The 967098-nt window shown below is 41.1% G+C and overlaps 3 protein-coding genes and 1 pseudogene across 11 annotated transcripts in view; 2 read left to right on the top strand and 2 right to left on the bottom strand.

Annotated features, from left to right (window-relative positions):
* The window catches only part of ESRRG (estrogen related receptor gamma), a 476445-nt gene extending 370844 nt beyond the window's left edge, over window positions 1-105601 (top strand). For all 7 annotated transcript variants that reach the window (XM_074949251.1, XM_074949253.1, XM_074949252.1 and 4 more), the window contains 4 exons: window positions 41695-41805; window positions 46318-46479; window positions 89226-89495; window positions 102266-105601. In XM_074949251.1, the coding sequence (XP_074805352.1) occupies window positions 41695-41805; window positions 46318-46479; window positions 89226-89495; window positions 102266-102510 (788 nt within the window). In that variant the 3' untranslated portion in view covers window positions 102511-105601. The remainder of the gene's footprint in view (window positions 1-41694; window positions 41806-46317; window positions 46480-89225; window positions 89496-102265) is intronic.
* A 46174-nt stretch (window positions 105602-151775) lies between these two features.
* Window positions 151776-713885, top strand: USH2A (usherin). Its single transcript, XM_074949260.1, has 72 exons — window positions 151776-151844; window positions 152465-153143; window positions 159347-159512; window positions 194499-194634; window positions 195903-195966; window positions 199057-199351; window positions 200876-201060; window positions 214395-214616; window positions 215961-216054; window positions 231324-231519; window positions 232297-232427; window positions 248977-249172; window positions 252820-253461; window positions 261986-262169; window positions 274154-274317; window positions 277960-278118; window positions 279786-280280; window positions 282586-282858; window positions 284870-285027; window positions 287643-287787; window positions 297605-297835; window positions 359304-359434; window positions 364777-364903; window positions 365349-365450; window positions 370183-370371; window positions 370916-371046; window positions 377405-377678; window positions 384379-384582; window positions 384695-384775; window positions 388609-388794; window positions 412570-412683; window positions 425858-426019; window positions 456931-457090; window positions 457639-457810; window positions 462565-462712; window positions 472318-472469; window positions 476830-476992; window positions 499921-500100; window positions 523562-523712; window positions 523867-524009; window positions 534425-535053; window positions 546723-547057; window positions 549222-549344; window positions 551396-551559; window positions 554033-554242; window positions 555558-555760; window positions 557774-557886; window positions 564493-564691; window positions 579280-579448; window positions 585032-585253; window positions 590992-591215; window positions 593388-593598; window positions 593990-594187; window positions 595585-595739; window positions 597748-597946; window positions 608603-608710; window positions 609254-609437; window positions 611337-611494; window positions 623568-623726; window positions 624953-625115; window positions 634351-634705; window positions 668312-668539; window positions 669395-670908; window positions 672841-673162; window positions 692638-692847; window positions 696241-696479; window positions 698264-698481; window positions 701831-702007; window positions 703645-703728; window positions 706427-706671; window positions 710973-711197; window positions 711952-713885. The coding sequence occupies exons 2-72, from the start codon at window positions 152659-152661 to the stop codon at window positions 712039-712041; spliced, it is 15624 nt and encodes a 5207-aa protein (XP_074805361.1). The 5' UTR covers window positions 151776-151844; window positions 152465-152658; the 3' UTR covers window positions 712042-713885.
* On the bottom strand, window positions 270818-272483 carry LOC141983900 (uncharacterized; annotated as a pseudogene).
* On the bottom strand, window positions 710617-778246 carry KCTD3 (potassium channel tetramerization domain containing 3). Of its 3 annotated transcripts, none has more exons than XM_074949258.1 (18): window positions 777888-778246; window positions 763173-763226; window positions 759797-759842; window positions 756253-756326; window positions 755583-755641; window positions 755261-755341; window positions 752414-752557; window positions 749795-749885; window positions 746015-746205; window positions 741199-741314; window positions 730764-730851; window positions 730484-730600; window positions 726934-727104; window positions 723425-723580; window positions 721663-721759; window positions 718787-718971; window positions 718563-718695; window positions 710617-717977 (listed from the first exon to the last, which is right to left on the bottom strand). In XM_074949258.1, the coding sequence occupies exons 1-18, from the start codon at window positions 777959-777961 to the stop codon at window positions 717410-717412; spliced, it is 2445 nt and encodes an 814-aa protein (XP_074805359.1). In that variant the 5' UTR covers window positions 777962-778246; the 3' UTR covers window positions 710617-717409. The 3 variants fall into 3 exon arrangements, with proteins under 3 accessions (XP_074805359.1, XP_074805358.1, XP_074805360.1); XM_074949257.1 differs by having other exon boundaries at window positions 718563-718701; window positions 777888-778245; XM_074949259.1 differs by lacking the exon at window positions 756253-756326 and having other exon boundaries at window positions 710618-717977; window positions 718563-718701; window positions 777888-777971.
* Window positions 778247-967098: the final 188852 nt, after the last annotated feature.

The raw sequence follows: 967098 nt of genomic DNA on the forward strand, positions 1-967098 counted from the left end.
AACTAGCATAGATAACTCACATGCTTAGCTACTTTCACCTTAAATAGTATAATGAGAGTGAGGGGGAAGGTACAAATAGTATGTACAACAATGATGCATTTGTGTAAACTGCAGTAACAGGGCTGACCAAGCTCCTGGCAAGGGAGGAAACCATTCCAAAGCATCCATAAAGGATCCCACGAGTCAAAAGCCCATTGGTATGCAGTGTATTTGTGGCATTTAGTTTATTTTTGCCAGAGTGCATTACCTTGCTTTCATTGATGCTATCCATTCTCATATGTCAAGGTTACTTTGGACTGCAGTCACCAGAACTTATTGTTCCCATTGCAAACAACAGTAACCAATTATTTGAGAATATGTCTATATTACCTTGTAATAATGAAGACTTACCATGTGGTACCTCTGCATGTATTTTGTGTTCTTTTGGTGTCTTTGTTTATACATAGGATAGCTTGGTTTATACATTCTTTCCCAGTGTTATATAGTTTACTGTACATTTACATGGAGAAGAGATTGTTGTAGCTATGTACTGCACAGTACATGGGCACAGTTGTAGCATCAAGTGGCCAGCTTTCATGGAGAGCTATGTTGTTATTTCTGTAAAAGTACACCATGCCCTCTGGCATATTATGCCAAACTCACTAATACCATTTTGAATTATTTGTACAATTCTCTTTTTTATTTTGCCAGTCATAGAACACAGTATGTTACTTCTTCAGAAAGAAGGTCTCCATGACATGACTGGCAATATTATATATTTATCAGAAATATATAGACCATAGTACCTAGAAATGTGCAAATAATTCTTCACAAGAAATATTTTCAGAATGTCTGCAGAGAAGACAAAAGCAATAAAGCAAGGATATTATTTAAGTTGATAAAAGATGCAACACAGCTTCATTGGGTTTCCAGATTCAAATTAAAAGAATAAATATTTCATCAGTGATACTAATTAAAGATTGGTCAAAGATTTGTCTGTGTCTCATACTGCAAATACCAATCAGACCTGATTAGGAGATGCAACATTTATAGTACTGTCCACTGGTTGAAAAATAGATTAATACGAAGCCCACTTCACCCGGCAATGGCTATTTTATTGTGTCCTAATTTTTGTACAATGTTATCCAAGAATTCGAGCTGCTGGTTTCATTGAAAAAGTCAATGGAAACCCAGTTTTAAAAACCCAGGTCTCTACAAAAGGAAACTTTTTAGCACAGGGCAACTTTTAATACTAATTTTCTAATTAATATCCATGCAAAAGGCAAGCATATATTGAAGCATGGAAATATGTGGGAGTGGGGATAATAAGACAGGCAAACAATGAATGAACCCTAATGCTAATATTGTATCTCATCTGGGTGTATTGGTTTACAACTACACCCGATAAAAATAGGGCCTAGAAATATATTTTTATGGGAACATGCTACAATATAATAGAAACATGGAATGTGCCTTATTGGATCAGATCATTAATCTATCAGTCTATATCTTGTTTCCATCAGAGACCAACACCCGATTCTTTTGAGATAGGGGAAAAACCACGTATAAGGAACTTAATCAGTTGTGGAAATATGACTATAATTGGGGAGGTGGTGAAAATTCTCTCCCATTATGTTCTTTAATTCAGTACAATGTTAAAATAATAAGGCTTGAGCTTATAATTAGGGCCCTACCAAATTCATGGCCTTGAAAAACATGTCACTAACTGTGAAATCTGGTTTCCCCCTGTAAAATCCGGTCTTTTGTATGCTTTTACCCTATGCTATACAAATTTCACAGGGGATACCTGCATTTCTCAAACTGGGGGTCCTGACCCAAAAGGGAGTTGCAGAGGGGTCACAAGGTTATTTTAGGGGGGTCATAGTATTGCCACGCTTACTTCTACACTGCCTTCAGAGCTGGGCAGCTGGAGAATGGTGGCTGTTGGCTGGGCGCCCAGCTCTGAAGGCTGTGCCCCGCCAGCAGCAGTGCAGAAGTAAGAGTAGCAATACCACACCAGGCCACCCTTATTTCTGTGCTGCTGCTGGTGGCGGCGCTGCCTTCAGAGCTGGGCTCCCGGCCAGCAGCCGCCGCTCTCTGGACCGTCCAGCTCTGAAGGCAGTGCCGCCATCAGCAGCAGCGTAGAAGTAAGGGTATCAGTACCACAACCCCCCTTACAATAACCTTGTGACCTCCCCCCCCAGAAAAACACCTCCTTTTTGGGTCAGGACCCCTACAATTACAGCACTGTGAAATTTCAGATTTAAATATCTGACATCATGAAATTTACAATTTTTTAAATCCTATGACCGTGAAATTGACCAAAATGGACCATGAACATGGTAGGGCCCTACTTATAATTATTTCCCCTTTTATAATACTACAAGATTTCACCTACTGAATCTTAATTCCATCCTAATCTCTTTTGGTCTAACGCTGCTAGGCTTCTAGTCTGGCTATTAGCATTGATTCTATTACTTTGGGAGGGGGAATCGGTGCCCCCTTCCCAGCTCAGTAGCATCACCTACCATTTTCTGTGTAGCATAAGGGAGAGGTGTCAGACATTTCGCCTATCTTCATTATGTAAGAGGACTATCTACAGATCTGGGTATCCATACAGAGGGGCAGGCGGAGGAATATAAATTATCACTCTACCTATTAGACACTATCTTTAAAAAAATAAATAAAAAAAAAGCCTAAATCTGCATTAACATTTGCCTGAGCCCAGGGTATGGGGATCTGCAGGATTTGGAGATCAAACCTGTCCTGCACAGCAAAGGGGAATCCTTCTTTGTTCCCAATGGAGCAATTTAACCCTTAGCAGAGCCTTTTGGAGCCTCTCCTGTAGATTTTTGCACAGAATGGGGCAATTCCATTTTAGATGGTGTGACAAAGTTCCTGCTCTACCTTGGTGGGTCTTGCGCTTATTGGCGGATTTGCTCACCTTGGAGCTTCACGGCAGCCCTCAGCTTGGTCTTTTTTCTGAACCCACAGTCCAGGTCGACTCCTCCTGAAAGTCTGACCAGGAGTTGGGAGGATTTGGGGGGAACCTGGGCCCGCCCTCTACTCCGGGTTCCAGCCCAGGGCCCTGTGGAATGCAGCTGTCTAGAGTGCCTCCTGGAACAGCTGTGCAACAGCAACAACTCCCTGGGCTACTTCCCCATGGCCTTCTCCCAACACCTTCTTTATCCTCACCATAGAACCTTCGTCCTGGTGTCTGATAATGCTTGTACTCCTCATTCCTCCAACAGTACACATTCTCACTCTCAGCTCCTAGATCCTCTTGCTCCCAGCTCCTCATACGTGCACTACAAACTGGAGTGACCTTCTTTTTAAACCCAGGTGCCCTGGTTAGCCTGCCTTAATTGATTCTAGCAGCTTCTTGATTGGCTGCAGGTGTTCTAATCAGCCTTTCTGTCTTAATTGTCTCCAGAAGGTTCCTGATTGTTCTGCAACCTTCCCTGTTACCTTACCCAGGGAAAAGGGACCTACTTAGCCTGGGGCTAATATATCTGCCTTCTACTACTCTCCTATAGCCATCTGGCCCGAACCTGTCACAATGGGAAATTATTATTATTAGATAATGCACATACAGGGCCATATCTGACAGTCTTTACTCAGTCACAATCTCATCGTAGTCTGTGCGGATTTTGCTAGAATAAGGACTGCAGGTTGTGGCTCAAAATGTACTAAGGCAAAGTAGTGGCTAAGTGGATACTGCAAATGCTACTGCTGTATCTTCCAGTATTCTCCAGTGCTTGAAAGCCATTTATGTTCCCTCTCTTGGATCTGTATTACTTCTTTCCCATTTTAATTGAACTTTTTTTGTTTTTAGAACAAGAATCTTAGGTGAATAGTTGAAGACAGGGAAATTGTGTGTGTTTGTAGCTGGGAGATAGAGAAGAATGTTGTCTTTGATATTTTCTACTTTATCTGTATTACTGGCAAGAGGAACTCTTTTTATATTTTACTCTACTTTACTCTTGCTATTATATTAGTGAGGGATTTCTGCTTGAAAAATATCTGTCCAACAATCCCCAATAGATGTTTAATTCAATCATTCAATGTATCTAATTACTCCTCTCTGTAACCGAGATGAAGATTTTGAAACTGTGTAATACCTGCACTCCTCTGAACACTGGGACTCTTTATTCAGCGCACAGTTACTTGAAGCTCTTTCCATTAGCACAAATATTAAACAAGTAACAGTAAAAATAATTCCTTTAGTGAATTCCTTTAGTTACACTGTCGCTGTCTCTCATTTTTTGTTACTTACCAGGTACATTAAAATTCACATTTAAATTTCAAATGAGCTAAATATACCATTGCTTTCAAATAAGTCACTGATTTTGTTCTTCTCATGTTATATTAATATTATGGAGTCTTCTGCACCCTTGCTTTACTTTCTGACTGTCTGATAATTGGGTTGGGAGAGCATACTCTGGGTCATCTTGTTTAGCTTATCTGCGCAAGAGAGAGAACGGCCAATAATAAGGGAAAGCAGCAATAAAATAGCGAAAAAAAATTGAAAGGGAGATTTAATCTTTGACCAATTTGAAACATATCCCAGAGAATCCATGGAGAAAAAGATAAAGTGTGACTATGAGTAAGTTAACTAAACACATTACAGTGTGTGAGAGCAAATGGAGTTAGTCCATTGTACATGTTTAATTTCCTATTAGTCTCTGGCGTTTACTACTACGGTCTGAGTTGGGGCATCTGTAAATTCAGTTAAATACAGTGCATTGTCTAAACATATCACAGCTCCAATCAGTCACCCAGGCTGGTGATAAGAAGCCTCTTGTATTATTGAATCTACAATAGGGAGGCTCTGCAGGCACAAAGATAACAGCTAGGTATTTCACTTTAAGTATGAGAAAAAACAGTGACCCGCCTTTGCAGCTACAGCTCTGACATTTATTATTGCCTTCTGATTTGCTTTTACTACTGATGTGAATTTGCTTTCAGGTGCTTTATATCTCTTCTTATTTCTAATGTAAGACCTCTGTCTGGAAACAGTAAGGAAAACAAATAAACTGAAATCAACTTTCATGCTATTACATAGATAACAACTCAGGCCCTTTTTTTTTTTTTTTTTTTTTTTTTACCATTTTAAGAACGCGTTACTGATTTCCCTTCATAAGTATGAGCCATAGGCTTGTGTTTTACTGTTTTGTTTCTTCTACGTTAATGTTGTTCTGATAAAATCCCTTCATCAGAGCCTTTGAACTCACAATCCATAGCTGAAATGTAAGCCTGGGTTTTCCAACATTTTTAATAGGTAAAATAACCAGTGTAACCGGTGTGTCATCTTTTCACTAGACCAATGGCATGGAAAAAACAAGTACATTAAAGACACATTTATATACTGTTATCTATAGATACCTACGTAGACCAGGAAAATGGTATTTTGCCTAAATATACAGTATATGATATGCAAGTATACATATAAATGCTGTGTATTATAGGCGGAGCTGCTAGTACTGACTATTATTAAGATTGCCCAGAACTTCCCATTATAAGACCCTGTTTCTGTTGCTTATAACTTTGTGAAATGTTAACTGTTTGGGCACAAATTTTCTATGCTGGGTGTCTGTCTCAGGCCAGGTTTTTTTGGAAAATGTCAGCCAAAATGTTTCAGCTATTTCTGAGAATGAGGCCAAAGAAAAATACATTGTTTTGTTCATGTTAAAAAATTCTGGTGACCTCTTCTTTGAAAAACTCTATCATCTCTGGGCTTTGGAGCAGGGACTTGAATTTTGGCAGGGGATGGGGCTTCTGTCAGGCCAAGTTATAAGCCTTTGAAAAATCACAATTTGCTCATGCTCAGTAGAGACTTCTTAGATTTCAACAGTTAAATTTCCCAAAGATTCTGACCACATTGGACATGCTCCACCCTGGGTCTAAACAGGACTTTCCCTGCAATTGCAGCTCCAGGCTGTTGCATGCCAGGTCCAGCTCCAGGTTCAGGCACCTGATTGAAAGCAGGGAACCTGTCTCTCCTGTACTCTCAATGACCATCCTGCTAAGTCTAGGCGATGTGGAGGACAAAGCTTCCTGATTCAAATACAAAGAAAAAAAGAGCTGGACCGGTGGAGGTCTGATCAGCAGAGTGGATTGAGGCAAGGAGCTAGAGAAGGAGACTAGGACTAGAGGATGGTGGGTAGAGGGACTGTGTTTGAGGTCTAGAGGGAGACTGAGACATAGGCTGGCTGGGCAGTGAGATTGGGAAGCAGGTAGGGAAATGGAGGTGACCGGGAACCAGTAGATGGGGAGAAAACTGAGACCCAATGAGGAGCCAGGGTGGGGAGACTGGGACTGGCTGGGCAAGGAGACTGGGATTGAGAACCAGTGGGGCAGGTGAAGGGATACAGATCTGACGAGCAACTATGGTGCAAGGAGAGAACTGGGACTGGCTGGACAAAGAGACTGGAACAAGGAGGCAAGAGGGCACACTAAGACTGGATGAGGAGCTTAGGAGGGAAGTGGGGCCTGAGATCCAGTGGGAAGGGGAAACATGGAGAGTGATCATGGTTGGAGGCCATGAAGAGATGAGAATTGGAATTTGCTGAGCACCCATATGGTTGTATGATAATACATGATGGAATTTGCATTTTTTCCATTTACTTTTTAAAAAACTAGGAAATTACTACAAAAAAGGTATTAAAAACCATAGTTAAGATTGAAAAGTGAAACACTCAAAATTTAGGAAATGCTAGAATTAAGGTTGCTGTTACAAACATAATTTGGCCTTATTATGTGCATACATTATGACCCAGTCTTTAATTGCATGATCACATAGTACTTTTTTTCCGCAGGACCTCTGTCTCATTCAGTGCACAGGATGGATCTGCTTTGGGGATGAATCAGTGTTATGTAGTGAAGGAGGCTGTTGTCTGTAGGACCCCTGCTTCATTTGCTACAGAAGTTAGATGGTGTGAAGTGAATGAGACAGGGGATGGCAGGAAGAGAAAAGATGGTCTAATGGTTAAGTTAAATGTTGCCCTGGAGAATTGGATTCTGCCTCTGCCACAGAGTTCCTGTGTGATGCTAGTCAAGTCACTTAAACCAAACTTTTCACAAGTGGTCACCAGTTGTGGGTTCCTCTTTTTCTGATGCCTGACCTGTAACACTGGAGTCTGACTTGCCAAAGTGTTGAGCAATCACAGCTGCAAGTGAAGTGGATAGGAGCTGTGCTTTGAACATATGAAGAACAATATAATGATAAATACTCTGAAAAATCAGATCCTAGGCATCTCAAATTAGACACCCCAAATCAGTGGATACTTTTGTCCTCAATCTCTCTGTGTCTCAGTTCCCCATCTGTAAAATGGGATAATAATAATCATCTCACAGGGTTATGAAAATAAATTTAATTTTTGTGAGCCACTCAGATACTATTAGTGATAAGCAATGTAGAAACCCTATCTGGAAATTAATAATTCTGTCTTCAGAGCAGGGTTTGAATAAGCAGTCAGGAGAAAACAAGAGATTGAATGGTTATTTATTAAGTGAGCACTGTTCATCCTGTGCACTGAATGAGGCAGGGATCCTATTGAGAAAAACCCTCATGGTCCTGTAAGGGGGCCAAATTAAGGATGCACAGGCAACCTTAATTCTAACATTTCCTAACTTTTGAGTGCTTAACTTTGCAGCCTTAATAATGATATTCTTTCAACATATTTTTTGTGTGTAATATCTCTCTGTCTTTCTCTGTCTAATATGATATATACACTTTTATTTCCCCCAGCAAAAATATCTATAAATAGTGACACATAAACTTCTCCATGCAACAGGACATAATAATTAATAATAAATTAATTAATTGTCATTATTGCACATATTTATTGATCAAGTTTTAAAAATATATTTGATCGTTATTTTCATTACTTTATGGCTTTTTGTGCGTTATTTTATTTATTTGTTTGATAGATCATTGACAGGACATAGGTTACTTAATGTCCAGTGTCTTTTTAGCTGTACGCCTAGCTTACAACAGCTTGATATATTATGTGAAAGACAGCTGTGAGTTACTTTCCAGCTGTGTCCCCTGATTCAGCAAAGTATGTAAGCATTCAACTTTAAGTACATGCTTAAGCCCACCCCTATTCAGCAAAGCATTTAAGCATGCTCTTAAATGTGTTACTTAGTCGGGGCCTGTATGGTTTTGGAATGACACAGACTGGCTTCTCTGGGAACTGTGTCCAGTTGTCCATAGTAAGTGGAGGATGGCTGTAATGTAGAAACATGAGGAAAGCTGGAACAATATAGAGGGGAAGAAATCTATTTCTAGGCCCTTTATAGTACAGTACCTAGAATGGGCATGGATGATAAACTACCCATCACCATAATAGGTTTTTTCTTCTCATTTTGAAATGAGGGGCTTTGTTATTTTCACATAGGTTTGGTCTGTACCATTGAGCCTTCGGAATGCTAGTGTTCATTCTAGTTTGCAGGGTCACTGTACTGAAGCTTATTGTTTCTGAAGCAGTGGACATCAAAGATATGACTAACGTGGCAGGCTAGTGCATCTGCTCATGGTGTTAAAGGTGCAGTTAATAAGAGTGAGGCTCCAAGTTCCAAAGATAGAGATAGTCAGAAGAAAGCTTAAGGGGATTTCAGTTCAGAAGATTGTGAGGGATGGGGATGCTGGTTACAGATGAGAAAAACAAGGCCTAAGTCTGAATGAGAGGAAAAAGCAGAAGATAGGCTACTACAGAAACAATACAGAAGTAGCCAGAGGCTGGGAAAGGGTTCAAAATATGGCAGAATTCAGAGACTGACTTTTCCCACCTTTGAGACCACTGCTAGTCCAGTTAATAAGCCCATTCATTTGAGAGGACAAAAGATCAATTCACCTGTATACACACAGATAAAATTTGTTTCCAGCACACAACTCAAGTAACTTACTGGACTGTGTGCTCAGGCATTTTGCTGGGATCAGGGTAGATCAGTATGGAGTCATACAGTGTGGAGTACAGTGTGGTCATACAGCTGGAGTCAACAGTGTGCCCTTGTTGCCAACAAGGCCAATGGCATTTTGGGATGTACAACTAGGTGCATTGCCAGCAGATCGAGGGACATGATCGTTCCCCTCTGTTCGACATTGGTGAGGCCTCATCTGGAGTACTGTGTCCAGATCCAGTAGGAAAAATCCTATGTTACTATATATATTTTTATATTGCCCTTAATCTTCATGCTCAGTTCCCACTGATGTCAATGGGAGTTCTACCATATGTCAAAGGCAGTATATGGCCCTTAATTTGAAAGTTACACAAAGGAATTTGTCCACAAAATGCAAATTCAAATGACATGCAGAGAAGCACTATGGGAAGAAGAGATGATGTTCTTGGAGGAGTGGGGGTTGCCTAAAAATTAATGAAACCAGCATTGTTAAAATCTGGAGAGAATTGCACATCAGTGAACTGAGGAATCAACCCAGAGTCCCCACCTACCATCTGTAAATCAAAGTTGATTCCAACATCTTTATAGAAAAGGAACACCTTAATCTTCAACTTCTCGATGAGGGTAAGAGGCGCTAAAATATATTGCCCATCACAATTCTCTCAGTTTATACAATAGGGAGCTGCCAGGTTAATTCTGAGACCAGATCAGGGGAAACTGCAGTGAAGATTCTTCAGTATATCTATATATTAGCTTTGAAGTTACTGTCCTTGTTTGACTGCATGGTCAGCATAATTAGTATTAGTCCTTTAAGTCCGCTCTTTAAGTTGGAGAGGCTAGCTGTACTGTGAATTAATTTAGGGTCTTTTGCAAGCGGTAACCTGGATCCAGATGTGGTTATGAGAAGTAAAATTAATTTGGTGGTTCTAACCTAGCCCCTCTTGTAAATCTGTCCATATCACAAACCAGCATCCAGAGTGGCACATTCCAATACCATTCGCATTCTCTGCTCCAGAGAGACCCAGGACTAAATTAACCAGCATGTTGCAGGTCAGGGCAGAGGTTTACTGGCAGAACTGTTTGTGAAGCTTGCATAGCATCTGTCTGAATTGGCCCATAATTCTTTCATCAGCCAGTTCTTAAATTCGCCAAAACCCAATTCCTACTCTCTGGCCAAGCCTGAGTAAGAGGGCATTGCACTGGAATTTTTGTTCAATGTCTTTATAAATGATCTGGAGGATGGTATGGATTGCACCCTCAGCAAGTTTGCAGATGACACTAAACTGGGAGGAGAGGTAGATACGCTGGAGGGCAGGGATAGGATACAGAGGGACCTAGACAAATTGGAGGATTGGACCAAAAGAAATCTGATGAGGTTCAACAAGGACAAGTGCAGAGTCCTGCACTTAGGATGGAAGAATCCAATGCACCGCTACAAACTAGGGACCAAATGGCTCGGCAGCAGTTCTGCAGAAAAGGACCTAGGGGTTACAGTGGACGAGAAGCTGGAGTCAACAGTGTGCCCTTGGTGCCAACAAGGCCAATGGCATTTTGGGATGTACAACTAGGGGCATTGCCAGCAGATCGAGGGACATGATCGTTCCCCTCTGTTCGACATTGGTGAGGCCTCATCTGGAGTACTGTGTCCAGTTTTGGGCCCCACACTACAAGAAGGATGTGGAAAAATTGGAAAGAGTCCAGCGGAGGGCAACAAAAATGATTAGGGGACTGGAACACATGAGTTATGAGGAGAGGCTGAGGGAACTGGGGATGTTTAGTCTACGGAAGAGAAGAATGAGGGGGGATTTGATAGTTGCTTTCAACTACCTGAAAGGGGGTTCCAAAGAGGATGGCTCTAGACTGTTCTCAGTGGTAGCAGATGACAGAACAAGGAGTAATGGTCTCAAGTTGCAGTGGGGGAGATTTAGGTTGGATATTAGGAAAAACTTTTTCACTAGGAGGGTGGTGAAACCCTGGAATGCGTTACCTAGGGAGGTGGTGGAATCTCCTTCCTTAGAAGTTTTTAAGGTCAGGCTTGACAAAGCCCTAGCTGGGATGATTTAATTGGGGATCGGTCCTGCTTTGAGCAGGGGGTTGGACTAGTGACCTCCTGAGGTCCCTTCCAATCCTGATATTCTATGATTCTAATTATCCAAGGGGCAGGAACATGGGATGGAGAAATCCCCTTTCTGACGATATGGAGAGCACGTGGCTTCTGTCCCAGAACTACTCCCCCATGCGCCCTCCCACCCACCCATCCACCCACACATGGAGGTCTACATAGAAGCAGACCATCTAGCCTCACCCTTCTCTCATCCATGCTGCTCTGGAGAAATCCACCATGAAGCAATGCCTTGCTGCAAACGGAGGATATTCAGTAGAATCCCCTTGTGCAGCCTCTCTGTGGTCTTCTGTACCATTGCTCAATCTAATGGTACCAGTCCACTCTTTGGGCCTTGTGTTGCAACACCACAGAGACTGATGAGTGCTAGGATTGTCCCCTTAACATCAGCTAAACATGGAATAACTTATAATGCCAAAACAAAAACCTGAAAATCCTTGAATTAGAAAGAGTAGTCTAGCTATGGTGCCAAATGAGTCCAACAAATCCAGTCAATGCTAGAAGTCAAATGTACTTCCGCCCCTTTCTCAGCCTAAGACATGGCAATAACTTTCCATTGGTAGGTTAGTGCCATAATCAATCTTCCTGTGCTAAGTAGCCATTCTGAAAGGATAGGTGTGTGAAAATAAAATTGACAGCTTGTATACTGTTGGAGAGGAGGAAAAAAATAAGGAGAAATTAATAAAATTTTGAAATACATCAGGGCCAACGGTGTAAATTTGGTCACCTTATGCAAGTTAATATAAAACATTGCTTATGATGTCTAACCTTCTCTGATTACCATAGCAGACATTATTGCTTTTTAAAATATCAAATAATCAAGAAGTTGCTTTTCCCAGTAGAAGCCCTTCAACTAACTGGTGGTAGTTTTTGGCTGGTTAAATTGTTCTTTCACGGTGTAGGTTTTGTTAACAGACACAATTATTGGTACTGTATGCTTTCCTAATCCCTCTTTAGTAGTGGTGCACCTCCAACCTTACCAGTTTAATTAACACTGAAATTCTCATACTATTTTGGTGCCCTGATTACAGGCAAAGACTAAGTGGAAGTCAGTTTGTATCCCAAGAGACTTCAGAGTTAACAATGCATAGGGTTTCTCCCCCCACCTTTTCTCCTCCTTCATGAACTCCAGATAAGCAGCAGTCCCCAGCTAGATTTCATTACTATCACGCACTCTTCATGGTCATCTTTTAATATTTGAAAGGATCATTTGTTAACTGGAAATGGTCAATTTTTTTCTCCTTTGGCTTTTGAAATATAATTTTCAATTTTTAATTTGATTCATTTAGATGAAATCATTAATCAGGGTTGAAACTGAGTTAATTTTCTGGAAAATAAATGAGGTTGTTAGAGTGAACGTTATTAAGTGGGCTCTTTGCAAGAAAGGGATAATAGCTGAAAATATGGAAGACTTTGAGAACTATAGCAGTTGAGGGATAAAAACAGAAGTGTTTTCCCCCTTGCTAAGTGCAGTAATTTATTTTTAAAATACGTTAGGCATGGAGGGGTGTTTTAAAAGTAACAATATTAGAGAAGCACGGCAGAGCAAATATCCTAAATTTACAGCAGATTTAAAATACACAGATCTCTAAAATCCAAGTCTAGATAGTGAATGTTTTAGGTCCTTGGATACTCTAACACTTTTGACAAACAAATTTAGGACATCTCTGCTAAACCTCAATACTCATTATTCAAATCAGTGCCATTCTTGGTTTAGAGCCTGAGAAACTGTATCAATAGTAATACAGTAGATAAATAGCCATCAAGCTACAAAGGTTCACTAGGCACTGAGCAGGACCCAAGAACCCATTTCACAATCTGATCCAGATTCAGATTCTGGCCTTTAGAGAAGAGCGTTTGTCTTGTTCACTCTCTGCAGTGCACAGCATGACACAAAGTGATTAGGATAGCCAGCAAAATATCTTACAAGTAGAAACGAAATAAGGGAGGATTGGGCTAGACATGCAGCATGCTAGATTTACCATTCAAGTATGATTCAGTTCACTACAGAAATTTTTGTTTGCAGTTGTTTCTTAATGCAGCCCGCTTTCTGCTAAAGTGCCCCCCCCAATCTTTCATTAAAAGCAGTGTAATTTTCTTTTAATAGCTATAGCTGTCTGCTCTGTTTAGATAGGTGGGGATTTTTTTCCCCCTGCAAGTGTTCCAGTCTTTGCTCAAGAGTTATTGTAGCACTAAGCACTTAGAAGCAGCTATAGGTCAAAGTTTTAGGTGAGGCACTATAATCCTCTTTAGCTGCTTCTTCACTGCACATGCGCTCATTAATTAAGGGCACTTTTGAACGTGTCCCTTAGACCTGTACTGTGACTGAACAGTAAAGCTTTTTGGTTTCTGATCCAGGAAAATGCTGAGTATTCTGAACTCTCATTGACAATGGGAGTTGGGGGTACACAGCTCCTTAGAGGACAGGGTCCTTTGGTGGGTGAATTAAGAGAAAGTTGTTGGAATAGAACGAAAGGTTAAACTTAAATGGAAATATAAATTTGATCTACTATTTTTTCTTTCCTTTCTTGGTGTGAATTTTTATGTTTAGAAAGAAAGGAATTAATAACTTGAATTGAGTGAATCATTCTTTTTCATTAATTTTTCCAGTTTCAAACTTGAGGTGTTTACCAGGTCAATTTCCCCTTTTTTGTCTTGCCAAACTATTTTTTAAAAAAAAAAACATAGCTAGAGTTCATATACTCTCACGTCCGACAATATTTGGCATATAGATAGTTACCGGGGGCTTTTTTTGTTTTGTTCTGGATTTTTTTTCTAGCTCTAACATCGAATTTTAAAGAGTCATTACGGAAAGAGTTATTTCGAGGCAAAGTAAAAAATGTTCATTTATTTGTTTTACATTATTTCACTGTTATTATGTTAGTGATCACTGTGACATCACCTATGTGAGGCATAATGAAAGAGAGCCTCCTGAATTCAGAATTCTCAATGATCAACATGTTAGCCCAACGTGGAAGCTGTGTGGTAAAAATGTTCTTGAACAATAGCATACTTCTTGTTTTGTTTCACGAAAGAAGCACCTCTTTTAAGAAATGCAAGGGTACCTGTTTCATGAAATACCAGAAACCCGCAAAATCTCTCCACATGATTACGATCAGCAACTTGTAGTGAATTAATCAATTGCAATTAGTTAGTACTAATATTTTTTGTATCCAAGCTGCATTATAGGTGCTACATGCTAATAAGGATAGATTAATGGAAGGGCCAGTGTGGCTGGAGGCCTCAATCTCTCCTAATGAAATTGATTATCATAGTGTTATGTTACGTAGATGTTATGAAGTCACATTTGAGGCTACTAAATCTCTATTTTCCCTATCCTGCACCATTGAAGTTGATGGGCTTTAAGCAATTGACTTTGGTAGAAGCAAGTTTAGGCCCTCTGGAGGCATGACACTAATCTTGAATCTAACCCAGCATACAGCTCTTTGTATGGGGTTTTTTTGGTCTGTTTTAGCATTCTTTCTTTATAATTTTTTGCAAGAAAAATACAAAAAACCAAGCAAAGAAAACAACATGCGGTACAATGAGCAAGCCATTTCAATGATTATGAGCATTGTAATTGCCAACATCAGAATGAAGGGATTCACACACATACATAACAGTTACTTCATGCTTTCTGGCTATGCAGCTATTGTTTCTATTAGGATATATTTTGGGGCTTTGTTAAAAGAATTTAATCTCCATTCTAAATAATCTTAAAAAAATAAAATAAAACCACATTTTAAAACTTCTCCATTGAGAAAATGTGTCAATTATTATTACAGTGTGACAGTGTTAATTTTTCTCTTTAGCACTGTTTATAAAAATTACCATTTTCTAGAACTGAGTTAAATGTTGATGTAGAATCTTAATCTCATCTGAGGTCAGGTTATTTTCAGGGCTCTTTGACAATCTTGCATATTGGCAAGATTCTTTAACATGTCTCAGCACTGAGGAGATGCTGTTCATAAGGACATCTTCTGCCCTTAGCCAGCCCATTCCCCAGAGTGCAGGTCACCATCCTCTTCGTGCTCTGCTTTTGTTGTCTTCCACAGTGCTCAACTGCTTCCCTGTTCCCCCCTGAAGCCAGATGACCCCTTCTGCGCTGTGGTGTCTTCAGAGGGTGCCAGGTTTTTCTCCTATTTGCCCATCAGGACAGGGTCTTCAAAAGGAAATGGACTTTCTGGAGCAAGATTCTGCCTCACTCTTCCCCCTCTCCAGCACTCTCCTCACCCACAGGGCAGCAGGAGCAGGAAGTGGTAGTCATAGTAAATTTAGGGTCATGAATGAGCTATAATCTTAACACAATAATGTAGTGGGGCTTATGCCCCTCTCAGCTAGTGTGCAGTTGCTAGGTAACACCTAGAGATTACTTTACTACAGCATTCATTGCCCATAATCGCCATCAGGAGCAGAAATGTTTCCCTGCTCCAGCTGTGCTGTGAAGTGGGGTTTCAGGTCATATCCTGCCCCAGGAAGACATTTCAGTATTTGGGGAAGTGGCCACCCAGCACTTCCCAAAGACTTTGAAGTACAGAACTGGTTCAAGGTACCAGCCCCTTGAAAACAATAGTGATATGGCTGGGAAGTTTCTAGAGTCTTGGAGAATGGGTCTGTAAGGTAGAATCCTTGGGAAAGGGATCTTAGCATCTAAAGTTCCACGTGGAACTGTGGAACTCATCCCCCACTGATTCCAACAGAGTCTGTTTTGCATTGTGTGTGTCCTTCTCATCCACGGTTCTGCCACAGTGTATCTCAAGCTTAACCTCCAAACATCTATGCCTTCTAGCCCTGGGCTTCCACTGAACAAGAAGTGCCAACTGCGTGGTGCTTTTCCGATGTGGACAAATAGGTACTAGCAGAAGACTAGCAAATCACGGCTACTTGAGGTATTTGAACCAAAAGCTTCCAATGTTGGAATACAGGTGCCCTGAGCCACTGTGTAATCTGTCCTCCTTCTAGCCAACTCCTTTCATAGACCACCAGGTCATCTAGTCTGACTATAATGGAAAAGGAAACAGCAATATTTTAACAGTTAAGTGGAAAGGGGAGGAAAAACTATGACAAGTTACATTTATTTTTTGTTGCTGAAGGGACATTTAGTGTGGTTCTTAAAAAATCCTGCAGACTTGCTGAAGGATAGCTTAGCAGCTAACTACAGAAACAAGATAAAGCAGATTCCACTGGATACAGGTACAAAAACTCTTTAAAATGGTTCATCTTCCTATCTTCACACTTTGCAGCAAACTTGATACTATGAACTATGTGGTCATATAGTACTTAGGATGCCACTGGCTAGAACCTACCAGTTTAGATTTGGCCCAAATCATACTGTAGACAGATGCAAACATATTGCCACTGATTAAAAAAAAATGTAGTTACTATTTGGATGAGGAAGCTAAATCTGTGGTTCACGTATTTTTGAATTGACTGTGGTGTGATGGACCAGCCATCTGTCCTGCATGTGAGAGGTTCAGCTTGTGTCTAGATACTGATGGTAATAATGGCTAGCAATGTTGGCTAAGCAGCGTAGGAAGGTTTGAAAGTATTCAAATAATAATTGATCTTAAATTGCTATTAGGAAAAAAAAACTTCTAAAGCTTTTAAAGGGAAAACAGGGCTAGTAAGTGTGATAGCCCTGCTTCAGGTTCCTTGTTTCAAGCTAAACTTCTTAGTTTAATTTTAATCCTTTTGAAAGGCGTTGCTCCTTCTTTAAAGATGGAACACCGCCCCCTCACAGCTCTGAAGCTGCGGAGCACCCCTTTTTGTTTTCACAAGCTGAAAATAAAGTGTTCGCATGAGCTCATTTACAGAGAGTGGAGTTGGCAACCTTATCAGGAGAAGAGAAAGGAGCTGTGAAGATGAAAAGCTATCACAGTGACAGAAGTCTTTATTAGGTTGGGCAGTAATGGAATGTGGTGTACACAGGATAAAGTGACGGCTATCTAGAGCATTTAGGGAAAACTAGAACAGTAATCATGTTTTATGTTGTTCCAAGTCTGGCGTCCTTGGTGATCCTGTTGACCCTTGGGATGTTGGGAGTAAAAGGGTGGACTTCTTGTAAATAGCATGTTATACCAGGGAAGAAACTACAGTTAATGTTAAATAACCCACCCGTGCTTGCTCTTTAAGACACAATGGTCACCAAAACAATTGAAATAGAGACAGTAAAAATATGTGAGATTCACGATTAATTTTTTTTATCATGATTAATTTTTTAGAGTTAATCGCGTGAGTTAACTGCAATTAATCGACAGCCCTAATAACATTTTAACTTTGCATTCAAACCAAGGGGCAAAAATCACCTCTGTGATCTGCACTGCAGATCTCTATTGTATCAGTGAAAGTTTTGTATATAGAGTATGCAAGGAAGATATGCAGGGCAAATAATTGATCATTTATGGCCCCCAATCCAAAGCCCATTGAAGTTAATGGAAGTCTTAAAAGTAACAAGAGCTACAAAATATGTCACCAGAATATAGACCCTCCATATAACTATACTGAGCCAAGTTGTCAGTTTCACACAGCAGATTTCAACTGTGCTCTGTGTGTATGTGGAATTCCCCATATAATGTAATTGCACAATAACCTTACATGGGACCCCATTGTGCAGTCGGTAGTCAGCAAAATTCCCATTGCCTTAATCCACTTAGCACACAAATGCACATCTGTTGTCCATGCAAACATCTGTTTTTTGGAGCAGCAACTATTGTTCACATGAACGTGTGCTTGTGTGGGCAACAGCCTGCTTTGCACATCTGTGCACACATTTTGGAACAATAATTTAAGCATCTCTTAAATATTAAGTCCATTATGGATTAAATTCGGGCAGACCCTTCAGAATTTTTCATGTATGCTGTACCTTTGCAGGAGTGCTTTTGTGAGTACATACTAATCAATTCAAGTAAGTGTGGGACAGATTCAGCAGCTGAGTTCACAGTCTGTAGGTCCTCAACAAGGAAATGTTCCAGGTGGGCCCTGGAATCAGAGCGTCACCACATTTTAGCCTGTGCACTCCCTGGTCTGGCTGCTCTGCGTCTTGAACAGATCATTCCTGCCATGGATAGGAAGGGAGTGCGCTAAAACCCATTGACCAAATCCCATTGTCTTTAATAGGAACACTGTTGGGCCTTTTTGCATAATGAATCAACTTTGTATTGATAATAAGCAAATAATACATTTCTACAGAACTGCTCCCTATCATCGAGGGGCCTTTATGGTTTTTATTTTCATTTAAGGTGGGAGGTTTGTTTGGGTTTTCATTCATTCTGCTGCTTTTCCATCTTCATTAAGGTTTCTTCCTCTTACCAGTCCTGGATTAAAGCCATGGCAGTTTTGTTTAGAAAATAGTATACTCACAAAAATCCCTTTAGAATTAGTGGTACTTTAACTAAGTGGGAAAAATGGATAGCTAATTGTTATTCTGGTACTTATACATTTCATAGCTCCTATGAAATTAAAATAAAGACCTGCAGTGCTTTTAGAGTCATCTCTGGCCCGCCAATAAAAACAAAAAGGCTTCACTTCAAATGTTGAATTGCCTTTTTTAAAAATGCCTTTAAACCATAGATCTATCTCTCAATTTAATTAAAACAGTAGAAGTTGTGCCTGAACCATACAGATCCAGTGAGAATGGTAATTGATTTGGCTCATTTCTCTTTTTTTTTAATCACAATTAACAATAAAACACTGCACATTTTGGTTAAAGAGCTGAGAAATAACAATGAAAAAGAAAGATAAATGGCTGTAATGCTGCTTACCTTGATGCGGTGGGTACTTTGAATATTATTCATGCTGGAAAAATTCTGCAGTCAGGACTTCAGTGGCATGAGTTCAGTGGAAGTTTTGTCTGAGAAAGGACCGCAGGCATTAGCCCATCAACCAAATTGTACAAAATCAGTTCATTTCAATAACAGACCTTTTTTTTTGTATTTTGCAACAGGCGGCTGATCTTTTTGTATACCCACATGTAGCCTATCTCTCAGTAAAGAAAGATTATGAAGGAAGGAATTTACTCAGAGATCAGAGAATCATAGAATATCAGGGTTGGAAGAGACCTCAGGAGGTCATCGAGTCCAACCCCCTGCTCAAAGCGGGACCCACCCCAACTAAATCATCCCAGCCAGGGCTTTGTCAAGCTGGGCCTTAAAAATCTCTAAGGATGGAGATTCCACCGCCTCCCTAGGTAACCCATTCCAGTGCTTCACCACCCTCCTAGTGAAATAGTTTTTCCTAATATCCAACCTAGACCTCCCCCACTGCATCTTGAGACCATTTCTTCTTGTTCTGTCATCTGCCACCAGTGAGATAGACTTACCTAAACCCTACATGCCTGATTATTCACACATCATGGGGCTTGGTTCAGAGCCCTTGGTTAAGACCACAGGGGAAAGGCAGATTTCCGCTGATGCACATGCAAAATGGGATTTTGATGTAATACAGATGATAAAAACATTAAAGCACCCCCATTTGAGAATTGGGCTGGCCTGATAAAACTCTTGAATTTTATGGAATTTAAAAGAATAGAAAAAAACATTTTGAAGTTTCTGTCCCTTCTAGAGATGAGAGGAAGAAAAAGCAATGTGCCATGCAGGCCTGGATGCTGTGCAATGGATGGTAAACTTATATATTGTAAACTTGAACTTAAATGTCATTCTTTTGGGACATATGTTGATCACTGGAGGAGTCATTCAGGAATTTCTCCCTCCCACCCCACCTATGTACAGTATTGCACAATTGATTAAATGCATTATAGGAAGGACCAGCTTTACCCTGAAGCGCTAGAAGCACTTTCCCACGGGCAGGGTACTAATGGACCTGTGTTGCAATCTAATGTAGTAAGGCACATTTTCTGTTCCTATAATCCCATGTACATTTCTGATTTGATTTTGTTTTTATACTTTCAAAAGTCTAAACAACATTAACTAATCAGTGTGAACATTGTTCTGTTGGAATCTCAGATCACATTGTGATATGTGAGCCCTATAGGCATAATACAGATGACAGGGCCCAGTCCAGTACCCATTTGAAGTAAATTGAAAGACTGCCATTCATTTCACTGCGAGTTGGATTGGGCCCACGGAACTCAAAACAATCCTTCATTTTTTTTTCTCTGCCAACAAAGGCAAAACTCTTTGGATTGCTATTTAAGGTCCTGTCTGGAGTAGTTAACCCCTTCACTTGCTTGGTAGCTGCTATGACAGAGACTTTATGTTCCATTTCCCCATAAAGCTCAGCACATCAAGCCTTCCCTTCTGACCATATGATGCCACACTAGGATTTTCCCTAGGTACATTATGGCTTGCCTTCCTTAAGCAGGATTAAAGACCTTCACTTGCAATTAAGTGTAGCATTCAGCATTTGGAATCCAAATCAGTTAAGTTCATTGCTACATTTGAGTTCTGACAAGGGTTGTGTACCTTCGCGGTAATGCTTTCCTTGTGGCACATGAAGTTTAGCGTATAAAGTGGATGTGGATTTCATTACGAGAGTGTAGTAGATGACCCAGAGTAGCAGCAAGTGAAGGAAAAGTGAACATTTTAACAAGGGTGTACAGTGAGCATCTTTTATAACATCTTAAATTTTGATGTCACTAGAAAAAATAAGAACCCCGAGTAAGGAAATATTATCCTCCAATTTAAGAAAATAAATAAATTAAAAAGCAGAGCATTTTTTCAGTTTGCTGTTTAATATATAATCAGGGTTTTTTATCATCTTTTATAGAGATAGGTTGGGACCCAAAAGCCTCTGAATTTGGGGAAGATTTATATCCAAATTACAGTTTTCTCTCTAATGAGAAAACCAAAGTCCTGTCTCTGAATACCCCCTGAACTCTACGAAAGTTCTGATCTGGAACTTCACAGCTGGTCCCATGTTCTGTAGTGGGTTGAACCAAACCCCCAGCCTGAATCCTGCTGAAATCTGAACCCCCCTGAACTTACGCTGGTAAGAATTGAAACAAGATACTAATCTGGGTCCAAACTTTGGAGCTTGTTTTCTTTGTTCATTTTTTTATATTTAAAAACACAGAAATCATTAAAACACAAAAGTACTGTGGAGTACATAGCTTGTATGGCCAGGTCCTAATGAGTACACCTACACTGCAGATGGGAGTGAGTCTCGCAGCCCCAGTAGACAAACTCACACTAGCGGGTCCTGAGCTTGCATGCTAAAAACAGCAATGTGGATGTTCTGGCTTGAGCAGGAACTCAGACTATGAAGCCCACCCAACCCTGTAGGCTTCAAAGCCCCAGGCTCCAGCCGCCAAAATGTCCACATTGCTCTTTTTAGCATGCTAGCTGGAACGCCACAAGCACTTGTTTGAGCCCTGCTAGCACAAGTCTGTCCACCCAGCTGCAATGTAGACATACCCAGTTGTGTCCAATCTTTAATTACTCGCCAAACCAGCTTCAGTAAACACCTATTCTCAAAATAATTTCTACAGTTCTGAGAGTAACAGACTGCACATGAGTATGACACAATATAGGGAAGTTTGTTGTATGGCCACACTTTTGTGGGCAGGGGAGAGAAGAAGGGCCTGAGCAGATGGAAATCAAGCACATGAGTTGAGGAGAATAATAAAGGGACATTAATCCACAGTACCACACCATCTCTGACACAGTGGCATAAGCAATAGAAAATAACTTAACTCTGAGAGGTAGGGGAAAGGCAGTAAAAAATGAATTGTGTTATAGTTTCTAAAACCTGCCTCCATTAAAAAAACAAATGTGCCTAAACAATGGCAAGGTGTGTGATGCTCACATAAATCTCCCACTTCAGCAGATGGGAAACATGTAAAACCTTAGGAAACAGTATCAGAAAATACTATAAATGTTAAGATGGCTGAGATCATAGATTAATAAAGATCCAACATTCAGTCTCCAGGGTCTTCCTCATCGGATCCATCCTCACTGCCGTCTGCTTTGATTTTCTCCAATAAACATGCGGCTGACTCTTTATTCCCAGAAAACATATTGATGCTCCTTATAAGTGACACATAATTTTGCTGGATATAAGATAGTTGCAGGCTTGTTCTGCAACTGCCAATTCCTTCCTTTTCTCCAGGATGATCAGGCTAAGGCCCAGAGGGAGCAAAATCAGTTTGTATCCCTATGTTCCCCTTCATGACATAGTCAAGATCCTACCCCTGTCATGTGGCTGTAGTAATGTAATGATAAGCAGTCTGCTGCCTTCTCCAGACCTCTGTGCACATTTAAGAAGAAGTTCAGTGTTATATAGCATCCTTCTGATCCTCCTTTAAATTCATACTAAGTAGCGTAATGAGCATTCTAATGAAGGTAAATGGATCCAAATCTTCCCACTGGGATCAGAGCTGTTTTCTGGCATGAGCAGAGCTTATGGTTGAGGGAGGGAGAGAGGGGGGCCTGATCCATTGGATGGGGGATGGGGCAGTTTAAAGGACAGTACCCAAATTTAATGTAACACTGTGAGGTTTGCTGCTATTCCAGAGCATTGATCAAAGAGGGAGGGGAAGGACAGTGTCAGGGGATGAGGATTCCCCAGAATAACCTTACTGGGGAGGAGTGGGAGGGCTATAATCCTGAAGCCAGCTGTGATCTAAGGATCCCATCACTCATTGATCTCCCCTGGGGCCGATCCCTGCAGGCTTTTCTTAGTGTTTCTACTCTGGCAAACTTCCACTGTGTGTCAGAGACTGCGTTCAGTAAGAGTTTGCCTGAGTAAGGACTGAGAAAAGACTGAGTAAGGACTTTAACATTTGGCTCTTGGCTTTCAGTAAGCATTAAACAGAGCTTTATAACTGATTAGGGCTAGATTGTGACATTTAGGCACTGGGCAGCATCTAGAATCAAAATCCTTTTCTAAATGCAGAGGGAAGGGAATACACTGCAACATCATTGCTTCCCTCTGTAACCATGGCCGCCTCCCTTCAGCACTAGGGGCTGCACCTGTCCCCAGTGCTTGCATGGGGACTAAATAGGGTTCAAAAGGCTTCTTGCATTGTGCTCCATGCCAAGGTCAGGAACTATCTGGCCTTTACAGTCCTTAGTCATTATCTCACAGTTCTTAATATACATTTGAGTGTTAATTTTTGGTTGGGGTGTTTTAGCTTCAAGCCATTCCTAGTGTTTTTCCACAGCTCTCTTTACCTTCATGATCAGATAGGTTAAATGGGTCCATAGTTTATAGTTCGTCTAGTGGTGCATGTAACTAACTCCCCATTTTTGCAATGGAACAAATCTAGTCGAGTCCTACAGGAGCAACACCACCACAACTCTGCTCTTCTAACAGGTGATTTGAAAGGTCAAAGAGTATTTATGGTCAGTATTTTTAAGGTTAAAATATACATTGCAGAATGAAAAGTATTTGGTGTTTACTCTCGTATCTGTGCTATTTTCTTCCTTTGTTTGGGGTTTTTGCCCCAGGAAGGAGAAAGGATTAGTAATAAAAGATAAATTCCCATGTATCTTTCCCCCTAAATATAGATTACGTTCTTTTAATCTGGCTTTGAATGGAAGTAAAGAAGTCTTAAAGCTAAATGATGATTATGCTAAGAGCATTTCTGGCATTGTTGGCAATAGAACCATTTAGTTACATATTTTCCATGTGTTTTATTTACCCTTTTTGTGCATCTTCTAACTGGTAATTGTCACCTCCTGACCTAATTAATTTTACATCTTTAATATTGATGGCAAAAATGTAGAACTATCCTCGTGTTTATGGAGGTCAGATAATTTTAGGATTCTGGCTGGGATGATGCAAAAAGTAGAAAATAATACATGGAATACACAAATAATTAAAAACTATGCTCTGGGGAATCTATATATTGCATAAAGACATTAGCAAAACTAGCACTGAGATGGATGATTCCTTTCGAAGGGAAAGGTAACAGTATTCAGATTGCCTCAAAATCATCAGTGGTAAAATTAGACAAAGAAGGAGAAACTCTGCCTAAAGTATCCCCTGTGTAAACGTGCAAGAGAAGAAGGGGGAGGCATGTGAGATGAGAGGCTGAGAAAGAGCCACTGCTTGTTTCATGTAACAGGCATTGAGAAAGTACATGTAATGATTTGTTTGTAGTTCTTTTTACTTGAAACTTCGGATGCATTTTGAACATTGAATTAAAAATCAACTGTTGCTGACTTTTGTGATGGTGTGATCTGTAACCAGCAAAGCAGTAACTTCTTCCCCACAGCTTAATGAGACTGTAAACAGGCATGACCTGAAAGCTGTCAGCCAATCAAATAACAGAATTCTGAAAAGGTTAAATAAGTGCAACACTTTATTATTATAGCATATGATATAGCAGATGCGCTATTACAACTCTGAAACTTTATTTTGGTCACTACAACTGTGACCAGGGTAAAAAAAAAAAAAAAAAAAGGCAAGGCATGAATCCATTATACTTGTGTCATCTGCTCTCACCCTGGTATAAATCTGGATAACTCCTTTGGCTTCAGTAGCGTTATTCCAGATTTGAACTGGAGTGAGAGAACAGATTTTTGGCCTCTTGATCTTACAGTGCTATGTTTGTGGCCCCAGTCCTGCAAAGACTTGTGTGTATGCTTAACCTTACACACAGTGAATAGTCCCATTGCAGTTACATTGGGCATAAAGTTAAGCACGTGCATAAACCTTTGCGGGGTAGGGCCTATGATAGATTGTGCCTTTCAAGAAATATGTTGATTTAACCAAAAACAGAGATGCCTATGGTTCAGCAAATGTGCATAGAATTCATTCAGGATACAGAGCTTAGTCATTTTGGTATCTTTATTTTTTAATCATTTTTTGCCTTCTTACCTAAAAGTTTTTATATGTTACCTATGAAATTACACTGAAATCTCATTGTATTCTTTTTCGTTCTAACAGTTACCCTTACTGTTTAATCTAAAATGTTTTCCTTCCATGAATATCTTTGTATACAGAGCATCTTGAATAGTGAAGTGGAGCCTCTTTGGTGAAAAAGAATATTTCTTATGACAACATTTTTTTGTTAATTTAGTCTGGCTAAAATTACATACATATTCATGCATCTTAATAAGAACAAAGCTTTATTCTTGGATATTTTCCATAAATTTGTCCTCATAAGCAATTTGATAGACATCTACTATAACTGTAATGGTTGAAGTTTACAGTAAATCAGTCTCCCTGGTTTAAAAATCTATAATTTATTAACCCATTCCTCAAAGGTCCAACACTTCATATAAGATTACAAGAAAATCTTGTCACTATTTTTTATTTTAGAGCAGGGAGCATTTTATAATCGGAGTATATTGTCTAATTGTTACAAAATTTATTATGTTTTACTAATGTAAAATCAATTTAGCTCATGATATTAATTGAGCGCAAGATTATGGATGGCCAAAAAGGGCTTCAAAACATGAGCCCATTATTATAACTATGTTTTTTGGCTAAGGTTTTCTATATTAAGTCTGATCAACATTTAGCTCTGACACTGATGTACAATTGCCATACTGGCTATGTGGGTTAACCATTGTAGTGGTGTACACAAAGCTTAGATAACCTAATTCAAGCTGTAGTATTGGTAATTTGATATCACTAATAAACTTCCCGTTAATCATTGAAGTATTATTCTGAGAACAGATGCAGATGCTGCAAGTAGGATAAAATGTCACCCCAGAGTACTGTGACAGACAGTATCACAGAGGGATGAGGGGGGCACCATACAAGTCGACTGGTAAATCTGCTGCCCTGTGGTCAAAAATACATTGTTAAATATATTCACTTACAAATAAAGCTCAAGATGAACAGTAGACTACATTTTTGTTTCCATTCTCAGTCCTTTTATCTGTATCATTTAGCACAGGTTTTATTAAGTACATTGAAAGGTTAACTCTTTGTCTTTTTTATTTTCTTATTTGCTATTTTGCATAGCTAAAACGTTTAAACTCAGTGTTGCCAGCTTCTGTGGTTTTATCATAAGCCTGGTGAAACTGAATGTTTTCTTAAAGCCCTAGCTCCTGGAGTCAGGTGATTACATGAGAATCTCAGCTTGCATTTTTAAAAAAGTAACTTTCTAGCTTTCATGGTTGTAGAGAAAAGATTGAAGAGGTGAACCCCACAGGCTCAAAAACCAGAAGGTAAACAAAAAGAACACAACATTTATAATTTTTTAAATCTCATGATTGCTCAGGGACCTGACCTTTAAACTAATTAAAGAAATACCATTACGAGAAAAAAATGAACACTTTTTTTATTTTTAAAACCTCCTTCCCTAAACTACTCTTAGTGCCTTAGTACCGTAGGCCCTGGCCTTGCAAGTAGTTCCATGTATCTGCTTCCATGCTTCCACCTGCACATAGCACCACTGAAGTCAGTGGGTTCTGCATAGATATGAGGATCTGTCCATGTGAATCCAAGTGTAATGACCGTGTGTAGGACTGGAACCTTCTACCATAAACTGATATAATTTTAAAATCTATTCTGCTTTTCATTATTTCTATGATACGCTTCTCACTCAGCTTGTATGATAGAACAAGACTAGTCAATGTCACTTTTGTTTCAGTTTCACTTTCTGGTTCTTATGACATGGTATCAGGTCATGATATAAGCATTTTAAAAACCTCTTCCAGGCACAGTCATTTTGAGTATGGATTTCCCCACAGGAGCTGCAAACCAGGCACTCTGTAACATACAGAACAGTTATGAAGGCCTCAATCCTGCAAAAACGTGGGCGTTTGCTGAATTTTATGCACGAGTAGTGCCTAGCATTCAACTGAACTCTTCATAAGTGTAAAAACAAGCAGTTTCACAAGCATTTGCAGAATTAGGGCCTGAGTTAAAGCACTCTTATCTTGGAAAAACCACTACTGGTATACCCCAACTTTAGGAGATGTGCTGATCCATGAAGGCTACATATCTAAGTTTAAAACTGAACCCCCAAAATGATCTTGGTTTATATAATCCCTGAGTAAAGGCTTGAAATTGACATGGGGGAGGGATCCATTTTTTATGTTACTACATGGAGAAGAAGAAAGAGAGAGTGTGCTGCAGCATATTCCAGAAAAATATTTCCTGTCTAAATTCAATTCTGGGTCTGATCCTGCAGCCCGACTCATGTGAGAAGATGTGGTAGAATATTATTCCCAAGTAGTTTATCCAATTAATTATTTGTTGAATACATTATTTATCTACTCTTCTACCAGCTATATAGACTTTCATATGCTATTCATCAGACACATTATTCACCAACTTGTTTTTCAGCAAAAGAAGAATAATTTATTTGCAGATAATTTTTCCTACTATTCAATAAGCTGTAGACATTGGGTCTTTTTTCCTGACACCTCTGCAAATAAAACAGATCCTCCTTCCTGGAAAGACATACCTTTCTTCTTCCTTCCGACCGGTCAGCAACAGAATATTTCAAGCCACAAAATAGCCAGTATTAGTAGGTAATAGCAGCAAGTTGTCATTTCACAAGATGTCATTTTTTTTATAATGGTATATTTTCATTTAATGTCCATCTGAACACAAAATCTAAAAGAGATTTGCCTTTGTGTTGAATGGGGGTCTCTTTAATTCAGTGCAGCCTGTGTCTTGAAATATAAGATATGTTGCTATGGTTCATTCTTCTGCCGTTACTCTGAGCTTTTTCTTTCATGCCACGAGCAACACTGCAAAGGAGGATGCTGTGATATGGCATGGCAGTACCCTCCAGTGTGAGCATATCACCGTAAATTAGACAGATATTTTTCCTTCTAAATGCCAGGTAAAGATTCCCATTATAAAGTAAACAATTGCCCCAGAGAGAAGTAAGAAGGAGGGGGTAGCAACCTGGGATCACAAAGTCCTTGCTGTCACAACGTGTGGCTATTTTTATCACGAGCTGGTATAAGCCACCACTGGCCTTTTCTTTTGTAAGAGGAAGCATTTTAAGATATAACGGGAAATGGTATATGGACAGGAAGAAGAATGTACAGAGAAGTGAGGGCATTTGCTGCAGGTACAAGTAACTAGTAGAGTGCGCCAATATTATCTTGGTGGATATTATAATTATTATTTCTATTTCAGTAGGATATAGAGGCTCCAATTGTGGCCCCATTTTTATAGGCATGTATGAGCACTTAGAAAGCCATGGTCTTTATCCCAAAGAGCTCGCAATCCAAGACAACAAGAAACACACTAAAGGGAGGAGGAGAGGAATACAATCAAAAACATGCCTCAATTTATATACATTATAGATCCCATTTTCAAACCAGGGCACTTAAAGGAGTGCCTGCATAAAATCCAACCTCATCTGTCCCGTGTCCAAAACCCACATTTGCATCTGTAAGAGGTGTTTATGTCAGTCCATTTTTGTGTGCAGCTCGCGTACACACATTTTTGTGGGCCAGTTTATTGGGAGTACTCTCATTTCAGAATGTGGCACTCTGTGTAGTCTCCTGAATTATGCCAGTACATTCTAACAAGGGGTAAGATTTTATCTAGTCAGAAAATAGACTGGTTTCAGAGTAACAGCCGTGTTAGTCTGTATTCGCAAAAAGAAAAGGAGTACTTGTGGCACCTTAGAGACTAACCAATTTATTTGAAGTGAGCTGTAGCTCACGAAAGCTCATGCTCAAATAAATTGGTTAGTCTCTAAGGTGCCACAAGTACTCCTTTTCTTTTTGAGAACATAGACTGTGATTAAACACAACTCTGACATTAGAAAATGCATTAGTGGGAAGACGTGGGTTAAGCTTCCTGGTTTATTATTTCTCGGGGCAGCAGGAGCTGGACTTTGTAGGGCCCTAAAAATGGGGAGTGGAAAGTGGATTTCAGGACTGTAACAAGAAGTTGGTGTATCCTTGAGGACTGAAGTGCAAAGTTGGGGAGGTTCCACAATGTATGGCCTGGTTCATGAACAGTGACAGAATGAGGGAATAATTATATAGTGCTGCAGCAACAGAAGTATGGTTTGTAAATGTATTGAGTATATGGGAAATAATTGTTTAATAGCAATATGGCTTGGTAATTAAAAATCTATCCCATCATACACTTCATTGAAAACTATAATTAAAACTATAATTTGTTGACTTGTTCCAAAATTAGTATCTCATTTTGTGTCAACAAGAAGCTTAGAAACCTCTTTGCAATCCAGGGAAGCTCAAGGAATGAAAGAATTAAGAGTTAGTCAGCACTATTAAGAGTGATCTTAAAATGAAAAACAGATGAAAACTATATTTCCAATTAAGAGACTTAAAACAGTTGTAAGTGAGAATCAAGCCCATAGTATTTCAATGAAGGCCAATTTAAACTTATCTGGCAGGGTAAAGGAGCCTTTAATCGGGCATAAATGTAGTATTCCCTTTTACAGTGCCAGATGAGTGTAAATTGAGAATTAAGTCCTAAATCTTTAGAATCGTATTCTGCTCACTTTATTTTTCCAAGTAGTCCCATTGAACTGTCCTTGATGAAGATGATAAGAATTTGGTCCTAAAAACCTAAAAAGAAAAGGCATTTACATAAACATAAAAGAAGATTTAAAAAAATAAGGAAGGATCATTTTGTCTGGGGTTGTTGGTGTAAACAGCTCATGTTTTTAATCCTATGGGGTATATTGAATAATGCATCTATTTAGGGGCCTAAATTTTTTATGGTATTCCTTTAATTTACTCCAGCTCTGTTCCAGGAAAAAGAAATAACTTCTTCTGGGTACAAGTCGTAATTCTAAGCAAGGTTCTTCTCAGTCTCAGCAATACTGAGATTATCACTTTACATAGCTCTTTCAGTTTATAATATTTGGGACTTTGCTGCGACTTCTGGATCCCGAATTAATTTTTGAAACCAACTGCTCCCAAGTCACCAATTGAAATATTGCTAAATTGCATGTTATTATTTCTGAAAGGGATACTGAGATCCTGATTCATGGTATCAATACTTCACAGTCGGATTACTGTAATGCATTTCATTTCGATCTTCCGGTATCTCTTGAGAGTTGCCAGCAAATGGTCCAGAACTTAACAGTTAGACTTCTTTCCTATTAGAGTTGTCACTAGCATCTTTCTTGAATTCTTTATAAGCTGTGCTGGTGTGATCTAGAATAAAAGCTTGCTTGTGACTTTCACTAGCATCTTTCTTGAATTCTTTATAAGCTGTGCTGGTGTGATCTAGAATAAAAGCTTGCTTGTGACTTTCAAGCATTGATTTGGCTTTGCTCCAGCTTCCTTTTTTGACCTTCTTGTCTCCTTGTATTCCATGTCCATTGCTTGGATCGCAAGGTAGCTGATTCTCTCCCCATGCTTATCACCTTAGAATAGTGGTTGCAAGTGTTTTTATCCATTGGTGCCACAACACTCTAGAAAGTTCTCTCTCATTAAAATGGTCTTAATTTTGAATTCAGGAACTTGAAAGCCTGCATGTTTGATTTCATATTTAAATAGTTTTAACTAAGAATTGTTAGTATTTTGGGATAAATTGCCCTTGTGTTTTATTAGACTCAGTATTGTCCCTTGAGGTCATATGTATAATAAAAACATAATGTGTATATATAATATGGTAAAGATATATATGCACACATATATGGCATTTAACTGTGAAATTAACACTTTTCATGTTATTCATAAATGTACTCAATATGCTAATTTAGAAAGAGGGCATATTTGGTGCTGGTGATTATTATTTCATAACCAATCACATAATAGTTTTGCAGTTTATGTGCTTTTGCTTTTAGCTTCCTTTTTTGCACAAATTGCAAAAGTTCCATCTTTGCTGAAACACAACCCCTTTCATTGTTTTTAACAGTGTAATAAAAGGTATAAACATTGTTTGGCCCTTCCTTAATAGCTTATTTCTGATCTCCCTAATGTCAGAATAAATTTGGCATAATTCTAGGGAATTTCTACTGGTGTCAAATTGGTGAAAGATCGAAGTAAGGTACCCAGTGTTTGGTGCATGCAGTTTGAATCTCTGGATAAGAAATACATTTAGAAAAAGTGCCTGTTTGAAAAGACAGTTTCCTTTAATTAAGTTGGGGAGGTGAAAATGATGAGTATTGAATGTTTAATGCAACATTTTAGATGCCCTGGGTTGGTTTTTTTTTTTCTGTTTTTTTTCTTTGCACATTCGCCTCATCTTGAGCAGAAATAAAAGGTTCAAGGCTTGTCACCATCAGTTTATAGATAGCTGTTTAAAAATAATGAGATATTGGGTATTGTAAGGCTCAGGGCTGTCTTGCCAGACTCATTTATTTCCATTCACCTTTTGTCAGAATTGCAGACAGAAGACATTCAATTAAAAGTTGTCACCTGTTGCATATGACCTAATTTGTACTTGGAGGTGTCACAGATTAGGGTACTGTGTTTCATATGAAGCCATTTATTTATTTTTTTTAAATGTAAAACAACAGTTCACTTGGGAGACATTCTGGGCCATGTTATAAAATATGGCACCATTTCTGTAGAGGCTACTAGTCACTGGCAATCACTTGCACAGAAATAATGGAAAATATTTGCACAAAACCTCATTTACATGGGAAGATTGAATTTAAGTGGGTTTTATGCATAAACGTTATTTTGTTTTATGCACAAAGACTAGTGTACACAAATTCCACATGACGATTGCTGCATGTAAAGTTAAAACTTCTTACAAAGAAGGAGGAAGGATTATTATCCTCATTTTAAGGCAGGGAAAACAAGGCGTAGATAAATTAAGTGACTTGCCCACAATTATCAAGTAAGTTTGTTGCATTGTAAAATAGAGAACATAAGACTACTGACTCTGAGCCAGCTGCTCTAATCATTAGATATGCTATATTCCCAAACTAGAATGTTACAAGGATGTCTCTTGTAAATTCCATCCCCTAGACAAATTAGCAAATATCTTTTGGGTCCTGACCAGGGGTGAATGTAACTTAAAAGTCTGACCAGTTCGGGGGGCCAGGCCTCGGGCGAAGCGGTGAGCCTCGGGCGGAAGGGCGGGGCTGAGAGTCAGCCTCCCCCAGCTGGGCCGGCTCTAGGTTTTTTGCCACCCCAAGCAAAACATTTGCCGCCCCAAGCTCAGGTGGGGCTGGGGCTCGCAGGTGGTGCTGGAAGCAGAGGGAGTGATGTCACCTTCTCCCAGCCCCTGCAGGAGATTTACTCCCTTCCCTGTCCAGCCGTGCAGAGAAGCTCCGATATAAGGGGTGGCACAAGGCTTCAGTTCCCTGAGGTTGTCCAGGTCTGCTTTTCTGAAGTCCAGGGTCCGTATTCTGCCGCTCTCCTTTCTTCCTTGTGTCAGGATCCTGAACTCGACTATCTCATGGTCACTGCCTCCCAGGTTCCCATCCACTTTTGCTTCCCCTACTAATTCTTCCCGGTTTGTGAGCAGCAGGTCAAGAAGAGCTCCGCCCCTAGTTGGTTCCTCCAGCACTTGCACCAGGAAATTGTCCCCTACACTTTCCAAAAACTTCCTGGATTGTCTGTGCACCGCTGTATTGCTCTCCCAGCAGATATCAGGGTGATTGAAGTTTCCCATGAGAACCAGGGCCTGCGATCTAGTAACTTCCGTTAGTTGCTGGAAGAAAGCCTCGTCCACCTCATCCCCCTGGTCCGGTGGTCTATAGCAGACTCCCACCACGACATCACCCTTGTTGCTCACACTTCTAAACTTAATCCAGAGACTCTCAGGTTTTTCTGCAGTTTCATACCAAAGCTCTGAGCAGTCATACTGCCCCCTTATATACAATGCAACTCCCCCACCTTTTCTGCCCTGCCTGTCCTTCCTGAACAGTTTATATCCATCCATGACAGTACTCCAGTCATGTGAGTTATCCCACCAAGTCTCTGTTATTCCAATCACATCATAATTCCTTGACTGTGCCAGGACTTCCAGTTCTCCCTGCTTGTTTCCCAGGCTTCTTTCATTTGTATATAGGCTCTTGAGATAACTTGCTGTTTGTCCTGCTTTCTTAGTATGAGGCAGGAGCCCTCCCCTCTCGTGCTCTCCTGCTCGTGCTTCCTCCCGGTATCCCACTTTCCCACTTACCTCAGGGCTTTGGTCTCCTTCCCCTGGTGAACCTAGTTTAAAGCCCTCCTCACTAGGTTAGCCAGCCTGCTTGCGAAGATGCTCTTCCCTCTCTTTGTTAGGTGGAGCCCGTCTCTGCCTAGCACTCCTCCTTCTTGGAACACTATCCCATGGTCAAACAATCCAAAGCCTTCTCTCCGACATCACCTGCGTAGCCATTTGTTGACTTCCACGATTCGACAGTCTCTACCCAGGCCTTTTCCCTCCACGGGGAGAATGGACGAGAACACCACTTGTGCCTCAAACTCCTTTATCCTTCTTCCCAGAGCCGCGTAGTCCGCAGTGATCTGCTCAAGGTCATTCTTGGCAGTATCATTGGTGCCCACGTGTAGAAGCAGGAAGGGGTAGCGATCCGAGGGCTTGATGAGTCTCGGCAGTCTCTCCGTCACATTGTGAATCCTAGCTCCTGGCAAGCAGCAGACTTCTCGGTTTTCCCGGTCGGGGCAGCAGATAGATGACTCGGTCCCCCTGAGGAGAGAGTCCCCAAACACCACCACCCGCCTCCTTCTCTTGGGAGCGGTGGTCATGGAACCCCCATCCCTAGGACAGTGCATCTCATGCCTTCCAATCGGCGGAGTCTCCTTCTGTTCCCTTCCCTCAGATGTATCATCTAGTCTACTCTCCACATTAGTACCTGTGGAGAGAACATGAAAACGGTTGCTTACCAGTATCTGCATTGCTGGTACATGGACGCTCCCCTTCCTTCTTCTGGAGGTCACATGCTGCCAAATTTCTTCACCGTCCTCCTGTCCCCGCTGCGCAGCCTGCTCTGAATCTTCAGAACATTGTGTCCATAGAAGCATATCCTGACGTCTGTCCGGGAAGTCTTCAGTTTCTCTTATGCAACACAGGGTTGATGCTTGTTTCTTCAGACCTTGAACCTTCTCTTCCAATATGGAGACCAGCTTGCACTTTGTACAGACAGAGTCGCTTCTGTCCTGTGGAAGAAAGACAAACATGGCACATCCAGTACAGGTCACAACAGCTGAACACTCCCCATCCATATTACCTTCCTTCTACGAGCTTCCTCAGGAGTTGTAGTGACTACTCAGAGAAGCCGGCAAGATGTAAGCCTCAGTGGGCTCTCCCCAGGCAATCTCCCTCTGCTAGCCTCTCTGCTGTTCGCCGCTCAGCTGGTTCGGAGCTGACTGGCTTTTTATAACAGTCAGACCCACTCAAGGCTCACCTGGAACAAAGCACTCCCAATTCACACTTTTCAAACAACCAATCAAGCACACGGTCAAACTGTCCCCACAACAGACACTCAGATACTCACCAACACAGCCTCCCTAATGCAGCCTTTAGCGTACCTCCTCTCAGACAGATCCCAGGCAAAATCTATTTCTTTGATGACTTAGGACTCAGTTTTCAAAAAATAAAAATAAAAATCAACGCCTTATGGCCATGCACTTTGCATCTCTGGGTGTGTTTTTAGTTTTACCTCACATCCTTCCAAATATGATACCAAATGATTTCAAACACTCACAAATTGGCATCCGTGCAATGCAGCACATACACCAAATGTACAGCACTAGCACATAAAGATAGCTCATGTTATCCTTTTTCTTCATGCTGTGTTATTTACTGCACATTTCTAGTATATCGTGCATGTTTTTCCACTGCAAATCATTTTGATTTCAGGATTAACCGGCCTCATACTATTCTAATCCTAAAATATAGAAATTATTGACCTGTCTTAATCTAAGTGTTGTTGCACACTTTATCATCTTTCTGTCTATAGTTATGGAGGAAAAAATAAATTTTTACTCATTTTGGCAAATAAATGCACAACTCAATGTACATAATATTCACTCAACTTTATTCAGCAACCTTATAAATAAGCACCGCACGTCCAGGTTGAATTGGAACACCCTATCAGAATGTTGTCCCGAAGGAGAACTGCATCAGAGTCTGCCACTAAAATTCCTTCTGCAGTTTCTGATACTGCTAATCTGGCTTTTGCCTCTAATGCTGGTTCTGGTGCTCTTTCTGATGCTGAGTGAGTTGTTGTTCCTTCAGTTTCCTCTCTTGTTAGTCTCACTGCACAATCTAAAACAATTTTGCAAGTCTTACAAGCATCACTTGTATAAGTGGAACTAATCCAATTTCTTATCCACACTGTGGTGGAAGAGGCCACAGAATACAGCAACTTCTGTTGCACATCTTGAGCACATCATTGAAGGGAGAGCCTGCCAAGAAGACATTGGTGTGGAACAGAATCCTGATGGCCACAATTCTCACGGCTACTGTAGGGGAGTTATAGAGGAAGCACAAATGAAATCCAAAACATCCCTAAGGAAGTTAAAATGAAGGGTTTGATTCTGATCTCCCACCTATTCTTCACTGCAGTAACTCCATTGACATCAGGGGAGTTCATTTTGATTTACTCTAGTGTAAGTTATTATTTAAATTAATTCCAGTAGCACCCACTGCATGCTAGGAGTTTTTCAGATCAGAAGCAGACCTGACCCCAAAGCATTCAAAGTTGAAGACATGCAACTTAAAGAAGTGGGGGAGAGGGATAAAATCTACTTTAAACAAAATAAAAGTCTGTATCTCAACTATTGTTAGTTGGCAATTTTCTTGTAGGCAATCAGGATACTTGAGGAGGGTTTCAAGTAGAGGATAGGGGCATTGCAGATCAGTTCAGGAACTGTGTTCTGGGCATAAAGGGCACCATGCAAAGAAGCACAAAGATGTTTGTGGGAGAAGTGAACAAGGGGGCATTCGAGGCTGACATCATTAGTAGAATGGAGGGGATGGTGGCAGGCAACATGATAAAGACACAGAAGTGTTAAGGAGGGTAGGAGGAACAAGGTCACAAATAGCTTAAACTCGGTTCTTAATGTGTGCCAGGGCTTTCCAGGCCTGAGCCCCAGCATTTCTGGGCTTGTCATGTCAGTTATGAAAGTACAAAAATTGCTTGAGCCCCGGCACCTCTTTCATTATGAATTAAGCACTGCTTAAACTTGAGCCAGTGGAGGGGTTTAAAGAATTGCATGATATAGTCAATGGATGGATGAGGAAGAAGACCTTGAGAGCTGTATCTCACATGGACTGGAAGGGGGTATATGAGTGCTGGGGAGACCAGAGAGGATGAAGTTTAGATGAGAGCCTGGGCAAGGGTTTAACGATGTGCAAAGAAAGCAAAGGTTAGGTTTTAGAAATGTTAGCAGGATAAATGGTGTACTTTGGACATGGCCTGGACATGTGGGCAAGAGAGAGGGAGTAGTCAAGGATGACCCCCACATTAGGGTTTGAATAAAGGGAACTTTTGGGCAGGGATTGTCTTTTTGTTCTGTGTTTGTTCAGCACCTGGCACAATAGCATCCTGGTCCATAACGAGGGCTCCTAGGTGCTATGGTAATACAAATAATAAATAACAATACCTGGTGGTACGTATAAATACGGGATTGGATTGATGGAGACAAAGCAGGAATGCAAAAATAGAGTATGCTTTGTCTGCACAGAAACTGGAACTGAAATAACTAAATTGGTTGTAACTCAGAGCACCTCTGTGTGTGGACATTCTTTATTTCAGAATAATAGTGCCCTGTTTCATTATTACTTGAGTTGGTAAAGAATTGGTTTAAAATCACACAGGAAGTTTATGATAGGATCAGGAATTGAACCCAGTTCCAGAGAGTCCTAGTCCAGTGCCTTAGGCACCAGACTATTCTTTCTGTAAGGTCAGCTGAAGAAACCCTTATGCCATGTTGGATTGTGTAGCTACCTCTTAAAAAAAGTTTAGTTACTGCATGCATTTTTCTGTCTCTCCATATATTCTAGCCTGTGACTAATCCTTACCATCTGAGTTTTGTAAATCATGTCTATGTGTGTGATTTCCCTTCCTGCTCTAACAGGTGATTTAGTGTTTGTAATTAGAGGCAAAGTGGAGTGTTCTGTTAGTTGCTTTAGTGTTGACTGCTGAAATCATGTTTTAATTGGTAATTGGCCCATTCCTTTAGTCCATACTGAGATAGAATTCTCATTGACATCACTGGGATATTTCCTGTTTAAGGATTTCAAGACGAAAGCTGACATTAGGGTACATTAGGGGCCAGATCCTTTGCTGATGTGAGTTCACTTGGTTTAGGTGAAGCTATACCCATTTATACCAGTGGCCTCAGAGTACTGTAATAATAGAAGGCTTTTCATTGAAAATCGCAGATCACTTTAATGAGGTGGGCTAAGTACCATTATTTTCATTTTATGGATAGGGAAACTGATGCAATGACAGATGGAGTTGCCAAAGACACACTTGCACAGTTAGGGTTAGAACAAAGGTCTACTTATTCCCTCTGTACTCTAAATGTGTGCCGCAGGGTCTCTGTTAATATTATAAACATACTGGGTTTGCTTGCACTAATTAACTTTATGACCAGGATATCAGGTGTTAATATTATTCCCCGAAACTGAGCCTTTTAAAAGCAACTTCGTGCATTGTAATTGTTTGTTTGTTTGTTTTGGATAGGCAAAGTAGAGCAGGCGAACACATAGAGGAGTGTATAGTTAGTTATAATGTCCCAAACTGGCAAATATACTTTTTCTGTTGTGACAACTCTCACAATTGCCATGGTTTACAGGTCGGGAATTGGGGGAGAATATATATACACAAAATAAACCTCTCCAACTAGTGGATTCCCATTCACCACAAAAAAACCCAAACAAACCACTTTTCACAAAGGATCAGACTCTGATATGCTTTCTCACCTTTGAGTAACAAATTACTTTGCAAGTAGTCCTTATAAGATTCCCATTGCTTAGTAAGATCCCCAATGTGAGTAAGAGTATCAAAATGTGGTTCTAATATAGTTATTTGCTGTTAGGATTAAGCAAAAAATTAAGGAAGCATAATGGTAAATTCTATGTCTATACTAGTAAAAGGTCCATAGAACCCCAATTTGCTTTTCCATTGATATAATGGTATGTTAAAATCTAACATCGGGGGTGGGGGGGAATTAAAAAGTATTTTTACACTAAAGTTAGAAATAGTTATGTTACAAAAGTATGTCATTTTAAATTGTTGTTGTTCAGCAATACATTTCCCTAAGACATTAAGAATTATAATGCTCACATGTATGTTGTTGTTTGTAAAAGTTGTGTATATACGGATGTCTAAATGCATGTGTGAGTGAATATATATTTCTATGTATGATTTTACCACATTGATACTTGTCTGTATTTCCTTCCCATTGAACATATGAGCGGTTTCAATGACCGCCCTGCCCCTTTAAGTGGAGGGGGGCCTGGCTGGCTGGCTGGCCGAATGGGAACAACGCTTTATGGCGGGGAGGAGATGAAAAACTGTTGCAAAAGGGGACAACATGGTCACTGACCCATCCCCTAGGAATGCAGGGTTTAAAAGGGGCAGCTCTGGGCTGAAGCGTCCCTTTTACCCAGAACCATCTGAAGCAGGACCCACTCTCCCTCCTCTTTATGCGGGAAAATACCAGGTTTGGTCAAGACCTGCTGTGGGCATTATGCTAGCCGCCCCTTTTTTGTTAGGAGGGCTGGGAAGGAATTTTTCCTTTGCCACCATATTGACTTGGGTGCAGTGCGGGGGGTTCACCTTCCCCACAGCGGGTTCAGGAAGGGCTCTGTTCATGCACGGCATGAAGGGCGGTAGGCCATATGTCACAACTCATTATTTCAGTGTGCGGATGTCCAGTGCAGGTACCCCATAGGAAATGTATACAGTGACTGGATAAATGGCTTGGAAAAGGACTTAAAAGGCGGTGTTCGTTAAAGGAACAAACAGGGGGTGGTTGGGGACTCCTATGATTGGTACGGCAGGGAGCCAATCCCCCATTATTATAGCCCACCTTAACCCTCCTACAAGAAGGGTGGATGGTAAGGTCCCGGCAATGGATTTGCTGGAGGCACCTGGATGGAAAAAGAGAGTGAACTGGTAAAAGCCACCTGGGTAATTACGGAATAAACAGTGGGTTACCTGCACTATACACTTTTATCTGTCGGGTAGTCCCAGACATCTAATAATAAAGTTGCGGCCTAATTAAACCCATGTCAAATGTCTCCTTCTTTCGATATAGCCAGACAATGTGTATCTGTGCAAATGCAAGGGAGGAAAAATTGTTCTTCTTGGTAGATTTCTATTATTTTAATTTAATCTTCAGTTCCATTACTTTTTGATTAAACATACTTCTGTCCGATGCAATCCGTCTTTTATCTCTATGAAATCTCCTCCCAAGCAGAAAGAAGGATGACACCTGAATTATGCAGAATTCATTTTCTATCTATTTTTCTTAACATGCTGGGCAGTCTTTTTATAATTCCACCAATCTCATATGTGGCTTGCTTTAATCCTCTGCCTTTTTCTGAATGTTCAACCAACAAGCCATGGACTTTTTAATGTATTTTCTGGCAGTATAGTTTCTTGAATGTCAGTTTTCCTAGGTGGAGATCAAGCTCCTTGGGGTGCTTATGAACATTTATTAACCATTAATTTAAAATTCTCTGTCTAATAAACTGTAATAACTTGTGCTAATGAATGTATATGCTTAACTTGAATTTACAGATAAGCATACACATGTTGTGTTAATCTAATTCTGTTCCTGGTGAAATTACTCTGGATTTATACCATATAACTGCGATCAGAATTTGGTCTTGTGTGTAATATATATACACACATACACACAAATATGTTTATGATAAGGATATATGAACACACTGTAAATACATAGGTACATAAATACATAGAGATTTCATTCATAATCATGCTTTGACCTCTGTGGGTACATGATTGCTTTATTTTATGATTTATATAGTGTAATTTATAAATGTATATAGATTAGATCTGTAATTAATCAAAAATGTGCTCCCTGTGTTTAAGTAAACGAATGTACAGTTTCAGTTAAAACCATATGATCTCATGCAACACTGTCCAGGCCTGGAGATCACTACACAGTCTCATGATTAGCAAAGAGCATGGAGAACTCTTGCATAGAATTGTAGATTGTGTATTGTAGTTACTGACTTAGGGCCTGATTTTAATACAAATCTTTTCTCATGCTCGTAACCTTTACTCACAATAGTATTGAAGTCAATGGGATGATCAAGTAAGGCGTCTACTTGTGTGAGTAAAAGTTTGCAGGATTGAACCCTTCACTTAACTTCTTCCGATCCTCAGCAACTAGTGTGTCGAGCACCTAAGCGTGTGAATAACAGAAAGGAAAGAGAGGGACAAATGGCCAGAAGAAATGTAAAAGAGAGAAGAGCTGGCTGTGGGATTTTTGACCCTGCATCAAAATATTCTTCTTTCACCAAAATCCATTTAGTCTCTCTCCTGTTTTGGTTGGGAAAAGGAGTGATAGATCGTCCCTTGCAGTTAGCTTTTTTTTTTCACCAAAGCATGTCCATAGACAGCACACTGATCCTTGCTTTTCTAGCCCTGCCAAAAGTGGCCCCAGACAGCAGCAGATCCCAACATCCCATGTTAAGTAGAGGACTGGCCCTACAGAAGGGGCTTTCACAAACTGGAGCTCCCATCATTTGTAGATTTTTCTGAGTTCAAGCCAGCTCTGGAAAGAAGGAAAGATGAAGAAGGAAGGATGCGGAGAAGCAGCATATGACGATCGTGGGAGTGAAAACACAGGGAAGAGAGAGGAATAATTAATCAGATAATGAAAAGAGAAGTGTGCAGTGAGGACATTGTCACATGTTGAGTTCTTCAGTAGTTAAATCCGTGTCATCAGGGCAGGCACAAATTTTGTGCTTGGCGCTGGTTTTCTTGTTGCCTTACTTACTGGCTGAGGTTCCCTACTTAAAGGGTTATACTGGCACTTTTTCTGGCTGCCTGGAATCTGTCTAGATGATTCAGAATGAAATAAAAATAATTTGTTGCTTTATGAATGCCGCCTCTTTTTTTTTTTTTTTTTTTTTTTGCTAGAGCAGCTCCAGCTTGTTTCAGGAAGTTCAGTTCATATAAATCCCGTGCCTAGACATCTCAGGTAACACAAATGTACTACTTAAGCCATATATAATGTGACAGCAGAATGCAAATGCTGATTTGGCTTTACTGATATCCAGATGAATGCAGCTCTCCGTCCTTTGCAACCCCAACGTAACCCCTACTATTGAGTCATTTCAGAAGGATTTTAAACCATGTTTGTATCCCTATAGTACTTCGAGAGGTTACTCTACAGTTACTGCAGTCAATTCTCTAGACTATCTTAATTAAATACAGCTCTACTATCACAACAGGATTCAGTGTTAATTGTTTCTGAAGTTCTCATTCTTCATGGTCCTTTGCTTCATAACAGTAGCCTAGTAAATCTATTTACGCTTATAACCACATATAGAGGTTGACAAAGCTTCTACTAAAGAGGACTGTTCAGCTCAGAGTCTCCCCAGTTGAAGGAGCTCTAGGCCAAACCCCAGTCTCAGGAGCTTTTAGCATGTTAGTAGCAAGATGTTATGAAAATAATTGAAATATTTTAAAATGATCTTCTCAACAAGAAATTATAGTCTAAACTTTTATCTTGTTTGTATGAAAATATAAATAGGTTGCAAGTACTTATGAGTATTTATATCTTTTTCTGTTGCTTTTAATAATTATGGTTGTGAGAAAAGAAATTTGCATTGACTATGCTACAGAAATCTGTCAAAGCGCTAGGTAGAAGATTGTCATGTGAAGTGCATCACATGGAAAGTATTAAATAAGTGTGTGTTTATTTTTCCCATTTTAGGGGTCCGCCTAGACAGAGTACGTGGAGGTCGCCAGAAGTACAAGCGCAGAATAGATGCCGAGAATAGCCCATACCTGAACCCTCAGCTAGTTCAGCCAGCCAAAAAGCCATGTAAGTACATCAGATGTATCAGCTTTTTCTCTGCCTCCAAAACATCAATAACTCATGGACCCATTTAAAGCTTCCATGGACTTCTTTAGGACAAGAATTTGTCCCTAAAAAGCTACAGTAAGCGCTATATGTTATGCAGTTAACATGAGCATTTAAAAAAAATCTTATTAGTTATCTTCATCTTTTCTCAGACTGTCAGATGAAGCTTTTTACAGGTGGAAGCATATTAATGCATGGTTTATGCAGTGCACATTTTTCATTTACAGGTTATATTTATTTTCATTGGTACATAAAACGGTTCATACTGTGATCATTAGTTCATTGGAGCTTCTAGTTTCAGATTTCACAAGAAAGTGATTTTTGTAGTTTTCACTAACTAAATGAGTTTGACTGCTCAACCTCCCAATGAAAATACATTAGGAGCCTCATTAATTTATAGCTATAGAAGGTTAACACACTAGCTAACATTAGATGAAAAGAGGAATGTGCTACACTAATAACAAGCATAGGTTGGTAGTTCTATCTCTGATGCCCTTATGGGCATTATGTCTTTTTTAAAAAATGTCCTTGGGAAAAAAAATTAAAAAAAGAGAGAGAGAGAGCTGATCATCCCTTTGCTAAAATACAAGTTCCATGCTCTTTGCGATTAACAAAACATAGTTGGAGGTTTTGCTCTGCAGCGTGTACAAACTCAAGCAGCAACTGTACTAATTCCATGAAGTAAATTTAATTGCATTATATCTCTAGTGCAAGAGACTACAGAATTAGCCTACAAAGGTATGAATTTCCTACCAAGTGCTTGTGAACTCTTCCATACACAGAATTCCCATACACAGTTGTCACTGTCAAGAAGGCTATTTTGCTATCAAAGCGGGACAAGCCTTCCCACCTCCTCCGATTTAGGGAAAAATAAAAGAAGCATGGAGGTTTTGTGCCCGTGACACTACCTAGCTGTGTAGAAAACAGTGTTGATTTCATCCCGTGTTCCCCAGTAGGGGACACTGCTGCGTACAATACACATGAGCATATGGGGATCTGTAGAGCAAATAAACAGGCTTTGAACTGTAAGCGAAAGGGCATTTTAGCTACGTCAAAGGAAAAACAACCAGTTTTACATAAAATTAAGGCTTAAGTGAACATATGGCATAGTTTCCTTTTGCCTTTCCAAAAAACATTATGCTGATTATACCTTCAATTGTCCAATCTGGCATCTTCTTCTCAGCCTGCATAAGCTGTTCCACCATTCTGTAAATACAATCTAGGGCTGCATTAAGCAGATTTTTCACATTATAATAAAAACTTTCTGATAATACAATAAAATTTAATAAACTCTAAGGCTTAATTTCATTAGAGGTTTAGTTTTGCTGGATGCACAGATTGCCAGTTTTTTCATTTATTTTACGTTGTCATTGAGCTGAAATGTTGATAGCCTCCTAACATAGAAAAAATATTCCAGTCCTTTAATATAGGCATAGGTTAACACTATTGTGCTGAAGCATCCAAGAAACTGTGTGTAAACCTGAGATTATTGGGAAGTAGTGTATTACAACACCTTTAAGAAGATAACCACCAATTTTAGTAAACTCCATTTGTCTGAGATAAACTAATCTCCTTATTAATCATTATTATCTAAAGGCTTCTGTTAATTTTCCTTAGTTCACCCAATTACAAACATTTTTGTAACAAACACTTACAAAACTTAATTTTTGGATCCTGTCAGATAAGTGTCAGGGAACAGTTGAATCGGTTTTATTAAGGAAGTAGCCTGGGAGATTTTCTGGACCCTGGCTGATAGTTTGTGCATAACAAAGGCACAGGAATGAAAATTGGGTTCTATTGATTCTAATTAGGGAAACGTTAAATAAGATTTACCTAGAAACAGTGCTCATGGCTATTCAATTTCCTGCGTGATGGGGATTTCTGAGAACATTCAGAATTTCCCTATGCCTTGTACTAAACCATGCTTCAGTACATGTAGCCTTTTTCTCTGTAGTGAAATAACAGGGATTAGGAGGTCTCTTTTAGACAGACCTCTTTCTGTTCTTTTTTGCATTTCTTTTCTTATCTACAGAATCTAGTGGCCTGCCTTCAGGTCTTGTTGTGTTGTCAGAATAATGAAAGTGGAGATTTTGTGAAGCAGAAATGAAAATGTACACTATTCTTGAATCATCTGCAAGAAGCAAACATTTGATGAAGATGCTGTTATTTTAAAAAAGGAGATTTCCAGTCTGTTCCTTGTGTGAGTCTGAACTGAGAAAAACTGAATTTGTGGACATTTACCTTAGTAATCTGGAGCTCTTGTTCACTAATATACTATAATTTTAAATATATGGTTTATGTCCCCATCTTCATGCATTACAATATGAATGCTGGGTCCATTTATACATTTTTTGCGAATAAGTAGTAAGAAAAATAGAATTTAGTTACTTTGCTTTTCACTGCATATGGGTTTGTTGTTAAATTCTTGAGAAAATATGCTGTGATCTTTAATTTTTGGAAAGAATGATGTTTTCTAATAAGTTAAACAATCAAAAAACCAAATAAAGCATCTGTTCATTAAAAAAATAAAGAATATTATGTTGAAAAACTATTTGCCACTCTCCGTTAAAATTATCAACTGACATTTTTAAATTAATATTCAATTCCCTGTTAATCAGTTTGATAATAAGTAGAATATTGAAATAAATAATTATTTAGATGGCCTAGCTCCTATAGGTCTTATAAACATGAATCCATCCCCTTGCAATAAAACATACTTGATGGAATGCTTTCCAGCTGGGTCTTGCACTTATTTTATGAAGGACTTACATGTATCACGAATTTGTAATAACGCTAAAATACTGCTGAAAATAGATCAGAATCAAGGAGTCAGTGTCACAAAAGAGTGGTAAAGTATCAGAAATCAGAATCAAGGAAGGATATTTAGGGAAATCTGACAGTAGCAGATATCTTGGAACCTGTCCTGCAGTCGCTATGCAAGTCAAACTCCCATTTATTTCAGTTGTAGTTTTTCCTATGAGGACAGTAGGGCCTATAGCTGACATTTTGAAGCAGGAAAAAATATCAACTCCATCAGCTTTCTTGGCAGTTAGAGGGAGATGAGGGTGCTAGACAATCTTCTCGGGATCTAACCCTATATATGTCAAGCCACATGACTGTTTATCCCAAAAGACTGAAAGGATTAGTCTAAGTCCTCTAAAGGGCTACCGTTTGGGCTCTAAGAACATATGCTTTATGTCTGGCTGATACATTTCAGGTATGCTACAAGATGTACCTATCATTAAAAGGTAGGACACCTGGCTGCATATATTGGGAAATGTATAGAAGACTTAAGGGCCCAATCCGTCTCCCACTGATGTCTTTCTACTGAGTTCTTTGGGAGGTGGATCAGGCTTCTAAAGAATTCATAAAAAGGCTTCTTTTAGCATCTCAAATTAAAGCCTCAATATACGGTGTAATACTGACAGATTTTATGTGTTTGCTACTTGTATACTCTAGAGTTGTGGGTGTCTTGTAATAAGCCCATGCAGTTTTTCTTGCTGTTTCTTTTTTGACTGTTCATTCTAACATAACTGATTGCTCCATATAAATCACAGGATTCAATTGTATGCAAAATAAATATAAAATAAATGAAAATGTTACAGATATTAAAAAGTATTCCAAAATAATACAACATTTTTGTGTACAAAAGAGTTTTCTCAAATAGGGCCTAATTCTGACGTCACTTACACCAGTTTTACGTTGGTATATTTCCATTGATTTTAATGGAGTTACTCCTGATTTTATCTGTAAATGAAAGGAGTATCAGCTCACTCCTGTTTAAATTAAAAGAAGCTAGTTTTGGGTGAGATTCTGAGGTTCTGCATTACAGAGTAGCACAAATACAGGCAGTCGCATTTCGTTCCTAGAATACAAGCCCCTGGGACCACAAATCTTAGTATTATCATTTTAAAAGAGCAGGCTATAGGTACTATAAGATATATAGGGTGATAGTTGCTCAGAAACTCTTGCGATTACATGTATTAGGACAGTTTGACTCTGACTTCTGAGATAAAGAATGGCAACAGAAGTTTCAGATTTTAAGGACTTAACTATTTGTTAATTGGCTGTGTTATTTTTATTCAGGCAATGTGCAGCTCTTCTTAAAAACACTATATCCAAAAATATAAATAACAGAAAAAGTCTCAATTTGCAAAACCTAAAACTTATTTCAATAGCTAAAAGTTTAGTCAGTGACAATTTTATTCCAAATGTTATGATGTAATAATTGTATTTGTGCATCCCATGCATATTATTTTATTTGTAATTTACGTACAATAAATGAGTCATGCTTGCTGAAAATGTTTATATGGGCCCCAGTCAATCTCTGCTGTAACTCCTTGGTGGAGTTAATAGAGCCGCACGGGTTAAATGTGGTCACTGTTTTTAAGCTAATGTGAAACTTAATTCACCTGTCAGAAAAATAGGGTAACACTGTTGGTGATCTTGTAGCATTCTGGTCCATTTTTACAGATAACAAGATTGTCTCCCATTTGCTGGTTGCTGAACCAGAGAAGATCTATGCCATGCCTGACCCCACTGTTCCAGATAGTGACATCAAAGCGCTCACCACACTTTGTGACCTGGCAGACAGAGAATTGGTGGTCATCATTGGATGGGCTAAACATATTCCAGGTACATAATATATATACATATATATATAGTTGTAAAACAATGACTGCCTGAAAATCAACACACAGGTTATTACATTACAGTGACAAAATGGGAAGACACATTTATAAAGTTTTATGTTTAAGACTGCAGGGTCATTACAGGAATGTTGGTTACAATATATCCTGGTCTGGACATGGTATTATTCTTACTATTAAATGGTATTAGTGGAGGTATAAGTGAATGAATGTTTTAACATGTTTTTTATTAAAGAGGACCAGATCTCAGGTACAGCTGAACTGCACAGGGCACTAATGAGAGATGTGTGTTCAAAGACACTTTAAAGCACGCTCTTTAAAACTTTATACAAGGCTAGTTCCTCTGCACCAGATTAGAGCAATCTGAAGGCTGCACTGTAAACACTACAAAATGGTAAAAAATGCAACTGAAGTTCAGTGTGAAATAGGGGAATCCTGGCCACTATCCCTCTCCCCTGCTATGCCAGCAGGAGTTGGGGAAGTGGTATAAGAACACCTACATTAGCAGGTAGATCACCTTAATCTGGGGTTAAAGTCCTTGGGAGAGTTAAACTGGTTTTAGGACCAGATTATTCCAGCAGTACAGCACCAGGTAACCATGCTATATCTCAATATTTCCTTGGTCTGTGCAAGATGGACCAGTGTCCACATCACACAATAACATACTATTATTAAAGCTAATTAGCAATCTCAGCAGAGACAGTGGGTAGCAGAAATAATCTCTCAGAGCAAAGATTTGTGGATCTTCCCGGTCAGGTCTGAAGCATGTTTTCAATGCAGTGTTTGAGACACTTGTACCTGTTGTTTGGCTGTGCCAGGTCCAGGTAAAAGCGGGTTTCTCTAGTCCGGCATGTGCCTGTGTAACCTCCCCTTTCTTCCAGTCACCTGGGGCAATGTGTCAGTATCCCCATGCTGAACTGCTCTGAGGCTGCTGCAAACTCACCCTGGGCCTCTCTCTTCCTTAAAGAGGTATGCACTTTCCTCTAGCAACCGGACAACGCCCTCTCCTCCACCCCTGCTTAATGTGCAGTGAGGTCATACTATGGGTTAATAAACAAATACACTCTCCAGGGCTGTCAGTCTCTCATCTTTCAGAAACATATGAAAAAAGTGTTAGCTTTTTATTTATGTTATTTATTTTATTATAATCATCTTAGTATTCTAGCAGGATAACTGGAGATATTTGTGCATTTCAGTCAGCTAATTGCCATATTGGAGCCTCAGAATACCAACCATTCACAACGAGGACAGATGTACTTTAATTGCTATAGCCAATGTAGCAATGTCCTTTTAGATTTCATTTTACCCCATGGAATTCTCTGATTCACCTTAATGTGAATGCGTAGTCCAGGCAACTTTCTGTTTATCAAAGTTAAAAAATAATGTATATTTCTAATACCATCAGAAATGGCACCCTTATTGTAATATTAATAGACTGTATAGATTACATATATACATTCAGCAAGCCAGAATACTGGATCTTATTTATACATGGAACAGTAGATAGTAAACATCTACATTTCAGTATGTTACTTTGTTCCTGAGATTCTTTTGTTTTAAGCATTTCTTGTGGTAGTGACTCAACGCTTAAGTGTTGGGTTTTCGTCTTTCTATATGTCAGGAACAGCGGGGCCCCAATTCTGCTTGGGCTTCTGGTCCTACCACAGTACAGATAATAAATAATAAATAATAATTAATAATCAATATGCTTCTAAAGCATAATTTTACTTCTGTAGGGAGACGGTATCCTACACATGCTGAAATATTTCATATTCTGCCCAGATGAAATTTATTTGTTCAAATTTTATACCACAAATGGTTTATAAACAAGCTTTTGGATCATGAGCAATGTTTTTCTGGTACAGTTCACTTATTTCTGTCTCCTTAAACTAGTTTGTCTTTATGCTTTGAATGCTACAGTAATTTCTTTAATCAAATTGATGGAAGTCCCTTTCCCAGCCCACACTGAAACCAATTTATTGGTCATGATACGCCAGCTATGTTGCTAACAGTCGTAACGAACTGTCAGGCAATATCGCAGTGAAGCTAATTTGAAGTCATTAGGTGTGCAGCGTTCAGGCAACAATTTGTTACAGTGGTTAGAAACACAGCTGACATTTCTGAATGGCTTTGTTCAGAGCAGGTCTAGATGAGCCCAAGCAAATTGTAAACTAATTTAAACATCACTCTGTATTATACTAGCTACTTTGTCTTACACTGGTTGCTAATAAAGCACCCCAAATTAAGTCAAAACTAGTTAAATAGGTGAGTTTGAGCTTCATCTTCAGAAGATACCTACATTAGTCTAACTGAAATAAAGCACTGGAGCTAGAAGTCAGTCACACACCACGATGATTGTCCCAGGATCTTTTATCAGTTTGATTTGTGAATATGTTGCATAGCTTTCTTTTGGAGTATGGGGGGAGTTGAGGAACTGAGCAATCTTTTAAAAACAATTCAGTGCCTGTAGTTAGCATGAAAAGCTATTGGACACTGTAAGCTGGCATTATAAATTTAAGACCCGCAATCTGAACTAGCTGAGGAAAACTTCTATAGTAGGCCAGCCCTGTCTTGTGAGACAAAGTCAAAACCACACCTGCCGTGGTAAAGCTGCACTATCTACGGTTACTTGCTTGACCCCATTTGGGTAAAAAAAAATATAACCTAAATAGTAAACAAAGGCAATCCTTTCCTAAGCCTGAGGTCAGTGATAAAATCTGTGCTTGCTGCTTTAGATCACAAAAATCAAAATGAGGAAGGGCTTGACATGCTAAAGGGCAAATGTTATGAGCGTGATCAGAAGGTTTTTAGTTTGGTTTTGAGTGATGGAGTGCTGCTCAACTTGGGCTGCCAGAGCTTAACTAATGACTGGCATTGGCACAGAACAACTGTAGAGAAGCCTGCAGTGGTGCAACCCTGCTGTTGCCTGTGCCAGCACATGTTAGCCTAGGCAGGGATACAGTGGAACTGGGAAAAGGGGCAAGTCATAAAAGGAACAAAGAGCAACAAAGGGATGAATTGTGATATAGTCATAGTCAGCCAAATAAACCTGTGGTGGCTATCCATTGAACGCAGTGGCACTATATGGGAGTGAATTTGGCCCATTGTGTGGGCTACACCAGATCTTGCTTTATTGCCGTATTTCTTCAGGTGTAACATGATTAAAGGCCCTTTCATATGAGTTGTATTAGAACCATTAAAAGACTTAGCTGTAATGCATTGTAATTCAATGGAAACCTTTATATTTTGAAAGACAGCTTCATTGTGGAAAAAAAAAACATTTTCCAGCCATTATAAAGAAGGGTTATTTCTTGAAGTTATCTACAGAAAGTAAAGTGCTGTACACATTTGATCCCTCCACCCACACCATTCTCTGTGGAGGTCATGTCCTAAAATTTGCTTTAAAATGTTATTAAATTACTATGCTATCATCAGATCATTAGAACTTCTGAATTATTGGGAATATTCTCTACAGCCGCTTTTTCTGAACAAAAAGTGTACGGTTCTGCAGAAGGAAATATTGAAAGAAAAATATGTATGGAAAAGCTCTATCAGCAAATAGAATTAGTCTACTCACCTTAATAAATCAAATAAATGGGAAGTGTGTTGTTATGAAACATGACCATGTCTTATCTGAAGAAGAAAAAGAGCACAATGGTATTAAGAAATGCTTGACTTTAGTTAGAGGAGCGTAAGGGCACAAGAACAGATGATGGTGCCCTAATAGCCCTTTTTAAGAATGACAGGGCCCCGCCATTAGCATCCTTTTATATCCTTGAAATTGCTCATGCCTCGCTTTTCTGGTTCCTATCTGCCTGACTCTTCTTTATTTCTCTTTCAATTTCATCCGCGCTCGGATAAGCGCGTGCTAACACAATATGATTGAGCTGTAAAATGGAATGCTGTCGCCTCTAATCTCTTTTATGTAGATATGGAGGTACTTGCACAGTCCACTTCATTCTCTCTCTCTCTATTGTTGGCCTTTTTAGAATGGGTTGCCAAGTAATGGAGGCTCAGTCAAATATTAGAGCTAGGTTTCACAGGGTGTGATAAGAAGATTATCAGCCCAGCAGTCAGATCTATTGTTGTTCTTTCTGTCAGATTAAAATATTCCTATGTACTGTAACTTCGTTAGCAAAATGCTGAAGGTGCTTAGGGAGACACTGAGGCTGCTTCATCTCCTGCCTGATGAGACAAAACCCACATTAGTTGACCTATATAAACGGCCTAAATATATTTATGGAGCTGTGCTAGACATTTTTTTTTACATAACAGACAGCTGTTTCACGCCATGGGTTACTTGTGGTTGGGGCCCTCCCCTTTGCTTTGGGTTGGGGGGGCCATTTTATTTTGGGCATATTGAATTAATTAAGCTATTCTCCAGTGTAGGATGGGATTCTGCTGATGTCTAGTCACAGTTTCAGAGTCACTCGGGCACCATTTCTGTAATGTAACTGTCTCATTGACATTCAGCAAAAATGTGCAATGTTCTCTTATTCTAAGTGGAGGCAGGAAACATTAAGCTCTTAAAACTGTGCATAACAGGAAGCTAAAGGGACAAAATGTTCTCTAAAAAAAATTTGCATGCATGAAAAAACACCAACCAGACCATAGAAATCAAGTTTTCGCACTTAAAATGAAAAATTTGGTTGAAATGGCTACACTGGGCTAATCTATCAAAAATTAACTAGTTACACAATTTCATAAATTAAACTTGCTTGCTTTCAAATGTGTTCCTATTTTGCCAGGAATTAACAATATTCCATTATAGGTATAGGTAAAAATAATCACTGTCCTGGTATTTAAAAGGGGTACTACATGAGGGTATGATTTTTGCTGGAGCAGATCCAAGAATGTTTTGAATATCTTAGTGCTAATGTTAATGTTTTATGAAACATTATTGTTCCAATACACTCTGTGTAGAGGACAATATTTAAGCTTTCCTTTCCAAAGCAGCTCTCAGGGGTGTAGTTTAACATTCTAAAACTGAAAAGAATATGATTCGCTGTAGAGTTGTCATTTTTAAACTGCCCTTTACTCATCATCTGCTCCAGAAATGCCACTCTGTGTGATAAAAATGTGGGTAAAGACATAAAGAAGAAGCTGGAAATAATCACTTTAAAGTGTTCCAGCAATGTATCCTATGTGCATATGTAGGTGGAAGGTGTGTGTATATATGTGTTTATGCACATACTCTCACATATACTGTGTGTACCCTAAAGTGTGTGTGTTTATTATATATAAATCATTGTGTCATAGAAAGTGAAAATGAAAAAAGTTGAACTTCCATGCTACTTCACAATAGATGGAGTTTTACAGTAGCCAGGGTCCAGTGCACATGCAGAACTAACTCCATATAGACCCAAAGGACTTCGGAGACAGGCTGGGATTTTGTGTGGGAAAATTATATGGGGCTGCATGTATGCACTTCACCTCCCACTTTCCAGGCAGCATATCCTTTCAGCCTCTCCATTGCCTTTACTTCAACCTCTCTGCAGCACTTTGACCATGGCCAGCCTCCCAGTCTGTCTCCATAGTCTTCTTTCTGCAGGCCTTTGTGGAGTGGATACAGAGCCCCACTGAGCACCCACTCCATACCCATTCCCACACAATGTAATCATGTGGTTTTGTCGAGTTTATGGCCTTCCACTGTCTATTGTGCTACTAGCTGAATTCAGGGCCATTTTAGGCAATACTTCCAATGTTGCAGCTGCACAGCAATCCCCAGGTTCTGGAGTCCCTGTACCTTCAGAAACAGGTGGAAATGCTAATGTGGTGTTTACTGCTCATGCTACATGGTATGGAGTATGAGCTGCTACATGGTATGGAGTATGAGCTGCTTCATGCAGCCTGACAGCTCTGTAGTGATAATAACTTGAGCCTCCTGAGAAATCAGGGCATCTTTTTTTTTATCCCTGCACTGTCTTGGACTCTTTGCAAGTTCCCCTTGTCTCCAGTTCATCAGAAAAACAGTATCCACTCCTTCCTTCCACTCATCCAACCCCCTTCCACAAGCATGCACACGGGATCTGGACATAAGAACTATTTCCCTATGGTATTTTATCTCCTCCTCCAACCCACAGTTTAAATGGCAGTTGAGTCATGGGAGAAGTCATGGGCCTTACAGTCGGGGATCCAAGTCAAGCAGCTTCTCATGAGCCCCAGATTTCCTTGAACTGTCTCTCCCTGAATTTCACTATATCAGAGGGTTCCACTGTGACTATTATAGATAACTGTGGAGATACATTTATATGAATATGTGCTTATATTATGCATTCATATGTGCACTCCACAGTGTTTCTCTTAGCACCTTGGAGGACTCTAAATGGCAAATTGGAATCTTGGAGCCTTAGTGTGGATGGGCTGCCAGCCACTGCCCGTGTTTTAAGCACCATGCTGAGTAACCCTGCTCCAACATTGTGCTTACAATGCCAGCAGCTCATCTACACTGCTTTGGTACATCAACATTGCTAACACTGGTGGAACTGAACTAGTGTTAGCAAATTGGGGGGAAATTTTTAGAAGTGCTGCTAAGATAGCCTACACCACTGCCAGTGGTTCTGTATGAGAAGATGTATTATAAGGCACTCACGCTAACAAAAGTACCCAGTGTTTTCCAATAAAAATGGGGAAGTGGTAGTGGTAGAAATGACAGCCATGGAAAGGTCTTTTTTCTCTCTTGTACGAGATGTTTATTTTAAAAGTATTTGGAACATTCATCTGAGATCTGTGGATCTGGCACAAAAAACTCTAGGGACCTGCTCCCACTCCTTCTGAAATCAACCACAAAACCTCCGTTGACTTTGACGGGAACAGGAGCAGGCCCAAGTGTAATAACAGATACACACAATATTAGCATGTCTGCTGTTCAGGGAAGATTGGTTCCAGGTAAGGATGAGGCACACTGGGATGGGGGATGTGAGGAAGTTTGTCCTAGTGGTGTTCTGTGCCTGTCCTGGGCATAAACACAGGACTTCAGTTTCTGATATTATCACTTCTGACATCTATGACTAGCATTAAATAAAGGAAAAGAAAATCTTGCGTGCCCAGTCATCTATCCATTCCAAGTCTTATGGTTGAATATAAAATAAATATTCTATATGACACGAAAGAGCTTGATATGAAGACATCCAGTGAAACTTATACAAGTAACTCCTGCTGCTTTCGGTTTTAACATCCGTTCTCTGTCAACTGAAAGAACGTTGTAAAAAACATAGTTCTGTTGATCAGATCACAGAAGAACTTTCAGCTCACCACTTATTTATGTACTCTTCATTAAAACAAAGCCTTTAAAAATGCTTAAATCCTTCAGTAAAATCAGTTTCTCTCAGAATCAGGATCCTTTCCCCCTTTTTAAAGCAACCCTCCCCCCCAACAACACATGCACAGTCTGGTTGTTGCACTTTTTCCCCCCAGTGTCCCCCTTTATCTGCCTCAACCAATCTCCAAATGAATGTATGTCTATCATGGCCTTAGCTTTGACACTCTGGATATATTGATTAATAGTTGCCCTAAGCTCCTTTTAGCAAATCAAATTTTCACTTTTAGCAAGGATTTCGCCTCTGATTTATTCAGCAAAGTGAAATGCACTAAATTGGCTTTGACATTCAGGGAAAATGGCTGAAAAACAAAGAGGAGAGGAAAGAGATATAAATTGTGTGGCAGCTGGATACTTGAAGCATAAAAGAGAGGGTTTCTATAGCATATCACAGGCTAATCTGAAAACATATGTATTTAAAAATGAAGTGGAAAATTATTTTCTTATATTACAGACTTGGAGAACAAGTTTTACATAGCAAAATGCAAGATTTCCATCCAGTATTCATCATATTTTCTTCATGCTACATATATGGAATCTTGTTTTATACCTATTGATAATAATTGTATTAAACAAAAGATGTAAAGGTTTCCAAATAATTTTATAATGAAGTGTGAAATTAGTAAATTTTTGCAAAATATTTTGCTACCTCTATCACTGCCTAAATAATGCTGTTCACTTCTGTGGCACTTTAAAAAATAATAAATGGTTAATGAAATGATAACAAATGAACACCAAATAATGGCAGTGCCCAAATGTATTTCTTTAAATAGAAACAGACATTATTTGGATCTTAAATGCCAGAGTAAAAAAAAATTAGCAATATTTTTCTGTTCATAATTTGCATAACAAAATCTGGACAAGTATGTTACCTTAGGTGACATATGGACTGACTTACACAGTCTGCTTCCTTATTAGACAAAAGAGGTGAATTACTGAGTTGCCCATTGGATTGAGAATACACAATTGCATTTTTCATATTTAAAAGGGTTCAAAGTCATGGGGTAGAGATGAGAGGGGAAATTGAACAAACCTTAATCCCACTACATTAACACATTAGGTTTTGGATTTCTACTGAGCATTTTAGGGCTTTGAGATCAGCAAAAGAATAGATATGGGGTGGCCAAACTGTGGCTCGCGATCTACATGTGGCTCTTTTACAGTTAAAGTGTGGCTTGCGGAGTCCTCTATGCCCCCCCACTCTCCACCTACCAGACTGGGGGGGGGAGCGCAGGACCTCTGCCTTGCAGAGGGGTGGTGGGGTAGGGGTTTCAGCCTCATGGGGTGTGCCTGCCAGGGCTTGGAGTTTCAGCAGGAACAGGGCTGAAGCCCCGAGCCCCAGCAGGCGCCTCCTGTAGGGCTAAAGCGCCAACCCCCAGCAGGCATGCCCCGACTCTCAAACTTCTGAAGATTGTCATGTGCAGCTCGGAGGATCAGCAAGTTTAGCCACCCCTGGAATAGATTTTAAATTGAAAAGAAGAACACAGGAATCGTTTATACCTGTTAAAAAATGGAATAATTAAAATGAGAAATTCTAGAGGAAAATATATATGCGCACACACAATTCTATGACCCAGATGGTGTAATTTGATGTAGCTTAATTGAAGTCAGTTGAGCTGTGCCATATACTTCATCTAGGGATCGACTCACATCAGTAGTCCCTATGCCAATGAGAGCTGAGAAGTGCAGCACCTTGCAGAGTTGAGCTTTAAGCAGGTAGTCCAACTTAGGGGACCATAATATTCACATTAGTACTGATTATTTGTGTGACTACAGGTTCAGTAGATTAGCTCCACGCTCACTGCAGGTGCCTGTCTTACAGTTTTCATTTTTCCTAGCCAATACAGAATTAACCTTATTACCAGAAGAGAGTCTAAATGTATCATTGTATCCTATTTCCTTTCTTATTTTATTAAACTCTTCATTTTTTCTTCCCTGTAAGAAAATTAATATGATATCTGCAGCACTAACTGACCTCAGAATTGACCTGAGATTCAAGCAGCAGTGGAATTTACAAATGGGAGAGCATCTGGAGTGCCACACATGAGATGCCAGGGCATGCTAGGCATTTACCGGCATATTATTTCCTTAAAATCATGCTGTTTCCCCCATAATTTAGTGCAATTTTCAACCATTTTAAATGACTGCTAATTAGGAGAGTGCTATAAAATACCAATTTAAATTGCTGAAATAATCTTTTAGGGTGCTTCATTTCCCAAACAACTTACACCATACAGTCAGTAGACAAGGAAGGCCAATTCTTTCTAAGATGAGCAAATGAGAAATACTCAGCTCAAGGCAGGAGGTTTACTTGCTCTAAAACAGGCTAAGACACGTGGGCCCGATCCCACAATCCTACCTTGGATGAGTGAATATTATTTACAGGAGTCAGGAGGGTTGCACTATTGGACTTTTTATTTGTGGATAATAAATAACACTTTTGTTGTTGGCTTCCCCTCCCTGCTTATAGAGCTATTTCAACCAGAATCAGAAAGAATATAAAGGCTTCCAAACACAGAAAGATTTTTAGATGATTTTAAAAGCCTAATGCAATCGCTGATCATTTTTTCCATAAGATCACAAGTGCTGTATGTTGAAACTGATCAATTCACATACTGGATTTGAAGTGGTAAAATTAAATCAACACACCCCTCAGCATATTTTAACCTCTTAGTCTAGTTAATTCTAAAACCCAACAGGTTACAGTTAATCATCTAGCTTTGCCTCCAACAAAAGTGTATTTACTTCGATATGGGTGGGGAAGAGGAGGCTAGCTTTACAGCCATGTGTTGTTGACACTGTAAATCCAGAGCGGCGGGGGGGGCGGGGAGCCAGTTGCTCAGACTGGATTTAGAGCAGACAGGTTTACACCTGTATGACTAGGTCAGCAGCACAGACTGGTCTAGTTTCCTGAAGTCATCTCAGCCCAACTAAATACTGTAATTCCAAGGGTGCCTCTAAACAGCATCTACTTTCTCTTTGGATGAGGTAGGCTTCACACCTGCTTAACCTACATTAGAATAGGATTAATTACCTGAATTGCAAGGCCCCCTTAGCCCGTCAGCACGTTTCTGGCAGGGCACATGCTGACCTGGGCATGGATATAGGGAGGGGGTAGGAAAAAAGAGCATATGGGTGCTAATGGCAAGACTTGGACCAATCTGATCAACAGAGTCAGCAGTTTTTAAAAATCAGTCGTCTGTAATCTCCTTCTGCATCAGCTGGATCATACAAGAGCTTTGTGAACTTATGTTTCCAGTGCTAACAGTAAGCTTCTTTTTGAGCAGTGCTTGATATATGTATATAAAAAAGAGAATTAGCCTTACATGTTGGGTCCTAAATACTCATTTATTTAATTACCTAAAATGAATACTTACTGGGCAGTAACTATTAAGCTTGTTTCCCTTGATATTTTTAATTCACTCTCTCCAGGTTTCAGACCCTCCGGAGTGAATTGCACACAGTACTATTTAGAGAGGGTTGGTTTTTTGTTTTTTGTTTTTTTTTTTTTTTTTTGCTTAAAACAAACAAACCCTGGAGAACTTTCCTTTTTATTTGAAAATGTGCAGACTGCACAACATGTTCTGTAACATTGAATAACATTCCCAAGAGCTTTTTCTCCCTAAAGTTATGAGACACTTTATTGTAGCCAGACACAAGAGAAATTCTTAATTTAGTAATCAAGCTGTGCTACTCATTAAAGGCTTCATCCTGAGAGCAGTTGACAGGCCTCAACTCTCACTGACGTCAGTGGGTGTGTAGGGCACTCCGCACCTTGCTGCAGTGTTCAGCACCTTGTAGAATTGATCCCTCCTTTCGTGAGGTGTTGAGTTCCTTTAATTCCAATTGTAAGTACTGAGGGTTGAGATTGCTCAGCAGTGTCAGGTGTAAGAAGGCCTCCAAATTCAATGTAAATAACACTTGAAGGGAAGAGCCCGCAAAGCTCTGCATTTGCTCTCTGTGCATGAGCATCCTGGGAAAGAGTTATGAGCAGGTTGGGGGGAATGGCAGGGCAAATCCAGTTGGTTCACAACTCTCATGCGTCTACCTGCTGGAAAAAACAACAACAACAGATAGAACAGTATAGCATTCCAGGGGACGGCATACAGAGTAGAGACGTGGCTCTCCACCTTTCCAGACGATTGTATCCCTTTCAGGAGTCTGATTTGTCTTGCGTACACCCAAGGTTCAGCTCACTTAAAAACTACTTGCTTACAAAATCCGACATAACAGTACAAAAGTGTCACAGCACACTGTTACTGACAAATTGCTTACTTTTTACCATTTAATTATAAAATAAATCAATTGGAATATAAATATTGTGCTTATATTTCAGCATATAGAATATAGAGCAGTATAAACAAGTCATCGTCTCTATGAAATTTTAGTTTGTACTGACTTTGCTAGTGCTTTTTATGTAGCTTGTTGTAAAATAGGCAAATATCTAGATGAGTTGATGTACCCGTGGAAGACCTCTGAGTACCTGCAGGGATACATGTACCGCTGGTTAAGAACCACTAGAGTAGAGGGTGTTGATAATGACAGTGTTAATATGCCTACTAACTGAGTAATGCCATCTACAATCACATAACCTATGGCGATCATGTCTGCAATGAGAGAGAATAATCTTTGAGAGAGACAGGGACTGTGAAAGGGCTTGCTATGGGTGAAAATGTGTGTGTGTATATATATATATATATATAGCTATGGTGGCATATGTTCCTGGAGCTTTTTACATGGTGGGCTAGAATTTGCCTTAGAGAACTTCACTAACAATTGAATAAAACTATCTCTGCAGTAGAAGGTGATGACTTTTTACAGCAACAGTAAACAATAGTTTAGGACAAGCAGTGAAGTACACCTAATCCAGTTAAAGTAGAGGGGGAATTTTAGGCAGGCAGAATATAATTATTTAATTGGAATTTGACCAGGATGCTTTTGCATTGTTAGGATATCTTCATATACATTCAAATTGCATGGGCTGTGCAGTTTTAAGTTATGGAAATATTTTGAGTCCTTCGAGCATGGTAATTAATTTCATAAATTCAACTTAGTTTTTACCTAACACCTTGTAATGTCTGTTTCCTTAACAAAGTGTGTGATGTCAGTTGATACTTTTTACTGCAGCAACTTAGTAACCAATCCTGTAGACACTTACGCACATGAATAAATTTCCTCACATGAACAGCTCCATTGAACAAAGTTATCCATTTACTTCAGTGTGTGCAGGATCAGACCCATAACTATCAAGGTTCACACTCCAGTCTGCTCTTTGTAAGGTTCTGATCCCAAACCCCACTGAAGTCAATAGAAAGACTTTCATTGACGTCAGCATGTTTTGAATCAGACCCTAAAGATGTATTGTCATGATCAGCTTTGCGGGCCCCAAAGTTTATTATTTGCCTTCTACTTTAGGTGGAGTGAGGAGTGGGAGAGGGATGGGATGGGAGACTTATTGCAGTTCCTTCCGGCTATGCTGGAAGAAGGACAGGAGACACTGGATGTGGTTTAATTAGGCCACAACTTCATTCCTGAATGTCTGGGAGCAACCAGCAGATAAAATTGCACAGTGCAGATAATTCCATAATCATTTACATATATTGGGAGGGGCTGCTTACCCCTCCCCCTTACCCATCCTGGGTCCCTGACCAACCCAACCCTTTAATAAGGGTTAATGGGGGCTATAAAAGAGGGGGGGTTGACTCCCTCTGATACCAGTCATAGGAGCTCTGACCACCCTGTTTCCACTCCTTTAAGAATACCTCCTTTAAATCATTTCCCAATCCATTTTTTCTGATCACCATATGCATTGTCTATGGAGTCCCTGCACTGGACATCCACCCCACAGTTACATAATGAATTGCAACATCATAACCTAACTCCCCATTTTGTTCCCCCCCCCCCGCACTAAGCCCCCAACCTGCTGTGGGGAAGGTGAAAAACCCATCTTGCCCTAGCGGTAAGTGAAAAATTCCTTCCCAATCCCCTGAGAAAGGAGCAACTCGCTAATGCCCAAAGCAGATCAGGGCGAAACATGGTATTTTCATGGGTGAAAGGGTGGATGTTGCTCTGCCTGGTACAGGAGAAAAAGGGGGCTTTTACTGCACAGTCTCTTCCTGTGACTTGGGGGATGGATCAGCCTCTCAGGGCTGACCTGATATGGAGCTGCCTGCCTCTGTAACAGGTATCTCTCTGGCTCTCTAGCCCTTAAAGGGGCAACACACCTTCTCCAACAAGCCAGAGAGAGGGCCCACCAGTTATTGTGCGATGAGGTCATTAACAAGGAAAAGAGCCCTGCTGTGGGGAATTAAGGTCACTTACTGTAAAGCAGCATAAGAAGCTGTTCTGAGCTAGAACCATATTTCAGCATGTACAGAAATACCAGCACGTGGCCTGCATGCTAGCTAGTGTGTCTGTAGTGGAACTTACTCCTTAGCTGATTATGTTATCAATTCAGTTCAGGGAAAAATCTATAGAGAGTCTGTATTTATGATTTGGGAGGTTTTGAAAACACCATGTGATAGTCCTTTGAAACTGTTCTCTTGTCTTCTGCCCATAGGCTGTGATTTCAGCTGGTCAAACTACTTTCCCAAACTAGCTTCCCATTACATTTGTATTCTAATAATTTCACCTGCAACTTATTGCTTTTGCACTGGTGATGGATATCCCTCTGGAATTCCCTTAATTAAAACTGCTACGTTCTTCTGGGTTTTCCTGTTCTAGCTGGATGGATATTGTTGAGGTTTTTTAAGATGATAGAAGTCACAGCAAGTCTTAGGCTAGTATGCCTACTAGCCCATTAATGCAGCTATACTGTTCTGAGGTATAGGCTCCTTGTTACATCCATACTTGGCTTGTTATCCTCTTATCAAGCTCTCTGCATCCCTTTGTTTATTTGAGGAGACAGGAAGACTGTGTGAAGGCTGCTTAGTCAGGGATATCAGCGTTGTTGGCAGGGGAGTGATTGCCAGTTGAAAAACAAGGCATTATTGCTCATTTTTTCCCTCTTATTAGTTTGATTACATTTGCAAATCAAATCAATCCATCAGACATGATCAGGCCTCGTCCGCATTTTAAGGAATAGTAATCTCCGTCTAATAAGATGCAAATGTGTCACATCGGTAAGTAACCAATAAATCATCGTCTTGTCTTTGGCAATCATTAAATATCAGAACCAACAGTCAATTTTTAGTATTTTCAATTTGCGATATGCCGCTGGAATATAAAGATAGATGGACGTAATTACACAAACCAAACACTATTTCAGTTCATTCCAGACAGCAAATTTAGTGGAAGGTATAACTGGCTTGTCATCACACTACATTATTCCTGGCGGTTCATGCAAAGTTCACAGACAAGCTTCAAATGGACGTTGCTCTTTTTACTTCCCTAACAACATCCCCATCACCATGACCAAACTTCAGCAAATGACTGAAACATTGTAGGACATGTCTTCCATGGATGCACAAAGAGACGTGGAAAAAAGAACAGGACAGTTTTTCCAGTACTGGCCCATCAGGCATAACTAAAACTGCAATCTAAAAAGTTTTCTAATATTTATCACATGCCCCCTCTACCTCCTCTCCTGCCTTTTTTTGGATGACTGAAATAAGCTGTTTTAAAAAAAAATCTTATCCCAATTAAAAAAAATAACTTTCAGATTTCCTGCATATAACTCTTCTGCACAAGTTATCCAGTATCTGGCTGAATATAATGAAGACACAATGCAAATGTGAAAGTTTTCAATCCCTGACTAATCTGATTTTTTCCCCCATTTAAATGAGTGGAAATTCTAATTCTTTTTCTTCTTTTTTTAATTGATTTGGGAAAATTGATTGCCGCATGTGCATCCTGTGGATTAATTGATATGCGTGTTGTCTTACTTGTAGAGTGTTGCTTTCCATTAATGGCTCTATTTGTACGCAAAGGTTTGGATAGTTTTCAAAGAGGGAAAAAGAAATAGGCTGCTATCCTGACCCCATTGGAATCAATAGCAAAACTCCCATTGACTTCCAGGAGAAAGCAATTTCATCCATAGTGTCTATATATGCATCGTATGTTTCATTAAATGTATATACAGGTGCTGAAAATGTATTGTATCAATGATGTAAAATTAATTTTAATTATGAAGATATGCTCCATAATTCAATATATTCAGGATAGATCTGTACACACAAAGGTGCTCTGTTGTAGACTGTGTGCTTACTGTACTCTGAGCTAAACAACATAGACCACTACTTTACATTCACAGACATTATTTTATGAGTTTGTAGAATGAAAAACCTAAAATTGCAATCCTTTACTTAGGCAAAACTCCCAGTGACGCCAGTAGGAGTTTTGCCTGAGTAAGGACTGCAGTATTAGACCCTATGGCTTCTTCTATTATTGTGATACGATGGAAGGGTCAGATTCTACAAAAAGCTGGCTTTCTACTAAGCCATAAGTGGCTGTGCAGAAATCAGAAAAGAGGATTTTGGAGGCTTGTGTCATCTTATTTAGGTTTCCACTGCACCAAAGCCGGACGCAGGACTTACTTGTATCTGACCTTAAGAGACTTCACTATGGTACCTATATAGAGAAATGTATGCCATATTTGGGTCTTCTGTTGCTGAAATATGTCAAGCTAGTGCCAGGGCTCCTTTGCCATTATGTCTATTTCAGCTCTCCTTCTCCTCTTCCTTCCCTCCTCCCCCCAACTGAGAAGGGGAACCTCATACGCTATGGAGTAACTGAGGAGAGCACTAGTTGGAAAGATTCTTCAGCAGCCTAAGAAAGAATATTTTTTCCTGGCAGCATTTTTATTTGATTTTATAAATAAATTAAGTGTAAATTAGGTAAAAGGCTTCTTTGTGGGAAGGCTCTACTTGCTTTTGGGTCTGCATCACTTTGAATCTCTTTGCTGACAGTTGTCTGCTGAAAGAGAGGTGAAAGGGTGGGGGGTTTGCAAACATGAAAATCTGAATTGCTGCATGATCACCACATAGAATTCATTCTTGGCATGAAAAAGTCTTATTCTTTTTTCTGGCAAAAGAAGTATCTGAATGAGATAGATGATAGAATATTACAAAGTAATGTTAGTTAGCGGTGTCTACATGCCAAGCATTTAGACAGCTTGAAATACAGCATCAATTTATAAACAGTCATTGCTGCTTTGAAAAATATAAAATGTTAATACGCATGGGCCAGTTTTTAATCTCACTTACAGTAGTGTAAACCTGGAATAATTCCATTGATATGAAGGAATTACTCCAGATTTAAACTGGTGTAACTGAGGTAGATTCTGGCCCTGTAACCCCAACAGGTTCTAAACAAGAGTCTGCCATAATACACTCCTAGCACTCCTCTTTTTCTAAAAGATGCCTATATGCCATTTTAGCATATTCCTTTACATGTTTTAAACCTCATCTGCTGGACTAATCCTGTATTTGTCCTGTAACCCTGTATTTGTCTTTTGCAAAATGTCCCCCATGATTGTAGGCAGTCTCCAGAAATCTCATTGAGGTACATCTGATACAGCCGTTTTCAGTAGCCATGTGACTTATAAGCTCAATACCAGAACCTTATGCTCTGTCTAACCTATTTACATACCACCATGGTATCTTTATTTGCTTTTCCATCAAATCAATAATGGATCTAATTGAAAAAATTGGCAGAACTACATACAACCTAACTACCAATCTCAGTGTTTTCAAAATATCAGAAATGTTGCACAGCTTCGCAAGTGACGCCTGTGTTAGTGGTGCACTTCTGTTACTAATATGTACAAAAACAAACATTACTACAGGTGCAGCATCTGTACCAATTGATCACTGCGCTATGAGAATTAATCACCTAGTATTCAGCTCAGAGAATAAAATTTACATCTTAATGTATGACTTTTATTACAACACCCATTTGCACTACTAGAAACAGTATAGTTCACTCCAGTTTGAAATTTTATGTGTACGGTCTCAGCCAAAGTTCACAAGTTAACATTCTTAATTAACAAACTTCACAACAATTATATGGTTGGGATTTTTTTTTTTTTTAAGTTCCATCCTTCCAAATGCCAACGCTCATTGGACTAGGTGATGAAGTGGGTTTAATCTTTGGAGCCCTAATTTCAAATCCTGTTCTTACTTTCACAACTGAAAAGGATTTGATGGTCTCATCTAGTTCATTGTGGACAATGCTCCATGTGAAAAAACATCATCCAATTTGGCATATTTCATGCTTGGCAGACCTTATTCAAGAGGGCCCGGCAGTGTTGCAGGTGCATTGGCAAGCTGCGTGGAGAAGCTAATGCAACAACTGTCCACATTACACGTAACTCTAGCAAGTTGTATCAGTTCCATACCTTCGCAAGTGCTAAATTAGCCTGTCATGCTGCCAATAGAATCTTCCTCTGTGCAGAGCCATGTTGAAGTCGGTCCGGCTGGGTGCGAGGGTCTGCACAGGTGGATCCGATGGCAGGCAGCATTGGAGCCATAAACAGTAAAGTATTAAATAAAGAAAATTAGACTTCAGTAATTGAGATACTTCCCCCCCTCCCCCCCCCCATATATAATGGAAAAACATGTCTTACTCATTAACATAGCTTTTGGTATTTTGAAAAATAAAATTAAACCAATTGTGTATTGACACATAGAAAGTTAATCTTTTTCAGGGAAATTTTATGGGGATGTTTTATTATGTGGCTAATTACATATTTACATGTAATGGCCCTGGCAGAGCCATTACAGTCCATTGGGTAAATAATATGTTTTAAAAACCATTTATAAATATGTATTTACTTGACAGACCAGAACGGCTTTTTCTCAGTCATTCTCAGTCACTGAGTAAATAATATATGGATTGCTTTTAAAAATAAATATGTATTTCTCCGACAGGCATTCCAGGCAATTGGGTAAATAATATGCATATTTTTCAAACATTTAAAAATACATGGGGATATATAAAAATTCTGGCCTAAATATGTATCTTCTGTGGAGATCAGAATGACTCTAAAGGTGTCAGACTTAGCTTTGAAATTTCTGTTTTAAATTGCTTTTGTCAGTTTGTGCCACAACCTTCCAGTTAATTAAATGTATTTTTATGTATTTTCATACAGACAGTATAATATCAATGTTGATTTAGAGTTTTATAACACTAACACACTTGACCCTCTTACTCAGTAGTATAAACTATAAAGTCAGCACTGTATAGTTATTTAAGATCCTAGTTTTAATTTTTCACCATCCGAAAGTGAAAAGTCTCATACACTGGTCCAATCCTGCTCCCAGTGAAGTCAGTGGAAAAAACTCCTGTGACCTTACTAGAAGCAGTATCAGTCCCAGTTGTACCAATCAGCTGAAATTTCCTGTGAACTGAAGTCTGTTTATGTCCCCTGAGTCTTATTTTAAACAGGTTGGTTGGTATGCATAGCTATGATGTCATTGGGACTCTTTGGAAAGGTTTTGGATCAGGCCCTATATTAGATCTGTGTTATGCTTCAGTGGACAGGGCACCAGAATGGAAGTCAGAAGACCTCTGCCACTGTCTCTTTACTGTGTGACTTCGGGCAAGTTGCTTAATCTCTGAGTTTTATTTCCCTCTCTGAAAAATTTGAATTATACCCCCAATTTTTGAGTGTTTTGAGATCTATTGGTTTAAATTACTAGATATTATTCATGGCACTCTGGGGCTCAGTGACTTGGCACAATGTGTCATCCAGTTGTTTCTTCTGTGGGTACCTCTACACTGCAGGTGAGAGTGTGCCTCCCAGCATGAGTAGAGATTTGCGCTAGCTTTGCTCAACTAGCACACTAAAAATAGCAGCGTAGCCAGGGATAGCATGAGCAGCAGCTTGGGTTAGCCACCTGAACGTGTTCCCGTGGTGGTCAGATGAGTTTGTACTCAGGCAACCACCTTGAGTTGCTGCCCTCGGCAACACTGCTATTTTTAGTGTGCTAGCTTGAGCAGAGTTAAGACACATCTGTCTACTCACACCTGGAAGCCGGCTCTCAGCTGCAATGCAAACATATCCTACGTACTACATGAGTAGCGCCTGTCAATCCTTTTCATAGTACTTTGGTCATTTTCTTCCATTATCCTTTTCAGGTATCTTCCAAGACTTTTGAATAAACTGGGTTCTGTTACTACTACTAATTAACAAAGTTTTTTGCCACTTAACGCAGCGTTTCGGTTGCCTAGTGATAACTCGTGTAGTTCCAGAATGTCAAGTGCAGCAAAACTCAAACTTCTAAAAAACAGGAAATACACAAACGCAGGGCACCATTTCAGATTTTGGTAGGCGGGGGTCAGGGGACTTTAACCGTGATTCCTGGGGCTACTTAGGCACTTGAAAACACTAGTTTTTTTGGCAGATAGCTCAGCAAAATAGCTGACAGGAGCTCTGTATCTAAATTCCTTTATAAAAGAAAGAAAATTAAATAAATATTAGACCCACTCAGCTCTAATAAGAACATGTTCTGACATCTTGTGGCAAGTCACTTAAGGGACACTGGTTAGGTTTAAAATTTTAATGTATATTCTTACTTTATTACTAACTCTGCGGAGAGAGAGACCCCATCAGGACTCCTGGGTTCTATCCCAGCTCTGGGAGGAGAGTGGGGTCTAGTGGGTTACAGCAGGGAGCAGATACATCTGGGTTCTATATAAGAACGTCAGAACGGCCATACTGGGTAAGACCAATGGTCCATCTAGCTCAGTATCTTATCTTCCAACAGTGGCCAATGCCAGGTACTTCAGAGGGAATGAACAGAACAGGCAATCATCAAGTTGCCCTGTTGCCCACTCCCAGCTTCTGGCAAACAGAGGTGAGGGACATGCAGAACATTTTGTTGGATCCCTGCCCACCCTGTCTATTAGCCATTGCTGGACCTACCTTCCATGAGTGTATCTAGTTCTTATTATATTCCTGTTATAGTTTTGGCCTTCGCAGCATCCTCTGGCAAAGAGTTCCACAGGTTGACTGTGAAGAAATACTTTTTTGTTTGTTTGTTTTTAAATCTGCTGCCTATTAATTTCATTTGGTGACCCCTACTTCTTGTGTTATGTGAAGGAGTAAATAACATTTCCTTATTCAGTTTTTCCACCCCATTCATGACTTTATAGACCTCTATCATATCCGCCTTTAGTCATCTCTTTTCCAAGCTGAAAAGTCCCCGTCTTTTTCAATCTCTCCTCATACAGAAGGTGTTCTATACCCCTAATCGTGTTTGTTGCCCTTTTCTGTACCTTTTCCAAGTTCAATATATCTTTTTTGAGATGGGGTACACACACTATTCTGCACGCACCAAATTTGCACACACTATTCAATATGTTGGCGTACCGTGGATTTATGTAGAGGCAATATGATATTTTTCTCTTATGATCTATCCCTTTCCTAATGATTCCCAACATTCTGTTAGCTTTTTTGATTGCCACTGCACATTGAGCAGATGTTTTGAGAGAACTATCCACAATGACTCCAAGATCTCTTTATTGACGGGTTCAGCTAATTTAGACCCCCAACATTTTGTATGTGTAGTTGGGATTATATTTTGCCATGTGCATTACTTTGCATTTATCAACACTGAATTTCTTCTGCCAGGTGTTGCCCAGTCACCCAGGTTTGTGAGATCCCTTTGTAACTCTTCACAGACTGCTTTGGACTTTCAAAATTACTCAAGATAGTTATCATCTGCAAATTTTATCACCTCACTGTTCACCCCTTTTTCCAGATCATCTATGAATATGTTGAATAGGACTGGTCCCAGTACAGACCCCTGAGGGACACCACTATTTACTCTCTCCATTCTCACCACTCTCTCCATTCTCACCTTTTATTCCTACCCTTTGTTTCCTACCTTTTAACTGAAGTGCCTGGCAATGCTTTCAGGATCATCTAAGGATCCTTAATTTGCTTTAATGATAAGCCTTTTGTTATCTTATCTTTTGTTATCACTCTGCCTCTGTTTATAAACAAACTCCCTGCCCTAAAGGCTGTGCTGCTCTCAGCTTCTGAACTCACCACATATCACACCTAAGCTGTTGCAGTTAAGAGCTCCATCTGGGGCTGGGGTGAGTAGACCTCCCCTGCAAAACTTGTGAGGGGGGTAGAGCCCTCCTCTGCCCCCGCAAATGGCACCCCTCTAGAAACGCCCACACAACCTTAACTCTGCCCTCACTGGAGCTGGCAATGGCCTCTGGGAGTTATCTGCATGCACTCCAGCTGCATTCACTGTTAGGTGTAACTATATTGAATGGTGGAGGAAGAAGTTGGAGCAGCTTAGAAGAGCTGTGATTGTCATACGGGGAGATCTGGCTCTGAGTCCCCCCATGTGTGCTATCAAAGGAAAGAGGTACATGTGTACCTTGAGGTGCCAGTCTGCATCATTTCAATACAGACTTGAGTGGGCTGTATCAGCAGCAGGGGCCTGGAATCTTCTTGCCAGTGGTATTGTCAGTAGTGAGGCAGGATATGAGAGCAATCTGTGAATTTCATGACAGGTAGGGGAAAGTACAGCTTTAGGTGGCAACTTGTGTGCAAGTACAAAGGGTTGTAAAAGGGTACAAAGTGGTTGCTAAATGTTACATTTGTGTTATTCTGTTATGGGAGTAAGCTCAGTGTTTGAGCTTAGGGCAAGTTCATGTAATGCCTGCCCATTACAGTGAAAAGGCACAGTGTGAAGATGTATGTTATTGATTTATTGGGGCATCACTCAACGAGGCCAGAGTTTCTGGGTGTTAACCATAATTCTATATTTTCGGGTTTTCAGAAGTTTTAGTTTTGCTGAAGTCCATTTTCTGGAAGGGTGCAAGGTATCACTTAACTCTGCATTAACTAAGTTTTGATCACTTAAATATCCTACTTTTTTAAACTGAGAGAGAGAGAGAGAGAGAGAGAAATGTTTGTAGGTATGAGTTAGTGGTCCTTTCGACAGTTGTATTTCTCACCTAGGTTTGCAGTTGATAGGCTACTGTGGCTAGATAATAATGAAAAGATCTAGCTTTTATGTAGATCTCAAGGAACCTGACATCATTATCCCCTGTTACAGGTGGGAAACTGAGGCACAGAGGGGTGAAGTGACTTGCCCAAGGTCACGTAGCAGGTTGGTGGCAGAGCTGGGAATAGCCCCAGTCCTGTGGTCTTTCTATTAGGCTACACAGTTGCTATGTGATTCCTCAGTGATCCTCCCTCTCCTGTACATTTTGTTATAGTGGAATGGGGATAATGGCCGTACATTGAAATGTTATCAGTGTGCAGTTGCTAACATGGCCAGTGAGAAAAATCTCATCTAAAGTCTGTGTCCCAGAGCCTTGACTGTTTTTACTACATGATTGTTATGGTGACTTTAAGCACGTGAGATAAGACTGGTGTGTCTGTCTCCTCTGCCCCACCACTCCCCCTACCAACATTTCCAACTCCCTAGCCATCTCATTAAGCCATTAGTTGGTACTGTAGAAGCTATTAACATGTAACATGCTGTCTCCTGCCCTATGCTGCTGCATACATGAATCACAGGTAGCAGCTTGCTAGAGGGCTGCACAGTACCTCAGTTATGTGAACCAAGCTGCACACTGAACTGGGCCCCTCAGTCCCACTACCCGCCTCCAGCTGGGACTCCCGTCGTTGCTTCAGCCATGCCCCAGGCCACCCGTTCTGCAAATGGGGTCCCTTTCCCCCCCCCACAGGGGTGATGTGCATCTTAGGTATTCATTGTCTAGATTTCAGATTTTTACATTTTTGTTATTTTCAGTCCCCCACCCCAAATTTCAGCTCATGTGGAGGTACAGGGAGAGGGGCTCAGACACCCCAAAAGGTCCCCCAAATCCCAGAATGCACTGCGGGCAGAGAGAGCTCCTCAGATCCCAGCACACACAGAGAAGGAGACAAATCAGGTCTTGCATGCCTCCCACCATTTGTAAACCTGCGATTTCCTCCGCTACCCCATATATTCTCCACCCTTCTTCATCTTCTCTTCTCACACTCGCCAGATCCCTACCCACCCCCCTTACCTGAGCCTCCCAACCCCTTTCACCTGCCCTACCACCAATTCCCATTTGTCTTCGTCCCCATGATACCCTCCTCCCTCGATGCAGACCCAAACCCCTCATCCCCATTACCACCTTCTCATGCTCCCCTATCATCCCTCTCCTCCCAGTGAGCATTCTCATGTGTGATTCCTTTTTTACTCAAAAATAGTTTTGGCACTTTCTGAATATGCTGCTGTACTTAGGTTGCATTTCTCCAAATAAGAATAATAAGAACATCCTTCTCAGGGGCCAATTTTTCCCAAACCCTTGAACATTGGAGACCCTGGAGCAATGATCTGAGCCCTGATTTGATCTCTGTGGGGGAAAAAAAGTTGCCAGAATCTCTCAACTTTAAGAAAAGCTGTTTTTATTTTGGGGGATGTATCTCAGGAACCCCTTTTGGTCAAGTGGCCCAAATTCATACCACTAACAAAAAAAGTCCATGCCCCCATGAGACACACCAAATTTCAAGGCAATCTAAATTTCAAGGAAAGTAACCATGTAAATTGTAGAGCACTCAGAGTCAAGCTTTTAACAGAAAGCTGGTCTTAACCTTAACTGTAGGTGAGCTGTCCCTCTTCTGTAATACTACACTGTAGAGCGTTCTATTTCAAGATGTAAATGGGTTTCAAGCACAAATGAATAAAGTCTCACAACAGCTTTCTGAAGTAGTTTCCTTATGTCTAGTTTACAGATAAGGAAACTGAGGCAAAGAAAGGTTATGTGACTCCACTAGAGTTATACAGGAAGTCTGTGGTGGAGCTGGGAGCTGAGCCCAGATTGTCTGATTCACAGTCCTGTGCTTTAACCACTAGCTCGTCCTTCAGCCAGCCTTCCCCTATTCGTTTGTGTGCGTGACTATATCAAACTCTTAAAATCCCACACGTTTCATTAAGCTAGAACTCAATGCTTCAGCAAAAGTGGATTTGGCAGGTGCCAAGTACTGTATAGTATGCAGGCCCTGTGATGGTCAGTATGTCCAAATGGAATCCACTGTAAATGCAGTCATGACTTTGATAGTGAAGGAATGAAACATAGAAATCCATAATAGTAATGTATTCCACCTAGAGGTTTATTATTAAGACAAAAAGAAGCAATATTGAATTAATAAAGGAGCAGTATTTGGAGCCAGCTCTTAAATCCAGAGGTGACAAAACCTGTTGCCATGCAGTTGACCCAGATTCTAGGCCTTGGCTGGTCTGCTGCTTGAGAACACTGCCAAAGTAATATTCTGAGAGTGTAGGGGTGGGAAGAAATGAACGCTTCTGTGTCACACACTGGTTGGTATCGATAACCTTCAGAAAGATAGCCACATCAAGTACTGGTCAACGAGAAGGAGAGTTGCCATGACACAGCATATTCAAGGTAGATCATGGAAAAGTAACGGGCTGAGGAGATGGAGGGGCAGATTTCCCAAAATAACCGCATTTAAGCGGCTAACAGTTTCAGGTCTTACTCCAGGTTGCACATCCTTAGCAAACCTTGCACAACCAAGTTCTGCCCATGCACACACCTGCACAAGTATTGTTTTAGAGGATTCACAGCAATATGTGCTTCAATATTGGAAGCCTGGATCGAACTCTTTGTGGGCCTTCCTCAGGTAAAGCTCCCATTGACTTCAAGGGCATGGATTCAGGAGTGCAAGATAAGGCCCAAATATACTTTCATCATCAAAGCAGTTTTACAGTGCACTGAGAAACGCATAACAAAACATTATCGTTTGTTAATTGTGTGTTACAATAGCATCCACTCAGATCAGGGTCCGGCTGTGTTAGGCACTGAGCAAACACCCATGTATCCCTAAGAGGTGACAGTCTGAATTAAGTAGATATAGAGAACTAATGGAGTGGGAATGGGAAGGCCAAGGGCAATAGTTAAAGGAACATGTGGTTACACAGACTAGCTATGAGCACAGTTATGATTCTTTTTGAAGCATATAAATAAGTGAGATAGTTATGACCACCTGCATTGACATTATCAGTTGCAAATTTACTGAAAACGTAGTGGCAGGGATGGATCTTGATGTTTAATTTGAAGAAGGAGAAGGTGGTGACATTACAAATTAGCTGGGGCAGGGTGTCCAGGCATTAAGGGAGGGAGGCTTGGAAGAAAACACAAAAATGCTTCAGGAGAAGATAGCACAACTGGAGAAGAGATAACATTTGTATCTTACCCGCTCTGTGATCATAGTGAATTTGGCTGTTAAATTCTCTGTATAATTAAAGCAGATAGGAGGATTCATACATTTTGTCACAAATTGATATGATCTTTTTCATCTGTGATCTGAATAAGATTGCTCTGTAGTTTTTAATTTAGCAGATTAAGAAGTACAATTAAAATATCATGAAAAAGATTATAATCTTAACCTTTTTCTGCTTTTCCCTGCCAAGTTGATAACCAGGGCTGGTGTATGTAACAATTACCTCCGCTACTGTAAATTTGTTCTAGTTCGTGGACTGAAGTGTTAATAAATACCTTACAATATTCCAGAGGGAAAAGCTTTCCATCTAATTAATAAAACTTGGAAGAATACCCAGGACACTGAACCATATCTTTCTTATTAGTATTGGCTCCTACAAAAGAAAATCCCTGACTCTCAACACATTAGTAAATGTCATACTCCTTGGTTGCACGGAGACCTCTTGAAAAACTGTTGATTTGCTGTAGGAAAAAAAGAATCACCGTAAGAAACGGTTCAGTTGGGGAATACCAAGTGCACAAACTCGGAGTAAAACATGGCATGCATAACAGCAGCTACAGATTTTTGCAGCATTACATGAATCTTAACAGAGAAGACATACAATTATGCACCATTTCCTTTCTGATTTTTTGACTGGATGTACAGTAATGTTTTTCCCTAAAGCAATGTATATTCTTATAACAGGTTGTCTTTAAAATACTTAACAGAAGCTTTCCTGTTCATGTAATCTAAAACAGATTTCTTAGAAACATCTTATGCTAGCGTGCCATCTGCATGAGAATGTTCTAAATTTGAAAACTGAATGGCTCACATAAAAAAGGAAAAAGATACAAAAGCAATATTGAAAATCTGATCAAAATATATACTATTGGTTCCATTTGGTTTGCTTTAATCCATATATGGGAATGATAAACTTCTCATTGTTTCAATGTGCTGGAGCAAGTTGTACCTCAACCAATATACAGTAAGCCATGAATTAATTGCCTGAATATTTGTCATGCAGAAATTTCTTGTCCTCATTTAAAAACTGTAGTTGAATTCTCACATTATGGAATACACATGTACGTACAATTAGTAATTGGACAGTTACCAAAGTACATAAAAATTCAAGCAATTCTTTTGTAAAACAAGAAGCACTGGATAAGATATACAGGTTTTATCCAATTTTTAATGTCATTTAGTTTTTTTATATTTTATTAGGCTGTTATTGCATGTTCATTGGTATTACCTTTCCTGATAGAACTAAGAATCCCAGCCTCTTTGGGGCTACATCCTTCCTGAAGTTTCTCCCCTGAAAAATGCTCCTGCTGAGCATATTTGTATTTGCTTTTCATCCTAGCGGTGTGAGTGATTGGGTGGGAGGATGAAAAGAAACAAAGCTAAGGGGCTCTTGCATGAGGCTGATGCTAATTTGGCTAAGCACAAGTCAACTGGCTGGGAAATGGTGGGTGGAGTTTTGACAGTTTTTATCAGTCTACATCAAACCTTCCCAATCCTATATAGCCCTATGTTTCAGCTAAAGCAGTCAGCTGAATTTTGGTGCCTTTTAGCAGTTTAAGGCAGCGATTTGAATCCTATACAGGGATCAGAGTCCATAAGTGTCTCTATAGTCTAGTGTTTTAGATGTTCTAGTGTGCTGTATGTGTTTAAGGTTTATGCTGGGTTTTTCCCTTTCTTTTTGTCCATTGAGAATGTTTACAATGCTTCCTAACACAGCACAGGAATAGATCAATTCACACCATGTACAGTGAATGCTGTCCACACATACACTTTCAATAAAGCATGTTAACAGCACACCCCGGTCCTTAATAGACCATATATCAAGGATTGCTAACATTTATGCTGGAAGGAACCAGAATCACACATCTCATCCCTTCCCTGAACTTGCAGACCTGCTGACTAGTGACCCTCTGTGACTGTGGAGATATCTCTCAGACTTAAGATGTTTGATTATACTATTCTGTTGTCCTTATAATTCAGACAGATTATCTTTCAAAAAACCACTTTGTAATGAAACAGGCCAAGAAGGCAAAATTACCGAGAAGATCCCTCCTAATCTCAGTAGCTTTCAGAGTGCCATGAGTTTGCTTAATAAAGCAAAGTACAAAGTGCACTTTTATGTGTGAGTAACACAGATTTCTCACCCCATTTTCTTTCTATGGAAGTAGCCTCAAGCCTCAAAGTGTGGTTTATCCATCCCTGACAGTCAACATAATCCATGATTTTAGGGACCTATACAGACAGTGAAAGTCCAGATGCTGTGATACTGAAACTCTCTAGCTGATGTCCATCTCCCCAACACCTATTTTTTTTAAACTCAGTCAAATTTCTGGGGCCATCATTTCTTCCATTTTTAGGAACATGGGAATTGCCAGACTGGATCAGACAGTTTTTGTAGTCCAGTATCCTGTCTCCAACAGTGTCAATACCCAATGCTCCAGAGTGAGGTGCAAGATCCCCACAGTAGGCAGATGTGTGATAATCTATCTCCATGAGGATCTCATCCTAATCTTAGAGATTAGTTTAAACTCTGAAGCACAAGGTCTTTATTGCTTAGAAATAGACAAGTGTGTGTGTGTGTGTGTGTGTGTGTGTGTGTGTGTGTACATATATCTATATATATATATGGAGAGAGAGAGCTTTAACTGTTACAACTCTGAACATTATTGTTCTCTATATCAGCGTCCAATCTCCCTTTAAATCTTGTTAAATTCTTGGTCTCTGTGACATCCTGTGGCACTGAGTTCCTCAGTCTCATTATGCATTGAATGAAGAAGTTGTTCTTTTTTTCAATTTTGAATTTGGTACCTTCCATTTTTATTGAATGTCACCTACTTCTGATGCTGTGAGGCAGGGAGAACAGAAACTCCTGATCTGCCTTCTCTGTATCATCTCTTTTTTATCCTTTTATCCATGCTTCCTCTTATTAATCTCCTTTCTAAAGTAAAAATCCCATTTTTTCCATCTGTCTTTGTAGGAGAGTTTTTCCATGTATCTAATCATTCTTGTCGCCTTTCTCTTAAAAAGCTATTGCAGCTTTAGAGGGGGTTGAGTGACCAGTATTTTGCCTACAATATTCCAAATGAGGGGATACCGTTGATGTTTTTAGAGCAGAGGTTCTCACACTTGTTGGCAGACCCCTTTTCAAATTCAGCGTTAACCATAGACTCCCAATTGAGAAAATGATTGACCAAAGTATATGCGTACATCACATAAACACGTACTGTTAGTAATACTTTTAAGAAAAAGAGTAGAAGAGTACTTACAGATATCAGTGAGATAGGTGTGTCTGCTTTCAAGGACATCCTGCCTGCCTGCCTTTGTTCTGGCATGTTCTTTCCTTTTAACCATGAATATGGCCCAAACTCCAGGACTACTCGTTGAATGGTAGCGGGTACTGTAGAAGGAATGTAATTGGTCATGGTGATGTTTCCAAACTTGTGCATAGTCTCCATCATGGTCGGGCAGAAACACTGCAGCCTAGCTTTTTTTCTCCCTAGAGAGTAGCCAAACAGACAGCACTTACCATCCTGCCAGCCTAGAGTGACCAGATGTCCCGATTTTACAGGGACAGTCCCGATTTTGGGGTCTTTTTCTTATATAGGCTCCTATTACCCCCCACCCTACCCCCGTCCCAATTTTTCACACTTGCTGTCTGGTCATCCTATGCCAGCCATAAAATAATTCCATTCCCATCACCTCCATAAAATGCCTAGATTATAGTGACCCAAGGACCAAAGTCAACCAGGGTCCTTTTTACAAAAGCAGGTAATGCTAATAACTAAGCCTGTTACCTGTTCCTGCAACTTTCACTTTAGTTTTTACTCTCAAATTGAAGAACAAAGTCATTGATACTAGGGAGCAGCTTGCTTCCTTCCTAAATTGTGCCAGGGAGATCTCAGGGACCGGCACCAGTTCATGGACCAGTCATTGAGAAACACTGATCCAGGAGGGTGTTGCATGAGGTTAAGTTTCCTCACCTCATCTTCATTACTGCCTACAGTGAAAGGCTAATATCTAACTAAATCTCATAACATATATTCAGAATGTCACTTTTATGCAGGTAAAAATTAATTTATATTTGCTTTTCTTGATAGAAGGAATTGAACTGAATACATTTTGAAATATATAAGATGAAGAGAAGGAGAACAGAAGGCTATAATTTACAAACTTGTTGACTTGAAATTCTCTCATCTGGGGTGTGTTAATTTGCCCATTTAAATTCCTTTCTTCAAACTCTACAGAAGATTAATGCAGCATCTTCCCTTCCTCAGAAAAATGCCCGCAGCCCCCCCCCAACCTATCTACTATTATTTGATTATTTTCTAAAACAGTGAGGCTTTCAACAAAGGTTTTACATCTTTAAGAAATCAAACGAACTCCAAATTGAATAAGAGAGAGAGAGCCACAGAAGGTTGCCTTCATGCAAGCAGCCAGCTTTCCCAAGTGTCTCATCCTCTCCCCTCTGTCATCCTGAGGCAATGTGCCTGCATTTGTGTGTAGATTTATAGTTTATCTTTATCTATGGCTTCATCTGTAGGTAGCTATTATAGCCGCCTTGCCTGGATATTGTTTGGGCCTGATAGATCTGTCTGTAGTTCATCAAAGGGGAGCTGAGTGGCTAAAAGCCATTGGGTCCAGCTGAGGATGAAATACGAGCCATCAGCCTTGGTAATGGCTGTAAAATTTCATAATTACACGGCCTTTATTACATTGCATAATGATCCTGAAGCAGTATGGAACAATTAATTAAGATTTTCAACCGTGGCTCTTTCAGAAATTAAAAGGTGCTAGTGGCTGAGAAATGGGGAAGTGTCTTGTCCTAAAAGCATTAGGGATGCTTAAGAAGTACTTCCTGGGTACTTAAAGAAAAAGAAAGAAAGAAGAAGAAGAAAAGGAAGATCAACTAGTTAGGCAACTAATATCAGGGTCACGTTTCTGTATTTCACTGTTACATTTTAATGTCAAACCTATCTCTAAAACTCTTAAAAATAGACACCATCACCAAGATTTTCTTTTTCCTTTTTATAAAAATTCTGTTTGTTTTCTTTTTTAACCATTTGTCACATTCATAGATGTTCAGCTCTCCATGCCTTTAAATAAATAGATGCCATGACACATGAGGGCTAGTTAGCTGCATACTACCGTGTATTGACCAAGTATTTTCTTTTATGTACTTTCCCATATCTGGGTGCATTGAAATTCTTTCAAGATCTTTACAATTTGACAGACATCCCCGAGGAAGTCTTTTCTTTTAAAAACTCATTTCATACTTGTTTCCTTTCTGTTCTTCTTTGTGCATGCAGCAAGTCAGATTTAATATATGTATATTTTTTCATAATCTTGACCTCAGACCTGCTAAGGAGTAATTAGATTTGGTAAGGTGCTTCAAGAGTAACTCAATAGCCTCTGATGTAAATACTGAAGGACAGAAGGAAAGAAAAAAATATATCTATCTTAAAAAGAGGGAGAGAGAGAAAGACATGCACGCAACCTGTTGTGATCAGTTTCTGGCAACAATTCCAAAGACCAGCATATTGCAGTCCAGATGAGGCAGCGTTCATTGGGCTAATTGTAATAAAGTTAATGAAAAGATAGCAAAAATAAACCCAGCATTCTTTGTGGCCAGTCAAAACTTTTGTGAGCTCATTTGACAGGAAGGAAACTCCTTTTTTAAGAAGTGCCAGTAGTTTCCCTTTTTTCCCCCTCAAACTATGTTGATTTATACAAAACTGTCAGATATTTGCCCACTTTGGGTATCGTTGTTTTAAACTGACCAGTCATCATGTAATGTCTTACCTTTCTGAATATTTCAGTGAGGCTAAGGTTTCCGTTGGGCATCTCTAATAATAAACTTTCCCCAGAAAATTTGGAAGGAGTACGTGTTTCAAAAAGGAGCTGGCTGCTTGGAATAAATTCTCTTGTTGAGTCATTTATTCCCTTAATAGGAATTTTCTGATCTGCTGTCATTCTTGTTCACACACTGGGTGTCACTGCCTCTAAAACACTTGTCATTCTTTAATGGAAACAAAATAGTCATTGCAGTCAGAGCCGCAATGTCATTCCACTACCCCTTGCTGCGTCGGCAATAGTGAAAATGACAGAGCGGCTCTCAGTAGGGGTAATTAAAATGTAAATATTGATATTTTATTATTTGAAATTACTTTCCAGTGCGGCATTTAATATCTCTCCATCTGTGCGGCTCTGTTTAGCGGTCACTTTAGTGTAGCTCTGGGATGCCAAGCAGCGGCTTGATCCCCGTTATGTCAAAATGCTTGTTGCTGCTTAATTTTGATATCTAATTAAGTGGAAAAGTACAGTCCACACTGTAATCCATGGCATCTTAACCAGCTGCTTGGGTATATTTAGAATTAATCTCCACTATGGAATCATCCTAATGTATGCAATTAAGAATCTGCTGATGGCTAATTAGGTGTATTAGAATCAGACAGCTTTTTTCTTTCTTTACTATTTGGACTGTTTCAGGCTTAAGACACTCTGCCTCCAGAAGTAGTCTTAATGGTACATATACACTCAGCTAGGGCAAGTGAACCCTCTACATTCATACAGGAGAGGTACCAATCTTCCTCTTTCTCTCCTTCCCTCCTGAATCCCCCCGAGAGCAGGGCAAATGCAAATATTATTTGAAACATTCAGTGTCACCATGACATTAAGGAAAGAAACTAACCAGTAGAAGGAAGTAAAAACCCGCTCAGGAAAAGATATGAGGCAGAAAGCGTATAACACAATGCTCTGATGTGACTTTTTTTGTAAGGGGGAGCGAGGGGTACATTCATCAGAGATTTTTACAGCCCTGATAAGTTTTTATTTCTGTAAACTGAATGGAAAGCTTTTCACACATAGCTGTCACAGCACAGGCAGGCTTAATTTATGTACATTGATTGCATTGTAAGCATAGCCATTGCTATATGCTAATACATTCCAACACTGGCTTCATATTAACCAGATTGGGCGATTCCTGGAAATTTGACTTTGCCAGATGGAAAGATGGAGGGACCAGGGATTGCCACTGTTCTCAATGAGGAAATGACTGGTTGCTTCCCTAGAGAAGTGAAAGCCAGACGGTAATGACCTAACACTGCTTGAGCCAAAGAGCACTCAAAGTAGACCCAGTAGAGTTTATCGATAAACCGTGGCTCATATTACGCATATACAAAGCCCCCTCCCCTTCTCACATTTATAATCCAATTTTGAAAGTGAATGAAAAAGCAAACAAACAAACAAACCACTACGAAATTCAGAGCAAAGGCTTTTCATGCCATCTTCAATTTAGTCTGTTTTGCCCAGTCTTTGCAGTACATATGAAGTGCCATGACCTCTAATTATTTTCAGACCCTGAAATATCTGCAAGTCTGTGTGAATCTAGGAAGGCTTAAGAAGCTTTAATTCTGAATATTCTAGTTTTGTTGGCTGTCTGTTGAGTTTGGAACCATTGTGATGCTAACTGAGGCAATGCAGATGTCTCCAGGAGATGACTTTTGTTGTTCTTGTTTTGTCACTTTCTTCAATTTTTTTTCTCTTCACATTCTTTTTAGGAAAATTTAGGAAGGTCTGTTTGTCGAGAGTCAGCATTACTCAGTCTCTGTGCTCGTTCAACACTTGCTGAGACTAGGAGCAAGGGAGCCCGGTTGTCTGGCTAACCCGAAAGAAGGACAGGAGACATTTGACATAGGTTTAATTAGGCCACAACTTTATTATTAGATGTCTGGGACTACCCGACAGATAAAACTGTACAGTGCAGGTAACCCCTTGTTTATTCCATAATTACCCGGGGGGGCTTTTACCAGCTCCCCCTCTTTTTCCATCCAGGTCCCTCCAGCAAATTTATTGCCAGGGCCGTACCATACCCGGGGGGCTTCCACCAGCTCCCCCTCTTTTTCCATTCGGGTCCCTCCAGCAAATCCATTGCTGGGACCTTACCGTCTACCCCCCCCCTCATAGGAGGGTTAAGGTGAGCTATAAGAATGGGGGTTGGCTCCCTCATAGGCATACCAATCATAGGAGTCCTGAACCGCCCCCCATTCGTTCCTTTAACGAACACCTCTTTTTAAGTCCTCTTCTAAGCCATTTATCTGGTCACTGTATACCTTTCCTATGGAGTACCTGCACTGAACATCCACCACAAGGAGGCGCCAGCAATTAGCTTGGTTACCTCCTCCCTCCCCCCAAAAAATTTAGGAAGGCCTATTTGTAGGGAGCCAGAATTACTCAGTCTCCATGCTCATTCAACACATGCTGAGACTGTGAGCAAGGGAGGCAGCTCTGGTGCTGGTTTGTGTGTATCTGTTTTTTCATTATATCAGAATGGCAACATCAGAACTTCTGCAATCTTAATGGAAGTGTGTGAGTTACTCCCATTATCTGAGGATATATGACATGATCCCTTGCCCATTGTCGCACCAATGTGTACTTAGATAGTCCTGAATCAGTGGGACCTGTGTGAGTGTGCAGTTTAATTCGGGCTAGTTGAAAACCATATAAAATGTTTCGTTAAATCATGGTGGGAAGTGCATACACAGTAATGGCTTTTCCATGTTAAACAAATTGCCCATTTTATGGGCTAAATTTTCAAAGAGGTTTCAACTTAACTTCTAATTTTGCACCTGCATTTTTGCATCTACAATCATGTGTAGGCACAAATGATGCAACGTTGATATCTACATGATTTGCAGACACAAATGACATTTGCACCTGCAAATCTCTTAGTAACATGCCTGAATTCTACTACTTGCATCCACAACTCACTGAGGGAAAATGAGTGCAAAATTAGAGTCTGTGTTTGAAATTTTGGGCCTTTTTATATAGTAGACTCACCCAAACCAAACTATCAGCATCATAAATATAGACCTAATCCTTTCCCTCTCTCGTGCAAATGCCTCAGCCTGAAGGTTAACAAGTTCAGGCTGTCTTGGACTATTTAGAGAAGCAAATTCCACTGAAAATGTTCTGTCCCTGGCTCACACCTGTTCATATCTAGGAACTGATATGCTAGTAGGAGCACATAAACTGATCTCAGCTGGAGCAGCTTTACACAGATGAAAAGACACTCTTTCAGGTAGCTGGGAGCCAACCATGTTTAAAGATCATGAGTTGCAAACCTGCAAATTTTAACTTTAAACAAACGAATCAAATTGTACATACTGGTGTACTATAAAACAACCATACCCAGGACTCTTTACGTTAGGATTGCTCTCCCTTCAGGTTACCTATAACTATAGTGGGCCACATTGTACTACTCACCTGAATGTTAGAGCCCTTCCATTGGCAATATCTCCAAGTTAAAATCACCAGCGTAGAAAGGTAGCACAAAAGTGTTTTCATATACCATCCTGCAAGTAGGAAGGAAAAATAATCCCTTTCTTCTTTACAGTTATTTTTTCCCTTGTTCTCATAGCACCCAGTGATGAATCAAAATGTATGTCTTGGACCCGATTCTTGTTTCACTTTATGCTAGTATAAATCTGGGATAACCCTATTTGGAAGCTGTAGTGTGCCAGTGGTGAAATCAGTGTGAGAGGAGAGTCAGGCTCGTTAATTGTTTAAACCTGCTTTTTTCTTAATTTTTTGAGATCAGAATACTAGGACAGCATAGTGTGAAATTACAGGGGAGGGAAATAAAGAGTCCAATGCTGCAAGCTTTCTGTCTGTGGAACCCCCACTAAAGGGAGTGCCACACATGGAGGGCTTACCAAATCTGTCCCCAGGCAACTCTGGCTAACTTGTTACATCTGACTTGTCACATTGCTGAATGTTAGCAACAGAAAAGGCTAGTATGGAATCCTTTCTGTGACACTTTCAAATTGCTATTATGCTGTTTGTCTTAAAGAAAAACTTGCAAGAATTAGTACTGTAACTGGAAATAGCAAAAAACTAAAAGATATATAGACATGGACACATTTCTTTTCTTTCTGGGACATACATCTGATTTAAATAATTACATGCTTGTGAACTACAATAAGTTACATGAGGAATGCAGCCTTCTGTGTGGAAAAAAATTACAAACTGAAATTGTTCCTCTTTAGAATTATTATGTAAGGTTTGATAGAGAGTAGAAGACAAAACTGAAATATTTCTAACTGGCATTTAAATTACATTAACACCTTCTTGTACAGTATGAGTGAAAGGTCACGCTAGACAAGAAGCATCTTCACTGTTTGTAAATGTCTAATTTGCTGCTTTTAAATTGCTGTGAACCTCACTTACTTAGTCCTGCTGAATGAATCCAGTGTTGCAAATACTTCTGACAAGTGAATATTTGCTTAGTGAGAATCCATTGTTCTTAATGGATTGAGATGGACACGCAGTGTGAATGCATTTTTATTGCCAACCCATCTATCTGCTGTTGTTTCAGTGAGATGAAACTAGTGTTGTGATAAAAGCCCAAGGTTTCTCAATCTGCTGTTTGGCACTTGCCATCCTATCAGTAGGGTTTACTCAACAGTGCTTATGGTCAGCATTTTTCTGTGTTATAAAATAAAAGAAATTAATATTTTATAAGAACTTACATAAACAGATAAAAATATAGATGTATATTCAAATAAGAAATGGAAAAATTAACAGGGCTGGCCCAAGACAACATTAGACTCTGAAGATACATGGGAACCCTTCTCAGGGGACTCAAATTGGCCCCCAGATACCCTGGTTGTAAAAATGTATCTATCTGGTGTCCTTGCCAATATGGCAAAACTAGCAAATGGCAATCAGAACTCTTAGTGCAGACAGTATAACTTCCAAACTGTGCGATGAGGTGGAGGGTGTTGTCAGACAAGGATCTGAGTTTACAGAGGCCAAAACCAGTTCTTACCTTAGCACACATATTTTCCCCATTATATTCATGAGGAAGAGGCTCAATTTATCCTCTGTAGCAAAGCATCAATTGGACAAACTGACCATTTTTTCTTAGTTTTGTGCAAAAGTCATGGGGCCAAACGCAAGTGAGAGAAAACTGGTCCATAATGCTACAAACTAATCCCTAAATATACAATGTTACTATGACATTTCAAATTTGTCCAGAAAGGCAGGATAAGGTCTGTCTTTATGCATGTGTATTTGGTCTTGACTTACAGTTTTGACATGTTTGTGCTCTTAGCTTTATCTGATATTTACCACATGAAAATATTCAGTTGTCAGACTCCATCTTGCTGTGGCACCATGTGCAGTTGCTTACCTTCAGCACAAGGGTTTGTCTTGGAGACTGCCATGAAGCAAATGGCTGCAACAGATATTTTCAAGTTGAGGAGCCACCATGTACTGTTGGGACCCAAATTCAATGCTGGTGTGATAAGATTTAAATCTTTGGAAGTCAGTGGAGTTGTACTAACCTGCCAGGAGACAAACTGGGGCCACAATCTATAAAATATAGGTGGTGACTACATGGTATCAGAGTGAAAGTACTGCAACTGCATTTAGTGATCTGCTTAATGGCCAAAATGTTTATAGGGTTTGGTATTCCTCTGACTATAATGAGGTAAATTTGTGCTTTTAAAAATGGGATTACATGAATTGGGCTGGGATTATGCGATTCAGGAGCCTGGAAGTAAAGGGAGTATTTACTCTAAAGGAGAATACTATTAATGCTTCCTGCTCTCCCTGGGATTTCCACAATGGGAAGAGAAGAGCTTTAAGTTTGAGTCAGTGCTACCTAGGCGCCTTTCCCCAGCTGCCCTAGTCATGTCTAAACAACCTCATGTGCCTATAGCAGAAATTTTGCTGCTAGAGTCCTCTGCCAGGGTTTACATCCGTGGGAGTCCCAGGGTGAATCTAGGCAAGTATTGAACGTATATGAAAAGGAGAGAGGACAATAGTCCTACAGTAACAAATCTGGAAACCTATAACGCCAGATTCTGATTTCAAAATGAAGTGGAGCTACTGCAGATTTACACTGGTGCAACAGACATAAAAAAATGGCCCACTGTTGATTATTTGAATCCCAAGCCAAGCACACTAGATAAAGTACTCTGCTTTGCAGGAAAAGAGAGAGAGAAATAAGCCATAGCATTTAAAACTTTGGTTTTGTTCTTTCAGGCAATGGTGACTATGCATCATTTTTGAAATGAGCAATTGCAGGGGAAGTGCCAGTATACACAAAACATTTAGAAGGAAGTTAATCTATCAAAATTAAGTATAAATAATTTAAAAATCCAAACTCTGATATTTCAACTGTGAAAATATATTGAATTTGCAACATATTAGTCATTGTAAAGCACAGCTTTGATTATAAAAAATGTAAATGAAGATATTTGAAGTATACCACCATTGGAAACTAGAGGAATATTTTGATCATAGACTCAACAAACATGGAAAAAAATGGTGAAGTAAATGGGGCCAGATTATCAATAAACATCAGTAACTTCCAGATTTGTCAATTCTTTTGGTATCCAATAAAAAAAAATCCTGGTTTATAAACAAATACTATTGATGTAATAAATCTAGTTTAATGTGAAGGAAAAGAAGCAAGTGTTCAAGAAGGAGTAGCCTGGGTTAGGCATCAAATGCTTAATGCTGAAAATAATAGCAGGGATAACTGTAGACACTCTTTTTGTAAAATAGTTCTCATAGTGCTACAGATCTTGCTTTGGCACTTGACCATCTGCAGCTGCTTCACTCTAGCCCCTAGTGAGTTAGTGTCCACGAAGTCCATCTTAATGAAGTAGAGGAAAGGGTCTTCAGGAATATAAAAGATTTACCCTGCTTAGCATGGTGCTGTGTGTGATGTGAAATAGAAAACAAGTGGTACATGTGCCGATATTTGAAGAGAGCAATGGATTAAATAGCCCCATTTAAAAGACTGCTAAATCTGTATATAACCATGGCTTAGAACTCCTAATACTGTGGATAGTATAGTTCAGCTTCTTGTTAGTGGAAGACACATAAGAAAAACACCAAGGCCTTTGTTACCTATTTATTCCTCGCTTCCTCTAAGCACTGGGTTTATTGGTATGTGAAAGGAAAAATCAAGCATATGCTAAGTTGCTCAATCAACCTTCTCTCAATGCACACTTAGTGATCGCAGTGAATCATTATGGCATAATTACAGTTTGAGTGTGATATACTGTGTGTTGAAAAGTCGCTATTTTTAGAGGGAGAAACATTACAATTCCCCCCCCACACACAAAAAAAAATTGTAACCAGCAAATCAATGCCATTGCTAACTGATATTATGAGACACCCTGTAGATTTACAATGCTTGCACTCAGCTATATAAAAATGGCACTGAAAACAATGCCGAGCAGGGGTTAAATTCATATGCCTGCACTGCAGCCTATTTCTGTCAACATTCAGCTCAGGAAATAAACATTTATACTTTCTGAACTGAAAGTGTATTTTTGAAGACTAGCCGTCAGATATTTTTTGCCCTTCACACTTTCAAATGTTTAGCCTTTTTTGTAAGTTGACTGCAAAGTGCATCAGTTTGCCAGGCAAAATAAAAAAAATCTTGACAAGTGCCCATGGCATCATTGTCAAGCACATGAGCGTCTAGTAGAAGATGGCAGGAGGGTTGGCACAAAACATGCTTCCTTAAGGCTTATTACCTCAGGGGTACCTGACTCTTGAGAAGCTTTTCAATCCTTCCAAATTACGTTATTCCAAACTGTCATCTGGTTTATTTGGAGCACACTGTATTGAAGATAAACATGCTATTTAACTGCAGGTCAAGGTACAGAGTCATTCTGCTAGCAAATGTCTGAGATACATTAAATGGCACTAACTCGGGGAAGGAGATGAAGAGAGATCAAAGTTGTCACCAGTATGCACGGAATGATCCAAGCTGGGAAGGAGGGAGGGAAAGTACCACAATATAAGTGCATTTTAAAAAGCCATAATACAGCTGAACATTTTAAACTATGACCTGTCAAACACCAGGGATTAAAGATCCATGCAACGCACTACATAAAGTTCAGCAACACAACCATAATGCAACCTCTTATATCTATTTGAAAAGAATTCACTATTGTGAGCTAGAAACCTGTACCTAGTCCAGGTAGCTTGACATGTGTTTATACATAGTTTGGGGATTTCTTCTTAAATAATTACATTTTAAATAGAAAATAGTCACTTGTCAGAAAACAGGATAAATATTTTTTCAAGATAGGACAAATTATTATTTGGGTTATGAGTTTAGCTTAGTATTGCTAACACTTCATATATCTATTTATTGTGACTTTAGTTAGTAACACTGGTTCTGTTATTACATCTGGATATTAGGTATAATTAAAATATATTTTTCATCAAAAATGTTCCTATATTTGCAAATAGAAGGCCAAATTTTGGAACTTCTGCTCAAAAGTTAGAACAAATTTTGGTCCTGATTGACTCATTGAAGTAGGAGTTGGAACATAAATAGAGAGTGTTCATGTGGGTAAGGTTTGTAGGGTCAGGACCAGAGTTCGATGAGATAAAGGAATAGGGGTCTCACCAATTTTAAAAAGATCTCATTATGTAAACACGTATCCCTTCTTAACCCCTTCATTTACTGTGATATGCTGAATGTCCAGTGACAGGAAAATTGTATTGTACTATAGGCATGCCTTATGCCTTCCAAATATTCTGGCAAAAAAACAAAAACAAAAAACCACTCTGTAGGTTAGGCACTACAAGATTCAACTTTACGTTCCCATGAAGGGTTGTACCTAAGAGTTAAAATAGGTTTTCACTGAGCAGACTTTCAAGCAAAAGTTGCTTTTAACAGAGGAGGAAATGACCGTGCATATTTGTTTTATTAGTAAAGAGTAGAATGTTGTGATTTATATTTGTCAGTTTCTTTATGACATAATAATTTGTGTTGATTTTTAAACATTTCATGTGAAAAATCTTAGCATCTGTAATACATCTGCAGAAGATGCATTCTTCATAAGTACTGCACAGTACATCACAGGCAGTGTCCTCATTTTTTTCACAGAGGTTGTATGTGGTTCCCTTTGATTATGGCACACGATAAATGTGGTATCGAAACATGCTGTAATTTGTGAAAACTCTTGTACAAAAGTAGATAAGTAAATAAAAGAAGGAAGTTGAGAGCTTTGAGAAAAATAGAAAGGAGGTGAATTGCAAGTTAAACTTTTTTAAATCAAAACTGATTGTATTGCTTTTTGCTTAATTAAACCCCTCAGAAGTGTGTGAAACATTGTTATGGCTGAAAAATTGTTAATTTGTAAATCACAGGGACAAAGGGGCTCTACTGCAACTTTAAAGTTTCCATGCACGTAAATGTCAATAGAGTGCCTTCTCCATCATCAGCACTAAATTCACATTGATGCCTCTTTTCTTCTCCGTATTGATCCTTCCATGAGAACGTAGATTTGTATCTGTTAATTAATGCGTCCTGAAACAGCGTTTGTATTAATCAGGCAGATAAGAAAAATTGGATGCCTGCACCCTCATGACAACCGTAAAAGTGCTGGCCCTGATAAAATCGTGGATGGACCTCAATAAAAAAGTTCCTCCTTCCACTCAATAAACTAATCATCCTGCTTTTAATTATTCGGCAGAAAGATGTGTGGAGATTGGAGAATGTGTAAATCTATTTACTAACAGCAGTGTCTGGAAGGGAGAATAGGGCTGTCACAGGACAGTGCTGCAGGCTACATTCTCTGTCCATCTGCTACTGCAGAAAAACTGGTTCTTGAGAGAAGGGAAAGGAATAGAAACATGAAAGCTAATTGAAAGCATACATTCCTCCTTATGACTTTTCAGATGATTATTTCCTCTCCCTTTCCATCTTCTTTATTTTAATCACAGATACGTTATTCTCCTTTTTCACCTCTTCAAGGTTCTTCTTGTTTGCTCAGTTTTTGTTGGATTTGTTTTGAAGGCAGGGAACTACAGTTCTATCACGGGGCACAAAAGACTGTATGAGAAAATGAAAACCAGAGAGAGAGAGATAGCGAGAGCAGCCAGTTTTGTGTTTCCGTTTTTATGGATTCTTGCTGCTTTAGATGGATTAATAAAAAAACATAGTAGGTTTGTTGCTAATATGTAGCGGACGCCTGTGTAAATTTGCCGGTTTATGCTATATTCTTACTGGAATGTAAATCCGACTTTCAAAACAGGAGGGAAATGTATTTAAGTAGAGTCAAATGACAAAAAGACTGTTCTTGCAGCAGGAACCCTGTCAAAGAACATGTAAGCAGTTCCATAAACAAGTACATGGAAGCTTCAGACATGTCCTAAGACCCCCTTAAGAAAAGCTTGACTAATCCCCTTTGATGATTTTATTAAGTAGTTGTGGTTGATGGTGCCAACTGGCAAACTAGTACATTTCACCAACAGGCCAGGAAATCATTTCCTCTCCCATATTGTTCTGTAGCTCCTAATGTGATTGGGGATATTAGCAGTTTGATATAATAAATGAACAGCTACCGTAAACAAGAGGTTGAAAAGGTAAGGCAGTAAAGATGTTTGCCCTTAGTGATCCTATTAGGAAAGAGAGCAGGACAAAAAAAGAAGGCAAAACTTAAATTCATTAAGAGACATTATTAAATTTTCTCTCTCCCTCTCAGAAATGATGGTGTGATTGCTATTCACTTGGCAGTTTAATGTGCCATCCTGTTATTTCAGCAACCGTAGTAGAGGCAGAAGCCATTACAGAAGTAATTAGCGTCTTTTCTGAAGAGGATAGGCCTTACTTCTTTCTGCTGAGGTTGAAGTTCAAAGCGCTCTTTGCTCATTGTGATAATCACCTTAATTCTATTAAGGCATAAAATCTTTCCTCTTAAAAAAGTTTTTTTTGAAAACATGCTCCTTGGTTTAAAGGGGGCCTCTGAAGACATTAGTTCATTCTCCTTACAGCAGTGATGAACAGAACTAAGCTTCTGCTAATAAAAGCGCTTTGAACCTAGGTTTTTTATTCTCTAACTTGTTAGATGCCATCAGATCAGAGCCTCATAGCATTGGATTTTAGAAGGTTTCTACTGAGAAGAGAAAGTGCAAGCCATTTTATGTTGCCGTTATACCTCCTCAGAATTAATACATCTACAGAAAATGCATACAAATTCAGGCTTGCTTCTAACTTTTACCTTGATTAGAAACCCTTTAATTTTATGCTGATTGATCTTGCAGAAGGGGAGAGTGGAATCCATATATATCGATTCATAACTTACATAAAAACAAAACAAAAAGGGAAAGTTGGAATGCAGAGTTATGGTGCATTTGAACCTAGTTAATATTTTTCCCCTGCCCCTTTTTTGCTGTTTAGGATTCTCCACTTTGTCTCTGGCTGACCAGATGAGCCTTCTGCAGAGTGCTTGGATGGAGATTTTGATCCTGGGCGTAGTGTACCGATCACTTTCTTTTGAGGATGAGCTTGTCTATGCTGAAGATTATATTATGGATGAAGACCAGTCCAAATTAGCAGGCCTTCTTGACCTCAACAATGCCATCCTGCAGCTGGTAAAGAAATACAAGAGCATGAAGTTGGAGAAAGAAGAGTTTGTCACCCTCAAAGCTATAGCGCTTGCTAATTCAGGTTGGCAGTTTGTCATGATGGTTGCTACATTTTTTTTCATGTCACTTTTTTCCTTCCCATATGTCTTCTGTGTAGTTGTTCTAAACAATGTTTAGGAATAAGTAATTCTTAATTGGACCTTCAGTTTTTGTGGCTATTATATGGAAAGGCTATAAACAAGGTAGTTCAAATTAAGGAAGTTCTTTATGGTTTTAAGGCATTGTGGAACATATTCCTAATGCAGTAAAGAATAATACACTGGATAATTTGGAAGGTATTACACAAGCAGAGATCCTTTCAAATGAATATAGACGTTATTCTACTAAATCCATTCCATAATCCAGATAAGACTAATCATTTCACTTAAACTGAATAGAATGGATGGATGCATGACTATATCCATTATATGATTTCCTTGAATACAGCTATTAAATGTATTGGTACGATGAACCCAGAGTTGGTTGCAGGGGGGGAAATCTCTGTTTCATCTTAGGGCTACACTTTACCATATGAATCCTTTATTATTATGGTAAAGTTTCACTAAAAAATATTACCTGTGCAGAAGGGGTTAAGAATTGCAGAAAGTATTTTTTTCTCTAAAATTTGAATGTAAAAGTGCTGAAGCAGTGAACGGTGTCTGATAAGTAAAAATCGTTTGTGCTTTGTTGTTTTTCCTTTTGTCTCTCCCTAATGCTTTATTATGGTCTTAAGTCCCTTTTATCATTTGCATAAAGTTCAGGATAGATCCCTCTTTAATGACGTGCCGATCATTAGATACCTGTGTGTCAATAACGTGCTCTGATGCTATGTACCATTGACAGTCACACCGTGCCCCTCCATCTGCTTTTGTTTTGACCCTATCTTTGAACTTTATCTTGGTTGCTGGCCAGTAGTTTTCCCTTTAATTACAAGAAGGAAACTGTCAATAAAATCTGTTAAATGGGATGCAATGAGTGGCTTGAATGGGCGGACGGCTATTTGTTCAAATTCTGCAGCATTCAAGGTATTGACAGTTTGTTTTCTGGGGCCATATGTGACGATCAATCTCAGGCTGGGCTCAGCCGCGCTGAAAAATGAAAAACCAGATTGCTTTTGCTTACTTGTGGATGACGCCTTGTGATTTGGCGCGGTCCTAGTGAGATGAGACCTTCTGCCCAAATTGCCCCCCTGAGAGTCAGGACGCGTGACTGTTTTTAGAAATAATTTTTTAATTGATTTTGTAATTAACAGTTCATCTACAATATTGATGCATGAATCCTCAGATTGATAGGAGGGAAATTGTTTTCAACAATGAAGTTGTACTTTCCTATTTGTCTTTGTAATGGTATTTAGCATTTTCCATTTTTAATCGGAAATATAATTCAAAAAATGCAAAACCAAAACACCACTTGTTTCTTTGTAAAATATCCTCCATCCCCTTATTGAATCTTCTTAATTTGTATGTGTCCTTTTTATTTAACCTACACAGAATGGTTCTGGTGTGCCATTCAATGGTCAAAGTCTCTTTTTGTTTGGAAGATGATTTATTTTAGAGCAAGCTGAAGATAGAGGTCAAAACACTTCACATCTATAGGAAAGGTTTCCCCCAAGATTATATTCCAGGTGCAGAACACCAAAGTTATGCTCATGTAGGGGTCTAAATTGAGAAGTTTTATTATTTTATTTATTTTTGCTATTTTATAATTCTAAGCCTGTTTCATTAAGAAACAATTCTATAGGTTATTCAATAAAAAAGGCATGATGGATAGCTGCGTAAGATACCATCAAAAACGTGTAGTTATACATGCTACATATAGTAGACCAAATTCATCTGTAGCTTATGTTACTGCAATTCCCATCAACTTCAATGGGAATTACATCCAGGATAATGTGAATAAATATAGTGCAGTGTATTAAAATTCAAGGCAAGTTTAAATGAAATCATTTCCTCCCCATATTTTAATAAAATTATATGGTGACTTGAAACTAAACTATTGTGAAAAGGATTTAAAATGCATATCAGCCAACCTAACACCAACTTGGCTTTGTGTAAACAGGGTATTTATATTGTTAGCACTAGACATTTTAGTTACTAAGGGCCAAAATGTTGATCCTACAAGCTCTTTAGCACATGAGTAGTCGCACTGAAGTTTTTACTGAAGCAAAACACACATTGACATAAGCAGGAGTTTTATCTGAGCAGGAATTTAGGATTGGATTCTTCGAGTATAATTTTCAGGAAAAGGTCAGACCAGTCTCTAAGTTTTAGTAGGTTGCACATGCAACTCAGGTAGTTAGATGTCAAACTTCTACCAATTACTATCTCGCTAATTTGTAGGTGTGAATTATACTTACAAAATTACAAGTCATTACAGAAAATCAAACCCTTAGTGTTTCGATTGCAAACTCTACTAAAAGTACAGTACAAGCTTTTTCCTAGACAAAATAGAGTAGTTCAGTTTTATGTAACCATGACCTTGATTAATGTAAATGCAACTATAGTAGATATCCTAAAGTGAAATGCAATTATAAGAATAATCATGTAGTAATTTGGTTTTAAATACATTTTGTTGTTGTCACATCTTCTTTCTTCAAGCAATTCTAGTGTTATTCAGATATTTATTCTCCCAACTTAACATTAATGGACTCATATTACATTTCTGTAGGGAAAAAAGATCAAGTACGACAAGGAATCTTACAGATTTCATATGTTTCTGGCTGATCTATCTTGTCTAAAAAGAATCCCACGTTAACTCTAATGTAAATAATAGACAATAAGGGGTTTCTGACATAGTATCTGTATTTAGTGATTTATGAGTCAATGTCATACCATTTTCATTGCTGGTATTCAGAGGCAGAAAAAAGAAATTGTGGATTTTCTTAACCTTGATTGGACTCTGTTTTTAATAAATAGCACAAGCTCTTTCTGTGGACTGACAAATCTAAGTGTCATAAAATACCAACTCTTTCGATATTAAGTTCTCCTACAGTATATGCCATTGATACCATTAAAATTTCACCATTTTCCAACAGTTTCTGTAGAATGGTATCTAAGATACCACCATTATTTCCTATACTAAGAGCAGAGGGGAAATTTTGTATTTCAGGTAGCGCTGTGTGGTAACTATTAGCAAGTTTTCACTTTGGAATGATGACCATTGTAGTTCTGCTTCTATAATTTTCTAGACATCATACTAAGTCTGTAGTTCTCATTTAAAGAACAGTCTTTTATAGGTATTGGTAAAAACAGAATGCATTTAAAGTCTGGGAAGAGTCTATAGTTTATCTACATAACAGCATAAGTGTTTTCACATTTTGTACACACAGTTCAGCCCTGTGTACAGTCATGATTTCAGTAATTCTTTTTTGTCCTGCAGTGCTTGAGATGACATTCATCTAAATTAACAGCTTAGTTTTAAACATCTGGCTTGATTCAATAATAATTAATGCACTCTTTATGCTTTAATACCAGAGAAGAGACTTACTATTAATGGTTGTCCTATCAATATCACTGTTTCCTTCCTTCCTTCCTTCCTTCCAAGCACACATAAAGACAGACAGGTACCTCAAAATGACTGCAAGAAAATTCCATGTGTTCAGCTGTACACTGCTCAGTGGAATCAATCTGGCACCAGTGAGCACTTTGTTTACTCACACAGAAAAACTACTGTGAACATTTTCCAAAATATTTGTGTTCCAATTAGTTTCTCAGATGTTAGGAGAGGTGAAATGTTTGCACAGTGTGTGTGTGAGTGTATATACACAGATTTACTTGTGCACACACACACACACATGCTTTATGGTAGCATGATGTGCTTTTGTGTATTGATTAATACCGAATAGAGAGATCCAGGAGAGCAGTTTTTTGGAATTGTTTAATCAGTAACAACCTCAACTAGACTGTACCTTCAGGCCAGAATTTTCAGAAAAGCTCAGCATCCACAATGGGGTCAGACTTTTCCAGAATAGCTCAGCTCCCATTTAAGCACCAAAGTAAGTAGCCAGCTTTTCAAGAGTTCAGCGGGATTGAAAAGCTGGCCCTTATTTAGTGCCTAAATGGGAGCTGAGCCCTGAAAAATCTGAGCACTATTGAAAATTTGACCGTACATCTCAGCACTGGGTGCACAGTTGCTCCATTTCAGAGGCAGCTGAGGGACCTTTCCTGCTCCCCATTATGATCCGTGTTCTCCTACTTGATCTAGCCCTAAAGAAGAGCTCTTTTAATTCCCCCCATCCCAAAAGAGAGAGAGAGAGAGAGAGAGAGAATCAAGGAGTCTGTTATACATCATAAGACAGACAAATATTGATATGAATGAAGTTACACACCCACTTATGCCAGTGGCAAATTTGGCTCATATCTAGGATTTAATTTGTCAAACTTTACCTTCACCTAAATTACATACTCTGAGCAGAGGCTTGTTAGTGTTAAATAGTGTTCCTATGTAAATGTTAATTGGAAGAACAATATAAATTTCCTATTCCCTGGAATCTATATCTTATTTTAGGCCCAATTTTGACTGTAGCTATATGGTACACTGAAGCAGACTATATCTAATTTCTAGTGAAGCCATCTTTTGTAGTTTGTCCATTGTATTATTATTTCCATTAGCATTGAAATTAGTTTGTAGATTACATATAAAATCTGTACTGATGTCATTGTTACTATACTAGTATTTCTTTTGCTCATATAAATAGCAAAATATGTGGGACACCACTTTAAAAAACATATTGGAAATTGCTAGTATAGTAAGCGTTTCCTGATACATGAATGCCTTTTCTGCCTCCAGTTCATTTTCCATGTTGTCATCTAGGTGTCATTCACAATTTGTAGAGATGTGCATGTTTGCCACCGTTTGTTAGAATTTTATTATTTAATAGACTTTTCTCTGGCACTTCAGTCTAGTGTCCGAGCACCTCTCGTATGTTAATGAGTTTTTCCTCATATCATTATGAAGTAAGCAGGCATTATCCCCATTTTACAGATTAGGAAACTGAGGTACAAAGAGGTGAAGTGGCTTGCCCAATCCTGTGGCAGCACTGGGAATGGAACCCCAAGTTCCTTACTCCCAGTCCAGTGCCTTCACTGGAAGAGACTATGATTCCTCTGCCAAGCTATATTAACCACAGTAGCAGAAATAGAAATGCTTATGTTCACCCGATTTTTCTACTGCAGAGCACAAGGAACCCTCATTGGTTATTACAGCCATTACCTGTGTCCTGCAGCGGAAGAACAGGACCCTTGATGTCATTCATGCAGATTTGTCTTTTTTTGATATCTTGTTCTATTACTCAGTCTTGCAATCTCCCCTTCTCCAGACACTTTGTACCTCTCCTTGGTAGATGTCCTGTCTGCTTATTCGTTGTCCTGACCCTGTGCTTCCTTTTGGAATGTAGGTAAAAGAAAAGACAATTTACCTCCTTTTTAAAATTTATTTTAATCCCAAACTTACTGTTTTTTCATGACACCATAAATCCACCCCCCACCTTAATTACCATGAATTAAAGTATTTCTTGAATTCATTTTTACAGTCTGTGTGTTACACTGTCACCACCTTTAAAATATTCTCTCCACCGTACATCAAGGGTACATCTATATGGGGATAAAAACCCTGCTGCGGCTGGCCCAGGTCAACTGATTTGGGCTCACGGGACTTGGGCTGTGGGGTTAAACTTTGCTGTGTAGAAGTTCCAGATCCCAGAACCTGGGCTCCAGCCCAAGCCTAGAAGTCTACACAGCAATTATTCAGCCGTGGAGCCTGAAGCCCACAAGCCTGAGTCAGCTCTATCTGGGCCGCATGTAAACTGTTTTAAGGATTCAGCTTTCATGTCTCTACTTGAAAGTAGACCAGATCAGTGCATTCCCTCTGTGTTGATTGAAATTCTGTTTTCTCTCTGTTTGTTATACTTGCCCTAGCTGTCCTTCTTGGGGTACCAGAACTTCTTTATTTGTTTCTCTTTAATGTCCTTTGTATATTCTGGCTGAGAAGTTCTGCTTCCCAATGTTATTATCAGATACAATCCTATCTTCAAACCAAGTATTCTGCTTGTCTGCATTCCTATATCCAGCCTCAGGCCTCAGACTCAGGAAATCATCTTTATTCAGGAAGGATGCTTAATCACATACTCAAAATTAAGCACAGGTTTAAGTCCTAATAAGGATGGGCTGAAGCACGTGTTCAAGTGCTTTCCAGAAGTCTTCATGATGAAGATTTTTATCAGAAGACACCAGATAAACCAGGAATACAGTTTGTTTAATGGTTATAAAGAATCTCTTTCAACTTCTAAAAAATCTTTATTTTTTTACATTTTGGGGGCTATATTACCCTTTTTTGAGTTGCAGTACTCATGAAATGAAATATAGATAATGCAGCGCGCAAGCACTTTGCAAAGTTTGCAAGTTTCCCTGTGCAACTCTGTCAGGCATCTCAATCCCAACATGCAGTAATTTTTCAGTTTCAGAACAGCGCACCCCTCGGTAGATACTACAAATGGTGGAGATCTGTGCAATATTGTTTTGGTTCATTAATTTCAGTTAGAGAAGAGAGTCAGGCCACCAAATTCATTTTATTTGAGACATAATCCAAATTTAGATTGTGCAGTCTAGAGTTGCATTAAAAGCACTGTAATTACTGTTCTGCTTGTTCTTGATCTCATCAAATTCTGTCAGGATCTTACAACTGCTTAACTTGATTGTATCCATTTTTGACTTGTGAATTACTTAGTTATACAGAACCATCAGGATAGCCCCGTGGTTGCTTTCAGTCAAGTTTCTCCCCATAGTTGTTGATGTTTTCTTCTGTATCATATCTTGTGAGCATCTGAATGTTTCTGATCACTGCTGCATAATCCCTGTTGCTTTATTCATTCTACTATTTTCTTGCTTTAGATTGACTCTGTTTTTTTTAAATGCAGAAATGCTTCATTTGAGGTCCATGTGTTTCATCTCTTCCATGTTTTCTTCCTAGTGATATTAAATACATAAACAGTACAAAGTACCATTTTAGAGTGGTCTCTTTTCCCTCATTTTAGGTTCATGCCAAACATTTGCTAGTTTCCATGCTCTGTGGTGTGTCCCGGATTATTCCTGGGTGGCCAGATGTTTGTTTTCTGCATTTGAGATGAACTCTGAATTTTAAACAAGGTAGATGGTAATCTGAGTTGGTATCTGGACTTTGTAGTGTTTTTCTCGGATGAGAGATCTAGTTTTCTATCTTTTCTGCACAATGATCTAATCAATCAGGTTTCTGTGGAGCTGATCAAAAGAGGTCCGATTGTATTTTCCCTTGCTGTGACGGAGAAACAAAGCATTTGCAAGGATAAGATGATTCTCAAAGCAGAGCTCAATGAGTCAATGTCCTAATTTGTTGATTTTACCTTATTTCATTGCAACACTCTGATCAACAACCTCTTTCACCACTTCAGTGCTGAAATCCCTTGCTCTGAGCAGAACATAGTGTTTGACATAGTTTGACAATGAGTTCCTGTGCCTGGCTGTAGAAATCTTCAACCTCCCCAATCTGTGCTGCTTTTTTGCAGGTCATTTAAGATCAAAATCTGCATACTTCTGAATGACAACATATCCTCATGTCCCCGTTTAATTTAATTGTTAAATCTAGGCACTGGTTTGAAAGGATTTCACACCTGGGTGTTGATTTCTACCATTTCCCTTTGGAATGGCAATTGTAATATGTCCAAAGGGGTCTACTCGGAAAATGATTTTTCTAATCTTATTTTCACAGATTCACTTTCCTGGCACAGATAGAGCATTTACAATGTTTATATTTAACATCTAACTATTTATTATGTTATCTGATATATTAAGCCTTTCTGGGTGTCTACATAGCCTCTGTGTTCCCTTAAATTATAATAGTTCTTATTGACCTCATCATCACACTCACATAGACAGGATTTGTCAACGATACATTAATCTGTTTCTGGATTCAGTTGTAGTTTCTGTATCTGCCACTTTATATTTAGTGAAGCTATTTCTTTTTACTTTTGGGGGGCCAGTGCAACATTCTGGACCATTTTCCTTATTTCCAGAAACAAATGCCAGCCCGATTAAGATCTACATTCATTTAATACCCGGAATGAGACATAGAGCCAAACTGCAAGGCTGGAACATGAAGAAGGGTCTTAGTCGAGATTAATACTTTCCTGAGCAGTCTGCCAGCTGAATCATGGTCTAATTAAAAAGCACAGATTTAGTGAGTTTGCATTTAAGTGTTAGCAGACTCTCGGATGAGTAAAACTGAAATGATTTTGAATCTTTTCTCTAAATGGGAAGTTAAATTATAGTAATTCAATTAAATCATTTTAAAATCTTTCAAGCTAAATCAAAGCCTTTATAGAAATCTTAATAGCTGTTTGTGAAAATATCTCTGCTATTTGTTCTCACCTCATTTCCTGTGACATACTTATATGTCTCCCAAGGTGCAGCTGCCCAAACTCTGGCCCATGAACCACTGGCTGCCTACGGAGTACACGCAGGTGGCCCTTTGGAGAGTTGGCTGGTCACTTTGTTTCCCACTGCCAAATTGATTTAAAAGACAGCAAAAAATACATTGCTACTATTACTTTTCCATGTAAGCAATTGCTCTGTATACCCCAGGGATGCTGTATGATCATCGATGGGAAAGGAGGGGAGCCATAAGACAATCCCTCCCTTAAGACGTAGTCCGCACTGTGAAAAGGTTTGAGAACCTGGGGTGTAACAGCTATGTCATGTCACAGATTCTGATTCGCTTTCCACCTTCATTTTTTCTGTCTGTGTTTTTTTTTCCTTCTCATAATCAAATTCAGTGTGAGGGAAAAAATGTACAGGCAGCAAGCATTCGTAAAGTCATATGGCCAGAATTTAATCTGAGCTACACTGTTACAGATCTGCAGGATCACCACTGATTTCAATGAAAGTCTTCCACTCCTCTGAGGAAAATATTCCAAATCTATATATCTATGCAGACTGCCACACATCCCTTTGAAAATTCAAACTTCACATCTGCTGCATAAAACAAAAATCTACCCAGTTAGGAATAATCTGGACAATTTTGCAGAGGGTAGAAATTGGCAAACATTTAGTGGCAATTTCTAGAATGTTATGGCCTCCTTTTGCTCCTCTAATGGCACAGAGAGGCTGGAGAACAGACAGATTTGGCAAGCTGAATTTCTCTGACATGGAAGAGCTCTCAGCTGGCACACAGCCAGAATACCCAGCTCCTACACCAGCTTCTAAGCATAGCCCTAGTGAGGGCATGGTGGGGCATAGTCTGCACACACTGTGATTTAGCAATCCGTGATTGACGGACAGTTCCTTGGGGACTGTTATTAGCCAGCAGAATTTAGAGCAGCCCCCACATTGCTCTAAAATTCCATTAGGAATAGCCTAAGCCCAGCCAGAGAATCAGGGATCTGTAATTAGAAACTTGGCACAGCAGAGAATCTGGCTGTTGAAATGCAGTGTAAATGTTTGCAAAGAAATCACTTTAAATAGAGTCCAGTGGATGGTCAAGAAGTGTTTGTTTATGAATGTTGAATTCAGTAGAATACTCCGTGTCAGTAGAGTACTCCGTGTTTACACCGGTATAATTAAGATCAGAACCTGTGTGTGTGTTTGTGTTATATTCTATACTCCGGGATTTACCTTTCATTGTCACAGGTAAATAGAATTAACTAATTAGTTCTATACTAATACTAAAGAGGTGAAAGTTGAAGTTGTTACAAAAGTAGCAAAAAGGGCAGATTTGGATGATGGGAACTGTGCTGAAATTTTACTGATTTTCCTTTTTAAATGTTTTAATCCTTACCCCCTTCTTTATATACTTCGTTTTTGTTTTTCCCTTTTTATTTTTTTAGACCTGACCACCTTGGTGCACGGTATCTAATCTCAGCGGTGTGTGCGTAGCATATCTAACTGCATGCTTCTTAGGGCATGTATTCTCTGAGACCTAGAATTATTAAACATGTAAAACCCCCATAGGATTCCATTATGTGTCACTAACACGTAAACTGTCATCAGAACCAGTAAAATGTGTTAAATGATCCAAACTTGTCTATAATTGTCTGTTTCAGAGCAAGAGCTGTAACTTTTTTTTTGCAGTTTGCAGCTTTTTTTCAAGATGGAACATGAACCTTTCTTTGTTAACCTCTTATATACCTGTGTGCGTAGTGTTTTTTTCACATTGTCTTTTTTAGTAAGAGGTGTATTTCCCACATGCTGAAATTATCTGAGAAAACATGAATTAGTCGGAAATATGTATTTTATCTCTAGGATCGTAGTTCAGGTTCCTAGGCCTAATCCTGTAATTGTTACTCACTTGAGTAACCTTTACTCAAAAAAATAATCCAGTTAAAGTTAATGGAGCCACATGCTTCAACAAAAATTACTTTGATAGCTAAGAGTTGCAAAAATTAAACTCATGGCACACAGCCTGATAGACTGTTATCTTCTGTAGGATAAAACTGACAAATCAGGTGCTGTATCAGCCATCAGGTATGTGATACTGCTTAATATAACAGAAGAAGTAATGATATAAGTGTATTTTGGCTACTGGAAGAAGTTTCACTTAGTCATCATTCCATCTGAAAAAAGAGTTTCGCTAAATAGTCAAAAATTAAAATCAGAGCTACAATGGTATGAAAGTGGGTTTTAGATTTAATCATAGAATATCAGGGTTGGAAAGGACCTCAGGATGTCATCCAGTCCAACCCCCTGCTCAAAGCAGGACCAATCCCCAATTTATGCCCCAGATCCCAAATGGCCCCCTTAAGGATTGAACTCACAACCCTGAGTTTAGCAGGCCAATGCTCAAACCACTGAGCTATCTGTCCCCCCCTTCCTGCTTGAGGAAATGCTCTTATGATGCCGTGGAATCACTACCCCACAATCAACCCTACTGTAAGCTTGCACAACATCACTGATCTCCTTGAGTGTGCACCCATCTGCAGTAATGTTACATGTGGTTCATTCGCTAACTGAATAAGCAACAAGGCCACAATTTGATTGAGTTAACCCCCATGATAAATACTATATAAGGCTGTGGTATTTTATCAGGCTCTTTTAAGATGGTGTGCCCATCTTTGTGTTGGTAACTGGAGGGGAGTGCCGATGGCTACTCTTCCTTTCACCACACTTCCTTTGACAACTGTCCTGGAGATCCAGCTGGTCTCCCCACAAAATCAAAGAATGCTTGCACACTAATGCCTACCATACTTCTGGTTAGAAGCCCTGGCAACGCCACTCATTCTACCTCAGAGAGTTGGGAGATTGATCTGGGACACCCCCTATCAGTCCTCTGGTGATGGTATGTTGATACATGTTACAGAAGAAAAAATATTTCTTCCCCCCTTCATCTCCCAGCTGCTGAGAACAAGTGGCTATTGGGTCCCTGTGCTAAGTATTGAGTTGCCTTAAGTTTCAATCCTATTAGAAGATATAAGAAAGCAACTAAGAGCTAACACAGACAAAAAGAACAGGAAATTATTATTTTATTATTATTATGTAACAAATTTCATCTCAGAAACAATATCCAGGCAATTTAGGAGAATGACTCTGACTTCTAGGGAAGGATAATCAATTGCAAATGTTGTACCCAATCCCCATCATTGCCCTCAGGATAACGTATCAGGTTCTCTCACCTTTACCCACTCTGAACCACCTCTTTCATGGACCACCTTCCCCCCCAAAGCTCCCATTATTTATCTCTGACATTTCCTGCGGTATTTATAGTTAAAGGAAATAGTCATAGGATTAGGACTATAAATTTAAAAGACACCCATTTTGTTGCAATGATTTGGCTTCTTGATTACATCTCCTTGTTTTGTATCTGTGCTGTTTGGGGCTTTACATTTGTTTGGACTGAATCTCCCTTTGTTGCCTGCAGCTTCCACTGCTCAAATCTTTCCAGGTCACTTGGCAGTTCAGTTTGGTTCCTCCTCTGTGTTATGGTTAGGTCTCCTATTCAAATCTGATAACAGCTGGCAAAGACAGATATAGAGTAACCAGGCAAGATGCAGAGAGGCATTTGGTTTTTTTGTTGATTTTTTAAAAAGATTAATTGGCAGAAGTAACTTTATAGGATCCAAACTTTCTGGGCAGGCTACATCTAGCAGGATATGTAAGTGTTACGAGGCAGAGACAACTCCAAATGCCACCCATATGTGCTCTGCAGACCACAGTTTGAGAACCACTTCATTAGAATCTATGTAAGGATGACTGGCTGGGAGGGAAATTTCCTTGCTAGCCCATGAGGGAGGAAAGAAAGAAGTCACATGGACACACACATCTTCCTTGTGTCAGCCAGTGTGAAAGCCCAATAGCTCTGTTTTTCTGATCAATGGCATCTCAGTCTGTAACCATGGAGATTGCCATGGGTTGGTGCCATGCTTTTTGAAGGGAACCATTCTTGCAGACCTAGCAATACGGGCTGTGACTGAGAGGGGCTCTGCCTTTTCATTACTATTATGTCTGTGTAGCTAGAAAATGACTATATGAAATTATTTATGTAGTTGCATAGATAGTTTTTAACTTTTTTTGATATACATAAACTTAGCACTTTTACAGATGGCAATTACATGTGTATAATTACAGAAGGAGACCCAAATATTTCCCTGAAGGTCAATATAGAAATAAGTGGGTAATTATCTAGCTTATCCCTAAAACAATATGGAAAATACTATGTAAATCCACGCAAATCCATCAATAATTATGGTACTGTTACTTACTCCAGTGCAAGTTACAGTCTAGAGGAGTTACACTATAATTCAACAGTCTGGCACCCTGAACTGAAAACTGATGTTGCTCCTTTGTTTTGCAGACTCAATGCACATAGAAGATGTTGAAGCAGTTCAGAAACTTCAAGATGTCTTACATGAGGCTCTGCAGGATTATGAGGCTGGGCAGCATATGGAAGACCCACGCCGAGCTGGCAAGATGCTGATGACTCTTCCACTTCTGAGGCAAACCTCCACGAAGGCCGTGCAGCATTTCTACAACATCAAACTGGAAGGCAAAGTCCCCATGCACAAACTTTTTTTGGAAATGCTGGAGGCCAAGGTCTGACTAAAGCATCATGGGCCTTCCCATCATGCTCATTGAAAAAAAGGGAAAATAAACAGGATACTAATGGCAAAGAAACTTAGTGTTTGATTAAGGAAAAAAATGACTGCACTGATATTTAGCAGCAAGACTGTGAAGCAGCTTTCAACTCTTTCTTCTGTGTCTATCTGATGCAGTTTTCCTTTTCCCTTTTCTCTGTGTTCCTTTTCTGTTCTTTTATTTCTTCCTTTTCCTTTTTTTCCCCCTTTGCTGCTGAACTTTTTAAAAGAGGTCTCTAATTGAAGAGAGATGGAAGCCAGGCCTGCCAAAGGATGGAAATCCATAATATGGATGCCAGTGAACTTATTATGAACTATAATGTCCCCCGTGACAAAGGAATCAAAGAAAGAACCATCATACCTTGCAGTACAGTACAACATGATGAACTGACTGAATGCAGTATTAGATTTCATAGGAGCAGTCTCTAATTAGACAACTAAGCAACGATGCATCGGCTGCTTCTTATCATTGCATTTTCCATCTAGATCAGTTACAGCCATTTGATTCCTTAATTGTTTTTTCAAGTCTTCCAGATATTTCTTAGGTTAGCTACAATGTAACTTTTTCAGGGAATAGTTTAAGCTTTATTCATTCATGCAATACTAAAGAGAGAGAGAGAAAAATACTGCATTTTTGTGCTGGCTTGAACAATGATGAACAATAATGAAGGACAAATGAATCCTGAAGGAAGATTTTTTTAAATGTTTTGTTTCTTCTTACTAATGGAGATTTTTTTGTACCAGCTTTACCACTTTTCAGCCATTTATTAATGTGGGAATTTATCTTACTAAAGCAATAGTTGAAGGGAAGGTGCATATTATCACGGATGCAATTTATGTTGTGTGCCAGTCTGGTCCAAAACATCCAGTTTCTTAACATGAGCTCCAGTTTCTAACTAAATGTTCACTGACACAAAGGATTAGATTACACCTACAGTATATCTGAGTAGTCTAATGTCAAGTACAAATCTCTGAAGATGGTAAGAAAGTGTGACTGTACAAGTGTACAGTTGCTATGTGATTTCTAACTGATTCAGTTGTAAATGAGTGAGATACTGCCTGTTACTTGCAAAATTATAAAGTTCTCACACAAAGACCTGTGAACCAATACTAGCTTAGAGGCAATAAGGCAAATGCCAATGTCTGCAAAATTAAGAAATCAGAGTAGTAGACTTCTGACCAAATTCAAGAATTTAACACTTCTACACTTTATTAATTTAGACTTTATTTTGTAAATTGCAATTTTTAACAAGTAGCTAAATCAATATATGTGCTTTTCAACCAGTATTGTCACAGCATGAAAGTCAGTCAGTTCCAAGACTGTTAAGAGGTGTAATCTAATGTATAAGCCAGTTAGATGCCCCCAGAAAACTACAGTCGCTAAATAACCAACAAACAATAACCTCCGTCCAATGCTATCCCAATGTACCAGTGTTAGTAGCTGCTCCCTGTACTATGTGAACATCCTTATTCTATGTACACAGATGTAATTAAAATTGTAATCCTAACAAACAAAAGAAATGTAGTTCAGCTTTTCAGTGTTTCATGTTTGCTGTGCTTTTCTGAATTTTTATGTTGCATTCAAAGACTGTTGTCTTGTTCTTCTTGTGGTGTTTGGATTCTTGTGGTGTGTGCTTATAGACACAGGGTAGAATTAGAGACAATATTGGATGTACAATTCCTCAGGAGATTACAGTACTATATTCTATTCCTTACTGGTAATAAGGTTCTTCCTAGTAATAATTAAGAGATCGAAACTCCAAACAAGTACTCATTATGAACAGATACACATTGAAATCATAATATTTTCAAAGCAAGGGATAATTTCTGTAATAGTTTATTATAGAATACCAATGTATAGCTTAGAAATAAAACTTTGAATATTTCAAGATTATAGATAAGTCTAATTTTTAAATGCTGTAAATATAGCTTTTATTCAATCATCTCTCAGATGTTGTATTAACTCTCTCTGTGTTGTTGCAAAACTTTTTTGGTGCGGACAAGTTTCCAAAACTATTGCTACTTTGTGTGCTTTAAACGAATACAGTAGGCTGACGGTGCATCAGCCTTGTGCTAGAAAATACTGTGTATCTATCATTAGCTATATGGGACTATATTGTAGATTGTGTTTTCTCAGTAGAGAAGTGACTGTAGTGTGATTCTAGATAAATCATCATTAGCAATTCATTCAGATGGTCAATAACTTGAAATTTATAGCTGTGATAGGAGTTCAGAAATTGGCACATCCCTTTTAAAAATGACAAAAAAAAACAAAACAAAAAAAAAACAAAAAAACCCACAACTCCTGGGAAAAAAGGTGCTGATTCTATAAGATTATTTATATATGTAAGAGTGCAAAAATAAAAAAAGTTTATTTTCCAGATAGTTTGTGCAGGGTTTAAGTTACTACTGTTCAATTACAGTATATATATATATATAAATATATAATATAAATATTGTTTTTGCTGTATCACATTAAAGAACTTGGGCTTCAGGGTCAAAAGCCAATCAACTAAAAATACAAAACACACAAAAAATGGAGATGTGTTAAAGGCACACGGTGCAAACATGAGTTTTCATTTTTAGTCATTTTTTAGAGCTGCAAAAGAACAAGTATCTCAAGACTGTAAAAACTTTAACCGAAATATGGCTAAAAGAACTGCACAGGCTTTATAATAATGTTCATCCTAAACCTAGCTGGAGGAGAGTTCTTTCAAGACCACTTACTTAATGTGAAGTGTTGGGAAAATTTCAAAAGGTGTCTGTTTTAGCCATAATGATTTAATTTCTATGTTTTGCTTCATTTTTTTTTTAATTTTTTCTTATTTAAAGCAATATGATTGTGTGACTCCCAGAAGTTACACATTTGTTTCAATCAGATCAGATTGTTGTATTTATTCCACTATTTTGCATTTAAATGATAACATAAAAAAGATATAAAAAATTAAAACTGCTATTTTTCTTATAGAAGAGAAAATGGGTGTTGGTGATTGTATTTTAATTATTTAAGCGTCTCTGTTTACCTGCCTAGGAAAACATTTTATGGCAATCTTATCGTGCAAAGATCGCAAAAGGAGAAAAAAAATTAAACTGCTTATAATAATCCAGGAGTTGCATAATAGCCAGTAGTAAAATAACCATGTCTATAGCTGTAGATGGGCTTCACATCTGTAAAGCAATCAACTGTATATTTTTGTGATGTGTATCATACCGTGTGCTCCAACCAATGTCCATTTGTGTAAATGTATTTATTTTATATTGTATATATTGTTAAATGCAAAAAGGAGATATGATTCTGTAACTCCAATCAGTTCAGATGTGTAACTCAAATTATTATGCCTTTCAGGATGATGGTAGAGCAATATTAAACAAGCTTCCACTTTTGATTGCTTTTATTTTATTTTTTGTGTTGTTTTTTTGTTTTTCGTTTTTGTTATAAGAGGGAAACAAATCAATAAGCATTACCTTTTGTTACTTCCATTCAAAGAGTAGCAAGCATTATCCCTTTTCCCTTAAAGTAGAGTACAAGCATAAATAAATGCTATATAAAGCCTTGTCAAAATGAATTCCAGTGTGGTACAAGACATTTTGCATACTCTTAAATATGCAAAATGTCTCATAGCACATTAGAATTCATTCTGACAAGCCTTTATATAGCACTTATTTAATCTTAAAGCATCTCCCCATCAACCTGCATTACTCAAAATCATTGCCTCTCTGTCAATGTCATAAAAGAAAACTTTCCCACTATTTTAAGATCATATTAATACCATCTAGAAGTAATTATTTGATTTCTCCATCAACAACTAAATTCATCATTCATTTCCTATGGAGGGGACTCCTTTTACATGTTCTGGGTTTGTTTGTTTGTTTGTTTGTTTGTTTGTTTAAAAAATATATTATTTGAACCAGCTTTTATGAATGGAAGTAAATAGTCATGGGAGCAATAATATAGATTGGTGTTAATGAAGAGCTCTGATAAGTCTTCAAGATCCAAAGGGGTTAAACGGCTTGGTTTAAAACTGACGGTAAACAGCCTCTCAGCCTCTCACAGTCTGAAAGGTTATAGCCCTTATTGCACGGGGTCAACCTGTGTTTCCTGTGGACCCTTCTGGAGCCATCTCAGAAGTGCTAATGTGTGCTTTTCTTGCTTTTTAGCCTATCTTCTTGATAGCATTTTGTCATTGTATGTGCCCAACATATTTCTCACCTTCAGTGCTGGCCATTCTCTGGAGACTTTGGCTGATGACACAAAGGCTACTAAACTGAATGGTATTCAGGGACAAGAATTGTTTTAGCCATTAAGAGAAGCTATCAGGACAGCTCTTGGTATTTTTGTATTGTGCAATCTTTTAAGAAGTAATGTGCCATTGAAAGACACGGGAAGGGGGAAATGGTACCTTCTACATTTTAACAATTCTAGGAAATTTCTCCTTGAATAAAGGAATGACAGAAAGAAATCAAAATATTTTTAAGGGTGACAGTATATAAAACTTGTCCTGGCTTGGCTTTTATTATTTGATTTTTGAGTTATTGCACACTTCAGGAGTATAATGCATCATCACAGCCTAAAATGGAGAGCAGCATTGTTTATAAAATATCACGCTAACAAAATCAAAGTGAACTGTAATTTGCCATATGTAAACAACATGCCACTCAGACTTGCAGATGCTCCAGATTTGAACAAAATGTAATTGTATCGAGTCATTGGCGTGAAATGTTTGACTGTGAACATTTCCACATACAATTATAATCATAATTAGCACTTCTATACCACCTTTCAGCTAAGGATCTCAGAACACTTCACAAGCATTGATCGAGCCTCACACTTTCCCGGGAAGGGGAGAAATGGGGACTATACCTTGCAGAGACCATTTCACACAACTGAAATGCAGCCACTTCTGGGGTGCACCATGGCAAACATTTAACAGCAAACAACAACATTACACAGCAGTTTAGTTGAGGAAGTGGACAGCTATCCAATTGAAATACGTAAGCAGGCAGAAATATTTTTGTAAGTACCCATGGGGAAATTGGCCAAGACATATTAACAACTCAGCTGTGAACATAGCCCCTGGAACTTTTCAGAGGAAAAGTGGTCAGGATCTTGGTTTTTTAAATCTCATCCAACAGGTGTTATCTCCACCAGCACAGTCTCCACTGCTAAAATGCAAAGGGTTCAGTACTGATTCTGGAGAAAAAAATGCCAGTAATTGAGTACACGACTGAACGACACTCTATTTCTCGCAGCATCTTGGTTTCCCTTGGGAGATTCCCCTCCAAGTACTAGCCTGCTTCTACTTAGCTTTTTATGATCTCATAGACTCACAGTAAAGGTGATATGGAACACCACCAAATAAGTAGCCTATATTCTCTCTAGATGATCCTTCTGTAGAAAAAGAAATGCTGTGGAAATCATGTATCAATCAATAGTTACATTATACATGCACTTGTGTATATGCTTTGCTTAGTATGTGGTGCTATTGTTAAGGAAATACTCGTCCAGATTAGATAGATGTAGGAAAACAATGGATTCCTAAAGATAACAAACATAAGGAAATATTGTCTAGATAGGGACAAAAATACATGATGCATCAATCTTCTTTTTAGGTGCTACCCAGCTGTCTCTTCTGGTAATGCCCCATATAAGATATTTTTTTACAGGCTTTTGCTGCAAAATATCAAACCACTCCTTAATTTTTTTACTTAACCTGTGTTGGCTCTTCAAACTAAACTCAAGAATGGCACAATTTTAATCTGTTCTCTGAATTCTAAATCAATTTTTGATTACCCCTGTTTATTTTCCTTATCGGCATTTTCACTTGCATCTTTCCTTTACTTTGCATTAGGTCTCTCTACTGGATTGTAGTTCTCTTTGATTTCACATGGCTCTTTGTTAATTACTATATCATTATTATATAGTCTGGCTGCAGTAGCTACATCACATAGCGTGTGTTTTTTACTGTCTGATACGATGTTGATTTTATGTGTCCAGAATACCTCTCTTCTAACATAGTCTACAAACTTTCTCCTCTCATTTGCTACAGAAATGTAAATGTAGAAAATGACATTGGTAGATTTGTTTGCCTTTTTAAAAATTTTATTAACAAGCATTGAAAGTGTTTATAGGTGGATTGATATATCTTGGTCATGCTAATAGTTGTCTTTGTTAAGATTTCTGCCCATTCTTTCCTAGCATTCAAATTCTGAAGCCTAGTTTCTTACAATGTTAATATAAAAAAGCAAGTAGCGGTAGATTGATTACACACAGCATCGTATTATTAAGCAGAACAGAAAAGAAGGGCATTTCAAAATATAATCCTCCTTTCCCAGGAGTATTTGTCTTGTTCTCCATGAAGTTAAAGGTCTGAAATAATGTGCCCATCAGGAGCTCAATGTTGCATGTCCATGCCAGTTGGTCCAAGGGCTTGTTATGATGGTAATGACCTGCTGAAACGTGAGCTTTGATGGCAACAATACAATTGCTACCAGCTCACCCGCTGGGAGAAATATTTTATTATTGTCAAATGCCCTCCACAGAGATTCGTTTTGCCTGTTCCTGTTTAAATTAAATTCAGAGCCGAACTGCATTATTATTTCTCTGGAGTATATTTGAAATAAACAACTAGTCTTCAAATTTAGGATTCCTGGCTAGTTTAAATTTTCTTATTAGCAGAAAAATTACAAGAGGTGACAACATAGCTGCAGGAATATGAGTATGGCAGCTGTACAAGAGATTTACACACTGAGCACATGGCCTAAAAGCACAAGAACTCCCTTCTACTTTACAGATGCCAGCCAAATTAATAATTAACTGTGCCATAAATTCTGCAGTCTCAAAGAATGATGTCCAATAGGAACAATGCTTTTCTGTGTCTTACTGTAGGAATTTTGTCACAAGACAACATGGAGGCTCTTCACAGAGGCGTGTTACTCAAATGTAAAAATCAGACTAAGAAACCAGTACTTGCCACTCCCTACCATAGCAGCTCAGTGAGTGACAGCATGACTTCTGAGACCTGAAGAAGAGCTCAGTGTGGCCCAAAAGATTGTCTCTTTCACCAGTAGAAGTTGGTCCAAAAAAGATATTACCTCATCCACCCTGTGTCTCTAATAGCCTGAGACCAACATGGCTACAACACTGCAAACAGCATGACTTCTGAGTCGTTTATTGCTGGTTGCCTGAGGCATAACTGCATCATTCTGCCAGCCCTGACTCACTGCGAGTTTTGCTACAGATTAAACGGGCCAAGTTGCCCACTCCATCAACTAAACTCACATACAGGAAACTCTGAGTTCCCACTCTTGGAATTTCATTCAATATTCTTCTGTTGGGGAGTGGAGTTCCCATGCACACCTATGGAACGGCTCAAGAGATTGATGGAACTAAAATGTGCAAATAGCTGAGAACTTAGGACATCAGTCAATAACACGGGGCGCCATACCGCATCCTGACTCCATGGCACCACAGTGTGGTAGCTGCCAGCAATTCTTCTGCCAGGGGAGTGTCTACATTGCAAAAACGTGTGTTCTTAACTCAGGTGAGCTAACTTGCATCAGCTAACTTGGGTTAAAGTAGAAGGGGAGACATGGTAACTTTGGTTAGCAGCTCATGGTCAACCCCAGGCTCCTCTATACGGTTTAACGTTTGCTGCTAACCTCCGTTAAAAGCCAGGTTGATGGCTCTTCCCTGCGATCTTATCTGCATTAGCTAGCCTGAGTTAAGAACACACTTTTTTTTTTTTCTGGGCAGTGTAGCCCTATGCTGAGTCAGGGCTGTTATATTCAGGTTGTGTAATTCTGGAGTGTTTGGAGAGGCAGGAGTAATAGTGCCACAGTGAGCCAGTCTTTCCCCACCACTGCCCTGCTGAAGTCCCAACAGCACATCTCTCTTGCAGAGGGAATCCCCCTGGCTCATAGTGAGTGACTATCCCACCCACACACACACTGCTCTCCCTTCCATAACTGGGGGGATTTTCTGCTCTGTTTTGCTTCCCTCTGCTCTGAACAGGGACCCAATAGCATGAGATTTACTGTTCTTTTCTAAATAATTTTCCTAGTAAACTCTGATTAGAGACCTGTAAAATTACAACTCTCAGCCTCTGCACAGTGTAAGCAGGGAGCTAAATGCAGTCATGGAGTAGTCTGTATAAATAAGGTGTCCTAATAATGACTGTTTGCATTTACTGAGCACCTTTTGTCCAAAAAAGTCAATGGGGGGCGTGTTGTTATTTTTACTTGCTAGGTGGGTAAAGAGAGACATTGGAAAGTTAAGTGCCTTGCTCATAATCATACCACAAGTCAATGGCTGAGTCAGGCCAGAATCCAGCTATCTGACACCCAGTTGTGCAATCTAAGCATTTAAAAATGCTAAACCTCTGGTACAGGTACAGCACATCTCTGAAAAAATCACCCCACACCATTTAGTTGTTCAGGTCTGGAAAGGATGGAACAGCTATCATTGTTCAGGTTGACTTTTCAGAGAAAGTGTACAATGGTGATTGAAAGGGGTTAAAAGGAAAATATTTTTATAGGGCAAGAGAATTAAAATCACACTCCTAACACTCTCCAGTTCAATCTACCATGCTCTAGCTAATTTCACAGCTTCACTGGGAATGTCCACAAGGTGAGGGACTGTCGGTAAAAGGAAGTCAATAAGGAGGACACACTTCTGGTTTGCGGTCTCCAAGGACTTGCAAAAGTGCCAGTTTTACTTGCCAGAGTTTAACTCTGAGCCATTAGGACTCCTAGTTTCTCCCCATCCCATCCCCGCAGCCCACGCTACTTCCAGGGAAGACTCTGTGTAACAGACTGATGAGCTTTTTAGTGACAATCATCCACTGAGCCCACCCTCCTGCCACCCAGACACATTATTTCCCACCACCCTCGCTTCTATGTTCTCCAGAGCCCCACTGCACTGGGAAGAGAACAGGCAGGTTCACTCCATGTTCCCCTCCCCACCTCATCCCCGTCTGAACATGCTTTGCATAATTTGTCCCTTAGAGTTCTGTTATTTAAAACCTCTCTATTAATAAATTGTATTGGACACACCTGAGCTTGAGTTACTACTTAGGAATACACATAGTGCGGCCTCCTAGAAGTTGGGTTGTAGCCTATAAGTGCCAGTATGTTCCTCCCTGCTTCATTCCCCACCCTCAATCAAATACTGAACCAGTTTGCACGGCATGCTAATGATTAGCCATTAAACACCCTCATGTAATTATGTTGTGGCTACTATGTTTTGACCAACTTATAAAAGCTGCTCTAAGCACAAATGGTTTTTTGGTTTCCCAATAGGGATTTGCTGTCTGTTGCCATTAAGAACCTGCACTTATCAAAAAACAAAAACACAAACGTGTGTAGCGACGTCCTATGGAAGGCTTTTATTATGGGATTCCCTAGACAGGTTAGGGACCCAACCCTGGCCTGTGCTGAGTGCTTCCCATGAGGCACTGAATATCCGCAGCTCCCACTGACCTTAACGGGCGCTGCAGCTGCTGCGCACCATGCAGCACCTAAGGGTATTGGGCCCGTGCCAACCTTACCAAAGTGCCGGAACGCATTAGCGATGGGAGTAATTTAAGCGTTCCTGCTGCTTATATCTGTGCTCAGGCTACCAGACCACACCTCTCTGTTTCTTTAGAAAAAATGACCAGAGCAGAGGCATAAGTGTGTAATCAGAACTGGCACTAGCAACGTGCTGGACTAGAGGTTATGTGTGTCACTAAAATGCAAGTAGCAGGGAAAGGCTGATACAAATGCTCTAATCTCTGCCCCTACATGGGGCACTGCCCTCTCTAGCAGTCTCACGTGATGCTCTAAAACCAGCCCTTGTTAACAAAGGCAGTACAGGGACAGGCATCTGATAAAAATCTGACACAGTCTTGTTTCATGGCGAAAGTACAACTTTAGGGAGGGGATTAGTGCAAACCTACAGTGTGTGTTTTCCTTTGAGACTGGTTTAACCCCTTCACCGCAAGCCCTCTGAGGCAGTATTGCTTGTCAATGGTTTCTGAAGCAGGAGGGCCAGATTCTCTGGTATGGCTGAGTTGTGCTCTTGTAGTTTTAAGGCACCTTTGCTTTTCCTTAATCCCAAGGAAATTGAGTTGGCCCAGTCCTCAGCATCTGACTACCTGTGGCACTTAGCTGTCATGCCAGCAGCTGGGGATCAGCCACATGCAACAGCAGTTTGGCTGAGCCACTTTGCCCTCCACATGGGGAGCACAGGAGCAGCTAGCTGCACTAGCCCTGTGCGCTTGGGAGGCTTCCTCAAGTAGCGCTTTCCGATGAGTTTACATCTACATTGTGCCACAGGACCAGCCCAAAGCAACCCTAGCGAGGCCAGTGATTAAGCCCAGAGAGTTTTCTCATGATTAAAGAAGGAGCTAGGGAGCCAAGATTACTGATATGTATTCTCTCCTCTGCCCTTGCCTAGCTGTGTTATCACTTAATGTCTCTTTATTCTAGCTTGCCCGTCTATAAACTGGAGATAAATGGGGAAAAATGTGTCTCTATTTCCCTTCTCCCTGTGTATTGATACCCACTGGGTTTTTTTCCTTCTGGAAACAGGAAAAGCAATGCTATGCCTGGGGGCGGCATAGCCATAGAAGCATGAAGCAACTATCAAGGACTGTGAATGAGCTATAGAGTCACAGAATATTCAAAAACCATTGTAGCAACTTTCTGTGTTATATGTAGGGCCCTACCAAATTCACAGTCCATTTTGGTCAATTTCACGGCCATAGGCTTTTAAAAATCATAAATTTCATGATTTCAGCTATTTAAATCTGAAATTGCATGGTGATGTAACAGTAGGGGTCCTGACCCAAACAGGAGCTGTGTGGGGGCGGGCTCGCAAGGCTGTTGTAGAGAGGGTTTGCGGTACGGCTACCCTTAGCTCTGCGTTGCTGCTGGCGGCGGCGCTGCCTTCAGAGCTGGGCAGCTGGAGAGCGGCAGCTGCTGGCCGGGAGCCCAGCTATGAAGGCAGAGCCGCCACCACCACCAGCAGCAGCAGCAGCGCAGAAGTAAGGATGGCGTGGTGTGGCATGGCCACCCTTACGTCTGCACTGCTGCCTGCAGAGCTGGGCCCTCAATCAGCAGCCACCACTCTCTGGTCACCCAGGTCTTCAGGCAGCAGCTCAGAAGTAAGGGTGGCCTGGTATAGTATTGCCACCCTTCCTTCTGCACTGCTGCCGCTCTCTGGCCACCCCGTTCTGAAGGCAACATAGAAGTAAGGGTGGCAATACTGCAACTCCCCTAAAATAACCTTGTGACCCCCCCTGCAACTTCTTTTTGGGTCAGGTCACCCAATTTGAGAACCGCTGGCCTCCCCCATGAAATCCGTATGGTATAGGCTAAAAGCACACAAAAGACGAGATTTCACAGCCCGTGACACGTTTTTCATGGCCATGAATTTGGTAGGGCCCTACATTTATATCATATCCTCAGAGTATGGCAGCAAAGAATCCTTTGATATGTCTGGAGTAGTGTGACGTCTTGCAAGGTCATTGTAAGAGTAGTTTTGATAATGCTGTGGAAGGTAAATGTGCCTGCAACAAGAGGATTTTATATAGTTACTACACTGAACCCTTTCCCACATGGAAACCTAGACTCAGAAATCCACTCACAAGATGACCAGGGAAAAAAGTGTACAATGAAGTGTGGATGGTTGGGGGGAGGGGACGACATCCTGCTTCTCTACAGTAACCAAATGTCTCACTAAATGACTTGCTGAGCCAGGCTATTCTTAGATCTTACATATAAATGGGATACATCTTTTAACCAGATGATTCAGGAAAAAATTCCAGCTTCCAGTGAGAAAAGATTTAAGGTCAGCTTCTGTACTTCACACTACAAAACCTTTTCACACGGACAAAGGGACCTGCAAATCTAACTGCCACATGTTTTATAACATGAAGAAAACCAGGAGATTTCCATGACATCCAGGTTTTCTTTTTCAGGGCTGTACTAGGTCCTTTACAGCCTGCTTTGGAAAAGGTTGGGGGAAGGAGGGTGATATTGATTATGTATGAAGGACTGAAACTAACTTCTTTCCCTGCCTCCATTTACCTATTAGTTACTGGGAGAGTCTTTGCAAGGTACTATGCGTGTTTGATGCATAAAACACATGTGCCTTATCCCATTGGTCTGCAGATTGTTATAGTTATACACACACATACCAATGTACATTTCTGTTTTTCCTGAAAAGACTAATGACCTTCAGGAGCTTAAGCATGTTTCAGCTCACTGGTATAGGTGGGGCTCCACATGAGTACAAGGGTCTGCTGCCCGTGTGAATTCAGTTGCAGGTTTGGGACCAAGCTCACTAACATACAAATAGCCCCCAGTATAAAATATATCGCCTAAATGGCATTAATGACCTGGAATTTGAGTTCTTGTGACAGGGTGGACTAGGCCCTGAGGCCCCCTGCTGGAGATCTTGTGGCCCTGCCACACTTGCCCAGAAAAGACAGTAGAGAGGTCCTCCAAGCTTGTTGTACCAATAAATTAAAAACCAGCAGGATCTTATTAAAGGGAAAAAGGCAAAATACCACATTTATTGTGAATACAGAAAGAATCATAGTAAGCAGTTAATTACAGCTATAACATTCCATTCAATCTCATATTTATTCACACAGTCATTCATTCATACACACACACACACACACACAGGTTCTGCAAAGTTGTTATCATAGTTACCAGCCTTAGAGTTGCTCATGCCAAGCCACTGGCCAGGTGGCCTGGACATGAGGAGGGAGCAGGGCCTTGTCAGATGCTCATCTGATGCTCCTGGAAGTTGGTTTGCAGAATCAGACCCCAAAGTTCTCACTTTTTTAGAGTCTATTTTTATAGGAATTTCTTCCTATGCCAGTCTATGGGAATTGCTTCATCATGCTGTTGCTGAATCAATCAGCAGATAGCACATTCCTGACGGCTCCGTGCTGCTAGATGTTATCTTGTTCTTTGGTTCTCCCATTCTTGAGGCTGTTGGGTGGATTCCAGTCTGCCCTCCGGGGTCCTCTGGTTATTTCCACTTGACGCCTTCTTCAGCCGATGGACACTGGATTCTTAGGCTGGCACCTCCCTGATCATTCAGTTCTTATCCACACCAAGCATCCATCCACATCCATCCTCTATCTCTATTTTAATCACAGTTGTTAATACAACAAAAGGGCGGGGAGTCTCTGGGTGCTGTGTCTGTTGTTAGAGTATTGCTTTGAGTCTCTCTCTGTGAATTGCTTTGAGAACAGACTCTGTCTTAGAATGTACTAACGCAATTAGCAGCTTGCAAGTTTCACATACAGAGGGAGAGAAACAGTACCAAAAACCAAGAGACCTCTTAATTAGTAATACCCTGGAATTTAAACTATGGGGAATCAAACTCATTTGTGATTTTAATACAGAACTTCTTTAATATGATCCAACAAGCTGCCTAGAGTGGTTGTGTGGGAAGCAGCCTATCAGGGCCCACCAAGCTAGTATAAGAAGAGCTGCAAGCTAACATGAGTTCAATTCCTTGTTAGAGCTGGAGGATAGTGGATGGTGCTTTGGGTTGGTTACTACCAAGGACAAGGCCCTGAGATAAGGGTAAAGGATGTGCTGGATCCATGGGGGAGTGGCCCAGGGAATTGTAGCACCAACACAGTTTATTTAAAGGGACGTGATGGCGGCTGCTATCTATTGGGTCCATGGGCTGGGACCTGGAGTAGAGGGTGGATCTGGGTCCCCCACACCAGCCGCTGGGATAGTGGCCTGGACTTTGATGCACTATAGAAGGGGAACTGAACTCTTTTAGTGGCCTGGCTGAAGAGCTGGGGCCAGAAAGGACCAGAGAGGTGAAGAGTTCTCCAGGGAAGGAGCCCTAGGGGATATGACCCCACACCAGGGCTGGGATTGCTTAAAGAGCAGGGATAATTCAAGGTAGCCCAGAAGGGGCTGAGAGACAGTTTCGACCACGTTAGTGTGATAGGCCCTGTTGGACTGATTGATGAGTGAGCCCCAGGATAGGGCTGCAGATTGAAGGACCTTACAGAGGGTGCTGAAATAGACCCCCCCACACACACTTCCTTGTACTTATATCCCAAAAGGCCTTTGCTTTTTTCACATAGACTGCATGTGACTTGGTCAGAAGGCTGAGTTGCCAAAGACCCACCACAAACAAGTAGAGAGAGAGTGTGCAGGCATACCCACTTGGCCAGTGGGTGCATGTGAGAGGTGAGTGCACCCCGTTATAGTCCTGTAATGGAAGTAGAGAAAATACCTTTATGGTTTATTTTGTAAATATTTCAAGAAACGAGTATAGGCCTAAAGTTTGTTTGTTTGAATATTACTTTATTAATAACTAGAACTCAACACTACTCTTGTCAGCTTGGATTAAAATGCCTTTCCAGGTGAGTGAGAGATTACATATATTTATGCATAGCCCCCTTATTACCTGAGTCTAATGGAGACCCTTCAGTAGCTATTAGCTGTACAGGGCCTATGGCACATAGCTGAGCAGACCAGATTCTATTCTGTAGTGTGCAGTGGTACACATACACACTAACCACTTCATTACAATGTGTATATTGCTGATGCTTTATTCTACTCCTACTCTCTATTTAAAAACCAACTTTGCAATGGATTAAAACTTTCAAGTAGATCCTCAGCTAGAAGCCGCTTTAGAAGTAAATATTAATTAAAGTCAAATGAACTCACCAGCTGTTCCACTTGAAGGAGAAATTCCTTGTTACCGTCTCCCTTCCCCGCCCCATCCCGCCCAGCCACAATTCCCTTAATTCAGTGGACCCAATCCTGGCAAAACATGACACAGAAGAGATTTGCTAGCTCACCAAATCCATCCCCTTTCAAGAGTAGGAAACTGCCACACAAGAAAGGCTGAGTCAGACGCTGCTGCCATTAAACTCTTCAGTGGGAGCAAGATAAGACCCATTAAACTGATAATGCTACTTGGGATCTTAGCCAAAAGGCCAAATGCATTCAAAAGCTGGAAAAAGACACAGCTACTTTTCTGTTTAGTGCTTTCAGCAACAATTTTTCAAATGGTGGGAGAGGTAGAGAAGGAAATTCCTTGTTGCCTTCTCTTATTGAGTTATTCAGAGCAACACAGTAACCTATAAAACAAAACCTGTTTACAGGTGTTCCTATATTTCATACATTTCCCCAGATGCTTTTTTTATGGTCTTCCCGTCAGGCATCTGAGCAATGTGTGTGTTTGGCACAATATTGTTGACTTTGAGTGCCAACTTGCAACCCTATACAATGTTTAAGGTAATGAAAGAGCCCTCTCTGAGATATTTAAAGAGGTGAACATGCCAAGTGGAAGATGGTTTGCTGAAGAGAGGCTGATATAAGCAGATTTACTGTGGGCCAAAAGGGGTAGCAAGTAATGCAGTAAAATAGTCAAACATATCCATGGTTCTGGGAGATTCTACAGATGACAAGGTAGTGAGCTGGAGAAAGGAAAGGAAGAGAGCTGGGCATGCAGGCAAATTCAACTGTGGGGAAAGTAAAGCTTTTGAGAGATGGGAGGAAAGACTAAAGGAATGTGGCAATGGAAACCCAAGCAAGAAAGAGGAGTTTGTGATGAACAAAAAATGGTGTAATGGAGTGGAAACTGGGTCCATAGGGCGGAATATGAGGCTGGACGCCAGAGAGTAGGAGGAAGAGGGATCAATGTAGAATAATAAGGACATAGTCTTACTATGGGGTTTTGTTGTACAGTTTTGTTTTTAACTGTACACCAGAGTGATACTTTTACCCTAAAAGCAGGTTTAGAACAAGGTTAAATGGCATCTTTTCTTCAAGTTAAAATGGAAGGCATTGTTCCAAACTGCTCCACTGGAAGGAGCTGTTCATTCTGACTCCTGTCTGCCACTCTGAGATGCATGAGAGGGAGGGGACAGAAAACACTAATCAATGGGGGGGTGACAGAGAAGAGAAAGTGGGACAAACTAGTGAGGAGACAACTGCACCCTTCAGTGTTGCTCGGACACTTTTTGCCTGTATTGGTAAACTATTAGAGAAGTCAACGGCAAGGGCATTCAGAGCAAATCAAAGCTCAGAAGATCTCTGTGCAGAAAGAGGAGCATGGGTCAGGGAAGCTCAAGAGGCTTGTCTACACTGCAAAGTTGTCAACAAAACTTTTATCTTTCACTGATACTTAAAAAATCCCCTCCCCCCCCCGCCCACGAAAGACAAGTTTTGCCAACGCAATCCTGCCGACAAAGCTAAAACGTGGCTCGCAGGGCTGGAAGTATTTTGTCAGCAAAAGTGCTGAAAAAGAGCATTTACACAGGTTGACTTTTAGTGACAAGGCTGTGTCTATAAAGCCTTGTCACTAAAAGGTGTGTGGTGTAGACAAGCCCACTATGACTGCTTCAGTCTTACTGCAATGAAAAGAATTTTATCAAGTGTTCCAAGGCCTGCTTCTTACTCAAAAACCTCCCTTCTGTTCAGAGTGCAACATCAGCTGAGGTCTCTCAGAAGACTCAGAGCCCAATTCTTCACAGCTTGGCAGCTTGTGTAGTCATTTACACCTGTGTAAGGTGAGTGTGAACTGCTAACATTCTGATTTGATAGCAGTTTACACCTACTTTGCACTCACAGGGTATAGTTACACACTACAATAACACTATTAATAAATGACTGCACAAGGTGCAAATCTGGGATGAATCTGGCCTATGGGATGTAAAGCCACTGTCTCTCATGCACGCTCTTGAGGTAGAAAATAGAGGAGACAAGCTCCTGATCAAGGAGAGAGTCTTGAAGAAAAAGTGCTAGCCCAGATCTTCTTCCCAAGATCCCTTCTGTGATCTGAGGAACCTTTCCTTTGTCACACTCTGTACCTCAGGGGAACAACCCGGACCCCCAGTGTCATCCTTGTAAAATGATTGTGTGGTAGCCAATGCAAAGTTTGTCATGTCGGGTGTCTTTGGAAGGCCCATAATGCACTGAGCATGGTTGTTATAGTAATGTTACAGGTTATAATTTCATGTATATAGTTATGAGGCTGAAAATGTGTCCTTGTGGCTTAAAGCAAGCCCAGGCAAAAACAGAACAGAGAGGCAGTTCACACCTCATCAGGGCATGTATGGGACAAACGCAGCCCAGCCTCACAGGAACAAAGGATGCTGGCCTAGGCAGCAACAAAAGGATCTGTTAGACCCTCAAGTGAGTCACCCCCCACCTTCCTTTGGTCAGTTTAGAACTGCGATGAGGTAATGCTCATCTGACTCTGAAGGGGAGGGGGAGCAAAGCCAAGAGGGAAGAAAGGACATGATAAAAGGGATAGACATTTGTCATGCTTCCTCTGTCTTCCACCTACATATACAGACACCACACCAAGAGACTGAAGCGCTGATCAAAGGGGAGAGCCTGGCTGAAAAGTAACCAGCAAGCCTGTGGTGAGAAGCATCTAAGTTTGTAAGGGCACTGAAAGTATTAAGATCAGCTTTGAATGCGTTTTGCTTTTATTTAATTTGACCAAATCTGACTTGTTATGCTTTGACTTATAATCGCTTAAAATCTATTTTTATAGTTAATACATCTGTTTTTGTTCTATCTGAAGCAGTGCATTTGGTTTGAAGCATGTCAGAGACTCCCCTTGGGATAACAGCCTGGTACATATCAATTTCTTTGTTAAATTGACAAACTCATATAAGCTTGCAGCGTCCAGAGGGCATAACTGGACTTTGCAAGACGGAGGTTCCTTGGGTTGTGTCTGGGACTGGAGATATTGGCTAGCATCATTTGGGTGCAAGTAGCTAGGAGTAGCTTACATGCCAGAGACTGTGCATGAACAGCCTGGAGTGGGGGTTCTCACAGCAGAGCAGTGTAAGTCTGGCTCCCAGAGTCAAGGATTGGCGTGACCTAGCAGATCACCAGTCCAGATCACACCAGAAGGGAATGTCTCACCCTTCACTCTGCTGAGGTCAGGGGAAGTCAATCAATGGAGGTATTACTGCATTAGATGGAAATCATACCAAACTTGGCAGGTGGACTGAGCTTCACCTTGAATGTTTAGGTTTGTTCTAACTAAAAAATCTACAGGTATGAACCTGTGCAAACTGAAACCCTAGATGTAGTGCCTAGGGGGCTCAACCCCATTGTGCTAGGCACTGTACAAACATACAACACAGATTGTCATACTTTAGGGACAGGGACCATCTGTCCTGAGAGCTAGGGTGACCAGATGTCTCAATTTTATAGGGACAGTCCTGATTTTTGGGTCTTTTTCTTATATAGGCTCCTATTACCTCCGCTCCCTGTCCCAATTTTTCACACTTGCTGTCTGGTCACCCTACTGAGAGCTTGCACAGTCTAATTTAGGACAAGATGAGATATGTATATTTGACCACTAGGAAATGTGCTTGTTGTTCCCATCTGATAGCTGATAGCCTATGCACAATTTTGGGCTGTACCAGTTTAGACTGTCTTTGAATCAATAACCTAGAGGTGAAAGGCTCTATATCACATTACCAAGCCCATGATCCATCCAATCCCTCAGCCAGTAGTTTTTAATCCTAGATCTTTGTATAATGGATCATGAACTATTTTGTTGATTACAATTTTAAAATGGAAACCCTTGATTTATTGCACACATGGCACTGGAGAATTAAGAGATTTTTTATTTTGAGACAGCTGAAAAACTGATTACAGCACTTCTCTTAAAGCAACTATTTACACCATTTCATAATCTTCTCAACTGAACTATAGCAATAAAAATCATGCCTGGGAGAGTCTCATTAGAAGTTAGATCAGTTTTTATATGGGAGAAAGAATTCTTTGGCCTCTTTGAACCAAAATCCCAGTTCTAGCAGCTTTAAGCTGTTGCTTTTATGTAAGATGAATATCTGGATGGGGTATAGTCAGTATAGTGACTACCTTTCCTGTTGGTCTTCTGGCACAGGAGTCATGGCCAAGATAAATGGGGTGGGGCCACGATACCCCTGCAGTTATTTCTGGCAGCTGGAATGGCCCTGATTCAGGCAAAGGGTGGGAGAGGTATAAAGGTAGACAGAGGTTAAGTGATTTGCTGGAGTTCACAAAGAAGGTCAATAGCAGAGCTGGGATTAGAATTTAGGAGTGAAATCCTGACTTCATTGATTTAAATGGGGCCAACATTTCATATTACGCCTCCTGATTTCCAGTTCAGTCTCCTTTTTAGAGCATGCTGCTTTTCTTGGAGCCTGCGATATTGGTACGCTTTCTCTTTTGTCCCATCCACTAAGCTGCACTGACTGCAGCTCAGAATCTAGGTCTCCCTCTGCATATGTTATTGCCAGTAAGCATACCCCTTTACTACAGGACAAATAAGAAATCACATTTGTAAAAAATCTTTCAAAGCAATTCTCATATGTTCTGAGTAATTCTGAAAGTCTTCAGCAAACAAACCAAAGTAGGAAGAACTAATCTTCACAGATTAATTTTGTTCTCTAGCCCCATTTTATGGGGCAGCAATCTTGCAATGATTATTGATTATCAGGCAGGACTACTAATCCCCTTAAGGTCATTAAGTGTACTTAATTAAAGAGCAGTTAGCAAGCTTCTCTTTACCAAAGTAATAGTGGCTGTTAAAAGTGATTTGCACATTACCAATATGGTGGCTATTACTCTAATGGTCAATTTGTCATTTATATTTTCCAAAACAAATACATTTGGTAGGTCAAATGAGTGCAAGAAAGCATCAGACGTGTACTTGTTACAATATATGTGAAAAGCAACGGTCAGGAAGATTTTTTTTTCTTAATGCACATAAATGTGAATGCATTTGTTTTACTTTAGTTGTACATTTTATCTTAAGGTGAAGGGTATAAGTAGGCACCATTTTCTATTTCTTTTATACACGCCAATATCTGGATATTGATGTAGGTTAGATATTAGAAATCTATCATTATATTCAAATTTGCATATAATCTTAATTCCCCACTGAAATTACTTTCTCAGATACTGGGTTTTGCAAATTTTTCATAATCTCAGGCCAGAGGAGAATATTTCTGGAAAGTTTTAGGGAAATCTGTTCCGTCTTTTATTTTATTTTTTTGAGGGAGAAAGTTTGGGGAGAAAAACATTATGAGCATTTGAAAAATCATTTCTGAATGTGCTCAGCTGAGTTTTCCTAAGAAATTTCAGCAGTCCCTAATGAAGCTGTGACCCTTTTGACATCACTAAAATCTGTGGATTCTCCTTGCTTGATCTAATTAGTGCCTGTTAAAGAGAGGGGTTTAGTTTCTCAGGTTGCTACTGGGATGATTTTTGTGAGACTGAAACACACCCTACAAAATAAAAGCCTGCAATGTTAAAAGCCTGCAAGGAGAAAAATCTCAGGTATAAAAAAATATTGTGGCAAGTATTTTAGGTCTCTCTTTTCCCACAACCCCCACTTTCATTTTTAACCAAATCTTAAAACTTTTTCCTTTGTGCAGATACAGCTATTTATTCCTTTTCCTAGTGGCAAATAGGATTGTTCACCTGATGGAAGAAAGCACCTCTTTTGAGCTCTGAAAGATGACAGGATATCACCTCTTAAACATATCCTTGGTCGATGACTGTGCATTCCCCATTTTTGGATGTCAGGCCGGGGTCGTTTGGGACTCTTGGGGGGAGGGGGAGAGGGCTAGTCCACATTTGTGGGGAAAAGAGGAAATGTTTCTATAGAGGCTTTTTCTTTTCTTGTCTTAATGGCAGCTGTTTAGGGGTTTGGAATTGACAGGGACGGGCAGAGTGCAGGCAAGGTGGAACAAAGCTGCATAAATAATACATTCAGCTGCATAATACATGCAATTCATAATCCATCCAGGAAGAGAAACATATCAAATTACATATGGGTGAAATATATTTGGGTAAAAATGTCAGTCAATAAACAACAAGGAAATTGCAAGCTGTTCGTAGGCAATCCATGCTGAAACAAAACAAGCTCCCCCTCCAAAAAGAGGGCAAATGCATAAAAGGGCTTGAGTGTGCCATCCTGACTGATGCATGGGACTACCTTTGGAGAAAGGGATTATTCAGTATGACTAATGGTACAAAAATTCTCTATCCTTAAGGACCCTACTCCTGCTCCCACTGTGAAGCCAAGGGGAGTTTTGCCATTGACTTTATTGGGAACAGGCTTGGGGCCTAGTTATTAATGCTTGACGGTGCCATAGCACATGCATAACATCTTCATTTTAAATATGTACATACTGTTAGGTTTCCTCCCACTACATTTAATTTAGATATTTTCAAGCAGCTTACCAGCTAACAATCTTTTAATATTCTATTTATTTAATACTGTTGCTTGGGATGCCCATATAATCAGATAAGGGTCATTAAATCACTTTTGTGATTAAATAGGATAATACTATTTATTCGCTTTACTCACCCTATTAATATTAGAGCTTATGCTGACTATATTTTGATATTTAAAATGAAGTTATATTTTTTTCAAATATCATGATTATATGAAAAGGCTATATTATCTCATTGTGAGGATTACCCTCCTGTACCTTATCCACCATAATGTCTGCACATATTGGCCTTCAGATTTCCTCATGTTAGCTGCTGACCTCAGGCATTTCTCTGGTCTCCCATCTGGCATCTGTTATTTATCCTCCACATAGTTCTAAAACATGTCCTCCCCCACGATTCTTTAAGATTTGCTGAGTAGTCACTCGTAACTATTCATGCGCCCAATGATATCTGCTTCATTCAAAAGACAGTTTGCATTTTCAGGTGGGCCTGCAAACCAACTTTTCACCTGTTCCTTTCTCCAACTGCAACCAAATTCTGTCTATTGTGATAATATCACAATCCACAGGGCCTGCCTGAGGATTTTGGGGAAGATGAATGGGACTATTCTTTGAGGTATACCCTCACCAAATTTAACTGACTCAACTTCTATTTCTTAGGAGCAAGTCTTCAGGCTCTCACGAACCTCCTTCTGCAAGGGAAGTGGAACTCGGCTGTTTGTGCAGAGATCGGTAACTAGTTGGCAACATCTGAAATAGTTTTGCAAGGGACAATTGGCCAAATGCACTGGGTATTTTGGAGCTACAAGCCCCTGGATATGGTAGGGATTTATGTGCATTGTAGTGAATTTGATCACTTATGTAATCCTCACGAGTAACACTGGGCAAAGAATGCTAAAGCTTTTCTAACAACATTTACACAGCAACGACGCCTACCCCCGAGCACACACTGACCACCACTCCCAGGCCACCCTTTCCATACTTGCAATGCACACAAACCTACTCCATATATGCCACACGCATGTGGGTGCTTGCTCCACTCAAGGGCTGGTTGGAAGATTATGTTCATGTATTAAAAGCAGGGAGGTTTGTGTGGGATAAGTCTGTGTCCAACTGTGAGCTCCATTTTGTACTGAGAAATCCCTTTTTTATATTATGTGGTAAACACGTGTCTAAACTTTCCTGAGGGTAGCTTATTGTGTTGAATTCCAGGCAGTGTCCTGCCCAGGAGATGGGCATGATATCTTGCTGAAGGACTACCATGGAGAAGCCATAAAAACTGCTTTCCAGGGCTATTAACTTTGAAAGACTATCAACTACTGAAAAAACAATGGGGAGTCCTTTTGGCACCTTAGCCCACGAAAGCTTATGCTCAAATAAATGTGTTAGTCTCTAAGGTGCCACAAGGACTCCTCGTTGTTTTTGCTGATACAGACTAGCACGGCTACCACTCCAAAACCTATCCACTACTGGCTTACCTGCCTGGAACAATGGATCTTCTACACTGGTGTGGCAAGCCTGAGGGGGGTTGGAGCTGACCATCATCATACGTAGGCAGGAGGGGCTCTGGCTTGCCTGAAACACTAACAGAACTTTATGGGGTGAAATCAGACTGGGGAGGGTGCAGCTCGGGACTTTTGTTGTTGTCAATGACCTCTAACTCTTTTTAGTGCTTTCAATAATAGTGTCTGTTAAATACCTTTGCTAAGCCTGTGTTCCTTGCTTTCCTGCCATGTTGTCTCCAAACGGGTTAAATTAGAAACCCAGGATGCCCGCAGTTTAGGTGGAACTTTGTGTGTGTGTGGGTGTGTATGAGAGAATAACTGGGGAGGCTCAGACTGAGGCTGTGATTTTTGGGGATAGTGTGTGTCTGGACAGGGGAGTTCCAATTCCCAAAGAAGAGTGTCAGATGAGGTTGAAACCTGGGAATGGGCCCTAGACACCCATAGCTAGAAATAATGACTATACGCTAGTCAAACCGAATTGCATTGGAAGCATGTGGGATTGTGACAGACAGGTGACCATACAGAAAGGCACTAGGTCAGGTTGTAACAAGGGGATTGCAAAAGTTTTCACTACTTATGAAATTTTGAGACTTCTGAAAACTTCCAGACAAAAGGTTATAGAGCTGGGCAGAAACCTGGAACTATTTTCTGGTGACATTTTTTCAATTTTTTGTTTGTTTGCTGAAATTTTGAAATGTTCTGATGAGTTGTAAACCTCTACACGTACACACACAGGCAGACTCCTTCCTCACCACTTCCCTCCAGTATGTAAACTGGCCATTCAGGCTTGCTCCATGTTTTGTGCTCCCTATTCCTCTCCTGCAAAAACAACAACTTGGCAGCTCTCCTCTCCTGCTGCTGCTCTTCACTGGCTCCTTTCCATAGCTCTTCCCTGGTCTGCTTCTCCCCTGCTTTGTCAATAGTCTATTACCAACTTGCCAGTTTAAAACTCTCTCCCTCTGTGCAAGCATGTGAATTCTCACTCCCGCACAGCAAGACCTCCTTATTCACATGTTTAAACAAATGGATGCTGAATGAGTTTGTGCTGCTTCTGTGTTGATTTCCTGTTACTATTTTAGTCAATGAGCTTTACTATCATGAATGAAAGCAAATGTTAAGCTTGAATGTTTCAATATTCACCATCAATACATTTCAGAATGGGCCAGATCCTCCCTGAGTCTTGATCTTTCCCCACTGAAGTCACTAGGAGTTAGGGTTGCCAGATGTCCAGTTTTCAACTGGAAGGCTTGGTTGAAAAGGGACCCTGGTGGCTCTGGTCAGCACTGCTGACCAGGCAGTTAAAAGTCCGGTCAGCGAGGCTAAGGCAGGCTCCCTGCGGCTCCTGGAATCAGCGGCATGTCCCTCCTCTGGGTCCTATGCATAGGGGCGCCCAGGGTGCTCTTCACACTGCCCCTGCCCCAAGTGCCAGCTCTGCAGCTCCCATTGGCCGTGGTTCCTGGCCAATGGGAACTTTGGGGGTGGTGCGCAGAGTTACCTGGCTGTACCTCTGCGTAGGAGACAGAGGGGGGAGACATGCTTAAGGTAAGCTTCCAGGAGCTGCTTAAGGTAAGTGCTGCCTGGAGCCTGCACCCCTGCCCTGATCCCCCTCCTGCCCTCCACACCCCCTGGTCCCAGCCCAGAGCACCCCTCTGCACCTCAAATCCCTCATTTGTGGCCCCACCTCAGAACCTGCACCCCCCAGCACAGAGTCTATACACCCCAACCTCCTGTCTCAGCCCAGAGCCCCCCCTCATACTCCAAACCCCTTATCCCTGGCCCCACCCCAGAGCCCGCACCCCCAGCTGGAGCCCTTATCCCCTCCCACACCCCTGCCCCAGCCCTGTGAAAATGAGTGCGGGAGGGTAGGGAGAGCAAGTGACAGAGGGAGGGGAGATGGATTGTGTGGGGCCAGGGCCTTGGAAGAGGGTTGAAGCAAGGGTGTTCAGTTTTGTGCGAGTAGAAAGTTTGCAACCCTACTAGGAGTATAGCTCAGATCCACAAAAGCACTGAAATCCAATGGCAATCAGGAGTCTAAATACCTATGTGGATCTGGGCCTTTGCCATGAACTTCAATGGGAACAGGATCAACCCCCGGCATAGCTCCACTGAAATAATTTACACCAGCTGAGGATCTGGCCCTTAACTAATCAACTATAGTGCAAATTTCAATTTGTGAATTTTACATTAGTATGTGAGCTTTGAAATTCACACTGTTGTTTGGACATAAATCATCTGATCAGGGAACAAAGAGAATATCTTATGGTTTGCTATGTCACTTACAAATGCAGCCCAAACTTTGCAAAAATAGAAAAACTAATTGTAAACAACCTAAAGATCTGGAATTATGTGAAGAAACTCATGGATGACTTTAAAATATCAAATACTGAATAATTTTGCAACTTGTTTGTAGACTATGATTAATGTCCTCTTCATAAATTATTTGGTACATATTATTCACCCAGCTCTAGTCAAATATACCTGTGGAGTAGGTCAGTATTATCCATATGGGGGAATGACGATACAATTGTCAAGTTAATAGCCACAGAGGGAATCAGAGTAAAGACCAGCAACTGAATCCATTCTATTATCTGATACTGCAGTTCGTTCAATGCTCCTTTCATTGAAATTGTTGTTCTGATGAATGTCTTAATTTATATAATTAAGAGCTTTAAACCAAGACTCAAGTAGGAAAATTTTTTACAAGGGGAATGCTCCTTCCTTCTGTCCTCTCCTTATACACTGGAGGGAACTGGATTACTAGACTGCTGGTTTAAATCCAACTTGGTTGGTAGTGTTTGAAAGGTATCCTCTCATGGCTGCTTGGTGACTTGTGGAAAAGGAGTTTGATGATTTCAATCCAGGTACCACACCCATAGGGGCAGTATAACAATCCACACAAACAAATTGTTCTCATTGCATAGATACAAATATAAAAAGGACAATTAATTGTTCCCTTGTTACTAATCTGAGAGGAGAGGTCAAGCACTGACTAGGCAGGGGGAGTGAATTACTTTCCCCCACCTAGAAGTTATCCCTCCAGGTCAGGACTGAAGCACATTGACTACTTCCAAGGGAATATCTTTATTATCATGTAAATGCTCTACCTAGTTATATGAGCATGATATTTTTCATAATAAACTACAGTGGTCATCTAGGCAGCTTCAAAAGGAAAGCACTTGCATAGGGCAATTCTACTGTCCAATTATTTGCAGTTTGTTCAGGAAGTAGGCCTCATCCTGGGCCAAATCATTAATCCTCACTCAAGCGCATTCTGATTTTCAATAAAATGGAGTAGGTATTTGTTCCACATAAGTAGGACACAAAGCTTTATTTATCAGAGAAGCAATATCCTGCATGAGCATTTTGTAGCCAGAAATAGCTTGACTTCATGGCATCATGTGAAACAAATGCCCTCAAGAGTCTGCTTCTTGTGCGGTTTGTGCTGTCTCATTATGCGTTGCTGCTGGTGCCTTAACTCAGGCTTGAATGATGTATCAATGGGCCCCCTCAGGACCTTTACTATAGCAGAAAGAAGAATCCCATCTTCTGATTATAAGAGTGACACATTGGTGAGGAACACTGAGCACTAGGAGGCACTTTCTATACTTGAATCTTTACAGAAGCTCATGAAAATAAAAAGACCTAAGGGAGGAACAAGATGCTATATCCTGTCAGTTCTCCAGGATATTGTATGTAATCATGGAGAGATTTCATCTCACCAATGTGGAAAAGCAGCACTGGCCACTTCACAGGAAGAAAAAAGAGCAGCCATGATCAGTATTGAGGGTTCACCTCAGTTCAGTTCCTTCCCCACCCTTGCACAGATGGACAGATTATGAATTGGCTGCTTGGAAGACAAGCTCCACACCCATAGTCAGGGACTGGGATAAATCTCAAGCTGCAGAATCTTTTGCTTCCTTTTATTACCTTATTTGCTTTCTTGTAATCTATTTCTTGGAGGTTGGGGGAGGGAACTTGTAGACTCTTTGTATTTTTTTCTGTTTAGTTATCCCACCACCTTACTCTACTCTGTATAAAATCATACTCTATCTAAAACTAGAGGGGGAAGAAGAGAACAATTTATACAAACCCTTCTGGAATAAGCTAGGGTGAGTAACCTTTCCAATGTGTCAGAATAAGGTCAATTGAAAGAATCATGCATTGCAATTAGGAAATTGGGAATTCAATCAGCAGCAGATTGCTGCCCTACTTATCTGTCCAGCTTTGTTGTCAGTAACTGAATCACAGTAATCTGTGAATACCTTAAGAGAAAATGTCACGGATGCTGATAGACCAGGTGCCAGCACTTGCATCAGCTGAGCACTGACAAACTCATAGCTGAGGGAACTGGGATTGTTTAGTCTGCAGAAGAGAAGAATGAGGGGAGATTTGATAGCTGCTTTCAACTACCTGAAAGGGGGTTCCAAAGAGGATGGCTCTAGACTGTTCTCAGTGGTAGCAAATGACAGAACAAGGAGTAATGGTCTCAAGTTGCAGTGGGGGAGGTTTAGGTTGGATATTAGGAAAAAAATTTTCACTAGGAGGGTGGTGAAGCACTGGAATGCATTACCTGGGGAGGTGGTGGAATCTCCTTCACTTTAAGGTCAGGCTTGACAAAGCCCTGGCTGGGATGATTTAGTTGGGGATTGGTCCTGCTTTGAGCAGGGGGTTGGACTAGATGACCTCCTGAGGTCCCTTCCAACCCTGATTCTATGATTCTATTAAATCAGCTCAACTCACCTGTATGTTAGTATTCAAGATGGGTGTTAGTGTTGGATTAAAGTGATACCGGGGTCTGTTCTGGAATCATTCTTTTTTACATTTTCCCATAACAGAAATGTATTAATTATCACTTAACTCCAACATTAGACTTGTCAGGATGTGTTTAGACTCTATAAAAAATACTTGTAAATTGCTGCATGCACTAATCTTACTTATGTCTGTATCCCATGTTATAAGGAAATTTGTAAGTTTTGCTTTATAACTGCAAAAAAAGCCTGCTCTTTTCAACTCAGACAGCAGGAGTGGTTCCCTCAAGGAGGACTATCAAAACTAAGTTGGCCATTCTGAAACATCACAATATAAAGACTAATTGCTAATTTCCCCTACACAGGTTACGTGCAGAAGTGTTCAACTCATTAGTTTGAATTCTGGAAGAGGGAAATAGAGAGCTGATTTAATAAAAAAAAAAAGGCATTTTCATTTTTGTTTGGACTGTCACAGGGCTGGAGCTAAGAAACAAAAGCAGAGATCCCCAGGTGAACTTGGGTTAGCCTTAAAAGACATTCAGTGCTGACCGAATGATACATCTGTCACCTTTTGGAACCATAGTTTGTAATTCCTTTGTGTATATATGTTGCCTGCTTTAACCTGTAAATAACTCTCTCAGATGGTGGAGAAATCCACTAGGGGAGAGGCTGTTCTAGATTTCATTTTTGAGAAATAGAGAGGAACTGGTTGAGAATTTGAAAGTAGAAGGCAGGTTGCCTGAAAGTGATCATGAAATGATAGAGTTCATCATAGGCACTGACTCCGTGGGTGCTGCGGGGCTGCAGCACCCATGGGGAAAAAATTAGTGGGTCCTCCGCACCCACCAGCAGCCAAGCTCCCCCACCACCTCCTCGCCGCTCCTCCTCCCGTGAGTGCACCGCATCCCCGCTTCTACCCCTCCCAGCGGTTCCCACCCACTGCCTAGCAGCTGTTTGGTGGTGCTTAGGAATTTCCGGGAGGAGAGGGGGTGTGGCGCGCTCAGGGGAGGAGGAGGGGCAGGGACTTGGTGGAATTGGGGTGGGGTAAAGGTGGTACAGGGGCAGGGGTTGAGCACCCATGGGGCAGAGGAAAAGTCGGCACCTATGGAGTTCATGATTCTAAGGAATGGTAGGAGGGAAAACAGCAAAATAGAGTGAATAGATTTCAAGAAGTCAGACTTCAGCAAATGCAGGGAATTGGTAGGTGAGATCCCTTGGGAAGCAAGTCTAAGGGGGGGAAGTTCAGGAGACAGGAAGATAGGAAGTACGGCAAGAGATCACCCTGCCTTTACCAGGAAATCTTCAATGATCTGAAACTCCAGAAAGAATCCTACAAAAAGTGAAAACTAGCTCAAATTACAAAGGATGAATATAAACAAATTACACAAGTATGTAGGGATAAAATGAGATTAAACTAGCTAGAGACATAAAGGGTAACAAGAAAATGTTTTACAAATACATTAGAAGCACAAGGAAGACCAAGGACAGGGTAGGCCCATTACTCAATGTGCGGGGGAGGGGGCGAGAGAACAATAACAGAAAATGTGGAAATGGCAGAAATACAAAATGACTTTGTTTTTCATCAAAAAGTTTAGTAGCAATTGGACGTCTAACTTAATGAACACCAATGAAAATGAGGTGGGATCAGAAATGAAAATAGGTAAAGAACAAATTTAAAACTTGCTTAGACAAGTTAGATGATGAAATACATCCTAGAATACTCAAGGAGCTGACTGATGAGGTATCTGAGCCATTAACAATTATCTTCAAAAAGCCATGGAAGACTGGAGAGATTCCAGAAGACTGGAAAAAGGCAAATATAATGCCCAGCTATAAAAATGGGAATAAGGACAAGCTGGGGAATTACAGACCAGTCTTCTTAACTTCAGTACCTGGAAAGATAATGAAGAAAATACTTAAGCAATTAATTTGAAAACGCCTAGAAGATAATAAGGTGGTAAGTAACAGTTAGCATGGATTTGTCAAGAACAAATCGTGTCAAACCAGCCTAATAGCTTTCTTTGACAGGATAACGAGCCTTGTGGATAAGGGAGAAGGGATAGATGTTATATCTTGACGGTATTAAGGCTTTTGATACTGTCTTGCATGACCTTCTTATAAACAAACTAGGGAAATAGCTCCATCTAGGTTGAACTTTAAGGTGGGTGCATAACTGGCTAGAAAACCATTCCCAGAGAGTAGTTATCAGTGGTTCACAGTCAAGCTGGAAGGGCATATAGATTGGGTTCCCTCAGGGATCAGTTCTGGGTCCGGTTCTGTTTGATATCTTCATCAGTGATTTAGATAATGGCGCAATGAGTACACTTATAAAGTTTGTGGATGATACCAAGATGGGAGGGATTGCAAGTGCTTTGAAGGATAGGATTAAAATTCAAAATGATCTGGAGAAATGGTCTTAAGTAAATAGGATGAAATTCACTAAGGACCAATGCAAAGTACTGCACTTAGGAAGGAACAAAGAGCTGCAAACATACAAAATGGGAAATGACTGACTAGGGAGGAGTACTGCAGAAAGGGACCAGGCGTCATAGTGGATCACAAGCTAAATATGAGTCAACAGTGTAATACTCTTGCAAAAAAAGCAAACATCATTCTGGGATGTATGAGCAGCAGTCTTGTGAGCAAGACCCAAAGTAATTTTTCTGCTCCACTCAACATTGGTTAGGCCTCAACTGAAATATGGCATCCAGCTCTGGGCATCACATTTCAGAAAGATTTGGAGAAAGTCCAGAGAAGAGCAACAAAAATGATTAAAAGTGTAGAAAACATGACCTATGAGGGAAGATTTAAAAAAAAAAAGGGGGGTTGTTTAGTCTGGAAAAGAGAAGACTGAGGGGGGGGGAACATAACAGTTTTCAAATACATAAAAGGCTGTGAGGAGGAGGGAGAAACATTTTTGTGCTTAACCTCTGAGGATATGGAAGAAGCAATGCGCTTAAATTGCAGCTAGGTTTAGGTTAGACATTAGGAAAAACTTTTCCTAACTGTCAGGATGGTTACACACTGGAATAAATTGCTTAGGGAGGTTGTGGAATCTCCATCATTGGAGATTTTTAAGAGCAGGTTAGACACCTGTCGGGGATGGTCTAGATCAGTGGTTCCCAAACTTGTTCCGTTGCTTGTGCAGGGAAAGCCCCTAGCGGGACAGGACGGTTTGTTTACCTGCCGCGTCCGCAGGTTCGGCCGATCGTGGCTCCCAGTGGGTGCGGTTCGCTGCTCCAGGCCAATGGGAGCTGCTGGAAGCGGTGGCCAGTATGTCCCTCGGCCCATGCCGTTTCCAGCAGCTCCCATTGGCCTGGAGCAGCGAACCGCGGCCACTGGAAGCCGCGATCAGCCGAACCTGCTGACGCAGCAGATAAACAAACTGGCCCGGCCTGCCAGGGGCTTTCCCTGCACAAGCGGCAGAACAAGTTTGGGAACCACTGGTCTAGATCATACTTTGTCCTGTCTTGAGTGCAGGGGACTGGACTAAAGACCTCTTGAGGTCCTTTCCAGTCCTATGATTATATGATTTTTTTTCCCTAGCTAATAAATCCTTAGTTAGTTTACTATAGGATTGGCTACAATCACTGTTTTTGCTCTGAGATCTAAGGTACAAATTGATGTGGGGTGAGTGAGTAGTGTCTCGAGACTGGGAGGAACCTAAATATTTTGTGATCTTTGGTGTAAGTGACTATTTATCCCTAAGTCCTGGGTAGCAAGATAGACTGGAGTGCCCAAGGGGACTACCTGTGACTCTATGGTAAGACTTGATACAGTGCTTCAGAAGTTCACGATTGTTACTGGATTGGTGAAATCAAATTATAGAACATACCACTAGTTTGGGGTATCTGCTCTGCTTTTTAAAAAAAAAAAAATTAATAGTCTGCCCTGAGGTTGGCTCTCAGTCTTGAACCATTCTGAACAGTGTAACAGTTACCCTGACTGTACATATAATATTCCTTTGTGACTCCAAACACTCTGTCAGTCTAACAATTAGAGCTAGAGGCTTGTGTGGGTAGTTTAACCTATCTTGGTTTGGGTCACACCAGGTATGATCTTTCCCTACTCGTGTGAACTGGCTCTAAGCACACCTGAAAAGAACAGGTCACTTTCAGGTGTCCCCAACTGCCATTGTATTGCTGCTGTTCTAAGCCCAGCCCTACCTTTCTGAATCATGAAATCTCAGCAGGCACTTCTATAGATACTACAATAGCAATCTTGACAATATTTCATAATGTAAGGCCTTGTGCCTTCAGCCCTTATAAAAGTGATTTCAATGGGACTGGTAATGCAAGAGCTGCAGGACTAAACATGTTGCTCATATTGAGTTATGAAGAAAAAAGAATCAAATTTAGGTTACCAAAGTGCTAAACTATATTGTACTGTATCTTCACAACAAACCAGTGTTTGTTAGAAATCAACTTTTTCCCTCTAAAAATGTTTGATCTAGTAGACAGTCTGACCCTTCAGTGAACAAAAAGCCATTTTTATATATATATATATATATATATATATATATATAAAATCTTAATTTAAATAATTTCCATCTGTTACACTTAGCCATAACTTGTTGACATATATATCTCAACATGAATGAGGTGGAGGCTACCTGTACAGTAGGTGAATGTGACCTTCTATTTCCAGAAACCTGGATTTCACACCTAGAATTTAGTAACTAAAAGTTAGGTGGTCTCAGCATAATCGTCTGTGAGCATGTGACCACAGCAAAAAAAACTTGCTACAATTTAGCACAATTGTTACATTCTTCTCAGGAGAATTGCAGGGTTTCATATCTCCCAGCACTGTGCTTCATTATTATTAATCTTCAGGAAAAAGTTGAAAGTCTCAAGAACACCCATGCAGATATGTTTGTGTGAAAGTTCCCAGTGGAAATGTTTGTATGGCTATCTTTTTTTTTTTTTTTTTTTTAGATTAGGTCATCCAAGCAGAAAAGCGAAAATGCCACATAACTTAGGTGACCAGTTGCACACTTACAAATAATGAAGAGTGAATAATCAAAGACATGGGCCCATTCTTGCAGTATCTGTGTGTGAACACCTGTGCCATCATGAAGTTCCAGGAAAGTCAATGGGACTCAATGGAAATGCAGGGCACCTGTATGAAAATAGCTTGCAGAATTAGGGCCATAGCTGAAGCACATAGTTAATGAACAACCCATAGGCTGAAATGTGTTGGCAGAAAATATCTTTTGAACATGTTTGAATAATAAATTTTATAAATCAAACTCTGTTCATAGAAAATCCCCTGGTTTTAATGAAGTTAAACCAGGGATGAATTTGACCTGTAATTTTTCATTCTTAGCAACAGATTTCTCTCCAATTTCAGTTGCTTATATATGCTGTTTTAAGGACTACTGTAGTCAACATAATTGTTTTTCTTTAAATGTGTAGCCATATGTATGAAACTTTTTAAAAGCTTTGTTAATTGTATTAGCTCTAGAAGCAACTGATAGCTATGCAGCTATCGGACAACTTCAAAATGGAAAAAAAATTAATTGTTTAAAATGGTAACAAAATGGCTTCATGATGGCACAGGTGTTCACACACAGATATTGCAAGCATGGGCCCATGTCTTTGATTATTCACTCTTCATTATTTGTAGGTGCGCAACTGGTCACCTAAGTTACATGGCATTTTCTGCTTGCATTTTTTTATATATTAAAAAAAGGAAAATGTCACATCTTGGCCAGTAAAATGTTTAGAATTCATTTTTTAATTTTGTATATATAAACTAATTTGAAGGGATACAGACAAAGTGGTTTAATTTTGTAATGGACCTCTTACAAGTGTTTCGTGAATCTTGAACTTCTGCAATACTTTTAGGAATGTATAAATGAATTCTAGTTACATTTTAAAGATTATTTACCAAGTAACTCATGGCAATGGAAACACAGTACTAGTCATTTTTTAAAAAGTAGTAGTCACTACTATAGTGACTAACTCTAGGCAAATGTCTGAGGTCTGTGTGTTGGATAAGAATCCAAATGTTTGGATGTTTATCTAAACAACTTTCATATCAAAACTGGGCTGAAATTCATTCGGTCATGCTTTTTTGTAATTATACTTAGCATTTATATCCCACCAATAACTTTAAGGTACTATACAAATATTACCAACTAATACTTGCAACATTCTTGATAAGGGAGGTACTGGTATACATGTATTTTTATCCTAGATTTACAGATGGAAAAACTGAGATATAAAGAGGTTTGTGTGACTGGCTCAAGGTGTCACAGAAGGCATGGATTTACACTGGGGATAATGTCATCTGCATCCCCACCAAATCATGTCTCCTCCTTGGTATTTAGGCTGCTTTTCACAGCCCTTTGCAATATGCTGAGTACAATGCTGTCTGTGATCTGTCTGACCAAGACCATGAATGTTTGGGTTAGACTCCAGAAACCCATTATCCTTCAGCACCTTTTCTTAGTCTGATGCTCATCTCTTTGAGGCAATCTCCACATCTGTATTCTTCTTTAACAAGTTTTATTGAAAATAGAAAGAATAGTAGTAAAACAAAAGAAAACACTGCATAACATACCTCATCTGAATGTTTTTCAAAGCCCAATGAGCTCATTTTCTTCTGCCAGCTGAAACAAGGATTATTTTTAAGTTAACCAAACTGTTTTGAATGTTTAAAAAAAAAAAAAAAGCCTGGATTACTATCAGAGAGTTTACAACCAGAACCTTAAAAATACATAGCCCTTCTATATTTTGCTTTTTGCTTGTACTTTTCAAAGTGCTTTGTCAAAGTGGGTATCATTGTTCTCAATTTGCAGATTAGTAAACATCGAGTGACGTGCACAAGGCTAAAAAACAACTATTGTCAGAGCTGTGATTAGAATTTTGGTCTCTTGACAATGTTTTATGCTCCCTTCGCTTATCATGCTACTTCCCTTAATCTAACACCAAAGTTTCCCAGTAGGAAGGTTGTTGATTTATCTTGTCCAGACTTCCTGTCTTCCATTTCAAGAAAATTCTACTGAAAAATGTATTCCTGAAAGGGACTCTAACATTCCTTGAAACTTGAAGTATAAAATTAGTGCACAAGATGACCATGCAGAAATGTGCATGTAGTTATGGCAGATGTAATACCCCGGAAGATAACTGGGAATAATAAACTGCTCAAAGGTAAAAAGATGAATTATGTTAATGTTTCATTTACAGGTGGAAGCATAACCTGGTTAACGCCATAGCTCCAGGGAGATTACTGTCTCTTTTAGTAGAATGCACTTTGTAAAGGGCCATGGGAGAAAGGTAGTAGTAAGAGCACAGAATAAACACCAGTTTGAAGAAAGCCAAAGTGGATCCCAAAGGCACTCTGCTGGCATCTGTTTTGCTTTGTTAAAAATGGCACACAGTGGAACTGGGGAATTCAGGAGAGAAAAATGTGTTGTAGTTAGGAAGTCCCTTACTCAACACCTAACAGAAAGAAGACAGAACTTGAGTCAATTAACCCAGCCTGCTCTGCCAAAGCCTAGGACATGGCAAAGCCCAGTTCATTTGGGATGATTCAAAGAGCTAACGTTTGAATGAGGAAAAGGTAATACAGTTAAACACTGTGCTAGGCCTGGGTGCAATTGTAAAGGGAGAACCTTCCCCACGCAGATTTCTGTCTGAAGAGGGAAAATAGTGGGAGCAAAGGGTAGCAGTGCTCAGCCCCTACTTCTGGCAAACAACTACACGGTAGCCTCCTGCCAGTAGGAGATGCTCTGAGTCTCTGCTGGGCAGGCAGGAGAGTGCAATGAGAGACTCTCACTCCTCTGCAGCAGGCTCAGCTCCTGCCTACAGGTTTGCTTCCTCAGCTGGCCTTGGGTGCTGCACCTTCAAGCTCTGCAGCATCCCCCCTTTTGGAACAGGTACAAAGAGGAGACAGGACTGGGGGTGAGGCCCCATGGAAGAGGGCAGGAGGGCACTGGGGGAAGAGCTAATGGAGGGGTACTCTTGGAAAGGAAAGTTGTGATTGGGAGAGGCCCCAGGTTGGTACGTGGAGGGGAAGGAGGGCTGAGTGGGGGAGGATGAAGGGGGAGGGTCTGCCGAGGGGCAGAACAGGGAAAGTCAGAAGTTGGGTTTTGGGGGCACAGAATAAGTTTCAGTGAGAGGCTGGATGCAAAGCAACATTGGATGAAGTGGGGAGTGACCAGGAACAAATGGAAGGGGGGTGTTTGGCGAAGGCTTAAACTCAGGGCAGGGTAGGATGATTGAGGGTAGGTGAAGTGCAGTGTTTCACAGGAGGGAGTACCAAAGAATGGGTTTGGGGCTGAAGGGGTGCTTGGGGAGTGAGGACGGAGGGGAGGGATTTGCAGGAAGAGGGTTGAAAAACTGGACACTTGGGAGGAGGGGACAGTGGGATGGCTTTGGAGCACTATGAGGGTGGGAGGTGTTGGGCTCTTCAGGTGAGCTTGTGTTACTTTGACAAAGTGTTGTACCTTTCCCACTGCCACCTTTTTTGGGCAAACTTAACCTACTGCTGTCAAGGCCGGCTTTTGCTAAGAATGCAATCTGCACATAGAGGTACACTTTCAGAAGAGCAGCCTCCAGGTTTGCATCTGCAGCTGGGTTTGTGAACTAAAATTGAGTACTTGAGTGCAGGCTAACTAGCTGACTGCACCGAGAAGCCCAGGCCTCAGCCCTCTTGAAAATTTATCTGATGATTATATCTACTTAGTAATTTATTGTAAAATCCTGAAGTCATGTTCTGTTTTCCAAATTAATACTCTTTATTCAAACCTTTCACTGACTTCATGGAAAGCTGGTGTGATGGGGGTGTCTACCCCAACCAAGGCAGAACAGGTTAAATTAGGATAATTAACCTGATAGGCTGCATCTAGAAAAGAGCCAGGGATTGAAGGGCTGATTGAAAATGGACCCCCAGCTGTGGAGGAGTAGGAGGGGTAGGTTCAAAGCCAGCAAGTTGGCAATAAAAGGCACCATAGGGAAATGGGTTGTAGTCTCTCCTGGGGAGCGGGGAAGTGTGTTTGAGGCCATGGAGGTCAGTAGTCTGCAGCTGAGAGGAGGGAGTTAAATTGGAACAGGTTGGGGAGAGGGGCAGAAGCTATAGGAAGGAGTCTAGGGAGAGAGTAACAGGGTCTGAGAGAAAGTGGCCGGCACAGTTGCCAAATATAGGGCCCCTGGACTGGAACCTGAAGTAGTGGGCAGGTCTGGGGTCCCCTACCAGCTGCTGGGAAAGTGGCACTGGACTTAGCCTCAGACTAGAAGGCTGCTGATCCACTGGGACTGTCATACGCTGGAAGGGGAAGACCTGTACAGTGACCTGGCTGGAGGGCTGAGACCCAGAGACAGAGATCATGGGGCAAGAAAAGTGGTGTTGGAGCAGAGTGGAGCTAATCCCTGGATGTGGCCACAAGGAAGTGCCCTAGTGGTGAGTGTACCCCAGGATAGTTGGTTACACTGTGAAAGGATTGAATAAGGATTCTATCATTTGGCCGTCTGAAAATAAAGCAACTGTTACATGCAGAAGTGCACGTGTCTTAAACATCATAATGACTTGGTGAGCCCAGGCCTCTTGCTCTGTGGAGGGCCTCCTCCCCTGCAGCTCTGAGTGCTCAGCAACTGCTTCCTATGTGGGAGCAGTGAGCGAGTGTGCTGAGCTGCAGCTGCCTCAGTGACATTTCTGGTGGCTGGCTGTTGCCTCACTCGTGGGGGGAGAGGGCACTGCTCTGGCTACTCTGCTGCTGCACAGAGAATGTTTGGAAGGAGCAGGATTAGTGCTCCACTGGCTGCAGATGGGCCCAGCCTGGGAATACCTATCACACAGGCCTGTTCTCCCCCCACATCTGCCACCGTAATCACAGAGCCCAGCCATGGGGAGCAGGGACTTAGCTGCTGAGACCCTCCTGTGAAGCAGAGTGAAAAGAAGCTTGTTGGTAAATTGGAGGGGGACACAGGATCAATTTTGCTGGGAAGAGGGTGGGTCAGGCCCAGTAAAGCCAAGGAAATGTCTGCTGGGAGTGGTTACACAGGAGGTACTGAGCTGTGGTGTGGGGCAGATATGGATTTGAGAGAGAGAATTAACTGAGAAGAAGATTGAGAGCCTGGGGAGCGGGTAGATAATTGGTTGATTGGGGGACTAGAGAGTTGATTTATAGGGTTGGGGACCAGGAGATACATTATGGAATTCTGGCTGCCAGAGGATGGATTGATGGAGGAAATGAGGGTGTAAGGGGGACATGAGATATGTGGGGAGCTGAGTGGGAAGGAATAAAATGGATTGGAGGAAAGATAATTGGCTGGTCTGACAGGGCAGAAAATGTAGTTAGGAGAAGGGGCAAAGGTTAGAGTAGGGAAGAGAAATGCTTGGAAAGGCGTATGGGCCTGGGGAAAGAGATGAGTGGATGGTGCAGGTGGAGGATTGATGGAGCTATAAGGACAATATAGATGGTGGGGACAAAAGATGGAGCAATGGGTTGGGGGAGAAGTGGGGAACAAGAGTGAGGGTGGGAGCTGTAACCAGAACTGCTGACAGGAGAGAAATATAAAGAAATTGGGGGAGGGAATCGCTGGGGCTATGCTACCGGAGAGTAGCTGGGGAGGGAAGAGGTCACTGCGGCCAGGGTTGTTTCAGCCATACGAGATTTCTATACAAATGGCCTTGGCCTTTCAGGTAATTGATTAACTTTACCCCTTGCAGAAAGACAACACCAAACTCATTCACCGAAGGAAATATGAAGGGAAATCTTAGCAAGGAAGTCCTCTCAAGTCCTTTCCACTGGCTTTTTTCATATGGGAGTGGACAGACTGGCACAGTACTATTTCAAGTGAAAGAAATTTCTGTTATAGCTCCTTGCCTGAAAGACCATTTCAGTCCTGCCCGTCCAGTAGCAAAGGAAGTTTTTGGTGCTAAAAGCGGCTATGTGATGTAAAGTACTTCCAAAGCTGTTAAAAGGCTCTTAACAGCTCTATAAAATACTTGCTGCCTCCTCCTGCTCTTTCAGAAATTTTTACTGTAGTATTTATCTCCCTGGCTTACTCAGAATTTCCTCCCCTAAAAGATAAGTTGTTAATTATTTCTGAGATGTCAGGATCTAACTCCCCTCTAGCTATTAAAATGTACTTGCATTGTAGTTTTTTATTAGGGTTGAGAGAATATTAAAAAAAAAATCTGCAAGTCAGTTGAATTCAAAATATCAACTTGATGTAAATGGACCATTCTTCACTTTCTGAAAATATTTGAGTGGTGGAACTTTTATAGAATCAATACTCATAAAGAAACTATCTTAAACTGGAATATTTGCTGTAAGTGAATCTTGAATTGTACAGTTGAGCTTAATCTTTGAAATTCATGATATATTGGCTAGTTTACATAGGTTCCTGCCATAAAGAAGCAGAAACTTAGCAAACACTGCACAAAGAAAGTTTGGTATTGAATACAAGTTGTATAAGTAAATAAAAATGTTACAAAATATTCTGAATAATGCGCTGAGAATTTTGCAGTCTGAGTAAACAGAAAACAAGGCAAAATTGATTAATCAATTGTTATGAATTATTTGCTCAGCATTAATTATTGTAATGCTTAAAAGGGATTGATGCCAGATGTAAATGAATGTGCCAGTTCTGTGGGGAAATTGATTACAGAAAATTTTATGTTGCTCTCTGAATGAGAAGGAATTCTGCAAAACTGTATTACATTCTTCAAAATAGGAACTGCACACAGATATATGGGGGTGTATGTATATAATATGCACATATACCAGTACACTTTGGTATAATCATTTGTGTGTGATTCTAGTCTTCATGTGTACACACAAACTACATTAAAAGAACATTAAGGTTGCAAAGTTAAACATTCAAAAGTTAGGAAATGTGAAGGTTGTCCTGCATAAAAACCTTAATTTAGCCTGAGCATGTGCAAATTAAGATTTTTTTCAGAGGCTCATAATTTGGGCAGACGTTCACAGTGATGGCAAAAAGAACCTCTCTGACCCAACATAAGAACGACTATCCTGGGTCAGACCAAAGGTCCATCTAGCTCAGTATCCTGTCTTCTGAAAGTGGCCAATGCCAGGTGCCCCAGAACAGGCAATCAAATCCCATGCTGCCCACTCCCAGCCTCGGGCGAACAGAGACTAGGGACACCATCCCTGCTCATCTCAGCTAATAGCCGTTGATGGACCTATCCACCATGAACTTATCTAGTTTGTTTGGTGGGTGTTTTTTTTTTTTTTTTTTTTTGCACGCTGTTATAGTCTTGGCCTTCACAACATCCTCTGGCAGAGATCCATAGGTTGATTGTGTGTTGTGTGAAGAAATACTTCTTTTTGTTTGTTTTAAACCTGCTGCCTATTCATTTCATTTGGTGACCCTTAGTTCTTGTGTTATGAGATGGAGTATGGTACATAGCACTTCCTTATTTACTTTCTCCACACCAGTCATGATTTTATGGACCACAGTCATATCCTCCCTTAGTCATCTCTTTTCCAAGCTGAAAAGTCCCAGTTTTATTAATCTCTCCTCACATGGAAGCTGTTCCATACACCGAATAATTTTTGTTGCCCTTTTCTGTACCTTTTCCAATTCCAGTATATCTATTTTTGAGATGGGGCAACCACATCTGCATGCAATATTCGTGGTATGCCCACATTTTTGATTTATATAGAAGCAATATGATATTTCTGTCTTATCTATTACTTTCTTAATGATTCCCAGCATTGTTAGCTTTTTTGCCTGCTGCTTCACATTGAGCGGATGTTTTCAGAGAACTATCCACAGTGACTCCAAGATCTTTCTTGAGTGGTAACAGCTAATTTAGAACTCATCATTTTATATGTAGAGTTGGGATTATGTTTTCCAATGTGCATTACTTTGTGTTTATCAACATTGAATTTCATCTGCCATTTTGTTGCCCAGTCACCTAGTTCTGTGAGATCCCTTTGTAACTCTTTACAGACTGCTTTGGACTTAAGATCGACTCTCCTCCTGCATTCTGCCAAATTTCATGTCTCTGCTCCAAAGCATGGATGTGCTATAGCTTCCCAATGAGACATTTTTTGAGAATTTTTTAAACGGGAAAATAGAATTGTTTTGCATATCCTTTTGAAATGACTGAACCTTTTGTAGCTGAAATTGTTCCAAAAACTTTTGCCTGAGGCAGATACCTGACATGGACAACCTTCAACCCAAATGGTTAACATTTGGCAAAGTTATAGACCATTTCCAGTTGCTTTAATAATGAGAAGTATCATCAGGCAGACAACTCTAGGCATATCTAATCACACCACTTTAAAAAAAGAAGTTAAACTGTCAGAGTTGGATTCTGGAGCGTGCCACAGATTTCCTTTGAGACTTTGGGCAAACCACTCAGGGCCCGGTTTTCAAAAGTGATCTCAGTTTTTGAGACCACAACTGTAAATAGCGAAGGCTTCATCATCAGGGGTGCTGAGCACGTAATTGTAATTATACAAGCTGAAGCATTCAAAACTGGTCACTTGAAAAACTATCTTCCTGTGTCTGTACCTCAGTTTCCCCTTCTCACAGAAATGTATTTGAAAATATATATGCCCTTCTACAGGAGAATGTAGCCAGGATCTGAAAACATGTTTGTATATTTATTAAATAAGCCTCACAACACATCAGTGAAGTGAGCAAATATTATCTCCTTGTAAATGAAATAACAAATCTTATCTTCAGTGTGTATTGGCTTTTAAACTTTTGGATGCCCACCTTGAGCACTTTTAGGCCCGGTGTAATTGAGTTCACCTAGAGTGTTCAGCACCTCTGAAAATGAGGCCCTAGACATCTGAGGTTGTGCTCCCCAAAAATTGAGATACCTATCATTAGAGGTCACTTTTGAAAATCTGCCCTTCAATGACTTGCTCAATGCTGTGGTAGAGTTAGGAATCCAAGTCTGATATCCAGACTCTTTAGTCCCATGCTTTAGCTGCAAGGGCATCTTTCCCCTCTTTTTTTTTTTTTTTAAGTTGTAATTGGTTGTGTGAGAAACCCACAGAACAGCGTTTCCCAGACTTTTTTGGCCACGGAACACTTTTTAGCGTATTATGGCACACTTATAATATTTTGTAGTCATTTGGTTTTCAAATAAAAATTGCATTATTTATGCTCAAATATATTTTATTTTATAAAACAAAGCAAAAAATACAAATTTAAAATAACTTGAACTAACAATTTCTAACTGGAAAGCAGGTATAAAGTAGTACAAAAATCAAGTGCAAGAGTCAAAATTATATTCTAGATTCTTTCATGGAACGCCTATTCACATTGTGTGGAACACCAGTGTTCTGCGGAATTCAGTTTGGGAAACACTGCCATAGAAGGTAAGAGAATATGGGACCTTGGAGCTCATGTTGTTCACTGCAATATCAGGGTTCCTCCCCCCACATTTTGCAGGCTTTGAACCTTTCTTAATCAAATCTTGAAAACATGAATTAATGTCTTGGTTTTTGAATCTCTACAGAATGTTCCTCTCTGCTGGGCTTAATTTTGGTGCTCATTAGAAACCAACCCCCCAGGCCCCCCCCCCCAAAAAAAAAGAAAAGAAAAGCTCTCCACAACCTTTTCATCCATGCTTTTCTTTGTATCACAGATCCTTGCCCCTGGCTGTAAATTGGTCCCTGTCTGGCAAGGAGGCTTTTTTAAAAATCAGAACATTGTTGGGTTTCTTGGTAGTCTTCCCTTTTCAGTCTTAATCTTCTCATCTTCTTCCCCTCGTTCAGGTGGCTGATCTGTTATGCATCTCATATCAAAGTATTCATATGGTCAGTGCTGACTCTCTGAGTAGTCTGCACTGCTGGCCTATGAGGAGACCTTTGCAAGTTTTGATTCCCGGCCATGGCGACAAGGCTGGTGGGGATGCAGATGTGAGAGGTGGTGGGTCAGGTATCCAACTGAAAAGCTCCCCAATCACTACCACCTTGGATTTCCTGAAGTGTTGCAGTAAGGGCAACCGCCTTCTGTGTGGGCACCGTGAAGTACTCCACCGTGGGTGGGTGGGGAAGACATGGGGCAAAGGGTGCCTGGTGTAGAGTCCTGGCAGTTGAGCTGGGCTATATCAAGGTAAGAAACAGCTAGTGCAAGCACTGCCCTCCCACCATGGTGGTGCTACCTCTGCTCGCTACTGGCCAATGTAAACAAATGACTACTTCCTGTAGCTGCAATGCCGTGCCTGTCACCAATCTGCTTCCTCCAAATTTTAAAGCCCAACCCAACACAAACGTGTCAAATCACTTGCATACCTGACAGCAAACTGTGGAACCTGACTACAAGTGGTGGGTTTGGGTCAGGTTACAAGTCTCTACTTGCTGATATGTATATGTGATAGTTCATCCTTTTTACAAGACTATGATAAATTGTATACAAAGTATACCTTGAGGTATCATTTGAAAACTCATAATCTGCTGAGCATTATTGTCCTGATAAAATGTATGTGGCAACATTGTATGTAAAGTTATAAGATTCTACTCTATGACTTTACTAAGGCATGTTCCAAGTCTGGGGAAACAACTTCAGACCAGTTCCCTAGAAACAAAAGGCTAGTCAACACCTCAGCCAGATGTCAAGATAATCAAATGAGCCATCATGTGGTTAAGAGGCAATTTTGTTTTTGTTTAAGAAGGGTATGGGTGACAAAGTTATATCTTGGTGAAGGAACAGACTTGCTATAACCTGAACTCCAGCTGGAGATATAAAAATGAGGAACAGAGGCCCAAAGTCACCTCTCTCCCATCACCTCTACTCATAGCATCAACAATGTTTGAAAGACAAAAGAAGCATCATTGACCTGGGGGAGGGGTCATGGCTGACAGATCCAGCCATACTGTTGTAAGCATGTGGTGTGAGAAACCGTTTTTGCTCTAAGTTAAGTTGGGTATTAGTTTGCATTTTATCTCTTTGTAACCAATTCTGGCTTTTATGCCTATGACTTGTAATCACTTTCTGTAGTTAATAAACTTGTTTTGTTGTTTGAAATGTTTGGGAGCTTGCATTGGAGATAACGGGGTTTGTGCATATCATTTTCTATTAATGAAATGACAAACTTGTTGTATCTAGAAGGAAAGAGCTGGGCAGTACAAGATGTGCATTTCTGGGCACAAGTCATCTGGGACTGGGCATGCGCTGGTGTCACTCTGCAGTATAATTCAAGGGTGGGAGGCTGGCTGAAGCACTCTTGCAATATAGCTGGGGGTAATTTACATGCTGAAGGCTGAGAGAGCTGGTCAGGAGCGGCTGCTATCAGAGTGAAACACTGTAAAAGGCACCTCAGGTTAGAGAACTGAGGAGACACAGCTATCCAACAGTCCAGATTGTACCCTGGGGAGTGTCACAGTATGGGATGTTACAATACCTTGAGAGGGTACAATACCTATTCCTGAATATTCTGGGCAAAGTAACTCACTGGAGCCTGGCAATCTTAGTGCTATCACCAGAAACACACACGCTACAGTGATTGAAAACAACACTTCGGCAGGTATCACTACTTGGATTTTATGACCCTAGCAAAAAGGTCACTGTTTAGGTGGATATAATCCAAGTGTGGTGGTCTAGGAGCTCATTTAATGTAGGATGAAGGACCTGATAAATATGCATTAAGAGTTTTGAGAGAGAGAATCATTGGCATTTGTTTGCTACAAAACTGATTCCATCAGTACAGAGACAGAGTGAGGTCCAAGTGAAGTCAGATCACAAGTCACTTGAGACTATTTTGACTAAATTGTTGGGGAAAATATCAACCAGGTTGCAACCCATGTTACTTCAACTGCAAAGATATAACCTTGCAGTTACTTAAATATTGGGTGGAGAGAGATTAATTGGAGTTGCTCTGTCCTGAGGTATGTCTGATCAACCCTCTCATGACAGGTTCATTGATGAGAACATGAGAATGGTATTCATAGACTGGGATGCTGTCTTAACACTGCCTTGCTACACAGACAGATGATTCATACCAAAACTGACACACTTGTGTGCCCTGTCAACACTGGTATCTAGAGTTTCTATGCAGAGGGGGAAGTATACCAAGGAGTGGAACATGCACTACAAAACTGGCATAACAACATGTTTGTCTTAGGAGAACGAAGCATGTCTGTCCATATGATAAGCATGAGTAGTCAATTTAATTTATTCAGAAGACTGAGCTAGATAAATGATTGGGCAGTCTCATCTCAGCTGTCTCTTGACTTAAATTTACACAAGATATTGCAGTCATATAAAATACACAAGTTAAATTGTCAACATTTGCAATTTATCACCTACAGCAGAAAAAGAAACAATAATTCTATAATTGCCAATAAAATTTGTAAATCACGGTAACCATTATTGTGTGTGTAAAACCATATATATGGAGGTGATGTCATGATTGTGGAATCATGTTATAAATACACTTAGCATAGGTGACACACGAGGATACAACCCAGACTAATCAGTAGCTGTGTCACCCTTGCCCTCTAACCTGGGGTGCCTTTTACAATGCTTTGGTTCTATAGCCTCTGCCTGGACTCCTCACAAACAGCCTCTAGCATGCAAGTCACCCAAACATAGCTGAGAGTATGCTGCAGCCAGCCAGCCACAACTTGGCTCTTACAAGTTTTGGTTTTACTGCAAGTTGACCCCAAAACACTCCCAGTCTTAGATTTCCCCCCAGAAATGTATATCCTGTACTGCCCAGCCCTCTCCTGCACCATGCAAATTTATATGAAGTCTGTTATTTCTTTAATAGAAATAATATCTTCACAACTTGCCACCTCAAATTGTTTCCCAAACACTTCAATTTAAACACATTGGATTCGATAAAACAAGTGGACGAGAAGCTGGATATGAGTCAACAGTGTGCCCTTGTTGCCAAGAAGGCCAATGGCATTTTGGGATGTATAAGTAGGGGCATAGCGAGCAGATCGAGGGATGTGATCGTTCCCCTCTATTCGACACTGGTGAGGCCTCATCTGGAGTACTGTGTCCAGTTTTGGGCCCCACACTACAAGAAGGATGTGGATAAATTGGAGAGAGTCCAGCGAAGGGCAACAAAAATGATTAGGGGTCTAGAGCACATGACTTATGAAGAGAGGCTGAGGGAGCTGGGATTGTTTAGTCTGCAGAAGAGAAGAATGAGGGGGGATTTGATAGCTGCTTTCAACTACCTGAAAGGGGGTTCCAAAGAGGATGGCTCTAGACTGTTCTCAATGGTAGCAGATGACAGAACGAGGAGTAATGGTCTCAAGTTGCAATGGGGGAGGTTTAGATTGGATATTAGGAAAAACTTTTTCACTAAGAGGGTGGTGAAACACTGGAATGCGTTACCTAGGGAGGTGGTAGAATCTCCTTCCTTAGAGGTTTTTAAGGTCAGGCTTGACAAAGCCCTGGCTGGGATGATTTAACTGGGAATTGGTCCTGCTTCGAGCAGGGGGTTGGACTAGATGACCTTCTGGGGTCCCTTCCAACCCTGATATTCTATGATAAGTTTATTTACTACGCAGGGAGATTTGAAGTGAGTACAAGTAATGAGGCATAAAAGTCAGAGATGGTTACAAGAAAATAAAGTTAAAATGCTACTGGTGCTTAACTTAAACTAGTTCAGAGTCAAGTAAAGTTTCTCGCCATGTGCTTTTATCAGTCTTACTGACCAAATTTCTTAGGTGAGAATCCCTTCTCTCAGAGTTCAATAAATGCTTTCTGTGTCACTTTTGGTGCTGTGAATGTGATTGGGCAGGGAGAGAGAGATGGGGTGTCTTGAGGTGTTTGCCTCTCCTTTTTATAGTTAGTCCCTCTTTTCAAAAACACTTCCAGATGGGTACCGGGAGATAAAAGGTCTAGATAGAAGGATGTTCTCTGCTTTTTCTCCTCTGTTGTCCCTTCCTGGCTGATCATAGAATATCAGGGTTGGAAGAGACCTTAGGAGGGTGTCATAAATATAAAGGGAAGGGTAAACCCCTTTAAAATCCCTCCTGGCCAAAGGAAATCTCCTCTCACCTGTAAAGGGTTAAGAAGCTAAAGGTAACCTCGCTGGCACCTGACCAAAATGACCAATGAGGAGACAAGATACTTTCAAAAGCTGGGAGGAGGGAGAGAAACAAAGGGTCTGTGTGTCTGTCTATATTCTGTCTTTGCCGGGGATAGACCAGGAATGGAGTCTTAGAACTTCTAGTAAGTAATCTAGCTAGGTACGTGTTAGATTATGATTTCTTTAAATGGCTGAGAAAAGAATTGTGCTGAATAGAATAACTATTTCTGTCTGTGTATCTTTTTTGTAACTTAAGGTTTTGCCTAGAGGGGTTCTCTATGTTTTGAATCTAATTACTCTGTAAGGTATCTACCATCCTGATTTTACAGGGGGGATTTCTTATTTCTAATTACTTCTATTTTTATTAAAAGTCTTCTTGTAAGAAAACTGAATGCTTTTTCATTGTTCTCAGATCCAAGGGTTTGGGTCTGTGGTCACCTATGCAAATTGGTGAGGCTTTTTATCCAACATTTCCCAGAAAAGCGGGGGTGCAAGTGTTGGGAGGATTGTTCATTGTTCTTAGGATCCAAGGGTCTGGGTCTGTAGTCACCTAGACAAATTGGTGAGGCTTTTTACCAAACCTTGTCCAGAAAGTGGGGTGCAAGGTTTTGGGAAATATTTTGGGGGGAAAGACGTGTCCAAACAGCTCTTCCCCAGTAACCAGTATTTGTTTGGTGGTGGTAGCGGCCAATCCAAGGACAAAGGGTGGAATATTTTGTACCTTGGGGAAGTTTTGACCTAAGCTGGTAAAGATAAGCTTAGGAGGTTTTTCATGCAGGTCCCCACATCTGTACCCTAGAGTTCAGAGTGGGGAGGAACCTTGACATGATCCCACCTCTGCCACCATGTCAAGGTTCCTCTCCCACTCTGAACTCTAGGGTACAAATACTGGTTACTGGGGAAGAGCTGTTTGGACTGTTTTCCCACTTTTCTGGGAAATGTTGGTTAAAAAGCCTCACCAATTTGCATAGGTGACCACAGACCCAAACCCTTGGATCTGAGAACAATGAAAAAGCATTCAGTTTTCTTACAAGAAGACTTTTAATAAAAATAGAAGTAATTAGAAATAAGAAATCCCCCCTGTAAAATCAGGATGGTAGATACCTTACAGGGTAATTAGATTCAAAACATAGAGAACCCCTCTAGGCAAAACCTTAAGTTACAAAAAAGATACACAGACAGAAATAGTTATTCTATTCAGCACAATTCTTTTCTCAGCCATTTAAAGAAATCATAATCTAACACGTACCTAGCTAGATTACTTACTAGAAGTTCTAAGACTCCATTCCTGGTCTATCCCCGGCAAAGACAGAATATAGACAGACACACAGACCCTTTGTTTCTCTCCCTCCTCCCAGCTTTTGAAAGTATCTTGTCTCCTCATTGGTCATTTTGGTCAGGTGCCAGCGAGGTTACCTTTAGCTTCTTAACCCTTTACAGGTGAGAGGAGATTTCCTTTGGCCAGGAGGGATTTTAAAGGGGTGTACCCTTCCCTTTATATTTATGACAGAGGGCATCTAGTCCAACCCCCTGCTCAAAGCAGGACCAACACCAACTAAATCATGATGACTTTGTTTACTGCTTAAATGCAAATTAAGCAGAGTACACATTCCTTTGTTGGAGACAAACCTGTTTCCCAAACTCGGTTTGGAACACGTGTTAACACTATACAGTGGAATCTTATAACTTCACATTACAATGTTGCCACACCTGTTTTATCAGGACAATATTGACCAGCAAATTGAGTTTTCAAATGATACTATACAAAGGTTGTTACAATAGTGTGTAGGGTGTGGACACGGGGGTACAGTCTGTCACAGCATGTTCTACTTCTGTCTTCTGCCCACAAATCTAACTGCTTTCACACAACTGCCTATATTTTAAGTTGGTCCAAAAGAGAAACTATTCCTCTGTTCTCATCTGTGGAATTCACTTAACATCTTAGCTCATAAAACAAGTATGGGATGCATGACAAACACCTATTTTTGACCAGACAGCAATACCATCACAGGCACACACAACCTCTTGACTCTCCAAACCCAAACAGCAGAGAACGTGCCAGATGTGGCACAACCTACAGGAAGTTCAGATACATGCTGTCCAATTATAAAGAGTCCATACTAAACCAATGGTAAAGTCAGTTTTCCAGCAGTTTAAATGCTTGTAACCTCTGTAACCCACGAAGAGGAACAAATTGTCATCACTTGCTGTATTAAATATTTTATACCTTAAACTTGAATGACAGGAAAATTGCTTGACAATCTGCTCCTTTTTTTCAAAATCAGGAGGGAGATGGGGTGTGTGTATGTGTGTGGAAAGAGATGTGTGTGTTGTGTACTGTTACTTTAAAATTATGTATGTGGGGGAAGCACCCAGATCCTAGCCACTGTCAGGAGTACAAGATGAAGGCCTGAGGAGTTAGGCTGTTGTAACCAGGCTAAATAGCTGACTGCTCTCCAGCTCTAGTTAATAAAGTGCTTACCTGTGAGTCTGAGTGTTCCTGCTGCCAAGGCCTGTTTACGAAGAGTAAGTGGGGTTAGCATGGTGTTGCCAGGCAACGGCAGCCAGTGTTCCTACCAATGAGCCAATTGTCAAACCGAGGGAGCAATATCCTCTTCTTTGAAATGCAATAAATAACGGTAACTCAACTTATTTATCAATTGTAATTAAATAGCGCGAGCTGTCCATAGATAACCCAAATTATATATCTATAGTGTCGGTAAACAGCGCAGACCTTTTCTATTAAAAGGTTCACACAGGACAGATGGCGATATGTTTTTAATCAGCTTTACTGAGAGCTAAAAGGAGCTGCGTCAAATGGACAATGGGGTAAGACACAAAGAGCTTTGCAAATTTAAACTATATCATTTTTCATTCAAATTTGGATGCACCTTTTGTGTGTTGCATTTTGTGTCATAAGTGCAGGTGAACAGTTTTTGGTATAGTATGGCTGAACATTCTGTGAACTTTAAATATAGAACTGTATAGTCTGTATGGCTTAAATACGGAACTGTAGAGCTGACATGCACATGAATTTTTTAAAAATAATTATGTTGTAAAGTTTGAGGTTCTAGGTTTTATTAAAGAAAAATCTTAAATATATATATCTGGGAGCTAAACTGTGGTTTTATATAATATAGCACTTTTTTTCATTACTTTTGAAGTAATTGTGTGTTTTACCATAATAGAACTGGGCCAAACTCTGCAATCAGATATATGTATGCAACTTCCATTAGGCAAAGTACATTCTTTACTCAAACAAAACCCCCACAAGTTAAATAAGACTGAAGTTAAAGCGAATTTTGTTTGAGCAAAGACTGCTGGTTTGACACACTGACCTGAAGTTGAAGGAAGAATATGGCCCCTAATATTTCCAACAGGATATCTTCAACTAAAAAAAGAAAGTAGCATTCATCCCATGGGTACTGTTTGTCTGTATTGGTTTACAGATGCTGGCGGTCACCCACGTCTGTGCAGTTGGCCAGAAGAACATCCGTGTCCTCTGAGAATGCAAACCTGCCTTGGTTTCCCAAAGATGAAACTCTGCATCATTTGAGAACCACGCTCTTGAAAGCATTGTTGCCGAGATGGGTGATATTATTTATTTAGGGATGCTTTATCCGCAGGAGACTTTTTTGTAAACATGAATTGCCTGGTTCTTTCCTTGGGCGGTGGCTTCCTATTTCATGCCATTGAAACATTACTCTTAGCTTATTACACCTTCTTATCATTGGTTAGCTCACAGGGACATTTCCCCAAACTAGAAAATGTGGGAGCTTTCAAGAATGTGTCTGTTGTGCCAACTCAAGCAACGTGTGGATTGCCAGACCGAAGTACTTTTTGTCACAGTTCTATTGCTATTGAAAGTATTCAGTCCTGTACCCAGCGGTTTTGTATTCAGGAGTGTCCATATAGATCTTCACCTGCCTCCTACACTGCACTTTTCTCAACAGGCCTTGGCACTTGTATCACAGAAGACAAGAATGATTTGCATCCAGGCTCCTCCATCAACTCTCTAAGTTTTATTTTTCGTAATCACAAGGATTGTTTTTCTACTCCCCGCTCTCAGAGGCTCACAGCATCATTTACATTAACTGTTTGGCTGAAACCTGAGCAAGAAGGTGTAATGTAAGTAGCGTTACATGTGTTTACTTTCATGGTGCTCTGAAAAATCATGGTAGTCAAAGCTGCTATTACTGTGCTATTTAAAATTTAACAAAGATGCATTGTAGGAAACTATGAGACATTTAAAAAATTATATTTCAGATCAAGGGCTTCATTCTCTGCAAATATTAAGGCATATGAAGACTGTTCCTGCGGTGTTTACTCATGAGTAGCACAATTAATTTCAATGGAGATATTCATATACAAACCCATATTAATTTTTTCAGTTAAATGTATTTGATCCTAATGTATAATTAATTTTTTTTAAAGATTTGTAAAAAAAAGTTTTTTTTTTTAAAAAAAGGTTTGTGCCCTTTTTTTGCTTTGTTTTTAAGATGGATGAAGATGACCTAACATTAACCCCTGCTTTTTTTAAAGCAGCTCCCGATCTGCTTTAAAAAAAGTTGAAATATCAGGAGTATAAAGTCTGATTGTCACAGTTTTGTTGGAGGATTTCTGCCAGGTTTAGGGATAGACAAGGTGGGTAAGGTAATATCTCTTATTGGACAATATTCTGTTGGTGAAAGGTTAAGGGATGTTTATTGAATTTGAAAGGGTGCTAAACCTTTTAACAAAGGCTTATTTTATTCAAAATGTTAGTCATTGAAGTTTGAATAAGTGTTAAAAATGAAGTTTTAAAAACTGACTAAAAATTCCTTCTTGTTTCAATTGCTTAAATTTCACTCTCCTAGCAAACGTGATATCATTATATTAGGTCTCCCATCAGTCTTTCAGCCTGGAGAGGACCTGAATCTAATGTAAAACACAAGCAGGTTGTTTAAAAAAACAACTTTTGAGGCTGCCTTTATACTTCATAAAGAAAAGCCCAATCCCCAAAGTTTTCCTCTTTGCAGATGACCTTTAAAGTATAGTGTGCAAAAAGCGTAATATGTTCATTGTGGACATATATTAAAAATAAAATGTTTCCATATCTGTGGAATCTTAAAATCTAATATGCTCCTCTGTACCATTTTCGATAGTGATTGTTTATATTTTTGTACTTTACTCAGCTTAGAAAAAAAACTAGAATACATTTTTTTTCTTTTGTTTCTAGTCATTTTCACTTCTTGGTTTTCATACAGCATGGCAGAGCTATGGTGTTTTAAGCACACAACATGTTGAGATGCAGTGGTTATTCCCTTGCCTTAAGCCGTGGACCACATATATGTATTGATATTGTGGTCAAAATTAGTGGTTGAACCTGAGACCTACAGCAACAAAAGTGCAGGTCCTTATCACTTGTGCTAAAGGAGAAAGTCAGCTGTGATACAGTTGAAGGGGTTTATAGGTTATAACTGCTGTGACAGCATATTACATACAGTATCTGTAAAGACCAGTGCCTCCTGAGCATCTGAAATCCGCAGAAGTTAAAGTCCAACCTGGGGTGCTAATCTGTAACAAACCTATGTCTACATACATACAGACGATAGGGTTATAAGTATAGAACCTTCAGACAGAACCAAATGTAAAGCCCCTTCAACTTGATCTCAAGGAATAATTGTAGCCCTGATGCAGCAAAGTGCTCAAGATTTACTCCTGGGGGAATTCTGCACCACTGTGCATGTGCAGAATTTATGTCCCCCATGGATTTCGTCGCTTCCCCACAGAAAAATGACTTTCTGATGGGGTAGCAAAGGGAAGCCACAAGAGCAGTCATCCGATCCTCCCCAGCAGTATGTTTCGGGTGCCCAGGTAAATCACTGTGGGGCAGGGGGCAAGACTGGGGAAGACCCGGCTGGTGGCTCCTACCCTGTGCCTAGGCTCAGCTGCTAGTCCTGCCTGGGCTGGGGAGGACAGGACTTCCTCTTCCCCTGCACGGCATCCGGGGCTGTGTCAAACCCACCCCCTGATTTCTCTCCCTGCTAGAGGAAGCTCTGCAAACTGCCCCCCATGCTTCCTGTACCCATCACTCCTCAGGGGGAGACCCCCTCATACCCAGACCTTCCTGCCAAGCCTGACCCCTATACACCTAGAACCCTTCCTGACAAGCCTCACTCCTCCTGCACCTGGACCACCCCAATGAGCCACATGCACCCAGATCCCCACCCTGCTGAGCCCCAACCAGCTGCACCTGAGCCCCCCTCCACTGAGCTCCCCACCTCCTGACCCCCCTGCCAAGCTCTGTCCCCCCACACCCTCCTGCTGAGCCCCAACCACCTTCACCTGGACCCCCCTGCAGAATTCCATTATCATTGCACCCAGAACCCCCCAATGTGCATCCAGATCCCCCTGCACCTGGATCCCCCACTGAGCGACCCGCACCCAGATTGCACCACACAGAACACTCTGAACCTACACCCCCCACACTAAGCCCCTTCACATTTGGATCCTGCCTTGCTGAGCCTGCCTGCCTACATCTGGTGTACCTGGCACAGAGGGGCAGGGTTCTGGTGTGTTTCTGGGGCAGGCCCAGTCCTTGCGCCATGTCAGGGTTGGGTGCAGCCTCACTGCTGAGACGGTGTCCCGAGGAGAGCTGTACAGTGATCTCCCATCTCTGTGCAGTCAGTGGCTTGTGCTCTCCATAGAATCATAGAATATCAGGATTGGAAGGGACCTCAGGAGGTCATCTAGTCCAACCCCCTGCTCAAAGCAGGACCGATCCCCACTTTTTGTCCCAAATCCCTAAATGGTCCCCTCAAGGATTGAACTCACAACCCTGGGTTTAGCAGGCCAGTGCTCAAACCACTGAGCTATCCCTCCCCTCCAGTGCCATGCTGGAGCCTCCACATTTATTTGACAATAAGATTTGCAGAATTTTGCAGAATTTTAAAATGTGTGCAGAATTTTTAATTTTTTGGTGCAGAATGCCCTCAGGATTAAAGCGTTTGGTTAATTTTAAACAGATTAGTAATCCCATTGAAGTAACTCAGTGTGGTACTGAGACTACTTGCATAGAAATTCATGTGATTAATCATCTTCTTAAAGTTAAGCATGTATTTAAGTGCTTGCCGAATCAGGACCTCTGTTAGATAGTAGCAGTCATAGGCAAGGTCTTATGTCTGGTTCTTCATTGGCTTCCTCCTTATGTTGCACTCATTTTGCAGAAGCATAAATGACTACACAAGGGGCATATCTAGTGCCTTCAGAAGTGGAATATCATGGAGATTTACAATTTAAAATCCTAATTTTAATGTTTCTGTTCAATGTTTGTATTGGATACCGGGAGTTTCTGTGACTTTGGGCATAGATGTTCAGTACATATACATGCATGTTATGCTGATAGACCGTAGTTGATTACAAACTGGTGGTATAGTAGAGTGAACTTGGAACAAAAGATCAGCACATCATCAGACAGAGGGAGTGCTTGGAGTATTGTGCAGATAGACACATTGGACCAGCCTGGTCACACAGAAAGCCAGTCAACCACTTAGTGCCACACAAACAGGCGTTGAAGTCTGACTCAGCAGGCATGTAGTCCACAACACAAAAGGCAACATCACCAGAGCTGATAGAGCCGCATTTTTTCCTTTTGTTGTACAGGGTGTGTGGTGAACCTTTCCTTACATGCTCATAGCAGTAGTAGGCCCTGTATCTCAGAAAAAATCTTTATAGGACAGAGACACACTCCAAATCCCATTTGACATAACAGGAGGGGCACTGAAGTGGGAGCCAAACTGACCAAGGCATCACACAACTGCCTTGCTACACTTAAGGAGACAGGAAATGCATTCGATGAAGTGAGCTGTAGCTCACAAAAGCTTATGCGCAAATAAATTGGTTAGTCTCTAAGGTGCCACAGGTACTCCTTTTCTTTTTAGGAAAGTATTAGTCACCCATTTTACAACTAGCTTAACTGAAAATTTACCCAAGTACTTCAGGCAGTGTTGGAATAGAACTCTGATCTCAAATATAACAGACCCAAGTCTCATCCATTTTTTCTCACTGTCTTTCAGAATGAATCTGCCAAATCTTTGTGCTTCCCGTGTGCTGTTTGAAATGTGTTCTAACCACTTGATCCCACTTTGCTCCCAGAGCTAGGAATAGAACCCAGGAATGTAATGTCGAGAGACTGAAAGACTCCATAATAGAAAGACAAATATGCACCCAAAGATGCAGAATTAAGGTTGAATGGGTATTTACTAAGTTTACAAGTTTCATGTTCTTTTAACATACATGTTTTGTATTTATATTTATAGGCCCCCCCCTTTTAAGTTAGCATTTTGAGAAACTGAGGAAAGAATAGCAAGAAAAAAGATAAACACTAAGATTTCATATAATATAGAAAGTTGTCTTTGTGTAACCATTACATCTGGAATTTAAAAAGCTTTGCATTTCTCTGCTTTTGGACAATAAAGGGGTGACCCACTCACCCTTTCCTGGTTTGTCCTCTCTTCCCTTCCACCTCCCCCTTCTGGATGCTATAGGTCACCCTCATTTTCTTTTTGAGTATCGGAGATGTGTGTGTTCTAAGAATTTCACAGCCAGGAAGTAGGTCTCTGTGTTTTACCAGAAAGTTGGAACAGTTACAGAGGATGGCTGTTCCTTTTTACAGGTCTGGTTGGAATGCAAAGTACCGTTCCTAACCAGAACTGATACCGTTATGCCTATTCACCTATTTCACCTTTATTGACATCATTTCTCCCTTACACACACACACACATCTCACTTTCGTCCTCTTTTTTTCAGGGGTGGGTCACAATTCATATCTGTAATTTCCAGTTTTCAAAATTCAGTACATCAAGGTCACTTCCCTTCTTAAAGTCATGACACCTGTGGGTATAAAAAAATGTGGGGGGTGTTTGTTTTAGATAAGTAAAATAAACAAATCCTGGATTATCTAACTATTGTTTATCCAGAAACTGGGTAAATCCAGTGCCTAAATATTTTGCTACTTAGCTGTGTCTTTCCCTCACATGTATTATCTACCAGAACTAGCATGTTTACAGGCAAACAAAACAATGAGAAGACCAATCAACAATATATTAAGAAATGTGTTTTTAGTAAGTTTGGAAAATAGGAGTTTGTGTTTGGCAAGTAAATTTTATTGACAACATCCCTGGGGGCTAAAAAGAGTAACAGCCAAGATCCATTTATTTTTCTCTTAGTGGTTTTAAATGTGAGTCAGTTAATGACAAAGGTACTTTTACCAATAAGCCAGCTGCTGTGATACTTTTGTGTGTAGGGGGAAGAGTGGACAACATAAAGGAATGAGATTTAATAGCTAATAAAGTATATTGGAACAAATTCTTATTTCGCTTGCTTCAGTGAGGTCTATGGAGATATGAGTGTAAAACTGGTTTAACTCCTGATTTACTGCGGTGTAGTTGAGATCAGAATCTGGCTCTTCATGAACATGTTCATGGATGGGTGAGTTGAATTCTGCCAGAATGGCTTGATGGCTTGACAATGGAATGTAAAGCTTTTCAGCTTTGGATTGCTCACTCAGTAGTGCTTAAAATACCTACTATCTGAAGCCTCTTACATAGCCTATTGTCTGCTGTGTAGCTTCCGACAACATGGTGGTATGTGGTAAAAGTACTTTCAGCTAGATATGTGATATGAATTTGTGTGGCCTCAGTCCAGTCCCTTGTCCGTCAGTGTCCAAGTTGCATTTGGTGCTAACCTGAAATCTCAGCAGAAAAGCTAAGGATTGACTGAACAACCTTCTTACAACTTGGGGGCTCTCTAGAGAGGGTTGAGACATATCTACAGATCAATGTGGGGGAATCTTGCACTGCTTGTGACTGTGCTGCACCTGTTCTGTGGGAAAATATTGGCCTTCTGGTGCATATATTCACTTTATTAAAATTAAAAGAAAGTATGCTAGTGGCTTAGTGCCTTATCAGGATGCAGTATTGTGCAGCTTTGTAGGAAAAGTACAGCAAAGAAACTAATGAGCCAGAAGTTTCAATATTAGTTTTACAGACTATAGACAGCCACCATGTTTTCTGTCAGAGATCCATGAATAAAGGAAGTGAGACTGTGGGGAATAAATTGCAAATAAAGATTCTCCTTTCAAGTTATAGGGGGTTTTAGCAGGAATATTTTTCCTTGTGTGTAGTACATTCCGTGACACCTCTGTCACTGAGCATCTGCTCAGGTTGTATTTTTAACATTTTATTTTAATACATTCTGGTTAGCATGACTTTACTGCGTAGCACCTTGGCTTGAGTGTGTCTATCTGTGTGCCTCTGACCTTATGTTGTTTTTCTTGGTTATTTCCAAAGGTGTGTGATGGAAAAGGCTGTTGATGGGCAGACTGTGTTCAAACTCACAGTCTCTGAAAAAGAGACCATGTTTTATTATCGCACAGTAAATGGTTTGCAGCCGCCAATAAAAGTAATGACACTGGGGAGAATTCTTGTGAGGAAATGGATTCATCTTAGCGTGCAGGTGAGTAAAATAAAAAAAAGCACATTTGGTTAAATGCAGGAAATGTGAGAGTGGTATATCTGCACAAGCACCCAAACTATAAGGAAAATATTAATTAATGGTAAATTGGGGGGATCCTGCAGGAGATGGTAGTTCTTGGAATATTGTAGGATCAGGCCCTTCAAGTAAATTTAAGTAATTTGAATACATTTGGGGACAGATTTTGAAATAAATACTAATTTAGCATTGTCACAACTCCACACACTCAATCTGGTAAGGCAGGACTAAAAGCCTCTTCTTTCAGCCCCACAAACTCAAAGCTCTAGCACTGGAGGTAAAGGAGAACTCCTACTAGTAGTAAGTATCATAGGCTCTAGAGGGCAATGTCTCACTCAAATATAGATACCAGGCCACGATCCTGCAAAGAGTTATGCATGTGCTTAAGTTTATGCACTGTGGATAGTTCTGTTGCTTGAGACAGACTACTTATAATGTGCAAAGTTAAGCATGTGCTGAACTCTCTGCAGGATCAGGGTCAGAGCAAGTATATTTACAACACTGAACTTTTATTTGTATTAAGTGTCATACACAATTATAAAGACAAAGCCCCTGCAACTTAAAAATTAATTTTCTCTTGGCATATCAATTTTTTAATGATTTAAAAGAGATTGTGAGGTTCAAGCAACGTTTTTTGTTAAATGTATTTACAAAAATCAGTCAGCAAATACAGCAGAAACTAAAATACTTTAAATTATTTGCATATCTTTCAATTCCCAACAGACCATACTAAATTCTGTTTGTAAACCAACTTCAATTAATAACTTAATCAACATTAATTATCCTGTATTGAAATGTTTTTCTTCAGTTAGTTTATTTTACCTGTACTATTTAAGTTTACTTGGTTAACAGTACAATCAAGAAATGGCTTCAATGCATTCTTGCAACTTGTTAAATAGTATTGACTGTGATTTACATTTGTAGTGCTGATCCTTCTCACTCATAAAAGCATCCAAGCCGTCCTTGGTTTGTGTGTGTGGTTTTTTTTTTTTTTCAGTTTTCATTCTTCTGAGATAACAGCATAGTAGTGTGAATAAAATTTTGTCTGTTGGATTAAAAGAGTGACCTTAAGGTAGAACTAATGAACTTTACACTTCAGACACTCAAAGGGTGCTATATTACTGCTATGGCTGTCAGCCACGTTTTGTACTAGCTTCAGAAGCTGCTAAAGGCTGGGATAGCCAAGTGAAGAGCAAATGGACCAGATTTCTTAAAAAAAAAAAAAGAAGTTTTAAATTGCATTAAAAAAAAAAAAAAGCTCCCCACCATTTAGTCCTTCATTTGTCTGAGGCGGCGCTCTCCACAGTGGAGTTCTAGTAATGCAGCTTGTGGCCTCCCTCCTCTCTGATAAGGAAGTACAACCTATTGAGACGTGGAGAGACTATTGACTGAATCCTTTGCTGCGCTGCTCAGATTAGCATAGAACCTTGCATATTGCGACCTGTAGGCCACAACTTCTTATGAAGGATGATAATGTCAGCAGCCTGTTCGATATATTGTAGAGTAGATGTGGCTTTTGATCTCCAGGCAGTGTGCATTGAGGCCTTTAGTTTGGTAATGTTTTTGTAGTCCCTACATTTATGTAACTCTCAGCAAATGATACAAGGAACTAGTTTTACCATTTTGTAAGGCTGGAAAGGTGGCAAGTTACCAATTTTTTGGGGCGAGGGGGAGAGTGACTGCAGAAAAGAGAGGCAGTAATGTTAGTATGGGCGAGACTCTGCTAATACTTGTTAAACCAATGCTTAATGTCCAGTAGCGGACTGGATGTTTCCAGAAACCTCAGCAGACTCAAGCTTTGTCTTCACAGCAGTGGGGAGGGGAGGGAGTGTTCTTAAATCAAATTTAGCTAACTCAAGTTAAAATCCTAGTGGAGACAAGGCAGTCTGTCTGTTTTCACATGAGTTAGAGCATCGAGTTAAACCCCAGGTTCCCCAATACTCTAACTCAATCTGTTAACTCATGTGAAAACTACAGCCTTGTCTTCACTAGGATATTAACTGGAGTTAGCTAACTTAAATACACACCTTTTATTCTGTAGTGAAGACAAGGCTCAAGATTGATCTGATTGATTGAACATTATGGAAAAAGTTTAGTGCCATTCTCTGACCAACTTGATTTTAAAGTGTATATTTGTTAGGTACCATGAGTTTTGAACCCAGGCTTGTGGGGCTGATGGGAGGCTTACCCTCTGCACCACTGAGCTGTGAGGGCTGATAAGGGAACTGTTGCTAGTACCCACCACTAGAAGCTACACCCAATGGTTCAGTGGGGTCAGATGACTAACAACAGACCACTGCTTAAACACCGCTGGTATAAAATCTCCTGTTCCTGTCCCATCCCTTGTCTGGGCAACTAATTGCTAGGCCTGTTGCTGCTCAGAGCTCTGAGACCAAATCCCTGACTCCTTGCCTGCCTCCTGCTCCTGTTCCTCCTATCTGACCTTGTTCTTGCTACCACGTCTCCCGCCTGTTCCTGTTTCCTCGTCCTGACTCCTGTTGCTGATTCCGGCTTTGCCCCCTTGGCGTGACCATGACCCCAACGCTATTCCTGGCTGAGACCACTAGGTCAAACAGCCCATGTTATGGGCCCTGATAGCTTGCTCAGACCAACCTCGTCTCCCCTGGGACTTATTGTGGAACTCCTTGACTGAGTATGGACACTGCCGGGGCTTTAATCTGCTGTCATCCCAGGGGCCTCTGAGTCCACAGGAACAGATGGCTACCCTCCAGCCAGAAACTGAGGGACCAAGTATGGTAGCTGCAGACAGGAAATCGTTCCTTGCAGGAGCAAGCTACAGCGCTCAGCATGACTGTGGGTAACCACTCGGCTTCTCGTATAACACCAACTTGGGTGACTAGCCCCAGAGTTCCTTTGCGAGAGAGAGATGGTGGTATCTGCAATAGGTTTGCAGGTTCATTACCTATTGCAGACTTCTGTTTATGTTTCAGCCCCAGGAGTACATCACAGATGAAGTTAAGATGGGGCTAGTACTGAGCTTGCCTATAGAACAGAATCACCCAGTACTGACGAACTGGGACTCATATAAGCCTTTGCCATTATTTTTGACGACCCTCACAAAGTCTGCATGGCAGAGACTGCCTTACCAAAGCTTAGGCAAACCCAGGAGTTAGCCCCTCCTTATGTTGGCTAGGTTAGATGCTTGGCCATAGATACTGCCTGGAATAATGCTGCATTCCTCCATCAGATTTGGCTTGGCCTTTGCAAAGAACTAAAATATGAGCAGGCACAGGTGGACTCTTCCCCACAAGTTTAGAGGCCTTCATGGACCTGGGCATCCAAATAGACACCAGACTGCATGAATGGAAACTGGAACGTAGGAGGACCTCACCTACCTCTCACCCTTACCCAAAGCTCAGCCCTCAGGACCCAAATGAGCTCAGCCTTGGTCAAGCCATACCTGCCTATCACTGGGCAAACGAGAGCACAGAAGACAGGAGAACTCTGCTTCTGTTATGGAGGAGCAGAGAATGTGGTAATGTGTCCTGTCAAACACACTGTTAAGACAATGACAGGGAAGAGATTAACCCCACACCCAGTCGGGGACTCAGGCCTGAGTACCACCAAGAAGAATCCCCAAGATTATGCTAACCCCGGTGTTCCTTATCCATCTACACTACTGCAGATTCCCCTGCAATTGAGGATCCTGCAGGTGGTGACTGGGGAGCATGGGGAAGTCCTGTGGTTTACCCCTACTTTCTGCTTGCATTTTACCCTGATTTTTAGGGGCACCTTGGCTCATCCGTCATGATCCCCATATTCCGTGATCCCAACACATCATTACCTTCCTGACAAGCTTTTTTAGGGAGAATTGCCTTCTCAGTCAAGAACTCAGAACCCTTGAAACCAAGCCAAGGGGTTCCCCTTCGGCAAACCAGATGTTCCCCCACGTGGTGGCAACCCTGTTGGGCCGAGAAACATCAATCCTGCATGATGGATCACGTCTTTCTGTGAAGTACAAAGGACTACTAGGATGTTTTCAAAAAATGGAATGCACACTCGCTACCCCCACATCATGTTTATGATTGTCCCATTGACCTTCAGCCCAGACCCACAGTTCAATTCAGGCATATAAATTCTATGTCCAAACCACAGCTAGCAGCATGAAGGGAGCACCTCCAGTAAAACCTAGCTAAAACTGCAGGTGCCCCTGTATTTTTTGTGAAAAAAACTGATGGCTCTTTGAGACTTTGTGTAGACTACAGGGCACTGAACTAAATAACTATATGCAATCGATACATTTGACCATTAATCCCAGAGCTCCTGAACTTAGTGTGGGCATCTTGAGTGTTCACCGAACTGGATCTTAGAGGAGCATCTAATTTGAATCAGGATGCGGTATGAGTGGAAGACAGCTTCTAGAATGAGGCATGGACACTTAGAATATTTGGTAATACCCTTTGGGCTCACTAGTGCTCCTGCTGACATCCAGCACCCGATCAACAACATATTTCAAGATATCCAAGACTGGTTTGTAGTGGCATATCTAAACAATATCTTAATCTGTTCTCAAAGTCAAGCTAGCCATGACCACTATATCCATGAAGTTCTCACACAGCTGTGCCAGCATGGGTTATTACAAAACTGGAAAAGTGAATATTTGAGCAATCATCCATCATCACATTTCTGGGGTTCATCCTCTCAGTACATAGACTACAGATGGACCCTTGGAAGGCATCTGCAATTTGATTTTAGGCTGAACTCCAGAGAATTTGAAACATCCAAAGGTCTGTGGGGGTTTGCCATGTTTTATAGGAGGTTTGTTCACAGGCCTTAACTGCCATCCTTTATAAACATGGAAGGTTTCTTTGGCCCCAGGAGGCCCACCAGGCCTTTGAATGCCTGAAGATAGCTTTCCCATCTCCCCTGGGGCTGGTCCACCCTGACCAACCCATTGTCCTTGAGACTGACGCCTCTGATGTAGCCATCGGGGCTGTACTATCCCAAGGAGCGGTGCCCAGTGCAAGATTCATCCCTGTGTGTATTTACCACAAAAACTCACCCCACCCAAATGCAATTATGAAAGAGCAGACAAGGAGTTACTCACCATCAAGGCTTGATTTTGAGACTTGGTGACACTGCCTTGAGGGGGCCAAACACCCCATCATAGTCTTAACCAACCATAAGAATCTAGAATACCTATGATCTATCAAGGTACCGAATCAGTGGCAGTTGGGTTGGGCCCTGTTCATCTCAAGATTTGATTTCACAATCACATATCATCCAGGCAACAAGAATGGCAAGGCTGGTGCTCTCTCACAAAAAAGGAAATATTATACAGAAGCAGCTAACCCTGAAGAACCACCCTTTGAAATATTAAAACCATGCCATTTCATTTGTGGGTCTGTATCTTTGGACTTCCTTACTATGCTTTGAGCAACCCTCCCTAATGATCCGCATCCCAGGCCAGGGCCCTAACAACGGCAAAGTTGTTCGCCACTGGGTCAGCGGGGATCCGCCCGCAACACGCTAACCTTGTTTCAGGCCCACTCTCAACCAGACTGTTGCCTGGTTTCCCTGGGCTGCTTCCTATTCTCCCCCTTGGGTGTACCTCCTTGCTACACCCTGTGTACCTGTGAACACAAAATCCATTGCTTTGCTCCTTTTTCTCAGGAAAAATGTGAATCATAAAAATGTGGTTCAGAGCATTTGTGGTCTACTGCTTACAATAGTTACTAGTATTTTATACAACCCTATTTAATATGTGTTGTAATGGTGCCTTAGATTCATTAAAACGTAGGGCTGGAAGGGACTTCAAGAGGTCATCATATCCAACCCGCTGCGGTGAGGCAGGACCAAGTAAACTGTCCTAGACCATTTCTAAGAGGTGTTATCCAACTTGTTCTTAAAATTCTCAAATATCGGGGATTCCACAGCCTTCCTTGGAAGCCTATTAGATAACTTAACTACCCTTAGAGTTAGAGATTTTCCTAATATCTAACCTAAATCTCACTTACTGCAGATTAAATCCCTTTATTTTTTGTCCTACCTTCAATGGACATGGAGAACAATTGATCGCAGTCCTCTTTATAACAGCCCTTAACATATTTGATGATTGTTCTCAGGCCTCCTTTTAGTCTTCTTTTCTCAAGACTGTGTGTGCAGTGTTTTTAGCCTTTCCTCATAGGTTTCCTAAACCTTTTAAGATTTTTGTTCTGTCCTTTTGTTTCTCTCCAATTTCTCCATTTCTTTCCTAAAATGTGGCACCCAGAATTGGACACAGTACTCCAGATGCAGCCTCACCAGTGCCGAGTAGAACAGGACAATTACCTGCTGTGTCTTACATACAACACTGCTGTTAACACACCCAGAATATTAGCCTTTTTGCAACTGCATCACGTTGGCTTATATTCAATTTGTGATCCACTATAATCCCCGGATCTCTTTCAGCAGTACTACCATATAGCCAGTTATTCTGCATATTATAGTTGTGCATTTGATTTTTTTACGTAAGCGTAATGCTTGTCTTTATTGAAATTCATTTTGTTGATTTCAGACCAATTGTCCAATTTATCAAGTCATCTTGAATTCTAATCCTGTCATCCAAAGTGCTTGCAACCCCTCCCACCTTGGTATCATCCACAGATGTTACAAGCATACTGTCCACTCCATTATCCAAGTCATACATGAGAATATTGAATAGTACTGGACCCAAGACTTATCACTATAGAACTCCACTAGATACGCCTTCCCAGTCTGACGGTGAACCGTAGATAAATACTCTTTGAGTACAGTCTTTCAACCAACTGTGTACCTACCTTATAGTAATTTCCTCAAGACAACATTTCCCTGTTTTGCTCATGAGAATGTCATGTGGGCCTGTGTCAAAAACCTTACTAAAATCAAGATATATCAACTCCTTTGGCTAGCTATTCCTCTACTGAGTATAAAGAACAAGTGTTTGGGGGAAAACTCATCCCTGGTATAATTCCACTGAAGTCAATTGAACTATTGAGTTACACTAGAAATGAATGTGGACTGTTACTTTAAAAAAATATATTTTAGTGTAACTAATGTTTCTCTAACCAAGATGTGCCATGCTTACTTTACATTAAAAAAAATTGTATACATAGAACAGGTATACAGTTGTGATTTTTTGTTTTGTAACTAATGTATACTAAAAAAAGAAAGAGCTATATCCCATTCCCTTTGAAGTCAATGGGAATACTCTCATTGATTTCAGCAGATGCAAGATCAAGTCTTTAAGGTCTGGGAAACCCATATGAGTTAATTCTACATGTTTTGTGTTGATTTACTAAGATTTATTGCCTCTCTCATTTAGGTATATATTCCCAGACACAAAACTCTGTTAAGGTGTATAATAGAGTTAAGGTGGAGTATAAAAGAAAGTTACAAGAACATAAGATTTCAAAAGTAGCAATGAAAACCCAGAAAATTCATAGTTAAAAATGAACTTAAAAGAAACCAAAACTTTTGAAAGTATAACAATGGAAAACACATGCACCCAAACTGCTTTAATTTTGCCTCATAGTGATGCTAACCTCAGATCTACAGATCTTTGTATCAACAGCTCTCTCTATTTTTCTTATCATAGTCACTGTTCAGAGTCCCACATTTTCCCTTTGATAGTTCAAGATTTATTTAACAAATTAAAGATGGAATTTAAATAAGGATTCCATAGATGCATCCTAGTATGCTGAAACAGGAGGTTCTGGAGAACATGTCAGATTGATGTGTTTGTTGCATATTTAGTGTCTGCAATTATAAAAATAATCTTTTTACTAACCTTTATTTTGCCTGCTCATATCTGCGTAACTCTGCCATGTTTTGGCAGACAGTAGCACATTAAAAGCTTTAGAAAGAAAGTTTAAAATCTAAATGCGAAGAGGTAACCATGACTGAATTACTCTCCTGGGAGCAAAATGCTCTTAGAGTGCCTATTGAAATCAGCATTATCATTTCAATACATGTCAAATATGAGTCATTTCCTAGTTTAGGCAAAATTTCTTTATAAATCTTTAAATCTTCCACTTCTTTCAAGAAAAGGTTAAAGTACTTATGATTTAATGAGACCGCTTTACATCATAACTGTTTGACTATCAAGAGAAAACTTGTCCTTTCCAATTTGTGAAATCCTTTTATTTTCTGTACAAGTTTTTGACTACTTTACATTTTATATTAAAAGCCAAGAACCCAACTGTGTCTTGAAAGAATTGAAAACAGTTACCTTTTCTCTATGTACATACAGAATATGATTTCTTTTGTATAGGCCAATGCCTGACATGCACCCCAATTTAATGGGAGCATAGGCTAAAAAGAAGGGAAGCCACTTAATTAATTAAATCACTTTAGTCTCCTGCATGTTGTCCTCTTTCATTTACAATCCACAGCAGTCTTCAGAAAAGGATGAAATCGGCAACACAAAAAGCTCTAGTAAATGTATTTACCTTTTTTGCTCTGTCAAGTTTCCTTCCCCACTCTGAACTCTAGGGTACAGATGTGGGGACCTGCATGAAAGACCCCCTAAACTTATTTTTACCAGCTTAGGTTAAAAACTTCCTCAAGGTACAAACGTTGCCTTGTTCTTGAACCCTATGCTGCCACCACCAAGCATGTTAAACAAAGAACAGGGAAAGAGCCCACTTGGAGACGTCTTCTCCCAAAATATCCTCCCAAGCCCTACACCCCCTTTCCTGGGGAAGGCCTGATAAAAATCCTCATCAATTTGTACAGGTGAACACAGACACAAACCCTTGGATCTTAAGAACAATTCAAAAACAATCAGGTTCTTAAAAGAAGAATTTTAATTAAAGAAAAGGTAAAAGAATCACCTCTGTAAAATCAGGATGGTAAATACCTTACAGGGTAAGCAGATTCAAAACACAGAGAATCCCTCTAGGCAAAACCTTAAGTTACAAAAAGACACAAAAACAGGAATATACATTCCATTCAGCACAGCCTATTTTACCAGCCATTAAACAAAAGGAAATCTAACGCATTTCTAGCTAGATTACTTTTTACAGGAGTTCTGAGCTGCATTCTGATCTGTTCCCGGCAAAAGCATCACACAGACAGACAGACCCTTTGTTCCCCCCCTTCAGCTTTGAATGTATCTTGTCCCCTCATTGGTCATATTGGTCAGGTGCCAGCGAGGTTATCTTAGCTTCTTAACCCTTTACAGGTGAAAGGGTTTTGCCTCTGGCCAGGAGGGATTTTATAGCACTGTATACAGAAAGGTGGTTACCCTTCCCTTTATATTTATTACACGCCCCAAACATGTCTAACATTTATTGAGCGAGCCATGCTTATTTTCTCACATGCAGCCCCAGCATGCAACATAGAAATACATGTACTGTATTACAGACTGCTAACGTGTTTTGTATGTATGCTAACAGACCTGTGTGTGAGGAAATAAGCATGGCTCTCTCAATAACTGATTCATCATTTAGAAACTGTTATGATTACAGCCCACTCAGACGTTGCTTTTGACTTTGCATCTTCGGGGGTCTTCATTTATACTCATGCCACCAGAGTCAGAAATGCCAGTGTGGTGTTTGCTGCTTATTCTCTTGGGCCACGACGTGTGGAGTATGGACTGCTTTGTGCTGATTGAAAGCTCTCTGGTTATAATGATTTGAGGTCCTTGGAAACCTAGCTATTCCCCTCAACCTCCCATTATCTCTTATATTAAAGCTTCCTTCCTTGCCAGAATAAGAACGTATGTTGCTGTCCTGCAAAGGTTTACAACTAGCAAGGATATTCTGAATGAAGTCGAGCATTACACCTAAGGATTTGCAAGATTGGACCTATTGTTTTTTAAGCTGTGACTGGGAGGATAACACATATCACTTCCTCCCAAAGCAGGAACTTAATGCTGTTACAGGGTGCTGAAAGAGTAGTGTTACCAATATCCTCTTTGCAGTGTCAATTGTCTGCTACAGAACTTGGTCAAAAGACAAATGAAGTCAATGGAGACTTTCCATTAACTGCAGTGGGTACTCACGAGATCAATCGCTTGAGTGACCAGTGCTGAGACTAGGAATTAGTGCCTGGCTTGTCAAAGAAATGCCTTGCTTGTCTTTCTAGCGATGGCTGTAACAGTTTCTATTGTGATCAATGGCTCCATGTCTAGTTGGCAGCTGGTGTCAAGTGGAGTGCCCCAGGGGTCGGTCCTGGGGCCGGTTTTGTTCAATATCTTCATAAATGATCTGGAGGATGGTGTGGATTGCACTCTCAGCAAATTTGCGGATGATACTAAACTGGGAGGAGTGGTAGATACGCTGGAGGGCAGGGATAGGATACAGAGGGACCTAGACAAATTGGAGGATTGGGCCAAAAGAAATCTGATGAGGTTCAATAAGGATAAGTGCAGGGTCCTGCACTTAGGACGGAAGAACCCAATGCACAGCTACAGACTAAGGACCGAATGGCTACGCAGCAGTTCTGCAGAAAAGGACCTAGGGGTGACAGTGGACAAGAAGCTGGATATGAGTCAGCAGTGTGCCCTTGTTGCCAAGAAGGCCAATGGCATTTTGGGATGTATAAGTAGGGGCATATCGAGCAGATTGAGGGACGTGATCGTTCCCCTCTATTCGATGTTGGTGAGGCCTCATCTGGAGTACTGTGTCCAGTTTTGGGCCCCATACTACAAGAAGGATGTGGATAAATTGGAGAGAGTCCAGCGAAGGGCAACAAAAATGATTAGGGGTCTGGAACACATGACTTATGAGGAGAGGCTGAGGGAACTGGGATTGTTTAGTCTGCAGAAGAGAAGAATGAGGGGGGATTTGATAGCTGCTTTCAACTACCTGAGAGGTGGTTCCAGAGAGGATGGTTCTAGACTATTCTCAGTGGTAGAAGAGGACAGGACAAGGAGTAATGGTCTCAAGTTGCAGTGGGGGAGGTTTAGGTTGGATATTAGGAAAAACTTTTTCACTAGGAGAGTGGTGAAACACTGGAATGCATTACCTAGGGAGGTGGTAGAATCTCCTTCCTTAGAAGTTTTTAAGGTCAGGCTTGACAAAGCCCTGGCTGGGATGATTTAATTGGGGATTGGTCCTGCTTTGAGCAGGGGGTTGGACTAGATGACCTCCTGAGGTCCCTTCCAACCCTGATATTCTATGATTCTATTGGAACACTAGTAGGGATTTGATTATATTGGTTATGCGAAACTGCATCAGGCTTAAATTTGTTATACAAATGATTATTTCTCTGTACAAAACTTGGTGGCAACCAATTGTCTTATTTTAGTATCCACATTAGAAAAATCAGATTCAGAAAAATGATTTAGATGCCTTTTTCTAAATCTTTATCTCTAAAAATAAAATTTGGCAGATATAGTAGTGTTTGGTGTAGTTTTGGGTGGTTTGGAAAAAAATATATAGATTCATAGATACTAAGGTCAGAAGAGACCATTATGATCATCTAGTCTGACCTCCTGCACAACGCAGGCCACAGAATCTCACCCACCCACTCCTGCGAAAAACCTCTCACCTATGTCTGAACTATTGAAGTCCTCAAATCATGGTTTAAAGACTTCAAGGAGGAGAGAATCCTCCAGCAAGTGACCCGTGCCCCATGCTATAAAGGAAGGCGAAAAACCTCCAGGGCCTCTTCCAATCTGCCCTGGAGGAAAATTCCTTCCCGACCCCAAATATGGCGATCAGCTAAACCCTGAGCATATGGCCAAGATTCACCAGCCAGATACCCAGGAAAAAATTTTCTGTAGTAACTCAGATCCACCCCATCTAACATCCCATCACAGGCCATTGGGCCTATTTACCATGACTATTTCAAGATCAATTAATTGCCAAAATCATGTTATCCCATCATACCATCTCCTCTATAAACTTATCGAGTCTAATCTTAAAGCCAGATAGGTCTTTTGCCCCCACTGCTTCCCTTGGAAGGCTATGCCAAAACTTCACTCCTCTGATGGTTAGAAACCTTCGTCTAATTTCAAGTCTAAACTTCCCAATGACCAGTTTATATCCATTTGTTCTTGTGTCCACATTGGTACTGAGCTTAAATAATTCCTCTCCCTACATGGTATTTATCCCTCTGATATATTTATAGAGAGCAATCATATTTCCCCTCAACCTTCTTTTAGTTAGGCTAAACAAGCCAAGCTCCTTGAGTCTACTTTCATATGACAGGTTTTCCATTCCTCGGATCATCCTAGTAGCCCTTCTCTGTACGTGTTCCAGTTTGAATTCATCCTTCTTAAATATGGGAGACCAGAACTGCACACAGTATTCCAGATGAGGTCTCACCAGTGCCTTGTATAACAGTACTAACACCTCCTTATCTCTACTGGAAATACCTTGCCTGTTTCAGAGTAACAGCCGTGTTAGTCTGTATTCGCAAAAAGAAAAGGAGGACTTGTGGCACCTTAGAGACTAACCAGTTTATTTGAGCATAAGCTTTCGTGAGCTACAGCTCACTTCATCAGATGCATACTGTGGAAAGTGTAGAAGATCTTTTATACACACAAAGCATGAAAAAATACCTCCCCCCACAGGTATTTTTTCATGCTTTGTGTGTATAAAAGATCTTCTACAGTTTCCACAGTATGCATCCGATGAAGTGAGCTGTAGCTCACGAAAGCTTATGCTCAAATAAATTGGTTAGTCTCTAAGGTGCCACAAGTACTCCTTTTCACCTTGCCTGTTGCATCCCAAGACCGCATTAGCTTTTTTCACTGCCATATCACATTGGCGGCTCATAGTTATCCTATGATCAACCAATACTCTGAGGTCCTTCTCCTCCTCCGTTACTTCTAATTGATGCGTCCCCAGCTTATAACTAAAATTCTTGTTCTTAATCCCTAAATGCATGACCTTGCACTTAATAAATATATATAATAAAGCCAAGGAAATTGTATTGAGTATGCTCAGTGTTGGCCTGGAACCCAGGATTTTTTCATTTAAAAAGAAAAGCCAAACCCTTTTGCACATCATCCTGAATAATTTTACACATTTTATAGAATAAACAGCATTAAAAATAATCAGCCCAGTGAGCCTTAATCTAGTGACCATTTGTAATATGCAATAAAACCATTACTGCAATTTACAGCTGATGGGATACAGCAAATAGGGAGCCAACCAATGAATTAACAAAAGAATATTTAACATTTCTTGCAAGATTCTGAGAGTGCTACATAACCTGGCGTGTAATAAAGTTACAGTGTGTGCTAATGTTAAGCAGTCTACCCGCTCCTCGTAGGAGTATGAGTGGGAAGATGAAGGTAGGGGTGGGAGAAGTGTTTTGAATTCCCAAAATAGGTATTAAAATTAATAATCATAAAGGATTGTGTAACTTTAATTGAAAAAATTAAGAGATGAAGAACTGGTGTGTGGTTTTCACAGTCACCCTGTACCTAAACTGGGATCTTTGTATGTATATATCTAATTTGGGATGGTCAGAAATCTGGAGTCCTAATGCAAAAGAAAATGTAAGCAAGGCTGTCATTAGACTAGAGACACCTTGACTCTGAATTAGTCTGTTGAGTGCATGCCCATGTACGTACCTTGATAAACTTCTTCCCAGTTATCTATTGATTGCAGTGACATAAAATATGTTTATACAGCTATATGAGTGCTTTTCCAATTGGTAGACATGCTGTATTCCCTGAGGCTCTCTAGGGAGCAAACTGTGAGAGTTACAAAATATCTGAGTATATCTGATGTCAGTATTAGTAACAAAACATCAAAATTGTCCTGAGTTAGTACCTGAAACCTTGTGTTGAAATTTAACTGGAAGCTTCAGAAATGTAGTGAAATGTTTAGAGCAGGCTTTGATTTCCTTTTTTAAAAAGAATTATTGAATAGTTTCAGGTTTTCCTGTGAAAGAAAAGCCAAAAATCAGATCAAGAAATTAAAGACCAGATTTTCTAATTGTCCTTAATCCAGCCTCCATTTCTACATGTGCAATTTTCTGTCTGCACATACTTCTGCATTCATGTTTTGAGTGCTATCACCTCTGCATACAGCATTTGTAGAGCAATAGAAAGTACATATGCAGATCCCATCCATTGTCTAAATAGGTTTTGTGCATATAAAATGCAAAATGTGTATGTTCAGGTGGTAGTACTCAAAAAAGGGTGTGTAATTCTCTCGCCCAGGCAAAAATCTTCTCTTCTGTGCCCAGCGTGAATAATTCAGTTTGAGGTTGGGAAACTCTGTGGAGGAAGCTGAGTCTGAGAGAAGGCAAGATGGGAACAGTTAGGCATTGGTGCAGGGGACAGAATAAGAGGGGGAGAAACATGAATTGAAAGCAGAATTGTTTATCGCTTTTAGAATGAGGAAAGACTTGATCTTGTTGCAGAATACAATGGAAAGCTGTAAATAGAGGAGTGGTATAGTTCAAACAGTAGGAGAATATGATTTTCTGGTTATGCTGCTAGATTGTGCCTGGCCATTGCCTGCATGTTCAGTGTGGGTAGAGGGGCACTCAAGGGCAGGTCCCTCGTCTCTTCTCCATCTTCCTGCATCCATTGAGCTGGCCAGAAGCACCAGATAGCTGTCTGCATATTCCCCCTTCATATTGGGGAGCTGAGGGAGACGATGCCTTCTGACCCAGAATTCTGCCCAGAATTCCCCCTAGTCAGTGTAGTGCTGCACCGTGTTCAGCACTGGACAGTGCCTAAATGGCACAAAATTGCTCACATATTGACTATGTCCTGGTCAGGTGACTAGAAATAGGTCTATAGTCGTTAATGTCATATGTATTAATCATTGCCTACTGATAGCTGTTCACTTTCTTCATCTATGCAAGTTGTTACTTATTCTTTGACTGGTAAAATACAGAGACTTTATTTAAAACCAACATTACATTTGACATCTACACCTTATTACTCATTTACATGATTACAGATAGTTCAGGGACAAAAATCAGAATCAGTGGTAGCACTGTATTTTAAACAGAATAAAAAAAAAAGAAGAAATGCAATCTTATGAGATTATCTCAAATGTACTTCCAGAGCTTTTTGTTTCAATTAAATTTGGCAAGTCTATTCTATGTAGCTGTTCTAGCTTCTAAAAGGCAGCTTGTTGAATCCTTAATACTTGTCTCTTTTCATGTTACTATAGTGATCATTGGTGCTTGGATCTGATTTGTTCTGTGACTTGGGAAAAATAGAGTTATTATGCGGCAAGAAAGCAATGGTTCTCCATCTATTTTCAGATCTGATTACTAGGATCCTCTTATGTTTCATTGTTTGGAACTCATTAGCAGCATAAGTTACTTGCTTCTCTACAGTTGCATATGGAAATAGCAAAGGCTGCTAAAATAGTAGTTCGAGAAAAGCTTATTCATTAATTATTTAAAGTTTTTCAGAATGTTTGTTTACAATTTTGAGCTTACATCGCCCTCCCCCTCTCCCCCCCCCCCCCCCCGCGAAATTTATGGTTTGTTCTCTCCTGAGGCATCTTAATAGCATAACAGAGCACTACTAACCGAGGTAATAAAGAATATTTTTATTGCCACAATGCTGTTTTGGGGTGGAATGCAACTGAACTACAATTAACAATTTTAATCTTGTTTCATACTAATGGGCTTATCTACACACCAGTAAAGGATTAAGTGACATTTTCAGACTCTTACTTGCAATTCTTGCCTATAGAGCATAGGGGTCAATTCAGCTCTGATTTGACAGATGCTCTTTTAAAAATTTTAAAACAATAGCCAATCTTTGCTGATTAAATACTAATTCTTTATCAAAATACAGACCTGTTTCATATGTTTCCTCTCTTCCTAATCTGTCATCCCCTGGCTAGTTGGTCAGGTAATCAGATATGTGATTTCAGTCAGATTTTAGACCTTCTCACAACAATAAGATTACCGTTGTCCAAGTAAATAATGGTACACTTGATTGTTATTTTGGATCATTCTTCTGCTATGTGCTACTTGACATTAAAGCATTTTGAGAGACTTATTCAGAAGGTCACTATTAGGTTGTCTGTAGTCCCTGAAATACCTTCAGGGCCACACCATGTTCTGGTTCCCTTCTCATCTCACAGTCTGAGGTTAAATATGTATTAATACATGGCTTGTTCTTGCACACCAAGTTAATTGCTTCAGGAGCACACCAGGGTTCCATTGTTGGCCCCTTCTTTTCTTTTAATTTGCATGGTTCTTTGGGGGATTCAAGCTGAACTAGTGGCACTATGCACAAAAAGAAAGACTTGGATTGAAGGAAAACCATTTCCCGTTGAGAAGGGATTAACATTGTAGGAGATAGTGAGAAAGAAAAGTAAAGGAGGGAAAAGAGAAAAGCTAAATATCTTTTATACAAACGCTAGGAGCATATGTAATAAGACTGCTGAATTGGAGTGACATGTTTTCAAGGATAAGAAAGATATTACTGGAAGAAGAGAGACAACCAGGAAAATGAAGGGGGATTTAAAATACCAAGATACAGAGTTTTAGTGAGGGAAGAGCTAATATGAATCTGGAAAAGAGGTAGTAATATTGGTGAGGGATGACACTGAGTCTTCAGAGGAAAAAAATCATAAATATTTTGACTGACTCAACAGAGATGGTTTGTATAGAAGTTAAGGACAATACAAGGTAGTTGTAATAGACCTCCAAGTAGCCAGAAAAAATAAATCAGGAAATGTTTATTTCCAGCATATAATAGGCCCCTAAAAAGAGCAAGCTTTTGATCATTTGGGAAAAGGGGGAATCTGGGGTGAAGTTGTTAGGAAGTATCCCAACTGATCTCTATGTTGAAACTACAAAGGATAGCATGGTTCCAGTGCAAATACAAGATTGCTGTATTTATGCAGTTTCTTAGACAGACTATACAGCCAGAGTATTCTGAATATTATTCTGGGAGAGAATATAAATATGAATGTACATATGGAGATGGAGAACAGGCAGGATCAACTGATCACAAAAATCACTAGATTTGAAATGCTCTTGAGGGTATGTACTAGATAAAGGAAGCAGCCCCAAAGTTATTGATTTTAGCAAAGCTAACTTTGAAGGAAAGCAAAATGCTCCTGGGATTTTTGCCTGAAATCTTGTGATGAATGGGAAATCCACTCCACAGGAAAGGAAAGTATACATTGTACAAAACACGTAGAGAGGCTGAAATTAAAATTCATCCCAGTTAAGTCAAAAAAGGGAAAGGCTGATATGGGCCTGAGGCAAAAGAAGGAAAGGCAAAGAGACAGCTTGCCCCTCCTGACCCTGTGCTTCTCCCTTCCTTCACTGTTCTTTATCAGTCCTCCTCTTTTCCCTTTATCTTTCCCAGCCCTTCTGTTTTATGACAGTTCTGTCATTCTGGTCCCCGATGAGGTTTGTTCCTCAAGCCCCTGACTATTTTCCAGTACTTTTTTTTAGTCCTGCAGTTACTCGGAATGTAGGCACTACCATTGAGGGAAGTGAGAATGAGGGCATGTCTCTGCTTCCTCCAAAACATTTTAGTGTCCTCCTCAACATGGCTGCGGGTCTCATGTGTTTGTGGTACCCCTGAAACCTTTTAACATGGTTGCATCTTAGAGGAATAGGCCCATTCCACTGAATGCTGAGGGGAGGAATGTAGATGTAGGAGCAGCTCAAGGCAGATAGATTGATCTAACACTTCCTGTTGTTTGTGTGGCTATATGCAATTTTTTGAAAAAATATGGCTGTCATGGATTGGAACAGCTGGCACTGTTGTCAAAGGATTTGTTTCAATTAGGGTTCCCAGTTGTCCAGTTTTCGACTAGAAAGGGAGGGGAAGGGTCGAAAAAGGGACCCTGGCGGTTTGGGTCAGCCCTGCTGAATGGGCTGTTAAAAGTCTGGTTGGCGGTGCAGCGGGACTCCTTGTCTGCCTTGGCTCTGCGTGGCTCCCGGAAGCAGAGGTATGTCCCCCCTCCGGCTCCTAGGTGTAGGGGCAGCCAAGAAGCTCCATGCACTGCCCCCACCCCAAATGCCAGCTCCGCAGCTCCCATTGGCTGGGAATGGCGGCCAATGGGAGCTGTGCCTGCAGACTGGGCAGTGCACAGAGCCACCTGGCCACGGCTCTGCGTAGGAGCCAGAGGGGGACATGCTGCTGTTTCTGGGAGCTGCTTGAGGTAAGCATTGCCTGGAGCCTGCATCCCCTCTTGCACCCCAACCCTCTGCCCCAGCCCTGATCCCTCTCCTGCCCTTGATCTCTCAGTCCCAGCCTCCTCCTGCACCCCAAACCCCTCATCCCCAGCCCCACCCCAGAGCCTGCACCCCCAGCCAGAGCTCTCGCCACTCCCATCCTGGTGCCCCAACCCCGTGCCCCAGCTCTGATCCATTTCCTGCCCTCCAAACCCCTCAGTCCCTGCCCAGAGCACTCTCTTACACCCCAAACCCCTCATCCCTAGCTCCAGAGCCTGCACTGCCAGCCAGAGCCCTCACCCCCGCACCCCAACCCCCTGCCCCAGCCTGGAGCCCCCCCCCACTCCGAACCCCTCATCTCCAGTCCGGAGCCCCCTCCTACACTCCAAACCACTCATCCTTGGCCCCACCCCGGAGCCGTACCCCCAGCCAGAGCCCTCAACCCCTCCTGCACCCCAACCCACTGAGCCAGCCCCGTGAAAATGAGTGAGTGAGTGAGGGTGGGGAGAGTGAGTGACAGAGGGAGGGCAAATGGAGTGAGTGAGGGGCGGGGCCTTGGAGGAGGTCTGGGGCAGGGTAGGGGGCGGGGCAAGGGTGTTCAGTTTTGTGTGAATATATGGTTGGTAACCCTAGTTTCAGTGCAGAGGATCCTGTGGACATCTAGAGAATAGCAGTTGGTGTGCCTTTCTTTTGTGGAAAGTAAGGACATTGATCAGGTCACCACATAGGACCTGATTTGAAAGACTCTCTCCCCTCCAATATTGCCCTCCTATACACACCTTATTGGGCATTTCGTTTTGAGATGTAAATGACAGCTGTCAGGAAGAAAGTGCATTTAACATATTGAAGGCCAGAGCCACAGCAGCTATAAATCAGTAAAGCTCCAACCTGAGGTCAATGAGGCTATTCCTATTTACACCAGCTGAGGATCTGTCTCTTAACTGCTCATCCAAGTCAAAGCATGTAGTTTAAATGAGTTGGAAGGTGGCATTTGTTTTATAGGAATGGAAAATGAAGACTCTAGTGAGAAAGAAGAGAGGTGAATTGAGAGAAAAATGTAAAAGGGAGAATGATGAGGGATCAAGTGTCTTTTGCTGTCAGTCAAATCTGTATCCCTTTATGAAGTTGTAATGATTTGTTAACTGCAGGAATTGGCCAAAGGCAGAACATGATGATGCAGTCATATGGCATCTATGGCCAGTTGATGACTGACTGACCAATTTCTGAAGATGGTATGAAGGATCATAGAGTTCCATGTGTATTGTGATGATAGTTGCATCTATATTTAAAGCTTTCTGTCACTGAAGCACTCTTAGTGTTGTCAGACTGTCTGTTGGACTGGATGAGCTGCAACTTCTTGCAATTGAATGTCAATAAGACCAAAGCAATTTTGGTTGATTCATAGCACCAGCTTAAGCATATTCACTTGTAAAGATTACATTTGACAGATAGTTACCTTCAGCTGAACTCTGTGGTTAGAAGCCTTGGTGTACTCTTGACAGTGAGCTTATAGTTGATGGCTAATGTTTATTTCATATTCTATTTTTACCTACCTACTACTGCCTGTGTATGTCCACATTTAAATATATTCACAGCTAAGTTCTAGTCAGTCCACTTGTTATCTCTGGACCAAATGTTGTAATGATTCAATTTCAATATCTTTAAAAGGTGCGTTTTCCCAGTTAAAGGATTTTAATTTCAGAAGCCATCTGATCAAGATATTTTTGTTAGGTGCTCCTTGAAAAGCAATTGTCCGAGGCTACATCTCTCCTTGGAGCTATGGGTGTGATTCCCAACTCTTGTAGACGTACTTGCGCGTGCTCTCACTGAGCTAGAATGCTAAAAATAGTAACTGTAGCTGGGCTAGCACAGGCCACAGCGAGCAGTGGCACAGGCTAACTGTGCCAAGGATAGACTTATGGGGATCAGGTGGGTTTGTACTCGGCATGGCTAGCCCATGGTACTGCTTTCTGCTGCCCATGCTACCCCGGCTACGCTACTATATTTAGTGTGCTAGCTTAAGGAGAGCTTGCTCCAGTATATCTGTCTGAGGTGGGAGTCACACTCCCAGCTCCAGGTGTAAATATACCCAAAGTGTAGTAAGGAGAGTAGAAGCAAGAAAGGAGTATGAAAATGAAAACAAAGAGAATTTTAAAGTAAAAGATGAGGGTTTTTGGACTTATTTCCTCAGGGCACAGCTGTTCTGCAAACAAACACATTCTATGCTGATGTTCTGAAATCTTCCAAATTCATTAAGAGTTGAGGGTGCTTGGCATGTTGCAGCAAGATTGGATATTGGACCATATATATAAAAATATTAAGGGATTATATATACACATGTACACATATGGCTGGTATATACCAGGAGTGGCCAAACTTACTGATCCTCTGAGCCGCATACAATAATCTTCAGATGTTCAAGAACTGCAAGACACGCACAACTGGCCCTGTGGGGCGGCACCTGCTGGAGTGCAGGGCTTCTGCCCCAATACCCCTGTCTCTCCCCCCCATCCCCCCTCTGGGCTAAAGCCCTTAGAGTCCCCTCCCTGCAGTGCAGAAGCCCCTAGTTCCGCCATCCCACTCCAGGGCAAAAGCCACTAGTCCCACCCCACCCCCCCACCCCGCTGCAGGGCAGAAGCCCCGAGTTTCCTCACTGGCCAGCCTTGTAAGTGGAGAATTGTGGGGGAGAGCATGGAGGGCTCTGGGAACCACACAAACTGTAAAAGAGCTGCATGCGGCTCACAAGCAACAGTTTGGCCATGCCTGGTGTATACACACGAACGTTACACGTATGGGAGTACATATGGGTAGATATGATCCCTTATATTTAATCAAATTAACTTGCCATGTTTCTCATAACTTTCCTAAATTAGAATGAAGTACCATGGGTTAAAATGTAGGTTCATTCATAGGTCTGGATACCGTTGAACCTGTTTATGATGAGCTTGAATATATTGCAACTCCATGTGCTGAATGCTGATCTAGAATAAAATTCCTGAATTATTTCAGAATATTTCCTTTTGTAAGCTTCAAGTCGGCTTAAAATGAATCCCTGCTTTGGTAGTGAAATTCAACCTCCCCCTGACATGTAGTGTAAGTACACAGTTTGCACTTGTTTGTAACTTTAAATAAATATTACCTTTTAATGGCCTAAAGGTGGATTTTTTTTTATATTTGAGTATAATTTATTTAACATATTTAATGGACACTCAAAGCTGCCACTTCTCTTTCTCTGCAAAGAATAGGGATACAGACTTTCCTCCTTTAAGATTTCTTTTTTCTTCTTAAGTTTAGAGTGGCAGGAAGCAGTAATGAGAACACAGATCTGCATTGTATTTTGGACTAGACTCAGAAAATGGATGACAATTTGGTACAAACATGGCTTGATTTCACTTAAATATCTAGAATTAGTGAATAGCTGAAAATTAAGGAATACAAAACAAAGGATCCTGACCTTGTTCTTCTTGAAGTCAGTAGCAAAACTCTCATTGGCTTCAATGGAAACTGAACTCGGCCCCAGTTTTGTTCCATTTAGTCTGAGAGCCCAGAGGAATTAAAGGGCATCATCTAACAGACACTGTATGGGCTTTTGGGCTTCATTTTCTTTTTTTTTTTTTTTCATTTTTCTCTTTTGTTTTGGCTGCTCTTTTGTGTTTCAGGTTCGTACCATAGTTTGTACCAGGTTTTGGGGGCCCTGTTATATATATCAAGTGTTGTGACTGCTTAGATTGAGTACATTTTACTTTTTGCAATGTGAATGATACACTGTAAGGTTACAATATGGAAATACGGGACTGCAGAAATCTTTTTTGAAGAGCCAAAATCCTTTTCTTACCTTTGTGTTCAGTTTGGCTACCATTAATGTATGTACATTTCTTGCATTTTTAATATTTAAAATATAATATTCAGACAATCTGGGAACAATGTGAAATGTTCAAAGAACCTATAATAGCCTCATGAGGTGGCATTTTTCGTTCTCTTTTCTCACTGGATGTCTACAAAGACAAACGCATTTGAAGCTATGATACACAGGATTTCCAGCTGAAACAGCACCAGGCTCCTTAGCAGACACACCAGCAAGTTGTGTTACTAGCTTAGAAGTTGTCATTGGTCTGTCAAATATTATGTAGATAAATTATCTGAGCTGGCTTGTCTTCCTGGACGTCATTCTTTGATTTTCCCCTCTGTTAACATGGCATTTGCATCTTTTTTGTCTGTTTGAGAACAAGGCCCCAGACAAATTCCTCATGACATATGCAGAGAGGCTCTTTTATGTTAAAAGTGACGTGTGTCTTGTTCTCATATGTTTGCTACATAAATTAATTATCTCTTGCCAAGCGTTAGATCTGCCAAGTTCCCTCTGTGTTGTCTCAATTTTCATTCCAACTCAAAAATTAAAATGCAAAGAGCAAAAGATTAACAACTCTACTCTTTCATCTATGGGGCTGTATGCTTTGCTTCAGAAAGAGAGCACTGAGAGATTTTGGTGTACGTAAAAATCCTGCTGTAACGTCATCCCTGGTATATTGTACTTGTTCCTGACCATTTCACTCTACTAGAGTTTGTAACTCATTAAGTATATAATCCATTATTATGCAGTTGTGAGGAGTGAATAGACCTCATGAGGCTGTATAAGCAGACTGTGCATAGGGCCAGTCAGTTCTGGGCATGATTTGATCAGGTAAGGAAGATGGTGTGTGATGGATGAGGTGGTATGGAGCTGTTCAGGGGTGGGTATCCTATTCAAATGAGTTCCAGAGGTCTGGGACCCCAGCATTGAGGCTGTGGAGGTTATTGCAACTCTGGAGCTTCTAGAGTAACCATTTTGTAACTGCTGAAGGAGCTAGAAGAAAGGAACCAGGCTGGATGTTTATAGTCTGTTTACTTTGCTGAGAGAGTATTAGGATATATTCTTCCTTCCCTTTCTGACTGCTTAGGTTTGGGAGAAGGGATATTAGTCCTGGTGGGCCCTGGACTGAGTGCCAAACTTACCACACTGTGTTTCTGTAGAGAAGGAAGAAGCAGCCTGCTTATAAGGAAAAGGGCACCTTAAGGGAAGAAATAAAAATGAATAATACAAAATAAGAGTGTGTGACTGATACTGAAAGGAAAAATAAGAAGCATGAGAAGGAGGCAGACTGAGGGGGAAAAAAGCCTTGGACAGAGGGAAGAATATTTTTTACAGAAAATATGTAAATGAAGGAGACTAACTCAGTGAAAAGAAAGAGTTGACATGTGACAAAATGATCTCAGCTGCTCCAGATGCATCACTTTAGTGGCACATTGGGACCCAAGGGTTGTCAATATGCAAAGAGGAACACAAAATTTTAGGGTCAGTGGGCTGTACTTGGGCTAATATAGCCCTGGTCACAGGTGAAAATGAGTTTGCTGGTCTCATTCTACTCTCTAATATCATAAAACTGGTAGCCTGACACAATTCAATGCAACCAGTAGCCTCTACTCATGAGAGGGAAAATAGCATGAGATTTGAAGACTAGGATTGAATGTATTGACAGATCTCTGTTTGCCTATTCACGCCAATGACGTTTGGCCTCTTGCTTTCAGGAGTACAGAATTCACCCACAGCTTTAGAAAGATCAAAATACTAAAAAAAATTTAAATAAATGCCCCATCTGTAACCATTGCAGTTGTGCAAGAAAACATCTAAGTACATAACCTACATCTCTCTCATTTTTTGATGTGTAAATGTCCATTACTGTGTCTTTTATTGTTAATTATTATGCCTGTGCTCAGTAGCTGCTTTTCCAGAAGGCGGGGTGATGAGAACCTGTGTATCAGAGGACAGAATCAACCCCTAATGGTAAAATATGCTGTATATCTTCCTACATGTAGGAAAAAGTAACATATTTAGACCTGCTGAAGGTGAAAAAAATTTACACTCGAGTTTAGACTATTGTAGCAGCATCACTAATTTGCTCCTCCATCTATTATATCTTCTTTATCTGTTGTCATCAGTGACCGCTGCTGATTGGTTGTCTCTATTAAAGTATTCAAGGAAGCCATAGGTCTGTCATTTTTGTCATATCCTTAATCTGTTTTATCACCTTGGAAAAAATATCTTGATACACTGTCCATTTCTGTATAGTGAGCTTATTGAGAGAGCTCCTGATGTGTACATTGTTCACAATGCATCTAAGAGGGTTGGGGAAGCTTACTACGTAGTCAAAGAATATGAGTTCAGGAAAAGGCCATATATTGGAAATATCCACTAGAAGAAACGTACAAAATTACATGATGCGGAACAATTGTAAGGGAATATGGTCTACTGATTTAAAGTTGGTAGTTTGGGAGACATGACTACCACTGATTAACTGCATGACCTTGAGCAAATCACTGAAACAAATTCTGCTTTTACTAACACCAGTGTAAATCCAGAGTAATTTGATTGACTTCAATAGACTTGAAGATTTTTATCAGCATAACTGAGATGAGAATTTGGGCCTAAACCACCATGTGCCTCAGTTTGCCCATCTGAAACATGAGTATAATCATATTTTTCTACCTCACAGGTGTGTTGTATGGCTCAGTGAATTACTGTTTGTAATCTGCTTTGAAATCCTTGGAATTTATATAAGTGCACAATTTTCTTATTAACAGTATTGCTAGTCCTGAGGAATTTCTACTACGTAATTGGGAGCTATTTAATGGATGAACTAAATTAATTTGGAGAGTGTCTCAACATGCTCCCAGCTCCCAATTTGTCTGAAATTAGGTGAAAGTGTTAGATTCCTTTTCTTATCTGACACACAAACAGATTTTTCATTTTTACATCTTGCAAACATCTAATGTTCATAATGGCTCCATTCACTGCTTTACAGTCAGGTAGCAGGTGCGCTTGCAACTTGTTTTTCCCTATAGCAGTAAGCCAGTTGCAGTACCCCCAGGGTCCTGCGCATATATCACGGTTTACTGGTGTGCTTACTGATTGGAGACAGTGGCTGTCCATAGCACATGGGTGTGTCCCCTCCCAGTAGTCCTCACTGGGTTCTACAAATGTCATGTTGTCCCTGTCACCTGAGACTTTCTTGGGTGGGCGTAGCTGATCCTGGGTTGGATCTGAAGTTGAACCTGCAGTCATCAGTAAATTGACTGATTAGGCTTGGTGTCATTTAGCCTGACTGGCTAGTGGAAGGTTTATTTTTTTCCTCTGGTTGTAAGAGGTTCTACCATTGCAAAAGCCCTCTTTCCTGATCTATGTGCCAGGGAAGAGGCCCTTCTTCTAGTTTCCCCCTGTATCTTACCAAACAACATGGTATGGTTGTTAGAGCAATAGACTATGAGGTAAAACATTAGAATTAACATTCTGTCCTATGGAAATTAGGAACTGTGGTGAGACATTAAAAAGAATGTATTTTTAACAAGTAAAAGAAATGTTTCCTTTTAGAATATCAGAAATAAAAACATAAGAATGACCATACTGGGTCAGACCAAAGGTCCATCTAGCCCAGTACCCTGTCTTCTGACAGTGGCCAATGCCAGGTTCCCCTGAGGGAATGAACAGAACAGGTTATTAAGTGATCCATCTGCTGTCGCCCATTCCCAGTTTCTGACAAACAGAGGCTAGGGACACTATCCCTGCCCATCCTGGCTAATAGCCATTGATGGACCTATCCTCCATGAATTTATCTAGTTCTTTTTTGAAAGCTGTTATGCACTTGGCCTTCACAACATCCTCAGGCAAAGAGTTCAACAGGTTGACTGTGCGTTTTGTGAAGAAATACTTCCTTTTGTTTGTTTTAAACCTGCTGCCTATTAATTTCATTTGGTGGCCCCTTGTTTTTGTATTATGAGGAGGAGTAAATAACACTTCCTTATTTACTTTCTCTATACCACTCATGATTTTATAGACCTCTATCATATCCCCATTTAGTCATCTCTTTCCAAGCTGAAAAATCCCAATATTATGAATCTCTCTTCATAAGGAAGCTGTTCCATACCCCTAATCATCTTTGTTGCCCTTTTGTGGGTCTTTTCCAATTTCACTATATCTTTTTTGAGATGGGGCAACCACATCTGCATGCAGTATTGAAGATGTAGGTGAACCATGGATTTATATAGAGGCTGTATATTTTCTGTCGTCTTATCTAATGATTCCCAACATTTTGTTTGCTTTTTTGACTGTCTCTGCTCATTGAGTGGATGTTTTCAGAGAACTATCCACAATGACTCCAAGATCTCTTTCTTGAGTGGTAACAGTTAATTTAGACCCCATAATTTTGTGTGAATAGCTGGGATTATGTTTTCCAGTGTGCATTACTTTGCATTCATCAACATTGACTTTCATTTGCCATTTTGTTGCCCATTCTCCCAGTTTTGTGAGATCCCTTTGTTACTCTTTGAGTCTGCTTTGGACTTAACTATCTTGAGTAGTTTTGTATCTTCTGCAAATTTTGCCACCTTGCTGTTTACCCCTTTTCCAGATCATTTGTGAATATGTTGAATAGTACTGGTCCCAATATAGACCCCTTGGAGGACAGCACTATTTACCTCTCTCCATTCTGAAAACTGACCATTTATTTCTACCCTTTGTTTCCTATCTTTTAACCACTTACTGATCCATGAGATGACCTTCCATCTTATCCCACGACAGCCTAATTTAGAGACAAGGTGGGTGAGATGGTGTCTTTTATTGGACCAACTTCTGTTTGTCTCTTTCACCAACATTCAAGCTCCACAGAGCTCTTCTTCAGGTCTTTGTGTAAGTTTTTCTTCTGGCAGTGGGCAGGAAGCTGACAAAAATTCTAATAGGACACATAGTAGCTTTTTGATTGTATTTATGGTAAAGAAGGTACTTATTTAAAGCATATAAAACATAGACTATAAGTTGTTTGGGGCAGAAACCATCTGTGTTTGTACAGTTGCTTGCAGAATGCAGCCCTGGTCTATGACTGGAGTGTCTGTGCTCTTCTGCAATACAAATAATATAAGGAATTTTTTATTTAATGGAACCTACAGATTTCTTTCCTGTTCCTGTCTTCTCAACTCTTCCCCCTCCCCCCCCATTCAGATTTTATCAGGGTATTTCATGGTTGGGTTTGTCTGTGGGGAGTGCTAAGGCAGAGATTTATTTCTACTATACTGCCTTGTCGACACACGAAAATTGTACTGATTTAACTAAACCAAAATAAGAGTGGCCACGCAAGACACACACGCTAATTTAACTGAACAAGTTTCTAAACAGATTTAGTTAAAGGGATACAATTTTCTTGTGTCGAGGAGGCCAAAAATACAGTTCCCTGCCTCTTGTAAAAGTAGTTCAGTTTGAATGACCGAAAGCTTTGCATGCATACATAAAAATATTATATGCTACTTATTGTATGTATATAGTACTCTAATATCTTTGAAGTTCAGTCAGCATTGTTACCTCTGGGACAACAGTTTGTGGATTCAATTCGCGGTACATAAGGACTTGGGTTTATGCATGGAAGGCCAGCAGCATGGTCTAGGTTGGAGTCAAGATATCTGTGTTGTCTTATGGGTTCTGACGGGCTCACTGTGTGAACATGGCTGCACTACTTAAATTTTCTACGACTTGGTTTTCTCATCTGTAGAACAGGGTCATAATTACTTCCCTTTGTTGAGTACTTTGAGCTGTGAAAGTGCTATGGAAGTACAAAGTACTTTTATTACCATTATGCCTAAAGCTGACATTCCAGTGCGATACTAGGCATATGATATATTGTTAGGTCCCATCCACTTAATGGAAAGAATTGTTGATCTTGGTTGTGACCTATCCCATGTTGCAGTTATATTACATTATAGTTATATTATAGCACAATAATAGTCCATGTATGTCAGAGTAAAATGTGTTACAGCGCTGCATGGTCAAACCTATGTTTCAGAACTGTTGTTAAATTCAGTTTTTTGGACTATGTGGATGGGTCTTCAGTAGGAACAGATCTTCAAATGAGATAATATTTAGCATTTATAATGCATTTTTAATGTTACCTCATTTTACTAATGTTGAGCCAGATTAACTTCATGCACAGGGAAGTGCATACCACACTTCTTTGAACCAGCCTGACTCTCTGCCCCCAGGGGAGGGCAGATGACCATACTTCTTGTTTTCTTGGAGTTTCTGGATGCAGAGGTCAGTTTTAATCGTAGCTGGGGCTCTATGAAAACCTCACTAGGTGCTTATCCCTCATCTCACTGGACAGCCCATTGCTGAGGCTGTGCAGTTTGATTACAGGCCCTCCACTAAAGGAGAGGTTTTGGGCACCTTGCACCACCACAGCTTCCCGCTAAGTGGATTTTCCACTGCCCCCTTTTTTTTTTGGTCTTTGTATCAAGCTCTGCATTAGCAGAAGCCAGCACGGTTTCAAGGTGAATCTAGCTCAGTAACTAACTATTCCTCACAACCTACCTGTAAACTGCTTTAGTGAATATTTGACAGATTGGGACAGTTGTCAGAGCTGGGTTTAGAACTCTCGCAGTACAGGTCTCTGGTCCTATGCTCTGTAAAACCATGAGGTCACACTGTGACTCATCACTCCATCTCTTGCTGCTCTCTTGGGGGAAATTAAAGATTGCATAGAACTTTATTGATAGGCGAATAGGGGGATAATCCTGTTTTCCTGGGCATCTGACAGTAAAAATAGATAGTTTATTTTCAGGGTTTTGTATGTGATTTAATGCTCCTGGGGAGAACACTTTAAATAATCACATCAAACAGTCAGTTCAGTGCCAACCTTTCTTCTTCTTCAGCTTAGTTTACATTGACACCAAACTTGGAGACATTCCCTTCCTCCTACACTGGCGAGCCACTGGGATATTTTTATACCACCCATGGTTCCCCTCCTACAATTTCTTCCTCTGTCAAGTATTCATACCCCCTTTAATAACCAGCAGGGGGATCATCACATTGAGCTACTGCCAAATGCATAATGACTGCTGCCTTAGCTGTACACAGTCACTGCACTACTGATATCCAGTTCAGCGCTGTAAAGTGCTTAGGGCTACTTTGGGAATGTGCTATATTAAACCCAACTATTCTAAATCCTATTTAATATAAAGAGGTTGCAGCAGGGGGAGTGGGAAAGCTGGAGAGAGATTTGAGATTGCATTAATCTATTTTTACTATATGAAATATTTAGTCATTTAAGGTCCAATTCTGCCAATAGTCCCACTGATTTCCTATAGCAATACTTGTAGAATAAGGTACTACTCAGGACAGCATAAATGTGGCAGAATTGGGTCCTATAAGAATTGAGATAGCAAATTTGTAATGAGCTGATGGAGCTGAGAACTGGCCTATTCACCCCCAAGTACAGATGTTATTACCATGAAAACAGAAAATCAAAAACATGCTTCATAGCTGCCTCAAAATAAAGGTGCACTTAAACTTGTAAAAAGACAACATTTTTATTTGAATGATATGACAGAGCTGTCACAGGAGTGTTACCTGCTATAAAGAAAGCTTAAGAATTATTACCTTTATTAGACCAGTGACACTGAGCTTTAGCCATACATTTCTAAGTTCTGTCCCTCTACAGAGACAATTTTCTTTTCTTAAATAAACTGTCATGCTCGTGTTAATATATTGTTGGCTCCCTCATACTCTGAGAATACTGCTGATATAAAACATGTATATGTTAGATTGGTAATAGTATCTTTAGTGTAGCTGACTAGAACAAATGTGTTTCCCTCATGGCTGTGCTAATGTGATAAAGGAAAATTGGCTGTTCATCAGCTTTTGGCTGGGTAAAGACAGTAGAGATGGAACCACATTCTTTTTTATGCATTAATACCACTGAGAACTTTTCACTAGTTATATTTCATGTGCCTGCATGTTGTGCAAAGATGTTGTAAAACATGAGATAATGCTACAAATAACAAAGCAGAAAAGCCTGTATCTTTTATAATGATAACAGTCAAACACCAAATGACAGTAAAAGGCTGTAAAAAATGTGATGCAACTCCCCCCCCCCAATTCAACCACCACACACGCGCGCACACACGCACACACACTCGCGCACTCTCTCACATACAGGGCATTGGCTGTTTAAAGGCTTTGTATTAAATAAGATCTTCCTGCATTTGGGTCATGGATGTGTCCACACAGAAAGCTAACTTAAAATGAAAGTGATGTGCTTAGAGTGGGGAAACCCATACGCGAGAACTTTTTGAACAAATCTTGATGCCTAGTAATTATGATGATAACCTTCCGATTTTTTTTCAGTGGAAGGGCAATAAATCTTCTCTAAATTTGGGAAATATTGACTGCATCTGGAAATAACAATAATAAAATTCAGCATATATATTTATTTTAAAGTATAATTTAAGGGAAATAAATTTTCTCCATAAAACCAATTTTCTATTAATTTCACATTTTCTTTCTTAAAATACTAATAGAATCATAGTGCCTGAAGCACCGATGATAATCGCTCAAGCTCAGATTTATAGATAACTGTGGCTGTTTATCTTGGTCAGAATTTGAAATGTTTCGTTAGTGGAATAGCATTCTGAATGCTCGTTCTCTGATTTTCAAAATGAATTTTTCAGGGTCTTGCCTTCCTTTTGCACCAAATTACGTTGGCTCATAAGCCTTTTGTTTGTCCTCACACACTCCTTGTTCTTAAGGATGCAATTATTCCAGCCCTATTTGATTTGATTAGAGTGGATATCAAGGCAGACTAGAGCACTCTAGCTTCTCTTAGCCTCTATCAGTAGAGACAATTCACCAGGCATCCATTTAAGTTCATGATTACCTGTTTCTTCAAAATGGAAATAACATTCCATAATATGGCAACAACAAAATAATGTTTTGAAATCTGACCCTCTCCAAACCGTCATTTGAAATAAACCTCACACAAACTAAATACAATTAAAATCTGATAATTCCTGTGAATAAATCACTCACATAAGTAAACAAGAAGGTTTTTCAATAAAGTTTATTCATTGTATTTATTAATGCAGTGAGCTATCAGGGTGAGTTTGAACATTTTGAATGAGTTGCATTTAATATATTCATTTAAGTTAGGGAAATATGGCTATAAGACAATGAAACTGGTATTTGGTTTCCTTTCCCGCGTGTCTGTCTGTCCTTATTTTTCACATGAAATTTTTGAATTCCATAAAATCAACACCAAGAAGCCAGCTGTGTATTATAAGTTCTTTCTAATTTCATGTAACTTATACTCTAATTCAGAACAGTCCTAACAGAAAAAAGCTCAGTGTCCTCAGAATTACTAGGACTGGGAGACTGCCACTAAGTATTTCTGTGAATATTAACTCAAATTTAACATGAATTGGCAAGAAAAAGAATGCATGCAGAAATCACTACCTGGAGTGAAGACTGTCTCCATGGACATCCCCTATTGTAGGGGAATCTCCAGTGGGTACAGAGCAGGTGTAGCCAGCGCTCCTTGCAGCCACTGATGAAAGGGGCACATCAGGGGTTGGAAGAATGTCAAAGGCCTGTTTGAATGTATTGTGCTTGCTTTGCTATACTAAGCTGGTGGATGGTCCTTTGTGGTCCATATTAGATGGTGCAAATTAGAGAAGCCCCCAGACTGCCCTAACTTGTGCTCAGAGCCTGGCAGAGAATCAAGGAGTCATAACAGACTGCCTGATGCCACCACCTCATCTCCAAATTTGGCCCCACATTTCAAACCTGTATGCATGATTATTTGTGGTAAGCAACTTTTAAATAGCCCAGGAAGTGATCCAAACAATGGACTGACCATATGCTTGGTGAATCCCCACAGTCACATGCATACACTTAATGTAAAATCACTATGGTAATGACAGAAAAATGACAGTAAATCAGTGCATTTGGTATATTTTATGTTATCATATATTTTATGGGATACTATTTGACACATCAAGAGGGCTAACTTTCCCCAAACACTTTGCTATATCCCAGGCACAGAGACACTCTAGCAAGGGAGACCAGTGTCTAACCATATACTTTACAACAAGGATTGGGCTCCAGTCATGCAAACGTTTATTCCTACGTGTAACTTTATTCATGCACACACAATTAATTTGTATGAAAGTGGTAAGAGAGACTTTAAATTTAAACTCTGCACTCAGCCTCTAAATCTGACAGAAATCTCAATTTTCTAGGACTGAAAACTTGGCAAAATTTTGTGTGCCTCAGAAAAGAAAAGGTTGCAAGCCTCTATGACACACAACCAGTTGCAATTAAGCAACACAGCTTGAGTTCTGAATGTTGAGTATTGTATACTATCAGCAAACTGTTTGTGATTAGTCTTCGGAGTAAAAGGCAAAAAGTTAGTTAATTGAGGAAATTGTGATCTGCTCATAGATATTCCGTGAACAGAAAAAGAAGGCTAAATTAATCTAGTAAAGTATTTGTTCCAAATTATTCACTCAGCTCTATAAATTAAAGGGAACTGTTTGCAATGCTTCATTTATTAATAAAGTAGGGCTGTCAAGCAATTAAAAAATTAATCGTGATTAATCGTGCAATTAAAAAAATTGATAGCAATTAATCGTGCGATTAATCGCACTGTTAAACAATAATAGAATACCATTTATTTAAATATTTTTGGATGTTTTCCACTTTTTCAATACAAGTACTGTAGTACAATCTCTTTATTGTGAAAGTTGAACTTTCATGTACAAAATAACTGCATTCAAATATAGAACAATGTAAAATTTTAGAGCTTGCAAGTCCACTCAGTCCTAATTCTTGTTCAGCCAGTCTCTCAGACCAACAAGTTTGTTTACATTTGCAGGAGATAATACTGCCCACTTCTTGTTTACAATGTCACCTGAAAGTGAGAACAGGCGTTCTCATGGCACTGTTGGAGCCGGCGTTGCAAGATATTCACGTGCCATATGCGCTAAAGATTCTCGTGTCCCTTTATGCTTCAACCACCATTCCAGGGGACATACATCCATTCTGATGATGGGTTCTGCTCAAAAACCATTCAAAGCAGTGTGGACCGATGCATGTTCATTTTCATCATCTGAGTCAGATGCCACCAGCAGAAGGTTGATTTTCTTTTTTGGTGGTTTGGGTTCTGTAGTTTCCACACTGGAGTATTGCTCTTTTAAGACTTCTAAAAGCATTCTCCACACCTCCTCCCTCTCAGATTTTGGAAGGCACTTCAGATTCTTAAATCTTGGGTCCAGTGCTGTAACTATCTTTACAAATCTCACATTGGTACCTTCTTTGAATTTCGTCAATTTTGCAGTGAAAGTGTTCTTAAAACCAACAGCATGTGCTGGGTCATCATCCAAGACTGCCATAACATGAACTATATGGCAGAATGTGAGTAAAACAGAGCAGGGGACATACAATTCTCCCCCAAGGAGTTGAGTCACAAATTTAATTAATGCATTATTTTTTTAATGAGCGTCATCAGTATGGAAGCATGTCCTCTGGAATTGTGGCTGAAGCATGAAGGGGCATATGAATCTTTAGCATATCTAGCATGTAAATACCTTGCAGTGCTGGCTACAAAAGTGCCATGCAAATGCCTGTTCTCACTTTCTGGTGACATTGTAAATAAGAAGAGGACAGCATTATCTCCTGTAAATGTAAACAAACTTATTTGTCTTAGTGATTGGCTGAACAAGAAGTAGGTCTGAGTGGACTTGTAGGCTCTGAAGTTTGACATTGTTTTGTTTTTGAGTGCAGTTATATAACAAAAATCTACATTTGTAAGTTGCACTTTCAGGACAAAGAGATTACACTACAGTACTTGTATGAGGTGAATTGAAAAACACTATTTCTTCGGTTTATCATTTTTACAGTGCAAATATTTGTAACCAAAATAAACACTTTGATTTCAGTTACAACACAGAATACAAGATATATATGAAAATGTAGAAAAACATCCAAAATATTTAATAAATTTCAATTGGTATTCTCTTGTTTAACAGTGCAATTAAAACTGCGATTAATCATGGTTAATTTTTTTAATCGTGATTAATTTTTTGAGTGAATTGCGTGAGTTAACTGCAATTAATTGACAGCCCTACAATAAAGTAAACTTTTAAACTGTGTACCAGATTCTGGCTCGGGTCTGGGTTTGATCCCCAAGAATGCCCAATTAGGCATCTCTGTGCTCTTGTATTCTTGTCAGACCTATTTTTTCCATACAACCCTAACACAACTTCTGTTTACTTTAAATTGTAGATGGTAAAAAATAAAAAAAAATCATAGTTTTAAATTCAGGGTTTTCTCATGGTTAGCACAAAGGACTCTTGAAATCTACGTACTACCTATACCACTTTGTGTTTTGACCATTGGCTAGTCATTTACGTTCACTGGGCCTCTCTTTACGCATCTTTAAAAGGAGGATGCTACCTATATCACAAGCGTGTCACATAATTAGTTAATGTTTGTAAAGTGCTTTAAGATCCTTGGATGTAATGTGAAAAGTAGTAATTATTATTTTAATTACTGTTCTGTGCAGTGAAGGAAGGATACCCTCAGTACTCTGAGAAAGATGTGTTGAAATGTCCTCCCCATCAAGGAAAAATACTAATAGGATTATGGTGTGTGAAGCCCTGATCTTAAAATGAAGAAATACCTAAGCATTAAAGTAAAATTGGGAATGGCGTGATAACCTTGACTCTGCATTTGCTTGGTTGTGTGTTGGTTCAAGCCAGACAGACCCCTTAATATTAATTCGTTGTAGCGTTTTGCTTGGTTTGACCATTATGATACTTTTCTAGTCTATGTATCTGACATTTTTGTTACCTAGATTACTAGTGGGAAGATTAGTTAGTGAATATGGGAAATGGACCAGGCGATTTAAAAGATATAAAGAAAGTAAAAAACTCCCTTACTTAGTTCAAAATGGTTAATCAATAATAGATGCAATTAGTACAAAATTCAAAATGATTATTTGTAATGAACCTTTATTTGCCTCTTTATATGTATCTGTGTAGGTTCACCACACCAAAATCAGTTTCTTTGTAGATGGTTTGGAGGATGACAACACTGCTTTTGATTCAAGAATACTTGGTGGACGAATTGCAGATCTTGCTGCTGACGGTGCACTGCAAATTGGGCAAAGTTCCAGTGGTAAGTTCTGCAGTATTTTAGCACTGTATGCTGAGCATTCAAAGTAATATATGCTTGATGTGTGTCTAAAACCCTGGTAAGTAGCTCTGCAAGCTAATATTCAGTGATGTAATGCATATTGAAAGGGTACATAAAGCTAGGCACATGGCTTCATGCAACAAAAAATGGCATTCCTCAGAAACTTGGCACCCAGACAGAGGTGCCTGGGTGATGGCATAACAAGCCATGGAGATTATCACAGCCAGGTAGATTTTTCAGCATGTTCCAGAAACCAGGTATCTAACATGGCAAGTATATCCCACTGCATTTCAGAATAAATATGCCAAATCTGTGTACTTATTTGGACTGTTTGTAGCAACTAGACAAATTTCCTGAGCTAGGAAGAGAGCTCAAGTTTCCTGATAACTAATATTCCTCTGCTTTATATCAAATATTCATGAAAGCCACTTGCAAAGTGTGGGGTTCCTCAGGCTTCACTAATGGCTGGTTCACATAGATAACAACTTACTACTGCTACCAGTTCCTCCTTTCAGACTACATCATGATTTATAGAGCTCTACATCAGTTTACATTCAGAATTAGACAAATTCTACATCGTTATATGAACAGTGCAAAATCCGGGTACTGTTAGTTTGTGGCTCTCTTCAATTCTGTATGATGATGAATTGGCTCTGTGGACAAAAAACGTACCACTGATCCAGAACATATTGTAATTTGGAACTAACTCCCAAATATATCTGTGTCTGTCTCAAACAGAGTTATTTTGTTATTGGGCAAACAAAAAAAGTAATTTTCCATCCTACTTTTTAAAACTCTTAAATGTCTGGAAATGTCTTCTGTTGTCATTCTAACTTTTGAATACTATCAACCTAATGACTGTATAAAGGAAAGGAATATCTTAAATACCTTTTATCTTTATTTTATAAATTGATAGGTACAGTTGTACCTACTGTATCTCTTCTCTAATTAGAGGTGGCACATAGTCTGGCTCATTACTTCTGTCTAATGAGCCGGTCCCTGTGCCACCTCTCTAATCAGAAAAGAGAGAGGTACAAAATGTTCCTATAAAGTTGTTATAAATCATTCTTTTTATCAAAAAATTAAGTCACTGCCCTCTATAGTTTTGTCCACATCCAAGATGGTTTCATTCAGGGGAGGTAATTGTGCAAGAGAGATCACTGTGTGCTGAATAAAGGTGCTCTCATGCAGTGCAGAGTTGCCTTCTGGTTGATGGAATTAGATTATTTATTTATAATATATTTTCATAGGTTTAGAGCAATTTGTTGGAAGAATGCAAGATTTTCGATTGTACCAAGTGGCACTTACAAACAGGTAAAATTAAAACTGTTGTTCTTGGTAAAACCTAGGAGTATGATGAGAGAGAGGAAGAATACCTAATGGTAAAGTTGTTCCCAAAAATACAGGGCTTTTTTTTATATTCTCCTTAAAAGATGGTTCCTTTTGTGGTCATAGTTTACTGGGCATGGATTCAACAGGTCTGTTCGTATCAAACAGGCTTTGAGGCGAGATCAGTCATGGGTGCAATGTTAGATATCAGTTGTGCTTTTCAGATGTTTTTAAAATATATACAGTGACTTCTAATACTAGATAGTCATACTGTGATATCCTTCCTGTTTATATGTTGTCATTGTTGCAACCTGGCCCAGTACCCCACTGTACCCAGTCTGTGGTGAGTGGACCCCATTGCTGTGTCTCACGTGCTCCCAAGCCAACAGGGTCAGGGTAGAGTTTAATCCCTTTTTCATCTCTGGGACTGTACACTCCCAGGCTCAGACAGCTGGTCTGAGATGCTTTCCTGGGACATGTGGCACCACTCAACCATTCTAGACCTTGAACTCAGTGTATGAGACTTTCTAAGCACTGACAGATATGCCCTCCCCAGAGCTCCACCTGGGGCTGTGGGTACTCCAGGCTTCTAATTGAACTCCTTTGGGGACAATGTGGCAGGTAATAAGGAATGCAGGTTTAGCAAAAAAATTTCTTAACTACATAAATTTTGCTGTTGAAGCCCTCAAGTGTTACAGATCTTTGAAAACAAAAATCCTTAGAGCACAATCCCCTGGTCTGATCTCGCCCCTTCTGTTAGTCTGAGGCTTGTTAGTATTCCAGGCTAGATAGAGACCCTTCTGCTCTTACTCTCCTGAAAGTCCTCCTTGCATGTGGGGATGATCTGTCTCCTTGTCCAGAGAAGTACTCAGCTCTGAAGGAGACCTCTGTCTCTGTCACGTGTTTCACTGGGAAATTCTCAACCACCCTCCAATCTTGTATGCTCCACCTCCATGCAGGCCGCTCAGTAGAAAGTCCATTACTCCATGTGGGTGAGCCAACAGTTGGGGCACAGTCAAAGTCGATGGCCCCAGATTGCAGTCTGGATGATTTTTCAGTGATTATCCTGCAATGAGGTATCAGTCATCTTATTTGGAAGGTCAGCCAGCTGGAAATACATACAATATGCTGCCCTTAGGCAAGTATAGACATGGGTGCAAGGCATAATAGAAAATGAGTTCATAATTCAATACAGACATATTCCTACACTGTCACAATCACATTGGCTATATATTCTCTCAAGGAAATCCTTGCTGTTTCCCATGAAATAAAAATTAGAGTAATTCAGCCAAATACATCATATTCTAAACTGTTTATCTGATTTTAAAAGGTCCTTAAACCAGCATTCAATTTTGTGGGTATAGTGGCCACAAACAAATGAGCCCAAAATACCATGCCCGGAATTAACTGCAGGTGCAGATGATAGCTTGTGGTGGACGTGATATACCTTGACTTTAGCAAAGCTTTTGATACGGTCTCCCACAGTAGTCTTGCCAGCAAGTTAAAGTAGTATGGATTGGATGAATGGACTATAAGGTGGTTAGAAAGCTTGCTAGATCATCGGGCTCAAGGAATAGTGATCAACGGCTCAATGTCTAGTTGGCAGCTGGTATCAAGCAGAGTGCCCCAGGGATCAGTCCTCGGGCTGGTTTTGTTCAACATCTTCATTAATGATCTGGATGATGGGATGTATTGCACCCTTAGCAAGTTCGCAGATGGCACTAAGCTGGGGAGGGGGTAGATACACAGGAGGGTAGGGATAGGGTCCAGAGTGACCTAGACAAATTGGAGGATTGGGCCAAAAGAAATCCCATGAGGTTCAACAAGGACAAGTGCAGAGTCCTGCACTTAGGATGGAAGAATCCCATGCACTGCTACAGGCTGAGGACCAACTGGCTAAGTGGCAGTCCTGCAGAAAAGGACCTGGGGAGTCCTGTGGAAGAGAAGCTGGATATGAGTCAACAGTGTGCCCTTGTTGCCAAGAAGGCTAACGGCATATTGGGCTGCATTAATAGGAGCATTGCCAGCAGATCGAGGGAAGTGATTATTCCCCTCTGTTTGGCACTGGTGAGGCCGCATCTGGAGTATTGCGTCCAGTTTGGGGCCCCTCACTACAGAAAGGATGTGGACAAATTGGAGAAGGTCCAGTGGAAGGCAACGAAACTGATTAGGGGGCTGGGGCACATGACTTATGAGTAGACTCTGAGGGAACTGGGCTTATTTAGTCCTCAGAAGAGAAGAGTGAGGGGGGATTTGATAGCAGCCTTCAACTAGTTGAAGTGGGGTTCCAAAGAGGATGGAGGTAGGCTGTTCTCAGTGGTGGCAGATGACAGAACAAGAAGCAATGGTCTCAAGTTACAGCGTGGGAGGTCTAGGTTGAATATTAGGAAAAACTATTTCACTAGGAAGGTGGTTAAGCACTGGAATGGGTTACCTAGGGAGGTGGTGGAATCTCCATCCTTAGAGGTTTTTAAGGCCCAGCTTAACAAAGGCCTGGCTGGGATGATTTAGTTGGGGTTGGTCCTGCTTTGAGCAGGGGGTTGGACTAGATGACCTCCTGTGGTCTCTTCCAACCCTAATCTTCTTTGATTCTATGATAGCTGGCATATCAGGTGATTAAATACTCAGATATTCAAAATTATCCACTAATTTTGGGTGCCTCAACTTTTGGGTAACCTACCTGAGAGCTAGGGCCTGATTCAAGGCCAAAATTCTCAATCAACACTTTTTTCTGCGCTCAGTTATTTGAGGGTGCAAATTTTTCTGCATAATTGGATGTTTTTCAGAAAATTCAGGTACTAACACTCAAGTGGATTTATTGATACAGCTACTACAGACACAATATCAATGCTATAATGTGTTTTCAGGAAAGTATTCAGGTTAGTGATCAGAGTCAGGCATGATATAATAAAAGAGAACTATTAATGGTGGTGTTCTAATCACATTTAGTGTGGCTGGGTATGGTGGTGGTGGTGAAGGCTGGGGCTGAAATTTAATCTATAATCATAGATGCACATAATTTCACTCATCTGTTCCTTTACCCGTGTACCTATTTACATTTTTATGCTGTGACAGAGACATTTCAGAGGTATTCTCTGGGGAATTTCCTCACCTGCACACCCAGTCAGAATGCCGCTGCCCAGGCAGTCACCCCCGGGTACACCCTTTGGTGCAGAGGTATTGCATCCCTAATGGTGCAGATGACACAACTAATGACAGAGTGCTGAGGCTGAACCCAGAAGCCCATTCCCTGTGCTATATCAACGATAATGATATTGGGACCTCCTGGATTTCATCCCTGTTCATTAACACTGCGCATCTGGACCGTGGAGTTACTATCACAATAGATTTACAAAATGGACAGTATCAGGTAATGAGAAGGCTATTTTTTTCTTTTCTGTCATTGGGGCATGAGAATGGAATGTAGTTGATGCTCCCTGGTGTTTATTAAATGAAAGCTAGGAGGAGGCTTAAAGTACACCAGATTTCAATTTTAAGCAAGTTCAAACCTCTTACTTTGAGCTATCACTTTGGTGGCCTGGAAGAAATTTCCTCTTCCCCATAATGTTGCAAAAAGTGAGCAGGTGCATTATGTTTCTGGTTTCTGGCTTTTCTCTGATGCGTCAGATCTTGGCTAGTGTCAGAGACAGCGTAATGGAGTAGATGAACTAATGTTCAGCTCCAGCATGACAACTCCTGCGTTCATAAACAAAACATGCATTTTTAAGTTGCTTCACTGCTGTAATTTTTAACCGTAATTTCTATTAAAACACAAGAGACTCATTTCATGCCTTCGGGCACTGGACGACAGGTGCAGTAAAATAGTCTGCACAAAGGTGTGCAACAGTACAAAACCATGTGAAATCTCTGCTTCATCAGGGACTTGAACTTGGCTAGTGAAGCCCACAAAGGGGACGGACTGCTGTTGGAGGGGACAAAAACAGGCCAGCTAGCATTTCCACCAGCCTGGGTTCTGTGGAGTCCTGCATGGAGTTTGGTGCTTCCCTCCAGTGCTGAAGGGCAGTAGCCTACTGTGGCCTGCCCTAGAGATGAATAGACTCCCTGCTGAAACTGCCTCCATGAGAGCAAGCGCATCAGTTTGTGCCCCTTGTATGTACAGAGGTGAATCAAGCCCAAGGTCTAATGTTTATAAAACTTATTCTCTTTAGCTTTTTTGTTTATTGTCAATTGAGTATGCATGTTTGAGGTAGGAGAAGAGAAGAATATGAGGATAGATTTTGGCATAGTTTGTAAGAACCTGTTCTCTATTTAAAAGCCAATTTAAATATCTGTGAAATATTAAGACTCAATTGATTCGGAGTTTACATGTGGGAGTGCTTATCACAAATGCCCATACAACAGTGTGGTGGAGGAAAATCCCTTCTATGTCACAGATATTTGAAGTAGTTCCAGGCCAAAGGCAGGGAGAAATGGTAAATTGCGTGGTCTTAAAACCAGAAAACTATCCACCACCTGTTTGGCAATACATAAGTATCCCTTTTTCTTGTGGCCAAAATGTTGGTAATATCACAGAGCACGGACTTGCCATACAATGAGGTAGTAATTTCAAATAGATCTCAAAAAGTAATGAAGAACAATTGTCATGGAATGATTCCACCGCTTACCAAGGAGCAGTATAAAGAGCAGGTTTAACAAGGAAGTTTACTTTGACACTTAAACCTGTCTGGGAGAAGGGGAGAAATATCTTAGATATTTCTCATGTGCGACATCTATTTGTTGTTTATTCAAAATGCACAAATATGGTGAATGCTGTGAAATATGTTTTTTATATTACTACATGTGGATACAGAAATTTATTTAATATATGTATTCATGTTGGCATGTAGCTCAAGCTATTCTAATTTCTGTTCTGTATTTTGTTGTTCATTTGTAGGTGTTCTATATTATCCTTCAGTTCTATAGTCCACAGCCGGAAGCAATGAGAATTCAAAGGAAAAAGAAAAATGATTTAAACTGGGAAGATTGGCAGTATTTTGCTAGATATTGCAGTATTTTTGGAATGGATAACAATGGCTCTCTAGAAAATCCAGACTCTGTCAACTGTCTCCAGCTTCCTAGGTATGAATAGATATTATCTATACCATACAGATGCTTTTAACTGGTGTCTGACACAGTTCATTTCCATGTTCCCATTGAGATAGAATCTTGAAATTTGATATGCTCATTTATTATGGGCTGCCGAGTACATAAAAGATCCCAAATTTAACCTTTCCATTGGAGATCACCAAAAGATCACCTGTCATTTTTATCAGATTTCAAACAGTCAAGCACCTGACACAATTGATTTCCGTGTTCTAAATGAGTTAGAATATTGAAATTTGGTAATTCATATTTTATGGGACTTAGTAAGAAATTGAGACGCACTGATAAGAGGGATAGAGAAGGGTGCTAGTTTAACTGATTTTGAGCATCCAGTTAATCTAAAAAATATCACAGATGACTTCTGAGTGTCAGATCTTGTGTTGGAAATTAGATGCTTTTGTAGTGATGGACAAAAATCAGCGAGGGCAAAAGTGATGAGACAAAGCCCTGGTCTACACTAGGACTTTAGGTCGAATTTAGCAGCGTTAAGTCGATGTAAACCTGCACCCGTCCACACGATGAAGCCCTTTATTTCGACTTAAAGGGCTCTTAAAGTCGATTTCCTTACTCCACCCCTGACAAGTGGATTAGCACTTAAATCGGCCTTGCAGGGTCGAATTTGGGGTACTGTGGACACAATTTGACGGTATTGGCCTCCGGGAGCTATCCCAGAGTGCTCCATTGTGACCGCTCTGGACAGCACTCTCAACTCAGATGCACTGGCCAGGTAGACAGGAAAAGAACAGCGAACTTTTGAATCTCATTTCCTGTTTGGCCAGCGTGGCAAGCTGCAGGTGACCATGCAGAGCTCATCAGCAGAGGTGACCATGATGGAGTCCCAGAATCGCAAAAGAGCTCCAGCATGGACTGAACGGGAGGTACGGGATCTGATCGCTGTATGGGGAAAGGAATACGTGCTATCAGAACTCCGTTCCAGTTTTCGAAATGCCAAAACCTTTGTCAAAATCTCCCAGGGCATGAAGGACAGAGGCCATAACAGGGATCTGAAGCAGTGTCGCGTGAAACTTAAGGAGCTGAGACAAGCCTACCAGAAAACCAGAGGGGCGAACGGCCGCTCCGGGTCAGAGCCCCAAACATGTCGCTTCTATGATGAGCTGCATGCCATTTTAGGGGGTTCAGCCACCACTACCCCAGCCGTGTTGTTTGACTCCTTCAATGGAGATGGAGGCAACACGGAAGCAGATTTTGGGGACGAAGAAGATGATGATGACGATGAGGTTGTAGATAGCTCACAGCAAGCAAGCGGAGAAACCGGTTTTCCCGACAGCTAGGAACTGTTTCTCACCCTGGACCTGGAGCCAGTACCCCCCGAACCCACCCAAGGCTGCCTCCTGGACCCGGCAGGCGGAGAAGGGACCTCCGGTGAGTGTACCTTTTAAAATACTATACATGGTTTAAAAGCAAGCATGTGAAAGGATTAATTTGCCCTGGCATTCGCGGCTCTCCTGGATGTACTCCCAAAGCCTTTGCAAAAGGTTTCTGGGGAGGGCAGCCTTATTGCGTCCTCCATGGTAGGACACTTTACCACTCCAGGCCAGTAACACATACTCGGGAATCATTGTACAACAAAGCATTGCAGTGTATGTTTGCTGGCATTCAAACAACATCCGTTCTTTATCTCTCTGTGTTATCCTCAGGAGAGTGAGATATCGTTCATGGTCACCTGGTTGAAATAGGGTGCTTTTCTTCAGGGGACACTCAGAGGAGCCCATTCCTGCTGGGCTGTTTGCCTATGGCTGAACAGAAATGTTCCCCGCTGTTAACCACGGGGAGGGGGAGGGTTGAGGGGGTAGCCACACGGTGGGGGGAGGCAAAATGCCACCTTGTAACGAAAGCACATGTGCTATGTATCTAATGTTAACAGCAACGTTTACCCTGAAAGAGTGTAGCCACTGTTTTATAAAATGTGTCTTTTTAAATACCGCTGTCCCTTTTTTTTCTCTACCAGCTGCATGTGTTTCAATGATCACAGGATCTTCTCCTTCCCAGAGACTAGTGAAGATTAGAAAGAAAAAAAAACGCACTCGTGATGAAATGTTCTCTGAGCTCATGCTGTCCTCCCACACTGACAGAACACAGACGAATGTGTGGAGGCAAATAATGTCAGAGTGCAGGAAAGCACAGAATGACCGGGAGGAGTAAGTGGCAGGCTGAAGAGAGTAAGTGGCAGGCTGAAGACAGGGCTGAAGCTCAAATGTGGCAGCAGCGTGATGAGAGGAGGCAGGATTCAATGCTGAGGCTGCTGGAGGATCAAACCAGTATGCTCCAGTGTATGGTTGAGCTGCAGCAAAGGCAGCTGGAGCACAGACTGCCACTACAGCCCCTGTGTAACCAACCGTCCTCCTCCCCAAGTTCCATAGCCTCCACACCCAGACGCCCAAGAACACGGTGGGGGGGCCTCCGGCCAACCAGCCACTCCACCACAGAGGATTGCCCAAAAAACAGAAGGCTGGCATTCAAGAAATTTTAAAGTTGTAAACTTTTAAAGTGCTGTATGGCATTTTCCTTCCCTCCTCAACCACCCCTCCTGGGCTACCTTGGTAGTCATCCCCCTATTTGTGTGATGAATGAATAAAGAATGCATGAATGTGAAGCAACAATGACTTTATTGCCTCTGCAAGCGGTGATTGAAGGGAGGAGGGGAGGGTGGTTAGCTTACAGGGAAGTAGAATGAACCAAGGGGCGGGAGGTTTCATCAAGGAGAAACAAAGAGAACTTTCACACCGTAGCCTGGCCAGTCATGAAACTAGTTTTCAAAGCTTCTCTGATGCGTACCGCGCCCTCCTGTGCTCTTCTAACTGCCCTGGTGTCTGGCTGCGTGTAACCAGCAACCAGGCGATTTGCCTCAACCTCCCACTCCACCATAAACGTCTCCCCCTTACTCTCACAGATATTGTGGAGCACACAGCAAACAGTAATAACAGTGGGAATATTGGTTTCGCTGAGGTCTAAGCGAGTCAGGAAACTGCGCCAATGTGCCTTCCAAATGCACATTCTACCACCATTCTGCACTTGCTCAGCCTGTAGTTGAACAGCTCCTGACTACTGTCCAGGCTGCCTGTGTACGGCTTCATGAGCCATGGCATTAAGGGGTAGGCTGGGTCCCCAAGGATAACTATAGGCATTTCAACATCCCCAACAGTTATTTTCTGGTCTGGGAATAAAGTCCCTTCTTGAAGCTTTTGAAACAGACCAGAGTTCCTGAAGATGCGAGCGTCATGTACCTTTCCCGGCCATCCCACGTTGATGTTGGTGAAACGTCCCTTGTGATCCACCAGAGCTTGCAGCAGTATTGAAAAGTACCCCTTGCGGTTTATGTACTCGCCGGCTTGGTGCTCTGGTGCCAAGATAGGGATATGGGTTCCGTCTATGGCCCCACCACAGTTAGGGAATCCCATTGCAGCAAAGCCATCCACTATGACCTGCACATTTCCCAGGGTCACTACCCTTGATATCAGCAGATCTTTGATTGCGTGGGCTACTTGCATCACAGCAGCCCCAACAGTAGATTTGCCCACTCCAAATTGATTCCCAACTGACCGGTAGCTGTCTGGCATTGCAAGCGTCCACAGGGCTATTGCCACTCGCTTCTCAACTGTGAGGGCTGCTCTCATCTTGGTATTCTTGCGCTTCATGGCAGGGGAAAGTAAATCACAAAGTTCCATGAAAGTGCCCTTACGCATGCGAAAGTTTCGCAGCCACTGGGAATCGTCCCAGACCTGCAACACTATGCGGTCCCACCAGTCTATGCTTGTTTCCCGAGCCCAGAATCGGCGTTCCACAGCATGAACCTGCCCCATTAGCACCATGATGCATGCATTGGCAGGGCCCATGCTTTCAGAGAAATCTGTGTCCATGTCCTGATCACTCACATGACCGCGCTGATGTCGCCTCCTCGCCCGGTATCGCTCTGCCTGGTTCTGGTGCTGCATATACTGCTGGATAATGCGTGTGGTGTTTAATGTGCTCCTAATTGCCAAAGTGAGCTGAGCAGCCTCCATGCTTGCCTTGGTATGGCATCCGCACAGAAAAAAGGCACGGAACGATTGTCTGCCGTTGCTCTGACGGAGGGAGGGGCGACTGACGACACGGCTTACAGGGTTGGCTTCAGGGAGCTAAAATCAACAAAGGGGGTGGCTTTACATCAAGGAGTGTTTCAGGCAGGACTTCACGGAGGGTTCCAATAAGAAATGGTGCGCCTAAGTTATTGTTCTTATTGGAACAAGGAGGTTAGCCTGGCCTCTGATTGATACATGGCTAGATTTACCTCGCTGCACCTTCTCTGTGAGTGACTGCAGTGTGACCTAGAGGAATGAGTCCCCTAGTCGGGGGAGGCGGGGAAGCAAATGAGTACAAAACAAATCTGGTCTATTTCTTGTTTTGATCCACTCCATCTATCTTTTACATCTTTGGCTGGCAGCAGACGGTGCAGAAGGACTGCATGCCATCCACATCTCATGGCTGTTTGGCAGAAGACGGTGCAGTAGGACTGCTAGCCATCCTCATCTCTTGCCTGCCTGGCAGAAGATGGTACAGTATGACTGCTAGCAATCCGTATCGCCTGCCTGCTCACCATAAGATGGTTCAATAGGACTGACTGCAGGACTAAAGAGAATGACCTGGTCAAGTCACTCCAAATTTAGTCCCTGCGCCCATATCTGCCCAGGCGCTCCTGGCCGACATGGCCAGGAGCACCTCGGACATGACGATGATGGCTACCAGTCGTATTGTACCGTCTGCTGCCAGAAGGCAATGGGTTGCTGCTACTGTGTAGCAATGCAGTACCACGTCTGCCAGCACCCAGGAGACATACGGTGACAGTGAGCTGAGCGGGCTCCATGCTTGCCGTGGTATGGCGTCCGCACAGGTAACTCAGGAAAAAAGGCGCGAAACGATTGTCTGCCCTTGCTTTCACGGAGGGAGGGAGGGAACGGGGGCCTGACAATATGTACCCAGAACCACCCGCGACAATGTTTTAGCCCCATCAGGCATTGGGATCTCAACCCAGAATTCCAATGGGCAGCGGAGACTGCGGGAACTGTGGGATAGCTACCCACAGTGCAACACTCCGGAAGTTGCCTCTAGCCTCGGTACTGTGGAAGCACTCCTCCGAGTTAATGCACTTAATGCACTTAGAGCATTTTCTGTGGGGACACACACACTCGAATATATAAAACCGATTTCTAAAAAACCGACTTCTATAAATTCGACCTAATTTCGTAGTGTAGACATACCCAAAGTCAGCTCTTTAGAATTATAGTGGATGTGAGAAACCATTCAAGAAATAGGGTACAAATTCATTTTCTAATGCTTTCAGCCTTTAAAGGCAAGAACACAAATGCTGTCTTAGAAATGTATTGCCAGTCCCCTGTTTCACTGACTGCCTTGTGCAAATTAAAAAGTAAACCAATTCTGCTTATAGCCATATCTGTCATAATGCACAAGCTCTTGCCTGATTTCAGAGGCGAGTCAGTGTTAGGCCTGTTTAGTACTTGGCTGGAAAATAATCTGGGAATACAGTACCAGGTGCTGTAGGCTTTTGCTGTTTCACATTTGCCATCTTGCCGAGGCTTTTAAAGTGTGATCATCTTTCTCTGGGCTCTCAGGGTATGTCTACACTACGAAATTAGGTTGAATGTATAGAAGTCGATTTTTTAGAAAGTGATTTTATACAGTCTATTCTGTGTGTCCCCACTTAAGACCATAAAGTCGGTGGAGTGTGTCCACAGTACCGAGGCTAGTGTTGACTTCCGGAGCATTGCACTGTGGGAAGCTATACCACAGTTCCCGCATTCTCCGCCGCCCATTGGAATTCTGGGTTGAGATCCCAATGCCTGATGGGGCAAAAAATATTGTGGGTGGTTCTGGGTACATGTCATCAGGCCCTCCCTCCCTCCATGAAAGCAACGGCAGACAATCATTTCACGCCTCTTTTCCCGGGTTACCCATGCAGACACCATACCATGGCAAGCATGGAGCCCGCTCAGCTCACCGTACATCTACTGGGTGCTGGCAGACGCGGGACTGCATTGCTACACAGCAGCAGCTGATTGCCTTGTGGCAGCAGATGGTGCGTTACGACTGGTAACTGTCCTCGTCTTCTCCTGGGTACTCATGGCCGGCCTCAGTGAGGTTGGTCGGGGCGCCTGGGCAGACATGGCTGCTCCTGGCAGACCTCAGTGAGGTCTGTCAGGGACACCTGGACATAAATAGGAGTGACTCAGGTCATTCTCTTCTTTAATTTTTTTCTAGTGGAGTTTCAGTCCTGCCTGGAATATGGGCAGAGGAATAGCTCAGTGGTTTGAGCATTGATCTGCTAAACTCAGGGTTGTGAGTTCAGTCCCTGAGGGGGCCATTCTGCCTCAGGCTGCTCTCCCAGCCAGCAGCACTGCGAGCACCCAGGAGACGATGACAGCTATCAGTCTTACTGCACTGTCTGCTGGCAAGCACCCAGGAGATGACAACGATGGCTAGTAGTCATACTGCACCGTCTGCTGCCAGTCTACCCCTTGCTCCTCCCTCGGTGAAAGCAACGGCTGACAATCGTTTTGCGCCTTTTTATGTGTGGGCGCCATATTGCTCTCAGCGTCGTCATCCACCCGCTGCTTCCGCTGCCACTTTGCTCTCCTGCTCATGCCATACCACGGCAAGCATGGAGCCTGCTCAGATCACCGTGGCAGTTGTGACCGTTCTGAACACCGTGTGTATTATCCAGCAGTATATGCAGAACCAGAACTGGAACCTGCAAAAGCAGGCGAGTAGCTGATGGAAGCGCAGTGAGGAGAGTGATGAGGACATGGATACAGACTTCTCTCAAAGTACGGACCCCGGCAATTTGGCCATCCTGGTGGCAGTGGGGCAGGTTCATGCAGTGGAACGCCGATTCTGGGCCAAGGAAACAAGCACAGACTGGTGGGACCGCATAGTGTTGCAGGTCTGGGACGATTCCCAATGGCTGTGAAACTTTCGCATGCGTAAGGGCACTTCCATGGAACTTTGTGACTTGCTTCCCCCTGCCCTGAAGCACAAGAATACCCAGATGAGAGCAGCCCTCACAGTTCACAAGCGAGTGGCAATAACCCTCTGGAAGCTTGCAACGCCAGACAGCTACCGGTCAGTCGGGAATCAATTTGGAGTGGGCAAATCTACTGTGGGGGCTGCTGTGATCCAAGTAGCCAACGCGATCACTGACCTGCTGCTATCAAGGGCAGTAACTCTGTGAAATGTGCAGGTCATAGTGGGTGGCTTTGCTGCAATGGGATTCCCTAACTGTGATGGGGCGATAGACGGAACGCATATCCCTATCTTGGGACTGGACCACCAAGGCAGAGAGTACATAAACTGCAAGGGGTACTTTTCAATGGTGCTGCAAGCACTGATGGATCACAAGGAACATTTCACCAACATGGGATGACCGGGAAAGGTACATGATGCTCACATCTTTAGGAACTCTGGTCTGTGGGAACGGCTGCAGCAAGGGACTTACTTTCCAGACCAGAAAATAACCGTTGGGATGTTGAAATGTCTATAGTTAGCTGTTGGGACCCAGTCTGCCCCTTAATGCCATGGCTCATGAAGCCGTACACAGGCAACCTGGACAGTAGTCAGGAGCTGTTCAGCTGTAGGCTGAGCAAGTGCAGAATGGTGGTAGAATGTGCATTTGGACTTTAAAAGCGCACTGGCCCAGTTTACTGCCTCAGTTTGACCTCAGCAAAACCAGTATTCCCATTGTTATTACTGCTTGCTGTGTGCTTCACAATATCTGTGAGAGTAAGGGGGAGACGTTTATGGTGGGGTGGGAGGTTGAGGCAAATCGCCTGGCCGCTGATTACGCGCAGCCAGACACAGGGTGGTTAGAAGAGCACAGCAGGGCATGCTGTGCATCAGAGAAGCTTTGAAAACCCGTTTCATGACTGGCCAGGCTATGGTGTGAAAGTTCTGTTTATTTCTCCTTGATGAAAACCTGCCCCCTTGGTTCACTCTACTTTCCTGTAAGCCAACTGCCCTCCCCCCTTCGATCACCGCTTGCAGAGGCAATAAAGTCATTGTTTTTTCAAATTTATGCATTCTTTATTAATTCATCACACAAATTTGGGGATAACTGCTAAGGTAGCCTGGGAGGGGTGGGGGAGGAGGGAAGCCCCGGGTGGGGTGCTGGAGGAGGGGAGGATGGAAGGACAAGGCCACACTGCACTTCAAAACTTATTGAATGCCAGCTTTCTGTTGCTTGGGCAGTCCTCTGAGGTGGAGTAACTGGATGCCCGGAGGCCCCCCTGCTGTGTTCTTGGGTATCTGCGTGAGGAGACTATGGAACTTGGGGAGGAGGGCGGTTGGTTACACAGGGGCTGCAGCGGCGGTCTGTGCTCCTGCTGCCTTTCCTGCACCTCAACCATACGCCGGAGCATATCAGTTTGATCCTCGAGTAGCCTCGGCATTGCATCCTGCCATCCTGCCGGCCTCTTATCATGCTGACGCCACCTCTCCTCTCGCTCGTCCCTCCTGTCCTCGCGTTCATTTTGGGCTTTCCTGGACTCTGACATTGTCTCCCTCCACGCATTGTGCCGGGCTCTTTCAGCGTGGGAGGTCTGCATGAGCTCAGAGAACATTTCATCATGAGTGCGTTTTTTTTTGGCTTCTAGTCTTTGATAGCCTCTGGGATGGAGATGATACGTGGAGCGATGAAACATTTGCAGCTGCGGGAGGGAAAAAGAGAAATTAGTTTTTAAAAAGAGACATTTTAGAGAACAATGGGTAGACTCTTTCACGGTGAACCAAGCTGTTAACATTACATAGCACGTGTGCTTTCTTTACAAGGTTGCATTTTGCCTCTTATATTGAGGGCCTACTGGTATGGTGTGAGAGATCACACATGGAGGGCAGACAGGCAACAGAATTCGGCTTGCAGGCAGATGTGGTAAGCCACAGTCTTTTGGCTTCTTTAACCTTCCTAACATGTGGGAATCGTTTCAAACAGCAGCACTCTCATTTCATATACAAAGCACCCATTGGGTTGGCCCTTTAAAATGGGTTGGCCATTTAAAAGGAGGGGCTCCAGTTTTTGGGTTAACGTGCAGCACAAACCCAACTAAGCCCCCCCCCCCAGTTCTCTGGGATGATTGTTTCACCCCTCCCCCCACCACATGGCTAACAGCGGGGATGATTTCTGTTCAGCCACAGGCAAACAGCCCAGCAGGAACGGCCACCTCTGAATGTCCCCTTAATAAAATTCCCCTATTTCAACCAGGTGACCATGAATGATATCACTCTCCTGAGGATATCACAGAGAGATAAAGAACTTGTTGCTTGAATGCCAGCAAACACCGGGACCATATGCTGCCATGCTTTGTTATGCAATGATTCCAGACTACGTGCTGCTGGCTTGCCATGGTAAAGTGTCCTACCATGGAGGACAGAATAAGGCTGCCCTCCCCAGAAACCTTTTGCAAAGGCTTTGGGAGTGCATCCAGGAGAGCTTCATTGAGATGTTCCTGGAGGATTTCCACTCCATCCCTAGACACGTTAACAGACTTTTCCAGTAGCTGTACTGGCTGCGAATGCATCCCAAGTCTTCAGGGCAAATTAATCATTAAACGTGCTTGCTTTTAAACCATGTATTATATGTACAAAGGTACACTCACCAGAGGTCTCTTCTCAGCCTTCTAGGTCCGGGAGCCCACCTTCGGTGGGTTGGGATGGTACTAGATCCAGGGTGAACAACAGTTCCTGGCTGTCGGAGAAAACGGTTTCACTGCTGGTTTGCTGTGCTTCAACCTCCTCCTCATCTTCCTTGTCCCCAAAATCTGCATCCCTGTTGCGTGAGAGTCCATTGACAGAGTCCATGCACAGGGCTGGGGTAGTTGTAGGGACACCCCGTAGAATGGCATGCAGCTCATCATAGAAGCGGCATGTCTGGGGCTCTGACCCAGAGCGACCGTGTGCCTCTCTGGTTCTTTGGTAGGCTTGCCTGAGCTCGTTAAGTTTCACGTGGCACTGCTGTGTGTCCCTGTTATAGCCTCTGTCCTTCATGCCCTTGGAGATTTTTTCAAATATTTTGGCATTTCATCTTTTCGAACGGAGTTCTGATATCACGGATTCATCTCCCCATACAGCGATCAGATCCAGTACCTTCCGTTCAGTCCATGCTGGAGCTCTTTTGTGATTCTGGGACTGCATGGTCACCTGTGCTGAAGAGCTCTGCATGGTTACCTGTGCTGATCAGCTCGCCACGCTGGCCAAACAGGAAATGAAATTCAAAAGTTTGGGGGGCTTTTCCTGTCTACCTGGCCAGTGCATCTGAGTTGAGAGTGCAGTCTAGAGCGGTCACAGTGGAGCACTCTGGGATAGCTCCCGGAGGCCAATACTGTCGAATTGCATCCACAGAACCCCAAATTGGACCCAGCAAGGTTGATTTCAGCACTAATCCACTTAGAATATCAGGGTTGGAAGGGACCTCGGGAGGTCATCTAGTCCAACCCCCTGCTCAAAGCAGGACTTGTCGGGGAGGAGTACAGAAACCGGTTTTAAGAGCCCTTAAAGTCGGAAAAAAATGGCTTCGTAGTGTGGACAGGTGCAGGGCTAAACCGATCTAACGCTGCTGAATCCGACTTAAACTCGTAGTGTAGACCAGGGCTAAGAGTTCAGGATTCTAGGAGAAACAGCATGTGGTCACTTGAGTTAAGTCAGTTTTTAACAATGACTATTGAACATTGTTACTATTCAGTGGGGGAGGGGAATGGAGAAAGCCAATTAATTAAGTAAGCAAAGAAAACAGTTTTGATCATCTAAATTAGTTGTAAAATGATGACTTGTCCAACATGAAAACTAGGGTTGGAAGGATTAGATTTTTATTGGGAAATGTCAGTATATGTCAGGTTTTATTTACTGTGTGTACACACAGACTGACAAGGAATAGTTCTAACAATGATCACAGAAATTTACAGATAGGCAAACAAAGAAGAATGCGGGTTGAGAACTTACTTGAGTAAAAATCAGTGATTTAGACTTTTGAATAGACTCGTTACAAATGGATTAGCAAATGAATAGCAAAACCAGGTATGACTAGTTGATTTAAAGATATTTACTGTATTTTATATTTATCTATATTTTGGCATGTCATGTTGACAGTTTGAGTTTTAGTGGTTTATAAAGCTTTAACTTTTTCAATCTCAGTGTCTAAGGTCAGTAAATAACTTTCTGCCCCCCATCCTATAATTTCCCACAACTGTGAAAATTTAAACAGATACCAGAAAAAGTAAATGCTTAAACCCATAATTTTGGACAACTGCAAAATTTAAACTGAAAAAAAATTGAGAAAATTCTTAAAATAAACTGATATTATCTAGTAAAATTACAAAAAACCCCACCTTCTGCCAAGCCTAATTAAAACATAATTAGCATATCTTCTAAAAAGAAATAGCCACTGTATGAACTGCAGCCATAAATGTTTTATAATGTAGTACTGTTTCTCCCTTCAACTACATTGCATATATGATAAAAGTGCATAATGTTGTGTATGACTGATGTACAGTACACTTCACTTTAAAAAACAAAACAAAAAAACCTCCCAAAAGCCCTCTAAAGACCAGTGTATATTCTGTATAGTCAAGCAGGCATTATATGGAAGAGAAAAATTGGTTACTATGTTATGTATTCTTTTTAAGGACAGGAAAACACCCACTGATTCCTTTGGAGAAAATAACATATAGCTCTAATACTATGAAACTGTATACATATATTCTATTATAGTATTTCTTTGGATACTGACCATCCAAACCCATTCTCTGGTCACTCAGTGTTATTTCTGATGACATGTTAATTTGCAATGTGTACCAGCTTGCAATTATAGACATTTGGAGCCTCATCCCTGATGACCAAACAAAAAGGGGATCTGTGCTAGGGGCAGAAAAATGGATGGGGAGCAAGAATCATAGAGACAGTTACAAGAAATGGGTGATAATGGGTTGCTTGGAGATCAGTTTGTGACCCTCCAGCCATTTTCTGTTGAAAAACTGAGGATCTGATGCTGTAGCATGGGCCCCTGATTCGTGTAGGGGTTCAGCGAAGTCAGTGGGACCCCTCCTGAGACTCAAGGGTCTGCACTAGCAGAGGATTTCATTGCAGGGTAGGTGTTTAAACTGGGAACTGTTTACAAAAATTCCTAGCAAGAGCTTCTAAGTTTCAAATAGCCCAGCAGTTTTCTGGAGGGAAAAACAATACATGGGAATTTCATTTATCAAGTGCCAAGTTCTGCTTTTGGGTGCATAGGTTATAGAGAGTCCAAATTTGGGTAGGGGAAAAAGCAGTGGTTCTTCTACATAGGCTCTGTCTACTTGCCAAACTCTGCCCATTAAATAAGCCAAAATGAGATGCTGCTCATCATAGGTTGTGAAGACCCTCTGATTAGGCATGCTGTGTTGGGCTTTGCTTGGCTATGTCCTCCATTGTTGAAGCTCAAATATTCAGCTGGGCTCATTGGCCTTGGCTCTCATTGGGCCCTGCTGGGTTTCACTAACCTCGATGCACTTGCATTTTTCTTGATTTGGGGAGAGAGAAGAAAGTTGTGTAGTACTCTACCAAGTGCCACCAAAATGAGATGTCACAGTAGTTTGTATAGGTCTTCATAATTGATTTGTGCCTCTGTTTTTTACATACCTTGATCAGCTGGGAAACAGTTAATAATGTGGACACTTAACTCAAATGCTCAGTGGTGATAATTTAACACCTTATATCAACAAGGCCAGTTTATACCTCTAAGTCATTGTTTCAGGTCCTCTGCAAACTGGGGAAAACATTGCTGTATTCATTTTCAAGGTTTTCTTTAAGGGCTAGAGGCTTTATATTTAAAATGAACATTTATATTCTGAACCACAAAGTGGCAGTTTGGGGAAAACAGACATACGTCATATGCCTGTGTATATCTTTTATTTGATCTCTGTATGTGGTTTTCGTTTACATCAAAATTTGTCCATTAGAAGCCATAAATAAAGTTGGTTTCAGAGTAGCAGCCATGTTAGTCTGTATTCGCAAAAAGAAAAGGAGTACTTGTGACACCTTAGAGACTAACAAATTTATTTGCACATAAGCTTTCATGAGCTACAGCTCACTTCATTGGAGCTGTAGCTCACAAAAGCTTATACTCAAATAAATTTGTTAGTCTCTAAGGTGCCACAAGTACTCCTTTTCTATTTATAAATAAAGTTGTGCTCTCTTAATTAATGTCCTCTGTGAAAACATGAAGAATAGGTAACCTGTAAAATATGTTTTTCAGTTTATCATCTTTTTAAAAACAGATTTACTCCATATTCCCGTGGAAACATTACTTTCAGCATTCTTACACCTGAACCAAATCGTCGGCCTGGTTACAATGACTTCTACAATACTCCATCTCTCCAAGATTTTGTAAAAGCCACGCAAGTGAGGATTCATCTTCTTGGCCAGTATCATACAACTGAGCCTTGGGTCAACTTCAGGCACAGATACTATGGAGTTGATGAAATTACAATCAGTGGAAGGTAGGAGTTATCAGAATGTGTTTTTTCGGTTAAAGAAACTTCTGAACAATTGAAAATTTGAGCAAGATGTGTGATATATCATTAGCCACCTTGAAGTTAATGGCTTTACTCTGGTTTTACTTTGATTGTGCAAAGTATCTGGCTGATATTATTGGATCAGGTCCCACATACCATTAAACATATTTTCTGAACATTTATCCAAATGCATATTTAAAATAGTTAATGACTTTTATTACACAAATATGTCAAAAGAGGTTTTTTCTTGGAGTTACAAACTCTTCTAAATAGGGACTTATAACTGAAATCCTTGCTTTTGCTTTGCTTTAGTAGGTCGTCTAAGTTTCATTACAGATTTCCAGACAAATTTAATGGTCTTAATAACGATCTACATTCTTTGTTTTTGCCACAGTTTTTCCTTTAAAAAGGAAGCTGTTCTGAAAGTGTTGTATTATCTGTGACTGACAACTTTAATATGTATGTTAAGTATGCAATCTTGTCCTAGGACTAATTATGCCCTGTAAATAATATGCAAATTTAACAGTGAAATAGTCTCCAAAGGAGCATATGGTGCTGATTTTTGTGAACAAGTATTATATCTGAATTTATATTTTGAAAGATATGATCTCATTTTGGATAACACCCTATCAGGGATCACATTCACTTTTATATTAAATTAATTTCCTTAATTTGTAAAATGTTCGCTATTTATTTAGATGTATAGTGATTTCTCTTTCACTTAAACAGCTATGTCAGTGACTTTTTACATGCACAGTCCTTTCTACTGCAGAGCTACGAGGCTATTTCATACCTCCAAAGAGAAAAGACTGCAGGCTCAATTCTGCGTTAGTTACTTGGGTGTATTACCTATTGACTTTCATAGGAGGACTTGACTTCAGTGGGAGTAATTTTTGTATAAATGAGGGCAAAATTGGGCCCTGTGTGTTTAAGTTCAATATATGTAAGATCTTTAAGATATTATGACCAAGTTATAAGATCAAAGGGTTAATATTGACAAGAAAGGTGCTAGCTGTAGTAAATAATTAAGGCCTTGTATCTGCATAGTATATAATGAAAGCACGTAATGCACACTTGATAACTTAATAGTTGGTCTAGAAACAGTGCTGTCAATTTACTCCCCTGGAAAGCTGCATTTACTTGACACTTATAAATGTTGAATGGAGAAGACATCTAATGGTTACTACACTTAAGAACAGTATTTTCTGGGACTTGGTTTATTCTTAACAAAGCAGAAAATTACCTTCATGACAGTGTAAAAATAGTGGAGAGATGTCTCTCAAATAATGCATGTTGTGTATTTTCTTTAATAGCTGTTTTTGTTTGCAGGTGTAATTGTCATGGTCATGCTGATCATTGTGATACAAGTAATACACCATATAGATGCCTCTGCTCCAAGGACAGCTACACACAAGGAGATAATGTAAGTCCTACCATCCTGCAGGTATTATATCTAGGCGTGGGCTTTAAGCACAAAATTTGGAGCTTTTTTGGATCCCATGTTTTGAAAGGGAAAAGTTGCAAAAATTGGCTTTAGATCCAGGTATGGATTATAAAAAATTCCATCCTCAAAGTTCAGGGGTGTTTGGGTTCAAAGGTTTGGTTTGGCCTGTTGCAAGAATATTGTGAGCTGCAAAATTTGTATCCAGATATAAATTTAGATTTTGAACATCTATGAAAGAGTTATGGATACTTGGGATTCCTCTGAGGCCAATTTCTGATTTTTATCTTACAATGAAATACTTTACTGTAGTTAATTGCTGGAAGATTCTATGTGGAGTCTAAAATGGAAACATTTTGAACATGTGTTAATTTATACTCGGAAAGCATGTGTAAGGTTAACAGAAAGCTGAGACTATACTTGGCCGTGTAGGCTTACTGCTTAGATATGCTCTCAGGACTATAATTGAAATGAATAGAAGAACAGAATCTGCCCCAATGGCTCTGATACTAACATTTAAAAAAAAATGAAATCTAAGCATTGGCGTTTTTAGAGGCTAGTTGAAAATGTTAATCTGCTCATATTTTTACCATCACATATGACATTTAGATATTTTTGATGCATCTCTTTCTCTCTAACTGCAATGGACTATTGTTTTAGTAAGAGATCAGGGTTAATATTGACACTTTTGAATATTTTCCACATTTTTTTTTAAAAAATTCAAATTTAGGATAAATCTGTTATTTTTCTATTGGAACCAGAATTAAAGCACTATATTATTATTATTATTTTTAAAGATCTGGATATATTCCAGAAAGAATGTCCTCAGTTCTACTGTGTTCTTCTCACCATTAATAATAATGCTCAATAAACAGGGCTTCTGTGAATCGCACTGCAGCCATTTGGCAAACTTAAGCCCTGATAGTTTCCCAGTGTTCTTGGCATCAGAATACCCAGAAAGAATACCTTTATTGAAAATAAGAGAGTGTTAGGGGAAATTGGGGAGGAGGGTACAGACTAATGCCCCTTTCGGTATATTTTCTGTTTTCTTGTCCAGCCATGTGCAAGCTATATGAAACTGTAAAGTTGACTTCCCAGGGGGGAGCCTGGGCAGATGGATAAGAAAAAGGTGTATCATTTGGCATTCTTACAGGATTTTTTCATCTGTGACTCAGCAAAAGCCGAGCCATCTGTTATATACAAACCATAATAAATACTTTATTGAATATTCAATAGACAGTTCTGCTTTGGCTGAACCAGATGTGTAAATTAAGTAAACTAGCTTGAAAAAAGGCCTCAATTCTAAGCTCCCCCGTTCCCATGCTGGATGCAGGAATAGGGTGGAGGAAAGAGAAGTGAAGATTACTTTATCACCTTGTGCCTTCTGGACTCCGGGACTGTTGGCAGGCCTGTCTGGTCCAGGAGTTGAGAATGTAGCAGCTCAAGACTCTTGAGGGGAAGCCAGTGATTTCCCTTTCTCTAGAAACCCCTCCTTTGCAAGTCTTCACCTTCTCCATTGTGAGTTTCTGGCTCTCTCTGTTCCTGACTAAAAGTCTGCTTGGGCCTAATTTTAAAGACCGGCCCAAACCTACCTAGATTACAGCCAATCTGAACCTGACCCAAGCGTGTTGGTTTGTTTTCAGACTAGACTCAACCCAACCCGATCCCAGCACCTGTGGTGGGGTCCTGTTGGAATTGAGTTGGGTTGCGAGGGTCTAGCTGCTGGCTCAGACTTTATTTTGTTTTCTCCACAGAGTTCCTGGGGGCTAATTACTCCCTGGCCCACCAGCTGCTCCCCCTTTCTCCTGGCCCAGCATTGCTCACTGTAGAGCGACCTGTTTCCCATGAACCTGTGTCTGCACTGCAGCCATAGCCTTGTCTTTAGGTCTTGGCCTGGTGGGATCTTCTGGCTCCCCATGGCCAAAATCCATCTCTGGATGTCTCCTCCATGTAGGGTTGGTGACGTGGCAACCACGTGCCTCACTCCTGCTGCTGGCTGCCTCATTGTGCTGTGTGTGCTGCAGAATGAGAGGCGCTGCATCTTGTTGGCAGGCTCACCCTGCAGCACACCATGCTTAGTGAGGTGGTGGTGGCTGGTAGGAGTGGGAAAAGCAGTCACTGCCACGCCAACCCTATGGGCAGAAGAAGTTGATTAGAGACTACCTGACCCAAGTCTGAGAGTGTCAGGTTGTTTTCATACTTGATTTGACCCAATTCCAACACCTGTAGTCGTGTTCTGTGTGGATTCGGGTTGGATTGCAGGAATCTGTTCCTGAGCTTTCCCTCAAGCCTGGAATGTGCAGGAGAGGTGGGCTGCTCTGGGAGCTGGGTGCAGGGAGAAACCAGTAGAGAATTGACAGTAGCTCCGTGTGGGGAGAGAGGGCTGCTGGCTGTGGGGAGTAGGCAGATAATGTGAGGCTCTTGGGCTGCTCAGTGTGGGATGTCTTACAGGCCTTGTAGAGGGAGAGGGCTAAGTAGGAAAAAGGTCCTGTTTGGTTGAAGAAGTGGGAGAGTTTTCTCAGCTCCCGTTCGTTAGTGAGGAGCTTTATGGATGAACAGTCTCATCTTTAGCACCATAAGGAATATATCCCTTATCATTTTGTGCTCAACATTGATATATACAAATAATTATGTGAACAGATTTGTGGCTGGCTCAGTCAAAGTTGGATGTCTAAATAACAGCAATTGCTCAAGCAAAATTAGAAAGCTGACTAGAGTACCCTGCCAAACTCTTTCCTTCACCAAAAAATTTTAAATGTTATTTCCCCCTCAAAGATGTGTGTGCTTAATGTTTCTTCTTTTGAGTTATATCATATCTGTAAACTTCTTTAATAACTTAAAGTAGTGTTAATTGAAACCCACTATATCCTTTTTTATCACTGTGTTTCCGTAAAGCTAGCCTTAGGGTAGCTCATATCATAATAAGCACATTGCCAGCATACTTTGTGCATCAGGGGTAAGAACTTTATCCTCTCTCTGCCACATGATGAAATCACTCATCTATGATAAGCACTTGCATTAGCCCTTTCTTTGAGATAGGGCTGTAGGCTATCAAAATCATCTAAATTATAATATAGTGATGTTGTAAACTCTGAAAAATTAGTGGGCTGGGTGTGTGTGGGCGTGCCGGTTTTTTTTCCCAGATGAATACAGAAACAGGTACATTGCCATACATATAGTATTACAGGGACATAGTCAGCTTGGAAATCACATTTCTTTCCAAAAATCCCAAACTACTGTAGCAGTAAGTAGCCCCTAAAATAATTTTAACTGGAAGGTACTAGATTCTAAAAAAAAATCTTTTTCATTTCATTTACGCTGTGCATTTAACAGCACTCTGTATAATCAGTTGCACTGTTTTTGTTGCTTGTACACATACTTCCAAAATGTGAGGGATGTTACTCATTTCAGTCCCAAAGTTACCTCATTTCTACACAAATTTGGTGTTCCCTTCAGTTCTATTGTTGAAAATTAACCTCAAAAATAAAGAATTAAGAAACTGATCTTATAGAAAGAGCTATTTATTCTAAAGGAAAAGTCCCACTGCATTTTAAGTTTCTTGCATGAATAATTTTTGGTCTTTGTCACATCTTGTGTCCAATGGTGGACAAGCTTTCCTGGGGCCTGGAAAGTTTGACAGTAACAGCAACAAGCAAAGATGAAACTGAACAGGCAGCAAGAAGCAGAGAGAGAAAAGGTTGGTGTGGGGTGAGAGGGTTAGCCTGAGTTACATTTGTTGTTTTGCTCTCAGGATCACATCACAGATCCTTCTAAATATAAACAGAGGAACAGAGAGTCTTGTAACAATTTTTTTAAAGTAATTAAAAAATATTGGACTCTAATATTTAAATAGTAGAATACCAGAAAACTGAAGTTTTTAAAGTAGTCATTTTAAAAAAAATTCAAGTTGACAGTGTCCCTTTAATTAGAACAAGCATTGTGAAATGTGACTTTGTAAGTATTAATGATAAATATTTAATAAGATCTGGAAGTTCACCAAGCACTCTAGCAAGACCTGCGATACCTTGTGAAAACAAACCAAATACATATTAATGGTATAACTGCCTTATCAGATAACTTTTGTCATTGTTAAAGGACTGTTTCAGTGGGTGTCACATTTTTTGAATTGGCTTGAGTGCATTGTGGTTTAAATTAACCAAATTCATTCAGAGAAAAATAAGCGGGTTGTTTAATTATATTTTTTCATTCTTTAACAGCAATATCAATATCTACTAAAGATGAACCAAAATAGAATTGGTTATTTGCAACTCATTATTCCCTTCCCTGATTTTCATGGGGAATTTACATTAACGAGATCCAAATGGCTCAAGATTTTGAGTTTGTAAGGCAAAACACACAACTGATGTAATGCAAAACGATGTAATGCACCTCTGTTTTTGACCATCTCGGGTAGCCATACACTCGTGGCTAGAACCAAGAGGGTGTTTTTCCTCTGTGTGGTTTACTTGGAACATAATGGTGGATATAGTACCTGAGTATGAAGACTTTAGTAGTCCTGTATTTGATACTACCATTGTTTCAAAATAAAAACCAGGTCATAGCTGTAGAGTTAGTGTTAAGACGGGAGATATGATACTCATTTCATTCAGGTTTTACCCCATCATAACTCTGTTGACTTCAGCAGAGGGGCTGCAGATGCTGCTATAACCCTGAGACTGCAGAAGTGGTTGCAGAAAGCTCTCTGGCTTGTGGAGGAGGATTTGGATCCCCCTGGGCTTTGCAGCTAAACTCGTGTACTCTTTATACGGGTGTCAGGATTAATTCCACAGGTAGATGTCTTCTCTTTGTATTAAATCCCTCCATGCAGACCTAACGTAATGCAGTAAAAGCTGTGTTATCCTGCACTTTATCAACTGGAAAGCTCTAGAAACCGGCATTTCTGATATCTCAATACAAATCTTCAATCTAATAACCAGGACCGATGCTGAAGCTATTTGGGACCTGAGAATTTCCAAGAGCAGTCGGACTCTGCTTGATTTAGCCGAGAAGAGCCAAATACTGTTCTTTCTGTTTGTATCTGCCATTGTGATCGGTCGGTTTATTACTCGGTGTATTGTCCTGTGTTTATCGTTAAATTTCAACACCACCCTACCATTATGGCATCCTAAATACCAGCAAAAAGCAAAGAAGAGACGCATAAGAAAGTTGTGTTAACATTAGAACAGAAAATAGATATTTGTACACGTCTTGAAAAGGACAAGAATAGGAATGTTTTGATGCAAGAGTACAATGTTGGCTCATCCACGATATACGACCTCAAGGATTGAAAAGGACAATTGTTCAATTTTTTTGCTAGTTGTGAGTCAAATAAAGCTGTTGAACAACAGCCTATTAGAGCATCTAGACAGTGTTTTATATGAATGGTTTTCATTGAAACGATTGGAGGGTGCCCCTATCTCTGGCTCATTGAAAAGGCAAAAGATTTTTATAACCAAATGCAATTGACTGAGCCATGTGCATTTTCTGCTGGGTGGCTTTCGTGTTTTAAACTTCGTCATGGCATTAGAAAGCTAGATGTGTCTGGTGAACAAAAACTGGCTGACCATGAAGCTGCAGAAAAATATTGTGAATTTTTTAGAAATTTAATTGCTGAACACGATCTGTCCCCTGAACAAATTTATAATGCTGATGAAACGGGCCTGTTTTGGCGATGCTGGCCAAATTCTGCCCTAGTAGGTGCAAGTGAATCTAATGCTGCTGGTTTTAAGCAGAATAAAGACAGACTAACTGTTCTTGTATGCTAATGCTGCAGGCTCGCATAAAGTAAAACTTTTAGTGATTGGAAAATGCAATCATCCTAGAGCTTTCAAAGGTGTTGCACATTTTCACAGGTGTTGCACAAAGTGCAAGGTAATTCATGGACGGACAGATTTTTTATGATTTGTTTCATCATGTTTTTATACCTGGAGTGAAAGAACATTTTAGAAAAATAGGCTTACTTGAAGATAGCAAAGCTATTCTATTGCTAGACAATCGTAGAGCTCCCCTCATGAAACAGAGTTAGTGTCTGCTAATATTTTTATCATCTTTCTGCCTGCCAATGTTACTTCATTGATTCAACCTAGGGACCAGGACATCATCCAGAACAAAAGGTTATTACAGAAGAGATTTCCTGAGAAAGTTGATCAATCATGAAGGCATTATACAGGACTTTCAATATCGTTATAACGTAAAAGATGCAATTTTTAATGTTGCTTGTGCCTGGAATTCTGTTAAAAGGTGACACATTAAGGAGAGCTTGGATAAAATTGTGGCCTAGTGTTATGTTTGCAGAAATGTCTTCTGATGAGGATGAATCTGAAGTCTTTAAAGAAAGAGTTAGAAAAAATACATTAGCATAAATTCTTGAAATGGTGGATACTCCTTCACACCCAGTCAACAAATTTCATGAAAGTGAGATAGAAAATTGGGTTGAAGCGGACAAGGAGGTTGAAGTGACAAATACTGTTACTGATACAGAAATGATAGAGAATGTTTTGAATCCTGAAAAGTTAAAAGACACTGATAAAGACAGTGAAGAAGAAGATTTTAGTGAAGAGGCCAAAATAACTTGGGGAAAGGTTGCTTCAGCTTTTGATTCGATAGTTAAATTTGCAGAAAGGCAGCCATGTTATACTGCCCAGGAGGTTATGCAATTGCACATTCTGCATTCCACTTTTATGCAAAAGAGGCAGAAGGCAAGCAAGCAAGCTAATATCGGGAATTTATTTAAAATTACCCAGCTTCCAGGGTAAGTCATAGGGTTATTACAGATTCAGCCCAATCTGCTACACCTTCTACAGCTACAATGATAATTGATGTTGATAATGATGACCCTGAGGCACTGCAAGATTCTGACGTGCCTTCTGAATCATCAAAGAAAGATTAAATTATGTTCGGTACAGTTTTAGTGTTAAGTGTATTTTTAGTGATCTGGGTATATGCCATGCGCTGCCCATAGTGATACGTAGTGTCATAAGATAACCTACTGTTTAGAAACCTTTACCTGTATACACCTAAGTGCTTCAAGAAACCAACCACTCTGCAGTGCAGTACTACTACCGGATTGGTGAGTACCTTTTATTCATTTAATTGTATTCTAATTCTTTGCAAATTGGTATTCCGTCGGTAAGTATAAGTCTTAGTTAACTGGAATTTTTGACTACTCGGTAACCCCCATTCTCCCAACATGCCAGATAACAAAGCTTTTACTGTATTTCTGGGTAAATTTTCACTCTTTTGCAGGCACAAATTACATCTGGATTTTTGAACCCACAAAAAGAGGTGTTCAAATCTTGTTACACGTCTGTCTAATTATTGTGCTTTGGATATAAATCAAGTAGCTGTTGGATGAACTATTCATGTGTACCCATAATTTGTTTTGCAGGCATAAGTTTTATGAGAACATTTTATGAGAAATAACACTGCAAACAAGGTGACTGAGGTTTGAACTTGCAACACAAAATAGTAGTAGTAACTCAGGGACTGCAAGTAAGGGAATATATGAAAATTGAATGATTTTTGTTGAGTACCTTGGAACAGAAATCTGAGATCCTTTGACAAACTCCTAACATATGGCATAGTGTGCCCTTGTCACATTTACACTTGGTGCAGCTAAAGTTACCATCTTGAGCATATCTGGCGTATACATCTGGATGGATGTTGCACTCTAAAGCAACAAAAGGAATTAAAAATCAAATAACTTACTACAGATGGAAATTGTCATTAAATAAATCACTTGCTTCTAGGCCTTATCTGAAATGGATCGGTCTAAGTTGAGTTTCCAGACACAACTATTTTTTTCCTTTTTAGAGAGTTTTGTTTGGGTTGAAGACCCATTTTGATGTGAAATTTGGAGCAGGGAATCCTTCCTTGTGAGTGATTTGCACATTAGACCCAGCAGATTCTGTATAGGAAACAAATATCTACATCTGAGAAAGAAAAACAAAAAAACTTTCCTGGAAGAATTTTAAAATTCTTCTGAACCACTGGAAAGATCGTCCATTACCATATGAAAAGTAATAACTTACTTCATAGAACACCCATTTTCAAATTGCTGTATGAACCGGAGTTAACTAATCTTTACAGCACCTCTATGATGTAGGTCAGGAAGTACCCTCAATTTAAAGTAGAAACTGAGGTGCAGAGAATGAGGTCCTGATCTTTCAAACATTTACACATGTGGGTAGTTTCACAAACATGAGTAATCTTGTGTCCAAAGAAGTTTTTGGGCCAGTGGAACATCATATGAAAAACTGGAACTGTCCATGAAAAAATGTGGCCCTTGATCACTGTAGCTTTACCTTGCCATGCACAGAGATTCCCTTGAATTGGTCACAATGTTCTCCCTTCTGTTTCTGAGAAATGTGCATGCCCTGGATTCTGAGATGCTATGCGTGCCCTGGAGGTGTTTGGGTGCAAGTTGAGAATCAGTTATTGGTTACAACATAGAGGACCGAGGCCTTCAAAGTTTTCAACTTAAACAATCAATGCAATCTAATACCTCTTCTGTTTTCAGTGCCCATTAAATTAAAAGAGGGTGCTACGCTGTTGATCCCCATGAATCAGATCAGTAAGCCATTTTATACTATTACAGGAGAATCGACTATTAATAAAGCCAGTTTGGATCAGTATATTTTTAGATACCTAATTAATTATTTGTGTCTGAACTGTTACAGCTTTTAGTATAGTATGTACTAGTTAATTAAATTAATAAGTGCCTTGCTATCTCAGGCTATCCAATAAATAGTGTACTGTAGTTGGGGCATCAGGGATAAATCTGGGAGGAAGCCAGTCATTTCAGAATTAACTGAAATGAAACATAGCTGGCAAATGATTGACTAGAGTTTGGGAAAACAGCAAGTAGAAAGCCATCTGGTCAGGAGCCTTACAAGCTTGAAAATTTCGAATATCTTTTGACATGTCTCTGGAAGTTATGGGTTTGTCCATGAATTTATCCTTGGAAAACTACTGTCATTTCACAAATGAAAGATCATAGACTTCTAAAATAATTTGTTGCACAAGAATTCATTGAAATATTGAAAGAGCTTGTTGCTGTCTCTAGTACCTGAAGACATGTTGCCCAGATGATCATTCACTAGGGGAGTTGTGGAAGGGTTACTGTTCTGTCTAAAAGGCTCATCCAACAGTAATACACTTCACTTTGCAAGGATGATGAAAATCCATATGAGATCTACGTCAAATGGCAATTAAAGTTGCACTTGTCAGAGTTATCTTTTGCAGAAGTCAAAAAAGCGGGGCTGACTGGACAGTAAATTTCAGGGGCTCCTATCCATGTTAGTACGTGGGTTGGTCCTTTCCACACTGTTTGATTGGTTGAACCATGTTTGGCATGCATGGCAGTTTTCCATGCTGGGTGTCTGCATTAGGCTGATTTATTATTATTATTTATTTATTTATTATTTATTATTTTATTTTATTATTTTTTTCAATTTCAGCCAGAATGATTCAGCTGTTTTTTGAGAACAAGGCTAATGACAAATAGACTGTTTTGCCCATGTTAAAAAAATTCTGATGACCTTTTATTTGGAAAGCTAGAGCGGCCCATGCTTTGGAGCAGGGACCTGAATTTTAGCTGTTGTCTGACCAACTTATCAGACTTTGAAAAATTGCAGTTTGCACATGCTCAGTAGAGACTAATATTTTATATCCGCTAAATCCCTCAAAGATTCTGTCCACAATGTGCAGACTCCAGCCCAGGGCTAAGCAGGACTTTGCCTGAAATTTCAGTTTTGGACTGCTGCAGGCCATGCTGGGACGGGATAACTGAACTGAGAGCAGGAGACTGTTTCCTGTGCTATCAGTGACTCTCTTCCTGGGTCCAGACCGCAAAAGAGGAAGGTGCCTGATCTGAATGCAGAGGGGACAAGAGCCAGACCCCTGGTGGGAGTAGATTGGGAGAAGAAGCCTGGGGAGTGGCAGGGGTATAGAAGTCTTGACTGGAGGCTGGCAGAGGGAAAGAGGGACATTGGAACTGGGAGTTGGGTGTGAGGAGACTATGACTGGCTGGGCAAGGAAACTAGGACTGGAAGAGATGATGGAGTGATACTGGGAGTCAGTATGTGGGTAGAGACTGAGATTGGATGAACAGCCAAGGCAGACTGGGACTGAGAATTGTTGAGGTGGGAGGTGAGGTATAAGCAACGGGATGAAACATTTTAACAGAATTAGGGAAGACGGGCTTAATTAAGTACAACTTATTGTAAGGCTTAAAATGCTTGTACCTTTTCAAGCATCACTCTGCATTCTTGATATGTTGAAGATTGCTTCACTGTGATTTTCCTCCAGCATTCCAAATGATTAATAGGGAACTCTGCACATCTGCATTCAAGCTGATGTCATTAGGTCTATTCACCAATTTGCTGGATCCAGGAATTGTGATAAAATGATGACAAATTAGAGCAAAGACTTGTTTTGACTAATGAATTGGGTCAAGATAAGCTAGATATTTTGAGCCAGCTGACTTCACGTAATGCATTTTCCCAGAAAACTATCCCCAGAGAAAGTAAGAGGATCAGATGTATATCAGCTTGGGCATATTTTTCCATTCGTGTGCATAGACTGAGCCAAACTCTGAAAGGTACTTGTCTGCACCTAGTCCTGTCAGAGAGAAATGACACCCAACATGATTTACTGACATCAGTACTATACTGGAGAAAGGACGTTCTGTCTATAATTAGCAGTCGTCGTCACTAAGCTGTGTCCAGTTCAGGGCACGCACTTTAAGAAGGATGAGAACAAATTGGAGACACTCCAGAGGAGAGGAGTAAAAATAAGAGGTTTAGAAAACATGCCTTTTGAGGAAAGGGTGAAAGATTTGTGCATGTTTACTCTAGAGAAGAGAAGCTGAGAAGAGTTGTCAAACTTGTTAAGGGCAGTTATAAAGAGGACAGTGATAAATTGTTCTCCATGTCCACCAAGTATAGAACAAGAAGTAATCAGCTTAGTTTGCAGTGTGGGAGATTTAGGTTAGATATTGGGGAAAACTTTGTAACTATAAGAATAGTTTAGCACTAGAACAAGTTATCCTAAGAAGGTTGTAAAATACCTGTCATTGGCGCTTTCTAAGGAAAGATTAGACTAACATCCCTGACAAGACCACTTGATCTGAGAAATCCTAGATGTGGGACAAACACCCAAAATTCAGTATGCGAGGAAAAATAGTAGCTGAGGGAGCCTGATGCAATATGGATTCATGCCTATAAAGAATATCCTCCTCCTCATTTCAATTTCTTGATTCTAGTACATCTGCTATCAACAGGGTGTAATCCCAGGTTGTTCCAGATCTGTGTGTGGTTCAGGGCTAGAAGTGGGTCTATGATAAGGACCATCCTTTGGAAAGAGGGACTTGTGAGAGGTGTGCTAGCTCTGACAAATAAAAATGAGTGGCAGCCTAAGTACCACAAAGCGACTGAAAGATTCAACCCATTTTAATCCCCTATTTTTTGTAACTCCTTTGTAACTGTCCTTAGGTAATTGTTGATTTTGAAAACTCATTCTATAAATAATCTTGCAGAAAAGCAACTCATGGTAAAATATACAGTAACGGAAACTTCCAGAATCTGATTTGGCCAAAATGTATCAAGAACATATTTTAAAATACTTTACGTTCTATTCCAGTGTCTTGCCATTGGTACCCCCATTCTCTCTAAGCCTCTCCCTTAGAACCACAAATATTTGTAACCTGGCACAAATGTTTAGAAAATATCCTGAGTAATTTTTCCAAAAGTGGACACTGCAGTGTTTAGGAATAGGGTAATAGCCCTTTAAACAGATGTTTGTGTGCCTAAATCTTCCAGTCGTCATAATGTCATACATTTCAGCCAGCACTGGATCATATTTAGTTTTGTGTTGTACCGTGGCTTTTGTCATTGGCATAGTTACATTTTGCAGACGTAAAAAAGCTAGAAGCAAAGGCCTTCCAGTATGATCTCCCATTACATATGAAATTAGAGCTCCTATTCCATACTTGTGCAGCTAGATCCCAGATAATGGTTTACTAGCTATATGTAAGTTTGCAAGGCCTAGCTGTATACATACAGCTGTTCTGATCTATTTCTGGCAGCGTCTAGAACAGAATAAGCAGAGGTCTTACAACTATTGAAAGGAATACTACACCATTCCTATACACGGCAGACACTCAGTATGTCCTATGGCACAGATGATTTGTGATATAGTTGTCTCTAAAAGATGCTGTCTACACTAGAGTTTAAATGAAGTCCAAGACTTAAATAACTAAATCACTGTTGACCAAAAATTATCTCCAGTGTCAAATGCCAACATCCTGGACCCCTCCCATTAAGGCTTCAGTTGGGAGCATGGGACAAACAGCACTTGTTGCTTTGGTGCATTACCTCCTCCTGCTTGTTGACAATAAAAATACATCCATTCTCATTCTACTGGACCTTTCAAGCATTTAATACCATTGATAACCAAACACTCTTGTCCTGTCCTCAAGAAACTGCAGGAGTGATGGAAATACCCTGAAATGGCAGAGTTTTTCCTTGTTAAGCAAACCCAGAACTGTTATGGTCAAAAGCTCTCACTTGTGAGGTTTTGCAAGGTTGAGTCCCCATCCTGTTCAATACCTATATAAACGTGTCTAGAAAGCTAGTAAGACAAAACAGGCTGCAGTGCCAGCACTGTGTGGACAACACCCAGCTCTACATTTCTCTCATAGCAAACATTAAGGGCTCCCTCTCCAAGCTTTCCAAAAGTGCCTGGCTGAAGAGCAGATGACTGAAGTTGAACCTTGACAAGACTGAGAGCATGCTGGTAGGAAGAAGGAAGTGCTTTGAAGAATTCACCTCTATTTCAGCCCTCACTATTGAAGTAATCTATACTCATATTGTTAGATTGAACTGCTGCCTTGGGAGCTGTCTTAGGCTGCACTGCGCTAAGGTACCCAAATAGCCATGGTGCAAAGAACACCCACTTCATCTGTGACTAGCCAGAGGAGTGTGCTGGATTCTGTTTGTTATTGATCAGGCCACAGTGACCTACATATTCATAACCTCAGAGTGGCCTACTGAAAATTTCAGTATCTAGGAGTGAAGCTCAATGGCCTGAGGAAGCTACAGCTGCTTCATACAACAGCAATTCATCTGCTCACTAACACTGGTTTTTAGGAACACGTCCTCCAAATTCGCTGCTTCCTGTGCTGGCTTCCCATTGAATGCAGAGTCTAGTTCAAGGTCGTCAGACTGATTTTAAAATCCCTGCGTGGTATTGTCTCTGGCTATGTGAGAGATTACCTTTCCTACTGCAATGATGACCTCACGTGACAGCTTCACTCCACAGGAAAAAAGAATCTGTTGACAAATGGGAAGACTCATACCTACAGAAGAGAGAACCAGAGAAGTTTTGGACAAAGACAACAGAACTCAGTCAGACGGAATAAGAACGATAACCACCTTCACCATATTCAGAACTAAATGTATCTTAACTTTCCTGCAATAACCTTCTCAAACTCAACCACCCCCCTCTCTTAATATATTTGTTTGTTTCTACCAACAGAGAGAGAAAAATGTTTGTTTACTGGGCCAAATTCAGACTCTTTTTATGCATACAATTACTTCATTGAAATAAATGAAACTGCACTTCCTCAAATGAAGTTTGAATTTTGTCCATTTTGCTTTGGCTTTCTCATACCATTCAACTTTTTCCCATTCTCTTGCTCTTCGTGTTGGTGGTGTGTTTCTTAGCTTATGTATGTCTCAATACATAAGCTCCTTTTACTTTTTGTGCTTGTTCTCATTGTGGTGCTGTAACTAAGAAACAGAAGAATGGTCATACTGGGTCAGACCAAAGGTCCGTCTAGCCCAGTATCCTGTCTTCTGACAGTGGCCAATGCCAGGTTCCCCAGAGGGAATGAACAGAACAGGTAGTCATCAAGTGATCCATCCCCTGTTGCACATTAATTGGATCATTTCTGAATAATTAGAATGTCATTGTCCAAAATACCATCCATTAGTTATCTGTAAGAAATTCATTTTTTTTTGTTTTTGATGAACCAATAGCCACAATAAACCTTCTCCTTGAAGTTTTGCAGAGTCTATTATAAATTTGAGATTATTCTCATTTCATACTTTTTACAAAGCATTACAGATAGTGCAATAGCCTGGTTTCAACAGAACTTGAACAGAAATTTTGGGTTCTTTCGGATTCTAGGCTATTTTGTTCTGTTTAATTTCACATGAAGGAATAAATTTAAAATCATTTGCTTTTGTAAATACTAAATAAATTTGAAGAAATAAAAACCTTTTTGATAAGAAAACATTTTGCCACAGGACACTTACATAAACAACTGCAACTGGTTCACTAATATTGCATCAGTATCATATTTCACGCTTAATTTGGTAAATAAATTATCTATAGAACTGGAGAGATTTTGGTTTAATCAGCTTTTAAATCACACCAAACTTTCTTAACTTAAGTGGACATTAGAAATCACTGGTGAAATAAGGACAAACAATTCAGACAAATATATAACTTAAAGCAATAGTTCCAGTTGATGGATGCCTACAAACATTTTTAGGGTTTTTAAATTAATAACATTGTGTATCAGTAATGATATTTTACCATTTTTTTTCTGAACATGTACAGAGTGCTTTTAAGTAGTTTGGAATGATGACTGATATTTATATTATTGGGCTTGGAAATATTTGTATAAAACACGTGTGTAGGGCCAGATTATAGCGAGCCTTGTGTAGGTGCATTATGGCGGGGGTGGGAGGGTACAAGGGGACCATCTTTAGGTGCCTAAATGCCCTTGTAATTTTACAAGATTTTAATTTTACAGGCTAAAATGTAGCTTTGAAGATCTGGGGACCCCGAAAACCATGGAGGGAGGCGTTATACCTATTTATTATATCTTAAAGCCCAAAAATGCCTGAGCAGGTTGGATGCCCAATTCCCATTGAACTACTTGGGCATTTTTGCAAATCCCACCAGCGACCTATCTGTATCTTTAAGTCCCTACATGCCTTTGTAAATCTCACCCTAAGTCTGAACTAAGTTTTCTAGCAGTTTTTATTGTATTATATTTTATATGCCCCTTGAACTTAATTCTTGTGGAAGATTTTTGAATGTTTTTTGCTTGCCAAACGTTTTTTAAAAGTCTATATGCCAACATGTTCAACAGTGAAAAAAGGAAAAGCATAAAATGCAATATGAATATGTACCTTGCAGAGATATAAAGCAATAAACTTTCTTTTTTTTTTAAATTTTAGTGTGAGCGCTGTTTGCCATTATATCATGACAAGCCTTTTCATCCAGGTGACCAAGTTCAAGCTTATAATTGTAAACCTTGTCAGTGCTATGGCCATGCAGTAAGCTGCCACTATGACATGGCAATGGATTCTTTTCCTAATGAACACAATAGAGGAGGTGGCGGAGTATGTGATAACTGTCAACATAACACCACAGGTAATTTAACAAGCAACATCAAAATATGTAGGGACATTTTGGAGAGAGTCAGTCATAAAAACCCAAATGGTTCTGAGGTTCAACAATGATGAAGAGAAAATTAAATTTTTTGAAGTACAGCCCCTGTGTACTTCAGTAGCTAGAATTATGTAAACAGCTAAGATAGAGAAATGCCATCACTACAATGCAATATAATTTTGTATAGAATCTTCCATGTAAATTATATCCCAGCATACTTTATTATAGCATGAACATCAACATCTGCTGCAGTTAAGCTTGCAAAATGGTTTCCATTATACATGATGTACAGTGTTTATATCAGGACCATCACATTGGTCTAACCAGGTAACATATAGCAAACAAGATTCTTGGTAAAATATCAGATTCCTCTTTAATGAGTAAAAATTTGCTCACTCCATATGTAGAGGGTTTGCATACTTATTTCAGTGTTCTTGGCTTTCTCTATGAAAGGGGAAAGTTTGAGGTTCAACAGTAAGTTGTCCAAAAAAATGTATAGACATTCACGTAGCATAGCTCTATAGAAGTGTGGTATTATATAACAGATGGAAGTTTAATGGAGTAAAACACAGTTTGTAACAGGTTCATTGTTTCATATGCTCTGGATCACTAAATTGGCAGGTAGAGATGAAAGGTGCATTAAAATGGACGTCCTGAAAATTATAGAATTCTCTCAAAGGAATAGAGTCTTTAATTTTGAATTATACAGCTAATTTTAATGAATTGGAAGCCATAATGCATAACCTTTCCCTCATGCAGGAAGAAACTGTGAGATGTGTAAGGATTTCCATTACCGGCAAGCAGGTGCAGATCTTTCCGCTGTCGATGTTTGTAAAACCTGTGACTGCTACACAGCAGGCACCAAAAATAATAGCCTCCTGTGTGATAAGGTAAGTGATCTCAACACAAAATATCAGCAAATGTTCTATCCGCTGGTTGGCGTATCAGTAACATTAATTACAAGATGTGCTTAAATGGATACTGCTTTATATAAGTTGCTGTAGTTCCTCCTTTACAAAATGGTGGCTGATTCATACTGAAGACTGGAAGGCTAACAAGACTTTGTAAGCAATCTGAGAATGGCGTTAGGTGCAGAGCTTTGTCCTGCAATCAGGAGTGAATGTAAAATATACACGTACAAATTTTCAGAAATAAATATGGTTTTGAGTGCCCAACTTGAGCACCATCCCTCTTAAAATCTGGGCTCTTTAGGGTGTCTCAGGTGGTGCACTCAAAAAATTGATGCACCAAAAATTACTGGTCAATTTTGAAAATGTAGACAGAGTCCAAATTACGCTAAAATTTAATTAACTTTCCTCCTGATATGTAGACAAAGATTGATCTCCATATAAGTCACCATGTTCCTCTTGTTTTGAAAAATAAAAAGGAAAAAAAGGCATCAGCTATGCTTCTTGAGTCTTTGGATCTCATTTACAAGAAAGGCATATAGTCTGCTAATAAATCTTACTGTGTCTTTCAAAGTGCCTACTGAGTGCCTGTTAAAATGGTGCTCAGTCACAGTGTAAGAATGATAAATCATGGGATTGAATCCAGCAACATGTTATAAAATGCTGGGTTGGTGGTGTTTTTTCCTCATACCTGCATACGGAAAATAAAGTGAGCAAGAAAACACAAGTGGCATTCAAGTCTCGCATATGCGTTGTGTTGAAAAATGCGTTGACACAGTTTTTTTTATCACATTGTACCAGAATTCTGACCCTGAACTGGCTCTGATAGGCAGTTTTGCAGCGGCTTTTTTTTGTCTTCCCAAATGTAATTTTAAAATCTGGAACCATTTCCTCGGTATATTTCAACATATGTTGTTATTTCTTTTCCATCGACGGTTAACAACTTCTTCATAAAATAATCCATTGTAACATTTGTCCTATAATTTGTTTTACTTTTGTTTATTTTACTTAGATTGTAAGATCTTTGTGGTAGTGTTTTCTTTGTAGCCTTGATCCTACAAATGACTCCTACAAATGGTACGGAAAACCATGTGACTTCATCTGCCTGTGCAGAGCTCATTGCAGGGCTGCTGTCTATGTTTGTAAAGCAACGTGTAAAGTTAGAGCCCTATATTTTAATAATGATAATACCCAATAGTCACAAGCAGAAACAGACTCTCTGATCTCCATCTTCTGAGGATGATGCTTCTTAACTACAGTGCAGATATGAAAATCCTTTAAAACTCCAGAAACAATATTAGGACCTCACACTGTTGTAAGGCACTAAAGCAAGGAGGAAATAAATGAGAAATTAGACACTAGTTTTAACATTCGCTGTTGCTGATGATTTGTTACTCTAGTCTAACAGTAACTTGGGGTAATAATTAAAGGTGGTAAAATAAATTCAGAAATTATTAACTGATGCAACATCATCATCATCATCACTGGCGATCCTTCAAGATCGAGGATGATCTTTTTCACAGCTTTTATTTTTGAAGGGTCCTTTGGTGACTGAGGAGTTCAATCCTTGAGCCACAGGCTCATTGGCAGACATTGTATGCGATGTTGGAAGACAGGTTTGGGCCACGATTGCTGCGTAGCAGTTGTCTTTCCTTTTTTTTTCCTGGTGTTTTTCTCTAATTAGGGGAAGGTGATTTTCCTCAAAAGTGGATGCTCCCTCTCTGACAAATCTTTGCCAGTTATCCCTATTCTGGGCTGCTGTCTCCCAGTGTGTGGTGTCAATGCCACATCTCTTGATGTTTATCTTGAGGGTGTCTTTATAGTTTGTCTTTCGGCCTCCCCAATTCCTTTCTCCTTTGGTGAGTTGGGCGTACATCAGTTGTTTTGGTAAGCGTATATCAGGCATGCGCACACAGTGCCTGCTCCACCTCAGCTGGTGCTGGATAATCAGGGCCTCAACACTGAAGATGTTGGCCTCTGTGAGGACACTGACATTAGTGCGGCGATCCTCCCACTTTATGTTGAGGATCTTCCAAAGAAAGTGCTGGTGCTGGTGTTCCAGGTTTTTCAGGTGTTTCTGTAGGTCACCCACGTCTCACAGCCATAGAGGAGAGTTGGGATTACAACTTCTTTATAAACTAAAAGTCCAGTATGTGTTCTGATGTTGTGATTGTTGAACACCTGGTGAGATAGGCTGCCAAAGGCAAGGCTGGTATAGTGGATTCTGTGTTGAATCTCGACATTTATGTCTGCCCTCTGTGAGAGATGGCTGCCAAGATAGGCAAAGAATTCTACATTTTCCAGTTCTTCTTTGTCAATGTAGATCTTCCTTGCTGGGTCTGGCTGGTGGAGAACTTTTGTTTTGCCAATGTTCAGAGTTAGCCCTAGGCTTTTGTAAGCATCAGAGAAGCAATTAAGAGCTGTTTGAAGATCCTCCTGTGAGTGTGCAACTATGGCACAATCATCTGGGTACTGGAGTTCAGTTATTGTTGCCGATATTACTTTAGTTCTGGCATGGAGAGGTTGCCTTCTGTCCAATATTGGATGCAAATGCCCTGCGGTAGACGGTCTTGGGTTAATGTTTTCATAGCTGAAAAAAAGGGTGGGTGCCACTACACAACCTTATTTTATGCCAGTTTGGATGACAAAGGGCTCAGAGGTAGAGCCACGGCACAGGATGGAGGCAGTCATCTGGTCATGGAGGAGTCTTACAATGGTGATAAATTGGCTTGGGCAGCCAAACTTTGACATGATTTTCCACAGACCTTCATGATTGACAGAGTCAAAAGCTATGGTCAGATTGATAAAGGCCATATACAGCTCCTGGTGTTGTTCTTGACATTTTTCCTAAATCTGCCTGGCTGTGAAAATCATGTCTGAGGTGCCTCATGATGATCTGAAGCCACACTGGACTCTGGAAATACTTCTTCTGCAAGAGGGATCAGGTGATTCAGTAAGATTCTAGCAAGAATTTTCCCAGCAATGGAGAGGAGGGCAATGCTTTGATAGTTGCCACAGTAGGCCCTCTCTCCCTTTTTGAAAATACAATACAATAAGGAAAGAGGCTGAGGCATGAGCTTGAAGCTGTGATTATAAAAAAAAACAAGAAAAAAAGGGAAAAATGGGGGAGACTGAGCTGCTCAAAAAGGCATCAGTAGACTGCTGCAATAGAAGCAGGGCAGAGAGAAATGATTAAGAGGCATTAAAAATAGATTAATAAGGCTGTAGACTAAGGGCTGAAATGAATTACATGAAATAGAAAGGCATCATTGAAGGAAGTGTTTCCAGGTCTGACCCGTGGAAGATGGAATCATAAGGAATAAGGACCCTACTCATGAAAATTAATTGTCACATCACAATGATAATTTTCAAGGAAATACGCTAAAAACGATATAGAATACAGTTTCACTGCATAATTTACCATTTCCTGCAATTCATCAATGGTTTTTTCTTCTGCACAGAACTAGTTATCTGTCATCAAGCTCTAAAGAGCTGCAGAATTCCAAAAGGGAACATTTGAATTACCCCAAAGCATATTTACTCATCATGTACAAAAATATGCATAGATAAAATTAGCAGGAGGGGCAAAAGAGTAATCAATACACTACCGCTGCCCCCAAAACTTCACTGAAATGAGCATGGATACTGTATTTCGGTTCTGCTTATCTATTTCACTCTGCTCTGGGAAATGTGAATTTATATGTGTTGTATTTTTATTTGAATGGATTCTGAATGCTTAGAGGGCAGTAGGTAGTGTACACTCACAGACTGCTATGTTCTACTAACTGTGATGAGGTGTTCACCCCACACTTGTCCTGAAAGGGTTAATGAAGACAAAGGGAGGCTAATTAACCCAATAGGACACAGCAGAGAGGAATCAGGTGGCTTAGCAATTCCCTGACTGAGGTAGCCCAACTGAGGGGGAACAGCTGTGCTGGACTTACAAAGGCAGGAAATTGGCAGCAGAAGGGAGCTGCTGGGAAAGTCTGCAGTCACTCCCTGGGAGAATGGAGGTGTGTTTGGGCTGACAAACCCAGAGAGTGGGGAAACAAGGATGGTAGGAAAGGGCTCAGGGAAAGGCAGTAAGGTCTAGAAGGCAACAGACCTTGGCTGCTGGCTAGAGGATCCCTGAGCTGGAACCCGGAGCAGAGGGTGGGCCCAGGTTCCCCTGCCAACCACTGAAGGAGTGGCACCTATTGCAGCGAATGGGAAGACTGCCTAGGACTGCTGAAGGAAGACTTTGTTACCCTGGAGGGGGAAAATGTGTGGAGTGACCTGGCTGGGAGGCTGTCACGAAGAGGCAGCAGCAGCTTGTGGAGTGAGAGAGGTGCTGCAGACCCAGAGAGAGAGGTGGAGAGATGGCGTACAACTGCAGAAAGGGTGGTCAACCTGGTAAGCTATTCCCCAGAATGACCAAGAGGGAGGTGCCACCCTAGCGGTGAGTGGAACACCCTGTCACAGTACTTTTATTTACATTTTAAGGAACAGATTAAACATAAAAGCTGTATTTTGGCCTTGCAAACCACAGCTGTGCTAGTGGAAATTTGGAGGAGCAGCATACCCAATGGCAGTGGCTGAGACATTTTGCTGTGGAGAGAAAGTTTCAAGGGAGACAGGTGCATGCAGGAGCCAGCAGCTACACCCTTTTAAGGCATCTACATGTGCCCACTCTTGACCAGCAGTCAGTCTAGAAGAGATGTGGAGAAATCCACAACCTATTTAGAGTGTCTGGTGCCACTGGTAATGCTATAACTTTTCCCTTGCACTCAGAAAGCCTTTTAGGTGTCCTGTGAAGAGGGAGAATGAAGGAAGAAATGGCTTCCAACTTCACTCTCCCAGCCTGCACACACATGGGAGAGCTTCCAGAGTAGTCCCTACTATGGTATTTCCTATAACATCTGGAATTGGAAATTCATCTCTTCTGGCCCTCTCTCTCTCCCTCCCTTACTGCATAGCCATTTCCCTTGCTTGAGTTTCACCTAACCCACTTTACAATCTACTTACTTGTTCCAGCACACGCAGCAGTTTCATAGAATCATAGAATATCAGGGTTGGAAGGGACCTCAGGAGGTCATCTAGTCCAACCCCCTGCTCAAAGCAGGACCGATCCCCGACTAAATCATCCCAGCCAGGGCTTTGTCAAGCCTGACCTTAAAAACTTCTAGGGAAGGAGATTCCACCACCTCCCTAGGTAATGCATTCCAGTGTTTCACCACCCTCCTAGTGAAAAAGTTTTTCCTAATATCCAACCTAAATCTCCCCCACTGCAACTTGAGACCATTATTCCTTGATCTGTCATCTGCTACCACTGAGAACAATCTAGAGCCATCCTCTTTGGAACCCCCTTTTCAGGTAGTTGAAAGCAGATATCAAATCCCCCCTCATTCTTCTCTTTTGAAGACTAAACATCCCCAGTTCCCTCAGCCTCTCCTCATAAGTCATGTGTTCCAGTCCCCTAATCATTTTTGTTGCCCTCCGCTGGACTCTTTCCAATTTTTCCACATCCTTCTTGAAGTTTGGGGCCCAAAACTGGACACAGTACTCCAGATGAGGCCTCACCAATGTCGAATAGAGGGGAACGATCACGTCCCTCGATCTGCTGGCAATGCCCCTACTTATACATCCCAAAATGCCATTGGCCTTCTTGGCAACAAAGGCACACTGTTGACTCATATCCAACTTCTCGTCCACTGTAACCCCTAGGTCCTTTTCTGCAGAACTGCTGCCGAACCATTCGGTCCCTAGTCTGTAGCGGTGCATTGGATTCTTCCGTCCTAAGTGCAGGACTCTGCACTTGTCCTTGTTGAACCTCATCAGATTACTTTTGGCCCAATCCTCCAATTTGTCTAGGTTCCTCTGTATCCTATCCCTACCCTCCAGCGTATCTACCACTCCTCCCAGTTTAGTGTCATCTGCAAACTTGCTGAGGGTGCAATCCACACCAGATCGTTTATGAAGATGTTGAACAAAACCGGCCCCAGGACCGACCCCTGGGGCACTCCACTTGATACCGGCTGCCAACTAGACATGGAGCCATTGATCACTACCCGTTGAGCCTGACAATTTAGCCAGCTTTCTATCCACCTTATAGTCCATTCATCCAGCCCATACTTCTTTAACTTGCTGGCAAGAATACTGTGGGAGACTGTGTCAAAAGCTTTGCTAAAGTCAAGGAACAACACGTCCACTGCTTTCCCTTCATCCACAGAGCCAGTTATCTCGTCATAGAAGGTAATTAGATTAGTCAGGCATGACTTGCCCTTGGTGAATCCATGCTGACTGTTCCTGATCACTTTCCTCTAAGTGCTTCAGAATTGGATTCCTTGAGGACCTGCTCCATGATTTTTCCAGGGACTGAGGTGAGGCTGACTGGCCTGTAGTTCCCAGGACCCTCTTTCTTCCCTTTTTTAAAGATGGGCACTACATTAGCCTTTTTCCAGTCATCTGGGACCTCCCCCGATCGCCATGAGTTTTCAAAGATAATGGCCAATGGCTCTGCAATCACATCCGCCAACTCCTTTAGCACTCTCGGATGCAACGCATCCGGCCCCATGGACTTGTGCTCGTCCAGCTTTTCTAAATAGTCCCGAACCACTTCTTTCTCCACAGAGGGCTGGTCACCTTCTCCCCATGCTGTGCTGCCCAGTACAGTAGTCTGGGAGCTGACCTTATTCGTGAGGACAGAGGCAAAAAAAGCATTGAGTACATTAGCTTTTTCCACATCCTCTGTCACTAGGTTGCCTCCCTCATTCAGTAAGGGGCCCACATTTCCCTTGACTTTCTTCTTGTTGCTAACATACCTGAAGAAACCCTTCTTTTTACTCTTAACATCTCTTGCTAGCTGCAACTCCAGGTGTGATTTGGCCTTCCTGATTTCACTCCTGCAAGCCCGAGCAATATTTTTATACTCATCCCTGGTCATTTGTCCAATCTTCCTTTGCAATCCTTTTCCTGTTCCCACTGGAATGCATTGTACATCTCTTCTAGCCTGCTATATGGAATGGAATGGAAGAACTTTCCCTCTCTCATTTATCTTCAATTATACTTCCTTTCAGGAAAATTTGGAAGTGCTGCAACAACCTCATCTCATTCTCTTTTAATTTCCCTTCTCAACTAAGGGTGTCAGGTGGCTTTATTTTGTCCACTTTTGCTTATTTGTGACACCATGTAATAAGTGTGTCACATGCAGTAGCTGTGGTAAGAGACTGCTCTTTATTACACATGCGGGGGCAGGGTTACAAAAGCTTATACTCCTGTCACATTGTAGGGGGTCAGTATCCAGTCCGGTGCCTTATATTACAAAGTAACATTGGCAGGATGATGTGGGAAAATTTCTCTCCTTTTGCAAAGCTGTACCTGGAGGCCTGATCCTGCATCACTAAGTCAACGGGGGTGGGGTGGGCTGGGGTGGGGTGTTTGCCCAGTCATGTTAATCCAGGTTCTTTCATGAGCATTAAATTCAGATCAGAACAACTTTTGGATGGGCCCATCAAGCAAAAATTTGAAGTATGGTCTCCTTTCCACCATCATACTTCTTATCCCCCCTCCCTATCCCTGTATCCCTTATCTTCTATTATCATTGCCCCCCAGGCACAGGCCTGAATTCTCAGTTACACTTGGGCTTATTTATACAGCCAGTGAAGCGTTAAGGGGCATTACTGTTACTAAGGCTTCAGGCCACCATCTCCATTTTGTCTCTGCCCCATCAACATGTCACTAAATACACTTGCATGATATGAAGCCACGTATCCCAGTATTCTGTCAGACCTCTAGACACACACCACAATAACTTTGAGAGTTGCTAGTGCTCAGGGCATTTGAGATTAAGGCCACTTATTTAAGTGCCTAATGATAGACTTAAAAGCCTAACTTTAGGCACCCATTTTTGGAAACCTTGTTTATATGAATTTAATGACCTCTTTAGTTTAAATTTAATCTCATTGAAATAAAATGTATGTAGGCTCCTAAATCACTTTTGAAAATTAGGTGCCATGACAGAGACCCTTTGGCAAACTCATTAGGCCAAACATGTCTTTCTGGGTCTGTATCCATAAGGAGTATCATGTAAGATATCTATAGAAAGCTCATAACAAGGTATATAATCATTGTGAGATGTATGTACAGGTAATATTTAAGGACCAATGTAACTATACTGAAAGTATGCTTTATGGACTTTGAGGAAAAGTTGGTCACCAGGGGATAATATATTTCGGGGATGGCCCATTCAAGCAGGAGTGAGTTGTCACCCCAGCCTGGTTAGCCAGTGGTGGAATGCAAAGCTCGATTATCTAGTATTGCTCCATCCCAGGACTTTAAAGGGAAAACCATCCGAGGGAACTGCAAACAGTTGAAAACCCTTGGAGGGAAAAGGGGACATTACAACAGACAGGAGATCACCCTGTCTGTGAATAAAGACAAAAGACTGATTCAGTATTTGGGAGGGTGGAAGGAAGACCCTTTGGATCCTTTCACTGAGGAGACTTCTTGGGGAGTGGGGATGTTATGAAAAACTGGGCTTCTGGTTCCCATGAAGCCTGCCAGCTCTGCAACAGACTGAATGCTGGGCGGAAAACCTACTTTAATAGATAGGAAAGGTAACTATTAATGTGTAGAGCCAACTTTTGTGGGTTTATGATTTTTTTTGGTATTCTAATCATTTGTTTCCACAACTCTCTCTTGTTTTTAGTTAACTTTCCTTTGTTAAGTAAACTTGCTTTTTATTTCTTATAAGTGTCCACAAGTGCTGTGTGGTTTACAGGAGCAGTAATTTAAGGTGAAACTGGTAAATTAGAGGTACACTGCACCCTTGGGGGCAGGGGATTTGGGATTTCTCTGAGTAACCAGTGTCAGGGGCTAGATATCACAGTGGAATGCTTCAAAGGGATGTGGGGACTGTGGTGCACCTATTGTTAACCTGCAAGGCAGAGACAGGGCTGGCATAGCCCGGAGAAGAGTGCTTGAGTGACTGAAATGCTGGAGGTGTTAGGGAACTAATAGCCAGCAAGGCACAGGCAAGACCCCCTCACACTGGAAGCAGGGGGTAACAAAGTGACTCACAGTCCTGGGTGCCCCAAGAACTGTCCCAGGCACTTTGGACAATTTTATCGTAAATGATCTAAAAGATCTTTTCCGTATTTAATTTTTATGATTCAATGACTGTTTTGTCATAGTTTAAAACAATTAATGCTTGCATATTTTTATTGACGGAGCTAAAAAGAATAAACAGAAGAATAGCACCATGTATCATTTTGCCATTCAGTAAGCATTTGTAAAATGTTCTAATATAATATACTGAAAGATTCCACAAGCACCTTTCACAAATTGCGGCTCATAATTTCAGGGTGAAATATATCCAAGCAGCAAGAAAAATATTTCAGAAATGTACTTCTTTGAGAACTCCTGATGGCTATTAATTCCCTTTAAAAGACATTCAAGTATGCAATGCTAAGAACAGTATATGGGGGATTTCTTTACTGTATTGCTGTCTTGAGCATTCAAAGGATCAAGGGTAAATGTATTTCAGTTCTGCTGTATAGCAGACTTTAGAACTTTACCTTGCTATATGTTCCTTAGAGATTGTTCAGGATACATTTTGGAGCACTTCTTCTGAGCTACATACATTATTTAAAAGCACCATGAAAATCTAGCTAATGGATAAGACACAAGAATTATTTCGAAATATATATGTATATAAATATAATTTTTTTGTCATAAACCACTGTGACTTTTCTTTCTTTCTCAGACATATTCAGGATATCTGAGTAGTTTGATAAATAGCTCCAATTGAACACATTGGAACTAAAAGATGCATTATGATGTACATTATTCAGCTCATATTTTTCCATCCATGACATTCATGAATGGCAGAATCCCCCAAAATTGTCATGGAAAAACCATCTTACAAAGGCAGCTTATTTATGTATCCTCACTGTTTAGTTGTATCAGGTCCTAGGTGACCGAAGAGAACTTGTGAAGGAGTGATGTACAGGATGGAATAAAGAGGAAAAAGAAATGATGCAGAAATTAGCCTATGCACAACCAAGACCAACTAAGGGAGAACATGTATCAAAACCATTTAAATTGCATAATATTTGAAGCATTATTGAACATTGTGGGTTTTTAATTACACAAGGATCAAGCATTTTGATCTGACGAATCAGCTGTTGAGGGAGTAGACGATATATGATGAGAGGATGATCTCTGCCAAGAGATGTTAGAGGCCGAGGTGATAACAGAAATTACTGGATAGCTCTAATATGAATTCTGGTCTAAAATGCATGTACATAACAAGATTATTTTGAAAACTGGTATTCTCCAGTGGGCGGGGTATACTTAGGGAGAGGGACAAGAACATCCATTGAGATGAATGGGTCAGTTAACACCTCTGAGCTATTGTGTCAGGCTATATTCATTTCCCTGGCATGTTCCTGATTCATCTGAGAACATCTTCATGGAATCATAGAATATCAGGGTTGGAAGGGACCTCAGGAGGTCATCTAGTCCAACCTCCCTGCTCAAAACAGGACCAATGCCCAATTTTTGCCCCAGATCCCTAAATGGTCCCCTCAAGGATTGAACTTGCAACTCTGGGTTTAGCAGGCCAATGCTCAAACCACTGAGCTATCGCTCCCCCCATTCTTATTGAAAGAATGAGCCATTTCACACCTCTGCAATCCTCCTTTGCTGGAGAAGGTTGTGCAGAGACCCTTCCCCCTACACTAACTCCTGAAGTGCAGTCTGGAACACGTGCTCCCTTAATTCCCCCTTGCTGCCTTCAGCTGGTAGATATACGCCTCACAGCCTATCAGTTACCACTTGCCTTCGTCCCTGTAGCTCTACTGGAGGCATGGAGAGGCCAGAAGAAGGGCAGAGCTCCTAACTGAGTGTCAGTGAGGTTCCAAGGAACCTTCTGTGCCCCCTAATCACACCCCCTCACTACTAACATTCCTCAAAAATAAAGGAAATTCACTTCTGAGAAATTTTAACTCTGAGTTAAAGTTGCCCAGTAGTGCTTCTGCTGGTCATCAACAGACCTATACTTAAACCTCTGAAAACCAGGGAATAGCGTTAAGGGAAAACAAACTTGAATCTCTGAAAGCCAGGAAATTTTGGGTACACACCAGCCTTGTAATGCATTGTTAACTCTGCTTTCTTTGAGCAGAGCCCCAATATACGAGTAACACATTACCCATGCAGATGCTACAGAACACTCAGGTAGCAGAGCACATTAAACACGGTATGACAAAATCCAACACCGTTTTGCTGACAAAATTTGAGTTTAGATCAGGAATAGTGAATAGGAACTACCTACATCTGGCTTACATTCAAACACCAAGCATGCTCCACACAAACCACCCTAGGCTTCCAAAATATTATCATCCATTCACTGTTGTTCTGTGGATTCCTTCTGAGACATTGCCTTCACTTACTACTCACTTAGTCAAGGAGACCAGTGTCAGACATACCATTAGACTGCTGACCATCCCCAATGGCAAAAAGAAACCTGGTGCTCACATTCTTAGTTTTTTCTCATGCTTACCCTTACTGAACTGTTTCCAGAGGCTCTTCCCAGCTCCAGGGGGGCTGAGTTAAGGTTGTTTTGCAGGGCTGGTATGTACCTTAACTCTGTAGTTACTGGTTTTCAGAGGCTTAAGTGTAGATGCATTTGATGTTCTGGAAGGATAAGAGGCACTGCTTGTCAGGGTCAGGATCATGACCAGGATGTGGGTGTTCAGGCTTAATGGTTAGAGCCATGAGGGTGGCCAGGCTTGGGGTTTAAAGCAGAGTGTTGAGCTAGAGTCAAGAATCAGGGCCACAGGACACTTGGGATTGTAACTGAGATTAGAGCCAAAGGCAGAGCCAGGGATCAGAAACTGAATGCCAGAGGCAATGGGCTAGCAAGAGATGTGGTCAGGAAGTGGAGCCAGGGGTATCATGGATGGGTGAGGGCAGGAGCAGAGTGGGCAGGTAGGCACAGGCTGCATGGAAGTAAGAGTAGGTGCAGGAAACAGGATTAAGCACAGCTGTGACATGGAACATGTTGAGCAGCCAGTGAGCTCTGGGTACTGCTGGATCAAGCAGTAGTTTAGTTCCACCAGTCAGGAAGTGCAGTCCATCCAGCAGCCCCTGTCGGGGTCAGCTATGCTCGATGTGTTGCTAGGAGACTGACACTGCTGAAGCTGACTCCTGACACTGCTGGTCAATCTTAACTCTGTGTTAACACAATTTTTGGGTAACGAATTATACATTCAAGACAAATAGGGGCTAAAACAGATCTTCCAATTGCTTTTTGAGGAGTGGGGAGCAGAAAAGTATATTGTCATCTGACCTTTTCTTGGTAAGACTCCATCAGAACACTTAAAGATGTCTTAGAAATATATGAAAATTTGCAATAGTGCCTTCTCAATCAAACTGGAGGCTTGTCTCATCTACAAACACGTCTTCCCTCTTCACCTATTTCAAAACCTTGAAAATCAGGGTGGGAGAAAGTACGTCAGTGGGTGACTATAGAAACCTTCTGCAGGCACATACCCATACTTCTGACCCCATAATACTGAACCTGATGAGGCTTCCTCTACTGTTAAATATGTTCATTCAAAATCCCAGTTTCCATTACCTCTTGTTTAGCTACTGAGAGCGATGATTACCGTTTTAACTGGTTTCCTGGCTTTAATCTCCTGTATTGATTACAAGGTGTTGGATAACTTTGAAAGGTAGTGCCACAGTAGGAGGAAGAGATCTTTATAATCTGGTCTCTAGTGGATTGTATTGACTGGTCTAGAGAGAACTTAAATTACACCTAATGTTCAGCCAATATTCTCTTTCTTGGAGAGCCTGTATTTACTGTTTTGGGCTCTCTCTCTCCTTGCTAAAAGTGAGTTCTTGAGTGTACATTTTCTGGCACTGAATGTTGAGAGTATTGCATCACCGCTTGGCACTACCTGGCACGTCAATGACACTTAAATCTTGTCTATGGTCCTGGTGCTCCTTCCCATTCCTGGCACTCACTACCCTGGACATTTCACTAGTCTGCATGGGACTCCTCTGTAATTGATACAGCTTGATGAGGTTTTGCTGTACATTTATTTCATGCAGTATCCTTGGTTTCTAATCATGTTGTTGTTTTTTTTCCCCTGTAAAATTTGGTAATCCACAATAGGTGTCTGTCATCAATACAAAGAGGTTCTACTGTATAGTATAACGTACGATTTTCTTTTGGAATGTGCTTGGATATAACCTTCAGGCACAGTTTTTGCATCCAATATTTACTATCAGGCCTAGAGATGCTGTATTTTCTCTCACTCAGGTTAATGATCCTTAGATCTACACTGTACAGATTGGAGGATCTAAATAAATAGAAAGTATACTTTACATGGAATATTTTTGTAGCTTTGACCCAGCCACCTCAATCCTCATCCTTTGTTCTAGTTTGGCGTTGGATTTGGGGTAAAAAAACAGAAAGACCTTGGTCAAAGAAGTTTTTAATTCCATGGGAGATAATTTTAGTATAGAGCATTACAAGAGGAATGTTAATGTCTTAGAATATTTTGTTTCTCCAGTTTGAGCCAAATCCTGCTTTCTTCACTCACATGAGTATTCACATAGAAGTAAATACAACTACATGTGTGGGTGAAGCAAATAGCTTTGGCCCTATGCAGTTAATTAATTCTTCTTAAATGACCAGGCAATGGTGTATCAATTCTACAATGCTGGCAAATTATGGAAACAGTCTGATTCTTCTCTTATCTTGTAAATCTGGAGTAACTCTATTATAACCAGAAAGAAAAGGAGTACTTGTGGCACCTTAGAGACTAACCAATTTATCTGAGCATAAGCTTTCGTGAGCTACAGATCACTTCATCGGATGCACACTGTGGAAAGTGTAGAAGATCTTTTTATATACACACAAAGCATGAAAAAATACCTCCTCCCACCCCACTCTCCTGCTGGTAATAGCTTATCTAAAGTGACCACTCTCCTTACAATGTGTATGATAATCAAGGTGGGCCATTTCCAGCACAAATCCAGGGTTTAACACGAACGTCGGGGGGGGGGGGGGGAGTAGGAAAAAACCAGGGGAAATAGGTTACCTTGCATAATGACTTAGCCACTCCCAGTCTCTATTCAAGCCTAAGTTAATTGTATCCAATTTGCAAATGAATTCCAATTCAACAGTTTCTCGCTGGAGTCTGGATTTGAAGTTTTTTTGTTTTAGGGAAAGTGTGGGACCCTTACTGAATGGGGGAGGCAACCTAGTAACAGATGATGTGGAAAAAGCTGAAGTACTCAATGCTTTTTTTGCCTCTGTCTTCACGAATAAGGTCAGCTCCCAGACTACTGCACTGGGCAGCACAGCATGGGGAGAAGGTGACCAGCCCTCTGTGGAGAAAGAAGTGGTTCGGGACTATTTAGAAAAGCTGGACGAGCACAAGTCCATGGGGCCGGATGCGTTGCATCCGAGAGTGCTAAAGGAGTTGGCGGATGTGATTGCAGAGCCATTGGCCATTATCTTTGAAAACTCATGGCGATCGGGGGAGGTCCCAGATGACTGGAAAAAGGCTAATGTAGTGCCCATCTTTAAAAAAGGGAAGAAAGAGGGTCCTGGGAACTACAGGCCAGTCAGCCTCACCTCAGTCCCTGGAAAAATCATGGAGTAGGTCCTCAAGTAATCCATTTTGAAGCACTTGGAGGAGAGGACGGTGATCAGAAATAGTCAACATGGATTCACCAAGGGCTAGTCATGTCTGACCAACCTGATTGCCTTCTATGATGAGATAACTTTCTCTGTGGATATGGGGAAAGCGGTGGACGTGATGTATCTGGACTTTAGCAAAGCTTTTGATACCGTCTCCCACAGTATTCTTGCCAGCAAGTTAAAGTATGAATTGGATGAATGGACTATAAGGTGGATAGAAAGCTGGCTAGATAGTTGGGCTCAATGGGTAGTGATCCACGGCTCAGTGTCTAGTTGGCAGCTGGTATCAAGCAAAGTGCCCTAGGGGTCTTTCCTGGGGCCAGTTTTGTTCAACATCTTCATTAATGTTCTAGATGATGTGATAGATTGCACCCTCAGCAAGTTCGTGGATGACAGTAAACTGTGGGGAGAGGTAGATACGCAGGAGGGTAGGGATAGGGTCCAGAGTGACCTAGACAAATTGGAGGATTGGGCCAAAAGAAATCTCATGATGTTCAACAAGGACAAATGCAGAGTCCTGCACTTAGGACAGAAGAATCCCATGCACTGCTACAGGCTGGGGACCGGCTGGCTAAGCGGCCGTTCTACAGAAAAGAACCTGGGGATTACAGTGGACGAGAAGCTGGATATGAGTCAGCAGCGTGCCCTTGTTGCCAAGAAGGCTAACGGCATATTGGGCTGCATTAGTAGGAACATTGCCAGCAGATCGAGGGAAGCAATTATTCCCCTCTATTCGGCACCAGTAAGGCCACATCTGGAGTACTGTGTCCACTTTTGGGTCCCCCACTACAGAAAGGATGTGGATAAATTGGAGAGAGTCCAGTGGAGGGCAACGAAAATGATTAGGGGGTTGGGGCACAGGCATTATGAGTAGACACTGAGGGAATTGGGCTTATTTAGTCCTCAGAAGAGAAGAGTGAGGGGGGATTTGATAGCAGTCTTCAACTAGTTGAAGTGGGGTTCCAAAGAGGATGGAGCTAGGCTGTTCTCAGAGGTAGCAGATGACAGAACAAGGAGTAATGGTCTCAAGTTGCAGTGTGGGAGGTCTAGGTTGGATTTTAGGAAAAACTATTTCACTAGGAGGGTGGTGAAGCACTGGAATGGGTTACCTAGGGAGGTGGTGGAATCTCCATCCTTAGAGGTTTTTAAGGCCCAGCTTGACAAAGGCCTGGCTGGGATGATTTAGTTGGGGTTGGTCCTGCTTTGAGCAGGGGATGGGCTAGATGACCTCCTGTGGTCTCTTCCAAACCTAATCTTCTATGATTCTATGAACAGAGTGAAGCTGGCTGCTATGGTAGGTCCACGGAGGAAGGGGCAGGGGCTCAGGGAAGTAGCCATGGGGCTGGTGCTCCACGAAGGGAGCAGAGCTGACAGAAATTGGAAAGTCGCCAGGGGCAGGAGTGCCAGAGACCCCTGGGAGGAGTGGCCCTGAGGCTAAGGAGTGAGTTAAGACTGTGTTTGTTTGCTAACCTCCTTGCAAAGAATAGGCATGGCAGAGGATGCTTTGGAGCTGAGGAAAAGCATGGCCTGGTGACGGTTCTCCTTCATGGTTTTCAAGACTTAGATTATGACTACATCTGTGTTTAACTCTTAATTTTTGCACCCTACAAAAAGTTCTTTGATTTACTTTAATTTAATTCTTATATTTATGCTTGTTTAATATCTTATTTTTTCTTCTCAGCAAGTAAAATAATACATGTATTTCACAGACCTATTTTTTCCTTTTCCATTTAAAGTTTTCTCTGTCTTCCCCCATACCCTCTGCCATTGTTGCTAATGAGTGTATCATCTAAAAATAGATACGTTTATCATTCAATAATATTTGTATCTTTCCAGATTGGAGGCCAATGTAATTGTAAGAGACATGTGTCTGGCAGACAGTGCAATCAGTGCCAGGAAGGATTCTACAATCTACAACAGTCAGACCCTGATGGCTGCAGTCCCTGTAACTGTAATACCTCTGGGACAGTCAATGGAGATATTACCTGTCACCAAAATTCAGGCCAGTGCCACTGCAAAGCAAATGTTATTGGTATGTGTAATGTAAGAGTTTTCAGCCACATTTCTTATCTGCTAGAAATAAAACATTTGATTTCTAAGCTGAAAAATACTGTAAATTTCTTTTGCTGAAGGCAGGTTAAAAAAACTGAATGAAATTAACTGCCTAAAAATTATTAATTTAATAATTCTATCAAACTACAGTTTGAAGCTTAGTTTAATCAACCCTTTAGAAGTCTCTTTATTCCATAGCTGCATTGGCTCACATAGCTCCCTACTAATAACTCACAGAAATAATATTAATTTGCTTACCGCATGAATGTTTCTTTTAGGAAATTAGCACTTTTTCAAAATGTTTTATACTTAATGAGTTCTAAGCAAATCGTTTCCATGCTAGCTTTCTTAATAGACCAAAATAAATGGATTTTTCCCCCTCAAAATATGCTGTGCTACAGGGTCCTTTGTGATAAATCTTTCCATTTTTTTCCATTGTATTTCTTTGAACTGTTCCTATGAAATGCAAAATAAGTCAACATTATTCCACAGATCATGAACATTGCTAGGTTTAGTTATCAAGGGCCACATAATTTTAATTTTGTAATTCAATGCCAAGCTGATTATAATAAACTGCTACCTTCTGTGTTATTTATCATTTTTTTTACAAGACGTGCTTTTTTGTTTGTTACTCCCACAGGTATTTTTCAGAAATTAGATTTGATTATAGCAATTTATTACTTCCATCATATTTGAGGGGAGCCACAGCCACATAAGGACAAAATTTATCAAGTGCCCAAAATACACAGTGTACATAATACACTTTGAAATATTGATGTATGGGAATATTATGCAAGGAGAATTTCCTGATAAAGTGAGCCCTGCATGGTAACTGTACGTGTTTCAGGCCATACATACGGCTCAAAAAAACCCTATCCCAATTTATCATTCAAACTATTGGTAATCTCTATTTTCTGAACTAACCGTGATCATATGTTGATACTAAAAATACCTTTCAGTGTTCAGATCTTGGGTAATTCATATTCACTAAATTGTGAACAACTGCTTCTTCCAGACTTCTAAATCTCTGTTAGTGTCCACTCATATCTTTGTAAGAGAGAAATATGATAGCTGTGTGGTTAAAGTGAATGCCCAAAAAGGTTGAATTGTTGTGAATTTTTACAAGCTATTATTCTTTGTTCTTGTGGCTGGAATTTCCAAAATAAGCTCATAAATAACTACATGAATGTGCTCCTCCTAAAAGGATCTCATCCTGGGTAATTCTGAGCTTCCTGTCTGTGGAGTGCTGAGTGCCTTTAATCCCCACTGTAGACCATAGGAATTAAAGTGTGGGCAACATCTCTCAGGAAGTGCTCAGCCCCTTGCAGGATCAAACACAACCTGATTTTTTCAGTGCAAACAGTTAATGCATCTTAAATTGAATTTCCTACATTAAATAAAATAGGAGTTTTCTAGCAATTCTATATTCTATTTTTTTCATATGCATTTGGGACCTGATTTTGGATTCTTTGGCTATTCCCAAAATTGCTTTGATGTCAGTGAGAAATTGGGTGTGCAAGGATTGCAGGATCAGACCCTTGCTTACTTAAATTATTTCAAACCTTTTACACTATCTATGAAAGTAACTGGGATGATTTTTCTCTTCACTCAAAAAAAAAAAATCTATGGGGGGTGGAGAAGAGGAAGATACATAAAGCCCAATCCTGTAAACACGAATGTACATGCTTATCTTTAAGCACATTTGTCTCGTTGACTTCAGTGAGACTACTTGTGCTTAAAGTTAAGCACATCAATAGGATTGTTTACACAACTAACTGTAAATATTCTGATTTCCCTTGTTACCATGTGTAAATAAGTCTTATTTACCAGTCCTGTGCAGTGAACTTTTACAAAGAAAAGCTACCTCTTTAAAATGTATATTTGAATTATTTTTTTAAACTGGGTTTACAAGTAACCTCAGTCTGTTGTCATTTTGTCTGAAGAAATGTGATAACAGAAAATGTAACTGTGTACTGCAATGTTATGGAACGTGAACTGTTAGAGTTAACACAACTGTTAAATCTTACTAATGATTCTATCACCAGTAAAATACATTAGCACCAATAATTTTATTAAAGTAGGTCATTCATCTAGAATAAAAAGGTAGAAGAATGTGAATTAAATGCCAAGCGTGCTAACTCCCCTGTACTTGTTAACATTGAATGTGATGCCCTGTAGGCCTTCCTCAGTATCGTTAGGAATAGATTACCTGTCAGGAATATGTATGGCATATTCAAATAAGCACTGCGCATATTTTTAAAACTGATATGATATGAATCCATGTAGACCAATTTTAATAGTTCAAAATGAGTCATAATTCTTGTTAACAATACAGTTATTTTTAAAATTTGCAGCAATAGTGGGCCTTTTTTATTTTCCTTATTGAAATTAAATGATATGCCTTAGGTGAGCCATTCATCACTGTTAAAGGAACTTGCCTTCTGTTGGAGTTCTCGAGTTTTTATTCATCTATATAATGCATTTTCTACCATTTCAAGAGATGCTTTTCTACATATGAGTTTCTAAATGTATTATATTTATGCATTTTTTTAAAAGAATGGAAATATTTTGTTAGGACCTAAGTTGTTTTTTCTTTTTCTGGATGCCACAATTAAACCATGGTATCATAGTAAAAGATTTTCCCACTGAAAAGTGACACACATACACACTTCAGAGTGGTAGCCGCGTTAGCCTGTATCAGCAAAAACAACGAGGAGTCCTTGTGGTACCTTAGGGACTAACACATTTATTTGGGCATAAGCTTTTGTGGGCTAAAACCATGCATCTGATGAAGTGGGTTTTAGCCCACGAAAGCTTATGCCCAAATTAATTTGTTAGTCTCTAAGGTGCCACAAGGACTCCTAGCTGTTTTTACACATACACATGTGAGATAGCATTTCTCAAATAGTAATTTACTTTGTTTTCTTGTGAGGTAAATGTTATAAACTAAAATTCAGCTGCAACCCCCAAGGCAGGGATAAAGCAATGAATTTGAAAACAAAACTAACAGAACTACAGGATGAAGTATGAAAAAAACAATTTAATTTCTAATGTATTGTAAATGTTAACTGAATCATATATTTAGACAAAAGCATTATTTCATCTTGAATTATGGAAAACATTTTCTGTATCCCATAAAGACTCCCAATAAACTCTGGTAAATAAGTGTAATCAATATTAAAATTGAATTATGATGAGTAAAACTCATAGAAATTAGTCTAATTTGCAGTGTTTATGTATATGTCATCAAAATGAGTCGACAGCCCTCAGCACATGTTCTGCCCATCCGTTTTGTATCATCTCTTGTAGTTAAGAAGATAGGCCTTGTAATAAGTCGTCACCTACATCACATTTAGTTTTTGCCAGAGATTTTAAAATGTGCTTGAGATGAAAATAAATCTATCTAAAAAACTGTATATGAAAACCAACAAAAACCCTGTTATTTCTGAAATATAAACATACAAAAAATAGCTGTTACGTTTCTGTAGTTTTGTGCAGCCACCTCAATGCTGCTGCTATTAAAAATTGTGGTGGGAAAGAACTTTAAAAAAACAACCCTAAAATATATAGTTTGTATTGAATTTCTGTTGACTTTCTCCTTTTATTAATAACTTTTTCTCTCTTCAGGCCTCAAGTGTGATCGTTGTAATTTTGGATTTAAAGTCAGCAGAAATTTTAATGAACATGGATGTGGGCCTTGTCTGTGCAATATCTATGGCTCACTGAACCAATTCTGCAACCCTCTTACTGGGCAGTGCAATTGTAAAGAAGAAACCAAAGGGCTTCAGTGTGACATCTGCATGGACAACTTCTTTGGGCTGGATGCTACTGGCTGTAAGACTTGTGACTGTAATATTGCAGGATCACTTTCTGGAATGGTTTGCAATGCTACGACAGGGCAATGTGTATGTAAACCTAATACTGGAGGAAGACAGTGCAGTGAATGCTTAGATGGGTATTACAAAGTACAACAAAATAATTCCTTAGCCTGTCTGCCATGTAATTGTGATAATGCAGGTACAGTAAATGGCTCTCTTTTGTGTGACAAATCAACAGGACAGTGTCCTTGCAAAGCGGGTGTAACTGGGCTTCAGTGCAATCAGTGTGTGCCTCATATGTACAATCTTACCATTAGCAACCTTCTCGGCTGCCAGATTTGTGACTGTGACTCGCTGGGGACATTAGCAGGAACGGTTTGTGACCAGATTAGTGGACAATGTGTATGCCTGCCTAATCGTCAAGGAAGAAGGTGTAATCAGTGTGAATCAGGTAAGGAAACTGGAAGAAAATTTCTTGTTACATTCTGCAGTATTCCAAAATCAGAAGTGTCTTTTCCTTTATTACACTGATCCTTTTTGATAGGGCTTTAGCCCTGATTCACCTCTAATTTATACAGATTTGTTTTCCATACTTGTATATCTCCATAGACATAAATGAAGTTACTCCTGATTTGACTGGTGATTTCTTATAGGAATTGCAGCAAATGGGGGTCTTGAGGAGGGAATTGAAAGACAGTTTCCTCAAAGGTCAATTCAGGAAGGGTCTTCCATGCATGAGTGGTTAGTATGGAGGAAGTTGTGGAGACATTTGTAGGAACAGCTTAGAAGGCTGGCAAAACAAATTGTCCTATAAGTGCATCTGGTTGCACCATCATGTTGGGGATATGCAGGTTCTCACAAGGGCTAAGCAAGGATTGGCCTTATAAGCAGCTGAAAATGCAATTGGTACATCAGTGCATTGAAACAATTAAAGAATTTCATTCTGCATTACTGTAAATGGAGTTTATATCTGAGTTCATGATAGTGGGTAGCATTATAATTATTTTTTTATTAATTTTTAGAAAACAGGTGAATATAATGAAACCCCATGTGTTATTAACCTAATCTGTGTTAAAGAGAGAGATTTAGTTCAAGTTATATTTATAGGCAGTTTGTTAAAGTAGCAGTGCACATTAGAAGGTACATTAGAGCCCCAATGGTTTTAATATGCCATTCAATAACTTGAACATAGGTTAAAAATGCAGCTTACCCTCCATTAGTATTTTTTTACATTAATTTAAATTATTTTAGGTACGTATACTAATAAATATAGCACTATTGTGTTTTTTTCCATTCCTTCCCCAGTTCTATGTGACCTGCTGACACTCTACAGCAGGCACTTAATCAGAGAGCAGGCTGGGGCTAGGTGGAGGAATGATGTCAAGGCTTCCTGAGCCAGTGACCCACCCTTGTCCTTGAAAAGTGAAGGCAAGGGTTTATGTAGATCTATAATGGTTTAAAAATATGAACAGAATAGCATGTGGAATAACCTACATGGCACACGAGGGAATATTTTCACATACTTGTTTGTTTTTAAAAAAATCTTGTTATGAGAAAGTAATTTGTCTTGTTTTACTAAGAAATGTATACAAATATGTAAGTGATTAGCATTGAGTTTACTGCTTTATAGATGAGTTTGATTCCTTAACATTGGAAGGGCCACGTCTTATACTCATATTTAATAATAATATACTCATATATTAAATAGGAGTTTTGTGTTGACTTCAGTGAGAACTGGTTTGGACCCTAATAATATCACCTAGCCTAGGTCTTATATAGCTCTTTTCATCAGTAGATCTCAAAACACTTTACAAAGCGAGCCAATATCATATCCCCATTTTATGGATAGGGAAACTGAGTCACAGAGCAGTGAAGTAACTTACCCCAGGTCACCCAGCAAACCAGTGATAGACTTGGGAATAGAACCCAGCTGAACCAGAGTCCCAGACCAGTGCACTGTTTGCTGGACCACATGATAGATGCTGCTATTAGGGTACATTCAAAGGAGGGAGGAGAAATTATGATGATATACAATAGTAATCTGAAAAAGATCCTTTGAGGTGTCAGTACTAGATTATCACTTTTGTAAAAATGAGGGGATTTTTAAGGTGGGGAGTAATGTGGAGGAAGAGGACGGTAAGAAGGCAGAAAGGAATACATACCAGTGGATGAATCACTTTGGATGATTGAACTTAATCTTGCAGTTTCTAGATCAGCTATTTAAAAAAACCCAGAGAATCCCAAATCTGCTAATACAACATACTAGCCCTGTATTTAATAATTATAACACAATGAGTTATAATAACATAATAAGAATACCCAGCTCTAAAGATTATGCATTCTTTAAAATATTATTTGTTTACAAACTGATCTGATGATAATAGTGGTCTTAAATTATGGAACTATGGAGCAATTTAATCGGTTTCAAATAATCTAACCATGTCCGTTGGCTTTGCCTTAGGCCAAAGACAACAAAATGTACTGCAAGCATATCCGTAGCCATCACAGACTAATTAAAAGCATGTAATTAATTAGGTAAAAATGGCAACCGTAAAAATATATTAAGGGTAGGTTAGATTGATGGGACAATGCACCTATTTTAACTCCATTTCCTGAATAAATTTACTCTATGATTTATAGCATAAAGTCAAGTTGTTTCAGTGTTCTCATTTCCCAGTGTATTTACTTAAAATAAATTCAAGTAAGAGACCTAAAATTAGCCTCAATAAGATAGATATTTGCACTCCAACTTTCAAAAAATCTCTCACTTCGATGTGATTCAAAATGTCAACACATCCTCATGCCTTCTCGCCCTGTTTTCTCACCCCGTGGAGAAAGGAGATCAATTACCTGTGTTTCATGGAAGAAGGGGAGAACTGGGGGAACCTCAGGTCTCCTGGTTTGTTGTTGATTTATAAAGAATCGTTTTCTTGCATAGATTTTTATTTTTGAATGAAAAAATATTAAAATTAAATATTGAAACTTGAGGGAGGCACTGTTTGCTCAGTTATTTTAATTAGTGGTGTACGGAAAGCAGGAACAACCCTTTTTAAAAGAAGAAACCCCCTTTTTACTTCTCATGTGAACTTAATGCCTATGAGAGGCAGTGGATTTACAGCCCTGAAGAATTAAAGCCTCTTCTAGCCACAAAACAGGTACAGTAGTATATGTCCTGGACCTGTCTTCGTCCACTACGTACATGCCCTGTCAGCGAACTTCCCTGCCACCCTGACCTGGATGGGCAAACTCTCCACAACCATTCAGGCCTTAGAACCTGTGCTGAGCAGAGGCCTTGCAACAGGAAGGCATTTAGGAGTCTCTCGCTGACCAGAGACCACAACTTTCCATGCAGCCGCGCAGGGCAGGCCTACACCACCACTTATGTTGATATAATTTATGTCACTCGGGGTGTGTGAAAAAGCCCCCTGGGCGATGCAAATTACAGCAACGTAAGCGCTGTCCTCACCAACATTATGTCAGCGGAAGACACTCTCCTGCCGACATAGCTTCTACCTCTCGCGGAGGTGGAGTAATTATGCCAACGGGAGAGCTCTCTCCCATCGACATAGAACATCTTTACCAGATGTGGCACAGCTGCATCAGAGCAGCTGCACCAATGTTGCACTTCTAGTGTAGACTAGCCATCAGACTTTGACTTGAGAGAAAATTTTCAGAAGTGCCAATGACACATTTTCAAAAGTGCCTAAGTGACTTTAGGAGCCTCTCTCACGTTTGAAATCGGACTCCAGTCCTAAATCATTGGAACTAGACACTTCAGCTAGTTTGGAGGATACTGACTATAAATCCCAAGCAGCCATTTCTTAAAGCCTCTCCCCAAAACTACTGTTTCTGGTTAGCAACAGATGGATGAATGCCATGAGATGCTACACAGGACTACTAGGAAACTAATGGGTTCTGCATGTTACAAATGTTTTGCGCAATTAGTGGGCTGTTAGTCTCTCAAGACTAGATATCAGGGAACATTGTATAGAGAGAACCTCCTGATGAAAGGGGATGATGCAATTCACCGGGGCTAGAGGTCCCCCAGCTGTTGAAATGTTGAGGGATTTAAAAAAAAATTCTTCATTATTGTATTTTTTCCTCGTTTTCTGCCCCTCCCCATCCCACAATAAATAGTCATTTCATTAGTGGAAGGGGAGAGCATAGGCCTCCTCAATCAGATCCCTTCCTACCTCGCCATTGCAACTGATGATCATATACAGTGTGCCATGGTCAGGTGCTACAACTGGCAGCATAGACAGGGATCTGTTTTGCTCCCACTGTGTGGTGAAGCAAAATACTCACACAATATGCTGCCTCTGTCACCGGCAAGGAATTCTGGTCTGACTGTCAGGATTTCAGTTGCATTTCTATTCTCTTGCCATGCTGGCCAGGACAGTGCTTAGCCCAACATGTGCAACATCAGTTTGCAATCTGATGCCTCTTCTATCTTGTTTTTTGGTGATCTAGGACTAAATTTTTCAAAAGTGACTTCTGGGTGCCTATACTGAAGCACGTCAAATGGTCCTAATTTTCAGAGAGCAGGCACTGACCACTTTCTTAAAATCAGCCTCCCCAACCTGTCTCTAATTGGGTATTCAGAAACAGAGGCACCCAAAACTGAAAGTCATTTATGAAGATTTAGGCCTTACTGTGTATATTCAGGAAAAAAAACACCTTTTTCAAATAGTCCTGTTTATGAATGTTTTTTTCTTCCATTCCCCCACCTCCTATATTTATATTCTTGTTTCTAAAATACTTTTTTAAAAAATCTGATGCTTTTGAGGAACTTTGTAGTGTCACCATGATAAAAAGTTTATAAATGATTAATAACAGAGATATAGTGCCAGATCCTTACCTGCTCTAAATTGGCATAGCTTTATTGACTTCAGGATTTAGGATCTGGTCCTAAACTGGTAACCTTAACTATAGAGTTTGTTGCTGTAACAGTTATAATAAAAGATGAGCAAATGCTTCCAATGAGCAAGTCAGCTCAGTTGAGATTCATTATAATACTTTAGACTTACCCGTGTTTCTGTTGCTGTCCTTTGTTACTTGTAAATATTATGCTAATTCACGAGTGGATAAGGGTCTGTCTTTTTCTAGATTGCACTAGGGTCTGCCTAATATTAATGTTTAGTACTCTCTCAGCAGATTATAAATTAGATACTTACCGAGGTGCTCTGACCTTTTGCATGAGGTCTAGGGTTAAACTTGTTTCCTATCTTCCAGCTATACTCTTGCAGTTGAGTTGTTCATTGTGCTCAAGAGTGACATTGCTGGGAAATGGCCTCCTCTATTTATGTACAGGACAGATACTATACTGTACATGCAACTGCAGATGAGATAATACATGCTGCCTCACTAATAACTTCAAGATATTCAGTCTCTGTGATGGCTCAATTCTGGGCCTCTCTGGAATAAAGTGCCAATAGTATGGTTGTTTTATGATGCGAATGTGTGTTAACTGGAGACTGATATCACTTGACTGTCCATTTGAGATTTATCTCACTGAGGACCAGAAGCTAAACTTGAACAAAGACTTGAGCAGTAAAATTCTAATGTTTTCAATTTGTTTAGTTCTTTTACTATTTGGATATGAGCTTACAACACAACACTGCTGCAAAGAAAGACAATTCCACCCTGGGGGTGTATATATAAAGGTATCACTTGTAAGACAAAGGAAATAATGCCTTGGTTAGATAGCACATTACAATGCAATTTTGGGCCCTTCATTATAGAACAGGACATCAGAAAGTTAGATGGAGAGTTCATGGACAACTAAAAAAGATTCAGCAACTGAAGAACATGACTTAAAAAGAGAAGCTTACTGAACTTTATATAATCAGGGAGGAAAAGTGACTAAGAGGCCTATGAGAATGCTGCAAGAGTGTATGAGAGCGGGGAAAATTCTTCTCAGTCATTGTGAGTCATACCATAAGGAATAATAGAAAAATGTTGACAGAGGGATGCCCCCTCCCACCCAAATATTCTATTTTTGTAAAGCACTTTGAGATGTATGGATGAAAAGTGTTATATAAGGGTTAGGTGGCATCATTATATTAGAACTGGCTTTATTTAATATATTTATTAATGTTTGGGGCGAGGGGTAAACAGTGCGGTGACATACAATTAACGTAGATATGTCAGGACTAGACAAGAACTCCAGGAAGGAGAACGGGCAGCACAATAAATGAAATTCATTGTTGACAAGTGCCAGGTAATGCATACTGGAAGAAATAATTCGAACTACTCATACACACTACTAGATTCTAAATTAACTATTGTCAGTCAGGGAAAAAGGCCAGGGCAACTTGAAAGTGAACCTCTGCTGAATGCACAGTGAGGCAACCCACCCCCTGCTAAAATAATGTTTGCATGTATAAGTAATGAGAGAGGAAATAATGTTATGCTTATAAAAAGCACACAGGATCTTTTTTGGGGAAAAGGCAATTCGCCACGTTTATTGAAGATACAACAATTACACACACACACACACACACACAGTCCTGCCAGTCGATGTTATAGTTACCAGTCCGGATCAATCTAGTGGCCAGCTAGGTTGATCATGGGTAGGTAGGAGCAGGGTTCTGTCGGTTGCGACACGATGCTCTGGGGAAGTCTTGGCAGGATGAACCCAAAGTTTCATGGCAAGGCACCCTCTTTATATAGTGATTTTTTTTATTGGGACCAATGAGTTTTGCACCGTCATGCTGTAATTAATTGTTGTTTGATGAGTGCTTGTTTTTTTTAATGTTTATTTTTTTAATTTTTTAATTTTGTTTTTTTTCTTAATTTTTTTAGGGAGTTACCCCATGCTGATTTTGATCACAGCTATCTTGTCCCTGTTGATAGGTGCCTGTCTTATTTTTAGAGTTGTTAATTTGCCCTTTTTTGACATTTTAACAGGGGGCATGTTGTAATCTTCTGGCACCCTTGCGTCTGTCCTCGGTTCCTCCCTAGAACATTTGGTCCGGTAATGGCCTTTACACTTGTTTTCTAACACACACATTCCTCATTCACACACAAAACAGAACTGATTTACACAGAACATTTGAACAGGAACATCAAATTGCAATGCAAGAGAAAAACAATCATTGCTTTCTTTTACTTAATTTAAAACGCTAAACTTACAACAAAGTGGTGACCCTAAAAGGTCTGTCACTGCCTTGAAATCAGCTCAGACACAGATTCTGGCTGATGCATCTCTACCAATGGCCCATTAGGCCATTCCTTTCTGCTATTCAAAAAGGGTGGTTGGCAAGATATGTTTAAATTCTACACCAATACATTTAATACATGCTACATTATTCTTTATTTTTTATTCTAATTTATATAAAATACAAACATAAAATCCTACTACTACATGTGTGGTACTACTTTACTTGAGTTCAGTATTCAGCTCTGGTCCATGTCAAAAAGATTTAGTAGGAATAAGAGATTCAGAGTGACGAAAGTGGGTGACGAAAATGATTAAGATCTGGATAGACTTTCATATAAGGAGATATTGATAAGAGGACATGGTAGAGGTATACCACATAATGAGTGAGGAAGTGAGGGTCAACCGGATGCTTCTGTATATCCTTTTCCATAATATAAGAACAAGGGGATGGAGGACAAAACTGAAAGCAACCATTTTAAAATAGAGAAAAGAAAACATTTTACACAAAAACTAATCAACCTGTTGAACTCATTGTCTGACTATACCGAAAGAAGGACAGGAGACATTTAATATGCGTTTAATCAGGCCACAACTTTATTATTCGATGTCTGGGACTACCTGGCAGATAAAAGTGAACAGTGCAGGTAACCCCCTGTTTATTCCATAATTACCCCGGGGGATTTCCACCATCTCCCTGTCTTTTTCCATCCAGGTCCCTCCAGCAAATCCATTGCCAGGACCTTGCCATCCACACTCCCCCTTGTAGAAGGGTTAAGAATGGAGGGGTTGGCTCCCTGCCGTACCAATCATAGGAGTCCCCAACCGCCCACCACCCACCCTGTTCGTTCCTTTAACAAACACCTTTTTAAGTCCTTTTCCAAGCCATTTATCTGGTCACGATATAACTTTCCTATGGACATCCACCCTGCGACATATAGCCTGTCGCCCTTCATGTCATGCATGAACAAAGCCCTTCCTGAACTCGCTGTGTGGAAGGCAAAAAAATCCCAACTGCACCCAGGCCTTTTTTGCAGCAGTTTTCCTCTTCCACTCCCCCCAGCCAAAAAGCACTTTTCCCTTCATTCAGCCAGCCAGCCAAATACCCCCTGCATAAAGGTGCAGTCATTGCCACAAAGGGCAGAGGTTAGTAAAGGTTAAAAAAAAAAAAAGGATTTCGATATTTATATGGATAATAGGAACATTGACCACACAATGTTAGACAGGATGGTTTTGAGGCATGTTTTGGGGCATAAACCAACCACTTACCTAGAAGATTTTAGAAAAAAAAATTTCCAATGAGGACATATCAGTTTCTTGCATTTCCTTTGGAAGTGACTGGTACTGGTATTATCAGAGACAGGATCCTGGACGAGAACCGCAGCTCTAGAGGGTCTTGCATGCCATTATGTGCATGTTCCTGCAGCCTGTGTTGCATTCATTAGTGCCTCCCATGCAGTGAAATCTTTGCTTCCCCCACTGCCTGAGACCTGTGGCATTGTTGTCCTGTTTCTTCTCCTGCTCTGCCTGAGAAGAAGATTTGCGGGGTTCAGAGTAGAAAATCAGAATTGGCAAGCAGAGAATAGATAACAGCTTCAGAAAATGCCATTGAATGGGCTTAGACACCCTGCTCCACAAAATGACTGCATAGATTTGTAGGTGTTGGGGTATGTACATGTACTAGGTTTGTTACGTGATGGTGGGTATCTTATTCAGTTGCTAAATATGACTGCACAAGATGATATTCTTCTGTTGGCATTGCTTTTTCTGCAAGTTTGTTAAAATGTGTATTTGTTCACCAATTTGTCTTTGCTAGGTTTTTACATATCTCCATATCATGCTTCTGGCTGCTTGCCTTGTTTATGCCACATAACTGGTTCAGTGAATCAGGTCTGTAATAGTCTAACTGGCCAATGTGTTTGCCAAGATGCTTCTGTAACTGGACAGAGATGTGACCGCTGCAGAGAACTTTATTTTGGATTTGACTCTGATTCAGGGAGGTAAGTATTTGTTTTGTTTGCCTGTTTTTATAAATACAGTTCATTTCAAATTTCTTCTTTATATTTCCTCACACCAACTAACTTTAAAATCTTTTGTAACAATAAAAAAGGCCGTCTATTCAAAACAGTCTTCCACTGAAATTTATACACATGTCCAGATTTGCATAGGCCCCATTCCCACACCCACTGAAGACAATGGAAGTTTTGCCATTGACTTCAGTGGAAGCATAGTTAAAACCTTATATGCTATGTCTTGTGTTCATAATGGTTTGAGGATTGTCTTATTACCGTTATTCTATATCTGAAATAATCAATTATTAAGGTATTTTTGTGGTATTTGGGAAAAAATTACACGCTGTTCTTATCAATAATTAACACTGGTGGGAAAATTTCTGTGAAAATGAAATTTCACCAGAGAATGGTAGGAAAAATTTGATGCCCCCATATTTTCTATTAACAATAACAGAAAATGTAAAATTTGCAGAGAATGGATTCATCTAATGTCAGACTTTTCCATTTCCAAAATCTGTAGTCCTAGAGGAGTGAATTCTCTCTGTCAGCACCCTAATTTTGTAGTACAGGGAAAATTTTGTATCTGAAGTATCCTAGAGCCTTTATGTACACTAAAATAGTGTGAATATACTTCCTTGAATGTCTGAGGTACATCAGTAGGTGATGTATTGTTGTTCTGTCTATTGCTCTCTCTTTCTCTTGCAGCTTCTTCTCTTGCTTGTCTAATCCCCACAATCTCAATTTCCTTTTTACATGTTGTCCAATAAGATTTCACAGGCACTCATATTATCACATTTTCTTGCAGACCATATGCTTGTAAAGTATTTTGCTACATTTAATATTTATAATTTTTTAAAAATAGACTTAAATGAAAGTGATATGACACCCCCATACTAGCCTTGAGTGAAAAAGGGAATAAATATATGCTGACCCTAGAATGTGACGTGTGTCTTCCTGAGTATACTTGACATTGTAGATTTTTTGACTTTAACTTTTATATTATTGTCATCATTAGGCAGGGGATTTTTTAGTGTTGTGGGTCATAGAGATATCTGTTAATGGCCATCTTGGAATCTGTAAGAAGGGGGATTTTCTGTTTCACTTCCTGTCACTCTGGATGGTAAGGGATAAAAATAATGTAATATTAAGTTTCCTTCTAAATTCACCTTCTTTATTCTTTAATTTGAAATAGGATTTGACTTTGAGTTCCATACAGGATGTGAAAAGGTTCACAATTTCTGTCTGGTAAGCAACGCCTTCCGTACACTAGAGATGGGCTCAAACCACCGAATTAATGTCTGAATCCATATCCCAAAGAACTTAGTTTGACAATGTCTGGATCCCAGAGTTTTGGTTACTGCTGTCCTAAAGATAGGTGCTTTCTTATAACATTGGGATTTGAATCCAGACTGAGCTTTAACATTCCACCTCTCTTTTTTTGCTTCCATAAATTGTCAATCAATTATATGTTAGGCAAAAGGCAATGTACGCTGTTGACTTGCGCCATCAATGGGTAGGCTTCTGTTCTCTTCTCCTCAGGTTCTGATACCACACTCCTCATGGTAATATGTGTGCCTTGATCATGTTTGGTAATATCCTCTTGGCTATTTATAATTATACAGCTCTGTTGGTAACAGTGACAGGGTTAGACAATTCCTCATGGTCAGGAATATGGATTTAATCTCCCACTGATGCAAGCATTTGTTATCTGACTTTATTAGAAATCCATTTAAGATTTTTCTTACTCTTATGCCCACAAGGCCTCCATTTTACCTCACAACAAAGAATTCCAGCATTGGACTTTTTAGTAATTTATTGTGGAACCCTTGTCCTTTGTGCAGGGGAAGTGGAACCAGGAGGACTAGGGGGGCTAGCACCCTTGTAATGGAAATATTGTGGGGGCTCCACCTCTGTTTAAACTCCTGCATGCCCCAGGGGGGATGGGTGGGGCAAAGAGTGGGACCTAGTGGAGCTGGAATGGTCTGGGAGCAGGTTGGAAACCCAGGGACCCTCTTTCCAAACCTGGAGCTGGTTGGTTCCCCCTACCCCCGAGTCTCAGTACTTCCCTTCACTTCCCCTCCTATTACTTCACACACACTTCTTCACAGGGAGCATCTCCCTGTCCCCCATGTGTAGAGCCAAAGTAACCAGGTTTTATATGGGGAACGCAGAGAAAGGGAAGTACAGAATTCTCCCATACCAAACTTAGATCCAGGCAACAGAACAGCTACAGAAAGTCTGTGGCTGCTGCTGTGCACCCAGCTACACTTGAGGCCAGTAGACCAAAAGAGTTTGTAGACCTATCAGCTATGCGTCAGTATACTCCCCGGGACTCCCATAATCCCTGAATAGGCCTATGGAGAGAGCCGGCATAGTGCTTGGCTTTGTAGTGCCTGGGAGATCTGGATCCTCCTGTGTAGTAGTTCCATGATGGTTCCACTGTATGTTGGAAAATGTTCCTCCTCCTCTTCAGAAGGATTTCTCTATTAAAAGTGATCATCTGTAGCCGTATTTGCCTATCTGTTTTCATTCAGTTTTTGCAAATTTTAAGACTTCTGGTAAAAAGGAGAGATTTACCATTTTTTGCAAATTCCACACTGATTTAAGCATTATCTGTCCCTTTCTAGCAATTTTGGGATTACAAAACCAATCAAGCAAAGAATACTAGCTGCCCATAATCTAAATGTCAGAGCTGTGTTGACTTCTGTTGCTATTCTGTGATATTCAGAGGCAGAGTCATGAGGCCTTAAAATTCCACCAACCTGCAGGAACATGGAGTATTATTCAGTGGAATTCAGCTTGCAAAGTCGAAAATTCCCTGCAGGATGGGAGGAATTTTAGGCTCCAGGATTTTACAGTGATCAAACAGAACCCCTAATGGTCATGAACATTGGTAGAGATTAGATAAGCCTTACTTCTGTATTGTTTACTATAATGAACTGGTCAATGAACATTACAAATTGTTTATCTATATATATCTCTTGACAGATTACTGTTTATGAAATCCACTTAGCAAGTGAGGTTTTCCCATAAGGATGAAAAATTAAGATTTTAAACAGATTGCTGGAGAGGCTCTAACTGCACCTAGAGAGTCAATGTAATAAAGGTTTCTCTATATTAATATTACAAAAACCATTTATCTTTGCAAAATCAATATTGCAATTCATCTTGGCTTGGTATTTCTCTTTCCATGTTTTAAGTCTTTTTTCTTTGATTATGTGTAATTCTGTTTTAATAAATGTGAAATATATTTGATTTAAAATGTCTTGGGAAGGTAGCGTTTAAAAAAATAACATAAGCTTCTAATTTATTTTATTAACAGTCCTCAAGAATGTTGAAAATATTGCTTGTATGGCTAGAAAGTTTCAAGGAATGTTTGTTTATTTACCATAAAAGTCCTTAGTGGCATAAAAATATTGACTTCACAAATGTACGGTAAACTTTTAAAATAATAAAATGTATTGATTTCACTATTTAGGATACTAATGAAGACTGTGATCCTGGAAACACATGTGAGTAGTCCCACTGAAGTCAATAGGACAACTCATACATTAGTGTTTGCAGGATTGGGGACTATGTTAATACAGATGGAGACAGATATTTCTATATGTTGGCTAGAAGACAAAATAAGTACTTCACGCAAAAAACACCCCCCCCCCCCGAGACAACTGTAAGGCACTGTAAATGTACTGTATCTAAAACTAATTTGATTGTTTCATGAGTGAATGATAATGAAAACTGAAATACTCAGGGGACCCTTATTCATGAGAGGTCCAGTAATATACAGTAGTACTGAGAGAAGTCTCTCATTATTTATGTACTGAGACACTTGCATTAAAACTCCCCAGAAACTATACACACTAAATAGCAGCATGTAATGAAATTATGAAATAATAAAGTAGAATTATTTGCCTATCAATACACTATCTTCTTTTTTATCTCTAACTAAACCATTTTCTTCAGTCATGACATTTAAATAGTCTAAACAAAACCTCTATTTGAAGGGGGATTTTGGATACACTGTCTACAGATGGAAGGACTTAATACAGTTGTTGAAAAAATTGCCCTTTTCTCCTGACTATAAAAGAGAGCAAACTGCAGTATTGTGGCTTCCAGGAGAGAATGTATTTTATTTATTCCCAAAGGGATATTAGTCCATAAAACAAATTTGCAGCTTATTTTGCAGCTTTAGCTTTTATCAGCCTTTTTAAGGGTGTTGAATGATTACTCAGGAGATCACACAGCAAGAGTTGCAGTGGAGTAAAAGAACTCTAATAAACAGAGCTCTGTGATGGGCAAAAAATGTATGTGAATAGTTCTCTTAAAGTTGTTTAAAAATCTGTCACATTTAATGTCTATTTCACTGATTATTGACCTGGATCTTAGTACTCCAATGTGAAAAAAGTTGGTTTGTTTCCCTTTGCTTTTATCATCCTAAAGTGTAGATGAACTCAGCATTATTTGACGTACAGGTGTGTCTGAGAGAGGGAATAAAGAAAAGTGAAGTGGAAATACGGGGAAGAATCTTGAATATGATGCATTCAATTTATCTTGCACCACCAGTGAGATCTGGCCACAGAGCCAGTGTAACCAGTCACAGGAGGATCAGCCTAAGTGTAGGAAACCTTCCCAGGCTAGCATAGGTGTCCTATCAGAACAAAGGAAACATAACTGAATCTTCCATATATCCTTCAAGTCCCTGACTGTTATTTAATTGTCCTCTTGTGACTGTTGGCACCTAGTGTAATTTAGAGCTTCCTCCAGGCTGCTCTCATTTATGCCAGAGGACAGGACCATTGCACAGCCAGCTCAGGTTTAGATGAGTGCAAAGTAAGGGTATGTCTACACTACGGAATAAGGTCGAATTTATAGAAGTCGGTTTTTTAGAAATCGGTTTTATATATTCGAGTGTGTGTGTCCCCACAGAAGTGCATTAAGTGCATTAACTCGGCGGAGTGCTTCCACAGTACCGAGGCTAGAGTCGACTTCCGGAGCGTTGCACTGTGGGTAGCTATCCCACAGTTCCTGCAGTCTCCGCTGCCCATTGGAATTCTGGGTTGAGATCCCAATGCCTGATGGGGCTGAAACATTGTCGCGGGTGGTTCTGGGTACATATCATCAGTCCCCCCTTCCCTCCCTCCCTCCCTCCGTGAAAGCAAGGGCAGACAATCGTTTTGCGCCTTTTTTCCTGAGTTACCTGTGCGGACGCCATACCACCGCAAGCATGGAGCCCGCTCAGGTAACCGTCACCGTATGTCTCCTGGGTGCTGGCAGACGCGGTACGGCATTGCTACACAGTAGCAGCAACCCATTGCCTTGTGGCAGCAGACGGTACAATACGACTGGTAGCTGTCCTCGTCATGTCCGAGGTACTCCTGGTCGCCTGCGTGAGGTCGATCAGGAGCGCCTGGGCAGACATGGGCGCAGGGACTAAATTTTTAGTGACTTGACCAGGTCATTCTCTTAAGTCCGGCAGTCAGTCCTATTGAACCGTCTTATGGTGAGCAGGTAGGCAATATGTCCTTCTGCACCGTCTGCTGCCAGCCAAAGATGTAAAAGATAGATGGAGTGGATCAAAACAAGAAATAGACCAGATTTGTTTTGTACTCATTTGCCTCCTCCCCTGTCTAGGGGACTCATTCCTCTAGGTCACACTGCAGTCACTCACAGAGAAGGTGCAGCGAAGTAGATCTAGCCATGTATCAATCAGAGGCCAGGCTAACCTCCTTGTTCCAATAAGAACAATAACTTAGGTGCACCATTTCTTTATTGGAACCCTCTGTGAAGTCCTGCCTGAACTACTCCTTGATGTAAAGCCACCCCCTTTCTTGATTTTAGCTCCCTGAAGCCAACCCTGTAAGCCGTGTTGTCAGTCGCCCCTCCCTGCGTCAGAGCAACAGCAAACAATCGTGCATCTGAGTTGAGAGTGCTGTCCAGAGCAGTCACAATGGAGCACTCTGATTGGGCTAAAACATTGTCACGGGTGGTTCTGGGTACATATTGTCCGGCCCCCGTTCCCTCCCTCCCTCCGTGAAGGCAAGGGCAGACAATCGTTTCGCGCCTTTTTTCCTGAGTTACCTGTGCGGACGCCATACCACCGCAAGCATGGAGCCCGCTCAGGTAACCGTCACCGTATGTCTCCTGGGTGCTGGCAGACGCGGTTCGGCATTGCTACACAGTAGCAGCAACCCATTGCCTTCTGGCAGCAGACGGTGCAGTATGACTGATAGCCGTCCTCGTCATGTCCGAGGTGCTCCTGGCCACGTCGGATGGGAGCGCCTGGGCAGACATGGGCGCAGGGACTAAATTTTTGGTGACTTGACCAGGTCATTCTCTTTAGTCCTGCAGTCAGTCCTATTGAACCATCTAATGGTGATCAGGCAGGCAATACAGATTGCTAGCAGTCGTATTGTACCATCTTCTGCCGGGCAGGCAAGAGATGACGATGGCTAGCAATCGTATTGTACCATCTTCTGCCGGGCAGGCAAGAGATGAGGATGGCTAGCAATCGTATTGTACCATCTTCTGCCGGGCAGGCAAGAGATGAGGATGGCTAGCAGTCATATTGCACCATCTTCTGCCAGGCAGGCAAGAGATGAGGATGGCTAGCAGTCGTACTGTACCATCTTCTGCCGAGCAGCCATGAGATGTGGATGGCATGCAGTCCTTCTGCACCGTCTGCTGCCAGCCAAAGATGTAAAAGATAGATGGAGTGGATCAAAACAAGAAATAGACCAGATTTGTTTCGTACTCATTTGCTTCCCCCCCCTCCCCCGACTAGGGGACTCATTCCTCTAGGTCACACTGCAGTCACTCACAGAGCAGGTGCAGCGAGGTAAATCTAGCCATGTATCAATCAGAGGCCAGGCTAACCTCCTTGTTCCAATAAGAACAATAACTTAGGTGCACCATTTCTTATTGGAACCCTCCGTGAAGTCCTGCCTGAACTACTCCTTGATGTAAAGCCACCCCCTTTGTGGATTTTAGCTCCCTGAAGCCAACCCTGTAAGCCGTGTCGTCAGTCGCCCCTCCCTCCGTCAGAGCAACGGCAGACAATCATTCCGCGCCTTTTTTCTGTGTGGACGCCATACCAAGGCAAGCATGGAGTCCGCTCAGCTCACTTTGGCAATTAGGAGCACATTAAACACCATACGCATTATCCAGCAGTATATGCAGAACCAGAACCTGGCAAAGCGCTACCGGGCGAGGAGGCGACGTCAGCGCGGTCATGTGAGTGATCAGGACATGGACACAGATTTCTCTGAAAGCATGGGCCCTGCCAATGCATGCATCATGGTGCTAATGGGGCAGGTTCATGCTGTGGAACGCCGATTCTGGGCTCGGGAAACAAGCACAGACTGGTGGGACCGCATAGTGTTGCAGGTCTGGGACGATTCCCAGTGGCTGCGAAACTTTCGCATGCGCAAGGGCACTTTCATGGAACTTTGTGACTTGCTTTCCCCTGCCCTGAAGCGCATGAATACCAAGATGAGAGCAGCCCTCACAGTTGAGAAGCGAGTGGTGATAGCCCTGTGGACGCTTGCAACGCCAGACAGCTACCGGTCAGTTAGGAATCAATTTGGAGTGGGCAAATCTACTGTGGGGGCTGCTGTGATGCAAGTAGCCCACGCAATCAAAGATCTGCTGATATCAAGGGTAGTGACCCTGGGAAATGTGCAGGTCATAGTGGATGGCTTTGCTGCAATGGGATTCCCTAACTGTGGTGGGGCCATAGACGGAACCCATATCCCTATCTTGGCACCGGAGCACCAAGCCGGCGAGTACATAAACTGCAAGGGGTACTTTTCAATAGTGCTGCAAGCTCTGGTGGATCACAAGGGACGTTTCACCAACATCAACGTGGGATGGCTGGGAAAGGTACATGACGCTCGCACCTTCAGGAACTCTGGTCTGTTTCAAAAGCTTCAAGAAGGGACTTTATTCCCAGACCAGAAAATAACTGTTGGTGATGTTGAAATGCCTATATGTATCCTTGGGGACCCAGCCTACCCCTTAATGTCATGGCTCATGAAGAGATGAGGCAGCCTGGACAGTAGTCAGGAGCTGTTCAACTACAGGCTGAGCAAGTGCAGAATGGTGGTAGAATGTGCATTTGGACGTTTAAAGGCGCGCTGGCGCAGTTTACTGACTCGCTTAGACCTCAGCGAAACCAATATTCCCACTGTTATTACTGCTTGCTGTGTGCGCCACAATATCTGTGAGAGTAAGGGGGAGACGTTTATGGTGGGGTGGGAGGTTGAGGCAAATCGCCTGGCTGCTGGTTACGCGCAGCCAGACACCAGGGCGGTTAGAAGAGCACAGGAGGGCGCGGTACGCATCAGAGAGGCTTTGAAAACCAGTTTCATGACTGGCCAGGCTACGGTGTGAAAGTTCTCTTTGTTTCTCCTTGATGAAACCCCCCGCCCCTTGGTTCACTCTACTTCCCTGTAAGCTAACCACCCTCTCCTCCTCCCTTCAATCACCGCTTGCAGAGGCAATAAAGTCATTGTTGCTTCACATTCATGCATTCTTTATTCATTCATCACACAAATAGGGGGATGACTACCAAGGTAGCCCAGGAGGGGTGGTGGAGGAGGGAAGGAAAATTCCACACAGCACTTTAAAAGTTTACAACTTTAAAATTTATTGAATGACAGCCTTCTTTTTTTGGGGCAATCCTCTGTGGTGGAGTGGCTGGTTGGCCGGAGGCCCCCCCACCGTGTTCTTGGGCGTCTGGGTGTGGAGGCTATGGAACTTGGGGAGGAGGGCGGTTGGTTACACAGGGGCTGTAGTGGCAGTCTGTGCTCCAGCTGCCTTTGCTGCAGCTCAGCCATACGCTGGAGCATACTGGTTTGGTCCTCCAGCAGCCTCAGCATTGAATCCTGCCTCCTCTCATCACGCTGCCGCCACCTTTCAGCTTCAGCCCTCTCTTCAGCCTGCCACTTACTCTCTTCAGCCCGCCACCTCTCCTCCCGGTCATTTTGTGCTTTCCTGCAGTCTGACATTATTTGCCTTCACGCATTCGTCTGTGCTCTGTCAGTGTGGGAGGACAGCATGAGCTCGGAGAACATTTCATCTCGAGTGCGTTTTTTTTTTCTTTCTAATCTTCACTAGCCTCTGGGAAGGAGAAGATCCTGTGATCATTGAAACACATGCAGCTGGTAGAGAAAAAAAAAAGGGACAGCGGTATTTAAAAAGACACATTTTATAAAACACTGGCTACACTCTTTCAGGGTAAACCTTGTTGTTAACATTACATACATAGCACATGTGCTTTCGTTACAAGGTCGCATTTTGCCTCCCCCCACCGCGTGGCTACCCCCTCAACCCTCCCCCTCCCTGTGGCTAACAGCGGGGAACATTTCTGTTCAGCCGCAGGCAAACAGCCCAGCAGGAATGGGCTCCTCTGAGTGTCCCCTGAAGAAAAGCACCCTATTTCAACCAGGTGACCATGGATTATATCTCACTCTCCTGAGGATAACACAGAGAGATAAAGAACGGATGTTGTTTGAACGCCAGCAAACATACACTGCAATGTTTTGTTGTACAATGATTCCCGAGTACGTGTTACTGGCCTGGAGTGGTAAAGTGTCCTACCATGAAGGGCGCAATAAGTCTGCCCTCCCCAGAAATCTTTTGCAAAGGCTTTGGGAGTATATCCAGGAGAGCCGCGAATGCCAGGGCAAAGTAATCCTTTCACATGCTTGCTTTTAAACCATGTATAGTATTTTAAAAGGTACACTCACCGGAGGTCCCTTCTCTGCCTGCTGGGTCCAGGAGGCAGCCTTGGGTGGGTTCAGGGGGTACTGGCTCCAGGTCCAGGGTGAGAAACAGTTCCTGGCTGTCGGGAAAACCGGTTTCTCCGCTTGCTTGCTGTGAGCTATCTACAACCTCGTCATCATCATCATCTTCTTCGTCCCCAAAACCTGCTTCCGTATTGCCTCCATCTCCATTGAAGGAGTCAAACAACATGGCTGGGGTAGTGGTGGCTGAACCCCCTAAAATGGCATGCAGCTCATCATAGAAGCGACATGTTTGGGGCTCTGACCCGGAGCGGCCATTCGCCTCTCTGGTTTTCTGGTAGGCTTGCCTCAGCTCCTTCAGTTTCACGCGGCACTGCTTCGGGTTTCTGTTATGGTCTCTGTCCTTCATGCCCTGGGAGATTTTGACAAAGGTTTTGGCATTTCGAAAACTGGAACGGAGTTCTGATAGCACGGATTCCTCTCCCCATACAGCGATCAGATCCCATACCTCCCGTTCGGTCCATGCTGGAGCTCTTTTGCGATTCTGAGACTCCATCATGGTCACCTCTGCTGATGAGCTCTGCATGGTCACCTGCAGCTTGCCACGCTGGCCGAACAGGAAATGAGATTCAAAAGTTCGCGGTTCTTTTCCTGTCTACCTGGCCAGTGCATCTGAGTTGAGAGTGCTGTCCAGAGCGGTCAAAATGGAGCACTCTGGGATAGCTCCCGGAGGCCAATACCGTCGAATTGTGTCCACAGTACCCCAAATTCGACCCGGCAAGGCCGATTTAAGCGCTAATCCACTTGTCAGGGGTGGAGTAAGGAAATCGATTTTAAGAGCCCTTTAAGTCGAAATAAAGGGCTTCATCGTGTGGACGGGTGCAGGTTTACATCGATTTAATGCTGCTAAATTCGACCTAAAGTCCTAGTGTAGACCAGGGCTAAGTTTCACAATACTTTTGTGGCTCCCCTTCCTGATTTGTACTGTATGGTAATGAATTACAGCCAGGGACTTGGCCCATGGTTTTTTAAATATTTGTTCCGTCCATTGAGGTACAAATGTGAGATTCGAAAATTAGAGCAGAAAAGTTAATTGTGGTTTATTTGCTGCTATTAAACTCTGCGCTGAGGTGGGTGGCATGACTCAGAGAATTGGCAATGGGATGTAGGTTGTTCACTCAAAGACAAACCATTGTCTGTTATGTGGATAAGTCCATTATTGTGAATCACACACCTTATATTTTTAGCTGAATTTGTAGCGATGATATAATTCAGTAGCACTGGGGAAAAATATATATCAATTACAAAAACCCTTGTTTAGTGGGGTTTTCAAACATTCCATTTTTAACTGTGGTCCATGAGCCAGCATATAGATTTAAGATCAAATATCTCAATCCATTGAGGATATTTCACTGATGCCAATGAGAGGTTTGCACAAAGGATGAAGGTTAGTATGTGGACCTTTGTGTAGTAGTTAAACTTTTAATTATTATCATTTATTTAAGTACCTTATTGTTATTTTCAGTATCACATAGTGGGGAAAATGTGCTCCCCATTATGACCAGTGGCATTTCTGACCTTTCTCTTCTTACTCTATCCTCCTTTCTGTTTTTCTCCTTCTTCCCAGTCTTTCGATCTTTCCTCTTTTATTTATTCTGCATTTGCATCCCTATCTATTGCCTCTGTGGGCAAGAAACTTTTTTCTTTGATGAAAGCTTAGGTTGTTCAGGATCTGAATATATCCTGAAGATCTCTCTCATACATAAAGCAGGCCGAATAAATATATTGACTTCCGTTGCACTATTTTTGTGAGTAAGGAATATTTTGTGAGAATAAGGGTTATATGATTGGACCAATAATAGGTTTATTAATCAATACTGTTATGCACTGTGTGTACGGATCAATTCGATATTAACATGTTTTTAAATCTAAACCATTTTCTTTATCCTACTTAGAATAAATTTCATCTAGTGCTCAGATTTCAAATGCTTATTCTGAGTATTTATTAAAACTGTATGAAATAGATAACTTGCAAATATTTAAGCTGCATTTTATTTTTTTAAATAAATTCAAGTATTAACATTTTTTTACTGCACCTCTGTCCACTAAGCTGTTTAATTATAATTCTGAATTATATAAGACAAAAGAAGCCACTAAATAAAACCCTACTGCGTCTAACTGAAGTGTTAATGTGCTTTGATTACTTTCTCGGTTTGTTTTTGTTTATAGATGTCAGCTTTGTAATTGTCATCCTTCAGGAGTCATTAATGGGACTTGTCATCCTGTTACTGGACAATGTGTTTGTAAACAATTTGTAACTGGCTTGAAATGTGACAACTGTGTTCCCAATGCTAGTAATTTGGACGTCCACAACCTATTTGGCTGCAGTAAAAGTAAGTGGATGTTGGTCTTAAAAGCATGTCTTTCAAATTAATGGCTTTTAGTGTTAAATTTGTTCTGTAATACTAAAAGTGGGGTTTTTTTCCCCATATTTCAAGATCCTATTTTTCTTCTTCTTTATAGCTATCTTAGGATATCCTTCTGGAAAGATTTAGATAGAGTACTTCATAGAGCTTTGTACCACACACAGAGCTTGAACTAAAGTGGCTGAGCACCCACTGTCCCCATTGGTTTCAGGATCAGGCTCATAGTGAAACTCAGCTTGCCACCTCATGGGGCCTTCATCCATCGCTGTGGGAGACAATGTAAAACATCATGAAAGGTCATCATAAACTGATTTGTGTAGAGAGCTAAAGCTATGCTGTCAACTGAGTGAGACATTGAAAAGAAACACATTGCTACTGAGCACCTGCGCTGCGGCAACTGCAATGATTCTGAAGTACAGGGATGGCAAGGCATCAGCCTTTATATGATTCCTAATTAGTCAAAATGATACTTTAAAGTTTTGTTTTTCTGTGGCTTATCTCTATGCTGGCATACATTGGGTGCTTGGCTATAGTAACAATTGCGTTATTGATACCAATGGTCAAGTTGCACTACTGGGAAATTTTAAGAAAAAGGTCTAGTGTAGAAAAGGATTAAAATTTTCAAAAACTCTTAAGTGATTTAGGCTCTTAAAACACTTTTGAAAATGGGGACTTAGACGCCTCACATGGCTATGTGTTTTGGGACATTGCTTCTACAACGTATCTGTTTATTTAGTTTGTCTAGGCATTTACATCATGTTCAACACCATTGTATCTGTGTGGTAGATTTTGTGTGTGTATGCACACATGCAAAGGGCACTCACAAACACAAAAAACTTTCACTTTGTTCGCAGTTTGTGTTTGGGTCCTATATCAAGTTAAGTTGAAACAGTATATCATTGAAGAACATATACAGTACTATAAATAGGCCTGAACCGAAAGATGTATTTATTTCGAGACATGAATCTCTAAAATTTGAAAGTATTCAGATTCAAGGTTTTGGTTTAGACCCATCTCTAGAACACATAGTTCTTCTCCATTGTCCTGATAGTTTGATTTGGTTTTGGAATTTCACTTTTAAGTGTATAGTGCTTCATTTGAATTTATAATAATAATACTTAGCATTTTTATGGTGCTTTTCATCTTTAACTGATCAGCTAATTTATATCACTGTATACATTTTATAAAGGTCAATGGCAATTCTGCTATAAAATTTTAAATGACATAGATTAATATAGATTTCAATTAGAAAACATGGGAAAACTTGTACAGCATTCTGAATAGTAACTGGAGTCTTTTTCTGGACATAAATTATGTAGGAGTTGTAATCTTCTCCTTTCAGGTATTCTTGCCAGTAGTTTCTAATTGTTGTCACCAGTTTTGCGGCTTTGCCCCTCTAGATTAATGCCTAGCTTTGTAAATGCTATTCTATATCTGCTCAGTCTTGTGCAAATCTAGGGATCTGTGGCAAGACAATGAATTCACACTCATTAATCAGAACCATATAAAAATGATGTGTCCAGATGTTCAGTACTTCCAGTGCGATGAATGTAGCAAAACGGAAATTCTGTATTTTAAGTGGTACATCATTTGTGATTATGCCTCATTGTAATTTAGCATTTTACTGGCAGCTATCATATTAGTAAGTGCACCACCCACATAAATCTGTGTTAGCAGAAACAAACGTAAGGCACTATCAGTGTCCAAATAACATTCTACTGGAGGGAGACTTATTTTATATTTTTGGGCCTAAAGTATGCCAGCTGCTTCATTCTGTCCCCCCGCCCCAAGTCAAATGAAACCAACCAATGAACAACAACAGAAAGGCATGTTCCTCCCCCAAAGAGCTTATAGTCTAACTATAACACAGGCTACAACAAATAAGAGTAACAAACCAGAGCAAGAGAGAATCCAGATTAACCTAATAAATTCATGTGATTACTCAGTTGGATGGTGCATGTCTTGATAAGTTAACAATATAGCTACATTGTGGGGGAAACTTTCAAAGGTGCCTGAATAATTTGGGAATGCAAGTCCTTCTGTTTTTCAATTGGACTCCTGCTCCTAAACTCTTTAGGTGCTCTTGACAATCTCTCCCTCTAATCCTTGTTGGATCTAAAAGCTAGAATAGTGCCAGATACCCCTTAGAAGATACCCCTTCTAAGAAAAAGATGCGGATTTTTACAATTTCCACATACCCGAGGAACACTAACAATATGTTCTGTGATATTTCTGCAGTTAGCTCATGTTTTAGTTGTGTGTTGAGGACTCTTGTGCTATTCATGGTGCCATCATTCTTCACAAGTCTTATTTGTGGAAGCCAAGTCCTCATATAAAAAACACAAACTGGTTTGGCGAAGCAGATATATATATATTTTGGAGAGAGAGAGAATTAGACATATTCAGCAAACTTCTATATATGATGATGACACAACTAGAGAACAAAAGTCCATGAAACGCCACAGGTTTTGAATTGTGATGTGGTTCCCACAGTGTGCTCTTTGGCCCATAGAATAGGAAAGATGTTTAACCTCCACACCCAGAATGGTCCTAGATTCATGGAGCTTTCCTTATAGATATTAGTCCCCAAAGTTGGCTAGGTGCAGAAAAGCAGCAAACACACTCCCCCCTTGTACTAGAAAGCTGGGGGAGGGGTAGTGCCTACTTAGGAGATTGGCCTTATGTGTTCTGGCTTATATATTATATATATTTTATAAAAAATGTTAAAAATTCATTTAAGAATATTTAAGTATATTTTACTGAGCAACCCCACCACCACCATCACTCAGAAAGAACCGTGGTCATTCATTTGGATCACAGAAAGAAAACAGAGGGAATTTTGCTCTTTGATAATAGACCAAGACCTAAATATGCCTTGCACTGAGATAACGGGCTATCCTCTAATAAACTGTAATCTGGTAATTTACTTGTGCTGTAAAGAGGATGGTAACTAGAACATACTGGACCTTGTCTTGCACCCCTCAGGCCTCTGTTTGTTGATACTGGTGTAATTCAGGAGTAAATCTGTTTAAGTTTATGTAGTTAATATTGGTGTAAAACTTGTTTAAGGGAGATCAGAATCAAGCCCAATGGCCTCAGGATTGGACTCTTGCAGCCTTATGATAGACAGAGGTAATATTTTTCTCTTCTGCTTCGTTAGATGACGTTATGTGGCCATTGAGATAAACTGAATTGAAACGAACCTTCTGAAAATGCAACAGATGATTAGATTGCAAACTTTAAATTAATAATGTGCACAGAGAAATACAATCCATCTTTTGATAATTTCCTAAAAACAAAAGAAACAAAGAAAAAGGAGCTTTTAAAAAACTATGGTAACACTGTTGTTTAACTTTTGTGGTTTTTCTAAATGTATTTAGGCTGCTGCTTTGATGTACAAAATTTTGTGTTATGTAGTTATATAAAAAGTTTTGTTGCAGAGTAGTTCTGATGCATTAACTTTGTTTATTAATGTTCTATTGACCATATGTCCACATGACGTTTTTTGTGTCAGAATAACCTTTATCCTAAAGATTTCACTTCTGTTCATTTGGATGTTTATTGATGAGCTCTGTTTTAAAAATGTTCTTTTTTAAAAATTATCCTTAGCTCCGTCCCAGCAACCTCCACCCAGAGGAGAAATTCTAAATTCTTCTGTTATCTATCTTTCATGGAACCCCCCTGATTCTCCAAATTCCAACTGGCTTACTTACGGACTGTATAGAGATGAGACTGAAATTTATACAACAGAAGACCACTATCCTTATAGTGAGTATTAGTGAAGACAGCAGTGTTTGACATATATATTATCTTTTTTCCAGTTGTTATCTCAGGTTCCTGCCATTAGTTCTATAAGGTTTTTCAGTATTCAGTTTTTCCTACTAGTTGGCTAAGGTTCCACATTGCTAGATTTCTTTGGAAAGAAACATCTGTTTAAATTTTCAAAAATGGTTATTGAATTTGAGTGCCTCAGTTGTTCAGTGCCTAATCTGAGGCCTGTTAAAAATGCTTGAGCCATATATAGTCCCTCATTATTTTTAATTCTGATATATTATGTTTATGTACTTGTCATACTTGGTTACATTGTGTACCTTACATGTAGACACTATGTAATACAGCTGAACACAGTGAATCAAAGGTGAAAGTATGTTACGGGACTCGATGAATGTGGTGAGAGAAATAGAAATGACCACAAAGGTGAGGAATCACATGATAGATTTTCATTTGCTTCATTTCCTAGCAAAAAGCGAAAACTTAGAAATTAAGTTGAATCCTTTCACAAGTAAAGTCAATATATTTTGTTCAGGTTCATAATATCATACCATATAATCTGTTTAAGAACAGAGTGCAAGATGAAGACACTATTTCATGATTACACTGATATATTTAAGGAGCTGCTTTAAAAACCCTAAATATTCACTACTTGGATAATCAGACATTGATATACTCCTATTTAACAAAACCATTATTTTCTATTTGGTTAAAAAAATTACATTTCTGACATTTCCTGGCACTCACTCTAATTAATGATGTGAAAATCATCTGCATGGCATTTCAGCAGTACGAACAATTTGTTAATGCTGTCAGAAATTTGTATTCTAATAATATTCTGATGTTTATTACTTTATTCTTAGTGTGTGTGTGTGTGTGTCGGAGGGGCATCTATAGTACACACAGGAAATGCCACTTAAGTGCAACTGAGTGAATACAGATCTTATTACTAAATGAGAGTTTGAAATTACAGTTGTGGAAGCACTGAACTTTTCAAGGAAAATTAACAATAGTCTTCTTACTTGGCCTGATGATTTGGCTGATAGGATTGCAGAGTACCTCATTAGAGTGATTTTTTTTTAAGCTCTCTACTAGCTTTGCTGTTGGAAGCTGGGAACACTCTCCATCTTAAAGATAAAACAGAATGCTTGCTATAAAATATGGAATAATACCAAAATCTATTTAAGATTCTAAATCATAGTTCATTGGACTTAACCATGTAGAAATATAAAGGGGAAGGGAAAGACTCTTTCTTGTTTTGTTTTTTCTTCCAGACAAAATGAAAACAGTAAACTAGCATCATCAGAATGCAGATGAAACATACATGAATAAAAATCCTATTCTTGGACCTCGACTTTTCTCTTTCCCCTTTCTCCCACTCCTCTGATACCCTGGGGTTGAGAAGACTACTTCTCATTAATATTATATTAAATATTACAAATACAAATATTAAACAAAATATTTAAAATTTTTGGAATAGAAACTTTGATTTATACCTACAATTAGCCAAGTATCGGATTTTATTTTATACTGCATTTAATACTTAATCTTTTCCGATGTGGATACTGTGGCCTTTCAAAACTTTCATAAAAAGCAACAAATTCAAGACTGGTTTCTAGATGTTTGGCATGTGGAACATAATTTTCTTCTTATGTTTGTTTTAGGAACTCAGAAGTTCAGTGACACCACTTTGTTCCCTTATACATTCTATTCCTATTACCTCAAGGTCAGCAATGTTCATGGTTCTACAAGGAGTGCAGCAGTGATGTACAGAACAAAATCAGGGACACCTAGAGGAAACCTACATTTAAATATAATTTCTCCTGTTGGCCCACACACCATTTCCTTTAACTGGACAACCCCATCAAATGACTCCGGGCCTATAGAAAAATATGTTTTGACGTGTGCTTATTCAGTTGATCTTCAGCCTTGTGGCCAGTATGAAGGTTTAGAAACCTTTACAACTATTCAGAATCTGGTTCCGTTTACAAAGTACATTTTTGGTGTTCAAGCATGTACCAGTGGAGGCTGTTTGCAGAGCCTGCCAGTGACAATAATTACTGCACAGGCCCCTCCGGAAGGGCAGTGCTCTCCTGTGATACAAAACATCAGCGCTACAGAGCTCACCCTAAAATGGTCTCCACCTACAAAACCAAATGGTAAGTCTTAATACGTTTAATTTCTTAAACTGAGACTCAGCCACTGAAAAGCAGTATTTTATCTAAATCTGTTCATGTTTTCCAGGTCAGTGGGACACAAACATTGGACAAAAAAATCAGTTAAACTATCCCTTAATATTATCTGTTGTCTGATACTATTGTGTGGTCTCTTAGAGTCAAGTCTTGATTCCATTGGAGTGCAAAATTCCAAGTGACTGCAATGGGACCAGGATTTACCACTTAGTGACATCTGCCTCAACAAGAACAATGTTTACAATTAAAGGTTTACTGTAAAATCCATTTTTTCTCATCAATTAGTTCACACAGATGCAGTGACCGTTGCTGTATCTACTAGATCAGTAAGTAAAAAGATTAACAAACTGAGAGAATTAATGGAGAGAATCTGTTTTTTAAACCATGAGGCATATATGGCAGCTCATTCTGTTATTAAGCTAACTTTGTTACAGATTTGATAATGTTCAAATGTTATGAGCCTGACTTGGTTTTAGTTTTTGTATGTGGAAGCACCAGCTTTTGTAAGGAAGACACTGTGATGCACTCCATTCTGCTGTTTACCATTTTATCTTGCAGTCCATGGGCCAAATTTTTGTGGGACTCTTGTAAATCACACTGGTAACGTTTGCATGGCAAACCTCTCAGATACTTCAGGAAAGAGCATTTGTGTACACAAAAGTGGTACACAGGTCTCAGTTCCCACTTTCTGTGAAAACCTTTTCTTTCTAATTTAGCTAGAGTGAGGAAATTAGCCTACACCAGAATGTTTCTGTATGCTTAGGGCTGTAATTATTACGACTATAGGCACTGCAGTGTTGGCTCGTGTCAATACTAGCCTCTTGATCCTTACTGTATGTGCCTCATAGTTATATCTGGTGGTTGTCACTCCCTGATCTGTAAGCCTATGGTAGTTGATGCAATCAATGTCAGCTCCTGGATTCCATTGTCACTTCTCCCAGCAACTGCTGATGGAAGAAGCACTTCATTTTGTTTGTCAGAAAACTCAGTGTTCGAGCAAATGAGTGGTAAGACCCCCCAGTCTGGTATAGTATAGCTAGCTCACTATTTTTTGGCCCACAGAGGCTGCTGGTAACTGTGCCTCTGGTAGAGCACAGCCGTGTTAGGGATATGCATAGCAGGAACAATTTTTCAATGCTAATATCATATGCTTAGTATTTTTTAAAATTCAAAGATATTTTATATTGGGGAAGGTAACAATTGCTATGTATGCATTTTTTTATTTAACTTAATATTAGATAGTGTGACTCTTCTCTAAGAATGACACAGAAAATAAGAAGATCCCAATGTAATTTAATTGTCTGTAGCTTAAAATTACCATAATTTACATGTACTTGCAAGACTAGGCAGCTGTGAAGAATGCTATTTTATTTCCTTTGGTGCCTGGTCAGATCTTTCTGTCTGCCAAAAATACGAAGGGACAAGTTGTCGTCCCGTCTCTTCTCCCCACCCTCCCTCATGCACAAACCACCAGTTACGGTTATTCGGTTCCTTTAAGTCCATAAATTTGGCTCCAGATACTTATCCACTGTGATGCTTATTAACTTCTGGCTGTGCTGATGTTCCTGGTCTCTCAGATGTCTCCCATTAAATATTTAATGTTTTTTGCTCTCTCAGGCCTCAGTTCAGCAAGGTGCTTGAAGCATGTGAGGTTAATGGGCTTACTTGTGCGCTCAAAATTAGGCATGCACTTAACTAATGTGCTGTACCTAAGTCCAGCTGCTGTTTCCTGACCATTGAGATCTTGCCACTTAGTTATAGATTCCCTTTGATGGAAAATTGACAAAAAACAGTCTCCCATCACATCAGCTTATTTTAAAGGCACTGACCATTGCTGCCACTTAAATAATGATCTGTCCATTGCACAAACACTTGTTCCTTTGAAAATAATAATATGCTATAGTACTATAGTATCCGTGTAGGAACTCTCTAGAACAACCTTTTATCTGTCCTCAGAGAAAAAGCATAACCAATCAAATTATAACAGTTCAACCTAAGATTTTTTTCAAGTGCAAAAATTTTGTGGGTTGTAAAACCAAATGTTTAATCAAATAACAACCACCACAAAGAATAACAACAAATTAGGGGGAAAAATATCCCTAGCTAAGTGAACTTCTATAGCAATTAAAATTACACCTTTGCGTGCATTATATTTTCTATGGGCTCGGTTGCTAGATTATTAGTTTTTTAAATATTTTGTGTTGATATTTGAATTGGATGCTGAATAACAATTTGCAATACATTACTATTGTTTACTCACTGTTATTTCTAGGTATAATCATAAGGTATGAAATCTATATGAGAGGAGCATTACAATCAGATGGAACTCATATTCCTCCTGAAAGTCGCATCTTCCAAAGCAGTGGATGGCTCAGTCCTCAGCCAATTATGGAGTCTGCTAATGAAAACGCATTAATGCCACCTCAGACCAGCACCACAATTACTGCTCTTGAGCCATTCACAGAGTATGAGTTTTGTGTTTTAGCCGTAAACATGGCTGGTAGTATATTTTCAGACTGGATATCAGGAAGAACTGGAGAAGGAGGTAAGTATTAGTTCATATTAACTTATTTTTTAAAACCTAGAATGTATTTAAAAAAGAGCTTTTATGTTAAGTAAATAACCATATAGGGCTAAATTCTAGGAATTTAGCATGAGTAAAATGACTATGGAAGAAAAAATCACAATTACACTGCAACAAACTTCTAAGGTCATATGATAACAAAATCTTATTACTCTTAAGTTTGGTTTTCTGAATTGTACCTAGTTTTCCCCATCATTGTGTATACCTTTTTCAAGCAAACCCTCATTAACCCCCTTTTTTTCTGAAAACCTGGGAGAATAGGTAGGGCTTGAGGTGAGCCTTGAAGGTCAACAAACTCAGACTCTGTAGCACTTGCAATTTTGGTGGAAGAAATAAATGTGGATGCAATGAATATCATTTAAGTCCTTATTCAGGAAAGATGCTTAAGCATGAGCCTAACTTTAAATACATGCTTAAATTATTTCCTGAATCAGGGCCTTAGCTTGCATTTACAGCTAGTTTTTTCAAAAAAGCTCAGGTCCACATTTTCAAGAACTCAACACTCACAAGTGGGGCTAGATTTTTAAAAGTGCTCGGCTCTCATGCACTAAATAAGGGCCAGGCACCTAAATAGGGACCAGATTTTCAAAAGTACTCTGCACACAACAGCTGGCGTTGTAACACCTATGGGACCAGATTTTCAAAAGAGTTCAGCACTCAGCATATTGAGCTCTTCTGATAATCAGGCCACTTATTTTCTTGCCTAAATTGGAGCTGAGCTCTCTTGACAATTCTGGCTTTTCCTACCTGATAGAGCTCAGATTTCAGCAGTTAAATGTCTCATCAGTATCAGTAAGGCTACAATTTAGTCACGGGTACTTTTAGTAAAAGTCATAGACAGGTCATGGGCAATAAACAAAAATTCATAGCCCGTGACCTGTCCATGACTTATACCTGTCATTAAATCTTGGGGCTGGGGCACTGGGGGAGCAGAATGGGGCCGCTGCTGGTGGAGGGGAGGGGGTGCTCCCCGGACCAGTGGCGCCAGCTGCCGGGGACCACGGCTGCTCTGGCTAGCTGGGGACTGCTGCCCAGGGCCGCCGGAGCAGCGGCTGGTGTGGCTGTCCCTAGGGGCTATCTGAGCAGTTGCCCCCGGAGCCAGCTGCTTGGGAGGCCCTGGAATCAGCCACACTGGCCCCTGCAGAAGTCACGGAGGTTGCAGAAAGTCACGGAATCTGTGATTTCTGTGACCTCCATGACAGACTTGGAGCCCTACTCATTAGTGATGCCCGCATTTGTTGGTGCCTCCAAAATTATGTCCTCAGTTATTTGCTTCCACAAAATGGGAGGCTAGGCTAAAACCCCTTTTAGAATTTGTCTTTCTGCTTGTCAGTTTTTAAATAGCATGTGTGACGAAAGTGTCAAATTTTCTCTTGGGAAGAGGTCCATTAGTACGGTGTTTGTACATAATAGGCACTCTGAGTTGGGATTCTATCATCACAAAGTGAGAAGGTGGGGCTTTTACTGCAGTGCAGACTGTGCTTTTACAGGTTTTGTTATCCAAGACAGGAGCATTCTTCTATAAGAAGTGAGAGATGTGTTAATTTCAGACCTGCCCAGCAAAGAAAATTGCTTTAAGCATTGAACAATCATTGCTTTTATCATGTTTTTTCCAGATCACATGAAGATTTAGTATCTTAGAGCTTTTCATCTACGTACTTCCTACCTATATCTGCCAAAAAAGGTGTTTAGTAGCTAAGTGGTGGTTAGTACTTCTTTAAAAACATGTGCATTATAAAATTGAGGTTTTATTCTGCATAGGTGATTTTTTTTGCCTTTTTATATAATATATAAAACAATATAAAATTCCATTTCGACCTGAAAATTAATTTTTTACAAGGTGCTTATTAAGGAATTGGATGTGAAAAGACATTTTATCGTCTATAACAGATGGCATTTTACAAATACAGTAAGAAAACTTGCATGACACATGTTCATTTATTTTATGGTAAATTAGCACATTTGTTTTTAGCTCCTGTATTCATGCCATCTCCATCAGTATTCCCTCTTTCACCGTATTCTCTCAATGTATCTTGGGAAAAGCCACAAGATAATGTAGCAAGAGGAGAAGTGATGGGATACAGCATCAACGTAATTACCACACAAAACATGTTGCCAGTATTTTCCCAGGTATTGTTATCATCGATCTGTTTTCATTGTTTGCCACTATATAGATGTTATGCAGAAGAAAAAAAAATAGTATCAGCCTTGGTGTCTTGGCAAAATTTTTATTTGCCTGTTTACTGTACATTCTGCTTACCTAATTTCCTCCCCCAGCAGTTTATGGCATGCTTTCCATTTTCTGCAATGTTGTGTGCATTGCTTAAATACGTGTTGAATTGTACCCCTGAAGAGAGTTGTATTTCAGTGGTGGGTAAAGAGATGCCTAGATATGAAAAGCCAATTAAGGTGAATTGTGTAAATACCCTCAAGCGGTGCATATGTTGATTCTGTAAAAGCGGCGTATATATGTGCCCTGAGGGCACCCAGCAATATGTGCAATCCATGCGCAGTCCCTCTATCCCCTTGCCAGTGTGGACATCTCTCTGTTTTATTGTAATCTTGTTGTTTTTTAAAGCCTTTCCTTTTGGAGTCAGGTGATTATGCAAGAATTTCAGCCTATTTTTTTGGTGACCCTTGTGGTTTCTAGAAAAAGTTTGAAAATATGATCCCCAAAGGTTCAAAAGGCCAATAAAAAGAATGCAAGAGTAGTGGCAAAAAATCATGACATTTAAAAAAAAATAAATCTCATGATTTTGGGGTGCTGACTGGTGATTTTTGAATTATTGCGGCTGGCAATCCTGCCTTACACAGATGACTACTATAACTTCAATTACTCCTTCTCCTGAACTGTGCTAAAAGCAAGAATAATCTGTGTGGGAGGAGTATGTAAATTGGCCATTGTTGGAATATGCCACAGGCACTTACTTTCTTCTTTTCCCAGGGGTGCTCTGCCCTGAGGTCCCACCATTACTCTGCTCCTTTCCCCAAAGCCCCACCCTCACCCTGCCCTGCCTCTTTCCAGTTCCACTCTGCCCCCTCCCCTGAACGTGCCCCACCCTCACTCTGCCTCTTTCCGCCCCCACTGCTCCCTCTCCCCCGCCAACCCCAGCACCTCCTGCCTGCTGCCGAACAGCTGATTGGCAGCAGGCGAGAGGCGCTGGGGTGGAAAGAGCTGATTGGAGGGTGGCTGGTGAGTGCTGAGCCAGCCCCGGAACACCCACAGTGTCGGCACCTGTGGAATATTCCCAATGACTTCTAGGCCCCATTCCAGAACCCAACAGTGCATGGAAACTTTTTGCGTGGAGCCACAAACGGGAATGAAAAATAGTTGTAATGTACTTTCCCTTGTCCTATGGCTTTTCTAGTGTGTGCGTAAGTGTAGGTTAGAATTCAGTCCATAGTTTATGGAGCACTTTGGGTACCCTTCAGGATGAAAAGTGCTATATAAATGTATGATTTCCAATGTTGCAACTTTTGAAATTTTATCACAGCTGTCCCAATATTCTTTTTTCATGAAGTCCCAGTTCCTGGAGTCATTTTATTGTGTGAGAATCTCAGCTTTTGTTTTTAAAATAGTGTCTTTCTAGTCTTCTGGTTGAAAATGTGAACCCTAAAAAATAGAAGGCAAGTAAAAAGAACCCCAGATCTTAAAATCACAAGTTTTTTGAGGCCTTACTCATTTTTAAATGTTTGGGGTTGAGAATACTGGATTTTTAATTTTAATTATTTTGGCAATAATATTGAATCTAAAGAGTGAGTGAAGAAGTGTTGTCTATTAGCTAGGGAGCAAGGGAATGGCAGCCAGAACTCCTGCATTCTATTTCTGACACTGATGTAAGTATATAATTTATGGTACTGTCTCTATGCCTCCGTTTGCTTATCTGTAAAATGGAGACAGTAATACTTACAAAAAGAAAAGGAGTACTTGTGGCACCTTAGAGACTAACCAGTTTATTTGAGCATAAGCTGTAGCTCACGAAAGGTTATGCTCAAATAAATTGGTTAGTCTCTAAGGTGCCACAAGTCCTCCTTTTCTTTTTGCGAATACAGACTAACACGGCTGTTACTCTGAAACCTGTCAGTAATACTTACCTCCCTCATGGGGTTGTTGAAAGTGTAATTTACTTATTTGTAAAGTGCTTCAGACCTCCTGGGTTCCAATTTTGTGAGATTCTAGATTTCTAGAGAAACAAGTATCTGAAACAGTTTAACTGAATAACAAAATCTTATTCAGGTTCACCTATCTCTAACTCTTTGATATTTTACCTCAAAATTAAAGTAGTTTAAGTCTTTTCTTACTAATTCTTTGCCTGTATAAATATTGACTGTTCCCATCAGAATGTGTGCCACTCATGACACTTATTCCTCAATGATCAGATGGATAGGCTCAGATTTCACCACTTAATGGTGACATCTTTGTCATCCATATTCTACAGTGTTTGTAGCGATACCAGCACCACCACACAGCTTTATGAGGCAATAACTATATCTCCTCATTTATCCACCCAGGAACTGGATTATTACCTCATAAAACAGTGTGATGGAAGTATTATTTAAATCCTAGCTTGTTGATATTCACCAGAATAATCCTTTTCTACTCATGGGTCTTGGCAAACCTCTCCATGTCTAAATGCATGAGTCTACAAATTCAGAGGCTAATTTCTTATTAGCGATCATATCCTCTATTAACATTATTATTATTATTTAACTAAGTACCATCTTCCAATTTGTTTGCCTTGCAGGTTGTGTATATAGCTGAAGCTCATGAGCTGTCCTATATAGTGACAGTATTAAAACCGTACACGATGTACAACTTCACTGTTACTCTCTGCAATCGAATTGAATGTGTAACCAGTGAACCAAGCATGGGACAAACCTTAGCAGCCGGTAAGGAAATAATCTGATCCATGTACAAAGTTGACGTAGCTTTCTAATGAGTACCATTACAGATGATCATAGTTTGATGCACACTGACAGGGATCGGTGTTGTTTTAATTTAAAATGACTTGCTTAATTATAATTTGTTTACCTTGACAGTTTAAAAACAAAACAAAATGTTTCCCAGGCAGGTTTATAGTATACTCTAATGCGATAGGATTTATGTGCTTCTCTCTCAATTACAAGTCAGTTATTTAGTTATCCTATTCCTGTTTGTTTATATCATGCCCATCCATAGCTCTTACGCTGATTAGAGCTGATAATAAATCAGTTGTTTCTTATAAGTCTTCATGTGCCAGATTTTCAAATGAAAACATGCAGAAGTGTATATGCACTTTTGCAAATGCTTGGCTGTACATGCAAGTGGGGGTTGCATTCTTTTCTTATGAAGTGGACTTGCAAACTTTGACTAGCTTGTGTGTGGTGAGTATTTGTGTATCTATGCCAGGGACACACTGATGTACATGCATATTTTGGGTGTGCCCATTTGAAAATATTCAGGTTATGAATGTTCTCTGTTACAGAGCTGCAGTACTGTAAACATCAATTCCAAATCTGTGGAGCACTTGCTGGTGGTGTGCAGAGAGTTGGCTGGTCACATTGCTCTCTCCTTATTTCCAGCTGCAGCACTACATAAAAAAACCATTAAATAATTCCACGATATTACCATTTCCAGTTATGCAGCTGCTGTATGGGATCATGAATGGGAAGGTGGTGGTCCTTGCAATCGTGAACAGTAGGAGAGGTGATCCATGAAATGAGCTATCTATTGTGATGTGGTCCAAAATATGAAAAAAAAATTGAGAACCCCTGCTATATAGAATATTGTTTAAGACGTTTTAATGTGCCCTTCTTCCCTTCCATGGCTTCCTTTCTACCTGTTTTCAGTTATGGGGAAAGTGATTTGTTCTCTCACAGTGGATACCACTCCCTCACTGTTCAGGCCTTCTGTTTGAATGAACAGAGATGGCTCTGAGATGGTGTCTCGTCTCTGTTTCTGGACTCCACGGAGATTTATTTGATCTCTTCACGCTGCAGCCCCTTTGAAATTTTAACTTGGCTGTCTTAAGAACCCATTCCATATAAGCATGACTTTACTTCTCCACCATCATTCCCAACCATCCAATTGTCATCTCTGGAATGGAGTATCAAATTAGTGCCAGCCTGGACAGCTCTTCACCATAGGAACCTTACTGTTCCAAGGGATTCCAAAGGCTAATAGCCCCAGAAACCAATATGACCTACATAGGACCTTTTGTTGTTGTTACAAATTATCCAATCTTGCGTGTATATATTTATTCAAAGATTGAGAATGAATAGCTCAGTTAAGCTTGACAGCTTGTTTATGACTGTCTCCTCCTCAGTTGTGTTAATGCTTAGAGACCTATCACATTAAAGAAGACAGGAGAATACAAAACAGAGTAACAGACAGGTCTGGATTTATTAGACATTCCACATTATAGCATTTTTCTGTTCACCGTTTCCAGATCTTGAAAGTGACCACCTTGAGAATTGGAGGGTTCAGTCTTGTATTGCATTTGCTCAGTTGAAACAGTACCACTGATGTTGATTTTCCCAGATTTTATGCTCATAAATTTTAAAATATAAAGGACAAAACACTTGGATTTTGCATGCCATTTCATCTTTCACCATTCAGTTTTTTTGTAACTGTAGCAAATTGTTTGCAATCCTACAGTTAAGTGTCTAATGCTATTTCCATAACAGTTTTATATTTTCAACGGTTCCATCCTGGGAGAAAATCTTGCTGAAAAAAAGTATTTAAAATATATTTATTTTTTAAAATAAAACCTCCTGGTTTTGTAATCTTCAAGTAATATAAGAGGTAGAATAATACTAGACAGACTTGGAGATGCCATTCCCATCAATAGCAGGGATAGTGGATCAGATCCTGGCCAATGCAAAGTCCTTGTTGCACCACTGAGTGGTACAGAGGGGAATTAAAATGGCCTTGAAAGGGGAGGTGAAGATTCTCTGAGTGTGAAGGAATCTCCATTTGGCAAAGAATCAGCAACACTGGCTCTGTGCCACTCCCTGTTGGCCCCCTGGCAGAAGGAGCTTGCTGGAGGAGGTGTGGCTGAAGTGTGCTTCCGTGTAATGGTCCCTTACGGCTGTTACAATCTAGTGCAATTTAGAGTAGTCTTGAGTTTTGTTTCAGCTTGTGGTAGAGCCAAATGCTGCTTCCAGCTTTACAGCTACAGCTCCCATTGACTTTTGAGAACAGAATTTGGCCCATTATCTCTTATTGATACCAGAGTGGAAGGACCCCAACACACAGTCTCTTTCTAAGCACAGTTTTGTTTTCCAAAGGTAGGCAAAACACAAAAAGAGTTCCTCAGCCCACCCTGGGCTACAGCTCTCAGGGAATTTTCCCTTTTGCCTTGTTATCCCTCCTTTTTCAGGACCCACAAAAGATTCTTCTGTGCTATTTTAATTGAGCACGACCTCTCAGGGCTTTCTCCTTGGGGGCCCTCTGTCCCCTGTAGGCTCCCAAGGGACTGAAGGCAGTGGAACTTTGGCTATCTTGCTCAGGGAATTTCAGAGAGAGAGAGAGAGAGAGTGCTCAGAACCAAGAGTAATGAGAGTAGCAAGAGCTCAGAAGAAGGGATAGAGCTGGGCTGAAAGCTGCAGGGAGGGGATGCTCCTGAAGCGGGGACCAGTGGAGTCAGATCAGGTTGGTGAAAGCAGAACCTGTGAACTTCTCCAGAACAGAGAGCCATGGCCAGAGAGGGCTGAGGGAGATACCTTCTGGCTCTCTAAGCTGGAAAGCTGGAGAGAGCTGAAGATTGGGAAATGATGGGGGGGATGAGCTTGCTGAAATCTCTGGGTAAGGGCTAGAACCACACCTGGTAAGCAAACAGGGTGGAGATGCTCCTCAGCTCTAGGTTCTGAGGTGGGGTGTGGGGGTGAGGGTGAGAGATGCTGGAGCTGTACTTGGTGTGTTGATGTATTATTGGGACTTGAAAGAGTGAATGTACTGTTTGGTCTGTGCAGGACAAATCTGGATTGCAGTTGAGAGTCTTTTATGCTAGTTAAACCTACAAAAGGCTATTTATATGTGGAAAGCTTGTGTGGAGTTACTGGAGGCGATGGAAGAAAAGGGAAAATGAGGCAAAAGCACTGGTCCTGTTGTGCCCTGCTGCAGCACTAGGAAGGAGATGCCTTCTTGCATATGGTGAAGAATGCAAGCAGGTGATCAGCCCATAGGAAAAAGGAACTGTGAATGCCTGAAGAGGGCACTCAAGGCAGAGGGCTGCTTGCATGGCCACTCTGTAGCCATTGAGGGGGCACCCAGGAGAGTTACCCTTTGACACGGATCTTAAACTATTTTTTTTATTTTCAAAGGTTTTTTCTGTTTTGTGTTTAATTCAGACCATTACATTATGGATCACATTCCCAGCAGATGTAATTGGCATAGCTTCATAGACTGGAGGTATACAAATTATACCAGCGGAGGATCTAGTCACAAGAAAGAGGTTCAAAAAATGTAGTTGCATAGAATACTAGGAATATTTGCATCACTCCCTGAATATTAAAATGAGTTCAGAGATGTTTGTCATTAAGGGGGTGCTGGAACAATTTGTACAGTGGGGTTGCTGAGAGCCATTGAATCAAACTGTAAACCCTGTATATAATGGAAACCACTTCAAGCCAGTGGGTGTTGCCGCACCCCTAGAACTGCTAGTTCCAGCACCTATGATTCATTTTTGAAAGCAGTTTATGGGCAAATCAGTGTCGTATACTTAATGCAGATTTCTCAAAGGCAAAACATTCAGGTGCTCAAAAGTTTTCTGTAAGGCACAGAGACATTTAGTTGTGTGTCTTTCTCCCCCCACGCTTCCATTCCTGGTTTGTGACATTTCAGCAGAATAGAATTAGCTGTGTGAGGACTATAACGGAACAGTAATTGCTTATCCTACAGATCTCAATATCAAATAGTCAGTGTGCCTTAAACAATCTATACAGCTGTGTATCATTAACTACTGTGTGACTGAACGCACTTTTTGTAATTAAGTTTGTCTTTCATTTGTCCTTTGGTAAGATTTTTTTCAAACTTAAATTTAACAACATTTGTTTTTAAGAGAGACACCAAAACACACCCTGGTGATTGCTGCCATTCACCCCAGCACATTGTATTACTGCTCCTTTGCTTTTGATAGCAATTAGAGGGTTCAGAAGCTAATTTGTAGAAGATATTCTTCCAGCAGCAGCTGCATCTGGCTTCTTGGCAGACTCCTCAAGCAGTTGTATTGGTGGCTTTGGAGTTGCCTCTGGGTTTACTGGGGTAATGATGCTGATGTGCTGTCTGGGCTGTCTTACACTCCTAGATGTCATTTTATTTGTTGATTACCCTTTTAATCTAAGTAATTTTGTCCATTTTTATCCATTTATGAAGAAAGTCCAGTGCAAACTCTTTTGGAGAGCTACATTCCATTTGTGCTAGCAATGCATCACTCGCTTATGCCTGTCATAAATTGGTTTTCTGCACAATTCTAAGCAACAGTCTTAAAACAACCCATGTCCCATTATGCTGGTAATTAATCGTGCATTAACTTCTCTCTCTCTATTAAAAGTAAAATATGAAGGCTGTTTGCTGCTGGTCTGAAAACACACATTGTTTTGCATGCATGTACATAAGTCTTTTCATTGCGAATAGGACCCAAAGTGATTAAACAAGCTCTCTTAATATGTTAATTTATAATTTTAATTACAACAATCTTGTATATATAGTCATTAGTGAATACTAATATAAATATTTTTCGACCTTTTTATTCATAATGCATAAACCAATCATCCAGTTACTTCTCGGCAGTTGGCTGTTTTTGTTTCATAATACAATCTTTGTTCTCAGTTATGAATGCATTTTGTTCATTCCTGTCTTGAATAATCCCTCATTAAGCTAGTCACTTTCTGCTCCATGCTAAAAAGGAAAAATTATCATGCAAATGTGGCATGCCATATTAAAAAGCACATTACCAAACACTTTTGTTGCTGTCCTTCAATTAGTTTCCCTTCTTTGAATTTAATTTCATTTGTTGTTAAACTACTGACTTGATGTATGGACTCATGAATTTGAGGCTGCTGCCAAGAATGTAGAAGGAAAAAAAAATCAAAGCCTCTTCAGCAGGCTGCAGAGGCAAAACTGAAATGAATTTGCTTCACCTTTGACAAGAACACTTGAACAGCATTGGAGTCGTCTGATGATTCAGCTTGGCTAATTATCTGATTATTTATTTCAAGAATAAAGGCACTGGTTTACAATTAGAGAACTGTAAAGTAATCTAAGAAATTTGGTAATGACAGATGACTTAAGTAACTTCTGAGATAAACAGTATCTGCTCAAACTTGTCTCGCTGAGTGTTCTCAAGCTGTAGTTAAACTGCTCTTTGAGTCTTGGCAAAATAGTAGGAAGCCAAAAGTTGTTTGTTTGTTCTCCCAACATTACACTTCAGAAAGTAGCTCAAATTATTCTTTTGCCAGTGTGTCAAATTTGCATGGTTTTTAAGGTATGTGTAAGCTGTATTTCTCTTGATTAAAAGCTTTTGGTTCAAAGCAATACTTTTTAATTGCCTAATGATATAAGTCAGTTCTTAGGAAAGAACCATGCATTTAGGAGTTCATTTGCAATATAACTGAAAAATTCATTGCATGGCAGTAAAACAATTTACTGTTAATTACAAGGAGAAGAATTTGCTGTACTATGCTCACAGATTGCCATGAATCATGCAGCACTCCTAGAGATTTATAACAGATGTGTAAGTGGGATGAATTAGCAGGGTTTAATAACAGAGACACAAATCATGCAGACTTCAAGGAGCTTTAATTGATATACTAGAATGTGACGGGCATGAATCACTCAGCCATTCAACAGCACTGTAACATATGGTCAGCTCAATATGCTGCATCTTAAATCGGTTGGTAAGTCGTTGGTTGTCCCATATGGTGGAAGCAATATATTTTTCGTGATTTTTTTAAAAATACTGTATTTTACATCTATTTTTAAGATATGGTTATAATACATGTTATTAAATTGTCTCCTGATACCCATTATGGATGTTTTCTTATTTGTTTTTTCATTAAAATTTCTTTAAAAAACCCCCAAAAACCCTAAAAAGAGTCTTCTGAAAAAGTCTAAAATAATTGTCAGAAGCCATAAGTACTGTTGCTTCACTCATATACTATTGACACATTTGATACTGCTTGAAGTGCATATGGAAGCAGAGCTTGTACCAGGAATGCTACAGCAATTGCAGGGTCCTGTGAACCAAATAACACACTGCAATAATGAAACTGATAGCTGTCTGGCTTTGCATATAGTTTTACTCATAGGCAAAATCTGGAGACAAATAGGACCCATCCCACCCTGCCAAAAAAAATTGCACCTCCAAAATGGTTGTGAAGTTCACAACTGCTCTGATTTGTATGTGCTACAGTATGAACTCTAATGGACAGCCGTCAAAAATGTAAGTATTTATATGTCTCCATTGTCAATATTACCTTTTAAAATAGTACAAACAAGAGTAACACCTTGCTCCTGTAATCATCCTGAAAACCTTAAATAGCTAATTGGAGACTAATACTGATGGGTACAGAAACATCCACCTGTAATACACTGAAAATTATTTATACAAACATATACAAGTATGTAGACTGGTAAAGGTTTTGTAGCCAGGGTGTAAACACATTTTTATTGGGACAGGAATCTGGCAGTCTGAGGAAAAGCTTTAGCAGTTGTATTAATAAACCTGACAGACTTGAGAAAGGAATATTGCATCTTTAGAACTGTGGCTGCCAGAATTTAATGTCAACAATTAAAATTTATTTTGATCCTTACCTAGTGTTTATTACTGTTTGTATACACAACAGACCTTACTAATACAGAGATGCACTATTAGATGGAATTACCATCTGTTCAGAGTGAAATGCTGGCATCTGTCTTAGAGTCTAAAACTAAAATGATATTATTTCAAACAAAAACAAAATTAACTGCTCTTTACTTAGCAACTCGTTTTTGCATGTGCGCTCACATACATAGGAAAGGCTTATTTGTAATGACCTATGTAATAATGTCTATATTTGGATATATGACTTTAAAATAAGCTGTATGGACCATCTGTCTTTACTGGTCTTTTGGTGCCCTCTGTTACACAATGGCACGCAGCAATCATAGGCTTTTAAATACTGTTTTAGCTTTACAATATATTAAATATGTATTATAGTGCAAGACATTAAAACTACATAATTAAAATACCCAAAATGTGACTTTGAATCTACTAAAATACAGTATGCTCATTATTTTGACAGATATGTCTTAACAGAATGTGACTGAAAAAAATTTAAATAGGTAAAATTATAGTCAATTCATCTTAACTTAATAGCTACAGGTACCACAGTGACACCTTTAGGAAAATATATACTGTATCTTTTAGTCCTGAATATTTTAAATTTCAGCATACAGTACCATGAAGGCCAATGTTACAGATTTATTTTCAGCTTTTTGGGGGGTCTGGACTTAAGAATAGGCTCTCACTGTGTGCAAGGAGGTGAATTCTCAAGTACCAAGGACATTGTAGTTTAAATACGGATGTTATAGCAAAGACTTTCTGAAAGGCTAGGCTTCTATTCCATATATCACCAAATAATAAATTGTGTCATGCCAGTGTTTAATGCATGTACACAGTGCATTAACTGTAACTGTAGTACATTTATTTGTGCTAGAGGAGACTTGAAAATGATTAAAAGATCAATACTTCCCTGTCACAGAAGCAAGTGTTACGATGCATTTAAGTAGTTAATTGCATAAGCCCCATAAAAGCTTCAAGTTTGGGTAGCAGGGATGCCATAATTACAGTCCAAGCAGCTACCATTTATTAATGGTGGACTTCTAAGGGAGATATGCTTGTTGTCATAAGTGTTGGCTATCTGTGTACATTTTAGAAATAATGAATTTTAGCATCAGTAAGTTGAACCGGAGGGCTCAACCTCAGTACTCACCTTTGAAATGCTGACGTACACCTATTATCTCCAACAATGAAGTTTTGATTGTTAAGCCATGTTTTCTGTTTAAACCTCTGCATTTATATTGAAATTCATTAGTGTTCTGCCCTACTTATGCAGGGAAAGCTTATGACCTCACACCACACTACTTTAATTTTGACATTGTAAATTTCTAACATAGCGATGTGATGCTAATTAGAGTGTGAAGTCATAAATGATGTCTAAGTAGGAATTTACAACACACACAGTATGGTTGGTGGGTTTTTTTCATCCCTTCAAGAAGATTATTTATCAAGTTGGAGGAAAAGAAATAGCAACATGCTACGGGTTAATGGGAGAAAAGAAAAGTATGTTAATAGTCCTGTAAATGCAAGGATCTTTAAAAGGAGTCATTAATTCAATCCAAATGAAGGTCTATACAATGAATTCACAGTATATACAAGGGTGTGTTGTGATGTAATTTGTTAGATTTTGAAGATCTGTATTTTAGTCCAGATCATGTTATTCCTGAAGTGAGTTTGGTGCCCTATAATCATCATGGGAACGGTTTCCTTGAACGTGTTTCCATCATATCTCCCTTCCAGTCGCACACAATGAAGATTCATTTATTAAATCCTTATTTATCAGACAGAGGGGTTACTTAACAATATAAAATGGATATGGATTCCATTAATAAAGAACTACTGCACATCTGCTGTAGACCTTAGCTTGTTACACTGCTTTGCTGAATCAATCCACTCACACCTGTAGGACCATCATTTCATTATCCAAACAGGTCATGCTGCCCTCCAGTGGCTTACTGTACACTGTTTTTAAAAAACTTCAATAGTTTTATTTCATAATTCAACTGTAGAGTCATCATCTCAGTTGGCTTGATTAAACAGGGTATCACACCGAATGTTCCAGTATTGGGAAAATAAAGTAATAGTATCAAACTCTGTGACATGCTCAGACCTCCAAAGAGTCAGTCTTGTATCAGCTTCATAGTGTCCTGCAGAGCACCAGTTTTTAGGCAAGAAAAGATGGAGAGTAACATTTACTCAAGTTGGAGAATTATCTGTATACATGACAATGGCTCATAAAATTATATACCTGCTTTGAGGAAGAATCTTTCATGGAAACAGTGAGGATGTGCCAAACTGGTTATTTGCTAGAGTGCAATCACGGTGTTGTAGGTCCTCAATACAAGTTCTGGGATAATGGTTGTGCTTTTGTTGACCAGAAGTAGTTCACTTTGTGGCAAAATCATGTTTTATCATGTTCCAGAGTGCTAAAATGAAGTTAGGAAGAAGCTACTAAAGTTTGATTTTCCTCTGAGCTTAGGCCCCGACGCTGCATTGAGAACCCTGTGGCAGTGTGCCTACATGGAGCCCCTTGAGAGCAATGCAGGATTGGGGGCTAAGAGTCTAATCAAGGAGAGAACATTAATTCTATTATGTAGGAAGTGATTCAGATTATTAAGGGTCCATAAGAGTTATGTCTCATGGTCTGCGTGGGATGGAATAGTAGATAATTGTATCAGAAGTTTGAAGATCAAATGAGGCATTACTACAGGGTTGAGACTAGGTTTTTTTTTAACCATCAAGAATCCTTCCATTAGTATAGGAGCACAGTATAGGGGCTCCATGGAGATTTGCATTTATTGACCAGAAACTGGGTCCCTCATAAACAATATATTATGTGTATGAATTTAAGTCCCAAGAAGTCTGGACAGTTATGCATGGGTAACAATTTTTTCCCCTACACATAGCACCAAGAAAACTTGCTGCCCCTCTTCTTGAAGGAGTAAACAGCACAGTGTTAAAGATAAATTGGAATGAACCTGAAGAGCTTAATGGGCCTTCTCCCATCTACCAGCTGGAAAGGATGGATTCATCTTTAGCTATATCGAGGGTAGAAGTAATGAAAGGAATCCGTTTCCCAGGAAATGGTTATTACAAATTCCCCAGTTCTGCTCTCCCTGCCAATACGTACTTTACAGGTAAATGAATTTAAATTACTTACAGAATGTTTAAATTGTACTCTACATTTGTTTTACCATTTATTATCTTCTATATCGTTTTTTTATTGCTAGATCTGTAGCTTTTACTTTGAGTATCGTGTGATTGTTAGCTATGTAAAGACTACTTCAGTTGTGCTAAGTCTATAACTGAATGCATTCGCTTGAAAGTTACAAATTCTCACAAAGAACCTGTAGAAACCTTTATCAGACATGGGATTTTGATTCCTTTGGACTCAGACACTGATCTATGGTGAGCACTGCTGCAGACATGGTACATTTCTTAGTGGGAAATATAAACTGGATTTTTATTTATTTTTCTGGGGTGAGATCTCTGCAGTGTATTCACTATTAATTCTAAAGCGTGTTTCTTCCTCTGCTACCATTTAGTGACCCAGTGGTGGTGTGAGACCTGGTAGAAAAACTCTCTTTCCCTTGCTCCTGTTTTGGATTTCTCTAGTATTCTCAGAGTGGTGGGACAAAATGTACCTGTGACTATACTATGAACATCAGTGTTTTGGGTGTGTGGTGGGGGTAGGGGCTGGGTGAGGGGCGTTGCACCAATCTGACAAATTGACTTGTACCTGTAGTTCTGCTGTTCCTGGATTGCTGGTGCCTACCATCAGCACTCTTTCTATCCTTGCTTCTGGCTTGGGTGAGTGAACTTTTCAGGTGGAAAGCCTGTGAAAGATGCAGTGCTCTATTGAAATAATCTGCTTCTGCTGTTGCCCTTCATTTTGTGGACCAGACAAGTGTGTTTCCAGGGCATCAGTGAAAACTTGAGCTGCTTGGGAAATGTCCAGGCCAAGCTGATGATGTTTTCTGGGATGCCAGCTCATGGTACCAATTGGCCTTCGTCGTTTTCACCAGATTCAAAGTGATCACTTTTCTCTGATTTCCTGTTGACAGGCTGAATCATATCACTTTGCTCAATGCTAGTGTGTCAATTAAAAGTCTTGTATTCACTCCTTTTGCTGACTTTGTCTTAAGGTGCTTAAAGCACAGTGGTGATTCACGGGAGTTGTCTCTGACTGTGCATAGCAAGCCCATAGCAACAGCCAGTGGACTCTCCTCAACAACTAAAGTGCTTGATGTTCATTCCCCTGTTATTAAAAGCCTGTAACCTCCCCTGCATGTTTAGTGAAAATCTTTTATTTGCTTATCCCATTGTCTCTCTGTACTGTTGTGGTCTAAACTGCATAGGGATCAAGGGTGCAGTTTTTCTGATTGGGCTATTGCTATCAGCTCTGTTGCTCCAGTGGAAGGGGATATTCTCCACTATTAGTCTGAGGAGAGCCAAAGAGTGATGGATATCACTGAATCTCCCTCTACCCGTGCTCAGAAGCCCCGGAGTGTTCCATTTCCCTTCCATGGGTGGGACAGCTAGCTGGGCTCATTAACGTAATCTGTTCTGTTGTCGTGACTTCGGTGCTACAAGCAAAGTGTTGTTTGACCATGGGGCAGTTTAGCCAGTGAGGTTGTTTGTACTATTGAAACTGAGGGCTAGGAGGAAGGAGAAGGTCTCTCTGGAGATGATTGAAGCGGACTCTGGAAGGTATAGACAGAAGGGATGGGAGAAGATGTTAAAATAGAATCCCCTTTAATTTGCCATTTTGTGGCTGCTTATGATACAGATAAATGTCATTTATCATCACTTGGGATTATAATCTTTCTATGGAGATCAGCTATTAGTCATAGTATCTGGAGATGGGCTGGGACTGAAATGTGGTAAGCAATTTGTCCAGACATCTACAGATAACACCGGGCGACCGGATTAAATCAGCCAGTATGATACCCAGAAATGTAGAAGTCATGTATCTTGACAACTCAATAAATTATCCAAAAATAAAAATGTGGGTAGCTGTATATTCAGTCATGTGGATTCAGCACCCCTTCCAAAATATCACGGGGGCGGGGGGAGGGGCAGGACAGAGAACTTGAAGAACGAGACCATAAAAAGAAAGAAGTGTATGGAAGGTAAAAAATCCTTTAAAATTGTTTTCTCCACATATTCCTTCCCTAAATCTTTCCCTTACAATGCACTGCTGAAGTCAGGCATTTGGCATACAGTGTATTCTTTAGATGGAATGGTTTCACTATACATACAGCTGTGTGCATTTTTGACACAAAAGTGTGCCAACTTGTACATGCCAGCCAGCAGACATATTGTGTGTGTGAATAATCACTGTTCCAGAAAAGACAGATCAGTTTATTCATTGATAATAAATGTAGTTGTCCTCACTTCCTTCCCTGACCATTCTTATACTCTGAGGGGCAAGTAATAGGGGCAGATGTATTATCTGGGAAGTTTTCCAAATTCATCTTATAAAAAGAAGTAAGGCAATAAACATTGGCTGTACTAAGAAGGATCCTTCTGTCTGTAACAAAGCCTCCAGCTCCACAGTAAAATGTGCTCTGAGTATACGTTAGGTAGCGAGGAAGTCCGGTATAGATGAAAATCACTTCTGCCACAGCTGTCCACAAGCAACTTGTCAGTTCCCAAAACTGTGAAGAATTTTCCTCTATACAGCTGCATGCTTAAGGCACCTGGAAATAGACTTTTACGGAAGAGGCGGATTGAATTATTTTGAACACTCCTGCCCTACTCTGGAGGTAACAAAACATGTCCTAATTTATCTGCATTCTCCATATTCTTCAAAATGTTACTGGGTGCACTAATTGTTAGTAATTTTGCTTTAGGTGATGCTGTTTCAGGTCATGTCATATCAGCGTTGCTGGTACTGTTTCACGAGACGCTTTTGCAGTCTCTGAAGTGCTCAAAATACACTTTGTTCCATGAGACGTACTTAACTGGGGAGGAGGTCAGTGAGGTGACTTCCAGGACTACGGTTATGAGAACATCCAGCAATCTCCATCTGCAGAAGATGGAAGGATGGGAACTCCTTTCTGCCCTAGATTTGTTGATGAAGCCAGGTGGTCAAAGTATATGTTCCCTTTAAAACATTCCCTTGACTCTGGGTTCTGAGACTTGCTTAGAAGCTACTATTTTTGTTAATGCGTTTTTACCAGTGTGTCCTTATGTTTAAAATTCTCTTTGGTAATAAAGAAAATGGGGGAAAAAACTACTGATATCTCTGTTAATTTTCCAGATGTGGATTTAGTGGCTGTTAGGAAGAGGGAATCAATTACAGTTTAAAATGTCTTGTTTGGAGAAAGTACTCTTTAGGGATAGTTTTTTCAAATGGCCTTCCAAAATACCTGTTTGTTTGCATTAAAACTTACAAGTCTAAGAAAGTTACTTGTGCTGGGAATTTGTGATTGCAAAGAAGGTGACTGTAGAGTACAGAGAGGGCATTTTCAGTCATCAAAAATTTGTCCTGTAGAATGTAGTTTACCAATTAGTTATTTTGTCTGGCATATTTACAATGAGTATTGCTCATGTCTCTCTAATTTAAAGTCCTTAATCATCGAAAGTTATTGAAGAATCAGATTTAATATTTTCTTCTTCCACCTCAACATACCTGTGAGTAATTAAGAGCGGTCATAACAGCAGCAAAGATGTTATTGTTGATGCTGATGTGTTTGCTGCTTGAGAGGAGCCTCCAAATCTTTGATAGTGGGAGCGTTTACAGTGGCTAGTAGCTTTATTTAGATTTTGCATTTTTTTCATTGCTATATACAGTATGTTTAATACAGAGTCTGAACTTGCCTAGTGATTAGTATCCTTAGCGCAGACTGAGAAGAAGAGATTACACTGAGATTTATATTCACTGAGAGATACTTGTAAGCCTTGTGGAACAGGGTGCTCTGTCCCCGTTAAATGGTAGGGGGACTGGAGCGAGCTATCCCTAGTTGCAGTTCTGGCACACATAAAGGTCTAGGGACTGGCACGGGCAGTTGCTGGGAGAAAAGAAGTGGTCCTTGGGTGATAGTGTCTGGGGTAGGGGTGGGGGAACCCAAACAGGTTACTGCTTATTTAAGCAATTGGGACCCAGGAGCCTGGTACTGTAGGGTGGGTTAAGGCTCCCCTCGCTCTCTCTGTCAACCAAGCCAAGTTTTGGAAAAGAGGGCAGGATATATAATCTGCCTCTTCCCTCATAATGGAAAAGATACTATCAGGAGAAGGACTGCTCACCTGCTGACCTCTCGCAGAGGAAAAAAGACTGAGCTGGTTTGAGGTGTCTTCCAGAGGTGAAGATGGTGGGAAGACAGTACTCCAGCAGACACACCTATGCAGAAAGGGCTTTGTTATGAAGGTGTGGAGTTCTGTTTGTTTGAAAGACTTCGCTGCCAGTCCACGTAAAACTGGATGGGGCTAATTTAAAAAGATCATCTGGGAGAAGCCATCTTGAAGCAGGACACAGCCCCATGAAGGAGGGGGATCTCTGACCGGGGAAAGGCTTTCAGCTTGAAGGGCTATTGGAGACTATTTTTTAGACTTAATAAATTAGACTCCCAAGAAGGGGAGTATTGTTTTAAGTACTTTGGACTGCAAAAAAGTTATTGGGAGACCCAGGAGGCAAGTGATGGTGAAGTGCTTATGGGACACCTCATTCTATGAGAGGGTGCTCTCTGAAGATGGCATCCTGCTATAGCCCTCATCATTCTAGTGTCTGAATACCTCAGAAGCATTAAAAATGTATCTTCACAATGTCCCTGTGAAGTAGGGAAGGTACTGTCCCTGTTTTGTAGATGGGAGAACTGAGGCACAGTGAGATTAAGGCTGGGATTTTCAAAGGTGCCTGAGGGAGTTAGCTTCAACAGGAGCTGGGTGTCTGACTCTGTTGTACTCCTTTGAAAATTGCAGCCTAAATGACATGCCTGTGATCAGACAGGACATCTGTGGCAGAGTTTGCATCTGTCAGGAGTCCTGGATGTTTGGGAGCATTGCTGAGCTGGAAAGCCTTTAGGGTCTTGTCGGTGGAGTTGGGATTGATGGATTGAGTTCAAGGGCAGCTGTGGCTCACTGTACTCTATGAAGCCCAACCTGGAGCATTTAGGGAATATAAAGAGTGGTTAGGCTGCTAGGAGTGGCTCACCTGCCACACAAGATGGAAGTTTCCTCTCCAGTATTTTGATTTTGTCATGTTCAGAAGATCTTTTTTTGGTTTTTCATTTTGGACCAGGAAGGGGCTTAGGGACTGTGTCTATTTGGATGTGGATAAATTGGAGAGAGTCCAGCGAAGGGCAACAAAAATGATTAGGGGTCTAGAGCACATGACTTATGAGGAGAGGCTGAGGGAGCTGGGATTGTTTAGTCTGCAGAAGAGAAGAATGAGGGGGGATTTGATAGCTGCTTTCAACTACCTGAAAGGGGGTTCCAAAGAGGATGGCTCTAGACTGTTCTCAATGGTAGCAGATGACAGAATGAGGAGTAATGGTCTCAAGTTGCAATGGGGGAGGTTTAGATTGGATATTAGGAAAAACTTTTTCACTAAGAGGGTGGTGAAACACTGGAATGCGTTACCTAGGGAGGTGGTAGAATCTCCTTCCTTAGAGGTTTTTAAGGTCAGGCTTGACAAAGCCCTGGCTGGGATGATTTAACTGGGAATTGGTCCTGCTTCGAGCAGGGGGTTGGACTAGATGACCTTCTGGGGTCCCTTCCAACCCTGATATTCTATGATTCTATGATTCTATTTTCAATCATATGAGGACTTTAGTCCTTCCTAAATGGAGAAGATTCAAAACCTGCAGTTGGGTAAACTGTTGAAGATATTACTGTGCTGTAAGGTCATTTCTAGGGAACAGATAAAAGAAAGTCGATGAGTCTTAGTCTATGAATTGACGAGAAAGTAACCTTGGTGGGGTAGGAGAGTTTAGCAACCCAAGCCAGAGCCCTGGACCTGAGGTTGGAACTCCACAGTGTAGGGCAGTTTGTAGTTCCCTTCTTTCTTACACTGGGAGAAAATAGGTAGCATTTGCGCCCAGATATCCTGAGTGCCTTAACCACAAGATCATATTAGAATGCTCACACATAAAATATATATATGGTGGTGGTGGGGAAACACATACTCGGCAATACGTTAATGATACGTTAATTCCACCGCTGGAGACATGTTTAAAATTCATATTGGGCAGGGAAACTGGTTGATTTCATTTCTACTCTCTACTGGATGTGGATCCATAGGAAAACACGGTTACAAAATTCCAGTTCAGAAGTAGATGAGAACTGGAAATGAATGTGTACTGTACTTAGGCTGTGATGTTAAGCATGACTGAGAAAAATGGTCACCATCTGTCAGACTATGATCCTATGGAAAATTTTTAAAACTTTTGCTATTCTTCTATTTAATATCTTAAGTGGGGCATGGGGAGTTACCTATATAATCACCCACATGTCGAATGAGAATATGTTTTACATTGGAACTGGAACTTTGAGCAGAAACTGACAAAGGGCTATTAGGATGATCCGAGGAATGGAAAACTTCTCTTATGAAAGGAGACTCAAGGAGCTTGGCTTGTTTAGCCTAACTAAAAGAAGGTTGAGGGGAGATGTGATTGCTCTCTATAAATATATCAGAGGGATAAATACCGGAGAGGGAGAGGAATTATTTAAGCTCAGTACCAATGTGGACATAAGAACAAATGGATATAAACTGGCCACCAGGAAGTTTAGACTTGAAATTAGATGAAGGTTTCTAACCATCGGAGGAGTGAAGTTTTGGAATAGCCTTCCAAGGGAAGCAGTGGGGGCAAAAGATCTATCTGGCTTTAAGATTAAACTCGATAAGTTTATGGAGGAGATGCTATGATGGGATAACATGATTTTGGTAATTAAATATTCATGGTAAATAGGCCTAATGGCCTGTGATGGGATGTTAGATGGGGTGGGATCTGAGTTACCCAGGAAAGAATTTTCTGTAGTATCTGGCTGGTGAATCTTGCCTATATGCTCAGGGTTCAGCTGATCGCCATATTTGGGGTCGGGAAGGAATTTTTCTGCAGGCCAGATTGGAAGAGGCCCTGGAGGTTTTTCGCCTTCCTCTGTAGCATGGGGCATGGGTCACTTGCTGGAGGATTCTCTGCTCCTTGAAGTCTTTAAACCACGATTTGAGGACTTCAATAGCTCAGACATAGGTGAGAGGTTTTTCGCAGGAGTGGGTGGGTGAAATTCTGTGGCCTGCATTGTGCAGGAGGTCAGACTAGATGATCATAATGGTCCCTTCTGATCTTAGTATCTATGATCTATGATCTAATTATGTCAAACTGTGTTGTGTTTTTTGTGATGCAGACAAATATTCTTTTGGAACCAGTGAAAAAAAACAGTAAACACATTTTATGTGTGATCTGAAATGAGACTGAAGCAATAGAGCAAATTCCATTCTGCACAGCAATAAATCTTGAACAAACATTTTGTAGTTATTACAAGAAACAAATATTTTCATTGATAAATGGAAAACAAAACACAACACCCCCCCCCCCAAAAAAAAACTATTTCAGGCATCCCAGAAGAAAATTCTAGAATATATTATGATAAACTAGGACAGATGGTCACTTTACAAAGATGGCATTAAAAGTATGTTTGGGATTTCTGTCAAGAGGTGCTATGTGTTTTCAGACCTTGTTTGATTCTTATGCCAAGCCCCTTGAGTTTTCTCTTCAGACTCAGTCTTGTCTTCACAAAAGAATCATTTTAACCCATGTTTTCCTCTTCATTTTACTTCCTTCCACTGAAGGTCTTGTGCCTCCCTGTGAAGTTGGTGGTCTCAGTGAAGAGCCATTCTTTCACTTTTCTGCCAGATAGCCACTCTCACAACCGTTGCCTGGCCACTTCAGAAGAAACACAGGAGGCAATGGATGTGATGTAAATTAGGCCACAGTTTTATTCACATAAAATATGTGGGAGTATTGGGCAACAAATAGCATGGTGCAGGAAGAAGGGGGATCGGTTCCGCACTGTTCCAGAGGTATGAGTTCCAAGCTCTTTTCCTCACCTCCTTTAATGGGGGTTATGAAGAGGAGGCTCTATCTCCCCATGGTATGAAATGCAGGAGCTCCAACCCCCCTTACTCAGCTCTCTTAGGGATGCTTTCCTTCAAATCCTTTTCCAATTCATTTTATTAACTATATTCCTTCCATACCAACTACCCGTGCTAACCTGATCCTGGGACAAGAGGGCCTCCTACTCTTCCGGTTAGCAGGAAGGACGATGCAGTGACTTTCTCCTGACCTGGCCCCAACTGCTTCCTGCCCTTCCTGTACATCCCCAGAAACTTTCCTCCTGTCCCCACCTCTTGTAAGAATCTTTTTAAAGTGGCAATGCCACTTTTCTTCTAACTAGTCAGACAAAGATCCCCTTGAGTGAAGGTTGCAGTCGGTACATTTTAGCGAGAATTTAGTCCTTGCACTTAAAATGAATTCAGAGTTTCATCTGGAAAAAGACATTCCTTCCTTCCTTAGTAATCCCAAGAAGCCTAAAGATCAGGAGATGGGGGAGATGGATATAAAGAAAAAGGAGTGATCCAGCACAACAAAGGGAACTGTGCTGCTTTATGAACAAAACATCTTAAAACATTTTCTAACATGCACAACAGGGACTTATGCAGCAAATATTCCAAGCTGACAGTGACCTCGCCAGCGTTACAGGGGTAATATTTTCACTAAGATGAACTGTTTTTGTTAGGCATAGACATACTTTCTATCAGCATCAAGCATCTGCTTTTTCACTCTCTTCTATATTGTAAAAAGATTTATTGTAGCCGGTACAGAAAAACCCCAATTCTCCACTTGTGTATGAATTCTCATATTTACCTCTTGTAGCATAATAGGTCAGCTATGCGGCTCAGGCTCTGGCACCCAGTTGCTTTTTTTTATCCTTTCAAAGACTCCAGAGCCAAAATACATTATTGCTAGTATTCAGTGACATTCTGCACTGGAAGGTTTAAAATTTATTTTCCTGTCTTTGCATGAAAAGTTTTAGAGTGGGTAGTAACTCCAAGAGCACAAGTTCGGAAAGCAGTATATTTTGGTCCTGATCCTTTAACTGACTCTGTGCAGAAAGAACGCTGTTCCCATGTGGATCTTTGGTATCTGCCTGTATGGAGCCAGTTGCAGGATCAGGAACTCATTTTCTCTGCTAATTTGTGCTAATAGCCAACATACCAATTTTGGTTCATGAACTTCCAGCTCTACATCTCCTGTTTTTAACCATAATAATTTCAACCCACTCTTTGAATCATATCAACTTGGTCATTTTGTTAAGACTAATTCAGTTATTCTGTCTCCCTTTTGTACCTTTTCCCATCAACATTTGTTGTTACAGATTATTGTAACATCTTGTGAACTTTTACATACTTTTTTTTACAGTTGAGTTCACAATTTGGATAAATTTTCAGGCCCAATTGTTGCATGTCCTCCACCCTCTTGAATCTTTCCTCAGAAAAGCAGAATACCGCTATTCACGCTGCCCAAGAAATAGTTTTACTTTTTATTTGTCCCAGTCTTCAATAACAGCAGGACAAATTGTGGCATAAAATACACGGTAGAAAAACCATCAAAGATATACCTGAACAGAACTGATCCATTCAAGAAATCTTTCTTAATCATAATATATTTTCATTTGAAATGCCTATGCATGAAGATATGAGTCTTCTATAACATGATGGATAAAATGCTGAATTACTGAAGCATATGCAACAGCAGAAAAATCTGTTTTCCAAAGGGGTTCAAAATGCATTCAAGATGCTTCATGACAAGCTTGATAGGACACAGGGCACCACAGAAGAAATCTGCAAGGATGTTACCTGGTCCTCTGTCAACATCTTCTTTAAGTGATACAGGCTTGGTATATTTTGATGTGCAGAAGCAGACTTTGGCAGCAAGTGTTCCATATGGCGGTGCCTAAGTTACTGACTTCATCACTTTCTGTGAGACCGGGAAAACCTATAACTGCTTATCTCACCCTGTCTACTATTTCTCCTTGCTGCTTGCTGTATTCCACTAGTGCCATGCTGAGGCAGTGACAAAACCAATATGTAGAACAGATACATTTTTCAAAGTTTTCCATGTTACCACTTTAACTTTTGTTCTGGCCCTAAGAGATTTTTCTAAACTTCAAAACGAATGCTGCAAGATTGAATATAACTGAAGTCAACTCTATTTCGTGGCCTTCTAGCAAAGAATCCAGGATGCTGAATATTTTTGTAATTATGGACACATGTAAATGACTCTTCTACGTTTCAAAGTAAGAATGGAGTAGACTGGCGGAGCATGACCTCAGACATATACTAAGGTAGTATGGTACGTCTAAGTTTAGGCCTTACTAGACACTAACTTCCTGCTGTCTTGTCTGAGATAGCTGAGCTTTTACGTTTTCAGTGAGATCAGAAAGCAACAACTAGGACATTTTAATAGTCTTGGCTTCAGTCCTTTTTAACTTGTGTTTCTGGTATAGCTGTGCTATTTGCTGCATCCTCCAAGACCTTCCTTAATTCTAGGAGGCTTATAAACACCAGCCTCTCCCTCCCCTTCAAAGTGTCAATCAAAAAGATATAAAACAAACAGTCATTTAACTATCACAATGTGTGCTAATCAGAACTGTTCAGTCATTCAGCTGGAGCCATGCTGACAGGGCTCCTGTAGCTTACAGGAAGGTACCCAGCACAGAGTGAAAGGACATGGAAAGGTATGCAACCAGGAGCTGTATTATCTTTCTGTGGGGAGTTATGAGGGACTGGCTGAGGGTGTGATCCCTTCCTCCTACCCACAGTAAACCATGGACTCTATGGAGAGCTCTCAACAAGGTCAAGGGGCAGGGAAGAATGATGCTCTGGAGGCATGTGAGATTCTTTCCATATGGAATGGGAGATCCATACATGGAGGTTCTCACATGGATCTCTGGACCGTGTTTGGTCCCATACTATATTTAGCACACTGTTCCACTACATTGTTATCCAGTAGGGTGAAATGTAGTAATTATAGTTCTGAAAGGCTAAAACATTTCATTTTGCTGACTCTGATCCTTTTAAATGCTGTCTGCTTTTGAGCTGCTTTTAAGATGTGGTTTCCTCATTCCCAGATTTTGACTTTTGAATAGAACAGGTCCAGATGGAACTACTGAACAGAGTGTTGAATAGACATGTATGGAAAAACATGCATTGATTATAATTGTGTTGTGAATATCACCAGGAAATGTTCATATGGATATTATCAGTATGTATTTCAGCTTCTAATTGATCCTCTAGAGAGATCAAATTAATACCATGTCTAAGTTTGATGGGCTTTATCAATTGAGTGTCTGCTAACAGAGTAAAGAAATTAAAGGATTAAAATTGTGTGCTTGTTAGGAATCAGTATCTAAGGTCTAAAATCAATCAGCTCATAGACTGAACAATGCCATTGTGTCAAAGCGATCATTCAGGATTAGACTGATAATTTGGTAGGGAAAATTGCTGTGTATATTACATACACAAATTCAAAAACCAAAACCTACCACCTATGTGAAAAAAACATTAAGATTGCAAAATAAAATACTTAAATTATGAAATGCTGGAATAATGTTGCCCATGCAACCTTAATTCAGACACATTTTGCATATCCTATATCATAATTTTTAATGATATGACATGCTATTTTTTCTACATGACCTGTGCCTCATTCAGTGCAGAGGAAGGACCATGCTCGCTGAGTGGGTAGCTAGTTATTTTTATTGTCCTTATTCAGTGTATGGCCCTATGTTTTATTTACTGCAAACCACCTCTGCCATCTAACCTAACAGAATAACTGATAGTAGCAGTAGATTGTCCAAGACTAAGCAAACCCATTTTTTTCAATCTTCCCTCACAGGTCATGTTTTCTAGATCTTTAATCACTTTTGGTGCTCTTCTCTGGACCTTCTCCAATTTGTCCACATCTTTCCTGAAATGTGGCACCCAGAACTGGACACCATATTTCAGTTCAGGCCTAATCAGCACGGAGTAGAGCGGAAGAATTACTTCTCATGTCATGCTTACAAAACTCCTGCTAATACATCCCAGAATGATGTTTGCTTTTTTGAAACAGTGTTACACTGTTGACTAGTATTTAGATTGTGATCCACTGTGACCCCCAGATCCCTTTTTGCAGTACTCCTTCCTAGCCCGTCATTTCCCATTTTGTATTTGTGCAACTGATTGTTCCTTCCTAAGTAGAGTACTTTGCATTTGTCCTTTTTGAATTTCATCAACGCAAGACAGTATCAAAAGCCTTACTAAAGTCAATTGTACCACATCTACTGCTTCCCCCCATCCACAAGGCTTGTTACCCTGTCAAAGAAAGCTGTTGGTTCGTTTGACATGATTTGTTCTTAACAAATCCATGTTGTTACTTATCACCTTATTATCTTCTAGGTGTTTGCAAATTGATTGCTTAATTATTTGCTCCTTTATCTTTCTGGGTACTGAAGTTAAGCTGACTGGTCTATAATTCCCTGGGTTGTCCTTATTTCCCTTTTATTAGATCTCTCCTGTCTTCCATGACTTTTCAAAGATAATTGCTAATGGCTCAGATACTTCCTCAGGCAGCTCCTTGAGTATTCTAGGATGTATTTCATCAGGCCCTGGTGACTTGAAGACATCTAACTTGTCTAAGTAATTTTTAACTTGTTCTTTCCCTATTTTAGCCTCTGATCCTACCGCATTATTACTGTCATTCACTGTGCTAGATATGCAATTGCTACTAACCTTTTTGGTAAAAACTGAAACAAAAAAGTCATTAGCACTTCTGCCATTTCCATATTTTCTGTTATTGTTCCCCCCCCCATTGAGTAACAGGACTATCCTGTTCTTAGTCTTCCTCTTGCTTCTAATGTATTTGTAGAACGTGTTCTTGTTATCCTTTATGTCTCTAGCTAATTTAATCTTGCTTTGTGCCTTGACTTTTCTAATTTTGTCACTATGTACTTGTGTTATTTGTTCATATTCATCCTTTGTAATTTGACCTAGTTTTCACTTTGTGTAGGACTCTCTTTTTTGAGTTTCAGATAATTGAAGATCTCCTGGTTAAGTCAGGATGGTCTCTTGACATACTTTCTATCTTTCATATGCAGTAGGATAGTTTGCTCCTGTGCCCTTAATAATGTCTCTTTGAAAACCTGCCAACTCTCTTGTACTGTTTTTCCTCTCAGACTTGCTTTTCAAGGGATCTTACCTGTCAACTCCCTGAGTTTGCTAAAGTTTGTTTTTGATATCCATTATCTATATTGTGCTCTTTTCCTCCTACTGTTTCTTAGAACCATGAACTCTATCATTTCATGATCACTTTCACATAAGCTGCCTTCTACTTTCAAATTCTCAACCAATTCTTCCCTATTTGTCAAAATCAAATTTAGAACATCCTCTCCTTGGTAAGTTTTTGAAATACAAAATTCTCTCCAATACATTCCAATAAGTGTTGGATAATCTGTGCCCTGCTGTATTATTTTCCCAACAGATGTCTGGGTAGTTGAAGTACCCCATCACCACCAAGTCCTGTGCTTTTGATGATTTTGTTAGTTGTTTAAAAAAAATCTCATCCACCTCTTCTTCCTGGTTAGGTGGTCTGTAGTAGATCCCTACCATGACATCACCTTTGTTCTTTACCCCTTTTATGCTTACCCAGAGACTTTCAACAAGTTTGTCTCTCCTATTTCCATCTCAATCTCAGTTCAAGTGTATACATTTTTAATATGTAAGGCAATACCTTCTCCCTTTTCATCTACCTGTCCTTCCTGAGCAAGCTGTGCCCTTCCAGTCATGCATATTATCTCACCAACTTGTGATGCCAACTGTGTCATAATTGTGTTTATTAACTAGCATTTCAGATTCTTCCTGCTTATTCCCCATACTTCTCACATTAGTAAACAGATATCTAAGATACTGATTTGATTTCCTTCCTATGTTCTCTCTTTTTTTCTCTCCCTTATCCCTGCTATAATAGCCCATGCTCCACCCAGATTCTAACCCTTCTCCCATGTCTCCATATTTTGGACTTACCTGTGGGCTTTTGTCACCTCAACCCATCGAACCTAGTGTTAAGCCCTCCTCACTAGGTTAGCCAGTCTGTATCCACGTATGCTCTTCCCTTTCCTCAGTAAGTGGACTCCAGCTCTGCTTATTAGTCCTTCCCAGAACAGCATTCCATGGTCAAGGAAGCCAAAGCCTTTCTGTTGACACCATCTTCACAGCTAAATATTCACCTCCAGGGTGCATCTGTCTGTGCCTGGACCCCTATCTGACTGGAAGGATCAAAGAGAACACCACCTGCAAGCCCAACTCCTGGACCCTTATTCCCAAAGCCCTCTAGTCACTTCTGATCTGCTCAGGGTCATACCTCACGGAATCATTAGTGCCCACATGGATGAATAGCCTGGGGTAGTAGTCAGAGGTTGGATGATCCTCGACAATTCCTCTGTAACATCTCTGATATGGGCATCTGGCAGGAAGCATACCTCCCATCAGGACAAAAGATGGGTGCCTCTGTCCCCCTCAGAGAGTCACCAACCACCACTCCCCTACATTTCCTCCTGGGAGTGGTGGCTGCGATCCTCCAAGCATCGGTGGGTACGTGGCTTCTCGTCCACCTTTTGGGGCTGATTCCTCATTGCCAGGGCAAAGTAGCAATTCTTCATCACTATCGTGGGTAGGTTGGGAATAAGGATGGAGCACTGTCTGCTGCCTGAAGTAACTAGTAGCCAGTGTCCTCTCTGTGACGTAGTCATCTCCTCCTACCTATGTGGCATGAAAGAAGTCCTCTCTAGCTGGGTAGCTTCCTTAGCCTTGGACGTCTCCATATGAATATGCTCAATGGGCATATGAATATCCTCGTGGGCATTCCTCAAGCCACCTCTTCCTGTAACTCTTCCACCTGCTGCCTGAGAGATTCCACCAGCAGACACTTTTCACACTGAATGGTCCCCCCCCCCCGCCCCAAGTCTGGCTTTCTGAGAGTGGGAAATGCAGATCCAACAAGAGTGGCAGGCAACATCATTCAAAAACAACATTTTCCCAGAAAGACCAAAAATGGTCTGCAAATCCACACCAGCTTTTGAGTAGAGGCATCCATGGTCAGGTTCTTTGTCTGGATACAAGTGCAGCTGGAGGAGACAGGAGCAGTGTTGGCACTGGTGATGCAGCCCTTTCCCAACCACAGCGATTATATTACGACTCCCTCTTACGAACTCCCCTGTTCGCTAGCTCGTTTAACCTCTGGCTTTTAAGGCCTTTTCTCCTAGATCAATCCTTCCCCCTTGTTAATCACACAGGGGAGGGTGATCAGAAGGCTGATTGAGGCTGATCAAAGATTATCAAGGATGATCCAGGGAACAAAGGTGCAAACAGTGGCCAAACCCACAATCCCAGCTGAGCCTGTAACTTTAAGTAACCTGAAAGAGAGAGAGAAAAATTCAAACAGCCAAAAACCAAACAGCCAAACAAGCTCATTTGCATCTTGTGCATTCAACAGGAAGATCGCCTTCTTTCCTTCTCAAACTCCCCTGTTTGCATTCCCCTGTTCGCTAGCTCAGTATTTCAGTCAGGATCCCTCCCCAGTCCAAAGCTGTTTCCAAAGCGTTGTGGATGCCATGGGTAGAGAGAAAGGGAGGAATAATTTAGGGCATGTGTTCTCCCTTCTGATAGCTCTTTCTTTGAAAAGCATCTTCAGCTGGGGTTCAGGAGACAGAAGGTCTGTGTGGACAGGAACCCCAAGCTGTTTCTTTGTCAAGATGTAGATTTTTCGCCCACACACTCCTTCCTGCCAAAGAGTGGCATTTAACCAGGTGATGGTCTGTTTGATTTAGTTGACACCTGGCTGACGCGTCAGCTGGCCTTTTGTCTCAGGATCTGGTTTGTGGCTGTTCCCTAGACTTTGAACATGTCTTAGTAATACCACACAGAGGAATCTTATAACTTTATATACAATATTGCCACACATTTTACCAGGACAATAATGATCAGCAAATTGAGTTTTGAAATGACACCTCACAAGGCATTCTTTGTACAAAATTTATCATCCCATGAAAGGGATGAACAGGGGTACAGACCATCAGAGAGTCTTTCAAGAAACAAGAGGCTAGAGCTGATGAAGAAGTGAAACCAAAAATTAATATCTCCTTATTGTCACCATATGAGGGCTGTAATGCCTCCCCCACCTTCTGATAATTTCAAACTATTTTAGGACCTTATGAAAAAGATCCCCTTAGAGGAGATTTAGGAATGTCAGCAAAAGCTTTTAGACATTCTTCCCATGACAGCTTCTGGTCAACTGGCCTTGCAGGTGAATGAGGTTCTACTTGAACCTGTTAAGACCATCTGCCAGCCCTAAGTCACCATACTGCCTGTATGTGAACGATTAGACAAAAGGTATTATGTTCCAACAAAAAACTCTGAATTTTTGTTTACCCATCCTTCTCCTGGTTCTTTGCTTGTTGATGCCATCAACAAGAGTGGCAGGCAACATCATTCAAAAACAACATTTTCCCAGAAAGACCAAAAATGTTTATAGTTCTATGGTCACAAGGGTTATTCCTCTGCAATGCTGCAGCTTAGCATTGCAAATTACCAGACACAGATTGCAAAATATAATCACATGTACTACAGCAAATTTAATTTATTTGTTTGAACATTCAGAACAATTTCATTGGGGAGGGACAGCTCCTAACAATGACTCAGTTACAAGCCTCCCTAGATGACAGCCTAGACTGTTTTTACAGCTGTTGTCATATGTCAAGCATCTTGGCTGCAATCCTCAGGATTCCCCAGTGAGGTCCAAGGCATAGTAAAAGACCTTCCTTTTGATGGTCTTAAGCTCTTCATCAAGTGAACTGGTGGGTCCTTGCACACCATTAGGACTCGAGTGCACACTCTGGTCTCTTGGGATTTATACACGTTCAAACAAAAAAAATGTAGATTTCAGATGCCTCAGAGATCCAGAACAGGCCAATTCTCTAACTCCCATAGGTCTGCTGAACCAGCCAAGAAGAGACCGAGGCTTCAGAAAAGGGAGCAGTCTACCACATCCACTACTGCCACCCAGATTTCCTCATTACTAAAACATCAATTTTGGTGTTTTGATTGACGGTTCAGAATAGTCCCATCATCAGAATCTGCTGTTGTGTTACTCTATCCACTTCCTCCTACCTTTTGGAGACCATCTCTCCTGCTTTCAACCTTCATGACAACAGACTGTGTTCAACCAATGGATATTGGACATTAAAACATCAGGTAATTTGTGTATACATAATAGCCAATAGGGATTTAGTCAAATAAATTTTTTTTGCGCTTTCTGTTTATGGAGGCAGCAAAAAGGTCCACTTCTGAGAAATCCCATGTTAAAAAAAAGTCTGCTGATTGTCTAGTTTCCACTTGTAGTCCTGTTCAGAAGGTCTCCCAGACTTTCTTTTGTGGACAGGTCTGAAGGTTCCACTGTTCCGACCCAAATACTTGCAAGTGAGTTTCCAGGTATTTCCTCTCTTAGTATGAGGCTGTTAATATTCAACCACCTCCTAAAATAATAGCCCAGTCTACAGGATCTGTCTGCTTTCATGAAGTGGACCTTTTTGCTGCCACCATCAATAGAAAGTGCAATACATAATATTAAAAAAATTACAAATTGCAGAAATTTGCAGAGCTGTTGTTTGAACTTCCATTCATACCTTTTCCAAACATTATACTCTAGTACATGCCTCCAAAGCAGGCATGGCTCTTGGGACTGCAGTTCTGTCATTAGTCTTATATGCTTCTCTGAAGCTTTTACCTCCGTGAAGGGAAACTGCTTGGTTGTCACCTCAAGTGGAGCACCCATAGGGATATTACTCTAAGAAGGAGGAGCAGTTGCTTACTTTGTACAGTAACTGAAGTTCTTCAAGATGTTTGTCCCTCTCAGAGCTCCACTACCCACTCGTCTTCCTCCCTGCTTCCAACACTTGTCTCAGAAGACTTTGCAGTAGAGAAAGAACTGATGGCAATTTACTTGTGTGGCTAAATATATCTTTGGTACGGGACATGAGGTGGTCTAGAATGCATGTATAGACCAAACTGCTACCAAGACTCTCCAAGCAAAGGTGCATAGGGCACATGTTCACCTGAAATGGAACACCCACAGGGACAAACATCTCACCCTCCAGTTCTGTACAAAATAAATAACCTCTCCTTGTCATATAATAATCCACAGTGAGGAAGTTCCTTCTATATCTCTGAGTATCAGCAAGCTTTTTAATAAATGAACATTCCCTCAAACTCAGCATAAATTGCTACATTTTAATTTGACTAAATCCCTATTAGCTATTATGTGAACACAAATTATTCAAAGATTATAATAAAGCTATACCTCTTGATAGGTACCTCAGAAAACAAGAACAAAATAATGTTTTTGACAATAAGAATGACATGCTATCTCAACAAATAGCCTGTTAATATTTTTTTTCTGGGTAAGTGCAGTGTTTTTGCTAGGCTGAACTGAAGGTAAAAATAGAACATTTATTTTAATAGATACTCGTGATTAGGGTTTTAGGATCTCAGCTTTTGAAGTGTTACCTGATTACTTCAGTTATCGTACCATACCAGGCTGTGTTTTCAAGCAATGAAAATAAATACAAGCCTCCACAAATAATTGCCATTCAAGTATATAGACATTTTCAGAATGAAATAACATCACATATATTTTTGTTTCTGAATTCCCATCTCCTTTCAAGTTACTCATGCTTTCTCTGAAATGCATTGGAATTGATACACCATCTCTGAGTCTAAATGTACACTGACAAAATTATTGTTCCCTTAGATAACAATGCAGAGTAATAACTGTGAATTCAGAGTGCTACTATTATCATAACTATTAGAATGAAAACATAAGCTCTGCCAAGCAATGTTGTTCATCTAATAGCAATTTAAGTTGGATGGCAGAAATCTCATATCCCAAATTATTTGAGGATTTATTGATCTCTGCAATTTTATTTTGATCATGACATAAATAATCTTTTTATCACAACCCCGCCCCGAAAGTTAGGATAGTTTTTTCTGAAGTACTGTAAAATTAGTTTTATGCCATCTATCTGCACCCACAATGATGTTTGTTTGAAGTTTGTTAGAACTGTGCTTACTGACCTAAGATCCATATTACCTTAAGATTAATTGAGAACATAAATGGAGAAGCTGACAACCTGGAACCTTGACTTCTTAAAATTGCTGACCCAATTACTGCTAAACCCTTTGCTGACATGTTAATATGTCTCTTTAAACTTGTAAATTACCACCATTTGGGGTTGTCCTGGAGTTAGTCCATTGGATAAAGGAAGATGTAAGTTTAATTTAAATAATTATTGACCTGTTTTGACCTGTTCATTTCACTTGCACTGCTCTTCTCAAGGTAAGCAATTATATTTTATAGCATGGTAATCAATGTACAGGGACTATCTTTATTGATTTAACTAAGGCCTTTGATCTGGTAATCACCGATTGCTATCTAGATTGGCCTCAACTATATTAGGTACATCCACAGTTCTCTGATTGTTAAAATGAACAAAATCAAGAAATTGTATTTAATAGTGTTAACTAAAGTTAAAGATTTGTGGAAGCCCTTACAAGAAATTTTGAAGTCCTCATCAATAATTCTAAACAGTTATTTTATGCAGTAGACACAAACATTACAGTCTTACAGTAATATTTTTGGGGTCTGGAAAGTGAACTACTTTTTCACCTAGTTCGAGACTGGGTTGAATTTTTTATCCGTCCTCCCTAAGCATGTCATTCAGTGGATAAACAGATGGCTTTGGTGTGTATAGCTGGCATTCGAGCACATTTCACACATGCCAGATTTATAAGCAAAAAAGAATAAGAATCCATTGCTTTAAATATTCACACTCTCACACAAACAAGCACACCATAATACTTTTGTGTGATATTAGGGTTTAAGAAACCCTGTTTATTATTTTGTACTCCATATTTACATGGCTTTGTGCTCCTGGATTCTGGCTTGGAATGTAGGCAGAAGTGCGAACTTATAAGGAAACAGTTTTTATGGTATTTCCATCCCTAACTGAAAACTCCCAAGGAAACATGATTTCTTAAGGTTCTCACACCAATTCTGCAGCCCATCAAAGTCCAAGTGATCTTAAGAAGTGTTTGGCATCTATCATGCTCAAGTGGTGCCCATTTGTGGGGTCTCAGAGCACCTCTCAATAAACTCATAACAGTCCAATAATTTTAATTTTCTCCTTCTCTCGTTCTCCCCTCCTGTACCTTTTCTCTTTCTCTCTTCCTTCTTGCCTTTGCCTCTTTTTCATCTTGTTTCTGTTCCTCCTCCTCCTTTGTTTTGATTTGTGTCTCTCGGAGGGCTGAGGTGAGTGATTTTTTCACTTTGCTTAGAAAGCTGTGAGGTTTGTGGTCATTATGATCTCCTCTTCTAATGAGTTCCATATCCTATGTTCTGTTTGCCAAGAAAGCTGAGTCTCCTATTCTGATGAGCCTCACCCTGGAGGTTGACAGCAGCTGCTGGGAGAGGTCATCAACATAATGAGAAGGGCGCTCTCTGAGAGATCCTGAGTAAGTTTCATGGATAGTCTTTCAGGTTACTACCGAGACCTTAAATTTGACTTTGTATTCTGTGGAGAATCAGTGTATTGAGCAGAGCACTGGAGTGATGTGTTCTTGGCAGTTAGTGTTAGTGAGGAGAATGGGCTGCTGCATTCTGGACTAACTGAACTTTTTTAAAGAATTTATCTTTTAAGTGGTGAGTTGCAATAGTTTAGCTTGGAGGTCATCAAGGTGTGGATCACTATGACCAGTGCATGTTTGATAAGAAAGGGCATAGTCTTCTGATTAGTCGTAGATGGTAGAAAGCAGTTTTGTGACCATTGCCAACTAGGTGTCCAGCAGAAGTGAAATTAATGAAACCTATGAACTTGCTGATGGTCAATCACTAAATGTGATAATACAGTGGAACTAGCAATTAAGGATATCATTGCTCCTTCTTAGTTTCTAAATTTTGTGGTCTATAGTTCTGCTCTTATTTTCAATAAGACTCATCACTAGATCACAGATTTGTTTTAGATATGAATCCTAGTATTCCCCAATATCTTGTTCTTGATGACCATAGTGTGATTGCTTGTTTAAAAGGCATCTTGTTTTTTCAGTCCACGTTTGTACCCTTCTGAGGTGTTGCTTCCATTATTTACTTGAATGACTCTTATATTAAGTCATCTATCTAGAAGCACTGTCTCTTTGTAATATCCAATATTGTTAATAGCTTTAATTGTCCATGCACTCAGTACTGCAAATCACTTAATATCAGTCTTTGTTATTCAATCAAGAACCTGATTGTCTTTTAAGACTGGCAAGGATCCCACTTCTCCAGGCAGCTATTGGCCTGTAACTTTAACAAATCAACTTTTCATAATAATGAAAAGAGTGGTACAATCAAAGCTTTTATGGTGGATTTTAAAGGAAGGGACTATAGAACCTACCCAAATGGCGTATAGACCCTTGCATTCATTTGCGGACATATTGGTGGCCTGCCATCAGCCTATTAGTGATGATTTCCAAAAAAAATAAATAAATAAAAATAAAAGCTACTACAGTCACAAATAGGAGTCTTTTGGGATCCCAGTATAGCATATGATAGACTTTGGCATGATAAGCTCCTAGTGAAACTCAATGAAACAGAAATCTATGGTATAATGTACCTCTCAATAAGAGATTTCCTATAGCAGGGGCTCTCAAACTTCATTGCACTGTGACCCCTTTCTGACAACAAAAATTACTACACGACCCCAGGAGGGGGAACAGAAGCCTGAGCCGGCTCAAGCCCTGCTGCCCTGTGAGGGTGGGGAGCAAAGCCCAAACCCCACTGCTCTGGGTGGGAGGGCCAAAACTGAAGCCCAAGGGGGTTCAGCCTGAAGTAGGGGGGCTGTAACCTGAGCCCTGCCACCCAGGGCTGAAGCCCTCGGGCTTTGGTTTTGGCCCTGGGTAGTGGGGCTTGGGCTTCAGCCCTGAGCCCCAGCAAGTCTAACCCAGCCTGATGACCCCAGTAAAATGGGGTCACGACCCACTTTGGGTTCCCGACCCATAGTTTGAGAACCGCTGTCCTATAGTATCAGAAAAAAGCAGTAAGGCTGAATGGTACTATTTCAAAGACAAAGCCACAGAAAATGGGAGTTTCCCAAGGTTCATTTTTAAGTTCTCTTCATTTTCTGCTGTATTCCTGTGAAAGCTCAGGTGTCTTGAAGTCATCTGTATACACAATGCAGATGATATTGCACTTCACATCACAGGTCATGAAATGGATGTATTGGAGAATGAATTGAATGAGGACTTGGAAATTGTAACTAGGTGAGCAAAGGAGCATAAATTCCATCTGAATCAGCAAAAACAAAGTCCCTCTACTTTAGGACAAATTATAGAAGGTTCAGCTACACTTCAGAATTGACATTGGATGGTGAAAGTATTGCCGTAGCGAGGAACCTGATATACCTTGGAGTGACCTTGGACTTAGAATAAAGGTTTGGACCACAAGTCAGAAAGACTGGAGCCAAAACAAAAAAGAGTTTGAATCTTCTACGATGTATTGCTGGTACCAGTTGGAGTTCATTTGTTAGAACACCAAAAACAACATATTGCATAGTTTGTCCAATACTTGAATATGCCTAACCTGTCTAGTCATATACTGCTCCCAGTAATCTTTCTAAGATTGATGTTGTGAGTCATTTGCAGCCCACATGATAATTGGAGTTATAATATCTACTCCAACAGCAAGTTTTGAACAAGAGTCTTGTAGTCAACCTCTCAGGAATCATAGAAAAGAATAGCTAATTCAGTATGGAAATCATCTTCATTCCCTATCTCAATGTCATCACTGTTTAGGTCTGATCAGAAATTGGATAATCAAATCAAGGTTGAAACAATCATCTTGTTGCAAAAAATGTGTAAAGGCTACTAAAGAAATGGAAGCATTTGATGATAAGAGTGTGTGAAGAACTGTGAATGCTCAGTAATTTCTCCACATGAACCTAGTTGCTTTAGTAAATGTCTCTGCCTTTTGAAATGTTGGTTAAAGGAACACGTGCACCTGGCCACACTAAGGAAAACTGTAGAAAAGACCATTCAGCAATATCAGTCACAAGGCAAACAGATGCATATGTACATGGATGGTTCATCACAAAAATCCTCCAAGAATGGTTGTGGTGTCTTCATCCAGGTGCCTAATGGAGAAAGAAAAAGAAATAACCTGAACTAGTGTTCTATCAGCTCAAATGATAGGATGAAACTGAAAGCTATTCTTATTGCACTGCAAGAAATAAACAGAAGAAGAGGTGGAAGTTGTGATGTTTGTTGACTTGCAGGCAGGGATCCTCAGTTCCTGTAGAAGAAACCAGAACACTAACAACAATGCAATTCATAAGAAGGCTCAGAGGATTGGAAAGTGAGGCAATAAATTGACTTTTTTCAATGGATTCCATCACATGGTGTATACAGAAGTAAGGTTACCTAGCCAAAATTGAAAGATCAGAAACTCAGGTTGGAAGGACAACAGTTGAAAATGTTGATGCCCTATCAAGAAAAATGTTAGCAAAAGTAAATCTTCAAAAGATAAGATCCTCTGATATCATAGAATCATAGAAAATTAGGGTTGGAAGAGACCTCAGGAGGTCCAACCCCCTGCTCAAAACATTTCAGAAAATAACATCCACTATCATGAATTGCAGTGGAGCATGCTGCAGGAATGAAAATCAGTAGAGATGAGGTCAGGCTATAGCCACTCTGCAAGATGTGTCAGAAGCAAGCTTTAAGACCTGCCCACACTTTCAAATCTAATACTGTAAGGAAAGTGAAGCTTTTTGGATTGGACACCCTGAAACAAGACCTTACAAAGGACCCTGTATGAGTTACTGAATTCATTTTGAACTTCATGGCCTGATATGTTTATCACGGGAGAAAATAATTACAAACTGATAATCTTCAGTATGTTGGTCATAGGCTAGAGCATTGCAGGTGGGGAACCAGGGCTGAGATTGATCAACATGCTTGGAGAATCAGCATTATAAATCCAGTCTTAGGCCTTGTCTATAGCAGGGTTTCAAATTGGGTAAGTGCATCTGTGCAACTCCTGATGTTCATGGTTGTAGCATGTCTGTGCTAGAGTTGTGCATTGATGCAGCTATACCAGAGGCTAAAACTCCCATATTCAAAATAAAGCTCTGTTTTCCTGGAATTGTTGCAAGTAGCATAAATTGACCCAATTCAATATTTTGTAACAGTTCATTGTGTACACTTTTTTATGGCTATGAGAAATGTTGATGTCTCAAACTATCCACACCTGTCTTTTGTGTCCCAGCCACAAGACTTGTCACCTCTACTATTTCAGAAATGTTTCCAGAAGCAATCTTCTTTCTTTCCTACTAAGCATCCTATGTCCATCCATTCTCTAATTATATCACAGATTGGATTGACCACTGCAGTTTTTTTTCTGGCTGTTCTTTCACAGCGTGTTGTCTATAGAAATCTTAATCTTCTTTTTCAAGTGTTGGTCCCTCTTTGTATTCCACTGTGTGTATGCTTGCGCTCCATGCACCTGAGACTGGAGGATTCTTACAAGCAGTGTCTGTTGGTTTGTGCCTGCAACCCTGTCCTCTTTGTGCTCCATACTGAGGTTATAAGTGGCATGGTGAACCGACCACCTCTCCTATTCCTTCTTACTGTCACATAGCCTGTGTCAGAACTTCCAGTGTCTGATGCGTCTCCTTTTTTTTCAGCCTTGTCTTCAACCTGTAAATATTTCAAAATTTTATCTTTAATGTAGCAAGTGTAAATAGTTGTAATAGTATATGTGATGTTGCACTCTATATGATTTTATGAAAATATACTAATCATAGAATCATAGAATATCAGGGTTGGAAGGGACCTCAGGAGGTCATCTAGTCCAACCCCCTTCTCAAAGCAGGACCAATCCCCAACTAAATCATCCCAGCCAGGGCTTTGTCAAGCCTGACCTTAAAAACCTCAAAGGAAGGAGATTCCACCACCTCCCTAGGTAACGCATTCCAGTGTTTCACCATCCTCCTAGTGAAAATTTTTTTCCTAATATCCAACCTAAACCTCCCCCACTGCAACTTGATGAGTGTGAATATAATGTAACTGGAATATGCTTCATGCGAAAGGTCTCTTGTAAGGGTATCATTACAAAGCTTATAATCTACTGAGTGTGGTCATCCTATTTGTGTGTATGCGAAGGAACAGGAATGGACACCGTGTAAAGTCAAGCACAAAGGTTTATTACACACAGTACTGGTGGAATGTCATTTTGCTTATCAGGCTCAGAGACACTGCAAAACAATTGATTACAATAGATTATATAGGGTGCTCATTGGGCAGAGAGAAGCGACAGAGTGGGAGGTCCCGAGCCCCTGGATAGGTTCTAGCAGCAAGACAAGATAAGCACAATAAGCCAATAGTCTAAAAGATTACATAATGGCTCGGCCCATGGCTCAGGTTAACATATTGCTAATACATAGGTAATTACCCTCAAACTATTCCTATTAAAATATATAGGTTAAATCCTAATTTTTGGGGTCGAGAGGAATGAGGTAGCAGCTCTCCTGGTTGACCAACAGGTACATTCCTGGAGATTTAAAGAAAAGAAGCAGTAATAAGTATTTAACAATAACAATTTTTTATAGTTTTACCCTTGCATTTCTGTGAACTAGGATTGGCATACATCTGTGAGGGGAGGATGTCATAATCTTCTTCCTGCACCAGGGGGTTAACTTTGAGGCCCTTCTCAGTGCTTCGTGTGTCTGTAACTCGCGATAAGGGCACCCTATTATGGCTCACCATCTGGAGTTATGCTGACTCCGCTCATCGACTGTGACACACACAAGGTTGTCTGTCTACCCCAGATTTCTCTTGGCCATATATTGTTCTTTGTTAGCTAGCCCTCATGCCCCAGATCAAACTCTGGACTCGTGGCCTATATGAAAAGTTCTTAGCAGAAACTGTGGTTAAGATTTTACATCCACATTAAATGGATTATGGCCCTTCAGTATGTATCATTCTTATATCTGAAACTAGAAATATGAAATATAACTCTGAGGGCCTATTGTAATTATGCAAAGTATGGGCCATTAATGGTGGTTTGGAATCTTGATGGCTCCCATTAACCAGGACAATTGACTGTAGATGGCTCTGTTTCACTTGTAAGTCTTCCTGTATACCCATGTGTGGGCAAGTGGGTAATGAAGTCTTACAGTGACATGTGGTCATGTCACCTGAACTGGAATCCATATTTAACATGGTGCTTTTCCATTTAGAAGGAGGGGTGGGAACCCAGAGAGGGACAGAGGATTCCAGCCTTATGGAAAAGATATATAAGGGGGTGGAACAGAACAAAGGGGCTGCAGTCATCAGAAATCCCCTAGCTACCACCTGAGCTGGAACAAAGACTGTACCGGGGAAAGGATTAGGCCCAGACTAGGAAGGCATCCAGTCTGTGATAGAAGCTTATTGAAAGATCTCTCGGGGTGAAATTTTATATGTATTCAGTTTTCTTACTGTATTAGGCTTAGACGTGCATGTTTTGTTTTATTTTGCTTGGTAATTCACTTTGTTCTGTCTGTTATTACTTGGAACCACTTAAATCCTACTTTTTGTATTTAATAAAATCACCTTTTACTGATTAATTAACCCAGAGTATGTATTAATGCCTGGGGTGGGGGCAAACAGCTGTGCATATCTCTCTATCAGTGTTATAGAGGGCAAACAGTTTGAGTTTATCCTGTATAAGCTTTATACAGGGTAAAACGGATTTATTTGGGGTTTGGACCCCATTGGGAGTTGGGTACCTGAGTGCTGGCGATAGGAGCACTTCTTAAGCTGTTTTCAGTTAAGCCTGTAGCTTTTGGGGGACATGGTTCAGACCTGGGTCTGTGTTTGTAGCAGACTAGTGGGTCTGGCACAACCAGACAGGGCTCTGAAGTCCCAAGCTGGCAGGGAAAACAGGCTGAGAAATAGTCTTGGCAGTCCCAAAGGGGTTTCTGTGATCCAACCCGTCACAGAATAGTTAGTGTTTAGTTAGATTCCTCACCCTGGGAAACCCTCCCCTGTATCCTGATATGGGAATCAGACTATGCCCAGAACACCTGGCTTTAAAAACAGTCTCTCTTCTCCCAGCTCCTTCTCGGTCAGCAACAATCACCAGCGCTGCCTTTACTGCCTTGTGGAAATGCATATCTTCACCAGGTGCAGTATTTGTTGTTCTTTCCCTAGCCATACCTGGCAGGTGCAGGTACACTGGCTTAAAAAACATCTAATTGAAAAGGCTATGAGACTCCAGTCAGACCCTCCCATACGTTGGTCAGAGCCAGCGAGGAGTGTGTCTCCTACCATGAGGTCTGATTTAAGAGTGATGGGAATTCACACCCACAGAAGCTCCATCAGGGTCTCATCAGCAAATCGGGGAATGGTCTCATAAACACAAGAGCAGAAGAGGGCAGATCCAACCCTCTCCAAGTTGGGCAAGTCTTTACCCACAGTCCCCAAGAACATGCTAAGTTCCAGAGCCATGATAAAAAGACTCATGAGAGTAGGTTTCTGTCATTACCAGACTCCACACTGTCAGCACTGATACCAGTGACACCATCCAGGTTGAAAGATTGAGAACTGCTGGTACTGGTGAAGAGTACCCATCAGGAACCTCAGCCACCCGTGGTACCACCACAACTCCATATGGATCCGCCAGTAAAGAACCACCTACTATGGCTCTGTCGGTACAGCCAGACAGAAGCCCATGCTGTCCAGGGAGAGCAGAGAGTTATATCACCCCTGAAGGCATCTTTGTTCTCCCAGATCCACTATCTTCTCGGCTATCAATATTGTCCCTCACCAGGGAGATTTTGACCCCACCAGGAGACACAGGTTATGGAGAAATCCTGTCTGTTAGCCATGACTTTTCTTAGATGGAGTCATCAGCACTGCCAATTGAACCAGATCAGGCCTTTTCATCATTAGGGGAATCAGAGCCACTGGAGAAACCATTATCGCCTCGTCCAAGGCAGATCAGTACAGACAAAAGGTCAAGAGCTTCCTGGAACTAACTTCTACCCCAACACCTTTCTCAGAATCCCCACAATGCACCTTTGATCCCTCTTACTGGCCCTGTTGGGGACCACAGGTCCCATATGCACAATACTTGGGGTTGGTGTGGTCTAACAGGGACTCTCTCCTCTCTTCAAAAAGAGCAGCCAGAGATTCCTCCTGACCCCATAGAAAAGGAAGACTGTGAGCCAGTTCCACCTGTACTGGAAAGGTTATCCTCCTCATTTCCTGATGAGGTAGTCACCCTACCTTCACCGCCCTCTCTGGATGACCACAAATAGTTTCAAGAGCTACTATGCAGGTGGTGGAAGAGTTCGAAATCTCCCTGGATGAGGTCCAGGATACACAACGCAAGCTCCTGGACATCCTGCAGCCCACAGGGTCCAGCTAGATAGCACTCCTGGTGAATGAAGCCATAGTGAAACAAGTAAGAGCCATACGGTGTTCACCAACATCATGCACTTCTACCCCCAAGAGGGCTGAGAAGCGCTACTTTGTCCTGGCTCAGGCAGCAGTTTCTACTTACCACCCCCACCCCAAACTCCCTAGTTATTCAGACTGCCACTAAAAGATCTAAGTAGCAATATCCAAGAGCCACTTCCTCCAGTTAAAAGGCCAAGTGTCTGGACATTCTGGGGAAGAAGGTTTTTACATCTGCTCTCCTCCAGTTCAGAATAATGAACTATCAAGTGCTGTAGGCTAAGTATAATTTTCTGAATTATTCAAAGTTCTTGAACTTTAAGGACAAATTACCTAAGAAAGATAGGGCTTAATTGCAGGTCCTTAGTGATATAAGCGAACTGTTGGCCAGAACTGCATTACAATCTGGGGTTGATGCAATACCTATCACTCCCTGGGCATGTGTACACCAGCCCTGAAGAGGAAATACTACAAACATCCTTACAAACTAGGTTCTATATCTCAATCATTTTATCCTCAGTGATCCTATGAACCGCCTCATAAAAGGCATAAGGTGCAGCCTCCATGTTTACCTTATCAACCCAACCTTAACCCTCAGCCAAAAGGTACTTTTGATAGGATGCTCGAGAGTGGCAAATTGCTGTTGATGCCATCTCCGTCCAATCTTCATGTATCCTTTGCCTCTCTAGCACTTTTCCCCGAAAACTGGAGTGCAATAACAGACAAATGGGTGCTGGACATCATCCATTCCGGCTATGCCATAAAGTTTCTCTCTCTACCTTCTCCAAAACCCCCTTCCCCATCCTCCTTCAGGGACCATTCTCACAACGCTATCCTCCGCCAGGAGGTAGATTCTCTTCTCCAATGTGGAGTGATCAGAGCAGATCTCTCTTCAGCATCAAGGAAAAGGTTATATTTGAAACATTACCTACTTTCCAAAAAAGAAGGGAGGGTGAAGACTCATTCTCAATCTGCACTCTCTCAATGTTTTTATCTGTAAAATAAAATTCTGTATGGCTACATTGGCATCAATAATACCATCTCTAGAAGGGAACTCGGAGTTCACAGTTCTCATTACAACAGATGTGTACTTTCATCTGGATGTTCTTCCCTCCCCCAGAAGATTCCTCATGTTTATGGTGGGTCCTGACCAATGTTCCCTCTAATGTTTAACAGGCTGTGTGCAAATTTTGTTTGTGTGTGCAAAAAATTTCTTCTGTGCCGCCGCCAAAGCAAAAAAAAAAAAGCAAGCTGGAGTGCGCACGGTGTTTCGCCGTGTGCACGGGGTTTAAGATCTGTGTATGCACAAGCGCACAGCTTAGAGGGAACAGTGGTCCTGACCACTGTCAGTGAAGGTGGATTCCATTGGGCTTAGCAACCACACTCTGAGTTTTTACCAGAATGTTTCTAGTATTAGCAGTGCAGTTCAGATGATGTGGTTTCACTGTCTTCCTGTATTTAGATGATTGGCTTTTCGTTGGCAGGACATGTGAAGAAGCTCTTGCATCACCCTGTCACTGCTTCAGCTACTGTCATCCCTTGGAGTCTCTGTGAATTTGGAAAAGTCTGCTGTGGCTCTGATGCAGACAATAGAATGTATAGGAGCAACCTTAGACTCAGTCAAGCTGAAGACTTATCTCCTGATTAATAGATTTCGCACTGTGACGGAGTGGGGGTCCCCGTCCAGTGCAGGGTGAGTTCACCCAGTCCCTTGAGCTGTCCTTTACCTTGCGGTAGTGGAAGCCTAAGGACTAAAGTCAATAGAGTTACCCTGCTTCACAAGGCAGTGAGGCCTAGTGGCTGGAGTCAATACGGCTACCCTGGTTTTCAGGACAGCAGGGGCCGGGAGCTAGGGGTTTACCCTGCTTCGCAGGGCAGCTAGGCCTCGCTGCTGGAGTCAATTGGTGTAGATGTGCGAGGCACTGCTTGAATGTGTAGAGAGCCATGTAAGCAAGGGTTCAAGTGTGTAGGGCACTCTACTCGCCAAAGCCATGCTTAACCTTCAACACTGCTATTTATACCCATGCCAGCATGAGTGTACAGTGTCTATACTCTGCATGCTGCCATAAATGTAGATGTACCTTGGATGGTCCCTTCCTATCCTCCTCATCCAATAAAATGATAATTATGGATTCCTCCCTGATAGGCTGGAGAGCTCATATGGACAGTCACACTGCGCAGAGCACTCAGGTGCCTCCAAGACACCAGAATACACATCATTATTCTGGAACTCCTGGCAATCCAAGAAGCTTACAAAGGCTTTCCACCATTCATCCAGTCTCACCATCTACTTGTAATGTCAGACAGCATAACAACCATATTCTACATAAATCAGCATGGAGAAGCAAGATCCATCCCCCTAGGTATAGAAATGGTTGCCTTATGGAACTGGTGTATCACATATTGGCAGTGTGTCTTCCAGGAATCCAGAATTAATTGGCAGATCCCTCAGTGGGTATTTCCCCATCAATCACAAGTGGGAGTTACACGATTCAATAGTGAACAGAGTTTTCACTCTGAATGAAACCCCCACAGGAAATGCAACATACACTGCTTCACTTTAGAAGCGATGCTCTCCTGTTGTCTTGATTGGATCCCTTGAGCTATGCTTTCTCTCCCATCCCACTACTACCTCTGGTTCTATGGAATATTCAACAGGACAGGGAGTGAGTCATTCTCATCACTCCCACAATGTCCCAGGCAATTCTTGTTCTCATGCCTCCTATGAATGTCATCTTGTTCACAGATCAGCATTTGGTCCTTTCCAAATCTCCTGACCCAGGACAATGGTAGGGTCAATCATCTTAACCCTGCGACTCTTCATCTCACAGCTTGATATTTGGATGGGCCTCAAGCCTAGAACATTGCTGCTCTGAAGCCATACAAAACCGTTCTTAGTAACAGAAAAAAGGATTCGACCAGAAAATGTTACCTGGTCAAGTGGAAATGTTTCTCTGTCTGTGTCATAAATATAAAGGGAAGGGTAAACCCCTTTAAAATCCCTCCTGGCCAGAGGAAAAATCCTCTCACCTGTAAAGGGTTAAGAAGCTAAAGGTAACCTCGCTGGCACCTGACCAAAATGACCAATGAGGAGACAAGATACTTTCAAAAGCTGGGAGGAGGGAGAAAAACAAAGGGTCTGGGTCTGTCTGTATGCTGCTTTTGCCGGGGACGGGACAGAACAGGAATGGAGTCTTAGAACTTTTAGTAAGTAATCTAGCTAGGTATGTGTTAGATTATGATTTCTTTAAATGACTGAGAAAAGAACTGTGCTGAATAGAATGACTATCCCTGTCTGTGTGTCTTTTTTGTAACGTAAGGTTTTGCCTAGAGGGATTTTCTATGTTTTGAATCTAATTACCCTGTAAGGTATCTACCATCCTGATTTTACAGAGGTGATTCCTTTACTTCTATGAAAAGTCTTCCGATAAGAAAACTGAATGCTTTTTCATTGTTCTAAGATCCAAGGGTTTGGGTCTGTGGTCACCTATGCAAATTGGTGAGGATTTTTACCAAACCTTCCCCAGGAAGTGGGGTGCAAGGGTTGGGAGGATTTTTGGGGGAAAGACGTGTCCAAACTGCGTTTCCCAGTAAACCCAGTTAAAGTTTGGTGGTGGCAGTGGAAATTCCAAGGGCAAAGGGTAAAATTAATTTGTACCTTGGGGAAGTTTTAACCTAAGCTGGTAAAAGTAAGCTTAGGAGGTTTTCATGCAGATCCCCACATCTGTACCCTAGAGTTCAGAGTGGGGGAGGAACCTTGACAGTCTGAGTCCAGGAAAATGATATTTGCAGAAACAGCTAATATTCTCACTATTGTAGAACTACCTTCTTAGTCTCAAGATGACAGGTCTTTCCTTTCATTTGCTGCAGGTTCACCTGTTGGCAATCAGTGTGTCTCACCCGCCCTCAGACAGTTATTTCATCTTTACTCACCCAGTAATAGCCAGATTTTTGAAAGGTCTGATCAGAGGCTTTCCACCAGTAAAGAAAACAACCCCTCACTGGGACCTTAATGTAGCGCTTTCGGTACTCATTAAATCTCTCTTTGAACTGCTAGCTACGTGTTCTGTGTCTCACCTGTTGATGAAGCTTGCCATCCTCATTGCCATCCCTTCAACCAGAAGGGTAGGTGAATTCTGGGCTCTAATAACTGATCTACCATGCACAATATTCCATAAGGAGAAAGTCTCGCTACAACCACACCTGAAATTATCGTAGGAGTGAATTTCAGACCAGTCAGTTCACTTACCTATGTTTTTTTTCCCCAGATTCTTTGGTGAGGAGAAGAAACTTCATTTCCTCGGTTTGCAATGAGCATTGGCATTTTATCTCCAGAGAATGAAACTGATCAGAAAGTCACTTAGACCAGTGGTTTTCAACTTGTGATCTGTTGACTCCTGTGGGTCCACAGACTATATCTCTGGATCTGTAAAAGGTTGTCATTGCTATAGAACAGTGATTTTCAACCTGGGGTTCTCAGACCCTTGAGTGTTCGCAGACTATGTCTAAGATTTCCAAAGGGGTCCACAACTCCATTTGAAATTTTTTAGGGGTCCACAAATGAAAAAAGCTTGAAAACAACTGATTTAGACTGTTGTCGTAGCAGAGCAAGTCAGAGGTCAAGCTGTATGCTCTCACAGAATCTCTAAGTGGAAATCTGGCTATATCCTACTCTTCTATCACTTGGCACAGCTTCCTTCCCCACACAGGGTAAGGGCTCACTCCACAAGGGGCTTCTGTAGCATCACTTGAAGGAGTTACTTCTGCTTGACATTTGCAGGTCAGCTACGTGGAGTTCCATTCACTACTCATTCTGCCTTGATCCACTGATGCATCCTTTGGGGCTACATTTCTACAAGCACCTAATACTGCCTGCATTCTCACACTCTCCTCTCAGTACTGCTTGTCAGTCACCCACAGTGGAATACGTATGGGGATAAGCACTCGAATAAGAAAGGAAAGTTACTTACTTTACTGTAACTGAAGTTCTTCAAGATGTGTGGTTCCTATCTGTATTCTACTATCTGCCCTTCTTCCCCTCTGCTTCGGATCATGACTGGATTTTGCGATAGAAAAGGAACTCGAGCGGTAGTCTTTTTGTCCCACTCCTTAAACACTCAGTACGGAGCACAAGGAGAATAGGGCATGGGGGCAGACTAATGGGAACACTGCTTGCAATAGTCCTCCATTTTCAGGAGTGTGGAGTGCATATGTGCTGCACAGTGAAATACAGATAGGGGCCATTTATCTTAAAGAACTCCAGATACAATTAAATAAGTAATGTTCCTTTATTCAGGACATTCTGCTGACGTTAACAAAATAAATTCTTCTGAACTGTTCCTTCATAGACTCATAGACTTTAAGATCCGACGGGACCATCATGATCATCTAGTTTGACCTCCTGCACATCGGAGGCCACTCAGATACTTACCTGCACAGTAGGGTGCTCCAGGTGATCATCCAGTCTTCTGTTTATAATCCCTCCTTAAAAGTCATTGCTTCTGTTAACCCTACAAATGTTAACTGTTCGTCACTCCTTTCCATAGCTACATTAAAAAAAGATGTTCTAGGACAGAATGATTATGGAATCATTGGAGTCCCCCAGTTATTAGATTGAAGGCTGTTTGAGGTCAAGACAATGTCTTATTCAGTGTCTGGAGTAGCATGCTCCTGGGGGAATTCTTTGCCCAAAGATTAAAAATTCTGCGCACAATATTTTATAATTCTGCAAAATTCTGCATATTATATTAGTCACAATAACACTATATACTCATGCCATTTTCAGTTAGTTTGGTAATTTATTTAAAAATACCTGTCAGCAATATGTTTGTAACAACAATAAAATGATTCCCTCAGGAACAGGGAGTTAAGAAAAACCCTTACGACAACCCAGTTCCTGTTTCTCTTCCCCCTGAGCCCAGCCAGGGAGCCAGATACCCACCCCTCTTCCTCACAAAGCCCATCTGCAGACTCCCCCCAGCCCAGACACCCACACCCCTTCCCCCCAGAGCTTAGCCGTGGGGCACCCCCCAGCCCATACACCCACACCTCTTCCCCCCAGAGCTTAACTATGGGGCATCCCCCCAGCCCAGACACCCACACCCCCTCCCCCCGGAGCACAGCTGTGGGGCACCCCCCCAACCTAGACTTCTTCCCACCCTCATCACAGAGCTTCCCCGGCCCAGGCAGCTACACACCCCCAGAGCCCAGCTGTGTGGCACCCCCGAGCCAAGATACGCACATCCCCTTTCCCGAGAGGCCAGCCATGGGGCCCTCCCAGCCCATGCATCGGCGCCCCCATCTCCCAGAGCCCAGCTGTGGGGTGCCCCCCCAAGCACATACACACTCCCCTCCCTCACTTCCAGAGCCCAGCCATTGATCCCCCTCTCCTTAGGTGTCTGGTTTATTAACCATTCCCAAATACAGATTGTAGATGGTGGGTGCTAGAGCCTTTGTCAGTTGTTCCCCAGGGCTAAGGTGCTCTCTGCCTGAAGATATTAGATCAGCCAGTTTTATCTGTGTTTATAAAACTGGCATTTCTGTTTTCCCAAATATTTCAGGCACCCTAAATCAGCTTTGTAATTTATCTGCCCTTTTAAAAGAACCCTGGGATACCAGTCATATCAAGTGATTTTAGAAGTTTACATTGCACATACCATGTGTAGACAAAAAGGGAAGCATAAGCAAAAAAACCCCCTAAAAACAAAACACAAAAATTAAATTTAGTCCTTAGGGTAAATTTTCAGGACAATATATGGCATTTAACCACACAAGTTCCATTAATGTTGATGGTCCTAGGCTTTCTTTTATTCACCACAGTACTGATAGCACTTGGTCAGCTCTTTATCAGCTTGAAATATTGACAGTAAGAAGAGGTGTTCCCTTAGCCAGGCTTGACTATTACAATGCTCTAACTTAGTTATCAAGGAAATGCTCCTATAAATGGATTTATTTCAGCAGAACCAAAACATATCAACCAGATCATCTTAGCCTGGTGCTGGGCTCTCTGCATTGGCTCCAGTTTGCAAGACTATTCATTTTAAAAACTGACTGTTAACTTATAAAGCACACTCTGGTTCTGCACTATCTTATTTTTATTTGATCACTTTTTTTTTTTTTTTTACCTACACTGCTATCTCAAGTCCTACCTTCATTTTGTTAGGAAATGAATATTTGCTCCCTGTGGTCTTTATTAAGATTTCAATTCTGAAGCAAGAATATTCCCCAATACTATGTTGTAACTCTAGAACTTTTGTATTGTGCTGTTAAGTTTTTGTTCTGTTCCTTTTGCCTTTTCCCAGCTCTAACTTCAAAACTGTACAAGTATTTTGCACAAAAGACAAGTAAGGGGATAGAGGGTGGATATTTTAAAATCACATGAGCCATTGAACATGAGCCATTTCCTTTCTAACCTTTGGCATTTAACTGGTGCTGGGTTATACTGGTTTATTATAAAAGCCACAGTTCTGGGCAATTTCAGATGACATCAGTGGCACTGGAAAATAAAACATCAACAGCCAAAGTGCTATCAATAACATTTTGTGAGATGGCATAGTTGTTGGTTAGGAGTGTGATCTTTGTCAGAGTCCTAATTGACATACCTATGACAGAAAACTTTTAAATGTAGACCAGGCCTTAATTACACTGGGGGCTATTTTGTTTTCACAAGGAGCCCAGGACTGGGAAGCACAAAGGTGGCTTCCAGCCTTTTCACCTCACTCTTTTCAGCTGCACTGAGGATTGAACCCTTACATTTTTGACTGTGTGCTTAATTACTCAGATTTGATGTTTTTCATTAATATTAAGAGTGTTTACATTTAATAAACATACACCCATCAGGGCTAGATATTCCGAAATGCTGTGTGCCTGAAGCGCCCATTGATTTCAATTGGATGTATTGGGAGGCTCAGCACTTCTAAAAAATCAGGTCCCAGAAATGTGTTTCCCATTGTAGGTGCAAGCTGGTTCGCTAACCTAGTTGTCCCCCCAAAAGCAGTTCCTGTCCACTATTTTAATTTTGTTTATTTTCAGATATGTTCAGTGATGAGCTGCCAAAATCTTAACAACGGGTTCCCTCCTCACCCCACGAGGGGGTCCAACCCCCCTGTGTTCCTTGACCCCCCCCCCCCAGGACCACTACCCCATCCACCCCCTCCCCTGTCCCCTGACTGCCCCCAGAACTGGGCAGGAGGGTCTCATGCGCCACCGTAGTGGGTGCCCACCCCACCCTTAAGAGCCAGAGGCACCTGCCGGGGGGTGAGGTGGGGAGTCCCAGCGGTGCTTACCTGGGGCAGCTCCCAGGAAGCATCCGGCAGGTCCCTCTGGCTCCTGGGGCAGGGGAGCGGGCTCCCCCACTGATCACATCAAAAGTGGCGCCTTAGGCGCCGACTCCCTGGGTGCTCTGGGGCTGGAGCACCCACGGGGAAAATTGGTGGATGCAGAGCACCCACCGGCAGCTCCCAACCCTGCACCCGGCCCCAGCTCACCTCCGCTCCACCTCCTCCCCTGAATGCACCGCCCCGCTCTGCTTCTCCACGCCTCCCCCCACCCACCCGCCCCGGCTTCCCACGAATCAGCTGTTCAGCAGGAAGCCTGGGAGGGCTGAGAAGCAGGCGGCGGCTTCACACTCAGGCCAAGGGTGGCGGAGGTGAGCTGGGGCTGGGAGCGGTTCCCCTGCGCGCCCCCCACCCCAGGTTACCTGCTGCGGCGCGCGCCACCCCCCCCCCCCAACACCCCGAGCTCACCTCCGCCTCCCTCGGCCTGAGCGGGAAGCATCCACAGTATGCATCCGATGAAGTGAGCTGTAGCTCACGAAAGCTTATGCTCAAATAAATTGGTTAGTCTCTAAGGTGCCACAAGTACTCCTTTTCTTGTTGGAAAGACAGAAGAATATAGAACAGAGTATGATGCCGTTAACCAGTATTGTATGGCCAGTCATCCAGCTTCTGATTCATTATATTACAATATTGCAATCAATCATAATCTTCCATGTCCTATAAAGCCCCATATCTATGAGAGGAGAGAGGAAAAAAGGAATTAAATTATCAGTGAGTTTACCACCAGAGTAAAAGAGATTTCCTTATTATCATCATTCAGGATTAGTCAGTCATATATTTGGCAATCATTCATGTTTTAAGCAATAATATAAAAATCAACAGAAAGGCAGGAAGCAAAGACATTGCCTTTAATTCAGGTTTGCCATAAGGAATTAAAAATATGCAGAGGTAACATAAGATAATTTAATTTCTCTTCTCAAATCTCACAATGCATTGAGGCCAAATTATATCACTATATATTGAAGAAATACCATTGAGAAAAAGAAAAACTATTTCTAATATTGCCCTTATCTTTGTTGTTTAGATCATTAAAATGGAAAGCATATTAAAAATATATGGCCAGATCTTCAGCCAGTTCAGTTTGCCATAGTTCTATTGACTAGTGTCTTAGACTAGTGTAAATCACAAGCCACTCCATTGAAGTCAGTGGAGTTTCAGCAGCATAAAAGAGGTGTGAGGTAAGAAACAAGTATGTGTCTGCATGGATTGGAAGTATCTTCCTTTCAGGCTTGGATCAAATAATGTCGTATTCTCTTTCCTTTCAGTTTCTTCTGTGATTCTGAAGTCACTATGACTTCAACAGACTCCTACTGAAACCTTTTGGTTTCGTTTTCATTTTGCATTTTTCCAGCACGTATCTCCAATTAGGGTGACCAGATGTCCTGATTTTATAGGCTTCAGAGTAGCAGCCGTGTTAGTCTGTATTCGCAAAAAGAAAACACTGTTCCTCAGACGTTCTTGTCAACTGCTGGAAATGGCCCACCTTGATTATCACTACAAAAGGTTCCCTTCCCCCCCCACCCCCCCGCTCTCCTGCTGGTAGTAGCTCATCTTAAGTGATCACTCTCGTTACAGTATGTATGGTAACACCCATTGTTTCATGTTCTCTATGTACATAAATCTCCCCACTGTATTTTCCACTGAATGCATCCGATGACGTGAACTGCAGCTCACGAAAGCTTGTGCTCAAATAAATTTGTTAATCTCTAAGGTGCCACAAGCACTCCTTTTCTTTTTGCGATTTTATAGGGACAGTCCCGATATTTGGGGCTTTTTCTTATATAGGCTCCTATTACTCCCCACCTGCTGTCCCGATTTTTCACACTTGCTGTCTGGTCACCCTACCTCCAATACAATTCAATAAATGGTAGCTTTGTAGATCTTTTTTTTTTTTTTTTTTTTTTTTGGCCCAAGTGGCCAATATAAGCAGTCTAAAGTTACCTGATCTTGCAAAGAAATTCCAAAGGGTGTCATGTCACTTTTTCCATTCTTGTGTTTGCCAGTATTTTTTAAGGTTTCAAGCTCCAAGGAGTTCCAGCAAGTTTGCCTGCCCAAGTCCTTGATTCAACAGTTGCAACCAGGACTTTTCTGGCTTTCATGGCCTGGAAAAAAAATGTCCTAATGTTTTACTTGTCACTCTTAGAATATTTCCTGGAGTGCAGTTATTAAATATCTGATTAACAAAATGTAAATGGTATACAGCACATGATATCAGAATATAGCCACTATAGTTTTCCCCACATTCTTTTCTTCCATGCACGCCTGACTTGTACAGTGAGTCCAGAGGTTTGAGTCTTGGGAATAAGCCAGACTCCAAATTGGTGCTAAACCTTCCACAGCTGGCTCAACGCACTGTGGTCATGTTGTTCGTGACACATTTTGTAGAAGCCAGGCAGAACAGAGATGGTAGGGTGAATGTTGCCTAATGTACTGTGACTAACATAAAATCCACTGTCTGATCATTGGTCCATATATTGTGGTGACATGATCATGAACATAAAATAAACAGGTAGTATTTATTAATGATCAACAGCTGAAAATAATGTTAAATGACCTTTTAAAGAGCAATTCAAGTGCTGTGCCTGCTTCAAACTATAGAATAGATTCTACCTTTGCACACTCAGAAGTGTTGGAGAGAGTGAGCCATACAGAAGCCGGAATCAACCAGAAGAGATCTGCAAAAAGAAAAGGAGTACTTGGGCACCTTAGAGACTAACAAATTTATGTAGCTCACGAAAGCTTATGCTCAAATAAATTTGTTAGTCTCTAAGGTGCCACAAGTACTCCTTTTCTGTTTGCAGATACAGGCTAACATGGCTGCTACTCTGAAATCAGAAGAGATCTGGAGCTCTTCTCCTAGTGGTTCCCATGCAGTGCAAACCAGTGTCATATATGCCATCCATGACAAGGATGCATCACCCATAGTGCCTAGCCATCTCCCTCTAAACCAGCACTGGAGCCATAACTTCTTCCTACTGCCTTTCAGACCCCTATATATGGGGTCACTATGCTGGCCAGTCCCTGCACAGAGATGCTAGCTGGAATGGAGGGAGCTTCTTGTCTCCTCCCCCTTGCACATGCTTGTACAGAGGTTGGCTGATGTATGCTCTATTTAGGGCCACACTCATCCATTACTTACATGGATATAACTATCTTTGGAGGAGTGTCACTTGTGTTAAAGACAGAATTAGGCACTAAATTATTATACTACATAGTAGTTTTGTCACATTCAAAATAAAATATTCTGTACAATAGCAAATGTCTTGTTTTGAAATTGAAAATTGTTGTACTGCTGGCAATAGATTCTTGCTTTTCTTAACTTTTATTTATAACTTTGAACATCAGTCTACAGTGGCTGTAAATAGCCATTCAATCATAGAGATGTAAGGCTAGAAGGAACCTTGAGAGGTCATCTAGTCAAGCCTCCTGTGCTGAGGCAAGGCCAAGTATACCTAGATCAGCCCTCCCTGGTGTTTGTCTAACCTGTACTTAAAAACGTCCAATGGGTGGGATTCTACAACCTCCCTTGGAAGCCTGTTCCAGTGCTTAAAATTCTTACATTTAGAAAGTTTTTCCTAATATCTAAGTCTAAATGGCCTTTGCTTCAAATTAAGCCATTAGTTCTTGTTCTACCTTCAATGGACATGGAGAACAATTGACCACAATCCTCTCTAGAACAGCCTTTGACATATTTGAAGACTGTCAGGGTCCCCCTCATTGTTCTTTTCTCAAGACTAAACATGCCCCGTTTTTTATATACCTTTCCTCATAGGTCAGCTTTTCTAAAACTTGGATCATTTTTGTTGCTCTTCCCTGGACTCTCTCTGCTTTGTCTACATTTGTCTTAAAGTGTGGTGCTTAAACCTGGATACAGTACTCCAGCTGATGCCTCACCAGTGATGAGTAGAGTGGGACAATCATCTTCTGTGTCTTACATAAGAAACTCCTGTTAATATACCCCAGAATGATATTAGCCTTTTTCTCAACTGCATCACATTGTTGGCTTATATGCAATTTGTGATCCACTATAACGCCTTTTTCCGCAGAACTACTGCCTACCCAGTTAGTCTCCATTTTGTAATTGTGCATTTGATTTTTCCTAAGTTATAGTCCTTTGTACTTGTCTTTATTGAATTTCATCTTGTTGATTTCAGACCAATTCTCCAATTTGTCAAGATCATTTTGCATTCAAATCTTGTCCTTCAAAGTGCTAGCAAACCCTCTCAGCTTGGTGTCATCTGCAGATTTTATAAGCATACTCTCCACTCCATTATCCAAGTCATTTAATGAAAATATTGACTAGTACCCGACCCAGCACAGACCCCACTAGACATTTCCTCCCAGTTTCATGGAGAACCATTGATAATTACACTTTGAATACAGTCTTTGGCCAGTTTTGCAACCACCATATAATAATTTAATCCAGGCCACATGTCTCTAATTTGCTTATGAGACGGTCATGTGGGACTGTGTCAAGCCTTACTAAAATCAAGATGTATCGCATCATGTCTATAACTTCCCCTTACCCCCGCTGGGCCAATAACATTGTCAAAGAAGGAAGTTAGGTTGGTTTGGGACGATTTGTTTTTGAGAAATCCATAGTGGCTATTTGATGTAATCTGATTGTCCTCTATAGTTTATAGTTCCATAATTTGTTCCAGTATCTTTCCAGGTGTTGAAGTTGGGCTGACTGGCATATAATTTCTCAGGTCTTCTATTTCCCCCTTTTTAAAGATAGGTAATATTTTTGCCTTTCTCCAGTTCCCTGGGATGTTACCCATCCTCCATGTACTCTCAAAGATAATTGCTAACTGTTCCAACATTGTTTCAGCTAGTTCCTTAGTACCCTAGTATGAATTTCATTAGGTCCTGCCGACACGAAAACATCTAAGTTATCTAAATATTCTTTAGCCTGTTCTTTTTCCCTTTTGGCTTGCATTCCTTCCCTCTTGTTATTAATACAAATTTGGTTAAGTATCTGGTCATAATTTACCTTTTTAGTGAGGACTGAAGTAAAATAGTCATTAAACACTTCAGCCTTCTTGATGTTGTCTGACCTACACTTTCCTTCATCCTTTTCTTGCTACTAATGTATGTTTCGAACCTCTTTTTATCTAATCATATGTACAGCATCAACAGGTATCCTGAATGCATCTAGTATATTAAAACTCTATTGCAAGTGATACAGATTGCTTCTCATTGGATTTTATTTAAGAAATAGTGATACTTAACTACAATATACAAACATCAAAAAGGAGCAGTGATTCCCCTTGGAGATACCATTAATCAGTACTTTGGGGGAAGATTTTAATTTTCCATTTCTCCTCTTCTTCTTCTTCCTTGTTTTGCAATGGTGAAAGACAATTTCTTACAGCAAGTGCTTCTTTTTACAATTACTAGTGTCAGCCCCATTAAAAAAAAAAAAAAGGTAGTGGGGCCTGAACTTTCTAGGTTTAAAGACTCAGGTCCAAAGAGAAAACAACAACAATCTCATGGAATGTTATTCTCAGCTGCTGTGACAAAGGACCAACTGCACTTTTAAAGTGCAGTCCTACAAGGTTCTGAGTATCTCTTACGAGTTGATGAATGTCCTATCTCCCATTGAAATTAATAAAGGTGGGGGTCTCTCAGCATTTTTCCTCAGCGAGCCTTTAGTGTGGTGTTTGCAGCATATGTCCGGTAAATGTAGCTTGGTTAAATATTTACCTAGCAAACTCTCCCTCAAACATAAATGCAATAGTTCGTTGTCTACAGATAAGACATGGAAAAACCCTTCTGTGAGTTTATTTCCTCTAAGTGAACCCAGCTTTTTTTGGTTTCTTCTGAAAAAGGTCACTATGTCAAAAATAATTAGGAGAAGGTTATTGCAACTGCTACTGAATGAAAGAGTGCACATTTCTTACTTTCAGTTATTGCCTCCTTCTTTGAATCATTAACATTTGTCAGTTGCTGAGTTTGTTGTTCTGCTTTGAAACTTTGTGTTAGCCTGGATACATTGTTAACTCGATCTTGCAGTTCTGCCATCACTTGCGTTTCTTGCTGAGGTTCTAACTTGAATTGCTATATTTTTGCTGAGTTTTTGCTTTGTCTTATATTGGTATCTAAAGTTTTTTTTTTCATCTTGTTCCATTTCCACTTTGGCCTATTGTATATCTCAAACCATTCACTGGGCTTCTTTTAGTTATCCTCTTATTCAGTATGTACATTGTCTAATCAATAAGCATCCTCAGTTGCTGTAGGATTTCCATCTTATTGTACTTCTAACTTCTCTGATGCTGTGTGATGGGATTCTGGCTGGGCTAGAGTGCTGTTGTCTAAATTTGCTGTGTTTCAGATCATTACACTGACTTTAATTTTGATGTATTTGTGCTTTACCCAGTTCTAGTCATGCTCTTTTCCCTCGATCTGTTTAATTACTCTCTGCCTGTGCAACATTACGTTTGTACTACTGCTGCAAATACTAAATAAAGGGTTATATTTGATCTTATATCTTTAATCACTGACCTCCAGTTTACTTGTGGGTTCACTTCATGGTGTTGTACTTTGATGGTTTGGTTCTTGCATATCTCAGAGACCTCTTCTCTCTCCATGTAGTTCCCAGGCAGCTGTACCTAGAGGCCCCAGTCAGGGAATAGGGCCCCATTTTGCTAGCTACTGTATACACAGGTAACAAAAACACAGTCCCTGTAACAACAAACTTAGTTGGATATTACAAAGAATGCTTTATGTGACAGCCCCTATATTTCAACATCACGGGTTGGGGTCAGGACATTTCCAGTAAAGGGCCCTTTACTCCAGAAATTACTTTCCTTTTCTTCAAATAGAGCCTCAGTTTGTTGATCTTATGGGTGCATTAAAGGTCCTACCTACTTAATCAGGCTTCCTCAGAGAAAATTTGTTGTGTGCAAAGATTTGGCTGTCTTTTTTCCCCCCAACCTCTTCACTTTTTAATATACATACTTTTAAAGCATTGTTAATATGAATTAGGGTGGGTTTTTATATGCATTGCGTATTGTTATGCTGTGAGCGGGGTTGCTATGATAGGCGCATAATTAATTAGATAGATAAACCAAAAAAAAAATCAGATGTTACCTGAGAAAAACACGACATATTTGAGAAGCTTCCTGATTTCTGCTCAAGTCAGACAATAACATATAGAAGCTCTTCTATGAATAATTGGTCACCTGTTCGTGAAAATTACCACTGCCAGGTTTTTTCAGTATAAAACAACTAAATTACTACTAGTTTCTACCTGGTGCAAGGCTTGGCCTCGCAAATCGATCTAGGATGAGAACTCGTATTCCCTTTCATTGAAATCCCATTCTAAAGGTATAGTCCTGGCTGTGTGCTGTATCCACAACCAGATGACTGAGAGTCAGAACCCCTGAGATGTTCCTAGACTTGTTTATTGAACTTGGACGAGACACTTAGTTTCTTTAATGTGTAAAAGATGTGTATGCATCTGTGTAAATGAACGGGTATAGTAAGCAGATATTGACTTTAGTTGAGGAGAAAATCAACATTTATTAACCCAAGAGGCAAATATTTGCCTTCAGGGACAACAAACCTGGCTTTTCATTGAAATATGAATCCAGCATATGTACTACAAATATTCACAAGTAGTGAGACTAGAATTTCAGTTAATTACATAAATCCCCTGCAGCTTTTCCATTCCTTAAAATGAATAATGTTCAAAAAGGATTATTGAGTTAGAGCTTCAGAAAAACTTTCTTACCTTCTAGAACATAGGAATTGCTGTACCTGAGGTCCATCTAATCCAGTATCCTATCTTTACAGTGGCCAGCACCAGATGCTTCTTAGGATCATGTAAGAACACCCCAACAGACAAATGTGAGATAATCTGGCCTCCACCAGAGGTCTCATCCTGACCTCTACAAGTCAGAGATTGGTTTAAATGCTGAAGCATGGGTTTAATAGCCCTTCTGAAAGGTTTGTTATTAATTAAGATGATTGGATATTTTTATATCCATATGAATGTCCACTCCCTTTTTGATTCTTATTAAGTTCTTGGTCTCAATGACTTCCTGCGGCAATGAGCTCCACACTTTAATTACATATTGTGTGAAAATGTGTTTCCTTTTATTTGGTTAGAACTTTTCAACTTTTAATTTCATTGAATGTCCCCTTGTTTTTATATTATCAGACATAAAGAACAGAAGCTCATCATCTAATTTCTCGATACCATTCATTATTTTATATACATTTATCATGCTCCCTTCGTATTTCTCTCATCTCTAGCAAAGACAGTCTTCTCAATCCCTTCTCCCTCATGAGAGTTTTTCCATGCCCTTGATCATTCTGGGAGGGAAATAGAACTCACAGTGCGCGCTTATTTAGATATATGTGCTGAAAGGTCAAAATTCCTACAGGACCTCAGTATTAGCTGCCTCGGTGGAAGTAAATAATAGAAGTATATTGACTCATCACATGACTGTTTTCAGCCAGTCATGAGACAGGATTTTTCTTTTTCTTTTTTTTTTTTTATGTTACAGGTATACCTACTTCTCCAGGATGTTGTGAGATTTCAATTAATTAGTGTTTATAAAGCCCTTGTTAACTCTAGATTGAAAAGTAACTACTGAACTGCAAAGTAATATTAACGTGGAATGAAATGCCGTTATTTTCAGGGGAAACTTTTGTGACTTGCTATATAATGCACTGCATTTACATAGGGTTCTACGAGAACAGTTTTCCTGGATAAATCCTATTCCTCAAGTGGAAGAATAGAGCTGACATTCATGTAATTTTTCCAGATATATTTGTCTGAGTTTGGCAGCTTTGGTATTTTTCAGTTGATCTTTACAATCCCTCCACTATTTCTCCTAATGTGGTTGATTTATAAACATTAATCAAATCTCAAAATAATCCTGCCAGGTTATGCAAGCACTATTAGACCCTGTTTACAGACAGAAAAAACTGAGGCACAGAGAAATTAAATAACTAAACAGAGGTGACCTTCTGAGTCAGTAGCTGGGTATAGAATCCAGATCTCCTAATCGCCATACCTTGATTTAACCACTAGGCATTGCTTCTTTCCTGAGCAAAACATCACTTGATTGCTGTGAGGAGAAAGTGCTACTAATACATCAAATCTTATCAAATGACTCTAAACTTATCTTGGCTTTCTTTTCACCAAGGTTTGTTGTAAATCTTACTAACTAGAGAGTAACAGGACTGGTGTCCTTGCTAAAAAGAGAAGATTGATTTACTACATTCATACTGAACCAGCTGCTTCCTATGGGTATGTAATAATGAATTCAAAGCCTGTAGCTTTTACTCCTATGTTACACTTAAGAAGGCTTTCAAGACTGGAAAATATTATAAAAGTCCATATGACAGCAAACTTAGAAAATTATCCAAAGCTGTATGGAATAACTGCGTGCAATCTTTATTATGTACAATTTTCGTATTCTTCAAATATTCTAATTGATTGTTCATTGGGCTCAGTCAGCCAAAAGTAGAGAGAAACTTTGTACAGACATCATTAGTTTTTCTCCATTTAAAGATTAATCATGAAGAGCTCTGGCTCTTTAATTCTGTAATTTGTATATTTAATGGGCTGCTGCAGAATCTATGACAGTAATTAGCATAGCCTGAAAACTCATTAATACGCAACAACATGATTAATGCAGCATTAATGCAAACATGACTGAAGTTATTTGGGTTATGTAGTAAGAAGATTAAAGCTAAAATGTCCTGTTTGTTTTACCAGTAGTGGGCATAATGGGGTGGCAAAAAAATAAAATAAAATAGGTATCAAATTAGTCACTTTAACAGAAAGAAAGTACTGAAATCTAAATCAAGGTGATTTTTTTCTAGCTCTGAAACTTGGGATTTGTAGAATCTACTAGAGTCTCTCCTTTTGTTTATTCATTCATTCATTCATTCATTCATTGTACCTGTATTCAGCCTTGTTCAACCTTTAAGTTTGACCTATTTAGCTTTTTGGCAGCTTTAGATATTATTAAGATTATATCAAAAACCTCTTCAAATTATGCCATTCTTCAACTTTAGCCAACATTACAACATAGAACTCTGTGCAGAGGAAAATATAAAAAGCAAAGCAAAACTGTCTTCTCATTAGAGGTATTAAAAAGGCAAATAAAAATATAAATAGAAAGACTTGGAACTGTGCATTTCATTTACAAATTGCAACAATAAAACATTCCATCCCTGTCTTTTGTGTGTGTGATAGATATTTGTACACTTACATAAACAAAATTATTATGGACATTTAAAAAATATTTTGGAAGTGTCAAGGTTCCTCCCCCACTCTGAACTCTAGGGTACAGATGTGGGGACCTGCATGAAAAACCTCCTAAGCTTATCTTTACCAGCTTAGGTCAAAACTACCCCAAGGTACAAAATATTCCACCCTTTTGTCCTTGGGTTGGCCGCTACCACCACCAAACAAATACTGGTTACTGGGGAAGAGCTGTTTGGACACGTCTTTCCCCCCAAAATACTTCCCAAAACCTTGCACCCCACTTCCTGGACAAGGTTTGGTAAAAAGCCTCACCAATTTGCCTAGGTGACTACAGACCCAGACCCTTGGATCTTAAGAACAATGAACAATCCTCCCAACACTTGCACCCCCCCTTTCCAGGGAAATGTTGGATAAAAAGCCTCACCAATTTGCATAGGTGACCACAGACCCAAACCCTTGGATCTGAGAACAATGAAAAAGCATTCAGTTTTCTTACAAAAAGACTTTTAATAGAAATAGAAGTAAATAGAAATAAAAAAAAATCCCCCCTGTAAAATCAGGATGGTATATACCTTACAGGGTAATTAGATTCAAAACATAGAGAACCCCTCTAGGCAAAAACCTTAAGTTACAAAAAAGATACACAGACAGAAATAGTTATTCTATTCAGCACAATTCTTTTCTCAGCCATTTAAAGAAATCATAATCTAACACGTACCTAGCTAGATTACTTACTAAAAGTTCTAAGGCTTCATTCCTGGTCTATCCCCGGCAAAGACAAAATATAGACAGACACACATACCCTTTGTTTCTCTCCCTCCTCCCAGCTTTTGAAAGTATCTTGTCTCCTCATTGGTCATTTTGGTCAGGTGCCAGCGAGGTTACCTTTAGCTTCTTAACCCTTTACAGGTGAGAGGAGATTTCCTCTGGCCAGGAGGGATTTTAAAGGGGTTTACCCTTCCCTTTATATTTATGACAGGAAGCCATTAAAATAATTGCAGAAATGCATCTTTTTCCCCCTTCCTGAGGGACAGGATGCAGCAGTGGGCAGAGAGTTGAGAAGCAGAGCTTCTAGCTCCCTTTCCCTTCAGAGACAGAAAGCAAGAGCAGGAAGACTGTCACAAATTTTCCCTTAAAAAAAAACAACAACACTCAATGGAGGATCCGTCCAGTGATAGGTGAAACAGGACAAATTTTATTTTAAATGTAGATATTTCTTAAACACACAAAACTTACATATTTGGACTGATGCAAATACAGTTAGACCTTTGGAATCCTCAGAAACACTAATTCTTCAGCCTGTCCTTATAATTGGATGACTTGTCTTGGAAAGGAGGAAATCCTGTTAATCTTCAAAGACTCTTATAAGTTGTCAGAAATGATAGCTCTTAAAAGGCTCATATATGAACCGTGGTAAGAAACTGAAAAGTTTCCAGACGTATGGGGCCAGATCTCAGCTGGGGTAAATCAGCATAGCTACATTAATGATTTTGCAGCAGTTGAGGATCTGAGCTATGGTCTTATTTGTCTTAGTTACAGAATAATCATTACCTTTTTTTGATAATGAAAATTTGTGTTTTGCATATGAGCAATGACAATTAAGTGATACACCTATTAGGTCATTTTTGTATCATGATGATTTTTCTCCAGACAATTTCTCTCCTTTCCCATGTACTCTCTTCTAGACCTTTCTCTTTCTGTCCATCTTCATTGATACAATAAAGAGACATTTCAGTAATTTTTTATTTTAATTTGATTTTCTCTCTGACTAGTTGATACTCCCCTCTTATCTTTCAAAAAGAAAAGGAGTACTTGTGGCACCTTAGAGACTAACCAATTTATTTGAGCATAAGCTTTCATGAGCTACAGCTCACTTCATCAGATGCATCTGTACAAGTTTTTTCATGCAGTTGATAGATTTCCACTCCATACGGCTAAATGCAGTGCCTTGCATAATGACAGGTTTCAGAGTAACAGCCGTGTTAGTCTGTATTTGCAAAAAGAAAAGGAGTACTTGTGGCACCTTAGAGACTAACCAATTTATCTGAGCATAAGCTTTCGTGAGCTACAGCTCACTTCATCGGGTGCTGTAGCTCACGAAAGCTTATGCTCAGATAAATTGGTTAGTCTCTAAGGTGCCACAAGTACTCCTTTTCTTTTTGCAAATACAGACTAATACGGCTGTTACTCTGAAACCCCTCTTATCTTTGTTACTCTATAAATATTCTTTAAATGAATGAAGATTTAAGGGGAAAACCAATGCTTTTCACTGTGTAGATGGAAATACAATACAGCTTGCCACAAATATATACATGTAGTCAGATAGAAATGTAATATACCTGACAATCAGGTTTGCCTAGTGGGAAATAAACATAGGGCTGGAGTTTGTGTGTGAAACTGCTGTAAAACCTGGCCCATTTCTGAAAAAAGTTCTCTCCTTTTTTTAAAGGCATGTTTTTTAAAAATCATAAATAACTTTAGAAATGTGAGGCAAGTTGGGTGAGGTAATTTATTTTACAGGTCCAACGTTTGTTGGTCAGAGAGACAAGCTTACACGTCTCTTCTTCAGGTCTGGGCTGTCTTTTAACACCAGCATGATTAGCTGGTAGCAAATCAGAAACATCATTACCCCACAAATAAAGAGAATAAATAAATGGTCACTCATTGAAAAAGTGTAGTATCCTTGAAATAAGTGGGGGTGCACAGATACATCATAACTGAAAGCAGGTTGACCAATTATTTTTGATTAACTGGAAATGTTTTTTCTCAGGGCTTATTTTACAAACTAAAAATGTTTGTTTAATTAGATTTGTAACTTCTGTGTAAAAGTGTATTTAGATGAAGTTTACAGAATATGCCCCAGATTCAGCAAAGCACTTATGCACGTTCTAAACTTTAAGCACATGCTTAAATCACATTGACCTGGTAGATTGCAAAGTGCTTTATTTATGATGGGCTTCATTTTGCAGTCCTTGCAGACCCACAGCTTTCATTAATTTCAATAGTTGTTACATGTACATAAAGGCTATAGTATACATCCAAGAATCACTTTGCTCATTAGTGGTATGCAGTGAACTGGGGTGTAACTCGGGTGCAACTCTGTAACTGCTCACAGCAATACCATACAACAGCAACGGGCAGCTAGGAAATGCGAGTTGTGTTGGATAAATTCTCAGAGAATTAAGCTGAAAATTGAGATTGTTCGCAATTTGTTAAACATACTTTGCAGTGTTTACAATGGCTTGTAAATTTCAAATAAATAAAAAATTAGGGTCCACTTTTTCTGTGAGTTGTGCGTCCCTGAAATCCACTTTTCATTAAGTGCCAGAAATTCTGTACATGTGCCGGGGTTATTATTTTTATATTTTAATCTTACCAGTGTGGGGTGGGATTGGTGCCAGCTATGAAATGCAAATTCGGTTGAAAGTGCTTTTGCTGACTGCATAAATGTTAGCAATACAGATATACTACATTTCTTGGCACCTTTGGAAATGTCTTTTGATATAGCAGTATGTGTTTTCATGAACTAGCACGGAATTCTGCAACTTCCACAAGTTTATAGTATGTTGGCATCTGAGTCTAGGGTTGCCAAACCCTCACAATTTGGCCAGGAGTCTGCCGGAATCGGGCTCGATCTCCCGGAAGCTACTGAAGCCAATCTGGGAGATTTTAGGCTGCTAAAAGTGCAGCAGCACAGTGGGGCTAAGGCAGGCTCCCTACCTGCCCTGGCTCTGTGCCACTCCCTGAAATGTCCAGCATGTCCAGCAGTGGGTCCTAGGCGGAGGCGCAGCCAGGGGATCTCTGCATGCTGCCCCCAAGCTCTGACTCCGCAGCTCCCATTGGCTGGAAACAAGGAACCACAGTCAGTGGGAACTGTGGGGGGCGGTGTCTGCAGGCAGGGGCAGCGCACAGAGCCGCATGGCCACCCCTGAGCCTAGGAGCCAGTGCCAGTCATGCCGCCACTTCCGGGAGCCACCTGAGGTAAGCACTGCCTGGACGGAGCCTGCACCCCGAACCCCTTCCCACACCTCAACCCCCTTCCCCAGCCCGTAGCCCCCACCTGCACCCAAACTCCCTCCCAAAGTCTGCACCCCAACCACCTGCCCCAGCCCTAAGCCCCATCCCGCACCCAAACTCCTTCCTAGAGCCGGCACCCTGCATCCCCTCTGGCACCCCAGCTCTGAGCCCCTTCCTGCACCCAGACTCCCTCCCGGAGCCCTCACCCCTTTGTGCACCCTAAACCCCGATCCAAGATCAGCCCGGAGCCCCATCGCGCACTCAAAACCCCTCGGTCCCAGCCCAGAACCCGCACCCCCACCCCAACCACCCGCCTTAGGCTGGTGAAAGAGCATGGAGGAGAGCGAGCGACGGAGGGAAGGGGGCTGGAGTGAGTGGGGGACGGGACAGGCAGGGGCCTGGCCTCGGGGAAGGGGCAGGGCAGTCGTGTTTGCGTTTGTGCAATTAGACCATTGGCAACCCTAGTTATCACCCTCCTCTCACCTCCTGCCAGGGAATGGCAAGGGGCCCCTTTTGCCACCACAGGAGTGATGTAAAGGGCCCTTTATGTTTAAGGAGCAAATCCTAATCCCAGCACACGTGCTATACCCTGGTGAGTTCCAGAGCCCAGTAGATGCTGTGCCTCCACATAGCGCCCCCACACATGTGAAGGGAATGGTTGGTGGATCTACTTGCACTCAGATCCACAGGCCCTGCTGGTGCTCCTTCTCTGGTCTGATGTTCAGCAGACCCTATGTGTAGAGTGGTGCCGGGAGCAGGAACCTAGGGTTTGTGAAGTCTCTATTGGTACGTCTAATTGTCTACACAGCTACTGGGAGCATGCCTTCTGCCCGGGTAGACAGGCTCATGCTAGTTCTGCTTGAGGAGTGCACTTAAAGAGCAGTATGGACCTTTCAGCCTGGGCAGCCACTCAGGCTAGCCACCCAACGTTCATGCCTGCCCAACGCCCTGGGTCTGAGCGTGGGGTGGTTACCTGAGCTGCCTCCTGTGCTACAGTGTCCGTACTCCTATTTTTTTCAGCATGCTAGCTGGAGCAGAACTAACACGAGTCTGTCTAGACTATTAATATGTAAATAAAAATGACTCCTCTTATTCTGTGCACTAGCCTTTGCTGGGTAATCACATGCTGATATTTCCCTCACATTTCCGTCTTTAATCCCACCCAGGTATTTCATTGACACATTATATTGTATCATGTCTGAAATTAGGCCCAAATCCTGCAACGCAGTCCATCAGTGCAGGCCCTAAAACTGTGTGGAGTCCTATTACATTAGTGGATTCTAATTCATAGTTTGTATACTTCCTGAGGCAGGGATCATAATGTCTTCTCTGTATTGTGAGAATCCTAACATGGTTTTGGTTGCTTTGAAATAAGTTAGTAATACTATAAATAATAATTTCACCCATTCATACTCTTCCTACTTTATGGCTTTTTTCTGCTCTAATCAACAACTGGGACAGAAAGGGTTGTAAGATAGTACTGACAAACCTGATGTAATTAAAGAAATTCAGAGTTAAGTCTGCTAAATTGACCAGTTGCACCTGTTGTTAAAGAGGTAGAATGAGTAAACTACAGATTTTTGCTCATTGAGGTGCCTAGGCTAGTTCAGGACAGAACAACTGCCCCCAGATCAATGGATATGTGTAAGAGCTGAATTGTGGCTTTGCAATAAGCCATTGTACATGAGCAGACTGGAAAGCAGATTCTGTCTTGGAGCTTAGGGGCTTGCTCCAAGTCTGCCTTTGCTCTGCAGGGAAGTTCCTTGTGCAAGACTTATACCTGGCCCACTGCATAGCTACACTAGTCAGTGCCTTGTAAAGTGGAGCCAAAGCTTCAGCTAGTACCTGTCTTTTTGTGCCACAGTACAAGCGAGACCATGGTTGGGCCCTAAATTTTTCCCAACCTAAAAGGCAGATGAAGTTCAGTCCATATTCTGTTTCTGTGTGCCAAGAAGGCAAATAATATATGTTCAGTGGACCAAGTTCTTTTTCAGTGTTCGTGTTCCAGGCCCCTTCAAGTGTGGATGTTTTGAATATTAGCTATCACTTTGCCTCCCTTAACTTTGAATATTCTGGTCTGACTCCTTTATTATTTTGTTTATATTTTTTTCTTCACTGAAAAGTGTGTAAACTTGCTTTATAGCTTGTAATGAGTGGGTTCAATTATGTTAAGTATTTAGGCTATTTTTAAAATTCTTGTTGGTTTTAACCCAAGAAGGAGTAACAGCATCTTTGCAACCACTAATGTCTGTCACATAAACAGACCTACAGAATAAGCAGAGTAAATCTTTAGTTGTAATTCAAAATGCAATTGACTTAAATTACATTCAGATCAAATTATATCCCATGGTTGGTCATGTTTTCAATCCAGGGTGCAACAGCTTTGTGCTACGAGCCTGAACTGAAGTTTATTTGTGTGATAAATGAAATATTACAGTAATTATAGTGTTGCTATTGGGTAAGCTGATTGTAATTGAATATATACAATGTACATATTGTAGCTAACAGGGCATTTTAGATATGTGTCAGCTGTGAAACCTGGGGAAGTGTCTATTTCTTTTAGAAGTTGCCTTGCAAATTTTCCCTAAAAGAATAGCTGTACGTGTAATTGAGTCTCATAGACGTTAAGGTCAGAAGGGACCACTGTGATCATCTAGACTGACCTCCTGCATATTTCAGGCCACGGAACCTCACCCACCTCTTCTGTAATAGACCCCCAACTGCTGGCTGAGTTACCGACGTCCTCAAATCATGGTTGCAAGGGGCGGTGAAAATCCCCCAGGATCTCTGCCAATCTGACCTTCCTTACCCCAAATATGGCGATCAGCATGTGGACATGGCGATCAGCATGTGGACAAGACCCACCAGGCAGATACCCGTGAAAGAATTCTCTGTAGTAACTCAGAGCCCTTCCATTCTAGTGTCCCATCTCTGGCTGTTGGAGATTTTTGCTATTGGCAGTAGCCGATGGGCCACATGGCATTGTAGGCAAGCCCATCATACCATCCTCTCGATAAACTTATCAAGCTCAGTCTTGAAGCCTGTTCGGTTTTTTGCCCCCACTGCTCCCCTTGGAAGACTGTTCCAGAAAGTCGCTTTACTTTTTCTAATATTTTGTTCCAACAAAAATAATAAAGGGTGAACTCCATCCCTTTAGAGAGGGCTAGCATGAGAACTTGTCACCACTTAAATCACAATTACACCTTAAAATAGGATGTAAGTGAGATGTAAATGGGTGCCTATTCCCTGTGCTGGCCCCCTGCACAGGGGTCAGTTTCACAGTGCTAACCCTCAAAACTTGTGTGTTTTTGTTAAACTTAAATAGATAAGGTTACCTCCGTATCTGTAGTATTTCTGTGTACTTAGGAAACATTTCCAATGCTGCAAATTCTGAGGTTATATACATACAGACACTTCTTCAGAGAAAACTGTACCACCCCAGGCAGAATTTACAAGAGACTGTAGCTCAGGAGGCAAAATCCTTCTCTGAACTCTCCAGTGGGCAGGGGAAATGTGCAGGCATCGCCATGCACTCTGTGAGTTTCTTCATAGGGAAGTGAGCTATTGTCCCTGTCTTTTCCCTGTCTTTCATGGGGAGATGTGTACCCCTGAGTGCAGGAATTGAGATTCTAACTGGCCTCTATTTGGGACATGGGGGGAAAAAAAAAGAAGGGACGCTCCTGTCTGGCATTTGGTGATTTTTAAAGTTCTCCTGCTTTAATAAGTGTGTATTTGTAATATTAGGAGCTGGCCGTGACCCCTTTATGTAGGTTATCTAACACTTTCCATTATAATGATAGGAAACCAAAAAACCAAAATCTCTTTCAACCTTTTTGGAGAAACTCCAACACTATCATTGTTTGCAACTGACCTTTGAAATTAGGTAGGGAGAAAGCCTTTGGACTGAAGAAGTGCCTGTTCTTTGTCCTTTGAAAGTTTTCAACGGTTTATAACTCAGTAGAACTTAAAAAAAATGCCATTCTCATTATACGAGGACAGCCTGCCCCTTTAAGAGCATGAGGCCTGGGGCCAGTCAGTCCTGCTTAATTAGGAGACCAGACACGCTGTTCCAATGTGAGGCAAGAAGCTGACCTTGAGCTAGGAACTGGGTGAAGGCTACAGCCAGCCAGAGGCCCTTGGTAGGAGGGTAGACCTGACCCAAACAGTGGGGTTGGTTGGAGATCAGGAGCTGGCAGTTATATTATGAGAAACGCCATTGCTGCTGGGAGTGTGCTGTAAGGGAGGGGGACTTGATATCACATTTTTTGACTTGGACTAAGGGATTCTTTGTTACCATGAAAAGGGGTGAACACTTTAAAGTGGCTTGGCCGAAGGGTCAAAAGTCACCTTTGCAACTGGAGTAGGCTGAAGATCATGGTGGGGAAATTGCGGCAGGAGTGCTGCAACACCAGGTTTTCCGGCCAGGGGGTGCTCTGGGATGGTGAGTTTTGTGACACACCTTTTCTCACTTACATTGCTCTTGAAAATTTTGGCATCCTGCCACAATAACTGAACACGAACGTTAAGGCCAAGCCCATACAACTGCTGTAGAAGTAGCAGCAGCACACGCCGCACTAGGAACACGTTGGAACTGCTTGAGCCATTGTATTTGGGGGTCTTAGGAGAGGGGGAAAGACAGCAAGGCCGGTCTCCCGCCAGCCATGCTCCAGATCCAAGACATGGCCCCAGTGGCCTATTCCCCCCTCTGGGGATACCATGTGGGGCCGGAGCTCCCCCAACTATTGGGGAGGCATAGAGAAAGAGAGAGATTGGACCAGGATGGGTTTTCCCCCGATGATCTCTTTATCTACAGGATTAACTATATTAGCTGGCAGCAAGAGAAGGCTGTTAATCCCAGTGTGGTGGATTGGCCACTGATTCTAGGTGATCTTCCAGCACCTGGCATCAGTGGCCAATCCACCTGTCATAAATAGAAAGGGAAGGGTAAACCCCTTTAAAATCCCTCCTGGCCAGAGGAAATCTCCTCTCACCTGTAAAGGGTTAAGAAGCTAAAGGTAACCTCGCTGGCACCTGACCAAAATGACCAATGAGGAGACAAGATACTTTCAAAAGCTGGGAGGAGGGAGAGAAACAAAGGGTTTGTGTGTCTGTCTACATTTTGTCTTTGCCGGAGATAGACCAGGAATGAAGCCTTAGAACTTTTAGTAAGTAATCTAGCTAGGTATGTGTTAGATTATGATTTCTTTAAATGGCTGAGAAAAGAATTGTGCTGAATAGAATAACTATTTCTGTCTGTGTATCTTTTTTGTAACTTAAGGTTTTTGCCTAGAGGGGTTCTCTATGTTTTGAATCTAATTACCCTGTAAGGTATTTACCATCCTGATTTTACAGGGGGGATTTCTTATTTCTAATTACTTCTATTTTTATTAAAAGTCTTCTTGTAAGAAAACGGAATGCTTTTTCATTGTTCTCAGATCCAGGGGTTTGGGTCTGTGGTCACCTATGCAAATTGGTGAGGCTTTTTATCCAACATTTCCCAGGAAAGGGAGGGTGCAAGTGTTGGGAGGATTGTTCATTGTTCTTAAGATCCAAGGGTCTGGGTCTGTAGTCACCTAGGCAAATTGGTGAGGCTTTTTACCAAACCTTGTCCAGGAAGTGGGGTGCAAGGTTTTGGGGAAGTATTTTGGGGGGAAAGACGTGTCCAAACAGCTCTTCCCCAGTAACCAGTATTTGTTTGGTGGTGGTAGCGGCCAATCCAAGGACAAAAGGGTGGAATATTTTGTACCTTGGGGAAGTTTTGACCTAAGCTGGTAAAGATAAGCTTAGGAGGTTTTTCATGCAGGTCCCCACATCTGTACCCTAGAGTTCAGAGTGGGGGAGGAACCTTGACACCACCACACTGGGATTAACAGCCTTCTCTTGCTGCCAGCTAATATAGTTAATCTTGTAGACGAAGAAGTTTGTGTTGCAGTGCTGAAGGATGCTGCTACTGATGTAAGATAGGGATTTGTTCCATTTGTACATAATTTATTTTACCTCTTTTCCTTAAAAAAAAAAAACCCTAGGAAATTACATTTAAAAAACTGGTAAAAGATATATATGTAGATTGCAAAGTCAAGCTCTCGAAAGTTAGGAATGCCAGATTTAGTTGCCTGTGCAACCTTAATTCCACCCCTTTCTGCTTTGAAAGACAAGGTGCGTGAGGTAATGTCTTGTAGTGAACCGGCTTCTGCTGGTGAAAGAGACACGCTTTCTGCATGTGCATTTTGATAGTCTTTAATTACATGATCACCCATGATTTTTTCCCACAAGACCCATTCCTCATGCAGTGCACAGGATGATTTCACAAGGGACCAGAATTAAGATTACATGGGTAACGGTGAATTTGGCATTTCTAACCTTCTAGGGCTTGACTTTGTAATCTAAAATAACGTTATTTGAATTTCTTCAGAGTAACAGCCATGTTAGTCTGTATTCGCAAAAAGAAAAGGAGTACTTGTGGCACCTTAGAGACTAACCAATTTATTTGACGATAAGCTTTCGTGAGCTACAGCTCACTTCATCGGATGCATACTGTGGAAAATACAGAAGATGTTTGCTTTTATTCACACAAATCATGAAAAAATGGGTGTTTATCACTACAAAAGGTTTTCTCTCCCCCCACCCCACTCTCCTGCTGGTAATAGCTTATGTAGAGTGATCACTCTCCTTACAATGTGTATGATAATCAAGGTGGGCCATTTCCAGCACAAATCCAGGGTTTAACAAGAACATCTGAGGAAGGGGGAGGTTAGGAAAACAAGGGGAAATAGGTTACCTTGCATAATGACTTAGCCACTCCCAGTCTCTATTCAAGCCTAAGTTAATTGTATCCAATTTGCAAATGAATTCCAATTCAGCAGTCTCTCGCTGGAGTCTGGATTTGAAGTTTTTCTGTTGTAATATCGCAACTTTCATGTCTGTAATCGTGTGACCAGAGAGATTGAAGCGTTCTCCGACTGGTTTATGAAAGTTATAATTCTTGACATCTGATTTGTGTCCATTTATTCTTTTACGTAGAGACTGTCCAGTTTGACCAATGTACATGGCAGAGGGGCATTGCTGGCACATGATGGCATATATCACATTGGTGGATGTGCAGGTGAACGAGCCTCTGATAGTGTGGCTGATGTTATTAGGCCCTGTGATGGTGTCCCCTGAATAGATATGTGGGCACAGTTGGCAACGGGCTTTGTAGCAGGGATAGGTTCCTGGGTTAGTGGTTCTGTTGGGTGGTATGTGGTTGCTGGTGAGTATTCGCTTCAGGTTGGGGCGCTGTCTGTAGGCAAGGACTGGCCTGTCTCCCAAGATTTGTGAGAGTGTTGGGTCATCTTTCAGGATAGGTTGTAGAGCCTTGATAATGCATTGGAGGGGTTTTAGTTGGGGGCTGAAGGTGACGGTTAGTGGCGTTCTGTTATTTTCTTTGTTAGGTCTGTCCTGTAGTAGGTGACTTCTGGGAACTCTTCTGGCTCTATCAATCTGTTTCTTCACTTCCGCAGCTGGGTATTGTAGTTGTAAGAATGCTTGATAGAGATCTCTCTGGTCATGCGATTACAGATTACAGTCTCCAGCGAGAGACTGCTGAATTGGAATTCATTTGCTTTTGGTTATGCATACGCTTCCAGAGTTCCCCTGTTTATGGTCACTCTGGTTTATAGTTTAATTCTTTGGAGACATGTAGCAGGTAAGGTAAAGAACACAGGCTTTATATAGGAACATGTTAAATACATACTCTTTACACTTAGAAAGCACAGGAGAGTTACAGATCTATGCGAACAATAAACACCTGAACGCAGTCCTCCCTCCAGAGCCTCAGAGTCCTCACCACACCTGAGCATTTTGAGGGCTGGTCCATGTCCTTAGCAGAAGGCAAAGTCCCTCCTGCCTCCACTCCTCCAGCTGTGTCTTGTGTGTCTCACAATGGACTGGCTCCCTTGCTTAGAGAGACTGTAACATTTAAAAAAAAAATCGGTCTGTGACACCTTTGCTCTTATGCTGGATAATTTCCGTGCTCCAACCCTCCCGGTTGGGTGCTGGTCTTAGAGTTATTAAAGTCAATGGCTCTGCCCTTAGCAACCACATTGCTCCATCTGGGTAGGACTGACTGTTCAAGGTTGATGTCCCCTTCGTGGCTGTGTTTCAGTTTCCCAGACATTGTCTGTTTCCATTACAAAGTGGAGAGTCTAATCCACACATTTGCACTCAAATGATACTTCACAGAACAAAAAAGGGATTTCATAAATGGACACAAACATATTCCCCAGATTGTCACAAATAATACACATATATTCTCACACACTAGTTCGTAACCTTGGAATTCACAAGCTAATAGAGTGCCCCCTCTCCACTACATGTTTCCTTTATTCTGTCTTACTTTTTTCTTCTCTCTTTCCCAGAAATAGACTTGTGACAATTCTTGGTGATTCTGGTAACCCTAAGTATGAAGCTGAGCTTTCCCATCTCCTGCAGGACCTCTTTCTGCACTTCTGATTGCAATTTTTTCCACCTTTGTATTTGTAGGCACCCTTTCAGTGTATCATTTCTGGCAGCAGGTTATTTATAAACCCAGAAAGCAGAACCTCTCCTAGGAAGAGGAATGGTCTCTTGAAATGTGTGTCTGTTTATTTAGTTCTTAGAACATGCAACAGGGTGTAATTACATCAAGCCATATCTATTAGCTAGAGTCTTTTGTGGACCATCCTGACGCCATCCAATAGCATCTTACGTCTCTTGATCTAAGGGATTTTCTGATCAGTGGTGATTCTGTTAAACTTGGTTAATTCTGTACTTTCTTTAGTCCTTCTCCTCAAGGGAAGAAGTTATATTACTTTAAAGGTTTATATATATATAATAATAAATATATATATAATATATAATATATATAATTATAATATTATAATATATAATATATATAATAATAATAATATATATATATAATATATATCATATATATATATTTAAAAAATCCCATTTTAGAGGAGAAAGGGGGGACAAAGTCAGAACCATCCTCCAGAACGGTGGAAAGGCTGAAATATTTCTAGCTGAAATACCTTTATAACTTAATTCAGGTAAAATAGCACTTGATTGGGAAGTACTTCATATTTGTCTGATGTTAGTTGTGTACAGTTATTTATGTTAGTTATGTAGAGTTAATTTTAGTAGGTATTTTAATAGCGTGATTGATTTTCATGATCTAGAGTGAATGTCTTCGTATCTGAGTGCATTGTGTTATATTGCATGAGAACTTGTACTGTGATTAAAATATGTGAGTCAAAGGATACTACTTATGGGTAGAGGTAATTAACTGGCATTATGAATATGATATGAATATGCATTGGATTCATGATTCCTTAATTTTTTTGTAATAGATTCTGTCTACAAGAAAAGCTTCCATTACTTATTATTTTCTGCCTGGCATAAGAAGGGGAAAATGAATGTGAAGAGGTTGAATTGTTTGATACAGCTGGGTAGAACCCAATAAATTACCCTGTTCTGTATTAAGTACTTTATGGGGATCACAAGGACATGAGTATTGATGTATTTGAACTAAGCAGCAGTGGAAAAACATGAAAATGCTACTGCAAATCAGTTCTTGATCTGGAAAATAATGATAGCATGCAATAGAGGGATTGTATAACCTACCCTTTCACCAATTTCTTCCAGCTTCTCCCCTCAAACTTTTTCATCCAGCAATTATAAGCATGGCTGTGACATAACCACATGCAATTGTCCAATTTGAGCACTGATACTTATTGGATAAATGAGTTTTGAAAGGAGTTTCTCATGCTAAATTTGTTGGGTTTCTTTTTTCTGAAAACAAAATCAAAAGGGCAAGCATATGCTCTCCAGGAGAATTCTAGCTGGCAAATCCACGGGCGTTAGTTTCCACTGTGCTGATTGAATTCAGGTAGCATGACAGCAGCAGAGCAAAAAGAGCAAGCAGAAGTAACAATTTTGCAAGTCAGAGAAAAATATAAATGTAACTAAATTAGGATATTAGTACAGGTGATGTGCCACTTGGTTGAATAAGGATTCAAAACAGAGAATACTGGAATTAGAGCTGAATTATTCCAGGTTCTCAGTCCTGTCTTCAGCCACTGGCACAGGCTGCAACTATTTTCAATTATGTTTCCTTTAGAAAGAGGTTCTTTAACTACATAGGGCCAGATTCTGCCCCCTTTACTCTGCATGAATAATGCCTTATTGCACAAATAGTAGCTTTGATTTCAGTGTGGCTGCTCGTGGAATAAGGTGCTGCTGAGCTTGCGTGACGCTAGCAGAATGTAGTGTAATAATTAAACGGGGTTTAATTATCAAATTTCCATAGTGACGGTTTGATATTCCATTTTGTTGTTGTTCAGGGGAGTAGCTTTTCATTTCTAAGTAGTTGTCTTTATCTGCTAGAATTCATCATAGCTATCATTAGCATTAACTGTCCACCCGCTTTTTCTAACCAGGTATTAAAGTGAGCTTTAGAACCAGGGAACCTGATGGTCTGATTCTTTTCTCTGTGTCACCTGGGAATCAAGAGGAATACGTTGCTCTTCAGTTACAGAGTGGACGTCCTTACTTTCTTTTTGATCCACAGGTACGGTAAGGAGAAAGATCAAATGAAATATAGCTTTATTACAGATCCCCAAGACATATTGTATGCTTAATGGTATAAGATGATGGGGGTGCTTGCTTTTTCCATTTTTTTCATATTGATCCTGGTTAATGGGTTCTTCAATACCCTAGATAATTGGTGATCCTTAGAAAAGAAGCATTGATTCCCCCCCAGGCTTTTGTAACAATTAGTTATGTTTGCAAGTGTTAACATTTTTGAATTACAGTTGCATTACATTTTTTTAAAAACTATTGTTCTTACCATTACCACTGAGTTAACAATCGTTAGTACCATCTTAAAATTCATTTTAAATACTAAGACAACAGTTATGGATATGTCTCTTTTTGATTATTAAATGAAGATAGCGTACTTTTCTAGTAAATATTTTTCAGCATCCCATTTGATTGTACACCCATTGAAGTCCATGAGAGTTTTCCCATTAACTTCAGTGGAAACACAGTTGAGCCCTAACTTTAAATTGGTGCCGAGAATATGTAAATGTATACATCCTTTTAAATACTGTTATTAATACTTTTATTTTGTAAAATAGGTATAATTTAAAAATACAACTCTGTGGCCATAGCATCATACAGACAAATCCACTCTGATTGATTTAAGTTATGCAATGTGTGAATTAGGTGACTGCATTAGTTCACTACTTTTAAAAGAACTTAGAATGAAATCCTGCCCCTTTGACGTAAACGGGATTTTTTTCAGTGGCTTCAGTGGGGCCAGGATTGCGCTCTGCGGTCTGATCCAAAGCCCATTGAAGTCAGTGGAAAGCCTCCCATTACCTTCATTAGGCTTTGAATGAGGCTCATAGTGCTGTGACTTTCTTATATATTTTGATTATAATAGTGGCCAAGGTCTTAATCAGAATTGGGGACTCTTTGTGATGGGTACCGTACTCTTTCTGATGGATGGTATGGGTGATATAGATAAATGGAGAGCCCCTACTCTAGGGATTTAGCCTAAAATACTTCAACAGAGAAAGCACACACATTTTTTGGCAACTGGGAGCTGCTAACAATTCAGGCCTGGCAAATGGTTCAAGAAATTAATTCAGATATGATCCCTACAAAGCGTTTGATTTTGCAAATGTGATTTTGCCTTGTTTTACATAAGAATATTTAAATATGGTCACAGTATTATTCTGCGACTCTGGTAAAAATGTGTTACAGAAGCGTTTTGTGGAATGTATTTTGAATCCAGAGAATAGTTTCCTCCAAAATTAAGCACAGGTTGGCACAAGAGGTTGTGTGGTCCCAGCTTGAACTAGTTACAAATAAAATGTGGTTTCTGATGTATAAAACTATTAATGCTTTCGATTGTTGCCAAACATAATATGAAGAACTACTTATTCAGACACCTGATCTTTAGAATGCAGCATCGTTTGTAACAATTTTAACGCTAACTAAGTACACTTTGATGAGACAGCATTTAATAAAATGCTCATTAATTTCATCATTAGCAAGGGTATGCTAAGAAGTAAGCCAGTTTCTTATGTCACGCCCAATTAGCATCCCATGCTAGTAATCCCATTAGTATTGTTGAATTCACTAATGGAAAAACTAATGGGCATGCTACCAGGGCACATTAATTGGGCATGACACCAGTTCTGGTTTTAATTATTAAACTACGATAATGAAATGTGTGTTTGTAAAATATTAAAATGTTGAAATAAGGTAGAAGACAATAAAAATAGTATATGAAAAAATGCCTGGGTGCATGTAAGTGCGTTTGGGTTTGTGTTATCATTGTGGGACAGTGAACTGATACACAAACCAAGCCTGCATACCTAGGATGCAGGTACCTTTACGAAAGGCACATGCATCTATGTGGAAAACATACTACATATGCTCATGGGAAATTACTCCCTTTTTATAATCTTAAATACATCATACATATTCTCATGCATGGTATGCTCAGTGACAGCATCCAATTAAAAACATACTGTAGAAACGTATTACATTAAGTATCTGTATGCTGGCCAGCAACACTCAGATAAAGTTTGAACGGAATGGAGCTTTATTCCTTTAGGCTAATGCCGCTTTAAAGGTTGTGATAGTAGTGTTCAACAGAATCACATTAGTATTTTTCGCATTAGTACACTACCTTTTTTCCATCAGTATAATATTAAGATCACTGAAAGGGAGAGAAGTTGAGAACAAAGGTGTCAACAAAAATTACAGATCTGTCTTTTTCATTTACTGCCGGACAGTGGCAAATGAGCTACTACTTTCAGAGATGCCAGTAACTATTGCTAAAACAAAACAAGAGTTTATTTGCAAGTTTGGAAAATAGTTTTATGAAATCTGTCCTCAGAGTAACAATTTGTAAAGGTAATTTTCCTTTATTAATATCTACTATCTAAGCAAAATAGCATTTTTGCAGTTAAATAATTGCCTGGGAAGTTTTACTTACTGTACAGATGAGTATCCATAAGTCTCAGCTGCTTCTTGTTCAGAGAGACTGATTTCACCTAGTTGTAAGGAAATTGCAATATAGGGCGACAACCTTCAAACACTTGTGCTTAACTTTACCACTGTGAATGGTCCCTATTTCTGGTACAGCATAGGATTTTGCAGGATTTGGCCTAATTGCAGCCAGTTTTAAACCAAATTGTAGAAACCACTGTACACTTATATTTGCAATCTTAGGCTAAATTAGAATATGAATTTAACGTGCTTTCAGCTCCATCTGTAGAAGAGATATACAGTTTATAATAATCTTTCACATCTCTACCTATCATGTAGTTTATCCCATTGAATAGGGTTGCTCCAATATTAACAAGTATGGGGGGGGGAGGGAGAAAAAAATACAAGAAAGCTCTTCTTTAATAAAGTTTTTCTGTAGTTGGCATATTAGCATTTTGTAGGCAGATAGACAATTCATACTAGACTAGACCATTGCTCTATCTATCCTGGTATCTTGCTGCCAACAGTCGCAATACCTCAAATACATATTCAGAGATCTTCTTTCCTCATTTTTATCTTGATTAGTGATGGCATTTTATTTATTTCTTAGGAGCATGGAAATGTCCTTTTTGGAATGCTTGAGCGCACATTGTGGTCTAGTTGTTAGAACAGGGGGATTGGGAGTCAGGACTCCTGGATTCTGTTCTTGGATTTGCCACTATCTTGCATTTGCCTCTCCATCTTTGCCTCTCCATCTTTGGGCAAGTTATGGTATTAATATTATTATTTGTATTCTGATAGCACCCAAAATGTCGTAGACATTGACCACACATACAATAAGATACAATCTTGCCCAAAGAGCTTACAACCTAAGAAGACAAGCAATATATGAAGAGTGGAGGAAACAGATACAATCAAAATGTACACAGTTTTTATATCTGCATTCATTAAAGTGCAAGATGTATGGCTAAGTACGTTTTGGTGGTTAAAATCTCAACAAATAAAAGTGTGATTTAAAAAAATCAACTATGACCAACTATCCTCATCCTATCCATTATTAATTGGCTTACTTCTTATTTCTTAGCCTCACTTTTTCCCATTTTTAAAATGGGGGTAATTATTTTTAGCTCACAGTGGGGTTGTGAATCTTTAATTAAATAGTTACGGCACTTTGAGATCTCTAGACAAAAAGTGCCATAGAGAGAGAGAGAATATTATTAATCGTTGCTTCAGGTGTTTGTACTAAAGATAACACATTAGCATAACACTTCTCTTTCTTTAGCATAAGGGGTGCATAAGAATTGTGATAATAATTAGAGAGCACAGTAATTCATTGTCAAGCATTCATGGTATTTCATTGTCAAGCTTGCCTCGTAGCAAACATTTATTTTTTGCTCTTCCCCCTAATCACCTGAGATCTATTAACAAGAAGCTTATGTCCTGTGTTTGAGATTTGAGGTGGAAACTAGCATTAAAACAAGAGTCTACTCTTTGCCATTAAGGCCAGCATCTCTCTAATGTAAATTGGAATCACCAGTGAGAGCTACTTCACTTGCTAATTAGAATGTGACTTCTTGATTTTAAAAATAAAAGCTAATGATTTGTTCAAATGTTCCATTCTCCAAGAGTGATACATTAAGCTGGCTTCTTTTAGTGTTATAGGCAGTGCATTGCCCAAGTACAGCGTTTTGCTTTTAAGAACAAAAGGTGAAATCGTGGTCCCAATGAAGTCGCTGGCAAAGCTCCCACTGACTTCATTGATGTGATTCCACTCAAAGTATTTTACAGTTTTACTGAAACAGTAACAACGAAGGGTCAATATATAGTTCTGTAGCCTTAAAATTCTGTCTGTTCTGCAGGGATATCCTGCCCTGAAGGGTGAATTCTATTGAATAATATTGAATTCCTTGGAAAAAGGCACTTTATCCCTGCAAGTCAGGTGTAATTTAATGCTCTGGGATTGTATTTATTAAGGATTACTGGGAGATTTAAACACCAATCAGACATCAATCCCTAGGAATTGCCCTATGACACCGTCACTTTTCCTACAGTATTATGAGAGAAACATCTGTTTAAAAAAATGAATAATTCATTTTGACGTGCTGTCTGCATCAGTTATTTTCCTTTTACCTGGTGTATTTAGAAAAGTTTTGTACTAGATGTTAGCCATTGAGGTCTCCAAGTGTGTCTCACTTATCTTATCATTTACAATTTTGTATGTCTAAAATAATTTTAATATAACTGGGAAAGAGTTATGATTAGATTAGCATTTGTTTTGCATGCATCTCTTACATATGAATGGCATCTTAAAACCATCCCCCTCTGATTTTTTTCTGCTGAATTTTTTATATGACTTTTCTCTTCTCCAAAAAAACTGGACTGACTGTCCTTAAGATTGAAGTCTTCTCCTTATCCACAGAATGGGGTGAACAATGGCAGTGCAAGATTCCCAATACTGCCCTATAAGTATTCCTGACCTTCACTTAGAGAGACTACCTAGAGACAGAAACTGCCAAACAACAATCCCAATTAGTGTTAAATGTGATGGTGGCTCCTGTACACTAGAGACTCATTTCACACACTGCAGGCTGAGTAACAGTCATCCAATAACTGTCTGTTGAAATATTACAGAATTTCAGTTTATTCCTACCCCCTCACTGAAATCAGTGGAGCTGCAGAGGGTGTAAGTCAGAAAAGAATTTAGGCTCTAACTCATAGTAGCAATTAAACTGGATCCCTAGTCCTACACAAACTTTTGATTAGGCTACTTTACCAAGGATTGGGATTACAAAGAGATAAGTAAAGCTTGCTCAGTGTTAACCATTATTCACTATTTTAGCATAAATTTAAATAGAGAGGGGAACATCACAGGTACCTTCTATTAATATTTTAAATATTTCTTGAAAGGGATCTGCAGTGGCAGTTACTCCAACAAATGATGGTGGAAGACAATACAATGATAACGTTTGGCACCATATAATTGCTACAAGAAATCAGGCTTTGGGAAAAATCACTGTGGATAGTCAGTACACAGGTAATTTAACCCATTCGTTCACATTATATCATTATCATCAGGATATCACTCACTTGCGTTCACTTTCACTATTTACCCTCTCTTGTGTGTCGAAAATATTTGCACAAATTTTCATGACAGAATTGGTCACAGTACATTGTACAGTTCTTGCCATCCAAAATAAAGTCTTTCTGCAATAGCTATAGTCTCTAAATCATTGGCAATTTTAATACTAGACTTGAGGATTTTTGCCTCTTTTTATACTTCTTGATGATATGCTGCTATTACGTTATTCTATTGTAAAATGCCTTTGTAAAGCATCCTCAGGCTTGTGTAAAAGGGCACAATATAAGCATGCATAATACTATATTTGAATCCTGGATCTAATATGTGATACAGCATCACTATTAAATTACAGATTTATTGAAAACTTTGCATAGAAAAATAACACCCTTTCTTTTTTTAGGTTTTTCCTCAGCTACAAGTGGTAGTACCATTATTGGGGAAAACACAGGTGTTTTTGTTGGAGGACTTCCACAGGATTATACTATCCTAAGAAAGGACATGAGTGAGTATAGTTGTGTTATTCATGTGATGTATCTGAAATCCACTACAGTGGGGTTGACTTACCTACCTTTGCAACACTGAGGGCTGCATTGATAATTTGCCAGGAACCCGAGGGCAGCACTTAATTTCCATAATTATTTAGATAATTGTTTAATCAAAAATACATTCTCACAAATTTTCTTGTATTTTCATCTTCAATTATAGAAATTGCTTTTTGGCTGAGTTCACTAGCAATATAAGCAACATTACTTCACGCATATGTTGACTTATATAGGATACGTACATTTAAGTTAGTAACATATACATAAAGCAGGTGAACACATTTCATAATTTATGTAGCATAAGGATTCCAAAGTACTTTTCATAACTATAAATATATATTGTGTGGGAGAGACCTCGGTGTTGAAGCAAAAACAATATTAATAAAAAATTTAGTTATAATAATTTTGTCATTACAAAATTTTTTGTGCCTTTACTGAATATTAATAGCGTGCTATAGCAAGGATGCTTAGAAATTGGACAATACACATGTTTAGCTAATTATGTTAAAAACTGTTAAAGCTAATAGAAGAAATTCCAAGTGTTTTCTACTTCTGTGTCCCAAGCACAAGCAAACATCAAGCAGACTTACCACATAAACATTTTTAGGAAGAAACCTGATTGTGACAGGAATGCAGGTTTGTGTTATCAGAGCAATAAATCTAGAGGTAAAGTGGGGCTATACCATCTCCCTTCCCCATTTCTTTTCAAAAGAAAACCTGAGTTTAAAGCCACCCAAACATTGTCTGGGAGCATAAAGTAGTAAAATCTCATTCCGTGGGCAAGTTAGTGACAGAAAGGTAAGAGAAGTGTCATTTGATTCAGAAAAATCTACAGAATCATAATTTCAGTGGTGTTGCCCTCTGTGGTATGGCAAGAGGGGCCTTGCTGCCTCTGGTTCCCAGCTCCAGGTCCTTCAGAAAAGGGTCAAGTTGGGTATAATTGAAAAGCTCTTTCTAAGAACTCCTAAAAAACAGGCATGTGTGGACTTTTGGAAAACAGAATTTTCTTTTCCATCAAACTCTATTAAACTAAAAATATCTCAGAAAATGAACTGAATAAAAAGAAAAATTTTAAAGTTAGTTTTAACTCTATCTTGATCTTTCTGGCCACAAGAACAAAGGCAATTAAAGAAATGTTGTATATTCATTAAACAAAATGCATATTCAGGAGCTGAAAGTGTCACCTAAGCCATGGCCCAAGGCATGGAGTCAATGAAAGAGGGACAGCAACCAACTTGAATCTAAAGAAGCATGGAAGAGGTATGTTTTCTCACAGTTTAATGAAAAGGAGAAGGGTATATAAGACAGAAGTGAGCTCCCCACTTTCACCCCCTGCTACTCTGCTTAGGCAGCAAGCACTATGTAACTCATTCTGTCCATCTCTACAAGCAAGCTGCCAAAGACAGATAAGAAAAACAGAGAAGACTCAAGAAGAAACCAACCAAAGGAAACCTCTCCAAGACTTCAACATGGATTGATGAGAGAAAGTTAGCTAAAACATTGCCAAGGGACTAGGTTTAAAACTTTTGGAATGTTTTGTTGGAATATTGAAATGCTGTTGTAACTTAAAAGACTAACAGTTTCTCCTGTTAATCACCAAATGGTTAGTCCATGAGGAGACAGGCTAAACATTGGTAAACAGAGAAATAGTGGTATTTAATTGGATTTAAAATTCTTAATATTGGTTAATTGGCCTGTCTCAAGACAGCTCCTTAAATGGCTTCCTATAAGTAACTGATATAAATATTTCTTTGGTTTCATAGTACGTAGTTAAGATTGCTTACTTGGCCAGCTATATACTGACTGGTTATTTATTAATAACCAACAGGTCCACCTGCTCTGATACAAAATTATTTTGCCCATATATAAACATTCTTAGTTATCTTAAAGATATAGTAAAGAATGGATTCACAATAATTTGGGAAAACAATATACTTTGGTATTAACTAACAAAGAGGAAAGCACACCTCAGGTGTGTGTTCTTAGGGATGTAATCTCTGTTAAAACTCTCCATAGAGAGACATACAGAATAGATTGTAGCAGAAGTAACCAGTTTAACATTTGTGTTAGGTCGTTGGTGGTGTTTGATGTTTTCTTTACCTTTCTTTAACAGTAAAAGAGCTGTGGTTAATAACTGTGATTACTTTGGTTGGTCTTTAGCTTCTATGTGAGCCAAGCTTCTGTATTGGCAGTAAGAGAAACAGTTGGTAAGAGCTGGCCTATCATGTCTTGGTTCTCTAAACTAAATATTTTTAGTAATTTTTCATTCAAAATTACTTGGCGTCCATCAATTTAAAACTACACCTTTCATTCCCACAAATTGACTCACCCAAGAACTTAACTACAAAACATCAAGGGTGAAATGCAACAACAATTTAGCTTAGCAGCACTGCATGCCTGTATAGGACAGAAAGGTGCTTTGTCCAGTTGAAACAGTAGAGGAATGTAGACTGCTACCCAAACTCAAATGTAATGGATAGTTATATTTAACCAGGACACTGGACATAACACCCTACTTGTGCAAAATTGCCGTGGCTCCTTGAATGTCTACAAGTAAGTGAGACTTTTTCACATCTCATCCAAAATAAAGTAACTCTAGCAGTAGGGTGACTCCTAACACAATGCTCAGTAATTAGTCCAGTACTGGAGCGTAGGAAACAATGCTACGCTACAGTGTTTTCACCAGCTTTAGTTGCTATCTATCTATCTAGATAATTTAGGTACTTGTATGGCTCCCATTATTGTAGCATCTGAGTTCCTCACAATTTTGCTGTATTTATCCTTAAAACACCGCTGTGTAGGGAGTTGGGAAGTACTGTCATGCGCATTTTACAGGTGGAGAACTGAGAAACTAAAAGACTTCAGGGTACTGAAGCCGGATCTCCCGGGTCCCAGTCTGGTGGCCACAGGACCATACTATTTCTCTTAATTGCTTATGTACTTGAATTTTTATTGCCTACTTCATACACCTGCATACAATGCGCATTATACTGTGAACAGTGGAACACAGTGAAGTTGGTAAATGGGTTACTTATGATCTGTTTAGATAAGGATCTGGGTATATTTCACCCATGCAGACCGCAGTTTGGACCTCTACTGTGATATTTTGCACTTTCCTCACATGGCTGTGTCCACATGCAAGGAGAATGCAGATTACACACACTGCAATTTTACCACTGTTTAAAATCCTCCATGCTCTTAGAGTCTAAGAAGTGACTATGTAAAAATGGTATTCTGGGACATATTTGTTGTGTCTCGGTGACTCCGTATCATGTTTGCTTAGTTTACAAGTAAAAAGATGTTTTTCCTGACTGACAGCACTGGGATCTGAAAGTCAAACAGTGTTTTTGAGTTTATAGCACCATCAGTAATAAAGACTTAGAACTTAGTTGACAACTTGCTTTCATGATTTGCTGCCTGGAGTAAACTCCAGCTCACTCTCTTGTCATTGTGTTAACTCTGCAGGGTTTACAGGAATCAAAAGTAGCACAAACTTACTTTTGTCATTAAACATCCAGTTATAACACAGAGGGGCAAATTCTGTCCCTTCCTGAGTAGCTGCAGAGGACTCTTTGGCAGTGCAGCCAGTGTAGCTATGCTACTTAATATGAGGCTGGATATCAGGGAGCACACAAGAGGGTGGCTCCCCTCCACATTGTGGAGTCTTGTTCCATACGTGTTTCCCAGCAATGCAGCACACAGGGAATGGGGGTGGGGAATCCATGAGTGCATGTAGGTATTACATAAAGTGTCCTGATCTGGTAGGTTAGGTAAAAAACAAAACAATGAAACCAACAAAAAACTCAGCAAGTCCATGGGATTAGTAAACCAAGAAGCTTCCACTTTCTGTGTCTTTATTTCAGTTCACCAAAACCAGAAAAACGTGTCCATAGTCTTTTAAGAAATTGGTTCAGACAATCATCCCAGGTGTCTGCCTCAGAACCCCCTTTAACTCAAAAGGACTATGCAAACAAACTAATCAGAGTGGGTTTACTTATATATATTTTTCAGGAGAGGGCCATCAGCAAAACCTGCCTTATTACAGATTCCTCTCCTGTTAGGAAAAATGGATGTATGCAATCTCTTATCTCCCAACATGTCTTTCCCCAGCCAGGGCCAAGAAACCCTGTTCACCTGTATTTCTTAGAGATATTGGATAGGAACTACCCCGACCCCTCCCCTGTCCCTTGTATTGAGTGGAGAAGGGAGTTTGAGCCCATACTGCTCAGGAAACTCTGATTTTGGGGTCCAAAGCCAGATTCAGAAACAGCTGCTTCTATGAGACCACATCTTTCCTTTCACTGATTGCATCCCCTTCCTCATGGTATTTTTAAGAAGTAAAACCTGAATTGGAGGAGTGCTAATCTAGAAGGATTCCCTTAGAATCCTCATGGGGCATGTACGCACTGTTACATCCATATGGGCTACTTTCGCTGTTGATGTAAAGGAGCCTCCATGAAGCAGTTCAGCAAGTTCAGAATCCTCCCAGGCCAAAGAGTGGTGGCTGCTCCCCCTAATGGCTGGCCAGGCAGTAAAGTCTGGATTTGACCCAGGGAGGTGATCCATAAAGAGATTGATATTTATATACATATATACCTCTCCATCTGTGTGTGAAGTATGATATGTATGCATATTTGTCTTTATTTTAATATCAGGTGGTTCATTTCCTAAATGATATTTTCACTTTTGCAGGGACTAAGACAATAATCCAGAAAGGTTTTGTGGGGTGTCTCAGTGATGTGTTTTTGAAAAAAAAACACAATCCCTATGAAAATTGGGAACCTTTAGAATGGCAGGATGCTGAAGAGCAAAACAACGTCTATCAGAGTTGGGAAGGATGTCCCACTGTCCTTATGGAAGGCGCACATTTTCTTGGCAAAGGTAAAATAGTGTATTATATAGTGGACCAATCAATTCTCAAATTGAATAAATTATCGCACCTGTTTTTCAATTGTCCTCTTTTTAAACACACTCTTACTTATACAGGGTTATTTTCAGCTGGGCTAAGGCTTAGCTTCTGTGTTTACAAGAGCAATTCATGCTCACAGAATGAATTACAGTCAGCAAGAGGTGCAGCTGCTTGAGATGCACACACATTTACTACAATGAAATATTTTGCAGGCGCTGATTGTGCCTACAAAAGGAGAGGGCACACCTACTGAATATTAACACAAAATACCGTGATGCGTCAATGGAACACCATGATGCCAACATCACAGTGAAGTATTAGGTTGTTGCACTGTTTCTCCTTTCTGAGTTTTTGCTCCATTTGATGATGAAGTGGCTTTACAAGGCTGAATGAACATCAACGCAGCATCCTCTGTTAGAATTCTATAAGTGACTCTGCAATGCAGCATCTTTCCTTACTTTTGATTTCTGCTTTGATTTATTTATTTTAAAAACGTGTGTTGTTTTGTCTTTCAAGGGTTCCTGGAACTCCGTTCAGATATTTTTCATGGTGGACTCGACTTTGAGATCTCCTTTAAGTTTAGAACAGACCAGCTGAATGGATTACTTCTGTTTGTTTACAACAAAGAAGGGCCAGATTACCTTGCAGTAGGTTCAGAAATGAATTATTACAAATTTTTTTCAGATACCTTGTATGAGATTTTCTTGTTACTGTCTCTCCCTAAAAACACTATCATTTGTAGTTTTTTATTTTTTCAAACCATGTAATCTTATATATGTTCACCAAATACCAATCTGTACAACATTTAAAAATGTATAGTAAAAGGGTTGAAAAGAAAAAAATATAATACATGGATATATTTTAAATAAGGGAAAAAATCAGTATGTCACATACACTGCAACATTTTCTACTGGACTGTAAGCAATTAGAATCAGTTAGAGATGGAAAAGATCTATATTAAGTCCATTCCCTTGACAGTGTGGGATTATTCTCTTTTGTATATTTACATTACAAGGACTTTATCCAGCTCAGTTTAACTATCCCAAGTTACAAGAGTTCCATCACTTCCCAAAGGAAACTGTTCCACGCCCTAATACATCATCATAATCAGGAATTTTTTTTTCTTACTAGCAATAATTATCCATTTTTAATAGGAATATAAGAATTGCCACACTGGATCAGACTAATGGACCATTTTAGTCCATTATCCTGTCTCCAACAGTGGCCTTCAGAGGAAGGTACAGGGAGAAAACCTGCAGCGGGCAGCTATGGAATTATCTGCCTATAGCAAAGTTTTCTTCCTAACCTCCATTAGGTAGAAGCTGGTTTATGCTGTGAAGCATTACTTCTTTTTCAAAACTCTGTTTGGGATTTTTTTAGTCCAGTCCTTTAGTCTTGTTAAACTCTTCAGTTCTACAGGTAAATTGTGTATTGTGAAAAACACTATTTCCTTTTATTAGTTTTAAATTTACTGCCTTTCAATTTTATGAAATTTCTCCTTGTTCTTGTATTATGAACGAAAGTGAACAGAAGAGCCCAGTCCAATTCCTGCACACCATCATTAATTTTATACCTATAACATGTCCCTTATTTGTTTCCTCTGTACAGTAAAACCTCCCCAGTCTCTTCAGTTCTCTTCACAGAGAAGTTTTTTATGTCTCTAGTCATTTACATTGGCCATCTATGAACTTCCTTTATCTCTGCTATATCCTTTTTCACATAGAGTGACGAGAACTGAACAAAGATGCCTTTTTGCCATGCTTCCTTATTTATTTATGATTTATATTTTGTATCTTTGTTTTTAAATGTTAATGTCACAGTCGTGGGTTTTGGTACCTTTACTTCTCCAAGGATGTTGAACTTAGTTTCATTGTGGTCACTGTTACTTGGCCGCTCAACTACAGTTACTTCTTGAATCAACTCCTGTTTGTTATATGGGATTAGGTTGAGAATGATCTCTTCTCTTAGCGGTTCCAAGAAGTGGTCATTTAGGGTGAGAATAAATTGCTTCACTATACTTTGTCCCATTGTTATATTTAACCAATTTATATGTAGGAAGTTTGCATCACCCATTATGATTATTATTTTAGCTTTTGTTGCCCCCTTGATCTGTCTCAACAGGGTTAATTCAGTATCCTTTTCCTGATCTGGAGGCTGGTAGTATAATCGTACTAGTATGTTTGTATTTTCATGACTTGGAATTTGTATCCATACAGATTCAACTATGTGGCTCTTTCCACTCAGAATTATCTCACTAGATTCTAGGAATTCTTTTTGGGGTGTTGTGCTAGTCCTCACATCTCTATGATCCATTTTACCCTCCTTGTATAGTTTTATATCCAGACATTACAATATCTTATTAATTTTTGTTATTCCATCATTTCATTAATGCCTATTATGTCTCCACCACCATTTGTTCCACCTTGTGTCTAGCTGTGACACTCTAAGGCCTTGTCTACACTGCTGCTTAAGTCAATGTAAGTTACGTCGCACAGGCTGTGAAAAAAACACCCCGGAGTGAAGTAACTTACATTGACTTAACACAGTGTCTGCACCATGCTATGATGGCGGGAGATGCTTCTGCCTCTCATTGAGGTGGATTACTTACGTCGATGGGAGAGCGTACTCCTGTCAACATAGCGCATCTTCACCAGATGCGCTGAATTGACGCCACTCCATCAATCGCAGCTGCACTGATTTAGTGCAGTAATGAAGACAGGCTCTGAGTTGGTTTTCCAGACCTGAAGAAGACTCAAAAGCTTGTCTGTCTCACCACCAGAATTTGGTCCAGTAATATCTCTCTAATATTGTCTCTCTAATATCCTGGGACCAACATAGCTACAACAACACTGTATACATCATATTTTCTGTCAGTTGTCATTTCACTCACCAATATGTATTTAAAACTTTTTCCTTTCCCCTTTAAACTTCTGTCATAAATTAGAAAACAGCAACAAAAAGCACCTTGTTGTGTTGATTTTTAGGATATTTCTAATTTACAAATGAAAACAGCAACTAAAGGGACTTATTCCCAATTTTAAATTTAATTTTGGGTATTATGCTTGCCCCTGACCATTTTTGTGCCTTTACAGCCACATTTTCTTATTTTTAAGTGTTTTTCTTTCTCCTTTTGTGTGGAAGTCCCACAGAAATAGATAAATATGATTATCTGACTATAAAGAGGAAACAACTGTACAAAAAGCGCTGTCAAATACACAACGTAAGCAAAGAGAAAAATAATTTCCCCTCTAAAGTCACTTTCCGTTTTAGTCAATTTAGGTGTTACAACTCAGTTGGTTATTACTGCACTGAAATGTGTGGTTGAATATGTTTCCCTGCCTCCATTAGCAATTTTCATCTCACCTCATCCCCTCACCTCAAGGAGTGCTATGTACAGAGTACATTTTCTAGTCTCTTGCAGTCTGATGTTACAAACATACATAAGGATGTCAGAAGTGTTCTCTGTGTATTTAAGCTCACAAAAAAAGTTAACACTGAGTGGAAGTGAGGTTTATAGCACGCTGCTCGTAAATGATGGTGCTGTCATTGGGATCCTTGACCAGAACAAACTTGCACTGGAAAATAGGTTAGAAGTCCCAGCACTTTGCCAGGGTACCATTTTGGGTACGATGGTATTCCTGACTTGTTCCTTTACATGGATCACTGTCGCAGGGTGCTGCTAGAGAGGCCTTAATCAGCTCCTGCCACTCCAGTCCCAATCAGGGGGATTGGATTGGGGCTGGGAAGATAGCCTGATGCCTGCCCGGTAACTGACCACACCTGCCAGCCTCATTAGCAGGAGCTATCAGGCTGGGAGGAAGTGGAGGGATGTGGGGGCAGAGACCAGGAGGGGAAGGTCAGTCTCAAACGGAGGTGGGAGCCTCCTAGTTTGTTGCTGGCCAGGCCTGTGGCAGGCCAAGCTGTTATAAAAAGCCTGTATATAGTTGGAAACTGGTGGTGGGGACTTGATCACAAATAAAGAGCACGGGTGTTCCACCCGCCTGAAGTGTCACTGAGTCTCTGAGAAGAGGGGAAGAAGGGCCGAACCAGAGGGGGCACGGCGTGCGCCCCATTACAATCACACATCACCTTTACCTGCATTATGGATTCTGTATTGGAGATGGACATGTCTGTAGCTGGGCAGATACATGGCATGATAACACAAATCTCCTTTTCTTTTACATGGGGTCTCCTTCTGTTCACTATGGATTAATATTTATTATATTATGTTTATTGTATGCAGTCAGTTCTTTTCCTAAACAAACTGTAACAGATGGAATAATGCAGTCTGAATAAGAGGTAGTCTTGAAGCCTCATTTCAGAATGGTGTATGCCATATTCTAGTTGATGTTGTGTCAGCCAGGAAAGTGACTGAGCTTCAAGCATTTCTGGCTGAACCACATTATATGCCATTGCACAGAACAAGGTGATACGCAGCCCCCACTCCTTTCATTCCTAATGTGGTCTCAGAATTTCATCTAAACCAGTCAGTCAACCTGCCTGTCTTCTTCTTGAAGCCATACTCTGCACTGGGAGAAAAGAAACTGCATATACTAGATATATCTAGAGCTTTGCTTTATTACACTGCCAGGACCAAACTGTTCAGACTGTCACCCTAGCTATTTCTAGCCACAGCTGGGCGTTCTAAAGGTCAGGCCACTTCATCAACAAGAATATAGAAATGGATTACACAGTGTAGCTCACTGTGTTACCAACTAGCTGCTGTACTTCTCCCACGGAACATCAAGGCTCCCCCCACCACAGAACAAACATCCTCCATCTGCTTCAGGAATGTGCTAACATCAGAAGTCTGTAAGACGGCAATGTGGAGCCCACTGACCTTTGTCAAGCACTATACCTGCACCTTAGCTGCTAGGTCATATGCCAAGTTCAGGAGAGGAGTACTTCAATCACTGTTTGATTGATGCAGCTGAAACTCTTCATTCCCACCCTTCTGAGGGTTTACTGCTTGCCAGTCAGCTGCAGTAGCTTTCACACTGACTCATACTCAAAGACAAAAGAACAGTCACTTACAGTAACTGTGGTTCTATGCTGTAGTCAGTGTCAATCCCATGACCTGCCCAGTGTACCTTCTTTGTGGAGTTTTCATTTACCGAGAGCTTCAAATTATGACAGCATTGCGGGAGTATCATAGCTGCTCTACCCTTTATGCCCTCGCATAGGAACACAAGGAGGCACAGGGTGCATTTGCAGCCTCAATTGACACAGCTGTTCAAAAGACCCCAAATTTTACACAAATGAGATGCATGTGATCCACACTGACTACAGCATCTTGAAGAACCACATTTATTGTGGGGTAGGTTAGCATTTTTTGGACACTTGGAGTAATTGTTACTAAAGTGCAATCAAAATATAAATACTTTAATGTGAGAGATTGTTGGTATTCTCTGTTTCTCAAAAATGTGCATCTTTTTCCAGAAGAATGTTAAAGATGTATATTTTTATAGATCTTTCTATTTTATATTTTAAGATCTGTGACAAAGTTCCTGCTCTACCTTGGTGGGTCTTGCGCTTATTGGCAGATTTGCTCGCCTTGGAGCTTCACGGCAGCCCTCAGCTTGGCCGTTTTTCTGAATTCACAGTCCAGGTCGACTCCTGGAGCTGGGAGGATTTGGGGGGTACCCGGGCCCGCCCTCTACTCAGGGTTCTAGCCCAGGGCCCTGTGGAATGCAGCTGTCTAGAGTGCCTCCTGGAACAGCTGTGCGACAGCTACAACTCCCTGGGCTATTTCCCCATGGCCTCCTCCCAACACCTTCTTTATCCTCACCATGGGACCTTCCTCCTGGTGTCTGATAATGCTTGTACACTTCAGTCCTCCAACAGTCCGCGTTCTCACTCTCAGCTCCTAGTGCCTCTTGCTCCCTGCTCCTCACACGCACACCACAAACTGAAGTGAGCTCCTTTTTAAAACCCAGGTGCCCTGATTAGCGTGCCTTAATTGATTCTAGCAGCTCCTTGATTGGCTGCAGGTGTTCTAATCAGCCTTTCTGTCTTAATTGTCTCCAGAAGGTTCCTGATTGTTCTGCAACCTTCCCTGTTACCTTACCCAGGGAAAAGGGACCTACTTAGCCTGGGGCTAATATATCTGCCTTCTATTACTCTCCTATAGCCATCCGGCCTGACCCTGTCACAGATCTTATTTCACTTAAGATTTTGGCTTGGGAAGTGAAATGTATTTTCTATGGGCTTATCCTTTTTTTTGTTTTTCGGTTTTTTTGGAGGGGATTCATTTTTTTATTTTTATTTTTATTTTTGTTGTTGTTCACAACTACCATATTTTAAATTATCAGTGTTCTGTGCTAGCCAATTTGGAATCTCAAAACATACGTGCTGATGCATCTCAGACAATCAGGATTAAACAATTTGGCAGTAAAGCATATGGAAACTTTATTTCCACAATGAAAATTTAGGTAAAATGTTTTTCATATTTCAAAATTTATACATTAATCTAGAAAATACATATAGAAACAATTATTTTAGAGATGTAAAACAATAAGGATGAAATATGGAATCAATATGTTATTGTACAAATTTGAAATTGCATTCACTAGATAATTAAAAGGAGCTTAATCAGGTCTGACATTTAATTTCCTTATTGTCATGTCACATTTTTCCAAAAATTAAATTGACAGAAGAAAATGGTGTTTTGTCATTTTCAAAAAAGTCAGATAGAAACAGTCATACTTTAAGCTGTTCTTTTCTTTTCAGTCAATTATATGGCTGTTGATACTAAAGTCCTAAATAGGTTGCAAAAAAAATAGAATTTTTTTGTTACATGTCAAATTGTGTCACTAATTGATACATGTGTACTTGCTACAGTTGTTATATCCTATGTTAACAATTGTACTGTCATTACAATTGCTTGAAGGAAAAATGTTTTTGTACCTTTCCTTCAGTTGAATGTCTTAAATGTCTATAACACGTTGACCTTTTCCTCCTCTGACACTGTCATTTTTGAAACCTTTCTTTTATTTTAAAATACAGGCTGAGCTGAAGAGTGGAATTCTGAGCTTCCTGTTAAAAACTGGCACTGTTTTTACACAAGTGGATCTCTGGGTGGGGCTGTCCTATTGTGATGGAAACTGGAAGAAAGTAACTGTGAAGAAGGAAGGCTCAAGAGTTTCTGCAAGTATGAATAATTTGAGAGAGCATGTTTTGGAACCCAGTGCTCAGCAACTGAAAGTAAACTCTCCAGTCTATATAGGAGGAATCCCCTCTGAGCTACAGAACTTCTATAAAGAACTAGGATTAGAACAAGGTAAGGAAAACCAAGGGAAATCCAGCATTGCAGGAACAGGTGTTAGTAATTCTGTAGACAGCTGTCTTTGCTCTGAGATGGTACTAAATATATGCACCAGTACAGTGTTAGGGGGCATTTAAACAATGTAGTATTTGTTCAGATCTAAAGGGGAAATACAGATGTTCTCCCTATTGTTATTATTGTCCCATGTTTCTGCTAACATTTCCATCTGTCCACCACATCTAGCTAAACTTCTTGCACCAAGCCTAACGTTTCAAAGGTCACTTAGATCTCACCTGCCCTTTAGCTTGCCTGCAAAGTCAAGATGATTGCATCCTAATTTACATATCAGTTGTTCCTGATCAGAGGTGTTAGCTTAGGCAATGTCTACACTAGCACTTTTGTTGGTATAACTTATATTGTGTAGGAGTGTGAAAAAACACACCCCCTCACTTCCCCCAAGCGACATAAGTTACACTGACAGAAGCCCTGGTGTGGACAGCACTACGTCAGCGGAGATGCTCTCCTGCCGACGTAGGTACCACCTGTCACTGGGGGCATAAAGTGGCTACATGAGAGATCTTACAGCGGTGCAGCTGCATTGGTACAGCTGTGCCGCTGTAAGGCCTCTAGTGCAGATGTGGCCTTAGATAGAATAAGGGCTTGTCTACACATAAAATCCTGCAGAAGAGCAGCTGCAAGTCAGTGAAGACACTCCCTATACTGACTGGAGGGGTTCTCCCATTGAAGTAGGTAATCCAGCTCTCCGAGAGGTGGTACTTAATTCTCCCATCGACTTAATGCTTGCTATACTGAGGGTTAGGTCAGTTTAGGTGGGTTTTTCACTAGACCTAAGTTAAGCTTGGGCTGTCTGTACTCTTTTGGTATATTGACCTCTTCAAGAGGCAAATGTTATAATTCCCCTTAGCAGTACCCCAATTCTGTATGACATACGACTTGTAGGCAGACACCAGATCATAAGCCTTTGGGTAAAAGAAGTACCACCCATGTAGAATCCAGGTGAGGGTGCTTTATCTTGCTGTCTTCTAGGCAACAGACATAGTATAAAAATAAATCTTACAGTCTTACAGTAGAGTATATATAATATATCAATTAAATGTTATATGAACCCTAAATGATCATTCCTATTTTTGTACACTATCAAAATCCTCCCACCCTTGAGGTGTCTTAAGCATCATTCAGATCAGCTGCATCAGAAAAATGAGATGTGCTAACTTCAGCTGCACAGGCAGAAAAGCTAAAATCTTCAAGAGAGAGATTTTCACAGCACTCCATCCACACAAGTCCCCTCCATAATCTGGAATGATAACATACTCAGCCCGTGAAATATGAGATAGGCACATTAGATCACTGGAATGCTCTCCACTGAGTAGGACACTGCTATATGTAGCAGCTACTGGGAGCTCATTAATCATTTCACTGGCATTGCTAGAGGTAGTTAAAGTATTCATTGCATACAAAATTCTGTGAGATTTTCTGGATCAGCTAGTTGTACCTGGTACAGAACAAGGAGGAGCGGGAGACAAAGGTACTTCAACTCACCTTTGTGCTTCCCCCCCAGCCCCAGTTCTGTGACAGGCTTAATCTCTGGTGTAAAACTGAGTAGCCTCTCTTTGCTCTGTTCAACACTCAGTTGTCTGTGCCCCTTGGTCAGGGACCATCTGGATGCAAAATGCCTGGAACATGGCCATAAACCAACCTGTCTCCGTGAATTTTGGCCTCTTCTTTTTTTTCTTTTTCTTTTTTCTTTCTTTTTGTTTTGTTTAACAAGGTCTTTGTAAATAAACCATTATTTATAAAGTTATTCATAATTTATTTTCATCTATTATAAACAATAAAATGGTAGTCAGTAGATTATATGTGAATTGTCTAATGTTAGTATTCGGTGTTGAACATCTCAGGTGGGGTAAATACATGTGTTGATGTTGAATATCTGTATTCAAGTAAATTAGGCAGACAGTTTTTCAAGCTTTATGAATTCACAGATATGGAAAGGTTCAAATCAATCCAAAGCACTAGGATTCACAAGTAATGAATACATGTTCTTCCTAGTATTCAGTAGCTGTAGGCATCATAATACATTATAACGTACCCCAGACCCTATACACATCATTTTTCTGGCCCAAAAGGATTAGCCATTATTCATGTCCCATTAATGCTATATCTTACCAGATGGTATCACTTCTGAGTTGATGCACTCCCAATTCCTGTAGCCAAGGGATCTATCAACAATTCATCTAGGGCTAAACATTATTCAAGTATACATTTAGGCACCTCAATAAATTTGGTCTGATTTTCAAAAGTGCTGAATCCTCACTGACTTGAGATGGGAATTACAGGTGCTCAGTACTTCTGAAAAACAAGCCACCTATTTAGGTGCCCAAATGTGGATTGAAATTAGCCTCTTTCGGCACTCATGTTTGGAAAATTTTGGCCATATTCATATTTTTTTAACTTGTTTGACTTTATTATGTTCCCAAATGTAGCCTATCAGTGTGACCAATAGGAATGAGAATATGTGATGTTTTGGGAATCACAAGGAACAGTGAAAGGCTTTGTTATTGCCTGCCGTGTAACCTCGGGGTGTGTTAATGCTGTACTGCTTTGGTTCAGATCCTTGACACCAGTAGCCTGCCCACAAGCACAAAGTCTCATCTTGCAGGATGATACCAATAGCCCATCTAGTCTCAAGTCTCCCCAGATTCAACTTTCCTGAGTTCTTAACTACCAGGCATTTGGACTTTTCTCCTCTGATTTGTCACCCCTGAAGATGTGAAACCAGCCACCCAGATATCAGCTTACTTTGGCCTCCACATTCCACTCAGTATGTACAACACAGATCTGCTTGGGGTAAAAATAAACAAAAGGTTTATTTAGTAGAAAAACCACAGATTCAAAGATGAAGTGGTGAGGGTGAGCAAATGTATACAAGTTATACAGCAAACAGACATAAAGACATAACCTCAAGCTTTACACTTCCATATTGGATAAAATCCCTTTTCTAATACAAGTTACTGGCTGCCTTTGAACAGTTTCCCAGCATACCCCCTAACTATAGCGGGGATCCAGTGTTTCACAGACAGCTTCATGCCTAGAGGCTGTTCCTCAGTTTCTGGATGCAAAACCTTAGACACAAGCCTGCTTTTAAAAGGCTTCCCAACCCCTTTCTCTCAGGGCTTATCTACACTGTAGAGACTGCAGCTATAAGGTTCTCCCATCAACACAGGTAATCTACCTCCCTGAGAGGCAGTATCTAGGTCAAGGGGGGAATTCTCTTGACATAGCACTGTCTACACTGGGGGTTAAGTCAGTTTAACTGTGTCACTCAGGGGTGTGGATTTTTCACACCCCTGAGTGATGTAGTTATACTGACCTAATTTCCTAGTGTGGACCAGGCCTCAGTCCATGGTGACTCATGTTTGTTCAGCATGTGGAAACCCCCACTTGACTTGAGAGCTGGGATGTCTCAACATTTTTCCATTAACTCTAATGGCTCGTCCTTGTTATTTCCTGGACTAAACAGGAGGTAGTTACTTGGAGCTGATTATGTGGAAACACCTGGCTGGGAAGTGCCTCTCACTGTCCTGTTGTGAAGTGGAGCCAAAGTTTAGGAGCCCAGTTCTAAGCTGTATACATAGCTCATAATGATTCTTAAGCTTAGAAAGTTACAAGCTTTCATAAAAGATTTTACTCAACACATTTTTGTAGCACAATAACATTTTAAAAAATAAGTTGGTTCAGCTGCTTATTCTTTGGGTTTCAACCTCCCTGTTCTCCCCTCGGGGTGTCTGGACACTGATTGTCACAGAAGCATTTGTCAGAAAGAGAAAATGTGACTAAAATGGCATGTTTCTAGGTAATGTTTATGACGCATAATCTAGAAAGTATTGTAATGTGTGTTACTGTTTGTTTCTCTTAATGTAATTCATATTTGAAAGAAGCTGAAGACTTATGTTTATAATCAGCAGAATGATACCTTGCCAATAGTAGATCCTGATGTGTTGATTTCATGTTTTGTACTTTATACCATCTACTGTAAAGTACAACTTTGCATTCAATTCCAATTTTCATTGTTGTGATATACATGGGAGCCTAGATGGCTTCAGAGAATGGCAATGGGGTATGGAGACTGTCCCAGGTTGATACTGATCAAATGTTATTACCAACTGATGATTTATCAATGGTCTGTTTTACATAAGTTTCTGAGCATTGTTCAGTTCCCTATCACAAATAAGGTATCCACCTCACAAAACTTTATGACAATTGTCATTTATTACAAGCCTTGTTGGGAAGTTCAGTTAGAATCCATGAATGATTATCTCACCTTTGGAGGCAGTATGGACAGATCAATATGGGGATGTTTATGGCAGCTTACCCTGTCATTTTCTGAGCTGCAACTGTCTTAGGATAAACAAAAGGAAATCAGTTTCCAGGGCTGTTGATTTTGCACCTTTCAACAGCACTAAATTAATCAAAATAACTAATTTAATAACTGGATTAAAATGAGCTATAAGGAATACTATCTCAATGACAAATAGAGAGGAAGAGTGGTCCAGTAGTTAGGGTGCTAGCCTGGTACTTGGGAGACCTGGATTCAATTCCCTGTTTCACCAAAGACTTCCTTTGTGACTCTGAGCAAGTCACTTTGGGCTTGTCTGCATGAACATTTAGCTGCCGGTAATCTGGGATGTGAATCTACCCTTCACTAGTTTGCCATGCTCTAACTGTTGCTGCTGACACACATTAACAGTTTGTTAATGCGCTTTGATCTAATCCTGTTTTGAAGAGGACTAGATCAAAGTAGGGTCCACAGTGGACAGTTGGAGTGCAGCAGGCATGTGAGGGATAGAGTCAGAACCCAGCTTGCTGTGAGCTAAATATTTCTGTATACAAGCCCTTAGTTTCTCTGTGCTTCAGATTAACCTTACAGGGGGGTTAAAGTGGAGAAAACAAATTCTAGATTGTGAGGCATTCAGATCCTATGGTAATGGAAGCCATAAAAGTACCTTAAATAGAAATATGGGCTCTCCCCAAGAGCTATATTATAGTTATTGTTGTATGAGAGAATGAACAATCTATTTTTTAATTTCCAGAGTTAATTTTCAAAGTAATCAAGGTCTCAGTTCCAGTTATTATATTATTTTATATTATTCCAACTACTGGCTATTGTACCATATTCAGCTCATAGTTAGGGCCCTACCAGATTCTTGATCCATTTTGGTCAATTTCACAGCCATATGATTTAAAAAAACATAAATTTCATGATTTCAGCTATTTAAATCTGAAATTTCATGGTGTTGTAATTGTAGGGGTCCTGACACAAAAAGGAATTGTGGGAGGGGTGTTGCAAGGTTATTGTAGGGGGGGTTGCGGTACGGCTACCCTTACTTCTGCACTGCTGCTGGCGGTGGCGCTGCCTTCAAAGCTAGGCAGTTGGAGAGTGGCAGCTGCTGGCCAGGAGCCCAGCTCTGAAGGCAGAGCCAGCACCAGTGCAGAAGTAAGGATGGCATGATATTGCCACCCTTATTTCTGAGCTGCTGACTTCAGAGCGGGCCCTCAGTCAGCAGCCACCACTCTCCAGCTGCCTAGTTCTGAAGGAAGCAGTGCAGAAGTAAAGGCATGGTATGGTATTGCTACCCTTACTTGTGCACTGCTGACTGCAGAGCTGGGTGCCTGGCCAACAGCCGCTGCTCTCCAGCCACCCAGCTCTGAAGGCAGTGCAGAAGTAAGGGTGGAAATACCATAACCGCCCTAAAATAACCTTGTGACCCCCCTGCAACTCCCTTTTGAGACAGGACCCCCAATTTGAGAAACACTGGTCTCCCCCCCACGCCCCATGAAATCTGTACAGTATAGAGTAAAATCACACAAAAGACCAAATTTCATGGGGGAACACCAGATTTCACAGTCCATGACACGTTTTTCATGGCCATGAACTTGATAGGGCCCTAATCATAGTACTATTTTTGCATCACTTTATGAAGAGGTGCATTTCCTTTGTAAATTAAATCATCAAATTTACTAGAAAATTGTACAACTACACTATTTTAAAATGTCCCTATTGTGAATAACTATATTTAATGCATTTGTAATGTATGTAATAAGCCACATTTCTAGTGTTCAAGCCACTTACGATTTTGCCTATGATTGGGAGGTCTTGGGTTATGTTTTATGCTATGTTTGTGAATGAGGTACCAAGTATGCTCCAGTTATGATAATCTCTGTTATGCTGATGTTTCCTCTATACTCAAGTATATTTGCTGTCCATAGGCTTTTCTTAGCTCAAGTGTCTGAGAATATAATGCAGATTTATTAAATATGACATGCAAAGGCTGACCCCAAACTTAAAATCAGTATTAGGTACTGATTTTATGTTAATACTTTTGAACATATGGACTGAAGAGGCAAAATAAAGTTTGGGTGTTTTTTTTTTCCACAGAGAGTGGAATGTTTAATAATAAGTATATACTTCAGTGTGGCAGGAATTCAACGCTGGAACATTAGGAGTCCTTACCAGCTTAATATGTAAAAGGTGTGTGTGTGGGGGAAATAATCATTTCTCAAACATAAATTGAAAGTTAACATTTACACCTAACTCCTCTTATCACAGAAAATGTAGCATCGCAAGGAACAAAAAATGATTCTTAATTAAAGACTGAAGCCCTTTATGTGATACTAATCCCTTACTATTTGCTAGGTTTCGGTGGTTGCATGAAGGATGTTGAATTTACACGAGGTGCTGTCGTTAACTTGGCATCTGTGTCCAGCAGTGCTGTCAGAGTCAATCTGGATGGATGCCTATCAACTGACAGTGCTGTTAACTGCAGGGGAAATGACTCCATCCTAGTCTACCGAGGCAAAGAGCAGAGTGTTTATGAGAGTGGTCTACAGCCGTTTACAGGTAACACATTGGGCCCTTAAATGAAATGCTACACTTTTATTTCATTCTGCATTAATGTGTTCTTGGGTTCACTCTTTTTCTTTCTTTCTTTCTTTCTTTCTTTCTTTTAAAGAATACCTGTATAGAGTGGTTGCCTCAAATGAAGGAGGATCAGTGTCTAGCGTCTGGAGTCGTAGTCGGACAAGAGAATCAGGTAAACATAGTTTCTAAATGTATCTATTTTATGTTTTACGAGTTACCTAATGTTCGGCTGTTTGCTGGAAAAAATCCCACGATGAGAATTTTAATTAAATAGTAAAAATTGCAGAATATTTTAAGGGGAACCAAAATTTCTTGACATTTTGGATTAATAACGTACCAATATGTTATTGTAGCTATAAAATGCACAAGTAGGCATTTTTCACCATATATTTCAAGGTGTTTTCTAATTATAATACACCATATTTATTGTGTAAAATCAAAGAGATTTAAAACGTTGATTTGCTTTATCTTAGCATGAACATATATGAATATAAGCTACACAACCAGTTTATGCTGATATATGTAAATCTAAACCTCTAGTCAAATTACATATGTCTGCTAGAAAAAAGGCATCTGATGACGATTGTTAAAGTGCAAGGCCACCCAGGACTCACGAAAAGCATTGCAAAGCAAAAATATAGTGCCTAATTGGTATGACTGTTCATGATGGGTCGCACAGATGTGTGTGTTCACGCAAAAAGATTAACCTCTTCTTAAATTTCATGGAGGAAATTTAGAGGCGCTTCCCTTTTTGTACAGTAGGCTTTTTTATACCCTGTTGAGCTAGTAATTTTCTGAAGGTTCCTCACACTGTGAAATATGTGCCCATAGACTGCTAGCACTATGAATTAGATCCAAATTGAACTCCAACAATTCAGAGAGTTCTATTCATAGAAGATGGTCAGACAGCATTTCTGTATGATCTCTCCAATTATACCAAACTCTTCTTTAAAAAAAAATACTTATATTATAATTGCATTGCAAAAGATGCTTTAAACATGTTCCCCAGAGTAAATATTTGACTTTCAAATACATTGCTTATGCAGCTTAATGTCACCATTTTGTCTTCCACCCAGAAGACAGCATATACACCCATTTTTATATGAATTATCTGGCCACAGTAAGTTTTACCATAAATTTATATTTACAATCTGACCACAACACTGAGCAGCTACATGTTCCCAAGGGCTGGAGAATAATTGCACTATTTAATTATTTTTGAGTCAGGTTTGTTGTGTCCCTTATGAAAAGACCATCTGCTATCTTGTACCTTACTTTGCCCTGTGCTATATTTCAGAACTAATAAAATCAATATATTGGTGTATTCTCAGTAACCTAAAGCTACCCTAGAGTATCACATTGTTACTTTCCATAGGAACCACAAACATTCAAACATTTTTACACTTAGCATTCGAGGGTCCTTCCCGCCGCCAACAAAGGTTGCATTTATTTAATGAGTCTAAACAATCAGGTCACTACAAAGAGGATATTTGATGTAGGGAAAGCAGAGTGATCTTCATTGACAGGCCTTAGGAGTCTACATGCATTTACAGCAAACTCGCGATCCACCATCCTGCCGTAGTGTTCCTTGGGCATTTCTGCTACATCCCTTGCGTGGTCACCTGTGATGAAGTCGTTACTGGCCAGCCCATTATTTGGTATAACAATATCTAATAAATACTTAAAGGTTATGGAAAATGGGATGAATTTTTATTAGAGATTGTATGTGTACATGAGGTTGCCTTTCAGCTTCTTTTAAACATCTTTATTCTCTTTTTTTTAAAATCATCTGAAGTGATTAAAAGCAAGGCTAATGCAAAAGGCCTTGCACAAGCTCAGTTTTTACTTCTGACAGTCATATGCAATTATTAATTTATTTTCATATGTGATGGGGTGGTCTGCGCCTTAATGGTTGTGGGGCCTAATGCTCAGCCTGCCCTGTCATGTGGCATGGACCTTTAAGAGTCTGAAAGGTCCAATTATAGATACAAGTTACCTGGGAGATATTGGGAGAGAGGAAGCAATCCTAAAAGTAAGAAGTGTATGAGAGGAAATCCCATTACTGTTTCTTTAAAGACCTGGGGCCAGGGAGCTGCAAGAAGGGGACCAGCATAAATGCTGCCTGGTCCCTTATAGCAGGGCAGACACCAGGAGACACTGGCAGGGAAAGACTGGCCTGCTCAGCACCCTTAAGGAAGAGGGATCAGCTAAGGGAGAAGCTGGCAAAGGCCCTACATCTGGCTAGCCCACAACTCAGCTCCAGAGAGGAGAGCTGGGGAGGCTCCTGGTTAAGGAAAAAGTGAGGGAATAACTAATACAGCCCAGTTTGAAAGAGGAGAGTTGGGTACTCCTGCTTAAGGAAGGACTGAAAAAAAGTAACCCATTGTCTGCAGCCAAGCTCTACGATACAACCGCATTTGCTCCAACCCCTCAGACAGAGACAAACACCTACAAGATCTCTATCAAGCATTCTTACAACTACAATACCCACCTGCTGAAGTGAAGAAACAGATTGACAGAGCCAGAAGAGTACCCAGAAGTCACCTACTACAGGACAGGCCCAACAAAGAAAATAACAGAATGCCACTAGCCATTACCTTCAGCCCCCAACTAAAACCTCTCCAACGCATCATCAAGGATCTACAACCTATCCTGAAGGACGACCCATCACTCTCACAGATCTTGGGAGACAGGCCAGTCCTTGCTTACAGACAGCCCCCGAACCTGAAGCAAATACTCACCAGCAACCACACACCACCCAACAGAACCACTAACCCAGGAACCTATCCTTGCAACAAAGCCCGTTGCCAACTGTGTCCACATATCTATTCAGGGGACACCATCATAGGGCTTAATCACATCAGCCACACTATCAGAGGCTCGTTCACCTGCACATCTACCAATGTGATATATGCCGTCATGTGCCAGTAATGCCCCTCTGCCATGTACATTGGTCAAACTGGACAGTCTCTACGTAAAAGAATAAATGGACACAAATCAGACATCAAGAATTATAACATTAAAAAACCAGTCGGAGAACACTTCAATCTCTCTGGTCACTCGATTACAGACCTAAAAGTGGCAATTCTTCAACAAAAAAACTTCAAATCCAGACTCCAACGAGAGACTGCTGAATTGGAATTAATTTGCAAACTGGATACAATTAACTTAGGCTTGAATAAAGAGTGGGAGTGGATGGGTCATTACACAAAGTAAAACTATTTCCCCATGTTTATTTCCCCCCCCACACACTCCCACTGTTCCTCGGACATTCTTGTCAACTGCTGGAAATGGCCCACCTTGATTATCACTCCAAAAGGTTCCCCCCACCCCCGCTCTCCTGCTGGTAATAGCTCATCTTAAGTGATCACTCTCGTTACAGTGTGTATGGTAACATTGTTTCATGTTCTCTATGTATATAAATCTCCCCACCGTATTTTCCACTGAATGCATCCGATGAAGTGAGCTGTAGCTCACGAAAGCTTATGCTCAAATAAATTTGTTAGTCTCTAAGGTGCCACAAGTACTCCTTTTCTTTTTGCGAATACAGACTAACACAGCTGCTACTCTGAAATTTGTGATGTTTAGTGGCTGATGTACCCGGGAGATAAGTGCCAAACCCCTATGTATAATAACAGTCTAATCCTCTTGCTTCATTCTGTTACATCATTATATTGTTTGAACTTGTTAGCTGCCTACAATCCACCTCCTTCTTATGAGTGATGTTTAAACACATTTGATACATTAAATGTTTTTGGAAAACCTGAACTAGACAAGAAAGAATGTTATGTAGATGGAGTTTTGATGGTTTTGAAATATAGCTTAAACTGAATGGCTCAAGATGTGCAGTCATATTAAATCAATGCTGAAAAGTTACAACTCTAATAAATTGTATTTATGCTAATGGTTCAGTCTGATTTACTGCAGCCATTAAAAGTGAAGAATAGGGGCAATAGTCTTCTCAGAACTGCCATTTTCTCTATTTTCTATTTTATCCTTCTACAGTCCCAGAAAATGTGCCAACTCCCTCAAGAATTCACAGCATAAATGGTTACAGCATTGAGGTGACTTGGGACAAACCTGCTGGGGTCATAGGTGTAATTGAGAAGTACATTTTGAAAGCATACAATGAGGATAGTCCCAGTGTACCCATCATCAGTGCTGAGTTTGCTGACACTACTCTGCTCACAGGTAAATGTTGCTAACTACTAGTTTGAAGGGAGATGTAATAAAACAAGATGTATATATCTTATTTTGTCAAGCTGAAAAATATTAATTGGATACTGTGTAGTATATCCATCTTTGTGTGTAAATGGTCTAAATAGAGTGTGTACAAATTTTGATTTACTTCAAGAGCAATAGAAATAAAATGTAGCCCGAAAGCTGGAAGGTATTTTTACCCAAATCCATTTTTGTCATTCTGTTGCCATTGAGTCATTCTGTGTTTGTTTGACTGTCTTTAGTAGTTTTTCTCTCTCCCTTTTCTTGCCATTCCGAGTCCCTTAGGGGTTGATCCTGCATGGTACTGCAATCCTGCAAACACTTTAAGCATCTGAGTAACCCTGATGACTTCAGTGAGAGTACTCGCATGCTTAAAGTTAAGCATGTATTTAAGTGCTTTGGTAGACTGGGCTGGAGCATCTGCACTTTGCAGGGCAAGCCATTACTGAATGAAGGATTGATTGATTGATTGATTGACTGATTGATTGCCAGTGGCAGGAATATTCTTCAGGATCGGGAGTGGGGCAGAAGCAGCATTATTGGATGGGAGTGTTTTTTTTTTTTTAACAGGCTGGGGCTCTTCTCAGCAGCCTCTAAGAGGAGAGCTGGTTTGGGTGTGAGGAAAAACTTTGGAATCTTTTCTGCTACAAAATGATCACTGGAGACTTGGGGACCCTCTCTCCTTGGCAGTCTATGTTGGAGCTGACTACCTGTTTTTCCCTTTGCCAGTAGAATCCCCTCTCTAAGTGGATGCCTTTCCACTGCATAGTCCGCTCTCTCCCTGGTGTTATATGTTGAAGACTTGGTCCCTTGTTTGAGCCAAACTCCTCAGTTGGCAGGGAAGAGAGTACGCAACAGATGACCCTCTGAACTATGTGGTCTGTGAAGACTTAGGAGGGCAGTAGTAAAAATCTAATTTTCCAGAGTGTAATGAATGGGATTTGTTTAAAAATTCCCTAAAATTAATGATATAATTAATCACAATTAAAAAAAAATGCCAGTAACATGTTGCCCAAAGCTGAAGGCTTGGTTTGGCTCAGCTTTGGATGTTATAGCGCAATCTCAGGAAGTGTCTTCTCCTCGGGCAATGTACTACTGCTGCTTTCCTCAAACCCAGTTAATATGTGCTTCATGTTTCTGCCTAAATATACACGTTTTGTGTACTGCATATGTACCATATAATGTGTGTGTGTGTGTGTGTATATTTAAAAGACAATGTGCACATATTTTACTTTCTTTGAGTTGAAGTTTCTTGATTACTTGTGGGTGGTGTGGTGACTATAATAGTTATTGTGTTTTATTTATTTGTTTAATTAATTATCCTAATGGCTGAAAATTATCCAAGATGTAAGGCAGTACCAAATATATTAGCAGAAATCAAGGTCCACTCACAAATGACTGAAAAATATAAAAAGGGCTAAACTAATCAGATAATTTATTCACAATGAATAATTTTGACCAGCATTAAAAATGACTCGGTTGATTTGTTGTCTTAATGCTATTTTAATTTTGTGTCAGATATGAAAGGGTTAACATCATGCTGAATGGATAAGAACTATTGACATATTACTTGTGTGAAGCAGAAGTGAGAAGGCATGGTTTTATGTTGCAGAGGGACAGTATAGGAACTGCAACTATTTTATTATAAAAATATATGAAATAAATACATACACTGAAAGCTATTAACAGGTTGCCACTTTAGGGTTCAGGTCTTTTGTGCATTATAATAGGTAGCTATTGAATACAGTAAGACATAAAGAAAAAGACCATTCAGACAACTTTCACCCATGCACTGCTAATACACTTTCACTTTTGCAAGCCTTAGAATATGAATATAAAACATTACTCTCAAGATTATGCCTGGCCTCTGTGCAGGTTCAGAAGGGGAAAAGTGCAAGGATACTCCCGTAAAGGGTCTGAGTTCATAGAAACTTTGCATTCACCTGAGCAACAACTGTGCAAGCAAGATTAGTCCAGTGGTTATGGTGCTAAGCTAGTCTCTCTCTGCCTCAGTTTCTCACCTGTAAAACGGAAAAACAGTACTTCCCTTCCTCATAGGGGTGTTGTGTGGATCAATACATTAAAGATTGAGGTGTTCAGATACCAATAATAGGGACTATGTAAGTACCGCAGAGAGGTACTAGGCAACTCAGGAGAGATGGGTCCTAACAGGTGGTGAAGTGATTGTGCTTCTCCTGCACTCCCATGAGCTCCAGGAAGTATTGTGCTCTAATGAAGCACAGTGCTTCTCTGAGCTCCCACGGATATAGGGCAGTATGCATAGATCACAACTGAGCCAAGTAACATTCTTTACATCTTTTTTTTTTAAAATACATAATCTCAAAGTTTTCTCTTTCTGGCTGCCTCACCAGCTTGATTGCAATGCAGTTTACACAGCTGGGCAGATCTGCAGGTGGCTGAAAATGTGTTAGGCAGGTGGCCACCTACTAATGTGTGAGTTAATATGGAGAAGATAGGAAGTCTCACAGGGACTGAGATTTTGCTGGCTGTTAACACAAATGACCTCAGATAGCAGCAAGCCATAAAAGCAGGTTCCACTGTATCATGAATGTACATGCTTCTTCCATAGTAGATTCATTTTATTTGCAAATATTTGTATTGTTTTAAATGACTCAGGGAAATTAATGTAAAGGGGCACTATCAAAATAAAACTTCTGAATTAAAATAAATGTTATGATGGCTGGATGGTAAAAACACACAATTTTTCAAATCTCATATTTTTCACCATTTATGTTCTCGGTTTACTTTTTGCACATCATTCATCATGGACACTGAAACTAGATGTTACCAATTTCACTTTTGTTTCAGATCAGTGTTGGTTTTTGGTCCTGCGGGCTGGGCGTAGAGTCTTCTTTGATGTTCATAACACTAGGGACGTTTTTATATTTTTTAAAAATCCTGTTTTTATTGAAACGATATTGAAAATATTTATTATTTTATCAGTAGTACAGCACCAGATTACAGACATGATACTTCAAAGACACAGAAATAAAACAAGCTCTGTACTTATAGGAACTTGCAGTTTAATTAAAATGTTTCTATGTGACTAGTTTTGTAAAAAGTGGTGTTTTTTTTTTTTTAACAAAATCCAAATTTGGGGTCTACAAATAGTTTACCGATTCCCTAGAGCTAACTTCTTGTTGATTTAAATGTGTGCGCGCTTTATTAGGATATCAATAGACAGGAGATAGAGAGTGGTTCATTACCTCACAACAGAAGGTGGTTATAATTGCAGTTATGCTGCAGTCTGCTAGAAAACTGGTCTGTCAGAAAAATTGCAAGACTTACAACCACATTCTTGTTTACTGAAAAACAATCAGTGGAGACTGATCAGGATAAGCCTGTTTACAGGATGAGTTGTTTATCTGGAGTTTGGAATCTCTGTTTGAAGAGATATTATAATGCTGCAATATAAGAAGATAAGAAAAAAGTAACTAACGGTTAAGGCCCAATTCAGCATTGCCCTGTGGCCATCTTTTTGTTACCTTGATAGATGCAAGGTGGCTATAGAACACATAAGGGGAACCCAACAGGAATAATCTGGATACATCAGGAGCCCTGATGGACTCAGGGTTGCGTTAGCCAGACTTGCATCACCTCCATGACAGCCCCCAGAACAAGGGACTTTGAATGGAGGCCAGGTGTGTGGACTTATGCTTAACTGACTAGCTTAAGCAAAACATAATACCAGAAACAAGCTATTTATTAAACTACTTGGGTTCAAAGCTCTTGAACCCCTTACTTCTCAGCTTAACAGGAATTCCCACCCCTCCGCCAAACACACGCACCCTCAGAGAGCCTCTCTGTGGAACTCAGCCAAATAAAATGGCTGCTCAATATGCAGTCTTCCTACCTCCTGCCATTTCGTGGCTTGGGGACCATCGTAATATTCAGAAAGCCAACCTGGGATCCTGTCAAGAGTTGCACACGTCAGTTTCCCTATCGTTTTATTCATGTTCTCAAACCGTACTCATCACTGCAGCATGTGAGGGCCATGGCATCACCGCAGTTATTCATGAAGATGCATGCTGGACACATCTGCCTTCAAATCCTATTGATTTGACCCTTATTAAAACTGAATGTAAAGGTGAGCCATCATGCTGCTACTAGCTCTTTGGGCTGGAAAAGGGGAGTATCTGAGTATGAGTTTAACCGCAGGCTACCCCAGGGAAGTGTGGAGCACCACCAATAGGTAGAGGAAGGCCCATACCAAAATGCTAGATCCACATAACCCCTAATATTGTGCGGGGGTGGGGGGAATTGAACCCAGATTGTAACTCTGGCTGGCTCTGTGGAACTGAATCAAAGCCCAAGATACGAACATGCTTGAATTTTGAGGAAATCCAGTTCTCAGTTTTGCAACTCAGGAACCCATCTCTGTTTTGAGGTGGTGAACCACACTCTACCCACTCAGTCTACCGCCCCCCAGAGTGTTAATTTTCTTAATAATGTAACTAACTGAGTAGTTTGGTTAATCATACACATAAAATGCATTTAAATAAATGTGGTGAAATAGCATTCCTCCATTGTATACAAGCTTATCATTACAATAATGCATGTTCCTCTGCTCAACAGCTTCAGAAGGTAGGATCAGACCTGTCAGTCCTGTCTGGATCTTCTTCTGTGAAAGTGCCCAGTTTGTTCTGCCTCCTGGCAGCTTCAGCAAGTGGGCCTCTGAGTCACAGAGCAGAGAAGACCCTTTACATTTTCAGGCAAGACTCAAAATTTGTTTATCTCAAGACTTTCCTTTTAAGGCATTTTTTTTCTTGGAAATTTTCAGGCCTTTCATGTGTCTGGCTCCACAGCATGCAGCAGCTGTCCTTCTGGCCCGGCCCCCAAGATGGCAGGGGATCCCTCCAAAGTGAAAAGGAAATCCAGAAGATGTCACCTTTTCTCAGTTTTCAGTCTTGCTTACAGGAGAAACATTGCTCCTGCTCCAAGGGTGATTTCTTTTCTGCAAACAGTCCCATTAATACCTCCTTCACTGGTTCCTGCTACAGAGATGGTACAGCAGCTCCCTCATCTCTGTCCATGATTGCGTCTCTTTCAGCTTCCAGCTGGGAGGATTTTCCCTGCACCAGCAACACAGAGGAAGATACAGCAGCTCGGGAGGGGAGCAGTGACAGTGCAGTTCCAGTGGGAGGCTCCAGGAAGGCCCAGTCGCATGCTCTAAGCTTGCCTCTTTCTGACAGGTTTTTTCAGCCATTTCCAGCAATCTCTCCAGCTTTAGCTGTGGTCCAGCCCTGTCTCTTCAGTCAGCCCCAGGCCAAATCGAGTACACCTGCAGTTTCTCAGCCTCTGAATCTGCATACAGAACCTTCACCGATGCAGCCTTTTTCCTTTCTAGCACTGATGCAGGCTTGGCATAGCCCCTTGACTTGTCTGCCTCAACCAATGGCTACAGGATACTCCACATGGTGAACAATACTTTGTTAGTAAAGATAATTTTGTTATGCTTTTATAACTCTAACACAGGGTAGACCCTACTTCTGAAGCCTTTGTAGTAGTAGTGCTGGACCTTTGGATGACTCTTTCTTGGGTCTGCCTTCCTACCTTGTTCTCATTCCCTCCATCTCCCTTCTTTGTGCATGTAGGGATCCTGTCTTCAGCACAGATTGCAGCATCTCCATAAGCTTTTTAAAGGTAGACCCCACTCTTATGTTCTTGGGATCTGGACTAGCCTTTGGCATTATCAACCTTCAGCGTGCTTTCCCTAAAGCCTGGTCCAGGTGTCTGCGCCCCTAAGGAGTCTGGTGCATCTCTTCTCCAACAAAAGAAAATGTCAAGCTAAACTCAAATGTAAACCATGTCTCAAGATGAGCATAATCCTACAGATTCAAATTCTCCACAATACAATCCCAAATTCCCACTCTTGACCCTTTAGAAACAAAAAGCCCTTGAACTCTAATCTACTATCATCCAAACCGCAAACAGTTTTTCTTTCATCTCAGAAAGGAGAAGTCAGAGCCATAAACCATTTGAAATAAGGACACACAATAAGACAACTGAACCAAGAGATGGTGACCAAGGATGCCATCTTATTTGGCTTGGTAACTTACCTGTCACTTTGTTGTTCAGGGTCAATAGCACCAGGATGAGACAAATCAAAATATACATTTGTTGGAGCCCTGGGATACTTGGCTAGCTCTCCTTACCCTAGCTGAAATAATATATGATACATCAACACATTTTGGTGATAGACAGTTACGTTACTGCTATGGCCTGAGAACAAACAAGGTGTTTACAACAGCACAAAATGGCATGATGTTGCTAGTAAGAGGGGCAGAATAAAATCTGGCATCAGTTCAGGCTGTAAGCTCTTTATAGAGGCAGATTCGTTGGCACCCAGCAGGCAATGACTGGACCTGCAGAATGGAGTCTCCTCCAGTCTGCATTCCACAACCTTCCACAGAAATTCAGAATATGAATATAGGACCTTTCTCAAAGGAGACACAGTTGAAATCCTGGTCTGCTGGATTTATCATCCTTTCCTCACCTGGTAACCAGAACACTAAGGCAAGTAAGAGAAAGAAAAACTAATTCTAATGACTCTCTTTTGGCCTTGGACCATCCTGTTTTTGGACCATCTGGAATGATCTCATTGCTTCTTCGCATCCCCTTGTGGATGAATCTATTATCTCAATGGTTCCTGCTATATCCAGCTACAAGATGGTTCTGCAGCCCAGCATCTCCCACAATTCTGCTACACATTGCTCCTCTCCCCTCTCTGCAGCTACCAGAAGAGGTTCAAAGCTGCAGAGCAGCTTGTACTGGCCATGTCCCCTTCTTCTGCTTGCCACCAGATCTTCTGCCTCTCTGGCAGCAAACAGTGGTAGTTCACGCAGGTCCCATCCCTTTTCTTTCAACTTCATTGTTCTGGCAGTTTTTCAGGTTGTTTCAGCGTTTTGTTTTGCTTCAAGCCACCTCTTCTCCTCCTGGTCCAGGGTCTGAGCAGGACAATTGTCATAGTCACCTGGAGCCTCCACTGCAGCACTTCCCCGTTGGCCTTCCCTGCCCCTTCTCAGACATGGCAGAGCAGTCACACAAGCACTGGGCAAAATCAAAGAAGAGCTCTATATGTGAAGCAGTTTTCTCATGCTCAGCAGAAGGCAAATCATGCTTTGTCTGCTCCCAACCAGCCAACCCTAACTCTGCTTGGGTACAGGGCTCTGATTTGGACAGGCATGTTGGGTCCCCCTAGGATAGTGAACAGTTGGAGAGAGAATTCTATAGAGGTCTTTATGCTCTGTGTGAAGCAAGCTGCAAGAAATCCCATTCTAGCCAGGCCTGGGAAGCCACTCCTGTGAAGAGCACAAAACAATCAAAAATCCAGAAAGAGGAAGTTAGAAAAGAAAAAGCACCGCACAAAAAAAATCCAGAAAGACTTTTTGTCCTCTGACTCCAACTCCTCCATCTCTAACAAAGAAGGAGAGCTCTTGGGTTCTGACTATGAAAAGAATTCTGGGAAAATTCAGCAAAAATGTTTTCCCCACACAAAGTTTGAAGCCTGGTGCAAAAAGGTTGTGTCCATGATTCAGATCCAGCCTGAGCAGGCTCCTGAGGGACAAGCCTCAAAGTAAATATCTCCCCTCAGAATGCAATTCCCCTGCACTCTTCCTTTGAGGATGTGATTAGAGAGGAGTGGGGGAAATCAGACGAGTAAGCACATTAATAGCCATGACTTGGACTTTAAAAGCTACCGGGGCCAAAATATTTTATTACTGTACTGAGATCCCAAAGAGTGATGCCTCAGTAGCATCCTTAGCAAGAGATATGGTTATTCCAGTTGAAAGGAAGTTCTTTCCCAAGGATCCCACAGATAGGAAAGTGAAGATCACTCTTAGAAGGGCTTTGGAGGCTTCCTCAGAGACTCTCTCACAGCTACATGCTTTGTGAAAACTTCCCTGTCTTGATCGGAAGACCTCAGGGCCTTGAAGCACAGGGATCACACTGACTTAAGCGCCATTCTCAAGAAAATTTCCCAGGCAATAGCATTTATGGCTGACACCTCAAGGGATGCAATGAGGTTTTTGGCCAGGGCCATGGCATCCAGCTCAGTGGGCAGGAGTCAAATATAGCTCTGTCCCTGGAAGGTAGACATTCAGGCATGGCAAGTCCTGTGGCCTTCAGGTACACAGGGTTTCTCCTCTTTGGAGAAATAATAAATAAGAGTGTAGCAGAAAATTCTGCTAAATCTAAGCAGTCCCTCCCTTCTCCAACAAGGGCTTTCAGGAAGGAGTACAAACATGCCTTCAGGCACTCCCTTTGTCCCTCTTCCTCACAGAAGTACCAGAGGAAAAATAGCAGATATTCCAAGGTAAAGCACCTGGAGACAGAGCTCAAGGATAAAGCCCAAAGGTGGTCCTGCAACCCTCAAGAGCCCATCCTGAAAATGAGCAGATATGCCTTCACCCAGAACTGAATCTCAGACACAGAATTTCCCACTTCTTGGAAGAATGGTTTATATTGACCACAGACAAATAGGTGAGAAAAATAGTATATCAGGACTACTCCCATGAGCTATGGGCTCCACCACATCCTTTCTTCAGCCAGTCCCCCATCTCCACTGATCTCACCAAGCGCAAATCGATCAGGAAAAAAAATCTCCAATGCCCTGTACAGAGGAGTGATAGAAGGAATTCCCTCAGACAAAAGGTTCTCAGGGTTCTATTCTGTTTTCTTCATCATTTGGATGGGCACAGGGAGAGTCAGAGTCATTCTAGATCTCAAAAGGCTCAACAAGTGAATGAAGAAAACAAACTTCTGGATGGAGACTCTAGTTTCTACGGTGTCGTTCCTGTGTTAAGGGGAGGGGGTGGGGGTCTCCTAATCTCAGTGGAGCTGGTGGATGCATATCTCCACATCCACATCCATTTGTGCCACTCCAGCCTTCTGAAATTTGCTTTTGACACAGAGCACTACCTGGACTGAACCCTCCCATTTGGTATCGTTTTGGCCCCAAGGGTCTTTATGAAGATGCTGGCAGTGGTAATAGGCAGACTCTTGTGACAGGGGACTCACTTATACCCTTTTCTGGTTGACATTCTAATCAGATCTCTGACCCAGCCTATGGTGCACACCATCACAATGTAAACTGTGGACCTCCTGCAAACCCACAGCTTTATGATAAACCTCAAGAAAAGTTCCTTGATCCCACTGATGACCCATCTGAGAGTGGACATAGACACCTTGGTGGCAAAGATCTACCCATCACACAACAGTTTCCAAAAGGTTTAGGATGTTATCCCCGTCCCGCACAAGTGCGCCAAACCAATCATAGCTCAGTGCCTTCAGCTACTGGGTCTCCTGGTGTTATGCATAAGTGTCACCCAATAGGCAGGTTCCTACATCAGTCATCTTCAAGCCTTCCTTCTTAAAGTACGGGACTACTCCCAAGAATTCATGAAAGATCAGGTAGTGATCTTGAACCAGAAACTTGGCTTTCTAGCATGGTGGACAATCCCTGGGAAGGGACTTCCCATATGTCTTCCAGAGCTTCTGGTTCTCACAACCAATGCCAGCTTGCTAGGTTGGGAAACACACTAGGACCCAGAATGGTGCAAGGTACCTGAAGTGCCAAGTAGAGGAAACACACTGTCAATCTCCTAGAGCTCAGAGTTGTCAAGTTGGCTCTCAGGAGATTTCAGTGCAATCAAATCTGATCCAGTCAGACAATACAATCAGGGTTGCATACATAACCAAGTGCACAAATGCAGAATGGGGGATAACTGGCTTGGCAGCAGCACTGCTGAGAAAGATCTGGGAGTTGTGGTGGATCACAATCTCAATATGAGTCAGCAATTCAGTATTGTTGCAAAAAAAACAAATTTTAGGTTGCATTAACAGAAGCACAGCATGCAAGTCATGGAAGGTGAAAATACCACTCCATTTGGTACTGGTTAGGCCCCAGCCTATTTTGGTCACCAGTGTACAGAAAGGACATAGAGAAACTGGAAAGGATCCAAAGGTGAGTGACAAAGATGACCAAAGGGATGGAATGCAAGCCATCTAAGCAAAAGCTGAAGGAACTGAGTATGTTTAGTTTGGAAAAGAGGAGATTAAGAAGGGGACAGGATAGCAGTCTTCAGATACTTGAAAGGCTGCCATGAAAAAGATGGAGAAAAGTTGTTCTCTCTTGCCACAGAGGGCAGGACAAGAGGGAATGGTTTCAAAGTACAGCATAGCAGATTTAGATTACATCTCAGGAAAAACTTCCTAACTGTAAGAACAGTAGGACAATGGAACAGACTGCCTCGGGAGGTTGTGGAAACAACTTCACTGGAGGCTTTCAAAAGGAGGCTGGACAGTTGTATGGTTTAGACACAACAAATCCTGCATCCTGGCAGGGGGTTAGACTAGATGACCCTTGTGATCCCTTGTAACACTATGATTCTGTGATAAACATCCAAGAAGGAAAAATTAGTATAGCTCTGCATGCAGAATTGATGGAGATAGTGGAATGGGCAGAAAAGACCCTACCTTCCCTAAAGTGATAAACATAAAAAGAGCGCTGAATCAGAAAGCAGACACATAGTCAACAAATCAGAAAGGTACCTGAACCAGCAAGTTTTCAATCTGAACTCAAAGATGTTGTTTCCGCTCGGTTGATCTGTTTGTAAGTTTCAAAAACATCAAAGAGCTGAAATACTTCACACAGGAAATGGATCCCAAATCTATGGAAACAGATACCCTGTTGCACAAGTGGCCACAAGGTCTGCTATGTGCAGTCCCACCCTTCCCTCTCATAGGGCAAGTAATCCAAAAATAAAGCAGGAACAAGCAAAGGAGATTGTGATAACTCCACTCTCTGATCTGATAAAGCTGAAACTGGAATTACCATTACAGCTGCTACCCAGACCAGACATTCCTCTCCAAGGCTCTCTTCAAGGCAAGTGTTAGCAGTACTAGACCTATCTTCCAAAGTGATCAGGACTTTGCTCACATCCAGGTGAATCTCTACAATAAAAGCCTGTTCCTTCAATTGGACCAAGTTCAGCCTTTGGTGCCAGGAGCACAATGCTAATTGGAATTCCAGCTATCTTGGACTTTCTCCAAAAAGGTGTGGATAAAGGTCTTCAGCCCAGCCCAGCCCAATCTTCCCTAAATGAGACCTACCACTGGAGTTGAAGGCCCTAACCACTCACCCTTAAGAGATTCTGATTTCTATATCATCCTTTTATCCTTCCATCAAAACTAGTTTTCTGGTCACCATCACATCTACTAGGCACGGTTCAGAGCTGGAGGTTCTGCATGTTCCGTGATGACAAGGTGGTACTAAGAACTCTGGAGTTGTTTCTCCCCAAGATGAACTCTCCTTTCTGTACCTCACAGGAGATTATCTTTCTGTCCTTCTGCCCAAAGCCACAGCACCTGTCTGAGAAGCTGTGGCACACTTGAGATGTCAGAAGAGCACCAAAAATCTACCTCAAATGCGCACAGTCCACAAGGAAGACAGGCACCCTGTTTTTCTCCTTTCCTCTGAAATGTCAAGGGCTCAGAGTCTCAGGCTATCTCTTGCTAGATTGGTCAGACTGTGCCATATTGAGGCTCACAATGTGTCAGGCACTCCTGTTCCAAAAGGGATCAGGGCATCCTCCACGACATCCATGGGTACCTCATAGGGCAAACAAGCATGTGCCTCCACTCCAGAGATGTGCAGAGTCGCCACATAGTCATTGGTTAACAACTTTATCAAACGTTACAAAGTGTACTTTCTGCCCTCCACAGAAGTCTCCTAAGGCAGGAAGATGCTCCAGGCAGTGGTCCAGTAGTGGCCTTGCCTTTTGGACAGTTTTCAAGGGAAGGTCTCTCAATCTCTTTCTGTTCACCTTTTCTTGTTCCTCCCTACTCCTGTTCACTGCTCGCTACTTCCTGTGCATAGCAGAATTGTAAGAGGCACTGGGCTACAGGATGGAAAATTTCTTACCCAATAATTTCCTTTCAGTTAGCACTGTCTCCCACGATTCTACCCACCCTGGATGGCTTTCTACCAAGGGGGTCAGCATTTTATTTGGCCTATCTGCCATTCAGAGAATTGGCTTGGTGTACATAATCAACAAGTTGGACATTGATGTTACTGTAATAAATAATTTCCTTTATGAGTTTTTCACACAGCTATGGAATGACTCATCTGGTGGCAAGCGGGAGAAGGGAGTGTGACCAATGTGAGCCATGCTGGAGCTTTCAAATGCCTCTGGAAGCTGCAGAGAAAGGACAGCAGCCCATGCATAGCAGAATTGTGGGAGATGCTTCTAGCAGAAAGGAAATGATCAGGTAAAAAAGTTTCCATTCCTGTGCCCCAGCAGGAAAGGCTATTTTCAGAAATTGAGTGAAACACTCCCTTCTCTAAGACAGCTCACTAAGTTAGAGTATACTATGGTTTGGAATAGATTCAGTTCAGCCACATCTCACAGATCCTTGATTATTCACAGGGTGAGTTATCACTCAGCCTTGAGGCAAACACTTCTCAAATGCGCCTCCACAATTCCATACACTATAGGATTATTCCAGTAAGGTTCCTTCACATCTCACCTTTATTAATTAATTGATGCTCAAAAAAACCCAACAAAACAACTAACCTCCCAAATGAAGAAACACAACACTTTAGGGTAGCATTGTAGAAACTCAGCTTGGTGCTAAATGTCTTTACCAAGCATCTCTTTGAGCTCCTGTTGACCCCTTAGTGTTTAAACTGACATCCTCGTTTGTGCTATGCAGGGCTGTACCTTCAATTTTGACAAAGTGGACAGGAAATGATCTCTTCTTTTCACTAGACACATCTTGTCCTTCCAATATTCTGCCCTAAGTCAGTGCACCAGAGAGAAAAGCAATGTCCTATTTTGGAACTAGTCTCATCAGGATAAATCCATTCAGGAGATCTACAGCACACTTATTAGTTTTATTTGTTACTGTTCCTGGCTGTCAAGAAAAACAGAAGCTTTAATTACTAAATGGCAAAAATACTATATCAAATAAGCTTAATGCAATTAGGCTTTTTTTTTTTGTAACATAGCTGTGGTTATGGTTGCTCAACCTGAGGTTTCACTGCTGCAAAAATCCAAGTGCTGCAAAAACCCTAATGTTGGAATTGTGACCCGGGATATGACGGAAAAAGAGAAATTTGTTGTCTAATGATTTTTCTTTTCCAACTATCCATGATCACCATTCCATCCCTCCCTTGACATGCATTTGTAATTACTTTAGACCTTTATGCCTTTTGTGCTCTGTACATGGATATCTCAGAAAAAGTTATACTAATGGTTCAATATAGTTAATCAAAGTCCTTAGAATGCATTTCAGCTTTGGAAGTAATCTAATGTGGGTTGTTCCCAGAAGGAGACGTTAAGCCTCCTTGCTGTGACCAGTAGGTCTAATCTGACTCCTGGAGCTTCAGAGCAAAGCAAAACCCATAGCTGGAATGGCAAGCCTGGGTATTTGGATAAGAACCATCAGGTAAGACACTTCTCTGTCTAATGCAGTATATTTAAAAGAGAGAGGGAACTTGTAAATCTTTGAGAGTTCTGCACCATGTAGATTACTCTTCAATACACCACAGGGAACTTGGTTTCCCATAGAACAGTTCCAGGTCTTTTGTTCATTTGAATTTTGCTACTTCTGCAAATGATGTTTCAAGCATCAGTAAATCAGAAATGTAGTCAGACAAGCGGAAAAAGTGCTTTCCTACTTCATGGTTGTTAGTATGTCATCATATTCTCAGGTACCCAAGTCTGTTACAACTCTAAAACAATCACACAAAATGTTAGGCCAATTTCTGACCATCAGTATTGTCTCACAATACCACAAGTTAGTTTTACAGATACTATTTTACATGTGTCTCAAAGACATGTTTAAAGATATTAAAAACATTAGCTTCAAAATACCTCCTCACAATAGTTAAATACAATATTGTTCCCACTTTGTAGGTGGGTGAATTTGAGGCCCAGATTAATGAATTGATTTGCTTATGGTCACACAGTGAGTCAATGGCATAGATTAAAAATAGAATTTAGATGTTCTGACTCTCTGCTCTAAACAGTAGACAAGTTTGCCTCAGCTACCTGTTAGGTATTAGAATGCTAGCATTTTCAATGCATTTTACACAGGTGTAAATAACTACACAAAATGCAAATCAGCAGAGGCTCAGCATGTTTAACCTATTTCTTTAATAATTATAAAAATGTATTTTCAGATTCTAAGTTTTATGCAAATAATTAATCATAGAACTTAGTTTTAAGTTAGTACTTTCCAGAGCAGATTTTTTTTGGGGAAGTTGTTACTCTATCAGTTGACTAATCATATTTAAATATGAGTGTATCTGTGTGTGTGTGTGTGTGTGTATGTATATATACACACACACACACACAAATACATATATACACAAATTCTGAAATCAACTCTTTCTTTATCCTTGCTATTTGGAAATCTTTGGTCTGAACCATTTCCCCCGGCATAAATTATGTAAACAGTGCCCATAGCCGAAAGAATAAAAATATGAATGGTGCTATGTACTGCATCTGACTTGAAATAAGGTGTAAGCTGTGTGATTTCCTTCTATCATTATCATGATAAACCCTGGTTATGGATATGTGTATGGCCCTCACAATTAGAGCAAATGAATATTTGATTTTTCAGTTTGCTGGTAGTTTTGAAAAAATCTAAAAAAAATTGAGCTCAGATTGAACCCAAACCAAAAACTGCCAAAAAAAATAAAAAATAAAAAAATATTTTTTTTCAAAATCAAAAAAATTGACAAAAAATTCATTTTGAACAAAATGTTTCATTTTTCTTCCAGGCATTTTCTGAAATCAAAAGCAAAGGAAATGATTTGCAGAACAGCAGGGTGGGTGGAGGAGGTGGTGGTGGTGCAAATTTTTTTTAATAAATAGTTTATTCACAAACAAATGTAGTTTTCATTTACCCCTAATTATTCATGAATTTTACATGAATTCACTGAATAGTTTTGGCTCAATTTATTTTGGGATTTAAGTGCCATTCACAAAATGACTGAACGGGGACTTGTCAGTGGTGGTTTCTTTTAACCTGTAGCCCAGCAGTTAGGGCACTCGTCTGAGACCCCGTGTTCAACTCCCTCTCTGCCTGATGTGGAGAAGGGATTTGAACTTGGGTCTCCCGTGTTGGAGGAAAGTGCCCTGTCAACTGGGCTTTGAGGAATTTTGGTGCAAGTCTTTTCCTTGAAGCCGTTCTCCCTTGTATCAATAGTTAGTCATTAGAGCATTGACTAAATACAATCTTAAAAAAAAAATTTATGTGGCTTGTTTTATAACTTTTTTTCTTTTATAAATGTTTCACAACCACTGGAGGGGAGAGAGGAAGATGAACAGTGTTGTTTTAATCTTTTATATGTGATTTAAATGCTTTAAAATGGGTCACCATAAATTAGTACTGCAAGGGGAAAACAATGTAAAATTGTCACAGAAAAAAATAGAGAAATTACCCATTCAACTCCCATTCACTGTATGGCTAAACATTTCAGTCAGCTTTGAAAACCTCTTGCAACACAAAAAATAAAGGGAAAATCCATCAAATGAGTATGACATAAATATAAAATTCTAAATATGTCTGACAAAATTGTGCTAATGCAACCTTACAAAATTGTACTCGCACTCTAGCCTGGGATGAGTATATTTTTGGCAGGTAGGGAAAGCATCATTATTATTTATATTATCAGAACAGAAAGGGCAAATAGATATTGCGCCTGGATTGGTGATTATTTTCTGACTGTTTTGTAAAGCTCCTTTACTGAATTTAAATTTAAAACTCAGGCCTTCATCAGGTCATTTAACCAGTCCATTATTGTGAATAATATATACACATAAGTATTCATAAAAGCCTGGATTCCCATCTCTGAAGACCTGTGCCTGCTTAGAGAAACACCTTTCTGGAATGCACGGCAATGGTCTGGAGCAGCTGCTTTGACAAAGACTCTTCATTTAAAAGGTGGCAGCACTAAGGTGCTGTAATTCCATTGAATTTATTTTCTAATTTTGCTGAATGGAGCACTGGCCCATATGCCTCAGTGGCAATGTAGCTCCATTTGGAATTATGTACCCATTTCACAGCATCTGCCAAAGTAAGAGAACAGAATCCTGCTGGGAGGTGTGAAGTGATGGGAATTCCCCTTTTAGACATAGCCAATTTGCATACTGCTCTTCACTTCTAGCAACAGGCCACAGAAGTTCACCCACCCACTCTTTTAATAGACCCCTAACCTCTGGCTGGGTTACTGAAGTCCTCGAATCTTGGTTTAAAGACTTCAAGTTGCAGAGAATCCACAATTTATATTAGTTTAAACCTGCAAGTGCCCCATGCCTCATGTTGCAGAGGAAGGTGAAAAACCCCCCAGGGTCTCAGCCAATCTGACCTGGGGAAAAATTCCTTCCCAACCCCAAATATGGCGATTAGTTAGACCCTGAACATGTGGGCAATACCAACCAGGCAGATACCTGGGAAAGAATTCTCTGTAGTAACTCAGACCCTCCCCTTCTCGGGTCCTGTCTTCAGCTGTTGGGGATTTTTGCTACTGGCAATCACTGCTGGGCCACACGCCATTGTAGAAAGTCCCATCATACCACCCCCTCCATAAAATTATCAAACTCAGTCTTGAAGCTTGTTATGTTTTTTGACCCTGCTGCTCCCCTTGGAAGGCTATTCCAGAACTTTGAGTCCTCTGATGGTTAAAAACCTTCATCTAATTTTGAGCCTAAACTTGTTGATGGCTAGTTTATAGCCATTTGTTCTTGTGTCTACTTTGGCTCTTAACTTAAAAAAACTCCACTCTGTCTCTGGTATTTTCCCTCTGATGTATTTATAGAGAGCAATCATATCTCCGCCTCCCCTCCCCCCCGCCTTCTTTTTGTTAGGCTAAACAAGCCAAGTTCTTTGAGTCTCCTCTAATAAGATAGGTTTTCCATTCCTCGGATCATCCTAGTTGCCCTTCTCTGCACCTGTTCCAGTTTGAATTCATCCTTCTTAAATATGGGAGACTGGAATTGCATACAGTATTCCAGATGAGATCTCACCAGTGCCTTTTATAATGGTACTAACACTTCCCTGTCTCTTTTGCAAATACCTCGCCTGATGCATCCTTGTACTGCATTAGCCTTTTTCATGGCCGCATTGCATTGACGGCTTATAATCATCCTATGATCAACCAATATACCCAGGTCTTTCTCCTCTTATGTTACTTCCAACTGATAAAGTTCCCAGTTTATCGCAAAAATTCTTGTTAATCCCTAAATGCATGACTTTGCACTATTAAATTTCATTTCATTTCTATTAGTCCAGTTTACAAGGTCATCCAGATCTTCTTGTATGATATTCCGGTCCTCCTTTGCAGTGGCTATACCTCCCAACTTCATGTCTCTGCAAATTTTATTAGTGCACTCTCACTTTTTTGTGCCAAGGTCAGTAATAAAAATGTTAAATAAGTTTGGTCCCAAAACTGATCCTTGAGGAACTCAACTAGTAAACTCCCTCTGGGCTGGCAGTTTGCCTTTCAGTATGACCTCTTGTAGTCATCCCTTTAACCAGTTCCTTATCCACCTTTCAATTCTCATATATCCCCATCTTCTCCAATTTAACTAATAATTTCCCATGTGGAACTGTATCAAATGCCTTATTGAAATCCAGGTAGATTAGATCTACTGCATTTCCTTTGTCTAAAAAATCAGTTATCTTCTCAAAGAAGGAGATCAGGTTGGTCTGGCACAATCTACATTTTGTAAAACCAATTACAATTGTATCCCAATTACAATTCGCCTCTGTCCTTAACTACTTTCTCTTTTAAAATTTGTTTGACCTTGCATACAATTAAGGTCAAACTAACAGGCCTGTAGTTTCCTAGATCACTTTTTTTCTCTTTCTTAAAAATAAGAACTATTGTAGGCACCAACTCCATGGGTGCTCTGGGGCTGGAGTACCCATGGGAAAAAAATAATGGGTGCTCAGCACCCACCAGTGGCCCCAACAATCAGCGCCTTTCACCCACAAGTGGGCCCTGCCAATAAGTTCCTCCTCCTCCTCCCTCCCAGTGCCCCCCACACCCTGTGATCAGCTGTTCGGTGGTGGGCAGGAGGCACGGGATGGGGCGGGGCGAGGCAGGTCGGGGGGTGACCTTTGGGAAAGGGGTGGAGTGGGGGCAGGGCCTGGGGTAGGCCGGGGGTCAAGCCTCCCCCACCCCCACAAAGTCGGCACCTGTGGGAACTATGTTAGCAATTCTCCGGTCAGGGCATAACCCCTGAGTTTACAGAGTCATTAAAAGTCTTTTCTATTGGGCTTGTGATTTCATGTGCCAGTTCCTTTAATATTCTTGGATGGAGATTATCTGATTTGATTAAGTCCCATTAAGGTGTTTGAGTTTGACTTACAACTTGGACGTGGTAATTTCTACCTGCATATACTCGTTCCCATTAGCCACCCTGCCTCTACCTCTAAGCTATTCATTAGCCTCATTAAAAACTGAGGCAAAGTATATGTTTAGGTGTCGGGTCATGCCTAAATGATCTTTAATCTCCACTCCACCCTCCGTGGTTAGCAGTCCCACTTCTTCTTTTCTTGTTTTTTTTTTTATTATTATTTATGTAGCTATAGAACCTCTTACTTTTGGTTTTAATTCCCTTTTCAATGTCCACCTCTGCTTGGCTTTTGGCAGTTCACATTTTTTTCCTACACTTTCTGACCTCCAAGAGGTAGCTTTCCTTGCTGATCCCCCGTCTTCCATTCCTTGTAGGCTTTCTGCTTTTTCTTAATCACCTGTTTGAGATGCTTACTCATCCAGCTTAGTCTGCAACCCTTCCTTACGATTTTTTCCCTTTATTTGGGATGCAGGCTTCAGATAGCTTCTGCAACTAAGACTCAAAGTAATTCCAGGCCTCCTCCACATTCAAGTCCTTGAGTTCTTTGGTCCAGTCCACTTCCCTAATTAATCCCCTTAATTTATTAAAGTTAGCTCTTTTGAAATCAAGAACTCTTGTTGCAGATCTAATTTTAAACTGGATTAACTCAGGATCACTTGAACCAAGGCTGTCCTCTACAACCAGTTCGTCTATGAGGTCCTCACTACTCACCAATACAAATCTAAAATAACATCACCTCTTCTTGGTTCAACAACTATCTGGTGAAGAAATCTGTCAGCTATCACATCCAGGAAAATCTGCGCCCTACTGTACTTAGTAACACTTGTCCTCCAATCTATATTTGGGAAGTTAAAGGTTCCCATAATCACACAATTTCCAGTAGTACTTAGTTAATTAAAAACATTAAAGAGGTCTCTATCCATAGCCAAATTGGATCCTGGTGGTCTGTAACACACCTCAAGCACTATATCGGGGATTCTCTAGTAGCTTTTTTCCCCAAAGTGATTTTGTCCCACACAGACTTTATCTTATCCATTCTATCACTTCTAATTTCTTTACAGTCTATCTTGGCATTAATATACAAGTCTACTCAACCACCTTTATCTTTCTTTCTTTCTTTCTTTCTTTCTTTCTTTCTTTCTTTCTTTCTTTCTTTCTTTCTTTCTTTCTTTCTTTCTTTCTTTCTTCCTGAACAGCCCATACCTTTCAATACCTGTACTCCAATCATGACTACTATTCCACCATGTTTCTGTTATCCCTATAATATCTGGTTTCACTTCCTGCACCAGTAGTTCTAGTTCCTCCAGTTTGTTACCCAGGCTCCTTGTATTGGTGTACAAACATCTTAACTGTTGCTGCTGGGGTTCGTCCCACATTCCTCGCCCGATTGGGTACAGTCATTCTACTGCAGTGTCGCCTAACTGTTCATCTTACCAGACCTCCATTTTACCATAAATTTATTGTGGACCCTTTTCTGCTGTTCATTTCCATGCATGTTTCCCCCATTTCATATAAAGTGAGAATAAACCTCGTGTTTTTTCTTCCTAAACTGTTACTAAATCCCAGCTTTAAATATTGCAAATAATTTAAAAAACATTTTAATAAAAGTATAGAAAATTAAATACTAGTTTTGCATACCAAGTGGGCTTAATGTTCTAGGTGTGGGTTTACAGATCTGTTACACTGTTAACTTTACATCCATATTTAACAAATGACATTATTCAGTTTCATGGGGTCACTGCGTCAAAATGTCTGTGTTAGGACTTTAATTTATTTCCTGAGGTTCCTTTTAGTGGGCATAAAGAGTGGTGCATTGGATTGATTTACTGTCTCTAATCCACCATGTGGATTTTAAGGCTTGGAACTTATTCTGTGATGTAAATTTAAAACGTAGAAGAATTCAACTGTACTTCAGTAGCAAGCTGAAAAAGACTGGGGATCTCGTAACTCAAATGTTGGGAGGATGATTCTATTGCAGAGGTAATGTTCTCTAATTTCAAGCAGCTTTGACTGTACCATTTACTCAGCATTCCATTCCACCCACTGGTTTATCCACACAGCTCCTGTTTACTTCAGTGGTAGCTATGTATGCATATATGAGGGCAGAATTTTGTGTGGTTAGTTTCACTTCGTGATGCAGCCAAATGAAGTATCTACCTGGATGTCAAGTGTTGCCTTTAAGAGATGCTGACATGACAGTGTACAAATTAAGGATTAAGAAACTATTTAAAAGACCCTCTACCATTTTCAAATGGGTCTCAGGGCAGTTTTATAACAAGATTACATACTTTTCTTTGCTCTGCTATAAATTAAAGCACGTATATCAAAGATGATCTTTGTTATGGGACTGCTGACTTTGCACTCTGGGATAGGCAGGCACCGGGTGTAAATTTCAATAGCTGACTAAAAGTGCAGGGGAAATGAGCAGGTAATGAGAGAAGAGCAGCCAGTTCTTTAATTGAATTAAAAGCCGAGTGACACCAAAGCAGACACCTGTCCAATTACAGACAGGCTAAGGTGTTTACCATTGCTGTACAAGCGATTTGAAGATGACAGCAATCTTTCCGCCCACAGATTAACATAATGAAGGAGAACAGATTACAGCGGATGCTGGCCAAATAGCCAGGTTGGCAGCTGAGAAAAAAAGTAGTTTGTTGAAGTATGTAAATAAAAACTGCACTTTCCATTGCCTACCTATTCAGTTCATCTACTTCCTTGTTGCCAGCAAAATAGTGGGCATGACATGTGTAAAGGAAAGGAGTGAATTATAAAATGTCAAAATAGAATTTCTCTAGATAAGCCTTTACTAAAAACAATGAACAAGATTTACAAAAAGAAAGCTTTTTTTAGACGCCCACTGTCCTTTATATCTCTGTCAGATGATTCCATATGTAAAATCTAATGCAGCGCAGATACAGCATGTAAGATCTTTCCATTTTGTAAAATAAATAAAAATTCCTCCAGTGCTTGGGGCATCTTTCTGGATGTACTGTTGCTGCTGGTGGTGCCTGAAGCCATTGGGGACCCCACAGAATGTCTCCCAAGAAGAAATTCAAGGAGTATTAACTCTCTATCTCATAAGGAGAATAGGCTATGGCTGCTAAATGTAAAATACAACTAAATTGCATTCAAAAGCACAGCAGAATACAATGTGAAAAGGCACTTGATGTATAACAAAATATCCCCTACCACACTTCTCACAGCAGAGAACATGCAAATGTCAGATTTAGATGCATTGATTCATGCACCTATTTATTGGCTCAAGGTAATTCAAACTGTGTGGTTTTACTTTGCTCTTCCTCCTTCCCCTTCCCCCCCCCCCCCCCACTAGGCATGTGTCAATGTTAAGTATTAATGCAAAATGCATTAGTGCTTAGCAGAGAGATTCCCTGGAGATGCTGGTGCCAAATAGTTTAATACAGATGCCTGCATTTCTGCATTACACGGGATGCTAAAACTTTAAAAACATCAATAATGCCTACTTTATGCTTATTCAATGTGCTTTCAAATTGCTGTCTTCCATCATCGAAAGATTACAAGCAAAGTTTGTTGGTACTGCTGCTGACCCTGCTCTGCCTTCAGTGTATCTGCTGTAGCATTTACATTAGATTCAGAGGTGTCAGTGCAGCTTTCCATTATCAACTGATGATTAGCAGAATCAAGAACTATGATCATAGAGGGATGGTATTGATCTTTCACCATTTTTACTCTTAGATGGAACTACATTGACTGGAGTTACTCCTGATTTATACTGTTGTAAGGGAGAGTAGAATCAGGCCCTAAAAGAGATAAATTGAAAGATCTTGCAGATGCCAAACTTTCAGGATTTTTCAGTCAAGTACAAGAATAAGCCAAGCATCTCCATTTCAGTGAAGGATTGGTCTGGAAAACTGTAGCGTCTACAAGCTTCTTAGCAAATACTAGGAGAATACATCACCTCACTTTGGATTGTCACCTGTGCACATCAAAGAAAAACTGCACCAACTTTGACATTTACTTTGCTGTCCTGTACAAGAGGAAGGGAAATTTTCTGCATTAATTGTTAATGATAGGGACTGCTACTTAATTCCATCTCCAAGTGCGCACATCACCCCAAAGGGGGCAGGAGGGGAAGGAGGCAGCATCATGACACACTGCCCTGAAGGGATCTTAGGGCAAGCTCTTTACCTCTGCATTTTCCAGTTAAATATAATTTTGTAGCTTCCAATTGCAAGTTCTTTCCAAAGCTTCTCATGAAAAAGTACAGCTTTTTATCACCCCAGTGCAGGACAGTGCCTAAAGAGCACAATTTGGCACCTAAGGTGAAATTCTACACTGGGAAGTCAGTGTATACATAGTGGACATCAGAATATGGTGCACATTGAAAGTCAGCAAGAGTCTGCTCTCCTTTTTTATTAATTTTTAATTTTTTCTGAAGTTTCACTTCACATTATTTTATTATTTCACCTGCTTTGACATGGGAACTGCTAATGCTTTGACAGATTTCTTGAACATTTGTACACTTTCACTGTGGTACTTCTATATTTTCCAATTTAATATAATTGTGAGATTTCCTACACCAATACTCCTCACTGAATCGTTACACCTATCCCTACATTTTTTGAGTACTAGAATGACCATTTTTTTCAGGAGTGCATCCAGGAGTGAAATCAAATTGGTATCACTCACAGCTGATTTACAGCGGAATTCTATCCACCTCTCTTCACTAACACCAATAAGTCCTGAAAAAGCACAAGTATACAAATCTTTCCTTGTTGAATCCTTGGGTACTGTGTCAACTGAGTTCTGTTACTGTGGTGGTGTATTGACACGGGGATTATACGATACCACTGAAGTAATGGAACCCAGATGGTATGTTTCATATGGTACCAGGAGCTTGATGTCTTGGATTAAAATGGGAAGCTTTGTAGAACAGCGTTCATGCCTAGGAGAAAGATCTCTTTAGTTTTATCGAAGAGGTTAGAAATTCTTTGGGAAAAACAAAACTTATAAGTAAAATAATATGGTGGGGAAGGGATAAAGAAAAGATGAGTTAATAGTTATGTATATTTAAGCTGCTGAAATCTTGAAATAACTTCTAGTTCAAAAAAAATAACTGGAAGATTCCAGCTGCACAATATTAGCATAATGTTTTGAACAAAACACGATTTATTTTTAAAAAGCAGAAACTATTTCAAACCATGAGAAATGCAAGGTTTAATGCTTTGTCCTTTCCTCCTGTACTATTGTAAATATATTATTTTATGTAAATATATATTGCTGGACAATGTAATTATAGCATTGTGACTGTATATGTACATACGTGGGACCACATAGTGTACATATGCAACATTAATTTCTTCTGTTGTAGGCATGTTGACAGGCTTGCAACCCTTCACAAACTATGGTGTAACCCTAACTGCTTGCACTTTGGCTGGCTGTACTGAGAGCTCACATGCATTGAACATCTCCACTCCACAAGAAGGTAAAGTAATTTCAAAGGTCTTGACTTCCACATTTCAGTCATGAATAATAAAATAGGAGAAGAGCTAAATGCTGCAAAGCCATTTGCTGGAAAACCCCAACCTAATTTGATGACAAAGTGCATTGCCAGAGCATAATTGCTCCATTTTTGGGGGGGTGCGAAAATGAATCAAACTCCATACCCTTTAATGACATGCATCTTTAATAGCTGTAATGCAGATTAATGGGCTTTTTAATTGCTGTTACATTGTTCATGCAAGAGCCTTGTCATTAATATGAAGCATCTGAAAGATTAATGAAAGCTTCCTCATTTTACTATGGCTCAGAAGTAAATCTAGAGACAGTCTGACTAAAAAGAATTGATTGTATGGCACAGTATGAAATTGAGAATCAAACGGTTGATTCCATGGTCTCTTTTAACTGCTAAACACTAGCATAGGCAACAATTATTTTAGTATGATGGAACCTCCAAACGCCAATTTAGCCATTTATTAATCACTGCTCAATTTTCTGCTGTTTTTCTTAACTCTTACGCATTTTTTGTTGTACTTGGAACTTAAAAGTTGCAAGCATAAATTAAGGTTTTTTTAAGCTTGCATTAAGATCTAGAGCAGCAAGAAAGAAAATATATTACAGTTCTGGCTTTAGAGACCAGCTCAATAACTACTGTGCATCAATTACTAGAGGAACTGTTCCCAAAAGATCTGAAGCATATGTAACTCCTATCTCACTTAAACATAAGATCCAGGTCAAATTAATCTCTCAGTTACATCAGTCTAAAGCTGGAGTAATCCACTTGAAATCAGCAGTTACTCCAGATTTATGCCAGTATAATTTGACCCTTATATGTAAAACAGTATTTCGACTTCCATGAGATGAAACAATTTTAAAACTCATCTTAAAAAAAAATATTCCCATCAGGTGTGTGGTGTGTTTTTTAAGAAGGAAGTATCGGCTTCTCTTTGTTTTTATCATCTTTTTTTTAATAAGTTAGATAAAGAAATAGTGCTAACATGGAACTAAGACTTCAGCATAAGTTGGTGTAAATTAGAGGCAAACCAGAAAAATCAAAACTGCACCACTTCTAATGAATTAAAATTAGACATGGTTCTCAGCCACAAAGTTTGGATCAGCTGTTTGTAGGGATGGGTGAATTAGTGTGGGGGAAAAAAAACCCTTTACTCCTCTGGAATTGCATGCTTTTCTAGAACCAGGTTTTAGCTAAAAGGTCAATTTTCAGAATGGAGAGAGGTAAATTGTAGTGTTCCCCAGAGATCTGTACTGGGACCAGTGTGGTTCAGCATATTCATAAATTATGTGGAAAAAGGGGTAAACAGTGATTTGGCAAAATTTTCAGACTATACAAAATTATTCAAGATAGTTAGGTCCAAAGCAGACTATCAGGAGTTACTAAGGGATCTCACAAAACTGGGTGACTGGGCGAACAAAATGGCAGATGAAATTCAATGCTGGTAAATGCAGAGTAATGCACATTGGAAAATTATAATCCCAACTATACATACAAAATGATGGGGTCTAAGTTAACTGTTCCCATTCAAGAAAGAGATCTTAGAGTCATTGTGGATAGTTCTCTGAAAACATCCACTCAATGTGCAGTGGCAGTCAAAAAAGCTAACAGAATGCTAGGACCCATTACGAAAGGGATAGATAATAAACCAGAAAATATCATAATGCCCCTATATAAATCCATGGTACTCCCACACCTTGAATACTGTGTGCAGTTCTGTTTGCCCTATCTAAAAAAAGATAGATTAGAATTGGAAAAGGTACAGAGAAGGGCAACAAAAATGATTAGGAGGATAGAACAGCTTCCATCTGTAGAGAGATTACAAAGACTGGCAATTTTCATCTTGGAAAAAAGACTAGTAAGAGGGGATATGGTGGATATCTATAAAATCATGAATGGTGTGGAGAAAGTGAATAAGGAAGTGTTATTTACCTCTTCTCATAACACAAGAACCGGGGTTCACACAATGAAATTAATAGGCAGCAGGTTTAAAACAAACATAAGGAAGTACTACTTCTTTGAGTAGTGTCCCTATGGGTGTGCTTGCATCCCTGTGCTGCTGATAGGAGAACTTTGGTAGCAGTGTTGGTTAGGCCCACACATGCGCTGTCTCTCCTTGTGCTCTGCCACAAGGCTAACCAGCACACACAGGCTAATCCCCCACAGTTCCTTCTCAACTGCCCCTGGCTACAGACGGAGCCATTAGCTGTCCGTTTGCGATAGTTAGCTTCTTTAGCATTTTTATTACTTAGTATCCTCAGTCTTAGTTGGAGCCTTTTCCTCTGTATCTCTTTTCCAAAACAAAAAACAAACAAGCAAAACCTTCTTTTCCCCTTTTTTGGTTGGGGACCCCTTCCCCAAACAGGGTATTCCCGGCTCACTAGGCTTTAAGAAGTGCCTGCTCTGCCCAGCTCTGTCCACCAGGGAGTGGAGAGTAGTTTCTCTCCCCCCCCACCATCAATTTTGGAGGGAGGCCACACCCCCTTACTACATCATCTGCTATCAAGAGACTCCTTGGGTATACCCTCAATCTGCCGTATGACCAACCATGGGCGCCACCACTGGGCTCTATTCCATTGCCCCAGTGGCCATACTGGGATCCCTGGGTGCATATCACCCCCACACGTCTCAGGCTTCCAGTCTCACTCGTGGGCCCCTGAGACATCCCCCCTTGGCTATGACATCCAGAACCTCGAAACCTTCAGAAGAGATCATGGAAGAATAGGAGGGTGGAGTTGAGGAAGAAGTTACTCTGAGGACCAACATCTCTTCCTCCTCTCCAGATGAGGCATTCATGCCCTGCCACCATCCTTAGCCAATGATTTCCGGCTCTTCCAGGATTTGGCCAAAAGGATTGCAGACACACTGCAGATACCCTTGGAGGAAGTGAAGGACATTCATTACAAACTCCTTGACATCCCACACTCTTCCTTGACCTCCAGAATAGTTTTCCCTATCAATGAGGCTCTTGTGGACCTGCAAAACTATATGACAAACCCCAGCATCAGTGAGGCCTACTTGTAATATTTTTTTATTGGTCCATTTACATCCTGGCTGGGGAGATGGAATTTATTTTCTCCCACCCTTCCCCCAACTCCATTGTTATGGACATGGCAAACTTCCAGGTCCATCAAAACCAAATGAGTTCCACCCTGCTTGATAGGGACTGGAAATGCTTGGACCTCTTCAGGCAGAAAGCCTACTTTTCAGCAGGGCTGGCCTTACCATGAGGCAACTGAGGCGCACGCCTCAGGTGCCAGACTGTGCTGGGGGGGTGCCATAGGACCCAGAGTGTAGAGAATTGTGTCTGCTGCTGATGCATATGTATTCTCTCTGCTCTAGATGCACAGAGATGATGGAGTGCTGTGCTGGAGGAAGGAGGGCACAAGAGACATAACAGACAGGCAGGAGAAAAGGTGAGAGGCAATAACAAAAAGCATCAGGAGCTGCAGGGAGAGAGAGGAGGAGGAGCCTCTTATGTATCTCTCTAGCACCCCCAGCAGCCTGGACTGATTAAGACTGGCTTCTCAGGGAGCTTCCTGTTTCCTGCTGCTTCCCTGAACCCACTTGAGGAGAACAGGCAGTCAACTGAAGTAGTAGAAGCCAGTTAGGCCCTTAAGACGCTGATATCTTCCCTCACTCAGGCCCTGCCACCAGCCTGCTTATTTCTTCCCTTCAACTGAGTGTTGAGAGCCACTATAGCTGGCACAGAACAGCAGTCATGAGTGAAAGAAGAAAACGCCCCTATGGGGCAGCATTCAGAAAAAGAAAGAAAGCAAAGGAAGCTTTTCTATCTAAGCAGGAAGGAGCTCTCCTAAGATACATAGACACAAATGTTCACGGTGAGCCTTCCGGCCCAAGTGAGGATGTGAGTGGTGAGGAGATGACTGATCTTCCAGTTAGGCAGAGTGCAGGTGACATGGCAGCTACTGCAGTATCCATATCTCCATTTCAAATGGATGTAACCATGCACTTTCCTGAAGAAAATTGTAGATCAGAGAAGAGTGTGGTGGAGGTGCAAGAAACAGCTGCTGCTGAGTTTAGTTCCTTAAGTCTAGATGATCCAAGACTGTGGACCTACTTGAGCAGCAGCCTGAGGGACTTCCTTGTACTGCATGGGCCACAGCAAGTGAAAAACTTCATGTTCCCCAAAGACAATGAAAATAGAAGTTTCCATCCAACACATTACTGGCGTGACATCCCCAATGGTGACAAAGTGGAGAGGCCACAGCTTATGTACTCAGAAACCCAGAATGCTGCATACTGTTTTTGTTGCAAAGTCTTCCAGTCTAATGTTCCAGCCACATTGGGTTCTACAGGAACAAAGGACTGGAAAAATCTGGCTAGAAATCTGGCATTCCATGAGAAGGCAGCAAATCACCAGAGAGCATTCCATAGGTGGAAAGAGCTTGAGATGAGACTAAGGTTAAAGTCCACCATAGATGATCAGCATCAAGAGAAGATTGCATCAGAGTCTCTTTACTGGCAAAATGTTCTGAAAAGGCTCATTGCCATTGTCAGAATGCTCGCTACCCAAAACCTAGCACTGTGTGGCACTTCAGATCAGCTGTATGTGCCAAACAATGGAAACTTCCTTAAAATTGTGGAGCTGATGGCTAAGTTTGATGCTGTACTCCAGGAGCATCTAAGAAGAGTCACCACCCAAGAAATGTACACACACTACTACCTTGGAAAAACAATTCAAAATGAGATCAAACAGTTACTGGCAACAAAAGTCAAACAGAAGATTGTGGCAGATCTGAAGTCAGCAAGATATTACTCTGTTATTCTGGATTGCACACCTGACATCAGCCATACGGAACAAATGACTTTAATGGTGCATTTTATAACAACAGCAGAACTGAGTGAAAATGTCCCTGCAATGGTGACTGTCAGAGAGCATCTTCTAGAATGTATTGACATTGATGATACTACAGGAGCTGGTCTGACAAATGTGCTTCTTAAAAAGCTGGAAGATATGGGAATTGTGATAGCTGACATGAGAGGTCAGGGCTACAATAATGGTGCCAACATGAGAGGAAAGAACTGAGGAGTGCAGACGCGGATCTGAGAGTTAAACCCTCAAGCTTTTTTTGTCCCATGCAGTTCTCATGCATTGAACTTGGTGGTCAGTGATGCAACATCAGCTTCTAGCGAGGCTGCTGAATTTTTTAATGTAATTCAAAGCATCTATGTATTTTTCTCTGCATCAACTCATCAATGGCAAATTTTGAAGCAACATCTGGGAACATCCTCTCTGACACTGAAACCACTGAGTGCCACACGATGGGAAAGTCGAATGGAGGCAATAAAGCCTATCAAATACCAAATTGGGAAGATAGATAATGCCATTATGGAGGATAATGCTATGACAGGAACTGTTCATGGAAAAACGGTGGCATGGGGAAATGGAATCACCAGAAACATACATAACTTCAAATTTCTGTGTGGCTTAGTGTTGTGGCATGACATACTGTTTGAAATAAATGTTGTAAGCAAGAGACTCCAAGGTGTTGACCTTGATTTGATATATCTGGAGCAATGGAACAACTGGACAAAGCAAAGTCATACCTACAGTCTTACTGATCAGATGAGGGATTTCAAAACATTCTGAAGAGTGCAGAGAAGTTGGCAGAGGAACTTCACACTGAAGCTATTTTCCCACCCATTCAAGAATACAAGAGTCCCTGAAGAAGAAGACATTTTGATTACGAGGCACAGGATAATCCCATAAGAGACCCCAAACAATAATTCAAAGTTGAATTCTTTAACCATGTGCTAGATTGTGTAATACAGGCAGTTGAAGAACGTTTCATGCAGCTCAAGGAACACAGCAGTATATTTGGGATGTTGTATGATATTCCAAAACTCCTCACTATACCTGAAGAAGACCTACACCTGCAACGCAGGGCACTAGAGACAGTGTTGACACATGATGACATGCGCGATATTGATGCGAGTGATTTAGGTGATGAACTGAAAGCCCTTTCAAGATACATTTCAGCAGGATCAACTCCAAAGGCTCTTCTGGAATATATGTGCACAAAGAAGATGACCACCCTCTTTCTAAATGCTTTTGTTGCTCTGCGCATACTTCTAACACTTCCTGTAACAGTTGCCAGTGGAGAATGCAGCTTCTCCAAACTGAAGTTAATAAAAACACATCTACGCTCCACAATGACACAGGAGAGGCTGGTCGGCCTTGCAACCATCTCAGTAGAGCATGAGCTGGCCCAGACTGTTGTGGACCTTCAGCAGGAAGCAGTTCAAATCTTTGCAACCAAGAAGGCATGGAAAGCACCACTTTGATTATTCAAACAGAGAAAAATGCCAGTGTTTACTGTGCAGAAAAGAAAAGTTACATTTGCTGTTCAGGCATTTGAAAGTTAAGTATTACTTAAAATTTTTGAACAAGACATTTTAAGTTGTTAGTTCTCCTTTATTGGGGCAGGTAGTTGAACAGGAAGAAGGCAGAATTGAGACCTTTCAAAGTTTTGGCCCAAGTGAGGAGGTATGGTGTTTGAGCTCCCCACCTCAGGTGCCAAAATGTTGTGGGCCGGCCCTGCTCTTCAGCCACATTGCAATTTCGAATCACAAACTATCAAGCCTTAACAACGAAGTATGACTGTCAACTATTCAGAACTCAACAGCTTTATTGATCAGCTCCCAGAGTCACCGTACGACCAATTCTATGCTATCATCCAGGAAGGGCAGCTAGTAGCCAAAACAACTCTCCAATTAGCCCTCGATGCAGCCAATACAGCGACAGTGGTCATGCAATGTGTGTCATGGTTACAACTTTCCCTAAAGGGGTGCAGACAACTCTTGAAGACCTTCCCTTTGAAGGCACTGAGCTGTTTGTGGAGAATACTGAGGCATCTCTCCATACCCTTAAAGATTTCAGGGCCATTCTCCACTCATTAGAAATCTATATGCCTGGACAAAAAACAATATTTAGTCTGCAGCCCCAACATAAATCCCGTACCTCCCGTCACCCGACTTAATGCTTTTACGAACCTCAGAAAAATAAATCTAGGTTCTCCAGACGCAAACCATCCGGTCTACAGCCTTCCAGGTTGCAATCATCTACCTTAAAATATCAATTCTGACATGTTAGTCGAGGTGTCGACAGACCACTCCTCTCAACTGCTACAGCTGACCAACCTATTCTACCCATTCAGCTACTGCCTTGCCATGTTCCGCAGCACCTGGGAATGCATAACATTGGACCGATGGATCTTGGAAATAATTCAAAATGGGTATTCCATCCACTTTGCCTCCCCCACACCACCACCCTTCCCCATCCTTCTTCAGGGACCCTTCTCATGGGACTTTACTACAACAAGAGATAGATTGCCTCCTCCAGTAAGGAGCCATAGAACCAGGACCTCAACATCTACAAGGCAAAGGTTTTTACTCTTGTTATTTCCTAAAACCCCAGAGGAAGGGAGGTTGGAGACCTATGCTAGACCTCAGAGCACTCAAAAAGTTTGTCAAAGCTGAAAAATTATAGATGATCACTCTAGCAATGATTATTCCAGCACTGGAAAAGGGAGACTGGTTTTTGTCCCTCAACCTTCAGGATGCTTATTTCCATATTTCAATCCTACTGTCTCTCGGACAGTTCCTCACGTTTACCCTAGGACAAGACCACTGTCAGTAAAGAGTAGTCCCCTTCGGGCTGTCATCGGCTTCGAGAGTATTCTCTAAGATTCTCTCAGCAGTGAATGCTCACCTATGCTCCCAGGGGATCATGATCTACCCCTGCCTGTATGATTGCATCCTCAGAGCCTGCTCCTTCAATAAGACTTGTCGGGTTACCAAAACTGCTGTAGACTTATTCACAGAACTCAGCCTACAGATCAACACCCAGAAATCAACCTTCATCCCGGAACAACGCCTGGAATTCATAATGGCTGACCTCATCTTGTTACAGGCCAAAGCTCTCCTACCTCAGCACAGGTTCCTCTACTGAGCTATGCTCATCGAGACAATACAAAACAGTCCCCAAATATCACTCAGACACTGCCTCCAACTTTTGGAGGATATGGCAGCTGGCACAGTGGTAATACCTCATTCCAGGCTTCACATGCAGTGTTTCCAGATGTGGTTCAGCTCAGTCTACAGACTAAACAGAAACGGACTAGATAAACCTCTGTCAGTGTCCACCAAGGTAAAAAACTCCCTGGTGGAAAAAAATAGGAAATATTTGCAAAGGGATCCCCTTTTTGTAAACTTCCCTGTTGGTATTTCTCACCACTGACGCATCCCTCATAGGATGGGGCACTCATCTAAACAACCTTACAACACAAGGCAAATGGTTGTCCATGGAGATATGCCTCCACACCAACCTCCTCGAGCTCAGGGCGGTCAGCAATGCCTGCACCCACTTCCTCCTGCTGATCAAGGGAACGCACACGAGAGTCCTAATAGACAACATAGCATGCATGTACTGCATAAATCGACAGGGAGGAGCCAGATCACCCTCCGTCTGTGCAGAAGCACTAACGTTATGGAACTGGTGCATCTCCCACATTACACTATCAGCAGCCCACCTTCCGGCCACACAAAACTCAATAGCGGACAGTCTCGGTCACAGGTTCCCACATGACCATGAAGGGGTGATGCACCCAGCAGTGCTTCACAGCCTATTCAGGTGGTGGTGGACACTGATCACAGACCTGTTCACCACTTTATTGAAAAAGAAATGTCCATGTAACTGCTTCAGAGCAGGGATGGGGCAACATTCCCTGGGCAATGCTCTCCTTCTTCCCTGGGACAGGGACCTTCTCTATGCCTTTCGTCCATTTCCGATACTATCAAAAGTCCTATTAAAAATAAAATGAGAAGGTGCACATGTCATACTGATTGCTTTCCCACTTGGCTGAGACAGAATTGTCACCCTTACCTGTCACAGCTCACGACATGCCCACCGCTCTCTCTCCAGTCCACTCCATACCTCCCCTCATAGAATGAAGGATGTACTCTACATCCCAACCTTGGGATTCTCTGCATCAAGGCTTGGCTCCTTCATGTTTCAAATGCACAGAGAGTTCCTGCTCGGAGGAGGTACAAGAGGTATTATTACATAGTAGAAAATCCACAACATACTGTATTTACCCCCCAAAAATATCCAGATTTCAGGCTTGGTGTAATTCTCAACAAATTTCTCCAACATCCACTACTCTTCTAAAGATCCTAGACTGTGCACTGACTCTTAAAAAAATGGGGACTATCTCTCAATTCAATCAAAGTTCTCTTAGTGGCTATAACAGCCTTCCACCAACAAGCAGAGGGCTACTCAGAGCTATCACACCCAACCACAAAATGATTCCTCAGGGGTATAGTAAACCTTTTTACACAACCCTGACATCCCACCCCTACATGGGATCTAAATCTAGTGTTGAAAAGCCTGACTAGACCTCCCTTGAAACCCACGACTGTTCACTTATACACCTGTCAATGAAAACAGTCTTCCTGGTGGCAATCACCTTGGCTAGGAGAATAGGGGAAATAGCAGCTCTGATGGCACATCTTCCCTACACGGTATTCTTTCGGGACAAGGTCACACTCAGGCCACACCTGAAATTCACTCCTAAGGTGACCACCCCTTTTCACATGAACCAAATGATCCACCTTCCAACTTTTTACCCTTATGCGCACCATGATAACAGGGAGGCTATACTGCACATGCAAGATGTTAGGAGCTCCCGGGCCTTTTACCTGGATAGGGCGAAGACTTTTAGGAAGTCTCCTAGGCTTTTCCTTTCTACTGCAGAAAGATCCAAGGGCTCGGCAATATCAGCCCAGAGACTTTCCACGTGGGTCTCAAACTGCATTAGACAATGTTATCAGGTTCACAACATGACACCTCCAGATGGTATTCTCGCACACTCCACAAGGTTGATCTCCTCATCTGTCGCCTTCCTCAATAATGTCCCCACAACAGAAATCTGTCCATACCTTCGCAGAACATTATGCGATTACTGGGGACTCCACCTCTGATGCCATCTTTGGCTCCACAGTACTGTCATCTGTAACTGACTCGACTCCGAAGCCCCAGTCTCCAGCAGGGATACTGCTCGCGAGTTGCCTACAGTGGAGCACCCCATAGGGATACTACTTGAAGAAGAAGAGGAAGTTACTCAACTTGTGTAGTAACAATGGTTCTTTGAGATGTGTGTTCCTATGGGTGCTCCACAAGCCACCTTCCTCCCCTCTACTTCAGTTCTTGTCAATGACTCTGCGGTAGAGAAGGAACTGAGGGGGATGAGCCTGTGTGCAGTGGTTAGCCTTGTGCCGGGGCATGAGGAGAGACCATGCATGTGAGGGCCTAACGGACACTGCTACCGAAGTTCTCTGATCAGCAGTGCAGGGACGCAAGCAAACCTACAATGGAGCATCCATAGGGACACACATCTTGAAGAACCATTGTTACTGCACAAGGTGAGTAACTTCCTCTTCTTCACATAATAAACAGTCAACTTTTGGAACTCATTGCCATGGGATATTGTGAAGGTTCAAAAAGAATTAGATAAGTTCATGGAGAATAGGTTCATCAATGCCTATAAGCTAAGATGGTCAGGGATGAAACCCCATGCTCCGAGTGTCCTAAGCCTCTAACATTCAGAAGCTGGGAGGGGACAACAGGGGATGGATCACTCAATAATTGCCCTGTTCTGTTCATTCCCTCTGAAGCACCTGGCATTGGCCACTATCAGAAGACAGGATACTGGGCTATATGCACCATTAGTCTGGCCCAGTATGGCCATTCTTATGTTCTAAAGGCAAAAATTTGTCATCAGGAGCTTGACAAGAACTCCCATTAACTTCAGTGGAGTTGTTCTGCGTAAGGATATAATTTTCCTTTAATTTTGTTTTTGAAATTTTCAAATACCCGTTCTGATTTTCAGTCAGTCCAGGACTATCCTGAGAAAGGTCATTCTTCTGAGATTTCTAGCCTAATTTTGCAGAATCAAAAAGTTTGTCAAAGCTTTGGGTAAGCATTAAACTGAACCAAACCTAAATTAGGCTGGTGGTATTTTTAAAGGCTCTTAGTGCTGTTCCAACTCTGCTCCCATAGAGGTCTCTGTGGGTTTTACTGTGAACTTCAGGGGGATCAGAGTTAAGTAAATGCTGAGAGCTTTTGAAAATCTCACCCTAAACTTTTTACTATTTCCTCATTACTGTGTCATGGTCAGCTAGACTACAAATGGTGGGAGAGTGAGATGGCTTCACCATGAGAAAAAATATTCTCTTTCTCTTCCATTGCTCTTAGTCATAGGACACATGAATCAGCTAGTGATGTCCCATGGAGATTCACCAAATTTGAAACATATGATGGAACTTCAAATTGCCTGTAGGCTAAATGTTTACAATGAAAGAAAATTTTACCAAAATAAGCAGGTTTGCTAGGCTTATCCTGAGGGGTTTTGCCACCTGTAATTATTTGAGCATTGTTTTTATGTCAATCCTTTGATATCTACTAAGAGTACCAATCCAGTTCTAAATCCTTAAGTCCAATTATAGTTTTGTAGGATATTGTTAAATACACTAACTGATATTTTAGTGAATTCATAACTTATTACTCATTTCATTGTCAATGACAATTACATTATTTGTGGGCTTCCTCTGGAAAAAAAACTGTTAATGGAGCCAATGCCATACGTAAGGAAATCCAATATTATCATATCTTTGCTTTATTGTATATTACAAGTTTCCTTACAATTATTTTTCTTATTTGCTCATCTTAGTAAACGTACTAGCTAATACAGGAATTCTATGTGATTCAGAAAAAAATGCTCATTTCTGAGGATATACTTTCACATGGGGAAGGTTTACATAAGAATAGATTCTTTTTTTTCCACAGAGAAATTCAATAAGGCCATGAGGAACATGTGTTTTATCTCTCTGAAGGACTGGACACACAGTCAATGTGTAGAGTTTCTATTTTTGGGTATTTTGGTGCATTCTCATAATAACAATAATTTGATGATACAGAAGACAGGCATCATATCATATTTTCCAGCTATCCCTTTTTCCCAATTGAAACATTCATTACTTTATATTGTTTGCCTATTGCCAGCCACTGCTGGTTATTATTTTAAATTGCCAAAATAGAGCTTGTAAATTACCAGATATTCCTGCCAGAGTGAGTAAGGCCCCAGTTCTGCTGCCCTTATGATATTCAAAGGTATTGCTGTGGAGTTAAGGTTTAACTCACTGTAAGAGAGGCAGAACTGGGCCTTTCAGAGTATGTCTATTCATGCTATGGCAGTGAGCCTCTCAGCCCAGGTTGAGAGACTTGGGCTAGCATTCCACAAATAGCCATGTGGATAGCTCTTGGAAGTTGTAGCTTGGGCTGGAACTCCGGGCTTGTCTACACTACCGGCCGGATCAATGGGCAGCGATCGATCCAGCGGGGGGTCGATTTATCGTTTCTAGTATAGACACGATAAATCGACTGCTGATCACTCTAGCATCAACTCTGGTACTCCACCTCAACTAAAAGTGCAAGGGGAATCAACGGGAGAGCATCTCCCATTGACACACCGCAGTGAAGACACCATGGTAAGTAGATGTAAGTACGTCGAGATCAGCTACGTTATTCATGTAGCTGAAGTTGCATAACTTAGCTCAAACCTTCCCCTCCCCCCCATAGTGTAGACCAGCACTCAGACTCTGAAGCCTAGGGAGGGAGGTGGACTTCAAAGCCCGAGCTCCAACACAAGCCACAACTTGAAAGAGCTGTTAAACACAGCTATTTTTAGAGTGCTAGCACAAGCCCTGGAAACCCAAATCTGTCAACCTGGGTGAGGAGACTTGCTGCCATGAGCTGTGTAGGCATACCCTAAACTATTAGCCATTGCCAACCTCTAGTTTACTATATACACACAAACTACATTAAAAGAGTGCTATTACTGTTGCAAAGTCAAGCTCTCAGAAGTTAGGAAACACCAGAATTAAAGTTACATGTGCATAATAATATAATAATTAAGGCTCCATGTTTGTCACAGAAGTTACGGATTCGTTGACCTCTGTGACTTCTGCAGGGGTCTGTGTGGCTGGCCCAAAACATTACAATATATAGTTATATATACACAACACTTATTTATTTATTTATTTATTTATTTATAATATTTTCCAGCCCCTGAAGACGTACAACCACCTACAGCTATATCCTTTCCAACTTCTTTACTACTGAGTTGGAGTCCTCCAAAGAGACCAAATGGTATTATAACACAGTATGCTTTATACATGGATGCTGTATCAATCTACACTGGAAATGGAACTAAATACATTGTCAAAGGTGAGTTATATAGTTGTGACTCCTAAGATGGGTATGTCACAGTCATTGGGCTATCTGCACAGCTAGCCCGTCCTTTTTCTCGTCAAATGCACCCTCCTCTCAGTTCTCAGGCCTGTAGCTGTCACCTGTGTTGGGGTGAAAGCACGTGGTTCTTCTGCTCTAGGTATGCATTGTAGACTGCCATCCCGAAGTCCTAACTGTGATTGCCTCAGCAGGCCTGATGTATCTTTGGAGCCTGCAGTTCTCTTCCCTTCGGGAGCAATGACACCAGTGACCAGACACCTTCTTATAGCAAAGTATTTATTAGAACAAAAGAATTTAAGAGAGAAACAGATCTTGTAATAATAAAACAGACCAAATACATATCAAGCTTACAGGATATCTAACCATTTTCCACATGGTGATCCTGGTAGATCTAGCTTCCTCATAGACTCCTCCACAGAGCCTATCTCTGTCTGGGTGATCATCTCTTCCCTTAACTCACAAACGAGTATACTCCCTCCCTGCCTGGGGGAGTCTTTAAATCTTGCTCAGTCCTTTTATCACCCCCCTTTACAGAAATCACGTCACCTTTTAACTTTTTATAGTCCTTTGATCCGGTAACTTTCAGCTTTGGCAAAACTAGGCTTGAAACTTTTTGGAGATAGGAGGTAAGATCCCCCAAGCTACTAGTTTTCCCCACTGTCTTTCAAATGTGTGCCTGGATGGCCTTATCTGTGTTGCCTTCCTGTATAGTCCCCATTGAATTTGAGCATATAATAAACATTTCACTACCTCCAATATAATTTGTAAGGTCTATCTCATTATCTATGTTACATATCTGCATTCTTAGATTATTACATAGCAGCTCCATGACCCTCATTGGCTGTTTGTATTGATGTACAGTCATGTGACATCTTACTTTCAGTTTAACCTTTTGTTTTATCAAGGTATCACAAATCAGTCATTCAGGATTATCATACAATAAAAATAATGAACTATGTGTAGCCTTGTGCAGCAAAAGGAATAGTCTAGGCCAGTCACAGTTTTGTGCATGTTTGTAGATAGGTGTAAAACCGAGAAAGATTTTAAAATTGGAATCTACCCAGGATAGAGGAGGGTCAGGGTCTTACTTTCTTTTTACTATAACACCTTAGCATACTATAAGACCTCAAAGGCCTGCATTTTGAGTTAGTACAAAACATTTTTAAAAATGCATAGTTCAATTTTTTTTTATTTGCACAGGCCATAAGCTACTAGTGCGGTGGGTCAGTTCTGACACTGAAAAATGAATCCAGTTAGAAAACCTCCTGAAGGCTGTTGATGTTTGCTATAATAAATAGCGCACACTTTAAGTCAAACTTTTTCATTCTGTATTCAAAGGTAATGGATTTTTTGTAACCATAGTAACCTTGTTGTATTTCTGGATAAATACATGAGGTACATACATTCTGGTTTTATTTTTGAATATAAACTACCACATTATATATTACTAATAATATGAAAAATAGGATATAGGTTAGCATAATGACAGCTTAAACTAGTATGCATTTTTCTTCTGCAAAAAATAAATATTTATCAAAAATATAGGTTCAATTAGTTTCACCCCCCTCCTTCCACCCAGTTTTCCGGTATTCTTGTAGTACCATTTATCTTTTTTTCAAGATCTCCATTAATCTCTTATTACTGTCCCATAACATTATTTTTAAAAATTTGGAAGCAGAAATACATGTGCTTAAACATTATTGAAAGATTTGTGCTGATGATGTTACTAGGGTTGTGCTCTGCCCCGTAGCATGTAGTTGCAAAATGGTCATAAATTGAAAAGTGTGAAAAACACTTTTGGAGTATGTTCACCATGCTGGTGGTTTTTTGAAAAGCACACATCAGATTACATCGTGACTGATAACTACTATCTAAGATGTAATGAAGGGTTATCTATTGAAATTGCAGTCAAGATAATTTTTATAATTTTCCTGCCAGCAATTAAGGGTAGGCTACTCTAAAAAGGCTGAATATTTGGCTCATCATCAAAAATGTTGGATGCTTATCTGAGGCTTTTCCAGCCAGACCCGGTTCTGTAAAACTGGCCTAAAGAACAGACTTTTAATGACATTTTTAATACTTTGTTTTTGTGGTCATATCTGGAAATAATGCAAGAACCACTTTTCTCATGGTAATATAGCATTTCTGTTTCTGCTCCTGGCACAAACATTTATATGAACATTTCAATACCTTAAGGTAAGTTTGGTTTCCATTTGTTTTTTGAAATGGGCAACAGTTTACAGTTTCAGTCCCTGAATTTGATTACTGTAGAAAATATAATGATAGGTCTACTGAGAAACTCCACATCTCCCCAGAGACAGCAGGACCCAGTTTCACCAAAATGGGCCTAGCTGACTGCAACTCTGATAGAGTCAAAGACAATTTTCAGAGGGCAGGCCAGCTCAGTTCACTGCCTGTAGGCTAAATAGGTCTCCTCTTCGATGCAGAAGCCCCTACCATTGCCCCATTTAGTTTTATTCAGTAAGACCCAATAAGTGGTCAATAAAGATTCTTCCAGTGGGGTCCCTGCTTCTCACCAAGAGTGCGCCATACTTGTAAATCTCTTGCTTTTTAATTGATATTAGTTGCTAAATGGAAGGAGATTGATAGTCTCCTCATCTGAACTGGTGGAACATGAGTCACTTTCTTATTCTCTCTTACCATATGGGACATGACATGTATCACTGTTTGCTTCTGTGCCACCTTTATCTTGCAGCTGATTTCTCACTCTGCTTGAGGTGTGCTGGAAATGTGGAAGGAGCCCAGGGGAAGAAATCTGATCTCAGGCAGAAGGTTGGGATTTGGGTCACCAGAAATCCAAGCCATTCTGGCTCAGGACTATTCAGATTTCTAGTCCAGATTTATGCTTGGCTCTAATTTTAATCAAAGAAATGTCATTTTTGTTGCTAAAGCACAAGGGCCTTTGTTTCCTTACAGAGCCCGCAATCTGCTCCTTTGTAGGCTGGAGGAGTCATTACAAAGTGGCACAAAGTAATCTTTCTTCTCCAAAGGCTATATCTGTACAGTGATAAAATCAAAGGATTCAAAGCCCGATTCTGGAACTCTCCAGTGTTGTGTCTGTCTGTCTCTCCTGCCTGTTTTATTTGGGTTTTTTTTTTTTTTTTTGCTTTGGGTGTGAAGGTTAGTGCTGTTGGCTTCTACTGAGTATGTGCATACTGGTTTTTCAGAGGTCTATAATTTGCCCAAATTGGATGGATTTTCCTAGGGACATCAAAAAGCACCTATTTGATCCCCAGGAAGCACCCCTTACCAGAGCATGGAGTCTCTAGAGCTTCTTAATGAAACATTTGTAAGATTTTTTTTCAAATTAGCAAAACAATGTGGTTTTCTCTAACGTCATTCTCATGAATGGCTGACCTATTTTAGCCAAAACATTTTTTTAAATCCACTCAAGGCAGACACTCAGCATGGAAAGTTTCAGCCCAAGTGGTTAAATTTGGCAAAGCTATAAACAACTGAAAACTATGTCTTGTGATGAAAAGTGTCAGACAACCTTAACTCTAGGCATGGCTGCCAGCAGAGCTTATAATGTGCAAAGAAATAATAATGTAGCACAAACTTTTCTGAGGAGATTGCTAGTGATGGTTTATTGTCAAAATATGAGCAAAATTTCTCCCTCCCATGTCATCTCAGTTGGCTACCTTTGTGAGAAAAGTTTCTGGTAAAAGCCTGAAGTGAAAATACTCATCTTTTCTATAGCGAAACACATTTGATTTTCTAACCTGGTGAAGCCAAGAAAGACATTACTTGTAGATATATATGACACACAAAATGTTTATATTTCCATCCCTATGTAGAGTGTAATCTCCAACTTTGGCACTGAGCACACTGAGGATGTAAAAGTCTGCATTTTCTCCAATAATGCATACTTGACACTGCTAACAAATTTGGTTCATTTAATTTCTCTTGCATATAGTAATGACTCTGTGAATCCTTAAAAGAAAAATATTCCTATTAATACTCATCTGATTGAAACTGTTATTTTCTCTGCCACACAGTAAGAAAGAATAGTGTTTGCAGTATTTCAGGAAAGGGATACTTCACCAAACAAATCACAGGGCCAGATCTTCAGCTAGCTCAATAGAGCTGTGCCAGTTTACAATAGCTGCAGATCTGGCTCACATTTGCTAGCTTTCTACAGCTAAATTTCAAATAATAATAACTAATAATCTTTTCTGGTGTCTGTGATATGTCAATTTTGATCATTTAGATTCTCTGGAGTATAAAACCAAGGGTAATCCTTAGAAAGAGAGAGAAGAAGTTAGCCTGTAGGAATAAGTAACAGTTTGGCTGGCTCAAGTAGGGTGACCAGATGTCTGGTTTTGGACTGGAATACCCAGTCGAAAAGAGATCCTGGTCAGCACCACTGACCAGGCCATTGACTGTCCAGTTGGCAGCGCCACACAGAGGGGCTGGCAGGCTTCCTGCTAGCCTCTGCGCCGCGCGGCTCCCAGAAGCAGTGGCGTGTCCCCCTCAGGCTCCAATGCATAGGGGCAGCCAGGGGGCTCTGCGCGCTGCCCTACCCCAAGTGCCGCCCAGAGCTGGCACACCTGCCCGCCTCCTGAGCCCCAAAGTACCCCAGCCCTGATCCACCTCTCCCCTCCTCCTCCCCACTCAGTCCCAGCCCAGAGCACCCTCCTGCACCCCAAACCCAACATCCGCAGCTGGGGCCTTCCCCTTCCCTCCCACACACCCCAACCCCCTCCCTAGCTCTGATTCCACCTCCTGCCCTCCGAACCCCTCGATCCCAGCCCAGAGCACCCTCCTACACCCCAAACCCCTCATCCCCAGCCCCACCACCAGATCCCTCACACCACCCTGCATCCCAACCCCCCCCTGCCTCAGCCTGCAGCCCCCTGTCATACTCTGAACCCCTCAACTCCACCCCGGAACCCCCTTCTGAACCCCAAACCCCTTACTCCTGGCCCCACCCCAGAGCTTGCATCCCCAGCCAGCATCCTCACCCCCTCCCGCACCCTACCTCCCTGAGCCAGCCCAGTGAAAATGAGTGAGTGAGTGAAGGTGGGAAGAGCGTGCGCCGGGGTTGGGGGTGGGGGATGGAGGGGGTGGGGCAGGGGCGGGACGAGGGTGTTCAGTTTTGTGTGAGTAGAAAGTTGGCAACCCTAGGCTCAAGTTGTTCTTGAACTTGAATGCTGAAAGGCAGATTTTGTAAGACCAGACGGATCAGAGTTGGAGAAGAGACTGAGGAGACTTGTTAAATTCTATAATTAATAATAGGGATGGGGGGGCGAGTTTAACATCTCTAAAAATCAGGCCCACTATGTCTAATGTTCAGAAACTGAAGCACCCAAAATTAGTCAACACTGATATGAATTCTTTTCTTGAAATCAATGATTAACAGTATCTTTAATATATGCGATGGCACAAATGCCATACTTCTTCAAGAAACACTTTTGAACTTTTCTTTGTCCTTTCCACACCTATAAAATTCTACAGATAATTTTAAAATGACTGATTTTGCGTTTATTATTAGGAATCCATCACAATTGTGTCAACACTTTATTTACTGTACAATTAAACATGACTTAAATGAAGGGAAATCCAGAAAACATTTGAACTGCAGAGTTTGATTGCCAGGCAGGGTATCACAAAGAGAAAAAGACCTGTTAGATCATATGATTGTTGTTGTTACGGTTATTCTAATTAAATATTTAATAGCATGGTACCACCCAAAGACTGCAGTCAAGATTGGAGCCCCATTGCGCTGGGTGCTGTAGAAATATAGAAGAGACAATCTTTGCCCTGACAGCTTACAATTGATAGATACTGTAGTATTTCTGCGGGAGCCAGTGTGGGACTGTTTCCTATCTTCAAAGATGTAGTATAATATACATAAATATCTGAAGGAGCCAAGTCTTCTGTTTCACCTACTCCAAAGAGTGATTCAACATCAATATAACATTGGCACCCAGTTAGTCAATTTAAGACTCTAGTTTGTTCTGGAAGCACTGGCACCTGCTGTAGTAATGTGAGCAATAGAATATTTATCTTCACCTGAAATACTACCCGTGTTACACACGAGAGATAGGAACTGAAGTCCCGTTGTCATTTTCAGGGTCTTGCTCTAATGGACCACAGTTCGACAGTCACCATTCCCATATGACTGAATGACACATCCAGATCATAAGGCAGTACAGCAAGCAACATACTTCCCAAAGCAGTACAAAAAGAGCATCATCCCTGCTGCAGGTTTCATATGGGCCAAAATGCTTAAACATTATGGTGAGCACTATAAAAAAACTCAAAATAGTTTTATTGCTGCACCCAGCACTAGAGGGCAGATTACACCAGGTTTATGGAAGGAGAGTAGGCTTCCCTTAAACGCTCTATATATTATATATATATATATATATATATATATATATATATATATATAAGAAAGCACATTTGATACACCTGAACTGACAACACTGACATTGCCAGTGACCTGTACTAGTGTAATTAATTCTTCAGACCCAGAATGCAGATTCAGCAGGCACAAAACCAAAGAGCAATTGGGACTGTCTGAGTCTGTCATTTCTGTGTTTCAACTTCAAACGGAAGACTCTAGTCCATTCATTGGACTTAACTATACAGATCCGGAGGCCAGGGAGGAAAGCATTTATGTTTATTTGTAGCAGCTCTCTTGTATCATTTTCTGTTGCAGTGCATTAGTGTAGTGTTAAATAAAATCTGCTTATTTAAAATCCTTTTAAATAGTGTTTAAATATTTCCTGCTGATACAATCTGCTAAAGTAGTTATCCTTGCTGCAGATTTCAGTTAACCTTGTCGCAGATACTAAGCCTGGAGCTACACAGACTTTTAGGGGCCTTGATTATGGAGCAAAACCTAATGGTGTCATTATAAAACCACAGCTGGACAAGCTTTTGGAATCCTTGTCCTTCAATCAGATTTGGGTAACACAGCAAGCCAGGAGAGAACTCATGTTAACCCTGCCTGAATTGCTGAGCTCTCAGGTTATTTGGGCACCAGTTTCTAGAAATTAAAATAATAAAATAAAACTCAAATTATGAAACAAAAGGGATTGGCACCTCCAAATCTGCCACATATACAAACACAAACTGTTTTGAACAAATAGCTTTCTCCAAAGCTAATAGCAATGGATTAGCCAAAAGAACAGAAAAAAGGCACATTTATATGGCGATGTAGGGAAAGTGCATTGCTGCTACCCATTCTGGATCTGTTCAGTGAACAGAGAGAAGAGAGGCATTAAGCTTCCAGGTCTATCAATCTCAAGCCTTGACGTCACTCAAAAATGTGAGGTTTCAGTTTAGCAGCTGTGTTAGTCTGTTTCTGCAAAAAGAAAAGGAGTACTTGTGGCACCTTAGAGACTAACAAATTAATGTCAGGGTTCCTTCCCCACTCTGAACTTTAGGGTACAGATATGGGGACCTGCATGAAAGACCCCCTAAGCTTATTATTACCAGCTTAGGTTAAAAACTTCCTCAAGGTACAAACTTTGCCTTGTCCTTGAACCCTATGCTGCCACCACCAAGCGTGTTAAACAAAGAACAGGGAAAGAGCCCACTTGGAGACGTCTTCCCCCCAAAATATCCCCCCAAGCCCTACACTCTCTTTCCTGGGGAAGGCTTGATAGAAGTCCTCACCGATTTGCATAGGTGAACACAGACCCAAACCCTTGGATCTTAAGAACAATGAAAAAGCAATCAGGATCTTAAAAGAAGAAATTTTAATTAAAGAAAAGGTAAAAGAATCACCTCTGTAAAATCAGGATGGTAAATACCTTACAGGGTAATCTGATTCAAAACACAGAGGATCCCTCTAGCAAAACCTTAAGTTACAAAAAGACACAAAAACAGGAATATACATTCCATTCAGCACAGCTTATTTACCAGCCATTTAAACAAAAGGAAATCTAACGCATTTCTAGCTAGATTGCTTACTAACTTTTTACAGGAGTTCTGAAGAGCATTCCTGATCTGTTCCCAGCAAAAGCATCACACAGACAGACAGACAGACCTTTCTCTCCCCCCCCCCAGCTTTGAAAGTATCTTGTCTCTTCATTGGTCATTTTGGTCAGGTGCCAGCGAGGTTATCTTAGCTTCTTAACCCTTTACAGGTGAAAGGGTTTTGCCTCTGGCCAGGAGGGATTTTATAGTTCTGTATACAGAAAGGTGGTTACCCTTCACTTTATATTTATGACATGCCCCCCAAATCACAGATAGGGTGAAACACTGGCTGTAATTTCTTCCTGGAGCTCTAGGAGAAAACAGACTTAATAAGACACATGCACCTCTAGATATATTACCAAGTGTATAAAGACTAACATTATTTTCCACATCTCAAGGACGATTTTAACCAGTTGATTCTGAGAAACTTTCATGGGAGAGTGCATCAGCCACTTTGTTAGAAGCTCCTGAGATGTGTTGGATTTCGAAATCAAAATCTTGGAGAGCTAAACTCCACCGAATAAGTTTTTTGTTATTTCCCGTGGCGGTATGAAGCCACTGTAGTGCAGCATGGTCGGTTTGCAGGTGGAAACGCCATCCCCAAACGTATGGGCGTAGCTTTTCCAGAGCATAGACAATGGCGTAACATTCTTTTTCACTGGCTGACCAGTTGCTTTCCCTCTTAGACAGCTTCTTGCTGAGAAACACCACAGGATGGAATTCTTGATCCGGTCCTTCCTGCATTAAAACTGCTCCCACACCACGCTTGGATGCATCTGTGGTTACTAGGAACGGTTTGTCAAAGTCTGGGGCCCTTAGCACAGGGTCAGACATGAATGTCACTTTAAGCTGGTTAAAGGCCTTCTGACACTCTTCGGTCCACTGAACGGCATTTGGCTCTTTCTTTTTGTTTGGGTCTGTCAGTGGGGTGGCGATTTGGCTGTATTGTGGTACAAATCACCTGTAATATCCAGCCAAGCCTAAGAAGGATTGGACCTGTTTCTTTGACTTTGGGACAGGCCACTTTTGGATAGCATCCACTTTGGCCTATAGGGGGTTGATAGTTCCTTGACCCACCTGGTGTCCAAGGAAAGTCACTCTGTTTAGGCCTATTTGACACTTCTTAGCCTTAACAGTTAGTCCTACCTCCCTTATGCGCTCAAAGACCTTTTGTAGATTCTTTCTTTCCTGTGAGCTTACACCAAGAGTTTGTCATAGTAAGAAATGTGTAAGACACTCGTCATTTAATTTTCCCTTCACAAATATGTAGATTGGATAGGAGAGTTTAAAATATCAAATGCTGTTTGAGTGATATTGCATACTGAAAAAGAGGGTGTAAGCCAAATATTCACCTACCTGCAGTGTGTTTGTATTTGTAAAATTAAATACAGTGGTCTCCTTGCAAATCATGGGGCTGATTCCCCTCTCACTTACACCTTTGTAAATTAAGAGTAGCTCTAAAGAAGTCAGTGGAGTTACAGCAAGTCAAATATGGTGTGAGAGGCAAATTATGCCCCATGCATTTTACATTTAAATGACTGTAGATGATGTTAACCAAGGGTGAGAAGATAGTTCATGTTCATTCAGGTGACGGTCTCTCTGCTAACAATGGTGCAAGTTGTGATGGTGGTTCTTGTAGGTGCTTGTCCCCTAATAACTGGACTGAAACTACTGATTCTTTTGACATCAGCCACTGAGATTAAAGTAGTTTTATGGGGGATGTTTTCTGGGCTCTTGTAGTTTGAGTGCCTAAAGCTAGGCACCTAAATAAGTGATCGGGGTTGTGGATAAAGCTTATCTAGTTGATATAGTGTACTTGTATTTCCAGAAAGCCTTTGAAAAATTCCCTCACCAAAGGCTCTTAAGGAAACTAAGTAGTCATGGGATAAGAGGGATGGTCCTTTCATAGGTCAGTAATGGGTTGAAAGACAGGAAACAAAATGTAGAAATAAATAGTTTGTTTTCACCGTGGAGAAAGGCGAACAGTGGGGTCCCCCAAGGATCTACACTGGGTCCTGTGCTGTTCAACATATTTATTAATTATCTGGAAAAGGGGGTGAATAGAGAAGTGACAGAGTTTGCCCATGATACAAAATTATTCAAGATAGTTAAGTCCAAAGCAGACCATGTGGAGTTACAAAGGAATCTCACAAAACTGGGAAACAAAATGACAGATGAAATTAAATGTTAAGTGCAAAATAATGCACATTGGAAAAAATAATCCCAACTATACAGATACAATGTTGGGTTATAAAATAGCTGTTCCCATTAAAAAAAATCTTTGAGTCACCATGGATAGGTCTCTGAAAACTTCCATTCACGGCTCAGCAGTGGTCAAAAATGCTCACAGTATGTTAGAAACTGTTCAGAGAGGGATTAAAAAAAAAAAGACAGAAAATATCATAATACCACTACATAAATCCATGGTGTGCTCTTACCTTGAATACAGTGCCCAATTCTGGTCACCCTGACTGAAATAGGATCTAGTAGAACTGGAAAACATTCAGAGAAGGGTAACAAAGAAGATCAAGGGTATGGAATTGCTTCCATATGAGGAGAGACTAAAAAGTTTAGGGCTATTTATTTTAGAAAAGAGACAACTAAGGGGAGAGATGATAGAGGTCTATAAAATAATGAATGGTGTGGAAAAAGTAAATAGAGAAATGTTATTTACCTTTTCACAAAATACGAAAACCAGGGCTCACCCGATGAAAATAATAGGCAGCAAGCTTAATACAAGCAAGAGGAAGTACTTTTTAACTCAACACACAATAATCTGTGGAACTCATTGCCATGGGATGTTGTGATGGGCAAAAGTATAACTGCGTTCAAAAAAGAACTGGATAGGTTAGTGGAGGATAGGTCCATTAATGGCTATTAGTAAAGATACGATTTGGTCACAGATTCCGTAACTTTAAAGAACCTCCATGACTTCTTTGGCTTCATCCCCCTGCCGCAGCCACTGTGATCGGGGCAGGGGCTGGAGCTGTCAGTCTCCCCTCCTTGTGTGGCTTGGGCTTCAATCCCCCCGGTGGTCAACCCTACCCCAGGACCCTGGTTAGTTTTAGTAAAAGTCACAGGCAGGTTGTGGGCTTCTGTAGATTTTTGTTTATTGCCCGCGACCTGTCCATGCCTGTATTAAAATTAACTGTGACAAAATCTTAACCTTAGCTATTAGCCAAGGTGATTAGGGATGCAGCCTCCTGCTCGGGGTGACCATAAACCTCGGATTATGAGAAGCTTGGAGTGGAAGATAGGGTGGATCACTCCATTATTGCTCTGTTCTGTGTATACTCCCTTTGAAGCTCTAGTATGGGTAGCTGTTGGAGACAGGATACTGGGCAAGATGGACCATGGTCTGACCTAGTATGGCAACTCTTATGTTCTTATAGTCTTAGAATTTCTGATGTGTTGAGTACCCTCCCTCAGTCTGAAGTCAACTGGGCCACTTATTTAGGTGCCTAGGTATGAATTCAGATGCCTACATGTGGGAACCAAATTTGAAAATTTGCACTTATCTTCACAGTGATAGAAACTGTACAGTTATATTTGACATCAAGACTTAAGACTAAACTCTGGTTTTGCTTTCCTCAGTTAATATGTGTGTGTTCCCATTAACTCTTTTAGAGAAAGTAAACTTTTTTTAAAATTTGGGCTTTATTGAACATTTAAAAATAATTGACAACCCCCAAGGAACAAAAATAAGAGATTGGTGGATGTGGGGCTCCGCAAAATATTCACAAAAGAACAGATTGTGAACACCTTACTCACATTGGTGAATATGAGGATTTTGCATATTTTTGCAGGGGTGGGTTGTTTTGGAAAAGAGTCTAGTTTAATGAAAAACTGTTGGAATTTTGTTGCTTTCACTCACAATAATGCCCATTTTTCAATGAAAATCAGTCCATGTTCACTCAAAAAGAGGGGGAACCGCAAAGATCTCCACATTTTTTAAACTTCTTAAATTGGACGTTTTCTTTCTGCAAAGATTAATTTTGTATTGAAACTCATTAAAATTTAAAATTTCACGTGGATCAGTGAGAGAATTTCAATTTCATGAAAAATAATTTATAAGTGAACTTTTGGGACTATGAAATGATCCAGGATAAAACGACAAATATTTTTGTCAGTGAATATATAGCACTTAATTTACATTACTGGAAAGGGAACGAGTACTAGAAACATTTATGACATTTATTGGTGTGTAAGTAAAAGAAACTACAATTGGAGTAAGTTAATAGATGTCACAAGCAGCTGTGCTGCATACTGACAATTGTTGCTGGCTGTTAACCCTTTGGGTGTTGAATGTTACAGGTGCATCCACATGTATTGCACCACCTGCACAATTGAATGTGTTCTGTGTGTCCTAACATTCCAGTGACACCAGTGAAATGTTCATGGATGGTAGCAACACAACAGGCAGGTGCACTGGAGGCCCAACAGTGGTAGTGTAACACTTCTGCATGTAATCCTCTTCTCCAGGAAGGCACATGGAGAATATTACAGGGCTGCTTGCTCTAAAGGATCAAAATCAGTCCATGAAGTCAGTGGAGTTGCATCTGCTTACATGAGGGTGAATTTGAGACAGTTCTTGCTCCCAGTAGGTGAATGGATGTTTACTAGTGACCCTCACAGGAGAAGGTTTAGGTCTTTTCTTTAAATTTTTTATTTGCACTGGATCCTCACTCATAATCTCCATCCCTCTTTGGAGTTGCACATCCAGTACTGCCCCCAGCACATACTGGATAGTTAATAAATTAATTTGTTTGAAAACTAATTTAATTGTTTGAGAGACTGGAAATCTGCATTCTGTCAATTTTAGCAGCGAGTGAACCTCAGAGGTTTGGACATTTGGTAAACTTTGCATGAGCATCCAGATATATGGATGCTTGTTCAGGCCTCTTGTTTCTGTAAATTTGTGGTGAAAAATCTGAGAATGACTTTTAAAAATAGTTCCAGATTATTTTACCAGTTAATATCACTAAACTATTTCTATTTAGATTTAGAAATAATACAGGAGCAGCCTTTCCTTCATTGTTCTCAGCACTTTTGGTTCTCATCTGTTCATGGTGAACAATACATATCTGAACATTACAGAATCTTAAAGTTAGATGTGAGTTTAGTTCTAAAAATACGTGACAGTTTGGACTGTTGGAAGAGGATTCTTGTATTTTCCAAATCTGTTGCCCCCTTTCCTAAATTATGCAATAAAAAATGTTTGCAGGGTATAAATCAAGTCAGATTCCAGCTTGATGTGTCACAAAAATCATGAAAGGAATTCTGGCAGATTTCTTTTCCCGTTGAATCATTGCAAGAATTTAACCTACGTTTTTACACCTACCACCCAAATTGTTTACATAAAACTTTATAGCCATTTAGTTGGTACTGAACTTCATCAGACTTTTCACTATTCCTTTAAAATATGATATTTTTATGATAATCCACTTCTGATCTAAATTGCAGTTTGGCTTCAAAAGTTTTTTTTATACGATAGATATATTCATACCAATCATACAGATTCATACCATATAAATATAGTAACAATTTAAGATGATGTATTACAAAGAAAATAAATAATGCATAAGCACTAAAATTAAGTGAACATAAATGGAAGCATGTAAGGAAAATATCAGATTAGTGTTCTTTAAGTAATGCAAAAACTCAAAATCTTTTAAGATGACTATCATGAGGCAGATGAGAAACGGAGTTCATTACTATTTCAGTGATGGCAGCGTTGCAAATACTGTACTCCGTTATTGTAGATGCAACTTAAATGTTCATATATTGATTTCTTTTTTCTGCCGTTGCTGGCAATGTATATGATGGCATGTAAATCAACATCTGGATTCATAATTTAACAATGCTGCTGTTGTTTAAGCATTTCAGTAAAGTACTGCACAGCACAAGGTCAGCAGACTTACGGGGAAAAAGCGTCATCTGAGGAAAAGTGAATTTTCATTCTGGTGATAATCTTCTGCCTTGTGTCCTGTATCAAGGAGTATATCTCTGCTCATTTTTTTATTCTAGTTTGCTATTAATCAGTGAAACTTGAGATCTTTCCATAATAATCCTTATTGTGAGTGCCTGAAGGTTCTATCAGTGTAGGTACATCAAAATATGTAATTTTGTACAAATATCCTTTGAGATTTATTGGGGCAATGTAAATTAGAGTGGTTTGGAATAAGTACTTGATAAAGAGCAGTAGAAGATAAAATACTTCTTGTTTGAACTTAGGATGGCATCAGAGTGGATCTATGTTACATTCAGAATAGAAATATTTGATCTTGCAATGAAATTCTTTGAATTGGCTTTTACATTAAAAAGATTTATTTTGAATTGATATATAAATAGCATATATGATGGAATTTACTGGGCAAATAAATATACCACTTCTAGTGAGGGGTAAAACTCATTTTTCTTGAGAGGTAAATGTATAATTGAATATGAATGCTCTGTTTACACTGTACATTACAATGTACATTTAAAGTGTGCTCACAAAACTATTATTTGTATTATCTTTTGCACATTGCACTGGCAGTGGTGCACTGGAATATTTCTTTTTTGTGTCTTTTCTAACTGATCCAGAGGCTACAGAAGTTGCATTACCAGGCTACTCTGGACATACAAGTGAGGGAATACAGATAATATATAAAACACATAATATTCTAGACCCAGAGATACTTAAGATCTCTCTCCAGCATCCCTCTAAAATAATTGAAGCCTGCTTTCTCTCTCTTTTGAGGCTCCATCTGATTCAGCCCTCAGAATATTAGCGATACTTAACACTCTATGTATTCAAAGCATTTTAAAGATATTAATTCTTACAGTTTGCCTGGGGAGGAAAGTAGGCAACTAGTGTTGGCCCCATTTTTCAGATAGAGAAACTGAAGCACAGCACAGAGAGTCTGATGGCCAGATTTCCAGAGATGCTGTACATCCCGCAGCTCCTATGGCACCACTGAAAATACAATTTACCCAAGGTCACACACCTGAACAGAGCCTGCATAAAAGCACAACGGTTTGGGCTCCCCCGTCCATGCTTAATCTACTTGGCCACACTGTGTTTCAAGTCAAAAAATATTTTAATGAGAATTCATATAAATAGATGTTGAACAGAGCTGTAAGGAATGTGAACTATCTTGGTATAAACATATTACCTTTGTGTTAAGAATAGGTATTTCTGTTGATTGAAAGGAAATAATTATTGTTTGAATATGTGTTACCAACTTGTCCCTACATGACATCAGATGAGTAGAGCTATTTCATGACCACAATAAAACAGTTGGACTTTTATTGCATTATTACATGACCTTTTAAGAGGGCTGCCCCTCCTCTCCCTCTTCATTGGTTTTGAGCCCATGGTGACAAAGAAGGCTAGAATGAGTGGAATGTATAAATAAGGTTCAAAGGGGACAGGTGACAAAAGCCTACATGTCGATATAAATAAAGGTGACATTAACAGAAGGCTGGACATTTGGGGGAGGATGGAATATTATAGTAGAGTTATAGGGAGCAACAGGTGGGAAGACCATGGGGGAATCTGCTTAATATCTTTGATGTCTATTCAGAAAAGCAATGAATATGGGGAATAAACAAGAAGAACTGAAAGTATTAATATATAAGCTAAATTATGACTTAATTGGCATCACTGAGAATTGGTGGGATAAATCTCATCACTGGAATATTGGTATAGAGGGGAAAAAGGAAGGAGGTGTTGTATTACACATCAAGAACATACACACTTGCAATAAAGGTAGGAGGTCAAGAAGGAGAGGATAACATATAGTGTCAACAACCACGGACAGGACAAGGAGAATGATGATGGAGTAGAAGTCCTAATATGTAGCCAGAATAAGAAACCTAAGTGTGAGCTTTTTCAGGGTAGTGGAGAGGGTGGAGGCCAGACTGGAAAGGATCCAAGATGGAGTTACAGGAGATTAAATCAGTGTATCGTGTGTAGACATTGTGTTTGGTTTACAGATGAAGAGGAGGAGGCAGATGAGATGATGACTAGTGGCTGAGAAGGTCCATTATGTAGACTGGAGCCTCCTGCATTCTTTTTTGGGGAAAACAGAAACTTGAAACTTGAATTTGTTCCTTCTTTTATTTAAAGCTGCTTAATGCTTGAATTATGAGGCCAAATACCCAGGCATGTCTCTTATGTATATTGTGGGAGGGACAGGTGATTTTACACCACCTTTCTGCTCTGCTGATCCTGGAGACCAGCCCTATATGGGCCAGTTGAGAAGACCAACTAATCTGCTTGACCAATGTGTCTGGACATTCTTCTTACAACTCTGTGTTCCATGCCCTGGAAGGGCTTTCCCATAGAAACAAGTTTTGATAGGAGCATTGTGTACATTTATCAGATAGTTAGATTATTTGGGATAATTGAGACACATGCTAATCTCTTTAAAAAAATAGGTTAAAAGGGGGAGTTTCCATTTTTCAGATGAAATGTTTTGTGCTCCTGTTGTGAGGCTGGCAGGATTTAATATCATTCTTTTAATGACACAAACTCATTTTTTCCAAACTCTTAAGTTGTATTGGGAATGTGAATATATGCATCATTGAAGCTTTTCTGTTAAATGTATATGCAAATATAAAACACACTGGCCAAACAATACTCAAAATAATGTACTCAATACTGGAAGAACAATACTCAAAATACTTTGAAAAAACATATCAGAGTAAAAAAAAAAGGAGTACTTGTGGCACCTTAGAGACTAACCAATTTATTTGAGCATGCTCGGGGAGACCCCCGAGCATGCTCAAATAAATTGGTTAGTCTCTAAGGTGCCACAAGTCCTCCTTTTCTTTTTGCGAATACAGACTAACACGGCTGTTACTCTGAAACATATCAGAGTAAGATAATGTACGTCTCTCTAATTTCCTGGGACCAACGTGGCTACATAAGATAATGTATGGAGTTCCCTGAAAAAGAAATGCTTGTATCTTAGCTTAACTAGATAAGTCTCTGGCAGAGCCGAGAGAGAGCAGCAAAAACAGATGGTAGCTAGAACTAGAACGCGATTGACAATATTTGCATATAGGTCAAAGGAAAATTCCAGGGGACTAAATGGACTGATTTGGTTTGAGGCAGTTCAGAGAAATTACAAGAAAACTACTTTCACCAAACAGTCTGCCCCAAGTGATTCCTCTTTGGGAAGCACATTAATCAATGCTACATTATTCCGCCATAGAACCACTCCTCCTCACCCTACCTTACAGTTAGGTGACACTGTTTTGTGGAGGCAGATTCACTGTGGCTGAAGCTGCAGGGCACTCCGTTGATGACATGGCCTTCCTTTCCCATCAGATAAGCCCCCCCATCAAAATTGGCAGTATGTGTTTTGATATATTTTAATACATTTCATAGGATTGGCCAGTCTTCTCTCCAACCCTCACCACCCACCTTTTGTCGTCGTTACTGCAGTGTTACAGTGTTTGTCTGTATGTCTGTTAGAGTTGTCACTCTGACACAAGCAAATCCAGAAAGCTTTCCTTAACAAGCTAACAGAAAGGAAATAAATTCTCACCAATAATACTTAATGGTTAATAGTCTGTAGTCTTTCTGTACTATAGAAAGTAGGACATGGAAAATCTGAACTGAGGATCTAGGCTAGAGGGGGGAAAAGGAAAAGTATAGGACTGTGGGAAGTGAATAATATACCTTGTTCTGTACGCATGAGAGTGGGGACTTCAGAAGTCTCTTAAGGGTTCACCACTTGTGAATTATGCATCTCACTCTCACTAGTAGGCGTAAATGCATAATTCTAATCTGTTCTTATTACTTATTTATAACACACCAGTAGAATGTAAATTCTATGCCTCCTTTGTACAAGCTACACATGCCACTTAAGGTATGCAGCTATTTCAAGGAGCCTACACAGACAACTTTCCTGGTGTAGCACATCATTCCCAATTAAAAGGCCTAAACTTCTAATGATAAATTAAACTTACTCTTCCCCAGTTCACAGGTGGATCATGGAGGGGTGTGTGTAAGAGAAAAGGGAGAGAATTAATAGAAAATAAGGATTCAGCTTGAAATAACCTACTCTGCATTATTATCATTGTTATTTATTATAGTTACTGTTATTAATAAATGGTATATGGTTGGGGAAAAGCCTGCAACAAATACTAAATTTATGAGATCGGGGACAGGTGATTGTTCTTTCTTTTCATTTAGCTAACATTGATCAATTTGTATGGCACAACCCTGTCCCACTTCATAACGGACATAGCTGAGGGAAAGTGGGTGCGGCCAGAGTGCCCTTGTAGTTTGGTGATCCCTAGTTACTGTAATGGCTCCTTGGGTTCGTTGGCAGCCAGGATGCTGCTCTTAATTGTGGTAGGGACCAAAATTTGCAGTCAGGTTGTGTATCAGTCACCGCTCATCTAGGCCCAATAACTGGGCCTCAGTGTGTAAATAATATGGTGATTGGTGCTCTATAAATACTGAAAACAGATAACATACTATGACTTTTGCAGGTAATTAATGAGCTTTGTTGCATTTTTAGGAATATGCGGGAAGGGAAAGAGCTGTCATTGATATCCAATGGGCAGAGACAGATAATGCCATTGTGATGCATCTCTTTTTAGGGGGACATGGTGGATGAGGTAACATCTTTTATTGGGCCAACTTCTGTTGGTGAGAGAGACAAGTTTTTGAACTTACAAAGACCTCTTCTTCAGGTCGACCTTGTCTCTCTCAAATCCTGGGACAAACATGGCTACAACACTACATACATCTCTTTTTAAGCATTCCCTTAGTTTTTATTTTTGTATCATGGTAGGGCATAAATGCCCAGTCAGATTGGGGTCCCAGTATGGTAGGTGATGTGGTTCCTGGTCCTGATGAGTTTACAATCTACTTTGATAAAAGATGAAACAAGTAAAGGTAAGAAACAGAAGGGAGAAAAAAGGAGGAGCAAGGATGAGGGTAACCGTAATAAGATGAAGTAGTTACACATTCAACTTGATTTGTAATTATTTGAAAGTTTTTCCACCGTTGTACTCTCTTAGCATGGTTAACTTTGCTGTGCTGCTAACAAAATCTTAGTGTCTACGTTTTATTTATTTCTGAAAGTGGTAATGGGATGACTTTTGTCTCAATGATTTTTCTGAGAATAACTCTGGGGTTCCTTTATACAAGGTTACTTTCCAACCAAACCTCTCCTGCATCTCATCCATGCAAATTCTGATTTTCAGAACTGCTGGCAAACAGGGGTTGGGGGAAGGAGGTAATGTGGCCTTAGAGTTGATAGCAAAGTGTATTGCCAACCACAACTTTCATTCTTCAATACTAGGTAACAACTAATATTGCAACAGTTGCCATTGCATTATTTCTAAATATTCTGAAAAGTGACTGTCTATAGTGGCATTGTTGTGTTGCATATTATCTTTCAGTTACTACACATTAAATTGGATTAGTTTAAAAGTAAAGTGATAGACTTTTTATTGACCCTGCAAACCGAGGGTCATTCTGTATACTTTCAGCATAATGCACTGATTCTGCTATCAGAATTTACATTGGAGGTTAATAAAAATAAGACATTTAGCAATCACTGTAGTTAGATTACTATGATATTTAAGGTATTAAGTAAGTATTAGGAGTACCATAAATACCATAGTACAGTGGTGTGCTAAATGTCAATTTTAATGCTATCCACTGTAGTTAACAATTCTGAGGCTATGTGAGCCAGTAAAGAATCCAGCTCACTGTATTGGCTCTGCAGTCAGACAGAGGTAAAAGAGAGTTAAAATAACAATTTTGTCATAAAAGTAAATAATTGACTTAGAATACGCACATGGGTCAGTCTGTTATGTAAGAGGTATTCCTCCAAAGTTATTTTTCTGACAATCTGGGCCTACCAAAGTTACTTATTTGCCAGCAAAGGGAGGAGAGACACTAGAAAGTGATACGAGGTAATCCCTCCACTTGGAAGAGTGTGTGCTCCCTATACAACACTCGTCTCTGGCAGTACAGGAATCTGGTACTGAGTTCTGGTCCCAAACTTGGATTTCCTGTTGCCATTAGAACCTTTTAGTTTATTTTGTTTTGACAATTAGTACATGAGATAGGAGAGTTATCACTGGGAAAGCATAATAATGAGTGTTACATTCCGGGTTGCAGTCCAGACCCGTGAGGGGTGGTGTCAATGCCTGCTCTGCAACTTTGAGTGCCTCACAATTTTTTGCTGATGTAGCTCCCAACTTGGGCCACTCACAAACAGCCTACCAGCATGAAGGTGACATCCTGAGTCTCTGTGTATAGCTGCAGCCCTGGTCCAGCAGTTCCGATCCCAGCAGCCTGCCAGCAACACACCAGTCACACTCTGGCTTCTACCAGCCTTCCTTACTATTTGCAGCATGACCCCAACACGCTCTCAGTCCCGAATTTTCCCAAAAACGTGTGTTTTGCACTAGCCAGTCCTCTCATGGACAATTCAGATATTAAAGATCCTTTGCCTCTGTAAAGGGTCAATATTCAACGGTTTGCTGCTTTATCTGGAGTTATCAAACAATTCAGCTTAATCATAGCACTGCATTGGTATAGATTAAAAAATAGAGCAAGTTTATTAACAAAAGAAAATAAGATTTTAAGTGAATTCCAGTGTCAAGGTATTAGTCAGAAATGATTACAAGAGAAATAAAGATAAAACACTTTCTAGTATCTTAAAACTTAACAAGCTAGACTTGGTTCAAGGTAAAATCCTTACCACGTTTCCAGCAATGTGTCTGACAGAATTCTCAGGTCAGAATGTCCCCCCAAAGTCAAAGGGCTGATTCCTTTGTTGTCTTAGGTACGAGAGAGAGAGTGAGTGCTGGGGGCTTCTGCCCCTTTCTTTTATAGTCTAGTTAACCTTTGAAGTGCATTCTTCTGAGGGTTACCCCTCAAAGGAAAGTTTATGCAAACAGTAAAGAAAGCAACATGGAGTCTGGTGGTGGTAGTATTCTTTCTTCTCACCTGTGTTTGCTGAAACACAAATTTGCTTTATCTCCTGCCATCTCTTCTCCCTGCCATGTCAAGGACCCTGTTTACTATTTATAAGTGAATTGAGTTAAACCCATATTTCTTCTGCAAGATGCTTCTGCCTTGGCAGGGCTGTGTGGTTTGGAACATGTGCTAAGAACATGATACAGGCGGATTTCATAACTTTACATATAATGTTGCTACATCCATTTCACCACGATATCGACCAGCAAGTTATTAGTTTTCAGTGATACCTCAAAATGCATATTTTGTACAAAAAGTATTACTATAGCGTGTAGGGTGTGAATACAGTGATGCTTTCCATCACAATGAGTATTTATCATTATTTTAAAATAATACAAGTGTGATGGGTTGGACTCCCCTTCTGGGTGCCACCTGGTGTACTGGGATTTCACTGAGCCTCCCCTGCTCAATCAGCCTGGGTTCCCGCTCCCTGCTTTGCTGAATTAGGCTCTCCGGCCTCTTGCAGCACACACACACATAGGTAGGGCCACACCCTGCTACAGACACAGACTGAAGTCAACTCTGTGTGAGAGGACTCTCCCAGCACTTGCGTGCACACCCCTTTTTGGGAGATAAACCCAAAATAATACTGTCTTGCGCTGCATAGAAAAATCTGCACAGCACAAGCTCATAAAAATCTGCCCTCTTCCTCAATGTGAAAAGAGATGCGCACACTTCTTGCCTCCCCATTTAGAAATTGCATAAACTGGGTTTTATTATAAACAAGAAATAAGTTTATTAATTACCAAAGGTGGATTTTAAGTGAATGTAAGAGATAACAGACAGAACAAAGCAGATTACTAAGCAAATGAAACCAACCACCGAAACTAAGCTAGTTTCACTAAAGAAATTGGTTACAAATAGTATTTCTCACCCAAGATATTGTTGCAGGCAGATTACAGAAAGTCTTGAAAGGCAGCTGTACTGATCTCCCTCTTGAGACCTCAGATAGAGAGCTGGCTGTATTTCAAGGAATCCCTGTTGAGGTTACAGGGACAAACCATCCCGATGAGTCGAAAGAATAGTAAACATGGCAAGCGACCAGCTTGGTTTAATGGTGAAATCCTAGCGGATCTTAAACATAAAAAAGAAGCTTACAAGAAGTGGAAGGTTGGACATATGACCAGGGAAGAGTATAAAAATATTGCTCGGGCATGTAGGAAAGATATAAGGAGGGCCAAATCGCACCTGGAGCTGCAGCTAGCAAGAGATGTCAAGAGTAACAAGAAGGGTTTCTTCAGGTATGTTGGCAACAAGAAGAAAGCCAAGGAAAGTGTGGGCCCCTTACTGAATGAGGGAGGCAACCTAGTGACAGAGGATGTGGAAAAAGCTAATGTACTCAATGCTTTTTTTGCCTCTGTTTTCACTAACAAGGTCAGCTCCCAGACTGCTGCGCTGGGCATCACAGAATGGGGAAGAGATGGCCAGCCCTCTGTGGAGATAGAGGTGGTTAGGGACTATTTAGAAAAGCTGGACGTGCACAAGTCCATGGGGCCGGACGAGTTACATCCGAGAGTGCTGAAGGAATTGGCGGCTGTGATTGCAGAGCCCTTGGCCATTATCTTTGAAAACTCGTGGCGAACGGGGGAAGTCCCGGATGACTGGAAAAAGGCTAATGTAGTGCCAATCTTTAAAAAAGGGAAGAAGGAGGATCCTGGGAACTACAGGCCGGTCAGCCTCACCTCAGTCCCTGGAAAAATCATGGAGCAGGTCCTCAAAGAATCAATCCTGAAGCACTTACATGAGAGGAAAGTGATCAGGAACAGTCAGCATGGATTCACCAAGGGAAGGTCATGCCTGACTAATCTAATCGCCTTTTATGATGAGATTACTGGTTCTGTGGATGAAGGGAAAGCAGTGGATGTATTGTTTCTTGACTTTAGCAAAGCTTTTGACACGGTCTCCCACAGTATTCTTGTCAGCAAGTTAAAGAAGTATGGGCTGGATGAATGCACTATAAGGTGGGTAGAAAGCTGGCTAGATTGTCGGGCTCAACGGGTAGTGATAAATGGCTCCATGTCTAGTTGGCAGCCGGTGTCAAGTGGAGTGCCCCAGGGGTCGGTCCTGGGGCCGGTTTTGTTCAATATCTTCATAAATGATCTGGAGGATGGTGTGGATTGCACTCTCAGCAAATTTGCAGATGATACTAAACTGGGAGGAGTGGTAGATATGCTGGAGGGGAGGGATAGGATACAGAAGGACCTAGACAAATTGGAGGATTGGGCCAAAAGAAATCTGATGAGGTTCAATAAGGATAAGTGCAGGGTCCTGCACTTAGGATGGAAGAATCCAATGCACCGCTACAGACTAGGGACCGAATGGCTAGGCAGCAGTTCTGCGGAAAAGGACCTAGGGGTGACAGTGGACGAGAAGCTGGATATGAGTCAACAGTGTGCCCTTGTTGCCAAGAAGGCCAATGGCATTTTGGGATGTATAAGTAGGGGCATAGCCAGCAGATCGAGGGATGTGATCGTTCCCCTCTATTCGACACTGGTGAGGCCTCATCTGGAGTACTGTGTCCAGTTTTGGGCCCCACACTACAAGAAGGATGTGGATAAATTGGAGAGAGTCCAGCGAAGGGCAACAAAAATGATTAGGGGTCTAGAGCACATGACTTATGAGGAGAGGCTGAGGGAGCTGGGATTGTTTAGTCTGCAGAAGAGAAGAATGAGGGGGGATTTGATAGCTGCTTTCAACTACCTGAAAGGGGGTTCCAAAGAGGATGGCTCTAGACTGTTCTCAATGGTAGCAGATGACAGAACGAGGAGTAATGGTCTCAAGTTGCAATGGGGGAGGTTTAGATTGGATATTAGGAAAAACTTTTTCACTAAGAGGGTGGTGAAACACTGGAATGCGTTACCTAGGGAGGTGGTAGAATCTCCTTCCTTAGAGGTTTTTAAGGTCAGGCTTGACAAAGCCCTGGCTGGGATGATTTAACTGGGAATTGGTCCTGCTTCGAGCAGGGGGTTGGACTAGATGACCTTCTGGGGTCCCTTCCAACCCTGATATTCTATGATTCTATGATATTATTACTCACAAGCTAGATGCCCTACCAGCTTGCATTCAACCCTTCTCTCCTCAGTTCACTTATTCCTTCCATGGTATATTTCAGTGTCTCTTTGGGTGGGGAGGCAGAGGAGAACCCTGATGATGTCATTCCGCTGCCTTTTATAGCTCTTGTGTAAGGCGGGAACCCTTTGTCTTCGAGTGGAAAACCCCGGCATTCCAAAAGGGGATGAGGGGTATCCAGTACCAGGTGACTCAGAACCATGTCTCTGCAGGGCTGTGGCAGCCATTGCTCTTAAGCTGTCTCCAGCATCCACAGGAAGACTAAGCTCTTTCGCAGTCCATTGTCTCTGCTAATGGCCCATTAGCCCTGTCCGGCTTTTCCATTGTTGTACCTGAAGGGCTGGTTGGGGGTGACACCCAAAGTAACACTTTTGAAATACTGATACAGAGTTAATACTCCTAACTTCAGGTACAGAAATGATACAGGCATACAAATTGGATAATCACATTCAGTAAATCATAACCTTTCCAGTGATATCTCACATGAGCCATATTGTGTAAAGTATATCTCAGTTATGTCATATTCATATCATAAGTATATTTTCATAAAGAATATGGAGTGAAACCTCACCACTAGGTTATGACACTGTAGCGTAGGTGAAGAACATAACAAACTCCAAAGCAGAAGAGGCAATAGCTTTAATTTCCTAATGTAGGAGTGAGTAACATCATAAAAATTCTTCAGTTTCTGCTGTGAGTTAAAAGAAAATCATGCCCTCCTTACTGGTTTCATTTTGTAAATTGAGATCAATGAAATTCTTCCAACAGCTTGAAATCAATCATAAAATAGCATATAATTTATGACCTGTATTGTAAATTATAGTTTGTTTGAGATTAATTGGTGAGGTTTCCATGCACTGGGATGCATTTCCTTGTAACACATCTTCAGATAATGCTTGTGGATCCATTTCTAATGCATCTCAGAGTGATCTGTTTTTCATGTCCACAGCTGCCTACATTTGATCTTATGCAAATAATGCAATCAAGCAAATGGAAAACAAGATGTTGTACTAGAGGGCCTTGACAAACAGTGGCCTTATAGTTTTAGAGGCCCCACCATTTACATTTATGTTTGTACCTTCAGTTGTTTGAATCCACTGATCCATTATCAAACCCTTGAATTGGTTGATTATAGTATTGCCAAATAAGATGGTGCAAGTAATTTTGCCAGGTTTGAGTTTAATTTTAAGTTTGTTGCTTTCCAAGTCCGAACTACTACGAATTCAGCCCAGACTTTTCTCCTGGTTCCTGTCCATTCCATGCTTTTTCATTTTGGGCTGATCCAGAGCCTGGTGAAGTCAGTGAGAAACTTTCCATTGACTTCAATAGGCTTTGTGTCAGTCCCTTAATTTTCTTCTGCTGCTGCTTTCTTTCCATATTTTTTACCATTCTCTTCCTTACTTTTTGATGTTTTTTTCCTTTGCCCTCTCTATGGGCAAAATCCTGAGTTCCTTAATTAATCACTGAGCCAGTGAGAAAGAATGAGTGAAAATCTAGTGGGGACCTCACAGCTGGGCTGTAGTTGCATGTGTCTTTCTCTATATTCATCTACCTCGCTTCTTATTGAATCTTTCCCCTCTTAGCTCCTTTTCCATCCCCCACCACACTGTTTCTTTCCTTTCCTGCTATTTCACCCTTTCCTCACCTCTTCTCTTTCTGCTTCTCTTTTTTTACTACATCCATTTCAGGCACTCTGATACTTACGGTGATACAGGGCCCATATAGGTTTCTAAGGGCATGTCTTCCCTAGCAACGTTAAAGCGCTGCCGCGGCAGCTTTAACGTGGCTGCGTAGTCGCAGCAGCAGTCCTGGGAGAGAGCTCTCCCAGCACTCTAAAAAAAAAACTACCTCCACGAGGGGAGTAGCTCCCAGCACTGGTGCATTGTCTACACTGCCACTTTACAGCGCTGAAACTTGCAGCGCTCAGGGGGTGTTTTTTCACACCCCTGAGCAAGAAAGTTGCAGTGCTGTAAAGTGGCAGTGTGGACAAGGCCTTAGGTAGGTAGACAGATGCGCCTTTCTTCTCCCAATCTCTTAATTCTTTCACAAGTACCTCCTTCTTCAAACCTGAATGGGAACTTTTGGGAACCTCATATCCTAGGAGTGTCTATTTAACTTAGGAAGAAGAGATGACCAGATGTATTCATGCAGTAGAACATTTCTGTACAAGTGTTTATTTTTAATGATCAAACTTCCCTTTTGTATTTTAGATGCTTCTTCCATTCTGCAACCCTTACTCATACAATTTGTCTCATTAACATTAATTAGTATGAATGGACTATTTGCATGAGTAAAGGTTACAGGACTACTTCAACAGAAAGCATAAGCAAGAAGGTAAATGCATGTATGTTGCAGGATGATGGTAGAATGTGCATTTGGACATTTAAAAGCACGCTGGCCCAGTTTACTGACTCGGTTAGACCTCAGCGAAACCAATATTCCCATTGTTATTACTGCTTGCTGTGTGCTTCACAATATCTGTGAGAATAAGGGGGAGACGTTTATGGTGGGGTGGGAGGCTGAGGCAAATCGCCTGGCCACTGATTACGCGCAGCCAGACACCAGGGTGGTTAGAAGAGCTCAGCAGGACGCACTGTGCATCAGAGAAGCTTTGAAAACCAGTTTCATGACTGGCCAGGCTACGGTGTGAAAGTTCTGTTTATTTCTCCTTGATGAAAACCCACCCCTTGGTTCACTCCACTTCCCTGTAAGCCAACTGCCCCGCCCTCTCCTCCCCCCTTCGATCACCGCTTGCAGAAGCAATAAGGTCATTGTTGTTTCAAATTCATGCATTCTTTATTAATTCATCACACAAATGGGGTAGCCCAGGAGGGGTTGAGGAGGAGGGAAGCACCGGGTGGGGTGGTGGAGGCGGGGAGGATGGAAGGACAAAGCCACACTGCACTTCAAAACTTATTGAGTGCCAGCTTTCTGTTGCTTGGGCAGTCCTCTGGGGTGGAGTGGTTGGGTGCCCGGAGGCCCCCGCACCACGTTTTTGGGTGTCTGGGTGAGGAGGCTATGGAACTTGGGGAGGAGGGCAGTTGGTTACACAGGGGCTGCAGCGGCAGACTGTGCTCCTGCTGCCTTTCCTGCACCTCAACCATACGCCAGAGCATATCAGTTTGATCCTCGAGTAGCCTCAGCATTGCATCCTGCCTCCTCTCCTCTCGCTCGTCCCTCCTCTCCTCACGTTCATTTTGGGCTTTCCTGGACTCTGACATTGTCTCCCTCCACGCATTGTGCCAGGCTCTTTCAGCATGGGAGGTCTGCATGAGCTCAGAGAACATTTCATCGCAAGTGCGTTTTTTTCGGTTTCTAATCTTTGATAGCCTCTGGGATGGAGATGATACGTGGAGCGATGAAATATTTGCAGCTGCGGGAGGGAAAAAAGGGAGATTAGTCTTTAAAAAGAGTCATTTTAGAGAACAATGGGTAGACTCTTTCATGGTGAACCAAGCTGTTAACATTACATAGCACATGTGCTGTCTTTACAAGGTCGCATTTTGCCTCTTATATCGAGGGCCTACTGGTATGGTGTGAGAGATCACACATGCAGGGCCGGCAGGCAACAGAATTCGGCTTGTGGTAAGCCACAGTCTTTTGGCTTCTTTAACCTTCCTGACATGTGGGAATGGTTTCAAACAGCAGCGTTCTCATTTCACATACAAAGCACCCATTGGGTTGGCCTTAAAATGGGTTCGCCATTTAAACGGAGGGGCTGCAGTTTTCGGGTTAACGTGCAGCACAAACCCAACTAAGCCTCCACCCCCCCCCCAATTCTCTGGGATGATTGCTTCACCCCTCCCCCCACCGCATGGCTAACAGCGGGGATGATTTCTGTTCAGCCACAGGCAAACAGCCCAGCAGGAACGGCCATCTCTGAATGTCCCCTTAATAAAATTCCCCTATTTCAACCAGGTGACCATGAATGATATCACTCTTCTGAGGATAACACAGAGAGATAAAGAATGGATGTTGCTTGAATGCCAGCAAACACCGGGACCATATGCTGCCATGCTTTGTTACGCAATGATTCCAGACTACATGCTGCTGGCCTGCCATGGTAAAGTGTCCTACCATGGAGGACAGAATAAGGCTGCCCTCAAACCTTTTGCAAAGCCTTTGGGAGTACATCCAGGAGAGTTTCACTGAGATGTCCGTGGAGGATTTCTGCTCCATCCCCAGACACATTAACAGGCTTTTCCAGTAGCTGTACTGGCCACAAATGCATCCTAAGTCTTCAGAGCAAATTAATCATTAAACATGCTTGCTTTTAAACCGTGTATTATATGTACAAATGTACACTCACCAGAGGTCCCTTCTCGGCCTTCTAGGTCCGGGAGCCCGCCTTCGGTGGGTTGGGAGGATACTAGATCCGGGGTGAACAAGAGTTCCTGGCTGTTGGGGAAAACGGTTTCTCCGCTGGTTTGCTGTGCTTCAACCTCCTCCTCATCTTCCTTGTCCCCAAAATCCGCATCCCTGTTGCGTGAGAGTCAATTGACGGAGTCCACACACAGGGCTGGGGTAATTGTAGGGGCACCCCTAGAATGGCATGCAGCTCATCATAGAAGCGGCATGTCTGGGGCTCTGACCTGGAGCGGCCGTGTGCCTCTCTGGTTCTTTGGTTGGCTTGCCTGAGCTCCTTAAATTTCACACGGCACTGCTGAGGGTCCCTGTTATAGGTCCCTGTCCTTCATGCCCTTGGAGATTTTTTTCGAATATTTTGGCATTTCGTCTTTTTGAACGGAGTTCTGATAGCACGGATTCGTCTCCCCATACAGCCATCAGATCCAGTACCTCCCGTTCGGTCCATGCTGGAGCTTTTTTGCGATTCTGGGACTGCATGGTCACCTCTGCTGATGAGCTCTGCATGGTCACCTCTGCTGATCAGCTCGCCACGCTAGCCAAACAGGAAATGAAATTCAAAAGTTTGGGGGGCTTTTCCTGTCTACCTGGCCAGTGCATCTGAGTTGAGCGTGCAGTCCAGAGTGGTCACAATGGAGCACTCTGGGATAGCTCCCGGAGGCCAATACTGTCGAATTGCGTCCACACTACCCAAATTGGACCCAGCAGGGTCGATTTCAGCGCTAATGCACTTGTCGGGGAGGAGTACAGAAACCGGTTTTAAGAGCCCTTAAAGTCAGAAAAAATGGCTTCGTAGTGTGGACGGATGCAGGGCTAAACCGATCTAATGCTGCTAAATCCGACCTAAACTCGAAGTGTAGCCCAGGGCTGAGACATACCCCAGGCACTTCCCTGCAGCCCCGACCCTTATTTGGTGTTGCTTCTATAATGATAGCAGCAGGAAATATGGAAATAAGGGAAGCATAAGCTCATGATGGTGATCCATCTAGTGTAGTATGTGAAGTTTACTTTCTCTGCTTACTGAGCCAGTCTGAGAGCCTGCTCTGGAGTGCAATTCTCTCTCTCACTCAGTTAAACACTGCTTAACCCCGGAAGAATCAGCCCCATTATTTTGATTAAACATGTCACAAAGTTACACACATCGTTTGATGATTTTTTCCTTCAGTTGTGAAATTTTTTTTTGAACTCACGCTTTGCCCTGTGCTTAGTGGGAATCATATCTACTTAACTGATGGGTTTCAGTTTGCAATAAAAACACAGGATTTCATTCTCCTCTCATTTACATTGATGTAAGTCAGGAACAATTCCAGTGCAGCCAGTGAAATTACATTAGTATAAAACTGGAGTTAGAGGAAAGAGAGGTCCACAGCATTCTGTTTCTGAAGTATTTTTTATTGTTTTTTTACTTAGCTTGCGTGTGCAAATATATACAAAATAATAATAGTTTAATGTTTATTCTATGTTACACGTTTAATTCACTCCAGGAATACTTGTATTTGTTATGTCTTGCATGCAGAAAATTCAGAAATTTTCAGGGATGTTAAAAAATATGCATTAACACTAAAAATGATTTTTATATGGTTTATGCTATTCCCAAAGTCTCAATTTTGCACCCTTCATTGAAGGATTTTCTGACTAAAACAAACAATTATTAATGTAAAAAATATAAATACAATTTCAGCAAATTATCTTTTTAGAATTGTTGAATGTTCTTTTAACAGAGCTTTCCTGGTCAAACAGTGAATTGTCAGTAAAGCCAGTTGTCTTACAATAGCCAGATGTGTAAAACTGAAATACGTTTATAACATTTAATTAGCGAGGAAGCTAAGTTTTCTCCAGGAGAGTTTCTGAAGCAGTTAAAATCTACCTTAGAGCTAACTTTAGCAACTGTTTTGGTGTTATACTAATCAGACTGGTTTTAGTTGGAAAAAGTACATGTTATAGGTATGCATTGTTCAGAAGCTGAGGGGAAATATGCAATGTGTAGAGCCTATGCCAGTTTGTAAATTAATGATGGCCACAACAATGCTTTTCTTGAGTTCATTTCACATACATTGAAATGCTGTGTAGGATGAATCATCATATTTATTGATACTTAACATTGATGTGATGGATAACAGTTTCTTGGAATAATCCTGCTGTATCAAGCAACCCGTGTCTGTGTGTGTCTGAAATATATATAATGAATTTGATGTGATTTAATCATCTCAGAAATATCAGTTTGCTTTGCTTTGTATTGGTGCTGAATATTCCAGTGTAGTTAGTGGCTATATTGTGCAATGGGGCCATCAAAGGCAAACTGAGTTCTACAGTCATGTTATTAGCCAGGATTTGCAATGGCCTGCCATTCAGAACAAATAAATACCAAACCTGAGACATGTAGGAATGGAAGATTTCCCCCACGCCCATCTTTTTTTCATTCAATATATTATTAAGCTAAATAAAAACAAGATTTAAAAAAGTACAGTCTAAAGTAAATTCCTATTTCCCTTTTTCATAGATTTAGCAGTTTTTACGCCACACCAGTTCTTGCTCACTGCATGCACGCTTGTTGGCTGTACAAACAGTTCCCAGGTCACCTTGTGTACAGCACAGCTGCCACCAGCTCACGTAGATGCCCCAGTCCTGACTGCTTTGGATTCCAGAACGATATATGTACAGTAAGTACAGATTTTCTCTTTCCTGACAGCACAATGGTGTATCCGTTTATGCAAGAATCCCAGTGAGTTCAATCAGGGAAAGGGTTTGTGACATAAAATTAAATTTATTATGATTAAATGCACAGAAGTGATTAGTTTAGTGGTTCTGTGAACCTTTGATTATCACTTGCCAACTTAATTTCCATTTTGTCTTTACGCAATCAGGATAACCTACATATGGGCATAGCCTCAGTGCAAACTTCAGTGCAGGAAAAATGTGCTGGTGATATGACAGTTTTGTAGCTCTTACATTACATGTGTTGTTGTAATCATTTATCTATTGAGTACAAATATTGCATTAAAGAAGTCTTTAAAAAAAAGTACTTGCTCTCTCAGACAGATACATAGAAGACAGCTTTAATGTGTGGCTTGATCATTTTCAGTACTTTTAAATTGATTTTGTTTTACAGTTGTACAAATATATGTTCAAACTCATTTAAAAAAACTCCACATTTCAATTATAATGTGAAGCATGATTGAATTTAATGGTGTGTTGCTTTTATTTCCAGATGGAAAGAACCAGTAGAAGTAAATGGAATTCTGAACTGCTATATATTGTATATGGCCAGCAATGAGCAGAATTTTACAAATTGGAACATAATCTATAACAACACGGATATTTTTTTGGATTACACTATCCGGCAGCTTTTCCCGGGTACTGAATACCTCATAAAGCTAGCTGTAAGTTTTAAAGACCTGCAATGGGAGAGAAAAGTGGTGAAATTCACTCTGTTTATTGTTAACATCTCATATGCATGAATATCTCACTTGGCTATGTTATTTAACCTCTTTATTTGTTTTAATCTAAAGGCAGTCAGAAAGAGGAAAAATAACAAATGCTCAATATCAGCAATGATCTTGCATCGAATACAGGGCTACAAGGAATTTATTTCATTTGTTTAACGAACAGGTTTTGTCTAAAATATTGTAGATAATTATTAAAGGGGAGATCAAAAGCAACTAAGAGATTTAGGAGCACAAGTCTCATTGATTTTCAAGAGCAGAATATTTGAAATTGGCCACCTAAAGCTTCGCATCTGTTCAGATCTTGCTCCAGGAGAGTCTTACCTTTCACCATAAAGCCTCATAAACAAAGGAGTGTGTTCAGGTGACACAAATAGTTTGTGCAGAAAAAAATAGAAGCTTTTTTTTGTTTGATTTTTAAGTCTTTTAAAAGACCTTGATATTTTCATCGTCGTTTTTGTTCAGTAGTTTCTTTTGTTTTTTGACGAAATAGAACACTTTAGGTTCAATAGCACAACTGGAAACATCTGAATATAAACATGAGATTGTCCCTATTTGTTTTAAACACACTCTTCATTTTATAGCAATACTATATAAGGATATTTGCTTTGATAAATGCCATAGAAAAATATTCTGCTCTTGATTATGAATAAATTTACATTTATGTAGACTCTGTGTATGCATTAATTTTACTTAACATGCTTTGAATGTTCTAAATAGTATACCACAAAGAAAATAAACTACCTTCAAGAAACAAGGAATTGACTCAAACCTGAAAAACCAAGGACATTCAATTTAATTAAGGCTTAGAAATCATTTTGGATTGAACTGTTTTGTGACTAGGCATTCTAGCCCAGTAAATTTTTTGGCATGTAGAAACACACCGTCCAAAACCTAAACAAAATTAGTGTGTCATGCAGTTTTTTTTTACCTGATTAACATTAATGGTTAGTTTAGAGTTAATTTACATACATGACACACGTTTTATAGAAGCCCAATTATCATTTTTATGTTCTTTCTTTAAGTACTCCCCATGAAGGTCTCTTGTACGGCCAAGTTGTCTTTCTGGCCAAGAAATATGGCTGACTTTGAAGCTCATCAGTTCCATTCCTGTGCTAGCCAGGGTGTTGTGTATGTGAGAGAGACATGTTGGCTCAGTACAGGGGTAACTGGGTAAAATGTAATGGCATGTGATATGCAGGCAATCACACTAGATGGCCTTAATGAATCTGTGAATGAAGTCAGAAGCTCCAGTCTGTTCAACTGATGGAGTATGCTGCCTCCCTAATGGACTTGATCCCTTTGTATCTGGAAACACAGAACTGGTTTGGAATCCACACTTAAGGCTCAGACCTACATAGTGCTGTCTGTTCTTGTGAGGTGCTTAGCACTCTCATCTCCAAGTGATTCTGTGGGAGTTGATGGTACTTGGCACCTCAGAAGAATGCTCAGCACCTGGCTTTAGAACACTACATGTGTTTCAGAGCCACTGTACTTCCAGTCCAAATATAATGTGTGTTTAGAATAAGCTATCACAGTGTTAACATGCATATATTAAAACAAGTAATGGAAAAGTTATTGGTTGTGTTCAGTCACTGATTTTCAAAAAGGAATGACCCTACTTTTTAGTACACTTAAGGGAACAAATTCATCTTATGTAGTGATTTCATCTGCAAAACGAGCAACATTTTCAAAGGCAATTTAAGAATTTAGGACCTAAATCCCATTGAAAGCCAGTAAGATTTAGATTTCTAAGTCACTTTTGAAAATAGGACTTAGGCTCGGAGGTCACTCAGGCACTTTTGAAAATTGTACCCCAAATCACTTTTTGACAGAACTTTTGAGTGCAAAAATGTGTCTGAATGTTATTGCCTAATAGCATGGTACTTTACACCATCTAACACACTGATCAAAGGTTCTAGGAATACCTCAGCGCCTTAGAATGAACTAATGTGGAACACACCTCATTTTAAATGTGAATGGCCTTGCTTTTATTTATTTCTGTCATGGATCATATTCATAGCTGCCTGAGCTGCAAAAGTCATGGATCCATGTCGTCCAAAATGCACGTATAGTCACAGGAAAGGCAGGCCTGGTGTGGAAGACCACAAAACAAAAATGGCCCTGTGTCACAACTGAGAATAATGGAACCAGCGAGGGAGTGAAGAACTTGGGAAGATGAGCTCTCTGACACCTTGTACTTGTGGTATCCTTGCTTCTTAAGTTCTTCATGAAGCTAGAAGGTGTTAATCCATCTCATGGATAGTGTGTGGCTGTGGGTGGGGGACTGACACACAGTGGTTCAATCCCTGAACTTTTTTTCTAATCAACACCACCAAAATTTTCCTGGGTATTTAAGCTAGGTTTTGGATTGTGCTAGTGGGGAAACCTTCTGGCAGTGAGAAGTTCAGGGACCTCTTCCCTTCTCTCTTTCATTTTCTCTCTCTTTAAAAAACATTTGAGGGTGAGTCACATAGTCCCATTTCATGGTTTTCCTGGCTGACTGGCAAAACAAAGCAGACAGCAATTGAGGAATACAACGCACCTGGGCTGTTATCCCTTTGAGCTTCTTCCTCAACAGATTGAATGTTAATCAGCTGACTAAGAACCTGATGTGTCACATGATCAGTGGATTCCAGCTGATACAGGGCTTGATCCAAAGCCCACTGAAGTTACTGGGGATCGTTCCATTGACTACAGTGGGCGTTAGTACAGAGCCAGAATTTCTAAGACCCAGTGCATAGGAAAGGATCTGCACAGATTGCCTAAAGAGGTGTATCATGGTCACCAAAACTGGGATATTTCATACATGAATTGTGAGTATCAGATATAGCTGTGGAGTGCAAGAAGCCCATGGAGCTTCTGTCAGAGAGGAGTACTAGAGACTAATTTCTGCCAGATTGAGCCCACAAATCTGAATGGTAAAGGAAAAGGATAAAACAATTTAAACTCAAAACTGACCTAGCTGAAAATTGATATAATCTGTTGAAGAAAGTCCTCTAAAAATCAATTAAATATTTGTATTTTACACCATCACATTGGAGTAAACACTAATTTTGGACTTTTCTGAAAACCGTGGTTTGTTCTTTTGTGTTCCCTTTGGAAGGCAAGTTCTGCAGTTGCTCTGGATTGCAAAATTCCCAGTGAAATGAATACATCCTGTGTGCGTACGATACAGCCTGAATGGGCAACTCTCTGATTAATTGTTTACGCTCCTGTTGGGATTGCTGATGTTGTGAGTGCACAGAACAGGAAGTGACTATGAAAGCAGATTAATTCCTTCCCATTTTAAAACACAGAGGGAAGTGAGGAAATCTGTGCACAGTGGATTCAAATGGAATTACTCCAGATTGAAAGGAAATCTGACTGCCGTGAGTGCTCACTGGGAGCAAGATCAGGCCTTTTGTTTTTATTTGGGGACTGATCCTGCAAGCAGGACTACTGATTCTTAGACACTTTGTCTATTCCCATTTCCAATGGGGCTACTCACATAAACTTAAGAACGTGGGGAAATTGTTGCAGGATTGGGGCCTTGATTTGTTGTTTTACTGCTTTTAATTTTTCAAATTAAAAACATCTTCTGTTGAAATGCTTGTATGTTAACACAACAGGCTTTAAAATGACTTCCTTATAGGCTTGCTTATTTACTAACATTTCAAAATGCTTTCATTGTGGTTTATTAGGTAAATACCTAACTGAATTTCTAAAAACCAAACAAAACCCCCTCTAATTTACCTAATCTACTACAGAGTCTGCCAGATCCTGTGGCTTTTACTCCTATGAGAATCTCTGGCTCCTGCTAGTAGGCCCAGTGCCAGTAATGGGGCTACCATGAGTAAGGATTGCAGAATCAGGCCCACAGTTTATTGTATAAATATATAGGGAGAGAACATAAAAAAGTCTATTATATAAGTTAATATGCACAGTTGCTTGTATGTCAAGAGTGTTGTCTCACGATCAAGCAAAATGTGAAAATCATGTAATGAGCTGATCTCCGCTGGCAACTAAAATACAAACGATTCGACCTCCTTATCCATTAAGATGCACTCAGCAACTGTTATGTATTGATTTATTATAAATTAATTTTTTCACTTTTTAATTGCATTTGAAAACTACTAGTCAGTGCGCTCCCATGAAGTACAAGACTATCCTGATGGTAATTTCTTTTTCCTGTGGCTATTCATTGAAAGATACATTTTTTTCTTTCAAAGTGCAGCACTAGCCAGTCAGTATTTTCCCTGTCTGAAGGTTCTGAGGGCACATTATTCAATTAGAAGAAGAGTTGTGCTACTGTAAATGATATATACTGTACATATATACTGTAATTTTCTTTAACTATTGCAGTGAGAGCAATGGAATTTTAATCATCATCATGACTTACATTCAAATTTAAAATACTGTAAGTTCAGCATTAGTGTTAGGTTTCATCCTTACGGTACCTAAAGACTATCTAAAAGAGAAATATAATCAAGTGGGATATATTTTATATGAGGGAATCACTTTATTCCAGTGGGGGGAGAGCGGGGAAAAGCCCTGTACGATTGTGAAAAGTGCATGCCTTCCTGTGAAATGTACAAGCTTTATTAATTTTTGAGGAGTAAAATGACAAATCTTTACGAAAATGGATTTCTTGCCTTTTTATTTTTGCCTCACTTTGGAGAATGTTTATGTGCTGCGTTTGATATTTTAAGGCTTGCACTGGAGGTGGATGTACGATAAGTGAAGCTAGCATAGCTACAACAGATGAGAGTACACCAGAAGGTGTTCCTGCTCCAAAAGCCCGGTCATATTCATCTGACTCCTTTAACATCTCCTGGACTAAGCCTGAGTATCCGAATGGTAAGTGAACTCTTTTAGCCTCAAGTTAAAAAGATGATTAGTAAAGGTAAATTAATATTCTAAATGGCAGCTTATATGTGGTGCTTAATTTTTAATGATCATTTTAGCACATAAAATACCTGAGATAGTATCATTGTCTGTAACTAGGAGACTGTGGCTTTCAACCTAGCACACAATTTCAGTAGCTCAAAAGTGCTCCCTTTTGATAGTTCTTGTGTATTGCATCTTGTTGCTTAATGTTTTCTCGAACAACTGAGCTGACGAAAGGTGTATTCTTTGAGCATGGTCGTATAGGGTCTGCATTGTACCTTCTGATAAAGCATTCATTTTTCATACAATTAATATTTTTAATTGTCAGATTAATTCCTTACTATACTTGTTCTTCTCTTCCTGTATTCTTAAAAATCATTTCATTCTATGTACTCACCTTGAGAGAGAGAGAGAATACACCTGCACCAGTGTGGAAGTTTGCTAATACAGTTATTATAATTTGGAACATTTTCTCTGTGTGTTGTATACATGTCTTAACTATTAGGGCAATTGGATATTTTTAAAGATGTGCAAATGGGACTTTTATTTCCCTCATTTCATAGCTTTATGCCTATCCCATTCAAATAGCAACACAGAAGGATACCCAGAAATCACTGAAACTGAGTGCAAAACGTTTAAAAGAATTGATGATATTATGCCTTTCATAATCAAAATATAACACTGATACATATCAAGTATTATGAATTGTAAAATAATGTGCATTTCATTTTTCCTCCTCTAAGTTTGCCTCTGATTCCTGTTTTAGAACAACATACCAATACCCATATAGTTTGGTTTCAAAGGTTCAGATTTTTAAAGGTATTTAGGTGTTGCAGTACTCAGAGATGCTCCTACATGCCTAAATCCTTTTTGAAAATGAGATCAATGTTCCTTAAATCAGTTAGGCATTGCAGTGCTGAGAACCACAACACCTCCTTACCTTTATTAATCTGGGCCAAAGCACTTTGAGCAAAATATAAGTAATTAGGAATTTTTAAGATTTATTTTTTAAAATTTTGTATTGTCAGACTTGCTTTAGATGTGGAAGAAAATGTTCATAGGCCATTAGTATGGTTTAGGTTACCATTCCTTTTATGTTGTTAATTTTTTTATTATTTATGATCATGTGGGCCTGATCCTGCAACATTCTTTGTGGCCCAATAAGGCATCGAACCCGTATTGAATGCCATCAATGTTTTTGGTACAAAACTTAGAGGAAGTAATAGGAGGAAAAATGTAAACCACTTATGTGACTTTGGGCCTCAGTCCCACTGATTTTTTGATGGGACGTTTTTGATCATTCTACCTACAGTGCCTGTCATATAGTGCTTGCAGTCAAAGGTACAGTCCTGCTATCCTTGCTCTGTTAAAACTTTGACTGAAGTCAATGGGAGTTCAATTCATTTGGAAGGCAGGATCAGGCTGTATGTTTTTAATTAATCAGTCTCCATCACATTTTATGTAAATTGTGTGCAAAATGATTGGATGGGTGGGAGGAGATGGCTACAATATACACAGACATTAGGCTATTTCCAGTACAGCAATTATTGTTTGTGATATGGCTCAGTTTTTACCCTAAGAGCCCAATAAATGGTTGGGTACTAAAGCTATGGAACCAAACACAGACCTACTAAATGCTTTGGGGAGTTCCACAGTGATTGGAGGAAAGAAGTCTTCTACCCCCAGTCCCAATCAACCCTTGGAGGCTGAAGGCTTCAGTAGCCTTTGTAACGACAGTGTCTTCCTATGAAGAGGAGCTTTGGCCGGTGCATATATGCAGTTGCACCCCAAAAATCCTTCCTGGAGCCTGCTGTTGCACCTCAACCTCTTGGAGCTGTGCTCCACAGCACACAAGGATCCTACCATGTGTGCTTCTCCCTCTTTTCTGACCCCTGCACAATAGAACTCTATAATTTCCACTGTTTTCAGAGCCTTCTATGGCTAAGGAGTCCGCATGGGTGGTTTTTACCCTTGGAGGGGAAAGACTCTGTATAGAGGTGTAGATGCTGCAGATGTTGCTGGCAGAGGAATGCTGGGGTGGGCGTGGCGGTGGAGGGTGTAGAGAAGGGCTGCTCTGTGGTCAAAGTTAGCAGCCAGACTTAGCCAGAATCCCTCCTGGGGAGAGAATACTACTAGACTGGTAGCTCTGCCACAGTGTGAACTGGTGTGCTTTCTCTTTTCTTTTCATTGGCTGGCTAGAAGAAGAAAGAGGTGCTACCCCTTTTCAGGCAGCTGGCACCCACAGCAGGCAGCTGGCACAGAGGTGTTAGCAGGGAGCAGGGCCTATGCTGCTTTGCCACACTGTAGTTGTCACTTGCACTGGGGTGAAGGGGTCACCTCCTTTGTCCATCCATTGAGGGACTAACTAGTCTGGGCCTGAATCCTGATGTGAATTTTGTTGTTCTACTATTCCTTCTTTTCTATCTTTGTCTTATTTTTGGAAGGCTAATTGAAAACAAAACGACTCTAAAATGCATTATTGAGTAACTGTTATCTCAGGAAAATTTGAGTCACCTAGGAGCTCTGTGTTATTCATTTTCAACAAATCTTTTGGGCTGGTTAGTGAGCACTTCATTCATTAACAATAGTTGTGCCAGCATTTTCAAATTGTGTCGTAGGTTAAAAAAGATCTCAGGTGAAAGGGATCTTAGCTCAATTCAAATAAGTGAAATAAACAGCACAGAGGCACTTTACTTTTGCCATTCCTGCTTCCCAGTATTAGTGTTTGCTCTGGCCTCCGCTCCTGGTTATAGGTTGAAGAGGTTGTAGGTTGGGCTCAGTAGTTTTTTGTTTGCAGGGCCATGCATCCCGTTTTCCTTTGATTCATTGATTCAGATCCCCTGCGTTTTGAGCTACTATATTGAAAGTAGCAAAACTCAATTCAAACCACTGAGTTTGGCTTGGTTTCAGATTAAAACCACGAGAAACTGCCAAGGTTTGTATATGTCCATCCTACACTTTAAATTGGGATCTCCCAAGTAGATCTCAGGAGTCTCCTTTATCTTCCCACTGGCTTCTACCCTATATGGGGTAAGGAGTCATTACATCATGAGGACCCAGGAAATCCATTAGGTTCCATTGAATGGAGTTGGGCAGGCTTCTGCCTTTATGATATCCTGGGAATTAGATGGTGTGGACTTTGCTATTCCCTTGTAAGATGATAGATGGTGAAAAGACTGACTCTGCCTCTGAGTTTCCATGGAGAAGGAAAGAGGGGCTGATAATGCAACATTTGAAGACACTGGTGGTGAGCAGAACTGTAGTCTGTTAGGCTTGACCACAGAACATAACCCTGGGTAAAATGAGAAGAAGCAGGGGCTTTGAACTGTGTTTGGTGAGTGAGGATCCAGTGATGAAAGAATCTCTTATCACAGCCTGGAAACTGAGTCTTGGTTTCAGTCAAATTTAGATTCAGATTCTGGTGGACTTGGGCACAGTGTCATCAAAATTGGACCCAGTTTCGATAAAAGGCTTTCTGGCACAGGGTCTGAGTTTGGAGTATATAATGAATTGTTACAGTAGGTGACAAGTTGGGGAAATGATACCGCTGAGTATGAGATTTTTAGAACCAAACACATAATTATTTATTCTTTTATTCAAACTTCGAAGTCAAAACAAAATAGGTGAACTGAGATACATTGCACTACAGCAGGCCCTTTCTGCTACTCAGCGTGACTGACTTGTTCAGGGCAGGATGTACGGAGGCATACTTGGTTACATTAGGCATATGAGGCTCTGTTTAGTTAATCTGGGAGCTAGCATGTTGCTTGTGCTGGTGGCCTCAACAAAGAATCCACTCTATATTCATTAGCACCAAGTCTTGTCTTGCCTCTACTAGATCAGTTATTTAATTTCCTTTTATCGAAGATAGTCACATCTTCTTTTTTATTAATTTTTTTTGAAAATTCCCTTTTGGCTGATAATTATCCTTAAATTGTAAGCCCCTCAGGGTGGTGCCTATGTATGTATACATGGCATACAAAGAGTGGGGTCCTGATCCAGATTGTAGCCTCTAGGCCGGGGTGGGCAAACTTTTTGGCCCGAGGGCCACATCGGGGTTGCAAAACTGTATGGAGGGCTGGGTAGGGAATGCTGTGCCTCCCCAAACAGTCTGGTCCCCACATCCTATCCGCCCTCTCCCACTTCCCGCCCCCTGACTGCCTTCCTCAGAACCCCCGACCTACCCAGCCCCTGCTCCTTGTCTCCTGACCGCCTCCTCCTGGGACCCCTCCGCCCCCTGACAGCCCCCCCGGGACTCCCATCCCCTATCCAACCCCCCCCCGCTCCCTGACTGCCCCGCCCCCTGACAGGCCCCCCGGGACTCCCACGCTTATCCAACCCCAACTTTCCCCATCCCCTGACTGCTCCCCAGAACCTCCTGCCCCTTATCCAATCCCCCGGCCTCCTTACCATGCCGCTCAGAGCAGCATGTCTGGCAGCCGTGCCGCCCGGCCAGAGCCAGACGTGCTGCCCTGCAGGAGCACGCAGCCCTGGCGTCCGGAGCGCTGCCCGTGTGGCGGCATGACTGCAGGGGAGGGGCCGAGGTCTAGCCTCCCCGGCCGGGAGCTCAGGCACTGGGCAGGTCGGTCCCGCAGGCCGGATGTGGCCTGCGGCCTGTAGTTTGCCCACCTCTGCGCTAGGCCCTATTGTAAAATATGAAATTACTCAGTGCACCCCATTACATTTGACTAATCTTGCGCCTGAACCTGAAAACATTAAGCAAGGGAGAAAGTTTACTCATTTTGAAATTAATTGAACTATTCATGTGAGTAAAGGTACATTTTTGCAGGATTTAACCCCTAGTTTATATTCTAATCAGAACAGTTCTTAGCACTTACATATAGTAGTTCTTTTCATCTTCAAACTCAAAGGTCAGAATGAGTCATGGCACTCTGATATATAAGCACTTCTCTGATGCCCCATCATCTTCTCCATAATTTAAGGTTTAGTTTAATAATAAATTAAAATAAAATAAAGGGTGAAATCCTGGCCCACTGAAGTCAATGGAGAAACTCCAGTTGACTTCAGGGGAGTCAGGATTTTAACCTATTCTGGCTAGATTTATGACAGAGAATAAAACTGCCCCTTTTCATGGCCACTATGTGTTAAGTGAAGCCCAACGATGACAACGAACATATTAACATTAACTGTTTGCTGATCATTTTAGCAGCTTAGCAGAAATATTTGGCAAATCTGGGTTAATAGGCAAACTTGCAGACAGGCTTTGAACCTGTATTCAGTGTGCTTCATAGACAGTCACTAACTAATCTTCAAAACAGCCCTGTGAGATAGGTAGGGAATTATATTATTGCAATTTCACAAGGAAAAAAGTGGAAACGGAGGAAAGATAGGTTAAGTTACTTACCCCAGGCCACAAAGGGAATTACTGTCTGATTTAGAATGAGAACTTGAGTTTCTGACTCAACATCTAAAATCCAGACCACTGGTACACCTAATCTCTGTCCATTCTCAAACTCGCTTTTTCTTCTTTGCATAGAAAATTACCGAGTTTAAAAAGGCTTCTGTAAAACAGAAGCATTTATTTGAATGTGAACATTCAAATCAGGAGGTAATGCATCAGTTTTATTAAAAAGACAATTGTTTTCTGACTGTACTCAGAGAAATACCAGAAGTTCATATTATATTTTGGAAAGTTGCTTTTTATAGTGTGTGTGCTGCACAATGTTGTTATTTCAGGAATAATTTAAAATATTGGTCCAGTTAATGAATGCTAGGTTATAGTGGAGATCCTATAGATGTACTTATGACACCTACGATAATACCAAATGAGTTTGTGATTAATGCTATTACAATAAATACCAAAGGAATTAACGCTTATGCCATTATTTTTAAGTGTTAGTGTTATTCCTATAAGTTCTTAAAGTTCTTCTATTTCTTTTCCTGTATAATACACCCTAAATGCCAAGGCTTACATTTAAGACTGTCCTGGGCAATCTTAATTTAAATGCCCTTCTTCTGAGGTAAATTCAAGATATTTTGTATTTATGTTAACTTATTTATTTATTGTAGGCCAAACACAGACATGTTTTAGTTTTCTTTACACCGTGAAACCTCCCATAGAATCCCAGAGGAGTTTTGCCTCAAGCAGGAGGTGTAAATGTGGTATGATTAGTTCGAGTAAAGTTCCCAAGCTTTGTTCACATGACCCCTCTCTCTGTCCTATGTTCAAGCTCTTACTTTTCTAGGGGAGAAAGGAACCAAGAAGATCAGTTTAGCATACACATCTCTGACTCAGTTTAGAGTACATATCTATGAAGTACAACACTTCAGTGTTTCACAGAAACACACCAGTTTTTATTCACTTTTATTTATTTATTTCCTCAATCAACTGAGAGACACAATCTCTTCTCAGTTTCAAACAGTCTTCAGTGTAAGTTCAAACAGTTCAGTTTTGAGGGAAGCATAAATATGCTGAGATTATTCAACAATATGAAGGCTGTTTTCCCTTTTTAACTGAAGCCTCAGACATATCCTGCACATGGGTTCAGATCAGCCACATTCAGCATACCCAGAAATGGTTGCAATATAGGGAGGGGGGATAACCCTCTGGAATATTTTGACTACAGCATTGCAAAAATCATTTGTAGTCACTGTGGGCCTGATTTTCAAAGATGCCGAGCCCCCACAAATCCAGTTCAAATCAGTGGGAGCTGCAGATGCTGAACACCTTGGAGCATTGGACCATAGTCATTTCGTGCTCCTTACCCCACCACCCTCAGTTTGATTCATATGCTAAAATTGCTCAATAATTGTGAAATAATTAATAATTCCTCAGTAATCACAAAAGGCTTCATTCTTATGCAAAACAGAATTAACAATAAGCTAAGTTAAGTGAGTGCTACTTTAGAAAAATGGACCTAAAATGTATTTACGTTTACCCTTTACTCTTCCTTATTGTATGCTTTGAACGGAAATTACTGCAAACACTTTGGTAAATTTTGCTATACTGGGCGGTAAATGACTTGTTTTTAATGGTGCCTATTGAATTAAATTTGTTCATGTTAGAGTCCTCATTTATGTTTGTCAGCCCATTAAATATCTTCGGAAATGTGGTGTGACCAGCCTCAAATTCTTCTGAGGGTCACAGAGTGGCTCTCTGATGTTTGAATGAGCCTGAGTGAAGTGGAAATCAGGCAAACCTAGGTGGTGTCAGCTAAGTTTTCCTTTGAATCCAGCACTGAAACCAAAATTTGTAGTTTAAACCTATGCAATCTGACATTAGAAAAGCTTCACACAGGGCCCTGCATACCGCAGCCATTGAGTTTTACGTAGTTCTAGGTGTGAGGTTATCTGCTGAAGCGGCACACGTACAGTTTAGGGGATGGTAATATCCGGCCACACAACTTCCCAATTAAACCTGTGGAAATTCTTTAAAAAGGTGCAAGAATAGGCATGCCAAAGTTGGGTGCTGGAACACTGTCGAGGACTCTTTAATACTTAATGTGTGTGTAGAACAAGTCCTGCTTCTACTTTTTCCTAGGAAGATGATGCATATTACAGATTTAGAACTACAGTTGGGCAAAAAGACTATTTGCGAATTTGGGTTGAATTCAGCAAATTGTTTCAGCCAAAAACAAAAAACAAACTGAAAATAAAAAATTCAGAAATGCCAAAATGAACCAGTTTGAAAATGTCGTTACAGGTCATGTTTCATTTTGAAATGTTTCAATTTGACGCTTCGTTTCAACATGCCATTGCCATTTAATATGAGCAAATTTTTGTTTGTTTGTTTTTTGTTGAGAAAAAAATCACATTTGACTTTTTTTTTCCTGGTTTGCGGGGACCCTAAACTGAAAAATCAGTTATTCACTCAGGTATATTTAGAACTCAGCTGTGATCATATGGAAACACAAAATGTCCATATGAAACAAACCAGCATGTTGTTTAAGGCACCAAGATTGGATGGAGTAAGAATTTTCCACCCTCTCCCCCACTCTGCCTGCTGCAATTCACTGTTTTCCTATGGGGAAGGACCCCAGTTTTGGAGGATCAGTGCCCCTGTTGAACAAAGAGTCAGTACTGTAGCTCTGCGAAATACTCAAACCCACTTTAATATTAGCTTTGAATTTGAGGTTCACTGTGTTTGCAAACCTCAGTCTATTGCTACAGTCCTGTGAGATGAGCATGGGTTGTCTGCATAGCGGGCAAGCTAGAAAACTTCCTCTGAACTGGCCTTGGTTTCTCCTACAACCCCTTCCCCAGCTGCTCAATTGGCCTTTGGATTCTGCATTAAAACAGCTAAGAGGGCGGGGGGGAGGAAGGTATCCAGGTGTGAGGAGGAAAAGAGTAGTTGGGGGTGGGGATGGGGTGCCCTTTGGAGGTTCCAATTGGTTGAACTCTAGATTGAAACAAACCCGTAAGGAGCAATTTTCTTCAGTTAATGAAAACCAAACTGCTGTGTACAGTTCTTTCACCCATTCATAAACTGAATTCTACAGAGTTCACACAGTCCTATTAGTGTCCCCACTGGACAAGTGAACACTTTGGGTTCCCGTAGACATGAGACTAGCAAATCCCTGCAATTTAGAGTTAACATCAACAACCAACATCCTCCCCTCAAAATATTGATAATGCTAAGTCTAAGTGGCTGGAGATTTTATTCCTTTGATTTTTAAGAGGAGTGCAGCTATTTTACTACAAGATCTTTTCTCTAATATACTCTGAAACAATATTATTTCATATTCTAAAAAATAAATTGACGAAAATAGGTCCAAGGTAGGTTCTATTTAATCAAGCAGATAAAAACTGTGATTTAGAAAGGGACAGATTAATAGTGGATCTAGTTCATTTGAGAATAGTGAACAGAAAGTCTACATGCCATTTGCCAACAAAAGGGAATTTCCCTAAGGTATTTAGTGTGACAGAATATATTTTCAGTCTGCTTATCATGCATCCTAAAGGTAATAGAGCTTTACATAAATATAGACTACAGGTGCTGACTATTTGAAATATTTTAGCATTAAAAATAGACATTTTTTTAAAAAAAAGTAAGGAATTCTTGTGAAAATGTTCCATTGGAATGAAGGCTAAGGTCAATGTGATAGTTGAAGGGATTGTTCTTTTGGCCTTGGTCTGAGTTCTCCTTCAGCATTACATTTACAATGTAGATCACAATTTTTTCCAAGTCTGAAGGTGTTAGGATTTTAAAAATGGTTGCTATATATCTTTCATGTCTTTGTTTTAATCTACATGTGCATTTGCATGCAGAGTAGGCTGTGAAAGAGAATTGCCTCAACTTTCTCAGTTCTAAGATTGCCTTGACTGTTTTAGTTCAGAAACACGTCTGTTATACCATGCTCTTTGGAGCAGTGTAAATTTTGTACAAAATGAATGCGGACCACTGGCCAGATTTTCAACATTTAAAAATGGAGAGTACATTTTGTTTCACTGACCTACATGTATTGCTGCTACAGTTCTTGAAATCCTTTCAGTCACTTAAAATATTAGTTAACACCATCTTGGTATTTTGTCGCTTTCAAGGTTTTTTCACCACGCTCTTCTGTTGTCACACAGGCATTAAGTCGACCCTGTTAAATTTAACATTGTTTTTGTAGGTATTATTACTAGTTACGGCTTGTTTATGAATGGCATTCTGATGCAGAACTCATCACAGCTAAGTTATTATGCTTATGGACTTGCTCCTTGGAGTCTACATTCCTTCAGAGTCCAGGCATGTACTGCAAAAGGTTGTGCTTTGGGTCCATTGGTGAGTACCTCAATTTGCATTCTGGGAATGTAATAAATGTCAGATGGCAGTGAATATCAGAGTAAATGGTGATGATTCACTCTGGTCAGTACTAACCCATCTGGCAAAATGTGACATTTTATAAAAAATGCCATTTAAGAACTGCTAAGGATTTGATAGGTCATCACTAGGCACTGTTCCAAAATAGCACATAGGTACAGTAAAAGAAGTGACAGGGAGTTAAATGTGAGGCTGAAACACATATTGAAATTAAGTAGAGTTAATATGTTTAAAAGGTGCAGATGTGGTTTAACCTGATTTATAAGGACACACATAAAGAAAGAATTACTATTCCAGTAATGAGCAAAATTCTAGCTGCCTGACTGAAAGGGTTGAATATAATTTGAGGATTATAGAAGACAAAACACGAAAATACTACAAAAAAGATATGGTAATTGACAAATATTTTCTGTGTTTAAAAGGAAAATATTATATTAATCTGGTACCAAAAAAATCACTGTATTTGCAATTTAAGATTACATAATATCAGTGTTGACATCTAAACACAAGTCTTCTGAGACTTAAAACATTTATGTTATTCTAGAACTTTAGAGAAGCTACTAGACTGATAAATCAGTATGTTTTTGTAATGCTGTGGCTGATTAATGACTTTCATAATAATTGCTCTGCCTGATTTTGTTTTAAATATTGCTAAAATGTCCCTTTATATTTTTCCAAGGTTTAATTTTTCAGTAAAACTTAGCCCCCCGTATACTGTTTCAAAATAACTAGACAATTATATTTTTAAAAATTGTTAAAACAAAGTTCTACCTATCACTCTGCATTTATATTAACATCAGACTTTCTAATGGCAGTGAGCTGTGCTATATAAATATTACCTCAAAGTAAAACTTCAGGTTTTAATTTTTGCATTCTTATTTTTGGTCACATTTCTCATTTTCTTCCCAAGATTAGTTGCTTTCAAATGCTGGTAACATCATCTATCCATAGAATAGGGCTGAAGACTTTATAACCATTAACCATGTTATAGCTAAGACTGCTTTGATGGATATTTACTCTTAAAAGCATGAGTGGCTTTTTGCCAGTTTTTCTTATCCGTTTTTTAAAACTTCACATATACCAGAAATTTAAACTTCTTTTAGGAATTCAAACTCCAGAATGAATATCTAGATATTACATAATTCACACCTGTTCCAATGTGCAAATAGCATCATTAAACAAGCGGCATCATATATAAAAAAAAAGTCATGCTATTTCAGCATATCAGTGCCATCAAATAGGCACTAAAATAAGGGAGAGGCAAAACAATAATTTAAAAAAAATTTTTTTTCCACTTCTTCACTAAACTCCAAACACAGTCTTGACTTTCAATACAATTCAAAGTAGGGATTGCTCTAGCTGATTTTTACTGCGTCCCATGCTCAGTACACAAACTATTTTCCCAGGGCAGTGATCCATCTCTAATCACAGGAATTGAAGTACAATGTCTTTATTTAGAGCAACTCACCTAAATGCAGCCAGGAAGTTCGAGCACTACATCTTCATTTGATTTGTCTGAAAGATTTTTATATCAATTACATTATAAATGCAACACTTTAAAAATTCTTTGGCTCTTTGAGTACTGTAAATACTACAGGGGACATCTCCCAGTAGTAAACTGATATTATCCTTCCAGCTATTTTTGTTGCTGATCTTTTATTTAATGTGCCCTAATCGATTCAAGAGATGCTATGTGACTACATTAAGCACCGGATTCCTCAAGCTTACATTTTCTGAAGGTAGCTGTGAAGATTTTAATCAGGTACTTGAGAGTTGCCAGTTGCATTTATCAAAAAGGATTTGTTTTGTTTTAACTGCTTTTCATAGTGACTAAAATTTATTTCAAGTGAAATATAAACCTAGAAAATATGTATTCCAAAATGTTTAATTTTAATTTCTTGCTAGCAAAGATAATGGTGTCTCATTTTAGAATCTGTACTAATTTTATCTTGCTGCTTTTTTTAAGCAAAAAGGCTGTTCTTGAGAAAATAAGGTTAGATTTTCTATTTGATTCAGTAGGAGAATTCAGATACATCCTGACATGTAAAACTCTGCTGTTTTTGAAATGTACAAACCACTGCAAAAACAATCAGCACGTGATTTAGAAAAATGAGAGAAATGAAGACAGTAGGGGGATGTCTTGACATTAATTTCATAATATAATGAAAGATAAATATGATTAATGATCAGTGAATATTTCTATTCTCATCTCACTATTTAAAACATACTAATTTCACCTTTTTAGGCTAAATATATTTTTAGCATATTCTCCTAATCTGCTTTGCCAAAAATATTTAGTACAATATAAACATTATTGTTACTTTTTACCCCTATTTTAGAATTTTTCTTTGTATGGTTGAAGAGTATTTTTGTGATGTTGAAAATTATTATTAAAATACACCTAGAAATATCAAAAGACTCTGAATATAAGATAATGTGTAGAAAAAGAAACAGTGCTTATGTTATACAGAAGTATTTACATAGAGTGTCTATTGTTTACACAGTGTCCCATTTAATGTGCATTTCCAGTATAGCCAGAGTATATGCTACAGACATTTATGCTGATCATAGCTAGTATTTTTGTAGTAGTAGCATTTTATACATATTGTATTTTTTACAATATGTGAGGAAAATAGGAGATGAAAAAAGACTGCATAATATTGCAACATGCTTTAAAATAACAAGATATAAATACGGTAAGGTAAGTGCAAGATTCAAAAGCTTCGGGATTTGGTGCAGATTACTTCATATACACCGACTTTTAGGAACTGCTTAAGCTTTTTGATAGAAGAAGATAATTATAGTGCAGGGCTGAAAATGAACCCCACCAATCACTCGCCTCTCACAGTCATGGCTACACTTTATAAGACAGAACCAATGCAATAAATTAAACAGTTAGGTGTACACTCTGTGTGTCATTGGGGGCATCAGCCCCTCACTCATAAGTCTGAGAACCAAGGCAGTCAGCTGGCCTCCAATTCTCTGAGGTGCTGGGGCTGCACAGCAACTTGCATTAAGCACTCAGTACATCACAGGATCTGACTTAGATTAGAAAGCATAGTATAGTGGAATCCTGTCAAGGATTGATTTTGGGCAATCCCCATTTTGACTGCAATATCCAAATGCACACTCTGGTCCTGATCCAGCAAAGCACTGACGCATTTGCTTATCTTTAAGTCTGTGAGTAATTATATGGAATTCAGTGGGACTATTCACCTGTTTAAAGTTAAGCTTGTGCTTGACTGATTTATTGGATCAGAGAATATATAGAGGTCAATAAACCAATGAACTTCCCAAACCAGATGTGCTAAGAAGTAAAATCACCATTTTACAAGGACAGAGAAAGTTCCTTTAGACGTCTTAATGCCAAAGCAGGTTTGACAGGTTAAAATTGGCACTAAACAGCACACCCACAAACTGTAACATTCTTTATCTGAAGCTGAGTGCCACTCAGAAAGGGTATAAAAAACCTTTCCAACCTTAGAAAACATCAAATAAATTACAGGTGAGAAACAAACGTCATCATAAATGAGAAATGACTTTGGGACTGTAAAGTTTGATCCATGCCACTGTGAATAATGGCTACAAGCCACAATTAATAAAACTGAATTCCACTGTAATTACAAATTTTTCATTTATATATATATATAATGAAACCCTACGACTAAGATTTTTGTTTAAGATACAAGAATCTTAGTTTTAGGGCTTCATTATATAAATAAATGCAAGCTCTCTTGTCAGCTTTTATTTTCTCTCAAAGGCTACTTATCATTTCAACTTAAATCTTCCAGGTTCTGGAGCTGGAAAGTTAGTAATGTAATTCTGTTTCTGAACCAAACTCATCTAAGGATACTCTTTTTCTGTCAAATATCTTTAGAAATATACTAAACAGACATAAGCACATTATTGTATTAAACTTGTCTTTTACCATCAGCAAATTTAAGGAACCTTGTTCCCCTCTCCATCTTTTTATGGGTCACAGAGCAAGATTCATGCACTAGAATCAGGTGCCACTGCATTTTCAGGCTATCAGACACTACTGCATTTCTTTCTTTCTTTCTTTCTTTCTTTCTTTCTTTCTTTCTTTCTTTCTTTCTTTCTTTCTTTCTTTCTTTCTTTTATAAAATATTTCAAATGGGAGGCAAATTTGGGGATGGGGAAGAAAAAGACATTATTTTTAAAAAACAGTAGTATGCCAACCTAAAGTGTTTGTTACTGTTAAATTTTTTAATCAGGGAAACTTGCATTAAAATGTATAATTGATTTATTCAGTTATTTACAAACTACAGCAACAAACTCTACATGACTGTTAAATTTGCAGGTCGAAGCTCGTACAAGTGAAGCTACACCTGAAGGTACGCTTGAAGTATTTGCCACCATTGATGGATCCAGAGGAATACAAGTAAAATGGCTAGCTCCGAATAAACCTAATGGACAGTTAACCTATGCAGTCCTCGTCACTGGTCTCTTCTATGCCAGTCAAGGTATTTTCTTTACAGTACATCTAATCTTACCATTATAATAATAATAAACTTAAAACACTAGAATTCTGTTGGGGGTTTTTTCAAGTATTTCTTTAGTAGTGAATTTTAATTTTCTGCCACTATCTTTAAGTTGTTGATTTCAGAGAGAGAGTAAGAGAGACACAGACACACAAATAAGTGGTTGATCGTTTTAGTAATATAATGATGTATTACTGCAATTGCATATGGTACTTTCCAGCACCAACACATATATGGGCAACAAAAGACAAGATCCTTGCCCAAAAATCTTTCAATCTAAAGATACAAACAAAGGCTCTGATCTTGCAACCCTTACTTAGACAAGTAGTCCCTATTCACACAATATCAATATGTTTGCTTTTGTGAGTAAGAGCAACTCACAGGAATAAGGTTTGCAGGTTTGGGTTTGTGTACAGTACAATTTATACAAGCAATGATAAAGAAGTATTGCTTAGATTAGCAAGGCAATTTTCTGTTTTTAAGGAGATCATTTTTTAAGAGTAGTACCTACTGACATCAACTACTTATTCTTTTCAAAAATATTTGAATAAAAATTGTAACTTCATTTTGTTTAACAAAACAGTTTCAACCCATGAAATAAAAAATAGGTGAAAGGTGATATTATCTCTTCTAATGTACATTAAGGACAATTATTTTGTCTCTCTACTGCATTTGCACCTTCTGTGGTCATTTATACCAGTGCAAAGTTATGCAGTGTGGGTGTAAAGTTCTACCAGATCAGAATGGTGTTTTACAACCACTTTGCATATTTGTAAAGGAATATACAAGACACAACTAACTGTAACCAAGGCAATTTTTTAATGCTCTACATTGAATGCATGTTTTTCAAGCAATTGCGCAGTGCAACAACTTATTTATAAGTACAATTCTGTAACAACTTATTATAAAATACCAGAGTAATGAATAAGAATAAACACTGACAAAAATGTATGTGCATCAAGCTATCAAGACTCTTTAAAGGTATAATAAAATATCATACACAAATAGCATTTATAAATTCTACCTTAATAGCAAATATTGTCATTAATTTTTATTGTCTTTTAAATCATGATTGTTGTAAGGTATCTATAAAAGTATTTCTGGTGATATTGATAATTATGAAAAAACTCTGCTGAAAAACAATGTTCAGGTGATAGTTATTTACTCTGTGTTAATCCTTCTATGTACTGTAGGCAAATAAAATTTAATCAGTATCCTAAGCGCAGTAATACGTGTGATGGTGAATCACTGATGGCTTTTTAAGTTGTCTTTTTTTAAATAATCAAAGTAAAAACAGTTTGATTCTTCCAGTATTGCCAATAAAGAAAAATACGAACTGCAATTTCTGTCCTCTGAGAGGAAGTATATAAATGCACTTGTTTGTGTAGATGTTTGAGAACATATGTGCTGAAGAATTTAATGTGTGGTAGGCAGTCTCAGCTGACCCCTCACAAAAGCCCTTTTTTATGCAATGAAGGCTTTGATGTATTCTGCTGTAAACCACTTGTAAGATTATGAGGTGAAGGAGTGATGATCGATTTGAAAAAAAGGAGCAACATTTTGGCTGGACCCATGACAGCACAGCCATTTCCGCCAAAGCAGCAGGGTGAATAATGCAAAAGCCATATTCCCCTTGTGTTTAATCTTGCATTGTTTTTGCAGAGAAAATTTCTGCTTGCCTTCTAAGTCATGTCATCCTCGGTTGTCATCCCGTCTCTCAAACCATCAAAACGGTATTAAATGTTGCAAAGCTGCGCAGCAAGAGAACTTTCAAAAGTCAGAACCCATTTGCAGAGCAGCCCTTGTAGAAAATATATTCTGTTCTCGGCAGAATTTTCCTTCAGTTCTTTCCACTGAGAAGTTTACTGATTTCTCCCAGTGGAATCTGCTGGAATTTATCGGTTCATGGTTGGCAGTCACAGATTAAGGTAAATGTCGATCCGTAATGACCCTCTACATGTTAGTATTGCAGTAAAGCTGGGCTTTTATGTCAAAGATATCGGAGAGGGAGCTATTACACATGACAGGGGTGATCAAGGGACTCCAGACCAAGGCAAGCATTATTAAATATTGACTAGTTCTGTGATTTATGTAGAGCTGGAGGAAAAAAGTGACTTTTTAACCATTATATATTCTTCAGCAACGAAAACCAGCCATTTATCTCCTGCTGGTAATAAAGAACAGAGTGGCTGCATATTTTAGTGGAGGGGAAAACCTGGCCTTATAAATGAGATGGACTCTTTCATGATAACATTTCAGTTTGCTAATTGCCAAAAGCAAAACAGGCAAATTGGAAGCAATTACAAGATTTGACTTAAAGAGGTTGCTGTGTTAGTTCAACTCAGGAGGAGGTACTGGGGGGTTGGAAGAATTGTCTGGGGAATGGAACACACAACATTTCATTACATTTGTTCACTGTTGCTGAAACTTTGGTTTGCAACGTTAAATAAATAAATAGTGTTTAAATATTATTCCTCCCCACATCCACCTCAGAAGTCAGCAGCTCTAGCAGTTGACATTTATGCTCACTGTTTGGGAGTATATGTTCCTCTGCAGTAAAGAAATTGCACATTAATTCATGAAACTTTATTTAAGACATCATCTGTTCACTAGATTTACACAAAGCTTATTGAATTACCTGATGGTTAATTGCTATTTCTTTGACATAATGAACAACTATATTTCAGCCTTTGCAGTGATATCTGTTAAAGAGGCAGCAATTATAATGTATACATTGGTGGTGGAATTTGGCTCGTATAAAGATATGTTAGCATCAAAATAATTGCATCCTAAGCTTGGGTCAGTGGCCTGTTTGTCAGTGTGCTAACCTTCAGTTTGGGAGACTAAATTAGGAAACAGACTTTAGATCTTGGATCCCAAACCAAGCAGACTGAACATGTTTTAGAGATGAAGCACTCAGCTTCCTTGCAAAAAGTGGGAGGCAGCAATCACATTGATGCTAGAGTGTTGTAATTTATGTGTCTATATATGTTTATCTGCTATAAGTGGATATACACTATGTAAATGCCTTATGGTGTGTATAGTCTCAAAGAGATTATACACACTATAGCTTCTGCTGAAAATTTGAATCTCTTACAGTCTCATATCTGATCCCATGTATGGGCAGGCTTGTCCCTTTCTTACTCAGCAGAAACATTGATATATTCTGCTCCAGGGCGCTTGTATGATTACTAGGTGCCAAAAGAATGGTCATTATGGGGAGAAACAGGACATTGCTGTGTGGCCCCAGAACAGTAAAGTCATTTTGGTGATTACCAATTACTCCTTGAAGCCATTTCATCATAGTGTTTAGTTATGGGATCATAAGAATGGCCCTACTGGGCCAGACCAATGGTCCATCTAGCCCAGTACCCTGTCCTTTGACAGTGGCCAGTGCCAGATGCTCAGAGGGAATGAACAAAACAGGGCAATTATCGAGTGGTCCATCCCCTCTCATCCAATCCCATCATCTGGCAGTCTGAGGGTTAGGGACACCGAGACCATGAGGTCGCGTGCCTGATCATCTTGGCTAATAGCAATTGGTGGTCCTGTACCACGAAACCCCAACCAATTCTACAGACTTGAAATGGTCATCTCAGACCAGATAGACAAGATTATAAACAGATGGAATGCAACTACAGTAATGCCTACCCCACCACATTAAAAAATAATGAGTTAGGACCTCAAAAATCATGAGATTAGCTTAAAAAGTTGTATTTTTTTTCCAGGGGAAAGGTATTCTCCTAGTTTTGGTGTCCTTGGGATACATTCTACTCATGTTTTCAAATTTTTCTTTGCAACCATGAGGGCTAGAAACTTACTTTTTTGTAAAAGGAAAGTTGAGATTCTCACATAATCCCGTTAATACAGACCTGGGGCCTTAAGAAAAACACCAAATATCATAAGAACTGTGTTGGCAACACAGTAATGAAATATAAATTACCTATGTGGTTTTACTTACGTTTATTTAGACATTAAGAAACAACACTCCTTATTTAAAGAATGTCTTAAATTTGGGAAGGAAAACTTGAAGCTAAAGAAAAGCAAACAAATATTTAAGCATGCAAAGGCATCCGAAAAAGGTAGCTATAGATGAGTCACGATGTGTTTTGATCAAAGGACTGATCTTCTGAAGTGCAGAGCACCATCGTCTTTCATTGTAAATAATAGTGCAGCCTCTCACAGGGTCAACCTCCAAATATGTAGCATTTTCATGGCATTTTTACAAGAGCAATTCAGCACCTTAAAGGGTTGGGCCCATGGCATATACGCTTCATTAAGTGATGGAGTCTTTCTTCATGAAAAATAGCTTCAAAGTATGGCAAGGGGTATCGATATATGAAGCAGTGATCCTTTCAGACATATCCCATTGAATTTATATAGTTTTTTACCAACCCATCCCCAATGTATATCCCGCAGACTGTATTTGATATGCTGTTATCTTATCAGTGACCTACTATAGCATATGGTATGTTGAGATAGCAGGTTCGTGACATAGAAAGTGTTTAAATAACATGTAATCTTAACACTTTCTGTGTCATGAACCTGTTATCCCAACATTTTTGAAGGCGCCAGCTGATCTTCATGCTGAATATTTTGTAGTTGTCCCTAGGCTCAGCTGCTGTTTTATTCCATCCAAAACCTTTTGAATTTCATACACACATCTGTATCTGTCTGCTTGATATACACCTGATTCTCCACAAAAAAGTGACTATCATACATCATTATTTAAGATACCATCTTGCTAATTTTCCATCTAGTGATATATTTCTAATAACTTTGCCACTCTGGAGTTTAAAGGATATTAAACTGCCTAATGGCTTATTGGTTATTTCCTTGCTATAATAAACTGTATTTAATCATATACAGTGTTCTTGGTATGGGGACAAATGATCCCCTTTAAAATTACCCACAGAAGTTGTAAAGAAATTGTAATATTATTTAGGAAATAGTATGTGATTTTGTAATTAAGGACTGCATGGTAGTGCAAAAGCACAAAAGAGTGAGTTAAGGTTGCATAGGCAATCTTAACTTTGGCATTTCCTGACTTTTGAGTGCTTAATCATACAACCAAGAAATTCACTTAATATAAATTTGTATGGAATTTCCTGGTTTGTCAGTACCAAAGGGCTCCAATGGTGTCAGGAAGCTGGCCTCCTATTTTTTGTTGTTTACATATCAGTAGGGTACGGGTCTTAGGAAGCAGTTAAGACCCTCGTCACCATCCACTAATAGCCAAGTTGGTAAGGAGGGGAAAATTTTATCATAAACAGACTAACATGGTCATTGTGGAACTACAGATGTAGATCACAGATCCGGAGGTGCTGCTTTGGATTTTCTGGCAAAAGAAAATGCTAAGGTTGGATCTTTTCACAGTTTGACTATGCTGTTCCATCGCATCTAAGGGCTTGTCTACACTTACAGCGCTGCAGCTGTAGCACTTGGGGAAGACACTATCTATGCTGATGGGAGAGCTTCTCCCGTTGGCATCGGTAGATCACCTCCCTGAGAGGCAGTAGATATGTTGAGGGGAGAAGCCCTCCCATCGACATAGTGCTGTCAACATCAGGGATTAGGCTGGTATAGCTAAAATCCATTGAGCAATGTTGTTATACCAACATAAGTTTGTAGTGTAGACCAGGGCTAAGAGAGACTTTTCTGTAACCATAGTAGCCTTCTCTAGCAAACAGCACGGAGGCTTTTATGTATCTTTCTGACTATACATCTAGTTGCGAGGGCTTGAACAAACTGAGAAGGAAGTTTTGATGAGCCTGTTACACCATTCTGATCTACATGGGTATGGTTTCCAAACAAATACTTGTTCCTATTAAACTGCAAATCTGACTACAAGTGATTATACAGATCCTGGGTTCTGTTGCAACTCTAAAGCCATCTTCCTGACAACCTGTTTCATGATAGCATAGAATTACAGAGACATATCTTGAAGCAAACTAGAGGTGTCTAGTTCAAGATCTGCTGCCTCCTTTAGAGAAATCTGTAATAGGACTTTGTATTGCAAATGCAATATCTAAGGCAGGAGATATTCAGTTCTATGTTGATCTCTTTAAGTGCCCCACAAGGACTGCTTGATTACCTGTTTGTCTGTCTTGATGAAAGATTAAGGCTTTGGGTCCAGCCCAGATTCTCTTTGCATAGGACTCAAGAGGGCAAGGGAGCAAAGCTGAGTTGACCCAGTGCAACTTAGGGCAAATCACACCTGGCTGCTGGCACCCTCATTGAACTACCTGGCAGCTGGGAAAAGCCAGGGCAATTGACATGTCAGCCATGACCCTCTTCTCCTAGCAATGGCCCTAAGGCAGGAGCTGCAGCAGGAAATCATCATCTGGCTGATTAAACTGGATTTATGACCCTTTTGCACCACCACAGTGGTGCAAGGGTCCATAGGTGGGCCAGAGCTCTAGCCCCATGTGTATTTGGATTCATTTGGCAACAAGTTTGACTTAGCCAGAGCTCTGACCCACAGTGGCCCTTTTGTGGGTGGCTTCAGCATGGTCCTAACCTCCATGTTCGTTACATCACTTAAGTCAAAGTGGAGATATAGTCCTTGCTATATTATTTTCCATTGCTTTTTGTAGTGTTTTTTGTTAGACATCCCTCACGCTACTTTTAAGCTCTGATATTCTTCTCGTATCCTTAAAGAGAGGTAATTACGAACCTTGTAACTCTGTTTGTTTGGCAGTCTCCCATAGGATTCTCACTCGCATACTAACCTCCCCTTCAAGCCTGCGGATCTTGCAACCAAGATGTGTTTTTCTGTATCCATAGGGTTACATATAATTTAAGTACTATGTTTCATGTTTCCCTTTATCCACTGGGGTATTGTCAAGTTTCATTTTTTGTTTTAACTTTGGCATTTGTTGAAGAAATTTTAAAAAATCTGGTTGAGTAAATTGGTTCTCTATTAACGCAGCTTCCCCTTTCCCACTAGGTTCCTGGTTCAGTGCTTAGGCACACTTTTGAAACAGGCCATAGATGGTGAATGTAGATATGAACAGATTAAAACTTGAACTTCTTGCTCAGAAAGAGGGACAGATGGTTGGTGGCAAAAGCGGGTTTTTCCATTCACATAGAATGGAATGTGCCAGCTGCTGACATGTGGTAACAACGCTCATCTCTTAAATTATGGGAGTTCCCGACCTATTGAAGGTTTGAGGCCCAAGAGTGAGACTCCTGTGAGATGACGTCTTCAAAAAAGCAGAATTACAAGGGTGAGTACTTTCCCCTTAGATATGACAAGAAAAGGATTTCAGCCAATCAACTCCTAGAAAAATCAAATATTTATCCTCTCAGAAATGACAAAAAAAAAGGGTCTAATTTACACACAATGGGTCAAATTTACTGTGGATGGAGACCCACTTGTGTATACAATAATCTAAATTGTTTACACGGTTACTGTGACTGTGCATTCAAATGCATATTTAGATGTCTGAATGTCCATTTGCATTCATAACTGTTGCAACTGAATGTATAATTTTTAATTGTAAGCTCAAGTGCACAGTGTATTAGCTTGCATTACTTTGAGGATTGATTGGTTTGTTCGTTTTGCCACAAAGACCTCTACTCTCTTTAATTTCAGGCCATCATACATTGTAGATTTTCCCGATATAGATAATCAAATCACATCACTCATTTTCAAAACATCCCACTCGCTCATACAATTATTCCTTTTTTAACCAGCCCACTAATAATTATTCACTTTTTAGGCCACTCTTGAAACAGTTATTCACCTACAGAAACTGCACTTATGATGTAAATAAAAGATTCAAGAAGACCGCATCACAGAAATTTGAAATCTTCTCCAAAAAAATAAATATCAGTGTTCCATTTATCTTTCTGTGGTTTCTTGAATCAAGTGCCTCAGCTTGATTCCAGTGTTTAGTTACTCACAAAAGAAGTTTATTACCTCACATACTCCTGTGCTCGCAATAGCACATTAAGTATAAAAAAAGCCACCACAACGTTCCTTCAGTAATTTATCCCTGTCTGGTAGTCAGGGCTCCATATATTCTACAGCACATTGGACCTAAATTCTGTAGTAAGGCTTCTTGATTTCTTTGGTATGCACATTAAATTCTGTACCACTGAGAATAATATTACCCACCTTGAGATGACAGCTTGGGGAAAGGTAGAGAAAAGCCTTGAACTTCAAAGAAAGAAAGAGAGTCCAATATGAGTAAATGAAATTAGGGTGATCGCAGCGTGACTTAACTTCTCTGTTACTTGTGTGATGTATCACTAAATACATTTTAACCCTGTTTCAATCAGAGGCATTATTGTGTTGTCATAACACCTTAGGATAATGAGACAACTCAGAAATGAATTCACATTAGCCAGATTCTCTGCTAGTGTAAACTGAGGCACTTCCATTTAAGTCAGTAGATATACATTTACATCATCTGAGGCCCTAGCCCATTGTATTTTGATACACTATTGTATTGAGTGGTAGAGGTTCTGCAGCTCCAAGTTCTTTGTTTTTTAAAATAGTCTAGCAAATTGCATGTATGGTATACTTTTGGTGTCTCCAAATGCTCGTGAAAAATGCAGTGGGCTCTAGTGGATTAAGTTCAATCTCAGTCATGCTACTGATTTACTCTCTGACCTGGGATAAGTCATTTAACCTGTCTGTAACTGTCTCCCTGTCTCTAAAGGTAGGAAAATAATACTTATCTACCTCCCAGGAGTGTTGTGAGGATTAATTGGTTAATGTTTGTACAGCACTTGAAAATGTAAAGTACTATGTAACTGTTAAATATTATTATTAAATGAAATTGAAATTATATACAAGCCCTAAAGATGGGGGGTGGTGAATGATCCGAATATGCATGTTATATCAGTATATGTGTACAGGACTTGAAGGCAAGTTCAACACAGAGGAATGCACTATTTAAACTCTGATTTATGTGACCAGAATTTACACCACAGAAAACTCCAGGTTTTATACACTCATTAGCAGAATTACTGGACAATGTTTATTCATGGCTGAATAGTCCTTGAACAGTTTCACAATAAGCTAAGTACAAACAGGTTTTCCTTCAACATCAGATATTCTTTTCTTTCCTGTTTCATGCAGTGTATGGCTTTATTGCAGACAATACAAGGAAAACGTCCTTTCTTTAACTTCTCTTATATCCCTTCTACAGTGGACCATGGTTTTGTGTTTCATGGTTCTGTAGAAGACCCCAGTGTCATACTACAACTAATATTGTTTTCAAGATCTTTTTCTCCTTCATTTTGCATAGTTCTTTTTTTCCATAGTTAACCAGTCTGCTTCTGCTCAGTGTGCCATGTGCAGCTTCACTGCTACCATATTGTAGTGCAGGTACACAACGATATGCCCTACCACTTTTAGGTATCTCTTCATCCGCTCTTGCAAGCTAAGAAGACACAGGCCTGATCAGTAATTGGATGGCAGACCAGACTAGATGCTTCAGATGTTTCAATAGTAAACAGTACTACCAACCTATGTTATTGCTCTAGATAGATTTGGTGAACCATGCACTGAGGAAGGCTGGCTTTTGGTTGCTTTATATTATTTACAGTCTTCAATTCTCAGCAAGACTCTCAGGACCAAATTCATGGTGTAGGTGCCTTTCAACCTGTCAAAGCCCAAATGCAGGAAGCAAAGTAGACAATAACTGAAAATGGCGGTCACAATAAAGTATTCATGCACAAGACTGAAAATGTTCTCAGTGCTCTTCCTACAAAAGTATTCATTCCTTAAATATTAATAACACTTCCCATAAATTCAGTTTCATTATTCTTTTTTTCCTGAGGTAAATAATTTTCAGAAATAACTGAGGACACATCAAATTGGTACCTTAAAGTCTAACATGAGTTATGACTCTCAAAATGAAGAGAATTTTGAGAAATATCATTAATCATGTAGCAGAAAAAGCAACTAAAGGAAGAATGCAAAATGAAGCAGACTTCCTCTGCTTTATCTTATTTCTTACATGCTTCTAAGTTGTTGCTGAAAGCCAACTAGTTCCTGTGCCCAGTTATGAAATGAAAGGCAACCAGCACATATTTCCAATGAGTGACTATTGTGTATGCAACCCAGTCCACTCCGGCAACAATACATAACAGATCAGAGCCCTAACAGATGAGGTAAATAAGTTTGGATGATCTTATGTGTTTGTCCAGAACAAGTCTTCTGACCTCCAGAGAATGTAGCAAAGGCCATCTATTTTCTCAGGGAAGGGGGAAGTAAGATGAGGACTGGCTTTGGGGGGGCTGGGGCAAAACTTAGTGGGATATTTCTTTTATTTTTATTATTAGTTTTTATCTGGGTTATATGATGGGGATCAAATTGGACTTGGATTGAATATGTAACTTTTTATATTATGTCAAAAGTACCGAGAGTTCAGGATCGGTGTTCTTTGGTAGATATGGTGTACAACAAACTAAATAATGCTATTCATATGATTTTTACGTAGCTTTTGTCACAATAATTAAATAAGCTAAAAAGATAAATTATTTAGTTCTGTTTCTGATTCTCACATATCTTCCAAATCACTTGAATAAGTACAATAAATGTCCTCTTGAGTGATTTTGTGGTACTTTGGATCTACAGCTGCATCATTTATGATGTCACATGTAAGGTTGACTGGAAAAGCCATAAATATGTTTTATGTCAAATAAAAATCCTAGATCAAGCTTAGAACTTCATTCCTTCTAGAGCATTACAACTTAGTGTAATGGCATTTGACAGTATTGGCATTTTTGATACGACTTCTTTTGGCTAGCTCAGCATTCTGAAAAAATAAATAGTGTTTTCACTCTGTGATTGAAAGGGTTAAGTAGTACCAATTCATTACCACTCACAGAAGGATTTATTTTGTTCTCCTAAATCAGTTTTATTCCCCATTGTTATTATTCCCTTGGGTCAGCTCTTCCAATTGAAATCAATACAAGTGCAAGTGACACAATCAATCTAGATATTTGATTATGGATTTGAGACCCCCAGTCCTGCTCAGTGCTCTTTAGCTAGTCTCTTTCTGATAGCATCCCTCGAGAACTGAAAATTCATATTGGCAACCATGAATTATGAACACAGATTTAGAAACCAGATAATAATCTCCATTTATGTACTGATGCTTCTTATAGGGAGGATGACAGAGACATTAAAAGATAAAGACTTGATGTTTGTAAACCTAACTGCTTATAAATATTTTTATTCTATAAGCTTTCTCCTGAAATAGAGAGGAAATTTACAAGACCTCATGGCTCATCTATAAAACCCCAAACAAAATAGATGAAATCTATGGTTATAAGCTATATTGTCAGTACAACATCACAGATGATGTAAACATTTTTATTATTTGCTTCTTTAGTCATTTATATACATTTTGGGTTCTCCTGAGAGAGACTGTATTCCATGCAGGTATCCTGCTAACATCACAGCCCAGTGAGCATCATGGTGCTGGTTGTACCCACCAACTTATGCACAGGGCAAACAGATTTTCCTCTCCCCTGCACAGGTTTCTGGGAGACCTGCAACCTCCCATAAGAACAGCCATGCAGGGTCGGACCATTGGTCCATCTAGCCCAGTTTCCTGTCTTCTGACAGTGGCCAATGCCAGATGCTTCAGAGGGAGTGAACAGAACAGGGCAATTTTCCAGTGATCCATCCCCTGTCATCCAAACCCCAGCTTCTGGAAATCAGAGGTTTAGGGATACCCAGAGCATTGGGTTGAATCTCTGACCATCTTGGCTAATAGCTATTGATGGACCTATCCTTCATGAGCTTCTCTAATTCTTTTTTTAACCCAGTTATACTTTTGGCCTCACAATATCCCTTGGCAATTCCACAGGTTGACTGTGCATTGTGGGAAGTAGTATTTCCTTATGTTTGTTTTTAATCTACTTAATAGGCAGCGGATTAAAAACAAACATAAGGAAATACTACTTCCTCATTGGGTGACCCTGAGTTCTTAAGGGGTAAATAACACTTCCTTATTTACTTTCTCTACACCATTCATTATTTTATAGACCGCTATCTTATCGTCCCTTAGTGATGTCTTTTCTAAGCTAAAGAGTCTGGTTTTTTAAATCTCTTCTTGGACAGAGATTTGCCCCTTGCCCCTAATCATTTTGTTGCCCTTCTTCGTACTACTTCTGATTCAAATAGATCTTTTTTTGAGATGGAGCAACCAGAACTGCATGCAGTATTCAGGGCATGGGTGTACCATGAATTTATATAGGGGCATCATGATATTTTCTGTCTTATTATCTATCTCTTTCCCAATAGTTTCTAACATTTTGTTTGCTTTTTTGACTGATGCTGCACATTAAGCAGATATTTTCAGAGAACTATCCATGAGGACTCCAAGAGCTCTTTCTTGAGTAGTAACAGCTAATATAGACCCCATCATTTTGCACGTATAGATGGGATTAGGTTTTCCAATGTGAATTTCTTTGCACTTATCAATATTGAATTTCATCTGCCATTTTGTTTCCCAGTCACCCAGTTTTGTGAGATCCCTCAGTAACTCTTTGCAGTCAGATTTGGACTTAACTATCTTGAATAATTTTGCATCATCTGCAGATGTTTTCACCTCACTGTTCTTACCCTCTTTTCCAGATCATTTATGAATATGTTGAACAGCACTGTTTCCAAAACTGATCCTTGGGGTCCCTGCTGTTTACCTCTCTTCACTGTGAAAACTGACCATTTATGCCTACCCTTTCTTTCCTATTTTTTAATCAGTTACTGATCCATGAGAGGATCTTCCCTCTAATCCCATGACTTCTTACTTTGCCTAAGAGCCTTTGCTGTGGGACCTTATTATGGGGTTTACAGACTCCTCTCTCTGGCTGTGGCAGGGGAAAAACTGGAGCAGTACTGGGCCTGGAAAGCTCTGCCCCTCAGATACTGGCAAGCATGCTCCTGGGGAAAAGAGCAGTATAAAAAAGAGCTCCAGAAGCCCAGACAGGAGAACTAGAGAAGACATTTCCAGGATGAGCACTGCCCTGAGACCTCTTACTCAGGAGGTCTGGATGTGAGTCTTTCCCATATTTCTTTGAGACATCATGCCAGAGGTAGAGGTTGCCAGCATCAGCTCTGAGACTCTGAGGATTTAGAGCAAAGCACTATACTCAGACACCAGCCATGCCCCAAGCTGAGACATCGGATGGGGTAGGAAGTAGCCCAGGGGAAGGAGAACAGGAGGTGGGCCATACATAGGCCAGCCCATGCTGTCACATTTTTAGGGCAATGGGCTGGGACCCAGAGGAGCAGGAGGACCGGAGTCCCCCTTCTCACCTGAGATTCCCTACACCTAGCACTGTGACAGGCAAGGCCAGGGGTTTACTGCCAAGGAAATTGACTCAGTTGAACCCCATCCAGGGTCTTGGACACACTGGGAGAAAAGAGAAACTGAGGTCTGAGTCTAAAGGCCTGCTGACTGATCCAGCAACCCTGCTACAGACCTTGACAAAACCTGTCTGAGAGTCCAAGTACAGTGGATCAACTGGATCACCCTTTCCCACATGCTTGTTGACACCCTCAAAGAATTCTAATAGTTTCACAAGGCATGATTTCACTTTACAAAAGCCCTGTTGACTTTCCCAACATATCATGTTCATTTATGATAATTCTATTCTTTATTATAGTTTCAACCAATATGCATGGTACTGATGTTAGCTCACTGGCCAGTAATTGCCAGGATCACCTCTGGAACCTTTTTAAAAATTGGCATTACATTGGCTATCCTCTGGCCATCTGGTACAGGGGCGGATTTATGCAATAGGTTACATACCAGTTAGTAGTTCTGCCATTTTATACTCATCCCACTCTAGGGGTCTGGAGGTTTTTTACTCGCGTTTTAATTTGAATTCACTGATTCTCAGTTAACTAACACCATTCTAAATGCTAATGTAGGCACTGCAGAAATTTTTGTTCCTGGTTATCGTGCACCCCACTATTAGCTAAACTCTGCATGTTGGAAACAAAAAGCTGGATCATGAGCTCTTTAGGTCAGGTCTGTGTTTTCATGGTGTGTATGTACAGTGCCTAGCACAATGAGGCCCTCTTTCTTGATTGGTGCCCCTAGATGTGACTGCAGTAGAAATACTAAATAACAATAATGGATGTCCTTATGCAGTAGCTTCAGCACTTTTCTTGCTGTACTGTAAGAAATAGAAGCTCTTAGTAATGTGAGAGGCTCAGGTGCAAGGGGTGTAGATGATTTAAATGACAGTAAGAAAGTAGTAAATGGTTCATTCAAAGAGGAGAACTTTCTCTTCCCTGACAGATATTTCCACTTACAAACAGCCAAGGAAAGTTAGGGCATGAACACACAGGTTTTTCACTGGCAAGACTCTTGTGACTCAGTTGGATGAGCAAGAAGTAGGCGAGAGTGTCCAAGGAACTTTCTCCCACCTTGAACTGGGGATAGGCCCAAATGGTAGTCATCCATTGAGTGTAAGGACTTTGCTCACCTCCGGTAGCCATGACCCTTACTTCCCTGCACCAGCTAGCAAAGCAGGCTGATGAAGGAACAGATACATGTTTCATTCTAAGCAGTTGGTTCCCCCCTGAAACCCATGTGCCAGCCTGAGGCATGTTTCCTCCAGGAGCTCCTGCTTTGGCACTTCATCCTTAGACTAGCCTGTGAATTCTGCCCACAGTCTAGTCCAGAGGTGGGCAAACTACGGCCTGCGGGCCACATCCAGCCTGCGGGACCCTCCTGCCCGACCCCTGAGCTCCTGGCCCGGGAGGCTAGTCTCCAGCCCTTCTGTTCCCTCTCCCCCGCAGCCTCAGCATGCCGCGCCGCCAGCGCAGCACTCTGGCAGCCGGACAGCACAGTTGCAGACCCGCCGCCAGCCACCGGTGCTCCAGGCAGCACGGTAAGGGGGCAAGGAGCCGGGGGGAGGGGGGGTTGGATAGAGGGCTGGGAAGTTGGGGGTGGTGGTCAGGGAGTGGGGGTGTGGATAGGGTTGGGGCAGTCAGAGGGCAGGGCACAGGGGGGTTGGATGGGGCAGGGGTCCCCGGGGGGCAGTCAGGAAGGAGCGGGGGTTGGATGGGGCGGCGGGAGGCAGTCAGGGGCAGGGGTTCCAGGGGCAGTCAGGACAGAGAGAAGGGGTGGTTAGATGGGGCAGAGGTCCCGGGGGGCAAGTCAGGAATGAAAGGTGGGGTTGGATGGGGACAGTCAGGGTTGGGGGTCCTGGGGTGGTCAGGGGACAGGGAGCAGGAAGTGGTGGATGGGGTAGGAGTCCCAGAGGGGCTGTCAGGGGACAGGGAGGGTTGGATGGGGCAGGAGTCCTGGGGGAGCCGCTGGGGCGAGAAGCGGGGCGGGGGGGAGAGATTGGATAGGAGGCGGGGGCTGGGCCACGCCTGGCTGTTTGGGGAGACACAGCCTCCCCTAACCGCCCTCCATACAATTTTGGAAACCCAATGTGGCCCTCAGGCCAAAAAGTTTGCCCGCCCCAGTCTAGTCCATAAAAAGGAGTGAGCAAATAAAGACATGCCCCTTCCCATTTGCCACGTTAGGATTTAGACTTGTTTGCACTGATAAGAATAAGCAGGAATTTTCATGCATTGATAATAATAATTTCCCTTTACAAGGGCTCTTTGTTTGGGGCTCTGAAAGTACTTCACAAACCTTATTGATCACCACAGCCCTGTCAGATAGGTAAGTAGTATTAGCCTCAATTGACAGAGGGGGAAACTAAATCAGAGAGAGACTGAATGCTATGTTCAGGAATGGAACTCAAGAGTTTAGACTCTGAGTCCTCTGCTGTGAGGGGCTATATGCCCTTTCTCTTTATTCTTTAAATATTCTGTACCTTTCATTTTTAAAACTGTAACATGTTTTAATTATCATGGAAAAGTGTAAAAAAAAAGGAAAAGTGCTTTCAGTTCAAGGATCATACAAAAGTTGGGAGCTATTCATTATTAATAAGAGTAGATGCTCATTTGGGATTGATAGCGGTAGTTGGATTTGCCATTTTATCACAGTTAACGTTGTGCTACCCATCTTTTATAAGAAGCTCTCATAACATCCAGCAACCGTCTCCAAGCCCTCAAAATGGGAATAAGGGTAGCCTGTGATAAGAGAGACTCTCAATTACAGAGCACAGTTTCAAGGCTTGAGACCATGATCTATGTGTAAGAACAACACATCTGCCAACTCCAAGAGCAGAGGAACAAATAGCTGCTCAGTTGATTGAGGCAAAGGTGGCAGTGCACTCATCTGGAAAAATAACAATTTGTTGAAAAGAGGAACAATAACTCAAACTGAAAAACAGAAAACTCACACTTTAAAAATAGTATGGTAATAGTATGGTAACTGAAAAAACAGTTAGTAGTATGTGATATCCACCCAAATAAAAATGGGGGGAAATATAATATGCTTTCTTAATGGCATAAAATCAATCTGTAGTGTCTTTTGTTTTTAATTCTAAATACTATACTAGAAACATAAGGGGAAGAGAGAGTGGTGGAGGGAGGATTTTAGGTGGCAGTAAATATGTAGCTGGGGCTTTGGGAATGGAATTCATGAGTGCTGGACAATATGGCAGAATCAATGGAAGATAGAACAAACTTGTAGTGGAGGGAGTCTCTATGGTCACAGGACTTTTTCCAGAGGTGTTCAGTGGCACAGAACCAGAAATAGAGAGAAATACAAGTCTGGGCACACCTGGGGTTGGAGGGATGGACTTTTTGGTCATGGAGAGGGACAAAAAGAGAGGAGAGGGAGGGGAATCAACAACTGAAACAGCAGAGGAGAGAAAACAGGGCAAAGGGGTCTGAGAGCAGTCAAGAAGCCATGGACTTCAATGGATTGGAGGTTGTGGAAGGGCCAAGTGGGGAGAGAGTTGATGAGGGTTGGAAAGCCGTGTTGAAGGAGGTTAGAAAATGGTAACATGGACATTAAATGATCAGAGAGAGAGAGAGAAGTGTTGAGTAAGGGCAAGGTGAATTGAGTGATTATTTCTGTGAAGGGAGGGAGTTGATACAGGGTTTGTAATCAAATGAAGACGTGAGGGTAACGAGGCGGGTGGCTAACTGGTAAGGCAGGACATCGTTCTGGAAGATTAAGTTGTTGAGGTTGAAGGTGTGGGATTGTGAGAAGAGAAGGAGGTTTTGTGGAGTTTTAGATTTTCCTTCATGGGAAGGGTGGAGGGCTTGAATCTTGTATTGTTATTTGGCTCTTCATATTCTTTCTATTCACAAATAATTTATATTGAAGTCTAAATACAATTTGGGTCCAGTATTCATCGATCCAAAATTTCAGGGGGAATTTTTTTTTTTTTTTGCTGTAGGTACATAAGGAGGCAGTGTTAGCTAGTAGTTAAACCGGTAGTCTGGTCATGAGAACAGCTGGAGTCAGTTCCCAGTTCTGCCACTTACTGTTTTTGTGACTTGAGGTAAGACACTTAACCTCAGTATCCCTGTTTGCTCACATGTTAAATAGGTATAAAAATAAGCATAGGGTGTTCTGCAGGTTCATTAGATAATGTTTGTGTAGTGCTTTGAGATCCTCAGATGAAAGTTCTATGATACTATAACTCATTCAGTAGCACCTTACAGCATGAGCAGTCCCACTGAAGTCAATGTGAGTATTTGTGGAGCAAGATTCTACTCAATGTAAGTAAGGACATCAGAATCTGGCCCTATATAAGAACAGTAGAAGTCAGAAATCATGTTTCAGAACATGAAACAGCCTTAAACTCAGTCTCACCAAATAAGGTGCCTTCTGAAGTACAGTAGTAGAAAATATTTGTTATCTTGTCTTTGTGACTAGAATGTGACAAAAACACCATATTTTCCGGGACGCTAACATAATGTTAAAAGGAAACAATCTAGTATTAAATATGTATGTGAGCATAAGTACTTTATTTTTATAGAGTGCCTTTCATCTTGAATGATTTCACAGCACTTTTCACATATCATACATGTAAAATGTAGCCCCTTCTAGGGTAGAGAACAGCAGTCAACCAGCATACAACACACTGCCCGCAGGGGTGGGGAGAGAAATTTTTTTTATCCAAGAACGCCAAGCCAGGGAAAAAAACAGTGCTCTTATGAAAAAGCATCCTGGGTTCTTTAATGTCCACAGAGAGTGGAAACGAACTTAGTTCGAAAATTCCTACCCCAAATCTCCACACTCTCAGTAAACTGTTTGGCATTGAAAATGTATTGCCTTAGTAATCAAGGACCTGAATAATAATAGTAATAAATATACCCAATGCTCCTTGAGGAAGGTGTGCCCACTTGATACAGAATGTACTTTTGTCATTTTGTGTACAGGATGCAGTTTTTCAATTTAACATCTTTTCTACCTCAAAGTATAAATTTTTATCCAGATGGGGAAGGCTACCTTAAAAGAGAAACATTCCTACAAAAATACAGTTTTTGAATGTTAGAAGAATGTATTTGGGTTATTTTACTTCCTTTCTCATTATAGTCTTAGTCGTGAGAATGGTTTCATGTTATGCCATTTCTGTTCTCGTTACAACCTTTGTCACATGAATAAGATATCAGAATGCTAATACCTAATATACAGTATTCTGTGTCTGCTGGTACAATACTGTACTACTGTAACCTTTGCAATATTATGTATTCTGATTGGCTGTCCATTTCACCTCTTCCCCACAAGTTAATAAGGCCGTAAAAAGGAGAGAACTTGAAATGGCCAGCCAGTCAAATTACAGAATATTGAAAAGGTCAGAGCAGTACAGCACACAGAAAAAAATTACGGAATATATGAGGCATTAAAATTCTTGTGACAATGATTATAACAAGAATGGAAAAGGATACCCATTTATGTTATTTCAATCTAGTGAACCCCATAGGATGATGTACCCAGGACAGCATTAATTTACGCACCACCAAGCTGCATGAATTTTATGCACCTATTTACACTGGTATTCAATAGAAAGGATGTGCAGCTGCTTTGGAACCCCTTTTGAACTGTACTTCTAATGATACAGAGACCCTTCAACTAGAAACACCCACCAAGTAGAATGCTGTGTAAAGCTTTACCTTTTTTTACAATGATGTACAGGTGGAATGTCTATAAGTTATAAAAGGATGTTTTTACTACCTTACTTTTTTCTTGTTCTGCATTCTTTTCTGTGTTGGTAGATAGATACTGTTCTTTTTTAACAGAAAGTGAGAAAGTAAACTTATTTTTGGTAGCCTTTAGTTGGAGGGTCTTTGAGTATCATCATAATGACATGATAAAACACAGAGATGGGGGAAGAGCTATATTAAGGCAGGATCCTTATGATCCACGTGTAACAATATAGGTAGCAGCAGTAAGTCAAGAGAGGAGAAATCCAGGCTTCATCCAGGTGGCTGGGAGGGGAAAGAATCATGAGGACTGGTCCTGGTGTAAATGAGGAGTGACTCCACTGGAGTCAGTGAAGTTACGTTGGTGCAAAAAACTGTAAATGAGATCAGAATCAGGCAGAGTTGGGGATAAAAGGAGAGAGCCTGACTGGAAGAAAGTCCTTCTGGGAATGAGTAAGATCAAGGAACCTGGGGAAACCTGGGATGGTGAAGAAGAGCTGTGTATGTATGTGTGGAGGGGTTCATATCTCTGAGAGCAGTGCAGGCCATTCAGGGGGAAGATTGGCAGGCTCTGGGGGAAGCTATTTTCTTCCTACCTGGGAATGCTCCTCCAGAATGGGCATGTCAGCAAGGTGGTGATGGGAACTTTTCTAATGAAGCATCAGCGATTGGTCATGTCAGGTACTGTGAGGCATTGACTGTTTGACCAAAGTGAAACCATTCCCCTTAAGGATTTAACAGTGTCTCAAACGATTGTTCACAGTGGAATATGGCACTCTCTGTAGGAAGCTGAGATTGGAACTAAGAGAGGGGTGGAGGAAGGGACACACATGAAAACTGGAAAAAGAGATGCACAATCTACTTATACTCCCAAATAAGGACCAAACTGAGGCAGATTAGGCAGGAATGACATAGGGTGATATGAAATGCTTATCATCATAGCACTTTCTGTCAGGCTGAACCAATGCGGCTGCATTTTCCAGCCCAATGAAAGCAAAGTTTATGCAGTGAAAAGTGGTAAAGCTGCACACTGTATGTCACTCCCAGCAGGAGCAATTTGAGGACCTGCATTTTAAAAATATTTTTCTAATATTTTATTTTTGCTAGTAGCTGTAAGTAGCTTGGCTGGGAATGGCAATAAGAAACTCTTGGTCTGTGTTAGGAAAATGGTTGGTGCTCTTCAGTTTATAAATATATAAAGCAGTGAAGAATCTGAATTGCCGTGTTGTCTAACTCATTGTAAATGTGCAAGTTCATTTTTGAGCTGAATAGAATGGTTATATAATTACATACTTCTCATAATTATTGAGTAATTATATACTTCTTATAATTGCCGAGTAATCATTCTGCTATAACTAGAACTTAATGTTACAACTAATTGTATAATTACTGTGTATTAATGCTGTTATCCTGACAACTTAGAACAAAGTGTTGCCTTGTCGATTTTTTCCCCCTAAACTGCATTTTTAAAAATAAGATACTGTTGCTTGTTACCTATCTGGAAAGAGATTTAAAAAATAAGGAACACAAACAAGTGAGCAGGGAAATTATGTGTGCTCATCTAGGGCTTGTATAGTCTAGCATGAAAGGTGTTAACACATTTAAAAACCCCTAGTGTAGACTGGCCAAGATACATTTTAACACATTAGTTGAGTGAGGTGAACCTTGGGGAGCCTGTGTTACAATACGAAGGTCTAATGTGTTAAAATACATCTTGCTTTGTCTACACTAGGTATTTAAAACTTATTCATGAGAACATTTTCACTAGCAGGTTTTAAATATATACCTTTTATCATAGCCCAGATAAGCCCTTAGGTAGACTACATAAATTAGGGCTTGTATGTGTATATGGAGTTGGAGTTTGCACTTTACTGTGTTTTCTGTTCTTTCACTGTTGTTCATAACACAGTAGTGAAAGCACAAATACAAAGAGAGACTGCTTCATTGAGAGGCATATAGGGGTTTGAGATGCATATACAGACACCGAGATCAAGCAGTGGCCCCATTCACAATTCCCTTCTAGCAGGAGTAGAATGTGTGAGCTTGCATAAGGATGGTCTCAGGTGAATAATGCTACTTTTGCCGAAATTTATCTGTACCTTTTGTGGACTGTGAAGAGTTGTCAGGCCAGATTTCTTGCATGAGACAAAATGCGTTCTTTATTACAGCATGTAAAATAGGGTCTATTGGCATAGTTCTGTTCTCAGTTCCACTGGTGTAATCCAGATTAAATTTATTAACTTCAGTGAAGTTACTTGAATTTACGCTAGTGCAAATGAGATCAGCATCTGTCCCTGAGGTACACTGTGTTGCGTAGTGGTATTGTAATGGAGGCAGAATTTGGCCAACAGATAAATTGGACTTCAGTGGAGCCTGAAAAAAGGAATGCAAGACTAAAAGTTAAAAACACAAGAGGAAGTAAATTTACAATACTTTAGCTATGGAATAATCAAAACTGTGCCCTAAATTCCACCCAAGCAATTCTGTTGACATCAAGAAAGTGGCATGGCTGCAATTTGGGGCCAATAGCTTTAAGTGAATTACAAAATGTTTGTAAGAATCACCAAATCAACGTATGATAGCTGCATAGAGAGAACACTCAGAGTGTGCGCTGGCCTGAGTTTACTACTGTGTGTGAGGATGTAACTGAATGTGTTGGAAGTGCTATTGAAAGTGGTGTTTGAAGAACTGCTTCAAGCATAACAATGTGCTCAGTTTTAACAATGCATATTAAACATGCACAGAGAAGAATGGAGCCCAATGAGTGTTCACAAAGGTGTAACTAGAACAGAATTTGTTTGTATTATTATTATTATTTTGAAATATGTATATCTGTTGTATTTTGGTTTTGCAGTGGACTCAGACTGGAGAACTAGATCCACTGCTTTTGAGAATTACAACTCATATTGCCTTTATTCCAGATATTTTAAAATCCTACATCTTTCCGTTCAGCTATTAGATATTCTGTCTAATCAGATACTTGTCACTGTGGTATTTGAACACTTCTGTGACCCTACCACTGATTTTTATGCAAAATTCACATTGACTTTAATGGGAGATGGTGATGATCATATTATCACCTGTGTAGCATTTTACACGTTCAAAACATTGGACAGTAAATGAGCCCAGTTTTGCTCTCATATACCCAAGTGCAAATTCCCTATTCTCCTCTCTCTCGTCTCAGGGCTTTTGGGTTTTGGGATGTATGAAAGGGTTGGATTTTCCAAGAGGCCTAAGGGAGTTAGTCATGCAAATCTCCCAGTTCAACTGAAAGCCTGTAGGTTCCTTTGGACACTTCATAAAATAGAATACTGCCAATCTTTCTTCCTCCTTCACTAGGCACTAGGTCCAAGATCACATTTGAGTCCATGTACTTTTCAACCAATGTTTGTAGTTCTCACATATGCAAATGGGAGTGATCTACCGCTTTGATGGAAGTACAAATTTCTAGGCAGAAATCCTGGCCCCATCAAGTCAATGAGAATTTTGCTGTTGACTTCTATGGGTCCAGGATTTCATCCCTAAACTTTTTGAATGATCCTGCTCATTTGAACAGCTGTGAAGCAACAGTCAGAACACTAATGACTCTCAAATGTTGGCCCATGTTTTCAGCCTATAGCAATCTCTTTCTGTACTGTATGGTTAGTTCTTATGGTACCTTACAAATACCACAAGCTATTAATGAAGAAAGGAGAAAATTGGGCACAAAATATTAAATGTTCAAATGGGGTCATCGCTTCCTCCCATTGAAGTCAATGGCAAAATCCGCATCGGCACCAGTAGCGTCAGACCTTGGTCCATAAAGAATAGGAATTGCAGTAGGTATAAAACCTAACTATTGTTCTCCCCCCCTTTTTGTTTTGAACAGCTAGTGCTAATTACACTATTGTAAATGGCACAAAGATCTTACACAGCAGCAAAGAATCCAACATATGGGTGCCCATTAGAGGACTGATTCCATTTGCTAACTACACTATACAAGTAAATGCTTCCAATAGCCAAGGCTGCGTGATAAGTGATCCCATAACAATAGCCATGCCTCCAGGGGGTAAGTAGAAAAAAAGTTCTGTTATTCTGCATGTTACAAATATACCGTTATGTTGTGCCGTGTTGTTCTGTTGAACACATTGTTTATTATTGCAACTGAGGGCATGGCTACACTGGAAACTTCAAAGTGCTGTTGCGAGAGCGCTCCCGCGTCAGCACTTGGAAGTGTGAGTGTGGTCGCGTGCGAGCGCTGGAAGAGAGCTCTCCCAGCGCTCCTGGTAATCCACCTCTACGAGGGGATAAGCTCCGAGTGCTGGGAGCCTGTTTACACTAGTGCTTTAAAGCACTCTGACTTGCTGCGCTCAGGGGGGTGATTTTTCACACCCCTGAGCCAGCAAGTTAGAGCGCTATAAAATGTAAGTGTAGCCAAGCCCTTAGTATTTGAAGTTCAGAGGAACGTTTGCGTTAGCAACTGTTACTCGCAAAATGGTTGGGTTCAGCTTCTAATACGACCTATTGCACATCTTAAAAACTGTCAGATATCTGGGCAGAGGTAGATAGCCATAAGTTTGTGTGTGTGAATGTGAAATGTCCTGCATTTTTTGTTAATTTGTGAGAGGCACTCAGCTAGTATAGTGATAGGCTAGTCTGATACAAGAACCTAGATAAGTGCGCAGGCTGCAGAGGGTAATCGGATTTTGTATAGAAAGTGTAAGCTATGCACAAGAACAGTATTGGTTGGATATATTTTGAAGTGGTTGGTTTGTTAATGGTAAAGGTCAGTTTCAGCAGCATACTGGCTGGAATCACAAATTGGTGTAGATCTACTGAAATCAATGGAACTATACTGATTTACAGCAGGTGAGGATCCAGTGCACTTTTGGTAAGTTATCTGTCAAGAAAGGTTTGAAATGTGCTTCATACCACAGCTGAACAAATACCTGCAAACATTTTATCTGAATACTCACTGAAATGAAAGCCTGAATTCACATCAGATGGGTTTGTGTCCCTTTTGTATTGTCTTTACATTAATATTCTAATGAATGAATTTTCTAGCAGGAATGTTTGCAGAAACAGTGAAATGTAAGTGAATATTCCTAAAAGTGAATTTTGAATCTATAAATGAGAGCTAAACAACAGGCTGATCCTTAATAGTATATTTATGGAGCAAAGGACTAGGAACAATGCCAGGGAACCTACATATACAGTAAAAACTAGCCAACATAACACAAATATCAAATAATACTCACAATGATATGTTTGCAAATAATGTACTGACCAAAAATTATTTGTAAACAAATGTGTTGCAAATAACTTTGACTAAGGAAAAATTGTAAACTGTGTACGGACAATTCTTCAACAGGAAAAGAGGATCAATTCACATAATATACTGTACACTTCTAATAGTGGACTAACCTCTATCCAATGCTAAGAAACAAAAATATGGTTTTATTATAATAAACTAAATTGGAGATAAATTGTTTATTGAAGCTATCCATTAACATCAGATTTAATCTGTGTGTGATTGTTCGATTTTGAAGGAAAGAATCAGAAATTTGGTGCTGACAGTTTTAAAAAATGAAAAGATACAGGATCTCTGAAGATAGGCAAGGATGTGCACAAGTTTATGATAGCCATTAGGATATACTTTCTTTCATCATTAGATTGTTGTTGATTACAATTAGGAAACTTATAGCTTTGAAATTATCTTTTTTATGACCTTGTGGTAGTTTAAAAGCAATACCTCATTGATTAAATAGGTTTTAGTTCATGCTTCCTTTTACTTAATGATCTGAAAACATATTATCCTGATTTACACATAAAATCATGCTGAAAGCATGTGGCATTCACTAGAATATGTGTTTAAGTAGAATTAAATTAGCACTGAGAGTTATTAAAGAAATCTTCCATACCATTTTCCACTGGATTGTGAGCCATACTGAAATGAATAATAAATGAATCAGTGCATATGAAAGAAGTACTGATATATATGACATTCTATAATCCATATTTACCTTTCCATTATGTTTTATTATAATCACTGTTTAATTTGAATGCAATAACACTCTAATTCATAATGCTATATTCTAAGTGTAATAGTTATTTATCAGTGGGACAAATCCTGTACATTGAAATTATTGGGGGGAATACTGGCCCCATTGAAGTAAGTGGAAATTTTGCCATTGACTTCATAGGGGCTGGGATTTCACTCATTGATATCAGTGGGAGTTTTGCTTGACCCCAAGGAATGAAACAAGGCTACAGGATTTGATTCTGCACGGTTATAGATAAAAACTGTTGGTCAAATTCTGATGATTTATACCCGTGCATGTCCTTGAACTGTGCACATGATGGCAGTTTGACCCTATCTTAGACTCCATCTTTTAACCTCCATGGTTCTTGATCAATGAAATTTAAGACTACATCCGTGGGAAATAGTGACAGAAGCATTGTTTCATACAGAAGTGTTTAAAAAGTGTGATCAGGAATATAGAGCCACCTGTAGTAACTCATCACACAAGGGAGTGACAAAAATTGCTTGATTAAGTGGTGTGTAGCAAAGATGGTGAAGAGTTTTACTTAATACATTTGGGGATACTTGGACAGGGAAAGGGTTTCTTTGGACAGAAGATTGCCTAAAAAGGGAGGGTGGTCTCTGGAACACTACAAGGTTTATAGTATTTAGTAATGTATGGGGGTTGAGACCTAAATACATAAAGATTAATTATAGTCTTTTAGTGGGTGCAAAACTGTAGCAATAACTTTTCAAGGAGCACAAAAAACTCTACTGTTCAAAAATATGCACTATGGAGAATACATTATAGAGTATGATAAAAGGCCATAAATCAGGTGGAAAGGTAGAGAACAAATGAGAATTCCATCTTAATAGTCACAACAAATCAATACTATTAAATAGTGGGTATTTTTTCAGTTGATTCACTAATTTTCAGACAAGGTGTCTTTGTTTTCTTTGATTTTTGTTTGAAATATATTATACTTTATTAAGCCATGTACTATTATGCATATTGGTCTTATCAGTTACTTAAGAAAATGTATCATCTTAATTTCTGGGAATGCAGTTCTTTGAGTTTACTTAAAATACCAAACCGAGTTGCAATGCTTAATTTCAATACTTTAAAAAAAAAAAACCCTCTCAGAAATAAAGAATATATTTTATATAAGTGCTTGACTAGAATTGTAATTCAGGTTCAAGAGTTCTTGGAAAAGAATTAAAAAATAAAATAAAAATTGAATCCAAATGTTAATCCATAAATATGAAACTTTCTTTTGACCCTTACCCTGTAGCGGTCCAGAGTTACTAATGGGGTTAGGATTTCAACTCTTAATGGGACTTGGTGCATTAGTGTTTTGTATGCATGGAATTCAGCATTCAGTTTAATAAGTGGTTGACATTGGTGATGTCCCTTAATTTGCTTAAATCTAATTGGCTCTTTTATCAGTCAAACCTGTATGGATTGGCAATTGATCAGAAAGGGTCAGCCATGACTGTGCATGTAGTTAAATGATGGAACCACAAGTTAAAGTCACTTTTGCATAATAATAAGCTGAAACCAGGAGAACAAATTATCTTAGAGTTGGAAGGCAAAGAAAGCAGAGAAGTTTTGCAGGATGTTCAAGTTCAGAACAAAGGCATTATGGAGTGTATAAATTTTAAATACACTGCATTTTGCCTCAAGACTTAAAGCTTATTTTTTTTCCAGAAGAACTGAAATCTTGTCTGAAACTGTCTTTGTTACATCAAAGAACTGCACAGAAAGCAAAAAGAGGCAGAAGCAGCATAAAAGGGCATAGTTTAAAATGATTAGTGACAAATTTCATACCGTAGAGGTAGAAACAGATTTCTTCTGAGTTTTCTATTTTCCCAAAAAGAATAAATTCATTCTATTTATCTTATCCTAAACTGCTTTGGTAGAAGTTGTAAAAGGTACTGTGTTAACAAGCCTCTGCACCAGTTTGAGGTTTTAAGCTAATAAAAAATGCTGGAAATAAAATTGTTTTAAAATTAATTGAATTATCTAAATGCATTTAAGGTTTGAAAATGATATAAAAAAATACAAAATATAAACTGCAAACAAAATCCTCTTTACATAGTATGCATGTATTAATAATTATTATTTATTTGTGATATGGTAGCACCCAAAGACCTCTCTCTGTATCAGGGTGACATTGCACTAGTTGGTGTACAAACAGAGAGGAAGATGCATACAATCACTGGTGCAAAGAGCTTCCATTCCAGTTAGACAAGAAACAGTTGAAGTGTCGTGGAAGGGATTACAATATGCTGTACTTTTAAAATGGAGACAATAATACTTCCGTGCTCTCATTTTTCAGTTGCCTTGTCTATTTGGATTGTAAGCAAAGATTCTCTCCTAATATACAATTGTACAATGCCCAGTTGGCGCCTCTAGGTGCAACTATAATAAAAATAACAAATAATTATAATAAATAAATTACATCTGAGCAAAATGATCAGGATGATGGTAGATATTCTCATTGTGCCAGATTTGTGTCCTCTTTTTGTATGTTTGTTTTATTTATATTACAAACACTTAGATTAGATGTTGTGTTCTTTGTTTTTTTCAGGACACTTAGGGTTGAAGTGTGAGAGAGAACAGGATTGTTGGAGTGAGACAGGGAAACTGAGGGGGAAGGAAGTAGAAGGGGAAGGGGGAAAGGAAGGAAGGTGAGTGGAGTGAATATTCAGGAGTCTGTGAAGGCTCCTCCTGGCTGCTTGTGCTGTATTCCATGTAGACAGAGGAGGGGAGGCCAGCTGCTTTGTGGAAGGAACCCCCTAGGCTTCTGGGCTCCTTCTGGCTGTTGCTCTTGTTCCCATGTGAAAGAGGGAAGGGAAGCCACTAGAGCTGGGTGGAAGGTTTTCAGTGAAACAGATGTTCATCAGTGTGATGGAGTGTGTACCCCACACAGGCCCTGACAGGGTTAATATGGACCTGAGAGGGCAATTAACATACCTGGCAGATAGAGAAAGCCAAGCTAACTGACAATGAAGACCAGCTAAAGAGGGGCTGGTTGCAGAGGCGCCGACTTCCCACATTCCCCAGGGGTGCTTGATCCCCGCTCTGCCCCAGGCCCCACCCCCACTCCATCCCTTCTCCCAATCCCCCACCCACGCCCCGCCTCTTCCCACCCCCTGCCTCTTCCTGGCCCCGCTCCTCCCCCACTCCCCAGTGCCTCCTGCAGGCTGCTGAACAGCTGATTGCAGGAGGCAGGATGGCTGGGGGAGGAAGAACTGATCCGCAGGGCTGCCGGTGGTTGCTGAGCATCCACAGGGGTTTTTTTTGTGAGTGCTCCTGCCCTGGAGTTAGCACCTGTGGCTGGTTGGTGATTATAAAGCCAATAATTAGTAACAAAAAGAAGCTGCAGGGAGAGAGTCTGTAGCCATCCTCTGGCAGATAGAAATGGTAGGAAGCAGTCTAGGAAGGCAGCAAGGAGTTTGAGGGAGTAGACCTTGGCTGCCAGCTACAGGGTCCCTGGGCTGGAACCCAGAGTAGAGAGAGGGCCTCGGTTCCCCTACCAGCCACCAAGGAAGGTGGGGAGGGGAACCCCTGAGGTAAGGGGTGTAAAGGCCACAGAGATCAGAGACAGATGGAAGACCTACTGTAAGGTCATTGGACTACAGCTTGGTTGGACTCTCTCTTACACTAGAAGGGGTGGACTAAAGCATGACCTGGCCAGAGGGCCAAGTTACAGGAAGAGTGACTGTTGGGGGAGAGGGGGGCACCATACAGACAGCAACTGCACCATACCTGGCCATGAGAAGGTGCTCCTGCGGTGAATGAACCCCCGGTACAATGGGGAAATGCCAGTTAATTGAAACGGAAACTCTTTGTGGGAATGTCCCAGTTTCTCAGGTCCAGGATGGGATTTCTGGCCCAAACTAGAGAGAGAGAAAGAAACTGACTCTATAGCTCATGGTTAAGGCACTTTCCTGGGATGTGTAGACTCAGGTTTAAGTTCCTACTCCAATAAATATTTACAGGTTTCAGAGTAACAGCCGTGTTAGTCTGTATTCGTAAAAAGAAAAAAGAAAAGGAGTACTTGTGGCACCTTAGAGACTAACCAGTTTATTTGAGCATGAGCTTTCGTGAGCTACAGCTTACTTCATCGGATGCATAGCATATTGTGGAAACTGCAGAAGACATTATATACACACAGAGACCATGAAACAAAACTTCCTCCCACCCCACTGTCCTGCTCGTAACAGCTTATCTAAAGTGATCATCAAGGGAGGGCCATTTCCAGCACAAATCCAGGTTTTCTCACCCTTCCCCCCGCCCCCCCCCACAGACACACATACAAACTCACTCTCCTGCTGGTAATAGCCCATCCCTCTTTGAAACCTCTCTTTATAATGCGCATGATAATCACAGTCACTCTTCCTGTAACTTGGCCCTCTGGCCAGGTCATGCTTTAGTCCACCCCTTCTAGTGTAAGAGAGAGTCCAACCAAGCTGTAGTCCAATGACCTTACAGTAGGTCTTCCATCTGTCTCTGATCTCTGTGGCCTTTACACCCCTTACCTCAGGGGTTCCCCTCCCCACCTTCCTTGGTGGCTGGTAGGGGAACCGAGGCCCTCTCTCTACTCTGGGTTCCAGCCCAGGGACCCTGTAGCTGGCAGCCAATCAATCATGCGCATTATAAAGAGAGGTTTCAAAGAGGGATGGGCTATTACCAGCAGGAGAGTGAGTTTGTATGTGTGTCTGTGGGGGGGGGCGGGGGGAAGGGTGAGAAAACCTGGATTTGTGCTGGAAATGGCCCTCCCTTGATGATCACTTTAGATAAGCTGTTACGAGCAGGACAGTGGGGTGGGAGGAAGTTTTGTTTCATGGTCTCTGTGTGTATATAATGTCTTCTGCAGTTTCCACAATATGCTATGCATCCGATGAAGTGAGCTGTAGCTCACGAAAGCTCATGCTCAAATAAACTGGTTAGTCTCTAAGGTGCCACAAGTACTCCTTTTCTTTTTTCTTTTTAATAAATATTTAGTTATTTGTACAAGTTGGAACAGCTTCAGCAGAAAAGATTGAGAGAGACCCACTCTAGAATAGCCAGTAGTCTGGTGGTAGGGGCACTCATCTGGAATTAGGGGACTCAGGTTCATGACACTGGTCTGAATCATGCAGAGCAGACACTTGAGCTAGGGTTTCCCACAGCCCAGGTGCGTGCCCAACCACCAGGCTATTAGCAATTCCAGAAGGGGTGTCTTTTGACAAGCTTCACAAATCTCTTGATTCCAGCCTGATGAGGAACGGGGAAACTTTCAAAATCTCAAAAACCTTTGTGGGCTGGGAAAACCAATTCCCTTCCCACCTCTAGAAGCCACTCTCTAATTAAGAAAATGGCTGCATAAACAGTGAAAGGGATCTCTTTAATTTTTAGCATAATTTATGGGACGTATTTGTATTTATGATTTACTCAGATACAGAGATGCACAAGTGAGGGAGCTTTCAGTTTCTTTACTGGACTCATCCTCCATTGGGTCTTTTTCTCATGGCACTCAGCTTCCTCCATGCTCAGGCTATTCCTTTCTTTATTCACAAGATTGAAAAGTGAGCCTCCTTGTGTACAGCCCTTGGTGTTTGATCACCAACTACTTACATGACCACAAATACTGCAGCCAGAGGGCCCCCTGACACTTTTACCTTAGGGAGCAAGCTATGAGACTGGATATTAGACCACATGGCAGAGATCATTGACCTAATTTTATAAATAAATAAGAGCCAGATTGTGCTATCTTTTATACTGGTGAGCATTTACTCATAAAAGTAGTCTCCTTGAAGACATCGGGACTACTTGAATGAATGAATATTTAGTGATGTAAGGATGGGATGGTCAGGTCCAAAGTATTTAAGGATGGGGCTAAAGGCCACAATATTGGGGTTATTCCTGTGACCCAGTGGGTATGAATTGCCATGCCATGAGAGTCCATGTTAAATCTGGTCCAATAAAAAAAAGGAAAAAGTTTCATCAAAATTTTTGAAATTTTGAGTAATTTCATTCCAAAACAAAATTTAAAAAAAATCATGTTTCTTGAATTTTTTAATTAAAAAAGCAAATATTTCAAATTTCTGATGTTGATGGTGATATTTCTTCTCCATCCTCAGTCCTTATCCTCCCCCCCATGCCCCGTTTTGCCTCTGAATGGAATGGAATAATGTTTGGGATGGGGGGAGCCATTGTCCTTTTTGTAGCCTTTTCCAAACTTCTTATTTTAAAAAGTGAGAGTGGCAACAGGGAAAATATGAAATCAGAAAAAAATAAGAATGAGTAAAAGATGCATTCAGTGGCAAAAAGGAAAAGCTCAAGGTTTTGGTACTTTGAAATATCAACATTTTAAAATACTTAATTTTGAAACCTCTGATATTTCAAAATAGCAACAGTTCCAGTTTGGATAAAAAACTGGAATCTTTTTAAGAAGCAGAAGGTTCTCGGAAAAGTTTTCACTTACCCCAAAAGACCATTTGTGTGTGTTTGGGGGAGAGGGTGTTAAAAGGTTTTGAATGAAAATTGTGATCACCATTCAATAAGCAGGCAGTGTCTGAGGAGAGGACATGCTAGCACTATGTCATTCAGCAATGTCCTGCTTAATTAAGGAGTAACAATGATAAACTGTGTGGACATCCAGCTTCTGGCCATAAGGATGGTGGCATGGGATGTGAGGGTAGGGTTGTAAATGTGTTTATGTGGTAAAGTGGGAGTTGTTCTCATGTCTCAAATGAAACAAAAATCCTCCTCTAGCCTCAGCTATATTTATCTGATTGTCACTTTCATTAGTTCTCCTTCCCGCTTTTATCCTCCCTTTCCTAATCTGTGCAGCAAATCATTTTCAGGGAGCTGATAGTGTGTGTGTGTGTGTGTGTGTGTGTGTGGGTGGGCTGGCGGGTGGGGGAAGGGTTGGGGAAAGGCAGTATTGTATTTTCTAGCTGGCCTAAGACAAAGTGGAAATGGGGGGCAAGGGGAGCACAGGTGAAAGACCACATTTTCAAATTCAAATGGGGGTGGGGCACAGTGGTACACCTGCCTCACTGAATTGAGCCACCCAGGGGCCAATTTGAGCCAGCTGTTCTAAATTGCACGTAGTTTCAACAAGCCTCCCCTCTTTGGTTATCATCAGTTCAGTGGCATTCTTGCCACGCCTCTTTCCTCTGACCTAGCCTGCAAGAGCCCTGTCTCCTGTCCCATCCTTTGGGAGCTGTGAAGGCGTGGCATAGCTATAGCTAAACCACCCAAGGATTCTCCATACACTTGCGCAATCACTGCTTAGCTGTTACATCAGTTTATAGGCTACTTCCTCCAGAAGCAGTGTAAAGCAGCTAGAGTGAGGAGGTGATCAAAGACCTGACCGAGTATCTGCAGCTTTGTATGATCTGGGAGGTTCTGGATATTTGTACTGGATTTGGGAATGCAGATGAGACAACACATCAAACAGCTCAAGATAGTACATTTATAAAGGTGCAATTAACCCAAAAGCTGATGTGGCCAGTTACAAAGTGATTGCCCTAGCGCATGGTGAATTGGGTGGCTTAGCTGTAGCTGGGTGCAGGGGGCTCACTCTAGATCTCTGAAGAACTTTAGTCATTAGCATGAGTCTTAAGTGGTGCATAGTCATTTGCAGACAAACTGCACCAGAATATATTTTATGCTAGAGAACTAGAAACTGGTATATGAACACAGAAAAATATATAAAAAATATGGAAACCAGGCTGTTGTGGGATTTAGCAGTGGATGGTATTTTAAAATGGCAGTCTCTCACCATATAAACTTCTTGTCAGTCCTATTCAACTGTGTATAAAACAAGTGCACAATTTAGATGATGTATGCAATTTAAATAAAATCTTAAGCCTATTTGTGTACTGTTTTTCATTCAGTGTAAATCTTTCCAAGACTGTTAAGAACTGCTAATAAAGTCGTCATGCTTTGTGATACATCCTACAATAAAAATATTTATGTTCCTAGTGAAAGTATACCGAAGATGTGTGAGAAATCACATCATGAATTTGTCCTGTCACCTGTTTTTACATATATACAAGTTGGGGGGGGGGGGGTTGGGAACCTATTTTTTATGCTGCTGCAGTCGCATGATTTGAGCCCTTTTCTACACTCCTTTTATTTTATTTTGGACAACACTGCTGCAGTTTCTACAACAAGATGGCATTTTCATAAACTGGGAGTTGAGGCCAATTTCAGGTTTTTGTCATTTACTTTTTGTACTTCCTGCATTAAGGCATCATGATTGTAGAGGTTACTCTACTTATAAAACATATGACTAAAGCACCAACTTTGTGTTAGTGAGCACAGCAGAGAAAGCTTTGAAGTTCCTCTGTTTACAATGGACTCTACAAGCCTCCAGCAAAGTTCTGCCAGCCTAACATGTTTACATATTCTCATGTGGTTTACATAGGGGGAGAAAGAAATTAAGGGACTCTCTTAAGAGCTTCCTGAGGGCAAGAATAGAAGGGTGGGGAAAAATCAAAACCACTATTTTTTCCCCTCTTCACCAGGGATAAAAAGAGAGACATTGTTCCTTAAGAATCATTGCCATAAAAGTGCTCTTGCCTTTGTATCTTTCCTTTCTGATTAAAATAGTCCCTACATGGCTGGCATTTTGTTTAGTTTGAAAATAAATCTGATCCTATCTTTAACTTTCATTTGGTTCTTAAGTCTCTTCAGAATTCATGCTATTTTTAAAAAGAGATTTATTTATTTTGGAGTCACATCTATCACTGGATATTGACCTCTCCCTACTTATCATAATTTATCATTCTCTCTCTGCTCATGAAGGAGCCTCCTTGGTGCAATTCTTAGGGTTAACTGGCTGGCCTGCAGGAGAGAGTAAGCTGTTCCATGACAAGAGGTGAAATAACTTGCTTCTTTCTCAAAGCAAGGGGAAATCAGTGGAGAACCTCAGACTGTCTGTGCCACAGTGCATTCTCTGGTCCGCTTATGACAAAGCACAGTTATACACTGGCCCTTACTGTGGAGGTTAGGGTTGCGATCAAGTTCTTTGTGAGTCCTGCCAATAGCATTGGATGCTGACCCACATGCAGTTTTTTTTCTTCTCACCATGACTTTTTTTCTGTGTCTGCGTGATCGTATACACATACATGTGTATTACACTTCTGTTTGTAACTTTCTGTCTTTGTGCAGCTCCTTACCTCTCCCTCTGACAAAAACAAAAAAACCCTCTCACTTAAAAAGGATCTGGTCAAGGCTTCCTACTGAAGTTACTATCCTAATCACTCATGATGGGAGAGAGATGAAGTGAGCTGTAGCTCACGAAAGCTCATGCTCAAATAAATTGGTTAGTCTCTAAGGTGCCACAAGTACTCCTTTTTGCTAATACAGACTAACACGGCTGTTACTCTGAAACCTGTCATGTCACAATGGCACTATTCAGCACCGTCTTATTATATAGTGATTTACTGTTTTTAAAGCTCCCTGTAAACATTCACTAATTAGCCCTCAACACTCTTGTGAAGCAGCTGTTCTCACTTTACAGAAACAGAGGCTTACATTCTGCTCTGGTCACAGACATGCAGGCACTGGGGTTTCACACACATCACCAACGCTGAATTTGGCCACAAAGGGAGTCAATGTCTGAGCAGAGAACTCAGATCATTGCCCGATGATAGATCTCTACACTGTTCTCTGGGAAGGTGAATGTTTTCACTATCATCTGAAAACGCAAAATGCTGTTATTACTGTGTCACAGCTTCACAGACCAAACGACACACTCACAGCTCTTTGGTGCGTCCCATTGCAAGAAAACCTGCAGTTACTTTTCTTCTCTTTTTAGTTTTGTTCTTCTCAGAAGTTTTGAGGACTCTGTTGAACTATATCTCAGACCATCACTCTTAGGAAAATTACCATTTTCAGAGTATTGTGTGAAATTGGAGTATTGGAGACTCCTGTTGATTTTAGTGAGAGTCAGGCAGCTAAAAAACCTCCACAATGGTTTTGAAAGCTTACTCCGTAAAATCAGTGGCATGGTCTCTTGGTTTAAAAAAAGGAAGTATTAATTGCCTTTACATTTCTTGAAAAACAATAGAAGAGAACTGGAATAGTGTTATCATGAGTCTTCCTTTCCATCACTTAATGTGCTGTCATTTATATATGCAGAGTTGGCAGTGGTCCCCCTGCTTATGTTTTGGGATGCTGGGCAAAACACAGCCAACTTAGCTTGGACTTGAATACATGCTACAGTGAAACTAAAGTGATTACAAACAATTAGGCTAGGCCAGCCAGTTTTTGAACAAGAAACCAGTGTTCAAGTCCTTTGTAGTCAAGATGCTGAGGGGCAGATCCTCAATGGTGTACACTGAGTGCATATGTCCATTAACTCAAATGGAGCTATGGCAGTTAGCACCAGCTGAGGATCTGGTGCCAACGGTGCATTAATGAATATACTGTGTATTTGTAATGTCTTTAACAACAGAGTGAATATCAAAAAGTGAATATCATATTTAATAATTGTATTGAGATCAATGAATAGAAAGCATTGTAGGCTCAATTGTACTGAGCAAGCTTAGTTCTTCTGCCCCAGGAGAAGACCAGGAACTGGATTATGACTGTGTCACAGTCTGCTTCCTGGTTCCCTTTTTCTCTTTTAGTCCTGAATTTGGCAGAGATTATTTCCCTTGGGGTCCTGGCTAAGAAGGACTATTTTTCCTTAGTCAGCATTATTGTTTTTAGATATTGACGCAACCCATTGACGCAACCCTGATTACACCTCAGTGCTGCAAAGCTAACTTGCAACTTCTTTACTTATGGACCAGATTCTGATACCTTTGCTCAGAACAAGTAACATCTTACTCATACTGCCAATCAAATGAATTATTTGTCAGGGTGAGTAAGTTTCAGATTCTGGTCCTAAATTGGCTATTTTCTAATATGTATTAATTTATGGATACTGCCACTGTGATACCAGCTTGTAATGTGACGTGACAGCCATAGCATAGTAGTTGGCAGTTTTGAGAAGTGATAAGAATTTTTGTTTACTCTGTACATTTTACTGTTTGGGTTTATCAGGCTGGATCTCACTTGTTACATGAGATAATAACTAATAGTTACATAGACATAGTGTTTTGCTATTTTTCTAATTGTAATAATTTCCTCGTACAACTAAAGCCCTGATCCTACTGTTTTGCATGTAGATCTTCTGTTGTTAGTACAGCGTGCCAGTCAATGACAGGCTTGGGTGATGTAGGCAAAACTGCTCTACAGTATGAATGATCACTGATTCCATTAAATGAGTTCCCCCCACTTCCTGTGATATACACACATTTTCCCCATTAGCACTCATGGGTATAGAGGCACAAGCAAATGTTGAGAAGAGAAAAAGCCGCAGAATGTGGTGGTTTGCTTTGTGGAGCAGACTATATCACTTTATATATGAATGTAAGGAAAGCTGCTAACAATTGTGATATATTAAATTATAACTGAGAACTAATTCGGAGATCAAAGGTGCTCTTTGGGAGAGATCATTTTACCTGGTAGGAAAATGATTACCTTTTTTCCCAGTCTCATATTTGTACTGTATGTCTTGGAAATATCATTCCCTAAAGTTTCTGAATCTTGATGTTTAATTGAACACAAAGGTCTTTGAGCAGCACAATGGGAGTGGGGGGCCTGGTTTGTTGGTAGAACTGTGTAGACGGAAATTGAAATGTACATGTTTTTTCTCATTTATCAAAGAAGTGCAAGAATCTAAACTGACATTTTATATCAAATGAATTATGAACTGTGTACTGTGTACCTAAGGGAACAACAACCAAATTAGACTTTTCTTTAAAAAAAAAAAAAAAGAGAGAGAGAGAGAAAAAAATAGGCTTTTAATAAAATATACAATCAGTTTTGGTATTTTGTCTGAGCCTGCCATACGCTGTAGTTTTTTTTTTGTAAACTAGAGCATACAGGCTACTTCAAAGGGTATATGCTTTATAGAGAATTGAAGGCAGTAGGTTAAGATAATGCACAAACTGGCATTTCCACTTAATATTGTTGCTTTGATGGGTTTGTTTTCATTCCCATTCACCTCTGGTAAGCAGGAAATGATATTCTTCTTCATACTAGAAAATACAGTTTAACTGAAGAAAGTAGTAAGATACTTTCTTAGCTTCCATTTGCTAAAATACAGTTGTAACTAAAAGGAAATTTACAGAAAGCTAAGATTTAGAAGACACTACTAAACCATTTAGGGGTAAATTTTTGAAGGATTATGCATGCAGTTTTTAGGTGCATGACTCACATTTCCATTAAATGGACAAAGTTTCCGATAACCGGGGAAAGGAAAGGAGGTAAAGACCCCATGAAGTCCAGTGGGAACCAAGTTATACCAATTTATGACCATGGAAGATGTTTAGATGCTGCGGTACTGGGCCCTTAAACCATAAGGTAGATAGGAAGGGAATGGCTAAAACCCCATGTATTCTCTGGGAATGTACCCCTTCGTCTTCATGGTGCTTTTCAGTATACATTTTCTTATGCACCAAACCCAAGAACAGGTTGTTATTCTTATACACCAAAAATTTACTTTACCCAGATAAATTCCAGAAGATTAAGGAAATTGGTATGTATGTAATCTCATGGTCTAACTCTCTGTACTTCTCACAGAGTACTACACTTGAGTAAACAGTGGAGAAGCTTATTCATTAACATATTCACAGAATCTGAATTACAGTGAAGCCAAACCACCTTTATTTATTTTATTACAGTAGCACCTTGAGGCTCAAGAGCCAAAGCCCTAATGTGATGTGTATGATGCACGTTACACATATTAAAAGATAGTCCCTCCACTGAAAAGCTCACAATATAAACGGGACAAGACAAACAATGATTGGGAGAAAAGAAGTAGTATGGTTAACCTTATTTAACAAATGAGGATCTAAAGTATAGAGAGACTAAAACCTTGGTCCTGAAAACCCTTACACACAAGTACTTAACTTTCAGCACCTGAGTAGTTCTATGGACAGTATCCACATGGTTATGTTTAATCACATGAGTAAAGGTTTGCTGGATTGGAGACTTCGTGGTTTGCCCAGGGTTGATACAGGCAGTCTGTAGCAGAGGCAGGGACTGAACCCAGATCCCCTTAGCCACAAGAATGTCTTTCTATGTCACCATCTTCAACCTCCCTTCTCTCCCTCCCCCCCTCCATGAATATTCAAGCAAACATTTTGTTTTGGTTTTTTTGTAGGGGTTGTTTGTTTTTTTCCCCCAGAATGTTTGAGGAGGGCATTTGTGTGCAAATGAGCATGTTCACATGTGAACAATTATATTTGTGCATGAAGTGCTCACCTGGGCACCCTGTGTACACGCAGTTACTTGATGTGAATGTGACAAGACAGAATTAATTGTAAAATACACTAGACAGCTAATAAAATTGGTTTATATATTTGTGTCTCCAGCACATAAGGAAGTACTCAGCTACTGTAAAATTTGCCATCCAATTGCCTAGCCAAATATATTAAATGTGGAAAAAGAGGACCAGAAAATATTTGAAGTGTCCTATGATTTCCTAGCCTGCTTATCTCCCACTATATCTTTCTCCCTGCAGGGCTCTCAGTCTTCTCCCTGAGAGATTCAACATCCCAAATAATACATTTTTAAAAAGAATGATCTGTTTGCAGAAAGTTTGCAAACAGAAAAAAGGGTCAAAGTCAGTGGAAATGTTTTTTTGTTACAGATAAGTTTTACTAGCTGTGCTGAAGCTAAAAGAATCTAAACAAGTTAGACTAGTTTGAACTTGTAGTCCAGATCTTTCTCTAGTTGCTCAGTGCATACTTAGCAGTCACTTCTCACATTAGTTATTGGATCCTTCATGAACAATAGCCAGCTAACCTTTAGGTAACTGGCCTCTTATTCTGTAGATGATAAACAGGTGAGATTAATTGACAAACATCTCTCTTTTTGTTTAGTAACAGTGGGACTGATTCTGCTACACTTATTCACACAAAGTAGCACTTCACTCCCGTGAGTAGTAGGGAAATTATCTTTATGGGACTATTAATGGAGTAGGCTGCTAGTTGACATGAGTAACAATATCAGAATCCAGTCCAAAACTGTGACTGGTTTTTAAGGGCCAGATTCTGCTACCCCACCATGTTGAGTAGTACCTTGTTCTGCAAGTAGCCTCGTTGGAAATTATTACTCAGTGTTGTTAAGGGTGGTAGAATCTGATCTTTAGCAACATGTCTGCTCTGTGGCATGTTTTGGTTATTAATACAGACCATGGACCATATCGTTCCTTTTTAGTCAAAATGTAAAATATTTGTTTTCCTTATCCTTTTCATTTATAAACCACAGCACATTGCAGCAGTCAAATAAATGAAAACAGTAAACAGTTTGCTTTCAGGTGAAGTTGTAGAGTACATGTCCACACATGTAAATAGGAAAGGAGAAGAGAGAGAACTTCTTGCTCTTGTAAATTATTAGTGTGTTTATGAATGTCCAAAGGGAGCACCTTTGCAAAGAGAAATTCAACCGTTACGGGGAAGAAGAATTCTGAGGTGCAGTTTTCAGTTGAGTTACAGTAAGTGCTTGTTTTATGCACTTCACGAAGCTACCATAACTCTATTTTCAAACAACCTAAAAGGACAGCAATGCCATAGATGACCATCTTTGTGAAATTGACTTTGCCTGAGCCATGTTATGACCTTAGTAATCTATGCACAGCAATTAACCAGAAAAAACTATCGCTAATACAGGAATTCAGGTTTAAATATGATAAGTAGGACCCACTGAGCTTTACATATTTTCCTTTCATAAATCTATATTTGTATTATATATAAAAGAATTCAATAAGGACCAAATCCTACTGTGTTGCATGGATAAATTACTAAGAACATAACAGCCGTACTAGGTCAGACCAAAGGTCCATCTAGCTCAGTATCCTGTCTTCCAACAGTGGCCAATTCAGGGTGCTTTAGAGGGAATGAACAGAACAGGTAAGCATCAAGTGAGCCATCCCCTGTTGCCCATTCCCAGCTTCTGGCAAACAGAGGCTAGGGACACCATCCCTACTGGGAGTAGAAGATGAAGGAAATCTTTCTTTCCCACTCAGCAGGTGGGGAAAGAATGATAAGGGAGTAAATTGCACGTCATGGTGTCAGGCACATCATGGCTGGATGGAGTGTGATCTAGTGACCATGAGTCCTGCAGTCACCTTCAGTATACCCTAGCTTTTCAAAGAAGCAGTAAGTATGCAACATGCTGTGTGGTGTGGCTGCCCATCCCAGGCCCACCTGACCTGTGCTTTTCTCAAAACTGTTCTCCTTGGCCACAACTTCAAGCATGGATCCTACACAGAAGGGCAGTATTTTACTCCAGCTGTTAGGTGCAATATTACTGTAAAGCTTTTACAGATGCCTCAGATACATTGGTTTAAAAAGGTTCATATAAAAAAATTAGTACTGAACTAATCACAGTGCCAATCTATTGTCCTACTTTATCGTACCTCTTAAGACACATACGAAGGACAACCCACTGAAGCTAATGTTCCTATTAAAACCATCAAGTGGTAATGGTTTGTTTGTTACTACCATAGGCTAGATTTGAACCAACAACCTAGAGTTAAAGGCTCTGTAGGCTGCTTTCAATTCCCTGATATATCCACTGCTCCAACAGAAAATGTTCAGACTGTTCAGACTCTTGATCTTCAAAGGAACCAAATAAGATATTGTACCCCAAAAAGGTATAACAAATGAGAATTTCAGCTCTGAGGTTCCCTTCTGAAGACCGTTCATAAAACACCTGCAGATAACACACACAGAGTAGAAGGGCAGAATCCTGTCTTTTCTTCTGCTACATGCACTCTCCGAGGTAGTGAAAAGGTGTGGTTATGTTGTTTGCAAGAGCTTGGCTATGTCTACACTACCACAGTAAGTCAACTTAAGTTACACAGCTCTGTTATGTGAATAACATAGCTGGAGTCGATGTGGCTTAGATCAACTTACTGCGGTGTCTACGCTGTGCTGGGTCGATGGGAGACACTCTCCCGTCGACTTGCCTTACTCTTCCTGTTACCGGTGGAGTACCGGGGTCGACCGGAGAATGCTCTGCCGTCGATTTAGTGGGTCTTCACTATACCCGCTAAATCGACTGCCCCGTGCATCGATCGCCATAGCGTTGATCTGGCAGTAGTGTAGACATAGCCTTTGTGTAGGGAGTGGAAAGGATTCAGTCACTTTTATTCACCTGTGGTTTTAGAAGGACTTTGTGACACCCATATGAATATTGTACGTGGGGGAAGTTTTTAAAGTCGCTTTACTATGTAATAGTATTGGCTGGGTACCCTTTTAAACATCATGACAAATAATTGGTTTTACTGAGCAGTTATAAATTGTGTCTCTGACAGGTATTTATAATCAATAATCAGTCAACTAATTGTCTGTTGGCATTCTTTTGTATCTTCTGTAGTTTAGCAGAAGTTCAAGTTGGGTAGTGCGGATAAATTTCTATATAACTTGACTGAAGTAGTGTGCCTGTGCTCTCGTCTTAAAACAACATAAGGCACAGGACACACATCTTAAATGCTGCTCCTACAGCCTTGACTTCAGGATGGGGTAATTAATGCTTTTGGAAAGGGGAAATCTGTTTACTTCTGTTCACTTCAGAAGCTGATGCCCTGAATACAGTTAAGATTGTATGAAAAGATCAGCTCTAATTTTGTTCTTACTTAAACTGATGTAAACCAGGAGTAACTCCATTGAAGTCAGGCCCCATAAGAGTGCTGTCTTAAAACGGTCCTTCAGTTTTTCACTGTGGCCGCCAGGCCATTGAACAAAGCTTTGTTGAAGTCCCATTGCTGGTGCTGTTTTGCCATTGCCTAATAAAGTTGTACTATACAGCTTGGGTGACTGGAATAGCTATTGTTGCATGCAGATGAATGCAGTTTGATCTTAAATTAACAGCTACGAATTACACACAAAATTGGGATAAAAACAGATTTAAGGATTAAAATAAAATTCCAGAAATCAAATTTTTCTGAGTAGGTCAGTGTCCCAGTGGCAGAACTGCTACTAAAGACCTCCACAAAATGCCAACAAAAGAACAGGCAGATGACTAAGTCAGAAGGAAAGGTACACCTCAGTGAAGACTTCCAAACCCGAGCAAGAAAAGAGAAAGTACTGTCTGCTGTGAGTGGGCCAGCAAACCCATCCTTTTTCAAACAATATGTCGGGATAGCAGAGATCAGCTCTGAGATCTACAAAGTGTAGGATGGATCATGTGCAATAGTGACATTGCAGATAGGATAAGATGCTTGGGTACATAACTGAAAAGAAAAACCCAAGAATATTGGATGTGTATATTACACATTGAATAAGTGAGATGTTCTGACTGAAGGAGTTAAAGGAGAAACCAGAATGACTCTAGTGCACCTGTGAAAATGAGACACAGAAAAAGCAATCTTCTGTTTTGGCAATAGATAAAGGTTTATAACTACCATGCCCTTCTAGTGATGACATATGGCCCAGCAACATGGTCTCTCACTGAGTAAATGAGACAAAAACATGTGCCTATACCGAGAATTATGGAGAAAGCAATGATAGGAATTATGCGGACAGAACAAACACCAAGGTAACAGGCATGCTTGAGGAAAAACAAGAGAAACAAATGTCAAGGTGCACAACATATTGCCAGAAAAAGTGACTAGAATAACATGGTCTTAGAATGGACACCTATGAGAAAATGAATCAGAGGTGGCTAAACAACAATGCAGTGAAATAAAGAAACGAAGTGTGTGAATTAGACCTGGAAAAGGGCAAGAGTGAACATGACTTAAGGAGACATTCATCCAAAGACAGAGTGACAGAACTATGTTATCATTGCAATAGCGCCTCAATCTTATGGCAACAAACTGTGAAGAGCCAATTCCTTCCCCAGTAGTTAAATGTCTGCTGTCATAGTTTGCATGCGCACATGTGTAAGGAAAACATTTAGATAAGAAGCAAATGCAGCACCTGTGCTATTTTAAAATATTTTGCATGTGCAGGTGTGGCATACTATTAGAATTACATTTGCATAGTTATAAACTCTTGTGTTTGCCTTCTGCAGATACTATGGATATACCAGTGTGAGGACCAGTTCTGATCTCAGTTACAACCACTGTAAATCTAGAATAACTTCACTGGAATTAGTCTGAATTTACACCCATTTAATAGATATTAGAATGTAGCCCTTCAGCATGTTCTTGCTCTCATTAACTTATGTGGCATTGTAGTGAAGTGTAGAGTAATGCAGATCCATTTAATGGATATAACACTTTATCATTCAAATAATAATGATTACTTTTGGTGACTGCAGTTTAAAAGTTTCTTGTGTTTTTGAGAGAGATTGCCCTATGGACGTTGGAAAACACTTGTGATTGGTAAATCTCTCAAAGCAGTAGAGTCTTTCAGAATAGAGGAAACACGTACAGTGCAGCCACTGTATAAAGGCTTTTCATCCTCAGTCATCTTTGAAAATCTTAGAGATCTATCATTAGCTCCTTTTTTGTCGAGGAAACTGAGGCACAGATGTTCAGTGACTTTTCAGAAGCCACTCAGCAAGTCCGTGACAGAGCTGGGAGTAGAATGCATCTCTTGGCTCATCTTCCTGTATCTTATTGCCTAGATTACATTTTCTCTCCAAACTGGTGGTATTGCCAGTTTAAACCATTTATTATGCATAATTCTTTCTCCATTTGCTCTCACAATACAATAGATAAGGTAGACAGGTAATTAAAGACTTTTTCCCATCCTTTATACTCTCTTTTTGTAGATGAAGCATGATTTTTTTTTTACCAGGTCTAGTTAGGATTTACTGGACAAGATGTTGATTCAGTAGGTTGCAAATAGAGTGGTTGCCCCTGAGGGTGATATTAAAGCTTGAGGGGAGCTTTTTGAGCAACATTGCATCTTAAAGACAATATATCAAGCTGATAGATACATGGCTCTTCTGTTGAGAAACCTGCAGCTAAATTATTTCTGGTTACCGGTTATTGCTTGGGTACTTTGGGGAATAAGAGTAGGATAAAAGGGGTTAAACTGAGGGAAATATTACATTAACATCTCAGTTATGGGAAGTAGCTGAAATAACCAGAATATGTTCTATATTTAATTTAGAATGATCAGGTTGTTTGTGAAACACTTCGAAGTTTTATTGATCAAAATGTGACTAGTTTTCTAGATCACCTTTCTAGTTATTACACAACAGAGACTCAGAAGTGAGTAGTCTTCCTGTAGTCTTCTTTTTCACAATGCATATTAATGACATTCTCTGCAAGATCCAGGAAATCCTTTATACAAAAGGTATATATTTTGTACATTCTAAGATTTGAAAACCTCAAAGGACCAAATTAAGTCAATGGACCTACACAGGGGATGAGTTTGGCCCACATTCTCTACTGTTCTTTTCATTGTACCAGTACAATGACATATATTTGGACCTCTAATTTTTGATTATCTAGGCAACTAAATTCATATCTGTATTGTAAATAGTTGACTATCAAACAGCTACATATTTGTCACTTGAGCATTCCTGTACCACCATAATAATTAATAAAAATACATAGAGTTTATTTGATCCTTTTCATTTGTGAATCTCAAAGGGCTTTACAAAAGAGGTAAATCATTGTCTCCATTTTACAGATGAGATATCTAAGGCATATAGAGGGCTTCGAAGAACTTGCCTAAAGTCACACACAGCAGGCTACCGGCAGAGCTGGGAATAAGCACAGTTCAGTGACCCAGCCAGCGGACCACACCCTTAGCAGGCAATATGTTATTTTCATAATACTTTTCTCAAATATAGTGGTGTGAACCCCAGCTTGTTGGCCAAATTACCAGTGAGTTAATTAGATTCCCTTACCTGAATTCCCCCGGCATTTTCAGCTAGTGGTGGTATACTTCTGGTCTTGATCTATGTAGAGTTTGTGTGTATACTTAAACAGTTGGTACATTTAAACTTCAGATGCAATTTAATTTTGAATGAGATGGTGCCCTACCTCATAGAGAGATTGTGTGGCTTAATTAGTGAATGTTTGTAAAAGCATTTTGAGGTCCTTTGATGAAAGGCACTACAGTAATGCAAAGTATTTTTATTTTAATTGCTATTTATTTTTGTTCTCATTTTGTACTGGCAGAGCTTACTTACAATTGACCATACAAGGCACTTTACAAATGGATGCTAAAATAATGAATGATTATGTATGTGTACTGTATTTTGCACACACAGATTTTAAAACATATTGCATGCCAAATTCTGATTTTAGATTATCAGTGTTAATCTAGAACAATTTCATTGACATCAGTGGAGTCTCTCGATTTACACAAATGTATGGTAACTGAGAGAAGAACTTAATCTTTAAACTCTAGCAGAAAGAATTCAGGCACCATGTGGTCGCAATGTCTGTTTTTTGCCACTTGGGAGACAGCTATTCTTCACATGGTACATGAAGATCATAAAACTAAATTACAGTGTGCTGCTTACCCAAGTGCCCAGTTTAGTAGTTCTGCCAATCATTTGCAGTTCCTTAATGTAGGTGCAGTTGAACATGCCGAACCACAGATTGGTTTACAGTAATCTTCCAGTCAGCCTGGTACCAGAAAAAGAGAACAGCGATGAAAAATTTCTATTTGGATGACCACAGAAAGATGCAGATGATAACTACTGAACCATCAAAGACACCAGCATTTTACAAAAGTTTAAATGAAAAAAAAAAATCAAATAATCCAACCTTTCTATTTAACGTTCTGAAAATATGCTGTTTTGGCATCCAATACACAAATGTCATATGTGTTATACATGAAAGGTTTATCAAGCAGGTTAGTCCTTCATGGTGAGAAAAACATAATGTCACAATCTCAGCTGGTGTAAATCACTTCAATGGGATTACACCGATTGATACCAGTTGAAGATCTGCCTCGGAACCTGGAATAGGGCTGGATCGATGATTCCTGGGCCCACTCAATAAAAGTTAGAATTAATCAAATGAAAGTAGTACTGTTCCAAATCCTCAGACTTCAGTGGATCTACATTCATTTATACCAGTTGAGTATCTGATTTCCAAAATGTGTGTCAAGTTTTTAATGAGAGAAGGAGAGGGATATTTGAATAAAGTTCCTGACTTTGCTGCCCTGCTACTCACATTGAATAATACTTCCTCAATGAGATGTTCCTTTGATTTCAATGTGAGTAAAGTTGGCAGAATCAGGCTCGGGGTGGGGACTGATATACTAACAGGTGGGAGAGAATGTTACATCTGAATTCCTTTTGCATTTTGGGCATTGCTCTCAACCCAGTGATATTAGTGTAAGCGTATTGGAAAGAAGAACATAAAGAAGTACAATACTTCGGTAACAAAAATGTTAAATTAAATGGACCATGTTAACATCGCTGTTGATCCTGAGGAACAGTTTTTCCAGTATATGGAGCATTTTGATTCCATCCAGCATATGTTCTCCACGGTTTTCTCTGCTCTAATTCATCCATGTTTTTTGACAGCTCCAGATGGCATGCTGCCTCCAAGGCTTTCATCTGCCACACCAACCAGTCTTCAGGTTGTCTGGTCTACACCAGTTCGCAATAACGCTCCAGGCTTACCCAGTTACCGACTCCAGATGAGGCCTAGGCATTCCACTGATGATATTCTAGAGTATGCAAACAATAAAATTCTACTGTAAATTGTCAGTGAAGAGAAGTAAAATTATTTTAGATGTGGCTCACCCCTAGGGTGGCTGTGGTCTTCTTTTCTACCCCCCTCCCCTTGTATTTTGGAGCTTTATAACTCATTCTTCATTTCTTTCCAGGTTATTTTCCAGTCCCTCTGCTTCCTTAAGCTACATAGTCAAAGATCTTCAGCCATATACAATGTACGAGATGAGAATGATAGTCTCCAATGGTTATGGTAATACATATAGTGACTGGACTCAAATGATTACAGCAGAGGACAGTAAGTAGCTTGCAAAAATACACAGTGCATTCCCACTTATTTTAAACATCTGTTAGCAGATAATACAAATACATATCCTTCTGCTGGCTAACCTAGCATTGCATATGATTTCTCTTTCTTTTATCTCATTTTATTAGCTTAATAGTAATAACATATTTTCTCCCTGAGAGCTAAGCTACAGTAATAAAAATACCTAAAAAATCTCGTATGAGTTGTGTGAACTGTTTATTAAAAGAATGTAAAGGAATATTTTTCAGAGAAATACCTCATTTCATTATATAATATCTCTCTCTAGTCACATATGGCCATATGCAGATAGAGAAAAATATTTGTTAATGTGTATAGTTTGTTAGAGTGAGGGGTTTTTTTGCATTCTGTGAGCTAGATTCTGATTTCATTTACATCAGTAAATGTATTGAAGTCAGTAGTAAATGAAGATATAGCCTTGTCGTCTTGTTCAGAATATAAAGAAGGATGTCATTTATTTTATGGTCATTGGGCTGATGCCATCTAAGTAGTGTGACAGCTTTCTGTAGGACTTTTGGATACTGATTCAAACAAGTGATCAGTAAGAAGAAGGCACATTTTATTATTGCCAACCCCTTGACCCATCCACCGTATCTGGCATTAATTGGTCCATATTTTGCAAACTCACTCTACTTGCATTTGTTCGACAATCCCTTGCTTTGATACATTAAAGCTAGGGGGGTGAATGTAGCCATTTTAACTGACATATGTTGCACAGGTACTAGGTGCAATATAAAAACAACACATGAGAAGGTGTGCAGTTACCAAACACACAAATGCACATACACCTCAGATACAGCATAGTTGGAGTCCAATGGCTGTGTAATGAATGTATCTAGTATAGCCATAACCACACTTCTTGAGGTGTGCTGTTGATTTTGAAAAATGTTTTCTTGCATTTTTCAAAGCATTAGCTAATGACCCCAGTATACCAGATATCAGAACAATCAAAATCTTTGCGTAAGAGATGCCTCCTGTCATATAACTCATTTAATAAACAAGATAAATTCTGAGAGAAAAATATTTTTCTCTAATTGAAAAAATAAAATCCCAACTAATTGGTCCTGCTTTTCCTTTTACTCCAGATTTACACTGGTGTGAAAACAAAATCAGGCACCTTGGACCTAAAGTATCAGAATTAATTGAGGTATAAACTAGCCACCATTTGTGGCTCCTCATTGTCCCCACCCCTTTCTCTAAGATCAAAGCAGACTGTATTCAGAAAATGTCTCAAACAGAAATATATCTTAATATATCATCAGTTGAAGACATGTTTTTTACAGCTGGGCAAATAATTCACAAGAGGTAACTTATCAGACAAATGTAGGCCCCAATCTTGGAAACACACAAGTGCTTAAATGTAAGCACTTGAGTCGCCCCATTGATTTAAATGGGACTACTCACATGAATGAAAAAAGTTCAGTATATGAGTCAATCTTTGCAGAACCAGAGACTTAGCCTCTTTTCTACTTGTGAAGATTTTTGATCAGATCATAATTTCCTTTAATGCACTTGTTGTGTAAAATTACTCCATACATTTTATGTTTTTTTTTAAACTGTGGATTGACTGAACAGAGTTATCTGTGAGTATTTGTTGTTCAGACTATAATAGTTCTCTGAGAATGGTCAGGTAAATCACATAATATTGTTTTTTTCCTGTGTGGGATGAGTACACATTGAGCTCAGTCATTGATGTATAAGTTTAGAATAGGGTTTCTGCAAATATGTGTTGTGCAACTTCTAAATATGCTTTTGGTTGAAATTCACTCTTGTTCAGAGACCTTTCTCAAGCCCTATGCTCCACTTTATTCCCACTTAAGACCATAAATGGGATTTTACTGGTGCATAGGACTTGTGCCTTCCGTACAGGAGTGAATTTTACCTTCTGTGAACATTTTAATGAAAAATTTGATTGCATTAATGTCATAGGTAGTAGACACAAAAGGGGCGTGATGTGGCTGAGGTGAATTCATGTAAACATTTGAGGAAAAATTAATGGAAAGCTTTCCATTAATATTTTCCCAGCTCTAATGTTTTGAGAATTGCTATTCATTTGCTTCTTAAACTGTTGCTGCCACATCTGGTTTTTCATCTTGAAAAACACGATTTTTGTAACGCAGTTATAAAATCTATCCCCTCCGTGACCGTGCATTCATTCCCCTGCCCTGCTCCATTTGCATTAATAAAGAATACATGCTGATGTATCTCCAGTATCCAACAATTTCTGTGTTTGTAATTTACCAACACAGCTTACACCTCTATAATGTTGACAGAGGATTGTGTATTTTTGGTGTCATTGTGGAGGGCTGCCATCTCTGAAAGGATGTTCAATTCAGTTGACAAAGATTGAATGATTGGCAATGGGCATAAGTAGTATTTCTGTCAAGGCTTCAACGTGTTGCTTGTAAAGCCACCTATACTGACAGCTTATTGCCAGAGCTACACTTAATACCTGGTCTTTCTAACCAATATCCTCTGACTTTTTAAAGTGCAATTTTGACAGTTGAAATTTCCTGTATCTCTTAACCTGGTAGAATACAGAAATGTTCCCATGTCCATATTTGAGTTTTACCCCACAAATATATGCCTCTGTAGCACAAAAATATCCATAGAAAGATCACATATATAGGTATATTGGCCTGATCAACTAGTGTAAATAGCTGTAACTCTGTCAATACAGTTACACTAATTCACACCAGCTGAGGATTTGACCATATTTATTTTATTTATAATAGCTGTTTTCACATGACTAGCAAGAAAGCAGAAAAGATGAGAGGAAATTCAGTAAACATCACCATAAAAAATCTGTTGTCTGGGAAAAAATATTATAATATAAAGGTAGATGCTGAAGAGAATGTTAATAGATATTTTAAATATTTTTTTCATTTACATCAGTCTGACACCAGTAACTGATTCCATGCATTTTTAAAAGTCTAACCTACCAGTGCCAAATAACAATAATGTACATTTCCTATGAATATTTTAAAACCTGTTAAACATGTGTTAATAAAAGATGTTTGTTCCAGTGATCTTCGTGAGCATAATGTCAGACTATTTGCTGCTAGACAAAAACAAACAGTTCAGGAAGTTTCTTGTCTAAATTCTGCTTTCAGTTATTTGGGTGTAAATCTGGATTAACTCTATTGAAAACAATAGAATTACTCTGGATTTATGCTGAGTAACTGAGATCAGAATTTCATGCACTGCATTTAAGAATAAAATGGAATCTCTCCTCCTCGAGGTTATGGAATTAAGATATTCATCTTATTTAATGCTTTTCTTTCATAGTGAACATTCTGGATGGGCTGAGAGGGGGAGCTGCCAAAGAGTTAGTTACAGCTCTTGAAGCCAGTTTTATGCCATCCCCAACCCCATCATATATTTAGTGTAGCTTTAATGCTGCTCTAAAATACACCAAAGGGTTGAAATTTAACAGAGGGATAGTCCTGAGGTCAGAGAGATACTTTTTGCTGTCTCTAAGAAACGTCCAGCCAGATTTGACCCAGTTATAAACAGTGGGAAATTGCTATTTCCACATGTGCTTTAGAAAAAACTTCTTGATCTTAGTGCATCTGGAACATGCAGAAAATTGTATGTGCTCCCATGGTCTGCATGTGCCAATACACCTCTGTCATCACAAATTTCAACACTTTGCAGTCAGAAACAAACAATATCAACTCCAGGCAATGTCCTTCAGCCTTTCATTCTCTCCATGGGTGTTTACCATTGTAACAGCCATTTTTGTAACCATGTTGAGGAAAAGGGCCATCCAAATAACTGTTGGCAAAGAAGCAGTGTGACAGGGTCAGGCCAGATGGCTACAGGAGAGTGATAGAAGGCAGATATATTAGCCCCAGGTTAAGTAGGTCCCTTTTCCCTGGGTAAGGTAACAGGGAAGGTTCCAGAACAATCAGGAACTTTCTGGAAACAATTAAGGCAGACAGGCTGATTAGAACACCTGCAGCCAATCAAGAAGCTGCCAGAATCAATTAAGACAGGTAGGCTAATCAGGGCACCTGGGTTTAAAAAGGAGCTCACTTCAGTTTGTGGTGTGCATGCGAGGAGCTGGGAGCAAGAGGTGCAAGAAGCTGAGAGTGAGAAGGCGTACTACTGGAAGACTGAGAAGTACAAGCATTATCAGACATCAGGAGGAAGGTCCTGTGGTGAGAATAAAGAAGGTGTTGGGAGGAGGCCATGGGGAAGTAGCCCAGGGAGTTGTAGCTGTCACGCAGCTGTTACAGGAGCCACTGTAGACAGCTGCAATCCACAGGGCCCTGGACTGGAACCCAGAGCAGAGGGCGGGCCCGGGTTCCCCCCATCCCTCCATTCCCCCAACTCCCTACTTGATACTGGAGGAGTTGACCTGGACTGTGGGTTCCACCAGAGGGGAAGGTCTCTGGCCTGTTCCCCGATCCCCTAGGTGGATCAGCAGAAACTGCGGGGATTGTTGTTCTTCCTTTTCCCCATGCTGGCCAATGATGAGGCTAACTGAGTGAACGGCAGATTTGAGCCACGAAAGTGGCCAAACTGAGGGCTGCCGTGAACCTCTGAGGCGAGCAAATCCGCCAATAAGTGCAGGACCCACCAAGGCAGAGGAGGAACTTTGTCACAGCAGTTATAAGGGCAGCTTGTCACTTCACATTTTCCAGACTGGAATGTCCTAGGTTCTTACAGTAGTTTATCTGCAGGATTTCTCCCTAACTCCCTCAGGTGTTGTCACATCAGGGAGAATTCTTCAAAACCATCTTGGGCCTTAGTGATATTTTCTGAGAAAAACACAAACAAAATTCATGTTCTCATCAATCATTTTTCCTGCACTCAACAGATTTCTGCACAGTAATGCCTCTGGCTTGTAGGCCTGTTGGGATCAGATGGAAATGATCCCAAAGCTCTACCTCTGGCCCTTTCACAATTTTCTTATTGGTCACTAGATACACTCAGAAAATGGACCACCTATTGCACCTATTCCCAGAATTGCTGCAATACCTGTGTTGGTGGAGTGCCCCTAACCCATCAACTATTCAAGGACAAATAACTGGCAGATTTGCCAGGAACCCAAGTGACCACAAATGCCAACCTGTCAGGGTGGGGAGCTCAGATAGGTCTAAATATGGTTCAGGACAAATGGTCTCCCCAGGAGTTGCAGCTGAGCATCAACTGCTTGAAGCTGTGAGCAGTGGCAAGTGAAGAAATCAGCCTCTTTCCATGTATTCTTCCACAGTTTATAACTATCCACATGGAGACTTATCTTAACTATCAAGGTGAAATGAAAAGCAAAAAACCTAAACAGCAAGATCCTGTTGCACTTGGAACATCTGGATCTGTCCCCCAAAACTATGTACATCTACCTTGAGACCAGCAGTCACAATGACAAGCTCAGCTATTGCTGGTTCAGGTTCAATTTCTTGGCATCTAGCCCACAAGTGTTTCAGATTGCTTGGAGGTGGTTCCTTCCATGGGTGGAGTTGTCCAACACAAAGCGAACAAAATCTGTTCTTCAAGTTGGCATCCATGCCTGGTGAGTAGATGCCTTGTTGTTCCTCTGGTCAGATGCCTAGGGTTATGTCTTTCCTCCCTTCCCTCAAACATCTCAGATGACTAGAAAGATTGACAACCAAGCTTCAGGAACACTTCTAAGTTCCATTTTGGCCAGGTGACCATAGCTTCCAAGGCATATGTAAGTATGTTAGTTGTGGATTTTACCATTATCTCAGAACCTCATTCACTGAAGAGTCTCCCAAAGGCTGTCCACATCTGAAACTCTCTGCATAGAACCCTAAGTGGCCACATCTTGATGGTTTCTCACAGGATTTGATCAATTTCGTCTTCAAATACAGGAAACACTTCCAACTGGATTTACCATAGCAGTTTAATGACCTGATGTTCATGGTCATATTGAAAAATACAGCCCTCCTCAACTGGTAACAAAAGACATTTTAACATTTCGTCTAGTCAGCTTTTCATAAAGATCCGAGATCTAGTTTTCTCACAGTAGCACTGTGCTGCTTCATGCACACCTCTCCCTCTTTCTGAAGGCTGTATCTCTTCAGAGTTCTTTGATCCCACGCACAGTGGAACAATCTAGTGTCGAGTTGACATTCATGCGCTCTTTGAGTCCATGGGGTAAACTTCTTTATACTGTCTTTAAAGTACACCTTTCTTTTGGGCATCACTTAAGCAAAAACGTTTCTGTCAGGCAACCTAACCTTCCTTTTTTTTCCGGATCAGATGATTCCGAGGCCATCCCCTGATTTCATACCTAAGTCCTATGCTCATTCACAAGAGGTACAGGCAAAACATACATGTTATACAATAGTTGTTCAGCATGAGACCACTACAGTGCCTTTGCTTGTGCCATGACTTTGTGGGGCTAAGTATGGATGATAGATCTTACTAACAGACAGTTTGTCCTTAATAGGAAAAATCATTTTATTTCTATGTATTTTATATAGTGCCTATCAATATAGTGCTATTATCTCATACAATTATTTGAAATGTCTGTGCTCACATGACCCTTGGTTGAGATTAACAAAAAAACCTATTTGTTTTCCTTTGAGTAATCTGCTATAGTGTTGTTGTGGAAAAAGTCCTAATGTAAAAATATCTCTCTTCTATCAGCACAGGCAAAAGTATTACCATTCCATAACTGTGGCTCTTCCTCCGCATAAAGGAGTATGCAACTTCATATTACATTATAGCTAAGGGGTGAGGTAATGTCATGAGTGAGGAAGGCTGAGGCTAAGTGACAACAGAATCATGCTCCCCTTGTGGGTAGAACTTGGATTGCCGCTGGTTGGAGCCAATAGTTTCTGCAGTTTATAATTGACACCACATTTTGTTGATGTTTATAATTTCACCACCAAGAGATCTTGGGGGGGGGGGGGGAAATAGATGGCTTACGATGAACGAGGGTCTATTCTGCTTAGGTAGAGAGCTTCCAGTCAAAGGATGCAACTCTCATTAGCTTTAATGAGCAGTACCCTAGGTACATCTCCCGGAACATTAATGAATGTATCGACCCATATACACACATGGGTGGGGCGAATAGGCCCCCTAAAATCTGTACAGGTAAGTATATAAACACGTGTTTCTAGGCTGGTGATTAAAAAAGATTAATGACAATTCTGTGCCTTCATTTTAAGTAGAGACTGAACTTTTGAAGTAGATGAGCAAAAAAGCCTTCCATAAAAGATAATTTCATTTGCCAAAATGAAACTACCATCCAATTTTAATGTTGTAATGAAATGGCTTGAAATATGAATCAGAGATCTTAAGGAAAAAGATGCTCCCTGTTCCCATTTTCAGTAGTTAGTTCTATAAACAATTACATCTGACTAAAGAGCTTTATGATTTTATTTTTATCATTGGCAGGCTGAGCTGTGTAGCTGTCATACTTTGCAGTCTTCCCTCCAGTGACAACCACATTGACAACATGTTATACTCCACATTGATTTTACAGTTAAGGAGCTGATTGTGATATATAGGGATTTTAAGAATTCAGCTGAGAGGCTGACTTTTGCCTTTTATCATTCCATTAAAATTTTATAACCATCTTTTTCATGTCATTTCATCCATGAATTCTGACTTTAGAAAGTGATAGCTACTGCTGTGAGCATAACTTTCCTCATGTTCAGAGCTTTTTATTGTATTAGCAAACTACCCCAATTATAGTTAATGCTCATGTTTTACATAATTGTGGTGACCCTTTCAACCAAGCAGTATCATGCTAGTTGATTTGTATATAGAATTAGATGATTTTGCTCGTCATTTAAAAAGAAGCTACACTGCATGAGTATTAGGGACCAGGATTTAACGCTTCCTTATCCAGTGGGGCCAATTAAGCATCTCTCAAATGTCTTGTCTGAATTGAGAGAGTTTTAAGTCTCTCTTTTTAAAAGGCCAGCGGGGAATGTATGGGTAGATGAGTTAGCTACCAAAAAAAAAAAAAAAAAAGTATTTGTTGCAAAAAAAGAAAAATTGAAGATAAGCATCTCTTCCCATACATTATAGCAGATGGTCTTTAAGGAATATGTCTAAACTCTGTGGGGGGTTTGGAGCATAAGTTTATCTAATTATCACAAATGTTTCACCTATTATGCCAGCGACTTATTCAGTAGAAATAAAAGGCTTATCCCTTCCATCACAACAGAGAACAAACTACCTGATTGTTATTTTTTCCCCTGCAAAAGCTCACAGTGTGATAGCTTGTATATGAGGTATAATTAAACAAAATGCTGGCATACAGCTCAGTGGAAAATATGATATCTTTCAACTTTTTAAAAAACTTCAATCCCCCACAAGTGATTTTCAAGATCTTAAATGTCAAAAGGGATTTTTTTCCTTCAGGGCAAAATTGTCGTTTTAAGGAATACAAATTTGCTTTACTCTGAAAAATAATAAATTCCAAATAATGGGCCAAACTCTGTTCCAAATAACAAACTGTCTGGATTTGCACAAGTGTAAGTAAGGTCAGAATTTGGTTGATCCTCGGGGCAGATTTTTTTTCTAATTAAGAATGCAAGAGTCCAAATTCATCTTACAGTACACTGATGTAAATCTGGAGTGCTCCATTCAAGTGTGACTAAGCAGAATTTGGCCTGTGATCTGTAATACATTAAATAGAAATTACTTTGTGATACAACATGTGGTGAAAGGAAAACACTTTCCCTGTTTTATAAATCTGAAAATGAGACAAATGTTTCTGGCCCAGTTCTGCTTTCTTACACAAATTTTATACCAGTGTATATTCCATTGACTTTAGTGAAGTCACCTTGATTTACATCTACGTATGTGAGAGCAGAATCAGGTCCTCTGGCTGCTTTGGCTACTCTCCAAACGTAAAGAAAGGACTATGCTTTGTGCCAGAATTATTTTGTTTTCTACGGTTCCTATTCTCATATGTTTGCATTTAAAAATTAACAAGAATGTCATTTTAATGCCTATACATAGCAAAAACATTTTTTCTCCATAAAACAGGTTTTTCCTAATGATTGGGATTGCATTTGCACTTCACCGGGAAGCAAATGGTTGTATTACAGACTATTGTGTGTGGAATTCTGTATATGCTAAACAGTAAAGCATGTAACAGCCATACATAGTCAGTGCTGAATTTTAAACCCTTTGATATTTGAAACTTACAAAAAACAACCCCACAAAAAGCAAAGCTATTTTAAACAATTATGAAATCCAAGTATATCTTTTTCTAAGATTTTTCAATAAAATCTAATGTTCACAGAAAAATCTCATAAATGTCAAAATTGCTGTGGGCAGAATAGAGGGATATAGTATTATCTTGATCTGCTGTAGCAATTTATAGTTTTCAGGATGTGGTTTATAAGAATGCTAAATGTTCTGGAATTACAGCTGTTACTGATCAGTGATTGAGCCAGATTTGTGTTATTGCACCATGTTCTTGCTTGTACCTAGAGAGCAGTAAAGCCTCAATATAATAAAAAGCACCTGCATTTTAAATGAAATTTCAATTGAAAAACTTAACAGCCCTTCAAATTGCAGAATTTAACGCAGCCCAGTAAAGCTTAAATAACACTTTGCCTCCACAGGCTGAGGGTTTTGCATTCAAGGTGACTTGATTGTGTCGCATGGTGAAATTATTTACAATTAAGGAATTTCTCTGGAGGGCTGCAGAGTATTTGCTGTTCCACAACACCTATGCAGGCATATGGTCGGTCTTTTTCAGTATTCATGGAGGCTCCTGAACCTTTATGATAATTGAATCAGTTAGAGTGCTGAGTGGAGCAAGCATAAAACCTGTTAACCTAAAGGTCAGATCTGTGCATTGTTTATTTATCAGTAGGTGAAAGAGCTAAATCGGCAGCTTCTGTCACAGTCACAGTAAAAAATCACCTATAATATTAACAGGGAGTAGATAAATTGCAAAAAATGGATTAGAATTATAAACAGAATGAACTAAAATATTGAATGTATAATGAGAGTTGCTGAAGAGGTTTACTGAGCTGTAAAATATGCAGCTTTGTTATGACTGTTATAGGTTGTAATTAGTAGCTGGTGCTCTAGAAAAATATCAGCAAAAGCTAGAACTATGGTTCTAAACTGTTACATAGTCTTATATTTTCTCTCCAGGATAACAGTATTCAGTGTAATATCACTGAGAGATCGGTTTTGTTGTTTTTAATAAGCAACTTGTTATTGAAAAGGGATCCATATACATTCAGCAGAGTCCTTTAAATAGGTGCGCCTACATTCTTAAGGGGAATAGAATATTCAATTAATCTGAACCTCTTTTGTCCTTTGAGCCTTGTAGTTTCCCTTAAGTAGTTAATAATTGCTAGGTCTGCCTTTCGTTTAAAAAAAAAAAACAGCCCCAAAATTGTGTTTATCCCCCCCCCTCCTTTTTTTTTTAATTACAGAGCCTGGTCCTATAGACCCACCACTACTCTTGAATGTTAAAGCTAGGGAAACAGTCATCATCTGGCAGCATCCATCAAAGCCAAATGGCAACATCATTCATTACAACATTTACCAAAATGGCCAACTGCATGCTACAGTGCCAGGAACCCAGTCTAATTGCACCATACTTCATTTGCATCCTTATACTGTCTATCAGTTTCAAGTAGAAGGCTGCACCTCTGAAGGATGCTCCCTTTCACCCAAGGCCGCAGCTATACAGACTCTCCCAGATGCACCTGAAGATATCCCTGCTCCAGAGCTGTATTCAGACACGCCAACATCTGTGCTTATATCATGGCAACCCCCTGTTCATCCAAATGGTTTGGTGGAAAACTTTACAATAGAAAGGAGGGTTAAAGGAACAGAACAAGTGTCCTCTCTCATGACTCTACCTCGTAATCATTCAATGAGCTATGTTGACCAGAGTGCTGCTCTTAGCCCTTGGAAGACGTTTGAGTACAGAATACTGGTGAGCACCCTTCATGGAGGCACCAACAGCAGCGCTTGGGCAGAAGTTACCACCAGACCATCAAGACCTGCTGGTGTTCAGCCACCTGATGTGGAGGTGTTGGGACCAGATTTGGTTAAGGTTGGTTTAATTTGTTTTGTCTCACAATTTTTACATATTTTCCCTGTAAGAATGTGTATTTGACAGAGACAACTACTGGCTGAGCTAACAGATTTTATTGCTGTTGGGGGTAGATAAATATTAGCATCTGGCCTTTGGGTCAAAACTATCTTTGATTTGGCTTCAGTTTTCCTTGAAGTCTGCATCCCCATGTTATGTTGACACTTTCATTTTTCTCTGACACTTGAAATATTTGGAATATCACAATGGGATATTTAGTTTTCATCCCCTCGTCAGACTAAAATAGACCAGAAAATTAATTACAAAAAAAACCCCAACAACCCCATCTGAAGACTTCATTAAAATACTAATAAAGTCACAAGTTATAAATATTTAAACTTTTTATAACATTATTAAAGGTCCTTTTTCTAAGGAAAAGGAAGTAAAAGGCTAAGGAAGTAAAAATAACAGCATGAGTCCTCTGGTTTAGGAAAGAGTAGCCTTACAGGACTAGCTAGGAAGTTTTCAATTATTCACATTGTTCAGTTGGGAATGAGCTCTAGAGGACAGGATAACTACCATTGTTTTGGCTTGCATACAAACTTCATTCAAGGGAAATTAGTGTAACCAAACAAGAGGGATTTTTGTAGCTTAGAAGCCTCTTTGTGTAAATACACACATGCTTCCATGGATTCAGTCTTGTACTAATGCCAAAAGTATTGGTACAGTAGCTTGCTCACTAGAGCACAAAACAAAGGACATTTGCATAAGAATGAAGTTCATCTGTTAGAATTATTATTTTTGTTTGAAATGTATTTTGTTTCAAAAGGTAAATATAAAGTGGAGTTACCCAGGCAGCATAAATAGTTTGAGGATATGAATTTAAGTGCTAATTTTTTCATTCTTCATCCACAATATCAAACTTTGATATGAGTTACCCTCTTTTAAACAATGAAACATGAGCTCTCTAAATTATATTTGAATGTCTATGGAATTACATGTTACCATCCACCTTAATATCAAATAAGTTCAGCATCTGAATACAGTGGTTATCATAAGAATTAATAACGATTGACCACTAGTAATTGTAACATATTGCCAGACTGTTGGGAATTTGAGCTGCATACTTTCAGATGACTTCAGAAGCAACTCTGTACTTTTTTTAGACACATCTTAATGACCAACACAAACTCTAACAAACCATCCTTTCATGGATTTGCCAGGAACAGGACCAATAACATGGAGTAAAATACACAGTACAGACAATGGCCCTAGTTCAGCAAGTTATTTAAGCACTTGCCTAATGAGCAGTCACATTGACTTTTGTCTTTATAACAGTAAAAGAAGTCACTGCTTATCTTTGATGCTGTATCCAAGGTCATAAAGTTTTACTCCTCTTACATATGGAATTTCTTTTCCATTAGATGTTAATATACTCAATCCTAATTTTAAAAAAACTTATCAAATTATTCTTGATCCTGGACTTGATTTTTCCTTGGGACCTAGGATACACATTCATTAGTAATTGGATCTTCCTCTGTTACAAATCCAAAATATCAGGGATCCACCATTCCTAAAAAACAGTTAGATCAATTCTCTCTTTTGAGACCAAGTTTTATAGCACAATCCTGCATTTCATTCCGTAATAATTCAGTTTCAATATAAGAATACTTTACCAGATTTTGCTGTCTGATGAGACAGTTCAGTTGCGTATTTTTACCTTCTTGTTTCCCTAGTCTCTCATTAACTTTCTCAGCCTTTTAAGGTCTATGTTGTACAGCCTTCTGTATGAGCTGGACATATTTTGTGCCATTTGCTGCTCTAGCAGTCTCAGGCTTTCTTTTTTCTACTTGTGGACCTATTGAATCTTCCATTTCAGTGAGAAGTGCTGAGGTGGGGTTTGTTTACTATTAGATCCCAGTTGTGCTGTTCCCTATCCCTGACTTTGTCATTATCTCAAATGTAGTAGGTTTAACTATGAAAAATAATTAATAAAAGGTAAAATTTCATTGAGAAAGATGAAACTGCTTTGTGTATATCTTTTCAAATACACCCATGTGTGTGAAATATCTCTTTTAATCCATCAGAGTAATGTAACTATTACACTATACCAACACTGTGGTTAATTCTTCTGAACCTGGTCGTCTTTTGTATTAAATTCTGTTGAATTTAGGCAAGTGGAATAGTTAAGATAAAACAGCAAAAGTTTTCCACATACAACAGGACGGAGTAATTCAAAATCTCCTAATTCATACTGAGTGTATTTCTTAGCTGAAACATTACCTTTATTCTGGTCTCGAGTACAGTCAAACCTCTTAAGGACAGAAAGGGTTTATCACAATATTGCCAAAAGAAATGAAGCAAAATGGTATAATTAGATACTTGAAAATCATATTGCAGTAAATAATTCAAGAGAGATTGGACACAGCTAATGTTGCTTACACAAAGAACAGTAGATGCATTACTAGCCAGCTATCTAATTTAAGGCCAAATCCTGCAACAATTGAAATAAAAGACTACATTTAATAGCTACTCATTTCTGCTAGCATTTAGCATTTTAACACATTTCTGTAATTGGTTAGAGGTGTACTGAATCTATACAGTTTACAAGCCTTCAGTTGTCAAAAGTCAAACATCCAAAGTTACCATGGGATTGCTGTCTGAGATACCCAAGGACTTCTTGCTCTTTGCTCCCCTTTAGAGAAGCAAATTGCCTGAATGTGGGTGGGGAGGAGGAGGCAGAGATGTAGTTCTGTCCTTTCCCACCCCAGTGGGGCCAGCACACCAGAAGCAGCTCTGCCTGTTAAATTCTATAGAACTTCCATGTAAGAGTGGTGAGGTTCTGAAGCCGCTCCGTGGCCATTACTGTAGCACTGAGGCCACATCATTTCTATGTGGAGGGAGAAGGAAGAGGAAAAACATAAGAGTAGCTGATCCTCTAGCTTCCCCTTTCTGCACCTGCACTTTGGCATGAAGTTGACCTCTGTCCCCCTTACATATCCTCACAGCACTTTCACTGCCAGGTGCATAGGCATGGAGGTTGCTTCAGGACTTGTCCCTGAGTGATTGAAATTTATTCTGAAAAGAGGTAGGATGAATCTGGCTCAGATGACTTTATATTGGTAATGTTTAAATTCCCATTAGTCTCAGTGAGGTGGCTCAGTAAACTGAGTCACAAAACCTTCATGAATACAGGACCTGCTTAGTGCTCAAAACATGCTTGTGCTATACAAGACTTGTCATATTAAATGCCTACAGTGGCAACTCTTACGTGAAGAGTGGAAAATAAACAATCTCTTCAGGAGTGAACCAGCGTGAGACTTTAATTACCTCTTGCCCTAGAGAGAGCTGTCCTTCCAGGATAGAGCTGAAGGTATTGTGGAAGGGCACTATGGGAAAGGTTATATTGAGAGGCTCTTTCACCAAGCCAGGGATGTGAATCAATAGGGGCTTTCAGTTGTCAGTGCAACCAATCCCTAAACCATGAGCGCAAATATTTACTTAAACTGGAAAAAAAGAGAATTTATTATGAAGAGAAACATATTTCCATTCCTTTATTTAGTCATAAAATCAATATAAATGATTTTGTGATGTGAAGAATTCAAAGCGCTGTAGCAAGAGTACTCACTAGAGTATACAGCTTATTTTCTCAGACGTAAGCCCTTACTCTACAAGGAGGAAAAATGTCAGCACAGCAGCCACAGTCTCGGCATAAAGGCTTCTGATGCTGTATGTGGTCCTTTTTATATTAATTTTAATCAGAATGGCCTGATGTCTCCAAATACCATTCAGCTTGCTTTCATTTCTGCAGAAAAAAGTGTAACGTTGCTGATAATTTTTAAACCACCAATTTCTGTGACACCTGCATGATATTCTTTAATATCTACTGAATTGATAATGTTCATGGCAGCAGAGTATACTGAGCAATAAACTGCTTTTGTGGCTGATTAAATGCCAAAGTGACGTGGAGATATGCAGCAACTGCAAGAGTCGTTTATTTAGTGTATTCCAATGCCGTGAACATTATTCCTGTTACACAAGATTTGCTATACCCTGATTTACAGAAGTAGAAAAGAAATTGGTTATTTTCTTGTGACGGTTGCAAGTGCTGCATGCCTCATTCTCACACTTCACGCTGGTATGACATTGGAGAGAGTATCTAGGTTGATCAACTTGAGAAGAGGCTGGTTTACACACTGAATAATTGTTTATGAGAGAACTCAGTGTAGATAAAGAATTAAGAGACTGGATATATTGAACTAGATTCACCGTTTTTGTTAAATGATGTTTTCTTGCACTAGACTTCACCCATCTAACTTGCAGTAGGCAGATGCTATTTCTACTACTGCCCTAACTGGGGTTTACAACTGGGGAGGCTAGCTTTAATTCCCACTAGAAGATTTACAGGAGACTTGCAAGTAGAGGCCTCTGTGACAATGTACTGGATAAGTAGATGCCCAGGTACCCTGAAAGTACTCCCTCCCATACCAATGCCACTTGCAGGTCTGCTGACAGAGAAGTTGCAACCATTTTCCACCGCTATAGCTGCCATCTTGGAGAGCTTTCTGGTTCAATCTAAAAGATGGCCTGGACCTGTACTTTGCCGGGTCCATTATGTCAAAGGGAAGGAATAATGCTACATTCTTCTGGGCTGAGATAGGGTGAAATTCTTGTCTTGCAGCATAGTTGACAATATAACCTTGAAATATTTTTATCATCAGGATGGCCCTTCAAGGTAAAATCCACTATATATATATATACACACACACACACACATTTCCTTACATTCAAATTAGATCTCAGATGCCAAATTCAGAACGAGGAGAACAATAAACTATTCTGATGTCATCTATCATCTTTTTTTCTCTATTCTGTGTATTGTAACTGCTAAAAAATACATTTCCTCCTTTGGTAGTAATGGCCCTCTAGCATCTGACACAGTAGTTCATTTTGCCCCCCTTCCCCTTGCAGAGCTTACCCCAAGTATTTCCCTGTAGTTGTTCTGAATGAAGGAAGGGTGTAATCTTCCTTAATTCATCTTATAGTTCTTGTTCATTATTTTCCTCAGAGTTCTGTCTCCTCTGTCTGAGCCCCACTGCCACCCTTCTCCGCACACTGGAAGGAGCTGCAACTAAGAAGGTTGATGCCTTCCTATTGAGACTGAACAGTGAGCGCAGTGGGCCTGCCATCTATGAAGCAATCTCCATTTTTCCCTCGCAGCAGGATGACCCTTCTTTACTACATAGTGTTCTTTACACATTTTTTAAGTGGTCGCTTTCTCAAGGCTGACTACTAAGTTGCATGCATACAATTAAACAAAAAGAGAAACAATCATCATAATTGTTACCCCAACTCCACTCTTCTCTTAGACATGAGAAGCAGGAAATTTAGTGGTCAGGACTCTTAACCTACCGTTATTCTTCAAACAGGATCTCAATTAAATCTAATGGTTGCTATTCAGAAATACAGTTAGACCAGTTACAGAGTTGATCCAGTTACAGCTGGCCAAGATAAATGAAAGAAAAGATATTTTCCATGTCCACATATCATGGAGTTACAATTGCATTATGGGGCATTACATGCCCGCTCAGTCTGGTGCCTGGCTCTGAGACCCCCACCGTCCCTTGCTGGGATCATTGCTGTAAAGGGCCAAGAGAGATCCATTGAAGGGGATTACAGGAAGGAAGCTGGCTCCTGTGGCTGGCCATGGACCAGTGGAAAAGAGACCTAAGGGGAGAGTCTTCTGGGTCCCTTCAGCCTGCTTTGGGATAACTTTGTTAGTGCTACTTTGTGAGTTTTGTGTTTTGAAGAATAAAACTGTGCCCTGAAGAAAGGGTATGAACACTCTGGGGCATGGCATGCTTGCTAGGCAGTGGAGACAGGCCAGCAGCCTACACTCCAGATTCTCGCAGGAGTAAGATCAGAAAAATTCCAAATGCAGTTATCTGAAAATATTAAAGTTACATAGCACCAATATCTTCCACTGCAGTGATTCTCCACTGTTTTACTTCTCGGATCATTTTGTGCTAGATAAAACCTCTCATGGCTCTACCCTCTGTCCCTCTTAAGACCCCGGTCTACCACTGCTTCATTTTCAAATTGCTTCATCCTGCAGACTGCTGCAAAGGTCTCCACAGAGCACCACTGGGCTAAGGAGAGTGTTAAACACCTGGTATCTACCCTTGTGTGTTACTGGGTTAAAACAAAATGCAACAAGAAGACCTACAGACTTCATCTTGGAAAAAAAAAACCTATGGCTCTTTTCCAGTTTTACACAGGTGTGCCCTGTGCTTTGGGGAAGCTGTTCCAGAGCAATCAATCCTTGTGTGAAGATTGCCTTGTAATGTTGCTAAGGTCAGTGAGACCTTGGTTTATTTGCCATATAAGTGCTGCTTGAGCAAGTTGAGCTACTGTAACACCCCTAGGAGCAGCCTTAGCCTGCACACCTGAGGTTTTTCTGCATTTCAGGGTTGTGATTTCCTGCACAGCTTGCTCATTTGGGGCATGCCATGCAGTGGAGTGACTTGGAGAAAACTAATGAGAACCTCATCAGCATATCCCCTTGCACTGAACAATATCAATGAAAAAGTATCAGGTTCTGCAATAGTTACATAGGCTTATTCAGAAATGTTATTTCCATTTACCCAGTATTCAGTGCAAGAGCTTCTCAAACCATTTCCACTAGCAACTGATCATTGCAGGCTTGATCTTGCTGCCCTCTTGTATTCGTAACTCTGATTGAAGTGGATGGGAATTGTGCATGCATGAGAATTGCAGGAAATACATGAAAATGTGACCATTAAAGGGTTGGGTTTTTGAAAAAAAAAGTACGGCTGTATTCTACATCTAGAAATATAATGGATTTTATTGGAGTAGGTTTATGGACTGGCTGATGAGCCCCTCTGAACTGAATACATCTTGTCCATCACAGCCATCCATTTCTCTCCTTTAATCATATTATTGCAAGTGGAATAGTAGAGCTGGATCATTGAACCCGAGCAATAGAGTAATTTCAAACAAATAAGAACTTCAGTCTATTTTTCTGTCTTTGCAACTCTTTCTAATTACCAGAGAGATATGCAGGTTACTGAATGTACTGTAGTCTCACTCTTGGCCTCTGTCAGGAATCAGGATCTATTCCAACTCCTGACACAATCCCAGCTTAGTTTTCTTTTAAACCAGGCAACATCTACAGTGAAGTAGACTTCCTGGCCATATTTGTTTTGGGGAAGTAACATAATCCAGTGGCTAGAACACAGGACCTGAAGTTGGGAGGGCTGTGTTCGATTTGCCTATGTCTTACTATGTGATATTGGGTAAAACACTCAATCTCTTTCTTGTTTGAGGGATTCATCTATAAAATAGGGATAATAACTTACCTTTTTAATATACTTTGGGGCTTGGAGTGTAAAGCTCTCAATAGTGTATTTGTTATGGGTCATGCCCATCAATGAGAGTGAGACTAGTGTAAAGCAAAAAATGTAGTTGTGTACTTCTTTTGAAACTCGTTTCAGAATTAAATTGAAATGTTCGGACTGCTGTCAAAAAGAAAAGCTTTCTGGGGTTGTAACTGTTTAATGGGGAGAAAATGGCTAATTTCAGTCTCTTTAAATTTTGTGGTGGAGAAAATAAAGTTCTTTGATCTTTAAATGACAGCTTCCAGTGTCATTACATTGAATCAGTTAATCTCTCCCAGTAGTTACCTTGTTCTGGCTTCCTCATCTGCACCCTCTTCCGTGGCCTCCATGCTGAGCTTCAGATCAATGAACAAACTGCTACTGTTTCCAACACAGGCTGTCTAGTGAGTCCTTCTGGTTTCACGCACTGCCAAGTTCTGACCTCCAGTCTGGCAAATTCGGGATAAAGAGGAGAGAAGGTCCAGTTGTGTCACAATGAATTTAAACCAGGCTGGCTCTGCCATCTTTATTTACATTGCATAGGCCAATCAGTCACTTGACCTTGTCCTTGACTTGTCATTGAAGTGTTTAGGCTACCACTTTTTATGACAGGAAAGTTTGCCTGACGTGGCATTGGATTGTATATCCTGTTCCATCCTTCTTTCCAGGTGACATCTGAAGTTCAAGGCAGGTCAGCTCCCCGATACATATGAGCATCATCTCAAGTTTAAATCACCGCTTTCTATTCCATCTTGATTTTAGATAGACCGACAACCCTAGCAATAAATAAAACACTGAGTCCACCAAGTTCAGAGGGAACCAGGCCAAATGAGACCCAGACTCTACTTTGTTTTTCATGCTGCTGAGTACTAACATCATTGTGCCTGGTTTGCAACGTTTCATTCTCTTTGCAGTTTGCATTACAAGATAAAATACCTACTGTAATTTAGGCAGGGACAGTATTGTACAGCCCCCATCACAGCGTCAGTGCACAACACACAATACAGAATAATATTTGAAAGTCCTTTCAAGTTTCAATATATAGAACACTGTCAGTGTGAGATCCAGGTGCTGAAGTGTTGGAGGAACAGCAGTGGTACTGCATGTGCTGATAACCTCCCATCTCCCTAGATGGTGTTACATAGCACTGTACATGTTTTATTTAAAGAATTTTATTGTGTGCTGCTAAAGAACTTAAGTATCCAAAGTTTAGCAGTGACACACTAGCAGGAGCCTCGCCTGCACCAGAACCAGTCTCCTGGTAACCCACTGAGCGCAACTGGTCCTGATAGAAGCTGTCAGATTGATTGCACCATCTGATTGGCTGAAGGAGTTAGCAGGCTGATACTCAGGGTCAATAGCAGCAACAGTCCAGTGGCTGCTCAGTGCCTGCAGCTGCTCTTGGTCCTGTCCATAGCTCCCACCCCAGCCTGTTCCTGCTCCAGCCCCCAGCTCCTTCCTGACCTCTGACTCCCCAGCTCAGACCCTCAGCTCCACCTTCTGACTGCAGCTCCAGTGAACCCTTCAGCTTAGGCTTTGGTTTCTGACTCCCAACTCCGATCCTCTACTAGGCCTTTTGACTGCGACTCCGGGTAACCCTTCAGCTTAGCTTTGGTCCCTGTCTCCCAGATACAACCTTTGACTTTGCTCCAGGACCCACCTCATCTGGATTCAGCTTTAACTTATAGGCCAGACTGCCCACGACTTGGTCATTGACTCATAAATCATCTCAGGAAATAAAGCAAAATCAGTACAAGTTGAACATTTTGAGGCAATTTTGAGGGTAATCCTCAAAGTGTCCCCAAACATATCACATACAGTACTTCTGTTAGAAGTTCTCTTCCATTAAACAACCCAGACTAGTCAGTCCTTTGAGAGCTCACTGAAGACAGTTAAGGTTTAACTGTGCGGCCTTACTCAGTCCTTATTTAGGCAGAACTCAAAGTGAAATCCAAACTTCAGGACTGGGCCCTATATTAGTTACAAAATATAATTATGGCTGTGGAAACATGATTTTCCATAGTGGGTCAGACCAATGGGCCATTGAGTCTGGTATGCTGCCTCCTTCAGTGACAAATATGAGTCTCCCGTGGAAAGTGGCCCCCTCCTCCCCTTCTCACACATGCACAATGCATCGGGTCAGCTGTTCTGTTTTGTTCATGCACAATGTAGTGGGAAGAAATGTTCCTTCCTGGATGTGGAAACTTACAACACAAAATACACTAGCCTGTCTGTTTTCTACCTAAATTTTAAAATGAAACCTTCAAGCTTTATATTACCCATGCTCCTATACTTTTTAAACAAAGGGAGAAAGTACATCAGCTCCTCCAAAAAGAGATTTTGCTCTTTTGCATAAAGGAGAGTGATTGTAATATATCTTTCTAATAGATGAATTAGGAAAGATGCAAAATCTTCTTCTACCTTCTGCTACCTGCTAGCATTGTTTTCCTTGTGATGTTGTCTTCATTTCCTTAATCATATGTAGGGAATGACAGAAATCTGCTGCTACTCTGATACCAGAAATCTGAATAGCACACTTGAAACCTAGCCAGAGTAAAACCTTTCCTTTGTTGACATGGGTAAGCTTGTTTGTGTTCTCATAAATCAAGACTGCCCTGTTTATAATTCTGTGTTTAATAATATTCCAGATTTTGTTATCAAAGATCTTCAGTTTTCTTCGAAATTCTGCTGCCAAGATCCTTGCAAGTATCAAGGCTCAAGCGCTCCTCCTGTTCTTAAGATCTAACATTAGTTACTCCCTGGTGGTATTCCAGATCCTTTCAAAAACACGCTATGAATCCAGCTCCTTTTTACTCGGGGCATGTGTTAGTATGTGGAGTCACCATTTTAGAGGGACTCAGTTTTGAGACTGGAGAAAATTAGGGAGCAGGTTGCTTAATTGATCAGCACCTCAACTAAAATATCTTCATGTTATTGTATTATAAATCAGCATTATTTTGTTTCTTTATTTTGTAACACACACAGCTTGTCTGTTTTCCATTCATATTTTCTAAGGCTCAGGACTTAGCTTTGCCTAGTATGGGTGAAGAAAAGGCAAAGGAGGCACTAAGCCACTTTTCTGCCTCTCCCTATTCTGGGGCTTCATTGGGTTGAATTGGCTTCTGGCACAAGCTAGAACAGTTGGAGCTAATGTAATTTACACCTTGAGGGTCCCCGCATAGAAGGAGATGATAATGCTGAGCCAGCCAGGCCAACTTCACCCCACTGGGAGAATCCTAACAGGGGAATCTACAGTTTCCTCTTGAGGGCAGCTTTAAGTCCACTTTGTACTGTTGCAGTGGCACAAAGAGGATTTAATCTGGACCTCGGGCCCATTGTATGTGTTATCCCTATCTGGTTGACACACGTCTGTGAACTCACAGCACGATCCAGCTCCCATTGGAGTCAGCTAGTTCAACGGGAATTGGATCAGACCTGCAGAGTGGATATGGACAAGCCTATATCAAGGTACTAATTAATCAGGTGAACATAAAAATTATTCACACTGAAAGTTGAGTAAGACTGCAAGAAAAATAGGGTTTTGATTTTGTTTCATTTAAATTTGTTGTCTTGTAAAGACCGATTTATACATAAAGCAATAGATGCAATACGCAAAGCAACAGATACATATAGTTACAATACATATTATTGTAACTTATTACTGAAAAATAAAAACACGTTAATGGTATGGGTGGATGTTTTCTTAGCCTGCCCTGATAGGTAAAACTATGAGCTTTTACTGATAACAACATATAATAGCAGAATATGGTACACATGTATACCACCCAGTACATTACAATACAAGAGTGTATGTGTGTGTGTATATATATATAAGACCGCATTATGGTGGTATCTGAGCATCTTGCAGTCTTCCGTGTATTTATCCACAGCAATCCTATGAGGTAGGGAAGTCTTATCCCCATTTGACAGATGGGAGCTGATTTAAGCTACAGAGAGATTAAAGAGTAGGTTTTTAAAAGCAAAAATGGCATATAAACATCTACTGTCCATTTGAAATGTAATGGACAGTATGTGCCTATCTGCTATTCATGCCTTTGAAAATCTACCCCAAGTGGCTGGCCCATAGTCGCATGTGAAGTCTGCGGCCAAACTGGGAACTGAACCCAAGTCTCTTTGAGTCCCAGATTTGTTGTCCAGTGGCTGGACTATCTTTTCTCTCTAAAGAACATAGAAAGAACACCTTATTGTCACAGTTGTGCCCATTTTACTTATGTTATTTCTATGTTGCAATTGCCAGTAGTTCGGATTCTAAGAATGCCTTTATTTTCTCAGGTCTCTTGGAAACCACCTCTCATATTGAATGGAGAAATGCTTAGCTATGAGATCCGAATGCCTGACCCTCGAATTACCATCACCAGCAACATTTCATCAATGCAAAACCACGTGGTGACCAACCTGATCCCTTTCACAAACTACTCAGTCACTATACTAGCTTGTTCTGGAGGCAACGGTTTCCTGGGAGGCTGCACAGAGAGTTTACCTACACATGTGACTACCCATCCAACAATTCCTCAGGGCATTAGCCCCTTGTCTGTGACTCCAATAAGTGAATCATTTATTGCTGTTTCCTGGCAACTGCCCTCTAGGCCCAATGGACCACACTTGAGGTAAGGAATAGCAATATGTAACTTAAGGGTGGGTGACATGGGGTTTATAGCTTTGCAGGACTTCTGGAAATGTGCACACCCGGGAAATGGAATTCCATGCCTCTGGTGATCCATGGGGTAAATATCACTTCAGCATTTAATTCACAAATGAGACCAGAGATCAGCTTACCTAGATCCAGCCCAGAGAGCACAGCATGAGAATTGCCAGCTTCGTGGCATGATCTCCCATTTTTTCAGACCCTGTGGAAGCCCCTCCCTGAGGTTCAGGCTCCATAGTGTGGCTTCAGGGCCAGCAGAATTTTCCTATTCCTATATTTCCTATTTCCTATTTCCTATATTTCCTAATATTCTCCTGCACTAAACCAGCAGGACAAACCATTTTCACTTATTGCTGTCTGAGTCAGCATTAATTTGTACAGGTTCTGCTCTGCACTGTGGAAATCCAGCTGAAACATCACAGTAAAGAGGGGAACGCATTGTAGCTGTCAGAGCAGTGTCATCCAAGAGGCTAGAATGAAACAGCAAGAGGGCAGGATACAATGCAAATCCAGCTCTAACATATATAGCCCTGAACTGCCCATGCCTCCTGGGATCCATGCAGATCTCAGGGGAGTTTTGTGGGCTGAAACAGCTGCCAGTTTTTGGTGGTGGTTGTGGGAACAGAACACCACTTGGGGAAGAATTAGGAGAAAATTCTGAGTGTAAATTCAGGGAGCCCCCAGTACCCTGTGCAGGTTATTCCTACACAGGGGAAGATGGGGCTATTTATAATTTGGTGAGGTGAAATGTTCTTCAAAATTGAAGATTACTTTATTTTGTGTTTGGTTCATGGTGGTGTATATGATAAATAGATTATGGATGAGTGGGAAGAAAAGAAGCAGCAAGATTTCTGGGAGATTCAGGGCAGGAGGAAGACAGAAGTGGGTTGATCAGAGGAAGGCAGGCAGGTCTGTTCCTTGGAAGATGTGGAAGAACCCCATTTTGTGTGATCTTGTCCTGGGAGCCAGACAGGAGTACGTGCCGGATTGGATATTGACTTGATTCCGTGCTTTGCCATTTATAAAATAAATGAAATTGACATCCTTCGTTCACGTGGCATGGGGCATCACAAACTTATCCATGCATTGAGGCATTCGATATTTTACTTTACACCTAGCACACTTTTACAGGCACATATTATTACACCGCAGCATCCTCCACAGCTTCCTTCCTGTCTTTCTTAATGCTTAATTAGAGTGCACTACTGCTGAATGAACCTTATTGCATCAAGATATTTGAAACCTTTGAAAAGCAATGTACATTTCTCTGAAGTCAACAACATGACCATTTTACCATTGATGACTGAAGTAATTCAACATAAGCTGCAGCTGCAAACTTCATTTCCTTCATGGTGTGCCATGCTGCTCTCAACCAGAAACGCCACTAAAGCAGCTGCTCAGTACGGCATGATGGAGAAAGAAGTCTGCAGCAGCTGCCAGAGAGTGTGATTTACACTTCATCACCATCCAATGTTCAAAAAGATTTTGATGTTTCTTATGACTTGTCTTTGAATTATGTTGGACAGAATATGCCAGGACTTTATCTAATAAAACTGTTATATTTTGTCTTTGGATTCCCAAACATTGATAACCCTTGGTGTAAAAGTTGCTCTTGGAGTGTGAAGTCATCATAACATTTTGGTGAAATTACAGTTTAATTAAGTTTTGTTAATTAATTACTCAGGTTAAACTTCCAGATACTATAGTGATGGGTGCTTTTGAAATGTGTGATATACTGTACCTCATTCAGTCAGAAAAGACCAGGCTTGGATAACCTAAAATGAATCTTAAATGTTGTCTCACAAACTGCAAACTCTGCAACAAGCCCTGGCTAGATGCAGAAAAGGCATTTGACTCAATAAAATGGTCATACCATTAAAAATTCTGATTCTTTCTTTCAAATGAAAGCCGTATGAAATATTTCATTATCCATTTTCAAAGTATATTAAGTAATTGAATGTTTTAAACCTGTAAATACTAAAAAGTTTATCTGCGAAACTTTACAGCTGTAAAAACAAAATAATGTGTGGCTTTTAAAAAAACAACAAACAATCCCCCTCTCCCCGATTTTTGTGTAATAACATTAGTTGAGATAATCCCAGTGTTCTGCTTGTCTTTTGTGTTAGATATGAGCTCCTGAGACGTAAAATCCGGCAACCACTTGCATCAAATCCCCCTGAAGATTTAAATCTGTGGCACAATATTTACTCAGGAACTCAGTGGTTTTATGAAGATAAGGGTCTTAGCAGGTGAGATTACAAAAACTATAAAAAAACAAATGCTGGCATTTTGTATAGTGCATGTTCAATAGTTCAAAGTGTTCCTTGTGTCTTTATGTTGTGAACATATTAATTGTGTAATGAAACATTTTCTGTCATCTCGGCATTAACCATTCTGACATGCATGGGTTTATTTTTATTTTGTAGCTCTTGAATCTTACACATAGTATCTTGCTGTAAACATTCAAGTAAAATTGACTGTATGAAGTGAATTTTGAGCTTTGATCTGTTCATACAGTCAAACCATTTACATTTACTGTAAATCATGGTGTTGGCACATCACGCACAAGCTGAGTGAATGGTTGAGAAGTTCTAATTCGGATGGATTAAAGCTTGGTGTCAGAGCATTATTTTTCAATCAGTTTTTTAAATTGCCAACATTGATTATTGTCTCAATATTTCCAAACTCGGCAAGAGATATTTAAAGTATTCCTAGCTCTAACTTAATTACAGCTTTGTGGTGACTACCTCAGTAGTCTACACTTATGTCACGGATCCGTGCGATCTGGTCTATCCCCCAACCTGTGTAACCAGTCCCTTGGGGGTGACCCTTTTAGTGTGCCAGCCCCCGACGGTCTACACAGTTCTGCTGGGGCAGGCCCACAGCCTCTACAACTCTGAAACTGTCTTTAGGTGGCAGAGATACTTGTTTCTCTCCATGACTCCTTGCAGGAAATCCAGCCAAGCCAGAGCCCTGTGGGCGGTTTGTGTTGTACCCTTCCAGTGTGCACTGCCTGTAGTAAGTATTTGCAGCAACACAAGGCAGTTTTTTTCCAAACAAGATAATTTATTAATCACCTGGAATACAGAATCTTAAATCATTAGATTAGCCTAGAGAAGCAAAGATTAAGACAGAGACATCCAGCCAAGCTGTTGTAAAATCCATCTTGGCTCTCTCTCTGGGTAGGTCTACACATGCAGTGGTGTGTAGAGTACAGACACCACATGCCCAGCTAGAATGGGTATGAAGAGCTGTATATAGGGTGAGGCACTTCTTAGAGGAGTAGTGCCTAAACTCTAGGGTATATGCCCTACACAGCTCTCGATGCACCCAAGCAGTGCCTCTGCCATCTGCACGGTGATTTTTAGCAGTGTAATGTCCCACTGCATTGAAACACTTCGGCAGCAGGGCGAGACAGTGGGGAGCTATGCACTATGCACCGCAGTGAGTGTGAACTCAACCTGACTTTCCATGCAGCATGTAGTTACTAGTACCCTACATCCCTCAGCAAGTGTAAACGTAGTGATGTTACTAAAATCACGTATTAGAGTCTCCTATCTTATACAGATTTTAATTGTTTTCTTGTTTTTATAATACAAATAACAGTTTACAAAATTCTACATGTGTATATATATTGACATACCTTTGAACAGCAGAAGAAACTATGGTGTGATAGTTATTTCCTCTATTAAATATACATTTGGCTTCTGACAATACCTCATGCATATGCTGAATATGTCAGAGTACAGTTCTGGAGGAAATTATAAACTGGGTTTGCAATCTTAGTCACTAGCCCCTGGCCCAGATCTTCAAAGGTATTTAGGTGCCTAACTCCCACTGATTTCTTTGTTACATTTTGGGGTATTGCAGAAGGACAGCAGGTGAATGAATAATAGCTGTCACAAGTGAGATTCTGGAATTTGAAATCGAATTTCCGAAAAGAGGGGGGAAAAAGCCTCATTGGATTAAATTTGGATCCAAACTTTGGCAATTTGCCATTGATATAATTACGTCCTGAATTGAGTAATAATGTCACACCACCACAGAAATAATAAATATAAGGGAATGAAATATAATATTCTGTATTTGTTAGCATGTTAGTGTTAGCCAAGTATTTCTACCAAACACACAACTATTCTATTATAGATTTTGTATATGCTGAAATAATGCAACAAGGTAGCTTTTGAGAAGGAGCAAGCTTTGTTTGACACAGCTGGAAGGACAATGCTAAATGTTTTGTATGTCTGTGATAAAATACATATTTTCTTCTTTTGCAATTATTATTTTTAAAATGTCTTAGGTACACAACCTATGAGTATAAACTCATAGTACACAATGAGGTAGGATATACATCAAGTGAGGGAGTGATTGCTACTACGTTAGCAGGATTTCCAGAGGAGGGGAGTAGCCTCACTGTGCGAACTCTTAACCATACGGCTATAGAAGTGGAATGGTCAAAACCAAGTAAGTGTACTTAGTATTTATTACATTAATTAAATATTAACCTGTCATCAGTTACCATGATCTGCATTGCACTTTCAGGAAACAAAATCCTTATCTTGATTAACTATTGCACTCCCTGTCTCTGAAAGGGCCCTAAAGAAAGTGGAAAGAACATGAAACTTTTGCTGTTTTTTTTTTCTTGGTCACATATCTTTTCACTGTACATTATTTTAATGAGGGGTGGGGAAAAAGAGAGAATTTAAACTTGTGGAGGTTCTTTTAAATCTATGAAGAAAGAGTACACAATGTTCTGTTATCTTTGTGCATATTTTCATCCCTTTGTATGAAGATTTACACATTCCTTCAGGATGAGTGAAAATCTGTCTGTCTACTTATTCACTTATGTTCTGCCTCTTAACATGAAGACCTACCATTACAGTAGTGGTAAACTTCATGACTTACATGCAAATGATTTTGTAAGGACTGACTGGCGATGCTCAGTGAATATAAGCTCTTTGTTTTATAATTGCATGCCTGAAGTAAGCATGCTTATAAAACCTGACAAACCTAATAGATCTGAAGCAGCTCACTGAAGTTTCATTACCTTAGTAATCTGAACCTCTGACCTTCTACATGTAGGTAATGCAATCTGGTTTTATTTTCATTCATACTTAAAAAAATTCCCAGATATCTGTTTGTGAATGCAAAGGTTAAACATCAAGTGAGGGTCGTTAATAGAAAGCCTTGTTTCACTATCATCTTATTTCATTGCTAAATATGTTACACTATGCAGATTAACTATTCTGTCTCCCTATAATGTTCCTTATTTTTGTAATATTCGTTTTTAAATCATTCTCTTGGTTTGTCAGTACCTAGGAAGACATGAAGATAACTTGCCCTGAAATCCTTCTATTAGAGGGATTGGTTTTTTGAGAATGACTGGTTTTTAGGGACTTAGGGCCTGATCCTGCATCACTGAAATCAATGAAAATGGAAGCAGGATCAGGCCCTTAATTATGAATTTCTGCCACAGAGGCAGTATGTAATCTGAAAACATCTTTGCCTTCAACTTTTGATGAAGTCATCATTTTCTATCTCAGCAGGCTAGGTTGTGTTCACCTGGAAGAGCTATTGATATTTTGCCACCAACCTTCATTACAGTGCAGTGTATCATAAAGTGGCATGTTCCATTTAAAGCAATATATATCAGGGCTGGTCAAAATGTTTCTGTCAAACTTTGTCAGCTGTGGAAATAGAGTGTGGTGGCTGATCTGATCTGAAGTTGCATTGTTTACCATTGATAAGAGAATTGCTCCCCCCAAGTCACTGAGAGAAGGTCTCAGGAAGTTCACTGGAGGTACATGGAATCCCCAGTTTCATAGCTGACCCTGTACAATGAATGTTTTTCTATCTTGCAGCTAGTAATATTGTACTCAGTTTGGAAGGATAGACCTGTCTCCCTAACATCAGAGAAACATGTTAGTATTGGGGGCAAGACGCAATTCAGAGAGAAATATGACCTATGCATCTGTAGGAAGACAGCTTTATTGCACATATGTACCCAACATAAGAACAGCCATATTGGGTCAGACGAAAGGTCCATCTAGCCCAGTATCCTGTCTTCCGATAGTGGCCAATTGCCAGGTGCCCCAGAGGGAATGAACAGAACAGATAATCATCAAATGATCCGTTCCCTGTTGCTCATTCCCAGCTTCTGGCAAACAGAGGCTAGGGATACCATCCCTGCCCATCCTGGCTAATAGCCATTGATGGACCTGTCTGCCTGAACTTATCTAGTTCTTTTTTGAACCCTGTTATAGTCTTGGCCTTCACAACATCCTCAGGCAAAGAGTTCCACAGGTTGACTGCTGCTACATTAATGGTCTAAATACTAAAGGCCAGATTCTCATTCATACTAAAGCCCCTTTCCACCTCTCTAGCAATGTAAAGGAGCCTTAAAATGGACATAAATTACATTCACACCCAGAAATTACATTCACACTGAGCACTGCCAGAGCGATGTGAAGGGGATTTGGGTAAATAAGACTTAAGCCCTGTATCTTAAATTAGTACCGCAGGAGAGCCTAATTCTGCTCCCCTCACTCACTCCCTCTGTAAGGCTAGGCATAAAGCCTATGTACCACTTGAGTAGCAAATTTCGCCTATTAGTACCTTACTCCACAGGGAGTCCTGTTAATTTTGATGGGGCTACTCACAGAGAAATATACTAGTCCGGTAAAGATGCAAAATCAAGCGATGAAGGTTTGGGGAAAGTATGGAAGTATGTTATTTCTATTTATATGGGGGCAATTTCTGAAGAGTACTGTAGTGTTTTTAATAAGGATAGATATCAAGGAACATTGTTTAGTCAGCAGAACAAATTCTATTGATAAGAAATTATATTTTCAATTTAATAACAGAAATCTACTGAATATGTCCTCTTTAATCTCCCAAAATATTTTTATTCGTTTATTGCTGTTTCTTTCTTTCCCAGCACTACAAGATTTGCAAGGAGATGTTGAATATTACATCCTCTTCTGGAACTCCCCTACATATAACAATTCTCTGAGCATCCAGGCCAATGTAAACTATGCTGTCATTGGCGACTTGCATCCCAACACAGAGTATCAGGTTTTTGTTCAAGTTTTCAATGGTGTTCACAGCATCAACAGTGAAGTGGTGCACATGACTACTTCAGATGGAGGTTGGTTCATCCTGAAAGCAGCTTGGCTTAAAATCTGAGAATGAAATTGATTGATTTTTGTTAGGGTTGAGATCAGTCATCCTTTCATTATAAAAATTTCCGGTATAAAAGGAAAAAGGGCTAAAACACTAAAATGCTTAAGTGCTAGTTGTCATCAAGTGGCAGATCAATAAAATGTCCCACAGAGACAGAAGCACAAAGCTCTAATAGCGGATATTAACCCAGTTTGTTCTCATCTTCCTTTGTGTACTACGATCTATGTACACTACATTTGGAATTGAGTTCATGTCAATAAATAGTGAAATTTAAAAACAATTAATGGTTTTTAAAAAGATTTGCTCTGTGAAGCGGCGTGCTTTTGACATGGCAGTCAAACGCAGGACCTTTCCTGAGTCACCAGAAATGTTAAGGTGCAAGTTCAGCCTCTGAGAAAATTTCCCTATGAGTCATTTCCAAGCCAGTTGGCTGGCGGGGGAGAGAAAAAAACACTTGTGAATCTGAAATGTGTTTGGAATGGTCTTTCTAATCTTTTTGGCTTTATAAAGTCTCATTATAAACATTATAATATCATTATCTCAGAAGCAAGTGTTCCAGGTCATTAGCAAAGCACTTTAAGTGAGGATTCCATTTCCTTGGTGATGCCAAAGGTCAGCACCTTTTGTTTATAAAATAGAATTGATCGCAAGGGCAGTTTTTCAACTGGTTAAGATGGGCTCTTAGGATAAAAATAGGTCTTTGCATAGTTATTTCTGACATGGTTTAATAATTGTGTAATTTAACGCTAAGGAAGTTTTTTTTTTAAGCGTTAGACTTCATCATTGCCTATGGTAATCAACATTCAAAACCATTTACATAATGACAATATTGCATATTGCTTCATATTGCTTGACTTACAAGGCTCAGAACATCAAAGAATTTGTCACATTCCACCAGACGCAGTGTATTTTTGTGTTAGTTTTTGCTTAAAAAGCAAAATTGCATGTTTTTTGAGAGGGGATGGGGGGCATAAAAATAATAACTGTGTGTTGGCAGTACAGATGGGTGAATAATTTATCATCATATCCCACTGGTCACATACCATTGAAGATTAACAGTATGCTGGTGGTATAAAGCATTTTACCACCAACTCTCATGGTTTCTAACTGAGAGTATAATAAGCCAATTTACAGAGAACTACAGACTGTGATAACTTCATCAGAGGAAAGCAGATAAGCAGTGAACCCTTTGCTAAACCTAAATACTAATCTGCATTTGGTTAAACAAGTGCTTTTACAGAGACAGCTGGAGTTTATTCAGTTTCTTCCTTTATTTCTAGAGCCTGAGGGCATGTTCCCTCCAGAGGTTGTCATCATCAACAGTACAGCTGTACGTGTCATCTGGACATCGCCTTCAAACCCAAATGGTGTTGTCACAGAGTATTCTATCTATGTAAATAATAAGCAGTACAAGACTGGAATGAACGAACCTGGGTCCTTTCTTTTAGGAGACTTGGCTCCATTCACTATATACAATATACAGGTCAGAACAATTCTGTTTTGCAGGCTGTGCAGCTTGTATTAATTTTACATAAAATATTTTGTAGTTCAGGGCAAAATTGTGAATATAGGGACACACACGTCTGTATGGATATAGGGCTGGAAGTGACCTCTCTCTCTCTCTCTTTCTTTCTCTCTCTCTGTCCATTTCTATGAGTCAGTAATAGAGAGATGAATACATGCCATGAATGTTTGTATCTTTATATAAAAAATACTCATACACAAATAATATATATATATTATTTATTACTATTATATAATATTAGCGAGAGAGTATACATTGGTTCATATATGTATTTGTAGACATATATTTTTACACATACACATTTATTTTCAGCATAATTTTGGGTGCATAACCAGTTTTCATATTTCCTCTTTTCACCCTCAGAACTCCATTTGATTTCTCCTAAATTCCATTTGCTATGACATTAGCAAAGCCCCAATATATATATTACAAGAAGTAAAAGACTCTACTCCTACTCATTAAAAGAAAATTGCAATTGTTTTAGAAACATCAGGCATGCATAATATATCAGCACAGAGAAATAATGATATTGCATTTGTCATCCTTTTATCATCTTTTTTCCCCCTCATCTTTCTGTGGAGGAAGCAGCACTGAGCCATGAAATCATAATGGTACTTTCTTATGCTGTTGAGAGTGACATCTTTTTCTTTCTGTCTGTCTCTGACTCCCTCTCTTCAGGTATCTATCAAAAGTCAAAACATTGTAGGCATTTCCTAGAATATAAGCTCAAGGAAAAACTTAAATATTTATCTATTTAGTGAATTGTATTGAGACACTTTAGAAAGTGCGGTTTGCTGGCTCCTAATTGTAACTATTCCAGACTTAAGTTGTGTTATGTATGGAAAGGTCTTGATAGTAGTCATGTATACTCTGTTCTAAAATTTGCATTCAATTACTACATGCCATAAATAAACGTCACAGACAGGCGCTCCATAACAGATTTCTATGTTCCAGCCCCTCTGTAACAGCAAACCTCCATCCATGAATACACATATGACTTTTCCAATGCTTCCTGAAAACACATTTGTCAATAGTAAAGCAAATTCAGAGTACTGCCACACTTATGGACTCTCAGTATTAATATACCATAGACACCTTCTGTTGCTTGCAATATTAATTGTTTTCCTCTGTAGCACTTCAGCTTTCCCAGTCTTTGTACTGGGCCAACGTTCAGAACAATCTATTAGGTAAAATCAGACTATTCAGCTGGGATCTTTTTTTTAATGTATATTTCGCCCTCCCCACCATGCACCTTGGAAATAACATTATCTGGATGTGTGTCTGTCTTACTGCTTATGTTCATGTATGAGCTCTTGTTTGTTTCTGCTTCTATGTATTGCATGACCTCTCTGTTGCTAATGCAGGGGTGACATTACCATTCTTCACTTGTCATCTTTCTTCTATCTATTTAGATTAGTCTCAGGAATTGAAGGAGTAGGTGGTTATTTTCTTGTGAGATTTTTAATAGCAAAATATATTATTTATATAGGATTTTTCATCTTCAAAGTACAGTACAAACATAAAATAAACATCCTTGAGGTAAAATTGCCTACGTTTTACAGAGAAGAACCTGATAGACACTGGAAGGTGAAGTGACTTGTTTTAGGCCAGACAAAAAATCAGAGTCAAAATGAGAATTTAGAAGTTTTTGATCTCCTAGTCCAACTGCTTCTCAACATTATGTGCCAGAGTTTCCTGTTACGAACATCAATACAAACCTGCAGTAACTGTATTGACTCCTGTGTAACTGAGAGCAGAATTTAGCACCAGATATATAAATATAGTCTTACCCTGGACAATAAAAGAGCACAATATCTGAGCACTTATCTTACAATTATTTTTTCCTGGTTATGTAGAATTCAGTGATCGGGAGGAAAAACTACTTTAAGGGGGACAGGAAGGGTAAACAAGTAACAGTATTAGTTAACTTCTGCAACTGGATTTTTACAAGTATCATTCTTTTGCACCAAGGTTGAAGTCTGCACAACGTATGCTTGTGTGAAAAGCAATAAAACCCAAATTACAACCGTGGAAGATGAGCTGAAGGAGCTGTCAGCACCCATAATACACGTCCTTAGTCCAAGGTACTGTACTCTGTTTGTTTTTCTTAAGTCATAACTACTTGTTGCCACAGCGAAAAATATAATTTGAGGCTATTTCCTTCATTTCAGAATAAGGAGCATTAGAAAAATTAAAATATAGTTATAAGATCTTCCTAATCTCTTTGCGAGTGGTGGTCATTTTTGCTATTAGAGTTAAGGCCAGCTGAGTGACTGAAAAAAAAACACATCTCATCTTTAGCTGGCTGCATGTACCTGGTTATTGGTCATCAATTTGTGATATTACTAAATAAGAGGCAATATAAATGTAAGGCAGCTAAATGAAGGGATGTGGGAGAATGAAAATCATCAAACTTACACTGTTCGGTAAGGGGAGGGGAATGAATGTGGAAAAGAACCATTTGACACTGATAATAGAAGCTGAGGTAACTGTGAGAGAAACAGTCGCACATCATGACAATAAGAATTAATAAACCATCTTAAAAGGGGTGTGTGTCTGTGCCTCCTGAAAGCCCTGTTTGCTATCTGTGTCTCCTCTCCGTCTCTTCCCCACTCATGGGCAAACTTCTCAACAGTAATAATAGTGCTAGGCTGGCAGACTCCAGAGGCAGCCAAGTAGTGACATACATAGTAATTCTTTTCGTTAAAAGAACCATGGTGGGAGCTAACATTATCCAAAGGAGAGGCTATAACTAACGGACATACAGTGCCAAAACATTTATCAAAATTACACCAACCATAAAACAGCCTCCTGCGTGTATGTTATTGTTGATGTGATTTTATTACACTTCTGGGCATGGAGGGCCTGTTAGCTATGTTTCTTTTGCAGAAACAACAAAATTATCTTTTAAATAACTAAAATCTAATATCTAAGCCTTCAGAAATGGTCAGAAGAATGGATTTACTCTCCCAATGTTTAAAAGGAATTTCTGTTTGCTGTTTATCATTTCTACATTTTCCTTGAATTCTATATTTGTCTCTGAATAAGGTAATCATTAGGTGAAATTAAACTTGCTATTTTTCTGTCACACATACAGATACAGTGAAAGCTTGTTTGATGATAAGAACTCAATTCAGGATCTCATCTTTTGCCCTTGGCTTTAACTTTATGTATGCCTTTGTTGTATTGCAAACACTTATGTGTGTTTCTGCTATTATTTACAAACTAAATATGTCATAACACATGAGTGCAAAAAGATCAGAAATACCTTCCAATTTTATAATCTGTTCAGCCAGAAACAGGCTGTTTCTACATTGCCTTTCCCTGCATGTCATATTATCATCAGCTGTTCTTATATCCCAAAAGAATACTAACTACTGATCGATTGCCCGGACATGTCTGGCCGTGGCCTACATGTGCCCCGGGTAGTTCATTTATTTGCCACGGTGGATTTGCTAGAGTGGAATTTAATCAATAGCTAATTCATTAATTCTGGTCCTCGAGTATGTAGGGACTGTGCAGTATAAAAATGGCTGGCTGGCTTCAGCTTTGATTGAAATATGACAAACACAGCAGCTGACAGCTTCAGCAGGTGCTGGACTGAATATGAATTTTGCTTATTTATCCTCTGTAAAGGAATAAGCTTAGGGGGGAAATTCCAGTTCGTATAAACAAAGGGACATTTTAATATGTATCTGCCCACAGACCCAAAAAAAAGGCATTTCTAGAGTATAGGGTCATGAGAAGGATGAGATATAGCACAGCTCATGCAGTTTATTGTCTTTAGTTGGAACCCTGGCAGTTTCTCCATTTCTGAATCAGTTTTGGGGGCTGTATTATTGATGAGAAAGCTGTAGGATAATGTCTTTGAAGCATTCACAAATAATTGTTTTCAAATTTGCCTCCATGTGCTGTATGACATAAATTATAATTTCACCCACCAACTTTTTAGAAGTCTTTCTGATAACAGCTCCATCCAGGCTGTTCTGATGAAGGTTATACCACCGTTACCATTATGAATACCTTCTTCCCCCTCCACTCCCAACACTTAGTAACTCAGCTTCAGGCTGAAACTTGGTACAAAATGTTACAGTCCAACATTTATTTATTTTTTTAATGCCAGTCTTGAAAAACAAAACAGTATGGAACCCATTCATGAACTCCTTGTTCAGTTTTTTCTCATTCTTATTCAGTCATAATTCCCATTGCAATCAAGGGTGCAATTTGCCTGAGTAAGAAGCTCAGGATTAATCCCTATGTGAGAGCATTTCATTTCAGTACTAGAAGCATGGTGCTCTTTTCTCATGCACTTTCCAGCTGACTACTGGTTTGGGTAGTGGACTAATCACTTCCTCTGTTTTGAAAATTAGTTTTCACTTCTTAAAAAACAGATTTTATTTATTTATTTATTTGTTGGTGTTTCAAAGATGATAAACTCAGCCCTCTGGCAAAGTAATGGCTGTGTTGCTTAATAATAACTCTGACCACTCCAGACAAGTAAGGGACAGTGCAGATGAACCCTATTGAGGATTCCATCCTGTTCTGAACTAAGAGGTTGGTGGCTGTGATAAGGAGTCTGAGGGCTAGGGGCTACACTACAGAGAACTCCTCAGAGCTGTCTGAAAGAAATGAAAAGCCCCTTAGGTGCTTTTGGGGGAAGCAGAATTTGCAGGTGCTCATGTGGATCAACCCAGACCATGACAAATCAGTAAGAATTGTCCTGAGGATCTGTGATCTTCAAACTAAAAATTCTCTAATAATAAATATTTAGCTGTATAGCACTTATAACCGGTAGCTCTTAAGGAGAAAATATCTATTTATCTGATTCCCAGTCCCAGCAAGTCTGTGTCTTGGTTATTGTGTCGTACTGCATCCCTAAATATCTAAGTACTGTTGTCCAATACAAAAGACTCCATCTGCTATGAAGAAGTGGTGATCTAGAGAGACAATAATTCAATATATGTGATCCCTAATTAGGAATTTATTTGCCCCAATGATCACTACTAGTAAGAATAACAACAGTGTTCACATCTTTTACCATTTTATTGTGAATCTCATAATTTTTGGTATTTTTCGTAAGGCCCCCCTCCCAAAGTCAGTGGATTATGTGAGAATCTCAGAATTCATTTTTTTTTAAAAGTAAAATGTCTAGCCCTCATCCTTGAGGAGAAAAGCTTGAAAATATGAACCCTAAAGACTAACGTCACAACCCCCAAATTACTTGTTTTTAAATCTTATAATGTTTAAGACAAACTTATGATTTTGGGATCCTTGTGGTTGTTGATATTATAATAATCAAACTCCTAATAACTAGAGCTGATCAAAATTCAGATATTTCAAATTTTTGTTTTATTCTCTATTGCAGGAGTGGGCAAACTTTTTGGGCTGAGGGCCACATCTAGGTGGGGAAATTGTATGCAGGGCTGGGGCAGGCAGTTGGGGTGTGGGAGGGAGTGCGGGGTGTGGGAGGGGGTGCGGGAACGGGCTCAGGGCAAGGGATTGGGGCAGAGGAGGCGTGTGGGTTGTATGAGGGGGCTCAGGGAAGGTGGTTTCGGTGCAGCAGGAGGCTGAGGGTAGGGGATTGGGGTGCAGGAGGGGTGCGAGCTGCAGGCAGGGGGCTTAGGGCAGGGAGTTGGGGAGTAGGGTGCAGGAGGGGTTATGGCACCGGGCCGGCGCCACTTACCTAAAGCGGCTCTGGGGTGCCAGCAGTGCACACCGGGGCCATGGGAGGCTCCCTGCATGCCTGCCCTGGCCCCATGCTGCGCCGCTCCAGAAAGCGGCCAGAACCATGTCCCTGCGCGGCCTCTGGGGGAGGGGGAGGCACAGGGCTCTGCACGCTGCCCTTGCCACCCCTCCAGGTACCTCCTCCGAAGCTCCCATTGGTCACGGTTCCCCATTCCCGGCCAGTGGGAGCTGCGGGGGGCGGTGCCTGGAGGCAAGGGCAACACATGCAGCTCTCTTGCCCCCCACCCCGCGGGCCGCAGGGACGTGGTGCTGGCCACCTCTGAGAGCAGCGCGGGGACTGTGGCATCAGAGGGGGCAATCCCGCGGGACGGATCCAAAGTCCTGAGGGGCCGGATCCGGCCCACGGGCCGTAGTTTGCCCACCCCTGCTCTGTTTTTACAGGCAGCAGCCATTGCTCACCTGCTACCTTGAATGTCCTCATGTAGACGTCTCATGTGGATTGGAGCCTTCCAAGATTCATTGTCCCTTAAGTGCTTCTTGGTTGGAGAAGCTGACCAAATGCCTTACTAAGGTTATTTAAAATCCAACAGGTATACAGCCAATATTCATAACTTCGAATACAATAATGCATACAAATAGGATGAATACATTCAGTAGATCGTAACCTTTACAGAGATATGTTACATGCCATATGTAGCATAAAACACATTCCAGTTATGCCATATATACATTCATAAGCCTATTTCCATAAAGCCTTATGGGGGGCACCATCACAGTATTCACTTAGCTCTAGTTGTATCTGTGTAAATAGTATAATAATAAAGTGCTTGCTTTTTAAACAGTAGCATACATTGAGCCCTACATAAGGGGTAAAATGCTCAAACCGTTGTACGAGGTTTTAGACGAGATTCCGCTTTACTTTAGTGAGAAATGTGACTTGCAAACCTGTAAAACCCTGCACAATACTTTGAAAATTTACCCTGATGGTCTGAGTGAAGCTCTCGAACACAAAATCATTCAGCAGTATGGCTAGAAATATTGGCTTTGCCATGGTACTGCAGTGTGCAAAGACTGGAAGAGAGTCACAATGGTGTGAATAAAGGTTGAAGTACTAGCCTTTCTTTCTTTTCTTCTCCCCTCTTCAGCTTTCTCTGTATATTTTCCTGCTTTTGTGGGTTTAAATCAGACCCTGGAATGTTACTTAAGTGTAGGGAGGTTGGGGTTTTTTTTTTGATAGTTGAATATGCAGTGAATACAAAATAGCCATCTACAGAATGTGGAATTAATTCAGTGAGTCAGATGAAGACCTCAGAATAATAATAGTGACTCTACAAGTCACCTATGAAGTTATTCCTTCATAGGTGACATTAATTCTCTCTCTGCAGATGCATATTGCTATGTGTGTTCCTCTGTTTATACCTCAAGGAAGTGAAATAATAGTGCGCTGTTATTTTTATTCTGTTAAGATGTCAAAGTTTATCGCAGCTGCTGCTGTTTGAGTGTAACTGTCTTGGTTTAAATTAATGCTAATTTATGATGTCACTGGCATTCTGACAGTGGCTGTGTAATTGGGCTATGGAGATTTTTAAAAAAAAATGTATTGTGGGAATAGTAAGTACTTGACAATTTTATATACAGCTAGGAGAACTGGTATGTAGCAGTCCTGCACTGCACTGCAATCTATTACCTAAGTGATAATGTCACCTGGTGTACAGTGAGAATAACACAAAACAGCCTAAATACATGTAAAGTGGTGATCATGATTGTGCTAAAATACAAAACTTTAAATTAATAACATTTTTATTCTAAATATCCAGGTGAAAAATGTTTTAGTAAGAACATTTTTAGGGAAGAGGGTGGCAATTTTATTCCTTTTAGTGGCAATTTTGAGATCTTTCCTTTGGAAAAACAGAATGCTGTTTTTAGTAATGCTGGGTCTGATCCTGGAGACAATACTCATGACTTTTTAATGGTGACCAGTGTTCCACAGACTAGACTGAATTTTTTCCTTCAATGCACTCACTCTCTTCTAAACTGGATAATCTGATGCTAAATATTGAAACCAAGGACTGGATTGTGCCTTATAGGCGCTATGTTGAATATAGTGCAGAATCACACCTTTCCCACGGGAGATCCAGGAGCCTTGAATCCTTCACACCATACACGCTTTTCCCCCCCCCCACTTCTAGCTTTATTTCTGAATGAAAAAAGTTCAAACTTAGAATGAGGAATATTGCTTACTGAGACACATTCTAAATCTGAAGTTTTTAAAATTTGTCATGTTGAGTTATGTGACCACCAAAAAGATAAAACCGAACAATTTTGCTAATGCAGAAAAAAAATACATATTTTTTCATTCTTATCTAACTCAAAGGGATCAAAACATTGTTTTTGTTAATTTTCCAATGAGGAGGGACAATTAGAAGATGTTTCAGACCAAAAGGAATTATTTTATGAAAGTTATTAACAAATGAAAAGATTGGTTTACAATGGAATGTCTAGCTCAACTTTGGCTATGGTGCTACTGCCCAATGCTACAATACATCCTAGAGTCATAGAAGCTGGAGATAGGAAGTATCTACTCTATTAGGTCTTCTAATCCATTCCCCTGCCAGGGTATGACTTATTCTATATTAAACTGGGCAAAATGCTAGGAGATGTTCTGAAAGGAAAAATCTTATGTTAGCAGATACCTAGACTGGATAATCTAATTGGTCTTTTATAGCTCTAAGTTTTTAGGTGCTTTGTCCAGTCCTTATAAGGAGTTCATTTTCCCAAATATTATCAAATTTTGCTAGTTTGCTACTTTTTTGGCTATTAAAGATTTTGTTAATTTGACAGTTTAGAAGGGGATTTTTGACACTTTTAATAATTCCACTCCATATGACCAATATAAAAAGAAACTGCTGGAGACTTCTAACTTAATGTGAATGTCAGCAGAAGCTCAACTAAAAATAGGATTATTAAATTAATTGTTGTACCAGACATTATTCTATTTATTGTAGATCTCTTCAAATTGACTGGGCATCACCAGGACAACCGAATGGCATTATTCTTGGATATGATCTCTTACGTAAAGCCTGGCGGCGGTGTACTGCAGCCCAGCAGCTACCGATGAACCAAAGCAATAGACCATGCCTATCACTGGAATGTAAGATACATGAAAACATCTGTGGAGACTTGTGCTATCATCCAGAGTCTAAGGTACTTGCAAATTGCATATATTTAACTTAACAGTCAAGTGCAAGATCATACATCTAGAATCAAAGAATGCAGACTGTACCCTGGAAAGCAGTGACACTGAAAAGTATTTAGGGGTCATAGTGGACAAACAACTTAACATAAGCTCCCAGTGCAATGCTGTGGCAAAAAGGCTAATATGATTTTTGGAATTGTGGAGAGGGGAATAGTGAGTGTAAATAAGGAGGTGATTTTTACTGCATACAGTATTGGTGAGAATGATACATACTCCATCCAGCTCTGGTGCCCACATTTAAGTACCTTTACAGGGAAAAAGTATGAGGTATTAAAGGGCTCTTTAACCTTTGGAGAAAGGCATAACACAAACCAACGCCTGGAAATTAAATTAAGCCAGACAAATTCAAATTGTTAATGAGGCACAATTTTTAACAATAAGAGTGATTAACCATTGGAACAAACTCCCCAGGAGAGTGGTGGATTCTTCACTTCTCGATGTCTTCAGATCAAGGCTGGATGCCCTTCTGGAAGAGATGTTTTAGTCAAACATAAGTTATTGGGCTTTACAGGCATAACTGGGTGATGTTCCGTGGCCTGTGTTGAAAAAGGAGGTCAGACTAGAAAATCTAATGGTCCCTTATAGTCTTAAAATCTATGGCTATATGAACCTTTTTCTCTGAGAAATTTTCCCAGGAAAAGTATAAACTCCCTCTACTACAATTTATCCTAATCAGAAGAAATCCTGTAATTAACTAAAAAGAAAAGGAGTACTTGTGGCACCTTAGAGACTAATTTGTTAGTCTCTAAGGTGCCACAAGTACTCCTTTTCTTTTTGTGAATACAGACTAACACGGCTGCTACTCTAAAACCTTTAATTAACTAGTTAGTGTTTGTGTACCACTGCCCTTGAGTGGATACAATCAGAACTGCTCAGAGGTGTGTCAAATGCTTTATACTGCAAATAGCTAAAGGAGATACTTCATTAACTCAGGTAGTAAGGAACTGTGCTTTTTGAAGTATATGAGGATCTAAGTCCTTTCAGCACTGTCACTATAAAGTTCTAAGTAGTCATAGTGTGAAGCATAAAGATCATAGTGAAGTTTCTAGGTTTGCAATTACACTGTAGTAAACATGTCTATTTGAAAAAACCTCTGGGGAAGGTCATGAAGTGAAGATTAAAGCTTCCTGGTGTACATTTAACTCATATCATTCATCATAATTTTCATGGCAAATAATTGTTTATTGGGATGATTAGGTGCCTTTCAAATTCTTCCTTGATTGAATGACTTGATTCTGCTTTACAGCAAATCTATTTAGATTCAGATACAAGTGGGTGGTTGTTTACATGACAATAATGAGCAACTCTGAATGGGACTATCATGATTTATCAGGAATATTTTTAAATTATGGTCATTTGCAGATTAATCATCATATTAGTTGCTGTTCAGGAGTTGGATCAATAGTGCAGCCAGACAGTAGGAGTCTGTAAATGGTTTTTATTGACAAATGAGGTAGAAAACTCTTAGTTTGAGGGTAAGATTTAATGTAATGAAATAATGTCCCTATTTGTCAACAGCATCATCCCGCGTTCAGTGTCTAAAGCTAACTGTGTATTCACAAGATTCACTTTCAGAGGAGACAGTAATTAAGAAAGTGAGTTATTTGAGGGATTCAGATCAAAATATAAATTATTCCATCTGACACAGGTTTAGCTTTGGGTTCCATTCAATGGAGTGCCATGCACCTAGCGTTTGTGAAACCTTACTGCTGACTTATGAGCATGATTTTGTTCTGAAATGTAAATTAATTTATGGGGCTTTTTGTTTTTTACTTTTTGAGAAACAAATGTAAACGTTTAATAAAAATGTAGCATGTAGCATTATTTTTAATACTTCTAGGGATGAGGTAAAGAAAAAAAAATATGCGTCTACCCCTTACCTGTGCTACTTACACCGAATTATTAACACTGACTTTAAAAGATATTTTTTCCTCAATGAATGTAGGTTACTTTGTTTTTCTTCACTCAGTTTTCATAGTGACTCTTAGGATGGAAAATTTCAGTCTCATGTAGAGAGAGACACAAGGTGGTGAGGCAATATCTTTTATTGGATCAAGTTCTGTTGGTGAAAGAGACAAGCTTTCGAGCTTGCACAGAGCTTTTCTTCAGGTCTGGGAAAGGTATTCAGAGTGCTGCAACTCAATACAAAGTGGAACAGATTGTTTAGCACGTGTAGTTAATACATTCCAAGGTGAAGTAGCCCGATAACACTTCTCCAGTCATAGGATAACAAGGAGGTGCGAGGGGTAGTGGCTTACAGATTGTTGTAACCAGATATAAATCTGCTGTCTTTATTCAGACCATGATTTTTAGTGTCTAACAAAGTTATGAGTTTAAGCTCCCAGGCTCATCTTTTGAAGGTGTTGTGCAGGTTTCCTTTGAGGACAAGGACTGAAAGGTCAGATAAGCAGTGATGGTTTTGTGAAAAGTGTTTGCCCATGGGCAATGTGGTGTTTTTGTCTTTTATCATTTTTCTGTGTGAATTAATTGGAGTGTAATGATTATTTGGCTTCACCCACATAGTTGCTATTGGGGCATTTAGTGCACTGGATGAGGTATGGCATATGTTGTGATAGATCCAAAGAAGGCTCTGAATAGCTCTCTTTCACCAACAGAAGTTAGTCCAATAAAATATATTATCTCACCCATCTTGTTCCTCTAAGATTCTGGGATTAACATGGCTACAACACTTCGAACAGTCTTGTATAGATACTTGCATTTTCTATGTTTTAAATACATCTTTGTTAGTTTTATTTTTCGGCTATGGTGTTCATCATGGTACTAACTGAGCACCTCACAAACACTAATACATTTAGTGTCATAACTACCTTCTGAGGTAGCTATCCTCATATGACAAACAGGACACTTCATGTTTGTAAGCACTACTCTTATTTACTGAGTCCGCTCCACCAGAGGCTGTATTACGTATTGTTTGCACTTTGGTAGTGCTCAAGACTTCTAGAAGACGCTTCTTCTTCTTTTGGATTTGGTCCTATCAAGCTAGGTGCAGTACAAGCATTGGTAAGCATTTATGTGACAAAGTTCCTCCTCTGCCCTGATGGGTCCTGTGCTTTTTGGCAGATTTACTCCCCTCAGAGGTTCACGGCAGCCCTCAGTTTGGCTGCTTCTGCTAGAGGCTCAAATCTGCCGTTCACTCAGCTAACCTCATCACTGGCCAGCATGGGGGAAATGGAGAACAATCTCCACAGTCTCTGTTCTCCCACCTAGTGGGTCGGGGACAGGCCAGATCCCTTTCCAAATTAGACCTTCCCTTCTGGTGTTGCTCACAGACCAGGTCAACGCCTCCTGTGTCCAATCAGGAGTTGGGAGGAACCTGGGCCCGCCCTCTACACCGGGTTCCAGCCCAGGGCCCTGCGGATAGCGACTGTCTAAGTCTCCTGTATCAGCTCCATGACAGCTACAGCTACACCTCCCTGGGCTACTTCCCCATGGCCTCCCCCCAGCACCTTCTTTATCCTCACCGCAGGATCTTCCTCCTGAAGCCTGATCACGCTTGTACTCCTCAATTCTCCAGCAGCACACCCTCCACTAACTGATGGGAGGTCCTTTTTAAACCAGGTGTCCTGATTAGTCTGCCTGCCATAATTGATTCTAGTATGTTCTTAATTGGCTCCAGGTGTCTTAATTAGCTTGCCTGTCTTAATTGGTTCTAGCAGGTTCCTGATGGCTCTAGTGCAGCCCCTGCTCTGGTCACTCAGGGAACAGAAATCTATTCATCCTGTGGCCAGAATATTTGCCTTCTACCAGATTCTTGTACCCCACTGGTCTGGGTCTGTCACATTTATTACTATTAGTGTGGAATTAGAGCCCTGGGAATAATTTAAAATAGATGGTGACAGAGTGCTAGCAGCCTAGAGCTGACCCAGCATTTTGGTCACTAAGGTACTAACTATCCCTACCCCCTGGAGTGGATTTAAAGTGGGGGGAGGATGCATGCTTAATGGCTTGATTAGGCAGGAAACTGATAAGCTAATAGGTAAGTTCACCCTGGGATAAAAGACCGACAGCATGGCTGCAGCTGGCTCTGGCCAGATGACTTGGGGTGGAGGATTTGGGGCTATAAAATTGCAGTGTAGGCACTGGGGCTCGAGCTGGAGTTCTGACTCTGAAACCATGAGGGTGTGGGTCTGAGAGCCCAGGCTCCAATCCGAGCCCCCATGCCTACACTGCAATTTTTAGCCTTGGCTCTGAGACTCTCTGCCATGGGTATTGGTTTTTGTTTTTTTTCTTTCTACTCTCAGTGTCGACATACCCAATGACTGCAATCAGCTCTCAGCTGGGAACAGTTAAAGGACAGGGAAGAAAGTGCAAGGGAGGAAGGCTGGGAGGGGAGCACAGGAGACAGAATATCGAGAGGAGGAGATCTTTCCCTCTCCCTCCCCAGAGAGTGGTCTAAGTGGGAAGTTTATTTCTAATTGTATGTTCCTGCCCGAGGTTGTACTGGTGAACTGGTGGAGAGGACTCCCTAAATAACCCAGGGGTGCTTACAGACGTGGAAGTGCCCAGGCAGTTTGAGGTGGTCCAAAGGACAAAGACTTCCATGTCACATAGACCTACATAAAATATCCACTCAGTCATGCAGGTGACTTGATGAAAATATTGTCCCCCTATCTTCCTCGATTGTGGATACCCCTCACAAGCCAGTGCTTGGCCTGCTGTAATACACATTGCCAACAGTCCCTAAGGGCCTATGGGAATCACCGCGGGACACTCTGTCACCACTTTATACGTTTGAATACAGCTGGGTGAAATTTTTCAGCTGGAAGTTTTTTTGGGAAAACAGGTTGATAAAAACTTTAATCGATTTATGTTGTTTCAGCAAATTATTTTAGTTAAAAAAAAATAAAACCCAAACCAAACAACCCCTAAAAAAAAAAAATCTGAAAAAGTCAAAACCTTTCATTTTGACATTTTCTAAAATAAATGTTTAGATTTTTCATGTTTTTAGAAATGTCCTTTTGCTTTATTTTTATTTTTTTAAGTTTTAAAATTGCCTGAAATCGAAATGAAATGTTTTGTTTGTCCTGAAACCTGAAATGAATTCTTTTCCCAACTTTTTAATTGGCCAAAAATTCTGGACATTTTTGATTTTGGGTTGATTGAAAACAATTTTTTCCCATGATTTTTTTTACAACTGTCAGCAAACCAAAAAATCCATGATTAGCACAATTTGAATGTCTGACTAGGGGCATGTCCTGCCCATTTTGCTTCTGAAATGCAAATAACACTCCCAACATATTGATGGTGTTCTGTTGCCTTCCTCTGAGCCAGGCATCCACATATAGTTTGGCCACTGACGGGAGAGCGAGACTGTGTGTGAATGTTTTGGGGGGACAATATCCACACGGACCTGTTGGGGCACAGCTAAGTCTGAATGGACTCTGATTAAATGGGTAATGAGAGTTGGAAGAAAACCTGTGGATTTTCAAATGCAGTTGTCACGATTGCTGTGCTACAGAGTTCTTTCTGTGGCACCCTCAGAGGCTACTGTGTTGAACCACATTTGGTTCTTTCTTTTTCCTCTCACCCTCCTTCAAGTGAAACTTGGTTACTTCATACCCTTCCCTCCTAAGCCAAAATCAGCTTCTCCCAACTCCTCTTGCTCCCTTTTTCATTAAGCTCAACTACTTCAGCCAACACATGCCTCTTGAACCACATCTGCTTGCTCAAGAGCAATCATCTAACTTTGGTCACAGACACCCAATGCTGAGCTGCAGTCTTCTCTTTCCTTCTCCTTCCACTCCTTCTTTCTCCCGCTTTAACCAGTGGTAATTGGGGAAACATTGGCAAAGTCACCTTTGAAATGTGGCATGGAGTCTCCCTCAAGCAAGCTGGCATTTTACTCATTTTATTAATTGTATATGTTATGCAAGAGACAATGGGCCTGATTTTCCTCGCACACCAGTTGTATCCTGGTGTAACTCCATTGACTTAAATGGGGTTATACTTGATTTGTGCAGGATTAAGTGAGAGGACAATCAGTCCATTTGTATGTAATTAAATTGGAGATCCAGTGTTATGTGTTAACATTTTTCCTTATCTGTTGATCAAAGGGTGACATTTTGCAATATCAGTTTGGTTGTTATGGAACACTGGAACAAAGGGACTGTGTTCTTTTTTCCTTATATACAAAATAAGAGTGTTAAAACACAATTCCTCCCCCAACAAAGAAACCCACACTTCAGTAATAGGAATGCAGTGTGTCAAATAATCTTTTACTCTGTGTGAATCACTGTTTAATTTTAAATCCATGCACAAGCAAAGGACCATGAATGAAGTAGTTTAAAGCCTCATCCAAAGCCTCCCATTGACTTCAATGGGCTTTGGATCAGGTCCTAAGTTTAGTCCTAGGTAATTTGTTCTGCACTTGTTGAATCTTGTAAACCTGTTTGAACTTATTCTAATAAAACTCCTTGGGATGGCATTTCTTTCTTTCTTCATCAAAATACACTCTTGTGCCATCATTGGACAAGCGTGTGATGCTTGAGTACCAAAAACCATAAGAAGACAAGCTATACTGAAAAGCTGAGTGTCGAGCTCTGGCTTACAATACATTTGTGGTTTGCCTGACAGGAGGGGCCTCATTTGTATAATCACATATGAAATATACACTATGAGACAATACCTCTTTTTCAGTCCCAGGATTGTTATGCCGGTGTTTTCAGCTGCTGAAGTTCATAACGCTCTCTTGCCTAGGTGTCGTTACTAATGTGTGTTTCCCACACAATCCTATTCACACTTGAAATCTTTAAAAGGACTTTAGCCAACTGAACAGACATCCTCTGGAGTTGGAGGAAGATATTCAAATTACTGGTGGAGTGTGGTACCACTCTACCCAGCAGCTAAGATACACGTCTGCACTGCCTGTGTAGCTATACCACCTGAACTGTCCTGCTGTTGCTATGTGCATCCTGAATTTAACCAAGCAAGCAATCAGAGACTGTCGCAATAAAAAAAATAATTAAAATAGTGGTGTATAAGGAAATAATTTCATTAAGCAATGGCTCATGAGTTTGAATAACAACAATGGTCACAGTGTACAGTTCAGTGCCTAAAACGAGACTGAATGGAAGTGTTAATACAGCTGCAGTACTTTTATTTTCAGCAGCGACAAGCTACATAAATCTGCTGTTAATGAACTAATCAAACATAGCTCTGGCATTACTAGGAAGTGCAAGCTTGCCCCTTGACTCATCATAATTAATACATGAATGCCATTTATTCAAAACATTGTCAGGACTCATTTCTTTAAGAAGAACAGTTGCAAAAATAGTGGTTTTATACCTAGCCTCCTGAAATAGCTGAACCTCACAGGCAGGACTCTCGGACAGCATTTAGACAGAATATAGAAGGCAGCATCGCAAGGCACATTCCATTCAGGCCACAAGCCTGTCAGCATTCACGTGAACATTAGCAGCAGTGTTGCAAAGTCCATTCTAGGTTCACTCAGGGCTTGGGCAAGATGCTCAGGTCAACATCTGCCCCCCCAAAAGAGGACAATACAGAAATATAGTAAGCTTTGGTGAATAACATCCCAAATGCAAATTCTTCTACTAGGGCAACGTACAGCACTGCAAACAGAATTATTACTCTCAGGTTTTAAAATTCACATCTGTGTTAATTGTCCAAGGAAAGCAACAGCTTGGGAAGAGGAGTGAGTGGCCTCATTGGACTCTCACCACAGCACCAGGTCCCCATAATGTAACACCAGGAGATGCATTTTCAGTTCCTATGGTCTGGCCAATGGACAGCAGGGAACTTATACAGTATTGGGGACCAATTAACCAAAAAATAGCAGCACTTACTAATAGAAGAGATTTCTTTCCCCTATGAGGATGTCAAGGGTCAGTCATTGCTGCAGTGCTTGCTCCACAAGCAGAAAACTGTTTTTAACAAGCTCATAGCTCATAAGAATTCCATCTAGTCTTCTGAGACTTGCCACTCTCATAGGTGGCTCTGGAGGAGTGTGTGTGTGATAAGATAGATAAACATGGCTGCTCCCTACCTTACACAAGCACATGCCTGAGCAACCAAGTGCTCACAGCTAGTAGCTTTGAAGGATGCCTGTAGTGAGCAAAGGGAACACGATCACCACCTGCTGTTCATAGAAAATACAGCCCAAGAGTGATTTACCACTGTGTGTGTGATAGTAAGATTTTTACAGTTATCAATTTTCAAATGAATTAATGTAACAACAATCTTAAGTACATCGACTATAGCTAAGGACCTGCTGTCTAGTCTGTACATATGTCACAGCCTTCTGCAGGGTGGAATCTCAGACCTGGTCAAGTGTTTGGGCTCCTGTGTCTGATTACTGCAAGGATCTCAAATTGCTGGGCACCATTACAACATCCAGTATGTGCTGCCACACCTAAATATAAGAGGATGAGATAATAATAACCTTTAGCCATTACTTTCAATGCCTTTGCTGATTTGGTTTGTGACATAATCCTAACGCTACTTGAATACAATTTATTTTATGGGTTGATAATGCAAATTCTTTGAGCTTAATACCAATGCAAATAGTAACTAACTGTCTTGAGAGTGCTGCCAAAAAAGTGCTATTTCACAATTTACAGCTGGCTGCAGAGGATGTTATGGAGCTACATAATAATAGTACCAAGTACATCAATTGGTAACGCCAGATAAAGAAGTCCAGACGTATTTTAGCTCTGACTGGGGATTTTTTTGGGAAGCTCTGAGTGGGGTTTTGGAAGATCCTGACAGGAAGACTTGAGTTATTTTAAATAAGAGTGTGGAGCTAGTTACTGAGGCTCAGAGAACATAGCTGGTTATCTGACAGGGGATTTCCCAAGGGAGTTCAGTTGGGAAAGAAGAAACATTAATAATTATACTTTACACTTACATATCACCTTCCATCCAAGGGTCTCAAAACACTTTACAATCAGTAATAAAGTGAGTCTTACAATACTTCTTTGAGGCATGTGGAGTGGCTGTGCCCAGTACACTCAAGGCATTATTTGAAGGAAGAACATCAGCTGGACTATAAAATGGCTACTGCAGGATCCAGTGCTGGCTATTTCAAAGATGTGCAGTACTTCTATTTCTGCAAAGTCCAGGGGGACAATATATGGATGAAGTTCTCATTGCTTTTCATCCTGGGTGACAAGGAAACATTGACAAGCAACTGAAGCCTGTGAAAGAAACCAGAGAAATCAAATTAGGTAGATTACAAAGAGAAGCACCATCAGAAGGGACTGCCAGTGAGAAGGAGATAGAGAAGGGTTGAAGACTAGGTTTTAAGCCATCATTTACTTGGATAACTAGATTGTATACTGCCTCTGGTGTCCCAAGATAAGTAATATGAAAAGAGGAACAGAGGATACCCTTAGGAAGGCTGAAGAATTTCTGATTCATGCAATCTACATTGGGGCCAATGATACACATATTGGCTGATTTGATAGAGCCAAGGCTACTTTTAGGGACCTGGGAAGGTAGAGACACTGTAGCTAATCTTCTGGGTCCATCTGCCATCTGGTGACAAATGTGAGTGAAGAAGGAAGAAGAAAAGGAGTACTTGTGGCACCTTAGAGACTAACAAATTTATTTGAGCATAAGCTTTCGTGAGCTACAGCTCACTTCCTCTGATGCATGCATGCATCAGAGGAAGTGAGCTGTAGCTCACGAAAGCTTATGCTCAAATAAATTTGTTAGTCTCTAAGGTGCCACAAGTACTCCTTTTCTTTTTGTGAATATAGACTAACACGGCTGCTACTCTGAAAGAAGGAAGAGTGGCTTAATACTGACCAGACCTCACACAGCTTTATTTTTAAGGAGTAGTAACCACAGGTCATTTAAGTACAACCCCGCACTGGGGTTGATGCAGGGCTTCACCTTCTCAGAGCAGCACTGTATGGCAGAAGGACTGTGCCTATCACAATGCTCCTTTATAAGGTGAACCCATTCTTTATAATGCTTTACCCATCTCTGTCCCCTTCAGGGCATTGTAGGGTCCTGTGGTGAGAGAGAGATGGAGCCACTGCCTTTCTGCCTGGCTTTTTTGCAGATCATGGAAAGTCAGAGGCAGTGGTTCCTTGCTTTCTATATTCCTTTTACCTCACTGCACTGCACACCCCCGTGAAAGCCAGATGGAATCTGGTGATCAGAAATTTACAAGATAGTTGAGAATACAATTTATTTTCTTACATGAACAGTAAAAGGAAAGGTGTCATGTACACAAGATAGTAGCACAGAGTAGAGGGGAGTGGCAGCATGGATTGTGTGTTTCTTCCAGGAAGGATATACATAGTGTTGTGTAAATGTTATATCTACAAAAAGAAAAGGAGTACTTGTGGCACCTTAGAGACTAACCAATTTATTTGAGCATAAGCTTTCGTGAGCTACAGCTCACTTCATCGGATGCATACTGTGGAAAGTGTAGAAGATCTTTTTATACACACAAAGTATGAAAAAATACCTCCCCCCACCCCACTCTCCTGCTGGTAATAGCTTATCTAAAGTGATCACTCTCCTTACAATGTGTATGATAATCAAGTTGGGCCATTTCCAGCACAAATCCAGGTTTTCTCTCCACCCCCGCCCCCCCACCTCACACAAACCCACTCTCCTGTTGGTAATAGCTTATCTAAAGTGACCACTCTCTTTACAATGTGTATGATAATCAAGGTGGGCCATTTCCAGCACAAATCCGGGGGGGGGGGAGGAAAAAACAAGGGGAAATAGGTTACCTTGCATGATGACTTATCCACTCCCAGTCTCTATTCAAGCCTAAGTTAATTGTATCCAATTTGCAAATGAATTCCAATTCAGCAGTCTCTCGCTGGAGTCTGGATTTGAAGTTTTTTTGTTGTAATATCGCAACTTTCATGTCTGTAATCGCGTGACCAGAGAGATTGAAGTGTTCTCCGACTGGTTTATGAATATTATAATTCTTGACATCTGATTTGTGTCCATTTATTCTTTTACGTAGAGACTGTCCAGTTTGACCAATGTACATGGCAGAGGGGCATTGCTGGCACATGATGGCGTATATCACACTGGTGGATGTGCAGGTGAACGAGCCTCTGATAGTGTGGCTGATGTTATTAGGCCCTGTGATGGTGTCCCCTGAATAGATATGTGGGCACAGTTGGCAACGGGCTTTGTTGCAAGGATAGGTTCCTGGGTTAGTGGTTCTGTTGTGTGGTATGTGGTTGCTGGTGAGTATTTGCTTCAGGTTGGGGGGCTGTCTGTAGGCAAGGACTGGCCTGTCTCCCAAGATTTGTGAGAGTGTTGGGTCATCCTTCAGGATAGGTTGTAGATCCTTAATAATGCGTTGGAGGGGTTTTAGTTGGGGGCTGAAGGTGACGGCTAGTGGCGTTCTGTTATTTTCTTTGTTAGGCCTGTCCTGTAGTAGGTGACTTCTGGGAACTCTTCTGGCTCTATCAATCTGTTTCTTCACTTCCACAGGCAGGTATTGTAGTTGTAAGAATGCTTGATAGAGATCTTGTAGGTGTTTGTCTCTGTCTGAGGGGTTGGAGCAAATACGGTTGTATCCGCAGAGCTTGGCTGTAGACAATGGATCGTGTGGTGTGGTCAGGGTGAAAGCTGGAGGCATGTAGGTAGGAATAGCGGTCAGTAGATTTCCGGTATAGGGTGGTGTTTATGTGACCATCGTTTATTAGCACTGTAGTGTCCAGGAAGTGAACACCATCCTGGCCACTATGGATGTAGAAGCCCTCTACACCAACATTCCACATAGAGATGGACTACAAGCCGTCAAGAACACTATCCCCGACAATGTCACGGCTAACCTGGTGGCTGAACTTTTGTGACTTTGTCCTTACCCATAACTATTTTACATTTGGGGACAATGTATACCTTCAAATCAGCGGCACTGCTATGGGTACCCGCATGGCCCCACAGTATGCCAACATTTTTATGGCTGACTTAGAACAACGCTTCCTCAGCTCTCGTCCCCTAACGCCCCTACTCTACTTGCGCTATACTGATGACATCTTCATCATCTGGACCCATGGAAAAGAAGCCCTTGAGGAATTCCACCATGATTTCAACAATTTCCATCCCACCATCAACCTCAGCCTGGTCCAGTCCACACAAGAGATCCACTTCCTGGACACTACAGTGCTAATAAACGATGGTCACATAAACACCACTCTATACCGGAAACCTACTGACCGCTATTCCTACCTACATGCCTCCAGCTTTCACCCTGACCACACCACATGATCCATTGTCTACAGCCAAGCTCTGCGATACAACCGCATTTGCTCCAACCCCTCAGACAGAGACAAACACCTACAAGATCTCTATCAAGCATTCTTACAACTACAATACCCGCCTGTGGAAGTGAAGAAACAGATTGATAGAGCCAGAAGAGTTCCCAGAAGTCACCTACTACAGGACAGGCCTAACAAAGAAAATAACAGAACGCCACTAGCCGTCACCTTCAGCCCCCAACTAAAACCCCTCCAACGCATTATTAAGGATCTACAACCTATCCTGAAGGATGACCCAACACTCTCACAAATCTTGGGAGACAGGCCAGTCCTTGCCTACAGACAGCCCCCCAACCTGAAGCAAATACTCACCAGCAACCACATACCACACAACAGAACCACTAACCCAGGAACCTATCCTTGCAACAAAGCCCGTTGCCAACTGTGCCCACATATCTATTCAGGGGACACCATCACAGGGCCTAATAACATCAGCCACACTATCAGAGGCTCGTTCACCTGCACATCCACCAGTGTGATATACGCCATCATGTGCCAGCAATGCCCCTCTGCCATGTACATTGGTCAAACTGGACAGTCTCTACGTAAAAGAATAAATGGACACAAATCAGATGTCAAGAATTATAATATTCATAAACCAGTCGGAGAACACTTCAATCTCTCTGGTCACGCGATTACAGACATGAAAGTTGCGATATTACAACAAAAAAACTTCAAATCCAGACTCCAGCGAGAGACTGCTGAATTGGAATTCATTTGCAAATTGGATACAATTAACTTAGGCTTGAATAGAGACTGGGAGTGGATAAGTCATTATGCAAGGTAACCTATTTCCCCTTGTTTTTTCCTACCCCCACCCCCCCAGATGTTCTTGTTAAACCCTGGATTTGTGCAGGAAATGGCCCAATTTGATTATCATACACATTGTAAGGAGAGTGATCACTTTAGATAAGCTATTACCAGCAGGAGAGTGGGATGGGGGGAGGTATTTTTTCATGCTTTGTGTGTATAAAAAGATCTTCTACACTTTCCACAGTATGCATCCGATGAAGTGAGCTGTAGCTCACGAAAGCTTATGCTCAAATAAATTGGTTAGTCTCTAAGGTGCCACAAGTACTCCTTTTCTTTTTGCGAATACAGACTAACACGGCTGTTACTCTGAAACCTGTTATATCTACGATTTTATTTTTATAAGTTCATATCACTTGGTCCATCATTCCTCAAATAATTCAGCTGTTAATCTAGGGAGTAAGTCATTCCACTTCTCTTAATTATTTAATGTTGTCAATCAGTAATGAATTTAAAGGAACTAGACAAACAAAAGCTCCTTTTGAACAGATAGAAACTTTCTTTTCTTTTCTTTTCTTTTCTTTTCTTTTCTTTTCTTTTCTTTTCTTTCTTTCTCTGTTGTTGTGATGAGCTGAATTAGAAAAGAAAGGAATGATAGCTATTAAACACTTGTGCTGTACTGCTAACTGCATTTTCCTTCTAGCCACAAGAGGCAGCCATTCTAACTAATATAGCTGCACTGAACAGGTTCTGAGGTTACATTTCACTATGATTCTCCCAACTGTGCTATATGATTTGTTATGTATACAGGATGTCGGTCTATCTGCACAGGAGTAAGCATACAAATAATTATTTGATTGTTCAAGCGTATAATTTCCTCTACGGTATCTGGAGAGAAGACCACAGTTAAAAGGCCTTTTCAAAATTCATTTCCATGTAAATTTTATTTTGAAAAAAGTATATAAATTATATTCTCTTGAGATCATGTTGTCTGAAGACTTGTGATAATAAATAAGTGATCATATGCTATAAGAAGAAAACTACTTATTTTAATGTGAAAAGGAAACTCAAGAGCTCATATTGGGAAGTCCTGTTTTTCTTAGTTGTAAGGTTTTTAGATCAGATGTCTCATCAAAATAAAAATTGAATATGGGAAGGTGAGGGCAGATTATATCTATATATGGAAATCTACTCCATACTGAGAGACTCAAACATCCTAGGCGTCATGTGAAGACAATTCATATTAATGGAGTATTTTATTAAGGTGCAGCATGGTCGAAGGCCACAAAATAGCAGCATTCTGTCAGATGAACAGTAGTTTATTGAAGTCTAATAATGCTGGAGGGCACAGGATTTTAGCCGTGTTGCATTTTGTTTGTCTGCATTCTTATTAACATCAGAGCTAGGATTTATTGTACACATTTTTCATATACATTGTTTTGTCAGCGAGTGCATTATGTTTTGTTTAACAGATATTGGCTTTCTATTTTTTAAACTACTTTTAGGTGTGTTGTAATGGGATTCTGCACGACAATAAACCTGGCTTCCAGTGCTGTGAGGACAAGTACATTCCATTTATTCTTAATTCATTGGGGGTTTGCTGCGGTGGTCAGATACACGCTGTGCAACCGAAGTATCAGTGCTGTGGTGGCTATTACACCAGGGTATTAGCAGGTAAGAGGCAACTTCTTTCAAGCATTTGAAAGAAATAAAATTGCACAGTAGAGTAGGTGTACTTCTTAAACCAAGGAAGGTGAATAAATATTAATATGTTCAGCATTTATAGAGGTTTTTGGTGTCATTTATGGATGAGCAAGGGTTCTATGCTGCCATAGAATGGGCAATGAGAAACTGTCTTGATACTGCTGTCTAAACACCGTGCACTCCACTTACACAGGAAATGCATAACTGATAAATCTTCCTAATTGAGTCAGTTCCCAGACGAATTTAACATGAATGATACTTAACAGCACCAACTGCTGCTTAATGGGGAGGGCAGTTCTGCTTAATAGGGACGCTGTCAGGCAATTGCGTGGTGCTATGTCTTTTGTGTGACTTAATCTTGTGTTGGTCTGCCTGCCTGCTCCTGTAGCAAGAGCTTGTAGTCCCTCCATACCTGTGATACATACAGAGAAGTGTGGATAGCTTCACCACTACCCAGTGATGAGCTGCCAAAATCTTAACAACGGGTTTCCTCCTCACCCCACGAGGGGGTCGTTGCCCACCCCCGCCACCCGGGACTCCTGGTTGTCCAACCCCCCCATGTTCCTTGACGCCCCCCCCCAGAACCCCTGCCCCATCCACCCCCCTCCCCTGTCCCCTGACTGCCCCCAGAACCGGGCAAGAGGGTCTCGTGGGCCACCGTAGTGGGTGCCCACCCCACCCCTAAGAGCCAGAGGCACCTGCCGGGGGGCAAGGTGGGGAGTCCTGGTGGTGCTTACCTGGGGCAGCTCCCAGGAAGCCTCTGGCGGGTCCCTCTGGCTCCTAGGGGCAGGGGAGTGTAGCTAGGGGGGAGCAGGGGGAGTGGCCGCTCCCCCACTGATCACATCAAAAGTGGCGCCTTAGGCACCGACTCCCTGGGTGCTCCGGGGCTGGAGCACCCACGGGGAAAATTTGATGGGTGCAGAGCACCCACCGGCAGCTCCCCTCCCCGTGCCCGGCCCCAGCTCACCTCACCTCCGCTCCGCCTCCTCCCCTGAACACACTGCCCCACTCTGCTTCTCCGTGCCCTCCCCCCACCGGCTTCCCACGAATCAGCTGTTTGGCGGGAAGCCGGGGAGGGCTGAGAAGCAGGCCGCGGCTTCCCACTCAGGCCCAGGGTGGCGGAGGTGAGCTGGGGCGGGGAGCGATTCCCCTGCGCCGCCCCTCCTCCCCCCCGCGTTACCTGCTGCGGCGCAGGTGGCCCTCCTTGCGCCCCCCCCACCCAAGCTCAGCTCCACTCTGCCTCCCTGGGCCTGAGTGGGAAGCCACGGCTTGCTTCTCAGCCCACCCCAGCTTCCTGCGCAAACAGCTGATTCGCGGGAAGCAGGGGGGGCCGGAGAAGCAGAGCAGGGTGGTGCGTTCAGGGGAGGAAGCGGAGTGGAGGTGAGCTGGGGCCGGGGTGGGGGGCACGGAGAAGCGGGGAGGGCAGCACATTCAGGGGAGGAGGCAGAGGCGGAGCGGAGGTGAGCTGGGGCCGGGGGTGGGGCGGGGAGCTGCTGGTGGGTGCTCTGCACACACCAAATTTTCCCCTTGGGTGCTCCAGGGCTGGGGCACCCGTGGAGTCAGCGCCTAAGGTGCCACTTTTGGCCGGTTAAATTTAGAAGCCCTTTTAGAACCGGTTGTCCCTCGCAGAACAACCGGTTCTAAAAGGGCTTCTAAATTTAACAACCAGTTCTAGCTCACAATTTGCCACTACCTGTTTCTGTCTGATAGTTTGCTCTTTCTATTGCAACTATATATGTTGGATGGCAAGCTCAACATTTCTCAGATGCTCCTTGTGTTAATACTGCTGCAGCTGAGTCCCTCTCCAAATGCAGGGTACGTCATCATCTTTTTTAATCCATGGGACTGTTCAGTAACATGATGGTCTCTGCAGATCACTGGACAGCACCATTACTGTCAAAATGGTGTAGGGTTTTCTTCGTAAGGAATTCCTACTCATGGTGCATATAAACAGAACACTACTGTATTAAAAAAAAAAAAGATTCTCAGGTGAAACACATGACAAGTTTCAGGTAACTTTTGTCACGTAACCATTACTTTTAAAAAGTGCCTTTGTTTTTAGTTTTCAGGAAATAAATGTTTTTGGTAAAATTTTCACATTCTACTTCACATTGAAGAGTTCCAGTTATCCACTTCAAATTACATTTTACATTTAACATTTAAAATATCACTTACTTACTAGTAAACACTATTGGGTTATACAGTGAGGGGATAAAGAGAGAACATTAAATATTTCTTGTTGCTCCTGACTGCTACATCTTAGGTCCAGTTCATTGGTTGGTTGATTTGATTTATATTGTGCACGCATCATCCTTATCTATAGGCACCTACTACAAATTTGAAAATAATGAAAAAGAAAACTTGACAGACAAACTGATAAAATGTCAGTACTACATAAACTCCACCCCTGCAAAAAGGAAAGGAACAGTCCCCACTTAACCCAACTCCTCAGAAAAAGCTTGAGTAAAGAGGCTCTCCAGCGTGCTCAAACTCTTTTGTGACGTGCTCATTTGACCCATTTACAACAAACACACGAGAGTTCTGTGCACACACCAGCTTCTTCAACAACACAGCCCTATTGCCTCATTGTGTTTGCATGTGTGCAATCTAGGAAAATCTGGGAAGCTGCCCCATAGTGCCTCTTTTGTGGAAAGAGGCTCTGATCCTGCATCATTAAAGGCAATACAAGCTTTGCCAGTGACTTCAATGAGCATAGGTTCGAGCCAGAGAACATGGCACAAAGTGGCACCAGAAATATATGAGGCCACGCACTCTGGAATGTTATGTGCTGATACAAACCATCATTAGAGTCAACCATATTGCTAATTGGTTACCACATCAGTTTAAAATTATAGTGTAGCTGAAACCTATAGAAAAATAAATACCAGACCCTCTGGAACCTCAGATGAGAACTCCCTAAACTCTAGACTTGTTGACTGTACAGACCATCACTTCAAGCACTCAGATGATCTCACTGTTAGGTAGAGTGATGGGTAGAGAGGTGGTGTCTCAGCAGGGTACCAGTGTTCCCACTTACTTTCACCCTAGGCACTGGGCAGTAATGCAGGGCTGAAAACTTAGAAATGCAGCTCAGGAATACCATGTTATCACATTAGGAAAGGGTTCTTTGCAGCTAATCACCTAATCGCTAAAATGCAAGTAATCTCCCCACCAACATCCCAATTATCTGGCATATAAACAACCAAAGCTGGTAGTCCCATGCAATATTGTAATGAACTATGATAGGCTGCTTTTCTCACCTTTTCTGATGTGTTTATAAGATAAAATTTGAGCTTGCAAACCCCACGTGTATTTTTTCCTGAAATATGACTTTTAAGTATTTTTCCCATGTAGGTTACTGATTTTTATTCAAATACTGTAGGCCTGGTCGCCCTCAAAAAGATTTTTTTGTTGGGTGTTTAGTACGCAAATCTCTTTGCAGGCAGTTGACAGGTCAGGAGCTAAAATGTTTGCATTACCCATGAGATGTCATGCACTGTCTATGCTCAGAAGTGCTTGAATTTCTGCCAAAATGTTCAGCACATCTTGAGCTCCAATCCCTTGAAAAGGAATTCATATATCACAATATTAGAACATCTACTATGATGTCATCAGAAAAATGCGCTCTCAGAAAAACCAGAGAAGAGTATTTTGCTGGCTCATTAATCTCAATGTACTGAAATGGGAAGATTATATTCTGTGACCTCTATCCCCATCCAGTGGTCTGTGTTAACTAGCTTAATGTTGTTTACATCAGGAAAGAAAAGCATAGTGACACAAACCATCTTGTATCTGAAAATATTTCTTGTTCAGTCATAGCCCTTAAGCGTGAAGCCGTGAATATTTGTACATGATTTGCAAATATTTTTTTTCTAAATATACTTAGTGCATTCTCCCTCTTTTTTCTTATTCTAAAAGGGCAGCAACATGAACAATGTTGGTCACTTTTCTTTCTTTTTTTATAAATATGCTAATAACCCCAAGCTAAATGTTAATGTGGGTCATTCTTTGATAAGGATAACAATTAACTGGTAAGACTGCATGGTAGTTTTCAGAGAGAAAACATTTTCAAACCTAGCTTGGAATGGATCCCATTTTGAGAGGTTAATGAGAAGGTTACTGATCCTTTGTGTCTAATGTCTAATAGTCCTTTACAAAAAACAGTTTTATTTCCAACTGATGTAACCTACATTCACTGTTTTAAGGCCTATTGCTATGCAGTCACTAAATTAGATTCTGAGGAATGAAGGAAAATATGGCTAAGTATCTAAACAGATTATATCTATTATACTGGAAAGATTTGTTCTTGTCTTTTTGTTTATTATTGACTTTATTTGATAAAGATATTTATACAGGGTACTCTCTAAGCATACATATTTCCCAGATGTTGTTTGGCCAGCTTGATGGCACTAGATGTACAGCAGCATACTGTGCTAACTGCATGAAGATTACAAATTAGGAAGTCTCGGTTCTGTGACTCTGGAGCAGGCTGAAGTGCCAAAATGTATCCCGGAGCTAAAATGGGAGGATGCAATCTCTAAGCAGAGTGAAACAAATAATGCTAGTACCCCTCACATGCCACGTTTTTGACCAACGAATGCTGAGTGAAGAGAAATAATGCTCTGCCTTGAATGTCATCAGTGCATATTTTGTGTCTCGCAATAAATAGCTGCATGGGGTTTAAAGTCATTATTGGAACACTCATCCTGTCAGGAAAAGAGGATTCGAGCTGTGTCTGCCACAGAGGAAAATGAAGCTAAAAGGACAAGAGAAAATTGCTTAAAAAGTAACAAGAGTTCCAAATATTTTGTCAGTATTGGTGTCTGTCCTGAAAAGCAGAACACCGCCATCACCCTTATTCCGTTTCCCCTTCTTCTTTTCAAATCTCGAGATATCAGCATTCGGGCCACACAAAATATTCCAGTTTAGGTAGATACTATAGAACCCCACTCTTCGGTGACAATTTCAAATCAAGCCCAAAATGGTACTGTATGAAAATTGTTACCATTTGATAGCTACTTTGTGTCCTGTGTTGAATGAATTAGCAATCTCCTCTCCATTTCTGGTGCACAATTAACGCCATCAAAACCCACCATCATAAATGGCAGTAATTGGCAACCTTCAAAAGTGAAATCTTCATTACTCTGTGGCTGCCTATGCTACAAGTATCAAACCAACACTAATCTAGCTTAAAGTGCTTACAAATATAGAAGCTTTTTGAAAAGTATGTTGCTTTTCTATGCAGGCTTTGTCTTGCTTATATTGCAATAAATGTCTTATGAGCCATTTCATTTCAAAGAGCTCTAACTTAGCCTCTGCTTTGGTGCCTGTGTGTTTGTGGTGGTGTTATAAGCATTTATAATGTTACAGCACTCTGAAGTGTAGTAGATGCCTCTGTGCAAAAGAGTCTGTGTTTTCATGTGCAATGATTTGTATGTAAAGATAATAGACTATGACCCCAATTCAACATCCACTGCAGTCAATGTGAATTCTCTCATAGACTTCAATAGCTGCATATGCACGAAATCACCAATTTTGTACTTAAATTAACAGGAGAAGTGTGCTGCCCTAATGAAGAACAAAACAGGGTTTCGGTTGGAGTTGGTGACTCTTGCTGCCAAGGCACTCCTTATTCCACGTCAGGGAATCAGATCTGCTGTGGTGGATCACTCCATGATGGCTTCAGTCATCAGTGCTGTGGTGGGCAATTAGTAAGTAAAGACCTGATCTGCTGCGGTGATGGAGACAAGGGAACTGTACACAGACCTCTCCCAGGTAAGCTCTGACATGACCACCAGAATGTACTGTATAGAAAAACTAGGGCTGGGCATTGATGGCTCTCCACGTCCCCAGCCCTAGTCAAACATTGGCCACTCTGCAATGAAGCACATAGATGTATGGTACATGTGCCCCTTTCATTAAAATGAAGACTTAACTCCAAGTTAACCAAGGAAACCAAGAGGAGTGCACCATCTGCCCCCCTCTCTGTGTCTGGCCTCACTCCACTCCTCTCTCCACCGCCCTTGCAGATACTTGTCCTGAGAGTGGTGCAAGCCTTTGTAAGTTCTTGTGCCTCTCAGCACCAGGATTTCCATTGTTCCTGGGCCTTTGGGTGTAAACAAGTAGGAAATAGAGGTGATGAGTCTGTTTGGACCCTCTCCCTCATTTGTGCACCAACACGGGGGCTGGGAAAAATAGCCCAGAGATTTTTTTAAGTAATCAGATCTAGTGATGAGATCAAATCACCTGTCCCCACCCGCTGTACCCAGTCCACCTGTCACACATCAAGTTCCATTTGATAGAGCGGATTCAGCCCATGCATCAGCAGTTTAACAGTTGCACATAAAATTGCAGAGACCTAAAATTAAGATCTTAATGGGGAAAAAAAGGTAATACTCACACCTTCCTGTCAACTGTTGGGAATGAGCCACATCCACCATGATTGAAATGGCCTCATTAGCACTACAAAAAGTAATTTTCCCTCTGTTGATATTCACCCCCTTCTTGTCAACTGCTGGGAATGGGCCACATCCACCCTAACTGAATTGACCTCGTTAGCACTGACCCCCCACTTGGTAAGGCAACTCCCATCTTTTCACGTGCTGTATATTTATACCTGCCTACTTTTTTTCACTCCATGCATCTGATGAAGTGGGTTCTAGCCCACGAAAGCTTATGCCCAAATAAATTTGTTAGTGTCTAAGGTGCCACAAGGACTCTTCATTGTTTTTAAGAAAATCACTTCGCTATTGTGTTTCCACATCTGTAAATGAGCAGTGATCCTTACCTCTTTTGTAAAGCAGACTGAGATCTACAGATTGAAGAGCTAGTTGTTATTAACAACCATAAGTAGGTATTCCAGTACAAATATCCTTCTTAACACAGTATTCAGAGAAAAAGTAAAAGCCTGATCTTAGGTGTAAAAGTTAATCTTAGGTGTTTTCAGTCTGAAGAAAAATATTCTTTACTAATTGTCATCTAGAAGGGAAGCCCAATTTTTAAACATGGAAATCGTAAATCATAGCACCCAGTTCCACTTTTGTGTGCCCAGATTGGCACCGAAGTGACTAAAATGGTATTTGGCCACCTACATGTCAGTGAGAGCATTTAGCTGTGGAATGAGCACCCTAATTTTGATACCCAGATTTGAAAATCAAGCTCATAATGTCATGTATCATTAAGTATAAGTCTCCATGAACCCCTTGGACAGGGCATCCCGTGCCCTTCCCCACCAAAAACAGGTCAACCTTTCTTCACCTGAGTTCTTTCTCACTTCAACCCCTATGGTAACATTAGATGTATTCTTCCCCCAAACCTATCGGATTTCCCATATCACTGTGATAATTGTTGGAAAAGGGCTAAACCAGACAGCATCACAGCTTTGTCCAGTGGTTCCCATGCCTTTGTTCCATTCCAGTGGCGAATTACACAGCTAGCATCCTCTTTGCTCCTCGTCACCCCAATCCTTACTTGTCAGCTCCACAACATAGAAATCACACAATATCACTCCTGTACCAAACCCTCTTGCATGGCAGCTCATTGTGCAGCTGCCACGAGATGGGGCTGACTCGTAAAACATCTCTTTATGTACTTTATTACTTAAACTCTTTTATTTGCCTGCAGGAGCCCTTTAACAAAATCACATTGAATTGACTTTCTCACACCAAATCAAATCTCCCTGGTCCCAGTTCAGTTGTCTTTGTCAATATGTATTTTATAAATGGAGTGAATTAACAGATGCTGTTGGAACAGAACTGCTGGGGTAGCATTTATGTTTTTACTGCTCTCTCTGGGCAGATGAGTTGTCTAGAAGTGTAATACAGGTATCTTGGGATAAAAGTCATGTTCTTCATTTCACTGTATGTGTATTCTTAACAGTTTTTTTTCTTAATATATATTTTAAAAAGCCTTTAAACATTTTTTATTTTTATATAAGTGTTTGCCTATATTGCTCTATCATTTATGCTGTTTTTCTTAAAAATGGGTCAAGATGACATTATTAAAGAATAAAATCGGTAGCTTTTTCATCACTCATAGATTTGCTGTAAGGACATGTTTTGCTGTAAGCCAGCGTAAGACTGGACACACACATATGTTTGAAAGACAAATTTGTTCAATGATTACTCAGTTTTTAAAAATTCTTATTTTGTTGAACTAAACATAAAATAGGCTATGTTTTCATATGTCATACTCAGTACACTTGGTGCTTAATTTCTTGTGGCAATTCAGCCTTGCAAAACCATCAAGAAAATGTACCAGCCAGCGTTAAAATCTACTTATCTCCCATCCCATCATGCATATGATTGTAACGAAAAAATATTCTCACACAGAAAAACATAACACGCTTATCTTAAGCAAATGGAATTGCTTCTTGTATAATGTTCCATTCTCTACTTGGCCTTACTCTAGAGCTGAAATGCTTTTGATGCTGTGCTTTGTACCTAGCCAATGAATGCTATGTTTAAAAAGGTACCTTCAAGTGAGTTTTTTTTTTATTGGAGAGTTTTTCTGAAAAGTATGATGGGAGCAAATCAATGTCAACAAATGTTGCAAACACTTGTGCATATATTTACACTTAACTTTACACACATTAATAATTCTATTGAAATCAAGGTATGTTTGCAGAATCTGGACCTGCGTTTATAATGTACATTTGGCTAAGGTCTTTTATGCTGTCAGTTTACTGTTTGCTTCTGTACAACCTTTTTTGGAGACTTTATCCTGCCATGACAAGTGGCCCTTTCTATCTCAGATTGCTGTGAACTTATTTTCCCCCTCAATTTCTTATTTCATTTTTCCCTTTCTCATTTTGGCTCTTTACTAGCAGGGTTGACCATAGAGACATCTACTGGCAAAGACTGGCAATGATGCCACTGCATACAATATATCCTCCCCTAGCCTCACAACTGCATACAAGCATCCAAAGTTTTCTTGTGCTGGTTCTTAAGCATAGAGTGACCAGAAACCCACCTCATAATTTCTCCTATTTTCTCTAATAAATTATCCCTATGATCCCAGGCCAGGATCTCAAAATACGCTATTCTGCACAGCTGTGATTCTCAATCTGCGGTAGCTGCAATATCCACCTTCAAGCCAAGGGTTTCTGGAATAGCTTGCAGTGTACACTGGCTCTGTATTTTGTTGATCCTCTGTTCTGGCTTTGAAGATTAAGCCTTTTAATTCTCATTCTTCCTCTTGAAACCATTGGTTTTGCAGCTACACTAAATTAGTCATTCATTACCCAGCCATGTTTGTAAATTCTTTCAGTTGTGGGGATGAACATGAAATAATTGTTGACAGAAATCACTATGAGCAAGAAATGCTTTTCCAGCCCATATATTTTCTCAATGCTGTACTGCATTTTCTGCCTCTAAAACATACATATATAAAACATGACACACACATTCCAGCTGATTTGCAGATAAATATTTAGTAATCAGTATTTTGGTAAAATAAGCAAATAGTGTAAAGGAAATTCTCCATCTTTAAGCAATTGTATGAAGAGGTGTTGGAAAGTAAATCAATCCATCAATATTATATGGACCTATTTTGTTTTTCTTGGGGCATATTTAAAATTGTACATTCACGGTGTCAAGGTTCAAGAGGCAAGTGCCACATGTGATAAATTAGGCAGGGGTCAAAGGCTATGCAATGCAGTTTCAGAAGATTGTCTATCTCTGCATTTGCAGCTCATTCATGCTGAAGTGATGCACTATGGGAATTACTACCAAACTCTGCTCTGCAACATCTGCTCTCCCTAAGTGAGTTAGTGCACGTCAGACATCTTTATGTCAGAATATTGCAGTGATGGATGCAGTCTTCAGAAAATGCTGCATAAAAATCTGGTGTGCCGTTCTGGCCATTAAGTGAAATTACTATTTAAATTAATGGCGCTGTCACAGTTTATCTGTGCAAAGAATGAACGCTGATTAGGGTATTAAGTAATTAGCAATTTATCACACTGGAACAAGGTTGATAATAATTAAAGAAGTAATGGTTTACCAAAGAAACTAGAAAGGGAGTCACTTCTTGTTATGTGAGTGAAATCTTGGCTGAAAAAAATTAATTCAGTTAAACAAAGATGAGGTTCTCAGCAAAAGAATGCAGAGTTGTTGTTTTTTCAGTATGAAAACAGTTCATTATCAAAATTTTAGTTTGCCTGTCAAGAGTCCCTCAGAGCTATCAGATGGCTGGTTATTAGTATTGAATTGGGTCAATGTCTGCATTTATTTATTTAGAGGAAAAAGAAAAGTATTCAACTCTTAGAAGGCTGGTTTTCACATTTTGATTGCTATGTAAGGTCCCAGTACCGCCAACAGGTAATGTACACAAATAACTTTACTCCTTAAGTACACCTAGTGATTTGAATGGGATTACTCACGTGGGTGCTTTCAGGATCAGTCCCTTAAAGAGCAGTGTGCATTGTCTATGGCTTGTTATAAAAGAATTTCTGCGATAAATGGCAGTAAAGGAACTCAAGGCTGCATTTAAATGTCTGATTAGGAGAATGCAGAGACCAAGTCAAATATGAATTATTTTGACTATAGCTTTCATTTTACAATGTGGTCCTGTTTTTCATTATGGCACAATTCATGTCATCATGGTTGAGTCAGTAATGACATTTCCTAGTTTACATCCCTAATTTTAAAGGATTTTCATAACAACTTTCCCTGAGATAAAATTTACACATTCCCTTTTGGGGAGAAGGGACAATGTCAAAACATAATTTGCAAATGAGTAATTGTGCATGGAAAATATATGAACATTTGCCCTGATTTTGGGTGCTTTTTATGTTTACATCACTCAAAAATATTTCATTTAAAAAGAAATTTAAAAAAATAGGGAAAGAAAATGAAATAAAATTTGATTATTAATTCCAATGTAGAAATTAAACTTTTAAAAGAGAGAATTGAATCATAGCTGTTGGTATCTTGAAAGTATTTTCATTTAGTGTTATATACATAGTACAAGCCGATATAATGGGGCACAAAATATGCATCTCAACTTTCTTTAGAAGGCTATTTTTGTTAATATCTAACCATTAGTTAACTGGCTGTCCTGATCAAAGGGCACTTGAAGATGAATGAGCCCATATTTAGTACACCTGTGCCTAAAAGCAAAAGAATGCCATCAGGGGGTTACTAAATTTCCTCATTCTGGATTAGCTGATCATTGATCGTCTGTCTGTAACTTAACATGTGAGGTACCATCCATGTATACAGTATTTCATAGTAGAGTTCACACACCAGCTCGCAAGAAGTGAGGAGATTCTAGAGGACCCCTGTCTTCTCCATTTGATAATTGTTTTTAGGTACATCTGGGAATAAGGACTCTCAGTTCAGTCACCTCACATTCAGACCTGAATCTCAGTTTTTTTTTCTCTCTGCACAATTCCAGCAGCTGCCTCAGTGTGACATTTTTATGCTCAACTGTATACTATTCTCAGTTATTTCCCTTTCTCTCTCCCCTCCCTGCCATGTTTCATATTAATATATAATGTTTTATTGTTGCAGGGATGTACTGTTGTGGGCAGGAATATGGGAATATGTCAGATATCATATGTTGTTCAGCTTCCAGTGGTGAGTCTAAAGCACATGCTAAAAAGAATGACCCAGTGCCAGGAAAATGCTGTGAGACTGAACTTATTCCGAAGAACGAGGAATGCTGTAATGGAGTTGGATATAATCCTTTGAAATATGTTTGCTCTGACAAGATTTCAGCTGGAATGATGATGAAGGTAATTGATAGAAAACCTCTCAGTGGCTCTGATTTGACAATGGACAGAGAAATACATTGTTCATAACTATTTTTCTAAAATAGGAATATAAAAACTCCTGTGTGCATTATTCATTTTCACATTACATCCATATTAATACCGAATGAGTTCACCATGATTGATGTTATTGCAATGAATTTTAAAGGAATTAATAATGATTAGCTGCTTCTTGTGAAGTGTTGCCCAGCACTTCAGATTAGTATAGGGGCTAAAAGTTGGCATGCCAACAGGGTTGGCATGAATAGCAAGTTTGAGTTGTGTGACCATTGTTGATCCTTATTGGCACTACTTGAGTGGGAATAGAAGCTGAAGTGACTAAAGATTTATTTTGGAAATTTCCCTATACATCCCAATTTAGACAGGGTTCTTGTTCGTTGGTTCTGAGTAATAATTTTTGAGTAGCAATATTATTTTGCTATAGCGAATACCGTGCAGATGTTGAATATGATTCTGTACCATATCAGCTAACTTTACACACAGCACAATGCTGATATGTTTTTCATGGACTAAAAGTTCCCCTATTGAACTCAGTAGGAACTTTGGCATTGACTTCAGTGGAATCAGGATATGTTGCAGTACGATGATGTAATGATGATGATATTTATTTTACACTTTTCATCTCAGGATTCTCAAAGCATTTAATCAAAATTAATTAATTAAGCCATGCAACACCCTTTGTTAGGCAGATACTTGTAATTCTATTTCACAGAAGCGTAAACTGAATAAAGCTCAGATAAATTAGTTACGACATTTTTCAAGAGTGGTCAGTGATTTGGGGTATGGACATCAAACACTTTGAGCCCAACTTTCAGAGGTGCTGAGCACTCATAGTGCATGTGCTCAACACTGCTAAAAATCAGGCCCTTGGTGTTTCAGTAAGGGTATCCCAAAAACTAAGGCACCAAGAATCACCGGCCATCTTTGAAAATTTGACCACATATGACTTGTGCAAGGTCACACTATAAGTCAGTGTGTAAGCTCAGAATAGAACCTAGGCATCCTGACTCGCAGTCCCTAGTTGTAACCACTAGCTCATACTCCCTCCCCAGTGACATGAATAGAAATATGAAAAGGCTTCCATCTAATAGAATGTTAAATGAAGGCAGGGGGAATGAAATTAAATGATCACTCAAAAATGGCAGCGATACTGAAATCCATTTACAGCTGTTTTTAACAAGAAAATTTGTAGAAAAATAGTCGGAATAACTTCTAAAAATAACGGATGGAGAACTACTTAGAAAGTGTAAAAATATAAAAAATCAGCTGGACTAGATGTCATGCCGCTTAGAGTCCTCACCCTTGGGGATCTGCTTGTGGGGTAGGGGTGACAGAAATAAGAAAATTAGCTATTGACCTAACTGAATTTTTAATAACTAATAATGAAAAATCATGCAAACTGGGGGAGTGCCAGAAAACTGGAGGAAAGCAAAGGGACAAAGAGTGATCCTAACAATTGATGATCCATAGGTATTACTTCAATCCCTAGCAAAATAATGAAACAGATATCTGGAGAAAACATCTAACCAAGTTCTACAAAGCACTCTGTGCAGGCAGGATCCCTAAAAAGCAACAAAACCAAGGGCATTGATCCTTACAGATTCATAATGCTCAGTCTTTCAACTCCAACTAGCCTCTTACAGGAGTTCTCGGGATCTTGCAGGATTGAGACCATAGGGGCTGTTCTAAAACCCACTGGTTTTTAAAATACACAATTTAGCTGAAGATACAATTTCAGTATTTTCTTCATACACTGTGAGAGCTGGTTGAAGGTTTTTAAACCAAAATTTTATTTGTGAAAAAGGTCCTTTTTGGAAAGGAGAAATTTCACATTTTTTTTATATTTCACAAAATGTTGGCAATAAAAATGTATAGACTTTTTATCAAAACTTTTATTGAAAATACGAGAAACATTGACAAAATGGTTTCAGTAACGGTTCTGATTTAAAAAATTGCAAAGTGAATATAGGTCAATTTTTTAATCCTACAAAACTGAAACAATTTAGACATTAGATACTTGTTCAAAAGGGCATTGAAATGGTGACATTTTCATTGTCAAATCTCTTTTTGGGAAGTAAGGAAGGTAGGACTAAGCTTCTTTATATCTCTTGATTTAAAATGGTGTTCATTCCTTAGGTAAAAGAAGAATGCAAAGCTAGCACCTTGTGCCCTGTATCCATGAAAGCAACAGCATATTGTGGAAGATGTGACTTTAACCCAAGTGTCCACATCTGTGCTTGGGTTAAAAGCTCTCAGAATGCTACTGAAAAGGAGGCAAATGACGGTGTATGTCCAACTGCAGAAGAGATTGTCTACAGTGGAGGCCCAAATAGATATTCATTTACAGGTAACAGGAAATGGGACCTTGGTTTTTAAATCACTCTGAAATGAAGGGTTCTGCACTGGGCACCATCAGCTGTTCTGTTGTTATAGTGAAGAAGCTTGCTTTATAAAGTAATCTGTCTGCTAGGACTTGAGTAGTAATTTAGGCCTATGAAACTGATCGTTAGTTACAAGGTAATTGAACTCTTACGGCTCAATCCTGCTCTCACTGAAGTCAATGGAAGTTTTGCCATTGCCTTCAGTGGGAGCAGAACTGGTCCTTATTTAGTTCCTGACTGAGGAAAGTACTGAAGCATGTGCCTGTCTTTAAGCATATAGATATAGACATGTAACATTTCTTCTTGTGTATTTTAATACAAAATTGAGATGACTAGTGTCTAATTTTCTTTGTTTAGACCTGAATCTAGAGCCCTATGTTACATATGAGTACAGGGTAGCTGCGTGGAACAGCTATGGAAGAGGTTTCAGCGAAATTGGCAGGGCTAGCACTAAGCAAGATGTGCCTCAGGGTGTAAGGGCACCGAAATGGACCAAAGCAGAAAATCGGGAAGACATAATACTTCTGAATTGGAAAGAACCTCTTCAACCAAATGGTATTCTTAAAAGCACAAACTGTATGCTCTGCTATTCAACATGACATTAGTTAAATGTATTAGACCAATTGTTCTATACACTGAAACCTGTCTTAAGTTTATTATCAAGTTAACTGTCATCAAAATGTACATATTCGTGCCTATACTGAGTAAACGTGGCGATATTATTTTCGCACTTGTTCTTCCTCAGACCTTCACCCTGGTTTGTCTGTCTGTTATCCTCATTCATCACAAATAAAGTTAGATGATAAGATCCTCAGGAAGGGACCTGGTTTATTATATATATGTAGGACCCTACCAATTTCACAGCCATGAAAAACGTGTCACGGACCATGAAATAAGCCCTTCCCCATGAAATGTGCTGCTGGGAGTGCCCCAGCTGGGGGGGGCGTGGCTTCTAACTGCAAGTCCCCGCCAGGCTGGGGAGGGACAGGATTGGTCCTTCCCCTGCATGGCCGCTCTCAGGAGGAGATCAGACCCACCTCCGAGTGCTCCCCCTGCTATAGGAAGCTCCAGTGGGGAGCAGGCCTGAAGGTTCCTGCAGCTGGAGGAGGCTTGTTGATGTGGGTCCAATTTCCCCCTGCTGCTGAAAGCACCCTAGCCATAGGGCTCCTAGCTGTGAGTCCCTGCAGGGACAGGGCCTGTCCTTCCCTTGCATGGCAGCTCTCGGAGGAGGGGAGATCAGACCCACCTCTGAGTGCCTCCCCCTGCTGCAGGAAGCTCTGGTGATAGGCAGCAGTCCTGAAAGTTCCTGCAGCTGGAGGAGGCTTGTGGTCTCCCCCTGCTGTTGGAAGCACCCAGCTGGGAGGCTCCTAGCTGTGAGTCCCCACTTCCGGAAAAGGGACCCCCTTACAACATGGTGAAATTTCAGATGTAAACATCTGAAAACATGAAATTGACCAATTTTAAAACCCTCTGGCCACAAAATTGATCAAAATGGACTGTGAATTTGTTAGGGCCCTATCTATCTGTAAAGCACACAGCACTTTTTGGGGAACAGCTGTAATTATAATTATTTAACAGAGCTGGTTGAAAAATTGTGACAGTTTTACATAAAATCAAAAATATTTTATGAAAGATTGTTTTCAGAATTAATTTTTGATGGAAATTTTATGTTGATATTTCAAGCATTCAGAACATTTTGACCAGATCTAGTAATTAAAGTGACCACTCAAGAGATTTAAATAATCTCTTGCCTCAATAGGGGTGGGTTTTTAAAAAGACACAGCAGAATAATAATCAATAAACTTGAAGTTATTTGGAACAGTCTCTTAAGTTAGATGATTGATTGATAAGGGTGGTGTCCTACCAGGTTCACTGTCATATTTTTGGTGTAAAATGCTATGATCCAGTGTTGTTCAGCTAACAAAAACAGAAAACTTTCTCTTTATGATAAGGTCTTATCATTCACTATATTGTTCTTCGAAATGGGATTGAGCGTTTTAGAGGAAGAGAACTGAGCTTCACAGACACAGGTGGTATCCAGCCATACCAAGAATATTCATATCAGCTGAGAGCCTGTACTGTTGCTGGTTGCACAGACAGTAGCAAGGTGGGTGATTCGGTCTTCATAGGAGTGGTAGTAGAATTTTAATAGCTGAGGAGGTATCATACAAATGCCACTGGAAAGGCATTTTTTCAAAGAATTTAATTAAGATTGTGGGTTGAATGGGAGGGAAACATCAGTAACCAAGTGACTTGTTTGAATTCAGCACCTTAATGTGATCGTATTAAATTACAAATTGTTGATTTTTGGCACAAGCAGACCCAGGCACTAAACTGTACCTCAGTCTTTGTAAATCTGAAATTATATGATTGGAAAGTGAGATATACAGATTTAAGATAAACAAGGAGCTTCATCCTTGGCCAAACCTAGAAGAAAGTGTTGAAGACATCCTTTATTTCCAAACAGTAAGACTAAATCCATTCATATCTTTGTTGTTTCTCACCAGGATTACTATAACCTCCTTTTCTCTGGACTCCCCATAGCTCCTCTCTCCCATCTCTAGCCTGTGCATTACAGCCAACATCCTCTTCCTCTCATACTGCTCCAACTGCATCACGTCTCATCAGATCCCTTCACTGGATTCATGCTCCTGCATTGGATTCAGGCTCTTCATTCTCACCTTCAAAGCCTGGACATCCTGCCTACATCACCTCTTATTTTTAACTCTCTCTCTCTCTTTCGATTTGTTACTGCTCCTTTTACCACTCTGTTTCACACCATCGCTCAGGCTGCCCCATTACCATGTAACAATATCTCTCACGTTGCCCCATTGCTGTGTAACAACTTCCAGCTTTTATTTTACAAAGTGCCTTTTTCTCCCCCTGCAAATAACTTCACAAGCACATCTGTTCAATGAAATCTTCCTTGCCAATGATGTCCATGCCTCTCTTTTTTGAGTTTTGTCTAAGTTACAATATAGGGTCTCTGGGGCAGAGATGTGGAATTGTGATTGTTGTTATGTTTTGTAAGTATAAAAAATCACAACCATACATGTGTAACCAGTAAAATCATCAGTGGGAATTGAGCCTGGGACCTTCAAAATCAGTATTGAGTTTTTTAAACAAACATAGGCAAATTCGGAATCCAAAACCCCTAGGTAGCTTTGCAAATCTCAATCCAAAAGTACAAGAAAATAGTCCCAGAGAGAAAAGGTGGGTGAGGTACTATCTTTTATTGGACTATCTTCTGTTGATGAGAGAGAGAAGCTTTCAAGTTTACACAGAGCTCTTCAGGTCCTGTTAGCCGTGACTAAGTAGCCAGCTCTTATAGGCGTTGATGCTAGTCACTAGAGGGTGACACCCTCACTTACATTAAGTCAGTGTATTACAGAAGGCATGTATATGCTTACAGCATAATAAAACTCACGTATAGTGGCACTAGTAAAAAGACATGATTCTCTAAGAGCATAGGATCTGATTCTCCTCTCAAATCAGAGTAAATCAGATATAGCACCATCGAAGTCAGTGGAGTTACACCAGTGTAAAACTGATGTAAGGGAGATGAGAACTGGTCTATATATATTCAATTTTGAGAAAGATCTTAGTGAATTCTAAATTATCCCAAGCTTCAGATTTCTTCTTGAGTTCATTAGAAAAGATTCAAAAAGCTGTGAACTGATAAAGATCCGATTATACTGAATTCAAAGAAGTCTAGCTCTATGTTTATTGGTGCTTAAAATATATGAAATCAGGCTGTTAAAATGCAAAGACATTGGCAAACCATATGGAAGAGAGTTATCAAGAGTTCTCTAGCAAGACAGTCTGCCATCCAGATTTTGCTATTTCACCCAGTTCTATACACTACAGCTGAGATGTTGTGAACCTGCTGTGATAAATTGTAGACATAGGCTTATGTAATGCATTCAAGGTCAGATTTCATTGTGTAAAAAGGAGTGGGGGGGGGGGCGCGGGGGGGATTTAACTAGTTCTTCAGGCCCTTGGTAATGATATGCCAGACCAAGCAACAACATTTTAAAACAAAAGTGACATTCTCATTGATCGTGGTATCTAGTGTACTATTACAGTAAATTGCTGTTTAATTCATATGTCTTCAGGTAGTTGCAGTCACTGTCCAAGGAGTCCCAGAGAGCGTTCAGCCACCAGCAGTCACAGCTCTGAGCTCAACAGCATTGCATTTGAGCTGGATAGCACCCAGGAAACCAAATGGCATCATCAGAGAGTATCAGATCCGTCAAAGTGGGAAAGGGCTTATATACACAGACACTACAGCCAGAATGCAGCATACTGTATCAGGTAAGGATGGGCAGCTCTTTGAAAAACTAATGTCCTGTTCTTAGATATAAGACATTCCTTCCATAGTGATACTATCTCTTGTCAGTAACTTTTAGGTTCCCTGTTTTGCACGTAGTTCAGAAATGCTTTAGGCTAGTATTAGAAACCGTAAGCTATTTTGGTCAGTCTTATTTTTTCTAGGCAGTGTTTGTTCTCTGTTGTTAAAATGTGAATGGATCTAATTTCCAAATGTTAAAATAAACCACATACATTTTGATTCAGAACATATGCTTTTGTGACGGGTAGAAGAGTGCCAGATAAATTCCATAGGTTTGATATACCCCCCATCAGATTCTGCTCCCCGGGTCAATCTAGAATAACTCCATTGAAGTCACTGGAGTTATTCTAGTTTTGCACCAGTATAACAGGATCTGGCCCTGATGTTTAGGATAACAAAAATTAGAAACAGTGCGGCCTCAGCTTGAAAGTGGACTGTCAGACTGTGCTTTGTGAATCTGAGCTGTTTTGCCAATAACAGATTTTAGATTGTAAGACTTATGGGAGCAAGGATAGTATCTTCCTCTGTCTTTTTCCTCAGCAGAGCACCTTGTTGATGCTCAAAAAGAACAGGAGTACTTGCGTCACCTTAGAGACTAACACATTTATTTGACCATAAGCTTTCGTTGGCTACAGCCCACTTCATCGGACGCATAGAATGGAACATCTAGTAAGAAGATATATATATACATACAGAGAACATGAAAAGGTGGAGTAAGAGGCTAATTAATTAAGATGTGCTATTATCAGCAGGAGGGAAAAAATGAGCTATTATCAGCAGGAGAAAAAAACTGGAGAAAAAAAACTTTTGCAGTGATCAACAAGATGGCCCATTTAGACAATTGACAAGAAGGTGTGAGGATACTTAACATGGGGAAATAGATTCAATATGTGTAATGACCCAGCCACTCCCAGTCTCTATTCAAACCTAAGTTAATGGTATCTAGTTTGCATTTAATTCAGGCTCAGCAGTTTGTCGCTGGAGTCTGTTTTTGAAACTTTTTGGTTGCAAAATTGCCACCTTTAAATGTGTTATTGAATGGCCAGAAAGGTTGAAGTGTTCTCCTACTGGTTTTTGAATGTTATGATTCCTGAGGTCAGATTTGTGTCCATTTATTCTTTTCCGTAGAAACTGTCCGGTTATATATCTTCTTATTATATGTTCCATTCTATGCATCCGATGAAGTGGGCTATAGCCCACAAAAGCTTATGCTCAAATAAATTTGTTAGTCTCTAAGGTGCCACAAGTACTCCTGTTCTTTTTGCAGATACAGACTAACACGGCTGCTACTCTGAAACTTGTTGATGCTCAGTAATATTATTCAGAATCTCTTATGTTACTCTTAAGAATTTCCCACTTGTGCACATCTACTGTAGAAGAGGGCTTAATGGAAGATTTGCCATTGATGTCAAAGATGTATTGTCTCCATATACTACTCTCTTAGTAACATTTCAGTCATAAAATGAAACAAAACTCAACTTAGAAATATTTGCAGGAAGCATAAGAGGAAAATGGTACTTTTCAGGGGTGTTTGCTTTCAGCCTTTGACCCCTGGTATCAGATGCTCATCCTGCATTTTTATTTTTCTAGGGAAAATATTTAAAAGTTTTTTTTCTCTCCTCACTTTGGCTGCAAACGTAAAGGTCCTCATGTTACAGTCACTGCCATTCCTGCTGAGAAAGATCACCCAAGATTCCCCTTTAACAATATCATGCACAAATATGAAATTCACCACGTATGTATTAAAACTCGGTCAGTATTCAGTGCATCCTGATGACATATCTTACTTAGTACATCAAATTGCTGTACATTTTTCAAAAGTAGTATAGATTTTAAATCGCCATAAAAATAAAATCCCCACACAAATTGCTGCTGCAAGTTTGTAACGTAAAGTTCACTTGGGAAAAAATTATCACTTTATCAGTGAAACGTGGTGGGCTCAATCCTGAGCTGTGCCAAACTCATATGTGGCCAGCTCAGGACGGGAGGAGGAAAAGAAAAGGTGACTGTCACCCTAAGAGCTGTCCCATGTTACACCACCCAGAGGATCTGCAGAATAGTGCAGCTATGTCATCTGTCACCATCCATGGATTCCCCTATGCTGAGGAAATACTTGGCTACCTGTGGCAGCTTGAACTGCAGTTTTGTGTTGCTGGAGCAGGTTCTTAGTGAGGGCCAAGGAGCTCGTCTGTTGTGTTTCTCTATCTCTGTAGGAATTAGTGATGGGACTTGTCATGAAATTCCAGATCTGGATTTTAGAGTTCCCGCAAAGATTGGGGATTTGGAATTTTGCTTCAAGCTAACCCCTAGTAGCATATTATATTATATGTGACTGTGTTTTGTATGGACGTGTAGGAGTATGGCTGCATAACACTACTTGCACAAAGGAACTTCAGCGCTCCTGTATTAATTTTGGTGAAATATAAGGGCCCAAAGAATCAAAAGTATTAACATGACCCTGAATCTGTCCAAAATTAAATGGTTTTAAACAAGGTCCAGGGTTTGGTATACAGAAACAACAGCCTGCTTAGCACCATGGCAAACACACTGTTTTAACCATTTATTAAAGATACAGAAAAGAAGGAAAAACAGTTAGGGCAGTGGTCCCCAAGGCAGTGCCCGCGGGCGCCATGGCACCCACCGGGGCATTTATGTGCGCTCGCCTACTGACAAGGGAGCGCTTCTACCGGACAACCCGCCGCTGAGGAGCGCGGCCACCGGACAACCAGCCGCTGAAATGCCACCCAGAAGCAGCAACCCCAAGAAGCATCGCCGCTGAAATGCTGCCGCTTCTCGGCGGCATTTCAGCAGCAATGCGTCTTGATGACACCGCTTCTCGGCGGCAACGCTTCTCAATGACGCGGCATTTCGGCGGCTGGTCGTCCGGCGCCCGCCACGCTCTTCTGGAAACGTGAATATGCTATAGCAACAGAAAGGTTGGGGACCACTGAGTTAAGGCATTTGAAATGTAAAGTATTAAATAAGGCTTTCATTTTAACAACATCTCTTGTTCCTTTCCCCTTTGTCTGTAGAGAGTCTTTACAAAGAAAAAAAAACCCTGTTTTAGATATCCTTTTTGGGGAAAAGAGAAAAAGTTAGTCAAAATGGGCTGGAGCTGCTGCTGTTCTTCTTAAAGTCTGATTCAATTTCCTAGAAGACAAAACAAGACACAAACACATAAGAGGGGAGGGAAAAGAACAGCAAAGATAGAAAATGCAGCTTCTGTGTTTGGCATTGACTTTCACTTGCAATCTGATTACTGGAGAAACACAGGCATGGCACACAGTATTATGAGCCACTCCAAGGCCTGGCAAACTTGTACCAGCATCAGGCTGTTTAGGGCCTTGCTTTTATCTGCCTCTGTGGTCCCAGGTTTACAGTAGGATAGTAAAATATACAGCCTTGGCTGGCTAAGCCAGACTCTTATTAAACAGAAGGCAAAAGGAGAGAGAGAGAGGAAAGAGAAGAAATAAGGTGGGGATGGAAAAGAATACAGAAGGGGAGCAGGGGGCAGTTCTTCTCAGACACAGAGGTATTTGCACACACACAGTCTCACACTGCAGGTGGTATTTGGCATTCAGCTTGAGCCAGTAGAGGTGGTATTGTCATCTGGCTTCTTCTCTCTGTCCTGACCTAGTCAGGACATCTCTCAAGATCAGGAGAAAGAAAGCCTGGGATACCAGAGTACAGTGGGGGTAGCAGATGGTGCAACTTGCTCCTTCCCCTTCCCTCTCATCTTTCGGTCAGCCGTAATTTCAATAGCCAGCTTTCTCCCCAACAAAGTTGTTTTGTTAGGACTGTGATGGGTGGAATAGCCAATCCCCTTGTTATTTTGGCCTAATTTCCAACACTTCAGTTTTGGTTCACTGATTTTCAGTTCTACACTTTTTTCTTATTTACCAAGGATAATCTTAACACTGTCCTTGAGTTATATCAATAGGCCTATATTTTTTTTTTTTACTAATTCAGTCTTTGTCTCACTTTTTCACCTTTTTCCATCAATGTTTGTTGTTCTAGGTTACTGTGACATCTTATGAACTGTCACTCACTTTTTACCAGTTGAGCTCACAATTAGGGTAAAGTTGTAGGCCCAGGTATCCAAGTTGAGGCATATAAATCCATATTTATTTAGGGATCTAACTAAACTGCATGATTTTCAACAATGCTGAGAACTTGTTTCTCATATTCACACTGAAGTAAAACGATTTATTTTCCAGAGGCAGCTAGGAGATAGTATCTCCAGTTTCTAACCGGAGTAACAAAAGATGGACAAACTTTGCCACCACTTCCGATTGTTTTTTTTCCCTAGTCTATCAGCATTATCTCAGCCTCGGACTAGGTCTCCATCTGCTGTCCTGCATCAAAGCCCCAATACTGGTTAGGCACTGGGTAAGCAGGGAAACTGCACCATCTGGATCTTGTGAAATAAAGAACTGAATGTCATCTGTGTATTGCAGGCACAGCAGCCTATACTACCTCCCTAAAGTTCCTAAAGGCCTCTGTACATATCAAAGAAGAAGGGGACAGAAACAGAACCCTGTGTTCAGCAGCTGTGTTCCCTCTAATTTTTCCCACCCATGTGCGGAATGAATTTTGTTATGTGCACCAATATGTAGGTGACATGTGACACATCATCTTCATGTTGGTGCACATAACAAAATTTATGTGGTGGGGGTGGGGCTGAGGAATTCTTGTGGGAGGGGGCTCAGGGCTGGGACAGAGGGTTGGGGTGCAGGGGTGTGAGGGCTCCAGCTGGGGGTGTGGGCTCTGGGGTGGGGTTGGGGATGAGGGTCTCAGGGCTAGGGGTGAGGATTGGGTACAGGAGGTGAGGGCTCTGGGGTGGGGCCGGGGATGAGGGGCTTGTGGTGCAGGAGTGTGCTCCGGGGCTATGGCAGGGAGAGAGGACTCCCCACAGCGCGCTCTCCCTGCAGCAACATTTGGGCTTGTGGGGAGAGGCACTTGTCCCCACTATGGGAGCGCTGGGGTTGCAGCAGGATAGGCACCCCTTCCCCAGCCCCAGCAGGTCCGGGCTTGGGGAGGGCTGCCTGGGCCACACCTGGGGCCAAGTCTGGGCCCGATCTGGCCACGACTGGATCCGTGCCGCTCCGGCCATGCCTGGGCCCTATCCGGCCGCAGCTGGGTCCGGGCCACTCCAGCTGTGGCAGGTCTGGGCCGCAGGGTGAGTTGGGGCTGTGGGAGGGGCGCCCCTCCCGTGGCAGGTTGGGGGCGGGTTCCCTAAGCACCTGCGTGACACTAAATAGGCTGCTGTGTGGCCGTGCAGCTTACAGGGAACTTAGGTCAGCAGTAGCAAAGGCATTTGGTGGAACCATCTTCAGTTTTGTCCATTGTCAAGAAGACACAAGCAACCAGTGAGACCAGAGCAGTCTCCATACCAGACCCAGATCTAAAATTGAAGTGACTGGGTATTAGGAAATCTGAGTATTCCAGGTAGTGCCACAGTTGCTTTGCCTCCATTTTCTTTTTATATTCCCTAATAAAGGGAGATTAGAGCTTGGGGATAATTAGAAGATTCTAAGCATACAGAGATGGCTTCTTGAACAATTGCCTAAAAACTGCTTCTTTGAGAGAGGCTGGCAACCTGCCCTACAGAAGGAGTTGCTGATAATTTCCACAACATCTTTGGCTGAAACTCAAGGGGAAAATACCTCACATGTGCCCTCTCCTCCCACCTAAGAAATAGCTCTGCCTCCAGAGAGGCTGAAATTTTGTTCTTCATGCAAACAATACAGTTTTCATGGCACAATTGCTAGGGAGAATAGATAAAGTTGTCTCCTCATAAACAATGATCTGTTTTTCTTTAGTGTGGCTCTCTCAATAAGCCACTGTCCACGTTGCCATACTAAGCCAGCAGAGAAATGGGTGATCATTACTTCTGTCAGTAAAAATCAAGTCTTCTGCTAGCTTAGAGGGGAACTTCCTTTGGTCACAGTGTTGAATTCATGACTGTGGTTTTGCAATGTGGATAATTGTTACTTTCTAAATTCATGCAATAAACTAAAACAATCAATCTTATTTCACATGTAATCTCAAATGTTTGAACTAAGTGTTGTCTCAGCCCCCGTGGATGTATGGTTTGATTTTTCTCATCTTTTTTCAAAACCTCTGGTGTTCTTAAAGCAACAGTTGAACATTAATGAAGCTGTAGCATTAGTCTTCCCTGAGACTTTGAATCTAGGGCCTTACAAATAGCAGATGAGTAGGCTAGCACCTTGCCACTGCATCTTTGTCTTGCTGCTTATTTTTAATTACATCAAAGCTTTGGAAACATGATCCCATAAATGCTTTGTGGGAATAGTGGTGAATGCGTTCATCATGTGAAATCCATAAATTGCTTATAATCCTCTCAAGATGTTAAAAAAAGCATTAAGTAATTGAAGACAGGAAGTCCTCAGTTAATTATTTAGAGGTGTTATCAATGCTTTAAGTAAACTGAAGCATTTTCTGCTATCTCACTGAGTTGAATGCCACTGGGACCTAGGGGCAGCAGCCATCATCTTCTCATATTCTCTAATGCAAACAGCACATGGCAGCTTGTCAATAAAGGACCTTTTTATATCATTTATTACTGAACACTTCCACTACCCTGTACAGAACAATTTGGATGACAGTTATGGCATTGTTTCACTTTGTGTTACTACTGCTTTACAAATGGGCCTGCAAATGCTCTGCGGTAGGGGGGAAGGATTGACTAAAATAATTAGTGGCATTGCTGTAAAAGAAAGCTTAGAGTGCCCTCTTCAGCAGCCGCAGCAGCAGCAGCAGCAGGTGTGACGATGATTCTTCTTAACTCTATTTTTTTTATATTTGACTAAAAATCTTATCCAAAGTCACGGACTTCATCAAGAGTTTCTGTGAGTGATCAGATTTAAGTAAGAGTCACTGACAGGCAGTTTCATAAATGAAATAAGACTCCAGCGTATTTTGTGATAGAGTGGTTTGAAATTATTCTACACACACACACACTCACTCTCTCTCTCTCTCTGTTCTTAAGGGTAGTGGAAAGGTGTGTGTGATTCAGTAGTGCTGCCACTGGACAACCCTATCTCCAGGCAGTGGCGACTCATTAGCAACATATTTTTTTTTCATAAATAAAAACTATCAGCAACTTGACGTCCTCCTGAGTGAAATTCATGTGGTGGCCCAGGACTGTCAGCACTGGAGCTAACTGCTGACCCAGCTGCAGCCAGGACCACAAGCAGAGACAAATAGTGTTGGAAATGATTGACTGATTGATAGGACAATACGTTCTTTAGGAGCTGTTTGGCAACCACTTGGAAAAACAGTGGATGATACAGTAGTCCAGTGACTGACCACCTCAAAGTAACAATTGCAGAATCAAATTCCAAGGGAAATGTCTCCTTGAATTCATATCCACAGGGGAAATTTTTTAAAAGCAAAGTATTGTTTGCATTTCACAATTATCATATTACGTTTGTTGTCATTTATAATTAATCACATGCATAGATTTGTACAGGGCTCTCCAAAACATGCACAAAGTCCTTATAGCAAAGAACTTATAAACTATCTAAAATCAGCTACATGTAGGGACCAGAAGTTCCAGGCACCAGAATTTTTTCAATAAATTTAGTGAAACTGTGCGCTCTTTTTAATGCCCATTTTTCTCTTTAAAGTGTAGCTCTAAATGAGTATTGCTTTATTATGCGTGTTTCCTTTAAAAGTGAACATGACTCCCTTATGGGGAATTCAAGTAATTTGTTGCCACAGTAATCTTTCCTAGCCTGAATGTTAAATTATTGGCTTTCCTCCATGCCTTTGCTTCTGTCTAGTCTGCAACTGTCATTTCCTCCCCTCTTACTTTTATCCTGAGCGTTCGGATGATTTTTCTTCTCTTCCAGTTCATGATTAGGTTACATTCAGGGCTGTCCCCCTGAGTCATCTCTTTATTTTCTTTTTTTCACATCCTGTTCAGTTTGTGAGCAGCTTTTGTGTCTTCCATTCATTATTTTACCTCTCTAGCTGCCTGTTGCTTATTACTGCTCTGTATGTACAAACCATTCCTTTTAACTGTGAAAATATAGCCTAACTGGTTTTGAACAAAGACTTTTATCCTCATGTTTTTTCTTGTTGTGGGACTGTATTTTTAAAAATAATTACAATTACATGTACACGCTCTCACATGAATCTTTAAAGAACAATATTAAAGTTGCAATGTCAAGCACTCAAAAGTAGGAAATGCCTGAATTAAGGTTGCCTGTGTAGCCCTTGTGCAAATGCATTATGATGCAGTCTTTAATTATATGATCACATACTATTTTTTTCCATAGGATCTCTCCTCATTCAGAATGGCCGGTGCTCAATTAATGAGAAGCTAGTCAATATTTTTTATCCTCATTGGAATGTGTAGCCCCATGCCTTATTTACTTCATGCCATTCAATTCCTGCTCTGAAGGTAGAATTATTGGTTTCCTTATGATGCTCATCACGATAATATCCGAGGACTTCAGAAAAATTAATTAATTTATCTTCATAACACCCCTATGAAATGAGTGGGGGAATTATTCCCATTTTACAAATGTGGAACTGAGGCACAAAGAGATTATGATCAGAAGTATCCACTAATTTTGTGTGCCGAATTTGAGATGAGAGTACTTAGCATTATATAGCACTTAATACGTTATGCACAGCTCCCATTGTCTTCATTTGCAGTTGTGCGTGTTCAACTCTCTGTAAATCAGACCCCAAGGTCTCTGGTTGGGCATCCAGAAAATGAGGAACACATGATTAGTGACAGCCTCTGAAAAGTTTGGTTTAAATGAGTTGCCCAGCATCACACAGGAACTCTGTGGCAGATCCAGGGATAAAATCCAGTTCTCAAGGGCAACATTCAACTGTCTTAACCATGAGACCCTCCTTTTCTCCTGCAGTCCCCTGACTGCTTCACTATACACCAGTCAATTTCTGCAACAAATGAGGTCGAGATCCAATAGATAACAGCCTCCTTTACTACATAGCCATGATTCATCCCCAGAACAGGTGCACTGAATGAGCCAGACGTCCTGTGGAAAAAATAGGATATAATAAAAGACGTATACATGCAAAGGAGCCGAATTCAGGATGCACAAGCAAACTTAATTCTGGGAGTTCCTAACTTTTGAGAGTTTGATTTTGAAACCTTAATATTCTTTCAGCATAGCTTTTATGTATAATTTCCTACGTTTTTAAAAACACAAACTGGAAAAAAGAAAAAAAAATCTGTCCTATAGTGTTCTATTGACACCAATATGGGTCAATGGACAGGTTTGAAACCTTTAGATCTTTGTGCCAATGGAGTAACTGATAGCAGTAGTAAATTGTCCTCATCTATGTGGATCAGCACTAGAGTGTCAGTGGGTTTCAAAGATATTTGCTGCCATCGGAGGAATGGTAAAACTCAGAAATCCTGGGTTCTATTCCAGGATCTGGAAGGGAAGTGCCCTGTCTTGCAATGTCGATGAAGCCAGTGATAGTGTCACAATTGTCCTTGGAATTTAGTCACTTTCTCTGTTTTATTTTGAACCTTTGGCACTTCCTGGTTCTGGCTAGAACCCAGGACAGGAGTGCAGGCTGGTCTTGTGGTTTGCAGACATCTGAAGTTGGCAGAGTTGTAATGTAAAGTTTGTGATTACTAACATGATGGGTTCTGCCCTACCCACCCCAAAGCTGTGGGCAGGGCACACTTCCATCAATGGGGAGGAGGTAACCAGGGCTGGGTCACATAAGGGTAGAGCGTCTTCCCTCCTGGCACGATGGAGGTGCATAGGCTCCTGCTCCCAGTCCTGGGCTCCACTCCATGAGGTTTCATGAGGTAACTGAAGACTCACACAATTCGGGCGTGAGACTCGCGGCGTCTGGATACATATTATCAGAGTGGAAGTGGGAAATACCAAAAATATCTTAAACGAGTTTGGGTGAAATCCCATTACTTCAGTGGGGCCAGGATTCCACACCTTGTGCATAAGAGATTTCCAAGGCAATAATTCAGACTTGTGGGGACTAATTCTTCCCCCACTTTCACCAGTTTGACACTTGTGTTACCCCCATGTATTTCAGTGGAGTTACTCCAGATCTACACTAGTGCAAGTGAGCTGCAGGAGCAAAACTCTTAAGCTAAGCGTTCAAATGTTCTGGTACTTATCTGTATGGAACCTCCAAACTTTATGAAGATCACCCACGACTAACTCGGAGTGGTTTTGCCACACTTCTTAAATGAATATGACATTGCTTACATCCAAATTTGCACTATTTCACTAATTTCACTATTTATGCAGACTTAGGGCCAAGTTTTTAATGGCCTCATTTTTTTATGCACAACTTGTGTGTGCAAATAATTGCAGTCACAACCAGAGTAATTTAAACATTTTACTGGTGCACTGCACACAATTAGATCTCTAAAGCAGGCCCTTACTGTAAATTACTCTATATGCTAACTATATGCCAGATACCATATTTTCCCTTCCAACTGTACCTTAGAAATACAGATCTTTTGAAGTAACCCATCTCTGATCTGTAAGTTCAGCAACTTTCCCTCTACAGTTGTAATTCTCAGAATGTCTAAGGTCATCATGTTTAGTATGATTGTTTGTTTGTTTTGTTTTTAGGTCTCCAGCCATACACTAACTACAGCTTCACACTTACAGCATGCACATCTGCTGGATGTAGCTCTAGCCAGCCATTTGCAGGTCGAACCTTGCAAGCTGCTCCTCAGGGTAAGGAAAAGGCATTCCCATAATATTAGAGGGAATCATTGGGGGCAAAATCTTCTGTAAATGGGCAAAACTCCATTGACATTGATGGCGCTCCCAAGCAGTCAGTTACAACAGGTAATTTGGCTCTACAGTGCAATAATTGTATTATCACCCCATCTGTATGCTGAACCACAATGTTTCAGGTTCTCTGTTTTTTGTGAGAACAACTTTCTGGCGTCATCTTGAAGTAAATGATTTCCAGAGACAATTGTAATGGGCACATTTTTGTAAAACAAAAATAAATATATGCTGACACATCAGGCAAAGTTAGTCCTGTGATTATCAACTTTTAAGTCTGATTCTCCATTGATCTGCATCCTGTATATTTATTTATGTCAGTGCTAATAGAGGTCAGAATATGTGTAAAACTACCTTTCTGATCTGGAAGTGGTCTATACTCGCTTTGCACTGGTGTAAATGACTGCACAAGGGAAATAGAGAATCAGGACCTTTTATATTTAATTTTATGATATGCCTGAAACAGTGGTATGCTGATGTTAACAGGAGTATGGTCGAAGCCTCGTCATATCATAGTCAGCTCAACACGAGTGGAATTCTATTGGGATGAACCAGAAAAACCCAATGGACTTGTTTCTCAGTATCGATTGCTTCGTAATGGAGAAGAGATTTTCCAGGGTGGCAGAGGAGCTCTGAATTTCACTGATGATGGCCTGCAGCCCAACAGTAGGTAAGGCCTAATAAAGAACTTTGGTAAGCTTCAAAGAGTGCTTAAGAATTTGATTTTGCAGGAGAAGCGTAAAATGTTCAAAGGTGTCTAAGATGAACCTGAATCCAATTTTCAATGTGCATAACCTGCTGAAGTGCTTTTGAAAATCCTGCTAAGCACCTGTCTACACCTTGAGGTGCCTAAATACTTTGAAAATCTGGCCCTGAGGGCCTAAGTCTCTTTTGAAAATGGGGGTGTTGCCTGTGGGTGAGAGTCGCGCGGAGCCACTTGCGAGCCTCCACCTAGGAGCCACACCTGCTGCTGGCTGCTTCCTGGGTGCAGCGCGGTGCATGGTGCACCCTGGCTGTGCTGCTGACTGGGAGCCACCGGAAGTAAGTCCACGCCCCAATCCCCAGCCCTGAGCCCCCCCAAACCTGGAACCCCTTCCTGCACCCCAAAACCCTCATTCATGGCCCCAGCCCAGAGCCTGCACCCCAACCACCTGACCCAGCCCTCAGCCCCCCACCCCAAACCCGGAGCCCCTTCTGAACCACAAACTCCTCATCCCCAGCCCAGAGCCCTGATCCCCTCTTGCACCCTAACCCCCGACTCAGCCCGGAGCCCCTCCTGACCCCGCCCCGCAACCCAGCTCTGAGACCCCCCCAGACCCAGAGCCCCTCCTGCACCCCAAACACCTCATCCCTAGCCCCAAGCCCTGACCCCCTCCTGCACCCCAACCCCCTGCCCCAGCCCTGAACCCCCCAACCCCTCATCCCGACCCCCAGTCCAGAGCCCTGACCCCCTTCCCGCACCCCTGCCCCAGCTCAGAGCCCCCTCCCACACCCCGAACCCCTCATTCCTGGCCCCACCCCGCAGCCCTTACCCCCGCACCTTAACCCTCTGCCCCAGCCCTGAGCCCCTCCGACACCCCAAACCCCTCATCCCCAGCCCTCTTGGGTCACAGGCATCAACACTTTTCTTCACCTGGGTCCCCAGAAAAAAAGTTTGAAAACCACTGATCTAGTCTGACCACCTGCCCATTGCAGGCTACAGAACCTCACCCACCCAGTTCTGGAACAGATCCCTAACCTCTGGCTGAATTACTGAAGTCCTCCAATCATGGTTTAAAGATTTCAAATTACAGAGAATTCACCATTTACACCAGTTTAAACCTGCAAGTGACCCATGCCCTACGCTACAGAGGAAGGTGAACAACCCCCAGGGTCTCTGCCAATCTGATGGGTGTGGGGGGAGGGAGGATTCCTTCCCGACCCCAAATATGGAAAACAGACCTTGAGCATGGAGGCAAGACCCACCAGGCAGATACCTGGGAAAGAATTCTCTGGAGTAACTCAGAGCCCTCTGAATCCTAGTGTCCCATCTCCAGCAGTTGGGGATTTTTGCTACTGGCGGTCACCAATGGGCCACATGCCATTGTAGGTATTCTCTACCTCGGCACCTTTCTCTGAGCTTTAATTGTTCTGGCTCATAGTTCCACTTGTCTTCTATTGGCTTGGCTCAGAGCGGTTGAAATTCTTTACATAGCAGACTATGCACTGGCTGGTGGATAATGCATGTTGAACATACCAGTTTGAAGTTGAAAATCCCTAATAACAGCATCTCCTAATATTTTTTGGAGGCCATTCTAAAATTGTTTTAATGTGTCACATGGTCTAAGTGTTTCTTTCTTAAGATGCTATGAAATGTAATATAAAAAGTATTAGTTTGATTAGCAAGAGATGTGTGACTTTTCTTATCTGAAAAAGGAGAAAGTGAAAATCTGTATTTTGAAGCAATATATATTACATGCTTTGTGGTCTGTGCTTCCTAAACTGGTGCAAAAGGGAAATAATTCCAGTACAAACATCCCTACAGCATTTAACCACCGTTTCTGTTGCTGCTGTTTTTCTGTTTGTGCAGATATGTTTACCAGCTGGAGGCCAGCACTGGGGGTGGCAGCAGTACTAGTGACAAATACGTTCTACAAACACCAGTAGAAACACCGGAGGAAATCCATGTTCCATATAATGTCACAGTAATGGATGCATATTCCATATTTGTGGCTTGGGACACTCCAGGTAAAAACATACTTCTGTATAGTTCCTTCTGGCAAATTAAAGAATTCCTTGTGGCAAATTAATGGGCATTGAAAAATAATACATTGGGCAAGTCTGCTGTTTTATTCTGGTTTCTCGTTCATGTCTGGTGTCAAAAAATGCATCTGTGAATTGGGTAGCTGGTATCCCATGCTGATGGATTCTTATAGAGATTTAATATAATACTAATATTGACTCATGTGCCTGACTGCGTTGTTGTGAGGATTGGTTGTCTGTACATTGGCTTGAACATGTAAACTACTATGTAAGTATTAAGTATTATTGAAAGAAACAATTCAAATAACTGCATGTCAGAGAAAACTGAATATAATTTTCCTTCTTTCATCTTTGCTGAAACTGGGTTATTGACAGGGAAGATGCTTGTTGATGGTATAAGTTCCTATATTCCTGGAGCCTTAAAATGCCACTTAGCCTGCAGGATGAACAACACTGAGTTCCGGTAACAAAGACACTCCTTTCCTGTATTTTAATTTTAAGATTCATGAATTATACATGAAATGGCTTTTCAGTTGTCTCTCTTTCCTAACTTGGTCTTGATGCTCCTGATTTTTAAATGTTAGCAACTAGTCATAGGTTTGGCTTGCTATCATCATTGTCATCATCATCAACATCATCAAGAAGATGGTATGGTGAAGTCAGCCATATCCTGAATTAGAGAAATCTGGATGGTTTATGGGACTGGTAATAGGATATCGTAGAATCATAGAATATCAGGGTTGGAAGGGACCTCAGGAGGTCATCTAGTCCAATCCCCTGCTTAAAGCAGGACCAATCCCCAACTAAATCATCCCAGCCACGGCTTTGTGAAGCCTTAAAAACCTCAAAGGAAGGAGATTCCACCACCTCCCTAGGTAACGCATTCCAGTGTTTCACCACCCTCCTAGTGAAATAATATCCAATTTCCTAATATCCAACCTAAACCTCCTGCACTGCAACTTGAGACCATTACTCCTCGTTCTGTCATCTGCTACCACTGAGAACAGTCTAGATCCATCCTCTTTGAAACCCCCTTTCAGGTAGTTGAAAGCAACAATAAAATCCCCTCTCATTCTTCTTTTCTGCAGACTAAACAATCCCAGTTCCCTCAGCCTCTCCTCATAAGTCATGCGTTCCAGTCCCCTAATCATTTTTGTTGCCCTCCGGTGGACACTTTCCAATTTTTCCACATCCTTCTTGTAGTGTGGGGCCCAAAACTGGACACAGTACTCCAGATGAGGCCACACAAATGTTGAATAGAGGGGAACGATCATGTCCCTCGATCTTCTGGCAATGCCCCTACTTATACAGCCCAAAATGCCGTTAACCTTCTTGGCAACAAGGGCACACTGTTGACTCATATCCAGCTTCTTGTCCACTGTAACCGCTAGGCCCTTTTCTGCAGAACTGCTGCCTAGCCATTTGGTTGCTGGTCTGTAGCAGTGCATGGGATTCTTCCGTCCTAAGTGCAGGACTCTGCACTTGTCTTTGTTGAACCTCATCAGATTTCTTTTGGCCCAATTCTCTAATTTGTCTAGGTCCCTCTGTATCCTACCCCTACCCTCCAGCATATTTACCACTCCTCCCAGTTTAGTGTCACCTGCAAACTTGCTGAGGGTGCAGTCCATGCTATCCTCCAGATCATTAATGAAGATATTGAACAAAACCAGCCCCAGGACTGACCCTTGGGGCACTCTGCTTGATACCACCTGCCCACTAGACATGGAGCCATAGAGCAGCTGTACTCATTTGTTACCAGCCAAGGCAAATGGAGTAAGAGTGAGCCATGAACTAACTATGTTGTGGTATCCTGAGACTGCATTGCAATTTGAGATGACCCTGATTTGCAATATTGAAAACTATATTTCAAACACCTCATCATCCAGGGGACTTCAGATTCAGTGTTGTGGTTCATGCCCATCTTTAGTTGCAATATTTGCATTTTAATGTTTCATCATCGGTAATTAACATTACCTCCTGCTTTACTCCCACTCTGTGTCATGGAGACAGGAGGACCAGAATCCATGGAATGATACTAATTTTTATGACGTCCTCACTCCAAGTGGCTCTGTCCACTATTTCTGGAGAGAAGGCATAAGGTTCCAGGCCTTATGGAGATGGCTGGGATCAGTGGAAGGATTTCTTGGCCTGGTGTGCAGATGTGTAAAGCAGGAGTTAGGTGTTAACAGCCCCCTTAATCTCACATAACCATGGGCCAGGTTTTGGTCCACTTATAGTTTAGCCTACTTATTAGATCAACAAAATCTGAACAAATCCGTTGCAGAGTGGGTGAGTAGCAGTTAGGATTTAGCTAAATGTTTGTCACCCCATCAAGAATAAGTGTTGTATTGAGTCAGTACAGATCATGGCTTCACTGGCATGCAACATTTCCCTGGCATGATAAAAATTAGATGATACAATTATTGTGGAATAAATGTTAACATCATGGATAGAAACAGAAATACAGAGAGAGAGAGAGAGAGAGAGATCCATATTTCCATCTAGTATAGTTAATCTCCAGCAGGAACTTCTACTTTTATTTGTATATATCCATAGAAGTTATTGATAGGCAGATGTCCATCATATATTTAAATTTGTTAACAGCACAGTAGCTATAACTGAACTTGTAGTTTTTTGTCATTTTAGGTCGCAACCCCTACAGTGGACACCGGATCAGTGGTCGGGGTCATCAGTGTGTCAGCTTGTATGTGTATGATTTTTTTCAGTGTGCTGTCCAGCTCTGTGCAGATAGCTGGTTCAGCAGACCTTGATAGTACTACCCAGTGTTGTTAAGTGTTGAAGGCTGGAATGTCCTTGTCTTGGTAATGCTGTTCAGGCTGCCCAGTGCTTCTGTTCTTGAAGCTTCAGTGTTATTACTGTTAACAGCATATAAGGCAGCCTGCTCATTCAGCAAACCCCGATGTTACTTATAAAAAAAGACCACAGGCACAGCTTGGTAACAGAGGCACTTGCCCAGGTTTATTGCCCCCTAGGTCCCAGTATCAGTGCCCTGGTTCCGTGGTTACAGGTACACTGACACATGAGTGGCTAGGAGCAAGAAGAGGCTCAGTCAGCAGTGAAAATATCTGCTGTTCCCTGGGCCACACAAAAAATTACAGCAAAGAACCCCAACATTTATAGGCTAAAACTAACAATTAGGATACACAACTTACACACAACCTTATGTATTTCATAACATTTGTTTGTTACCTTCCCTTGTCCCTAATATCTTTAACTAAATTGGAAACTGTACTAGCTGAAATACATTTCCGTAAATATCTGGTGCCTAGTACTATAGCAACAACTTTGCCAATTTCATGTACTAAACAGTGAACTTATAAGGATCTGTTTTAATACATGGCCTGACTTGGGTTCACAGTCTCTGGTTCAGGCCTTAAATCTTGCACCAGGCCATCTCTCCCTACTATGCTTGCCTTTTTAATGAAGCACATTAATGTGTTTTCAAATGTCTAGGTAGTAGTTATTTTTCAGGTGACAATTTTCTTTGATATCGGTCTTTTAAAAACTTGAAATGTTTGTTTACAGCAGGAGGAACAGTGTGAGGTTTTTCAGTGAACTCTTTTTTTGATGTCCCTTCTTCCTAATTATTTAAGACATTTTCACCTTGCAGATTAGCCACTGGCTACGAGAAAGTCAGAGGGCACTGACAGTAACCTCACCTAGAAAAAACATTTTGCATTCAAGTATGGCTTAATAAGTATTGTGGTGATGCTTGATGCTAACTCTGCCCATTTAACCAGTGGCTACTAGGTCTATAATACCCTGAGCTGTCAATCTTTTAATTTGAAGAAGCACAAAATCCATTATAGAAATGCTAGAATATATGAAAAAGATTAAAATCTTAAATTAAACTTTCCCCCCGACTGCCAGGAAGGATTTAGAACCTAGCAAGAAAGGAGGTGAATTTGACTTGTGTATAATCTACAGCTGATTTTATTGAAAAGTGCCTCATACTCTGCTATGGTTTTGATAGTAGGTATCATTTAAGGTCCTGCATATTCAGTAACATTCAAAATAAGTTTTAAAACACAAGAAAATATTGAAATGGTGAACAAAGACTTGTGGGAGTGGGATGTTTGTTGAAAAAGTTTCTCAACATAGTCTGGATCTTTTCATTTGTCTATTTGAATTCATGTAATTGGCAGTAGGTTAAAAGTCTGAGAATAAGGCTCCAGTAAGTCAGAGGTCAACATAATACACGTCATTGTCTTGAGATTAGGGCTTTGTAAAAGGGCAAATGGGTTCCTGAAACCATCCACATTGTAGGATTGGGTTTTCATGAATATTTGCTGGACCTGGGTTTAATCTATGCAGACAATTATAGAGGTCCCCCTATAGGAGTCAGTGTTCTCTGTCAGTCCCACATACCCCTCTTCTTCAGGTCCTGGGGTGCACTCCAGACATATAATTTACTTATGTTGTCTTGATAGGGGCTGAGCGACTGGATCCCTCTCGCTTCCCTGCTGAGTCCCAGTCTTCAGGCCTTTAAAGGGAACCTGAGTGGCTTCTCCCACAACATGGTCTTTGGGGTGGGCCATGAGGTAGGGGCCACCGTTTCTTCAGTGAAGGGGTCTTCAGGGGCACAGGATGCACCTGTTCTTCCCACCCCAGCAGGGCAATAGCAGGGAAATGCTCCTGCTGCCAAAACACACACTGCGCATGGAGGCATAGATTCATATAGTACCCCTAACAGATTAATGGATGTTCCTTCATAATCATGAATTTGGGATTATGGGTCACTATAGGTTGTCCATGTTACAAATGTTTTCTTGAGGGAGAAGGGGAGATCCAGGGTTAAAAATGAGAGGAGGTAGGAGTTCCCCTTAGAGGCACTGATCTTTTGAGATGGCATGATCCTCTGTGAGTAAACCTTTTAGGTCCAGATCATGTAGCTCAGGGAAGCTGAGACCTGCAAGCTTAGTCTAACACTACTTGTGACCCTTATTCACTTATTGTGAGGGATAGTCTTTTTCTGTTAGATTTACTTTTTCCATGTATGAATCCTAGGTTTTGCAACATACCCTATCAAAATACTGTTGATTTCCCCTTTTACATCCAGAATTGAGCCTTTATAATAAGGGTTGGCAGTGACTCTCCCACTGAAACAGTCATTTTAATTGACATTGTTTCCAGGAATAAAATGGTTTTTTATTAATCAAGTTTTGATGAAAAGGTAGTTGGCCTTGGTATCTTCCTGCCTATGGATAGCGGAACACTTTGGTATTGGATCCGCTTACCTGCTGTAATAAATTTTGATCAAATATTCGCCCTTGGGATTAATTATGGACATCCTATCAGACAAATTCTCCTTTTTGGGGTTTTAATTGTGATGTTTCAACATCAGTGATGTATCCAAATTCCATAACTTTAGAGAAATATAACATTTTAAAACTTCTGACCTAGCTAAATGGCAAGGTGGCTGAGCAGTGGTTAAAATGATGGATTCAGAAAAAATGTTTGACACACCTCACTCACTAAGGAAAATAGGGCTTTATTTTCTGAAATAGGTATCCCATGATTTTTGTGTTACATTGCATCAGTGCACAAACCTCAAAGGTAGAGTACATTTCACTGATATCCCACAGAAGGATATGTTACAATTATTATGGAACAACAGTCAATATCGTAGATAGAAACAAAAAGCCTGAATGGGGGAAAAAACATAATTTTCCCCAGGCATATCCATAAATGTTATTAATAGGTACACAAGTATCCATCCTACATTTAAACTCCTTAACACTACCGATAGCTCTCACTGTGGCCTAACCCTGCCGAGTGTCTTCAATTGCTATGAACTTCAGTGAAAGCTGACATCCACCAAAACCCACAGGATCATGTCCTCTGTTGCCAGATTGCCCATTTCATATGTTAATGATCTTCCCCTTTTCTCATATCATAGAACTCTATTTCACTCCATCAGTCTGTGCTTCCAGGTTTTGCATAGCATGTACAGATTGCATGTTGTGTAGAGTGTTCGGATTTCTACCTACATTCTTCCTGGGGCTCCACATGGTATTTGTGAACCAGACTTAGGTGTTGCGGTAGCCTGGTTTCTTTTTGCCCTCCTAAGCCTGATATTGTCTTAGTTCTTGGGAGTATGATCCTATAGATAGCTCTGGAGATTGTAATTCAAAGGAATTAATTCTCCAGATCAGGTTGTTTTCTAGGATATGCGATATGCACAAAGCTTGTGTGTTACTGTGGTGGTATAGGCCAAAATGTTCAAACCTGGGCACTTAAAGTTAGATGCATTAATCCATATTTAGGCTCCTAAATAAGTGGATTGATGTTCAAATGTGCTGAGCACTCAGAATTGTCATTGCCTTCAGTAGGAGCAGTGATTACAGACCATCTTTCTCAGGGCACTTAATGTAGGTGCTTACATATGGATTTAAAATACTTAATGTTAGTTATCCAAGTACACTCGTTCTGGCTGTAATGTGTGGTACCAGTTTGTTGTTCATCATAACAATTATTTGGCACGTTAACCTCTTACTTAGATTTTAATAAAAGACATGACGCTTATTTTTGAAGACTTGTTGGAATACAACTAGAAAACTTCAGTTATTTGGTTTAATGGTGGTTGTATTTCACATTACATTAAGTAGTTTTCAGCAATTGACTTCAAATGCACCTTTGATCACCAGTCTTTAAAACAATATTGTGATTTTCTTTTTCTCTTTTAAACATATTTTGCTGCAAATTCTACCTTATGAGTTACCCTAGTTTTGAAGTAAACAGGGCTGTCAAACCTAATTTGCTGCTTTTTTCACAGAATTGTCCGTTATACATTATCCAAATACAACAGAAAAAAACAAGATTTAGTTTGATTGACTTGTCCCATTGCAAAGTGTGCACCTGCTGTGAAATGAAGTTGCAGAGGAAAAAAGTGGAATAATTTAACTTTTTTATTTGTAAAGATAATCAGGATTTTTCTGATTACATCTTAACTTCATAAATGTTAAATAACCTATCAGCATCTAGTTGTTGTAAATTATGAAAAGGAGCATTGCTGAGAATATTAACCAACTAAATCTTTGTTCTTTAGTGAACATGAAAATATGTTATGGCAGGTTGTCATTGTGCTCATGGTAACTTTGGCATCAAATAACAAAACTGCCATTTGCACTTAGGGTAAATTGGTTCACTTATGCTTTTACTGTTCCTTTTATTCTGACATAAATTTATGAACTCTGGAACTAACCAAGTCATGTGGTTTCCCAGCTGATTATAACAAATATACCCATTTCGTTCAGTCACCAGAGCACCTGGGGTAGACAGTTTCGAACTTGCTGCAGATCTTGTAGGGTATGTCTGAACACACAAAGTTTTTCATTTCACATTTCCATGCATTCTAACTATTCATTTTTTCTCTTTTTCAAAGGGTAAAATGATCTCTTGGTGTTAGCACTCGGTGAATACTGGGAAGAATTTCCATTTAATATTCCTTTGCATTTTTCAGTGCACCTGTTTTGACATATTTGCACTTTTGTGTTCACTTTCTAAGATAATCTTCAAAATGAGTTTACTGGCATGACCATTCACCAACAAAGTAAACTTTAAGAGCATATTGTAGACTATTCATGTAAAGTGAATTTTGAATCTATGATCACGAGCAAATGTACTGTATCTTAAGAGGTTATACTCAGTCAGAGAGCATAAACTTATCATCTGGCTTGTACGTTTCCCAATATGAGATGTATATGTAAATATAATTTATACAGTGATACTGACATACATGATGCTTTGTGAATATAGAATGGAATAGCTAGTGAAAAAGGACTTATTTCTTATAACTCTAAAAATAATTCACATCTATCATGGCTATATCCTATAGTATAGTGCTGCTTAAAAATCTTGTAATAATGCAAGTCTAACTATACACATAAAGAGTCAGAATTTTAGACACTAGCCTTCATTTTTTCCAGGCCCAAATAATTGGGAGCACAGTCCTGATCCTGCAGTCTATGTCACTAAGATGTATAAGGCCTTGATTTTTTGTGGGTGCAGTAAGAAAGGTAGAGGCTAATTCTTCCCACTGCCAGTGTGGAGTCGACACGGACCAAGAGGGGAGATTTTATGTCTCTCTTATACTAGGGCTCATGTGTAGCAAATCAGCTCTAGAGCAGGTAGAGCAACCTGAGGCTGCCCTAGCTTGTGGGAATTGCCAGGATTCAGGACTGCCACAGCAGTGCTTCTTGCCATCACTGATGTCTCCTTCCTGCCATCAGGGGTTTCAGCAGAAGCAGTGCAGAACTAGTGAGGCGAGCTCTACGACTGCCAGAGAAGCCTTCTGTGTTGGAGAAACACATTGGAGAGGCTACTTTCCACCAACTTAAAGTCCACAGTGCAGGGGTGAACCCCCCCCACCCCCCTCCCACCCGAGATGGTACATTCACGCAGCAAAAGGCTGTGTGCAAGGGCTAGCCTACCCAACCTAACGTGCATCTAGACAGGGTAGGTAACAATAACCATGAAGACAGCACAGTGCAGGCTTCAGAGCAGGCTCACGAGCCAAGTATGTAGCCAGGGTCTATACCAGGCTTATTCTACCTGCTCTGAAGTCCACACTGTTCTGTCTTCTCTGCTACGTTACCCATGCTAACAGCATTCAAGCTAGCTCAGGTAGGCTAGCACAGCCTTTGCTCTTTAGACATACCCTTATATATGTAAGGGCCAATATTTCAACCCAGCTTTAATTGGGCCTTTATTTTTGTAAGTGCAAAATAGTAGACACAAATAATTACAGATGCAGCCTTGCATCTGCTGCTGTTTGCACTCACAACTTAGGTCACATGCATATATAGGTACTTCATTTGTGGGCACAATAAGGAACTTAAATGCTTAAGTGGCCTAAGTTGGAAGTTCCAGTGACCCAAAGACCTGGTACATTTTGTCAGTTTCTGTGCTGTTTTTTTGTGAAAGTATAAAGTAGTTTCTATGGATTTCTTTCACAAACAAACCTAGGATACTTTATAGGCACAGATAACTGGAGATTTGGGGGAACTTTAGTGCCCCTAAAAATGTTAGGAATTGCCTTAATAAATAAATAAATGCTAAGTTTGGAACAGAAGCTCACTTACTTCATTTTATTAAGAGTGGACTAATTTAGTCATGGTACAAAACTATTCACTAAAGCCTTAAACATGGGCATAATGAACAACCTACAAATCTGAAAACAATTCCAAACAATGATCTTTACCCATGGTTTCTTGAAATGAAACATCTATAAGCTATAAATCATACGTTTTGCCCTTTTATGCTTGTAAAGTCATACACTAGTTGAGCCTTGACTTTGATCCAAAACGTTAAAATTATGTTTTAATAGACACTAGAGCACTGACTACACTCACTCACAGCACTGATTGCGGGTAACACCAAAATCATTTTTATCAACTTTATACTTTGGAAAACAGCTGTTGTTCAGTTTGGCTGAGCAAACTGGGATATTTCTGAACTGACTTCAGTGACCATTTTGTACATTGAATACTGGATACTATAAAATCAACTACTTTGAAGAAGGTGTACTTATGAAATTCCTTTGCTGAATTTGGATAGCTGGATTGACCTCACCTATTTGCATTTTCTTGGGAACTTTTATCTTCCTTGGAAGCTCAGACATTTTGACTGTCTGCAACTTTAAATTTATTCTGGTGGATTTGCACCCAGAAAAAATTACAGCTCTCATCTGATTGGATGGACTGAAGTGAATAAAGTATCATTTTCCTAAGAGATTAGCCTTCTGTTGCTGAAACATCCAACCCATATTTAGGCCTTTTCAACCTAGTTCAATACCAAAGACAAAGTTAAACGTTTCCATTTGAGCTGCTAGGCCACTAAATTCAAGTTCTCATTTCAGGATCTCTCATTGCACCCTCCACAATCTCCCACATTCCACACAGTGCAGGATTGTTCTCAAATACTGAAGCCAGTGCTTCTGCCTGGAGAGTCTACCTGGTAGGACAGAGAACCCAGATACCTGGTGATATACTTAACACTTCAAATACGATGTCCTGAAATATAGCCCCTCATTTGTGTAATATTTGTAAATTAACTTTGCAATTTTTTAAACAACTTCCAGAGTATCTCTTAGGGGATTGTATTATTTTTAATAGTGTCTTGGCATGCCAAATTCCAAGCAAGCACATAATGATGAGTATATGTAGCTTGTGGTTCTTCCTGTTAAAATTGGATTGCTGTCCCTGATACTAGGGACTTGTCTACATGAACATTTAGTTCACAGCATGCTGGGGTGTAAATCTACCCTGCGGCATACTTAGTGTCCATGTGGACCCTGCTGCTGTATCCTAAAAGTTCCCTAGTATGTTTTGATCTACTCCATTTCAAAGTGGGCTAGATACTTAGTGCATGACACACTAGTGAGGAGTGGATTTATACCCCAGCTTGCCATGACCTAAGTGTTCATATAGACAGGCCCCAAGCCTACCGTATTAATGGCACCATCATAACATTGTCTGCGATAGGTATTGATCCCCACTCAGATTAGGTGCAATAATATATTTCTAATTAGATTCCCACAGTGTACAGGCAGTTTTATACAATCCAATGAACTCTTCGTGAACATTCATATAATCATCCACGCATTGCCGGCATAAAAGCACTTGCTCTTTCTCAGAAAAGTCTGTTGTTGCAGCTACCCTGATTGCATACTGCGTTCCACAAATTTCCCCTCATGATTTTAAGAGTCATGATTTCCATTATTTCACTTTGACTATCTGGATTGTGAATTTGTCTAGCCTCTTTCTCAGCCACTTTGAAATATTAGGATCTCATTTTGCCTGCAAACAAAGCAGTTGGAAACAAAGTCAGTCTCTCCACTTAATGGCTTATTTTCAGGTAGATCAATCTAATGGCCTTGCAATGCAAGTCCTTGTGTAGCAAGATAATGTATACGACTTAGTATTCTATTAGGATCTTCCTGTTTTCTTCTTTCTTCTAAGAGTACTGATAACTTAGCATGTCAACATCATTCTTTGTGGTCTTTTGAAGAATATCAACTGCTTTGTGGTGATATGAAGAAGTTTGCTGCCTCTCAAATTTGTCATCAGCCTTTTTCCAATTAGTGAATCCAGTGTGTGTGAAAGCTTCATCTTTTGTACTGTGCCTAAAAGTTGTTCAACAGTAGAGACAAAGTACATTCTTACCAGCTTCAGAATAATGGAGCCACTGAAGATCATCCAATCAGGATAAGCAGAAGGAATGGTCTCATTTTCCAAAGTTTTACACAGAGAAAGACTTAAGTCATGGTTGATGAGGTGTCTCAGAAATGCTAACAGTCTCAGGCCACTGCCATTTTACTTCCTGTTACAAGTAACGGTGGAGACAGCCCAGTACTGCATCCTGCAGAAGTTGATTTACTTTTTATTGAAAGTGTAGTTTCCTTCTTTTTAATCAGCCATGTTTTTTAAATTATTTCATTTTAGCACCTTGAACATAGACACTTTGTTTTTGTACTTCACTCAGTCAGTAATCACTTGGTAAGAATGGCATAGGACTGCAAAATTTAAAAACACACACAATACTCTCTGGCAAACTAAAACATTTAGATGGCCTCTTGGTTTTATATAGTCACTGTGTTTTAACAGTGATACTCAGACTTCAGGGGTTCAGCAGCCAAATTAAAAAGCAACAGGACACAAAAGAGCCACAGTGGTATGAATTCATTGTTTCATTTACTATATTCTCATTTAAACACTATGAGGGAAAATATGTAGTGTTTTGATTTATGTATATACACCAATCAGAAGGCTTTTACTATGTTATTAACCAATTGTAGTTGATAAAATACCAATACTTGGTCAGTCATTTTTGCTGTGAGAATAATAATATATCATTCATATAATAATTCTCACATCATATTTTATTTTTGTTTATATTTAAATAATTTTGGTTTCTAAAGCGAAGTCCCAACACGGGCTTTTACACGAAGTTGCAGATAATCAGTGCATCTTAGGATTTGACCCACGCTGTTATTAAACAACAATTATCCTGTGTACTATTCTCTATCCTGTAACAGAGATATTCAACACCAATATGCCTTGGGAATATAATGTCTTACTAAATGCCGGCAGTACCTCACCACTGATAAGACCGGTAGGTCGGCCTCATTTTGTCCTTGTGGATGGCCTGGATCCATACACACAGTATGAGATAAGGATACAAGCTTGCCAGAATGGTAAGATGGCTTCGGATGTTTCACTTGCATGATCGACAGAGAGAGCAGATTTGCAAAATAGATCCAGTTCAACAAAATAGATATCTTATTTCTAAACTGAAGTGAAATGTTTACCCAGTAAAAATAAAGCCTAGCGCTGTGGAGCATTATACCTTTCCCTATATTATATCATGAATATTTTAAGTGGAGATTAAGATGTCTGTATTTCTGGGAATATATCCTGTTTTATCAAATGCTTTATGAGGATAGCTTAAGTGTTTTTGAAATATCTTGCTCCCCATAGGAGAAAATCCTTGCTCAAGTGGTGTCAGTTGTGCCAGTATTTGGCTTATAAGGAGTAATAAACAACGACAACAACAACAAAAAGATAGCTGGAAAGCCCAGATATTATATAGAAAACATTAACTTTCTACTTCCTTATTTAAAGTTACTGGGAATGTTCACAATCTGATCTGAGAAAGAAAATCTTGTCATGTGACAGACAGGGCATGGTTCTCTTCTCCCTTATGGTGGTGTAAACCAGAAGTAACTCTGTTGAACTCAATGGAGTTACACTGGTTTAAATTAGTATTTAATTATGAGGGTAAGCACTCATTGGAGGCACCAGTTTGTTTCCTACGCACAAACTTGCTCTTACTTCATTGTTACTTTAAGTAACTGACGTCAGGCATGCTAGATCCTGAAACTCAGCCTTAAAGAAAACTGTGAAAGAAATATGGAAGATTTGGTATTGCCTTCAGTGGAAGCAGAGTCAGGCCAACACCAAACACTTTTAAAATTGCCATCCAAAGTCTTCAAGCTTCTTCCATTGCTATTTTTGTTATTGTGTCCATCATCGTGGGACTTTGTTACACATTCTAAAGGCAATCTCAGATAACTGGATCTGGGCAGCTTGGCAGCTATGATGTGACAAAGACAGTGTATAAAAATACATATTAAACACTTTAAAATGGAAAATGAATAATTAATTGGTTCACTTTTCACACACTGAATGCTCATATTACTACTATCTTTATTTCACATCATGACACAGGCCTATTCCTTATGGCTAAAATATCTAAATTAGAAACCTCTGCTTTTATCCGCCGAAAACAGCAACTGTATATTCAGATTAATGAACAACTTTTGTTCCTTACATTTCCATGCGTTAGACCATTAAAAGAGCCCTTTTTTTGTTGCTGTGGAAAACTTTGACCTTTTAAGTTAATTTCTGATCTTCTTCCCAGGTGGCTGTGGAGTAGGCAGTCGGACATACGCAAGGACTTCTGAAGCACCCCCTAAGGAACTGAATCAACCTATAGTTAGGGCAACTGGATCTGGAGTAATAGAAGTAAAATGGTTACCACCTAGGAAACCAAATGGAATCATAATTAACTACTTTATTCACAGGTAGACTTTTTTATACCTCTATATCATCCCCTTGCATTTAGTCTTAATAAAGCGTTTACTTAAGTAGTCCAAGTAATACCGGTGTGTGAACATAGTGTTTAAAAATGTACAGCGTGCTGTTTGAGCCATGACGCGACGTGTTGCCTGGTTTCTGGCTTTTTGAGTATTAAGTTAGGAGGACATTTGTCAATGGATTGACAAGTTGCTGATAGTACCTTCAACACAGTTTGTAATCTTACTCCATGTTGGAGCTACCATAAATGACATGCAGTAGGTTAGACCCACATTTTATAAAAATAGACAGAGGCAAAATTTGAATAAACTGATGAAAGGAATGAATGGAGCCATATGGTTGTAAACTTGGTGCAAAATGCCTTCTAAACACAATTAGGTAGAAGATGGCAGTTGGAAAAGAGCCAGTTTTGACTTGTGTAGGAGGTAGAGTGCATCTGAACCAAACTAATGATGATGTAGTTGAGTTACTAAGTCAAAACTGAAGCCAGAAATTGGAGACAGGTAGTCGAGGACACGGAAAGTACTCAAACATACATTAATATATACTGTATGGCTGCTTAAATGCTGACCTCGGAATAGGTGCGATGTTAGTTACACTGTTAGGCATAGGGTCATACTGGGCAGGACTAGTGGTGGATGGGCCCTCTGTTTAAGCATTTAAACTGAATCAGGGTGTTTTGGAAATCACATCTATTATTTGCCAGAAATAATTACATTGGGGTAGTATTACAGTGCTCTTCCAGTTAAGTTACACTGATGTATGTCTCCTAGTGTTAACCTACGCCTCCCTGTCAAACCGCTGCTCCACAGTCCACTGGCTCCCATAAGACTGACTGGCATATCCTCGTTGTGCTCTGGATCTCTTGAGCCCAGCGTACAGCCTTTTCTACCTAGTTAGCTGTCTCTTGGAAATTTGGCTCTGCAGGAGTCTGTCCTCACAGCTTTGTGGAAGCCAACTGGTGAGATCCTTATTAATGTAATGTGGGGTTTTGGGGACTCAGAGCACAACCTCTGCACTAGAGCCTGCCAGCTCTGAGTAAACCAGCTGGCATGCTTATGCATCAGGGAAGCTTGCACAGGAGGCTTTGAAGTCTGAGCTCCAGATTCTCTCATCTCAGAACTTCCTGTCTCAAAGCCTGCGGAGCTGGCTCCCCAAGTTTTCTGAAGCCAGGATTTTTCAAAAGCTTCAGGTGTCCCCCAGGTCCTTTGGATATTGGGAGGTTGCATTGTAATGCAGTTGTATGCATGGAGATGGCATTTCCAAAAGCGAGCAAGCCAAATTCCTCTTAGCAGAAGTTTGAATGTGTAAGAATAATTAATATAAATTCACATTTGCCTTAAATATATTATCACTGAGTCTCTAAAAATGCCTGATCTCTTTAAATACCTTTTTCATCTGCTCACTGTTAATTGTATGAGAAAAATACATCAAGTCTCTACTCCTTATCAAAGGAAATAAAGTATCTGTTTTAGCCCAAGACATGGCTTCACTCTCTTGGTTTTGTAAATAAAGCTGATGATTACGGTTTCTATTCCATGGCAGCCATAGAAAGGGAAAACAGGAACTATAATGCAGAAAGCCCTGCTTCAATGAAAAATACTGTAAATTGAATTTGACAGCATTTGATGGCATTTGATTATTCTAGTCACAGCCAAACAATGATATAAAGAGTAATATGAAACAGAATGTGTTACTGCCTAGCAGACTCAAAAGCAATAAACCTTCCTCCAATGTGACACAATCACTTCACAATCATAATTGTAGCCTGTTTGATACCTCTGAGTACAGCAGAAGGGCACTGACTGACATAGATACATTTTGTTTTTTATTTAAAGTGAAATGAAAATGGCGCACTGGGGCTCCAGATACAATCGTTATATTCACCTACATAGGCATGAATCACTTGGCAGTTATTTCAGCTGAAGTTTAAATGTGCTTAGACAACAACAATATCAAATCTTCCTCAGATAGCTGCAAAAAAAAATTAGAAATTTGTAAGGACAGAAATGGGATGTAAGCATATAGTTCTTTGTCATTCTGTAGCCACACGTAGGCTTATATTGTTATAGCAACAAGACTGCAGTATTTCTGGGGGACGTTATGGCATGTAATTTCTTCTTCATCATTTGCCTCTTCCTTGCTGTATCTCCACCAAAACAAATTCATTTAACTCAAAACATTGAATGTTTGGGAAACCATCATGTGGAGATGTTTCCATTAAAATTGCAGGAGTTTTACTTGCCTGTAGAATTATAAAAGTGCTTACAAAATAATTGTAATTCTGCCAAAAATATTTGGGGTGGGAGACTGTAATTGGTTGTATTTTACCTCTGACTGGTGGGACAGCTGTAAACATCTCATAGAATAGAGGCAGTCACATTTTTTTCAACAAGGACCACAACTTAACAGAGATTGTCTCGTGAACCATGTCCCCTTTCATTCACAATCCTGCAATCCACCACCCCTTGCATTCACCATTATATAACATCTCTGTGACAACCACAGCAGTTGCTAGCCTGGAAAAGGAATATTAGGGAAGTAGTTTAATGTATTTCTAGGTGTCTTTTAATGAGATGTAGTAACTGGAAAAAAGGCGAGCCAGCATCATATGACCACCAGTCACCAAGTGCTCTCTGGTCCTCAGTTTGAGAACTGATCGTATAGAAAAAAATTACCTATAAAATTAGAAATATGTGGGGTCCAATTCAGATCTGGATTAAGCTGGTGCAACTTCAGTGGAAGTATCTCAGCTAAATTCAGCAGGGGGTATTGTTTAGAAAATAAATATAAGTGGGATATTAGTTTAACTTGCACAGGCCTGATATTCAGTGGGTGTGCAAAATGAGGCTGGGGGAGAGGGAAAGGGGTTTAACAAAAAATTAACAGGATTAATTAAGATACAGCCAATGTTATGGGCTGTTGACAGCTGTGATTTGCTCTTCCTTATTCTTCCCTTTGGAATGTCAGTTATGCTTATTTTTCACACTCACTGAGTGCCCATTTAGTGTTAGTTACACCACTTTACTACTCTCCTGTTTTGTTTACACTTGATGTGCAGCTTACCAGACACTTAGATGTTACTGTGATATAAAGACCTATATCTATGGCTATATTGACCTATGTGAGTGCTGCATTTGGCTCATGATGATTACCATTTTTATCTGTAATTAATATAAACCATGGTCTAAGTTCCCATTTTAATGTGTACCCAACTCATATCCTTTTTTGGGTATATCTTTCCTACGTCAAAGTCCATATTTTTTAAAAAAAGAGCCACAATATAAATTTCTGAAGGTGTGTCATGATACCTTTTTATATATATTATATATATATATATATATATATATATATATAATATATATGTATTATAACTAGGGCTACTCTGTTGCTCTGCATGGAAGATGGTATTAGAGTGCATTGTGAAGCACATCGTCCCTGCAAAAACTTGTGGGGGCATTTTGCCTCAGGCTTGTACAATGCTTCCAGAAGTAGCTGCTCACCACCTGGGCCTAGCGACAACATGCAGCACTAGTCCATGTTCTTTTTTGACTTTTTGAGGACTGGGGTCAGGATGGGACATGGCTCTGAAGGCATATTCTGAGCATGGCCGCAGAGCTGGTGCATCCAAAAGTACAAGGATTCACTATCTCTCTCTCTCCCTCCCCCGCCCCGTAAGGGAGGGGAAGAGCAGGTGCTGTAGTCACTCACCGTTGCAGCCTTGTGGTTGTAGCAGGAGATGTTTAGTCATCCGGCATGGAGGATGATGTCCTCTCCTCCCGACCCCTGCTAGAGCTTGGTGTGGGGCCAGGGAGGATTTGCCCAGTGCTTAATTTGTAATGAAGGAGGTGCTGAGGGTCAAGCAAAGAGATGCCAGGGCTCAAGCAATGATTTACTTTCATAACTGATGCAGCAAGCTCCGAGGTGCCGGGGCTATGAACTGCCAAGCCTATAGGTGCCAGAGCTCAGGCCTGGCAAGCCCTGGAACAAATTAAGCACTGGACTTGCCTTCTATAAAATAACTCTATCTGAACATCTTTAAATTGAGTATAGGCAGCAAATCAGAGTGTGCAGATTGAGACAGCTCCCAGCTCCTGGAAATGTTATTCTCCTATGCAGCTCACTGTACAGAAGAAACACTTCCAGTTAAATGAGCAGTTGAATCTTAAATCTTAAGTCAATTGAAATGATTACAAACTGTTCAACCACTTCTGTTCAAAGTTTATTCATACATGAAGATATTCTGGGTTTTAGCACCACAGATGGAACCATTTACCTAACCATAAGTTTCATTCATTAAATATTCAGTAGTAATAAGATCTAAATACTTAACCAGACTACAATGTTCAGCTTTGCTTGCGGCTGAGCTTACGGTTGGTGGCATATTTGATCTTTCACTGTGGAGTAGCTGTTTCTCACAGAATTTCTAAAATGGTACTAAACATAAATTTGTGAATTCTAGCAAGTGCTTTAACAGTTAATTAAACTGTTGTGCTAAGCAAGCCCAGATACCAGGTATTAAAGATAACTTTATTACACTTAAAATGACACCACTTTTTTACTTCTCTTTAGGAATATTTTTAAGTACATTGGGAGGAGAGCACAGTTACAATTATAAATAATAATATATTATTTGTGATGGTATAGGCGTGCATGACACTGTGCAGATAGAGTTGTTGCAGTCATGTTGGTCAGAGGATATTAGAGAGATAAGGTGGGTGAGGTAATATCTTTTATTGGACCAACTTCTGATGGTGAGAGAGACAAGCTTTTGAGCTTACTCAGAGCTCGTCTGCAGAGAAACTAACTCAGAGTGTCACAGCTAAATATAAGGTGGAGCAGATTGTTTAGCATAAGTAGCAAATGCATGTTTCAAGGGACTCAAGGTGAAGTGGCCCGTTAACACCCCTCCAGTCATAAGGAGGAAAGGGAGGGGGAAGCAGCTGGAGTGGGGCTTGTTAGTGGGTAACGGATGTTGTAATAAGCCATAAATCCAGTTTCTCTATTCAGTCCATGATTATCAGTGTCTAGCAGAGTTATGAATTTAAGCTCCCAGGCTCAACTTTTGCAAGTGTTGCGCAGGTTTCCTTTGAGGATGAGCACAGACATGGAGTGATCGCTTTGTGAAAAGTGCTCACCCATAGGTGATATGGTGTTTTTGTCTTTTATCATTTTCCTGTGTGAGTTCATTCAACAGCGTAGTGATTGTCTGGTTTCACCCACATAGTTGTTCACCCACATAAATGGGGCATTTCATGCACTGGATGAGGTTGCGATAGGCCTATGTAGAACCCGTGGATCTTCAGAGTTGTATTGTGCAGGGCGTTTGATCATTGTAGCAATGGAGATAAGTCTGCAGGTTTTACATCTGTTGGTTTGGAAGGGTCTGGTGCCGCTTTGCGTTGTTGTGTCCTGGTCTGTGGGAACATGCCACTGATGATGAGCTTGAAGAGGTTGGAGGGTTGTTTGAAGGCCAGAAGAGGAAGTTCAGAAAAGATGGGAATTTATTTCAGGATGGGGTTCCCATCAAGTATGGATTGAAGTTGTTTGATGATACACTCTATGGATCCCAGTGTGGAGTGGTAGGAAACAACTAGGTGTGTGCGTTCAGAGGGGGGTTTATTTCTGTACTGAAGCAAGTTCTCTCGGGGTATTTGAATGGCCTCTTTCATGATGTAATCTACTTCTCTGGTGGAGTGTTCTTGTTTGGTGAAGGTGGTTTTGAGTGTGTTAAAGTATATATCCTGGACTTTTTCCTCAGAGCATATTCTGTGGTAGCTGAGTGCCTGGCTGTAGATAACAGATTTCTTGGTGTGTTTGGGGTGGTCACTATATCTATGAAGTGAGATGTGGTGATCCAGAGGTTTTGGATATAGGTGGTGTTGGGTTCCATTGCTGAAGCTGATTGTGTTATCCAGGAAGATGATGCTCATGTGGGAGAGTTCTAGAGAGAGAGTTTAATGGACACATGGTCTTTGTTGAAGTCAAGATGGAAATCTATGAATCTGTGAGGGAGTTTAGGTCATCTGTCCAGAGGATGAAAATATCACTGATGTATCTCAAGTATATCACTGGTTTTGTGGGGTGGGTTTGCAAATATACATCCACCTTGTCTGATACAATTATCTGCTACACTTGATTTTTAAAATCTATGGACAAGTTCTTTGTCTTCTGACCTATCTGAGGAATTTCTAAGATACCTATCATGTAGGTACCTAAGCACTGCAAGAAGGAAATACATCTTACCATGTGGAGCAGTGTGAGTAAACAACAGGAGAGAGGAGAAAGGTAAAGTATGCATCCATCTTTTGTAAGGGTGCGCTTCACATTGATGAGCACAATAAATGACATCTGAATGATAATTCTGCATGTGTTTTTAATTTGATATGGAGGAAAGTATGAAAAATCAAACTCATGGTGCTATGCTGGAGGACACTTGATGACGTATGGTTTAGGGGTCAATGTGTAGGTCCACTCATCCACTCTCCTCCACCTCATCAAAGGCTCCCACTTCTTATTTTAGGGGCAGCAAGAGAGCCTGTCCTTCCTCCCCTTCCCCCAACACCATCACCAAATCTTCAGTATCAACATGTTTTGTGGTTTGCTCACTCCCCCAATCTGGAGGCGTGAGACCCAGAAAATCTCTTTGCTTTTCTCTTGCTCCCACCCTTTAAACTTTACAATATCCTGGAGTCACAACATCCCAGAGTTTGCTGGAAATTCTCCAATTTCTTGCAACTGGGAGAAATGGCGGGGGGGAGAGGGGCAGCTGGTTATGTACCTGTCTAAGGGCAGACACATCTGTGTGTGTACTTATGAATATATGCAGAGGTGAAAGTAAGCCGGTCTGGTCCGGTACACTGCCGATGGTACTGGCTTCCCCAGGTCAGCGATTTAAAGGGCCTGGGGCTCCTGGCAATGGCCGGAGCCCCAGGCGCTTTAAATTGCTGCCAGAGCCCAGCTGCTGGAGCCCCAGGGTAGCGGCGGCAGCCGGGAGCCCCCGGGGCTCCGTCGCAATTTAAAGGGCCTGGGGCTCCGCTGCAGTAGCGGCGGCCGGAGCCCTGGGCCCTTTAAATCGCCACACAAACCCCGCTCCCGGAGCCCTGGGGTAGCGGCGGCAGCCCAGGGCTCCGGCTGCAATTTAAAGGGCAGCAGCGCCCCAGGCCCTTTAAATCTCCGACAGAGATCTGGGGTAGCAGCAGCAGCCCCACTGCCAGAGCCCTGGGGTAGTGGCGGTGGCCAGGGGCTCTGTCAGCAGTTTAAAGCGCCCCAGGCTCCAAAGGCCCCGGCCCTTCCGGTTGAGGCCCTGCCCCTCTGCTCACAACTCCAGCGTACCGGTAAGTCCTTAAAGTTACTTTCACCCTGAATATATGTGCACATGCACAACTATGTGCATTCTTTGTTTATATTTGTATGAAATATACGGGAGTCTAATACTACAAGCACCCGAGATTGCTAGTATTTTTTTAAATAGTTTTGTTGTTTTTTTATATCCTTAAAAATAGTGACTAAAGTTGGACTAACAAAATAAAAACTGACAGAATTATTGAAATTCAGATTTTTATCTTGCCAAAGAAATGTTCTTCAGCCAGTGTGCATGTGAAGAAATGATGACACTTGGTAGCCAGACAAACCAATTCCACTCCTGTGAATTTGCCGTATTTGCGATACAAGTGACAGATAATGTAATTTGCTTTTTTGTTTGTTAGAATGCAGGGATAAAATGGTTTTATTTATTGTGGAGGCAAAGGTGTCAGTTAAAAGTAAGGAAAATACCTAAATCCGTGTGAGGTACAGCACAGTTTTCACTGATATTTATCATAGTCTTCAACCACCAGGTTTCATTCCAGACAAACATTTTTATTCCTCGTAAAGGTAAGTGATTTGGCAGCTTCATCTAGAAACTTATGACCTGTCTTTATCCATCAACTCTAAGTTAACATCCTGGTGGAGCCAAATTGTAAAAGAGAAGCTGATCACCTGTAACCTCCATTGGAGCTTAGCAGAATCTCAGGATTTGCCAGTAGCAGAGCTACCCCTAACTGGAATGGATATATTAAGTGCATATGTGTGGACAGTGATGAGTCTTCAATTGCTGACGTGGGAAAGTGCCTCAAAATATTTTAAGTAGAAAATCCCTTTGAAAAAGATACATATTTATATTATGGGAAAGCACCATGGATCATGTTTTTTAATGAGCTTTTACAATTACATCTGGAATATGGATCTGCTCAGTCTGACTAAGAATCCCAGTTTCATCCAGAAATGTGATTTTTTTTTTCACGTGCAAACTGGAGTACAGGCAAAATGTATAGGCACAGTTTTAAAGGACTGTCTGAATATTTGGCCCTTTGTGTTGTAGGCCAGTGGTTCTCCACTGGGGGGCTGTAAGCAGGTTTCAGGGAGTCCGCCAAAATAAACCAGCAAGCAGGGCCGGTGTTAGACTTGCTCGGGCCCAGGGCAGAAAGCCGAAGCCCGAGCAACTTAGCTTCACGGGGTGCCCTGTGACATGGGCTCCCGGGCAATTGCCCTGCTTTCTACCCCCTATCACTGGCCCTGGCTTTTAAGCTACTGGATGTGCAGAAAAACAGTTGTGGCACAGGCGGCCCGTGGAATTTTTATAGCAGGTTAGGGGACCCTCAGAAAGACAAAGGTTGAGAGCCCCTGTTCTAGGCAACTAATTGCTTTCAATAATAAAGTGGGTCAAAGTCTTCAAAATTGAGTGTTGGGTTAGACTCCTAAGTCCTGATGTAAGTACCTAAATAAGTGTCCTGATTTTCAAAAATGTTGAGAATCTGCAACACTTGAAAATTAGATAACTTGTTTGGGTGACTAAATATGGATTTAGACAATATGGCCTTAGTTTAGGCAATCATCTTTGAAGCCCTGGGCCTGGAATGTTCTATAATATAGGACAAGGTGCTATTTCAGTGCTATTACAGTAGTATTGATTGAGTTTTCACAGTTTTCTCCTACTTAAGGGCAAAGAGAAATTAGTTATTTACCTTTTTCCTTGCAAGTTTTTTCAATAGTCAATACCTGACATAGGCTGGTGACTTTTAGGCAAAATAAGGAGGGCAGTTCCTTGCCTATACAACAAATAGAGATAAGATCTATATTATTCTCAAGTATAGACTGAATTTAGGACTTGTACTTCAATATCATCTGACTATGTTTAAGTCACTGTAAGTTTTAAATGGACTGGTTTTATTTGTATTTCAGACGTCCTGTAAACACTCAAGAGGAGCTGCTTTTATTCATTTGGTCTGAAGGAGCCTTGGAATTTATTGATGCTTCTGATGCACTGCAGCCATTCACTATCTATGAATACCGTGTCAGAGCTCAAAATTCTAGGGGGTCAGTGGATAGTCTGTGGTCTTCAACACAAACTTTGGAAGCTCCACCTTGGGGCATGCAAGCCCCTTGGGCACAAGCTACAAGTGCATATTCTGTGCTGCTGAACTGGACCCAACCTGTATCTCCCAATGGGGTTATTTCTCAGTATCGTGTGGTCTACCAAGAGAAACGGAGTGATCCAACGTTTAGCATCCCAGCTATTACAGCGTTAACTGTAACGGTAAGAACTGGATATTAAAACCAGTGTCTGAGTAGTTTATATTCTGGTTTTGACCTGTGTTACATTAAAATATTGATATAGGGTCATTTTTTCAGTTAGGTTTCTGCAATTAGCCTTTGGACACCTAATTTACATTCATATATATCCAGTGTATGCATAACAGCTACCTATGTAGATGTCTAGTCATTGATATACAGATGCTAATGTATGATTTTGAGCACAAAGTAGGGTTTTTCTTGCATAAATAGGTGTGCATGTCTATTTGTGTGTACCTCACTTTGAAAATGTGGTCCTAAATCTTCTACGTAATTGTTCATAGATTCCAAGGCCAGAAGGGATCATTGTGATCATCTAGTCTGATCTTCTGTATAATACAGGCCATAGAACTTCCCCACAGTAATTCCTTTTAGAAAAAACATCCAGTGTAATTTTTATTCTTTTGTTGTTTTAAGAGGCTGCTCATAACAAGCTAAACAAAATCAATCCCACTTGAATTTAATGTTTTTATTAATCTGAAATCAATGCTGGTTTAAGCATGACATGAAAATTATTGTTAGTTCTACATATGTGATTTATTTACAGAATCTATGAAGATTTGCCTCATAACTCTTCTGAATTAGAAGCAAATCAACTCTTACAGGCACACAAAATACATAATAACAATACTTCTATGCTATCTTCTACTTAAAAGTGCTTTACAAACATTAATTAATGAAGTCCTATGGAGGTACTATTATCGTCATTATGGTTAAACTGAGGCACGGGTTAATGTGATTAGACCAAGACCATGATGAGAGTCAGTGGCAGAGCTGGTAATGCTGTCTATGATTACTGACTAGTCCTCTCTTCTAACCATTCACTTCAAATCTTTCCATAAGGGATACTTTGTGGTCAACATAGAACCCGCTGAACTAGACTATATAATGCAATGTCAGCTATTGCATTTGACAGTCTTCTGAAAACAATCTTTTATAGTGTACCAAGAATCTACTGTGCTGGTATAATTTTAAGATTCGTAGGAACCCAAACTTGAATACCTCATATACCCTAACCTTCCTTTTGTCCAAAACATGAGCATGTCCCAAGGCCATTATCAATTACAGTGATAATCCAAAATTATTCAATATTCCATTTATATTCAGATAACTGAAGTTGTACATAGTGGCATGCTGAGATTTAATATCCAGTATTAAGGTCTTACCGTAAACTTCCTTAGAAAAGTCCTCTTGACATAAATGAGTGGAATCTAGCTGAGGGATCTAAGGCACCCATAGGTATATGATTCTAAAACAGCACTCTATCTTTCCTGGAAGCCTTAAAGGATAAGATTTATCATGCCTCTTACTGTGAAAAGAGAGAGAGGCCCTGGGTTAAATGGCAGGAGTGCATGCTTTTGGCCTTTGCGATCCATTGCTTCTGCACTGTACAGCATGCTAGGTTGTAAAAATATAGGCCGGGACTTTTCACAGGAGCCTAACTTCCATTGAATTTCAGTGGGATTTGGGCACCTAACTTCCTACGTTTCTTTGAAAAGCCCGGCTAGGATGTGTAATGTGATACCTAGAATTTCAAAATGGAGAAATATCGGAAGCTTCTTTTAACATCCTGTTCAGGCAGCATCCAACATGTTGCTGAGCATCAGAATTCCCTTGCCCAGTCATGCATTGCAGTGTCTTCTAGGCATGCCAACAACAACAGAAAACATCCAAGATGGTTGTATTGTGGGTAATCAAATCTACTAAAATGGCCTTTTAAGTAATGTTATAGTGTGTTTCTTAAACAACATCATTTAAAAGCTTTTTAAATTAACAGTTGTTTTTTGTTAAATTAGTACCTTTCTGGCTCCAAAATGCTTTATTTTGCCCAAACACTAAATGGAATCTCAATTACATTAGCAGCATATGCAAAGTTGTTTGACAAATACTAAGGTGACAGTGACTTTTTTTTACTTTCCTGTATCATGTGTATTTATCCATTTTACTGCCTTTTTTCCTTTTTTTTTTTTTAAATATTATGCTGCCCTTTGTAAAGAAATCTCTGCATTTGATGCTCCTGTCTTCTCTGCTTGTTTCACATTGGTGCAACTGCATTGAACTCAGCGGAGTTAGTCCTGATTTACACCAGTGTCACTGAGACCAGAATCATGCCTTTTGTGTTATGAAGACAATGTAGCAACTAGAGCCTGGAATCAAATATATTGACATAAAGGGCAATGAGTCCTGTTATCAAAGATACCATGAAGTCAGGTCAATTATCACAACAGGTGAAAACCTGGACACTAAGTTCTAAAGTCTTAACTCCTTGGAAATAGAATTTTATCATGAACTTGCTGATACGCCCTTAACTGTAGCTTTTGTGAATGAGACACTTTAATTAAAACGTAATTGTATTGAAGGAACTAGCATTCCAATGATTAAACTTCTGCCCCTTTAAAATATAGCTTTCAGGGGTACGAGGCTAAATCATTTAATCTCCTAAAGCGTTTCTATTGGAGCTCCCCATGGGATATGCCATTAGTCATTCTCTCACACAAGCTTCCATGTTACAATGCAAGACAAAGTATTGAGCAATCAGTGAGCTCTCTCCTTTATTTAATCTGTTAGACTTTTCTTATCACATTAGAATATTCCAGGGGGAAAAAGGAAATGCTTGTATTTTAAGGCTTATGGCCATATGTGTTCTTGTTACGCACACCCGTGCTTCTTGCCTATTGGACATGACCTAGCCACTTTAAGCTTAACCAAAAAATAAACTTGAAGGCTTTATTGGAAGTGGTGATGCATAATAAAAATTTGAGGGTTGGTAATATCATTGCAGGCTCCTCAATCTTGATTATTTTTTTTTTCTATCCATTTCCAAATCCAGATGAGATTTGCCTTGTGGGTTTTCAAAACCCTTGATAGATTTATTCTACCTCCCTGAAACATAGCCATTTACTTCCCTGTAAAGATGTGTTAAGCTATATTTAATTTAATATGTGTCAACTCCATGGCCTAGGCCTTTACAGTTATCTGACCACTTTGAATGTTGTGATGCCAATGGGAATAGAACTCAGATATCTATGTTCTAAAATCACAAACTCCTACCACTTGAACTAAGAAAGAATCTCCAGTAGCTGCTGGCAGCATAGGGCTTATGACACACAGAGAAGTAATTCTGATTCTTTCCAGTAGAGGGCAGTGTCACTCAGATTACCCGTGACAGACTGACAATATTCTGTAATATTCTGAACAAATCTTATGGAATTAAGATAAACGTGATTGAATTAAATTAAACTTTATTGAATTATGGTTAATACCTTTGGGGTACATTGTATTAAAATAGTGCATGTGTTATTGTGGCATTGTATGTACCTTCTCTAGTAGGGAGAGGGGTGCTAATGTGATTCCTCTGGTTATCAGCCCTTTGAAACCACCCCCCAGAGAGATCTTCATATACTAGTTCAAATTGGATTCTCCAGGAACCAACAGACAAAGTATGGGGTTTTGGATAAATACCCTGGTTTTGAGCTAGCTCAGGGCCTTCTTCCTGATTCAGCAAATGGACAGGACCCCTGGTCTGGACAGCCCGAGTCCTCAGGCTAGGATTGTAAAGACTGGGCCTACTGAGGTCTCATAAGACTGGGTGCTTTTCCTGAGCTGTAGCTGTGATGAACTTGTGACCACAAATGAAATTCCTTGGATGGGGAGTTGAAAGACTGCTCCTGCCAGAGCCCTTGTTAGGGTTGGGGTTAATTCTGGTAAGCTTATTAGCATGCGTGCAGGTTCCTTTATTGTTTTTAATATGTTTTTTCAATAATGTTTTTTACCATAAGAATTAAAGTAGATCTGCATAGGAAGTCTGTGTGGTAACTTATATCTGGAGCAATTATACCTGTTATCCGTCTCTGAAGAGAAAACAAGCAGGTGTCCTTGGGCTACCTGCCTCTGCTGGGAAATACACAGTGTAGGCAGGGAACTGTGCAGCCTGGAAATAGCCTGGTCACAAAGGAGAGAGACTTGGGTCTCCATCCAGAAAGGCAATGGCAGGTGAGCTGGAAGCCTGAGTGTAGGTACTTTGTTGGACCACTGAGCGGAAATACAGGTACAGTTGTCTTGAACTGCGACACTACATAGCTAGTTTATTACAGTGTTTAGTGCTGATTGAAAGGTGGCAGCATAGTAGACTGAAGTCCAACAATGGCTGTCATGAAAAAGTAAAAGGATGCTACCCTGTTACCAGAGCTACTGAAACTGCTGTATGTCGAATACCACTGTGAGGTAAGTGTGAGTAAATGCTGCCTCTTTCATGGATATAATATACCACATCTCCCGTGACCACTAGTCTAAGTATTTGGCTATTTGACAATCAGATGATCAGGGAAGGCCAGGCAAATCAAGAAGATAAGTTATAAGGAGTTCAGTATCTAAGAAAAGGTAGCTCTTAGAGTGTATTTTGGAGAAAGGGTGAGAGGAAGGGAGAAGGAAAGAATGTAAAGGCGGAAGTTGTAAAAGAAAACAAGACAATCATGCAATATAGACAAAAGATAGAATAGAACATAAGTGGGAGAAGTTGAGTACAGTGATCTGCACAGGGATATACAGAATATGTGTGCCCTCAGACTCAGCTTTACTGGAGATTTTATGGTCCTTCACCTCTGCACAGATCCCCACTGACTTCAGTGGACTCTGCCTAGGCTCTAGCAGTGTGCCTCTGTGCAATGGATTGCAGGATTAGGACACTTGGGTGCTAACCCAGTCACTCCTCAATAAAGAGCAACTAAGGGTGCCATGTACATTTGAAAGGATATATAAAAGATATAGAGACTAGCAATTTTCATTTGATCGATAGATTTTAGTTTGTTGGGCCCTGATCCTGCAAGCATGTAACCACATGAGTAGTCCCATTGGATTTTTCAGGATGAGGGCTTTAGATTTGCATGTGGGGATTTTGTCTGACTGTATGTGTTGATAATAACTTGCACATTGAGCGTGCTGCCAGAATATAAATTATAAACAATAGCAATGATCATATCCCTATTAATATAATATATACTAAAGTTTTATCTCATGAATTTTTAAAAAGGGACATTGGATGGGCATGACAGCTATGCTCCAGTCATTATATCCTGCTTTACAGATCCCTGGAATGTAAAATCATTATATCCACTAGATAGTATATACAGAAATAAGCAATACATACTGTATGGGACTTTATTTTTTCTTCCATAAATAGAGTGAAGAAGCAGTTGTCAGCAGTAAATCTGACATACTACAATTATTTCTACTTCTGAATATATAGAAATACTGCAGTATCTCATATACCCATATATAGTAAACTGTCATTAAAGAATTATTTTGTTTGGTGGCAACTTTCATATAATACCATAAAAACACACTGTAAATTTGAGGATGGAAAAAACCGTAGAACAATATCGATAAGACTTTTTCCTACACGTCTATTAAGTTATTATGAAAGCTGTTCAAGTGCCCAGGAAACCCATGGCGTGTTGTAAGGAAACAAGATGAAATGAAATACTCTATATGATAACTGACACATGCCATAAATTCAGAATATGTGCCACTTAGCAGAGACCAAAAGCTGTAAATGGCATTGGAGGGCAAAAGTTAATTGAACTGCTGTCCTGTTGTTAACAAGTGGGAAGAATCCACCACTAGAATCAAGATGGCTGCCCCAAAAGTGCCCCGTTACAGCCAAGAGATCATATCCTTAGCTCTGCAAGGGCTTATGGGTTAGGAGGAAATCATACACAGATGACTAATTTTTTTATGGTTCACAGCCGATCAAAGTGAAATTCAGCAGCTGTTCAGGACAAGTGACCACTCTAAGGGCTGTAATATAACCCACTAAATAGAGAGGGAATTGCATGAGAGCAAGAGGTTAGCAGTGATTATCGGCAGGTGAGTGCTTTATTGAAGTTGAAAGACCATTAACATTGATGGAGTAATTATTTCAACTTGAAAGTAATTACCTTGATGGGTGATAACTTCTCCAGTGTTCCAAGGTTTGATTGGACCAAACAATTGTGAACTCTTGAAGCCTAGAAAAATATTACAACAATACTGCAATGTTTAAATTACTGAAACCACAGCTAGAGTATTTTAATTATGCCTAACAGTGAAAAGAATTTAACTTACAACAGCCAATGACCTCTCAAGTATAGAGACATTTGCTTTCTAATTCAAATGAAATGACCCACACCCGCCACATGTGTGGCATATGTGATTGGTTTACAAATGAATCATTTTTCTTTGAATGCAGCTTTTAAAATGCAACAGCTTGTTTGCAGAGATTCAGAATGGGGCTGGATTGGAATTCCTGTCATTGTTTTATTTGGCTATGAACTGGGGAGGCCCAAAAATAAAAACATTTTTGTCTTTTGTTCCCCTCTGAGTCTGATAAGTTTGCATAACGTGAATAGGGGACGCGGACCCCTGGATTCTGTAATATGAATGTGTTGGCTTTGGCACAACAGCTGTGTGAATAGGTGTTTGGACTGGCAGTGTGATTCCCCTGCAGAAACTGATTAAGTGCTTCATTAAGCCCCTACTCTGACTCAAACTACCTAAGAGAGGTGGGTGATTTACAGTTGACCAGTTCCATATCCCATGACCAACAATCTGAGCCATCCAGTCCTTATATCTTATTGTACAAGTCTGGATCACATGACTAGTTTAAACAGAGATAAAAAAGACAGTGATGATATACTGAGACTCTCCTTTGGGAGCAGTTATTATTTCATACAAATATTTTTGTTTTATTTTTTTTAATCTTCTAACCACCTCTTCATAAATCCTCGTGCTGATGACTGCATTGTTCTTGGTCATTCTGTTCTGTGACATGACCTCTCTTTTCTAAAAGGATAAATAAGAAGTAGACTTCTCAGGTTTCCCTTGTCATGAAGGATATGTTACTTTTAAAAGAAATTAGCCCCATATATGAACATTTCTATAATATTATTTTATTCTTGTGTCCTGCATTGTTAAGGGCCTAGTACTTCACACACATTTCAGGTGCCTTCTGTGTGTGAAATACTAACGGAAATATACCCTTATTGGCTTCCATATGTCTCACATTTGAGTCTTGAGAGGTTGAGAGTAAACTAATCAGCCAGCATAGCAATACACTTGACTGAAAATTTGGTTGGTTTTATAACCAAAATAAATGCTTACCAAGGGGAAGTCAGTTCACAAATGTGATTGATAAGATATAGTTTACAATGTAATAAAGTAACTTCCCCCCTCCCCCATGTTACTCTGCCATGTTTGACTCAAATTTTAAAAGAAGATTTCCTAGTCAAGTTGAAGGAGCTTTCGTACAAAGATCAAACACAGCTACTGAAATTGGCAAAGAGAAATGTACAGTGGGGAACGAAAAAATAAGTTTATCAGTTAACTTGTCCATATTTAAGTTTTTTAAAATTACAGTTACTTAGATAATAGAAAAGGATATTATTGGATTTGACCAGATTTTAGAATTAAATTAACCCAAGTTTTACCCTGGCAATATTAGGTGGTTGCAAAACATCTCTGTCTGATGGGTTCATGAAAATGTAGCTTAATTAAATACCTTGGTGACTATCATACATGACTACTGGAGTTCCAGATCTGAAAATTACAAAAGCTGTTTACTGACCTCCAAGTATCTTGTATTCATAATGACTGGGAATTCTAATCTGGTATTTTTATATCCTAGTTGATTTTTTAAAATTAACTTGTAATTCTATAAAAAGAGAAATATTGCATCTGTTTAAAAACAAGAGAGCACTAGGTGATACAAAGATTAGGTAAAGGTATGCAGAGTCTTTTACCTCCAAGGAGCCAATCTGAATCCAATCCAGGTCTGCAGTCTCCATAATTCATTCTCATCAAACTGCTGTTTGGGTGTCCTATGTGAGATAAATTTAGTATTCTCAGTCCTTTCCTTTCTCTTTACTGCTCCCTTTCAACTCTATTCCAAACTCTCATCTTCAGGCTGTCCCAATACGTGTAATGCTCTCCCATTTCCTCCCTGCCTAATGGACCTCTTTCTCTTCCTTTCAGCCCTTGCTAAAAACTCCAGGAATGCATGTATAATCTTACCACACTCTCCATTTCTCTAATGTATTGTCTTGCTTCATAAATAGTAAGCTCTTTGGGGCAGGGAGTATGTCTTGATCTGTTTGTAACATGCCATGTTAATGTACGGAACTATACAAATATTAATACCATTATAGCAGTCATTACACTGAATAGTGGCCATATTTAGAAGGCAGTATCACAGTGTTTTTAACAGACTTAAATGTTACTTTTTGACAGGAAGCAAGTAAAGAATTCTATAGTACAAGTTCCTATTGGGTGATTATGGCCCTGACTTTTATTTTTGCTAAAGCAATTACTAATGTAATGGCTGGATACTTGTGCCCACTAGAGCCTGGTTCTGTGATTTTTTTTTTGATTTTTTTTTAGGATGGTTATTGATCTCTTGCTGAGCTGAGATTTCAGTTTTATGCCAGATAGCTTGATTAATGGGTTGGTTTCTATAAGTGGACTGAATGGGGGTAGGAATCATGAGCAGCCCATACTGCCAACCCTAAATCCGTCAAGTCACATAGCTCATTATGAAACAGTTATCAAGAGTACATGAAAAATTAATTGGGCTCAGTTTGATTCTGAAAAGAATCAGCTTTCTACTTGGCGGTCCCCCCAATCTTTCCAGATGTTATGCACTAGCCCCTCGAGAAGCAGCAAAGGGAGATGTATTAATACATTGTATTGATTAGATCAAGACCCCTGACAGTTATTTGTAGAGATACCATCTGGCTGCTGTTAGAATTCCTTCACCAAAAACAGGACGTGACATGTTATTAATCTCAACTCTCTAACTATAGACAGTTGCCTTTTCTGCTAAACCTCATTTTACCATTCGTAGGAGATGGAGGCAGACCTGAAGGGTGCTGAAATTAAGGTTATTACACAAATTGAGCCATATGGTCCAAATATTTCAGCAAGAAAATTGCCAGGCAATAAAAATTGCTCCTGCTTTCCTAATGGTGTAAATTACAGTTTAACCATGGCTCTAATGATGTCCTTCTGCCGCGCTTAACTACTGTTACATGAAGGACATTGTTTTAAAAATATAAAAAAACAAGTAAATGCCAGCAGCGTGTTTTACAATCTGTTAGTGTGTCATTAAGAACACTGTCAGAATTACATAAACATAATGGCAGGCAACCTAGCATACAAAGGAACAAGTATGGAAATAGAAAACGTCTTCAGAACTCCTTTAGCTCTGTAATGTCAAGAGCCCTTTCCTTTTTGGAACTCTTCCAGTCTGAAAAGACATGGCTTCTTATTTATTCCATTTCTCACACAGACAGTGATGGAAACTTAAAAACAGGAAGAAAGCATTCAGATGCATTGTGCATGTGTAATAATATGTGAGTAATTGTGCCTCTATGTTACAACAGAGCTATAAAGAGAGCTGATTATATAGGAAAAGAAAAAAATCATGAATATTTTTGCAGTAGAAGGACTGATTTTGATCTCTTATGATTTGTGGCTTCATATTTTTTATTTGCAAATATTTGGAAAATTGCAAGGTATTCATGGAGATGTTCTAGAAGCCCAAACATTTCATGAATTTTTAGCACAAAGGTTATTCATCTTAAAATTCCTGTGAAAAGTGTCTCTTCTCTTATTCGCTGTTCCTTATTTTTTGTTCATTTTTTAGAAAAATTGTATTCATCCAATCAAAGAGCACAAATGATACCTTGTCACAGTCAGACAACATTGAGAAAAAATAGTGAATAATTAAAGTGAACATTCACAAATAGCATCTAATTTAAAAATCATTTGTCCAAACTATATTGTGACTACAAATACAAATAAGGAAGAAATTCCAAGAAAATCATTATTGGTTAACAAAACAACTAAGAAAAAAAGGGATATAAATTCATGCCAAATATTATTCATAATGTCAAGTTTGACCAGCTCTACTTTGAATGTCGTGTAAGTTTTCATTCTACATGTGGATATTGGCCATTGGATATTTCCTTAGCTGGTGGATATCATCATAGCTCCATTACCAGTTGAGGATCTGGACAATTGTGTACATATGTCCTGTATAGACAGGAGAAAAAGAAGTGCAGGTGAGGTTAGCTCACCAATTTCAATAACAAATTATACCTCAGTGTTGCCAGCTTTTGCAATTTTATCACATCTCTCATGATATTTGATGTTTTTCTTAAATCTCAGCTTCTGGAGTCATGTGATTGCATGAGACTCTCATCTTTCATTTAAGTTGATCTTTTCCACTGGGGGGAAAAAGCATTTTCGACAAGCTCTACTGTCAACCCTACATGCTAAAGTCAAACCAAGCTTGAACTGGATTTTTTTTATCAGAATCAATAAAATTAAGATCACTGAAAAAAAATATATTTTTTTATTTTCAGCTGCCTTTGCAACTTCCTTGTACAAGCCAGGACCATAAGTGGAAGTGCCAAAATATCATGAGTAATCCTTACTATATTTCCAACCCAACTGAAGGCATAAAGTAGTAGAAATCTCATGAGAGCGTCTTCTCAGGGTTTCTGGACCAACTGTACAGCTGCAAAGAGCTCTGATTTGATTGTGGTTGAGCATCCAGGCTTTTCAGCACTTACATATTGTGATGGGTTCGGTCACAGAGACCCCCTAGGGACTGTCATCTGATGTGCTGAGACTACATCTGAGCCCATTTTCCGTGCCAGATTGGGACTCCAGAACACTGTCTTGTTGAGCCCAGACACACTAGCCTGCTGCAACACACACCCAGGTCTGGGCCATGCCTCAAAAGCTGCAGACTTTAACCAAAAACTGCTTATCAGGTCACCTATCTCCAGCACCCAGACACCCATTTCCCAATGGGATCCAAACCCCAAATAAATTCATTTTACTCTGTATAAAGTTTATACAGGGTAAACTCATAAATTGTCTGCCCTCTATAACACTGATAGAGAGATATGCACAGCTGTTTGCTCCCCCAAGTATTAATCACTTACTCTGGGTTTACTAATAAACAAAAGTGATTTTATTAAGTATAAAAAGTAGGATTTAAGTGGTTTCAAGTAATAACAGACAGAACGAAGCAAGTTACCAAGCAAAATAAAACAAAACACACAAGTCTAAGCCTGATACATTAAAAAACTGATTACAGATATATCTCACCCTCAGAGATGTTCCAGTAAGCTTCTTTCACAGACTAGACTCCTTCCTAGTCTGGGCCCAATCCTTTCCCCTGGTACAGTCCTTGTTAGTTCCAGCAGGCATCTTAGGTGAAAAGCAGGGGCTTTCTCATGATTGGGACCCCCTTTGCTCTGTTCTACCCCCTTTTATATCTTTGGCACCAGACAGGAATCTTTTGTCTCTCTGGGTTCCCACCCCTCCTTCTAAATGGAAAAGCACCAGGTTTAAGATGGATTCCAGTATTAGGTGACATGTTCACATGTCCTGTGAGACCCCCTCCATTCTTCCAGTGCTGGTACGCACATATACAGGAAGGCTTGCAGATAAATAAAACATTACAACCAATTGTCCTAGTCAATGGGAGCCATCAAGATTCTAAACCACCATTAATGGCCCACACTTAGCATAATTACAGTAGAACCTCAGAGTTATACTGCATATTCCTCATTTCAGATACAAGAATGATACATTCATACAAATAGGATGACCACACTCAGTAGATTATAAGCTTTGTAATGATACCTTACAATAGACCTTTTGCATAAAGCATATTCCAGTTACATCATACTTATAAACATAAAGCATGTGGAGTGCAATATCACACATACTATGTAGATGGGCACATTACAACCTACATAGATAAAGGAAGAAAGTCCCAACCTTTTGAGAGTCTCCCATCATAAATTATATCTCTCAACCTTCAGATATGACAGTGTGTGACATAAACTATCAAAATGTGTGACACATGATTGGAATGTGGAGCACCTGGGTTTTGCTGTCCCTCATCCCATAATTGATTGAGTACAGTAGATTTTAAGTATGAAGCCAGTTTTTAAGGATGTTCCTTCACTGTTACTCAAATAAGCCAGTTTTCTAATCTGTTATGTGGGTGTTGTTGTTTTGGGAAGGGTGACCCTGCTCAGAGGCTGGAGAATTGGGGACGATATCCTGGTTAGGCTGATTGTCCAGTGTACCAGGAAGCAGAGGGGCTTAGAGAGAAGGTTCCTGATCAGGCTGCTCACAGCATGAGGAGATTGGTGGAAAACTGCATGCCCAAGCTTCCCCCAAATTCATTTAATGAGCTGTCCCTGCCTATGCTGCCCCTCTACCTTATCTGTAGGTCTCTGCTGCTTCCCTATTGCCCTGCAAGGCACAAAAGACCATCAGCTGCTCCTCCAGCAGCTCCCTGGACCAAAACTGCAAGAGAAGACTCCCTTCCTTCTTCCTCAACCTCCGCCTCTACCAGCTGCTACTCCCTGTCCCAGAGCACTGCTAGAGAATGTGGTGCAGTGGAATAGGGAGCCCGAGTCAACTCTAGTTCTGAAGGCTGAGCAGAGAATTCTGCTCCTCTCTTCAGATACAAGTTAGGGAGAAGTTTGATTTCTACTCTCTCATATTATATAGCCCAGATCTTACAGTCCTTACACAAGCAGAACTGATGTTTAAGTCAGGCTTGAACCCCAAGGGCCTTATTCTGTTGTGGGCTGCCTGGGTATGCTAATGGGGAAGAGCCTTGAGGAGCTAGTTAATGCCTACACTGCTGTCTACAGCAAACCATAACTGGGGCATACCCTGCTCCTTTTTGACCACGCAGTGCAGCTTTCTGACCTCAGCTCTTCTGCCTTGTGATGACAGATTGTCTCTTGTAACTGATCTACATTTGGCACCACTTTGCAGCCCTTTTGCTCCTTGTGCCCTGTAGGCAGCACCTACCACTAAAGGCAGGATTTCTCCATTCTGGCCAAATAGAGAGGTGGTGTAAGATGCCTGTAGGTGAGTCACTGTGAGCATGTGTAGTTCACATGCCCAGAGAATCAAAGGAAAGGAAAACTAACAGGAGGGTGTAAGCAGGCATCCAGTAGAGTTACATCTACTTATACTAACCTGCTGATGTGAAACACAAATTCACCTCGGAATTTTGCCCTGAGTACTTAGCTGTAAACCCTCAATTCAGATTTATGATATTCGCAATGCTTCTTTACATCCAGAGCTATGCAAAGAGTTAATCAGACATACTGTAAAACAATGCAACTACTTCAGCTTTAATGGAGTAGCAGCCACTTGCATTAGGTCTGCAGAGTCAAAATGGCAAATATAGGATTTTACCTTAGTGTGAAAGAATGAAAGCTATTTTCGATGATAGCTTTTTCTGTGGTCTTGCCACAAAGAGCAAGTTGTTTCACACACATACAAATGAATGAAACTTGGGAGAACTTTTATTTTTAACCAGGTGTTTTATAAAAATATTAATGAGTAGTATGTAAAATGTTTTCCCCAAATGAGCGTATTATTTCCAACTTTAGGTATATAAGCCCTCTCAAATTGTGCTTTGGGTGGTGTTTTTGTCTTTGTTTGTTTCGGGGAAGGGGGAGTGGAGGTGGTTCTGTTTGGGGTTTCAAGTCAGATGATAACTCAGATTTCCTCTCTCGGTTTGCATAGATGAGTATAAATGCTAGACCTAGACTGTTTCAGTTTGTACATTTAGATAGTGAGACTGTACAGACTGTAGATGTGTTTTCCCCCTTTTATGGGATGATGATAATTTATTTGCACTAAAGTAGTAATTTGAAGCCTCAAGCAATATGGTGTTAAGCACTGTACATACACGTACTAAGAGAAAGTCCTGTCCCAAAGAGCTTATGATCTAAGCAGATAAGAGAAACAAAGAGGGGGGAGGGGGGAAGAGAGATGAAGTGATTTGCCCAAGGTCACAGAGCTGGTTGAGGCTGGGATAGTACTCAAGTCTTCTGATTCCCAGTGCAGTGCCCTCTCTACTTTAGATCATGCTACCTCAAAGCATGTGTAACTTAAGTGATGAATGGAGTCTTGGAGTCTAGGTGGTTTTAAAATAATTCCTGAAATGAGAATACATGATACCTATTAGTGTTTTGTATCTGGCTCCCTTCCTGTTCTGCACACAAGCACACCACACTCACAAACAGACTATTTATAGATCATCTTTAAAATCCTTTGCTGCCTGGTGCAATTCAAGGTGTTGGCAAGGAGTTTTAAAACCACACTCTCAAGTAGCATGATCCCAGACTATGCAGAGTTTTGAAGATCCTTGCCAACACCTTGAATTGTACCTGAAAATGAATTAGAAGTCAGTGCAGAGATTTGCACATCAGTAAGATGGTGTTTAGTGGCTCACTGCATTATCCACTGGCTGTTATTGGCTCTCAAGAGTGGTCATAAGTAGCCTGATTGTGGTAGAGTGCAATGTGAAAAACCAAAACGCCAAAGTGATTCACTTGTCTGTGTTCGAGAGCTTTATTATGAGTATTATCGGGGAAGAGGGGTGCAGAATTCAGCTTAACGCTGGGATTCTTCTTGTGTTCCATTTCCATCCTCTCTCTTTCTCAACTGTATCAGCATTTCTCTAATGAAAAGCTGTGCACAAAGTTTTTCTTTCATTTACCTCAGTATGCATCTACTCTAGCCAAGATCAAAATCTGGCCTTTTCTGGACTGAGGAACTGCAAGCCCTTTTAGAATGGTCCTAACTTCAGCAGGGTCTATGTGCAGCATTCACAATTGTTCTCCCAAGCACAGAGGGCCTGCTCCATAATCCTTTGGAGCCAATGGAAAAAGTTCCACTGACTTCAATAGGCTTTGGATCAGCCCTGTAAAGAGACTGCAGTTTAATTTCTCAGCTACTGGAACTTGGTTGCATGTTTTCCATTTAAAAAAAAGGGAGAGACCTAGTTCTCCCATCTCCAACTTGCTGATCAAAATGATTACCACTGACCTGACTGAATCTTCTCAAGACCTAGGTGAACTGAAAGCAAAAGTCACAAATTCTAACTACCAAGGGAGGACAAAAATCATTTGCAGTATTCTTAGCTTACATACACCTTGTTTAGAGACATAGGGCCAGCAGCTATTTAAAGAGCATCTAAATGAACCAATAGGCATCTAGTAGGATTTTTAGAAACACTGAGGCATGTAACTTCTATTGAAATCAGTAGGAGTTTAGGAGTCTGGGTGCTTTTGAAAATCCCGTTATGCGCCTGTCTGCATCTTTAGGTAACTAAATACCTTTACAAATCTGGCCCATAATAACTAAATCACAGTAATTTCTTTGTTTACTAATTTATAACCCAAATAATGCACATAAACTAGAGATACTACTCTGCAACTAGTGAGCTTACACTAATTTGTTTTGCTATAAACTGGCTAGATACCTGTTGACTTAATTCTTTATTTTAATTCCCATGTTAACTGCAACATCCAACGAAAAGACAAAATCTGAAATAAGCCAATAGTTTTTAAAATAATTTTAAAGTAATAGCCCAACATAATACATTAACTTCTCTTTGCTAGCAGCATCTAATTAATGTAAGCCACAGGATGATCAGCTAAGAGAAAGTGAATTAACTCCTTTATACTCAGTGCTCCTATTCTGTGGCTAGAAATGAAGTTTGTGCTGGGCAATCCTGACTCACAGCAGAGGGGTGTTATGCAAACTTTCCGTTTAAACAGCCAAAAATATGGGATTTTATATTTTCCAGACCTGTCTAGAGGTAATGATCGGAGCATTTAATACATTGAAATACAAACAAAAATAACATCCCGACATTGCCTGTGTTCCTACTTTCCCTGTTTATGTTGGAGTGTCTACACACCAATTTGTCTACTGTTCATTTAAGAGCAATTGGTACATCTGCTTATATATGTATGTGAATTAGGGTGACCAGATAGCAAGTGTGACAAGTTGGGACAGGGGGTAATAGGTGTCTATATAAGAAAAAGCCCCAAATATTAGGACTGTCCCTATAAAATCGGGACATCTGGTCACCCTAATGTGAATTTAGTGCTGAAACTGAAGTCCCCACTCTGAAGAATAGGGACAGCAGAGACTGTCACTGCAAGCTTCTCTTCACTACCTTGAGCCAGAGGGACTACAGTTGTAGGCATAAGAACAACATAGGGACTCTGGAAGCAAACACCGCAACTTGTTCACTTGGGGATCTGAGTTCAAATCATTCAAATCCCAGGGAACGTTTCCCGCAGTAACTCAATCAAACCTCAGGTTTCCTTTTCTTCCTGTAGACATGTTCTTCTGCTCTCTGGGAATTGTGGGGCTTCATTTCTTAGCATACAGTTGCTAAGGGACATGTGAGCATTTTCTTGTTTCTGTAATGAGCCTTATGGAGCAATACCAGAAGCTTAATGCAGAACTGCTGCAGTGGGAACAGGGGTTTCTCTCATGTGTGTGAAGGATGGTGTTCAGGCCACTTCCTGGGACCCCAGTAGGCCTTTAGGATTGAACAGTGATCCAGAACAGAAGCCTCTCACACAAACATGGGGGAGCATCCAGCTGGTGGGGCCCCAAAAATGATGAGAGGGAGAAGACAGCTATCATACCTCCCCTGTTTGGAGGGGGGAGAGCATGGGTTGTTGTGGGGAGGGGCAGTTGACTGAATTTCTCCACTGGGTGAACTTCCTTTGCTGAGGTTCACCCAAAATATTGAACCTTGGCCGGAGACTTAATTGAAGTGGGTTCAAGGTTTGATACAAACATTTTGCTCTGCTCCAGTCACAGAGGGGTTAAAAAGCAGTCCAGGCTCCGCACCCACCAAGTCCATGGCTCTTTGATGAGAATGGCTGCCAAACAGAACAAATTGTTCTATGAGGTTATTTTTTATGATGTGGACATGTAACTGGACTGAGCCCACAAACTCATTTCCCATCCTGTTAACCATTAACAGCCATCAGAAGGCAATGACTTTCATCCTCTATCAAACAACCCGGATTGAACTGGAGACTCAGAGGTGAAAGACTCTACATCCAATTACCAATCCCAGGAGCCAGATATTCTGTTTTCCTGTGGGAAGTATGATTACTTAAGGCCCAAAAAATACACATTTAAAATCCTGAGGAAAAGTCTCTCAGTGTCAACTGTCATTGCAGTTTTTGGCCAACAAATTTTGAAAATGTTCCTTTAATTTTAAGGGCCAAATTGTGCCTTTAGATGCACATATGCAGCTCCCAGTAACTTTAAATGGGGCCACACATCCACAGGCAAAATATGACCTTTAACATTTAGCTTGAGGTCAATTATTTATCATTGTTTTATAGCATAGCATAGCACAGAAGTTACAGCACTTGTGGCAGGTGAGGTTTGCTTGGACCATTCACTGAAGTACAGAGGAAAAGAATAATAAAACATTAGTTTCTTCTGCTTTAAAACGTTGCATCTATTTTCCATTGTGTTGGTGGAGAGCAGGGATTTAAAGTTGTGAATTGCCTTGAGGCTGTGTTATCTTCCTCTACTTAGCAGCGGTTAGAGCTGCTCTTTTCGTGTGTGCTGGGTGAAAGTGACAAGGACTCAGAATGATTGAGGAAAGGGAATAAAATAAGGCTCTGATTAGTAATAATATGACTGCCTATTGTACCTGTGTAAAATAGGAACAACAACAATAATAATACTCGTTTGTAGCTGCAAGCAGTAACTCACAGGGGTATTGTGAAGCTTAATTAATGTTTTTAACATGCTCTGAGATCCTTGGATGGAAAGTCCTATATAATTGCAAAGTCATCTTATTTTTATTGTGCACAACTGACATAGAGTGACATTTTCAAAGACATTGGTGTGGGAGTTCAACTGTGATCCATGTTAAGATCTAGATTGTCCTTGGACAAGTCCCCTTTAAGGTGAGGGTTACCTTTGTGTCAGTTTTTCTGCTGTTATGGCTGCAGAGCTATTTAAAAAATTGCTAGTAACCATTTTTATAATTAAAAATGCAGGGTTTTTTCCACTTTCCCACTGTACAAAAATAGCTGAACTGTTTCTATTCAAACTTGCCAAAAGAATTCATCTTTAGGCATATACAAAACCTGAAAAATTCCATCTCTTTCAAATGGTGACATTTTTGGAAAGTTATGAGCAGTGTACCATCACAAGATGATACACTGTGTAGTTTAGAGAGGAGATGAATAAGGAGATATGATGGGGTATATGTAGCAATGAATGGTACAGAGAAAGCAAATTGGGTGCTGCTTTTTACCCTCCCTCATAACGTAATAATGAGAGGGCATCAAAAGAACCAAAAACCAACAAATGTAATACTGACAAAAGGATTTTTTTTTTTTTACACAACGCACACAACTCACTGCCACCAGATATCATTGAAGCCAGGAGCTCAGTCGAATTCACAATAGACATTTATATGGATAATGAAAGCATCCACAGTTACATTATATAGGATTAAAAAATGACATAAACCCTCATGCTTTAGGGCATAAACCAACTACTAACTGCCAGGGCTTACTTCCCCAGTAAGCAGATTATTCCAGTATAGTCCACTATGGAGATCTTTATACCTTCCTCTGAAGTACTAACCTATCCTTGTAACAAAGCCCGTTGCCAACTGTGTCCACAGATCTATTCAGGGGACACCATCACAGGGCCTAATCACATCAGCCACACCAGAGGCTCGTTCACCTGCACGTCTACCAATGTGATATATGCCATCATGTGCCAGCAATGCCCCTCTGCCACGTACATTGGACAAACTGGACAGTCTCTACGTAAAAGAATAAATGGACACAAATCAGATGTCAAGAATTATAACATTCATAAACCAGTCGGAGAACACTTCAATCTCTCTGGTCACTCGATTAGAGACCTAAAAGTCGCAATATTACAACAAAAAGACTTCAAAAACAGACTCCAACGAGAGACTGCTGAATTGAAATTAATTTGAAAACTGGATACAATTAACTTAAGCTTGAATAGAGACTGGGAGTGGATGGGTCACTACACGAAGTAAAACTATTTCCCCATGTTTATTTCCCTCCCCCCCACATCCCTCACTGTTCCTCAGACGTTCTTGTTAACTGCTGGAAATGGCCCACCTTGATTATCACTACAAAAGGTTTTCTTCCCCCTCCCCCCCTACCCCCCACCATGCTCTCTTGCTGGTAATAGCTCATCTTAAGTGATCACTCTCCTTACAGTGTGTATGATAACACCCATTGTTTCATGTTCTCTGTGTATATGAATCTCCCCACTGTATTTTCCACTGAATGCATCCGATGAAGTGAGCTGTAGCTCACAAAAGCTTATGCTCAGATAAATTGGTTAATCTCTAAGGTGCCACAAGTCCTCCTTTTCTCTAGTACTGGCTGCTCCAGGAGACAGGGTACTGGGCTAGTCAGATCATCACAGATATTTTAATGGCAAGTCTTATGTTCTGACCAAAAAAAGTCTAACCTGATCCTGGCCATCAGCCAATATTTCTAATGGAAATTATGCTTCACTGTACCAAGACAAGTATATCATTAACCCTTAAATGCCCAAATGGTGTGCTCACAGGGTTAAGCACAAAACCCATTTCTTTTTGCAGGATTGAGCCCTTAAAGGCTAAACTCTTTGCTGCAGCAATCATGATTCTTATTTTTCTTTAAAGTGCCACAAATATTGGTGGCCCGGTATGAATAAATTGGGACGATACCTGACAGTATTTGCAGGATTGGGCCCAAAGTGGGTACCAGCAAGTGGAATTCCCACCTGGTGTTAAACAGAATCTTTACACACTATATTTATTCTAAACTTGCCCCCTTGCTGAGGTTCAGCTTTGAGTAACTCAGATAACAGAAAATATAAAGCTCAGCCTGATCTTTCTGCCCAGGTTTGTCTGCTCCTAGAGTTTCTCTGCAGAGACATCTCCATCCTATGCCCTAATTCCTCTGTCCAAAGAACCATTTCCATGTCCTGTATACTTAGGGTGGGTCTAAGAAGCTGCAAGGAATCAGTTAGTTTGTGCAGGTTCCAACCACTGCTTATAAGGTTAGGTCAATGCAAAAATCCTACCACCCTGTTGCGCTGTGTATAATAATGTTTGATATTACAATGTGTGGCACAATCAGGATGGCCCTGGTTGGCTGTAACTGCTCTGCTTTTCCTCTCCCAAGCATGTCTTGCTCTAATAAAAGCAGAATTTTTACTTTTGCCTATTTTTCCAAGACTGAAGTTTACTCTTTTGCAGTTGAGTTTAAATATTATCTACTGTATTTGTTTATTTTGTCTCAAAATCCATATTAAATATTTCAGACCAGATTCTACCTCCCTTATGTTGAATAGTAACTTACTCCCACCGTTGATCTCCATGTGACTACTCGAAAAGTAGAGTTCTATTCAGCATGAGTAAGGGTAGCAGATTCTGGCTTATAGAAAGCAAAGTCTGAAAAGAAAAGGCCAGTCAGTTACCCAGACTATTTAAAGATATTTTTCATCCCTTTTCAATTGGTTTACTCATAGAAGAGAATAATAACTATCAATATTGGGAGGGGAAAATAGGAGAAATGTAAGTTGGGAGGAGAGGAAAAGACTCAGGCTTACTTTATAGTACATTTTAGGAGTGTTGCAAGGGGTAAATATAAATATTAGCAAAGCATTTTGACATTGTCTGGCAGAGGGGATCTATAACAGAAGGTCAGGTTATTGTTATTTGTTGCCTTATTTTTTTAAGTTAGTAATGCAGGGAAATCTCTTGTTGGATTTCAGCGTTTCTCAGTGCAACATTAGACAGGTACCAGTGCAAAGAAATATTTCTTTGAAGGAACAAGTATTCAATAGAATTAAGGAAATTAAAAAGGAATGCTGTTCTTTGTGGATTTGAAAAAACAACAGGGTCTTGCTGCCATAGGAGTAGAGTGAACTACTGAAGTGCTGACTTTACAAAAGAAGTTTCTATAATGTTTTGCCAGTGAAAAAGCAATGGCACTGTTGATCATTTAAAAGTCTGCTGCTACCCAAAAGCCAACAACAGTGACTGAACACGGTGTGCTAAATGCACTTGCTTTCATTTTACTGTGTAATGTATCGACCACCTTCTTTATGGTACCTTGCTTTCAAGTGAAGGCAGGGAATTCAGACTGTTTTTGAGACTACAGCAAATCCTTAGCTATCATGGTGTGCCAAGAAAGAATGCTGTTTACTGTGCCATTAAGTAATTACTGTTATAGGCAATGGTGATACATGACTCCATTGCATATAAGCTACTGTTCTTCACATGTTCTGGTCAGAAAGAGAAATACTCATTATTGTAATATAATATTATTTATTATGTTAATTGTTTTCTGAGCACTGCAAATGTAGATAGCACTTTACTGAAGGCTTGATTCTGCATACCTTACTCACCTAAGTAGTCCATGGATTTTGGTAAGACAGCTCCCTGAGTCGTAAGAGGTGAGGACATTCACTGTCCACCAGAAGACTCTTAGCATGTTGCAGGACCAAGCTCATCAGCAAGGACTAAAAGGTGGAGCCTTCATAGGACAAGGAGCCATTTTTTAATTAAATTAAATGGCAAAACTTCCATTAACATAAATGGGAGCAGGTTCGGACCTCGGATCCCTTCCTCGAGGAGCTAACAGTTGAAATATACCATCACACACACAAAAACTATGTTAAGGTTGCAAATTCAAGTACTCAAAAGTTATGAAATGCCAGAATTAAGGGTTCCCTGTATGGCATAAAAAATAATTTGTCCCCCTTGTGTGTACGCATTATGATACATTCTTTAATTACATGATTTTTTTCCTGTCTCATTTAATGACCAGGATGGACAGTGCTCACTTCATGAGCAGCTACTCAATGTTTTACTTTATTCTCAGTGTTCATTGTGTACCCTAGCCCTTATTTACAGCACTCTATTCAAACTCTGAATATAAAATTATTAAGCACAGGGGGATGAAGATCAAAAGTTTCCACTAATTTTGACTGCCCATTTTGAGGTGCCTTTTCTTCCATTAAGTGATGTGTTGAACTAAACAGGACAATGTCATCAGCAAAAGTGAGGCAATCCAAGAGTGCTTTATCGTTCGTCCATAAAATTCCTCAGTTGCCTTCTTCAGTTACTTCCCTCATGACATAAACGGCGACTACGGTGAACAACAGTGGGGACAAAATACACTCTTGCCTTACTCCACTGCAAACCATTGTCTGATGTTGTCCGCATCTCTGACTGCACATTTGTTACCGCATAGATCCTAATTATTTTTGCTGATATTCCATAATATGTCATAATTTTCCAAAGACTGTCTCTGTGCACCCTGTCAAAAGCCTTCTGGAAATCTATAGAATTTTTCACAAGAGGTGTTTACCGCTCCACACTTTTTGTTCTATAATATATCTGGGAACAACAATATGGTCAGTACATGATCTCAGTGGTCTAAACCCCGCTTATTCCTCTCTAATTTGGAGAGCTATTTGTGTCCTGATACGTTCCAGAATAATGTGGCACATGGTTTTCCAAGGCGCTGAGATAACGTGACTCCTCTCCAGTTATTGCAGTTGGTAAGGTCACCCTTCTCTGGCAATTCTGACACAGCAAAACAGGTTGGTTTATTTATCAAAAAGGAAAAGACAAAATATATGGCTGTAAATGTCCCAAAAGCAGCCATCGGAGTAGATGAAGAAACAAAGTAAGTCAATTTATTTATCTAGGGAGGGAGGTGTGCAGTGATGGTGACACCATGCTAGGTGTCAAGCAATAAATATCAAAAGCAGCAAACAACTTTCATAAACTTGAAAAGATTTAGAAAAGCGGTATGATTCACACTGATTCCAGCATTACGTCTGTCCTCATTTATGGAGCATAAGCTCATAAATCTACAATAGACATTGATAAGTAAATCAACTCATTCCAAAGTAAATATGTGGGGAAGATCTTCAGAGTCCACTGGGAAGAGTATCTTGCAACATCAGAAATTCTAAGTAGAGCAAACCAACCTAAAGCATGGTAAGAGGATGATGATGGATGTCTTTAGGACATACTTTAAGGATGTCACCCACACAGCTTTAACATCAAGTGAGAAAATGGATACCACCTAAGAAGAGAAAAAGAGGGTGACCTAGAGAAACATTATGCTGAACAGTAGAGAAAGAAGCCAAATCCATCAACATGCCACTCAGAAGCCTGAACAGACCAACACAAGACTGAAATAAATGGAGGGAAGTAGTAGATGCCTTGTGCACCTGTGGGTGTGGAAAGATGAAGAAAGAAGAACCTGAGATGCCTAGGACCCCATTTTTTTTCAGAGTACTTAGCATTATATAGCACTTTCTACATTCAAAGCACAGCTCCAATTGTCTTCAGTTGCAGCTGTGAGTGCTTATGCAAGTTAGACCCAAGCATCTCAAGTTGAGCACCCAGAAATGAGGAATGCACAAATAATGACTACCTGTGAAAAGTTTGCTTTAAGTGATATGCCTATCATCAACCAGGAACTCTATGGTAGAGGCATGGATAGAATCCAGTTCTCCAGGGCAGCAATCAACTGTCTTCACCAAGAGACAGTACTTTCTTTTCCTGCAGTCTCCTGCATCATTCACTACACATCTTCTTCATCAGCAACAAATGAGGCAGGGTCCTAAAGACAACAGTTTCCTTCACTACACAACCCTGATTCATCCCCCTGTGTAGGTCTGCCCTGTACACTGAATGCGCCAGGAGTCCTGGGGCAAAAAAAAAGTATGTGAAAATGCCATTAAAGACTATACAATAGCGCATACACACAAGAAGGTTGAGTTAAGGTTGTACAGGTATTTCCCAACTTTTGAGGGCTGGCTTTGCTTATGCGGTATTTTTAACATATTTCTGGTGTGTAATTTCCTAGGTTTTTAAAAAAGCAATCTGAAAAGCAAACAAATTCCAGCACAGTTCAGCAGCAGATCTGGAACCTTTTGGCTCAAAGCCATTGAGTCAACAGAGTAACTGATAGCAGTAGTAGGTTGCCTGGCACTAAACGGGGGAAGAGAGACACACACTTTACTGGTGGGTTTCACAGATATTTGCTGACCACCAAGGAAAAATGAGACTCAGGACTCTTCAGGGAGTGTGTTCTAGTGGTCACAACCCTTCCGTCTCATGTCCTCCAGCCTGTCTCTGTCCCAGTCCTGTATCTTCCCCACCCCTGGCTACTCATCCCAGACCCATTTTCTTTGCCATCCACTCCACTCCTGAGACATCTCATCCTAGTCCCAGTCTCCTAACCCAGCCAGTTTCCCTGCTTAATTCCCCGAGTCCCACTCTCTTCCTCTCCCAGTCCCTTTCCTGCCTCGAATCCCTGTCTCCAATCTCCTTGCCCAGCCAGTCTCAGTTCCACCTCTTGGCTCCCTGTCCAATCCGTCTCTCCCCACTGCCCCAGCTTGCAGTAGCCCCATTCTCTCCATCTCCTCCTCCCGTCATAAACACTGGAGGTCAGTACCAGTCTCCCTCCACAAGCTCCTCATCTAATCTCAGTCTTCCTCACCCGAGGGCTAATTCTTTGTCGCAGTCTCTCTCATCCCTGTATCCTTGTCTCACTCGATTTGCCCAGCCACTCCCAGTTCTTTCCCCGCACCCTGGCATCTCATTAGATCTTCCCCTCACCCTCAATTCCTCCCACCACTGGTTCCCAACCCCAGTCTCCTTTTGCAGCCAGTCCCAGTCTTCCTCCAACCTCCAGCAACTTGTCTGATCTCAGTGTTCACCAGTCAATTAGTTCTCAGTCACACACACACTTGTTCCCTCACCCCACCCCAATTATTTGCCTAAATTCCCTCCTGCCTTCTGGCTCTCAGTTCCAATCTCCTTGCCCTGCCAGTCATAATATTCCTTCCAGGCAGTGCCAGTTTATTCCCCTGACTCCCAGCCCAAGTCTCTGTACCCAGCCAGTCCCAGGCTCTCCTCGAGTCTTCTTATGCTGCCAGCCAGGGTTTCTTTCCCCACTTCCAGTCCCAGTCTCATCAGGCTCCTTGACCCAAATTACTCTTTTCATTCCCCTGGTTTGTATGTAGGAACTCTGGGGGGATGGGGCATGCTCTGTTGTGATGGGGCATGCACAGTCCAGTTACATGTAAGAATTGTGAGGGAATGAAACATGCTCAGCTGCTATGTGGAGCATGTGCATATGCAGTCTAGTCAGCACTAGGAGCTGTGGGAGGCTCAAGCCATGCTAACGGAGGATGAAATCTTTGGAGCATGCGCATGTACAAACTGAGATTTTTTTCAAAGGCTTATAACTTGGCCAAAATTGGGTGGATTTTTATTGGGACAGCAAAAGGCCACTCCCGGCAAACTTTCAATTCCATACTCCAAAGGCCTGGGAACACTAGATATTCTTAAATAAAAGGTAGGCAGGATTTTTCTAACATTGCAAAACAACTTATTGTTTCCTAACCTCATTTTCAGAAACAGCTGAACCATTGTGCCTGAAACTTTCCAAAAGCATTCAGGCTGAGGCAGACACTCAGCATGGAAAATTTCAGCCTAAATGGTTAACGTTTGTCAAAGTTACAAGCAACTAAAAACAGGATGTTGTAAGAGGAAGCATTGGGCAATCTAAACTAGAGGTGGTGCTATCAAGGCAATGGCAAATTGGACTCAAATTGTGCAGCAAGTTCCCCTGAAACCTGTGACAATCCAGTGCAGAAATCTGGTGACTGACAGCTACATTTAAATTTAAAAATGGAAATCGTATTGAATAAAATACGGAAATGAATACTACAGTCAATATGTTGGCCCCCGTGTTCGTTGATTTAAAAAATGAATTTTGTTTATTTTATTCAGTCCCCACATTTTCAATTTGTACTTAAAGCATTGATTTTTTTTATTGACAGCCCATATTCCATTGTAGAGGTCGTTGGGGGAAAGTTTAAAGTGTTAGTAGCTGGATAAGGAGCAGCTGGGACGTTTGGCACCCAAAAAGATGTGGGAGGTAGTTTGAGATTGCGGGCTAGAAATATTATTAACTAGCTATTTCGGGTAAAGTGAGTTGAAGTTTAAATTATTACATTAAAATTGTCATTTTTAGGGGGTTTTAGCATTAACCCAGTGAGATGCTCACACCTTTCAGAACTATTGTTTCATGCTCTCTACAGATTCAGCTAGATTAATATTGCATTGATTTCCATTTGGTTAACTTGTAAAAGGCTTTCTTTACAACCATAAGGACTAGAACCCTAATGGTTTAAAAATGAAAATTTGTATTCCAGACTGTATTTGTGAGAGGAGCAGAACTGCAAAATATGTGAGGTTCTGAACATGAATTAATCGATAAGAGTTCAAGGGCAAGAATATGTGGGTGGATCAGCACTGGTGGGCTTCAGGAAAGGAGTGGCTTTTAAGGAGGAACTTGAAGGAGAAGAGGGGAGGGCACATGGAGCATACAAGTAAAAGTATGCTACAAGTGACGTCCAAGTGAAGGGGGTGGTATGTGAGATGCACCTCACTGCATGATAAGGAGACATGGATGCTGTTAACTAGAGAGAGGACTGAGAGTATGGACCTGGCTGTGGATTAAGAGGAGATATAGGCAGGAGTTGGGGACAAAGTGGAGTCATGTGGAGCCTTGAAGAGGGGAATTGGAGAAGTTAGTAACAGAGTTGAGGGGAGGGGAGGTAACACGGTTAGAATGCCAGTGTAATGTACCCTGCAGGTGGGCTTTTCTAAAGCACTAAGTGATATAAGAGCACAAGTTTCACCACAAATCAATGAGAATTGTCCTTCTATGTTACTTATAAAGGAATAGTTGTTAGGCACCTAGATGCTTTTGAAAATCCCATTATTAGTGCTTTAGAAAATGCCACTCTGCACCTTTCATGCTAATTTAGGCCAAAATTTCCAAATCTGAGTGCTTGAAGGTATGCTCCTAAATCCTTATGAAGGTACCCAGCTATAAAGGGTGTGATTTTCAAAAGTACCAAACACCTTCAACTCCCATTGACTTCACTGGGTGCTCAGCACCTCTGAAAATGACTTTAGGCTCCCAAGTTGGAAAATGTTGTTCTTGGTCTAAAAATGAGCAGTCAAAGATGGCATTGTTTAATACTCAGGACCAAATTCATGTAAATTATTGTAGCTTATGCACCAGCATGGTGGAAGGGTGGAGTTAGAGCAGGAAAAGCAACTATTAGGAGGGTATAAGAAAGTGTAAGATAAAACAGCTTTGTTTCATACCCTCCTGTTAGATGCATTTAAGAACATAAGAATAGCCATACTGGGTCAGACCAATGGTCCATAGCCCAGTATCCTTTCTTCTGGTGGCCAGGTGCTTCAGAGGGAATGCACAGAACAAGCAATCATTAAGTGATCCATCCTCTGTCACCCATTCCCACCTTCTGGCAAACAGAAGCTAGGGACACTTCAGAGCATGGTTTTACATCGCTGCCTATCCTGGTTAATAGCCATTGATGGACCTATCCTCCATGAACTTATCCAGTTCTTTTTTGAACGCAGTTATAGTCTTGGCCTTCACAACATCTGGCAAAGAGTTCCATAGGTTGACTGTGTGTTGTGTGAAGAAATACTTCCTTTTCTTTGTTTTAAACCTATAGTTTATTCATAGCCCCCACCCTTGCCTCCCACTGTACAAAATTATACCAAATTATGATGGAGAAATGTACACGACTTTATACATCACGTCTGAATTTGGCCCTAAGACTTTCTGAGCAAAGGCGGTAGCAACGGCCACATTGCCCCTTCTATGTACCTGTCAAGGGAGACTGGTAAAGAGGAAAACTGATAGGTTCCCTTTGTGCGGTATTCCCCCACTGGTGGGGCAAAGCTTACCTTACACAAAATGATAAGGGTCTACGGTCCCCAGTACCTGGTGATCCCCTCAGAGGCCCTGTGCCTTGCACCAACTCCAGGGAACCTCATCCTCCTTTACAGCTGCCTGGCAGTGCTGCTCAAATGGAGCCCTCCCAAATGATTCATACCCCTAGAACCTTGTCAAGGGAGATTCCATAGGATGGATGGCTCTGTGGAAAAGGTGCTGAATTATCTTTGTATAGGATTCCTCACTGATATCTGGTGGAATGTTAAAAAACAATGCATGGATCCCTAACCCACTGGAGTTCATTATAGGTGGGGGGGCGTGGGGTGTCTGTTGCCACCAAGGAGCGTAGGGTATTTTACTTGTAGGAGGAATGATATGGCTCCTTGACATTGTGTTGAAGAAACCTGAGGGACATTGGGGGGTGTAAAGTGAAACTAGAGAAAAGGTGAGAAATAATTTTCCTTACAGTATACTGAAAATAGAAATAATCTGGACAATTACCGTAGCTGATTAATGACTGTCTGCATTTTGATGATTACCCCCCAAAGAAGTGATAAATGTCCATATTACCTGTTCATCAGCTCTCAAATGGCACAGTAGCTCTCCTAATATGGCAATTATTTTTCAAAATCATACCCTGAATCTAAGGCATAAGGGTAAGGTGAGTTATCTTAAAATAGAGTGCATCAGATCAATAGATTCAAAGATGAGTAGGTTGTGTGGCTTTATGCAGTTTAAACATTTGTGCAGGGAGTCTACCCGCACAGAGTATTATTGACAGCTACAGATCAATGCTAATTTTTGATCATTTTCAACCTACAAAAACCTCTTGACCCTGTTATCACCTTTGGGGCACTTCAAGTAGTCAAAAGCAATCACAGTAGACAGGGTAAAACTGTCAGAATTCTTAAGACTCTGAGCAGTCTTGACCACCCTTTAGGAGCAGGCTACTCGGGAGAGGTTAGTCAAGAAGACATGCACATTGCATTCTGGATGCCACTGCCTTTCAGCTGCCTGAAAGACTATGCTAATTTGTTTCTGGACTTTAAGTGACTTCAGTGCTCATGAATTAAAAAATAAACAAACAAAAGAAGCAATCTGAAGTGAGTCTAAATGCATAAATTATTCATGCTTCATATTCCCTCATTTTATATTTTGAAAGTATGTTAAAACAAGTATGTTATTTTAAATAACTTTTCTTTGATCATAGTTTACAGTCAGAGCAGTGAAATTAGCTGGACAAAGTATTTATTGTTATCTGTTTATACTGCAACTCAAAATGTGCTAGATACTTTACAGCAGTGGTTCTCAATCAGGGATACACACACCCCTGAGAGTATGCAGAGGTCTTCCGGGGGTGCATCAGCTCATCTAGATATTTGCGTAATTTTACAATGGGCTACGTAAAAAGCACTAGTGAAGTCAGTACAAACCAAAATTTCATATAGACAATGACTTATTTATACTGCTTTAAATACGATACACTGAAATGTAAGTACAGAATTTATATTCCAATTGATTTCTTTTATAATTACATGGTAAAAATGAGAAAGTCAGCAATTTGTCAGTAACAGCGTGCTGTGACACTTTTGTATTTTTATGTCTTATTTTGGAAGTAAGTAGTTTTTAAGTGAGGTGAAACTTGCGGGTATGCAAGAGAAATTAGCCTCCTGAAGAGGGTCTGTAAAGGTTGAGAACCACTGCTTTACAGAACACACAGAAGGATGTGGTCCCTATGTGGAGTAGACTTCAAAGTTGTGCAAGGATGTGGCTACAGAGACCGGAGGTCATCCTCCATTTTCGAAGGTGTGGTTCTGGACTGCCGGGGGCAGAACAGACTGTGGCTGGCTGCATCTTACAGCAAGAGTTGGTCAGAAATTTTCTGACAAAACAGTTCAGTTGGAAAATGCCAGCACACCAAACCTAAGTTTTTCACAAAAGTGAGTCAGGTATGATTAACTTTCTCCAAACCACTTCTGAAACCTGCCTGGTTCCCTGGCAGCTCTCTGCCATGCACTCTGCCCAGGGATTGGGGACCACAGGCTTTGAGGGTCTGCAGCTCCAGGGCAGTCAGCATGGCATGGTTTTCAGGCTCACTGCCCTGGAGCCAGACTCCGGGAGGTCCTGGGAGGCCCAGCTCCAGCCAGGGCTCTGAGGATAAGTCTAAACTGCAGCTGAGAGATGTGATTCCCATTGTGGGTAGACAGACTCACAGTAGCTCAGCTTGAGCTAGCATGCTAAAAAGAGCATTGTTGATATTGCTGCCCAAGTCCAAGCCTGCCAAATCCCCTGGTCCAAGCTTGCACGGCTAGCCCAAGCCACCGCCAGTGCTGCAACATCCACGTTGCTATTTTTAGTGCGCTAACTCGAGCCAAGCTAGTGCAAGTCTCTGCCTGCGCTGGGACTCTCACCTCCCAGCTGCAGTACAGGCATGCGCTCAGAGTCAAGGCTCCAGGAGCCTGGAAATTCCGGGGGCTCTCGGGGCTTACAACTGCCAGTCAAGTAACTTTACTCACATGAGTAGCCCCCACTAAATCTAACAGGAGCACTGCTGATGTGAATACAGTTAATTAAACACCTGCGTGTTTGCAGGATTAAGCCTAATGTAATGACCTAGTGACTGAGAATAATAAGCCATAAACAGCAAGGATGGGAAGGACAGTGGTTACAGCCATCAGATCTCACGGTTACTCAGTTATGGTTTGCAAACATCTTGATTTTTGTTAGTTTTTAATGGTGAATGAATTCACTCCTTGTAGGCAATATGGAAGCAGTGGATATTTGAATGTAGAGAGTGGGTGGCTTTGCAAACAAGGATTGGGAGGGTGTTCCATGCAATGGCCTTGCTCCTGCAATCTGATCCATGGGTGTTGACTTCTGATCTGCAGGGGTGAACTCTTCCGATGATACAGAGTTCCACTGAAGTGGGTTTAGTTCTCAATGGGCAGAAGGGGTCCGCCTGTGTGAATCAGGTTGCAAAGTCAAGACCATAGGGGCTGCATGAACTAGACCCAGAGTTGGAAGGAGTGATGAGAATGCTGTTCCTGGTTTTAAGAAATACCCCATTCTGTACTTAAATATCCCCAAAGATTGCTGTGATACACTTTGTGAGATGTAGCGTGATTGGCCGTTACTATAGAATACCATAATATTTGTGAACTAAAAATCACGTGAAAGAATGTTAAATACTATTAAATTAAAGACATAATCATTAAAACATTATTCCACCCTCTTTCCAGTGTTATAAAGATCAACTTTTGATCTGAGTCATTGGGGGGATGTGCGGGATAAAGCCTTAGCAGCCTATTCCAGGAGAACTTCTCCCTAGCATGTTTTAAAAAAAATAATACCTGTAAACATTTTGCTCTTCAAAAAGTGTCTATAGGAGCCAGGGATACAAGTCATCCCTGGCAAGAATGGTTTTGCAGTCTCCAGAGGACAGGATGAACCACAGGCAGGGAAATCCCTCCATCTCTGTTTTAGTTCAAACACTGGGGAGGACTATAAATAATTAAACATTAGGAGTTAGTGGGAAAGCTATAGAGGATTATTGGAACAATGCAATTTTTCTTTTTATTTAAGAAAATTCTCTATTTTGTAGCATTGTTGCCACTAGAACCGTCTCCTAATTGTATGGTTGACAAGAAGCAGAGCCATTGATTTTTGTCTGATGCTTATATTCCTGTGTTTGAACCTTCCACAAGCCTTTGTGTAACAACTCAGAAGCGATAATTTAATGTCATGTGGTCCCTCCTCTCCCCGCCCCCCGAACCATTGGATGTAAATTTTAGGCTTTTAAAAGTTCTGTTTTAAAGGCTATTAGATAACTGTCCTCATAAAAACTATTAATACAGACCACAGCCAATTGTAAAGCTAATTTTAATCATGTTTTGTGCCAACATAATTTCTGATGCCAGATTTTTATGCCAAGCATGAACTTCAATTTGAGCTCTGTACTTTAACCTACAGTTCATAATTTTGCATTCAGCTGTATAGGGGTTTGGCTGTGGCAGTTTGAATGCTTCCACTTTCAAGGATCTAAGCCATAAATGTTTATTAAAAGAATCTATAATGAAATCAGTTTTGTTATTTTTTTAATGGCTGCCTTGAGTATGTTGGATGACTGAATGCAGGTTGTTAATCATTAAGTACTCATGTTACAAAAAGCGTTTGATAGTATTGCCATCTAGGGGCTGAACTAAATTCTCCATACTGAAATAAACTGTAATTGAACAGGTGCTGCTATTGACACTATACATATGTTTTTGCTTTATAGCCCACATGCTTTCCATGTTTCTTATGACAAAAGATATCTCTAAATGTCCCACAGCAGCCAACACTTTTCTATATATAATCTGTTCGAGGTGATTGCTATTTGCATTTGAGCTTATGCTTTTTTGGCAGTGATGACTGGGAATTCCTAACAAGGAATTATTATTTTTTTTTGCATTATTAATCTTGTCAGTGTTTGCCCTGTTTAACGGGAAGAGGAATCATTTATCAGAAAAATATGTTTATCATTTGTATTTGTGTCATCTTCAGATTTAATATTCATAATGGTCATTCGGATGTGGTGCTGTATTTATCTAAAGCACTAACTCCTTGTGGGGAAATAACTATTTAAATATTTATGATCTAACTTTTAATATTTAAAAAAGAAATTAATATTTCTGTAAAATTTGTATCAGTCTGGTAGCTTAACAAATGTTTAAATATTAAACAATTTCTAGTGTTAACATTTAACAACTTAATATGACTTATTGAAGCAAGGAAATTGACTTTAGCAGTTTTTGCTACATAAAGGAAACTAAATTATCAGTCCTTTTCCTGACATCTATGTAATCAATGCAAAAGCAGAATTAAATATATTAGTGGCCAATGGAGAAACTCCCCCTGGTCCCCGATGAGATTTATATCGAAATTTGTTAGTCCTCCTGCTTATTTCCAGCCATCTTCTCTTCAAAGTGGGTTTTTCAAATTGTTCTCTATATTTCTGTACGCTACACAGGCCATCATTTTAAGGAAATTCAGAGACCCAAGTACATCTTATCTTGTGAACTTGTTGTTGGGTAACATCTTAACCATGTGACTTATGGGAGACATTTTACTCCATTTCTAATGGTGATTTAACCTTGGGGATTGTTATATTTTCAATATGGGAACCAAACTATGCTCTCAGTGATGCTTGTGTACATCCAGATTACATTGCTTTAATTTGCCAGAACATTATGTGATACCAGTCAGTATGGTATTCACATGATTCCTGAATACACTATGAGGGTGTTATTAGGGTGACCAGATGTCCCGATTTTATATGGACAGTCCCAGTATTTGGGGCTTTGTCTCATATAGGTGCCTATTACTCCTTACCCCCGTCCCGATTTTTCACACTTGCTGTCTGGTCACCCTGTGTGTGTTGTACAAAGAGAGCCACTGTGACTAGAATAATACAGATCCTAGAGAGCCTTCAAAGTGATGGCCACTCTGGTCCTGATGCAGCACAGCATTTGAGCACATGCTTAACTTTAAGCATGTATGGAACTACTCACATGCTTAAAGTTGAGCATGTGCATAAGTGCTTTGCTAGATAAGGTTCAGAGTGCTCTTCACCTTGCAGAATTGAGCTTACTTAGAAGATCTGCGCCCTACAAACCACAAGAGTTTCTATTTAAGGCTTATCTGTAGTAATGCACATTCAGTGAGCCCAGCTGCCAGATGTGTTACTCTGTGAAATGATTGTGATATCTCTAGAGTCAGAGCACCAGTTGCCCAGTCCAATGCTGGTGTAAACCACAAACACTGATTATTGCCATTTAAACTAAATGAGAAAATGTTCTGTATTCCTGCTGCAGGGAACAAAGCATCAGGCTCACTTGTTTGGACTGAAACCTTTTACTATGTATCACATTAACGTTGTGGCTGTAAACAACGCTGGCCAAGTTTCGAGTCCCTGGACTTCTGTGACGACGCTAGAAGCTTCACCGAGTGGTCTGAGCAACTTCACTGTAGAGAAAAAAGAGAATGGCAGGGCATTGTTAATTAAATGGTCAGAGCCTTCCAAACCCAATGGAGTAATTAAGGTAATCTTTATCCTGAAACCTCGTTCATCACAGTTTAAAGGAAAATGCCAAATATCATGTCTGAAAACTTTTGCTAAAATTCACTAGACTTAAAAAGGAGTTATTTTTTAACTCCCATCCCACCCCACCCCACCCACACACAACTGCGCAAGCATGATGTGGTGAAGAGATTGTCTGAGCAATGCTTACTTTCTAGGTAAATGCAAATTCAGATATTTATTGCTACTTATATGCTTTCTTGCAACTGTGAGTATCTAGAACACTGAAGAAATCCTGCCCTTCAAAGTCACGGGAAATAATATTTTAAAAGCTATGTTTTCAGGCCTAATAAGTTTAATATCGCTCTTCATTATATAGAACGGTGTCTATTAAGGGGATATTTTCAGCTTAATTTAGCCTTATGCCCCACATTAGGTTTTGTTACAACAAAGTTCAATAGAAATGTTGCTATGAAGTTTGGGGGTTTCTTTTAAACAGTTTTTGTTGGGGTGTAAATATTAACCTGCAGTGGCCCTTATGTTGTGGTATTTCAGAGCCCTGAAATGAAAGTGACTAGAAAGTAAATATAATCAAAAGTGAAACTGACTAGTATATTTTCACTGCCCAAGATGAGTGAAATCCAAAAAGCAAACAAATCAGCATTAATTGTGAAAAGTAGGTTAAAATATTCTTTCAGCGTTAATAAGCTAAAATGTTGTTAATAAGGAGTTAAGGAAATTAGTTTCTGGATCACAAGTTAATAATCCTTATTAAGTTATGAAGATAAACATTGTATCTAAATAAGTATCTCACCTAGAATTAATTTTCAAATTCTCCAACTGATGATTTCCCTTTCTTTCTTTTTTTCTCTCTCAGACATACAATATTTTAAATGACGATAATATGGAATATAGTGGTTTATCTCGTCAATTCCTGTTTAGACGCCTGGAGCCTTTCACACTGTATACTCTAGTACTTGAGGCTTGCACTGTGGCAGGTTGCACTCGCTCTTCACCACAGCCAGTCCAAACAGATGAAGCACCCCCTGCGTCTCAGCTGGCACCTGTAATCCAGTCAGTTAATGCTACCAACATTGAACTGAGCTGGTCTGAACCAATTAATGCAAATGGAAAAATAATTCACTATGAAGTTATTCACAGATGCACAAAAGAAAATGCTTCAGGGAACAGAGCAACAACAGAAGAGAAAATTGTTTTCACAGAATATAACACTGAAAATAAAACATTTAAATATAATGATAAAGGTTTACAGCCATGGACAAGGTATGAATATAAAATACGTGCATGGAATTCAGTGGGCTATACTGATAGCTCTTGGTCAGTAGCAAAGACTAGTCAAGCTGCTCCTAAAGGTCTTGCTACACCTAGGTTAACCTATGTATCGGTTAACCCCCATAAAGTGCTCATTTCATGGCTCTCCCCAGAAGAACCAAATGGTGTTCTCCAATCATATCGGCTACACAAAAATGAGGTTTTGTATCCTTTCAGCTTTGATGCAACTACTTTCAACTATATGGATGAAGACTTACAGCCTTATTCAGTGTACAGTTATGCAATAGTTGCTTGTACAGTGGGAGGCTGCTCTACCAGTGAACCAGCCAAAATCCAAACTCTAGAGGCAGCTCCGGCATTAGTGAACCCTCCATCTCTGCAGGCTATCAGTGCCACTCAGATTAATGCGTCTTGGTCACCACCCCAGATTCAAAATGGAGAAATCACGAAGTACATATTAAAATTAAGTGATGAAGAGTATTATGTTGGGAGAGGTTTATCAAGACTGATTTCAAACCTACAGCCTTGCACACAGTATGATTTCACCCTGGTTGCCTGTACTAATGGAGGCTGCACATCTAGCGTATCCCAATCTGTTTTGACGAAGGAGGCTCCACCACTAAATATGGAAGCCCCCACATTGCGAGTCACAGGATCAGAGTCAATAGAAATCACCTGGAAAACCCCAGCTAATTCTAATGGCAAAATCAGAAGTTATGAGCTGAGGAGGGATGGAGCTCTTATTTATTCAGGTCTGGAAACTCGGTACCTTGACTTCACACTAACACCAGGCATGGAATACAGCTATGATGTAACTGCAAATAATAGTCAAGGAAGCACCACTAGCCCACCAGCTAAAATTAGAACCCACCCTTCTGCTCCATCTGGAATGTTACCTCCTCGACTGCAGGCATGGGCCCCAAAGGAGATTTTGGTGGCCTGGGATCCTCCGACAAAAGTCAATGGTGATATGAAAAATTATACGATCTCTATTCGCGAGCCTGCTGAAATGGGAAAGAAAACTGTTGACTTTGACACCTCTCACATTTCTTTTGTTAGACAGTCCTACATTGCAGCAGACCTAAAACCCTACCACAGGTAAGTTCTGAATACTTAGTTTTGTTGAATGAATATCACAGGATCATTCAAAAAGTTTGAGACTGTTTAAACTGTTAAAAGCTTAAACCTTTCCTAAAGAATGAAAAAGGAGGTTTGAGGGGGGACCTCACATTTTCTTCAGTCGAACAGATGGCCAGATCCCCAAAGTTCTCATTCCCACAAAGTCCACACTAAGACAAGATAAATAAAAATCAACTGTCTACCTTTTCAGTAGAGTGTGCAAGGGACAGCTTGGGGCTCCTTTGCAGACTCAAGCTCAAAGTCCTGCCCAAACCCCTCACTTTTGCAAGGCAGTTGTATTCAAGAATAGTTTTTCCTTGTTTTATAAATCAAATTAAAATATAAAACAAAGATCTGTGGGGCTGTTCATTTCTGGTGTATCTGCACTAAGGACAGTTGAGTTATACCAGGGATGAATTTGTTTTTTGTGTGTTTAAAGCACAGACTTGCTGTTTAGATTTTAGAGCAAGCTATATTTAAAATAGTGTACCAGATTTAAGTGAGAACAAACTTACTTGTTTTTGTAAAAGTATCTTTTATTCAAATTCTTGATGATTTAATCACCATCTCTTATCTATTTGTGTAGCAGTTTGTTTTTATTCCTTAAATTGTCGACAACTCTTTCTACAAGGTACCTGTAAATAATCTAAATCCTAAGAGAGAATAATAATATGGTATAGTTAATGTTTTGTAAAATCAAGGCAATAGTCCAAAAAGGCAAAGATTATATGGCTCTTCAAGTACTTTCAATTCAGCTATTATTGTAATTTAGTGATCTTGACCGTTTGATCTCCCTGTGATATTATCTCTGATATGTAAAGAAGGAAACGGAGGCCTCATCAGTGTATAATTTCTTGGAAGCTTTGGAGTCTGGTTTTCGTGCTTTAGCTTGAGCCATTCCCTGGGAGCTCTGCTGGGCCATGTTAGAGCAGCAAAGGGCCAATGACTTTATGCTAATAAATCCACTTTGTAATACCGAATACCTCCAACCTGGCCTTCTGCACCCAAACAAAGACCTTTCTGGCCAACATTAACCCAGTTACATGCTGGTTTATCAATCATCAAGATGCCTCAATCCCAGCCAGAAAAATTTTAACTCACTCAATCAATTATTTTTGTCTTGGACCTGGTCTCTTGCCATTTGGAATGGTGTATCTGTGTGTGTCTCTATTTGATTAATGTTTTCCTTCCTTCCTTTTTTTTTAATGTGATCTGTTTGTGTCTTTAATACTCTCTCCAGCTGATCATTTACAGAATAGCTGTCAGTCAGCCTTGGAAACCTGTCCCCCTCAATGCGACTGACCTCTGAGCACATGCTTAGTGAAACTTGTCACTACCAGGCCTCACTCTCCAAACTTGGACATAGGGGAAACAGGATATAAATTCTGTCTGAGTGAGGCAGATCGAGTGGAAGATTGCTGTGCTCTGTGGTCAATGGAGACATTTTTATCTCCTGAGTCTGTATGACAACGGGTGGGTCACAATGTCCATATAATTTCTCTGGCAAGCACTTGTGGAAGACATGTTTTCTGTTTAATACAAAGAAATGGCAGACTGAGAGAAATTAAAAGCAGACATTTCACTTTAAATGGAAACGTAAACACTACTGCATCACATTTCCATTAATAATGACCCTGTCCAACAGCCCTTTCTCGTCTGGGTGGTCCCATTTATTTTACTCACACAAATGAGGACAGCCACATGAGGGTTGCAAGATCAGACCCACAAGAGGAAATTACATCATCCCTTCACCGCGTTAATGTGAGTTGCTTTCTTCCTCAAAAATATGGACACAAATAAAGGAAAACTCCTCTCTTTCTAAACAACCTTAATTGATTCTAATCTTATGTGTAATGCATATGTACAGTTGTAATGCTCTTATTGACTGGTTTCTGATTTGTGTTTCCACAGATATGAAGTACAAGTTCAAGCATGCACATTGCAGGGATGCGCTAATAGTGAATGGGCATCCATACAGACTCTGGAAGCACCCCCTGAAATGCAGCCTTCCCCTCTCATAGAGATGCAGACAAGCTCTGATGGATTCCAGTCAGTCGCGTCTATTCTGTGGACTGGTCCCCAGCAGCCAAATGGGAAAATTTTATTTTATGAGCTTTACCGAAGACAAGCAACTCATACCCACATAAATTTAGACTTGGTGCTCGTTTATAATGGGACTTTAACATCGTTCAAAGATGCCAAGTTGCTGCCTTATACAGAATATGAATATCAGGTATGAAATGAAGTAAGTTAGCTACAAGGTGTACAGATATAATTAAGACTTCAGTACACTTCAATAATAAGAGATGCTTGTTCATTATAATTATAAAATACGTTTCAATTTTAATTAAAAAGAAAAGGAGTACTTGTGGCACCTTAGAGACTAACCAATTTATTTGAGCATAAGCTTTCGTGAGCTACAGCTCACTTCATCGGATGCATACTGTGGAAAATACAGAAGATGTTCTTATACATACAAACCATGAAAAAATGGGTGTTTACCACTACAAAAGGTTTTCTCTCCCCCCACCCCACTGGTAAAAGCTATTACCAGCAGGAGAGTGGGGTGGGGGGAGAGAAAAGGTGCCACAAGTACTCCTTTTCTTTTTGCGAATACAGACTAACATGGCTGCTACTCTGAAACCTGTCAATTTTAATTTAATTTTAATTTTAATAGTATGGTACTTAAACAATTACTGCACATTTATTTAAAATAGATCAGACCTTGAAAGTAACATTCCATAAGGAATAAATTCATTCAATGCTCTTTTTTCATTTCTTAATCAAAATCATTAATTCCAATTTGTGTGCATTTGTCCATCACTTTAGAGGTACCACCTTATTTTGAAGTGCCAGTTGCTAAAGGGTAACTTGGTCTTGTTAGTAGCTTTATTTCAAATGTGCAAATATTTTTATTTTTACTGTTGCATTAGATTACCTTTTATGATATGGAAAGGGGATGGGCTGGTTTTGTTAGTGGACTATTTTATTTTAGGTGGTAGGATTACAAATATATGTCTCACGGTACATTTAAAAGTTAATTTACTGTTGGTGGGTTATTTTTATTTTGTATGTTCATATTCATTTTGTACTTGTTACTTTTCTTTTGAGGTTAAAGGTCCAGCTAGGGGACCAATTCTGCTACTTTTGCTGAGTTTGAATACTATTTTACCTCACTATGCAAATGGTTCCATTTAAATCAATGTGACTGTTTGCAGAGTAAGGTACCACTCAGTGAGTGTGAGTAAGGGTTGCAGAAATGGGCCTTCTAAAGTAGTCCTCTTTGATTGCAAAAGTCCCATGACCCTGAGGCAGGTGACTTTCTTTAGCCTGTGGTTGTTTTCCATTAATGTCAAAATCACATATCCCTGCATATTGTTCCTTTATCACACAGGATTGCTAGTAATCTATGGCCATATTTGATTTCACATCTGTGCATGTCACTTCCATTGGCCCCCAGCAATGTATCATTTTCTGAAATTCAGTTCATGTTTTCATATGAATCTGGTGAGTTTACACCCTCACCAAAAACTAGCCCTGAATGTGTTAGCAGTAAATGTAAATATGTGTAGTTTCATAGCAAAGTGATCACATTTTCACAGATATGAACCAGTACTTTCCTCTGCCGCATAACAGAACACCAGTGGGTCCTCACTCTTGGTTAAGTGCCGCATGATATATTGTGAGTTTTGAGATCTTCATTACGCCATGAATCTCTCCCTCTTTTTTGCTTAAGTAAATGGATTTTTTGAACTTCAAGAACTGTTTTGATTTGAGATGAAAGCTGATGTATTCACAGGGCCACGCTGTTGAACTGTTGAGATTTTCCCTCCTCCCCACTCTGTTCATCTAAGTGGGCATCTGTTTCACATCTCAGAGCCTTTTGCAGCTCTGTTCAACTGCTAGTGCAGTGTTCTTCTTGCTGGTTTGGGCCTATACAGAGTTATTTCTAAGGAACTACATTGTTAATATGAACAACACAATCTGTCAAGACAGCCCGACTATGCCTTGAGGAAGGAATACAGTGGCTCTCCTTGTCATTGAGCTCCAGTGGCTCCACAATGGTCAGGGAAAGAACCCCAAAGGAACAAGAATGTCAAGAATGACAGAAATGGGTTTGGAATGATAGCAGAGAAATGGATTCACTACAGTGTGTTTAGAAAGATCTTTATTACCAATATGATGATCTAGATCATCTTTTCTTTTTCCTCTGCTGTTGCTGAGATCAGTGAGAGAGATCCTAGATAGCCCCAGGTTGAGAAATGTCATGACTTCCATTAGTTTTGTTCTGAGGAAAAGGACTGGTATCTCTGAGCAGAGTGTTTCCAGTCACGAATGAGAGGGCTCCAATTACTGGATTTCCTACTGTTGCTAATAATATAACTCCTTCCTTAAACCTCAGTGAACTGAACAGCACTAGGGACACTGCGAGGGTTCTTTCCAAAATAGAACATACCACTTAAAGGCTGGAAATGTTTCATGCTTAAAATACTTGAGGGAATATTTTCCTGCAATTAATCCTTTTTTGACCAAAACTGTTAAACCTTTACTGGCAACTGCGTGTGTGTCAGGGATGAAGTCTATGCATTTGTGGATCAAGTATTGGTGTGTATTTGTATTCAGGTGTTCCTTTTTCAGATGTTCTTTAATGCCTCAGCGACCCATATGGACCCACAGTAATGTGAAATCTGTTCTCCTCATGCTATATTAATTTCTTGATGGTAAAATTGCTCTAAGGCATTTAAAAAATCCTCAAAAATGGAAACCCAAGGGCAAGTGTGTGTGGGGGGGGAGGTGGGAGAGGAGTTACACTAGTAAATAGTGGCGATTCTCCTCTAGCTGAAGAGCTGGAGCCCTTTATTTTCTGAGCTGAAAGTCCTAGGCTCTCTTCCTGATGCCACAGTTTAGCTTACTGCTACGTTGCCTTTGTGTTTGCCACCACAGATTCATGAGATGGGTATCCCCTTGCTTTTTCAAATGACTACAGTTCCACCTTCGTTAACCGCCCCCCCCCCCCCGCCTAGATGCTGCATTGCCTCTTCATGCTTCCAACACTTTACCAAAAATACTTGAATGCGCATTGTGTTCTTCCTTGCACCAGCCTTTAATTACTTGGTATCTCGATCAGAAGCTCAATCAGTATGGCTTTCAAGTTGTTTTTCATAGCACAGAGACTGTTTGAGTCAAGGGTTTTAATGATTTATTGATGATGTCTGACTCAGGTTGTCTGTATGTTCTAATTTTTCTGGATGGAAGTGCTGCACTTGAGGCAGGAAAAAAACTCTGTCTTTTATTTTGGTTCCACTCCATAACTGGGCTGGGCTATCTGGCAAGGCCCTGAATTGGTTTTGTTCCTTCTCGGCCAGCAGCAATTAATTTTGTTCCAGTGAGAGATTTGTGTGTGTGTGTTCCTCTTCTGCTGATGTCACTTGTGCATCCCTCTGGGATCTGTTCGTAGCCCTTCCATTGTTGACAATTTATATGTTGCCTGTGAGACAAATTATTCATAAGTATAGGGCTTGGCTTTCACTATTATGCTGATGAAACCCAGATTTATATTTCACTTAAGCACAGTATTGATTCTGCTGTCTCTGCATTGGAGGCTTGTTTGCTGGACATAAAACTTTAAATGCAACTAAATTTCTCCAGCTGAATGCAGATAAAATCAAACCTCTGTGACTGGGCCCTCTGCAGCACTTCTAGAAATGTTGTTAGTTACCAGGATTCAGTGTGATGGATATAACATTAACATCTAATCTGAGGTCAGAAATTTTGGCGGCATTCTTTTCTGCTGATGTTTTACTGGAAACTCATATGATTGGGCCTGCCCATCAGCCCTGTGGGTAGTGTTTTATAAGGGAAGATCAGGGGAACTTTTCAAAAGTACCCGAGTGATTTAGGACCTGCATCCCTAGTTTTTGGCTCTGTGGATGAGGGGAAAGCAGTAGACGTGTTATTCCTTGACTTTAGCAAAGCTTTTGATACAGTCTCCCACAGTATTCTTGCCAGCAAGTTAAAGAAGTATGGGCTGGATGAATGGACTATAAGGTGGATAGAAAGCTGGCTAGATCATCTGGCTCAACGGGTAGGGATCAATGGCTCCATGTCTAGTTGGCAGCTGATATCAAGCGGAGTCGGTCCTGGGGCTGGTTTTGCTCAATATCTTCATTAATGATCTGGACGATGGCGTGGACTGCACCCTTGGCAAATTTGCAGATGACACTAAACTGGAAGGAGTGGTAGATATGCTGGAGGGTAGGGATTGGCTAGAGAGGGACCTAGACAAATTAGAGGATTGGGCCAAAAGAAGTCTGATGAGGTTCAACAAGGACAAGTGCAGAGTCCTGCACTTAGGACGGAAGAATCCCATGCACCGCTACAGACTAGGGACCGAATGGCTAGGCAGCAGTTCTGCAGAAAAGGACTTAGTGGTTACAGTGGACAAGAAGCTGGATATGAGTCAACAGTGTGCTCTTGTTGCCAAAAAGGCTAACGGCATTTTGGGCTGTGTAAGCAGGAGCATTGCCAGCAGATCGAGAGACGCGATCATTCCCCTCTATTCAACATTGGTGAGGCCTCATCTGGAGTACTGTGTCCAGTTTTGGGCCCCACACTACAAGAAGGATGTGGAAAAATTGGAAAGCGTCCAGCGGAGGGCAACAAAAATGATTAGGGGACTGGAACACATGACTTATGAGGAGAGGCTGAGGGAACTGGGATTATTTAGTCTGCAGAAAAGAAGTATGAGGGGGGATTTGATTGCTGCTTTCAACTACCTGAAAGGGGGTTCCAAAGAGGATGGATCTAGACTGTTCCCAGTGGTAGCAGAAGACAGAACAAGGAGTAATGGTCTCAAGTTGCAGTGCGGGAGGTTTAGGTTGGATATTAGGAAAAACTTTTTCACTAGGAGGGTGGTGAAGCACTGGAATGCGTTACCTAGGGAGGTGGTGGAATCTCCTTCCTTTGAGGTTTTTAAGGTCAGGCTTGACAAAGCCCTGGCTGGGATGATTTAGTTGGGGATTGGTCCTGCTTTGAGCAGGGGGTTGGACTAGATGACCTCCTGAGGTCCCTTCCAACCCTGATATTCTATGATTCTTAGGTACTTAGGGGCCCAAGGCTAATTGAAAGTCAATGGGACCTAGGCTTCTAAGTGCATGTATCACTTTTGAAAATGGGACTTAAGCTCCTAAATCACTAAGGGACAGATTTTAAAGGTGATTAGGTGCCAAAGGATGCAGATAGGACCTAGCTGGATTTTCAAAAGGGCCTATGTACCTAACTTCCTATAGATTGGGAATTAGACACTAGGCACTTTTGAAAATCCCACTAGGTACATATCTACCCCTTTAGGCACTTAAATACCTTTATAAATCTGGCCATTAGGTGCTTTTGAAAATTTTATCCCATATCCTCAGCTGGTATAAACCAGTGTAGCTCCATGGACTTCGACAGACCTATCCTGACCTGCACCAGCTGAGGATCTCATGCAGCATGTTTAGTCTCTTGCTTCCTAGCCCTTTGGACTGGGAGCACTCTGGAGACAGCATGCCCAGACCCTTGGGAGGAGAGAGCATTGAATGTTGCTTTACAGCAGCCCATCTGGCCAGTCTAAGAGCAGCAATGTTCATCCAGTTCTTCTCAGCTGAAGGACAGTGTCTGTGGTGAGCACATGTAAGAGGGGGAGCTTAGTTCTTTTCCGTTCGACAGCAGAGTTATTAATGTGTATAATGTATTCGCCCTGCTCCTCAGAAAGGTTGTGGTACTTTGGTCCATCTCACCATAACCCCTGAATTATGCAGGAGATCCAGGACAGATACTTGGAACTTCATTTTTCTGGTATTCTCTGGCCCCTTTCTTCACCTTAATGTTTCTTTCCTGGCTTGGGGACACATCCTGCTCTCCCCTCTGCAAATCCTAACTATCCAAAGGGCAGCAGAAACATTGTTCAGCTCCCCAACAAGGATGGAAGGAGCCCTTACTAGGAACCCTTACCCTTCATGTGGAGCTGTGCTCTGTGGGAAATACACAAGGGGTGTTGGGGGCTGCTGGATCTGCAGCTATGAAGACACATCAGCCTACCAATTTCTCCATGGAGGGAGGCTGCAGCAGCCACTGAGGGTTCTATCCATCCCTGACTGCTGCAGAGCACTCTTGCTCACAGGTCATTTACTAGGGCTATATGAAGGGTTCGGGAAATGCACTTTGAAAAATACCTGAGAAAGTGGAGAAGCGTGTTTTGGCTGCTCCTACAGGACCTTCGAAGGTAGATACGGCTTGTATTCCTAATGTTGTTGTTCGGGGGCAGGTTGTTTTGTAAGTTTGTTTAGCTGCTTGTATAATGTTGCTAAGGTAGCGGAACATCCAACTACCGAAAATACGAAGCATTTGAATCCTCTTGGTTGCTTCAAGAAATGATGGTTGTAGTCCTTTGTTTGCTGGCCTGTCTGACAATTTTTTGGCTCAGCTCCAGTTTCTGATACTTAGTCCCTGACAAATAACAAAGCAACTCTTCTGGCTTAAAATGGGGTGAAATAAGGGCTGGATCTCTCACTGGCCAGTGTTGGATTTTCAGCAATTGGAAATAACCCTCACCTTTTGTCTCACTTCTTCCCGTTCATCCTTTCAGCTCATCTTTTCCTCTTCCATCCCTTCCAGAAAGATGCAATAAAATGTGATGTCATACATTAAATAAAAATTATTTCTTTTTCTCTGTTCCTTCACTCAGGAGAGCAGATTTTCTTATAAGATTTTTGATACTTCCTAGTTCCATGTGAACAGTGTGTTTCATGATATTTTAGCATTTAGGCTTCTGATGTCAGCCTAGACTTGGAGTTCAGAGGTATGTGTCAATGATTAAACAACCACAACAAAATGACGATAATCAAGTTTTTCCCCAAAAAATACAGAAAATGTGAAAATTCAGGTTGTTTCTAATTTCATTTGGACCGGTTTGCTTCTACTTAACTCTTAGGGTCTCAGTATTTATACATCTTCTGAAGACATAATTAGATTGTTTGAAAAACAAAGCGTGAGTGGGACCTCAAAATCAAACAAATGAACATTTCCTTGGGTTCTTGTTCTTTAAAATCCACAGTACCCACTCCACAAAGTGTCCAGATTAGAAGTGAATTGAGGGAACATTCTGATCTCAGTAAATCCAGAGTAACTTTTTGCTTCACTGGTGTAACTGAGATCACAGTTCCAAATACCTCTTACTGCACTGAAATGTGTCCTTCATCTTTGTGGGGTTTATGAAAAGGAGGAGACAGAGAGCAATTTTACAAACAAATTTTTCCACATTCAGAAACCTCAGCTGCATGCCAGTGTATGGCCACAGCAACATCATCCCAGATCCATGCCCACAAGTCATGTGTTTATGAATCCATCCTAGAGTTTTGTTCATTTAACTAAATAATGGTATCAGATCAGATTTATTGGCTTCCCACATTAGCTGTGAACCTATTAAGGTACAACTCTGGCCAGACCTTTTTTTGGTATATTGTGATTCTGACATATTCAAAAGCTATCCTTTAAAAAGACATTAGTGTGAGTACCATGGGAAAATATACTCCAGGGATGTAGATGAATTGATATGATTTCCTTGATTGTATCTTTTTATTTATGAGGCATAATTTATGAGTACTGAAAAGCAAACTAAAATGAGTGATGACTAACTACAGCCAAAGTAATAAATCAGTAGCAGCGAAAGGAGTGGTGATTTTGATCGAATCTATTGAATTAGCTGTTGCCCTTAGCCATTACAGGTATTGGAAAGACCTTTTAATATCTGCTTATCTCTCTCAGGGGAATAGGATAACTATATCATTACATACCCATAGGAAGCAAATTATTAAATTGTCTGCTTTTTAGAGTTAAACCTGTTTACATCTCTTATTAATTACTGGTTTAACAGTGCATTATATGAAACGAGCTGCAGTTACATTTTGACATGTTTTTTGATCCCCAAACTGTTTGCTGTTGTGATATTTCCCCCCAAGAATGGATTTAGCATTAGCATGACTTTTAATGTTTTAATAGTGTTTTGCGATTATTAGTCAAGACATAGAGCAGTGTTAAGAGGATCAAGCATGGCCTAACACATTACCGAATCATTAGAATCCACGTGCCTGAAATCCAGCTTTATGAATGTGATCTACAGGCTTTACTATGGATGTTAACTAAATGGCAGAGGGGAAGGAGGGTTTTGTAACTAAGGCACTGGACAGGCACTTGGAAAATCTCCGTTAATTTCCTGGCTCTGACACGGACAAGTCACTTCATTCTTTCGTACCTCATCTCCCCAACTGTAACATGAGGATATAGGACTTCCTTTCTCCATCTTCCCTGTCTATCTCATTTAGATTGCAAGTTGTGTGGGGGAGGGATCATTTCTTATTGTGTATTTGTACAGCATCTAGCACAATGGGTTTCTGATACTGTTTATGGCCTCTAGGTGATGATGATAATAATAATAATAGTGTTTTGTGCTTTGGGGAGAGGCTGATTCATATCTAAAAGTAGCTAGGAAGAAAATGACACCCTGTAGTGACAGTCAGTTTATATCGCCAGCTAGAGAGGGTTCTACTGTATCAGGCTATACATAGAAGAGGCAATGGTTATCCTGCCTACCATGAGCATTGCCTCCTGGCATTATATTACACCAGAGCACAAAGCAAAATACTATGCAAGTGAGGCCTTTGCCCTAATCACACCCAGTAACTTAATATTAGTTATAAAATTACTAAGATATTTTTCATAGAGAGCTAATAATTTAGTTTAATGAGTTTTATTCCCAGAATGTATGTGCAGTTGTTAAAATACACCCATTGTACTCTATTTGCAAAAAGCGGCCAGTGATTTTGCAGGCCTTGATTTTGGGGTACTCAGCTTTAGACACCTAAGCGGAAGTGCTGAGCAACCTCTTCTGTACTGAAGGAACACTTCTGAAGATGAGGTCTCTTCAAAATGTCTAAAGCGGGCACCCAGAATCGGAGGAATCCCAAATCAGCAGTAATGTCTGAAAACACTTCCTTAAGCAAGGGCCTGATCCAACTCTCTTTAAATTCAATGGGAGATTTGGAATTGACTTTAAAAGGAGCAGGGTTGGACCCCAAGTCCTTTCACACTGTGGAACCCTTGCAGTGCATGTGAGTGGGGCAGAGTAGAGCTGCTCCTCAGCATGGCTTTTGCACATGGAACGGGGGCTCCCTGCTCGTACTGGCTATGCCAGTGCAGAGATGTATTAGCAGTGGACCTGGAGAGGGATTGTTAGATCTGCACTTATGCAGTGATTGGAAACACCTACATACGGGATATAAGGCAGGAGTGGTCATTACTCCAGGAGTAGTGACCATGGAAGGCTACAGAAGGGATACATTGTAGTCCTGCAACCTGCCTCCAGTAGGGGTGTGATTTTATCCCTTGCACAGTAAAACCAGATTATGTAGGATTTGAAATTTTCCACCACTATGCTGAAAAATTTAAGGATTTTTGGTAGTCACAGAAATGCACAACTGCCATTTGTGCTGTGTGCACATGGGAGTGCTGTTTGCTAAAATGGTGGGCACTGGCTAAAAGTAGATGTTTCCAGACCCTTAGAAATGCTCTGTTTATGTCCTTAACTCTTTGGCAATGGTAAATCAATCCCTTCCATTGCTGACTGTTAAATTAAAGGATGCTTAGCATAAGGAAATTTCAGCTTCAATAACTGGTTTTTGCTAGGTAGCAATTGTCACCAGCCATATGGGCATCTGCATCAGACTTTATCAAGTTAGTTTGAGGCTATCTATTGCATTGTCAAAGTGCTGCCTTGGGAGAACCATGAAACAGAATTGATCAGCTGTGTTTATGGTCGTAAATATTTTAGTCTGTGGAAGTTCTTTAACCTCAGTGATAAGAGCAGAACCTGGGTCATTAAGGCCTCAACACTCAGACATCAAGATTTGCAAGTCCAGATGTGCCTGAAGATTACGGACTATTAATGTACCTGTTGAATCAAGAGCCATCAATGCTATAGGGACCATTTAAATGGCAGTGAATGCATGGGACTTCAGAGAACCTGGGGTCTAAATGTCCCCTGGGAGACTAAATATCCCTAATCTCCTAAACTGCATGAATAACCAGATGAAGAACTAGGCCGTGATGTGGCTGAAAACATTAAATATTCCCCCAGTAATAGGAAAGCTGTGAGAATGCCATATGCCCTACTAAAGCCAGGTGGTTCTTGCAGAACAAACTTGGTATATCTTGATGTTTCCATTGCCATCTAGTAGCTTTGGCCTATCTTGAAGCCATGGGCAAAGAATGGTCTTGTGGTAAGCCACTGCGCTTGGACTCAGGCAGTCTGTGTTCAGTTTCCAGGGCTCTTAGGCAAGTAACTAAATCTCTCCGAATTAAGTTCCCTATCTGTAAAGTGGGCATAATGATATTCCCTGACCTTGCAGCAGTGTTTGTGAGTTAAATTCATTAATGTTGTGAAGCACTCAGATGCTACAGTAATGAGGATCATATAAGTACCTACCTAGAAAGAACTATTAGCTCCCAGCAAGTCCATCTCCCCCTCAGTTCAGAATTGTTCTTACAGTTTGTTTTCTAGTGTTTTATCCAATCTGGTTTGAAAATTCCCAAATGAATCAGTTTTTACCATTTCCCTTAAGGTACTTCTACAGCCTAATAGATCATCCTGGCAGGAGGTTTTTCCTAAATCTTTCTATTCTCAATTTCATATTTCAATCCTAGTTCTACTCCCATGTGCCATGTTAAATAATTCCTCTGTATCTTTGATATTTACACTTCACAAATATTAACAGACAGCTATGGTTGCTCCCCTTGGCTCATAACCAAGCTCTATCTGTTTAGCTCATTTAATCTATTATCTTTCCTAATATTTTTTTTCTTTCCTCGTAAATCAGTCTCTCTAGCACCATGAATGCTTTATGTTGCTTTTCTCTGAACCCTTCCAAGTTTGTCAATGCCTTCTGGTAGGATGTTGCCCAGAAATTAATATACTATTCCAGGGATGGACACAGTAGATCTGTATAGAGATGGACTTTTTGCACTGTGCTCTGAATTGTGTTGTCTCTGCAGAAGCAACCCCAAATTATTTTGGCTGCACTGCATTATATGGCCACTTAGTTGCAAGAATGGCTCATGAGTGCCAGTACAGCTGTGCATAAAATAAAGCGTCCTTGAGACTGCTCTTTCTTATGCTAGGGGCTAGGCAGGCCCAAGAATAGAGAAAGTGCAAAGATGGCTTGAAACTATCTGCTCCTTCTCTTGTAAATTCCAATGCAAGTGCACAGCACAGCCAAAACAAAACACAGAGCCTTTTGTTTCTAAATATTGCTAATACGATGTGCAGGTACTTAATCACACAAGCCCCATTACCTTTATTTAATATGAGTCATGCACTGAAAATGTCCTGTTTTTGCTGAAACAAAAATATCTCTATTCATTGCAAAAATCTGATATTTATACAACCTTAAGATTGGAGGTTGATTTCAGGAAACTGAAAAGTGAGGACTGAAACCGGCACAATGTCTCTGAGAGATCCAGGGAGCTGAGGGGAAGCATAGCCACGGCATCACCCTCGAAAAATGCTATGCACTCCCCCCTGCAAAGGTCCAGTTCTGCTGGCACATATACAGAGGTGCTGCAAGGTCGCTTTTGGAAAGGCTAGCACCAACAGCAGTGCTACATGTATGGAGTCCTTGGGCTTACTGTATACAAGGACTGTAATTATGCTTGATCCATCTGCAGGTGTAAAGGGGTTGGCTCCTTGCATCCTTTCTGTGTCTTGTGCATCCATGCTAGGATGACCAGATGTCCTGATTGTATAAGGACAGTCCCGATTTTTGGTTCTTTTTCTTATATATGCTCCTATTATCCACCCCATTCCCCCCCCCATCGCCCCCCTCCCCCCCCCCCGTCCTGATTTTTCACATTTGTTGTCTGGTCACCCTAATCCATGCACAGGTGTGGTTTGATCTGGCCTTCTGTTTCTCAGAAACACATAGATGACTGTAGGACACTAAATCTCATGGCAGTGCATGCTTTGTCACTTACCCCAATATCAGATGAATCCTCTTCAATACTGGAGCGGTCTCCTCTTTAATAGCCCATTGCTAGACTTGTGTTAGCCTCAGTATGAACAGCAAATCCTCTCTTTTGATCTTTCCTGGGAGTCAGCATGTTTAAAGGGACTTCCATCTGATCTGTCCAATATACGTATCTACCATCATTTGGGAGGCATATAGTGTGTGAAGAACATAAAACTCTTTTCACAGTACTGCTACTAAATTAACTGGGACTGCGCTTCTTCAAGTGTCAAGAGCTCTGGTTTCTTTCTTCTGATTCTGTGTCTACTCTCTTAACTCAGGGCTGCCTCTCTCCTAGAATATGTTAGGTGTGAGTCACTCTTTTTTTAGTGTTATTTTGGCAGTTTCTGTAGCCCTTTCATTAGCTGAGAAGTCATTTTGCTTGCCCACTGGTGAGGTGCTTTTCTTCTTCTGGTGGTTCACCTCAGCTATGATGGCTATTGGCCTATGTCCTTGAATCATGGAAATGTAGAGTTGGAAGGCATCTCAAGTGGTCATTAATCCATCTCCCTGCACTGAGGCATGGTTATGTCCAGCCCTTCCCTTTAATTCCCTTAAGGATTTCCTGTACAGACTGAATAACTTTACATATTATTTTATGTTGATGCAAAGAAATCAGTTTTCTTGCTCAAAACTGTAGCTCCTTTGTAAAGACCTGAGTTTTTAAAGAATTGTAGGGACCATTCCTACATGGGTAGGAAGATGAGCTCAATGATCTAACAGGCTTTTTCCATCCCCAAGGTCTATGATTCTGTGATCTTCATCCATGTCTGAAAGCCAAACAGATTTAATTGCCTTCAGTGGGAGTTGTCGGTACTCAGCTTTGCTGAGGAACTGGCCTTGAATTTGGGAAAGTGGGTGTGCTGTGGCGAATCCACAGACATTATTGCAGGCAGGGCAGGCCCACAACATTTTGGCAGCTGAGGCGGGGAGCTCAAATGACGCCCCCAACCCCCCTCGCTTGGGCCAAAACTTTGAAAGGTCTCAATTCTGCCTTCTTCCTGTTCTGCTACCTACCCCAATAAAAGAGAACTAACAACTTAAAATGCCTTGTTCAAAAATGTTAAGTAACACTTAACTTTCAAATGCCTGAACAGCACATGTAACTTTTCTTGTCTGCATAGTAAACACTGGCATTTTTATCTGTTTGAATAATCAAAGTGATGCTTTCCGTGCCTTCTTGGTTACAAAGATTTGAACTGCTTCCTGCTGAAGGCCCACAGTCTGGGCCAGCTCATGCTCTATTGAGGTGGTTGCAAGGCCATTGTCATTGTGGAGCGTAGATGTGTTTTTATTAACTTCAGTTTGGAGAAGCTGCGTTCTCCACTGGCAACTGTGACAGGAAGTGTTAGAAGTATGCTCAGAGCAACAAAAGCATTTGGAAAGAGGGTGGTCATCTTATTTGTGCACCAGAAGAGCCTTTGGAGTTGATACTGCTGAAATGTATCTTGAAAGGGCTTTCAGTTCATCACCTAAATCACTCGCATCAATATCGCATATGTCATCATGTGTCAACACTGTCTCTAGTGCCATGCATTGGAGGGGGGAGGGATAGCTCAGTGCTTTGAACATTGGCCTGCTAAAGCCAGGATTGTGAGTTCAATCCTTGAGAGGGCCATTTAGGGATGGGGCAAAAATTGGGGATTGGTCCTGCTTTGAGCAGGGGGTTGGACTGATGACCCCCTGAGGTCCCTTCCAACCCTGATCTTCTATGATTGCTGGTGTAGGTCTTCTTCAGGTATAGTGAGGAGTTTTGGAATATCATACAACATCCCAAATATACTGCTGTGTTCCTTGAGCTGCATGAAACGTTCTTCAACTGACTGTATTGCACTATATAGCACCTGGTTAAAGAAATTCAACTTTGAATTATTGTTTGGGGTCTCTTACGGGATTATCCCGTGCTTCGTAATCAAAATGTCGTCTTCTTCGGTGACTCTTGTATTCTTGAATGGGTGGGAAAATAGCTTCAGTGTGAAGTTCCTCTGCCAACTTCTCTGCACTCTTCAGAACATTTTGAAATCCCTCATCTGACCGGTAAGACTGTAGGTATGACTTTGCTTTGTCCAGTTCTATTGCTCCAGATATATCAAGGTCAACACCTTGGAGTGTCTTGCTTACAACATTTATTTCAAACATGCCACAACACTAACCCACACATAAATTTGAGGTTATGTCTGTTTCTGGTGATTCCATTTCCCTCTGCTACTGTTCTCCCACAAACAGTTCCTGTCATAGCATTATCCTCCATAATGGCAACTATGGCATCATCTGTCTTCCCAATTTGCTGTTTGATAGGCTTTATCGCCTCCACTCGACTTTCCCATCGTGTGGCACTCAGTGGTTTCAGTGTCTGAGAGGATGTTCCCAGATGTTGCTTCAAAATTTGCCATTGATGAGTTGATGCAGAGAAAAATACATAGATGCTTTGAATTACATTAAAAAATTCAGCAGCCTCGCTAGAAGCTGATGCTGCATCACTGACCACCAAGTTCAATGCATGAGAACTGCATGGGACAAAAAAAGCTCAAGGGTTTAACTCTCAGATCCGTGTCTGCACTCCTGTGTTCTTTCCTTTCATGTTGGCACCATTTTTGTAGCCCTGATCTCTCATGTCAGCTATCGCAATTCCCGTATCTTCCAGCTTTTTAAGAAGCACATTTGTCAGACCAGCTCCTGTAGTATCATCAATGTCAATAAATTCTAGAAGATGCTCTCTGACAGTCACCATTGCAGGGACATTTTCACTTGGTTCTGTTGCTGTTACAAAACGCACCATTAAAGTCATTTGTTCCGTATGGCTGATGTCAGGTGAGCAGTCAAGAATAACAGAGTAATATCTTGCTGACTTCAGATCTGCCACAGTCTTCTGTTTGACTTTTGTTGCCAGTAACTGTCTGATCTCATTTTGAATTGTTTTTCCAAGGTAGTGGTGTGTGTACATTTCTTGGGTGATGACTCTTCTTAGATGCTCCTGGAGTACAATATTAAACTTAGCCATCAGCTCCACAATTTTAAGGAAGTTTCCATTGTTTGGCACAAACAGCTGATTTGAAGTGCCACACAGTGCTATGTTTTGGGTAGCGAGCATTCTCACAATGGCAATGACCTTTTTCAGAACATTTTGGCAGTAAAGAAACTCTGATGCAATCTTCTCTTGATGCTGATCATCTATGGTGGCCTTTAACCCTAGTCTCATCTCAAGCTCTTTCCACCTATGGAATGCTCTCTGGTGATTTGCTGCCTTCTCATGGCATGCCAGATTTCTAGCCAGATTTTTCCAGTCCTTTGTTTCTGTAGAACCCAATGTGGCTGGAACATTAGACTGGAAGAGTTTGCAACAAAAACAGTATGCAGCATTCTGGGTTTTTGAGTACATAAGCCATGGCCTCTCCACTTTGTCACCATTGGGGATGTCACGCCAGTAATGTGTTGGATGGTAACTTCTATTTTCATTGTCTTTGGGGAACATGAAGTTTTTCACTTGCTGTGGCCCATGCAGTACAAGGAAGTCCCTCAGGCTGCTGGTTAAGTGAGTCCACAGTCCTGGATCATCTAGACTTAAGGAACTAAACTCAGCAGCAGCTGTTTCTTGCGCCTCCACCACATTCTTCTCTGATCTACGCTTTTCTTCAGGAATGTGCATGGTTAGAGATGCATGCATTTGAGATGGAGATATGGATGCTGCAGTAGCTGCCACGTCACCTGCACTCTGCCTAACTGGAAGATCAGTCATGTCCTCACCACTCACATCCTTGCTGGGGCCGGAAGGCTCACCATGAACATTTGTGTCTGTGTATCTCAGGGGAGCTCCTTCCTACTTAGATAGATAGAAAAGCTTCCTTTACTTTCTTTCTTTTTCTGAATGCTGCCCCAGAGCGTTTTCTTCTCTCACTCATGACTGCTGTTCTGTGCCAGCTATAGTGGCTCTCAACACTCAGTTGAAGGGGACAAATACGCAGGCTGGTAGCAGGGCCTGAGTGAGGGAAGATATCGGCGTCTTAAGGGCCTAACTGGTTCCTACTACTTCAGCTGACTGCCTGTTCTCCTCAAGTGGGTTCAGGGAAGCAGCAGGAAACAGGAAGCTCCCTGAGAAGCCAGTGTTAATCAGTCCAGGCTCCTGGGGGTGCTAGAGAGGACATAAGAGGCTCCTCCTTCTCTCTCCCTGCAGCTCCTGCTACTTTCTGTTATTCCCTCTCATCTTTTCTCCTGCCTGCCTGTTATCTCTTGTGCCCTCCTTCCTCCAGCACAGCACTCCACCATCTCTGTGCATCTAGAGCAGAGAGAATACATATGCACCAGCAGCAGACACAATTTTCTATACTCTGGGTCCTTGTGGCGCCCGCGCCCGCCCCCGCCCCCCCCCCCCCAAGTCTGGCACCTGAGGCAGCCGCCTCAGTTCACCTCATGGTGAGGCCAGCCCTGACTGCAGGTGAGAGTTTATCCATGGCAGGCTTATTGTGCTAGAGCTGAGGCAGCTTTTTCAGCATGTTTCCGCCACTCCTTATGATTGAGGTCTGTAGGACAGTCACTTGTAACCCAGTTTTTGCTAGTTCTTAGCTGTGCTGTCAGACTTGGAAGCTGCCATATGACCGTTTTGGGTGATTGCTGCTCACCAGTCTCCAAGAACGGGGGCGTTTATGGAGGCCGATTTATGAAGGAGAAAACAAACTCACTTACCTGTGACTGGAATTCTCTAGTTCTCTGAATATATTGCCTCCAGAGAGCTTCTTTCTTTCTGACCCTACTTCAAAGTGCTGTCTGGGCAGGTGGCCAGCAAATTGATGAAGAGGTCTGAAATACTCCTTCTGTAGATGCTTTTGGAGCCCCTTCGTGGCTTTCTTGAGACACTGCACCCACTAATGGCTGTACAGATTTTGGCAGGGTTCTGAGTCCACGCACTATGATGTAAGACTTAATGATTATTGAAGCAATATATTAAAAGAGTTAAAGTAAGAAGTACCTTATTTTGATGGTTTTCTTCTTTCCATACACTGTAGTCCCCGAAGTCTCTACTTATATTGGTAGTCTAGTGCCATGATCACTTCCCCCACACTCTTATCCTTGTTCTACTCTTGGCTAGCTTATTTTTTATGGCTTTATACAATACATATAGCAGGTAATGCTTCTGTCTGCAGTCTTTTAAGAATGTTATTGCATGCCCCTTATGTTAGCTGCATCACACCTCAGAATGATGCAGTGCAACTTCAAAAGACTTTCTATTATTTTGTTTGTGTACAAAAGCATACCACATAGCGTTACATTAATCAGTGCAACAAGCTGTAAAGGTTCATGACTGCTGTGTGATGCATTTTTGAAAGGATCATGACAGAGCCTTCAATTTTTAATAGATGCAATTGACTGCAGGTGCAGATGCTAGCAGTTGGATGTATAACTGTCTGATTTGCATATACACTCAGGCAAGTGTCTAAATATTAGCATTTATGTCTGCAATTAATACTTATATCTCAGAATCTCAAAGTGCTTGCTATCACTAATTATCACAACACTCCCTTAAGGAAAGTATTTTTATGCCCATTTACCCTTTTACAGATGGCTAAACTGAGGCCGAGAGAAGTTAAATGATTTGCTCATTAAGGCCTCACAGGCATGTTCCCATAGTTCAGAATAAAACTCTGGAGCATTTCACCCCAAGGTTGGTATTGAGTCAATACAGGTGGATCTCTTCGAACTGTACCCTGCCTAAGAATTTGCCATCCATGAAGAAAAATACTCCTTAAAATGAGCAACTATTGTCAAATCTTTGTAGCTGCAAGGACTTAACCGAGATAGTGTTTGCCCTGTTGCAGTAGACTGAAAGGAGTTTGACTTCAGGAAAACTTCTCTGCAGAGATCACTGAAAGAAAAATATGATGTGCAAACTTTTTGGTATAGGATCTCATTTGTAGTAGAGTTTGCTTTAATAGTAGTATATGCTAGCAAGAGTATGAGAAAGTAACTTTGATTCTTTAACTTTAGTTGACATCTGCAGTTTTTGAATCACAACACTTAAAGCCCTTGTATGTTTTTGGTTCTCTCCTGCACCTGACCCCTTTTAAAATGTAAGCTCCCTGAACATAGGTGTTGTAAATTCAGAAAACTAAAAGTTCTCCAGGCTCTGTTTTAAAAAAAGCAAGATGCGAGCTTAAAAAAAAACAAAACTGTCCAGAAGAGATTTTGTGAGAACATGTTTTACTGTAGTTAGAACTGCTCAACATGAAAGCTTACTAAGGAATACTTATACTAAAAATCACTCAGACAGTCCTCTTGTATTGCCATTTAGATCTATCATTCTGATTGATCACTATGTGGTTGCCTATTATTGAGCCTAATTTAACCCTATACACTCACACATCCATCTATTCTGTCTATTGTACCTGACATTCTACAAATTACTTACTCATGCAAATGATGACCTAAGGCAACCTTTTATGATATTCGTGTTTAATTATACAAATGGTTTTTGATAAATAAGATTATACATCCTTCCATATGTTTATGCACTCCTTGATGAAAGCAAAATTTAATTTTCATGCAGATTTGTTGGAGACTGTGTTTAATAAGTGCTGAGTTTTATGTAGTCTGCAGATCAGTCTGGTTTTGGTGAAGCTGACAAAATCAGTAGGCATAGTTCATAGAGACGTGCAGTTTTTAATCAGGCCTAATTCAAGCTGCTGTATTTTGAAACCTTGGAACTGAAACCACTCTCTTTGTGCTAGTATAATAAAGCAAATGTTATTGCAAAAATAAATGAATAAAATTAGAGGTGCTGACTTACCCATGCTTTTCAATGTGTTTTCTTTATATTATACTTTGGATTACTGACAATTTTGCCAAATGATTAATTATATTAATATATTTAATAGAGTGGGGTCCCTTAAAAACTTGCCAGTTGCCTTAAATCACTAAGGTCCTGCTTCTGTAATTGGATCAGTGCAAGGGGAACTTAAATCCCATGCAGAGCCACATTGATTTAATTGGACCTATTCACAGGCAAAAAAGGCATAACCCGCAGGGATACAATAGCAGGATTGGGGCTAGGTCAGTATTTGCAGTTTGCCCTTGGAATTTGCAATAGTCAAGGGAATGCTGCCCTTTCTTACCTTATCTTAGGTAAGATAAGGTAAGTTTTCTAGGGCCTCCTCTGTGTACAGTATTACATGGCAAACAAAAGTGTCTGTTCTTAAATCAGCCTTGCAGGAACCTCATGAAAATGTACTTGCCCCCCTTAATCATAATGGTGAAAAGCTAGGAATGGGTGACAGAGGATGGATGACTTGATGATTACCTGTTCTGTTCATTCCCTCTGAAGCACCTGACACTGGCCACTGTTGGAAGACAGTATACTAGGCTAGATGGACCTTTGGTCTGACCCAGACTGTGGCCATTCTTCAGTTCTTAAAAATATTTTATTCCCCTCTTTAAAAAGAATTGATTTGAACCAGAGGGCGGGACTAGAGAAATGTCACAAAATTGTCTTAAGTTATAGTGCAGTTTTATCTTGCCACCAGTAAAGCTGTGTTAGCCCCATCAACTCAGCACCTCCCAGGAGTGTTCAGCATCTTGCAGGCTCAAACCCTTCACAAATTGCTCTTTGTTTTGTTTTTTCAAGGTCTGGTCAGTAAACTCTGCGGGCCGGACTCCTAGCAGCTGGGCACGCTGTAGAACAGGCCCTGCCCCTCCTGAAGGCCTCCATGCACCCATGTTCCACACTGTGGCTTCTACGTTAGCTGTGGTAAACATCAGCCCCCCTCTTAAGCCAAATGGGATAGTTAGTCTCTACAGGCTGTTCTCTAATAGCACCAGAGGGACCGATGTGGTGGTGAGTGTTTATCAAGCTATTCTATTTGTATTTCCAGTTGAACTCTGGACATTTTTTTAGGATTTTAAGTCTGTTAGCTTCTTTTTTTTTTTTTTTTCTACTTAGCAGTGCTCTCTTCTGGCCGAAGAAGGACTGACGTCTCCACTTAGCTAAATGTTGTGCTTCTAAAAGAATTAACCTTGATTCCAGAGACTTTATCATTGTGTTATATAGTGAGAAAATGTGGGGGGATCCAATGCAACGTTCCTGGGAGGTTATTGATTACATTGAAATACAAACTTTCCAAAAATTTGTTAGCCCAAAAAGATTAGACAGAAATTACAGCTGGTAACCAAACGGCTGCTCCCTTTGGACATTACTGTGTTTTGACTTATGGATTTTAAGGCCAGGGTGGTTGCCCTGAAAAGCTTTCCAGTTGGCACAGGGATAATATTGTGTAGTAGCTTACAAAGTACTGGAAACACCTAGGAATATTGCAAACAGTGTGGTAATGTTATCTGGTTATCCAATTCAAAACTGAAAAGTTTATAATAACGACCACTGTACATGCATCTGAAAGCACTGCTGAACTCTCAGTGATTATTTTATAGCATTTAAGAATGTTTCAGTCCCCCAGTAGCTCAGCAACTCCTACAACAGAATGTTACAAGAACTGGTAGAAAGATAGCAAGAGGCTTTCAGTGTGTCTCACAATTAACATGTAACAAAGGTGTGTATATATCATGTCTCTAGCATGCAATATGAGCCCTTTCCGTGACCATCCCCGTCACAGCTCCAGGGGTATCTGGGACAGGTACAGCATATAGGGTGTCTAAGGATTCCCTTCATCATCTGCTCCTTTCAGCCCTATGGTAACTTCCCTTCTGCATAGCCAGCCCCCCTCCCCAAAAAAAGATTAAGTGCTGTGTAGGATCTTTTGTGGCCAGTTAGATTCTACATCGAAAACAGAAATATCATTGAGGGGGGAAATCATGGACCCAGTGCTTAATTGTCATCATTGTTCTTCTTTAAGCAGTTTGAGGAGTGTAATGATGTTGTTTAAAATAGTAGCTTTTAGGTTTTAAAAATCCCATGTTCCTTTGCTTAAAATGTATAAAAAGCACTAGAAGGCCTAGGGCTTTGAGGGTCTGAAACACACAATGATCATCTGACATGAGTCGTTCCTTTCTTTTGGTTTGAGCTGGTAACACCATCCACAGTGTCTCAGTTCTTTGCTGCACCCAGGTTCGGTCTGAAGTTTAATCTCAGTAAGTCAACAGCTAGAGAGTTTGGAGTCCGTGAATGTGGAACCAGACAGGCAATCTGCTAAACAGGGGGGCCTGGCTCTAAAGGAGATGTAAGGAGCCAAGTGTGGCATGGAAATAATTGAAAAGGACAATGTAAAAGGCAGATCCAGCCCACCCTCTGGCCATGGAAGGCCCAAACATGGTGGACTCAGTGTCGTTCTGCTGCTTAAGGTGCGTGGGGGACAGAACCGGGGGAGCCCATGGAGGGTTCCGGACCGCTTCCCTCTCCTGTGTGCTTCAGAGCTACGCTCCATGGGGTCTTCTTGTTCCTTAGCATACAAGGGCCCTTTGACTAAGGGATGAGTAGATTTGCACTTTGCAATCTAATGCCCAATCCCCCATATACAAAGAGAGACTCATAAGACGAGGGGATCACTGCAGGCTTCAGTGAGTTTGTGGAGCAGCTCTGTTTCTTCTCTGAGGCCTGTTACAAGGCAGCATCCAAACCAGGTAACTTCACTAAGTCAGGAAATCTGTATTGTTCAGCCTGGCTTGAAAACAAAAAAGAGTGACCACAGACCTTGGGCCAGGGTAGAAGGTTGTGAAGAGTACCCAGAGCCATACTGCACAAACCAAGGCAAAATGTCACACAAGTCTGAGTAAAGTAAGGCTGATATTATCAGCTTTCAAGTGCTGTACAATTCAGTGGCAAATGGGAACCTCCATCCTTCACACATCCCATTTCTTGTGCTCAACGTCCTCCATGCCTTTGTGTCTATGTCTCCATCTGTCAAGGCTTAACTGTGTTCATCTTTTATAGTAGTATGTGCCCATTCTCCTACTACCCCAGTCTAATCTGCCATGGAAGTGGCTGGAAACACTGTCTTCCTTGCTCATCATTCTTGTCTGTAAGCATAAGCCATCTGCTGTTTGCTGATAGCACGGCCTGTCCTTATTCCTCTTACGATGATCAGCTGGGTCCATATCTACTTGAGCCTGCATGTTCTTGTCACTTACCCTTTCATCTCTCCGTTGTCTTTCTCTTCTCATCCCCTCAGACCTGCCATGTGGCTGCTGTGACTGCAGGGGTGTCTTGCTTCTCCATCACTGAGTGGAAGGCATTATCAAACTCTGACTTTGTGTGCTTTCTGTCTTGTCTTGATGCTCTGTTTCCTTGCTGTCCTCCCTGGGACTCTGTGGCCTGCATTTGCCTTGCTTAATCACCACAGCAGGTGGTTACTGTGATTGAAATTGCTTTTTTCTACATGCTGTTTGATTTCTTTGGATCTGGAAACCATACCCACAAATGACCGCAGCGAATTGGAGAAACAGCAGCTCCAGGAAGCAGCATGGTTTGCTTTTTCCTTAGTTATTTGCTGTTATATTATTAGTTATAGCTTTCCACACAGTTCCTATCCACACACATTTCTTTGTGCTATTTAACTCAGTTTCTCTTTAAAGGTTGATGGATTCAGTTTTGCTGAGAGGGTTTCCTATGGGCTGAAATAGAGGACACATCCCTTCTGTGCCACTTGTGCAGGATATTAGGGCCACTGGCTCTGTGTATGCAAAGATCTCCTGGACATTCATAGAATCATAGAAGATTAGGGTTGGAAGAGATCTCAGGAGGTCATCTACTCCAACCCCCTGCTCAACTAAACCCAACTAAATCGTCCCAGCCAGGGCTTTGTCAAGCCGGGCCTTAAAAATCTCTAAGGATGGAGATTCCACCACCTCCCTAGGTAACCCATTCCAGTGCTTCACCACCCTCCCAGTGAAATAGTGTTTCCTAATATCCAACCTAGACCTCCCGCACTGCAGCTTGAGATCATTGCTCCTTGTTCTGTCATCTGCCTGTCATTCTTTGACAATGTCCACCAACTTTTCAGGGCCAGCAGTGTGATCCTCATAATGCTGGATGTAGAGGTGTTTGTGCATAGCTGCTTCACGAGTGCAGTCCATCACAGGACTTACACAATGGGAAAGGCCTTGTACAGACCCACTGCACTGGGTGAATTTCACCCTATATGACTAGATGATGAAAGATAAGGTCAAATCTGGGTTCCCTAATCAAAGTCAAAGATCCTACCACTTAGAACATTTAACATATCTGACTTAGCATTTACAGTGCGCTGTGCTGTGTAAAGTTCTCTCTCACCTTTTACAGTTGTCTGAAGGGACTGCCACCCAGCAAACGATACATGGACTTAAACCTTTCACCACCTACTCTGTTGGTGTAGAGGCCTGCACATGTTTCAACTGTTGCACCAAAGGACCAGTCGCCCAACTAACCACTCAACCAGCACCACCCTCTCAACAGCCCCCTCCACATATACATACCATAACCTCAAGAACAGCTTTTTTCCAATGGAATGCACCTCGGTCTCCCAATGGCATTGTGGAAAGGTAAGATTCACAATCTGATTTAGACTTTCAAAGCCAACTCAGAGATTTAGTCATCTTAGATAATCTCATGTGCTGTTTTTAGTATTCTTTTACATATTGGTAAATTATGATGATGATGATCTCCAAATTAGTGTACATTCCATGCAGAAGAAATCCTCCCAACAAGTGCTTGCTCTCCTTGGGCATCTTCTCTCAAGCAAAACATTGTACAGGTAGAGGAACCTTGCAGTGTCTCCTAAATGTTAATAAACTTGGATTTTGCTGGAGCAATAAGGGAAGTGAATTTCAGAGTCAGGCGATGGAAAACTTCCTATCTCTGCCACTCAGCCACTCACATAGAGAGACTGTTAGCAAAAGCCATAGAAATCAACTGTTGCGAGGCGGGGGTGGGAGAGGAGGAGAAAAAGCAATGCTCTCTGGACTAGACAGGACCAAAGCACAGAGGGTTTTATAAATCAAAGTCAACATCTTCATTTGCACCTTGAGCCAATCAGTTGCCAGTGTAGTCTATGGCGAGCAAGTGTAAATCTTTCCATGCAGCAAGCACACTCAGTAAGGGCCCATTCCTATCCCATTTGAGTAATTGGGAGTTTTTCCACTATAGAGTAGAGGATCCAGCCCTAAGCAGGCAGCAGCACTTGATGCTTCCGAGTGGTTTTCGTTGGCAGCCTCAGACAAAGTGCATTGTACAATTCTAAATTAGTCTGTATTTTACAGCATCATGAGTGTACTCACACCAGAAACCAGATGATCTATGGCGTATTTTGCATAGAAATGGCAGGTTCACGTACAATATCCTGTATTGCCCCACTCCCCAAATGCCCCACAGCAAGCTTAGCCATCAGAACCAGTGAAAAATCATCTTTAACCATGAATTAACGAGAAGCAAAAAACTGCTGCCATTCTGCAAGTGGAAAACCTGCTTAAGCCAAAATTAAATGTAAAGCTGTTCATGTCACTCACCAGCACCCACTTCCTCCAATCCCCTGCGCCTAGGTATGGATTCACCTGTGGGCTGTCCTGTTGAGTCCTTCCACAAAATGTCCAGTTTTCAGGACAATGTTGTGTACTGTACTGAGGTTCAGTTCTTAAGCAGTTACTGTAACTAGCAACATGCTCCCAAAATGGTCACCTGTTCCCTCTCAGAGAGGGACAGCATATTCCCCCATCTTCAGCACACCATGAATCCAAGCCCAAGATGGCAGCTGCCTGGTATGTGTGTGACAAAGAGAGTTTTTAAGTACTGACCTTGCACATTTATATTCTCCCAAAATGGACTTGAAATGCAGCCCTGCTAAGGCATAGCAGGGATTAAAGTTTCAGCTTGAGTTTCACCAGGATCGTAATGAGGCAAGTGCAATTGTGCACCAACCAACAGTTGCACTTGCTGTTTTGCACCAGCAATAAGTTGAGAGCGTAACTGGCATCACAGATATATATATCTTATAAATACCAAAGATAGGTAGCTAGATTTAACTACCTAATTTGCAGGTGCAAGCAGTTAGATGTGAATACATCCACAGTTTCATGGTAGGCACAAAATTGCAGGTGTCAAACTACAAGCATAATCGTTTGTGGGCATGGGATTAGAGGTCATCACCCTAAAATCAGGACCAAAGCATTAGAGAGTGAATGGGATTTAGAGTGCCCAAAAGCAATGAAGCTGAGATCCATCTCATTAACTAGTAACCAGACATCTAGCAGCCAGAGTGAAACAGTGCTCACTGATAGTTTGTTTGTTCCTCTGATAAGACTTTCATCAAAATGTCAATCTTTTTCTCTAGCTACGAACTCCACATGTACACTGCTTGCCCTCCACATTTACAAACACAAGCAAAGGCCTGTAACCCTGGACCAATTGAAGTGAAGTATACAGGTAAAGATCAGAATTCCAATGTGAGTGATCTTCAGCCTTACACAATCTACAACATGAGAGTGGTGTCTTACAATTCTGTAGGCAGCAGTGCTTCAGAGTGGACCAGCTTTACTACCAAGAAGGAGTGTGAGTATATAGTGACCATAAAGAGCAATTCGTGAGTCTGAAATACCCATCTTTCTAGTCTGTGGAACTGTATAGCTCCAGAAAAAACATGTGGATCATTTAACTCTGTTCCCATCCATTTCACAGAACTAACTACATCATTCCCACTAGCATCCTTCCAAAACTGTTCTGAACATCTCTAGTTAATATATCTCAGCCACCCACTCCTGGCAAGTCTAATCCACCGTTTGATTGCTCTTATTGTTCAGAACTGTTTTCTTGGCATCTAGCCTAACCTTTTCCTTTCTTAATTTAAGATCCTTGTCCTTCCATTATGAATTCTGTTCAGTGGGAAGTATTAAGCATGTCCTATTTTTCATGAATGCATCCTAACAAGGCAACAGTTTAATAAAAAGAAATATGCCCAGTAAAGTGGTAGGCAGGGTGTAATAATGATTGGAGCAAACAAAATAGAAGGGGGACAGAAATTTTAGAAGAATAATGGGTATTTTGCCTTGGCAATCTATATGCTATAACCTGGCAGAGTAAATTTCCTTGGCATACCCCAAACCAAAAAACTTATAAAAATCACATCTTTAAAAAACCTGTTTACATCAATATTAATTCAGTATGTAAATTATTAAAACCTAATCCAATAAATCATGAACTTCTATTCAGTTCCACTAAGGTGTTGCAATAAAGTTCAAGGAACTTCACAGTTGTCCTTATGCTGCACACTACAGCCATTCTGAACTCCACAGTGACCCTGGAGATTGATTTTACATTCTCTTCCTCCACAAGCATAGGATTCTGCCACTTGAGCTAAAGGAGAAACTCCCTTAGCTCTCAGCAGTACAGAGCCTATGATACTCAACTGAACAGTACTGATTTTATCTAGTAGAGAGCAGTGCTATGCATTACTAAGTTAATTACAATATTGATATATTCCACATCAACCCCTCCGAGCCACTAAAATCTTTGCATTCATTCTGGTTCATTGTGTCTCCTTCATTAGGAAGAACTGAAACATTTCATTAAAAAGGAGGCAATGGTTTATGGGCATTCTTTGTTGTAAGTACAGTGCCAAAAGCATAACAAATTAACATGTCTGCATCACGTAAGTGAAGTTGCTTTCATCGAAGACAATATTTGGGAACTGGGACTTGATGATATACTAATGTACTGCACTACTGATTGATTAGTCAGGGCAGTGAATTATTGTACTTGAATTGCTGTTTGTAAGGGTTTTTAACTATCTCTGAAAATAAACTAATGGTTCAAGAAAAAGCTTTAAAAATGAATGGATGCCAAAAGGACATAATTCACTCTCAAAGCAGTTAGGTTTGGAGAACAAATATATTAACTTCAGCTAGTGCTTTGGGCTTAGTTGCAGTAAATATTGATTTGATATGAAAAATAGCCTCCAATTATAGTTAATAGTAATAAAGATATTTTACCTGTTAAATGAGAGGAAAAATGCAACAAAACAAGAGACAATTATACTACCATCCAGGAGACACTAACCAGTGGTGTCTCCATGAATAGGAACCTTGTATGCCAATCAGTGCTTAAAATACACCTGGCTGAAAGGGGCTCTATTTCCAGCAAATAAAATTCCAGTAGCTCCAGCCAGGTCACTGAGGGATGGTCATTTCACTCCTGCCTGGGGTGAAAACGCCTTAGGATTGGCCACTTGCCTGCAGGGGCGGCGAGTTGTATGGGCCCGTGGTGCCCGTGCTCCAGCAATATTCATGGCCTAGGGGCCTGGCTCCACCAATGTTCAGGATCAGGTCTCTCCCCCCGGCCCCACCTGCTCCCCCGCGCACCTCCCCAGGAGCGGCCCCCAGCCCCATGTGCCTGCGCCCTGGGCAGCAGGTGGCCCTCGCTGGCCGCTGCCTGCGGAGGGAGGAGGTGCACACATGGTGGCAGCCCCATCCAACACCCACCACAGGGGAGGTGAGGGGGGGCTTCCTGGACCTGAGAGGGGCCTTAGGAGCACATGCAGTGACAGTTACGCAGGGTGAGTGTGCTGCTGGGGGGGTGGGAGAAGAAAGGGCTCAGGGGAGTCCTCCTCTCTGGTCCCAGCTCCAGGGCAGCCTGCCTGCACCCCAACACCCTCATCTCCAGCCCCGCCTCAGCCCAGAGCCCTCACCCCCCACCCCGGCACCGCAACCCTCTGCCCCAGCTCTGAGCCCCCTCCTGCACCCTGAACTCCTCAGCCCTTACCCCTGCACCCCAACCCTCTGCCCTAGCCCTGAGACCCTCCCACACACCAAACCCCTCTGTGTGTGTGGGGGGGGGCAACTTGGACCCGTTCTGGGCCGCGCCAAAAATTATACAAAGCTGCCACCCCTGCTTGCCTGCCTCCCTAGGGTGTAAGCAGCCAATCAGAGCAGTTGCTGACCCAGACACAGCTCTCTCACCCTCCCCTCTGTGGAGGAAAGAGGCGGGAGCAGAAGGAGCCCTGTAGCAGCTCCTCTGCTTTTGTGAGAGATGGGGTGGCTCCTCTGTTCCTCCCCACTCGAAGCAGGGGACGTGCCCCAGGAGGAGCAGAGGTGAAACACTGGGAGCAAAAATTATTTTGGGGGGAGAAGCCAGTGTTTTCATTTCTGTAGAAGATGACAGGCAACCCCTACTCCCTCCCTCCTCTGCCCCAATACATTGTTTTTTAATATCACTTGAAGCTCTGGTGCCAGACTTGTTATTGGAGCGGGGGAGGGATAGCTCAGTGGTTTGAGCATTGGCCTGCTAAACCCAGGGTTGTGAGCTCAATCCTTGAGGGGGGCCATTTGGGATCTGGGGCAAAAATTGGGGATTGGTCCTGCTTTGAGCAGGGGGTTGGACTGGATGACCTCCTGAGGTCCCTTCCAACCCTGATATTCTATGATTGAACAGAACATGGTCTTGGCCTGTTACACTGGTGTAACCCCAGTAGCATTTTACCAGTGCAGCTGATAGAATATAACTCATTCCTTGTGTTGAATGTCTTGATCCTTAATTTTTGGAAGTCATTTTATTATTAATTATTATGTATTACAATGGTGCCTGTACCCCCCAATCTAGCAGGGGTCCCCATTATACTAGGCATTGAACAGCCATAGTAAAAGGCACTCCCTGCTCCAAGGAGCTTACGCTCAAATTTTACTAATTTTCCTCGTGGGTTTCACTTAGGGTGCAGATACAATATATTTCAATGTGATAATGGCAAGGGCAGCCTCCTCCTGTAGCCTCTCCTTGGTTTTTTTCCATGGGGGGGGTATGTGTGAGAGAGTCTGTAGCACTTCTTATTTGGTGCATTTATTTTGTGCAACCCAGGGAGATGCCTACAATTTATAAATCAGCTGTTTCCTTTTTCTTCCCCCCCCCCCAGTACCTCAGTACAAAGCTCCATTTTCTGTTGTCAGCAATTTATCCATGGTCTACCTAGACTGGAGTCACACTTTCGTACTGAATGGACAGCTGAAGGAGTATGTGTTAATTGAGGGAGGCCAGCGTGTCTACAGTGGCTTTGACACCATGCTGTATTTACCGAGGACATCGGCCAAAAGTCAGTTTCAATTTCCCATTTCATCTATTAAATGTTAAATTTTACGAAGTCGGCCAGCCATTGCACAGCAGTGGACTGTCTCTTTAGACTTCTAGTTTCCTTGAAAAGCTGATGTTGTATGTATAGTAAGGTACTCTTTATCCTGATGATTGAATGCAGTTTTCCATCAAAACTCCTTTAGTACCTACTGTGATTATAGGAACAGTGGTTATATGAGGTACAGGGGTGGGTGAGGGGAATTGATTATGTTTCTGGAATAAATTCTACCCATTCCATGGGATGGGTATAGATGGCCAGGAAACACTGCGAGGTTGACCTCCTGGAGTTTACTACAGATCTTCCTCTCAAAAGGAGGAGTGGACAAAGATATGATGTGCCCTCTACTTCCACCATGACCCTTTCAGGGCTCGATTCTGGAAGGTGCCGAGGACGATAGTCCAATCCGGCACATGCTTAACATTAAGCACATCACTCGTCTTGCTGAAGTTGATGGGACGATTCACATGCTTAGAGTTAACCACATGCTTATGTATTTTGCTGGATTGCGCTAGAGTGTGCAACACCTTGCAGGATTGAGCCCTGGATGAATCACGGAAGCAGGTAGAAGGTGTATCCTCCCAGCCTTGTGGACGTTTGGGATCCATAGGGAAGAGAGCCCTTATACCATGGAAGGCCATCACCTGCTTATGCCATGGAAGGCCATGTACCTGCTCCTTTCATTGGCTGCACGGATTCTACTGGAACTATACTGCTTTTGATAAAGTGCCATAGGCATGAGAAAATCATCCTGATTAAGACGCTTAAAATTGTGATAATGCTCAAAGAGCTTTCCAAGGAAGGCCAGTAACTGCCAATCTAAATCGATGCTTAAGCTACAAAAGTCATTCCAAGTAACACAATTTGGTGGGGCAAGGGACTATTGTGCTGGGCAATGTGTGCAGAAAGTATGGCAGCAGCTGGACAACGCTTTGCCCAGCTGTCTCTTGACAAGTTTTAGTATGACCTTAGCTAATATATTTGCTTGCTGGCTGTGCATGTGGGCACAGTGCATCTCACCTCCTGACTTGGTAAAGAGCATGGCCATTTTCAAGTGCTCCAAACAATTCCTCAGACCAAGCAAAATCACCAGCCCGTGAGGAAATTATGGCTCAGCTAGATTTCAGCTTTCAAAGTTCAACCTTTTTTGCTATAACCCCTATTCAAAAAGTTTGTTCATTTAACAATGGGAAGGGTTTGTCTGGGGGTTTTGTATATTCCCATTATAAGAAACAGGGCTGAGGGTTTGTCTCGAAGTTTCTTTAAAAATGGACTGTCAGACACAGAACACAGCATGCACAATTCCATTTGATTTGGAAAGGTCATGAGCCTGTGAAAATGTGGGGGTTATAGGGGAACATCACAACTACAAACAAGACCACTGTAATATACAGTTTAATAGCTGAATATTAGTGGATTATCAGGCTTCAGGGCTCTATTGGGATCCACTAGCATTGACTGCTGTGCCTGTGGGGAGTCCATTGTGATTGTGCGTGAATGCAGCCGTGCACATTAGCAGCTCTTGGTGGAGGATCAGGGCTGACGCATTTTGATTGTCCCATTTGAGATTTCTAACTCAGTATTTTGCTTTTTTTGTTCAGCCTTTTTCTTTCAAGTAACGTGTACCACCGATGAAGGGAGCGCCCTCACACCAGTGATCAAATACAGCACGGCTACTGGACTGGGTAAACCTGTAGAGACGTTACCTAGCTCCTACTAATTATGTGTGAATTTGTGCTGAGCAATTAGGTGTAACGCAGACTGGATCAGATCAGATTTGGAAATAGAAGTTATTGATCTGGCCCAAGTTGTTTCTTGAAGCATTAAGGTATGTGGCTAATGTGTCTTTGTCACCAGCTGAATTTATTCAGGAAGTTTCTCTTTATTGAAGCAGGTACTGTCTTGGAGCTTCTTTTAAACCAATGAGAATTTCACACACAGTCCTTTCCCTCCTACCAAAAAAAATCAAACAAATGCAAAACCTGCTAACAATGTACATCAGCACCACAGTAGGGATGGTAGCTTACTGCCCATGTTAAAGCTAAAATACAAAGCAAATCAAAACCCTTTGAGCCCTTTACTATTCCTTCAGAATGTATAGGAACAGTGTCATGATTTTTTTTAAATGCTACATGGTTTGGCGGTGAGTTTCTCTTTGTTAAACCTTAGAAAGATCAACTCCTGACCCCTCTCTTGGTTGCAGGTCTCTTGGGAGGACTGGAATGGGGTGGTGACATCACAATAAATAGGCTGAAACTTGAGCTTTCCAGTCTTCAGCTGAGGAAGAGGGATGTTGACACAGGGCCTGATCTTGTTGAAATCACTGGAAGTTTTGTCTTTCATGCTGAGGAGAGCAGGGTCAGGTCCATAGCCTGCCCAAAGAGCATCCAAATACAGAGATTTTGCTGCTGTTAGATACATAGGTGTAGACCTGAGGATCATCTAATTTAGTCCTGTCTCCAGCGGTGGCCAACAACAGAGGAAGATATAAGAACCCCACAGTAGACAGATGTGGAGTAAGCTGTGCCTCCCCCCCGCCAATGTTAGGTCTTATCCTGATCTCTGACAGAGATTGGCTTAAAACCTGAAATACAAAGTTTTAATATTCCTTTAAAAACCTTAAGCATAATAACTCTATATGTTCTTGATATCCATATAAATGTCCACTCCCTTATGTTCTTAGCCTCAACAACATCCTGAGTCAGTAGGTTCCACGGACTAATTGTGCATCAGGTGAAAAGTATTTCCTTTTATCAGTTTGGAATTTCCCACTGCTGAATTTCATTGGCTGTCCCCTTGTTCTTGTGTTGTGCGTCAGGGAGAACAGTAGCTCCCCATTTTCCTTCTCTAGACCATTCATTATTTTATATACTTGTATCATGTCCCCTCGTATTCATCTCCTTTGTAAGGTAAACAATCCCTATCTTTTCAGCCTTTCTTTCTGTAAGAGTTTTTACATGTACCTAATCACTCTTATCACCCTTCTCTGAACCCCCTCTAATGGTGCAAGATCCTAGTACTGCACACATCACTCCAGCTGAGGCTGTAGTATGGATTTATATAAAGGCATTATACTTCATCCCTTTCCTTATGCAGCCAAACATCTTGTTTTCTTTTTTGACCACTAGTTATATCTCAGACATATCCACGAGACAGATCAGATTAAGGTAAATCACCACACCAGTTTCTAAGGAGAAACAATGGAACTTCCTGGAAGCAGAGCCCTGGCAGATGTAAACAATTACAAATTGCCATGGGGGCCCATTGCTGGCCTGTATCGGAGATTCCTTTCTGCAAGTGCTGATATTAGTTTTCTGTGTGAGCCACATCCAAGTTCGTATTAAGCCATCAGTGTGGGCCAGTCTCAATATGCAGGTGTGGCGGAGCAGTGGATTACTTTTTAATCTACTAGAAGAGTGGAGGATATTGTCAGCGTCCTGCATTAAACCCTTGCTTCCTGAACCAGAAATGGGGAATAGGGATAATCACACTGTGAAAACCCCTTAGGTGTCTTTGAACCAAAGCTGAAATAGGACTTCAGAGCCAAAAATATTTTGTTTTGTTAGACACAACATTGACACCTGATTTCATTTTCTTGGCCAGATGTCCTTTGTGTTGAGGGCTGGTAAATAAACTTCATGTATTTGGTTTTTTATAACCTAGAAGTGGCTTTGTGGCAAAGGCGTCACCTCTCCTCTGTTCTTGTTTCTGGGGCTCTAGCACCCTCAGCCCTCTTTGGATGCATTGCTGCATATCCTGCAAAGCTACTGTTGCTACAAGGCGTTTCCTCCCCCTGCCCACCATGCAAGTGATTTTTCTAAGCTGTGCAGTGATGTGCACCATGTATTGGAAGGAACAGTGGAACACTTTGTGTATCTTTTTCATGGCCTTGTCCTAAGCTTTTGATTTTATTTGGCCTCTCTTCGTTCATCCTGATTTTTTGGCTTTATTGTTTTATAATGTGTGCTGCAGTGTCCACAGTAGCAACTGCTTCTTGTGCTGGGCTATAGTGCTGCAGAAAACATCCTGTCTGCACCTCTCTGAAATTACCCATCATTGTTTCAACTGTTCAAGGTTACTTTGATCAACCTTTTTCAAATCCCCCCCCCCCTCCTCTTTCCTAGGAGATGCCAGTGCAGTGGTGATTTCCAACCCAGGCAGCAATGCCAGAACTTTAAGCATGGTCTCTTGAGTGCAGTAAGCTTTTTATTACAGCCCACTAGCATATTGAACCATTACACCACCTTGAACATAAGTGCAAATAAGCACACTGTGACAAACTGCTTCAAACTTCTTTCTAATTTATTATCAAATAAGGGGACGATCTATCACTAAACTGCTTTCTAAAATAATGTTTCCCTTTTACCTTCCTGGATTATACAGGTCCTATATTAACAACTCCTGGAGAAAAGGATGAAGCAGAGACTAAATATGCAACATTTTACACTGAACTGTGGTTTGTGATATTAATGGCAGTTCTAGGTTTGATCCTCTTGGCTATTTTTCTATCCTTGATTCTACGAAGAAAAATAAAAAAACAACCATATGCAAGAGAAAGGCCTCCCTTAGTTCCACTCCAAAAGCGGACATCGCCAATGACTGTATATTCACCAGGAGACACCCACATGGTATGTCATGCAAAGCGCAATAACGTGTATTTATATTGTACAGAGAGTTATTGCAATGGAACATATGTTACAAAGGATAATGTTGCAGTCTAAGGGCATTAACTTACCATTTGAATATAGTAAGAGGGAAAAGGTACATATTGCTTCACGTGAAAGAGTATCTGTGAGCTACAAAAAGACCCAAGCTGTAAATTGGGAGTAAGTGGTGACTACCGTTCAAATAAGCAACAGAACTTGGGTGGTTTTTTTCTTGGTCAGATACCACAGTGATGAATGTGGTAGGAAGACCGAGATACGTTTAACTCCTTAAATGACACAGGGGTAGGACATCTTTAGCTTTATTGTATTATTGGGGAGGTCACTCTTCAGGTATTAATACACTGACTGGGCCAAATCCTTAGCTGCTGTAAATCAATATAGCCCCACTGACTCAGTCAAGCTATGCTTATAGTCACAGTTCAGGGCAACTAAACCTGTATTTCCCCATAGTGGACCACCAAAGGCACCAATTCTTGGTTTCTAGCTCCACGGCCATTGCTTTTCTGGGTGGGGACCAGTCTCTCTCCCCCTTCTGACTAGGTATTCCCAGGCTGCACTGTTCTCTTTGTATTTCCCAGCACAGACAGGTTGCCCAAGCACACCTGTTTGCTCGCTCTTCAGAGACTCATTGTCAACAGTTCTAGCTTACTGCATATCACTTCCTCTGCAAGCCTACTTTATTCCTAAGGTGAAAACAAATAATAAAAGAACCTACACACATGCTAACAAGCTTACCAGAGTCCACCCCAATCCTAACATGGATTCTGACAGCCTTCCACCCTTACCCTAAAGATTGGGACCCTCTGTGGAGCTGCGGTCCTGTCCATTTGCTGGATCAGGAAGAAGGCTCTGCGTCAGTGTAAACAAACTCAAGTTATTTATCCCAAACACCTTTCTTTGTCTCTTGGACCCTGGAGAACCCAGTTTGAACTAGGGGGAGAATTAGCTCAAGCTCTTTCTAAAGAAATCCACTTCACACGTATCGTTCCAAAAAGACCTTTGGACTTCCTCATACGTTCCAGATTGCATTAATCTTCCTGCTAAATAAATGCCATACAATCTCACCATACATATTTGCATTTAATACAATGAAAACTAATTCAGTAAGGTTTAATTTAATTCAGCGAAGTTCATTCAGGAAATCGTTAGTCTGTCACTCTTATTTATACTAGCTGAGGAGTTGCCCCATTATGTAAATTAGTTCTCAGGAAAAAGGAATAAATATTAGAATAGTGCTCACTAGTTTCCCATTATTTCAAAAAGAAAAGGAGTACTTGTGGCACCTTAGAGAGTAACCAATTTATTTGCGCATAAGCGTTCGTAAGCTGCAGTTCACTTCATCGGATGCATTATTTCAAGTGACTGTTCAGAACAATTCTACAAACTATGAGCTTGATCCAGCACTCATTAATGTCAATGGGAGTTTTGCCAGACTTCAGTGAATGCAAAACCACAGCATTTTAAACCCTGCTGACACATATAGACTCCTCAGATACCATGGTGATAGATGACAGTATAAAATCCTAGATAATTATAGCAACAAAAAGCACATTACTGTGAGTTTGTGCCTTTTCCTTCCCCATTCCTATCCCCTGCTCTCTTTTGCTTCACATCTTTCTTTGGGGGCTGCTTGGGCCTACTGAAATTGTATTTTCCTGTGTAAAAGTTGAATTGGGGGCTTTAAACACATTCTTCACCATTTAGCATGCACAAGATATAAGCAAAAATTGAGAAGGACTCTGCCTTCCCGGAGCTTGGTTGTCAGATTGGAAAGAGGAAGGGTGTATTTCTATGGATTCATCCAGCCATCTTGTCCTTCTATAATGTGCCCTTCATCAGGGAACAGTAGCCCTCACCTGCCACATCTGCTCAGCTTGTCAGGCACAACACCACTGATTAGTAAGCATGCTGCTCTCATGTCTTTATTTATGTTAACAACCCATTAAGCTGCCAGTTTAGATCTTTATGTAGCCCCTTAAGGACCTGTGAGTGTTCTGGCTCCTCATGGAATGGTGTTGAGCTAGGTGGCCAAGTGGGTGCCTTAAAGGAAAATGTGTCTGTTTTCAGAAGGACCCCCTTGAGACTGGGGCGGCTTGCCTTAGAAACATTTTTGTGGCAACTCTTAATGTCAATTACAAAAGGCTAAATGAGGAACTGTTAAAAAAATCATAATTTAGCTTTGGAAATACAAAGTGAGACTCGAAAATCGCCTAACTTGCCATGGAGTCACATGACACAATACTCTCTTGGCGCTGAGGGTTAGAGCAAGGAGTCCAATACTACTTAGGACGTGTGAACATTAGTTAGGAATTATATAAAACACCCTACTGAGGAAGGTTAGTAGTAGTATGCATGCCCATTTTAGGATGGAAACTGAGGCAGAAAGTAACATACCCAAGAGCACACAGAAAGTCCTGTGATCAAGAAGATAAGTACTGAGGAGCCAGGAACTCCTGGGTTCTAAAGACCATTAAATCACTCCTCTCATTACAACCTCTTCCCCACTATTTTTTCCTCAGCTTTTTGAAAAGATTTTTTTTTTTAAAATATACAAGCAGACATGTCAGTAGCTTGAAGTAAGTCATTCAGATCTGTATTAATTCCACAAGCGGCTACAGTGCACATTGTGCCATCAGTTTCAACAATATAATTGTGGCTCCTCTTTTGGCTAAACAACTGGCAGAAATTTAAATTGGGGAAGGAAAAAAAAAAAAAAAAAAACCCAGAATGTGCCTCATATCCAATTTCTCTTCGGGAAAATGAAAGATACCGTCCCTTTTGTTTAACTCCTTGTCTTCTACATACTTGTATATTTATCCCATTTCTATTCTCTACCTACAATGCTTTAAAAATGCAGAAAACCTCTTTAACTGATAATCCCTGCCATCAGCATCCTATGGCAACTCCTTTACAAGTTCCTCTCATCTCATCTTCACAAGTCTCACAGAGCAGAGATAAGGTAAGACTTTGCAGTGCTTATGTCTGCACACACATTTCAGTCTGAACTGCTAGGAAAGGGCTATAGATGGAGGCATTCATTTTTGTTTTATCATCACTTCCAAGGTCACATCGCATACAGTGCAGGCTTTACACAAAACTCAATTATGGACTTGAATTTGGAACTTTCATCCTGTGCTGTCCTGTACAAATACAACAAGTGAAACCTGCCTTAGAGACTAACAAATTCATTTTCAACCGCCATGAGTTTGTATTGTAAAAATCATTCCATTGTCCTGTAGTTGAGTACAATGGCCCAGATTCTCAACTGGATGTAAATCAGCATAGCTCTGACCATTATTTTTAGCTACATTTACAGTGTAATCTGACCACAGAATAAAACACTTGTCACAGCACCTGGGCTAACGTAGCATTGCTGTTAACAACTCTCCTTCCTTTTAAATCTCAGTTTGATTCTATTGCCGAGATGTCAGAGTCCGCAAGTCGTGTTACTCTAACAAGTTACACAATGCATTTTGAGGTATAGTTAGCGAGTATGCAACCTGTGTGCTGTGGCAATCAAACCTGGAATTAATTGGAGTGTTTTGCCTGAGAATTTCTTGCATGGTGCATGTTTTATTACCGCACAGCTGTTAGCAGTTGAAGATTCTGTGACAGATGATCCAAAGTGGTGTATAGCTGCCACTTTAAAGGGTATAATAAAGAACGTGCATAGTTGTGTGTTACTGTACTGTGGGAGTTTCAGTATGTTAAAAAAACCCATTTGGGGCTCGACTTGTCGATTTAACATATTATTTGTTTTACACAACTTTTTGGAAAACCAGAGAGCGAGAAAGGTCAAATGGCGGTTAGAGACACATACTTACACAAGTTCACAAAAGCTAGTTGCTAAAATTGCCAGGTATTGTCCCCTGGCAGATAAGCCACGTGCTTCCTAACCTTGCAAGTGTTCCATCAGTTGTCTATTTCCTGGTTCTAAAAGGGAATGGCAATTACTGTGATGACGTGTTTCAACTGCATGCTTAACAAGCGATCTTCAAGAGATCACCTTGTTAAACCGCATTGCAGTAAGCCATTGTTTCCACAGGGAACAATAGCTGGAGCTAGTGATGACGATGTTCTGTTATCAGCCTAAAAACCTCTACCACTACCATGTTACTTTACTACTATGGCTTCTACTGCAAAATAAAGCCCTTGAAAATAACTAAACTTTGTAACAGATTTATTTGAGCTGAAATGTTAATCTATTACATTTTTCATGTAAACCTTTCATAAGCACATCCCTTTTATTCCAATATTCCTAGGGACTAGCAGATACAAAAATTCCAGGACCCGGCTCTCCTTTGAGTAATCGTAGCAACCAAAGTACTTCCGTTCTACAGATACCGAGTCAAAGGCAGATGAATCGTACCTCCTCCCAAGGGTCTTTACATCGCAGTGTCAGTCAACTTATCGATGTCTATGACAAGAAGTCCCTAATAGAAGATTCTGTGTGGGATACCATTATACATGGTCATGATAGTGGTTTGGTAAGTTCTTATTCTAGTTTTACAATTCCATGAATGCATGCACATTCGGCATTATCTTAGTAACTGATGTTTACCAAGATGCTGGGCAAAATTTCCAAAAGCATCTAGGCCCAGATCCTCAAAGGTAATGAGAGTTACTTGCCTAAATACCTTTGAGGTACTGGGTCCTAATGACTAGCCTAAATCCTATTTTCAGAAGCAGCTAAGTCACTTCTGAAAGTGAGACTTCAGCTCATGAATCACAAAGGTGCTTTTGGAAATGTTACCAACTATTTTACACAGTTACAGTACTGTATACACCAGACATTTTATTCCTTTTTGCACATAACTACAGCGAAAACATGACATTCAGTGAGATGTTTCAGTAGTCTATTGGTTATGTGGCTCTCATGCAGTTTCTAAACTGATATAATTAAAGCAGTACAATCCCCGAGAGTGGTTGCAATTCTACCACTGTAAAGGTGCGTATAGCAGTACAGGTTATTCACCAATATTTATGGGAATTAACGAACTATTTTGGTGAGGGATGTAATTTTATGACCGTATAAAGCTGTGTCTAGACCAGGTCTTAGTGCGAATCAGTTTGATAATGCAGTCAAGTATTGTGACTGTGCGTGTATCAAGTCTATTTTCTTTGGAACAACAAATCTGTTATTTCTAGTTTTGTTGTTCTATGACTAGGTCAGTATTTATAGTTCTCTAAATTTGTACTTAAACCCTGCAAGTGATTTGGCTAATTTTTTTACCCCCCTAGTATGTGGATGATGAAGACCTTGTGAATGCCATCAAAGGCTTCAGTACAGTAACTAAAGAACATACAACCTTCACTGACACCCAGTTGTGACACCTATTTGGAGTAAGTACCACAGCCAACCCAAAGCAGCTGAAGGAACACAAAATCTTTGTTTTGTTCAATTTAACCTGAAGAAATTAATTTCTCATGTAACAGCTTGGGGATTATGTTTTAAAAAGTGTGCCTACTGGAACTTTAGCAGTATGAATGCATTTTCTAGGAGTACTGCTGCAACAGCCAAGAATACAGTTATATATTGTAAATGTGCTCTCTACATATTGATCAGTGTTAAACATTTATTGCAAATATCGTACAGAAATATTTCAAAAGGGGAAGGTGAGAAGAATGTATTGTACGTACAACGTTGTGTCACAGTACTGGCAAGACCTTAAATAGCCAATATAATATACAGAGAAGTTTCACAAACACTTTTAACAGCTGCACATACCTAATCCTGAAACTTTAATCATGTTTCATTATATTATACTGTGGTGGGAAATGTATGATCAGTGGGGAAAAAAAAGGGTTTTGGTCAACAAGTATATAAAAATGTAGAATAAATTTAGATCTGTTCTTAAAAGCATTACAACCCAGTTTGCTCACTTTAATTAAGACAACAAAGAAGGAAGAGTTAATTCTGTTTATGAAATATTGCTACAGATGCAAAAGCACAGAAAACTTGTGCAATTGCCCATCTAGTCAGGAACCCTAAAATGTTTCTGTCCATTTCAATCTACTTTAGATCATGTACGACAGGAGATTGATTTAAAATCACAAAAGATGTGATCCTGTGACATCCTGAGTACTCTCACTTTCCCAGAATAAGATCTGAGGGTGCTCAGAACCTTGCCACACCAGATTGTGCAAGAGTAAATTTGAAATGTATCAAAATGTAATTTAGTGAAAGCTGTTCTGGATTTTACTCACATGTATTGTAGTTTCTAGTGCCTGCCCTCTGGTGTTGGTCTTAGAGAAATAAGTCAGGATGATCATAGCTCTAAAAACAAATTCTTAGGAATAAGGCGTGTCTTTAACATATTTAAATAATTTACTATTAAATCTCTGGTGAATCAGCTGCTTCAATGTTTAGCATTGTGATGAAGCCTCTCCGCCAAAACTATCTTGGTTGTCATGCATTTGGCATGATCCTTACATTTTGCAATTGGAAATTGCTTTGAGAAACAGCGAAATGCAATCATCATCAAATTAGGAAAGGGATGTGACAAAAACAAAGTGGTAAAAAACCCACCCATAAGGTAAGCTTCACAGGAAAGAACAAAAGAGCTATTACAGCTTTGTTTTAAACAGACAGATCTCATTGTTTCTATTTTCTATCCAAACTGCTGGGCGTAAGACAGAATACCTATGAGCTGAGCTGGAACATTAGGGCCCCTAGAGGAAATCTGTTTTCTGTAATGTGAACAGTTATTGCCAGTGTTTGTTTTAACATACATTTAGGGCAAGATAGTTCTTTCCTCCCCCCATACCTTACTCTACAAATAGTCTCATTTAAATTAAACAGTAAGGAAATACTCAAAAGGAGTAGGGAGGCAGAATTCAAGTATTGGCTGTTATGGTACACATGTTGCAATATAATCAATTATACAATACTATCCATTTCTTATACAGTGTACAGTACAGATTAGAGTATCTGAATTATTTCTGTGGTAGGGAAAAAAGCATTGCATAGTTCAAACTGTAGTAATTGGTTTATTTTCAAGACTAGGATTCTATTGTGCCTGTAAATTAATCTGAAAATATAGATTAATAAAAGGTTACATCTAAATTTAATACAAGTATTTTTGTTACCACATAATATAAAGAACAAAAAAAGTGTGTGTTTAAAAATTAGGCTGAATGTACAAGCTTGATATTAATTTTACAATAAAGAAAGTAGTGACACTGTGCTGCCTTTTCTCCAGTTCATCTTTTAAACAATCCACAACATTAAAAACTGGGCTAGTTAGCAACAGAAAGTTCAAAACAGACTGTGGTGCAGGACTGTCTGCCTTGTAACTTAAAGCTGGCCAAGGGAGATAATCAATGCTGGCGTTCATAATGTAACATTCCTACCCTACAGATCAATTCAAAATTCATTAAAATCAGCTACTTGATAGGGATTGAGTCACAAAAAAAAGCAGGTGTGAATTTGATCAGTCATCTTATTTCACATGCAAGCACCGTTAAAGCTTGGCTTGTTTTTAGTATTATGTAAATGTTGTGGCAATGGTTTTATCCAAAGAATTTTTCTCCCATTTTAAAAATTTGGTTATTCATTATGTGGAAATGTCCCAAGTGTACAGCTAGACTTATTCTGCAGTGTACAAAATACAAATGGAGACTTGGAAGTAACAGCACTTTCCACTGCCTCTGGCTAAAGAAACCCTTATTCAGCTGCACCTCCTGTTTATTCTTGCAGATGTTTCCTTTCCTAAGAAAGATCCTGTCTGAAGAGCAGCATCTTTAGTTTGCACTTTAAGACCTGAACAAAATCATTGCACAACTGCAACACTTGGGGGGGAGGGGGAGGGATAGCTCAGTGGTTTGAGCACTGGCCTGCTAAACCCAGGGTTTAGAGTTCAATCCTTGAGGGGACCATTTAGGGATCTGGGGCAACTATGGGGATTGGTCCTGCTTTGAGCAGGGGGTTGGACTGGATGAGGTCCCTTCCAACCCTGATATTCTATGATTCTATGAACACTGAGCATGCCAGTCGCTGACCTGTACCATGAACTCTACTAGCAACAGAAGTCATATACACAGACCAACAGCACTAGGAGGAACAGTTCTAAGGTGGGTCTAAAGTTAGCTTCCATAAGTGGAAGGGAATGAAAGGATTAAAGTGTGAGCACTCTATACGTAAGGGAATAGCATAGCATTCAATATTTAAGTAGAACTCTACAAATATTATAGTGCATTCATGCCATGGAATGAAGTAGATTTAATTTCCCCCTATTAATATGAAAGAATGTTTACTACAGTAAAGCCTAAGACCCAACCGAGAATCAGGCCTCCCTGTGTAAAAAGACTAGTAGATAATCCCACCCCTGAAAAGCTTACAATCTAAATAGACACAGGATGGGGGAAGCAATACAACTGAGTGAACAATATAATGGCTGCAAACAGCCATGTTTTTTTTGTTTTTTTTTTGGAGGGGGGATAAGCTAGCTGGAAAGAAGGGGACAGGGCAGGCGTGAATCTGAGGTGAAAGGCAAATTGTTAGGGAGGGGGAAGAAGATTGGCGCAAAGAGCCAATAAGCACAGGGGAGAGAGAAAGTTCTGAAGGTCCCTGCTTTAGCTGCTCTTATGACAGTGTGTCTGGGTATGGCTCCTTCCTCCAGTTTTTCCCCAAGTCTACACACCTGGGAGCACTGGCCCCAGCTGGTGTCTATTTTACCCCCTGCAGCAGTAGCTGCTTTGACTGCTTTGAGCAGCTGGAGTCTCAAAGTAGGGTTGTAATCTGAAAAGTATCTGGGTTTCCTCCATCACTCTGAGAATTGAAAATAAAGCTGGTTCTCACATCACCACACCAAATACTGCAAACCTATTTGTACAACCCCACTGAAAGTCTGAGCCAGAAAAAATAAAAACAGCTTGAAACTTTCAGCTCACTGGGTGAACTTGCAAGGCTGACTTTACAAAAATAACTGTAAAATGAGCCTATTTGATATGATGTCATTACCTAATACACAAGGCTTTCCACTTTGAATTTTTCAGCACAGAACTACACTGACCTCAGTCTGAGGATCCAATTTTTCCCCTATAGTTTATGGCAAACGACATCAAGCGCAAGAGTAATAACCAAAACCACATGCTATAACACTCTACTATGAAGAGCGCTGCGTAGCTCGAAAGATTGTCTCTTTCAGCAACAGAAGTTGGTCTAATAAAAGATATCACCTAATATCCACCTTGTGTCTCTAATATTCTGGGACCAACAAGGCTACAACCCTGCATTCTACTAAAGAATCATTTTTAGCCTCTTCTTTAAAGAGAGCTAAAATTTGAGGAAGGAGAAAAGGGTATTCTAGCTCATTTGTTTTTCCATTTCTGTAAATCTTGACGCATTTAAAAATAGCCAAAACTTTATAAATCACTGCTCCTAAATGTCTGTCCTAGTGCATAACCAAACAAAATAGCAGGCACCTTCCACAAGCAAGACACCAGAGTCTCAGGTCCTTGGAAACTGTCTGCAAAGAAACTGACGTATGTATTAAGGACTGCAACTAGAACCAAAAACACCCTCACACTAGCAAAACTCAATGACTTAGTACTTCCAGCTAAAGTCTGCACATTAGGGGAAAGCAGTATATCTTTACAAAAATACATTAAAGTTGTATGGGAGGTATCGACTTAACTCTGCATGTCCTACTTTTACTGAAGTTTAGTACTACTGTTGCTGTAAGGAAGATGTAGGGGGACTTGAATCCAGCATTTCTGGTTGAGGGCTGAAACTCTCATGATCTGGAAGAGCATAACACCACTATGGCATTGTTGTACAGCAGCAAACTTAGAAGAGGAATGTGTGAATAGCCTAGTAAGTTTTCTAACAAGAGATATTTAGTCCATTTCTTAGACATTAGTGTTATATACAGTAATGAGCAGCAAAATGCATGCTTTTTTTCCCCCTCCACAAGAGGTTATAGTTTATAATTTCAGGTATCTGAAAGCTCTGCAAAGAGAAATGAGGGGGAAAGTACAGGTAATAACATTCCTGTGCATTTTAATATTAGGACCAAGATATGCAAAATAATGTTTTAGCACATCTGTAAGCATAAAGACTTTTTGAATTTGTTTCATAAACAAAAGAATTGTAGCACATAAATGTCAAATTTATCAATACTGAAAAAACAAACAGTCGCTCTACAATCAAGGCAAACTTCAGCAAGAGAAGCTTTTCAAATTGATGAAATAGCTTTTAGCACCCAGCTAATTTTCTACTTTATATTATCTTGAAGGAGGTGAAAGGGCAAGATGGGTGACTCCAAGGAATTGAAAATAATATTCATGGTAACTTTAATGGCCAGTAAGCAGGGGACAGGCATTTAATATTTTGGGGATTTCAAAGGTAAGGTCCAGTAATGGGACTTAGAAAGTTACCTATAAAACTCTTCCTAAGACAAATACTGTAGTGCATGCTGGACTGCATAAAACAGGATTTTACATTAATGTTTTGTACCAAGTATTGTTTGGCTTTATACAATATGAAAATGAAGTACATCAATTTAGAGTATGTTTGCTGGTTGTGCTGTAAACCCAAGTTGTTGAGATGCACTGTGAACTTATTACAGTTTTTCAGTTAGACACACTCAAATGAAGCCTTTTTAAAATGATAAATCTGTAGTGTAAAAGTTACATCCAGTTAAGTGTTAAACTTTCATCTGAACCCTTGAAAACAAATGTACACAACTTAGCATTTTCACAAGCTATAGTCTTGGCAGGCAGAGTCACTTTTCTTGTGGCGTGGAGAAGTGGTCGTCTTTGTGGGTGATGGGGACGCTGTACCAGGTGATTCAGGTCCTCCTTCCACAATAATTGGTGAAGACACCAGAGGAGGTACTTTCTTTCTTCCCAGAAACCCTCCTCCATCAAATCCACTTTTCTTTTTATTCTCTACTTTGTTCTCACTTTCATCATCTGGCCCTCTTTTCTTCACTTCTGAAGAGCTTTCAGGCACTTTCTGACCTTCTGCCCCAGCATCTGATGATATTCTAGTAGCTCTTACTTCCAGTACTGTTGCCTTTTTGTCTGTTGGAGTGCTCTCACCTGCTGCCTTCTTCATTTCAGCTTGTACTGGACTCAGATTGCCAGTCTCAGGGACAGCCTTGTCCACCATACTATTGTTCATATTAAAAGTCTGAAAGTCCTTGTAACTGTGAAAGCTCTCAGTCCGTCTTGCCCTTGCTAATAAAGGACTCTCTCTATATGGCCTTACTGAGCCATACGTAGCAGCTTCATGGATGGTTTCATGGTGCTGTAACTGGAGGCTGAAAACACATTCAACAGTAAAACATTTCTCATGTCACGGGTTACAACAAATACTGATGCAAACAAACATCACTGTCACCTTTCTCAGAACAGACTTCAGCTTTCAAAGGTAAGAAACATGCAGCAAATTGTTCCTTCTCTCTAGCCAAATAGAAAGCCATTTGGAATTTGTGAAGAGTATATTGGATTCCCAGATGTGTTACAGAGCATATACTTCTGAACACCCGAGGCTTGATATCCTGTCAGCTGCATGCATGTTACACAAAGAGAAATATGATTTTTGAGGGAGGATGTTTCTGAACTATGAATCCCAGAGCACACTCAGCTGTGCTTGTCCTATAATTGGCAGTGGAATGTGCTCAGGATTTCCAACCTGCCTATCTCTGTGAGCAAGGGCTCACTCGTTCCCTAAATTGTACACATGCAACTCCAACGGGAGCAGTGTCCCAGAAACATCAGGGCACTTATTTAGGTGCCCAAATACGGACTAAGGGGTGCCTAAAATTAGACACTCAAGTTTGAAAGTTTTCGCCTAAGTCTTTGAACACACAGCTGATAGTATATCCTGTGGATGTTTGGCCTACCTAGAGCTTGAGTCCCGCAGACGGCTTTGCTGAACTACTGAAGTTGCTGGACTGATGTTAGGAGTAGCGCAGCGTGAGGTGCTCAGATCACACTGATCAAGCAACTTAAGCAGCTCCTCTTCGGTTGGACCCCCTACATCTTAGAAAAGAAAGATAGTGGTCACTGATCACCTCTAATGCAAGCATTTGAGCCAAAAAATAAGTTCTGCTACATTACAACCTACCCTTGTCTTCACTTTTATTAACCATGTCCATCGCTGTGGTCAAATCCCACATCTGAATACTGCCATTTGAATGACCTGTAAAGAGGTAACGTCGTGGTCTTGAGCCCATCCTACTGGATCCTTCACATTCTCGTACAGTAAACGAAGAAATTGTGGTACAGTCTACGGCCTGGATCTCGCATATTCTACAAAAAGGCATTTAACACAATTACAGATTATAATCCTAACTATAGTATCGCATACCGTGGAGGGCAATTGTGAGGTTTAATTTATTAAGATTTGTGATCTCTGGATAGAAGGCGCTATGGTTTGTTTTATGCTGAATTACACCTTCGCTTTTAACACCCATTTCTAACTCATAAAATTTTTTGCAATTCACTTCTCAATGTTACTTTTAATAAGATTCCAAAAGAATACCGAGTAGCTGCTAGACATTTAAAAAAAAAACCCATAATTAGTTTCCTGCTTTCTTACAGAATCTGGGTTGCCGATTTCCTGATTCGAGGTTTGCATGTGCTTCTCCAGAGAGATCTGGGCTCAAGATGTGTTCAAAACCAGCACCATATATTAAGTATTGTACAAGACTAGTATGTAATTTCCAACTGCTGTCAGTTTTTAAAGTTTACTGAACAAATTCCTTCAAACATGTCACAGGTATTTGTTCTCAAAGAGAAACAAAATCCAGGGCAACTCTGAATTTAAAAACTAACCCGTTTAAGCAAAAAGAGTTTATTTAAATTCAGAAAATGTCACACCAAGATGAAAAGATAAGAATTACATGAGAGGGAAAAATGAGGTTCGGAATGAAATGACTAAAGTTTAGGGTAGTTTGATGTCACTCACCTCACATCATTTCACAACAGTGAAATCAGGAAGCCTGTAAAACTTGGGGATGTTAGCCACCTCCTTCCTGTTCTTACTTATTGTTCAGTTTTTTTTTAAAACACTCAAGGACAGATTCCACTATCATCATAGCCCAGGGTGAGTACCTCCATACTGTGGATTTAGCTATACGGCAAGTAACTGTGTGACAAGCCAGGGTATGAATCTCCAGCACAGTGACAGCTCCAGAGTGTGTAACAATATGCTAACCTGTACTCCAAGACACTCACTGCACTGTAGAAGTGTCAATACTGGACATTAGCATGGGGCAAGCTGGTGTGCTATAGGTTCACACCCTGACTTGCCATGCAGTAACTTACCATGTAGACCAACTCTAGGAGTCATCTAATCCAGTCCACGGTAGATTTGCTTTTTGCATCTCCACTGTGTTTTTAGAAACAAGTTTTTTAAACTGAAACTTGCTCCTGCATTGCATGAATTAAAGGGAAGAGAAAATGGCTAAGCAATGAGAATTCCTGTTTTGCTTTACTCATAACTACTGAGATTACTGTGGCATCAAAATTTAAATTGTGGCTTAATTAAGTTATCAAGGAAGAATAGTTTGATTAGAATACAGAATCTGCCATAACGAAACAGGACAGGGAACAAAAAAAGAGGTCACAGTTGAAAATGGTTTTGAGTTATTACTTTGTTAAAATTTATCCTAATATGACACCAATTTTAATAAACATTTGGCAGTTTCTTCACTGTGTATGCACGGAACATTAAATCACAGTGATTTATAACATTCATTGGGACAATATTTTGGCCTCCAACCATATTACGGACTTCTAATGCTATTTGCTTAAAAAACAAACAAGCTGTCAAATGGATAGCCTAGGTGCATGGAAAAGGTACTCTCTTGATTAATTACTTTAACAGTTACTTATGACTATATGTAATGACCTTTGATGCAAAGAAGATTGATTCTCTTAAAGGATTTTTATTCCTTACAAGATTAACCAATGATAGGCCATGTGTTACAGATATTGGGTACTGGTGAACTATTAACACCCATGTCTGTACTAGCACTTTCAATTTAAAACTAGTATCCAGGGTTTTCAAGAGCATGTTAGCTACTGCCACACCAGCTTTGGCTTTCATTTATTTTAAAACTAAAAGCAAGCACAGGATCAGTTTTTTAATGAAAGGTAGCAATACACACCAACATATGGAAGAACAGAAGACTGCTCTAAAATCAGGAACATAATTAAGCATCCATTAAAAGAGTACATGCAGTTTGCCTGCAGCCAGCTTGCATTTAACTTGCAAAGTACAATTTTATTGTTATGCTACAAGTGAAACCCAAATTGATTTTTTATCATCCTTATGTAGCCCCTTTCATCCCATGCTAATCAGCACTTTTATTAAGCCTCAAAATATCCCTGGAAGGTAGAGTACATCCATTTTACATATGGGTAAAGAGAAACACCTTCACTAGCCCAACGTCACAGTGAGCTAGTAGCAATGCCAGAAAAATAACCCAGGGGGGTCCTGACTGCCAGTTCCCCATTTTGCCCAATGAATGAGGACTGGGAGTACCAAAGCAAAAAGTCTATTGAGTCTATTATCTATCCAAGAACTCATCAAGGCCTTTTTCAAGCAATACATTGTGTAGTAAAAGCAGAGCCAAAAGGGTTCAAACAGTTTTTCAAGTTGCCTTTAGACATCTGACAATTACACTGTCTATGCTTTTTTTGAAATTATTCTCTTTCTTAAGAGGTTTTTCTGTTGAAGTAAAAGCAAAACCAGACACCACTTATTGTTGGCATTGATAATTAAACTAGAGCAGAGCAACTGTATGTTTACATTAAAGTGATTATACCAGTCAGATACCCACATCAAATGCGTAAGTGAGAAATGAGTTCTATACAGCATCTGTGCGCTTTGACTTTCTAGCACAAGTATCAGAGCCAACTATCTTAGTGTCAGCTCTTGGATATGTACAATAAGTGGATTTTATCAGCGATGCAACAGATGACTAGTGCTTTTACCTTTTCCCAGTAGAAGACAACCTGACAAAGAGTTTATTAGTGACGGGAACAACTTTTTGGATGAATACTTGTTGATCATCACGCTCTCCAAATGGTCCTGTAGTTAGAAAGAGAAACTAAGTATTTCGAAACACATTATTCCAAAAAGTTATTGGAAAAAAATTTAACCATTCCTACCCTGTCTAGGAATAACAAGTACTCACACAGATTCAGTTGGACTAAAGGAACCAGGAACCTACACTGATTTCTAGTTTAGCAAAACACCACACTACTTTTGCATTGTGATGTATAATTACTGACAAGTCACAATGGAAAACCCAAACTGAAAGGTTACCCAATTATTTTGAGTAATTCTGAACTACCAAGGAAGATGTTCACTTTAGACTGTCCAATCAATTTGATGCTTTTTTTTTTTTAAACAAAAAATAAACCCATATCTGTGTAATTTTCCATTACTCTAATTTAAAGGGTTAATTTGTTATGATGTACTGCTAGAAAATATTCATGGGATATGAAATATAATATGGGGTCCATCACCTCTTGGTCACTAATGTGACCAAATTTTCTAAGGTCTGATTTTTCATTATTGCTGAGCACCTGCACCACCCTCTAATGTCAAGCAGAGATACAGGTGCTTCATAAAACTGGGAAAAAAAAAAAAAAAAAAAAATCAGGCCTATAGTGACTGAAAAGTTCTTTACAGCTGTTTGGTAGCCCCTGCGAAAGAGGATGGAGGCCTTAATTCAATTACTAACAGATCGCCCATCACTTCCCCCCCCCTTTTTTGGGGGGGGGGGGTCGCTAAACGTCTTAACAGGAAACAACCAAGGGAAACTTGCTCTTGAAAGCAGATGGCATCTCCACATGTAACATTTTGCACTAGTCCAAGACCCTACAATACCAACACCATAAAAAGTTAAGAGCAAATTGTTATCAGTATATGCATTACAGGAGTACCTGGAAGCCTCAATCGAGGATCAATGTTCTAGTGTGCTAGGTGCTGTATAAATAAAAGACAGTCCTTGCCTCAGAAAGCACAGTTTAGGAATATAACAAGAACCTTTTGATACATTTAAAAAAACAAATGAAGATGGCTTTTCAGTTTGCTACCTGCCTACCCATTCAGTGATCTGTAAAGAGCATCATGCACCAGCAGGTGCAATGTTGGTCTTTACTTAGCGTTTTCACAGTTCTGTTAGTTTTGTGACAGTTTCAATGTAGTTTTGAAATGTAATATGAGTATAATGTTAAATATTAGACGCGTGCATAATCTTAATTTTTGTTTAATTTATAAAATGTGATAGCACATTGTGAAACAAACCCAAAAATCTCATGCAAATCAGTTCTAATATATTTTTTCATAATCTCCATCTTATCTCTCTCTATAAAATGCTATCAAAAAGGGCACATTAGGTAACCAACAGATTCTAGGTAATTTATAGGAATCACAAGGCACAACTTCTCTTAAATGGGTCCCTCTGGGAAACCAATTTGCCCAGTATTGTAAAGACAAATCAAATTAACTCTAGCTGGAATCAGTTTTCAAACAGGAATATTATAGACATGCCACAGTATTATCAAAATGCAAACTGATTATGCTGTAATTACTCTGGTGTAAATCAGACTCACACACCTGATGTCAATGGAGTCACATGAATGTGAAGCAAGAGCAGAATCAGGCTAAATGCCTCCGATGAACCTTCAAGAGCACAGTAGCCCTCCAAAAGTCCAGTACGAAGTAATGGAAAAACATTTTGCCTACCTATGTCATTTCCAGAAGAGTAGCTACCATGGCTTTCTGTTTCCTCCAAGGACAAGATTTTGAATGAAGCTAAGGGAGTAGACCCTGGCTGCGTGGAAATCATTCCTCTGAATCGAGTCACTGTCCATGTCCGAACGTGGTTGTTGTCGGCACAAACTAGACAGAAAAGAAAACAAAAAAAAGCCAGAAACACTGGAATATTTACAAGAGATGAAAGACTGTTTTTAAAACACATTTTAATTTATAAGCCATAACATTAAGGATGTAATTAAAATTATCTAGTCTCTCAGAGTATGTCCACACAGCAACTAGACATCCGCGGCTGGCCTGTGCTAGCTGACTCAGGCTTGGGCTGTTTCACTGCTATTACCCTCAGTAATTAAAAAAACCATTAACTTCTGAGCAAGTTCAATAAAATGCATTCAATCAATTGCGATAACAAAATGAGAGGAAATTGTGGTCATCAATAGTTAAATTACTTATTTGGTTTTCTGAATCAAAATGCTTATGAAAGTCTTAAAAGTAGCAATACATTCTGAATAATTTGGACTGTAAAAGTTACAAACATTTGAAAAGTGGGTCCTGTGCATACTGCGTGTACTGTACAACTCCTGACTTCTAACTCTGATAATAGTTTTGGCTATGGATTATACAAGTCACGGAGCTTTTCTGCCTTGGTTTTCCCATCTATAAAGTAGGAATATCATCAACTGTTTACCTACCCTGCAGTGCTGTTGGAAGGTTTAATTAAGATGTGAAGGTGTTACATCTTACTGTTGTTGCAGTCTCTCACACACACACTTGCATGCAGTGTTGTTGTAGCCAAGTCAGTCCCATGATATTAGAGAGACAAGGTGGGTGAGGTAATACTATGTAGCTCAAAAGCTTGTCCCTCTCACCAAGAGAAGTTGGTCCAATAAATACTCCTGGGGGAATACTGCAGAAAGCAGAATTTTGTTTTTCACCGCAGAATTGGCGATGCTGACTGCCATTAGGGGCTGCTGGACCTGGTAGAGCCCAGCACCTAGTTCACCTACAGGCACAGGCAGACTGCAGTTCCAGGTTTGCCAGCCCCCTTCGGCCACATGGTGCAGCCAGGCCCCCTCCCTGCGTGGCAGCTGCCAGAGCTGCAGGAAGGAGCCGCTGCTTTCCAGGAGGGGAGACTCAGGGCGAGGGGGGTATGACTCAAGTTGTTCCAGGGGCGACCAAATCTTAAAATTGTGCCCCCCACTAACAGTAGGTACTGGTCGTTACTGCCCGATGGGACAGTAATGAAGCTGCGCGGAGTGGAGCCTGCAGCTGGGCTCTGGGGACAGGAGGGGGGTGCAGGAATCTGGGCCAGGCAGCGCCCTGTGGCTGGGCTCTGGGGGAAGAGGGCACATGTGTCTGGCCCCGTGGCTAGGGGGTGGGGGTGCAGGTGTGAGCCGGGGGCCCCCCCCCCGCACCTCCCAAATATCCTCTCCCAGTACACACACACACACACACACACCCCTCCAACACCCCCTAAACGGCCCCTCTCAGTTCACACACCCCTCCCCTCCCAGTAGTGTCCTCTATTTGGGAACTTTACATATGGTAACCCTATGGGGGCAGGGCAAAAAAACAAGAATTGACTAAAAGACCAGTGGGACAGAATTTTCCTCCAAGATGTGCCCAGCTGGCCCGTGTGACACACCCAGCCTGAGGCACCCAACAAAAGCATAACAGAGAAACTGGAACAGGGTTGTTGTAGGGATTTCTTAAACTCGCTACCCCTGGGGGAATCTTTTTTGTTGTCTGTACTGTTATAGACATACTTGCTGACAGGTATTTTGAAATAAATTACCAAAATAAGTGAAACTGATGTAAATATATTGCGTTATTTTGACAAAATATGCAGAATTTTAAAATATTATGTGCAGAATTCCCCCAGGAATAAATAAAAGATATTAACTCACCCATCTCATCACACACACTTGCTTTTCTCATAAACAAACCATCTCAAGCATAAATGCATCTCAGAATTAAACAACTGACAACAGAGCAACAGTCACTGGAACAGCTTGCTGATAGAAATGGTAAATTCTACATCACGTGGAGCCTTTAAATCCAAACTGGATGTCTGTCTTTCTGAAAGAAGTTCTAGTTCAAGTTCAAATTACTGAACTCCACAGTGTCACTTATACAATTGGTATGAATTACTGGTTGAGGGTCTCTGGCTTGTGTTATACAGGAAGTTAGGCTAGATGACCATAATGGTCCCTTCTGGCTTTAAAATCCAATTAAACCTACGTACCACACATTATTTTAACACATGAAGTTACAATGTTTCAAAATTACGTATTCAAGAACATGCATCTTGGGCTAACTCTACACTTACAGCAGCGTGCAGAGAAAGACCCCTTTCCCTGCTGCCTCCACACTGCCAGAGCCTTTCACTGCAACAGGGAAAAGCTCCAGCAGCAGACACTACACTGCTAAAAACAGTAAAAAATGTAAACATAGGGGGCACTGTTTAGACATGTAGAGATCTGTGCAGCGTATATACCCTGGGGTTCCGGCATATAAGGCAGTCTGTTCTATTGGCCTAAGCTACGTCTCACCATCTGCACTGCTATTTATACCTGTGCTAGCTGGGTGTAAAGTGTCTGTACTCTACACGCCGCTGTAGCCTTGTATGCACTGACCGTTAAAACAAATGAAAACATATTTATTTCAGTCACATATCCAATTAAATTTGAGTTTATCTGAATGTGAGCATATTCAAATAAAGACATTTATTGCATTTACAGCAAGGATTTGCGCACGCACACACACACAAAAACCCACTTGGGAATTCATTTAAACCATTTCTTATTTTCTTCCATTTCTTTAAAAAATTTTAACGATATTCAATGCAAAAATAACTCACTCTGTTAGACAGTGTTATGAATAAGATCTGAAATGCACAAGAATCATATTCTATTTTATGATTCTCTGTCCACATGCAAGATACCTCCACCCAATTTACTTAACTGGAAATTTACAGCTATATGCACAACTGTTGGTTCCGATAACAGACTGGTATACGCAGAGAATTAGGTTAATTTAACCCATATTTTATTGCTGGTTTCAGAAATTAGTATATTTTATTAGATATTTTATTGTTTTTCTGGAACAAGCCTATCATGAATTGCTGCAAATGGAATACAATATATTGTATAAATATTAAACATCTTATAAAGACCAAGATTAGGACACGCATATAGATCATTTTAACCCAACTCTTATTGTATGCAGATGTTAAAATTAGATGTATTGTAACAGTAGTATAATTAACAGACATCTCCTTAAGTAAGTTTGCAATGCCATTAATCTTTTTAGAAGTTTTTTTTTCTTAATATACTGTTCTGTATGTAATCTACCATGTTTAGTAATTCCAAAGAATGGGATTTGAAGAAAGGGAGAGACAAGGAGCATGAACATTAGAAGAAACAGAAAAAGGAGAATGAGTGACACACATGTGCATCTGTACATACAAATAAGATTACCTGACACAAGGTGTTTCTCAGACAGCATGATCTTTGTAACAGGACTTCGATGAACTGTAAAGGTCTGAAAAAGTTGAGGGCCTGACCCAACTGTTTCAGGGTGCTGTACAATCACTCTTACTGCTCCGGAGCTGGTGCCATACGCAATCTCAATCCAATTACCACTTACACCTACAAAAGGCACAAACATTGAGATGTTTTAAACCAACCACCATTCCTCAAAGGGAGAAAAAAGTTACATCAGCAGATCTGTAACACTGAATAGCTACTTATTTCAGCACAAATATTCTAAAAGGGGTGACATTCATTTGACCTACTCTGCAAGTATTTGCTATCTACTGTTGTGCAATATACCCCAGTGCATCCTGCAGTTCCCAAAACAAAACAAAACAAAAGGATATGATGGAAGAGACCAAGCAAATCCCAAAACACATACTATACGCCAGTTCCTTGCCTGTGGCCCCAAAGAGGCATTTCAGTGCTTTTTAGAGTTTAGAAATACGGAGACTAGCACCTGTCTTGCAAGATTTACTTCTCCTTGTGGGGGGAGACAATTATATTAAGGAAGAAAAAATGTTGTATTAACAATACAGGTGGTATGGGAAAGATAAACAAAAAAAAATTTTAATGAATTTGATTAAATGCCTATATCTTCATCTGAAAAAATATCTACATCCCACATTTAAAAGTAATAACTTTCATATATCAGAGTTAGTTTTCTGGTTTTTGCTTTATCTCCAAATGGTCATGACAGTTCATGAAAGGGTGAAGTATGGGCCAGGAACTTGAATGAAGTTTATCAATGATGTAGCATTATTTTTCAGTAAAACACCATTATGTCTACACTGTTCCGTTATACTTTTTATTCTTCCTTAAGGCTGGGGATCACTCCATCTGCTCAGAACACACAAGATCAGAAGAGCAACCCCAAACTGTCAAGACTAATAGTGGGAACTCTGATCTGAACCCATGTTCTTGAAGGTCTCTTAATGCCCTTTAATGCTTGGGTGCAGAGACTCCTGGCAAGCAACTTTGGCACAGTCTGACCAAACTGGAACAGGACACCTAAGACCGTGACCACCTTGTCACATAGCACAAGGACCAAACTGATAAGAGTTTTGGTGTTTTTGAAGAATCCTTATTGAGGTAACAGGGACAAACCATCCCGACGTGTAGAAAGAATAGTAAATATGGCAGGCGACCAGCTTGGCTTAGCAGTGAAATCCTTGCTGATCTTAAACACGAAAAAGAAGCCTACAAGAAGTGGAAGATTGGACAAATGACCAGGGAAGAGTATAAAAATATTGCTCAGGCATGCAGGAGTGAAATCAGGAAGGCGAAATCACACCTGGAGTTGCAGCTAGCAAGAGATGTTAAGAGTAACAAGAAGGGTTTCTTCAGGTATGTTAGCAACAAGAAGAAAGTCAAGGAAAGTGTGGGCCCCTTACTGAATGAGGGAGGCAACCTAGTGACAGAGGATGTGGAAAAAGCTAATGTACTCAATGCTTTTTTTGCCTCTGTCTTCACGAACAAGGTCAGCTCCCAGACTACTGCACTGGGCAGCACAGCATGGGGAGGAGGTGACCAGCCTTCTGTGGAGAAAGAAGTGGTTCGGGACTATTCAGAAAAGCTGGACGAGCACAAGTCCATGGGGCCGGATGCGCTGCATCTGAGAGTGCTAAAGGAGTTGGCGGATGTGATTGCAGAGCCATTGGCCATTATCTTTGAAAACTCATGGCGATCGGGGGAAGTCCTGGACGACTGGAAAAAGGCTAATGTAGTGCCCGTCTTTAAAAAAAGGGAAGGAGGAGGATCCTGGGAACTACAGGCCAGTCAGCCTCACCTCAGTCCCTGAAAAAATCATGGAGCAGCTCCTCAAGGAATCAATTCTGAAGTACTTAGAGGAGAGGAAAGTGATCAGGAACAGTCAGCATGGATTCACCAAGGGCAAGTCATGCCTGACTAATCTAATTGCCTTCTATGACGAGATAACTGGCTCTGTGGATGAGGGGAAAGCAGTGGACGTGTTGTTCCTTGACTTTAACAAAGCTTTTGACATGGTCTCCCACAGTATTCTTGCCAGCAAGTTAAAGAAGTGTGGGCTGGACGAATGGACTATAAGGTGGATAGAAAGCTGGCTAGATTGTCGGGCTCAGTGGGTAGTGATCAATGGCTCATGTCTAGTTGGCAGCCGGTATCAAGTGGAGTGCCCCAAGGGTCGGTCCTGGGGCCAGTTTTGTTCAATATCTTCATAAATGATCTGGAGGATGGTGTGGATTGCACCCTCAGCAAGTTTGCAGATGACACTAAACTGGGAGGAGAGGTAGATACGCTGGAGGGTAGGGATAGGATACAGAGGGCCCTAGACAAATTAGAGGATTGGGCCCAAAGAAATCTGATGAGGTTCAACAAGGACAAGTGCAGAGTCCTGCACTTAGGACGGAAGAATCCCATGCACCGCTACAGACTAGGGACCGAATGGCTAGGCAGCAGTTCTGCAGCAAAGGACCTAGGGGTTACAGTGGACGAGAAGCTGGATATGAGTCAACAGTGTGCCCTTGTTGCCAAGAAGGCCACTGGCATTTTGGGCTGTATAAGTAGGTGCACTGCCAGCAGATCGAGGGACGTGATCTTTCCCCTCTATTCGACATTGGTGAGGCCTCATCTGGAGTACTGTGTCCAGTTTTGGGCCCCACACTACAAGAAGGATGTGGAAAAATTGGAAAACATCCAGCGGAGGGCAACAAAAATGATTAGGGGACTGGAACACATGACTTATGAGGAGAGGCTGAGGGAACTGGGATTATTTAGTCTGCAGAAAAGAAGTATGAGGGGGGATTTGATTGCTGCTTTCAGCTACCTGAAAGGGGGTTCCAAAGAGGATGGATCTAGACTGTTCCCAGTGGTAGCAGAAGACAGAACAAGGAGTAATGGTCTCAAGTTGCAGTGCGGGAGGTTTAGGTTGGATATTAGGAAAAACTTTTTCACTAGGAGGGTGGTGAAACACTGGAATGCGTTACCTAGGGAGGTGGTGGAATCTCCTTCCTTAGAAGTTTTTAAGGTCAGGCTTGACAAAGCCCTGGCTGGGATGATTTAGTTGGGGATTGGTCCTGCTTTGAGCAGGGGGCTGGACTAGATGACCTCCTGAGGTCCCTTCCAACCCTGATATTGTATGATTCTATGAAAGTGAAGTACTAACAAAACTGGTTAAAGTGTAGAATAAAGGTGCTGTGAATATCTTCCTAAAGAGGTTTCGGAATGCAACTTAATCCAAACCAATACTATCTGCCATTCCAAACCATAGTATATCCTAAAATATTTTTTTAAATTAAATTCATGCCCAGGTTGACAGTCTGTACACCAATTTTAAGACTAATGAAAATGACGATTAAACACTGATAACTGTTTTATAATGGAATATAGCGCACAATCCTTAAGTAGCCTTATCAGTGCTACTGCTGTTAGAAATCTAAAATACTTTTAAAATATGAAAGTGAAACCTTTATGTGCAATGAGTTTTAAGGGAATGTAAATGATGCATGATACAAACTTGTCTTGGGTGTGAGGTAGACACTGAGTGCTGTAATGGCATCATTGGAGGGATCATGATAAAGTTCTGTCACCAGAAGATCATTATCCTTCATTCGCAAGGGAAACTTCTGCATATCTGCATAAAAAAATATAAGTGATATCCAAATAAAAAACAGCAGAAATTTAAAGTTAGTTCATAATAATGATTACATTTATGAACAAGAAATAATATTCCTGTTAGGAATAATTATTTTAACAAAACTGAACATTAATCTTAATTTTGCTCTTTTTGTTCTTACCGATGTAATATATAGAGCCATTGTTACAGCCCAGCAGTAGGAAAGATCCAGCAGTATCGTAGCTGGTGATAGGGACAACATCCTGAACCTAGTACAACAGTAAATGAAATATAAAACATTAGTTCAGCATTTTCTTTCGATTCTAAATGTAAGTTCATTTGCAATTTTCTTTGCTGTTCCTTGTAATATTTTGTTTTAAAAAAAATCATTTTGATTCTTATGCTGTGCGGAGCATCATACCACTATTTAAAAAACAAAACAAAAAAACCCTTCCCACCACTGCCCCAGGTAGAAGTTTCAAAAGCTCTCACCATATGCCTAACTCTTCTCCCACTGAAATCAATGGGAGTTTTACCATTGAGTTCAATGGGGTAGAGTTAAGCCAGCACTTGAGTGTTTTTGAAAATCCCACCTTAAATATGCACATACAGACACACAGAGACACATGGCAACTAGAAGCTGTAATTATTATTCAGCATTATGATACTGTCAAAAGGGAAAATACCAACATTAACTATTTTCAAAAATTCAAATTTCTGCTAGTTTAAATAGTACATCCTAACTTTTTATATTATATGTATAAATATTTTAAAATCCACAGAACAGATTTTCTTTTCCTGTCTCCCTGCTGATTTTTAGCAAGGGAGAATGAATAAATTCAAGAGCAACCACTCCAAGTGCATTTGAGCCTATCCCTTCTCCTCTCCCGCCCTGTGGAAACTCCTGCCTGCCAGACTCTCCAGCAGCAGCAATGCTGAGAAAGGGCCTCCCTGTCAAGTGACCTATGGAAGAAAAAACTGGTCTCTTCTAACTCCCATGTTTCAGTCATTTCTTAGCCCCACAAAGGGCACTCAAGGGAACGAAAGGGGATCTCTTGCGTTCCAAGAACCCATTGGGGTCCAGTCCCATGCAGAGTCAGAACTACGAAGGGTATTGTTCCTGAGTCTGAGGCCGAAAGAATGTCTCCTTTGCCTTAGATCCCTATGCAGAGACAGGATACATCAGCTGCTATGTTCCTCCCTGCCCCATATGAGAATGTGGTCAAACTTGTGCATGGAAGTCACTATAAAAAAAAAACCCAGTCAAACTGATTTTACATAGAGCATGGTCAAATGCACATCATAAACTGAATCCAAAAAAAAAAAAAAAAAAAAGATTTTCCCCTCAACCACTATTTCAATTTCAGTCAACGTAGCTGTTGTCCAGCTATACTGAAAGAAGGGCAGGAGACACTGGATATGAATTTAATCAGGCCGCAAATTTATTATTAGATGTCTGGAACTACCTGGCACGCAACTCCATGTTCATTCAAATAACTACCTGGGGCTTCCACCAGCTCACTTTCATTTTCCATCCAGGTCCCTCACGGCTTGGACCTTACCGTTCATCCTCCCTCATAGCAGAGTTAAGGTGGGCTATAAGAAAGGGGGGTTGGCTCCCTGCCATACCAATCATAGGATCCCCGAACCACCTTCTCCCCGTGTACCCCGTTCCATTCCATTCCTTTCCTTTAACCAGCAGATCCTTGTTAAGTCCTTTAACCAGACCATTTATCTGGTCACTGGATGCCTTCCCTATGGAGTACCTACACTGAACATCCACCCTACACTTACAAAATAAGTTGCGACAGATAGCCTAACCACTTTTCCTCCTCACCATAATAGGTCCTCCCCAACACCCGCTGTGGGGAAGGAGAAAAAACTCCACTCCACCAAAGCCAATAGGAGGTGAGGGGAAATTCCTTCCTAGTCCCCACCCAAAAAGGAGCAACTAGTGCAATGCCCACAGCAGGACCTAACCCAACCTGATATTCGCACCATGAGGGGAGGGAGGGTGGGTGCTGCCTTGTCTGCTGCTTGGAGAAGGAGCTTCCAACACCAGAGCTTGCACCTTTTAAAGCCTTCCACCTTTATGTTCCCGAGGGAAGTCAGTGCCGCCAACCTGACCACCATCCATCTTTTTGCAGCAGTTTCGGACCTCCTTCCCACCCTCCCCCACCATAAAGCACTGCTACCTTCCTCCAGCAAGCCCGGACAACGTCTGTCCTGCCTGCTTCAGGTGTGGTGATTACTTGTAATGTTAGTCAATGAAATTTTCAAACTAAAGGTATTGTTTTGTGAAGCTGATGGTGTTCTTTAAGTCCCTTGGAAAAGAAACTGTTTACATAATACCTACCATGCATCAATGCATAGGATAAAGAAAATATTTTCCATACTACTAGTTCTTGTTATTTTCTGTAACTCACATTTACTCAAACTCACATTTGGTTTACAAATAATCTGCAGAATTACAGCACTTTCAGATTCTCTGTTAGGCTTCACAAAAGAAAACAAAATATTAATTGAAGATAGCACTTTTCTTCCAGAGGGCAAACTTTCTCAGTACAGACTGCCAGAGTTAAAGGGATGGGTTTATTTTATTTAGTTTAAGTGATCAGTTTTTGCTTTCCTTCACCAGTATGATGCACAGTATCTGAGCTAGGTTTCAGTTTTATTCTTGGAAGGTGCTCAGATATTACTATGATGAGTGCCAATATAATAACCTAGATAGATGTTTTACTATTGAGCTACTGCACAAGAAAACTGAGCAACAATGTCAAGAATAGCAACTCATTTAGACAATTCTTTCTAGGATTAGTTGAAGTGCACCATGTCAAATTCTTACTACACACAGTAAAATGGGATAGCAAAAGAATCACCACAAAGAACTTGATTTTTAAAAGCCCATGATTCCATATTTGGAATTCTTAGAATACTGCAACACACCTTCATAATGGTTCATTAGTCTCCTGGGTTCAGGTATTTAAGAACAGAAGGACAAAAAACCTTTAGTTCCAACAAGCTTATCAAGCCAAACACAATTACCCTGAGGTGCTCTCTACTAGTCTACTGGATTGTATCTGAAGAGCCTAGAACAGAAGATATATTACTACAAGACACGAAGCAGTTACCACTGTTGCAAGTGGAAGAGAGTAACAGTTCCATGAGAAAGTGGGTGGCAACTTGTCAAGGTAACAGCTAAACCACCTAACAATCATCTCTGTACAATATCCCTGCAAAGAATCAGAAGACATCTAAAGAACCTAAAGGAAGACACCGGCTGTTTCCTGAGGACTTCCAGAATGCTACTCACAGTGCTTGTGCACAGACAGAAATAGCACATACCCTGATACTATAAAGAAAAACAGGCTCCACATAGAGAACCCGTCTGAGCAGCAAAACAGGCCACAACAGAAGGGACTGTTCGGGGAAGGAGAAGTGTGTGTTTAGAAGACAACTGAGATTCAGAAACTGTAATTATAGACAAATGTCCTTCGTGGGGCAGAATACTCCTGTCATCTCTCAGGGAATTCAGGTTACTTTCCCTGACCTCCAACCAAGATGTGTCTGTTAACTTGTGCGGGTTTTTTATTTGCATTAGACCAAGGGGTAGCAACCTTTGGCACGTGGCCCATCAAGGTAATCCACTGGCAGGCCGCGAGACATTTGTATGTTGACCCTCCACAGGCACGGCCCCTCGCAGCTCCCTGTGGCCGCAGTTCGCTGTTCCTGGCCAAGGGGAGCTACAGGAACCCGTTGTCCAGGAATGGCGAACCACAGCCACTGGGAGCTGTGCCTGCGGACGGTCAACATAAACAAAACGTCTCATGGCCCGCCAGCGGATTACCCTGATGGGCTGCGTGCCGAAGGTTGCCGACCCCTGCATTAAATATTCAAATAAAAATAAGATGGAGGGAAAACCGCAGCAGTAACCAACAGAGTCAATGGATACAGGCCCTGCTGTGTGACAGGAGTATAATCTCCTGTAACCAAGTGAGAAACCAGGGGCAGGGCTGAATCTTACCAGGTATCCTCTGTCATCTTTATTACATTCTGTGCCTGGTCTACACTAAGGCCCATTTACAACCAATTCCCACCACAACTAACACCAATTCAGTTGCATCTTTTTGGCAATGTTGGGAGTCCTAGAGTATGTGGCTGGTATTGGCAATGTGTCAGCTCTGTGTCAACTAAACCTGCCAAAAAACGTGGTGCTGGAAAGGACTACCGAAGGCCTTACATTAGAACTATATTAGCCCTCCTTTTATTGCTAATACTGGTGCAAACTATGAATTTTCTGTAAAAATTCCCTAGTATAAACAAGAAAGGGGGTTACAGTGAACAAGGCAAGAGATGCTGGTAATAGCTCATCTTAAGTGATCACTCTCCTTACAGTTTCAGAGTAACAGCTGTGTTGGTCTGTATTCGCAAAAAGAAAAGGAGTACTTGTGGCACCTTAGAGACTAACCAATTTATTTGAGCATGAGCTTTCTTGAGCTGTAGCTCAGGAAAGCTCATGCTCAAATAAATTGGTTAGTCTCTAAGGTGCCACAAGTACTCCTTTTCTCCTTACAGTGTGTATGATAACTCCCATTTTTTCATGTTGTGTGTGTATATAAATCTCCTCACTGTATTTTCCACTGAATGCATCCGATGAAGTGAGCTGTAGCTCACGAAAGCTTATGCTCAAATAAATTGGTTAGTCTCTAAGGTGCCACTAGTACTCCTTTTCTTTTTGAGGGCATGGAGAAGTGGTCATGTGTTGGGACAGAAAGGATTAAATGGTGTGAGAATAAATTAGCATTTGAATTACACTGTGAAGTGGTAAATATTAGGATTGTTGTTGAAAAAGTGTATGACCTCAATGAAGCTATGCCAATTTGAGCTGAGGACATGGCCTGCTAAGTGCTAAATTCTCTATTATGTTTACTAGAATACACAATGCAGCAAGATACACAAGTGCAAATCTTCAAGCTTCTGAAAAAGTTGCAGACTAAAGGCTTGTCTACACTGGCACTTTACAGTGCTGCTACTTTCTCACTCAGGGGTGTGAAAAAACACGCCCCGGAGCGCTGCAATTTTCAGCGCTGTAATGTGCCAGTGTAGTCAGTGCCCCAGCACTGGTAGCTAGTCCCCTTGTGGAGGTGGGTTTTTTAGAGCGCGACTACACAAGCCACATTAAAGCGCTGCCAGTGAGTCTTCAGTGCCCTAACTCGTCCATTAGGTCCTGGCAGATAAAAATATTAGGTATTTTAGTGGTTATACTATTTTCTCATCATTTCATTCTATTTATCCAAGCAAATCAGCTATAGAGGGAAGCATTTGTTGTAATATGCTTTGAGATATACTGATGAAAAGTGCAATACAAGAGCTAGGTACTATCATCTGTTGTACAGACTTTTGCCCTAGTCTACATTCTAATAAAACTGAATTTTGATGGCCACCTCTGGTAGCAAGAATGGGTGAAACTCCATTAAACTCAGGAATACCACAAATTAGCATGATATCTACAGTAAGCTTACTATAGGTTCTTTCCATTAGCTGGCCACAAGGGTGGGAAGTCATACTTAGTAATGGAATGTTGACAGAAAAAGAACACACACACACACACACACACACAACACTGAAGGACAAATTTGTGACCTCTATAAAACCACGTATGAAGCTGATTAAAACAGAAATCATGAGGAGACTTTCAAAAGGTCCAAAGAACTCAACTTACTGGGACCTACAATAAACCAAGCAGAGTAAAATTCATTCTTTATTATCTTGTTTGTGAGACAGCAGCACTGGCAGGTTTTTTGGTGCTCCTATACAAAGACACTTGTGTTTTTCCTCAACTTGGATTGACCACACAAAGCAACACACTTTTTCAGACCCTGGCAATTTTTGATTTGGTCAAATTCATCCTTTTATAGCACAGCTGGATTCTCTGCCAACTGCCTAAGGCTATGTCTACACTACGAGTTAGGGGTGTTATTTCCCTGCTCATATATACACAGTCACACACTAGCGAGTATAACTAACAGAGTAGCTGTGGTAGGAAGGGTAGGGGCAGTGGAGGGACGGCTGGGCTGGGCTGAGTACATACCCACTGGTTTCAGCTGGAGTACTGTGTCCAATTTTGCTCATCAATGTACAGAAACTGGAAAGGATCCAGGAGGCAAGTGACAAAGATGATCAAAGGGTTGGAAAGCAAGCCATCTGAGCAAAGGCTGAAGGAACTGGGTATGTTAAGTTTGCAAAAGAGGAAATAGGGCGGACAGACGGATGGATAGGATAGCAGTCTTCAGATACTTGAAAGTCTGCGATAAGAAGATGGAGAAAAGTTGTTCTCTCTTGCCATAGAGGGCAAGACAAGAGGCAATGGGTTCAAACTACAGCATAGGTGATTTAGATTAAGCCTCTGGAAAAGCTTCCTAACTGTAAGAACAGTAGGACAATGGAACAGACTGCCTAGGAGGTTGTGGAAGCTCCTTCACTGGAGGTTTTCAAAAGGAGGCTCGATAGTCATCTGTCTTGGATGGTTTAGGCACAACAAATCCTGCATCTTGGCGGGGGTTAGACTAGATCAGTGGTTCTCAAACTGTGGGTCGGGACCCCAAAGTGGATCATAACCCTATTTCAATGGGGTTGCCAGGGCCAGCATTAGACTTGCTTGGACACAGGGCTGAAGCCCAAGCCCGAGCTCCACCCCCACCCAAGTCGACAGGGCTCGGGCTGTGGCCCCTTCTCCCCCCACCCAAGGCGGCAGGGCTTGGGCTCTGGCCCCCTCCTGGGGTCATGTAATAACTTTGTTATTAGAAGGGGGTCACAGTGCAATGAAGTTTGAGAACCCCTGGACTAGATGACCCTTGTGGTCCCTTCTATGATTCGATGTTTGTATTCGGCACAGCTCCATTGCCACTACCCATGCAACCGTGGCTACACTGCTATTTCATACTTGCGCTAGCTCAGAGAGCTACCGCGACTATATGTACACAAGCAAGGGGATCAGCCACCTAGCTCATAGTGTAGACATAGCTTAAGTGACCAAATGATGAGCAATTTTTACCTCGTAGATAAGAACTTGAGATACATCTAGAAATAAGACTAAAATTACATGACAACAGTTCTTACTAGCATAAGTGGTTAGAAACAAGCCACTGAGAATTACTATTTGCCAGACGGATATCTTTATGTGAGCAATTTAATACAGTGTTGTCAATTTAAAAAACTGAAAACTCAACATCTTCTAACTGTTTACACACTACTGATTTTCACTGCTAGATTATCTAATGCCTATAACCGTCTTGCTGTATCATATGCCATCAAAATCTTGCCTGGGGAATGAGTATTAGGGAAAGCCACCTCAGCTAGTCTGCCCCAGTCTCTGAGAATCAGGGACGAGATGCCAGAATCTATTATGGATACAGAAAAAATTATAACATCCTAAGGAGGAATTATATAAAGGATCTCTCCTAGCTAGAGGGAGAGTGGCTGAAAGAGAAAAAACTTCTTTAAAAGTAGAGCTTGAACTATGGGCAATTCAGAAAGAAGGGGATGGGAAAGCATCAACTAAAGAGAATCGAGTATTTATTGTGTTTATACCAAGTAAGAGAACGGAGTATTTGGAGAATTGTAAGAGAATGGAGTATTTATTGTGTTTATACCAAGACCACAGGACACCATAACCCCCCTGCCCAATGTAATTGAGAATGGCTCTCCCAAAAAAGGCAGAACAAGAACCTACTGAAGCACAAAGTTTAAATGATTTTTTTGTGTTAACGACTGTGGGTTGTGAGGAAAGTCTTGTACGTTTTCTAGTTTGTGAAGCAGGATTACAAAAGCCCAAGAACTAGCACTGTATTTGAGAGTATGCCCACTCTAAGTGGAAGTACATTGTACAAGGTTATAATTTTCATTCCCTTTTCTAACTCAAAAGGAAATAACTCATGTCTTTGCATAGGCCTTCATTGTATGTTCCAAATCTAGTTAATTTAAAAAAAAAAAAAAAAAAAAAACCCTGAAGAGTAAGGGAAATGAACTGTGGCATCTACTTTATGAAAACTGCTTCATTTCCTTCCTTCATTCTTTTCCTTTATGCTATCTTTGGGAGCCTATGTGCTCTTCTGAAAATTCACTGTTCCTTTTCAATGAGAAATCCTGTTGCTATAGCCATAAAATTACCCAGTTTTCAATTTAAGTACTACAATCAGGAACCCCATTTTGGTTTCTACACCTATTATTTTTGCTCTCGCAATTTTCAAGGGCTTTACCAGCAAGCTCTTTAATACAGTCTAAGAAATATGTTTTACTGTCAAAATGGCTGTAGGCGATCAGATATATTTATTGTTAGGGAGAGGGGAAGTATAGTTAATAGTTTCATAAATTTATATTAACTTACTGATTTCCAGAATTTGCAAATTGTTTTTGATGTCCCAGAAGCCTGTGTGACTAACCCTGGAGAACCAGAGTTCTGAGACAGCTGCAATTCAGAATTGTGACACAGAATTATACAAGGTCAGGGGTGGGAGTAACCTTTTACACCTTGATAGGGATAGTGAAGGTTGTCAAAAATTCCCTTCCTCACTAAAAATAAATCCAACTGACACCAGAAGGGAACCTAAACCAAATTCTTGTGATAGCCCAAGGACTCTAGCAGCTATTACAAGTAGTGGTCTGAGGAGATACAAAAGTCTTAGGAATCTGACTAGGAACAGTGATGATATTAAATTGCTATACAGAATGGTAACTTTAACAAAACCTCTTAAAAGAGGAGTCTTTGTGGCACCTTAGAGACTAAAAAATTTATCTGGGCATAAGCGTTCGTGGGCTAGAACCCACTTCATCAGATGTATGAAGTAAAAGATACAGACTAACACAGCTACCACTGAAACCTATCTTAAAAGATGTTTATAATACTACTGGTAAATTCCAGACCAAAATCACGCGGCACAGTGCAGAGAGCTGCAAGTTCAAATAGATTCATAGATACTAAGGTCAGAAGGGACCATTATGATCATCTAGTCTGACCTCCTGCACAACGCAGGCCACAGAATTTCACCCACCCACTCCTGCGAAAAACCTCTCCCCTATGTCTGAACTATTGAAGTCCTCAAGTTGTGGTTTAAAGACTTCAAGGAGCAGAGAATGCTCCAGCAAGTGACCCGTACCCCATGCTACAGAGGAAGGCGAAAAACCTCCAGGGCCTCTTCCAATCTGCCCTGGAAGAAAATTCCTTCCCGACCCCAAATATGGCGATCAGCTAAACCCTGAGCATATGGGCAAGATTCACCAGCCAGATACTACAGAAAATTCTTTCCTGGGTAACTGGACACTGATCCACATACTTCAGAGGGAGAGAATATTGATAATTACTCTGTTAGCAGAACTGAAAAAAACTTCAAAATTCTTGCCTTGCAAACACATCTATCTACGAGGTCTGAAAATAAAGGAAGCAAAGGAGGGCATATGAAGAAGCCAATTCTTTTTCCTAAGTTGACAGTTCCTTTCACCTTGTTCCACCAGCATATTTTGTGAAACTTTATCCTAATCAAAAGGTGGCATTACTTCAAAAATATTTCAGATGGTTTCTTGCATTTTGCATGGTGTTAATTTAGATTTTAAAAAGGCCTTTCAGCTTGTTTCATTTGATGCAAACATATTAGGTCAGCCCTCACTATATAACTAAAGAACTGTGCCGCTTTGGTTGCCTTTTTGCGCTCTCTGTGTTATTCATTGGCAGGATTGTTGCTAAAGGGCCAAATCAGAACTTCGTCAACTAGTGCTATGGCAGTCACAGGAGTGAGCCTCGGGTCAGTTCTGCCACTTGAGATTTGCAAGACAGCCTCGGATTTCATTACATTCTGTCCCTACGTTGTACCATGGAGACATTCATCTGGCTGCGTTACAAGGTTTGTTTCTTGCATGAATGCCCAAACTCTTCCCTCAGTCTTGTCTGGAATCCAAGAATCTCTATTCCTGTTGTCAGAATGCATAATATGTATAAAAAAAATCACAGCACATCTATGATGTATATAGATATAAAATAGATGCTTTTGAGGCATGATATACAGTGCTATAAAAGGAAGAGTCTCAGTTTGTGCCATACTTTTCATGGTCACAAAAGACTTACAAACTCATATCTGAAGTTTTGGATACGCTCCTCTGAGAACTGTGGCCACTTTTCGTTGTAATATATTAAATTTCCTACTGGAACTACATATCTGAGTTCAAGCATGGGGTCCCATTAGGAAAACAAAGCTTTTAAACCAGTGGTAGTGGCCAAGGGAGGAAGGTTCTGAAGACACTCATGGATGACATTTAATATTTTTATATGCCTAAAAGTTCTCTTTTTTTATTTAAGAGCATAAAGAAATGGAATGCTCAACAGTATTATATAGAGATAAACTCTGAAAAATTCTAGGAGACGAAATACCTAAAGGCATGATGCTTAAAGATATCAAAATGATAGGCACAAGTCAGAGTCTTGCAATATTAAAATGCTGATGTTAGAAAAATAATATTTATGCATTATCTGAAAAAAAAAATGGATTTTGTTCTTGTTTCCTCATAAAACGTATCAGTTTTTAATAAACACCGATGTATTAATAAAATGCTTCAGTTCAACACACCTGCCAGTGCTGAGTCACAGCATTCCACACTCCAACCTTCCCTGTATGACTAGTAGCCACTAGCTGGTTGCCAATGAAGAAGAGGGCATCTACAGGGACTCCAAGACTGAACACTCCTACAAAAAATAGAGAGTCTATGAAGCTTGTTTTCAGAATAAATACAAAAAAAGAAAAAACAGTAAAGATGGAATCTCTCTCTCCTCTCTTTAGACCTATAATGAATTTAAACTACTTTTACTTCAACATGCAGTAATCTGCTGATGCAGTCAATGTTTCTTTTTGGGGAAAAGTGATGTTGCAAAATAATAATAAATTCCTTGTTTCTCTATAGCCACCTTTATCCTAAGGCCTCAAATCATTTACTAACACCAACTAATGAAGGATCCAAATACTGTACTAAGCTCTAATTTGAAAACAAGCTCTAATTTATAAATGTACAGTTAAAGCTGATCAGAAGTGCTGTCCACAAATGACTAAGAGCTTACACAAATTTGGCAAGAATTGTTAAAAACATTACTAAAAGTGATATGAAGGATGCATGATATTGTCTTTTGAACAAATTCTTTTAGGAATATAATGATCAGAAATTAAAACAAACCAGCTTCCTTTTTTGCTATGGCAGCCACCTCTGTACCTAAATGAACTATTACAGGCAAATATAATTAAGCAGAAAAATATATCACTTTTACTTTTTTCTACACTGCAGAAAGATGTGTCTTGTGGTTATTATATTACTAGGAAACATACACTCCAACGGACACACATTTATAACTAATTCTGAAAGATGTACTTATCGGGATACACTGGAAGATCCCTTACAATGAACATGATTTTTGAAAGTGCCCAAATTTGGCTTTTGGAAATTGTTTTTGGTGGCATTTGACCAATTGTCACAGTAAACCCTGCTTCTAAGTCTAAAACATCTCTTTATGATCAGCCAATCATAGAAACTGCAATTGCTTAACAATGAAGATTAACACTGTCAAAAATAACAGCCAAGCATGCATGAGCAACTCAATAATAAAATTAACAGTTTGCTCAAAAAATATCAGTCTGATATGAGTAGTTCAACCAGTAATTAGGATATTTGAAGCAGTACTACAGAAATAATAGACCCTTATTTTTTCCCTCTTTCAAGTCTTACACCTACTGGTCCTGTCTAAATATTTTTTTTCTACACATTTCTCACCGCTTCACCACCACCCACTATGAGTATTACTGGTACTTTCACCCATCACTACTTCGATTACTGGATGTTAACCAGTACTGAGATCAAAAGAGTTCAAAAGACAAAAAACTGAGATGAAGCTTTGATGTTCAAATTTTTGGAATTCTCATTGTTATCACGTGAATAGGGAACTGAGTCAACCTACATACTGCAGCTGACTCATTTCACTTCACTGCAACACTTATTATTTTCTTCTAGTGGCACTAAGATATCACAATGGCATTCAGGCCAGGTCTACACCATAAACTTACATTGGTATAACTATGTCGCTCAGGGGTGTGAAAAATCCACACCTCTGAGCAACGCAGTTATACCAACCTAATCTTCAGTGTCGATGCACTATGTCAACAGGAGGGCTTCTCTCGTCGACATAGCTATCGCCTCTTGCAGAGGTGGATTAACTATGCCGACAGGAAAAGCTCTCCCTTTGGAGTAGCAGCATCTTCACTGAAGCAGTGCAGCTGCGCTGCTGTAGCATTAAGGGTAGAACTGCCCACAGTCTCTCTTCAGGGTCTAATATGACTGGTACTGACTGACAAGCTTAAATGAGTTTACTATATCATTTAGTATGAAATCAAACTGTTTTTGAAGAGTCACAGCAAATCAACACTGAAGAGTTTTCATAGTTCTCCAAGTTTGTTTTCTTGGGGGTGATTTGGTAGAATGCTTGCCAGCTAGATCAACCAGACAAGAAGTAACTCAGCACTAAATACTGTAGGGTTGTAAGCATAAACCTATCTTCTTTCATTATAAAACTGCTCATTAAGATACATACACTGCCAAGTAAGGAGTTTCTCGGTGTACAGTTGTCTTCTGTACTGACATTTACAATAAGTTACACAAAGATCTTATACAGCCACTTAAAATGTTTTAATAAATAATGTAGTGGCATATCTCCAAGAGTTGTGCAAATGCCTCTGCTAAAACTCAGCAGAAATTTCTTGAAGAGTATTTAAACAGTGGAAATCCCCCAAAAACTTTATTTGGATAAATTCAAATGACAAAAATCAAGATGCCATTTCAAACAAAAGAATGATAGTCTACTATGCTTGATGATGGCAGTCAGTAGGCTTGTTACACACTAGTGCTTTAATTATGATGCCAAATGATTTTTCAGGTCATGGGGTATCATCTCTGATGCAGATTATATTCAGCAGTACCAGGCACATAAAAGCAGGCAATAATAAAAAAAAGGGAAACAACTAGAATTGATTACTCCAGAGAAGGATAAGGTTCAGGGAAATCAAGGAAGACAGCTTGAATGGTCTGAAGGAATTTAAAGTGTCACTCCTGCTTAGGCTCAACAATCTTGACGGCCATCTACAGGGAAGACGATGGTATAAGTAATGACAGGTTCTTGTCTTAAGGGGCCCTCTCAGTAAAACACTGCTTATAGCAGCAATCCAGCAGCGGTGTCCTACGTAAGTAATATTGAAAGGAGTACAGCCTCTGGGAGAGCTCTATCATGGAGATGCCAGCCCTTGCAATTTTCTGTGGATGGTGTTGTCAGGGTCTGAAGAGCATTTGTAACAACAAATTGTTTCTTTTACAGGACATGGAAAAACTACTGCCTCACTATCCCAAGGCAGGGCTTCAAACATTTGACTCCGCAAGAGAAATAGACCAGTAAAACTATTTTATTGTTGTGTTACTGGATTGCTTAGTTTAATTGAATTGGGGGAAGTGGGGAACCCCACACATTTGAGTTATAAAAGCAATGTAAAAACAGAAGTGTGGAACACTTAGTTCATAACATTGACTAACACACACAATACAGATGGCCAGAATGTTTCAAATTAAAAAAAAAATTAGATTTTTTTTTTAAGACATGGAATTTTTCATAAACATTTTGATTTTTCCGAAGTTTTCCCATGTTCAAAATAATGACAGCAACTTTCACCAAAAACATTTAGCCTGCTGGTTGCTCTGCAAAATGGGATAGAAAGAGCTGGGTTCTATTCCCCATCCTGCCAGAGTTCCTGTGTGACCTTGTGAAAGACACTTCAGCTCTCTGTGCTTCAGTTTCCCCACCTGTCATAAGAAAGATCATGCTTCCCCACTTCTCAAAAGCAATATTCATTAATTTTTGTAAAGTGCTGAGATGCCTCTGTGAACATCAAGAAAAATTAAATATCCATGAATAAAGATAAACCTTAATCTTGCATTTTGGAATGCATATTTTAAAGTAAATTTTGTCTTTATTTTAAATAAGCCAACCTGAACTGAAACTCCCAAATATTTTAGACTATATTTAATAATTTCACATCAATTACATTAGCTCCCATCATATTCTAGGTCTTAGTATTTTAGTGTTAAAAGGAAAGAGCAATAGAGAATGAACTGAACAAATTTGCAGCCAATTTCAGAAAAAAATGTCTAAATTAACAGGTTACAATTATGCTTGGTACTAAGCTTATTAAATTAAATCTATGGTGACAGTACTTTATGGCTGGAGGAAACAGGTTGTCACCATCTTTCAAACCATGACTTACATACCACTCTTGGAATTGAGGATATTCCCAATTACCAGCCTCTCCTCTTTCCCCAAAAGCCCATTATTCATGTTTTTAAGCAATTATATATTTTAATAAATCAGACAAACCATCAATCACAGCTGTACTAAGGAATGTTTGTTTCTCTGAAAACATTTTTCATATTTATATGACCTCTAGTATTGTGAACCCTTTGATGCTAAACCGTTTGGGACCCAGTACTACATGCCCACACTAATATAATTTGTATTTTTGTTTAAAATGCTGACTACGGTGGCAAATAGCTGTCTCCAAAATTCTATTTAGGAACTACATTTTATAAGAAGATTAGCAAAAGCAGACTTTAAAAAAAAAAAATCTAAAACATGACCTACTATAGAACAAAGCAAGAAAAAAAAAAGGATAAGTTGGCAATTGTTTTAGGGTGCACCTAATCTTCAGTAAAAGACACGAGGCTAGCTTATGTCAGCTAACTTGGGCTCACAGGGCCCAGGATGCAAACCGCAGTGTAGACATTCAGGCTCTGAGACCAAACCACCCAGGTTTCAGAGCCCAGGCTCCACCCCGAGCCCAAATATCTACACTGCAATTTTTAGCCCCATAGCCCAAGCCCTGTGAACCCAAGTCAATTGACCCCAGCTCTGAGACGTGGTGCCGTTGGATTTTTCATTGCAGTGTGGATGTACCCTTAGCCTTTCACCTCAAAGTCTTCTGTTCAAATCCAACTTGTAGTGCTGAAGAACAGAGTCTAATGGATTGAGTTTAACTCTAATCCATGTTGTCAGATAAACAAGCTACCAATGACACTTTAACATGAATGATGGCTCTGAATTGCCTCTGCCCAATACAGAGACACTGATTTTTGGATTGTATTTCTTTTCGCTCACTCAGAAGGAAGCGTCTCCAGATCAAAATGAAGGGCAGAAAGGTACACACAAAAATTTTAATATTAGATTGCTGTACCAAAATTCATTTTTTATTAAGTCTGTGTAAATGTTTGTTATGAATTATCCAGTCAGACTACATGTGGAACTATATTTTTATGAATAGAAGATATTAGCAGTAAGACATTGTCACACAAAACTGTCATACCCACCAATTTCACTACCGCTACCGCCATCCTGAACGCTCCACAGGATGATGCTACTCTCAGACGCCACAGCAACCATCTTATCTTTGTCCCCATGTGGGCCTCCAACGACCTTGGCATTCAGAGCCACTCGTTCGATAGTCCAATCCAGATATGGACTTGTGAAAACCTGTTGCCATCCTGAAGATTCTTTGATTCTGGGAAGGATGAGAATTTAAAAAAGTACACTTTCCAAACAGCCTCAGTTTGGAGTTTGTACCTATAGTCAGTCTTACAAGCCAATTATATTTCCTTTAAGTTATAAAACAACATCAAATAAAGGATTCTGATATTAACATACTCTTCACAGGCCTACAGCCACAAAATACAGGAATTCTGGATTAAATACAGTGTTAAAAGTTAATTTATTGGGCCTTGGTAATGCAGAACATATGATCTTCTGCTAGGCAGCTTCGGAAAAGTAGGTGATATTGTGAGCTGCAACACCCAGCCAGAAGGAAACAAGTAAAGGATGGAATTTTAATCTTATTGTCCTGGTTTTGCCAGTTTAAGATACACCTTTAAGGTTCTGCCCTCACCCAACAATTGCTAGGGATCCTACTCATGCTCAACTGAATGTGAATCATACAAAACACTGATTTATGTATAACTGTGCTACCTAATAAATATAGCAATCTCACTATAATCTCTACTACATTTCTAATTTCTGCCACTCTGCGTGATCTAGACTGCATGTCATTGCCTAGAAACCTTAGTTCTAAATAATTATTTGCCAGTGCTTAGAGATTTTCTTTGTAATTCAATGTTACTGACACACAGGGCAATGCAGAAGACCGTGAGTGCAATGCAGAAGGTGGAGGGTAAGAACACCAGTAAATGGAAAAGTGAAACAAAACTGGAAGTGTAACAGACAAAAAACAGAACACTTACAGAAGAAAAAACATTGAAGAGTAAGGCGGAATAGAAGAAAAAGATGATTAATGAAACAGGACACAAATGTTATAAAACATTTTTGATTAAAAATGTAAAATACTTAGAATGAACCATTCTTTAAAAGTTACAAAGAAGCAAGACATAATATTGCAGTTCTTATAAAAAAGTCTGTATTTTTACTCCCTCAAATTTCAACCTGACATCATTTTACAGTAGAGTAAACCAAATCCCACCTTGAGTCCCTATTTAAATTCTGCATAGCTTTTACTGAAGAAAAGAAAAAAGAAAAAAAAACTTTGTAATTAAGTTTGATTTTACTCCACTTGTCACAGCAAGAAGGCAAAAACACAAGAGGGTGTTTTAGCGTTTCTGAGTTATTTCTTTTCTAGTGTGAAATTAACAAATCTATTTGCCCACATATACAATAACGAAATATATATTAAAATGAGTAAAAGACAGGGACCAGCCCTGGAGTAAGCACACAATTTAATGGAAGTTGCATTCTATTTATCCAGGGAAGATTTTGGCCTACTAGATCTCATTCGCAACCCAAGGCTTTATATCAGCCTAGTTTAAGCCAAATGGGGGTACCTTTTTCCCTTGAAATGTTAGGATCAGTGTGCTTGGTGAACGCAGCTCCTGCATTACAATTAATTTTAGATGTTTATATTTTTATTTACATCTATCTAATTGAATGTTTTATGACCAAATAATATGTAAATGACCACCTTGGACATTTTTTCTGTTTACCTGTATGTCTCTTTATTACTGGCTTGATCAATCTAGGCTATTAAGATATGTGACTCCAGAAATAGCTCTAGCAACTGTAGTTCTGTCATTATACTGCATTTTGCCTGTAGGACTGCATTTTTGAAAAGTTCTTGGACACTACAGATGCCAAATACTTAAACTTATGAATTTAAGAAGTTTTAAAGAATTCCACAATTCTCATTTGCAAGATGAAATGCTACATTTTTAAGGATGCCCTATTTTTCTGTAGGCTTTACATAAGTGTTTAAAAAAATTCATGTTAAGTATGAGATATGTGTTTGACGTGTTCATTTATCATACGTCCTTTCAAGCATTATGATTTATTTTATAAATATGCAAAGAGACTTAAAAATATTTCTAACCACATGGGCTTCACAGCCAATTCAATGTAAATTGCTATTTTAAATTTTTTTTTTAGCAACAGCACTTCCTTCTCTAGCCTCACATTCTACAGAGGCAATGCTACCTCAAAATAGCCAAACAATCTGGTTTAAGGTATCATGCACACGTATTAGGAAAATATGCTAGCAATTCATAGGTACAGTTATTTTAAAATTACTGCCTCCCAGGTGCCAGATATTCTAAAAAATGCTGGAAAAATTCCATTAGTTCTAACGTAAGTGAGAACAAGCTACAACAAACCAACGCCTCTCCCAAGGCTTCAGAGACCGAGCTCCAGCCCAAGCCACAGCTTCAAAGCGCTGTCTACACAGCTATTTTTAGATCACTAGCACAAGCCCCGATAGCCCAAGACTGTCAATCTGGGCCAGAGGCTTGCTTCCACTGGCAGTGTAGACATACCCCAAGAAACAAGTTAATCAAAAGATGAACTTTGGGAAGAGGGGAAGAATAATAGGAAGATTATTAGCATATATGGCTTGTGTTATACAGGTCAGCCTAGATGAGGAATGATAATGAAGTAGAATAAATAAGGTTTAGAGAGAAGGAGTTCAGAAATCAGAAGTGAGCCATGCTGAATCAAGACCAAGACAGGGAGTGACTAAGATGGTGAGCCCTGAGTCAATATACAGCTGGATATCAAATCAGAGGTTCAGGAGAACAAAGTGGTGTTAAGGTTCAGGTTACCAGTACTGTAGACAAGAAATCATTTTTCCACACATGCAAGAAAATATTGCACAACTGGCTACGTAACTTATGGGAAATGTTTTCTTCTTTTGAAAACAATCTTGTAATGTACCATTGTTGGAAGTAGGTTCCTAAATCATTTATATTAAGAAAATGCATCAGTAAAGCAATTCTGCACCCACTTTTTACTGAACCCAGTCTAAGTTACTCATTTACAAATATCTTACATACTTACATACATATCCTATTGCACAGTGGCTGAGTAAAGCAACAAATACTTATTCAGCTATTACACAGCCCAGTTAAATAGCTAAAAAACTGAAGTTTTTTAACACAGGGAATACCAACCAGTCACTTTACAAATACATAAAAGCATGCAGAAAGCCAGACAAATAGCAGAGTGACCATCCCACAGCCGAGGCATAAAGCGTTTAGAATATTGCAATGCTTTAATCTGAACACATTTCCAAGACACCCATATTTTTCAATTTCTTGTTAGGTATATAGTAGAAGGAAGATTTGAAATGAGTCTTCTAAAAACCTTTAAAAAAATCCTGTGTTAAATACAGTTGATCAACCAATTAAGTCAAAAGTCCAATGTCAATTACTCAACTTTCTAACTCTCAGTAGTATCATAAAATCTTTTTTTTTTTTTAAATGTAAGCAAAGGTTTCAAGGGAAGTCCATCACTGCAACAGCAAGGAATTCAGTAGCTGTGTTGGGAATGGGGTGAACCAGAACAGTTAGAAGATTTTCCCCGTATTGCGTCTGCCAACACTATATGTGGCCTATCAGTACTTAAAAAAAAAAAGGAACACATGAAATGTGTGTGCTCAACTATCAAATTAAATAGAACTATGAAATTTCCTAAAATTTAGCAGAAATTAGCAACATAATGTTCAGTAAATCAGCAAATTCAGTAAAACAGTTTGTGTAGAAGGAAAGGAAAATCAAGTTAAAAACCCAATCCACCAGAAACTACTAAGTCATTTATACCTATAGCAAACAGCAAAATGGGCATATGCAGCTACAATCCAGTTATGGTGGCCAGCTACTATCAGAACCTTTCGTGGATCCACAGGAAATCCTAGAAAATAGTAATGAAAAGAAAAGGGTTATCCTCAGTTACAGACATCATTCTTTAACCAATTTAAATATACAAGGTGAGAGGCTGGGAGACCAAATCCAAAAGTCTCAAATTAGGACTTCCAAGACGACTGTTTTGTAGAAATGAAGCTTTGCCCTCTCAGATGGTGTGCACTGGCTGTACATGCAAACAAGCTAAGTACATGATTGACAGTGTATCTTAAATCACTGTTACAGATCTATCAGTGTTTTTGATATCTGAATCCATAGGACTTTTATGTTCTTTCGTAGAATGAGGCAACACAGCTAATAATTACTAAATCAAAAGGTCTCATAAAAAGTAGAAACTGGCAGGTAAACTGAATCAGGGCTGTGCTCTTGCAAAAAAAAAAAAAAGGGTGGGGGTTCTATTTTTAAGTAACTTCTAATGTGTGTCAAATTGGTCAATTATCTGAGAATAAGCTTCAAGTTTACCTATTGGCTTGCAGGGTATATAAAGCTATGTTATGAAAAAGTGGCATTTTCAAAAGCAATCATTTTAGGGGGAGATAGCAAAGATCCTTATATTGAGTTTGCCTAATACTTGCCATTCTAAAAAAAAAATTCACATGACCTCTGAATACCTCTAATACCTACATTGTATGAAGAAGACGTTAGACATTCAGCAGCAGGAATGCCTTGGGGTTATGGGCATGCCTTTTGCTGGTCCATGGAAACCAGTCAGGTTTGGCTGAGTTACAAGGTATTAGAAATCACCATTTCTTGACAAGTTTGGGAAAGTACAGGTTTTTTTGGCCACGTAGCAAAAATGTTGATGATTCTAAAGGTCTGCGTATGCATCTTGTCTCAGTGCCTCACTGTAGCATTCTATAGAAAGCTGGGTAGGACACAGACAAAATGGATTCAGCAGAAGAACCAGGAGACACTGAACAGGGGAGTGGTTAAATCACAATAGGAGAGGTGGGGTGGACAGGACTGGGGGCAGATACATAACCTTGGGGAAGCACACAGAACATGGAGGGATTACGACAGGGGCACAATACTTATGCTGGAAGGAGTTATGGCTGCAATCAAGCAGGTCTTTAAATCGATAGGCAATCAAAGACCTTGTTAAATCCAATGGGTGTGCTAACCACCCTTTTTCAGGCTAACTGGAAGAAGCACTTAAGCTCCTTTATGGAGTAAGACAGCTGGAGACAACAGTAGCTACTGCCCAAGGCAATTGGCTAAACAGTGATTCCTCAGCAGTGCTAAACCACATGGTCTAGGGTGGGTGTGGTCATCCCCTTTGGACTAGTTGCAAATGCTAGAGGATTGTTTGGCAAGTTGTGTGTAGGTGAGAGGGAGAAAGCCACCAGACAGTAAGAGAAGCAGTTGTGAGGGTTGCCCTGAAAGATAGCAGGTCAGAGCTCATTGGGGAACAGAACTCACTGAAGAGGCAGGTGCCTATTTGTTTCTACAGTGTTCAGGGAAACAGGTCTTTATGTACATTCTTTGTAAATAAAATAGGATTGCACCAAAGAAATACCCAACCTGTATCATTAATTTCTCCTCCCAAAAGAAATAACTCTGCAAGCCCCAAATATTGTTCAGCGCCAGTTGGGCCAAAGGGGCGACAACTTTCTTTGGAAGATGAAAAGCGTAAGAGGGACAGATGGACACAAAACAAAGGGTGGGGTTACACTAGAGGACACAGTACACAACAGCCTTTGGGAGGAAGACAGAGGGACACAGTTTGATACATAGCCTCCCCTAGCAGCTGATCCACAAAGGCTAACACTGCTGCTGCTGCCGCCAGATATTGTGGTTAATTCTTTAGCTCAAGTGATAGAAGTCTGTGCTGCAGTGCTGAAGGTTCAGGGTTCATATGCTGATATATGAGAGGAACAAATTATAAATAAGCTACAGAAAGTATAATTTGTTTTTGTCTTTTTAAAGAAAACTAGGAAAGTACACACAAAAACTACATTAAAAGAATGCTGCACAGGTTTTAAAGTCAAGAACTTGAAAGTTAGGAAATGCCAGACTTCAAGTTACCCGCACATCTTAAATTATGGCCCCTGTGCATGTGGATTATGATATAATCTTTAGTTACATGATCACATGTTATTTGTTCTACTAAACCTTGTCATTCAATGCACAAGATGGACAGTGAATGAGGCAGAGGGTAGCAAGAAGAGAAAGGATGTTCTCTTGCATTGAAAGCAAGACTAGGACTGCAACAGAATTCCTATGTGAGGTTAGACAAGACTACCATAGTGCACATGCATACTGGGGGACAAATTAGGGTTTAATGTGTAACCTTAATCCTGCCATTTCCTAATTTTGTAATGCTTGACATTGCAATCTTAACACTAACAGTTTTTCATACATAATGTTAAAGTATTGCTGAATGTGTAGTTTATACTTAAAAAAACAGAAAAATATACCATCAGAGTTTGAGAACAGACTTATTAACCCCTTAACTTGGTATTTCCCACTGGAAATCCCACTGGCAACATGATACAAGTACATGAAAACTTTCCTTACCTAGCCTGACTGTGCCTTCCCCAGTACCAGCAAGTGTAGGTTGGACACTACCTCCTCGGACCTCACTTCCTTCAGAGTAGTTCTGACCTGTTCTAACATCAATACATGGCCCAGCAGTACTGTTTATTTTACGACAGGGAATGCCTATCGGAAAAAGGAAAGACATTTTTTCATACTTCATTTACCTTTTACTGTGCCAGGATAATTTCTAAAACAGTTAATATACAAAGCACAATTACAAACATTTAAATTCTTACTACACTGGTAAGTCATCTTTCAAAGTTAACAAAATTTGCTCTTGCATTTTATTTCCAAAACCAAATTTAGTTTAATCGCTGCAAAACTTAAACAAATAGGTTGTTCTGTCAGGTTCATAAACCAATACCAGAAATCATAAAAACATTTAAATTAGCCTAGCATGAAACCTAATAGCCAAGAATGAATTTAGGTTCACAACTAAAAGTCAAAGTACACATGTCACAGAGGTACACAGAGACGATATGATTACTGGGTCAGTAATCATCTGTATGATGAAACTGACCCAATGCAGTAACCGTCCTTCTTCAGCAGATGTCAAATATAATTTAACTGCTAGTGTAGACAGCACAAGACCTCTTTCTGTAACAGCGTGGAAAAGGGATTCTTTCCTTCTACACTAGTAATTAAATGTTTCTCAAAAGCGGTCAGCATGGCTGCATACAGCCACTAGTGGATTTTTCTGCAGCCACATCAGCCTCCAAAACCTGGGCGGAGATTGGGGTGGAGGCAAAGCAGTGGCCAGCTGTTGCTCCTGAATAGCTGTTACCAAGGACAGTGAGATGCACTGCCTTGGTGTTTGCGCTGGCACTGCCTGCAGGGATCGGCACCCTACACCACACAGCCTTCCCCGAGGGTCAGGGTAGCAGCTCTGGCAACATATGGGGCCGGTGCGCATGGCACCGGAGATGGCCCTTGTCAACGGAGGCGGCTGCGGCGTTCAGTCACTGGAGCACTCCTGGGCAACTCCCGCACTCCTGCCTGGCTGGGGCACAGGGAGCCTGGGACTTGGAAGGCAACCGGTGAGTTCCTGACCCACCTTCCCCAGGGCAGACTCTCTCTGAAGGATTACAAGAGGCAGGGACAGAGACATGGGTTGGTGCTTCCCCCGCCTGGGGCTGAACTTGCCGTTTGAAGTTGCTGTAGCTACCGCAGTAGGTCAACAGCTCCAGGCTGCTACAGGGCTTGGCAGCTGCCCAGCAAGGGTAAGGGACTCCCACTCCATGACACGCTCCAAGCACAAGAACAGGAGCAAAGTCCGGGTGCACTGAATGGGGAGCTTTATTTCCTACCACCTTCCTACTACATAAATAGATTACAATGATTTGGACGTGTATATGTATTTATTTTTCCTAAAGTTAATTAAGTATTTTAGGAAAAATTGTCAGAGCAGCCACCAGCAAGAGTCGGTGGCCACACTCCAAGACTGCCAAAAAATCTGTTGCAAGAACCCCTTCTTTTCTGGCATTGGCTTGAGATGGCCCTATGCTAGCAACTGCTGTCAGCAACAGGCTAATTTTCCTATTTGTAGTTAAGACTCAAGGCACCAGCTTTGCTATTCAGACCATGGTCATTGATCTTGGAACGAACCATTCATTTTTTAATATGGCACATTCATGTAATTTTTCAAAATAAGTCAGTTTGAATTGAAAATCATCTTCCTCCATAGAGGGATGAAAAAATATGAATCACTTCCCTCTACGGGAAATGGTTTCAAGTTAGAAACATTTACCCCACTTATATTGCACAAGGAAATCTCTTGTTGTCAACTCTCAATTCCACTTTATTCTGCATTAATCCACTGTGTTTCCCAGCCACGTAACCTGTACTATTTCATAATGCATACAAAAGACTAGCAATACAAACATACACCAAATTTAAGAATGAAAGAATGTACACAATATTGCATCAGGTGTTAACAGCTTACCCTCTTAAGCCTTGTCTGCACTGGCAGCGTGGTAGGCTACATGCCTCAGCAAAAAAGCAGGCTCCATCCATACCGTGATGTGTAGCTACATGTGGCTGCCTGCCCACTCCCAGAGCCTTTCCCTGCAGTGGGGAAAGCCACTGGCAGCAACCTCTGGTGGAGAAAGGCTCTGGGAGCTGCCACAGCCTTTCCCCACTGCTGGAACTTTTCCCTTCAGCGGGAAAAGCATGGGTGGTGAGTAGGATAGGCCGGGGAAAGTTGTGTCTCTCCAAACAGCCTGGCGTGGCCGTGCCCACAATCTACCCCCAGGGCCCCTCCTGCCTGCTTCCAGTTCCCTTCCTGGTGCTCTTCCATAGCAGAAAGGCTGGGGCAGGCAGGCTGATGCTCATAAGCCCCAAGGCTGGGGCCACATCAGTGCTGCCCACCCGGCTGGCTGGGGACACGCTGGGGGGCGCGGGGGAGGGGGAGGCAGAAGGGTAGGGGCTGGGCCTCAGCTAGCTCACCTGCCACACATGGGGAAAAGGCTTTGGCAGTGGGATGCTATACTGCTAAAAACAGCAGCGTAGAAAGGGGAGGCACTGCTTGAGCGTGTAGAGAGCTGTGTAGGGTATATACCCTAAGGTACTCCATACGCCTAAGCAGTGCCTCACCATCTACACTGCTATTTTTACCCATGCTACAGGGGTGTATGTATGCAACAGGCTGCTCTAAGTGTAGACATAACCTTAAAATTAAAGCCTCTATCATCAATAGTAGTAGTTCACCCAGACTGCAGGTTAAAATGACGACTCCAAGCTGACAGATTTACATAACTATCCAGTGTAAGGATCAATAGATTGGAAGTGGTATATGAAGTACACAGTGAAAGAAAATAGAAACTGTACCTGGTGGAGGCAGGTAGCCATGAAAAAGGACACTGCCACATGATGAGCGTTCCAGCTCTTCACATAAGAGTAGTCTTCTTACTAAACAAGATATATATTAAATATCAAAAGCAAAGAACTTCAATGAAGTTTTATTTTCTCAAGCGTCATTTAAAGAGGTTGATGAGATTTTAAAATATCTGCTTGAATACTGTCAACTTCAGCACAAATAAGTTCAGCAGTCTTCTGGCTCATAATTGTCCCAAATCTTAGAATCATGTGTAGGTTATTATTATGGCAGTGCAACCATTAGGAACCACATAATTTTAATACAAACATTTACCTAAAGGAGTGATTCCATAAAATTCAGCTTCATGCCTGAGAACATTAATACTCACTCCCCTGGAAAAAAAACAAGAACAAAGGAAAGCAATGCCTTGAAATAACATTTTTTTTCCCTTTGAAAAAAGAAGACTTGATTATTTTTTTTTAAACGAGGTATTATATCTTGGGGGATCATAAAGTAAAAACTAGAAGTGTGAGTTCACACAATAAATATCAGAATTGAACCTCCTGAAGCAGCATATTTTAATAACTTAACACAACATTTCCACCCCAGAGCTGGACTCAGTCTTTAGCTGCAGATACATTAATCTTTATGGGTACAGATCACAACATTAAAGTAAAAATACAGAAAAACCCACAACAATAGATTTGATTGAGAAATGTACTGTACTGAAATGGTTTAAATATATGAAATTGTATTCAACTGCAGTTTAACAAATTCTGTCCATTCTGTCACCTGCATGACACATGGAACTAAGGAAATAGGACCAGAGTCCACATATTAGACTGTGCCGGTGAGGGACTTAGAAAGTACCAGTCAGATCCCACAGTCACAGAACATCTGATTGATCAGTGGAATTAGAAAACTCCTATCATAAAGGATTTTAAAGTTTCCACCCATGTGAACTGTACTTAGAAGGATTTTTAGAAGAATTAGAACTTCTTACCGTAAATCTAACTCCTTTGTACGAAGAAAATTTAAAATGGGTGCAAATGCTGCTGGATCTCTATCAATAAATATCTACAAATAAAGATAGTTAATTTATTCTTTTTGCGTTAAGAGTTTGCTTTTGAGTAACAACTATCTTACCTAGATAACATCGCTTTTAGAAACACTCTTTTGAGGTGCCCATCAGTCTCATGTCCCATTATGGTCTGCGGGATTTGATCACGTGAGGCACCCAGCTCATAATATTTAGCCCAGAATGTTTAGATACGAACAAAACAAGAAGTTTCTTCCTTATCTTCTCTACATAGGGTCTGTCTACACAGCAATTAAAAACCCACAGCTGGCCTGTTCCAGCAGATTGGAGCTCGGGCTGCAGGGCTATTTAATTGCAGTGTAGAGTTCTGGGCTCAAGCTGCATCCCGAGGTCTTGGGCCCTCCCACCTTGCAGGTCCTAGAGCGTGGGCTGCACCTGAGCTCAGAAGTCTATCCTGAAATTAAACAGCCCTGCAGCCCAAGCCAGCTGGCATGGGCCTGTTGCGAGTGTCTAATTGCAGTGTAAACATAGAGTACACGCCAGCCCTGACTCTTAAACACACACCTGGAGCCTACTGCAAACAGAGTTTTTACCTGGAAAAGGGAGAAGTGACAGATTTCATGAAGTCCACTAGGGACTTTCCTATTGATTGTATGTGGAAGGGACTCAGATACTAAGGAGATGAACAGCAGTATAAACCTCTACAATAGATTGAAATTTTTCAAGTCTATTGCAAAAGATTAAAATTTGCTTGTCTCTTTGATGGACAAGCAAAATATAATTAAACATCGTCATCACAAATGCCATATTTTAAGGTCAAGAAAGAAGTGTGCGCGCTTGGGCTAGTATACTTTAAAAAAAAAAAAACCCTAACCGTACCCCTCCATTATTGATATGTCTGTGGTTCACAAGTTTGATTAAAGGAAAAAAGTTTGTTTGTACATGGAGTAAGTATCACACATTATGCACTGTAGATGCAAAGGACTGTTAAAGTTACTTTGCAAGGTTCTTGATATTAGATTTAGCAATACTTTCAATGTCATGTGCAGGCTCAACTATTAAAGAGACCAGATGGATAAGGTAATATCTTTTATTGGACCAACTTCTGTTGGTGAGGCAAGCTTCCAAGCCATGATTTTTAGTGTCTAGCAAAGTAATAAATTTAAGCTCCAAGGCTCACTTGAAAATGTGCAGATTTCCTTTGAGGATGAAGAATGATAGGTCAGATATAGATTGATCATGTTGTGAAATGTATTCACCCACAGAGACACTGGATTTGTGTTTTATTACAACAATCTGTAACCCACTAATCCCCTCTTTTCAGCCTTTGACCACAGAGGTGTTAACGGGCCACTCAACCTGGAATGATCCCTTACAATATGTGCTAATTACTTATGCTAAATAATCTGCTCCACCTTGCATTTTGCTGTGATGCTGGGAGTAACTTTCCCAGACCTGAAGAAGAGCTGTGTGTGGCTTGGAAGCTTGTCTCTCTCACCAGCAGAAGTTGGGCCAATAGAAGATGTTACCTCACCCATCTTGTCTCTCTAATATCCTGGGACAGACATGGCTAAAACCACACTGCATACAAGGCTCAACTTTGTAAATTAAGAATATCAACCCAGCTACCACTCTGAAACCTTTTCTGATTATGGCTCCCTCAGTTTAAAAGTGTTAGTTTTTAACACTGAGCAAAGCAATTAGCAAGTTTAAACCATTTGCTTCTGCGTATGTAAAGGGAGAAGTAAAGAAACACTGGTGTAGCAATATGCACATTCTTTTATCTTCCTCTTTCATTCAGATTAGAATGGAAACACGGAGTATGAAAAGAAAGTAGGGGAGAGGATCTCTTTCCTCCTGTTGGTTGTTGACCTTCATTGAAATGGTCACACCTACAAAACTTTACTTCACCTTCTTGGAAATACCCTATTTTCCCTCAAATCTAAAACACTTACTTTCTTTCAAGTCTATGCTATTTTACAGGACAGTTAACACTTCCAAAACTTGTGTTTCCCATACTGGCTGCATGAACAATTTAACTGGTAGTGTTTGAAGTAAAAAAGATACCCATACCAAAAGAAAATGTGCAGATTTCCTTTGAGGATGAAGAATGATAGGTCAGATATAGATTGATCGCGTTGTGAAATCAATCGTGTTGGCGGGAGGGATAGCTCAGTGGTTTGAGCATTGGCCTGCTAAACCCAGGGTTGCGAGTTCAATCCTTGAGGGGGCCATTTAGGGATCTGGGGGAAAAATTGGGGGAGTGGTCCTGCTTTGAGCAGGGGATTGGACTAGATGACCTCCTGAGGTCCCTTCCAACCCTGAGATTCTATGATTCTATTCTAAAAAGCACAGAACTATGCTTGCTCTGTTTCAGAGTAGCAGCCGTGTTAGTCTGTATCCGCATAAAGAAAAGGAGTACTTGTGGCACCTTCGAGACTAACATGAGCTACAGGTTCCGATGAAGTAAGCTGTAGCTCACAAAAGCTTATGCTCAAATAAATGTGTTAGTCTCTAAGGTGCCACAAGTACTCCTTTTCTTTATGCTTGCTCTGGGCATTCATTATGAACCCATTCATTATGCATCCTATTCTGAAAGTTCACTGTGAGGTTCCTTCATGATGTATGAAATATCCTATTCAGTTTATATGGGTAACATTTTCAAATGCATTAAGTCATATAGGGTCAAAGGGACTTAGAAGTTTATGCCCCATTGACTCCTAAATGACTTGAGCACTTCTGAAAATGTTACCATTAGCTTTTTAACATAGGCGCTGACTCTGTGGGTGCTCTGAGGCTGGAGCACCCATGGGGAAAAATTAGTGGGTGCTCTAATTCATTAAATTAGTGGCTGGAGCTAAGCTCCCCTCACCCCCCCCACCCCACCTCTTCCTCCTCCCCTGAGCACGCCGTGTCCCCCCTCCTCCCTCCCAGCACTTCCCACCAGGCCACCGCCAAATAGCTGTTTGGCAGCGTTAGCACACTTCGGCGGCGGGAGGGGGAGGGGGGAAAAGGAGGAGCAGGAATGTGGCACGCTCAGGAGAGAAGGCAGGGAAGAGGAGGAGCCAGGGCGGGGAATTCAGGGAAGGGGTTGGAATGGGGGCGGGGCAGGGAGGGGGCCTCATGGAAGGGGTGGAGTGGGGATGGGGACAGAGACAGAGGGGGGTCGAGCACCTACGGGAAAGAGGGAATGTCGGCGCCTATGCTTTTTAGTTAAAATTGACTTTTCTGGGTCTTCCGGTGGTGGTCGTCTGATGGAAAAGTGACATCAGCATACGGGGGGGGTGCAGTTCTATTTAACTAGTAAAAATCTTTTAAGGAACGAAATACTTTGGTCAAATGTTAGTCTGCTGTATTTACTGTATCTATAACACTCATCTATGTATCAATAATACCTTATCATTTTAGAACTATTAGTATGAGCTTCAGCATAGAAGTTACTTCTGCTAAATAGATCCAATTTGGAAATAAGTATTCATTCTTATAAATTATCAGTAGCGTTACTCACAGCACCAGTTTCATCTTTAAGCGTTGAAATTCTTCCACTCAGTAAACTGAAAAGCATAAAATATTTGTTTGAGTTATAATGCAGTCTAGAAGGAGAGAACACTGAACATGTGCAGAAATATTCTAACTCTCCATTATACAAATAACCCATCTATATTTCCATGACTCAAAGTTAGAAGTCCCCTAATAACTGAGCAAGTGTCAAGCTCCAAATTTTCTGGGCAATATGACTCCAAGAGTTCTTCATGATCTCTGAAAGGAAATTAATGAAAAACTCATCCAGACACCTTTTGTTGGAGCTCTGATTTATACTCCAATGTTATTTTAACAGTCATTTTTGTACTAGGGTAAAAATTAGCCATCTGCTGAGATCCTTTCGCATGGAAGAAAGGGGAGCTGCAGGGCAGGAAGCGGGTTGGTTCCCTGTGCTGCCTCCTCCTCCGTATGGCATAGAACATGAGGACATCTCCCTGGAACTCCATTTACTTCACGGTTCCAGTAGCTACCAGAGACATTGCTGTCTAGCAGCCTCATTCACAAGGATTCTTCCTTCATCCTCTTCAAACATGAAAGGCAGAAAGCCATGGTGACGTGAAAATTCCACCATTGCTTAGCTCCCTCTGTGAAGACACTAGCTGCCAGGGATGAGAACTTGCAGTTCTGACAGCCAGTTGGTAGGTGAAGGCAGTGGTGGATTAGCCACTGGGCTGACAGGACCCATGCCCAGGGGCCCTGGCCAACTGGGGGGCTCTGGAAAAATCCACCCCTGGGTGGCGGAAGGCGAGAACCCCAACCGCCGGGCAGGAGGGGGAAGTCCCCATTCCCCCCCCCACCCCTGGCAGCAGTGCCAGGCAGGCGGGGTGAAGGATCCTTCCCCAGAAGCCCTGGCCCGACCCCGGCAGAAGCTAAAGGATGGGGGAAGCCTCCCCCCCACCAGCAGCCCCAGCAGAAGTCACAGGATGGGGGAAGCCCCCCATAGCAGACCCCATCCCCAACTGAAGCCAGTGCAGAAGCCGTGGGGCGGCAGGGGAAGCCCCCGCACCCGACCCCACTGGGCAGGTGGAGTGTGACAAGCCCCAGTGCCCCGACCCTGGTCCCCCATAGAAGTGCGGGGGAAGCCCCAGCACCCGGACCCCCTCTGTGCCCCTGGGACTGGAGGAGCTCTCACTCCCCACTGAGCCCTGAGGCGCAAGGGACAGAGTTTCGCCAGTCTTGGGGCCACTGGCCGGGGGGGGAAGCAGAAAGGAGCAAAAGACATTGCGGGGCTGCAGTGGGAGGCAGAACGGGTAGGACCTGGGTGGAACAGGGGCAGGCCCCGGGGAAGGGGCAGAAAGGGATTGTGGACAGGTCCACGGGCAGAAGAGGCGGAATGGGGGTGGGCCGCAGGCAAAGTGGTTGGGAAGGGCCCCCCACTTGCTCTGGCCCAGGGCCCCAGGAAACCTTAATCCGCATTTGGGTGAAGCATAGTCAAGGAAAGAGAGCGGAGCTCAGGAGGTGGGCAAACTACGACCCGTGGGACCCTCCCGCCCAGTCCCTGAGCTCCTGGCTGGGGAGACTAGCTCCAAACCCCTCCCCTGCTGTTCCCCTCCCCCGCAGCCTCAGCTCACTGCGCCACCGGCACAATGCTCTGGGCTGGGGGACTGTGAACTCCTGGGGTAGTGCAGCTGTACAGCCCAGCATGGTTGCCTATCCTGGTGCAGTCGGGCCGCCAGCCAGTGCTGCTCCAGGCAGCGCGGTAAGGGGCCAGGGAGCACAGGGGGTTGAATAGAGGGCAGGGAGTTCGGGGAGCGGTCGGGGTGTGGATAGGGGTAGGGGCAGTCAGAGGGTGGGGAACAGGGGGGTTGAATGGGGGCGTGGGTTCTGTGGGTGGTCAGGGGACAGAAAGCAGGAGGGGTTGGATGGGGCAGGGGTCCCTGGCGGGGGCAGTCAGGAATGAGAGGAGGGGTTGGATGGGGCGGCAGGAGGCAGTCAGGGGTGGGGGTTCCAGGGGCGGTCAGGGAACAGGGAGAAGGGGTGGTGGCAGGGGTCCCGGGGTGGGACAGTCAGGAAGGAGAGGGGTTGGATGGGGCGGTGGGGGGCAGTTAGGGGTGGGAGGTCTGGGAGTGGTCAGGAAGAAGGGGTGGTTGGATGGGGTAGGGGTCCCCGGGGGGCAGTCAGGAATGAGAGGAGGGGTTGGATGGGGCAGCGGGGGACAGTTAGGGGCAGGGGGTCCGGGGGCAGTCAGGGGACAGAGAGCCGGGGGGGGAGGGGTCAGATGGGGGCGGTGGCAGTGCCATCCCTGGCTGTTTGGGGAGGCCTCCCCTAACCGGCCCTCCATACAATTTTGGAAACCCGATGTGGACCTCAGGCCAAAAAGTTTGCCCGCCCCTGGCGTAGTTGGAAAAAAAACATGATTTTTCCTAAAAATAATGATGAAAAGCCCAGCATATTTGGGAGGGTTAGAAGTAAGTAACAGGCTTATTTACTGTTCTGATTTGGAAGGCTACTTACTGCAAAGAGCAAGAAATAATATTTTTTAAAAGATAACATATTGAAAATTCTCTCACATATGAAGACAAAAGAATTTAAATATCTAACTACTAACTCTCCCAAAGGAGTAGCGTGGTATACAAAATAATGTATATCATGGAGAAGGTAAATATGATGCTCCTATTTATCACTCTCATGACACAAGCACAAGCAGACATTTAAAATGGAATTTGAAAGGCAACACATTTTAAACCAATAGAAAGATTTTTAACAATGCAAAATTAACATGTGGAACTTATTGCCACTAGACATAATTTTGAGACCTAGGGCTTGCTAGGAGTCAAAATAGTGAGACATGAGAATATCGACAGTTTCATTAGATAGGATAAAACAATTTTTATAAAGGATAATAAACGCTCACATTCAATAAGCTAACCACTGACTGATTGGAGAAGGAGGAAGACAGAAAAATTGATCATATGGACAGTTTATTCCTTCCTCCCTCCCCACTTGGCACTAGTTTTTATATGCTATGAGTAGACCCAAAAAAAAATTAGAGGGGAAAAAATGTATGTGTTAAATTCACAATGGGGAAACTCTTACAATTTTAATTACAGAAGCATACTGTGCAACAGCAGTGGAGAAGGTGGATACTGGTGATCTAATGCAGGTCTGGCTCAGCTTTACCACCCACTGACCCTCCCACCCACAGCATGAGTATCTCAGGAAGATGAATGGTCCCTTCACCACTCCATCCTCCTCCTTCGCTCTTCCCCAACAGTGACAGCAGGATGGCGTTGTGACTTATGTTTTTTTCTGTAATCAAACTCTCATAGTGGTAATGATATAAAATGCTTTTTAAATGCCTAGTAATTCTACTTAGTAAAATATATTAACATTTGAAATACCTGGAAAAAAAGGAGTCTGGAATCCACATTAGTGTTTGTCTTGAGGTGCTGAACCTGTAAGACCAAAAATTAAAAAAATCAAGCATTGCACATACAGAGTATCAAACTGAGTTTTTGTTTTTTTTCAAGACTGCTTAAAAGAAGCCTTAGGGTACATTACACTCCAAAAAAAAGACCCAGGGCAGCAAGTCTCAGAGCCCAGGTCAACTAACTTGGGGTCAAGGCTCATGCTATGGGGCTAAAAACAGCTATATAGATATTTGGGTTTAGGTTGGAGCCTGGTTCTGAAACCCAGCAAAGGGGGTGGCTCTCAGCCTGAAAGTCCACACTGCAGTCAACCCAGGCTCCAAGACTACTGCTCTGGGTCTTTATTTTGCAGTGCAGACATATCCTTAGAGGTCAGAGAGTGGTTTGGAAAGCTGATTCTAGAGTGAATTCCTTACTATGTGTAAAAATCTCAAAGAAAAGATGTGAAGAAACTATATTATTCTTACCTCTCATTTGTATTACAGCATCTGGAGGCCCCAAATCAGGGCCCCAATCATTGTGCTAGACCCTATACAAAAACACTCAGTGATACAATTCCTGCCCCAAATATCTTACAATCCAGGGTCCTGCCCCTGCAAACATTCATGCCATTTGAGTAACTTTATACAAAGGACTAGATCAATAGTGCTAGTATTTGCAAGATTAAGCCCTAAATTAAGACAAGATGCAACAAACTTAGGGAGAGTGTCAGTAATAATGACGAAGTAGTAAGTAAAAAATATTTTAGAGTGTGCTTATAGTTAGGGCCCTACCAAATTCACGGCCATGAAAAATTCATCAGAGAAATATGGTCTCCCCCCATGAAATCTGGTCTTTTGTGTGCTTTTATCCTGTATACAGATTTCACGGGAGAGACCAGCGTTTCTCAAATTGGGGGTCCTGACCCAAAAGGGAATTGCAGGGGGATCAAGGTTATTTTAGGGGGGCTGCAGTATTGTCTCACTTATTTCTGTGCTGCCTTCAGAGCTGGGCAGCCAGAGAGTGGCAGCTGTTGGCCAGGCACCCAGCTCTGAAGGCAGTCCCCCACCAGCAGCAGTGCAGAAGTAAGGGTGGCAGTACCATATCATGCCATCCTTACTTCTGCGCTGGTGCTGGCTCTGCCTTCAAAGCTGAGCTCCCAGCCAGCAGACACCACTCTCTAGCTGCCCAGCTCTGAAGGCAGTTCTGCTGCTAGCAGCAGCGCAGAGGTAAGGGTAGCAGTACTGCAACCCTCCCCACCCCACCCCCCCAAAAACACACACACACACCTCCTTTTTGGGTCTGGACCGCTACAATTACAACACCATGAAATTTCAGATTTAAATAGCTGAAATCATGAAAATTATGATTTTAAAAATCCTATGACTGTGAAATTGACCAAAATGGACTGTGAATTTGGTAGGGCTCTACTTATAGTACCTGTAGTTATCTGCAACGGCTATTTATGCCCAATTGTCTACCAGTGAAATCTCTCCGCTAGAATTAAAGTTAGGACCAGCTTTCTGTTTAAAGCTCAACTGTTCTACGTGCTCTAAAATCTGGACAGTCAATCAGATTGCATTGAAATTTGGTGTGCCTCATAGGGAGGAGGTAAAGTCAGTGAGCCACAGTTGGGGCCATTTGACCATGGGATTCCCGAGATACAGTCTCCAGAGGGGTGGCAGGGGACAGCCTCCAGAAAAACATTTTTTTTTTTATAAAGTTAACATGTTCTGGCAATGATTTTTTTGCTCACAGACAGATCAAATCAGGGCTCAGCTCATCAGGCTAGGGTCTAAAACGCTTAAGTGCTACCCGCAACAGAGTGCATGGCACCCACCACCCTTTGGGGGAAGTCAAATTAAAACATTATTTGAAAGAGTTTGCTTTTTCCAGTTACGCCTATAAAGGCTTACGTGCGTACTCATACCTCTAACGGATCATACTGAGCATGTGCAGAGAGAGACACACACACTAACTATCTGGAAAACTACCTATACATCACAGAACCTGGGTGGCTCCAAAGGTACATTATGTTCTTGGAACCATCCCAGGCACTGTACGTTCAAATCCAAACCCTGGGCAAAAATTTGAAGTAAAAATTTGAAGTAAAGAAGGAATATTGCTCCAATCTGCCTCTGTCAAAGGGGGATTTTAATTTTTGTGAAACATAATCTGAGTACAGCAGAATATTCAGAAGGCTATTTAAAAAAAGAAACAAAGCTACACAAGCAAATGCTCTCTGAAAAGGAAAATTGAGGTAGAAGATAAGGTGGGAATAGACGGTGAGGGATTGGGACACCAGGTCATAAAGAGGAGGGTGGTGACTAGGGGGAGTGGAAAGGTAGGGGTGGGAGAGTGACAGAGGGCCTGGGGGGAATAGGGATGAGGCAGGAATGCCTGTAACCCCACATTGCCTTCCTGTGCATGTTCTACAATCTGGGGGCTTTCAACCAAAGTATTGGAGTGTGAACACCCCCCCTTCCCTGCCCCCCTCATGAAAGCCACGTTCTGGAGGGGGCTTGCCTTTCTGGGGTGGGATGGGGGGTCTGAGCCCCTCTCTCTACCCCTCCCCATGTGAGCCAGACATGCTCAGACCATGCACCAGGAATATACTGCTGAGATTGGGTATGCTTGACACATATCAGAAACTCTCCAGCACTGGGGAGGGGGAAGTGGAACACCCACTCACACGAGTGAAGCAGTTCACACCTCTCAGAGATGTTGTTTAAGGCTACATCTATGGGTCAGTTCCGTTGTTGATGGATGTGTCGAGCCCATCCCTCCTATTCTCCCTCTAATTTCATACAATATTATACTAGAGTGCCAGCTCTTCTCTAGCTAAGGCCATGTCTACACTAGTGACTTTACAGCAGCACAGCTGTAACGATGCAGCTGCACCGCTGTAAGATCACTTGTGTAGCCACTCTATGAGGACGGAAGAGAGCTCTCCCACTGACATAATAAAACCACCTGCAGGAGCGGCAGGAGAAGCTCTCCCACCACCACAGCGCTATGCACCCAAGCACTTATGCTTGCGAAACTTACATTGCTCAGGAGTGTGGTTTTTTCACACCCCTGAGCGACATACGTTTTGCAGACATAAGTGGTAGCGTAGACATGGCCTAAGTTGAAAAGCCCTTCCTGTTAAAATGACTCTTCTGAGGTCTTGTCTACACTACACACCTTGTCGACAAAAATCAGCTTTCATCAACAAAACAGTGGATGTGAAACACAAATGCTCCTCCCATGGATGTAACTCCCTTGGTATGCTGACATAATAAAACCACCTCAAAGAGAGGCAAAGAACTTTTTGCAACATTGTTAGAGCAACGATGTAATTAAAGAGGCTTATGATCATCAACATAACTTAAAAGTTGACTTAACTCTGTAGTGTAGATATGACTTTAGTACTCTAAAATCTGTGTGCTTACACAGATTGTCTTGCAATTTGTTATGTTTTGTGGGAGTGTAGGGTAGGGTTAATTATCCAAACGTGGGATCATTTGGGCAAGGGGTTCCTAAAATACAGCCCCCGCTAAAAACAAAAACAAAAAAACCCAACAATACTGGTTCACCCAAAGCATGCAATTCTAATAATCTCCCCTAAACGGTTCCAGAATTGAGGAATCTTTGAAGACAACATCATTAAGTGGAGCTATTGTGGACAGGAAGGGGCTGAAGAGAGGAAATTTGAGGGTAAAGTTCCAAAATACTTTATACAATAAATGGATGCATTTCATGATGTCTCTAAAGAACAAGTATTTTATGAATTCATCCCTTTTCTGGCTCTGCCTCATATTTTCAGTGCCTACATTTCCTATTTATTGAAGGAAAACATTACTTTCTACCACTGCAAAAAGTAGAAGCACCAAGATCATATAAAAAACTCCTGTGTACTATATACAGTGAAGACTGTGTGTAGTCATTCAGTGGTTCAATGCAAGCATGACAATCCCAAATCTGAACAAAGAAATCTAGTGTTGGCACTGACCAGGAACAACATGCAAAACAAGAATTTATTTTTTCTGCCAGAAAAAAAATGAACCAAAGCCTTTTGTTACTTGAGCTACTGAGAGTTTAAGGAGATTTTCTGTAACTTTTCAGCTGTTGGTTTTGCTACAGTTTCCTTTATCATCAGGTATATACTGGAATTCAATTTTTCCTTCTTAAAAATAAAATATCCACATACCCTAATTAGGTATGCTTATAAAATTCAGAATAAGAGAAACAATTTTTCCTCATTTGCCGTAGCCAAAGAAAACAGTGATTTATACTACAATACGGTAAATACAGTCATTTCTCAATCTTCAAACCTTTGAAAATTCTTTAAATATATTCTTTAAACATCCAAAATTTCAGTTATTTAAAGCTTCTCCAATTGGCCAAACTATATCCTTAGAACAATTAGGTAAATGTCATTTTTAATTTATAGCACTTTATCTCAAAGTAGGAGTAACTCAATTTTGAAATGATACAAAACATTACCTTAGCTATGCCCTGTGAACTTTTTTCAAAGCTGAGAGCTTATGACCAACGTTCACCAGCCACACGTCAATGTCCTATAAAAATCTAATACAGAGGAGGCTAAGTACCAATGACTTTCAATGAGACTTCGGATCCTAAATCAGTCAAGGCATGCTTTGCTCAGCATTGCAATGCCTAAGTACCTTTAAGAATTTGGGCCCTAAGCAATAATGGCCTAGCTTTCAAAGGTGCTGAGCACTGATTTCACTGGGATACATATGTGCTCAGAACTCCTGAAAAATCAATCCATTTATGAAGGAGACCAACTTTAAGCATCCTCGTGTAAAAGAAGTGCTAGAAGAATAAAACAGAAAACTAAAAACTGTGAGAAAACAAAAAACCCTCTGGCTAATTCTCCATGAGTAAATCCAAGTGAGAAAATCATGCAAGACAGACCACAGCAGTAGATCATAATAAGAAAGTGGGGATACAGTCCTTATTTCACAATAGCACAATTTACTACATAGGTTGGGAAAAGTCTGTCTGTACATCTGGGTATAGTGTTTAGATTATCCACAAATGCAAAGTTTGTTTTTAAAGTCATAGGATACATAGAGTACATAATCAGCAATAACCCAAATTTAGGTGAACAGATTTAACAATACAATTTAGATTTTAGAATCCGAATACACAGGTACACTCATGAAAATTTGTAGAGAGATTTGGTTGTGGAAAGCAAAATATATCAATGAGTGGAGATTGTCCCTCAGTCACTGAGAATTAGGATAGGTTGTTCATTTAGAGAAAAAAAAGCATTTGAGTTACTTTCCGGACTGCGCTTATCATCGGCACTCCAGCTCATCCCTCCTGGTATTGCCAGTGTCCAGTGATGCGTTCTATGTAGATGTCCCTCGACCACCTGACAGCATCCGACACCATGAGTTGCCGCATCAGCCAAGCGTAGCGTTGACCAACTCCACATTCTCTCAGCACTTGCTCGTTACCGGGGTCCCATGCGCCCAGGGCTCTGACGATCAGCACGTGAGTTTGGACTTCGTAGCCCCTAGCTCTCAGGGTGTCAGCCAGAAAGGCATATTTCTCCAGCTTTCAAGCTCAGGCATCATGGAAGGCTGGAGTCCTGTTTTCGAAGGGCACTATGATGTCCACCATGATGATCTTCTTCCAGTCCTCGTTGGTGATGACAATGTCCAGCCGTAGTTGGCTGTCGGTTCCAGTATTACTTACTTAACTGCCCTAAAAACTAGTATTCACTGTTATTAAAGTTAATATGAGCATTAAAATTACTAAGAGTTTAATACAGATAATACACATGCAGAGCAAGAAATGTAAAAATAAAATCTAGACCTCATTTCTGGGACTGAGAAGTAGCAATTCCTAGTAAAAGTTATACACGCAATAATTTATATATCCAATATATCCAGCTAAGTGAGCAGCCATACCAGACATCTGCACACATCAGATGTGGAAGTTGGGCAGACCAAAAACTGAGTGTACCTTCAAACTTTCAAAAAGTGTTATCTGCATCACAGCTATACTTCTTGAAGAATTATTGTAATTATAAAATTACTTTTTAATTTTATTGTGATTAAAGAAAATATAGAAAAATAAATGAGAACTGGGGATAACAGATATTCAAGCTATATTTCTATCAGTTATGAAACCATTGATTCAATCTATTGCCCTTGTGCAGCATCAATTATCCTATCTGAAATGGATGGAGAAGGAAATAATAGTTGCAAGTCTATAGGGTGTATTACAAGGCCTTGGTCAATAAGGTTCTGACATGCACAAAAATATTAACAGAATGGAAAAGGACACCTGAACTCATGGTCTGTCCCCAGGCTAGAGCACCTTACCTTGTAGCCTACAGGGTATTTGTCGCGTGAAGGCTCACTCTCCTTTTCTGAGACTGCACACAATGCTGGCATTCAAGCACTCGACAGAACCAGAAAGGAAGTCTAATAACTCAATTAATAAGCTAAGGCTTTTTATGCCAGACATCTAGGGCCAGTCTACAGCACAAATTTATATTGGCACTGCTGTAACATGTCTGGTGAAGATGCTCTAAGCCGATGGGAGAAATCTCTCCCCTCGCTTAATAACGCCACCTCCGTGAGAGGCAGTAAGTATGTCAGTGAGGAAGCTCTCCCGCCAACATAGTGCTGTCTCTACAAGGGGGATTAAGGTCAATATAACTACATCGCTCAGGTGTGTGGATTTTTCACACCCCCGAGCGACATAGTTATAACATAGTAAGTATGTAGTGTACCCCAAGCCTGAATTTCAACAAGGGTATGAGAGTTATTTAAGTCTTGCATGGATAACGACCATAGAATTTTTCCTGTCTCTGAGCAAAACAACATTCTTCGAACAAGAGGTAAAATCCACTCAGCATTCCATGCTTTTGATACAAAAATTCATCTCCTCCATCTTATTGTCCAGATCATCCATTGTTGCCTCAAATTGGGTGATCGTCATGTTGATATTTTCAAGGAACTGTCAAACATTATCTCACAGGCCTGTCTTTCTCTTTGAATTTGCACAGTATGATAGGAGATTTCTCTATAAAAGCTGGAACCCTCTTCAAGAAAGAATCAATGTGCAAAACCCTAGATATTTTATTCCTTAGCATCTTCAATCCCAATGGAAAGCAATTACACACAAAAGGATATGCCTCAGAATGTGAGCCAAACCAGAACATATCCACTCAGTTAATCAAAGCAGGCTAAACCTTTCCATTTTTATTTTCATTAAAAAGGAAAAGTATGTGACCGACACAGCCAGAATTATCTAAAGAAAACAACAGAATAGACTGATGTCTACACTAAAACCGCCTGGCCATTCTGCAAAGGGTTCTGTGGACAATTTTAAGCTCAATGCTTTTTACACCCAATAAGAACATGAAACTACTATTGCTTAAGCCAATTGTTTTCACCAAGCTTTAAGAAATATTATTCATAAACATTAGAAATCAAACAATCATCCCTATTTCCAAATCTTCACCTCACAATATCGCTGAGTGAAAAGTAATATAAAGATTTACAGATGTTAGTTTGAGACTCAGACAGAATATTGACTAGTTTGTGCTACATGTAACAACCAGTTTGGATAAGAAACAAACAAACAATCTGATATAAAGCTATCCGAAGATACTAGGATTACAATGATGTAATTTTACAAAGATTATAGTATTATCAACCTTGTATCAAATTTCTATCTAGAAAAATCTGATATCAGCAATATATATTAAAGAATGACTACTGAAAGTTGCCTTTTAGAGAGTTGTCATAAATATAAAGGGAAGGGTAAACACCTTTAAATCCCTCCCGGCCAGAGGAAAAACCCTTTCACCTATAAAGGGTTAAGAAGCTAGGATAACCTCGCTGGCACCTGACCAAAATGACCAATGAGGAGACAAGATACTTTCAACGCTGGAGCGGGGGGAGAAATAAAGGTTCTCTCGGTCTGTGTGTTGCTTTTGCTGGGACCAGAGCAGGAATGCAGGTCAGAACTCCTGTAAAGGGCTAATAAGCAATCTAGTTAGATATGCGTTAGATTCTGTTTTGTTTAAATGGCTGATAAAATAAGTTGTGCTGAATGGAATGTATATTCCTGTTTTTGTGTCTTTTTGTAACTTAAGGTTTTGCCTAGAGGGATTCTCTATGTTTTGAATCTGATTACCCTGTAAGGTATTTACCATCCTGATTTTACAGAGGTGATTCTTTTACTTTTTCTTCAGTCAAAATTCTTCTTTTAAGAACCTGATTGCTTTTTCATTGTTCTTAAATCCAAGGGTTTGGGTCTGTGTTCACCTATGCAAATTGGTGAGGATTTTTATCAAGCCTTCCCCAGGAAAAGGGGTGTAGGGTTTGGGAGGATTTTTGGGGGGAAAAGACGTTTCCAAGCGGGCTCTTTCCCTGTTACATATTTGTTAGACGCTTGGTGGTGGCAGCAATTAAGTCCAAGGGCAAAAGGTAAAATAGTTTGTACCTTGGGAAAGTTTTAACCTAAGCTGGTGAAAATAAGCTTAGGGGGGTTTTCATGCAGGTCCCCACATCTGTACCCTAGAGTTCAGAGTTGGGAAGGAACCTTGACAAGAGTTCATTTCCACCTCTGATCAACCATGAACATCACATTTGAATATAAAAATACAAATTTAAAATATCAGACTATTACATTATAAAAACAGGAATAAATCATATTTAAAATACGAAAGGGTTATAATCGAAATTATGCTATCAACATAAAGCATCAAGATTACATTTTATCTCTTGTTCCTTAAATAGTTCAGCATTTTTAATATTTCAATTTTAAAAGTTTATCGCTGAGCATTTTAGTGCAATTCCAAAAATAATATTTCTTTTGCAATAGTAAATTCCAGAGGTTAGAACCAAAAATAAATCTCACTTACTACTAACATTAATACTATTTATTTTCTACAGCTAGTAATGTAACACTACTCACAATGGCAGATGAGTCACACTAATATATTTGTCTACATCAGTAGTTCTCAAAGCCAGTCCGCCCCTTGTTCAGGGAAAGCCCCTGGTGGGCCGGACCAGTTTGTTTACCTGCCGCGTCTGCAGGTTCAGCCGACCACGGCTCCCATTGGCCGCGGTTCGCCGCTCCAGGCCAATGGGGGCTGCGGGAAGTGGCACAGGCCAAGGAACATGCTGGCCGCCCTTCCCGCAGCCCCCATTGGCCTGGAACGGCGAACCACGGCCAGTGGGAAGTAAACTAATTGGTCCGGACCGCCAGGGGCTTTCCCTGAACAAGCGGCGGACCGACTTTGAGAACCACTGGTCTACATCATTCTGCAATACTCGAGGAAACAAAGAAGAACAATTAAAAATTCAGGGTACAGATTTAAGTAGTCTTACATTTTACTAGGTATACATTCCGGACTTTTTTTCGCTCCTGTATAGCTCTCCTGCTCTTGCATCACTAGCATGTTTCAATCTGAATTATTTTATGTTTTATTTTATCATGAAAACTTTCTGCTATTACTATTAAAACGTGGGTGATTTGATGGTTACATAGAAAACTCTTTAGAAAAAAATTGTTTATGAAAGTTTGACATCTTTTTAAGTGTAATAATGAAACAATCAGGACAGAGATATAATATGCAAAATATTAGACTGTTCTTGATGCTTTCATATAAGAACATCACAATTTGGCCTAATGCATTTCATCCAAACTGTTTATTTGTACAGATGCATCAAGAATCTATATCTGATGGGATACAAAATTAAATACAAGCCACTGTTTTAAATATGATTTAACCAGTGAAGTAGTTTGCAATATTTGGTGGAATATTTTCAATATTTCTAGATCACACAGTAAGAAGCAGAAGTCAATTCTGCTCATTAACAGCCTCTAGATTCTTCTTCCCATACAAAAAACAGGGGTAAAGAAATCATCAATAATTACTTACAAATAGGAAGGAATGCAAACGGAGGTTGTATTTTCCCCCATATTTCTGTGACTAAATGTGAAGTTAGCCATTTTCACCAGTAACACCTTGTACAATTATCTTTCCAAAAGTTTTACAGTCTGATATTCCTAGGGCCATATTCAGCCATAAAGCTAGAGAATGCAACTCCAGTGACTTCAGAAGACTTGTGACAGGATTGAATTTGGCCCTTATATTGTAAAATAAGTTTTTGAATCAAATCACTTCTTTGCGCAACACATGCAAGCATACTGAAGATAAGCTACATTAAAGAAAAACGTAGAAGTGTAACTAAAAGGTATCTTGTAATTTAGGAAGATTATTATTATCAATGGTAAACTTTTCAGTCTATAAGCAACACTAATCAAATGTTTACCAATATAAAATTTTCAGGGGGGAAAATCTTTATTGTATTTCCTGAGACACACATCAGTATGTCAAAGTCTTTCCTTATTTTTTATTGTGTGAGCTTGTTCAAGCTATTTATTAATATCTGAAATAATATACAGTGCATCATACAAACAGAAGTAGACCTAATGATATGAATGTCCCAGTACTGTATTCATTCTCAAGGAAGACAGTTTCATGAAGCTTCCCTATCCTGGCCTACCACTTCACTGTTACCTTGTTTCTTTTACCCTGCACAGTTAGTCTGTTGCTAACTCCTGCTATTTACATATACATCCCTTTCCACACCTACTGTCAAAATCCCTCTGTGCCTTAAGCATCATCTCCTTGCCTCAAAAACTGTAACCTCCTTCTTTCTGGCCCTACCAACACACAGCTCATTCACCACTAGCCTAACCACAACTTTTCATAAGTCGTTTCACTGACTCCAAATCCCTATCTTAAAACTTTTCATGTTTTGTCCCCAGGGCTTCACACAGCATGGTGACATGACGCATATCATATCATCCTGACCCTTCTAAATCTTAGTTTGTGTATTCCTTCCACCCTCTACATCCTATTTTGTTACACACAATTTAGAATACAAGAAGGCAGCGATCATGTTTTTACTCACTGTGTAAAGCATCATATAGCATCTATAGTGCTACACAGAAAGACTCAGTCTTTCCAATCTTCTTTAGAAAACTGCTTAACTTTACAGCCCATAACTCACTCAGGAGCCCTTCCTCCTTCCAAAGAGACCTGACACACTCACTCTTCAGACATTAGTCATATTTCCATTCCTCTTTTTAAAAAAAGAATACTGCATTGTACTAAATAAGGTGGATTCCCAAACAAATGCAAAATTAAATGTTGGAAAGAAGAAAGGGAAAGATTCATCCAGAGTTACTTACACTACATAGACAAACAACAGCTTGGCCAAGGCACATATTCCCGAGTAAGATATGAACAGCTTACTTTATTCTCCCCCAGGTCCATTCCCTCTTTCTGAGGCTATGTCTACACTACCGTTTATGTCAGCATAATTTATGTCACTCAGGGGTGTAAATAAATCACTCCCGAGTGTCATAAGTTATACCGACATAAGTGCCAGTGTGGACAGTGCTACGTTGGCGGGAGAGCTTCTCCCACCAATGAGCTCTCTCCCGTCAGCTTAGAGCAGCTACATTAGAGAGCTTACGGCAACGAAGCTGCAGTGGTGCTGTAAACTCTCTTGTGTAACCATGCCCTGAGACACTTATTCTGCACACACAAAAAAGCGAGGATACTTTGTAAACAACAAAAATCACCATGATATTTTAGAAGTTGCAGGAAAACTCCAAAACTGCGAGTATATTTATCTACTTTGGAAAAAAGTAATTTATTTTCATTGCTTTAATCTTTCTACTATAGTGTTAGCACTTAACATAAGCATCACTCTTCTACTTTCCTATTTACAATCCATTATACTGTATATTCTTCTAATACAATACATAATTTTCAGAAATGTAAGAGAAAATACACAATTTTATAAGGTTTAAAAAAAATGACAAACTCAATCTGTACAGGATTCTCAAGTTTAGCACCCAAACTTTATACAAAGCATTATCCACATAGCTTTGGAAGGGCAGATGCTACACTGACAAAGCAGCAACAAACTTACAGAAATACAATAAAATACAGAAAATAAAGGTAGGTATTTGCGGAATGAGAAACAATACAGTTAGAACCACTGAAGTTATAAATTTAGCAATATCCACTTTTTCTAGAAACATGTAATTGCAAACCTGGACTACAAAAAACTATGGAGACAAAGTAAAGTGAAGGACAGAGCGGTTTCTTTTGTAAACTAGGGAATCTGAAGAAATTCCTACTCTATATCTGTTAGCAAATTAGCAATTCAATAACTCTTAGTCTGAAGAAACATATTTCTCCCTCAACATGTCTCCTGCTTATACTTCTCTGTGATTTTCATAATCATTTGCTAAATATATTTCAAAACATGATCTGCAGTTTTGGGACTTTTAAGTGACTTACTCCTAAACACTGTACAAATAGGTCACTGTATAACTGCAGAATAGTGAAGGGTCCTCAAGATAGGCACAGCCAACCCTGGTTTGGGTTATACTTACACAACATAAATTTTAACCAATGCCATAAATTGGCCCTGAGGACACTTTCAGATATCAGTTTTGCCTACTAATTTTAAGGTATCACCTAGGCAGGAGTTTCAGTAAATCAGAGTTATAGTATAATCAGAGGCCTGTGAATTCTGAGATTCTGCAACATTTGCTACAGAGGGTAAGTTTGCTGTACAACTGTACTATAAAATATCAGCTCAAAGTTTTACCAAGTTATGTTTCTAGACCACATGGCTGCAAAGATAACCTTGAAAACACAAAGTGGAAACTAACGCAATGCTGTCTTTGTGAATCTGCAGACAGCTTGAAACTATTGCTCCAAGAAGTATGAATTATATTCATCTCAATAAAGTGTTCTCTTCTTTATGTTTCAGAGTGCATTCTAATGACAATATTGTTGTCCATTTCGCTGCTTATCATTTTAGCAAAAACATTCAGGTAACATATTAACCCCACAATCCCAAAGCTGCCCCAAATAAGACAAACTCAATATCAAAACAACAATACAGGGTAACTATACTTATATTATTCATTTTTATATTTCATAAAAACCTCCATTTTAACACATCTGAGGCTGACACAGATGTTCCAGACTTTCTACTAGATTGCTAGAGAATCCAAGGCCTTATAGTACAGTATACAAAGGCTTGGAAGGATTAGATTTTTAATCAGAAAATGTTGATTTCCCCATACACACAAACCAATAAAAATATTTCCATTTAACCAAAATGTACAGATAGGCAAAATCAGAAAAATGCTGCTTGAGAACTTATTATGAGATTGATTTAAGGATATTTGCTTTGTATATTTTGCATGTGATATTGACAATTTGTGCTTCAACAGTTACAAATCTAACTTTTTTAATCTCAACATCTACTGTCATTAAAATGCTACTGTCTGACCCCACCCCATAATTTCCTGCAACTGTAAAAATTTAAATAAACTATAAAAATACTTAATGTCCATATTTTTCACAAACAGCAAACACTTAAATTGATAGAAATAAAAAAATGCTTAAAATAATCATAGATATCTGTCAAAATTATAACAAATATCAATTTCATTCTCCAATACTTAATTATACAGAGCCCTGACCAGAACATTCCACCCCTTCAAATATATTTTATCCCAAAAGATCCAAATGCCATTCACAGACATAAATGTGATAGATAAATTACTGTAACCATTTTAAAATACCTAGGAGCAGTAGACATTCCCTGGGACTGAGTGCACGCACAGGGTCACAATATCTGCTTTCCCCCTGGATAGTCCTGATTTAGACTCCTTTGAAACACGTTAGATAGGCCCAAATTTTCTTTATCACCCAGGCAGCTCCATCACAAACACAACCTAGGCAAAGCTACCTGCAACATTGCAAAACTTGGGCACATCCCCAAAATGAGTTCCCTTTGCAATATGATGCCAAATATCAAGACCAAAATGCAGTGACAACTGGGTTGAGCCTGGGCTCAGCAGCTTCGGGACAAGCCCTATCAGCAGGAAACCAGGACAAGACTGGGACACAGACAGACCAGACCGGGACACAGACAGACCAGACCAAGGAATAATGCAACAAGTCCTAGGTGGACCAGGTCTCGATGACATAACTAAACAGATCCTGTTCCTGGGACACCTGAGGGAGATGCATGATCCGCCTAGTCCTGCACCCCAGACTAGGGCTCTTCTCCCCCTTAACTCCCCTGCCCCACAACCAACTCGCACTACCTTCCCCCTAACTTTGGTCCCCAGCTCCCCATCACTGGGTCTTCCCTCCCCCTTATGCCCCCACCAGCCCTACACCAGTTCACACTGTCCTCTCCCAAACCCTGCTGCCCACTGCTGGGGCTCCCCCCCCCAGCTCTCGCTGCCCTCCCCCAGACCCCAATGCCCATTGCTGGGGCTCCCCCCCACAGCTCTCGCTGCCCTCCCCCAGATCCCGATGCCCATTGCTGGGGCTCCCCCAGCTCTCGCTGCCCTCCCCCAGACCCCGATGCCCATTGCTAGGGCTCCCCCCCCAGCTCTCGCTGCCCTCCCCCAGCTCTCTCTGCTCATTGCTGGGCCTCCCCCACGCCCCGCCAACTCCCACTGCCCTCCCCTAGACCCCAATGCTGGGGCTCCTGACCGCCCACACTACCCTCCCCCAGACCCCCCTTCCCAGCCCCAGAATCCGCCCCCCCCCAGCTCGGACCCCTCACTCCTCCATGGGCTCCCTTCCCTGCAGCGCCCCCCCACCGCGCTCACCTGGTGCCCCCTACGTTGAGCTGGATGATCTCCCCGCTTCCCGCGCCGGCGAAGCCCCCACCGTTCCCCGCCATCTTCCCCGCCGCCGCCTGCAGCTCCGGGCAGCGCCCGCCGCCACCTTCCACCGCAGCCGGAGCCCACGGAACCAGCAGGAGGCGGCAGCTAGAGGCGGGAGCTGGGGGAGCGCGCAGCGGGGCTGCCCCGGGCGTGGGCCAGCGAGGGAGGAACTGGGTCCCGAGAAGCTGCGGCCCCTCGGGCTCAGGCCAGCAAAGGCCGCGCCGCCTCCCCACACCCTGGCCGGAGCCGGGCGGAAAGTGCCATGGCAACGCGCAGCACCTGGAGGAGGGGGCTCGGCACGGGACAAAATACTCTGCGTTCTGCGCGAAGCGAGCTCGGGAGGGGAGGGAGAGCTGTGGGGACGCTATGGGCGGGAGGGTTCGAAAGCCTCCGTACACACACACACACACGCTCCTTCAGTAGCAGAGTGCACACGCACATCGCAATGGGGAATACACACACGCGGTAGTCCCCCCAAACGAGAGGACTCTCCGCACACACCCAAACTGAGGAATCCTCCCTCTCCTCCTCTCTCGCCAAATAGGCAAAACGCCTCTCTCTATTCATCTATTTTAATTATTTTGCCCCTGATTCACTCGTGTTGCCAGCAGTGGAGTTACATCCGCATAAAACCGGACTAAGGCAGTGGTGAATCAGGGCCTTATTCATAGTGATGAAAGTTTTCGAGGGTTTTATTCAGTGATTATGCCAGCAGAAAAATGTACACAGGACAAGTAGGGGAAATGGAGGCTGTCAAGCTGGGAAGTTATATTTGCTTAATGTGTGGATCATTAGTAACAGTCACCTTCTTAAAAAGCTGCCCAATTCATTGTCCTCAATTTTTGAGAGGCCATTAACATTAAATGATTGCATTTCTCCCCTCCCCCCCGCATTATATTTATAGAGAACATGATGCCAGAATTGCAATGGGGGAAATCCAAAATCTGAATTCCGTATGACAACTTTTTTCTCTACTAAAAAAATTGAGACAGAGTTTGAATATGACCAAGCTACCGAAAGCTGCTACTGCTAAGGAAACATTCTTACGGTACATATTACTATTAAGCTTTAAGGCCAGCAAGGTGAAATTAAAAGCCTTCCATGGCACTGGCCCTTAGCTACCTGAGAGATCACCTCACTCCACAGACATCAAAAGCTAGATTCCATCAGAACCACCTTAACCAACTAATGGAGACTTGTGTGTCCAAAAGACATGACTCTCCCAGGAGCTGGACCTAGACTATAGAACGCATGCCTGCAAGAGATAAGAGCAACCACAGACCTCAGGGTTCAGAAGTCAGTTTTCCCAAGTCCAATGTGCTCACAGTCTATTTTCACTTGGGAGTGACGGAAAGGAAAAAAATGGGGGAATGGGGAATTCTGCTTCCTTTTAAGCTTCTCCTAAAGGCAAAGGAGGGAAAGCTAGAGAGGAATTTTCCTTTGTTGTCATTCTTTTAATTATCTGGGGACCACTGAAGATCACATAAGTACAGAGAGAAAGAGACTAAAGACAACTCACTATGAAAAGATTGGCAGCATAGTTCAGGTTAAAGGATAATTTGTACTATCCTTTCTTCAGTGAAACATCTTGGCCATAAAGAGATGCACATTACAAAGTGAGCTCAGGGTGGCAAAATATATTATATCCTTCAACTCTGAATCCACAGTGCAATTTGATGAGGAAATCAGTCTATTACAAACTGTAATGGAAATTTGACCAAGAATAAATGACTATATAGTTAGGAGAGGAAGTCATAACATTGTGGTTTGAAGGAGTGAGTGTATGCTGCCAGCTTTGTGATCAAGTCTTACAGCCAAGCAAGGTTTTACTGTTTTCAGAGAGTAAGAATTTACAAATATGGTCTTTTTTCAACTAGGTAAAATTTGACAAGATACAAAGATCTCATGCCAGGGACCCAGCACCATTTAAACCCAGTATTGCCATTCTGCAAGGGCAGAGTGGACATCTGGGTCATAGCCTCACAGTGGAATCTCTGCAGCTCTTTTATGCTATGGGAGAGAGGAATACTTGTCTCCAATAGGTTCAAACCGAGAGAACCACTGGAGCTGGGCTAGTGGCAGAACTATTGAATCTTCATAGAATCATAGAATATCAGGGTTGGAAGGGACCTCAGGAGGTCATCTAGTCCAACCCCCTGCTCAAAACAGGACCAATCCCCCATGGTTGCCCCAGATCCGTAAATGGCCCCCTCAAGGCATGAACTCACAACCCTGGGTTTAGTAGGCCAATGCTCAAACCACTGAGCTATCCCTCTGCCCATCCACTCATATGGATTCAGTGGCTTAAAAGCCCTAAGTGGTATGAAGAGGGGTGGTAACTGCAATTTCAATCCATATGCTGAAAAAGTATCTGCAAAGAGGGGCCTACCTAATTATGGGATGGATTCCATCCTCCCTGTCCCCATGGAGTTCCCCAAACAAAGACATTTACTGTGAATTTCACCCTGACACACACAGGCCCATTGGTACCAACTGGCAAAGGATTCAATGTTCTATAATGACAACTTGTATCAGCCCTAACAAACTCACTACAGCTAGCACACTGCTTTTGTAGTATTTATCAAGAAAGTTAAGTGAGATCTTAAATGCAAACCAGGATCACATGGGTCATTAACATCATTGTGAAATGTATGGATCGACACTATGTAAGGAGTTATGTGTATATATTGGAAAATATGTCTTAAAATCTGACTCAAAGCAGGGTTGACAAACAGGTTTTTGTCAGAGGGATGTATATTCATCTGTCTGCCTTGGTTCACATCAGGAGTCCTGGAACAATTTTTATAGTGGGGGTGCTGATGATAGAAATCATGTATTTGGTGTTTGTTATTAGTACTTCAAGCCAAGGGGGGGCAGCAACATCCCTAGCTCCAGCACCACTGGTTCACATGTAAAATAAGTATTGTAAGCCAACATCATGGAAGCCCCGTTTGCATACAAAATCAACATGAAAGCAGCACACCCAGGAATAAACCTGTGTGTGGGAGGAGTCATCCTAACTCTGGGACCAACAGTGAATTTTGGGGGTATGAGGAAAAGGCAAAAGGACATCTTTTCATCCTTTACTGAGAAAGCAAAAAGGACAGTGCTTTCTTTTCATTCATGAAAGAGGGATCCCAGCCTTGTTGGTTGAAGACACTGGAAGATTTCTTTAGGTGAGAAACTACTTTAGACAGAGGGTTAGCCTGTTAAAATTTAGACTCAAGGAAGTGTGTTATACTTTTGTTTTATATGTAACAATTTATGTTTCAATTATTATCCTGAGTCACTATCTCTCAAATCTTAGTCTGTGATAATAAATGTATGATTGTTTTCATTATAAATATATCTCAGTGCTGTGATGTTATAAAAGAGTTGATCCTCAGTTGAATCAAACAGGCTTGTGTTGTGGGGATAGCAACAAACCTGGTAATTTCTGTGAGTATCCAGTGGTTAAGGGCTGGACACTGCAGGGACTGCTTCGAGGGAATGCTCTGTGCCTTCTTAGTAGTCTACACACAGAGAGCTATGGCTGCGGAGGCCTGGAAGGCAGTGCTTATGTTGCCAGAGGCTATTGTTTTCAGGGAGCTGATCCACAGCAGACACAGACTAGACTGCTTCACGCTAATGGCAAGTAGTAGGGAGGTGCCTAACAACTCTGGGGACCCTTTGGGAGAGACACACCCCCTATACCCATACAAGTCATAATCCTAGCAGAACCATTTTTAACATTGGTAGAACACTTTCATTTTAAAGGCGTACCCCCAAAGAAAACTGTTGTGAAGAGTAGTCTACTTATAAGTTTTAGATCCAAGAGGGGACTACAGTTCCCCTAGCCCTCTGTTACATGGTCAGTATTTAAGGTTTGCTAAGCAAATGTGAAAAGATTTAACATTGCATCAGTCTACTGTCAGAAAAACCACAGCTACAGTTTTGAGGTTGCCAAAGATTGATGCTAATGGCTGTTTTCCAGTGCTTATGTAGAGAAACTTCCCACAAGTGTACCACATGCAGTAACTCTGTGGTAAACACTAAAATGTGCATAAACTTACCATTAGTTTACTACTGTCACTATTTCTAAGAACTATTCAAACTTCTGTTGAAAGGGAAAAAGTCAACTTCAAAGTTAACTTAAAAGCCACTCTTCTGCCTGAAAATGTTGTGCCTATCTTTGGTACAAGTTTCACATAAGACTATTACATCTGGGAAAAAAATCTGCTGGTCTTTTTTTCAAATTATTTTGTACATTTGACAGCACTTTGTTTATAGTCAGTTTCACTGTTTTCCTTGGACAGTCCAATAGAACATATATTCCTCCTCTCACATGGAGTTGCCATCTGTCTGTGATCCCCATGCGGAACTGACACCTCAATTGTTTCTCCCTGTTAATCATGCAGGTCTCTTACACAGTAACCTGGGAGAGAGAAAAGTTTTTAAAATAGGAAGATGTAATTATAAAACCGCCCAAATGGCATGGGGACTTTAGGTGTACTACCTACATCCACTGTAACTCATTTTTTAATTAGACTGAACTCCAAGTGGACAGTGTTCTTTGAACATTCTAAAGCATTTATTCTCAAAGCAGAGATGTTTTCTTACTTTTTTATGCTCAGTTTTGTCACCACAGAAGAACTCTAGTGCTACTCCCTCTTTTCCCCATAGTTTTAGAAAAATAACTGAAGGCTGCAGTGATCAGAGTAGCACTGGCTCCACTCTTTATGGTGAAATTCCCTTTGGGGAGTTCCTCCCACATCAAGGATAGGGTTTCATGTTAGTCCTCCCTCAAATTCCTGAGATCCTAGGAAATCCATGGGAGGCGAAGCTAGCTGTTGTTAAGACTCTGTGCTGTACAAACTCACGAGGTCTGAGGTCTCCCCCCTGAAGCCGAATTCCCCTTGAAGCAGAATACCTTTCAACATTCCTTTGGGAACTGTGAGGCTCGCTCCAATGCAGAGCTGTGGCTAAATGCCACAATTTAGCCCACAATAAATAGCACAAAGAATATTGTATTATATTTTTCAGTTTCATATTTAACCCTTTGTTGTAAAATTTCTCTGAAGCTGTTGCTGAGAGTTGAAGAAGCTAGGGAGCCTTATCATAGAATTTGAGCCTTACTTGCATAGATTACATGAGACATTGAACATATCAAACAAACAGTGTGTGTTTATGATGTATGATTTTTTTACAGTGTCCTTATGCATTGAAAAGGCTCATTACATTTCCCTAATTATTCTATTTTTTGAGGCGGGGGAGAGTTTTATAAACAATAAGAGATTAGGAATATAAATTCTAAGGATAAATGGTCAGATCATTCTTAGTGCATTTTTGAGAGAGGACAGGAAAACCTCTGAAAATGGCCTTTAATTCACTGATGGATAGAGAAAGTCTTGAATCTCAGTGGCATTATCTTTCACTGTTCCAGAAAAAGTCCTTACACATGATCTCAACATATTTGGGTATCATAGTGTTGGGGGCATAGCTGGGAGGAAGAAGGATAAGACTTGAGAAAAAGCCACTCTCATTAATATTATTGCTTACAGACCTATATGGATATTCCCACAGAAGACAGTGATGATGCTTCCAGCATACCTTAAGATGATGACTGCTTTATGTTCTCACACAACGTACACAAAAGGGTTTTTGGCCCAGGGGCATGGCCAATAGGATAATAGCACCCAAAAAAGTCATGCTGCCTTAAGGAGTTGGAAGGCGCAATGTACATAGAGAAACTGGATCTTCACAGGAATGTACCAGCCTTTTAAAGATGCCTCAAGAGCCATGGGAATTTTATATCCGCCTTGGGACATCTGAAAATTAACAATTAACAAACTACTGAGAGTCAACTGGACTTTTGCTCTCCTAAGCCACACAGAAACTTCTGAAAATCCAACCCACTGTAAATACAGTATGAATTAATCATCTAACTGTTGGACTTTCAAACCAGGAAACAGAAGAGAGATCCTATCTTAAGAAAATCAGCTGTTGTAGTCTGTGGCAACTGCAGTTCTAGAACTTACCCACTAGATGACTCTATTGGTCTGAAAGTGGGACTCCAATATGTAACTCCTGTTTAACCTGATCATGTAAAATGCATTTTCAAGACTCTACCCTGACACAATACATAATGATTGCAATACATAATTTGCATTTCCTCCAATAATAAATGTCAAGTCTCATTAGAAGCATACATTTCACATCAGAATTATACAATATTAATATGCAAAGGAAACATATATAATAATGTATACACTCTTTTTATTAATTCATAGTGAATAAAAGTGAAATACAACATACAATATTTACCTTTCTGTCAAATAGGGATCCTATATGGCTCAATGCAAACATAAGTGGACACATTAGAATTAAATATACATGTGTTTGAGTAATGAACATGCAGTATTTAGGAATCTGCAGAGCCAGTGAATCAATATTAATTACTCTCTACATAATGACATACCCACAGATACAAGGCTGACTTTATAATTTGATTCTTTTAGTTAGAATGGTTCCAGCTATGCTTTCTCTAGTGCAGAGGTTGTCAAGGAGCTAGAAATACAGTTTTGTAATGTACCATCAACACAAGCATATAGGTAGGCTTGAAAGGATTACATTTTTATTGGTAAAAGTTACTAAACAACTATTTTACCACACACGCAAACACATGAAAAATATTTCTATTAATAATAATAAAAATTTACAGATAGACAAAGTAAGAAAAATGCTGCTTGAGAACTTATTAAAGTTTGATTTATGGATATTTACTTTGTATATTTTGACATACAATGTTGACCATTCTTGTTTTAATGGTTATAAAGCTTTAGCTTTTTCAATCTCAATGTCTACTTTTATTAAATAATTATTCTTTGGTCCTGCCTTTTGTCTAACACCCCCCCTAATTTCCCTCAACTATGAAAATTTAAATAAAAAAACAAGCTTAAAACACAGAACTCTGCACAACTGTGAAAATTTAAAACCAAAATTGGAAGACATTTTTTTAAAATAAACACCAGTATTAGCTGTTGACATGATAAAAAATAGAACTCCAATTCTGCCAAGCCTGCATATAATTCTGGTTTTACAAATTCAGCTCTTCAGTTCAAGCAGCAATATTTTGTAGTCTTTGTTGGGTTGACCCCTTAATGCCTATAGCGTGTTCACTAGTGTGGTCAGACAAAGAAACCCCCAAAGGCCACTAAGTTTGAATGAGCATCCAAGCTTCTCAAACTACAAGAGTAAAGATACATTCTTACTGTTTGACTTGCTTATTAAAGACTTTCTCACTAAGGTATCAGGCAAGATCCATGGGTACAGCTGAGGAGCAAACAATGCAAATCAGAGTGAAGTATGGAAAGGCTGCATAAAGCTCACCTTTGCATTTCCCCAGTTCTGGGCTACTGTGAGCTGATTCTGTCTAGGTGTAAGCTGGACAGCCCAAGGGCCGTTTTAAGTTATACTAGCTGGTAGGATCCCAAGGAGCCAAACTGACAAGTACGGATCAGCACAGAGTGGAAGTTCTGGCTCTATACCTTTCATCTAGCCATGCTGCATGCTCTACAATGGATCTCCACCACTATTGTACTGGGGTGGTCCTTCTGGGGCTGGTTACATTAGCTGAATTAGTTCTGAATGAACCAGCAATGCAATACAATATGGTTGCACAGCAACTGAGGATCTGTCCGCTAGTTTTACTTCATTTAAAGATCCAACATATGACACAGGCGTTGCTGTTCCTGGTCATCTGCCATATAATATTTTCCATAAATTTTGGAAATGGGTAAAAAATTACATTCCAAGGGTGATACTGTGCCTACCTCTTTGGGTTAAATTATTATAGTGCTTTACTTTAGGAGTTTACTTTAAAAAAAATAATTGCATATGCTGTAAAAACTCCCTTAGTGACTCCCTTAGGGCCGAGAAAAGGCACAAACATTCCCCAGCTGTGCTGGAACCAAGATTGTCTTGCCCCTTCCCAGCACCCTGACCCCCTGCAGAGGGTCTTGTCTCTGATGATTACAGATGGGGTTTCTGTTCCCAACTATTGACAGTTGTGTGTCTCAGAGAAAGATCCTCTAACCCATCTCTCCAAGAGACGTACCCTTGTCTCCAAAACCACAGAGGTGGCAGAGGGCATACTGGTTTATGCCATATACTACACATTTTCTGGCTAGCCTTGAACTCTCCAATTCCCTGATGAATGTTCTTCTGACACTTAATGGCTTTCATATTTTTGCTCTAGTGATTATTCAGATGCTCAGCCCAATCGGCCAGGTCCCGCTTCCACGTGGTGCCTCACTTTCCCCCTCTCTGAAGTGGGGATAATCCTAACCAACAATTAGACACAGTTTGATCCTCAGATCTTGCTTCCCAAATCCCTGCCCTCCTTGCCCAACACCAGCCTCTCCCCCATTTCCCCAAACTTCCATGCCTATGTTAGTGCCTGTCTCATCCCCCAACTGCAAGGTCTCAGACACAGTCTCCTTCCAGAAAGCTGAAGCTGCCCCTGGCTCTGGAGCTGGAATCGCATGTCCTGAGAGCTTCCCTTGCATGGTGTATTCACCGTGGGCATGAGAAAGGACAACACCCATATGCAGGTAGAACAGCAACCTCCATCTCTGTCCCAGCAGCAGGATGGCCTCTGGTCCCTGTTCCCTCAGACAGCTGGAGCTACTGAGAGGTGGGGTTGGCAGAGCATGAGAACAGCCCGTGAGGTTAAGAAATGGCAGGGAGAGCCTCTTCTCTCCATGGGACATTACGTTTTCCCTCCGGGGGCAGTCCTTTCTTTCCGCAGGCTGGGTTTTGCTTCCTGGATTCTGCCCAGACGCCCAGCTCCCATCCCTAGCAGCTGGGCTGTTCCCTACCCTGCTGTGCACCAGACCCTCTGCAGAGACCTGCTCTGGGCAAAGGCTGCAGAGCCAGCTGTCATCCTGGCAGGTGTAGCCCCAGGTTCCATAACCCTGACTCAGGGTCTCCCTCCGCTGGCAGACTCTGAGCAAGGCTTGCCCAGAGAACATGGATGACGAGCTCTAGATCCTGCCGCCAGCACCCTTCAGCACAGACAAACTCCAGTACCTCTTGGAGGTGAGCAGAATGGGGAGGGGCACCAGGGGTTTTACCTTAGCCCTGGGGATTCCTAGAAAGAAGAGACTGGAAAATCCATGTTTCTATTGGATGCTTCCAAGTATGCATTTGTGATATAAACTCACTGGGTGACCTTGAGTTAACTCACTTCCCCCTTACGGCATCAATCTTCTCCACTATCGAAGAAGGACATAAGCCCCGACAATCACCTTCACCTGTGGGTGTCTGGCCCCAACTGGACTATCTGCCCCATCACCTAACCTGCCCTATCTTTCCCTCCTAGGGCCTTGTCCTAAGTGCTCAGCCTGGCCCCTTCCCGGCTTGTCCCTGACCTCTAAAGGACTCTCCAAGCCCCTCCCATACCTGCTCCCCTTGGGGTCTCTCTCCTGGCTGAGCACAGGCTGCCCTTCTATCTCTCAGTAGGCCTGGGTCCTAGTCACATGCTGCTTCTTGTCATGTGACCCCCCACCTAGGGTGACCAGATGTCCCGATTTTATAGGGACAGTCCTGATTTTGGGGTCTTTTTCTCACATAGGCACCTATTACCCCCCACGTCCTGTCCTGATTTTTGACACTTGCTATCGGGTCAGCCTACCCCCACACTTATTCCCTTCACCCTAGGGAGCTGCATAACCTGGGCTAAGTGCAGTTGTGCTCCAACTCCTTTCCTGGCCATCTCACCCTGGGACAGGTTGAAACTGGAAACCTGTGGGCTAACAGTAACTGTTTGCTCTCAAAGGTGCTGAAGACATAATGGAAGAGGAAATCCTTTGGCCTGGATTTAAATTATTCCAACTGAGAGTGAATGAGAGAAAATACATCCACAGTTATCTTCCTAGCAGCATAAAATGTATAGATTGATAGGTGTTAAGGTCAGAAAGGACGATTATGTGCATCTAGTTGCAGCTCCTGTATAACTCAGGCCCTAGAACAGAGGTGGCCAACCAAGGCCCATGGGCCACATCCGGCCCGCAGGACCATCCTGCCCGGCCCCTGAACTCCCGCTGGAGAGGCTAGCCCCCCAGCCCCTCCCCCTGTCCCCCTCTCCCGCAGCCATGGCACCGTGAGGGCAGCGCGGCTTGCGCCCGCCCACCTCCTAGACTTTCAAATAAGCCTGTCCTGCCACTCTGAGCAGCAAGGTAAGGGGAGCGGGGGGTTGGATAAGGGGCAGGAGGTCCCTGGGGGCAGTCAGGGGACAGGGGGCAGTTGGATGGGGTGGAGTTTCAGGGTGGGGAGCTGTCAGGAGACAGGGAGCGGGGGGCTTGGATAGGGGGTGGGGTCCCGAGAGGGGCGGGGGACAGGGAGCCGGGGGGGTTGGATAGGGGTGGGGTCCTGGGGGGGCAGTTAGGGATGGGGGTCCCAGGAGGGAGTGGTCAGGGGACAAGAGGGGGGTTGGATGGGTCGGGGGTCCCAGGGGGCCTGTCAGGGGGCGGGGGTGTGGATAGGGGTCAGGGCAGTCAGGGAACAGGAAGCAGGGGGGGTTGGATGGGGGTGGGGTCCCGGGGGGGCGGGCGGAGGGGGCCCCAGGAGGGGGTGGTCAGGGGACAAGGATTGGGGGGGTTGGAGGGCGGCAGTCAGGGGATGGGAAGTGGGAGGGGGCAGATACGGGGCGGGGTCCAGTCTGTTTGTGGAGGCACAGCCTTCCCTACCCGGCCCTCCATACCGTTTCACAACCCCGATGTGGCCCTCTGGCGAAAAAGTTTGCCCACCCCTGCCCTAGAATGTCACCAAGTGGTTCCTCAGCCAACCATAACATGGGACTGAGACAGAGCACGTCTTTTGGAAGGACATCCACATGCATTAGAGCCAGCTGGCTAACAGAAAATCTTTCTTCTGCAGTGACGTGGGGTTAAGGGACATGGAGGAAAAGACATGGAAGCTATGACTAAAGTTAGAGCAGTGAGGCCAGGATAACCGGGGCTAGGTCCCAGGACTGGCTATCAGAAGACCTGCCATTTTCTATTCCTGGCTTTGGGACCATGAGCGAGTCTCTTCACCACTGTGTGCCTCGGTTTCCCCAACTATCAAATAGAGCTAACAAGGTTTTGTTTGTTCTTCCCATTTTACAGGGTGGGAAACCAAGACACAGTTGGGACCTGTCTACCCTACAGGTCTGTAGTGCATTTGTAAACTGCTGACCCGCACATGTTGTTCAGAGCCTATGGACAACACAGCTCCTCAAGGTGTGTTTGTTCTGTGCTTATCCCCTATGTACCAGCAGGGCTGGATAGTCTTTTCTCACTGTGCTGTGGGGAGCAGGTCCTGGGTACTAAAGGTCTGAAGAAGCTCTCAAGGACTAATTTTTTAAAATAATTTTTATCAGTGAATTGGGAGAAAACGTACAATCACTGCTGATAAGATTGGTGGGTGACAAAATACTGGCAGAGTGGTAATTACTGATGAGGAGAGGGCAGTGATACAGAGCGATCTGGCTCATTCGGCAAGCTGGACCCATTCAAAGAAAACAAGTTTGATCAGAGCCAAATGCAAGGTCCTATACCTAGCAACAAGGCATGCCAGCCACACCTTCAGAATGGGGAAGTGTATCCAGGAAAGCAGTGACTCTGAAAAGGATTTAGGGGCCATAGTGGAGAAGCCACTCAACATGAGCTCCCACTGTGATGCTGTGGTGAACAGGGCTAAAGCCATCATTAAACGTAGGACGTTAGTCGCAGGAGCAGAGCCATGAGTAGGATAGGGAGGTGGCACAACATCAGTGAGACTGATATTGGAATACTGCCTCCAATTTTGGTGTCCTCATTTGAAAAAGATGTTGAGAAATTGGAGCTGGGGCAGCAAAGAGCCACCAAATGTTCTGAGGGCTGGAGAAAAATGGCTTCTAGTGAGCTATTGAAAGAGCTCAACCTGTTTAGCTTATCAAAAGAAGATTGAAAGGTGACTTCATTGAAGGGTTGAAGTGTCTTAATGGAGAGAAAATCTTGGGTATTAAAGGGCTCTTTAATCTAGCAGAGAAAGGAATAACAAGACCCAATGGCTGGAAGGTAAAAAGAGACAAATTCATATTAGAAATAAGGCACAAATATTCAACAGCAAGTATGATTCACCACAGGAACAAGCTACCAAGGGAAGTGGTGGATTCTCCATCTCTTGATGTCATTTAATGAAGACTAGATGCCTTTCTGGAATGCGTTTGCCCAAAAAGTAGCTATTGTGGTAGGCCTGTGATATGCAGGGGGTCAGCTTAGATGCTCTAATGGTCTCTTCTGGCCATAAAGTCTACTAATTTCTGGAAAACTGAGTGTAGCATTGGGAGCAGCCTCTGATGTTTTACTGTCTAGCCGGCTTGCTTCCTAGAATGAACACTCATTGAGTGGAGTGATCCACAGGGGTAGCTCAAACCTCCAATGGGTCTGGCCAGTGGAAGGACATTAGCACTGCAGGGGAGGGGTGGTTTGGCAGTGACATCACAAAGGCCTTTTGCAGGACCTCAGCCTATTGGTCAAAGGTGGTGGGGAGGTGTTGACCTCACAGAGAGATGCGGACAGCAGCCAGGCAGGACAGGGGCGCAGGACCAGGGAAACCTCAGAGACCCCTGTGGCTTTGCTTCAGCAAGTCTCCTTCTCGAGGTCTCTCTTTGAGGACTGACAGAGTATTAGAGTTCACGTACGTGAGAGCGAGGAGGAACCCCTTTCGAGTTTTCTCCTTTCCTTTTCCTGATTTTACTAGAAAACAGACGTCCCTGTTTAGAAGGTAAGAGCCTCTGAGAGGTTTGGAACCTGTTCATCTGGTGCCAGCTGAATTCTAGGCATGGAAAATACTAGCTTAAGGTGACAGAATTTTATTCCCCACCTTTGATTTTGTCCCTTAGAATCACTGGGGACACTGGGGTTTGTCCTTTTTGTTTTACCTTTTCCTCCATCCCTCCCTCGTTTCGCTTCATCTCTTCTTTTGTCCTTTCCCCTGTTCCCCTCCCACCATTAGGAGGGGTGTGTGTGTGTGTATGTGTGTGTGTGTGTGTGTGTGTGTGAGACAGGGGGTGCTCTGCAGCTCCCATTGTGAGAGGTCCAACCAAAAATGTGGGGCTGAAATAGTGCTTGGACAGTGATTGCCACCGGTGACCTGGGCCATCCTCTTGGCTCTCTGGTGAGAACCCTCCTGCCCCTCAGTCTCTACCCTGATTGGCTGAGCAAAGGGTTATTGACAAGGAGGAGACTCAGGTCCTTGTTGTTCTCTTTTAAGACCAAGTAAATAAGTCATAACCAGTCATATGTTTGACAAATTTTGCTGCTTCTCTGGATTAATTATCTCTGAGCAGTTCATGATTCTCTCTGACATTCCACAGGTTTCAGAGTAGCAGCCGTGTTAGTCTGTATTCGCAAAAAGAAAAGGAGTACTTGTGGCACCTTAGAGACTAACAAGGAGTACTTGTGGCACCTTAGAGACTAACTAATTTATTAATAAATTAATATTTCCCCTTGTTTATTCCCCCCCCCCCCGTTCCTTAGATGTTCTTGTTAACTCCTGGAAATGGCCCACCTTGATTATCACTTCAAAAGGTTTTTTCTCCCCCCACCCCACTCTCCTGCTGGTAATAGCTCATCTTAAGTGATCATTCTCCTTACAATGTGTATGTTAAACACCCATTTTTTCATGGTCTGTGTGTATATAAATCTCCTCACTGTATTTTCCACTTTATGAATCCGATGAAGTGAGCTGTAGCTCACGAAAGCTTATGCTCAAATAAATTGGTTAGTCTCTAAGGTGCCACAAGTACTCCTTTTCTTTTTCTGACATTCCAGTTCTCCTAAAATACTTGCTGAATAATTACTATGAACTGTTGTTGGTCTGGAGCTCATTTGAGAGCACTTTATTCAGGTCATTCAGTGGAGGAAATTCAGGATCCGATTATTAGTTTGAAAGTCAGGGCTCTTGGGTCCTATTCCCAACTCTGTCACTGACTGGCTGTGTGACCTAAAACAAGTCAATTCTTCTTTCTCAGCCTTAGCTTCTCCCTGTTTCAAGAAGGGCTCCTACCTACCTCACGGTGGGTAGAGGATGGGGATCCATTGTAGAGTGTCACTAGGAACAGTGCATAATATGAGGTGTCCTAAAATGTTTACTCAGATCAGATTATGACATCATAGAATAGCTATAATATTCTATTTTATTTGTATTTTATTATTTTGAAATTGTTAGGAGCAGCAACTACTTACTTCAGACTGAAGCATCTTACCTAATTTTCGCGATCTCAGTGTCTCCTCTTTGTGTGCAATGAGACAATTTAACACACTGTGACAAACAGGAGATGCTTTTGTTTTGAAACAAAATATTTTTGCAAAGCATTTTCATCCCACTTGTTATGATTTGAAGAAACAAACTGGTTTAGTCTGAATGGGATTTTCTGACAGAAACGGTTTCAGGGACATTTCCCCACCATCTCAATTCCTGGGCTCTATCCCTGCCTCTGGGGGGTTTGTTGTCTGTTAGAACAGGAGTCAGGACTGGTGGCTTCTCTTTCTGGCTCTGCCACCGCCTTGCTGTGTAGGCCCTTGCGTAGGTCACTTCCCTTCTCTGAACCTCAGGCTCCCCATCTGTCCAATGGGAAGAGGGAAAATTCTCAAACTCTGGGCAGCCGTCAGCCTGGGTGAGAGAAGGGGCGTTAAAGCCCTTTGTGAAGGAGAAAGGGGAGTTTTACGGTCTTTAGCACCAAGGAATTCTAAACTTTACTAAAATGACTAGTCTGTGGAAACAGGAAACGGTTGGGGCCAGATTTTAACCATTGCCCTTTTTTAAAGCCCATTCAGGGATGTGAGTCCCACTCTTTTAGGTACCTGGGGTTCTTTGCCAGGAGGAGAGAAGAGGTTCCTGCCTCCATTTTTGTGGTCTTAACAAACCAGGTGCTGTGTCCCAGTTCTCTTCTGAGATCCCCAAAAAAGAACATCTTCCCACCCGTTAACAAGACAGTACCTATCTTTAAAAGGGGAACAAAGAGAACCCTGGGACTTACAAACTAGCCAGCCTCACTTCCATCCCTGGAAAGATACTGGAACACATTATTAAACAATCAGTTTGTCAGCACCTACAGGATAATTTGGTTCTTAGGACTGGTGAGCATGGATTTGTCAAAAACAAATCATTCCAAACCAATCCAATTTCCTTCTTTGACAGGGTTACGGGCCTAGTGGAGGTGGGTAAACAGTAGATGTGATCTATCTTGGTGTTAATAAGGCTTTTGACACAGTCCCATAGGACAGTCTCACAAGCAAACTAGGGAAATGTGGTCTAGACGCAATTGGTATAACGTGGGTGCACAGCTGGTTGAAAGCCCATACTCCAAGAGTCCTTCTCCATGTTTGGCTGTCCAGCTGAGAGGGTGTACCTAGTGGTCAGGCAGGGATCAGTCTGGTGTCCGGTACTATTCAATATTTTCATTAATGATTTGGAAAATGGAGTGGAGAGTATGCTTCTAAAATTTGCAGATAACACCAAGCACTTTGGAGCACAGGACTGGAATTCCAAACGCCCTTAACAAATTGGAGAATTGGTCTGCTTGAGCCAAACTCCATGGCTGGGCCCCTCTCTAGAGACTGGGCTGAAATGAAACCCCAGAGCCAAACACTCCTCCTCCTGGGCAGTGCACGCCGGCCTTTAATGGTCAGATGCTGCTTAGCACTGTCAGAACAGCTTTTGCTGGGGGATTCTCCCAGCACTTTCCAATAGTGGGAAAGTAGGAAATCCCCATTTGACTGCTGGGGACAGAGCCATAGAGGGGGGAGCAACTTGCCCAAAGTCCCACAGGTCAATAGGAAAACAAGCAATGGAACCCAGGAGTCCTGACTCGCAATCCCCTGGTCCAGTCACTACAGCAGAGCACACTCCCTCTCAAAGGCAGGGGGACCGGACATGGTTGTAATTGCCAGCTGTCGGAGGGAGTGTGCAGCAGTGGTTAGTGAAGGGGCCTGGACATAAGGACTGCTGGGTCCCATCCATGGCTCTGACACTTGGTGTGACCCTGAGCCAGTAGCTTCCCCTCCCCAGGCCTGTTTCTCATCAGTAGGGTTGGGGTCGCAGTCCCTACAGCCCAGGGGAGTTGGGAGGCTCCAGGAAGGTGTGTAAAGTGCCGGGATGTCAGGAGCTGGGAGGCGCCGTCACCCCTGCACTAGGGCAGTGTTCTGCACCCCCTGCTGCTGGCTGAGTTTCTCCATCCCTTGGCAATAAGACAGACTCTTCTTTTCACAGCCAGTCGATCACCCAGTGTCATCACCCTGCCTGCTGGCTGGGCAGGGTAACTCCTCAGGTCACCATCCTCTCCAGCCTGCCTTGGGCTTGGAGAATGAGGAGGAGGGCAAGCGACATCACAGACGACCGTGAACATCCGCCATCCATCGCTCCATCACCTAGAGCAAGTGAGTGGCATTAGGGTTCCTCTGTGGCGTCCTCTGTCTGTCTGGGGAGAGACAGAAAGAGGAGGAGAGAATCTCTCCCAAAGGAGATTGGATTTGTAAACCGCCCCCAGGAGCCCCTCGCTCTCAGACCGGGGAGGGGCTTCTCCAGAGTGTTTGGAAAGGTCCCAGAAATGGGGCTCCCAGCCCCTCCTTCCCTTGTGGGAGACTGTTCCCCAGGCTGAGAGTCTCTGAGCTGGGCCAGACCCTGTGAGCTGCTGAGCATGGAAATCAATGGGAAATGAGGGGGCCCTGGGCTTGCTATGCCTAGGGACTTTGACGTGGGGAATGGTTTCCCAGGAGAAGTCTGCACTCCTGGGTTCTGTTCCTTCTCTAGCCTGGGGGGGAATGTGCCCTGGGACGGCAAGAGTGAGCTGCTTGTCCAAAGTGACTGATGATCTTTGTGACTGACCCTAGTGCTCGAAAAGGAGGAGACTCCCCAGGGATTGCAGCACCAGGAGTGACGAGGGGGAACGTTGGGAGCAGATCATGCAATGAACTCCTGCCAGTGTGTGGAGATTGCACTCGCTGCACCCCTGTGGGTGGGGGAGGAGCTGCTTTGGCTGGGGCAGGGATGGGGAGGGACAAAAAAGGCTGGTTAGTGAGAGGCTGCCTTGACCCCAGACTCACGCCTGCTCCCTGCTCGGTTCCAGGATGGCCAAGCTCCTGAGGATGTTCAGGAAGAAGGCTCTGCAGGTGGCCCCAGAGCCTGAGGGAAGCAGCTGCCATCTTCCCCAGGAGCAGAGCGGCCCCTCCCTCCCCGCTGGCAGGGAAGGAGCCCCTGGCCGGGCCAGGAGGTGGAAGTGCCCAGCCTTCTGGCAGAGGAAACCTGCTCCCGGCGCAGGCGCCGAGGTGGGAGAGCCACCGGCCAGGCCGAAATGGAGCTGGCCCAGGATGTGGCTGGGTAGGGATGACCCAGCCCAAGAGGAGAGCCGGGCAGGGTGGCTCTGCGGCTTTTGTGTGGGAAGCACCGGCCCCAGGAGCCCAGCCCTGATTCCCAGCAGGAGGCTTCGCCCTGCCCGCTCACTGAGGACCTTCCAGCCTCCCCAGGGCAGGAGGTGGAGGATCCCTGTGCCAGCACCAGCAGTTTGACCCGCTCCCCATGGGACAGCAGCTGCACCTGGGATTTGGGCAGCAGCGAGGCCGATGGGCGCCGCTGCTTTGTTCCAGGTGAGGAGCCAGGCTGGGCTAAAGGCATCACTGAGAGGGGGGGAGTGTGGGGCCCGATCTGCCCTGGATCCCGGAGGTGGGAAGGGGCACATTGCCCCACCATGCCCCTGTCCTTTCCCCGAGTGGCAGTGGGCGTAACCCTGTCCCCTTCTCTCCCTGGTGCAGGGACTCAGAGGACGACGAGGAGGAACAGGTGGATGTGGCCACAGAGGAGGCTGCTCTCAAGAACATCCGAGAGCAGCTCCAGGGCCGAGAAAAGGTACAAACGTTCCCCAGCTGTGCTGGAAGCGAGATTGTCCTGCCCCTTCCCAGCACCCTGACCCCCTGCAGAGGGTCTTGTCTCTGATGATCCACCAGCCCTAATGGGGACCTTTCTCCTCCATGATCTGGGACCCCCACGACTGGGGTGTTTGTCACACACCAGCCGGGGTCTTCCCCCCACAGGCACTGCTTGTGCAGGAGTCATGGGTGATCTGGACAATGGGGGGGGTCCCCACTCTCCCCCATTCAGGCCTGAGTCCTGCAGCTGGTGGGGGTGGGGCAGGGAGGTCCCTGGCTAGCTGGCTCTCTCTCCCCAACCCCACTCCTGGTGGGCGCAGGATGAGGCCCCAGCACCTCATGTTCCTGCACGCCATCCACTCCGCGTGTCTCGCTGCACGTCAGAGAGGGCAGGACACATTGGAGCCGAACTGCTGCAAGGCAGCTGTAGTGGAGAGGATTGTGGTGAGCGAGACAGAGTACCCAGCAGCTGGAGGGAGGACAGAGACATGGGAGGGGCAGGAGTCTCCCCGGGCCAATGGATGGGGGCTGGCTGATGCTGGAGGGGCAGTTGAGGGCAGGGATGGCTGGAGCTGAAGACTGGGGAGAAGAAGCTGGAGAAGTTCTGAGATTGGTCACTAGTGGGCAGGAATCGGAGGAGTGGGAGGCAGGTAGGGGATCCTGCTGGCTGTGTGGGGCGCTGGCTGTGTAATCTCCTCACTGGGAAGTGTCAGTGAGGCCCCAATCTCACATGCTCCTTTGTCTCCTTTGGGTCTCACAGGAGCTCATTGAGGAGCTGCCTGATAACTCTCCACCTGGTGCCATCCTTGCTAACTCCCTGATTGCTGTGGGCAACCTCAGGTACTGAGACCCTCCCGCCCAGTTCCCCTAACCTGGCACTGCTCAGGCCCAGGGCTGGGAGTCACTGACCCTCCCACTCCCAGGTCACCTCCCAAGGGTGGCTCCTCTGGCAGAAGTGGTGGGAAGGTTCACGCTCTCTGGGCTGGGCTGTTATTTTCACTCCAGTAACATTGCAATGGCTTTAGGGAGAGGCTCACTCCCAGGATCAGATCCAGGAGGGGCAGCAGGGTCAAGGGAACAGGTGCTATTCCTTCCCTGCCACTGTCTGTCTGGGAAACCTTGGCCTTGTCATTCCCTGGCTCGGTGCCTCAGTTTTCATTCTCACCAGCCTGTACCTATTTCCCTGCAGTTTCACATCCGTGTTGGTGCCAGTCCCACCCCTGCACTGCACTGCACAGTCTAATACTGGCTCCTCTCTCTTGTCAGCACCATGACACCTGCCCTGGAGCCAGATCTGGAGACCTACCTTCAAGCTGCCCTGCATGCCGTCTTCACCCTGGGCACAAAGAAGGACATCACCCAAGTCCAGGTATATCATGCTAAAGTCATGGATTGAAGAGCCAGCTCTCATCCTGCCATGAATCCTTGCAAATTGCCTGCAGTGGGATGTGAATGAGAGAGGCCAGGATATGTGTTTGGGGGTCTCACCAGTGCTTCCCAGGGACCCCTCTTCCCATCCTGTAGCAGGTGTAGTCCCAGTTTCCCTAACTCTGACTCATGGCTCTCCCTTGCTTTGCAGGATCTGCATAGGGTCTTGCCAGACCTCCTGGATGCCATGCTGGGGAACCTGCTGGCAGAGGCCCCGGACACCGGCAGGCTCCACTACATCTTGGAGGTGAGCCCAGTGAGAGGGATGGGGGCAATTTTACCTTAACTCTTAGATCCATTTTCCAGTCTGTCCTCCTAGCTGGGCTCTCGGTGGGCCGTCCTTGGTCAGGGCAGTCCATGCAATGCAGTGTCATGCCCTTCCTCCTTGAAGGACAGAGGAAGGAGCTGGGACTTCAAGCCAGAGCTCTGCCTGGTTCTGCTGAGCACTAACCACAGTGCCCCTGGCTGGCTTGGGGAGTGAGAGTCTGAACCCCTCCTGTGAGATCCAGAAGATGGTCCTCAGGGAAGAGTCACAGGCTGCTTCCTAGAGAAACAGGAGGACTCCAGAGAATCAGCTCCGATGGGCCCTGAGATTCCTGTGGGGATTGTGCTCACACTCAGTCCCTTCACCTAACCAAGGACTTGAGAGCCAGGGAGGGGTGAGGGGTCTGTCTCCTTCCTGGTGAGCTGTTCAGGAATCAGGAGTTCAGGGAGGATGGGACCAGCCCTGAGCCCGAACATTGTTCCAATCTAGAGAGACAATGACAAGTTGTGACCTGCAGGATACAAGCATCGTCCTGGGGGCAACAATCCCTTTCTAAAACTCTGCAATCAATGCATCAGATATTCCACCCCACGCACAATGTCTCACCCCCCTGGGGGTCGGGGGTGGGTCTCATTTGCACAACACGTGCACCTGCCCATTTGTCCTGTGCTGCCTCCTTTCCCCACAGCACATTAACTACTGGATCGTGTCCAGGGTGTCGCAAGAGAGAGCCAGGGCCATTAGGAGCAGCACGGCCCTGCCCAGATTCATCATCACCCTCCCTGAGTTTGACGTAAGTGACCTCTGACCCCAGCTTTCTGACTCCAGGCGTAGGTGGGCTGGCTCCAATGGGCTGTAGGATCTGCTGCTGCAGGGGCTGTGGGTTAGGAGTGTTCCTCTTGGGGAGGCAGAGTCATGATAATGAGCTTGGCTTGAGTCAGGTTCTTCTTGTCCTGGTTAAGTGATGACTCTGGGCTTTTAAGGGGACCATGCTCCAGGTATATGCCTTCCTGTCGTCCTGGAGCATCTGGGGAAGCAAGTCCTCATGGAGGGCCCTGCCCACATCCCTGTGCTCCAGGCTCCCTTGGGGGTAGAGAAAAGGGGTCTTGCTCTAGCTCCTATCCTCTAGCATCTCCTGCAGAGGGGCGGAGGGGAAGGAGAGTCCTGGCCCAGCGGGAGACTGGCAGCTGACAGGAAAATGCTGATGGAGTCCCCTCTCCCTCTCCCTTCCATTAGAACTCAGCAGAATTCCCCAGGATGGGTCATCATGTGGCACAGCTGGCTCTGTTCATCGGTGACCCAGCCAAGGATATCAGCCAGCAGGCCAGGCAGGGGGTTTACCTGCTCTACCAGCTGCTGCTGCACCAGAGGGGTAAGGAACCCATCTGGGAAATGGCACCTGATAGAAGAGTGAGACTGGGACCCCAGCCAATTTCTCTCAGACTGACCCCGGCTGGAGGATGAGTCTCTGTCTGTCTCTTTCTCTGTTCTACACCACCCCTTGCAATTCTGCTGGGCCAGGCATGCAGCGAGGACTCTGCCCACTGTGCAGCCACCAGTGGGACTGGAAGGACACAAGCACTGCAACCAGAATGACAAATGTGATGTGTCTCTCTCTTTCCCAGGGCTGACCATCCATGAGGCCGAAGACCTGTGGTGCTGCAACTGGCACCAGGACAGCAGGCTCCTGGGCTACAAGAACACAGCCAGGGTAGGGGAGGTAAGCAGTGATGAGCTGGAGCCGGTTCACACTGGTTCACGCGAACCGGTTGTTAAATTTTGAAGCTGGTTTAGAACCGGTTGTTAAAGGGGTGGTGAAACTCCAGCCCACGGGACCATTCTGTCTGGCCCGCCTGAGCTCTTGGCTGGGGAGGCTCCCCTGAGAATCCCTTTTTAATTTTTAATTTTTACTCACCTGGTGGCTCTCCAGGTCTTCGGCGGCACTTCGGCAGCAGGTCCTTCAGTGCTGCCGCAGACCCGGAGCGACTGAAGGAACCGGTTCTTCAGCTTTTGGCAACTCATCACTGGAGGTAAGGACACTCTGCCAGGGCATGAGACAGTTCAGGGAGTGCGGGATTTGGATCCTGGCTCTGGCCAATCTGCTAATGCCTCACATCCTGTTGGTTTTTGGTCTTCGGAAAGTTCTTTTTGGAGGGGCAGAGAAGATTCTTCCTCCGGAGAGCAGTGCTGGCCATCCACGATCCCCTGCTGCATGTCAGCCAATCTGGGCTGCTCCTTGCCTACTCCCTCCTGGGGGAAGCCCAACAGCTGATGGGGGACAAGGTAAGCAACTGCATTAGAGTCAGGAGATTGGGGTGGTGCCCAAACCTCATTCCTATCCTATCGCCATTCGCTGGCCTGGCAGCAAGGAGCCTGGTGGGGAATGAGAGTGAGAGCAGGTGCTACTGGGAAGGGAGATGAATCACCTCCACGAGCAGGAGGGAGCCAGCTTGTCCGCAGAGCAGCTCCAACCCAGGTGTTTAGCAAGGCTAATTAATGACAAGCATTACCTCATCACAGACTTATGTTCTTAGGACACGGTGCTATCGCTCTTGGGAAGGGCAAAAGAGTCCCCTAAGTGCCCTCTGCGAGCCTCTCCTGTTCCATAGTGGCCTAGTGTCCGTGTCACCCTAGCCACCACCCAGAGTTGCTCCCATCACTGGCAGCCTGGGAGGCCAAGGACTGACGGGTGATGTGAACTGACCAGGCAGGGCTGAGGCACATGGGCGGGGGAAGCTTGTCCTGCTGCTGGCAGGGCTGGACCCGCTCTAGAGAGAACGGGAGGATTCAGTCAACAGGGGCTGCTGATCTGCCCCATTCACCAGGGCTGCCATCCTGCAGTTTCAGCACTAGTGGCTGGGATGACTTGGGGAAAGGTCTCAACCTCCCCACATCCCACTTCACTGCTGCCAGAATCCCTCATCCCCCCCGCCCCTGCCTCCCCGCTAGAGCCCCCTCCCTGCCCAACCTGGGTGGGGGTGGGGATGGGGGTGGGGGTGGGGGTGGAGGAGAGGGTTCTGAGAACTTGAGCTGTGGATTGGAGGTGGAACAGCTCTCAGGGGCACTGAGGGGGAGGTGGCAGGAGCTCACACTACAAGGAGGGGGGTTGGCACTGGAGGTCACTAGAAAGGACAACAAGCCTCCATTCTGGGGGTCAGGAGGGTGAATCCATGCCTCCGAGGTGGGCAGGTGCTGGGTGGGAATGCTGCTGGTTCCAGGTGCCCTTAATCCCCCCTGATTCCTTGGGGGCGTCTGAGTCTCTGACAGGTTCTCGTTCCCTTGCAGCAGGAGGATGTCACAGCCAATGTGATGTGCCAGCTCTGCATCATCCAGCGCTTGCGCCAAGTGCCTGAGGCACTGCAGGGGCTGTGCCTCTGAGGCCACCAGCAACTCCCAGTCCCAGCTGCAGGTACTACTCTGGCTCGCTGTAAATGGGGAGCTAGTGGAAGGGGAAATGGAGCCCCCTGGCACTCACAGAAACTCTCTCTCCTCTCTGTGGAGAAAGTTCCTTCCCTCTGCCCGCAAATTCCTTCATCTCGGGCAGGAGCTCTTCCCCTTACACCCATTCCCCTTCCCCTTTTCCTTGGCCTGACTCCCATCCCATTCCCCCTGCTCCCAGGCAGAACTCGCCCTGCCCCATATGGTGCAGAAGGGCTGTTGAGTCAGGGCCACAGCCCTTAGCCCCACTGAAGCTTGGAAAGCTCCACTTTTGAGGAGATGGGGATGGGACAGAGGCTCAGGGCTAGCTTCACCTCCTGCCCTTTATTCTCCATTTGGCCCTTCTACGAGGTCTCTGGGGTCTCTCCTTCCCAACTGTCTTCCAGGCCCTCAGATCTGTCACAGCCTCTCAGCCTGCAGTTGAGCCACCTCTGGGAGCAGTGGGGACAGGTCACCTCATCCCATCAAACCAAGCAATGCTGGGTCTCAAAGAGGCTTAGATGGAAGACCCCACTCCCTCATGGAGGTAAGAGCCATTTACTCCTTGGGACATGTGGGTCTCTTGGGGTGAAATGGGATCCTCGATGCACAGCCTGGCTGGGAGCTTCCCCCGTCCCTGGCTCCCAGCTCTGGGACAAAGACGTCTCCATCATCGTACCACCCTGGTTTTGTTCCTAGGAAGGGGATCCCCAGAGATGTCCTCGAACCTGGACTCCTGAGAGCATTTCCGGCAGGAGGCTCCAGCCCCTCGGGCATGAAGAGAGCATCAGGTAGTCTTGTTCACATGGCATCTCCGGTCTCCAGCTCCACTTTCCACAGCAGGGCAAACAAACCCATCAGCTCCCAGAATCCCAACTCTTTGACCTTCTTCCGCTCAGCAGTGGGGTTTCTCCAGCACCCTCACCACACCTGTCAGCTTCTGAATGATGAAGGGCCTGAATGTCAGAGTCACCAGAACAAGCAAACTCCAGTTCCAGGCAGTGGGGCCTGTGTGTACTCAGCCCCTCTGGAAACCAGATCTGAAATGGGGAGCAAGGACCCCAGCCCAGTAACAGTAGGAGTGGGCAGAGTAGGCCAGTAACAGGGTGTTTTCCCCTGGGCTGCACAGCCTGGGGTTTAGCCAAGCTGATTACAGAATGAGCCCTAACTGAGAGGCACCATGTACCTCCCCCTAAAGAGCCAGACTTCAGTGGTGATACAGCCCAGCTGGGGTATCCACAGGAATGAGAACGAGGTAGGAAGTTCAGAGCAGCAAGGAAAGCCTGGAGGAGAACTTGAGAAGAGAGGTAGGAAGTGCCCAGGGAAAACTGCAGCAAAGAGAAAGGAGCAGACCTAGCTGTTGGGTACAGGGCCATGGGCTGCTCCCAATGTCAGGGTGGGAATGGGTTCCCCTACTGGCCTCAAAGAACGGTGCGTACATGCACCTGGAGAGGGTTACCAAACCCAGAAAGGGGGCTTCAGGCTGAGCAAGAGCCCCAGCAATGGCAGAAGGACTTCTCTCTGTGGAAAGACTTCTTTGGACTTTTAGTATGAGACAAGCTGGGCCCCAGAAGGGTGGACTAAAGGTGGTGACCTGGCCGGAGGGCTGAGTTACCAGGCAGAGAAACCGCTACGGTTCTGGAGTGACCATCGATGGGGGCGGCTAGCCTGGTGAGAGGGCTGTGATTCCATGCCTGGCCACCAGGGAGGCACGTAACGCTGAGTAGTGAGCTCCACCTGAGGGGAAAACCAGGGGAAACCGCAGCAAAGGTACAGGAGCAGGCCTAGCTGTCTGGCACAGGGCCTTGGGGCAGAACCTAGAATCCAGGGTAGGACTGGTTCTCCCATATCTCTAAGGAAGGGGACGTACAAGGCCATAGAAAGGACTACCAAGGCCAGCAAGGGCAGGCCGAGCCAAAGTCAGGCCAATGAAGAGCCCCCAAAGGGACAGAAGACCTTGTTTCTGTTAAAGACATTTTGGACTCTTAGTTTGGGATGAGCGCGACCCAGGAAGGAGTGGACTAAAAGACGGTCACCTGGCAGAAGGGCTGAGTTCCCAGTCAAAAAACTGCCAGAGTGCCCTAGTGGGGACTATCAGCGGGGGTGCTAGCCCAGCAAGAAAGCTGTGACACCAGGCCTTGCCAGGAAGGGGCACCTGTCGGTGAGTGAATTCTGTTACAAGCCTGCTTCCATTGTGGAAACAGCCTGGTATTGGAGAGTTATTGGGATTGGCCTATGGGAGAGGATGGCTGGAGGGGTCATCCAGGAGGGGCAGCAGGGTCCAGTGATGGGAGCAGGGAACAGCTTGTACTGAAGCCCTGCCACTGAGTGGTAACGTGATCCTGGCCAGGTCACTCTCCCACCTGGTGCCTCACTTTCTCTATCTTTGAAATGGGGATCATCCTGACCCACATTAAGAAAGTGTTTGATCCTCTGCTCTTGCTTCCCAAATCCCTGCCCTCCTTGCCCCACTCAGGCCTCTGCCCTCTGTTCGCAGTTTTGACTGCCACTGCACATTGAGTGGATGTTTTCAGAGAACTATCCACAATGACTCCAAGATCTCTTTCTTGAGTGGTAACAGCTAATTCGACCCCATCATTTTAGACGTAGAGTTGGGATTTTATTTTCCAATGTGCATTACTTTGCATTTATCAACACAGAATTTTGAACATTGAACATTGCCATTTTGTTGCCCAGTCACCCAGTTTGGGGAGATCCTTTTGTAGCTCTTGACAGTCTGCTTGGGACTTCACTATCTTGAGTAGTTTTTTTTTATCATCTGCAAATTTTGCCACCTCTCTGTTTACCCCTTTTTCCAGATCATTTATGAATATGTTGAACAGCACTGGTCTCAGTGCAGACCCCTGCGGGGGGCACACCACCATTTACCTCTTTCCATGCTGAAAACTGATCATTTATTCCCACCCTTTGTTCCCTATCTTTTAACCAGTTACCAATCCATGAGAGGACCTTAGGATGTACCTGTAGGGCACAATAATTCTGCATTGAATCAGTTGATTCAATTGCTTGTTCTTTGGGGTTCAGACCCTCTGTTCTCCCCTGGGGGTGGCAGAACCCTGATTGTCACATCTGTCGTTTAGGCTCTGTCCCAGCCTCTGACACAGATGTATCCTGCAGCCAGCCCAGCTCAGGGAGCAGTGGGGACAGGTGATCTCATCCTGTCAAACCAAGCAACATGGGTCTCATTGAGGCTCAGATGGAAGATCCCATGCATCTCCTGGAGGTAAGAACCATTCACTCTTCCTGCCACTTGGGGCTCTTGCAACAAACAGGGGGCTCCTGATACGTATCCTGGTTGGGAGCTTTCCCTATCTCTGGATCCCAGCCGTGGTACAGAGACCTATTTCTCATCATGATATCCTCATTTTATTCTCAGAGGATGTGTCCAGGATCCTGGATAATGTTTTCTGATAATGTTTGAATGGGGAGAGATCAACCCGAGTCTGCAGGGTTCATGGGAGCAGCCACACTCCAACCCTCCACCTGGAAGCTGCTGAAAATTGCTTACCTAGGACCCATGAAGTTCAGCCCCAGTTTGAGGCTCCACTTCTGAGGTCCTATTGGAGGAGTCCCAGAGAAGCTAATTGGCCCTGCTTAAAGGAACAGCAGGAACAGGAAGCTGACTGAAATCCAGGGCTGCTCCCTGTTCTGGACCGTGTGCTGCCTGTTTCTGCTGCCGCTCCCCTGGCTTGATTTCCTGGCTTCTGATCTGTGGTTGTGATCACAAGTTTGCCTTTTGCTTCTGATCTTCCAATATCCTGACCTAACTGACTCTCGACTCCTGTCATGTGAGTGTGGACTCTGGCTCTGACCAGAAGGTCTGGCTGCCCTTGACCCAGCCGTGACATTGACTTTTGTACAATTTCTCCAATGCTCTTTTTTGCTGTCCAGCAAGAGGCACCAGTACCTTGACTCCCAAAGTCCTAGTTGCCTGCTATTCAAGGGCTGAGGGGTAGTGCTTGTATTGTCCCCACCCCCACCCCAGCTTCTTTTCCTTTGGGAATCCCCCTAGAGCAGAGGAGAAATCTGCTCTTCTCTTAGGCTCAGTCCCAGCAGTAATTCCACCCACCCTGGCCTCAGCTCAGCTACTTTGTTTACCTGGGATCAGGAATCACTTTTGAAGCCCTTAGCCTGTGGGTGGAAGTGGGAGCAGAGGCTGAAGCTCCTCCAGTTTCCACCAAAGAACACCACCCTGTCTTTCTGTGGTCTGACTAGGGCTCACCATCCATCCTGGAGATGAACACCAGATGGGAGCTGATAGATTGTCCTTGGTGGGCCATGTTCTTGTGTGTGATGGAGCTGTGTGCCAGAGAGGGCCAGGAGCAGATGCACCAGGCATGGCCAGGACCAGGCTAAACAGCCTGTAATGTTAGGTGAGTCAAACCATGGCCACACCTTGGGCATCCATGGGGACTGAATCTGGGCCCTTCGCTGCCAAGAGCACAACTCACTCCAACTTGCATCATTATGGTAGTGACCCCTGCCAGCCCCTCTGGGAGGGGAGGGGGGGGAGGGTCAGTATTATCTCTGTTAGCTGGCACACAGGGATGGAAAGCAACTGGCTGCAAGGTCACACACAACATCACTGACAGAGGCAGGAAGGAAGCATGGTACTGATACCAGTCCAGCTCCAACCACTAGACTCCACCCATTTCCAAAGCCAGAGAATCCAGGAGCCCTGACTCTGACAGCTAGGCCTTAAATGACTAGACCAACCTCCCTCTCACTCAGGAAGCCATAGAAGGGACTATCTGCTGAGCTCCCCTTTGCAGTGCCACTGTCAGAGACCATTGCTAGTGCGTGCCAAGTGACTGAGCAGGGAACTCCTTGAGAGACTCCTAGAGACTTGCAGGTATTTCCCTATGACCCTCTGGGAGGCGTGGAAAGAGAGCTGTATTGAAGACACTCCCCTGCTCTAACAAAGGGTGTCTGTTCTCCTAGACGCCAGTGAGGCTGACGCCAGTGAGGCCAGTTTGCAGAACATGGAAGAGCCGTTTGGCGATGGGTTGGAGGATTAACCCTGTAGGTGGCTGCAGCTGCAGTGCCTGGGATCCCCATGGGCCAAGCCTCCACTCCTGACACTCCAAGCTAATCTCCCCCTGCTCTCATGGGGGGCGGTCTTTGGCTTTAGCTGCTGTGCCTGCGTGCCTAGACAGAGGGCTCAGGTATTTCCATCAGGCTGCTCAATGGCAAATGCAGCCATCCACAGAAGTGAAGGAGAATGGAAGTGAAAGAGCAAAACTGGACCATCCGCTGAGCTGCTGCAATCAAGTGAGCAGAGCTGGGGAGAGAAGAGGGAGAACTTGAAGGTGGCTGGCAGCAGTAGGGAGGAAAAGCAGTCTGGGAGCCAGGAGAGTAGAAACAAATAGTTAATGATGAATACTGCGAGCTTTGTCTTGTCTGGTGAAGGGTTGAAAATGGGTCTCTTTACTACCACACTAAGCTTTAAAATAGCCGCTTATGATGAAAGGGAAGGTCTATAAAGGTAAGAGGTCAGTCTAGGGGCTTGAAGTCCCAGATTCTGTCGATATTGCATACTTCTACCAGCTGATCTCAACCCAACCAATCCCTGAGGTGGTAGCTGTAGTGACCTCTTGTCCTCTTTTTCTGGAGTAGAAAAAGGACACAATACATGTGGCCAAGGAAATAGAGAGGCAAGGGGGTTACTTGTAGTGGTGCCTGTAAATATGGCTTTTGTGGGGGAGCATGGCAGGTTACTTTGGACTAGGTAGGAGCCACATGTCTCCAAACCTGCACATCCCAAGGCTCCAGAGACCTGTCTCCAGATCCCAGAGCTTCCTCAGAGTCCTAAGGAGCCAGATGGAATCTGGCCTCTCTCCCCTCACCTCAGCAGTTCAGAAAAAGCTATTTGTAGACATGTTATGTGTCCTCTCCTGCCACACTCCCCTGTTGGTGACTAATGCAGTCAAAGAGTCCAGGCTCAGTGTCCTGCATTCCTCTGGGCTGTGACAAACAGGAGGGCTTGAGCTGCAATGGATCCTCCTGTTCATGGGCTGAGTGGGCAACCTCTCTACGGCCGTATCTGGTTTCCAGCCCACACACACTAAGGAGGAGGTGATGGACTTACCCCAAAGGTGGATGTGGGAAGAAGCAGAGTGAAGAGGTGATCAGAGAGCCATCCCATGGCATTCCTTCTAGAGTCATTCCAACAGCCACCTGGCTCCTTTCTGCCGTAGGCCACAACCCCTAGGTTCCATAGGGAATTTCTGAATTAACCCTCTAAAAAGCTGCCTCTGGCTCTCTACACTTACAGCCCTGTCACGAGAGGTAAGGCATAAGCTCCTGCCTCCCCCAACAGCTCGGGGGAATCCTCTCAGAGAAATCAGTGCAGGGCTTTATGCATCTCTACAAACAGATCACTTTGCGTGATGTTGTCAAGAAGCTGTACAGCTCTTTTTAGAGCAACCTTAACTCCCCCAGGGATTTCTGCTCTAAATGCTCCAGGCCTGAGGGAAGGATTCTGTGGAAAACAGACCTTTCCCTTGCTCCAATCCAGGCTCTGCTGTTCTCATGCTGCAGAGCTGATAGGGAAGGCTTGAGGGTTCCTGGAGAGCATGCTGCAACACCAGCAACCCCATGCTACCTCAGCCCTGGGGACACGTTCTCTTTCTCCACCCCAGCATCTTCCAATGGAGGGCAGAAAGGGACCCCTGAGATGGAGTCTCTCCCTGGCTTACAGATAACCCATCCTGCAGTAACACAAGTGTGGACTCAGGGGAATACTGTGGTGCGGTGTAGGTGCTCTGCAAGATATCACTTGTGAAGGGAAGCAACACTGCTCTTGGCACTGGAATCTGGGCAAAAAGGAAGAGGAGTTGGAAATTCTCCCTGGGGAGGGGAAATGGGGAAACCTGGTGGGACGATGTGTATGACTGGAATGTTAGTGTTGCTGATTACAACAACTGAGGTAGGGGAGAGAGGTTAAAAGTGGTGGGCAGGGTGGCACTTTACATTAGACCAGCGGTTCTCAAACTGTGGGTCAAGACCCCAAAGTGGGTTGCATCCCCATTTTAATGGGGTCACCAGGGCTGGCTTAGACTTGTTGAGGCCTGGGGTCAAAGCTGAAACCCGAGCCCCACTGCCTGAGGTCCAAGCCAAAGCCTGAGGGCTTCAGCCCTGGGCAGGCAGGCTCAGGTTGCAGGCCCCCTGTCTGAGGCTGAAGCCCTTGGGCTTCGATTTTGGCCTCCCCGCGCAGGGTGGTGGGGCTCAGGCTTTGGCTTCCCCCTCCACCCCCACCTGGCGCTGTGGGGCTTGGGAAGGCTCAGGCTTTTGTCCCCCCTCCTGGAGTCGGGTAGTAATTTCTGTTGTCAGAAGGGGGTCAGAGTGCAATGAAATTTGAGAACCCCTGCATTAGACACATCATTACCTGTTTTACGTTCTTGGTTATTGAGAACCCCAGGACCTCGAATGGATAGGCATCAATCTGCTAACTAACACAGCCCAGCAGATGAACCGGTGGGGGGCTGGCACAGTTCACTGAATCCAAACCAGAGAGAAGGATATGTTTCTCCTTTTGCACCTGTCTGTGACTTGTGGGAAGACATTAGGTTAGCATGGAGGACTTCCTATTGGGAGACAGATGGGGGAGGAGGTCTCAAGTAGCCAAGAGTAAATGACCCTTGGAGATTTCGAAAAATTATAGATACTTTTCTAATACAAAGTTTTGTACCCAACTAGGGGTGACTTTATTGTGGGACTCCTTGTGGTGGATAAAGACAAACTGATAACTGGACTGGATGTTTGTGGTTGCTCTGGGGCCACTGATCATGACTTGACTGTATTCAGTAAGGAGGTTTTGGAACAAATTGATTAATTAAACAGCAACAAGTCACCAGAACCAGATGGTATTCACCCAAGAGTTCTGAAGCAACTCAAATGTGAAATTACAGTACTACTAACTAACTGTGGTATGTAACCTATCCTTTAAATCAGCCTCTGTACCAGATGACTGGAGGATAGCTAATATGACACCAATGTTTAAAAAAGGCTCCAGAGACTCTCCCGGTACACTAAGGCTGACTTCAGTATAAGGAAACTGGGTGAAATTATAGTAAAGAGCAGAATTATTAGACACATAGATAAACACAATTTGTTGGGGAAGAGTGAACATGGGTTTTGTAAAGGGAAATTATGCCTCACGAATCTACTAGAATTCTTTGAGGGGGTCAACAAGCTTATGGATAAAGGTGAGCCAGTGGATATAGCATACTTAGATTTTCAGAAAGCCTTTGACAAGGTCCCTCACCAAAGGCTCTGAAGCAAAATGGGATAAGATGGAAGGTCCTCTCTGGGACAGGTAACTGGTTAAAAGTCAAGAAAGAAAGGGTCTGACTAAATGGTCAGTTTTCAGAATGGAGAGAAGTAAATAGTGGTGTGTCCCCCCCCCCAGGTCTGTATTCAACAAACTCCTGAGTGATCTTGAAAAAGGGGTAAACAGTGAGGTGGCAACATTTTCAGATGACACAAATCAACTCAAATTAGTTAAGTCCAAAAGAGACTGCAAAGTGTGGCAATGGGATCTCACCAAACTGGGTAACTGGGCAACAAAATGGCAGATGAAATTCAATGCTGATAAATGCAAAGTAATGCAGATTGAAAAACATGATCCCAACTCTACATCTAAAATGATGGGGTCTAAATGAGCTCTTACAACCTAAGAAAGAGATCTTGGAGTCATTGTGGATAGTTCTCTGAAAACATCCACTCAATGTGCATCGGCAGTCAAAAAAGCGAACAAAATGTTGGGAAATCATTAGGAAAGGGGTAGATAATAAGACAGAAATATAATATTGCCTCTCTATAAATCCATGGTATGCCCACATCTTGAATACTGGAGCTGGTCTCCTCATCTCAAAAAGCTATATTGAAATTGGAAAAGGTACAGAAAAGGGCCACCAAAATGATTAGAGGTATGGAACAGCTTCCGTATGAGGTGAGATTAATAAGCGTGGGGGGAGTTTTCAGCTTGGAAAAGAGATGACTAAGGGGGGATATGATAGAGGTCTATAAATGATGACGGGTACGGAGAAAGTAAATAAGGAAATGTTATTTACTCCTCATAGCACAAGAACTAGGGGTCACCAAATGAAATGAATAGGCAGCAGGTTTAAAACAAACAAAAGGAAGTATTTCTTCACACAACATACAGTCAACCTAGGGAAACTCTTTGCCAGAGGATGTTGTGAAGGCTCAGACTATAACAGGGTTCAACAAAGAACTAGATAAGTTCATGGAGGATAGGGCCATCATTGGCTATTAGCCAGGATGGGAAGGGATACAAAACCACACTCTTGAAGTGTCCCTAGCCTCTGTTTGCAGGAACCTGGGAATGGGTGACGGGATGGATCGCTTGATGATTACCTGTTCTGTCAATTCCCTCTGGGGCACCTAACATTGGCCACTGTGGGAGGATAGGATTCTGGGCTGGATGGACCATGAGTCTGATCCAGTATGGCTGTTCTTATGACCAATAGAGGGCAGTCCCAACCAGCAATATTCATATTTGGTGCACTGAAAGGGCTAACTTTCCAAAGCTGATCAAAATGATTAGTGAAAGTGTTTTGGAGAAAAACATTAAACAGATCAATGTGAATGAAAATTGGGAGCTATTGTTTAAGGAGCTTGTTAGATGGGGCATAAGCCACATTGCATAATTAGCTGAGCTTGCAATGGCCTTCCACTCAACTTGCTGACATTTCTCCATCTGTAAATGTGGTAACCGTTTTAAAATCTAGATCCAATCAATTACAAGATGTCAGGGAACGTTCTAGGCATCAACGGCCTGATCATTGGGTTGATGGCAGTAAACAAGAGATTCCCATAGGGCTCCTGCCCTCCCTCCCTCATCCTCTGTCCCCTTTCTGCCCTCGCATCCTCTGCTGAGTTTTGGCATTAATGAAGAGGAGATATTTAAAAAAATATATCATGCCAGCCTAGTTAAGAAAGATTAGACCAAAGCTATGGACTTCCTGATAGATTAATAAAATTCCTGTCGAAGAACAGGTTGCAAAGCCATGCCCACATAATATATTTACTGCAGTCTAGAAATGGATTTGCTCCCATCTGTAGTGCAACAGGACTAATAGAAGTGCTGTACATTGAGAATCAGGGAGTTTTCATCCCAGGTGGATATATTAGTTTCTCCCACATACTGGTTTTTTATTATTATTATTTATTTTAGGCTTCTGCAATTGACAATTTTTTTCTACTATATAATTCAGCCTTCTGCATTCTTTCCTGAGAACTGGGATTCTCACGTTTTACTCTTTCTTCTCTGGTATGTCACAATTTGAAGTTATTGTGTATCAGAGCAAGAGTTGGATTAATGAGAGCTTATTTTACAAGCATGTTGCTTCCAGTATATTTTAGGGGGAAAAGTTAAAGTTACTGAACTTGGATTTGTTGTTGTTGTTATTAACCCCAATAACCACAGTGTGGAGCTGTTTGCTTACACAACCAAGTTTGTCCTAAAGGGCTTAATTAACTTTAATGGTGCAGGATCATTCCACAAACCTCTTGAGCTTAAAATAATATAGATATTTGCATTATATTTTTGATAATCTCATATTTCATTTTGATAAAATTATAGTAACAACTGATTACAAGTACTTGATGTTCTCTTTGCGTGAACTTTATCCCACTGCAGAGGGTGGTCTGTACATTGCTTTCTGAACCATTTAAGCCCTTCAGTTAAAGTTGTTAGTAAGGCCACACTCAGACCTTCCAACTGGGGTGAATTTCACTCTTTATGTACTATAATCTACCAATGATCAAGATATCTTCATGAATACTACAATCTTTTATAAAGATGCAGAGTCAAATTCACTGCTTGGCGGATGCAGCTTCAATGAGGTTGCACCTTCTTATGCCAGCAGTGTATTGGACCGTTAGCCTAATTTGCACTTCAATTAATTCATATTTCCTGTCAATGTCTACCTTTTGTTCATTATTCAATTTTTGACAAGGTCAAATAAGGGAGTATAGAATCATATACATTAGATAGAAAAGACTTCCACCATTATTTAAAAAAGGTAGGAGTTAAAAACAATCTCTTGAATGTACCCACCAAACACTTCCCCTCAATTAGATACACTGACACATTATCCTTTGTGTTTAAGGTTCATCAGCCACTTTTTAATCCATGTGACATTGTTTATATTCAAGACTGTGAATTAATTTTGATCTTGTGATAGATTATATCAATTAGTTTAGCAAAAAGCTTTAACATAGTATGACTCTGATCCAAGGCCAGGAGGATTGCAGCCATTCCCAGGAGGAAACGCAGGGTAGTGGTGATTGGTGACTGAGGGGGATGGAGGCCCCCATCTGTCGGCCTGCCATGGCATCCCGGGAGGTATGCTGCCTGCCAGGGGCCTGTATCTGAGCTGTTACAGAAGGATGTTCGAGGATCAGCCAGCCCTCTGACTACTACTCATCCATATGGGCACTAATGAGTACTGCGAGGTATGACACTGAGCAGATCAGAAGTGACTGCAGGGCTCTGGGAGTAAGGGTCAAAGAGTTGGGAGCACAGCTGGTGTTCTCTTTGATCCTTCCAGTCAAGGGTAGGGGCCCAGACAGAGACAGATGCATTCTGGAGGTGAATGCCTGGCTGCAAGGATGGTGTCGCCAAGAGGGCTTTGGCTTCCTTGACCATGGGATGCTGTTCTGGGAAGGACTGCTAAGCAGAGATGGGGGTCCACCTATCAAGGAAGGGGAAGAGCATATTTGGATACAGACTGGCTAATTTAGTGAGGAGGGCTTTAAACTAGGTTTGACAGGGGCAGGTGACAAAAGCCAACAGGTAAGTCAAAAACATGGAGACCTGGGAGAAAGGTAGGAATCTGAGTGTAGCATGAGTCGTTATAGCAGGAATAAGAGAGAGACTAGAGAGAACATAAGGGGAAAATCAATCAGTATCTTAGATGTCTGTATACTAATGTGAGAAGTATGGGGAATAAGCAGGAAGAACTTGAAATCCTAGTTAATAAACCCAACTATGACATAGCTGGTGGGTGGGATAATACACATGACTGGAATATTGGTACAGAAGGGCACAGCTTGCTCAGAAAGGCCAGGTAGAAAAAAAAGGGAGGAGGTGTTGCCTTTCATATTAAAAATCTATACACTTGAAATGAGGTTGAGATGGAAATAGGAGACAAACTTGTTAAAAGTCTCTGGGTAAGCATAAGAGGGGTAAAAAACAAAGGTGATGTCATGGTAGGGATCTACTATAGACCACCTAACCATGAAGAAGAGGTGGATGAGGCTTTTTTTAAACAACTAAAATCATCCAAAGCACAGGACTTGGTGGTGAAGGGAGACTTCAACTACCCAGACCTCTGTTGGGAAAAGAACACAGCAGGGCACAGATTATCCAGCAAGTTCTTGGAATGTATTGGAGGCACTTTTTTATTTCAGAAGGTGGAGAAAGCTACTAGGCCAGAGGCTGTTCTAGATTTGATTTTGTCAAATAGGGAGGAACTCGTTGAGAATTTGAAAGTGGAAAGCAGCTTAGGCAAAAGTGATCATGAAATGATAGAGTTCATGATTCTACGGAATGGTAGGAGGAAAACAGCACAAGAAAGATAATGGATTTCAAGAAGGCAGACTTTACTTACCAACTCCCTGAGTTTGCTAAAATTCCATGGGAAGCAAGTCTAAGGGGAAAAATAGTTCAAGAGAGTTGGCAGTTTTTCAGAGACATTATTAAGGGCACAAGAGCAAATTATCCTACTGCATAGGAAAGATAGGAAGTATGGCAAGAGACCACACTGGCCTAACCAGGAGATCTTCAATGATCTGAAACTCAAAAAAGAATCCTACAAAAAGTGGAAGCTAGGTCAAATTACAAAGGATGAATATAAACAAATAACACAAGTACATAGGGACAAAATTAGAAAAGCAAAGGCACAAAGTAAGATTAAACATAAATGACATAAAGGGTAACAAGAACACATTCTACAAATACATTAGAAGCAAGAGAGAGACTAAGGACAGGGTAGGGCTGTTACTCAGTGAGGGGGGAAAAATAACAGAAAATGTGGAAATGGCAGAAGTACTAAATGACTTTGTTTCATTTTTCACCAAAAAGGTTAGTAGCAATTGGACATCTAACATAGTGAATGCCAGTGAAAATGTGGTAGGATCAGAGGCTAAAATAGGGAAAGCACAAGTTAAAAATCATGTAGACAAGTTAGATGTCTTCAAGTCACCAGGACCTGATGAAATGCATCCTAGAATACTCAAGGAGTTGACTGAGGAGGTATCTGAACCATTAGCAATTATCTTTGAAAAGTCATGGAAGGTGGGAGAGATTCCAGATTGGAAAAAGGCAAATATAGTGCCAATCTATAAAAATGGGGAATAAGGATAACTGGGGGAATTACAGACTGGTCAGCTTAACTTCTGTACCAGGAAAGATAATGGAGCAAATAATTAAGCAATCAATTTGCAAACACCTAGAAGATAATGTGATAAGTAAGAGTAAGCATGGATTTGTCAAGAACAAATCATGTCGAACCAAGCTAATAGCTTTCTTTGACAGGGTAACAAGCCTTGTGGATGGGGGGAGGGAGAGCAGTAGATAAGGTACATCTTGACTTTTGTAAGGCTTTTTTTGATACTGTCTCGCATGACCTTCTCGTAAACAAGTTAGGGAAATACAACTTAGATGGTGCTACTATAAGGTGGATGCATAACTGGTTGGAAAACCGCTTCCAGAGAGTAGTTATCAGTGGTCTGCAGTCAAGTTGGAAGGGCATATCTAGTGGGGTCCCACAGGGATCAGTTCTGGGTCCAGTTCTGTTCAATATCTTCATCAGTGATTTAGATAATGGCACAGAGAGTACACTTATAAAGTTTGTGGAAGATACCAAGCTGGGAGGGGTTGCAAGTGCTTTGGAAGATAGGATTAAAATTCAAAATGATCTGGACAAACAGGAGAAATGGTCTGAAGGAAATAGGATGAAATTCTAGGACAAATGCAAAGTACCCCACTTAGGAAGGAACAATCAGTTTCACACGTACAAAATGGGAAATGACTACCTAGGAAGGAGTACTGCAGAAAGGGATCTGAGATCCTAGTGGATCACAAGCTCAACATGAGTCAATAGTGTAACACTGTTGCAAAAAACCCAAACATTCTGGGATGTATTAGCAGGAGTATTGTAAGCAAGATACCAGAAGTAATTCTTCCGCTCTACTCCATGCTGATTAGGCCTCAACTGGAGTATTGTGTCCAGTTCTGGGTGCCACATTACAGGAAAGATGTGGACAAATTGGAGAAAGTCCAGAGAAGAGCAACAAAAATTATTAAAGTTCTAGAAAACATGACCTATGGGGGAAGATTGAAAAAAACTGGGTTTGTTTAAGTCTGGAGAAGAAAAGACTGAGAGGGGACTTGATAACAGTTTTCAAGTACATAAAAGGTTGTTACAAAAAGGAGGGAGAAAAGTTGTTCTCCTTAATCTCTGAGAATGGCACAAGAAGCAATGGGTTTAAATTGTAGCAAGGACGGTTTAGACTGAACATTAGGAAAAACTTCCTAACAGTCAGGGTGGTTTAGCACTTGAATAAATTGCCTAGGGAGGTTGTGGAATCTCCATCACTGGAGATTTTAAAGAGCTGGTTAGACAAACACCTGTCCAGGATGGTACAGATAATACTTAGTCCTGCCATGAGTTCAGGGGACTGGACTGGACTAGATGACCTCTCGAGGTCCCTTCCAGTCATATGATTCTATGATTTTTCTTTTAAAGATGCATGGCCTAATTCTCATTTACACTAACACTGCTTTACCCCTGACTGTGTGAGATGGCTTTATAGAGAAGGTAAATGTAATTTATGATCAGTTAAAAGTAATTTTACACTGCCAGAGTGGTATACGGTGGTGTAAATGAGAATAAATTTTTAAAAGAAGTTCAGAATTGCAGCAATGTTTGAAGAAGTGGGGGCTAACAGAGTTGGCTGCCCAAGACCCATTGACTTTTAGTGGGAGTTGGGTGCCTAACTCTGTTAGGCCCCTTTGAAAATCCTAGTCTCGATCATTATTAATTTAATTCCCATTTATTTCTGAGACTCCTTTTTTCTTCGGACACGTGGTGCTCCACTCCCCTGTGATAATGGGGGAAAGGTCTATTCAGTCTCAGAGCAATGCTCATTACCAGGCTACTGGGGATACATAGGGTTCCTTTGGCAATCAAAGATACCTGAATACTTCTAATGAGGGAATGGGCTTGCTCTTTTTACATTGGATTGACAAACATTGCTGAAGTTATGCCTTATGCAGAGAAGCAGGAGCTTTGGAATTGAGGACAAAGATGCCTGAGTATCCATCTGTATGACCACAGGAAAGCCCTGAAGGCATAAGGAGAACAGCAGAGTGCAGGAAAGGTGTTCCTTTTGGCTATGATTGTGTAAAAACTTACAAACATGCTTACCTTTACACATATGAGTAGTCCCAATTGTTGCTGTTTAGATTGTACTGCATTGCTTTTGTTGGCAGCAGTTTAGCAATATTTCATACAATCAACATCCCTGTAATGTTGTCTTTGGTCTATGAAGACACCTTTATTGAGGTATTTGTATATGTAAGCTGCTAGGCTCAGACCAGCCCAACGGAACCTGAACTAATGCATGGCCAAATTAATGAACAATGGATGACAACAATTAAATTTGAGCATCTATCACAAGTGCTAAAGGTAGAATGCACAGCTGTGGACTAAAGTACTGGAAGTGCAAGAATGGTCTGCAGTGTCTATTTGCTATGTTCATGATCCCTTTTTTAGGCAGGCATCTGAAAACCCACTGTGTCCATTCTGCTCCACTGATGTTTGCTATTGTCCACATTTGTGTGAGTGTTCTGATGGAATATTTCCTGGCATTCACAGTACATATGTAAACATTTGTGCCAAGTAATTACCCCAATAGTCAGTATTTTAAAATATTTTCTTTAAATTTTATAGTTTTCCATCTAGTTTCACATAAAATCATGTAACCAAATCTGTTTGGGTTGGCTTGTTATTTCTGGGTGATTGACTGCCTGTGTTAATAAAATAAATGTTTATTATTATCCCAAAATTATAGAAAGGAATCATGCCACCTATCAACCAAAGTACTTATGCACATGCTTAACTCTAAGCATGTGAGTAACTCCATTGACTACCTAACTAAAGTTAAGCAAGTACTTTTGTGTGTTTTGCAGGATAGGGCCCACGTGCTAAAACCAGAGAAGAGTGGTGTACCCAGTTAATCTCTCCAAAGGTTACTGAGAAACGATCACACATTGTACTCCCTATATTTTCTCTAAATCTCTTTGGCTGCCTTTAATGTATTCTGTCTTTTTCCTGAAAGTCTTGATTGAATCTATAGACTTGTTTAGATGCCTTCTCCCAGTAAGCTGTGGGCTGCTTTGCACTACTCCAGTGAAGTAAAATGGCTGTAAACTCATTTTAAAAGGGCTGGTTAAGCCATGTAGAAAGCGGTTTTGTTTTGCTAGAGTGGAGCAACGCAGCCAAAGTAAACCGGTGAATCTCGCCCTGGATGTTTACAGCATATGTTTTGTTTTTCTTTAACCTCAGAGCTTTGATCAGTCCCTTGTGAAACCACATTTCTACTGATTATTCCTTATTTTTTTCCTTCTCAGAGATGTAGCCTGTTGTGCCTCAATTAAGAAGGCACATCATAGTTTTGAAAATCTCTATTCTTAGGTACAAATAAAATTGCAGTACCCAGAGATAGCTTCAGGTTTGTTAGCAGCACTGATTTTACAATTTACCCACTTGTCATCCCAAAGCATTTGTGTACAGAGGAAATAATAAAGTAAACACAGTGAGAAAACAGGACTATATAATACAAGTTCTTGGACCCTGAAACCAGAAGCTCACACTCAGTAAATGTTGTGACAAAGTTCCAACTTTTTCTCAGTGGGTCCCGCACTTCCAGGCGGATTACGCTAGCCTCATAGGCTGACTGTGACCCTCCATATAGCCCTTCTCTCTCTAGAGGCAAGGGTCACAGCCTACTAAGCCATTTCCATCATAAGCCAGCAATGGGGGTGGGAAGAAGCAACCATCCCTCGCACAGTCTCTGTTGTCTCACAGTCTCTGTGATTAATCGGGGAGAGTGGGGCGTAGCTACCAATTCTGGGAGCATGGCTCCCAGCACTGGTGCACTGTCTACACTGGTGCTTTACAGCGCTGAAACTTGCTGCACTCAGGGGGGTGTTTTTTCACCTCCCTGAGTGAGAAAGTTGCAGTGCTGTAAATTGCCAGTGTAGACAAGCCCTTAGTTGCTGTTTGGCCCTCTTTACCCTGTTCCTCCAAGCCCACAACCTATCCACAAAGTCTTTCCTGAATCCTGAGGAGCCTCTACAGAGTGCAAAAGTGGAGCCTTGCTCCCACATATTTCAGTTGCTTCTTTGCTGGGGAAGGTGGCTGCCCTGCAGAGCTCATGAACTCTGCCAGAACAAGGGTGCTGTTCCAGCTGGCTTTAGGAGCTCCACAAGACAGACACTTCCTCCACAAGCCTCCATACAGTTACATTCATTTTCTCCAGGCTCCTTGGCTGCTGTAAGGCTACTTGTTCACTGTCGTCAAAGCTCCAGAATGACCATATATGCTGCAGAAAGTGGGGTTTATGCAGCAAGTTTTAAAGAGGAGAATTATACAGTCAGTATTAAAATATTTCTTCCTACATCAGTCACTCCAATTCCTTAACTAGTTTTGTAGCTCTTGTTTTGTTGTTCCCACCCCGCCCCAATTTTCAGGTACTTTACAAGGATACCTTGCAATTTAAGCTTATGGCCTACCTAGGAAATCTTTCCATAATATCTGATTATTGAGTGTAATTTGGACTATATTAGAGGTACCACAGGTAGCAACATCTACAGATAAGGTTACTTTCCATTATAAGACTGTTTACAGTTGCTTATGACTTTGCCAAACTTAAGTCATCAGGGCTGAAGTTTCCAATGGCAGGTGTCTGCCTCAGGCTGAATTTGTTTGGGAAGTTTCAGCAAAAACAGTTCAATATTTCCAAAAATAGATTAGAGAAAGTACATTGCTGTGCCCATATTAAAAATTTTTTACAACTGTTTAGCTGAAAAGCTCTAGCACCTTCATATTTTGGAGAAAAGGCTTTAAATTTGTCAGGGGGTTCATCCTGGTGTTAGGGGGTTCATCTTTTTGCCATCTAGTTGAAAATGTGCCCAAATTTGGTCAAGTTATGTTCTTTGGAAAGGCTCAGTTCACACATGCTCACAAGAACCTTAGAGTTTTGCAGTTAAATTCTCCCAAGAATCTCTTTACTGCTATCAGTTACTATATTAGCCCAAGTGGGAGAAATCTTTGTGTACACAGAGTCAACCCCTTACCTCTCTCTAAAAGTGCAAAGTTAGGGGCAGAATAGATTGTTGGGGGCAGAATAGATCTGGACAAGGAGAAGTCTGGAGATAAATGTGAGAAGGGAGGGACAGGCAGTAGAAACAAAAGTGGAAATGTTTGAGCAGCATATTCCAGAAGTCTTGAGGTCTTTCTGAGTGTAACCTTCATTGATTTGAAATCTACCATACCATTCTCTCATGAGAAGGGAAAACCTATAATGGCAGAAGGCCATAAAAGAGACCCAGTTTGGGAATAAGAACCATTCAAGGAATATATGTTTGCTGATGATGTTTTAAACAAAGTCACTTAAGCACTTGGATTCAGAGACTGTTGAAGTGATAATCTCACTTTTAACAGCAGTCGCTTCTTCTGCTGGTGTAGAAAGACTATTTTCTTCCTTTGGACTAATTCATTTCAAATTGAGAAATCGTTTGGGACCTGAAAAGGCAGGAAAGCTTGTTTTTCTTTTCCAGACTATGAACAAACAGGAAAATGAAGGTGAAGACAACTGAGTTCCCTGAAGAAGCTAATATTTAAAGTTTCTCATGTTGACCCAGCTGACATAGCTGATTTAATTTTTGTTTTGCTTTTTTAAATATTTCATTTAACTATTTTACTTAAAAACAATTTGGGAGGAGGAGGAGCTACTAGTACGTATCACTAATTAGCATATAATTAACATATGCATATAGTTAACATATGTTGATTATATTAACATATAATTAACATATGCTGATATCTGATATGCTGATATCGGATATCTGGAAGCTGATTGGCTGCGTTTGAGTGTGACATGTTGGTACACATGATATAAATTAGAATATGTAAATCCCTGAAAGCTGACTGGCTGAATTATGATAATAAATTATAGCTAAGGAACTGCAAATCATACATAAAGGCGACAGCCACCAGGCTAAAACCTTGTAGGGAAACAGGGACCTGAAGGAGAGCAGAACACTGCAGGACACCTAGAAGAAAGAACACGCTCACAGAACTGCGGCGACCACACCAGCGGCACCCTGCTGGGTAAGAAAGCTAACTATTGCCTTACAGCAGCAGAGTAGCTAGCTACCCACAATCTATCACAAGCGTCGACAGCACTCGCTGGCTGCAAACAACAGTCACTAGCGGCCATCGCTCACAAAGCAGCAGCTCCACAAGCCATAGCAACAGCTTCTGTAAGTAGCAAACAAACTTTCTATCATGGCCACGCCGCACAGTAGCACCGCAAGCCACGCTCGCTAGCATCCAAGGGTGAAAGTAATATTAAATTCTTACCAGTACGGGGGCCAGCTCCGGCCCCCGAGAAGGGGCAGGGCCTTGGGCGGAAGGGGCGGGGCTGGGGGTCAGCCTCCCCCAGCCAGCCCATCTGTGCTGCCTGGCCCCTGCTGCCCAGGGCTCCGGCGGTGATTTAAAAGGGCCTGGGGCTCCATCCGCTGCTGTGGTAGCGGCCGCTGGGAGTCCCGGGCCATTTTAAATCTCTGGCTGCGGGGCAACTGCCCCTTTTGCCCCCCCCCCATCGGCTTTCACCCCGGCTAGCATCGCTCTCAAGTAGCTACGGCAGCACCACTACCCACGCTCGCCAGCACCGTTCCCAAGCAGCTCGCGCGGCAGCGGTAACTGCAGTCCACCCAGGGTTCCAAGGTCGCCCCTGGTGACAGCCGGTTCGGCCCTGCAGCCAGCAGGAGGCCACCGCAACAGCCACCTCAGCAGCAGCCAAGCAGGCTGCCATGTCTGCTACCCGAGGAGAAATTTCACCTCCGTGGAAGCAGGCAGCCAGTGGAAGCAACAGCACAGCATAGCCACTCCACACCAGCAACCCACAAATCCCGCTCCCGGGCATCGAGACAGAGCAGAAGGACCAAAGACGGCCTCAGAGGGATTAGAAGGAGGTTTCCTGTAAGCCTAATCTTTCTGTTTCCCCGTTTATTCCTGACATGTATGGGGTTTAAGTGTCAATAAAGCTGGATGCTTGTGGTCTCAGTGAGATCACCTCCTACCCATTTAGTAACTGCCAGGCCAGCGCTTACTAGATGCTTAGTTTTAAGTGTTTAATATTGAATGTTTAATTAATATCTTGTTCTATGCTTAATGGTTATATTGTTATAAGTTATGGAGTATTAAGTGAATGATTATATTGTTATATGCCTAGAGTTAAACTGCAATTGTTCTTGTGGTGTTGTGTCTTTATCTTCCGCGCCGCTTCATTCCCCTTTTAACTGTAACCCTATTTGATCTCTCTCTACTCTTTTACTGGAACCACTCACTCCAAAATAATAATAATTTTTGTTTTCGAAGAATTTACTGCTTGCTTGTCTATTCTTGATCGGAGGGCTGTATCCATGTCCTTTCAAGGGAAAGTTAGCTCGCTGTGGCGTTCCCTGGAAACTCCTTTAGGGTGGGCCACAACCTCGATTACCGGATTAGATAAATTAGTAAAATTGATTCCAGATCTTCCAGTAACAATACATACGAATGCTGATATAATCTTTTATTACATGATCACATACTATGTTTCCATAAGACCCTTGCCTCACTCGGTGCACAGGATGCATACAAGAGGGCAGAATTAAGGTTGCATGGGCAACCATAAATAAGGCTATGATTTAATTATGGGTATTTTTAGTAAAAGTCATGGACAGGTTACGGGCAAGAAACAAAAAAATCACGGCCTGTGACCTGTCCATGACTTCTACTAAAAATAACAAAAAAATCACGGCCTGTGACCTGTCCATGACTTTTACTAAAAATACCTGTGATTTAATCTTAGGGGAGGAGGAGCCCAGAGCACCAGCTGCAGCCCCGGGGGAGGAGGGGGCAGCCACTGCTCTGGCCACCCGGGATTGCTGCCAGGAGCTAGGCATCTCTTACCACCCCGGGGACCACTGCTCAGGCAGTCCTTGGGGCCGGCTGCATCAGCTGCTGCTTGGGTGGTCCCCGGGGCCAGCTGCTGGGGGCTGCCAGAGCAGCGGCTGGTGCAGCTGGCCCTGGGGACGAGGCCACTCCAGCAGTGGCTGGTGCGGCTGGCTGCGGGGCCGCACGAGCTGCTGGCTGCAGAGCCACTCCACACTGCAAGCAGCTGGTTGGGCGGCCCTGGGGTCAGCCACGCTGGCCTCTGCAGAAATCACAGAGGTCGCAGGAAATTATGGAATGCCATAAATCTGGCATTTTTCAGTTTTCAAATCCTCAACTTTGCAACTGTTTTTTGTATGTGCGAATGTATATTTTTTTCTTTTTCCATATGCTAATAAAATCTCCTTTATTTCAAGACAATTATAAGTGGATCTGGAAATCATAATTTGTACATGCACTGGTTGCTGTCTGGCATCAGTTGTCATAGATGCCTAGATTTTAAGGCCAGATGGACCATGGGATCATGCAATCTGACTTCCCCTGTATAACAAAGACCATGAAATTTCATCCCCTCTATTGAGCCCAATAACTTGTGTTTGAGGAAAGTATATCTTCCAGAAAAGCATCTAGTCTTGTCTTAAAATATCAAAAGATGAAGACTCTACTACTTCCCTTGGTAATTTGCTTTTGTGGTTAATCCCCTTCACTGTTAAAAAATTGTGCCTAATTTCTCATTTGAATTTGTCTGGCTTCAGCTTTCAGCCATTGGTTCTTATTACACGTATCTCTACTAAAGAACCCTTTATTAGCTGGTATTTTCTCTCAGTGAAAGTACTTATACCAGCAATCAAGTAATCTAGCAGTCTTTAGTTTGATGAATAGTTTGAGCTCTTTAAGTCTCTAATTATCTGGCATTTTCTCCAGGCCTCAAATTATTTTTGTGGTTCTTAGCTGCATCCTCTCCAATTTTTCAACTTCCTTTTGAAAATAGGGACAATAGAACTGGACAAAAAGTTTTCATTTTTGGTTGAATAATTTCAGTTCAGGAACAATGGCACAGTGCCTCATGGGAGGTGTAGTTCATCGACCTCCTGTCTTCTCTGTGGGCTGGGTTCCCCAGTCACACTACATGTCCCATGATGCACCATGGGCATGATGAACTATGGCGGCTCAACAAGAGACCATGGTGCATTACTGGGAGATGTAGTCTGGCCAGGGAGCCTTGTCCATAGGGAAGAATTGGCAGCTGAACAACGACTCCTATGAGGCACCATGGTGACATGTCCGTATAGACATATTTGGTTTTAATTCAAAAGATTTGGCCAAACTGTTTTGTTTTTCAGGCAAAAACCAAAAAGTCAATTTTTTCTGTAAGAAATTTTAACAAAAAATATTTTTCATTGTTTGCTTTTTTGACATTTTCTGTAGGGGAAAAAAGCATTTTTCAACCAGCTCTGTGAACAATGAGTAGTGGAAATTCTCCTTCATTCTTCAGGGTATCAAACACCCTTCTTGTGATATCCTTTTCCCTTCTCCTGAAGAGGCACTAAGGAAACGGCCTTGTTTTCTTTATCCACGAAACATTTGCCACAGACCACATTCATTTTGCTAAATGATTATTTGTCTAATCCCGGGGGAATTCTGCGCCAAAAAAATCCAAATTGTGCAATAAAAATATCAAAAATTCTTCCCCGAAAAGTGCAAAAATCTGCATTTTTTTATCAAAATAATGCACTATAATCACACCAGTTTCACTTATTTTGGTAATTTATTTAAATTACCACACAGGAAAAAAATCACAATAACTTCAGCAAAAAGAAAAGGAGTACTTGTGGCACCTTAGAGACTAACCAATTTATTTGAGCATAAGCTTTCGTGAGCTACAGCTCACTTCATTGGATGCATACTGTGGAAAGTATAGAAGATCTTTTTATACACACAAAGCATGAAAAAATACCTCCCCCCACCCCACTCTCCTGCTGGTAATAGCTTATCTAAAGTGATCACTCTCCTTACAATGTGTATGATAATGAAGTTGGGCCATTTCCAGCACAAATCCAGGTTTTCTCCCCCCCCCCAACAAACCCACTCTCCTGTTGGTAATAGCTTATCTAAAGTGACCACTCTCCTTACAATGTGTATGATAATCAAGGTGGGCCATTTCCAGCACAAATCCAGGGTTTAACAAGAACGTCTGGGGGGGGGGGGTAGGAAAAAACAAGGGGAAATAGGTTACCTTGCATAATGACTTAGCCACTCCCAGTCTCTATTCAAGCCTAAGTTAATTGTATCCAATTTGCAAATGAATTCCAATTCAGCAGTCTCTCGCTGGAGTCTGGATTTGAAGTTTTTTTGTTGTAATATCTGTAATATAATGTCTGTAATCGCGTGACCAGAGAGATTGAAGTGTTCTCCGACTGGTTTATGAATGTTATAATTCTTGACATCTGATTTGTGTCCATTTATTCTTTTACGTAGAGACTGTCCAGTTTGACCAATGTACATGGCAGAGGGGCATTGCTGGCACATGATGGCATATATCACATTGGTGGATGTGCAGGTGAACGAGCCTCTGATAGTGTGGCTGATGTTATTAGGCCCTGTGATGGTGTCCCCTGAATAGATATGTTGTCACAGTTGGCAACGGGCTTTGTTGCAAGGATAGGTTCCTGGGTTAGTGGTTCTGTTGTGTGGTATGTGGTTGCTGGTGAGTATTTGCTTCAGGTTGGGGGGCTGTCTGTAGGCAAGGACTGGCCTGTCTCCCAAGATTTCCTAAACGCAAGAAACTTGGTAACCAATATCCTGCATGCCAGTTATAATCCTGTATTTTCATTTAAATTACATTACTTTTATTTTGGTGTTTGGTGTTCTGTAAAGTAGAATGTCGCTTTAAATTGCTCAGACTTTCAGACATGGAAGTCCTACAGTTTTGCTAATCATTGTCCTGCATTTTTTTTAATGAATAAGTAAATAGATCCTGAGCTGTAATCTAACCCCACTGTGCATCTCTGGCACAGGAAAAAAAGGGAGAAAGCACATAGATCTTCCTAGCCGAGGACTCCATTACTGTCATTTACAATAAGGCTCCTTTACACCACTCTGGCAAGGTAAAGGAGCCCTAATTCAATAAGAATGGGAACAATTAACTAACAATGGGAACATTAGCAGCCTGCATGTTTAGTTGTTACATTTCTGCTCTGCCTCAGGGACAGAGCCTGCTTCACACAGCCCTATGCCTCCAAGCCTGGGATGTAGCAACAGTGAGCTAGGGACAGAGGGAGTCTCTCTCACTCATTCGCAGGCAGGCACCCAGACCCATCCCCTCTCTCCCCCCGCATAGCCTCCCTCCCCCGCTGTGATCTGCTCTCTGCTGCCCGCTGCTCCCCGCAGATATGGCTGGGCTGCCACGGAAGGGGCGTGTGTTCCCCACAGATTTCTTTGCTCCCCCATTTTTGTGCGGGGGAGCCGAGAAGTGTGCAGAAGGTATGTGGGCGCAGAATTCCCCCAGCAGCAACTTTTCTTTCTGTCTGAAGATCCCCTTTCAGTGCTTGCCTCTTGCTACTGGTTAGGGTTACTGATCTTCATGCAGCTTTTTTTTTTGGTCTAGTCCACTTCCTTCCTGTCCAAGGCAAAATACTTGTTGCAAATAACAAACAAAAGGAGCTCCATCCATACATATCCTTCTATTCCTACAGTTTTTAGTCTTTCTCAATGCCAATGAGAAAGACTAAATCATTCCACCTACCTTCCTTTTGCACATTCCCCACGGGCAGCGGGTACCATGGGATGGGGGAGGCTCTGTGCCTCCCCAAACAGCCAGGCATGGCGCCTTCAATGCTACACCCCCAGGTTCCCCCCTTCCCACCCGCACTGTGTGGGGCAGTGTGCAGCTTCAATCCCCCTGCATGGTGGCCCTGGCTCAGGCTGGGGCCGCGCTGCCCACCTTCCTGGCCCTCCAGGGGTGTGGAGGCTGCAGCTGCACACCGCCCACCCTCCTGGAGCTGGGAGAGCTAGCCTGGGGCAGAGGCAGGTGGCTGCGGGGGGCGGCTCTGGGCTCCAGCTGGGGGGGATGCACGGAAGGGGCGAGGCTTGTGGTTAGCCTCCCCTAGTCTGTGGTTCACTTGCCGTCCATTACCTTCCCCTTGTCCAGTGTCTCTATCCTTCTTGTCCCTTCTGCTGATTATTCCCTTTGGTCTTTCATCTGATTTGGTATTCTTTGTCTTTTTTTAAAAGGCCTTAGCTGCTTGGTTTGTGCTAAATACAGGAATTCATTTTAGAGGTCACATTGGCAGAGATCCTGTTTTTGGTGGGGAGGGGAGTCTGCTGCATGGGTCGTGGGTGACTTGCTGGTTTGAACTAGAGTAAATGGTGCATTTTCTGTAACTTGAACTCTTTAAATCATGATTTCAGGACTTCACTAAGTCAGTGAGAGGTTATGGGTCTATTACATGTGCAGGAGGTCAGACTAGATGATCATGATGGTCCCTTCTGGTCTTAAAGTCTATGAGGGCTGTCAATATGGCATGTTTCAGGAGCACTAAATTAAACAAAAGTTTTAAAAATTCCAGGTCTGATCATAATAAAATGTGAAGTCAAATTTTACACTACACTAGTCCAATGTGCTCTTTACCTCAGAAGTAATTAGTGCTACATCATCTTTGTGTTCAAATTACAGACACGGTGCTGGACTCATGAAAGAGAAAAAGTAATTGCCAACTCAGATGCTATATTACACACACACTCTTATTCACTACAGAATATTCAAATTTTGGACATGAGCTCTTAAATTACATGAGAAAGAGAACATAAATGAATAATACATATTGAATCCATTTATCATTTACTGAAATGGGCTAATTATCATGAAGGCTGCCAATAACTGGTATTGTTCCATTTGCTTACAGGAAAAAAAATTGCGTTTTAGAGAGTCTGCAAAGAGAAAAGAAATCAGATTGTGCACACATGCCCAAAGGAATCTCTTTGTCTCACTCTGAAGTGCTCAGATGGTAGTATTAATTTTTTTCTTATTAATTTAGTGCTTCTGAGAAGTGCCAGATTAACAGTACTAGAGAATGGAGGTCTCTCTGTTTATCCACAGAACAGGAACAACATGATGAGGAATAGAGGTGAAAGCTTCCCTACAGCGCTGTACTAATGTGCCTCGACTCTGATGAGGAGGGACTACCTCTCAGGCTCAGGTAGTTTACAGGCTAGACCCTGGGTGAAATTTTTTGGCAGAAACTTTTTTTCAGCGAAAAATGAAGAATTTTGTGAATTCATGTTGGTTTTGCCAAATAGTATTGAACCTCTCTCCCCTCTCAATTATTTTTTTTTTAAAAGAACACACACACAAAATTTTGGTTCAAAATGACTTTTTATTTCAACGTTTCGTCCAAATTTATTATAAAAATATAAAACTTTAAATTTAAACCTTTTGGCCCCAAATAATTTTTTTGCCTTTTCAATTTGATGAAAATTTAAAAAAAAAATTTTAAATAATTTTTGCGTGACTTGAAAAGAGGGTGTTGTGTGTGGGAGGTGGTTCTCCCCCAGAATTGCCAGCAAACCAAAAAATCTTTATTTGTATAAATCTCCAGCAGGTCCATTTAAACATCTCTCAGCCAACTGTGTTGCCAACAAGGCAAACAGTTACTGCCAACTGTGTTAATATTTTTTGTCACAGGGACAGCTGTCCCTCTAGGTTCAAAACAGAGATCACCACCCTCACTTAACACTTATATAGAATAGTTTTGCACACTTACCTGGAATACTGTATTAATTTTCAGTCATCCTATCTGGAAAAAATAGCAGAAATAGAAGCGGTTCAGGGATGGGCCATAAAATTTTTAAGAGGCAAGGAAAGGCCTCTTTATGGGGAGAAACTGAAATGTTTAATTTAGAGAGAAGATGTGTTAGAGGGGATATGAATTGATATGATAAAGGCAGCAATTGAAAGAACTCATTTTGAGAGCAATGTGCATAATATCTAAAGGTCCTTTATTCAATTCTGGATTTCAGCAAGGCTTTCTTCTAGGATGCACTCAGATACTTTGGTGATGGCAATATAAGAACATAGACAGAAAAGTAAATGGACAAATAAAAGGTAAAATTGAGTACTCTTATTTACTCTAATGTAAATAAGTAAAGAGAAAGGCAGATACAATGAAATTAATAGGCAATACAAAACTAGTAAATAAACTAAACTATAAACAATACAAAACTAAGAGGATTTTTTGAAAACATGATGCACTGAGCTTACTAGCATTTTTAAAAGAGTATTAGACATTTATGTGCATAATAAGAACATCCACAGTTACACTAGACACTTACGAAATGCCAGACACTAATTAATGGGGTAAGTTAAAAAAAGAAAACTTAACCATATGTTGTTCCATCCACTATAGGGCTCCTTGAACCATTTTCTGACAGTGTCCATTACCAGATACTTTGGAGGTAAGACACTGAACTAGATGGCTCACTAGTATGATTCTGTATGGCAATTTCTATAGTCTTACATATGCTACTTAACTGTAACAATTCCCTTGGACTATATTTGCTTCATCGGTTAACTAGCGATGAAGACCAAGGGTGAAATCCTGGCCCTATTGAAGTCAATGGTAAAACTTCAATGAGACCAAGATTTCACCCCAAGATTTTCAAAAAAGGCTAGTGCTTTTGGATGCCCAAACTGAGACACCCTTAAAGGGAACTGACTTTCAGAGCATGGATGCACAACATTTTCTGAAATTCAGTCTCTTTTAAAGTGCCTTAATTTGGGCACTCAAATAGTGAGGCACTCAAAATGACTAATCACTTTCAAAAATCTTGGCTGCAAAGTTCTACATCTTGTTACCAGTCCCTGGAGCCATCCAGTTAATCAAGCTCTAGTTATGCATTTTTGCTCCCATATTGGCAGAGAAAAATGTTGTAGAACTATGGATGAAATATCTGTTTTATGGAAACGTCATGAGTCATACAAAGGAATAATGAGCCAATTTTTTTTAATAGGAAGGATTTAATGCATGAATGACATTACTATTTGTTATTTATTCATTTTTGAATTTAAATGAATAGTTTCCCTTTATAATTTGCGATTTCCTATGTTTTCAGAAAAGCAGCTCACATAGTACATTAATATCACATTATGAATGTCTGTTTTTCTATGAAAAGAAGAGATAAATCATCTCTGGAACAGAGACAGACAACAAAACGTAGTTCTGCTTATCAGGTAACGTTCTACTAATGAAACATACTTACTGGATTGTCCTTTCAGGTAGTTGTGCCCAAGCCTTATGCTAGTAGTTGACATCCACAGACAAAAACAACATTGACTTCATGCTGCTTTATAATTTGTCCCCTAAAATGGAGGGTCCTCTGCTTTTCAATCAAGAGATAATAGAAGAGAGCTGTATTGAAATCTTGTTGCTGAACCTTCATTGGTTTAATTAATGTATTACAAAATATTATTCTATCTAGGTTCTTTTAATGGTTTCTGTTGCTATATTGTTTCAGTTTGCAGGATTGGGCTCCTTGGGCCTGATCCAAAGCCCACTGTAGTCAATGGAAAGACTCCCACTGATTGCCAAGGGCTTTGGATCGGGCCTTCTGTTTATAACATTACATTATTGCATTAAATATGGCAGCTATTGTAAAGGAAATTTTTCCTATCTGAGAAATGGGTTTCTGCAAAGACATCCTCCAATCTTGAACTAATGGATTGTTCCTTCTCCCCTCCTTTCACCCAAGTAAATGGACCAATCCACTTTTTAGGATGTTTGCACCCCTAGAAGCAGCACAAATTAAATGGAGGTTTGTGGCGGTTCAATGACAAGACGGAACACAGCTTTTAGCAAGCAAGCGGCTGGTCTGCTAACGGGCTTCTGCCTGTCAGCTTTCCACCTTCCCCCTTTATTCTTTCTCTCCCCCCGCGCATTACATTCTCCAACAGATAAAAGGAATACACTGGCTTTGTTTAACATTCTTATTTACCAATTTCTATCTACCGCACTCCTTGCTCTCGGGCCTTGAGCCCAGTCCTGAGAGGCTTCCACGGTTCATGTCATCTGGGCGAGATTCCAAGGTTCATGCCCTTGAGAGGAGCTGTGTGCGCACAGGTCCAGCACAACACTCCGGGTGTGCCCTGAATGTTGCCAAGCGCATGAACCTTGTATGAATCCTACAGAGGTTACTTACTTGTACCTGAAGTTCTTCGAGATGACTGCATATTCACACTTGTAGGCAAAACAGGTTTCAGGTACCCTTGTTTAAGGAAGCTCTTGCTGCTAGACCTTCTGGTTCTGGGAGATCTTCAGATCCAAAGGCTAAGAGACCCATATCAGCATGGGCTTCATTGTCAAATAAGGCAAAGGTGCCTAAGTTGTCTCTGATATCTGTGTTGTTCGTCAGCTCTGGCTGTGACCCCATAGTCAGGAGCCAGGACACACTGGATCCTTCTATCAGTGCTGCCAAGGTGTTGAAGGCACCAACTGTTCACGCAGCAGCAGAGGACCGTATATCGAGGCCATCGGTTCTAACTGTGTTGATTCTGAAGAAGGTGGTGAGGGAGAAGGCAACCACTGTTAGCAGGTCAGATCTCTCAGATCATTCTGATTTGGATCTGTCTTGCATGGTTCTGGTTGCAAGACCTAAATCTGTTCCACATTCCAGTCTCAGGTCCAGGATTATGGATTTTAGGCTTTGTCCGGATTCAACTATATCTAAGCCTACAAGACTGGCACTTCTGCCTTTATCAACTCCAGTATTTATGTCTGATCTGAAGAAAACTATTACAGTGGTAGTTCCCTGTGCTGTATCAGATCATTTGTCAGATCCTACTGAGAGATTGCTTAGGAAAAGGAAGAGAAAGACCAGAGTGCTTCCACGGTCTAAATCCTCCACTTCTGGAAGGAATATATATTAAGTTTTTATCCAGAACAATCTCTGCTACCACTTCTTGCTCCTCCTCCTCCGACTCCCATAGGATCGCCAGGGAGATCTTTCTCGCCTTTCATTTCTCTCCATTCTCCAGTGCCTTTGTTATCTCGGGTAATCCAAGGTTGGATCCACAATTAGAAGAGGAGGACAGATTCTGAAGTTTTGCCAACTAGGACCGCTTTTCCACAACCTTATGGACAGTTTGTACTGCCTCACCCTATGGGTACATTTCCTGACCCTAACTATTAGAGAGACTGGCTCCATCATCTTTGTGCCTAGAAAATTCTTGTAACATCCACAGCATGGATGACTTAGTGAGCCTCCAGCTGATAAGGATCCAGTTGTAGTGAGCTCTTCGGATGCAACTGTCCAACACATTGTCCAGAGAAGAAGAGGAGCCGGTCCCTTTCATGGAACAATAGCAGGTGAATAGAGAATTGGGTAGGCAATAGTCTCCTGATGAAAATGTGGGCATTGCTTCTGCATTGTCTCCTTCAGAGGATACACTATTTTAATGAGTTGATGTGTCATAATGGGGTCTACTTTAAACGTACCCTTCTTTGCTATAGAATAGACATCATATCCAGTTTTTGACATTTTAGGAGCTCCTTCAAGAAATAAGATGTCTACCTGTTTTGGATGGACTTTTGCAAAGTGCTAAAGCCGTTTGGGATGCTCCTGCTTCCTGCCAATCTATCTCTAAGAAGGCAGACAAACTGTATCAGTTCCCGCATTAAGATTTTTCATATTTTCATACTCATCTTGCCCCAAATTTTTTGGTTATTGCAGCAAAGTACTAGATTTAGGAGTGGTCAATCCCATTCTAAACCTGCTGACAGAGAAGGTGTTGGATCATACTAAAGAAGTTCTGTATTAAAATCACAAATGAGTTTGATTCCCCATAGTTTAAATTCCAGGGTATTACTAATTAAGAGAGCTCTTGGTTTTTGGTACTGTTTCTCTCCCTCTGTGTGTGAAACTTGCAAGCTGCTAATTGTGTTAGTATATTCTAAGGCAGAGTCTGTTCTCAAAGCAATTCTTTGTAACAACAACTACTCACACAGAGAGAGACTCAAAGCAATACTCTATTGAGGACCTCCCTTTTGAGGGTGATGGTCTTTTTAGTACCAAAAATGGACAAATTCCTAAAAAGTTAAAAGAGGCCATGTGGACTGCTCAGTCACTTGGCTTGTATTATACTGCTAAAAGGACACCACCTATATTTTCATTACCAGAGGCAATTTTATCCGCAGTCCTCTTCAGATATTTCAACTCAAAGGCAGCAACAGCACCACCAGCATCCAACTGCTTTGAAGAAGAATCAGAACTTTACTAACTAGCTGAAAAACAACTAACTTTAATTTTGCATGTATAAAAGTTCAAGACTATCAGTCCCCATAACTACCAGGTAGCCATTCCAGACAGGGTGGAACTCTGCAGGAATCCAATTTTCAGCTGGGAAAATGAAATTGCTTTTTCCACTCAAGCTCCCTCAGTATGGAATTGAAAGGCTTAGCAGTAACAAAACACCATTAAGCCTTGTCTGCACTTAGCTGCTTTTTAAAATTTTCTACAGCTATAGTACCTCTAGTTGCTGCAATGGTGGGAGCAGTAACGTACAGAAAAAGCATAAGTATTTTTACAATTGTATTTGGCCTTCCTCAAAGACCTTATAGTCTAATATAATATCCTGCTTCAGATCGTAGTCAGTACCAAGTGAACTTCATGGTTATCCTACAGGAACAGGACACACTATCTGTAATTAATTAAAAAAACAACAACAAATTTCTGTGGTGATAAATGTTTTGCTACAGGAAATGCTTAAAATTAATTTTAAAAGAAAACCAATAGCCAGCATCAGAGAGGTATTTCTTGCATGCATATGTGTACTGGGAAGGAGATTTCAAATGAAACCAAAAGTCAAAAGGCATCAGGATGTGCTGTTGGAAGAGGGAAAAGGGGTAGGTGCAAAGGAAAGGGAAACCCAATGGGGAGGAAAAGATCTACAAGCTTTTGATGTATTCAGCATTAAAGCCTGAAGAATGTTTTTAATTGTCACTGAGACTAGTGGGGGAAAAAGATGCTGATTTTGTTTTTGTTTTTTGTTTACTTTTCTTTCAACCATTCTTTTTTTTTTAACTATACAGACAGCAAGAGACACAAGACAGGACTCTATGTCCATTTCTCCTACTGATTTTCTTGGTGGCTTCAGTTGTCTTTTCCAGAAATTGCTGGGTATCCACAACTCTAGCTGGTCAATGAGATCAATGAGTGCGCAGCACCTTTCAAAAGCAGGCCCTAGGAGTCTTAGTTTGCTGTCCTCAGTTAGATAAAATTCCCATTGAAGTCAATGGAGATTTTGCATGAATGTAGACTAGGGGATTAGCTATATAAAACACAATGCATTGTTTTATTTTAATATAATTAAAATGATCCAGTGATGAACCTACTGATGCCATACCCAAGTTTCACATGAGATGTAAACATGGGTAGAAGTTAACCAAAACAACTCAGTCAGAACATGTAATAATCTGGAAACCATATAAGAAAATAACTTTCAGCCAAAGCACATTAAAAAAACTTCTAGGATGAATATTTGTTGAAACAAACTACTGAAGGGACATATCAATAAGGACAGATCATATTGTATTGCTGCATGCCGAGCCTATCTGGTTTGAATCTTACAAATGTCTAGCTGCAGTCACGGGGAGCATGAACGTAGTATCTGCCAGTCAAGCGTGCAGTCTGATAGCCATGAAGAGGCCTCATCTTTGAAAGGAATAAAAAACAATTAAGATGAAGGCTGCTGATTTGAGTACTGCCTTTTATCAGTAAACAAACTAGTCTGACCTGTGACTGATGTAGAAACACAGGATAGCAGATTCGATCTGTATCTGGAGGAGTCAGATTTGATTTGCCAATGTTCTCCAGGCTATAACAGCATTCGTATGTGATCAGTTACACTGACAGTGGTTTTCGTGTGTGAGAAAATTCTTCCTGAACATTCAAAAGTTTCCTTCAACTTTGATTCCACAAATCCTTAGATACTCCTTTGTACTTTTCCACAGTTGTCTGTAATCACAGTACTAATAAAAGCAGGTGCTGGTGACATATTCTGAAAGTGAACTAACAAGGCTTTTTACTCAGCATAATGCCAGTGGAGGGCTTTGTGGTTCTCTTGACTAGATGATGCCATCACTAATACGCAACAGTGCAAGGAACTATATTTTTTGCACTGCTTTAGGTGTTTGCAAGAACATCAGTAGTAGTATGGAAGGTTAGCAGCACCTACAACTCAGGTCTTGCCAAATTAGGAAAGGAAGGAATGATTTTCCACTCAGCAGAAACCCAGAGAGAGGGCAATGGTGCCAGCATCTGGCTTCTCTCAAACTGAATCGCTCTTCGCCACTCCCTCACTTTGAAAGAGTTAATTCCTATATTTCAGACAACTGTATATTTTTGCCACCACCGAAGTGTGTCCCTTTTAGCATACTCTGCTCTAAGTACTCTTTTGTTATGTAATAAATTATTAATACTCTGTTTTCTCTTCCACTAAACAATGAAAAATGTTTTCATTAAAACAGGGACTATAAACAAACTGATTTCCTGTTGTTGTGTTTCCAGCAGGAAAATATGCATTTTAACTGAACTGATTTTTTAAATTATTTTGCAAAGCAGGTTTGCATTGTTTATTATTATTTCGTATTAAATGTCTAAATTAATCATAAAACTACTCAAACTTTAGCAAGGGCCAGTTTACGAATGTTATTCTGGATTGTCATATCACTTTCCCCTACAAATTAAAATTAAAATTACTTGAGGATCAATGCTTTAATATCTCTGAGATATGTAACAGCATTCTCTATATGGACCATCTCTGGGGGAAAGAAGGGTAGCTTTAGAAAACTATGCAGAATCCAGATTTATGGCTCTATAATGTTTAATATTTGTGACAGTCAGATGTATCTGAGTGTATGAGTTACAATTTTTATTAGACTTATGAGGCCAAATTTTGCCTGACATAAACCCCATACAACCACATTAAATCCAATGGATTGCATTTATCTTTGGTGTAGTTCTGAGTTTAGGAGCAATTTACTCAATGGGAATTCATATTTTTCATTACATCATCTCCTAGTCCAAGTCCTTGATCTTACAATGAGCTCAACATAGCTCTGAGGTGAATTCGTGGCCCCATTGTAGTCAACGCAAAACTTCTATTGAATCCAGCTGTGCCAAGATTTCAGCCTGGGACTTTATGCAGGTTCTGGGGTCTGCTCATGTAGAGCTCCTTGCACGATTGCGACCCAAGATGGTGTTTCATTTGTGGGAAGTCTGTTCACTAATAAGTAAAACACATTGCCTTTCCGATACCAGCTTCAGCTCACTCTAATTTCTTTGTAATACAAACATGCATGAATATTATGTTATATTAACCCTCTCCCTCATACTAATGACCATCATCTGCCCTTAACAATTCCAGTAAACATGTTGAAGATAACTCCACAGCTCTGCTCAGGTATATACTACAATAATAAAAATTATAACTTTATTATACCATAGGTTTGAAGTCAATGGGGTTGCTTAGAGTATTACTCATGATAAAATTTGGTCCATGATTTTAAAATGTCTTTGATGTACTTATAATGCAGAGGAGTGAGTAGACTATTCTCTTTGGTCTCCCCTATGACCCAGAGTCAGGCCCTATCAGACACAGTCCTTCATAGATAGAGATTTAGGCCACAGAAGAGCACCAAAGCAGGGATGGTTGTCTCTAAAGTTAAAAAACTCAGAAATCTTTCCTGATACAAAGAGAAACAAATGTGGACGCACATTAAGCTCTCCAATGAAGATGTTATTTGAAATGAATTTCACATAACACATTAAAGAGGTCTCTCAGATTTCCCATCCTCCTCAGAGTCTTCCCCTAGCAGTCCACACAGGAAGAAATTATCCAACTAGAGAGACAAAAATACAAAATTAGACATGACAACTTATCATCCAGTTTCTAATCCCCCCAGTGAAGAGGAACTATTGGTTTCCCATCCTGAAGCACCTCAAAGAGACACAAGAAAGATGGTTTCTACCCGAGTTTTCTTTTTAAAGGGTGATAAACACTCTGAATATTCATCCCCAACAGAGTGAGAAGTAGCTAAAGTCCCCGTGTGCAGATATTTCCTACTGACTCCAAGAAAGAACTCTGCTTTCCACTCCAGTGAGCTCAACAGAGGAGGGAACACCCAACGTGATATGCACAGAGTGTTAAAAATTCTCTTCAGGCTAAAGGATTAAACCAAGTACAGCATGCTGCTTGAAGAATCCTGATGCAGCAGTGGCCTCCCAGTCAGTGATCTTGTTATTTCTTCAGAGGTTATTTCTTCTGCAGGAACTGACAGATAAGAAATCTGAATCCTCACTCCACAGAAACTATGGAACATCAGCAGATACTCACAAGATATCAGTAGCTTCCACTTGTTTTTCCATCTATTTTTGCCATTCGAAATCCATTCTCCAGAAGATGTCTCTTACTTCAGTATAAGTCTCCAGCTCTGCCAGTCTGCCTCCCCTTCACGAGTCTCTAATGCTGTTCCAAGGCAACAGGTGTGACTGTGGCTGAAGACTTGGAAGGCTAGGTCCTTCCTGTTAACCGGGTCCAAGCTTTCCACATAACAGATGTCAGCGTGGGTTTTGACTGCATTAGGACTCCAGGATTAGGTCCTTTTTCTGTGACACATGGGTGGAACAGTGAGTGGGACAGAGTGTTACCTGGAAAGAGAAAAAATGATGTAGCGGTAAGGAATATATATATTAAAACCTGCCTTAGAGACCACCTCTGAAGAGAGAGCACCTGTCATGAGTGACTAGTTGCAGAGGCCATGGAAAAGGTGTGCAAACCTTTGAAGAAAGACCACCTCTTACAAGAGACCACTTTTCCTAACTCCCATGAGTAATTGCTCTTGGCAGGTGTTACTGTATTGGATTTAGTAAGAGAGGAGCCCAGCCAGAAATCTAACCAAAATGTGGGATGTCTCACTGCAAGTGGAACTTTTGAGAAGCATGTTGAAAAATATCCTTGCACATCAGCTACTAAACTTGTAGTACATGCATCTTTGCAATGGGTGATTTTCAGAGTAATTCCAAGATGAAAGGCAGGATAGAGCCCTTACATAATCACTATACATTCAGACACCTGTCATGTAAAAAAGATATTCTCTGCAGAAACATACAATATCTTCTCATTTTTATAGAAAGAAAAATGGCTTAAAATAAGGTTACATTGATTTTTCTGCCTAGTATTAGATACAAAAGCATTTATTCTGGTCTCTTGACACTCATTTAACTCCCATTGAATATAATGGGTGTTACAAACCATCTTAAGGGAGAATAAACTTGGCTGTGTGTAACTTTTGCTTGTGACAAGGTCTGTTCTGTTCCATTGTACAGATTGTAATTTCACAGACAGCAGTTCATTCTATGCAGAAGGTGTTATTCTTGTGAAGGATTTCTTTTATTAAGCCTCAGTTGTAGTAGAACATTCCCATTTTCCTGTATTTTCACAGCTAAACCACAACAAAATGTATTGTTAATCAAAAGTTAAGGTTAATAGCATACAAGTAAACAAAAGCCAAGTCATTCTCAGTCAAGGTGCTCACCTCAGCCTTAACTCTACCTACCTCTCTGAGTCCTCACCCATATTTAACAAACAGTTTGATACCCTAACTTTATTAATTATCTACATACAGGAAAAAGACAAATTTATTCCTCTTCCCAACAAATAGGAACAAACAGAGACACGATGATGATGATGATGATGATTTATTATTTGTAATGCCATAGTGCCTAAGATCCCTAGTCATGGCACAGGACCACACTGTGCTGGGCACTGTACAAACACAGAACTAAAAGATGGTCCTGCCCCAATCTAAGTATAACACAAGAGAGAACAGATGAACAGACAGACAGATAGATGGGGAAATACAAAGCAACCATGAGACATTATTGGTCAGCAAGACAGGCAGTGGTCTCTGCATACCAACAGCCTAACCGTTGTCAAGTTTTTTGTAGGCACCCTGGCAAACGAGAGTTTGGAGGAGAATAATGAGGTAGCTTTGCATATGTTTACAGGGAAGGCATCCCTAGTGTATGCAGCAGCGTGAGAGAAAGCATGAAGGTGCTTGTTTGAAAAGGCAGTAACTGGGAGATGGAGGCTGGCATCATGGACTCGATAGCAAATAACAGTTGATAGGGTGGGCATTGACTGTGGAGGGCCTCGAAAGTGCATATAAGCAGCTTATAGTTCATGTGATAGAAAAGGCAGAGCCAGTGGAGGGATTCAAAGAGAAGGGTGGCATGGTCAAAGCCATAGGCAAGGAAAATTAACTTGCATTTGTCAAGGCCAGAGAGGATGTTGCAGTAGTCAAGATGAGAGCTGGGAGAAGAGTTTAGCTGTGTGGATAGACAAGGTCTTATCTTTAAAATGTTATGCAGAAAGAATTGGAAAAATTTAGATATAGTCTGGATGTAAGGACCTAGAGAGTGGTCCAAGCTGAAGATAATGCCCACATTACAGGCCTGAGTTACAGGTAGACTAATGGTGCTGTCCACTGTGATCGAGAAAGGAGGTAGTGTAGAGGCCTTGTGGGAGGGTGATAATTAGGAGCTCTGTTTTAGCCATATTTAGCTTGAGCTAATAGCTAAGAGGAGATGTGAGAGAGAGAGGCTGAGATTTTAATTTGGGCAGAAGGAGCCAGGCTTGAAGTAGAGAGAGAGAAACTTATGAGTTGTCAGCACAGAGTAGTTGAATTTGTGTTTGCAGATCAGATTACCCAGAGGCAGAGGGAGAAGAGAAGTGGATCAACGATAGAACCCTGTGGAACCCCCACAGAAAGTTGGAGGGCAGATGAAGAGGACCCTTGACAGGACATGCTGAGTGACTGATTAGAGAGGCAGGAGGAGAACCAGTAGAGGTTAGCAAGTCATGGAAGCCAAGATAGGACAAGATTTCAAGAAGAGCATAATTGACTGTGTTGAAAGTAGCTGATAGGTCAAGGAGGATAAGGATGGAGTACTGGTGCTAAGCTTTAGTTAGGAAGAGGTCACAAGATGCTTTGGCAAGAGCAGTTTCAAAGGAGTGCAAAGGGCAGAAGATGGATTGGAGAGGATCTATGATGGGATTGGAGGAAAGGAACTCTGGACAGTGATTGTAGATGGTGCATTCAAAGAGCTTAGAGATGAAAGAGAGGCGGGTGGTAGTTGAAGGGGCAAGTGGAGACAAGAGTGAGGGTTTTGTTAAGATAGGAGAGACTACAGCATGCTTGAAATTAGTGGGGAAGAGAGCCAGAGGAAAGCAAGATGCTAAGGAGAAAAGTAAGGGAAGCGATGAGAGTGGGTACAAGGGAAATCAGGAGATAGGATGGGGTCACTGAGGCAAGCAGAGACATTAGAGGAGAACAGATGAGACTCTTCTTTGTCTGTGATGGGAAAAGGAGGCAAAACATGTAGGAGGGGAAAGGGGAAGGTTACATTGTATTTTGTCAATTTTCTCTTGGAAGAAATGCTTCCGGTGCTTCCACTTGTCCAATACACTCACGTTTGAAAGCTGCGTCAGAACTGGATTACTATTTTTTAACTCAGAGAGGTCTGCACAATACCATGCAGTGGAACAAGTTGCTGACTAAGGGTATGTCTACACTACGGAATAAGGTCGAATTTATAGAAGTCGGTTTTTTAGAAATCGGTTTTATATATTCGAGTGTGTGTGTCCCCACAGAAGTGCATTAAGTGCATTAACTCGGCGGAGTGCTTCCACAGTACCAAGGCTAGAGTCGACTTCCGGAGCGTTGCACTGTGGGTAGCTATCCCACAGTTCCCGCAGTCTCCGCTGCCCATTGGAATTCTGGGTTGAGATCCCAATGCCTGATGGGGCTGAAACATTGTCGCGGGTGGTTCTGGGTACATATCGTCAGTCCCCCCCTTCCCTCCCTCCCTCCGTGAAAGCAAGGGCAGACAATCGTTTCGCGCCTTTTTTCCTGAGTTACCTGTGCGGACGCCATACCACCGCAAGCATGGAGCCCGCTCAGGTAACCGTCACCGTATGTCTCCTGGGTGCTGGCAGACGCGGTACGGCATTGCTACACAGTAGCAGCAACCCATTGCCTTGTGGCAGCAGACGGTACAATACGACTGGTAGCCGTCCTCGTCATGTCCGAGGTACTCCTGGTCGCCTGTGTGAGGTCGATCAGGAGCGCCTGGGCAGACTTGGGCGCAGGGACTAAATTTTTAGTGACTTGACCAGGTCATTCTCTTTAGTCCGGCAGTCAGTCCTATTGAACCGTCTTATGGTGAGCAGGCAGGCAATATGTCCTTCTGCACCGTCTGCTGCCAGCCAAAGATGTAAAAGATAGATGGAGTGGATCAAAACAAGAAATAGACCAGATTTGTTTTGTACTCATTTGCCTTCTCCCCTGTCTAGGGGACTCATTCCTCTAGGTCACACTGCAGTCACGCACAGAGAAGGTGCAGCGAGGTAGATCTAGCCATGTATCAATCAGAGGCCAGGCTAACCTCCTTGTTCCAATAAGAACAATAACTTAGGTGCACCATTTCTTATTGGAACCCTCCGTGAAGTCAACCCTGTAAGCCGTGTCCTCAGTCGCCCCTCCCTGCGTCAGAGCAACGGCAAACAATCGTGCATCTGAGTTGAGAGTGCTGTCCAGAGCAGCCCAATGGAGCACTCTGATTGGGCTAAAACATTGTCGCGGGTGGTTCTGGGTACATATTGTCCGGCCCCCGTTCCCTCCCTCCCTCTGTGAAGGCAAGGGCAGACAATCGTTTCGCGCCTTTTTTCCTGAGTTACCTGTGCGGACGCCATACCACCGCAAGCATGGAGCCCGCTCAGGTAACCGTCACCGTATGTCTCCTGGGTGCTGGCAGACGCGGTACGGCATTGCTACACAGTAGCAGCAACCCATTGCCTTCTGGCAGCAGACGGTGCAGTATGACTGGTAGCCGTCCTCGTCATGTCCGAGGTGCTCCTGGCCACGTCGGCTGGGAGCGCCTGGGCAGACATGGGCGCAGGGACTAAATTTTTGGTGACTTGACCAGATCATTCTCTTTAGTCCTGCAGTCAGTCGTATTGAACCGTCTAATGGTGAGCAGGCAGGCAATACGGATTGCTAGCAGTTGTATTGTACCATCTTCTGCCGGGCAGGCAAGAGATGACTATGGCTAGCAATCGTACTGTGCCATCTTCTGCCAGGCAGGCAAGAGATGAGGATGGCTAGCAGTCGTACTGTACCATCTTCTGCCGAGCAGCCATGAGATGTGGATGGCTTGCAGTCCTTCTGCACCGTCTGCTGCCAGCCAAAGATGTAAAAGATAGATGGAGTGGATCAAAACAAGAAATAGACCAGATTTGTTTTGTACTCATTTGCCTCCTCCCCTGTCTAGGGGACTCATTCCTCTAGGTCACACTGCAGTCACTCACAGAGAAGGTGCTGCGAGGTAGATCTAGCCATGTATCAATCAGAGGCCAGGCTAACCTCCTTGTTCCAATAAGAACAATAACTTAGGTGCACCATTTCTTATTGGAACCCTCCGTGAAGTCCTGCCTGAACTACTCCTTGATGTAAAGCCACCCCCTTTGTGGATTTTAGCCTCCTGAAGCCAACCCTGTAAGCCGTGTCGTCAGTCGCCCCTCCCTCCGTCAGAGCAACAGCAGACAATCATTCCGCGCCTTTTTTCTGTGCGGACGCCATACCAAGGCAAGCATGGAGTCCGCTCAGCTCACTTTGGCAATTAGGAGCACATTAAACACCACACGCATTATCCAGCAGTATATGCAGCACCAGAACCTGGCAAAGTGCTACCGGGCGAGGAGGCGACGTCTGCGCGGTCACGTGAGTGATCAGGACATGGACACAGATTTCTCTGAAAGCATGGGCCCTGCCAATGCATGCATAATGGTGCTAATGGGGCAGGTTCATGCTGTGGAACGCCGATTCTGGGCTCGGGAAACAAGTACAGACTGGTGGGACCGCATAGTGTTGCAGGTCTGGGACGATTCCCAGTGGCTGCGAAACTTTCGCATGCGTAAGGGCACTTTCATGGAACTTTGTGACTTGCTTTCCCCTGCCCTGAAGCGCATGAATACCAAGATGAGAGCAGCCCTCACAGTTGAGAAGCGAGTGGCGATAGCCCTGTGGAAGCTTGCAACGCCAGACAGCTACCGGTCAGTTGGGAATCAATTTGGAGTGGGCAAATCTACTGTGGGGGCTGCTGTGATGCAAGTAGCCCACGCAATCAAAGATCTGCTGATATCAAGGGTAGTGACCTTGGGAAATGTGCAGGTCATAGTGGATGGCTTTGCTGCAATGGGATTCCCTAACTGTGGTGGGGCCATAGACGGAACCCATATCCCTATCTTGGCACCAGAGCACCAAGCCGGCGAGTACATAAACCGCAAGGGGTACTTTTCAATAGTGCTGCAAGCTCTGGTGGATCACAAGGGACGTTTCACCAACATCAACGTGGGATGGCCGGGAAAGGTACATGACGCTCGCATCTTCAGGAACTCTGGTCTGTTTCAAAAGCTTCAAGAAGGGACTTTATTCCCAGACCAGAAAATAACTGTTGGTGATGTTGAAATGCCTATATGTATCCTTGGGGACCCAGCCTACCCCTTAATGCCATGGCTCATGAAGCCGTACACAGGCAGCCTGGACAGCAGTCAGGAGCTGTTCAACTACAGGCTGAGCAAGTGCAGAATGGTGGTAGAATGTGCATTTGGACGTTTAAAGGCGCGCTGGCGCAGTTTACTGACTGGCTTAGACCTCAGCGAAACCAATATTCCCACTGTTATTACTGCTTGCTGTGTGCTCCACAATATCTGTGAGAGTAAGGGGGAGACGTTTATGGCGGGGTGGGAGGTTGAGGCAAATCGCCTGGCTGCTGGTTACGCGCAGCCAGACACCAGGGCGGTTAGAAGAGCACAGGAGGGTGCGGTACGCATCAGAGAGGCTTTGAAAACCAGTTTCATGACTGGCCAGGCTACGGTGTAAAAGTTCCGTTTGTTTCTCCTTGATGAAACCCCCCGCCCCTTGGTTCACTCTACTTCCTTGTAAGCTAACCACCCTCCCCTCCTCCCTTTGATCACCTCTTGCAGAGGCAATAAAGTCATTGTTGCTTCACATTCATGCATTCTTTATTCATTCATCACACAAATAGGGGGATGACTACCAAGGTAGCCCAGGAGGGGTGGTGGAGGAGGGAAGGAAAATGCCACACAGCACTTTAAAAGTTTATAACTTTAAAATTTATTGAATGACAGCCTTCTTTTTTTTGGGCAATCCTCTGTGGTGGAGTGGCTGGTTGGCCGGTGGCCACCCCACCGCGTTCTTGGGCGTCTGGGTGTGGAGGCTATGGAACTTGGGGAGGAGGGCGGTTGGTTACACAGGGGCTGTAGTGGCAGTCTGTGCTCCAGCTGCCTTTGCTGCAGCTCAACCATACTCTGGAGCATACTGGTTTGGTCCTCCAGCAGCCTCAGCATTGAATCCTGCCTCCTCTCATCACGCTGTCGCCACATTCGAGCTTCAGCCCTCTCTTCAGCCCGCCACTTACTGTCTTCAACCCGCCACTTACTCTCTTCAGCCCGCCACCTCTCCTCCTGGTCATTTTGTGCTTTCCTGCAGTCTGACATTATTTGCCTCCACGCATTCGTCTGTGCTCTGTCAGTGTGGGAGGACAGCATGAGCTCGGAGAACATTTCATCTCGAGTGCGTTTTTTTTTCTTTCTAATCTTCACTAGCCTCTGGGAAGGAGAAGATCCTGTGATCATTGAAACACATGCAGCTGGTGGAGAAAAGAAAAGGGACAGCGGTATTTAAAAAGACACATTTTATAAAACACTGGCTACACTCTTTCAGGGTAAACCTTGCTGTTAACATTACATACATAGCACATGTGCTTTCGTTACAAGGTCGCATTTTGCCTCCCCCCACCGCGTGGCTACCCCCTCAACCCTCCCCCCTCCCTGTGGCTAACAGCGGGGAACATTTCTGTTCAGCCGCAGGCAAACAGCCCAGCAGGAATTGGCTCCTCTGAGTGTCCCCTGAAGAAAAGCACCCTATTTCAACCAGGTGACCATGGATTATATCTCACTCTCCTGAGGATAACACACGAACGGATGTTGCTTGAACGCCAGCAAACATACACTGCAATGCTTTGTTGTACAATGATTCCCGAGTACGTGTTACTGGCCTGGAGTGGTAAAGTGTCCTACCATGAAGGACGCAATAAGTCTGCCCTCCCCAGAAACCTTTTGCAAAGGCTTTGGGAGTATATCCAGGAGAGCCGCGAATGCCAGGGCAAAGTAATCCTTTCACATGCTTGCTTTTAAACCATGTATAGTATTTTAAAAGGTACACTCACCGGAGGTCCCTTCTCCGCCTGCTGGGTCCAGGAGGCAGCCTTGGGTGGGTTCAGGGGGTACTGGCTCCAGGTCCAGGGTGAGAAACAGTTCCTGGCTGTCGGGAAAACTGGTTTCTCCGCTTGCTTGCTGTGAGCTATCTACAACCTCATCATCATCATCATCTTCTTCGTCCCCAAAACCTGCTTCCGTATTGCCTCCATCTCCATTGAAGGAGTCAAACAACACGGCTGGGGTAGTGGTGGCTGAACCCCCTAAAATGGCATGCAGCTCATCATAGAAGCGGCATGTTTGGGGCTCTGACCCGGAGCAGCCGTTCGCCTCTCTGGTTTTCTGGTAGGCTTGCCTCAGCTCCTTCAGTTTCACGCGGCACTGCTTTGGGTCCCTGTTATGGCCTCTGTCCTTCATGCCCTAGGAGATCTTGACAAAGGTTTTGGCATTTCGAAAACTGGAACGGAGTTCTGATAGCACGGATTCCTCTCCCCATACAGCGATCAGATCCCGTACCTCCCGTTCGGTCCATGCTGGAGCTCTTTTGCGACTCTGAGACTCCATCATGGTCACCTCTGCTGATGAGCTCTGCATGGTCACCTGCAGCTTGCCACGCTGGCCAAACAGGAAATGAGATTCAAAAGTTCGCGGTTCTTTTCCTGTCTACCTGGCCAGTGCATCTGAGTTGAGAGTGCTGTCCAGAGCGGTCAAAATGGAGCACTCTGGGATAGCTCCCGGAGGCCAATACCGTCGAATTGTGTCCACAGTACCCCAAATTCGACCCGGCAAGGCCGATTTAAGCGCTAATCCACTTGTCAGGGGTGGAGTAAGGAAATCGATTTTAAGAGCCCTTTAAGTCGAAATAAAGGGCTTCATCGTGTGGACGGGTGCAGGTTTACATCGATTTAATGCTGCTAAATTCGACCTAAAGTCCTAGTGTAGACCAGGGCTCAATGTCCTTTTACATATTATTCTCATTACCAATAAGAAACCATGTCTAGAGAAGCAATCAATATAAAAGTAGATATACAATACTGCAGTTAGGAAGTTTTTTTCTCAATCAACCTCTGAAAATCATTATCAAGAATATGCGCTGATGCAGAAATGTTAATAGGGAAGATTACAGGGTTAAATTCCCAATGGACAGGCACTTAAGGCTATATTTTAAAAGCATTTAGGAGCCTAAAGATGTAGATAGGTGCTTAGTGGGATTTTTCAGAAACACCTACCTGCCTAACTCCTATTGAAATCAATGGAAGTGAGGCACTTAGATGCTTTTGAAAATTCCACTATGTGCCTAACTGTGTCTTCAGGCACCTAAATCTGACCCTTGCAGCTCAGGTGTGCCATCAGATTACAGAACTGAGCAAGGAGCAGTCTGGAGCTGTACTAACCCAGTGTGACAGGGTCGGGCCAGATGGCTACAGGAGAGTGATAGAAGGCAGATATATTAGCCCCAGGTTAAGTAGGTCCCTTTTCCCTGGGTAAGGTAACAGGGAAGGTTCCAGAACAATCAGGAACTTTCTGGAAACAAATAAGGCAGACAGGCTGATTAGAACAGCTGCAGCCAATCAAGAAGCTGCCAGAATCAATTAAGACAGGTAGGCTAATCAGGGCACCTGGGTTTAAAAAGGAGCTCACTTCAGTTTGTGGTGTGCATGCGAGGAGCTGGGAGCAAGAGGTGCAAGAAGGTGAGAGTGAGAAGGCGTACTACTGGAAGACTGAGAAGTACAAGCATTATCAGACATCAGGAGGAAGGTCCTGTGGTGAGAATAAAGAAGGTGTTGGGAGGAGGCCATGGGGAAGTAGCCCAGGGAGTTGTAGCTGTCACGCAGCTGTTACAGGAGCCACTGTAGACAGCTGCAATCCACAGGGCCCTGGGCAGGAACCCGGAGTAGAGGGCGGGCCCGGGTTCCCCCCATCCCTCCATCCCCCACAACACCCTACTTGATACCGGAGGAGTTGACCTGGACTGTGGGTTCCACCAGAGGGGAAGGTCTCTGGCCTGTTCCCCGATCCACTAGGTGGATCAGCAGAGACTGCGGGGATTGTTCTTCCTTTTCCCCATGCTGGCCAATGATGAGGCTAACTGAGTGAACAGCAGATTTGAGCCATGAAAGTGGCCAAACTGAGGTCTGCCAAGAACCTCTGAGGTGAGAAAATCCACCAATAAGTGCAGGACCCACCAAGGCAGAGGAGGAACTTTGTCACACCAGGGAAAACTCCAGGAGGCACAAGAGCTACCATAGTTGCTTGGCATGTCATGGGAGTTTGCATGTTGCATCATCCCACATGTAATGTGCTTCCTTCTCCATGGCTGGCCATGGCCAGTTCTGCTGGCTGGTGCAGAACGATGGGAGCTGTAGGCACCTCTGGGGTTGGCTAAGAGATGAGTGCAAGAGGAAAAAGGCTCCTTGTGCCCTTCATCCTATGCCTCTATGCAAGAGCAAGTCAAAATCTGACTCTTAGCATGAACATATAAAATTGGTTTTTAGCAATAATAAAAATGAATGTTTTTTTCATGTGTTCCTGTTGTTCCAATGCTGGTCACTTTTCCAAAACTCTTTTGATAACATTATTCTCTCTGGAGGAGCTGCTTCATGGGCATTGACATTGCAGAGAGGGTTGAGATCACAGCCCTCAGAGATAGTGAACACTTTTGTCAGGTTTCATAACCTTCATCTCTTGCATTTCATCATTGCCTCAAGGCAACAGGTGGGCCTCCTATCACTTGTACTAGATCTGTAGTTGTGATGGGAGACTGGCAAAATGCAGGAAAGAATACAATCCGGAATTTAAAGATACACATGCTGGTGGTATAGAAAAGCTAGGCTTGTAGCTATTGGAAGGAAGAATTCCTTCAACTATTAGAACAGGTCATCTTTTCAAATGCTCTCTGTAAGAACAATGGCCAAAATGTTTGATCCTGGAGCACCTTTATATTATATATTATGATTTATCATTTGTATTACCATAGCACCTAAGAGCCAGGTCCCCACTGTGCTAGGCACTGTACAAACACAGAACAAAAAGGTGGTCCCTGCTTCAAGAAACTTACAATCTAAGTATAAGACAAGAGACAACTGAGGTATGCAGACAGATGGATGAATACAAGGAAACAATGAGACAATATGCGTCAGCATGGTAGGCCGGCGTCTCTGCACATCAGTGGCCTAACTGTTATCAAGTATTTTGCAGGCATCTGGCAAGAAGAGTTTCAAGGAGGGATTTGAAGGAGGACCTGTTTGTAAGGTTAATGGAAGTTTCAAGAGCTTCATGCCTCAGAGAAAAACCAGGCCCTTATGCATGTGCCTAAGTATATTGCCTTTTGTTCACTCTTGTAACAAGAATTGCTACTATTAAAAACAATTTCTGTGTCTCAATGCAGCTACAGCAGTTCCTTGCACACTTTGAGTGGCTTAACCTAAATCTGTTTTCAGAACCTATTATAAATGCATAATGCTGATATTCTGCCTAGTTGCATGACAATAAATTAGCATGGTTAACAGAGCCGGGAAAATAGTTCTTCTGGCACACTGTATAAACACGTTGGCCAACCCCCGGTAAAGCTGAACTTTGAAATGAAAAACCTGCTCCATTCTTGAAGGAGTATTTGTTTTGCAATGAGAATTGTTTATCGTTTCTGAAAACTGCAGATATGTAAATATTGGTTCAGATCCTCAGATTGCATAAATTGCTTTAAATCTAGTCTTTGTTTTTCCAAGCTCTGATCGTCACCCTTGTTGGGTTCCTTCCCTGTTCCCATAACAATTATCTGTAACAATTCACTGTGTCATCATTCCCTCTGTGTAACTGACAGAAGAATGATGATTTCCTTAAGAAGCACACATTTGAATGAAGTTTCTACTTCTCTTTTTGGAAAGTTTTGAAATATATAACAAATGCCATGGGGGCACATGACCAGTGTCCTGAAAAGGTTAGACGTGCTAATAAAACTGATGCACATCTAGGGTTAAATTCTGGCTTCTGGTGCCTATTAAGTGGGGGTGGGTGGGTAGGTACGTGCAGAGCTATCGTTCTGAAGCCATGGTGCTCTGAGGTTTTCTCCCTCTGCAGGCTAGACATAGGTAAAAAGACTGATGTATTTGTGCAGAGCAACGCCTTAGGCCTTACTGCAGAATATTGGTGGGTACATTAACTCTGACTGTGCCTGCTTCCCAGCACCAGCAGGAGAGCAGGACTGAACTCCAGTGGTGTCCCCAGTCTGATAGGTGTCACTTTGGAGGCATACAGCAGCTTTGAACACACCAGCCAGACCTTTTGTCTCAAGGAGAGTAGTGGCAGTGTTCTGCTCATGTTCTGTGTGGGTGCAGTGAGGGAGGTTCAAAGGGTAGGGAAGAAGTTTTCTCTTTCCCCTGCCCAGTGTGCCTGTACAGGCAACACAGAATATGATGCCTATTTAAACTGTGCTGAAAACATGCTCCCATGAATCTCATCAAATCAGATGCCCTCTTTCAAAGCTTCTATCCTTTGTTCATCTGAAGATTTTCAAGATTATTTATTAACATTTTCTTTCACTAGAATCTGATACCTTGTCTGTCTATTTTGGAGACACGCTGTTTTTGAACCATCATACAAGTCACCCATCGCAATGTAATTTACTCTGTTTCTTATAGCACCTAATTATGGACGTCCACCACCACGCAAACCTGTTTCTAACCAAGTTCTAAACTCGGATTTCTCAGGACCAGATTAGCTAATCCAGCTATAGGCAAAACATAAGCATCAGTGCCATGCATTCCAGTATAAGACCTACTGTTTTGGTGTGTAAAATCAAAAAGATGTTGTTGTAACCCAGACTGGGAAAGAAGAGATGACCGAGTTTTTGAACTGCCGGAACAATGCTAGCCTAGAAGTAGGACAATGTTGTGCTATGACAGTGACTGGAGCGTCTTCTGTATCTTAAAGCAAGGTACCATGTGGCATGGGGCTTGCTGATATATGGATACTTAGTGTGTGGCAAGCCAGGGTGGGAATGTACAGTGCACTAGTTGTGATGCACACTAAGTTGCCATGTGGACCCTGCTCCCGTGTACTAGACATTCCGTACAACAGTATGTCAAAGCGGGCTACAGAACTTCTAGTGCATGGGAGCAGGGTCCACGCAGCGACTTATTGTGTGGCAACCTATTATGCTGTAGATTTATACCCCAGCTTGCCGTGCACTATCTGACCTTATAGACAAGCCCATAGAAAGTAGTTTACAAAGTGTTCATGCACCAGTGCTTAAATATAATAAAGTGGACGCTCACTTTTAAAAGCATTATTTGAAGCTCACCCAGTTGTTAGATCAGTTTAAGCAATCATTTCCCCTCTCTACTACTAAGTACCTCAAAGAAGAGATAGGCTAAATTGATGAAATACAAGTATCACATAACTGCAAATGAAAGGATATGTCAGCTTCTTACCTACTTGACTTACCTCTGAAATTGTGGACATCACCATCTTCAAAACTGTTAATCTTGAACATACGACTACTGAAAGCATTTTTTCCTAGAGAACATCACAACCTCAGACTCCTCTGCTTGCACAACATTAATTTCTTTCCTCAAAGTACTGCCCTCCAAACGTAGTGATTCTTGAAATGTTTTGCAAATGTGGCAGGCTCCAACAAGCTCAGCATTCCCACTAGAAAGGAGGAGATTTGTGGTATGTCCATAAATTAACAACTTGGGTGTAATAGCTAGAGCTGTGTGGAGGATGGAAGTTCTGTTTCGTGAAGGATTTTGAGATTCAAAATATGGCTTTGTTCCAAATCAGAGCGAACCCCCCAAATTGTGAAATTCTTCCTGGAGGAAAATTCAGAATAAAATTTGTTTGGGGTCATTTGAAACATTTTGTTTTGACAAAAATCATTTCATTTTGACTTAGACTTTTTGTTTAAAAAATGGTATCATATTGTACAATTTCCAATACAAGGGTTCCATATCTTACTAAGGTGTTTCAGTTTGTGCCAGCTCACTCCACTGAAGTGCGCTCAGGATGACCCTTTCCTTGGAAAGTTTTATTTTTGTGGTGGCATCCAAAGAATCTAGGCATGGAAACCTCTTACCCCAATGTTTGTGGAAATGGGAGATTTCTTGTGAACCTGTTCAAAGTAATCGTCCTTTCCCAGACTACAACTTCATTTGTGATGGCACTCATTCTGCAGTGTGAAAGCCAGAAACTTGTCCCATTCATTGGCTCCTACCAGTGGACACAAGAGCAATCCAGTCTCAACTATACACCATATTCAAACCTATGAAAGAGATTTGTGTTAGAGGTGAAATAAACTGTGAAAGGTAATAATCGTTCAGTGTTCTGTATGACATATACAGTTGTATAGTATAGAAGAATATCTGTGCTCGGAAATTATATCTTAAAAGTACTGTATTGTTTGCTTCCAGAAACTAGACTATACCTAAGAATGCAAATTTTACAGTTCAGACCCAGCAGTTTTAAACTTCTCTGTTAGTATGGATTGCAAAAACCAAACCACCCACAATTTCAGGTTCACCCTTTGTTTCTTATGTTTGGTTTTAAAACTCTACAGGTAAAAAAAAATCTACAGTTTTCAACCCAGGTTCTCTGTATTTAGGTCAGATGATTTCCACCCTTAATCTACAGAGACAAGAACAAGAGCTGTCAATAAGGCACCACAGAAAGCTGTGTGATAATACAATACATATATGAATTACCTTCTGAATAGATGTGGTATCACTTGGTGAACATGTATCTATGCTAGAGGGCATTCAAGTAATGAAAGCAAGTTAATGAAACTGTTAAAATGTATCCCGTTACAAAATCCAGCAGGTGTGCAGATAGGGAAGGACCATTCATAGAAAATACTATCATATTCTCCTCCGGGGCAATATTAGGGCCAGTAAATATTTTTCTCTGCTTTCAAGAGCTGGAGGGATGTGTCATTTTCCTCCTGGTGCTCTCTGAACTACACCCCAAAGCAGGGGAGAGGATGCCTGCAAGCTTTTCCTCCCGCTCAATCTGGAATGTTAAAAAATAATTTGATTTCAAAATGTTTGTATGATTTGATACTGACCCTCATGTTTCACCACTTTAACTAATCCACTGTTCTGCTCCTTCAAGGACTGTGTCTTCTCTCCCTCCCACCTACTCTGCTACTGCTGACCTTTTGTGAAAACCAGAGGCAGGAGCAAGGGCACCATTTCAGATTTTTTTTTTTCGGGGGGGGGGGAGGGGGAGGGGAAAACTTTAACCATGGTTTTAAGAGCTACTTAGCCACCTGAAAACTCTATTTTTTTGCAGGTAATAATTTAGATACAGTGTTCCTGCCAGCTAATTTCTAATTCCTATATAAAGAAAGAAAATTAAATAAATATTAGACCCACTCAGCTATAATACATGTTCTGACATCTTCTGTCAAGTCACTTAAGGGACACTGGTTAGGTTTAAAATTTTAATATATATTCTTACTTTGTTACTAACTCTTGAATACAACAATTGAAACAATTGTAGAAAAATCTAGATGAATTTCTATCACTTTTTCATCAAGCTCAGAATAGATCATTTAACTTTTGGAAACATCCTACTAGGGCAAAGCCCCATGAGTTTATACTGCACCTGACTGGAGCTCAAGAGGTGTTACCCCACTACAAATAATAGACTAGAAACTGACTTGAAACAGGAGTGAAACTGACACTTTCAAGTCACTTTCACAATATTGCCAACCCCAAATGCTCAAAAATCATTAATCAGGCTCACCAAAAATCATGAAATTGACTTTAAAATCATGAGATTATATAAAAATAATAGATTTGGTGTTCTTTTTATTTGCCTTTTGCTTTTTGAGACTTTAGGGTGCACTGGGGGGGGGTCACATTTTGAAGCTTTCTCCACTACCACGAGGGCTAGAAACTTCATTTTTCTTTACGAATGAAGGCTGAAATCATCACATATCCACTTGAATCCAGGAGCTGGGACTTTAAGGAAAACAATGATTATCATGAGACTCATGACAAAATCATGAGAGTTGGTAACACTGCTTTCTCTTATGTTTAAAGGCTAGTTACTTTCCAGAAGGCTCTTAAACACAACACTACAGTGATTGAGTTGCAGTTCTCACAGAAGAATATTTAAAACCAAAACACCAAGAAAATTCCACATTTTAAAGTTGAGAAAAAAATTGAAACTTACGGGGTATATCCAGGCCACTGCAGGCAGAAAAGGATAATAAACAGGTACAGGAGCTCTGGGCAGCTTTTCCTCTTGAAAGAATGTTGGAGGGTCAAATCTTCTAGTCCTTAATCAATTAAAACTTCTATTGCCATCAGCACCTCCACTCATAGATATTAACATGTGCTCAATAACTATACACTTCATACTTAAATATCAGAGCCATCTTATCCAGGGCTACACATCTTATATGCATTGGATGCGGGACTACATTTTCTGGCATATTCTGAACAGCACTGAACATACAGATTGTACTCTGTGAATAATATAAATCATGACAATAATCGTCGATTTTATGTACTGCGGATGAAATTTCTGTTATATCTTCTGGAATTGACCTGGATACAGCTGAAACTCTAAGAATTTGAGGCATAAACACATCTGATACTCATGTGATACTTTTTCATTCCTTCCTTTTCTCAAACTCGGAACAAAAAATGACAAAACAAAATGGTTTTCAGTTAAAATGTAAAATTGCACAGGAGCCATTGCTTGGCGCAGAATCTGACACCCCTTGGGGGGTTAAGTGATCTCCTCTCATCTGACTCTCATTCTCTCTCTTTCTTCATCCTTCCTCACCTCTGTGCTGATTTTCATGCTGTCAACCATGACATCCTTCCCAATCGCCTGGGACCGTTTGCTGGAGTCTCAGAGAACTGGCCTTCCTGGTTTTGCTCCCATCTATCAGAGTCCTCTTTTTTTTGCAGCATATAGCAGAGAGATAGGGTGGTCCAGTGGATAGAGAGTTAGCCCTGAGAGACCTGGGTTTTACTTCCCCCATGGACTTCCCAAATGACCTCAAGCCAGTGCCTTAGGGACAGAGCTTCAGAGATTTGTAGGCACCCAAAGATGCAGCTAGACATCTAGTGAAGTTTACAAAGCACCTAACCTTCTAGGTTCATTGATTTCAGTGAAGTTACTCTGGATCTATATTGATGTAGCTGACATCAGAATCTGGACCACAGTATGCAGTCAATATTTTATTTTACCAACGAATTGCTAATGACGTTTTTGAAAAATTTTGCAGATCTGCGTTCCTCAAGAGATTAGTAATGTTATATGGAGCCTTCAAAGTAAGGTCACTAGTTTGAATGTGACACAAGTCCAACAGTGATTAAAAGCTGTTACCAACTCTGATAGACAAAGTGGGTTGAGGTAATATCTTTTATTGCAACAACTTCTATTGATAAGGGAGACAAGCTGTCTTGTCGATTTAGACTGTAAGTTCTTCAAGGCAAGGACAGTCTCTGATTCTATGTGCCTAATACAATTGGGCCCTGATCTCAGTTGGGGACCACAGATGCTACTATATTATTAATTATTACAACAACATCTGTAAGCAAAATGTGGGAAATTGTCCTGACTTTAAGCCTGTGCCGCTCTTGTTCTGATAATAAATAAATAGTTCAGTTTCCACAACTTGTCAGCCATGCACTTTTATTCAGCAACATTAAATTCACTTTAAAAAGTGTTTTTTGTTTTGTTTTTATTTTTTTGTAGAATTAAAATCTTAAAATTACAAGGGCTTATTTGTTTGAAAAATATTTACTTTTTCCATTCAAGATATCTTCTTGTCTCCAGAAGGACTAAATCCATTTTTATATGCCAACAGCAGCTTTATTCTTTATACTTCGTAAAACTGATCTATAATAAGATGAACAACAATAATGACAAAATAAGAAAAAAACAAAACTTTTTAAAACATTATAATCAATCTTTCTGTTAACTGAACATTAGTAATGGGATAACCTTGAAAGGTTTGGAAGAACAAAGCTGAACTAAGAGATGCTGCAGAAGACTGCAGCTGGAAAGGTATTCTAATCATTTAACACACACAATTATCCTCAAAATGCTACAGGTAGTCATTACCCACCCAGACTCAGCCTTAGGTGTCATGAGTCCATTGACATCAGGAAAGAACACATCTGCTTGGGCATCCATACCTAGAAACTCAAGAAGAGACCACAAAACTGAGAAGATTACTGCTGTTGTCTAACAGTATGGAGAGAACTGTATTGTATCTTACAACTGCATTGTAAGAACTACACTAATCTCTTAAGAAGAGTGACTGAAAAAAACTGATAGATTGTGGACACACACTTTGGGGGTGCACAGTCATTAGAACTGGTCTAAATTTTTCATTCAATACTTTTTTTCCATGAAAAATTGCTTCTTTTTGGGGGGGGGGCAAAATGGAAATTCAGTGGGCAATGCATGTTTTTACTAAATGTGGGGGGTTCATTAAAAACCCCAAAACCCAAGTACTCTTTTCAGCAACCCAAAAAAATTCAGCCAAAAACCTGATTTGTGTGTTTTTTGTTAACTGAAAACTGAAAAATTTCAATCAAAAACTGATCTGATTTGGGTTTTTTTGAATTTTTGATTTTCCGATGAAAACCTGAAATTTCTGAAGAAAAACTGCCAAAAATAAAGACTTCTTTAGCTCAAGTGTTGCTTGAACACAAAGCGTTTCCCAACCAGATTATATGTGGGACAAGTGACAGGGAGGATGACCATAATTTTACCTGCTATCTCCAGCAGAATAGTGCTAGACTGTGCTGTAGAGGTAGTTCAGTACTGATACAGGATGGAGGTGTGCACCTGCTGAATTAACAAGACCACTTCCTGTAGCACTCTTGTGTTCCTTGCAGGTGTTTCATTTAAGTACTGACCAGGCTTGATCCTACTTAGCTTACAAAATCTGACAAGATCACAGTCTAGGTTGCTGCTCCTTCCAGTCCCAGTCTGTACACAGCTGTTATTTCTTAACAAACTGTGGAGTGTTTTACCTTTTGTTGTGACTGTCTGTGCCATGCTGTAGGCATAACGGTCAGCACTGAGGAGGAAGGTCTTCAGAGACTAGGAAAATCAAAGGGAGTAGGAGTGTTATACAACATCATTTATTCTGAGAAAGGCATGTTAAATCTAGCATTTGCCTTTTATCTGTCATTTGAGCTTGCTGACTGTGAAACATTCCTTGTAGTTCTCCTTTTCTGTGCTGGATCATAGTTCCTTTATCTGCTACAATGACAGGGAACGAGGCTATGGAGACAAAATGACTTTCCAACTTTTCAAGTTAGAGTGTCATTGCTCTGGATTGTTCTCTAATGCTTAGACTAAGTTATACATGCATCAATACAAATCTGGGTAAGCATATTTCAATTTCTGGTCCTTATCCTATACTATCTGCCTTCAAAAGAGATCCAAAGACTAACTTTTTTTTAAGGTGCTAATATAAATCGTTATACCTTTATTTTCACCCGGGCACTCTGATTCAATATGCCACCGAACTTCAACAGCAAATTCTCCAACTTTAATAAAATGTGCCAATGACAAAAAATGTCTAATGAGACAGCATTCATCACTCAAGACTATTGAAGTAATAATTTATTGGCTTTGAGTGAAGGGATAGTGTGGTCAGGGGCAACATTCTGGATACCAGGGGCCTCTTACACACTTTGTACCTATGGTTTATGGAAGACTTATCAGTAAATTTTTGCTGAAACTCCTTGGGGTGAGAAGATATTGGAACAAGTTGGACTCCCTGTTCTAATACACTGCTAATAATTTATATGCTAGATTCAAATATGTTTAAATAAATATGCTAAACACACAAATTCCCTTGAAATGTTCATAGTCAGGTCCTAGTAGGTGCACCAGCACCAGATTTAATTTCACAATGCATTAGATAATGCAAAATCAGACTGAAATTTACCTCGTTTGCAATTTGTGTGCTATCTTTGAAAGATGAAACCTGTTACCATAGAGATACCTCTGCTCACAGACTTCTGGCCCACATCTGGCATTTATAAATGCCAAGCACAGTATAATATGTGATGCAGAAGGTAAATTCAGATTTAAATCTCATAGTTTATTTTATGCAAAATGCTTTTTTCATCCCCAATGAAAGCATTGCTATATTTTCTCGTCTATTGAATAATTACATTTTACATTCATATAGCCTAATGGAGTATTAATGCAATTACATTTTGATTGAAATGAGATGTTCCAATAGCCAATATGGAAGCAGATCCAGTACTATATAGTGGCACAAATATTGGTACTGACACGCTATGGAATTTCAGGGGCAAAGATTATACTTGCTGATGCCAATGCTGAAATGTGAGTTACACTGAAATTCAAGGGTAAAAATGTCAGCATAAAAAGTCAAGTAGATCTAAGAAGACATGAATTATGGAAGGTGGGTCAACAATAACTAATGTTCTTATAAAAAGAGAACATCTGAGCATCAGCATATCTTTTTATGCCTTTTCACAAACCTGATATTTCATTTTTCATTTTTGAGGGATAAAGTATCAGTAAGCATTTCAGAAATATGCCTTAAAACAGCAGAACATGGGCTTTTTAAAAGCTGCTATATTTTATCTATTTTTATTTAAATTTAGATTTATTTAAAAAGTGTTCCTTAAATCCAAATCTCTGACAGCATGTCCAAAATATAATAATACCTATAATTCATACAGATTAGACCCAATATTCAAAAGTGAGAAACTTCCAAATCCATTCCTCACCACAACTCCAAAACTTAGATTCTTCCATTAGAAGAGAACTGGGAGAACAGGTAAGCTTTGCAGTGTGACCAGAATGTCCCTAAATCCAGTCTCTGGTGGACCAAGGGTCAGACGATGTGGAGGAAGGAAGTACATTCAAAAAGCAAAGATCCTTCACCAAGAATTCCTTCCATCAGATCCCTTCCATTTAAATGAGGCAACTAGGAGCTCATGCACTTCAGTTGATCAGAAATGCTGCAGTATCATACAAAGGACCCATACATGATATAGCAACATCTTAAAAATCATCTGGAAATCCACTGGTAGCTAATACAGAGCACTATGGGGAAATACCAGTTAACAATTGGGAAACCAAATTCTACATTAGCTACAATTTTATAATGTGAAAGTATAGCCTCATGTAGAGCATATTGCAATGATCTAACCATGAGGTGACAACGGAATGGATTGTGTGGGAAGGCCCACATATAAAAGAGAAAGACAATCTTCTTGCCAAATGATAGAAAACATTCTTGCCAATCACTGTGACTTGCACATCTAGTAACAGCTTAGCCACTAGCCCACACTTCCTTTCAAACAGCTTTTTTATGTAAAAATGCAATTCCCCCTTAACCTACTTATGGTGGCCTTTTGATGTATTGAATATTTATTTTACTTGTATTCATCTACCAGGAGAAAATGCATTATTTTGGCATCAGTAAACAGAGATAGCAATGATTCATCAGTAGTGAAACAGAGAACCAATCAATAAAATTTGTAACAGCCATACTATCCTGTGTTATGTTGTCAGCAATTTTACTAACATACATATGCTTTGGGTTTAATGATTTAGAAAACAATGATTTGATGATAAGGTATATTGTATACATTTTTTTCTCCAGCTGATTTATCAATAGCTAGACAACAAATTATTGGAACTGCGGTGCAAGCCAAGATGTGGACTGTGGAAAATAAGAGCTAATGTCATGAACTGTATGCTGCCTCTTGATGAAAAATAGGCCATTTGCTGAGTCTAACAAGACCTGTCACAGTTTGACTCTCCTATAATTATGGTGTTTAATAAGTGAAGCATATTTGACCAACAGGCCTGCCAAGACAGGTTAGATTCTCAAATCACCAAAAAGACATTCATGAAAGGTATTTTTGTGCTTAAATTGTATAGACTAGCTCTTGCAAACCTAACTGAAGTGAACAGTTCTTTTTCACACAAGTAAGAGACTGCAGAATCCAGATCTGTATTAATTGTGCTAACAGATTTAATTAATAATTAGAATGGGGTAAAGGAGTGTGCTGTTTTGCTTTTACAATGTTCTCAATTTTTAAATAAGAAATTACAGGATACATAGTATCAATCCATAAAATTAGTGACTATAAAATTACCTACAATAGCATCTTAGGAAAGTTGGAACACACTTTACAGAGCATGAAGCTGACAGAAAACAAACTAATGCAGGCTATTTTTGGTAAATTAATATAAACACCTCATATATATTGAGACCTCACCCTTTCAACTACCAAAGGTACAGATTAATGGACCACTAAAATATGCTCTGTTATGTTTTATTATTTTGTTTTGTTTTCCATCTCTTCATGTTGTACAAAATTTGTATTTTAATGAGACTACAGTACAGCTGTACATCTTAAAAATATTTTTTCTTTAAAAACAGTCTGGTTTCCACCATCCCATTATGAAAAGAAAATACGTAAGGTGACACACGTGGTGTTTTTTTGTTTTAAATTCTCTACTATCATGAAAACATTTACTCCTCCTGAATTAACAGGGAGGCAGGTTTTCCTACTGATTGCTTCAAGGGTGATGTAGAATTGGCAGTGGCATACGAACAAAGTAATTTATAGGATGATAGACTATGATTTAAGGAGGGCTCCCTTCAGCAAAATGAATGAGAAAAAATGAAGTATGGAACTGTGGACAGGATAAGATGAATTATTTAGAGGAGTAAACCATATAGGGCCCATTCTTTCATTCTTCTCACACCCAGGAATCACGCTAACTAAAAATACAGGATTGGGCTTGTATTGGTTGCTAGTTTCCACAGCATTTTGGGCTCTATCCTGTGAGTTGAGAGGGCTTCTTATTGGAGATGTTAAGTATCTTGTAGGGCTTTTTATAACCAGTTTGAACATTTGGGGTGAAATCTTGGTTTCATTGAAGTCACTGACTTCATTTGGGCCAGGATTTCATCCTTGAAATTTTTACATTCTACTAGAAAAACTTGTGGGCTAATTTCAGCCTGTTGCCATGTAAACGTGTTTGGAGACAAGAAAGTATGAGAACACAGCATGTACAGGGCAAGAGGAAGGACAGGAATTTACAGCTAATCCTAATCTAGTGCACAAATGTATGGGAATAACCATCTGAGTTGCAAATGAAGGAAAGCACAGATCAGAGAAAATAGGTGTGATGAGAAAGAAAAGAAGACATGGCCAACCAGAAGCCTGCAGGCACAAATGCAGCTACCCAACAGAAGCATAGCATAGCTACAATAGCTGTGAGCAATGTATTCCTTGGGAATGCAACACAAACTAGCACTCTGCATCATGTTGGGTCACCCAGTTATGCTATTTTGCCCTGTGCTGGTAGGATTACTTTTGGGAAGAATGCACCCACCGGAGCATCTAGATATACACTACTGCTCATATTGCATGGACTTTTTGGCCTTTACTTGAGAAAGCTTACTCTGAGGTGATTTTCAAAGAGGGAAAGTGCCTCAATTATGTTAGGTGTGAGGGAAAGAAAAGTGTGTGTCTATTTGTATGTATGTGGGTATGTCTCTCTTTGTCCCCACCAGAACTTGAAAAAAAGATTTGATTCAGAGGGGCCTAATTCTCCCCTTGCTTTTACCAGTTTTTCCACTAATGTAATTACATTGTCTTTAGCAGAGTTATTCCTGATCTATGCCAGTGTAAGTGACAGAGTACTCAGGCCTCTAATATTTATTTATTTTTATATTTTACTTTTTCTATTCCTCAAATGACATATTTCTGATACATTCCTATTTCAACCCAAATGAAAACTATAGCCCTAACTGATACAGCATATGTAAATAAGCAAAGGCCAGATCTTCAACTCCCACTGAGGACAATAGGAATTTAGGGTTCTCAGCACCCTGCAGGATTAGGCCCTATGGTAAATCATCTCATATCAAGGTTGGTGCTATCATACCAAGATTTCAGATGTGGTTTAAAACAGCAATACTCCTAACAGAGTACAAGAAGAAATATCTAACTCATTTGTTCTGTTTTGTGGGGTTCAGGTTTACTAACTATTGATATCGGACCCTGGACTTCAGAAAAGCAGACTTTGACTCCCTCCGGGAACTGATGGGCAGGATCCCCTGGGAGAATAACATGAGGGGGAAAGGAGTCCAGGAGAGCTGGCTGTATTTTAAAGAATCCTTATTGTGGTTACAGGGACAAACCATCCCGATGTGTAGAAAGAATAGTAAATATGGCAGGTGACCAGCTTGGCTTAACAGTGAAATCCTTGCTGATCTTAAACACAAAAAAGAGGCTTACAAGAAGTGGAAGATTGGACAAATGACCAGGGATGAGTATAAAAATATTGCTTGGGCATGTAGGAGTGAAATCAGGAAGGCTAAATCACACCTGGAGTTGCAGCTAGCGAGAGATGTTAAGAGTAACAAGAAGGGTTTCTTCAGGTATGTTGGCAACAAGAAGAAAGCCAAGGAAAGTGTGGGCCCCTTACTGAATGAGGGAGGCAACCTAGTGACAGAGGATGTGGAAAAAGCTAATGTACTCAATGCTTTTTTTGCCTCTGTCTTCACGAACAAGGTCAGCTCCCAGACTACTGAACTGGGCAGCACAGCATGGGGAGGAGGTGGCCAGCCCTCTGTGAAGAAAGAAGTGGTTCGGGACTATTTAGAAAAGCTAGACGTGCACAAGTCCATGGGGCCGGATGCGTTGCATCCGAGAGTGCTAAAGGAGTTAGCAGATGTGATTGCAGAGCCATTGGCCATTATCTTTGAAAACTCATGGCGATCGGAGGAAGTCCCGGAAGACTGGAAAAAGGCTAATGTAGTGCCAATCTTTAAAAAAGGGAAGGAGGAGGATCCTGGGAACTACAGACCAGTCAGCCTCACCTCAGTCCCTGGAAAAATCATGGAGCAGGTCCTCAAGGAATCAATTCTGAAGCACTTAGACGAGAAGAAAGTGATCAGGAACAGTCAGCATGGATTCACCAAGGGAAAGTCATGCCTGACGAATCTAATTGCCTTCTATGATGAGATGACTAGTTCTGTAGAGGAAGGGAAAGCAGTGGACGTGTTATTCCTTGACTTTAGCAAAGCTTTTGACACGGTCTCCCACAGTATTCTTATCAGCAAGTTAAAGAAGTATGGGCTGGATGGATGCACTACAAGGTGGGTAGAAAGTTGGCTAGATTGTCGGGCTCAACGGGTAGTGATCAATGGCTCCATGTCTAGTTGGCAGCCGGTATCTAGCAGAGTGCCCGAAGGGTCGGTCCTGGGGCCGGTTTTGTTCAATATCTTCATTAATGATCTGGAGGATGGTGTGGATTGCACCCTGAGCAAGTTTGCGGATGACACTAAACTGGGAGGAGTGGTAGATATGCTGGAGGGTAGGGATAGGATACAGAGGGACCTAGACAAATTGGAGGATTGGGCCAAAAGAAATCTGATGAGGTTCAACAAGGACAAGTGCACTTAGGACGGAAGAATCCAATGCACCGCTACAGACTAGGGACCGAATGGCTAGGCAGCAGTTCTGCAGAGAAGGACTTAGGGGTTACAGTGGACGAGAAGCTGGATATGAGTCAACAGTGTGCCCTTGTTGCCAAGAAGGCCAATGGCATTTTGGGGTGTATAAGTAGGGGCATTGCCAGCAGATCGAGGGACGTGATCGTTCCCCTCTATTCAACATTGGTGAGGCCTCGTCTGGAGTACTGTGTCCAGTTTGGGGCCCCACACTACAAGAAGGATGTGGAAAAATTGGAGAGAGTCCAGCGAAGGGCAACAAAAATGATTAGGGGTCTGGAACATGACTTATGAGGAGAGGCTGAGGGAACTGGGATTGTTTAGTCTACGGAAGAGAAGAATGAGGGGGGATTTGATAGCTGCTTTTAACTACCTGAAAGGTGGACCCAAAGAGGATGGATCTAGACTATTCTCAGTGATAGCAGATGACAGGACAAGGAGTAATGGTCTCAAGTTGCAGTGGGGGAGATTTAGGTTGGATATTAGGAAAAACTTTTTCACTAGGAGGGTTGTGAAACACTGGAATGCGTTACCTAGGGAGGTGGTGGAATCCCCTTCCTTAGAAGTTTTTAAGGTCAGGCTTGACAAAGCCCTGGCTGGGATGATTTAGTTGGGGATTGGTCTAGATGACCTCCAGAGATCCCTTCCAACTCTGATATTCTATGATTCTATGAACAACCATAGAATCATAGAATCTATGATTCTATGGTTGTTTCTGATTGCTAACATTCTGCAGCTATAAATGGTCAAATAAAATTCACGTGACTATAATTTGTTGCTGTCCATTGTTATTTGGCAAAATGCTACAACCATATTCTCACTATATATGTATAAGTGTTAAATTATGCAGACATACACAGAAACCAGTTCCTTTACCTAATGACAGGTTTCCAGTTTATGTTCTGGACATGCCACAGTGCTCATCATTTTTGTAAAGGCTGAGTATAAATCACGTCTCTTATGCTGCCATCTCATTTCCCGAATTTTTCCCTTGCACAGTCTTTTAGGTATGTTCTTTGCCTACATTTTTAAGGATATTAGGATAAAAAATGATGGGAGGAACATTATATGAAAGGTTTGGATGACACTTTATGCAAAAGACCTGTCATATTGCTTTTTTCATATTGGGCAGAAGTTTCTTATGCTTAGTCTCAGCATAGTAATGATTTCGGAGAGATGGGCCAAAATCTGCTTTGTCATCTGATTTATTCAATTGTAGGGAAAGAAAAGAGTATACCAGTCAAGAAAAATTTCAGACTTTTTTTTGTTCTGATCAGTCAAAACCAGTTTTGACTAGACTAGTGGCCTAAGTGAAGCACTGAGTATGATGGCCTCTAATTCCTAGTGGACGAGTGCCACATCCCAGAAAAACACATAAAAATTATTGGCATTTTACTTGCAATATCAGAGAAGCCAGATATTGAACTGGGTTGGAGACTGAGTTATCCTCTCATTTCTAGAGGTGGTCCAATCTGAACAGACACGTTGGCACAATAAGGCTATGATAAGGAGTTCTACACTTCTGTTGTCTATGCTACTCCCACTCTTTCTCTGTAGATAAGTCAAGGATTTAGCTGTAAAGGATTGTAAGTCTGGAAAACAAATCTGAAAACAGAATAAAAAATTGGCAGCAAATTAAAACAAATAATTGAGCCAAATTAAGTATGACAAAAATATTCCAGATTTTACTTAAAAGCAAAGTTTCATGAAAAAGAAAGTAAAATTTTATTTTTTGTTATGGAATAGAGTAATAAAATACATAAGAAGAACACAAGAATGGCCCTACTAGGTCTGCTCAGGAACAGGAGCTGGTGCATGTCCCCTCCACACTGAGGGAGGGCGGAGTGGGTAATAAACTTACACTGGTCAGGCTTCTGACCAGGAAAAGATGGTACAGCTCTAGGGTCCTAGGCTGGGGAGCTGTGGGGAATTGGCTGGAGCCTATCTATTGCTGGTTCATGAGTGGCTGGCGAAAGCATTCATGTAACTCAGTTGGGTGTATCCCTGCCCGTGGATGTCTGTACAAGTGCAGTACCTGGAGGGGTTTGCAGCTTACCACAGCATCACAGTGTGAGAGGGAATCCAGGTTGATAAGACAGAGAGCTCAGCAGTACCCCAGTTCCAGGTTGCACCTGAGGGAACCCGTCACACCAGTCTTACAAGTCTACCTCAGCTTTTCCCTGACAGGAATTGCCATTGCTTCAGAACACATCATGGAAATGTGGGGTAAACAACAAATTCATAATCAGTACAACTAGAGAGAACGTTCCGCAAATATCAGTATTAATAAAAGAAAAGTAATGTGTTTAGTTGTGTTATGGCTCCCAACAGGGTATATCCATTATTTATTTCCAACTGCATCTAGAATTTAAGACAAGAGGGAATAGAAATATTTCTTTTTTGAATTTATTAGATGCTTTTTACTCTGGGTGAACATTCATAACAAAAAATTGTTATGCAAGAAGTTGATGGTGCCTGCTAGGAGTTTTTAATATAAGATGTATTTGTTCTATTACCAGCATTATAATAAATGCATGAAACAGCTTCATATAGAAAAAAGTGATTTAAATTTCAACAGAATACATAACACCTCTTTGAAGAAAAATTTTAAGCTGAACACCACAAAATTCAGCAGTTTCTCCTCCCTGCTCCCTGAGCCTTTTTTTAAAAAAACCTCAGTACTCTTGCCTGCTAAGTCAGTTTAAGAAAGGACTAAATTTAGCTTGACTAAGGGCTGAAGCAAATTGCATATGCAAAGTTATAAATAATTTAGAACAAAGCTGGGAGCTTCATTTAACAATTTAAGGTGACATGCATGCACATAATTTTTTACCACACTTTCTTTCTCAGAAATTACAGTAGTTAGACAAGCTACTCTACTGATGTGGTTCATCAGTTCAGCATGACGTCTTTAAGTAGCATGAAAACTAGTTACAGGATCCCAGCTGGCTGAATTAGTGTCAAGGGGTGAGGCCTGCCTGCTGCCCTATCTACCTGTTCTGATTTTCTAACTGTGTCCCCCCTGCTTCCCAGGTCACCTGCCTGGTGATGCACAACGACTGCCCTATTCCAGTGTCTTATGTCCTCTCCTACTGCCTTGTTCTTACAGCTACTGTACCCAGTGAATTAAGAAATTTCTACCAAAATGCACCATTTCTTTCTTTCCCCCCACAGGTCTAGAGAGTGGACTCCTGCAACAACTGTCACTAACACAATAAACATGTTTTACAACCACATTGAGACTATCAGGCATTAGCTTGTGTTGCGGGAAGATGAGGGCTGCACAGAGTCAGGGAGACCTTCGAGGGCATTGTGCCTGAGAGGGCATATACAGTGTGTTTAAGAGCAACCAGGCATGCAAAGGAAATAAACCTGCTGTCACCTCTGCTTGCCAAGGAAGAAGAGGGATGGGCTATAGCCTTGCTGCCTCCCCACCCCTCTTTCTGTCTTATTGAGTGACTGTGGGATACTAGAATGGACGAAAAGGACTGCCCTTATGCCTAGCCACTGCAAAGAGGTGCAAGAGAGCAAAGGCTCCTTGTGCCCTCCTATGAACAAGAGACATTTCTGTAGTATCTGTGTGCTTCACAATTTTTAATGGACTAATTTTCCCAACACCCCTGTGAGGTAGGATAGTATTATCCCCATTTTACAGATGGGGAACTGAGGCACAAAGAGACTAATTGACTTATCCAACACCAGGCACAAAATCTATGCTGGAGGAGGGAAGTAAATCCAAGTCCCAGGCTAGCAACTTACCCTCTAGGCCATTATCTCTTGCACACTTTGCCTAGGGCCAGGCACAGTCTAACTGTAGGCCCTTTAGGGTACATCTACACTGCAATTACACACCTACAGCTGGCCCATGTCAGTTGACTCAGGTTCGCAGGGCTGTTTAATTGTGCTGTAGACATCTGGCTGATGCTGGAGCCTGCGCTCTACTGAAATTTGATGGTACTTGAGCTCCTAAATCCATTAGACATTTTTGAAAATCTCCTCCCTGGAAAGGCAAATCTTTTTTGTTTTATAGTCTGCAAAATACCCAGTTTCATTATTTTGTCTGAATCTGAAGATGTCAAGAAAGATTACAGAAGGATATTTTCCATTCTGCAATATACATGTTTTGTTCCTGTCTTTGAATCCTTTATCCCAATACAGAGAAACTTGGTAATACATCTTCTAAACTTGTTAATATATTTTTCTTTGTACCCTTCATCAAATTTACTAATGAAAGTAAAGTTATTCTCTGGAATGCTTACCACCACCACCACGAAATTCAAGGTCCCTGTGTAACGATGCTGGTTCTCGTGGGACCCAACTGAGAGTGCCAATTCAGGACAAATTGCTTAAAGCAGGGGAGTTACAGCCCAAACCTGGGGTTTTTTCACCTCTAAGGCAAACCAAACCAGCCAGACAGAGAGGACTTTGGTTTTACCCCACTGGCTAACCACAAGTCATACAAGCAATTCCCTTAGACGCTCCAGTTTCCAAGTATTACCACCAGTGCCACTCATTATGGGGACAAATGGTTATGAAAACCAATACCCCAATAAAAGAAAAAAGGTTCTCCAGATCCCAAAGGACCAAGCCCCAGACCAAGGTCAATATACAAATCAGATCTTACCCACAAATCACGCTGTTGTCAATCCTTTAGAATCTAAAATCTAAAGGTTATTCATAAAAGGAAAAAGATATCTATGAGAGCAAGAATTGGTTAAATGGAATCAATTACATACAGTAATGGCAAAGTTCTTGGTTCAGGCTTGTAGCAGTGATAGAATAAACTTCAGGTTCAAATCAAGTCTCTGGAAAACATCCACAGCTGGGATGGGTCATCAGTCCTTTGTGTAGAGCTTCTGTTTGTAGCAAAGTCCCTCCAGAGGTAAGAAGCAGGATTGAAGACAAGATGGAGGAGCTGCAGCAGCTTTTTATATTCTCTTGCCATGTGGTCTCTGCTTTCCATGTCCATCACGTGGCATGGAAAAACCTCAGAGTTCTGTCCACAGCCTCATCCCTGCATGCCTTGCTGAGTCACAAGGTGTATCTGCCTTCTCTCAATGGGTCAGCTGTATAGCAGCTGGTCCTTAATGGGCCATCAAGCAGGCTAGGCAGAGCTGACATCAACTTGTCTGGGGTGTCACCCAGAAGCACAGCATAAGTTTGAAACACAGAGGGTATAGAGCCAATACTTATAACTTTTAATACAAAAATGATACATGCATACAGATAGCATAATCATAACCAGCCAACCATAACCTTGTCTTAGACACCTTATTTGACCCTCTTTATACAAGATTTGGTGCCACTACAGGACCTTGGTTGTAACAGTGATCTATACGGTCCCAGATTACGTCAATAACGTCACACCCTTTATTTCCCTTGAGACACCGATCCTCGTTTTTACAGCACTCTAGTCTGGAGGTATAGGATGAAGCTTACTGGACAGCTGATGTGGACTTGATTAAAAGCTACAGTATTACCTGCCAAAAATCCTAAAACATAACAAAGTATGTAGTACCTGCAAAATTATATATGACAGGGAGAGAAAGCAGAAGTCATTGGCTGGTTCAGCAATGGAAAAGACAGACAGTGTATAAGAAATATGAGAAGAAACGTTTATCTCGAGCAAGAGAAACAGAAAAACTCCAATCTTGAGGTAAAGCTTATAATCAATAGATAGGAGTTCCGCCAGCTCATAGTTTTTCTGCCTAGCAAGATATTATTCTTATAAAGTTTCCTTCATTCCTGTAAGCCCTCTTTTGTAACTTACCTGGGTCTCCCATGTGTCATCTGTGCGGAAGTTAACTCCTTGCTTGCTGCAAATCAGGTTTGGTCTTCTGCTGCGTCACAAGCCTGTATTTAAACAACCTTGTCCAAATTGTCTAAAATGTCAAGTTGAGAAAGATGCACTGAATATTGGAGATTTAATTTTAAAACAATGCACTGGGACAATTTCTGCTCTCAGCTCCTCCAGAGTAAATCCAGAGTAACTCCAATGAACTCAGTGGAGTTTTTCCGATTTACATTGGTATAACGGAGAGCCGAATTTGACCCAATATTGCTGTGTACGTTTCCATGCACAAAGAACTAAACATACTTCCTGTTTATAATGATTCATTTTAGATTAGGCAAAACAACAAGAAATTAAATCATCAACATACAAGGCCTGGTATGTTAGACTGCTTGGCAGCAGTGGCTCTGATAACAAAATGGTCCTGGTTTCCGCATGCGGGCAGAGTTCTTAGCAATTTTAAAGTTGTAGGGCACAGTAAACCAAGGCATAACATTTTCAAGACGCATACACCAGAAGTAACTTTTACCCACTTCTACAGAATTCATGTTAAAAGCAGCTGCATGAGCATAACATAACTAATTCTGGCACACACTTTCTCTCACTCACACACACAAAGGGAGCTATGTAGTGTCTCCTGGCTCGTTAGGCCTTTGTGCTAATTGTTTCCTGTAGATTATTCAACAATGAAACATTTCCTTAGGAAACACCCTGGGCCTAATCCTGAACACATTTGTCCACATGCATGATTTATGCACATGGGTCTTCCCCATGAGTCCAACAGCATTGCTTATGTGTGTAAAGTTAAGTATGCGCCTAAGTGTTCACAGGATCAAGGCTTAAGATTGCAACTAAGGGAGACCCTTTGAAAGTGTAGCCCTGTTTTTATTGTGCTTGCATTTTTTTGGCAGTTTATTCCTATTTCAGTTGGCACAGTTAAAAAAAATAAAACCAAGATGCATCTATGCAAGCAAGAGCTTGTGATGATACACTAATGGCAAAAATTCATTATACGAGGGAAAGCAGCTACAGATGTTTTATGAGGGCGTGACTCAGAAAAGGAGGGTGCAGTCTGAGGTCCATGATCAATGGCTGGTGACAGCTGATTGAAATGTTAAAGGAATCATTTTAACAAGAAAAGTAGTGTGCATTTGTTGAGGTGGGTGCAGTGATGAAAAATTCAGAGAGCACATTTCATTCTGGTTTCAGAGTAACAGCTGTGTTAGTCTGTATTCGCAAAAAGAAAAGGAGTACTTGAGTTTCTAAGGTGCCACAAGTACTCCTTTTCTCATTTCATTCTGGTATGATTCAAATATCTGTTTTTATTTTCGTCAAAATGTCACAACACTTTATATGGCTTATTTCCTCTGTTGACATTCGGCTAATCAGCATATTGCTGATGATTTTAAAGTACTTAACTGAAGCACCATTATCTTCCCCTTAACTAAGTAAGAGATAGAGCCCATAACGACTCACCGCATAGCGTTTAGTCATGACAAAACAAGAAAAAAAATCCATAACTATCTTTGTGTGTGTGTGTGTGTGTGTATGGTTGGGGAAAGATTTTTAAACAATGAACCTGGGGAACTATTATTTGCCCCCTGGTAATGAAGGGGGGAAATGCAAGTGTGAAATGAGTATTAACAGAGACAGCACACAATAAATATAAAAATACTCCTGCTCTTTTAAAATCTGCCATGGATTTTTTTATGTCCACAGGGGAGTTAAGATTTAACTAGTGCAGAGCTGCGGGAAGCGGCGGCCAGCACATCCCTGCAGCCTGAGCCGCTTCCTGCAGCTCCCATTGGCCTAGAACGGCGAACTGTGGCCACTGGGAGCTGTGGGGGGGCCACGCCTGAGGACGGTCAATGTAAACAAAATGTATCGTGACCTGAGAGCGGATTACCCTGATGGGCCAAGTGCCAATGGTTGCTAACCCCTGAACAAGTGGGTAAAATTTTCAAACACACTTCCTCCCTTGTGGTCCACCAAAGACACCCTCATAAAGATTTACAGCTCCCAGCTGTCACCTCTCTTGGCAAAAGCCTGTGTCTGTCTCCCTCCTGACCAGTGTTTTTCCAAGCTCCATAGCATCCTGCCCACAGTGTGATATTCCCAACAAGCCACACCACCTAAAAGGACAGCGTCTACACTTTGCTTTCTCTCCAGAGGCTATGCCCAGTATATTGTTACCATACAGCTCTTTGTAACCAAGCACATTTATTCTTAAGGTAAAAGCATTACAGAGAAAACATTCAAAACAAACAACAACAAAAAGAATCTACGCACATGCTAAAATCTTACCAGCAGTCACCCCAACTCCAAACTCAGGCTCAGGTATGTGTCAGTCCTTCAAAATCCACAACTGGATTTTCCCCATGGCTACATGTTCATAACTGTCTTAGGGTCAGAACCAGAAGCCATGGTGGGCAGAGCAGCGGTTTCTTTATACAGCTTGGGCCTTTGATCTTGGCCTTTGGTAACAGGTAATGAACAGACAAAAACTTTCTCCTCAGGGAGTAGCTTCAAAAGGCTGGGGTTTTCCATAGCAAGAACTGGGTAAATAACATCTCCCTAGGGTATCCCCAGGAAATCCACTTAAAACTTATTGTCCCAAAAGTCCATACTTGTCTGGCACATTTTCAGTATATTTTTTTGAACTTCTGGTGATTACATCGGTCACAGCTCTGCACACACACCCCCGATCCCCCCCCCCCCCCCCCGAGAGGTTATATACAATTGTAGCCTAAAATAATACATAAACTTAATACAAAAAGGTTTTTCAAGGCTATTGCAGGAAACTGACAGATCTGTCACATGCCCCTAAGAGATTTAGGATTTTAAGCCCCACTGACTTTCAAGTTGCTTAATTACTTTTGAAAATTTTGCCCAGTATTTCTAACAGAAGTGCACCCAACAAAAAACAGTCTCAGAACCTACGGACTCCCAGTAAACCGCTTGCTGCAGCACCATAGGTGGCAATCTCCCCACCAGTTCCATAGAAGGGATGAATAACATAGCTGAACAGCATGAATAGTAGTGCTGTTCAGTCACTTGAATATGCCCTAAATATTCACGATCTGGATATGCAGCTGCCTTCGGCTGCAGTAGCAGACACGTAGGGGTTGAACACCCTTCCAGGTCCAGTAGTGAAGGCAAAGTCAAACGTGAAGGTGCCCAGATCAGCTTCTTCCCACATGGCCTGCTTAGTGCAGAAGGGGTTGGTTTCTGAGCCATTGAGTCCTCTGTCCTTCCTTTTACCAACACAGGGAGAAGAGTAAAGGAGAAAGAAGAAATTTGTCCTTGCTTGCCTCTTCTAGGAGGGCAGGACAAAGATGAGCGGACTCCCCTTCCCTGTAGCCAGTGGGAGAAAGAATGAATGACTGGCATTCAGGGAAGCGATGAAAAAGAGCAAACCTAGTGTTGCAACCCTAAACTCCATAGATAGCTCAAGAAAAGAGACATTCACAGTGTTACACATTCTTCTCAGAGGGATCAGGGCTCAAAGACAGCATAGGTGCGTCTCCCCTGATTTTATGAAAGGAGTAAGGAGGATAAGAGTGATCAGATAGGCCTGGGAGCAGAGGGGAAGAGAGAAGGTCCAATTCCAGCAATATTCAGATTTGGGATGATCATCCTGCAAATATTAGGACATAATTCATTCCCTACTATACCCTCAGTAATACAAACATCATCCAAATCTACATAGCGGCCTAACAGGCACAACCATGTTTTCCTTAGGAGATCATAGTCCAAGATTAATCACACAGCTGCAGCTCTTACTCTGATTTAGGTGTTTGGGACATCATTGGTTGCCAGGAAAATATGGACTCTTGACTGCAGCAGGTCTTGGCAGGTAACTGAATACAATGGACATGATCCTGCAGGACTGAGCCCAGATAGATTAGTAAATATTTTGTTTTAAAGTGCAAATTGATATGTAATTTTTAAGTCTGCACATCTATATGGCGGTACTAATTCAGAATCTTAAAAGAGATTTAAAATATTTTTCAGTTCACATTTAACAAGGCTGCTTTAACATGTTAAAGAGAGTGAAACACCCACGTACATTAGGAATTAATTTAGAGAGAATTCTTTATTTCACTTAAATATAAACATATTAAGTGTCTTCATTACTGGCTATATATGTGCAAGTGTTATCTATTTTGCATGAATGTGAAATCAAGGACAGCTTGCTATTTATTTTAACCGATTTGCTCAAACTGTGGGACATTTTTCAATATCCAAGAATTTTTATAGAGTCTCTTGTCCATTGAGAGAGAGAGGCGGGCGGCGGGGGGAAGGAAGGTAGGGAGAATTATTTTAAATCCCTGTAATCAAACTAATCTATAACAATTACAGTAGCTGTCTCGATCTGTAACTCCCTTTAGTTGTAGCTGTGGTATTCTTAATTGCAATATAAAGAAAGAGAGCAAGAAACAGATTATTTTAGAAGGAGACATAATGTTCTTGGATATTTGAGGAAGTTGATTATAGATCAATAATTGCTTGGTAGAGGACACCAACCTTCAATAATTGCGGAATCAGCATAAAGGTCTTCTGGTGTACAACAGAATGCTTGTATGTCATGCAAATTAATAATTCCTTTAGAAGGGCAGCTATTTGATAGAAATATATAAATATAAAATACCTCTTTCTGTTCCTTCCATTTCTGTGGGAGATCAGCAACAAGGTAAATCAAATATTGTGGGTTATGTCACAGAACATGAGAAGTTTGCCATTCCCACCCATTACATTAATGAGACACTGTCAACCTGAAAAATCACATTTGTGCATGAAAAGGGGTTCCCTATTATTGCTACACCTAATGCCTAGGGCCCTGATCCTACAAACACTTATACATGTGCTTAACCTTACACGCTGTGAGTAGTCCCACTGGCTTCAATGGGGCTAGACTTTCAAGTGCTGAGCACTCACAATTGGAGCTCCGTTTTCTAACGTTCCCAGCTCCCCTTTAGGCACCTAAATAAAGGCCAGATTTTCCAAACCGCTCAGCAGCAACATGCTGAATTCTTTTTAAAAATTGGCTTCTTATTTTGGTTCCTAAATAGGAGCTGAACTCTTGAAAATCTGCCCGCAATTGTGGGTACCGAGTCCTTCTGAAAGTTCTGGCCATAACACACAAAGTTAAGCACGTGTCAGTCTTCACGGGATCTGGGCATAAGACAGTGAAGACTGAAAAAAAGTTAGTGAACAAAGCTACACATTTTTTCCATTTGTTTTCATTTGTGCACTGTACTGTGCTTTGTGCACAGTGTAACTGTGAGCTGACAGGCAGTTGCACTTCCTGTCTCTTTTACTAACACAATAATCACATCCCTCTCATGAGCTGTTTTGGCTGGAATCCTGTGCATGCTCTTCACCAGACACTGTAAGAGAGCGTTCTCAGCTTGCATGGCAACAGAGCTGCTTCTGTTTCTAAGATCAGAGCCAAGAGGCTCTCCCTTTTACTCTCGGCACCTCTTCATAGAATTGGGGAGTAACAACGGACAGGAGGAGGCGATCAGGGGAACCCACTCCCTCCCATCCCTAACCTCTGCCCAGAAGCAAGAGGAGTGTAGGGCCTAGGGCCATACTTCATTTCCCAGCCTCCCGCACAAACTCAGGGAGCACCAGAAATTGGGGGAAGGCAAGAGTCCCCATCTTCCCTCCACTGCAGAGGTGCTGACTTTCTGAGTTCCCTGGGGGGGGACGGGACTCAACCTCCATTCTTCCCCAGGCCACGCCCTTACCCCATCCTTTCCCCAAACTGTCACCCCCGCCCCTTCCTACCCCCACTCTACCCCCTTCCCCCGCTTCTTCTGGCCCCGTTCTGCCCCCTCCCCCACCTCTTCCCACCCCACCTCCTCCCACCCCCTCCCCTACCTCTTGCTGCCCCGGCTCCTCTCCCAACCACCTCCAGCTCCTCCTACATGCCGCTGAACAGCCAATCACCGGTGCGCAGGAGGCGCTAGGGAGAGGAAGAGGAGCTTATCAGTGGGGCTGCCATGCACTCACTATTTTTCTTCCCATGAGTGCTCCAGCCCTGGAGCACCCTTGGTGTCGGTGCCTGTGTCTCCAAGTCAGGTTTGAGGCACAGTCCTCTGCACAGAGCCAGGGAGCCTAGGGTGGGGGCAAGGAGTGCACTTTCATTCCTCCTTGGAGATCAATGAGAGCTTTGGGGGAAAGGAAAGAGCTGGGAGAAAAACAGTATGTGACCATGTAACTACAGATTGTATCATAAAGCACACACACAAGAAGAGACAAATTAAGGTTGCAGAGGCAACCTAAATTCTGGCATTTCCTATCTTTTGAGTGCTTGACTTTACAGCTTAATATTCTTTTAACGTAGTTTTTTGCATGTAATATCTTAGACGAGTTAGATTTTTGACTTGTAGATCGCAAAGCTCCTTACAAGGATTACTGCCCTACAAGGATTACATTCTAAGGTAACTGAGGCACAGAGTTCAGTGTCCTAGCACCTAGATCACACTGCCATCTCAGAAATTTTCTGTGGTAAAGCTAGAAGACATACTTCCTTAGAGATTTCCTAATCCCACCCCTTCTTGGGAAAGGTTATAAGCATGTCCAGGGCTTCCTCAGTTTGACAGGGGAGCTGAATTAACAGCAATTCTATTGCCAGTGCTAAAGTACACAGATTACTAGGTTTGTTTAGTTTTTTTGGCAGCTTTTCCTTTGTAATTTAAAACATGGCACTGAGTTTTGTCTATGTTGATTTCTCTGCAAAATAAAAGCTTCAGGACACAGGGTTCTAGTTAGCAGCCTGTCTGTACTAAGTACATACACACCTAAATCCAAGCAGGATATACTCCCTAATAAAGGTAGTAGTGTTGATGTAATATACTTAGGGTATGTCTACACTGCAATAAAACACTTGCAGCTGGCCTGTGCCAGCTGACTCAGGTTTGTGGAGCTTGGGCTCCAGGGCTATAAAACTGAAGTGTAGATGTTTGGGCTCAGACTGGACCCGGGGCCCTCTCCCCTTATGGGGTCCCACATAGAATCGCAGAAATGTACAGTGAGAAGGGACCTTGAGAATTCCAGTCCCGTGCGCTATGGCAGGGCCAAGTAAACCCAGACCATCCCTGACAGGTGCTTGTCCAACCTGGTTTTAAAATCTTCCAATGATAGGGAGTCATAAGAAAATACATAAGAACGGCCCTACTAGGTCAGATAAAAGGTCCATCTAGCCCAGTATCCTGTCTACTGACAGTGCCAATGCCAGGTGCCCCAGAGGGAATGAACAGAAAAGGTAATGATCAAGTGATCCATCCCCTGTCGCCCATTCCCAGCTTCTGGCAAACAGAGACTAGGGATACCATCCCCGCCCATCCATAGCCATTGATGGACCTATCCTCCATGAACTTATCTCGTTCTTTTTTGAACCCTGTTATAGTCTTGGTCTTCTCAACATCCTCCGGCAAAGAGTTCTACAGACTGACTGTGCCTGTGTGGAAAAAATACTTCCTTTTGTTTGTTTTAAACCTGCTGCCTATTATTCCACCACCTCCCTTGGAACCTTATTCCAGAACTTAACTATCTTTATAATTAGAAAGATTTTATTGATATTTAACCTAAATCTCCCTTGCTGCAGATTAAATCCATTACTTCTTATCCTACCTTCAGTGGACATGGAGAACAATTGATCACATTTCTCTTTGTAACAACCCTTAATATATTTAAAGGTTATCATCTGGTTGCCCATCAGTCTTCTTTTCTCAAGATTAAACATGTTCAGTTTCTTTAACCTTTCCTCATAGGTCAGGTTTTCTAAGCCTTTTATCATTTGTGTTGCTTTGGTCTGGATTCTCTCTAATTTGCCCACATCTTTCCTAAACTGTGGCATCCTGAACTGGACACAGAACTCCACCTGAGGCCTCACCAGTGCCAAGCAGAGTGAGACAATTGCCTCTCATGTCCTACATAAGCACTCCAGTTAATATACCACCAAATATTAGCCTTTTTAATAGCTGCATCACATTGTTGACTCTTAATTTGTGACCACTATAACACCAGATCCTTTTCAGAAGTACTACCACCTAGCCAGTTATCCCCCATTTTGTATTTGTGCATTTGATTTTTCCTTCCTAAGTGAAGTACTTTGCACTTGTCTTTAGTGAATTATCTTGTTGAATTCAGCCCAATTCTCCAATCTTTGTCAATGTCATTTTAAATTCTAATCCTGTCCTCCAGAGTGGTTGTAACCCGCTCCCCTGACAGCTTGATGCCATCTGCAGATTTTAGAAGTATACTCTCTGTTCTATTATCCAAATCATTAAAGACATTTTGAATAACATTGGTCCAAGGACTGACTCCCGTGGAATCTCACTAGATAGCTCCCTCCATTTTGACAATAACCACTGACAACTACTCTTGGAGCATTGCCTTTCAACCAGTTGTGTACCCACCTTATAGTAAATTCATATAGACTGCATTTCCCTAGTTTGCTTATGAGTGTGTCATGCAGGACTGTGTCAAAAGCCTTACTAAAATCAAGATATATCACATCTACTGTTCCCCACCATCCAGTATGCCAGTAATGCTGTCAAAGAAAATTAGATTGGCGTAGCATGATTTGTCCTTGACAAATTGATGCTGGCTATTCCTTATAACTCTATTATCCTTTAGATGTTTACAAATTGATTGTTTGATAATTTGTTCCAGTATCTTTCCAGGATATCTAAGTGTAAGCGGGGGAATAGTCCCGCTATTGTGGGGAACTTTCCTGGCTTCTGCACTACCCCGGTGAAGTGGGCTAGTGAAAGGATCTGAGTCCTCACTCCCACTTTCTTTACCCAGAGGCCTCCCTGCTCTTGAGGACTCCCCTTCCACTCTCCTGTCTGGCAGAGTCCTCGTAACCCCCGACAAGGCTGGGCCCAGGATTCCTGGGAGGCTCGACCCCCAACCCTGCTGTGGTCACCTAGGACAGGGGCTAGGGTGTCCCCACTCCAGGGTACTCTCTCTGCACTGGGCACTTCTCTGACCCACTGATGATTACATACAATTTAAAGCAAATGCAAGTTATTTAATCAACAATTAATTTTTAAAAGAATAAGGAAAAATGGGAAAGGTTAAAGGAAACACATCAACCCTCTCCGTGGCAGAGAACATCACGAACAGTGTCTCTGGAACGTCAGGGCAGTTCACAGTCTGTTCCTTGTGGTCCCAGGCCTCCTCCTCAGGCTCTGGCTGTGCTACAGGGATTCTGTGGGTTGGACATTTGCTCTGGTGGTGGCCACACGCTCTCAGGCTCTAGGTGGCAGGACCTTTCTTCCCAGTGTTGCCCCCGCCCTGTCAGGATTACCAATCCCCCTCCAAGTCTGGCCTGCAGAGCCTCCTGGCTGAGGCATCTCCCTGTGCTGGGCCCACTGCCCAGGGTCCCCCCTCGCTCTCCCCAGCTGCTCACGACACCCAGCTCCGGACTGCTCCAGCCCCAGCTTCACTCTGTCTCAGCTCCAGCACCACTCTGCCTCAGCACAGCTGCTGCTCTGCCTCCAGCTCCCTGGGCTGCTTCTCTGGCCCCTCTGGCTCTGGTTGCTTCAGCTCTCCTCCCAGGACAGGTCTGCTCTGCAGGCTGCTTCTGTGACTCTGCTCCGAGCACTGACCTGCTTTGTGAGCTGCTTTTCTGGCCCCTCTGGCTCTGGTTGCTGCAGCTCTGCTCCCAGGGCAAGTCTGCTCTCTCTGGGCTGTGCCTCTGGCTTTGGGGCTGCAGCTCTGCGCCCAGGACAGGGTCTGCTCTCTCTGGGCTGCTTTTCTGGTCCCTCTGGATCTGACACAGCTCTGCTCCCCAGCTCAGCTTGGGCCCCTGCTTTCTCCTTAGCTCAGCCCCACTCTGTCTGACCCAGGCAATTCCAGCTCACATAGAGGACGGGACCCTCCTGACTCCCTCATTAGCCTGCCTGCCCTGTCATTCAGGCTGACCTGGAGCATTGGCCTCTCCCCATTGTTCCTGGGGACTGTCAGTCTCAGGGTCCTGATTTCCCATTGACCCTTCCCCTTTTAGTACTGGAAGATAGCCAACCAAAACACCCCCATTGAATGTTAGTAAGGGGGCATAAGTGAGGCTGACTGATCTGTAATTCCTCAGGTCCTTTTTGTTCCCCCTTTTAAAAATAGGTACTATGTTTACTCTTCTTTAGTCTTTGGGGACCTCACTTGTCCTTCATGAGCTCTCAAATGATAATTACTGAAGATTCCAAGATTTCTTCAGCTAGTTCCTTAAGGACCCCAGGATAAATTTCATCAGCCCCTGACAATTTGAATACATCTAATTTATCTAAATATTCTTTAACCTGTTCTTTCGCTGTTTTGCCTTGTGTTCCTTCCCCCTTGTTGTTAACATTTAATATGTTGAGTATCTAGTCACCATTATCCTTTTTAGTGAAGACGGAAGCAAAATGGGCATTAAATAACCTCAGCTTTCTTGATGTCTTCAGTTATTAGCTCTCCATCCTCACTGAGCAGAGGACCTTTAAGTTCCTTTGTTTTTCTCTTGTTCCTAATGTAGTTAAAGAACTTCTTATTACCTTTTATGTCCTTTGCTAGTCACTGGGGAACAAATATGTGGTATTGCTTCTCTAGCAGAGAAAGGTATAATACAATCCAATGGTTGGAAGCTAAAGCTAGACAAATCATACTGGAAATAAGGCATCTATTTTTAAGAGACAGAGTAACTGACCATCGGAACAAATTACCATGGAACGTAGTGGATTCTCTGTCACTCACAATTTTTAAATCAAGATTGGATGTTTTTCTAAGAGATGCTTTAGGAATTATTTTGGGGAAATTCCATATGTGTGTTATATAGGAGGTACCTTCTAGCCTTGGAATCTATGAAATAATGACATGTAACTGAAAACACTGCACCATGACACAAGGAGAAACTAGAGGCATCTAAGCTGTGATATAAAGAAGAAAAAGATTTGCCTCCTGATGACACAGAAAGAAAGGGACGAAGTCTAATGAGAAAGGTGGACATCAGAGAAGTGACATGACAAAACAGGTCAAAATAACAGTAAGGGAAAGAGTTAGCTTTTCATTTAGTGAATATTGAGCTGTTTCTGGTGCCTGGAACACAGTGGCATAAGAAGGGAAAAAAGCAAAACTGATGAACCATAAAGGTCAAAATTGGAACAACTGAGCAATTCCTAACCGTTAACTTGTCAGGTTAAAAAAAAAAAAGATAAAGCACAGTTGGAGATTAAACCCTGGTATAATTTTAATTGAGTCCCTTAATTTACATCAAGGATGTAACCCATTTTCTTTTGTTCCTGTTCAAAGACTGAACTCTGACTGCTTTAGAAACTGGAATTGCTATCGAAACTTTTTTTTACCGGATGGTTAATAAAACAAGTGGAGGTGGTGAACACAAGACAAGATGATGGAAGACAGCCAAAGTAAAAAGGAAGTGTAGGAATAAAGCAGTGTACAAGACATACCATATTTGTGCTTAGAACTGATTCTACATTCTTTGCTCATCCAAAATCCCTCATGACTTTCGTGGGAGTGTTTGGTGCACTGCAAGATTAAAACAGAAAGTTAAGAAGGACTGAATAATACAATTCTACATACTGAAGATTTAAAAAAAAAATAGAGCATTAAGATTACATCTTCACTTGTGACTGTACAGGTTTACGTGTGCATTGTTGTGCCATAACCCCCTTATTGTCCACATCTGAAGCCCTGCAGCACATTCCCGAAGGAAAGTGCACAGCAAGAATGCTAGCATGCATGAGAGACATGAGTAGGTACACGCCTCTTCTGCGGCACGACCCCATAACCATTCTACAATACAGTGTAGGCAAGAGGCTGCATGGTCTGGGGAGAAAGGGAAGGAGGGGGCAGGTTTGGAAAAGGCCAGTGTGGGGAAAGAACAGTTTTATGACAGAGTCTTTGGAGCACACCCAGATGCTCATCAGTCTGTGGTCAGAGTATGTCGTCCTCTGTGTCTTTGCCCAGAGTGGCAGGAATATACACTTCTACTGGGAGATTTCATTGTGGCTGGTATTCAATGGACTCCATCCCAGTGCTGGGAGGGCTTGAAGTACCTGAGTTTCCTGTACCGGAGAGTGAAGGACTGAAACAGTTGCTCCAGGAGGAAACCTCACACTTCCCCATGCTACGATGAACTGGACCGGATGCTCTCTAGGGCTGCAAGTATGGGGCCCGAAGAGACTCATGACCCGCTACTCAACCCCTCCAACCTCGTCATATGATGGGATGCTGACGAGGGGCCAGGCGAGAAGGCAGTGGGGACATCTGAGGAAGCACCAGGAGACCGGGAGGAAGAGGATCATGTAATTCTGCACCTCTACCTAGTGGACCCAGTTGAGGAAGCCTCCCTGAGGAGCCCGAAGCTGCAGGAACCAGAACTTGAGGCGAATACATTTTACAATGGACTCTGCCCCTCAGAAATACCCCCTCTTGCTCCAGTGCCACATGGCTTGGCCCAGTCCCTCCACCACCGCCCATCACACCCCACCCAGACATGGTCTCGGAGCAACACACTGCTGAAAAATCAATGGTATTATTGAAATCCCATCAACCACTGTAACACACTTAACAGAAGCTACAACAAAGAGCGTTACTGAGCAGTTACTGTGTCTCTGGTTCCTGTGCATTTCTTGGCCAGCACTTTGGTAGGGATAATCTCTAGGCCGTATGGACTGGGGAAAAAGGGAAGGAGGGGGCAGGTTTGGAAAAGGCCCATGTGGGGAAAGAACAATTTTATGACATTTATGGTTGTTCAAAGATTCACCCCCACCATCCCATCTTTCCTTCCCCTTAGAAGCAGGAGCCATATGGAAGGTGGGGGTGCTTTTGCTGGCTTGGGTTTGGGCCTGCCTAGGTGTGGGAAGGGAAAGGACCCCTTTGGTTGTCTGAGGAACTTAAAAGTGATCCATTCTCCCTGTGATAATTTCAGATGTTTTGTACCATTCCCAGTCCCTGGTATCTGGCCTCTCCCTGCGTTGAGTCACTCTGCAGAAGCTGGAGAAGTAGGGGTGGGGGAAGGATCTGCTCCGGTGGTTGCGCAAACACAGTGTCATGTCCCTTAGCGGTGGAGAGGCAACTGACTTGCAGTGTTAATCGGAAAGTTCAGGGAAGAAAATACACTTGGGGTATGACTCTGTTTCCCCATTCCTTTCAATGCTGTTCACTGGACACAGGGACTGGACTTTCTGGCGATGCAGAAGGAGTCCAGGGTGGAAGGATGCTATTTGTGGTTTTCTGTTCCTCTTCCATGGGAACTCCATCTGCTAGCTTAGAAAACAGTCAGTCAGTTTCCTCTCCAATTGCCTCCCAGTCCTGTAAGCATAATTCAGCAAATTTTTGGTGTAGCAGAAACTTAAGCTGATTCTTCAGATTTAAGAGCAGGGCATGTGCTTGGTCCACCTTCATAGCTCACCAAACTCCTCCTTGCAGCAATATGTAGAGTATCAGCAGAAACCCCTCTCCGGCATAGCTGGCTGGATCTCCTCAACGGTACTGGAAACATACCTCTCTTTTCCATTCTGGTACCTTCAAAACTGCTGTGTTCTCCAATTGATGGCCAGCCCTTAAAGAACAGATAGGTTAACTGGTAATGGACATTATGAAAGGAACTGAACCCCACTCCAACAACCCCTTCATGCACTGGAAATATTACATTTTAACAGTACTAAAAGTCTCTTACCATTATTACCTTCAGCTCCTTCTTTGTGGGCTGCAAAGTTGTCTGAAGGAAGGCGACTGTAACAGCAGCATTCCTGAGACAATGAAAAGTATTAATATTGTGGCCTTTTGTAGCACAGTTATGTTTTGTGAAGGGATTTCTTATGTTCTTACAAAAGAGAAATTAAATTAAAGCTAGCTTTGTCTTTGACTTGGTAGGACATTCTGATGCCAACAGGGAAACCACTCCACCAGGAGGGCAGGAGAAGCAACAGAGAGACAGCAGAGGCAGATGGAGAAAGACCCTGGATGGCTTGTTCATTGGCACTGACAGGAGGAGTCAGGAGCAGTTCAAGTTCCTTAGGGCATGTGAAGATCTGGCTCTTCAGCAAAATAAGGCACTGATGAACCAGTTTCTGGAAATGGAGTCACGCCACCGGGAATGGGGGTATGCCAGAGGGAACAGGACCATGCACTCATGAAGTCACTAGTACAAATGGTGGCTGAATGCTTTCGGGACCTGTCCACAGGCATGGCTGCTACTCCTTTCTGGGAACAGGCATAACCTCTTCCTCCTTCAGCAGCTGCCACTCAGGCTGCTGCTGAGGTGGTGGATCCAACTCTGCCTCCATGACAGGGAGGAGCAGGCTGGATCGCTGGCACAGCATCCTCCACTGGCACCTGAAATCCTTCAGAGGGGAACCCAGCAGGACATCCAGGAGGAGAATAATGCTGATCTAGTCCCTGCATCCCAGCTTGTGTTTGGCCCCCAGACTCCACGCAGAAGACATCCCTGTTTGTCCCCCCACACACTATTCCACAGTCGTTCCCCCCTTGTCGGGGGAGGAGGAAGGTGGAAGGGTGAGGAGACAGGTCCATAGACAGTAATGTTGGTTCATTTCTCAGGGAATCTCACCCTTTTTTTGTTCGTTTGGAGTTCCTGTTAAAATTTGTTTTAGTTTTGGGTCCCATGTATCTCTTTAAAGTTATTGTTCACTTAACTTGTGTGTGCATCTTCCTTTCTGAATATGTTCAATGGGATATTTCCCACACATTTGGAATGGGTCAGCAGGAGTCATAGCACATAACTGTGATTTCTGTAACTGTCTGATGGCATAGAAATGCAATGAATTCTCTGTCCATTTCTATGCTCCATGAATTTCCTAATGTTAAAAAACAAAACAAGACACCAGGGTTCCTGCCAGTGACTTAAGCTCTGAACTAACTGTTGCTGTCAGCAGCACCGGAATGAGAACAGAAGAGTCGTGTACATAAATGTCTTTATGGCTTTGTAAATAACAAAAGTGATAAACCAGAGAAAGGAAACAAAACTAAAAAATGAGCAGTGCAGATATCTGACATCGAGCTATGCTTTAAGACCCCTCATCCTCCACCCCCAGCCAACTTTCACAGCTTGCAATCTTGGGAGTACTGTTGCATAATAGTCCTGAACTGCTTTACTTTTCTGTGTCCCTCCCAAAACAACTCCTCCCCAGTGATGAATTTCCTAATTTCAAAAAACAAAAGACCTAGAGATGAGAACAACTGTTGCTGTCCAAAACACCACAATGAAAAACAGAAGAGAAATGTATTTAGATGTGTTTACGGCTTTGTTAATAATTTAAGTGACAATACAGGCAAAGGGAACACAAGTAAATTAACACTGAATATATCTGGCACTGAGCAGTGCTTTTATGATCTGTTCTCCTCCCCCAAATTCTCACCACTTACAACCATAGGAGTACTCACACACAGAGGCTGAGAGAACAGCATCAGAAAAGATTGTGAAGAAGGAATGTGTGAAGCCCTTCCGAAAACCTTACTCAACTGTTTTTCAATTACTTTAACAATGAAAGTGCTTCCCATAAAGCACCCTGAAACAGAGCTGTTAACATATGACAAAAACATTGTGCCATACTGGTGATAAAGTGTATATACACCCTCTGCAGCATAAAACCAGGGCCAAAGATGTTAATCTTGTGGCGGGGCTCTCCTCACACAATTGTCTGCTTTCAGTTGGTTCATTAACATTGGTTGCCAGGGCCCAAAATCCACCAAAGTATATCGCAACACAGCCACATGGCAATGGTCCCTTGAGCTTTTCCAGAAGCATCATGTCATGTTGTGTCCTTTGGCACAGTCCAAAGTGACTTTCTGTCTCCCCGCTGCTCCATGATATGCGAGCAAACAGCATCACAAATTTCCCTTGCCTGGTAGGAACCAGAGCAGTGTGCATATGTGAGGGATCAAGCTGCCTGTACAGGCTTTGAAAACCATATCTGCTTTGTGCCCACTCACTCTGGAAATATTCCCCTTTAGCCTCACATATGTTGTGCAAGGCACAGTACACCACAATTATGTGAACCACGTTGGCCACAATGGCATCCATATGGCTCTGTAGATGACACCATTCTGCAGCTCCTCAGTTTCTAGTTGAATTCCCTTTTTCTTGGGTGGGTGATGTTGGGATATGGCTTCAGGATCTATGTTAGACACATAATATGAGGTCCCCCAAAATAACTGTTGGCTCAGAATCACAATATAGAACTACATCACTTCTAGGGAATAATGTCCCTTCTTTCCCCCTCAAGCATGATCCTTATCTCCTGAGCACACTGGCATCGTGAACTAGCATCGTGAATCTTTCTTGCATGTCTTCCATGCAGTTTGGCAGAAGGGAGAGATGAGCAGGAGCTGCCACCATCAAATGTGTGAAAGCGGCATACAATAGCAGAAACATGCAGTAAGGCTGTTCCTAGAGCATGTGATGTGATGGACAGAACACTGGGATACCGTCCTGGAAATGGTAGCGGTAACATGATGTACCGAACAGGGGCAGCATAGTCACAGTTGTGTGTGCACACAGAGCATGAACCTGTGCCCATCATGGCATATGTGGACAGGGTACATGTACTGGCAATACATGGACAAGTACTAAGGGATGCACGCACGTGTAGATGTAGCCTAAGAGACTATTAAAGGGCAAAATCATTCTGATTGAACAGACAAAGAGGGCTCTGGAGTAACAATGGACTATCACAAGTAGAGGAATTTTTGAAACAATTAAAAATACAATTTAAATATCATATTTACAGCAGACCATCTAAGCAACCCTACAAAGGAAACAGACAATGGTCCAAACTCTGCCCTCATTTACAAATATGTTGCCTGGGAGTAACTTAATAAAACATTTGGTTTAAAAAGACTTAAAATTTGTTGGATCATTGAAAGAAAAAAAAATCAGGACTACATGAAACAACTTTCTTGTGCCATCCACAGTTCCATACTATTTGAACTATGGAAATCAGGATTACATTCCTACAGTGTATACACAGAATACTGCTGATTTGATTAATGAAGACATTGATGTAATTGATATCGGGTCCAGTTCTGCAACCCTAACTCGCATGAGCAGGCCCACTGACGCAAATTGAACAACTGGCTGTAGCAGAGACTATTTGTGTAAGCCCTGGTCTACACTAGGACTTTAGGTCGAATTTAGCAGTGTTAAATCGATGTAAACCTGCACCCGTCCATACAATGAAGCCCTTTTTTTCGACTTAAAGGGCTCTTAAAATCGATTTCCTTACTTCACCCCTGACAAGTGGATTAGCGCTTAAATCGGCCTTGCCGGGTCGAATTTGGGGTACTGTGGACACAATTTGACGGTATTGGCCTCCACGAGCTATCGCAGAGTGCTCCATTGTGACCGCTCTGGACAGCACTCTCAACTCAGATGCACTGGCCAGGTAGACAGGAAAAGAACCGCGAACTTTTGAATCTCATTTCCGGAAACTGCGGGAACTGTGGGATAGCTACCCACAGTGCAACACTCCGGAAGTCGACGCTTGCCTCGGTACTGTGGAAGCACTCCGCCGAGTTAATGCACTTAATGCACTTAGAGCATTTTCTGTGGGGACACACACACTCGAATATATAAAAACGATTTCTAAAAAACCGACTTCTATAAATTCGACCTAATTTCGTAGTGTAGACATACCCTAAGGGTTGAAGGATCAGACCCATAGTGCTGTCTATAATAGTAGTAGTCTGCACTAGCAAATTCTCATGATTAAGAGATGCAAACTATTTTGGAAATCTGGTAGTTTTGATAAGCAAAAGTTGATAGATAAAAATAACTTCAAATATAAAAATATCTTTAGAAACAAGAAACCTATATGGTTTCTTTAGGGCGCTGGTAGAGAAGAATATATCTGTACATTAGACAAAAGAATCCTTTATGATGGAATTTGTCACTGTCATTTGTGTCATGCTCGTAAGATAGAACCAAACATTTTGGAAAAAACGGACAATACTGAATGATAACAGTAACATTCATGAGCATGAGAATATCTAAAAAAATGAGAACAGAAATTTATGGAAAACCTATCAACAAGAACAACATATTATACATGCAGAGTAGTTTCCATCCTCCATCCATCTGTCCAAAATGGATTAATCTTCCATCACATTTAAAAGTGAAACTAACAGTAACCGGTGATGGCATATGGATGGAACAAATACCTGAAGTGAAAGGTTTGTGGAAACAGGATTCAGGGAAAGGAATACAAGCTCCAGTGGAGGAAGTAATAAACTTAATGAGGCAAGAACAACAACAAGAAAGGGAGGAGAGATAGCAGTACAGAGATCAAAACACCATGAACCTTCTAGATTAATGAGATAAAGGACTCATCAATATTGACCTTTTAATATAACCCTTTGCACACTGAGTGATGCCTGCCTTAGAGTGCTATTCATGTCCTTCTCCCATTTACATCTCTGAGCCTTTGTCTATATTGACCCTTCTCCACAAAGACTTCCGAGTCCAAAACCATCTCCTTCCATAGAAAAGGCAGCGTGTGGGTTCTCAGAGAGGAAATCTCTGCATCTGTTGTTGTGCCTGTCCCACCCTATCATTCCACTGGGTGAGGGGTGACTTTTACCCTTCTATGTGGAATAGGCTACAAGGTCTACGCAGAGGCCCTGTGGAGTCCCAGGGATCTGCAGGAAACCAGGGCTTCCCACAGAGAGGCCTTGTGCCCCCACATCAACTCTGGCTAGAGGCAGCTCCTTGCTCCCACGCAGCACAGTCCCATGAACCCAGCAGCATTACTGAATCCTCATTTTTCCCTTGGAAATTGGGCCACGATAGCATATGTACAGGATATGCGGTTTCCTTGACCAAAGCACCAAACAGAGCTTGTGTACAGGGAAGAGCAGTGAGTGGAGATCATTCCACACAGTCTCATTCCTCCTGGCACCACTTCTGAGGGCTTTCCACTATAAAGTGATATGATTTGGCCTATGAAAAAAAGGGCATAAGATATTAAACTTGTCTGTTTTACAGTTTAAATTAAAGAATATTCTCTCTGGAGACATAGGATGCTCTTCCTTTGGGCCCTTTATAAAATGTTCTAGTATTGTTTGAACTGCTCAACTGTTTTAACATTTAAAGAGACAACATAAATGAACTTGGTTAATATTCATTTCATGTTAGAAATCTGATGATTCCTATGATTTGGAAGCAGCAATATTTGTTACATCCAATGAATTACAGCCCTCAGGGAAATAACTCAGAGTGCTTTAGTTTGGATCATGTTCTAACCATGCATTTCTTACCCCTAAAAACTACTCCAAGAGAGTATTTTAGTTTTCTCTTGCATGTAAATTATTGCAGCTGTTCTGCTGCGGGAATGCTATAATTTCATATTTATACTGCGCTAGCTCCCAGAGGCCCCACTCTAAAGAACTGCAATTGTACTGGAGTTTCTTCCTTCCTTTAATTATGTGTGGATCAGAGTGAAATTGTATCTCACTGCTATTATTTGTGTGTCAGGTGATGTTTAGTGGTTAATCGTGTGTTTGTTTTTAATTGCCATTATTTGTACTTCAGTGTGTTAAGGCCCAGTTATTATTATTGACACCAGGGTAGCACCTACAGCACCCAACCTACATTAAGGCCCCACTGTCATAGGCACCATATAAACACACGGTAGGGGAGAGTCTCTGTCCTGCAGAGCTTACAATCTAATTAGATAAGACAGAAAAGAAACACTGTTATCCTCATTTTGCAGATGGAGAAATGAGGCAAAGTGATAAAGTGACTTGCTCAGGTCATGCAGGAAGTCTGTGGAAGTAGAATACAGATCTCCTGAGTTGCACAATAGTTCTTTAGCAACAAGACTTGCCTTCCATCTTTTCTGTTTTCATTAAAATCGATGGCAAAACTCCGATTGCTTTCAGCAAGAGCAAGGCCCTGTGTGTTCCATCTCACAGTAACACAAGGGACAAGCTGTCCTTACAAAGGCATTCTTCCAGGACTACTGCCAATGCACAGATGCAGGGTGGCTTCCATAGAGGAGCAACTGGCACTATTTCACTGTCCCCAGGAATTATGAGGGTTTTGCAGGAGTAATTTTGTGCCTACAAATAACTGTGCCTGCAGCAAATTGCGCAGATGTCTCTGTGCTACCAGTTTCACACACAAATTGTTGTAGGATGAAAATTGTAGGCAAGTTATTTACAGGCAGGTTCAAAATTCTCCCGACAAAGTTAGAGGACCTAAGAGTATTACAATACATTTTCCTCCCATCTTGACCACTTCCAAACGGGTTTCTTTTCCCCTCACATCTTGAAGAGAAAAAGAGTCTGAAGAAGAAGGAAATGGAAGCTTGGACAACACAGTCCCCCCACATCAGTACTTCAGAAGGCTGTCCTGGCACTGAAGAGACAAAAGAGGAGCACCAGAGAAGCCCTGCATACTGGCAGCAGGGAGAATCAGGGATATAGTTGGATTGCCAGTCTCCAGTCTTCCACCTCCCGCAGCTGAGACCCTGACGAGAAAAATACTTACCCTTCTACTTCCCAGCCCCTGCAGTTGCTTCTTTTTTTCTGAGGGTGAGGACCAAGCAGAGGTAAAATAAGAGGGAGCCAAGAAAGAGTTCCCCTCCAGTCCCTGGCTTGGGTAATCTGCACTCTCCCAGAGCCCCTCTCTTCCTTGGCTGGTGCAGTGAGAGCAACCCCTCATAGGTGCATGGCTGCCTGCACCCCAGCTATTTGGAGTGGGTAGACACTACAAATTTCAGGCCTGAATGATTACAGTTTGGCAAAGTCATAAAGAAATGAAACGAGGATCTTATAAAGAGAACAGTTAGGCACCTTTAACTAGAGGTGTCCCTTCCAGATTCAATCTATCATATCAATTTGGGGCTATTACTGTCCCCTATTTTCATTTTTACACAGCCTTTTTAGGAGTAGACTCCTTAGTAGCCTTTTTTGAGGTAGAGCTCTGTCAGATACTGCTGCTGGCGACCGTTGACCAGGAGGTGTCTTGGGCTCAGGGTCAGAGGCTAGTCTGAGGGATTTCTCAATCATCAGGTGTTTCAACTGGAGATCCCTAGCCTTCCTTGTCCCAGTGGTCAATTTTTTGCAGTGGGGACACTTTTGAGCAACATTTGTCTCCCCTAAGCAATGGACACACTGCGCATGGCCGTTGGAGACCGGTATAGCGAGTCTGCAGGTCAGGCAGCGTTTAAAGCCAGGAAAGCCGGGCATGCCTGAGGGAACCTTTATTTCAAATTAGAAATGGGAATAATCCCATTCTTGTCCCTCTTCTGTCTTCCACAGGTACCCACCTGAGAGGCAGGATGGGGAATGGGAAGGGGAAGGTGGACAACTATTAAAATATTTTTTTTAAAAAAGATATAAAATAAAGGAGAAATAAAGGAATGAGAACAGGAGTACTTGTGGCACCTTAGAGACTAACAAATTTATTAGAGCATAAGCTTTCGTGAGCTACAGCTCACTTCATCGGATGCATAGAATGGAACATATAGTAAGAAGATATATATACAAAAATACACACACACATATACATATATATATACACACATATACACACACAAACATATACAGAGGCTAATTAGTTAAGATGAGCTATTAGCAGCAGGGGAAAAAAACTGTTGTAGTGATAATCAGGATGGCCCATTTCAGACGGCTGACAAGAAGGTGTGAGGATACTTAACATGGGGAAATAGATTCAATATGTGAAATGACCCAGCCACTCCCAGTCTCTATTTAAACCCAAGTTAATGGTATCTAGTTTGCATATTAATTCAAGATCAGCAGTTTCTCGTTGGAGTCTGTTTTTGAAGCTTTTCTATTGCAGAATTGCCACCCTTAAGTCTTTTACTGAGCGGCTAGAGAGGTTGAAGTGTTCTCCTACTGGTTTTTAAACGTTATGATTCCTGATGTCAGATTTGTGTCCATTTATTCTTTTGCATAGAGACTGTCTGGTTTGGCCAATGTACATGGTAGAGGGGCATTGCTGGCACACATTGGTAGATGTGCAGGTGAATGAGCCCCTGATGGCGTGGCTAATGCGATTAGGTCCTATGATGGTGTCACTTGAATAAATATGTGGACAGAGTTGGCATTGGGCTTTGTTGCAAGGATAGGTTCCTGGGTTAGCGGTGTTTTTGTGTGGTGTGTGATTGCTGGAGAGTATTTGTTTCAGGTTGGGGGTTGTCTGTAAGCGAGGACTGGTCTGTCTCCCAAGATCTGTGAGAGTGAGGGATCATTTTTCAGGATAGGTTGTAGATCTTTGATGATGCGCTGGAGAGGTTTTAGTTGGGGGCTGAAGGTGACAGCTAGTGGCGTTCTGTTATTTTCTTTGTTGGGCCTGTCCTGTAGTAGGTGACTTCTGGGTACTCTTCTTGCTCTGTCAATCTGTTTTTTCACTTCAGCAGGTGGGTACTGTAGTTTTAAGAATGTTTGATAGAGATCTTGTAGGTGTTTGTCTCTGTCTGAGGGATTGGAGTAAATGCGGTTGTATCTTAGAGGTTGGCTGTAGACAATAGATCATGTGGTGTGTCCTGGATGGAAGCTGGAGGCATGTAGGTAAGTATAGCGGTCATGAGAGGAATGAGAGGCTACTAGCTGGGGAAAAACTGAAAATAATTGAATTATCTAATGTTATAAGGGGCGCTGCTGTCACTCTGACTCAAGCCAAAGGCGGTCGAGGTAGGTTGCGCACGCTAGGTACCCGCTCAGAGCAGTGAGAGATGGCTGCTGCACGTGCGCGGCCAGCCAGGGCACTGCTACGACAAATCTCCGATTACAAGTGCAGGACACCAAGACACCCGCACATGGAGCACGCACAGTGAAACCCCTCGAAGAAGAATCAAAAGCTATTCATATTAGCTTTTTTACTGAGCTAATAAAACTCACTAAAGATGTGTAAACATCCAGGTTGCTGCAACAAGTTTGCATTATTTATTCAGATATTAAGGGGCTGATTCTAACTGATGTCAAAGTATATTAGGTTACATTCCTTTGAAAACATGGATCACATTCTCTCCAAGTTAAACCAGCCTACATATGGAGTGTATCTACAAATGAGAGTAGAATCTAGCCCACGGTATTCCCTTTGTACTGGTTACGGTTTTCATGGATGTGTTTTCCCCCAATTATTTACTCTTTTAATGTGCATTTTACGATTGTGAATGCTGCTGGCTTGGCAGTCCTGGAGACTCAAGTCATTTGTCTAGTGAAAGAACATGGCGAGAGATAATGCAAGCTTCCCCCACACCCTGCTGTGAGAGAATAGTCAACAGTATGGTCTAGAGGACTGGAAATGGCATTGGAATCAGAAATTCTTGTGCTCCTACTCCTGAGTTCCCTAAACTGATGTAGAATCATATAGGCATTCCCTCAAATAACTCCCCAATCATTATATTTTATTAAATATTATTATTTACTCACTGAGCACCCTAAGACGTGCTAGGCAACATGCTGTCTAATAGAAAAAGGAAAAGGGGGAAGAGGGGTTAAACCTAGCTGATTTGCCTTAATCACCAACCACTGTTTTTAGCTCCTGGAGGAGCTGTGGTAGCTCTCCACAATGGAGTAGAACATAATCATATATAAAATCATTCATTTAAAACAATGAACCCCAAAGATACTTCATGGGGTTGCATGATCTGTCACATCTCCCCCCTAGAAAGGTTACATACAATCCCGGCCCACAATACTACATAAACTTAATACAATAAGGTTTTTCAAGGATATTGCAGGAAATTGCCGTATCTGTCACACAAAGAATTTACAATCTCAGGACCTGCATTGGGATCCATTAACACAGAACCCAGCACCCATGTGGCACGAAACCAATGGTGCGCTACACAGATTGTGCTAGCAGATCTAAATCAAGATCAGGGCCTTTGCAGAGACATAAGGTTGGAAGAGATCAAACAGAGGGAGGAAGTAAGAGGGATGGGGGGCAAGGGTGACAAATGCAAAGCCATGAACTTGCTAAGTAGTACTGCACCTGACATCTTGTGTTTTTATGATTGATATAACCAGGTTAAGCATTCCAGAAAAAATGATGCATGCAGCTAAAAAGTCTATACAAGCCAAAAAATATCGTGAAGTCCAGGCCAAAATTCATAGGGTTTTTTTCAACAGAATCCAAGAGACAGAGTTCAAATCTGGATGTGCTTTATTTGTATGTGAGGTAAACACATAAGTCAGTAAGGGTTCCTCAGCGAAGTTAGCATAAATGCAGAGCATGCCTTCCCATGGAGCACGCTTTCTTGTAAAACCAGTAAAACCAACAAACAAATTTGAGAAAAATAACAAGAAATAAAATATTTTGTGTTCTAATCTGTTGTGAATGTTTATCTAGTAAATACATAGTTCAAGTGCCTGAGCTACCCAGATTGATTTGATTTAAAAAATTTCCTGTACAGATTGTGTCCCAGGGCAGACAGGTTTTATTACAGTGCCTGACATGCAGTTCTCTGGCTTCACAACAGAGCTTTCAAACAGTGCTTTGAAGGCCTTGTTTTATTGGGAGGAATTCCCCACTTCTCGCCTGGGTAGCTGATCTCACATCCTGGTACAAACAAGAGCTTCTGCCCCACATACAAGATTTTTTTCCTCTTGTGGACTGTCTAGTCACTAAAAATTCTGGTAAATATCTTCCCTGCTCACACTGAAAGATCTGTGGCTCTTGGGCCATTTCCACTTTGCCACCTCATCCACTTTGAGAAACTGGGAACAACAAAACAAAACAAAAAGATTGGAGGAACAGCTAGTGGGGCATGATCTATACAAATACAAAAGGTGGCTGCACCACAGAAGACAGAAATAGGTTCAATTCCCAAGGATCTTATCTAGTCCATGCTGTACCTCAAGCAACATGCTAAATTGCCCTGCAGCCTCTATTGACTATCTCCTCTATTCCCCTTTAGCCATATGCTTATACTACGGTAACGGATGCTTTAGAAATGCAGGCAGTAATAGGACCAAATCCCATTCAGACAATACCACAATGTGGGACACACTTTGCTGTTCTAAGCAGCTATGCATTTCATACCTACCATCTGCTGGCTAGCACATGCTGCTAATGGCATCGTATGCCCTAACCAGTGTAGGGGGCTGGGTAGACCAATAAGCCAGAGACCACAGTGCTTGTTAAGGATAAGATCAGCAGCCACTGGCCTACTTTCAAGCATTCCTCCAATCTCCTATGCACAAAGAAGGAATCTTTTTTCATTGTTGACAGAAGGAAAGGACCTTCCTCTATCTTCTTTTTCTGCACTCCTCCTTTTATGCACATAAAGGAAGAACTAATCCCATGGGGAAAGGACTGGGCAGCATATGCCCCAGAAGAAAGGTATCCAGTGATTTTCAAAACCTGACTCTGGCTGAAAGCGTGTACAGCTCTTTAAGGCAGAGCAAGTGACTGTGAGGAGTCAGTTCTGTCCAGTAAATCTCCCTGTAGGATTTAACTATATATATATATATATATATTTCAGAAACTCAGGACACCCTTTTTATCATGAGGAGGAGGAGGAGGAGGCGGCGCCTCTGCTTGCCAGGAAATATTATTTTACCGCCTACCTTGCATTTCTTATTATAATTGCCTATGTGAATGAGGATGGATTTGATTAACTTTCTGAGCAATTTTTTAAAATTATGTAGTTTTCAAATCTTAGTCATAATCAACACATCTTTAATGAGCTGTTCCATCTCTTTACATGGCAGGTGATGCCATACAATCTGCTTAGTAGATTTAAAACATGTAAATTATCCACCTTATTTCTCATTAATTCTATGTCTGTTTTAAGCTTTAAACTATAATAGGGTTTGCAACTGCATACATTCCATTTTAAAGAGGAACAGAAAGGCTACAATGAAAATCAAGTTAAGCAAAAATTTATGTTCTGAATAGTAACCAGGCTGTTCAGGCATTCAGCACAGAAAAACATTTAACTTCCCTATTTCTGAAAATTCTTTCCTCTTCTCTGAAATCCTCTGGCACTTCATGGCTGATTAATGACTTCCCATCATGCATCTTCTCGAGAACAGCTTCACTGATATTAATTGTTTTGTGCTGTGTGCCTTTTGGAGCCTGAATAATGGAGGCATTCTGAATGTATTTCTGGGTGTGCCTATTTTAATTTTAGTTTTGCAGTTTACCTTTAAGGATTAGCTGGTTAACTAGAAGGCTTTGCAAAAGCAGAACATTTTCATAAAACCTTGGACAAAAATCAGCCTTTGTGTAAGTGAGTGAGTGCATGACTCACTAAAGTAATAGGAGTTGTGCCCACTTCCACCAAGGTCTCTTGGCTAAGAGAACAAAATGTTGTTTATTAAAATCATGCTATATTCAATTTGTGGTGCACTAATCAACCTTTATACAACAATACCAGCAAAGTTCTGCCCTCTTCTTTACCCTATGGATCATTTATCCAGAGTGCATATGCTGTGCTTTTTACAGGCTGAAAACTCCTACTTTAAGTCATATATTCAGTACAAGATGAAATGCAGATCCACCGTGTGCTGGATTGTTTAACTATAAATCCCTGAAGTGCAGAAGCAGTATATGAATGAATATGATACTGAATATGCCACTGAATACGCCAAAAATCTAGCTTTGGAGGGAATGCCAATGCATTCTTACGTATATGACTTTATTATTACATACTCAGCAGTTGAGGATAAAACAATAGGGATGAAAATCTGAAATTGTTACAGTTTCTTCTATTCATCAGAAGAACATCTGGCTCTCATTCCCCAAGAGCCCAACTTTCAGCTGATCTCTCATGTTACTTTATTAATTAGCGCCTCAATCTAAAATCAATTTGATCAGTTCAAGTAAAATGGTAGTTTCCTCTTTGCTTTAATGAGGGCTCAACAAGAATATACTCAGTTGTTCTGTTACATCAGCTTACAAAGAAGTATTCCATTGATTTACTGTACATTTTACCTATTCAACACTTTTACAGAGTTAAAACAAAGTAAATAAGTCTGCGGCTTCTAAAAGACAGGATATATTAGGTTAGCTTTGCAAAATGCCACTTGTCGACTTGCCCAAGGCCAGTAATATCTTCTGATTGGAAAGTAAATTAAAATATCATTAGATATATTCATCATCATCTTCATGATAAAGGATAGACTGATTTTTTGACTTATTTTTATATTATATTCCAATGCAACTTGTTAAAAGTTAAGATTACTACAATAAATGGAAAAAAAAAAAGTAACAAGGAACCCTTACTGACTTATGTGTTTACCTCACATACACATATTTAATAAAAAAATAAATACCAAGAGAATTTCATAGCTAAAAACAAACAACCTAAACATCAAAAAGCATGGCAAGGACAGGCCAAGGAAATGTACAAAAATATGGGCCTGATTCTGCAAAGACTTATGCATGTGTTTAACTTTATAAACTATAAATATTTTTTTATTTGTATTGCTGTAGCACTTAGGAGCCCTAAGTGCCCTATTGTGCTAAGTACAGCATTTCCAAGGTATGTGATGTTCCTAGAGCAGGGATGGCCAAACTGTGGCTCGTGAGCCAAATACGGCTCTTTTATCATTAAAGTGCGGCTCGCGGCACCTCCTACATTCCCTCCCATTCTCCACCTACCAGATGAGAAGTGGGGGGAAGCTCAGGACCTCTGTCTTGCAGTGGGGTGGTGGGGTAGGGGCTTCTGCCCAGCAGGGAGGGGGTCTCAGGGCTTCAGCCCCATGGGGCACACCTGCCAGGGCTTGGGGTTTCAGCAGGGGCAAGACTGAAGCCCTGAGCCCCATTAGGTGTGCCCCAGCTCTCGAACTTCTGAAGATTGCTGTATGCAGCTTGGAGGGTCAGTAAGTTTGGCCACCCCTGTCCTACAGTATGAGATACATGAAAATGAAATATAATCTAAATTAATGTACTAATTATATAAAAAGAATACAACCAGTCGTCCCCCCCGGGGACTTTTCTTTCTATATAGCTGTAAAGTATCTAACATGCTATTGGTGCCATATGAATAATAAAATTATATATGTATATACACACACACACACAACCCTGTAATACATAATTTAATATTGAAATTAGGCCCCAGAAGGGCTGTGTACCAGTATGCAAGGTCAGGGCCTTATTTGGTAAATCTGTCGGCAGCAAGTGTTTACTGTTGACCAAACTCTCCTATTCTGGCCACCTTTCCTACATAAAATAATTTATAAACCAGCATTAATGTGTTTTTAATCATTTTACAATATGTTCAGCTTTGATGCCAGAACAGCTTAATTTTGGATCAGGCTACTGTACACAAATCTTGTTTTTTAGATATATAATTGTTGAAATGGGTAGTTTTCCAGCTATTAAACTGCTACAACTTCATTTCTTTGTGATAAAATATGTGTGACATTATCTGATTACAATATAAACATACAAATCATTGTTGCAACCACTGTTATATATTTGCAGCAAATATTGTACAAAGGTTGTTGAGTGAGGTGTCTATGAAAAGGTCATGTTTTGCTGGTTATGATTATGCTATCTGTATGCATGTATCATTTTTGTATGTGAAGTTATAAGTATTGGAATAGCCACCAGCTTTATGGGAATTGTCAGCCCCATTCTTTGCAGTTCACCCTAACTGAGTGACCACAGCTATCCCCCACTGGGACACCAGTCACAGCCAGATATGCTATATAAGATATCTGCAAAAAGGTTATAATTTGCCAGATATGATGCTCTTGTTCATACGTTCGTATCACCTTTGTATTATGAGTTATAGATAGGTATGTATGTCTGTATTCCAAACTTGTACTATTCTTCTGGATGACACCCCAAGACAGTTTGGCATCAGTATGCCTAGCCTGCTTGATGGCCCATTAAGGACCATCAGCTATACAACTGACCCATTGAGAGAAGGCAGATAGACCTTGTGACTCAGCAACACATGCAGGGACATACCTATGGACAGAACTCTAAGGGCTAGTCTACACTGGCAACACTAAAGCACTGCCCTGGCAGCACTTTACGTGGCTTGTATAGTCACGGAGGAGCGCTGGGAGAGAGCTCGCTCTAAAAAACCACCTCCACAAGGGGCATAGCTACCACCGCTACACTGTCTACACTGGCGCTTTACAGTGCTGCAATTTGCTGCGCTCAGGGGGGTGTTTTTTCCACCGCTCTGAGCGAGAAAGTTGCAGTGCTGTAAAGTGCCAGTGTAGACAAGCCCTAAGGTTACCAAGTCATGTGCTGGGCAGCTTGTGTTTGAAACAAAAGAAGCACGGCAAAAAGACTATAAAAGGCAGCTGCATCTTCTCCATTTTGTCTTCAATCCTGCTTCTTACCTGTGTAGGAAACTTACTACAAACTGAAGCTCTGAACAATGGACTGAATGACCCATCCAAGCTGTGGATGTACTCCAGAGACTTGCCTTAAGCCAGCAGTTTATTCCATCAGTGCTACAAGCCTGAACCAATAACTTTGCCATTACTGTATGTAATTGGTTCCTTTAACCAATTTTAACTCTCACCTTTTTTTCCTTTCTTTTTATAAATAAACCTTTAGATTTTAGATACTAAGGGATTGGCATCAGCGTGATTTTCGGGTAAGATCTAAGTTATATACTGACCTGCGTATGTGGCTGGTCCTTTGGGATCAGAAGAACCTACTATTTGATGAGACTGGGTGTAAAGAACCACTCATCTCTGAATCCAGTGTTTTTGGTGGTGATATAAGAACTGGAATGCCTGAGAAAACTGCCTTTATGTTTTCTTGTTAGCCACTGTGGTGAAACAGGAGTTTACTTTTGTGGCTGGTTTGGTATATCTTATAAAAGAATAACCACCAGTTTTGGGTTGTGTTTTCCCTGTTTCTCAGCAGTTCATCCTGAATTTGGCACTCTCAGTTGTGACCCACTAAGGTGTGGTTACAATGTGAAAGAGCAATACTCAGCTCTTGAATTCCTTCAAGGGCATACTCTTTTGCAATCTCATATTTAGATGCATTCTACAACAGTGTTTATGACCACTTGCAGTTTCTAATAGGAATACCATAAGCATACATTAAATTATTTTGGATGTTCCTTGAGGGAGTGGGAAGCTAAAATATGGAATCATTTTAAAGTCTGGTTTCAGAGTAGCAGCCGTGTTAGTCTGTATTCGCAAAAAGAAAAGGAGTACTTGTGGCACTTAGAGACTAACAAATTTATTTGAGCATAAGCTTTCGTGAGCGTATGATGAAGTGAGCTGTAGCTCACGAAAGCTTATGCTCAAATAAATTGGTTAGTCTCTAAGGTGCCACAAGTACTCCTTTTCTTTTTATTTTAAAGTCTCTCTCTTTTTTTTTTTTAATGGCACCTAGCATCACCATAGTATGTATGTATCATTTTAGTGCCTGAGTCTACTCCATTTTTGTTGTTTTCTTGTTGCTGGGGACAAAACTCCCTTTACTTTCAATGGTGTGGATTGGGCCATTAATTAGGATTTGGTCCATTTCAAATATAGTTTATATTGTCTGTTTTGTTTAATAGGAAAAACTTGTTGAACTTGATGGTTTTGAAGCTCTTTGAATTGGCCAAAAACTACCCTGATACCTTTAAAATTATTTCCCTATTCAAATGATCCATTATTAGATTTCTTCCAGCCAAATGAAATTGCTGCTACCAGAAATTAATGCGGCAGATAAACTGAATGGAGCAGTACAAATGCTAAATTCTTTACTTTATATTTTCAGTTGAATGAGCTTTTATGGCGTGGTAAAATAGAAACTACGAGAGAGAATAAAAAATACACACAATCAAAGATACCCATCTTTAAAAAGGGGAACAAAGAGGACTCTGGTAATTATAGACCAGTCAACATAAGTTCAATACCTTAAAAAATACTGGAACAAATTATTAAACACCAATTTGTAAGCAGCTAGAGGATAATAGGGTTATAAGTAATAGCCAACATGGATTTGTCAAGAACTTATTATGCCAAACCAACCTAATTGTCTTCTTTGACAGGGTTACTGGCCTGGTGGATGATAGGGGGGTAAAAGGGGCAGCTGTAGATGTGATATATCTTAATTTTACTAAAGCTTTTGACACATTCCCACATGACATCCTCAGAAGCAAACTAGGGAAATGTGGTCTGGATGAAATTACTATGAGGTGAGTTCATAACTAGTTGAAAAACCATGCTTAAAGAAAAGAATAGTTATCAATGGTTCACTGTCAGACTGGGGAAATATATCTAGGGGGAGGTACAGCAAGGGTCTAATCTGGGCCAGTACTATTCAATATTTTTATTAATGATTTGGATAATGGCGAGTATGTTTATAAAATTTGCAGATGACACCATGTTGGGAGAGAAGTTGCAAGTACTTTGGAGGACTGGATTAGAATTCAAAGTGCCCTTGATAAATTGGTGAACTGGTCTGAAATCAACATGATGAAATTTAGGAAAGACAAGTGCAAAGTATTACACTTAGAAAGGAAAAAAAAATCAAACACACAACTACAACAAGAGGAATAACTGGCTAGGCAGTAGTAATGCTAAAAAGGACCTGGCAGTAATAATGGATCACAAATTAAATAAGCGCTAACAATGTGATGCAGTTGCAAAAAAGTCTAATATAATTCTTGGATGTATTCACAATAGTCTCATATGAAAGACACAGGAGGTAACTGTCCCGTTCTCACTGGTGAGGCCTGAGCTGGAGTACTGCATCCAGTTCTGGGTGCCACACTTTAGGAAAAATGTGGACAAATTGGAGAGAGCTTAGAGGAGAGCTACAAAAATGAGAAAAGGTTTAGAAAACCTAGAAAGGTTAAAAAAATGGACCTAATTAGTCTTGAGAAAAGAAGACTGAGGAGGGAGCTGATTACAGCCTTTAAATGCATTAATGGCTGTTCCAAGGAGAATGGTGATAAATTGTTTGCTATGCCCACTAAAGGTAGGACAAGTAGTAATTGGCTCAAAACTGCAACAAGGGAGATTTCGGTTAGATATTAGGAAAAATTTTCTAACTATAAAGAACAGTTAAGCTCTGGAATAGGCTTCCAAGAGTGGTTGTGGAATCCCCATCATTGGAGGCTTTTAAGAACAGATAGACAAACACCAATTAGGGATGCTCTATGTATAATTAATGCTACATTTCTATGATTCTACCAGTTATACAGTCAGCTGCATGGAGTTCTGACAGACCACTGAAGCACATACTGCAGAAATTCACAGCTGGACTTTGTAACTTCCCTTCAAACTCACATAAAGCTCCTTTTTAACACTGATGTTACTCTAATTAGGCCTGCAATTGATATGCCAAAATGGTCCATTTCACGTGAGACAGCGAACTGATGACCATGCCTGTGAAGAGTTGCAACATTCCAGGTTGCAATTTTGATGGACTGGCAGAAATCCCAGATATGATTGGATGCATTGTGATGGTATACTGCAGATGTGCCTGCCAATATCAGAGGACGCGCATCTCCAGGGGGGCTTTGGCATAAGCCCATCATATTTGCACCGAGGGAAGATGGCACTGGCAAGGCATCTACAGCTGAGAGTAAGGCAGGGGCTTTAACCCTGGTGCCAAGTGCTAAGTTATTCATGGTCAAAAGCAAAAGTGAATGATTGTCCTAAAATAATACCTCGTCCCACTGGGATGAGACAGAGGTGCAGTAATGTGACCCTTCTCCTGGTTTACTCGTACTGGCTTGATGCTACACGACCCGAGCCGTTGAGTCTTTCTCAGCGACTTCCTTCACCTCAGGTAGCTAGGTGCTGCTGCTGCCCTCCATCTTCGCCGCTTGTGTTAGCCATCATTTTCAGGGTTCTCGTTGGACCTGTCCACCTCACATAATGCCCAAGACAATATTTCGGACAAGCCTTCATCGCTGATGGCATAGCTCCAATGAGCGATCCCCTACTTCAGGTGTTACACTTCTCCACCATGATGAGGTACTGGTCGGACTTGGGGTGGGGGCTGAAATTTGCATAAGGAAATAGTATGTAGATGAACTAGAGAACCAATTCAGAAAGGAAGGAAAAGTTAAATTTGCCTCTTTACACAGATCTGTCTTATTGCATGGCATTCAATAAAAGGAATCCATAAAACATGCACTGTTCAAACATGTACCTGACAGCAAATTTCAAATCTCTTTAGACAAAATCCCTCTCTAAAAATTATAAGTATATTATAACGCTTGTTAAAGGTGCCAGACTGACAGCTCTGGAGACAGATGTTTTCTGTTTGTTCACAAGAATAGCACAGCACAGGAAGGGGCAATGTCAGCTTCCCACACTGTGCCATCAATGCCTCAAACCTGACTTGGATAGACAGCTGCTGAAGTCTTTGGGCTGACTGCAGAATATGGTCAGAAGCAGGTAACAAAACAAAACAAAAACATAATAATACCACCTAACTCTTACATAGCACTTTTCATCAGTAGGCAGAACTACAAAGGCCAGCTCTGAGGCAATGAATCCCTAGCCAAGTGTTATCACACCTGCCCATGTCATGCTAGGAGGTACATGCTCAAGGCATTGAAAGAGAACTTAGTCATGTTAGAAATTTAGGAGATAGAGAGATACAAAAACAACAACAAGGTGCATTGGGGAATTATACACAGACATGCCAAGTTCCAAATCCAAAACATTAATGTATCTAGGTAAGATGCTGTACATGTGCAATGCTAACATTGCTTTCAAGATATAACTCAAAGGGATTGAAAGAACTAAAACATGACTAGGAAATCCGTATTTTAATTAAGTTGTTTGTTATGATGCATCCTCAAAGTAATGACAGGTTTCAGAGTAGCAGCCATGTTAGTCTGTATTCACAAAAAGAAAAGGAGTACTTGTGGCACCTTAGAGACTAACAAATTTGTTGCAAACAGAAATCTTCAATCTAAATGAAAATGTAGATAATTAATTCTAAGGGGTTTTGTTTTGGGCTTTTAAAATTTTTTTTGCAGGCAATGTACTTTACTCGTGATAGATTTCTCTGCCAGCCTCAGCTGTTCTAATAGCTTCTTCTTGTGAAAGCTTTGAATCAAAAGGACTATATTTGAAACATTTATTAAGGTGTCTGGCTGGGTATGTATTTTAATAAGGAGACGATAAAAGCCATTAAAAAGTCAACATCTGTCAACAATTACTACACACTTACCATAAATATCTCCTGCTCTAAGTCCAGGGAAAAGCTTCAGTCATCTCAGGTGTTTGGGTCGCTGTTGTAAAATGCTAACTTTCTAACAACAACCACTTCAGGCAAACTTCCAGTCTGAGACACATATAAATCTGTAACTGCTACAGAAGAAAATTGCTAACAGATCAAATGTGCAATGGAACCATACAGAAGGCTCATTTTTATAAGCTATTTTGACTTGAAAAAAATTCCCAGTAGGGTGCCCAGGTTTGGTTTTGTGGCCTATAAAATTCACTTCTGAATTAGCAGATGCTGTCATTTTATTTTTGTCGATCCTGAAGGTAACACCCCTTTCTCAGGCCTTCAACAGTAGGTAACTTCAGGAATAGCCTCCTCATTGGACAAATTACTTCTAGTTTCTCTTTGGAACCTCCTCTCATTGAATCCTCCAACCCAGCAATTGAGATTTTCTCTGGATTTATTAACCACAGAATACAGGTATTAGGTGAATTGCAACCCCCTATACCTGCAGAGTCATCTGATATGGTGGAGACATTCATCCCCCTGGGACGGTAGACAGCAGTACCATGCCTTTTCTTCCTCTTGGGTTTCAATGAAGAAAACACTTTTAAATTCCAGTCACACTCTACAGGAACTGCACAGGTAGAAGCTCCTTGGGAGAAGCAGTGGTTTCTTTTCTGGGCCAAGCCCAATGATTTGGGGTACTGGTCTGGCTGGTTATGGGGAGTGGGCATTGCAGGAAGATTGTGTCACTGTGCCAACTGCCAGGTGGATTTTCTGCACAACTGGGGACCTGCAGCCCAGATTCCAAACCTATATGAACCCTACGGACCTTCTAACCAAAGCTCATTACCACTACATCCACAGTTTTTCCTTTGTTTCCAAGCACTCCCTTCTTCCCTTAAGCAAGCCTTTTAACCTAAACCATACACAAAAAGGCCCAGTTAAAACTGTAGGATTATTTTACTAGAGAGGGTACCTATGACAGGGAAGTACATTGTCTCATTTGTTGTGATACTCCTCCAACAATAAGGCTACAACGTGCATTTTCCTATTTGGGCACACACCTGGGCGACCCCAGAAGTTCAAATATCTTGGGTCAGATGCCAAGAAATCATGAGGCTGGCCCCAAAATCAGGCTTTTTTAAAAGCGAGATTATATTGTGTTTTTTTCTGTCTTTGCTTTTTGAACTTCCCAAAGCATGTGTGGCAGTTACAGTGTTCCTGACTCTCCCAGATTTATAGAGTAAGGTGTTTCTGGCTTCAGGAACTCTCACTGGCTGCCTGATGGTGCAGAGCACCTGCCCATCCCCCAGCCCAGCAATTAATTATGCACCTCCCCTGCCTCCATATCAATTCTCTCTCCATCACTCCCACCTCTGCTCTTGCCCCTCAGTGTATCTCTGCCACTTCTGCACTTCCAGTGGTTCTTCACCCTCTTCTCCCAGCTGTTAGGGTGCAGCTACAGCAGGACACTCTTCTCCCTCTTCCCAGGTTTTGAGGGGGGAGGGAACCACAGGGAGTCTTCATCTCACCTCTCCTATTACCCAGGCCTGATGTTGCAAGGATTGGGGTGGGTGGAGGACACAGAGCTGCCCAGCTCTTTCTGCTCCTTCCCCTTCCCTCCTTTCCTTTGAGGATCAGCTGCTCCCTCTCTCCTACCCAAAACTCCTGTCTCCCAAGGGGAGAGAATACTACTCGTCTCCTGCAACAGGGATGGAGCCTGTCTGGCTTATCTTCCCCAGGAGCCAGGAAGTGGGGAAAAAAGGCAAACAGAGGCTGGAGCAGGCTTTCCCCTGCGCAAAGCTAGAAATTGTTGAGGGCTGCCTGGTGCTTCTGGGGTCATAGTAAGACTGGCTGCAGCAGGGACCCAGTTGATGTTACTGGGGATGAAATGACAAGAGTTGGCAGCACTAGGCTTCTCACCTCTAGTGCTGTATAATAATGACTGGATTCTGACGCCCTTACGTACCCTACCCACAGTTAGTCCTTGTGGGAATGTTGGTGGAGCCTGTGGAAGTAGCTCAGAACCATTTCTCTGCACTAGCAGAGAAATCCATCTTTTCCTTACTTGGCACACAGTAATGCATTTGAGGCACTGCCCAGAGTTAGGGACAGTGTGGAGCAGATCCCCTTCCTGAGTTTGCTGCCATGCAGATGGAACGTGCCTGGTGCTATATCCCTTCAGAAGGTGCAGCACTCTCCCATTGCACTCATGCTTCATAGCCCAGAGCAGATTAGAGCCTGCACCCTATCCTCATCTTCTCCCTTTTGTTACCACTGGTGGCACAGGACGGGAGTAGTTCTTGTGAGTCCACAGAGGGCTAGTAAACCCAGCCTAGACCAGCAGCCCATGTTCTGCACAGGCAGCTATTATAATTATCTGCAGCTGTCTTTGACTGTTACAGAGACAGTGCCAGCTCATGTCTTACTAGCACAGGGGAGAGGAGAAGGGGTCATGAAAAACATCATGATTAAATACAGTCCCCCAGTGCAGCAACTGGAACTGTGATTGGCTCTTATATGAGCAATACAAGTGAGTGGACAAGTTCCTTGTGTCCTACCCCAGGCCCACTGAAGGGCCAGGTATAATCTGGTCCTTAATTTTATGAGTTCTGCTGTTAATTGCTTTATAAGATGTGAATAATGTCATGCTGATATAAACAAATACAGATGTTACAAAATGGCAGCAATTTAAGACAAATATGATGGAAATGTGAAGAGAAATTTTATGCTGAAATATTTTGGGGGGTGAAAGCCACAGGTTTCCCAGCAAAATCTGAGAGGAAAAGTCAAAGTCGTTGTGTAATTGTGGTCCATTCCTTTGTTTAAAAACAAAAGTTTCACTTTGGGTTCTAAACTAGAATAATTGGTATGTAGTGAGTTGAGTCTTTTTCTTAACATTTCTGTAGCTACAGCATTTAATTAACTCAGCATCACAGTCTAATATTTCAAAGCTTGGCAGGTAGGCAACGACCTAGGGAACAAGCTATAATAATGCTAGTTAGGTGCTAATACAGCAGTGTCAGACAGGGCACACCAGCACTACATCATCCCCATTATACAAGAGGTTAACTCCAGTTTTCCTGTCCTGTTCCCTTGCTCAGGACTGCTAGTGAACCACCACAAAGAAGGGAGAGCTTCATACCTGGGTGAACCCCAGGCTGATGAGTCAGGAAAACACCTGTGTATGCACACATAAGGCCTCCCCCAGCATAGCTAACTTTCACTCCCCCTGCAAAGCTCTTTGTAACGGATGGGAGTGGAGGGGAGGAGTTAGTGAAGTGCCACATTCAATACACATTTTGCTGCATACATCTGGGGGTCTTGCTGCATTTTTCAGGTTCAAAGTGTTGACTAAGGCACAGGACTTCAATTACAGTTGTAACAGGAAAAGTGTGGGATTAGGATCGGGAATCTGGATCACAAGAGGTTCCTCATTTTTAAAAGTATTTCACAATATGAAAAAGTGTGAAGGTCAACATAGGAGATGCAAGTAACAGGAACCAAGAGAGATTGTTCTAGAAAAGCACAGCAGGTGGAGGAAGTCAGTCAGAGAGAGAGAGAGCAAAAGAGCACGCTGGCAGTCAGTTGGGAGACAGCTGTCACTCAGATAGTGAGCCATGAGCCCAGAGCAAGATTTAAGGAAGCTGTTGTGGAAGTGCTAATAGGAAGTTGGTTGCACATAATAATCATCCTGTGCCTTGTTAGTCCTGTTGCAGTCATTGTCTGAAAAGACTCCCCTGTGCCACCACCTGAACAAAGTTAAAGGGCTAAGAATCTTTTAATGATGTGTATTTTGTAGGCCCTCAGGATTAGGTTTAATTGCTCTGATTATTTACAAGGGACTCTCAGTTAAAATTAGAACACTGCAATGGCCAGCAATTTCACAGCTGGCAGAGATTCAGGCAAAGGTTTTCTTTGATTTCAATTTAGGTGAGTTCACAGCCCTCCAGATGAACTCCTAGATTCAGCCCAAAGCATCACATTCACCAGCAACCTCTACATGGTTTCAAGATGAAACTAAAAATTAGCCCAGGTTTTCTCAAAACTGTGCCCAAATTGACTCAAATCAAATCTTTTGGCAAACCTGCACTAAGCTTTATGTTCAGGAGAAAAAAAATCTGAGTTTTACATGGTTTTCTTGGGATTATTTCTCACATCTCCACCCAATAAAGAGCTTGTGAAGAAAATAATTATTAGTGAGTGCTCCAATGATTGTCACTTTGCTTTTCATTTTAGACTGGAACATTTTGTAGCATGCAAACAAAACATAAATGGATTCTTGCAGTCTTTACACTGACTAGCGGGCCAGTCCACATGAATAGTTTTCTAGGCTGCTGTGAGAGAGGGGGGGGATGGGGGCTTGGAAGAATTAGAATTTTTCCTTTTTAAAATAATTTTGATGGATAATACTGTTTACTTTTAAGCATTTTTTAGATTTTTATCTAGTTAACTTTTTACAGTTTCACAAAATTATAGGTTTCAAGCTTTTAAAAATATTTTTATTGATTTAAATTTGTGGGAAATTATGGTGGGAGGGTCAGGCAATTATTTAACGACTGGATGTCAAAACTCAAAAAATTAAAGCTTTATAAAAACTCTTAAAACACAAACTGTCAACCCATCATGTCAAAATATACAAAAAATAGCCTTAAATCAATAAATCATACCTGTTTATTACTATTAATTCACTAGTCCATTTGTAACAAGCCTAATTAAAAATCCAGTGATTTAGACTTTTGACACTAATAAGAAAAATGCTGCTTGAGAACTTGCTTTGCCTATATATAAAATTTCAATCATTAATTGAAATATTTTTTGTTGTGTGCGTGTGTATGGTGAAATCAACGTTTACTGACATTCACCAATATAAATCTAATCCTTCCATGCCTATTTATTTATTTATTTATTTTGTATCCCACTGGGTCTTGTTAAACTGGAAATTCTATTTCTAATAAAGCAGTTCTAAACCTCAGCAATAACACTCCCTTTCTAGTTTTGTAAGCTAAATGTTTACATTACCCAAAAATCTATTTTCCAAATGTTGTTTCTACCAAAATATGATTTGTTCTGAGACAAGAGAAAGATAAAACAATGTGTGTTACCATTGTTATTTGTATGTATTGTTTGTATTGCAGTAGCATGTAGAAAGAGCCTCAGTCATGAACCACGACCCCATTGTGCCAGGCACTGTGCAAACACAGAAGAACGGATTGTCCTTGGCTCCAAAGATCTTACAATCTAAGCCAGTGGTTCTCAAACTGGGGGTCATTACCCCTCTGGGGGTCGCCAGGTTATAACATGGGGGGTCGTGAGCTGTCAGCCTCCACCCCCAAACCCCGCTTTGCCTCCAGCATTTATAATAGTATTAAATATTTTTTAAAAGTGTTTTTAATTTATAAGGGGGGTTGCACTCAGAGGCTTGCTGTGTGAAAGGGTCACCAACATAAAAGTTTGAGAACCACTGATCTAAGCCATGCGGAGTGCACAACAGAATTAAATCCACCATACCTATGCCATAAATGTTCAGCATAAAACCACGTGCAAATATATTTGGGTCCCAAGCCTGGCATCCTTGTTAAGTTTTCACTCAGTCCTCACCCGGGCAAAAATTCCACTACCATAAATGAGAATTCATCTCAGTAAGGACTGAGTCAAAAAAGGAACCTCCTAATACATGAACAAAACTAGGGTCATTTGTCTTGCTTGTCTGATGCTTGCCTGCTTTTCAAGGTTATTCGCCTTCTGCTTCTCTTATGACTGACGGAACAATTTTATTTTATTTTTAGCTGCTAGATTCCAGCTTAAGCAATTTACACAGAAAATGAGTTGCGCAAGTGTACCAGATTACAAAGAGAATTGGGTGTATAATGAATGATACAAGTGGATGACATTGGAATCAGCCAAACTAAGAAATAACTGTGAGCTGGAATTAACGGTGAGGGAGAGACGGTTCCTTGTAAAATTATAAAGAGAGGAGATAAACTAAATGAGGTCAATCGAAAACAAACCACTGCTACATAGTATTGGTATAAGATAGGCTGTGGTGCCACATATAAAGGAAAAGGAAAAAGTATTCCGTACATACAAACATTGTATCAGAATGAATTATTGCATCCCTATCAAGCAGAAATGGGGCTAGCACTTTGAAATTTGTATAGAATCACAGGACTGGAAGGGACCTCGAGAGGTCATCTAGTCCAGTCTCCATCACTCAAGGCAGGACTAAATATTATCTAGACCATCCCTGACAGGTGTTTGTCTAACCTGCCCTTAAAAATCTCCAATGATGGAGACTCCACAATCACCTTATAAATTGGAATAAATTGCCTACTTCAACTGTTGCCTCATATTCCATCCCCCTAAAGAGTATAGCCACAGTTACATCAGTGTAAATCTGTAGTAAAATCTAATATATATATTTACACCTGTCTAACTGAGATCAGAATCTGCTCATGGAAGTAAATGGAAAGATGCTCATTTGCAGCAGCTGAGGATCTGGTCTGTGTCACTGTATGGAATATGTGGAACACTTAGTTATATTACTGATACCAATGTTACAAAATTGCAATGAATCTTGCCACATATGCCATGAAAGGTATCTGTGAAAATGTTATTATGTGCCAAGTATGATGATCTTGTTTATATCACCTTTGTATTGTAAGTTATAGATAAGTATGGTATATCTGTATTTCAAAACTTATGCTGTTTCTGAGTGACACCCCCAGACCGAATGGCATCAGCATTAAGCCTGCTTGATAGCACATCAAGAGACATCAGCTGTACAATGAACCCATTTAGAGAAGGCAGAGGCTACATGTTATGAGTCATCAAGACATGTAGGGGCATGCTTATGGCCAGAACTCTAAGGCCTTTCCATGGCAGGTGCTGTGAAGCTTTGTTTGGGACACAGGAAGTACAGGCCACATGGCAAAGGATATAAAAAGGTAGCTACATCGTCTCCATTTTGTCTTCATTCCTGCTTCTTACCTCTGGAGTAACTTTTCTACAAATTAAGCTCTGAACAAAGGACTGAGTGACCCATCCTAAGCTTTGGATGTGTTCCAAAGGGATTCTTAAAGCCAGTGAACTCACCAATTCTGCTAAGAACATAATATATAGACTTGGAAGTCTTATGTATGTACCTGATTCCTTTACCATTTAACAACTCTCTTCTTGTTTTGTTTCTTTCTTTCATAATAAACCTTTAGTTTCAGATATTAAAGGACTGGCTGGCAGCATGATATTTTGGGTAAGATCCAAACTAATATTGACCTGGTAACATGGTTGACCCTTTGCGGTCAAAAGAATATTTTGTATAGTGAGCAGAGCTTTTAAGTAAATTCTCACTTTACTGGACCTATGTGCTAACTAGAAGCTAGAGAACTGGAATGCAATAAAGGGGGCTGTGTGATTTCTTTTTTCAGCTTCTTGATAACCAGTGTGGGGGATTAGGAGCACAGTTTGTGACTGATTGATGAGTCTAACTTCAGTGTTAACAACCAGTTTAGAGAGAATGTGCTCTCCTTTTTGCAGCCTGCCCTGACAGTGGCATTTTCAGTGAGGGCTACCCTAGGCACCCTGGCTCACATGGCCATCACGTCTAAAGCACTTGATATGTAGGTTGCTTGAACAATAGTTTTACAAAGGTCAGTATTCTGTCTCATAGTGAAACCTTTCGGTTAGGACTTTCTCTATACGGGGAAGTTTTTGACGGATATGTTTTTGCATATAAACGTCTGTGGAACTAAAACAAAATCATTGTGTCCATGCAGTCAGCTTTAACCTGCTTCCCTTTGAATCAGTGCATGCACATGGCACTGAAAGCACAACATAGTAGGATAGGCATCCCATAGTGTATTACCTCACTGCTGGGCTCTATGTATTTGCGATTTTTTTCTTGCATCACATTGTGGAATACCTTGCAAAAAGTGACTGGAATTCTGGAATGTGGGGTCAAACTAGAAAATTCACACTATTCTTCTCCTGGCATCCCATGATTCATCTGTCTTTTGGGAGCCAGCATCATTTTTATGCTAGCCAGCATGGAGGGAGCAATGCTATGCACCATGATCATGATATGCTTCTGCATATAAACATTTGAGGAACAATTAACCCAAAATCATTGCAGTTATGCAGCTGGATAGCTTTAGTAGTCAGCCCCTGAGCTGCCGAGCTGATTTGGGTGGAGGAGGATGAAACAGAGTAGCTACTTATGGATGAACTTTTCCTGAAGACACTCCACTGAGTGAAATAGCATTTCTGGACTTGGGAAAGTAGCACTGATTGGTGGGAAAGGATAGTGATGTAGACTTGGGATGACGAGCAGTGGCAGGAGAATTGCAGGATGACAAAGGCCAATTTTCTGGAGATCTGTGCAGAGCTCCACCTGGAGCTGCCACTGTGAAACACTTAAGTGAGAACTCCCCTCAGTCTGGAGAAGCATCATCATCTGGAAGCTTGCCATCCCTGACTGCTGCTGGTCAGTAGCTACCAGTTTGATGTTGGTAGATCACCTGCTGGGGCTGTTGTCATGGACATTTGCACAACTATAAAGAAAGTGCTGGTGCCCCAGTTCATAAAGATAGACAATGCACAGGAAATTTGATAGACCTGCACAATTTGGGAGCCCCAACTGTATTAGGGTAATTGAGGAGACCCACATACCTTTTCTTTATCTCCTTCTACTGGGACTCAAAGTTCATCAACAAAAAGGTCCATCGTGCTCCAAGGGGCTGGTTGATCCCTGTGGAAAGTTCACCAATATCAACATGGGCTCATCTGGAAAGGTCCACAGTGGTGGAATATTTAGAAGCTCAGGCCTGTTTTCTTCAGGGAGAAATGGCATTTCTGCTCCCCAGGCAACTATTGATATTAACAATGGTGTGATTCCCATGGTCATTCTGGGAGACCAGCTCACTCTCTGCTTCCCTGGCTTATAAGGTCTTTTACTGGAAACTTGGACAGGAGAAGGAAGCTGTTTAGTTATACCCAAAGTACCTTTAGAATGAGGAGTGTGCATATGGAAGGCTGAAAGGGAGACGGAAGTACCTCATGACAAGGCTGGAGGCTGCTCACCAGTACTTGCCATGTGTAATAACTGCTTGCAATAATTTGCACAACATCTGTGAGAACACAGGAGGGAACCCCATCAATATGTGGGAGGCAGCAGTGTAGAGTCTTGTAAAATATTATGAATAGCAAGAGAAACTGCTTCTGCAGACTACAGCAAATCAGAATACAGGGCCAGAGATCCCTGGTGCTCCTGCTTTGAGGCTAGGAGCTAAAGTACTGAAATTAAGGTTTATTATGCACGGTGTAAGGATTTCATTGGTCTGTGTGTAAGGATTTTGCTTTTTCTAAAGGGAACTTCGTTATATGCATGGCATGTGTAATTTTATGGAACTGTACTAAGCTTTTGTCAATAATAAACTTTATGAAAACTTTATAATAACTGAAAATCAAATACTGCAAACAATGACCATAACAGTGAAAACTTTAAACCACTGGGATATAAACCATGACAGAAAACAAACCATGACAATGCAAATGTGGCACACATGCATAAAAGTGCTAAGTGCACATATTTGTGCTGTCCAGGTCTAGGGTGAGCAGATGTCCCAGTTTTATAGGGACAGTCCCAATATTCGGGGCTTTGTCTTATATAGGCACCTAGTACCCTCCACCCCATCCCAATTTTTCACACTTGCTATCTGGTCACCCTATTCAGGTCACAAATGTGTATAGGTGCAGGATTTCTGCCTGTTGTTCTTGCTTTGGGGTATAGAATGACAAGAGAAAAAAGCCATCACTTGTAGTTGCTCAAAGTTATTTTCTCTTATTTTTAAATTTTCTTTGTTTTGTGTTGGGAAAATAAAGATTGATTAACTAAGTGACTGATCAGGTAATTTTTTTCACCTGGATGATTAAGAAGAACCCTCTGCTCTAACATTTCATCCACTCTTATGATCCATCTGGACTCATTTCATCTTTGGATAGATTAATTAGAATGGAGAATTTTATTCCATCTGATATTTAAAATATAATTCAAATGTCCACTACTTAGTGATGTGTTTTGATGCACTTTAGACTCTAATTCAAGATCAAACCCATTCCCCAGCAAACTATCTTTTTAAAATCTTGGTTTAATAAAATGCTGTCTGAGAGGCAATTCGTTACATTGTTCATTGGGCTGTTATTATCAGTCTAGTATTCTCTATGAAATAGCCTTTTAATAGCTGCTAATCAGTGAAAACTATCCTGTAGACAAAACTTTGTGACTTTTGCTAAGGTGCCAGTCAAATTTTAAAGCTGAAATCTAATAAACTAGAATTGCCAATTTGATAAAATATTACAGCCAATATTTGAATAATGTTTAATAAGGATGACCCCTTTTTTAGTGAGTGCAGGGAGCACTGGCTTACTAATTTTAATACTAGGTTTTTTTCACCAAGCAGGACACTTAGTTATTTTTAACTCAGCAAGATCCCAATAGATATAAAATCAACAGTTATCAGTTTCTTTAGTATTACTAATACATTTCGAATGCATTGAATTCTCCTTGATGTAAATTTGCACTTTGTCTCAAGGCACTCTTCTGAATGTGGTCACTGGTATTAATAGCTTTTGGTTTGAAAGGGAGTAATTTAAAACACCAAAGCTATTGCTTAGAAGTTTTCTTTGAGGTTTTTTAGGCCAATTTACTTGGACTTACAAAGGATATAGCAGTAGTTAGCAAAAATCCCCAAATCCCTGAGTTCCTTGGAGCACACTAGGAAAAGTGCAGACTCAGCAAAGGGAACTTTGTATTTTGCTTTGAGTTACTCTAATTTCAGATTGTGTTCTTTAATATATACTCATCACTTCTTAGTCCAATCCTGGGTGAGTCCACATGGTCCAGGCTCTCAGATTTTTGCCCCCTCCGTTTCTGTGCTACTTCCATCATATCTAGTAGATGTCATCAACGTATAACTAATTTCTTAGATCCTTTTCCTATCACAGGTTTTTTTTATGTATTATTAGCTTCAACAACTGTATTCCCACATTAGCATATTACTAATTGGAATTCCTCCTTTTAGCCTAATTTCTTTTAATATTTTAAAGATTTAAGTAGGTTAGATGCTTATACTTTTTAATATTCTTCTATAGTTCCTCCAAAATATATAGAGACAGAGACAGATATCCGATTCTTAAGGCAGACAAGTGTCCATTTTCTAATTTGGAGTGAAAGCTGTATTGGACTTCGGGGAATCAGAAAGTTTGATATCTGGAACCTCTAGTTTCCTGGGTCTCACAGTAAGCTATTACTAACTTAAATGTATAGTTTTCACTTCTGTGTGAAACTTTATTAACTCAAGCACACAGTGGGCCACTGTGCCATGGAAAAGAGGCTACTACCCTTGTTTGCCAACTGTTGGGGGTTCTTTTTAGCTAGAAAAAGGAGGAAAAAACTTCAATTTATATGTAAATGGAGACTTTTCTGAAGTTATTAACAATAGTGTCAAGATTTTGTTTGTAGCCTGTTCCTTGGGTAACAGAGGTAGAATAAACAAAAGTACATCTCGTGACCTTGCTTGTGTCCTTAACAGGGGAATAGAGTGATGATTTCCTGATTTAAGGGCAAGAAGGACTTATAGTTATTAATAATACATTCAAGGCATATTTGATATCTAAACCCTTTAATATATCCCACTCTTGGAAATGCCACGATTCCTTCTGGGAAAATGTGGGCATCCCATGTAAATAAACAAATATGCATGTGTATGTAATAGTCTACTTAGCAAGACTGGAAGGAAAGTTTATCTTGCTCCATTTTAAGGCTTTCATAGACGAAACCCATAATTTGTGACTTAGCTCATTGCTCTGATTCAACTATTCAAGGCCTAAGGTTTTATAAAAATACCACTGCAATTGGCAAGTTTACAGGGACATGACAATCCACTCCAAATTGAAGTACCGGAGAATGTACTGATCTTTTGTTCCATGCTGTTATCGATCACTCACTCTCACTTCTTCCTTACTCATTGTCAACTCCACAGTGTGTGAATGTTTCATTTTCAAAAGATGTTCATAGTTCTTAATACATAAGAATATTATGTCTGTTAGAGAAAATTTCTACTTCAGCTTCATAGATGAATAGGACAAAATCCACCCCAAACAAAAAAGTCTATAACTATATTCATTATATACAACTTACAGTAGGCCTTTATAATATACCTATATCTAAAAAAACAGTTCTTTTCTGAATTCTCTCCAATTTGTCCACACCTTTCCTAAAGTGTGGCATCCAGAATTGAGCACAGTATTCCAGATGAGTCCTCACCAGTGCCAAGTAGAGCACAACCATTTCTTACATATGTCACTTCTGTTAACGCACTCCAAAAACATTAGCTTTCTTGCAATCACATCACGCTGACTCATTCAATTTGTGATCCACTATAACCGTCACAACCTTTTTAGCAGCACAGTTGCCTAAACACTTATTCTCCATTTTGTAATTGTGCATTTGATTTTTCATGCCTAAAGCTAGTACTTTGCACTTGTCTTTGCTAAATTTCATCTTGTCAAATTCAGATCAATTCTCCAATTTCTCAAGGTCATTTTGAATTCTAATTCTGTCCTCCCAAGGGCTTGCAACCCCTCCCATCTTGGTGTCATCCACAAACTTTATAAGCATAATCTCTACTTCATTATCCAAGTCATTACATGAAAATATTGACGAGTACCAGAGCCATGACAGACTTCTGCAGGACCCCATTAGATATTTCCTCCCAGTTTGGCAGCAAACCATTATGGCAAATCCATTTTTCAATCCAAATTACCATTACAGCAAATCCATGTTAGCTATTATTTGTAAACCCTTTTATTTTTAGGTTTCAGAGTAACAGCCGTGTTAGTCTGTATTCACAAAAAGAAAAGGAGGACTTGTGGCACCTTAGAGACTAACCAACTTATCTGAGCATGAGCTTTCGTGAGCTACAGCTCACTTCATCGGATGCATACTGTGGAAATTGCTTAAATTGCAGAAGCAATTTCCACAGTATGCATCCGATGAAGTGAGCTGTAGCTCACGAAAGCTCATGCTCAAATAAATTGGTTAGTCTCTAAGGTGCCACAAGTCCTCCTTTCCTTTTATTTTTCAAATTGATTGCTTAATAGTTTTTTTTTTTCCAGTATTTTTCCAGGTATTGAAGTTCAGGCTGACTGGTCTATAGTTTCCCAAGTCCCATCTGTCCCCTTTTTCAAGATGAGCAAATGCAGTGCCATTCTTCATCCTCTGGAACCTCACCTGTCCTCCATGATTTCTTGAAGATAATCACTAACGGTTCTCAGATTGCTTCAGCTAATCCTTTAAATACCTTAGGGTTAATATCATCAAGCTCTGCTGACCTGAATACGTCTAGTTTAATCTAGATATTCTTTAATCTGTTCTTTCCCTATTTTGATATGTTCCTTCTCCCTTGTTGTTAATATAAATTCTATTAAGTATCTAATTACAATTTACCTTGTTGGCAAAGACCGAAGCAAAATAGGCATTAGACACTTCAGCTTTCTTGATGTAGTCCATTTTTCACTCTCCTTCCTTGCTAAGAAGACTGACTCTTTCCTTCATATTGCCCTTGATCCTAATACAATAAGAAGAGATTCTATAAATCTTTTATGTCCCTTGCTAGATGTAACTCATTTTGTGCCTTAGCCTGATTTTGTCCCTACATGTGTGTACTATTCTTTTGTACTCTGTTGTAATTTGTCCATGTTTCCACTTTTTGGAGGATACCTTTCTGATTTTCTGATAATTAAAGAGCTCCTGAAAGAATAGTAAGAGGCCAATATGTCTGAGAAATTGCCGGTTCTCCTGAATGCCTTTTTCCCCTTAGATTTTCTTCCTATGGGACCATATTATTTTTTTATATATATATGCTAATTTTTACTGCATTGAGCTTGAATTCACATTTATACAAAGGTTAATTTACGTTGCCTTTACGCTGCCCTGGAAGTATGAAGGTGCCTAAATTTGTGTACAAAATTTAATTTATGTCCATTTTAAGACCACTTTACACTGCCAGAGAAATATAAAGGGATATTATCACAAACAAGAATTGGGCCCTTACTGTGCCTTGAGAAGCTTTGACAAGTATGACAACTTTTTAAAGAAAAATCTAATCAAGAGATCAGTTTATAGAGAAAAATATTTTATTTATGAATTTTAGTTTAATTTCCAGTTTAATAGCATCATAAATTAAAGATTTTTGGTTCCAGAGATGGTTCTCATTATACCGAATTCTGCTACTTTCCACTGAATTGTTTTATCCCAATTACGCATCGATTGATTACTGCAGAGAGTATTTTATTAAACTGAAGGTTAATCCATAAAAATGTACAGTATGTATTATAGTGAGTGGAAACATGTCGCTGTTAATAAATGGAAGTCACATATTAAGTAAGGGGAAGGGTCTGATGGAAAACCTACTAGTAATTAACTAATCATGAAAGTAATTAAACATGATGCATGTGGTATAAATCCAATGAAATTTGAGTGTGATTAATTAGACAAAACAAGAATATGTTAACTTTGATTTTAAATTGTTTTGGTTAAATATATGGTATACGTAGACTGAGCTTAGTATAGCAAACCACAGCTAGCCTCTCCAGCCCCTGGGACCTTTGCCCTGTTTATCATTAAATATACATAGGCAGACCAGATACTCCCTCCTGCCTCCTGTGCAATCTTCAGAAGGAGATAATGGGCTAGGGTAAGATCCACAAAGGTACTTATATACCTAAGACCCAGTTTTAGGCTCCACTGCAATTCACTAAACTCCCACTGAACCCTGTAGATGCCAAAACTCACTCAGCACCTAATTCTTCAGAGTAAAATTTCTCTAGGCACCTGTATTCTGGCCTCTGAGCATGTGGACTGCTGCCTCACTCTAGGCATTTGGATGCCTATCTCTGGCCTAAACCCCAGAGCAAATAAACTGGAGGAAGATAGCTGTTCATTTGCCTAAGTCATGTGCAGTGTCCAATCTTGTAGGTATGATCAGTGGCCACCTACCAAGTCAGATCCCATTCAGAATCTTGGTGGTTCTGTTGCTGTTGCAGGAGGGGGGGGGGTGCTGCCTGCCTTATAACTTTTATCCCAGGGGTTAGAGCACTCACCTGGGATATGGGGGGTTCAAATCCAGCCGCTGCCTGATGGGAAGAGTGGATACCCCTGTGTGATGGGTTAGATCACAGAAACCCCCTGGGAGCTGCCACCTGATGTGCCAAGACTACTTCTGCCCCTGCTTTCCTGCCCTGTCAGCTTAGGACTCCAGCACCCTGCCTGGTTTGAGCCAGACCTACTAGCCTGCTGCAAACACAGACCCAGGTCTGAACCACATCCCCCAACAGCTGTAGGCTTAACTGAAAGCAGCTTACAGAAGTATTCCTGTCTTTAACACTCAGATGCCCAACTCCCAATGGTGTCCAAACCCTAAGTAAATCAGTTTTACCCTGTATAAAGCTTATACAGGGTAAACTCATAAATTGTTCGCCCTCTATAACACTAACAGAGAGATATGCACAGCTGTTCCCCCCCACACACACAGGTATTAATACATAATCTGGGTTAAATAATAAGTAAAGAGTGATTTTATTAAATACAGAAAGTAGGATTTAAGTGGTTCCAAGTAGTAACAGATAGAACAAAGTGAATTACCAAGCAAAATAAAATAAAACACACAAGTCTATGTCTAGTACGGTAATAAAAACTAAATACAGATAAAATCTCACCCTTAGAGATGTTTCAATAAGTTTCCCTCACAGACCGGACACTTTTCTAGTCTGGGCACAATCCTTCCCATTGTACAGCCCTTGTTCCGGCTCAGGTGGGAGCTAGGGGATTTCTCATGATGGCTGCCCCCCTTTGTTCTGTTCTACCCACTTATATATCTTTTGCAAAAGGCAGAAATCCTTTGTCCCTCTCTGGGTTCCCACCCCCTCCTTCTCAATGGAAAGCACCAGGTTAAAGATGGATTCCAGTTCAGGTGACATGATCACATGTCACTGTAAGACTTCATTACCCACTTGCCAGCACACATGTACACAAGAAGACTTACAAGTGAAACAGAGCCATCTACAGACAACTGTCCTGGTTAATGGGAGCCATCAAGATTCCAAACCACCATTAATGGTCCACACTTTGCATAATTACAATAGGCCCTCAGAGTTATATTTTATATTTCTAGTTTCAGATACAAGAGTGATACATTTATACAAATAGGATGACCACACTCAGTAGATTATAAGCTTTGTAATGATACCTTACAAGAGACCTTTTGCATGAAGCATATTTTAATTACATTATATTCACACTCATCAGCATACTTTCATAAAAATCATATCGAGTGCAATGTCACACCCTGTTCAAATCCTACCTCTCAGGAGACTACTCTACCCAGTAAACTGGGATATTCTGAGTGGAGATCCCTCAATATCTCCCATTGAAGCTATTCCACTGTCAATAAATGCTAAAAGTGATTGGAGCAGGGATATTGAATCTGGGGTCTCCCACCTCCCATGGTGATGCCCTAACCACTGGATTATAATCAGTCACTCTCTGTGGCCCGGTTATTGTTACACTGTGGATAAATACTTAAGTAGCCAATCAGCCAGACAGCATGGAGTGGAAGTATTTATAGAATTGAAGCTATTCCACAGAAGAGACTGAGGACACCCTGCCCCATAATAGCCAATGGCCCAGTGGTTAGGGTACTCTACTGGGAAACACCTGACATTCTGGTGGAGTGCTCTGTGCTAAAGGGGAGGGAACCAGCACTACCACTCCCACACCAACATTGGTCAAGAAAAGCAGCTAACCTGGCCTAGGTGACCAATTCTAGGAGAGGGTTCATGGATGTGAATCCCGAGTGGAGATGGGCATCTCCCTCTGGCCTGGAGTTAGGCCCCTAAACCCCTCTGAGGGGCAGGGCTTAGACCATACGTCTCCTTGGCATTTCATGTTGGCTAACTTAGGCATCTCCCCACTCACTGTGATGGCTTTTGTTGATCCCATTCTTAGGCACCTAACTCTCCCCATGCATTGTATAGGAAGCCCGAGCTCAGGGTTGTGAATACCTAGGTGGCAGCATGCCTAAGTGTTACATGTTGCAATGCTAATTCCCCTTTGTTATTTTCGTCCAAGGTGGCTACTACCCCCAGGCCACTGCTAAGCATGACCACCTGTGTTCTAAGAAAGATGGCCTAGAAACACTAGTGTACAACTGCTTAGAAACCCCAAGGGCTTCACAAAATTGGACAAAGTATACTTGGCTTCTATCTGTTTCTGTTATTCATAAAGCCCTCTGCAGCAGGAATTTCCTGGCTACCACTGCCATATATACAAATGTGGGCACACAGTCCCCCAAACACCTTGAGGACACCTCTTCTAGATTGTGGATGATCATAGCCAGTGGTGTCCTGAAAAATGAAGGGTGAAGCAGTTGAGGGGCACTGGCAATCTCTGAAGATCTTTGGAGGGGGCATGTCAACACAGAACAGAAGGAAGGCAGGCTGTGCCTGTCCCTCCTCACTCCATCTGGAATACATCTCTTGGTCCAGGGCCTGTGGGAATGATGGGAACAGAGGTGGGAGGTGATTTATAGAGCTGCAGTTCAAATCTGAACTGCCAAGTGAACCAGTAGTGTTTGGTCTAGTTCCAACTCTAACAGACCTCCTTTCCTCAACAGTATTGTTTGCATAACATACTCAAAACAAACTCAACAAGATTCACAGAGTTAAGTTATCAGACAAGAAAGGTCAGGGCCACAGCACTTCACATTAATTACTGTGGGCAGCGCCGCTAGGGATGACCTTGTTCTCTTAAGTCAGGTCTACAGACGGACTTGGGTGTTCTCATCTTGTTGTGCACCCATCTACACGTAGTTACTGTAGATGCATTAATCTCTTTCCTTCTGTCTCTGAATTTCCTCCACTTAGACTCTACTTTTTTGATGCATGACAACTGAAAGCACCTTCAAGCATGATGACAGCTGCAGCAGATTTTCACTTTATTGGCAAATCACAAGTGTCTACAATTTGTGGCTGAAGAGACATATTCCACACTAGAGGATCTGTCTGAAACCCTTTGGAATTGCAGGACTGAAATTAGTCCTTACCTTTTGTGTTTTGGAGTAGGAAGAAGTGGGGGGGGGGGTTTATTTAAAGTCAAACAGGTGTTTAAATGTAATGCTTTTGTATGGTGCCTGATTGATGTTTCTATGGCTGGCAGTCTCTATTCACAGAACAGCTACAGTATCAACATGATCAGTGCAAATTTCCCCTGCCCTCCACCCTGACATACCATACCAATTCATTCTATTGACTCTGCCTGTAAAGGTGTACAATGTGTTTGAGAGGGATACTTGACTACTGGGCTCTCAGTTGGGACCACTAAAAACTCATTTCATGTAAACAAAACCACAGGCAAAATTTACAGGGCCTGCACAACAAAGAAGTTGGCCATGAATAGTACTAAAGGGGATCGGTGGAACCTGGTAACTTAAAAAATAAAAATAAAAAAAAAATGGCTGAGTCACACTACATCCAGAAGTAATGTAGAACAGAATCAGTAGGTAGAGCTCATTCTCCAAGTATTTCTGGAGGAAGGCAATTTGAGAAAGCTTGTCTGATTTGGGATGAAGGAACCCAGAAGCATTAAAAAGACTATGTACATTATATTTTATATCTGATTATAAATAATACAAGTACAGTATTTGCAATAATGCCAACAATAAAGCCAGAAGGAATATTAAAATTTTGCAGTTACCTGAATGGCAACCCCCCCCCACACACACACACACACAATCTGAAGTTCTTTACTTGTTCTTTTCAAACATGAGGGAAATTCAAGCCCCCGCAAAAGACATCAACACTTAATGGGCAGGAGGGTCAGGTAACACCTGGGACAGCTTCCATGCTTATCCTCCAAATAATGGGCTGCACACTGGCTGTCAGAGTCAGTACAACTATCAGTTGCTACAAATCTGAACCAGATTTGAACTGGCAAGCGGAGAAAGGGTCAAATTCTGCTCTCACCCACAACACACTGAGGTAAATTTCCTAAACCACGCAACCTCACTGAGGTCCAACCATCAAAAACACCCACATATGCACCAAGGCACCTAGCTGTGAATATACTACTAAAAGGCAACCTTTTTTGGACCAAAAGAAAAACAGCCAGCTAAAAAGTTATAGGTTAGCCCATCTGTTCATGACCTAAATAGAATTAGCATAAAACATGCAGAGTTCAAAGGGATGGAGGAGGGAAGAGAGTGGAAGGGGCAGGGAAGCAACTACCCAAAAAACAAACAAAAACAAAAGCCCACCTTTAAAAGGTTTGTCCTTTGGATATTTAACATGAGAATATTCTTGAGTTACTCTTATTTCTTCAGTTACTCTTTCTCTTATCAAAAGGTACTAAAAATATTCCAGTATTCTTTTAGTAAATGAGTTATATAATTTGATGGTTGAGGTACATGCATTTTCCTTTATTTGTATAGTATTTTGCATTAAATTACTAACATACTTAATGCTAAATATATTTAAGGCTTTTAAATACACATGAAGCCACCCACCCCTCCTGCTCACTACCTCAGTATGAGGTTGTTCAAGATAGCATAAGTCTGCCTTGTGGCTTTTTACACAACTTTGGGGGACTGGGACTGAGGTTCCTCAGTGTGTTCTACATTGTGTGCCTGTGTCTATTCACCTCAAACCAGACCCACTCAGACAACCAACAGAACAGTTTTATACCATAAGGAAACAGACCAGGATTACAGTCCAGCAGCCTCCTCTCACAACTTCAGGGCTAAAACTTGAACTTCTGGCTGGGATGGCAGAGGGTACTTCTAGACTGGAACCAGGGAGTTCTCCCAACATGCAGCACATGGGCAGTGCATGGCTCTGGCATTTGGGGATGCTGGCCTGAGCGCCAGAAGCTCCCCCAGTACTCGGACTGTGGCACTGCCCCCTGCTTTGCCCCAAGACTCCACCGCCACTTGGCTTCTTTCCACAAGGCCCCACCCATGCTTCACTGCTGCCCCTCCCCAGGCCCCGCTCATGCTGGCTCCCTCCCCCCACCAAATTCCTCCACTCCTCCATCCCCTCTCCTCCATGGCCCCCGCCGAGTCCCTCCACACCTCCTCCCCCAAGCGGTGGGCACCTCAGTAGCGGAGAGGAAGAAGTCGGGACTCAGCGAGCTGTGGGGACCTCGGGGAAGGTGGGCGTGGAGGGAGTCGGGACTCAGGAAGCAGTAGGGCCATGGGGGAGAAGAGGTGGAGGGACTCAGCAAGAAGTGAGCATCTCAGCGAAGGGACAGAGCAGGGATGGGAGAGGTAGAGCACAGGTAGGGCCACAGAGGAAAAGCAGGAGGGGCGCTGGGGGTGGAGTGCAGTCGAGGTCATCACAGCCCAGGCATCCGTGCTCACAAAGGCGGCAGGTTGGCAGCTGCACTGCAGGGGAGGCTTAGCTTCCCCTGGCCTATTATAGCCATGGCCTATGATGCAGCAGTTTGTAGTACACAACATGTAGTTCCCACTATTGCTGCTGAAGCACAGTGGACCTTGTGCTACACCCACACACACCAACATTCCAGTTCTTTTGGCAGAAATATGCTGCAACATTATATGTAGTACCAAGTTACAGAAATATCTGTGTTACTAATTGAAGCTTGCTGCAGAGCGGTCAGGCCATTTCCATATTCACAGATGTGCATAAGGAGCTCTACTGTATCAAATATCCACAGACTGAGTTTAGGGGTACTCAGATTTTGGAGTTTGGTTTGGGCCCATATTTAGTATATATATCAATTATGTTTCTGCATGCATATGTATATTTTTAAAGAAAAACATGTTTGCTCTCTCCATCCTCACAGCCTCTTTGGCCAGGGTCTCACAACTCTGCAATGGAAAACACAAATGTCTCATCTGATCCTGTCTTTCAGAGATGGCCTTGATCTTCTGAAGTATTGAGTGTTCTCCCCCCGGCCTCCCAGGGTTTAACATCCAATTTCCCACTGATTTCCATTGGAACTGTTGTCTTTCAGCATCCTAAAGGAGGTGCTCAGCCCTAACTGAACTGGCCAACTCTTTTGACAGATTCTTCTCATAAAGAACCCTCTTGCTTCGCATTTCTCTTCTCTTTATGGGCAAAGCAACCATAAAGTGCTGGCACACAGACTTTTTGAAGGAATTTGTGTTTCATTACAATATGTGACAGATTAAAAAGCAAGAGTAACCATTTTTGTATGTATTAATGGAAAGAAAGCCAAAGAGCTGTATTCGCATAAAGAAAAGGAGGACTTGTGGCACCTTAGAGATGAACAAATTTATTTGAGCATAAGCTTTCGTGAGCTACAGCTCACTTCGTCAGATGCATTCCAGCTAGAAAATAACTGTATGTTATCCACATCCAAGTAGTTATTGTTCCTTATGAAATGGAAGTTAGGAAGTAAGGTCGAAGAGTTTCATTTTGGCTCTCAAGTTTTGCAAAAATTTACAATATTTAGGTTTGTCTTATTTAACATTTGTCTGCCCATACTTTGGATTGATAGGAATTTCTAATGTATCCAGAATGCATGGGCCTAGTTTGGTAGAGAATCACCAGGTGGCATTCTACACCTACTTTGCACAGGTGATAATGACAATACAAGTGTAAGAGAGATAAGCTATCTAATATCTTGGGACTGTCACAGCTGCAACACCACTGCATATACACATGTAAGGATGTAGGGGGGGAAAAAGAAATCAGACACCGTGTCTTTTGTGGTCACACCAATATAAGCTATAGGGCTAGAAGAACAAAATAAAAAATTGAAATCTACAAATGCTAACTTGCATGTGCCACATAGATTATGCATTTAACTAAGCCTATGTTACAGTCATTAATTTGTGCCATATAGGAGGAATTCTAGAGCTGAACTGAATTTCAGATAAATATCATTTGCATGTAATTTGTCAGTGGGATAGATGAATATAGGATCAAGTAAATGCATAGAGATCTCAATAAAATACTAAAAAAGAAAAAAGAAAAGGATTGTCATAGACAATATTGTCAGAATTTGGCTCAACCAATATGTTGGACTTATAAATATCTGACATTTCATTATATATGGGTGTTTCACACTTACCCATGATGATCTCTAGCATGCACTTTCTTCCCCAAGTGGCCCCTCTGATTTTAGTGGGACTACTCGTACAATAAGGTTCTACTTCTTAGGAGCGAGAGTGGTAGAATCTGGTACTATATATAAAAAAAAAATACGAAATCTTGACTTAAAAGAGTCAAACTGAACTGATTCTAAAATTTCCCCTGATGTGATTGCTCTCAGTTCCATTTTCGTGTCCAGCAATCACAAAAGGTGAAACAACCTTATGCAGGGGGCCAGCAGAAGCCCAGTACAGCATTTAAATTCTACTTAACCCCTCAAAATACTGCTTAGTGGGTTTTAAGTGGTGCATATGCCTTGTGCTAGCAATCAGCAGAGGTGCCAATTTCATCCTAAATGATTATCTGCTAGCTCTGGGTAATAGAAGCATTCATCTGGAAATCAAATATCCTCTCACATGAATCTGTTAGGCTTTCCAAATGAGGGCTGATAATGTCAAGAAAAATAATCCTGATTTTGGCTTTTTATGGGATGTGATTACCTCTGGGTCTTGATGAGCCTGGTTATTACTGGCTATCCTCTACGGACATAATCCATGACAACTGTAAATGGCACAGTTCTACCACTTGGCCCACCTTGATTATCATACACATTGTAAGGAGAGTGATCACTTTAGATAAGCTATTACCAGCAGGAGAGTAGGGTGGGGGGAGAGAAAACCTTTTGTAGTGATAAACACCCATTTTTTCATGGTTTGTGTGTATAAAAACATCTTCTGTATTTTCCACAGTATGCATCCGATGAAGTGAGCTGTAGCTCACGAAAGCTTATGCTCAAATAAATTGGTTAGTCTCTAAGGTGCCACAAGTATTCCTTTTCTTTTTGCGAATATAGACTAACACGGCTGTTACTCTGAAACCAGTTCTACCACTGCTATACTAGATGCCTAAACTAGTTGTAGAAGTTAGCGTAAATAAGAATCAGACCCACTAAGGCCCCTTTATACTGCTCCAGTAATGTGAAGAGGCCCTAATGAAAATAAGAATCAGGCCCAATATTTTTTGAATATATAGGAAAACCAAGTAGCAGGATAAAGGAAAGCAACAGAACACTTATATTTAAATGGTAACCAAGCCAAAACTAAGCAGACACTGGCCCATTAGGAGCATGGAAAAAGCCACAGCCATGAGGGTTAAAAGATGGATAATTTTTCCCACTACTGAAATGTATTACTTGGTTCACACTTTAAACCATACTGTTTTGCCTGGTTTCTTCATGATCCCAGATACCTGCACTGAATGATTACCCCATCCATATTTCATCTTGGCTGTTGGAACAGTCCTTCTTGCCACTAAAATGACAGATATGAAAGTGGAAAATGTGAGGACATATGGCGCATGGAGAGTCCATAGTTTATAGTGACAACCATGTGGTTCATTGTGTGTCATTACCTGTTTATTTTTTAAGTAAAAGCTTTCTTTTGAAGAACACCTTGTATCCTGAAGATATTTCTACCATATGGCAAATCTCATGTGTCATTTTGAGTGAGATCACACTAATTTGGTGTGGTGACAGCTTATTGAGTCACTTGTCTCAATAAAAACTCATGTTGTTTAAAGTACATGTGAAAAATGCCTCATTCATTGACAAACCTGGAGACCAGAATTCCTTTATTTATCCACAGAAGAAAAATAAAGCATAGGTAGTAGCATTTCAAAATACTTGCACTGTGCCTCATCGCTGACTAGGAAAGACCCCTTGCAGCAATGAAAGAGTAGTTCATTCTATCCTGGACCTCCCTGCTGAGACTACTAATAATGGTTTCAATTAGTTGTGATGTGCACACTTTGCTCACTAGAAATTGGCTTGAGATCAACTCATTTCATATATACCCCTAACAGCAATGAGCCAGATTTTATTGTTAATTAGTAAATTTGGAGTAACTGTTTAAATGAATAGATACCCTGAATCCATTGTAGCTGTAATCAATCTGATCCAAATTACTTTTAATCACTACCAGCCTAGGATGAAAACTGATCTAGAGATGGCACAAAATTCTTCAAATAAAACAAATCACACTTTGGTTTCAGGGTAAACCATATAAATAGTATTGGTTCATATTATTAGCACTGCTCCTTTTTTTGCACAGCCCGTTTTGATCTTGTTTCAGAGTAGCAGCCGTATTAGTCTGTATCTGCAAAAAGAACAGGAGTACTTGCGGCACCTTAGAGACTAACAAATTTATTTGAGCATAAGCTTTCATGGGCTACAGCCTTCTTCATCGGATGCATAGAATGGAACATATAGTAAGACGACACACACACACACAGAGAACATGAAAAAGTGAAGTAAGAGGCTAATTAATTAAGATGAGCTATTATCAGCAGGAGAAAATAAGTGATATGAGTGATGGCCCATTTAGACAGTTGTCAAGAAGGTGTGAGGATACTTAGCATGGGGAAATAGATTCAATATGTGTAAATGACCCAGCCACTCCCAGTCTCTATTCAAACCCAAGTTAATGGTATCTAGTTTGCATATTGATCTTGGGGTATTTAGTTAGATTTTTGCCATATTTTTTCCTTGGCTTGCTTTGGATTCTGTTTTGGGGATTATTAAAACAATCTCACTTTACACCCATTTGAATTTCAGAACATAACATTTACGAAAGTTTTAAATTATTCTCCCACCCTTGTTAACATTTACAGTGGCAATTCGGCGGCGGGTCCTTCAGAGACCCAGAGCAAGTGAAGAACCCACCCCCAAAGTGCTGCAGAAGACCCAGAGAGACTGAAGGAACCGGTTCTCCAGATTTTGGCAGCTCGTCACTGTCTTTATCAGTCTGCAAATTCTATTGTGAAAGTGGGCACTAGTTGTCTTCAGTTGTCTCTGCTTCCATTTTGGACTGAAATTCCAAGACATATTGATACAGAGCTGAAAATAGAGGGCTGTTAACTCAGGATGGTCCTCTATTCAAATACAAACACCATAGACAATAGGCATGCTCCCACCCAGAACTGGTTTGTCACTGGCAACAAAATCTGATTGGAGTCTGGGATCACCTGTAAAGGCTGATCCAGGAGTCACCTACCAGAGGGACTGGGCATTATAAAAAGGGCAGGAGCTGATCTAGTCAGGGTCTTTGGCCATTTTCATCACCTCAAAACAGACAAACTACTGCAGGGGTTTGAGGCATAGCGGGGGGGGCCCTGCCCACCAGAATTCAGATGGTCCTTCAAGAACTCCCGAGAGAAGGGCAAGTTAGAGGGAGGGTCATGGCATTCCGGGTATATATGTTTTCTATATGATCTGTACTCTGTGCTTTAGCTGTTAAGTAAATAGCAATGATGGTTTAAAATCTTGTGAAAAGTCTACCTGTGTGCATTAAGTGTTGCACCTACCATGTGCTCCCTTTAAGCTATGGGGAGAGTATGAGGGCCTACCACTGACTGCAGGGACTGGGCAGTGGGCCATGTGCTTGAAACTATCAGGAGAGGGTGATCCACACCCTGAGTGTGCACTCAGAGACCCTAAGACAGAGCCCAGGCACTGTCCCTGTTTAGATGCTCAAGGCTTAAAATACATGGCATCCAGTGGCTGAATCTCCTCAGAAATATGGTGAGTAGTTAATAGGGGGCAGAGTGGTCACCTAGAGCTGTGACACAGGCATGGGTGACTAGATGTGAATGACTTACAGTATTCTGAATAGGGAGCTTTTCACCACTAGATCTCTGATTTAAATATGAAAAGATTGTGCTTGTTTCCATGGGTTGGAGGATTCAATCTGGGTCCTAGCTGACAAGAGTCCACACCTAAGTTGTCACAACATGATTTCAGAATAGGTCAAGTCTGTACTCCACCTATTGCAGTACTCCACGCACAATATGGTTTGGTCCAAAACTCATTCTTTCCAAAGACTGAATGGTGGCAGAAGCTGAATTATCCTCTTGCTTTATATAACAGGACTGAGGCAAAGTCAAAATGGTGGGAGCAGTTTGTGTTGCTACTGCATGCTTTATTTTGCTACTGGTCATGCTGTACCACTTCTATGCATAATTAGAAGATTTCACACTACAGGTATATAAATTCACCATCTTTAACCAGAGACTGGATGATCCAAGACGGCTTTTCAGCATTATGGCTGGGAAGCAGATATTGTTTAACTCAGGCTCTCAATCTCCCTTACAAAATGTTCACCAATTAAATTGTAATGAATTTTTAGCAACAATAATATTGCTTCAAACCTAGTCAAAGAGGCTGGAAGTATTTTTAGATTTGGTCCTTATCTCAGCTCACACTTAGTAAAAGGGGAATATTTTACTCTTAATACTAACTATGGAAACTTTTCCATCAATATGATACTGAGACACTGCAACCATCTATACAGAAGAGTTGTACAATTATTTATTGATCCCCCAGATATCCTACAAGCAGGCTCCGTGGAGTCTAGAATTCTTCCACTAGGGATCTACACTAGATGAGATCTTCAGACTGTGTATGTTATTTAAAAACAATTCACTGGCTTTCAGTAATGATTTTAGAGCTGTGCTACTTATTCACCTCATGGCCTTGGCCCCTAGAAGGTCTATGAATTCCATAGGAGTCCCCTTTGTAAGGGGTCTCTTACATTTCTCTCTTGGAAGAATGTGAGTCTCATTTGTTTATTAAAAAAACAAAAAAATGAAATATCACTTTAGTTTTATCAAACCATTCTCTCGTCTCATAAAACTAGACCTTAGTAAAAAGCAAACTAACTTTTTTGGTTTAAGAGAATACCCGTGTTTGAGTGTTGAGGTGTTCCTCAAAAGCGAGCCAACTTAACAGCTTTAATAGATGTGGCAACCGATTTGACTATTTTCTATTTATTCCTAGCACAGAGTTTGCATAACAAATTTACTGTTACAAAAAAGGTCCTATATGGAGATAAGTGCTGATCCTTCAATGACTGAAGTCTTCTCAATGGCTTCCCAACGCTTGGAAAGGACTCCCTTCCCAAAAGACTTCTAAGAGGAAAAATACTCAGCTGACCATGACATTACTCAAATTGCACGCCACACCTGTGAGTTCCTGAGCTGTTTAAGGTGCTCAGCACGACTGTAATGGGGCACACTCACCTCTTGTGAGTGCCCCGCTTGGCCAAATACGTGTGCCTGCACACTCTCTCTGTGTGGTGTGTCACACACACTGTGTCTGTGCGATGAAAACACCACAAAACCCCTTACAGGGTACAAGTCCAACAGGGGTCTCTCTCAGTGGCCTCTGTAATGTCTCCCACAAGTTGTCCCTGCTCCGGGAAAGAGCAGTGCCCCATGGCTCCCTCCCTGGTGACAGAGTCTTCGTCCTCTTAAGGCCTTTCTGGGCACAGCTGTCCAGCTGGGCCGCTGCAGTTCAGTTCCTAGTGGTTGCCCTGGGTGGGCCATGAAGGGGGAATACAGGTGCTGTTGCCCTGAACCATGACAGTTTGCTGATCTCATTCAGGTTTTAAATATGAGAATCTCAAAGCATGTTAAAATGGGAACTCAATATTTTTTTTGAAGAAGAATGTATAATAGGAGAATTTGGGCTCCAGTCTCTTCAATGTCAGCATAAGTCTCTGGTTCTAATTCTTTTTGGCATTACTCTGGTTTTATAGTGGCATAATCACCTTCCAGCTCTGCATTTTGTCACTTCAGGCCCTTCCCTAGAAGAATTTGAATATTAGAACCTGAAACAATTATAGGAATGGCCAATGCAATTAAAATAAGGTATCTATCTAGGCTCTTGGAGAAACAAAGGACAAACCCAAGGGATTCTCCACACCTAACCAAAAAGGTACTCATCCAATAACCCATTTAAACAGCAACAGAAATGTTAATCGACAAGGGCTAAGTTGATCACATTCATACACAAACCCCAAGGTCTAGTGATTAAAAAACCCCCACGAGTACTGGGGACCAACAGTCACATTTTTTTCTTACTATTACACTGATAAACCTGTCTGTTCAAGTATTTACTAGCATAGAATACCATATTGGTCTCAGAGTTTAGACTCTATTTTGAGGTCTTTCTAATTAAGGAAAATTTCAGTGAAACAGAAAATAAACAATACAGTGTTGAAATGGGGAGTCCATAGCAGAAGTAAGGTTTAAACAGTCCTGGATTTGGTGAAAATAAGAGTGATGGATGTACCTTAGTGGTTTGAATTGTTAGGGATCTCTCTCGCTTACTCCAGTATCCAGCAATCTTGGTACTTGAGAGCCTGGAATAAAATGAACTACAAAAATAAGATCTCTGGTTTTGTTAAATTGAAAGGCTTGTTTTTGCAGCAGCATGGTGGTAAACAAGTGAATAAGTGAGAGTAAGTTGTCAGGCTACTTCCTCCTTAGATTCCCTTTTATTTTTGGAATAGTCATCCCAAAGATTACAGCATCAATGTTGTCAATAGATAAGATTGTGGAATAGTCTTATTGTCTGTGCCAAAAAGAGATCATTTTGTAGATTCTCAGTGCTTAACTGCTCTTACTAATTACTACTCACAATGCACAAACATGTGACACTTAACTCCCTCCTTATAAGAAAGGGCAGCACTGGCTGGTGACTGCCACAGCAACTGTCCCAGGATAGGACTCACCTTCCTGGATGTCACCCTGCAATCTAACCCCAGATGATATGTCCAACACCGTTGGTCTTTTTGATGGGGTTTACCAGACCCTCTGAGGCCCCCTGCTGGAGGCTTCGTGGTCCTGCCACACCCTGCCCCAAAAAGGGCAGTGGAGTGGATCCTCCAAGCTGCCTAGAGTGGCTGTGTCCCACACAACCAATCAGGACCCAGCAGCCTTGTATAAGAAGAGCTGCAGGGCATAGGCGCCAACTTTCTCATATGTCAGGGGGTACTCAAATTCCGGCCCTGCCCCCACTCCACCCCTTCCTCCAAGGCCCTGCCCCGCCTCTTCCCACGCCCCACCCTGCTTTTTCCCCCCCACCCTCTCCCCAGAGTGCACTGCGCCCTCACTCTTCCCCTCCCTCCCAAAGCCTCCTGCATGCTGTTAAACAGCTGGTTGTGGTGGGCAGGAGGCAGGGGGAGGGAGAGGAGGTGCTGATCAGCAGGGCCTGCTGGTGGGCAGCAAACACTGGGTGGCAGGGAGGAAAGCTGCTGGAGCTGCTGGTGGGTGCTCAGCACCCACCATCTTTTTCCCCCATGGGTGCTCCAGCTCCGGGGCACCCACAGAGTCAGAGCCTATGCCCACTGTAGCCTCCCGGCTCCTCACCTGTCACCTCTTTTTGTCTCTCACTCTCCTGACCAGGGTTTTTCCAGTCTGCAGAGTTCCCTGGCTACACTACCCCAGCAGGGCAGATGGCCTAAGTAGGCCTGCTTTGCTTTCTCTTCAGAGGCTGTAAACGTTCTACCACACATCCCTTTCTAAGCAAATGTATTAAGGTGAAAGCATTGCAGAGATAACAGAAGAACGTACTGGCACGCTAATAAGCTTGCCAGAGCTTACCCACAACTCTTCTACCAGAGTTTGTGTTATTCAGTCCTTCAGACCCCACAAAGGGATTTCTGTAATCACGAATTCACAAAAGCCTTTGCTCAGAAAAAAAAAAAAATAACCCTCTGCACAGGCTAGCCTTTCCTTTATACAACGTGGCTGTTTGATCTGCAAAGATCCTGAATAGGTAATGAGCCAGACAATGGTTCTCTCCTCAGGGTGTAGCTTCAAATGGCTGGGTCAAGAGGTAGGAACTTGCATTTCTCCCCTTCCCCCCCGCCAAAGATATTTCCTAGCAAGCCCACTTAACTTTGTCTGTCCTGAAGTTCCTTCTTGTCTGGCACATTAACATAGTCCTTTGATCATAACACTTCAAGGTTTACATTGGCCATGTCTCCCACCTCAAGAGGAGAGGCAGTCCCACAATCATCCATGAACTTTACATTAATACAATGGACTTCAATGCTATTTAAACTTAATTCAATAAGCTCTCCTAAAGATATTGCAGGAAATTGCCATAACTGTCACCATCTACTTTATATCAGTATATGATTCAGAAAGTACCATTTTTCCTGAAATGAAATAGTCCTGAACCCTCATTATTTAAGCAGTTGACAGGAAAAACAAACTAGTCACTCTTAAACATGAAGAACTGTAGGATAGAAGCAGAATTTTCAAAAAGGAATTAATGCTAAGTGTCCTACTAGGTTTATGTCCGTTAAACTGGCACTTGTGTGTCTATGCCAGGAAGCCAGAATGTCTGAGCTACAATTTATTAGAACTGTAGAACCTTGGATGAAAGGGATCCCATCTGCTTATTAATTCTGTGAGATCCCAGGTGCAAGACTCAAAATGAAATACTCCCACATTCTTCTGTTTTACCACTGATGAGCTGGATAATGGCCTATGAGTTCCTTCCTCTTTGGAAAATTTGATAAAATATTCGGATCATGGTCTAGTTAAGCTAAACACCACAAGGTCCAGAATTAAATTCCTTTTTAGTGAGGCAACTGTTGATGTTACACATTTTTCAGTACATTCCCTAAGAGGAAGAGCAGCAACTTTTGCAGAACATGCAGGTGTCCCAAGATATGTAGGCAGTGCTGTAATCTGCTTGTAGAAGGGTCATCTACCACCTAAGTACCCCTCATGGCCAGAGGTCACTCTATGGCCCCCTGCCTTTGCTTTCCCCCTCTTCAGGGCTCCTTAAATAAAACATCCCAAAGGAAATTAAAATATTTCCCCACCTGGGGTTCACTTTATTCAGTCCTCAAATATGCACTGGCCCTCCAGGACCCAACCCCAGTTCAGTATCTCTCTGCTTTAGCTGGGAGGTATCTAGCGCTCTTTCCCAGAGCTGGGGCACAATTCAGTGTCTCTGCAAGAGCCAGTCTTGCTCCCTGCAGCTGATGACCAGCTACTGCTTCTCAGGCTTTTGTTTCCTTGAGCATTGCCCCCCTTACTGCAGCCACCTGCTGCCCTTCAAAGGGAATTTCCTAATCCCCCTTGGGTGGGGCTCTCCAGTGCCTAGGGCAGTGGTCCCCAAACTTGAGGGTGCCCCCTTCCCTCTGTCCATGTCCTCCCAGGGCCAGGAGCAGGGCCGCAGCCTGTAGGGGCAGAGAGGGATGTGGACAGGGGTAAGTGGTGGTGAGGGTGGGGCCGCAGCTGGGGATGGGTCTGGGTCTCGGGCCATGAGTGGAGCCATGGCCAGGGGCAGGGCCAGGAGTGGAGCTGTTGCCAGGCCATGGTGGGGGCTGGCATCTGGGCCCCTGTCCAGGTGCAGAGCTGCACCAAGGCTGGGGACAGGGACTGGCGCAGGGCCAGGAGCCAGGTATGCGGCTGGGGACGAAGCCAGAGCAGAGCTGGGTATGGGGTGGGGCTGGGTGTCACTCCCTCCCTGCCCCTTGTCGGGGCTGGCCCTGGCCCACCACATCCCCTGACTATTCCTCCGTTCTCCCTGGGGGGGCATGCCCCACAGTTTAGGGGCCTCTGGACTAGAGCAAGCCACCCTGGCTCATGAAAAAATGCCTTCCAGAGTCTCTTGGAGGCCTTCTGATACAAATGTATAAAACTTAGTCTTCAGGATCTCCCTACACACTCTAGAGTGTAACATCTTCTTTGTAAAGAAATAAATTGTCACTACCCATGACATTTGAGAAAAAGGAGATTACTCTGAATTAATTATATGATTCTTCTGCATCTTAATCAGGCCAATAACTTTAAGAAATAATGCTTAGAGGCACCTCCCCCTGTTCCAAGAACAGGTAATCTAGGAAGGCTCAAAAAGAGTCTCCGATTTTTTCCACCTAAGTATGATCTGGCAAAACACTGAAGCACGTGCTTAACTTTAAGCACATGGTTTAAAACCATTAAGTCAGTAGAAGTTAAACATTAAGCATGTGTAAATTCTTTGCTAATAGATATAGTTTGATAAAATAGTATTTGCTATTTCAGAGTTTTATTAATATTACAATGTGGTCAAATATTGAGGTCTTTACACAGGCAAAACTCTTATTGATTGACTGGATAACAGGATTTCTGAGTTCTGTCCTTAGACTTCACTGACTCACTGTGTGAATGTGGACAGGTTCCTTAAATTTCCTGTGCCTCCATTAACCTGACTGTCAAATGGGGATAATAAAATTTACATAGCATATGGGTATTTGACACTTAGCTGTCTACACTACAGCCTGCGTCACCCAAAGTTATGAATATTCCACCCACAAGCAATATACCTTACACCAACATAAGCATTCATGTGCATAGCACTATGTCTGCCAGAGCGTGTCTCCTGCTACCATAACCACCTCCACGAGCGGCATAAGCTTTCTTATGCTGATGGGAGAACTGAGCCAAAACCTGAGTTCCTCTCATTTTTAGCTCGCTCAGGCAAGACTGCTGTTTCAATTGACTTCCTACACAGCTTTTAATCATAAAACTAATCAAACTGTATTAAAAAGAAGTCTATAAAAATCCATCTCTGCCATAATAGGTACATATTGAGAGAATTAAAAAATGCATTAATTTAATATTTAGATAAGTTTTGCAATTTTTCTTCCCAATGCAAGTTTTGTAATAGAAATAGACAAGAACTCCAAATCATTTTTCTTCCACTTTCTAATTGGTTTGTGTTCTTTTGCTATGTTGCATTTTCCATGCCTGCTTACTCTCAATTGCCAATGATTTTTTTTAAAAAAAGTTCTCAATTGCCATAATTAGTAATGTCATTTTATAATGAATTTGTTTGCTAGAATAAATAACTCACTTCATTATATTGAACAAGAAAGCTAGAATTCCTTTTTGTGACAAATTATTAGTCCATTTAAATGCCCCTGACAGTGACTAGTTGGAGCATTTCACTCTTGTACACCTATGTTTTTTATTTCTCTCTATCTTGGTTAGTAGTTTTTAACATTAATATACATATTGAAGAGAGCATTAAAAAGTCTTATATTTGATGGAAACAGGATTATTAGTCCTGGATGAAGACCCACAAAATAAAAATTCAAACCTATGCAAAATTTTGAACCAGTTTATTTTACTGGGTCCATGCCCCTTTTGTACTAGGTTTCGATTAATATATTAAAATGAATGAGGTTAGTAATGGGATCATTCATTGAATGAGTTAATTTTAAGCAAATATTCATGGATACTCTTGAAAAGTTAAATTCTGGTTCTAAATGTGAATATTCACACTGATGCCTAGTCCCATTAGAATCAATGGAGCTACTCGTGGTAGTTAAGACTGTGTGCAAGTGGTTTGAGGCCCAAGGTGGGTAATGGTATCAGAATTTGACCCACAGGAGATCATAGTTTATGGACTTCAGGCTGTTCTGCTTGTTTAGTGAGAATACATTTCAGAGATCAGAATTCAGGACCCAAGCTCAATTGCTACCTCCTCATACTGACTGGAGCTGAACGTGCTCAGGAACTGGAGGGAGAAAGCACCAGGTATTGTTCTCTAGAAACTATATTGCCTGACTCAAGGGGAGGGAAATCCACATTAAATCCACTGCTAGAGTGAAGGTTACCATCACGTGATGCTTTTAAGTAATGTGTGAAATCTCAAATACGAGGAGATACTAAAAGGAGAAAAAATAATGGTTGTTTGCCACTTAAACTCATAATTTTTAAGCCCATCTTGTGATTTTTTTCGGCCTGACCCATGACTGTTTAATGTTTGGGGTTATTGTAGTATCCCATGTGCTAGCTCACTAGGAGTTTGGACATAGCCCTTGCAGGTAGGCACCACCCTCTCAGGGCTGTGGTGCGTCAGCCCAGGTGATAGACACCCTTCCAAACATTCTTTGCAGCCCTGAGATGCTCTACCAACTGCATGGGCGTGAGGGTGCTCAATGCTTGCTGTCTCTCTTCCCCATCCACCTGTCAAGCATAGGTCAGGGGCATGCCTATCTATTAATGAAATCTCCATGTTTTCCTAGCGCAATCAGCTCTGTTGAAAATAGAGATAAGAGTAACAGGAAATTGCTAGATATTGGTAGTAAAGTCATTTATTCTAATTGATTATGTAGCATGTCTTATGTTATTATAATGTTTAGTAATCAATGGTAATTAGAAGCATATAACTAAGTCATTCCTAGCTGTGGGGAAGCATGCACAATATGAACCATAAAAATAGGAACAGCTGTAGCAGTTGATATTCTGATTTTTTTTTTAAATGTGCATTGGAAATTGTATTAGCCAAGATAAGAGAAAGGGAAATGTCTTTTGTTTTTAAGATAGTAAAAGCATAATCAGATTTGGGAATCCAAATGGTTTCAGTAGAATGGAACATTGTGCAGAGTGTGACAAGGGAAAAGATCATATGGTTTTATGAATTGTCCATAACTAAGTAAGCCACCAAGAAGCCATGGGGACTTTAAGTCTTGCTGTAAGTGTGATTATTATTAACATTTAGAGATATAAATTCATATTTAAGTCCATGAACCCTCACCTGGGAAATATGAAATAGGGAGAGGGCTTGACAAAATTCACTTATGACAGCCAATTCTCCTCTCAATTACACTGCCCGGAGGAACTCTATGGAAGTCAATGGAGTTATGCTAGTGTAAAGGTGAGATTAGAATCTAGCCATTGTATATCTAACACTTTTCTTATGTTGCTTCTTTGTATGTCAGAACTGGTCTTTTCCTAACTTTTTTCAAACATGTAAAGTGTTTTGGATTAGTTACTGTCCACACTTGAGAAAAAAGTGCCATACTATAAATGCAAAATTGACAGTGTCCAAGGCCAAACATACCCTTGATGTATTGCACTGAACCTTTGCAAGTCTTGCTACTCTATGTGGATGTAATAAGCTTTAGTCTCACCATAGAGGCACATAGCAAGTTAGTATGAAAATAACATTGGTTCTAAGGTGTATCTAATGCACACTGGCTGGGCTCAACAGCCCCATAAGTAACGTAGGTTTTCCCAAACTAATTATGGCATGAGTAATTAGTCAAAACTCAGAGTCAAGTGCTTCCTCTGGAGTACAGATGTAACTCATGCTAAAGACAGCCTCACTCCTCCTAGAATAATTTGTGCCCTAGAACTTGTATCTACATTTTTGCCCCTCACTGCCAAATTGCTAATGGAAATCATGTAGATTTAAGTACCCAGTGTTTACACCTATAGTTCAATGGTATCAAAAGAGATTGGGCATATATATGGGTAAAAAAATAATCTAAGAGATATAATAGTTATTGTAACAAGTTTTGGAAAGGATTTTAAGCTTTGTGCTTCAGAGTTTAAGTCAATCTCAATTAGGTATTTTAGAGGAGACAATATAGGGAAGCAGGTTCCTCTCCCCCACACCCCCATCTGCCTACTGTGGGGTTCTTACACCTTCCTCTGAAGTATCTGCGACTGATGCCAGGACCACAGTTGGAGACAACATTCTGGGCTAAATAGACCTCAGGTCTGATCCAGCGTGGCAATTCCTGTGTATCTATGTCAGCTGTGATGATCGTAGCTTTAGATAAAAGTTCTACTTCAAGTGGCTTGGGTCACTTCTTGGCCCAGACAGCAATGGTTCAAATCAAGTCAGCAAGAAAAAGGCAGTCTATAATCATAACTTAAAAAGAGAGTCAAAAGGCCCTTAATCCGCAGGCCTTTGTCACTATTTATCTCCCATCCCTCTACGGGGGGGGCTTACTAGTCTCTCAGAGACAATCTGATGCTAACGCCACTCACGGGCTAGCAGAGAGTTATTGCTCCTTAGCCATTCCAACCTCTTCTGCCCTCTCCTCTTTATAATTGGCTTACTCTCATTAGTCACTGCAGCTGTGGTTGTCTCTTTCCATAACTGGTATTTCTCAGAGCTGCTTGGGGCATGGCTAGTCTTGCTGTCCACGGGCAGGGCAGGTTCTTTACCCTTTCCTGCCTCTGTTTTGTAGATCCCATCAAAGTGTGGAAAAATGGAAGCACAAGTTTTATGAGTGAAAGTTGTGTACACATAGAAAACCAGGCCTCAGTTAACAATGTACCCTATAATATTAATTAAGCCTGACTTAAGGAAAAGAGGGATGTAATCGACTAACATACATTTCCTATTTAGTGAAATGTTTGACTAAAAAAACATTTTAAAAATCGAGTTAACTTGCAGTTTTCACCATTTTTAGCGTGAACCTTATTCCTTTACCAGGTTTGGCCTTGCCTATGATACTAGATTGAGTTATTTAAGGTGTGGATCCATAGCTGACATTAAGAAGTTTAGAACAGTATTAAGACAGAGTAACTGTATCACTGCATATTAATGGGACTTATGAGTGACAACTGGTTATTTTTAACATAACTATTACAGAATAGTTCAGTTAATGAGGTTACATGATGAGTCGGGTGGTGATATCACATGTTGTTAAAAGATATTTCTGTATATTCAATGGGTTAAATCCTTATATTTTACTCAAACTAGCTTGAGTCCAGTGATGTTGAATAGGATGTAAAGTCAGTTAAATGGGATGTAATTTAAGAACCTTAGAATATGGCGCAAAAATTTTAGTATACAATTGTGTTGATTTTTTTCCCTGTGTGTGATATACTTTCACTGGACTTGTTAAGTACAACAATTACAGGTATATCTAACACTATAATTTTGTCTAAAACAAATAAAATCCAATTAAACCTACTTCATACTACCCATAACATTCTTCACAACTTTTCTAAACTGAGAGCAACTTCCCATTGATAATTTCAGTCAGTTATTCTAAGTTAGGGAAATGAGATTTTCATCTACAAAATAGCTTGCGTGTTTATCCTTACCCACTGTGAGGAATAATCCTCCAATAGATTATCCACAAGCACAGCCTCCTTGTGCTGATGCTTCACTAGGCAGACATCATGGAAATTTAAAAAGGTGATTTGCATGAAGCGACATCTGGTGTGTGAAGAACAGATTATACTAGGAACAGTGTAATAGTGAGAGCAGGAGCTGGAAGTGTGTTTAACCAGAAATGCTTTGGCTGGCATCACCAGCCCTTAAAAGGCCTTATTGTCTGTGTTAAAGACATGAATGATGTAGTTATTTCCAGTTCCTGTTTAGGTTCATGCATCAAAAAAGTGATGGTTTCCATCAACCCAAATATAAACACTTTCACAAACAGTTGTGGAGGACCCTCTGCATGGCTGATCTCTCTATAAAGCCCTATCATGGGGTATAGCAGCATGGCCACTTATTGCCTCCCATCTTGGTTTGGATGGTCTCCCCTCTATTTCCCCTTCATCCTGGCCTCATAAAAACCACCCTCAGGGCACATCTACAATAAAAAAAAAAAAAGGCAGCCAGTCTCAGAAACTGGGTGAGTCGTCTCAGGCTCACACCATTGGGCTAAAAATAACAGTGCAGACACTCCTGTTTGGACCAGAGGCCAGGCTCTGAGACCCACTTACCTTACCAGGTTTCAGAGACCCAGAGGGAACAGCTATACTGCGGTTTTCAGCCCCATAGCACAAGCCCTAATCAGCTGACCTCAGTTCTGAGACTTGGTACCATGGGTTTTGTTTTGCTTTCCAGCATAGACCAGTGGCATAGCTAACAGTGGAAATTTGGGTGGGCCCCCTGGGCAGTGGGAATAATAGGTCAGGCAAGGCTTAGCCTGGGCAGTGGTGGCCCCCCCCCTTCCCTGAGGCCTCCACCACTGCTGTTGCTGCCTGCTGCCCAGGCAGACAGGCAGGCCGGGCGGGGGGGGGGTGAAGAGGTGAGCAGCGGGGGTGGGGTCTCGCGGCAGGCAGGGGAACGAAAAGGCACCTGGCGAGCAGCAGGCGAGGGGGTCTTGCGGGAGGCGGGGGAGTGAAGAGGGATGCAGCAAACAGAAGACATTTGGGGTCTTGCGGCAGGCAGGGGAGGTGAGGAAGGATGTGGCGAGCGGGGGGCGGGTGAGGAGGGACTTGGCGGCAGTGAGGCCAAGCGGGGAGGGGGCTGAGCGGAGGCAGAGTGAGCGTGGAGTCTGGGCGGGGCTGAGGGTAGAAGAGGCGGGACAGGGAACTAGCCTCCCCCAGGGGAAGCTTCACCCGCCAGCCATGGTGGGCCTCGACCTTCAGGCAATGACAGTCTGTGCTAGCGGAGCATCTCCCCCAACACCAAACTCCCCCTCTTCCTAGGGCAATCACCGCCGGCAGCTCCTTCTCCACCGGGCTCAGCTCACCTCGCCTGGGGGGGAGCCATGGCGCCTGCTCCTCACCCCGCGCTCGCAGGGCCCAGGCGCGGTGCTGTGCGTTACTGAACCTGGCAGGGACCCGGCGCAGCTCCCCCGCTACCCCTCTCAGCAGCTGCTGGTGGGGGCCCAACTATTCCCGCTCCAGCAGTGGGCGGGGAATGCAGCAGCCTCCCCTCACTGTGCACAGGGTTGATTTCCCAGCACAAACGGCCCACGCTGCATTCGGGAGGGACTAGGCCCCATGATCAGGGTGGTGGTTCCTGTTGCCTCCTTTTCAATCCTTTCCCCCTGTGATAGCAGCCCAATGGTACAGCCAGGCAGAGGGGGATGGGGCTGAATACCTGGGGTGCTAATGTGTCTCTGTGGCACCGCGCCCCCAGGCCACACCCCAGCATAGACGTACCTTCAGTCTCCAGGGCCCTTCTAAGATCAATCCTTTAATTCATTCCTCACCAGTTCCTCTCAGGCTAGCAAGAGGGTTTGTACTCAGCAGAATTCAAAAGTCCAAGACAAACGTTTTTCAGACCATCTTCCATGATGTAACACCCACTCCCAGGGTTTAGCTGGCTAGAGTGCGGCAGGAACCAAACTCATTCCACGTAGCTGTTTCTTCACCCAGCTACACAACTGCCGGTTTCCTGCGTGTTCCCAGCTCACTGCCAGGCTTCCTACCTCTGGCAGTCTCAGCCACACACATCCCTGCCTACACGCTCCCCCTGCCCTTTATATTGGAACCGCCAATTTGTCTCAGGTGGGGCTGATCTTGAAATCAAGGCTAGCTTAGCCCCAGCCTCTCTAGCCCATGGGCAAGCCAGCTTGGTACATGGGGCTTAAGTAGTACTGAGGACCTTGTGCAGGTATCTTTCACTCTCGGGTGGGATATACAATCGTACTCAGCAATGGCCTAACTGTGCCTCTGTTGAAGTCAATGGCAGTTTTACTATTAACTTCAGTAGGAACAGAGTTAGCCCAATCCCACGTTTAACATTTTTAATACATTTCCTCTCACTTCCATGTGATTGTATGCATTCCACTGCCGTAAAAGTCAACCAAAAATGACAATTTGGAACTAAATTGATTATAAGACCTGATATTGTATAACATATGATTGATAATAATACATACTCATCTTTGTGCAATACAGAGACTTCCTTGATTATAGCCTTTTGAAATACACTTACGACTTATCACCACATCAACTGCCAACCACATTGCTTAGTATTAAACAGCTAATTTTCCCATGAGCAGCCTACCTTCTTCCACTTGGGGTAGCTGACTGAACCCTTTCTCCAAACATGACAGAACGCTTTCAAAATTTTCCAGCTTATGACAGCTATTTTTAAACACTTTTTAAAAAAACAACCCTTTCTAAAGACAGATATAGAAAAGATAAATCCCAGAACCCCCTTTTCCTGTGCTGATTTGCTTATTAGTGCCATCTATTGGGAATCGTACTACTATATTATAAAACAAGGAATAGATTGTCTTCTCCCTGATGCTCTCTATCTGCATGCACAGTATGGAATGTAGTCTACTACTTGGAATAGGGGAGTACGAGCCAACCAACATACAATTTTATTAGCCTCATATTAGGGGAAGAGTGTAATAGCTGTGAGGCTTAATTAAATGTATGTTTTTAAAGTGCTTTGATTTCTTTGCATGAAAGGTGATTTCTAAATGCCAAGAGTTATTATTATCTCATAATATTAACATACTGTGCCTGATTTTCCACTCACAGCAGGTTTTACATTCATTTAACTCTTGACTCTTAATGGAATAACTCATGATTTCTTTCAGAGTAAAAGAGGGCAGGATCCAGCTTACCGTTATGTTGGGGTATCACTTAAACCAACTAAATATAAAGGCCCTAAAACACAAACATCTCAAAATTGTAACAAGAAAAATTACTAACAGAGTATTCACAAACATAAGACATTGGACTCTGAATACAAAAAAAATCCCCCGACAAATCTATGTTTGCAGAAGATAAAGAAATATTGACATCAAAGAATCACAGCATGGTCTCCAAACCTCCTTCCCCTCTTAATAGATTAAGGGGGAGAGTAAGATAACACATACTGAATATGTGACAGATATTGAAATATAAAAATGAAAAATTGTAAGGGTAAGAGCTTTGATAGTTATACTTTAATGATTTGTAATTATGCACAGTGAATGAGTTTAGATGAGGTAACACTTAGGCCAAGGCCTGGCTGGTGTAAGTATGGTTTTGCCAATTCTTCTCTTATGTAGAATTGCTGATCTGCTTAAAATGATGCTATTGCTAACAGAACAAAGGTAATACATTGTGCTGGAAGTTTTGAGGTAAAAAACACACTAATCTGTAACAAGACAAAGACTTTTACTGGGAAGACATAGAATGACATGACAAACTGCATAAACAACAAAAAATGAAGAAGTTGGGTAAACTGAAGGGAGCACATGTGTAAAGAACAGATTATATAAAATAAAAATGGGTGATGTCCTAACAGCTGATTGGAGAAAAGTTAAGCAATACAGAATTTGAAAATGTACAAGAATCCAAGTGGCCCAAATTGGAGAGACATTGGACAAAAAACTGAAGGAATGGAACTGAAGGACCAGACCAAGGGATCAGAAGAGGCAACGACCATTATGAAATATAGAACTTCCTGGTGCCCCAGAATGTGCTAATTTGGGCCCTTTACCTATTCCTTCTTGTCTAATACTATTGTCTGGCATCAGTACATGTTCAGATAATATAAGTGACAATAATTCTGTCTGCAACTGTATAAATAAAGCCCAAAATGGATTAAGCCTATATGGGGTGGACTTGTGACTCAGTTTCCCAATTTAACTCCCAACAGTTACCATATAAGAACCATGAAAAAAAATAGCTATGTGCTCCCTCTATAAAAAAATGACTGTATAAACATTTGCCCATATGGGGTTTTTAAATGGCTGGAATGGAAAATTGTCTTGTTTTCAGAATATATTTTTTTCACAAATGTTTTTCCTTTCTACTGTCTCAAGCTGTTCTTTAACAGTGTTAAGGAGGAAAGAAAGATCAAACAAAGAGTTTCTGTTAAGATAATTTGATAAAAAAGGGCACAGAGTGTCAGTTAGAGCCATGGGACACTTTTCAGTAAAGCTTTAGGACATTTGTGAAAATGGAGAGGAAAAAAACAAACCTGTCAGATGTTAAAATCAGTCCTGAAATTATGAGCTTTAATGCTCTGCAAGCCACAGGAGGCCCTTTAGCTTGGCCTTGATTCTTTCAAGTAGCTGGAAATGAATGCATGGTGCAGAGGCAGCAGCTTCAATTAGATGTAATATTGAAAAAAAGGTTGATGGCTCTTCCTTGTTAATGAGGGAAAAACAAGTGTTCCATTCTTTGGAATAGTGCCAATCCACCCTGGTAGTCAGTACCAACATAAGATGATCACACATATCTAAATGGTACATAAAGCAGGGCACCTTACAAATGTGATTCCACTCTGAAAAGTAACTCCATAAAAATGGCACCCTATTCCTCTACAGACCATCTCCCTCTGTGTATCAAGAGACTCTCTCTAGTGATTCAAATAAGCTTTGATATTTCCCCCCACTCTTGTTAGCACTGCAGAATCACCACAATCAGAGAGAGGGAGAGAGAAAGCTCGCTTCTGTTCTGGCTCCCAAGGCATGTAGAGGGTCTGATCCAGCTTCCCTTGAAATCACTGTTACCCTCTCTGATGATGGTGCTTTATTTCTGACTGAGAAGAGGCCTCTGAGCCTACTCTGGATGGATATTGTTCATTTAGGAATGAACTTTTGTGGGGCATAAATGCCCCTCTCAGGGTATGTCTACATTGCTTTCCAACTTGCGTAGATACACCTATGCTAGTTTTGATCAAACTAGCATGCTAAAACCAGAGCATAGCTGCAGCGGCAGAAAAGGCTAGCCATCCCAAGAACATGCCTACGGTGTCAGATGGGATTGTACTCAGGCTGCTCCCGCCACTGTGGTTACACTTCTATTTTTCACATAGTAACTCAGTCAGAGCTAGTGGTGTATGTCTACTCAAGCTAGAAATTACACCTCCAGCCCCAGTGTAGACATACCCTCAGTTCTCAATCAGCACAACCCTGCTATTTAAAATATGCATCACTTAATGGATCCCCATCTTGACTTGTCAGGTACATAATCCTTTATTCACTTTTTAAAAATACTGATGCATCATTTAATAGTTAAAGTACAAGAATGGGAGTCAGAAAAATCTAGTTCTAGCCCTGGCTGAGCCACAGGCTTCCTGGATGATCATTTAACCTCTCTGTGACATAGTCTCCCCATCAGTAAACGAAGAGAGATAATACCTGCTGCATAAATAGGGCCCTACCAAATTCACAGCTGTGAAAAACACATTATGGACCATGAAATCAGACCTCCTCCATGAAATCTAGCTATTGGAGGGGCAGGGGTAGGGGCACCACATCTAGGGGCTCATACCATTCACCACAGTCCAGCTGCTAGTCCACCAGGCTGAAGAGGGATGGGACTTCCTCTTCCCCTGCATGGCCACTCTTGGGGGTGAGATCAGACCCATCTTCAGGTACCTCCCCTGGTTGCAGGAAGCTCAGAAGCCAACACAGAAGTGAGGGTGGCAATACCCTCTCCCCCAAGACTGCTTTGCAACCCCCCCAACTCCCTTTTGGGTCAAGACCTCCACAGTTATAACACTGAAATTGCAGATGTAAACATCTGAAAACATGAAAAATGCTCAAGGGAAAAGATTACAGGACTGATATACAAATACCAAACATGGTTTTAGCATCTAATCATCCTGACCTTCTTAAGGAAACCACTGACTTCATTGGGAGCTTTATCCAGGTAGGACTGCACAATTGGGCTCATGTTTATACATGCCTGGGCTGATTCTGCCACCCCTAGTCACACACCTTACTCCACAAAAAGTTCTACTGAAATCAGTAGAACTATTCATGCAGTAGGTTAATACCCAGTGTAAGTAAAGATGCCAGCATATGGCTAACATGAACATTTATATTATCACTGAGGCTGGGTGAAACCTCACTAGAGCTGGCAGGCATGGCAGTTGCCCTTCATTCAGGACCAGGATAAATGTAAGAAGCAGTGAAATTTGGATGGCTTAAACACAACGACTAGATGACCCTTGCAGTCCCTTCTAACCCTATGGTTCTATGATTCTAAGCTCCTTTTTGGAGTCAGATCGCTGAAACAAGAAGTCATCACATGAAACACAGGCCACATGCACAACCAGTCAGAAACTGAGCTATGTGGGCGGAGAGGTTTTGCTGGATATGGTTTGATAGTGGTGTCTGTGTCTGTAAGCAGAAGCAGCAGAGAACAAGCAGAGAGAAACAATCAATAAAACAAGCATAGAGGAAGTGAAGCACTGGAAATGTGGCCCTAAGAGAAAGTAAAGAGAGGGAGATTTTTGGGCAAAGCGATAGCTAGAAAGAGGCTTGGAACTGTGAGCAAAGAAACTGCCTCCTGTTGTTTGATTGCTACTGTGTTTGGGGAAAATAGGACTTTGTACATTCTTTGTAAATAAACAGGATTGCATCAAAGAAGTACCTGAATGCATTACCGCAAACAACCTGAAAGGCCCCGAATATCAGGTAACCACTTAGTTCTAGGGATATTAAGGATGTGAAAATCTGCATGCTTTTTCCTGTTTATAATTTGATTTAATTACAATATATTTAATTAATAAAGTTTCCCTCCTTCAAATATGCTACAGATCCTTCTTTTAGTTTCATGATTCTGTATGAAGAAATGTTGCAACTTACGGATTCTGAAGTCAGACCAGAAATGAAGGATGAAAGTCCAAACTTTCCCGAGTGACTGGAAACATTAGAGAAAAGGTAGACATGTGAAGGACAACTTTCAGTTACTACTGCAGTGTAAAAACACCTACAACAATACAGTTAATTTTGTTAGCCTTTTAAAAAGGCTACATTGGGATGCTGACCACAAGGCAGCTAGTAGCCTCTAAAGTAAACTCCCCTATATATGGAACAGCTGATCCCCTCTGAGCAACCTCTTCAGTTACATTGGTATGTGACCTACTTTTCAGGACTTCCTGTAGTATAATGAATTAGGAGTTAGCATGTGCTATTCTTGTCTGCATCTACTAGGGGGCAGCAAAAATCCTGACAAAGGAGACTCTAACTCAACTGACCAGATGCTTGCATTAAGTGAATAGTGAGTACTTCCTCCTAGTTTTGGCTGGAGGTCAGTAATACTAGCTAAAAAGCAGCACAGCTAATTAAGAATGAGCCCTGCAGAAGTAGTGTCTGCCTCTTCCTTACCTCACAATCCACCAGTAACACCATGGAAGAGTGTCTTGGATCCAGGTAAAAAGAAAAGGAGTACTTGTGGCATCTTAGAGACTAACAAATTTATTAGAGCATAAGCTTTCGTGAGCTACAGCCCACTTCATCGGATGCAACAGGATCCAGGTGTAAGGATTGGGCAGAGTCCTTCTTCTGGGCTCAGAATTTTTTTAATACTAGTATGTTTGTTAGACTACCCTGACCAACCTCCAGACAATGAAAGGAAGAGAAATCATATGCAGCCCTTTCACCAAGCTGGTTTGGTTTTGCAGTGGTTATGTCCTAGCAACGCAGTGGGGGAGCTGATTGAAATATCATCTTCTGGGGTTCAGGAGATCTCTGGAGGAGGGACACCAAGTCAAATACGCACAAAGATACCAACTAGCCAAAACAAACTCATTAATAGAGATAGCAGAGTTATTAAAGGGAGACTAAAATTGCCTCCAGCATGAACCTTCATCCAAAATGCAAATCGAACTTCAACTGATGGGATTTTTGCTTGATTGCATGTTTTCCTAAAGTAGCGTAATCTAGTGATAAAATCATGAAACTTTGAGCCAAGAAATCTGAGTTCCATAGCCAGCTCTGCCACAGACGTCCTATGTGGCCTTGGGCAAGTCAAAGTCAGATTCCTACACTCTTAATTCCTGTCAAGTATTACCTTATTCCACGAGTAACCTTCCAGATTTCCCAGTCCCATGGAGTACGGGTGGCTGCATCTGGCCTTTATTTTCTGTACCACTGAGGACAATGCTGCTTGCCTGTATGAAGCACTTTGGTATCTCCAGATGAAACATTCTGCATGCAGATATGATTATTTATAAATGATGGTTTAATTCCCCTCCACCATTATTTCTCATCAGTGCATGTCTCTGTCAGGACCAGAGGTGAAAGTGACAAAATACAATGAAAAAACCAAAACAAAACACTCTCCCTCTGGTATTTCCAGCCTGCTTGGAAACATGAATTTTAGCAAATCTCACAAAATAGCTTCTTTTCCCAGTTTTTCCAGCTCAGTTTTGGAAATAGAAAGAGGTTCTGATGGGAGTTGCTTGCTACCTTTAGAGTGTTTATCTGAACCAAACCGTAACTTTGACCTTTTGAGTTTAGTCAATTGCTAATGATTAAAGAACAAGTCAGTGTAAATATAGGGAGAAAACATGGTAAGTTCAGACCTGGTGTGCTATTTAGATCATTCATGTTCTGAACAGGCTATTGTATGGTTTTGTTTTTTTTTTCAAATCCTATCAATTACTGTGATAGTGGAAGTTTTTATGAACCTGGCAAAAAGTTTTTCAAACCAGCTAGGCTTATCAATTTGCAAGTGAGTTGTCAGCACTGAAGCTAGCAAAATGTAGCTTGGGGAATTGCTTGGGGCAAATAACTTGCCTAATTAACTGGTCCTCACTAAGGGGATCTTTAAAAAATATTGCTTTGTCAGCAAGGTACCAGCATTGTCTCAGGCACCATCATCAAAAGTGTATTAATTAGAAACAATTCTGTGATCTTTTAGAATTGTTTGGATTTTAAACAAAACTCTAGAGCCAGGCTACAGCTCTAAACTCTAGATTTGTATAGACTTTGTGACAAGTCAAGTATGAATCTGGACTAAGTATAGAACCAGACCATTTTGACCCCCTTGCTAGAAATTGATCCAGGTAGTGCTCAAATTGCAAGGATTTGCTCAATTCCCTTTGGGATTTGCCATGGCGATGAAATCTGAATACAAACATTGCTGTTCAGACTTATCATTAGCACAAAGCCATGATTTCTTTTTAAGTTTTGGAACAAAAGTAATGGGATAAGATGTTTAGGATGTTTAATTTAATATTGATTTTTAGCAAGAAAAGATGGTAAAAGTCACTCTTTCCACAGAAGCTACCATATCCTTGCAAAAAGTCAGGTAATTTGATTTACTCAAATGGACAGAATTTCTTTCCTGTTGATTCAAGAGGAAAAACAATCAAATTTGACTTCTATTTTAAGTACATAATGAAAACATTGAAGGGTTTAGCTGAGGTTTGGTTTTAAGTTAATTTGGTTTAGTTAATTTCATAGGCAGATGTGGGTCTAAGATCTGCACAAAAAAACAGCTGATCTGAAACACACATGCCCAAAGCCAAGAGTGCCCACGGATTTTCCTCCACTTTCCTGCAGGCTCTCTCCTCCCCATGAAGAAGGGAGAGAGGTTTCCCTGTCAACTATCTTCTCACTCTTTAGTCCAAAATTACACTGAGGTCTAAATATGAAGTTTGCCTAGCAGGAGGCCTGAAAACAAGCTCTTGAGATTAATGGACAATATTCAGGATTTTCATATTCAATATAAATGCAATAGCATATCTATTCTTTTATAAATGTAGTATCTGCAGATAAACGTGGGGTGGGGCAAGGTTGCAATGTGTTTGTTTTTATTTTTAGAGTTTGCAAGCTGGGGTTATTATGGGTCCCCAGTTGTTGGATAAACCTACAGCAGTTTCTACAAAGGCAATTTTTCATCTTTGTTTTCACTTTAATAGATTGAAATTGTTGGTTTCAGCAGTGGACCTTGTTATCTACAATCCATGCCTTTGTCACCTCCAGTTTAGTCTACTGAAAAGAATTGTATATTGGACGACACTATAATATAATAACATTACATAGTCCCATTTGGTCTTTTGGTAAATATTATATGACTTTTGGGGTCCGATTTAGCTAACGCTAAAGTCAATGGGAGACTTGTGATTAACTACAATCTCCCACTAGTTGGTAGAGTCCTGGTACTGCTGCGCACCCACTACTTCCACAGATTTCACTAGGAGTTGCATGTGCTTGGAGTCACTGAAGATCCAAGCTGAGATGAAGTACCACGTGCCAGAGATCTAGTTAAAATCCCCTCTGATGGACACTTGCAAGACTGCTGTGAGGGATCCAAACACTTAGCTTGCTGGGGCTGGCACAGTTTAGGCACTGTCCCTGGGTTTGGGCCTCTAAGCCTGCACTCCAGGTGCAGACCTTGTGCCTCACACCCCTCTTGGCAGATAAGACCCCCTCAGTCCAAATGCCTACGCCCCAAAACTAGTGTTCTCTCCACCTAGCCTCCCCAGCAGCTCCTGGATGTTCCCCAGACTCCCACCTTCTGGTTTACAGCTTGATTCACTGGGGATATGTGACAATGGAAGCAAACAGACAGGCATTGCACAGGGTTCTAAAACAAACACATTGCTCTTTTCTTAGTAGCACAAAGAATACATTGATCTATACAAAATAATAAACACACCTGTATGTATTTCACTGTCTCGGGTGCCTCACCACCCTGGATTGTTCTTTGGGCTTAGGCAGAGTTCACTAGGGTGTCCAGGATTCTTCCCCCAGAGCTCATGAATCATGGAACCTTTTCAGCTCAGCTCGCTTTTTCTGACCTTGGCTGATCCCACAGTTGAACTGGACCCCTGCCCTACACACACACACACCCCCTGCTGTGAAAGCCTACCCATCTTTTCCTTTTCCTGCCCAAAATTTCCTGTCCCTCCAAAAGCCTTCTGGTTTGTTTCTCATGTGAGTCCATTTTGAACTCCTATCACCTCTGTCCCTTTCTCCTTTTTGGAGATTTCCCCCTCTCTCCACTTCTCCCTCCCTGCAGACAAGATGGAGCTAATAGCTTCTCCCAGCTCCAGCCAACCCCCTTAGCATGCCTATTGTTCAGTCAGAGTACAGTTGTTGTTAATGACTCTCCATCGTCCCTCTTCTGGTAAGTACAAAATAGTGGATTCCACATCCACGTAGAGGCATTCCCTGTTGCAACAATTTTATAACAACTTTATAACATCAACTAGTTGTAGATACATTCCCCAAATTGTCACACCACACTATGGCACAGGTCCTGCAATGAGCTCCACAATGAAGACAACAGAGTTACACCAGGGCTGAATTTACCCAATTGAGCAAAAACAATTGTCATTACCAGAATTGTGCTTTTCACTTACAGTGAAATCTGCAAAACCATGCAGGGAAACCAATGAAAAAGTCAAATTCTTTGTGCAACTTCTCCCACATTCTTTCCCCATCCTGCCAACATAGAATCATAGAGGATTGGGGTTGGAAGAGACCTCAGGAGGTCATCTAGTCCAACCCCCTGCTTAAAGCAGGACCAACCCTAATTAAATAATCCCAGTCAGGGCTTTGTCAAGCTGGGCCTTAAAAACCTCTAAGGATGGAGATTCCACCACCTCCCTAAGTAACCCATTCCAGTGCTTCACCACCCTCCTAGTGAAAAAGTTTTCCTAATATCCAACCTAGACCTCCCACACTGCAACTTGAGACCATTGCTCCTTGTTCTGTCATCTGCCACCACTGAGAACAGCCTAGATCCATCCTCTTTGGAACCCCCCTTCAGGTAGTTGAAGGCTGCTATCAAATCCCCCCTCACTCTTCTCTTCTGCAGACTAAATAAGCCCAGTTCCCTCAGCCTCTCCTCATAAGTCATGTGCCCCAGCCCCCTAATCGTTTTCGTTGCCCTCCGCTGGACTCCCTCCAATTTGTCCACATCCTTTCTGTAGCACGGCCCCCAAAACTGGACACAATACTCCAGATGTGGCCTTACCAGTGCCAAACAGAGGGGAATAATCACATCCCTCGATCTGCTGGCAATGCTCCTACTAATGCAGCCCAATATGCCATTAGCCTTCTTGGCAACAAGGGCACACTGTTGACTCATATCCAGCTTCTCATCCACCTGTCCTTTTCTGCAGAACTGCTACTTAGCTAGTCAGTCTCCAGACTGTAGCACTGCATGGGATTCTTCTGTCCTAAGTGCAGGACTCTGCACTTGTCTTTGTTGAACCTCATGAGATTTCTTTGAGCCCAATCCTCCAATTTGTCTAGGTCACTCTGGACCCTATCCCTACTCTCCAGCGTATCTACCTCTCCCTCCAGTTTAGTGTAATCCGCAAACTTGCTGGGGGTGCAATCCATCCCATCATCCAGATCATTAATGAAGATGTTGAACAAAACTGGCCCCAGGACAGACCCCTTGATACTGGCACTGCACTTGATACCGGCTGCCAACTAGACATCAAGCCATTGATCACTACCCATTGAGCCCAACGATCTAGCCAGCTTTCTATCCACCTTATAGTCCATTCATCCAATCCATACTTTTTTAACTTGCTGGCAAGAATACTGTGGGAGACCATATGAAAAGCTTTGACTTTGCTTTCCGTGTGCAATTGATCTGCTCATCCACAGAAACACAGAAACTGACATACATGTTTGGAAACTTTTTAAAGGGCTGGGTAACATTCTGTATGTATGTGCTCAAGCAGTTATAAGGATTTTCAAATCTTGATGTCTAAAAGATTGGGGTCTTTTGTTTGTATTTGTTGGTAGGGTTTTAGTTATTTTTTTAGGTGTCAGAAAGAAATGAAACTCCCATCTTACAGGTACAGCATTGCACAACTGCCCAGGTGCATTTGGGGACGTTTCATCTTCTGAAACATCAGGCCGGAATCTGAAACATCAGGCTGGATTATCAATTTGATGGATCAATGGTCCAATTTTGTATGTCAAATTGAAATTATTTTTATATAACAGGACCAGATTATATGTCCATGTTATGACTTTCACCTGTACAAGTGTAATCTTTAGTTTTCAGTTAAAAAAAAAGACATTAACTTACGGCAACCTCTGCCATTTAGACTAAAGCCAAGATTTTCAAACTTGGGTGCCTAAATTTAGGCACCTAATTCCATAGTTAAACATCTTACCATTGACTTTAGGGGCGATTCTGGGCACTCAGCACTTCTGAAAATGATTAGAACAGTTTGACTTTCTTGCAAGGGGAAGCAAATATTTCTGTAGCTAAAAAATAATTTGAATAAATTTGTTACAAAGAAAATCAAAGTTAATACCTCTAGGGCAAACTTAAAATTCAGAAATATTTTTAACAATCATATGAAAATGTTCCACTGAGGACACAAGACTAAAGCCAACAGAAAAATAAGGTCATTCCTATTAGATTCTTAAGACACATTTAAAAATTATTCATTTGCATGGCAATTAGTATTCAAAACTCAGCTCAGGAAAAAAACTGCATATCCTTGGGGATCCCAGTTCTATAGGTATTTTTTAAGCTGTCCAAATGTAAATGTAAAATCACTCAGAGGATCAAAGCAGCAGAAAAAAATTAAATTGCAGTGTTTTTCCCTACAGCAAGATAAAGCAGAGTCATGAACAGAATCAATAAAGTCACTGATGTCACTGGCAGCACAAGCACTCCATTAGTTTAGTTAGATCGGAAGTAAACATTAGGAAGAAGCAGATTAGCTCCCATAGCAATGGAAACAGGAACTCATATTCCAGATGTTTTTTGGAAAATCTGGTAAAAATCCAAACTTCTACCCTCCTGAAAAGAGCCATGCAACTTCTGGTTTTGTCCTTGATTCGGAAAGGACAACTACATACTCCTATGCTCCACTTTTTATTTCCTTGGTTAGGAGGATAATGTCTTCATGGCTTATGCAACATCTTAAAATCTAGATGAGAAAAGAGACAGAAAAAAATGCGTGTTGTTTTATTTAAACAGCTTAGATATCTACTATCCAATCACTCATACTTTGATTTAGCCAGATTTTATGCTAAGGAGGTTTTGGCTGGGTCAGGACTTGAATAGGAGACCTCAAAGGAACACCTACAGAAAGGTGCTGGAGAAAGTAGTGTTGGTGATTCAATGGGTGGCATTCTTCACTCTGAGTCAATAGCGAACCAATGCCTCACAATGGTGCTGGGGGCACTATGCTGCTGGAGGAGCCAGCTTTTGGAGAATACAACAAAACAAGGTCTTGGCAACTAGTGATCATTAAAGACCCTATGACAATATTTGCAAAAGCAGAGATGTTGACCCTAATGTCATGATCAGATCCTAGCTCAGATAATGACATTCTGCCTACGTAAATTTCCCCTGCTTGCTCAATTACACATGGTGTTCTTTCCTATCCTAAATTGTTGTAAAGTATTGCTGTGTGTTGTTAAATGGCTGCTGCATTCGATACTCACAGGTGGTATTACCATATATCCTTTAAGTATGTTCCTGAAGAAGATCCAGATGACTGGTAACAAGTTGGTGGTGTGCTGATATTTCAAAAAGGATAAATAGAATGACTTAGGTAAATAATAGGCCAGTTAGCCTGACTTCAAACCTAGGCAAAGTACAGGAACACCAACTATGGAATCTCAGTCAATAATTAAAAGGATAGTGTCATAATTAATACCACTCTACATGGTTTTATGGAAAATATGACTTCTCAGGTAAACTTGAACTAGTGTCAAAAACTATATCAAGTTTAGTTGATAAGGACCACTGTGTTTGGACTAGGTGATCCTAATACACTCTATGACCCTAAAAATCTATGAATTACCAATACCTACTCTGAGCTTTAATTAATTTTAATTTATGCAAGATGCCAAAATCTGCCCTCAGCATAAACACAGAGTCACTTTGTTGATGCCTATTGAAATATACCTAATTTTCAACAATGAAAATTGGAGTATAATTTGGCCCTGTTTGTGTAAACTGCTTTGCGATCTCCCAATGATAGGTATTTACAAAAGTGCCTCTGAAATACAGTTATATATGTCAGATTTAGACTAAAGATTTAAAAGCAATAAGAATAATACTTTGCATTTCTAATTTTCATTGTTTACTGAATAATTAATTTTTACCGTGAACTCTTGATGACATAGGCACATATGTGTTCTGTACCATTTGCATTTGAGTGCAAGACATATACTTGATCACTGTATGGAATGCTCTTCAGAGTCAAACGTTTGCTTTTTGGCACCAACTATCAAAGCTGTCCCAATGCATTGCATTTGTTTGGGTGAAATTCATTCATGCAAGGGAGATTTCCTAACTTTGAATATATTGCCAAGCACATTGGCCTCTGCTAGGTGTTGCTTGTGCACAGGAATGAAGTGTTTCATTATCAACCTCAGTCTGGATGCCTAAAGCTCATTATTATCTTTATCTTCCTAAATGCAAATAAGTATGTTCAAAGGACCCAAATAACAGGTCCATTGCATATGCTAAGCCAAATCCTGCAGTATTTATACAAACTGCATTAGGACCAAGGGAGTTTTTGCCCATTCTCCAGTGGATGGTTCACATAAGGGACATAATTTTCCAGACCACTCCATATTGGACTTAACTCTTGTCCCAGTGAAATCTTAATTGATCCCACAGAGGAGGTTTATGAAACTTCTGGCCAATGGATTTAACGCTTTTAGCAATGAAGCCCCCGTGTTCAAACCCTATTGTTTGCCCATGCAATGTCAGTTACACTTACTCAAACAAAACTCCAACAGATGTCAATGGTAGATTTGTCTGGATAAGTACTAAGTGCAAAATTTGGGCCATCAAGACTAGGAGGGTGAATGCAGTCCTTGTAAAATAAAAAACAACCTGACACATCACCCAGAACTTGTATTAACTCACATTTCTTTTGTCTGTTTGAAAAAAGTGTTCAGACTTTTTTGTTGTTGGGAGTGGAATTTTCAGAAGTACTTGTTTGCCCAACTCCACAGTGGGACTAGTGCTCCTAAATCATTCAGGCATTTCTGTGAAAATCCCATGACCAGTTGTGGTGGTGGTGGATTTTGTGACATGGACATCTGTACACAGGAAAGACGACTCAGATTACTCACCTCATTTCTCCCAAGTCACCAGACAGCACCCATCATTGACTAAACCTGCACGGGGGGAAGTCTGATGAGGCACTCTGAGTGATGGAAGAAAGTATTTAAAAATAAATTCACATTTTCACTTACAAGAGACAACGTGTATGAGGACGAAGCCTGTTCCTTCTACTTATGCCCTAATTTTGTTACTGCCTTGGGGAGTGACACAAAACAGTAGTTGTGACTACTTTATTCAATACAGTCTAGTATAAACTAATTTATTTTCCACATAACTATATTTGATTTTTGCTTGTGTCTAAGCTTCAACTAATATTTTCCATATACAGCTGTGGGCGTGCAAGGGAGAGGGAATTTTCTGAACCTAGTAAGCACTGAAGAAGAAAAATTAGTGTATTTTTTTGTTCATAGCAGAATTTGTAGGACTACCACAAACAGCTTGGAGCACAAGGGGTCCATTTTTCAAAAAAAAGGCCTCTAAATAGGGCATCAAACTGGTGCTTGATGTTAGGCTGACAATTCTATGTTTAGGCACCAAAATAAGTGGCTTGATTTTCTAAAGGGCTGAGCACCCAGCAGGTCGATTGACTTCTGTATGTTGCTGAGCAGTCACTTTTGAAAATATACCTAAATATGGATTACATAGCCTAATTTTGGGCACCCAGTTGAAAATCTTCACCAGGATGGCCAACTCCTATATTTTGGCATTTTAATTGTTGCTAAGGCAAGTAAAATGAGCATGGTGTGCCTACTTTCCATTCTCACTGAATATAGAATTTAGATCTCCTGTTTAGGAGCCCCTTTTTTGAAAATTAGGCTCATTGTCAATAAAATATTGACATAGGAAATTCCATTTGAAATCCTTCCTGAACTACACCTTTATGAAAAGCAGGAGAGTTTATTAAAACAAAGCAGTTGTACTATATTCTAAAGAGTTACTTTTGTATTGGAATTATCTCGCAAATGAAGACAGTGCACACTTTGGAAATGTACTACTTTTATTTAAATGTTTCTTGCCTCACCTTCGCCAACAATCATAAGATCATTTTCCTATAGGGTATGGGGTCACCCCAGAGATTCATGGATTTGCAGGATTGAGCCAGATTTGGGAACTTCACTGCATGATGCTTGGTATGACACCATCAGCCATGGTCAGTCTGGCTGGTGCATGGAGCTCAATAAACTATGTGAGTTTGATGATGATGGTTTAATTGTGTTGTGATAGGAATTCATTCTGCACCACCCCATCTTCTACTTGTCCTTTTTCAAGCTACACTCAATTACAGTAGCACCTCAGAGTTATGAACTCCTCGGGAATGGAGGTTGTTTGTAACTCTGAAATGTTCGTAACGCTGAACAAAACGCAGCTCCAGCTCCAGCAGGTCACACTCCGGGCCAGCTTTCCAGAGGCAGCTAGACAGCTTCCTTACAGGCAGCTTCTTTCCCGGGCCCAGGCAAACCTGTCCCCCACCCGACTGAGGTGGAGGTGGTGTTGGTAGGGTTGCCCACTTTCTAATCACAGAAAACTGAACACCCTTGCCTCACCCCCTGCCCTGCTCCTTCCAGAGGCCCCACTCCTTCCCCTTACCTTCACCGAGGCCTCACCCCTCACTCACTCCATCCCCCCCTCACTTGCTCTCCCCCATCCTTGTTCACTTGCTCATTTTCACTGGGCTGGGGCAGGGGTTTGGGGTGCAGGAGGGGGTGAGGGCTCCAGCTGGCAGTGCGGGCTCTGGTGTGGGTCTGGGGATGAGGGGTTTGAGGTGCAGAAGGGGGATCTGGGGCCGAGGGGTGGGGCGGAGGGAGGTGGGGCCGAGGGGTTTGGAGTGTGGGAGTGGGCTCTGGGCTGGGGCAGGGAATTGGGGTGTGGGAGGGGGGGTATGGGCTCTGGGCTGGGGGGGTGCGGGCTCCAGGGTGGGGCCAGAAATGATGGGTTCAGGGTGCGGGCATGGGCTCAGGGCTTGGGCAGGGATTTGGGGTGCAGGTGGGGGTGTGGACTCTGGGAGAGAGTTTGGGTGCGGGAGAGGGCTCAGGGCTGGGGCAGGGGGTTGGGGTGAGAGTACGGGGTACAGGCTTCAGGAGGGAGTTTGAGTGTGGGAGGGGGCAGGGGATTGGGCCACGGGAGGGCGTGCAAGCTCCAGACAGGGCTGACCTCAGGCGGCTCCCAGGAAGCAGTGACATGACCCTCCAGGTCCTAGGTGGAGGCGTGACAAGGTGGTTCTTCACCCAGCCAATAGGAGCTGCGAAGCTGGCACTCAGGGTGGGGGCAGCTCACAGAGCCCTCGTGGCCACCCCTCCACCTAGGAGCCGGACATGCCAACTGCTCCCCAGGACCCAGGCGGAGCCAGGCACAGAGCCTGCCTGCCTGCCTTACCCCTGCTGCTCCGCCCACTTTTAATGACCGGAGCTGCCAGGGTCCCTTTTTGACCAGGTCTTCCAGTCGAAAACCAGACACCTGGTAATGCTAAGTGGTGGTGGTGAAAACAGCACATCCCCCCTCCAGGCAGGTGGGTGTGTGTGTAAACAGCACCCCCCTCCCAGCCTGGGGAGGGGAGGTGAAAACAGCATCCACAGCCGACAGGAAAACAGTGCAGACCCCAATGCTGCTCCTGCTCTGGCTGCCTTGGGCTGGCAGGGGGCTCACAGCTTTGCCAGTGAATCTCAGAGTCTTCAACTCGTAGCTGTAAGTGGGTGCCCTGCAGGTGGGGGTGGGGGTGGGGTTATGGGTAGGAGTTGGGACAGGCAGCCCAGATGTACCTACCTTTAAGATGCAATTACAGGCACAGTACAGTATTTGCTTTGTGTCTGTCTGTCTGTCTGTCTCCGCTGCTGCCTGATTGGTTACTTCTGGTTTCACATGGTGTCCAGTTGACCGGTCAGTCCATAACTCCGGTGTTCATATCTTTGATGTTCTACTGTAGTAACATCACATTCATTTCAATCATGATATCAAGAAACCTTAGCATTTGCAATTCACTGTCCCTATGATCGGTATCCTCAAATTCCATCCCTATGGGATGATTGTGAATTTTGGTCTCCTAATCCAAAACCAGGTCTTACTTACCTTTCCTTACTACTACTATTAATTATTATTATTTATTATTTGTTGCATTAGCGCCTGCAGCCTCCAGCTGAGACTGGGGTCCCATTGTGCTAAGGAGAGAGTATGAAAGCAAAGTAAAGGATGCATATAAGAAAGTACAGGGAAGAATAGGGACTTACTTCTGAGGAAACCTGTGTTGTCTGACTATGAATAGAGTAAGAACTCTGATAAGATCTTCCCCCATTGACACATGAAATGTAGTCAATATTACCATAATAAAAAAAATAAAATAATAATATAATTACTTGAATAGTGTCTCTAGGAGTAAATCATAGGCAAGCACTCTCAAGAAGGAGTAAGAGGTAAGTGAACATCAACACTATTGTCTTTTCTGATTTCAGCTTATTACATTTCAGTAAATGGGAGAGTGGTTGTGCAATAGAAAAAACAATATCAACCATCAGTCTTAATTCTGCTGCTAAGAGACAGTGTGATGATGGCTCCAGCCGTGTAAAGCTAGTAATAATTCCTTTAAAATATTTGGATTTCCTAACACCATCTATATTTAAAAACTGAGGACTCAGTCCTGAGGCTTCACTGGATTCAGTGAGGTTATCAAAATGCTACTTGACTGTTAACATTTAAAATGTGTGTGGAAGGGGAAGGGAAATTGGGAGAGTGGAAGGGGTAAGACCGGAGCAGTATAGGGTGGGAAATAAAGGTTTGAAGATTCAGTTCAGAAAAAATCCCCCAGAAGTCTGCAGGCCAAATTCTACCCTGCTATAAGCACAGGCTACTCCCACTGCAGTCAGTCAGATGTGTTGCAGGGGAAAATTTGGCCTGAAGGCCACAGTGTGGACACTACCTTTAACAAATAATACATCAAAATAAGAACATAAGAACGGCCATACTGGGTCAGATCAAAGGTCCATCTAACTCAGTATCCTATCTTCTGACAGTGCCAATATCAGGTGCCCCAGAGGGAATGAACAGAACAGGTAAGCATCAAGTGATCCATTCCCTGTTGCTCATTTCCAGCTTCTGGCAAACAGAGGCTAGGGACACCATCCCTGCCCATCCTGGCTAACAGCCATTGATAGACCTATCCTCCATGAATTTATTTAGTTCTTTTTTCAGCCCTGTTATATCTTGCCCTTCACAACATCCTCCAGCAAAGAATTCCACAGGTTGACTGTGCATTGTATGAAGAAATACTTCCTTTTATTTCTTTTAAACCTGCTGCCTATTAATTTCATTTGGTGACCCCTAGTTCTTGTGTTATGACAAGGAGTAAATAACATTTCCTTATTTACTTTCTCCACACCAGTCATGAATTTATAGATCTCAATCATATCCCCCCTTAGTCCTCTCTTTTCCAAGCTGAAAAGACCCAGTCTTATTCATCTCTCCTCATCCGGAAGCCGTTCCATACCCCTAATAATTTTTGTTGCCCTTTTCTGAACCTTTTCCAATTCCAATATATCTTTTTCGAGATGGGGTGACCATGTCTGCTCGCAGTATTCAAGATGTGGATGTACCATGCATTTATATAGAGGCAATATGATATTTTCTGTCTTATTAGGTATCCCTTCCTTAATGATTCCCAGCATTCTGTTTGCTTTTTTGACTGCCGCTGCAAATTGAGTGGATGTTTTTAGAGAACTATCCACAATGACTCCAAGATCTCTTTCTTGAGTGGTAACAGCGACTTTAGACCCCATCATTTTATAATTATAGTTGGGATTATGTTTTCCAATATGTATTACTTTTCATTTATCAACATTGAATTTCATCTGCCATTTTGTTGCCCAGTCACCCAAGACTAGAATAGCAATAATAACTCTCTTTAATGAAGGGATTCAGCTGGAGATATCAGGTAAACAGGATCTGTCTCTCCCACTTTCTCTGACCCCAAATACATCCTGGTTCTGGCCAGGTCAGAAAACCTATAGGTTAAATCCCGACTCAGTTGAAGTCAATGGCAAAGCTCATTTAGTTCAATGAGACCAGCTATGAGAACAGCTTCTTTCTTAGTACAGCGATATGAAAATACCAATCTGGAACCAAGAATTTAGAGTCATGTGGGGGGAAAAATTTCATGACCATTTTTTAACTTCAACAAAAGTTTGGGTTGGGTCTGGCAATCTATAATGCGATCACAGATCAAGTTCTTCTCCAACCCTCAAGCACCTCAGCTGCTCTCCCCATCCCCTTTTGGTCTGAAAAAAAAAAGTAGAAATGAGATAAAACTTGGATGTGAGGTGTAGTCCTAGATCTGGTATAGAAGGATCATTGTTCTTGCTGGAGAAGAAAGGATCGGCCTCTTGTGTAGGGGATCAGCACCAGTGCTGGGAGTATTTAATCAAAAGAGAGTGCTGAACAGCATTAGGTAGAAGATTTTTTTAAAAGGCGTTGCTAAGGGTCTGATGCAAAGACCATTGAAATCAATGTGAATCTGGCCCTTCATGCAGCTTGACCCGGACAATCCATGCTTGGTTTTATCAGCATATTCGTGTATCAAGAGACATAATAAATTACTAATCTGACGGCTTGAAATCAATTACCTTTGTACTGGCAAATCAATAGTAACAGAACTAGAAATCACAAAGCACGGCAGACAAACCTGACTTGGGCTGTATGTATTTAATAAACTGCGTGTATGTAATACTTGTTTCTTTTTTTACTCTATGTGAGGCTTACAGAAGGTAAAATGTCCCTGAACTACAGACAACACAACCAGTGAATCGTTTGGTTATAGATTTGGAAGTGAATTGATCAAATAGTGATGAATTTATTAGAAAAAATGAATAGTTTGACTGCTGAAGACCCTCGTCTTTATGGGTATAAATAGAGCAACATAGAATAAAACATATTCGTGAATCTATGGTATGTGTTGGAAAGCTGATACTTCCTTCAAATCCTGGTCTGTTGTTGCATGGTTGCTGCTTTTATATTAATCTTCAAATGCAATGTCTCATTGGTTCGGGAGCATTGATTTCAAGTTAAAATTAAATGTTTCTCAACAGCCGATCCTTTTAAAAAAAAAGCTTTAGCTCCTTTTGGGTCCATATCATTATCCACACCATATGGCCATTCTGCTTGTGTCTTTTCCTCTTTTGTCCTATCTTCTTGACAAAATAATATATTACCTTTAATCTGCTAAACTTCTTCAGAGCTGTGCTGGACATCTAACATCTCATAGGATAAAAACAAACAATCCAACAAAGAATCAAAAATAAAAAGGTCTGGAGAGATGAATGGGGTGTTTCACAGAGGAAAGTTGGCAACATTCTCTTTTTTTTTTAAACAACACAGCAAGCTTATGGAGAAGGTCAGCTCAAAAATAAGCAGTGCACACCTCTGCCTTGACATTTAAAGAAAGTAATGTACTAAATATAAATATCTTCCTGCATTTCTTCTCTGGATACGTTTCTACTTTTAATTTCTGTAACATTGGCCGTTGCATCAGAGTTGCTTAGAAAACCAAAACCCAGGAACACTTTTTTCCCTATGAAATGTAATATTAAATAGACTTCTTAACCTCTGGTTCATTTTGAACTTAGGGCTTGTCTACACTGGCAAGTTTTGTTGCCAAAAACTGGCTTTTGGCGACAAAACAGTGATAGCGTACACAGTGCAATGTGACTTTTTTTGAAAAAAACACCTAGTTTTGGTGACAAAAACTTCCACCCCTGTGAGAGACTTGTGTCTTTTCCCCGCCCTTTATTGTCAACAAACATGCAGTATAGACACCAATTCCCATGCTGCCGCTCTGGTCAGCGGTTTGAACTCCGCTGCCCTGCAGCCAACCTGTCCCTCCCCATTGCAAGCCCCGGGAATTTTAACTCTGATTTGCTGCTTGCTGGCTTTCAGAGGAGCTTCCCAGGTGGTTTCCCAGTTGAGCATGGCTGGCTATTGCATCAAACGCGCTCCCGCTTGGACCACTGCTGAGTTGTTGGATCTGATCAGTATATGGGGAGAGGAGTCTGTTCAGTCACAGCTGCGAGTGCCCTGTAGGAATCGGGACACACATGGGCAAATTTCTCGAGGCTTGTGTGAAAAGGGCTACGATCAGGACACACAGCAGTGCAGAGTGAAGATAAAGGAGCTGAGGCCGGCGGACCATAAGGCGCGGGAGGCGAACCATCACTCCAGTGGTGCACCTAAGACCTGCAGCTTCGATAAGCAGCTCAATGCTATCCTTGGTGGTGACCCCACCTCCATCGCTGATAGCCCCGTGGATACTTCGCAGGCAGCAGGAAGGGGGGGTAACCCACAGGCTGAAATTCTGGATGAAGAAGTCAAGCTAGAAGAGGATGTGGTGCTCCCAGCAGGTTTGCCCGGTGGGGCAGGCAGCCAGGAACTTTTCTCCACTCCAGAAGTGCTCAACAGGGAGCAGGAAACACATGAAACTCTGGGTAAGTTGCTGTGGCTTGTGTAGGGACTCAAAAAGTGGGAGGCAGGTAGTGTTTTCTGTGAGCTGGACATTGCCCTGTGTAGCTAATCCGCATGGCCAAGCAGGGTGTCGGTGAACATCGAGACCTGCAGGGAATCCTCCAGAGAGAGGCTCTGGAAAGTTTCCAAGAGGTACTTGTTAATCCTCTACCTCAGATTCCAAGGGATTGCAGCCTTGTTAGTTCCCCCATTGTAGGAAACTGTATCATGCCATTTAGGAGTCACTGGAACTGGGACCAAAGCGGCACATAGCTGAGCTGCATGTAGACTGGGGTGAAAGCTGCAAGCATTCAGCAGCTGTGCCCTAGTTTCTCTGGTCACCCGCAGCAGCGAGAGGTCAGCCAGCAGGTTGGCTGCTTGTGAAAAAGTGTGGGATAATTTTAGAATGAGTTCCCTGCAAAGCTGCCCTGCAAGCTGTGACCTTTTTGTCCATACGCAGAACGACCTTCCCTGCACTCCTGACACTCACCATGACTGGGGTGCTCACGAAGCTGTGGGCCTGCCTAGAGTCTCAGAAAGAAAGTGATTTCTACTAGCAAAAGGCCCTTTTTACTAAAATGTTTGAATCATTTGCTGGAATGTAACAATCCCTCTTCTGTTCAGCGTAGACCTTGAAGAACATACCCTGCAGACCGGCTTCGGCAGATAAGAAAAAACCCTAGGCACAGCAAAGAAGACCTGTTCCGCGAGGTGCTGCAGCGTGATGAGAGACAGACCAGGGAGCGGAAAGAGTGCTGGGGAGCCGGAAGGCAGGGCAGAAAAGAGAAAGCAGCATTTGCTAGGCAAGCGACAGAGCGGATGATAAAAGTGATGGAGGATCAGACAGGGATGCTCCAGTCTCTGATACAGCTTAGCAGATCCGTGGTCGACCTCCCCTGCAGCACATGCAGATGCACAATTCTTTGCCAACCCCACCCTCCTCTATGCCCACACATTCCTTTTCACTTCACAGCCCTCCTGAGCCTCCCCATCGCTCCACCCCCTCTCAACAGCTCGCACAATGATAGCTGGAGCTACGCACAGTTGTGTGGTTTTATCTTTTTTTAACCATAAATAAAGGCAAAGATATTTAATGGTACAGCGTTTTTATTCTGTGTTCTACAAAAGCGTATAGCAATCAATTCACTCTCAGGAACAGGCTTCTAAAGGATTGTGTTGCATGGATCTTGGGCCCCAAAATTGTACAGGGATGCAACAGGGAAGCAACTCCAAAGCAGACATGTGTTACTACCCCTCATTGTCAAAGTGGTTTCTCAAAGCCTCTCTGATGTTAATAGCAGCCCTCTGGGCTCCTCTGACAGCCCTAGCATCTGGCTGTTCAAACCATGCAACCAAGTGCTCTGCCTCAGTGCTCCACACCTGAGCAAACATTTCACCCTTAGATTCACACAGATTATGCAAAGTGCAGCACGCGAATATGACCACAGGAATATTATCCTCGGTAAGGTCTAACCTGCCATTTAAACACCTCTGGTGAGCTTTCAAACGGCCAAAGGCACATTCAACTACCATGCGGCACCTGCTCAGCCTGTTGTTAAAACGCTCCTTGCTGCTGTCCAGGTGCCCTGTGTAAGGTTTCATGAGCCAGGGCTGAAAGGGGTAAGCCGGGTCTCCCAGGATTACTATGGACATTTCCACGCCCCCCTACTGTGAACTTGTGGTCTGGAAAGAAAGTCCCCACCTGCAGCTTTCTGTACAGGCCACTGTTCCTGAAGATACATGTGTCATGTATCTTTCTAGACCAGCCTGCATTGATGTCTGTGAAAGGCCCCCAGTGATCCACAAGCGCCTGCAACACCATGGAGAAGTATCCCTGCCTATTCATGTATTCAGAGGCAAGGTGGTCTGGTGCTAAAATTGGAATGTGTGTGCACCATCGATCGCCCTGCCACAGTTAGGGAAACCCATCTCTGCAAAGCCATCCACTATGTCATGCACATTTCCCAGACTCACGGTCCTATGCAGTAGGATGTGATTTATTACCCTGCACACTTGGAGTAATACAGCCCCAACAGTGGACTTTCCTACTCCAAATTGATTTGCAACTGACCGGTAGCAGTCTGGATTCACGAGCTTCCACATAGCGATTGGAACACGCTTCTCTACCTGCGGAAGGGCAGCTCTCAATCTGGTGTCCTTGCGCCGCAGGTCGGGGGCCAGCTCAGCACATAGCTCCGTGAAGGTTGCTTTAAGCATCCTAAAGTTCTGTACCCACTGGTCGTCATCCCACACCTGCGTGACAATGCGATCCCACCAATCAGTGCTTGTTTCCCTAGCCCAAAAGCGACAGTCTACCGTATGCAGCTGCTCTGTGAACGCACAAAGCACTGATAAGTTGCTGCCGTCCATATCACACGCGGGTGCCTGCGATTCATCCTCTGTTAACTTTGCGAGTAACTTTGCGAGTAACTGTGCTGCCATGCGCGATGTCCTCACAACAGCTAACAGCGCATAGGAGGGAAGTGTGGGCTCCATCCTCTCTCACTGCGGATGCTGGCACGCACTACAAAAGACTGACAGTTGGAAAAATGGCATGAAAGGAAGCCAGAAACCTTTGGAGGGGTGGGACACAAAGTGGTGCATGACGGTACATTTTGCATATCCCAGAATGCGCCGCGCTCCGTTTCCACATTCCCACAACACCTAGCGACAGATGGTGTCGCCAGGCACTGAAGGATACATACCCACAGTCCATTGCTCTCGCTGTCGACAAAGGTGCCCCAAATGTGGACACGATCTATCGACAGAGGGAGCAAATGTAGACACGCTTTGGCGACTTTGCTTTTGTCGATTTTTCCTTGTCGACATTGGTTTCATCAAAAAAACTTGCTGGTGTAGACAAGCCCTTAGCAATGAAAAATGGACTCAGTGTAAGAGGGCAGACAAAGGTGCTTAAGTGCTTTCTTTAACTGGGGCCTGAGTACCTTCAGCATACGGCAGGCTGGAGTCCTTATAGAAATTTGTAAAGTTTTGTTTGTTTATTTTGTATGACCATAAAGAAAGTTGTAAACAGCATAACCACTATGTGCAAAACCCCATTCTGACACCTTCACTCAATATTTTCCTGTGTGAGTAGTGCCGTGGATGGGAGTAGCATCCTATATGTGCAAATAGTAACTGCAAAAACGTGAATGACTTAATCTGTTAGCTGTAGGTGGCAACGTTAACCTGTGTTTCTCATTCCATAGGGCATCACTACAGAGGGGTAGAATCAAGGCAGCTAGAGTGCAATCTTATATGTTTTGCCTGGGCTTTTACTTTTTAACTATAATGAAACCGAATATATAAACTCAAATCATCGAAGCATGCAACTTTAACTTCACCTTAAAGTTTTTGTGCGTGTTGAGGTTTTACACACACACACACGACAGGTGACTTTTAGGGATGCACACATGTAAATGAAACTGATTAAAGTATATGTGCATTAATGTCCAGTATTTAGGCTTTTTACTTTTAGCAAATGAGTTTTCTGATGCCAAACAAAAAATATTCATGTTTTCAGCAACTAGGCCATTGGCATTCACTGTACTGCCACTGATGATCATACATTCACTTGGTAATATGGTTTTTAAACCATATTGTGTTTTGACGACTGCTACAAAAATACTGTTAAAATGTAGCAGATTGTAACAGAACATGAATTTTGCCATGCAGTCTGATGGTTGAAGAATTGATTTCTAAATTACAGCTCTGTTCACTAAGGAGATGATCCTGCATTTCTTGTTCACCTATCCCTTGCACATCAGAGTTCACAGGGGATTTTGGGTGTGCAAGGAATGTAGGCTAGGCCTTGTTAATAAAAGGACGCTTTGAAAGACTGCTGATTTTTAAAATTTAATATGGAGCAGCCATGCCAGAATGACAACAATAAAGAGTAACAGTGTCCATACCTGTTTAATTTCAAATATCTTTATATAAAGAATGCATTTAGAGCTGAGAACAGGTCTGAACAATGAGCCTTGAAGAGTGACACTCTTGTCTATGTACCTATTCTGTATATAAACAAAACTTCTGCCCCACTGTCCAGCCAGTGTATCTCAAATCGGACCCGGGAGGGTCCATCTGCGCAGACAGTGTTTCTGCCTCTATACCCATTCAATCCTTGGTCTCTCCTGAGACTGCCAATAAGGCTGTCCAGCTGTAATGGTTGTATTTTGATGAGAGCTAGGCAACTTTCATTTACTATCAATCTGGATGCTTTGACTTGGTAAAAATCTTTACATCCCATAACAAATCCCCTGAGACATCTTGTCGCCTGTCTGCACAGATTCTTAGATTGTACTAGGCCTGTCATTGT

The sequence above is a fragment of the Natator depressus genome, chromosome 3 (assembly GCF_965152275.1).
Source record: "Natator depressus isolate rNatDep1 chromosome 3, rNatDep2.hap1, whole genome shotgun sequence".
In the NCBI taxonomy this organism is placed as follows: Eukaryota; Metazoa; Chordata; order Testudines; family Cheloniidae; genus Natator; species Natator depressus.

What these genes read in the sequence shown, in the direction of transcription:
- USH2A (XM_074949260.1), top strand. Translation starts at nt 152,659, where the DNA reads ATGAATTGCCTGGTTCTTTCCTTGGGCGGTGGCTTCCTATTTCATGCC. An exon ending in AATTGGGCAAAGTTCCAGTG is followed by an intron (nt 194,635 to 195,902) that starts GTAAGTTCTGCA and finishes ATATTTTCATAG; the next exon opens with GTTTAGAGCAATTTGTTGGA. An exon ending in ATACAGAATATGAATATCAG is followed by an intron (nt 673,163 to 692,637) that starts GTATGAAATGAA and finishes TGTTTTTTCAAG; the next exon opens with GTCTGGTCAGTAAACTCTGC.
- KCTD3 (XM_074949257.1), bottom strand. Translation starts at nt 777,961, where the DNA reads ATGGCGGGGAACGGTGGGGGCTTCGCCGGCGCGGGAAGCGGGGAGATC. An exon ending in ACAAAGGAGTTAGATTTACG is followed by an intron (nt 755,642 to 756,252) that starts GTAAGAAGTTCT and finishes TTTTTTTTCCAG; the next exon opens with GGGAGTGAGTATTAATGTTC. An exon ending in CTCTTCTGGAAATGACATAG is followed by an intron (nt 721,760 to 723,424) that starts GTAGGCAAAATG and finishes TTCTAACTACAG; the next exon opens with GACCATTTGGAGAGCGTGAT.